A 1,090,344-nucleotide genomic window follows, 5' to 3' on the forward strand; every position below is an offset into this window, starting at 1 on the left:
GGATGGCAAGAAAGTACCACCTCACTCTTCCTCCTGCGCTGCTGCTGGTGGTGGCACTGACTTCTGAGCTGGATGTTCTACCAGTAACCACTAACCACGCCCCCTCTCATTCCCACCAATGCCCAGCTACTGATTCCCACGAATTCCCAGCTACACCCCTCTGATTCCCAGCCACTCCCCTTACAAGGCAGTGCTGCTCCCAGCAGGAGTAGAGAAGGAAGGGAGACAATAGCATAGGATGCCACCCTTCCTTCTGCACCAGTGCTGGGGGTGGCACTGCCTTTCCAGCTGCCCTACTGGAACACAGCACTACCACCAGCAGTGGCACAGACGGAAGGACAGCTGTGCTGCTCTTGGTGATAGTGCTGCCTCCTGAGCTGGGTGCCTGGCCAGTTGCACCCACTCCCTGACCACACCGTTTGGAAGACAGCCCCAGCACCAGCATCAGTGCAGAGGGAAGGAAGGCAATAGCACATCCTTCCGACCTTCCTTCTGTGCTCTTGCTAGTGGCGGCACTGACTTCTGAACGGAATGGCCTGCCAGCGGTCACTGCTCTGCTGCCCCCCACTTCCAAAACAGCGCCGCCACCAGCAGCAGTGCAGGAGAAAGAGGGGCAGTCCAAATCAGACCGTGCCACCCGTCCTTCTGGGCTGCTGCTGGCGGCAGCGCTGCCATTCGACCTGAGTGCCCAGACAGTGACCACTGCTCTCCAGCCACCCAGCTGGGAAGGCCATGAAAAATCATGGACATTTTCCAAGATTTCCAAGATCGGCCCGGAGGGAGATCTGAGGACCGAAGAAGAGGTCATGCCTGGGAAAGCCTGCACGGTGGTGAGCCCGCTCGCGACTGTCCTACTCCGGCCATGCCACCCCTTCCCGGGTTGGGACACCCAGTGGGAGAAAGGCTGCACTTGGAGATTCCACAATGACCCCGAGGTCCAACATGGCTTACCATTTCCCACAACTTCCTCCTTCTGGGTCTCTGCTGGCTGGAGTGGGTCAGGGCCTTGCCTCGGATGGAGCCAGGGGACCATGTCGCCCCTCTTCCTCCCCAATGGAGGTCACAGCTCAGATGGAGCCTCTGGAGGACGACATCACTCTTCTCTTCCTCCGCAATGGAGGTCACAGGATCAGATGGTGTGGAGGACCATGTCTCTCTTCTCTTCCTCCCCAATGGAGGTCACAGCTCAGATGGAGCCTCTGGAGGACGACATCACTCTTCTCTTCCTCCGCAATGGAGGTCACAGGATCAGATGGTGTGGAGGACCATGTCTCTCTTCTCTTTCTCCCCAATGGAGGTTACAGCTCAGATGGAGTCTCTGGAGGACCATGTCTCTCTTCTCTTCCTCCCCAATGGAGGTTACAGGTCAGATGGAGACTCTGGAGGACCATGTGTCTCTTCTCTTCCTCCCCAATGGAGGTTACAGGTCAGATGGAGACTCTGGAGGACCATGTATCTATTGTATTCTTCCACAATGGAAGTCACAGGATCAGATGGAGCCTCCGGACGTCCATGTCTCTCTTCTCTTCCTCCCCAATTGAGGTGACAGGTCAGATGAAGACTCTGAAGGACCATTTGTCTCTCCTCTGCCTCCTCAATGGAAGTCACAGGATCAGATGGAGCCTCCGGACGACCATGTCTCTCTCCTCTTCCTCCCCAATGGAGGTGACAGGATGGAGCCTCAGTGACTTCTGGGTTTTGTCAGAATCACTTTTCTATTGGGCCCCTTTTCTCTTTGGGGTTATCTCTGCTCTAGCAGCCCTTGCAGAGTCGGAAAATCTCCTCCCAGGTCAGCCGGTAGATGTCCTTGGCTGGGGTATGGACAGTCACAGCTTATCACCAAGTTCTCTAGTCTGGGGAGCTGTGCTGACTTCTAAAAGAAAGGAAGGAGGGGTTGGGGGGCTCCATTAGCATTGTACCATCAGCTCCCAATCACCCCGAGGTCAGCAGTCTTTCTCCTCGAGTCCCTCTTCTGAAGACACCATGCGGAAAGAACTAGAGCTAGATCCTCAGCTCTTTCGGCCCCCAAGGAGCCCTAGAGCAAAGGGACGTGGACAGGGCCTTCTTGGATCTTATTGGATTCTCAGATGAACCTACAAAGAGTTGCTGCAGCCATTGTTCTAGGTTTGCACCAAATGCTGGGGAACGTGGCCCAGTGAGATGGCTATGGAAAGGTGTCACTCGCTCTACTGATGCTCCCTCCTCTGCCACAAGCCTGGAAGGACTAGCAATTTGGGCATGTGATTGGATTCCTTTAACCGTTAGACTCTCATGCCCAAACACAGCCAGGGCCCTAACATGAAATTCCCTACCCCTTCCCCTGTCACTGAAGGAGAAAAGGCCTTGCATAACTCTCTTTCCCACTCCCCCTCTGAATGGAAAGTGAACCTGCCCCCTGCCACTGCTGACCGTGCTCACCTCCAAGATGCATTGGAGACCATCTCTGTCTGGGGACTTCCCCCCAGCAAGTTCCCCACCATGACATCCCTCTGGTCGGACAAAGGCCTTCTGCAGTGCCTGCAAAAAAGGAAGAGCCATAGATCACAACTGGGAAACTGGGGAAAACCTCCTCCTCCTCCCACTCCAGAGACTCCCGCTTGGCCATTCCGCATCCAGACTCTTACCTTCGAAACGCTGACCTCAAAATCAGCAATAGGGAAGGAGAAAACGCCAACGAGTTTCCAGCTCATGCTCAAGTACATCACTCCTAATTCTCTCAGTCCCCAACGAGAGACCTTGAGAAGGAGTCTTGCTGCTGGAGAGGTGGCCTCTGCATTGTGCCTCTGTCCTGACCCTGGCTTATATCAGGATCAGGAGGTGATGTCACCACCTCCACCTTCTATCCCCTTTGTGAGGTCTCCACCACACCAAACCTGCCTTATATGGCTGTGTTGTAACCCTGGACAGCCTCTGGGGAGGTTTGGGTAGGATTATCGTATCTGACTTTCAAAAAAGAGGCCACCTCGAAGAGGGAGTGTATCTATATCAGTATCTACCCACTCACGTTGGATTCATGTCCTTGATATACTACAACACAGTAACACAACATGACTTGATAGATACTGCTACAGATACTCTCCCTCTCAGGGATGGCCCCGTTTTTATATGGTGATCCTGTCAGTGGCTAGCCCTGCTCAAATGTAGCCTGACTTAAACCATTGCTTCTTGTAGAAAAGCACAGTCTCCTCCACCACCTCACTGAGCAATGGACCTACCCTGTCCTTGGTCTTCCTCCTTCTTTTCATCTTTTTATAAAAAGTCGTCTTGTTTTGCTTTAGGCCTGTAGCTAGTTTTAGCTCATTTTGTGCTGTTGCCTTTCTAATCTTGCCCCTGTATTGCAGTGTTGTTTGCCTATTTTCAGCCTTTTCATTTGTCCTAGTTTCTATTTTTTAGATGATTCCTTTTTTATTTGGAGATCATGCCAGCTGTCCTGGTTAAACCAAGGCGGTCTTTTGCCATAGTTTCTATCTTTCCCACACGGCGGGATAGCTTGCTTTTGGCCCTTCGTAATTTCCCTTTGAAAAACGGCTAACTCTCCTCTGCTGGTTTTTCCCCTGAGTTTTGCTTCCCATGGGACCTCACCTACCAGCTCTCTGAGTTTACCAAAATCTCCCTTCCTGAAATCTATTGTCTCTGTTTTGCTCTTTTCCCTTCTACCCTTCCTTAAAATTGTGAACTCTGTGATTTCATGATCACTTTTACCCAAGCTGCCTTCCTCTTTCAAATTCTCAATCAGTTCCTCCCTATTTGTTAAAATCAAATCTAGGACAGCTCCCCCTCCGCCCACTGCTAGATTTTTCAGCCTTCTGAAATAAAAAGTTGTCTCCAATGCAGTCCAAGAACTTATTGGACAGTCTCTGCCCCATTGTGTTAGTTGCCCAACATGTATCTGGATAGTTGAAGTTCCCCATCACCACCAAAGCCTGGGCCCTGGATAATTTTGTCAGTTCTTTTGAAAAAGCCTCATCCTCCTAGGTAGGTGGCCTGTAGGAGACTCCGAGCAGGACATCACCCTTGCTTATAACCCCTTTTAGCCTAACCCCAGACATTCTCAACACAGCAGGTTCTCATGTCCGTCTCCACCTCAGTCCAAGTGGGTACATGTTTAATATCTAATGGAACACCTCCTCCCTTTTTCCCCATCTATCCCTCCTGAGCAAGCTGTACCCCTCCATACCAAAATTCCAATCACGTGTATTATCCCCCCAAGTTTCTGTGATGCCAATGATCTCACAGTTATATTTATTTATTAGCACTTCGAGTTCTTCCTGCTTGTTACCCACACTTCTTGCGTTTGTGCATAGGCATCTAAGGCATTGATTTGATCTTGTCTCCCAGTGTTGCCCTGACCCCAGCCTTGGGCTGGAAGTAGCCCTGTTTTAAGCAATGTGCCCTGATTTGGTCCTCTCAGCAGTGCCTGGAAAAACCACCAAGATTACAGTGGCCTAGTCTTGCTTCCATCCACAGAACCAGGTCAACTGAACCTTGGATCAGGGCCCCCCGCTATTCTAAATTTGAACTTTGCATTAGAGAGTTTTATTGTTAAAAGTGTAGTTGCAATGAGTCAGCAACAGTATGAGGGCCTTAGTAAAGAACGTCCTGGAAGGTTTGTGCTTTAAAACAGGAATCACCTTGAGAAAGAGAGGTACACTCATCCCTCGCTATACGAGCACAATCGGTTCCAAAATTTCTGCTCGCAGGCGAAAACTCAAGAGAGCGACAGCTGCATGTCTGAGGGAATGGAGGGAGAAGGCTCCAGGCGCAGGGCTCTGGGTCTCCCTGCCCCTGGCCAGGGACTCTGCTCATAGAAGCGGGGGAAGTTCACTCATATAGTGAATAAAGGTAGGTAGGTATGTTCCCCTTTTTAGCAAGTACTCATTAGTAAAGTACTTTTGTTTAGTGAGGGATGAGTGTACTAATCAAAAACTGAGATCTTTGCAAGTGGCCATAGATACTGCAGAAACAGTCAGAGAGAAGGAGGCAATGAAGAAAGCAGATTTTGGTTATGAAAAAAGAACGTGCAGATCTTTGTTTAAAAGCAAAGGAAGAGAATGCTGAACTGGAGAGAGAAACTGCTAAAAACAGAGAATATGTTGACAGGAAAATTGTTAAAGCAATCAAATCACATACACCAGTCTCGAAGATCTTGATGCCGGCTTGCAGCAGAGGTGAAGTAGGCTGCTATTTTAAAAGTCTCTGGAGTACAGGTTGAACCTCTCTCATCCAGCTACTCTGAGACCTCATTGGTGCCAAATGAGGGAAATTGCCAGACTGCCGCCACGCGATATCGTCTGGACGGTGATGGTAAGATGAAACGAGGATAGGTGGTCGAATGGGTGCGTAGCTGATGAGGGGGGCCGAGGCCCTCCTGGGGTATCCCAAGGACCCGGTCAGACCCTGCTGCGACCCCACCGGCGGACAGTATGTGAGAGCTCCGCCCGGGGAGATGCACGTGACCCCGCCCAGATAGCATGCGGGGGGAAGGAGCTAGCGCAGATGGAGGGAGCGAGAGAAAGGAAAAATCCGGGACAAGAGAATGCTAGTGCAAACAAACTCGCTGTGTTTATTAAGTACAACTATCTATTAACGCTATCTATATTGTATTATGCTGTGCTATATTGAACTAGTCTCTAATCTATCATGCTGTCCCTTACTATACCCATAAATAAAAATATACATCGATTAAAGAGAGTGGGGAAATTAAATTAGGTGTTCAGATTCTCAAGCCACTGGACAAGTGGGTGGTACCACGTCCCGTCATCTTCAATTATTATATATAAACTCGGAAAACAATAAATAACTAATAAATAAAAGTTACGCGGGCAGGGGAGCTACTCCCTACCCGCGGAGGTAGCAAGCGAATTTGAACAAGAAGGTTAGGATGGGGTAATCAATAATCCTTATGCTACTTATTCATCTATATTTTAATTGTCCATACTACTTATTCATCTTAATACTATCAGTACCAATAATACTATTTAACGTTAATCTTTACATTTATATTACATAGGAAAACCTGGCCTGGGCCTTTAGGCCCGACCGATACAAAGTTAAATAAAAGATGACAAGTCCGGTAGTCTTTATTCAAAGTAGGTAGTCAAGTCCACTAGTCATTTTAAGGTAAGTTGCCTAATCCGGTGTTTGTTGTATTTAGGTGAAGTCAGTAACTAGTAATAAAGTAGTCAGTACTTGAAAGGTCAGTTACTATGGTGGGAGTGATATTACCACAGTTCATCCAGCGAGATGCCTAAACTTCCTTTGCTGCAGCTTAAGTCCATTGCCTCTTCTTCTCTCCTCAGAGGCCAAGAAGAACAAGTGTTCTCCCTCCTCCTTATGACGCCCTTTAAAATATCTGAAAACCACTATCATGTCCCCCCTCAATCTTCTTTTTTCCAAGCTAAACAAGCCCAGTTCTTTCAGCCTTTCTTCATAAGTCATGTTCTCCAGACCTTTTATCATTCTACTTGCTCTTCGCTGGACCTTCTCTAATTTCTCCACATCTTTCTTGAATTGGGGTGCCCTGAACTGGACACAATATTCCAGCTGAGGCCTAACCAGCGCAGAGTAGAGAGGTAGAATGATTTCTCGTGTCTTGTTCACAACACGCCTGCTAATGCATCCCAGAATCATGTTTGCTTTTTTTGCAACAGCATCACGCTGTTGACTCATATTTAACTTGTGATCTACTAAAACCCCTAGATCCCTTTCTTCTGTACTCCTTCCTAGACAGTCTTTTCCCATTCTGTATGTGTGAAACAGATTATTCCTTCCTCAGTGCAGCACCTTACATTTATCTTTATTAAACTTCATCCTGTTTACTTCAGACCATTTCTCCAATTTATCTAGATCATTCTGAATTATGACCCTATCCTCCAAGGTAGTTGCAACCCCTCCCAGCTTGGTAGCATCTGCAAACTTAATAAGCGTACTTTCTATGCCAATATCCAAATCATTAATGAAGATATTGAACAGAACTGGTCCCAAAACAGACCCCTGCAGAACCCCACTTGTTATGCTTTTTCAGCAGGATTGAGCACCGTTAACAACTACTCTCTGGGTACAATTAGCCAGCCAGTTATGCACCCACCTTATTGCAGCCCCATTTAAGTTGGACTTGCCTAGTTTCTCGATAAGGATATTATGCGAGACCGTATCAAATGCTTTACTAAAGTCTCGCTATACCACATACACTGCTTCTCCCTTATCTACGAGTCTCGTTATCGTGTCAAAAAAAGCTATCAGGTTGGTTTGACATGATTTGTTTTTTACGAAACCATGCTGGCTGTTCCCTATCACTTTACTACCTTCCAAGTGCTTGCAGATGACTTCCTTAACTACCTGCTCCACTACCTTTCCTGGCACACAAGTTAAGCTGACTGGCCTGTAATTTCCTGGGTTGTTCTTATTCCCCTTTTTGTAGATGGGCACTATATTTGCCCTCTTCCAGTCTTCTGGAATCTCTCCTGTCTCCCATGACTTTCCAAAAATGAGAGCTAACGGCTCAGCTACCTCTTCTATCAGCTCCTTGAGGATTCTAGGATGCATTTCATCCGGCCCTGCTGACTTGCAGATATCTAATTTTTCCAAATGGTTTTTAAGTTGTTCTTTTTTTATTTCAAAAACTAGCTCTACCCCTTTTCCACCAGCATTCGCTATGTCAGGCATTCCTTCAGACTTCTCTGTGAAGACCGAAACAAAGAAGTCATTAAGCATCTCTGCCATTTCTAAGTTCCCCGTTCCTGTTTCTCCCTCCTCACTGAGCAATGGCCCTACCCTGTCCTTGGTCTTCCTCTTGTTTCTAATATATTTGTAAAAGGCCTTCTTCTTACCCTTTATGCCTGTAGCTAGTTGGAGCTCATTTTGTGCCTTAGCCTTTCTAATTTTACTCCTGCATTCCTGTGTTATTTGCCTGTGATCATTCTTTGTAATTTGTCCCAGTTTCCATTTTTTATAGGATTCCTTTTTTAGTTTGAGATCATGCAGGATCTCCTTGTTAAGCCAAGGGGGTCTTTGCCCATATTTACTATCTTTCCTACATAGGAGAATAGCTTGGTTTTGGGCCATTAATAATGTCTCTTTGAAAAACTGCCAACTCTCCTCAGTTGTTTTTCCCCTCAGTTTTTCCTCCCATGGGATCTTACCTACCAGCTCTCTGAGTTTACCAAAATCTGCCTTCCTGAAATCCATCATCTCTATTTTGCTATTTTCCCTCCTACTAGTCCTTAGAATTGTGAATTCTATGATTTCATGACCACTTTCACCCAAGCAGCCTCCCACATTCAAATTCTCGACCAAGTCCTCCTTATTTGTTAAAATCAAATCCAGAACAGTTTCTCCCCTGGTGGCTTTTTCAACTTTTTGGAATAAAAAATTGTCTCCAATGCAGTCTAAGAACTTATTGGATAGTCTGTGCCCCGCTGTATTAGTGTCCCAGCATATATCTGGATAGTTAAAGTCCCCCATCACCACCAAATCCTGGGCTCTGGATGATTTTGTTAGTTGTTTGAAAAAAGCATCATCCACCTCTTCCACCTGGTTAGGTGGCCTGTAGTAGACTCCTAACAGGACATCACCCTCATTTTTTACCCCTCTTATACTAACCCACAGACTCTCAACACGTCCATCTCCTATGTCCATCTCCACCTCAGTCCAAGTGTGCACATTTTTTATATATAAGGCAACACGTCCCCACTTTTTTCCCTCTCTGGCTTTCCTAACCAGGCTGTAGCCTTCAATACCAACATTCCAATCGTGTGTATTATCCCACCAAGTTTCTGGGATGCCAATGATATCATAGATGTATTTATTTGTTAGCACTTCCAGTTCTTCCTGCTTATTACCCATCCTTCTTGCATTGGTATACAGGCATCTTAGATATTGATTTGAACTTTCCCCCCAGTTTTTTCCTGGCCCTCTTTTTACTCTGACATTGTTGCCCATGCTCCCTCCTACTTCCGACCCATCTCCCAGGTTTCCATGTTCTCCACTTACCTGCGCGCTTTGCTCCCCTGTCCCCGGCAATCCTAGTTTAAAGCCATCCTCACCAGGTTAGCAAGTCTGTTTCTAAATACGGTCTTTCCCCTCCTCGAAAGGTGAACGCCATCTCTGCCTAGCAGTCCTTCCTGAAATAGCATCCCGTGGTCAAAGAAACTGAAGCCTTCCTGGCGACACCATCCACGCAGCCAGGCATTCACCTCTAGGATGCACATGTCTCTGCCTGGGCCCCATCCGCAACAGGAAGGATTGAAGAGAATACCACCTGCGCCCCAAACCCCTTCACCCGTGCCCCCAGAGCCCTGTAGTCACTCTTGACCTGCTCAGCATTACACCTCACGGTATCATTAGTGCCCACATGGATGAGAAGCATGGGATAGTAGTCTGAGGGCCGGACAATCCTCGACAATGCCCCTCTAACATCTCGGATACGGGCCCCAGGCAGGCAGCAGACCTCCCGAGCCGAAATGTCAGGGCGACAGATGGGTGCCTCCGTCCCCCTCAAAAGAGAGTCTCCGACCACCACTACTCTGCCTTTCCTTCTTGCAGCGGTGGCAGGAGACTTCTCAGCCTCGGGGGTACGAGGCTTCTCCTCTTCTGTACTGGGCGACTCATCTGCTGTAGCAAGTACAGCATAACGGTTTTCCAGTACCACAGCGGGAGGGTTCTGTGCAGGGGTGAAACACTGTCTGCTGCCAGAAGTAACCAGCTGCTAGTGCACACCCTGGTCTACCTCTTTCTCCACCAGCGGTTTATCAGCCTTCCTGTACACTGGGACAGTCACCTCAGCAGACTCCAGATGAATACTATCTAGGAACTGCTCATGGATTCGGATACTCCTCAACATGGACACCTCCTCCTGTAACTCTCCCACCTGCTGCCTGAGAGATTCCACCAGCAGGCACCTATCGCACTGAACGGTCCCCCCAGCCTGGATATCTGGAACTGGAACTTGCAAGGCACAGTCCTTGCAAGGCCACACCAGGGTCTGGGTAGAGGCATCCATGGTCAGGCAGGCTGTCTGGCTACAGGCACAGGTGGAAGAGACAGCAGTAGTGGTGGCACAGGTGTTGCGGGTCTTACTGACCATCGTAGGCCTCCCTTCTGCCAAACTCCCTCTGTCAAACTCCCTCTTCAACTCCTCTGTCAGCAGCTCCCTGTCAGCTACACTCCCTGGTCGCTCCTGCCTCTGGCTTTTAAGCCTGCTGGCCTCTCTCAGGCCCTCCCCCTATAAGTCACACAGGGGAAGGCTGATCAAGGAAGCAAAAGGTCCGGCAGGCAGGAATGAGACCTTTCTTCTTGCCGTCAGGCACTGGAGAGTCCAGATCCCTGACTGATCAAGGAAGCAAAAGGTCCGGCAGGCAGTGCCAGCTGAGAGAGGCGAGCAGGCTCCAGAGGCAGGAGCGACCAGGGAGAGTAGCGCACAGGGAGCTGCTGACAGGGGAGTTTAAGAGGGAGGAGAGCAAGTGAGCCCGCCGCTGAAGAAGCTGCCAGGTGAGAGTGCTGATCTCTGGGTGAGTGAGCGTGTGCTTGAACTGCTGGCAATTGAACTGCCATTTTGATTCCAGGTAGAGGCGGAGGGAGTTTCAGTTTCAGCTGGGGCTGCCTGCCTGACCTTCTGCATGTCTGTGAAATGCACTGGTTATTTCAAAATTTGCTGAGAGAACAGGCATGCTGCTTCAGAAGGAGTAAGGGATGCTTCAAAATAGCACATTAATTCAAAATCAGATACACAGCATGAATCGCGTCACTTCCTTCAAGTCTGGGGTGCCATGTACACATAGCTTTGGAAAAATTCCCTGTCAGGGTTTAAGTAGTGGAATAAATTGCCTGGGGTGGTTGTAGAATCTTCATCATTGGAGCTATTTAAGAACTGGTTGGATAAACATCTAACAGGAATGATCGATATGGGGCTTGGTCCTGCAGTGAGGGCAGGAGACAGGATCTGATGACCTGCTGAGGTCCCTTCCAGTTCTAGTATTGTATGATTTCATGAATGTGGCAGATGCTTAGGGATCCTTCATGGACTGTGGGGGAGCATAGCCCATTTACCCTGGCAGAGAATTTTGCCCTGTATATAATAAGAAATGGAGATATGCCTCTCATAGAACTGGAAGGGACCTCAGGAGGTCATCAAGTCCAGTCACCTGCCCTCTTGGCAGGACCAAGCACCATCCCTGACAGGTTTATTTTTAATCTATTTGTCCCACATCTCTAAATGGCCTCCTCAAAAACTGAGCTCACAAGCCTGGGTTTAGCAGGCCGGTGCTCACACCACTGACATATCTAAGTTGCTCCTCGGGGCTAGTCTGTGGTTGGCAAGTATGGGCTGACCAAGGCTGTTGTTAGCATTCAGGGAACAGGACTATCTCCCCAGCTTACCAAGGGCTAGGGCTGGAGTGCCCTCCGCTTTCACTGCATGGTTCTGGGTAAGTCATGAAGCCAGCAGAGGCCCTGAGGTCAGCCTGGGTCAGCCCTGAAAACACCCATGAATTTCATAATAGAGGCTGGCAAAGGGGCCGTTTCTCTGCGGCGGGAAGGGAGAACTCAGCTGAGCCTGGAGGGAGGCCCGAGGGAAGGGGCCCAGGAACGAAGGCAGTCAGGCTGCCTTTTGATGAAGAGCAGCAGCAGGGCCCTGCTCTAAGTTAGACAGGGCCCAGTTCCTGACAAATGTCAGCCATCCGGGCCTTCCAAGGCTAAGTATCCTTGAGGAGCCATTGTAGTGAATTAATGGACTATGTATTGTCTAGCACGTGAGGGGGGACAACACACATGACTGTAGGATGTGCCAACAAACCAGTTCTAGCTTTGACCTAGCCAGCTCAGGTCCCACCACTAGCGAGGTCAGGACAGCACAGGCCAGTGCAGAGATGAGCTGCCAAAAATAGGCCTGATCCCTGGGAGCATGGTTGGGTACTTGGGCAGCCGGCCCCTGCGGCCAAGGCTTCACTGCTCTCGGTGCCCAAACTGCCTGGACGAAAGCTAGCTTGGCATGGTTACACTTCTGCAGTCACAGCCCCAAGGGCAGCTGTCGCCAGACAGAACCCCCCCTTTTGCTCTACTCCATCTTGCCTTCCCTAGGTGCTTCAGAGCACGAAAGGGTTAAAAGGAATAGCCCAGCCCTGGAATGCCCGGGAGCGAGCGCAGATGGGCTTCTCTTAGCCACGGTCTTTGAAGCTCCGGAGCAAAGCTAAGAACAATGGGCTCATTAACAGCTGGGCCTCGGACTGCCTTTGGCTAATTACCATCAATTGATTCGCCCACAGGGTCCCAGACAGGAGGAAAAATCTCCAGCCCATTAAGACACAAATGCCCTCACTTGTCTACCTCATAGGTGTGAACTGCACCCTTGAACTGCCTGTGAGAACCAGCGTCAGACAGTTTAATTCAATTAAACCAAGGAAGAAGCCTACGTGACCCAATGGGTAGAAAAGAGGGGTCCGGCAGACCCCCTACTTGAGCTCCAATCATCTTTCCTGCCGGACAGGAGGGTGGGGTTTCCCCAGGTCCCCGGGGACGCCCGACTCCTGGAGAAAAAGGGACAAAGGACTTCTTCCCGAGGGATTGAGAGGAAAACTGGCCAAGCCATGTTGGTAACGCAGGGGTGAGGATAAGACCTGCTAGGTATTTTACTTTTTATTTCTTTTGCGCACATTTAACAAGTATAGAGCTATGAATTAGAGTGTATGCTAGCTATTTGTAATCCAAGGAGAAACCTTATAACAATTGGAACCACAAGAGCTGAACTCGTTAGGTAAACAAATAAAGCAACAATGTAACAGTAAGAACTTAACTTCTTAGGTAAATAAACAAAGGAATTGATTAAGGGGTAACCTGACTCCTCCTGTTCCTGTGCAAACTGAACACAAAACAAAGAACCCAGCGGCTTTTCAGCGGCTCTCAGCCTGGTCGCTAGTGAGCTCTGCCCTGGCAGTTGAAATCTCATATTAATACAAGGGCATAGTGGCATCTCACCTGACCATCGGCGAACAGCAGCACAGATGGAGCCATAGGGGGAGAGCCCCTTCCTATAGCTGTTGCTTACAGAGCAGGGTCTTCTCCTTAGGGTCAGTTCAGGGCAGGGTGTGACACCCCAATGCCTGAGCTTTCATCTGTCTACTCTAAACCACGCCTCTTGTTAGACACTCTGCTCAGAAAACACTCGACCCTGCGTGTGAAAGACCCGCCAGCAGGGGATAGAGCACCATGCAGCATGCGAGTGGGTTGCTGTTAGAGATGGTAAACTCCGGCCTTGTCAGGAGGGAAACAGCAAAGGTGACAAATGGTCACCTGAAGAAAAGCTCCACGCCCCGGTCTGGATCATTCCAGGTTGAAGCATCCTCCATCCTGCCGTCAAAAGATTGGAAATTGTCAACGCTCCCCACAAAAGCAGCCTTTCCTTGTGCCTCCCGGAGGCCTTTCCCCCAGGGAAATGTGCATGTTCAGGCAGCATGCCAGTGGCCTGTAGGCAAGTGCTTCTTCATTGCTGTGCCTCATTTTGCCCACCTGTACAATGGGGCTGCTGCTGCTGCCCCAGGCAGGGACCGTGACCTCTCTCCTCCATGCTACAGCAGCAGGGAAGTGGCTGTCCAGCACACGCTGTGCTGACGTGGTGGTGGGAGGGCACAATGCAGTGGGTACAGCATCTAACTTTGAAGTCAAATCTGCTGGCCCAGTGGCCAGGAGCACTGAAGGTTAAAAACAGGGCCAGGGCCGCTGATGCTGAAATCCGCCATCCAGGGAGGGGAAGAGGAGCGAGACAGAGGCTGTGTCACGTGGATGGACTGAAGACTTGAAAAGACCAAGAGGACCTCCTCCTCCTCCCCCTACCTACCCCTCCTCCTCCCCCAGCTTTCTCACCAGAACCCGAGTGCGGCCTGCCAGCCCCTTAGTCCATGATGCTGGATTGAAAAGGAACAGGAAATACAATGAAGGGAAGAACTCCCCTTGGTGGCTGTTCCAGGGCCAGACAATTCCCATGGAGACGACCACCCAGTGCAGACCACGAGCGGAAAAAAAGGTCCCTGAGACTCTCTGAGAAGGGTCCGACCAAATACACAGCTGTGTAGAATGGTACCGGGCTGTGAAACCTGCCCTGCGCTATGAAATCGGATCTCCCCGGGCGGCAGGGAATCTGCTCCTCTGGCCGGGCCGGGGAGGGACAGGAGTTGTCTTTCCCCAGCACAGCCACTCTTGGAGGGGAGATCAGAGCCACCCTGAGAGGCAGTGCAGAAACAAGGGGGGAACCGACTCTACCTCCAGCCACACCAAGTCACTGTGGGCTATGTGGCAAGATGGGAGGGGGACCTGGCTCCGAAGGGGCAGGGCCAAGAGGGGAAGGGGCAGGGCCAGGGCAGGCAGCTCTCGGTGCCATCCAGATTCTGGCACTGGGCTCCCCCCCACCAACCCTTACAGCTGTGGGCAGCTGAAGCAGCGCTGCTGTGGCACTTCAAAGGAGCCCGGAGGCCGTTGCCCCTCAAACTCCTCATCCATAGGCCTGTCGAGCCCTACCCTGAGGGCAGCACAGCAGTGAAAGTGGCATTCTGGGGACCCCTCCCCACAACAACTTTGCAAACAATGTCCCCCTGCCCCCAACCCCTGCACAATCCCAGGTTAGGTCAGGGCCTGCAGGGTGAGCACTTGCTAAAATCTCACAAGTAAATGTTTAAAGGCGTGAAATTGACCGATTTGTACAACCTTGGGCTGTGGCACTGCCCAGAACACAGGTGAATTTGGTAGGGCCCTATCTGTCCCCGGGTCAGTGGGTGTTGTGGGAAATGGTCTGCCAGAAACTTTTGGCCATGTTGGACTTCAGGGTCATTGGGGAGCCCCCCAAGTGCAGCCTGTCTCCAACTAGGGCTTGCACCCCAAAAGGGGGTCACAAGATGAGCGTGGGGGGGTTGTGAGTAGGATCACCAGCCATCCGGGTTTTCCCAAATAAAACCTCCTCCTTGGTCCTCAAATCTTCCTCTGGGCAGATTTTGGAAACATTAAAAACTGGCTGTGACATTTCCTGGCCTTCCCAGCTGGGTGGCTGGAGAGCAGTGACCGCTGCCTGGGCAGACAGTTCAGATGGCAGCACCCCTACCAGCAGCAGCACAGCAGGGAGGGTGGCATGGGACGGTATTCTCACCCTTCCATCTGCACTGCTGCTGGTCGTGGCTCTGCCTTTGGAACTGGGTAGCAGTAAAGCAGTGGCTGCTGGCAGGACACCCAGCTCAGAAGTCAGTGCCACCAAAAGCCACAGCACAGAAGGAAGCCTGGAACGATATGGCTTCGCTTCCCTGCCTTCTGCACTGCTGCTGGGGTTCCTTCTGAGTCACAGAGACGTGGCGTGGTATGCTAATACTGCTTCCCTCTGCACCACCACTGGTGCTGTCCCTGACTTCTCAGCTGGGTGTCCTGCTGTGATGTTATGAACAGGTGACCTGCGAATGCAATAAGCTCCATCTCAGACATGCTTCCACACAGGGAGGAACAATGCAATTCCTTCCACACGGGCAAGAGTATAAAAAGGACGCCGAGGTTCCTCCAGCTTTGTCCTCAATCCAGCTCATCAGTTCAGGACCATCTCTGCGCCAGTGCTGCAAGTGACTCTTAAGGAATTCTTTTCGGCTTCTGACATGATAATTGCAAAGTAAACAAAAATAAATCATTCTCCTGATTATGTTCAATAAATGTTGAATGTCTCAAATGTCTAAAAAGCCCAAAATGCACAACTCCTATCTAAAGAGCAAATCATATGTGATCTTTAAAGGTTGGATGGCTCCCCCTACTGTCCTCCGGAGAGAAAGAAGGTTCAGCAGTGAAAATCAAGATGAGAGTGGGACAAACACACATGGAAAGTGAGGAAATGGAAAATATAAAAAGTTGGTGACTGTCCTGCAGTAAAGACGTGTCGCATTACAAATCACTGTGTGCGTGCTGTTCTTCAAATAGGGGTTATAAAAGGTATGATTTGATTTTATGTATTAATGACTGTCTCATACTCACATGCATTGTGGCTATTGAATTATTGTGTTACTTACCAAAAAGAACACACTCCAAAAGAAAACAATACTTTCGAATCTAAAAATCCAGATATTTCTTAAAAATAGGAAAAAAGAATAAGTTGAAACTAAAACTGTGAAAGCAATCAAATTACACACACCAATTGCCTAGTTCTTGGTGCAGGCTTGCAACAAAGTTGGAATAGATTCATCATCATCATCGTCGTCTTGATCAACAGCAAATATGCGTTCAGCGCCTGTTGGTGTGCAATGCCTCCCTCGCTATTTCCTTCCACCTTTCCCTGTCCAGTGCAGAGTGGCTGAGTTTCTCTAGACTAGCTCCACACCAATCTTCTATATCGTCAGGCCATGACAAACTAGAATCCTCTACCAGGCAGTGGACATACTCTCATGTACACACAAAACTGACAAATGGAGAAACCCTGCATTAGGAATTCATGGATGTTGATATCTGCCCACAGAGCTGTGCAAACTACAGTCACACACTCTGCTGCCAGTGAGACGCAATCTTCAAAGTGACACTGATCTGGTCAGCAAATGTCACTTGTAAATATAGACAATTATTACAATCAGTTGTGAGATGCACTGACCATGAGGAACATGTGAGGTAACTACACGGCATGCTGCTCTAGTGTAAGATGTTGGCATTCACCATTTTTTCTGCATGGGGATAAAAAGTTTGATCATTTCTGGAAAAACACAATACCCACCATTGGAAAACCAACAGAATCTCTTCCCTACATTGTTGTTTGGTAACCTGGACTTGTCAGTAACACTCAGACTCCATGAAGGACCAGGGTCGCCATGGCAATGGGCCTTGCCACGCCCCCTCCCCACTCCAGCACTGACTTCAGAGGAGGGGAGCTGGCAGCCAGGACTCCTGGAGTTCTTCCCCTGGCTGTGGGCTCGTGGGGGGGGTGGGGCGGAGCAGGACTCCTGGGTTCTCCCCCGGCAGTGGGGTCTAAAGGCTAAAGGTGACACATCTGGGGGACAGGACATCTGGGTTCTCCCTCTGGCTGGGGGCTACAGGGGTTAGAGGTGGGGCATCTGCAGGGGACTCCTGGGTTCTCCTGCAGGCTCTGTGCTGTAGAGGGGAGAGGTGGGGCATCGGGAGGCCAGGATTCTTGGGTTCTCCCCTGTCTGTGGGGCCACTGGATCAAAGTGCAACATCTGGGGCCTGGACTCCCGGAGTCTCCCCTTGGCTGTGGCTGCCATCCGTGCTAAAAGATGGGCCTTCTGTGGGGCAGCACTCCTGGGATGTCCCTCTGGCTGTGGGGACTAGTGGTTGAAGGTGGAACATCTGGGGCCCAGGACTCTTGGGTTTTCCCACTGGCTGTGAGGTCTGCAGGTTAAAAGTGGCATATCTAGGGGGCAAGGACTCCTGCTTTCTATCTCTGGCTGTGGGGATTAGGGCTGAGAGGTGGGGCAGCTGGGGGCCAGGACTCTCTCCCCATGACTGTAGGGTGAGCCTAGGTTTAGGTGGGGCATCTGGAGGCCAGGACTCATGCATACTCCCCATGGCTGTAGGCACCATTGATCGGAGATGCAGAATCTGGAAGCCAGGACTCCTGGGTTTTTCCTCCTGGCTTTGGAGTCTAGAGGTTAGGGGTGGGATATCTGGGGGCAAGCACTCCTGGGTTCTCTCTCTGGCTGTGGGATAAAGGGGTTACTCAAGGGGCACCTGGAGGCAAGGGACTTGTGATTCCCTCGGGCTGTGGCGTGGAGTGGTTGCTGCTGTGGCATCTGGGGGCCAGGAGTTACAACAGACTAGTCTTTCCCAGGTGTTTGGCTGGTGGCTTTTTGCAAAAATCCTCTGGTCTGCCTGAGCCCATGTTTGGGGTGGGGAATCAGTTTTTAATTGAATAAAAATTGCGGAGACCTTGGGTAGGGAAGATTACCTTCCACTGTCTCAAGCTGAAAAAAAAGACCCAAATTTATCCTTGAGACTCTGAAAGCAAAGACCCAAAAACAGACCCACAATGAATGAGTTGGTTAATTCTCTTTAATGTTGGACAGGCGCACAATGCACCTGAGGGCTCTTGGACATGACCTCCTCTTCGGTCCTCTAAGGCTCCATCCATCCACGTCAGCCCTGACAATCCAGCCACCCCCTGTGGAAGTTGTGGGAAATAGACGCCGATCGCCTGTAGCCATGTTGGAACTCGGGGTCGTAGAGGAATCCCCAAGTACAGCAGTTCTCACACTGGGGGTCCCACCCCAGAGGGGAGTGGCAAGACCAGAGCAGGAGGGTCGCTCGCAGGGTCGCCATCCGTGTGGGTTTCCCTAGACATGACCTCTTCCCTAGTCCTCCCATCTCTGTCCAGGTGGACTTTGGAAATCTGAAAATGTGCATGGTTTCTCCTGGCCTTCCCAGCTGGGTGGCTGGAGGGGCAGCTGCTCTCACCCGCCCAGCCGAGAAAGCAGTGCCACGGCCAGCAGCAGTGCAGAAGGAAGGATGGCAAGAAAGTACCGCCTCACTCTTCCTCCTGCGCTGCTGCTGGTGGTGGCACTGACTTCTGAGCTGGATGTTCTACCAGTAACCACTAACCACGCCCCCTCTCATTCCCACCAATGCCCAGCTACTGATTCCCACGAATTCCCAGCTACACCCCTCTGATTCCCAGCCACTCCCCTTACAAGGCAGTGCTGCTCCCAGCAGGAGTAGAGAAGGAAGGGAGACAATAGCATAGGATGCCACCCTTCCTTCTGCACCAGTGCTGGGGGTGGCACTGCCTTTCCAGCTGCCCTACTGGAACACAGCACTACCACCAGCAGTGGCACAGACGGAAGGACAGCTGTGCTGCTCTTGGTGATAGTGCTGCCTCCTGAGCTGGGTGCCTGGCCAGTTGCACCCACTCCCTGACCACCCCGTTTGGAAGACAGCCCCAGCACCAGCATCAGTGCAGAGGGAAGGAAGGCAATAGCACATCCTTCCGACCTTCCTTCTGTGCTCTTGCTAGTGGCGGCACTGACTTCTGAACGGAATGGCCTGCCAGCGGTCACTGCTCTGCTGCCCCCCACTTCCAAAACAGCGCCGCCACCAGCAGCAGTGCAGGAGAAAGAGGGGCAGTCCAAATCGGACCGTGCCACCCGTCCTTCTGGGCTGCTGCTGGCGGCAGCGCTGCCATTCGACCTGAGTGCCCAGACAGTGACCACTGCTCTCCAGCCACCCAGCTGGGAAGGCCATGAAAAATCATGGACATTTTCCAAGATTTCCAAGATCGGCCCGGAGGGAGATCTGAGGACCGAAGAAGAGGTCATGCCTGGGAAAGCCTGCACGGTGGTGAGCCCGCTCGCGACTGTCCTACTCCGGCCATGCCACCCCTTCCCGGGTTGGGACACCCAGTGGGAGAAAGGCTGCACTTGGAGATTCCACAATGACCCCGAGGTCCAACATGGCTTACCATTTCCCACAACTTCCTCCTTGTGGGTCTCTGCTGGCTGGATTGGGTCAGGGCCTTGCCTCGGATGGAGCCAGGGGACCATGTCGCCCCTCTTCCTCCCCAATGGAGGTCACAGCTCAGATGGAGCCTCTGGAGGACGACATCACTCTTCTCTTCCTCCGCAATGGAGGTCACAGGATCAGATGGTGTGGAGGACCATGTCTCTCTTCTCTTCCTCCCCAATGGAGGTTACAGGTCAGATGGAGACTCTGGAGGACCATGTGTCTCTTCTCTTCCTCCCCAATGGAGGTTACAGGTCAGATGGAGACTCTGGAGGACCATGTATCTATTGTATTCTTCCACAATGGAAGTCACAGGATCAGATGGAGCCTCCGGACGACCATGTCTCTCTTCTCTTCCTCCCCAATGGAGGTGACAGGTCAGATGAAGACTCTGAAGGACCATTTGTCTCTCCTCTGCCTCCCCAATGGAAGTCACAGGATCAGATGGAGCCTCCGGACGACCATGTCTCTCTCCTCTTCCTCCCCAATGGAGGTGACAGGATGGAGCCTCAGCGACTTCTGGGTTTTGTCAGAATCACTTTTCTATTGGGCCCCTTTTCTCTTTGGGGTTATCTCTGGTCTAGCAGCCCTTGCAGAGTCGGAAAATCTCCTCCCAGGTCAGCCGGTAGATGTCCTTGGCTGGGGTATGGACAGTCACAGCTTATCACCAAGTTCTCTAGTCTGGGGAGCTGTGCTGACTTCTAAAAGAAAGGAAGGAGGGGTTGGGGGGCTCCATTAGCATTGTACCATCAGCTCCCAATCACCCCGAGGTCAGCAGTCTTTCTCCTCGAGTCCCTCTTCTGAAGACACCATGCGGAAAGAACTAGAGCTAGATCCTCAGCTCTTTCGGCCCCCAAGGAGCCCTAGAGTAAAGGGACGTGGACAGGGCCTTCTTGGATCTTATTGGATTGTCAGATGAACCTACAAAGCGTTGTTGTAGCCATTGTTCTAGGTTTGCACCAAATGCTGGGGAACGTGGCCCAGTGAGATGGCTATGGAAAGGTGTCACTCGCTCTACTGATGCTCCCTCCTCTGCCACAAGCCTGGAAGGACTAGCAATTTGGGCATGTGATTGGATTCCTTTAACCGTTAGACTCTCATGCCCAAACACAGCCAGGGCCCTAACATGAAATTCCCAACCCCTTCCCCTTTCACTGAAGGAGAAAAGGCCTTGCATAACTCTCTTTCCCACTCCCCCTCTGTATGGAAAGTGAACCTGCCCCCTGCCACTGCTGACCGTGCTCACCTCCAAGATGCATTGGAGACCATCTCTGTCTGGGGACTTCCCCCCAGCAAGTTCCCCACCATGACATCCCTCTGGTCAGACAAAGGCCTTCTGCAGTGCCTGCAAAAAAGGAAGAGCCATAGATCATAACTGGGAAACTGGGGAAAACCTCCTCCTCCTCCCACTCCAGAGACTCCCGCTTGGCCATTCCGCATCCAGACTCTTACCTTCGAAACGCTGACCTCAAAATCAGCAATAGGGAAGGAGAAAACGCCAACGAGTTTCCAGCTCATGCTCAAGTACATCACTCCTAATTCTCTCAGTCCCCAACGAGAGACCTTGAGAAGGAGTCTTGCTGCTGGAGAGGTGGCCTCTGCATTGTGCCTCTGTCCTGACCCTGGCTTATATCAGGATCAGGAGGTGATGTCACCACCTCCACCTTCTATCCCCTTTGTGAGGTCTCCACCACACCAAACCTGCCTTATATGGCTGTGTTGTAACCCTGGACAGCCTCTGGGGAGGTTTGGGTAGGATTATCGTATCTGACTTTCAAAAAAGAGGCCACCTCGAAGAGGGAGTGTATCTATATCAGTATCTACCCACTCACGTTGGATTCATGTCCTTGTTATACTACAACACAGTAACACAACATGACTTGATAGATACTGCTACAGATACTCTCCCTCTCAGGGATGGCCCCGTTTTTATATGGTGATCCTGTCAGTGGCTAGCCCTGCTCAAATGTGGCCTGACTTAAACCATTGGTTCTTGTAGAAAAGCACAGTCTCCTCCACCACCTCACTGAGCAATGGACCTATCCTGTCCTTGGTCTTCCTCCTTCTTTTCATGTTTTTATAAAAAGTCGTCTTGTTTTGCTTTAGGCCTGTAGCTAGTTTTAGCTCATTTTGTGCTGTTGCCTTTCTAATCTTGCCCCTGTATTGCAGTGTTGTTTGCCTATTTTCAGCCTTTTCATTTGTCCTAGTTTCTATTTTTTAGATGATTCCTTTTTTATTTGGAGATCATGCCAGCTGTCCTGGTTAAACCAAGGCGGTCTTTTGCCATAGTTTCTATCTTTCCCACGCAGCGGGATAGCTTGCTTTTGGCCCTTCGTAATTTCCCTTTGAAAAACGGCTAACTCTCCTCTGCTGGTTTTTCCCCTGAGTTTTGCTTCCCATGGGACCTCACCTACCAGCTCTCTGAGTTTACCAAAATCTCCCTTCCTGAAATCTATTCTCTCTGTTTTGCTCTTTTCCCTTCTACCCTTCCTTAAAATTGTGAACTCTGTGATTTCATGATCACTTTTACCCAAGCTGCCTTCCTCTTTCAAATTCTCAATCAGTTCCTCCCTATTTGTTAAAATCAAATCTAGGACAGCTCCCCCCCCGCCCACTGCTAGATTTTTCAGCCTTCTGAAATAAAAAGTTGTCTCCAATGCAGTCCAAGAACTTATTGGACAGTCTCTGCCCCATTGTGTCAGTTGCCCAACATGTATCTGGATAGTTGAAGTTCCCCATCACCACCAAAGCCTGGGCCCTGGATAATTTTGTCAGTTCTTTTGAAAAAGCCTCATCCTCCTAGGTAGGTGGCCTGTAGGAGACTCCGAGCAGGACATCACCCTTGCTTATAACCCCTTTTAGCCTAACCCCAGACATTCTCAACACAGCAGGTTCTCATGTCCGTCTCAACCTCAGTCCAAGTGGGTACATGTTTAATATCTAATGGAACACCTCCTCCCTTTTTCCCCATCTATCCTTCCTGAGCAAGCTGTACCCCTCCATACCAAAATTCCAATCACGTGTATTATCCCCCCAAGTTTCTGTGATGCCAATGATCTCACAGTTATATTTATTTATTAGCACTTCGAGTTCTTCCTGCTTGTTACCCACACTTCTTGCGTTTGTGCATAGGCATCTAAGGCATTGATTTGATCTTGTCTCCCAGTGTTGCCCTGACCCCAGCCTTGGGCTGGAAGTAGCCCTGTTTTAAGCAATGTGCCCTGATTTGGTCCTCTCAGCAGTGCCTGGAAAAACCACCAAGATTACAGTGGCCTAGTCTTGCTTCCATCCACAGAACCAGGTCAACTGAACCTTGGATCAGGGCCCCCCGCTATTCTAAATTTGAACTTTGCATTAGAGAGTTTTATTGTTAAAAGTGTAGTTGCAATGAGTCAGCAACAGTATGAGGGCCTTAGTAAAGAACGTCCTGGAAGGTTTGTGCTTTAAAACAGGAATCACCTTGAGAAAGAGAGGTACACTCATCCCTCGCTATACGAGCACAATCGGTTCCAAAATTTCTGCTCGCAGGCGAAAACTCAAGAGAGCGACAGCTGCATGTCTGAGGGAATGGAGGGAGAAGGCTCCAGGCGCAGGGCTCTGGGTCTCCCTGCCCCTGGCCAGGGACTCTGCTCATAGAAGCGGGGGAAGTTCACTCATATAGTGAATAAAGGTAGGTAGGTATGTTCCCCTTTTTAGCAAGTACTCATTAGTAAAGTACTTTTGTTTAGTGAGGGATGAGTGTACTAATCAAAAACTGAGATCTTTGCAAGTGGCCATAGATACTGCAGAAACAGTCAGAGAGAAGGAGGCAATGAAGAAAGCAGATTTTGGTTATGAAAAAAGAACGTGCAGATCTTTGTTTAAAAGCAAAGGAAGAGAATGCTGAACTGGAGAGAGAAACTGCTAAAAACAGAGAATATGTTGACAGGAAAATTGTTAAAGCAATCAAATCACATACACCAGTCTCGAAGATCTTGATGCCGGCTTGCAGCAGAGGTGAAGTAGGCTGCTATTTTAAAAGTCTCTGGAGTGCAGGTTGAACCTCTCTCATCCAGCTACTCTGAGACCTCATTGGTGCCAAATGAGGGAAATTGCCAGACTGCCGCCACGCGATATCGTCTGGACGGTGATGGTAAGATGAAACGAGGATAGGTGGTCGAATGGGTGCGTAGCTGATGAGGGGGGCCGAGGCCCTCCTGGGGTATCCCAAGGACCCGGTCAGACCCTGCTGCGACCCCACCGGCGGACAGTATGTGAGAGCTCCGCCCGGGGAGATGCACGTGATCCCGCCCAGATAGCACGCGGGGGGAAGGAGCTAGCGGAGATGGAGGGAGTGAGAGAAAGGAAAAATCCGGGACAAGAGAATGCTAGTGCAAACAAACTCGCTGTGTTTATTAAGTACAACTATCTATTAACGCTATCTATATTGTATTATGCTGTGCTATATTGAACTAGTCTCTAATCTATCATGCTGTCCCTTACTATACCCATAAATAAAAATATACATCGATTAAAGAGAGTGGGGAAATTAAATTAGGTGTTCAGATTCTCAAGCCACTGGACAAGTGGGTGGTACCACGTCCCGTCATCTTCAATTATTATATATAAACTCGGAAAACAATAAATAACTAATAAATAAAAGTTACGCGGGCAGGGGAGCTACTCCCTACCCGCGGAGGTAGCAAGCGAATTTGAACAAGAAGGTTAGGATGGGGTAATCAATAATCCTTATGCTATTTATTCATCTATATTTTAATTGTCCATACTACTTATTCATCTTAATACTATCAGTACCAATAATACTATTTAACGTTAATCTTTACATTTATATTACATAGGAAAACCTGGCCTGGGCCTTTAGGCCCGACCGATACAAAGTTAAATAAAAGATGACAAGTCCGGTAGTCTTTATTCAAAGTAGGTAGTCAAGTCCACTAGTCATTTTAAGGTAAGTTGTCTAATCCGGTGTTTGTTGTATTTAGGTGAAGTCAGTAACTAGTAATAAAGTAGTCAGTACTTGAAAGGTCAGTTACTATGGTGGGAGTGATATTACCACAGTTCATCCAGCGAGATGCCTAAACTTCCTTTGCTGCAGCTTAAGTCCATTGCCTCTTCTTCTCTCCTCAGAGGCCAAAAAGAACAAGTTTTCTCCCTCCTCCTTATGACGCCCTTTAAAATATCTGAAAACCACTATCATGTCCCCCCTCAATCTTCTTTTTTCCAAGCTAAGCAAGCCCAGTTCTTTCAGCCTTTCTTCATAAGTCATGTTCTCCAGACCTTTTATCATTCTAGTTGCTCTTCGCTGGACCTTCTCTAATTTCTCCACATCTTTCTTGAATTGGGGTGCCCTGAACTGGACACAATATTCCAGCTGAGGCCTAACCAGCGCAGAGTAGAGAGGTAGAATGATTTCTCGTGTCTTGTTCACAACACGCCTGCTAATGCATCCCAGAATCATGTTTGCTTTTTTTGCAACAGCATCACACTGTTGACTCATATTTAACTTGTGATCTACTAAAACCCCTAGATCCCTTTCTTCTGTACTCCTTCCTAGACAGTCTTTTCCCATTCTGTATGTGTGAAACAGATTATTCCTTCCTCAGTGCAGCACCTTACATTTATCTTTATTAAACTTCATCCTGTTTACTTCAGACCATTTCTCCAATTTATCTAGATCATTCTGAATTATGACCCTATCCTCCAAGGTAGTTGCAACCCCTCCCAGCTTGGTATCATCTGCAAACTTAATAAGCGTACTTTCTATGCCAATATCCAAATCATTAATGAAGATATTGAACAGAACGGATCCCAAAACAGACCCCTGCAGAACCCCACTTGTTATGCTTTTTCAGCAGGATTGAGCACCGTTAACAACTACTCTCTGGGTACAATTAGCCAGCCAGTTCTGCACCCACCTTATTGCAGCCCCATTTAAGTTGGACTTGCCTAGTTTGTCGATAAGGATATTATGCGAGACCGTATCAAATGCTTCACTAAAGTCTCGCTATACCACATCCACTCCTTCTCCCTTATCTACGAGTCTCGTTATCGTGTCAAAAAAAGCTATCAGGTTGGTTTGACACGATTTGTTTTTTACGAAACCATGCTGGCTGTTCCCTATCACTTTACTACCTTCCAAGTGCTTGCAGATGACTTCCTTAACTACCTGCTCCACTACCTTTCCTGGCACAGAAGTTAAGCTGACTGGCCTGTAATTTCCTGGGTTGTTCTTATTCCCCTTTTTGTAGATGGGCACTATATTTGCCCTCTTCCAGTCTTCTGGAATCTCTCCTGTCTCCCATGACTTTCCAAAAATGAGAGCTAACGGCTCAGCTACCTCTTCTATCAGCTCCTTGAGGATTCTAGGATGCATTTCATCCGGCCCTGGTGACTTGCAGAAATCTAATTTTTCCAAATGGTTTTTAAGTTGTTCTTTTTTTATTTCAAAAACTAGCTCTACCCCTTTTCCACCAGCATTCGCTATGTCAGGCATTCCTTCAGACTTCTCTGTGAAGACCGAAACAAAGAAGTCATTAAGCATCTCTGCCATTTCTAAGTTCCCCGTTCCTGTTTCTCCCTCCTCACTGAGCAATGGCCCTACCCTGTCCTTGGTCTTCCTCTTGTTTCTAATATATTTGTAAAAGGCCTTCTTCTTACCCTTTATGCCTGTAGCTAGTTGGAGCTCATTTTGTGCCTTAGCCTTTCTAATTTTACTCCTGCATTCCTGTGTTATTTGCCTGTGATCATTCTTTGGAATTTGTCCCAGTTTCCATTTTTTATAGGATTCCTTTTTTAGTTTGAGATCATGCAGGATCTCCTTGTTAAGCCAAGGGGGTCTTTGCCCATATTTACTATCTTTCCTACATAGGAGAATAGCTTGTTTTTGGGCCCTTAATAATGTCTCTTTGAAAAACTGACAACTCTCCTCAGTTGTTTTTCCCCTCAGTTTTTCCTCCCATGGGATCTTACCTACCAGCTCTCTGAGTTTACCAAAATCTGCCTTCCTGAAATCCATCATCTCTATTTTGCTATTTTCCCTCCTACCAGTCCTTAGAATTGTGAATTCTATGATTTCATGACCACTTTCACCCAAGCAGCCTCCCACCCTCAAATTCTCGACCAAGTCCTCCTTATTTGTTAAAATCAAATCCAGAACAGTTTCTCCCCTGGTGGCTTTTTCAACTTTTTGGAATAAAAAATTGTCTCCAATGCAGTCTAAGAACTTATTGGATAGTCTGTGCCCCGCTGTATTAGTGTCCCAGCATATATCTGGATAGTTAAAGTCCCCCATCACCACCAAATCCTGGGCTCTGGATGATTTTGTTAGTTGTTTGAAAAAAGCATCATCCACCTCTTCCACCTGGTTAGGTGGCCTGTAGTAGACTCCTAACAAGACATCACCCTCATTTTTTACCCCTCTTAAACTAACCCACAGACTCTCAACACGTCCATCTCCTATGTCCATCTCCACCTCAGTCCAAGTGTGCACATTTTTTATATATAAGGCAACACGTCCCCCCTTTTTTCCCTCTCTGGCTTTCCTAACCAGGCTGCAGCCTTCAATACCAACATTCCAATCGTGTGTATTATCCCACCAAGTTTCTGGGATGCCAATGATATCATAGATGTATTTATTTATTAGCACTTCCAGTTCTTCCTGCTTATTACCCATCCTTCTTGCATTGGTATACAGGCATCTTAGATATTGATTTGAACTTTCCCCCCAGTTTTTTCCTGGCCCTCTTTTTACTCTGACATTGTTGCCCATGCTCCCTCCTACTTCCGACCCATCTCCCAGGTTTCCATGTTCTCCACTTACCTGCGCGCTTTGCTCCCCTGTCCCCGGCAATCCTAGTTTAAAGCCATCCTCACCAGGTTAGCAAGTCTGTTTCTAAATACGGTCTTTCCCCTCCTCGAAAGGTGAACGCCATCTCTGCCTAGCAGTCCTTCCTGAAATAGCATCCCGTGGTCAAAGAAACTGAAGCCTTCCTGGCGACACCATCCACGCAGCCAGGCATTCCCCTCTAGGATGCACCTGTCTCTGCCTGGGCCCCATCCGCAACAGGAAGGATTGAAGAGAATACCACCTGCGCCCCAAACCCCTTCACCCGTGCCCCCAGAGCCCTGTAGTCACTCTTGACCCGCTCAGCATTACACCTCACGGTATCATTAGTGCCCACATGGATGAGAAGCATGGGATAGTAGTCTGAGGGCCGGACAATCCTCGACAATGCCCCTCTAACATCTCGGATACGGGCCCCAGGCAGGCAGCAGACCTCCCGAGCCGAAATGTCAGGGCGACAGATGGGTGCCTCCGTCCCCCTCAAAAGAGAGTCTCCGACCACCACTACTCTGCCTTTCCTTCTTGCAGCGGTGGCAGGAGACTTCTCAGCCTCGGGGGTACGAGGCTTCTCCTCTTCTGTACTGGGCGACTCATCTGCTGTAGCAAGTACAGCATAACAGTTTTCCAGTACCACAGCGGGAGGGTTCTGTGCAGGGGTGAAACACTGTCTGCTGCCAGAAGTAACCAGCTGCCAGTGCCCACCCTGGTCTACCTCTTTCTCCACCAGCGGTTTATCAGCCTTCCTGTGCACTGGGACAGTCACCTCAGCAGACTCCAGATGAATACTATCTAGGAACTGCTCATGGATTCGGATACTCCTCAACATGGACACCTCCTCCTGTAACTCTCCCACCTGCTGCCTGAGAGATTCCACCAGCAGGCACCTATCGCACTGAACGGTCCCCCCAGCCTGGATATCTGGAACTGGAACTTGCAAGGCACAGTCCTTGCAAGGCCACACCAGGGTCTGGGTAGAGGCATCCATGGTCAGGCAGTCTGTCTGGCTACAGGCACAGGTGGAAGAGACAGCAGTAGTGGTGGCACAGGTGTTGCGGGTCTTCCTGACCATCGTAGGCCTCCTTTCTGCCAAACTCCCTCTGTCAAACTCCCTCTTCAACTCCTCTGTCAGCAGCTCCCTGTCAGCTACACTCCCTGGTCGCTCCTGCCTCTGGCTTTTAAGCCTGCTGCCCTCTCTCAGGCCCTCCCCCTATAAGTCACACAGGGGAAGGCTGATCAACGAAGCAAAAGGTCAGGCAGGCAGGAAGGAGACCTTTCTTCTTGCCGTCAGGCACTGGAGAGTCCGGATCCCTGACTGATCAAGGAAGCAAAAGGTCCGGCAGGCAGTGCCAGCTGAGAGAGGCGAGCAGGCTCCAGAGGCAGGAGCGACCAGGGAGAGTAGCGCACAGGGAGCTGCTGACAGGGGAGTTTAAGAGGGAGGAGAGCAAGTGAGCCCGCCGCTGAAGAAGCTGCCAGGTGAGAGTGCTGATCTCTGGGTGAGTGAGCGTGTGCTTGAACTGCTGGCAATTGAACTGCCATTTTGATTCCAGGTAGAGGCGGAGGGAGTTTCAGTTTCAGCTGGGGCTGCCTGCCTGACCTTCTGCATGTCTGTGAAATGCACTGGTTATTTCAAAATTTGCTGAGAGAACAGGCATGCTGCTTCAGAAGGAGTAAGGGATGCTTCAAAATAGCACATTAATTCAAAATCAGATACACAGCATGAATCGCGTCACTTCCTTCAAGTTTGGGGTGCCATGTACACATAGCTTTGGAAAAATTCCCTGTCAGGGTTTAAGTAGTGGAATAAATTGCCTGGGGTGGTTGTAGAATCTTCATCATTGGAGCTATTTAAGAACTGGTTGGATAAACATCTAACAGGAATGATCGATATGGGGCTTGGTCCTGCAGTGAGGGCAGGAGACAGGATCTGATGACCTGCTGAGGTCCCTTCCAGTTCTAGTATTGTATGATTTCATGAATGTGGCAGATGCTTAGGGATCCTTCATGGACTGTGGGGGAGCATAGCCCATTTACCCTGGCAGAGAATTTTGCCCTGTATATAATAAGAAATGGAGATATGCCTCTCATAGAACTGGAAGGGACCTCAGGAGGTCATCAAGTCCAGTCACCTGCCCTCTTGGCAGGACCAAGCACCATCCCTGACAGGTTTATTTTTAATCTATTTGTCCCACATCTCTAAATGGCCTCCTCAAAAACTGAGCTCACAAGCCTGGGTTTAGCAGGCCGGTGCTCACACCACTGACATATCTAAGTTGCTCCTCGGGGCTAGTCTGTGGTTGGCAAGTATGGGCTGACCAAGGCTGTTGTTAGCATTCAGGGAACAGGACTATCTCCCCAGCTTACCAAGGGCTAGGGCTGGAGTGCCCTCCGCTTTCACTGCATGGTTCTGGGTAAGTCATGAAGCCAGCAGAGGCCCTGAGGTCAGCCTGGGTCAGCCCTGAAACCACCCATGAATTTCATAACAGAGGCTGGCAAAGGGGCCGTTTCTCTGCGGCGGGAAGGGAGAACTCAGCTGAGCCTGGAGGGAGGCCCGAGGGAAGGGGCCCAGGAACGAAGGCAGTCAGGCTGCCTTTTGATGAAGAGCAGCAGCAGGGCCCTGCTCTAAGTTAGACAGGGCCCAGTTCCTGACAAATGTCAGCCATCCGGGCCTTCCAAGGCTAAGTATCCTTGAGGAGCCATTGTAGTGAATTAATGGACTATGTATTGTCTAGCACGTGAGGGGGGACAACACACATGACTGTAGGATGTGCCAACAAACCAGTTCTAGCTTTGACCTAGCCAGCTCAGGTCCCACCACTAGCGAGGTCAGGACAGCACAGGCCAGTGCACAGATGAGCTGCCAAAAATAGGCCTGATCCCTGGGAGCATGGTTGGGTACTTGGGCAGCCGGCCCCTGCGGCCAAGGCTTCACTGCTCTCGGTGCCCAAACTGCCTGGACGAAAGCTAGCTTGGCATGGTTACACTTCTGCAGTCACAGCCCCAAGGGCAGCTGTCGCCAGACAGAACCCCCCCTTTTGCTCTACTCCATCTTGCCTTCCCTAGGTGCTTCAGAGCACGAAAGGGTTAAAAGGAATAGCCCAGCCCTGGAATGCCCGGGAGCGAGCGCAGATGGGCTTCTCTTAGCCACGGTCTTTGAAGCTCCAGAGCAAAGCTAAGAACAATGGGCTCATTAACAGCTGGGCCTCGGACTGCCTTTGGCTAATTACCATCAGTTGATTCGCCCACAGGGTCCCAGACAGGAGGAAAAATCTCCAGCCCATTAAGACACAAATGCCCTCACTTGTCTACCTCATAGGTGTGAACTACACCCTTGAACTGCCTGTGAGAACCAGCGTCAGACAGTTTAATTCAATTAAACCAAGGAAGAAGCCTACGTGACCAAATGGGTAGAAAAGAGGGGTCCGGCAGACCCCCTACTTGAGCTCCAATCATCTTTCCTGCCGGACAGGAGGGTGGGGTTTCCCCAGGTCCCCGGGGACGCCCGACTCCTGGAGAAAAAGGGACAAAGGACTTCTTCCCGAGGGATTGAGAGGAAAACTGGCCAAGCCATGTTGGTAACGCAGGGGTGAGGATAAGACCTGCTAGGTATTTTACTTTTTATTTCTTTTGCGCACATTTCACAAGTATAGAGCTATGAATTAGAGTGTATGCTAGCTATTTGTAATCCAAGGAGAAACCTTATAACAATTGGAACCACAAGAGCTTAACTCGTTAGGTAAACAAGTAAAGCAACAATGTAACAGTAAGAACTTAACTTCTTAGGTAAATAAACAAAGGAATTGATTAAGGGGTAACCTGACTCCTCCTGTTCCTGTGCAAACTGAACACAAAACAAAGAACCCAGCGGCTTTTCAGCGGCTCTCAGCCTGGTCGCTAGTGAGCTCTGCCCTGGCAGTTGAAATATCATATTAATACAAGGGCATAGTGGCATCTCACCTGACCATCGGCGAACAGCAGCACAGATGGAGCCATAGGGGGAGAGCCCCTTCCTATAGCTGTTGCTTACAGAGCAGGGTCTTCTCCTTAGGGTCAGTTCAGGGCAGGGTGTGACACCCCAATGCCTGAGCTTTCATCTGTCTACTCTAAACCACGCCTCTTGTTAGACACTCTGCTCAGAAAACACTCCACCCTGCGTGTGAAAGACCCGCCAGCAGGGGATAGAGCACCATGCAGCATGCGAGTGGGTTGCTGTTAGAGATGGTAAACTCCGGCCTTGTCAGGAGGGAAACAGCAAAGGTGACAAATGGTCACCTGAAGAAAAGCTCCACGCCCCGGTCTGGATCATTCCAGGTTGAAGCATCCTCCATCCTGCCGTCAAAAGATTGGAAATTGTCAACGCTCCCCACAAAAGCAGCCTTTCCTTGTGCCTCCCGGAGGCCTTTCCCCCAGGGAAATGTGCATGTTCAGGCAGCATGCCAGTGGCCTGTAGGCAAGTGCTTCTTCATTGCTGTGCCTCATTTTGCCCACCTGTACAATGGGGCTGCTGCTGCTGCCCCAGGCAGGGACCGTGACCTCTCTCCTCCATGCTACAGCAGCAGGGAAGTGGCTGTCCAGCACACGCTGTGCTGACGTGGTGGTGGGAGGGCACAATGCAGTGGGTACAGCATCTAACTTTGAAGTCAAATCTGCTGGCCCAGTGGCCAGGAGCACTGAAGGTTAAAAACAGGGCCAGGGCCGCTGATGCTGAAATCCGCCATCCAGGGAGGGGAAGAGGAGCGAGACAGAGGCTGTGTCACGTGGATGGACTGAAGACTTGAAAAGACCAAGAGGACCTCCTCCTCCTCCCCCTACCTACCCCTCCTCCTCCCCCACCTTTCTCACCAGAACCCGAGTGCGGCCTGCCAGCCCCTTAGTCCATGATGCTGGATTGAAAAGGAACAGGAAATACAATGAAGTGAAGAACTCCCCTTGGTGGCTGTTCCAGGGCCAGACAATTCCCATGGAGACGACCACCCAGTGCAGACCACGAGCTGAAAAAAAGGTCCCTGAGACTCTCTGAGAAGGGTCCGACCAAATTCACAGCTGTGTAAAATGGTACCGGGCTGTGAAACCTGCCCTGCGCTATGAAATCGGATCTCCCCGTGCGGCAGGGAATCTGCTCCTCTGGCCGGGCCGGGGAGGGACAGGAGTTGTCTTTCCCCAGCACAGCCACTCTTGGAGGGGAGATCAGAGCCACCCTGAGAGGCAGTGCAGAAACAAGGGGGGAACCTACTCTAGCTCCAGCCACACCAAGTCACTGTGGGCTATGTGGCAAGATGGGAGGGGGACCTGGCTCCTAAGGGGCAGGGCCAAGAGGGGAAGGGGCAGGGCCAGGGCAGGCAGCTCTCGGTGCCATCCAGATTCTGGCACTGGGCTCCCCCCCACCAACCCTTACAGCTGTGGGCAGCTGAAGCAGCGCTGCTGTGGCATTTCAAAGGAGCCCGGAGGCCGTTGCCCCTCAAACTCCTCATCCATAGGCCTGTCGAGCCCTACCCTGAGGGCAGCACAGCAGTGAAAGTGGCATTCTGGGGACCTCTCCCCACAACAACTTTGCAAACAATGTCCCCCTGCCCCCAACCCCTGCACAATCCCAGGTTAGGTCAGGGCCTGCAGGGTGAGCACTTGCTAAAATCTCACAAGTAAATGTTTAAAGGTGTGAAATTGACCGATTTGTACAACCTTGGGCTGTGGCACTGCCCAGAACACAGGTGAATTTGGTAGGGCCCTATCTGTCCCCGGGTCAGTGGGTGTTGTAGGAAATGGTCTGCCAGAAACTTTTGGCCATGTTGGACTTCAGGGTCATTGGGGAGCCCCCCAAGTGCAGCCTGTCTCCAACTAGGGCTTGCACCCCAAAAGGAGGTCACAAGATGAGCGTGGGGGGGTTGTGAGTTGGATCACCAGCCATCCGGGTTTTCCCAAATAAAACCTCCTCCTTGGTCCTCAAATCTTCCTCTGGGCAGATTTAGGAAACATTAAAAACTGGCTGTGACATTTCCTGGCCTTCCGAGCTGGGTGGCTGGAGAGCAGTGACTGCTGCCTGGGCAGACAGTTCAGATGGCAGCACCCCTACCAGCAGCAGCACAGCAGGGAGGGTGGCATGGGACGGTATTCTCACCCTTCCATCTGCACTGCTGCTGGTCGTGGCTCTGCCTTTGGAACTGGGTAGCAGTAAAGCAGTGGCTGCTGGCAGCACACCCAGCTCAGAAGTCAGTGCCACCAAAAGCCACAGCACAGAAGGAAGCCTGGAACGATATGGCTTCGCTTCCCTGCCTTCTGCACTGCTGCTGGGGTTCCTTCTGAGTCACAGAGACGTGGCGTGGTATGCTAATACTGCTTCCCTCTGCACAAACACTGGTGCTGTCCCTGACTTCTCAGCTGGGTGTCCTGCTGTGATGTTATGAACAGGTGACCTGCGAATGCAATAAGCTCCATCTCAGACATGCTTCCACACAGGGAGGAACAATGCAATTCCTTCCACACGGGCAAGAGTATAAAAAGGACGCCGAGGTTCCTCCAGCTTTGTCTTCAATCCAGCTCATCAGTTCAGGACCATCTCTGCTCCAGTGCTGCAAGTGACTCTTAAGGAATTCTTTTTGGCTTCTGACATGATAATTGCAAAGTAAACAAAAATAAATCATTCTCCTGATCATGTTCAATAAATGTTGAATGTCTCAAATGTCTAAAAAGTCCAAAATGCACAACTCCTATCTAAAGAGCAAATCATATGTGATCTTTAAAGGTTGGATGGCTCCCCCTACTGTCCTCCGGAGAGAAAGAAGGTTCAGCAGTGAAAATCAAGATGAGAGTGGGACAAACACACATGGAAAGTGAGGAAATTGAAAATATAAAAAGTTGGTGACTGTCCTGCAGTAAAGACGTGTCGCATTACAAATCACTGTGTGCGCGCTGTTCTTCAAATAGGGGTTATAAAAAGTATGATTTGATTTTATGTATTAATGACTGTCTCATACTCACATGCATTGTGGCTATTGAATTATTGTGTTACTTACCAAAAAGAACACACTCCAAAAGAAAACAATTCTTTCGAATCTAAAAATCCAGATATTTCTTAAAAATAGGAAAAAAGAATAAGTTGAAACTAAAACTGTGAAAGCAATCAAATTACACACACCAATTGCCTAGTTCTTGGTGCAGGCTTGCAACAAAGTTGGAATAGATTCATCATCATCATCGTCGTCTTGATCAACAGCAAATATGCGTTCAGCGCCTGTTGGTGTGCAATGCCTCCCTCGCTATTTCCTTCCACCTTTCCCTGTCCAGTGCAGAGTGGCTGAGTTTCTCTAGACTAGCTCCACACCAATCTTCTATATCGTCAGGCCATGACAAACTAGAATCCTCTACCAGGCAGTGGACATACTCTCATGTACACACAAAACTGACAAATGGAGAAACCCTGCATTAGGAATTCATGGATGTTGATATCTGCCCACAGAGCTGTGCAAACTACAGTCACACACTCTGCTGCCAGTGAGACGCAATCTTCAAAGTGACACTGATCTGGTCAGCAAATGTCACTTGTAAATATAGACAATTATTACAATCAGTTGTGAGATGCACTGACCATGAGGAACATGTGAGGTAACTACACGGCATGCTGCTCTAGTGTAAGATGTTGGCATTCACCATTTTTTCTGCATGGGGATAAAAAGTTTGATCATTTCTGGAAAAACACAACACCCACCATTGGAAAACCAACAGAATCTCTTCCCTACATTGTTGTTTGGTAACCTGGACTTGTCAGTAACACTCAGACTCCATGAAGGACCAGGGTCGCCATGGCAATGGGCCTTGCCACACCCCCTCCCCACTCCAGCACTGACTTCAGAGGAGGGGAGCTGGCAGCCAGGACTCCTGGAGTTCTTCCCCTGGCTGTGGGCTCGTGGGGGGGTGGGGCGGAGCAGGACTCCTGGGTTCTCCCCCGGCAGTGGGGTCTAAAGGCTTAAAGGTGACACATTTGGGGGACAGGACATCTGGGTTCTCCCTCTGGCTGGGGGCTACAGGGGTTAGAGGTGGGGCATATGCAGGGGACTCCTGGGTTCTCCTGCAGGCTCTGTGCTGTAGAGGGGAGAGGTGGGGCATCGGGAGGCCAGGATTCTTGGGTTCTCCCCTGTCTGTGGGGCCACTGGATCAAAGTGCAACATCTGGGGGCCTGGACTCCCGGAGTCTCCCCTTGGCTGTGGCTGCCATCCGTGCTAAAAGATGGGCCTTCTGTGGGGCAGCACTCCTGGGATGTCCCTCTGGCTGTGGGGACTAGTGGTTGAAGGTGGAACATCTGGGGCCCAGGACTCCTGGGTTTTCCCACTGGCTGTGAGGTCTGCAGGTTAAAATTCGCATATCTAGGGGGCAAGGACTCCTGCTTTCTATCTCTGGCTGTGGGGATTAGGGCTGAGAGGTGGGGCAGCTGGGGGCCAGGACTCTCTCCCCATGACTGTAGGGTGGGCCTAGGTTTAGGTGGAGCATCTGGAGGCCAGGACTCATGCATACTCCCCATGGCTGTAGGCACCATTGATCGGAGATGCAGAATCTGGAAGCCAGGACTCCTGGGTTCTTCCTCCTGGCTTTCGAGTCTAGAGGTTAGGGGTGGGATATCTGGGGGCAAGCACTCCTGGGTTCTCTCTCTGGCTGTGGGATAAAGGGGTTACTCAAGGGGCACCTGGAGGCAAGGGACTTGTGATTCCCTCGGGCTGTGGCGTGGAGTGGTTGCTGCTGTGGCATCTGGGGGCCAGGAGTTACAACAGACTAGTCTTTCCCAGGTGTTTGGCTGGTGGCTTTTTGCAAAAATCCTCTGGTCTGCATGAGCCCATGTTTGGGGTGGGGAATCAGTTTTTAATTGAATAAAAATTGCGGAGACCTTGGGTAGGTAAGATTACCTTCCACTGTCTCAAGCTGAAAAAAAAGACCCAAATTTATCCTTGAGACTCAGAAAGCAAAGACCCAAAAACAGACCCACAACGAATGAGTTGGTTAATTCTCTTTAATGTTGGACAGGCGCACAATGCACCTGAGGGCTCTTGGACATGACCTCCTCTTCGGTCCTCTAAGGCTCCATCCATCCACGTCAGCCCTGACAATCCAGCCACCCCCTGTGGAAGTTGTGGGAAATAGACGCCGATCGCCTGTAGCCATGTTGGAACTCGGGGTCGTAGAGGAATCCCCAAGTACAGCAGTTCTCACACTGGGGGTCCCACCCCAGAGGGGAGTGGCAAGACCAGAGCAGGAGGGTCGCTCGCAGGGTCGCCATCCGTGTGGGTTTCCCTAGACATGACCTCTTCCCTAGTCCTCTCATCTCTGTCCAGGTGGACTTTGGAAATCTGAAAATGTGCATGATTTCTCCTGGCCTTCCCAGCTGGGTGGCTGGAGGGGCAGCTGCTCTCACCTGCCCAGCCGAGAAAGCAGTGCCACGGCCAGCAGCAGTGCAGAAGGAAGGATGGCAAGAAAGTACCTCCTCACTCTTCCTCCTGCGCTGCTGCTGGTGGTGGCACTGACTTCTGAGCTGGATGTTCTACCAGTAACCACTAACCACGGCCCCTCTCATTCCCACCAATGCCCAGCTACTGATTCCCACGAATTCCCAGCTACACCCCTCTGATTCCCAGCCACTCCCCTTACAAGGCAGTGCTGCTCCCAGCAGGAGTAGAGAAGGAAGGGAGACAATAGCATAGGATGCCACCCTTCCTTCTGCACCAGTGCTGGGGGTGGCACTGCCTTTCCAGCTGCCCTACTGGAACACAGCACTACCACCAGCAGTGGCACAGACGGAAGGACAGCTGTGCTGCTCTTGGTGATAGTGCTGCCTCCTGAGCTGGGTGCCTGGCCAGTTGCACCCACTCCCTGACCACACCGTTTGGAAGACAGCCCCAGCACCAGCATCAGTGCAGAGGGAAGGAAGGCAATAGCACATCCTTCCAACCTTCCTTCTGTGCTCTTGCTAGTGGCGGCACTGACTCCTGAACGGAATGGCCTGCCAGCGGTCACTGCTCTGCTGCCCCCCACTTCCAAAACAGCGCCGCCACCAGCAGCAGTGCAGGAGAAAGAGGGGCAGTCCAAATCAGACCGTGCCGCCCGTCCTTCTGGGCTGCTGCTGGCGGCAGCGCTGCCATTCGACCTGAGTGCCCAGACAGTGACCACTGCTCTCCAGCCACCCAGCTGGGAAGGCCATGAAAAATCATGGACATTTTCCAAGATTTCCAAGATCGGCCCGGAGGGAGATCTGAGGACCGAAGAAGAGGTCATGCCTGGGAAAGCCTGCACGGTGGTGAGCCCGCTCGCGACTGTCCTACTCCGGCCATGCCACCCCTTCCCGGGTTGGGACACCCAGTGGGAGAAAGGCTGCACTTGGAGATTCCACAATGACCCCGAGGTCCAACATGGCTTACCATTTCCCACAACTTCCTCCTTCTGGGTCTCTGCTGGCTGGATTGGGTCAGGGCCTTGCCTCGGATGGAGCCAGGGGACCATGTCGCCCCTCTTCCTCCCATTGGAGGTCACAGCTCAGATGGAGCCTCTGGAGGACGACATCACTCTTCTCTTCCTCCGCAATGGAGGTCACAGGATCAGATGGAGTCTCTGGAGGACCATGTCTCTCTTCTCTTCCTCCCCAATGGAGGTTACAGCTCAGATGGAGTCTCTGGAGGACCATGTCTCTCTTCTCTTCCTCCCCAATGGAGGTTACAGGTCAGATGGAGACTCTGGAAGACCATGTGTCTCTTCTCTTCCTCTCCAATGGAGGTTACAGGTCAGATGGAGACTCTGGAGGACCATGTATCTATTGTATTCTTCCACAATGGAAGTCACAGGATCAGATGGAGCCTCCGGACGACCATGTCTCTCTTCTCTTCCTCCCCAATGGAGGTGACAGGTCAGATGAAGACTCTGAAGGACCATTTGTCTCTCCTCTGCCTCCCCAATGGAAGTCACAGGATCAGATGGAGCCTCCGGACGACCATGTCTCTCTCCTCTTCCTCCCCAATGGAGGTGACAGGATGGAGCCTCAGGGACTTCTGGGTTTTGTCAGAATCACTTTTCTATTGGGCCCCTTTTCTCTTTGGGGTTATCTCTGCTCTAGCAGCCCTTGCAGAGTCGGAAAATCTCCTCCCAGGTCAGCCGGTAGATGTCCTTGGCTGGGGTATGGACAGTCACAGCTTATCACCAAGTTCTCTAGTCTGGGGAGCTGTGCTGACTTCTAAAAGAAAGGAAGGAGGGGTTGGGGGGCTCCATTAGCATTGTACCATCAGCTCCCAATCACCCCGAGGTCAGCAGTCTTTCTCCTCGAGTCCCTCTTCTGAAGACACCATGAGGAAAGAACTAGAGCTAGATCCTCAGCTCTTTCGGCCCCCAAGGAGCCCTAGAGCAAAGGGACGTGGACAGGGCCTTCTTGGATCTTATTGGATTGTCAGATGAACCTACAAAGAGTTGCTGCAGCCATTGTTCTAGGTTTGCACCAAATGCTGGGGAACGTGGCCCAGTGAGATGGCTATGGAAAGGTGTCACTCGCTCTACTGATGCTCCCTCCTCTGCCACAAGCCTGGAAGGACTAGCAATTTGGGCATGTGATTGGATTCCTTTAACCGTTAGACTCTCATGCCCAAACACAGCCAGGGCCCTAACATGAAATTCCCAACCCCTTCCCCTGTCACTGAAGGAGAAAAGGCCTTGCATAACTCTCTTTCCCACTCCCCCTCTGAATGGAAAGTGAACCTGCCCCCTGCCACTGCTGACCGTGCTCACCTCCAAGATGAATTGGAGACCATCTCTGTCTGGGGTCTTCCCCCCAGCAAGTTCCCCACCATGACATCCCTCTGGTCAGACAAAGGCCTTCTGCAGTGCCTGCAAAAAAGGAAGAGCCATAGATCACAACTGGGAAACTGGGGAAAACCTCCTCCTCCTCCCACTCCAGAGACTCCCGCTTGGCCATTCCGCATCCAGACTCTTACCTTCGAAACGCTGACCTCAAAATCAGCAATAGGGAAGGAGAAAACGCCAACGAGTTTCCAGCTCATGCTCAAGTACATCACTCCTAATTCTCTCAGTCCCCAACGAGAGACCTTGAGAAGGAGTCTTGCTGCTGGAGAGGTGGCCTCTGCATTGTGCCTCTGTCCTGACCCTGGCTTATATCAGGATCAGGAGGTGATGTCACCACCTCCACCTTCTATCCCCTTTGTGAGGTCTCCACCACACCAAACCTGCCTTATATGGCTGTGTTGTAACCCTGGACAGCCTCTGGGGAATGTTTGGGTAGGATTATCGTATCTGACTTTCAAAAAAGAGGCCACCTCGAAGAGGGAGTGTATCTATATCAGTATCTACCCACTCACGTTGGATTCATGTCCTTGATATACTACAACACAGTAACACAACATGACTTGATAGATACTGCTACAGATACTCTCCCTCTCAGGGATGGCCCCGTTTTTATATGGTGATCCTGTCAGTGGCTAGCCCTGCTCAAATGTAGCCTGACTTAAACCATTGGTCCTTGTAGAAAAGCACAGTCTCCTCCACCACCTCACTGAGCAATGGACCTACCCTGTCCTTGGTCTTCCTCCTTCTTTTCATGTTTTTATAAAAAGTCTTCTTGTTTTGCTTTAGGCCTGTAGCTAGTTTTAGCTCATTTTGTGCTGTTGCCTTTCTAATCTTGCCCCTGTATTGCAGTGTTGTTTGCCTATTTTCAGCCTTTTCATTTGTCCTAGTTTCTATTTTTTAGATGATTCCTTTTTTATTTGGAGATCATGCCAGCTGTCCTGGTTAAACCAAGGCGGTCTTTTGCCATAGTTTCTATCTTTCCCACACAGCGGGATAGCTTGCTTTTGGCCCTTCGTAATTTCCCTTTGAAAAACGGCTAACTCTCCTCTGCTGGTTTTTCCCCTGAGTTTTGCTTCCCATGGGACCTCACCTACCAGCTCTCTGAGTTTACCAAAATCTCCCTTCCTGAAATCTATTGTCTCTGTTTTGCTCTTTTCCCTTCTACCCTTCCTTAAAATTGTGAACTCTGTGATTTCATGATCACTTTTACCCAAGCTGCCTTCCTCTTTCAAATTCTCAATCAGTTCCTCCCTATTTGTTAAAATCAAATCTAGGACAGCTCCCCCCCCACCCACTGCTAGATTTTTCAGCCTTCTGAAATAAAAAGTTGTCTCCAATGCAGTCCAAGAACTTATTGGACAGTCTCTGCCCCATTGTGTCAGTTGCCCAACATGTATCTGGATAGTTGAAGTTCCCCATCACCACCAAAGCCTGGGCCCTGGATAATTTTGTCAGTTCTTTTGAAAAAGCCTCATCCTCCGAGGTAGGTGGCCTGTAGGAGACTCCGAGCAGGACATCACCCTTGCTTATAACCCCTTTTAGCCTAACCCCAGACATTCTCAACACAGCAGGTTCTCATGTCCGTCTCCACCTCAGTCCAAGTGGGTACATTTTTAATATCTAATGGAACACCTCCTCCCTTTTTCCCCGTCTATCCTTCCTGAGCAAGCTGTACCCCTCCATACCAAAATTCCAATCACGTGTATTATCCCCCCAAGTTTCTGTGATGCCAATGATCTCACAGTTATATTTATTTATTAGCACTTCGAGTTCTTCCTGCTTGTTACCCACACTTCTTGCGTTTGTGCATAGGCATCTAAGACATTGATTTGATCTTGTCTCCCAGTGTTGCCCTGACCCCAGCCTTGGGCTGGAAGTAGCCCTGTTTTAAGCAATGTGCCCTGATTTGGTCCTCTCAGCAGTGCCTGGAAAAACCACCAAGATTACAGTGGCCTAGTCTTGCTTCCATCCACAGAACCAGGTCAACTGAACCTTGGATCAGGGCCCCCCGCTATTCTAAATTTGAACTTTGCATTAGAGTGTTTTATTGTTAAAAGTGTAGTTGCAATGAGTCAGCAACAGTATGAGGGCCTTAGTAAAGAACGTCCTGGAAGGTTTGTGCTTTAAAACAGGAATCACCTTGAGAAAGAGAGGTACACTCATCCCTCGCTATACGAGCACAATCGGTTCCAAAATTTCTGCTGGCAGGCGAAAACTCAAGAGAGCGACAGCTGCATGTCTGAGGGAATGGAGGGAGAAGGCTCCAGCCGCAGGGCTCTGGGTCTCCCTGCCCCTGGCCAGGGACTCTGCTCATAGAAGCGGGGGAAGTTCACTCATATAGTGAATAAAGGTAGGTAGGTATGTTCCCCTTTTTAGCAAGTACTCATTAGTAAAGTACTTTTGTTTAGTGAGGGATGAGTGTACTAATCAAAAACTGAGATCTTTGCAAGTGGCCATAGATACTGCAGAAACAGTCAGAGAGAAGGAGGCAATGAAGAAAGCAGATTTTGGTTATGAAAAAAGAACGTGCAGATCTTTGTTTAAAAGCAAAGGAAGAGAATGCTGAACTGGAGAGAGAAACTGCTAAAAACAGAGAATATGTTGACAGGAAAATTGTTAAAGCAATCAAATCACATACACCAGTCTCGAAGATCTTGATGCCGGCTTGCAGCAGAGGTGAAGTAGGCTGCTATTTTAAAAGTCTCTGGAGTGCAGGTTGAACCTCTCTCATCCAGCTACTCTGAGACCTCATTGGTGCCAAATGAGGGAAATTGCCAGACTGCCACCACGCGATATCGTCTGGACGGTGATGGTAAGATGAAACGAGGATAGGTGGTCGAATGGGTGCGTAGCTGATGAGGGGGGCCGAGGCCCTCCTGGGGTATCCCAAGGACCCGGTCAGACCCTGCTGCGACCCCACCGGCGGACAGTATGTGAGAGCTCCGCCCGGGGAGATGCACGTGATCCCGCCCAGATAGCACGCGGGGGGAAGGAGCTAGCGGAGATGGAGGGAGTGAGAGAAAGGAAAAATCCGGGACAAGAGAATGCTAGTGCAAACAAACTCGCTGTGTTTATTAAGTACAACTATCTATTAACGCTATCTATATTGTATTATGCTGTGCTATATTGAACTAGTCTCTAATCTATCATGCTGTCCCTTACTATACCCATAAATAAAAATATACATCGATTAAAGAGAGTGGGGAAATTAAATTAGGTGTTCAGATTCTCAAGCCACTGGACAAGTGGGTGGTACCACGTCCCGTCATCTTCAATTATTATATATAAACTCGGAAAACAATAAATAACTAATAAATAAAAGTTACGCGGGCAGGGGAGCTACTCCCTACCCGCGGAGGTAGCAAGCGAATTTGAACAAGAAGGTTAGGATGGGGTAATCAATAATCCTTATGCTATTTATTCATCTATATTTTAATTGTCCATACTACTTATTCATCTTAATACTATCAGTACCAATAATACTATTTAACGTTAATCTTTACATTTATATTACATAGGAAAACCTGGCCTGGGCCTTTAGGCCCGACCGATACAAAGTTAAATAAAAGATGACAAGTCCGGTAGTCTTTATTCAAAGTAGGTAGTCAAGTCCACTAGTCATTTTAAGGTAAGTTGTCTAATCCGGTGTTTGTTGTATTTAGGTGAAGTCAGTAACTAGTAATAAAGTAGTCAGTACTTGAAAGGTCAGTTACTATGGTGGGAGTGATATTACCACAGTTCATCCAGCGAGATGCCTAAACTTCCTTTGCTGCAGCTTAAGTCCATTGCCTCTTCTTCTCTCCTCAGAGGCCAAAAAGAACAAGTTTTCTCCCTCCTCCTTATGACGCCCTTTAAAATATCTGAAAACCACTATCATGTCCCCCCTCAATCTTCTTTTTTCCAAGCTAAGCAAGCCCAGTTCTTTCAGCCTTTCTTCATAAGTCATGTTCTCCAGACCTTTTATCATTCTAGTTGCTCTTCGCTGGACCTTCTCTAATTTCTCCACATCTTTCTTGAATTGGGGTGCCCTGAACTGGACACAATATTCCAGCTGAGGCCTAACCAGCGCAGAGTAGAGAGGTAGAATGATTTCTCGTGTCTTGTTCACAACACGCCTGCTAATGCATCCCAGAATCATGTTTGCTTTTTTTGCAACAGCATCACACTGTTGACTCATATTTAACTTGTGATCTACTAAAACCCCTAGATCCCTTTCTTCTGTACTCCTTCCTAGACAGTCTTTTCCCATTCTGTATGTGTGAAACAGATTATTCCTTCCTCAGTGCAGCACCTTCCATTTATCTTTATTAAACTTCATCCTGTTTACTTCAGACCATTTCTCCAATTTATCTAGATCATTCTGAATTATGACCCTATCCTCCAAGGTAGTTGCAACCCCTCCCAGCTTGGTATCATCTGCAAACTTAATAAGCGTACTTTCTATGCCAATATCCAAATCATTAATGAAGATATTGAACAGAACGGATCCCAAAACAGACCCCTGCAGAACCCCACTTGTTATGCTTTTTCAGCAGGATTGAGCACCGTTAACAACTACTCTCTGGGTACAATTAGCCAGCCAGTTCTGCACCCACCTTATTGCAGCCCCATTTAAGTTGGACTTGCCTAGTTTGTCGATAAGGATATTATGCGAGACCGTATCAAATGCTTCACTAAAGTCTCGCTATACCACATCCACTCCTTCTCCCTTATCTACGAGTCTCGTTATCGTGTCAAAAAAAGCTATCAGGTTGGTTTGACACGATTTGTTTTTTACGAAACCATGCTGGCTGTTCCCTATCACTTTACTACCTTCCAAGTGCTTGCAGATGACTTCCTTAACTACCTGCTCCACTACCTTTCCTGGCACAGAAGTTAAGCTGACTGGCCTGTAATTTCCTGGGTTGTTCTTATTCCCCTTTTTGTAGATGGGCACTATATTTGCCCTCTTCCAGTCTTCTGGAATCTCTCCTGTCTCCCATGACTTTCCAAAAATGAGAGCTAACGGCTCAGCTACCTCTTCTATCAGCTCCTTGAGGATTCTAGGATGCATTTCATCCGGCCCTGGTGACTTGCAGAAATCTAATTTTTCCAAATGGTTTTTAAGTTGTTCTTTTTTTATTTCAAAAACTAGCTCTACCCCTTTTCCACCAGCATTCGCTATGTCAGGCATTCCTTCAGACTTCTCTGTGAAGACCGAAACAAAGAAGTCATTAAGCATCTCTGCCATTTCTAAGTTCCCCGTTCCTGTTTCTCCCTCCTCACTGAGCAATGGCCCTACCCTGTCCTTGGTCTTCCTCTTGTTTCTAATATATTTGTAAAAGGCCTTCTTCTTACCCTTTATGCCTGTAGCTAGTTGGAGCTCATTTTGTGCCTTAGCCTTTCTAATTTTACTCCTGCATTCCTGTGTTATTTGCCTGTGATCATTCTTTGGAATTTGTCCCAGTTTCCATTTTTTATAGGATTCCTTTTTTAGTTTGAGATCATGCAGGATCTCCTTGTTAAGCCAAGGGGGTCTTTGCCCATATTTACTATCTTTCCTACATAGGAGAATAGCTTGTTTTTGGGCCCTTAATAATGTCTCTTTGAAAAACTGACAACTCTCCTCAGTTGTTTTTCCCCTCAGTTTTTCCTCCCATGGGATCTTACCTACCAGCTCTCTGAGTTTACCAAAATCTGCCTTCCTGAAATCCATCATCTCTATTTTGCTATTTTCCCTCCTACCAGTCCTTAGAATTGTGAATTCTATGATTTCATGACCACTTTCACCCAAGCAGCCTCCCACCCTCAAATTCTCGACCAAGTCCTCCTTATTTGTTAAAATCAAATCCAGAACAGTTTCTCCCCTGGTGGCTTTTTCAACTTTTTGGAATAAAAAATTGTCTCCAATGCAGTCTAAGAACTTATTGGATAGTCTGTGCCCCGCTGTATTAGTGTCCCAGCATATATCTGGATAGTTAAAGTCCCCCATCACCACCAAATCCTGGGCTCTGGATGATTTTGTTAGTTGTTTGAAAAAAGCATCATCCACCTCTTCCACCTGGTTAGGTGGCCTGTAGTAGACTCCTAACAAGACATCACCCTCATTTTTTACCCCTCTTAAACTAACCCACAGACTCTCAACACGTCCATCTCCTATGTCCATCTCCACCTCAGTCCAAGTGTGCACATTTTTTATATATAAGGCAACACGTCCCCCCTTTTTTCCCTCTCTGGCTTTCCTAACCAGGCTGCAGCCTTCAATACCAACATTCCAATCGTGTGTATTATCCCACCAAGTTTCTGGGATGCCAATGATATCATAGATGTATTTATTTATTAGCACTTCCAGTTCTTCCTGCTTATTACCCATCCTTCTTGCATTGGTATACAGGCATCTTAGATATTGATTTGAACTTTCCCCCCAGTTTTTTCCTGGCCCTCTTTTTACTCTGACATTGTTGCCCATGCTCCCTCCTACTTCCGACCCATCTCCCAGGTTTCCATGTTCTCCACTTACCTGCGCGCTTTGCTCCCCTGTCCCCGGCAATCCTAGTTTAAAGCCATCCTCACCAGGTTAGCAAGTCTGTTTCTAAATACGGTCTTTCCCCTCCTCGAAAGGTGAACGCCATCTCTGCCTAGCAGTCCTTCCTGAAATAGCATCCCGTGGTCAAAGAAACTGAAGCCTTCCTGGCGACACCATCCACGCAGCCAGGCATTCCCCTCTAGGATGCACCTGTCTCTGCCTGGGCCCCATCCGCAACAGGAAGGATTGAAGAGAATACCACCTGCGCCCCAAACCCCTTCACCCGTGCCCCCAGAGCCCTGTAGTTACTCTTGACCTGCTCAGCATTACACCTCACGGTATCATTAGTGCCCACATGGATGAGAAGCATGGGATAGTAGTCTGAGGGCCGGACAATCCTCGACAATGCCCCTGTAACATCTCGGATACAGGCCCCAGGCAGGCAGCAGACCTCCCGAGACGAAATGTCAGGGCGACAGATGGGTGCCTCCGTCCCCCTCAAAAGAGAGTCTCCGACCACCACTACTCTGCCTTTCCTTCTTGCAGCGGTGGCAGGAGACTTCTCAGCCTCGGGGGTACGAGGCTTCTCCTCTTCTGTACTGGGCGACTCATCTGCTGTAGCAAGTACAGCATAACGGTTTTCCAGTACCACAGCGGGAGGGTTCTGTGCGGGGTTCTGTGCAGCTGCCAGTGCCCACCCTGGTCTACCTCTTTCTCCACCAGTGGTTTATCAGCCTTCCTGTACACTGGGACAGTCACCTCAGCAGACTCCAGATGAATACTATCTAGGAACTGCTCATGGATTCGGATACCCCTCAACATGGACACCTCCTCCCGTAACTCTCCCACCTGCTGCCTGAGAGATTCCACCAGCAGGCACCTATCACACTGAACGGTTCCCCCAGCCTGGATATCTGGAACTGGAACTTGCAAGGCACAGTCCTTGCAAGGCCACACCAGGGTCTGGGTAGAGGCATCCATGGTCAGGCAGTCTGTCTGGCTACAGGCACAGGTGGAAGAGACAGCAGTAGTGGTGGCACAGGTGTTGCGGGTCTTCCTGACCATCGTAGGCCTCCTTTCTGCCAAACTCCCTCTGTCAAACTCCCTCTTCAACTCCTCTGTCAGCAGCTCCCTGTCAGCTACACTCCCTGGTCGCTCCTGCCTCTGGCTTTTAAGCCTGCTGCCCTCTCTCAGGCCCTCCCCCTATAAGTCACACAGGGGAAGGCTGATCAACGAAGCAAAAGGTCAGGCAGGCAGGAAGGAGACCTTTCTTCTTGCCGTCAGGCACTGGAGAGTCCGGATCCCTGACTGATCAAGGAAGCAAAAGGTCCGGCAGGCAGTGCCAGCTGAGAGAGGCGAGCAGGCTCCAGAGGCAGGAGCGACCAGGGAGAGTAGCGCACAGGGAGCTGCTGACAGGGGAGTTTAAGAGGGAGGAGAGCAAGTGAGCCCGCCGCTGAAGAAGCTGCCAGGTGAGAGTGCTGATCTCTGGGTGAGTGAGCGTGTGCTTGAACTGCTGGCAATTGAACTGCCATTTTGATTCCAGGTAGAGGCGGAGGGAGTTTCAGTTTCAGCTGGGGCTGCCTGCCTGACCTTCTGCATGTCTGTGAAATGCACTGGTTATTTCAAAATTTGCTGAGAGAACAGGCATGCTGCTTCAGAAGGAGTAAGGGATGCTTCAAAATAGCACATTAATTCAAAATCAGATACACAGCATGAATCGCGTCACTTCCTTCAAGTTTGGGGTGCCATGTACACATAGCTTTGGAAAAATTCCCTGTCAGGGTTTAAGTAGTGGAATAAATTGCCTGGGGTGGTTGTAGAATCTTCATCATTGGAGCTATTTAAGAACTGGTTGGATAAACATCTAACAGGAATGATCGATATGGGGCTTGGTCCTGCAGTGAGGGCAGGAGACAGGATCTGATGACCTGCTGAGGTCCCTTCCAGTTCTAGTATTGTATGATTTCATGAATGTGGCAGATGCTTAGGGATCCTTCATGGACTGTGGGGGAGCATAGCCCATTTACCCTGGCAGAGAATTTTGCCCTGTATATAATAAGAAATGGAGATATGCCTCTCATAGAACTGGAAGGGACCTCAGGAGGTCATCAAGTCCAGTCACCTGCCCTCTTGGCAGGACCAAGCACCATCCCTGACAGGTTTATTTTTAATCTATTTGTCCCACATCTCTAAATGGCCTCCTCAAAAACTGAGCTCACAAGCCTGGGTTTAGCAGGCCGGTGCTCACACCACTGACATATCTAAGTTGCTCCTCGGGGCTAGTCTGTGGTTGGCAAGTATGGGCTGACCAAGGCTGTTGTTAGCATTCAGGGAACAGGACTATCTCCCCAGCTTACCAAGGGCTAGGGCTGGAGTGCCCTCCGCTTTCACTGCATGGTTCTGGGTAAGTCATGAAGCCAGCAGAGGCCCTGAGGTCAGCCTGGGTCAGCCCTGAAACCACCCATGAATTTCATAACAGAGGCTGGCAAAGGGGCCGTTTCTCTGCGGCGGGAAGGGAGAACTCAGCTGAGCCTGGAGGGAGGCCCGAGGGAAGGGGCCCAGGAACGAAGGCAGTCAGGCTGCCTTTTGATGAAGAGCAGCAGCAGGGCCCTGCTCTAAGTTAGACAGGGCCCAGTTCCTGACAAATGTCAGCCATCCGGGCCTTCCAAGGCTAAGTATCCTTGAGGAGCCATTGTAGTGAATTAATGGACTATGTATTGTCTAGCACGTGAGGGGGGACAACACACATGACTGTAGGATGTGCCAACAAACCAGTTCTAGCTTTGACCTAGCCAGCTCAGGTCCCACCACTAGCGAGGTCAGGACAGCACAGGCCAGTGCACAGATGAGCTGCCAAAAATAGGCCTGATCCCTGGGAGCATGGTTGGGTACTTGGGCAGCCGGCCCCTGCGGCCAAGGCTTCACTGCTCTCGGTGCCCAAACTGCCTGGACGAAAGCTAGCTTGGCATGGTTACACTTCTGCAGTCACAGCCCCAAGGGCAGCTGTCGCCAGACAGAACCCCCCCTTTTGCTCTACTCCATCTTGCCTTCCCTAGGTGCTTCAGAGCACGAAAGGGTTAAAAGGAATAGCCCAGCCCTGGAATGCCCGGGAGCGAGCGCAGATGGGCTTCTCTTAGCCACGGTCCGGAGCAAAGCTAAGAACAATGGGCTCATTAACAGCTGGGCCTCGGACTGCCTTTGGCTAATTACCATCAGTTGATTCGCCCACAGGGTCCCAGACAGGAGGAAAAATCTCCAGCCCATTAAGACACAAATGCCCTCACTTGTCTACCTCATAGGTGTGAACTACACCCTTGAACTGCCTGTGAGAACCAGCGTCAGACAGTTTAATTCAATTAAACCAAGGAAGAAGCCTACGTGACCCAATGGGTAGAAAAGAGGGGTCCGGCAGACCCCCGACTTGAGCTCCAATCATCTTTCCTGCCGGACAGGAGGGTGGGGTTTCCCCAGGTCCCCGGGGACGCCCGACTCCTGGAGAAAAAGGCACAAAGGACTTCTTCCCGAGGGATTGAGAGGAAAACTGGCCAAGCCATGTTGGTAACGCAGGGGTGAGGATAAGACCTGCTAGGTATTTTACTTTTTATTTCTTTTGCGCACATTTAACAAGTATAGAGCTATGAATTAGAGTGTATGCTAGCTATTTGTAATCCAAGGAGAAACCTTATAACAATTGGAACCACAAGAGCTGAACTCGTTAGGTAAACAAATAAAGCAACAATGTAACAGTAAGAACTTAACTTCTTAGGTAAATAAACAAAGGAATTGATTAAGGGGTAACCTGACTCCTCCTGTTCCTGTGCAAACTGAACACAAAACAAAGAACCCAGCGGCTTTTCAGCGGCTCTCAGCCTGGTCGCTAGTGAGCTCTGCCCTGGCAGTTGAAATATCATATTAATACAAGGGCATAGTGGCATCTCACCTGACCATCGGCGAACAGCAGCACAGATGGAGCCATAGGGGGAGAGCCCCTTCCTATAGCTGTTGCTTACAGAGCAGGGTCTTCTCCTTAGGGTCAGTTCAGGGCAGGGTGTGACACCCCAATGCCTGAGCTTTCATCTGTCTACTCTAAACCACGCCTCTTGTTAGACACTCTGCTCAGAAAACACTCCACCCTGCGTGTGAAAGACCCGCCAGCAGGGGATAGAGCACCATGCAGCATGCGAGTGGGTTGCTGTTAGAGATGGTAAACTCCGGCCTTGTCAGGAGGGAAACAGCAAAGGTGACAAATGGTCACCTGAAGAAAAGCTCCACGCCCCGGTCTGGATCATTCCAGGTTGAAGCATCCTCCATCCTGCCGTCAAAAGATTGGAAATTGTCAACGCTCCCCACAAAAGCAGCCTTTCCTTGTGCCTCCCGGAGGCCTTTCCCCCAGGGAAATGTGCATGTTCAGGCAGCATGCCAGTGGCCTGTAGGCAAGTGCTTCTTCATTGCTGTGCCTCATTTTGCCCACCTGTACAATGGGGCTGCTGCTGCTGCCCCAGGCAGGGACCGTGACCTCTCTCCTCCATGCTACAGCAGCAGGGAAGTGGCTGTCCAGCACACGCTGTGCTGACGTGGTGGTGGGAGGGCACAATGCAGTGGGTACAGCATCTAACTTTGAAGTCAAATCTGCTGGCCCAGTGGCCAGGAGCACTGAAGGTTAAAAACAGGGCCAGGGCCGCTGATGCTGAAATCCGCCATCCAGGGAGGGGAAGAGGAGCGAGACAGAGGCTGTGTCACGTGGATGGACTGAAGACTTGAAAAGACCAAGAGGACCTCCTCCTCCTCCCCCTACCTACCCCTCCTCCTCCCCCACCTTTCTCACCAGAACCCGAGTGCGGCCTGCCAGCCCCTTAGTCCATGATGCTGGATTGAAAAGGAACAGGAAATACAATGAAGTGAAGAACTCCCCTTGGTGGCTGTTCCAGGGCCAGACAATTCCCATGGAGACGACCACCCAGTGCAGACCACGAGCGGAAAAAAAGGTCCCTGAGACTCTCTGAGAAGGGTCCGACCAAATTCACAGCTGTGTAAAATGGTACCGGGCTGTGAAACCTGCCCTGCGCTATGAAATCGGATCTCCCCGTGCGGCAGGGAATCTGCTCCTCTGGCCGGGCCGGGGAGGGACAGGAGTTGTCTTTCCCCAGCACAGCCACTCTTGGAGGGGAGATCAGAGCCACCCTGAGAGGCAGTGCAGAAACAAGGGGGGAACCTACTCTAGCTCCAGCCACACCAAGTCACTGTGGGCTATGTGGCAAGATGGGAGGGGGACCTGGCTCCTAAGGGGCAGGGCCAAGAGGGGAAGGGGCAGGGCCAAGAGGGGAAGGGGCAGGGCCAGGGCAGGCAGCTCTCGGTGCCATCCAGATTCTGGCACTGGGCTCCCCCCCACCAACCCTTACAGCTGTGGGCAGCTGAAGCAGCGCTGCTGTGGCATTTCAAAGGAGCCCGGAGGCCGTTGCCCCTCAAACTCCTCATCCATAGGCCTGTCGAGCCCTACCCTGAGGGCAGCACAGCAGTGAAAGTGGCATTCTGGGGACCTCTCCCCACAACAACTTTGCAAACAATGTCCCCCTGCCCCCAACCCCTGCACAATCCCAGGTTAGGTCAGGGCCTGCAGGGTGAGCACTTGCTAAAATCTCACAAGTAAATGTTTAAAGGCGTGAAATTGACCTATTTGTACAACCTTGGGCTGTGGCACTGCCCAGAACACAGGTGAATTTGGTAGGGCCCTATCTGTCCCCGGGTCAGTGGGTGTTGTAGGAAATGGTCTGCCAGAAACTTTTGGCCATGTTGGACTTCAGGGTCATTGGGGAGCCCCCCAAGTGCAGCCTGTCTCCAACTAGGGCTTGCACCCCAAAAGGGGGTCACAAGATGAGCATGGGGGGGTTGTGAGTAGGATCACCAGCCATCCGGGTTTTCCCAAATAAAACCTCCTCCTTGGTCCTCAAATCTTCCTCTGGGCAGATTTTGGAAACATTAAAAACTGGCTGTGACATTTCCTGGCCTTCCGAGCTGGGTGGCTGGAGAGCAGTGACCGCTGCCTGGGCAGACAGTTCAGATGGCAGCACCCCTACCAGCAGCAGCACAGCAGGGAGGGTGGCATGGGACGGTATTCTCACCCTTCCATCTGCACTGCTGCTGGTCGAGGCTCTGCCTTTGGAACTGGGTAGCAGTAAAGCAGTGGCTGCTGGCAGGACACCCAGCTCAGAAGTCAGTGCCACCAAAAGCCACAGCACAGAAGGAAGCCTGGAACGATATGGCTTCGCTTCCCTGCCTTCTGCACTGCTGCTGGGGTTCCTTCTGAGTCACAGAGACGTGGCATGGTATGCTAATACTGCTTCCCTCTGCACCACCACTGGTGCTGTCCCTGACTTCTCAGCTGGGTGTCCTGCTGTGATGTTATGAACAGGTGACCTGCGAATGCAATAAGCTCCATCTCAGACATGCTTCCACACAGGGAGGAACAATGCAATTCCTTCCACACGGGCAAGAGTATAAAAAGGACGCCGAGGTTCCTCCAGCTTTGTCTTCAATCCAGCTCATCAGTTCAGGACCATCTCTGCTCCAGTGCTGCAAGTGACTCTTAAGGAATTCTTTTTGGCTTCTGACATGATAATTGCAAAGTAAACAAAAATAAATCATTCTCCTGATCATGTTCAATAAATGTTGAATGTCTCAAATGTCTAAAAAGTCCAAAATGCACAACTCCTATCTAAAGAGCAAATCATATGTGATCTTTAAAGGTTGGATGGCTCCCCCTACTGTCCTCCGGAGAGAAAGAAGGTTCAGCAGTGAAAATCAAGATGAGAGTGGGACAAACACACATGGAAAGTGAGGAAATGGAAAATATAAAAAGTTGGTGACTGTCCTGCAGTAAAGACGTGTCGCATTACAAATCACTGTGTGCGTGCTGTTCTTCAAATAGGGGTTATAAAAAGTATGATTTGATTTTATGTATTAATGACTGTCTCATACTCACATGCATTGTGGCTATTGAATTATTGTGTTACTTACCAAAAAGAACACACTCCAAAAGAAAACAATTCTTTCGAATCTAAAAATCCAGATATTTCTTAAAAATAGGAAAAAAGAATAAGTTGAAACTAAAACTGTGAAAGCAATCAAATTACACACACCAATTGCCTAGTTCTTGGTGCAGGCTTGCAACAAAGTTGGAATAGATTCATCATCATCATCGTCGTCTTGATCAACAGCAAATATGCGTTCAGCGCCTGTTGGTGTGCAATGCCTCCCTCGCTATTTCCTTCCACCTTTCCCTGTCCAGTGCAGAGTGGCTGAGTTTCTCTAGACTAGCTCCACACCAATCTTCTATATCGTCAGGCCATGACAAACTAGAATCCTCTACCAGGCAGTGGACATACTCTCATGTACACACAAAACTGACAAATGGAGAAACCCTGCATTAGGAATTCATGGATGTTGATATCTGCCCACAGAGCTGTGCAAACTACAGTCACACACTCTGCTGCCAGTGAGACGCAATCTTCAAAGTGACACTGATCTGGTCAGCAAATGTCACTTGTAAATATAGACAATTATTACAATCAGTTGTGAGATGCACTGACCATGAGGAACATGTGAGGTAACTACACGGCATGCTGCTCTAGTGTAAGATGTTGGCATTCACCATTTTTTCTGCATGGGGATAAAAAGTTTGATCATTTCTGGAAAAACACAATACCCACCATTGGAAAACCAACAGAATCTCTTCCCTACATTGTTGTTTGGTAACCTGGACTTGTCAGTAACACTCAGACTCCATGAAGGACCAGGGTCGCCATGGCAATGGGCCTTGCCACGCCCCCTCCCCACTCCAGCACTGACTTCAGAGGAGGGGAGCTGGCAGCCAGGACTCCTGGAGTTCTTCCCCTGGCTGTGGGCTCGTGGGGGGGGTGGGGCGGAGCAGGACTCCTGGGTTCTCCCCCGGCAGTGGGGTCTAAAGGCTAAAGGTGACACATCTGGGGGACAGGACATCTGGGTTCTCCCTCTGGCTGGGGGCTACAGGGGTTAGAGGTGGGGCATCTGCAGGGGACTCCTGGGTTCTCCTGCAGGCTCTGTGCTGTAGAGGGGAGAGGTGGGGCATCGGGAGGCCAGGATTCTTGGGTTCTCCCCTGTCTGTGGGGCCACTGGATCAAAGTGCAACATCTGGGGCCTGGACTCCCGGAGTCTCCCCTTGGCTGTGGCTGCCATCCGTGCTAAAAGATGGGCCTTCTGTGGGGCAGCACTCCTGGGATGTCCCTCTGGCTGTGGGGACTAGTGGTTGAAGGTGGAACATCTGGGGCCCAGGACTCTTGGGTTTTCCCACTGGCTGTGAGGTCTGCAGGTTAAAAGTGGCATATCTAGGGGGCAAGGACTCCTGCTTTCTATCTCTGGCTGTGGGGATTAGGGCTGAGAGGTGGGGCAGCTGGGGGCCAGGACTCTCTCCCCATGACTGTAGGGTGAGCCTAGGTTTAGGTGGGGCATCTGGAGGCCAGGACTCATGCATACTCCCCATGGCTGTAGGCACCATTGATCGGAGATGCAGAATCTGGAAGCCAGGACTCCTGGGTTTTTCCTCCTGGCTTTGGAGTCTAGAGGTTAGGGGTGGGATATCTGGGGGCAAGCACTCCTGGGTTCTCTCTCTGGCTGTGGGATAAAGGGGTTACTCAAGGGGCACCTGGAGGCAAGGGACTTGTGATTCCCTCGGGCTGTGGCGTGGAGTGGTTGCTGCTGTGGCATCTGGGGGCCAGGAGTTACAACAGACTAGTCTTTCCCAGGTGTTTGGCTGGTGGCTTTTTGCAAAAATCCTCTGGTCTGCCTGAGCCCATGTTTGGGGTGGGGAATCAGTTTTTAATTGAATAAAAATTGCGGAGACCTTGGGTAGGGAAGATTACCTTCCACTGTCTCAAGCTGAAAAAAAAGACCCAAATTTATCCTTGAGACTCTGAAAGCAAAGACCCAAAAACAGACCCACAACGAATGAGTTGGTTAATTCTCTTTAATGTTGGACAGGCGCACAATGCACCTGAGGGCTCTTGGACATGACCTCCTCTTCGGTCCTCTAAGGCTCCATCCATCCACGTCAGCCCTGACAATCCAGCCACCCCCTGTGGAAGTTGTGGGAAATAGACGCCGATCGCCTGTAGCCATGTTGGAACTCGGGGTCGTAGAGGAATCCCCAAGTACAGCAGTTCTCACACTGGGGGTCCCACCCCAGAGGGGAGTGGCAAGACCAGAGCAGGAGGGTCGCTCGCAGGGTCGCCATCCGTGTGGGTTTCCCTAGACATGACCTCTTCCCTAGTCCTCCCATCTCTGTCCAGGTGGACTTTGGAAATCTGAAAATGTGCATGGTTTCTCCTGGCCTTCCCAGCTGGGTGGCTGGAGGGGCAGCTGCTCTCACCCGCCCAGCCGAGAAAGCAGTGCCACGGCCAGCAGCAGTGCAGAAGGAAGGATGGCAAGAAAGTACCGCCTCACTCTTCCTCCTGCGCTGCTGCTGGTGGTGGCACTGACTTCTGAGCTGGATGTTCTACCAGTAACCACTAACCACGCCCCCTCTCATTCCCACCAATGCCCAGCTACTGATTCCCACGAATTCCCAGCTACACCCCTCTGATTCCCAGCCACTCCCCTTACAAGGCAGTGCTGCTCCCAGCAGGAGTAGAGAAGGAAGGGAGACAATAGCATAGGATGCCACCCTTCCTTCTGCACCAGTGCTGGGGGTGGCACTGCCTTTCCAGCTGCCCTACTGGAACACAGCACTACCACCAGCAGTGGCACAGACGGAAGGACAGCTGTGCTGCTCTTGGTGATAGTGCTGCCTCCTGAGCTGGGTGCCTGGCCAGTTGCACCCACTCCCTGACCACCCCGTTTGGAAGACAGCCCCAGCACCAGCATCAGTGCAGAGGGAAGGAAGGCAATAGCACATCCTTCCGACCTTCCTTCTGTGCTCTTGCTAGTGGCGGCACTGACTTCTGAACGGAATGGCCTGCCAGCGGTCACTGCTCTGCTGCCCCCCACTTCCAAAACAGCGCCGCCACCAGCAGCAGTGCAGGAGAAAGAGGGGCAGTCCAAATCGGACCGTGCCACCCGTCCTTCTGGGCTGCTGCTGGCGGCAGCGCTGCCATTCGACCTGAGTGCCCAGACAGTGACCACTGCTCTCCAGCCACCCAGTTGAGAAGGCCATGAAAAATCATGGACATTTTCCAAGATTTCCAAGATCGGCCCGGAGGGAGATCTGAGGACCGAAGAAGAGGTCATGCCTGGGAAAGCCTGCACGGTGGTGAGCCCGCTCGCGACTGTCCTACTCCGGCCATGCCACCCCTTCCCGGGTTGGGACACCCAGTGGGAGAAAGGCTGCACTTGGAGATTCCACAATGACCCCGAGGTCCAACATGGCTTACCATTTCCCACAACTTCCTCCTTCTGGGTCTCTGCTGGCTGGATTGGGTCAGGGCCTTGCCTCGGATGGAGCCAGGGGACCATGTCGCCCCTCTTCCTCCCCAATGGAGGTCACAGCTCAGATGGAGCCTCTGGAGGACGACATCACTCTTCTCTTCCTCCGCAATGGAGGTCACAGGATCAGATGGTGTGGAGGACCATGTCTCTCTTCTCTTCCTCCCCAATGGAGGTTACAGGTCAGATGGAGTCTCTGGAGGACCATGTCTCTCTTCTCTTCCTCCCCAATGGAGGTTACAGGTCAGATGGAGACTCTGGAGGACCATGTATCTATTGTATTCTTCCACAATGGAAGTCACAGGATCAGATGGAGCCTCCGGACGACCATGTCTCTCTTCTCTTCCTCCCCAATGGAGGTGACAGGTCAGATGAAGACTCTGAAGGACAATTTGTCTCTCCTCTGCCTCCCCAATGGAAGTCACAAGATCAGATGGAGCCTCCGGACGACCATGTCTCTCTCCTCTTCCTCCCCAATGGAGGTGACAGGATGGAGCCTCAGGGACTTCTGGGTTTTGTCAGAATCACTTTTCTATTGGGCCCCTTTTCTCTTTGGGGTTATCTCTGCTCTAGCAGCCCTTGCAGAGTCGGAAAATCTCCTCCCAGGTCAGCCGGTAGATGTCCTTGGCTGGGGTATGGACAGTCACAGCTTATCACCAAGTTCTCTAGTCTGGGGAGCTGTGCTGACTTCTAAAAGAAAGGAAGGAGGGGTTGGGGGGCTCCATTAGCATTGTACCATCAGCTCCCAATCACCCCGAGGTCAGCAGTCCTTCTCCTCGAGTCCCTCTTCTGAAGACACCATGCGGAAAGAACTAGAGCTAGATCCTCAGCTCTTTCGGCCCCCAAGGAGCCCTAGAGCAAAGGGACGTGGACAGGGCCTTCTTGGATCTTATTGGATTGTTAGATGAACCTACAAAGAGTTGTTGCAGCCATTGTTCTAGGTTTGCACCAAATGCTGGGGAACGTGGCCCAGTGAGATGGCTATGGAAAGGTGTCACTCGCTCTACTGATGCTCCCTCCTCTGCCACAAGCCTGGAAGGACTAGCAATTTGGGCATGTGATTGGATTCCTTTAACCGTTAGACTCTCATGCCCAAACACAGCCAGGGCCCTAACATGAAATTCCCAACCCCTTCCCCTGTCACTGAAGGAGAAAAGGCCTTGCATAACTCTCTTTCCCACTTCCCCTCTGAATGGAAAGTGAACCTGCCCCCTGCCACTGCTGACCGTGCTCACCTCCAAGATGCATTGGAGACCATCTCTGTCTGGGGACTTCCCCCCAGCAAGTTCCCCACCATGACATCCCTCTGGTCAGACAAAGGCCTTCTGCAGTGCCTGCAAAAAAGGAAGAGCCATAGATCACAACTGGGAAACTGGGGAAAACCTCCTCCTCCTCCCACTCCAGAGACTCCCGCTTGGCCATTCCGCATCCAGACTCTTACCTTCGAAACGCTGACCTCAAAATCAGCAATACGGAAGGAGAAAACGCCAATGAGTTTCCAGCTCACGCTCAAGTACATCACTCCTAATTCTCTCAGTCCCCAACGAGAGACCTTGAGAAGGAGTCTTGCTGCTGGAGAGGTGGCCTCTGCATTGTGCCTCTGTCCTGACCCTGGCTTATATCAGGATCAGGAGGTGATGTCACCACCTCCACCTTCTATCCCCTTTGTGAGGTCTCCACCACACCAAACCTGCCTTATATGGCTGTGTTGTAACCCTGGACAGCCTCTGGGGAGGTTTGGGTAGGATTATCGTATCTGACTTTCAAAAAAGAGGCCACCTCGAAGAGGGAGTGTATCTATATCAGTATCTACCCACTCACGTTGGATTCATGTCCTTGATATACTACAACACAGTAACACAACATGACTTGATAGATACTGCTACAGATACTCTCCCTCTCAGGGATGGCCCCGTTTTTATATGGTGATCCTGTCAGTGGCTAGCCCTGCTCAAATGTAGCCTGACTTAAACCATTGGTCCTTGTAGAAAAGCACAGTCTCCTCCACCACCTCACTGAGCAATGGACCTACCCTGTCCTTGGTCTTCCTCCTTCTTTTCATGTTTTTATAAAAAGTCGTCTTGTTTTGCTTTAGGCCTGTACCTAGTTTTAGCTCATTTTGTGCTGTTGCCTTTCTAATCTTGCCCCTGTATTGCAGTGTTGTTTGCCTATTTTCAACCTTTTCATTTGTCCTAGTTTCTATTTTTTAGATGATTCCTTTTTTATTTGGAGATCATGCCAGCTGTCCTGGTTAAACCAAGGCGGTCTTTTGCCATAGTTTCTATCTTTCCCACACAGCGGGATAGCTTGCTTTTGGCCCTTCGTAATTTCCCTTTGAAAAACGGCTAACTCTCCTCTGCTGGTTTTTCCCCTGAGTTTTGCTTCCCATGGGACCTCACCTACCAGCTCTCTGAGTTTACCAAAATCTCCCTTCCTGAAATCTATTGTCTCTGTTTTGCTCTTTTCCCTTCTACCCTTCCTTAAAATTGTGAACTCTGTGATTTCATGATCACTTTTACCCAAGCTGCCTTCCTCTTTCAAATTCTCAATCAGTTCCTCCCTATTTGTTAAAATCAAATCTAGGACAGCTCCCCCCCGGCCCACTGCTAGATTTTTCAGCCTTCTGAAATAAAAAGTTGTCTCCAATGCAGTCCAAGAACTTATTGGACAGTCTCTGCCCCATTGTGTTAGTTGCCCAACATGTATCTGGATAGTTGAAGTTCCCCATCACCACCAAAGCCTGGGCCCTGGATAATTTTGTCAGTTCTTTTGAAAAAGCCTCATCCTCCTAGGTAGGTGGCCTGTAGGAGACTCCGAGCAGGGCATCACCCTTGCTTATAACCCCTTTTAGCCTAACCCCAGACATTCTCAACACAGCAGGTTCTCATGTCCGTCTCCACCTCAGTCCAAGTGGGTACATGTTTAATATCTAATGGAACACCTCCTCCCTTTTTCCCCATCTATCCTTCCTGAGCAAGCTGTACCCCTCCATACCAAAATTCCAATCACGTGTATTATCCCCCCAAGTTTCTGTGATGCCAATGATCTCACAGTTATATTTATTTATTAGCACTTCGAGTTCTTCCTGCTTGTTACCCACACTTCTTGCGTTTGTGCATAGGCATCTAAGACATTGATTTGATCTTGTCTCCCAGTGTTGCCCTGACCCCAGCCTTGGGCTGGAAGTAGCCCTGTTTTAAGCAATGTGCCCTGATTTGGTCCTCTCAGCAGTGCCTGGAAAAACCACCAAGATTACAGTGGCCTAGTCTTGCTTCCATCCACAGAACCAGGTCAACTGAACCTTGGATCAGGGCCCCCCGCTATTCTAAATTTGAACTTTGCATTAGAGTGTTTTATTGTTAAAAGTGTAGTTGCAATGAGTCAGCAACAGTATGAGGGCCTTAGTAAAGGACGTCCTGGAAGGTTTGTGCTTTAAAACAGGAATCACCTTGAGAAAGAGAGGTACACTCATCCCTCGCTATACGAGCACAATCGGTTCCAAAATTTCTGCTCGCAGGCGAAAACTCAAGAGAGCGACAGCTGCATGTCTGAGGGAATGGAGGGAGAAGGCTCCAGCCGCAGGGCTCTGGGTCTCCCTGCCCCTGGCCAGGGACTCTGCTCATAGAAGCGAGGGAAGTTCACTCATATAGTGAATAAAGGTAGGTAGGTATGTTCCCCTTTTTAGCAAGTACTCATTAGTAAAGTACTTTTGTTTAGTGAGGGATGAGTGTACTAATCAAAAACTGAGATCTTTGCAAGTGGCCATAGATACTGCAGAAACAGTCAGAGAGAAGGAGGCAATGAAGAAAGCAGATTTTGGTTATGAAAAAAGAACGTGCAGATCTTTGTTTAAAAGCAAAGGAAGAGAATGCTGAACTGGAGAGAGAAACTGCTAAAAACAGAGAATATGTTGACAGGAAAATTGTTAAAGCAATCAAATCACATACACCAGTCTCGAAGATCTTGATGCCGGCTTGCAGCAGAGGTGAAGTAGGCTGCTATTTTAAAAGTCTCTGGAGTACAGGTTGAACCTCTCTCATCCAGCTACTCTGAGACCTCATTGGTGCCAAATGAGGGAAATTGCCAGACTGCCGCCACACGATATCGTCTGGACGGTGATGGTAAGCTGAAACGAGGATAGGTGGTCGAATGGGTGCGTAGCTGATGAGGGGGGCCGAGGCCCTCCTGGGGTATCCCAAGGACCCGGTCAGACCCTGCTGCGACCCCACCGGCGGACAGTATGTGAGAGCTCCGCCCGGGGAGATGCACGTGACCCCGCCCAGATAGCACGCGGGGGGAAGGAGCTAGCGGAGATGGAGGGAGCGAGAGAAAGGAAAAATCCGGGACAAGAGAATGCTAGTGCAAACAAACTCGCTGTGTTTATTAAGTACAACTATCTATTAACGCTATCTATATTGTATTATGCTGTGCTATATTGAACTAGTCTCTAATCTATCATGCTGTCCCTTACTATACCCATAAATAAAAATATACATCGATTAAAGAGAGTGGGGAAATTAAATTAGGTGTTCAGATTCTCAAGCCACTGGACAAGTGGGTGGTACCACGTCCCGTCATCTTCAATTATTATATATAAACTCGGAAAACAATAAATAACTAATAAATAAAAGTTACGCGGGCAGGGGAGCTACTCCCTACCCGTGGAGGTAGCAAGCGAATTTGAACAAGAAGGTTAGGATGGGGTAATCAATAATCCTTATGCTACTTATTCATCTATATTTTAATTGTCCATACTACTTATTCATCTTAATACTATCAGTACCAATAATACTATTTAACGTTAATCTTTACATTTATATTCCATAGGAAAACCTGGCCTGGGCCTTTAGGCCCGACCGATACAAAGTTAAATAAAAGATGACAAGTCCGGTAGTCTTTATTCAAAGTAGGTAGTCAAGTCCAGTAGTCATTTTAAGGTAAGTTGTCTAATCCGGTGTTTGTTGTATTTAGGTGAAGTCAGTAACTAGTAATAAAGTAGTCAGTACTTGAAAGGTCAGTTACTATGGTGGGAGTGATATTACCACAGTTCATCCAGCGAGATGCCTAAACTTCCTTTGCTGCAGCTTAAGTCCATTGCCTCTTCTTCTCTCCTCAGAGGCCAAGAAGAACAAGTGTTCTCCCTCCTCCTTATGACGCCCTTTAAAATATCTGAAAACCACTATCATGTCCCCCCTCAATCTTCTTTTTTCCAAGCTAAACAAGCCCAGTTCTTTCAGCCTTTCTTCATAAGTCATGTTCTCCAGACCTTTTATCATTCTAGTTGCTCTTCGCTGGACCTTCTCTAATTTCTCCACATCTTTCTTGAATTGGGGTGCCCTGAACTGGACACAATATTCCAGCTGAGGCCTAACCAGCGCAGAGTAGAGAGGTAGAATGATTTCTCGTGTCTTGTTCACAACACGCCTGCTAATGCATCCCAGAATCATGTTTGCTTTTTTTGCAACAGCATCACGCTGTTGACTCATATTTAACTTGTGATCTACTAAAACCCCTAGATCCCTTTCTTTGTACTCCTTCCTAGACAGTCTTTTCCCATTCTGTATGTGTGAAACAGATTATTCCTTCCTCAGTGCAGCACCTTACATTTATCTTTATTAAACTTCATCCTGTTTACTTCAGACCATTTCTCCAATTTATCTAGATCATTCTGAATTATGACCCTATCCTCCAAGGTAGTTGCAACCCCTCCCAGCTTGGTAGCATCTGCAAACTTAATAAGCGTACTTTCTATGCCAATATCCAAATCATTAATGAAGATATTGAACAGAACTGGTCCCAAAACAGACCCCTGCAGAACCCCACTTGTTATGCTTTTTCAGCAGGATTGAGCACCGTTAACAACTACTCTCTGGGTACAATTAGCCAGCCAGTTCTGCACCCACCTTATTGCAGCCCCATTTAAGTTGGACTTGCCTAGTTTGTCGATAAGGATATTATGCGAGACCGTATCAAATGCTTTACTAAAGTCTCGCTATACCACATCCACTGCTTCTCCCTTATCTACGAGTCTCGTTATCGTGTCAAAAAAAGCTATCAGGTTGGTTTGACATGATTTGCTTTTTACGAAACCATGCTGGCTGTTCCCTATCACTTTACTACCTTCCAAGTTATTATTTACCTTTTCCCATAATACAAGAACTAGGGGACACCAAATGAAATTGATGGGTAGTGGGTTCAAAACTAATAAAAGGAAATTTTTCTTCACACAGCGCACAGTCAACCTGTGGAACTCCTTGCCCGAGGCGGCTGTGAAGGCCAGGACTCTATTAGGGTTTAAAAAAGAGCTTGATAAATTTTTGCAGGTCAGGTCCATAAATGGCTATTAGCCAGGGATAAAGTATGGTGCCCTAGCCTTCATAACAAGGGCAGGAGATGGATGGCAGGAGATAAATCACTTGTCTTCTGTTCTCCTTCTCTGGGGCGCCTGGCATTGGCCACCGTCGGCAGATGGGATGCTGGGCTTGATGGACCTTTGGTCTGACCCAGTATGGCCATTCTTATGTTCTTATGTTCTAAGTGCTTGCAGATGACTTCCTTAACTACCTGCTCCACTACCTTTCCTGGCACAGAAGTTAAGCTGACTGGCCTGTAATTTCCTGGGTTGTTCTTATTCCCCTTTTTGTAGATGGGCACTATATTTGCCCTCTTCCAGTCTTCTGGAATCTCTCCTGTCTCCCATGACTTTCCAAAAATGAGAGCTAACGGCTCAGCTACCTCTTCTATCAGCTCCTTGAGGATTCTAGGATGCATTTCATCCGGCCCTGCTGACTTGCAGACATCTAATTTTTCCAAATGGTTTTTAAGTTGTTCTTTTTTTATTTCAAAAACTAGCTCTACCCCTTTTCCACCAGCATTCGCTATGTCAGGCATTCCTTCAGACTTCTCTGTGAAGACCGAAACAAAGAAGTCATTAAGCATCTCTGCCATTTCTAAGTTCCCCGTTCCTGTTTCTCCCTCCTCACTGAGCAATGGCCCTACCCTGTCCTTGGTCTTCCTCTTGTTTCTAATATATTTGTAAAAGGCCTTCTTCTTACTCTTTATGCCTGTAGCTAGTTGGAGCTCATTTTGTGCCTTAGCCTTTCTAATTTTACTCCTGCATTCCTGTGTTATTTGCCTGTGTTCATTCTTTGTAATTTGTCCCAGTTTCCATTTTTTATAGGATTCCTTTTTTAGTTTGAGATCATGCAGGATCTCCTTGTTAAGCCAAGGGGGTCTTTGCCCATATTTACTATCTTTCCTACATAGGGAAATAGCTTGTTTTTGGGCCCTTAATAATGTCTCTTTGAAAAACTGCCAACTCTCCTCAGTTGTTTTTCCCCTCAGTTTTTCCTCCCATGGGATCTTACCTACCAGCTCTCTGAGTTTACCAAAATCTGCCTTCCTGAAATCCATCATCTCTATTTTGCTATTTTCCCTCCTACCAGTCCTTAGAATTGTGAATTCTATGATTTCATGACCACTTTCACCCAAGCAGCCTCCCACATTCAAATTCTCGACCAAGTCCTCCTTATTTGTCAAAATCAAATCCAGAACAGTTTCTCCCCTGGTGGCTTTTTCAACTTTTTGGAATAAAAAATTGTCTCCAATGCAGTCTAAGAACTTATTGGATAGTCTGTGCCCCGCTGTATTAGTGTCCCAGCATATATCTGGATAGTTAAAGTCCCCCATCACCACCAAATCCTGGGCTCTGGATGATTTTGTTAGTTGTTTGAAAAAAGCATCATCCACCTCTTCCACCTGGTTAGGTGGCCTGTAGTAGACTCCTAACAGGACATCACCCTCATTTTTTACCCCTCTTAAACTAACCCACAGACTCTCAACACGTCCATCTCCTATGTCCATCTCCACCTCAGTCCAAGTGTGCACATTTTTTATATATAAGGCAACACGTCCCCCCTTTTTTCCCTCTCTGGCTTTCCTAACCAGGCTGTAGCCTTCAATACCAACATTCCAATCATGTGTATTATCCCACCAAGTTTCTGGGATGCCAATGACATCATAGATGTATTTATTTATTAACACTTCCAGTTCTTCCTGCTTATTACCCATACTTCTTGCATTGGTATACAGGCATCTTAGATATTGATTTGAACTTTCCCCCCAGTTTTTTCCTGGCCCTCTTTTTACTCTGACATTGTTGCCCATGCTCCCTCCTACTTCCGACCCATCTCCCAGGTTTCCATGTTCTCCACTTACCTGCGCGCTTTGCTCCCCTGTCCCCGGCAATCCTAGTTTAAAGCCATCCTCACCAGGTTAGCAAGTCTGTTTCTAAATACGGTCTTTCCCCTCCTCGAAAGGTGAACGCCATCTCTGCCTAGCAGTCCTTCCTGAAATAGCATCCCGTGGTCAAAGAAACTGAAGCCTTCCTGGCGACACCATCCACGCAGCCAGGCATTCACCTCTAGGATGCACCTGTCTCTGCCTGGGCCCCATCCGCAACAGGAAGGATTGAAGAGAATACCACCTGCGCCCCAAACCCCTTCACCCGTGCCCCCAGAGCCCTGTAGTCACTCTTGACCTGCTCAGCATTACACCTCACGGTATCATTAGTGCCCACATGGATGAGAAGCATGGGATAGTAGTCTGAGGGCCGGACAATCCTCGACAATGCCCCTGTAACATCTCGGATACGGGCCCCAGGCAGGCAGCAGACCTCCCGAGACGAAATGTCAGGGCGACAGATGGGTGCCTCCGTCCCCCTCAAAAGAGAGTCTCCGACCACCACTACTCTGCCTTTCCTTCTTGCAGCGGTGGCAGGAGACTTCTCAGCCTCGGGGGTACGAGGCTTCTCCTCTTCTGTACTGGGTGACTCATCTGCTGTAGCAAGTACAGCATAAGGGTTTTCCAGTACCACAGCGGGAGGGTTCTGTGCAGGGGTGGAACACTGTCTGCTGCCAGAAGTAACCAGCTGCCAGTGCCCACCCTGGTCTACCTCTTTCTCCACCAGCGGTTTATCAGCCTTCCTGTACACTGGGACAGTCACCTCAGCAGACTCCAGATGAATACTATCTAGGAACTGCTCATGGATTCGGATACTCCTCAACATGGACACCTCCTCCTGTAACTCTCCCACCTGCTGCCTGAGAGATTCCACCAGCAGGCACCTATCGCACTGAACGGTCCCCCCAGCCTGGATATCTGGAACTGGAACTTGCAAGGCACAGTCCTTGCAAGGCCACACCAGGGTCTGGGTAGAGGCATCCATGGTCAGGCAGGCTGTCTGGCTACAGGCACAGGTGGAAGAGACAGCAGTAGTGGTGGCACAGGTGTTGCGGGTCTTACTGACCATCGTAGGCCTCCCTTCTGCCAAACTCCCTCTGTCAAACTCCCTCTTCAACTCCTCTGTCAGCAGCTCCCTGTCAGCTACACTCCCTGGTCGCTCCTGCCTCTGGCTTTTAAGCCTGCTGGCCTCTCTCAGGCCCTCCCCCTATAAGTCACACAGGGGAAGGCTGATCAAGGAAGCAAAAGGTCCGGCAGGCAGGAAGGAGACCTTTCTTCTTGCCGTCAGGCACTGGAGAGTCCAGATCCCTGACTGATCAAGGAAGCAAAAGGTCCGGCAGGCAGTGCCAGCTGAGAGAGGCGAGCAGGCTCCAGAGGCAGGAGCGACCAGGGAGAGTAGCGCACAGGGAGCTGCTGACAGGGGAGTTTAAGAGGGAGGAGAGCAAGTGAGCCCGCCGCTGAAGAAGCTGCCAGGTGAGAGTGCTGATCTCTGGGTGAGTGAGCGTGTGCTTGAACTGCTGGCAATTGAACTGCCATTTTGATTCCAGGTAGAGGCGGAGGGAGTTTCAGTTTCAGCTGGGGCTGCCTGCCTGACCTTCTGCATGTCTGTGAAATGCACTGGTTATTTCAAAATTTGCTGAGAGAACAGGCATGCTGCTTCAGAAGGAGTAAGGGATGCTTCAAAATAGCACATTAATTCAAAATCAGATACACAGCATGAATCGCGTAACTTACTTCAAGTTTGGGGTGCCATGTACACATAGCTTTGGAAAAATTCCCTGTCAGGGTTTAAGTACTGGAATAAATTGCCTGGGGTGGTTGTAGAATCTTCATCATTGGAGCTATTTAAGAACTGGTTGGATAAACATCTAACAGGAATGATCGATATGGGGCTTGGTCCTGCAGTGAGGGCAGGAGACAGGATCTGATGACCTGCTGAGGTCCCTTCCAGTTTAGTATTGTATGATTTCATGAATGTGGCAGATGCTTAGGGATCCTTCATGGACTGTGGGGGAGCATAGCCCATTTACCCTGGCAGAGAATTTTGCCCTGTATATAATAAGAAATGGAGATATGACTCTCATAGAACTGGAAGGGACCTCAGGAGGTCATCAAGTCCAGTCACCTGCCCTCTTGGCAGGACCAAGCACCATCCCTGACAGGTTTATTTTTAATCTATTTGTCCCACATCTCTAAATGGCCTCCTCAAAAACTGAGCTCACAAGCCTGGGTTTAGCAGGCCGGTGCTCACACCACTGACATATCTAAGTTGCTCCTCGGGGCTAGTCTGTGGTTGGCAAGTATGGGCTGACCAAGGCTGTTGTTAGCATTCAGGGAACAGGACTATCTCCCCAGCTTACCAAGGGCTAGGGCTGGAGTGCCCTCCGCTTTCACTGCATGGTTCTGGGTAAGTCATGAAGCCAGCAGAGGCCCTGAGGTCAGCCTGGGTCAGCCCTGAAACCACCCATGAATTTCATAAGAGAGGCTGGCAAAGGGGCCGTTTCTCTGCGGCGGGAAGGGAGAACTCAGCTGAGCCTGGAGGGAGGCCCGAGGGAAGGGGCCCAGGAACGAAGGCAGTCAGGCTGCCTTTTGATGAAGAGCAGCAGCAGGGCCCTGCTCTAAGTTAGACAGGGCCCAGTTCCTGACAAATGTCAGCCATCCGGGCCTTCCAAGGCTAAGTATCCTTGAGGAGCCATTGTAGTGAATTAATGGACTATGTATTGTCTAGCACGTGAGGGGGGACAACACACATGACTGTAGGATGTGCCAACAAACCAGTTCTAGCTTTGACCTAGCCAGCTCAGGTCCCACCACTAGCGAGGTCAGGACAGCACAGGCCAGTGCACAGATGAGCTGCCAAAAATAGGCCTGATCCCTGGGAGCATGGTTGGGTACTTGGGGAGCCGGCCCCTGCGGCCAAGGCTTCACTGCTCTCGGTGCCCAAACTGCCTGGACGAAAGATAGCTTGGCACGGTTACACTTCTGCAGTCACAGCCCCAAGGGCAGCTGTCGCCAGACAGAACCCCGCCTTTTGCTCTACTCCATCTTGCCTTCCCTAGGTGCTTCAGAGCACGAAAGGGTTAAAAGGAATAGCCCAGCCCTGGAATGCCCGGGAGCGAGCGCAGATGGGCTTCTCTTAGCCACGGTCTTTGAAGCTCCGGAGCAAAGCTAAGAACAATGGGCTCATTAACAGCTGGGCCTCGGACTGCCTTTGGCTAATTACCATCAGTTGATTCGCCCACAGGGTCCCAGACAGGAGGAAAAATCTCCAGCCCATTAAGACACAAATGCCCTCACTTGTCTACCTCATAGGTGTGAACTACACCCTTGAACTGCCTGTGAGAACCAGCGTCAGACAGTTTAATTCAATTAAACCAAGGAAGAAGCCTACGTGACCCAATGGGTAGAAAAGAGGGGTCCGGCAGACCCCCTACTTGAGCTCCAATCATCTTTCCTGCCGGACAGGAGGGTGGGGTTTCCCCAGGTCCCCGGGGACGCCCGACTCCTGGAGAAAAAGGGACAAAGGACTTCTTCCCGAGGGATTGAGAGGAAAACTGGCCAAGCCATGTTGGTAACGCAGGGGTGAGGATAAGACCTGCTAGGTATTTTACTTTTTATTTCTTTTGCGCACATTTCACAAGTATAGAGCTATGAATTAGAGTGTATGCTAGCTATTTGTAATCCAAGGAGAAACCTTATAACAATTGGAACCACAAGAGCTTAACTCGTTAGGTAAACAAATAAAGCAACAATGTAACAGTAAGAACTTAACTTCTTAGGTAAATAAACAAAGGAATTGATTAAGGGGTAACCTGACTCCTCCTGTTCCTGTGCAAACTGAACACAAAACAAAGAACCCAGCGGCTTTTCAGCGGCTCTCAGCCTGGTCGCTAGTGAGCTCTGCCCTGGCAGTTGAAATCTCATATTAATACAAGGGCATAGTGGCATCTCACCTGACCATCGGCGAACAGCAGCACAGATGGAGCCATAGGGGGAGAGCCCCTTCCTATAGCTGTTGCTTACAGAGCAGGGTCTTCTCCTTAGGGTCAGTTCAGGGCAGGGTGTGACACCCCAATGCCTGAGCTTTCATCTGTCTACTCTAAACCACGCCTGTCGTTAGACACTCTGCTCAGAAAACACTCGACCCTGCGTGTGAAAGACCCGCCAGGAGGGGATAGAGCACCATGCAGCATGCGAGTGGGTTGCTGTTAGAGATGGTAAACTCCGGCCTTGTCAGGAGGGAAACAGCAAAGGTGACAAATGGTAACCTGAAGAAAAGCTCCACGCCCCGGTCTGGATCATTCCAGGTTGAAGCATCCTCCATCCTGCCGTCAAAAGATTGGAAATTGTCAACGCTCCCCACAAAAGCAGCCTTTCCTTGTGCCTCCCAGAGCCCTTTCCCCCAGGGAAATGTGCATGTTCAGGCAGCATGCCAGTGGCCTGTAGGCAAGTGCTTCTTCATTGCTGTGCCTCATTTTGCCCACCTGTACAATGGGGCTGCTGCTGCTGCCCCAGGCAGGGACCGTGACCTCTCTCCTCCATGCTACAGCAGCAGGGAAGTGGCTGTCCAGCACACGCTGTGCTGACGTGGTGGTGGGAGGGCACAATGCAGTGGGTACAGCATCTAACTTTGAAGTCAAATCTGCTGGCCCAGTGGCCAGGAGCACTGAAGGTTAAAAACAGGGCCAGGGCCGCTGATGCTGAAATCCGCCATCCAGGGAGGGGAAGAGGAGCGAGACAGAGGCTGTGTCACGTGGATGGACTGAAGACTTGAAAAGACCAAGAGGACCTCCTCCTCCTCCCCCTACCTACCCCTCCTCCTCCCCCACCTTTCTCACCAGAACCCGAGTGCGGCCTGCCAGCCCCTTAGTCCATGATGCTGGATTGAAAAGGAACAGGAAATACAATGAAGTGAAGAACGCCCCTTGGTGGCTGTTCCAGGGCCAGACAATTCCCATGGAGACGACCACCCAGTGCAGACCACGAGCGGAAAAAAAGGTCCCTGAGACTCTCTGAGAAGGGTCCGACCAAATTCACAGCTGTGTAAAATGGTACCGGGCTGTGAAACCTGCCCTGCGCTATGAAATCGGATCTCCCCGTGCGGCAGGGAATCTGCTCCTCTGGCCGGGCCGGGGAGGGACAGGAGTTGTCTTTCCCCAGCACAGCCACTCTTGGAGGGGAGATCAGAGCCACCCTGAGAGGCAGTGCAGAAACAAGGGGGGCACCGACTCTACCTCCAGCCACACCAAGTCACTGTGGGCTATGTGGCAAGATGGGAGGGGGACCTGGCTCCTAAGGGGCAGGGCCAAGAGGGGAAGGGGCAGGGCCAGGGCAGGCAGCTCTCGGTGCCATCCAGATTCTGGCACTGGGCTCCCCCCCACCAACCCTTACAGCTGTGGGCAGCTGAAGCAGCGCTGCTGTGGCATTTCAAAGGAGCCCGGAGGCCGTTGCCCCTCAAACTCCTCATCCATAGGCCTGTCGAGCCCTACCCTGAGGGCAGCACAGCAGTGAAAGTGGCATTCTGGGGGCCCCTCCCCACAACAACTTTGCAAACAATGTCCCCCTGCCCCCAACCCCTGCACAATCCCAGGTTAGGTCAGGGCCTGCAGGGTGAGCACTTGCTAAAATCTCACAAGTAAATGTTTAAAGGCGTGAAATTGACCGATTTGTACAACCTTGGGCTGTGGCACTGCCCAGAACACAGGTGAATTTGGTAGGGCCCTATCTGTCCCCGGGTCAGTGGGTGTTGTAGGAAATGGTCTGCCAGAAACTTTTGGCCATGTTGGACTTCAGGATCATTGGGGAGCCCCCCAAGTGCAGCCTGTCTCCAACTAGGGCTTGCACCCCAAAAGGAAGTCACAAGATGAGCGTGGGGGCGTTGTGAGTAGGATCACCAGCCATCCGGGTTTTCCCAAATAAAACCTCCTCCTTGGTCCTCAAATCTTCCTCTGGGCAGATTTTGGAAACATTAAAAACTGGCTGTGACATTTCCTGGCCTTCCGAGCTGGGTGGCTGGAGAGCAGTGACCGCTGCCTGGGCAGACAGTTCAGATGGCAGCACCCCTACCAGCAGCAGCACAGCAGGGAGGGTGGCATGGGACGGTATTCTCACCCTTCCATCTGCACTGCTGCTGGTCGTGCCTCTGCCTTTGGAACTGGGTAGCAGTAAAGCAGTGGCTGCTGGCAGGACACCCAGCTCAGAAGTCAGTGCCACCAAAAGCCACAGCACAGAAGGAAGCCTGGAACAATATGGCTTCGCTTCCCTGCCTTCTGCACTGCTGCTGGGGTTCCTTCTGAGTCACAGAGACGTGGCGTGGTATGCTAATACTGCTTCCCTCTGCACCACCACTGGTGCTGTCCCTGACTTCTCAGCTGGGTGTCCTGCTGTGATGTTATGAACAGGTGACCTGCGAATGCAATAAGCTCCATCTCAGACATGCTTCCACACAGGGAGGAACAATGCAATTCCTTCCACACGGGCAAGAGTATAAAAAGGACGCCGAGGTTCCTCCAGCTTTGTCCTCAATCCAGCTCATCAGTTCAGGACCATCTCTGCTCCAGTGCTGCAAGTGACTCTTAAGGAATTCTTTTTGGCTTCTGACATGATAATTGCAAAGTAAACAAAAATAAATCATTCTCCTGATTATGTTCAATAAATGTTGAATGTCTCAAATGTCTAAAAAGCCCAAAATGCACAACTCCTATCTAAAGAGCAAATGATATGTGATCTTTAAAGGTTGGATGGCTCCCCCTACTGTCCTCCGGAGAGAAAGAAGGTTCAGCAGTGAAAATCAAGATGAGAGTGGGACAAACACACATGGAAAGTGAGGAAATGGAAAATATAAAAAGTTGGTGACTGTCCTGCAGTAAAGACGTGTCGCATTACAAATCACTGTGTGCGTGCTGTTCTTCAAATAGGGGTTATAAAAGGTATGATTTGATTTTATGTATTAATGACTGTCTCATACTCACATGCATTGTGGCTATTGAATTATTGTGTTACTTACCAAAAAGAACACACTCCAAAAGAAAACAATTCTTTCGAATCTAAAAATCCAGATATTTCTTAAAAATAGGAAAAAAGAATAAGTTGAAACTAAAACTGTGAAAGCAATCAAATTACACACACCAATTGCCTAGTTCTTGGTGCAGGCTTGCAACAAAGTTGGAATAGATTCATCATCATCATCATCGTCGTCTTGATCAACAGCAAATATGCGTTCAGCGCCTGTTGGTGTGCAATGCCTCCCTCGCTATTTCCTTCCACCTTTCCCTGTCCAGTGCAGAGTGGCTGAGTTTCTCTAGACTAGCTCCACACCAATCTTCTATATCATCAGGCCATGACAAACTAGAATCCTCTACCAGGCAGTGGAGATACTCTCATGTACACACAAAACTGACAAATGGAGAAACCCTGCATTAGGAATTCATGGATGTTGATATCTGCCCACAGAGCTGTGCAAACTACAGTCACACACTCTGCTGCCAGTGAGACGCAATCTTCAAAGTGACACTGATCTGGTCAGCAAATGTCACTTGTAAATATAGACAATTATTACAATCAGTTGTGAGATGCACTGACCATGAGGAACGTGTGAGGTAACTACACGGCATGCTGCTCTAGTCTAAGATGTTGGCATTCACCATTTTTTCTGCATGGGGATAAAAAGTTTGATCATTTCTGGAAAAACACAATACCCACCATTGGAAAACCAACAGAATCTCTTCCCTACATTGTTGTTTGGTAACCTGGACTTGTCAGTAACACTCAGACTCCATGAAGGACCAGGGTCGCCATGGCAATGGGCCTTGCCACGCCCCCTCCCCACTCCAGCACTGACTTCAGAGGAGGGGAGCTGGCAGCCAGGACTCCTGGAGTTCTTCCCCTGGCTGTGGGCTCGTGGGGGGGGTGGGGCGGAGCAGGACTCCTGGGTTCTCCCCCGGCAGTGGGGTCTAAAGGCTAAAGGTGACACATCTGGGGGACAGGACATCTGGGTTCTCCCTCTGGCTGGGGGCTACAGGGGTTAGAGGTGGGGCATCTGCAGGGGACTCCTGGGTTCTCCTGCAGGCTCTGTGCTGTAGAGGGGAGAGGTGGGGCATCGGGAGGCCAGGATTCTTGGGTTCTCCCCTGTCTGTGGGGCCACTGGATCAAAGTGCAACATCTGGGGGCCTGGACTCCCGGAGTCTCCCCTTGGCTGTGGCTGCCATCCGTGCTAAAAGATGGGCCTTCTGTGGGGCAGCACTCCTGGGATGTCCCTCTGGCTGTGGGGACTAGTGGTTGAAGGTGGAACATCTGGGGCCCAGGACTCTTGGGTTTTCCCACTGGCTGTGAGGTCTGCAGGTTAAAAGTGGCATATCTAGGGGGCAAGGACTCCTGCTTTCTATCTCTGGCTGTGGGGATTAGGGCTGAGAGGTGGGGCAGCTGGGGGCCAGGACTCTCTCCCCATGACTGTAGGGTGGGCCTAGGTTTAGGTGGGGCATCTGGAGGCCAGGACTCATGCATACTCCCCATGGCTGTAGGCACCATTGATCAGAGATGCAGAATCTGGAAGCCAGGACTCCTGGGTTCTTCCTCCTGGCTTTGGAGTCTAGAGGTTAGGGGTGGGATATCTGGGGGCAAGCACTCCTGGGTTCTCTCTCTGGCTGTGGGATAAAGGGGTTACTCAAGGGGCACCTGGAGGCAAGGGACTTGTGATTCCCTCGGGCTGTGGCGTGGAGTGGTTGCTGCTGTGGCATCTGGGGGCCAGGAGTTACAACAGACTAGTCTTTCCCAGGTGTTTGGCTGGTGGCTTTTTGCAAAAATCCTCTGGTCTGCATGAGCCCATGTTTGGGGTGGGGAATCAGTTTTTAATTGAATAAAAATTGCGGAGACCTTGGGTAGGGAAGATTACCTTCCACTGTCTCAAGCTGAAAAAAAAGACCCAAATTTATCCTTGAGACTCTGAAAGCAAAGACCCAAAAACAGACCCACAATGAATGAGTTGGTTAATTCTCTTTAATGTTGGACAGGCGCACAATGCACCTGAGGGCTCTTGGACATGACCTCCTCTTCGGTCCTCTAAGGCTCCATCCATCCACGTCAGCCCTGACAATCCAGCCACCCCCTGTGGAAGTTGTGGGAAATAGACGCCGATCGCCTGTAGCCATGTTGGAACTCGGGGTCGTAGAGGAATCCCCAAGTACAGCAGTTCTCACACTGGGGGTCCCACCCCAGAGGGGAGTGGCAAGACCAGAGCAGGAGGGTCGCTCGCAGGGTCGCCATCCGTGTGGGTTTCCCTAGACATGACCTCTTCCCTAGTCCTCCCGTCTCTGTCCAGGTGGACTTTGGAAATCTGAAAATGTGCATGATTTCTCCTGGCCTTCCCAGCTGGGTGGCTGGAGGGGCAGCTGCTCTCACCTGCCCAGCCGAGAAAGCAGTGCCACGGCCAGCAGCAGTGCAGAAGGAAGGATGGCAAGAAAGTACCACCTCACTCTTCCTCCTGCGCTGCTGCTGGTGGTGGCACTGACTTCTGAGCTGGATGTTCTACCAGTAACCACTAACCACGCCCCCTCTCATTCCCACCAATGCCCAGCTACTGATTCCCACGAATTCCCAGCTACACCCCTCTGATTCCCAGCCACTCCCCTTACAAGGCAGTGCTGCTCCCAGCAGGAGTAGAGAAGGAAGGGAGACAATAGCATAGGATGCCACCCTTCCTTCTGCACCAGTGCTGGGGGTGGCACTGCCTTTCCAGCTGCCCTACTGGAACACAGCACTACCACCAGCAGTGGCACAGACGGAAGGACAGCTGTGCTGCTCTTGGTGATAGTGCTGCCTCCTGAGCTGGGTGCCTGGCCAGTTGCACCCACTCCCTGACCACCCCGTTTGGAAGACAGCCCCAGCACCAGCATCAGTGCAGAGGGAAGGAAGGCAATAGCACATCCTTCCGACCTTCCTTCTGTGCTCTTGCTAGTGGCGGCACTGACTTCTGAACGGAATGGCCTGCCAGCGGTCACTGCTCTGCTGCCCCCCACTTCCAAAACAGCGCCGCCACCAGCAGCAGTGCAGGAGAAAGAGTGGCAGTCCAAATCAGACCGTGCCGCCCGTCCTTCTGTGCTGCTGCTGGAGGCAGCGCTGCCATTCGACCTGAGTGCCCAGACAGTGACCACTGCTCTCCAGCCACCCAGCTGGGAAGGCCATGAAAAATCATGGACATTTTCCAAGATTTCCAAGATCGGCCCGGAGGGAGATCTGAGGACCGAAGAAGAGGTCATGCCTGGGAAAGCCTGCACGGTGGTGAGCCCGCTCGCGACTGTCCTACTCCGGCCATGCCACCCCTTCCCGGGTTGGGACACCCAGTGGGAGAAAGGCTGCACTTGGAGATTCCACAATGACCCCGAGGTCCAACATGGCTTACCATTTCCCACAACTTCCTCCTTGTGGGTCTCTGCTGGCTGGATTGGGTCAGGGCCTTGCCTCGGATGGAGCCAGGGGACCATGTCGCCCCTCTTCCTCCCCAATGGAGGTCACAGCTCAGATGGAGCCTCTGGAGGACGACATCACTCTTCTCTTCCTCCGCAATGGAGGTCACAGGATCAGATGGTGTGGAGGACCATGTCTCTCTTCTCTTCCTCCCCAATGGAGGTTACAGGTCAGATGGAGTCTCTGGAGGACCATGTCTCTCTTCTCTTCCTCCCCAATGGAGGTTACAGGTCAGATGGAGACTCTGGAGGACCATGTATCTATTGTATTCTTCCACAATGGAAGTCACAGGATCAGATGGAGCCTCCGGACGACCATGTCTCTCTTCTCTTCCTCCCCAATGGAGGTGACAGGTCAGATGAAGACTCTGAAGGACAATTTGTCTCTCCTCTGCCTCCCCAATGGAAGTCACAGGATCAGATGGAGCCTCCGGACGACCATGTCTCTCTCCTCTTCCTCCCCAATGGAGGTGACAGGATGGAGCCTCAGTGACTTCTGGGTTTTGTCAGAATCACTTTTCTATTGGGCCCCTTTTCTCTTTGGGGTTATCTCTGCTCTAGCAGCCCTTGCAGAGTCGGAAAATCTCCTCCCAGGTCAGCCGGTAGATGTCCTTGGCTGGGGTATGGACAGTCACAGCTTATCACCAAGTTCTCTAGTCTGGGGAGCTGTGCTGACTTCTAAAAGAAAGGAAGGAGGGGTTGGGGGGCTCCATTAGCATTGTACCATCAGCATCCAATCACCCCGAGGTCAGCAGTCTTTCTCCTCGAGTCCCTCTTCTGAAGACACCATGCGGAAAGAACTAGAGCTAGATCCTCAGCTCTTTCGGCCCCCAAGGAGCCCTAGAGCAAAGGGACGTGGACAGGGCCTTCTTGGATCTTATTGGATTGTCAGATGAACCTACAAAGAGTTGTTGCAGCCATTGTTCTAGGTTTGCACCAAATGCTGGGGAACGTGGCCCAGTGAGATGGCTATGGAAAGGTGTCACTCGCTCTACTGATGCTCCCTCCTCTGCCACAAGCCTGGAAGGACTAGCAATTTGGGCATGTGATTGGATTCCTTTAACCGTTAGACTCTCATGCCCAAACACAGCCAGGGCCCTAACATGAAATTCCCAACCCCTTCCCCTGTCACTGAAGGAGAAAAGGCCTTGCATAACTCTCTTTCCCACTTCCCCTCTGAATGGAAAGTGAACCTGCCCCCTGCCACTGCTGACCGTGCTCACCTCCAAGATGCATTGGAGACCATCTCTGTCTGGGGACTTCCCCCCAGCAAGTTCCCCACCATGACATCCCTCTGGTCAGACAAAGGCCTTCTGCAGTGCCTGCAAAAAAGGAAGAGCCATAGATCACAACTGGGAAACTGGGGAAAACCTCCTCCTCCTCCCACTCCAGAGACTCCCGCTTGGCCATTCCGCATCCAGACTCTTACCTTCGAAACGCTGACCTCAAAATCAGCAATAGGGAAGGAGAAAACGCCAACGAGTTTCCAGCTCATGCTCAAGTACATCACTCCTAATTCTCTCAGTCCCCAACGAGAGACCTTGAGAAGGAGTCTTGCTGCTGGAGAGGTGGCCTCTGCATTGTGCCTCTGTCCTGACCCTGGCTTATATCAGGATCAGGAGGTGATGTCACCACCTCCACCTTCTATCCCCTTTGTGAGGTCTCCACCACACCAAACCTGCCTTATATGGCTGTGTTGTAACCCTGGACAGCCTCTGGGGAGGTTTGGGTAGGATTATCGTATCTGACTTTCAAAAAAGAGGCCACCTCGAAGAGGGAGTGTATCTATATCAGTATCTACCCACTCACGTTGGATTCATGTCCTTGATATACTACAACACAGTAACACAACATGACTTGATAGATACTGCTACAGATACTCTCCCTCTCAGGGATGGCCCCGTTTTTATATGGTGATCCTGTCAGTGGCTAGCCCTGCTCAAATGTAGCCTGACTTAAACCATCGGTTCTTGTAGAAAAGCACAGTCTCCTCCACCACCTCACTGAGCAATGGACCTACCCTGTCCTTGGTCTTCCTCCTTCTTTTCATGTTTTTATAAAAAGTCGTCTTGTTTTGCTTTAGGCCTGTAGCTAGTTTTAGCTCATTTTGTGCTGTTGCCTTTCTAATCTTGCCCCTGTATTGCAGTGTTGTTTGCCTATTTTCAGCCTTTTCATTTGTCCTAGTTTCTATTTTTTAGATGATTCCTTTTTTATTTGGAGATCATGCCAGCTGTCCTGGTTAAACCAAGGCGGTCTTTTGCCATAGTTGCTATCTTTCCCACACAGCGGGATAGCTTGCTTTTGGCCCTTCGTAATTTCCCTTTGAAAAACTGCTAACTCTCCTCTGCTGGTTTTTCCCCTGAGTTTTGCTTCCCATGGGACCTCACCTACCAGCTCTCTGAGTTTACCAAAATCTCCCTTCCTGAAATCTATTGTCTCTGTTTTGCTCTTTTCCCTTCTACCCTTCCTTAAAATTGTGAACTCTGTGATTTCATGATCACTTTTACCCAAGCTGCCTTCCTCTTTCAAATTCTCAATCAGTTCCTCCCTATTTGTTAAAATCAAATCTAGGACAGCTCCCCCCCCGCCCACTGCTAGATTTTTCAGCCTTCTGAAATAAAAAGTTGTCTCCAATGCAGTCCAAGAACTTATTGGACAGTCTCTGCCCCATTGTGTTAGTTGCCCAACATGTATCTGGATAGTTGAAGTTCCCCATCACCACCAAAGCCTGGGCCCTGGATAATTTTGTCAGTTCTTTTGAAAAAGCCTCATCCTCCTAGGTAGGTGGCCTGTAGGAGACTCCGAGCAGCACATCACCCTTGCTTATAACCCCTTTTAGCCTAACCCCAGACATTCTCAACACAGCAGGTTCTCATGTCCGTCTCCACCTCAGTCCAAGTGGGTACATGTTTAATATCTAATGGAACACCTCCTCCCTTTTTCCCCATCTATCCTTCCTGAGCAAGCTGTACCCCTCCATACCAAAATTCCAATCACGTGTATTATCCCCCCAAGTTTCTGTGATGCCAATGATCTCACAGTTATATTTATTTATTAGCACTTCGAGTTCTTCCTGCTTGTTACCCACACTTCTTGCGTTTGTGCATAGGCATCTAAGACATTGATTTGACCTTGTCTCCCAGTGTTGCCCTGACCCCAGCCTTGGGCTGGAAGTAGCCCTGTTTTAAGCAATGTGCCCTGATTTGGTCCTCTCAGCAGTGCCTGGAAAAACCACCAAGATTACAGTGGCCTAGTCTTGCTTCCATCCACAGAACCAGGTCAACTGAACCTTGGATCAGGGCCCCCCGCTATTCTAAATTTGAACTTTGCATTAGAGTGTTTTATTGTTAAAAGTGTAGTTGCAATGAGTCAGCAACAGTATGAGGGCCTTAGTAAAGAACGTCCTGGAAGGTTTGGGCTTTAAAACAGGAATCACCTTGAGAAAGAGAGGTACACTCATCCCTCGCTATACGAGCACAATCGGTTCCAAAATTTCTGCTCGCAGGCGAAAACTCAAGAGAGCGACAGCTGCATGTCTGAGGGAATGGAGGGAGAAGGCTCCAGCCGCAGGGCTCTGGGTCTCCCTGCCCCTGGCCAGGGACTCTGCTCATAGAAGCGGGGGAAGTTCACTCATATAGTGAATAAAGGTAGGTAGGTATGTTCCCCTTTTTAGCAAGTACTCATTAGTAAAGTACTTTTGTTTAGTGAGGGATGAGTGTACTAATCAAAAACTGAGATCTTTGCAAGTGGCCATAGATACTGCAGAAACAGTCAGAGAGAAGGAGGCAATGAAGAAAGCAGATTTTGGTCATGAAAAAAGAACGTGCAGATCTTTGTTTAAAAGCAAAGGAAGAGAATGCTGAACTGGAGAGAGAAACTGCTAAAAACAAAGAATATGTTGACAGGAAAATTGTTAAAGCAATCAAATCACATACACCAGTCTCGAAGATCTTGATGCCGGCTTGCAGCAGAGGTGAAGTAGGCTGCTATTTTAAAAGTCTCTGGAGTACAGGTGGAACCTCTCTCATCCAGCTACTCTGAGACCTCATTGGTGCCAAATGAGGGAAATTGCCAGACTGCCGCCACACGATATCGTCTGGACGGTGATGGTAAGATGAAACAAGGATAGGTGGTCGAATGGGTGCGTAGCTGATGAGGGGGGCCGAGGCCCTCCTGGGGTATCCCAAGGACCCGGTCAGACCCTGCTGCGACCCCACCGGCGGACAGTATGTGAGAGCTCCGCCCGGGGAGATGCACGTGACCCCGCCCAGATAGCACGCGGGGGGAAGGAGCTAGCGGAGATGGAGGGAGCGAGAGAAAGGAAAAATCCGGGACACGAGAATGCTAGTGCAAACAAACTCGCAGTGTTTATTAAGTACAACTATCTATTAACGCTATCTATATTGTATTATGCTGTGCTATATTGAACTAGTCTCTAATCTATCATGCTGTCCCTTACTATACCCATAAATAAAAATATACATCGATTAAAGAGAGTGGGGAAATTAAATTAGGTGTTCAGATTCTCAAGCCACTGGACAAGTGGGTGGTACCACGTCCCGTCATCTTCAATTATTATATATAAACTCGGAAAACAATAAATAACTAATAAATGAAAGTTACGCGGGCAGGGGAGCTACTCCCTACCCGCGGAGGTAGCAAGCGAATTTGAACAAGAAGGTTAGGATGGGGTAATCAATAATCCTTATGCTACTTATTCATCTATATTTTAATTGTCCATACTACTTATTCATCTTAATACTATCAGTACCAATAATACTATTTAACGTTAATCTTTACATTTATATTACACAGGAAAACCTGGCCTGGGCCTTTAGGCCCGACCGATACAAAGTTAAATAAAAGATGACAAGTCCGGTAGTCTTTATTCAAAGTAGGTAGTCAAGTCCAGTAGTCATTTTAAGGTAAGTTGTCTAATCCGGTGTTTGTTGTATTTAGGTGAAGTCAGTAACTAGTAATAAAGTAGTCAGTACTTGAAAGGTCAGTTACTATGGTGGGAGTGATATTACCACAGTTCATCCAGCGAGATGCCTAAACTTCCTTTGTTGCAGCTTAAGTCCATTGCCTCTTCTTCTCTCCTCAGAGGCCAAGAAGAACAAGTGTTCTCCCTCCTCCTTATGACGCCCTTTAAAATATCTGAAAACCACTATCATGTCCCCCTCAATCTTCTTTTTTCCAAGCTAAACAAGCCCAGTTCTTTCAGCCTTTCTTCATAAGTCATGTTCTCCAGACCTTTTATCATTCTAGTTGCTCTTCGCTGGACCTTCTCTAATTTCTCCACATCTTTCTTGAATTGGGGTGCCCTGAACTGGACACAATATTCCAGCTGAGGCCTAACCAGCGCAGAGTAGAGAGGTAGAATGATTTCTCGTGTCTTGTTCACAACACGCCTGCTAATGCATCCCAGAATCATGTTTGCTTTTTTTGCAACAGCATCACACTGTTGACTCATATTTAACTTGTGATCTACTAAAACCCTTAGATCCCTTTCTTCTGTACTCCTTCCTAGAGAGTCTTTTTTCATTCTGTATGTGTGAAACAGATTATTCCTTCCTCAGTGCAGCACCTTACATTTATCTTTGTTAAACTTCATCCTGTTACTTCAGACCATTTCTCCAATTTATCTAGATCATTCTGAATTATGACCCTATCCTCCAAGGTAGTTGCAACCCCTCCCAGCTTGGTAGCATCTGCAAACTTAATAAGCGTACTTTCTATGCCAATATCCAAATCATTAATGAAGATATTGAACAGAACTGGTCCGAAAACGGACCCCTGCGGAACCCCACTTGTTATGCTTTTCCAGCAGGATTGAGCACCGTTAACAACTACTCTCTGGGTACAATTAGCCAGCCAGTTATGCACCCACCTTATTGCAGCCTTATTTAAGTTGGACTTGCCTAGTTTGTCGATAAGAATATTATGCGAGACCGTATCAAATGCTTTACTAAAGTCTCGCTATACCACATCCACTGCTTCTCCCTTATCTACGAGTCTCGTTATCGTGTCAAAAAAAGCTATCAGGTTGGTTTGACATGATTTGTTTTTTACGAAACCATGCTGGCTGTTCCCTATCACTTTACTACCTTCCAAGTGCTTGCAGATGACTTCCTTAACTACCTGCTCCACTACCTTTCCTGGCACAGAAGTTAAGCTGACTGGCCTGTAATTTCCTGGGTTGTTCTTATTCCCCTTTTTGTAGATGGGCACTATATTTGCCCTCTTCCAGTCTTCTGGAATCTCTCCTGTCTCCCATGACTTTCCAAAAATGAGGGCTCAGCTACCTCTTCTATCAGCTCCTTGAGGATTCTAGGATGCATTTCATCCGGCCCTGGTGACTTGCAGACATCTAATTTTTCCAAATGGTTTTTAAGTTGTTCTTTTTTTATTTCAAAAACTAACTCTACCCCTTTTCCACCAGCATTCGCTATGTCAGGCATTCCTTCAGACTTCTCTGTGAAGACCGAAACAAAGTCATTAAGCATCTCTGCCATTTCTAAGTTCCCCGTTCCTGTTTCTCCCTCCTCACTGAGCAATGGCCCTACCCTGTCCTTGGTCTTCCTCTTGTTTCTAATATATTTGTAAAAGGCCTTCTTCTTACCCTTTATGCCTGTAGCTAGTTGGAGCTCATTTTGTGCCTTAGCCTTTCTAATTATACTCCTGCATTCCTGTGTTATTTGCCTGTGTTCATTCTTTGTAATTTGTCCCAGTTTCCATTTTTTATAGGATTCCTTTTTTAGTTTGAGATCATGCAGGATCTCCTTGTTAAGCCAAGGCGGTCTTTGCCCATATTTACTATCTTTCCTACATAGGGGAATAGCTTGTTTTTGGGCCCTTAATAATGTCTCTTTGAAAAACTGCCAACTCTCCTCAGTTGTTTTTCCCCTCAGTTTTTCCTCCCATGGGATCTTACCTACCAGCTCTCTGAGTTTACCAAAATCTGCCTTCCTGAAATCCATCATCTCTATTTTGCTATTTTCCCTCCTACCACTCCTTAGAATTGTGAATTCTATGATTTCATGACCACTTTCACCCAAGCAGCCTCCCACCCTCAAATTCTCGACCAAGTCCTCCTTATTTGTTAAAATCAAATCCAGAACAGTTTCTCCCATGGTGGCTTTTTCAACTTTTTGGAATAAAAAATTGTCTCCAATGCAGTCTAAGAACTTATTGGATAGTCTGTGCCCCGCTGTATTAGTGTCCCAGCATATATCTGGATAGTTAAAGTCCCCCATCACCACCAAATCCTGGGCTCTGGATGATTTTGTTAGTTGTTTGAAAAAAGCATCATCCACCTCTTCCACCTGGTTAGGTGGCCTGTAGTAGACTCCTAACAGCTCATCACCCTCATTTTTTACCCCTCTTAAACTAACCCACAGACTCTCAACACGTCCATCTCCTATGTCCATCTCCACCTCAGTCCAAGTGGGCACATTTTTTATATATAAGGCAACACCTCCCCCCTTTTTTCCCTCTCTGGCTTTCCTAACCAGGCTGTAGCCTTCAATACCAACATTCCAATCACGTGTATTATCCCCCCAAGTTTCTGTGATGCCAATGATCTCACAGTTATATTTATTTATTAGCACTTCGAGTTCTTCCTGCTTGTTACCCACACTTCTTGCGTTTGTGCATAGGCATCTAAGACATTGATTTGATCTTGTCTCCCAGTGTTGCCCTGACCCCAGCCTTGGGCTGGAAGTAGCCCTGTTTTAAGCAATGTGCCCTGATTTGGTCCTCTCAGCAGTGCCTGGAAAAACCACCAAGATTACAGTGGCCTAGTCTTGCTTCCATCCACAGAACCAGGTCAACTGAACCTTGGATCAGGGCCCCCCGCTATTCTAAATTTGAACTTTGCATTAGAGTGTTTTATTGTTAAAAGTGTAGTTGCAATGAGTCAGCAACAGTATGAGGGCCTTAGTAAAGAACGTCCTGGAAGGTTTGTGCTTTAAAACAGGAATCACCTTGAGAAAGAGAGGTACACTCGTCCCTCGCTATACGAGCACAATCGGTTCCAAAATTTCTGCTCGCAGGCGAAAACTCAAGGGAGCGACAGCTGCATGTCTGAGGGAATGGAGGGAGAAGGCTCCAGCCGCAGGGCTCTGGGTCTCCCTGCCCCTGGCCAGGGACTCTGCTCATATAAGCGGGGGAAGTTCACTCATATAAGCTGCGTCTACACGTGCACGCTACTTCGAAGTAGCGGCAGTAACTTCGAAATAGCGCCCGTCACGTCTACACGTGTTGGGCTCTATTTCGAAGTTGAAATCGACGTTAGGCGGCGAGACGTCGAAGTCGCTAACCCTATGAGGGGATGGGAATATTGCCCTACTTCGACGTTCAACATCGAAGTAGGGACGTGTAGACGATCCGCGTCCCGCAACATCGAAATAGCGGGGTCCTCCATGGCGGCCATCAGCTGGGGGGTTGAGAGATACTCTCTCTCCAGCCCTTGCGGGGCTCTGTGGTCACCGTGGGCAGCAGCCCTTAGCCCAGGGCTTCTGGCTGCTGCTGCTGCAGCTGGGGGTCCGTGCTGCATATACAGGGTCTGCAACTAGTTGTTGGCTCTGTGTATCTTGCACTGTTTAATGAAAGTGTGTCTGGGAGGGGCCCTTTAAGGGAGCGACTTGCTGTTGAGTCCGCCCCGTGACCCTGTCTGCAGCTGTGCCTGGCTCCCTTATTTCGATGTGTGCTACTTTGGCGTGTAGACGTTCCCTCGCTGTGCCTATTTCGATGTTGGGCTGAGCAACGTCGAAGTTGAACATCGACGTTGCCAGCCCTGGAGGACGTGTAGACGTTATTCATCGAAATAGCCTATTTCGATGTCGCAACATCGAAATAAGCTATTTCGAAGATGGGTGCACGTGTAGACGTAGCCATAGTGAATAAAGGTAGGTAGGTATGTTCCCCTTTCTAGCAAGTACTTATTACTAAAGTACTTTTGTTTAGTGAGGGATGAGTGTACTAATCAAAAACTGAGATCTTTGCAAGTGGCCATAGATACTGCAGAAACAGTCAGAGAGAAGGAGGCAATGAAGAAAGCAGATTTTGGTCATGAAAAAAGAACGTGCAGATCTTTGTGTAAAAGCAAAGGAAGAGAATGCTGAACTGGAGAGAGAAACTGCTAAAAACAGAGAATATGTTGACAGGAAAATTGTTAAAGCAATCAAATCACATACACCAGTCTCGAAGATCTTGATGCCGGCTTGCAGCAGAGGTGAAGTAGGCTGCTATTTTAAAAGTCTCTGGAGTACAGGTTGAACCTCCCTTATCCAGCACCTCTGGGAACTCATTGGCGCCAAACAAGGGAAATTGCCAGACAATGGGAGGTCAATATTTTCTAGCACATTACCAACACTTCCGCTGCTTACTGGGCTCTTGAAAACATTTAGGAGTAAATTACAACTAAATAACAGCACAGAACACTGAGAGCCAGGACTGGTGGCTGTAAACTAACTTCATGGAACCACGGGTGACTTGGCCACACATGATAAGTGGTCGTCCGGCTAACGAAAATCTTGCTGGATCACAGATGATGGCAGATCAGAGTGCGCTGGATTAGAGAGGTTTAACCAGCACATCCTTTGTTAGGATGGATCAGCAATCGTTTCAGGCCTGAAGACAAAGATGGAGGAACTCTCAGGGTCCTCTTACATTCTTGCCCATGTGGAGGGAATTCCATTCTTCTTCCCTGTGTGGAAGCAAGTCTGAGATGGAGTCCATCATATGAGCAGATCACCTGTCTATGTCCCTTTTAGGTAACCTGCCACTGCCTCTGTTGGGTTACACCTTATAACCACTTTCCTGAGATGTTGATTGGAATCTGATTAGGCCCTTTCTCCATCAAGTATTGTTTCACTTGATTAGGAACCCTTTCACAATTATAGAATCCATTAGATGGGGAGGGATAGCTCAGTGGTTTGAGCAGGGGCCTGCTTAACACAGGGTTATGAGTTCAGTCTCTGTCCAGGCTAGGATGACCTTCCCCACATGGGCTCCCCAGGTGGGTGGAGAGGGTGGACTCATGCTAACCAGTACAGGCCTTATTTCCAGACTCAGATTTAGAGCAGTGGTCCTTAGCAGGTGTCTCCTACCTCAGAAGATAACATCAGCAGCAGGGCCAAAGGAAGGTTGGTATTGCCCCTACTTTCTGTGCTGCTGACCCTTTCCCACCACTTCCACAGAAATTGCTGTTGATCCTCTGGGAAGCTTTCTGTATGTGTGTTGGTGGCATATAAGCTACATAGAAATGCTGGCAGAGCTCTGTCAGTATAAGCTCAGGAATGTAGATGCCCCTTCAGATTCATGAAAAATGTGTTTCAGATCCTCAGGTTTTCAGAGAAAAAGCTTGAAAACCTGACCCAGGTGTGTCCTCATGGCTTGGCAAGCAAAGGCATATAAGCAAACTCTAAATTAATTACTTGTTCATTTATTGATTTCTCTTTAATCTTATTATTTTAAATCAGTTTTGGGATTTTTTTTATTTGACTCCTCCTGGATTGGCCAGATACTTCTTTGTATTTACTTGTGTATAAAGAAACCTGTAACTGGGCACCAAAAACACTCTGTCTACCTGCCACTTTTATAAGCCAAAATTTATACAACCAGCTTTCAATACCAAGTAGCCATTACACAGCAGGATTCAGAACCATGAGTCAGAGCTGGGGTCAGGTGTCCATGAGGCAGGTCTCACAGACTCAGACTTCAAGTGTGAAGGGACCGTCATGATCACCTTGTCTGACCTGTGTGTTGCAGGCTACATGACCTTGTCCACTCACCCCTGTCATAGACCCACCATCACTGGCTGGTTACTGAAGTCCCCAAATCTTGACTCAAAGATGTGAAGTGATGGTGAACCTGCCACTTTCACCAGTGGCACCCAGCCAGCAACCCAGGCCCCACACTGCAGAGGAAGGAACCTGCCCCTTTCCCCAGGGCTCTACAAATCTGACTCATGGGAAAATTCCTTCCCACCCCCTAACATGGGCTGATGAGTATTTCGGCGAGACCCACCAGCCAAATACCTGCTAAAAATGCTCTGTAGTAACTTCAGGCCCACTGACAAGGGCAGCGGGGAAAGAGGGCACTTGCCCTGAGGCCTGGCAATTCAACAGGGTTATGGTGAAACGGGTGAATGGGGCACACTGCTCTTAGGGGGGCCCTAGGATCTGGGAATTCTGTGCGTAGCAAGTGTCAGGGGCTGGATATCACAGGGGATCAATTCAAAGGGAGTGGGAGTGAGGGCAGAGGGAGGTATCTGCTGTTAAGGTCCATGGCAAAGGTAGGACTGGCCTAGCACAGCACAGAGTGACTGAGGAGCTGAAAGGCAGTTTGTGCGGACACCCAGCTAAACTCCCTCCTGACGAGGCACACAAAGAGCCCTGAGACAGACAAGCACTGGTGCTGGGGACAGTGGGGGACACAGCCAGGGATACTAGCCACATAGGGAACTGAGACCCACCTTGTTGTCGCAGCAGCAGATCCTTCACTCCTCGTGGCCTGAGGAGGCTGCCCCATGAGACAGGGCTCCAGGAGTGAGGCACAGACCAGATGTGCTGGGAGGACCACTGTCAGACATACAAGGCACAGTGAAACCCAACTGGTGACTTGCCAGCTGGGGTCTCATGAGTTACCCAAAGACACCTCCACTGCATGCTGAGATGGCAGCAGCATGTGACTGTGACGTGTCAGTTCCAGTGAGACAGGGAGGGCCAGACAGAGATCCTGCACCCACACTTCCACTGTGAGCAAATATCAGATGACTAGCAATGTTAGTCTGTATCCTGAAAATTCAACAAGAAGTCCTGCTGCGCCTTATGAACTAACAGATACATTGGAGCATGAACTTTAGTGGGCAAAGACCCGCTTTGTCAGATGTGGGTCTATTCCCACAAAAGCTTACGCTCCATCATATGTTAGCCTATAAGATGCCACTGAGAGCAAAGAGGTTTAAGGGCCTGACAGGACCTTTATCCTCCCGGTTCCATACACAAGGCCGCTCAGGGAGAAGGGACATCTGAGCCTTGCTGTGTAGATAACAAGATGGTACACAAGGGAGGGGGTTTTACTGATTAAAAACTGGGGCCACCTGAGGGCAGGGGGAGCCTATGCAGAAGGGAACCAGGCCCCGGCACAGAATGCTAACATGGTTTGCAGGCTGACAAGGGCGGGTTACTTAAATGAGCAACTGGGGGAGCAGCCCTTGGCCAGGCAGGAATGTGGCAAGTGCCAGGAGGGTGGGCAGGAGAATGGTCCCGGCTGGCCGGGAAGAGACAGGCTGGGCTCGCAGAGGTGGATCCCCAACGGGGGAGTCGGCGTCGCCCTGGGGAGCGGAGTAAGCGACGGGCTGCAGCCGCGAGGGGCGACACCAGTCTGTGCCCCACGGTGAGAGCTGCGTGGCTGTGTCCAGCACGGGAAAGGCCCGACGCAACCTGCAGTGGGGGGGCGGTGGACTGTAACCCACGGGCATAGGGTGAGCTCGTCTAACCACTGCACCGCACTGCCCCTAGAGCAGAGAACCCAGCAGTCCTGGCTCCACCCCCGCCCTAAGCACTGGCCCACACGGCGCCGTCAGCAGGGTCTGGAACCAGGAGTCCCGCGGCCTGGTGTTCCCGCCCGCTCGCCCGCCCTCACCACCAGGCCCTGAGCCCTCCCCCTGTGGACAATAGTGTCAGGTCCCCCCGCCGCCAGGCCCATCTCGTGTTCACCCGCCTTTGGGTGTCAATAAAGTTATTGAAATTGAAAAAAAAAAAGGTGGGGGGTGGAAGTGGGGAGGGAGGCCGCCCCTCGCGTCGCTCTCTCTCGCGAGAACTGACCCACCCTCCGCAACGGAAGCTCTCGCGAAAGTACGAGGACTCAATGGAAGTCTCGAGGGATTTGGTCCTGCACGCGAGAAGCGGAGGGAAATCCCGGCCTCAGCAGCATGGGCAGCGGTGGGTTCGAGGCAGTTGTTTCCCCGCCTTTGAGGTGCACAGCGGCAGCTTCCTGAGTGGCTCCCGCCTCGCGTGCGTTCATGGGCAGATTCGTCTCTCCCGGGGATGGAGGCGAATCTGCCGAAGCGGAAAGAAACGCGGAAGTCCCTGAGGATCAAAGTCATCTCCATGGGCAACGCCGAGGTGGGCAAGGTGAGGCTGGAGCCGAGGTAACAACACGGGGAGGGGATTGGCTCTTATGGGAGTGACTGACAAGCGGACTGTTCAATGGGAGTCCGTCTTCCAATTGTAATCCTCCTAAATTCCTCATAGGCGTGGGGAGGCGAGACTTGACCATCGTTTAACCAATCAGAAGGCAACAGTGTCAAAAAACAGGTAGTAGCGGTGGGCGGAGCCTCTGAGTGACGGTTACTGGGTTCAGAGGGAGGGCTACTGCCTCTGCACTTTCATTGGCCCAGAAAACCTGGCGCTGCTCCTTTTTTGTCCCTCTCCTTTGTGGGCGGGGCGTCCAGATGCCCCTCCTCTTGCCTGTAGGTTTCTGCCTACCTGGGCTGCTTCCTGAGCTGCCCCCGCCACCTCTCTGCACTCCCACGGGAGACTCTCCCTTGGCTAAGAGCAGTATAGGGCCTGTGACCTGCAGTCTAGTGACCCCAATGCATGGGTGTCCTGCGTGCCGTGTCGCCTGTGCCCAGAAGGCTGCGATTACGAGTGGAGGGAGACCCCCCCCCGAAATCCCGCGGGTGGCCCCATATCACTGGATTTTATATATTAAAAAAAAAAAAAAAAGACCCCATTGTTTGCCTTAGGCTGGTCTCTTTATGTTTGACCTCCCCATTCCCGCTCTCCCACCTGTGCTGGCTGAGGGGATTCTGGCCCTGCTGCAGGAGCTCTCACCTCCCACATCTGCTCGTCAATTAATTGCTCAGCAATTAATCCTGTTCTCCAGTTCTTCCTCAGTTCTGTCTCCAGCCCCCTCATCAGTTCAGCCTCCCCCAACCCCTATCCTTGACACCCGCCACCCTCTGTCAGTCCTTCCAGCACTCAGCTCATCTGTTCAGAACCTACTGTCGTACACATCCATCCTCCTCATTTCCACCCCAGGCTATAATTCTGCCCCCCCCCATCCCCTCAGAGACTCACTTCTGCTCCTCTTAGGGGTCTTCACTCTCCTCAGGCCTGGGGGGCTTCAGTAGGGTCCCCTCTCTTACTTAACAGGCTGATAGCAGGAACACCAGCTGCCCAGGGCTGGCAGTGGCTGCCATGTGTGGCAATAGCTCTCACTGTCAGCTCCAGGGTGGACTGACAACAAGAGCTCTGTCATAGTGGGAATGGCTGACTGTGGAATCTGTGGCTGCCACAGTGCTTTCTAAGTAAACTTAATCCTAACCTGTCATCTGGGACTTAGGTTCTGGAGTGGGGGATGTCGAAGGGTAGGGGGCCGTGGTCCTCCCACTTTTGAAAGTGGACATGTTTGGCCTTTCCACTTTTCTTCCAGATCTGACCCCCTGCCCCTTCTCTTCCCATGAAGTGCCAGCCAGTCAGAAGCTGCAGCCCAGCAAGGAATCTAAGCAGCTGTGGGGAGCATGGACCGTCCACCTGCATGATTTGGGGGACCCAAGAGCAGCTCATTTCTCTGCTCCCAGGCCCTCTGCCCTAGGCAGGTGGAGGTTCTGTGGCTCCTCGCTGCTGCCTGGGCTGCTCTTACGATGACCTGGCTGCAGCGGAGCCAGGCTGGGGGACAGCCACACAGGCAGCTGTGGGAAGCTGAGGATCCTCCACTTCCTATCTTGGCAGATGGCTCCAGGGTGAGGACATGGGCTGGGGATTCCTCTCCCCCCAAGCAGGTGGAGGGGCCTGGACTGCCCCGCTCTGGGTTCTGGCTTGGCTGTGGGTGTGGCCTTGGGGGGGTGGGGGAAAATTAGGGGCAGGGGCGAGATCATGGAGAAGCAGAGACTAGTGCCCACCGACTTTTAGGAAGAATCTGTCACCCCTGATCTGAGAGTAGAACTCTCAAATGTCAGAATTTCTCTTTTCCAGACATGTTTGGGTCTACTTCATCCAACCTATAGTAGGCCCCAAAGAGCACAATTTGCCGTATCAATTTGCATTTCTGATGTTTCAGGCCCTCAGGATGCAGCATAAGAAGCAGAGCAAATAGAGTTCTCTGGGAATCTTTTTGATCTGTGAGTTGGATTCAGGGCCTCTGTGGGTATGGGGCAGGCATCTTGGTCACCTACTAGGTATACCAAATGACCTGCATGCCTCATCATATGCAAGCCTGTGTATTTAATTCAGTACTTAGAATCATAGAATCCTAGGGCTGAAAGGGAGGCTAGGAGGTCAACTAGTCAAGCCCCCTGCCTGAAGCAGGATCAACCTTAACTAAATCACCCCAGCCAGGACTTTGTCAAGCCAGGACCTTAAAACCTCTAGGGACAGAGATACCACCACCTCTCTAGGTAACACATTCCAAAGCTGTACCACTCTCCTGGTGAAATAGTTTCTCCTAATATCCAACCTACACATCATCTTCTTTAACTTCAGACCATTGCTTGTTGTTCTGCCATCTGTCACTACCGAGAACAGCCTCCACCTATCCTCTTTAGAGCCCCCTTTCAGGAAGTCGAAGGCTGGTATAAAATCACCTCTCACTCTTCTCTTCTGCAAACTAAGTCCAAGTCCCTCAGCCTCTCCTCAAAGGTCATGTGCTCGAGCCCTTAATCATTTTCATTGCCCTTCACTGGACCCGCTCCAGTGTAACCTCATCCTTTCTATATACTGGGTGTCAGGGATTTTTCCATCTATCCCTTGGGCATCATCGCCCCTGTGGGTCAGGGGAGGCAAGCCTTTGGCCATTAAACATCAATGCAGGCACATGAAAAATCTAAAGTCTCATAGGCTGCCATTTAGCAGCCCCTGCAACGGTCACTCTGAGTCAGTTGGTCTCCCCGGTAACCTGAACTCATGAATAATTCATGAAGCCAGGTTTGAAATGGAGTCCTCCAATTGGCCGAGGGTGAAGAGTTTCCAGAACCTTCGGCAGAAAGGAGGACCTGTTTGAAAACCTTGGTGTAGAATCATGAATATTATAATGAGCTAATGAATAACCATGAGAACTCTGTAAATTCTGAGCTGTCAGCTCAGTCCCTGGCCCTTGGGTGCTGGGACAAGGACTCCACAGACCCTATAGAGGAGAGCGTTGGCCGCCAGGCATCCGCTGATCCTGAGGCTAGCTCAATAGAGCAAAGAGCTGAATTCACTGCGGCGCCTGCCCTTTGGGTGGCGCCGCTCCTGAGCTGAAACACCGCAGCTGCAGCTCCCCTCAGAGGAGGAGCCTGTCAGCTGTGAAGCGGTGCCGTCGCCCAAGCGCCTCTCCGCACCCGAGCACCGCGTTTGCTTCTAGGAGCGGCAAGTGGGCTTCTTGGCGTACTCACTGGGTGGCAAACTGGCCCATGGCTTTGGCCACAGGTACTGCGTACCCAGTGAGGAAACCGGAAGCCCACCAACGCCATCTTGCTGCCGCCGCTCCTCCAGCCATTCCACCGCCTGCACGCCGCCCCCATAGTGAGACATGACAACCTTACCTAAAGTGGACATCTCGCCGAACGAGCTGTGGTAATATCACTCCCACCACAGTAACTGACCTTTCAAGTACTGACTACTTTATTACTAGTTACTGACTTCACCTAAATACGACAAACACCGGATTAGACAACTTACCTTAAAATGACTACTGGACTTGACTACCTACTATGAATAAAGACTGCCGGACTTGTCATCTTTTATTTAACTTTGTATAGGCCGGGCCTAAAGGCCCAGGCCAGGTTTTCCTATGTAATATAAATGTAAAGATTAACGTTAAATAGTATTATTGGTACTGATAGTATTAAGATGAATAAGTAGTATAGACAATTAAAATATAGATAAATAAGTAGCATAAGGATAACTGATTACCCCATCCTAACCTTATTGTTCAAATTCACTTGCGACCTATGCAGGTAGGGAGTAGGTAGCTCCCCTGCCCGCGTAACTTTTATTTATTAGTTATTTATTGTTTTCCGAGTTTATATATAATAATTGAAGATGATGGGATGTGGTACCACCCGCTCGTCCAGTGGCTTGAGAATCTGAACACCTAATTTAATTTCCCCACTCTCTTTAATCGATGTATATTTGTATTTATGGGTATAGTATGGTATAACATGATAGATAGAGACTAGTTCAATATAGCACAGCATAACACAATATAGATAGCATTAATAGGTAGTTGTACTTAATAAACACAGCGAGTTTGTTTGCACTAGCATTCTCTTGTCCCGGATTTTTCCTTTCTTTCGCTCTCTCCATCTCCGCTAGCTCCTTCCCCCCGGGTGCTATCTGAGCGGAGTCACGTGCATCTTCCCGGGTGGAGCTCTCGCCTACCGTCCTCTGGTGGGGTCACAGCAGGGTCTGACCGGGTCCTTGGGATACCCCAGGAGGGCCCCGGCCCCCCTCATCAGCGACGCGCCCATTCGACCACCTATCCTCGTTTAATCCTACCATCACCGTCCAGACGATATTGCGTTGCGGCACTGGGGAGCCCAGAAATGGACGCAATACTCCAGATGTGGCTTCACCAGTGCCAAATAGAGAGGAACAACAACTTCTCCAGATCTGCTGGAAATGCTTCTCCGAATACACCCCAGTATTCCATTAGCCTTCTTGGCTACAAGGGCACACTGTTAACTCACATGCAGCCTCTCATCCACTGTAATCCCCAGGTCCTCTTCTAATGCGCTGCTACTTAGTCAGTCGGCACCCAGCCTGTAACAATGCTTGGGATTCTTCTGTCCCAATTGCAGGACTATGCACTTGTCCTTGTTGAACCTCATCAGATTTCTTTTGGCCCATTCCTCCAATTTATCTAGGTCCCTTTGGACCCTATCCCTGCCCTCCAGCATATCTACATGTCCCCCTATCTTAGTGTCATCTGCAGATTTACTGAGGGTGCAATCCATCCCCTCATTCAGGTCACTAATAAAGATTTGAACAATACCAGCTGTAGAACTGATCCTTGGAACGCCACACTTGAAACTGACCACCAACCAGACAGTGAGCCCTTGATCACTACCTCTTGGGTCTGACCATCTAGCCAGCTTTCTAGCCATCTTACAGTCTATGTATTCAATCCATACTTCCTCAACTTATGAGCAAGAATGGTGTGCGAGACCTGTCTCAAAAGCTTTGCTAAAGTCAGGGTATATCACATCCATTGACTTCTCCATGTCGCCAGAACCATTGTAGAAGCTAATCAGATTGGTCAAGTGTGACTTGCTGTTGGTGAATCCATGTTGACAACTCTTGACTACTTTTCCCTCTTCCAAGTGCTTCAGAATGGATTCCTCGAGGATCCCATCCATGATTTTTCCGGGGATTGAGGTAAGGCTATCCTGTCTATAGTCCTCTGGATTGTCCTCCTTTCCTTTTTAAAAAACGGGTACTACATTTGCCTTTTTCCAGTCACCTGGGACTTCTCTTGATCTCCACAAGTTTTCAAAGATAATAGCCAAAGGCCCTGTAATGACCTCTGCCAATTCTCTCCGTGCCCTTGGATGCATTAAATCCAGGTGGAGGGATTTGTGTGCGTCCAGCTCTTTTAAATAGCTCTCAACCTGTTCGTTCCTCACCAAAGGCTGCCCACCTCTGTCCCATACTGCATTGCCTAGTGTCATAGTCTGGTGCTGACCTTGTCCGTGAAGACTGAAGCAAAAAAAGCATTGAGTACTTCAGCCTTTACCGCATCATCTGTCACCAGGTTACCTCCCCTATCCAGTGCAGTAATGGTCCTGCACCCTCCCTCACAACCCTCTTATTGTTAACATGCCTGTAGGAACCCTTCTTGTTGCCCATGATATTTCTTGCTAGCTGCAGTTCCAATTGGGCTTTTGCTTTCCTGATTACCCCCAGCATTCTCCAGCCATATGTTCCACTTCTTATACACATCCTTTTTGAGTTTAAGCTCACCAAGGATTTCCCTTGTAAGCCAAGCTGTTTGCCTACCATATTTGCTTTTCTTACTGTGCATTGGGATGGTTTGTTCCTGTGCCTTCAATAAGACTTCTTTAAAATACTGCCAGTTCTTCTGAACTCCTTTCCCCTTCATATTAATTTCCCAGGGGATCCTGCTGATTAGTTCTCTCAGCGGGTCAAAGGCTGCACTTCTGAAATCAAGGGTCTGTACTTTACTGCTCACCTTTCTTACTTTTGTCAGAATCCTGAAATCTACCATCTAATGATCGCTGCAGCCCAGGTTGCCACCCACTTCTATTTCTCCTACTATTTCTTCCCTGTTCGCGAGCAGCAGATCAGTCCTTCTTCCATGTCCCTTACGTGTGGTATCCCCCAATGCCCCATCTTGTCATAATCAAGTCAGGTACATTGTCAGCTCTTCCTGTCTCAGGGTTTTGCTGCCCATCACTATAGCATCTGAGCACCTTCCATGCAAAATGGATTGGCAATAACAGCACCACTAATGGACTCTTAAGTAGAAAAATTGGTCACAATCAGGTGATTTGTTTTGGATGGTTCTTTCGTTCTGGGTCTCCCCTCACTCTTCCCAGGATTGTGCCAATGTCTTCATTTGTGCAAAATGCTACAGATGCCTATGGTGCTGTATATAAATAATATGACTAATAATAATAATGTGAAACAGCCTTCTCTGTGATATGGTGCAGACATGTTCAAATGGGCGTCTTATTTTTTTTTAGAGCTGTATCATAAAGCGGTACTGTGAAAAGAGGTTTGTTCCCAAGTACCTGGCGACAATAGGAATCGACTATGGCGTCACCAAGTAAGTACCCTTTTCTAGTTACTTTTACGGGTAACAACAATTCCAAAGTGAAAAACCATGTCCCACGCTGTGCTTACCTGCATACCTCCAGCTTCCATCCAGGGCACACCACACGATCCATTGCCTACAGCCAAGGACAAAGGTACAATCACATTTGCTCCAATCCTTCAGACAGAGACAAACACCTACAAGGCCTTTACCAGGCATTCTTAAAACTGCAATACCCACCCGAGGAAAGAGATTAACAAAGCCGAACGTATACCCAGAAGCCACCTGCTACATGACAGGCCCAACAAGGAAAGTAACAGAACACCACTGACCATCACCTACAGCCCCCAGCTAAAACCTCTCTAGCAATCAGCAATGATCTACAACCCATCCTGGACAATGAGCCCTCACTCTCTCAGTCCTTGGGAGGCAGGCCTGTCCTCACCTACAAACAGCCTGCCAACCTGAACCAAATTCTCCCCAGCAACTATACACCACACCACAGTAACTCCAGCTCAGGAGCCAGTCCCTGCAACTGGTTTAGACTTGCCCAATTCACTTGGTTCCTCAGTTCTTGGTGTGGGGTTAGTGGTTTAGTCTGTTTGTGCTGGGGCATATTTCCCTATAACAATTTAAAAGGGTCTCTGGACCCTGCCTCCAACCCACGTGCCTCACTGCATTGGTCAAGTGCCCATGCAATTCACCCTAACGTGCCCAAGCGTGGCCGTTCCCTTAAGGGTCACCAGGTAATTTTGCACAAGTCCGTACCGCCGCCCTTCTTCGTTTAACACATGCACCGTTTTCACGAACTTCTCCTCATCTTCTTCAATGATAACTATATCATCCGCGAACCTCAAGTTGTTAATTCTTTTCCTGTGCACAGCTGTCCCTTCTACCTCTTCCTTGATCTTGTCCATCGCTCTCTCCAGAGGTGCGATGAAGATACTTGGCAATATTGGATCTCCTTGTCTCGTACCTCTACTTGTTTTAAACCAACTTCCCAACTCCCCGCATGTTCTCACCGCTGCCTCCGCATTGTCATTCATATGCTTCAAGAACCATATGAGCCTGCTATCCACTCCGTATGACTCTAGCACGGCCCAAGTCACTTTCTGATCCATACTGTCAAATGCCTTTTGAAAATCGACAAAGCAAGCATATACGTTCTTGTTCTTTCATCTAGCTTTTTCCGCTATCAGTCTTAGTGCCAATATCTGCTGTATGGTACTTCTATCTTTTCTGAACCCTGTTTACTCATCTGCTACGTGCTGTTCTATCTGTGTTCTTAGTCTCTCAGTCAGTATCATCAGCACCTTACCTAGATGACCTGTTAGGGCAATCATTCTGTAGTTCTTGCATTCCAATGTACTTCCTTTCTTGGGTCTTGTCACTAGCACAGATCTTGTCCATTCCTTAGGTGCCTTCCCTTCTTTTCATGCTGTATTACATAGTCGGTGTATTTCCTGAATCATGCTTTCTCCACCGTATTTGATCCCTCACATGATCTCATCATTTCTAGGGCTCTCGTTGTGCTTTAGTTGTTTCACTGCTTTTTGTACTTTCTCCTTCAAAATATCAGTCTCAGTCTCCATGCTCGGTGGAGATATCTCTTTCAGTTCTTCAGTCATGGTAACATCCCAAAACCTGTAGGAGAACACATCAATCTCCCTGCACACTCAGTAACAGATTTAAACGTAGCCATCCTGCAACAAAAAAAACTTCAAAAACAGACTCCAAAGAGAAACTGCAGAGCTACAATTCATTAGCAAATTGGACACCATCAATTTAGGATTGAACAAGGACAGGAATGGCTGGCCAATTACAAAAGCAGTTTGCTCCTCTTTTGGTGTTCACACCTCCTCGTCAGCTGCTGGAAGTAGGCCACATCCTTCCTGACTAAATTGACCTCATCAACTCTGGCCTTCCTCCTGATTGGTACTCCCTTCTTTACTTGTGCCTGTCTATTAATACCTGCCTCTAGAATTTCCATTCCATACATCTGACAAAGTGGTCTTTGCCTGTGAAAGCCTATGCTCCGGTCTGTTTGTCTTTAAGGTACCACAGGACTTCTTGTTGTTTTTGCCTGCCCCATGCTGACTGTGTATATGTGTCAGTGCTGCATTTGACACTAACTGAAAAGATCGAGATGAGTAAATGTAATATGAACTTCAGCACTGAAGGGAAAGAAGTCACGGCAAAATGAGGCAATCTCTAAACACTGTGATATGTGTCTTAATGTTGCTATCTGTTTTATGATACCTTTAATATGTATCAAAACATACTGTGTGTTCAATGTGGTCATTGTTGACTGGGTGGTTTTTAGATTGTAATGTCGCTGGTGTTTGGAGGCTTGAATTATATTACCGATTGTGTACGAACAGTTTAAGACTGAGTGGTCATTTCTTATCAGCTCTTTGCTCCTTTTCTGGTCTGTACAAAAAATCAAGTTGATAGAGTTTCCTGTACAACTAAAGAGAGCTAGAGATCTGGTTGGCTTTATCCCCCTTGATAGCCTGGCTGCCATGCTTAACAGTTATTTACTTTCACAAGATCCCCTCTTGTATTTTTATCACGTGAAACTAGACCAGAAAAAAAATAATCTTGCTAATTTGGTAACATTACATATCTTTCTTTCTGAAAAATGGGCACATTGAAATGAGAACTCAGGGAATCTTGTTGGGAGGGAACTCACTTTCACTGGGTCATGCTGTGTGAGCTTCATACCCCTTCTGAATATTTCTCCTCTGCCATTTCAGAGTCCAAATCAGAGATCGAGAAATTAAAGTGAACATTTTTGACATGGCTGGGCACCCCTTCTTCTATGAGGTAAGGGAGAACCAATTTCTTCTGTGCTGTGAGGTTTGGATTAACTTCGGTCATTTACATAAGTAGATCAGCAGGGCTGTGAGCAATAGGTAAGTGATGGTAAGAGGCAGGTAACAGAAGAGATCTGTAGGGAGCATAAATTGGCATAATTGCAGGAATTCTTATCCTGACAGAGAGCGGTTGCTTCAGGAGTTAAAATTTTATTTCCCATATCCCAGGTTAAAATACTGTGCTGCACAAGCGACATACTATGAATGAGCTTCTATGGGTCAGAGCGATAAATATTTCTGCTTAAGCACATTGGCTGTAGAATGAAGGTGGATAATACTGACAAATCTGTAACACTGCCCTCCATCACCAACCCAGCACTTGCCAATCTGTAAAGGTGTAATTGAGACATCAGGATGCAATGGACAGAGCATGACACTGTGACCCAGGAACGCCTGTATTTTAGCTGTGGCAGGGTCCCTGACTCATTGTATTCTTGGGCAAATTTAGTTAGGCCCTCATTTTCAGAGAAATCAGGCACCTGTATCATACCTGAGACTGTGGGTGCTCAGTAAAGTACTTCTCAAGGTGAGGTTCTAAGCCAGTTGGGCCTGGGAACCCAAAATAAGTGGTCTCCACCGTTTCTTGTAAGCTGAGCACTTGGACAGTCACCCAGAAGAGAGTCACATGCCTCCCAGCTGATTAGCAGATTCTGCACATGGATGCAAAAAAATACAGGGAGCACCAGTGGACTCCCAAAAGCGCTAACTTAAGTGACTTGCCTGAGGTCACAAAAGGGAGTCAGTGTTCAGGTTGACTACAATACTGAAATCTGTAGTGGCTCCTGTACTATCCTCATTGAGCAGGCCTTGTTTTTTCACTGCCCCAAATAACATTACTGATATTATTTCTTACTTACACAGACCCTAAGGCACTGTATGTGCACATTTAAGGCTCCAGATTCCCTGCCCTGAGGCGCTTACAGTCTAGGATAGTTTAATATGTTTAGCCCACTGGCCAAAGTGTGTTACACATCCTCCCTCTGTGCCTGATTCATAGAGGATGCGAGTCATACAGAGGTTGGTTCTCTTGGTCTTGTCACTAGGATCAGCCAAGGTGGCGTTCATCACACTGTCCTCGCTCTTTCTGTCCTGGGTAGGTGCGCAATGAGTTTTACAAGGACACTCAGGGTGTTGTTCTAGTGTACGATGTTGGACAGAAGGAGTCATTTGATGCACTGGAGGCCTGGCTGGCTGAGATGAAGCAGGAGCTTGGACCGCATGGAAACATGGAAAACATTGTCTTTGTCGTCTGTGCCAACAAGGTAAGCCATGTGAAGCGAGAAGATAAGAGTCAGGAATTCCTGGCTGAAACATGTTGTTGTGCAGCAGCTAGGAATGAGTTTAGTGTGCGGTGAATTGGAACTTGCTAAGACTCTAACTTCTGAACAAGACACTAGTAGCTGTGACGTTTGCCAAGTTTGCTGTGTTGCCCTGTACTCTGGTCTTGGGTCTTGCGTGCAGATTCTCTTCATGATTTCAGAATCCTCTATTTAGGTTCCCTTTCCAAAAAATGTAGGCTTCTTCACGAGGCTGTCCTGGGAAGTCCATCGCTGATGCTACAGTGAGATGGTAAAACGGGTTTCAGTGCAAAACTAAAAAAGCAGTCCTGTAGCACTTTAAAGACTAACAATTTAATTTATTAGGCAATGCACTTTTGTGGGAAAGTGTGTGAGATCCAGGCAATCACAGCCCTCTAGGTAGCCCTGTTGTGACAGCTGTTCATGGATTGTGGTACACAAGTCTGTTTCTCTACTTTGTTTGGCTCAGATTGACTGCCCCAAGCACCGCTGCGTGGATGAAAGTGAAGGGCGACTGTGGGCAGAAAGTCGGGGGTTTCTTTACTTTGAGACATCGGCACAGACAGGAGAAGGAATCAATGAGATGTTCCAGGTAACTTGAAACTACAATGAAAAGGATGTGGCCCCCATGTGTAACCTTCTTTTGTCAATAGAATGTTTGTTAAGTACTTTGAGCTATAGAATCTATTGACTGTTGATAATAAAGGCTGCATCATGGTAAAATTCCAGCTTTCTGCTCTGAGCCCAGCATCCTGAAAACTCCTGTCTGGTAACATCTGTATTCAGAGTGAGAGATCGATCTGACTGTACATCAGGGACTCCAGGCACATGGCTCCATAGTTGATAGACAAGACAAGATGTAGCATACCATGGGTCAGTTACTATAGGTAGGGGTGTCTTTTCTGTTCTGGGAGGCAACAGAGCAGTTCTGGTAGTGTTGCTTGTGGAGGAACTATTGATAGGTCATGTTCTGCAGCTCACGTCAGTGCTCGTAGAGCTTTGAGTGGATGAGCCAAGAACCGGCAAGCCCTTGTCACAGCCAGTGTTGCAATATACTCAGGATGGTCTTATTGCTCAGCTTCGTAAATGGGTTCTGCTGGCTTCTTCCAGAAAAGGGGGAAGCTGTCAGCTAACTCCTCTTTGCATTTTCAGGCCTTCTATTCCGCAATTGTTGATCTGTGTGACAATGGTGGGAAACGCCCCACTTCGAGCATGAGCGTGGGGTTCACCAAAGAGCAGGCAGACACCATTCGGAGGATTCGCAGCAGCAAAGACAGCTGGGACATGTTGGGAGTCAAACCTGGAGCCACGAGGTAAAGGCCACTTCAAGATTTCCTGGTTGTCTTTGACTTATTGCAACTTGAGTCACAGATTTTGTTTTAAGGCCAGAACGGGACTGTTACCATCATCTAGTCTGACCTCCTTCAGAACACAGACCAAAACACCTCATCCACTAATTTCTGCATCAAGCTCATAACTTCTGTTTGAGCTGGAGCAGATCTTTAGGAAGACATTCAGCCTTCATTTAAAGGCTTCAGGTGATGGAGAGTCCACCACAGCCCGAGAGAATTTATTTAGTTTGAATTCCCAAACATTGGATCCAACACCTAATCTTTTTTCTGCTAAAAAGTCATCTACTATCAGAAGTTTCTTCCCCGTGTAGGTAGGTACTTATAGACAGCCGTCATCAGCTAGTCTTAACTTTTTCTTGGATAAATTCAAGAGGTTGATTTCAGAAGTCTTCCACTACAAGACAGGTTTTCCAGACATAATAGCATTCTTGTAGCTCTCTTCTGAACCCCTTTCAGTTTTTCATCATTCTCTTCTGCTGTGTGGACACCAGAACTCGACACAGTATTCCAGCATTGGTCTTGCTAATGATATGGTCAGAGGTAATACCATCTCCTTTTCTTGCACGTCGTCGATTAAAATACTGAATTGTTTGGGCCAAGAACAGATGCCATGCAAAGCACCTCCATAAAATGACAATTCTCCATTTACGTTACCAGCTAGGATTTAATATGACCTTACTTAATACGAGTCCCCCTTGATTTGGAGAAGTGGGGTTTGTTTAAATCACAATGTTATGTGGGACTAGACCAAATTCCTTACAGAATCTAAGCGTGTCAAGTCAACAGTTACCTGGTCAACCAAACATGTCATTGAATCAAAAATAACTAGTTTACATGACAAGACCCATTTTCCATAGAAGCATTTGGACTTGAAATTAATGATGCTTCTGTCCTTTAATTAACAAGGAAGCCAATGTGAGTTTCCAGCTAGAGAGAGAAAGTCGTTTGGTCTGGGAACAGAACCTACTTGAACACCTCGTCAGTGATTCTTATTTCTTCTGTGGCCTTGGACAAACTGCTTAATTCCTTTCTGCCTCCCATTTTTATGTCTATAAAATAGAGATTTAAATACTTGCGTCACTAACGTTTGTATGTCACTTCAAGAGCCTCATGTGAAGTACACCTTGTTAGGCAGCGCGTGGAAGCATTGTCATACATTCCTCTGGGAGGTTGTAGCGCTGGTCGTCTAGATTGTGGATTTCCTGTGCAAAGCCCAACAGTTGCAGCTCGTGCTGAGTAATACAGTTGTGAGACACAGTGAACAAAAGATGAAGCTTCACTTGACTTGCCACATGTCAGATCAGAGTGAAGTAACCAGAAGACGCTGTGGTCCAGTGGGCAGCAGACTGGACTCAGACGCCAGGCTCTGTGACCTCGGGCAAGTCACTTCACTTCTCCGTACCTGGGTTTTCCCATGTGCCAAAATGGGGATAATTATATTTGCTGCCACTGTCAAGTTGTTTGGCTCTGTGGGTGAGAAGAGGACTGCAACAGATAAAATCTTTTTAACTCTGTTCAGCTGGCAAGTGTATATAGTCTTTTGCCCTTTCTTGCTGCTGCTTTGTCCTGTCCTGAAATGAACCCTTATGATCTTTCCAGGAGAGAGGTGTTGAGATTTGTACATGTGAAGCAGTATCTTTCCCTTGCTCCCTAGCTGTAGGGAAGTTTTTGTGCTGCCCTAAAGCTGCTGTTTTTTCTGCACACCTTGGCTGCATCTACACTAGCCCCGCCCCTCCCCCCTTTCGGAAGGGGCATGATAATGAGCGAGTTGGGAAGATGCTAATGAGGCGGTCCCGTGAATATGAACCACCTCATTAGCATAATGATGGCTGCATGCGATTCGAAAGCACCATTTTTGAATCATGCACTGCCCATGTAGATGGGGGTGTTTCAGAAGGACCCCTGGACTTCAAAAGCCCCTTCTTTCTAAAACTAAATAGAAAGAAGGGTCTTTCAAAGTCTGGTGGGTCCTTCTGAAAGGCCCCTATCTACATGCGAATCACGGGCAGCCACCATTATGTTAATGAGGTGTTGCATATTCATAGAAGCACCTCATTAGCATCTTCCTAACTCATTCATTGTCATGCCCCTTCCAAAAGCAAGGGTCTAGTGTAGACAGAGCCCTTGAGGCTAGGAATTGGTGCATGTTTGGGGTTTTTCCTCCAAAAAAGACTTCCCTGTTTTCTAAAGATGGCAGACTGCTGGGTGGAAGTGGTCATTCATACCCATCCTACAGAGTGTTGCGAGTGATTGGAGCAGGGAATTGAAAATTTGGGTTCCTGGCTCTGCTGAAGGACAGGAACAAGTCAACTTCACCTCTGTGCTCAGTGCCCTACCTGAAATTCCCAGACTGTCTATCTCAGAAGGGCGCAAGGAGGCGCCACAAATGTTTGTAAAGCTTTCTGAAATCCTCAGCAGGAAGGTGCTTATCAAAATGCAAAGGGGGTTATTTAATGTGCCCGAGAAGAGAACATTAGGGCTGCACTGCCGTGCCTTAAGCTTCAAATGTTCCCTGCAAGTTCTGCCCTGGCAGAAGTTCAGGACTTGCCACTGACCAGGAGCCATACCCTCCTGCAGAGCTCAGTAGCTCTCCAGCTGAAGAAGCATGCTAAGGGAATTGGTGACTTCACTTGCTCCACAGGAGCTCCTCCCTCAGCCCTCTTTTCTCCTCGTCAGGAGCAGAGATCTAGCTCAGTGGTTAGAGCATTGGCCTTGTTAACCCAGGATTGCAAGTTCAGTCTTTGAAGGGGCCTTTCCAGGGTTGAGGCAGGTTAGATTTTAAAAAAAAAAAGTCAGGGATGGTGGTAGATCCTGCTGAGTACAAGGGACTGGACTTGATGACCTCTTGAGGTCTCTTCCAGCTCTATGAGATGTGTATATCTCCATGTTTCTTTTCAGCACGCAAATAGGGTACAGCCCAAGGCCTGACCATCACTTCATTTCTGCAGCCTGTGCAGTCCTCCAACCCACAGTGAACAGAGCTGGCACGAAAACTCCTGCATGTGCGCTGTATGTAATCTGAAACAGTCATAACTCTTAGCTTAAACCCAAGTTCGTTCTGAAAAAGAGCCACATGCTACTCTTCCAGAAGGGTCGCTTCCTTGCGGAACTCCAGCTGGGCTGGCTGTAGACCTCTTCACAAACCATTGGGGAGAATATATTTGCACTGGGGAAGGTGAGTATTTTTTTCTTTCCACTTGCCTTGTACTGAGAAGTTCATCCTGTGCCTTCCCAATAGCTTCCTGTCATATTTACATTGAGGCACAGTCCAAGCCTGGAGAATATCAGCCTTCAGGGGAAGGGTTTGGAAGTTTATAAGCAACTGCAAAGAGCCAGGAGTTGGGAAGGTTGGAAGGGGCAGAGCTCTGTACTTTCTCTTCTGCCCCCGCTCACCATCGTAGGGCTGACGGCGCATCCTAACATGGAGCGGTACATAAAGGGCGGATTCTGGACATCACCCTCTTGCTGATGATTGTCTCATCTCTCCTAGGGACGAGGTGAACAAAGCCTATCGGAAGCTGGCAGTGCTGCTCCATCCGGACAAGTGCGTGGCCCCCGGCAGTGAGGACGCCTTCAAGGCTGTTGTGAATGCGCGAACGGCACTTCTCAAAAACATCAAATAGGGGACAGAGCCGGAAGGCCCACCCTGGCGGACACCACACCCACCGTTCCTGGAGAGCCAGTTGACCAGGGCAACCCTCTCCTCCCCAGCACTCATTCCATCTTAGTAAAGGGGGCGAGGAGCCTCCCCCTACTTCCACCAACTGATGTAGGAGCAGGAGTTGGCCCTCAGTAGCTGCATGTCACCGCTGCACCGGTTTCTATGTTGAGAGCTGAGCAGGGATGTGATGCTCAGTGCACGCAACCTGGTGAGGGCTCCTGACCGAGTCTGAGACCCACATCCATGGTTGGCTAAGCAGGTGCTGCACCCCTGAAACAGGGGTGTTGCTCCAGTTTTCACCAAGAGTGGATTTGGACCCCAGTCTTGTTTTGCATGAGCTCTTGAATGAGGCCTCCCCTGCTAGGCATTGTTGGCCCTTGAGGCTTCTCCTCAGATGGGTGGCAAGGGGCTGGTTTCTAATGCATCGTTGTGGTTGGTGATCCCATCTGCACGCTGGCCTAACCCAGCCCAAACAAGTCGCATGTGCTGAATGCTCGTCTTATAGCATTGGCTTTGTGCATGCTCTAAATGCAGAGGCAGGGATGCCAGCAGAGGCAGCCGCCTTGTACCTGGCTTAGCTGTCTATGCGGCAAATACCTCTTAGGTTCAGGAAAGCTCAGCATATAGTACCCGAGTCCTTGGAACTAGCAGAGAATGTCAGTGGCCTCTGTGTTTGACATATGGAATGAGGCGCTGACTTCTTGGCCACAGCAGGGTGATCTTTGGCCTGTCCACTTCCTAGGCTCTTACGTTAGGACCCAATACGGAACTTGGATGGGCGGGGGTAGGAGGAAAACCATCTCGGGTCAGACAGGGAAGCGCTGTCACTAGGGTAGAGACAGCAGAGGAATGCAGCTTCTTGAATGTGGCTTGAGTGCAGGAGGCCTTTGCTTTCTGGGCCCTGCAGCCAGCCCAGCGTATTCACAAACAAGCACAGAGTGGGGATGAAAGGAGGGTCGTGAGTGTTTATAACTGAATGCCAGGTCCCTGCGGGCAATGGTCTGTGTGGAGGGCCTGGCCTGCGCACCATACGCCAGGGAATCCTAGGCCCTAAGATTTGACTTAAGGAAACATGCACACCAGGCGTAGCCAGACTCCTGTTTCAGCAGGGAGGGCCTGTACTGGGCACCCTGAGTCCCAGTTGATGTCACAGATGACAGTGTGCTCAGCTCCTCTCAGGCTCAGGCTCTCTTGGGCTCTGTCAGGAAATGGCACCTGGAGGTTATTTCGTATGGACAAGCCAGTGTTGTGTTTCTTCATGTGCTAAGCAGAAGCAGCTGTCCTGAGCCTTTCCCGGGAAGGCTTAGTTCTTTCTCTGCCCCTGAACCAGGCTGCATTAGCCGCACTCCTGGCAATACTAAGCCCAGCAAGATGGGAGTGCCCAAGGAGAAACTGAGGATTAGATGGTACCTAAACCTGCATGTGGGTGAAAGGGGCATCCTTGTTAATCCCTCTGCTCCTGCTTGGCTGCTCAAGCACCAAGAGCAGTCTGTTCTCCTCCCCTCTCAGGGTGGGAGTTGCTGGGGGGCACTGACACGGACTCTGCATGGATAGGGCAGCAGGTCTTGCGTTGGCTACAGACAGGCTGCTTTACTGGACAGGACATGCTCCACCCTTACAGGGTGTTGTTGCTACTGCCCGCATACAGTCGCTCACACCTCTCCCCAAGTGCAGGCTCAAACCACCAGCCAGCCCAGAAGAAGCCCTGCAGGACTAAGGCCTGTAAACCTTCCAGCTCAGTGACAACAGAGCTTCCCCGCATGCTCTTTCCGTTGTTACACCTGACTAATAATGATAGCATGAACGTCCCTCTGAATATGCCAGCACCCCTGCCATATCTTCCCAGCCATAGACTGGAATCGCCTTTCACCCTCCCCATGGGCCTCTTTGCCTCACTGAAATAACCTCAACGGGAAGGGGTGCACAAGCTCTGCAGCTGCTTAACCCTCTCATGTGTGTCTCTGGTCCTCCACAGGCTGCTGGCATGGTACCAATGAGGCATGAGAGGTGCAGACTGTCTTGATGGACGTGTTTGAGTGAACAGCATGCCCCCAGCCCTCGCACACAGGATGAGGAAACTGACACAGTGAGGAATTTATTCAGGAAAATAGGGACCCAGGCTTTGCTGTGCACCTCTGAAAACCAAGTGCCATTTTGGCTCTCAGGTGGTGCACACTTTGTTAATTTCTTTTACAATCCCTTCACTGCAAATCTGCATGTCAGTAATGCAGCTTCTTAGGGGTCCTGCAGCAAAGGGGGTTAGGATGTTTCTGAGCCTGGAGGCGCATGCTTGTGTCTGAGACAGTGCTGGAAATTACAATCAGCTCTGTCCAGCTTCTTCTAGGGGAGCGAAACCATTGCAGTCATGTTATGATAGAATGAAGGGAAGGCTTTAGCTCTTACAGTGGTCCAGGGTGAGCCTTCCAGGCCAAAAATAAGAATATCCCCCACCCCCTGACTGTGTTTGGATTGACCTGTGCACTTTAAGCTTTGACCCCATATCCTATTTTATGTGGAGAGTCAGCTTTGCTTATGGGTGTATTTTCTCTGACTTCAGGTAAGTCTCTCGCTCTGCTTAACCTGTTGGATTGGAAGAGTGGTCTTCTGACCATTGCCCATGTTGTGCAAGATAGAATTGCCGTAAGCTCATGTGCCACTGTTTGCATTTTCATATGCTGCTTTGTCTTGCACATTGTGTTGCATTCTAGGCATCTCATTTAGTCAGTGTTTGCCTGATGTCGTGACCTAGTTCTTGCAAGGCCGCTGTCAGCAATTTAGGCTGGAATTTGGCCATTGCACTCTTTCTGGGAAATGAGAGCCTGATTTTTGCTGGAACCATACAGGAACAAAGCTGCAAGCTCCCCCTGCAGGTCTGCAGCTTTCTCCCTTGCATTTCCTTGTGCGCCAGATAGAAAAGGACAATCAGTAGAGGACAAAGGGTTGAAGCAATGCAAAAACTAAATAGTGGGAAATAAAAAGAAAATTAAAGACAAATTGCAACCACCAACAGCATTCCTGTTCTTAAAAGCCATTATTTCATGCAGTTGATTCAAGACATCCTGTTCCTCTCACTTTCAAGGCAACTTTTCTGTCTCTCCTCCCAGCCCTGTCCAAACAGTTTAATAGTTGACTTTTTGTTTGTTTGGCAGCGAATTTCAGGAATTTCATAGGACTAAATTATTTTGTTCTGCACCAAGTTTCGAATCCCAGGTTGCAGGAGGATGGAAGGGAGGAGCAGGGAGGGCATGCGGGGCTGGGGGAGATCTGCTGAAAATTAACGATTTTAAAGCTGACAGATACATAATTATTTAAGTCATTACTCCGTAAGGTTAACTTTAAGTTAGCAACATTTCTTCTCTCCCAATGCAAATTTAAATGTGCTCGTCTTAAATCAGCATTGGAGTTTTTGGAGCTGTGTCAGTTTACACTACCAGACGATCTGGCCCTACAAGTCTTTATAGTACTTGTAAACGCTTTGGGGGCCTCCTCATCTCCCGTGCTAAGGAAACCACTGGGTTTGGGCTTCCAACCTAGTTCTCTGTGTATTTTCCAGCAAGGAAGAATAAATGTCTGCTGCTGGATGGTGCAATTCGAAGCCATAAAGGCCAGCTTCTAGGAAGAGTCTTGTTAATGGCTGATTAGTGTTCTGAACTACTTCCTATGTTTATTAATATTCAGGGATGCACTTACCCCTTCTTATGTATTTGTCCATATGAACACTGAATGCACTGTATTTTATGCTTACAAAAATGCCCTTTGTTTTTTGGTTGGATTTATGGCTGCTTTTTTTTTTGTTGAGACAAACTTACTGGAAATACTGAAATGACTCTACACATGCATGTCTTGTCTAGGGTCTGGATGTAGTTTTAAGTGGTGTATTTTTATATAGTAAAAGCAGAGTTTAAAACAACAGCAGCATTGTGTATTTTTCTGACCCACTGTAACTTGTACTAGTAGAAGATCTTTACTGTCTGATTGCAGTTTGAATCACTTAGAACACACTGTTTTTCTGCTCCGCTGCTGAGCTGGATCTGGTTGATGGAGATAAATGTTTGCTAGGTCTAGAATGAACTTGGCTTTGTGGGCGCCAGAGGGCTCTGAATACAGTCTCTACACTATGGAGAGGCTCATTTAATAATCCCCTGTACCTAACAGTCAATGGCCTGAGCCTCCTTATATAAAGCAATAGGAATAATGTGTGTCTGAACATTTGCCTGTCTTACACTGCTGCCTATCACTGTAGGTCTGAGCTCCTTCTCCATAAAATCTGGAGTGAAACCCTGAGTGGACTTTGTGGAGTGCCTGCACATCTCCTTTTTAGACATCAGGATTCTGGTTGGAGTAGGTTTTGGGGGCGTATATAAGGGGTGTTTGATTTAAGACCATTACAGAAAGGAGTTCTTCAAAGAGGAAGCTTTGCAATATAGGTCAGTTAGTCTGAATTTGCTTGCTCTCCTCTGGTAGGTTGTTCCTCATTGGGATCCACTTGCTAGCGAAAGCTATGTCCTGGGCTGTGGGAGCTGCATTGTCCCACAGGAACATAGCTTCCATGGTGGTTCAGAGACGGAAATTCAGTCTCTGATTGTAGCTGGAGCTAGTTCGATTAGTTGGCTTCAAAATGAGAATTTGGACCTTAAGATGGCTTCCAGAAGCTGACAGGGAGCGGCTGGAGGAACTTGAGTACGTACCTGGTGAGCTTGCAGTGGCCTAAGTCATGGAGAGGCAGCATCTTCATATTCAGCTTTGGAAGCGAAGAATTACCATAATCCATCCCGGAGCTGCAAATGGCTGGATTCCTGGGGCCAGGTCCTCAGCATCAGCGTTTCCTGTGAGCTGTTTCACTTGTGTGGCTACTCAGGAGAGATTCAGTTGCCCTCAACCAGCTTAGCAGAGTGCCCACCCATTAGCAGGTAGGTTTTTGTTTCTACTGGTACTGCATATTTACATATGTGAGGGCTTTAAGCCTGGGGGTAGGAGGGTGGGTGGTTTGGGGCCATAGGGGGGCTCGTCAGACTTGAGAGCTGGCACTTTTTTTCCCCTAGAAAAAAAGCACTGACAAGCTATGGACTGAAACCTCTAAGGTGCAAAGCTACAGGGGGGGTCTTCTTGCCATCACTACTCTGCAGGAGTTGGTCTTGGCTGGCTGGAGAAGCAGGAGGAGGCCTTGGGCCTGGGCCTCTCCCCCTCACCAGGATGGATGGTACTGACTGTCCTGAATACTACACTGACAAGGGAGTCGTAGCACAGTTTGCCACCCCAGACTCATGACTGCAGCCAGACACACTGGGCCCCCTACGCCTTGGTTTCCTCTGCTGTCCCCATGCAATTCGTCACCTGCATGAGTTCGCCTGTGTAAGCAGGTGAGTGCAGGAGGGTATGAGGGTGTGTGCTTGAAAGCTAGACCCCCTTTTTCCTTTAATCCAAGAGTGGCATTTAATAAAATACATGAGCGTAACCCTGGGATGGTCTTTAGTGGGAAATGTGGTAACACGTGCTACCTGGTGGTCCAAGCTTAGCCAGAAGGAAAATAAGAACCTGAGGCATCTGTCACTTTGCCTAATGAAGGCTGTGAGTCTTCAGTAGGAGGTGAGAACCCTTTGTAATGCCTGCATGAATTAAGACTGAGATACCTATCTGAGTGTGGGTGTCAGTTTGCTGTTGGCAGTGAAATCCATAGCTTGCTCTGAAGAGTCATTCTGTGTAATAGCTGCCAGGTTTTTCCATCCAAGAATGACCCTGCACTCCAGTCTCATTTTAATTTTAGATTATTTTTATTCTTTGTGTTTCTTTTAAAAAGTCCCATTGACATGGGGTTTGCTGGTCCTCTTTGTGGCATAAATTCCGCCTCTACATTTCTGGAGCTTGGCAGGTATAAGGTCAAAGGCAACGTGACAAACAAATAGCTACATCTGCCACATTCACTTCCCATTACTGCAGCCTGGTTGAGAACAGGCAGATTTATGGATCTGATGCCTCAGGCCCATTAGTGTGAAACCAATTACAGTGTTTTGCTGAAAACCACAATAGTGTTATGCAGATGAAAGTTGCATCAGGGCCCGCCTTTTAGCAGGAGTTATTCCCCTTTCTCTGTAACACACTCGGGACTTTTTCTAAGAAACTAAACCCAGAATATCTCCAACCCATTGTCACCAAGAGAGCCTTAAGATGTAACATACTGAATAACGATTGCTCAGAAATCATTTTCAGGCCAGTGACTGTGATCAGACCCTTTCTGCGAAGATAATACTCAAGCTCAAAACCAAGTGGCATGGGCCTGTCAATTCCTATTGAAGACGGTGGTAAAATTCTCCTTTTCTTTATTGAGAGAAGAGGAACTTCAGAAAATCCTGGCTAGGGACATGGTATGTCTCTGTCAGGCTGCTTTTTATTGCAGGACTTAGAAGTTATGACTACGCTAGCCCCCTGCTTTGAAAAGGGAGATGCTAATGAGACACTTCAGGAATATGCTAATGAGGTGCTTCAATGACTATGCAGCATGTCATTAGCATAGCCCGACATGTCTCATTAGGATCCCTCTTTCAAAAGGATGGGGCTAGTGTAGCCATAGCCAGAGATGTATTTCGTTCCCCCAAAACGGAATATTGTCACTGGTAATTAACAGGTAGAAATGTCTTCTCTGCCCCTATGCAGCTGTGAGCACCAAATCTGGAGAATCCAGCATGTTTCTGACCCATGTCTGTACTGTTACTTTACCATTGCGCCACATGTAAAGGCCATGGAAGGGGACTTGCTTGTTCTGGAGCAGTTCGCCATGAAGAGTCATGTGAAGAGACTAAGTTGCTGCAGTGGATTCTGGCAAGCCTTGGGAGATCATGTTTAAAGCTAACAGTAAAACAGGGATGGGCAAGAAATGGTCCACAAGCCTTATAATTTGGCCTGCCCACCACTAGGGCTTCAAAGCAGGGAAAGTATTGGAGGGGTAGCCGTGTTAGTCTGGATCTGTAACAGCAACGAAGGGTCCTGTGGCACATTATAGACTAACGGAAAAGTTTTGAACATGAGCTTTCCTGAGCACAGACTCATTTCATCAGATGCTGGGCATGGAAATCTGCAGGGCCAGGTATAAATAAGCCAGAGCAAGGGTGGGGATAACAAGGTTAGCTCAGTCAGCGAGGATGAGGCTTACTACCAGCAGTTGATCTGGAGGTGTGAACACCAAGGGAGGGGAAGCTGCTTTTGTATTTAGCCAGCCATTCGCAGTCTTTGTTTAAGCCTGAGATGAGGGCCTTGAATTTGCAGATGAATTGTAGCTCAGAAATTTCTCTTTGGAGTCTGGTCCTGAAATTTCTTTGCTGTAGGATAGCTACTTTTAAGTCTGCTACTTTGTGGCCTGGGAGATTGAAGTGCTCTCCGAAGGGTTTTTGTATATTGCCATTTCTGATATCTGATTTGTGCGCGTTTATTCTTTTACGTAGAGACTGTCCTCTGTGCCTGGAATAACAGCCTGTAAACATGCGAAGCAGGGTTTATTTGGGACCAGGGTAACAGGAAGAGCTGTGGGTCAGGACTGTGGAGCATCGACCGAACTGTGCTGGATAACCAGAAGTGCAGAAGCTGGGGAGGGCTGTAGATCAGGACTGAGGTTGGTTAGCCAAAGTGCATAGAAAAGCAAGGTGCTGTTAGCAGGCTCCCAGGTGCTTAGGGCTTCAGTGGATAGAAAATTTGCACACAGTCCTCCCTTTTCCTTCCTGCCACACGACCTAGTTTTCTAAAGGAGATCAGGCCTAAAGGTATGTCTAAACTTACCAGAAGATTGATCCAGTCAGGGCTGATTTTTGAGGGTTCAATTTAGCAGACCTAATGGGGGATGTGCTAAATTGAACCATCAGGGCTAGACAGTAATTCTCGTGAGGAGTAAGGGAGGTCAACAGGAGAGTTTCTCCCATCAACCTCCCTCTGTGTGGACAGCCTGGTAGGTGGATCTTAGATTCATCAGTTCCAGCTACGCAATTCAAATGGCCAGGAAGCAGTGTGGTAATGCTAAAGGGACAAACTTCCATGAAACTTCCCAGGTGTGTTCTAGGTGGCAAAGAGAGACATCAGCCTCCTAAGAATGAGAAAGTGGTAAAGAAAATATGCTCATGCTCTATGGGCACAGGGCTGGGAAACTTGCAAGAATGTGGTATGGTGCCACGGCATGGCAAGGTGGGCTATCATGGATGCTGCAGTAAGTCAGACTTCCCCAAAAATGTGTGAAACATAAGCATACCTGGCTGAGACTTTAATGGAGCTCTCCAAAGTGGATAAGCACTCCATCCCCAGAAATATTAACCAGCTGTTCTACCACCTCACCCCACCTGCAGCCTGCTTGTAACAGTTTAAAAAAATATGCCCAACAGAAGTAAACCTCTGCCCTAACCCAGCCGCGATCCGCTTGAAGCAGTTTAAAAAAACATACACAGCAGAAGAGCCCTCTCCAGCATTGCTGGACTCCAGAGCAGTCAGTGTTGATGTGTGGACTGGCTCCAGGGTGAGACAGACAGAGCTCCTGGCTGGCAAGATCAGCTTCCTCAGCCAGCTGATGAATTGCTTCACTGGTGTCTTCCTCTTTATCGGCCTCCATCTCCTCACCCTTGCTGCTCTCACCAGAGAGCTGGGCGGTGTCTCCTGAGGAGTCCATGGTTGGTTCCTTCCCAAGAATCCCATGGAACTGCTTGTAGAAGTGGCATGTTTTGGGAGATGGCCCAGATCGTCCATTGGCTTCTTTCACCTTCTGATAATTCTGCATGAGGTCCTTGATTTTGACCCAGCATTGCTGAGCGTCCCTGGTGTATCCTTTCTCTACCATGTCCTGGGAAATCTTCCCATAAACGTCCATCTTTCTTTTGCTGGTTCACAGTTTGCTCAACACAGATTTCATCACCCCACGCAGAAATGGGATCCCTCATCTCCATGCTGGGGCTCTTTTGTGACTCTTAGACCTCTGATCAGAACTAGAACCCTGAGAACTCATGATGACCAGATGTGATCATTCCTGAGGTGTGATGCTAATGTGTGCTCTCCATGCTGGCCAGGAAGAAAATGAATCAAATTCCCGTGCTTCCTGTTACCTATTTCCTGTGCACCAGGAGACCAGCGGAAGTGAAAGCGGCCAGAATGGGGCATTGTGGGATACCTCTGGAGGCCAATAAAATTGAATTAAAGGAAGGCTATTTCCACACAAACATTAATTAGACCTTTTAAATTTGAACTTGGTGTTACACCGGTTGGGAGGAGTCAGGCAAGAAAGTCAACCTAATGGTATTTGCAGTGAAAGTCACATTGTAAAATCGAGCTAAGTGCCTTAAAATTGACTATATGCTCTAGAAGTCCTGTGGCACCTTATAGACTACCAGATATTTTGGAGCATAAGCTTTTGTGGGCAAAGACAAAATATGTTAGTCTTTAAGCTGCCACAGGACTTCCTGTTGTGTTTGAAGATACAGACTAACACGGCTACCTCTCTGCTATATGCTCCAGTGTAGACAAAGCCTAAGAGATGTAAACTGTCCCAGATGAAGAACAATGCTAAAAGTCCCCAACGGCAGAACAGGCGGAGGATGGCGAGGGTAATGCTACAGCAGCTGTGAAGGTGGATGAAGGCTGCAGTGGACAGGAGACTCCCCACTGTCGTGGATCCCGTGCCATTAAACCTGAGCTTTCTATCCATCACGGATTGTGTGGTGGCTGCAGTGCAACAGTCCCCCCATGTTAAAAGAAGTCACACACACAGGCAGCTTCCTCTGCGCACTACTCTCAAACTTAAGCCTTATGGCAACCGGAGCAGGATTGTGAAATCAGGAAGGTTTGTCATGAACTAGCACGTAGGTGGTGGACGTACGTACCATCCATTCCGTTTTGAGGACCGAGGTGGTAGAACGGTCCAGCTGCTGCACCCACAATTGAGCAGCCCTGTTTAGGATCCGCTGTGCTCTCCCCATGTGGGGTGGGGGCTAGGAGAAAAGAGTAGCAAAAACTACCCCGCGTTGCTCCAACAGCTACCAACACCTGCCCCTTCTGTGATAAGACCTGCTGCTCCAGAATTGGGCTGACCAACCACCAACGGACTCACAAATAGGGAGTGAGATGAAGACGTCCTACTCATTATTGAGTGACTGCCTGCCTGCAGGTTCTGGGGACTCATCCCTCTGCAGAGGGTCACTCAGGTGGAGGGTGAACTCCAGCCCCTCTGATCCTGGGCCCTTTTGTTTGGCTACACATCAGGCTCCTTCATGCTTCGTCTATGCCCTGGAGGGGGCAGGCATGTAAGTGCACATCACTTGCCTGTAGGCAGAGGACAGCTCTCCTCTTACTGATCCATTGGAAGCAGGAAAAGATGATGGCTTTCTAGGACGACTGTTTCTCCCCACTTCCAACCAGCACCAATGCTTGCAAGGTCCTGGGAGACGAACTCTTTAGGGCAGCGAGGGGCAACCTCAGCTAGTGAGTGGGCTGCATGAGTGGCCCTCCTTCATCTCAGTACAGTGATGGTTGTGGATGGGGACAGTTAGGGTATTGTGATGATAAATACACTGAAGGCTCTGTGCTGCTCAGATGGGGCTGTGTACGCACCTGGCGGGTTTGGTGTTGTGGTTGGAAAAAAACCTATGAGGACGAAAACCAGCAGAATCTGGCAATGTGGCACGTGGGCAAAGGTAAATGCAGTGTCTCATGGGCCATGCATGGAACCCATTGCCTGTGGCTGCTCGGGGCTGCGTCCACACCTGGCGGGTTTGGTGTTCTGGTTGGAAAAAAAACCTATGAGGACGAAAACCAGCAGAATCTGGCAACGTGGCATGTGGGCAAAGGTAAATGCAGTGTCTCATGGGCCATGCATGGAACCCCTTGCCAGTGGCTGCTCAGTGCTGCGGAGTGAGGCTGGAGGGTCTTTCCTCTCTGGCAGAGTTCTCGAAAGCCTGTTGCTTGATGCCCACCAATTTATCTTTGGGCATTGACAGGCTGACCATGGCGTTTTACTGCACGTTCTTGGACATCCTCAGCCTGGACTTTACCATCATTTGATCTCAGAGTAGGAGCTCCCCTTGTCAGGTAGGTGGGCCCTGCTTGCTGTGCTGCTGAAGACAGGGAAGTGATGTGACTGCAGAACTGATGTTCGGTATCTCTATTCAGCATAGACCACAGGATCGCAGCTAAAGCTATCCTATTACAGCTCTAATCTGTGCTGGCAGACACAAACCATCCATACGCTGTCCTAGGCCAGACCATTTTTGATAATATCCACAGTAGTTCCATAAGGTTGATTCATGGTATTGACAGTACTGCTGAGCCATGGCACCCTGCAGCCCCCAGACACCCCCCCAAACTCAGCTTCTTTCCCAAGTCACCCACACACCCTGCACCCCTGACACTCCCAAACCCTGCTTTTCCCCCAAGCCACTCAGGCACCATGCAGCCCCAACACCCCCCAAACCCAGCTTCTCCTCTAAGCCACCTGATGTGCTCTGCAGCCCCCACCCACGCCTCCAAGCCCACCTTCTCCCCCAAGCCACCCCCAAACCCTGCAGCCCCCCACACAACCCCAAGCCCAGCTTCTCCCCCAGGTCACTCCATTACTTCAAGCCCCACTCACCTACTGCCCCCCAGCCACTAAGCGCCTTCCATCTCCTCTCCCCCACCCCAGACATCACCATGCATTCAGCCTCGGCCCGCAACCGGGGCAAACCCCGCTCAGCCGCCCTCTTCCACCCGGGCAGCCCCGAGCTCCCGCCCGCCACCGCTCGGCGGCCAGGCGCGTTGCTGCGGGGGCCGCTGCCCGCACGCAGCGGGGGATTCCCGGGTGCCGCAGCAGCCTCCCCGGGAGTGGCGCGCGCAGGCCCTGCCGCTCCACCCGCCCCGGGGCCGCCGAGCCCCGCCCCGCCCCGCCGGCGGGGGCTGCAGAGCGGGCTCCGCTCCGCCTCCCCCTGAGCCGGACCCGCAGCCGCCTCTGTCCCCGCAGCAGCCGGTCCCTCGCCCGCTTCCGCGCTGCCGGCAGCCTCCCGCTCCCCGCCTGCACGGCGCAGTTGGCTCCAGCCCAGCAGCCGGCTGCAGCGCCGCCCCGCGCGGGGGTTTGCCGGGCTGAGCGCCGAGCCGAGCCGAGCCCAGCCCCGGCGGGCGGGCGGGCTGCCCACGTGCGCCGCCGGCCGCGCACTTGGGTGATTTTCTTCTCCCTTCAATAACTGCAAGCGACGCCCCTCCCCCCGTCATTTCTTCGCCGGGTGTCTGTGCCCCGCAGATCCCACCCGCCCCCCTCTGCGCACCGGCTCCTGCAAGAGCCCCACTTGGGCGGCCGGGGGGAGAAGGGAATTGTCCCCAGAACAACCCCCTGCCACCGCCCCAGCCCAGCCCAGCCCGGGGAAGGGAGAGGCGGAAAACGCACAGGCGCTGCAGTTGCTTCCCCAGACACCAGCTGTTGGGCGTGGAGGAGGATGCAGAGCGGGGAAGCCTGAAGATGGATGAGGCGAGAACCCGGAGGCAGAGGGGCCGCCCTGAGCGAGGCTTCCTGCTGAGAGGGGCGCTCAGCTCCTGAAGAGACGCCGCTCTGCTTGGGACTCCGCCACCGAGACGTTCTTCTCCTCCGGGCTGGACGTGGGCTCGGCCGAGAGCGAGCCGAAGCCAGAGCAGCCTGGAATCTAGGAATGTCCTGGGCGTGCCAGCAGCTCCCCACGCCTGCACTCTCCCGGGGAAGGAGGCGACCATTTCCCAGAGCCCAGCTGTAATTTCAGCACCCAAGGAGCACCCCCTGCTGTCAGGGCTGATGGTGAGCTGGGCTTCTCCCCAGCACAGGCCGGGCGAAGGACTGCCTGGATTGAGGAGGGGGCTGAAAGCAACAGTTTGGAGCATGCAGGGTTGACAGATCATTGCCTCCCCGGCTGACCTCCTGTGCCCCCTGCGCTTGCTTTGTTTTTTTGTTAGAGGCATCTGGATACTAACCCACCTTCCTCCATTCCTGCTCTCAGCTGGATGAGACTCAGAAACCCACAAAGTGCATGGCATGGCCAGGCAGCGCTATTCCTCTCTTTGCCCCCCTGCGGAGGGGGGAGCAGGTGTGATTTGGGGACTTGAGACCCCGCTGCTTTGAGGAACATCTTCCTGGGTTCAGATTGCAAACGGTTGCTGGAGACGGACAGTTAAAGGGGGAATAAATTGGGAAGGGAGGAGAGACGCCTCAGATTCTCGGCTTCTCCGCTAAGGCGGCCGTGAGATGTTTCTGTCCTTGGTAGGCTAGAAGCTGTTTGGATTAGTACTGGAGGGTGGCTGGAGGGAGCTTGAAGTTGCTGGTTGCAGCTCGTGATTCTCTTTGTTGGCGCCTCACCAGGTTTTTTTAATGTAATTTCATTTTGGTGACATTGGAAGGGGGTGTGAGTGGGAAGGGAGGGGGTGTTGCAGAACAGCCAGCTGACGGCTGCAGCGCTGGGGGAGGCAGTGGAGTCATTCCTCCCCCACCCCCCGTTGGCACGTTCCCCCATTGGCTGGGCCGGGGTTTCTGATCAGAAGGTCGGGGTGAGGGAGGATGTGGGCTTGAGGGGGAGATGCCATCGCTGTTGCCTCCTTATGCTCGCATCCCGGTTACCCTGAGGTAAATGGGAGCCTGAGCTCCTTGGCGTAACCGTGGGCCGTAGACGGTGCCTGTTTTCCAAGGGTCGGCTGGGAAAAGTAGGCAGGCAGAATGCAGGGGAACAGGGGCTTCACCGAGCCGGAGTACTCGGCAGAGTACTCTGCCGACTACTCGGTCAGCCTGCCCTCGGACCCCGAACGTGGGGTGGGCCGGACCCATGAGGTGACCGTCAGGAACTCGGGCTCGTGCCTCTGCCTGCCACGCTTCATGCGGCTCACTTTTGCACCTGAGTCCCTGGAGAACCTCTACCAGACTTACTTCCGCCGGCAGCGCCACGAGACCCTCTTGGTGCTGGTGGTCTTTGCAGCCCTCTTTGACTGCTACGTTGTCGTCATGTGCGCTGTGGTCTACACCGCGGACAAGCTGGCCACCATCGTGGTGGCCTCCGTCGGCCTGGCTGCCCAGATCTTGCTCTTCATCCTGTGCAAGTACGGGCTCCTGCCAGACCGCATCTCCCGCAAGTTCATGCCCTACATCCTCTGGATTCTCATCACCGCCCAGGTATTCTGCTACCTGGGCCTCAACTTCGCCCACTTCCATGAGGCCAGTGACACCGTGGGCTGGCAGGCCTTCTTCATCTTCTCCTTCTTCATCACTCTGCCCCTGCGCCTCACGCCCATCGTGCTCATCTCAGCCACCTCCTGCGGCATCCACACCCTGGTGCTGGGGGTCACCATCGCCCAGCAGCAGCAAGACTCGATCGATGGCATGACTTTGCTTCGGCAGGTGAGGCGAACTGGGGTCTTGAGGTGGAGGTAGGCCGGTGGGAAGGGGCCTGGGATGGACAGGAGGTTGGTAGACCTGTGATGTCAGGGGGCAGTGGGGCTGGGGTGATGTTTCATACATTGCTGACCTTCAGGGATGGGGAAAAAGGAGTAAAGGCTCCTGTCACCCATTTCGCAGGCTCCCCAGGTGAGGTAGTGAGGCAGCCTGTGCTTACGTTCAGTTGAGCCATGACTGGCAGCTTGGTCCCAAAGAGTGCATGTCAATGGCCTTGCCAGCAATCCCAGGTCAGGCTTGGGTCTCTTCCCTTTCCTAGGGACATTTAAACACCATGGTCTTTACCTATATGTACCCCCAGCCCCGTGCATCTGAGTTTGGGATAAGGGGACAGCATTTCTGTCCATGGGGCTGCTAGTTGCCCCAAGAGCGTGGTTCTTGAGCCGTGGGAGGTCAACTCTCGAGAGGGGCTTCCCAGCAGCTATTCAGAGGATCAGAAATCTCCTCATGTTCCCCAGCTCCTGCTGAAGCAAAAATAGGCACTGGCAACAGTAGCCAGGGCCATTTTATGCTATGCAGCATCATGCAATTCCCCCAGCACCTCCTGGTTGCTCATTGTGCTCTGTGCATTACACTCCAAGCACCTAACCATTGTGGTGATGGGCATTTTAGCAGTGCCGTCAGGTACAGAGGGAAAGAGTCTGAGATGCCAATCTCCATTTGTGTATCTGGATAGCGCTGATCATCCAGAGACCTCCAACCATATCCCAATCTCCCCATTCTGCATCTGGGGAAACAGAGGCACAGGGCAAGGAAGCAACTTGCCCAAGGTCACCGCGTTTGTCGGTGGCCCTCAACAGCATGAGTCAGTGGCCCTCACTCCCCATGTGGTGCCTTCTTTGCACGTTTACTTTTTCTTGGGGTGTTACGGTGGCAATCTGGCCTGCCATCTCTCTCTCTCTTGACCTCCTAAACGTCTGCTAGGGGTATTAAACCAGCTGAGAGAAAATATAAGCAGAGATGCCCTAGGACCATTGTTCAAAAGCGGATGGAGTTTGCACAGTTGGGTGGGGGCAGCAGCTGTGTCAGACCTGCTGTGATGGCTGGGACTTGCCCATCTTCTAATCCATCACAAGGGTGATGCTCTCACGAGGAAAGTGGGCTGCCAGTATTCCAGTGGCCAGACACTGGTACCACTAGGTGCTGTGCTGTTTGAGATCAGCGGGAACAGGCTGTGGCTCCAGCTTGTTTCTGTAAAGGTGAGACACACGGAAGCAATCTTCTCAAGTGCATCCACCATCTGAAAGTCAGGCTCCTTTTCAGGGGTTTCAGGTTGGGCCTCTGGAAACTGGCGCCCCCAAATTCACTAGACATTGAGCCAAAGACAGTGTGAAAAGAGGGCCCAACTTCCGTGTACAGGTAGTTGTAAGGTAAGGTGCCAGGAAATGGTACTCAGAAACACAGAATATAACTCTGGGTTTCCCAGACCTAGTGAAACTTGCTGTTACTGTAATGGCTTCCCTTTTGTAGTGCTTTGCACGGCTCTTAGCAGACAGTGAGCTTTTAGCCCCTGCTGTAAGAGCAGAGATTGCTGTGGTCTGGATCCTGCTTTCACTGGCTTCTGCAGGATCAGGCTTCCAGAGCAAAAGTATGAATCAGGATTGGCTGGTGTGGGAATCAAGGGTGATATTTTGCCTTTCAGTAATGTCTTTCTCATGTGGTGCTCCTAATGATACGTAAGTATCATTGTGCCTGCTTTCTGGGTGGAAAATCAGCAGCTGCATGACTTGCCCAAGAGTAGGCAGCAAATCAGTGGTGGAGAAAGGACTAGGACCCTCCCACGGCTCGCCCACATTTCCTAACTCTGTGAGCTAGAACAGCTTTGCCTTAGCACCGGTATACAAGTCAAAGCACAGTAATGGCTTGTGATCTCACTCCAGGCACAGCCACTGGCCCATGACCTTTGTATTGGAAAGAATTCTGCCCAGTACTTTTGCAGGCAATCCGCATCTCTGTTGTTTCTGTAGTCACCGCCGAGTCAAATGTCCGTGACACTTCCTTCATGAGCCCACGGTCCTTTCCTGGAGGACTTTTACCTGTGCTTGAAAGGCCTCAGCTGTTTGCAAGGGGGCATTTGGTTGTGAGTTGCACCTGATGGGTTCTCTCCTCTTGTTGCAGGTTTTCAGCAGATGTTTTAACACAGCTGTTCTCTGGTTGTCCAAGAGGGTGACCGGGCCCTGGTGTGTGAGTGTGAGAGGGACCAAGGGGCGGGAGTGATGTTTTGGCAGCAGAGCAGAGGCTGGGTGCAAAAGAATGTGCTTATGGCTGAGGGCGTTGCCACCTTTTAAAAAACTTGTAGTACGAGACTGTTCCATGTTCGACCGTTCAACTCAGCAGGTTCTTTATTGGCCTGACAAACTAGTCCAGCACTGCCGAGTGGTAGATGTTATACAGTATGTCAAACAACTGCCTTGGGAACACTTGCACAGAGGTGGTGTAAAGATGTCTGTTAACCTCAGGGTCTAAGTTCATCCCTGCTGGAACCTCTGGGAAGTTGATGGGGTTTTTACATGCGAAAGTGAATTTGATCCAAGATTTTTTTAGACACCATGCCAGGCCACTGGAGCAATAGCATTCATGATTCTCTTACTGCCTTGGACCTATAGCTCAGTGGTCTGAGCATTAGCCTGCTAAACCCAGGGTTGCGAGTTTAATCCTTGAGGAGGCCATTTAGGGATTGGGGCAAATAGATGTCAGGGATAGTGCTTGGTCCTGCCAAGAGGGCAGGGGACTGGACAAGATGACCTCCTGTGGTCCCTTCCAGTTCTAGGAGATGTGTATTTGTGTGTACTAATTGGGACCTCCTTTATAATAAATCCTCAATATCCCTCTCACTAAATCCCCATCCCATTAACAGAAATCAGCAGTGGGCATCTCGGAAGCTACCAATGCACTCGATGGAAGGGCACTTTCCTGCCTCGGTGTCGGTAACTTTATTGGCATGACGTTAAATGATGCATCATGTGTCTGGGCTTGCCTTTCGCAATAGAAACGAGGAGGCCTGGACTTTGGGAACTTGCCGAGCCAAGCAGCTCAGTAATTTGTATGGAATGCCATTTGTGCAGCCAAAATAATAAGTTGGGCCTTGTAGTGGGGGTGTGCTTCAGGAGGCCAGACCGTGTTGGTTAAAAACCCAACACTGTCTCCTTCAGGCAATTAAAACAAATTAAAATCTATATACTCATTATTAGACTGTAGAGACTCTGGCTGAGATCCAGGGTCTATCACTTCAAGCCCTTGATAGAAGCAGGGATTGTCCCTTACTTTACTATAGCCTACAATCGTAACGGACAAAATAGGTTATTATTCCTGTTTTACAACTACAGAATTGAGCATCTGTGAGATTAAATTACTTGCCCAGGGCACACAGGATTCTGTGGCAGAGCTGGGGACCCAGCTCTCAGGAACCTCAGTCCATAGTCCTCATCACAAGACTTTCTCCCCACAACTACACTATGAATCCTAGAACCTTCCCACACTTCAAAGGTGTCCTTTTTATATTTCTGGCCATTTCAGATAAGGTACTGGCTGTCATGTATCATGAATACATTTTGCTGTACCTTTCTTTCTTCCTAAGTCGCACACCGATTCCCTTCCTTGCCTCTTAGCAGAAACCATCTGCTTGTTCTCAAGAGCTATTTTGTGAAGCAGAACGTCTCTCTCAGAGTCGGATTCTCTCTCTCACGCCAGCTACTAACTCTTTTGTCCTCCTCAGCTTTCCTGAGGGCCCTCTGTTGCCTGGCTTTTATTTCCAGTTTGACTCTGAAGGGGAAGAATCTGACAGTATTTTAGACATTCTGCATAAGTAAGGTATCTGTGCACTGGATTTTTGAAGGGTTCTTAAGCTTGGTGGGAAGATTTTCCCTCTGTGTTGTCCGGTAGGCAGTATGTTATCTTGTTTGAGGTTAGTGGAGTCTCAAGCACCACTTATCTCTGGGGAGGGTTGTTTACATCATAGCTGTGGGGGCGCTGGTTATGTTGAGCTCTGCGTGTGTCTTTAGTGTGGCTGCATCTCGTGTTCCACAGGGCTATGATGGATGAAATGCTCCACCTCTTTCTGTTTCTGTCTTTTGCCCACGTGTCCGTGCAAATAGAGAGAGTTGGAGCATTCCATCCATGGTACAGATCTGTGTTTTACACAACCAGATATAAGTACAATATTTTTGTATTCCAGTTCATTTATTTTATAACTTTATGGTACACTTGAGAAGGTAAAGCAATTTCTCAGTAATAGTGTGTTGCAACACTTTTCTATTTTATGGTCTGATTTTGGAAGCAAGTAGTTTTTAGAAGTGAGGTGAAACTTTGCTCTGGCGTGTCCCATCAGACTCTTGAAAGATTACCCTTACCTGGAAAGAGTGAGAAGCACCGCTCTGCAATATTCAGGCAAGTCTTCAAAAAGCGTTTTCAGAAGTTTAAAAAAAAAAAAAAAGAAATAGTTACAGTGGTAGAAAAAAAATTAAGTGTCTGAAAATTGTAGGTACTGGGGGTACTTATATGTATATATATATATATTTAAAAGCGGTGTATTTAATTAAAAAATACAAAAAAGGTTGAGAAACACTGTCTGAACCACTTCTGGAGTCTGGAGACTGATGCTGCATGCTCTTCAGTCGGTCTGAACAGATGTCATTGTATGAGATTTGTACCGACTTCCGTAATGCCTTTTATGTAGCCTGCTGTAAAACTGGGCAAATAGCTAGATCAGTTGTTGTACCCTCTGGAAGATGTCTAAGTACCCCATTGGATACAGTCACCCCTACTTGAGAACCACGGTGTTAGGGCATCCCAGCGGTCACCAGCCTCGTGATGCGGTGACCTGAAGAGATTTCAGGACAGTAATTACCAAATGAGCACGATTCTCCTGTCAAAAATGGCTGGTCCAACAGAGCTACCTTAACCAAATAGCTTCTGTTGGTTAAAAGTATGTGTGTGTAAGTAAGGACAGTATACACAGGTTTGGCCACTTCTTCAAGAGGCTGAAAACATATGGGCCTAAGGCTTGGTTGTTCCCTGGAGATTACCAGTACTGTGTGAGCTGTTGTGGAGAGAAAACTGATCTAGCTCATCGCTGGGTGAAAGCGCCAATGAAGACCTTGGCTAACATGCCCAGCTCTGCCTGTGCTAAGGGTTCAGTGGTTTTGGGGAGTGGAAATGGAGAAAGTCCCCAGGATAAGATCAGGCCTGAAAGTTCACAATGGGACTCCCTGGCTAAAGCGTTTCTGTGAATCCCTGGCAAAGGGATGATCTGCTCCGTGGCATCCGCTGAAACCCAGCCCTCCACCTCAGCACCAGCCTTTCAGTGCTCTGTGTTAATTGTTTGTGTGGTACAGAGTGTACAGGGCCAGAAAAACCTTGGCAACCTGGTGTGCCTGAGTCTCTGCACTCTGGAAAAGAGGGACATTGTGTCCAGAAATAAACACACTCTTTATTATTACAGACATTTATATGGTTCCTGGAGGGTGTTTCTATTAATAGAGTGACACTGGAGCAGTGCTAATCCGGGCTGGAAAGAGCAAAGCCAAGAAGTGCTGCTCCTGATCAAGCTGAAAAAGAGGCTGTTGAACGATGAACATAAGCAGGGGATCAGAGTTTGGGTTCCAATAAGAAAACTGTAAGGACAGATGGTCCAGTGGTTAGCGCACTAAGTGGAGACCTGATTTCAGCTTTCTGCTCTGCTACAGACTCCCTGGGTGATTTGGGGCAAACCACTCTGTAGTTTCTGTGCCTCAGTTTCCCAGCTGTACTGCAGGGATAGTAGCTCCGACTTACCTCGCAGGGGTGTTGCAAGGACATACAGATGCTGCCATTGTGAGAATCGGGTAGGTCCGTGGGTAGGAGAACATCAAAGGCTCTCCAGCTCTCTTGGCTTTGAATTGTCCTGGGATGAAGTCACTGGGAGGCTGGGCTGTTGTGTGACCAAGAGTGGCCTGGAGGTGTTGGGACAGCCTGGGGAGTGAAAAAGAATGGGGGAGAAAAAAGAGAATATGAGTCAAACCTCACAAAATCTTGAGCTCACGGAGACTATTGGATGAGGCAGTTTTCCCAGATGGGGTGGGTGGGAGAAGATCTTTCATCATAAAAACACCTTGAACCCTCTTTGGGGGGAGGTTCCTGGGATATACATAGGGACCCACAGAGTTCTCCTTTGTGCCTTCATCCACGCCACATTACAGGCACGGAACTGTCTGCCTCCTCTGAGTGTGTTTGTGTGTGTGGTAATTCTTTAGGGGCAGGCCCAGAGACTAGTCCATGGATGAAGGGTAGGTCTTCTAAACTGTGTTTCCTGTTGGTCAGATTGAAAGGAGGGGGCAAAAGGGAAAGTACATGAATCACACTCCTTTCACAGTCCTAGAACAGCTGGATGCTTCTGCTGAAATAATCCACTGCCACATAACTAACCTTGCTGACTTTGGGACAAGTGCCATTAAGCTTCAGAGTCAACATCAAAATTGAGCTAAATGGAGGGAGATCACCCTTCTCAGGCACATGGTCGTGGACTCAGGAGGTCTGCACTGCCTGGGTCATGCTTGATGAGCCTCCACAGTTCCCAGGCCTCTTCATTAGTTGGCTAAATATAGACCTTTAGATGCCTGGCTGTACGCAACTAAGAGAGCAAATCTTGGCCTTCTTTTTTTTTTTTTCTTCCTTCCTGCTGTCAAAATGTATTAAGTCTTGCCAGCAGCTGCATGTCCGCTCTTTGGGCAGAACCGGCCTGCATGTTATATCTCCGTGCAGTGCCGGACGCAGTGGGATGCCTGTCCTTTGAGTGCTGTGCTGATAGAAATAATAAATACCACCCTGGCACCCCCAAATTTTATGACCTCATTCTTTCCAGTCAGTCCAAATGCCACTTCTAAGATCATCCCCCCGCCACCTTCATTCTCTCTACAGCGTTCCCAGTTTCTTCTACAGTCAGAGGTGTCTCCTAAATTGCAACGCTTTTCATAAATCTATCTCTGCCTCCATATCTACCCCCTCTGTGCTGCTCCCAATCTCCTCTCCTGGCCATGTCTCTTGATGAATCCCATGTGAAGCTGTGTACTTACCTCTCATACTAGGGATAGCTTCTCAGGTGGAGCTCAGGATCCTCCCAACTGCTGGGCCCAGAGAGATGATGTTGGCTTTATCTGTTGCTTCTGTGGTGCTAGGAGACGGTGATTATAAAGCAGTTCAGGGAGCAGTGTAGTGATGGGATGGTAACTCTCTCTCAAGTCTGATGACAGCCTTGGGATGGCTCAGATGCCGTGGTTAGCATAAAATGTGTGGAGCACAGGGCTGTAACAAACCAAGTCTGGAGGACTGCTCCTCATACGTTGTAAACCAGCCCTTCTGTGGCCACATTGTACCAGCTGAGGTCAATTTACACCCTCTGAGGATCAGGCCTTTGTACCCTTTGGCCCCTGGAGGCAGCAATCACCTGGGAGGCGGATCGCTATGATTATGGCTGATGCCATGTGTCTTTAGTGCAGCCTGCTCCGTTCTCACAGCGCAGTGGTGACAATCAAACCTGGGAGGCTATTAACCCTGTCTCTGTTTCTCCGCCTGCACCGTCTCTCAGCTTGGGGATTGTTTGTGTTTTAGTCTCTCTCTTTAGAGCCGGCGCTAGCTAATTGTGTGCATTTAGCGATAAGTAAGTGAAGCCCAGGGCAGCGCCTGCAGGGAATTTCCTGCCTCCCAAGCCACAGGCAGTGCGGCAAGGTGGCTGGGACTGAATTAAAGGTGTTAGCAAGGATTCAGCGAATGGTGTCCTAAAACCCTTCCACTGGGGGTAGGCCTGGAGCATAACCTTCTTTCTCCAGGTCAGTGGCTCCCAACCCTTTCACTAGAGCGGGCTCACCAGATGGACCCCCATCAAAGACAATTCTATCCCCTGTGTATACTTCATTCAATAAAAAAGGAAACCCCAATAGCAGATTTTTGGACAGCAATTAATAACATTATTGGAAGATAATTTAATTTAAAAATAATAATGGATTGTAACTTTGCAATTTATTTAAAACTTATTTTCCAGATCATTTTAATTTATTTTTCCCCCATAGACCCCCTGTAATACACCCTTATGGGCCCCCAGGGGTCCATGGACCCCTGGCTGGGAACCACTGCCCTGGTGGCTTCTGTCTCTAGCACTAGGGCTACTTCTGCTTCCCCCCTCAGTGTAGTGCTTCTCCCTGCTTTCCGCCAGGAGCTCCTTGGCAGAAGGTCATTGTCTTTGGTCCCAAGTTTAAATCCAGCCCGAGTCAGCAGCGAGCAACAGGAACGACTCTTTGGTGGTCTGAGTCTGGAGTCTAGTGCAGAGTAAGCAGATTTGAAGTCCATCAGAAGGACGGCCACTCGCTTTAAGGTCTATTCTCACGTTCCTCTTTGGTGTGATCAAGAGGTGGGTTAGAAATGCTGCTCTCCTCTGGGACGCTTGGTATAGAGCAGCCCCCTTCAAACACAACCCTGAGGCTCAAATTATGAGATTTTCCGTGTGTTAAAAATAAGTGGGGGTTGATTTATTTTGTTCTAACCTTGCTCCAGGGTAGCAAAAGTTCTGTGCTTTGGCTCAGCTTATTTCTGTAAACGGGAAAGGGGAAAACGTGGTTCCACCCTGGTCCCTGGGTATGTCAGGCAGTACCTGTGGTGGGAAAGGCCGTCTCAAGTGCTAGGTTTGCAATGGACATTTTGCATGCATGATTGGAGAGGAGTCAACACAGAGGAGGCTAAACCTCAGGTCCTCGGCTGAGGCAAGTCGTAGTTCCATAGTGGTGAGCCAAAGCACAGAAACCCAAGAGCAGAGGCGAAGTTGGCAGGTGGAAATGAGCCTCGGGGACCGGAGAGGGGTGAGTTCCATCTTGCTAAGATGGCCTGAAAAGATTTCCACCAGCCAAGCCCATCCTAGGCCTCTCTCTGCAGCCACTCATGACTAGGCTGGGTTCAGCTGTTAGACGCCCCCTTGGAGAGGTGGATTTTGCTCAGCCCTGGTGCTTGCAAAACACCACAGGGCCTTCGGAGCAGACAGAACAATTTGTTGTCATGACAATGGGCGGGGGTTTAAAATAGCAAGTGGCTGGTGCTTGGAAAGTCCTGCCCCTTCCCCCGAACTTTCTCTCACTGCCTCTGAAGAGTTCCTGCTGAGGGAGGTGCCTGTTCACTGGGAGTCCCCCATCTTCTCCTGTCAGCGTGACTGTACTGTGCAGCCATTCCTGGGCATTATGGGTGGAGAAGCTGACTCTGTGTACCTGTTCAGGTGAGCTGCTGCTCCTGTGGGGTCTTGCTGGCTTTAGAGCAGATTGGCTCCCTCTGGGAGGAAAAGAGGGAGTTCTGCTCCTTGCTGGCTGCCAGCTGCCCTTCAGCACAGCTCCGGGAGTTGGCCCAGACATCTGCCCTTTGCCTTGATTGCAGCACAAGGCCCCAGTCCTGACTAGGGCGACTGAGAGGCATCGAAACAGCATCGTAAACCCAGGCCTGTGGGCCACCAACTTGTTTCCACTTGAGTGGTTTCCCAGCCTGCACTTGAGCATCCACACAGCGTGGCACAGCCTGGACCCAGGTCTCACAGCCATGCTGGGGCATCCATATTGTGCTACACAGACAGTAAAACAACAGGGTTTGGACCGGAGTCACAGCGGGAGTTGGACTCAGCCCCACAGGGACCTGGGTCCTGACTCCTTCCCTGAATCAGACTGCTTTGTGTTGGGTCAGCAGAGGGGTTTGGGCTCAAACCTGAGTCGGACCGAGGGTTTACAAGGCAATGTGGACCAGTGGTTCCCAGCCTCTTTAGTAACAGGGCACACCAACTTGCTCAGGACAGGAAGCAGCATTTCAGCTGTCCCCCAGCACGAATGGGCTTCTGTGGGGTTTGGCATTTCCCCTCATGGTAGCTCTGCAAAGCCCAGGTGGAGAGGGTGGCAGTTGGCGAACCTGGCACCAGCTGCGACTCAGGCAGTGAAGAGCCACAGTGGAGGAGAATCGATGACATTTCCTGGCACACTTGGACAGTTCTCACGGCACACCAGTGTGCTGTGGCACACAGGTTGTGGACCTCTGGTGTAGATGCACCCAGAGTGCTGTCAGGGTGATAGTATGTGGACCAGACCTTGGGAATGCCAACAAGTGCAGAGGGGGGTTGGCACAGCCCAAGAGAGCTGGTTTGGGACTGACGCGATATCTATGGCAGAAAGGATGGTCTGGTGGACAGCACCCAGCTGAGGTTACTCTGTCCCTCGTGCGAGAGCTGTGATCTGAAAGGCTGTGCATTAGCCACCACTGAGCCAGGAGGAAAGGGTCTTTGCCTCTGTCTTGGTGAGTGGTGCCTACAATAAGAAATTGGGGATACACATCTCCTAGAGCTGGCAGGGACCTTGGGAGGTCATCTAGTCCAGTCCCCTGCCTGCTTGGCAGGACCAAGAACCATCCCTGACATCTGTTTGCCCCAGTCCCTAAATGGCCTCCTCGAGGATGAAGCTCACAAACCCCGGGTTTATTAGGCCAATGCTCAAACCATTGAGCTATCCCTTCCCTGTGTCTAGGGCATGGGTGTACAACCTTTTGGCTTGCCAGGGTTGCACTGAGTGAAGAGGAATTGTCTTGGGCCGCGTATAAAATATATAATATAGTTAATGTATATAAATCATGTAATAATGTTAAAAGTTTACGATCTTGTGGGGTCGCATTACTAGCTGTCCAGGGCTGCATGCGGCGCGTGGGCCGCAGGTTGGACACACCTGGTCTAGGGGTTTCTAACGCTGTGCTTTCCTCTCCTGCCCAGGGAAGATCCGGGAGCAGTTGCCAGAGCCATGGGGGTGGACCCTCTAGATTTGTCCAGGATCATCCATTTTCCTTTCTCCCTGGTGGAAGGGCAGGAAAAGAATTAGACCTTGGGCCCCCCTGCCAAGGGTGGAATTGACCTGCTTGTCCTGAGTGTGTGTGGGAGGGGGGCTAAGTCCCTGGTCCCAGGCTGGGAGGAGAAGGGAAGCCACCGTCTTTAAGCACCCTGTTTGCCCCACCCAGACTTCTATTTCAAATCCCAGCGGTCCCTTCTAGCCTGGGTAGCCATGAGCATTTGGGTTTTGTGACCTGCTCCTTTCCCCTCCCGGCTGGAGGGGGATGCCAGGTGTTTCCCTTTCCAGAAGGGAGAGAGACCAGCCATTGCAGGGCGGGGTGGAGAGAGACAGCCAGTGTTGCAAGTCTGCTGCCCTTCTGAGAGAAGGCGGGAAGGGAGCATGTGTCAAATCTGCTGTCTTGATTAATTGGCCACTTGTGCTTTAATCTCTGGGGCTGCCTTGTAAAGCTAAAGACATCTAATAATACTCAACATTTCTATGGGGCTTGACAAACACCAGCTCTTTAATCCTCACAGAGCCCCTGGAAAGGAAACAGGTGGCTTATGGGTGGGAAGACTGAGGCATGGAGTGATCAAGTGGGATGTGGTGGGGTGAGGACTTGGGTGCTCATAGCCCTGTGCTCCAACCACCACCAGCCTGACTGTACAACTCCCTGTACTGACTGGCTGCATTCATTAACTGTATGCCAGCACCTAGAGCTAAGACCTGATCACCACCACAGACATGATATCCCTGTGCCCAAGGGACCACAGCACACAAATATCCCTACGCCCCAGGGACAGGGTAATGGACAAAGATTAGGGCAGGCTGCCAAGTGAAAGGTGCAGGGCTCAGCTTTTGTGGGGGAGCTGAAGGAGAGGATAACTTTTAAATGTCTCCTTCCTCTTAGTGGGCTGGACTGCCTAGTGAGCAGACGTCTGTGGCTCTGTGCAACACTTTTGACTCTATGTTAGATCAGGAGCTGCTCACTAGTCCCAGGTTAACTTTTATAATCGAACACAAGCGGCTGTTGGCCCATAAGCGGCTGTTAAAAGGGCAGCTGGGCTCATCGAATGGGGTGTGTAAAGCAATGTTTAAAAATGAGTAAGAGCCTAACATAAGAACAGCCAGACTAGGTCAGCTCCATAGTCATTCCAGCCCTGTGTCCTGTCTTCTGACAGCAGCCAGGGCCAGATGCTTCCATGGGAACGAACAAGGGTAATTACTGAGTGATCCATCCACTACTGTGCACTCCTGGTTTCTGGCAGCTAGAGGCATAGGGTCCCATCCACAGGATGAAGTAGGGTGGCTGCCCCAAGCCCCACATTTCTGGAGGCTCTGTGGCATCTGTCCCTACTGTGCCGTGGTGATGGGGTTTTCCCAGACCTGAGACGTGGGGGAGGGTTGCCGTGAGCTCCTTCCTCTCTCCCCCACCCCCCAACAGCTCCACTCATCTTGGCTATAAATCATCAACATCCCCTGCCAATGAGTTCCACAGGTTGTGCATTGTGTAAAGAACTACAGATTGAACCTTTCTAATCTGGCCCTCTCTTGCCCAGCACTGTCCATAATCTGGCATGATTGTAGGTAGCCAAATGATCTCTCATCATGGGTGTGACCAAATTTCCGGTGGTCCCGTAAAGTTGTTTACAGCCCCCAGTCCTGGCTGTCTGTGTTCTGTGCTCTTACTTGCTGTAATTTACCCCTACATGTTTTCTAAGGGCCCAGTAAGCAGTGGGAGTGTTGGTAATGTGCTGGACAATATTGACCTCCTGTGGTCTGGCGAATTTTCTTTGTCAGGACTGACTGGTGCTGAGGATGCCGGATTACAGAACTTCAACCTGTACTTCCTTTTGTTTATGTCAAACCTGCTGCCTGTAAATTTCCCTGGATGAACCAAAGCTTGTTTGTTATGTGAAGTGGTAAATCACACTTCCTTGTTCACTTTCTCCACGCCAATCATGATGTTCTAGATTTCTGTCATACCCCCTGCCTTAGTTATCTCTTTTCCAAAGCAAATAGTCCCGTCTTTTTTTTAACCTCTCTTTATAACGAAGTGGCTCCACCCCCCTAATCATTTTCCTGCTTCTCTCTGGATTTTCTCCACTTTTTTTTTTTTTGAGGTTGGGCACCAGAACTGCATGCAGTATTCAAGGTGTGGGTGTACTGTGTATTCATATAGTGACATTATGATATTGTCTGTTTTATTATCTTTCTGTACCTTATTATTATCTTTCTTAAAGGTTCCTAACAACGTTAGCTTTTTTCTTTTTTTTTCCTTTTTTTATTTTTGACTGCAGCTGCACACTGAGCAGATGTTTTCTAAGCACTATCCACAATGACTCAAAGGTCTCTTTCTTGGAGTGGTGACAGCTAATTTAGAGCCCATCATTTTGTATGTCTCTTTGGGATTATGACTTCCAATGTGAATAAGTTCAAAGCTTCAGAGATGAAACCTTTCTAGCCTTCTCCCTGCTACCGAAAACTCTTTCCTGTCTAGCATTCTATTATCCAGAACTCTCAAATACCCAGCATTTTGACCATACGTACATTTTAGTTATCTTGTCCATAAGTGCAGTGTAGTGAAAGTAAATACAAATAAATATAACAAATACAGTCGAAGTTTACAGTGTACAATGCGACTGTTGTTGGGAAATAAAGTACTCTGCGTACATGTTTGTTTTTTAATATCTAATCTTGTTTTTCTCTAGTGTTATGCATTGCTAGGTATCATCATCATCAGTTAGGGGCTCAGAGCCCGCTGATATCTGATTCCTCCTTCACCTGATTTCCTTCCTTCTTTCCTGTCCAGTGCAGAGTGGCTTAGTTTCTATAGACTAGCTCCGCACCAATCTACTGTATCATCCACCCATTCTCTGTGGGGTCTGCCTCTCCTATTCGAACCATCCATTATGCCGAATACCAGGGTCTGGACATTTCGCTCGTCGTTCATTCTGCAGATCTGCCTGAAGAGCTGTAACTTCCCTTGTACCTCTCCATTATCCAGATGATTTGAATATCCAGCAACCTCCCAGCCCTCGGGCTGCCAGATATGAAAGAGTTTATTGTATTTCACTTATCCCTTCAGTAGGAGCTGTTTGCCGGACTGGAAAGATACATTGCCTTTTCCCACCATAGGAGTTTTGTTTTTGTGGTGGGATTTTATTACTGAAGTGCAGCTCTGCTCTGAAAAGTGACTCTGCAGAGATGCTGCTAGGGCACCCAGAGGACTGGGTGTTCCAGTATTATTTGAACCATTCTGATGTTAGGGGCTTTCTCTTGCATCGGCAACTGTGTCCTTTCCCCTGCAGCAAAAAAGCAGTCTCAATTTTTCCCACGTACCATCGGATCACCTGTATGGTATTCACTGTTTATTTTGTGTCAGTGACTCTAGATAAAATGAGCTCCCTTAAAAGTAAGGCAGTGTTATTCCCAAACAACAAGTTCTTCCCATTCCCCCTGGGATCTGAGAGCCGAGCTGGGTGTTTTTTTCACTTCTCCTGCGTCATCACCTACCATAAAGGCTCTGCTGGTTAAATTATGCCCTCAAGCTTTTCCTAGGCTTGGATAAAAAGTGTTGTGTTAGGTCACGTGAGCAGCTACGTTTTCAGAGTCCCACCATGGAGCTGTGACTTAGCATCTTGTCTGTGCCAGGCATGTGCCAGTTAGATGTGTTAAAGAAAAGCACCCTGGGTCTAGACAAAACCACAGTCGCTCTCTGGTGATAAAGCCCTTGCTGACGGCTGTGTCGTCCGTGTGTTTGAAGGGGTGTAACTGATCCAAACAAAATAAGCAATTCTGTCGCTGTGTCTGAAGGAGCAGGCACCAGGTCACTCTCTGTGCAGCGGTAAGGGGGAGGAGAAAGCAGTAAAGACTTACCGTGGTCACCCAAGACTGCTGGAGGCACATGGGAAAGAGGATCTGGGGAGTGAACCGGGGGCTACTTTTACGTACTCTGTGGAGCAGAACCACACTTCCGAGTTAATGATCTCTGCTCTGAAAGCTGAGGTTTGCCAGAGTGTGTGTTAATAGGCTGTTGGCCTTTGGCCTCTGAGCTGGTTACAGCCCTGAGGTCTACAGCAATAAATAACAGAGGTAGCGGGAGAAGGTAGAGGTAGCGGGAGAAGGTAGATGTTCCGAAATTTGTTCGAAGCCTCTCTGCTGGGGAGGGAGGCGGCTGCACTGCGAGGCAGGTGCTGCTCAGGAGACGGTTCCTGCTCTAGTGACGGTGTTGCTGTGGAGGGACGCAGAGGAGGTTGGTGCTGAATGAATGGATGGGGTGTCCATTGTGGAGGCTGCGTTCTGTGCGGCATCTCTCAGGAAGCACAGCATTAGAGGGGCAGCCTGAGGGGCCGGGGGCAGAGGTGGCCTCGTGTCCTACAGATTCTGGGCACCGTGGAGGCAGGGAGGGTGACATCAGAGCATCTCTCGGCCGACGCTGGCGTGTTGTTCAGCTCAGGGTAGTTGGTCTGGAACACTGCCTCTTCCACCTCCTGTTCCAGTATTCCCTGGCTGTGAGGGGAGGCAGCATGGGACCCAGCACATCAGTCTCCGCCCGGGGGGAATCTCATTGCTCAGCCCCCATCTCTGGCTCCCATGTGCTGCTGGAGTGCCATAAGGGGTCAGTATCTGGATCCAAAGAAAGTCCAGGGAGGTTGAGATGAGCTCTGGCTCCTGACACAAATAGGGACCCACTGGAACTTTTGGAGGGCGGGAGAGGGAATCTGCAAGGCTGCGCTCTAGAAGGTGCTGGAGGGAATTTGCTGGGACTCCCCCTCCCCTGTGACCTGCTGTGAGAGCTGCATGTTGCAAGTGTGGGTGGATTTCTCTTTGGAGCAGCAAAGAGCCTGGGGGCTTCCCTTCTTCCCCAGGGTCCCAGCAGCTGGAGAGGGCTGGGCTCTCACAATGCTGTTTTTCCAGGCAGAGGCAAAGCTCAGAGCATTGCAGAAGAGGGCCAGGCACATCCCCGAATAATGCTGGAAGGTGCAGCGACGCTAGCAAAGACGAGTGAGGTGGATAATTGCCGGCCCCTGGCTCAAGCAGGAATTCTCCTGTGTCCCTCTGGGACAGTGTTGCACTACGGGGCTGACATTAGTGGCTGATGGGGGCAGGCGACTGGCCTAGGGCTGTTTAAGTCACTGTGCTAATTCCATTGGCTTGACAGTCATTGCTCAGAATTTGTGAGACAGCCGTGGGAGTTCCAGTGAGGGGGATGATGCGTGAGGGGTGGGCCGGCGGCGTGAGAGAGCAGCTTGGTTTCCTGAGAATCCTGGCTGCCCTGCACTGAGCGTTTGCTTTCGTGCTGTGGTGAAGAGAAGGCCAGGGGCAGGTACCATCACTTCAACATGAACATCCCCATTGCTGGTCCTTGACAGGACTCATCCTCCTTGTCTGTGTCCTAGCTCTGGAGGGATAGGGGATGCAGTGGTGATAAACAGATGCAACCGTTCCTCTCTGCGGGAGTAGGGGTGGGTGGTGATGGTATTTGTGTCATTAAGATGTGCTGAAGCACTGCAGTAGTGAAGATATGGTTGAGATACGCATCTCCTAGAGCTGGAAGAGGCCTTGGGAGGTCACCTAGTCCAGTCCCCTGCCTTCTTGGCAGGGCTAAGCACCCTCCCTGATGTCTATTTGCCCCAATCCCTAAATGGCCTCCTCAGGGATTGAGCTCTCAACCCTGGCTTTAGCAGGCCAATGCTCAAACCGCCGAGCCATCCCTCCCTCCGCCAACTCTGGCGGTGGCCTTCAGTCCTGACCTGCAGCCCCTGCTAATCCAGCCCCAGGCTCCCTGCACACTGCTCTGCCAGTGCCTCCACCATTCCAGTCCTGTGCTGGTCACTCCTAGCTTTGCCTATGCCCCTCCCTCCTAACCTGCGGCCCCGCGGTTAGTCCATTCGTGGGTCTCTCCTGAGCAGATGTGCCGACGGTCAGGAGCCAAGCGTTGTTTTAACGTGGCGATGTGTCCGCTCGGGACGTGTGGTTCATGTTGACGTGCCGGTGTTTGTGGCTCTCCACCTCTTCCGCAAAGTGAAGATTCCTGCGACCCGCTGGAGATGACTCCCCATTGCTCTAGATCAGGTTCGTCAACCAAAATAGCAAGAAGACCCATTTTTTAAAATTCAGTACAAAACTCAGTAATTCAAGAGCCACGGTGCACGTGGATACGAGATGGCCCTTAATAGATAACCCCAAACCGTACTTTTTCTAACCCCTATTTTAAGAACGGCGCACACGCAGTGGTTTGTAATGCGACACGTGCTTACTGCAGGATGTTCACAAACTTTCTACGTATTCATATTCAGAAGGGTGAGATGAGGATCAAACAGCTAGCAGAGGAGAAGTGAGCCCACAGAAAGCACAGCAAGGACCTGCCAGACACCCACTACACATGCAACAGATGCAGCAAGGACTGTCACTCTCGTGTGGGCCTCCACAGTCACAGCCGACGCTGCAAATGAGGATCCCAAATGGAACTACGAAGGGCGCGATCCATAGTCTACGTAGACTGAAGGATGCTACTATGTGTGTGTCTGTACCACTCTCTTCCGACTTTAACTGCCAAACCTTCTCTCTGTCTCGCTGGAGGATGCTAGAGGTCATCTGCTTCCGCCTGTCATTTTAATTACGCCAATTTTACTTCATGGTTAATTTCAGTTTTCTTACTGAAAATGCAGGTTGCCCTTCCCAGCAGGAATGCTGTAAGCTTCCTTTTCCATTTCAAATTCAAGGTTTTATGTGTAACAGGATCAAAACACAGCTATACTATCGTATCCCATAATGCACTGCGCATATTAAAGGGGGAGTTAGCCGGTATTTGGAGGTCAGATATGATGTGCTATTTAGATGTGAGTTATTCAGTGTTGGGCTTTTAGATGTTCACCGTTTATCGAGAATAATCAAGGTTTGTTTGTTTGTTTGGTTGGTTTTACTTTGCAGTTAGAGCATCGAGAGCCATAAAGAAGTCCCTAAAGAGCTGCATGTGGCTCCAGAACTGCAGGTTGCAGACCCGTGGACTAGGGTTAATGCTATGTTCAAAAAGCTGTGCTTATCTTTCCCTACCATGCAGCTGCTGTGGGCATGTCTGTCGTCCAGACTGCTCAATCAAGGATCCCCTTGGAGTCAAAGCCCGAGGCTGGGACTTGGGAGATCTAAGCTTAAATCCCATTTGTGCACGTCATTTCCTTTCTCAGCGTGTGTCTCCCCATCTGTAGCACCAGAGTGGTTCCACTCCCCACCTTACAGATTATTGCCTTAGTGTTTGGATGGGGCTGTGAGATCTCTGAGAGAAGGAGCTTGAAAAGTTGACAGGATTATTATTAATCACTGGGATTGAGGAAAGCTGGTCAACTGTGAGCTTGCAAGACTGTTTTTAGTGGTTTTGGCTTTTTGAGAACTGAAGAGTGTGAAATAAACTGGAAACAAGTACAAATCAATTGTATGTTCTCTGTTGGCTTGACCAGGTCTGTAGAAGTATGTTCTGAATTGGTGCCTGGAGTTGCTTGTATCTGGACGTAGCATAAATGGGTACAGCACCTTTCAACAATGTTGTATCTGTGCAAACCCGTCCTTCCCCCCACCAGCCTCCATGTTCGGCATAGCCTGGGGCAGAACTCCCGAAGAAGTTCCTTTCCCCTGAGGCCTTCCCGGGAGATTGTAGACATGACGATTTTTTCCAAAACAGCCCAGCAACTTTTAATGAAGAGACGTTAGAACGGGTCTCCCCACGGGCAACCGAAAGGGCTGTACAGCCAGTAGAGAACACACCGCAGCAGCTTGGCCTGTGCTATGGAAGTGGCTTTCTCACATCTGCGCTCATTAGTGGCCTGCTGTCTGGGCACAAGTGATGGCCAAGGTGACCAGTAGTGAAGACACTGTATCGTAGCGGTATGTTTTTTTTCTGAAAATCCGGCCCCTCCGCAACTCCCCATTTAAGAGGGAGGCTGATGTGTCAATGGTAACTCGGCTCCCTGGCTGGGCAAATAGCCACATCCTGGCCCAAACGCAGTGAGGCTGAAGGCTCTTACAGGAAAGCGGAAGGCAGGAGCGTATGTGTGCATGAGGGGTGCCCTGCTCTGAAGGACCGGCTACAAAGACATCTTTAGTGGAGTGTTTTGAATGTGCTGGAAGAAAGGGGCAGTGTTGGGGCTGAGGAGGCCAGAAAGGCAGGGCTGGTCTTTGATGGTGGAGAAGGAACAGCAAGGTTTGTCCTTGAGGTGAGGGGCCATGTGTGAGGGGCGGATGGGGGGAGAAGCAGAAGATTGGCAGATGTTAAGGCCCGAAGGGAGCAGCGTGGTCTCCTTTGTCTGTCAGTCCAGCAGGCTGAGACCTGGCACAGCAAAGAAGAGTAATTGGAAGGGGGACCAGAGCAAACCTGCATTTGTACAGCACCTTGCACAATGGGGTCCTATTTCGTGGCTGGAGCTCTCAGGCACTAAGGAAATACAAATAATAGAACAGTGGTTCCCAACCTTTTCTCTTTTCTTTTCTTTTGTTTTCTCTCCCCCCAATCATCCCCAAAGCATTCACGGACCCCCAGTGCCCCCTCAAAGTGTTTGCGGACCACCATCAAAGCCAATTCTAGCTGCTATGTACCCTTCATTAAATGGAAAAGGAAACTGCACCATAGATTTTGGGACAGTGACTAATAACGTTAGTGGAAGATATTAATTTAAAAATAATGATTGTAACTTTGCAATTTATTTAAAACTTATTTTCTAGGTTCATTTTTATTTTTTATTTTTTTCATGGGCCCTCTGAAATACCGTCGTGAAACCTCAGGGGTCTGCAGCCCCCAGGATGGGAACCACTGTAATAAAACGTACAGGAAGCAAGAACATACGAACGGCCGTATTGGGTCAGACCAAAAATCCATCTAGCCCAGCGTCCTGTCTTCTGACAGTGGCCAGTGCCAGAGTCCCAGGGGGAATGAACAGAACAGGGCAGTTATCTAGAGACACATCCCATCCCAGCTTCTGGCAGTCAGATGTTTAGGGACACCCAGAGGGGTTGTGTCCCTGCCCTTCTTGGCTAAAAGCCATTGCTGGACCTGTCCTCCATGAAGTACCATGTCTGCCCAGAACAAAAGCTTTGCCAATTTGCTTTCAGTGGTCTTCAGTTCATCACTCTGCTTGTCTACCTTGAGCAGGTACAGCTGCACTGCTAGGATTTGAACCTGGGGTTCCCAGGAACCTAGGAATTTCAAATCGGATGCTCAGGCTGGTCAGCCATCCCCTTAGCTCAGGGCTTCCTTGGGTTACTCATAAATCAATATCACCATCTCAGGTTTTGTTTATACAGTGCTGTGAATGAGTGTGACCCTTTAGAGAAGGAACAGACATCATCCCTTCCTGAGTGAAGGCAGATAATCCAAACAAGAGCATGATGTGATGAGGGGAGGGCCAGGGTGAAATAATGAAATGATCGCGTCACTGCTGCTAGTGTTATTGGTCGTTTATTTAACATCTATATATAGCAGCACAGCTGGGCATGGCCAGACTGTCAAATTGAAACCCCAATAAAGAAGTTACCATGCTTTCAGATTGACAGTGCAGTGTGCCTGTCCTACAGGCTGTTCAGATATGAAGTCACACCAGAACCTTGCTTAGCAAAGAGGGGAACTCACAGCTGGTGCTGGAGGGTAGGATGGGTGTGCTTCCTTGCTCTTGCCAGAGGTTTAACACTACCACTATGGAATGCTGAATTTCTCTACATGGTAAAGGATCCTAACAAATTGCGTAGTATATGCTTGGTCCTTGGTCCTGTCAAGAGGGCAGAGGACTGGACTCAATGACCTCCTGAGATCCCTTCCAGTTCAATGAGATGTGTGTATGTGTATGTGTGCATTACTCCCCTCTACCAGATGGAATCAGAGCTGTTCAACTGTGTGTCATAGGCCTTCTACTGTTAGTAGTTACAAGAGTATTCTCCCTTAATTCACGGTATAGGGCAGGAGGAGCTGAGATCTTGTTGCACTGTCACCATGAAGTTCTGAGCGACCATGCTGTATGGCAGAGTGACAACAAATCTCCTGGGAAGTCCTGGGAAATTCTGGATTTGACCCATGAAATGTTCAATGATGTTGAAAGGTGGCAAATTCAAAACCAATAAACAAATACACGCTGAACCTCTCTAATCCAGCACTCTCGGGACCTGACTGGTGCCGAACAAGAGAATTTGCCAGACCACAAGAGGTCATGTTTTCTAGCACATTGTCAACACTTCCTTTGCTGACCCGGCTCTTGGAATACATTTAGGGGTAAGTTACAGCTAAATAACAGCACAGAACGCTGAGAGCCAGGACTGGGGGCTGTAAACAACCTTTATGGGATCACAGGAAACATGATAAGTGGTCGTCCAGCCAGCTAAAATCATGCTGGGCTATGGCTGTTGCTGGACCTGAGAGTTCCAGATTAGAGAGGGTTCAACCTGTACTTTCCCACCCAATCTGGATTTAGGCTGTGGAACTCCCGGTCACCTGAAGTTGTTGACGCTGTGAACAAAGTGCAAGGAAGACAACAAGAATATCCAGAGTTCTAACGATAAATGCCAAGGAATAAGAATGGTGGGAGGCTGTAAAGCCTCATGTATCAGGACGACTGTGGGTTAGGATGAGACATTATGAGGGGGCCAAACTGTCCTCCATTGGCCGCTTGTGGGTTTCTTACACCTTACTCTGGAGCAGCTGGTGCTGGCCAGTGTAAGAGACAGGACAATGGACTAGACTGACCTAGGGTCTGATCCAGTCTGGCGAATCCTGTGTTCCTGCAGGTGGCTGTTGAGGCTAATTCAGGGACGGAGTTGGCTGTTTCTTTTTCTGAAACATATTTGCAGCAGCCCACTGTGGGAGAGGTGATTGTGGACAAACGGAGCGTGGTGCAGTCCCGGTGGGGGCAGTTCTGGGGGTGGTGACTATGGACAGCAATGTCCTTGTCTCCCCCCAACCCCATGCCACCTCAAACTCCCTCTTGTCTTTCCCTTCCATACTGATGACATCCCCCCTTCTCTCTCTCACTCTTTCTCTGAAGATCCTGTCCAATGTTGCCATCTACCTGTGCACCATCACAGTGGGCATCATGTCCTACTACATGGCAGATCGTAAACACCGCAAGGCCTTCCTGGAAGCACGGCAATCTCTGGAGGTCAAGCTCAACCTGGAGGAGCAAAGCCAGCAGCAGGTAAGAACTCATCTGCCGTTACAGCCAGATGCTTGTGGTTTCCTGCCAGAGGGCTTGTAGCTGGCCTGGCATCTCGCGCGGTGGGGAACTTGCTGAAGATGGAGGAAAGCTATTCTGCTCTGGGGTTGGCTCCATCACGCTCCCCACAACCCTGGTACCCATGGAAAGGGTTCGCAAAGAGACCTTTGTACTAAATGATGAATCCTGACACCAGCCAAGGGCTGTGCTTTCAGCAAGGTGATCTGCTGCTTTCAGCACCAGGGTGTACCAGCCCAGTTGTGTGGGGGGAGCCTTGGACTGAGAGGACCAGCTTTTAGGGGAAGGGACTGTCCTCGTGTTCTGTCTGTAGACCATCTGCAAACAGGCCAGGGTGCGTGACTCCGGCTTCGTGGTGCTACTGTGATAAATAGGAAGTAAGGAGAGAGGGGCTGAGGGACATTGGCAAAGCAGGATTGGGGAGGGCCAGGACTGGATTATGGTATGTGTAAGGAAGAGTGTCAGATCCTGCGCTGGTGCTGAAAGATGAGGACGTTGACCTAAAGAATGGCTGTCTTGGGCAGAGGAAGTCAGTTCTTCTGCCCATCCCTGAGCTAATGTGGCTGTTTTGTAGGGGTGACTAATGGAGCTGAGATCTGGGTCACTGTCTTGGCTTTGGGCTCTATCTTCCAGTTCCTGCCGCAGTGCCCCTGACTTTAAAGAGGTTGCATAACCTCTGGCTGTGTGCGACTGTGACCTGAGTTCCTGCGCTGTGAGGTCCCTGCAGGTTCTTACGCTACCTTCTTCTTGAAAGGGCAGCACCTCCGCGGCTTGCATTGTAGTCCAAGGTCTGAATTCGTGCAGCCGGAGCAGAGGACAGGGAGCCAGGCGAACTTGGAGATAGTGTTGCCTAGTGGTTAGTATGTGGCACTGCGACTCGGAGGCCTGGGTTCTATTTCTAGTTTTGCCACTGACCCGTTTGGTGTCCTTGAGCAAATCACCCTGTGGCTCTGGGCCTCGATTTCCCCAGCTTCAAAAAGCAGGTGATGTTCTTTGTAAAGTACTTCGAGATCCACTCATGAAAAGCACCGCTGAAGAGCTAGGTCAGGGGAGACCAACCAGTTAGGGACTAAGAGCCACAGATAGCTTGGAAAGAGCCACGTATTATGTTATATATTTATTTGTATCTATCTATCTGTCTATGTAGATATAATAAATATTTAGACAGATACAAATAAATATATAATATGTGGCTCAATGCCCACCCCCTCCCCCAGAGCCAGGCACCCCCAGCCCCCTGCTATAACCCAATCCACCCCCAGCCCACCTCACCCACTTTAACCCAATGCCCTCCCCCTCCCCCTCCCCCAGAACCAGCCCCCGCCCCCACCCCCCTGAGCCTCCCTTACTTTAACTCAACGCTGGCATCTCACTGGAGCTGCCACCACTGCCGTTACGCACTTCTCCGGCCAAGCGCTGGGGCCCGTGTGCAGAGCGACAGATGGCACACCCAGAACACGGCTCCCAGCAGGAGCCGCACTTCATTGCTCAAAGAGCTGCATGCGGCTTACGAGCCGTGGGTTCGCTCCCCCTGAGTTAGATGGTGGCATTGTTGTTTGTTTATCGGTGGCTATTTTTAGGCTGTTGGTCTATTGAGATTTGAGCCACTCCGTCGCAGTAACTGCAGCAGCACACAGCACCAGGGTAGACATGATTTGCACCTGAGCGAATCAGGTCTGCTCCAGGGGTTTGTGCCAGTAGCTAGAATCTGAGCATAGCCATAGCCTGACTTTGGCAGGGCTGATCGTTCCCTTCTGCGTGACGTCTGATGAGTCACTGGGCCCCCTTCTGCCTCTTCTCCATCCAGCTGGAATATTGGATAGAAACCGAGAGCAGGAAATCTCATCTCCCTGAGAACCAGATGCTGCGATAAGTGGGCTCCGCTTTCCTGGGTAATTATTAATCATACCCATGAGCCATGTGATACAAACCACATGGGTCTGATGTTGCAGAGGGGACTCGGAACAGCTCTGGGAAGACACAGCTGCCGGCTTGTTCCTTCACATTGCAAAACCTGTAGCCACGCAGACAGCAAATGTCAGGTGGGAAAGTTTCCCAGGCCCTACGCTGAAAGATTGCACTGTCCTGTTCCCGTTTCAAAGGCTCCAGCTTTCTCTTCCCAGAGGCAACAGTGGTCTGGGGAATGGAATTCAGGATGCAGCAGGATCTCCACACTGGGGTTATAGAGGCTTTAGATTTCCCCCCGAGGCCAGCATTTAGACCAAGCATGCCAAACGTGCCGCCCGGTTGCATTTTTTTGTGGCCCACAACTACATATACCCACTCCAGCAGCAAGTAGGGGTCCCTGCAGCAGGGAGCTGGCTGGTGTGCAGAGTTATGTATCATATAAAAATAATTAAAAAGTACCTTAAATTTATATTTAAATTAAAAATTACTATGTATGAGCAAATAACAATTTTACACATCAAATTATATGAACTATTAATAAAATTCTAAAGCAATACAATTCATACTAAGTATTAAATTCTCAATTAAAACTACTGTGTAATATTCAAACAAGACCTGAAAAAATATTACGCCTAAAACATAGCGTATAATAATAAATGTGACTCTCTGATAGAAATACATTTTCTTTGGTGGCCCGGAAGGTGATCAGTTTTCATTTGTGTGGCCCTCCGTAGGCTTCAAGTTTAACATGCCTGATAGACCGAGAGCTGACCTCTAACTATTGGGGTTAGGAAGAAATTTTACGTGGGGGCATGTTTGGCCCCATCTGCTGGTTACAGAGATTCTTGTCTCCTCCCCTGAGCAGCTCTTGCTGGCTTTATAGCGACAGGACATGGAGTAGACAAGGTTTAAAGAGAGGAGGGTTGTGAGGGGTGACAGATTCAGGAGAAAATGCAATTAAATATGGAGCTGGATTGCAGAGGGGATCACTGCAAACACAGCTCTCAGGTTGTGATGGACCTCGCCCCGCTCACACCCTTTGCGCAGACCACTTTAAGCACCAATGAGGTGGATCCTGGATCGGATCCAGTCTAGTCACCCCTGGGCTCACATGGTGATGCTCTTTCACTTGGAACTGAGCTTGGTGGGTCCTTTCTAAGTCTGTAGTGTTTGTAACCTTCTACGTCACAGAGTGGTTGGCCAACCTAGCGCAGGTCACCCTTGTCCAACATCGCACATCTCAGGGCCTTACCAACTAAATCAAACCCTGGAGCCCCCTGCGGGGGACGTGCTGCTATTTCTATTGTATAGACCAGGAAACTGAGGCACAGAACAGGCAAGTGGCTCGCCCAAGTTCACCCTGCAAGTCACCCTGGCAGATCTGAGACAGGGTGTACGGGCCTGATCCTTTTTTCACTCTCATTTGGGACGAGCTCCCTAGATGGCCATGGAGTGACTCTAACAAACAGGTATGAAAGGAGACTCCGGGCTTGTCTCAGGGGGCTCCCAGCCCTGTGCGTGAATCCGCTCCCGTGTCCATTCACAAAAGAGCTGGCAGCGGAGAGTTGGCATCTCGCTGACAGGAACCTGGTTAAAAGCCTCTTGCCTGTGTCCTGTTACAAGCTGGGCTAATTTTAGTACCTGATCTAGACGCTCTCTCTCCACTCTCTTAGCCTCCCCTTACGCATCCAGTGCCCTGCCAGCAGTCTGCTCCCAAGAGCGACAGAGGCACGCACCTCTCCAGATCGCTGACTGGGTGACCGTTCCCTGCCAGGCATTTCCTGTTGGACCAAGGACTCTGATCAAAGCCCTCACATCTGCACTGGTCCCCCAGGGGGAGGGGAGGGCGGCGGGGCAGGAAGCAGTTCCCTGGCTGGATGGTTGTGGCTTCTTTCCAAGGGGAATCTTTGGGATTATCACGAGGGAAGCATTTTCTGGCCGTGCAGCCAGTGGGGTATTTTGTTAGTGCCCTAAGCAGCTCTGCACCCTCTGCCATCAGGGTGAAGGGGCAGAGGCTACGCAAGAAGGGCTCCCCGGTTATCATAGTGGCCCTTGCGGCCATGATCAACCAGGGCTAGGTTTGAGGCATGACAGATGCAAGGCCTGCTGATGACTGTTGTGTCTGTGCATATGAGGCCAGAGAGTCTCTGAGGTCTGTTGGCCCAAACCAGCCTTCGTGGCTTCTGCATCACAAAAGACAGCGAAAATAGGCTCAATCAATCTGCAGGAGCTGGTTTATGCCTTACTTCTTCCCTCTCCCTGCTCGCCCACCTGCTGCTTTTTTTGCCACTGGATTCTCTCTCTCCCTATCTCTGCGTCTTTTCTTCTGAGTGGAAAGTGACATGAACCCGATAATCCTGGAGTTTGAATTGAACTTTGGAACCCGAGATATCTGAGCTGCAAATTAGGTTGCGTGTATCAAACTGCCTCTATCATCAACATAGCTTGTGTTTGCAGAGGTCTTTTTGTTGTCATGAGTCTATCCTTGCAGGCTTCTCTCAGTTCAGTTGTCCTCTTCCTTCCTTCCTTCCTTCCTTCCTTGTTTGGTTCCCATCTGCTCTGCTTTCCCTCTCCACCTGTATTTCTCTTTTCATTGTCCCTCTACCTTGAATGGTTCTTCACCAATTGCCTATCAGGAGGACATCACTTGTTCCCTAGAAGCAGCTCCCTCTGATATTAGGAAAGACCACAACTAAAGCTGGACAGCCCACATACAAATACTGGAACCAGCACATGCCTTGGTCCTTGAGCCGTTCTGCCCTGGGACAGGTATTTTATTCAAGTGAGCGACTTGAGGTTCCGACCCAACACCATAAACTATAGTGATCGATAAATATAGATTTAGGTACAGGTTGAATCTCCCTAGTTCAGCACCCTCAGGACCTGTCCGCTGCCAAACAAGAATTTGCCGGACCATGGGAGGTCAATATTGTCTAGCACATTACCAACACTTCCACTGGTTACTGGGCCCTTAGAAGACATTTAAGTGTAGGTCATCCGTCGTGTCCGACACAATGACGTCTTGAGCTTGCACAGTCACATCAGTTGTGGACTCGCATGTGGGTTAGGAGTCCGAGCTTTGAACAGCATGAGCATTCACAGTGGGGGCAAGGGAATTGTCCTTGCTCTGTTGGTGCGGTTCCTGTTGTTGCTTTCTTCCTCTCATGAACATCAATGAGGCGTACGTGTCGCTGCTCTTCAAAGTTGTCATACGCATGTCATATGAGTGCACACCAGCCTGTTCCGTCTTTTGCATGCTGCTCTAGCTGATCTGGTTTTAAACCAGCATGAGCAATGCTGGCCTTCATGCAGTCTTTATACCTCCTGCGAGGCCTGCCTTGATTCCTTTTGCCGTGGGAGAGTTCACCGTAGAGGAGTTGCTTAGGGATTCTTGACTCCTCCATTTGTATGACGTGCCCTGTCCGGTGAAGGTGGGCTTTCAGAATCATGGCTTCAATGCTTGTGGTTCCTGCTCTGTCGAGGACTTCCAAGTTTGTAACTCACCTGCCATCGAATGTGCAGTATTGACCTCAGGCTCCGTGTGCTCCAGCCGTTTTATATGTTTTCATTTAGGGGTAGATTACAGCTAATAACAGCACGGAATGCTGAGAGCCAGACAAATCTCTGATAAGTGTCTTCTGTGATAGACTAAGCATGATGCAAAAGGCAAGTCATTACTGGAAGCAGCTCTGCCGTTGCTCTTGGTAATGTATAGCTGTTTCATGGCTGGTTTTGAAAGCATTTTGCAAAAATACTTGCAAGCTTCCCCTGCCTGCAACAATAACAGAGCATCCAGGGTGGGAGTTCAAATGCACGGACGTGAGGGAGAACTGGAGAGGGAAAGTTCCCACAGCAACATGCATTCGGCCATGCTGCACATCTGTGACCGGATAAACAGTAGCAGGGAATAGACTAAAGCAAATGTCAATTCAGCTTCAGTATCAGGGAAAGTGTGGAAATGTAGCCCTTTAAAGACTAACAAAATGATTTATTACGTGATGAGCTTTCGTGGGACAGACCCACTTCATGTGTCAATAGGAACTACAAGGAGTGGCCTGTCCCCAGAGCAGAAGAGAAAAGACCCAGGACTTGAGACATTTTAAATCTGCATGGGACAAAACACTGGCAAATAGTCTGTAACAAACAACCTTGCATTAACTTGGACGGTTTAAATCAGTGGTTCTCAACCAGAGCACACATACGAGCAGAGTTCGCAGAGGTCTTCCAGGAGGTACATCAGTTCATCTAGATATGTGCCTAGTTTTACAAGAATCCACAGTGAACTCTTTCATATTCGGCAGCTCTGGGACTGGGAGGGTACTGGATATTCAAATATTCTGAGTAATAGACGGGTACACCTAGCAATGCATAACACTAAAGGAAAAAAAAGACTAGATTTTAAGAAACAAACAAAAATGTATGCAGAGTACTTTACTTACCAGCAACAGTCGTATTGTACCTGGTAAACTTAGACTGCATTTGCTATATTTATTTGTGTTTACTTTCACTATGCTCATGGAAAATTAAATTGAAATTTACTTATGGTTAAAATGCCGGTTATTTGAGAGTTCTGGGTGATAGAATGCTGGCTCTGAAAGAGTTACTGTACATGAAAGGCTCTATTGAGATTAGTTCAAACTAAAACTTCATGCAATGACTTGTTTGTGCAGCTCTATAGGCTAAAATGTAAGTACAATATTTCTATTCCAGCTGATTTATTTTATAATTGTATGATAAAAATGAGAAAACAAGCAATATTTCAGTTAGTGCGCTGTGTCACTTTGTGTTTTCACGTCTGGTTTTGTAAGCAAGTAGTTGTTCCTGAGGTGAAATTTGGAGTTATGCAAGACAAATCAGACTCCTAAAAGTGGTCTAGTAGTCTGAAAAGATGGAGAGCTGTTGGGCTAAATAAGCTACAAGGCTTCTTTAATTTCAAACAGGATAAATTCTGCTCTGACTTAAACACGTATAAAGCTGAGGACGAAGTCGCAGATTTCAGTGCCAGTACCCAATTAACTGACTTTAAACCTTGATCCTGCACCATTAAAGTTAATGGGAACTCTCCCACCGACTTCAGTTCACATAAGACCCGTGCCACGTTGTCATTCTTAAAATGCACACAGGGGGCCCGATGCTTGTCAGTTGCACAGGGACCATTTCATCTACTTCCAGTGTAACTTAGGGCCTGAGCAAATCTTTGAAAATGAATTTGAGTCCTTCTGTTGATTTCAGTGGGTTTTTAAGCAGACCATGGTGCCCGGTGGGACCCAGTGTAAGTGGCAGGGCAGAGTTAATGCCGGGGAACTTGCATTGCAAATGTCCTGTTTTTAAGTCGAATGCTGCAGGGTGTCTCTGTGACTATTCAGTATGGACAGTAAAATTGATCTTGCCTTTACTTGTGTAGTTAGCTGTGCCATGGACAGGAGCAGAGCTTCTGTTTCACCTCAGAGTTGGCTGCATTTCAGTGCTGTGGAGGAAGCGATCTCTATGAACAGCTTGTCTGATTTGGAGTGGCGCTGGCATCATCAGGCTGAAAGGCGAGATGCACATTATTATTGCACTGCTGCAGGTTCTGAGGTGAACCTAAAGTAGAGATCTTGGGGTGTGTCATCTGAATGAATCCGTTCAGAGGCAGCTGGAGGGGACGATCAGATTAATAGATGTTTAGACCAGAAGGCGCCTTTAAGGTCATCTAATCTGACTGCCTCTCCTGGACGCTATAACCCTGTGATTCCTGGCCTATGCCCGTAATTTCTGGTTGAACTGGTGCTTTCCAGTGCTGAAGGATCCACCAGAACAGGGGTCCGTTGGTGGGGATTCCCTAACGTTTGAAAAGTTTGCCATTTCCAGAGGTAGCACACAAGCTCAGTGCTGTCATTGAAAGCAGCCCCAAACCCACAATGGTTCCTCAGGCACCAGCTAGCCCCACTATGCTTTACAGGGAAAAGACATTCCAAACCAGAGAGGTTTTGCTCAGTTGCTAGTGGGCTGGTGGGCTGTTGTTCCAGCTTGTCCTCTCCCCAAAAACCATTCTTTCAGTGGGCGCCCTGTCTCATTGCATTCATTGTCTTCTGACAGAGTCCTTCCAGTTGATTCATTTGCATTGCATCTGTCATTGAATTTCATGTTGGGAACTCTTCTGACCGTACTGTGCAGTAGACAGTTGAATAGGCTCCCAAGAGCATGCTAGGAACGTCTATTCCCTGGCATTTAAAACGTGGCTGGGAAAAAACACCAGAAAACAGAGAGTGGAGAAGAATCCTTCCTGAGGCCCCAGAGCACGGATGGACAGACAAGCAGATAGACTTTCCATCTCTCAGTTTCAAGGAGGGTCCGTATTTCTGAGTGAGTCCTGACGTGCTAACAGTGTACTCTGGGCTGTCCAGGATGCAAAGACAAGCCCAAGAGAGCCCAAATTACTCAGTTGTGAGCCAGGCCTTCAAAATCAAGACACTTGTCATAAAACTGATTTGTTGTTTTATTGTTTTTAATGATGCATTTTGGATCTCTTTTTGCCTTTTGATGTTGGAGCCTTTAGGGTTTTGCTTTTTCAAGCTTTTCTCTGCAACCACAAGGGCTAGAACAATTCTTTTCTTGTTAAAAACGCAAGCATGAAATAACGTGACTCCAGGGGCTGTGACTTTAAGAAAACAAAAGCCACTGCATGTCATAAGCCTGGTGATACAACCATAAGAGTTGGTGACACAGGAAAGTATAATTCTGCGCAGGGGGCCTGCACTGAACCTACCCAAACATACTCTCTCAACCTCACAGTGTTTATTTTAAACAGCATTTGTTAGCTTGTGAATTTCTTATAGTGTTTGTTCCAAGAGCCAGATTAGACCCTTAATGATGATTAATCATTTTTTATTATGTTATGTCTAATGACCAATAATGATCTGGGCTCCATTATTCCTGGTGCTGTACAGACACAATAGTAGATGGTCCTTTTTGGACCTGCAGAGCTTCCTGCGGGGGAGGAAGACAACAGACCACCTGGCTTCTCCCACTTGAGGATGAACCACCTCCTGGATGGAACAAGTGGTGGAGGGCAAGCTAGTGGCCTTTTGGGATGCTGGTTTGGGCTTGGGGGCAGCTGTACATAGCAATCTATTCACCTTTCCTGTGAGAGACGGCAGCTTTTGACCCTGCAGGTGGATGGTAGAACCTCACCTCTGCTAAACTTTTCCGGTGCAAAATGTCTGGAAAACCCCTTGGGTGGGGTGAGTCACTGAATGTTCTTGTAGGTAGCCTCCACGGGTCTCTTCCCTGAGACCTTCCTGAAACTGAAACTTCCTGGGTGTCGGTCGGAGCCTTGTGGGAAAGTCCAGTGGAATGCAGTAGGGCTGTACAGAACCCTACGCCTATAGATGAGGGATGAGGATTGCTATACTGAATGGCTGTCACCATTAGGACTTCCAGAGCTGAGATATAGTCCAAAATATCTGTTAGTCTATAAGGTGCCACAAGACTTCTTGTTGTTGTTGAACCTACAGACTAACACGGCTACCGCTCTGATACAGATTTGAGATAGTTCCCCTCCTCCTGTGGCAGGGTCATGTTGTAAAGGAAATACACCTTCCTTATACTTCCATTATGGATGTATTGAGAAGGAAGGGAGCATAGCCCTGACACCCTTGTGTAGTCACTGTATCCAGTTCACATTTGCCGCTTGTGTTGACAGGTCTGTCCATTTGACCAACACCAGCACTAGCAGCATCACTGAGATACTTGATGTGAAAGCAACTCCATTGACAGTTACACTGGCAAATCATTTTAGCAGGGTCTGCCTAGGGTGCAGAGCTGTTTTCTGTGCTGTGGTGCAGCTGAGGCTGTGGGTGTGTGTTTGTGCAGGAGGCGTACAGTGCGGCAGCATTCACAGTGTAGCGTAAATGACGCTCTACATCCTCCACTCCATGGTCCTTTATTTCTGCTGTAACTCATTTTTCACAAAAAGAGTGGTGAGGCACCAAATTCACATGGATAACTTTGGGCCAAAATGAATGATGTCCTGCAAAGGGAAGATAGTCGAGAGGTCTGGCTCTTTATATCTGGACAGTTCTGTGGCTCCTTTACCATCGTGTATGAATACCTCACCCTCTGTAGGAAACTTACCCTTGCAGTACTCCCAAGAGGTTGAGCAATGCTATTATTCCCATAGTACAGGTGGGAAAACTGAGGCACAGAGTGATTTGAAGTAGCGGAGGGGTAGCCATGTTAGTCTGGATCTGTAACAGCAACGAAGGGTCCTGTGGCACCTTATAGACTAACAGAAAAGTTTTGAGCATGAGCTTTCGTGAGCACAGACTCACTTCATCAGATGCTGGTCTTGGGAATCTGGCCCTGGCCAGATATATACCTGTACCTGATATATACCTGGCCCTGCAAATTTCCAAGACCAGCATCTGATGAAGTGAGTCTGTGCTCACGAAAGCTCATGCTCAAAACTTTTCTGTTAGTCTACAGAGTGATTTGAGGCACTTGCTCCTACTAGCTCAGGGACTTGAGCCCAGCTCTTCCAGGGACCTGTGTCTTTTTTTATTTTTTTATTGTCCTGTGTCTGTTAAAAGCCTGTAGGGGCTGAGCAAGACTTTCCTTCCAGTTGTGAGGTGCTACAGGCTACTCCAGCTCTGGGCATCTGAACTAAGAGTAAGGAAAGTCTCCCCTGTGCTTTCAGTGGTCTGCGTGTTCTCTCTCTCTCTCACACACACACACACACTCTCTCTCTCTCTCACATGGGACTGTGGAAACGCCTTTGATCTCCACGCCCAGACTTGCTCAGTTCTGGACAAACGCAGAGCAAGAAGACAGCCCTTGTCCAGAGGTGCTGACAGGCTTTTTTGGTATATGGACATTTGATATTTTGATGATTGGATATGATGCAGGCCTGACTGCACCATAGCCGGAAAGGAAGTGGATATGTACTCTTTGCATTACCGCTCAAATGCACCCACCTATGGAATGGCAGAGAGCAGTACCCACCACCCAGCACAACAGCGGAGAAGGGGAACAGGCTGAGAACGCCAGGGCAACCCCCGGGTCTTACAAGAAATGCCTTGGACCATTTAATGTGCCTGCAGAGTAGCTAGACCTCAGTTTTCTCAACTCGCCCCCTGCTAGTTTTGCGCCCATTGAGCTCCGTGTATCAGTGCTATAAAGGCTCTGGAGGCCTGAGGCAGCCCTGCCAGGATTTGGAGCTGTGGCTTCTGCATTGAGCTGCCTCCTGCAGTAATAGGAACTGCTGGCTCTCAGTGGTTGCAGCAGCTCTGGGTCAGAGGGCCTTGTGCACATGTATCCAGCTCCTCAGTGGTTTTTGCTGTGTACGAGATGCTCCCCGTTACAGCTCTACCTTCTCTGGGGTTCCCTACTGCACAGACGGCGGCCTGGCCCTGGCCTGCTTCAGAGCTTCAAAGCCCAGAGACAGGCCCAGCGGGGGCCTCTGCTTGAAGCTGACACATTTGCACTTAATTACAAACCTGTCAGGGTGGGAAGCAGAATTGCCCCACACGTCCTCCTCCATGAGGAGCCGTATAATTGGAATTTCAGATGGAAATAGCTGAAATCGTGACGTGGACTGTTTTTTAAATTCGACCATGAAACAGATCAAAATGGACTGCGAATTGGGCAGAGCTGTAACTAGCGCCAGGAGCAGCAGAAGCTTCTTACAAGCAGGACAATCACAGGTGTGGGAACCAGGTTCCCTCCTCCGAGGCTCTGCCCTCACACTCTCCCTTCTCCCCAAGTCCCTGCCCCACGCCACCTTTTCCTCCTCTCGATGAATGCTTGTCAGCCATCCATCATCGTGGTCAGTGGACCATCCTTTCATGAAGGAACTGAGCATACCCCTGAGATTCGGCTGGCATTGCCTGTCACTGGCATGAAGAATGGGGAGGAGAGGTTTCTGGTTTGCCCAAGTTGTGACCTCCTGAGATTTGCTGGGTGAAAGGCTGGATTTACTCCCCAGCATGTTAGCCACTTAGCAATGGCAAATGACTTCCAGCTAGAAGGTCATCTGGTACCCGCTGATTGCTGGAGAAGGGGTAGCTTAAGAGACTGCAAGCAAACACTCGGTGAACCACTAGAAAGAAACAAGTATCAGCGGGGTAGTCGTGTTAGTCTGTAGCTGCGAAAACAACGAGAAGTCCTGTGGCACCTTATAGACTAACAGATTTATTGGAGCATAAGCTTTTGTGGACCGAGACCCGCTTCGTCCAATGCATCCGGTGCAGCAGTTCTTTGCCCAGGAAAGCTTATGCTCCAAAATATCTGTTAGTCTATACAGTGCCACAGGGCTTCTCGTTGTATTTACAAGGAGGAGACAAACAGAAGGAGGATGTAGGACTGAGGACCAGATTGATGGCCCACAATTCCCGATGTCTGGTCTCCAACAGTAAGATATGTGTGACAAAGCTGTAACCTTCACCAGGCAGGAGTAATAGGAAATTCCTTCCTGACCCCGCTGGGTGGCCAGCGTCTCCCTGGAGCTTGTGGCCCATTGTTCTGCGGGGAGGGCAGATCTCCATGTCGGAAGGTTTCCGCCGCCTTTATATTTTATTGCCAGCAGTTCCCAGGGAAATCAAGAACTTGGAAATGGGGATCCAAATGGCAAAGCGCGGTTCCCATAGCAACGCACTTCCTGCATCTGCAGCTGGAGCAGAGTAACCCCTGTAGGCTCCGAGTGAAAACCCACTTAATTAACCACGTTATTTATGGTCAGTGCAAATCCCCAAATTAAAATTGGAAAGATTGGTGGGTTTTTTTTGAACGTTCCAGTGCTGCTGTGTGCTGCCAGGAATGTCACCCAGGTGGCGTAACAGAGACCTGGAACCTCGGCCCAGCCCGATACAGCCCAGCCCATGGCTGCAGTTGATATCACTTGCCCGGTTGCGCTCCCTTGGGACCCATAACTGTTTTTTCTTGGCCAGCCCATGATACCATCTTCCCTTCTGCTCTGCCTTCTGTCTGGGGTGGGGGAGTCATGGCAATGGTTGGTGCTTGTCAGGCCACGTTCTCAAAGGCTCACCACCCACTGCGTTATCAGCAGCACCAATCATCGTCAACATCTGACTGCAGCCAGACTTCCAGAGGCTCCTGGGTCAGGTGCCTGCGTGGGAGCGGAATTCCTCTGAAAATCTCTCTTACAAAGCTGCTGTCCAGAGGCCCCAGAGTGCAGTCCAAAGCATTGTTATCCTTGTTCTTCAGATGGGGAAACTGAGGTAGAGAGAGATTCAGGTCGTGCAGAAAATCAACAAGAGAGCTAGCAATAGATGCTGGGAGTCCTGACTCCCTCTCTCTTGCCCTCAGTTGCTAAGATTGGGTGTAATATTAACAATAAATTTTCCTCAAAATGCTTTATAAATGTTGTATAGCAATTCCTTATTCACCAGTGAAATGCAGCCACCTCTGTGTCGAAACACAGTAGCCATTTAACTCTTCACAGCCACATACTTCCAAGTGGGTCTGTCCCACGAAAGCTCACCTAATAAACTATTTTGCTAGTCTTTAAAGTGCTACTTGGCTGCTTTTTGTTTTCATAGTGTATAGACTAGCACAGCTCCCTCTCTGTTACTATTTATACTTCCAAGTAGTGTGGGACCAGCAGTGAAGAAGAATGCTGTATCCCATTGCAACTGCAAAGGGATTTGGAGTAGGAGGTATTTTCTTCTCCAAGCTGGACTTCTGCCAGTATACCAGGAGTTTAATTCTCTTCTGCAAGTGTAAAGTGCCATGGGTTGCCTAAACGTCACCTCTTGGCTTCACATGGCCCACCACACCTTTGAGAAATATTAGCTCGCTACTGAGTCAGCCATTCTGTTTCCTGCAGCCCTGTATGGCTTGTCTTCATCCGTCTAGTGACCTGCTTTCTGGCCCACTGGGAAGTCTGTCCTTACAGCCTCTTTAAGCTGAAGCAGTGGGCGCTGGTGGCCAGCTGCAGGGAGAGAGTTTCTCCCCTGCATCTGCTTAGATTCAGCGCTTAAAATCATGTTGCCCAACCGGATGCCGTAGTTTGTGTTGGTCTCATGTTTCTTCCAGCATTGACTTTTTCTTACAAGCATTGCTCTGGCCTAGTCAGCAGCAACCCAATTACCCGAGCCACAGCAGTTTCCATTAAGCCAGCAATCTTCATCTTTCAACTTCATAATAGGGCACCAGGAGAGCTGAGTGTGGGAGAGGGAGGGATTTGGTCTCTTCTGCCTTAGCAGAGCTCTACCTGTGTCATCAGGAGCTTTCTTCAGGGTTGCTGTGTCCTGAGTTCTTTGCAAGAGGGCGCCGAGGGAAGGTGGAATTCTCAGCAGGACAGGGCGTCCTCCTGCTCTGCCTTTATTTCAGTATTCGGGGGCAGAGCTGATAAAGGCAAGGGAGTGGGAGCTGCTGCTGCTGCTGCAATGTGTCATAGAAGGAGCAGAGGTGCAGGAGAGGCCTGAGCATGGGACAGGTGTCCATGAACTCCTAGGTGCTATTCATGGTTCTGCCACCGACTCACTTTGTGGCCTTGGCCACATCCCTTCCTCACTCTGTGCCTGCATTGCCCCATCTGTGGAAGGGGGACAATGACACTTACCTGCCTCATACAGAGGGTTGATTAATAACAGTCAAATTGTGGCTGGCCTGAGTACTCTGGTGGTGGACAGAGTCTCTGTTCCTATATTTTCCTGATGGCAGGGACAGCACCCTGGCACAAGTGGGAGGAGGATCCTTGATCCAGTTCTTCCCATTGCTCAGTGACTGGCAGACCATTCAGAGGGGTGCACAGGGAACTCCCTGGGGCGGGGGGCAGTAGGGGTGGTAGCAGCAGGCATGCACCTCTTGTCTGTGTATGCTGAAAGATCCCTGTGGGACAGGTTAGCTCCCCACCTGCTGGTGCTCAGACCTGAGGCTAAATAGCAAATAGAGCCCTTAATATTTGCTCAAGGTGTCAAAGGTGTATTTTCTTAGATTGCAAGCTTGTTGGGACAGGAATTGTCCCTTTGCTCCATGTTTGTACAGCACCAAGCACAGTGGGGAACTGATCCCTGGCTAGGTGTTACTGCAATATGAATGAGGCTTCTGATTTTAGGTTCTGAGAACACTGATAAATCACTCCCAATTTTTAAAAAACATGGGTGTTTCACTGAAGAGCATTGGGAAAATACCATAGAGGATTACTTCATTTGTGTTGGCTTCACATTTCCTTCCCAGTGCAGTTTGTTTATCTGGGCAGTTGCCTTGCTCTTTGGCTCAGATGTAAAGACTTGTCTGTGCAGAGCAGTAATGCCAGCCACAGAGGTAAGATTTCTAAAGTCCATTGATGTGTTGTGTTTAGTTGGTCCACCTAGATCCTGTTGGTGTGAATGAAAGGCTCATTAGTGTGCTTTAAGCTGGTGTTTTTCACCTTTTTTTTATAAAGTACCCCTTTAAAAAAATTAACTAAAAAAAAAAACCCAGTAACTACAATTTCAGACAAGTTTTTTTTCTACCATTGCAACACATTTGTTTAAGCAACTTAATCATAACTGTTTTGTTGGAAGAAACCTAGAGGCCATTAACTTGCCATCGTACTTACAATGATTGTGCAAAAGGATAAATAAAAAAATTAGATCAACATAAAGACTGAGTTACTGTACCCTCTTAAAGAGCTCTGGGTATGCCTAGGGATACACATACCTTGGAATGAGAACCACTGCTTTAAGCTAGAGCTGTTTGAAACAGCATTATGTGTACATAAAAGGAGAAAGGCCTGAAAACCCCAGATTTTTAAACATCTGCATAAAAAAAAATTAGAAACCCCTCAAAATGAAATGAATAATGTTCCCCTGCCACCCCCCCAAAAAAAGCCCTAAATATATGCAATACAGTTAAAACAAAAAAGCAGTCCATTAGCACTTTAAGGACTAACAAAATAATTTATTAGGTGATGAGCTTTCTTGGGGCAGACCCACTTTTTCAGATCATAGTAATACATTTGATCATTGTAATACAGTTATTGCATCTGCTGTAAAATCATGTAATCGTGTAATTATAGAGCCTGTAGTGATGTCTCAGAGGCATGTGGCAGAGAACACTCCCATGAGAACTTTAGCTCTGTGTTCCTAATAAGTGAACCCTAAAAGATGTGCATGAGGGGGGGAAATGGCCCCTCTTCACTCCACAGCTCTCTTTCCTGTGTGTCTTTGAGACAGGTCCTCTGATGTGATTCCTCCTACCCCCGCAGAACCAAGCCACGTAGGTTCTTTTCTGCCTTCCACATCAGCAGCAACGCTGATAGCCAAGTTCCAGCCGCAGAACCCTTTTGCCCAGCGCAGAGGCAGAGAGATCCCAGGCAGAAAGTGATTTTTGGAAGTGTGCAAGTTTAGTTTGCAAGTCACTGAGGGAGAATAAAGCCCTGATCCTGCTCCCATTGGGGTCAGCACCACAAGTCCCTTTTTGCATATGGGGCGCAGGAACTGGTGCTGAATATGGATATCTGTAGCAGCCCTGATTGAAAGTCCTTTGCAGCCAGTTGGGACCCTCTCCACAGGCTCTAGTGGGCTCGGGTATGACATATAGTATATTCCCTGAAGGCATGTGTGGTTGGGATCTTGGGTTCTACTTCCTGCTCAGCCGTGGGCCTGCTTGGTAGACCTTGGGCAAGTTGTTTCACCTTCCCCTGCCTCACTTTACCCACCTGTAAAATGGGGGTAACAGTGCTTATTTCTTTTGTAAATCACTTTGAGCCCCACTGATGAAAAGCACTAGATAGCAGGAGGTATCATTATTACTGTCAAGACCCAGGGGACACCCAGCACGAAGCTTTAGTTGTGTAAGTGTCGCAGTGCTCACTGTGCAGTTGCTGCATGAATTAGCATACATTCCCGAATCTGTCTTGTCCATCAGCGAGTGCGTAGGTATGCTGCTCATGCAGTGCAGAGAGAGATTTTCCAAGCTGCCATCACTTGGAAGCCATAACTTGTTTAGTAAAATCCTGCCCCAGGTTCTGCCAGTATAATTAACTCTCAAGGGTATAATCAAATCTCTGGGGGGGTGGGAGGGGAAGAAATCTCTCTGTTGTCAGAGGACTGGGCGAGATGCTGCAAGAATCTCAAGTTCTCTTCTGCTCCCACCTCACCAAAACAACCCAACCACCATTGTACCAGTAACCTAAGGAGGGAACTGGAAGAGGCAGTGTGGTACCAGATGCTGAGGTTTGCTAAGCTATACAATGGAGCCAAGGTCACTGGGCCAGGCCTTGGGCTTGGCAAAGTTTGCTGTTCCAAAAAGTATTTGTACTGGTCTGCTAACCCCACAGACGTATTGTGATAATGAGCCGTGGAGACACGTCTACACGTGCCCCAGACTTCGAAATGGCCATGCAAATGGCCATTTCGAAGTTTACTAATGAAGCGCGGAAATGCGTATTCAGCGCTTCATTGGCACGCGGGCGGCAGCGGCGCTTTGAAATTGACGCACCTCCTTTTCGAAAGGACGCCGCCTACTTCAAATTCCCGTTATTCCCATGAGCTCATGGGAATAAGGGGACTTCAAAGTAGGTGGCGTCCTTTCGAAAAGGAACCCCGTCTGGATGAGCCACGCGGCGGCAAGCCGCGTCAATTTCGAAGCGCTGCTGCCGCCCGCATGCTAATGAAGCGCTGAATATGCATTTCAGCGCTTCATTAGTAAACTTCGAAATGGCCATTTGCATGGCCATTTCGAAGTTTGGGGCACGTGTAGACATGGCCAAGGTTTTCAAAAGCAAGTGCCCAAAGTTAGGTTTCTAAATCCATACTGTGTCTCTTGATTGTAAGTTGATCTATTCAGGAGCTGGGGCAGAGACTGTCTCTGTTCTGGGTTTGTACAGCACCTGGCACAGTGGGTCCTGGACCATGGCTGGCACTTGTGAGTGCTACTGCAGTACAGATAGTTAATATTAATAGAAGCCTAAATCAGAATTTTGAAGCCTACCTTTAAGTTCCTATTTTTGACAGTACTGGCTTTCTCCCCTGATTTATGAAAACGAAATGTTAAATAGAACTGTCAAAAGATCAAACATCTTAATTGCGATTAAGTGCATGATTAAAAATCATGCTCTTAAACAATAAGGGTATGGCTACACTACAGTTGCTTTTTCAGGATATAAATGTATCCCCAAATAGCAACACTGTGGCTAAATACCATGCTTGAAATAGCGTGCTTATTTTGACCACAGTATTCCATTTCTGCTACCCCTTTTTATAAGAGAGGCTGTCCCACGAAAACTCACCTAATAAATTATTTTGTTAGTCTTTAAAGTGCTACTTTACTGCTTTTTTGTTTTGATAGTATATAGACCAGCACAGCTTCCTCTCTGTTACTTTGTAGTAATGATTAGGTGTGAGTTCATATGTGGTTAATCAACAGGTCTAATTTAAAATAATCATCTTGTATTTTATTACATTTCTAAAATCTCTCTGCAGCTCCCCAGAAGGTACTAACCATCTTCTGGGGGGGGCATGTTTCAGCTCCTTTAGCAACCTGTGCTGAGCCCTAAGTGACACTGACCTCTGTGCTGGGAAAGTGCTTGGAAATGCCAAGGAGCACTGTACACCAAGCCAAGGGTGAGGTAGTGCCATGGCTCATTCACTACAGCCCTTGACCCTCAGAAAATCCAAGTGGCTGTTGGCTTGTGTGTGCTTCAGTGGTTCAGCTAAAGGTCTGACTTTAAACCTGTTCAGTTAAACAGGTGCCAATCCCTGAGGGCTCCTCTGTGCCTGGAATTATTCAGGAATAGCTGTTCTGGGATAAATCTTTAGTCATGTGCCACTGTGCATGGCTCAGGCTTTGGAGGAACCAGCTGGGCCAAGTGGAAGGAATATTAGATTTAAGGGCAAAATATAAAGACCGGTATCTTCTCTGTTTAACTTCTCTGGAGCTAGGTGGCTCCTCTGAAACAGGAACTGCTTATAGCTCCTCAGAGCAGGGGTTATTTCTGACTTTGTATGTGGATTGAGAGGGACCCTGATCTCAGCCTGCTACTGGAGTACAAAAGCTGTCAGCATCCCCATGGGCCTCGGGCGAGTCCCCAGTGCAGGAGGATTCAGGTTGTAGTGTGGATGGGAGAGGGTAAGGCAAAGCCCTGGTGCAGGGAGTGGGACTAGGTAAGGTTGTGTGGCAGCCTTCTGGTAAGGCCTCTTGGAGGATGAAGTTTCTGGGCAGGGTGACTGTTCCGGGGTAGGGGAAGGGATGGAGCCAAGCTTGTTGGCATGTGACTGTGTCATGAGTACGACAGTTTTAGCTGCTCCTTGGGCCAGGGGTGTTACCTAATTAGATCCCATGGCTGTCTGCTGACTGCATTACAATCGCCTGCTTGTGAGGCCCAGGGACAACTATTTAAAGCTTCCACTGTTTTTAAAGACCATAGACAGGGACAAGCCTGGTCCCGTGCTCGCATTCATGTGGAGCCCGGGGTAGAGCGGGTGAGTCCGTTCCCGGGGAGCCAGGGTGGGGGAGCCCTACTTGCTTCCAGCACTCTGGAAGTAGGTACACGCGAGGGGCTCCTCGAAGGGCCTGACTTTGATTGCACGCCTGCCTGCCTGGATCAGGAGTAACTCCTCTGAGGGCAGTGATGGCGTGAGCAGGAGGAGAATCAGGCCTGCTTTCTCCCACCGAATGTCATGTAATCCCAGTGCTCCACATTCCCTTTATCCAAGCGATCTAGTCATCCCAATCCAGTGTCCCCCTTCCCCCACAGTTAGAGTTCGGCACCTGTGAACAACTTCTCATTAGCCTTTTAGTGCAGCTTGACAGAGCACTTCCGGCCGGGTCTCCAAAGGCCTGATGAGAGGAATGCTTCACATGTCAGCCAGCCATTCAGGTCAACAAGAGCGTATTGTGTCTGGGTCACTTCCAAGGTTCCAGGCGTGAGGCAAGCGCTAGTAGTTGCTACCATCCCATCTTCTGATGGCCGGGTGTGGCTTTGTGGTGTGTTACATTGTGAGAAGGGGCAGATTAGCACCCCTGTTCCATGCCCCAGGTGCCACTTGGGTGATGCAAAGATAACAGTCGTGGGAGGAAGGGATGGGACAGGGCAGCGTAGAACTGACTTGTACATCCCCTTCCTGCAGCCTCCTGACCCAGGACATGAAGGGCCTGGGAAGAACTGGCCACGATGTGATGCACCCCCAGCCGATAGATGGTTCATAGGATCAGGACAGCTTGACCCAGGGCTGGGCAGAGAAGCAAGGGGCCAAAGCTAGCTACCTGCTAGCCCCCTTGTTCTGCTGCTCCTAACTTGGAGAACTGATGGAACGTGGATGAGGTCCCAAAGGGCTGGAGAAGGGCAAATCTAGCGTGTGTCTTTAAAAAGGAGAACAAAGAGGCCTCATGGAAGGGGAATTATAGACCTAACTTCAGTAACAAATTATTAAACTCTCAGTCTAGACAAACCATCGACAGGTTGAATCTCTCTAGCCTGGCGCCCTCGGGACCTGATGAGTACCGAACAAGAGAATTTGCTGGACAACAGGAGGTCGATATGGTCTAGCAGCATTACCAACACTCCACTGCTTACTGGGCTCTTAGAAGACATTTAGGGGTGAATTACAGCTAAATTACACAGAACACTCAGAGCCAGGACTGGGGGCTGTAAACAAATTTTCTGGACCATGGGAAACTTGGCCACACGCATGGTAAGTGGACATTCAGCTAATTAAAATCATCCTGGAGTGCAGAAGTTGCCAGACCAGAGAATGCCGGACTAGAGAGGTTCAACCTGTAGAAGTCAGTTGAGTTATAAGCATTATGGATTTGCCACGAACAAGTCATGCCAGGCCATGGGAATGTCCTTCTTTGACAGGGTTAGTAGCCTCTTGGCTGGGGGATGAGAAAGCTGTAGACCTGATAGACCTTGATTTTTGTCCCACATGATATTCTCATAGGCCAATTAGGGAAATGGTGATCTAGAAGGAATTAATGTAAGGTGGGTGCAAAAAAGTGTCAGTGGTTTGCTTTCAGACTAGTAGGATGTTTGAAGTTGGCTGCACAGGGTCAGCCCTGGTCTGGTGCTATTCTGTATTTTGATTGGTGACTTGGATAACTGGGGGAGACCAAGTTTAAAAAAATTTTGGATGACAGTAAGCTGGGAAGGCACAAGGACTTTGGAGGACAGGTTTTGAATTAAAAATTACCTTGAGAAATTGGAGAAGTGTTCTGAAATCCAGAATATGAAAGTCAATAAGACATGCAAAGTACTGAATTAGGAAGGAAATATCAAATGCACAGATGTGAACTAGGGAGTAAGTGGTTGATGGGTCATGCCACTTTAAAGGATCTGGGGGTCATAGTGGATCAAAATTGGAATGCAGATCCAGAATGTGATGCTGATGCAAAAAAAGTTTTATTCTTACACAGCAGTGTCATGTAAGACATGGGAAATAATTGTCCCAGTTAGCTTGGCACTGGTGAGGCTCGTGTCTTGTGGTACGGCATCTTGTTCTGCGTGCCACACTTTAGGAGAATGTGGACAAAGTGGAGACAGTCAGATAAAGCAATTAAAGTACCTGAAAGGGGAGGAGAAGGGGAAAATTGTTCTTCTTAACCTCTGGAGATAGGACAAGAAGCAATGGCCTGATATTGCAGCTAGGGAGGTTTAGGTTGGACATTAGGAAAACTTCCTAACTGTCAGGGTGATTAAACACTGGAATAAATTGCCAAGGGTGGTTGTAGAATCTCCATCATTGGAAATTTTTAAGAAGAGGTTAAACAGACACTTGTCAGAGATGGTCTAGAGCAGCGTTTCTTAAACTATGTTCTGCAGAACACTGGTGTCCCATCAACAACTGAGAGATGGGCTCTGAGCGCTGGATACTTTTTTGTTATCGTACATGGATGGTCCATATTTTCTGTTTTTAAAACTGGATACATTTGTTCTTCATTGCTCTGCTACCTGGTTAAATCACTTCGTTTTGTTTTTGCTGTATGCGTTGCTGGTTTTGTTTGTTTTGGTCTGACCATTTTTTTAAAGAAAATGTTCCTAGGCGTTCCACATTAAACATATGATTGTTTGGTGTTCCGTGGTCTCAAAAAGTTTAAGAAACACCGATCTGGATAGTACTTAGTCCTGCCTCGGTACAGGAAACTGGATGAAATGACCTCGTGAGGTCCCTTCCAGTCTTGTGATTCTGTGAAAAATGACCAAGGTTTAGAAATCTTGAGCCATGAGGAAAGGTTAAAAAAACTGGCCCTGTTTAGTTGTGCCAAAAGAACCCTGGAGGGAGGGCTGATAACGATTTTCAACTATGTTAAGTTTTGTTATAAAGAGGGTGGGATAAATCGATCACGTGTGCACTTCAGGTAAGATCAAGTTGGACAACCACCTGTCAGAGAAGGTCTAGGTTTACTTGGTCCTGCCACAGCACAGGGGCCAGGACAAGATGACCTCTCGAAGTCCCTTCCAGACCCACATTTCTAGGAGTCTGTGCCTCTGTCACTAGGTGCAGCAGGGAAGCTGGCCTAATCTTTTGCATGTCCTTAGCTCCTTTCATTAGAATGATCCATTTGTATTGCATTTGCCCTCTTGCCTGCAGAGTACCTCCTGCCTGCCCCTTCGGCAGAGAGGAGTAGCAGGAGAGTTCAGCTCACAGTGCAGCTGGCCGAGTGGTGACCATGCCTGAGCCAAGAGGCCATCTAGCTCTGTGGCTGCTGCTCCCAGTCCTTTCGCAAGTGCTGAATCCATCTCTTGGGGAATATGTGTGGTAACAGTTCTCTGAATGGGTGAAGGAAGCTGGAAAGCAGCAGCTCCAAGAGGAAGGAGCACTCAGGGGTAATGACCGACTGCCCCAGAATAAGAGCGTCCCCAATGCCCTCTCCCTTGTTGGTGCCTTGCTGCATAGAATCATAGAATCATAGAACAATAGAGCTGGAAGAGACCTAAAAAAGCCATCAAGTCCAGCTCCTTGCCCTAGGCAGGACCAAACCCATCAGATCAGCCCAGCCAGGGCTTTGTCAAGGCGAGACTTAAACACCTCCAGGGATGGAGACTCCACTACTTCCCTGGGTAGACCATACCAATGCTTCACCACCCTCCTAGTGAAAAAGTTTTTCCTAACGTTCAACGTGGACCTTCCCAACTGCACCTTGAGACCATTGTTCTGTGTTCTGCCATCCGTGACCACTGTGAACAGCCTCTCTCCAGCCTTTTTGCAACCTCCCTTCAGTAAGTTGAAGGCTGTTATCAAGTCCCCCCTCAGTCTTCTCTTCTGCAGACTAAACAGTCCCAATTCCCTCAACCTTTCTTCATAGGTCATATGCTCCAGCCCCTGAATTATTTTGGTCGCCATCTGCTGGACCTTCTCCAGTGTGTCCACATCCTTCCTATTACTGGAGGCCCAGAACTGGACACAATACTCCAGATGCGGCCTCACCAAAGCTGAATAAAGAGGATTAATCACTTCTCTGGATCTACTGGCAACGCTCCTCTTGATGCAACCTAATATGCCATTAGCCTTCTTGGCTGCAATGGCACACTGACGACTCATGTCCAGCTTCTCATCCACTACAACTCTCAGGTTCTTTTCTGCAGAACTACGTCCAAGCCAGTCGGACCCCAGCCTGTAACAATGCTTGGGATTCTTCCAGCCCAAGTGCAGGACTCTGCACTTGTCCTTATTGAACCTCATCATATTTCTTGCAGCCCAGTCTTTCAGTTTGTCTACGTCACTCTGGACCTTATCCCTGCCCTCCAGCATATCTACCTCTCCCCCTAACTTAGTGTCATCCGCAAACTTGCTGATGGTGCAATCCAACCCCTCATCCAGGTCATTGATAAATGTGTTGAACAGAACAGGACCCAGAACCAAACCTTGGGGCACTCCACTAGAAACCTACCGCCATCCCGACATCGAGCCATTGATCACTACCTGCTGGGCCTGACCTTCTAGCCTGCTGTCTATCCATCTTACTGTCCATTTATCCAATCCACATTCCTTTAACTTGCTGACAAGAATGTTGTGAGAGACTGTATCAAAAGCTTTGCTAAAATAAAGATAAATCACATCCATTGATTTTCCCCTATCCACAGAGCCAGTTATCTCATCGTAGAAGCTAATCAGCTTGGTCAGGCATGACTTGCCCTTCGTGAGTCCATGCTGACTATTCCTGATCACTTTCCCCTCCTCCAAGTGCCTCAAAATGACTTCCTTGAGGAGCCCCTCCATGATTTTTCCAGGGACTGATGTAAGACTGACCGGCCTATAGTTTCCTGGATCATCCTTCTTCCCTTTTTTAAAGATGGGCACTACATTTGCCTTTTTCCAATCATCCGGGATCTCTCCTGGTCGTCACGTCTTTTCAAAGATAACGGCCAAGGGCTCGTCAACAACATACGCCAACTCCCTCAGAACCCTCAGATGAATTAGGTCCGGGCCCACGGATTTATGTATGTTTAGCTTTTTTAGATAGCTCCTAACCTGTTCTTTCCCCACCAAAGGCTGTCCACCTTCATCCCACAATGCATCACTTATCGCATTAGTCTGGGAGCTGTCTTTGTCCGGGAAGACAGAGGCAAAGAAAGCATTAAGTACTTCAGCTTTCCCTACATCATCTGTCACTGGGTTACCTCCCTCATCCAGTAGGGGCCCCACGCCCTCTCTGATCACCTTCTTCTTGCTAACATGCCTGTAGAAACTTTTCTTATTATCCTTAACATTCCTCGCGAGTCACAATTCCAGTTGCACTTTTGCCTTCCTGATAACTGCCCTACATTCTCAAGCTGTACATTTATATCCCTCCCTAGACATCTGTCCAAGTTTCCACTTTTTGTAAGCTCCCTTTTTGTGCCTAAGTTTTCCAAGGATTTCCCCAGTAAGCCAGTCTGGTCTCCTACCATATTTACTTCTCTTGGTGTGCATTGGGGTGGTTTCTTTCTGCGCCTTCAATAGGGCTTCCTTAAAATATTGCCAGTTTTCCTGGACTCCTTTTCCCTTCGTGGTAGCATTCCAGGGGATTCTGCCCATCAGGTTCTTGAAGGAGTCAAAGTCTGCTTTTCCGAAGTCCAAGGTGTGTAATTTATGGCTCTCTTTCCTGCCTTTGGTCAGGATCGTGAAGTCTACCATCTCATGATCACTGCTTCCCAGGTTGTCACCCACCTTTACCTTCCAAAACAAAAAGCAGTCAAGTAGCACTTTAAAGACTAGCAAAATAGTTCATTAGATGAGCTTTCATGGGACAGACCCACTTCTTCAGACCATAGCCAGACCAGAACAGACTCAATATTTAAGGCACAGAGAACCAAAAACAGTAAGCAAGGAGGACAAATCAGAAAAAGATAATCAAGGTGAGCAAATCAGAGAGTGGAGGGGTGGGGGGGAAGGTCAAGAATTAGATTGAGCCAAGTATGCAGACAAGCCCCTATAGTGACTCAGAAAGTTTCTGATTTGTCCTCCTTGCTTACTGTTTTTGGTTCTCTGTGTCTTAAATATTGAGTCTGTTCTGGTCTGGCTATGGTCTGAAGAAGTGGGTCTGTCCCACGAAAGCTCACCTAATAAACTATTTTGCTAGTCTTTAAAGTGCTACTTGACTGCTTTTTGTTTTGATAGTGTATAGACTAGCACGGCTTCCTCTCTGTTACCTTTACCTTCCGTATTAGTTCCTACCTGTTTGTAAGCAGAAGGTTGAGCTGCGCACAACTTCTGGTCAGGTCCTTCAGCACTTGTACCAAGAAGTGATCCTCAACGTTCTCCAGAAACTCCCTACGCTGCTTGTGTACCGCCGTATTGGTCTGCCAACAGACATGACACACCACCACTGTGAACTGCCTGGAACTGCCAGACCCTAAACCTTTGCCTGCAGGAATTTCACAGGTGATATTTTAACCTCTGAGCATCCTGGTTCTGTTGTCGGTGCCTCACAGCCTCTGCCCTGCCAGCTGCTACCTGATCCCCACTTTCTGACTCTGAGAGGAACTCCAAGCTCGCTGCTGCTCATGGGAACAGAGTCAACATGTTATTCTAACCTCTTCTGTCAGGGTAGGAAAGGGCACTTCATCAGCGCTTCCGGTTGCCTTGGCAACGGCCTGCTGTGGTGAGCATCCTCTCTGCTGTGAAAGCCTCTGCTGTGAGCTGTGTGTTTGCCTGACATCAACCAATGGGCTGTCAAAGAGACAGCGCAGAAAGCTGAGTTAAAGAGAGGCCAGATTGAGGGGAGGGGTTGTATTCTTAGAGGAGGCCGAGATCTTGTGTTGCTTCACCTGCTATTGTTGGAAGATGCTAATGTGGTCGTGATCCAGCTAGTGTTTATATGCTACCTCCGCTGGAGAGAATCAGAACTGCCTGGCTGTGTGTCATAGGTAGTATACTGCTGCAGCTAGTGGGGATTCTCTGTTTACTCAGCTGGTAAGGTCCCATGCGCTTGGAGCAGGTGGCTGTGAATGCCACCCTTCCTGTTGCAAGGGTGTATGGCACAGCAGCAGCTAGGAAGTCCTAGGGAGTGATTTGCACCATTATTGTTCAAGTGCTGGCAGCACACTCAGCTCACTACAGATCGGAGCTGTGGCCCCAATCCTGGGAGCACACAGTCTCTGACCAGTGTGGGTGCACCCGGCCCAGCGATGTGAGCTCCTCGAACAGGCATGAGGGAAGGAGCAGGGCCTTAAGGGAGGAAAGGACTTGGAGCACAAGTAGAAGACGTGTCCGAGCACTGGCACGGTGCTCCAATAAACTGGGGGATAAGGACTTAAGGAGATCAGGACGATTCTCACGTGCTCTGTCCCTTGGTCCACATTCTGCATTGCTACCATTGGAAACCCAGTGTAAGCCCAGTGACTCCGTCTGTCCCTCCAGCTGTGCTCCTGAGTGACGCTGGAGCATCTGTGGTGGTAAAACTCCCCATGAAAGCTCTGTCAGATTGTTCTAGGGCTAATGGGTCATCGGCTGAGGGCATATGGTGCCAGCCATGCTGTCAGCCTCAGAGGCCTTTGATCTGGACCATCCATCCCAGCCCCATGGCAGAGCAGTGAAGTGGGTGTGTTTATTTGGCCGTCACTCCCCTTTCTGCAGTCCCACCTCGAATCACCAATGGGACTGCTTGGCCAAGAGCGGCGGCCGTTTTAAGAGCGGCAGGTTTTGGAGTCAGGCGTCCCCTTGCTGACAGTTGGGCACTGAGCCAGGAGAGGGGGGAGACACCTCTGTTCGCCCACGCCAAAGGAGGGGCCCATAGCATCAGCCTTTGGCACCAGGCCAGTACCATCAACCCTGCCACTAAGTGGAACTTTTTCCTCTCCCCAGTGCAAGGTCCATTCTTTGCTGCTCCACAGTGAATTCAGTTCCAGAGCAGGGCCAAGAGGATCCTGCCTGTCCCCAGACAGGCCTCAGCCTGCCAGCCAGTGCAATGGGCAGGACTAGATCCTGGCTAGGCCCCACTGGGTGGCTCTCTGCCTCTGGCTGCACTAAGGCCGCCCCTCCACCCCCAGGAGATGGCTCTCGGGGGCACGGCCAGGGCCACTAGCAGGGACGTCTCTAATTTATGCCCACGTGCAGGATGGCTTTCGCTCTGTGCACCAGTACGGAGCTGATGGACCCCCACGTCGCAGAAGCCAGTCCGCTCCCGGCCAGCCTGTGACGGGGGTGGGGCCAAGGGGGTGAGGTGAGGGCTGTAAGTTGGGGGTTCTGGGTGTGGGAGGGGCTCTTGGGTGGGGCAGGTTGGGAGTCTGGGCTCTGCAGTGGGCTGGGGTGGAGGGGTTTGGGGTGCAGGAGGTGGCTCCAGGTTGGGGGCTGAGGCTCGGGCTTACCGGGGTGGCTCCTGATCAGCGGCTGGAAGGCGGGTTGCCTGGTACCTGCCTGTCCTGGGGCACCACACTGTGGCCTGGAAGCAGCCGGCAGATGCGGCTCTGGGAGGATGGGGGCGTGAGATGCCACAACGCACTGTGTGCAGCTCTCACTCGCCTACAGGCAACGCTCCCATTGGCCAGTTCCCAACCCCCCCCAATGCGTGGGGCTGAATAGCCAAGGCGTGGGGCTTACTAGAAATCTGTACCGCCGAGCATCTGAGAGGGAAATTAGATCGTCAGCGGTGGTGGGCTCAGCCAGCACTGCCCAGGCATCCCTGTAAGGTTCACTCTGCTGGAGGGAGAGGCTTAGAAAAGGATGCACGCCCCGACCCACCAAGGGGTAGTGACTGCCAGGAATGTTGCTAGCAACAGGGACAGGTCAGCGAAGATGAAGCCACTTGCAAATACAGTTGCCCTGACACTACATGGGCCAGGTTTTAAGTGGGGGTTACCCAAAGGAGGGACAGGAGGCACACCCCAGTCAAGTCCAGATCAGGCAGAGCCCCCAGGGGTGGGCAAAAGACTTGGCCATCTTTGTCTTTTTCTTTTATGTGATTTCCCCCTTTCCCTGGGGATGGGAAGGCGAAGACCCCCTTGCACCTGAGTGGTGGATTCCCTTTGTGCCACAGGCAGGAGGAGGACTCTGTAAACTACCTATATCAAGAGTGGCGGACGTGTCTGCCCCCCACAGATGCCTGAACTGTGACCTTGCCCTGTGCCACCCCCTGGGTCTCCACCCTCACATGACACCTTCACCCTGAGCTTCTGTCTTGCACTGTCCTTCCCCTAAGATCCCCACCCCCACCATGCTTCTTCCCCCAAAGACCTACTCCCTTCTCACTCCTCTCTGTCCCATCCCTCCGTTACTAGTGTGGGTGGTGAAATGTGGAGGGGAGGGCCAGGCTCCCCCATTCTGGCTCAAATTGTGATCTAGTGGGGACTCCAGGGCATCTCCACCCACCACACCACAATCAGAGCTGATGGCACGACCCTGCATGAGGCGAGGGTCATGTTGAGGCAGCCCATGAGACTGGGATGCTTTTGAACCCCAACCTAGGCCTGATTCAGCCTCATAACCCCAAGGCTGGCCTTATTCTGTCTCACTCAGAGGCCCCAAACCCTCTGTTCACTGCCCATGGTGTTTGTTACTGCTTTGCAACACCTTCAGCAAAGCAAACAAAAAAACCCCCACACCATGGTGTTTTCCTAGATTTCACCCACAGCCTAAGCCCTGGCTGCTCCTGACCCCAAGATGAGATGCTACTCCAGCAGTAAGCGCTGGTCTTGCAGTGTTGCCATTCAACTGGCTTCAGAGTCCACGCGCATTTGAAACGGCAGGGGGCAGCTCCCACCTCTGGTTCCAGCTGTCTGCAGACTCAGGCAGACATGGGTCTAGTGGGTCACATTTTGAAGGTTTGGTGGTTGCCAAACCAGAAAAGGAGAAGAAAGGACTCTCTCGCTGCTCACCATCCAGCAACTGCAGCTCACTGTCCTTTAGTCACAGAATCATTGGGTTGGAAGAGACCTCGGGAAGTCACCAAGTCCAACCCCTTGCTCCAAGCAGGACCAACCCCAACTAAATCATCCCAGCCGGGACTTTGTCAAGCCAGGACTTAAAAACCGCCAGGGATGGAGATTTCACCACCTCTCTAGGCAACGCATTCCAGTGCATCACCACCCTCCTGCTGAAGTAGTTCTGTAACTTCAGACTATTGCTCCTTGTTCTGCCATCTGTTACTGCTGAGAACAGGGTCTCCTCATCCTCTCAGTGTTCGGGATTCTGACGTCCTAAATGCAGCAGTTTGCACTTCTCCTCGTTAAACCTCATCAGATTTCTCTTGGCCCTATCCTCCAATTTGTCTAGGTCACTCTGGACCCTGTCCCCACCCTCTAGTGTATCTGCCTCTCCCCGTAGTTTACTGAACCCTGCTATGTCGTCCAGGACAACGGGGACTCAGGTCGCAAAGGAGTGCAAGGGGAATTCTGGACGGTGCCTGTCCCCGGGAAGTCACGTGTGTTCCTCTCCAGGCACCTGAGAGGGATGGAGCTGTTCCCACCAGCCATAGCAAGCCCTCTCCCTCCCCCACACCAGTGTGTGTGCAGAGCTGCCCCTTGTACCTGTGAAACTGCCCAGCCCCGGAAGGGGAAAACAGTTTGTTCCTGCTGCGATTTCTCCATTCTGACTCATTAGATTCTTCCCCCAACCCCCTCGTGTTTTACCACCAGGCAGAGGCACAAGTGCCGCCCCACCGCGGAGGAACGGTACAGACTGTTCAGCTCTGCGGCCCGCCTGGGGAAAGGGCGGTGCCTGCCTCACGCAGCACTTTAAAGCTCGTTGCAAAGGAGGAGCCTGATCCTAGAAGCTTCCTTATGGCCTCTCTGGGCCTGATCTCGATGCCCAGACTTGGTCTGCCTTCTGCCTTGAGGCCAGCGAAGTCCGTGGGAGCAGGGCCTGTTAGATGTGGCCTGCTGAAGTTGAGGGAACTCTGCAGGAAGATGAGTTCTGCCTGCGACATCCAATATGCCCAGCGATGGTTTTACTTAACATGGGAGTGTCATGGGGGGGTGCTCAGGTGGCAGCAGAATGGTCACAGCTCAGGTAGCTTTCCTGCCCTTGTGGTGGGACACCCTCTCCCTGCCTCCCCACACAGGGCGGGGGAATTCAGTCTTCAGGGCTTCCCTGCTGTGTCCACCTCAAGGGAGCCCAGTGTAGCATGAGTGAGTGGACACCTGCCCTTGAGAAACTGATCTAAACTGTTTACATAAGGGCCACTACAGAGCCAACAGAGCTGTGGGGGAGGCAGAGGTCTTCTGGGAGATACATCAACTCGTCTAGGTACGGGCCCACTTCTACAACAGGCTGCATGAAAACCCCTAGCCAAGGCAGTGCAAACTAAAATGCAACAGTGACTTGTTTACATTGCTCTGAATGCCTTACACTCAAATGTGAGTACAATATTTATCATCCAATTGATTTAGTTTATAATTCTGTGGTGAAAATGAGAACAGATTTGATGTCAGATTTTTTAAGCGAGGTGAACCGTGCGGTACCAAGTCAGACTCCTGAAAGAGGCATGTGAGCCTGGAAAGATTGAGAGACACCAATTCAGAGGAGGCTGGAGTCTTAGCTGCTAGACAGAGCTGAAGAGAGACCCAAAGGATCCTGTCACAGCCCCAAAGCCTCAGTCCTGAGGCTGGGTACACATAAGCTTAAATATATGGAGATACACATCTCATAGAGCTGGAAGGGATCTTGAGAGGTCATCCAGTCCAGTCCCTTGCCCTCTTGGCAGGACCAAGCACCTTCACTTCCTTTTTTTTAAATCTATTTGCCCCAGCTCACACCCCTGGGTTTAGCCAGCCCATGCTCAAACTACTGAGCTATGGGCCCTGGCATACAGTAGAACAGCCTCAGGTTTGCTCTAGGTTGCACCAGCTGCTAAGGCACTTAGGAGCTGTTCTGGCAGCTGAGAGCTGCTATTCCCACACAGGACAGGGAATTCCTCTAGCTGCTTGAGGACAGCTTTGCATTAGGAGCCTGGCACAAAGCTGCCGTAGCATATCACAGTCACAGTCGTTCAGGGACTGTTGATTTGACTTGGCTTTGAACAAGTGTCTTGTGGTTGAAAGTCCTGGAAGCCCATTGTCAGAGCCAGGTGGATGCCCCACCTACTTTGATTCCGCTTTCATCATGAAGCAGGGCCAGAGGGACAATCTGTGGCCCAGCCTGCTGGAGACAGTCAACCTAAGAGACGCAATTCCAGCGAGAGAATAGCGCGGCTGGAGTTGACGTACCTGAGATCAAATTTCCTTAGATCAAATTTCTGCAGCATCACCACTGCAGGAGGTCGCGGGAGAGACTCTTCAGCTGAGTTCCCTTACTCCTCACGACCTAGTGGGTTACCGGGGTTGAGGAAGGCACCAGTAACGGTCGATTTAGTGAGTCCTTATTAGACCAGTTAAATCAAACCCCAGGCGACTGATTGACGAGAAGCCCAGTATCTTATCCAGAGCTCAAAGCACCGGCAGACAGCACATTACAAGTGAGTCATAGATGTCTTCTTCCCAGAGGCCACTGCTCAAAGCCTGCATCCCAGCTCTGTTAGTCTAGCTAGCCAGGTGTGATGGAGCCAAGGAGAGAGAGACTGCTGAATAGGAGAAGGAAGGACGATTCCCCTGTATTCTGGGAAGTGGAGGGATCTTTGTTCCCCCTGTCTCGGTGTTTGTTGTTGCACCACTGAGGCAGCCAAGGTGGGGGTCACCTAGCAGTGGAAAAGTTTGTCACTTGGTGCCATGGAAACAGATTGCCACAGTGACTCAATTTGACATACAAGGCAAATTACAGGAAGCCAAAGGAAATGAACGGGGCAGGAGGAGGGGGAGTAGGTGAAATGCACTCGGCTCTGCCCTTATGCGCACAGAGAAAAAAAAACCTATCTGTCCCTGCTCCACTGCACCCCCTTGCCTCTAGCCCTGCCCCGGCGAGGGAGCGTGCCCACAAATTACAGATTGCCATGAGCGGCTTGATAGCTCCGGTGCCGTTCTGAGGATGTTGTGGCTCTCTTAGAAAGCTGGTGATAATCCACGAGACGGATTAAAAAACAAAACAAAACTAAAAAAAACCCTCTGATTTTCTTCTTTTGTCTGGACCGCTGATAAAAAATATTAAGTAGCCCTAGGGCCAAGACCTGTAGGGCCTCTCGAGAACCTGCTTGATGACTCTCCATGTGCAACAAGTCCTGTGGCACCTTACAGACTAACAGATATTTTGGAGCATAAGCTTTTGTGGGCAACGACCTGCTGTTGCATCTGACGAAACGTGTCTTTGCCCGTGAAAGCTTATGCTCCAAAATATCTGTTTGTCTATAAGGTGCCACAGGACTTCCTGTTCTTTCTGAAGATACAGACTAACGTGTCTAAGACACATTAGACTAACGTGGCTGCCTCCCTGATACTTGACTCCATGGGCAATTACACTTTGGGGAAGTGGCAGGGGCATAGCCAATGGAGCTGCAACTGTGAATAAAGTCCCTGGGGCAGGGGGATTTGCAGAAGCCGCCTGTGCTCCTGCAACCAACAGGATTGTGCCCGTGGTCCCTGTAAGATGTGCACTTGAGCGGCCCTCCCAGGAGGGATTGAAATGCCGCCCAGCTGATTTGCAGAGCACCCACAGCCAGCGTCTTTTTTTTCCAGTGGTGGTGTGCATCCGCGCATACCTCGGTGCACATAAAATTTATTCTGCGTGTGAATGGAAAAATCTAGAGAAAACAATGATTGTGTCTCCCTGCCTCCCCCCATCCGTGTCATCCAGCATGAAGATCCTCTCTTTGGGCACTGGGGAGAGGCAGCTTCGCGCCAGATCTCAGGAGAGAGTGCAAGTCTTGGAGAGAAAACACAGGGTGCAGAAGGCTTTGCTTGGAAAGGCGTGGAAATGGGGTTGTGAGCTGGGCTCTCTGCTTGTGAGAGCCTGTGTTTAGGGGCAGCTCAGGCTGGCTGGATCTGCTGGGAGCCTGGTGTGACCCCTGAGGTCATAACCGCTGCTAATTTCAGGCTGTGGAGTTGTGCCTTTCTCTGTAGTGGGAGAAAGTCTTGAGTTCAATCCGCGCTGGTGATGAGATGAACCTGGGAAGATGTGCCTCTGCTTGCTTGTCTCAGTGCATAGTTGTATGGCTGCAGCTTCCTCAGCCTTCCATGCGGTGAAGTTTAGGTGCCCAAGAGTGACTTGTTTCAGGCCATGGTCGTCTGGCACGAATGAGTATTCTGAGCAAATTCCTAGCCGTATGCAAAGGGCAGGAACCTTCTCTCCCACGTGGGTGTAAGTGCCGAGTCAGCACAGGGCACTGCACCTCCCTCACAACGCTGTGGCCGTGATGAGCATCAGGCTCTGCAGCAGGCCCACAGAGCCGTCACAGTCCAAGCGGCTAAGAGTTGCAAACCTGGCAGCCTGTGGACCCTGGGGGAGGTCGCTCTTGGGCTGTGTGACGCTTGGCAGGGCTCACTGGGAGCAAGTAGCCAAGGATGCAGTGGGGTTAATTTGATCCTTCTCTGCCAGTGTGTTAATGAGGATGATTTTCACTTGGTTCAACAATGCAGATGCAGTTTGGAAATAACAGTGTGGTGCTAAGCTGGGCAGGACTCCTGCATGTGGGTGTTCATCCTAGGACCCAGGTTTGAGTCCAGCTCAAGGTAGCAGTGATCCAAATACCTTATGCTCACATAAAAACAATGAGAAGTCCTGTGGCACCCTATAGTCTAACAGATTTATTGGACCATAAGCTTTGGTGGTCAGAGACCCACTTTGTCAGATGCCTCTTTGCCCACGAGAGCTTATGCTCCAATAAATCTGTTAGTCTACAAGGTGCCACAGGACTTCTTGCTGTTTTTGCAGCTACAGACGAACACGGCTGCCCCATCTGATACTTATCCTCAGGTGGTTGTGGAACAAGCTGGATGTCCTTTATCTAGTTTCTATTGGCCGAGGGTGTATAACACACAGACCCCATCACAGCTGGCTCCCTTGTGAGCTAAATGGAGAAGCTATAGATGGAATGAATCTGGAGCGTTAGCTCCCAATCCATCCTAGAGGGGGACGCTCCAAGCCACGGCAGAGGGAGGTTTGTCTGTGTCTGTTTGATTTGCACCGTGCCCGTCTCACTAGCATGCGGGCACCCCTCCTGCTGTTTAACCAGCTGCCGCCGCGGAGCTGCAAGAATTGCCCAGAGCCGCGTTATCCAATACGCTCTCCATTCGCCATGTGTGGTGAACAGGGCTGCGGATTGTGGCAAGCGTGGGGCGCCTCTCTGGCCGCTCCACGCACGCGCCCCACCACGGGCCAGCAGAAGTGGAGGCTCTCCTGTGGTCCTGGCGGGCTCCGGCCCTGGGGTGGCTGGCGTGCGTACTGAGGGGGGGGGTGTTGCATGGGTCAGGGGGCATCTGGGTGGGGGGCCTGTGGCAATCCATAACATCTGTTTTAGACACCACCGGCTCAGAGTACGTGGGTCGCTGAGCTGAATGCAGCACCTCACACAACAGAATGTCCACTGGATTTGAAACTAGACTCGCTAATTCCGGCTCAAATTAGCTCCTTGTGGCAAAAAGCAAAACCCAACTTCCCCCCGGGGAAGGCTTTCAGAGCTAGCTGCGGGGAGCTGCTTTCCTGCAGCGTCCCGCCTGGTCCTCCATGTCTCCCTGATGGGAATCTGCTAATGCAGTCACTTGGCATGAGGGTGATTTACAACGTCCGAAGAGAAGGGCTTACAGTCTGATTTCACAGAGGGCTTGATCAGAGAGGCTGTTTGGTGTAGTGGCTCGGCCGCTGGCCTAGGAACCAGGGTAGGTGGGTGGCATTCCTGGCTCAGCCACCGGCGTGGGGTGTCGGGCAAGTCACTTCTCTTTCCACCGTTTGTCTCTTGGGAGCTGGCAATGTCTCTCTCCTAGTGCTTGTACAGCACCTACTGGAATAGAGCCCCCATCCTGGGGATTCTGGAGTGCCAATAACAACGCTAGGGACAGAGGAATACAGAGGAGAGCAGTAGAAATCCCATTACTGGAGACGTTTAAAACTGGACTCAACAAAGGCCCACAGGGAAGGGCTGTGCCATTGCCCCAGACAGATGGTCTACTCTGGGAGAGACCAAATAGTGGGACATCCCTGGTTCCAAGAGTCTGACAGAAGCGGATCTGTCCGATCTGGGTGCATTGTCCGTGCTCAGCTGTCTGTGCGTGTAGGTGAAAGTTTTAACCTCCGCAGGCACCACAAAGCATACAATGCCTGCAGAGATTGCCTGGGCCACTCATCAGAGTCAGGGCCTTGGCAGCAGCCTCCATAGTCGAATACGTGCGCCGTCCTGTGTGCTGGCTGTTTGGTCCCGGGTAGCGGGTGAGCGGAAGAGGCTCTGATGCCTTGTGTGTTTTGGTCATGCTCCTGTGAGCTATTTCTGCATTGGCTGTGGTTGGTTCTGAGCCGTTCTCTGGATGTCCAGTGTGTTGCTTCCAGTGCGGGAGAAAGGGAGCAGCTGCTTTCTTTGGTGAAGCTGTGTAGCTGCTCTCCCCTGCTTTCCATGCGGGTGCAGTTGCCCCCTGCCCATCCCTGCACCAGCCGGACTCCAGAACTCCCTGCTGGGTCGCACTGCTGCTGGGATGCCCCTTTGACTGGAGTGTAGGCTGAGCTGCCAGGCGCTGCAGGCTCCCCATTAGTGAGCCTGGGAGAAATGCGGTATTATCTTCTCCACTTACGGGTGAATAATTCCTGCTACAGCTACACTAGGCAAAGTGAGTTGACCACAGATATGCAATTCTAACTGTGGCAATTGCAAAGCTAGAATCGACGTGTCTGCACTCGGCTAACTGACAGTCCATGCTGGGGAAATCTCTCGTCTTGTGAGGAGTACGGGTGTCGACTGCGACCCCTGAGAGGTCGATTTCACACATCCAAACTAGATGCACAAAATCGAACCCCGGAAGTTCGATCCTGCACAGGTCGATCATCTAGGGTAGTGTAGCCGTAGCCTTAGGCAGGGAGAGACAACGTCTACACTGCAAAAGAAGCCCAAGTTCTGAATCAGGTTTGAACCCAACCCTCCCCTGCCGTCCACACACAAATCAGTCTGCTTTGGGTCAGCAAGCACCCAGGTCCTAGTCTCCAGTTGAGGGGTGAGTCAGAGCCCAAGCACTGCTCTGACTCAGGTCCAAGCCCTCTGCTGCCATGTGGATACAGCTCAATCCATAGACCCGAGTCTGAAGCTCAGGGCGGTGCAGCCTGGACATATTAGTAAGGCGGTGAGGCCCAGGCCAAACAGCTGTAAACCCAAAAGTGTGGATGCTCAAACCCAGAAAGACCAAGTCCGCAATCCTGAGTTCTGCAGACCTGGTAGAGACACACCCTCAGTGACTTGACCAAGGTCACCCAGTGAATCTGTGTCAGAGTTGAGTCTAGTGCCTTTGCCACGAAACAACCCTTCCTAATTGTAAGGCTTTAAATTAGACTGCAAGCTTTTGGGGCAAGGACTGTCTTTCTATTCTCTGCATGCACAGTGCCTAGCACATTGGGGCCTTGGTCCCTGGCAGCTGCCTTTAGACGCCCCTGTAACATGGCATCAGCAAAATCAGTGACGGCATTGCTGATGAGCCACCCATCACGCACAAATCGCAGAGCAAGGGATCCTTTGTCACCAGACGACAGCTCCTCCCTCCCACCAGAGCACCTGATCTCTGCATCTTCTGCCAGTCTGTGGCTTCCACCACGGTCCGATGAGGGAAGTTGCTGTGTTGCAGGTTTTAGGTTACCTGGAAAGCTGAGACTGACCATGGTCTGTCCCACATCCTCCCTCTTGTCTGCCAGAGCTTGCTCCCTTAGAGCAGTGGATGGGCCCCTGGGCAATGTGGGGGGAGGATAGAATGGGCGGGGCCAAGGGCAGCCGGCCTCCTTTCCTGCCTGGATTAGAGCGTGCCCGCTCCTAGCCCTTAGCGCTGCTCGGAGGGCACAGCCCGGTGCGCCGGGTGCTATTTAAAGGGCCTGGGGTCCCGGCTGCCACTGCTGCTAGTGCAGCCAGCGCTCTGGGCCACTTTGCATTGCCAGGCCCCAGAGCAATTGCCTCCTTCGCCCTGTCCCCCGTCGAAGGTCCTTCCTTAGTGGCTGAAATACAAACCTGCCCGAACGTCTGGCGCTCGTGGCAGTTCCGACCCCGGGGGCTGAGCATGAGAGTCATTCTGGCTTTGAAGCTGCATTGGGAACCCCTGGCCGGGAGATTGCTCTCGAGGCTGTTTGTGCTCAGATTAGCAAGAGGCAGCATCACAAGCCCCGCACCTGCGTGACTGGGGAGATAACACACCGCCCCTTTGTCCAGCCTGGCCATGAGCCTGAGCGAAAGAGCTTGTGCCTCAATTCCCTTCCCCTTGTCTGCTGGAGTATGTTGCAGAACGAGCCCCCTGAGCCAGGCAGGAGGGGGTTCCCTGCAGCTCCTCATAATGTGGTACAGGCAGATGAGATCTCTGGGACAAGGACCTCGGGCCAGATCCTAGCTCCTGGTGCGTTGCATGTATGGGCGGGACACAAAACCAACTGGAAATCTGGCTCAGCCTGAGGCTTTTGAACAGTAGAGTTGGGGGGGATCTCCAGGTGGCCGAGGCCCAGGAGTGGCCTGAATCTGGGTGGCTTGCACTAAAACCACAAAGCACCAGGGCCTGAGCTAAAGGACAGAGCTTGCTGGGCTGGAGGCGGTTGTGGACACATGCGTGAACCCACCGCTGGAGGGGGAGAGAGCACCACCCTGTGCTCATGTGAGCTCCCCTAGCCAGCAGCCTGGCTGGAGTGTCAATGAGTGAGCGGGCAGTGGTGGTCGAACATGACGTTTCCTGCAGGAGAGCCAGAGCAAAGGCCCCCTGTTGACATAAATTCCCTCTGGAGTCAGTGGTCCTGATCTCACCCCCCTTGTGCTCAAGGGGCGAGTGTTGCCGTTTGTGTCAATGGGAGCAAGTGGCAGGGGTCTCACCAGCCTCGCTGCTGAATCAGGACTCCGGCGAAGGTGCAGGTGGGGGACGTGTACAATGCTGAGGCCACAGGCGGGGGCTGGGCAGTGCGCGTGGGACAGAAATGGTGCCTGGGGAGTGGGGAGTTGATGGACAGCGCGTCGAAGCCGGGTTGTATCAGGTTCCCCCAAACACGCGCTCGTCCTGCTGTGCTGCTCCTGTTCCCTGCGCGAGTGGGGGCTGGTGGGCAGAGCAGTGTACCAGGACTCAGGAGGCCTCACCTCTATTCCTGACTCTGCCGCTGGTCAGTCGTCTCTCCGGGGGCAAGTCATTTCTCTGTTCTGGGCCTCGGTGTCCCCGGGTGTAAAATGGACATCCAGATGCTGACCTCTTTTGGGAAGCACCTGGACAGCTGCTGCCGAGAAGTGCTCCAAAGTGCATCATTCTGGTGGGTATTTATCACAGCCGCAGACTGGCACATTTGACCCTTGTCACAAGCCACACGTCCCATCCCAGAGGTGCAGCTGGTCACAGCTGCTTGGGCAGGCGTGGCCCATGGGACTGACTGGGTGGTGCAGGCCAGCTGGGTAAATGGGCCCTTTTCCTTGGGGTTTCTGATATCACCACAAGTCTGAGTCGACCTACTGTGCTGGCAGCCCTGCTCAAGACAGTAGGATTTTACCTTGGACTGCCCTGAGCTCTGGTTTAACCTCTCCCCTCCATCCCAGGAGCGGCTGATGCTCTCCATCCTGCCCAAGCACGTGGCAGATGAGATGCTGAAGGACATGAAGAAGGACGCAAGCCAGAAGGAGATGCAGCAGTTCAACACCATGTACATGTACCGCCACGAGAACGTCAGGTAAAGGACACGCCTCGCTCCAGGGGTGGGGAGTTGAGCTCCAAGTGACACGTGACGTTTATGGCCGTCGCTTTGGCTGCATTCAGTTCACTGATGAAAAATGCAGATTGGAAGGCATAATGTGTATGATCTACGTGCATTTCCGGTGTGTGTGTCAGGGGGAGGGATAAATCAATTATAAGCAAGCAGAAAAACACTTGGGCTCCATCAAGTCCAGTTCTCCACGTCACAAGGCGCACAGGGCATTAGGCTGCACGGAGAGAGGGATGAACCATAAGAGCAAGGCCGTTCTGTGTGTGTAGGGGGTGCTTTTGTGCTGCGCTGCATCCGGTCACTCTGTCTGCCAACAGACAAAGGAGAAAGGTGGGGAGCAAGGCTAGTCAGGGGCCTGAGTGGACGTCTCTATGCAGTGTGGGGGGGAGCTGAGAGACTGGAGGTATGGAAGGCTGCCGTACGGGGAGAGATTAACAAGACTAGTATCGAGAGGTAGCCGTGTTAGTCTGTAGCGTTGAGAACAACAAGGAGTCCTGTGGCACCTCATAGACTAACCGATCGTTTGGAGCGTAAGCTTTCGTGGGCAAAGACGGGTCTCTGCGCACGAAAGCTTACGCTCCAAACGATCGGTTAGTCTATAAGGTGCCACAGGACTTCTTGTGGTTGGTTAAGAAGACTGGGACTTTTCAGCTTCGAAGAGACGAAGGAGGGGGATGTTATAGAGATCTGTAAAATCATGGGTGGTGCGGAAAAAATGAATAAAGAAGAGTTATTTTCTCCCTCCCGTAACACAAAACTAGGGGGGTCACCAAATGAAGTCACCAGGAAGCAGGTTTAAAACCAAGGGAATATTTCTTCATGCAGCGCACAGTCAACCTGGGGAACTCTTTGCCAGAGGATGATGTGAAGTCTGAGACTGTCAGAGGGTTCAAAAAAGAGCCAGGTAAATTCAGCTTTATAGGACTCAGGTGTTCAGGCAATCACTTAGACTCTGTCTGAGAACAGGGATGGCTGGATTCATGCCCCCTGGCCCACCCTGTTCCACACGTGAAATAGTAGATGGGGTAGAGCAGGTATACGGGGCAGTCAGTCATAATGCAAGACCAAAGGGGCGTTCATAGAACTTGGAAGGCAGCCAGTTCAATGCTGATGAAAGGAGCTGGCTGTCCTGACTCCTAAGCAGCAGGTAATTAACCAGTGAAACTTGCTGCTGCAAGGTATCACTGAGAACGCAAGATTGGAAGGGTTCGCACAAAGGACAGACAGTTGAGGATCTAAGAAAGTTCTCATTTGAAAGGATAAAAAGAAATTACGAGCAGGTGTATAAACCTCCATGCTTCAGGGCACAAACCAATGGCCCAGTGACAGGGTCAGGAAGAAACCTGCCCCCAGAAGAAGTAATTCCATTGTCACCCCCTATGGGGTTTCTTGTGCCTTCCTCTGAAGCTGCAGGGCAGTGTCAGAGGGAGGATAATGGACTGGATGGACCTGGTCTGCTTCAGCAGGGCAGTTTTTAGGTTCCTGGGAAAGCCCCAGGATTCCTCGGCATGAAGGGAACAGTGCGGGATAGTTCACCGAAGAATGCCCTGCGGAGCGAACTGCAGGGAACAATCCTTCCCTGGACTGCCTCAGAGCTACTAGTTCTTGAGCATCGCTGTTCCCTCTGGTTCTGGCTTTCTCTGCATTCCTCTGCATGGCCACTGTAGCCTGGCCGTCTGCAAGGCGCTGTTCCGGATCCCGGTACGCTAGGCTGGCAAGCCTCCCTGTGGCTAGCTGGATGGCTGGGGCAGGAGTAGGGCTCTCGCCGTTGTTCCCGATTGGACTCCAGCTCTGGATAATTGGCCCGTTGACACCACTGGGGCAGTTTACCAGCGGTCATGGCAGGTTCTCCATCACTGTGGATCACGACTGATGTTTTTCTACCCGATCTGCTCTAGGACTTGTCTGGGGACAGGTCTCTGGCCTGTGCCGTACAGGAGCTCTCATTGGATGATCCCTTCTGGCCTTGAGATGTGCGAAACCAGCTCATGTTTTCTGGCTTGTGTTCTCCTCTTTTCCCAGCATCCTCTTTGCTGACATAGTTGGCTTCACCCAGCTGTCGTCCTCCTGCAGCGCCCAGGAGCTGGTGAAGCTGCTGAACGAGCTCTTTGCCCGCTTTGACAAGCTGGCAGCGGTACGTACGCCCCCGCAGCACCGGTCGGGCTGGACGTGCTCTTTTACAGCAGGCCCTGGAGAGCCCACAGGCTCAGCACACCACAGCTAGCGCAAGCCTGATGAGGGGGTCAGCACTTTTCCACCCACCTCCGAGTCTCCCCTGGGCTTGGTGGGGGTAGGGACACCACGGTGGCAGAGCCTTGCTCCTTGCCCACAGTTGGAGCTCCCTGGAGAGCTCCAGAGGGGGTCTGGTCTGCCCATTCCCCTGCAGCGTGGGACTCACCAAGATGTGAGGCCTTGGCCTTTTACCTCCCGGTTCTCTCAGAGTCAACCTGGCCATGAGTGACCCTTGCCACCATGCAATGGCTTTTAGCTGACTTACATGTACTGAGTTGGGTGGGTCTCAGCCTAGTACCCTGTGCTCAGGAGTTCTCAGAGCAAAAGCTGCCACCTCTCTGGAATCCAATGCCCACCTGTCGGTGGCCTCAGTTTAAAGGCCAAAAGAGCTGAACTCTGCTCTGACTCCTCCAGGGCAAGCGGGTTAGACACTGCGGCTGCCTGTGCTTTGTCAGGGTGAATAAGGGGCCCCCGAGCTGTCACTGCTGCCCTGAGACCACAGAAAGGTTCAGCCTGTGTGGGGGCTGCCCCCCAACGGGAGTGGAAGGAGCAGCTCTGCTGTGCCTGCCCAGAGGAGCAGGTCCGGAGACGCACAAGCCTTACCCGCAGTCAGGCCCCGCAGACTGCAGAAAGGGTCCCAAAGGGGGTGCAAAAGGCAGCCCCGCCAGTGCAGAACTGGCATCGGGGATCTTCCCCAGCCCTGCTCTCAGCACATCAGAGCGGTGTGCCCCATCTGTTCTCTCTTCCCGAGAGGCCAGGGAAACTGACTGCCAGCCCAGAGGCTGCTCTAAGTTACACTGGGCACTGGGCAGGGTGCTTCAGGATAAAGGGAGAACAGAGGCAGCTGAAAGCTCTCTTAGCTCTTCCACCTGTCCCCTTCCTCTCCCCGCCCACTCCCCTGGTGTTTAACTGAGAGTCTAGTCCCAAGAATCTGGTCCTGATTGGGATGTTTTCCCAGCTGCACCGAGCTGTGCCCTGCTGCCAGCACCGCTGCCTCCTGCCCTCGTCCTTCGGGGAGGGAGTGGGATGGACGATAAGTTTATTTCTGCGTGGCCTGGGGATGTGAGTCCTTAGACACAGGTCAAGTCCTGCCCCTGCTTCTGCCTGGGAAAGTGCTGTGAGTATGCAGCATATCAGGCAATGAGTGGGAAGGGGTAAGGGGAGACTTTACGTTACCCATAAAGGCCAAGACGGTTTCGTAATCTGACAGACTACTAAATGCGGGGTCTGTCACAGGAAGTGAGGCCTCCATTGCAGAAAGGACGTAGATGCGCTGGGGAGAGTCCAGCGGAGGGCGACAAAATTGATTCCGGGGCTGGAGCACGTGACTTATGAGGAGAGGCTGAGGGATTCAGGCTTGTTTAGGCTACAGAAGAGTGAGAGCAGATTTAAGAGCAGCCTTCTACTAGCTGGAGGGGGATTACAAAGAGGATGGGAAGAGGCTGTTCTCAGTGGTGACGGGTGGCAGAACAAGGAGCAACGGTCTCAAGTTACGGAGGCAGAGGTGTAGGTTGGGTATTAGGGAAAATGATGTCACCAGGAGAGTGGTGAAGTCTGTCTCCCAACTGTTACCAAGTGTCGGTCACGTGCTTTCCCCTCCTGTCAGAAATACCACCAGCTGCGCATCAAGATCCTTGGAGACTGCTATTACTGTATCTGCGGGCTGCCCGACTACCGCGAGGACCATGCCGTCTGCTCCATCCTGATGGGACTGGCCATGGTGGAAGCCATATCGTAAGCATCTCTCCCTTCATCCCTTCCTCTTCCTTCTCCCCACACCTTCCCGGCCCCGTCGCTTTTCTGCAGATGAACAACACTCACGTGGCTCCTTTAGTCTGCTCTGTATCATGGCTTTGGGTCCACCGCTTCCCTCCCCAGACCCAACGCTGTGTGTTTTTGTTGCTGTGGAGACGGCAGCTTGGTCCCGGCATGACTTCGGAAGTGCACGTCTGTGGGTTCGGACGTGCCGCCTTCATTTTGCGCCGGCGGAGTTGGCTGCATGTGATTTCCCTGATTTGTTTTTTAAAGGGTTGGAGGAGGGGAAGGAGAGGAACAAGCCTGAATTTGAAAAAAAAAATCCCCTTGCTTGGGGTTTGAGTCTGAGCATTCGTGTCCACACAAAACCCAGCTGTAGCGTACACAGGAGTGTTGTGAGGTGGGAGTTGCAGGGAAAGAGATGGGCTTTTCAGAGACACCTAGAAGAGGTAGGTCGGCCAAGCCTTTAAAAATCCTAGCTGAGGCACTTCAGCACACCTGATTAGCACTCCCCTGGGATTTGGAAGACCTGAGTCCATCCTGTGCTCTGACACAGCTGCCCTGTGTGGCTTTGGGTCAGTCACTTAGCTTCTCCACGTCCGAATTTCCCACCGGTACAGTCTGGCCTTCCCTCACAAAGGTAGTTGAAGGATAGATACACTGAAAATTGCCAAGTGCCCTGACAAAATGGTGACGGGGCCCGATATACCCCGGTCTAGCTGGGCTGGGCAGCCTCCCCAGTGCCTTCCCCCACCCTCGGCCACCACAGAGGGAGGCTGCTCTGGCTGTGCTGGAGTAACTCCCCACCTGTGACAGCCCCACAGGGCTGGAGCAACCCCCTGTCTGTGCAGGGCCAAGGACTGCTGCCGTCCTCCCATTCAACTGGAACCAGGAAGGCTCATCTGTTTAACCATGAACCTTCCTGAAGTTTACCTGCGGAGACATGGATCCAGTGAGTGCTGTGTGTGACCCCTGTTCTCCCTCTCCCAAAGCTACGTGCGAGAGAAGACCAAGACGGACGTGGACATGCGTGTGGGGGTCCACAGCGGCACGGTGCTGGGCGGGGTGCTGGGCCAGAAGCGTTGGCAGTATGACGTGTGGTCCACAGACGTCACGGTGGCTAACAAAATGGAGGCCGGTGGCATCCCAGGGTGAGTGTCTCTTGGGGGGGGGGCGGGGAAGACTACAGAGGCTAGACCGGCGATGGGCAACCTGGGCTAGCGAGTGGGCCACACGAGTGGCCCTCTTTCCCCTCCGTGGGCTGCAAGACTGTCATAACCAAGACAGTCTGCCGGGATGTACCTGGAGCGGGCAGGGCGTGCTGAAGGAGCCATAGCAGCACTGTGATTGGCTGTGGAGGGAGTGCCTGGCTCTCTCAGCCAACGGTGTGCGCAACCAGCGCATGCCGCGCTTCACACGCCCTGGCTTCGCGTGTGTGCCACGTTAGTGAGACCGGTCGGAAAAACCTGTGTGGACAGAAGCCAGGGGAATCCGGCAGCCCGGCGCGTGGGCCGCACGCAGAACCTCGATGGGCAGCCTATGGCCCGTGGGCTGCAAGTTGCCCTCCGCGGGGCCAGGCGGCATCCGAACCGGAAGGGCGTTGGTCCGTCGCTGTCCACCGGCCCTGACGTTCCTCTTACATGTGGCCTATGTGTCCACGGCTTCAGCTGGCGACGTGGCTTGTTCTGGGGCCCCTCTTGCTAACCTCGCTGTGTGCAGCACCGTGTGTCCCCTTCGGCTCCTGCCGAGGTGCCGGCGCTTACCCAGTGCTTTGCTGGGTGGCGGCAAGAGCATGAGGGCCCAGGAGGGCCCCGTCCAGCTCAGCCTCGCTGCGCTCCCCTCCTCCTGGTCTTAGTTCGCAACCGCGCATAACGCAGTGCTGAGCGCTGTCCCCATTCAACTCCCAGGCAAGAAGCCCGCCGGCCACCAATAGCAGCATCCTGAGCCCCTCTCTGCCCTCCGAGCAGGAGCTGGGCCAGTACTTGCCCCTTTCGGTCCCACTCAGGGTAGGATTGGTCCCCAGGGCATCTCAGCAAGGTTTTGTGTGCTCAGATTCTCCATGCCTCAGGTGGTGTTGTCACTGCTTCTTAGCCTGGCCGGCTGGTGGGGTCTGAAGGAGGGGCCAGGAGCTGGCAGAGACAGAAAGGTGATGCCCATCAAGGGAGCAGGCCAGGGCTGGGGGGAAGAAGGACACCTTCCAGAAATCCCAGCCTGCCTGGCCCCCAGGAACCTGTCCAGGCTGCTATGCGGCAAACGTCCCCGGGCCACATTTGGAGCCAGCTGGAGTCACTGAGGATTTCCCAGAGCCCTTCCCCCCACCTCCCCCTTTCCCCCCCGCCAGGTATGCTATAAAAACTCCAGGGGGGTTGAATGTATTTCCGCTCCCAACAGCTCTGCCTGAACTGGAGTCCTGGGAGTTGCACTCGGAGATTGTTCCAGGCGCAGTCCTGAGGAGAATGGCTGGGCGGGGGCGGGGGGCCCATGGTCACCGGCAGGGCCTGTGGGGCAGGGAGGCGGCAGAAGGACGGGGACCCTGTTCTGGGAGCGTTTCCTCCGTGGCCAGGAGCCCTGCGGGCCCAGCGGGGTACAAACACAGCACAGTACACCTGGTCTTGTTCCTGCTCAGAAAGCACAGCCCTGGGGCGAGGAGCAGCCACGCGCAGCCAGCTGGAAAGCCAGGATGGTAACAGATCCGCTTTCTCTGGCTGGGGTCAGCCTCAGGGCCCTGGGCCTGCCTGGACAGAGCTGCCAGGCCTGGTTATTCATAACGGGCGCGGCCATTTAGGAGCAGCAGCCACACTGAGGTGCAGGGAAACAGCTGGAGACAGGCAGACGCCTCGGAGGGTCCTCGGAGCAAAACCTCAGCGTGAAACGCTCTCCCATGTGGGCTCTGCATTTGGATTGCCTGCCTGGCAGCTGGAGCCAAAGGGAGCCTCATTGCTCATAACGGAGGAGGGTCCCGTAGAAGGAGGGATGTCGGCCACAGGGAGGGCTGGGCTGGTGCCCTGCAGGGGTGGTGTGCCAATGCCTGGTTCGTGTTGACTGGCTGTGGACTCCAGCTTGTCCGCCGGCAGAGCGCCGTCTCCTTAGCAGGCGAGGTGGCTGGAAGCACACCAGCCCCATGCTCCAGCCCCTCTGCTGCTGCCCCGGCTGCATCTGCCGCTGTATTTCCATCCGCCACCTGCCCAGACGTGGGCCTTTGCTTTGCTCAGTCGGTCCCATCTCCCCCACAAACACAGCACTGCTGGGACCCAGGCTTCCCTCTGAGAACTCGGCCCTGCCTCCTTCCCCAGTGGGGGGAGGCGAAAGGGTCTTAGTGGAGGTAACCCACTAAGCTCTGGGTGCTTCACAAGACTTCCTCCCTGAAACCTGCTGAGCTCCACCTGGGGCTGGCTCGAAGGGAGCCATGCTGTTGCCTTTCCCCCGGCCCGCAGGCGCGTGCACATCTCCCAGAGCACCATGGACTGCTTGAAAGGGGAGTTTGAGGTGGAGCCCGGAGAGGGGGGGACGAGGTGCGAGTACCTGAAGGAGAAGGGGATTGTCACCTACCTCATCCTGGTGCCCAAGCCACCCGTCAAGAACGGCATCAATGGAGTGGTGAGTTGTCTTCCCCCGTCTCCAGCCTCTTTCCTCCTCCCCCCGCTCTGTGGCCTGCCTGGGGCTCCCTTCACCAGCTTGTGAAGGCCTTTCTCACCCACGTAAAGAGGTCTGAACTCTTGGCCCGCGCCTCGGCTCTCCTGGCTCCCCATTCCTTGGAGCCTCCGGCTCAAAATCCTGTGGTGGACCTTGAGAAGCACGTGCGCCCCAAATGCCGGAGCTCATGCCCTTTTCCTAAAGAGACTCAATCTGTCTCCTTCCTCCATAGCTTCTAGCACTCCCCGATAACCAGCCTACGCCTTCCTCTGCCCCGTTCGCTCTCTTCCTCCCATGCCTCCATTCGTCTTTCCCATATGGGTGGCCTCAGGGTGAATTTCAATCCATGCCTTTGTAACCGCCCAGAGGCCGACTTGAACCTGGGACCTCTGTGCAGGTGCCGCTACAGTCTGAGCTAAAAAGCCTGCTCCCTCTCAGCTGGGGCTGTAGAGGATGCTGAGTCTTCTCTGTGAAGCACTTTAGGGGCCACTACAGGGGACAGCGACCCACACATAGGTGTGTGGGTTACACACAGGGCAGCTGCATGTCCCATTTTGGCCAGGTTGGTCCCTTTTTAAAGCCCTGTCTGGGCCGTCCCGACTTTTTGGGGAAAAACAGGGTCTTTTCCCCACTTGCTTGTGCCAACTGATCATCAGCAGACAAAAGCAAATGGGACAAACACACAGTTGTGCCAGAAAAGTGGGGGGTAACCCCCAGCAGGGTACAGAGAAGCATGGGGTGGGAGGTATGGAGGGAGGTGGCAAGGCCAGTCCTGGGTGCATGGGAGGGCTCAGGAGAGCGGCTCAGGCCAGGCCGGCCCATGCGGGTGGGTGACAGAGGGCTCACTGCAGCCCCAGGCATAGTCCAGAGAAGAGCAACAAACATTGTTGAAGGTCTAGAAAACAGAGCCTCTGAGGGACGACTGACAGGCCTGGGTTTGTTTAGGGTTAACAGAGAAGGCTGAAAGGGGCCATAAGAGCTTTAAACACCTAAAAGGGTGTTACAAGGAGGAGGGAGGAAAGTTATTCTCCTTGGCCTCTGAGGGTAGGACATGGAGCATGAGGGGTTAAACTGCAGCAAGGGAGGGTTAGGTAGCACATGAGGTCAAACACCCAAGCTGTCAGGGTGGTCAAACAGTGGAATAAATTGCCCCGGGAGGTTGTGGAATCTCCATCGCTGGAGATATTTAACAACAGGTTAGACACACACCTGCCGGGAATGGTCTGAATGGTCCTGCCATGAGTTCAGGGAACTGCACTCAAGGACCTTTCAAGGTCCCTTCCAGTTCTGGTGTTATGTGTCTATGACCTCGGGCTGGGCCTGTGGGGTGTCCCGTTTTCCCTCGGAGAAAATACGAGAACCCTGCCCCCCAGCCCTTGCAGAGGGACCAGCACGCGGCCTGGGCTGCGGGCCAGGGAATAGAACACCGGCTCCCAGCCTGAGGTCCCGCTGGCTGAATTCCCACCCACCCCTGCTGTTCTAGAAGCTGTCCCTGACGTCCTCCCATGGGGACTCCCCGCTGCTGATCAACACCAAGGAGTGTAACGGCAGCATCAACACCACCTGCACCACGCCCGACGAGGCCGAGGAGCTGGACACCCGGGTGAGAGCCGCCCGGGGCAGGCCAGGCAGGGGAGGGGTATCGGAGCCCAGCAGCAGGCTGGAGGGTGACCATGGGCGAGGGTATTGTTACCCCTCGGGTTGGAGCACCCCGGGGAATTCTGTCCCGGCCGCCGAAGGCTGTTCCGGGACCAAAGGAGAAGGGGGACACGCTCTGGGGCTTTGTGCGTCTCTGCCAGGGTCTGAACGGAGCTGGCCACGGGGATCCTCGCCCCATGCATATGGAGCGGGGTGTGACTGGAAGTGGGGGGGCCAGGCCTGTAGCTGGTGAGCTGGTCAGGGCCCTTTTTCACACCCCTTCTCCCTGGGAATCTGGCCCCAGCTGCCAAGCTGCTCTCGGGAGGAGACGGTCAGCCAGTACGCCCAGGCTTTGCCTTGGCCTGACTCTCGCCCCTCCCCAGGTGGTGAACCCCTCCTTTCCCAACCCCCGGCGGCGCCTGCGCCTGCGCGACCTGGCCGAGAGAGTGGTCGACGCCTCGCAGAACGAGCAGGAGCTCAACAACCTGCTCAACGAAGCCCTGCTGGAGAGGGAGTCCGTACAGGCGTGAGTGGCCCCGGGCTCCCGGGTCACGGCGAGCTCCCCTGCTCTGCCTGCTGTAGGGCCTCAGTCGCCAGGTCCCAGGGAGCTCCCCCCTGCAGCCCGGCTGTCGGGACCCACCCAGCCTCCCCCTGTCATGCAGTGCTCCCCCGTGCAGCCTGCTGTGGGGCCCCGGCCCCCCCTTCTCACGGGGAACGCCCCAGTGCATCCAGGCAGAGTCGCCCTGCCCCCTGCCCCCCTCCCACCGCCTCCGTGGGGCTCACCCAGGACACCGCCCAGCCGCCTGCACCCTGCCACCATGGCCTCCCTCGCCCAGAGAGTAACTGAGCTGCGGCTGGCCTGTCTCACTGCGCTGCTGAGGGGCGTCACCCACGCGGCGTCCGCCGGCCCAGCAGTGCCGTAGGAGCAGCGCGTGGTCGTACCCTCGGTGTGCCCCTCGCAGCACCAGGCGTGGGGGCAGGAGCTGTTCCTCCATCTCCCGCCGTGGGGCCTGTCCCCTCCCAAGTTCCTCTCCCTCCCGCCGTGGGGCCTGTCCCCTCCCACGGACCCTCTGCCTCCCGCCGTGGGGCCTGTCCCCTCCCACGGACCCTCTGCCTCCCACCGTGGGGCCTGTCCCCTCCCACAGACACTCTCTCTCCCTCCTGCCATGGGGCCTGTCCCCTCCCACGGACCCTCTGCCTCCCGCCGTGGGGCCTGTCCCGGCGACGGCAGCGCCTGCCTCTCCCTTTGCCCCTTGTGCCCAGCCTGTGGCACCTCACTGGGGTTGGTGGTGTCTCGGGCAGGCTGAAGGGGAAGTCCACGTACCGCCTCTCCATGCGCTTCGTCACCCCTGAGATGGAGGCGCGCTACTCTGTGGAGAAGGAGAAGCAGAGCGGGGCCGCCTTCAGCTGCTCCTGTGCGGTGCTGGTCTTCACCGCCCTGGCGGAGGTCTCGCTCGACCCCTGGTGAGTGGCTGGCGTTGGGCGTGCAGCGGGGATGGTCTGTGCCGCCCCCAGCACCGTGGGGCTCTGTGCCGGGCTGGGGGCCTGCGGGGCTGAGCGGGAATCCCCTCCTCCTCCCTCTGGGCCAGGCACACCGCTCCCAGCGCTCCCATCCCCAGAGGTGCCCCAGGGAGGCCGGGGTGCGCAGGCGTGGCTCCCGGACGGTGTGCCTGGTGGGGAGCTAGAGCACAGGCAGCAGCTGCTGTAGCTTCCCCAGCCCTGGCCCAGAAGGACCAGCTCGAGGCCCAGCTTTCCCCCCGTGGCCCTGCCGATCTTTGCCAGCTGTGCTCGCTGGGCCACATGTTGCGAACTCCGCAGGCTGGGCTGAGACCTCCCCAAACTCATTGCACGTGGGCCATTCCGCTGCCATCAAAGGGCATCCGCCTGGAACGGGCCCAGCCTGGCTGCAGCAGGGGTTGTGCAGGGGGGGAAGTTCCTTCCTCCCTCAAACCGGCACCACCCCTCCCGCCCCACCAGCCGTGTTTTCTGCTTTTTCTCTCCGGCTGCTCTTGGGCTTCATCCTATTGACGGCCCCCTCTGCCCACAACCCTGGGGAAGGGCAATGGAACAGTGAATCGACCGGACCGAGTCACCGTGCAGGGCCAGCCGCCCTCTCTCTGAGTGTGGGCAGGTTGCCATGGGGATGCCTCGTGAGAACACGCGTTTGCTGTGCCGAGCCGGGGCTGGTCCCCTGCCTCAAGCCTAGCGGGAAGGTGACTTTGTGGCCTAATGCTTAAACGATTAGCACCCAAGGCAGGCCTCGGTCTCCCTAGCTGTGAGTGAATCCCTGGCTGTGCGCTTGACCAGGGCTACGAGACTGTTGTACCCGGCCAGTGTAAAAGGGGAAAGGCAGAGGGGAATTGAACACAGCCTAGAAATCTGCCGCTGTGCAGAGCCTCCAGCTCTTCCAGCTTGGCTAGACCCCGAGGGCTTTGGTTTTGTGTCTGTTTTGCACAGAACCACACCCACGGTGGCTGCTTTGCAAATGCTCCTTCTCATCCATGATGCTGCAAAAGCCACCTGGTGTTCACAGCTGCTGAAAAGATTTTTATGAAACTGAGTTAAAAAGTGTGTGAAAAGATCATTTCCCCTTCTCCAGCAGCAGCAGCGGGGGCCCTCTTCCTGTAGTATCCAAGGACTTCACAATCCGGCATGTAGCCATTTTTGCAGCAGCCCTATTATCCCCATTGTATAGATGGGGAAACTGAGGCACAGAAGGGCTTCTGACATGTCCAAGATTGCTCTGTGTCTGTGACTGAGCCAGGAATTGAACCTATTTCCACAGTAGCACTTTGTTACGCTCTTGTTCTCACCTTTATCCTGCCTGCCAGGAGTTGTCCACAGCCCAGGCCTCTTCCACCTCAGCTGGAGGAGGAGCCAGTTGAGTTACCGGCTGCAGGCAGCACGTGTTGGCTTCATGTCTGTTTTGCCCTGTTGAGCACGTGAGGTTGGGACGTGCCCGGCAGCTTTCTCAGCCCCGTGCCAGCTGTTTTCCATGCTCTGCTTGTGCTGCCCGCACTTCCCAGCCCAGATGCAGTCTGCTCTGAGTAAGCACACGCCGGTATCTGATGCTGTGGTGGAAAGCCCGTGGGGGTAGCAAGGGAATCCTGTGGGAACCCCCCCAGCTGCCCGGCTAGCGCCGTCACTAGACACGCACACACACAAACACGCACGCAGCACTGATTTTGGATTCTCTCTCTGCAGGCTGGTGGCCAATTATGTGACGTTTGTTATCGGAGAGATCCTCCTGCTCATCCTGACGCTCTGCTCTCTGGCCGCCATTTTCCCCAGGGTAAGAGAGCAGACGATTTGCTCCTGAGAGGGGCTGAGCACCCACAGCTCCTCAGCAGTCAGTGGAGGCGGATGGAATCAGCCCTGCTCCACTGTGTGCCATAGACCCCATATTGCTAATAGCGAATGGAGAGTCCCCTGTAAGATGTGATCAGAGAGCGGGGAACTTCTGAAGTAGGAGGGGCTAAGCTGTAGGTCCCCATGAGAATGTAAGAACGGCCACACTGGTTCGGACCAAAGGTCCATCCAGCCCAGCGTCCTGGCTTGTGACAGACGCCAGTGCCTAATGTCCCAGAGAGAATGAGCAGAAGGTGATCCACCCAGTCCCAGTTTCTGGCAAACAGAGGCTAGAGACACTATTCCTGCCCACCCTGGCTAATAGCCATTCCTGCGCCCAGCCTTCAGTCCTTCATGTGCTTTGAAATCATGGTTGAGGTGTGAGCAGAGGTGAAGTGAAATGCTTGGATGTTACTCACTCCTCCCCCTTGATCAGCGGTTTCTCTTTGGCCCAGCGTCCATCACCACAGCGAGAAGCAACAGCAGGCAGGTACCTTGGCTGGATGTTGGTGCTAAAGCATTCAGCGCTGGAACAGCAAACTGTGTTTCCATTGTAGTGCTCCTAAGTCAGCTGTGCAGTGAACACCACGCCCCCAGCCCCAGAAGTGAATGGGGTTGTTCTCGCCTGTGTGGAAGCTGTTGTATTAGCCTGGCTGTAGCTCCAGGAAGGCAAGGCTGCCCTGTGTTTGGCAGGGTTCCTTCCCGGGGGTAAGGGCTAGAGAGTAGGTTTTGATATGAATTGAAAGCTGAGATTATGGGGGATCCAACCCCTTCAGCCAGAGACATGCAGAAAGCCTGGGGTTCAGCCACTAAGTGCCCCCATGTGGAGTGCTCTCCCCAAGCTGCGATGGGGGGGTTAACAGTTGGGCCACAGCCTCACAGGGATTTAGGTCTCGAACTCCCACTGAACTGAGCGTTGGCACAGCACTTTGGGATTCTGGGTGCTGGGTACTTACCAGGCTCCTGTCACTGTAGCCCCTGGGCCGCAGGACTGAGAGTCACAGAGTGAAAAGCCTCTTCTCTTTGTAGGTGTTCCCCAAAAAGCTCGTAGCCTTTTCCACTTGGATCGACAGGACCCGCTGGGCTCGGAACACCTGGGCCATGTCGGCCATCTTTATCCTCACGCTGGCCGACGTCGTGGATATGGTGAGAACCCTTTCCCTTGCTGCTGTTTTTCCTGCCACCTCACAGCAGAATGAGGTCACTTCAGTGGGCACCTCAGAAGAGGAACCTGGCGACAGCCGGAATCAAGAGGCTGCAGAATGGGGAATAGCTGCCAGAGGGTCGCAGGGCGGGAGAGGGGCCGGGGTTGTCCTGGGCCACAAACTGAATGAGTTGGCAACGTGAGGCCGTTGTGGAAAAGCCTAATGTCACTTAGCAGGAGCATTGTACGTACCTGGGAAGTTGTCCCACTGTATTCAGCAGTGATGAGGCCTCAGCTGGAGCGCTCTGTCCAGACCCGAGTGCCTCAGTTTAACAAAGACGTGGATCTGGTGAGGCCACATCTGGAATATTGCGTCCAGTTTTGGGCCCCCCAGTATAAAAAGGATGTGGATTTGCTGGAGCAGGTTCAGCAGAGGGCGACAAAAATGATTAAGGGACTGGAGAATAGGATCTATGGGGATAGGCTGAGGGGTTTGGGCTTGTTTAGTTTACAGAAGAGACTTAGGGGTGATTTAATAGCAGCCTTCAACTTACTGAAGGGGGCCTCTAAAGAGGAGGGTGAGAAACTGTTCTCAGTGGTGTCAGATGGCAGAACAAGGAGCAATGGTCTGAAGTTGACGAGGGAGAGGACTAGGTGGGATATTAGGAAAAACTACTTCCCCAGGAGGCTGGTGAAGCACTGGAATGTGTTGCCTAGAGAGGTGGTGGATTCTCCATCCCTCGAGGTTTTTAAGTACCGGCTGGACAAGGTCCTGACTGGGATGACTTGGTTGTGGTAGATCCTGTTTTGGGCAGGGAGCTGGACTAGACGACCTCCTGGGGTCCCTTCCCGCCCTTGGAGTCTGTGATTCTAATCGACTGGAGAAAATCCAGAGGAGAGCAAGAAAGCTGGGAGAAGCTAAGAACAACAGCTCCCAGCCAGGGGTCCGCGTCAGTGCTCCCTCGGCTCTTTTATGTCCATGTGCAGAATGAATTTTTTTCTGTGCACCAATATGGCAGTGACGTGCCACCCGTCACCTCCGTATCGGGGCACAGGACAAACCTCATTCTGCACGCAGAGATCAGTGATGGGCTTGGGCTGAGGAGTTCTGAATATGAGAGGGGACTCATGGCTTTGGAGGGATGAGGGCTGTAGCTGGGGATGAGGCTTTTGGGGTACTAAAGGAGGCTCCAGGCCAGGGCCAAGGGGTTTAATGTGTGGGAGAGGGCTCAGGGCAAGAGGCTGGGGTAGGGTGCTGGGTCAGGGTGGGAGTTACAGGGCAGGAGGGGGGATTTGGGAGGGAATTAAGGACTTGAGGTGTGGGTGGGCCTCAGGGCTGTGGTGTGGGGTGTGGAGGGGGCTCAGGACTGGGGTGCGGGGGGTGGGAGGGGGTGGGTGCAGGGGGCTCAGGGCTGGGGTGAGGGAGGGGGTTAGGGGAAGCTCAGGGCTGTGGTGTGGGTGTGGAGGGGGTGGGTGCAGGGGGCTCAGGGCTGGGGTGAGGGAGGGGGTTAGGGGAAGCTCGGCTGCGGTGTGGGGGTGGGTGCAGGGGGCTCAGGGCTGGGGTGAGGGAGGGGGTGAGGGGAAGCTCAGGGCTGCAGTGTGGGGGTGTGGAGGGGGTGGGTGCAGGGGGCTCAGGGCTGGGGTGAGGGAGGGGGTTAGGGGAAGCTCAGGGCTGCGGTGTGGGGTGTGGAGGGGGTGGGTGCAGGGGGCTCAGGGCTGGGGTGAGGGAGGGGGTTAGGGGAAGCTCAGGGCTGCGGTGTGGGGTGTGGAGGGGGTGGGTGCAGGGGGCTCAGGGCTGGGGTGAGGGAGGGGGTGAGGAGAAGCTCAGGGCTGCGGTGTGGGGGTGGGTGCAGGGGGCTCAGGGCTGGTGTGAGGGAGGGGGTGAGGGGAAGCTCAGGGCTGCGGTGTGGGGGTGGGTGCAGGGGGCTCAGGGCTGGTGTGAGGGAGGGGGTGAGGGGAAGCTCAGGGCTGCGGTGTGGGGGTGTGGAGGGGGTGGGTGCAGGGGGCTCAGGGCTGCGGTGTGCGGTTGGGTGCAGGGGGCTTAGGGCTGGGGTGAGGGAGGGGGTGAGGGGAAGCTCAGGGCTGCAGTGTGGGGGTGGGTGCAGGGGGCTCAGGGCTGGGGTGAGGGAGGGGGTGAGGGGAAGCTCAGGGCTGCGGTGTGGGGGTGTGGAGGGGTGGGTGCAGGGGGCTCAGGGCTGCGGTGTGGGGGTGGGTGCAGGTGGCTCAGGGCTGGGGTGAGGGAGGGGGTGAGGGGAAGCTCAGGGCTGCGGTTTGGGGGTGGGTGCAGGGGGCTCAGGGCTGGGGTGAGGGAGGGGGATTAGGGGAAGCTCAGGGCTGTGGTGTGGGGGTGGGTGCAGGTGGCTCAGGGCTGGGGTGAGGGAGGGGGTGAAGGGAAGCTCAGGGCTGCGGGTTTGGGGGTGGGTGCAGGGGGCTCAGGGCTGGGGTGAGGGAGGGGGGTTAGGGGAAGCTCAGGGCTGTGGTGTGGGGGTGGGTGCAGGTGGCTCAGGGCTGGGGTGAGGGAGTTGGGGTTAGGGGAAGCTCAGGGCTGCGGTGTGGGGGTGGGTGCAGGTGGCTCAGGGCTGGGGTGAGGGAGGGGGTGAGGGGAAGCTCAGGGCTGCGGTTTGGGGGTGGGTGCAGGGGGCTCAGGGCTGGGGTGAGGAAGGGGGATTAGGGGAAGCTCAGGGCTGTGGTGTGGGGGTGGGTGCAGGTGGCTCAGGGCTGGGGTGAGGGAGGGGGGTTAGGGGAAGCTCAGGGCTGCGGTGTGGGGGTGGGTGCAGGTGGCTCAGGGCTGGGGTGAGGGAGGGGGTGAGGGGAAGTTCAGGGCTGCGGTGTGGGGGTGGGTGCAGGGGGCTCAGGGCTGGGGTGAGGGAGGGGGGTTAGGGGAAGCTCAGGGCTGTGGTGTGGGGGTGGGTGCAGGTGGCTCAGGGCTGGGGTGAGGGGAAGCTCAGGGCTGCGGTGTGGGGGTGGGTGCAGGGGGCTCAGGGCTGGGGTGAGGGGAAGCTCAGGGCTGGGGCCGGCAGTCGCGGTACCGGGCAGTCCCCTGGGGCAGCTCTCATTTGGTGGTGGGATACAGAACCGGTGGCTCCGTGCTACCTGCGCTGCCCCCTGCTCACCTGCAGCTGCCATTGGCCACGATCCCCAGCCAGTGGGAGCTGTGGGGATGGCGTCTCGCGGCGAGAGCGGCACAAGAGCAGCACGCGGGGACAGCTGCAGCCGCGGGGAGGAATGGCAGCGTGCAGAGCCTTCTTTGCCGCCCACCACCCCTTGGCCAGGTAGGGCTGGCCCTGAACGCAGGGGTCTTAGTGGCTGCAGCCCAGGGTCTTGAGCTAAAGGGGCCCCAGACTGCAGCTCCTAAAGCCCCTTTCTGAATCCAGCCCAGCCGCAGGGAGCTGCCGCAGCTGGGGAAAGGTGGCAGACGTAGCCTGGTGCACGGCAGCTCTGAACTCCTGCTCGGGGCTTATTAGGCAGTTGAGCGGCCACATGGCTACGCAGCTTAGAGGGAACCTGGTTCGCTTACCTGGGGGCATACAGACGTCTTCCAAGGGGCACGTCACTCATCTAGGTATTTACCTCGTTTTACAACAGGCTACACAGAAAGCCCTCGTAAAGTCAGTGCAAACCGAAATGTCCTGCCATCGGTGACTTGTTTAGACTGCTCTGTACACGCTGCACTAAGCTGCTCGTTCAGTATTTCTATTGCAATCGAATTCTTTGACGTTTTTATGGTATACGGAGGCGGGCAGCCGCTTTTCAGTCCAGCGGGCTGGGCCCCTTCTGTATTTGTAGGTCTCACTTTGTAAGCAAGTCCTTTTGGCATGAGGCGAAACTGGACAGTTCAAACTCCGGAAGGCAGTAGGGAAGTTTGGACAGGTGGAGACCACTGGGTTAAAAGACCAGCTCGACGAAGGAAAAAAAACTGGCCCTGTTCTCTGCAAAAATCCTGAGGGGGACCTGGGAACAGTCTTCAACCCTATTAAGAACTGTTACAGAGGACTGTGTCCATTGTCCCCACGCCTGCTGGAGGAAGAACAAGAGATAATGGGGTAATTTGCAGCAAGGGAGATTTAAGTGAGCTATTAGGGGAAATCTTTCTAAGGCTGGCAAAGCTCTGGAATAGGCTTCCAAGGGACGCGTGGTCTCCCTGTCACTGCAAGTGTTTGACCCTCTTGGACAAACACCTGTCAGGGATGGTCTAGGTTTCCTTGTTCCTGCCTCAGTGCAGAGGGCTGGTCTCAGAGCCTGGCTGAGCTGCCTTTCCGCCCTGCATTGCTAGGAAGGCGATGAGTGTCGCAGGAGAAGGTGCCCTGAAAGGCCTGTTAACTGTGCTGGGGCCTGCGCAGGGGGCATTTCCATGGATCGGTGTGGCCGGATGCCAGGGCTGTGTTTGGCTAAACCACAGTAGTTATTGAAAACCTCTCGGTGGGGGGCTGAGCCGTCCCCCTGTGCTGCGGCTGTGCATATGCCTTGCAGGCGGTGACCTCGAAATGCCGTCTCGGTTCGTCCGTCCATTCTGACCTTCCCGTTTTGGGGGCGCCGATAATTGTTCAGACCGCGCTGCCCTCGGGGGCATTGATCGGAAGCAGCAAAGATTGACGGCAGCCGGATATTTTCAGCCCCGTTATTAATGGGCTAAATCCCTGGGGGGCCTGATGCCAACAGCCCTTCCGCTGCAGTGTCACTCCGCTGGGTGTGACAGAGAGGCCCCGTTTTACACAGCCGTGAGGACAGCCAGCCCCTGTGTTTGCATTTACACCCGCTGAAGTGATCTGAAAGGGCAGCGGGCATCAGTGCTTGATTGCAAGGGGACAGCCCCGGCGTGCTCTGCCTTGGTCCTCATGAGAGGCTGTCTCTGCAGCTGCACATGAGAGGGCAGGGCAGCTCAGACACCTCCACGGAAAGACCCGGTGCAGTCCCAGGCGCCTGACAGGTTGCCAAGGGGGCAGAGCGTGGATACGTCTAGCACAGCCGCATCCAGCTCAGCTGTTTTAATGGGAGGAGGTCGGACTTTCCAAGGGCTAATGATACAGATACAGTCTCCAGTACCGCCTGCCTCACCCCTTCCCAGTGCCTTGCAGCTGCTGGTCGGCTTATGCCCTGACGCATGAGCGTTGCCCTCCTCCGACCAGGGCCTTCTCTTGCCAACTCCATGGTGGTAACAGTACTCAGCTGTGTGCAGGGGTGGTGGCGAGTGGGTCTCCGGGGAAGGGTCTGTAGTGGTTGGCTGGGTTTCCGACAGCACCTGCCCATCTCTGTGGCCCAGACAGTCCCTATCTCGTCTGGGCACATGTCCTGCATTAAACAGACTAACTAGCAAGGGAGCTTCTCACCCAGAGTCGCTGGTTCAAAGTGAACCTGGGTCAGAGGAAACCACCGGCCGTTCCCCTGGAGAGCTGCACGAAGCCTGCGGCGCTGGGAATCCTGCCACGCTGCGAGGAAAGCCGCCTCCTGGGGAACTAACTGGCTGCTACGCTGACAGGGCCAGCCTGGCGTTCCTCAGCCAGGGCCCGAGGCAAGGTGGCTCTTCGTTTCCTGGGCAGGCCAGGCACAGGCTCGGTAGCCTCAGGGCACTGACTTTGCAGAGGGTGGGGCCTTCAGGATCGGGCCCCCCGAAAAACCGAGCGATGGCAGAAGGCGAAAGAAGGCCTGTCCTTGTTGCACCCACCCAGCCAGGCCATTGCCTCCATAGCAAAGCACGAGTCCAGAGGGGCCCTCCGCTGCCGGCCCTCACCCATCTCTCTGCCGCCCCACAGCTCAGCTGCCTCCAGTACTACAGCAGCGCCAGCAACAGCACCGCAGTGACCCTGCCGGCGGGGGGCTGCGTGGAGAACCCCAAGTATTACAGCTATATCGCCGTGCTGGCCCTCATTGCCACCATCATGCTGGTGCAGGTCAGCCACATGGTGAAGCTCACCCTGATGATCATGATCACCTGGGCCATGGGAGTGGTCAACATCTTCTCCTGGCAGCAGATCTTCGACGAGTACGATCAGAGACGCTTCAAGGAGAACGCGTAAGGGCACCGGGCGCCTCGAGGAGGGGAGGGTGCCGGGAGCCACGTGGGACCGTTCCCTGTGATGGTCCCTCATTGATCCAGTTCCAGGCCTTTCCCTGGGCCCCTTCCCTCCCACCCACCGCACACTGATCCATCCCCTGTCTGCCAGGTACTCTGCTCATGTTGCACCCAAAAGAGTCTGCTCTGCTGCAGGCGGACGCCTGGTCGTGTCTGCTCTGGTGCCTTTGGGGCGGGGGGAGGCTGTAACACATGGGTGCTCCCTGATGGTCCAAAGGCAGCTGGTCTCAGCTGATAGGCTCGGCATGGGGGAAAGCCCCTCGAGGGTCATCAAAGCCCTCACGCGGGTGCTGGGTGCCTGGGTTTGGCGTGGTGAAGCTCTGGGTGCCATGGAATGGACGGCAAGACGGCCAGGGTGGGACAAGCGTGGCTCACTCTTCTCTCTCCCTCAGGTCTGCCCTCGTCCCCTCCAAGTACTCCATGACGGTGATGATTTTCATCATGATGCTCAGCTTCTACTACTTCTCTCGCCATGTGAGTGGTTCCTCCCCCTCCTGTCCTCAGCCGTCTGGGGTCCCTGGCATTCTGCCAGCACAGGGCACTGGGGCACAGGGCCCCTTCACGCTGCACTGCCCTAGTGCAGGGTGGTTTCACTCTGTCCAGGCAGAGCCCCTTCTCTCTCTCAGCTCTGAGCTCTCTGGTGCTCAGACGTCCCCTCCCAAGTGACGGGTGTCTCTGCCTCTTCCTTGTCCATCTCTGCCCTCCCTTCTCATTGGAGGTTCCTCTTCTTGCTTGTTCCTTCACTAGCTCCCTGCAGCCCAGCGCTGAACTGGAAGGGCTGGGGTAGGTTTCCCTCCCCAGACCTCATTCCCCCCGGTACTTGCACGTCCCTCTCCCCACGCCACCTGTTCTCCCTTTCTCTCTCCCTGGCCCTCCTCCCCTGGTCTTCACTGACTGCACTTGCACTCCCAGTGCTCTGGCTTCTTGACGGGGCCTTGCGAGGTCTAGCGATCCCTCTTGCATGGGACTCTGGCGTGGCCCAGAGATCCAGGAAGAGCTGCGTCCATCTGTTCTGTACCAAGCTGCCCTGCATGGCTCTGGGGTGGCCCAGGATTCTCTGAAACAGCCGCCCTTTGCGCAAACCCATAACCCACTGCCCTGGAGAGCTCCCACTGGTGGGTGTTGCAGTGACTGCATCATGGCAGCCGAAACCTCCATGCAGGGGAGCTAGCATGGCACAGCGAGGGGCAGTGGTGTTGAGTGGTTAGAGCAGAGACCTGGCTGGTGGGACTCTCATATTCCAGTTCTGACTCTGCCACAGAAACGCCCACGGTGCTGTAAGCTAACCCTGCCCCAGCCCTGTGCCTCCGTGAGCCCATGGGCGAGGTTGCTGTGCTTGAAGCTTTGGGAGGCCCAGCCTGACACAGGGGCACATTCCCCTCCTGCAGGTGGAGAAGTTGGCCCGGACGTTGTTCCTGTGGAAGATCGACGTCCATGACCAGAAGGAGCGGGTGTACGAGATGAGGCGCTGGAACGAGGCCCTGGTCACCAATATGTTGCCAGAGCACGTGGCCCGGCATTTCCTGGGCTCCAAGAAACGGGATGAGGTGAGAACAGGAGAGCCAGACACCATGACTTGGGGAGAGCTGAAGCTTCCAGTCTACTCCTGCTGACTTCCCAGCTCAAGACAGAGCAACCAGCAGTGGAAGGCACCCTCCCTACGTCCCACACTCAGAGCCAGTGCTAGGTCGTTCCCTGCACATATGCCTCTGCAGCTGGGCCCGGCAGCACTAGGACCTTGCTAACGAGGGAGTGGAAAGTCTGGTCCATCTTTCCGCTGAGTGGAGATCAGGGTGGACAGGCTGGCAAGCAACGAGTTCATCCATGTGCGGAATAAAATGTGTGCACACCGAGGCATGTGCCATCAGTAGAAACACGCTGCTGGCTGTCGGCGGCTGGGCATGCTCTGCCAATCAGCTGGGTGGCACCTGACTCTCTCCGACACAGCTACCCAAGCGCTCAGCTTACAGGAAACAGGGCTTGCAACCCCTCACCGCTTGGTGTAATCCACAAACTTTACGTGCACATTCCTTCTGAGTTAATCTAAATTGTTGATAAAGATGTCGAATAGAACCAGCCCCAGAACTGGTCCCTGAGAAACCCCACTCATTATACCCTTCCAACGTGACGGTGGACCATTGATAACTACACTCTGGGCAAGGTTATCCAGCCAGTCACATACCCACGTAGGAGCAGTTCAACCTAGGCTGTATTTCCCTTTTCTGTTAATGAGAAGGTGGTGCAAGATTGTATGAAAAGCCTCACTGCAATCTAGGCGTACCACATCTACTGCTTCCCCCCATCCACGAGGCTTGTTACCCTGTCCAAGTGCAGATATACCCTTTAACGGCCTAGAGGCACAGAAGCTGCAGGTTGAATTAAGACAAAGGGTAGCAGAAGCACTTGCATTGTCCAGACATTGTCCATCGTCTATTAGCAGGAGGCTTGGGCTGCCCTGGTGCAATAAGTGGGTTGGTTACGTGGCCCGCTGGGTGCCTTCCTGTGGCTGGATAGAGCTGCTATAGTGCACTACGCCACAGGACACTGCGGTCCCCCATGCCAGCCAGGTTTCTGGTCCCACAGGAGCTGTACAGCCAGTCGTATGACGAAATCGGGGTCATGTTTGCCTCCCTCCCCAACTTCGCTGACTTCTACACGGAGGAGAGTATCAACAACGGTGGGATCGAATGCCTGCGCTTCCTCAACGAGATCATCTCGGACTTCGACGCGGTGAGTCCAGGCCCAGGGCCGCAGGAAGTGTTCAGCCAGGGCCCTGTGAGCAGAAACGAGCCTGGCATAGAAAGTACTCTTATTAAGTTTGCAGATGATACCAAGCTGGGAGGGGTTGCAGCTGCTTTGGAGGATAGGGTCATAATTCAAAATGATCTGAGTAAATTGGAGAAATGGTCTGAGGTAAACAGGATGAAGTTTAATAAGGACAAATACAAAGTGCTCCACTTGGGAAGGAACAATCGGTTTCACACATACAGAATGGGGGCAATAGTAACAGAGAGGAGGCCGTGCTAGTCTATACACTATCAAAACAAAAAGCAGTCAAGTAGCACTTTAAAGACTAGCAAAATAGTTTATTAGGTGAGCTTTCGTGGGACAGACCCACTTCTTCAGACCACAGCCAGACCAGAACAGACTCAATATTTAAGGCACAGAGAACCAAAAACAGTAAGCAAGGAGGACAAATCAGAAAAAGATAATCAAGGTGAGCAAATCAGAGAGTGGAGGGGTGGGGGGGAAGATCAAGAATTAGATTGAGTCAAGTGTGCAGACAAGCCCCTATAGTGACTCAGAAAGTTCCCATCACAATTTAAACCATGTGTTAATGTTCCAAATTTGAATATAAATGTCAGTTCGTCCACTTCTCTTTCTAAAACGGAGCGATAATTTCTCTTCAGTAACACACATACCTTGAGGTCATTGACAGAATGGCCCATTCCATTAAAATGTTGACTAACTGGTTTGTGGATCTGGAGTGTTTTGAGGTCTGTTTTGTGCCCGTTGACCCTTTGTCTAAGGGAGTTAGAAGTCTGTCCAATATACAAAGCATCTGGGCATTGTTGGCACATGATGGCATTTATGATGTTAGTAGAGAAGCATGAGAAAGTGTCCGTGATTCTGTGAGTAACCTGGTTAGGTCCAGTGATGGTATTTCCTGAGAAGATATGTGGACAAAGCTGGCAGTGGGCTTTGTTGCAGGGAAAGGTTCCAGGACTGGTGTTCCTGGGGTATAGACTGTGGCTGTTAGTAAGGATCCTCGTGAGGTTGGGAGGTTGTCTGTAGGAGAGAACAGGCATGTCACCCAGGGCCTTCTGGAGTGTAGCATCCTGATTAAGAATAGGTTGTAGGTCTTTAATAATTTGTTGCAGTGGTCTGAGCTGGGGGCTGTAGGTGATGACCAGTGGTGTTCTGTTCTTGGCTTTTTTGGGCTGATCTTGGAGTATCTGGTTTCTGGGTATTCGTCTGGCCCTGTCGATTTGTTTTTTTACTTCTCCTGGTGGGTAATTCAGGTTTATGAATATTTGGTAAAGTTCTTGTAGTTTTTGGTCTCTGTCAGTTGGATCAGAGCAAATGCGATTGTACCTAAGAGCTTGACTGTAAACAATGGATCTAGTCACGTGTGCAGGATGGAAACTAGAAGGATGTAGATAAGTATAGCGATCAGTAGGTTTTCGGTACAGTGTAGTACTGATCAGGCTATCCTTGATTAGTACTGTAGCATCCAGGAAATGTATCTCTTGCATGTTGTAATCGAGGCATAAGTTGATGGTGGGGTGTAGACTGTTAAAGTCTCTGTGGAATTCTTCTAGAGCCTCTGTACCATGGGTCCAAATCATAAAGATGTCATCAATGTATCTTAAGTAGAGGAGTGGTAATAGGGGACAAGAGCTGAGGAATCATTGTTCCAGGTCAGCCATAAATATATTAGCATATTGTGGGGCCATGTGGGTGCCCATAGCAGTTCCACTAATCTGGAGGTATAAATTGTCCCCAAAACGGAAATGATTGTGTGTGAGAACAAAGTTACAGAGGTCAGACACCAGATTGGCTGTGGTGCATCAGGGATGGTATTTCTGATTGCTTGTAATCCATCTCTATGTGGAATATTAGTGTACAGAGCCTCTACATCCATGGTGGCAAGGATGGTGTTATCAGGAACTTTTCCGATGTTTTGTAATTTCCTCAGGAAGTCGGTGGTATCTCGGATATAGCTGGGAGCGTTGGTGGCATAGGGTTTGAGGAGGGAGTCCACGTAACTGGATAGTCCGGTGGTAAGGGTGCCAATACCTGAAATGATAGGGAGTCCAGGGTTTCCAGGTTTGTGGATTTTGGGAAGCAAATAGAATAATCCAGGCTGCGGCTCAGATGGTGTGTCTGAGTTAATGAGGTCCTGAGTAGCAGCAGGGAGTTCCTTCAGTAGTTGTTGTAATTTCCTTTGGAATTCCAAAGTGGGATCAGCAGAGAGAGGTCTGTAAAATGTGGTGTTGGAGAGTTGTCTGGCTGCCTCCTGTTCATAGTCTGACTTATTCCACAGTCTATACCCCAGGAACACCAGTCCTGGAACCTTTCCCTGCAACAAAGCCCACTGCCAGCTTTGTCCACATATCTTCTCTGGAAATACCATCACTGGACCTAACCAGGTTACTCACAGAATCATGGGCACTTTCTCATGCTCCTCTACTAACATCATAAATGCCATCATGTGCCAACAATGCCCAGATGCTTTGTATATTGGACAGACTTCTAACTCCCTTAGACAAAGGGTCAACGGGCACAAAACAGACCTCAAAACACTCCAGATCCACAAACCAGTTAGTCAACATTTTAATGGAATGGGCCATTCTGTCAATGACCTCAAGGTATGTGTGTTACTGAAGAGAAATTATCGCTCCATTTTAGAAAGAGAAGTGGACGAACTGACATTTATATTCAAATTCGGCACATTAACACATGGTTTAAATTGTGATGGGAACTTTCTGAGTCACTATAGGGGCTTGTCTGCGTACTTGACTCAGTCTAATTCTTGATCTTCCCCCCCACCCCTCCACTCTCTGATTTGCTCACCTTGATTATCTTTTTCTGATTTGTCCTCCTTGCTTACTGTTTTTGGTTCTCTGTGCCTTAAATATTGAGTCTGTTCTGGTCTGGCTATGGTCTGAAGAAGTGGGTCTATCCCACGAAAGCTCACCTAATAAACTATTTTGCTAGTCTTTAAAGTGCTACTTGACTGCTTTTTGTTTTGAGAATGGGGGGAGACTGTCTAGGAATGACTACATCAGAAAGGGATCTAGGGGTCATAGCAGACCACAAGCTAAATATGAGTCAACAGTGTGATGCTGTTGCAAAAAAAGTAAGCACGATTCTGGGATGCATTAACTGGTGTGTTGTAAACAAGACACAAGAAGTCATTCTTCTGCTCTACTCTGCGCTGGTTAGGCCTCAGCTGGAGTATTTTGTCCAGTTCTGGAAACCACAGTTCAAGAAAGATGTGGAAAAATTAGAGAAGGTCCAGAAAAGAGCGACAAGAATGATTAAAGGTCGAGAGAATGTGACCTATGAAGAAAGGCTGAAAGAATTGGGCTTGTTTAGTTTGGAAAAGAGAAGATTGAGGGGGGACATGATTGTGGTTTTCAGGTATCTAAAAGGGTGTCATAAGGAGGAGGGAGAAAACTTGTTCTTTTTGGCCTCTGAGGATAGAACAAGAGGCAATGGACTTAAACTGCAGCAAGGGAGGTTTAGGTTGGACATTAGGAAAAAATTCCTAACTGTCAGGGTGGTCAAACAGTGGAATAAATTGCCAAGGGAGGTTGTGGAATCTCCATCTCTGGAGATATTTAAGAACAGGTTAGATAGATGTCTATCAGGGATGGTTTAAATAGTTATTGGTCCTGCCATTGGGGCAGGGGGCTGGACTCAATGGTCTCTCGAGTTCCCTTCCAGTCCTAGTGTTCTATGATTCTATGATTCTGCAGAGCAGCCATAGGGCGTCGCTGGTGTTGTAAGTACTGTACAGTAGGACTTCAGAGGGGGACACCTCGGGGAGGCAGGTAGTTTGTAACTCTGACCGCCCCGAGCAGGCGGCTCTGAATTAACCCAGCTTTCTAACCTCACCCTGTGGCCTCAGACTGCTGGTTTTAATCATCGGCATGTAAAGGAAGCAAGCAAAGAAACCATTTCCTGACCGCGTCAGATCTTTCCCGCCCGTAGCCAATGCTTAACGCGGGACAATGTGGTTGCTTGCTTTCGGTTTGCAGGGCTCTGCTGATGCCTGGCTGTACCCTCCCGTTTCCAGCGGGGACGTGTCACCGTGGGGTCCGTCCCTCTGAGATCTGCTGTACCTGCAGCTAGTACTGGTCTGACAGCCAGTCCTGTAGCCTAGGGGTGGGGAACCAGTTTTGGGTCAGGGGGCACACGTGAGAAGCCCCTGCCCCAAAAAATAACCCCCCAAGCCCTTCACTGATGTGGTTGCCAACTGAAAACAAACAAAGCTGAGGCTTCCCTCATTCCCCTCACACACCATCCCCAGGGCCTGGCGGGGTGGAGGGGGGCTAAGTACATTTTATGGCTCCTCTAGGCTCTGGAAGGGGGCCAAAAATGAGGGGTCATTGTGGGAGTGACTAAATGGGCTTGGGGTGTGGGGGGGTCTAGGTGAGAGGGGGTGCAGGAGCAAGCTGGGGGTGGCGCTGAGCAGAAGGTACAGGAGGGGGTGGCAGTGTAGGGGGTGCAGGAGTGGGCTGGGGTGGCTCTGAGCAGGAGGCGGTGGCAGCGTGGGGGGGGTGCAGGAGTGGGCTGGGGGTGGCTCTGAGCAGGAGGTGCAGGAGGGAGTGGCAGTGGGGGGGGTGCAGGAATGGGCTGGGGGTAGCTCGGTGCAGGAGGGAGTGGCAGTGGGGGGGTGCAGGAGTGAGCTGGGGGTGGCTGTGAGCAGGAGGTGCAAGAGGGAGTGGCAGTGGGGGGGGTGCAGGAATGGGCTGGGGGTGGCTCTGAGGAGGAGGTGCAGGAGGGGGTGGCAGTGGGGGTGCAGGAGTGGGCTTGGGGGGTGGCTTGGTGCAAGAGGGAGTGGCAGTGGGGGGGTGCAGGAGTGGGCTGGGGGTGGCTCTGAGCAGGAGGTGCAGGAGGGGGTGGTAGTGGGGGGGTGCAGGAGTGGGCTGGGGTGGCTCGGTGCAGGGGGTGCAGGAGTGGGCTGGGGGGTGGCTCGGTGCAGGAGGTGCAGGAGGGAGTGGCAATGGGGGGGGTGCAGGAGTGTGCGGGGGGGGTGGCTCGGTGCAGGAGGGAGTGGCAGTGGGTGGGGTGCAGGAGTGGGCTGGGGGGTGGCTCAGTGCAGGAGGTGCAGGAGGGGGTGGCAATGGGGGGGGTGCAGGAGTGGGCTGGGGGGGGTGGCTCGGTGCAGGAGGTGCAGGAGGGGGTGGCAGTGGGTGGGGTGCAGGAGTGGGCTGGGGGGGTGGCTCGGTGCAGGAGGGAGTGGCAGTGGGGGGGTGCAGGAGTGGGCTGGGGGGGTGGCTCGGTGCAGGAGGGAGTGGCAGTGGGTGGGGTGCAGGAGTGGGCTGGGGGGTGGCTAGGTGCAGGAGGGGGTGGCAATGGGGGGGGTGCAGGAGTGGGCTGGGGGGGGTGGCTCGGTGCAGGAGGTGCAGGAGGGGGTGGCAGTGGGTGGGGTGCAGGAGTGGGCTGGGGGGGTGGCTCGGTGCAGGAGGGAGTGGCAGTGGATGGGGTGCAGGAGTGGGCTGGGGGGGGTGGCTCGGTGCAGGAGGTGCAGGAGGGGGTGGCAGTGGGTGGGGTGCAGGAGTGGGCTGGGGGGGTGGCTCGGTGCAGGAGGGAGTGGCAGTGGGTGGGGTGCAGGAGTGGGCTGGGGGGTGGCTCGGTGCAGGAGGGAGTGGCAGTGGGTGGGGTGCAGGAGTGGGCTGGGGGGTGGCTCGATGCAGGAGGGGGTGGCAATGGGGGGGGTGCAGGAGTGGGCTGGGGGGGTGGCTCGGTGCAGGAGGTGCAGGAGGGGGTGGCAGTGGGTGGGGTGCAGGAGTGGGCTGGGGGGGTGGCTCGGTGCAGGAGGGAGTGGCAGTGGATGGGGTGCAGGAGTGGGCTGGGGGGGGTGGCTCGGTGCAGGAGGTGCAGGAGGGGGTGGCAGTGGGTGGGGTGCAGGAGTGGGCTGCGGGGGTGGCTCGGTGCAGGAGGTGCAGGAGGGGGTGGCAGTGGGTGGGGTGCAGGAGTGGGCTGGGGGGGTGGCTCGGTGCAGGAGGTGCAGGAGGGGGTGGCAGTGGGTGGGGTGCAGGAGTGGGCTGGGGGGGTGGCTCGGTGCAGGAGGGAGTGGCAGTGGGGGGGTGCAGGAGTGGGCTGGGGGGTGGCTCGGTGCAGGAGGGAGTGGCAGTGGGTGGGGTGCAGGAGTGGGCTGGGGGGTGGCTCGATGCAGGAGGTGCAGGAGGGGGTGGCAATGGGGGGGGGTGCAGGAGTGGGCTGGGGGGGGTGGCTCGGTGCAGGAGGGAGTGGCAGTGGGTGGGGTGCAGGAGTGGGCTGGGGGGGTGGCTCGGTGCAGGGGGGGGTGGCAGTGGGGGGGGGTGCAGGGTCTGGGCGGGAGGATTTTGAGTGTGGGATCTGAAGGGAGGGGTTAGGGTGAGGGATCTGGGAAGGAGGGACAGGAGCATGGTGGGGGTGGGGGTCTGGGCAGGAGGGAGGGTGCAGGGCGGTCTAGGGGTACAGGATCCAGCTGGCGGGGTGCAGCTGAGCTGTGGCACACCCCAGTGTGCACATGGCTTTGGGTACCCCCACCCGCTGCTAGACACGTCCCTCTGATGCACTGATTGGCCAGAATTTTGACCAATCAGAGCGGGAGGATAAAGCCTCCCGGAAGCACTGCTCCTTCCCCCGCCCCCTCCCTCCGTCCCCAGCTGGGGGAATGAAAGTGAGTAGCAGTGGCACTGGGCCGAGCCCATGGGCTGGATCTGGCCCAGCTTGCCTGGCTCCGGCCTGCAAGGCTTGGGGTGTGTTCCCTCTCCCGCAGTGGGTCAGATATGGGGGACAGGGGCCCCGAGCCTCAGGAGCTGGATCCAGGCAAGCCGCAGGCTGGGTCAGGAGGGTTCCCCACCCCTGCTATCGCCTCACTACTTCTCTGCCTTGGAGGCGCTTTTCAGCCACTCTGCATCAGAGTGGCTCTGTCCTTGCAGGGTTGGCGGCAGCTGCCCTGGCCCCTGTGCTTTGGGGAGGGGGCAGAAGGGCCCAGGACAACTTGCGGGGCTCCAGCAGCAAGGACCAAGCCCACCTCCACACTCACCAGCGGCAGCAGGAGCTCTGGGTGGGGAGCCACCGAGCCTGGCCTGCTATGCTCTGCCCTTCCCCAGCCAGGTCGCTCGGCCTCGCTGCAGCTGGGGGTGGGAGCAAGGCGCTGGGGCTGAGCTGGGCTTGGGGAACGTGGTGGGTTGGAGCCAGGGTACTCCACTTGCCCGTGCCTCGGTGAGTGCACTCCCCTGCGGGCAGGGCAGAATAGGCAGGAAAAGAGGCAGAGGGGAGCAGGGACCGGGTTTGGGGAAGGGAGTGGGGTGAGGGTGGGGGCGGAGGGGGTTGTCCCAGGCCCCGTGCTCCCCGCCACCCCGGCACAGCCCTGCCTTGTGTCCACGGGTTTCTCTCCTGTGTCTTTCAGCTCCTGGACGAGCCGCAGTTCCGGTGCATCACCAAGATTAAAACCATCGGCAGCACCTACATGGCTGCTTCTGGCGTAACCCCTGACGTCAACACCAATGGCTACACCACCACCACCGTCAAGGTACGGGGCCAGCAGCGGGAGGGAGGCGCGCGGCAGTCACGCTGGGCGGGGGGGGGCTGTACAGGCAGGCCTGGTGGAGCCAGGAGACGGGGCAGGCTGGGCGCTGCCTGCCCCCCTCAGGCGCTGCGCTCTGCCCTGCCCTTGCAGAAGGAGGAGCTCTCGGAGAAGGAGCGCTGGCAGCACCTGGCTGACCTGGCCGACTTCGCCTTAGCCATGAAAGTGACGCTGATGAACATTAACTACCAGTCCTTCAACAACTTCATGCTCCGAATAGGCAAGTGCTGCTCTGCGGGTGGGACTGGAGTCTGCTACCGGGGGGCAGGGGGTGTCCAATTGCTCAGCACCCCCTCCCCCCCCCCGTTCCCCACCTGCCCGGTGCCTGTCACCTGCCTGTGGCCCTGCTGACCACCCCCGCCCCCCCCGGCACCTTCTGCCCATGGAGAAACAGTGCTTCACAGCATTTGGGACCTTGCAGGAGGGAGTGGGAGGGGCAGGGACCCGGCACACTTGGAGGGGTGGGAGGGGGCAGGGTGGGGGCTGAACAGGGCTGGGAGGTGGAGCAGGGGCTGGGGAAGGGGTGGGAGGGGGCAGGGCTTGGGGAAGTGGGCGGGTGTTGAGTATCTCCCAGCTGGCGGAGAAGTCAGCCCGTGTCTGTATATACCCACTCTGAGACCCCCCCAGCCAGGGAGCCACATAGGCGCCAACCCGGCCCTGCCATGCAGCGCACAGGGCTGTCCCTAAAACCCAGCACTCGCTTTCTCGCCTACATTATGTTTCTTTAGGGCAGGGCTCAGTTATTGTCGACGTACATGTTCTCCATGCTCAAGTCCTGGCCTGGCCTGCGCAGCCGCAGGTCAGCTGGCTGAGCACTCTGCTGTCATGGCAGCTGTACTGTCCCGTGGTTAGAGCTGGGCTGAGCCCCAGCGACACTCCAGCTCTAATCCTGGCCCTGAGCATGACTTGCTGAGACTGGACAAGTTGCTTTCCCCCTTCGGGACCTTCTGTTTCCCCGTATGGCGCTGCTGCTAGTACTTAGCTGGGGCGTAGGAGTGACTTTGTCTGCCCAGAGCTCTGCAGTGCTGAGTGGTTGCGTTCATAGCACTAGGAAATGGCACAGCCCGGGTAACAAGCCCAGCCCCCTGTGGGGGCAGGGGGCAGGCCCCACCAGAGCATGACGGCACAAGCAAACGGATACAAACCCCTCCTGGCCGCAAGAGAAGCCGGCCTGCTGGACTCCAGCGTGCCACAGCTCAGCAAGCAGCTGGAGCGCAGCATAGGACATGACCTCTGAACGCCTACTGGCCACAGAAGCAATGGCGGAGCTGAGCCCAGCCCCACCGAACCTGTGCCATCAGAGACGTAGTTATCAGTCTTTTGAAGAAACTACTCAGCTAGAAGGGGAAAGCCGGGCCGAACGACGGCCAGACACCTCCCCGTTAGCCTGGCAGGAGACTGGGCGAGCTGCTAGCACCAGGGCAGGTAGCGAGTGCCTGATGGGTAGGGAGCCAGCAGCATGGAGACAGGGAGCCGATATGGGCTGGGGAAAGGCCCATCGCCACATGCCTCCGGCTGGAATGCTGCTGCTAAGACACATGACCGTAAAGCACATGCTGGCACCCTGGGGGCGGGGGGGTGTACTGTGCCCCTGGGCACGCCAGGAACATGCCGTGGGTGCTGGGCGCCTGCCGTGTGTATTGCGGCTGTGCCTATGACATGCGGTGCGGTAGGGGTGGTGGGCTCTGCGTATTTGTGCACTCAGGACCCGGTCGTAAAGCCAAGCTCTCCTTGTGCCCGCTGTGTAGGCATGAATAAAGGGGCAGTGCTGGCAGGCGTGATCGGCGCCCGCAAGCCGCACTACGACATCTGGGGGAACACAGTGAACGTGGCCAGCAGGATGGAGTCAACCGGTGTCATGGGGAACATCCAGGTGGGTGAGCACACCCCCATCAAATGCCAGCTGGGGACTCATAAAAAGAGGAGGTTAGAGTGGAAACTCTTAGGTAACCTTAACCCTAGGAAGAGACCAGCGCCAGGAGACAGCACGTGCACTTGGACAGGCAAGGTGGTATGAAGTATGGCAGCAAGAGAGCCTGCTTGTAGCACTGGAGAGGGGAGCTAACTGCTAGAGCCAGGTTTGGAGCATGAGGTCTTGTGATTGGTGGGGGGCTGCTCAAGGCAATGGGGTGGGTGCAGAAAGGAGAAGGGCAGCTGGGCATAAGGGAGAAGATGGGGCAGAGAGGGAGACACAAAAGCAAGTGTAGTGGTTGGCAGCTGGGGAGTGAGGGGGAAGAGCCCTGTGTTCTAGGGCTGCTGCATTGGTCCCTGAAACCTCCCAGGTGACTTTCTGCAGCAACACAGCAGCTGGCCCTTGAAGGAACGGGGCTGTATAAATGCTTCATGCCCCGAGATGGAGCCTACAAGCCGCGGGCGAGGTGTTTGAAGGGGTGTGACAGCCATTTGCAACAGCACTGCCCAGTATGCACAGCCACGTGCGTCACGACTGCTCCTCTGCGCAGGTGGTGGAGGAGACGCATCTCGTCCTGAAGGAGTACGGCTTCCGCTTTGTGCGCCGGGGGGCCATCTACGTCAAAGGCAAAGGGGAGCTGCTGACCTTCTTCCTGAAGGGCCGGGAGAAGCAGGGCTCTTTCATCAATGGCTCCTCAGTGACTCTACCCCACCAGGTGGTGGACAGCTCATGATGGAGCCGGGCTCCATGCTCCCCCTAGCGAAAGAGCTCCAGCATCTCCCATTGGCGAGAGGCCAGCAGCTTTGAGTGCCCAGCGCTCTAGAACCGAGACTATAGTAACACCTCTCATACCAGTGTCTAGATTTAAGAGAAACCAACCCCTGGCCTGATCCTTTTTCCCTGGAGGTTTATCTTAGAGGAGTCTGCCTGACTCCAGCACCACACCTACAGGTTAGCAGATGGGGGAGGGACTGAGCCACATCTACAGCTCAGCGTGCTGCCTTGTGCTGACGTGGGGCCACATGGTGGGAAGGTGGAAGCCCTCACACAGCATTTCAGGAGTTCTCACCCTTCCAGCGAGCCCCTGTACACCCTGTGAGTGTAATGGAGAGAGAGATGGCAGGGATTTAATTTAGGGCCACCGATCCAACCTCCACCTTCAGGCATGTTGCCAAGAGGTTAAAAACTCAGGGTGGGCAGCGAGAGGAAAAATCTCTGGTGTGCACCAGAATTAACCCAGGAGCACTTGGGTTTTCCGATGCTCGTCCTAAGCCACCGTTGCTAGGAGCTCAGAGAGTGCAATATATTTCCTGTTGACGCGGAGGTGAAGAAATAAAAACCAATGTTGTGTATTTCAAATATATAAATATATATATATAAAAAGATACAGATTGACATTTATATTTTTAATTGTCTCTTAGACTTTATGGGCGGATTTCTCTTTCCGCTACTGCCTTGCACTCTGCTCTCTGCTGTTGTCACCTTTGCTGTTGCTTTAAGGAAGAGAGGGACAGGTATTGGCAAAGAACAAGACTGTTTTATTAAAGCCTTCATCTAATAGTTTGTTTGGAAACAAAAGCCGTGTAATTATTTCTCTAGTTTCCTGAATAGAACAAGCTGAGTTTAAAAGACAGCAATTTCATGTCTAGTCTATGCTCTGTCCTAGGCTCGGGGTTGTTCAAGCAACTCAGTCTCACCCCCCTGGAAGGGCGCCACTCAGGCACACCCGGGGTGGCACAAACCCTCACATGAATTTTCACTCCTGTAAATAGCTTCTCTGAACAGTGAAGCTACTGAGGACAAGTACTACAGGTACTTTGTAGGCACATCTCCTGGAGAAGCAGCAGTGAAGTCAAGGGGTACCCAGGACTTAGTTCACCTTTACTACCCTGCACCCAGAGGTGGCTTTTTTCACGTGCATGCCCAGCGTGATTAAACAGACCTAGATTTCTAGCGTATGCCTGGCATAAGCAACGTGCTTCAAGCTTACTCAAACAACGAGAAGTCCTGTGGCTCCTCCCAGACTAACAGATCTTTTGGCGCATAAGCTTTCGTGGGCAAAGACCTGCTTTGTCGTCGGCAGCCGACACTGCCTTTACTCCCATTGGGCATGCCGCCCTATTCCAAGTGGGGGGGTAGCTTTGCTGAGCTCAGAGCAACCATTTATGGCAGGGCAGAGTCTGAGCCCAAGAATCTCAAGGTCAGTACAGCCATCACTAAAGAGTGAGCTTCATGAACCACTGCCTTGTAGCATCACTCGTAGCTGTGCAAAGTGGGTGGCTACACTCCCTGTCCACAGGAGCACGGTCTGCTTGTTAGAGCACCTGCTTAGGCCTTGGAAAAACTGGCTTTGAGGCCCTGTTTTGTGAGCCTGTCTTGGGGACGCTGCAAGTCACTTCAGAGGCATTTGGGCCCCTATTTCCCCTGCACATCTATGATCTGGACTGGAGTCTCATGGGCTCCTCCTCACCCAGCTTCAAATAAGGATAACGTGCCAGTCTTAAAGAGGGATTGTGATGAACAGAGTATGGGGAGCACAGGTAATGGGAGCCTAAACAGGACCTGAAAGGAAAGGTTTCTGCTGAGACTCAGCTTCAAACCCCACCACGACCAGGCTCACAAGGGGTGGGAAGAACTGCTCAGAAACACTTGCACCTCCCAGAATTCGCAAGTGGCAGGCAGCCCGGGCCTTGGTCACACTGTCCTAGTCCCACTGCCATGGTGGTCCCAGCAGCTTCCACGGCTGTCTCCATTGATGGGGACCTGTGAAAGCAGCTGGGAACAGAGGGACTAGGGCTGTTCCCTCTCACACGGGGCTACTGCAGAGAAGGAACAGGAGTCAGGCACCACCACGGGAAGGGCTTCTCAACCATTTTCTCTCTCAGCCCCACCCCAATCTGCTAGACACCTCCACAGCCCACCTGTGCCACAACTTGTTTTCTGCATATAAAAGCTGGGGGATAGGAAGCAGGGCAACTGCTTGGCACAGGCCTCTGCACAGGGGGTGGGGGCACAGCCCCCAGCTTTCTTTTCTTCCCCCACCCCACCAAGTGCCCCATTCCCACAGCAGATGGGGCCAAAGCTCCCCCAGCTGGGCATGTGACTTTCACCCTGACTGGGGTCCTGGGCCCTCACAGCCACAGCCAGGCCATAGTACAAACCAGGCCAGAGCCATGAACCCTCCATCTGCCCTGAGCAAGGGGCCTTCTGGGCAGCGGCATGGGCAGGGAATTTCCTTTTTCACCACCACCACCCCAGTGGTGGGTTCACAGCATGCCCCCCTCCCCCCCAGCTGCCGGGGCTCCCAGCCAGGCTCCAGCTGCCAGCAGGAAGGGGCCCCTTATTCAGGAAGAGACCCTGACCCTCCACACCACAAAACTCTGTCCTCACTCCACTACCTTCCAGCTCCTGCCCTGAACCCCAACAACAGACCCCTACTTCAACGGCTGCACCCCCACCCAGGGCCCTGACCCTCCCACCAACACTGAATCCTGTCCTCACCACGCCAACCCCATACCTCAACACTCTGAGCCCCCATGCAGTCCACCAGCCTCTGACCTCACTCTACCACACTCCACCCCACCTTAAGCCAGCGCCACACCAAAACCCTGTTGAGACATCTGCCGCCTACCCGGACCCAGACCACCCCACTACAAACACTGTGCTGAAAGCACCACACTGCCATTGTAACTGCCCTCAGCCAGGCTCAAACCTAGGACCTCTGAAGCTTAGTGCAGGTGCCTCTACAGCTTGAGCTAAAGGGCAGCTGGCTCTCAGTTTAGGCTCTAGAGAACACTTATTTCTTCTCTGTGAACTGGTCTAGGTACCACTACATAGGGTAGTTAACCACACCTAGGTGTGGGGGTTACACAGTCACTCCAGTACCCCCAACTCCCTGTCCTGAGTGCACCCCCGCCACAAAAACCCCTGCCCTCACTTCACCCCACCCCTACCCTCAGCACCACTACTCAAGCCCTCTGTCCCTACCCTCACCGCAACACCCTCTGCCCCATTCTCACACACAAACACCACAGCCCATCCACACGCAAACACTTGCCTACCTTTCTATTTTAGCAAAGCAGAGAAGACTGCAAATATCTGCCAACAAGCACTATGTAATCACTGAATCACTCTCAGGACTTCTATCATATGAACTTTTTCTTCTTCATTTTCCAAAAATACAATCATTTGTAAAAACCATATACATTTTCCTTTTATTTTCCAAATTGAGAGGAAAAAAACCCCAAACCTTACTTCACTTAAATACCTGAGCAATGCCGGGGTCAATTTCATTGTAATAAAATCTTGGCCAATATGCCATAGAACTTCAGGTTGCAATTTAAAGGGAAAAGCAGGTTAAATTTTGTGTCCTAAACTATTTAGTTAATATCATAGACTCTAATATTTTAAGAGTTCCTCTGGAACAAAACAAAACAAATCACATATTTCCCTGCAACATCTGCAACTTAAACCCTGCAGTGCTACTGGTGGAAAAAACACTGCCGCGCCAAATATCGCTCCTCAGGCTTCAGAGAAATAAGAACACACTCCCACAGAGAAAGATAAATCAGATTTTTAAGATTATTGCTGCTGTAATCATGGGACATTTTAGTAACAAGTTAAAAATGGGAAAGTGCCTTAATAATGAATTTAAAAAGAGGGCAAAGTCTCATCTAAACCAAGATGCAGAAAGCAGCTGAATGCAGGGCAGAGTCAGGCTTCCACAACTGCTGAAAATTTTAACCATTTTCCTGAAGGGTTGTTCGGAATGCATTGGTGATTCAGCTAGCGCTATATTAACTGCGGAGTGTATGTGCTTGATTTAAATGTAGCTGATGTTGGAAGTATTACCAGAGGGCGTTCTGTGCCCTCCATGGAGGATCATGGTTTAGTCCACAGAAAGGTGTGATACTCAAGTATGTGCAGTATGGTGTGTACCAATGCACAGTAGTCCTTAGTCCATCTCACAGAGGGTAAGTGCTCGTCACAAAACCCACTACCACAGCTGGTAACAGCTGCTAACATAAGCCCAACCCATGCAGCAGGACCACTGCAAAGGTCCTGGAGGGTGTCCTGCATGAATCCGGTTGCAGAACTGGAGACTTTGTTTCCAATGACAGCATGAAGCCTAGAACTAAACCTGCCATTTGCAAGGCAACCTAGAGGAAGCTTACTTTTACTCTATACCATTTGGGACCTGCTGGGTGGATACAGGAGAGATTGCAGGCCCTGGGGCCACTTCCCTACCAGCCTTCACTAGGGCTGTTTTGTTATGCATTGGTAACATTTACCTGACAATGCTGAAAGTCTCTGGTTTCCCATTCCAATGGGAAGGGAGATTTCCTATGTCCATTTCCTGTCCAGTCTGACAAAGCACTATGGAGGCACAGTGGCAACTGTCTTGTTAGTCTGCCAGCAATCCTTCAGCAATACGTGAGAGGAGAGGCGCCTTAAAATATGCAGAGGTTCCAGAAAGGTATGTGGAGAATAAGCACCTAATGGCCAGTCAAGGAGCCAGCGTTCTCAGTACTGTGACCTGATTTAGTTGTTTCTCATGCATTTCCCTGCAACTCTGCTGCAGTCCAGTTTGCAAAGCGTTTACACAGCTGCTGCCTCTCAGGGAGCTTTCCATTGATCAGAAGGCACAGTCAGTACATTTGATCTGGGGACAGGCACTGTCTGCTTATGTGGTTTGAGCCAGATTTCCTGCTGCTCTTCTGAAGGAATCAAAGGCTTTGTGCAGAGCTGTGTGGCAGAACAAGTTTGAATGGGCTGCGGTCTTCTCCATAAGAGATGCAGAAACATCCTCTGCTCGAAAAAGAAACCAGCAAATCAGTGTCGCTGAAAGGAACTCAGCAGTACCCCCAACTAAGCTCCTTGCATCTGATTTCTCATCTCCGTCTCCCCCATCCCTGGAAGGGCTGGAGTCCTCTCTGATTTCATCTGTCATCTATCTAGCTTTCCGACACCAGCACCCAGAAGTGTAGGGTCTGGACTGGCTAAGCAAAGACCACTATTTAGCCTGCAGAGGCCTAGATGAAAAAAAGAAAATGTCAGGGGTATCAGACTCCTGCTTCCCCTCTACCACCTACAGCACCCCTGGGAGTCTCCAGGTGGCATTCAGCCTACAGAGCTGGGCCTCAGTTCCACCCTGGCTCTACTGTTTAACCAACCAGCAACTGGCTACTATTAAGCCTGAGTTGCTCCCTTTCCCAGAGGTCCAAGCAAGCCCCTCATTGGAGCACGTGCAGAGCCAAAGGGCCACCCCCACCCACCCCAGTGCAGACAAAAACAAGCCAAAGTTCTGTGGTACGTGATAGACCAGGTGTCTGCAACTGAAATCGCGAGAACCATCTTTTTTTCATATAAAGTTACAAAAATCAATCCTTCAAGAGCTGCAATGCACGTGAATATGAGACAGTCCTTAATAAGTAATGGCAAACTGTGCTTTTTATCACCCCATTTTAAGAACAGCATGCACACAATGATTTGTACCAGTTAGAAAGGTAAGTTATCCTCATCTCCAGGCATTATCTACGTAAGCCCCCAAATCCACCCCCCAGTCCCTAGGCTTTACCCCTCATCCCACAAACCCCACCACCCCCAGGCTTAGCCTCTCTGAGCACCAACCCCAAGATTAACTAACCTCAGTGCATAGCTCTGCTGCGGCCTCTCCCCCACCGCTCCCCACCACGGCCACCTCCTCCCTAGCATGGGTCCACAGAGGCAGGCTTGGCCACCCCTCCCCTAGCTCTCCAGCTAGACTTCGGCCCACATGGGGCGGCTCCTTGTCCTGCAGCTTCTGATTGCTCTGCAGCTGCTGCTGCTGCTTAAACAGAATTTATTTTTAAATAAATAAATTCCATTTAAGCAGCAGCTGCTTCTAGAGAAGTCAGCAGCGGCAGGTCTCAGCGCCTCAGGTTGCTGACCCCTGTAATAGACTAAGATTTTTTTGGAGCATAAGAGCCACTTCGTCAAATGCATGCATTCTTATGCTCCAAAAAAAATCTTTTTGCGACCGGGTGCTGGCAAACAGGGTGCGTGCTAACAGGAGGGAGTTTGGAGAGGCTCTCCTGGAGGAGGAGAAGGAAGGAGCAAACTAAAGCACCTTGGGGTAAGTGGCTGCTTATATTTGGAGGTTTTGGGCTTGTGTGTTTGTTTGGAGTTTGGAGTTTGTTTGTTTGGAGTGCTGAGCTGAGTGTTTGTTTGTTTGAAAGGCCGTGTGCTCAGGCAGGCAGGCAGGCAGTTGGAAGCTGATTAGGTTTGAATTGAAACACCGTGTGCTGATTGGCTGAGCTGTAGGCAGAGGGAGGAGCTATCAGGGAGGCCGAGCACTTAAACCCTGCTAGTAAGCGACCAGGGAGCTTTGCGACCGGGTGCTGGCAAACAGGGTGCGTGCTAACAGGAGGGAGTTTGGAGAGGGAGCTTGGAGGGAGCCAGTGACTTCTGTTGCCCTTAAACTAAATCCTTTATAACAACCTCTATCTGAAACATTTAATTAACCCTCATATATAACTAGAGTAGGAAATGGAGGCAGAAGCCCAGCAGCAGAGTGGGGGCTATCCTGTTTATTGTGTCGAGTGCAGTATGTATGACTACCTACCCTGTGGGCGGGTGGCGTATGTGTGCGCTCGATGCAAGGAGCTCCTGGCCCTCAGAGACCGAGTGCGTGCTTTGGAGGCCAGGGTGGCTGAACTGGAGGAGCTAAGGAAGGCAGAGGTGTTTGTGGATGAGACTTTCCGGGACATAGTAGGGCTGTCCCACCTCCAATCTGACAGTCCTGAGGCTGTTACGGAGGATGAAAGGCTCAGGGAAGGAGAGCAGTCAAGGGGAGCAGAGGGAAACCATCCCATAGTTGGGACCCTCCTTCCAGAGGGTGATGTTGTATCCTCTCGTGCCGAGGATACTTCTCCGGGGGAGGGAGCGCCAGCTGTTAGGAAGAAGCAGGTTTTAGTAGTGGGGGATTCGATCATTAGAAATATAGATAGTTGGGTTTGTGATGACCGGGAGAACCGTATGGTGACTTGCCTGCCTGGTGCGAAGGTTGCGGATCTCTCGAGGCATCTAGACAGACTTATGGGCAGTGCTGGGGAGGAGCCGGTCGTCGTGGTACATGTTGGTACCAATGACATAGGGAAGGGTAGAAGAGATGTTCTGGAGGCCAAATTTAGGTTACTAGGAAAGAGACTGAAATCCAGAACATCTTTGGTGGCATTCTCTGAAATGCTTCCAGTTCCACGCGCAGGGCCAGATAGACAGGCAGAACTTCAGAGTCTCAATGCGTGGATGAGACGATGGTGTAGGGAAGAGGGGTTTAGATTTATTAGGAACTGGGGACACTTTTGGGGTAGGGGGAGCCTATACAGGAAGGATGGGCTCCACCTAAATCAAGGTGGATCCAGACTGCTGGCATTAAACATTAAAAAGGACATAGAGCAGTTTTTAAACTAAGAGGTGGGGGAAAGCCGATTGGTGCGGGGGAGCACCTGGATCGGACGGAGACTTCTCTTACACGAGGCTCCATAGACAGGGATTCCCTAGAAGTTAGTCAGATAGGGAACGTGGGAAATAATATATGGGCAAGATCAGATGTGAAACAATCGTACATAAAAAAATCCACCACATCTGTGAAAGGCGGACATATAAATAGTGGTAGTTTTCTAACATGCTTTTACACTAATGCTAGGAGTCTGTCTAATAAGATGGGTGAACTGGAGTACCTCATATCAAAGGAGGAAGTTGACATAATAGGCATCTCAGAAACATGGTGGAATGAGGACAATCAGTGGGACACTATCATACCGGGATATAAATTATATCGGAAAGACAGAACAGGTCGTGCGGGTGGCGGAGTGGTACTATATGTGAAGGATAATATAGAATCAAATGAAGTAAAAATCCTAAAGGAATCAAAATGTTCCATAGAATCATTATGGATAACAATTCATTCCTCTAATATGAATATGGCATTAGGAATATATTACCGACCACCTAACCAGGACAGTGATAGTGATGCTGAAATGTTAAGGGAGATTAGAGAGGCTATCAAAATAAAAAACACAGTAATAATAGGAGATTTCAATTATCCCCATATTGATTGGGTGCATGTCACCTCAGGACGGGATTCAGAGATTAAATTTCTTGATGCCTTAAATGACTGCTTCTTGGAGCAGCTAGTACAGGAACCCACAAGGGGAGAGTCGATTCTCGATCTAGTCTTGACTGGAACGCAGGATCTGGTCCAAGAGGTAACTGTTACTGGACCGCTTGGAAATAGTGACCACAATATAATAACTTTTAATATTCCTGTGTTGGGAAGAACACCGCAGCGGTCAAACACTCTGGCATTTAATTTCAAAAAGGGGAATTACACTAAAATGAGGAAGCTAGTTAAACAGAAACTAAAAGGTAGAGTAATTAAACTAAAATCCCTGGAAGCTGCATGGAAACTGTTTAAAGACACCATACTAGAGGCCCAACTTAAATGTATACCCCAAATAAAAAAACACAGTAAGAGACCTAACAAAGAACCACCATGGCTAAACAGCCATGTTAAAAAGGCAGTGAGAGAGAAAAGGGCAGCTTTTAAAAAGTGGAAGTCAAATCCTAGTGAGGAAAATAGAAAGGAACATAAACACTCCCAAATTAACTGTCATAATGTAGTAAGAAAAGCCAAAAAAGAGTTTGAGGAACAGCTAGCCAAAAATTCAAAAAACAATAGTAAAATGTTTTTTAAATACATTAGAAGCAGGAAGCCTGCTAAAAAAGCAGTGGGGCCCTTGGATGATAAAGATATAGAAGGAGCGATCAAGGAAGACAGTGCCATTGCGGAGCGATTAAATGATTTCTTTGCTTCAGTCTTCACGGCTGAAGATGTTACAGAGGTTCCTAAATCTGAGCCAGCCTTCTTAGGCGACAAATCTGAGGAACTCACTCAGATTGAAGTGACATTAGAGGAGGTTTTGGAATTAATTGATAAGCTGAATAGTAACAAGTCTCCAGGACCAGATGGCATTCACCCAAGGGTTCTGAAAGAACTCAAATGTGAAATTGCGGAGTTATTAACAGTGGTTTGTAACCTATCCTTTAAATCCACTTTGGTACCAAATGACTGGAAGACGGCCAATATAACACCAATATTTAAAAAAGGCTCTAGAGGAGATCCTGGCAATTATAGACCAATAAGTTTAACATCAGTACCAGGTAAATTAGTAGAAACACTAGTAAAGAGTAAAATTGCAAGGCACATAGAAGAGCACGAATTGTTGGGCAAAAGTCAGCATGGTTTCTGCAGAGGGAAGTCGTGTCTGTCTAATCTATTAGAATTCTTTGAAGGGGTTAATAAACATGCGGACAAGGGGCACCCAGTGGACATAATATACCTAGATTTCCAGAAAGCCTTTGACACGGTCCCACACCAAAGGCTTTTATGTAAATTAGGTGGTCATGGGATAGGAGGAAAGGTCCTTTCATGGATCGGGAATTGGTTAAAAGACAGAAAACAAAGGGTTGGAATAAATGGTAAATTTTCACAATGGAGGCGGGTAACTAGTGGTGTTCCCCAGGGCTCAGTCCTGGGACCGATCCTGTTCAACTTGTTCATCAATGATCTAGAAAATGAGGTAAGCAGTGAGGTGGCAAAGTTTGCAGACGACACCAAGTTGTTCAGGACAGTCAAAAGCAAAAGGGATTGTGAAGAACTACAAAAAGATCTCAGCAAACTGAGTGATTGGGCAGCAAAATGGCAAATGAAATTTAATGTGGGTAAGTGTAAGGTAATGCATGTTGGAAAAAATAACCCAAATTACACGTACTACATGATGGGGTCAAATTTAGCTATGACAGATCAGGAAAGGGATCTTGGAGTTATAGTGGATAGTTCTCTGAAGACATCCACGCAGTGTGCAGCGGCAGTTAGTAAGGCAAATAGGATGTTAGGAATTATTAAAAAAGGGATCGATAATAAGACAAAAGATATCATACTTCCCCTATATAAAACTATGGTACGCCCACATCTCGAATACTGCGTGCAGATGTGGTCTCCTCACCTCAAAAAAGATATATTGGCATTAGAAAAGGTTCAGAAAAGGGCGACTAAGATGATTAGGGGCTTGGAAAGGGTCCCATATGGGGAGAGGCTAGAGAGACTGGGACTTTTCAGTTTGGAAAAGAGGCGATTGAGGGGCGATATGATAGAGGTATATAAAATCATGAATGGTGTGGAGAAAGTGAATATAGAAAAATTATTTACCTTTTCCCATAATACAAGAACTAGGGGACACCAAATGAAATTGATGGGTAGTAGGTTCAAAACTAATAAAAGGAAATTTTTCTTCACACAGCGCACAGTCAACCTGTGGAACTCCTTGCCCGAGGAGGCTGTGAAGGCCAGGACTCTATTAGGGTTTAAAAAAGAGCTTGATAAATTTTTGCAGGTCAGGTCCATAAATGGCTATTAGCCAGGGATAAAGTATGGTGCCCTAGCCTTCATAACAAGGGCAAGAGATGGATGGCAGGAGATAAATCACTTGTCTTCTGTTCTCCTTCTCTGGGGCACCTGGCATTGGCCACCGTCGGCAGATGGGATGCTGGGCTTGATGGACCTTTGGTCTGACCCAGTATGGCCATTCTTATGTTCTTCTTATGTTCTTATGCTGATCTATAAAGGTGCCATCGGTCTTGGCATTGTTTTTGCTAACTGAGTTTCTTCAAGGTAACAAATTAATATGCATCTTTTTGAGATTACTTGTGCACTCCCACACACACACACTCTCTCTCTCTCTTCCCCACCCCCACCAGCCCTGGTACCGCAGATCCCCCTCGCACCCAGCCATGTCTAAGGAGCCAGATGCATCTTACAGCCCTGCTAAGATGGGAGTCATAGGAAGGCTACAGAGGTTTGTAGCACAAGGCCACAACTTTTTCAGAACAAAGTCCCAGATCCTCAAGAACTGTGTGACCTGCTTTGCCACAGAGCTCAAGAAATAAGACAAGCTGCTCATTTCTTTTCCTGAAGTTCAAATAGTGAATAATAATAATGACAACCACAAACAGGCTATGAAAGCCTTAATTCAGATTGTTTTGCTCCAATATAAATATTCTGTGAATAGGCAGATGTCCTTTTACCTTTACATGTAATAACAGCCTCTGTTGGAAGGCTGCAGGTGATGTCTCCATAAACCAGCTTCGCTCTGAATGGAAAGGTCTTGCTTTTTGTTTCCACATCATAATTAAAGAGCAGGACATTATGCAAGGAGTTTCTCTGCAAGGTTCCTTCAAGGAAGGCTGAAAAATGTTTCTAAAGGGATGAAGACAAACATAAGCAATAAGCTATGAAAGGGACTTAGAGCAAGGATGGGATATCTCCCAAGAATATACTATTTTATTAACTCTTCAAAACGAGGTCTAAAACTTGATTGATTTGAGATTGGAACCATACTGTACATACATCAAACAATAACCTCACAGTAAAACATCAGAGCTGGCACATTTTTGTTTTGAGTCAGAAAACCTAAAGTTCAGGCTGCCCCAAATCTCTCAACTCTATCCCATGCCATATCCTCAGACATGAATGGTCATCCCTGTAACACATGAGGATTCTGACATTTGTACTCGGCAGAGAGAATGAACATGACAGACTAGGCTTTTGAGGATAACAACTGAATGGTTATTAGCAGAGGGCACTTGTTAAGATAGGAAGATGCTGCAGAAGTGAGCATAAAGGGCAGGTGCAAGGAGGAGGAGAACATGTCTGTTCTGCATACAGAAGATAAAAGAATCAGGGCATTTTAGAGAAAAGACTATGGAGAGATTAGCACACTATATAATGGACAAGTGCTTAGCAGGCAGAGCACAAGACCATACAAGGCTCATGCTGGAAATCTGGAAGAGGTACAAGTTTGAGTCTCAGCTATATAAATGGGCTGTATTGAATAGGGGGTGGAACAGCATTAAAGTTGTTCGTGGGAATCTTAATTCCAAGTTTCCTGACTTGCATTTTTTTCTCTTCAAGTCCTATTCCAGAGAGTTGGTTTTTAGGTGTGTATTTCCAAACTGAATTCTATGTTTGGAAGTTTTGTGCTTTTGGAGTTTCCTTACTCTAAAAATAAAATGTATATGTTTTAATGCAGCATGATAACACATGTAAGATATTCCAGCCATCAAGTGAGTTCATACTTCATGCTAGAACTGACAATGAAACACTTGGAATTGGAACCTTGAATGTAGGATAGACTGCTTAGCAACTCCTTGGGCAGATTCTGACACAACAGTTATCTGCACAGTTTTCATTACATAACAATACTATGCAGGCTCCGATGCCTAGACACTTTAATGAACTTTACAGCCCGACACATATAAAGAATTAAACAAAAGACAGAATTGCATGCGTATTTTTCTCTTTCCCCACAGTGCACATATCTGGAATGTAATATTTGCTTCACATAAGTTTACAAAGAGCTTATATGTTATGTTACCTTATTAATCCCCTTAATGCCCTGTATCTCTCCACATTTGACAGATGTGGAAACCAAGGTAGAACAATTAGACAGCCTACTTGATGGCATATTTCTGTCACAAATGGAATTAAAACTCAGATTCCTGATTCTCACGCCAAACAAACTTGTATCCTTCCTACCCCATATTTACTGTGACTTTACCCACCTCTATTCCAGGGAGCAGGTGGAAAACAATCCCATACCATTTCACTCCCTGTTGATACATATAAAGGTAAAGAATAGCTTAAGGTGGCTATCTGGGCCATCAGTACCTGTAACTGATCTGCCTGGTATTTCCTTCCAGCATAAGCATTCATGTGATCAGACAACACAGTCAGGAAGCGTTTGATGTTGGTCTGTAAGTACTTCTTAGCTATTTGCTCCAAGGGGATGAAAACGGGGATGGAGTGGCGACGAATTTGGACGGGTTGCTGTATGAGGAGGTCCAGGTAGTAGGAATCCAGGTAGGTGCCTTCATAAGCAGTGCTGATGCAGAAACAGACTCCGTGTTTGGTCAATTTCCCACTAATCCCTTGGATACAAAAAGGGGACTTTATTCAGCACCATTCTAGAACATTATTGTGAGGAAGCTTTGCTAAGGGGAACAATTTTCTAAATTTGTGCTTCTGCTACATATGGAATACATGACATATATATAGTCCATAGACAGGGTTCCTAAAAGGATTAAAGGGTTGGAAGAACTAAGAAGCATGAACCCTCGATTTATTTATTATAAGCCTCCCCTCAGCCTTCTAGTGGGTTCAGGATTTTGTGCCCAGTACTCTGGGTTCCCAGCTTCTCACACTGAGCTTCAGTGCTGGGTTCTGGTAGATTTCTGCTCAACTTCCTCACAGCTCCATACACTCTAGCCTGCTGTGGAGGTTGGGCTACTCCAAATCAGTCTTATAATCAGGAGTAGCCTGAGTTCAATGTTGACACAATTGACTGGAGAAAGGCAGCATGCTCTGGCTGCCATAACCAAGGTCTAAGACTCAGTGAACTGATATATACCCATCTGAACAGGTTGGGAACTGCTCCTCTAATCAGATTATCTGCATTGTGGAAAGTCTGGGTTAGTTATATTTCAGTTAGAAAAGGAAAACTGTGGTGAAAAGTCACCCACATTTCATAAGGCTCAGATAGTTAGAAACATTATCTTGCCCTTAAGGGAGGCTCAGCCAGTAAGTTTTCTCTGAGGACAGAGGGTGTTAACGCAGTACGTTGGACAGCTCTTGTGCTCCATGGAGAATCCATAAAGACAAACAGGAACCCAGATTAATTAATATCTTTTAAGTGCAGTTATTCTTCCAGCACCTCCAGACTCCTAATGACTGTTACTTAAAAAGACAATGAAAGTACTATTAATAGCAACAAATCAGCTAGAGATCAAGTTTGCCCATCAAAAACAAGAAACTTACAAAAAAGCAGTGGCTGGGCCCAAGGATACTGACCAGCCTATGTACGAGGGATTGACTAAGGATTGCAGGGCACTAGCCAAAGCTTTACCTGTCAGATGAAAGGCTTGCAGCATGGCCTTTACATTTTCTACTTCCCATGTTAGAAGAGCTTGCTGCCCGGCGGCCACTGCTTGAATGGGCTCCACATTACTGCTGGTGGCCCCTTCCTGCCTGATGAGCTGCAGAAGACAAGCCAAGAAAGAAAAGCAGGTCAGAAATCACAGAAACAGTAAGTATTCACTGTATAAAGGATGGCCAGGCTGCTGCTGAGGACTTGCTCTGCTCAGAGCAGGAGAAGGCAAACTGTTTGGAATACTGTTATGACAGGAAAAGAAAACAGGAGGAGTTCTATGACAGAGGCATTACCGTTTCATTGTAAGAAACTGTACTTCCTCTGTGAGCAGAGGGTTTCCACATGCCAGCACCAAGAAGATATTTTAAATAAGAGAGTGAAGGGTAAAAAAAAAAAAAAAAAAAATCGCTTCAGGTTTTATTACAAAAATCATTTAAATATGTCAAATACAGTCTGGAAGGACAGAAGTGATCAGGGACTTTCTGCCACTTGTATGTGACAAGCACCTCACTCTTACCCCAACTTGCTGCAGATTCACTTTGTTCCTGAGTTCATCTCTTTGAAGTCTCAGCTCCTGGACTCTTGCTCTGAGCTTGGCCAAGTTCTCCTGCTGTCGCTGAGTCTCTTCTTGCTTCAGCGCTAGTTTCCGTGCATGAGCTTCCAGGTTTTCCAGATGGGACAGGACACCTCCAGGAAAGGAAGAGTTAAAGACAGTCTGCAATTATTTATATTTACCTTGGGCAGGATTTAAAATCTATAGATGTCAGTTATTTATGCTGATACATTGAAAGCAACAAAAAAAATTAGTAACTGCACAGGGAGCTCTATGTGGAGCTGTCATCACACGCCCATTCCTTCATCCTTGGGACAGCAGGGCTGCAGAGAGCACTCAGCGTGGCCTTAGGGCTAGTCACACTCAATCCTGGCAAGCTCAAAAGTGCAGGAAAGACTGTTTTCCAGGCCTAGAGACCCTGACTAGGACTGCAGTGATAAGACCACCCTGCTGCTGAATGGTTCCAACCCCAAGCAGGAGCCATTCAGCAGCAGGCTAGGCTCACACACAGCCTTGGTCATGGGTCTCTGCTCTGCCTTCCCAGGATCAGTCTACCTTGCACCCCGATGTCCTGGGCCATCTGGGCAGCCTCCCTTGTAAGTGCTGTCCTAACTCCACTCCACCTCGCTTACTTTCCAGCGAATGTTTTAAAACAAACAAACAAACAAACAAAGTGATACTAGCCACTGAGAAAAATCTTAATCTACAGTCAAAATTGGAAAAAAAATGATTGCATTTCGCTAAGCCTATTTATATTACCCCAGCACAGACCAAAATGGGCACAGGACAGATACATGGAGAGACCCGAATCACTATATATTTCTAAGGAGTAGTGGAAAGAGAAACAACCTACAGTTAAGGATTTTATTTCTCTTATTACACACAAAACTGGATCCTAAATGCCCCTTGATGTAGCCATTGCTAGCTGGCTAATTTTTGAGGTGCTGTAGGTCAGTGGATAGCACACTGAACTGGACCCCAGGAAATGTAGGTTTCCAGACCTGCTGGATAACTGGGCAAGTCACTTCTCACCTCTGCCTGAGTTCTCCTATCTGCAAAATAGGAATAATGATCTTTAACTCCCTTGCAAAGTACTTGGAGAGCTGCAGATGGAAGATGCTACACAAGAGCTTGATATTAATATCATGAAAGAAATGGATCCTGATTTCAAATGGGAATATCACTTTCACCAAGCTGGAAAGCACTTTACAGTAGACCCCCAACTTATGTGGAGGTTGCATTCTTGGCAACCTCTGCTTAAGCTGAATTTTTGCATAATTCGAAAGCAGCGCTGGTCAGCCTCCTGGGAGCAGCAGAGAGCTACCACTTAGGCTCCAGCTCCGCAGTTCACAGGAGACAGGGAACTGACCAACACTCGTCAGTTTCCTGGCTCCCACAGTGAGTGGGGGAGCCATGTGCAGCTTCTCCATGACTTCCCCCAGCTGAGGGAACAGGGGAGAAGCTGCACCACTGCAGCTGCCCACCCAGGGGAGCCGGGCAGGCAGAGAGGCACAGAGTGGCTTCAAGTTGCACTTAACTTGTGTTAACACAAATTAAGCCCAACTCGAAATCACACATTTTGGGAGTTTTCTGCACACTTAATATCCACAGCTTCTGCAGACTATTGCTCCATAGTTTCCTTGCAACTTACCATCTCTCAGGTAAGCTGTTGCTTCTTCCATTGTGAGGTCTAGTTTTTACACAATGCCAACAGTGCGTGATGTGAAATGTGTGATCTGCGTGGCAGGTACTTTCCCTATGGAATTACACTGCAAAGACACTAGGGATCAGGCTTATTTGTTCTGTAAACAAAAGATCATTCTTCTCCACTTTAGGGTTATCAACTGAAAGAATTAGATAGTACAATGTTTCCAGCCCATGAAAATCCCTGCTCTTCCTCAAACAGGGAAGTGAGGAACAGGAAAAGAAAAGCCACTTTCACAAATACCGGTTGCATGAAAATGGTTTGGAGCAGCCCTCACCCCCAATGACCTTGTTGAAGCAAGTGCTCACTGGACCCTGGGAGGGGTCGTGGTGTTTGGAAGGAGAGAGGGACTGGGGGCCAGAAGCCTGTTTGGGGAGAGGTTCTGGTAGGATTAGGAGCAGGAACAAGTACACCTCCTCCCCGACTGAGGGGCGGGGGCGGGGCAGGACTCCCGGGTTCCGCTCCCGGGCCGGGGCGGGCGGGGGGGGGGGGGCAGGACTCCCGGGTTCCGCTCCCGGGCCGGGGCGGGCGGGCAGGACTCCCGGGTTCCGCTCCCGGGCCGGGCCGGGCGGGGGGGGGGCAGGACTCCCGGGTTCCGCTCCCGGGCCGGGGCGGGCGGGCAGGACTCCCGGGTTCCGCTCCCGGGCCGGGGCGGGCGGGCGGGCAGGACTCCCGGGTTCCGCTCCCGGGCCGGGGCGGGCGGGGGGAGAGGGGGGGCAGGACTCCCGGGTTCCGGTCCCGGGCCGGGGCGGGCGGGGGGGGCAGGACTCCCGGGTTCCGCTCCCGGGCCGGGGCGGGGGGGGCGGGCAGGACTCCTGTTGGGAGACTGAGGACGGACCCGCGGGAGGGAGAGGTGCCACGAGCCGAGATTCCCGGCGCGAGGCGCTCAGCCGTACCCAGGGCCCCGCCCGGCACTCTGGGAACGGACAGCAGCTCAGAACTCACCGCAGGCCCCACAGAGACCAGCTCTAGATCCCGCGTTCAAACCTCCCGCCCCGGAAATACATCACGAGGGCTTCTCTTTCCCAGCATACACCGCGGGGAGGGCAGCGCCGCGCTCAGGGTTTATTTCCGGTATGCCACAGCCGTCTCGTTTCCGGTCACCGTACCGCAAGATGGCAGCGCCTATTTTGCTTTTCCCTGCCTGCTGAGGCTGATTCCGTACACTAAGATGGCGGAGCCAGACTCATTTTCCCAGCGTGCCATGCGTGGAGACCCGTTCTGCCGCTTAGCCGGGACTGTGCCCCTTTCCCGGCATGCTTCGCGCCTCCCTCTCCCTGAACCGGTGTCCGTACGCTAAGATGGCGGCGCCCGGTCGTGGCTCCGCGGGACGGTTGGTGCAGTACGTGGTGCTGAGGGGGGACTTGCAGCGCGAGCCGCTCTCGTGGCCGTTGGGCGCCTTGGTGGCTCAGGCCTGCCACGCGGCCTTGGCGGTGGTGCATGCGCACTGCGGGCACGCGGACACCGGCGCTTACCTGGCGGAGGGGGACTGCATGAGGACTGTGGTGCTGGAGGTGAGCGGGGCATGGGGCAGTGTATGGCCCGTGGGCGGGGTGCTGGTCCGCGGGGAGGGCAGGGGTTGGCATGGGGCAGCGGCTCCCCCCCAGTCTACAGGAGTGGTGGAGCCTCATGAGGTGGCTGGGGTTGTGTGTGGCCTACACGGAGGGAGTCTGGGTGGGAGCGGCATCCTGCCCTGGAGAAGGGGCTGGTTGGGGCCCATGAGGGGTGGGGCATCGTATGGCCCTGGGGTAAGGTATGAGGCGGGGAGCGGGTCTGGGTGGGAGAAGAGCTGCACCCAGCCAAAGGGAGTGACTGTAGCCGGTGGGGGAGTGGGGCTTGGGCAGTGTAAGGCTGAGGTGGAGTGGGGAGCTGTGGAGAGGTTGGGAAGAGGGCTGAAGCCTTTGGAGCACAGGGTGCCAATAGCACCCTAAGGGGAGGAGGAAACAGAGAAGCCCAGGAGAAGAGGGTGGCAGCTGGCAGTGGGGTGTCACAAGGACCAAGGGGTGGGAGGCTCAGGTCTATGAGGGGAGAGGCTCATGAGGCACCTGCTGAGGATCGAGTAGCTTGAGGACTATGTGTAGGAGACACAGGAGGGCAGGGTGCTCTGTGCAAAATGCCCACATAAGGCGCAGCTCCTTGGTTGCCTGGCTTCACCTAGTGCTAAGGAATGTGTCAGTACTGCATTTCCCTGTAAACATCTTCATTCCTAAATGTAAAGGTAAAGCCTGCTAGGGATGTGGCTAGCGCTGTGCTCCTTATGCATGTGTTTCAAACACTAAAGAGACATCCTGTCAAAAGGAAGAGCTACGAAGCACTCTGCATCTGGTGATGTGAACCAGGAAAATGTCTCACAGAGCATTGTGACACGGATGCAGGCGCCTGCACAGGTTTGTGGCTCTGCAAAGCAGCAAGCTTATTTTCTGTGCTGTCAAAAAGCAGGATATTTGTTAGCCTCTGCTTTAGAGAAGGCAAAAAGCAAGTAAGACTGCAGAAAAGAGGATCAAGGAAAGCAAAACCAGAGGATCTGGTCACCCTGTAGGTTACCTCTCAGTCCCAATACTCCGTTGCTGGCAGATTCTAGCACATGAAACCCTGGAATTCAAACTACACTCATCCTTTGTTAAATGAGTACTTTATTTATGAGTACTTCCTTCAATGATGTCAAGTGTCAGAGGGGTAGCCATGTTAGTCTGGATCTGTAACAGCAACAAAGGGTCCTGTGGCACCTTATAGACGAACAGAAAAGTTTTGAGCATGAGCTTTCGTGAGCACAGACTCACTTTGTCAGATGCTGGTCTTGGAAATCTTCAGTGAGGGACACACACACCTACTCTAGTTCACTCAACAAGTGAACTCCTCCCTGCTAATACGAGCCTAACCCCCCATAGTCTGACCCCTGCCAGACTCACAGCCTCAACCTGCTGCAGGCTGCCCACCTGCCAGCCCCACGGCCCTAAACCGTGGCTGCCTGATCTCTCTCCCCTGCCCCCCCACCCACCGACTCTGCAGCCCCAAACCGCAGAAGCCTGAACCCCCCGTCGACCCAGCAGCCTGACCCCCTCTGCCGGCCCTGTGACCCCAAACCGTGGCAACCTGAACACCCACCACCCCGGCCCCAAACCACAGCAGCCTTAACCCTCCCGCTGGCCTCACATACCTAAAGCGCCGTGGCTGTAACCCCCCTGCCATCCTTGCAGACCTAAAGCACTGCAGCCTTAACTCCACCCCCCGGCCCTGCACACCTAAACCGCTGCAGCCTTAACCCCCTCCAACCGTCTGCCCATCCTCCACCCCCACAGCCCCTACCTGCTACCAGATTTTAATCCTCTCTCCCACTCATGGCCCCAAACTGCCCCAGTCTTTAACCCTCCCTAACCCAAGGTTCACTTACCTTTCAAAAGCAGCACCACATGCTGCCACTCCTTCCTCAAGTTAGGAGCACTAGGAAGCAAGCAGAGACTTTTACATGTATTTTGATGATAATTTAGTGTCCCCCTTATGAGTTTTCGCCTATGAGCAGAAAGTTGGGAATCCGTTGTGCTCGTATAGTGAGGGATGAGTGTACTTGTGGGGTCTACAAGTCCCACCCATTAATTGTATTAGAGAAATGCCATTGGCACAAAGAGAGAAGCATTTGTCAGGACAGCTACATTTGGTACAGTCAAGTGCCTGGTAGAACACTGCAGTACCAGAATTCCTAGACCATCTGTCAGTAGGGTGTTATTGTTTATTTCTATCCTGGGAGAGGAGAGTGTGGAGGATCACAACACAACCCTTTTATATTCAAATTCGGCACATTAATACATGGTTTAAGTCGTGATGGGAACTTTCTGAGTCACTATAGGGGCTCGTCTGCATACTTGGCTCAGTCTAATTCTTGACCTTCCCCCCCCACCCCTCCACTCTCTGATTTGCTCACCTTGATTATCTTTTTCTGATTTGTCCTCCTTGCTTACTGTTTTTGGTTCTCTGTGCCTTAAATATTGAGTCTGGTCTGGTCTGGCTGTGGTCTGAAGAAGTGGGTCTGTCCCACGAAAGCTCACCTAATAAACTATTTTGCTAGTCGTTAAAGTGCTACTTGACTGCTTTTTGTTTTGATAGTGTATAGACTAGCACGGCCTCCTCTCTGTTACTATTCAACACATTAGAAAGTTGTGTTTGTCAGAAACTTCTGCCTACGATGCCTTCCCTTGGTCTGAATAGCCAGAATAAAAATAACAGCAGGCATAACAATCCCTATCCCAAATCATTAGCTAATGAAGTATTTTTGTTGCTTGACAGTAGTAGAAAGTCATTGTTTATGTAGACTAAATGAGAAGGACACTACATGCACTTCTCAAATACCTTGCACATCAACGGCTCAAAGCATAGATGGGATATAAGTTCCATAATGACATGTTCTATCTCAAATGCAGGAGGTCTTACTGAATGCTGCTTTCCCTGTGCATCTCTATGAGCACAATGTGAGTACAGTTGTTAGAAAAAAATTATCCAGTTTTTAGCCATCTTTGCCTCTACAAAGGCATTGTATTCAGTGGCTGTCACCTGGGACTGAGAGTCAGGAAATCTGGGATCTGTTAGCGACTTCCTGTGTGACCTCTCTCTAGTTCATTTCCTCACCTGTATAATTGGGGATAATGACATGCTGTAAGGTGACAAGGTTTTCTTGTTTATCTAGCTGCAGTCGGATTACCTGTCTAAGCTATTTTTGGCATTAGTTGACGCTATCAGTCCCTCATTCCATATAAACTGGTCTCATTCAGAAGAAAAATATAGTTGTTCAGTTGAACCACAAATATTAAAAGGTATCCTTCCCTGTTGTTCCTTCACTTGTTTGTGGTAAGTCATCATCTCTTCCCCTAACCTATCTATTTCAGCAAGTACGTTTGCTGCTGGAACCATGGGTTTGTTTGCCTATAGACAGTGGAAGACCAGTAGGTGGCAATAGTTCTTTTCATAAATAGCTTTTGGGGCTTTGAGATGTGTATTTGGTAGTTTTCTGCATGTGAAATCTGTTTTGTTCCACAGTTGTTTGTATTCTGGTATAGCCGGACTGTAGCAATGCATGGAACAAGTTCACTGTACAATCTGCAGAGGGGGGTAGGGGGTGGGTGCGTGCGTGCGTGCGTGCACGTGCCATCTCTGTGAAATTGTAGCTGTTGGTACCTATCTGGCTTCAAGTCTTTGTATGTGCATCCACCTCAGAAAGGTCACATTAATATTTTGTTAGCATTGAGTTACAAGATGGTCTGATGTCACAATGAGACTTTTTCATTGTTCTAGCAAAAATGCCAGATGAGCCCACTGCAGCCTGCTTAGAATGACAAACGAGCCCTTAAGCACTGTCCTGCGATGACAGACTTATTATATGGTACCATCTACTGCAGGGATACTCACAGTTATGTGACTTGGGAGCCACATTTGCAAACACCATTAACCAAAAGAGCCCCAGGGCTATTTTATGCCTGGTGCACTACCCCCTCCCCCCACAATGTTATTATTTATATAACTATAAGTATAACCAAATACTCTAAAAAAATTTAATACAACAAAAACTAAGTTTACCTTAAACATTGGTTGGGTGAGCACACCATGCTGTTAAGTTTGTTGCTTTCACCGACACTTTTACCAGTCCATGCAGCAATGCTATTTACAACATTCCTTATATCCTCAGCCCTTGTGCCAGGGCCAACAAGAAGAGCTGTCCTTCCCAGAGCTTGTTCTGTCTCTGGGCAAAACTAGCTCTGTTCCTACACGCTCCTGGGGGTTGGCGGGGGGGGGCTCCCTTCTTCTAGGAGCACCACGAATCCACAGTGCTCCTGGAGGGAGCCTGGAAAGCTACACCTGAAAGAACCACATGAGACTTGCAAGCATTTAGGAAATTGAAACCTAACCCTAAAGAGCTTCCACTCTAAACTGGATGAATAATGGAAGGAAAAGGCTGCAAATGAGAGAGAGGGCAGGGAGGGAAAGCTGGAGATACACTGTAAAGAAAGCAGCAGCAGGGCTTGGCAAGAGCTTGGATGGATGAAGAGAGGTGTTGAGGATGCAAATCTGGATGCTGAAGGATAGATTATGTACTCAGTGGTGTGAGAGTGAGATGGGAGAAAGAACTGAGAGGGTGGGGTGGCAGCTCAGGTTTGATAGAACATGGACATCTGTGGGGAAGGGAGGGTGATGTTGTGGAAGCAACGAGGGTTCAGGGATAAGGGAGGAATTTCCTGCAAAGCAGATTTGTATTCAGCATTCAAAGGGTTAACACACATGGGTGGAAGTGATTAAACTGGTCCCTTGCAGTGTTGTCACTGGTAACACTGGACTTCATGGCCATATGTTCTTTTCGTAGAAAGGCTAATGGAGATAGACATCTCATAGAGTTGGAAGGGACCCCGAGAGGTCATCGAGTCTGGTCCCTGCTCTCTTGGCAGGACCAAGCGCCACCCCTGACAGACTTTTTTTTTTTTTTTTTTTTAAATCTATTTGCCCCAGATCCTTAAATGGCCTCCTCAAGGATGGAGCTCACAACACTTGGTTTACAAGGCCAATGCTCAAACCACTGAGCTATCCCTCCTCCTTTTAAGAGATCTGTACCACACCCCAGAGCTGGAAGGGACCTTGGGAGGTCACTGAGTCCAGTCCCCTGCCCTCTTGGCAGGACCAAGCACCAATCCTTTTTTAATTTACTTGCCCCAGATCCCTAAATGGCCCCCTCAAGGGCTGAGCTCACAACCCTGGGTTTAACAGGCCAATGCTGAAACTACTGAGCTTATCCCTTCCTTACAACCTTGAAAATTCCAGAGGCCATCTAGAGAGAAGAAATTTGAAGGGTTCTGTGTGCTGTCTGTTGGGTTGACATGTCACTTCATTGAAAAAAGTAGACATGGGTAGAGCTGTGCGTGGTTGCAACCCCCTGCACTATCCATTCGATGTGTGGGGAGAGCACCTGGAAAGGAAGCTGCTTACCTGCCTGTCATGTGCAGGAGCCGAACAGCCTTCTGTATGGACAGGATGTAGCTGGTGTTTGCTTCAGTTTCAGCAGGCTGAAGAAGGTGGTGGGGCTCAGGTGTGGGAAAGAAACATGGCAACCTTTATCTAGCCTTGAGCAGTGTGGTGGCTGAAACACCTGAAATGTTTAGTGAGGAGCTATGCAAGGCCCATGGGATGTAGAGCTTGTATATGCTGGGTGCCCATTTTAGTTCATTGTTCCCCATTTCTGAATACGTTGGGCACTTGAATAATCATCATGGCTGAAGTTTTTAATAAAAATCACAGACAGGTCACGGGCAACAAAAAATTCATGGAGGTCCATGACTAACTAAAAATATTCATGACAAAATGGGGTCCCTGCGTTGCTTGCAGTGGCTGGACACCTGTGAGGACCCACTTGGAGCTCCAGGGGCCACCAACCAGGCATGTGTTGGAAGATCCAGGTTCTCCTGCCAACTGTGGCAGCTTGGAGCGCCTGGGGGCCCTGCTGCTCCTGCTTGCCAGGAACTCTGGAATACCCCTGCTGGCTGCAACAGATCAGAGCTGCAGGGTCCTTCTGTTCCTTGCAGTGGCTTGGAGCTTCTGGGGGCCTGTGGCAACCGAGAGCTGTGGTGTAAGCCTGCACCTACCGTGGTTGGAGCTCCGAGCAGCCAGGGGCTGCAGCGTCCCCCTGCTGTCCACGATGGCTCAGAGTTCCTTGAAGCCTGTTGCATGGTCGTGGCTGGGAGCTGCAAGGTATCCCAGCTGCTCAATGAAGTCACAGAAATCTCTGGAAGCCACATAGTTGGTGACCTCCATGATAAAATCATAGTCTTAATAATCATCTCTGTTTATAATGTGCTAATAGTGTGGCATCTGGGTGCCAGTCCAATATGGGTTGATTGGATTGTCTAATAAATTCTCCTTCAGAGTCCTTTTCTGCTGGTTCCAGGGAGAGAGTGCCTTTCTCACACTAGCTGTCCAGGCACCTCCCCCTCATGTAGATGCAGTTTAAGCTGACAAGAAGAAGTTTTCCTGCTGTCTAAGTAAATCACTACCCCAAACAGTGCTATGTCATAAGATGCACTCTTCTTTTGGCTCAGTTGCATGTACATCAGGGGATTTGCTAGCATAGCTGTGCTTTTGTAGCGTAGATTAAAGTTTAGACTCTGAGCTTGTCAGGACACAGAGGCTACGTCTACACGTGCACGCTACATCGAAATAGCTAATTTCGAAGTAGCGACATCGAAATAGTCTATTTCGATGAATAACGTCTACACGTCCTCCAGGGCTGGCAACGTCGATGTTCAACTTCGACGTTGCTCAGCCCAACATCGAAATAGGCGCCGCGAGGGAACGTCTACACGCCAAAGTAGCACACATCGAAATAAGGGAGCCAGGCACAGCTGCAGACAGGGTCACGGGGCGGACTCAACAGCAAGTCGCTCCCTTAAAGGGCCCCTCCCAGACACACTTTCATTAAACAGTGCAAGATACACAGAGCCAACAACTAGTTGCAGACCCTGTATATGCAGCACGGACCCCCCAGCTGCAGCAGCAGCAGCCAGAAGCCCTGGGCTAAGGGCTGCTGCCCACGGTGACCACAGAGCCCCGCAAGGGCTGGAGAGAGAGTATCTCTGAACCCCCCAGCTGATGGCCGCCATGGAGGACCCTGCTATTTCGATGTTGCGGGACGCGGATCGTCTACACGTCCCTACTTCGACGTTGAACGTCGAAGTAGGGCGCTATTCCCATCCCCTCATGGGGTTAGCGACTTCGACGTCTCGCCGCCTAACGTCGATTTCAACTTCGAAATAGCGCCCGACGCGTGTAGCCGCGACGGGCGCTATTTCGAAGTTACTGCCGCTACTTCGAAGCAGCGTGCACGTGTAGACGCAGCTAGACTGTGACATCTAAAGTGTTAGGCACTCCTCAGCATGGTGTATTACTAATCATGTGTGCCCTGTTGTGACACTTTCCCCAGTAATAGTCCTTAGCAGTCCTTTGAATCACAGGAAAGTGAAGTCTCCCCATCACTCCTGGTGAATTACAGACTTGAGTTACCTTCCAGAATTGGACTTATTTTGGACAATAAATAAAATGGAGGCTTTGCCTCAGTTCAAGATTTCTGTGTGCCTTTGGAAGGGTTAATTTCTAGACACCTTTGGAAGAGTTACCACGATACTGGGGATTAACTTTGTGTGGGTCCCTGTGATGTTTCAGCGGCATAGTTATTCTTGTTCTATTCCTAGAAAGCTGTGAAGTATTCTGCACCAGCAATGGTTGCTGTATTCCATCAGAACTGGCTGCATTTCAGTAACACATGCATGATCCTTCTCTCTATGTTTTGCATATATCGTCAAACTGCTTTGAAATCCTTTTGATAGGGTGTAACTAGAAAGTGGTGTTAGAATATCTGTGTCTGTGGGGAGGAGCAGTGTGGATGTCTGATCAGTCACCACAAGAGTTGCCTTTACTGCTATATTCCCATCAGAATCTCACTTTGAGCTCACAGTGAATTTTTCACTCCCCTTTTCTCTAGGCGCTGGATGAAGGTGCCTTGACGATGTTAGCTGAGACTCTCAAGGAACACAACGTCGATCATAAAGTTTGGATAGAACAGCCAGAGAACATAGCTACTTGCATTGCGCTTAGACCCTATCCCAAGGAGGAAGTGCACCAACATCTGAAGAAGTTCAAATTGCTCAAATGACCTTCACAGTGGCTTCCCATTGCAGAGCCTCACCTTCATCACCTCGTACAGATTGAACCAGAACATGTAGCTTTCCTGGTTGCAAAACTTGGAGACAATAAAGCTGCATGTGTCCTAAGAGCATCATTTTAAGATGCATCTGTTGAAAAACGCATACCTCTTTTACTGCATGTTGCTGGCAATTTTAAATGGTTAAAGCCAATACTTTTCTATGGAGATGATGAAACACTCATGCCTTTTGCTTCTGTGGAATGTATTAATGTCACTTATTCCAGAATAAATATTCACTTCTCAGCCTTTAGCCATCAAAATTGCATGGAGCAAAGATGGAAAAGATTAAATGGAACATTTTGTGTCTGTCCCAGGCAAAGTGGGGCTTTTCCCTACAATAGACTGACCAGATAGTTGCACTTATTTTTAGATCATTCCAGGAAAGGAGCTTCTGCAGCTTGGGGGAAAATATTCTTTAGATCAGCAGGTCCTGGAACAGAAATTTTCTCATCCATTCAGCTTCTCTCTGATGCTGAATTCGCCTGCCATGGCCTGCAGAGAGTAGGTAACAGTGAGATCCCACATAGTCTGTCCTGCTGTAGCTGTTTTAGTTCTGTATGAAGATCAGAACCATCAAATAACTGCCCTGTGTGGTACTGCCAGCTCTGCTGCTGCTCAGCCGTGGTAGGTTTCCTTCGCCTGGTTCCACGTACAACTGGCAATATTGCCTTGTCTCTCTCTGATTCACCTCCATGCTGCTTCTCTGCTTGGGAGTTAAATCCCAGTTCTTTTGCACCCAACAGCCTCATGATCACTCACATTCCTCCCTCAAATTCCCTCTTTTTACCTTCATTTGAACTGCAGCAGCTCTGCATCCAGCACAAGTCCTGATGCTGTTTTTCCCCCCAGCAAAAGACAAGGGAAAGCTTAAAAATTTGTTCTTCACATAAGGAATGAGTGAGAGTAAATACAATTCATAGCTGGAGGCAAGAAGAGCTGTTACTGAAGACACAGCTTTAACCTGTGGGCCAACTGTTCAATGCTCCCACTGTTAAATACAAATGCCTTTTGCCTGAGGCCTCATTTGTTGGCGTTTTGTGATGCCACATTGCTGCAGGGTCTAACTGTGAGTTTTAAAAAAAGCTGTGTCTTGACTAAAGCCAAGCATTCAGCTTGCATCCCCTCAAGGGGTTAATGCAATATGTACAGCAAGGGTTAACGATGCCCTTTGTAGAAAGGGTTAGCATAGCTGTTTCTTGGATAGAATTTAGAAAGTCCCACAATTAGGTACAAAGTCAGCCTAGCTCTGGGCCATTAGCTTGCTGTTGAAGGGAAGCCGATCAAAGAGCCCTGTCAAAGCTAAAGGAAATGCAAAAAGCAGGCTGCTGGTGAGAGAGCTCCACTTCAGCAAGCCCTCCCCCCCCCCGAGGTATGGCTCCATGCAGCTGTAGCTGGCCATGGAAAAGGCTTGACTGTTTCATAAACCACATTAGTTCATTGTGCAGGTAAGTCTCATTTGCTCACGTGGGGCTGTGAAGTGCCAGTTCTTATTTCAGTTGTTCTGGGTTGAAAATAAATAATTCTTTACCAGTCTCATGTTTGCTCTGGCTTCAGCTTACTGGGCTTGCAGACTGAGCGCTATTAAGAGGCCCCTTTGATACGATTTGAGGGGTTATAGACCCTAGCCATCCAAGTACAGTTGCTCCTGCGTCCATCCTTGAAGGTCTGAGCAGATGTGCTCAGACAGAGAGGCTTTGCTCTAGGAGTGACAGGTGTGTGCATTTGCCTTTCCACTGGAAGGCGGTATATTCCATATAATTATTAGCCTGTCTCAAGAGGCTTGCAGCCAAATGTGCTTACTTATGTAATGGTCTTGAGTCCTGTCCTGGGGGAATGGAGGATGGCAGGAAACGCATCACCACCTGCAGTCTACTTCAGGCTTTAACACTGACAAAATTCCTGCTATCACTGATGACAGGTGAATTGAATAGATCAACCATAGGCCACTGAGGCTTGTGAGTGGTCTGCACGGACGACCCTCCTTCCGCTCAATGGGCTCCAAGATTGTCGTAACAAGACGGTCTCGGGATAGGGTAGTTTTGTTAACTGCGATTGTGCGCCTAGAATTGGTGGGGTGTTTCTGAACTATAGCAATGCTTTGATTGGCTGCAAAGGGAGCAGTGGCTCTCACAGTCCATGTTGTGCACAGTCAGCCCACATCACACTTCATGTGCCCTTGTGTTACGTGTTCACTTTTATAGGAATAAACTATGTAGATGGAAACCAGCAGAATCTGGCTACCCTGTCCTTGGGCAACAGTAAACAAAATATCTCATGGGTTACACATAGAACCCCCCCAATGGGCTGCAGGTTGGCCATGCTGGAAATAGATGTTTGGAGGTGAGGCCTTGGATTTTTCAAATACCCCTCAAGAAAGCATGGCTGTAGTGAACCATCTTAAATTCACATGCACCTGTGACCTGCTCATGGGTGATCCTGCACTTTACTGCAGCTGCATATCTCCTGTGATAAAGAAAATGTGGTTGGCTGCCAGGAGGGCACCAGCTTTAAAACCTCTACTGATGTGTTACTCTACATAATTATTTTGTATGATGGCTGTTTCCATATAAGGTTAAACAAGAGAAGGGAAAACTACTGGCTAAATGGGCCAAATCCTGCAATACCACCAGTAGCATAAATTGTGCAGTAAGCTACTCATGTCAGGACAGCGTTGGACATTTTCATAAATATACTGCCTCCTTTTTGATGAACAGCAACTAAATAATTTCTCTTTAAATCAGCTCACCAGTAACTTCAATGGGGAAGCTTCCCTGAAAAGGATCACCTGGGTCTAAACATTATTAATTCTTGAATGACTTTTAGCCAAATGCCTCTAAGCAGTAGGCAGACACTAAAGGATTGCACCCCATGCTCTTGTGAGGTAATATTTCCTTGGGGTGGGAGGGCAGCAGGGGAGATTTGGAGTCAGTCATCCAGCGAGACAGTGGAGCAGGTGAGAGCAAAAGATAAGCGTCCTGAGCCTCATCCTCCTGCAGTATCTCTCTTAATATCTAGAGAGAGTCAGTTGCTATTCCCATTGACTAGCGATACAGGGGCAAGGCTACATGTCGATCTGGGGTTGGCGCACAATTGTCCTTCCCCTACAAGCTAATGGGGAGCCTCATGAGAGGAGCATTTGGCTGAGTTCTCCCAACTGGAGGCAGATGGTATTTTCATTCCAGTTTGCCTGTATAGTCTATTGAAACTTTCCCTTTGGGCTTCCAGTTTAATTCAGTGCAGTGCTAAAGCTGGTTGCTCTTGTCAGGGATAGAATAAGCAGACTGCAACCAGAAAGCCAATTTTTAAATGACTTTATTTACAATAAACAATATAATTAAACATTGAATAAAGCTGATACTGTAACAGCAGAAAGCAAGAGTTAATCAAGCAGCTGAAGAAATATGCGTCATTTTAAATACAGGAAAAAGATTCAAAAGAGTCACTGTTAAAAATAGCATTTATGTTAAGACAAAAGTGCTCTCTAAATGCCTCTTTGCAAATCAGAGTTGTTAAATGCAAGATTGATCAATTTTTCCATCTTTCGGTGCAGTCTCTCCATTTTCCCTAACCAGGGAAACCTAATGATGAGATTTTTCAGAATATGAATTCATCTTTAAGTAGGATCAGTTGAAATAAAATGGTATTTGGCGAAACCAAAATACAAGTTCATGCCGGAGGAAGTTTGGGTCATTTTTTAAAATTACAAAATTGCTTTCCTCTATGGGAATTTTCTTGGAAAAAAGGAACATATGAAGCACTTTTTGAAAAGGAAATACTTAAGATCTGTGGTGACTGATTCTCTTCTCATTACCATCAATCAGGAGTAACTTTGTTGGCATGGCCAGCACTAACCTAAAATGGGAGGGAAGTCAGGATTTATGTTCTCTGATTCATTTTCATGTTCTCCCCTCTCTGTTTTAATAGGGAGTTAATAATGGCTTCTCTAGAGTTCCTTGTAACCAGGCAGCAGAGGCTGTGATAGGGAGGTACTGAAAACACCACTGAATATGGTTTTTCCCTAGCTGGCAATCTGACAGTGATGTACCCTAATGTTTCAGGGCCTGAGTTACAGGCCATAGAAGCCCTCAGTGTTACTACTGAAACCATTTCATAGCCAGTGCCTTGCTTTCATCCATGCCTTTATAAAACAGCATTGTTTCATGGGAGAACAATGCACATTAGAGCTTCTGAGGTGTTCTAGGATGGCTCAGAACAGTCTGGGCCATCAGCTCATCTTATGCCAGAGCAGCTGGGGGACAGGGTGGAGATCAGCATTCCAGTAGCAGCAGGCAGCATAAAGTCCTTGCTGTTCTTGTGCCTTGAGTCAATATTGAACCCCAAGCATTGGACTAAAGGCGCCATTGTTCAGGCAAGATGTACAACCACCATCCTAACCACTTAGATCTTTTCATGCAGTGACATGATTGATGAAGATAGCTCCTGAGCTCCACAACCCAACTAGACACTTAATGTTGTCCAGCCCTAAAACAGGGCCAGCAACAACTTCATTTAAAAACTTTGTAATTTCTTCTCAATGCCCAATGGAGACTATGCTTTTAGCGCTTGAGTCACGGTTTTATTCTGTTAAAGCTAGAACAACAAGAAGTCCTGTGGCACCTTGTGGACTAAGATTTTGGGGCACAAGCTTGTGTGGGCAAAGACCCACTTCACTACATTGCATCCGATGAAGCAGGTCTGCCCACGAAAGCTTATGCTCTGAAGTGTGTTAGTCTATAGGGTGCACCAGGATACAAACCACCACCACTACCCCTCTGCTACTTTTAAATGTTAACAACATGACCAGAGACACACAAACAGGATGACAGACTCTCCCTTCAGACTGGTGTAAATCCAGCAGCACTTTACTTCAGTGGTGTTACTCCAGGTTTACATACCGACCCAGAGCAGTGTCCATCACTGGGCCTATGATGCTACAGAATACCCGAAGCCCGAGCGTCTTCAGGCAAACTCTGCAAGTCAACCCTGGTGCAGCTCCATCCCTAACAGCAATGGTGGAATTTTCATTGTAGCCAGGATTCTGGTGTGATTACACTTGTCACACACTATCTATATTATGATTTTTCCTGCAGGAGTTGCACAAGGGATGAACAATAGTTATGGACAAGGCCTCAGATTTCAATATCAAGCAGCTGGTTCTCCCTAAGATTGCACACAGGTTTATCTATATTTTTCCTTGATTAAGAGGAGGTGATGAGTCAGCTGAGTTTATCAGTATTACACTGCACTTTTGGGAGACTTGCTGAAGCTTTAAAGTACTGTACTAACATTAATTACAAGGATAAAGCTGTGACTTAGTTCCTACCTGGGTTGGTGGCAAGTCTAGGAATATTTGGATTTATACATTTGTTCACTTGCAGGCAGCCCCATCTACTTTTGAAGGTGACTTGGGGAAAAATAGGTTTGAACATTTCTTTCCATGAAAAATGTTTTGTTGGGGGCAGGAGTTTTTTTTTTTTTTTTAAACCGTTATTTGCCCATTTGCTTTTTACTTGAAATACTGGGCATGTTAAACCTACTTTCACCCTTGGAGGATTCAGCTCTGTGGACGCTGAGGCCTTAATGAAAACAGAAATAGAAGAATGTGTGTGAAATGAATTTTAAGAGAAGAGATTTTTCTGTCCATTATGAGTTAAACAGTCTCATTAGAAATAGTTTTCCCTCTTAATCAAGTTACATGTGCAGAGTTTCTTACATAATCTATAAAATCTCCATTCCTTGAAGACGTGCTCAGGAGAAACGGGTGAGCCAAGACCTGAATTTGTAATGTAAACAATCAGCAGCCAAATAAATGTGAAAGGAATCCAAGCCAGCATGCTTTCAGGCACTCCGTACATCATAAAGAAGCAAGAAGAGGTGAAAAAAACCAGTTTTCTATCCTTTTTCAGCATCTCCTTTAAAAATCACAGTGGAACCCCAGGGCATAGGAAAACGTTATAGTCAACTAAAAAATTCCACAGCATTTTCTAGTAATGCTCGAAACCACTACACCTCTGCCCACGCTTCGTACCGTGTCAGGAACCATGCTAGTAGGGTATGATGGTACTTTTTATTTAATAAGACTAGAGGTGAAACCAGCAAAGAGGGTAGGCTTATAAATGACCAGAATACAAGTTTGTTTATTTATTCCACTGTGTTTTCTCACTTAGATCACTTGCAAACAATTTTTCTAAAAAAAAAATCCACCTACTGAAAACTAATCCCTGAATGAGGAACGCATGCAAGCAGCAAGGAGGTAAATTATGCCTCTTGGGGGAAAAAACAGCCAGCATGCACTGGGGCTCTGCTGCAAAATAGCTGCCACTTTCTTGTCCTAGGATCTGGATTTCTATCTTTAAATGTTCAGAACTGTGGCAAAGAACGATATGGATGTGTGAGAGTGTTTCCTGGATTAAAAAAAATGTGCAAAGATAAACTACTTGCATATAATTATTGATTGGGGTAACATGGACAACATTAGCTAAGCAACCCCACTGAAAACACCCCCAGTCACTTATGTGACTAATTTGAGGCTTTGGATGTTCAGTTCTTCATGTCTTTGCCAGCCCTGATAAACTCCCCTTGCTTTATATACATATATATATATATAGAGAGAGAGAGAGAGAGAGGAAAAAAAAACCCTCTCAGAACTGGAGGGGACTTTGTCTAGTCCAGTCTCCTGCCCTCACAGCAGGGCCTCTCACCCTCCCTGGCAGATTTTTTTTTGGTTAATCTATTTGTGCCTCAGATCCCTAACTGGCCCCTTGAAGTGCTGAGCTCCCACCCCTGGGTTTAGCAGGCCCATGCTCAAACCACTGAGCTATCCCTCCCCTGATGAAGCCAGGCCACTCTTCTGGCAGCTTCACTAATGAAAACTGGGCTTTCTCGGGATCATATGTTGTTATCAGGCACCTCCATTGAAACAAAAAGACTCCCTGGGAAAGGGTCATGGCATAATTTCATTGGCCCCTTATGGCAAACAATCATTAAGGCCTCCAATCCCACAGCTCCATTTGCCTGGGAGTAGGGGCCTGCCTGTCACCTGCTCACAGAGCTCAAGCTGTTGCTGTGCTGAGACAGGGGGAGATGCTGCACTGGCTGTTTTAGATAGGGGGTTGTTCCTTGGTGTTACTACTGGAGCTGTTGGTGGGAATTCAATACCAGGGCAGAAGCCTGTTTGCAATCATTTGAATGGTTCCTACTTAGCTGGAATCAAAGTGTGTTCTTTGGGTCTCTGAATCCCAGAGCTTATCCAGACGGTCTCTGGGATCTATCCCAAGGCTCTGTTGGCCTTTTGCATTTATACACTTCCTCTGCGCAGCAGTTTCCAGACTCCTGTCTCATGAGTTAGTGACCCTGAGATGCATTTCTAAATGCCTCCTCTGGCTGGGGATGTTTTGGTGTCAATGCAACATGACACCACACGTGCGCGATCCTGTTCTGAAATGCCAAACAAAACAAACTAGGTTTTCAGGACGGCTGATTGGGCAGGAAATATGACGGCTTTGAATTGGGTAGACTGCCACATAGAGAGTGTGTTGGCTGGGGGGGCACTGTTGGCACTAATTTCTGGTTGACTGCCACCTGTCTCCTGCTTTGGTCAGTAACAGCTGGGGCTGGAATGCACAAGCGCTGCCTCTCCTTCCCAAACACACACGAACCCCTAGAGTCCACTGCTTTCTGGGGCAGGCATCCAACAGGGGCTGGGAAGCGGCCTGCAAGGAACTGCACCGTGCGTGCACATCGCAACGGGAGTGCTATTCCACAGACGAGTTCAAGGCCCAGCCCGTTACTGCTGCGCCTCAAATCCTTAGGCTACGTCTTGCCAAGTGATGGCTGCTCCCAGTGCTCATGGAAACAAAAAACAACCACCCTGTAGCAGTTTAAAGACAAACAAAATAATTTATTAGGCGACGAGCTTTTGTGGGACAGACCCACCTCTTACTTTGTTAAGTGCTACAGGGCTGCTTTTTTGTTTTGATAGGATCCAGGCTAACACGGAGACCTCTCTGTCACAGCTCTCATGGGTGTTTTGCACATGGGACACTGAACTCAGTGAGCAATCAGGTGCCCTACAGGAACTGTTCATGCCTGAGTAGGTCAAGACAGAACTAGAAAAGGAAATGAGCTGAATGGCCTTTTACATCTCGCCCCCACCCTCCTGTGACCACAACAGAACACACTCCCACACCGCAGCATAGAAAATTAGGCAGCATTTGGAAGTTCCCCTGGTGGCTAGGTTTTGGCCATGCCAGAGGAAAAGGGGGACGGGGGAAAGTATGCATTGACATCACTCACGCAGTTACCAGACACAGCCCCTTCCACAGGGCAGCAGCAACTGACCACAGCATCTAAAAAGCAAAAGTAGTGTTTTACCTAGAGATCAACTGGGAAGCCCCTAATCCAGCCACCATATCAGCTCCTGTGTGACACCTGTTACTTAGGCAGAGCCACCAACAGTCACAGGATTTAGGTACCCACTCATCTACGTTCATCCCCTTCCTTCTCCAGTTCATTTGCCCCTTAGCTTTACGAAGCAGAAGGAGAAAGGGAAAACTCCACATCTACCCTCTCTGACTTAATGACTGCTAAACCTAAGGCCAGGGTTCTGAACTGGAACTCCACATTCCAGAAACACTGGGATTTTACCAGGCAACAGATTCGTGGTGGGATCTGGGTTGCTGTTGGTTAAGACAGATGGGTTCTAAGGCACACCAGCAGCAAGGTATACCAACAGTAGAATTATATCAATGGCCATAGCAGGCTCATGATCATCTTTCTTCTATAGCACTCCCCATCCAAGGGCTGCAAATCCACAGACTGACAAGCGTTGCTGAAGCAGACAGCACACCAACATTCCTGTAGATTTGTCAAGACCCATTTTTGCTATATTGCCTGCAAGTCAGCCAGCTGAGGTACACCATTGGGATTGACAGCATTCTGGTTGTGTGTTTCTACCCATCTCCTCCTCCCTTAGGGATGTTGCGTGGCTTTTTATAGTGTGAGTTTATAGGAGCAGGGAGCTGTGTGTCGACAGCCCTGCAGGATGGGTAGTACTGCAATGCAGGGAATGGGGAAACTGAGGCAGGGTGCTTGAGGTCCATGTTTTCAAAAGGCTGCCTCTAATTTTGGATATGCCCATTTTTAGGTGCCTCTTAAACAGCAGGTGGTGGGGTTCTGAGGTGCTCAGCTCTGCAGGTACTCATCCCCACTGAAATCTGAAACTAGGAGCCCCACAATCCAGGCCCCCACCACTAGAGGCCGCTTCTGACAATTTGGTCCTGAGTGATTTCAAATTCAGGGATTCTAAGGCCAGAAGGGGTGACTGGATCATCCAGTCTGAGCTCCTGGGTCGCACAGGCCATTAGATTTCATCCAGTTACCCTGCGTTGAGCTTTAGAACATCTGCTGGGGTAAAGCCAATCTTCTGGACAGGCAGCCAGTCTTGATTTGAAAAGACCACAGTAGTTTGTTCCAATGCCTAATCCCCTTCACGACTACAAATCTGTGCCTTATTTTGAACGTGAATTCATCTGGTGTCAGTGTCCAGTCATTAGTCTTTGTTTTGCCTCTCTGGGATAGCTTGAAAAGACCTTTAGTCCCTGCTGTTGTCCCCTGGGAAGGCAGACAGCCACCGTAATCCACCAAGGCTACATAGAAACCTACAGCAGAGCCTGGAAGCGAGGTCCGGGCCTTGAATGGCAGGGCCAACCTTCCACACATGGGAACATAAGAACATAAGAACATAAGAACATAAGAATGGCCATACTGGGTCAGACCAAAGGTCCATCAAGCCCAGCATCCCATCTGCCGACGGTGGCCAATGCCAGGCGCCCCAGAGAAGGAGAACAGAAGACAAGTGATTTATCTCCTGCCATCCATCTCCTGCCCTTGTTATGAAGGCTAGGGCACCATACTTTATCCCTGGCTAATAGCCATTTATGGACCTGACCTGCAAAAATTTATCAAGCTCTTTTTTAAACCCTAATAGAGTCCTGGCCTTCACAGCCGCCTCGGGCAAGGAGTTCCACAGGTTGACTGTGCGCTGTGTGAAGAAAAATTTCCTTTTATTAGTTTTGAACCCACTACCCATCAATTTCATTTGGTGTCCCCTAGTTCTTGTATTATGGGAAAAGGTAAATAATTTTTCTATATTCACTTTCTCCACTTCTATATTTTTCTATATTCACTTTCTATATTCACTTTCTCCAAACCGTCATTTGTTTTGGGCATGCCTATTTGGGCTGTGTAACTTCAGTTCAAACTAAAGTCCATTCATCTCCAATTGCACATGGAAATTGTGTGGACTCCTTCAGTTCTTCATGCTGCAAACTTGGCAAGGAGGTTTCTTGTGCTAGATGAAGCCTGGAGGAAAAAGACCTTTGGAAAACTAAAAATGCTAGACCTTTGTTTTCCTCACAGAGGCTGTGAAATGGTTTGGTGGCTGGACAAGGAAAGGCTAGAGATGGCAGGGATTCCATATGCAGCAGGAACACAGCTAGTCTCTCTCTAATACCAAGTTTAGGCTCCACAGGGGAGTTCAGAAATTGACCGTTGGTCTAATGTTGTGGGTTGGGTTAATAAAGAACTCTACACCAGGCTTGTAGCTGGGATTCCTTGGTCCTCACACAGGACACAATATGAACTTCACCATGAGCTTTTCACAGGACTGAGATACGTGGCTTTTTTTGACTTGCCTGTACACCTTCTGCTGTCCTAGGTTGGGCAGACTCAGAAAGGACAGGTGAGTGTTCTGTACTGACAGCCTTGGAGTAGACAAACCATGCTTGTCTTGCAACTGTGCCTGTTTGGATCTCCTCTACAACTAGGAGCAGTACAGGAAGTGGAAGCTAGGGCAGAAATAAGGAGGGCTGGGAAGTCCTTGATTTAAGGACCTAACAAGGAAGCAGTCCTGGATGTACTGAGAAAAGGGTCCCTATCTAAGCGCTTCTTGGCTCCGCAACTGAGAGAACCAGGCATCTGAATGACACTGGCTTTGTACTGGACTCTCTCTCTTAGGTTCCCCACATTCTAAATCTTGTCCAGATGATCGAATGAAAGAGAACAGCTCCAAAGGGAATTCACTTCTGTGAGCTCTTTCCCCTGCCCAGTCCGAGGCTCATACTTATTTTAGCAGGTTGCCTCAGTCTTGTCATGTACCAGGTACTGCCATGGCACGAACACATACGCTGTTGTCCATGGTAGGGGAGTGCGCTAGTATCCCCGTAAGGCTCACAACTGGACACACAGCATACTTTGAGTGCTGGAGCAGAACGCTCCTCAGAATCCTGGTCGTAATACGTCTCTCCTTGCACAAAGCAAGTCCTGCTACAGGAGTGTGGCATCGTATCCAGCTGAGTCCAGATGGCCAAAGCCCTTGTATAGTCTTGGAGGTTTCTAGACTCCTGGACGGAGCTGCCGTTTCTGCTCCAAATTTCAGCCCCCGTCCCACGTAGGATCCCTTCTTGTCTGAGGGTGCCCTTGTTCATCACACTCAGCTTGGTGGAGCTGTAGGGTGCTGATGTTAGGATGAACCCAGGTGCCTTGGACCCAGCATGACATTCACTATCATGGTTAGTAAAAATCCTGCATGCAGTGAGAATGTGGAGGTTTGAGTCTCACATCAAATATGGCGAAGAAATCTCCTTAGACAGCTATTATGAGCACTTGGCTGATTTCAGAGTCATCACCTGAGGTAGATGTAAGAGGAATGTTCTGATCATGCAGTCGTGTAAAAGATCATCACATGGAACTTTTGGTAGAATGTTAACCCTGGAGTTTGGGCCAAATTCACACTTGGATAATTACTTTTTCCTGCAATCTAGCCCCTCCCCCAGCTATTTCCATGTTCACCCTATCCCCACCACTCTTGTACAGTGTTACTGTGCAGGGTACTACACAGCTGTTATGTTACACCCCATAGACAGTTTCACTTCAGTAGGTGAGATGTACCTTGTGCACTGGGATTCAAAATACTGTGCCGGACATCTTTTGTAGTGTTTTAAAGATGTACTTCTTTCCACTTGCCCAGTATCGTCTAAGAAACTTGACACAAGTGAAACCTTAAATTGTGACAGCTCCTTTTGGGGGAAAAAGTTAAATGGAGCAAAGAGCCTGCACTCTGTGGGACTGTCACAGGCTCTGCGACACAAGGAGACAAAGTTACATGTCAGCACGCTGCTCTTCTGGCAGACAGCAAGTAGCAAGTATCTGTCCTGCTGCCTCTGGGGCTTTGCTCTTCATCCAGTTCAGAGTGTTGGGGTTTGGTGGGGCTGGTTCCAGCCCACCTATGGGTCTAGATCTGTTTCCCTCTGCACTTAGAGAGGGAGCTTGGGAAGCTTCTGAAAGCCTTTTTTCTGCAGTGTAGGCCTGAAGGACACAACAGCAGAGAGCTGCAGAACTCCCTGACACATTCTGCACCCATCCCTCCTGCCAGGCCTGTATCTAGCAGCCAGGCTTTCCTTAGCCCCTTTCTGAGGTGGCTCTGCACCAGCTGAATGTGGCTGGCAGTGATGGAGCAAATACTATAGACAAGAGGGGAGCAGTCAGTGCTAAATATTGCTTTGTGACTGGTGGTGGCTTGCCAGAGTGTCAGGGCAGGAAGCTTTCCTCTCTCCAGTGGTGGCAACGACAACCAACGGTGAGCTTTTGGAAGTGCGAAACATCCCACTGTTCCACGGTACAGGCCGAACTAGCCCTTCAAAGCATAAGGGGCCAACTGCATAAGTGCTGAGCACTCCTGCAGTTCTTACTGAGCAGTGAGAATGAGGAACGTTCAGCACCTCTGAAACGTAGGCCTCCCGCAGCCACCCGTTTGCTCCAACCCTGGGAGAGAGAGGGGGAGTCCGCACATGGCACAGCACACTCATCAGAAAGCAACGCAACGTTATCTGTCAACTTGGTTTGTTTTTGACTCTTACAACATCAGCCAATAAAGCTACACTTGTTCCACATGCCGGCACAATTTTAGAAAGAGGGAAAAATCATAAATCCAATAAGATGTGCTATTGAGAGCGTTCGCAACTAAAAGAGAAACCACATTTATACAAGAGATCAGAGCTATGTACAGTGACAGGTTTGAGGGGAAAAATAAGCTACCTCCCATCAGAGTTGAATTTTTATTATTTTTATTATTATTTTAAATAGTTTACGCTACCTCAGCTGTTAAGCACAATCAAAGCAGAAAAAAACAACTGCTTAATTTTATTTAATATTTAATCAGAAAATTTTTATCTACAGTAATTGACAGAGCCCTCCCCCTCCTCCCCCCTAAAAATTATTGCAGCTTTTTCCCCCCAAACTGTTCTTTTTTTGTTGTTTTATCATCCCCCCACCCCCCGATTTCATATACACATCGTGGCCTCTCTCAAGAGGAGTCTTTAAACACCAGCAAAAAACATGGAAAAAATGGTGGGTCAAAATACTCTGTTTTTCTTTAAAACTGACAAACTCACGATTGCTAGAAAAAGCTGATTGTACGCACAAGTGGACTGGGGCAGAGGGGAAAGAAGGTGTTTGGGATTTTTAAGCATGAATAAAAACAGCCTTTTGGATAGAAGTTCGCCGTCAATTTCCCACCTTCCCACTAGGCTGAGACACGAATCAGTGACAGATCCAGCTGAAACTGAGATTATCTTCCTCCTTCCGAAGCAGTCTCTGTCAGCTCGCTTCTTCCTCATCCCCTCCCCCACCTCCCCGAGAAATCTTCATCTGGAGTAAGATGCCAGCAACTGATTACAAAAATAAGAATCATTTGTAATTTTGGCTCAAGAAACCGACTGTCCTGCCTTGTCGCTTTGCCAACATCCAACGCCTTTTACCAAAAAAAAAAAAAAAAAAAAAAAAAGCAACCCCCCCAAACAAACAAACAAAAAAAAACCTTTTTGCTCCAAACACTACGAGCTGAAGAATGGCTGCAGTTTGAGATATCAAAAATCTCAGAAAAATATATAATATATATATATATATTTATATATCTCTGTATGTCTTATTATTTAAATTTCACATTCCTTTAAAAGCAGTTATTCAGTCAGTAGCTGCTGAAGGAGGCTCTTCTGCTGGGCCTGAGGGGTCTGAGGACCTGTTGCACTTTTCTGCGAACCCATTGGACCAGGCTGGTTCAGGTAAGGGTCTCCGCCTACCAGATTCACTGTACACTGCACGTCAGCAAACACCTGAACCTGTTGTACCTGCTGGGACACAAAAAACAAGAGAGATTTTTAGAGGGAAAAAGGGAACAGGCCCCTTGGCTTATGGACTGGGTACTACGTGAAGTGGAAACTCACTAGAGAATTCCTCTAGTCTGTAGTCACCACAGAGAAGAACTCTTCTGTCTTCTTGTCCTATAAAAAGAAAACTACTGCACTCATTTGGATCAGAGCTCTGAAAGGTTCACATGTTTTTCATTAAAAAAAAAAAAAGAAAGAAAAAAAGAGAAAAAGAAAAAAATGGCTTTCCCATGTCTCCAGCTGCCGGCCAGCCGCCACTGTGCTGAGAGCCACCTTGTCCGTGACACCTGCTCTGAGGGGAGCACAGTATCAAAGGCTGGAAACCAATCTCCATCCTGTTTTAATGCTGCTCAAACCCCTTTGATTGCAGCCACATAGACCAGATACACAAGGTAGAATGCTTATTCAATGCTGCTGAATAGGGTACATCATGGCTTCCTACTCGCTACAAGGGGCTATCGAAGGGACCATACCAAGATAGAGTCAGGTCCAAAATGAAGTTTCATAGACACAGAAAGCAGGACACATTTTTCTTCTCTAGTCCAATAAAAATAGGATTTGTTTTGTTTGGGTATTAATATTTTCCTACAGTCTGCAAACCAAATACTGCTGCAGCCAGCTAATGCATAAAAGCCACAAAGTGAAACTGACCAGGAAATTAATTGGTTGAGTTGCATTGACCAAACTTAGCAAGATGAAAAAATAAAAACCAAACAGCATCAGCAGTGATAAGTACAATTGATTTGTAACCCTTATGGGTTTCTAACAAAACACAAGTAGGAACATACATAGTATTTAAAACAAATTAAAAGTTATTACCAGTTTTGAAAATGGTAACCAGCACGGGGCAAAAATCTACTCACCCATTCTCTTTAAAGGTAATGCACTGAAATATACTATGTGGTGCTATTTATAAGCCCATCAAAAGCCCAAAATTCCTTGCTGTGGGCAAGCAGAATTTTGCAAGACTGACTGAACACAACAGCAGAACAGGAGGTGTGGTTAAGTCACTAGCAAATGGGGGAACAAAGTCTTTCACATTGAAGCAGAGCATATCACCTCTACACAAACTGGTAAAATGCTGGTTCGTTCCAGACTGCTGGCCGTACACATGCTTTGGGCGAAAACTGACAGCACTGCAAAGCAGAATGACAATACTTGGTGCAAAATACTCAAAAGTGGCTTGTGGTTTTGGATATCCAGCGTGAGATCCTTTAAAAGGGCCTGTTTTGCAGAAAGTGCTAAGCCCCTTTCTCTGACAAGAACAAATGGTTCAGTTGTAATTGAGCTCAGTGGACTCCCAGTGTGGCACTAAACAGATTCTGACATATTACAAAGGGACTTGTGATCAACATATGTCGCAGAGACAAAGATTCGGACCGGGAACGTTCCTATTGCCATGGTTGTACCAGTAAATCTTACCCTTAAAAGGCACAAACGTCTCGTTTGTCATTGTATCTGGGGCCAGCCTAAGAGACACCAAGCATTTTAGTGATGTCTGTCTCTCCAATGTCCAGTTACTTTTCCAGCTCAACTTACTGTGCTGATGTGCGCCTCACGCTGCTGGGGTTGATTACCCTTCTTGTCAAAGTAATGAGCTTTGATCCATGCAGGCTTAAATCAGAGCAGGAGAATAAAGCAAGATTTCTAAGACAGGTCATTGTCATCAAGTGCAGAATCTAGTTCTACACTGCACAGAAAACAGAAGGGCCTAATGGCCTGAGCCCTGCAGTTTTTTCTCTGCTGCTACAGAAACTTTCCCTGATGCCAAATCCTCTGATAAAACAGGTGCAATAAAGTTTAGTTACTGAGGTGACCAACACAGACATGCCAACTGTCTCCTCTCTGTACCTCAGATGGGTCTGTGCTTAGGAGTTTCTTACTGACCTGCGCCCCATCAGCTTCTGTTTTCAAAAGGTCAGTGGAGGAAAGCTGGTTGCAGTAAAGGCCAGAGGGTCTCAGCGCCGGGTCATTTACCTGTCAAAGCAAGGTCAAGACTCAGTAATGGTTCACATGCTTTCAGAGGAGGATTCTCGATCCTCTCCCTAGTCTGCATCACCTCTGCAGGAAGCGAGGGATCCCAGGAGAGCTCTCGCACTGGGTTGTGGATATGCTGGCATGGTCTGCGAGACAGGCAGAAATGGCCTCGGGGAAGTTTCTGAGTGGGACGCTGTTGGACTCAGCCTGTTTATTTCAGTGCTCCCTTGCTTTGCCTCACAACACAATGCCTGAGCTTCGCAGAGAATCAAAACTGTCGGGCTTGTTTTACTGTCGCTACTTCCCCGATGCTTCACCACTGCCTCCCCCACAAGGTACAGCCTCTGCTGCTTGAATCTTCTAAGGATGCAGGGATGTTCGCCCCCTCACAGCTTTAAACAGGATTGTAGAGCTGGGGAGACCGGACAGCGTGAGTAGCACTCCTGCCTGCTGTTACCCTTGGGAGCAGCTCACTCCCTGCTGCAAAGGTGCCAGTGAATGTTTAACCAAAGCAATATAACCAGCAGATGGCTGGGGACCCAGCATTCCTTCCATCAAACCCAGGCTTCCAGCGCTCCTGCTGCAAGGAATGGCTCACTCCATGAAACCCTCCACTTCTTCTCTGACTGCACCCTGGACTGATTACCCAAGTGAATTCCTTCAGAGGAGAGCTCTCTCCTGCCCACCACTTGGGCTGCTGGTAGGTTCCCTACAGCATCTTATCTCCTGGGAGTGTGAAACTCCAGTAAATTGACAGGAGGGGCAGAACAAATGGCCCAGCCTTCACTTCGCTTCCACGCTGATGGCGTCAGATGACACCAGGGACTAATCCTGTGCTAGCCAGGACATGATGACCTAAATGTAGCCTGTGAAGCAGGGCTGAGCCATTGTGTCTTCAAAACCAGGCTCCCTTGGTTCCCAGCTCACTCTACAACAAAGGCGCAATTAGGTCTGGTTTCCAACTGTTTATCAGAGCTATAAAGAGCAGGTCAGAGCCCCCCACCCACGTGACTCAGTCCCTTCAGAACAGGCTGGGAGGGAGGGGTCAACTGTCAGAAGCAAGGCTCAGAGGAGCTTTAAGTGCAGGCAGACAAAGCCTCGCACATGAAACTAATTAAAAAGGGATGCTGCCAAGAGCAACACAGTACAGCTCCCTCTCATCACGCAACAGATCCCCAAGGTGCTCTATCACATTCTTGAGTCACAAACCCAAACAGCTAGAGCCCCCTCTGGGCTTGAGAGAGCTCATGTCTGGCCTTGGAAACAGGGAGAGAAGCTCTCCCAGACTGAGCGGCTATTAAAGGGACCAACCACTTGACACAAAGAAACACTGGACAAGATGCACGTAGCCCTTGTGCAGGCACGAGGGCACGTGCAAGCAGCTGCCCTTGCCACTTGCATGCCCCATCGCAACAGCAGTCACTGTCCTTACTCCTTGGTCTTTCCAAGCTACTGGAAAGCCATGGGGAGGGCATGGAGCCACTGCTCTGCACAGGTGAGGTCTCCTCTAGAGTACAGTGTCCATTTCTGGACACCACTCTTCAAGAGAGATGTGGACAAAGTGGAGAGAATCCAGGAGAGCAACTAACTATCAGGTAATGGTCTTCAAATGAATGAACTACTGTTATAAAGAGCACAGGAATCAACTGTTCTTCAAGGCCACTGAAGGTAAACCAAGTAGTAATGGGTTTAATCTGCAGTAAGGGAGATTGGGTTTGATAGTAGGAAAAACGGGATAACTCTACCAGGAAATAACCTCTCGAATACAGTTCCAAGGGAGGTTGTGGAACTCCCATCATGGGATGCTTTCAAGAACAAGTATGACGAACACGTGTCAGGGATGGTCTCGATTACTTGGTCCTGCTACAGCTCTGGGAGTGGACTAGATTCTCGAGGTGCCTTTCAACCCTATGGTTCTACGTCGCCTCCCACCACTAGACGAAGCAGTCTGCACTAGCCTACATGGTGATGCAGCATGAGCAGCTACGTACACCAGACCCCTGGGAGAGACACTCTCTGGAGGCAGAATGTCTGCCATGCTTCCCTCAAGGCTGGTGCAGCTCCCCAGTGCCACCTCACAGGATTCTGGGCAAACTCCACCACCTCGCCCTCTGTGCACTGAATCAGCTTATCATCTGATTCTTACTTCTCTGTACAGACACTGAAGCAAAGGTCTCCTGAAATGAGCTCCTCAGGGCGCGAGTCCTGTAGCAAACTGCAGCCAGGAAACCTCTCTGGCCATTTTGGAGAGCACTAACTGGAGATCCGTATCTGCCTGGCTTCAAGGGGGTGCATGCACACACACATTTGTATGTGTTGACATCTGTACCATTATGCTCCAAAATATATCTGTTAGTCTGTAAGATGCCACAGGACTTCTTGTTGTTCTCGAAGATACAGACTAACACGGCTCCCCCTCTGATACTTTACAAGGATTTGGTGACTCTAGAAGACAAGATCCAAAGTCAGCCCCCTGGCCTGAGACCTTATCCAAGCAGCCATACTAGACCAGGAGCCGCCACATTTTGGCTGGGAATTTTGAAAGCATTCAGCCCTGCTTGCCCTGACGTCATGGGAGTTTTACCAATCAGACCCACCACCAACTTCAGGGTCTTCCTGCTGTGTCTAAGTATGAACCAACCTGCCTCATCTTCCCATGAAAGGTCAAATTCTCTTTAATTAGCAGTCAGGAGTCCTCAGCACACACCTGAGGGTTACAGGCTGAGGAAGCAGTGGGGACTCTGCATGCAGCTACCGTGATCTTTGACGGGTTGAATGCACGCCTCTTAATTTTCATTGTGATCTGTTGTAATGATCTCACAATTCGACTAAACCGGTGCCTGTTGCACCAGGCTTCAAAACACAGCTAAGCTTACAACTGTTGGTGCCAATTCAGGAAGACCAACGGAAGGTCCTGTGGCACCTTATAGACTAACAGAAAAGTTTTGAGCATGAGCTTTCATGAGCACAGACTTTCACTTCATTTCAGTGACTCTGTGCTCACGAAAGCTCATGCTCAAAACTTTTCTGTTAGCCTATAAGGTGCCACAGGACCTTTCGTTGCTGTTACAGATCCAGCCCAACACGGCTACCCCTCTGATACTTGACACAATGCAGGAAGAGAGACCGCTCTGCCTGTTTCCTTCCAGCCCTTTGCTGCAGTGTCACATGCGTAAGTGTACTTGTGGAAGTAGGTTCCTGCCTCTCAGGCACAGGAAGACGATAACCTAAAAGTAAGTATCCCTGAGAAAATGGAGATCCCAAAGCTGAGTCTATAAAACACCAAATGACTCCAGAGCCAGGATTTCTGGTCACCCAGCAGGCTGGACAATAGACAGCTAAGGTAGGGGTATGCATGACGCAGAGAGCAGGGGAGATGTGATGTGTTCCAAGTTATAGCAGCAAGCATCTGGTAGGCAAAAACCCCAGCACACCAAAAATAAACACATTAAATTCATTAGCTCTTTGGCTCAGGAATTCAGGCAGCTCCCTGGGAGAGCACCACAACGTTAGTGTGGGACACATGCTCCTCACCCATGGAGAAAGCTACAGAAACAAATTCACCTAATACAGTTAGAGACCTGTTAAGAGACACCTTCCCCCTACCCCCCGCCCCAGTGGAACAGGCTGGTGGTCAGCGGGGTGGCGGTACCACTGCTCAGGCTCTTGGAGTGCCCAGTGTTCGGCTGATAGGGAATGAGAACGCTGCTGCACTGACCTGCTCAGAGCACATGGAGTTCATCCCGGGCATTTGCAGTGAGCTCATCTGCATTTGGCCAGTCATGGGGTTCATGTTCTGGACGTTCGTGTTTCCTCCGGCCATGGATACGGTGATGCTCATGTTGTTGTACATTCCCTGCTGTGCAGGTGTGGGCTGGTTCTGCCCAGCTTGGCTGAATACACTGTTGATCCAGACAAAAAAAGGAAGAGGGATTACACAGTCAGGAGCTCAGTAAGACTAACATGGAGAGCAAAGTCTGGAGCCAGGGAGTGTCTCCAAAGGAATTGGACTAACAGCCCCATCTCTACGTAAGTGTCAGATGCTAGGAGAGTTGCTACTTGCTAGACGCTCACAAAGGCAATGAGCCAGACCTCCAGCAACAGACATCCTTGCAGAAATGGAACCAGAGAGATGTCTGTAATAGAGAGGGAAGGGGGAAGGTGGTCGTGGGAGGCGGATAACGGCTCTGGAGTGAGAAAGCCTGTTTTTAAAATAGTTGATACAATATTTACAGCAGCCATATCTCTGTGGTTTATCCTCCCCTGGGAAGTAAATTTCATGACTTCCTGCTTCTATCCACTGAAGAAAACAACACCCTTCCAGAAATGGCTTACAGAATTTATCATGGAAAGGCCCTTTCCACAGGAATGTTCAAACTAACCTAACTCCATCAGTGGCTTTACAAGTTCTCTAGAAAGGATCATGTTCTTTTCAGAGCGGTGTCGATGAAAATCTTATTTAGTTTCTAAAGAACCTGATTAATTTCTTCCCTTTAAATCCCACAAGTATAAGGGCCAAATTTCGCCTTCAAAGACGCCTGATGAAATCACTGGGAGTACAAAATACTTTCCTGCAAACAGAACCCTAGAAAATACAGCTGCATGTTACAAAAGGCCAAATGGAACATCTCAGGGTATGATGAGCTGAAGGCTCTGACCGTGTGATTTATGAATTCTGGTTGATGTGGATGCAGTTAGCACAAATTGTTGCATCAAGGAAAGCCTAGGTCTGTGGGTCCACCCTCAGTAGCTTACAAGGCTAGATGCATGTCTCTGCCAGGACAGAGACGCTAGGGAATAGGGTAAAGACTATCAGCACCTGAATAGGTCTTACCCGGGGAGGGGGGAAAAAAAAAAGTAACTGCTTCCTAGAGGAAAGCAGTTCTCTCCACTTTGCCTCTGCTGGGGCTGGCATGTAGAACAGCAGAAAATCCTCAAATGCTACACAAAGAATTCACAGACACTGGGTGGACCAGGGGAAGACCCACAGAGGGATGTTTGGGAAGCAGATGGACAGCCATGGTCAGAGAAGACTCCACGTTTCAGTCCATACACCATGCACTGAACCAGAAGGATGGTAGGTGGCCCCTGGCCCCAACCCAAGGAATGCACTGGAGTGGAGAGGAAACAGAGGCTGGAAAATACACTAGGATACACTATTTGTCACAGAACTGTGTATTTCTTGGGTTATTGAGTACAGAGGAACAGCGCTGTAAAACTCTGGGCATGGCGCCTCTGTGTTCTATGCTCCACATACCACGTGACCTCTTGAAGAGTGAACCAGAAGGCTCACACCTTCCATGAGATTCTGGGATAGTACTTAAGCTACTGAGATGTCTTGGGGGTCAGTGCTGGATCTGTGGGCTGGGCGTGGACTCCCTTTCCATGGAGGATAACAGAGCTAATGCCCAGGAAATGTGCCAGAAAAGCCCAGGAAAGAAACAGGGCTGCAGCCTGCCGAAACCCAGGGAAGCTTAACGCAGGTGAGGGAGTCCGTATCTGGACCTTCTCACAACACTCTGGTGGGCCACCAGCAAGGGGAGCCTGACCAGACCTGTGTCTGGTAATCCATGGACTTAAGCCACCTCTGTAAGTACCTCCTAGAATACAAGACTAAGACAGCCGCCAGTCCCCAGCCAGAAAAATGTAACATCCTCCTTTCTTCCACAATGGTGACACAGGTCACCCCTCACCCCCAACCGGCCTGACTCACGGCCTGGCTGCCTGCGCTGCAGCCCAACAAGGCCTGATTCCCAACTCTGGGAACTGCAGCGGGGCCAGACTTCCTACTTCCATGTGCCGCCGAAAACGCCACCCTGCACACAGCCAGGCCTGACTGGCACTGCAAGCCCATGCACCAGCATGCAACGACGCTCACCTGACTTGGTCCCAGAGGAGCCAGGCCAACCTATATGGCACTGCAAGGCTACAAGACACTCTGTCATGCCCAGAGTGTGAAGCAAGGCCCAACCCCACAGCAAGAGGGTGTTGCTGAGGGGGGGATGTGGGGTAGGCTCAGGACTCCAGCTCCACCCAGGGGGCCTCTCCTCCACACCAGTGTGGGAGAAGTCTGTCTTTGCAGAGGGCCCTGCAACCCACTGGTGGGTTGGGACCGACTGCTGGAGAAACACTCCAGTGTTCACACAGACAGCTCCTGGAACAATCAGGCAGCTATGACCCCCCAAAGAAAGGGAGAAAGGAAACAGCCCTCTGCTGCAGTGCACTTCACCCCGAGCATGACGGACCTGAGCCGAGGCCCAGCCATGGCAGCAGGAGGCTTTCCACTGACTTCCACTGCTGTTAGATCAGGCTGCCTCTCTCTGCATGGCCCCAGACACCTCCATTCAGCTGCAGGGTGTGTGTGGAAAATCCAGGAGGAAGCCCAGGACTTGTGAGAACTAATACAATACTACAGTGCCTGGCTCTGGTGGTCTGTCTAGCAGCCATCATCTGTATTGTTTTGCAGTGCCACAACAAACAGCCTCTGAGACTTACTAAATGGCCAAGTGCAGCCAAGCACCTTGATCAGTCCAGGCAGCCAGTTACTACTTCTCACGTAACAGAGAGTGAAATGATCCTCCAAAGCCATGTCTACACGTGCATGCGACTTCGAAGTAGTGGCACTAATTTCGAAATAGCGCCCGTCACGGCTACACGTGTCGGGCGCTATTTCGATGTTAACATCGACATTAGGCAGCGAGACGTCGAAGCCGCTAACCCCATGAGGGGATGGGAATAGCGCCCTACTTCGAAGTTGAACGTCGAAGTAGGGCACGTGTAGACGATCCGCGTCCCACAACATCGAAATAGCAGGGTCCGCCATGGTGGCCATCAGCTGAGGGGTTGAGAGACGCTCTCTCTCCAGCCCCTGCAGGGCTCTATGGTCACCGTGTGCAGCAGCCCTTAGCCCAGGGCTTCTGGCTGCTGCTGCGGCAGCTGGGGATCCATGCTGCAGGCACAGGGTCTGCAACCAGTTGTCGGCTCTGTGGATCTTGTGTTGTTTAGTGCAACTGTGTCTGGGAGGGGCCCTTTAAGGGAGCGACTTGCTGTTGAGTCCGCCCTGTGACCCTGTCTGCAGCTGTGCCTGGCACCCTTATTTCGATGTGTGCTACTGTGGTGTGTAGACGTTCCCTCGCAGCGCCTATTTCGATGTGGTGCTGCGCAACATCGATGTTGAACGTCGACGTTGCCAGCCCTGGAGGACGTGTAGATGTTATTCATCAAAATAGCCTATTTCGATGTCGCTACATTGAAATAAGCTACTTCGATGTAGGCTTCACGTGTAGACATAGCTCAAGTGTCCTGGAGCCGCACTGCACGGCATCAACTTGGAACCAAGTCAGTGAAGTGATTCCTCTGCCTTGGCTGTCACTGGGCACACGACATGAGCAGGCAGCTTGTTTGGGACGCGTGGTGGAGAAGGCAAACGCCATCTGGCAGCTTCTGGGTCCACGGACTCCCAGGGGCGGCTGTTTTCCGCTGCCAAGCTGCGCACCAAAACACACTGCTCACACCCCCGAAAATGAGTCACAAGTAGAGCTGGTCAGCCACGGGCCTGCCAAACACTTTTCTGACGGACTGAAGAACCCTTTTGTGCAACACAGATTGGGATTAAGCTGCCTCTTCAACCAGTCCAGCTCACTGAACTCCTTTGGTCTCTCGCTGCCAGGCACGTTCTGCAGCGCTCACACTGGCGTGGGCACACCAGAACTGGACTTAGTTCTCTATTTGGGATCTCTCCAGTTGTACCCGGGGTAACGTCCCCTCCCTAGTCTGGCTCCGCATCCCTGTGACCTATTGTACATCTGGGTCCCACTTCCTCGCTCCTGCTTGTCTTTTTGCATCATGCCTGAGATTTAGATGTTGCTCTATGGGGCAGGGACTAGATCGTCTAGCGTCTTGCGCTGCTGTGGAATAGCAAACAGCAGCAATATTAACAGTGTGTTTCTAACAGGGTACTGGGCCTTGAGACGCACACACCATCCCCGTATGGCCCTCGGAGGGTGGGCAGGTGTTCTGGGAAATGCAGTCCTGCAGGACAGACTGAGAACCCCGAGGGCCAGGGAATGAGACTTTTGGAACACGTAAGGGACAGCCTGAGTGCCAAAGAAGGGAGATACAGCCTCAAGTTGCTGAGGCATTTTGAGTTGCCTGCTCTGCTTTGCCATGAAGGGAGCCTGCAAAGAATATGAAGTGATTTGCTGGAGTTTATGCATTCCCAGGGACACACAAACAGGGGACTCTCAAGGAGGGAAAAGGTTATCTCCCTCTGTGTTCAGCACTGGTGCAGCCATTGCAGGAATACCGTGTCCCACTCTGGGGCCCGCAACTCAAGAGGGAAGTTGACGAACAGGAGAAGGCTCATTGAAGAGCCACGAGAGTGATGGAGGGCTTAGAAAAGATGCCTTATAGCAAGGGCAGGCAGAATGCAGCCCACCAAAGCTTTGGATCCAGCCTGCCATGATCCCCTCCCACTGTCCAAACCCCCTGCCCCTGCCCAAACCCCCTCCCAGACTCCATACCCCCCCAACCCCAATCCGCCCCCCAAGCTCCCTTCTGCACCCACACCCCGTCCATTGAAAAGTGCGGCCCTTGACCACTTACAATTTTGGAGCAGCCCCCATCAAAAATTCTTGCCCCCCCTTGCCTCAGAGACTGACCAAAGGAGCTCAATCTGCTTTGCTTAATCTGCAAAGTTAGGACTGACTTGATTCTAAATAGCTACATGGAGGAGCAAGTATTTAATAATGGCTTTCCAATATAGCAGAGGAACATGCATCCTGATCTCAGTTCCCTCTAAGCTGCATGGCAGTGTGGCCACACAGCAACCTACCAAGGGCTGCAATGGAGAGAGATACTTCCCCACCCCTCAGTCCAGGTGCAGCTGTAGGGAGAGAATCCCTGGGAGAGTGTTCTCTCCCTGCTGAAGCCTTGGGACAACGTACACCCCTCAGCCCTACCTCAAACCCTGCACCCCCCAGCTGGAGCTTTGACCTCCCTGCACCCCAACCATCTGCCCCAGCTTCAGCCCTCTCCGGCAAGCTTGAACCCTTCATCCCAAGGCCTACTGCAGAGCCCACACCCCAACCCTCTGCCCCAGCTTCAGCACCTTCCTACACTGTAAACTCCTCAGCCCCACCCCCGACACACATCACCTCCACATGGGTGCACATGAAATTCACTCCGCACGTGGACGGGAAAAATCAGAGGGCACATTGAACGTGATCCAGCGGCTAGAAGTTGAAGCTAAACAAATTCAGACTGCAAACAAGAGTCAGAATGGGAGGGATTAACCACTGCCTCAATTCACCAAGGGCTGCGGGGACAATTTTTGAATGGGCTCTTCTAAAAGCTCTGTTGTAGAAATTACTGGCCAGCTGTGATCACAATGGTCCCTTTTAGCTTTGGAATCAATGCATTTATTTTTAGCTTCACCCTTCAGTTTACAGCACTGTAACCCACAAAAGCTAGCATGAGCGCCATGGCCGAGCCGAACCACAGCCCTGTAACCACCGCTCCCCCCACCCCCCAAGGATGGTTTGTTCTGATGCTGGAGTCTACCTGCTGGAGGATCCTGCTCGCAAGCAGTAAATCCCAGTTCAGCAGCTCTGAGTGGAGTGACGTGCCCAATGTGTAGGATGTGCTGTCACTATGGAAGTCTTTGGTGGGAGAGGCAAGGCTGATGGGCGCCTGAGGCATTGTGTGTGACCTGAAGGCAACAGAGGGAGACTGACCACACCTCCCTCCCCCATCACAAGTACTTACCTCGTATTATAACACGCAGCACCACTGCGCTACAGTTCAGGCCTTAGCTGACCCTACTCTCTGTAAGTCAGACCCTACAGGATAGATTTCCTGTTTCCTTCCCAGTCAGAATGTGCGTCATTCTAGAAGCAGAATCATGACAAGCCAAACCCAAGACAGAACATTCTTTTGGTTACAGGCACTTCTAGGGGGCTGCAATAGCCGGGGTGCAAGAGGGAAACAGGACAGAGAAGGGAAAACCCCACATTTAAACCCTGTAGTGAAATATGGTCTTGTTCCCCATGTGGTTTATTTATAGCACAACCTCCTCTTGCTGGTGTGATCTGAGAAAAACTTGTTAGAACCATCTTTTCACCTAATTATGCTCGTAATTATCTCAGACAGGACAATTAACATCCCCCCTGCCACTCCCTTCCTCCTATCCTATTAGGTTTGACAGTTTTTATTGCAATTTTTTTCTTTCTGGTCCTCTGTACTTGTATAAGTCAGTCTATATTGGCAGTGAAACTGATCTGAAGAAGTGGGTCTGTCCCACGAAAGCTCATCACCAAATCAATCGTTGTGTTCGTCTTTAAAGCGCTACATTTCTGCTGGTTTGTTTTGTTGGAGTACAGACTAATACAGCTACCTCTCTGTTACTATCTTTTCACCTAGTCATCCACCAGGTTTAACCCCTGGCTCGTGCAGGAGCTTCTGTCCATATGGGCAACACCACAGTGCAGATTTGCCACAATCATGCTCCCAAACTGTGTTTAGAAATAATTATTTTTGTAGCATAAATGGGGGCGAGAGGCTGTTAAGAAACTTGCTCCACAGGGCACAAAAACACAGACGCACAGACTGTGTCTACCTAGGGACCTGCACAGTACAGCAACTGGGGCCCAGCAGCCAGTACAAATGTAAGTGCAGGTGAGCAAGCAAAGCCTGGATTGTTCCGAGTTGGGGGAAGGAGAACTGGTGTGAATCCAGGCATTCCCTATCTACGCTTGGGGTTTGCCCTGGCACAGCTCCGTCAGCTGCTCCCACCACTGGCAGAAGGGTCAGCAGAGACAGAGGCACAGAAAGGAAAAGTCTTGTTCAAACACGTGATGCTGTTACCCAGTGACTGGCCTCCTAGTTAGTCTGGTTGCATAAAGTGCCCGAGCCTTGTTAGCTGAGCACCACTGGTGCATAATGGATTTAAAAATGCCCAGCTCCAAACAAGGACAAGAGATTATAAAACCCCATGAATGTAAAAAGCCATTCGGTGAGGTGCGGACCTGACTCTCTCCCTCAGAACTCCTAGGAATTCTAAAATACCATTAATAAGCAGGGGGGACTCCAGAAATTAGAAACACGGCTGACAACAATGGCACTGCACAGAAACCTAGTGGGCCAAAGCTCACACGGCACCTCATGCCAGAATGACACATACGGAAACACAGGCAAACGCTTTGCAGATTAGAGCTCCCTTCCGCAGCATGAACAGTACTGTGAGTCTTGGAAATATTCACCCCAGTTTATATGGAGCATTTATCCAGTCTGGTAATTCTGGCTACAGCATGAAAAACAATGGTGACGAGAAAGGCCATTGGTACAGGAGTTCTAGCTAAACTACAGTTCTGCTCAGAAACAAAGCGTAGGCCTGGTCTGTACAGTATATGAGAGAGTGCAGTAATTGTGCTTAGTATCAGACAGGTAGCCGTGTTAGTCTGTATCTTTGAGAACAACAAGAAGTCCTGCGGCACCTTATAGACTAACAGATACTGTGGAGCATCAGCTTTCGTGGGCAAAGACCCACTTTGTTAGATGTCTAGTTCCCCTCCTGCCAGTCTGGTCCTTTTGTCTTCCTGATCTAGAGACTGACACAGCCGTCTATTACAGGGCAAGTCAGAAGCATACTGCATTGAACAAAGACACTGTTTTCTGGGCTCCCTTGCAGCAGAGTTAGCACAAGCACTTTATGCTGGAGCTGTTAATCCAATGAAAGGACAGCCCATTCCAAACGGATACAGCCAGACTGCAAAGTCAATTCATACATTAGGAGCTTTCGAGCTCTTGAGATCTGACATCAAAGCCTTGCTAAGCCAATGGGAACCAGAGTGAGAGATTTCTCACACTAGTCAACTTTCGGCACAGATTGGCAGACCTCTGCTCAGAGGTAGCCAGCGCCTAAGTAGCAGGACAGGACTGAGGTGTGCTGGCAGAATGAATGCTTGCACAAGTCCCTCGCTTTCACACAGACCTACACAATGGTTTCAATTAAAGCAAATGAACTGCTCTGTGGGCTATTGGATGTACGTGCTCATTTAGAAAACCAGTTCGGTGTGGGCTTCTGAAAGCTGAGAATCTGACGGCAAAATAGAACACGCCAGAGCGTAAGGAGATGCTCCTGGTGTGTCAGTACTGAAACTGGAACAGAGGCTGGTCTTCACCTACTCAGGCAGGGGCTTGAGCTGCGGGAGGGTGACCTGTGTGGCTATCACCATGGTATCCTGATGGTATCTCCCCCACCTGTATCTGAGCACTCCCAAACTCCCATGGATTAGTCCCTGCAGGAACTGGAGAGAGCTCACTGCTTTTGTGCCAGGTAATTACGCAGTTAAAGTCCATTGCTGGCCGGGTGTTCTACAAGAAACCCAGCGCCCTAAGCAGCAGGGTGAATGGCTTGGGGACAAGCTGGGATACCACACTGGCTTCGGGCTTGTGAGATCTTGTGTCTCTCTAGTGTCTGGGCCCAGTGACCACCACAACCTCCAGCGAACTCATAGCACCAGGAGCAATGCTGGGGCAGAAGCCTTTTGTTTACACTGAAGGTGCCAAGTTCCACTCCCTTGATGACTAATGTTAATAGTCTTATAGCCGTGTTTTATTACCCTCGGCCCTTGCTTCCAGACCAGTTGGAGGCAAAAGCACAGACCTCAGCAGTTACTGGGAGGACATTATCCTACGATCTGTGTGTATGTTACTCCGACCTTAGGTTAGACTTACTTATTATTCCCCATTGTTCCTTGCTGCCAAGTCTTCATGTCCGGGGACTGGTACCCGGGGGTGGGCGGTGCTGGCTGGAGCATGGGGCTCTGCGAAGGAGGAATCTGCGGTGACATCAGAGGGCTGCCGGGGCTGAGGGATGGAGCGAATGCAGGCTCACTTTGCTGACCCATGCCTGGGAAGAAGAGACAGAGAGCTTCATGCCATTGTGCAGAGGACCACGCTGCTAATTAACAAGCTGCTTCTTAATCCCTTGGGACCCCATTCTGTCACTTTTGCTCATGCAGAGTATTTCCTAACTCCTCCAGCAGGGTCTTGTGGGGGTTTCCCTTCTCATGCAGGTGTTAAAGCTCAAGCATCAGCCTGGAGTTTTGACCCTGTGTCTTCCCCACCCCCTTTTTTGTTGCTTTTGTGTTACCCAAGTACTGCATTTGGCAGCCAAATGGGGATGGGAGAGACCCAGAGGTTGTGTGCCAACAAGAAAGGATTATTATTCCAGTGTGTAAGTGCCCAGAGAAAGAATGAAACAACTGTACTGGGGAACAAGCCACTGCCACTATTTACTTTGCAGGACTGTTTCAGTTGATTTCCAAAACCACACTTGCTGTGGGGGAATTGCCCCTATGGACTCACTGTCGACACCAGATATACCTTGCCAGATTCAGACTGGATTCTTTTTAAATGATGGAAAAGGGCTGTTTAACTATAAAACGTGTGGAGCAGGTGCAGTAAGAAGAGGTCCATCTGCAGCCAATTGTGGACAAACTCACTGATTTAATCTGAGCCACCCACATAATCTGTACACAGGAAATAACCTCCATCTGCAGTTGATTTCAGACACCTCCTCAGCACATGCACAGGGGTTGGTCTTTTACAGACATTTAGCTTCCGCATGGACATTTAAAGTAGTTTAATTAAAAATACAAAGGCAGCACGGGCTACTGGACACAGGAGCTGGACTGGCAGTCAGAACTGGGCTGCAAGCCTTGGGCAAGCCTTGTACTCTCTGAGCTTCAGCTTCCCCATGTATAAAATGGAGATGCTGATTTCTAACCACCTTTGCAAAGCTTCGGATCAATGAGTGAAAAGTGCCACGTAATTATGACCTGGATTTCCTCCACTTGGAGCTAAGGGTACATGGGGAAGTCATTACGTCAGCTGTGCAGTATCTCTGTTTACTTGCATCACCTGCTGCCCTCACTCGCACCTCCACACACCTATAACACTGCCCGAGGAACCAGATGCTGAAGGCGAACTCCAGACGTACCTGACCCAGAGTACTGGAAGATGTTCTGCTGCATCGGAGGGGTCATCCCGGCACCAAACTGCCCTCCGACGTTCCCCATCATCCCTCTGTTCACCATGCTGTTGCGACTGGCTAGCGCTGCCTCAGGGTTGGAGGCCAGTTGCGAAAAGGGGCTGGTGGAGGTGGGAGGGTTTCCTGGATTCGTACCGTAGTTGGAGGGATAGGGGAACTGCTGGGGGGGCGCCTGGGTGAGGCGAGCGGCCCCCATCTGCACGGGGAGTCCAGCCGAGGCAGGAAGGTTGTTTCCGAAGCTCTGCTGTCTCATTAATATGGCTCGCTGCTGCATGAGCTGCCTCTGCCGATGCTGCTGGCTGTACAGCTCCCGCTGGCGCTGGGCCAGCATCTGTGCGTTCAGAGGTGGCTGCAGAGGAGGAGGTAGATGTTAAAAGTTACGATAACTCTGCCTCCTGTCAGAGTAACTGTACTATACGGGGGATGGACAAGTGACCCTTCCTGGTGCCTGTGGTGTCAATCATCGTTTTGCAAAGAAAGCTAAAAACCCTAAAGAGCAATTGGGGAAGCTCTGTAAATCCGCCAGTTTGTGCAGTTCAAAGGCAGAGCAGATTGGAAATAAAGAGCTGCCCCTGTGCTGCTAGTTCCTGTAAGTGAATGGAAAATCTCTCAGGCTCAGCCCATAAGTGCTTGAAAGACTCCAGAGAGCTGGGATTCGGAACACATGTTCTCAGCCTGGCTCTGAACAGACGACCTTTGCAAGGGGCTCCCCATCTGCAGGGGCAGCTACTGGCAAAAATTTCAGCTTTGTCATTTTGTGCAGCTGCTAACGTCTGTCCAAAAGAGACCATTTGTTGCAGCTCCAGATCCTGCCTTGCTACCACAACCTTGCCTCTAGAACAGCTGTTGCTGGACCCTCTCAGCACGATCGCTCCCTTCATACCGGGCAAGCTCTCTCCTCCAGCCTGCTGATCTCCTCTCCAGATTTCCTCTGTCCCTGCTCCCTCCCGCCACACCTGTCCCTGCTCTTAGTTGGCATCATAATCCTTCTGCCCTGCTCCTAGCATCACACAGTTGTTGCAAATGACATTTTATAAACCACTGGCACTCAGGGTGAAATTGAGGAGGAAGAAAGATGGTGGCTTTCTTCCAAACTTTGCCCACAAGTCACCGGACTGAGCACCCCTCACGGCGTAAACATCTGCAAGACCAAAACATGGGACCATTGAGGTTCTGGGACCATAAAGCTTCATCACCACCCAGACCTCAGGTCAGATGTCTGCTGGGGTACCCTGTGAAGCCTGCGGGAACGACCACCCACAAGAGCCCGAGGGGCAGCCTCACAGTCCACTGATTGGCCTATAAGCCAGTGGGGTTGGGCACTGTCTGAGCAAGGACTCAGACCACCTACCTGCTTCTGGTCCAGACCTAAAGTGACCAGATGCCCCATTTTTAAAGGAACAGTTCTGTATTGAAGCTTTTCTGCAGCTGTCCCTCCTTTTTTTTTTTTTTTTTTAAATGGACCAATTGGTCCGTATTTCTGTCTCCTCTCCCATCTGTCCCATCTGTCCTCCTTTTCCAGCTGCCAGCTGCCACCCACCGACGATGACTGGGAGGGCCAGTGGCTGATGGTGGGGATGACAGTGCAAGGCTGGTGGCCTCAAAGATGCAGCACTGGGTACCAGGACAGGTAGGTCCTTCCCGGGGACCCAACTAGGCATGTAGGATGGAGAGCAGGGGGCAGGGAGAGATAGATCAGGCTGGTCCCATGTGAAAGACGTACAGGAGTGTGTGTGTCACCGCTCTCCACGTAAAGCTTAGAGATAAGATGGTAAATAATAAGACTCCAGCTACACAGGAGTACAGGGGTACAGTTAACTAGGTATGAACTGGAATGTTTGGACGGCATAATTCTGATCGACTGCCATTGAACTGACCTGAATATGTGTAACTTTACCAGGTGTCCTTTATTCAGGTCACCCTATCCAGACCTCGCCTTCTGGTGAACCTTAGGCTTGGGGTTCTGTCCCCGATTCCTTCCCCGCTCCACTACTTAGCTCTTTTCTGAAACCAGGTGCCTGACTTCCTCGTGTCCTGTCCCAGCTCAGCCCTGACTCTAATCCATAGCTCCTGATCACAACTCAGTAACTGACCTGCGCTCACTGGCAGCCAATAGCCTGCAGCCGTTCAGCATGATCGCATGGGCTCCGTGGGCTATAGCAGCTTTAAGTGCTCAGTCACTTGGGTTTTAATGTCAAACCTTATCCCCAACCTCTCTCTTTGTCTGAGCTCTGTCTGTTCAGCTCCTCTGGGCAGGAACCTGTCTTCCTGCCAGCCTCTGTAGCACCATACACACTCATTACATCGATGTGCTGTATGAGAGCTGCAGTCACCCAAGCAACTGTTGCCATGGACTCTGCCTACCACGTGCACCCTTAGCGAGCCAGGCAGTGTTGCCTAGTGGAGACGGCAGTGGAAACCAGGAGGCTTGGGCTTTATTCCCAGCTCTGGCACTGACCTGCTCTGGGACCTTGGGCAAGTTACCTCACCTTTCTGTGTCTCCGATTCCTACCCCCTTTGCCAGTCTTGTCTATTTACACTGTAAGCTCTCAGGAGCAGGGCCTCTGTCTTTCTCTGTATACATACAGCTCCCGGCTTGACAGGGTCTCTTGTCACCACTATAATAATGATAGTAGTGAGAAATGTGGCAACTCCATTGCACCCGCAGAACACGCTATTTTCAAACATTCATAACTTGTTCAAATCACACCCGGTTTTCGCAGAGACACTTAAAGACACCTCTTGTTTGTGAGGGCAAGCTCAGCACCCAGGGCGCGTCTTGCCAGCCCCAAGCCATTACTGATTCCAGTGTCTCGAACAAGACTCCAAACTGTTTTGATGATTTTTTTTGGACATCCCTGTTATTCTCTCAGGCACCACAGCTCCAGAGAAAACAACGGGGACAGTTTCCCTTGTAACCCTTTGTTTTCAGCTGCTGCTCACTTTCATATTTCACCACTGGGCTAAAATTTTTTCCACCCTGGTATTTTATTAACTTGGAATAAATCTGATTCAGCCCTTTGGGAAACAAGCCCGTCATTTATAGACAATTCTGGCAAGAGATGGTTTCAAACAGCCCTACAGTCAAAATAACTGGGTTAGAGACGTGAACTTTGGCATGGAACAAAGTTACCAGATTACGGCTACACCTTTCACTGTCTTTGCCCATTATACAGAGCAGAATCTGCTCCCACTTAACGAACCTGGGCTAGAGCTCCCGGACCTGGGGCTTTGCGAGTTCATTACAAAAGCTTCACTAGAGGTTCAGCTATAAGAGAATGTCCTACGTTACAAAGAGACCCTGCTCAGTGAAGGCCAGGCCAGCACCACTCATCTCCAGGAGTAACAGAGAATTTCCAGCTGGAAATGCTATATGGAAGCTGGAGAGATTATCTACAGGCAGCACCACAGAAAACTCATTTGGTGCTGTATTCTGCTCTTCTTACTCATGTGGAGTAGTACTTCACTCTGCATCATTCTCAGTGGAATAGACAGAGCCTACCGCTGCTTCTGAATCAATGCTTCGGCCCTTAGAGGATTAGTTTCTGCTGGACTGATAAAGGTGCAAACATGTGGCTTCCTTCTGTTACCTGCGGTGTAATCTGTGGCTGCATGCCTGCACGCATGTTGATGCCAACCGGAGAATTTGCTGCAAACTGGTTCAGGATCGCCTGCCGATTCTGGTGCATCAGCTGTAGAGGAGGGAATCAGACAGAGCTTACAGCTTTGCACCGGAATAACACACCTACAGCCCCTCTCCCCAGGACAACTGGCTTCCAACAGCATTTCTCCTATCTGAGAAGCAGGTAGTTCATTTAACGGGACCCCTAATAGTTTCCCCACAATCTCTTCTAACTGCACAATGGGCAACACAGAAATGTCCATTTAGCTGGGTTCCTTGACGTTATCCTGGCTTACGTCTAGCTACCACAATGGCGCACCTTAATGATAGCACTTGTAGGTCGGCTGGCTCCATGGAAGAGGAGCGCACACAGCAGAACCCACGGGGTGGCAGTTTACAGACTTCTGTAACTTGCACAGCATGGCTGGAGGAAGAGGATGACAGCTGGGCAGCTCCAGCTGAGGGATTTGGACTCCCCAGAAAACCAAAGGGAAGAGTTACCTGCTGCTGCCCTTGTAGCCGCTGCTGCAGCTGAAGTCTCAGTTGGTTGGGAGCGGTCGGTGGCCTGTTTAGCGTCTGCCGTGGCTGCATTCCCATGTTGGTGGGGAAAGCCCCTCGGGGTGGTGGTACCTGGACTGGCATAGGCCCAAAAGAAGATTTTTGCCTGACCATGCCTGGGAAAGAGCCGGGGAGAGTTGCAGCAGGAGAAGCAGAAGAATAAGGCTGGGAGTACAGGCCAGGCTTCTGATCCATTAGAAGAGATGGTGTCCCTTGCTGGGTTTGGAATCTGTCAGTCAGCACTTCCAGGCCACCGCCCTGTTTAAAAAGGAGGATGGCAGTGAAACGATGATTCAGGTGACAAAAATCTCAGCAGAGTTTCTAAAACCCAAAGCAACTGCTCCGTGTTCCACTTCTCACAGAAGGCAGCAAACCTCAACTCAAAGGGCCCAGCTCCACTTCTCAGGCTCCACGAGCACAGGCCAGACTCAACCGCTCCTAGGATTAACCCCACTGCTGGAGCGGGGCCTGGCATTCACCAGTCACACTCTCCATGCTTTGCAGTAGGAACTGAGCTGTCTGAAAAAACTAGCCATTTATTTAGGCACCTACTTGGAAGCTTCCATCTCTGGGGCACAGTGACAAGGGCAGGGGAACAGCATGGTTTCTCCTACACTACCTCCTATTGCAGTTTGCACAGGGGAGAGGGCTGGAGGAAACCAGTTGCTACTGGGGGTTCCCTGTGCCATAGCAATCCCCAGGTACCAGGACAGTCCTAGAAGTCTTTCACAACTGGAGTCATAGCCTTTGAGCTGCTTCCACTTGCACAGGGTGAGCAGAGCAGTGCTTGACCAGCTCTAGATGACAGGTGCACACCTTCCTGAGCTGTGCTGGGAGTGCCTCAGCTACAGTCTGGGACCAGGAGCCGTATATGTAAGTAAACCAAACCTGTCACTCCGAGGAAGCTCACACAGGGAAATTGGAGACAAACTCTTCCGCTTTAGCTTTAGTCCAGATAAAGCAAAAGATCGGTGACCCAGCAGAGAGTAAACTGCTAGGCTGACGGCATGGCTTCCGCCAGTTACCCATAACCATGGGCAGTTTCAAACAGCACCTTGCGCTCCATGGTGGAGGTAACTTCCATGGCAGAGAACCCTTCACTGAAAATACCCCGATTTCAGCTCTCCCCGTTAAGCTGGGAGGTGGGTTAATTCAAGCGCTTCACCTGAGCACAAATCATTGTCTGATGCTGCAGCAGAGGGTGGGGGGGTCTTAAGACATGACTGGTTACCAGATCAGGAGTCCTAGCCCATCTGGTGTTTGAAACCAATCAGCAACCCTCAGCATCAGGGCTGAGTCAGGGAAGCTAACCCAGAGGTTTTGCTACTCTAAAGGTATGTCTTCAATGCAGTTCTCCCAGGGGACCAGAGCTCATGCAAGCAGCCGCTCTGCATGCAATACCAGGCTCAAATTACTGCCACATTACTGTTGCAGCATGTGCCCACGTGTGTCACGACGACAGCTGGCAGCGATCCCACGGCGCTCTGCACTGCAGTGGGCCGAGCCGCTCTGTGATTCTTCCCTAGTGCGACGGGGGAGAGAGAATGGGAAGGTGCAGTGGGACCGTGTCCTCACTGCAAAGCAGGTAGGTGACTAGCCCGAGAGAAAGCAGCCCTGAGGATCAGCTGCTAAGGTAACTCTTTTTAGTAGTATAGTAGTAGGCATCCTTCAGTCTGCATAGACTATGGATTGCGCCCTTTATGGTGAAGAAATATCCTAAGGCTGGAGTACACCGAGGTGATTCCAGGTGGGTCTGGAGCACTTGGGCCTGATTCAAAAGAACTCGAAAGTAAGAGGAAGAGTAGGTCTGACCAACGTACCCAAGGAGATACACGCCGGTTTAGAGGGATGGGATACGTTTCAGTTAGGTATCTGAAAGGAAAACCATCAACACAAATTTCTTCCCAAAGGTGACTGCATTCTGAACGTTGCTCCCATAAATATTTATGTCCAGTACGTATTTTATGGCATTACATAAGCTATTACCAAGAGTCATCTGGAGCCATGGAAAAAGCCCAAGATTAATATTGAAGAAATGATACTTGGAAGGGAGCAAAGCTGGATTTCAATTCCAAACATGAGACGAGGCTCTGAGCCACAGACTGTTAGACAGGGAATTTGCTGGCTCAGGAGGCAAGATTCTTGGCATTCTCACAGAACTCTGGGCCCCAGCCTCTCTCTTCCAAGGCCTCTTACTTCAGTCCTTTAGAGATGAAGTTGAATGCCTAGTACCCCCCCAGCGTTAGCTGGCACAGTTCTGGCTGGTAGGCAGCCTGTATGAAATGAGTTCAGGAGATTGTAATCCAGGTCTTGGCAGATAGGGGACAACAAAAACCACCATACCACATCTGGCATCTTTACTGGCAGCCTCAGTGATTGGACGTGCCAGAGAGACTGAACTCCCAGTCTCACACCTACCTTATAAAAGTGGCTAGTGATTGCGGGGTGGGGGGCCCAAGCTGAGATGCCTTACTGAGAGGGCAGATGCTCAGCAGTTTCTGAAAGCCAAATCCCCTTGAGGTGTCTCAAGCTGTTCACCCCAACTCAGGCACCATTTACAAAAGCCGAGGCTTGTCTCTCAAACATGCCTGAGGCATAGGGATGAGGTGATATAAAGAAGTTGCACTGCTACTGTGAGTGCTCCTGGGGAGGGAGGAAGGCTCAACCATGCACCCATCAATGGCAGAAGTCCCCTGGAGTTGCATAACAAAGGAGCAGGCCTTGGAAAAGGAGAGGAATTCGCTCCCCAGGGCTCCCTTTCTGGGGCTCATCCAAGAGCACTAAACTTAATTACAGATGTGGGTTCTAATAATTTTTACGGAAACAAAACACTCGTGTGTCAATATTGTCCCAATTGGAAAAGTAAATGATAAAAACAGTCACAAACTATTTCCTTAGTTTTACGTCTCTGTTCTCTGTATCTCTCCTATGATCAGAATATCTCCAGAGTCCTCTTCTTCATTATTAATGAAAACCCGGCCTGTTCCTAGAGACCCATTGTATCTGTGTGCACCATGGCCGAACCCTGCCTGGGTTTATGAATTAGGATCTTTTTGTGCTACTCTTAGGCAGGATTGGGGCCACTGCCTGCACTGCACTGCACATGGCAATATTTTAGGGGGAGGGGGAAAATCAACCCATCAGCCTGTGGTTAAATTGGAGACAGAGGCTGCTGCTACAAAAGCCAGGCCTGGTGGCAAAGGCTGTACATTTTCATACCAGCAAGGCCATTAGGCATATGCTATGCACTGTAATTAAGGCTCAGAAATCTGCACCATAACCCTGAAGTATGATGGGGAGGCAGGAAAGCCTGCCAGCTCTTCCCACCTCCCACGGCAGGAGCCATTAAAGGTTAAACATGTTGCACCATCTCTGAGAGCCTGGCGTCTCCCACAAGGGATCACACTGAGAAACAAGGGCACACTATCATATTACATCAGGAAATTTGCCAATCTTTTGATAGAGCACACTGGAAAATGCCATGGTATTAAGTATCCTCTTTGAACCTAATGTGGTCTTTTGTTCCCGTCCACATCTGGCAAGCCCCAGATTTTGGAAGCCCTCCTTTGCACCCATTATCAGGCCTCAGCATCAGGCCACGTAAATCAACCTCTGTCAGTCCCAGCCTTCCCAAAGTACATCGCTTGCTACCTGGACCAGTTTGTCAATCCCAAGAGCCCGGTCTAATTCCGCCAGCTCCGTTTCATCTTTGCCACTCAGGAAGGACACAAGCTGCTCAAGCAGGGCTTTCTCGTCATTCCGGCCCTCCGGCGTGGTGGGAGGGCACAGGAGCTCATCCAGCTGGGATGTGATGCACTGGCTGTATGAATGATAAGGCAAAAAGACATGGTAAGTGCCAAAGACAACTCTGCAGATCAGCAGTGAGGACCCACAAATGGGAGAACTGCCTCGGCGGGGTTTGCTCATTGGCCTAACTGGTTCTGAGTCCATGCAACGACTTGCTCTGTGATCTAGCAAGCAAACCCAAGTGGCGTTTGTAATGCACCAGGGTGAACTTCATCCCTGCACCAGGTTTTGGCACCACATCAGACTACAGGCTGAACCTCTCTAATCCTGAAATCTCGTCCAGCAACAGCCATAATCCAGCATGATTTTAGTTAGCTGGATCATGGGTGTGGCCATATTTCCCATGGTCCCATAAAGTTTGTTTCCAGCCATCAGTCCAGGCTCTCAGTGTTCTGTGCTGTTATTTAGCTCTGATTTACCCCTAAATGTCTTCTAAGGGCCCAGTAAGCAGTGGAAGCACTGGTAATGCTGCTAGACAATACTGACCTCCCATAGTCTGGCAAATCCAGAACAGCTGACACCGAAGCGCCTGAAGGCAAAGGGAACTGTTTAGGCCCAAAAATAAAAAGCCAGAGGAACAGTATCTCACTATGCTTGGGGATAAGGTTAATACGTAATGAGAGCCGTTCAGATGATGTGACTAATTGGTGGCAATGGGATTTGCTGGGCTTGACGCAATGAAAGGAGCCGGGGCACATGGTGCTTCTAGAAGAGCACAAAGAGAAGTGAAACATGCCAGCGATTCTCAAGGAGCAGACATGTTTATCCTTTTAGCTCCAGATGAAGACCAGATGTACAGTAAGTAACCGAAACCAATCTGGTCATGAACACTGCAGCCAATACGTATAGCTTAATTCAGGGAAAGAAATAGAAGGCACTGGAATTTCTTAGGACTACAGTAGAGGAGCAGAGGAAGATGGGGAAGGACAGGGGGAAAAAGGGTCTTGCTTCAGTCTGTAAAAGATTCCTGCTCCCTATCAAACCATCTTTCTAAGTGTTAATGCCGCAGCTACACAAGTAGCTGTACTGGCTGCTGTATACACACATGCCATCGGTCCACAGGAGAAGCATCAAATTCAGAGGAGAAGGCTGATTGCAGATAAAACCATGGGCTGGAGTTGGCAAAGTGCCTTTTACTGGAGATGCCAATGACCTCAGCGGAAGGTTCGCTCAGAGATCCACCAAACAATGTGGCCATTACCGGCCACTCAACTGTGATTTAGTCCTGTATGTCCTTCTCTGCAGCAGCTCTCCCCCAGCACCTGTTGAGGGCACCATTCCCATCTCGACCCAGTACTGCACACTACAACGGCCAGTGAATTCTGGTACTGCAGTGACTTCATTGGACTCAGGGCTGATGCTCCAATCGGATTAGCATGGGCAGGGAGATCACCCCTAGGCCTCACTGGGGCAGGCTCCATGCAGACATCATGATGTCACTTACATTTGGTTCCCATTTGGAAGGGTCTCTCTCCACCTGGGAGGCCTAGATTTTTTTTTTCTTTTATTAAAGTGGAAGCTTAGATTCCGCACCACTGGATTGTGCCATGTAGGTCACACAGAGAATCACGTGGGCCCGAGTCACCCGGCAAGTGGTACGTTTGACACCACAGTGCAATACGGTAGTGATCCGAGGCCCATACAAACGCAGAGGGAGGCGGCCCCTGCCCTGAAGACCTTACAGCCTCCAGAGACAAAGAAAGGGAACAGCAGTATCCCCAGGTCAGCAGGAGAGACACAGACAGAGATACACGTCACCCAAGGAGCCTGGGAACTGAACCTGGAATTCCAAACTCCCAGCTGGCACCTTGATTACAGCACGAGTGTTCTTTATACAGCCAGCTCACTGTGCCTCTGGATTGATGTGCTGCTTTACTTCCTGCAGGTCAATTCAAAGTTATTCCTTTGTGTGGCAACACAAATGAAACTACTGTTCCTCAAAAAAAAAAAAATCACAGGTCCCAGACCCATTTCTAAGGGTCTGCTGAGATGTTCCAGCAAAATGGTTTGTAGGTAACCAGCCAGACAGGAAGAGAAACCCTTCAGCCTCCCCACGGCTTCCTCGTGTGTACCAAAGAGCACAGAAAGAAACGCCAAGTCTTCCAAAGACGTGCAGCTCAGAGTGACCGCAAACTGCTCTCATTCCTAACCTGAAGACAGCAGCTCTATTGCACTCCAGTTAACAAATACCCTGAAGCAGAGCAATGCTCACCTGCCTCCAGGGAAAGCTCTGTTAATAACAAACATAACCGTATAAGCTTTACATATGAAGTTCAATTTGAGCTTTAATGGGGCCTGTCAAATTGAAAACTGGAGCATGTGGCCAGTAACCTGTAATCAGATTCTGTCACACACACAGCTCCAGCAGTTTAAGAGCCTCTAGACAGACATTTTATTTTATTTAAAGCTGCACTGAGGACTGGAGAGAGACCTTTGGGGTGGGGGGTGCGGGGCGTTTGCTCCAGGAAAGCCCTCTGGACTATGTGAAAGTTTGGCTCTAGTGGCTCTTGTTTATGGTTATTGAGGTCTTCTGCCCATTCAAGGTCAGGAATCTTTTTAGCAATAGCAAAAACCTCCCCCTTGTCACCTAACTGCAAGGCAGAGGATTGCTTACTCCCCATGATTCCTGGAGGTGCTGCTTTCACATGCAAGGAGGCAGCACCATTAAAACTCCTACCACTGCTGGAAGTCATTTCACCCTCTCCAAAGCACCCATCCCTTTGGTATGTGAGCATTCAATGCAGCATGAGTGACAGGCAGGCGCTCTCTCATCCCCTGGTCACTCCTGGGACTTCACAAGTGATGGCATTTTTAATAAATACTTTTAATTTATTTATGTCCATTGCTTCCAGGGAAACTAATTTTTTTCTGCCCTAATTATATTCCAATAGTTCCACCTTGGTGCTTAATGTTCTGTTCTCATTCAGGAGCACAGCTGGTCATTTAGCAGACAGTCTATCTCCCCATCACAAGCTTGATGTATTCATCGCTGACAAAGCCCAACTGCAGCTATGTTAATAGCTACATGGAAAACCCCATTGAGAGGTTTTGCTCAAGCAGAACTATACCTCCCTTCTGCTTCAATTCAGGTCAAAGAAAAGTTTCTGCAGTTTTCACAAACTTATAACAATACCACTAGGTGGCAGTGGTTTAAATTAATGGACTCTGTGAGCTATCCCTGCATGTTTGGAAAAATATCGGATGCACTGGTTTAATAACGATTTCCGTGTAACTGATCTGTGAGGCACCCTTCATAGCTGACAATGCACGAATGCTATTTGTACTGGCACAGGTGAAATTCATCTAATCCAGCAGGTGCAAAAGACCAGCACAAAGTCTGTGCACCAGTGAACATTTTCATCCTTGTACTACTGCATCTCCAGAACATTTCTTTCTCCCTCTATTTTCAGCAGGCTAGAGAATACGAGCTTCTATTGAAACGCCTACGCAGCCAGTGGAACCGAGCCTCAGAGCCCAGTTCGAGAGAACCACACTGGTGCAATGGCATTAAAATTAGCTGCTGCCTGAGGAGGTGGGTAGGATGGCTTCAGAGCCCAAAGCTCTACACTGCTATTTTTAGCTACAGTGTGAATCTCTGATGGTCTATCTGGGCTTTGACACTCAATGCCGTGGGTTGACGCTTGCCGTGTGGATGCACCTATAGTGATCTTTACCCAAGGGTTGGCACAGCAATCTTCATCCACAGGACTACAGCAAACCATGAATCTATTAAAAATATATCGTAGGAGACGAGATGGGAGTAGGGTGGCAGGAAGGCAGATTACCCAAACCTGCAGTACTTACTCATCCGGTTTATTCAGAGATACGCGATTCATGTCTGCCCATGGAATCTGGTCGCCCATTCCAGGCTGTCCAAGCTGTTGGTCTGAGACTCCCAGCTCCAGTTCAGACACTCCTGATAGGTAAAGTGACAGCGGGAGAGAGTAAGTGTTACAGAGCAAAAGAGGTGTCATAAACCACCATACAAGGGCATTACAGGTCTCTCCCTGTTCATCCTCCTATTTGCTTATGTGCCAAATACCTTCAGTGTTTTGGTGAAGGCGGAGTGGGGAAAACGCAAAGGAAGCTAACTGTTCAGACACATGCTAATGCCTGCTTAGGCCTGAGATCCTTTCAGAGCCAGCTGAGATAATTCCTTGTTCACAAAGATCCATTAGCAGTACCCAGCCCCAGAACCTATGTGACATATAAGTATGAGCTGATGATGTAGAGAAGTACCACCACTAATAAAAGTATAAGAAATGTGACTGCTTAGCTCTTACATACATGATGGTCAGATATGATGATGATGACAGAGAATACATGCCAAAAACAGTGATTAAACAAAAACATGAAACCTCTCATCAGGCCCCTTTTACCACCATCTCAAATCAGGAGTCCAGCAGGGCAACTAACTGAAGCAGGGTCAAGGACTTGCTTCACACTGGTTCTAACGCTTTGCAAGAGCAGGATAAGGAAAGGGGCTGGGTGCATTAAGATTTCAAAATAAATGACATGAGTTTTCAGAAAACAAACATTCCAGCTCAGAGAGTTTGTGATTTATACAATAAGACCCAGGGAGCTTTGCTCCTAATGGCAGGACTATTATGTGTCTGTTTTTTCCAGCCCCTAGGCATACATTAGTGATCGTCCCTCATACCAACAGACACTGGCTTCTGGGTACATTTATGTAGGAAGAGGTGGTCGGCCTCAAAGGCTGAACATGGTGGCTTTTTGTAAGCGCCTCTTCTGCGGAGGTCTACGAATGTTTTACAAATACAGCCTGTGAGAGAATCCTTTACTGAAAGTTGTGTTACCACTGGGGAGTTTGCCTGAAAAAAACCCATCCCAAATAAAGCACACACATATTCATGCCTTTTGACTTTCCATTCTGAAGAAACTCATTCTACCGGGGAAGAAGCCAATTCAGCCCATTCAAATTCAGGAGTTTGAGCCTCACCCCGAATAGAGCAATTTATGAGGTCTGGAGATGTTACACCATCAACTTATTTGAAACGCAAATTGATATTTATAACTAATAACATCCTGGTTAAACTAACCATGGGGCATCAATATGAACAGAGAACTGCAAGGGATAAGAAAATCTGACCGTGGTGACATCACTTCTAGACATGCGCCCCATGTGCATTTATAGTCCTATTATTGCTAGGGTTTCGAGTACTTACAATGAAAAGTCTTTATTTTTGGTGTTTTTATGACACTCAGCCATGCTAAATTCTTTCATCAAAAATAGGTAACACATTAGTGATTCCAGAGGGACAGAGTCCTCAAAGGACAGGATCTAAGCATACCGTATACTGGCAGAGTTTGCCTTTTTGTCCTTCTCTAGCAGCTGGATCATGCTTCTGCTGCTGCTTCAAACTTCATGGCCCTAGTCCCTTAGCTCAAGGTCCCAGCTACCATTCCCACTGATGCCCTCAATCAGGTGCATAGTTACAAAGTGGTCACTACTCACAGATGACCCTACTGCTGTTGCAGGTAGTCACCAGCTTTTTGCAAAGCTAGTCCTGGGAGCTGAGAAATCTGCCTGGGTCTAGCTGCCATGGTTTTGCTGATCAGCTAAGCTGATCATAGCTATGCATCAGCAAGTAAAGTCAACTTGCAAGTGTTCATTTATTTCATGAAATTACTCTACAGCAAGTCAACATTCTTAAGGTTGCTTGGCAACAGAAGAATAAAAGAAATTCTAGCAGCAGCAGCGTCAGCTCCAGCTGGGCACGAATGCTCTATGCTCTAATTCAATTTCCTTATCAGCTTCTTTGACATGTTTTCATATATTTGCTCATGTCTTCTCCAAACAACCGTTCAGCTGTTGTCCACGTGAACCAACCGGCAAGATGAAACGAGTCAGAAATCAAGCTACAGGCAACTTCCTTCCTTCTTCAGATAAACCACTTCCCAATCCAGATATTCTTTTGGTACTGAGTTAACTTGTCTCAAGCCAGTCTTATAAATGCAACTAAATAAGCCCTTTAGCTGCAGGCCGCTGTGGGCAGAACCACAGGAAGTCAGTACTCATGACCACAAGAGCTGGAACAAGGCACAATATGGAAAACCAGTGTGCAACTGCCTCACACAGGTCTACCACTGCCTTTCAGTCATGGCCTTCCTACTACTGCTGTCCTTGGCATGATAGAGCTTTGGCCTCACTGTCTTCTGAGAATGACAAACTGCCCAGCTCATGTCATTTGTGGGCCAAAGCAAGTCCTCAACGTGTCTCTCCAGTCTTGGAAAGCTCCACAAAACCAATCCCTGTATTTCATATAAGATCTGTGATCTCCTGCCCCTACTGACTTCAGAAGAAAAGGACACTCAGTACTTCATAGGAAGTACACAGCTTCTCACAGGGTTTAGCTCACAGAGTTCTGCATTACAGCCTCCAAAGTCTTTAAGTTTTCTGCCTAAGAGATGGAAAGCAAAGAGTAGGATTATATGGTCAACTTTTATCTTGGCAAAGGGTTAGCTGCAGGGAGTTTTAGTGTTCTGTACCAAGTCCCAAGTTGTTGAATATAGTTATTAGTGATCAGGAAAAGGGATAAGTAGCGAGGCAGCAAAATTGGCAGATGACTCAAAGTTATTTACATTAGTCAAGCCCAGACAGACATGTGAAGAACTTCAAGGAGACCTAACCAAGCTAAGTGAATGGGCGTCACGACACCAAATGTCATTCACCATTGATACATGAAGAGTAATGCACCCGAAAGGCAAAATTTAAAACGGGTGCAATCTATGTTAACTGTCAGCCCAAGAAAAGAACATGGGCATTACTGTAGACAGATCAATAAAAATCTCTGCTCAGTGTACAGCTGCAGTCAACAATGCCAACAAGAAGTTAAAAATATGAGGAGGGAGATGCAGAATAATGGAAGTATAATTCCTTTAAATAAATCAATGATGCAGCCTCATTTGCACACTGCACACATTGCTGGTCACCTCATCTCCAAAAGAACTGGAGGAGATTCAGGGAAGGCAACAAGTATAACCAAGGCCTTGAAAACCTCTTCCATATAGACAGACTGAAAAGATTAATAATCTGGAGAAGGGGGATGAGGAGCATTTGTTCTACCAGTCTCCTACAATGAGAACAAGGAGACATGCAATAATGTTAGGGTGGTAAATTCAAAAGGCAATAAAAGGAAATACTTTATTCACGCAACATGTAATTAAAAGGTAGAACTTACTGCCAATAGAAGTCACTGAAACCAAGAATTTAACAAGAATAAATAGGACTGGACAGTTATATCCAGGTCAAGAATATTCTGAGTTATCACAATTAAGGACAAAAACAATCTTGGAAGGAATAGTAGTAAACCATGTGCTTCAGGGGTCATGCTGGTGTCTAACTGGCAGATATCAGGAAGAGACCTATGTAGTTCTCTATGGGTTCTGAGCCATGTTGAAGACAACTCAATGGACCTTGGGTCTGATCCAATCTGACACTTCCTATGGTCATGTGTTTTCATTCCATTGGAAGGTGGGTGGTCCTGGGTCTGTGACTTCCTGTGATGTATTCCCTGCTGTGGAGTTGCCATTACAGCACTTCTTTTCCTTCACTAAGGATGAAACACATGGGTCTCTTCTGAAACCATCTTTAATATCATGCCACATTGATAGGAAAATGTGGCAACTGAGTAGCAATACCCTCCCTTCCTGGAGATGCCTGTAGCACAGTCTGGAGAGAAGGAATACCATGGTCTCCACTATTGTGCCAAAAGTACCATCAGGTGCCCAGCACACCAATTTTAATGCACTGCCTGAGCTGGGATCCTTACTCCTGAAGCTTTTTATACACCTTTCTATGAGCATCAGGGGATAGCGCAACCAAAGCCATTTTCAGCCATGAAATGCCAGCCTGCTCATTAATGTTGCCACTCAAAAGCAGCTTATTCTTCCCAAATTTTACAGAAAGCTATTTAGACCAACTTCCAGGGGAATATGGCCTTTGCACCAAACTCTACATAGCTTTACCTGGAGCTGGCAATTTAGTCTGACTAGATCCGTCTAGAAACAGGCACAGGAAAGCAAGGTCTGGTTGTTTCTTTTTTTTTTTTCCCCAATAATGCAGAAGTTTAAAAAAAAATACCCAGATTGTTTCAGACATTTACACTGAGGTGGGTTAACCGGGTTACCGTTCTGAGACACCATTGCAGGATTCCCCACCAGGTAAGCGGGATAAAGGAAAGGGGCTGGCACAGTATTGTCTGCCCTTTTCCAGGTACTGCAGTGAAGGTGGCAGCAACTTCAGTCTGGTTTTTCGGCACCAACATACATTGTAGTTGTGTTGGTCCCATGATGTTAGAGAGACAAGGGTGGCTGATCAACTTCTGTTGTTGAGAGACAAGCTTCCAAGCCTACACAGAGCTGAAGAAGATCTGTGTAAGTGTAACCCACACCCCTAGGTGTGGGTCACTGTCCCATGCAGTGACACCTAGACCACTTCACAAAGAATGAGTCTCCTCTACAGCCTAAGCTGACAGCCAGCTGGCTTTTAGCTCAGACTGTAGCAGCTCCTGCACTCAGCTCGCTCCAGAGCTCCCAAGTTCCAATGCCTGTGGGCAGCTACATAAAGCTTTAAAGCTTGACTCTCTCACCAATAAAAGATACTACCTCACCCACCTCGTCCTTGAAAACCAACATTAAATCACATTTTCTGTCCTTCTTGCTTGGAGAAAGCGAGGTGGGATTACTTCGCCCAACCCAGTCTGCATGGTACCACTGTCAGAACTGGTTTTCAAACCACAGGTCTGACCTTACCTCCCCTTTCCTAGAGTGAAATTCAGACACAAGGCCCATGTCCCATGTAAACCTTCTGAGCTGCACAGGGTAAATTTCATTTCTCTCAGTGCCCTTTGTGCTACATTTTTATATTGGTAGATCCCCCAGAAATTGCAGGCATAACCTAGTAGGGAGAGAAGGCCCAGGTCAATGGATCCCTGCAGGAGCACGTACCTGTATCGGGCTGGAAGGGGTTTGGTCCAGTTACTGTCCCCCTGCCCTGCTCTGACGGTAACCCGGAATGCGGACTGCTGCCATTCGTTGCAGGAAAATAAGCTGGCCTGAGCTGAACTGGCTCCACGGGGTCGCAGAACTCAAATGGGGACCGGCCAGCCTGCATGGCCTGCCCGCTGTTAATAGCTAGAGATTCATTAAATAATAAATAAGCATAATTCAGACAGCTTCCGAGGGCTCATTACAACATTACCAGTGCTTGACAAATTTTTCCTTCTAGCCAACAGCACTGAATTCAGTGACTCAGGAGGGCAAGAGGTTGCATTGGAGTGGGATTGGCCTATTCATGGCACCTGAGACTAGGGACCGACAGATGTGATGTCATCACCAAGAGGCCACCCCAGGGAATGCGTGCAAGCAAGGACATGCCACTGATCACAAGGGCCACTGATCAGCACTGGACAGCAAGGTGGTGTTGATTTAGTATTTCACCAGAAGGCAGGCAACCCGTGATACTCCACGTGGGTGCTGTAGGGAAAGGGACCGATGCCCTGATAATTGAATTGGGCAAGTGGAGAGATACCCAGGGTAGCTGCAACTAAAAGCCAGAGGGTCTGCAGGAGGCAGCTAGGTTTGACAGCATTTTCGTGCCTATGTATTGTCTGAAATAGGCAAGTCTTGAACCCCATTGCAAGACACAAACCTCGCTCTCCCTTCAGGTCATCATGTCGTAATTCACAGCTGCCCACTCACTTCAGTCAGAATGTCATGCAAGTACACAAGGCAGGACCTCACTTATCCTCACCAGGTGAGAGTCAATCCTGCTCAATGGGCCAGCGCTCAGGCTGAAGCAGGATTTAAGCCATGCCCATACTACAGAGGGCTGAATTTCAGCTGCCATTCACCAGTGGTCTCTATTCAGCTGTGACTTAATGGAAGAAGCCTGTAGTGGGGTCCCTTCACTATTCACCCTCTAGGTTCATCTACATAAATTTAGGTCAAGACTTAGGCTTGGTTTCACCCCTGCCCACAGGCCTTGCACAGGCTCAGTGTCAGTGCAATGACTCACTGCAAAGAAGAAGTGTGTTCTTCACAGCTCACCATTGTAACGCATGCATCTGTTTAACCCAACAGCACTATCTTCAAGGAAACTGGTTTCCTTGGGGCGTCTGGGCTCGGGTTACCCAGTCTTGCTGGGAAATATTACTGCACATTCCGGATTACAGGGGAAGTAGGTGTTGGAGTTTGAAAGACAGAGCTGGACACATCTCACCATGCACTCCTCCTCTTTGCCAATCTCCATTTCAGGCCTTTCTCCCAAAGACAATAAAACGCCCCCTTATCATACTCGTGTGACTACATTATAAATGCCCTAGTAGTCAGCTCCCTGAAGATGCTGTCCATTTGAGTCTTTAGAGTGGGAGTGCCTGGCATGCAAATAATAGGCTTGACTGATAAGTGGCTGTCTGATCTTGAGTTATTAATTCAGTGGAAAGGTGATGGGACAAATTGGTCAATGGCTGTGATTAGAGCTGACAGCTCCTTTTCAAACTGCCAGACATTCCCCCTAGTGTGGAAAGGCTCAGCATGGCTCTCTGATACATTTTGTCTCAGTGCAGCTATCACCTGGCCCAGTGCAGGATCTCCTGTGCAACTTGAGCTTCCACACAGCCGATACCCTGATCTGAGAGTCACAGGGTGGGCTCCTGAGTCAGATAATCTACGCTGCCTAAGGCGCATGTAACGCACCACCAAGTCCCCCTCTAGCGGCTGGTCCCGCTGACTACAACAACCTCGTCGGTTTATTTTGGTGCTGGAGGTCTCTTGTCCAAGGTGACAGACAACTGACTGGTGGGTGTGTAGAGTTCAGGCCTCCAGAGCAGAATTTTGCTCCAGCTTACAACACTGCTCTTCTTCCTCATACAATGGGATTTTTTACCCTTTTAAGGATGCCAAACCTACATAAGACTGACCATAGTGGGGTCCAGCTCACCCAGTGTCCTGTATCAATGCCGTGTGCTTCAGAAGGAATGAACAAAACAGGGCAGTTATCTAGCAATCCATCCCTTGTCGTCTAGTCCTGGCCTCTGACAGTCAGAGATTTTGGAACACCCGGAGCACAGGGTTATCTCACTGTCCATTTTGGCTAATAGCCTCATGGAGGATAGGCCCACGAATGGTTCTCTAATGCTTTTCCAAGCCCAGTTACACTTTTGGTCTTCACAACTGTCCCAGCCAACAGGTCCTACAGATACATTGTGTGTGGCAGGAAGAATTCCTTCCTTCCGTTTGTTGGCAACTTGCTGCCTGTTACTTTTGTTGATGACCCCTAGTTCTCGTGTTACGTGAGAGGTAAATAACACATTTACTTTCTCCACCTCCCTACATGATTTTACCAATCTTTTAGCATATACGCCATTAAGCCACCTCTTTTCTAAACTGAATAGTCCCAGTCTTTTTAATATCCCTTCGTGGGGAACCTGTTCCATATCCGTAATCATTTCTGTTACTCTTTCTTGTACTTTTTCCAATTCTAATAGATTTTTTTGCCAGGGAGTGACCAAAACCACATAGACTGTTCAATGTGGGTGTATAATGGATTTAGGTAGTGGCATTATAGTATTTTCTGTACTATTATCTATCTTTTTACTCACGTTGCTAACACTCTTACCTTTGTTGATTACCACCTCACATCAAGCCCATGTTTTCCAGAAACCTATCCACAATGACTCCAAGATCTCATTCTTGAGTAGCAACAACTAACTGATACTCCATCATTTTGTAGGTATAGTTGGGATTATGTCTTCCAGTGTTCACCACTATTCATTTATCAGCACCAGATTTAATCTCCCATTTTGTTACTCAATCATCCAACTTTGTGAGCTCTGTTTGTTACTCTTTGCAGTCTGTTTCGGACACAACTGTCTTAAGTAATTTTGCATTGTCTGTCAACTTTGCCATCTCATTCTTCACCCCATTTTCCAGATCATTTACGAGTATGTTGAACACCACTGGTCCCCTACAGATTCATGGGGGAACCTTGCTTTTTTACTTATTTCCACTGTGAAAACTGACTATTCCTACCCTGTGTTCCCTATTTTTTAGCCAATTACTGATCTTTGCTTAAGGGCCTTTGGTGAAAGACCCTGCCAAAGGCATTCTGAAAGTCCAAGTACACAAATAAGAATGTGGGGTCAGATTTTCAAGTGCTCAGAACTCACTACAGCACTACGGGCAGATTTTGAGAGCTCAGGATGTTTCGTCCATATTGGGAGCTGAAATCTTTAGAAAACCCGGCCATTTGTTTTGGGCACTGAGCTCTTCTGATGATTTAGCACCAGCCATGGATGACAAGCACTTTTGAAAATCTGGCTTTTGTGCTCAGTAGGTACTATTGTGCTATACATGTAATTGTGTAGAGTTCTGTTAGCATTGTTAAGCCATCTTCTCACTTGGGCTGTCAGTAGTTCATTTTCTCACTTAAGGTAAGCTTGGCATAACTGATTATAGCACTTTAATAGTGCTGAGAAGAACTTGTCAAATTGGTGTTCCCTCCTTCACTGCAGCTACCGCTACTCTGGCTCTTTAGCCTGAGATCACCCTTGCACATGTTCGATGATGCCTTCAAAAACTGTAATAGATTGAGGAGGCATGATTTACCTTTACAACACTGTATCATGTTCATGTGTGTCTCTGATAACTCTGCTCTGTACCATTGTTTCAACCAATTTGTATGATACTGAAGTCAGACTTGCAGGCTGTCTGAAATCGCCAAGATCACCTCTAGACCCTTTTTCGAAAAATGGGTGTTACATTAGCTATCTTCTAGTTATCTAGTACAGAGACTGATTTAAGCAACAGGTTACATACCACAATTAGTAGTTTGGTAATGTCATATGCGAGTTCCTTCAGAACTCCTGGATGAATACCATCTGGCCCTGCTAACTTATTACATTTAGTTTATCAATTTGCTCCAAAACTTCCTCCATGGACACCCAAAACTAGAGTCCTATGAAAACAACCCAGGCTGTTCATTTATCCACTTCCTGACAAACCTACTTTGTGGGCTTTGTCCTGATTTCTGCAAGAGACAGCAGAGCCAGCCAACAGCTTCCTTATCTCTATTTGCTGAATAAGTGATGTGTGGATTATCCATCCCAGGGCAGAATGTTAAATAGCAGCTAATTGGTTTATGCGTGGGATTATTCTGCCCACCATTAGTTTTCTTTTCAGAATTCCCCTCCCACGCCCTCTCCTGCTCCCTCTTTCAGACAGTCCTGTAGATTAGCAAAAATCTGCACCTCCATTTTAAAGACTCAATGGAATTCTGAGTGACAAGATAAATGTATTCATCTCACTTGTGGCGAATTGGTGGATGCAACACGCACAACTCGGTTTCAGCCAAACCTCAGCATGAAAACCCAGTATAGGTAAGCCCCCATGAAGCTGGAATCTGCTTACATGCTATACACTGGGACTGCAAAGGGGAGTATTTCACAGAACTGAAGCTAATAGGGGAGGTCAGCCTCAGTTCAATGAAATCTATGAGAAGGAATACAAACAGTGTTCCCGGGGAAAGGGAGGCCATGAGTCCTAAGTAAAAGCACCGGTTTATTGTACTTTCACTGCAAAGAGCTGGAAATTGGGGCTTTACTAAAGTTGTTTAGTGCTGCCTCACCTCTGAAAATCAGGCCATTTATTCAGGTATCTAAAAAAGAACGTGGGTGATCAAATTCTGGGCACCCAAATTGATAGTGATGCTTCAAAACCACATGCAGAAACCAACTCCTTATTGAGCTTGGACTCCCCAACTCCTAATTTTTGAAGGAATGTGTCTCTGTCCTCTTATTCACACCTGTCATGGCTGTTTGAAATCCAAACACAGATCAGCCAGGGAACAAAGCTTTAAGGTACAAAACACACAAAACTAACACCTTGTCCCTCACAGTCCACTGCAATGACAAGAGATTGAACCTTCCCCTGAAATATTGGCAACAGTCTTGTGGCTTAGCAAGAGGGAGAAGAGTTATTAGCACTGACACTTACTATTAAGTGCCATTGGCGTTCTTGCTGCAGCGCTGGGCTGGAGAGGGGCTGTCAGAATCTCAGGTTTGACCGCAACGCCAACCATGCTGCTTTCAGTTCGCTCTGTCCCACACAAGCCCTGTAACTGGGCTGCTTTCTCCAGTGGCGGCAGCAGCTGGTCCAGCTGGTCGAGGTCAGCAACAATCTAACACCAGAAACAAGAGCACAGAACAGTCATCAAGCTTCTTTGGGCAGCACAATCTCTTTATGCACAGGATAAAAATTCAGAAACTGATGTGAAGGCCTCTGTTGGAAGTATTTCTGTGTACCCTTGGTCACAGGAAAGCAGCAGCACAGAAACTAGGCCTGATTCACCAGCATGTTACCTCCTGGCTTTTGACTGCCGATTGCCACTGATTTCAGCAGATTTTCCCCTGTGAAGCTGGGACATGGGACAATCAGGCCCCTAGCTTCTAGAATGAGCCTAGAGCATTACACAGAAGGTGCAGAATCAACATCTTGAGTATGAGATGCCACCATTTCATGTCCATTAGGTAGCCAGAGCCACCCAGAAAGGGGCAGCACACTCTGCCAACACATGCAGAGACAGATGGTCTTGTGGTTACAGCACTGACTAGGACTCAGGAAAGCTGGGTTCAATGCTTGACTGCCACCAGCTTCCTGTGCGACCTTGTGTAAGCCTCCCATGTGCCTCGACTCCCTGCCTGTAAAATGGGGAAGATGCTTCCTTTCCCCACCCTGTGTCAGTCTTGTCTATTTAGACTGCAAACTGTTCAGGGCAGCAGCAACACTCTCTCACTACATCTGTACAATATGGAACACAATGAAGACCTGATCTCAGTGGAGGCTTCTAGGCACCACAATACGACAAATTATTAATGGGTTGCACAGGCATTGGCTCAAATGGCCTCTGGATAACTACGGCCATTTAGCAGGAAATAATTTGCTCTGTTAATATGCATACATTTACACAGACTTAAAAAAATGGCCTATCCTGAAAAACGCAAGATACTCTGCAGAACAGCCCTCCAAACCTCTACGTATACATTTGCCCAGGGCAAGTAATTATTCTTGACAGACTAGTAATATATCATTTAGCTTTTCTAATCTTCATCATGGCAAAGAACAGGAGAGTAGATGTTTGGCCTGGGGACCCGACTCAATGGGGGAAGTCACCAAGGAAGCAAGTTGCACCGGGGATAGCCTGGAGATCTTGGTAAGCAATAGCTTGGGATTAAAAGGACAAAGCAAAATTAGATTTGGGTTTTAAAAAAAATTATCCCAAGTGAAGTCAAGTTTTTGAAAATCTCAATCCAAGAACACATTTAAACATGCTCCCACAAAAGCCAGAAAAGAGCATGTGTGTTGAGTGACATACGCATTTACAGGCAATTCCCTTCCAGATGATTAGCCTGAAATACCTTTGCATTTGACTGACAGCTGCAGAGAATTAAGTGTAAGTCACAGTGAGGGTTAGCATACAGTTGGCTGATTAGCTGGGACACAAGGTTGGAGCTGACAGGCCCTATGCCTATGATAAATAGAACCAGATTTACCAATGGCCTGGGGTATATAAACATCTGTGCATTTCACAAAGGAGTCAATATGTCAACAATGCTATGGAGAAATCAGCTGAGAGCTGTAACTGCAGCTCCAACCAGGGAAAGGTTCCTTTGCCTGGAGGGCTGCTCACTTTGGGGCAGCTCAGGCCTGGCCTCATTCTTGTGCTGCTCTGCAAAATGGACATGAGCTTCTTAAAAGACCTGCCTTCTTGAGTAGCCTGGCCCTAGCAACAGTGAACCTTGGCAAGTGTCTACAGTGTGTTGATACAGGTTACACCTCCTGGATCCAGCACCTTTGGCACCTCAGAGGTCCCAAATGAGGGATTTTGCCAGACCAGCAAAGGTTAATGCCCCACAGTCCTTGGCTGATCCTCACTGGCCCTTGGCCCCAGCCCCAGCGCTTCAGCTCCTTGGGGCTGTTGGGGAATGCCATCACTCCAGCCCCAGTCCCCCTGTGGGGCTGCCAGGGACACTGCCTCTGGCCCCAGCCTCTCTGCCTCCTTCCCCCACAAGCTGACTGCTGCTTGCCCTCCTACCCTGGCTCTCTGGTCTAGGAACATCCCTGGCGATAAGTCTAACATCAGTACCAGGCAAATTAGTAGAAACAATAGTAAAGAATAAAATTGCAAGGCACGTAGAAGAGCACAAATTGTTGGGCAAAAGTCAGCATGGTTTCTGCAGAGGGAAGTCGTGTCTAACTAATCTATTAGAATTCTTTGAAGGGGTTAATAAACATGCGAACAAGGGGCACCCAGTGGACATAATATACCTAGATTTCCAGAAAGCCTTTGACATGGTCCCACACCAAAGGCTTTTATGTAAATTAGGCGGTCATGGGATAAGAGGAAAGATCCTTTCATGGATCGGGAATTGGTTAAAAGGCAGAAAACAAAGGGTTGGAATAAATGGTAAATTTTCACAATGGAGGGGGGTGGTGTTCCCCAGGGGTCAGTCCTAGGACTGATCCTGTTCAACTTGTTCATCAATGATCTAGAAAATGAGGTAAGCAGTGAGGTGGCAAAGTTTGCAGATGACACCAAGTTGTTCAGGACAGTCAAAACCAGAAGGGATTTTGAAGAACTACAAAAAGATCTCAGCAAACTGAGTGACTGGGCAGCAAAATGGCAAATGAAATTTAATGTGGGTAAGTGTAAGGTAATGCACATTGGAAAAAATAACCCAAATTACACGTACAACATGATGGGGTCAAATTTAGCTACAACAGATCAGGAAAGGGATCTTGGAGTTATAGTGGATAGCTCTCTGAAGACATCCACGCAGTGTGCAGCGGCAGTTAGTAAAGCAGATAGGATGTTAGGAATTATTAAAAAAGGTATAGATAATAAGAGAAAAGATATCATACTTCCCCTATATAAAACTATGGTACGCCCACATCTTGAGTACTGCGTGCAGATGTGGTCTCCTCACCTCAAAAAAGATATATTGGCATTAGAAAAGGTTCAGAAAAGGGAGACTAAGATGATTAGGGGTTTGGAATGGGTCCCATATGGGGAGAGGCTAGAGAGACTGGGACTTTTCAGTCTGGAAAAGAGGCGATTGAGGGGCGATATGATAGAGGTATATAAAATCATGAATGGTGTGGAGAAAGTGAATATAGAAAAATTATTTACCTCTTCCCATAATACAAGAACTAGGGGACACCAAATGAAATTGATGGGTAGTAGGTTCAAAACTAATAAAAGGAAATTTTTCTTCACACAGCACACAGTCAACCTGTGGAACTCCTTGCCGGAGGAGGCTGTGAAGGCCAGGACTCTATTAGGGTTTAAAAAAGAGCTTGATAAATTTTTGCAGGTTAGGTCCATAAATGGCTATTAGCCAGGGGTAAAGTATGGTGCCCTAGCCTTCAGTACAAGGGCAGGAGATGGATGGCAGGAGATAAATCACTTGATCATTGTCTTCTGTTCTCCTTCTCTGGGGCACCTGGCACTGGCCACTGTCGGCAGACGGGATACTGGGCTGGATGGACCTTTGGTCTGACCCAGTATGGCCGTTCTTATGTTCTTACCAGAGGGTGCTGGTTTTAGGAGGTGCAACCTGAAGAGTGTTCGAAGGAAACAGCCTTTCTGGGTATGTTTACGCTGTAAGAAGACACCTTCAGCTGTCCCAATGGACTCTGGCTCATGGGGCTCAGTCTAAGAAGCTGTTTAAACATGGTGCAGACATTTGGGCCTGGGCTCCAGCACCATGTAAGGTGGGAAGGTCTCATGACTCAGTCTCCAGCCTGAATGTCTGCAGTGTAGTTAAAGAGTCCCTTAGCTCAAGCCCCAGGAGCACGTCAGGTGGCATGGGCCAGCCAGGGGTGTGTCTCTGCAGTATAGGAACTAATGCCAGGGAAGCCCTCCCGCAAGCTGCAGGGATGGCAGGACATGGTTTCCTAGTCAGAATAACATTCAGATCCCTCTTGCAAACAAGGGTCAGGTAGTTCCTTCTCTCTTTTTATGGACACATAGAAGTTACAAACACTTAGTCTTCCTCCTCCCTGGTGATGAAACCACCTACAAGCTCTCATATGAGCGCTTAGAGCCCATAAGACACTGGGAAGACTGGGCAGCCTTTCCTAGTAACCGCTAAACTTTCTCCCATTCAGATGCAGAAAGGCCCAGGCCAGACAGCAAGTGGCGCAAAAGACCTCAGCTGTCGCCGTCAAGTGAGCAGCCCGAGACCACTGAATAAGTTTAGAAACACTGCAACTGTAAGAGGAAATCAGACTCATGGCACATCTAGTCCAGCATCCTGTCTCCATGAGTGACCACCAGCAGCCGCTTAAGAGGAAGGTTGATGCTTTGCTTCCTGCGACAGGAATTTATGCGAAAGTGCCTCCTGCATCCCCATTTGGTTAAAACAATATTAATCCAGGACCCGAAGGAGGATGCGTGGGCCCTCCCTAGGAGGTGCACACCTTGGTGCCATGCGAGAACAGAACATTGGTGTTTCATACCACCAATCCCTCATGAAATGGCAGGCTTGTCTCCTGCAGCTAGGCCCTTTGTAAGGAGGAAACAGCCTTGATGAAGTGCTGCTGCTTCTCCTCAGCATGAGCACAAGATTATCGTTCTCCACGGAACCAACTTAAAAACTTATTTCCATATTTATTCAAGTACTGCAAGAAGACAGCACCGCTCTGCTTAGATTATGTCTCTCTCATCACTGACACGATTTCATTCATTTATCTCAACCCGCAACAATGGGATAAGAGAAGAAATGTACTCTGAGTATCAGGGGGTAGCCATGTTAGTTTGCATCTGCAAAAATAACGAGAAATCCTGTGGCATCTTATGGACAAAGAGATTTTTTGGAGCATAAACTTTCATTGCACATCATGATGCATCTGAAGAAGTGGGACTTCGCCCATGAAAGCTTAAGCTCCGACAGATCTGTTAGTCTGTAAGGTGCCACAGGATTTCTTGTTGTTTTTACTCGAAGATGGGAAAGCACTGAAAAACACAAATCACATCAGGGCTGTACCATAAGAAAAGGAGACACTACTGGACCACGGAAAGCAGAAGACGGTGGTTGTGTTCTTATAACCAACCGTTCAACTGTTAGTAGTCTTTACCACAATATTCACAAGTAATGCTGTACTATATACACTGGTGAGACACTGAGCATTCTGTGCTGCATGACAGAGAAAGAGTTCTCTTCACAGATGTTCAACGGAGGCTCACATTTGAACCTTACTCTAGGGTCACTTAAGCATCTAGACAGTTAGGGATTTTATTATAATGTTTCTGTGATAGAATGAGTACTTACTCTGCCCACAGTATTGTGAAGACTAAAGAATGTTTATGAAACACTTTAAGGACAATAAATATGATGATTTACAATGGCCTGTCCACCCATTAACTTCAGGCTGTGTATGTTATCCATCACGCTTTAAGCCCAGAGTCCTTAGGAAAGGAACATCTTTATCAACATCATCTCTCCCACTAACTGAGACAATAAAATTCAGGAAATGGAGCCTCAGCAGTGCCTCTGCAAGAGGAATATAATTCTCATTCCTCACAGAAATATTCCTTCCTGAAACAACAGATTTTCTTGAATGATTTATTGGGGTTTGGTCCTGCTCTGAGGAGGAAGTTGGATTAAATGATCTCCTGAGGGGTCTTCCAACCCTAATCTTCTATGATTCTTTAGCACACAAGATTGCTAGAAGTCTTGCAACACAAGAAATAAATGTAGCCAGCTGTTTAGTACCACACACATGTATGGGACGCTTGCAAACTGTAGCGCAGGGAGACTTTTTAACAGGACAGACATAAGCTCTTTTCCGTGTTCTACCTTTTGTTTTGTGTGTGTGTGTATAAACTTTACAGTGAACATGTAAGACCTGTGGCACGGAGAAAAGAAAAGGAAAGCTATGAGACCGGTTACACTGCCCAGGCAGCATGGAAAGAGATGGCAATTGAAGCAGGGAGAGAGGGGTGTGAAGGGGTAGTAAACCCAGCGTGCACATTTTACTTTAGGAACTTAACAACTTGGGCCATATCGGGTACAGCAGACCCTCACCTCACGTGGAGTTCGTGTTCTTGTGCAACCCCACATAAGTCAAATTTTGCATAACTCGTGGGAGCCAGGAAATTGACCAGCACAGCAGCACTCATCAGTTTCCTGTCTCCTGTGAGTGTCCAGCAGCTGAGAGCCTGGCTCTGGGTTGCCAGCTGCTCACTGGAAAGGGGAAACTGACTAGCCCTGCTGCACTGGTCAGTTCCCCACTCCTGTCAGCAGTGGCAGCCTGACTCTCCCCCGCCTCAGAGGAGCGGTTTCCCCATTTCTGTCAGTGTCAGCAGCCACTCCTGTCAGTGGCGGCAGCTGAGAGTCAGTGTAGTAGCGCTGGTCAGTTTCTCCACCACTTATTTAGAGTGGTGGGGAGGTGGTGGCTGGCTCCTGGCTGCCTGCCATGCACAGGAGCCAGGAAACTGACCAGCGCTGCTGTGCTGGTCATTTTCCCAGCTCCCCTAAGTGGCAGACAGCCCGAGCCAGGCACCAGCTCCCCACCACCCTGAGTCATATTAACCCGAGATACACACAACTTGGGTGTGCGTATCTCAGGGTTCTACTGTATTCAGATAGGCCCCTGCAGTTCCCATCAACTTCAATCAGAGCATCTGGTCTCCACCTGAAAGATAATCTGTGATCTGAAAAACACATCAGACAATGATAGACTGAAAAAGCTCAGTGTTTACTGAAAAGAAGGGTAAGTGATGACTTGATCTGAGTCTATAAAGTATCTATGCAAGAAGACACCTAATTCTACAGGCCATTTAATCTAACAGAATAAGAGGCAATGGCTGGAAGTAGAATTCAAAAACGTTCGCCTGGAAATGCTAAGCAATTTTTTAACAGTGAGGATAATTAACTACTGGAACAGACAATCAAGGGAGGTACTAATTTAAAAGATTAACTGATGGAGAATTTAAGGCGGAATGTCCATCTAAAAGGCATGCCCCTGCTCAACCACAAACTGTTGGGTTAGAAACAGGAATCAATGGGCCTGCAGGAGACTGGACTAGATTAGGGTGCGTAAAGTGGGGAGTGTATGAAATTCTGTAAAGGAGGGGTGCAACACAGTCGGCTGCTGGGTCTCAGGCTCATCCATCTCATTAAAAATGTCGAAATATGTTACTGTTTTTATATTTGGTGCATTCACATTTATCTACTGATTAATAAATGCTACATACTTATTTTCTTACACATGCCAAAAAGGTCTTTTTTCCATATGAACATAATCGAAACTTCCATCGGCTTGGATTACATTAGACACACTTGGGGAGGGCGGGGTGGGTGGGCGGACAGGTGGAGAGGTGTTGAAAATTGGAGCCCAAGGAAAAATGTTTGCTCACCCCAGGACTAGATGACCATAAGAGTTCTTTCTGGCCTGAAAATCTGTGCTGTCGGTGTAACTTATCTTGCTTAGAGGGGTATTTTTTCACACCTTTGAACAACATATATTACACTGATAGAAATGCTAGTGTAGACATAGCCTAAATGCATTCGGCCAAGTCTTTCTACAGTCACACACGCAGCGTTCATGCTAACTCCGGAGGACGTGGTATCCCCGGATGGAATCTGGGCCTTTGACACCAGCATCTTTTCCCCTTAGAAACTTAAACTTGCTTAAATCAGTCTTCTAGTGTTGACGTATACAGTGTTGTTGGCAGAAGCTCTGTGTCTTCTTGGAGGTGCTTTAATTATGTTGACAAGAGAGCTCTCTCACTGACAAAGCTTTGCCTCTCCAAGCTCACTAGTGTAGGCATGGCTTTAGTTCACAGCATCTAACTTTACCTTCAGTCTAAGCAGTATTCTGGATCGGTAACTTATTTAGAAGCAGTGCAGACTGAATCAGTACCTGGAGGAGGTGTACCTTGAAGTTGCAACAAGAAGCCTTCATGCATCAGGGTCAACATAATGAGGTAAAGCCCTTTTTAAAATAGCTAATATAATTATCTCGTTAATAACAGTTTGTTTCCAGCCACCAGTCCTGGCTCTCAGTGTTCTGTGCTGTGATTTAGCTGTAATTTACCCCTAAATGTCTTCTAGAAGCCTTGTCAGCATTGGAAGTGTTGGTAATGCTGCCAGACAATATTGACATCCTGTGGTACAGCAAATTCTGTTGTTCAGCTCCAGTCAAATCCCCAGGGTGCCAGACCAGAGAGGTTCAACCCGTATTTTGAAAATTCAGTTCATCCATTGGCTGTGGACAGACTTCAGAATCTTGGCATTTATAATGAAGTCTCCCAGCCCTTCTGATTCCAAGACAGGTTTGGTGCATAAACTAAACTGCTTCTCAGGGTACTGCCTCTGCACCCAAGTGGAGTGAACAGTAGCACTGGGAAGTGGTTATCCCCCTGTACTCCTGCTCTTGTCCCCTCAAGTCTCTTAATGCTGAGGTTTAATTATGGTCCCCTAAATGACATCAATGAGTTTGTTATGCAACATATTGCCAGTATGGAAAGGGACATTATAGGGGATAGATGGCAAGGCTGGTATCTTAGGCTTCGCCAATGTTACCTAACTTACAAATTAATCAGCTGAAGAGACGCAGTGAAAGACTGGGGGGCGGGATAGCTCAGTGGATAGAGCACTGGCCTGGTAAACCCAGAGCTCAAGCCTGGAGGGGCCTTTCAAGGTTCTCGGGCAGGTTAGGTTTAAAAAGAAAGAAGTTGGTCTGGGGTGGTGATAGGTCCTGCTGGGAGGGCAGAGGACTGGACTTGATGACCTCTCAAGGTCTCTTCCAGTTCTATGAGCTGTGTATCTCTCCATGTTTAACAAATTCTGCCATACCAATAGGTCTTACCAATAAATCAAAGAGGGTAGTTATGAAAGTGAACTTACCAATGAAAAAATCTATTTGGAAGGTGAAGCCTTGGAAAACATTAATCTTCCATGGGTAGTATCAGTTGCAAATCTGGTCACTGCATGTTTGAGGTAAAATCCAGAATAGGAAAAATAAGGGCTGTACTTCAATAATGCCATATACTATGGAAGTCCAAATTAATTAGCAACAACATTAAGCTAAAAATTGTAAGCAGGAACGTCCCACGGATCCTCCTACATTGAGCAGGGTCCTAAACGCTCCAGTGCAAAACTAAGTAACCGTCAACGTAGGTGTCTGCACAGAATATTCAAAGTAAACAGAATTAAGCAACTAAGTGGCCCTAGAGAGGGCAAAGCTACCTACAGTGATACAAGCAGAATGGAAGAAAAGATGGATGTACTTGGGATATCTACTAAGCTCACCCAATAAGAAACAACCCAAAGACGCATTTCTCCGGCAACCCCAGACAAAAGATAGAGAGGCCATCCGATAGAGGCCCCCAGCAGCAAAGTAATGAATGGACCGGCATTACTATATCTGAACATGAAAGACTTGAACAAATGAGCCCAGGACAAGAATGACAGGAGCCATTTGACTTCTGCTGTATGCAGCGGAGGGTGCAGTAAGATGATGAAATGCCAATACACAATCATTTCTGTAGAGATCAATGTACTAAACATTCAGCTAAGGCACTTGTCCACAGACTGAATGCATCACATATATCCTGCTAAAGAGAAAGGTTCAGCCCTTTGCACAAAGAGAAGGGTCCGCAAGCAGGTGATAAATATCTTTAAAACAAATACAAAGTGAAAAGGGCGGAACGGCACTCCCTGGTTATTTTTGTTGTCTATCCCCCAATTGCACTGCGAGCAACTCCCAGTCTCTGTTTAATCCTTGGTTAATGGAGTCAAGTTTGCAAATGAATTGCAGCTCAGAGATTTCTCTCTCCATTTGATTTTTGAAATTTCTTTGTTTCAGACCTGTCACCCTTAAATCTGCCCCTGAGATTCCAGGGAGACTGAGTGTTCACCCACCGGTTTCTGTACATTACCATTCCTGATGTCTGATTTATGTCCATTTATCCTTTTATGGAGGACTGTCCAGTCTGGCCAATGTAAACTACACTGGGGCATTGCTGGCACATGATGGCATATATTATATTAGTAAATGTGCAGAAGCCAGTGGGTGAACACTTCAATCTCCCTGGACACTCAGGGGCAGATTTAAGGGTGACAGGTCTGAAACAAAGAAATTTCAAAAATCAAATGGAGAGAGAAATCTCTGAGCTGCAATTCATTTGCAAATTTGACTCCATTAACCAAGGATTAAACAGAGACTGGGAGTGGCTCGCAGCTTACAAAACCGGCTTCTCTGCCCTGGGCGTTAATATCTCCCCATTATACTCTGACAAAGGCTCACATCCCCGTCTGATCTAACTTGTTTTCTCCTCTTTTGATAAGTACTACTGATACTGGGCCATTTCCACCTTGCTGAATAGACCTTGTCAGCTCTGACCCTCCCTTTCACCGGGACCCCACTCTTTAAATACCCTCTGAAACCACCCCCCGCCTCCACTCATGCATCTGATGAAGCGGGTCTTTGCCCACAGAAGCTTATGCTCCAAAATATCTGTTCGTCTATAAGGTGCTACAAGACTTCTTGTGGTTCACAATATGAATGTTAATGTTCATAAGAGAATGATCATCATCCCCACTAGGACTCAGTGAGCATTGAAACAGATTGAACCTTTTACGGGTACTAAAGAGCTGCACATTCTACTGCATATTCATTCACTCATTCACATTTGCTATAATGAAATGGTTGTGTTTTAAAGGGGGTGCTGGCCGAAAAGCCTGTTACTGTGAGTTCATGCAGGATTTTGCTGGGTTTCAGGAGAACCTGGCCAAGCAGCAGCAAATTCACGAAGTGAAGTTAAATACTTCCAGAGCGTTAGCTCAGTTGAACAAGTTAATGCTTCCTGAATGATGATTTTGTTTTAAATGATATCATGTAATAAAGAGTAAGCACATCAGAAAATATAAAATAAATTCAACAAAATTTATTTTTCCCCCTTTCTGAGGATAATCTGTCTTCCTGACTTCAGTGTAATTCCCTGACAGAACCTTTAGTACAAAGAGAGGAAAGCACTACTATAAATCCACTTCCAAGGACATGAAATAATGACGACATATCATTTGATTTCTTTACACAGTTAATAAGCTGCTGAAGTTTCCCTGACCATTTTTTCAGAATTGGGGTCCCTCATTCCCAGCCAAATTCCATGCTAGATCACTACATTCTGCCCACCCAAAATTACCACTGGAGACACCCACACTTCCTGACCTAAGCTGTTGGGTATTGTAATTGTACACTCGTCAGCAGCTGGTGGTGACTTCTTCCCATTAGACATGTTTTCTAGGTAGTTTATATGCCAGTGAGGAAAGTGCTTCATGGTGCTAAACGGAAAAAAGATGAATGTAGGTAAAAGATCACAAATGTTTGTGCCCAGGAACAGAAGTTTGTATCCTTTCCTTTGCCAAGTCTAACGTGGTTTCCTCCTGCAGAGCCAGGACTCAAACTTAGAATTCTTGAGTTGTAGGGCCTTAACTATATTTCACTGCTTCCTTAGGGCACCAGTGGGAGGGACAGCTCTGTGATGGCATGGGATAGAATGAGTCGTCTTCGAAAAAAAACAAAAAACAAAAACACACACCCTTGGATTCCACCAAAAACATCAAACTCTGCTCAAAGACCCTAGACTGACAAGATACAGGATTTCTTCTAGCCCTGCTTCTGCACAATGGGTAGCCCGAAGTGCAGAAGCAATTACTTTACTTACAGCTGATGAGATTAATTTAATTTATAGAAGCCTGTGGTGGCATTTAAATGATATACCCCCAGCTCCTCCTGAACTCCAAGAAGTTGCTACCTCTTTGGCACAATAGGCACTGTCGAGCCTGCAGGCCCTTCGCCGCATAAGATGTACAAAAAGAAGCTGTGAGTGCACTTTTAAGTCAGGACGAGTTGCCTCTCAGTTGCAAATACAAAAACTAATGTGCTGCAGATTTCCCAGCAGGCTGGAAAGTGCTGAAGTATAGTGCTCTCCTAATGCTTCCCTTGATAGCGCAACTCTGCAGAGCCAAATTACATCCCATTCATGTTGCTACCGTTAAGCTTACAAGAGGATTTTCATTATAAACCCAACTTTCTGGCGTTTGCAGCTTAACCCTACAAGCTCCCTCCGGCCTGAAATGGAAGTAGATGAGGGTCTGAGGTTGGGAGCAAGGCCTTTTCCTTATTAAAGCAGACTCCGGCTCAGACGCCGACGAAAGAAAGTGGGCTGTTTATTAAGTGAGTGGTTTCCGTGTGCTTTTTAGCTGTCCAAACACTCCATACCAACTAGAAAGGCTCATTGTCATTTTAGCTGGAGCCCGAATAGTCCCTTCTATTTCCCAGCAGCACCTTCCATGCCAACCACCATCCTCAGTCAGGCAGCACTCAGTAGGACTTGGGCTGCGTGGGTTAAATCCTGCCCCACTGCAGCCAGCTGGGAGTGTTACCATTGATTTCAGTGAGTGCCGCAGCAGACCCCACGTGACGTTCACTACTGCACGAGTCCCTCCCTCTTGCTCAGTGCAACGGCACTACTGGAGTGCCGTATCTCTTTTAATCCCTTCTTTGCCTTTAAAGATCGTGGGCTAATCGATTTGGAACACTGGCCCTTCTTGACAGCAGAACCGCAAATGGAAAAAGAATGAAGTCAGCCAGCACCGTCATCTGAGACGTGTGATATAAAGCGATGGGGGCAGCCTCGTGCCAAAGAGATGGCAGAACCCTCTGCTACTGACAGCATGTAATACAGAAAGGCATAGGCTGGAGCAAGACAGATTTTCAAAGCAAAAACAGATCTCTTCAGAGAAGTGACTACAGATGACAACTGTCAAGGTAAGAAAATAAATTGCCCTAGAGCCGTGGTCCCTGATTTTATTTGGCCACAGAACCCTTTTAAACATGAAAGAATTTTATGGAACCCCATTCCCAGGCTCTACCACCGCCCCAGCCCCCACCTCCAGGCTTTACCTGCCTCAGCACCTCAGCCCCCAAATCCACCCCCATCCCCAAGCTTTATCCTGCATTCCACAAATCTGCCCCCAAATCGCCAGGCTTAACCTCTCTCAACCCCAAATGCATCCCCCTATGCCCAGGCTTAGCCCCTCTCAGCCCCAAACCCATCCCCCTATCCCCAGGCTTAGTCCCTCTCAGCCCCAAACCAATTCCCCTATCCCCAGGCTTAACCCCCTCTCAGCCCCAAACCCATTCCCTTATCCCCAGGCTTAACCCCCTCTCAGCCCCAAACCCATTCCCTTATCCCCAGGCTTAACCCCCTCTCAGCCCCAAACCCACCCCCTTATCCCCAGGCTTAACCCCCTCTCAGCCCCAAACCCACTCCCTTATCCCCAGGCTTAACCCCCTCTCAGCCCCAAACCCACCCCCTTATCCCCAGGCTTAGCCCCTCTCAGCCCCAAACCCATCTCCCTATCCCCAGATTTAACCCCTCTCAGCCCCAAACCTGTCCCCCTATCCCCAGATTTAACCCCTCTCAGCCTCAAACCCGTCTCCCTATCCCCAGGCTTAACCCTTCTCAGCCCCAAACCCGTCCCCCTATCTCCAAGCTTAGCCCCTCTCAGCCCCAAACCCATCTCCCTATCCCCAGGCTTAGCCCCTTTCAGCCCCAAACCTGTCCCCCATCCCCAGATTTAACCCCTCTCAACCCCAAACCTGTCCCCCTATCCCCAGATTTAACCCTCCTCAGCCCCAAACCCGTCCCCCTATCCCCAGATTTAACCCTCTTCAGCCCCAAACCCGTCCCTCTATCCCCAGGCTTATCCCCTCTCAGCCCCAAACCCGTCCCCCTATCCCCAGATTTAACACCTCTCAGCCCCAAACCCGTCCCCCTATCCCCAGATTTAACCCCTCTCAACCCCAAACCCGTCCCTCTATCCCCAGATTTAACCCTCCTCAGCCCCAAACCTATCCCCCTATCCCCAGATTTAACCCTCTTCAGCCCCAAACCCGTCCCTCTATCCCCAGGCTTATCCCCTCTCAGCCCCAAATCCGTCCCTCTATCCCCAGGCTTATCCCCTCTCAGCCCCAAATCCATCCCCCCATCCCAGGCTTAACCCCTCTCAGCCCCAAACCCCTTCCCCTATCCCCAGGCTTAACCCCCTCTCAGCCTCAAACCCACCCCCTATCTCCAGGCTTAGCCCCTCTCACCCCAAACCCATCTTCCTATCCCCAGATTTAACCCCTCTCAGCCCCAAACCCCTTCCCCTATCCCCAGGCTTAATCCTCTCTCAGCCTCAAACCCATCCCCCTATCTCCAGGTTCAGCCCCTCTCAGCCCCAAACCCATCCCCCTATCCCTGGGTTTAACACTCTCAGCTTCAAACCCGTCCCCCCACCCTCACGCTTAACTCCTGTCAGCCCCAAACCTGCCCCGGGACTAACCCATTTGTGGTGCTGGCTGGGGAGCCTATGCCACGCGACCACTTGCCCCCAGTGGAAGGAAGGCTGGAGTGGAGGTGTTCCGCTGGTGGGAATGAGCTGAGCCATGTCCACCAGAGGGGTGTGGCCACTCGTAGGGGGGTGAGCGAGGGGCTCTCTGCGGCTCCCTGCCCTGCTGCTGCTGGAATAACGGAACTAAAGTCAGTTGGTTTAATGTCCGGACCCCTCCTGCCTCCCTGCCAGCTGCTAAAGCTACTACCTTTACTTCTGGTGTTTCAGCTGTGGCAGGGCATGAAGCCACAGAGGATTTTCTTGTGGAACCCTTATTTTCACTTTGTGAAACCCTGGGGTTCCACTGAACACCATTTGGGAAACACTCCCCAGCAGGCCCGGAGCCTTTGTTCTAGTTCCGGACCCCACTCCCCGCTCCTGCACTTTTACCAGGAGTCTCACAATACTTAGAATCTTTCACAAAGCCTCAGCTCCTGAAGAGCAGTTGATTCCATCAGCCTCTCAGCTTTCTTCCTCTGAAATAAGATTCTAGCCCTTCAGGCTGCAAGAAAAGCCAGGAAATAGGATCAGAGGGTAATTTAAAGGCTCAGAAACCAGAAGGGAAATAAAAAGATAACATTTATTGTTTTAAAAGTTCATAATTTTAAGCTGTGTAGTGTAGACAAGGCCTATGAACAACCGTGGTAGCTAACAGTGTTATCGCATCAGCTGACTAGTCTGGCACACAGTTCTCTTCTTGTAACCAGGTTGCTGCAACCTGGACTCTATGCTTTTATTTTCCCAGATATTAGCACAGTTGAACAGTGCAACAGGGCTGATAAGCAAACTTTGCTGGGCAGTGAGGAAGCTTGACATTGTAACACAGTCAAAGGCGCATGAGGCTGTACATGAAACATAGCAGGGCCAGAATGACAGAAAAATTAGTAATGCATTGCTGTGTGTTTTGGTTGCTCTTGTCTCTGTATGTAGGCTGTACCTCTTCCATGACCAAAGCATGATATTTCCCACCTGCAGGCATCACAACATAGGTGCTAAACAAAACCCTGCGGCAGGTCAGACAGCGCCCTGCAACTCTCTAAAGTTCCTGGACAAAGCAGGTAGTTGCAAAAAGCTCTACCATGTTTAGTCACCATCTAAAAGAGCTAATGCTCTTTCCAAAACAGATACATCTTAATCGGTGTCTTCCCTAGTCTAGAGGCAATTTATGTTAATCTTGCGGGCTGAGTCTGAATAGAAGAGAAACATCTAAGGTATCAAAGGAGCAAGCAATACCAGTCGGAATATTTTATAATAAGGTAGAAAGAGTTAGATTCCCTCTTGATGATGGGATAACTGACTGAGGCTCCCAAGTGAATGGAGCCCTTAACCTTATTAAGAGGCTTACTGTGTATTTGAGGCTTTCAGAGCCTTCTGTGTTATTCATGCAAACTCAGCAGCCCTGTGTGACACAGTCAGCAAGTAGGCTACCAGGCTTGCTCCTAACGTCGCACTCTCTATACTCTTTGCATAGAAAGGATTAAGCAGCCTTATCCATGTTACCATCTCCCCTGGCTTTCAAAAATAAGAAATCTCTTCTATTCATAGCCACCTGTAATGAATATTTGTACTCTCAAATCTCTGTCACTGGGATCTGTGACTGGATTATTCAATGTAATAATACTTTTAGGATAAGTAAAAGACCCTTATAATTGCTAAGCCCAGCCAACAAGTAGGCAGCAGATTGAAAATTTCCCAGTACATGAGCCCTGAATAGGCCTACCGGTGCTGGATATAAAGGGTTTTTTCACTCAGCAAAGGAGGAATGGCCTCTAAATGGCTTCTCTCCCCTCAGCCTCACCATCAGCATTTGAAGAATGTTCCATCACACTGTGATAAACCTCCTTTAAGCTTTCTTTCCTCTCCCATCATTGCTGCTTCTCAGCATGTCCATGTGCAAAAAGAAATTTTGAACTGTCTCCCGGAGGTAATTACGATACTGAGGCACCTAACTGTTTACATCAGGGTCAGCAACCTCTGTCACTTTTCGAGGCGGAGTGCCGAAATGTGACCTTTTGACTTCTATGTAAGGGCCGAGTGCAAGTGATACTTTTTAAAGTCACTAATAGTCCTACTGACGACAGCTTCATTCACAAATAAATGAAGAGGCAGAGCTTTGCCGTTCAGTGGTGGTTGGTAGCATTAGCTGGTCTTTTGTTAATGCACAGGTGGCCTGGCTGTGAGCAAGCTCGTGGCTGCATGGAGGAGGAGGAGGGGCAGGGCTGAGCTCCTGCCTCGTGTGCCGATGAAAATCAGCTCAGGCACCACTCTTGGCACCCGTGCTGGGGGCTGCTGACCCCAGCTTACATGGTCAGAAGTCTCAATACATTTAGGGGTCATACAGGTATCTACTTTTAACCCTCGAACAGCCAGTTGGCCTTGGAACAAGTCACACCACTAACAGTGTTTGTGTGGAAGCAAAACCGGAGACCACACTCCGGGTTCTAGTGCCATGAACTGAAAAAGAACCGCTAAGTTCTGTGTGTCACAGGCCTCATGCCACCACCCACTAAAAGAGATTCTCCTTTAACATAACTATGCCTTTGGAGCAAGAGCAACTGAATCCCAACCATCCTATTGCTACGAGAGTTGAGGAACCAAAATGTGCAGCACTCCTGATGGCTGAGAGGTTCAAAGCAGCCATATTTATTACAACCCGGATCTCTCTCATAGCTAGAAGAGGACTTACCAGGTGTCTCCCGCTTTGCCAGGTAACAGCCTACTGTAGCTCTGCTGGGCGAGCAAGCCAGGAGGCGAGTGGGGATTGGCTAGAAAGCATTACCAGGCAAGAGTACAGCCAATGTGGATGAAGGTGGGGTTACATGTTGAGACGAGGTAAACAGCATGGATTCTAAAGGGCACACCCACCTGGTCCTGTGACTCTAGCTTCACTTCCTCTGCAGCAGAAGGCTTGGTCAGTGGGGCTGGAGTTGTATTGCACGGGTCCATTTGCTCTGTCTTCTCTACTTTCACCTTCACGTCGTCCAGACTCAGAGCCGGGACCACAGCAAGGTCCTTCTCGTCCTTGTCTAGCAGGTAGCGCAGGAGCTGATGGTCCTTGGACTCCTTTTTCTTCAAGGCTTCTGGCTCCAGTTTGATGTCTGGAGTCCCCGGGATCTGACTCTGAGCAGTAGGGGCGGCAGCAGCATTCGGCACGGTATCCTTCTTGTCTTGCTCCATGGACAAGGTGGTGATGTCAGAGGGGCTGCCCTCCTGCAAGAGCCGGTGCAAGATCTTGTGCCGCTCTGTGAGGGAGCTATGGGAAGAGGGACACGTATTGCCTGGAGGGTTCCCTGAGGCACCCGTGCAGGACAAGGGATCTTTGCAGCTTGGGTCGGCGTCAGCGTGCCGCAGCTGCTGCTCTGCCGTTGTGGCCAGGAGCTGAACCAGCTTGTGGCTGGTGGCTTGGGAGCACTTGGCGTCTCCCTCCGAGAGGCGGTCACTGGCATGCAGCAGGCCCGAGTCCAGGGGCTTGCCGTCGCTCGGGCCGCCCTCAGACTGAATCATCTCGCTCAGGATGGAGGCGATCTCCTTGCTGTCCTTCGGCTCCGCTTTCACAGGCTGCATGCTGAGCCGGCTGGGCGAGTTCTGGGTGCTCGACTGCCTCATTATGGGGGGTGGTGTGGAGTAGCCCATGGGGGTACTGGGGCCTTCAGTAAGCCCCTGCATAGAGTTTATTGGGGCACTGGGGAAAGGCCTGTTGCCGCTGCCGCCACTGCTGCAGCCACCACTCACCATGCCCACAGGGGAGTGCGTGGCAGGCGAGAATGGACTGCTTGGCACTCTGGCTCTCGGTACCAATCCTGAGCTAACCCGTTGCCTAGGAGACATGAACTGGGCTGGGGCAATCCCTGGACTATTCATGGGGGAGTTGCTGAGGTTTAAAAGGTGGTTATTGTTCTGGGGACTGGCTTGTCCCTGGCTTAAGGCAACACTGGCTCCCATCTGATTCCCAGGTGAACATCCAAAGCTCGCCTGGCTGGCGCTGGAATTGCTGCTGTGGAGGCCAGAGCCTGGCTGCTGGTTTACACTGGTCACCAACATGCCGCTGTTGGATGGAGGGAGGGTGGGTGTGAGAGGCATGCCTTGCCCTGGGGACATGCTGGGATTCAGCGCAGGGCTGACACGGGGAAGGGGCATTCCCGAGTTAGTGTTCTCTTGAGGCGAGAGCATGTGGTGATCCCTAGTAGAAACAAAAGACACACAGACACAGGAGATGACTCAAATAAACCCTTTGTACAGCTCAATTAACCCCTTCCAGCCTCTTTGGGGCTAAGCTATACCCTGGACACAGCAGGGCAGCTGCAGCTTGTAAGAGAAGGTGTTTTCATCTTCCCCAGCCCAGCGCTGCACTATGCTCCCAGGAGGAAACAGAGTGTATTAAGCAGCATCTGGGGGTGGAACAGCTACGCTGATCTGTGCAGAGACTCAATGCTTGGAGCAGCAGTTTTGCAACTGACAGGCTATATATACACCTTAGAAGGGAAGGTCTACTTTGGGCTGTGCACTCTTGCATTGTCAGGAAGAGGAGAGCTAAGAGAATAGAATTCTTCCCCTCTTCCATCCGCTTACATTTCTCTAACCCACTGCAAGCTCCCCCACCCTTCCTGTTCCTTTTCAACCTCTTCCTCCTACGCAAGTTTGAGTGCAAATCCTCTGGGGCAGAGCGTGAGTTCTAGCCGGGCTGGTAAACCGCACTGTGAATTCGCAGAGCTGCACAAGCATCTGATGCAATTGCAAAGTCACAGTAATAGTCCAAGAGTGACTGAACTCATGCCGCTGTCTTTCAACCACAAGGGCTAAGAGCTCCCAGAACAGCGCCTTGTCGTGGTACTGCAGCCCCAACACCAGCACAAGAGGACCACCCCAGTTGCCTTTGCACAGAACCAGCGCTGACACGCCTAGGCTGCCACCCTTCCTACAGCTGACGCTGTCCCCTGACTGCACTTACAGGCTCCTAGGCACCAGTGGCAGCTGATTTAGCTGACAGCGGCCACCAGACAGACCCTCCCTCCTGAGCTGTGCTTACACTCCTCAGCCACAGCTGAGGGCCCGAGGCAAGTCCCAAGCTCTGGCAGTTAGCCGTGATTTCCCCCCAAGTTCTTGGGACTCACCTGTCGATGATATGGATGCCCATGATGAAAGGCTGCACTTCTGGGCTTTGTGGATAGCAGAGCTTACACTTGGTGTGGGCGCTAAGCACAGTCCCATCACTCAGCGTGAATCGATACGAGGGGCTGAAGGCCGTGCCACGCGTCATCACTGGGGGAAAACAAACCAGACATGATCCAGCCATCTGCTTAGCAACTCAGACCGGGCAAAGGAACCCTTCCAGACAGGGCTGGGGGTGGTGCCGGCAGGTGGGGAAGGTAGTAGGGACAGGGTATAATGGGGGCTCCACCATCCACTTGTGTGCACGCTGGGCCAGTAATGCACAGAGCTTGGAGCCATGCACCTTCCAACCTTCATCCCTCCCCCTGCCCATTTGAACCTGTACATTTTGGCCAGTCCCCAATGATCCTGCCATTAGTGTGCCAATGAGGCAAGTTGATCACAAACCTCCAGCGAGGTTCTGGCAATCCAGACAGTGTCTTTGCACCATCCTTCTCTGCCTTATCACATTCACATCACCCTTTGGAGCTGCACTAACCCAGTTTGTTCCACTGAGGGTTTCCAGAGAGCAAGTGTGAAAAACCAGCATGGGGCAGGGGGCTACAGGGGTCTGTATAAGATAAAGCCCTAAATATTGGAACTGTCCCTGTACATTTGGGATATCTGGTCACCCCAGTTTCCGTGGGTGTTTCAGGAAGAGCAGCGTGATGCGAGTTATCTTCTCAATGCTATCTGCTGTGTGCAGGGACATGCGGCCCATGAATGTCAGCGCTGTAAATGACTGCCTTATCAATGCACTCCTGTTTAAATCCATTGAGCACCATCCTTGAGTGTACAGAGCTAAAGCAGCAAAGAATGCAATTATTCAAACCCCAGGGTATAGTACATACACGGTATATTCTGATGAAACCAAGCCAGGTACTGAGAGCTGCAACAGGATACTAACCACTGCAGCCCTGGCAGAACTAAAGCCCTCCTGATGCTCAGCCAAGCTCCCAGTGTGACATTTTGTTTTCCTGCCTTCCTCACCAGCAGTGCATCAAGCTTGTGTTGCAGACCCCAAGAGGGGACAGTGTCATAAAACCCCATCATGATTAGAGGAAAGCCCTGCTAGAAAATAACTACCCAAAAGAAAGAGCACCTGAAAACCAGGCATGAGACTGACACTGGGTGTGGTGTGTACATGGAGCATGAGAGGGAAGAAGCCTCTTGTTTCAATGCAATGGCCACAGTCGGTCTTTGGAAGGTTCTCTCATTTCTTTGTTTGCTGAATGACACACACGAGTTGTGGACAAATTATATCCCCTAGGCAAGTTACTGCGGCAGGGCTAAAAGGTGGATGGCAGCTTGTTGAATGCTGTGGGAAACACAGGCAGCCTCTGCACCAGTAGGAGCCACTTCTGTGTTACAGAGCTCTTTTTGTTGCTACTTTGGCACTGTATTATTATTGAGTATTCATTCTTTAGCAGAAAGCACTTCTCCAGCAACAAGAGTGACACATCTGCCTCTGCTTGAAGCCACCCAAGCTCAATATCCAAGGCAAGGCGAAGCAGAGAGAGATGCCAGTTACCTTCTTGAAATAGTTGTTTGGCGTAAGAGGGCTCTCTGCCCTGAGGCTGGAAGAAAGCATAGATGCACTTCCGCACTAAATCCTCCCAGCCAGTCCTGCCTGCGGCTCTTAGGGAACTGGTGTCGATGGAGATAATTTTACCTGGGTTGGAAAGAAAATTCAGATCATTCAGATAGAGAGATAGTGCAAAGGAAGTCACTTTTGTGGCTCTCATGGCATGGCAAGTGTTTCTATGTACACACACACTTTAATCTGAAGTAGGCTTTCACAACTGAAGTTAGAAGCTGTACTCAAAGCAGGTAGGTTGAGTTGAGCCACAGATGCCTTGCTGATGTTATACTGCCATTAAACTGGAGTAACAGAGAAGGGAGGCCACAAAAATCAAGCAACAGCTGTATGTTACTCTCATCAGCAAGACTTCCATCTAGCTGATGTTCATCATCAAAAAATCCAGATGTATCCAACTTGACATGAACTAGGGGTGTCCTTACACAGGCAGAAAAATGAAATATAAGCCCAAAGATTTACTTGCCTACAGAGGATACTGAAATCCAGGCACCACTGGCTGACTGAGGACATGAAGAGAGCCATAACAGAGGAACATGCACATTCTGCAACCTGTCTCATTCATGAATACCCGGGGGAACCATCAGAGACCAAGCTTTTCTCATATGGTCACCAATTTAGTGTCAAAACTTGACTACTCCCTTCAAAACTGCGTAATATAAACTACAAGGAAGGGGGAACGGTGGCTGCCAGCCATCCTTATCGTCTGTTTTAGTTTAGTACCCTGCAGCACTATTTTATTGCCGGATGAAAAGTTGGGACCGTGCTACATCTGCAAGAGCTCCCACATCAAGCAGCTCTAGCGGAACAAAGATGCTGTTAGCCTGGAAGCTTTTTGATTGCAAAGATGGTTCCTTATTCAGAGCAACATTTAGCATCCCCCAGCACAAGAGTCCCCAAGCTCACTGAAAACAGTACCTGTAGTATCTTGCTTGGTCATGAAAGATTCTGAACTGGTGACAGCTGCAGGTCGAGGCAATCTCCGTGCAATGCATATCAGACAAGACTGGAAATCTGCCGTAACAGAAGAGGGAGGGGAGAATAGGAACGTGTAAGTCTAGTATTAAAGACATCAGTTGCAATTCAACATTTTAATTGAAATAGTGCTGTTGTACTTGTCAGCCACATCCTGCTGGGGATGCGTTTATCCAACCTGTCACCTGGGTCCTCAAAGCAACAGCACTCTCTAGAACATCTCGATGATGTTTGCTGGAGAGGAAAAAATTCCGTTATTGGGGGAACTAAGGGTAAGGCCTTTCAGATCTGACAGTACTGCACAATGAAAGCACTGAAAGCCACCAAGCGTTGGCTCCAGGGAAAGTATCTGGTCATAAAGTAATGTAATTTATTCCTTCCAATAACGAAGGACAAGGAGCAATGAGCTTAAACTGCAGCAAGGGAGGTTTAGGCTGGACATTAGGAAAAGCTTCCTAACTGTCAGGGTGGTCAAACACTGGAATAAATTCCTAGGGAGGTTGTGGAACCTCCATCACTGGAGATATTTAAGAGCAGGTTAGATGGACATCTATCAGGGATGGTCTAAACAGGGCTTGGTCCTGCCATGAGGGCAGGGGACTGGACTCTATGACCTCTCGAGGTCCCTTCCAGTTCTAGGGTTCTCTGATCCACTGCATAAGCCAGTTCATGAATTGGAAAACAATGGCTGATACACAGAAATGAGGGTTAAGCTTGTTTTGAAAGAAGGCCTCTTTGCTCTACCATCTGGAAATCAATGGTGGACATGCACTCCGGCCCTGCACACGGTGAATCTTATGCTCAACAGGAGCCTGAGCAGAGGGACACCCATGCCAATCTGTCCAGGGCTTCAAACGTTAGCAGTGCAGTGCTATAGCAATCATCAAAGACTCCCAGCACTACTAGGGACGCTGGACAAAAGTTACAAAAATGATAGCTAGAGCAGTCCTGTCATGACAGGGGTCATCACCAGGAGATAATAATACAAAAATAAATCACAACAGAGAAGATGACAATAGCAAGTAAACAAAGAAAAAGATTTTGTGATCCATTCAAAAGCATCTGGTGGTCTGAATTTGACCTATGAGCCACTACTGACTACTCCTGTATTAAGGCATCGAGTCCATCTGCTGGGGCTCTGGGCAGAGGACTGTTCTGTGCAGTCAGTCCCAAGAAGTGGGGCTGTCATTATTATTCTGTAGCAACAGAGCTCACTATTAAGGAGTTTTGAATACTAATCAACTTGCACTTCCCTTTCCTTAATTTCTACCTATACTTCTCCATTGTGATTTTATTTGATGCACAGAAGGGCAGGCTGTCCCCACTCAGGCTTATGGAGGGAGGGTAAAGGCCTGCTCATGGGACAGAGTCAATTCAGACTGCAGGAAACGGGTACTGTAAGCTAACTAGAGACTGTGCTCTCTCTGTTGGTGCCATTTGCCTCAGGCAAAGGGCCCGTGGAAGCTCTGTGCTCCCCCCTTCCCTCCCTTTCCCCCTGGTGCCCAAGACTCATGCAGGCTCCCTGCATGGGGGAGGAGAAGGATGTCATCGTGCGACAGCATAAAACAGCCGGGCAAAATGTTGGCTGTGCTGACTGTTGGGAAGGTGAGTTAAATGTCCCTGGCACTTTCCATTTCCCTTCCAGGAGGGGAAGTAGATTTTGTGCCAGTGACACCTCTGTCACACTGACACAGGCTCAGGGCCTCATTTCACCCCCAGGAGTGAACAACACAGCCCTGCAGGCCCCTGGGGCTCGGCACAGTGCTCAGAACGGACCTCCTCCAGAGCCAGCTGCCCTGCAAGCCCTGCCTCATGTGCAAGAGCAAACATGTCAGGCTGAAAGCAAACTCTCAAAGGCTTCTCTTGGCAAGCACTACAACCTCCTATAAAGAAGCCCTGTGTAAGGACAGCAGAGGGCAGGTCCTCCTCTCTTCCGACCCCGGCCTCCCAAGAGGCAGCACAAAACAATCAGGCAGACTTTCAAACGACCGATCCTCTGCCCTACCTTCTCCTTCCTCTTTGATCGACTTGGGCTGGGACACGGTGAAGCACTGCATCACCTCATAGCGCTGGCGTGCCTCCTGGTTCTCCGCACCTGGCTCATCAGGGGGGCGGATCAGCATCCGGCAGCTGAAGGTATGGCTGCTGCGCCTGTTTGCTTCCTGAGGCCAGGGAACTCCATTAACTGGGGAAAGGAGGGGGAGGAAAGCGTCACAGATTGTGATCACAAGTAACACTTCAAACAGGGGGTGCTAAGGATCTCTGCCTGAGCCTCTCCATGATTTTCGGTGTGCCTTAGCTAGACACAGAGTCCAAGTGCCTCCAAGAGCCTACAGCTGAAACAGACAAAGGGGGCAGAGGGAGCAGAGTCAAAGAGCAGTGAAATGACTTACCTGGGGTCACCCAGCGGCTGGATGGCTGCAAGCTGGGTCTTCTGGCTTCCAGTGCAGCCCCTTGCCTGCTGGACCACACTACCTTTTGACAATGGTGTGGTAGCACTGTGCCCTTCTACAGCGTAACAAATCCAAGGAATTCCAGGGTTGACGAATTACACCCCACAGCACCATTGTGCAACACAGACCATTATTCCAGTGTGACAGAGGGGGAAACTGAGGCACAGAGAGGTGCTCCAACGTGGCCGTCACACAGTAAGTTGGTGGTACAGCAGGAATATAACCCAGTTCCCTTGAGTCCACATCCAGAGCATCAGTCAAATAAACCTTCTTCCTCTCCCCCCACAGCAGCTTATATGCGACTCATGGGTCAGCATGACCCAGGACATTCCACCCTCCAGGCCAGTCTCTAGACCACAGCCCCACTGCACCCACACCCTTCGCTGCCATGCAGAGGCTACCCGTGGCCACTATTTCCTCTCTTTCAGAAAGAATCTCAAGGCAAAGTGCTGTGGTTCCCTGCAGAGCAGCTGCTGGCTGAAGACAACTGCTGGTGTTGAACCAGGCCTGCCACTTGCATGAGGCTCTTTGGGCTCTATGAAATCAGAGTAAGCTGTGCTGCAAGGGCAGGATAAAGCCTCTTCACAGCCCTGCCATCCCTCTACCAGCAGAGCATGCATCCAGTCTTAAAGTGATGCTACCGTGTAGGTGGTGAGCACACAAAATACAGAGTCACATTAGGACCATATCAAGGTCTGCTGCTCCATAAATGCACAGGGAGGGGACATGCAAGGAGCAACAGGGGATTACACAGAAATACTGGACACACTGATGGGATTTTGCATCAAATCCCCACCCCCAAACCTGATCCAGCATGAAATTGCCTTCTTCAAAGATCAAGGACAGTAGCTCAGCTAAACCATTAGATTGCAAGGCAAAGGGAAACCCCTTTCCTCAGGCTAAGAAGCCAGAGTAGTTGAAGTGAAAGTCAAGCCCTTCTCCGCACAACATGCTGCAGTCAGTTTTGCCAAGCTTACATGAAGTGAGAAAGTGAACTACTGACAGCCCAAGTAAGAAGATGGCTTAACAATGCTAACAGGACTCTACACCATTACCTATAGCACAGAACAAAAGCCAGAGTTTCAAAACCACTTGTCATCCTCAACAAGCACCAGATCATCAGAAGAGCTCAGTGCCCAAAACAAATAGACAGGTTTTCCAAGAGCTCTCAAACATGCACTTGATATCCTGATTTCTCAAGAGCTGCCCATAAGTATGGTAACACATCCTGAGCTCTTAACAACCTGACTCTATGTATCTATTCAGAACACCTTTGGCAAGGTCCTTCCCCAAAACTCTTAAGCAAAATAGGCAAAAACGGGTAAACAGCGAAGTGGCAAAGCTGACAGATGATACAAAATTATTTGAGAGAACTCAGTCTAAAGCAGACTGCAAAAGAGTTAGTTACAAAAGGATCTCACAAAATTGGACGACTGGGCAAGAAAATGGAAGATGAAATACACTGTTGACAAATGCAAAGTTATGCACATTGGAAAACAAGCTCATCTCTACATACAAAATGACAGTGTCTAAATTACCTGTCACCACACAAGAGAGAGATCTTGGAGTCATTATGGATAGAATTCTGAAAACTTCTGCTCATTTAGCAGTGGCTAAGAAAAAGTGAAGCAACTGTTTGGAACCATTAGGAAAGGAATAGATAACAAGATAGAAAATACCATAATACCACTACATAAATAATAAAGTAGATAATAAGATAGAAAATATAATAATCCCTGTATGTGAATCCATGATTCATCCACACCTTGAATACTTTATATAGCTGTTTTCCATCTCAAAGTAGTATTAGAATTGGAAAAAGTACAGAAAAGAGCAACAAAAATGATCACAGGTCTGAAACAGCTTCCATATGAAGAGAGATTAAAAACTAGAACTGTTCACTTTGGAAAAGATGACGACTGAGTGGTGGGTGGTAGGACAGAGGTCTGGGAAGAAAGTGAATAAGGAAGTGGTATTTATCCCTTCATATAACACAAAAAACAGGGGTCACCCAATGAAATTAACAGGCATCAGGTTTGAAACAAACAAAAGGAAGTACACTTCCGCAAGCAATGCAGAGTCAGCCTACGGAACCCACTGCCAGGGAATGTGATGGAGGCCAAAACTATAGCTGGATTAAAAAAAAAGATTTAAATGTGTTCACAGAGGACAGGTCCATTGATGACCTATTAGTGACGATGGTCACAGATGCAACCCCAAACCTCTGACTGCCTGGATCACTAGATAACTGTTCTGTTCACTGCCTCAGAACCATCTGGCACTGGTTACTATCAGAAGACAAGATACAGGGTTGGATGGACCATTTGTCTGACACAGCATGGCCACTTTTATTCCAGAACCACGACTGGTAAGTAGTGGATCCAATGGAATTAAGACTTGTCCCAGCTGGACAAAGCCCTGGCTGGGATGATTTAGTTGGGGCTGGTCCTGCTTTCAAGCATGGGGTTGGACTCAATGACTTCTTGACATCTCTTCCAAACCGATGATTCTAAAGGAGTCCTCTATGTTATTTGTTATGATTCCCTTTTAGATAAGACTCTGGACCAGGCGCTGCAAGCTCTGACAGCAATTGCTAACCACAAAAGAATGGGAAACTCACCAAACACACCAGCACATCAAAGCAATATGATGAGTGAAATCTTGTTCTTGGTATTTATTATTTGTATTTAATATCACCTTGAATCAATCAACTGAGATGAACTCACCACTTTGCGAGTAGCTATGAGAATGCTACTGATTTACTCCTCAATACTCATGGGGGTAGGTATCATTACATCCCCTTTTACAAACAGGGAAACTAACACAAAGTAGTGCGGTGACTTTGCTCCAAGGTCAAATAGTGAATCAGTGGCAGAGCTGAGACGATTTCCTGACTCCGAGCCTTGTGCTTTTACTATCTTTAAATGGTGTTCTGTTGACCTACGCAGTGCGTAGGCCTGGAGCTGACCCTCTGCCAAGGGGCACCTCACCCTGACTTCTTTCCAAAACAAGCATGTGACCAATGGGAAGGCAAGTCGTTCTTATTTCTTACATGGAACACTGAGGCCTCCCTCTGAAATCAGTCACAAAGTAACTGCTGACTGTGCTGTTAACAGTTTAGTACAGCGCCTGAAAAATGTGAATGAAACCAAGCCTTACACGTGAGTTTCACCAACCTGACCAAAGCATTTGACTCCGTCAATTGTAGTGCCCTGTGGATCATCCCCTCAGAGACCAGGTGTCCCCATGAATTCATTTGTATCTTGAGGCTGCTTCATGACAATATGACTGCCACAGTATTGAGCGACAATGAATCCCAAACTGATCCCTTTGAGGTCAAGGGGAGGGGGTCAAACAAGTCTGTGTCATTGCCCCATCACTGTTGTGCATCTGCATCACCATGAGCCTTCACCTCTTTGATGGCAAGTTTCCAGATGGTACGAAGATTGAAAAACTTCCAGTTCATTCCATAGACAGACAATCTCAAGAGACTCAAGACCTCGATCATGGAGCTCCAGTACACAGATGACAACAGGGTTGTTGCTCTTTCTCTCACAGCCCTTCAGACCATCTCAAGTGCCTTTGCTGAAGCATATGAGAATCTCAGCCTCACACTGAACATCTAAAAGACCAAGGTGGTCCACCGACCCTCGCTGATGGGACAATCTCAGGTATCTTCTATTGAAGTCAATGGAGAACTGCTGGAAAATATGGACAGGTTCCCATATCTTGGAAGTCATCTTTCTGATAAAGTCAACATTGTTGCAGAAATCCAGCATTGTCTGAGCCATGCAAGCTCTGCTTCCATTCGCCTGAGACAAAGGGTCTTTGAAAACCAGGACAACAATCCCAAGACAAAGCCCCCTGTACACTGTGCAGTGGTTGCTCCAACGCTACTGTAGGCATATGAAACCTGGACAACATATAATTGTCATTTGAAGGCACTTTGAAAAAAATCATCAACACTTCCACGGGAGAATCTAAATATCTCTTGGGAGGATAGGCACATGAACACTAGTGTGCCAGTCATGTTCGACATTATCATTCAATCAACAACTTCGTTGGACTGGTCACCTGGTTTGGATGTCTGAGCAGCACCTCCCAAAACGGATTGTTTTCCGAGTTGGAGAAAAGACAGAGGAGCGCTGGCGGCCAGTGCAAGCGATCTAAGGACATGCTGAAGGCACACATGAAAAAGTGCAGCCTCGGCATTGACACTGGGGAGAACTTTGCCAAAGAGAGTCCCCAGTGGAGAACGGTAACCCGTGAGGGGGTGGCAAAATTTGAGAGGTCCTGCTGCAGTACAGATAAGGAGACGTGAAGAGAAGAGCATCAAAAACTGCCCTGTGCTCCTCCAACAGCTACCAACACCTGCCTCTTCTCCGATCAAATCTGTGGCTACAGAATTGGTCTTATCAGCTATCAACAGACGCAAAAATATAAGGTTGACATGGAGATGTCCCACTTCTTATCAAGTGACCGCCAAGATAGCACCTGCTGCAGAGCGGATGGCGGTCTGATTGCAGTCTACCACATAGCAAGCAAAAACCTTCCAATTTTTCCCCCCGCCGGGAAGTGCTTTAATCATAGAGACAGTCTGGACTTCCATAGTGGCAGCCATGTCAACAGTTCTGTTATCAGCCATTATTTTAGATGGGTTATAATTCAGCTGTAAAAATCCACTGTAGTCTAAGACCTGGCAATTGAACTAATTCAGGTGCAACCAGAAAAAACAAAACAAAACAAAAATCACACACAAGCAAAATCCGTCTAGCAGTTTTGGCACATAGGTGACAGCTTAAATTAATTCCTTATCAAATTAAGCTAAATCAATATAAGGCAAATTTAAACCGATTTAAGGGCATTCACACACTTCCCCGTGCCCATAACTTGAGTCAGCTGCTCTTGGGTGAAGCTCCCTCCAGTTTGACACACTACCCCCAGGACGTGACAGGCAACTCTCCTTATTACCACTACTGTGCATGAGGGATAGGTTTATGCGTATGGATGGGGGTCACGTTAACAGGAACAGTGGAGCTATTTCTCCTGTTTACTCGTTTGTGAAGACAAGCCCTTGTGAACTGTAGCAAATCTCCTCTGGCAGAAGCCTGGGGAGGTAGTAAGAGGCTACATACAATTCCCCTGGGCCTTAGGGAAAATACCAATGAGTGGGAGAAAAAAAATGGGAAAGACGCATCTGAGGCCCAACCAAACCTTTCAAACTCACCCTTTGCTTTGAATACATTCTTGGCACATGGAGAATTTTTGCTACAGAACAAGAATTTCACACTGTTTCACTTGGAGACAACCATGTGGACCTGAAAGACAATAGTGCTCCAACAGTTGTTCAGGCCAGTGGCCTGTGACCTTATATGGGTTCATCGACTAGGTTCTAACTCTGGTATCATTATATTATCAAACCAGTAGAACGTGGGCAAGGTGGATAGACTCACAGAGTTGACCCACCTTGAACAAGGCATTGATCTAAGGGCTGCAACAATTCATCTGACTAAAACCAACTTTACACTGACCCTACAACAACAAACCAAAACAGCTCATTCTTTGTGTGCCTTGCCCTGGCCCCAAAACTTGCCAAAAACACCCCAGAATTCAAGTGTCAGGTCACGTTTTTGGCATATCAGCTTTAACAATGTCCCTTTAAAGTCAAAGCTTTTTCAGCTGCGTGTTTAATAAAGTTAGTTGAGGTTCTGGCTGAGTAGCCAACAGGGGTTCTTACTGGGAGTTACATGATGGCACATAGAGTAAGCATATTATTTTTAAAATGAGCTTAAATGCAGATTAAGCGACAGGCATTTTGGCAAGTGAGCAGGCAGTCGATAGGATTAAGCATGAGTCTTTATACTAGCTCTCTAAACCCAACAGTCCTCCAGTTATTCACTCTCCAGATGACCTTCTCAAACTTCCCCCTAGTGTCTTCAAGTGTGTACTGCATGCACTCAATGCCTGCCTGACAACTTACGTTTGTTAATACATAAAGCCCCAGAAAGATTTTTGGTCTGTGACACGTGCCCACGCACCCCCCCCGAACTCTTCTGATCTCTGCAGAAATTGCATCAGTAGCAGAATGCAAAGAGAAAAGGCTCCAGCAGCCAAAAGGAAGCACATTACTTACAGAGCATTAATATTAGTTTTCTGTTGTAGGAGGGAGATTGTCAGTGTGTGACAGTTGATCGATTAGACCCTGAGACGCAAATATATACCTGCATTATTCCTTTATGTAGTTAACTGGGTTGTATGGCTCTCCAAATTCCAGCAGGAAGTTAGGTATAACTAAATCATCACAGAATTAACTTCACTGCAAGAACAGCAGCACCTTCTACAGTGTTCTTCAAATGCCAAAAAATATATATATTGTCAACATCTGATTTGATTACAGCACTTTGCAACTCTATCATGGCTTGCATCTGAACATCTCAGAGCACTATATACGTACGTATGAACACATCTGGCCATACAACAACCATGTGAGACAGGCAAGTAAGCTCCAAAGCACACAGAGGTTACACTTCTTCTCTTTAGGTAACACAGTGACAACTTGGTTATAAACCCATGGATAGGCCATTAACAATCTGAAACCAGCCGTTCAGATGCTGCATCAGGAAAATGTGGCATAAATCCCATTTTTTTTTAATTAAAGAAGGGAAAACACATCTGCTCCTTACCTAGAGACTTTGGCAGCAAATTTTTGACGAACTCTGCGTGATCCCCTACATGCAGGATGCTGTAGACGCTGGTATTCATGAGCTCCTCCTGGTTATAACCCAGGTAGCTGGTCACATTTTCGGACACAAACACAATCCTTCCCTCACGATTCACAACGAAGAAGAAGCCATCCAATGCCTGAAAAGTCCAGAAAAAATGAAAACGCAGTCAGCGCAAGAGCAGCATGTTCCCGAAGATAAAGCTTTGGCTCAGGAGTCAGGACACTTGGGTTCTATTCCACCGACCTGTTCTGTGAGCTGGGGCTGGGCACTTTCCCCTCCTACACTTGTCTATTTAGAGCATACACTCTTCAAAGCAGGGACATGCTCTCACTCTGAGTGCAGCACCTAAAAATGGGACTCACTACCATAATGCACACAATAGATCATTTCAAGTGGCCTGGCATACTTAACATTCTTCTCTGCTTGCACTGTCCTTTCATTTTTGCTTTTTCTGTTCACCCCAACCTCCCATCCCTGTAATGGATTTCCCCCCTCCTCCTTTAGGTGTATGGAAGGCTCCATGTTGTCTACGAGCAGTGTCTGGTGAGATGATCCAAGAATACAGATTATCTAAAGCACAACCAGCTGTGTCTACTTGACAGTAAGAAAGAATTAACCACAAAGACGACCTGTGCTAGGATTAGCCAAAGAACTCTAATGGAAAGGAAATATTTGACAGACTCTGTGGCTCCTTTGCGAAGGATCAAATATCCATACATTTGTTTAAGCATGTATTACAGCCTTGCAAGCTACAGTAAAGATCTCTGCTACTAGCAATTACGCCCCAATGTAAATAATTGTCTTTTGAAGAGTCAGTGGGTTAATGAGGCCCCGATTCAGTAAAGCGCACAGGTCAAGTACATGCTTGCTTTTCTGGATCAGGGCCTGAGAACTAGAAGACTCAGCATCTTGCAGACTCACCACAAACAAATGGCAAATCCAGGCAAAGCTCTGCAACTACAGTGAACTAGAATTTCTGCAAACAGGGTCCAAACTGGCATTACCAAAACCACCGGGAGCTTTGACATGGTGTTTAATGGCATCAGGGTTAAGACCTTATTTACCCCTTTGGTACTATTCATGAGGGGGAAACTTTTTTTTACCAGCATGGAAAAGCCAAATGTTCCTGAAACAACCCCTGGGACAGGCCAACTGATAATTTACCGGACTCTCCTTGGGTGCTTCATGTTGCCAGGATCTGACTTTTACCTACCTGAAGCCTAATTTAATTCCATTTTTAGTAATTAAGAGCAATACCAAAACACAGGGCCTGATCCTGCAACTTAATCCACGGTGGATGTAACTCCCCACAGGCTGACTCAAACCTGAGACCTCTAGAGCTTTGTGCAGGTGCCTCTGTAGTTTGAGCTAAAACCCAGCTAATGCTCAGCTTACTCTGCAAAGGACACTTATTGTATCTTGGTGCCACTACATGGGACACTGAGCCACCCCTAGGTGTGTGGGTTACCTGGGCAGATCCCCAGTGCTGGTATGGAGCCCCAAGGACTTCAGTGGCATTACACAGGGCACAAGACTGCAGGTATCAGACTGCAAAATCAGGGAGTTGTATTATATGGATGAAACCAGGATTTTATATTTTACTTGCCTCTCTCGCCACCCCACTACATACAACAACATTCTAGGTCCCTTTTCTCCACCAAATGCACATGGTACAATCTGATTGTTTTGTGAAGTCTGAAGCGAGTTACTTTGTTACAGAATCTCTAATTTTTATTTAATCTGTTTTCTGGAAAACAGGTTTGCTGCAGAGCAACAGTTAAAGCTAGGAACAGGAAGCAATTTTTTTTTAAAGAAACTGTCAAAATTGCTCTGGCAGATCAACCACAATTTTCCTTTTTCACAGCTGTTGCCGGTTGCCAAGCAACCAGCTTTTGCACTTCATGCTTCCACAGGAGAGACAGACTCCTATAGAAGAGTCAAACGAGTTTGTTCGAAAGCCCTGTATTAAACTTTACACTCTAACTTCCCTCCTTTTCAAGTGCATCTTGATATTTCCTCCATCACCTCCCTCCGCACCTCTGTCGCACACCCAGTAACAAAGCTGATCCGGTTATTTTCAAGTATTTAGTAAAGGGGGAACAGCACGAATAAAAGACAGGAAATAAGAGAGGCTAAAGAAACGGAATGAATCAGCATCTAACAAACGGTTTGAGCTTGGGTGTAAATCAATCACAGCTCCATTAACACAGTCAGACTGATGTCTAACCAGCATGTTACTGGTGCTGAATAATCCATTTCCAGAAATTAGGAGAGGACCTCATGACTCTCTTGTGAGCAGCCTAATCAGAGGCCAATAAAACACTAATTTTTTGAGGGAAACTAAGAAAGCAGGGGGGCCTGGCATATAAGGGCTGCAGGAGAGCACAAGGCACGGCTTCGAACTAGAGCACTCTGCATGCAGTACCCCAGGGTGCTTTGCAGAAGGAAGAAGCTACCACACTAAAACTCACGGAGGGTAAGAGACCTACTCCTAACTTAGCAACATGAAGCAAATGCCACTCTGGGGTTTACAAATACTTACAATATCAGCACTGCTGGCTGTGAAGTTTGTGAACCATAATCCAGGATGGATCTGGTCCCAAAGAGCAGAAAACTTAAATAATTTGTCTTTCTTCAGCTCCTTCTATTTGACACTGTTAAAGGACTTCAATAAACATTAATGAGCTGATTGTTTATGAGGCAGGGAAACTGCATTATCCCTCATAAGAAAGCAGAATTACGGAGATTTGCCTATAGGGGCACAGGAAGGCCATTTGCAGCAAAGTGGGAAATTAGAGCCCTGATCTAATGACTCCTAATACTTGTGCTTTAGCCCCAAGACAATCCAAGAACACAAGGACTACCCATGAAGATGGCACTAATTAAAAAGATTAGGAATAGAAACATTTAAATCCTACATTTGTGCTGTCTTCTCATCAACACTTTGCACAGCAGCAAGTTAGCTCCCTAATGGAAGACATCTAGGTAAGTGGAAAATGATCTGCCCCTATGCTCAGGTGGTCTAGGAATGCAGCAACAGGTTTCTGAGATGACAGAAAGGGAGTGTGACCATTAATATGGCATTCCAAATCAAAAGACAGAATGCAGATGGCCCCTTGGTTACAAATCCTATGCAGGTACAGGCTGAACCTCTCTCGTCCAGCAGTATTTGGGACCTGAATGAGAGAATTTGCCAAACCACAGGAGGTCAATTTTGCCTAGCAGCATTACCTATATTTCCCTGCTCACTGGGCTCTAGAAGACAATTGGGGTAAATTAGAGCTAAGTAATGGCATGGACCCCTGAGAGCCAGGACTGGTGGCTGTAAACAAACTTTATGGAACCACAGAAAACTTGGCCATGCCCAGGGTAAACGGACATCTGGGTAACTAAAATTATGGTGGACCAGAGACTGCCAAGTCTAGAGAGGTTCAGCCTGTACTTCCATGTTCCCCATCATTATGGTAGCTGAGTGCCAGCATCTCTTAATGACTTTAACAGGCACTTAGGTCCTTCTGAGCAGCAAGCTCTGTTATCCCAAGAGTTAAAGGAAACAACAAGGGACAAGCAGGCAGGAGTGGGAGTCACCTCCAGAGCACTGCCAGTCAGCTGAATCTGAACTTTGTTTAAAACCTACTGAAACCAAAACCTGCCTCTCATAGCCAGCTGTGACAGAAAAAGAAACTCTTCAGAGTTGCCCTAACATAAACAGGATCTGACTCCATTCCTCTTAGGAACACCAGGACAGGCACCACAATAATACTAAGAACTTCCAGAACTTCACAAAACTCAACCAATGAGTTCTCACAAGGCCCCTGCCTCAGTTTCCCCATATGTATGACAGGGAGGGTTACACTCAGCTACCTCACAGGGTGGGCCATTAGTTTATGTTTGTAATGTGAATTGGCTGGCTAGAGTCAATGGAAATTACCAAATTAATGGGGTTAGGAGGCCTGAGGTAAGGAGGTGGATTTGTACTCCACAGAGGTTTACCCATCCATTAGCACGTTTTGTGTGGAGGTTGTAAGGGATCTCAAGTTACAAAATTATCCTTCTGTCTGCATAACTGCTAGACATTTTTAGCTCACTGTGTAGCAACAACACACCTTTGTTTTAATACCCTGGTGAAATGATTTATTAATGCTACACTCTGAGCATGGAACTGTATTCTCCATCTTAGACAAGGTGATCTAGTTAATGCCCCATGCCATAGAAGCACCCATTTTTTCAATCCTACAGAGAGCCACTGGCTAGGCCTCCCAACTTTGGAGTAAGTTTTCTTAAACTGTACTAATGTCTTCATCAAACTGACCCTCGGTGTCCAGAACAGAAGCACTAAAACCAGAAGTGACTTTCCAGGGGCTGCTTTGTAAAATGTTGGGTCTCCTGCAGGTTCATTGATACCTCTTAGGTCATTTTAAGTGCCAACAAAGAGGCTGCCCAGACGTTAGTCTGGAAAGACACTTCCTCTGGCTTCTTCCAGTTCCAGAGTTCAATCCGCCACTTCTCTAAGAGAATGCACGACTCTCTTATTGTAGCCCAAGCTCCATATCGCTCTTGGGGAACTGCCACTTCTCTCAGGACAATCTCATCCCTCTTCATTTTTAAACCTCTTCTCACTCACTGTTTCCTTTGCCCAATGCTGCTTTCCCACCACTGATGCTTCTCTTTTTTGCTTCCTTTAGACATAACACTTCTTCTGCAGAGCAGTCAACGCCTACTTCCTTCTGGCCACATGGTTTAGGCAGATGGCTTCCATTCTCTTCACAAATCAGGTCCTTCTCTACAGTTCAAATACATTCTCACCTAGTGTGATAGGACAGGGTTTCTGAGCACAGCTAGAGAAATCAGTCCAGGGTACCTTTGCTTAAAATCCAGGCCACTTACAGCCCCAGGCTGGGATTTCCTTCTTAGTAAGGCAAATCCAGCCAGCCACAACAACATATCTGCCAGCCCTACTGGCCAGCCAGAAGCCACACAAGCAAACCCACAGATTTCTTAGCTGCTCTACCAGGCCAGACCAACAACCCCCAACTTCAGGTGAGAGGCTCTTAAGCCTGTTTCACCCAGCACTGTACAGATTCTTCCAGACCCCACACGGCCCGGCCCCAGACCCTGGTCAACGCATACTTCGATCGTACCCAAAACAACATGCTCACCAATTCTTTAGATCCAATATCTAAAGATTTATTAACACAAAAGAAATAACAGGGTTAGACAGAAAAATTGTTAAAGCAACACTTTACATGCATCAGTCATAACTACTGATGCAGGCCAGCCATGTTATTTGCTGATTCTTGAGAGTCTGTGGAAGTTCATTTCAGGCTATATAGATTCAGTCATTGGAGCATTGTAGATCCAGCCCACTGGGGTCCACATGCTGAGACACGGACCCCTAAGACCACAAAACAAAAGATCCAAGATGGACACTGCCAAGTCGACATCATTCCTCTGAGGGATGGGCCCCTAGTCCAGACAGGCTTAACTCATGAGGACCGAAGAACAAAGAAAGTACCTGCCAGGGCCCATCTTTTAGTTCTTCCTATGCAGAGGGAAAATTCCATTCTTCTGCTATAGGTCTTGGCCCACCACCTGACCCGGTGGGTCACTGTGCTGAGTTTCCATTCATTGCAGTCCCAGAAGGAAAACCTCACCATCACAAAATGGGTGTAAGCCATCTGGGTCTATTGTCCTGGCTGGGGTGGAGCACCACCTCTCATTGTGAACCTCTGCACTGAAACATTTCTAATACAGCTGCAGAGCTAAAATCTATAACTTTACATACAAACAGGACACAGATATACAAGCAGTGTACACAGATTCAGAGCATCATTATCTTTCCTTAGACACCTCGCAAGGCCCCACCCCCCCGCACAATATTTGGGGCCAGTAACCTCAATGGGCAATAAAATGGCTTCCAGATCCAATATAAAAATCCAGACACATGACACCTAGGCATTAATTGTGTCCGTAGTGAACCCTGTAACTTCGTTTACCATGAAAGTGATCCTATCGTCCCAGAGTCTCCTGCTGGTCAGCAGACATGGGCAATCATGACTTAGCACTGTCAACACTTTACAACGTCCAACAGGTCTTTTCATCAATCAGTAAAAACATATAATCCACTTGGGCAATTGCAACTATGTCAGGCCAATAAAAGAGCTTTCTGTTTGTCCCATACACCATCACACTTCACTTGTGCCATAAGACACAGACTTAGTGAGCACAGCCCTCACCTTCCTCTGGAATATGGGGCACAGGTCAGTTGCTAGTATCACTCATGTATCTCACTTACTTCCCTGTCACTGAGAGATCTTGAGCAATGGTGCCATTGGTCACAGAGCTTAAGGCCAGAAAGGACCACCAGACCAGCCAGCCAGTGGTTGTTAACATATTTTGTCTGCAGATCCCTAAACACTTTCAAATGGCTGTACAGACCCCCTGGGAAATAGTGGCACACACATTGAGAACCACTGATCTAGGCCAGAGGTTCTCAAACGCCACTGCACCAGGACTCACACCTGATAACAAAAATTGCTACATGACCCCAGGAAGGAAGGGACTGAAGCCTGAGTCCTCCTGATTCACATCATCCCAGCTGAGGAGGGCCAAAGGCCAAGGCTCACAGCCCCAGGCAGGGAAGGAGGTTAAAGCCAAAGCCCAAGGTTTTCAGCCCCATCAGGTGGTCTCCCTCAGGCTTCAGCCTAAAGTTTAGACTCCTGAAGGCTATAACACTTGGGTCTAATTCTGTTTTTAGGGCTAGGTGCAGAGGCAGCAGGATGGAGTTTACTGGCAAGTGATATTCAGGAGGTCAGACTAAATGAGCTGATGCCTCCCGCCCTCAAAATGTGACTATTTAGTGCTGATGGACTTGGATAACCCACTCCAGCTTGCTGGTTTGCACTCAGCATTCAGTCTTCCAGGATTTAACTCTGGTTTTCTCATGCCTTACTTGGGAAGGAGACATTGACTAGCTCACATGTAAAGGCCATGGTGCCGCCTGAAAGGGCTAGCAAGTCTTCAGCACAGTCCACTTTCCCAAGAGTCTACCTAGAGAGAGACTTAGGTCGCTGTGATTGAAAGTTAAGTTTTCCCCTGAAGCTGACTGCTTTCAAATTGCTCAGTTGAATGACGGCTCCTTTAGTCATACCATGTTCCCCCACAAAGCCACTCCAGCTAAGCAGCAAGACTGACATCACTACACAGAGGTGGAGAAAGTGGAGGCATGGCACCTTTATACCAGTATTAAGACATTGCTCACTGTGGCTCTGATTCATACTAGGCACTTAAATTGCTTTAATTTCAGTGGGATTTAATCGTGCACTTGAACGTATTGCCAAATAGGGCTAGGATTCCCCTGTGTAAGGGATTGGCTGAACTAAGGGACTAACGCAGGTCACCCATTGCTTCAGCAAGGTATAATCTTGCCTTGCAACAACCTGACTGAGGCTGTGTTTCCCTATTCTTCTGTATTTTATTGTCTGGGTCCAGCATTCATTAGAACAGCCTCAGATTTGAAATACAAAAAGACTGGTGGGGTTATTCATTGCACCAGACCACCTACTTCCAGGAGAAGAGGTCCCAGCGATTCCTTTTCGATCACGCCTTGGCTGCTGGATGAAATGTCTGACTTCTGGACGTCGTCGTCAGCTGTTTTCTCTGCGGGAAGGGAAAGGAGATGTTTTAGTTAAAAAGAACTGTCTTCTTACCAGTGATAAGCCAATGGTTAGCAACAAAACACTGACTACACTTCCAGATAGCCAATGTCACAGTGAAGCAACACACCGAAAGCATGGAAGTGACATCTGGATCTGCTGAGTCCCCTCTCACAGTCTGGAAGGGGAAGCAATGTGTGAAAAGAAAACACCATATTCCATCCTAGTAAAATGTCTGCATGAGCTAGATCCCAGTCCCTGCTTCCGTGGGTTCAGAGGAAATCGAGGAACCACGCACATATTTTAAAGAGGAAGACCGAAAACCATCAAAGCTTTGAAAAAAAGGACTAGTCAGCTCAGCCTTAACACTTGTTAAAACATTTGAGTGAAAAATTGACCTGTAAGATCTGACAATATCTTAACGAGCAACGGGCAGCAGGAGATCACAAAGAATAGATTGTGCCGGAAATAACCAGATCGCCTGGTTTGACACAAGCGGCACAGGTTCTGCAGACGAAGATGTAGCTCTGATGTATAGGTGGCCTGATCTGCAGAAGTGCTGAGCATCTGCAGCTGAGTTAAATGGGAGCTGCAGGGACCCAGCACCTCTAGAAATCAGGCTGCTAGGTTTTAATGAAGTTTTCAACAGCCCTGCATGAGAGAGAGAGACAAGCCTGAGCTCCGTGTGTGTTTTATTTTGAGTATTAAGGCTCAATTAAAAGCCAGGGTGGCAGCCTTCATTATTCATCTAGCTTCCAATCATCAGCGATGAAACTTACTCCAAAGAGTTTGTCTGTATCACACAATGAGAGGTGCTGGTGGGGAATGTGACAAGGCAAATGACTGCAATAAATCAGCCACAAAGGTGAGATTGTTTCAGGTTTATCTGGTTACTTTTCCTTGGAGCTGTCTTCACTGCCCCTTCACGATAGAACTCCAACGGCCGAGTCAGGAGTTGACTGGCCTTGGGGAAGAAGTGAGTTTTGAGGAGGACTTGAGAGAGGGTAGTGTGGAGACAGAACAGGAGGAGGATCATTTTGTGGTGAAGGCCACTGGACTAGAACTCACAAACCCTTGGTTCAACTCTTGGCACTGCCACTTGATGATAACAGAAACTCTCTACTTCACAGGCAAGTTGTGAGGATCAATGCCATGGGTGAAGTGCTCAGATGCTACAGTAACAGGGCTATATACAGTTTCACTCCTTAGTCAGGGAAGAACTGTTCCAGGCACAGGGAATGATCATGAGAGGCAACTAGGAAGATTGCTCGTCACGTTGCTTGAGTACAAGAAAGAAGACAACAGAGACGTAGGTGGGAACTAGACTGGGCAGGGCTTTGAAGAGAGCACAGGAAGCTCTCATGTAAGGCAGAGGACCAGAGGAAACCAGGGAAGGAACAAATAAAGGAATCAGAAATGGTAAGATTCCAAGTTGGAAAGAAATCAGGCACCTGATCTACAGACCTGATCGTGAAAGGGATGAAAGCCTCCAGAAGAGGACTAGGTGTCAAAGGGTATTCAGAGAAGAAGAAGTGCCTCAAAATAGGGAAATGGAGAGTAGATGTTAGTCATACATTTCCAACATTTCCAAATGATTAGGGGGCTGGAGCACATGACCTATGAGGAGAGTCTGAGAGAGCTGGGCGTATTTAGTTTGCAGAAGAGAAGAGTGAGGGGAGATTTGATAGCAGCCTTCAACTTCCTGAAGGGGGGAGCTCTAAAAAGGATGGAGAGAGGCTGTTCTCAGTGGTGATGGATGGCAGAACAAGGAGCAACGGTCTCAAGTTATAGTGGAGGAGGTGTAGGTTGGATATTAGGAAAAACTATTTCAGTAGGAGATGGGTGAAGCACTGGAATGTGTAACCTAGAGAGGTGGTGGAATCTCCATCCCTAGAGGTTTTAAGTCCCAGCTAGAGTGATTTAGTTGAGGTTGATCCTGCTTTAGGCAGGGGGCCTGTACTCAGTGACCTCTGGGGTCCCTTTCAGCCCTAGGATTCTATGAACAGCCAGGATCAGTTCTTGGACTCATTTGCTAGGGACTGAGAATTTTGGGACACTTATCAGAAACATTCAAGAATAGACCAGCTGAAAGACACAAAGTTTAAGACAGAGAATGTCCCTGGGTATGGGTCTAAACAGATGGCCTACAAAGTCTTTCCCCAGTCCACCATCTATAACCTGCATAAGAAGTGGCAAGAGACCTCCACTGAACAGACATCTCATACTTCACAATCCCAGTTCACTCAGCATGCAGTTTAGGGTGGATTACTTTTTGGTGCAACACAAACAAGACAGGGACACTGGTGTTACCGAACAAATAATGCCCAGATGGGACAAGTGTACTTTAGTTACCTATTGTATTACTTTGTTCTTCTGGTGTTATTTAGCTAACGTAACAAAGGACATTTTAGACTAAACTATAGGGGCCCGGACTGTCTTTGCTCTTGTAGCTTTTTCTGATGGAAGTCAGAGAATTCAGATAGCTGCGTGTGCATCAAGATCATTAGGGCTGGTTTCTGTTCATCAGTGATGGGCAGCCTTGGCTAGTAAGTCAACCACATGCAGGGCCCTCCATCTCAGTGGGCTGCAAGACTGTCATAACCAAAATGGTCTCCTGGACAAGGTAGTTTTGCTAACTGCACTTGTGCACCTAGAATTAGCAGGATGTGCCAACTGAACCATAGCAGCACTTTGACTGGCTCCAGAGGGAGCTCCTGGCTCTCACAGTCAGCATAGCCTGCAATCAGCACACACCTCACTTCTTGCGCCCTGGCTTCGTGTGTGTCACTTTAGTAACGCAAGTAGGAAAAAAAAAACTCCCTGGACAGAAACCGATGGACTTTGGCAATCCTGCACGTTGCAAAGTGACTTGTGAGCCGCAGATAGAACCCGAATGGGCCGCAGGTTGCCCATCAGGGCTGTACATCTTTGCAGCTGGCACTAGGGATTCTGGGATTCATTGGGAACCTCAGAGCATCGCCTGCTGTCTTGTCAATGGAAAGAATAAAGGATAGTTTTGAAAGCATAAAACAAGGGGGAAAGGTGCAAATCGACAGCAGCATGAGAAACGACATACAGACTAGGAGACTTGGAACACCAGGGGACAAAAATTTGGAAGGACAAATTGCAGCTGCACATACCCCTCCCCCGCTTCACCGGCACAATTTACTGTCGCTCATTGTAATTTATGAATAGTTACTAAGCAAAGAAACTCATTGTGGCTCTCAGAAAATGACTCTTAACCACCGCATCTCTTTCGCGTCACACTCCCTGCCTTTGTGACTCGTCTCTCAAACTTGCACCATTTACAATATTCTCCTGGTGATGGAGCCACACACACTGCCTGATAGCTGAGAATGAAGCTGTGTTCTTTCTGTATCTCCACCAGCTGTCAGTGGGGATAAAGATCCTGGGATCAGGATTCAGCAGGCAATTTGGTGCATGATGTGCAAAGCACAAGAGGATTCAGCCTGCCTCTGTGCAGTTCTGCTGGCTCTGCAGTGCAGGGAGGAGTAAAAATACTTGGTTTTGCCAGGCAGTTAAGCAGACATAGCTCAGAAAAAGCTTAGGGCCCGAACCCATACAGGTCTGACAGCGGAAGGAACAGGATCTGCCCCTGTGGGACGAGACAGGCATAGCATTTTTCTATAACTTCTTTTTCAAAGCAAAACTCTCCAGACTAACTCCACTGTGCTCACTCCACTGACAGGGAAACATGATTATCCTGCAGAACCAAGACAGCTGCATCCTCAGCAACTGCTTGATCCTGCAAACCTTCCGTGTACACATCTCCCAGTGACTGCAGTGGGAGTCCTGAACACAGCCATCTTGCTGGCTCAAAACTGAAGTTCTGAAACAGGCTGTGAAAGCATTGCTGATGGAGGGAGAGTCACAGACAACAGACACAGAAGAATGGACCTTTGGTTAGGAACTTGGCTTGGGAACTTGGGAGATCTGGGTTAATAACTGGCTCTGACACACACTCCTTGTGAGGAGATCAATCTACACAAAGTTAAGATGCTTATCTGCTATTGTAGCCAGACCCATGAAAGTACCGGTACAGAGAAGAACATAAGAACAGCCGCTTTGGCTCAGACCATCGATCCAGCTAGCCCAGTAACCTGTCTTCACACAGCAGCTAGTGCCAGATGCTTTTGAGGGAATGAACAGAACAAGGCAATTTATCAAGTGAGCCACCATCATCCAGTCCCAGCTTCTAGCTGGAACAGATGGCTGGATAGAAGAAACCAATTTGCCCCACCCAATCCATCTCTAGAAGCCAATCCATCACTTCCTTACAGCAAGTTATCTAGAGCTTCGGCCCACCTCTTTTAAAATTCCCAAACTACGGGACTTCCACCACTTAGGGGACTATGCCATAGTCTAAACTCTTCACTGAGCAACACTAACATTCTCACCATACAGATGCTGCAGCCTGCTATGCACTCTGCTATGACATTCACCTCCATGCCACTCTGGCACTCGACTCCATGTCTCATCTGTAAGTAAAAGCTAAACTGTATTCACAGTTTTTCAGAGAAGTGTCTTAAATTGACCCAAGAAGTCCTGTGGTACCTTATAGACTAACAGATATTTTGCAGCATAAGCTTTCGTGGGCAAAGACCCGCTTCAGCAGATGCAACTGATGAATTGACCTGACATTTACCACAAGCATCAGATGAATACTATGTATGATTCCTGTGCGCTTTGATCGAATGATGGAAAGAGCAAGTTGAAACCACATTGCAGAAACTTACAAATGTGTCCTTTCACATAAATGTATTCCCCATACAAGAATTAGGGGTCATCAAATGGAAAAAAATGGGTAGCAGGTTTAAAACTAACAAAAGGAAGTTTTTTTTCTTCAAGCGGCACATGGTCGGCCTGTGGAACTTCTTGCCAGAGGCGGTGGTGAGGACCAGGACTTTAACAGGGTTCAAAAAAGAGCTAGTTAAATTCATGGAGGTTAGGTCCATCAATGGCTATTAGCCAGGATAGGTAGGAATGGTGTCCCTAGCCTCTGTTCGCCAGAGGCTGGAAATAGCTGTCAGGAGAGGAATCGCTTGATTACCACCTGTTCTGTTCACTCCCTCTGGGGCATCTGGCATTGGCCAGGGTTGGAAGACAAGCTATTGGGCTGGATGGACCTTTGGTCTGATTTAGTATGGCCGTTCATATCCCTATCATTATAGGATTTTCATAGGATCCTCTAAGTAAACATTTTCTGCTTAGTTCTCTTACCTCAAACCTCAACTGTACTGCAATTTTTGTAGGTGGAAGAGACATGGAATTGCCATCTGCCCAATGCTGATTCACAATCAATGGCATACTAGGACACTCAGCATATTCCAGAGAACAGAGCACTGGACTGGAAATAAAGAAGCCTGAATTCTCCTCCTAGTTCTATCATTGACCTGTCAGATAATCTCCATGCCTCAGCTGCCCCTCCCACCCTTTGTCTTATATTTCAGTTGTAGTTTATCTACATGTGTTTTAACATGGTTTGTACAGCACCTGGCACCATGAGCATCAGATCTTGGCTGGCGCTTTTATGTGCCACTTGAATGCAAATAAAATATTAAGAATAAAAATGTAAGCTAAGTGACGAGCCATGACTGATTTCTATCTATACTTCCAAACAACGGCAGCAACCTCTCAGATGCAGCTACGTGATGCGGGTGACTGATATACAGCAGCTCAGTGTAATATCACTGTGGATGACCCAGTAAAAAAAAACAAAAAAACAAAAAACCCTCAGATCACCTTCTCCTGACAGCCTGAGAATCACAGATCCCCTTCCAGAAACAAAGCCCTCGCTAAGCACAGAACATGTGGAAGGAAGAAATCAGGCCCAGCCTCTTAAATAACTGCCTTGAGTTTCAGGACAACATGGCAGGAGAAAACGCTGATTTCAGAACACTCCCTAGGACCCGGTTGTCAGAAAACACCATTGTACTGGCATATGCCTGCTTTGCATTCTGCCACGCTACGCTGTACGCCTACAATGAAGGATCCCACCTAAATGCCTCATTCTTCAAGTCCCTCCTCCTCAGCATAGCACCCCGGCGGTCTTGATCCCCCATATCAGTAGAAGTAGGGCTAATATATTTGCACAGAACCCCCCCCAAAGGATAACTTTTTGCTTTCTTGGTCCATCAGCACCTTGGCAGCATGTGCCTCGACTCTTACATACTCTGTACAGCAACGTGCACAATGACAGTGCATCACAAACATCCACTCACTCATCCACTTGGACACCCAGACAAGTGCCTGCACGCTGCTGGTGCGCCTACATTCAAATAAACCACCTGCCGCCAACCTGGGCAGCTGACTCAGGCTTGGGCTGCAGGCCTGTAAAATTGCAGGGTGGGCACTCAGGTTCAAGCTGAAGACCAAGCTCTGAGACCATCATCTAGCCCAGGCTCCAGCCTGAGACATGAGTGTCTACGCTCCAATTGGGCAGCCCTGAGGCATGAGCCTGCTGATGTGGCCTAGCCTCAGGGGTTTCACTGCAGCACGGACACACTATTTTGTGCACATGGGTACAATTTCGTCGCAGCTCGGCTACCTTTGAAAACAGTGGTTGTGCCTCGGTGTGGGAATGTACAAGTCCTTCATTTCTATGATCCTATGTATGGAAGCCAGCCTTAGGGTAAGTGCCATCTTAATGCTTTTGTGACGTCACCACCGGAAGCCAGAAATACCTTCTATTTGAGGAGGAACCTGGTGTTCCAGACCTTGTCGATGGCCTTGTGTTTATGGTGTGGGATCGCAATCCAGAAGACCTGTACAATGAATGTTCCTGGCTCTGCCACAGACTCCCTTTGTGGCCTTGGGCAAGTCACTTCATCTTTCTGGGTCCCAGATTCTCATGTGTAAAATGCAGATGATCAAAACATCCTTCTCCCACCCTTTGTTCACTTCCTTGTCCCTATAGACAGTAAACTCTCTGGAGCACTGACCTCACTAAGTCTATGTCTAGCACCTAGCACAATCAAGCTCCAGTCTCATGTTAATGTCTTGAGGAGTTATTGCAATACCAGTAATGTTTAAAACCCCTCCATCGCACCTGCTGACTGAAGATCTTAAGGCATTTTACATGAACTGCTGAATTTAGCATGGAAAGAAACACAGGGGTTGGAGTGCATCATCATTTCCATTTTACAGCTGGGGAAACTGAGGCACGAAGGGAGAAGGGGCCTGCCCAAGGTCTCTCAGGCAGCCTGTGGCAGAGCCAGAAGCACTCTATACAGCACAGCGCAAGAGATGTTCTCTCCACTCCTAACTAATTCATATACTTTGGGGTAATGTGCTGGCTTTCAGATCTAATCCCTTAACTGGGTTGTAGAATCCTCCCCCTTCAGCAAAGTAGTTTCAGATACTGGTTTCCAGCCTATTATTCCAAAGGATTAGCTGACAGAACGAGACACCAGGGCCATCTCAAGTGCGTGCAAGCTTTTTCCTTCCCTCGTTTGGAGTCATCCAGAATTCTTGGGCGTCTCAGCTAAAGTAGAAGTATCAGTTCAAGCACCTGTTCACCTTTTCCAAGATGGCATATGCAGAATTCTTCCAGGAGAAGTGTCAGAGCATCCCAACTAAGCACTTAAATTAATGGTCTTAAATGCAAAATTGCATTAAATGCAGCTCTTTAGCTCTTCATCTTGAGAAGCCCTACCTCAGAGATATGAAAGGAACACATTCCAACAACCCACTGTTTTTCATCTTAACGCACTAGTCACATTCCCCTCTTCTGGTAGCACTACACTAACATTGCTGACAATCTAAGCATAAAGAAGGAGATGAGATGAGACAGATACAGACACACACTGGGGACACAAGAAAACTATGAGACAATATTGGTCAAGATAAGCAGCAGCAGCAGTCACAGCACATTAATAATGATAAGCAATTTAGGGTTCAGTTCACCAGTAATTTTATAGATTCCAAGACATCTTAAGCCCCCTCTACACTACAAAGATCAGCCACATCAAAGGACTTGGTTACAACACAACTGTCCTGCAACACGGACAAAACCCAGTTCTCTCTTGCAGCATAAACAGGGCTGAACTATTTTAATTGGGTTCTGCAAATTGCGCCTTGACTTCCTGCAGTCCAGAGGCACCCCCTAAGTCCCACTGACGTCTACGGGAGCTGCAGGTGCTCAGTACTCTTTGAAAAATGAAACAGGTCAGTGGTTTTTGACCATGTCAAGAGAATCATTTTGTAACCAGATCCCCCACCACAGCTGATTCGCTATTGCAGAGAGGACCGCAGATGTATTTGCAGAAACCCCAATGCCTGGGAATTTCACAGCGTAAGAGACATTGCTTTGGAGGCAAGCCTTGCTTTTCTTGGGCTTTATGCACCTTGGCTTTGGTACGGAGAAAATGTGATGACCATACAGGGAGCTTTACAGCTTCTTCTAGCTATTTCCTGGAGTGGCACTGGACTCCACAGCCTCCTGGTCTGCCTCTGAGCAGAGTACCTAGGACAGGGGTGGCCAACCCACGGCTCTCAAGCTGCATGCAGCTCCTGCCCAGAGCCACTCACCCAGACTGCTCACCGTTGGTCTGTGAACAAGCCCCAGCACCTGGAGGGAGACACACATGGCTGCATCAGCAGCAGCGAGTCCCAGGCACTGCTTTAGAGCAGTGGGGGGGAGGGGGCGCCTGGCTGGCTTGGGCTGGGGGGAAGATTGGGTTAGAGCAGGGGAGCTGGGATTGCCTGGCTCTGTGGGACGGGATAGCATTGAGCCATGTATTAAATATTTATCTATCGATAGTTATACAGATAGATACAAATGAATATGTAATATGTGGCTCTCTGCACTCTATCCACAGTTATTTGGGCTCTTAGTCTCTACCTGATAGGCCAGCCCTGGGCTAGTATTACCAGAGGGGAGGGGAGGAAAGATCAGGGTCAGAAAAGGAAATTCAACAGGGAAACGTCGGTGTCCAGAGTGAATGAGGTCAGGCTCCTCGGAGGGACGGAAGCTAACCCTGAAATGGGCCAGGCACCGCGAGAGGGAACGTATGTTTGGATGCCGCAACGCACATGAGGCCGGGCAGGAGATAAGCACAGGTGCTCAAGGAAGAGACAGCACAGCAAGTCAGTGGGAACAGATTTTCCACAGCGGACGGGGAACTTTTGCACATTCACCAGAACAGGGCACCCAGCAGCCGTCAGTGCTCCCAGCCAGGTTGTCTTCATCTTACATCCCGTCCCCACTGAGGCTCTGTCCTTCCTACACTGTGTTTGATGCAGTGGACTAGGGGCACAGTGTCATCTCCAGCATTCAGCAGTGGAAAGGGAGCAGGAGCCTACAGGAGTAAAAAATAAACATTCCTGGCTAGGCGCCGTTATTCGACAGCTGACAACGGGATGGCAATCTGCTGAAGCAGCACGGTGCAGGAGAATGGGGTGGGGGACTGAGCAAGCCACAAACTAGGGTAGTATCTGGTACACAGGAGGGGCAGCAGTCTGAACATGCTGGCATTTCCCACCGGATTTTAAGCAAGGTAAGTGCTTCAGTCCCCCTTTCACTATGAGGTTTCCTGTTCTTACACCATAATCTCTTTATTCTGTAGCTCTTCTCTGTTAACCAGCATTGACTACATGAGTTGAGATCAGTGAGCCTGTGATTTAACTGAACAGTAGTTTTTGATGGTCTAATAGAGAAGCACAAGGCCTTTAGAAATAGGGCCGGGGGAAGACCACAGCATTTTCCTCTGTCTGTGGCCTTAGTTCAGCTACCCATTGCGGTCACAGTTTGAGGAACTGGATTAGACCCTCTGCATAGAGATGTTTGCCTCAAAACACCTTACACATACAAAAATAAACAAAGGAAGTGAGTTCACTTGTCTGTTGCATCGACAGAAGCCTGCTTCCTTCCAGGCCGACATGCCAGTGGATAGGGCTGAGATTATGTACTTGTCTGATTTCCAGCATGATCATCCTGATCCGTATCAGTCAATCTTGTGATTCCCCCTCCCTGCGTACGATTAACAACAGGGCGAAGCTGGCCTAGGAGAGAGGGCCTAACAAGCTAGCAAACGGGAGTCTGAAGGAGGGAGACGTAATATAATCGCTATGACTAGGAAAGGCCACATCACCAGTGCCAACACTGCTTCTGTCTCCTTCACTTGCACCGAGATTCACACAAAGACCTTGTCCTGGATGCCTCTCTGTAGATCCTGGTGTGGATCTGCAGACTGTGCCCTGCATTTCCACTCTCAAAGCCAGGCCTGGGGGACTGTCCAGTTTGAAAGGTGTTGCCTGGTAGAATCTCTCAGAAATCAGGTGGGAGAGCTGCAAGAAGAGGTGGCTAGACTGAGGAGCATCCGTGCCCCTGAGGAATGCCTTGGCCGTCTTCATATGGAGACGGCCAAGGCTGAAGAAACTATCCAGCCATCGGAGCTGCTGTCACACAACCAGGGGAGAAGATGACAGCACTCTCTACGCTTAGCAGTGTCCATTACTAGGAAGTTGGGGTTGTGGGGGTGCATCAACAAATGTTCATTGCCCTGGGATGGGATAAAGTCCGTCTCTCATTCCTATGGGCTGTAGGAAGGGCAGAACCAGGGGTATGCCAAACCGTTTTAGCCGTAGTGACAACTGTTTTGATTATGAGCAGAGCTACCCTGGTGAGGCCTGCAGAGGACAAAATGTCCATGACAGGGTCCATTTCATCCCAGACCTGTTCCGTTTGCACCCCCAAGCTTTGGGCCACTCTCCTAAGGAGCTGTTGAAAAGCCCTGCCATCCTCCAACACAGGTGAGGCCGATGAACCCGCCACCGCCTCATCCAGGGAGGAAGAAGACGACAGCCCTTATGCCTCCATTTGGAGAGGAAGAGCGGTAGTGAACTGCTCAGGCATTTGGCCCTCCACAGAAATTATGGGCAAACCGGGGTGCACCGTAGGCAGTGCTGGCATAGGCACCGGCTGGCCAGAAAGCCCCACAACAGGTGGCACAAACGGCACCATTACCACTCCCTGCACTTGAATCGGTGCCAGCGCCTGGACTGGTGCCTGCTCCATTGGCATCGGAGGTACAATTATGGATGCCGCCGGTACCGAAGGGGTCCAGTTCCGCTGCAACGGTGCCAACAATGGTGCTGAGGTCGATGCCGACAGGGTAGACCCAAGGTGGCTCCACGATGACTGCCGCTTCCTGTCTCTGTTCTGGTTGTGAGGCACCCAGTGACGCCGACGGTGCCAAGCGTGGGATCGGCAGGACCCCAGCACCACTAAAGGCACTCCAATGGCCTGGACTTACACCTTGTGAAATACCCACGGGGTCCAGAAGGGCCACTGTTGAGTCGTCTCCGAGGCTGTTGGCCAACCCATATCGTCCGAGCGATGACTACGGTGCCTGTGACGGCTATGGTGAGACCTTCTCGGGTTCCCACTCCGTCCGGAGCTCAGTAGAAGGAGTCCGACTCCAATTCAGAGGCAGATGACCACGGCGGGGCCACTGGAGTTGGCTCTGATGTGCACACTGAGAGCGATGCCAAAGCATAGGACACCTGAAACTGGCCCACTGTCTGCTGTGTCAGCACCAGAGCGCTCGGCACTGGATACGGTGTCGGTGATGGCACTGATGTGAGCACAGGGGTTGGTGCCAGTGTCACGTCCATGAGCCCCGATCACTCCATTTCAGTGCTACGGCGCCTGTCCTCCTTAGATGGAGGAGGGCCCAGCACCATCGTCTGAAGAAGTCCTTGTGCCACTTGAAACGTCTCCAGCATTGAGGGCAAGTGCAACGCCTGTGGACTCCCACTCCGCATTGGCATCAATGTACACACCTCCTGCCATTTGACAGTGTGCGCCGGAGCCTTGGACTTGAGGCCGACCCACTTTGACTTCAGCAAGTGATGCCTCTCATGCCTCTGACTCTTCTTCGGCACCAGAGATTGACTCCTACGGCGCTGGGAAGGCGACGGTGCCTGCACCTGCTCCTGGTGCCGAGAGTCCTCGGGCAGCAACATGGTCGACGGCGCTGGTGCATTTTGAACCGAGGAGGCTCCACTCTCTGCTCCTGCTGGAGACCCTTGAGGCTTAAGAGCCACCTCCATTAAGAGGACTTTAAGGCATTGGGCCCTATCTTTCAAAGTTCTGGGCTTAAATGCCTTACAAATTGAACAGTGATCATGTAAGTGTCCTTCCCCCAAGCAACTCAAACAGGCTGAATGGGGGTCACGTTTGGGCATACATTTGTTGCATTTTGAACAAGTCCTAAAGCCCAGGGAGCCAGGCATTCCCCAGCACCAAGGCACCGAGGGGGACAAAAAGCCCTGCCTCGGCTTTTAGTTAAAGCACTAAGATTAACTATCAAATCCTAAAACTATTTACACTTCTTCATGAACTATTTACACTACAATAGACGACTAGCTTATGATTTGAACAGAGGAAGCAAGAGCTCCAACAACCGGCAGCACAGTGAGAAGGAACTGAGCGGGCGGGTGGGGAGGGGTGCTGGGCGGTGCGTACGTAGGTTGCTGTATCGGCACCACTCCAGGGGGCACCGCACCAACCCTATGGCTACTGGCTAGGGCAAAAAGCTTCCGGCGACTAGGTGTGTGCTAGCGCACACCCAATTTGGAATGGACATGAGCAGTCACTCGAAGAACTGACTAGAATCTTGTCTTTGCCTAAGAGGATTACATTTTTTTCACTCCACATGAAGAGTTTTGCACAGGGAGCCACATGTACAGAAAAATTCAAGCTCCTTAAAATTGAAAAGGGAAATGTTTCTATGAAAATAGAAATCTGCATAGCAGATATTGCTGGAGATTCTCATGGGAGCATCATCACAGGTCTGCACAAGGGCCAAGTAAGGGTAGTCAGCCAACAACAAACACTGTGGGAGACCAGAAGCATGCTCAGCAGTCAGCAGGGGATGTATTACCACTGCAAGGGCAGCACAAGTTAACCAAGAACAGGCATCTAAAAGAGCCTACCTTAGGATAAGGTTTTACTATTGCTTTAGATGTAAATTACAGCTGAATTATGCAAGGCAAGATATCAGATTCTGAACAGTCTCTTGAAAATGACTTTTACTTCTTTGCAATGACCAAGATATTGCAAACTTTGCAAACATTTTCAGCTTTGTATGGAGGGGGAAAAAGTCAATTTATTCATATTCTCTCTCCCTTCTCTTTATCTCTATCAAAGTAATGCCCAGAATCCAACCGTGCTCTGAGTTACACAAACAGAGTTAGGAAGAGCAATTATGCATCTGGGTTCAAGGAGAGCTGAGAAGCAATGACGTTTGAGAAGGAAAATGGCAGAATACAAGGAAAAGATAGTTAATTCATAGTGAAGGAAGACTGACATGATCATGTAACTCCCTCCAGAGGAACTCAATGGCCTGGGAGCCAATGCAGAGCAAGCAGTTGTTGGGCACGGCTAGGTCTGATGTTGCAGTGGGAATTATCAGGCAATCGTGGTGCAGAACCTGTACAAGTAGTCAGCAAGCAAGCTGATGCCTGAGAGGCTTGAAAGGGGTGACCTAAGTGACCAAGATGTGGACGAACCATGGTCCAACCCTCAGCTTAGTGTAATTCCCAGACTTTCTGAGAGTGCAACCCAGTCCCTCATCCAGGTCATTAATAAAAATGTTGGACAACACCGGCCCCAGCACCGAGCTTTGGAGCTCTCCGTGTGAAACCAACCACCATCCAGAAACTGAGCCACTGACCACTACCCATTAGGCTTGACCATCAAGCCAGTTTTCTATCCATCTTACAATCCATGTATCCAACCCACATTTATGGGCAAGAATGTTGGGGGAGACTGTATCAAAAGTTTGCAACTAATCTCATTTGTTTACCAGTGGCTGAAAATTGACAAATGTTTGGGTTTTAGTTTTTCATTGAAAATGCTCAAACCTTTCAGCAAAAATGCAGATCTCTTTGCAACGTTTTATGGGGACCAAAAAAACCAAACAATCTTGATTAGCACTAGGTGATGGTACTCCCTGTCCCACACGGGGTCTGCAAGGGTAAAATACAGTAAGGACTGTGAGGCACCCCAACGCTGCAGCAATGGGGGGGGTCACGTAAGAAATATGTATAACAGAGATGGTGGGACTGGAAGACTCAGAAAGACAAGGTGGTGAGATCAGAGTGAAGTGGTGGCTGGAGAGAACACATGGCCATGAGCCATAATCCTTTCCTGAGTTCCCTGGGAAGAGAGGTACAGCCTTTTGTGGTGTCTATGTAGAACTGTCTGGCACAATACAGCTCTTAGACGATATTTCTACTTTTGAAGCAATTGCGACGGTGACAAAATATACATCTGCAATTTCCCTAATGCAGAGCTTTGATTTTTAGTTAATTAAAATCAGATGTAATAGACTCTGGTGCGCCCATCGATCAAAAGCTTGACAGAAAGCCATGCCATTAATTAGTACCCAACATGGAATTCATTAATCCAGTAAATCCAATAAGAAAGAACAACCAGCATAAAAATAAGCCAGTGGAGAGACGGTTTTCTGTGTGCACCAACAAGTGCAGGGCTCATAAAATGATTTAAATGGCAGCAAGATGAAAAAAGGACAACTGCAAGCAGGTGTGGGGGAGCAGCTTGTTAATATAAAAGGAAGTGTGACAAATTGTCTCACAGGGGCCCCAATGTGCTGATCAAACTGCTGAGCCTGCCTAACTGCCCTCTAGGATTCACCACCACCACTGGCTAGAAGGTCTGGTCCCTCACCTTACAAGGCACAGAGCTGGGGTTACTGCCCCTCAGCAGCACCCCACAGATACTGATACAGCTGAGCTCTAGGGCCCTGACAGCATCCAGTAATACAATTGTCAAAAGTGACCAACACCCCAGAGGAATCCACCTTACTCTGCATAAAAATGTACAAACAGAAAGCTCAAAAAGATGTTTGCCTCCTTTATCAGGGAAAGAGATATGCACAGAGGTGGCTCCCCCTGCCCCACACCCCAGGTAACAATTATTTACATTGGGCTTGGTAATAAATAATTTTTATTAAGAACAAAAAGTAGGATTTAAGTGATTACACAGGAAAACAGATCAAAGTAAGTTAAGCCAAAATAAACAAAACATGCGCATTACACCTAGGACACTAAGAGAAACTGTTACAAAACATATTCTCACCCTAGTTCGTATCTCAGATGGCTTTCACTAGAAATGCTAGATGAATAAGGTTTACACTTCGTATTTCTCATTTCACACACAAATAACATATACACATTCAGAAGACTGTAGCTTTTAAAATGGTATGTCACACACTGCATTTTGCCTAAAGCGTCTTCGAGTTATGCATATTCATAAGCTAATTTTCATAAAGCATGAGGGGCTCTGTGACAGGCCACTTGAGACTGTAAATGCTACATGAACACATAAAGGGAAGGTCGGGGTGGGATGTTTTATCTCTGTCTTTCAGCTGCCGTCCAGCCTCCCAGAAGGGAACATCCACAGAAGAGAGATTCCAGGAGCTTCTCTGAGTGACCCAGAGGAGGTAGAAGTAAGAGAAGGAGCCCCTGTCCAGAACATGGCACTGGCTGCCCAGGCAGTAAAAGAGCTGGGCCTGCAGCCGCACTTCTCAATTGTCATTCTTCATTCCCCTCCCAAAAACTTAAGTGGCAGAATTATTCTTCTCCTCATTCACTGCCACCTCCTAGGGATGGGAGGAGCCAGAGTAGTGCAGTGTGTGACGGTAGTAGGAGTGTGACTAGCATCAGGTGAATGGAGATGGCAGAGGGTCTTTTCCAAAATCTGGGTGTTGGGGCAAGGAGTATGGTGTGGAGTCCCACTTTAAGACCTGGACTCAGGAAGCCATTTGGGGGTGTGGGTGGGGCCTCAGGCTTGGGGCGGGGGTTGAGTTGCAGGAGTGTGATGGCCACCACATTCATTTTGTAATAGGCCACAAGTGTGACTGCCACAACTACAGAGGCATCTCTCTACTGAGCATCACAGGCAAAGCATTTGCCCGTGTCATATGGAGATGGTGTCGCATATCACCTCCAGACGGATGCACATAAATTTCATTCTGCTCAATGGTGGGAAAAATTAGAGGGAACATTGGTCAGGACCCCAAAGTGACTTAGACTTCCTAGGGCCCAAGCCCCACCGCCTGGAGCTGAATCTGAAGTCCAAAGGCTTCAGCGCTGGGCTGTAGGGGCTCAGGATAAAGGCCTCCTCCTAGGACATAAGCCCAGGGCTTCAGCTTTGGCCCCCTCTGCCCAGGGAAGCAGGGCTGAGGCAGGCTTTAGCTCTGGTCCCACGCTTCTGGGATCACAGTAATTTTTGTTGACAGAAGGGGGTCGCTGTGCAACAAATTTTGAGAGCCCCTGTTCTAGTACATCAAGTTCTTTATGTTAATTACCTACATACCCATACATAGCTCCCTTCCGTCACCCTGTAAGGCGGCCAGAAAATGAAACTATCTGTACTGCTCTCTTCACTGTGGTTGGAATTTCAATTAGCAGGAATTCCAGCCAATAACCTTTAGTGAAGAGCAAGGACACCAAGGAAGCCTTGGAGATTCAGATGCCTCCGGAGGGCCTTTTCCAGTGACCTTCCTTTTTGCTTAACTAGGTAACCTTCTGTTTATCTAACCCACATTTTTCACATCCTGATTACAGGACCCCCTCCCAACTCTCAAAGTCAAACAAGAGACTCCCATTGACTTCAACTGGTTGCTGGGAACAAAGGAGAAGGAAGAATTAGACTGTCTCTCCTGTCTGCTGAGCACATCTGCACAGATCACAGAACTTTCAGGTTCAGTATGACTGACACTCTGGTTAGACTAGCCGGGGAGGTGGTACATCAGGACCGAGATGCACTGGTAGAACTGCTTGTGCCAAGCAGCACCTGCCTGAAACCACAGCACTCAGGTACTCCTGTGACAGGGTATTAGAACAGGCACCAGCACCACTCATGGGCCTTCGTGAGTAACAGATTACCAGGAAATATTACAGGGAAGTAAACAACTCCGGGGTTGAGAATTTTTTGGTCTGTTGCTCCTGGAGTCAAGTAGCAATTTGATCTATGAAATGAAACCATGCGTGGAAAACTCACTACACCATGAGGCATAGAAGTTGGAAATACCAATGCAAGGAACACAAGGCGAGATCCTCTGCTGCTGTAAATCAACACAGCTACGCTTACAACAATGGAGCTAAGCTGACTTTTCACCATCTAAGGATGCAGCCCTCCTTTTCCAAGCCTTTCAACATTGCAGATCAACAGTTTGCTGTATGGCCAATGTAAACCACTCACAAATCATGAGTGTCCCTCTCCCCCAAACACACACTCCCGCCAAAATATGACTGGCTTCAATATCAAGAAATTTAAAAATTAGTGCATTTGGGCACATTATATATACCCTCTGGTTTTTAAGCCATTAGAGCCGCGTCTACACGTGCCGGCTACTTCGAAGTAGCCACGCCAACTTCGAAATAGCGCCCGCCATGTCTACACCTGGCGAGCGCTATTTCGAAATTGAAATCGACATAAGGCGGCGAGACGTCAAAGTCGCTATCCTCATGAGGAGATGGGAATAGCGCCCTACTTCAACGTTCAACGTCGAAGTAGGGCACGTGTAGCTGATCCGCATCCCGCAACATCGAAATAGCGGGGTCCGCCTTGCGGCCATCAGCTGAGGGGTTGAGAGACGCTCTCTCCAGCCCCTGCGGGGCTCTATGGTCACCGTGGGCAGCAGCCCTTAGCCCAGGGCTTCTGGCTGCTGCTGCTGCAGCTGGGGATCCATGCTGCAAGCACAGGGTCTGCAACCAGTTGTCGCCTCTGTGTATCTTGTGCTGTTTAGCACAAGTGTGTCTGGGAGGGGCCCTTTAAGGGGCAGCTTGCTGTTGAGTCCACCCTGTGACCCTGTCTGCAGCTGTTCCTGGCACCCTTATTTCGATGTGGGCCGCTTTGGTGTGTAGACGCTCCCCTGCAGCGCCTACTTCGATGTAGTGCTGCCCAACGTCGATGCTGAACGTCGACGGCACCAGCCCTGGAGGACGTGTAGACGTTATTCATCGAAATAGCTTATTTCGATGTAGCATTCACGTGTAGACGTAGCTTAGAGGTCACATTTCTCCAGGCTTTCTGCACACCCTTTATTTTAAATGAAGTCTGTGACTCTGATGTCATAACATGATTCCAGCCACTGGAGTTTTCAGAAAACGCCCATGTATCAGGCTTGGGAACACTGAGTTACTTTCACTTCTAACTTTCTACCTCTGTTAGGTGAAAACTGGTAGTAGGCATCCTTCAGTCTGCATAGACTATGGATCGCGCCCTTTTTAGTTTCAATTGAGGACTTCATTTACAGCGTCTACTGTGACTATGAAGACCCACACGAGAGAGACAGTCCTTGCTGCATCTCTTGCAGATGTGGTGGGTGTCTAGCAAGTCCTTAGTGTGCTTTCTGTGCGCTCGCTTCTCCTCTGCTAGCTGTCTGATCCTCATCTCGCCCTTCTGAAGGCCCTTGTGTAACCCCGGCCTCCATCTGCTGCGGTCATCTGCTAGTTCTTCCCAGTTGTCCAGCTCGATGTCTACCTCTCTGAGGTTTCTCTTGCAGACATCTTTGTAGTGCAACTGGGGGTGTCCGGGAGGTCTTTTGCCAGAGGCTAGCTCACCATATAGGATGTCTTTTGGAATCCTTCCATCATTCATCCTGTGGACGTGGCCAAGCCAGCGGAGTCGATGCTGCCTGAGGAGGGTGTGCATGGTTGGGATTCCAGCTTGCTCAAGGACAGCCGTGTTGGTCACTCTGTCCTTCCATGATATTCCAAGGGTGCGCCTGAGGCAGCACAAGTGGAAGACATTCAGCCTCTTTTCCTGGCGGGCATACAGGGTCCAAGTCTCGCTGCCATAAAGGAGGGTGCCGAGGATGCAGGCTCTGTAGACTTGCATTTTGGTGTGAGTGTACAGCTTGTTGTTATTCCACATTCTCTTGCTGAGTCTGGACAGAGTTGTGGCCGCTTTTCTGATCCTCCTATTTAGCTCAGTGTCCAATGACAGGGTGTCAGTGGTGGTGGACCCCAGGTAAACGAACTCATGGATGACCTCTAACGTATAGTTGTCAATGCTGATTGATGGGGATTCAGCAACATCCTGACCGAGTACGTTTGTCTTCTTTAGGCTGATGGTAAGCCCAAAGTCCTTGCACGCTTTGGAGAACTGATCCAGCAGTTTTTGAAGCTGGTCTTCTGTGAGAGACACTACAGCACCATCATCTGCGAACAGCATGTCTCTGATGAGGACTTCCCGCACCTTAGACTTAGCTTTCAGCCTTGCAAGGTTAAACAGTTTCCCATCAGATCTTGTGCGCAAAAAGATGCCCTCTGTTGAAGATCCAAAGGCATGCTTCAGGAGGAGTGCGAAGAAGATCCCAAACAATGTCGGAGCAAGCACGCATCCTTGTTTGACTCCGCTCCTGATTCTGAAAGCATCCGATAATGCACTGTCATATTGGATGGTTCCTCTCATGTCTTCGTGGAATGACTGGATCATCTTGAGTAACCGTGGAGGACAACCTATCTTGTGGAGCAGTTTGAACAGTCCATCCCTGCTGACCAAGTCGAAGGCCTCGGTCAGGTCGATGCAGGCTATGAAGAGTGGCTTCCTCTGCTCCCTGCACTTCTCCTGCAGCTGCCTTAGAGAGAAGACCATGTCAACGGTAGACCTCTCTGCGCGGAATCTGCACTGCGATTCAGGGTACACCCTCTCAGCAATCTTCTGGAGTCTGCCAAGGATGAAGCGAGTGAACAGTTTACCAGTGACGCTTAGGAGGGAGATTCCATGGTAGTTGTTGCAGTCGCTTCTGTCTCCTTTGTTCTTATACGTTACAATGTGAGCATCGTGCATATCCTGTGGAACCTCACCCTCTTTCCAGCACAGGCACAGTTGTTCATGTAGGGGTTCCAGGAGTGTGTCCGTGGCACACTTGATTACCTCTGGTGGCATACCATCCTCGCCAGGGGCCTTTCCTGCTGCAATGCTGTCGATAGCTCTCTTCAGTTCATCCACAGTTGGTTCTTGATCCAGTTCATCCATTACTGGTAGGAGCTCGACGACATCGAGGGCTGCATCAACCACAACATTCTCGTGTGAGTACAGCTCGGAGTAGTGCTCAACCCAGCGCTCCATCTGTTTGGCTTTGTCAGCGATGACTTCACCAGATTTGGATTTCAGAGGTGCAATCTTTTTCTGGGTGGGTCCTAATGCCTTCTTCATACCCTTGTACATTCCTCTGAGATTACCAAAGTCAGCACAGGTCTGGATGCTGCTGCATAGGTGGAGCCAGTGGTTGCTGGCACAGCGCCTGGCTGTTTGCTGTACTGTTCTTCTGGCTGCTCTAAGTGCTTGCTGGGAACTCTGGCTCAGTGTGCATTTGTACTCCTGCAGTGCAGCGCACTTCTTTTCAATGACTGGAATCATCTCATCGGAGTTAGCTTCGAACCAGTCGTTCGTGTTTCTAGCTCTTCTTCCAAACACCGACAAGGCCGTGTTGTAAACTGTATCCCTCAGATGTTGCCATTTGGATGTCACATCCGCACCCCCAGGGCCGCTGCGCAGATTTTCCTGGAGGGTCTCTCTGAACTTTTCAGCTTTCTCCAAGTTTGCCGTATTTCTGGTGTCAATTTGGGGCCTTCCAGCAGGTTTAGAGCGGTACAGCTTCTTGGGTCTCAGCCTGAGCTTGGAGCAAACTAGCGAGTGATCTGTATCACAGTCAGCACTATGATAGCTGCGTGTCAGAAGGACGTTTTTGAGGTTATTATGCCTAGTGATGACCATGTGTAGTTGATGCCAGTGCTTCGAGCGTGGGTGTCTCCACTACACTCTGTGCTGTGGCTTCGTTTGGAAGAATGTGTTTGTGATGCACAGATTGTGGTACGTGCACAGTTCAAGGAGACGCTGTCCATTGTCATTCATTTTTCCCACACTGAAGTGTCCTAAGCACGAAGGCCATGAGGCCCAATCAGCTCCAACTCTTGCATTGAAGTCACCCAAGATGTACAGTCGTTCACGAGCAGGTGTCTGCGCTACAGCAGCGCTAAGCATGTCATACAACTTGTCTTTTACTTCTGGTGTGGCATACAGGGTTGGAGCATAAGCACTGATCAGGTGGACGGAACCAGCGCAAGTTTGAAGTGTGATCCGAAGAAGTCTTTCTGATCCGCCCATGACTAATTCCACCATTTGTAGAAGGGTGTTTCTGAGAGCAAAGCCAACACCATGCTCTCTGGTTTCTTCTTGGGCGAGGTGAAAACTGGGTGGGGGGGCATACTGGGCTTAGGGGCAGGGCTCAACTTAGCCTGACTTAGCTCCCCTCTTTGGGCATGGGAAATGGGTGACAAAGGATCAAGTGACTAAGATCAGGTGTGCTGAGAAAACAAGAGCAGCTAGTAGGTCAGAGGGAGGCCATGCAAACTAGAGAAGACTCTGGGGACAGCAGACCTTGGTTAGTTAGTGCTCTACCAAGAGCAGGAGGAGATGAGAGCCTAGGAAGAAGCCAGGACAATTTGGATTATATGAAGTAGATGGCTCAGTTGTTTAGGGTTCCCCAAGGTCAGAAACCTTAGGAGTGGGCATAACATTCCCCTACACTGGTAACTGGAAACGGGACACAGCACCCCATGTTCTAGGGGGAAAGATGTTGACCACTCCAGAAGGGGCGCCTCAGTAAGGATCTTAATTGGTTCACACACTACAGAGGCAACTGCTCCTCACTGGACAGCCATGTCTGTCCAGCAGCTGCACTGAATGATCACCCTCATTTACAATGGGACAGCAACTTCTTTCCTTTGCAGTAATTCTCTTATCTATCTACCTGCCTTTGTATTCCCACTCCAGTTCATCTGACAAAGTGGGTTTTAACCATGAAAGCTTATGCCCTCATAAAACTGTTAGTCTCTAAGGTGCTCCAAGCCTATATGCGCTCTCTCTCTCTCTCTGTGTGCGTGTGCGTGCGCGTACGCGTACACGTACACGTACACATACACATATTCCCCTGCCAATGGACTGCCCCGCCTCTTCCCTGCCCTGGCCCCACCCAGACCCCTGGTACCCTTCCCCAGCCAGCTTGCCCTGGGACTTCCAGGGCAGGGGGTGGGCAGATAGTAGCAGTGGCAGACACAGGCAATCATCTCCCCACAGCCTCCTTCACCCTTCCCCTGCTGCACTTATCACAGGGTGCTTCGCTGTGTTCTCCGGCCCCACCGGGTGGCTGGAGACCTCCCAGCCACCAGTGGAGAAGCGAGGCTCACCAGGCTGCAGCTGAGCTCCACGTGGTGAGTGAACTGGGGAACGGGGAAAGGAGGCTGCAGGGAGGTGAACCCCTCCAGCTGCTACTGCAGTCTGACACCCATCTCCATCCCCATAATCCTTCCTGTCTCAGGCTGAGTGGGAGGGGATTCTTCAGGATGAGCTGGGGTGGGGTCTTTGGGCCAAGCAGGGCTTGGGGTAAGTGATTTTGGACTGAGCAGGGATGGGGTATTTGGGCTGAGAGGGGATGCTGGGGCTTTGCGAGGGGGGTTCAGTCTGAGTGGGGATGGAATGGGGGAGGTGTTCAGCCTGAGCAGGGAGGGGTCCTTGGGCAGGGAGGGATGGTGGGGCCTTGCAAGGGGAGGGGTTCAGTCTGAGTGGGGTAGGAGTAGGAGAATCCTTGGGCTGAGTGACGGGTGAGGTGTTTGGCCAGAGCAGGGGTAGGGGGGCTTACTACACTGCATGTAACTGACCCGTGAAACCAAAAAGCAGCAGAGAACAATTGGCATTGTAGACTTCCTCCTAACTAGGGGAGAGTTTTCTGTACTCCCACTGCCCCATTCAAGTCCCTCCCTGGTTATCACATGCAAGATTTACACAAACTGTGCGATGCTGTTTAACACGTCTGTGGGAAAAAGGATACAAAGAGGTGCATTCTCCTCCAGTCGGCTTCAGGCAGCCACGCGCCATGTTGTCCACTGCTTGCAAACAGGGCCTGTTCTTACAATCCCCTCAGTACCAAGCACAGTGCTTAAGATCCTAAGCAAGCCCCAGATGGCAATGGGATTACTCATGATAGCAAGCGCCACCCTCAGCGGGGTTCGCTTTCCTCACACTGAGGCTGCAGCTGGATACTGTCCGATTCCTGGGACTGCCCCTCAGGAAGGATGTGGATGAACTGGAGAGAATCCAGAGATGAGCAACAAAAATGATCAAATGTTTAGAAAATATGACCTGTTATGAGAAAGGCTAAAAACCCAGAAGTATTTAGTCATAGAAAAGATGACTGCAGGGGAGCCTGATTAATATCAAATATGTTAGGAGCTGTCACAAAGAGGGGAGTGATCAATGAAGGTAAGGCAAGTAGGAACAGGCTTACCCTGCAGCAACACAGATTTATGCTAGATATTAGGAAAAAAACTTTCCAACTAGAAGTATAGCTTGGCTCCAGAACAAGCTTTCAATGAAGCCTATTTCATTACTGTTTGTCCAACCAAATAAGGATAGTCACTCTTTCCTGCCTTAGGCTACCTCTACGCTAGACTAAGAAAGTCGACTACAGATATGCAGTTCTAGCTATGCCAATTGCATAATTAAAATTGATGGGTCTGTGCTTGGTTAACTTGGCTGTCTATACAGGGGAAGGTCGACGGGAGAGTTTCTCCTCTCAACCTCCCTTACTCCTCACCTCTTGTGAGGAGTACAGGGGTCAACTGCAGTCCCTGTGAGGTTGATTTCACTTGTCCATACCAGACGCACAAAACTGAACACCAGAAGATTGATCCCGAGTGAGTCAATCTTCCTGGGGAGTGTAAACATAGTCCTAGTGCAGAGGGGTGACTTGATGACCTCTTAAGGTCTCTTCCAGCTCTACTATGATTTTAGGAGTCCTACCAGTCACTCATCACTCTGCTGACCAACTGACAATACTCCCCTCATTTGTGGTTTGTACGGAGCACTTAAGATTGTCAGTGCAAGTCAAAAAACAACCAAAGTACAGAACCATGCCACTATCGGAAGATCTTCCTTTTTGTTTGTCTCCATCATTCTCTAGAGCACATACAAACATGAATACTGTATAGATGCCTTACTAAGTAAAAGGGCTGGTTGTAAGAACTGTAACAGGAAAAATTAAATTATTGAATGAATGCAAAATTAATGAGGGCTGAATGCTGACCTGATAATGGGAATAAAGAGATATGCCTCTTTCAGACCAACCACTATAAACGCATCCTACTATAGTGCTAGCAAAGGAACAACCCATTATTTTATCTTATTTTAAAATAATTATAAATTATTTAAAAAAAGTCACATGGCTAAATCCATACAAGTCAAGAAAAAATAACTTTGCGATTCCACACACAGTTTTAATTTGGATCTAAACAACATTCACTCTCCCCTTTGGCAAATGTGCTACATTATAATCTATGAATCTTTGGATTCATATCCTTTTCAAGAAAATGTATCAACATACAAACTTTTCCACAATTTTACACACATATGCAGCATTTTGAAGTTCTGTGAACCACCCTACACATGCCGAAAGAGTCCATGAAAGTTATTGGCATGAAAAGGCTATTTAAATTTGCCATTAGTTTCACTTAAAGTTGCGAACACAGTCTTTAAAATATTTCCCACATATAAACAGAACTAACAAAGTATATCTGCCCGAGTCTGGAGAAAGCATAAAACTATAGTTCTGGGAGAGGTGTGAACTGCCTTTCATTCGTTCCACTACATGGAACCAACCTTATGGATCCCAGTATCTACCCAACTCTATTTATTTCTTATGAACCTCATTCACTGCCATGAACTCAGTGGGAAGCAGAAACTTGTCAGCACACGGCTACAGAAGAGATCATCCACTCCTACCTTCTCCAGAAAGAACCTGTCTAGTATTGGACCAGACTGTGCCCAGATGCCTTGTGGACAAAGATGATGTGAAACATCGCACGCACGCACAGCTGGAACTCCCCAAGGCAACAGGGAGAAGTACGAGACTTTGGAACACAGTCTGCACACTGCATGGAGGGTAAACTTGCCTCCCTTCTGGAAGCCTGGCTTTATTCACAAGGCAAAGTCCAGCTTCAACCTTCTCCCCAGGTGTGGCTGTTCCTAGGATTCCTTACTGGGACTGCTCAACCCAGACGCTAGAGCCTTCCTCCCATCTCTAGAGAGTCAGGCTATGTCTATAGTACGAGATAATATCGATTTTAAGTCATTGAGCCTGATTTTTCCAAGTGCCTGTCTTCAGTTCAGTTTATGGAGCACTAAAATTGACATACCATCGATATCATAAAATCGTAGTAACCTGATGGGTGTAGCGTTCGGTTTGAATTTAAAATTCCGAATGAAGTGTAGTGAGGATACACCATGTCTTTAAATAGAATTCATTAGCCTCCAGACATGTCCCATATGTGCCCCACAATTCTCTGCTCTGGCCTCTTCCATCTCCAGTACTCTCAGGAGCGGAGGAATTAGGCAACAGGAAGACCGTTACAATTAGGCCACTGGAAGCCTGTAGCTGTAAGTAAGGAGAGGCTAAAAAAATCTTCTTCTTTGCTAGTAGTGCGGCTGTGGGATCTGTGGTTCTGCGTACACCCCATTAGCTGCCTTTTTTCTGCACTGCCTGGTGCCAGCTGCTGCCCCCACCCCATGTGGCATTTAGGGTGTGGGTGGTGTTTGTGCTTTTCTGATAGGACAAAAAACGTCTTTTCAGCAATTTACATGATATCCTTACACCTACATCCCCGCCCGTCCTTCCCCACAGAGGTGCCACACAGTCTGTAACTTTCCCGTGCCCAGCTGCATCACGTGGCTTGACCCCGAACCAATAAAAGGGTGTGCTGTGTGAGGTGCCAAGCTGCTTGCTTGCGGTAAGGGTCCTGTAGCCGGCTAGGGAAAGTCTCCCTGGTCAGTCACTATTTTTGGGCAACAGAAGAAAATACTTTGTTACGAGAGTGGCTGTCCTCTGAGAGAAAAAATTTTGAATGGGCTTTAGCCAAAGGCCAAGGGGCTGGCTGTAGCTGGGGGTCTTTTAGCTACCCAGGTGAAGTCGCCCTTGGTGGTCACAATTTTCAGGTGCTGGCAATAGTCTGGGGTCTTTTAGCCACCTCGAGCCATAACTGTTTCAGTGAAGGCAACGTAGTAGCTATACAATTACCACTGTCCTCGAAGTAAGGCCTGCAGCAAGGAATATTCTTTTTCTAAGGGTCTTCTTCAGCAGGTCCAAACCTGGCTGTACTCTGGAGTCTTTTAGCCACCCGGGGGAAGTATCTCTTGGCAGACATGATTTTCAGGAGTGGCTATATATAGGGTCTTTTAGCCACCCCGAGCCATAACTGTTTCAATGATTCATTGCAGTTTCAGTGTAGTACCCGTGCCTACTTAAACATATTTTTCTTCTGAGGGTCTTCTTTTCCAGAAGGTCTAAATCCAGATGCAGGTCCAAACCTAGATCCAAGCCTACGCACTCTGTTAATAGGGGCAGGTGGTGGGTCTCCCTCGGCAGTCATGATTTTCAGGGCCGGCTGTAGCCAGGGGTCATTTAGTCATCTTTTTCTTCTGAAGGCCTTCTTTGCCAGGAGGTCTATATCCAGATCCAAGCCTGCAAAGATCCAGTGCTTTTGCATCCTGCTTTCAAAGGCACGTCGGATGGGAAAAGTTTACTACCCCTCCCCTCAATTATAAAAAGTGTATGAATGTAAGCCAGACTGCCGTCTGCAAAAAGGGACGTTTGTGTAACGTGGCAGGGGAAAGAGAGGAATTAAATGTGGGACAATGACATCAGATACCCACATCTACCTGTGGGGCATTTTCTTCCCATGCTGCACCAGTGAAAACAGCCAGAATGCTACGGGGCTCAGGGACCTGTGGGATAGGTTCCCATAATACGCTGCTGTAGCACGTGATTTAAGTTACTTGCGTGTGACAGCAATAAGTCGATTTTATGGGAAGCATGTGGGACGGTGAGGGTGCTGAAAATCAAATTGATAAAACCCAGTGTTAAACGATTTTAATAAATTTGGTTTTAGCTCGTAGTGTAGATGCAGCCTCACTCTCCCCCCCCCACACCCCAGCATATGAGGGGGTAACTAGTCTCCTCTCGTAGGGAATCAGGAGAACTCATTTGGCACTTTCCCAACAAGATCAACACTAGCTAACAGGAGGGGGTTATTGCCAGTTGGTTACAGGAAGCCTTACACACTGAGCCTTCTGCATTTGAATCCATTGCTATTCCTCACTGGACAAAATCAACTCATTTTTAAAACCCAGTTACTGTACCTCCTCTGTTATTTCAAAAACTTGATACACTAAGAACTATTCCTTGTTCTCCAAAGAAGTGGTCCATGCAGAATAAATATGCTATTTACCATTTTAGTCTGGCAAGTGTAAACACAGTGCAGGCTATTAATCAAAGGAGCCATAAACCCAATCCTCAGGCCCAGCCATTCATTCCAATAAAGACTTCGTGATTACAAAGGTAGTTAGTATAATTAATGGGAAACTTGTCCTGTATTGAGGGAGGCTGCCTTCATACTTAGCAATGACTGAAATTATGACAAATACTTAAAATCTTTCAGTGTCCTGGGGCTAGCCAAACTTCAGGCCTCAGAGATCCACTAACTTGAAGGAAAAAAGACTAAGTGCCACAAAATGCAGCATGATGGCACTAGAGCTCAGAGGAAGAAGCCATCACCATGCTCAACAGCCTCTTAAAAAGCTCTTGCTGTGCACTGTCAAACAGCTACCATGCTCCACCCCAGGGGTAGCCACATTTCATTACCAAGTGAAGTGATTCTTATCTCACTCGATACTTAACTCATGGGGGTGTTTTGAGGATTAAGATTTGTTCAGCCAAAAGCCTCTAGTGAAAGTGCAAAAACAAACCCAAAAAACCAACAACAGGGATCACCCTCAGGTTACTAAATAAGCTGCATCTAGTATACATACATTTACTCCTAAGTACCTTATGGGCTCTCCCGTAAGTGTCCGTCACACACTTGATGCCCGAATACAGAAGGTCCACAGGCATCGTGCTACTGTTTGCAATGTCTAGCTTCAAACAAGGCTAAGACACCATGTGGTCCTTTCGCATGTCAGCCAACACCAGCGTGATGTCCCAATGAATGGAGCAATCAGCCGTACCACTCACCAAGTGGCCTGCTCTCCTTGCCTTCTGCTCTCCTCAGAGCCGGGGTTAAGTGTGTCAGAAACTACTTGCTATTTGTCTAATGATCATCTTCTCATGACTTCTAGGGACCTGGCCCAGAAGAGGTTCCCAGGATCTAGGCATGAACGAGGCTCTTTTGGAATCTCTCAGAAGTCACTACTTCAGACTGCTCAGCCTGGAACTGGAGAACTGATACCCAGCAGGCACTTAAACCCCAGCAAATGGATAAAAGGCAAAACTGCCTGGGGAACGGCACGGGGTTAGAGTGAACATGCTGCATCTCCTGTGCGCACATTGGTCCAGTAGTTTAAGGCCGAGAATCTCAAACTGGGGTCCGTGGAGCCCATGGCACTCCATGAACTCTGTGGGCCCAACTGAGAGACTCCTGCCCTCCCTCCATCTTCACACCAGGAAATTCAAAGCATGAAGGAGGCGCTGGGAGGGAAGAACAGGGACCTTAGTTCTGTGCCAGTCTTGAAAGCATCTAGCAACATTTCCGCAGCCCCTGGGGAGGCCAAAGAGGGGGGTCTTTGGGCATGGATTCTGCTGCTCCCAGTGGCAGGGAACTGTGGCCAATGGCAACTGTAGGGGCAGTGCCTGCAGGAGGGCTATTGCATGGAGACCTCCTGCCCCCTCTCCCCCCCCCCACACACAGAGGAGTTACTAACAGAGGGATGTGCCAGTCAGGAGCTGCCTGAGGCAAGTGCTGACCCCCTCCTGGCCCCCTCAAATCCCTCTGCCTGCCCAGAGCCTGCACCCAAACACCCTCTCACAGCCCCCGCCCCCATATCCCCTCCTGCACCCAAACTCTATCATCTCCTGCACCTCTGCCCCCTGCTCCTCTGGTGAAGGTGGAAAGATAGAGTGGGTGGGACCGGAGCATGGCCTTGGGAAGGGGGCAGGGCAAGGACTCACTGGGAGGGCTTAGGGGGTCCCGAAAAATTTCAAATCAAAATGGGGGTCCTGGGATTGCTGAAGTTAGAGAACCACGGCTCTAGGGCCCTGGTCATCCTTCAGCAGGACCAGGTGATGGAGAAAAAAGAATCTTGAGTGGGGATCCTGCTCCTCAGAAAAACAAAGGCCTGGACCAAAGTACAGGAAACACAGCCCAGCATGGCAGAGGCAAAGTAGTAAGAGATGGAATTCTCATTTCCATAGAGCTCTCCTGTGCACTGCACTCATGAGGCTGGATACATCTTACCCACCCGCAAGTACAGCAACTTCAGAGCCCCCGCCTACAGCTGCCTTTCATGCTGCACATAGTTTGAGAGAGGTAAGACACCCCTAAAATGTTGGTGTCCTCAGGCACATGACTATTTTACCTAAATGGAAATTCAGCCCTTTGCACATCCATGTTAGGATCCCACATTACAGTTTTTGGGTAGTGAGTCGTTGTGGTGTAACCTGGTCTACTTCAGGGAGTGGCTGTCCCTGCCCACACGAGCCTCACATCTGATTGGCTCCAGCGAGTGCTACCTGATATGGACCCTCTGCTCAGAATAATGTTGGCATTCACTCAATGGATCTGGAGGATGAATGCCAAGTGCCTCATTTAGGGAAGAAGTCTGAAACGATCCCAGCTTCCCAAGCATAAACCAGACCTCAGAGGGACATGCCATATCAAAACACAGAATGTAATAATGCTGAACAGCACCGTGTACAAGACAACTTGTCTAACACCTCACCAGTTACAAGACCATACTCAGGGACACCGCAGAGACCTCTCTAGCACAAAGCACTGTGATTACTCAGGAGGAAAAAATCTTCCTCCACTCAGATGGTCCACACCGAACTCAAAGTGTGGCATTCATTATGTGACAACCTGTAGCACAGGCTTTAACCACGTGGAACGCCATCTCTCCATTATGTTCAACTGAGCTTCAGTATAGTCAGTTTCTTATTTGTCACCGCAGCTTGTGTCCCAACAGAAGACTCATCATCTGGAGAAAAGGACACAGCTGACCACCTCCTATTAGCAAAAGCCAGTCATGACATAGTGATAGAGTGTGGAGATTTCAATGGCCTCATAACTGGATCCCATTGAACTCATTATGAAACTGTACTAGGTTGGTTCACACTCCTCCAATGACGGCATCGCTCACTGTTTGACTATGTGTGTTGCTGAGGGCTTGCCTGTTATGAGCTCTGCCATGGGTACCTTAACAACCACCACTGGACATGCCTTTCAAACAAAGGACGTAATGTGAAGGACATGGAGCACATCCCCATCAGAAATCACTCTGCAGTGAAATCTCCCAGATATTTGGCAGTGACAAAGCAACAGCAGACTCAGGCCATAGATTAGTTGTGTCTCAGCTCTCAGTGAATTCTCTGAAACCTTGCAAAGCAGACATCCACCCACAGTCCAAGGTCCAGCATAATCCAAGGATCCAGTTGAAGCTGCAAAATACACACTGGCCATCAAAGAGCACGTATATAATCATGATAGCTTCTGAGATATGATCACCTGGCATAGTATACATAACGCTGAAGTACATGTTATTGCTGGAACAACTGACATCAGACAGGCACGCAGGAAACTGTGGCTTTTCAAAGAGGCCTTTGATGTATTAGTGAAAAAGGAAGAAACAAGCAAGCAGGGAAATGCCCAAGAACGTAAATAGCTATAAGACATTTAACAGTTCACCTTGAAGTGTGACTGAGATCTCCATCAACTCCTTGTCTGACAAAGCAAAGAACAAGCAAAAGCACAACACTCATCTGCCCTACAAGGCCATCATGAGCCTTGCTGGCAGCCATAAAACAGACAAAGCCAGATGGCTCCCCCTCCTCATCAATGGACAAGGTCCTGCACAGACTGAAAACATATCATGAGAGTGCTGGAACCACATATCTGCTTATGACAGCCCAGAACTATGTGACCGATCAAGCCACATGGCTGTATGCTCGTAGACAAAACACAGATCCTCTGTCCCCTCCAAGGAAGTACGAAAGGCCTCCCAAAAGTTATGGAATGCACGTGCTGTAGGACCTAATGGTATTGCCCCTGACTCGGAACCAGTGAGCACTGGGCAGCATCAACTGTCCTTAAAAGTATGGGCATATGGAAAAGTACCAACAGAAAGGAAAGACGGCATGACAGTGTCACTGTACAAAAGGCAAAGGATCTTGCATCAAGTGTTTCAACTGCAGAACAATCTCACTATCATCAGTTTCTGGAAAGGTCTTTTCATTAGTTTTCTGCTTGGTAAGATGCAGTGACTTGTTACCTGACATCATTGTCCACAGCAACCAGGTTTCACTGTTGGGCAGCTTACTCAGGATGCTGTCTTTGCCTTTGTGCTTCTGGATGAACTGCATCAAACACTCAACCACTCATGTCACATGGCATCTTTTGAAATCCATGTGGCTTTTGATTTCAGTCAACAGGTCAGCATTTTGGCTTTCATTGAATGGAGGTGGCGTTGCAGATGTTCTGCTAAATGTACTAAGCAATCTTCATACAGATACCAGTTTGAGCGTGAGCACTGGTTCATGGGTTTTGCCTCATTCCTCCACAACTGCAGAGGTGCATTCTCATGTCACCGCAAGTCTCTTAGGGTACTGACTGAATATTATGACTTACTCTCCAGAAACTAGAATGAAGGTTGATCCAGAAGTGTTCACCGATGACAACACTTCCTGCACGATGGGACTGAACACGTGATTGTGGAGAAAACAGAATTTCAACCATGCCCTACAAGGTGCTTCCTGCACTATGGGGTTGAACAACTCATGTCAAAAGACCGAGGTCCAGATAATCAGAACTGGGCTTCCAAAACTCCTTGTACAGTTGGCGTCCAGTACCATGGAGAGCACTGACATGTTCACCTACCAAGGCTGCAAGCAGAATACAAAGGTGTAAGTCGGATATTAGGAAAAACTTCTTCACCAGGAGGGTGGTGAAGCACTGGAATGCGTTGCCTAGAGAGGTGGCGGATTCTCCATCCCTAGACGTTTTGAAGTCCCAGCTTGACAAGGTCCTGGCTGGGATGACTTAGTTGGGGTTAATCCTGCTTGAAGCAGGGAGCTGGACTAAATGACCTCCTGAGGTCCCTTCCAGCCCTATGATTTTACGATCACAAATTTCAGTGACTAGGTCTCCCTCCCTCCTGCATGCCATTCATGTCTCTTAAACGCATCTTTGGGGTCAGACAGAATTCAGTATCTATTAAACTCCCTGTATTGCTATATGGGTCAGATATCTGAACCCTCTCACAAGCAGATCTGGAGCAGCTAGAGGCATTTCACATTGCCTGAGTGTTAAGTAGTTTGACTTTGTGCAAAATGCTATTCTCACAGATATCAGTGACTTCTCCAAATGCTTATTATGTTCAAAAGTGGCACTGCATGCTCTATATGACCATGTTGCCAAGATGGACAAACCCAACCCATATCCCCATGCTCTTATCCATCAACACACACAGGTGTGCATGCCCAGAACCTCTCAGGTGCTGCCTCCAGGGCCACCCCAGAGACCTACGGATTCTTTGGACTGAACCGGTCCTGGGAACTTTACTACATAAAACCCAGTGTGACACCATCAGCCACTGTCACTCTGGCTGGCACAAGGGTCCTTCATAAGCTCTGCGTTTGATGATGATTTACAATTAGATTCTAAGGGACTTATTAGCCCTTAATGATAATACAAAATGTTTAATGCTTTACAATGTGATGACCAAGTGTTCAGTTGAAGTTATAAAATAAAGGCCACATTCAGGGAAGTTTGTGTGATTATCAGTACCCTCCGCTCCCCCTCATTCTATATTTAAACCGTCAACTAGATTAAAATCATCAGTGCAGGAATAAGAATTTTATTGACATGCTTCATAGGTGGTATAGCTCTATAAAATAAACACATACAGAGTACACTGCTGGGTATTACTGCACAGGCAGAAATTTTTATAGCACTGACCTCAGGGAGTTTGTATCTGAAATCAATCCCTGATATAAAAGAGATTCCAGAGGCTAGTAAGAGAAATTTTACAAATGTCTGTGCAGAGTGAGGGCAAAGAGTCACCCCATTTACTACTTAACACTCAAACGGAGGGGAAGAGAAGGGGAGTGTGTCAAATATCCAGAATTCCTTCACAGGAACATTCTAAATGGGACTTGTGGTAGAACACGTGGGGATTAGTTACTCCCAACAATACACAGGTACCCATCCTGAAAACACCACAGGCCTGGTTCTCTGCTGACTTGTACAATCACTTGTGCCAGGGCCAAGTGAGTGCAAAATGGGTGAAAATACTACCAGGTGAGAAAGAGGCATTCTCCTTGACTTCACAATGGTCTACATGGCCTATGCAACGTCCATAGCAATGGAAAATTGGTCCCAGAGGAACTTGACTCATGTGTTTCAGGACTGGGCCTAATAAGCACATCATGCTGTTTCAAATTAGTTCTCTCCTATAAAGCAAAATAAAAAAACAGAGATGATTCTGCCCCCTCTTTCAGTTGTTAGTGTCAGAGCAGTCACTTACTGCTCCTCTGGTTTACCAAGGTTGGGCCACCCTTTCCTATCATTTCACTCATCCACCTGGAAAATAAGAGGAATTCACCAAGATTAAGAGAACAAGGCAGAGTGAATGGATCCTTTGCTGGAAAAGTCATTTTGATCCACAAAATTTCTGCATTTGAAAATTCTCAGGTGTCTGCAAATTTTCAGCCTGACTGTGAACTAAAAACCCAGCCCTACATAGCTTGGATGGTGCCTGAAGCCAGATCATAGCACTTTACAGATCTAGTCATAGTTCAGACCCCTGATGGATGAGGATATTTTCAAAGGCAGAACTGGGAACTGGTTGCCAGGTTCCCATTGGATGACCTTCACCAACTGACTATCAATGGGAGGTGAATGTCTACATTGCTGTCCATTGAGCCACTGAAATCTCTTCATATCTCAATGGGCAAAATATTTATATATCACATCACAGTCTGTGGTAACGCCTCTCTCCTTTCTGCCCACATTTGTTTCACCCACCTGCTAAGTCTTGATTTTAACCCATACTGTAAACTTCATCGACTACACATGTGTACCACATCTAACACAATGGGCTTCTGTGCCCTGACTGTGGCCTCTAGGTATGACCATAACACAAATAAAAAAATAATGGTCTTAACAGCTAAAAAGGTTTATTTTAATGTTTTTTTAAAATGGTCCAAAATGAAAGTAACTTGATATTTTTTAAAAAATTACTTGTAAACAATGGCTAATGATTTTGGACAACATGATAAACTTAATTTTATTATGTAAGGCAGCCTAGTAACATCCATAATGAACAGTCTCAAGAGACAAGTACATTGTCCAGTTACAAAACCCACTTTATACAAAATAAAGTATCCCAACTATGCAGATTATTAAAACAGGAATAATGGTTAAAATCAAGCTTATTTTTCGCCTTGTGCCCCATTTGCTTACTGACTGCAGTTCATTCAGATTAGACTAACAACATCAACTAGCCAATTCGATCTTCTGATCCTCCTGCACTAGCACAGGGATGCAATGTTTCATTCATCCAGCCCAACCCGCATCCCCAGGTTCTCCCTGCAAACTCCTACTGATTTCAACATCCAAGGATGCTCAGCAATGCAGACATGTTGCAGGCTCAGGCTTCTGTTCTGTTTCACATTGTATCCCAGAGCCTGCTAATTGCCTTTCACAGCACATATGCATAGATCCCAATTTTGATCCGCCCTTCAGCCCATGCTAATCATAAGTAACACCAACAAAATCAATGCATTTAAAGTGGAGAGATCAGAATCAGATCACACAGTGCTACACTGAAGAGACTGCAATCTAATTTGAGATGTGACAACCTTTAATGCAATTTTAATTAATTAATTTTAAATCCTTTAATTAAAAACCTTTTAAAAAAGCTTGAAATTACTTTATTTCCAGAAGCCATTTCCACTTGCCTTGCTTTTCATACAACATTCTGTTGGACTTGTTTTAACCAAACCTGAATCTTAGACTTAAACTATTGTTATTGGTTTATACGAAAGCAGTACTTCACAGCCTCCTCTGGGACCAATGCCTTTCTGGGCTTGGCACCATACACACTTACTGAGAAGCTAGTCCCCATGCCAACAAGCTTACAACATAAGAGAATCACTCTGAAGTGGCCACTTCCCTACAGCTTTAACACCACAAGTCACACTAAAACCTGCTAGAACTAGGACTAATACAAGGTTCTGCAAATGACTGAGGCCTGGTCTACACAAGGGCAGAAAGTTGATCCCAGATACATCAATTCTAGCTACGCTAACGGCGTAGCTAGAATTGCGTATCAAGATTGACTTCCTTCTCCTGTGTAGATTGGGGCTCTTTGGGCTCACACCAATATCCTTTACTCCACATGATAGCGTGGAGAATCAGGGTTGATAGCCAAGCCTGAGGAAATCGATTTTGCCACATCTTAACACACGTGGCAACATCGAACTCCGGAAGACCAACTGCGGTGTGGTTGATAGGCTGGTAAGCGTAGATTCACCCTCAGTAAAGGAATGTCACGCCTGTGCAGAGGGCCAGCATGAGGCACATCCAACAGTTAAATGCTACAGGCTATGCGCTGGTCCTCTGTGCAAGGAAGAGTGTCATCCTGGTCTAAATACAATCTCAAAGGCACCATTTCTAGAGTACTGTCATATATTGTAACTTAAAAATCATATAATATTAATGCCAAAGTCACAGCAAAACCAGCTTAGGGTACGAAGCCTGTGGTGTTTGGTATTGCTCAATGTACACAGATGAAGGGCAAGGACCTAAATAACTTCTTCAATTAATAATGTTTCTTTTAACTTTAAACAGCAGAATTAGCAGTTAGCAGACAGCTTTCAGTGCCCCACAAATCACTTTGCACAGAAAATGTGCATTTCAGCAAAGACAGGAAGTATAGGATTCTCTGGCTTTTAAGCTGCAGGAAACAGAGCTAATCAGGATAACCTCCATATATCACAGATCATCTAGCTCATATTTGGTCTCTTCTAAGGGTCTAATCCCGAGTGGTGTCCATTATCTAAAACTAGCAATAACTTCAACATAGCTTGTGGGTGGTCAGCCCTGCTCAGGTTCAGGCCCCAGTACAACATATGCAGAGATATGGGTTTCTTATGGAAAAATTACTTTTCTTGTAGTTTTGCTTCTTTGAAAATAACTAAAATCTCATAAGACTTTTCCCTCTTGGGTCTCTTGTGCTTCTAGTGAGACGCCAAGGGAATGGATATTGGTTAAATATTAAGAATTAACGTTTAACAACAATTTATAGCTTCTCTATTTTCTGAACATGGCTCTCCATAGTCAATGCATTGCTGTGGTACTTTATTTACTGCAAGACTATCATTGTGAAATCCAAAATCCCAAGAGCAGTTGCATTCCAGCAAAGAGATGCTCTAGGTATTTTGTTTACTTGGCTTATCAAACAAAACTCATCCAATTTGACTGGGATCATCATGGTTGACTAAAGCACGCAAATTCAAAGGCATGACAAGAAATTTGAGGTTATCAGTGCAGTCACCTGGATGGCAGGATTTAGATCCCTGAGTGAATAAGGTGTCTTTTACCACATTCAAGTTACAGTTTAATTTAAGGGGAATAAAAAATGGCTCATTCAGATTAGACTAACAACATCAACTAGCCAATTCGATCTTCTGCACAGAGATGACATAACCATGCTGAAGTATCTGCTGTAAGTCACTGATGAGAGACAGGATATTTGGGTTAGGTTGGTCGGGGGGTGTGATCCAGTCTGGGAACTCCCTGCATAAAGAAAGTCGAACCTCACTATGATCCAACTCCAAGTAACGCCCATTGAGACAAGAGATTTGCTTCTTAATAAGTGAGAAATTGGTTGTGCAGCTTTGACCTGCTGACCGTGAGGCACTTGAATTCAAAGGAGAACCAATTCACTGTACAGAAAAGTATTCAATTTCAGAAAAGCAAAACTGTACGGGATTGTGAATTCTACAGCAATTTTTTTCCCAAGTGAGGTGTACAGATTTTGGGCCACGATTTAAAGATCCTGGTGCAACAGGTCAATTGACAGCCTTGATCATCCCCTCCTGAAGTAAAATCAATGCTAGGGCTTGCTCCCAGATGCCTTTCCCTGATCTCAGGACCTCCCCCTTGCTGCTGTCACTCTACGGATCATTGAAAGAAGGGACATTCCTCAGAAGAAATAACATAGCCTACAACAGTGTTCCATGGAACACTGGTGTTCCACGCAATGTGAACAGCTGTCCCATGAAAAAATTTGATGTTAGTGATATTTTTCTCTCTAAAATATGAAATTATGTGTATATGTGCTTCTTCTACATATGGAAGTGAGGTGGCTATTGTGAGGTAAAGTGCTTGTATTTTTGGGCTTTGTGGTCAACTATTGGTTTTCTGGTATTCCAAGTTTCACGCGTGAGACTGTTTGACAAGTTCCTCATGGCTGCTGAGATTTGTGTACTTTGCAGATATTTTTATAAAATTATATGAAGTGAATCTGTCACTACAAGGAAAGGGTGAGACCATTTTTACTGCAATGAAGAAAATGGGATCTTTGTCAAGGAAAGTGGAATTCTTGACCTCATCCAGAGACGAGGATTTGTATTTAATTTTTTATTTTTATACTTAATTATAGGGTTGCTAACCATCTTCCTATCAGAAGGACATTAGTTGTTTATTCAGATGACATTCACATTTTTTTCTTAGTAACATAAAAGACATCTAAAAACAAACACTTGTTCAACTTCTGAGCATTACATTAGGCAATTTTTCAATATGAAACCCTCACACCCCTGACCAGCAAGTTTGTGTTCCGTCCACATATTCCAAGACCAAACGTGTTCTGTGGCTGAATTAGTTTGGGAAACACTGGCCTAAACTAGTCAGGACTAGTGGGGATAGTAACACAACATGTCTTCTCAACCCTACCATCCCTTCCCCACAGCCTTCCCATCTTCTTCATTCCCACAAATGGACCCTGAGCCTGCAGTGCCCCCTCTTCAGGGTATAAAAGGTGGGGGCAGAGCTATGAAAATAGAAGACAACCCTTCTGTTTTACAGAGGGGAGATCCAGGCTCCAAGAATCCCCTCTATGTGCTGGGTTAAGGGATCCTGGTGCGGGTAAGAAAGGCAGAGAGCCTTCAGAAGAGACTATAATTAAGACAGGGCAGGTGTTCCTCTGAAAAGAATAGATATCGCAAGAGATGAAGCACAAGGCAAAAGGGGAATTTAAAGGGACTGCTCACAAAGCTAAAGGCAACAATCATGGCAACAGGTACAGGCACCTACACAGGAATATTTAGAATAAGGTGCCACTTGCAGGGGAAGATATAGGCAGATAATCCTTCTGGAGGGATTCAGGAATTTTTAGATTATTGGGGAAGATTAATACTGGACAGAGGAGGGAGAGTAAATGAATGGCAATTCTAAGGGTTTTAAAGGACTGTTTTGCAGCTCGAACAGACTCACCCTTTAATAAGACAGTTAATGTAAAAAGGTGGCTACAAGTAGGATGCAATGACGAGATTGCTGCTGAGTGCATGGTCCAGATGCTAAACCTCCCAGGATCTTACAGTCACTTCCAAAGAAGAATACCACACCATTGGCAATTAATTGTTTAAAGGGCTGCAGAAGATGGCAGGTTACACACAGACTGAGGGGGGAAAGATATATCTGATAGCAGTTTCTTCCCTAGTCCTCCCTGCATAGGAAGTAAGAGACCCTGACAATTAATATCTACCGCTATTATTTATTTATACTGAAGTAAAACTTCAGAGGACCCAATCAAGGACCAGAGCCCCACCATTTCAGGTCTGTAAGCACAATAATGAAACGACAATTCCTGTCCCCAGACACTTACAATCCAAGTATGTGGTGGTAGGTTAGAGGCGAATACAACAATAACATAAACAACAACAATATAAATCAACAGATTTGATATTAATCTTTCAGTAAAATTGTGAAATATTAAGAAGAAACTAAGCAAGTATCAGGAGCATAATGAAACCATGAGCCTCTCAGACCTGAATTTTATAAAGATAAAAGCATGCTATAAAAATCTTCATCTTTTTGTGTATAATTACAAAATGACTGAATAAAAGAAATGCAGTGGATGAGAAATTTTTCTGTCTTCAATTCTTACTTGAAAAGATAATTTAGATCATTTTGAATATGAACGACATTATACAAACTGAAAAGTAGCTGACAGACCATAAAGGAAGGTAATTGACAAAAAGTAATGTAGCAAGTTGTGAGAAGTGATCATCATGTTTGAGTAGGAAGATACACAAACTAGCTACTGCAGCAGGTATATTAGGTGTGATCATCCTAGAGTGAGTGAGTTAGGGCAGAAACATCCCTCTCAGAAAATCCTATGGCACAAGGTAGCTGCTCATCACCCCTTAATCAGATGTCCCATAAAGAGAAAGCAAATGTTCAGAGCATAAGAAAGCAGAAATGGGTTTACACTGTAGCTGCGTCTACATGGTCCCTCCCTTTTGGAAGGGGCATGCAAACGCAACAGATCAAAAATGCAAATGAAGAGCAGATTTACAAATGTCATGCCTCATTTGCACACTCATTTGATTGCGTTTCCAGAAGTTATGTTTAAAGAACAAACAAACAAACAAAAAAAAGAGTCATGCAGACAGGGTTCCTTCAGGAAAAAACCCTCATTTTTGAAAGATCCCTTCCTCCTATTTTGTTTCAGGAAGAAGGGATCTTTCAAAAACAGGGGTTTTCTTCAAAGGAACCTGTCTACATGGCTGTTTTTTTTTCTAATACATCACTTTCAGAAATACGATGGCATGAGAGTATGCAAATGAGGCACAAGATTTGTAAATCTGCATTTTCGATCTGCTGTATTTGCATGCCCAGTCTGAAAGGGAGTGGCCATGTAGACGCAGCTTGTGTGTGTAAAAGAAAATGCAGTCTGAGTTACTGACATGAGATCGATCAGGCTGTGGAATACCCTCCCAAAAGCATGGACGAAAGGTCCCAGAGATGCATTGGACAACACCAATAACACACCACCTCATCTCTAGCTTTTATGATTCTATCAGACTAAATTAAAGCATTTTTAAATCTGGAATGTGGGAGAGACCAACTGAAATTAAGATGCTGGGAACGAAGTCCATATTTTCCAACAACAATAGGAACTTTCTGGTTCATTATTACTAACATTAGACACTGAACATTTATCCTGTTGTGTCACCTTTCACACAATCAGCATTTTGGTTGAGTGACACTGTCTTGAAAGTGCAGTTGCATTAGGCTGCCCTGGCAAAAATCTAACACCCCATTGAAGAGTAAAGATCACATGGCTTTATTCTTTAAGTCATTAGAGAGTGATATTTCTCTCTAACCATGCACACTACAGCCAGAGAGAAACAGGGATCCCAGGAAAGCACTGGGAACTTTCCTCCACAGCCACAGACTTGCTATCTTAGCCGGTGTTTTGCAGTCACTAATTACTCTGGATTCAAATTAATGCAGAATAATGACTATCCAAGTAGCAGCCAGTAGAATCTGTATTTCTGTGGACTTGTGTTTGTTGGGCATTTCCCCCCATTTGTTATTAACGGCTATAATAATGGTGTACTCTTACAGCAGGACATCACAAGACTCACTAAGGCTAAGTCTATGTGAGCTGTGATTGACTCCGAGTCGATCTTCCAGGGTTCAATTTTGCGCTTCTGGTAGGGACATGTGAAATCAACCTCTCAGGGGTCGCAGCCAAGCCCTGTACTCCTTGAAAGCAGCAAAGAATAACAGAGGTCAAGGGGAGAAACTCTCCTGTCAACCTCCTTCAGTAGGGATGGCCAAGTAAGCCAAGCGCCAATATGTCAATTCTAGCAACACACTTGCCACAGCTAGAATGCATACCTGCAGTTGAATTACTTTGCCTAGTGTAGACATAGCCTGAGTCAAAGACAAACATCAAAAACCTGAGAAAGCTGCCTCACTGACATGGAGTCTGCAACATCTGAAAGCAGCGATTGTGACAGAATAACAGGGGAAAGACCGTCTTGTGCTCAAAGCACCGGACTGAGTGCCTGGTTATCGGGGTTCAATACTTTGCTCAAACAGATTTAGTGAGTGAACTTGGGCAAATAAGGTGATACTTACCCTGATTTCATCAAGCTTGTGCTTTGTTACCAAACCTTAACGGTGCCCATAGCAATGCTCAGTAGAACAGCTTTCTGCATTCATGTGCTGATATAATTAATATAAAAAGCAAACACCAAAAGGCAAATACAGTAGGGAAAAATCATCCTCTGTGATGATTATAAGGGTTTGTAGGTCCTGTTCAAAAATTCAGTGCCATTTGATCTATGCCATTAAGATGCTGCACTTAAACTACTTACTACTTTTGAAAGAAATTTAACATCCTAACACTGGAGAGTATTTTGGGCAAAAGACTGGAGGACAGTCTTTAAAAGGGCAGAGTCAAGTAGGTTGGGGGGACGGGGGGCTTTCTGTTAGAATTTGATGAAGATGGGGCATGTATTTCTTTTGAGCATCTGTTGAAGATGGAAATGAAAGCCACACCGAATGCTGGAGTAGGTTATCTACATTGCTATAGGCAATGCAAGTATGTGCAAGTCTCTCCTGGAAATTCTTCTTTTCCTGCTTTTCAGGTTATGGATGTATAAGGTGTGTCCTGCCCCAACCTAACCATCACTAACCACAGGTTTTGTTTACTAATAACGTATTTATCCACAAAGGCTACTCACATCAGGTAAAGACTGAACAGAATGTGACCACAGCAGAGTGGCTACTGAGTGGCAACCATCATTTAGAAAGAAGCAGACAGAACCCCAGCCAATCTTCAGGCCCAGCACTAGGCTCCAGCATGCAGAATTACACATACAAAGAGTCTATATACTCACAGGTTCATTAGCCCTGGTATGAAATGAGTTTGGTGGGTCTCAGTCTGGCTCATACAGGACAAATGTCTACATTGCAAAAAGCTTCAAAAATAGCTACTAACTGGAAACCTTGTGGACAATATGTCAGCACAGTAATGGCCTAGTGTTCTAGTACAGCACCAAGAACCAACCCAGTTCCTCCACCAGCTGGCAATGTAAAATTGGACAGCCACTCAGTGCCTCAGTTTCCTTGCCTGTCAAGTGCATATAATATTCAGTACCAGTATTTTTGTGCTGTTTAGTTCAAGATCTTTAACACACACACACACACACACACACAAAACCATGCAAATGTTACCATCATTATTATTACAGTATGAATCAGGGAGACTGAATTCCTCAGTTGTCCCTGGACATGGACCCAGCAGCCCACAATGAAGATGCTTCAGCAAGGTAGCTTCTGAAAGCTCACACCACTATTGGCCTTGCTGAACCTGCTCCGTACAGTAGACACCTCCGCACCCGACTTACACGGGGGATTGCGTTCCTGCAACCCCCACATAAGTCAGATTTCCCATGCAACTTGGGGGAGCCAGGAACCTGACCCCAGCACCAGCCCTGGCCACTTTCTTGGCTCCAACAAGTGGGGGGGAGCAGGGGACTAGGCAGAAGCCTGGCTCCTGGCTCCCCTCCACTTGCAGAGCCACAAAACTGACTAGGGCAACGGCCCAGGTCAGTTTCTCTGCTCCCATCAGTGGGGGCAGCTGAGAGTCTGACTCTGGGCTGCTGTCACTGACAGAAGCCAGGAAACTAACTAGCACAGAGTCACGTTAATCCAAGATACACGCAACTCGAGTGCGTGTGTCTCAGGAGTGTACCACAGGTGGAAGCACTCAGTTCAGAGCTATCAATCTGCCACCTCTCACCAATGCTAGATTCACTCAAATTTTTTACTTGGTTAGAAGCCAACTATATACGTTAATGACCCCAAGAAACTCATTTATACTGTGGTAATGCCTAGAAAGACCAACAAAGAATCAGTGCCCCATTGGTCTAGAAGATGCTGCACACAGTGCCCCAAAGAGCTTCCCGTCTAAACATATGGATGCGACAGCAAATGAAAAAAAGCAGAGGGAAGATGCTGACAACACAATGACCATATCACAGTAATGAATATTTATAAGAGAAAATAATTCCTAATCCACTGCACTATTAAAACACCCACAAATCAGGTCAAGCTTTGTAGGCAGCATTGTAACAGAAATACTATTATTAAAGATCTGCAAACTGAACCTATCACTATCATATGCCACACAGGAGGGCAGGGGCGTCATTTTTATCTTCTCCCTTCTGCCAAGAGAATCCCTTTGTCTGCATGGACAGCCTGAGAGTTCATAGTTGCCTATGTAGTATTTCTAAGTGGTAGAGCACACGGTCACAATAACCATTAAATAAACTCCCTTATTTTGGTGACCATCACATAGACTGACAGGGGCTATTGGATGGTACCTAAATAATCAACACACTAAATATCCAGGACATGGAAACAGGAGGATGCAGCCACTGAACTAATGAACACAGAAGTAACAGTGGATCTAAATGCTGATCTCCACAGAGCACTCATGACGTACTGCAGCACAGCAGGTGCAGAAAAAAGCAAACAGCAAAAAGCAAATCTCTTTTTGCTGGAGATTTACTTGTAATGCGTGTTAGGATGGTTTTCAAGGACAATCCTCTGTGATGATTATAAGGGTTTGTAGGTCCTGTTCAAAAGTTCAGTGCCATTTGATCTATGCCATTAAAATGCTGCATTTAAACTACTTACTACTTTCGAAAGAAATTAAACATCCTAACACTGGGGAGTATTTTGGACAAAAGACTGGAGGACAGTCTTTAAAAGGGCAGAGTCAAGTAGGCTGGTAGGTCTAAAAGGAAGAAAAAAAACCCCACCCTATTTCTGACTATAAAACCATCAGCACCAGGGACTTTTTGACCCCCCTCTTTCCAGAGCTTTCCCTGTTTTGTTTTGTAATGCAAAGCTTAGGGTACAGCCACAATACCACAGAAGATTGACCTGCTCAGGCTTGATCTTCTGGGGTTTGATTTCACATGTGTGTGAAATGATGCTCTCAAGGATGGGTCAAAGTCAACTCCTGTACTCCTCTCGAGAGGCGAGGAGTAAGGAAGGTTGAAGGGAGAAAAGCTCCCATCAACCTTCTGCCATGTAGACAGACATACAAGTTGACAGCAGATAAATCGATTTTAGCCAGCAATTGGCTTAGCTAAAATTGCGCATAACTGGTTGACTTCTATGTCTATTGTAGACATAGCCTAAATGCCTTCACACAAGCAATTTATTAATTTAAAATTTGGGTGAGAAAAAATATCCTGCCTCAAACAAAGACATACATCACAGCAGAGTAGAAGTGCATCATGTCTCAAAGCGGTAAAAGCCAGTCTACTCTCTTTAGTTGGCTCGGGGATTATTTCACCTGGAACAACATGTTCAGTCCTAGGCACACCTCACTATCAGAAAGATATTGATAAATGGAGAGAAGTTCAGAAAAAGTGGCAAAATCATTGGGGTTGGATTTGTGAGGGAAAATTAAATAAGCTTAATGTGTATGTAGTACTGTGGGTAAGTGAGGATATAAAACAATCAGCAAAACATTTGAAGGCTGTAAATACCAAGGAGGCGGAAGACTCATTGATGGCAGGAGAAGAAAGAGTGCAAGGAATGGTGAAGGGGTTGAATTAAAAATGGGAAAAATCAGAGTAAATTGGGAGACACGTCCTGACTCCATTAGCCTGTGGAACAGTATCCCAAGGGTAACAATGGAGGCCCCACCAGTTGAGAATTAGTAGCATTCTGCAAATAGGACCTAGAAGCCTGACTGAAGGCCAAACACTACCTTTGTACTATGCCAATTATTGTACAAATCTCTTACAAAAAGATGCCCCGACCCCAAGATAGCGTACAGTCTAAGCAAGCAACTAAATACCACCACATGAATCTCTCTTGTCCGGCACTCTGTGGTATGGCAACATCTGAGATCCGGCATGACTTTAGTTAGCGGGTTTTCTGCTTATCAAGTTCCTGCATACCCCTCTTCCCTTGCAAAGTGCTGGGCCAGGGCCAGAAACAGAACCCCAGGGTTGGTGAACGGGACCCTGGGTGGCAGCAGACAGGCCAGTGGCCTCCATTTGGGGTGGACATTGGAGCCCCCAGGCCACGGTTAACCTGTGATCAAGCAAATTCTCTAGTTCAGCACTAGTCTGGTCCCCAGGGTGCCAGACTATAGAGGCTGAACCTGAATATAACTTTTTTTTATCATGTTGTGTGTTCAAAATACTGCATAGACATTAATCACTGAAGCACAGGACTGGAAGGGATGGCACAGGGTCATAAAGTCCAGTCTCCTGCACTCATGGACCAAGCACCATCTAGATTAGCGTTTCTTAAACTATGTTCTGTGGAACACAGGTGTTCCGAGAATAACTCACAAATGGGTGTCAAGTGTTTGACTCTTTTTTGATATCATACACTGATGGTCTATATTTTCTGTTATTAAAACCAGGTAACACTGTTACTTCTTCATTGCTACGATACCTGATTAAATTACTTCATTTTGGTTTTGCTGTGTATGTGGTTGTTTGGTGGGTTTTTGCTTGATTGGTTGGGTTTTTTTTTTGGTTTTTTTTTTGAGGGGGAGAAAATTTTCATAGGTGTTCCACATAAAAAATATACTATTGTGTGGTGTTCTGTGGCCTCAGAAAGTTTAAGAACTGTTGATGTAGATCATGGTTTCCCAAACTGGGGATGCGCCTCCCCCTGGAGGGGCATGAACAAATTCCAGGGGGAGAACAAGGTGACCCAGCTCCCCCGCAGTCACACCCCGCACCCCAGGAAACAGCTGGCCTTTGCTTACAGCTCTCGGCCCCCGCCATTTTACATGGACGACCCGGCACAGCTGCTATAAGAAGCAGGCAGCTGGCGAAGACCCACGTGGAGCGAGCTGCCTCCTACAAAGGTAAGTGAGTATGGGTGGAGGAGGAGGATGGGGTTAGATGGGGAGTGGGGAGTGCCTTGCTTTGGGGGAGGGGCTCCAGCGGGCAGCTTGTGGGGCTTGGGTAGCTAGCCCTGGCAATGCCGGGCTTGGGCCAGGAGGGTCAGGCGGCCAGCCTGTGGCTTGCAGAGCTCGGGCAGCTTGCTGGCTGGTGGGCACCTGGCCGGCTGGTGGGCACCTGGCCTTGGCAGCGCATGGCTCGGTTGGCTTAGGCAGGTGACTTGCATGGGCAGCTCTGGCAGCTGGCATGGGGCTCAGGCAGTTGGCCAGCTGGGGTTTTTCCAGGTACCTGCAAGGGGCCAAGAAAAATTATTTGTGCTCATTTTTAATTTTTAATAACATTTATATATCAAGTTTTTGTGTTTATTTTAAATTACAAATTGAATTCTTTTATTAAAGGGGGGTTTGGATGATGGTAAAGAAGATGGGGGTAAAGGTTTCTCAAAATCAAAAGTGGGGCAAGATGCCTAAAAGCTTGGGAACCACTGCTCTAGATCATCCCTTATAGTTATTCATCTACAAATTAGTAACAGAGAGGAAGCCGTGCTAGTCTATACGCTATCAAAACAAAAAGCAGTCAAGTAGCACTTTAAAGACTAGCAAAATAGTTTATTAGGTGAGCTTTCGTGGGACAGACCCACTTCTTCAGACCATACCCAGATCTACAAATTAGTTTGTCCTAATCCTCACAACACCAATCTGAGGTAGGTGGGTAAATATGTCAGCCATTTTTCCAATGAGGAAACTGGGGCATCTAAAGGTAAAGTGACTTGCCCAAGAACACAAAGTCAGTCAGCTGAAGAACTTGGACTAGAACTCAGCACTTCCTGATTCTCCACCCTGCGCTCATCCCTAAAGACCATGCTGTCTTTGCTGGCCTTTTTGAAGTAACACGGATAAATCACTACAAAATGTACAACTTCTACCATACAGCAAAGCATGGCCTTAATGTCATTAAGTCATCTCTTCTCCTCCAGGCTGATTTGCAAAATAAACACCGATTAAACAACAGAAGCAGGATCCTCTTGGATGTTCATCCTACCCGTCTAGGCCAGGTTTAAAGATCACTATCTCAAGTATTAACACCTTATCTATCAAGCTGACTTAAGGAGAAGTGGCTTCGATCTGTGTGATGGACCTTGACTGGGTTGTTCTACAATTGGTAAGTGCAGCAGTGATATCTTTCATGAGTCCATCACAATGGCTACGTCTACACTAGCCAAAAACTTCAAAATTGCCATGCAAATGGCCAGTTCGAAGTTTACTAATGAAGCACTGAAATACATATTCAGCGCCTTATTAGCATGCGGGCAGCCGCAGCACTTTGAAATTGACTCGGCTCACCGCCGTGCAACTTGCCCAGACGGGGCTCCTTTTCGAAAGGACCCCCGTCTGGATGAGCTGCGCGGTGGCGAGCCGCGTCAATTTCGAAGTGCCGCGGCCACCCACGTGCTAATGAGGTGCTGAATAGGTACTTCAGCGCTTCATTAGTAAACTTCGAAATGGCCATTTGCATGGCCATTTTGAAGTTTTCGGCTAGTGTAGACACGGCCAGTGACTTCTGGGAGCCTTCCCACAAAGCCCTAAGCAATGCAACTAGCATTCATCATATGGCTACAAATTCATCCAACTAAAATCTCCCCAAGACCAAATCTTAATACAAGTTTCCTAAATTCCAGGGGATGGAAGCTCCAGACTTCAGAATCAATCCCTGCTCTGCTGTGTCCATACGTGCCCACAACAGCAAGTCTATTAAAATATTATTTTCAACAAAGACACTTGGATTCAATTATTTTTTCCCTTTTGCTCCAATGCTATGTGCAACCCAAATGACGGCCGTGAGCTTTTGTTCTCGTCCCTGTTCAGAAGACTTTCCTCAAGTGCTACTGGAGGCCTGAGAAGCAGCATTCAGAACATTTCACAAACTCAAAATGTAAAAAATTTTGTGGGACAAAAGGGGTGCTGAAAAATTAACTTTCTGGGCCCTTCCTGGGCTGCATTTATTGCTGTCTTGGCAGATGAATTTCAGGTTGTTGCCACAGCCGCAAACTACTTGTTCTGCCAACTGTACATTACTAACATTGGAAAGTGTCCAAACCTAGGAATCTTTTCTAAAAGCATTTGCTTCATACTTTAAATAACAGCCGCCAGGCGTGCTGGGGGATGGGGAGGGGGGGGAGGGCTTAGCTAACGTATGTGATACATTTATGAGATTTCCTGCCTCTTTCTGCCTCCTCCACCATTTTGTGGGACAAAAAATAGTAAGATCCTGCAGAGAAAGAGAGAGAGACAAAGATGATTTTGGGGAGGAAGATCTGAGGAGATGTGATCTCTAAATCTTCAGGAGAGGCACTCTCTTAAAGGCTGACAGTGGGGAAAACTTTCACTAGCGAGTGAACACTTGGCAACAAGAGGCTGAATTGTAGATTGTTTCCATTCATTATGAGTTTACACCTGCTGGCTCCCATAACTTCATAATTTGCAGAGAACTCTGGTATGTGCTCTGCACTCTGTACAGGCTTGCACTCAGGAATTTTCTCACCAAATGTAAAGGGATTTTGCCCCCTACTTTTTAATTTAGAGTGCCTCTGCTGTTCTTATTGCAGGTTCACAGTAACAATTGATAGGAAAAGGAGAAATGTGCTCCCCACCAGGCAGATTATTTTAGTTTGCTTGGACTTTTTTTTTTTTAAATTAAAATTGCAACAATAAAAATGTATTATTGTTTATAACTTTCTCTGTTAGTGCTGTGCTGTTCACTAAAAATTCCAACTGCACCGAGAATTCTGCCATAGTCTGGTCATTGCTGGCACAAGGGTTAAATTCCACAAGTGGGCTTCCAAGGGTTATAAGGAAGAGGGCGAAAAATTGTTCTCCTGGCCTCTGAGGATAGGACAAGAAGCAATGGGCTTAAACTGCAGCAAGGGAGGTTTAGGCTGGACATTAGGAAAAACTTCCTGTCAGGGTGGTTAAACGCTGAAATAAATTGCATAGGGAGGCTGTGGAATCTCCATCACTGGAGATACTTAATCGCAGGTTAGACAGACAGCTACCAGGGATGATCTAGATCCTGATGATCTTGGTCCTGATCCTGATGATCTTGGTCCTGCTGGGAGGACAGGGGACTGGACTTTATGACCTCTTGAGGTCTGTTCCAGTTCTAGTGTTCTCCAATTCTATGATTCCTAACAGACAGGCAACAGGATGCTCAGATGATCTTTTAGGTGCATGTTTGTTGGTTTGTTTGTTTTTTTAAGTCTGGCTTGCTCATCTCGCCCACACACAATCCCTATACATACATACATACATACATACATATATAGAGAGAGATGTGTGTAACACAAGCCAGACTTGATATACCTACGTGTCCATCTGAACACCTGCATCTGGGATTTGGATTTGGAATTCTTGTGTTAATGAACACCTGTTGCAGTGCCTTAGGAGCAGCAGGACAGGAATAAAGAGCGCATAACAAACTAACACATTCTCTCTCTCTCACACACACGTGGGTGTTGTAAAACTAATTAATTCCTTATTGTCATCCCACTGCCAAGTGGGTACATGCCACTTGGGTGTCTGATACCACAAATATGCAGCTTTTCATTCAGGAGAGCGTGCACGCACACTCACTGAGCTGCACCATGCTTACAGACGTCTTAGACGTCATCTGTCCTACACATTAAGCTGCTGATGTGACTCATGAACCCCATGTAGGCCTTGCCCCATTTTGTTGTCAAATGCTCCAGTGTGTAATACAAGCATCAAGTCTCATTCCCATCTCTATCCCCACGGCGTTAACCATGTCCTGGCTGCTATTGCCTAGCTGGGGACCAAGGGCTGTACTTGTGAAAGCTGGGACTGCGCTTCTGAGTGCTGTCATGGGTCACACTAGATGTGCTCACAAGATGCACATGACCCTTTTCCTCAGGCAGATCTTTGGCTTTCCTTGCTCTAAACAGATCACCACCCAAGTCCTCTGGCTCTGCAGTAGATGGTTACAAAGCAAAACCAGAACCTAAGCAATCAGCTGACACTAACTGAGTCTTTGACTGGGGCTATATGAAAATAAAGCCAAGAGAAGATTTGACAGGAGGGAAGAAAACAAACAGCATGCATGTAACATTTAGTACAAATGCAATTATCGAAGAAACTTCTCTTGACAAGAGTGCAAATATACCAACATTTCAGCATCTCTCAATCACCTTCTCATCCTGAATGCCCCTGTAACGAAACACTAAGAAAATGAAGAGAGGAAATTTTATTTCTTCAGCCGTGTGGTGGAGTACCAAATAAGTTGGTAATACAGAGCAGAGCTCAAGGAACAATATTTTAAGTAGTGCTTGTCCTAGTTAATGTTCAGCCCTGCTGTGCAATGTCAAGAAAACTAATGAATATTGAAGTGCCATTAACTAAGAACCTCTTAAGTACTTACCCACTATGAAATTCTTTTCAGATTTCAGCCATGATGTAAATGAAATCTGAAAAGAATCTCCCTGTTTCTTCACAACGACCCTGCAGCTAAGTAACACACAAAACAGTTAAACAGAGATGTTTCACAACTGCCCCCTCCCCTGTTAACTCTAGGGAGTTAGTGGTCTGCATTTCCATTCCTAAAATAATAGTGAGGTGGATCCATGCCAATCACTCCAGCACATATAGCCTAAAATGATGTATTGGCTGAAGCACCAAATAGGACTGAAGTTAGTGCTCACGCATACGTAAGCCAAACATGGTGGTTATGAAATCTTTAACATCTGTTAGAAGGCAACATAATTCATTTCTGAAAACATCCAGCTTTAGCACTGGCAAAAGGAATTGGCTCAAGCACAGGCAAGCCTATCTTACAAATGGGTACAGGGGCATCACAAGGATGATGTGATGGCTACCCTAATAGGGTGCCTCCAGGGATAAATCCATGAGCTAGTAGTGAATGAGCACAGCTGTGGACTATATCTGCTGCAGACTGAGGCAGAAGGACACCATTCTCACTTGTAGGTTCTATATGCAGCACCTATGCCTGGTTTCCTAAACCCTCTGGATTTACATGGAAATCTGCACAGCTCCTAAAGAATACATCCGTGTCTTTCATCTGAGGATCCTAAAGAGCATTTAAAAAATAAACTTGGCCTCACAAAGGTGAAGGACAGAAGAATTACTTCTGTAAAGAAAAATGGCTTCAAATGAAGGGGCGGTGGATCTTTCTCAGCCAGAAACGATAGTTCTCTTCATTTTGTTTATCGTGCTCAGACGCATCAGTAATGGATGGATTGGTAATGCTTAGATTCATTTTGCAGATGGGAAACCCTGTAAGATGAAGTTAAAATACGGAAAAGCGGGGCAGAAAACCGAGATCTCCCGACTCCCAGTCCTATGCTGTAACAAGTAAATCACTGTCCCATAGCCCAGAAACCCTTGGGATGCTAAGCAAAAATTTCATTTATTGGCAAACTGACCTAGAAACACCCCCTTTTTTCTTTAAAGCCTATCTCAGGTGGAAAGCTTGGGGAAAGCATTTTCTTCAGAGAAGCATTATGAATGTCTCTTTCCTCTTTTGAAACAACTAGGGAAACTAACACAAAGTTGGTCTATAAAGACGGTACTGTGTCTCCTTGCTTCAAGTTACATAGGAAAGTTGCCTGATCTAGCAACACAAGCACAAGACTGGGAGCTGGGAAAATATTTCTAAAATCTAAAACCAGCTCCAAAAGCCAGACCCTCAGCCTCTCACCCTATCTGGGGCGTTTACTGAATATGTACCTACCTCACAGTGACATCAGAGAGTCATTAGCTAACATGCCTAATTCTGTAAACTTCACAGTCCTGTTCAAATTAATGGGAATACTCCTAAGAGGAAGGAGGACTCTTAAGACCTGAAACTGAACTCAGTGCTGGTAAAGCACTTCCAGGATAAAGCAGATAACTTCTCAGCACTAGAGTGTGCAGATGTATAGTGCTTACTGGCTCACTCTGGAAATGAAGACATCATCACAAACAGAATATTATGACTTCAAGTAATACTCCTCAAGACCAAATTATTCCTTCTTTCAGGGAAATGACTTACAAGTGGGAGAAGAAAAACTATATGGAAGAGCATTGCCTCTCGTTTCATGGTTATTTTTTGCAACTTAATCGATGCAGCAGAGGCAACCAGAGAATGGCCTGCTGATCAGGCTCACCACCCCAGAAATCAAGGCTTACCTTGTTCCAATCTTTTCATCTGCTGGATCTGGTCAACCGTCTTCTTTAGAATCTTGCATTTGTCTGGTTTGACACTGAGGGTGTCTATGTCCCCAATGTTTGCTGACAGCAGCTCTGCCAGCTCCTCTAAGTACTTGTGCTCCTGCTCCCGGCGTCGCTTTTCATTGCTGTGACAAAACAAATCTCCAGGTTAATAGTTTGCCCACTGCTTCCCGCAAACAGGTACATGTGTATCTAACAGGCATGCGGAAACTTTTCTGCTTAGCAGCAGGACTAAGCAGAAATCTTAATGTCTACAAAATGCAGGATGATTTGGTTCAGGGCCCTTGTTTATTATTATGCAGAATGAGCCACAGAATGAAAGCCCAGGAAGGCATGTACACTGCAGACACAGGTCAAACATTCCTAGAAGGAGACAGTTTGTTAAAAGCCAATGTTGAGGACTTTGCTTATTTCAAAAAGTTATAAACCTGCACAGAACAGCTTGCCTTGCCAAAGCCAGTATTCAAGCTGGTGCAAAACCGCCCTAATTTCACACACAAAGACTCAATAAAGTCTACTGAAGTCAACTAAAAATAAAATTTGAATCACCAGTGGCGGGACTGAGGTGCAAAGCAGTATGGCTATTGGTCTCATGCCAAAAAAATGCTAACAGCAGCTCTGTTCCTTGTGGTCAGAGCCAACGGAGAGGGACAAACACTTGTCCATGAACTCTCTTCCTATTGCAAAATTCGGAGGTGTGGACAAACTGCAAACAGCTGAGCTGTAACTTGGCTCTCCTAAGAGTCACTCTGGAGACATTTCTGTGCCAAAGACCCCATGAGCAGGAAAAGAGTGTAATTAACCGCTCTGTGACACAACCACCCCCGATCACTACCTCTCTACTGGATGGAATCAGAACAAATCAAACACACACCATAGGCCTTATACTACTAACAGGTAATGGGAGATTCTCTTATAGAGACGAAGTAGTAAAAATGTACACGCACACATTATTGGCTAAATAACATTTCTTATAAAAATAGTCAAATCACCTTCCTTGAAATCTTCAGAAGGACACAGAATAATAAATGATTTCAGAAAATACTGTCTAAAAATGATAAATAGTCTAAGAGGAGTAGCCATGTTAGTCTGTAGCATCCCAAAAACTAGGCAGCCCTGTAGCACGTTAAAGACTAACAAACATATTAGGTTATGAGCTTTCTTTGATTAAACCCACTTCTTCAGATGAGTGCAGTAGACACTGAGAATTCAGGGCCCCTTTTTCCCCTTCATCCTTCACCCCCCACACCGAAACACACCCCGGCTACGTAAACCCTGAATGCTAAATGTCTACTCCAATCACCTGAAGTGGGTCTTACCCATAAAAGCTCATGATCTAACAAATTTGTTAGTCTTTCAGTCGTAAAGGACTGCTAGCTATAGGTCTAAAAATGGATTATTCTCAGTCATTAACAAGCTGATGTGACATGAATGGGCTAGGTCACAAGCAAGCCACAATTTTGACACTTTTGAGCTAAAACAAACAATTCCCACATTTAAAAAAATGCTACAAGGTACAGTTATTGGACGGAACAACAGGGAAAATTCAGCCTGCAGAGTGAAAATTCTCTGAGCACCTGGTTGAGTGCCATTCAGCCGTCACAGGAGGTTGTGCAGAGGAACAAGAGAAAATCTGCAAAAAGTGGTCAGATTCATCTTCTGTATGTGGTTGTCCCTCTGTTAGAAGTGGACACACACAATGTTTCTGACCACTATGTCTATAGGTACTTTCATCCCACAATATCCAGCCATCTACACGAGTGGTTCCCAACCCTTCAGTAACATGGCACACTTCAATGAGACAAGCAATTCCATGAGACACCCACTTTTCACTTGCAGGGGTGATGGGGGGAGGTGGCATGAGCATTTAAACTGGGTCCCAGCTCCAACAAGCTCTTGCCCGTCCTGCCCCCTTGCCACAGCAGAATGAAAAGGGGGGATGGCTTCCCAGCAGCCCATTCAGGGCATAAAGCAGCATTTCAGCTGCATCCCAGCGTGAACAGGCTCCTGTGGGGTCAGCATTTCCCCTCGTAGTGGCTCTGGAAAGGGAAAGCAGCACTGGGAGGGGAAATTGACAAATCTCATGCAAGTTGGAACTCTGGCAGCCTAACTGCTTGAGCCCCAGATAGCTCAGGGTCATCAATCCACATATACACCTTCCCACAGTGGCTCTGAAAAGAGCAATGGTGAGGGGAAACTGACAAAATTACCTAGCACACTTGAACAGTTCTCACAGCACACCAGTGTTTCAGCACACCAGCTGAGAACCACTGATCTACACACCCATCCCTCTATACACATAGGAAACTCTATTCACATGCTGCACAGATGTTCTGGGTTTCCAGATTTGTTCTTTTCCTCATTCAGGTCCAACATTACTAACAGCTGCTGCGAGCCCTGACAAGTGTGCACTCCCCTCTGTCCTCTTCTCTGTATCCTGGACTCCCTGTAAACAACCAAAAACAGTTGCACTCAATGCCTAGATGGACCATCATTCCCCTCACTCTCATGGAACTCTGGCTGCTCCCTGGTGCCTCCATCAGACTGAACTTCATCTTCCTATAACTTACTGTTCTCTCTCTTTCCCCGAACTGCTGCACATAGCTTTGAGAAGCCAGCAATGAAAGAAAGTTAACTTTGTGATCAGCTGTTAAAGCAGATCAGCAGCCAGGAAGATTCCCAGAAGAATCTGAAGGGTTTTTTTGAAAAAAAAAAAAAAAAAATCAACTACCCGCCAATGGGCATCTCCATAGTATGGAGAAAATGAATAAAACGTTTGGTCCGGCCACCACAAGCTTGTCAAAACTATATCACCATCATCAATAACCCTGGGCTCAAAGCCCGTTGGTGCCTGATGTCCTTCTCACTATTTCCTTCCATCTTTCCCTGTCCAGCGCAGAGTGGCTTAGTTGCTCCGCACCAATCTACTATATCATCTACCCGTTCTCTGTGGGGTCTGCCTCTCCTATTTGAAACATCCATTACGCTGAATACCAGGGTCTTGATTTTTTGTTCGTTGTTCGTTCTGCAAATATGCCCAAATAGCTGTAGCTTCCATTGTATAACCTTCTGCAGCAGGTTCTCTTTTGGCTGTATCTTTCTATATAATTCCTCACTGGCGACCTTCCACATCCATCCTATTCTCACTTTCTATAACACCTCCTTTCGAATGCCAATATTCTTCTTTTCGAATCTTTCGTTATCACCCATGTCTCAAATCTGTACATGCTGCTGAATATACACGTTTTCAAGACACTCAGCTTCATTCTTAAGCTAATTGCTTTGCTTTTCCAGATCTTATCCATTGCCTTCAAACTCGTTCTTGTTTCACTATTCTAGTCACTATTTCCTTCTTACAGTCTACATCATATGTTATGTTGCCCCTCAGATATGTGAACTTCTTTAGTTAAACTCTCTATTAAGTGACAAGTAACAGGTGACTACTAGGTCTTTTCAGGGAGACAGGTAGCACTGCTCAGTAACTTTTTACAGGATCACACACTGATTGGCTGCTGACTCTGAAGTGCATACATTCATTCTCCCACCCGGCAGCTGCTAATGAAATCACAGTAGCTGCACCATATTCAAGCAAACAGTTAAATGTTTCTATGAACACATGAGGGGCGAGCTTGATTTCCAGCTTCTGCAAAACTATTGGTCTGTCCAGGATATCATCTTGACCTCTTCTTGTAAGCGGCCTCAGTGAAAGCTGAAGTAACTTGTGCTGTAGGAAGTGACCCACTTAAATCAAGGGTAGGACTAACCTGTACCTAATTACATTAGCTCCAGGGATCCAATGCACTTGGCAGGGGCCCGGAGGTACGTGAAACAGAACAGCTATCTGAAAAGAGTGATCTCCCTTCCCCTGCTCTCACATGCATTTAAAAAGAGACGTTCTATTAACATACAGTAATCACTCAACAGAGCACACAGTAAAGAGTCCAATAATTTTTTTTTTGGTAAGTTACCAAAGAGAAATATATGAGGCAAAATGACAAAGGTCAGAAATTTCACAAGTTAAAAAGATAAAAGTTTGAATTAAAGGGAAAAAAGATGGAAGAAAGAAAGAAAAACCATAACACCAAAAATCTAAGAACAGCCATACTGGGTCAGACCAAGGGTCCATCTAGCCAAGGATCCCGTCTTCTTACAGTGGCCTATGCCATGTGCCCCAGATGCTAAATGGGAAATGAAATTTAATGTGGGTAAGTGTAAGGTAATGCACATTGGGAAAAATAACCCCAATTATACATACGATATGATGGGGGCAAATTTAGCTACAACAGATCAGGAAAGGGATTTTGGAATTATAGTGGATAGTTCTCTGAAAACATCCATGCAGTGTGCAGCGGCAGTCAGTAAAGCAAATAGGATGTTAGGAATAATTAAAAAAGGGATAGAAAATATGACAAAGAATATCTTACTTCCCCTTTATAAAACTATGGTACGCCCACATCTTGAGTACTGCGTGCAGATGTGGTCTCCTTACCTCAGAAAAGATATATTGGTGTTAGAAAAGGTTCAGAAAAGGGCAACTAAAACGATTAAAGGTTTGGAACGGGTCCCATATGAGAAGAGGCTAGAGAGACTGGGACTCTTCAGTCTAGAAAAGAGGAGACTGAGGGGCAATATGATAGAGGTATACAAAATCATGAATGGTGTGGAGAAAGTGAATACAGAAAAGTTATTTACTTGTTCCCATAATATAAGAACTAGAGGACACCAAATGAAATTAATGGGTAGCAGGTTCAAAACTAATAAAAAAGTTTTTCTTCACACAGCGCACAGTCAACCTGTGGAACTCCTTCCCAGAGGACGCTGTGAAGACCAGGACTCTAACAGAATTTAAAAAAGAGCTCGATAAATATTTGGAGGTTAGGTCCATAGGTGCCTATTAGCAAGTGGTAAGGTATGGTGACTAGCCTTTTTTCGAAGGCGGGAGATGGATGGCAGGAGACAAATCACTTGATCATTGTCTTCGGTTCACCTCCTCTGGCACACCTGTCATTGGCTACTGTCAGCAGACAGGATACTGGGCTAGATGGACCTTTGGTCTGACCCAGTCTGGCCGTGCTTATGTTCTAAATCTCTGTGTGCAAAAGTAACTAGAGGAAAATCTAGTGGATCACTAAGTCAGTCACAGAAATACCCCACATCCCACACTGAGCCATGCAGATGAATACTGAACAGAAATCAAGTTCATTGCAGTGAGGCATTTTGCAAAACATTCAGACTCACTCAGGTGGGTACTCTTTTGCTTACTAAAGGGCAGGTAAGCACTCAATAGAGTCGAATAGGTATTTCAGTTAAGGTCAAATTAATTTCCTCCCCTCTTTGCGAATCAAATAGGAAAAAGCAGAAAAGCTACATGTTGTGGGTGATCTCATTTGGTGAAGAAAACTTAATGCCACTGTTGCTGTGGCAACTTTCAAGTTGTGGGAGGGAGAACAGACCAATTTTCTCTACATAAAAGCATCAGGAGAATATTATAGCAGTGGGCTGTTCTTTGTGACTCTGGAGCATCATCACAGTAACTGTTAAACGAGGCAGGCTTTTTATACAGGAATTCTGAAATTCAAGTAGCTCTGTAGCATGCTATTCTCCAGCCTTTGAACAAGACGCAGAGCAGGAAGTTGTCTCTGCCAGTCACCAATGGAAGTTAAAACATCTCATTAGCACTTTCTGAAGAGAGTAGGATATAACACCGGGGCACTGGCCAACATTCCCTCTCCTGGTGAAACACATTCCAGAGTCAATCCGTGAGCAAGCTCCGAGTAGCTGCCATGTTTGCCAACAGGTATCCCACTTTGCACTTCGCAAAGTGCTTCTAGATACCTTATGTGGGGAAGGGGGGTGTCTACTTAAATCACACAAAAATCACACAATTTTTGTGGGTTGGCCACAGCACAAATAGCAAATTTGGCAGATGTGTGACACATCCATGACATTTCCTAGTTATACCATGACCAGCCCATGAAAAATGTGATTTCTCCACAGCACTTCTCAAACTAGGGGCCCAGATCCTTAAGGGGGATTGATTGCACGATGCCTCTTGGGGCCCAGAGTACTGGGAAAATGAATATAACTGTCTGCACTCCTGAGTCAGCCACCCATCATTATCTGAAGCTGGAAGACGGCAGCTGCTGGCTCCATGACCAGATCTCAAGGCAGCACAGACCTAACGGTGCCCATATCATGTCACCGTTATTTCTCTGCAGCTGTTGGCCATGGTACTGCCTTCAGTCCTGGGTGTCCAGGCAGCAGACGCTGCTCTCTATTCTGCTTTCAGAGCTGGGCCGATGGAGCATAAAGTTTTGAAAGCAACACTGCTGCTGGCAACTGCAGAGACATAAGGGAACCATAGTATTGCCACCCTCAGGCCAGCTGATAGTGGGGCAGGCAAAGGGTGCAGTTGCCCCAGGGTCCCAGAGCTTCAGGAGGCTCTGACGGAACGTGGAGGGGGGAGGACAGAGATGACTGCCTTAAGCCACGCCCCTTCTGCCTTTGGCCCCACCCCTTCTGAGGTAGGGAGCCAGGCCCTCCCCTACCACATTGGCCACAGGCTTGAGGTGCCTGTTGATCTCCATTGACCACTCTTATTTTTGTGCTGCAGACGCACTGCCTTCAGAGCTGGCTGCCCAGGCACCAGTCACTGCACTCTGCTCTACTGTCAGAGCTGAGCAGCTAGAAACCATATTTCACAGGTGAAGCCATATTTTACAGTCCCCTAGTCAATTTTCATAGCCACATATTTGGTAAACCCCCTATTTACGTGTGAAAGGAGATGTACAATCCATCCTTCTGCCCTGGCCTGCTTGTACTTGGAATAGTCCCAGGGATTTTCTGAGGGAGTGATTATTACAAGAGTGGAGAATAAGCTAGTTAGAAAAGAAAATGCATGGCCGGTTCAGGGGCTTTACTACTGGGCTGTGAGCCAGGTTTCCTAACAAAGAAAGGGGTTATAATAAATATAGGAAACAGAACCATGCACATTCTTGTTTATTTAGGCAATGCAGCCTTCAAAAATTGGCTTACGGGCCTTCTTTCCTCCACAGACACTAGACATGAACTGTACTTGAGGGACAAAGGGTATTCATTTCTAAGGACATGATCTGGCTCCATTGAAACCCCACAATTAATTGGATTGGGCTTTAAAGCACTCTCCATGCATTAGGCAGGCCTAGTAGAAGTGGAGGATTTCTGATTCAAAGACCTGCTATCCAACACAAGGTTGGAATGTCTCACTCCAACGGAAGTCCTGTGGGACCATACAGACTAACCTCTTTATTGGAGCATAAGCTTTTGTGGGCAAAGACCCACTTCATCAGGTGCATCAGATGCCCACAAAAGCTTATGCACCAATAAATGTGTTAGTCTATACGGTTCCACAGGACTTCCCACTGTTTTTGCAAATACAGACTAACACGGCTACCCCGTTGATACTTGTCGCGCCAATGGCAAACATCAGACAGTACTACAGAAGTCTTTGTTAGGGATGGAAAGAAGAGCTGCCAGAAAAGTGTTTCTTTTAAAATTACTGCAGTTTACACCAACTGTGGTGTTTGATTTTTTTAACTTGATAGCATAGCTAGGCTATGAACTCAAGTCAACACTGTAATTAGGTATTGTTGGAAGGCCTGAAAATTCCACAGATGATTCACTGCTAAGAGGAGGGGGGAGATGATCACTAAAAAGGTGAGTAGGAGATCACTGATGTTAACAAATAGAATCATCCTAAGCCTTTTTATTAGATTATTAACCTACTGCCACCTTTATATTTACAGTCTAGAAATGGTCACAACTTCAGTCAAGCATAAAATGTCTAAACATGCGCACCACTGACCAAAAGCACACACTAGTCATTGTCACCGCACACACACTGTGTGAAGATGAGCAAAACAACTTCATGGGTATCAGTGGTACACACTTACCAGTGGCACTAGAAATATAAAATGCCGTGCGTACGTTCCTAACATTCCAACCGAAAAACGAAACAGATCTGGCAGATTCACATCAAGGGTCACGCGGCATGGCCATCATTTTAGCTGCGATGCTCACAATACACTAATCATGACGAAATAAATGTAGGATTTGCATGCCCCTAAGCCAAATGCCAACATCATGGAAAAAACTACCGGAAAGACTACATACAAAGAGTAGATTTCCAGAGCAAGCTGAATTATGAGGGCTGTTTGGACAATCACACGGAAAAGGCTATAGTTTAGACTAAGTTGTCTCCCAAACATACCATGGTGTAAAACAGGGGTGGCCAACCAGTTGGAGACAAAGAGGCAAAAGAGCGGTGGAGAGAGCGCAAAGAGCCACATATAATATATTTATATTTCTATCTGTAGACATATAAAATAAACATAGGTTATATATAGCTATACAAAAATAAATATATAATGCATAGCTCAATGCCCTTCCCATCCCTCCAGAGCCAGACTCCCTCATTCCCCGGCTCCAAATAAATGCCGGCAACTCACCGGAGCTGCCGCTGCCACCACGTGCTTCTCCCACCAAAGCAGTGGGGCACATGCCTACAGCAGGTGCAGCACTCCTGGTGCGTGGCTCTGACAAGCCACATTTGAAGGCTCAAATAGCTGCATGAGGCTTGAGAGCTGTGGGTTGCCCACCCCAGTGTAAAAGAATCTCATCCCCAAGGTCTCTGGAACCTGATAAGAAGATGCATTGCTTGGGCATCCTGTGAGGCATATGCCTTGGCCTGACCTGAAGGATTCACACCCGCCTTTAACATTCTCAAGTAATGGAGTTATCCCAGACCGACAAGAAAGCCCTCTCAAGATCTCCCCATGCCACCAGCGCTCTCAATTTATAAATCAATAAATTAACTTGGATAAATGAGCCCGTATCATCAGTTGCTACCAAAAAGCAAGGAGAGCAGATGGGAAGTTATATTTCCATCATGTTCCCTCTTCCACCACAGCCACTGAGAAAAGCAGAGCTGAGTTCTGGTGGGAAGTGTGAACATTTCTGAGTAGATGAAACCTGCTCCATCTGCTCAAGCAGCCGGGAGAGAACGATGCAGTTAGAATGACAAAGTAACCACGTGGGAGAAATGGATTTGGAACAGAGCACATACCTCTGGGCCAGCGTATCACATGGTGACCCTTTCCTCTTCCGGGAATCAGGGTTAGCAGGGTCTGTTGAACTATCCCCAAGGCCACTCATGTTGACCTACTTTGCACCTGTACATGAAAGAGAAACAGAAATCAAGAAGCTGACCGAGGGAGCAGCTTACAACCAGGTAACAAAGGATTCACATGCAGGAATGCCAAAAAGCAGGAATCCAGCCAGTGACCTCTGAATAGGAAACTAGTCCAGCAGCCAAATACTCTGACTGTTTAACAGCTTCTCCCTCATCTCCCAGCAGAACACATTACTGTCTTCAGCTTCAGTCTTGTCCCACCAACTTGTAAAGAAAGATTCTATAGAAAGCAGCACAAGTGGAGAAAACAGACCACATTACCCTCAAACAGATCACATTACCACCCCTCACACGAGCCCTCACCCTCTCTTCTCTTCTACACAATATGGGCTGAGCTCCCCGAGTTTTCCCTGCCCCCATAACTTTTACATCTGGTTCTTGTATCACTTCCAATGCTCCTTCTCTGGTTTCCCCCTGTACTCCCAAACAACAAGGGTCAGAACAGCAGGCGCTACTCCAGATATGATCCTCACAGGGCACTGCATGCAGGCAGTATCATCTGTCTTGTTCATAGGAGAGTACTCTATAAACAGGGGAGAACTATTTCTGTTTTCACAGTGTGACATTGTTCGGTGATTTTCAGTTCATCCTTCAGCTCCCTCTGGTTTCTCTGATTCACTGGTTTCTATATAGCTGCCCCACCACCTCACACTTGCATTTGTGCTATCTACTCTCTCTCTCTCGGCATGTAGAATCGCAGAATACCAGGACTGGAAGGGACCTTGAGAGGCCATCGAGTCCAGCCTCCTGCCCCTAACTTCACGTTAATTGGAACAACTCATCTTGTTGGCAGTAACACCCCCACCACCCAATTCTTCTCTTCTCCCTTTGCAATTGGACTTTTGTGTTTGGTACCTCTCCTGTGTTGCATCAGTCTTCATCTAAGACCTTCCACTAGTGCAGAGGTTTCCAGCCTGTAGCTGGTACACCACTAGGTGACAGGATGCATGGCAGGTGGCTATCCTCATTTCCGGCGCCATTAAAAGAAGCTTTGTTAAAACATCACTGCATATGAATGCAATTGCTACATATCCTGCAGCAATGTGATGGGATTGTCCATGGAAGGAGGTGAGCTCCATGCGAGAGGATACAGAGACAGCATGTGTACTTTATGCACTTGCTGTATTAAGATGTGGTCTGACATGGGAAAGAACATGCAAATCCTGGCTCAGCAGCTCTCATAAGACTACTAAGCAGTGAGAGTCACAATACTGTAATATCACATTTGCTCCCACTCCCCAATTAGAAGCTTTTACCTACAGTCTTATTATTTGGAACAAAGAAGTGATAAGTGTCCAAATATACCGTCAAGAATGTCCAAAACTGATTGTGATATTCATACCTGGCACTTTCTCCATGTAACATCGGCTGCATTTTATTTTTAATATTATCTATAATACCAAAGCCCTTGGCACACCAATCACAGACTAGAATCCCACTATATTACACGCTGTACAGACAGAAAAAGAGTTTACAATTTAAGACGACAGGAAGAATCAACAGATGGGTACAGCCAGATCAGGGAATACAAGGCATCAACGAGGCAGCATGGTACACAGTGGTCTCTGCACAATGCAACTGTTGTCAAGTTTTTCATAGCCACCAGAGCAAAGGAGACACTTTTCATGGAAGGATCTGAAGGACAAAAAAGCAGCTTTACAGAGGTTCACAGTAAGCTCCTCCTAAGTGTGAGGGAGAGAGGCAGCTAGTGTGGGGATTCTAGGGGCTGCACAGGCCAAGGGCCCCTTCCGCACCCTCTCCCTGCCCCTGCACTGCCCAGGCCCCGCCCTCTCCCACCCCTGCTCCATGCTCCACCCTTTCCCCATCCCTGTTCTGCCCCCACCCGCCTCTTCCTGCAGAAGCACGGTGCCACTTCTGGTGGGTGCAGGGACAGTCCTGTTCCTCCCCTCCCCAGAGCAGCATGGCCTAGGAGTACCATTTTTGGATGGTGCCACTGCAGGGGAGAGGCAGGACGTGATGGGACAGGACTGCTCCCGTACTCATCGGAAGCAGCACAGCTGTCACAATTGACGCAGTGGGGTACATGTGACTCCTTGTGCGACCCCCCGCCATGTGTCCCCGATGATGATGGGTAGCACAGGAATAAAACATGATGCTGCTTGTTTAAAAATCTGACAAGCGGGCAAGGGATGCCGCCGGCAAGGGCTGATCAGAGGTGTGGACTGCAGTCTCACCTCTGAGTCAGAGATGATAGGTTGTGCAGTGCCTTGGAGGCAGCTTATATTTGATACAATGATGGGGGAGAGGGATGGAAAAAAGGGGGTAAAGTGGTTAAAGTGATGGATTAGGATGGGGGTGGGGAACCTTTTTTGGGTCAGGGCCACACAAGTGACAGGCAATCTCCCCCCCCAAAATAGCCCCCAACTGAGATAGGCCCCAACCCCAACTGTCACTCCCCTGTGCTCCAGCCCCACAGTGGAGGGCAGGGGGAAGCAGGGAGGACCAAGCTTCAGGGCTTCCCACAGGCCAGATTAGGTCTTTTGGGGTCCTGGAGTTAGTCGATTTTGTGAGCCCCCCCCCCGGCTCTGGGTGAGGCCAAAAAAGAGGGGTTCAGTGTGCAAGAGGGGGCTGCCAGGGAGTGGGATAGGGATGGGTATGAGAATAGCAGCCTGGGTGGGAGGCAGGGTGCTGGAGAGAGCTGGGAGTGTAGGTCTGGCTGGAGGGAGGGTGCAGGAGTGAGCTGGGGGTGGGGTGTCTGGCCAGGTAGGAGGGTGCAGGGGAGGGTTGAGAGTGGGGGTCTGGAGGGCAGGAAAAGTGCAGCAGTGGGCTGGGGTGGGGTGTCTGGCCAATGGGGAGAGTGTGGAGGAGCAGGGTGAGGGTAGGGTGTCTGACCGGGGGAGCACACTGGGAGGTGGGAGAGCTGGGCAGCGGGGGAGTGTGAAGAAGCAGACTGGAACTGAGGAACGCTGATAGTTTCTCAAAGAAATATTAAAGGCGCAACAGCAAAACTACTGATGTGGGGTACAAAGGATAGGAAGAAAGTAAGTGGCTAAAGGGCACTGGTTGCTTGAAAATCAAAAAGGAATCTTACAAAAAGTGAAAAGCTGGGCAAATGGCAAAGGAGGAATGTGACAGAGGGACACAAGCTGATATGGATAAAAGCAGAAAAGATAAGGTACAAATGAGTATATCGAGGAAGGAGTGTAAAAGACAAAATGGGTTGTTTAAATACAGTAAGAGCAAGAGAAAGAAATATAGGTCCTCTACCTAGCACAGAAGGAGAGGTAATATCTGATACATTAAGAAGGCTGAGGTGCTTTAATGTTTATTTCCCCTATATTAACTAAAAAGCTGACTTCTGACCAGGTACTTTAAACACAATTCATATTAACATTGGGGAAGGGAACACAGAACACAATAGAAAAAACAGGTTCAACAATATTTAGCTAAATTACATGTATTCAGGTCATCAGAGCCTGATCAAAATCATCTTAAGGTGCTTAAGAAATTAGATGAAGCAATTTCTGAATGGTTTGCAATTATCTTTGAGAGCTCCAGGAGGATCGAGGAGGTCCCAAAGGACAGGAAGAGAGTAAACCAAGCATCTATCTTTAAAAACAAGAAAAAAGAGGACCTGGGAAGCTACAAAACAGTCAACATAACCCTCTACCTGAAAAGAGACCACAACCAATAATGGTATAATCTGTTTGCAAGTACTTGGAGATACCTAGGGAGCTAGTCAGAGTAGTTATCATTGGGTCCCTGTCACCCTGGGAGAATGTATCTAGTGGGGTCCCACAGGCGTCTGTTCTGAGTCCAGTACTATTCAATATTTTCCTTTAGGATGTGGATAACTGGAATAGAAAGCTAAAATTTACGGATGATACCAAGCTGGAAGCGACTGCCAGAACTTTGAAGCAATGGTTTAAAATTCAAAACAACATTGACAAATAGGAGAATTTTTCTGAAATCAATCAGATGAAATTAAATAAAGCCAAGTGACAAATATTATGCTGGGAGGGTGGAGAGAAACCTCACGCACAACTACAAAATGGGAAACAACTGGCTAGACAGTAGTACTGCTGGTAACAATTGGGGTATACAGCGGATCACAAATTAAATATGAGTCAACAATGTGATGCAGTGTTATTGTAGCTGTGCTGCTCCCAGGATATTAGAGACACAATACGATGCAGTCAAGAAAAGCATAACATATTATCATCATGGGGTGTATTAATGAGAGTTACAGAAGACACAGGGGGTGACTTTCCTGATCTACTTGGAATTGGTGAGTCCTCAGCTGTAGATCAGTTGCATCAGCTGGAGACACACCAGGGGTTTAAGCAAAAATTATCAAAGGTTTAGAAAATCTATGAAGAAGGTTTTAAGAAAGCGGCATGTTCAGTCTTGAGAAAAGAAGACTGGAGTGTGAGGGGAAACCTGGTAACAGTCCTCCAATATGTTAAAAGATGTTATAAAGAGGACAGGGACCAGTTATTCTGCATGTCTATGAAAGGTAGGACAAGAAGTAACGGTCTCAGTTTGCAGCAAGGGAGATTTAGGTTAGATATTAGGAAGAGATTTCTGACTATAAGGCTAGTTAACTGCTGGAATGGCCTTCCAAGGGAGGGTACAGAATCCCCATCACTAGAGGTTTCTAAGAACAGGTTAGGTAAACACCTAACAGTGATGGTCTAGATTTAAATGGCCTTGCTTCAGTGAGGGGTGGGGAGGGATGTAGACTAAATGACCTTACGGGTGGAAGAGTCCTCAAACACTTCTATGGCTTTGTGACACACATACTCAGTTTTGTAAGTCTTGGCAAACTGATCAGAAATTGTCAAAGTGACAGACCTTCCAAGAACTCAATCTTGACTCTCACCAGCTTCATAAAGTTGGGCTTGAAGGATATTTTCAAAAGCACTCAGCACTGGCATAGCACTGTGCTCTTACCTTACATCTTTAAAGGCATTTTGTGCACCCACCTTCAAATCTTGTGCTATGTGCTGGTGAAGAGAGAGAAAGCACATTTCTCTGTTTCCTCTCCAGCAGATGGATGGTCCCTTAGAAGGCAATGACCTGCTACTGTTAATGGAGATTCTCCTGTAGCTCTTGTAGTAGAGATGTGTGCAGCATCCCTGGTGCTAAAGATCCTGGATTCAAACCTATCTAATGGTCCATAGTGCTTGCTATTTATTGGTTAAAACATCTATACTGAAGTAAAAACAACATGGAGTCCTGTGGCACCTTAAAGATTAAAGCTGCGGCTACATGACCTGCCCCTTTTGGAGGGAGCATGTAAATGCAAATGAGGTATTAATTTGCATATCACGTACCTAATTTGCATAATGGCAGCCACTCACTGTTCCAGAAGTTCTGTTTTCCCGGGGGCAGGGGGGAGAGACAGCTGTGTAGACGGGGTTCCTTTGAAAACAAACCCTGTTTTCAAAAGATCCCTTCTTATTTTGTTTCAGAAAGAAGGAAACTTTCGAAAACGAGGTTTGTTTTTGAAGGAATCCTGTCTACATGGCTGGTTTTTTCCACGAAAACAGCATTTCTGGAACAGCGAGTTGTTGCCATTATGCAAATAAGGCACACTATATGGAAACTGGTGCCTCATTTGCATTTTTGATCAGCCACATTTGCATGCCTCTTCCGAAAGGGAGGAGCTGTGTAGACACAACCTAACAGATTTATTTGAACGTAAGCTTTCGTGGGTACAAACCTAGTTCATGATGGAGCATCTGATGAAGTGGGTTTTACCCATGAGAGCTTATACCCAAATAAATCTGTCAGTCTTTAAGGTGCTATTACACTCCTTGCTGCTTTTGCAGATACAGACTAACATGGCTGCTAGAGACCTCTACTGAAGTAAATGATACATCTGTATTTAAATAGCACTACCATTAGAAAACAATCTTTACACAGCATGCTGTCATTTTTGCTAATGTTTGCGCCACTATTACCAAGATGAAAGCTGCTCCTAAAATCTTTTCAGCAATATTAGCATAGCCAATCAATAATTGTTCCTTTGTGCCAGACAAAATGAAAAGCAGAGCCAGTTGTCCTAATTTATGTGAAACAAGAATAATCAACAGCAGAGAAACTCTGGTCAGAAACCAAGAAGCTAGCTGATGACCGCAGATCTAATTTTATTCCTTTGATTTGTTAAGTTTGAAAGCAATGCCAAAGCACATGTAATCAAAATTAAAAAGAACTCTTTAAACATCAAGGACTGGAAAACAAACTACCGTACCATCTGCTCCAATTATAGGGGCGGGGTTTTTTAAGATATATATTTGTTGTTCAATATTTTTAAATATTTCCTTTACAAAATAGATGCACTAAGCAGGGTCTTTTCAACCTCCCTTTATCTAATTTAACGTTTGTTTATACAGCTTCCATTTCCAGAAAATTCACATCAAGAAACGCGACACCAAAGTTAAGTAAAAAGCTTAGCACACAAAGCCAGGAAACAGTTCTGACTACTCCTTGTTACTCCTACAGGCCTCGATTCTGCAGTTACTCAAATGACTCTGTGTTTTGCACAGAATGCAATCTCATCCCTCCAACTGGAGCCCTGCGTTACAGGATTGTGACCTTGGCAATATCTTCTTTATGCCCAACCAGGCTGAATTAAAGACAGAATTGCAGCCTTAGCTGAAATCCTTGGCTTGAGTTAAACCCTTGATGTAATACATTCGTTGTTTCTTTCTATTACAAATTCAGTTTATTTTGCAGCAACCCTTGCCAAGGCTGACAGGCCAAAAATTAACTTAGCCTAAAAATAACCCCAATGGTTTGGTTTGAAAATGTTTTGACCCTGACAGCTCAGAACAAGGCCTGTAACAATCAGCATGCCAAATACGCCATAGAATGATCCACCATTGCAGAAACTGCGTTTGTCTGAGATGCTAACAAGTCTTGAGTTGTCTGGCTCTGCTCTGTGATCAAAGTATTGAAATACACAAGAAACCTGATTTCTGTAAAATGACAATATTCTGTCTGCTCACAACAGCAACCAGAAGTAGATAAAGGCCAGGGTGATGAAAGTAAAAACAAGCTAATTATTCACATTTCTTTTTTAAAAAGCCCTAACACAAATTTTCTCTGGTGCAAACCTGCCTTGCAAAGCAATCAGGCTCTTTTGCCATCACTACGGTTAACCACTAAAGCTATAATGGCAGGCTCGGCAAAACGTCGTCGTCTTTTCAGCTGCTTGTTTTATTTACCCACTACAGTTGCTTTGCAGCGGTCGTCAGCCACTGCGTGAACACACATTAAGTACTACATCAAGACACGGTGTGTTTGCTTGCCCTCTTCCTTCAACCCCCACTCTCTCAACACATTAATGGGAAAATCCTTAATGAAAACTTCATTTTGCCAAGAAATGGCATGTCTGTAGCAGTATCAGTTCTGAGACAGAGCTACTTTTTGCCTTTGTAATATTAAGCAAAGACCAGTTCTCGGTATAACTGCACTCCACTCAGAAATTCAGCTTCATGCATGGTGGGCCCTGGAAGTCAGCAGTTAGTGAGCAGAAGTTGATATTGCTTCATGGGAGCCCCAATTTACACTTACTAGGTTTGAAATTAAATTAAACTCATCTGATACAAATGGCATCTCTCCTTGTTTTCAGTAGCTTGCCTACAGCAGTTGCTTGTCACCAACGGCTAATCTAAACTACAAACAAAACCTGAGGTTTAGGACCATGAACATTTATGAACATATTAGGAACATTCTGAAGGTAGACGGTCCAGGCCCACTCTCCCATCCCCAATTACTTAGTATATACTTGTAGTTTAATCACTCCAACGAGTCCCTGATCAGGCTACATTGTGCCAGAAACTACACGTACATACGTACACATGCACACACATGTATGCAGAACAAGAGTTTTTCTTCCAAAGAGTTTGTGTTCTAAAGAGAAGTAAAGACAAAGGGAAAGGAAGGAAGGAAACAGAGGTGCAAGGTGCTGAAGCAACATGACCAAGGTCACACAGCAAGCAGAGGCCGAGCTGGGAACCGGCCCCACGTCTTCTGACTTCCAGTCTAGGGCTCTTTCTACTACAGCAGTGTTTCTCAGTGACTGGTGTATGGACTGGCACCAGTCCTGGAGGTCTCCCTAACAGTTTAGGAAGGCTACAAGCAAGTCCCTGGTACCAAAACATTGAGAACACGGTCTCTCGGTCACACATCACACTAATCCTTCCCCACACCCATGGGAACTCATTCTTCAAATCATGTGTAAGCCAGTGAATGTGTTAAAATTTTTAAAAGGCCCTGTCAGACTGGGATACAAAGGCTCAAGCTTAGTTTTACACTTGCACAGAGCTGATGAGAAACCCTCAATCCATCGATGGCATTGTGATAATTCTGTAATTTCTCATGTGCACATTTTACCATATTGTGACCAAAATGTAATAAATACTTTAAAAAGTAATTACAGTAGCTGTTGCATTTTTACCCACAAGTCTCAAAAAGCTTCATAAAGACATCACTATCCACAAATGGGGAGACTGAGGCACCATGCATCAAAGTGACATGCTCAAGATTCTACAGTGAATTTGTGGAAAAGCCAGGCACAGGATACGGGTGTCCCCAAGCCTGTCTCTTTATATTTCTGATATTGCAATTTTCCTGGTAGGGGGTAGTTGTACTCTCAAGCAGGGATATATATTCAATGCATACCACATTTTAATGACTCAGAGACAGAAACAATTAGTAAGCTGCTTTTAAAAAAATGTTGGATGTTAAAAAGTCCCTTACAATGCAGTTATTTATTATCATTAAAATATAACCCATCTGTGCACATGCAGAGCAGACAACCTCAATTAGAGATAATTAAGAGCACACTTAGGATGCCACAAGGACACATCTATATTGTCCCACTCCTAAGTACATCATTAGTTGCTAATCTAAGTACTCAGGTCTTAATGAGCATTTTTGATTGTTACGTTGTTTTTTGTTTTGTATTTTTAACTTCCGCAGGCTACTAAATGAAGACTGAAGTGCTACACTGATATGCCAGAGGTGACAGGCAAATCACTAAGCAAGCTACTTCCCTAAGGCAGGAAGGGCACACTATTCATTTTAATAAATTTCTTTTGCTGGGCTTACATAAAACATAGAACTTACGCTCCAGGATAAACACCCATAAATTCAGCCACCAAAGAAAACAAATGTCATATTGTTGAGTGCAATGGGTCTTGAGGGAATCAGTGCACCCATATACCACTGGTTCAGCAAATGGCTAGCAGAGACTTCTGGTTTCATGCTAAGTCCTCTTTTATTGATACCTCATTGCTGGTTTCACTGTCTTGTTCACCTGATGCAGCCTAACATCTAGATTATGGAATGTCAGATGCTGTCTCTGGCTGACTATTAGGAGGATGTGAACAAATGGAACCTTTGGCTCTGGTACATTGTAGTGTCCCTAGAAAGAACAATTTGAATGAGAAAGATCTGAGGGTTTCAGCAGCAGAATCATCTCTGAGTGCCGAGCAGAAAAACAGCAGCAAAAGAATGAAGCTAGAATTCTCTAAGAATCATAGCTCTTTTTATTCTGGAAGTATTAAAGTGCATTGCACCTCTACCAGCACAAAGCTTACACAGGTAGTCCTCAGACTTACGGCACAATTGGTTCCTGAAAATTTTGTCGCAGGTCAAACTTGGTCAAGGTGAAGACTTCCTGTACTGAAAAGCCAGGAACGTGCACAGGCCAATGTTGCATGGACTTCTTGAGAAGATGGGTAGAGGAGAGACTAACTGCAAAGCCGTATGTGTCTGCTTTCAAAGGGCCAGACTGCATTATTCCTACCGATTTCTTCCTAATGTCACCCTGTCTCTGCACTACCCAGGATCTTCTGCTCAATGCTCTGCCATGATGCCAAATCAACTTCTCTTCAGTAAAATCATTACTTCCTTAATAGAATTACTGGAGTACCTGGTGCACCCCACTGGGATCAGGCTCCCACTGTGTCAAGTGCTGTATATACATATAGAAACAAACCTTGCCCCAAAGACCTTACAATCTAAATAAAGAAACTGGACAAGGCAAGTCTCACCATAAATTACAGACATGGAACTGAGGAACAGAGATCATGAAGGGTCCAAATCTTCTGTGGATTTAGTATGCTTTGGATTGGACATCATTTGACTTGACCGAGGCCATAAAATGGAGTCTGCAGCAAAGCCAGCAAGCAACTTAGTCCAGATCTCCCAGGTTAAAGAACTTTGCCTTGAAGAGCAGTAGACTGGTTTGGTGGTTATCAAAGACCGACCACCAAACCTTCATCGAAGAGTCAACGTTGAGCAGCAAAACTAGAGATAACAAGACCTGCACTTTCCTGAACCTGGCCATTCATCTGAGACTCATATGCCTCATCAGTTTTGTCCACTTAAGGCCAGACCTGAAAACACCATTAGGCAAAGCACTTCCTACTCTCAGAAGCCCATCGGATTTCAGCAGACTACATGCCACAGCAAGAACTAATGCTCACAGGCAACTGTTTGCAAGACAGACTAAAGTACACAAATTAAATCAAGTGCCTCACCACCCAACACAGCAGAAAAACAAATGTCACTGCAACTGGCTTAAGCCTAAGCCTCATACCCTTCAAAGCAAAGTGCCAGTCTATAGTAAGAGAGTTAGCTTTTATTTTCTACTGTGTAGGCAGACTAATTCAGAAATCTGATAATTACTACAGGATCTCTCCAGGTGGCAGGCTAATAAACCCTGCCAGTGCAGAGATGAAAAGGAGGGAATGTTCACAGTTTTGATTAATGCCATGATCAAAAATGCTACCAATAAGAAAGCCATTAACATTATAAAAGGGGCAAATTCTGACAGCTAAAACAACTTGAAAGAAAAATGGTACCTTTCCTTTGCCTCACTTGTGCTCAGGTAGCACTGGGAGGCCTCAGCCGAGACCACAGTCTCACTGCACTCAAATGCATACTAATGTGTGTAAGAGACAGATTCTGAGTCACTGATCTTCCAATCTAAGGTTAAAAAAGGTTGGGGGACAGCATGTACAATCCCCCTTTTACAGAATGGAACTGAGACAGAGACAGACTAAATGACTTGCCCACGGTCACACAGTCTGTGGGAAGGCTGGGAAACAGACCCTGCTCTCCTGAGTCTTAGGCCAGAGTCTTAACCCCTCCATACTGAATCCTTTTGTCTCATCATGATCCCTGCCACTGCACAATAAGGACTTGCCAGACACCCACTACGTCTACAAGAGATGCAGCAAGGACGGGCACTCTCGTGTGGGTCTTCATAGTCACAATAGACGCTGAAAAGGAAGTCCTCAATTGAAACTCTAAAGGGCGCGATCCATAGTCTATGCAGACTGAAGGATGCCTACTACTACTACTACTACTACTGCCCCTTAAACTACACAGTGTCCAAACAATCAGGGTTTAGACTGCAGAGCGCTCTACAAGGGGATACTTATAACTTTAGCAGTTTTAAAGGCATATAGGAAGGGAACACAGCAGCCTGTGGCACTTATTTTAGTGAACCACGTTCTGGTATTGGACCAGCCTGCAGGCTTTATCTTTTTTGTAATGCAGGAATGTAAAGTCTTCTCTTTCTCTGAAAGGTGGATATGTATACTGTCAGAAGGAGAGCCAGAAATACTGTAAGCCTAGCCACACTCAGGAGAATGCTTTGGTGGAAGGTTTTGTTTTGTTGCTACTAATAAAGGCAAACTTGTATAGGTTATATATCTAGCCCACATCCTATATAAATGCAATGCTGGGAGAACCAAAGAAAGCATTAACAAGGAAAAAGGGTTCTAACATGGAACAAAAGCAAACCCAACCACCATCTGGCACACCGGCTCAACACACAAAAGGGAATAAGGTCATGTTGGCGCTACACACCAATTTATATAATTATGTTGATCAGGAGTATGAAAAATCCACTGTCCTGAACAACGTAGTTATAGCAGCCTTTCCCCTAATGTAGACAATACTATGTTGGCAGAAGGGCTTCTTCCACCAACACAGCTAATCCCTCTCACAGGACAGTTATTAAGCTAACGCAGGAGCTCTCTCCTGTCAGCTTAGAGCAAGTATGACATTGCTGCACTCTGTAGTCCTGCCCTAGCTATCAGTTAGCACACACTATGGAGGTAATAGTAACAAAGAGGAAGCCGTGCTAGTCTATACACTATCAAAACAAAAAGCAGTCAAGTAGCACTTTAAAGACTACCAAAATAGTTTATTAGGTGAGCTTTCGTGGGACAGACCCACTTCTTCAGACCATAGCCAGACCAGAAAAAGACTCAATATTTAAGGCACAGAGAACCAAAAACAGTAAGCAAGGAGGACAAATCAGAAAAAGATAATCAAGGTGAGCAAATCAGAGAGTGGAGGGGTCGGGGGGAAGGTCAAGAATTAGATTGAGCCGAGTATGCAGATGAGCCCCTATGGTGACTCAGAAAGTTCCCATCACGATTTAAACCATGTGTTAATGTGCCGAATTTGAATATAAAAGCCAGCTCAGATGCTTCTGTTTCCAAAACAGTGGGATAATTCCTTTTCGGCACATTAACACATGGTTTAAATCGTGATGGGAACTTTCTGAGTCACTATAGGGGCTTGTCTGCATACTTGGCTCAATTTAATTCTTGACCTTCCCCCCCAGTTCTCTGTGCCTTAAATATTGAGTCTGTTCTGGTCTGGCTATGGTCTGAAGAGTGGGTCTGTCCCACGAAAGCTCACCTAATAAACCATTTTGCTAGTCTTCAAAGTCCTACTTGACTGCTTTTTGTTTTGACTATGGAGGGACAAGAGGAAAAGCCAAAAAAGAAGAGAAGGTCCAACAAATGGGCTCAGATGGGACAGCTGAAGAGCAGACTTCAGTGAGTTCCAGGAGTGAGATCTGCAGCTGAAAACCCACTCTAGGTTGCAGCATGACGGGAGGCTTAAATGACTAATATTTACAAAGCACTTTGAATCCTCTTAAGGAAGGCACTAAATAAGTGCAAAGTATTGTTATTAGCAAACAAGCTGTGCTTCATGACTGTGTGTTTACAGTGCTGAAATTAAAGATTATACTGGATAAAGTTCTCTAATGTGTTGTGTAGATGCTCAGCTAGTGATGAACACCTTAGAAATGTCTAATACCACCACCATGTGTCAGGTAGTGAGTCATTCTCAGGCAGTTGCAGTCTCTGGCTCTGTATGGGACAGCTCAAGGCTTATGCTACAGGTAAAACTGTTGCGATATGGCTCCGATGTGTGTTTCTATTCTTCATGCCCACTGTCCACTGACCCCGTGCAGAGGCAAAGGAGCTACAAGGTGCCGTTTCCAAGAGCTTTCACTCCTCTTCAAGGACTGACTCATACCAAACAAAAACTGCAGGTGTTACGACATCCCATATCCATTAGGATAGAATATCTCAGGCTTGGTAATACAAAGAACTTTGCTCGCTCACAAGGCCACAGCATTCTCTGTTGGGAACAAAAGATTGTTACTCAGACTTCAGCCTGCTATCTAAATACCCATTTTGACTAGATAGTCAGGACTGAACCTGGGACCTACAGCACTAAAAGCATGAGACCATCATGTGGACTAAAAGAACAACTTCTTCAGCTTGTAGAAGCAGTTACCTCATACCCTTTATACACCAGCCACAAAGGGGGATCTGTGTACACTAGCAGCATAACACATACATATTAATGTTTAACAGCTAAATCAAATTCATTCTACCTCATAAGATTCAGTTGTATTTGTGGTTCCACACTTTAAAAGTTGCATATCGTCGGCAATACTGAGAGCTCCACTGACCCCTGAATTCAGTCTTCTGACCATTTAAAGTCATCTTTTGCCAACAGGTGACATCTGCTTTGGAAGGGCAACATAGAGGCTGCATCTAGATTCAGTCCAGCTGCTGGAAGCATGATGCAAATGAGGGTTCACAAAACTGCAAATGAATGCTCATTTGCATATTCACAGCAGAAAACAAGCAGTGTAGACGTGGTTCTGCGGGCAAACCCCCCCCGTCACTAGCCCTTTATCCCTGATTTTCCTGTATCCTTAGGGTGACCGTATCTCACTGTCCCAAATACAGGACAGGGAGATATGGGGGGGCAGCTCCCCTTGGCTTCACCAAGCCCCGGGGAGCTGACGCTCTGCCCCTCAGACCCAGGAAAGCGGTGGCCATGGGCACTCCCACCCCCACACCCCGCTCCTCAGGGCCTAAATACAAGATTATTTGTCCCCTTTAAAAAATAAGTTGGGATGCCTTTTTGGCATCCCAAATATGGGACTGTCTTGCCCAACATGGGACAGTTGGTCACCCTATGTATTCCTTACCTGCTCCAGTCCCCATAAGTGCAGTAGCTGAAACATGCTGGAATAAGGGCTACAAACGTTAACTCTTGCCACTAAAACAAATTGCCACCTTTGGGAAACAATGAACTGAGCCATGAGAGGAACTCCCCATTAAAATCCATAAGGCAATTACATTATTCTTTTCTTCCCCTAAAACTCACCTCTGAGATACCTACAAAAACATTCAACAATGGCAGGGCAACCGAAAAAAAGCAGTCAAGTAGCACTTTAAAGACTAGCAAAATGGTTTATTAGGTGAGCTTTCGTGGGACAGACCCACTTCTTCAGACCATAGCCAGACCAGAACAGACTCAATATTTAAGGCACAGAGAACCAAAAACAGTAAGCAAGGAGGACAAATCAGAAAAATCTAATCAAGGTGAGCAAATCAGAGAGTGGAGGGGTGGAGGGGAAGGTCAAGAATTAGATTGAGCCGAGTATGCAGACAAGCCCCTATAGTGACTCAGAAAGTTCCCATCACAATTTAAACCATGTGTTAATGTGCTGAATTTGAATATAAAAGCCAGCTCGTCTGTTTTTCTTTCCAAAACGGTGCGATAATTCCTTTTCAGTAACACACATACCTTTAGGTCATTGACAGAATGCCCCATTCCATTAAGATGTTGACTAACTGGTTTGTGGATCTGGAGTGTTTTGATGTCTGTTTTGTGCCCGTTGACCCTTTGTCCAATATACAAAGCATCAAAACACTCCAGATCCACAAACCAGTTAGTCAACATTTTAATGGAATGGGGCATTCTGGCAATGACCTAAAGTTATGTGTGTTACTAAAAAGTAATCATCACACCGTTTTGGAAAAAGAAACAGCCGAGCTGGCTTTTATATTCAAATTTGGCACATTAACACATGGTTTAAGTCGTGATGGGAACTTTGAGTCACTATAGGGGCTTGTCTGCATACTCGGCTCAATCTAATTCTTGACCTTCCCCCACCACCCCTCCACTCTCTGATTTGCTCACCTTGATTATCTTTTTCTGATTTGTCCTCCTTGCTTACTGTTTTTGGTTCTCTGTGCCTTAAATATTGAGTCTGTTCTGGTCTGGCTATGGTCTGAAGAAGTGGGTCTGTCCCACGAAAGCTCACCTAATAAACCATTTTGCTAGTCTTTAAAGTGCTACTTGACTGCTTTTTGTTTTGATAGTGTATAGACTAGCACAGCTTCCTCTTTGTTACCAGGGCAACCGAAGAGTATAATAAAGAGCTGTCACAACTCATCTTAAATCATCTTGTCATTACCTAGTGCTCACCCAGTCTGACTGTTTTATCCACCTGTGGCTTCCTATAGCTGGGGATGGAAGGGTTAGATTTTCATTGTGAAGGGTCAGCGAAGATCAATTTTGCCACAAACAAACCAATGAAAAACTATTTCCATGAATAACAAATTTACAGACAGGCAAAGTCGGAAAAATGTTGCAAGCAAATTTATTAGTTTGATGTAAGGCTATTTACTTCATACATTTTGACACACAATGCTAATAATTTGTGTTTAAGAGTTATAATGCTTTAACTTTTGAATCTCATCATCTCATAATTACCTGCCCCTCCATAATGCCCAACAACTATGATAATTTAAATAAACAAAACCAAAAATACTTACATATCAGTATTATCTGTCAAAAAAAAAATCAAGTTCTGCCAAGCCTACTTTTATTATACTTAGATGGCAAACTCAATGGGACAGGGACTGGCATTCTGTCACGAGTGCACCATATTCAGCCCAATGAGGCTCTGATCCCAACTGAAACTTCCAGGCGCTACCCTAATAGAAATGACTCTTAGAAATGGTTGTGTTACAAACCACCTTGTAGAGCAAGACACTACTACAAGAGGTGCAGCGATGGGCAGCTGAAACCAAGGAGCAGCTAATTCTTGAGGAAATTTGATACGGACAAACACAAAAGTCCTCTACTTAGGAAGAAACAATCCATTACACACATACAAAATGGTAAATGACCGTCTAGGAAGAAGTATTGTGGAAAAGGATCATGGTGGACCACAAGCTAAGTATGAGCTAACAGTGTAAGACTGTTGCCGAACAAAAGCAAACAAACATTCTAGAATACGTTAACAAGAGCATTGTAACCAAGACACGAGGCCCGATTAGGCCTCAACTGGAGTACCGTGTCCAGTTCTGGGCATCACGTTTCAGGAAAGTTGTGGACAAACTGGAGAAGGTTCAGAGATTAGAGATATAGAAACGATGAAAGATACAGAAAACATGACCTATGAGGAAGACAAAGAACTGGATCTGTTTAGTCTGGAAAAGAGAAGACAGAGCCAATTAGACACACACCTGTCAGTGATGGTCTAGATAGGGGTGAACAATAATTTTTGTCACAGGGACCCTCCACAAATTTTGAAAGGAATCAGGGCCTGAACCCTTCTGATTAGTGAAATTACTCACTATCTGCTGCAGGGGCAGGTAACATACGGCTCATGGGTTAGATCCCACCCACAGGTGCATCTGGCCTACACACTATTTATATCCCACGGCTCAGGTGGTGGTGGGGGCTAGGAGCCACAGGCTTTTTAAATAGCAGCTGGAACCATAGATGATGTTCACGCAGCACGGTAGTGGTGGGGGGCTGGGAGCCACGAGCACAGACCTCTAAGTTGTTATTGCAGCCTGTTCCTCCTCTCCCCCATCACTACCGCGCCACCTGGCAAATGCCTGGGGTTCCTGTGGCTATTTAAAAAGTCCCAACTCCCAGCCCACCCCTGCACTCTCCCAGCAGTGGAATATAAATAGTATGCAGGCCACATGCAACCCGTGGGGCCAGATTTTGGTGTTAGTCAGGCTGCATTTGGCTGTGGGGGGTATTTTGCCCACCCTGGCCTAGGGTGCTAGGTCCTGTCGTAAGTGCAGGGAACTGGACTTGATGATGTCTAGATGTTCCTTCCAATTCTGTGATACCTCAGGATGGTAAACTGCTACAATAGCTGCAGCAAGGAATTGCAAAAGCAAGTCTATAAACAACACAAAGGAAATTCCCACGAACGATTAGCACAACACCAGGAACAGAGCAGTCTGGCAGAAAGCATGGCCATAATGGCATATCCAGGGAAATGATTCTCTTCCAACACCTGCTAGGAGTTTTGTCCTTAACTTTCCATCACTCGTCTTTTAAAACAGCACATTAACTAAATAAGTTAATGGTTGTAAATTAGATTGGGTGTACTTGGTGCTTTGAAAATGGGAGAGGCTTTAATCAGACTTCCCCTAGATATTTACCACTTACAACCCTAAAGGAAAGCTAGTTTAAAATGGAAACAAACTTCTCCATCTACCTGCCCTCGACTAATAAAATATTTATGAAGATCCAAAACAGGCTCTGCTCACCCCAAGTTCCCTACCACCACCATCACAGCCTCCAATAATTAAACAAAAAACAAACACCTTAGCTACAGAAAAGCCTTCAAAAGGAGCAATCTTCCACCTGATCTCTCCATACTAATTTCTGGAACACTGCCATGCTCCTGATTAATTATCATCAACATGACATGTCAACTCAAGTGCTTCCTGCTAAAAACACCCTGTCTTACAGTCTTCTCTATCCTTTCCCCAGAAGGTGACTACTCAGAAGATAATGCCCTTCTCTGACTCAAAGGATCAGAAGTGATCACAGCTCTAAGTGATGACATTAATGTATGTGCCTTGTTAAAAGCAAAAATGACAAACAAAATACTGTCACTTGAACTGATAGTGAAATGAAATGTTTCCAACAGCAATTTCAATTTCAGCATAAACAAGCACGATACCACCGACTTCCTCAGGAAACTACAATTCATTGGTGAGTTTCCTGAAAACACCATCCTGGCCACCATGGATGTAGAGGCCCTACATCAATATCCAACATGAAGATGGATTTCAAGCTGTTAAGAACATTATCCCTGATGAGACCGAGGCCAAATGGTGGCAGAGCTTTGTGACTTTGTCCTCACCCACAACTATTACAGGATTTGAGGACAATTTATACCTTCAAATCAGTGGCACTGCTATGGGCACCCACATGGCCCCACAGTATGCCAACATTTTTATGGCTGACCTGGAACAACGCTTCCTCAGTTCTCATCCCCTAGCGTCCCTCCTTTACCTGCACTACACTGACATCATCATCATTTAGACCCATGGGAAGGAGGCTCTTGAAGTGTTTCACCGTGATTATAACACTTTCTACCCCACCATCAACCTTTGTCCACACAAGAGATCCACTTCCTGGACACTACTGTGCAGATAAGCGATGGTGACATAAATACCACCCTATACCGAAACCCCCCAGACTGCTATGCTTATCTACACACCTTTAGGTTCTATCCAGGGCACACTACACAATCCATTGTATGCAAGCAGGCACTAAGGTACAACCGTATTTACTCCATTCCGTCAGACAGAGACAAACATCTACAAGACCTTTAAAAAACTTTCCTCAAACTACAATACCCACCTAAGGAAGTGAAGAAACAGATTGACAGAACCAGAAGGGTATCCAGAAGTGACCTGCTCCAAGACAGGCCTCGCAAGGAAAACAAGAGAACACTGCTGGCCATCACATACAGCCCCCAGCAACGCATCATCAGTGATCTGCAACTCATCCTGGACAATGATCCTTCACTCTCACAGACCTTGGGAGGCAGGCCTGTCCTCGCCTACAGACAGCCTGCCAACCTTAAACAAACCCTCACCAGCAACTATAGATCACAACACAGTGACTCTAAACCTGGAACCAGCCCCTGCAACAAACCTTGCTGCCAACTCTGCTCACATATCTACACTAGCTACATCATCACAGGACCTAACATTAGCCATACCATCAAGGGCTCCTTTACTTGCACATCTATTAATACAATATATGCCATCATGTGCCAGCAACATCCCACTGCAATTTACGTCAGCCAAACTGGACAGTCTCTACATAAAAGAATAAATGCACATAAATCAGACGTCAGAAATGGTAATATACAAAAATCTGTAGGAGAACACTTCAATTTCCCTGGACACTCAGTAACAGATTTAAAAGAAGCAGTCCTACAACAAAAACATTTTAAAAATAAAATGGAGAGAGAAATCTCTGAGCTGCAATTTGTTTGCAAATTTGACTCCATCAGCCAAGAATTAAACAGAGGCTGGGAGTGGCTGGCCCCTTACAAAAGCAGTTTCTCTGCTCTGGATGTTCACACCTCCACATTAGAATCTGACAATGGGCCACATGCCCCCTGACTGATCTGACTTGCTTTTTCCTCTCTTGATGTATACTACTGATAATGAGCCATTTCCACCCTGACTGAATAGACCTTGTCAGTTCTGGCCCTACCTTTTACTGGGACCCCCCTCTTTAAACACTCCTCTGAACCTCCCCACACCCCAACTCATGCATCTGATGAAGTGGGTCTCTACCCATGAAAGCTCATGCTCCCAAATATCTGTTAGTCTATGAGGTGCCACAGGACTTCTTGTTCTTGAAGATACAGACTAACACAGCTACCTCTCTGATACCTGTCCACATATGTTCGCTTTACACAGTATTTCACTTCACGTGTAACTTGCCTTTCATTCGCTATTACCATTGCTGATTTCCCAGGATGCGTCTTTCAGATGTGATCCAGCAAGTCCTTGCCCAGCCCCTCCTGAACAGCAATACCAGTCATCTCCCATTAATTTCACTGGGAACTGAGGCCATTGCACTCCTTGTAACATCAACACCCAGTGTCCTCTTCGGACATTATCTATCATGAAGTCCAACATGAGAATTTGCTTAACGTTGCCATGTTCTGGTTTGATAGCGTCTACTATACAATGATGGGAGCTTCACCTTTGCAATCTCTTGTGGCTCTAAAAGAAGGAGGGCTTGCTACAACTCCCACTGACTGACTGAAATCTAAGACTAAGCATCCATACTGACAATCAACTAAGGGCTGGTATGGGACTGATGGCCCAATTGTCCCGGGCAATTGCTAGTTCTAGTCAAAGGTACTGTTTGCACGTGGTCTTGATGTTCTCAACAGAACTGAAAAATACATCGCAAGTGTGATGGATGAACCTCAAATGCTGCAAATCCTTCTTCTTTTGAATAATTTCCCATGTCAACGGTTTCAATTCTGCCTCATTTTGAAATGCATGGAAGAGAAGACAAGCTTTACATATGCACTGAAGGTCTTAAGATTTGAGCTACTGACGACTTGGAGCCATGGCATGGCGGGTGTGTGTGTGTGTGTGTGGGGAGGGGTGGGGGTGGGGGTGAGAGAGATGAGAAGACCCAATTACAGTGCGGAGAAGCCCCTCCCAGAGTATCCTGCTAGCTCGTCCAACTCTGTTATAACAGCAGGACTCTGGTTCAAACATAAGGTGATCTCAGCTTAGCCACCAAACCATAGAAAGAGAGGCAATCTTTTCTTGTGTTACTTATTAGTGAAATGGTCATAGTGCCTAGCACAGCACTAATCATGGACCAGACCATGTTGTGTAGATTTCTATGTTCCTGCAATTAAAAGCAGGTTCATATTCATTTCAGCATAGAAGCACCTGGAATACAACACTGTGGAAGAGACTTCAGTTAAAAAGTTAGTGCCTAGACACTAGACAAAAGAATGAACCCTGAAATTATTTTTAATTTAGAACTATATGGGCTATAATATTAAATTAGACAGGTTATTTTACTACCGCCATCTGCGTATCTAAATTAATATGCCATATGAAAGGAGGTCAAGGCAGTTGTGAATTCTCCATATACCTAAGGGCTGGAGGACACTGTTCAAGGCACTTCACGCTATTTTAAATATCTTCTTCTAGTATTAAAAGCCCTTTATTTTGTTTTACTCATTCAGAAACTATTAGAAATTCAAATTTGCTTCTTATACCAGCTGTTTTCCCTAAACATGCCAACTGGTTTATTATTATAGGTTTGCTCACGAATGCCAGTACAGATTTTTTTTAACATATATAAAAATAGAAAACAGGCATTAAAACATTTGTTTGTTGCTAACAGATATATGTAGAGGGTGATAGGGAAAGGAAAGGAAAGAATAAAAATGCTCAAGACTGAATATGAACTTCCAACCTGGATGCTGTCTGGGTTCCAGTAAGCACTAAAACTGCTTTGAGTGTGCACCTGTGTTCCTTTTCTGCTTGTTTTGTTTCCCAATTTGTGCCCCACAGCTGACAATGGAAGTCTAGCTCAGCAGCCACAATAGGAAGAGGCACCCGTTCATCCAAAAATGTCTCCTGCATCTGATGAAGCGGGTCTTTGCCCTCAAAAGCTTATGCTCCAAAATATCTTTTTGCCTAAAAGGTGCCACAGGACTTTTTGTTGTTCTCAAAAGATACAAACTAACACTGCTACCTCTCTGATACAAAAATGTTGTGGAAGTTTTTACTATTTACAGCAACACCAACCTGCCCCCAACTGAGATCTGAATACCGTTGTGTCAGGTGCTGTACGAACACAAAGGAAAAGCAGTCACTGCCCCCAAAGAGTTTGCATGACAGATAAGATACGCAGACAAAAGGGGAAAAAGGAAAACAAAGGGGTGCGGTGGTTCTTGTTTAAAGTCCTGTAGCAGATTGATTGCAGAGCCAGAAACAGAATATAGTTGTCCCAAGTTCTATTCCAACACCATATCTACTATATTGTGCTGTCACGCCCACAAACACCGCCCATTCATTCTGACTCCCCTGCGTGGGAGAGAAAAGGCACTTCAGAGTCTATACCATATTGGGCATTATAGTAAAGTAACAGTGAAACATGTTACACCTGGGGCCACAGACTGACTGACGGTATGTCTACACAGCTCCAAACACAATGAGACCCTATCCCTATCTGAGCTTTCTAGATTCTCTTGCAATGCAACCAGTGAATGCTTGACCACGTCCTCCTCTGCTGCTGGCTCAAGACTACACGTTTCAAAACGTTAACGCTTCCATAGTAGTGACTGAATTTTTAAACTTACCCTTTACAGTTAATTTTGCCACATCATCCCTGTTCTTTCTGACCACAGATCAGCGCTTCCCTGTGCCAGATTCTGTATACACAGAGGCTGCATCCACACAGCCCCCTTCCTTCTGGAAGGAGCATGGTAATGAGCAAAGAGGAATATTCAAATGAGGTGCAGATTTAAATATCTCATGCCTCATTTGCATCTGAAATATTTGAGGAACTAGGGGGCTTCTGGAAGTGGGGGGTTCCTTTCAGAAGGGCCCCATCTACAAGGCTCTGTAGCTTCTGGAAGCAGAATCTCCGAGGACTATGCAAATGAGGCACGAGATATTTAAATCTGTGCCTCATTTGAATATTCTCCTTTGCTCATTACCATGCCCCTTCCAGAAGGAAGGGGGCTGTGTACATGTGGCCAGAGTGAGGGACAGGTTATGTTCCTAAGGCCTTTTAGTTTAAACAGACAGGAGAGGCATGATTAGGCCCCCATGTTAAAGACGGAGAATAGAGGCTCAAAGAAATAAAATGACTTGCTCAAAGGCACACAAGAGGTCTGCGAGAGCTGGAATTTGCACCCTGATCTTCTGAGTCCTACTCTGGTGCCTTAACTGCGAGACCATCTGTCCTCAAAGTTGTCAAAGTGTTACACCAGCCGGATGCTGGCCCCATGGACAGAGACGTATTTTACCCAAGATAAACTTGGTACAGTTGGTCTGATGCTTGAATTTCACTGTCCAAGCTGGTGACAGCACTGTTCAGAAACAAACCCACAAAAAACTTCAGAGCACAAACAAATACCAGCGTAGGAACAGCTGACTGCTAAGTGCTATTTTGAATCCCATAAAGTTCCAACATGGTGATTTGTTTTATCAAATCACAGACAGATTCCTTAATCTGCACAATATTTTTGGTAGTGGGGTGGTTTTGTTTTTGTTTTTGGTAACTGCATTGGCAACACCTGGAAGCTGATTTCTGAGGGAAAAACAGAAACTTGGATTTTTACAGTGCCTCCTTCTGATTACAATAGCTCCTTCTGGCCTTCATCTGAGCCAATTGCCTTTCATCCAAAAGAAACAGACTATGTGGTGCTTCATAAGGCTATCTTGTTTGTAAACATCCATTCTCTTTGAGCAGCCCTAAGGTTTTTAAGACAGGCTGCGTCATTTGCATTTAAAAGCATTTGAAAGCAGCAAGGCTGGTAGCAGGTTAGAAAAGTGGTTATACCTTCCAGCAACTGAACAGCAGGGAAGAGCCCCTTTGAAAAGGCGAGACCACGTTCAGTTTACACAATTTTAATAATCTGTCAATCCACTAATTTTTAGCTCCTCTAAACAGCCCTTTTAACATCCGCAAGCAATGGCAAGTATGTTCTTGTGTACCACAAAATGACCAAGTTCTTGAATCGAAGCTTACACAGTGCCTAAGCCTTGCCTGTCCCTCTGCACAGGGGCGATTTCCCTCACAGACTTCAATGATACTTTAGCTTTTTCTGTTTATTTGGGATCCTGTCCTGCTGATTTTAACAGGAGTCCAATTCAGTCCACAACAGTTCAATATTTGGTTAATGGATATGAGGGACACATCTCACCACCGCATGCACACCTAGGATAGGGCAGATGCATCAGACCACGAACAGCTGCATTACCCATCACCACGATGGGCATACATTCAGCAGCAAGTACAGGCCGCAGTCCTGCACACACGCCTGCAAGTAAGCTTTTGAATTCACTGAGACAGTTGCTCCTTTTGTTTGTTTGTTTTTTTAAGGATCAGAACTATGTGGTATACTGTAGGTTCCCCACGCAAAAATATGCAGAAGCAGGCTTCAACTGGAGTTTTAGATGTTTGGAATACACCTGCAGGTCCCCAAAATGTTGATCAGAGAAATGGACCCTAGCCAAATGGATTATGAACCTCTTATTTGCATTAAAGCAGCTACTACAGGCCCCCAATTAGAGATCAAGGCTCCACTGTGCACATATCGTACACATATAAGAAAGATAGCTGCTGCTACAACCAGCAGCTTACCATGCACACAAGTTTGGGTGGTATCTGTCTTAGCTATAACAAAAGTCAGTGAAGAGTTTAGAATTTAAACACTCCCAATATTCCACAGTGTTCAAGACCTGGGATTTTGGTTTGAATCTACAAGTTGAGCTGATTTAAGGAGACAGAATGATCCAGTGGTTGGGGTACTGAACTCAAGAGATCCATGTCCTAAGTTCCATCTCCACCACTGACCTGTTGTGTGACCCTCTGTTTCCCTTCCCACCCTCTGTCTGTTTAGACCAGGCTTGTCAAACTCAAAGCTTACCGAGGGCCGCAAAAATGAAAACTGATGACTTTCAGGGCCGCCACAGAAAATGTTCTTCCATCAGAGAGTCGCAGTTATTTATTACTGTACACTGTGTTTTACACATAATATTTTTCAGTTCTTGTTTGACTGTAACACAATTTTAATTGACAATTTAACACTAAATATGAATTGTACTGTTTTATAATTTTAATAATAGTTCATAAAAGTTGATGTGTAAAATTGTTATTTGCTCATATACAGTAATAAGGTACTCTGTGCCCTGGCTGGCTCCCAGCCCCAGGGCTGTCAGGGCTCCTCTGGCCCCAGCCGAGTCCCCGGGGCTGGAGCTGCTGGTGGGACTCTCTGCCCTGACCAGCTCCCAGGCCTGGGGCTGCCAAGGTTCCCCGGGCCCAGCCAGGTCCCGGGGGCTGGAGCTGCTGGCAGGGCTCCATGTCCCCACTGGCTCCCAGTCCTGGAGCCGCAAAAAGAAAACAATGGGGCCACATGTTTAACATGCTTGGTTTAGACTATAAACCTCATGGTACAAGGCCAGTTTCTTACGACATTTATGTAATATCTAAGTCTAGTGTTTCTCAGACTGTAGGTTGGGACCCAAACTGGGTTTCAGTGTGGCTCAGGTTACATGCCCTGAACTTAGAGCTCCAGCCCTTGGGCTTCAGCTTTGCCCTCCCCATTCCAGGGTGGCAAGGCTTGGGCAGGCTCAGACTCCTGTCCCTGTTCCTGGGATCATGTAATAATTTTTTTTGTCAAAGGGAGTTGCAGTAAAATGAAAACAAAAAAGCAGTCAAGTAGCACTTTAAAGACTAACAAAGTAATTTGTTAGGTGAGCTTTCATGGGACAGACCCACTTCTTCAGAAGTTTGAGAACTTCTGGTCTAATCCAAAGAGGCACTGATCTCTGCTTGGGCACTGAATTTGAACTAAGGAGAGAATATTAACTATCTTGGATGAGATACAAAGAGAGAGAAAGAGAGAGAGAGAGAAGGAACATTCACTACTGATGAAGCTCTTGTTGCTTGTGTCTAAAATACAACAGTATGATCCAGCAATGTTCACAGTGGAGATAAAATACAAAGTTCAGCTGCAAGATCCACAACCTTTCCTCCCTGTAGCAGCTGAGACAAGGATTCATTTATATAACTTTTACAAAGGATAACAACATGAATTCTCTTGCAGTTACAGAACATTACACACTTAGTTTAGTATTACATTTGTAAATTACATGCCATAATTGCATAATTTTCTCTATGGGGAGAATAAAATATGTAGGCTGGATGCACACATTCACTGGTGCTCATGTATCAGAAATTAAATTATGATGGAAGTGAATGAGAAAGTTACTGCCACGTAAGTGGCATATCTTAGGGTATGTTTAACACAGCAACTAGACAACTGAAGCTAGTCTCTGCCAGCCCAGAGACTCTTGCTGATGCGAGGATGGCTGCAGAGCAGCTTCACTGATGTGTAGCCTTCCACGCTCAGGAAGTCTACCAGGCTGGAGTCTGGTTTCTAGGACCCTCTCACCTTGCAGAGTTCCAGAATGAAGATTCTAGCCTGAACCCAGGAGTCTACATGGCAATGAAACAGGCCTGCAGCCTGAGCCTCACAGGCCTGAATCGGCCAGCATGGGCCAGCTGTGGGTTTATCTCCGCTGTGCAGATGTATTCTTAAAGAATATTAAATGGGGTAGCCAGAGATGGTCAGTTTGGCTTAGCTGCAAGGCTGAAAATTCCCTGCCCCCAAAGCAAGCGCCAGTGGCTGGAATGGCAATGGAAAGAAAGAGACTCAGCAAGCAGCAGGGGAGTTAAATTCAGGAGTCTGCAGAATGGCAAAGCTGGCTACTGCAGCATTAGTTTAAACCCAGTTGTTATCCTTGCAAGCTTCCAACAGCACCCACTTGGCAATCCCAGCAAAGAAAAATACGAAGCCAATAGCCGTACAAAGGAACACATGCGTTGAATGACACCAGGACTATTCCCTATTAAATGATTAGCGACAACCCGAGACTATTTTGCTATCCTGTAAGTCAAGGCTATGAAAAGGAAAACCCCTTGCAAGATGTAATCTAAGTATGGGGTGTGTCCATATTATAACAGTTCACTGTTACATACTACATCAGCTACGAAAGTATCCTAGGAGTTTTAAAACACCACTCTCCAAGGCATCCTTCAGTCTGCGTAGACTATGGATCGCACCCTTCGTAACTCCATTTAAGATTGTCATTTGCAGCGTTGACTGTGACTGTGGAGGCCCACACGAGAGAGTCACAGTCCTTGCTACATCTGCTGCATATGTAGTGGGTGTCTGGCAGGCCCTTGCTGTCCTTTCTATGGGCTCGCTTCTCCTCTGCCAGCTGTCTGATCTTCATCTCACCCTTCTGAAGGCCGTTGTGTAGTTCCTGCTTCCAGCTGCTATGGTCGTCTGCCAGCTCTTCCCAACTATCTGGGTCGACGTCACCTCCTTGAGGTCCCTCTTACAGATGTCTTTGTAGCGCAGTTGGGGGCGTCCAGATGGTCTTTTGCCAGAGGCTAGCTCACCATACAGGATGTCTTTTGGGATCCTTCCATCATTCATCCTGTGAATGTGGCCAAGCCAGCCGAGCTGCTGCTGCCTGAGGAGGATATGTATGGTTGGAATTCCAGCTTGCTTAAGTACAGCACTGTTGGGCACTCTGTCCTTCCACCATATCACAAGAACGTGCCTGAGGCAGCGCAAGTGGAAGACATTCAGCCCTGTTTCCTGGCAGGTGTACAAGGTCCAAGACTCGCTGCCATAGAGGAGGGTGCTGAGGATGCAGGGTCTGTAGACTTGCATTTTGGTGTGAGTGTACAGCTTGTTGTTGTTCCACACTTGCTAAGTCTGAACAGAGTTGTGGCTGCTTTTCCAATCCTTCTGTTTAGCTCAGACTCCAGCAACAGGGTGTCAGTGATGGTGCACCCGAGGTAAGTAAACTCGTGGATGACCTCTAGCATGTAATTGTCAATGCTGATTGATGGAGGTTCAGCCATGTCCTGACCAAGAACATTTGTCTTCTCCAGGCTGATGGTAAGCCCGAAGTCCATGCATGCTTTGAAGAACTGATCCAGCAGTTTTTGAAGCTGGCCTTCTGTGTGTGTCACTACAGCAGCATCGTCTGCAAACAGCATGTCTCTAAATGAGCACTTCCCGCACCTTACACTTAGCCTTCAGCCTTGCAACATTAAACAGCTTCCTGTCAGATCTTGTGTGCAAAAAGATGCCTTCTGTTGAGGATCTAAAGGCATGCTCCAGGAGGAGTGCGAAGAAGATCCCGAACAATGTTGGAGCAAGGATGCATCCTTGTTTGATGACACTCCTAATGCTGAAGGCATCCGACGATGTGCCATTATATTGGATGGTTTTTCTTGTGTCTTCATGGAAAGACTGGATCATCTTGAGTAGCAGTGGTGGACAGCCTATCTTGTGGAGCAATTTAAACAGTCCATCCCTACTAACCAAGTAGAAAGCCTTGGTCAAGTCGATGAAGGAGGCATGGAGTGGCTTCCTCTGCTCCCCGCATTTCTCCTGCAGCTGCCTCAGGGAGAAGATCATGTCAATGGTAGATCTCTCAGTGCAGAATCCACACTGGGATTCAGGATACACCCTCTCAGTGAGCTTCTGGAGTCTGCTGAGGATGACACGAGCGAACAATTTACCAGTGATACTTAGGAGGGAGATTCCACGGTAATTGTTGCAGTCACTTCTGTCTCCTTTGTTCTTATACAAGGTTACTATATTGGCATCCCGCATATCCTGTGGAACCTCACCCTCTCTCCAGCACAGGCACAGCAGCATGTCCAAGGCACACTTGATTACCTCTGGTGGTATACCATCCTGGTCTGGGGCCTTTCCTACTGCAGTGCCGCCAATAGCTTTCTTCAGTTCCACCACAGTTGGTTCCTGGTCCAGCTCATCCATGACTGACTGGAGCTCGACGGCGTTGAGGGCTGCATCAACCACAGTGTTCTCGCATGAGTACAGCTCGGAGTAGTGCTCGACCCATCGCTCCATCTCTTTGGCTTTGTCAGTGATGACTTCATCAGATTTGGATTTCAGAGGTGCCGTCTTGTTCTGGATGGGTCCCATTGCCTTCTTTATGCCCTCGTACATTCCCCTGAGATTACCAGAGTCAGCACAGGTCTGGATACTGCTGCATAGCTTAAGCCAGTAGTTGTTGGCACAGCGCCTGGCTGTCTGCTGTACTATTTTTCTGGATACTCTGAGTGCTTGCTGGGTACTCTGACTCGGTGAGCGTTTATACTCCAGAAGTGCAATGCGCTTCTTTTTGATGACTGAAATCATCTCACTGGAGTTAGCTTCGAACCAGTCGTTTGTGTTTCCAGCTCTTCTTCCAAACACTGACAAGGCCGTATTGTAGATTGTGTCCTTCAGATGCTGCCATCTGGATGTCGCATCAGCATCCCCAGGGCTGCTGCGCAGATTCTCCTCAGAGTTCTGAGTTTGCCATCTTTCTGGCATCAATGCGGGGCCTCCCAGTTGGTTTAGAATGATGCAGCTTCTTGGGTCTCAGCTTGAGCTTGGAGCAGACTAGCGAATGATCTGTATCTGTAACAAATAAGGAGCGCGCGCGCACACACACACACACACACACGTTCCAACAACTGGATAACAACAAATAAAACCAACCTGCTGTGCAAAGGTACAGCAAGGCAACAAGCCCGAAACTACCCTGTTTGGGAGCTTCTGCTGAGCTCAGACTGTGTGATGATATATCAGAAGCTGGAAATTAGGAAAGGTGTTGGGAAACTGGTCCATTGATCAGAGCCCTAATAGTAGGTTCTGAAATGCAAACCGTAGCAGAAGAAAGAAATCAGTAAATATGAGATACGGACTAATACTCCTGGGGGAATTCTGTGCCACTGTACGTGTGCAGAATTCAAGTCTTCTGCAGATATTTTTTTTCTCTGCAGAAAGCAGATTATGCTGGAGTGGCACTACAGTTACACCTATCACCCTCCAGGGGCTGCTGTGTCACCAGAAGAGATGGCAGCCAGCTCAGAGGAAAAGCAGCCAGAGGCAGATAGGGAAGGGGCAGTGACTGCCTTCCTCACAGTGTCCTGCTTGTAGGGCTGGGTGGGAAGACAGAGGATGTGAAGGAAGGAAGACATAGGAGGGCACACAGGGCTGATGGGGGTAGGGGGAATCTCACAGACTGATGTTCAGAAGCGCTAGTGGGATGACAGACTGCAGCCAGATGCTGTATGGGAGTGGGGGTGCAGGGACACATGGGGATGGTAACAGATGTGTCTGACTGAATGGGAGAGGCCAGGAGTCAGCCAGGGTCTACACAGGGGAGTCTTCCCAATACCCTGCCAATCCTCTTGTCTCCCCTACCCACTCTTAAAAAATCCTGTTCCATACTTCTGCCACCCACAACCAACAACATTCTAACCAACAACCTTGGTTCACTCCCAGGGTCCTTCTCAGCAATTACTGCCTCTCCCACAGCTCCTCCAAGCTTTTCCATTAGTTCTGGAGGGGAAGACCATATTTGGACACAGACTGGCTAACCTAGTGAGGAGGGCTTTAAACTAGATTCAACGGGGACAGGGGAACAAAGCCCACAGGTAAGTGGAGAAGACGGAAACCTGGGAGATAGGTCAGAAATGGGAGGGAGCATGGGCAATAATGTCAGAGTAAGAAGAGGGTCAGGGCAAAACAGGGAGGCAAGATCAAATCAATATCTTAGATGCCAATATACAAATACAAGAAGTATATGTAATGAGCAGGAAGAACAGGAAGTGTTAATAAATAAATGCAACTATGACATCATAGGCATCACAGAAACCTGATGACATAATACACATGATTGGTATGTTGGTATTGAAGGGTACAGCCTGTGTAGGAAGAATGGACAGAGAAGAAAGTGGGGGGTGTTGCCTTATATATTAAAAACATACACACATGGAATGAGGTGGAGATGGACGTAGGAGATGGACGTGTTGAGACTCTCTGGGTTAGACTAAGAGGGGTAAAAAAAACAAGGGTGATGTCCCGCTAGGGATCTACTACAGGCCGCCTACCCAGGTGGAAGAGGTGGATGAGGCTTTTTTTTTTTTAAACTACCACCAAAGTCAAGCAGGGCCCAGGATTTGGTGCTGATGGGGAACTTCAACTATCCAGATATATGTGGGGAAACTAATACAGCAGGGCACAGACTATCCAGTAAGTTCTTGGATTGCATTGGAGACAATTTTTTATTCCAAAATGTTGAAAAAGCTACCAGGGAGAAGCTGTCCTAGATTTGATTTTAACAAATAGGGAGGAATTGGTAGAGAATTTGAAAGTGGAAGGCAACTTGGGTGAAAGTGATGATGAAATCAGAGTTCACAATTCTAAGAAAGGGTAGAAGGGAAAACAGCAAAATAGAGATAATGGATTTCAGGAGGACAGATTTTGATAAACTCAGAGAGCTGGTAGGTAAGGTCCCATGGGAAGCAAAACTGAGGGGAAAAAACAGCTGAAGGAGAGTTGGCAGTTTGTCAAAAGGACATTATTAAGGGCTCAAAAGCAAGCTATCCCGCTGCGTAGGAAAGATAGAAAATATGGCAAAAGACCACCCTGGCTTAACCAGGAGATCTTGCATGATCTCAAAATAAAAAAGGAATCATATAAAAAATGGAAACTAGGACAAATTACAAAGGATGAATATAGGCAAACAACACACGAATGCAGGAGAAAGATTAGAAAGGCTAAGGCACAAAATGAGCTCAAACTAACTACAGACATAAAGGGAAACAAGAAGGGTTTTTATAAATATATTAGAAACAAGAGGAAGACCAGGGACAGGGTAGGGCCATTGCTCAGTGAGGAGGGAGAAACAGGAACAGGAAACTTGGAAATGGCAGAGATGCTTAATGACTTCTTTGTTTCAGTCTTCACTGAAGTCTGATGAAGGAATGCCCAACATAGTGAATGTTAGTGGGAAAGGGGTAGGGTTAGAAGTTGAAATAAAAAAAGAACAAGTTAAAAATCACTTGGGAAAATTAGATGTCTGCAAGTCACCAGGGCCGGATGAAATGCATCCTAGAATACTCAAGGAGCTGATGGAGGAGGTATCTGAGCCTTCAGATATCATCTCTGGAAAATCATGGGAGACAGGAGAGATTCCAGAAGACTGGAAAAGGGCAAATATAGTGCCCATCTATAAAAAGGGGAATAAGAATAACTCAAGAAACTACAGGCCAGTCAACTTAACTTCTGTGCCAGGAAAGAATAGAGCAGGTAACTAAAGAAATCATCTGCAAGCACTTGGAACGTGGTAAGGGCATAGGGAACTGCCAGCATGGATATGTAAAAAACAAATCATGTCAAACCAATCTGATAGCTTTCTTTGACAGAATAATGAGGCTTGTGCATAGGGGAGAAGCAGTAGATGTGGTATACCTAGACTTAAGTAAAGCATTTGATACGGTCTTGCATGATATTCTAATAAAAAAACTAGGCAAATACAATTTAGATGAGGCTACTATAAGGTGGGTGCATAACTGGCTGGATAACCATACTCAGGGAATAGTTCTTCATGGTTCTCAATCCTGCTGGAAAATATAACAAGTGGGATTCCGCAGGGGTCTGTTTTAGGACCAGTTCTGTTCAATCTCTTCATCAATGATTTAGATATTGGCATAAAAAGTATGCTTATTATGTTTGCAGATGATATCAAGCTGGGAAGGGTTGCAACTGCTTTGGAGGATAGGGTCATAATTCAAAATGATCTGAATAAATTGGAGAAATGGTCTGAGGTAAACAGGATGAAGTTTAATAAGGACAAATGCAAAGTGCTCCATTTGGGAAGGATCAATCAGTTTCATACATACAGAACGGGGAGAGACTGTCTAGGAATGACTACAGCAGAAAGGGATCTAGGGGTTATAGTGGACCACAAGCTAAATATGAGTCAACAGTGTGATGCTGTTGTAAAAAAAGCAAACATGATTCTGGGATGCATTAACAGGTGTGTTGTGAACAAGACACGAGAAGTCATTCTTCCGCTCTACTCTGCACTTGTTAGGCCTCAGCTGGAGTATTGCATCCAGTTCTGGGCACTGCAGATCAAGAAAGATGTGGAGAAATTAGAGAGGGTCCAGAAAAGAGTGACAAGAATGATTAAAGGTCTAGAGAATGTGACCTATGAAGAAAGGTTGAAAAAACTGGGCTTGTTTAGTGTGGAAAAAAGAGAAGATTGAGGGGGGACATGATAACGGTTTTCAGGTATCTAAAAGGGTGTCATAAAGAGGAGGGAGAAAACTTGTTCTTTTTGGCCTCTGAGGATAGACCAAGAGGCAATGGACAAACTGCAGCAAGGGAGGGTTAGGTTGGACATTAGGAAAAAGTTCCTAACTGTCAGGGTGGTCAAACAGTGGAATAAATTGCCAAGGGACGTTGTGGAATCTCCATCACTGGAGATATTTAAGAACAGGTTAGATAGATGTCTATCAGGGACGGTTTAGACAGTGCTTGGTCCTGCCATTAGGGCAGGGGGCTGGACTTGATGGCCCCTCAAGGTCCCTTCAAGTCCTAGTGTTCCAGGACTCTATGATTCTGAGGAGTGTGGAAAATACATTTCTGTATTGTAGTGAAAATGAATTACTCAGAGTTCTGTATTACTGTGTTTAGAACCGAACCTCAGAGGTCAACCAGGAGAGATTCAGTGGCTACCCAGCTGAGTAGCAGAGTGTCCACAGTGCTCATAACTGGCAGCATAGGTTTCTACTGGTGGAAAAAATTCATGGGAACACTGACCCAACTCCTCAGCGTACAGTGTGGTTTAGAATTCGTTACAGAAGTGTTACATTCCCTCAGGCTCTGTTTTCACTGCAAAAGAGTATTTTCAATGCAGGGTTTAAAAAAACCCAACATGTTACTTACACCTCTGTAAAATTCTAGTGGAAACAAGGTACTGCCGTAAAACAGAGGTAATTAACTCTTACACAAATATAAAATGGGGATAACTGGACTGCTAGCAGCACGGCTGAGAAGTAATCCACCACAACTCGCAGATCCAAACTCAGTAAGAATCAGCAATGGGACAATGCTGCAAAAAAAGCAAATTGAATTGTAGATAGCAATGAGAGAGGCATAGCATGCAAGTCATGGGAAATGACAGTATCACTCTACTCAGTGTGGCATAGGCCTTTGCTGGAATAATGCATCCCGTTTTGGTCACCAACGTATAGAAAGCCTGGGGACAAACTAAAAAAGCTCCAGAGATAAACAACAAAGAAGATCCAAGCTCACTTGAGCAAAGGCTGAAGGAACTGGGTATGTTTAGTTCGGAAAAGAAATTAAGGGGGAACATGACAGGTTTCTTCAAATACTTGAAAGTCTGCTCGAGAAAGGATGGAGAAAAGCTCTTCTCTCATGCCACAGAGGGCAGGACAGAAGGCAATGGGTTCCAACTCCAGCATAGCAGGTTCAGTTAAAACTAGAAAAAACAGTTCTAGCTGTAAGAACAGTGAGCCAACGGGAACAGATGTCTGGGGAGGTTGGGGAAGCTCCTTCACTGGTGGTTTTCAAAAGGAGACTGGAGAGCCAGCGGCCTGGGATATCCTGAATCTTGGCTTGGGGTCAAACTAGATGCCCCTGGTGCCCCCGTTCCTGCCTTATGATTCTATGGGAAGGAATATAGCATGGATATCACTTAGCTGCCTCACAGTAAAAACTGTAGATGCCTCGTCTCCACTAGGATCTCTCAGGCTGTGTCTACACTTGACGGTAGTTCGATACTGCTACAATCAATCTGGTGAAGACATGTTAAAAGAATGGGAGAACACTCTCTCATTGACTTGTGTACCCCACCTTCCTGAGAAGCACAATGGTAGTCAAGAGGAGATGCTCTCCTGTCAACACAGCACAGTGTAGCTCTTGCAGTGAGTGGTTCTAAAAACACTGACTTCAGTTACGTGACTCACATAACTGAAGTTGCATAAGTTAGATCAATTTATTGTGGGAGTATAGCCCAGCCATCAGTGAGACAGCTAATAAGCATTAGTTATTCTGCATAGTAACACACAGATAGCTGTGTCAGTCTATATTCTATCAAAACAAAAAGGCAGTCCAGTAGCACTTTAACAAAATAATTTATGAAGTGATGAGCTTTCATGGGATAGACCCACTTCCTCAGACCACAGCCGTACCAGAACAGACTCAATATTTAAGGCACAGAGAACCAAAAATTGTTATCAAGGTGGAAATCAGAAAAAGTGTAATCAAGGTGGACAAATCGGAAGAGCAGAGGGGCAGTAAGGGTGGGGGGGAGTCAAGAGTCAGATAAAGCAAAGTATGTAAAAGAGTCCTTATAACAGGCCAGGTAAGTGCCCACCCGGTTCAAAGCATGTGTTAATGTGTCTAATTTGAATATAAGAGAGTGTTCCACACTTTCTCTCTGAAGGTGATTGTTAAAGTTCCTTTTCATTAAAACACAGACTTTCAGGTCATTAACAGAATTGCCCACTCCATTAAAGCACTGGCTGACAGGCTTGTGAATTTAGAGTTTTCTGATGTCTGTTTTGTGTCCATTTATTCTTTGTCAAAGTGTTTTTACCGTTTGCCCTAGGTACACAGTATGTGGGAACCGTTGGCACATGATGGCATATATGATGTTAGTTGAGGAACATGAGAATGTGCCCATGATTTTGCGAGTAACCTGGTTAGGTCCAGTGATGGTATCTCCAGAACAGATATGCGGACAAAGCTGGCAACAGGGCTTGTTGTAAGGAAAAGTTCCAGGATTGGTATTACTGCGGTATAGCCTGCAGTAACCCACACACATTTGGGGGTGCACGAAAGGAGAGAAAGCCTCCTTTGAAAATGTCACCCTAAAACTTTAGCGTTGAATTGTGCCTCATCCATCTTGGAGTAGAGTTGCTGCAGGCTCCCAGTTATCAGCTATTTGCCTCCTAGAAGAGCTTACACTGAATTACGGTGTAAAACAGCAAAATATAAAACCTCAGATACAGATGGCACAATCCTCTGCCTCAGTATGGTTCTTTTGTGCCATTCTGTTGCCATAAAGGAGCATAAAGCTGCCTAAGCAGCCAAGAGAATATTTCCCTTGGGTAGGGAGCTCCTGAATGGCACTGGGCTGGTCATCCCCCTCTGGAAAACCATGCACTAGAAGCATGTTGGGTATGTAACCAGAACATCACTGTTTCTCCAATAACTTTGAGGTGTGGGAAGGGCCTCATAGAGATGTTGGTGGTTAGGCCCTACTTACTGAAACCGCAAAGTGCTGCTCCACTTTAGCACAAAACGGAACCAGGTCCAGTAAAGTCAAGTCACTTCTACTCCATCTTCTCTAGCCCTGCGCTGAGCAGAGCTGCTCAGTTATGCCCACTGACTTGAGTCAGTGTTCTTCATAATTATTCAGATCCAGCTTTATATAACTGAAGACATGAGCATTTGCAAAATAGATTCAGGACTAGGATCCTGGAACACCAACAAGTCTTGATGTACTTTTTTGTATGACAACAAAAGAAACAGAGTTTACATCTTACAATTCATCATTCTACCCATTTCAAGTTTAAAAGCCCTAGAATCTTGACGAGGAATCCACATGGACAGTAGTCACCATTAACAAGTCAGTATTTCCCACAGCAGTACTTGAGATTCCTCCATTATCCCTCCTGTACAAAGAGTAGGAGGTAACCATGGTGACTGTGGGCAAACAGTCACTTTTTCCATGGGGACTATGCCATATATTTCATGTTACAGAATTGAGAAGTATTTATTGAAGTCTACATGAAATTTCAGTGACTGACTGCTGCAGATTTTCCTTTCCTCTCTGAAAACGTGGGACTAGCCTTCTGCTTCTCCACAGCTGTTAACAGTAGCATGACCTATCGACGCATCAGAAGTTACATGTCAACTCTGTAAAGAAAACGAGCAGGTGTACAGGAACAATGTAAACACAAAGCTCTTAGCTACTTAGATTACTGGGACAGAAGGAGAAAAATTCCACCCAAGAGAAGCAGCAGCTGCAGCTGACACCTACTGCTCATCCATAGGCAAGACTGTACTCTAGAGCACAGAAGGGCTGGCGTCTTCTGTGTGCTCATATCAGTAACTGATTCTCATTTACATGCATAACATGGCCCAAGATGAAAAAGTTTCCTAAGATGGTGGCATCGTACATTGGATACTGTTTCAGCAAACGCTTTACAGATCAGCCATTAACTGGATTTGATTTTTTTAAACCCAGTATTAGACACACAGCGAACTCCATGGGAACCTGAAAGGTCGGAAACTATTTCAAAGGCCGGCTGAAATCTGACCCAGCCATCTAGCTCCATTTCTTGGAGACCTCTCTCAAGACCACTTCTCCTTGCTCATCAAGCACTGCTCTCTTATCTGTCCAGTTTTACTACAACTGATAGGAGAGCCTTCTCCACTGCATCTTCCTTTCAGCACATCTTCTGTGTCTCTGTGACTTTTCAACCCTCCAGCTTTTCTTCCTCATCACTGTCTCTTAATTTCTGTCTCCCTTTACAACTGCATCTGATCTTGTAGAACATCTCTTGATACAGTTGTGTGATGGAAAATAAGTTGCATCCACAGCAATATCACTCCTCTTCTAAATGTGACCACTGCAGATGTTTTTAGAGCTATCTCCATAGCACAGCATTCCACAAATTAATTGACTTCAATGCAAAAGTTCATCTCCTTTCTCTTTTTATTCAGCCATTCTTTATTCACAGACTGAAATCCCAAAACTTGAGATTTAACATGTTGCTGGTTTCTTCTGGATATGTTTGCTTTATGGAAGGACACTCTCTATATTTTTAAAATGAATTAATTGTTTTTCTAGTTTAAGCATTCTCATCCCAGAGTATTACAACCAAGTTTTAGAAGTATCTTTTTCCTTCCAAATGATCCTACCGATCCTAGTGGTGGTAGCCATGGATATGTTTCTTTATGAGTATCACAGGGATTTGAACTTCCATTCACCAGTATTTTATGACACAACATTCAACTACCCATGACCAAAGCAAACAGCTTATCAAATCAACTGAGTTCTTCATTTTCATAATTGATGCCCTCCCCTCATTCAACTAAATATATTGTGGATCAAGGTAAGTGCTGTACCGCAGCTTCTTACATCAAGAGGGGGCAGGCACTGGGAAGTCAGAATTAAGAGAATATATCTGAGTGGTTTTTACTTTCTTCCAGCAAATGGAGCTTTTTAATTTTTAAAAGGTCTTGCAATGAGATACTTAAAAGAAATTTCTGCTAGAAAAATAAAAACACTATTACCCTCTTCGAAATAAAGGAAAAGCACATGAAACAGTGCAAGTCAATGCATATCAATTCCTAGAAAATATTATTGTTCCTTATAAATACCTACAACAGACAGATTTCTTGCCTATTATCAGAGTCTGAGTGATGCTTTAAAGAACAAGATGCAAAATCACCATTTAATTTTCATACATTTTAAAGCCATAAAGGACCATTATGATCATCTAATCTGACCTCATGCGTAACATAGACCAGAGAATCTCACTCAATGATTCCTGCTCAGAGCCAATAACTTCTGGCTGAGCTAGAACAGGTCTTACAGAAAAAAACTCCAATCCTGATTTAAAGCCTATGCCTATTTCTGGGAGTGATAATTAAGAGGTTATTCCTGGCTAAAGGACAATATCAACATTGAGGGGAGCCTTATGCAATTTTATTTTCTGAAATATAGTCAATAGAATCTAGTCTCAGGGGGGTAAATACGTTAGTCTGTAGCTTCACAAATAACTGGTTTATTAGGTCATGAGTTTTTGTGGGCAAGACCCACTTCTTTGGGTGATCAATAGCACCTAGCTATTAAAGGGAAGAGAAATGCTTTTTCACTTGGCTCTGATCCTATTAGACAGGTTTGAGCCTTCATAGTCTTTAATATATGCACCTCAAGGCAACCAGTGATGCAGTTTTTTTAACAAAACAAAAAAAAATAAGTCATTTATCATGGCACACTTCTACATCAGTAGGAACCCTGCTCCCTTTCTCGCATTAAATTCACACTGTTGAAGGAGATCTTTGCTCTTGTTTTTATGTGCTTAAGAGTTATATTCCTCCAGCTGCTCAGACTGGCTCTTTCCCCGTGAAGTGAAACAAGCTTGCAGATCATAAACAAAGTCATGACACATAACCAAGCACAGAATTGTGGGGGGCGTGGTTAGAGTGTCAACGGGATTTCAGCTCAGCCCAGTCTTATTAAGTATCAGTGAGCTACTGAAATTTGCACAGGATACTAAATTTGTAAGAGATGCGCCCATTGATGGGGACAGAAACTTATTACAGAATGACCTAGAGAGCGAGGGAGGAAGTGAGGCAGGAAATAAATTGAGACAGCTTCGATAAATTCTAACCAATATCCATGAGAGGAAAATACTCTAAAACACAAGGAGAGATACTCTTTCTGCAGTACTGTGTAAAAAAATCAAAACAAAACAAAAAACAAAAACCACACACTCCCCAAACAAATAGTAGTAATAAGGGTATGTAGAGAGCAATATCACCGAAGCCTTATGTTATTATTACCTTAAGATAATGCGCTGCAAAAAATGAAAAAAAAAATCAGATGTACATCCCACAAACTAACGTAATTTTGGGTTGCATGTACGGAGGCATCATATTATGGAGAATGAAGGTGACAGTTCTGTACATCATCGATGTCCAAATTGCAGAAAAATATTTACAAATGGAGGCGGTTCAGGGAAGAGCAACATTAATGGCTAATGGGCAAGAGAGATTTATAAGAAAGACATTTAAAGAACAAAGTTGCATTGCATTGAGTTTAGCCAAATGACAGTGACAAGGGGAAGTAAGGCAGCATTCCATAATCATCCAAGACTTTGAAGGGTACAAACACTATGCATGACACAGATTAATACCTCATTCCACAAGTACTCCTCCACTCACCTCAATGGGCCTTCGTGTGGAATAAATGTTTTACATCAAATTGAGTTGGGTGGTAGAATCTGGACATAGGAAAAGAGAGGGCCCTACAGTGGGAATTCATGTGGGACTACAGCTTGAATCAGTTTAAGATGAAAATCTTACTTTGGGAACAGTGAGGAAGAAGATCAGGCAACAAATTTATTTCTAATTTTTATGAAAGGCTCTACACAGACTTTTTTTCCCCAGAAAGCAATCACCTTGACCTTGTTATAAACAATATTTATATGATGGTAGCGCCCAGAGTCTCCTGTGTTCTGACCTGAAGTCTAGGACTGGAAGACATGAACAATGGGTTTTGCTATTGGACTGAGAATTAAACTTTATACTACAGAGGAAGCTGAGTGGTACAGCTTGGCTATGACTGTAACTATTTTTCCTACTATATTTTAAGCTGCATTATGATGTAAAGTTATTGGGATCAAAACAATGCAAAGAACTCAGATCCCATTATTTTAAAACTGATTTGCATCTATGATCAACCGTCCTTCAAGCATACTGACAGCTTGGGTGGGTGAAGAGGAGAATTATCTGTACAATACGCTACCTTTTCAGCAGAGCCTCCTTAAGATGCTTTGGTTAATCACCATGCCTGAGCAACTCTCAGAAAAGGAAAGAGAAGTTACTCACTTGTGCAGTAACGATGGTTCTTCAAGATGTGTCCCCGTGGGTGCTCCACAGTAGGTGTCAGGCTTGCCCCGGCACCGCAGATTGGAAAATTTCCAGCAGTCTCTGTCGGGTCGCGCATACGCCAATGCACGCCGGTCCTTCGCATGCTTTCGGTCATGTGCGCAATCCGGTCCCCACCAGTTCCTTGAACAACCACCCCGGATGCTCCTGAAAAACACCAAACGGAGCTTCGAAGTGGGGAGGAACGGGTGAGTAGTGGAGCACCCACAGGGACACATCTTGAAGAACCATCATTACTACACAAGTGAGTAACTTCTCTTTCTTCTTCAAGTGGTCCCCGTGGGTGCTCCACAGTAGGTGACTACCCAGCAGTGACCCCAAATAAGGAGGTGGGTACCCGATTTATGTGCAGCTTGCCCTTGAAAGGACTGCTGTCGATAGGCGTGTATCCTCATCGAACACCCAGTGCATGGCATAATGCTTGGCGAAGGTGTCGTAAGATGACCAAGTCGCCGCTCTGCAGATGTCTTTTAACGTGATTCCTTTGAAGAAGGCCGTTGATGCCGCCATCGCTCTGGTGGAGTGAGCCCTGGGCGGAACTAGCAGAGGGGTCTTACGGAGCTCATAACACAGTCTTATGCAGGATACGATGTGATTTGAAATTCTTTGTGAGGATAGGCCTTCCCCTTTTGACCTGGGAGCAAGAGACACCAGGAGTCTGGCCGTTTTCCGGAAGGGCTTAGTTCTGTCTATGTAAAAGGCCAACACCCTCCTCACATCTAGTAGGTGCAGCTGCGCCTCCTTGCTGGAGTTGTGAGGCTTAGGATAAAACGAGGGTAATACAATTGGTTCGTTAATGTGGAACTCTGAGGAAAGCTTTGGAACGAAGGCTGGGTGTAATCGTAATATCACCACTTCCTTTGAGAATACTCTGCAGGGCGGTGTTGCCATTATTCCTGCAAGTTCGCTCACCCTGCGGGCTGACGTAATCGCGAGAAGGAAGGTTGTTTTCTTGGTAAGTAACCGGAGGGGTACCGTGGCCAATGGTTCAAAGGGTGGTCCCGACAGCGTGTGGAGGACCAAGTCCAAACTCCATGACGGTGATAGCGGTTTCCGAGGGGGGTACAGGTTTGCCAGCCCCTTTAGGAACCGTGTGACAATAGGATGGGCGAATATGGTTGGCCCTTCCTCTTTGTGTTGAAATGCTGATATAGCCGTGAGATGAACCTTTAGTGAGGATAGGGAAAGTCCGTCTTGTTTTAGCTCCAGCAGGTCTTCTAGAATTACAGTTGTAGGGACGTCCAGAAGAGCTAACTGCTTGGAAGAGCACCAGGAGATAAATCGTTTCTACTTCTGAGCATAAGTCCTTCTGGTGGAAGTCCTTCGACTGCACTCCAAGACTTGTTTTACTCCCTCTGAACATGTGCTCTCTAAGGCGCTGAGCCATGGATTAGCCACACCTGTAGGCGGAGTCCTTGAGGATGTGGGTGCACTATGGACCCCTGAGCCTGCGTGAGAAGGTCCGGCACTACCGGTAGGGGGAGTGGCGGGCGGCATGACATGTGCAGAAGCAGAGGAAACCATTACTGTCGGTCCCAGGTTGGGACTATAAGTATTAGGCGTGCTCTCTCCCTTCTGGCTTTCTCTAGAACCTTGTGGATGAGTGTTGTGGGAGGGAACGCATAGAGTAGAGGGCCCTTCCAGGGAACCATGAAGGCGTCCCCCAAGGATCCCTGTCCTATGCCTGCTCTGGAGCAGTACTGAGGGCATTTCTTGTTGTTGTGAGTGGCAAACAAATCAATTTGGGGAAACCCCCATTTGTGAAATACTTGTCGGAGCAGATCAGGACGGATCTGCCACTCCTGCGTGAGTGCAAAGCCTCTGCTTAGTTGGTCTGCCTTCACGTTGTGCACACCGGGTAAGTATGAGGCTTTTAGTGTTATATTGTTGACAATGCACCAGTTCCACAACCGGACTGCCTCCACGCATAGCGCACAGGATCTGGCCCCTCCTTGTCGATTGATATAAAACATTGTGGAGGTGTTGTTGGTATTGATCCCGACTACTTTGCCATGCAGGTATTTTCGAAACCGTCTGCACACATTGAACACTGCTCTGAGTTCTAGTATGTTTATGTGCAATGTCTTTTCCGCGGGGGACCATAGCCCCTGAGTTACTTTGTTGCCGATGTGCGCTTCCCATCCTATGTGGGATGCGTCTGTTGTAAGAAAAATCACAGTTTGTGGTTGGTGGAAGGGCACCCCCACTAGTAAGTTTTTGGGATCTGCCCACCATGCCAGCGATCTTCGCACCTCCATTGTGGGCGATACTGCCCTGTGGATGGTATGGACTATTGGTCTGTAAACGCTTGCCAACCAATGCTCCAGGCTTCGCATATGTAGCCTGGCATTTTGTACCACAAACACGGTGGTCGCCATGTGTCCCAACAGTTGTAGACATGTTAGGATTGGCACTGTGGGGCTGTACGTCATTACTTGTACCAGGGATTTGATGGTGCGGAAACAGGCATTGGGCAGGTATACTCTTGATGTAATAAGAGTCTATGCATGCCCCTATGAACTCTATATTTTGCGTGGGCTCGGTCTTTGATTTCGAGAGGTTGATAACTAGGCCGAACGAGGCGAATGTGTTTGTAGTGATGTGTATCATGCGTAGGACCTCTGCCTTTGAGACCCCTTTCAGTAGGCAGTCGTCCAGGTACAGAAAAATGAACACACCCTGCCTGTGTAGGTAAGCCGATACTACCACCAGCGTTTTGGTAAAAACTCTGGGTGCCAAAGAGAGACAGAACGGAAGAACTCTGTATTGAAAATGCTCCCTGCCTACTTTGAAGCGGAGAAAACGTCTGTGTGCCAGGTGGATTGTTATATGAAAGTACGCATCCTGTAAGTCGAGGGCTGCAAACCAGTCTCCACCGTCCAGTGCCGTGATTATGGAGGCAATTGTAGTCATCCTGAAACACTGTCTGCGCAAATGTCGGTTGAGGGCCCGTAAGTCCAGGATTGACCTCCAGCCTCCTGTCTTCTTCTCTGTTAGGAAGTATCGTGAGTAGAAACCTTTCCCTTGGAAATGTTCTGGTACTCTCTCCACTGCCCTTATAAACATGAGATGGTCTACCTCCTGTTTTAACCTTGTCTCGTGAGAGGAGTCGTTGAGGAAGGACTGGGTGGGAGGTTTCGGTGGCGGTAGTGATTGGAAGGAGATCGTGTATCCCGTGGCTATAATTTCCAGTACGCATTTGTCTGTCATGATGTTTTGCCATTGAGAATAGAACGGTTTGAGCCGATGGTGGAACATGTGCTGCGATTGGCATTGAGAGATGGTCTTGATATTGCAGTCCTTGACATACCCGTCAAACTTGCTGTCTCAGGGCTTTCCCCGAGGGTGCGCGATCCTGCTGGTGATGTCGTCTGGGGGCCCTATACTGTTGCTGCTGTTGGTGGTCCCCTTGGTCATAGCCCCGTTGATATTGTGAACGCTGTGGTTGATAAGCGTAGCGCCTTTGTTGGGGGGTAAAACTTCTTCCTCCTGTACGGGGGAGTATATATGCCCAGGGTCCTAAGTGTGGCTCTTGAGTCCTTGCTGGAGTGTAGGACCAAGTTGGTTGAATCTGCGAATAACTTTTGTTTATCAAATGGAAGATCTACAATTTTTGTTTGCAGATCTCTGGGAATACCAGACATCTGGAGCCACGATTCCCTATGCATTACCACTGCTGTGGCTGTGGAGCGTGCTGCTGTGTCCGCCACATCCAGGGCAATCTGAACTCCTGTTCGTGAGGCCGCATAGCCCTCCTGGACGATCGCCTTCAGCACCAGTTTCTTGTCCTCTGGAAGGAAATCCATGAGGGAGGTAAGTCTGGAGTAATTGTTGAAGTTGTGGTTTGACAGGTGTGCCGCATAGTTTGCCATTCTCGGTAATAAGGTAGAGGAGGATTAGACCTTCCTACCGAACAGGTCTAATTTCCTCGCATCTTTATCTGACCCTCCTGATTTATACTGGGGTGTCTTGGATCTATGCTGCGATGATTTGACCACCAAGGAATTTGGTTGGGGGTGGCTAAACAGGAATTCCATGCCCTTGGCTGGAACAAAGTATTTCTTATCCGCCCTCTTATTTGTAGGTAGGATGGAGGCTGGAGTCTGCCATATGTTGGTGGCTGATTCCATAATCGCTTCATCTAGTGCGATGGCGATCTTGGATGAAGCCGGGGGTCTCAAATTTTTCAGGCGCTTATGATGTTTCTCCTGCACGTCTGCTATTTGAATGTCCTGTGTGTGTGCTACCCTCTTGAACAGCTCTTGGAATTGCTTCAGGTCATCCGGTGGGGAGATATCCCCAGGGACGGCCACCTCATCTGGGGAGGACGAAAAGGTGTCGCTATGATATACCTCCTCTAATTCCTCTGGTTCCTGAGTTTGTTCATATGCTTGCTCTTTTAAGGGTTCTGAAGGAAGGTCCAGGGACTCTTGACCAATTTCCGCCTGGGAATGCTGTGTTCTTCTCACAGAGTGAGACTGTATGAAGTGTTGGCGAGGTGTGGGTGGGGAATCTACCCCTGGATCTGGACCCCCTATGCCGGTGTTCAGTATGGTAAGGACAGCCATGACAACAGGGGCAAGGGCCCGGTGATGGAGATCTGGACCACAATCGGAACGTGTACATATGGTGCCTAGAAGAGCATGACCTCTGTGATGATGTTGACAATGGCGGAGATGTTCTGTGATAGTATTCATAGGGATCCATACTGGAGATTGGTGAAGGTTGCCTAAGTCAGGGGGATGGTGGTTGAAGAAACGGGGATGGGGGTCTGAAACACGCTGTTGGAGTTGCTGCCCGGTGTGCTGTGTCTATCTTGGGGGTGGGGGAGCTAGGCAATAACGGCAATGCGATGACATCCGGAGATGGGCTACGGTGCCGGGTTTTGGCTTTTGCTTTGCTCCGTCCCTGAGGAGCAGGTGCCGCCCCCTCCAGTGCCAGGGACCTTGGCACCATTGTCGGTGCTGTGCCCAGTGCTGCTATGCATGGTGCTGCCCGGGTAGCTTCCTCCAGCACCGTTGGGTCCCATGCCGGGTACCCTTGCTCCAGTGCCGTCGGTGCCGCACGGCTCGGTGCCGTGGGAGTCGGTGTTGCCGATTCCAGCGCCTGCGGAGCCCTCAGTGCCGACTGCTTAAAGGTAGGAGGCCCCTGCACAGCTATGTGCGCCGCAGTCTTCCCGCTATGAGCAGCCAGCGGGTCAGGGCCCTGTGTTCCACTCGTCCTGCTCGCGGATGTTACCGGCAAGGATCGAGCTGGGGAGAACTTCTTTTTCTTTTGCACAGAGGAAGTTAGGGAAGCCGCCTTCCTTTTGTGCGACCCTGAGGGTCCCTCTTTATGGGGCTTCTCCGATGGTTCAGGTTGGAGGGCCTTATCAAATAAAATCATCTTCAGCCTCATTTCCCTGTCCTTTCTGGCTCTAGCTGTAAGCTTAGAGCAGTGAGGACACTTCTGTGGAATGTGGGCCGAGGCAACGAATGCACTTGCTATGCCCATCTGAGGTAGGCATGACCTCGCGGCATGACTCACATTTCTTAAACCCCAGTGAAGACATCTCTGCCCAGGCATTTAAGTCTTTGAATGTTAATAGGGCACTTAGCAGCTAATCAATTCTGGAACAGATAACGTTCACGGCCTTTAGGATAGCGGACCGCCTAAGGTGGCCACCTCTGTCCTCTCTTCTCCCCCTTTTCTTCTTCTCTCTCTCTTTTTTTTTTTTTTTAACTATATATGCATCTAACACGGAACAGCTTCAACAGTGTTAAACTATCAACTAATAACTATTAGCAGTAATAAACTGTTTTATCTGTCTCAGGCGTTGGAGCCGGAGCAGATTCTGTCCGCAGCCATTGGCGGTTGAGAAGGAATTGGCGGGGACCGGATCGTGCACGTGACCAAAAGCACGCGAAGGACCAGCGTGCATCGGCACATGCGCGACCCGACGGAGACTGCTGGAAATTTTCCGATCTGCGGCGCTGGGGCGACCCCGACACCTACTGTAGAGCACCCACGGGGACCACTCGAAGACAAACTCTTAGCTCTTGCTTACTGCAATTATTCAGAATTAATTTGTATTATTTTAAAAGTGAGTGGAGAGACAGGAAAGGATCTACACAGTGGTGACAAATGATTCTTTAGAAACGTAAGAGCTGATTTGATTTATTAATCATTAACCTTTGTATTTATTATCTGTATTGGAGCAGTGCCAAGAGGCTCCAGCCAAGATGGAAGTCTCGCTGTGTTAGGTGCTGCTCAAACACACAGGAAGAGCAGCCCCGGTCACAGCAGTTAACAGAGTAAACAGACAATGACTGCAAACTGAAACAGCCATGCAGCAGGTAAAACTGTACTGACAGCTCTTGCCTCCCAAACCAGGGCCTTACCCAGATTTAGAAGTTAAAATTTATGGTACTGTGACAGGACGGACTAGGCTGGAGATCTTTTGGTTCAGCCATACCCTGTCCCAGAAAAAGGGCAGTAGGAAGGTTCTCCAAGCAGATTAGAGTGGCTGTAGGGAAGCAGCCAATCAGGTGGCCAGGAAGGCTGTATAAAAGGAGCTGCAGATGAGAGCACCAGTTACTTACTGTATGGTGTTCAAGGACTGAAAATTGGGTGGCTGGCCGGAGGAGTAGCAATGCCACACACAGCTCAGCGTGGAATGCTCACAGCAAACGAGACAGAGCCCTGACAAAAGAGCAAAGACGGCACAGGGCTGCATGACAGTGACCCAGGGAATTAGAGCAGCAGTGGAATGGACACAGAGACAGCTGCTATCTACAGAGTCCCTGGGCTGGGCCCTGAGCAGAGAGTGGGACTGGGTTCCCCCCACCTCAACCCTCATTACCCACTGGGAGAAGTGATCTGGATCTTTAGGCATCTCAGAGATGGGGGAATTGGACTATAGTGAGCAGCCAAAGGGCAGAAACCAGAAGGAACCTGAGAGGGTGAAAACATTGCCTCTAGGAAGGAAGGTACCTCTTTTCTCCAGAATGGGAACAGAGATGTTGCAGAGAGCACTGAGAGAGGCCCTATTGGACTCTGTATAAATGGTGACTTGGCTAGACTAAGACCTCCAGCTGAGTCACCAAAGAGCCGCCATAAGCAGAAAAAGAGTGCAGGTGCACACACGTTGGGCTGGGGGGTGCTCATGGGGGGGCAAGTGTCATGATGATACAGGTCCATAATCTAACCAGTTTACAGTGATCGATCTTCTGGGCATCCTTATCAGAAAGAGTGGAATATAAAAGTCCATTCCTCCTCTTCTCCCACTGCCACTAAAGCTACTACACAGTCAGGCTAGAAAGGGGGTTATAACAACTGCCTGCTATGGGACTTGGTAAAGGTGGTTCATTTGGAGGCTGGGTTTTGGGTTTTTGCCATCAGAAGGACTGAGCCTTAAACAGGTTAGAGGCAATGAGCCAATTTCTGAAAGGCCTTCAGCCATCCTGACATCATTGCCTGATGATAATGACACAGTGATACACTGACTAGCAGAGGAAGCAGACAAAGGGGACACTTCACACAATACACAGATGTATCCCAGACACCTTCCCAGCCAGTGTTCTGAGTGTGTGACAGGTCAGCGGCATTAACCGTGTGAAGTGATGACTTGCCAAAGGGGATGCAGAGGAGGAACAGAGAGGAAAATCCCAGTGCATATAGAAGGAGGAAAGAAGAAGTTACAGGCTTAGACAGCTCCATCTTCTGAGCAGTAGCAGCAGGTATTATGGACCCTGGACTGTTAGGGAGGGTTGCCACCATCTCCAGTGACAGGTGTCACATCAGTGCTAAGATGAACCACAGTCTGTAATGATGCTTAACTACTTCTTTGCCTAGTACTGCAATCTATTGCACCGTTCCTCCCTGCGGAGTTAATTTTAGAGCTGGATCTCCTTGACCTCGGCTGTTGCTTTTAGGACCATCATACAGACCAAGAAAAGAGCAACATTGAACAAAAAATGGAAACACATCAAGTTGTTTACCATCATTTACTTCTACTGGTGCCTAAATCTTTACCAAGCACCTGCCAGAACAGAAAGATTCCTGACCTAAGGAGCTGATAAGCTGAAGTAGACAGGATATAACAAATGGGTAACAAGGCAGTAGGAAAGAGGTGGGGGGCTAACTTCAATAAAACTATGCGATAGTTCAACAAGGGCTAATTTCTGGCATATGGTACAAAGGGGTGCTTTTATACCTCTCATGACTGGACGGACACCTTAGCTGGTGAGTTTTTTTTTTGTCAGCAATCACAGCAGAAGTGGGTAGTAAGGAGGAGGCTGAATGTGGTGAAAGATGGGAACTGGCAGATTAGGGTGTTCCACAGCCTGCAGGGAAGGAAACACAAAGACAGCGGAGGGAAAAGCAAACAGCCTGTGGGCAGAGCGGACAAGGGGCTAACTCAAAAGTCTGAACACCATTATGAAAGCAAATAAATATTGCACGTGCCTTTTAGCAAACCAAATTGTCCTCTTCACACGACTTCCTTAAATTAATCACATTACTATTTGCATTATTGCAGCACTTGCAAGGCCCATTGTGCTAGATGCTGTACATACACATAGGAAGAGAATCCTGTGCTGTTTCCACTTTCCATGCAACATCTAATTATTTACTGTATGGATTTAACAATGGTAGCTGCAGGATACCAAAGGTAGCTGAAACCACATAACTTTGTACCTGCACGTTCTCCAGAATTCTCTATGACCTTTGACTATTAATTTTTAAAAGTAGTTCAAGTGTTTTATGCAGAAACAGGAAATTCATATTAAACTACTTTCCTCACTTTAATATCTGTGTTAGTCTGATACACAGGTTCCAGAGGACAGCATAGATAAAATCACCACAGGGATGGATCACAGAGGTATCTGACAACTACCTGCATAACTCTGCAGCCTAAGGCAATGCGTGTCAAAAGGAGTTACTGTACATCTCACTGATAACATTTGAAAAGAAGAAATTTTGTATCTGGAAACAGTGCCTCTCAAGTCTAAAGCTGGAACTTACCCCCAGTGCAGAACGCAGAACTGTGCTCCTAGTGAAAGGCACCTAGAGGGAGAGAAGGAACTGCAAGCACACATTCATTTCAACCTGCACGAGTTATTTTTCTTAAACAGTGGGGTTTTTTTTTAACCTTTTTTCCATTTGTGGACCCCTAAAATGACAAATAGAGATGCAGACCCCTTTGGAAATATTGGATAATTTACAGATCCCCGGGGGTCCATGGACAACAGGTTAAAAGCACTGCTCTAAACAGTTCATCAGCAGAATAGGCAAATATTCAACATCTATTCTGAATAACAGACTGCTCAGAATGTGAGGTTGGAAAGCTGGCTATTAGCTCACTGCTTACTTCAATAGCCAAGTGTAGGAATGGGCAAGATAGAGGGTGTGCCATTAGGACTTCTAAAATACCATCTTTTGTATGCCGTTAACTCTTCTAGCAGGAGCAAGGGGCTGTCACATATTCTACATTGCCAGGACACATTAACAAAAAATTGGCAGAAGCCAAAGCCAAAATAAACTTTGCAGAAAATACTCAGCTTAATAGCAGGACAGAAGAAGGATGTCAAATGAATCCAGAATACTGCAACTGCATCCAAAGCCCCGAATTGCAAATATTTTACTTTCATGGTTGAGACTCCACATTTAATTAAAAGCAGTTTTGATAACGAAGGTTTCTGACCAATCCCCTCACTCACAGCCCAGCTGGCTACATAGATCTTCATTTTCCCAAAGATACTGAGAGGGAGGAATGAGTCTGTACTTTTTAGCTGCCCTGAGGGCTGCAGTGCTTGAGTTGTCTGAGGAAAAAGACCAGGTGGAATTCAGTGACGCCAAGTGCTATGCTCTAACTAGCCCCAGGGCCACAGAGGAGTGCTTAGGGAGGAAGACTGAAGCTTGTAAACAGAAACGGATCATCGCAGGGGATGGGAAATGACATTTATTTTTTGATTTGCATAGTGCATGCATCATGACACTCCAGACATGCACAAGGAAGGTTGTGACAAGTATCACACTTACCAGACTCTGAAGTTACCATGTTCGGCAAATTTAATTTCAACATTTTCCCCTGACTTGTAAGGGAAATATGTTCCAAACAACTGTTAGCAGAAGCAAAGTACATGAGGGCTTTTTAGCATTGCGTCCCCAGGAGTATGATGCTGGAGAAGTTAACCTTGTGGAGAAGGTAGAAAGGAGCAAATATAATTGCATCATCCCATGCCTTTTGAACAACCTTTGGATGCTGATGTTTTTGCCAGGAAGAATAATGAAAGTCAAACTAATTAAGCACCGAACATGCCCACAGTATGGAATGTGAATATCTCAGAAGCCTGACAAGTTGGTAGGAAGCACTCAGCTCAGAGCTTAGGTGTCACGCTGTCATTTTGAGAACAATCTTGATGGTGCAAAAAACTGGTAACTTCTTTAAAGCAGATTTGTGCATCATTATAAAGTTGGCATTGTGAAAGGAATCAATCTGAGGCCATTTCGAAGGGGAATGTAGCTTGTAAACCTGCCAGTTGCTGTAATTAACAAACATACAATGAAGTTAAAGCTGGTCTTACCCTCTTACTTTCAGGCAAGTCAGTGGGTGCAAAGGTCAGCAGGGATTTTGCCTAAAGTTTGTACTAGCAAGTATCGTAAGTAACCCAGCACCCACAGGAGAAATGGGCATAATTTAATTATACATTTCTGATAACCGACCCTCCCAGGATGAAGTCTACCTATCTGAAGCAAAAGATCTCCTTTTCAAGGGCAAGGAAGATGTCTTGTTAGAGATCATGTTTCTTGTCTATTGCTTTACTCCTGCAGGAATTCTGCACCACTGCCTGCACACACAATTCATGTCCCCTGTGAATTCCCTTTTTCTCCCCCTCTCTTCCAGGAAGGGACAACAATTACAGCTTTTACCCACCAAGCACCGATGTAGCACTGGGAGGGCACATGGCTCAGAGACAGCAGCTGAGTCTGAGAGGGTTGTGGCTGCCTCTCTCACAGGGCAAGCCAGGCGAGGAGACATGGTGGGGATGGAGAGAGCAGGTGACATAAGACTGCTGGAGGGTCACAGACTGGGGATCAGAAGTGATGAGTGAGGGACAGCCTCGGCACAAGAGCTAGCAGGTTAACAGCACTGAAGAAGTCACTGTATGGAAATGAGAACAACAAGAAGTCTTGTGGCACCTTATAGATTAATGGATATTTTGGAGCATAAGCGGGCAAAGACCCACTTCATCAGATGCATCTGATGAAGTTGGTCTTTGCCCATGAAAGCTTATGCTCCCAAATATCCGTTAGCCTATAAGGTGCCACAAGACTTCTTGTTGTTCTCGAAGCTACAGACTAACACAGCTACCTCACTGATACTTGTATGGAAATGGGGATGCAGGGCCACAGGGGACGATGGATGGTCACAGGGATACAGAGGCAGACAGGCCTGTCTTAAAGGGAGAGGCTAGCCTCCCTGCCCACAAAACAAAACAAAACAGAGCCCTGTTTCATACATCACCCACCAACACTCCTCCAGGTTCACTCCCAGGCTCCTTTTCAGAAATTCCCTTCCCTTTCCCTCAGCTACTCCTTACTCCCCAAAGCCTAGAAAGAAACACATTTCTTTAAAAAAAAAATCTTGGCTCTTTCTTATTTGTATTGTGAGACATATTTACTGAGAGACATTTTGACATAAATTACCAAAATTATTGAAAGTGGCATGATTATTTTTTTTTGATGAAATATGGAGAGTTTTGAAATATTGTACATGGAAGTTGTAAGGGCTTTTTGCACAAAATTCCCCCAAGAGTAACTTTTTGTATTCATCAGAGAGAAGACCTTTTATGAATTCGCTCTGAAGTCCAACGGCAAACTAAAACAGCCCAAGAATGGAGCCATAGCATTCTGCTGGCTACCACAGTGCTGCCGAGGAAGTATGGATTTTTCACATGACTAATCCAAATGAAGGAATACTTTCTAAGAAAAATTGGCGGCCATTTCATAGCCATGTCCCACTATGGGTTTTACACCAACAGTTCCCATACCCACATAGTGGGTGACAACATAGCGTCTTTCTCATCATCAGCCATGTAGATGTCACAAACTGGGGTAAAAGCAGCACTACAAATCGCTCCCTGTCACTTTAGTACCTGCTGCTCCATACTGGAGTATGAAGTGTCTCTACTTCCTTGAGACAAGCTGGTGCCAAGACAGATGTCCCCTAGAAGCTCATAGGCTCAGCCAATTCTAGAACATCCTAATGGACCCTACTAAAGAGCCAAGATACCATGGAGCTAGGGAACCATCGCACTAACATACTACCCACTGTAACTGATACAAGGCACAGACTCATCCACTCTCCACTACTGTCTTCATGAATCATGATAGTGAAGGCATCTTAAGTGGTGACTGTGAAAGATGCCCAATGACTAGGACACTTGTATTCCACAACTGTACAAGAGGACAAGTAAAATCTCATCCATGGAAACGACTAAATCAGTGTTTCTCAGCCAGGGGATCAAAACCCCTTAAGGGCTGCAGGCTGAAGCTGGGGAGCGGGGTGTGTCGCAAGCAGAGCTGGAATTAGGGGTGGGAAACAGGACAACTGTCTGGGGCTCCACACCACAGGGAGCTCCCAAAGCTATTTCACTGACCCCACAAGCTTATGGGGGGGACAGATTTTTTGCTAATGGGAAGGGACAAGGGTTGTTTTAGTTCAAAAGGGTCACACCAGCACAAAGAGGATGAGAAACGCTGCACTAAATCACACCCAGCAGGACTGCCAACTTACTGGCTTACAAATAATGCCTCCCCCCAATTGCATATGCCAGCCCATTCCAATCAGAGCAGTTATCTGCCTTTTTCATGGACAGGATCACTTAAGTCTGACATGACTTCTCCAGCTCTCAGGAACAGGTGATCACTAGGGATGTTAAATAGTTAACCGGCCCTCGACGGTAAACTCTGGCAGTGGCCAGCTGCACTGGGCTGGTGAAACCCTAGCTCTGGAGGGACCAGAGAGCCAGGAAGCAGCCCCCAGTCACTACACATAATCCTGGATTGTGCTAATCCTGACTGGTAGAAAGCTCACCAAAAATGCTACACCCTTCTGCAGTATGGGTGATAGACAGCATCTCTCCTTTGATCAAACATAACTTGCCAATCAACATCCAGTGCCAATGCCTCAGAGCTCTCCAGGTCAGGTTTTAGACAAGGAACTGTCAGACATGACACAGGCTGCATCAGCAGACGTATTAGATTAACAGTTCCACTGTTATACAATTACCTGGTGAACAGCCCTTTTCATGCCAATAGAGGTTTGTCTACATAACAAATTTGTGCACAATAAACCACGAGTGTGATTCTACAGCATACCAGCCTGCATGTGCTAACTCGAGGTGAGCAAACTTTTTATGTCAGGCCGCACTTTTCATCTCTGCAATTAACAGGGCCCCCAACCCTGTAATGTAATCCAAACTGAAAGAAATTTTGGTTTATGTTCTATCAAAAAACACTTTTAGCATTTGCAAGAAAATAAGTCTGTAGAAAGTAAAAACTTTATGAATCGATATACAAATGTGACCACACAGACATAAAAACAGTCACATATTTCAACATTCATAATGAGATGGATGAGCCTGAGACCCAGCACCCAATTGTGCTGCGCCCCCTGCCTCCCTGCACGCACTTTGTGCTCCCTGGGGCTAACTCACCATGTGGACCCTGCTACTAAGGACTAAAAAGGTCCACAGTTCACACCAACACTGCCATTTAAGAGTGTGTGGTAGCAGAGTCCACACTGCAAATTAGCGTGCAGCCATCTAGCGCATACACCTTGGCATGCCACGCACTAGCTCACTGCGGAGTCAAGATCTTGAATTCTCAGCACCATTTCACATTACTCACTCTGAGACACTTGCCTGTGGCAAAGCACATGGAGCTGACTCCCATCCTTCCTTGAAGACTGAGTGCACAGGGTTGCCACGGGAAGCTGCCTGTTGGACCTGAGAGTACTCCCATATGGGGCTTGTAGCTGCAATGGTGACGATGAACCTTGGCATATATAAGTACTGAAGGGGAAAGTGAGGAGGCTGTGCAGGTAAAAAAAAACACACGAATAGACAAGAGACTGGACTGGGATTGAAATGGCTGGCTCAAGTCCCAGCTTTGCACTGCTGCCTTTGTGACACTGGTCAAGTCACAGTATGTCCATGTCTCAATTGGCCACCTGTAAAATGCAGACAATGCTTCCTTTTCTCACCTCCATCTTGTCTATATAGAGAGAAGCTTTTTATGGCAAGGACTGGCTCCCAGGCTTGGCTGGAGACTCTCGGCACCCCATAACACAAACAGTGGTAACAGGATGCTGCAGTGCAACATCACATATTGAACACCTGATTATCCTTGTGAGTTTGGTGATTGTCCTCCTGCCAGCAAAGAAAATAATGGCTCACAAGGGGTTCCTGGATCGTTTACCGTCTCTACCAAACAATATGCAAACATATTCAAGTGCACAAGTACTTCTGCAAACATGCTCCAGCATTTGCAACAATTATTTGTGCTGTTTCCATAGTCTTTGAATACACAATTCTGTCAAGGTGAAGCTATAAATGCTCCTGTACATTCCTACTAGAATAAACAGGTTGCATGTACTTTCAATTACACCCATACACAGACAGACCTTTCTGTAACGGTGTGCAAGACATACTGTACTGTTCGGCCCTGTGCTACTGCCTAACCCTCCTCCCACCACAGCATCAGCAAACAATAAGATGTAGATCCATTGTATTTGCTACAATCTCAAATCTGCCTCCAGGGACCATAGGAACTCCTGGAGTCCTGAATCAGAAAATGGTTTCAAGTACATGCCTAAGACAAGTCAACATTCTGAACCTGTTTACACTGTAATCTAAATGAATTTACATTACAGGAAGACTTCCTTCAAATTGTGCAATAGTTTGTTATAGAGAACCCAAAAACACATACTTTTGAAATCATTAACTTCATCTGTTGCCTTAAATTATTTCACCAATGATTAACAAACGTTAAGCAATCAGCTATTTCTTCTTTAAGCAAGGAGCTCTCTCTCTCTCCCTCTCTCTCTTTAAACTAACGTCCTTACTTCTGTGAGGTGCTGCGTGGATCCTTGCCAGATCTAGCCAGTTTAAACATTTACTCATTGATTTTCAAGGTCACTGCTGAAATATGTAATTTTCTCCTTTAGTATGTTATTCCAAAAATGCAGAGCATGATTAAATACTATGGGGTGGACAAGTTAATACAAACAGTACCAAAAAAAGTTCAATCAAAAGTACCTTAGCTCAAATGTTTGTGATAAAAGGACTCTTCGTCAGAAAATTTAAGTATAATTATCTGGCTATCATCTTTTGTTTGCACTGTTACATAAACACTGACATAAGTGACACTAAAAGCTTCTCTGCCTTGTACAGAATCCCCTCTGATATCCTAGCAAAATGTAGTTTGCCTGGTAACAGATGAGATCTTCAGTGAAGGATATCAGCTCTTAAAACTGGAGGGGGTGGGGAGCAGGGGGTAGAAATTCTTAAGGTTTGGGAAGCAGATTTGTTACCAGCTCACAGTAATTTTAAATTTGAAAGCTTAAAGAAATCATACAGCTCTCCTTACCTGAGAGATTTCCAGCTAGACAAGTCTGTTTTCAGGCTGAGCAGTAACCAGATGACTAACATGCTGTTGTGCAGCTCTCTCTCCTGCTCTCTCTCTTCCTCTGTTCCATGTGCTCCTGATGTTTGCAATACATTCAGCGTGTATACTCTCCAGCACATGCTGCTGCCATGACAGGCAAAGGATTCTGAGCCAGCTCTCCCACTTGATTCCCACACCAGCTGACTGATAATTAAACTAAACACATACTGCCAGAGCTATTCGAACACAGCGACTCTTCTGGGATCACTAGTGCCACCTGACAGACTCTGCCAAACACACACAGTGGCAGGACAGATTCAGAACATCGCTTAAGTCAGGTTTGCAATTTGATTACATTCAAAGAATCAAGTGAGCCATAAATGCTCTAAGATACACTTGACTTTCATTAAATAAATAAATAAAGAGTGCACACGCTAAAAAGCCTCTCTCAAAGCGGCCAAAGCAACCCATTACCATCTCTATAATGCCCAGAATCCCAACTGGTAAACAGCTTTCTGTCTAGCTAAATCCATATATGGGCCCTCCCATGTGCCAAAAACACTTACCTTGATACAAAAGAATTACCCCCATTTTACAGATGGAGAAAGTGAGGCAAAGAGAAAAAGTGATTTGCCCAGGATCACATAGGAAGCCCAAGGTCTCCTGAATCCTCATTTCATACAACAGGCATTATGTAAAGGCCATATGAGCGATCTCTCCCAGACATCCTGAGCATTAAAAAAAAAAAAATAGTGTTTTCTTTAATTTAAAAATAACCTGATTTTTATGTAATTTTTTAGGGAAGGGACTTATTAAACTTATATTTGAACTTATACTGACCTTATAATAAGTTATAAGAAAAGAAGTTCTGATCCATATTTTAATGACCAAAGTATCATCTAGATCCCAATTAGGGATCTGGACATCTACATAACGATAGTCCCTGCCCAAACAGCTTATATGCATCCTGGAAAATGAGCTCAGTGCAAATGTTGGTGTTCAGAGAACAGAAAGATTGGGGCAGATAAAGAAACTGGTAGCCTTTCAGTCAGTTCAACACAGTTTTCTCAACCATTTACCATTGTGGGCCAAGTTTATGAAGGCCTTATACTCCACTCAACAGATTTTCTCGGTTTATCTGTCTGTGTAGCATGGTGACTTTTAAATGCCAAAACTGATCACTCCAGAATTTCAGAGAATAGTCTAGGCATCCATGGGCAGAACCCTTTTGATTTTAAGGAAAATCACAAAGCCCAAAAAAGGGAGAACAAGAGAGACAGGATGTCTCTGACTGCTCTTCAATGAGGTCACCAGCAGCTTTGCAACTGTCCACAGGTCAAACAAATGTTTGATGAGCCCCATGCATACATTCCATCATAACAGTACACTATCAGCTCTGTCCACCTGCGCAGCAGAATTTAATATGCTGGCACCAAGATGTGTTGTATACTACTGAGTTAGGTCTTTGCATGGAAGCTGACGTTGACAGAAATACAGAAGAGTCTACACTTAAATTTCCTCCCATTGCTTATGTCAGCTATTACTGGCTTTTAGTAGCCATCCCTCAAGGCTCCACGCTGACAGTACAATAAAGACTTTGCTCCTGGTTTCAGTGAGTATGTCCTCACCAGGAACAAAGTGTAGACACACACAAGCAGCATGATTAACACAGTGGCTGTATGCCAGCTTAAGCTGGGTTGACTTAATTTTGGAGTGTAGCCATGGCCCTAGACGGATTTACCTTCCAGACAAAAATAATATTAATGGTTGAGACATTAGAATGGGTGCACAAAGCCACTGCTGGGAGAAGGGAATCATATGGGGAGGAAGGGGAAATGAGAGACACGCAAAACCCCTGGCAGGGGGAAACTGGGTATGCTGGTATGGGATGAGGAGGAATGCAGAGCCTGGGGAACAGTGGTACACATGGAGTCCCTACCTGGAGGAGGGCAGGGAATGCCAGAAAGATCTGGAAATAGGAGGGACAAACAAGACCCCCAGTGGTGGAAGTAACTAGGGAATCTGGGGCTGAGGCGGGGGCACAGTCACTGGTAAGGGAGAAATGGCACAGATGGCAGAACAGGGAATAGCGGTTAGCACAGGGAAGAGAATGGGAGAGTCTGGTAAGGTAGCCAAGTAGAACACGAGGCACACAAAATCCTGGCTGGGGGACATTGTCACGGACACCTGCAGCTCTCCCAAAGGGGATGGAAGGGTGACATGCAAAGTATTGTGGCAGGGCAAATGGAGAGATGACAGTCTCTGGTGCTGATAATATGCTTGGCTTAGCTACAAAGAGTGGGATGACCAGCCACCCGCATAGCTGTCACCATAACAATGACAAAATACCCCTCTAAAGCAGCTATGGCCAACCCAGACTAGCGAGCGGGCCACATGAACGGCCCTCCATCTCGTTGGGCTGCACGACTGTTGTAACCGAGACTGTCTCCTGGCATAGGATAGTTCCATTCACTGTGCTTGCATACAGAGAATATGTGCAGTGCGCTGACTGAACAGCAGCAACGCTCTGAGTGGATGCAGAGGGAGCACTTTGGCTCTCAGTCAATGTTGTGTGCAATCCGCATGCCCTTCACTTCCTGTGTCCTTGCTTTGTGTGCGTGTCACTTTAGTAATACTGGTAGGAAGTGTGTGTGTGTGTGTGTGCGCGCGCACGTGCACGTGCGCATGAGAGAGAGAGAGAGTGTGTGTGAGACACACACACAGAAGCCAGTGGAATCTGGCAAACCTGCCTGTGTCCAAAGGTAAACAAAAGGTCCCATGGATCACACGTGGGATGCATGCAGCCCACGGGCCACAGGTTGCCCACCACTTGCCCACTAAGTGATAAGAGTCTGCTATGTAACTGACGTACTCTTCGTTCAGGTGGCAGGTATCTCAGCGTGCTAGGTTCAAACTCTGCTAGTGACCCATAGTGTGGAGAATACAGGTGTCATATCATTACAGTGGGGACCATGACACATGGACTGTACGGGTCCTGTGGTTATTTTCGTAGACTCACAGGGTTGGACGCGACACCTTGGGAGGTCACACCAAAGCCAGTCTCTTGCATTGACTAGTGTACATAAAACTGAATAGAAATATCTTAGAGGCCAGGCTATACAAAGGTTGCAGGTACATGGCGTCCTTGATACACATCAGGGCTAGGGACCAAAAAGTTGCAAGGTAAAGCAAAACAATGTATAATGAGGAATTTTTCCCATAAGAAATTAAGATGGTGGGAAGGGTCAAACACATTTGTTGATAGGTTGCACAACTTGAAAATATTTTTAAACATCTTTTCAAACTTTTTTTTTTTTTACTGAGCTATCCAATGAGGTCAAGAACACCAGCAGTTGAATGTTATATCCTGCTGTCCAAAGGCGCTCTTGACATGCAGTCAGCAAAATGTCAATGTGTTGCAGTTGGCCCCAACTGGTCAGGCAGCCCCACGGCAGCTGACTCTGGATGTGTAAACAGCCCCAAAGTAGCCAGCCCCAGCCAGTCAGATTTCTAAACTATTTAATGACACAAGTGCAAAGAATGTGTATATTGTGTTCTTCAAAGTTTCAATGGTGTTAAGCATGAAACAACGTATATGAGAGCAACATATATGGAGGACCCCCTGTATTATCAAGATGTCTGTATTTCAGTTTACTGAATGCATAGAAAATTAAATATCTAGCTAAGCTTTTACCATAAGCATTGCCAAAAGAGGGACTCTCCCCGTTGTCTCTTTTGTTCAATGCTGGAAGACAAAAAGACTCATTTTCATACTCTCTCCCAAAAGCCAAAAGATGAACTGTTTTCCCAGTGAGTCAGACAACGCAGCTTCAGGGAAAAAAGAGCAGAAGGAATGAGAAGTAGAGGCAAGGAAGAAAGGGAGGTTTTTAATCGGATGTGAAATGAGCGTATCAGCTGGGTGGCAAGATACAGAATGGCTGTCCCAGACAGTAGGATCTGCAGAGAAGAAATCTCTTGCACCATTTGTGGTTTCATTGCACAGAAGAAAACAGAAGCAGCTAGTGCTATATTGCAAGGTGGTGGTGGCTGGGGGGGAATGGGAGGGCAGGGAAGAGAGGTGGTATAGAAGCAGTTGAAGCAAGTCAATGGAGAGAGATTAAAATCCTCCTAATCATTTAAGTTGATCCTATCATAAACTGTGTCTTAAGGGGTGATTTTAAAGGAATGTGAAGGAACACATTCCTTTTTTTACTCATATGAGAGGGCAAGCAACATTGTTCTCCACATGGTGGGGTCTGCAGACCTTGGATTTGGAGTTGCAATAGCCAAGTGGAAAGGAGTGAAAAACAGATGAGGATTTTAGCAGAAGTGGAGTTCAGAAAGTGATATTCCTTGATAACATCATGGGGGGTGAAGAAAGGTGGTTTAGAAGACCCAGGTGACCCAAGAAAGAGGCTACCACAGACAAATGCAGGTTCACCACTTCAATCCCCACATGGACAACTGAAGCTCCAGTTTGAAATCTTCAGAAAATGGTTTTCTTCAGGAAAAAAAGGGCAGGTAGAGAAATTTCAGTTTTCTGTTCTCTGTAGGTCTTGGAACCTTCTTTTACTTATGTATAATTTGTATGTTGTGTTTCAAAACTGCATCCTTGTGCCTACACAAGTTGACAAGTGCATAATACTTGGAAAAAGTAGAAATTGGAAAAAGTAGAAATATGATACATTTGGGTAGCATGCCAACATATTCCATCCCTTCAGCAGTTTAATTTTTTTTCCATAATGTGGGCAGAAAACATGCTTTTTTCGCAATGAATTTGATTATAGCTGGAATGACGGATGAATGATTAGTACATCTTTGTCATGGCAGCATCTGCCTCTTTAGCAATTGAGCATTTCACTGGAGTAGGATTGTTAATCTGGGTTTAACAACCACATTTCAAGTCGGGTAGAATGTACACTGACTAACCAACGTTCCCCTACAATTTCAACCGAAGAATTTGATTTTTAACTTCCACTCATAACACTCCTGCAAAAAGGGGGGAATTTGTCTTTGTTCTACACCAGAGATTGTTGTATTTCATTGGTGAGCAAGAGATTCCCGGACAGTCTGCCAATAGTTTGTACAAGGGTCTGAGACACTTCAGTATCATTTGGAGGTCCTGGAGGAGGAGAGAGTTCATGCAACTCCTAAAGAGGAATGATACCCCAGCAGAAATGGGTCAGAGAAAGTTAAATGAAGCCAAGTATCTGGACTAGTAAAGAAGCCACAGAAGTGTTGTAAGCAGCTCCATTTTCACTTTTTGTTTCATATGCTATGCTATACTATAACTAATTATCAGGACTACAAATACCCAGGTAGTAGAGGGGAGTGATTTCCCATCTGTTGCATTTGCCCTCCCCAACACTCACCTGCTACTAATTCATCACCCAGACTACTGATAAAATGTTAAAGGAGGGAGGTAGACCACCAGTCACCTAGAATACAGCCTCCAGTTTAAAACTGCCCATGAATGTGTTGCAGGCACCAGCCACCCTCATTTAAAGTCATCATGCAGTTCTCTTACACTATGGGTTATCTGCCTAGCTGTACTAACTTTTAAAATGAGCTGCAAAGCTCTGATGGAAACTGAGGTCTTTTCAACACTGGGAAAAAATTCACTTAAGTATAATACAATACATTATATCATTACACCAGTCTGAACATCAAGTACATCTCTATGGCAGCGACACAATTACTACAGCTCTCTGCTATCTTGTTGTGTTATATCAGTACAAATGTTCTAATGCAGAAAGGTCCTGAGAACTGGCCTATACTAGGGACAATATGATTAAGTTGCTTAGGGGTCTGAAAAATCTACACCACTGAAAAAAGTAGTTATACTGACCTAACCCCACGTGTAGATGGCACTAGATTGGTGGGAGAGCTTCTCCTATCCACACAGTTATAGTCTCTCAAGCCACGTCAATACTAGACATGTAAGTCAACTGCAGATAGGCCGACTGTAGTTCCACAACAGGTGTAGCTAAAATCATGTATGTGTACTTGGCTAACTTGTCTGTCTTAACAGGGGAAGGTTGACAGGAGAGTTTCTCCCTTCGACCCTCCTTATTCCTCTCCTCTTGCGAGGAGCACAGGGGTTGACATTGACTGCTGAGAGCTTGATTTCACACGTGCATGGAATCAAACCCCAGAAGACCGACCCTGTGTGGTTCAATCTTGCACAGTAGCGTAGATTAAGCCTCACAGAGATGGATTAACCACACCAACAGGAAAGCGCACTCCGATCAGAGCACCTTCATTAAGGCACTAGAGTGGCACAACTACACAGATGTAGCGTTGTAAGCATAAACCTGCCTTTAGTTGGGGATGGGAGCTGCTGCGTAGGCTCTTGAACACGTTCAGCATACAAAGTACTTCAACCACTCTAACAGATTCTTCCCTCTTGATGTGTCTCACTCAAAACTCACTGGTGTTACCCCATTTGCTGACAGTGCCTCAGTGACATAACCCCCCAAACAATCCATGAGATTTTCATCATAATTCCATTGTTTGAGGAGATGGGGGTCTATGAACCCGAGAATACACAGAAGGTGCCAGAAAAGGAAAACAGGAACATTAGAAACATTAGTTCAAGCTTGATGTTCTTTTGAATGTTTTCACTTTCTGGTTAGCAAAGGGAGTCAGCACAGAGACTGAGGTTTGTATCAGTCTCCATTTGCATTTGCTGTTCCCCTTTGCGAAAGGGAAGATTTCTTTGCTGCCCTGAATAAATCAGAGCTCTGATCTGACATATTATTTTCACTGAGGTAGCAACTAGAGATCCTGGTCAGGCATTGGGGCTCTACTGTGCTAGGCAACGTACAAGCATAATGAAAAATGGACTGCCCCAAAGATCTTACCATTTAAATTGACAACAAGGAATAGCACAGATGGACACAACAAACAGATGAGGGAGCACATGCTAACAGCAAGGTGGTCATGGTTAGCATAAGTATCAGCCACAGCTCACCAGCTGTCTGGCCATTATTAACCGTTTTGCAGGCATCATGACAAAATGTCGGTTTTCATGAAAATGGGCAAACCCAACATTGAAGACACATTTGAAGGCCTGATCCCGTGCTGCTGTGAGGAATGGCATACAAAACAGCGGTAAAACAATACCAAGTCAGAACTCTCCATTCACAGCGGTGGCTGTGTTTTACAGTAATTTCTCAGTGAACATAAAAAAGGAAATAAATGGTTCATACAGGGAAGAGGAACTTGTTTTAAGAGTCTTTCCAGAGTAATAATCTGCCTGTTTTTTTTGAAACAGGTGAGAACATTTGAAATAACAGACTTAACCAGTGGTGGGCAATCTGTTCAGTTTTCTATGCGTGTCCTCAAGACATTTTGTTTACAATTACCCACCCACAGGCTTGCCAGATTCCACTAGTTTCCATCTGCATAGTTTGTTTTTCCGATTAGTATTATTAAAGTAACATGCATATAAAGTGAGGGCACATCAAGTGAGTGAGATGTGCGCTGACTGCATGCAACATTGACAGAGAGCTGTGACCTCCCACTGCATCCAATCAAAGCGCTCCTATGGTTCAGTTGGCACACCCCACAAATTCAAGGTATACCAGCACAGTTAGCAAAACTACCCTATTCTGGGAGGCTCTCTTCTTTATGACAACCTAACACCCCACTAAGATGAAAGAGGGCCACTCATGCAGCCCACTTGCTAGCCTATGCTCCCTATCACCAGACTTGACAGTGTCTCTTTAACGGCTGATGATTAAAAGAATCTTCAAAGATGCATATGCTCTCTTCTAAGGAGGATAAGCAAGGGTTTTCTCACCCAAGGCACTGAAAACCTTCCAATGAGCAGCTGGCAGAATATGAAAAGCCTGTTCAGAAAAAAGAGTTCAAACCTTCATGATAAAAGGAGGCAGTTCTTGAGATTCAGAATTATGTGATTGAAGACCTAACACCACCCAACGTCGTCAGTAGGCAATTGTTTGTACCTTTTTACTTCTCATTCTGCTTTCTTAGATAAAGGATGGGGGATGAAATATAACCTTCAAAGAAACGCTTTATAAGTATTATACAGATTGTGACCTATTGTGCAACAAACTTGATCCTATGGAACACAACATCTGAATTTCTGGGAATAAGAGACTGACAAAGTTCTCACAGATGTTGGGACCCAACCTATGATTCCAAGAGACACCATCATGTATTTCATCAGAATTATTCACTGAGACCAATGGGTGGTTTCACATTCCCATTTTTAGCTTCTCCCTACCTTAGCACTGATCAGCTCAGTTATCAAATTACAAATATTTATTTACTTTGCCCACCATGGAAATTTACTCTCAAACACATGGAAAAGCACCTATATGCCCAGTAAGCAACCAACCCATGATTCTGGGTGGATCTGGACACTTCAGGTAAGTGGTCCTGTGCTGCCTCCTTGTATGTGTGCACACAGCTACAAAGAGAAATCCATTAATTTCTCAACTGCCTGGCACACTCTCTTTGACAAATAAGATACTGCAGTGCCAGAAGCAGGTAGATGACACAAGCAGAAGTCTGGGAGTGATGTTATTTTGTGGGCATGGAAGGAATTATTTAACGAGGAAGCTGGAGCCAAGTATGTAATACGAAAGGCACAACACTGGTGTTAAAGTGGGGGGAAAAGGACCACATTCTTTAGAGTGTGGCTTCTAGTGCTGCTGTCCACACCAGGGAGCAGGACCAGAAAGGAGTCTGACATCAGACTTTATTAACAAAAAAAAAAAAAAAAAAAAAAAAAAAGAAAACTATCTTTGGGAAAATTTTCAAGACAGTTTTGTATCTCTGGGTAAAAAAAGGAACATGTCCCAAACATAAACAGTATTACAGAGATGCAAGGCCTGTAGAATGAAACAATCTGAAAAATGTTGCTCAGAAGGCAGTGACTTGGAACATAGTGATGTGGATATGACTGAACAACCTGGATCAACTGGTTTTGGGAGTAAGGGAACTTCCACATTTGGCATGTACTTCAAAGCACCCACGGCTACACCGCCTTTCAGCACTTCGAAGTCAGCAGCTTCGAAGTTCCCGTAGCGGCTATTACACTAATGAGGTGCTGCATATACCTCGCAGCACCTCATTAGCTTCCTCCGACCTACCTGCTTAGCATGCCCTCTTCAAAGAAAGGGGGTAATGTAGACACACCCAGTGTGCGTTTTGTGTAGATTACTTATGAATATCAAAATACGAGTGTTCAAATTATAACTGGTATGACCGCTGTGGAAGTATTCATCAATTACATTTTTACTCTTCCTACTGAACTTCTGAAATAATTTCGCATTGCTCAGTATAATCAACAATCCCAGATGAAGATTTCCTGTTTAAATATAGGTTAATTAGTCATTTATAAGCTTTAAGATTTTAAAAAAGTTTGATCTTTGTGGTGTGCTGCTATAGATGACTGTTCAGACAGATTTTGATACTCATGTATTAGTTATTTTACCCATATGACTGGGTTTAGAAGAAATTCTATCATTTAAATAATAGTACAAACAGCTGCCATTTTCATTTACCACCTAATTATTTTAAAGCTGCTCACAGAGAAATAATCAGTGGCAGTGACTTAAAAAAAAACAAACCCTACATATAAGAGGCAATGAACATCCCATCATCTGTAATGTGAGAAACTTCAGAGTAATTTTTGGAACCACTACCTCTAATGCTGAAACTAAACACACACCTCCCTCTACTCCCTACCACAAAGTATTCATCCTCCAGGAAAACCACAGGTGAGTTCATTATCAGGACCAGCAAATTCCAGCAAGATTCCACTGATGAAAAGATTGCTGTGTTCATTTATGCAATGAATTTTCTGTTGTATCTTTTTCAGAACAAATTTTTCATTGACATGGTTCAATCATTAACACCAGTGAGAGAGAGATAGCTGTGTTTATTTGTATTCTATCAAAACAAAACAGCAGCCATGTAGCACTTCAAACACTTAACAAAATAATTCATTAGGTGACAAGCTTTCATGGGACAGACCCACTTCTTCAGATCATACCAGAACAGGCTCAATATATAAAGCACAGAGGTCAAAAAATTGTTATCAAGGGTGACAAATCAGAAAAATTGTCATCAAGGTCGGCAAATCAGAAGTTTGCCAACCTTGATAACAATTTTTGCGATCTGTCAGCCTTGATAACAATTTTTGCACCTCTGTGATTTATATATTGAGCCTGTTCTGGTATGGCTATGATCTGAAGCAGTGGGTCTGTCCCATGAAAGCTCATCACCTAATGAGTTATTTTGTTAGTCTTTAAAGTGCTACCTGACTGCTTTTTTATCTTCATTAAAACCAGGTTACTGTCTCCACTCAGCAGAGTAGAGAGCACTGGAAATTGTTGGTTACAGTGTATGAAAATGATGGGAAATTTGTTACTCCAAGTCTTGACTGGTGCAGAACTGTACATAGTGATCCCGTAACATTTCCCATGTGACAAAAGATGATGGGGTTGGTCTATCTTACACAAGCAAATGATACACAAGGCCATGCTGTTACAGAGGAATACTTAGAAGCATCAAGAACACCATACCAACTGAACAAAAAGTTAACTTTAAAAGTTAAAGTTAGCTTTGTCACAGACAATTCTGCAAATGAAGCAAAGATAAAAAAAATTTAGAAGAATATGATGAAGGAAACCTAAAACTTACAATGTATGAATGCAGGGCTCATTTGACGCTCACTTTACTGAAAACGTTAAGTACAGAAGAACCTCAGAGTTCTGAGCATCGAGGCTGGGGAGGAAAGTTGTTCGTAACTCTGAACAAAATGTTATGGTTGTTCTTTCAAACATTTGCAAGCAAAAACAGACTTAATATATCTTTTAAACTTTACTATGCAAAAGAAAAATGCTGTTTTAAACTATTAATTACAATGAAACACATAGAATCTGTTTCATCTTGTCCTTTTTTTAGTAGTTCCTTTTTTATTTCACTACTTTACAGGAAACTTCTTCCGTGGTTGTTTCATTTAAACTAGGGTAGTTTAAAACAGCATTTTTCTTCTGCATAGTAAAGTTTAAAAGATGTATTATGTCTATGTTCACTTGTAAACGTTTGAAAGAACGGCCATAACATTTTTAAAGATCTAAAAACATGCCTATTAACATGATAGTATATTGTGCTTTTTTTTTTTTCAAACTATTTAGATAACAGTTATTATTCATTGTTGGGCTTTTAGACATTCACTGTTTATCACAAATAAGGATTTTTTATTTTTTTTTCACTTTACAATTATAGTGCCAGGAGCCACAAAGGGCCTTTCAAGGTTCAGAGGCAGGAACTTTTCAATGTTCGTGTCAGGTGCACTTGAGACAAGAGCCACTATAGCTCAGTGGTTCCTGTGGTGGGCTATTAACCCTAAGTTTGTCAGCTCAATCCTTGAGGAGGCCTTTCAACAATACAAGGCAAATGGCCATTCTGAAGTTTACTAATGAAGCGCTGAAATACATATTCAGCGCCTCATTTGAATGGCGGAAGCTGCAGCACTTCGAAATTGACGCAGCTCGTCCAGACGGGGCTCCTTTTCGAAAGGACCCCAGCAACTTCGAAATCCCCTTATTTCTGTCTCCTAGGGTTGCTGGGGTCCTTTCGAAAAGGAGCCCCGTGTGGACGAGCTGCGTCCATTTGGAAATGCCGCAGCTGCCGGCAGTCTAATGAGGCTCTGAATATGTATTTCAGCGCTTCATTAGTAAACTTCAAAATGGCCATTTGCATGGCCATTTCGAAGTTTTGGGCTAGTGTAGACATAGCCACAGTCCCTTTTTGGCCAGCAGTTCAGAGGTAGCCTTCTCACCTGCCACGTGGGAGACCTGCCTTCGATTCCAGGCTAATACAGCTCATGTTTTGTTTTTGTTTTTTTTTGCAGGGGTAAGAGGGATAGCTCAGTGATTACAGCATTGGCCAGGAGTCAACAACCTGTGGCTCCAGAGCCACACGTGGCTCTTTGAGGAGTCACCTGTGGCTCCGAGTGCTGCCACTGCTGACTCCTCTTGCGGCTCCAGAGGCTGCCACTGCTTAAACAAAAAACTAAATTCAGTTGCCCACCATTAGACCAAGTGAATTTAGGTTGTTTCAGCGATGACAGTCCCTGGAGCCACTCAGCAGTCAGATGTGGCAAGGATCCCAAAACGGAAAGCCAGTAGGGCAGTGAGCTGCCCCATGTGGAAGCCAGTCTTAGCCAGCAGGAGAGCTGGGAGGAGGGGAGGCCAAGCCTGCCCCTGCCAGAGCCATGCAACCATAACGAGAAGGCAGCAAGTGGCAGCAGGGCGGCCACGGAAGAGCTGCACGCGCTGAAGCGAGTTAATCCTGGGGATGGGTGGCAGTGGGGGATGGGGCTCAGAGGGGTTAATCCTAGGGGTATGGAGGGGGAAGCCTGGGGATAGGGGACAGATCTGAGGGCTGAGACATGTAAAGCCTGGAGATGGGAGTAACAACTTTCTAACTCATACAAATCATTGCGTGTGCGCTGTTCTTAAAATAGGGGTGACAAAAAGTACAGTTTGATGTTATTTAAGGACTGTCTCCTATTCATGTGCATTGTGGCACTTGAAGAATTGATTTTTGTAACAGAAATTGAAAAAATGACTCTTCTCGCTATTTCGGTTGCAGACTCCTGGCATTGGGCTTGTAAACCAAGGGCCGTGCGTTCAATCCTTGAGAGGGACTTCCAAGGCTCTGGGGCAGGTTAAATTTAAACAAAAAAAATTGTCAGGGATGGTGACAGATCCTGCTGTGAGATTGCAGGGGACTGGACTTGATCTCTTGAGGTCCCTTCCAGCTCTCCGAGATTTGTATATCTCCATGTTTCAGAGAAGTCCCTACAGAGCCATATGTGGTTCCGGAGCTGCTGGCGGTTACAGACCCCTGATCTAGATGGAGCTTCAATAAGACAGTGCATAAGCGATTGAACAACTGTGAATCACGGATATCTACTCTCTGGGAACAATTAACCTTGGAGGGCATATCAAGTGGGGTCCCACAGGGATCAATCAGTTCTGGGTCTGGTTCCATTCAGTGTCTTCATCAGTGATTTAGATAACGTCACAGTGAATGCACTCAGTTTGCAGACTGATAGTAAACTGGGAGGGGTTGCAAGTGCTCTGCAGAACAGGATTAAAATTCAAAATAGCCTGGACAAACTGAAAAATGGGCTGAAATAAAAAAAAGATGAAATTCAATAAGGGAAAAATGCAAAGTACTCCACTGAGGAAGGAATAGTCAGTTCCACACATGCAAAATGGGAAACCACGGACAAGAACAAAAGGTTATAGTGGATCACAAAGTAAATGAGAGTAAACAGTGTAACACTGTTGTAAACAGAGTGAATATCATTCAAGGATGTATTAGCAGAACTGCTGTAAACAAGACACAAAAAGTAATTTTTCTGCTCTACTTTGAGCTGATTAGGCCTCAACGGGGATAACGTGGCTGGTTCTGACTGCCACATTTCAGGAAAAATGTGGACAAATTGGAGACAGTACAGAGAAAATTATTAAAGGTCTAGAAAACAAGACCTATGAGGGAAGATCAGGAAAAAAGAAAAAACCCGAGTTTGTCTTCTCTTCCCCAGACTAAAGGAGCATGATAATCTTTTAGGGACTTGAAAACTGTTACAACGAAGGAGAAAAACTGTTCTCTTTGACCTTCGCGGATAGGATAAGGAGCTCCTGAACAAAAGCAGTGGGCTTAATCTGCACCAAGGGAGGTTTAGGTTGGACATTAAGAAAAACTTCTGTCAGGGTGGTTAAGCACTAGAATAAATTGCCTAGGGAGGTTGTGGAATCTCTCTCTTTGTAAATTTTTAAGAGTAGGTTAGACAACAGTCTCCCTGGGATGGTCTAGATAATACTTATACCTGCCATGAGTTCAGGGAACTAGACTAGAAGACTTCAAGGTCCCTTCCAGTCCTATGATTCTATCAACAAAGAACTATGTAGCTGAAATTGCAAAATACTTTCACAACAACCAGTTTACTTCAGCTTCACTGAGGAGAACAGGAAGATTCAAATTCTACCCTCAAGATGTGAATGGAATTCAGTGGCTGACTGTTTTGAGCTATTTATTATGAACTGGTCTATTCTGGCAACAATTTGTGAAAAGCATTGGACTAAAGAGAAACACGGAAGATATGCTGAATACACTGAAACTGATTTCCATAGCCTTGGACAAACTGAAGAAAGTTTGTTTTTGCACTGCTGATGCTGTTGAAATTTGGAAAGAAGCAAATTGTTTCACTTTGTCTCAAGTTCAACTGCTGGCAGTGAAGAAGCTTGTGGCTCAAGCACTTATTCCACTTCAGTTTCTCATCAACGTTTCAACTCAAAGTATCACAGTAGATTCCTAGCTGCTGAAGAAGTGCCATGACATGGGTATCTAATCATTGCCCATCAATCATACCAGCCATAATAAAATTACAGGGCTTGGGCGGGGGGGGGGGGGGGAGAGGGTGGAACCCCTTCAAGCAGTACATGTTTGCTGCTGAAATTTTAAAGAAAGTCACATCACTGAACTGGCAGAAGAGACCAACTGAGCACCTGAACCCAGAGTTGGTTGAAGTGCTAAACCAGCTTTTGACAGCAGCAGCCTATTATGTAGGCACAGAAAAAAATATTTTCTTCACATGGACTAATTCAGTCAGGCTGGGTCTACACTTTACCCCACTTCGAAGGGGGCATGTTAATCAGGGCGATGGGAGATTTCTAATGAAGTGCTGCAGTGAATATGCAGCACTTCATTAGCTAATACTCTCCCGCAGCAACTTCAAAGCATCAAACTTTGAACTGCTGGCATGCATATTCACCGCAGCACTTCATTACTAATCTCCCACTGCCCTGATTAATATGCCCCCTTCGAAGCTGGGGGCAAGTGCAGACAAGCCCTCAAAGTTGAGAAACTGACTGGGAGATGAAAAAGCAGGAAATTTTGTCCCTCTCTTCAAGTCTACAAAGAATGAAGAAGGGAGGGGATAAAATCTGTTAGCTGTAAAAGTCTGAGGGGGTAGGGATAGCTCAGTGGTTTGAGCATTGGCCTGCTAAACCCAGGGTTGTAAGCTCAGTCCTGGAGGGGACAATTTAGGCATCTGGGGCAAATACATTATTTGAAAAAAAAAAAAAAAATTATGCTTGGTCCTGCCAAGAAGGCAGGAGATTGGACTCAATGACCTCTCAAGGTCCCTTCCAGGTCTACAAGATGTGTATCTCCATGTATTTAAAACCGATGGAGGAGAGACTTTCATTTTCAAGAGACCTATGCAAAAAAGGAACATATGATCCAGTCACTTGCACCACACATATCTGAAAATTCTCCCAGGCTGACCTGAAATCAGTTTAATTGATTGTCTACAGTTAATCCCTCTGTTTAATGTCATTTATTTGTAAATGTGAAACATATTTTCAGTACAATAAGTTTATGTATCTAAAACATTTCACATCATTTCAATATACATTTTATATGCTGTTTTGTATGTTTACTTAAATTCCAGTTACCATACTACTACCACCTGACACAAACCACGAGTTCATTACTTAAAAGCAATAGATCATTCACCATCTTCTAACTTTCTAAAAATGTACAATAAAACTGAAAACATTAAGCTGTATATTTGCTTACATAAACATATACAGTTATACTGTACCTTTCTACGAAGCAAAAAGATGTATCAAACCCAATCTAAAGGCTCTGTTTAGTTGCAAATGAACATGTTTTAATAGCTATAGCGACCATTTTTAAAGAAAATAACTGGAAGTACAAATGGAAAAGTTGATTTGAATTGATTATTTATATGCAGGTTTTCCACTCCTGATTTAAATCATTATTTCATTAAATCTATCTACCCTGTTGCTGTGTCAACCCACAGGTCTATTGGCCCAGTCTCAAGAATTCTGATCACTCCATTGTGACTTGCAATTTAACTATGAAAACTGCATGCAGCTTTCCATTTTCAGTATTCTCATCAGAAATATATCCTCCCTTCAGTATTACATCCACTCCTAGCAGGAAACGGGATTTAATGTTAGTCAGAGTAGAAAGCATATGTGGTTCTATTGCATCACTCACCTCTTTCAGAGATAATTACTCTAACATGCCAGCCTCCTTAATTGTTTAAAACTCTGTTTAAAACTCTGTTTAAAACTCACTAATTATTCATAGCAACTAATGATCCACCAAGAGGCATATTTTTCCTTTTGTGCTTTGCTGGCCTCTGTAAATTTTGAAAGTGTCCCAGTCTATCACAGCCAGCCTGCAGATTGACAGGCGCTTCTTTGCTGTGACAGCAGTATCTGGTTAGCCTACCTACAGGTGACCATGGACTACAACTGGAAAATTACCACAACAGACTATAATCAACATAGCATAAGCATACAAGCCATAGCACATTGTAGAGGTGATGGACAGTGACTTTAAACTTACACAATTGCGCCAAAATCCTTCGACAGTTTCTCTTTCAAATAACACTAACAGCAACCATAGAAAGAACATAATGTAAGAATGGCCACATTGGATCAGACCAGTGATCCATCCAGCCCAGTCCTGTCTTTCATTAGTGGCTAGGCAAGATGCCTTAGAAGGAACGACAGAGCAGGACAATAATCAAGGGATCCATCCTCTGTCATCCAGTCTGAGCTTCTGGTGGTCAGAGATTTAGGTTCTGGTGGTCAGAGCAAGTAGTTAAATCATTCAGTCATGATCTCTGTCATCTCTCTCCCACTGCCTCCTGCCCCTCCATCAGCACTATTATTAAGCCTTCCTACTTCTCCACGTAGGAGCTAATGACACAGCAAAGAACAACTTTGAGCAGATCACTGTGGATTATGTAACTCTGGGAAGGAAGACAAAGGAATATGAAGCGCAAAGGGTGTTCTCATCAATCCTCCCTGTTGAAGGAAGGAGTCCAGGGAGGACTAGCCAAATTGTGGAAGTAAATGCGTGGTTGTGCAGGTGATGTCAGAGAGAGGGATTTGGTTTTTTCAATCCTGGGATTCTGTGTCAGGGACAAGGATTGTTAGGAAGAGATGGGATCCACCTAAAGAAGAGAGGAAAGAGCATGTTTGTGGGCAGGTTTGCAAACCTAGTGAGGAGGACTTTAAACCAGGTTCATCAGGGATGGTGACACAAGCCCTGAGATAAGTGGGGAACGAGGTGAACGTGCACCACAACTGGTCCTGGTTCGCAAGGAGAAAGTAGGCCAATCAGCTAACTATCTAAGGTGTTTGTACACATATGTAAGAAGCCTGGGAAACAAACAGGAAGAATTAGAGGCCCTGGCACAGTCAAAGAAGTATGAGGCAATTGGAGTAATAGAGACTTGGTGGGATGACTCGCATAACTGGAGCGCAGTCACGGAAGGGTATAAACTGTTTAGGAAGGACAAGGAGGAGCGAAAAGGAGGAGGAGTTGTGATGTACGTGAGAGAGTGGTATGATTGCTCAGAGCTCCAGTATATGGAGGAAGAAAAGCCAGTTGAGTGTCTTTGGGTTTAAGCTTAGAGGTGATGTTCTGGCTGATGTCTGCTATAGGCCACCAGATGAGGTAGATGAGGTACACAAGGATTTCTTCAGACAACTAAGAGAAGCTTCCAGATCACAGACCCTGGTTCTCATGGGAGACTAATCACACAGACATTTGTTGGGAGATGGAATACAGCAGCACACAGAAAAACCAGGAAGTTTTTGGAGAACGGTTGGGATTACTTCCAGGTACAAGTGCTGAAGGAACCGACCAGGGGCTGTGCACAGCTTGACCTGCTGCTCACAAACAGGGAGGAACTAGTGGGTGAAACAGAAGTGGGTGGCCATCTGGGCTGCAGCGATCATGAGATGGTAGGTTTCAGAATTCTCACAAAAGGAAAAAAGAGTGAGCAGGAATATAGAGACCCTTGATTTCAGAAGAGTAGACTCTGACTCCCTGAGAGAACTGATGGGTAGGATCCCCTGGGAAGCTAATATGAAGGGGAAAGGAGCTCAGAAGAACTGGCATATTTTAAAGAAGTCTTATCAAAGGCATAGTCTATGCAGACTGAAGGATGCCTACTACTACTGCTAGGAACAAAACAGCCTGCTGTGCAGTGAGAAAAGCAAATATGGTAAGCAACCAGCTTGGTTTAACAGGAACATCCCTAGTGAGCTTAAACTCTAAAGGGACGTATATAAAAAGTGGAAACTTGGACAGATGACTAACGAGGAGTATAAATATATGGCTGGAGAATGCCGGCGAGTAATCAGAAAAGCAAAAAGCGCAATTGGAACTGCAGCTGGCAAGGAAGGTGAAGGGCAACAAGAAAGGATTCTACAGACATATTAACAATAAGAGGGTTATTAAGGAGGATATGGGGTCGTTACTGGATGAGGGAGGTAACCTTGTGACAGATGATATGGGAAAGGCTGAAGTACTCAATGCTTTTTCTGCCGCAGTTTTCATGGACGAGGTCAGCTCCCTGACTCTGGCATTAGGAAATGCAGTATAGGAAGGAGGTAGGAAGCCCTTGGTGGGTAAAGAAGAGGTTAGAAGCTATCTTGAAAAGCTAGATGCACACAAATCAAGGGGTATGGATTTAATGCATCCAAGGGTACTCAGGGAATTGGCAGATGTCATTGTAGGGCTTTTGGCTATTATCTTTGAAAACTCATGGAGACAGAGAGGTCCTGGATGATTGGAAAAAGGCAAATGTTGTGCCTGTCTTTTAAAAAAGGCAAGAAAGCCAATCCAGGGAACTATAGACTGGTCAGCCTTACCGCAAGTCCTGAGAAAAATCATGGAGGGGATCCTCAAGGAATTCATTTTGAAGCACTTGGAAGAGGGGAAAGTCATGCCTGACCAATCTGATTAGCTTCTATGATGAGGTAACTGGCTCTGTGGACATGGAGAAGTCAATCGATGTGGTATACCTTGACTTCAGCAAAACTTTTGATACAGTCTCCCACAATATTCTTGCCAACAAGTTACGGAAGCATTTCCAGAAGATCTAGAGAAGTTATTATTCCCCTCTACTCAGCACTGGTGAGGCCACATCTGGAGTACTTTGTCCAGTTCTGCCCCCCTCCACCCCAGTACAGAAAGGATGTGGATGTACTGGAGTGGAGGGCAAAAAAATGATTAGACTGGAGCACATGACCTACAAAGAAGGGGTTGAGGGATCTGGGGTTATTTAGTTTGCAGAAGAGAAGAGTGGGGGGAGATTTGATAGCAGCCTTCAACTTCCTGAAGGGGGGGGCGGGTCTAAAGAGGATGGAGAGAGGCTGTTCTCAGCAGTGAAGGATAGCAGAACAAGAAGCAATGGTCTCAAGTCACAGAAGGAGAGGTGTAGGTTGGATATTAGGAAAAACTATTTCACCAGAAGGGTGGTGAAGCACTGGAATGCTTTACTTACAGAGGTGGTGGAATCTCCATCCTTAGAGGTTTTTAAGTCCTGCCTTGACAAGTCCTGCTTGGGATGAGTTAGGGTTGATCCTGCTTTACACAGGGGGCTGGACTAGACGACCTCCTGAGGTTCCTTCCAGCGATAGGATTCTATGAGATATTTAGGATTCTCCTGAGGCAACGTTGATGATATTGGTGAAGTGCCGTCAAATGACACTTGTATATTGTCCGGGTTTCACATGCATACAGTAATGTTGGAACAATTACTGTACAATATAGAAGGAGCTTTGTCTTAGGATAGAAGTCCTGGTTCTCGATGACCCTTTGTCTCAGGTGGGTGAAAGCAGAGCTTGCACAGCTCAGACAATGCTGGATTTCCAAGTCAACATCAACTTTAGCAAAGAAATGATTTCCAAGGTACAGGAAATGCTCCATATTTTCTAGCATTTTTCTGTTAACCAGTGAAAGGATAGCACTGAGCTGAATGGGCAGGGACATTTCAGGGCCATCTGAAGATGGGGCAGATGCACTTGAGTTAACAAGAGTGGTTAAAGATCAGTCAAGACAAACAGAGAGGTTCCTCAAAAATTCCACACACCCCCAAAAATATTCCTTTTCCACTCTTCTCCCACCTATACTCAACAACTCTCCAGGTTCATTTCCAGGCTTCTCCCCTCTCTCTCATCTCTGTTACCCATGACTCCTCCAAGCCTTTGCACTGCTTCTGAGGGGTGTAATTTAAATGATTTACTTGAATTTCTACATTACTGTGCCTTGTAAGGAATCTACTTATCAGAAAAATATTTCCTGAACCTCTTTTTGTTGTTGTTGTTTATGTACTGTTACAGACATACTTACTGACAGGTACTTTGAAATAAATTACCAAATAAACTGGCATGATTATGTTTTGTTATTTTAACAAATAAAATTCGCAGAGTTTTAGAATACTGCATACAGAATATTTTTAGCAGAATTCCTCCAGAATTAATAAACTTGCAACACATCTTTAACTAAGAACTGCAGTTAATTTGATACAGAACCCCCAGTGGCTCTTGTAAAGGAAAAACGAAGTTTGTTGATGAAATTGAAAGTCAGGCTACGCAAAAGAGGTTCTTCTGTCAGATGCTGTGTGTTGTAAACTCTGCATGATGCAACCATGATTTTCAGCAGTAAGAGAAAAGCAGCATCAATAAATGTATGAATAAACAAAATCTAAAAAAAACCACACCCAGATCTCTACCCAGCAAATCCTCAAAACGCCCATTCCAAAAGTACACACCAGCTCCTCATTAATTTTCAGCAGCGATCAGAGGACTGACACAAAAGCTTGAATTTTGCAACTCAGTAAGTGAAGAATAAATAGAAAGAGGTGATGACATCATAAAACATGGTTGTCTTATTTTAACAACTGCAGGTTAGTTGGCTGATCATGACAAGACGGGGAAGTCTGTTCAAAAGGACAAACTAAAGAGACTGACCAGAAGTCTGCTGCTTAAAAGTGCTGGTTTCCCAGTACAGTAGACCTCCAATTTATGCAGCGGTCGCATTCTTGTGCAACCCCGCATGAGTCAAATTCCTTGTTACTGGAGGGAGCCAAGAAACTGACTAGTGCAGCAGCGCTGGTAATCTTCCTGTGGACCGTGAGCGGTGGGCAGCGGAGAGCCTCTCCACTGCCTGCCACTCACAGGAGTGGCACTGGTCAGTTTCCCTGCTCCTGTGAGCAGCAGGGAGCTGTAGCCTGGTTCCAGGCTGCCAGCTGCTCACAGGAGACAGGAAACTGACCAGCATTGCAGCGCTGGTCAGTTTCCCCACTCTCCTGAGTGATGTGCAGCCCGGAGCCAGGCACCAGCTCCCCACCACTCTGAGTCACATTAAACAGAGATTTGCACAACCTGAGTGCGCATATCTCAGAGTTCTTCCATACAGGAGGAACTTGATTTACTCACTGCAGAACAAACTTTGGCCAGCCCTCCCCTGAATCCATGAAGCAGGGGAACAACATGAGGAGCATCATTGTTATTCTCTTCAGTACAATAACTCAGTCATTTACTGAGTTGAGGGTCCCATTGTGCTACACACTGTACATACACATAGAGAAACCTTATCCTTAAGAGCTTACAAATCTAAATAGGAAGCATGGGACAGAGGCATTGAGAGGAAAAGTGACACAACCAGGGTCACAAAGAAGGTCATTGGAAGAACTGAAAATAGAATCTGAGTCCCGAATCTCATTTAGTGCCCTTTCCATTAAACTACGCTGGTCTCCTTTGTCAAGGGAGCCATCATTGGCTATCACACTGCCAAGGTGTTTGAACTCCTCTACTGTTTTTTACTTTGTTCCTTCAGTAAAGATTGAAGCGGGCAGAGCAGCAGATCCTGGAGCAGGCTGAAACAGTATCTTGGTCTTTGCTAGGCTGATGGTCAAACCAAAGAGGCGAGCGGCATCAGCAAACGTGTTGACGATGAACTGGAGATCACATTCCTTGTGTGCCATAAGTGCGCAATTGTCAGCAAAAAGGGCTTCCAGGATGAGCATCTCAAGCGTCTTGGTTTTCCCATTCAAGCGACGAAGGTCGAAAAGTGACCCATCAAGTCTGTATTTTACGTAGACTCCATCGCCCAGGTCCCTAACTGCATGGCTGAGGATGCACGTGAAAAAGAGGTTGAACACCACTGGGGCCAGCACGCACCCTTGCTTCACACCACTGGATCTCTCAAATGAATCTGAGGACTCACCATTTGAAAGAAAAAAGCCAGTCATGTCACCATGGAACTGGCATATGAGGTTAACGAATCTTCTCGGGCAGCCAAGTTTTGACAGGATAATCCACAGGGCTTCTCTGTTGACCGTGTCAAACGCCTTGGTCAGGTCTATAAGGACAGCATACAGATCCAAGTTCTGCTCTACGCACTTTTCCTGGACCTGACTAACAGCAAAGATCACGCCAATGGTGCTGTGGCCTGGGCGAAAGCCACACTGTGCCTCTGGTAGGTTCTCCTCTGAGATGCTGATGATCAAATAGTTGAGGATGACTAGAGCCAAGATCTTCCCCGCAGTACAGGGAAGGGAGATGCCTTGTAATTTCCAGTCAGCTTTGTTGCCCTTGTTCTTGAAGAGCGAGATGACTGTGGCATCCTTAAAGTCTTTGTCCTTAAAGGCATGTCTTCTTTTTCCCAGATGCTGATCAAGATGTTGTGAAAGGCTTCAAGTGACACTGGCCCTGCCGCTTTGAAAATTTCAGCAGGGATACTGTCCATCCCAGGGGCTTTGCCAGAGGTGGTCTGGCTGATTGCCTTTTTGACCTCATCCATTGTAGGTGGCAGGTCAAGACTGGCTATTGTGGGTTTCTGAGGGATCTGGTCTAGGGCCACAGGGTCGACAATGGAGGGTCTATTGAGAAGGTTGCTGAAGTGCTCTCTCCACCTATTGTTGATGCTGTTCTTCTCCTTCAGAAGGGTCATGCCATCTGCAGACAGGAAAGGTGTATTACTTGGCTTTGAAGGCCAGTATATAGCCTTGATAGCACTGAAGAACATCTTGGAGTTCTTGGTGTCAGTGTAGCATTCGACTTCACGAGCTTTACTCTCCCACCACTCAGCTTGCATTTTGCGAAGTGCCGTTTGCGCCTCGCTCTCAAGGTGTTCAAGTACCTTACCAGTGTGACAGCCAATGATGGCTCCCTTGACAAAGAAATCAATGCCAGAATCTGCCAGGCCAGGCGGGCACTAGGATGTCTGAGAGTGCAAGTGTTGAATCAGCACAATATCCAACAGTCCACTAAACTGAAAGTGTACAAGGCTGTAGTCTGACCAGTCTCCTGTATGGCTGTGAAACCTGGACCTTGTACAGAAAACATATAAACTGCTGGAGCGCTTCAACACACACAGCCTGAAGTCAATACTGCACATTCAATGGCAGGACAGAGTTACAAACCAGGAAGTCCTGGACAAAGCAGGAACCACGAGCATTGAAGCCATGATTCTGAAAGCCCAGCTTCACTGGACAGGGCACATCATATGAATGGAGGAGTCAAGAATCCCTAAGCAACTTCTCTACGGTGAACTCTCCCAGGGCAAAAGGAATCAAGGTAGGCCTTGCAAGAGGTGTAAAGACTGCGTGGAGGCCAGCATTGCTCATGCTGGTTTAAAACCAGATCAGCTAGAGCAGCATGTAAAAGACCAAACAGGCTGGTGTACACTCGTACGACACGCATATGACAACTTTGAAGAGCAGCGATGCCTATGCCTCACTGATGCTCGTGAGAGGAAGAAAGCAACAGCAGAAGCCACACCAACAGAGCTAGGACAATTCCCTTGCCCCCACTGTGAATGTTCGTGCTGTTCAAAGCTCGGACTCCTCAGCCACGTGCAAGTCCACAACCGATGAGCCTGTGCAAGCTCAAGACATCATCCTCGGATGTGATGGACTACCTATGACACTGGTCTCCCAAATATCACACAGCTTGCGTCCCACAGAAGCGAAAGGTCAAAGTACTGTTTTTGTGCTAAGGAACACACTAGATCTGCTCCATAACAGAACTGGAGGAGAGGTGGGATTATTGGTCCAAACTCTTCCAGTACCAATCTACAGGACATATTGCCTGCAGAGCTATACTCCTGCTGTAAACTGAAAAGTTCAAAAGATGTCCAATGTCTCCCTAAGGTACTGTGGATCAGCAGCATTGCCCACAATGCAAGGCCCAAGTAGCTCCAGAAAGCCTTATATGGGGGATAACAGGGCCTATGCATTAAAGTCAGAGGGATAGCTCAGTGATTTGAGCAGTGGCCTTGTAAATCCAAAGTTGAGAGCTCAATCCTTGAGTGGGGCATGTAGGGGTCTGGGGCAAATCAATTTAAAGAAATCTGTCAGGGATGGTGTTTGGCCCTGCCAAAAGGGCAGGGGACTGGATGCAATGACCTCTTGAGGTCCGTCCCTTCCAGCTCTATCAGGTATGTATACCTAATAAGCACATCCACCTGAACAGAGGTGACTGCACTTCAGAACGTACCTCTGGATAGTTGTAGCCACCTTAGTCAAGAAGCAAGAAGAGACTTCTGCTTTGAGGCAGACCAGTGATATTCTATTGCGCTGTTAAGGTCCCTCCCTAGTCTGGTTTTGCTCTTACCCATTTCGCCGCAGCCCTTCCTTTCCCATTTTGAACAATAAGATGTCACTTTCACCTCTGCTCTGTGTAAGTCTAGAATTATATTATTATTCTCAATAATACTTATAACGCTTTGCACTTCCTAGGATCTTCCCACACAAAGCAGTTAGAAGTAGCATGCTATACACAGCACCCCACTCCATAGCGAAGTATCAGTATCTCACTCCCCTTATTATTTTAATTTTAATGCCTCAGAAGAGGTTTCATAACAGAAATAATTATAAACCAGTGATGCAAATATCCTGCCTCCCATGGACTGAGGGGACCTAAGGGTTCAATTATATGACAAGAGAAAACAATCAAGAGATACCCTGTATCCAGTCTCGCTTTTTACAGCATGCTGCCTTTGTCATTCTTACCTAATCATAATGGCTTAGGTAACCACTCTTAATTGTAAGGCAGATGTGACTGGGGCACGTGTGCGTGAAATGTGTCTCATGTCAGCACCTCTGACAGCCTGCTGAGCAGACTGGTTAACGTTTCCTTATTGTTCTGCTAGTATCAATACCACTAAGGGACCAAATGTAGTCCCAAGTCTAGTCCCAAACTCAAAGCAGGATCAGGCCCATTAAAATCACTAAAAAGATTCACTGAATTTCAGATTATATTCTAAAGGACTTTTTAAAATTCAAACATTTCCAGAGGTTTTGTTTATTTTGGAAAATTAACATGACAATTTGGAAAAGATGGTCTTGTGATTAAGGGCTGGGACTGTGGGATCACGGTTTTCCTCCTGACTCAGCCATGGACTGCCTATGTGGCTTCCTCTCCCCCAAGGGAGAGAAGAATTATTCATCTATGTTCATATAGTACTTCGAGATCCTTCACTGGAAGTGTTTATAATAAAAGACCACATTCTTTCTAGCATTCTGAGTCTACACTGTCACATCAGAAGTAACGGTAGCCACACCATTAACACATTAAGGAGATACGTTAACCTATACCAGATACAGTTAAACCCAGACTGCCACTATTTTGCATGCAGGGATTGGACATAAGCAGCCTGCCTTATTCCCCCTGCATGTCTCACACAAGGACAGATAATGCCACTCCCCCATGCTTGGTCAATTTCAGAGTATACTCCCTCAAAGTGTGTGTGGGGGTGCACTGCCCCAAAAGGAGCAGAGAGCGGGTGAGGGCAAGTTCCCTTCCCAACAAAAGCCAGTGTACAAAGTACCCTGTTCTAGCTCAGTGTATCAATTATTTTAAAGGGCAGACGTGGGCCAATGTTCTTCTTACACTGCCATCACCAGCATTCAAACCAAAGTTATACAATACTGGCAATTATCGGAGGAGTAGTCGTGTTAGTCTGGATCTGTAACAGCAACGAAGGGTCCTGTGGCACCTTATAGACTAACAGAAAAGTTTTGAGGAGCATCTGATGAAGTGAGTCTGTGCTCACGAAAGCTCATGCTCAATACTGGCAATGGAGTTTTACAAAATAGTTGCATTAGAGAGGAGTGCACACTTAGCCTGCAGAACAAGACAAGCAGACACATGTGTAAAAGTGCAACTTACAAGCAAGTCAAACTCTTAGCCCTTAGGGGTCAGAAAAGAATTTAGTTAAATATGGTCTCTCTCTCTCTCTCACACACACACACACACACACAGAATTGAACTTTGCACACCAAAAGAGCTTGTACATGTTTTATTTTAGAACAATTATTTTTAAAGTTGAACAAGCCTAACGTAGTTTGGATCGCTTAGAATTTGAGTTTTTAAAAGCGAAATTTAATACTCAGCTCTTAAAACTCAAGTAGGTGAAAGGAAGATCATGCCTGCCTGTCAAACCTAGTTGAAAATCTGGTAACATATATCAAACTGCACCATAATAAAACACTGAAATCGGTCAACCATTGGAGATAACTATCTTTTACAACTAGAGTAATATACATTTCCTTTTGGCATGAACATCAGTAACCTGAGATCAAATCCTGCTAGTTTTAATCAAGCACACTCTCTTAGTAAAATCAATGAGCAGTCAGTTTTCTCAGCCCAGAATGGCAAGTATAATTTGGACATCATTAATAGGAATAGCAGCAGTGCTTTTCGTATAGTATACAACTAGGCTGTGGAATTCATTGCTACAGAGTATACCACTGATGTAAAAAAATCACCAAAATTCACAGTAAGATTGGACTCCTCACCTCTGGACCACGCCATTCTCTCCACCACCCAGCATGGAGCCCAGCACCCCCCAGTCCCACACCATGCAAGTACCCCCAGGCCAGCAAGGGCCCCAGACCAGCCCGCATCCCTGATGGAAGCCCATTGCTTCTTGTCCTAGCTCAAGAGGTTAAGGAGAACAATTACTCTCTTCCCCTTGTAACAACCTTTAATGTATGTGAAATAAGTTATGTCCCCTCTCAGTCTTTTCTTTTTCAGACTAAAGAAACCCAGTTCTTTCAATATTCTCTCCTAGGTCACAGTTTCTACACCATTAATCATTTTTGTTGCTCTTCTCTGGACTTTCTCCAATTTCTCCATATCTTTCTTGAAACGTGAGGCTCAGAACCGACATAGTACTCCAGTTGAGGCCTAATTAGAGCAGAGTACAGTGGAATAATTACTTGTGTCTTGCTTACAACACTCCTATTAATGCAACCTAGAAAAATGGTTTTTTTTTTGGTTTTTTTTTTTTTTTTTTTTTTTAAAACACAATTGTTTTGCACTGTGGACTCATTTAGCTTGTGGTCCACTTTGACCACTAGTTTCCTTTCTACAGTACTCCTTCAACAGTCCCTTCCCATTTTGTGTGTGTGTCATGGATTGTATCTTCCTAAGTGAGGTACTTTGCATTTGTCCTTATCAAATTTCAACCTCTTTGCAACTCTGATCTTTTCTCCAGTTTGTTCACTCCATTTTGAATTAAAACCCTATCCTCCTAACTCCTCCAGTTTGATATCATCCACAAATTTTACAGCCATACTTTCTATGCCATTATCTAAACTGTTGAAGAAGATACTGAACAGAACCTATCCCAAAACTGATCCCTGAAGAATTTGGAATGAGTGGGCTCTGTCTGATCCTTTTAGATCTACCACTGTGAATTCACTTCCTTCCCTCTCCTGGGAAGGAAAGTCTTAATTTTTCTTTGTTACAGAGTGAATTCTGCACCCACTGATGTGGACAGCAAAGCTCCTACCAATATCAACTGTGTGGCCTCAGGCCCCATAATGTCCTTCCCCCAAAGTCGTGTATCATGGTGCGAACTAGTAACTATGTCTCCCTGTGGCACATGTCAGCTCTGAGCACACTGTTTCTGCGGGGTCTTCCAAGCACAAGGAACCAGATAAAGGACACCCTGTGTTACAGATAGTACTACTACTACTGCGCTCTCAGTGAGCACAATCTACTGTGCGGATACAGCTTAAAAGTGAACACAAAACTGCACGGGCTTAAAATTCAGGAGATGTAAAACAAAAGCCACCAAGCTTTTACAGATCAGCAGCAAAAAATTCCTGCTACTTCATTTTACAGACCAACAAAACTGTTTTCTACATTTAAAAACTCCCCTGCAACATCTGCAACCCAAAGCATTATGACAGGGTACAATAAAGAAACTGACCAGAAACAAAGCTGAAACTGACTGGTCAGTTACCCTGGTCCAAATCAAGCCTAGTGCAAAATACAAAACTTCTTTAAGGGTGAAGTGTAATTCAGCATGTTTAAGTTGCTTCATCATTACACAGAAAGGGTATATACTCACACTGATATAACTTAAAATACTTGTATGTACATGTATGTAAAGCTTTACCTGTTAAAAGCCATCACCCTTTAAATACAAACAAAAAGCATTCCCCATAGTCTTTCAAATCTTCTCAGCTCTCTCCCATGGGATCACATTGCTGTTGAGTAAGAGTTGTGGGAGGTGGGATCTTTTCCTTCCAAATTCCCCCCGTCCCCCAGTGACCTAGTAGTGCAAGATACACTATAGAGACTAAACGTCTGTGCACACAATATTCAAAAACAGGCATTCATGTTAATTTTACCCAACAAAATCAGGGAAAACAGTGCATGTACTTTGATGTAAAGCATGTTTAGTTCACGCCTCATAATATCCTCTGCTGATTACCCAAGTCTGTAAACCACCCGAGACATCAGACATCTCTGCAGATTGACTCATATTCTAGCTTTCTTGCTGGGAGGTGGGATGGACAGACACCCACATGTAACTAGTTAAAGGATATTTTCCTGCTGTTGGAGGTGGAGACAGAATAAATTGACTTCTAGCATATAATTACTATGCTCTTAGATCTGTGTGTCAGCTGTCATGATAGTAGGGTTGATAGATGCCTCTAGCCTATATTTACAGAGGTCCAGAGGACACGCACTAGTTTGGCAGATGGGCAGGTTAGGTAAGGAACTCAAGAGACACAGAAGAGCACACTGAAACCAATTCTTAGCTGACTATAACACTAGCTCACTATTTTAAGGCAGAGAAAACACTGCCTTCTATATATGCATTCTTTGGTGCTGTGTGGAGAAAGGTCTGGGGGCTACTGCACAATACAAGAAGTCAGGACATCAGGGTGAACATGACCACAACAGTGATTTTCTGCACAGCCTCAAAAATTTTCTCCTGTCATCATACGCTGCAGGGGAGTGGATGGTGTCTGCACAAGCATCGGACCTCTGCGTGGATGGCTACCTCCACTGCATGCACTGGGATCCATAAGGTTTGAGAGTGAAACCAAAGCCTATTCTAGAGTAGCAATGGTGGAAAACTCCACCCACTGAACGATTTTCAGGAAAGAGGAAGCCAAGTTACTCTCCCCATGCGAGATTTACTCAGTGTACGCGTCACATGCTGCTTGCTGACTGCCAGCCCTGAAAATTTTTCCTGCTTGTGCAGCATCATAAACAGCCCTGACACAAGAGATAGGTAAGTTGACACCAAAACACATGCTTCAAACTAAAACTACCCATTAACTAGGGCTGTCAACAGGCAGGGCAGACTTAACAAGCTAAAAAAAATTAACACGTGAATTGCAGGAATGTTGATTGACAGCCCTACTTTAAAGTGAGCCCACTGGCAGGGCTCCGTGCCCCAGACAGCTCCCAGCCCAGGGTTCCCTCAGGCTCAGCCGGGTTCCTGACCCTGGAGCTTGCAGCAGGGCAAAGTCAGGCAAAGAAAGGTTACTCACCGTAGTAACGGTGGTTCTTCGAGATGTGTCCCCGTGGGTGCTCCACATTAGGTGTCGGGCTCGCCCGGCGCCGCAGATAGGATCTTCCAAGCAGTTTCTGCCGGACCGCGCATGCGCCGGTGCGCGCCGCTCCCCCGCGCGCTCCCGGCCATGTGCGTGATCCGGTCCCCGCCAGTTCCTTGACCAACCGCCTCGGATGCTCCTGCAAAACACTAAACAGAGATCCGGAGCGGGGAGGATGGGCGGGTAGTGGAGCACCCACGGGGACACATCTCGAAGAACCACCGTTACTACGGTGAGTAACCTTTCTTTCTTCTTCGAGTGTCCCCGTGGGTGCTCCACATTAGGTGACTACCCAGCAGTAACCCAAGATAGGAGGTGGGTAATCGGATTATGTGCAGCTTGTCCCCGAGAGGACCGCTGCCGAGAGACGGGTATCCTCTTGGAATACCGTGTGAAGGGCGTAATGTTTGGCGAAGGTGTCACAGGATGACCAGGTCGCCACTCTGCAAATGTCTTTTAGCGCAACGCCCTTGAAAAAAAGGCTGTTGATGCTGCCACCGCCCTAGTGGAATGAGCCCTGGGCATGGCCAGTAAAGGAGTCTTTTTGAGTTTGTAGCACATTTTTATGCAAGATACGATGTGCTTAGAGATTCTCTGCGAAGAGAGACATTCTCCTTTTGATTTGGGATCGATAGAGACTAGGAGCCTATTGGTTCTCCGGAAGGACTTGGTCCTGTCCATATAGAAAGCTAGCGCCTCCTCACGTCCAGGAGGTGTAGGCGCGCCTCCTTGTTAGAGTTATGAGGCTTTGGATAAACAAGGGTAAACAATAGGTTCGTTAGTATGAAACTCAGAAAGAAACTTTAGGAACAAGGGCTGGATGCAGCCGTATGGTTACCGCCTCCTTGGAAAAACAGCGCAGGGTGGCGTTGCCATAACTGCCTCAAGCTCGCTCACCTTGCGAGCTGACGTGATTGCGAGAAGAAAGGTCGTCTTCATCATAAGGAGGCGGAGGGAAACCGTGGCCAAAGGCTCGAACGGTGGTCCCCTTTTCGCATTAAGCACCAGGTCCAAGTTCCACGGAGGTGGAAGCGGTTTCTGAGGGGGGTATAGGCTTACCAGCCCTTTGAAGAACCTGGTAACCATGGGATGGGCGAACACCGTGTGCCCTTCCTCTTCGTGTCTGAACGCCAAAATGGCGGCCAGGTGGACCTGAAACGAGGATAGCGAGAGTCCTCCTCTCTTGAGGTCCAGTAAATACTCTAATATCACAGCCATAGGCACCGAAAGGGTTCTAGCTGTTTGGTAGAACACCATGCCGTAAAGCGAGTCCATTTCTGCTTGTAGGTCTTCCTGGTGGAAGTCCTCCTGCTACTTTCTAGGACTTGCTGCACTTCCTCCGTACATGTGCTCTCTAGGGAGCTGAGCCATGGATTAACCACGTTTGTAGTCGCAGGCCTTGGGGGTGCGGATGCACTATGGACCCCTGGGCTTGCGTGAGCAGATCCAGCGCCACCGGAGGGGACATCGGTGGCCGGTCCGACATGCGCAGGAGTAGGGGGAACCATTGCTGTCGATCCCACGTTGGGACTATCGGGATCATTCAGGTTCCTTCCCTCCTGGCTTTCTGCAACACTTTGTGGATGAGCACTGTGGGAGGGAAAGCGTAAAGCAGGGGGCCCCTCCATGAGATCGCGAAGGCGTCCCTCAGGGACCCCCATCCCAGTCCTGCCCTGGAGCAGAATCGTGGGCACTTCTTGTTGTGCTGAGTAGCAAACAGATCTATCTGGGGAAAACCCCATGCGTGGAAAAATCGGTTGCAGCAGATCGGGACGGATCTGCCACTCGTGCGTGAGTGCGAAACGCCTGCTCAGCTGGTCTGCCTTCACATTGCGAGCGCCTGGTAAGTACGAGGCTTTCAAGGTTATATTGTTGGCGATGCAGCAGTTCCACAACCGGACTGCTTCTACACATAAGGCACGGGACCGAGCTCCTCCTTGCCGATTTATATAAAACATGGTGGAGGTATCGTCTGTACTGATCCCGACTACCTTGCCTTTCATTTGGTCTCGAAAGTGTCTGCAGGCGTTGAACACTGCTCTGAGCTCCAGTATATTTGTGTGCAGTGACTGCTCCATGGAGGACCACAGCCCTTGCGTCACCTCTTCGCCCATGTGTGCTCCCCACCCTATGAGGGAGGCATCTGTAGTAAGAAAAACCAATACGTGTGGTTGGTGGAAGGGTACCCTTGTTAGCAGGTTCCCGGGGTTTACCCACCATTGCAGGGATTTGCGCACCTCTGTTGTGGGCGACGCCATCCTGTGAACAGTGTGTGCTGCCGGTTTGTATACGCTCGCCAGCCAATGCTGCATGCTGCGCATGTGTAACCTGGCGTTCTGTTCTATGAAACGTCGCTGCTGCCATGTGGCCCAGCGGCTGTAAGCACGTCAGAACCGGCACCATAGGGCTGAAGGTGAAGCTTTGCGCGAGGGAGCCGATGGCCCGAAAGCGAGTCTCTGGTAGATACGCCCTCGCTGTAATAGAATTTATGCGTGCCCCTACAAACTCTATGTCCTGTGTGGGGTCTATCTTTGATTTTGTCAGATTGATAAGCAGGCCGAGCGAAGAGAACGTGCCTGCTGTGACACATATTATGCGTAGTACCTCCTCCTTCGAGGCCCCTTTGAGTAGGCAGTCATCCAGATACTGGAATATAAATACCCCCTGTCTGTGCAGGTAGGCTGACACCACTGCCAAGGTCTTGGTGAAGACTCTGGGGGCTGAGGAGAGCCCAAACGGTAGGACCTTGTAAGTCGAGGGCTGCGAACCAATCTCCATCGTCTAGTGCCGTAAGGATGGAGGCGTTTGTGATCATCCGAAAGCGTTGCTTGCGCAGGTACCGGTGAGGCCTCGAAAATCTAAGATGGACCTCCCCGTGAGGAAGTACCTCGAGTAGAACCCTCTCCCTTGCAGTTGCTCCGGCACTCTTTCCACTGCCCCTACAAGCATGAGATGGTCTACCTCCTGCTTGAGCCTCGCTACATGGGAGGCCTCCTGGAGGTGGGGCCCCGGGTGGAGGTCATGGCGGTGGGAGCAACTGGGAGGGGATGGCGTACCCCGTGGCTATGATCTCCAGCACCCATTTGTCTGTGGTGATCCTTTGCCACTGGTTATAAAATGGTCGGATGATGGCCTTGAGCACTGGTTTCGTGCCCTCTGGAAGCGACTCCATGAGGGAGGTTAACCTAATGTGGTTGTCGAAATTATGGTTCGCTAGATGCGCTGCGTAATTTGCCATTGGCAACAGTAGCGTGGAGGAGGAGTAGACCTTTCTGTCCAACAGCTCTAGCTTTTTGGCATGTTTGTCTGTTCCCCCACGTTGCGACGACTCCACCACCAAAGAATTTGGTTGTGGGTGGCTGAACAGGAACTCCATGCCCTTCGTCGGCACGAAGTATTTATTTATTTTTTTTTTTTTTCGCTCTCTTGTGGACAGGCGGAATAGTCGCAGGAGTCTGCATATCATAGTGGCAGACTCCAAGATTGCGTCATCAGCGGTATTGCTATTTTGGAGGAGGCCGGAGGTCTCAGATTTTTGAGGAGCTTATGGTGTTGCTCTTGCACCTTTGCTGTCTGGATGCCTTGCGTGAAGGCCACCCTCGTAAAACAGCTCTTGGAACTGTTTGAGATCGTCCGGAGGATGGACGTCCCCCGAGGCCGTAGCCTCATCCGGGGAGGAGAGCAAGGAACCGCTGGGGTACGTCTCCCTGGACCCTTCCGGTTCCTGCTGATGATGGTACACCCTCTCACTAGAGGTTTGCAAGGAAAAATCTCGGGGTTCCATAACCAGTCCCCCCTGAGATGCTTAAGTCTCTGTCCCCGGTCGCAATTGCCCTCGGGGGTACGAGATCGTTTGTAGGGATTTTTCCCTAGTAGATTGCCGATGGTGTCTATGCCCTGCGTGGTCCCAGCCAGGGTGAGGCTGGTTGCAGAAATGGAGAAGGGGGCTCCGGGTAGGCTGGGGGGGGACCCCTGCCTTCTAGTTGGAGTCTGCAACATAGCGGAGGGCTGTGAGAAAGCAACTCCACAGCCCTGCGTGGAGAGGGGCTGCAATGCCTCCTCTTGTGTGCAGTCTTCCCCCTCCCTTGAGGAGGTAACTCCGCCCCTGACATACAGGGGATCCTGGCCCCGTCCGCACCGAGCTCGGCACACTCGAAGGTGGTGCCGCACGTGCGGTGTCCTTCGGTGCCGGCAGGCTGCGTGCCTGCGCGCTCTGCACCGCCGGTTTTCCGGGGGTCGGTGGTACCGGCGCTTGTTTAGCCGCCGCCCTGCCTGTGGTGCGGGGCGGCTGGCTGATTATCGGAGGCTGAGCCGCTTGCACGTGGCTCTCCGTGCCGCCGCCGATCAGCTGTTGCTGTGGCTGGGGGCTGCTCGCTCCTCCCGTCCCGCTCGCTGTTGCTGCCGGCAGGGATCGGGCTGGGGGGCATACAGGGGATTCCGGCGTCCGCACCGAGCTCGGCACGCTCAAGGGCGGTGCCGCACGTGCGGTGTCCTCCAGTGCCGGCAGGCTGCATGCCTGCGCACTCTGCACCGCCGGTTCCCCGGGGCTCGGTGCCGCTGCCCGCGGTGCCACCGGTACCGGCGCTTGTTTAGCCGCCGCCCTGCCTGCGGTGCGGGGCGGCTGGCTGATTATCGGAGACTGAGCCGCTTCCACGTGGCTCTCCGTGCCGCCGCCGATCAGCTGTTGCTGCGGCTGGGGGCTGCCCGCTCCTCCCGTCCCGCTCACTGTTGCTGCTGGCAGGGATCGGGCTGGGGAGCATACAGGGGATTCCGGCCCCGTCCGCACCGAGCTCGGCACGCTCGAGGGCGGTGCCGCATGTGCGGTGTCCTCCGGTGCCAGCAGGCTGCGTGCCTGCGCGCTCTGCACCGCCGGTTCCCCAGGGGTCGGTGCCGCTGCCTGCGGTGCCGCCGGTACCGGCGCTTGTTTAGCCGCCGCCCTGCCTGCGGTGCGGGGTGGCTGGCTGAGTATCGGAGGCTGAGCCGTTTCCACGTGGCTCTCCGTGCCGCCGCCGATCAGCTGTTGCTGCGGCTGGGGGCTGCTTGCTCCTCCCGTCCCGCTCGCTGTTGCTGCCGGCAGGGATCGGGCTGGAGATACTTTCCTCCGTTTCTGCGCTGATGGAGTGAGGGAGGCAGCTTTCCTTTTAAGGGCCCCAGAGGGTCCCTCCTGCTGCGGCCGCTCCGGCACTTCTGGCTGGAGGGCCTTATCAAGAAGCAGCATTTTTATCCTCATCTCCCTGTCCCTCTGGTTGTTAATTTAGCGCAGAACGCGCATTTCTGTGCCCCATGGGACTCCCCCAGGCACCTTATGCATAGACTGTGCCCATCGGACACTGGCATCGCCTCTCGGCAGGACTCACGTTTTTTTTTTTTTTTTTTTTTAAAGCCTGAAGAGGACATTGTTGGTGAGTCTTTGAGTTTTTAAGTGGGTACTTAGCACCTTCTTTGTGCCGTTTTCCCCATCCGATGGCCTGCCTTAGCAGGAGGGCTGATGGCCCCAGCTCCTGGCCTCCGGCGCTTGTTACTGGGACTGGCTGAGCTGTCCCGCTCGTAGCTTGTTCATTGTTGGTTTTTTTTGTTTTTTTTTTACAAAATAACAACCAGCTAACTCGTAGTAGCCTAAGTGCCTGAAAAAAACTTTTAAGAAAAACAGATAAAGTCGTTGAATACGCTACTTGGCCTTAGCCTAGTTGGATTCCGTCTGCAGCCGACGGCGGTTAAGAGGAACTGGCGGGGACCGGATCGCGCACATGGCCGGGAGCGCGCGGGGGAGCGGCGCGCACCGGCGCATGCGCGGTCCGGCAGAAACTGCTTGGAAGATCCGATCTGCGGCGCCGGGCGAGCCCGACACCTAATGTGGAGCACCCACGGGGACACTCGAAGAAGAAAGTTTATTAAAAAGGTTGGTGGTGGCCACTATATTGGCACTGAATAACTACAAAACATTGCCTGCAGTCACCCTCTACTTTATGTACAGTGAGAACTAAATTAAAAGACCATAGACTCTCATTTTATTACTGGATACCTTACATAGTTCCCCATTTCACATCAGGTACTTTGCAGTATATATTGTCTTACTATTTTCCTAGCCCTAACAGCCTGAGGTTGGATCTGTGTATGTGAGCTCCTGACCCACTGTGGAACCCCACGAGAGACGCTGTGGGCTGCCTAGACAGATTGGACTGAAGAGCTGAGACCTAATATTTATTGCAATATCTTGTGTGAGGATGACAAACAATACGGAGGGATAGAAAAAGCAATATGATTCACCAGTCAGTTTAGCACACTTGTGCTGCTTGATTGCCTAATTTTAATTATAAAATAAATTACAACCTAACTTCTTGAGGGCCTGTAGGGATATGAATGAGTGCAAAGGCTTCGCAGACTGGAATAGTTGAGAGGGTGGTTCCATGTGTAGGAGGAAATGTGAAAAAAAAGACATACTTGTGGGGAAGTGGACAAATAAAGGGCAGGAGGGGAGTGGCTCATGGCAAGCAGCATGGGTGCAAGAGAAGGACAGAGGCAACGAGAAGCAGCCAGGGTGCAGTGATACACCTGCAAGAAAAAACAAGTAATTTAATATTGAAGAGATGAAGATAATTTCTAGAGAACTCCAATAAGAAGCAATTTATATTCCTCCAGCTTGGTAAGAGTTCGAGTAAACATACTTGTGTGTGTTTGCTTCCCTTCAAAGATTATGTAAGTTTATAGACATGTAAAATACAGCTTTTGGACACTCTCCAAGTTACTATAACGTCCTCTGGAATCATCACGTCAGGGCTCCGGTATCTTTGAGACCGAGTGTAAGAACCATTAACACCTTCTGCTTCATTAAATCCCAACTTACTGGCTGGTCATCAAATTTGCTACAGCCACATCAGTGACTCCAGAAGCCACTGCTCCATGGTAGCATTTTTATTGCAAAAGTTACAAAACCTGATAGTTTTGCAATTATGAGGTGCACACTTAAGATTGAAGCATGGAAGCCAAAAAGATTGTGTAGCCATTGACAGCGCTTCCATTTACCTTTTAACATGAGATTTTATTTCTTTGGCTGGCGAATATATCTATGCCCATTTTAATATCTGATTGACAGCCGTCCAATGCTGCCAAAAAGTTGACATTCTGCAACATGCCACATTTAGGTTCTAAAAACACATAGGTGACAAACTGACTGGGATCTGAAAGATTTGTTTTGACCTGCCAGTAGGCCAGGTGGTTACATGGTCTGGTCCTGTCTCTTTCCCTGTCACTGAAAGGAACATTTTATGAGGCAGTTCCCCACATCTTTTGGCAGTGGAGGAGAGGAGAACTTTTGCAACAACCAATCTAAGAATAATGGAAAGACTGAGCCAGTCACCCTGAGCCAGAACAAGAAGAAAGCAGAAATGGGTTTTGCTTCCCAAGATTCAATTCCCTTCCTGTTCTCAGAGGATATGTCACATTCCCTTTGAGGTCAAAGGATTCTCATCCCAAGACACAGAAAGGCGGGTGGGAAGTCTAGAAGAACTCTCACAACTCTGTGCAGTTCTGAAAGCTCTCCAGAATGAGGAAGTTGTCAGAATTGCAAACATTTTAAAACATCAACTCAAGCTTTCCAGAAAAAACAGTGTATAGTAAAAATCAAACCGTTCCACATGGCTGCAGTACAAATAGGATGGAAACGGCCAAGGCAGAAAGCATTTTTCAAGGACACCCCTAACATTACACACTGTGGAGTTAGGAGGGAGACTATTTGCTGCATACTGTTTATAGCATTCTATGCACAATATTGTTACCAAACTCTTCATTACCCATCAACTTACCCTCCCCCAACCCCCTTGAAAGCACGCGCACACACCCCAACACACACAAAACTGGTTGATTATTTCATTAAACACAGGCTCGAGGACCTATAGAAACTAAAACTGTTTGAACAAATGCATCATTTAGTTTACATTTTGTTAAGCAACATTTTCTTTAATAAAAAGGCAACCCTGCGAGGTGTCTCATGTACCATTGAAATTCACAGCAGAAAGCCCATTCTACTGCAAGACTATTTTCAGCAGCACTCAGTAATTATTAAATTGTTACTTACTTTGTGCCAAAACTATGTGCTGAACAGCTGGCTTTCGCCAAGCTTTGATTAAATGTAGTTATGTGTCCTTACATAATAACTTCAGGATTCCTGCACAGGCAAGGCATATAATCAATTATATTTCTGTTCAGAACATCCTGAAACATTAAAAGTTTGTGTTCTAATTAAACAGTTTATTCATGCAAAAACTAAAAACTTATAATGGATAATTATGTAACAAATTGCACCCTTTACTCTATAATCAATATCCCTAAATGCTGGATAACTAATGATCATATGACATGACAGGGTAAATATCTAGTATCCTATCAACCAGTAAGGGATTTAAAAATAAACAAGTTACTTTAAAATTTTTAAAAAACCTTTCAATTGTCAGAACCAGTGATAATATTCTGAGGCTCTCCTGTCCCTCATCACTTATTGGTGGGATTCATCTTGTAATCATAAAAATATTCCTGGGAGCGGCACATGTTTTTACAGCTCAGGTTAAAAGCTTTCAATGTTAAAAGGCAATGTTCCTCGGCACTAACTCCAAAGACAGAACAACAAGCAGCAGCTGAGATGTACAGTCCAAAAGGTGCAAAACAGGAAAGGCCACTAAAAATTTCAACTATGTGGAGCTCTCCTCCAAAAATGGCTTTTACCTCTTTTAGTTGAGTACAGGTTGCAGACCTAGTATAAAAGGATCTGCAGACCACAGAAAAGACAGATGGAGATGGAAAGATGCTGCACTCCCATCAATTAAAATCTTCATAAGAATCAAGCACTCATCTCCAAACCAGTGGTGCACTGGTCTAAGCAGCTTGTTGTTACTGAGAATCAAGTGTAAACAGGACTTCAATATTTAAGAATAAACATGACTTGCAAACAAGTGGATGTTTAGAATGTTGCCCTTGCATTCTCTGCGGAAGAAGGAATGGAGCTGGGCCATGCTATTCTTGGCAGTTCCTGCAGTTTAATCCCGGGGTTTAACTGGAAAGTAGAGGGTATTGTAGAAAGGGAACTCAAATCCTTTATCTCAAAGCTACGGATGATAGCAATGTTGGGCTGGAAGGGACCTTGAGATACCATCTAACCCTGCCCCTCACACTGAGGCAGGAGAACATACAGCACGTTAAAACATGACGACCACTGGGTTTTTCTGCAATCAGCAGGCTCATTTTCAGAACAAATGCAAATGACCTGGTCACTGAACACAATATTTTGCCAACAGTGACCACTGAGCCAGGACAGGAAAAGGCTGCTAATTAGCATGAGGACAGAGGCAACCGAAAGCACAGCACACAGAGTTCTTTTACGTGTCCCACTGCCATTTTCACTTTTCATATGAAAGTGAAATCTACAGAAATGACACGTAGAAATTGAACCTCTCTAGTAAAGCACCTTCAGGACCTGACAGAGCCAAAACAAGAGAATTTGCCAAACCATAGGAAGTCAGTATTGTCTAGCAGCATTATCTACACTTCCCACTGCTTACTGGGCTCTTCAAAGGCATTTAGAAGTAAATTAGAGCTAGACAAAAGCACAGAACATGGAGAGCTGGGACTGGTGGCTGCGAACAAACTTCACCGTACCATGGGAAGCTTACCCGAATGTCCACTTATGATGGGTTTGGCTAAGCAAAATCATGCTGAACCACAGATGTTGCCAGACCAGAGTGCCAGATTAGAGAGGTTCAACCTGTACCAACTTGTAATGTTGTTTCTTGATTTGCTGCAGCAACCCAAGGGAACAGGACATGCATATTTCTAATGGATAGTCTAATGGATAGTCTAATCAACATTGCTTGCTGGGACCTTTCTTCCTACTTTCTGGGACTCCAACAGAAGCCAAAGAAGGAGGCTTGCTGGGACTCCAGCAACTGATCCTTTGTTTGAAAGATGAGGGCAGGTATTCTTTCTTCTCCTATACCGTTATGTTTTAATCCTTCTCTGTGTATATTTATGAATGGCCAGTAAAGTGGGTATTTGGAGAAATACAAGGTTACTTTATGGTGCATTCACAGCATATGCCTGTACATGATAAAGATTACTTTTGTCTTGAGTTCCTCTCACCTTTTGCCACATTTGCATGAAATCAAAGATACAAGAAGGATCAGAATGTAATTTTAATTTTGCTAATTTTAAACAGGAACCGTTTGTATCAGATTTCAGGCTACATAGTCTAATCTGTACAGGTGACCCATTATTCTCAGATTCCACTGGGGCCTCCATCACATTAGCAAGATTTCCATTCCCCTCTTACTCACCTACATTTTTATGGCTTCTATTTTTAAGTTTCTCCCTGCCTCCCCCAGTATTGTGTCACTGTTTCTTCTATTTCCACACTGTCAACACGTGTTTTCCTCAGCCTATGCTCTGAACTGCATCTGCAAGTTTTGTTTGTTTAAATGCATTTCCTTTATTTTACTTTTGATTTTATATTTGCTCTCCTTGCTACTTGCCTTTTCCACTGTGACTTCTGTTACCAGTGTTTAAAGCTTTTTGATATTAAATTCTTGTGTTTTGGGGGGAGTGAAAGAAGCCTAGCTTCCTATTATGGTCTGTCTTGCTTTGATTTAATCTAATCTCATAAATTTAACATTCTGCCCAAAGCAAGTATTGCTACTTTTTTAAAAAAAAGAACCTCTCACAATCTGCAGTCTTGACCATGTCTTTTCTTTCTTTGTTTATGCACCTAATCTTCTCTCCTCTTGTCTAGGAGTATTTGTGTGGCTGCATGCTCCTTCCTTGAATCTAATTAAACAGAAAGACACTGTTTGCTTCCTAGCCAAGTGTTGTAAGAATTACACCATCTGATCTCGGGAGGGTTTCACTAGATCAAATCCCCTCTGATTAATTTAACCCAAGCATGGTGTAACAGCCATACCGAAGCTATTTACTTAAACAGGAAAAATTATTAAAAACTAAAGAAAACTCTGGGGAGGAGGATGAGGAAATCACATTGTGTCTGTGTTGATCACACCAGTCCATAAGCATAGAGGTGAACATAAGCATAAAGTAGGGGTGAACATCTTTAGTCTTTTTACACAGAAAATTTTCTTTCAGTGACTTCACTAGATGTTTTGGACTACTAAATGGATGCTGTCAGATCAATTTAGGCTTAACTATTCAGTTTCATTAAAAACAATATTTTATATTGTCATTAAGAAAATTATCCCTTTCTTTATTTTAATGAATATAGTTTATTTAAATAAATACAAACATTCCCTTGAACTTTTTTCCAATCCAAACATTATAGCTTTGTACTATTTGCATGAAAGCTAGAAAGTGAAACTAACTAGCCCATATTCAGTGTTCATGCTGAGTGAGACAGGCAAAATGTAATATCCGCACAGGTACTGCAAAAAGTGAACTTGCTTGTGAGGGTGGAATTTAATTCTGTTTCAATATGTTAATTTATCATTACGAGACAAGACATTTAAAACAGTCAAAATAACGAGCTTTAGAATTCATATTTGAAAAGAGGGATGAAATTATTGTGCATGAAGTTGCTCAATTGATGTGTAGAAATATTTAAGTTTACTACAATGGATGTGTTTAACAAAAGGATACAACAGACAACCTGATCAACTCTTCCTTCGCTAGTAAGAAGCGAGCAATTCTGTAGCACCTTAAAGACTAACAATTTTATTGATTAGGTAATGAGCTTCTGTGGGTAAGGATGAAGTGAATCTTACCCACGAAAGCTCATTACCTAATCAATAAAATTGCTAGTCTTTAAGGTGATACAGGACTGCCTTTTTTTTTTGTGAAACTACAAACTAACACAGCTACTCCTCTGAGACTATTCTTTAGTGAGAGAGTTTTAGAGTCAGTGGTTTCATAGAGTACTTCTTCAAAAATGAAAGAGGAGGCATGACTTCAAATTCTGGTTAGATTACAAAAGGAAGTGAACAGCATGGTCTTCCTTCTCCCTAGAAGGAGCCTGTCCATGTTACAAACAAACCACAACAGAAACAAGCAGCCTCTATCCAGGAGACTCTGCGTGTCAAGACACAGGTGTGCTGGCAAAGTAGGGAATCTTCTCTAAAGCAGGCCATGCCATGTCCTAGTTCCAGGGTCAGCACCCCCCAGCATGAGTGACAAGGGTGGCACACGAGCTGATTTTCATCAGCGTACGAGTCAGGAGCTCAGCTCCACCCTTCCTCCCACATGCAGCTGGGAACCTGCTCAAAGCAATGGTGCATGGGGATTAGCAAAAGACCAGTTAATGCTACCAACCCTCAAACATGGTGAAGCTCTGCATCTTAATTTATTTATTAATGAAGCTGTTATAAGTAGGACTATAGTGACTTTAAAAAGTATCACCAGCACTCGGCTCTTACATAGAGGTCAAAAGGTCAAATTTCAGCACTCTCCTTGGAAAGGTGGCTGATCCCTGTTAATGTTATTAGTTCAGGACTTCCATACTCATCTATTTATTTTACAAACATTTTTAAAAAATAAATATGGAGGTTTTCAATGCTGCCAGAGTATCGACATTTTTACCAGGGGCTGTACATAGTTTGGCACCCTTCTATAGACTTAATGGGAAACCAAAGAGATTTTAAGAATCAATATTTAAAACAATGCTTTTGGTAGAATCACATCTACCAAAGTATTTAAAATACATTTCAGAGATTATTAAATATTTTATTTCTGTGTGAACAAGACAACTTCACATGTCCACTGGTGACCAACTAATTTGGTAATTAGAGATGCTGGATGCTCCACATTAATTTAAAAATTTCTTTCAAAGACAAACAAGGCATTAATATATGGTCTGATTAAGGTATTTATTCTTTACTAAATTTAAAATAAAGTACCCTATGATAAAACTCTAAAAATACACATACTGCTCTATCCATAACCTCTGACCTTCCCCCATATCAACTGGTTTGAAGTAACAGTCTAAACCACTTATAGAGACAGTCTGATATAATAATTCACTCGAGGCAGTTATTTATTAACTTGTTACATAATATTTAGGATGCATTAGTAGGACCTATGTTTAAAAATTAGATGCTAGCTCTCAGGGAATGCTCCTAAACCAATGCTGATCCGAGTTTTCAGCATTGGAAAATTACTCAGTTCCTATTCACCATGGCTATTCAGGTCTGAGGTATTCACACCTGAACTCTTTCCAAGAGAAATAAGTAGGGGTGCAGTCTTTTTACAAGCTCTCCTATTCAACACAGAATTCAGGGTGTGATTAGCTAACATTTTAATGATGTCTAAGTAAAGAGCAATTAAACACTTTCAAAAAAACTACAACCCCTACCTGGTAAAAGGTCATGTCAAAATATTTAAAATGGGAAGACGGGACTTTGACAAACACCAAAATACATATTTGCCTATTGTTGTTTTCTGTACCATTTCAATCAATTTACTGGCTGGTTAGATAACATTTCATTCTTAATCACAGCTGAAAAGAGGGCAAAATACCTAATCTCTCTCTCCTCCCAATCCAAGCACCTGGACCACACTATCAGTACTGTTAAAGCAAAAGAAATCTGCAAGTATAATCACACAGTGGGATTATTAATGTGACAGCACTAATAAATACACCCTAGAGCATCTGCTGATCTAATAATTGGCACTAGAAAATAATGCATGCTTATCTACTTGTCTATTAACATTCACTAAACACTGTTAAACCACTGAACTGTGCCAGGCAAAGGAGGAGGTGAGAGAAAAGCAAGGGAAAGAGTGCTGCAGTTGCAGATTTATCCAGTTTAATCTCTATTTTTAGTATTTGTAAAGTATCTGTCATCATGTACCATTCTCTAACCACCTACACTTGATAATTCAAACATTACCGGATGCCCTCATTAAGTCCTCCTCTCTGTGTCTGTGTCTATACTAAAGAGTTTTGTCAACACAAGGGGCCTTTTGGCATCATAATTCAGGGAGTGTCTACACACACAAAGCATTCTGTCGACAGTCTCAACAGAACTCTGTCTCGACAGTGTTATCCCTCAAAAATTTGACGAAAAACGCTTCTGTCAACAGAGTTCTCTCAACAGAAGAGCAGTGTAGACACTTGTCAAAAGAGATGGCTTCTGGTTCACCAGGCAGCCCTGTTGGCAGAGCTTCTGGTCAGTGGTTCTGTCGACAGAGGGCAGGGTAGTCTGGCTGCTCTCTGTCGACAGAGTACATTGCTGTGTCGATCTGTTTTTGTGTGTATATGCACTCTGTACACAGAGTTTCTGTCAACACAATGTTTCTGGCATAGAAGTAGACCAAACATGGAATCCGGCTGTTTAACAAGCCAGCGTTACCGCCTCTGGTTCATCATCAACCACCACCGCGGGCTCAGAGCCCGTTGGTGTCTGATGCCTCTCTCACGATTTCCTTCCATCTCTCCCTGTCCAATGCGGAGTGGCTTAGTTTCTGTACACTAGCCCTGCACCAAACTACCATATCTTCTACCCATGCTTTGTGGGGTCTGACTCTCCTATTCGAACCGTCCATTATGCCAAATACCTGAGTCTTGATTTTTCACTTGTCATTCGTTCTGCAGACATACCCAAATAGCTGTAACTTCCATTGTACAACCTTCTGCATACCCTCTCTCAGCTGTCTTCCCACATAATTCCTCCTTGGCAACCTTCTGCATCCATCCTATTCTCAGGATCCTTCTGTAACAACTCCTCTCAAACACTAATAGTCTTCTCTTCAAATCTTTCATCATCACCCATGTATCACATGCATACAACATGCTGCTGAATACAGACATTTTCAAGATGCTCAACTTCACTCTTAAGTTAATCACTTTGGTTTTCCAGATCTTATCCACCACCTTCAAACTTGCTCTTGCTTTTGCTATTGTAGTAGCTATTTCCTTCTTACAGTCCAGACCAGTGGTTCTTAACCTGGGGCAATGCCCTTTCTGGGGGTGCGAAACATGCCAGATTTTTTTAGAAGGTAAATCATCAAAAACACAAATGAAGCACAGGCCCGTAAATACAACTACTTTGTGTCATCAAACCTATGTATGAATTCTGTTTGCCGCTGTTAGCGTGTCGGTTACAGGTTACTTCCACAGCAAAACTCCACAACATCTCTGGGTAATACTTACATATTTTTTTATGCCTACTGTACCATAATATGGGGTGAGTAATAACATAAGACTATTTTTAATTTGCATTTAAAAGTGCATAGGCTGCCTCATCTCCATTTTTATAAGGATCACAGAGGTAGCCATGTTAGTCTATCTTCGAGAACAATAAAAAGTCACACCTTATAGACTAACACATTTTGGAGCATAAGCTTTTGTGGGCAAACCCCGCTTCATCAGATGCACAAATGGGGGAGGGGGTTCAAAGGAGTATTATAATAATAGTATAATACTCCTCTGAACCCAACTGCATTCATGCATCTGATGAAGCAGGTCTTTGACCATAAAAGCTTATGCTCCAAAATATCTGTTAGTTTATAAGATGCAACATGACTACTACTTGTTCTCATTTTTGATAAGCAGTGCAAGAACATGTTTTGAGAACAAAAGGGGTGCAAGCTGCTGTGAACATTAAGAACTACTGGTCTAGATCATATGTCATGTTGCTCCCCAAATACATGAACTTCTCTACGTTCTCTAGTTCAATCCCGTCCACGCTGATCTCCCTTCTTATTGCCACATCTCCAAATACAATTGTTGTTGTTTTATCTATGTTCAAAATCAGCCCATACTGCTCCCCTTCCTTGTTTAGCACCTGCACTCTTCTCGATAGCTTCTCTTCATCATCCTCAATTATAACAATATCATTCGCGAACTTCAAGCTGTTCTCATCCTGTGCACCGATATCCCTTCTATCTCTTCTTTGATCTTGTACATCACTCTCTCTAGGTGCGTGATGAAGCTACTCAGCCATATTGGATTTCCTTATCTCCTACCTAATGGGGAGATATTAACAACCAGGAGAAAGAAGCTGCTTTTGTAAGAGGCCAGCCACTCCCAGCCTGTGTTCAATCCTTAGTTGACGGAGTCAAATCGTTCTAAACTAACCAACCAACTCTAAGCATGTTCTCAGTGCTGCCTCCACATTGTCGCTGATATCCTTCAACAACCATATCAGTCTGCTATCCACTTCGTACAACTCCAACACCACCCAAGTCTCCAATGCATCACCAGTGATTTGCAACCCATTCTGGACAATGATCCTTCACTCTCACAAACCTTGGGGGGCAGGCCTGTCCTCGCCTACAGACAGCCTGCCAAACAAATTCTCACCAGCAACTATAAATCACAACATAGTAACTCTAAACTTGGAACCAATCCCTGCAACAAACCTCACTGCCAACTCTGCTCACATATCTACACCAGTGATATCATCACAGGACCTGACATCAACCATACCATCAGGGGCTCCTTTACCTGCACATCTACTAGTATAATATACGCCATCGTATGCCAGCAATGCCCCACTGCAATTTACGTTGGCCAAACTTGACAGTTTATAAGTAAAAGAATAAATGGACATAAATCAGACATCAGGAACAGTGATGTACAGAAACCTGTGGGAGAGCACTTCAATGTCCATGGACACTCGGTAACAGATTTAAAAGTAGCAGTCCTAAAACAAAGAAATTTCAAAAATCAAATAGAGAGAGAAATCTCTGAGCTGCAATTTATTTGCAAATTTGACTCCATCAACCAAGGATTAAACAGCGACTGCAAGCGGCTGGCCCCTTACAAAAGCAGCTTCTCTGCCCTGGCTGTTGATATCTCCCAATTAGACTCTGACAATGGGCCACATCCCCCCTATCTGATCTGACTAGTTTCTTCCTCTTTTGACACATACTACTGAAAATCGGCCATTTCCACCTTGCTGAATAGACCTTGTCATCTCTGGCCCTCCATTTTACTGGGACCCCACTCTTTAAATACCCCTCTGAAACCACCACCCCCACTCATGCATCTGATGAAGAGGGTCTTTGCCCACGAAAGCTTATGCTCCAAAATATCTGTTAGTCTATAAGCTGCCACAGGACTTCTTGTTGAACATTGAGAACAGTCTCTCTCCGTCCACTATAGAGCCCCCTTTCAGAAAGTTGAAGGCTGCTATCAAGTCACCCCTCAGTCTTCTCTGCTGCAAACTAAAAAAGTCCAAATCAGATTTCAGTCTCTCAGTCAGTATCATCATCAGTACCTTGCCTAGATGGCTCATTAGGGCAATTATTCTGTAGCTGTTGCACTCCAGCACGCTTCCTTTCTTGTGTATTGTCACTAGTATGAATCTTGTCCACACCTTATGGGCCTTTCCTTCTTTTCATGCTATATTACAGAGTTAATGCATTTCCTGAATGATAATTTCTCCACCATATTTGATCATCTCTCACATGATCTTATTTCCTGGGCTCTTGTTCTTCAGTCGTTTCAATGCTCTACTTCCTCCTTCGAAATATTGGTCTTGCTCTTGATGCTCAGGGGAGATAGCTCTTTTAGTTCTTCAGTGCTCTCTCCGAGCCACTCGGGTCCAGCTGTGCTTTGTACAGATCAGTGGAATATCTAGTCCATCACTGCACAACCTTCTTCTTGTTCATGAGCACCTAGTCATTCTCGCCTTTGATTGCCATCTGCTTCAGCTGCCACCTCCTATTAATATTCCTAATTATTTTATACATCTTCCTGGTCTTACACTCGCCATAATACCTCTCAAAATCTTCACACTGTTTCTCTAACTATTTCACCTTATCCATTCTAGCTGCTTTCCTTATCTCGTTGCATTTCACTCTATATTGTTGTTTTGTCCTCTCAGAAACTTCCCTTCTGATCTTCAACACTCTTCTCTTGGATCAACTTCAGTGTCTCCTGCGTAATCCATTTGTTATCAATCTTCTCTTCTTCTGGATCCATCTGCTCCATTGCCTCAACTATTGCCATGGCTATCCCTTGAACTCTCTTATCTAAGCCTCTCTCTATGCCCGCATTCCCAATCCTCTCTTTGAGCACTGCTCTGTACACATTCCCTACTTCTTCCTCGCCTACTCTCATTACATCTTTTCTTTTCTTAAACTGTGTCTTATACTTTCTCTTAAGTTTCCTCTTGATGTGCATAATCACAAGACTGTGGTCTGAGTCCATATCCGCTCCTTGGAATGTTCACCACTGTTGTACTGATGTTACCCATCTTCTCCTTATCAGTATCATGTTCTTGGACTGCCTCTCATTCAATCGCCATGTCAACTTCCTATAGTCCTTTCTCTGGAATCTCACGTTGTAGATCACCATCTTGTGCTCTGTAGCAAAATCCAGTAATTTCTCGCCTTGTTCACTTATTTTTCCATATCCAAACCTTCTCATGACTCTCTCCCAACCTTTGTTATCTGTTCTGACCTTCACGTTCCAATCTCCTCCTATGATCAGTGCATCTCTCTTCAGTATCTCCTCCAGTGTCTTTGTCAAGTCTTTGTAGAATAGGTCAATCTCTTCCTCCATACTGGCTGATGTGGGTGAGTACGCCTGAACACATATACCTAAACAACCGAGATGTTGAACTGTTTCACTTTGAATCTTGCTATCTTCACTCTCGCACACACCAGTTTGTATCCTCACAATGCTCTTCTAGCTCTTCTGCTAAGAAGGAGTCTGACCCCTGCCTCTTGCTTCATTTCATCCCTGGTTGGAGGTGGGTTTATTTTGTTGTGGACAGAGCTGTCTCCTGGCAACAAGCAGCAGCCACACAGCACATGTTACAAGAGTGCCAGATGCAGTAGCAGAGCTGCACCATTGTAAGGTGGGCAGTGTAGACACAGCCTTTGTGTAGCTTTAATTGTATGGTATGAAAATGAAAATAATACCTTCTTAAACTCTGCAAATTCCCATCTCTCAACCATCCAGCCAAAATAGCTTTTTGTTTCACAATGCACACAGCTTTCTCTAGCTGCAAACACATTGGTCTGGATAATGCTCACAATAAGGAGACTCTTTGGGTATTGACAGACAGAACTATCAAACTTTTTTTTTTTAAATCTCCAGTTCTCTCAAGACTTTGATTTGGTATTTGGGTTTTTAAACACGGGTCCTGGCATCCTTAGATGATTGTTGTTTGTGAAACCTGGAAGCAACTGACATGTACTAAAGGGATTCTTTCCAGGCATTTTCAGGTTCAGTAACTGTTTGTGAAACTGACAATTCTTGAAGAGATGGGTCAATTGGCTCAGATTCTGGAAGAAATAGGATGAGGAATGGGGGGGGAAAAAAGCCAAATAGAAGTCCTAAACATTCAGATCATAGTGGTCCTAATTGTAGTTATTCAGGGGAAAAAGGGAAAAGGGAAGGAGAGAATATACTTTTTAAATATAATCATTACAGAAGGGCATTCCCATTTAATTCTTTGAAATTTTAACAGAGACAAGTTTTCAGGCTTCTTTTTAAATCCACAGAATATCAAGTTCTCATCTAAGATACCGTTATTGTATTTTAAAATCGCACCTATGCCCTCCATTTGTGCTAGACACCATACTCACACAGAGAAGCCCTTCAAAGAAGAGTTTATCTAAATAGACAAGACAGACAAAAGATGAGACAGGAAACAAACGTGGAGGGAAATTAAGGACTCATCTGCATGGCAATGCAACACACTTCAGAAATTTGCGATTTATCAATAACTCTAATGTGTTGCACTCTAATTGCCCCATGCAGACCCTGCAGGACCACTCTAAAAGGTATCCAAGTTTCACAGTCCAATTCAAAAGTCTTGCTCACACAGAGACATCCTTTAAACTGTGAGTGGCCCCAGCGAAATTAACAGGTCCCACCAAGCAGTATGGTGCTACATAACATGTTTAGGATGGTGAAATTAGGCCTTTAATGCTTTCATAATTATTTAGTGGCTTTTCATTGTCAACGGGCCCTAATAAGAGAGTTCAAGAGAGGGGGGACAGATTCTGAAGCAGACTTTACACACTCAACACTGAGCAGAGAATTGTGAAATCATACCACAAGTTATCAGTTCCTTAAAGTATATTAAATGCATTAGACATTGTAGGAACTTCCTATGCCTTACACAACACCAATAGGAAGACACGTGCTATCCAAAAATCAAATCCAGCAAAACACATTAGAGCAGACACAAGAACAAGCTGGATTTCACTAAAACAGTCCTTCAGTAAAACATGTTCTTAGTATTTGTTCCATTGTCGATAAGAGGGAAAACAAGCTCCACAAACAGATGGCCAGACATGAGCTACCCACTTCATTTAGTCAATAGATCATAGAAGGATATGTCTTTGCTCTAATAAATGATTGAGATGGGTTTATTGTTTAGGGGTCATGACAGCGATTCATATAGCCTTTCCTTTCTAGGTCACTGGCGTAACAAGGCCCAGAGCTGTAGTTATTAAAAGCGTACCATTGCAATGCCTTCAATAAGTATAAACCGGCTATTTAAAAATTTGGGTTGAAAATTACAAGGCCTTTAGCTATCAGAGGAGTGAGCTTCTGGTAAAGCTTTGACATATGAATAATGGAAGCAAACAACCTCACCAGTTTTAAGATGGATCATAACATATTTATGAAGTCAATATTATGATGGGTTGCTTGTGACAGTAGGAAACAGGACTCAAGAACTCAGGATGTCCTTTCCAGCCCTATGCTCCTAAATGAATTGCTCATCTCAGTCCTTCTGCTAGGGGGAGAAGGAACCTGCCTCACAGAAGCACAGGTCCTTCCAGAGAGGGCACAGTTTCCATGTATACTCCTACACAACATTACATCACTTCTTCCTCACTCTCCTAGCTGTATATGTGCAACAGCAAAGCTCAATACTCCCTCATACCAGCTTTCACAGCAAAGAGCTCCTTGCTCACTGTTTCAAAGTTTGTGCAGAGAAAAAGGTGGGAATCACCAGGTTTCCCCTCATGAGGGATTATGAGTAGGTGATACTTGGGCACCCTGGTTTACAAGGATTGATGAAATTCCTTCCTCCCCAGATTTCCTAGAAGTCCAGGGGGCTGTGGTAATGGTGAACATAGGCTGAAAGTGAAACACAATGAGGAACACTGGGAATGTGGGTATGGACAGTGATTGTTACTGGTAGGTACCAGAGAGGTAGCCACGTTAGTCTGTAGCTTCGAGAACAAGAAATCTTGTGGTACCTTATAGGCTAAGATATTTTAGAGCATAAGTTTTCGTGGGCAAAGACACACTTCATCAGATACATGAGTGGGGGGGCGTGGTTTCAGAGGGGTATTTAAAGAGTGGGGTCCCAGTAACCCTGTTACTGGTAAGCTACCTCACTCCCTCCTCTCAGTCACACTGGGAGACAGCAGTTAATTTAGAACGGACAATAGCCTGTTCTCCATCTGTCTGTGGCCTTCAGAGCTGTCAGTCTGGCACAATTCCTCAGCCCTACATTCACTCTAAGAACCAGCTCTTTAGAAATCCTGATTATTATTGCAAGGCCAAGTCCTCTGCAATGGAACAGTACCACTTTCACTGCTGTGAATGGACTATCAAAACACTTTTATTAGGCTGAATTAGGAATGAACTCAAAGGAGCTGCGTATTGCTTATCACCCGCCCGTGACATCTCTCTTCATTTTTAGTTGCATTGTCATTATTTATATTACCCTCATGCCTAGGAGGCCTATTCATGGTATTCTCAAGTTCGTATTAAAAAAAAGCATTATTTGGCTTTGCCTCCCAAGTTCTTTTTCTTCTAACCCAAGCTATTCATGAGATAATGCTCCAATCACACATAACACGACATCTAGGCCATGTCTACACTTAGAGAAATCTTCGAAATAGCCACGCTAATGGCCATTCCGAAGAATACTAATGAGGCGCTGAAATGCATATTCAGCACCTCATTAGCATGCCACCGGCCACGGCACTTCAAAATTGCCACTTTTTGCTCCCACGCAGCTCGTCCAGACTGGGGTCCTCTTTGAAAGGACCCCGCCAACTTCTAAATCCCCTTATTCCTCTCATCAGGTAGGAATAAGGGGATTTTGAAGTTCCTGGGGTCCTTTTGAAAAGGACTCCCGTCTGGAAGAGCCATGTGGAAGTGAAAAGCGGCACTTTTGAAGTGCTGTGGCCAGCGGCATGCTAATAAGGCACTGAATATGCATTTTAGTGCCTCATTAGTATTCTCTGAAATGGCCATTAGCATGGCTATTTTGAAGATTTCTCTAAGTATAAACATAGCCTTTATGAAAAGTCTGGCAAGGGCAGCCCACACAAAGAGTCCTGATTTCCTCGTCCCTGCACACTGTCTGAACATCTGAGCTCAGCTGCAGCACTTACACTAGCAAGCCCCAGGTCTGTGTGTCAACTGCTTGGAGGTGAAAGAAGAGGATTTTTATAAACACTCTGCATTGATCTAGTTCTGCTCCCCCTGAAGCCAATGGAAGTTTTACTATAAAATTTAATGGGAACAGAGTTAGTTCAGGGCTCAGCATCGCTGAGCATTTCACGCACTTCTCAGTGGAGATAGTTCACATCAGCAAACTCACAGTGAGTAATCCAGGTACAAATACACATTACGAAAAAAATCTGCTGTCTTCAAAATTGAGCCTGTTTTAAAAATATCATATCAGGAACTTCTGCAAGTGGAAAATGTGAAGCACTTGCCTCAGAAACCTGTGAATTCTGAGTGGGATAAATAAGTAGGTCAAGCTGACTTGCAAAAATTTGCAAATCTCCTTCTGCACCCATAAGGAAACCTCTTCAGAGAATACAAAGTCTCGTTTGACCAAAGAGTTTGTACTGACAAGGATTTAGCAGCACTTTAGGAGGCAAACTGTTGCACAAAAAGTGAAGTTGCAGTATGCAAGGTATTCTGGGCTGAATGATTCCAGTAAGCAGGCTGGGGGAGGTGGTCCAGAGTTTCAGGGCAGAAATAATTTTATAATGTTTTCCTTCACTAACCTTCCCCCATCTAACAATGAATTTCCACTTGTGTTCTGTGTGCTGGTGACAATATCCCAAAGTGCATTATTCTGAGACACCTCCAACACCATGGGCATTTCCCACGTCATATTATAAGATATTGTCAGGGACCCAGAAATTAGCAAGAGGATTTCACCAGGTGCAAGCTTGGGCTCAGAAGGAATAATTTTCAGAAGCTCAGCTGAGGTTTGTTTCTCTATTGAATGTTATGCCCCCTCCCTCTGCACAAAAGCCAAGTTAGTGAAGGTTTCTGCATAGAAGACTGGGCCTCCCTTAATTTTAATTTATGCCTGGCTGCTCCTCCTTGAGACTGAGAAACAGGAAATCCACTAGCAGATCAGGCTTAGGCCATAAAACCAGAAGCCAAAACAATACGAAGTGACACATTTCAAGCTCCCTTTAACTATTAGCAATTTGTAGTCCACATTCTTCTTGGAAGACTGAAAATAGACAGCCTACTGCATTTTCTGAAAGGCTGGACTCCACGCAAGTAAAACAAGTCAACTAGCCAGAAAGCCTTACTATACCAGACAGATCCTTTGGATTTTTTTATGATGGGGGGTGGATTCTTGGTTTCTGCAAAAGAAAGAAGTGTCCTGGCTAATATGTAACGTAATAAATCATTCTATCGGCTGTTTCTGCTGAGAATCTAAAAGATGATGAAAATGATCAAAAAGATCAGTTGTCACATGCAGATAGGTCCTGTTATTCCTATAAAGGATGATCCCAAACGTCAGTTTAACAACATGACATTTTGGACATTTTATAGTACTGGCCATCTGACCTTCTCAAAGTATGCTGAATTTCACAACATCCCTCTGTTGTAGGTGTTACAGATGGATGAATTATATAGAGAGACGTACTTTTATTTTTTTGCTATGGAAAAAAGTTCTAACTCCCTCAATTTTCAGAAATTTTCTGACTACCATTTTGTGCTTTAAAAGTGAAGGATGTTCAGTTGGTTAAGAGCAGGTGCTGTTTTTCACTCAAATGGCTCTTTGCAGGAAGAGTCTGGTTCAAAAGTGGCCAAAAAAACAATTCCACAGTGGGAGCCAAAACGATGTACCTGTCTATTTGTTAAGAGTATAGAGCAGCTGAAAATTATTAGAGACACTCAGGTTTGTTTTTTTTTTTCTTTTTTGTCTAGGAAAGACATTATTTAACCAGAGAACTTCCAAGTAGATCAGTTCCTGGGAAGACTCTTCCTCCAAGATTTTTAGAATGAAAACTTTCAAATTTAGTACGTTGGAGACCTGACTAATTACAGTGGAGAAGTTGTTGTTTGGGAGACATCTCATCTCTTGATTCCTAGAGAGAATAAATCTTTCACCTTTTTTTTTTCCCCTCAGCAGATTAATTTTTCCACACAGAAGACAGCAGACAAGGAGGAGGAAGAGGTTCTGCCTTTCCTTTCCTTAGATCCTGAGTTAATGAAACGCAGCACTGAGTGGGGTTGAGAGCATTACAGATTGTACCTCCCAAAACCAGGATTCTTTAATCCAGCAAGACCCTGGATGTTACTGGACTAAAAAGCCCCAGAATGGAAGGCTATTAGGCTGAGGACTGGTGTCGGGGATCCTTGCCAGGTAGGAGCCCAGCAAGGCAGGAATGGCAACTCTGTGCAGGGAAGCCCAGCAGGGCTTATGTCTCCAGGCCTGGGGCTGCATAGGCAGCGCAGGAAGGGCTGAAGCCAGTGCCCCCATCGCTAGGGTCAGGGCCACATCTGGCCACAGCAGGAGCCAGTGCTCCCTGGGCTGGGTCCGAGTCTTGCAGCCCAGCTGCAGGCAGAGCTGGGGCAAAAACTGGCCCTGGCTGAAGTCGCCATTGCCAGCGCCACGACAAGCAGCAGCTGGAGCCGGTGACCCTAGGGCCAGAGCAGGGAATAGCAGTTGTTGGAGCCAGAGCCGGGGCTGCATTTGGAGGCTATGTGGGGCCAGCAGCGTGGGCTGCATCCTAAGTCATGGCCGTAATCTAGAGCCTGGGGCAAGGAGGGGGTCACAGGGACTAGAGATGAAGGGGCTGGAGGCATTGGGGCCAGCCGTGAAGAAGCAGGGCCAGCAGCAGGATGGAGTGGCAAAATGGGAGGCCAGAGAAAGGGGATCTCCCTTCATCAGTACAGACTAAACAGCCTCTCTCACCTAAAAGAGTTCCCTTCAAAGAAAGTCTGCTTTCTTCTAATGATCCATTTGAAGGAAACAGGTCCTCCTCCCTGTCTCCCTCCCCCAACACACACACAAAAATCCCCAGTGTTTATCTGGGAGTATACGAGGCTACACTGATATCATCTGAAGGACGGATTAGTGGCATTGGAGAAAAATCAAACCTTCATGGTTTCAAAATGCCTACCTATTGGGTGCTAGAATATCTAACTATGAGAAACGAGATGAGAATACGAGATACGAATAAGAATGGATCTTGGCAGGCAGGAAGTGCTACCCAAGTGTAATATGAACTATAGTCTGTTACCATAGACAAGTGTAATTATTATTAATCAACAGAAATGCTGGCGCTGAAGCAATGGAGTAACACCAGATCGCTGCTGTCAGTGGCAATATGGACAACTGGACAGGGCACTAGAAAAAGGGTTCAGGAGAATTTCGTTCTATTCCCAGGTCCACATTATGGAGTGACTCATGTGTGATACCCAACTTGTGGCCCCTGGCATCTGGTTTTCAGAGATGCCAAGTACAATGATTCCAAATTACTTCAGTGGAAACTGAAGTTGCTTAGCCCCTCTGCAAAGCAAAACTGAAGTATCTCAACTAGGCACCTAAATATTGTGGCCACTCTTGAGTATTGTGTCATTGTGTGTGTGCCTTACTGCCCTACCTCACAGCTGGAAACAATGGCTCTTACCCCCACTTTAAAAAGCACTTTCAGCTCCACAAGTGACAAATGAAAAGTCTTGTATTCATTGTTTATACACAGGTTTGTCACTATTTATAATACTTAAATGTGTTACATGGTTGTCTTGGAACATATGCAATGCAGAACAGAACATTAGATCATCACATGCAAACTTGCAGGACGTGATCAGCTTCATTTTTGTCAGATTTCCATTCCTAACATTCCTAGAATAATTACTAGCTAAGAGGTAGTGTGTGTAAAGATATGCTGAACAAGCCAAGTTTCACTTTACACAATGCAACTTCCGTTTCAAACTCTAGTTAGAGATGATAGCACAAGGGCATCCCAGAAATGAGAGTCAAAGCTTTCAAATTACTTCCTAATAAAGATACCGCCTCAGATACGCACTCTGCAAAAGAGATTACTCGGTATTACATTCATTTTAGCTTTCAAAGCCTATCCAAGCCTATTAAGTTACTTAATAAAACACTTTCATTCAGATATGGGGAACGTTTTCCAAGACTACATGAAAATACACAGTAAGTAGCCTGGCACTGCCCTAAGGAACACAATGAAATGCTTTATTGCTTTGAGCCTGGTTTCCACTTCAAGCGGAAAGAAGAAACTGACCCAAGTCATAGACACATCCAAATTCATGCCAAGCTAGTTTTTCCATTTAATTTAATGACACTACTGTGATTCTAAATATAACTCACATTACAGGAGAGCAATCTTAAAGAGACACAACTTGAAATTCAGTCAACATTTTAAAACAATTAAGTTTAAATGGGTTTCAGATGTTCCACCTCCCCAGAGTCCCCACTGCCAGTATTTGTGACTATACAATGTTTGCCTTTAGTTTCCAACATGGTTTTATCCCTTCTTTGTTGCGTGAAAAATTCATACTAACACTGGAAAATTATTAACAAACTTAATGACATTAATTACTACTTTGTGCAGTCATCAATGCCCGGGACTGGACTGGATAACCACTTGCAGTCCCTTCCAGTCCTATTATTCTGTGAAACAACCATACAGAGGAAAACAGTGAAATCATGCGTAGACCAGAATTTTTAAAGGTATTCAGGAATCTAAAGGGCTTCTCTTCAAGTAAGGAGGCAGCGAGAGTGAACGCACCGCAAAACACTGGAGCTAGTGATTTAATTAGCAGAATGATTCATCTCAGAGGGGTAGCAGGATGGCTACCCATGTAGGGGTAGCTGATGACATTTTATCTGAAGAGGTGAGTCTTACCCATCAAAGATGATGGCCTAATAAATTAGTCTTTAATATGCTACAGGACTGCTTGTTAATTTGATTAGATTAGCTATCAATAAGCTCTTTTAACTTCGGTCACTTCTGGATTGCCAGCTGGAGATTTAGCAGTACTCAAGCTTCGGCCCATCTCCAGATAGGCCAGTTGATTTGGGTTTAAGGCACCACTTTATTTGAGCTAGAAATTGGGGGACAGGGAGTGTCAGGTTAGAGGCAAAACTCACGTCACAGTGCACGCTAACAATACAGTGATGATGAGCTCAAAGATGTACATAGGTGCCCAGTGACATTTTCAAAAGCACCTAACTCCCATTAATTTCAGTGGCACCTAGGCACTGTTGAAAAGTCTATTAGGTGCTTATCTGGATCCTTTATGTACCTAACCACCATTAGAAATATGGACTAAAGTGCTACCAAACACACAATATGAACTGGAAATAACTAGAGAATGGTATTTTCCTCTACTCACTGGTAGTTAGCAATTTTAGGGGCTGTCTGTACCAGTGAACAGTACAAAGTCTTCAGATAAACATTTTTAAAATTTCTCTTTAGCTTTTACCATACCTGCAAATAGACAAGGCCAGATCTCCAGCTGACAGCCTGGACAGCATTAGAAACTGCCCTACTATATGCAGCTGAACTCTCCAAAATTCATAGTAAAATTAGGGTGTTCAACCCAATTCTTAAACTTCTCCAGATACGACTGAAGCTGCTTATGATACTCGCTTCTTGTTACATGACCAATCTTGGTAACCTGTAATTTTAAAGAAAGCAGTCCTGTAGCACCATACAGACTAACAATATTATAGGACGGCTTTCTTTGTTTTGTGAAGATACAGACTAACATAGCTACCTCTCCGTCAATATAATCTTAAAGGTTAATTAAAGAACACGCTGAGGCTGAAGCAAAGCGAACAAGTCATGTAAATGAATTACATGAATACAACCTTCCCATTTTGCCACTGCATTATTTTCTAAGTGATCTACTCTAAGTGGACACTGTAAGACTCAAATATACTGATGTAAGTGGTTTAGGGCAAGTCACCCAAACATTTTTTACTTCCTCATCTGGAAACTTACCAACCTTATGGAGTGATGGTGATGATGAGAGTCAATGTATGAAAAGGACTTTGAAGATGTAGAGTACTAGGTATTATAAGCGATTACGTAGGTTAACCATATCCCTTTAAACTCTGGCCAAAAGAACAAAGGGGAAAGGGCTAAGTTATACAAACAATTAGTTTGCAGCAAGCTCAGGTGTGACTCTACCCCTTCCTAGCCTGCCACAGGCTAAGTGTCTGTGAGGATCCTGCTGACCTGCATTAACAGTTCATTAAATGCACTTTGATCTAGCCCCATTTCAGTCTCCTCAGCAGAGTAATGGACTGAATAGAGTCAGAGTGGAAAGCTGTTCTGCAAGGCCACCCAAAAATTCTGTACAGCAATACCTTGATTTTTGAGGAGGTTGCATCCTGGGCAACCTCCGTGTAAACTGAATTTTGCGTAAAATTGGGAAAGGGGGGCGGGTCTGAGGAGATCCCCGAAGTTTCCTTGGCTGGGGGAGCAGGCAGCTGGGGGAAGTGGGGTGGGGGGCAGCTGGGTGGCACACAGCTGCTTGCGCCACGATTTCTCTCAGCTGGGAGAAACAGCGCCACAAGCAGCTCTGTGCCTGCCGGGTTCTCCCGGCTGTGGGAACCAGGAGCTGTGGGTCGATTCGCATGTCACTTGTGTTAATGTGAGTTAAGTGCAAATCAAAATCACGCTTCTCGAGGGTTTACTCACTGCATTGTGAGAAAAGCCAAAGAACAGATTTAGGAAGGGACTGGATAGAGCCACTACATGGCTGGGATGGTATCAGCACCTCTCTGCAGATGCTATCTTGTTCTCCAGGTTTATGGGGGAGAGGGTTATCTATTTATTTAATTGTGTTTTTAAAGTGCTTTTATCTATTACAGTTCTGAAGAAAATCTAACTGTGAATACAGTGTAACAGTCAATGAGCAATATTCATCCAAATATGCAGAGCCTGGAAAAATACCTCTGAGAAATCACAAACGCCCCATCCATCTCAGAAAGGCGTTAATTACCGTGAGTGGGCACGTGAATTAAGTGTCCGTTTTGCCAACGTTCTCCTTCTTCAAAGGATAAAAGATCCACATTCTACTGCTAGTAGTGTTCTTCAGGTCATTCAAACAGGTATAGTTTAAAAGTGTATCACTTACCTAATTTTTCCCCAAAATTCTATCCCCAGATTTAATACAAATACATAAAAAGCTATACATCCTGTACACGTTACTCTAGCCATAAAACAGTTGCCAATAAAAAACATGTAGTCTTGATATTTTTTTTTCCCCCATCATTCCCAATTCATCCAATGCAGAGTATTTTCAGCCAGAGATGCCTTCCAAGCACTGCGGCTGAAGGGCTTTTAAAGAAGAAGGACCCCCTACAATGAAAAACAAGTTTAAGACAACTGGGCTCTCATATAGCCCAACTTCCGCCCCTCCCAATGCTAAGCATTTCTAAATATTTTTTTTAAAAAACCACACCACTATCAGTGAATCACCCACTAAGGCCTGAAATAATAAAACATTTTGGGGCACTGGAGACCCACTTCGAGCATTATATCAAACTTATTATTTTGGTTCTACAGCAGAAGATTGAGCTGCCTCCACAGTAAATATTTCTATGCTTCCTTTAAGGTTTCTCCTTCAGACAGACTGCAGAGAGCTCATGAACTGTGATTGGAGTTCTGCAACAAAGGTCCCTGCAATACAAGGTTTGGACACTTACAGCCGAGGAGAATCCAGGGGGAAAAACGACAAAGAAATAAAATGATCCATTCCCAGTTACAATAAGATACAGGTTCATTTTATGTTGTCTTTCCTACTTGTTATCCCAGAGTTAAACAGCAGCAGCAGCAGCACAAAAGAGAAGAAAATATAACATTCAGGCAGGGAGGAAGATTCGATGGAAAAGATCCTGTGCCAAAAGAGACATACCAGCATCTTGTGCAGTTATTTATACCTGGCAAAACAGGTGCAAAAAGCTACCAAGTTAGAATGACAGACTCTTACACCTCCTTTACCCAGGGTGCTCACTATACCCTCATATCGGCTACTGCCAGGTTTGTATAACAGAAGAATTTTAACTAGACAGCTATCAGTTTCTTCTCTCTGCTATTTCCTAATCACAAGCTTGTGACCTCAAAGAGACACTTAACCCTTTCCCCACTGTCTGCTTCTTTTCCCATTTGCAAAATAGTGCTAGGCCTCAGTAAAATAAACACCGATGTAAAGAGCATGACACAAAATGCTGCAAGGAGAGAATCAGGATTTCTCTGCTGATTCCACTCCACTCTCCAAACATACCTGCACAGAAAAAGGGGTGAAAAATAGCCGAGCTCCATGGCACTACCCTCCTTGGGTTAATGGATCTGTCTGCCTTGGAGGAAAGGAATGGGAACGGTGCTTCAAATTATGCCCACCCTCCCTTGCAGACACTTAAGGAAATCGCTGCAAGAAATATTGCAGCACAACTATACACAACCTAAATACAATGGGATATATTAGGAAAGTGGCTACACTGGTAAAGGGTTGCATCTTCCTGTGTGGAGAGGTGCACTCCAGTACCATTGTCATAATAGGCACCAACTTAAGAACCTAGATGGGAGACAAGTATGAGCTATAATAAAAGAGAAGGAGGAAGAGGACAAGGTGAGCTCAATCCCTCATGAAAAAGTTGGGAAGTTAAACTAATTGAAGTATGAATTCCTTTGAGAACCTGGGATGGAAAGATGAAAGGTCCTTTCATGGATCGGAAATTGGTTAAAAGACAGAAAACAAAGGGTTGGAATAAATGGTAAATTTTCACAATGGAGGGGGGTAACTAGTGGTGTTCCCCAGGGCTCAGTCCTGGGACCGATCCTGTTCAACTTGTTCATCAATGATCTAGAAAATGAGGTAAGCAGTGAGGTGGCAAAGTTTGCAGATGACACCAAGTTGTTCAGGACAGTCAAAAGCAAAAGGGATTGTGAAGAACTACAAGGAGATCTCAACAAACTGAGTGATTGGGCAGCAAAATGGCAAATGAAATTTAATGTGGGTAAGTGTAAGGTAATGCATGTTGGAAAAAATAACCCAAATTACACGTACTACATGATGGGGTCAAATTTAGCTACGACAGATCAGGAAAGGGATCTTGGAGTTATAGTGGATAGTTCTCTGAAGACATCCACGCAGTGTGCAGCGGCAGTTAGTAAGGCAAATAGGATGTTAGGAATTATTAAAAAAGGGATCGATAATAAGACAAAAGATATCATACTTCCCCTATATAAAACTATGGTACGCCCACATCTCGAGTACTGCGTGCAGATGTGGTCTCCTCACCTCAAAAAAGATATATTGGCATTAGAAAAGGTTCAGAAAAGGGCGACTAAGATGATTAGGGGCTTGGAAAGGGTCCCATATGGGGAGAGGCTAGAGAGACTGGGACTTTTCAGTTTGGAAAAGAGGCGATTGAGGGGCGATATGATAGAGGTATATAAAATCATGAATGGTGTGGAGAAAGTGAATATAGAAAAATTATTTACCTTTTCCCATAATACAAGAACTAGGGGACACCAAATGAAATTGATGGGTAGTAGGTTCAAAACTAATAAAAGGAAATTTTTCTTCACACAGCGCACAGTCAACCTGTGGAACTCCTTGCCCGAGGAGGCTGTGAAGGCCAGGACTCTATTAGGGTTTAAAAAAGAGCTTGATAAATTTTTGCAGGTCAGGTCCATAAATGGCTATTAGCCAGGGATAAAGTATGGTGCCCTAGCCTTCATAACAAGGGCAGGAGATGGATGGCAGGAGATAAATCACTTGTCTTCTGTTCTCCTTCTCTGGGGCACCTGGCATTGGCCACCGTCGGCAGATGGGATGCTGGGCTTGATGGACCTTTGGTCTGACCCAGTATGGCCATTCTTATGTTCTTATGTTCTTATGTTACAGAAATAAGTCTAAGGTGGTGTTATGAAATCGTAGACATCAATAGCCCAAGAGAGCAGAGATTATCTATTCTGTTTAACTGGAGCACACAAGGCACACGTCACTGTCAAATGTTTACTACTTTAGCTTCAGTTAGTTCAATCCAATAAAATGTGTAACAGTCTGACGGCAGATACTATGTAGAGGGCACTCCCTAAGAAAGGATGAATTTTACTCTGGTGTGGGGAGCCAATGCTTATCTACCACTTAAACCTACACGGGGCAAAGTGTTGCCTAAACTTTGCTCTATGCTCTACACAGGAGTGAACTATACCCTAACAGAGTCCCAATCAATAATCGAACAAGTGGTTTGAGCACTGGAGTTATTTACTTTATGCATGGCACATGGTGTTGGCAATAGATGGGTAAGTACTGAACTGAGTGATTTTTTAATCTCTTAGTTACTTTACTCATCTGCAAATGCTCTTATCTTTAGTTATGTTTGGAGGTTTCTATGTTCTTCACATTTAATAAGCACAATGATTTCCCAAGCCACAGGTCAGGTCATTCAGAAATTATTACTCTGCCCAGCTCTTTCAAAAAACAGGGTTATTGCAATTATTATAATCTAGCTCAATGCCCAACCACATTCCAAAAACAGGGTTACTACATGCTAACACTCAACAGTGGTGAAATAGATTATTTATATGATCATTAATACCAGCAGGGTGATAGGAGCCTAGGACTTAACTGCATGTGTCTTTGTGAAATGGCAGGTCAAGAGCAGCTAATCACAATGAACTGTTTTCTCATACCATTTCATATAGAAGCAACAGTATGCAATGAAGTAGGCAACAGTACACACCTAGAAAATTACATGAAAGGAAAACCTAAGAGTAACTTCAAAGAGCATGCAGGCGCACACACACACACACACACACTCTGTATGGAGACAATCACACCAACTGTTGGTTCCAATGGTTGACAGCACAAGATATTTCTAGTCTGTAATAATGCGCTACTTTTATCAGTGAGTGCAGTTAAGCACTGGAACTACTTCCCAAAAGATTCTCCGAATTTAAGGCCAGAAAGAAGGAACCATTACATTATGTTGTCTGACCGCCTGTGTGTCACAGGCCATTACATTTCACTCAGTTACCTCTCTACTGTGTCCAACAACTTGCATTTCACTAAGCAGTTCTTCCAGAAAGGAAGACAGCACTACAAAAGCATTACCAAAAGGCATTTTCTCTAGCCCACCAATTACTGTTGTGTCTTTTTCCTTTGAAATTTTTAACTTCCTTTTTAATATATGGACACTGGAAGGGTATGCAATATTCCTGTTTCAGTTTCAGCAATGCCATACACAGACATAAAATCATCTCCCCACTACTCCTTAATCCTCTACTGAATATATATCCAAGCATCCATTATCACTTCGTGCTACAGCAGTACCCTAACAGTGGTTCCCAACTTTTACAGTAACAGCACACTTCAGTGAGACAATTCCATGGCACACCCACTTTTTTTTTTCAGCTGAATCAACTGCTCATAAACATTGCTCCTCCCCACCAGCCTGTTAGAGCTGGGGCATGGCATTTAAACCACATACGAGCTCCAACCAGCTCCTCCCCTCCTTCTCACCCACCTTACCACAACAAGAGCAGGCTCCCTTGCAAGCTTGAGCCCCAGCTGGTGAAGGGTCTTCAAAGAGCCGCAGCAAGGGGAAACCGATGAAATTTCCAAGCACACTTGGACAGTTTTCACAGCACACCAGTTAAAAATCACTCCTCTAGGAGCTAATGTGTATCTGCTTGTCCACTATGATGCAAGAAATCTTTCCAGAATGGCTGCTTTCTAGGATACAGACCATGGCACCGTAATTATGGCCTGCAGTCCTAATTCCTACACATACACCTTTTTGCATTTTGACTGCACTAAAAGCACTTTGTTTGAATGGGCCAAAGTTACCAAACCATTTGGATCTGTCTGACTGTCTTGTCATCACCATTTGCCACTCTCTCTCTCTCTCTCTCCTGCAAAAAAATATTTTTTTTAATCGAAAGTGAGAAATGCCACAGCTCAAACCAAAAAAGTTAGAGACCTGATGACAACATTCTCTGGCCCATGTTATGGCGGAGATCAGAGTAATCACCACGATGGTCCCTTCCGGCCTTAAAAATCTATGACTATCAGTTACTATGGCTTCATTAATAGAGTGGCACTAACAGAATGTAGTTCTTGGAGGTGGGGGGTAAACAGAGAAACTTCTTGCCCCATCCATGCCATAGCCCTATGTGAGAGACACACTTGGGCAATGGATATGTCTTATCCCTCTCTAGTTGCTGTTCTTAATAAATGAAAACCTCTTAATGCCAAAAGCTAAACACAGTTATTCTTTCAGCCCCTGTGAGAGAGGTCTCCGAGCAGCAGTTCTGAAGGTCAAGAGTTCAAATACCTCTGAAGACTAACCCAAGGACCTGCTTCCTATGCACACAAAACTGTAACCAAAAACAGCTTCTGGAGTCTATTCATTCTCTCCCATCTTCTGGCAATAAGAGGCAAGGGACACTCAGAGCAAAAGGTTGCATCCCTGACCATCTTAGCCAGTCAATGGACTTATCGTTCATTAACTTATCTAATGTTTTTGAACCCTGTGATAGTTTTGCCCTTCATAACAACCCATGCCAATGAGTTCCACAGTTTGCGTACGTGTTGTATAAAGGACTTCCTCCTTTAGTTTTAAACCTGCTGCCTATTAATTTCACTGGGTGACCCCTCTACCATGTGATTCTTGTGTTATGTGAAGGCATAAATAACTGAAATTTTAAGGTCACGCCAAACTGAATTATCTGGACTGGTGGCTACTGATTTTTAAAGGAATGGTCAATATAAAACAAAACAAGAAACAAAAAAAAATAGCTTAGAGAACTGCAGATGAGCTGGTACAGTAAAAGAATAACACAAAGATTCACATATTCTATGTTGCTGTGATTGAGTAGGTCTCAGGATATTAGAGAGACAGAGTGAATGCAGTAAACAACCTGTTCCACTTTCTTTTTAGCTTGTGACACAGTGCATTTCCCACACCTGAAGAGCTGCTGTGTGTAAGTTCAAAACCCTGTCTCTCTCACCTACAGAAACTGGTCCAATAAGAGATATTACCTCACCCACCTTGCCTTTCAAAAAAAAAAAAAAGAATTTTGGCAATACTCTGGTGCTTTATTCCAGGCTTTAATTGAATGAATGCCTATGGATAAACAAGTACAATAAACCTCAGAAGCAAACAAGACCGAATAGCTTGGGTACCATAAAGAGGAGAATGGTTGAAGTGCATTTCGACTTGTGCTGCTTTTGCATCAGCATAGCACCTCTCGGTTTACTAGCTTTCGTCCTGACTTACATCTAAGAACATGAAAGGAGATTCAGGGCACCAGATGTCCTTCTCGCTCTCTCTCACTCTCCCTCTCTCTCTTTTTCCCCCCCCACCCCCCAAAACGAAGTACAGACACATGTTCTCTGTTTGTGGCTCCCAGATGAAGCAGCAGTTAGGTTCTGTTAAACTTCCTAAGATGTAACTTGAACTGATAGGCAGTTTTAGATTCTCTCATGGGAACATAAGCCTGCCTTTCCAAACAGGAAGATGTGAGGATTTAGAATGGTCCCTAAAGAGCCTAAATGATGTAAGGGTCGCAGGAGCAGCTAACTTTGCAGCAGCTTAGCCGAGACCATGAAGAAAAGAACTGGAGCCTAGGTGGTATTAAGCAACATCACAGAGCAGGGAATATTGACATCCTGGAACAGAATTTGGGCACTGCTGCCCATCCGAGGATATTGTTCTGCCTTCCAGGGTTATTTTATCTGGAAGGTTTAGACTTCTTCTGAAATTTCCAAAAAGAACTAAAATTGGCTACCACTGAGGAACATGCAGTGAAACGGTACGATCATTTTATGATGTAATAAAGAAAGAGGTCTTTGTAGTAGGAGTTAATTTGATTGAACTAGACTGCAGTCCACTTACATGCCTGTTAAGCACAATATTTTATTGTGCTACGTAAGGGTTGCTCATGTGCAATGATGGCAGTGATTCATGAATTTTTCCTTTTTATGTGCTTTTCTGACTCAAAATATTTTAATTTTCCTTCAGCTACTGTCAACAGCAGTATATGTATATCCCGTTATGTATATCCCACTAACAGTGGTTTCTCCCTCACATATATTCAGATATTTACACAGAGCTCATCAAAGGGTCTGAGCAACCAGTACATATATGGCATCAGTGCATTGGGATTTTGCTTTTCTTTTTAGTGACCAGTCTCTAGACAACAATATGCAGATTCTACTCATTTAAATTCCCAATTTGATACTTCTGGGAAATTAATATTTAATGCTGGGAGATTTTATCTTGACATTTGTTACATTTCTGAATAGCTTTTTCTTTCATAAAACATTTTACCCTGTTTTAATTATTTTGTCATTGTTGCTCTTGCAGCTTTGAAATGATATTTCTTGAACTGCTCATATAAACTTCTACCGCATCACTGCACAATCTTTGGGCATCTGAAGAAGTGAGTTAACTCACGAAAGCTCATGCTCTAAACTTTTCTGTTAGTCTATAAGGTGCCACAGGACCCTTCGTTGCTGCACAATCTTTGTGGCTCCTTTAATCTCAAAAAAATCTCGAAATAAAACATGCAACTTTATTTATTTTCCTTCTCCAGAGCTGTCACTGTTACAGAGATAAGAGGTTTTAAAGTCTCATTTCTAAGAGATTCCTGCCACTTTCAGAATTTTTTTCAGACATCTACAGAAATGATTTTCCCTTCACGTATTATATTCAGTGCTGTATGGAAATTGCTCTTGAGTGCATAAATCCATGGCTTTACCCGTAATGTTAAAAGATCCATCATCCATCTGATATGCTGTTACTTTGTTATTAAAATTTACTCATTAGTCTACTTTTCCCTCTTTGGCAGTGGGGGGGGAGGAAGCTATTCCATTTCCCCACTGATAAATTCAGTCTCTCATTTTTCTAAGAGAACACACGTTTCTCCCTGGTGACATTCTGATATGAATTATAGCAAGCAAGAGGGGCAATTTTCCTTTGATTCTGAATTTCATTTTCAACTTCTCAAAATATATTTTAACATACATTTGCATATTACACATCTGCAGCCATGGTTTGTGATGGTGCTGTTATAAAAGAGTATGCCTTTCATTCTCTAAAGGAACCCTAACATAACAAGTTAAAGGGGGGGACAAAAAACCCAACCACATGGAAGCTAAAGCTTTCATTAACCTCACAAGAATTCTTTGAAATCTGCAAGGAGAATCTAAAAAAGTTTTTTTTTTTTTTTTTAAATAAAAGGAGTCTGAAGTGAAGTAAACCCCCAGAGTGTACACGAGGGAAATATAGAAACGAAGTACAGGTAGTTGATGATTAATTAAAAACACCCTAATTTTAAAAAATAAATAGCAGGAGTTCATTTTAAACCAACCACAGTAAGGTCTCAACATTCCTAAATCTAAGGTTCGTGAATTCCAGTATTCGTGAGCGGCCGCTTCCCCGGGGCAGAGAACACTGGCAGCCACAGCTTCCCAGTGCTCCAGGGTAGAGAGGACCATTGGCTGGTGCTTCCCAGGGCTCTAGGAGGCTGCCACTTCCCCAGGGCCCCAAGCAGGGAGCGCCGGCAGCCAAAGCTTTGCCCAGGTCTCTGGGCAGGAACCCCAACACTTCCCACAGGGCCCCGGACAGAAGCCCCAGCAGCCATGGCTTCCCTGGGGGCTCTGAGCCCCCATATTAGCGAAATTCAACATTCACAAGGACTCTCAACACAGAACCCTCACGAATGTTGAGACCCTACTGTACCTATAAAGAGATGAGTCTGCTAACTTACAGATTCAGCCGCCATCATGTTGCTGCCAGTAACTGCGGCTGACATTCTCCTCTACGCAGAGAGCCAAACAAATTCTTATGTGCCACTTCATAGTCCATTTCAATGGGGCAGTAAGTGGTGGACAGGCCTTGGCCTTGCTCTGGTCCCACATGGGAAGAATTTCACCCAGAAAAAGCACTGATCCCAGTGAGTAGTATGCTGTGCCACATTACGTGTACAGTAATTCTATACCTTGAGACACTAGCACATCAACCAACCCTTCAAACAAGACAAGAAGTGCTGCAAGTCCAAGAGAAATTTCTGGCTTGAAGGTTTTTCTTGGAAGCAATAATATAGGTAGGCCTGGTAGCTTTACGAAGCCCCCTCCTACTGAACAGAGGTCTACTGGAAGGAACACTAATTAAAGAAAAGAAACTTTGAAGATCTCCATTCCAAGCCATTAGGTGCTCCACACCCCTTTCAGTTGGGCAAAATTCCAAAACTAAATATAAAGAGAAGAATATTACTTACCTGTAATTCTTGGAAAGTAGAAGATATTAAACACAACCCATTAGTTTGGGATTCTTAAATCAATAACCCTAACTGACAGGAGGGCCACAGAATTACAGGAATCTCAATTGCAATGGCGTCAAAACAGCCAGCAAATGCTTTAACTGACTGTCATTTTTCCAACTCCACAGAGGACAGTAACCCACATTAATCACCAGCTCCAGAGGAAAGGTGTTTGGGGTAATAGGTTTATTACAATTTGTACTGCACCTTCAGAAAACAAAAACTTCAGCTCGGTAAGGCTCATCTCCAAAAGCCAATAGATTCATGCTTTGAAGACAAAAAGCCACGAGCACGTCTCTAAAAACCATTCACAAAAACCTCACACAAGACTGTGAAGGAAAAAATAATTGTGTTTCAAAATACCCTTATTCCTATGAGTGTGAAACTTCCCATACTTATTCTCAACCCAGAGAAGAACATCTTTTTGAAAGTGTGTGGAAAATCCCTCTAGTTGTTTGAGAGTTACTGGAAAGTGAATAAAACCATTATTTTAGCAATAAGACTTTTTTGCTCACTAATAACTGAAAACCAGATAAAAAAACCACCACTAAATTGAAGAAGTACTACTTCCTGAGGAGCCAACATTTTGTTACATGTACCCTCCTGCTAAAACTTCAAAATTGGAAAGTTACGAGTAACAGAAAAACACTTCTGAAAGTGCTCATTTGTCAACAGCTTATTTTCAGAATGGGGTAGTAGGGACTTCACCTCTAATGGGCCCAATATTTGTTGCTGGAGATGCAATTTTCCACTGGTGAATTTAAGTGTCTCAGTACTGGGAAGAGGAGAGATTTTACAACTAATTAAAATTTCAAGGACTGAAACTCATTCCATCCTTGAAATTGACTAACTTTAGTTGTAAAATTCATTCAGTCCTTGAAGCTGGCCAATGTTCACAGTTTGGGGGCATTTTCATTTTTTGTGTCCTCTGAAAATCATGAGTTTACACAAGGTCCAATTTATGAAACTTACTTTAGAGGGTGAAATGGCTACATAGTGCAAGTCTGACACTATGGATTTGGAACTTACATTAAGGAGCTATGGGAACGTCCAAGAGTTCTAGATAGGATAATATCAGCACACTTACAGAATTTCACATCTGAAAGTTCCCCTTTGAAACAGACTCTTCAGGAAAGTTGATGGAGACCCCGACTTTGTACAATCAAAACCAGCATTTTGCCAACCAAGCTAAGATACTACAGGTTGAACCTCCTGGGTCCGGCACTCTCAGCACCTGACCAATCCTGAACAAGTGAGTTTTCCAGACCAGGGGAGTTCACCGCTGGTACCATGTGCCACTTGTCTGGATGGGCTGCCAGTCGCCAGACCCACTGGTGCCACCCCAGCAAGGTTCCTGGTCATAACAGTTGCCAGCATTGGTGCCACTTCCTCGGCAGGGCCACCGGCCTCACTACTGCTGGCCGTGCAGGGCCCACCACCTCTATTGGTCAGGATGGGCTGCCTGCCACCAGCCCCCAGGCACCATCCTGACAAGGCTCCTGGTTGCAGCAGCCCCACTGCCACCACCTCAGCCAGTCTCCTGGTGCTGGCCCTCCTGTCATCGGACTCCCAGCCACTGAGGATCTCTGGTCTGGCAACATGCATTATCTTGCCACACCAGAGTTTATGAGTTTAGAGAGGTTCAACATGTAGTTTTTTATGGGAGCAACCACCATGCCAAGTTTCACCATTCAAATTGGTTTTGGTTTGTTTTTGGTTTTCTGAAGTACAACCCTCTTCCATAAATGTTAGATTTTTTAAAGGTATATTTATTTAAAGAGGAAAATTACTTCCCTCCTCCACTTCCCACACTGACTCCATTAATTTAAAATATGGATTAAAGGGATTTTAGTCAAACTTTCCAAATTAATTCATCTAAATATGGGGGGGAACTGCCCCAAAGATGAGCAATTTGGAAAGTCAGGAATAACAGAACATTCTACAAGTAATGGATGCAGTTGTACAAGATGAAATACAGAAGCTGCAACCAGCACCATTGCTGCAGTAACAGGAAAAATGGAACATAATGTATTTTAGAAGCCTATCAATAATGGTAAGACACCAAATTAATTCCTACAACATACTATTGCTATATTATTAATGTGAAAGCTAGAGCTGTACAAATGTGGATGGAAGCAATAGAGAAAAGAAGGAAATAAGTACCAATTTATATCCTAATAATGTCTGCAGGAAGAGCCTTTATAGCAAATACCGCATTATGTAAAGTGTATTGAACCATTAAGTCCACAAAAAATATGGATTGATTATTTAAGTGTATGATTTTCAGTTGTATGATACACCCTCTTTGTTAGCCCAGGAAGTAGGAACTCTGAGGACAACAGAATATCCAGCAGACCAAGAAACCACTAAAATTTCTAGGATAATTTATGTTCCTGCTGGATGCTCATTATGATTTTTCGGAAACCAATGTACACAATATTCAGCCTGTGTATTCCATACAGCCAGTTCTACACAAACAGAAAAGGTCTAAGAAAATTGTGAATTAAATATCCCCAAACTCAGCCACTCTCTCTCAGCCTCAGGGGAGTGAGTAATGTTTTTTATTACATGCCCCAACAACAGATTAACACAAGTAATTTTGGGTCTGGGCAAATATTTGAAAACAGAAAGTTAAACTGGTTATGTAAAAGGCAATAAAAAGGTTTTATAAGTAAATTAAGAGCAACAAAGACAGGAGGAAGCCTGTGCCCCTTACTTTAGTGATGCTTCTGACAGTCCCACAGCAGGGAGACCAGGTGAGTGAGGTAATAACTTCTACTGTATCAACTTCTGTTGGTGAGACAGGTTTTCAAGCTTGAAAGAGCTCTTCAAATACGGAAAACATACTCAATGTCTTTGATAAATCTGAAGTGGAAAAGACTGTTTATCTAAATACTTAAACACTGGTTTCAAGGGACTTTCCGTGGTGAAGTGACCTCGTTAACACCTCTCCGGTCACATAAGGGAAAGGAAAAAATTGGGGTGGGGGGGCGGTAGATGTGAGTTATAGATTGCTGTAAGAAGCCATCCATCTAGAATCTGTATTCAGTGCATTATTTTTAGTTTCTAGTAAAGTCATGCATTTAATGCCCAGACTTGTCTTTTAAGGGCATTACACATATTTTCCTTTGAAGATGAGGAGTGAGAGCTCAGCTAGACAGCAATTGCTTTATGACAAGTGTTCACCCACAAGAGCTATGGTGGTCTTGTCTTTTATCATTTTTCTGTAAAAGTGCATTTAAGAGGCAGTGATTACCTCATTTCATCTACTTAGCTGTCAAGAGAGCTTAGTGAACTGGTCATGCATATCATATGTTGTGACAGGCACGTACAGGACACATAGATCTTGAAAGGTTGGTGGTGGGGAGTGTTGATCACTGTAGCACCGAAGACATGGCTACAGGTTTGGCAGCAGGGTCGGGTGCTGGTTTGAGTTGGTGTATCCTGGTCTCTGCTTGCTTCTGATAAGATTGTGGGGCTTGCTTAAAGGCTAGAAGGGTGGGTTCAGGAAAAGTTTCTTTCAGGATATGGCTCCTGCCAAGTATGGATTGTAATCTGAGCTCTCCGGCCCATAGGATGAATTGGGATGGCTGCCCCAGGCCCTGCACTTTTGGGGTCTCCATGGCAGCCACCCGAACTATCCTGTGGACAGGAGGAACTAGGGAGGGAGCACGGAGCCTGGTGGGGGGCAAAAGCCGGGGCTGCCCTCCCCCCCTCCCACTCACTAGGTAGGCAGCGGTAGCCAGAGGACCTGACAGCCTCCTCCTCTGCTCCACTATTTCCCACTGCCCTCTCCCGGCCTTCCGAACTCTGATTTTCTGCAGTGGCAGGGAGCAGAGCGCTCTTGCCCCAGGGTGCTCTGCTTCCCATCACCATGGAGAAGTGGAGCACAATAGGCTGGGAAGGTGTCGTGGAACGGAGAAGTCTCCTGGGCCCTCCAGGTCCCAGCATGTTGGACAGTGACCCTTGCTGCTGCCCCACCAGACCCCTGTAACCCAGGCAGCATGGTTCACGGTAAGGGAAAAGAGGATGGAGTGGGGACAGAGCAGGGAACAGGCCTGCAGCAGTGCGTTTACTTCCCCCAAGCATGAGGCCTAGGGCAGGTAGAGTGCCCCAGCTCCCACAACTTCCTCGAGTTGGCCCCACTGTAATTGTTTGATGAAGCCCCCTATACATTCCATGGATAGCAGAATGGCTCCCCAATATGCCAATCCCGTCTCTTCGCTAGATACTAAAACTTACGGACTGAATTGGAACACTGGATGCTTCTCACAACCACCGACAGCCCGTTTCACTTTCCCTCACCTTAGAACCTCTCCGGTCCAGAGGTGGCTTCCCCTTTAATAGTCCCTTGAAATACGTGTCTACTTATGCTAAGCAATCTGTTCCACACTGTATTTAGCTGTGACACTCTGGATACGTCTACGCGGCAAGGGCTGGAGTACATCAAATTATGAATATTAGCACGGTGTAGTTGCACTAAAATCCTAATATCTTTCTAGGGTATTAATAGGAGCCTCATACTGAACTTTTCGACTTTGCTCGGCACTGGTGAATGCTCAGCAGGAATACAGAATCCAGAACAACTGGTCTGGCTATGGTCTGAAGACGTGGGCCTGTCCCACGAAAGCTCACCTAATAAACTACTTTGCTAGTCTTTAAAGTGCTACTTGACTGCTTTTTGTTTTGATAGTATATAGACTAGCACGGCTTCCTCTCTGTTACTTCCCAAGAAGCAGTGACACATCCCCATCATTCCTAGGTGGAAGAATGGCCACAAGAAATTTGGAGTGCAGGAGGAGATGCAGAGATGGGGAATGGCCAGGGGACTTGGGGTTCTGGATCCGGGGCGGTCAACTCAGGCAGCTCACACCAAGCGGGGACTTTGGTGTCCTAGGCAGTGCCTATCGATAGAGGTAGTGCAGAGAGCTACCAGTCACACCTCCACCCATGCAGAGGCTACCTCTTGCAGGGAGCTGCCCAAGGTGAGCACCTCCCTGAGTCTGGAATGCCAAGCCCGCTCTTGCACCCCCAACCCCCTATCCCGAATTCTCTCCCACACAAACTCCATCTCAAAGCACTCCCCTCCTTCAGCATCCCAACCCTCAGCTCAGCACCCCATCTCACACCCAGACCCACTCCCTCTTAGCTAATCGTGCGTTTTCACTTACCAGCCTCCCCATTCTCCCAACATGCCAGATAAAAAGAAGCTTTTACTGTATAAGGGAAGCTAAGCTCTGGAACAGGCTTCCAAGGGAGGTAGTGGAATCCCCATGACTGGAGGCTTTTCAGAACAGACTGAACATACACCTGTTATGGATGGCGTTCTTCTTACTGGGGGGCTGGACTTGACATCTCTAGATCCTTTCTAGGGCTACCTTTCTGTGATTCTATACTGACACTGGCTACGTCTACACGAGCCCCAAACTTCGAAATGGCCACACAAATGGCCATTTCAAAGTTTACTAATGAAGCTGAAATGCATATTCAGCACTTCATTAGCATACGGGCGGCCGCGGCACTTCGAAATTGACGCGCCTCTCTGCTGAGTGTCTCGTCCCGACAGGGCTCCTTTTCAAAAGGACCCCGCCTACTTCAAAGTCCCCTTATTTGGGAATAAGGGGGACTTATTTGGGAATAAGGGGGACTTATTTGGGAATAAGGGGGACGTTGAAGTAGGCGGGGTCCTTTCGAAAAAGAGCCCCGTCGGGACAAGACGCGCGGCGGTGAGGCGCGTCAATTTCGAAGTGCTGCGGCTGCCCGCATGCTAATGAAGCACTGAATATGCATTTCAGTGCTTCATTAGTAAGCTTCAAAATGGCTATTTGAGTGGCCATTTCGAAGTTTGGGGCTCGTGTAGACACGGCCACTGTGAGCAGGGAACAGAGGCAGCTAACAGGGAGTTTGCCTGGGAAAGCAGCATCCAAGAGGAGCTCCGGGGAGTGTGGCTTTTGGGGGGCTGCTTTGTGAGCTGATGGGTTGAATAACTGTCTGTGTGTCTGAGCATTTGTTTTGCAGAGGGGCAGTTTGATGTTTGCAAGGTGTGGACTGGGAGTGCTTTATTTCAGGTGGGCCTGCAAGGGTTGATTAGATTGGAGGCAAGACTCTAAACCGGGCCTAGCCAGCCAGCAGCCTTACAAGAAGGCAGCCACAGCCAACACTGTGAGCAGTGAACAGAGAGTTTGCCTGGCAGCTCACTCTGCGGTGAGCCCCATACCAGTTGTCCCTTTCTTATAGGTTGTTTCTCTTGTGCCCTTCAAGGCAGCACTAGAAACATCTAGGGGAACTCTCTGAAGAAAGGGGAAAAATGTATGGTGACGTGTCTAATGAGAAGTCTGATGATGTGACCTGCAAGGCATGGGCTATGTGTGACTTACTCCTGGACAAGAGACAGGATTTTGTATGTCCCAACTGCAAGCTGGTTGCCATTTTAGAAGAGAAGGTTAGAGGACTTGAGGCACAAATACCAACCCTCAGGTCCATCAGAGAGGGTGAAGACTTTCTGGACAGAAGGCACCACTTAGTACTGCAGGAACAGCAGGCTGTTCAAAACAGGGCAGAAAACTGGAAGCATGTTACCTCTAGGAGAAGAAAACCAATTCAGGTCTCTCCAGTTCCACTGGAGTTAGGCAACCGTTTTCAGCCTCTCTGCACTGGTGATACGGAGGAGCTAGCTGGAACGGATACCTCACAGGGAATGGATCAGAAGACGACCCCATGGATTGCAAGGCATGGGATGTACAGCCCTAGGGATTGGAGTTCTACGACCACCACCCCTGAAAGACGACGACGGGTGGTGGTGGTCGGGGACTCCATCCTAAGAGGAAGAGAGTCATCCATCTGCTGTCCAGAACTAGAATCCCGGAACGTTTGCTGCTTGCCAGGAGCTAGAATCTAGGATGTTACAGAGTCTCTTCCAAAAATCATGAAACCTGTAGACTATTAGCCCTTCCTACTTCTCCATGTAGGAACTAATGAGGGAGCCAAGAGCGACCTTGATGAGATCACTGTGGATTACGTGACACTAACAAGAAAGATCATGGAATATGGAGCACAAATGGTCCATCCTCTCTGAGGAAGGTAAGGGTCCGGGAAGGGATCATTGAATTGCCAAGGTAAATGCACGGTTGCATAGGTGGTGTCACAGAGAGGATTTGGTTTCTTTGACCATGGGATTCTGATTCATGAGCAAGGATTGCTTGGAAAAGATCGGATCCACCTAACAAAGAGAGGAAAGAGCATTTTGTGGGCAGGCTTGCAAATCAAGTGAGGAGGGCTTTAAACTAGGCTCACCAGGGGACGGTGACACAAGCCCTGAGTTAAGTGGAGAAGGAGTAGGGAACAACAAAGTAGGATTCCTAGGTGAACAGGAGAAAGCAGGCCAATCTGCCACTTCTCCAAGATGCTTAGACACAAATGCAAAAAGCCTGGAAAACAAACAGGAAGTATTAGAGGCTCTGGCACAGTTAAAGCAGCATGACATGGTTGGAATAACAGAAACTTGATGGGATGATTTGCATAATTGGAGCACAGTAACAGAAGGGTATAAACTGTTTAGGAAGGACAGGCAGGGGAGAAAAGGAGGAGGAGTTGCGCTCTACATGAGGGAGCCGTATAATTGCTCAGAGCTCCAGTATAAGGAGGGAGAAAATCCAGTTGAGTGTCTTTGGGTTTAAGCTCAGAGGTGGAAACAACAGAGGTGATGTTCTGGCTGATGTCTGCTATAGGCCACCAGATTAGGTACATGAGGTACACAAGGATTTCTTCAGACAACTAAGAGAAGCTTCCAGATCACAGGCCCTGGTTCTCATGGGAGACTTCAATCATCAAGACATTTGTTAGGAGACCAGTACATCAGCACACAGACAATCCAGAAAGTTTTTGGAGAATGTTAAGGATAACTTCTTGGTACAAGCGCATATGGAACTGACCAGGGGCTGTACACAACTTGACTTGCTGGTCACAAACAGGGAAGAACTAGTGGGAGAAGCAGAAGTGGGTGGCAGTCTGGGCTGCAGCAACCATGAGATGGTAGATTTCAGGATCCTGATAAAAGGAAGAAAGATGAGCACTAAAATACAGACCCTTGATTTCAAAAGAGCAGACTTCAACTTCCTGAGAAAATGGGTGGGCAGGATCCCTTGGGAAATAAAGATGAAGGTGAAGGTGAAGAGAGTTCAAGAGAACAGGCAGTATTTTAAAGACGTCTTACTGAAGGCACAGGAACAAATCATCCCGCTTCATAGCAAGAAACGCAGTTACGGCAGGCAACCAGCTTGACTTAGCAGGGAAATTCTTGGTCATCTTAAACTGAGGATGTATACAAGAAATGGAAACAAAGACAATTGACTAAGGAGGAGTATAAACATATGGCTGGAGAATCATCACCACCAATAACTGTGGGCTCAGTGTCCATTGTTGTCTGATGCCTCTCACTATTTCTTTCCATCTTTCCCTGTCCAGCGCGGAGTGGCTTATTTCCTGTAGACTATCTATCCATTCTTTGTGGGATCTGCCTCTCCTATTTGAACCGTCCATTATGCTGAATACCATGGTCTTGATTTTTCATTCGTCGTTCATTCTGCAAATATGCCCAAATAGTTGCAATTTATAACCTTCAGCAGCAGGTTCTCTTTCGGCTGTATCTTTCTATATAATTCCTCATTGGTGACCTTCTGCATCTATCCTATTCTCAGAATCTTTCTATAACAACGCCTTTTGAACAGCAATATTCATCTCTTCGAATCTTTCGTTATCATGCATGTCTCACATCCGCACAACATACTGCTGAATGCACGTTTTCAAGACACTCAGCTTCGTTCTTAAGCTAATTGCTTTGCTTCTCCAGATCTTATCCATCGCTTTCAACCTCATTCTTGCTTTCACTATTCTAGTCGCTATTTCCTTCTTACGCTCTAGATCATACATTATGTTGCTTCTCTACATTTTCTAGCTCAATACCATCGACGCTGATCTTTCTTCCTATTTCCTTATCTCCAAATACCATTGTTTTTGTTTTATCGATGCTCATAATCAGACCGTACTGCTTCCCTGCTTCGTTCTTCGTCCCTTCGGATAGAGAATGCCAGGGAGCAATCAGGAAAGTGAAAGCACAATTGGAACTGCAGCTGACAAGGGATGTCAAGAGTAACAAGAAGGGTTTCTACAGGCATGTTAACACTAAGAGGGTTATCAGCGAAGGTGTGCGACCATTACTGTATGAGAGAGGTAACCTAGTGATGGATGATGTAAGAAAAGCTGAAGTATTCAATACTTTTTTTGCCTCAGTCTTCACAGAAAAGGATAGCTCCCACAATACGGTGCTAGACAATCAAGTATGAGAAGGTGGTGGGCAGCTGTTGATACGGAAAGTATGAGTTAGGAGCTACTTAGAAAAATTAGATGTACACAAATCCATAGGTCTGGATTTAATGCACCCCAGGGTACTGAGGGAATTGGCAGATGTCATTGCTGAGCCTTTGGCCATTATCTTTGAAGACTCTTGGAGATCAGGAGAGATCCCAGATGATTGGAAAAAGGCAAATGTTGTGCCCATCTTTATAAAAGGAAAGGACAATCCAGGGAATTATAATCAGGTCAGCCTTACCTCAGTCCTCAAGGAATCCATTTTGGAGCACCTGGAAGAGGGGAAGTGATCAAGAGTCAACATGGATTCACCAAGGGCAAGTTGTGCCTGACCAATGTGATTAGCTTCTATGATGAGGTAAAAGGCTCTGTGGACATGGGGAAGTCAGTGGACGTAACACACTTCGACTTCAGCAAACGTTCTGATGCAGTCTCCCACAACATTCTTGCCTATAAGTTAAGGAAATATGGATTGGACACATGGACTATAAGATAGGTAGAAAACTGGATTGACGGTTGGGCCCAACATGTAGCGCTCAGTGGCTCAATATCTGGATGGCAGTCAGTTTCAAGTGGAGTGCCCCAAGGTTTGGTTCTAGGGCTGGTGTTGTTTAACATCTTTATTAATGATCTGGATCAGGGTCTGGATTGCACCCTCAGCAAGTTTGCAGATGACATGAAACTAGGAGGACTGGTAGAGACAGGATCCAGAGTGACCTGGATAAACTGGAGGATTGGGCCAAAAGAAATCTAATGAGGTTCAACAAGGAGAAGCGTAGAGTCCTGCATTTGGGATGGCAGAATCCCAAGGCTGTGGACTGACTGGCTAAGCAGTAGTACAGCAGAAAAGGACCTAGGGGTTATGGTGGATGAAAGGCTAGATATGACTAAACAGCATGCCCTTGTAGCCAAGAAGGCTAATGGCATACTGGGGTGCATTAGGAGGAGCATTGTGAGCAGATCTAGAGAAGTTATTGTTCCTCTCTATTCAGCACTGGTGAGGCCACATCTGGAATATTGCATCCAGTTTTGTCCCCTCCCCCTCAGTATAGAAAGGATGTGGATGTGCTGGAGCAGGTCAGCAGAGGGCAACAAAAACGATTAAGCGGCTGGAGCACATGAGGAGAGGCTGAGATATTTGGGTTTATTTAGTCTGTAGTAGAGAAAACTGAGGGGTGATTTTAATAGCAGCCTTCAACTTCCTGAAGGGGAGCTCTAAAGAGCATGGAGAGAAACTGTTTTCGCAAAATGAGGAGCAATGGTCTGAAGTTACAGAGAGAGAGGAGTGGGTTGGATATCAGAAAAACCTACTTCACCAGGAGGGTGATGAAGCACTGGAATGTGTTGTCTAGAGAGGTGGTGGAATCTCCATCTCTAGAAATTTTTAAGTCCTGGTTTGACAAAGTCCTGGCTGGGATGACTTAGTTGGGGTTGATGCTGCTTGAAGCACAGCGCTGGACTTGATGACCTCCTGCAGTCCCTTCCAGCCCTAGGATTCTATGGTTCTATGACTTATATGCTACCAATGAGCTCTGTTTTCTGAAACACATGAAGAGACTTGCAGTTTTGCCATCTTTTGGAAGTTGTTAGTTACAGATACCAAAAGTAGCATTTTGAAGGAGAGCTTTGTTTTATTAGCTCCACATACACCAGCCAATAGGCTACATCTTAAAATTCTGGACAAATTTTGTAAACTTTAGTGCCTAAATTTAAGAAATCAAACCCTCATGGGAGACATCTGTAAAGCGGTTTGATTTTCTTTGCTGTTGAACACTAACAGAAGCTGCGGGTGTTCAACAGCCTTCTATGACCGAAAGCACTTTCACAGAAAGTGCCCAATTTCCCCCCCTTGAAAATTTTGGCCCTTAAGGCTAAATCTAAATTTAAGAAAAAGAACAAAACCCACAAAGTGTAACTAAAGGTAGCTACTTAAAATGAAAGGCTCTCTCCCAGATCTCCCGTTCCCCAAGGCTGGAAAATTCTGCTAACGTTTGTTTGCTCTAATCACATATCTGAAGTCCCATGTGTTGTTTCTCCACCCACTCTGAAGCTTTTTAGTCTTTAATGTGATCTAATATAAGTTGATTTCCATGACTTTAATATGAACATGAAAAAGAGTTGATCTTTTCAATCCTAACCAAATTTTTCTCCTTGATTCTGTAGCAGCCTATAGCTCAACAAAGATCAAAGTGTCTTTATCTAGTTAACACTTGAACACTTCGAATAATGTTGCCTTAACAACCTCTCTTGGCAAGATACTCCCATCTAATTCCAATTAATCTTACTGTTAAAAAAATCATATTAAGGAAGGGTTTCTATCAGCTGACAAAAAATGGCCTTGTCTTTTCAAACCAGCTGAGAACTGAGTATTATTTGTTTCAGTAAATGGATGACCAGAATTAAGAATTTCAAGATAGAATGGACTTCATATTTACATCTCCAAAATGTTTTGACACTCTTTTTCAGAGAAGTTTTTACCAGAAAACACAGTGTTATCTGAAGTATCTTTTGCTAATAAGTGCAAGGAAACTAGAGTTCTTTCCCTTAGCATCAAGGCTACAAGAATCTTACACACAAGAAGCTGTAATTTCGTTTTTTTGTTTTTCTTTTTTGAAAAAAAAAAACTGAAGAGGTTCAAACTTTTCCAAAGCTCTCCTCTGGTAAAAGATGCCGAGTTTCATTTCCACCTAAATTAAGGACTGAAATGGAAATTAAGAATTATGTTGGACAAATTCTTTTTAGAAGTCACCACATCTGAAGAATTCAACAAACAAGATGGGCTTCTCTAAGCAAGTCAGAGGCTGCATCTATACTACAATATAAAATCAGTTTTAAGTCAGTTAGCTCGATTTTTCAAAGTGCCTCTCATAAGAACATAAGAACATAAGAATGGCCATACTGGGTCAGACCAAAGGTCCATCAAGCCCAGCATCCCATCTGCCGACGGTGGCCAATGCCAGGTGCCCCAGAGAAGGAGAACAGAAGACAAGTGATTTATCTCCTGCCATCCATCTCCTGCCCTTGTTATGAAGGCTAGGGCACCATACTTTATCCCTGGCTAATAGCCATTTATGGACCTGACCTGCAAAAATTTATCAAGCTCTTTTTTAAACCCTAATAGAGTCCTGGCCTTCACAGCCTCCTCGGGCAAGGAGTTCCACAGGTTGACTGTGCGCTGTGTGAAGAAAAATTTCCTTTTATTAGTTTTGAACCTACTACCCATCAATTTCATTTGGTGTCCCCTAGTTCTTGTATTATGGGAAAAGGTAAATAAATTCCACTGTAAATTCCATTAGCTCAATTTATGGACCACTGAAATCGACATACTATCAAAATCCTAAAATCTAAGTAACCTGGTGGGTACAGCATTCAGTTCTAATTTAAAATTCCGAATGCAGGGTAGTGAGGATGTGCCACAGCTTTAAATCAAATTCAGTAACCTCCACAGATGTCCGTATGTGCCCCACAATGCACCACAGTTCTCAAGCGTGCAGGACTTAGGCAACAGGAAGATTCTTACACTTTGGCACCTGCAAGCCTGTCGCTACAGGGTCATGAGAGGCTGAAATTTTTCTTTTCCTTTGGTAGTAGCACAGCTATGGGGTTTGTGCTTCTGTGTATACCCCTGCTAGCGGCTTTATTTTTCCCACGCTGTCTGAAGCCAGCCGCTGGCCCCCCATGCCATGTGTCAGCTAGGCTGGGGGGTGGGGGTCATGCTTGTCTGGTACTATGAGAAACTTGTTTTCAGCTATTTACATATTGTTCTGACCCCCACAGCCCCTCCCTTCCCTCCTCCCCAGAGGCACCACACAGTGTGGAACATTCCCACGCCCAGCCTCATCATGTGGCTTTACCCTGAACCAATGAAAGGATGTGTGGCACAAGGTGCCAGGCAGCTTATGCACGGTGAGGGTCATGATTTTTGGGGATGGCTGTAGCCGGGGGTCTTTTAGCCACCTGGGGGAACGCTTCCCTCTACGGTCACAATTTTCGGGGCCGGCTGTGGCCAGGGGTCTTTTAGCCACCCCAAGCCATACATGTGTCAATGAGGGCAATATATTGGCTATACAATTACCACAGTTGTTGAAGTAAGGCTTACACTGGAGAATATTCTTGTCCTTAGGGTCTTCTCTCCCAGGTCCAAACCTGGCTGTAGTCTGGGGCCTTTTAACGTGATGAACCATTTGAGTTTCAGTATAGCAACCATGTCTACTTAAGCATACTTAACATGGCAGGGGAAAGAGAGGAATGAAATGTGGGAAGATATTATATACCCTAATCTACTCGTAGGGCCAGAATGCAATGGGGCTCAGGAAACTGTGGGATAGGTTCCCACAATTCACTGCTGCAGCACTCAATTCAACCTACTTGTGTGTGGCAGCAGTAAGTACATTTTGTGGGGAACATGAAGATGCTCAAAATCAAATGGATAAAACCCAGGATTAAGAAAGCAATTTTAATAAAATCGATTTTATCTTGTAGTGTAGATGCAGCCAGAGTGAAACTAATCCATATGCTGAGGCTAATACAGTGCACACACACATCAGTTCAGTCATCTTTGGAGGTCTTTGCAATAGCACAAGAGCCTTTTGCTGACCCTTTGCACAGGAGAAAATTTCATCTGAAAGAGGAAGAGTAAGAAGCAGCAAACCAACTTGAGCTGACACTCAAGAACACCATCAATTTGTGTAAGTGATATTATCATAGAATCAAAGAATTATAGGGCTGGAAGAGACTGAGGTCATCAAGTCCAGCCCCCTGCCTAAAGCAGAATCAACCCCAACTAAATCATCCCAGCCCATGACTATGTCAAGCTGGGACTTAAAAACTTCCACGGGACTTTAAAAACCCTCTCAGTAATGCATTCCAGTGCTTCACGACCCTTCTGGTGAAAAAGTTGTTCCTAATACCCACCCTACACCTCTGCCTCTGTAACTTCAGACCATTGCTCCTTGTTCTGCCATCTGTCACCACTGAGAACAGTCTCTCTCCATCCTCTTTAGAGCCCCCTTTCAGGAAGCTGAAGGCTGACATCAAATCACCCTGCTCTCTTCTCTTCTGCAAACTAAATAAGCCCAAATCTCTCAGCCTCGTCTCATAGCTCACGTGCTCCAGACTTTACTCATTTTCACTGCCTTCTGTTGAACCTGCTCCAATGCATCCACATCCTTTCTATATGGGGCGGGGTGGGGGCAGAACTGGATGCAATACTCCAGATGTGGCCTGACCAGTGCCAAGTAGAGGGGAATAATAATTTCTCTAGATCTGCTGGAAATGCTTCTCCTATTGTATCCAATATGCCATTAGCCTTATTAGCTACAAGCGCACACTGTTCACTCATATCCAGCCCTTATTATCAACTCATATCATCAAGCGTACAATTTCTTTCTATTAATAATGCAACTTTGAGCGTAAATCATAAATAATTTCTGATGAATTTCTGTAACAGGAACATGAAGAGGAGACATGTATTTCAGTTTGATTCATGCAGAAGAATTCAAGCCTGACTCTCCAACTATGATATAAACACATGTATAATTCAGAACTGAAAAAACACAAAAACTTAATTTCTAATTACTCTTTTTCAAAACCAGATTGCTTTAAATGAACCGATATTAGATAACCCTATCCTTTGGGGCAAATTCCAAAAAGAAGCCATCTAACCAGGGCCAATAAAATAAGAGCCTTCCGAAGCCAACGTGCATACGTCACAGCTACTTTTTTTCCCCCAAAAAATGACTTCTCTTCCAAAAGAATATTTACAAAAGATCTTTTGATATTAGGTTGACCACCTATTTTACTGCATTATTTATACAACAGTTTTACCTGAAATGCAGACTTGTCAGATACTGCTCACTCCTATGCTCTCTTAAAAAAAAAAAAAGCAGCATTCATCTTCAACAAGAACTGGGAGTCTACACAACCATACTGTACAGTACAACCTCAAATACAATGAACTTTGGCTACAAAAGCAACTAACAGCACAATGTTACTTTTATCAATCAATTTCAAGATGTGAAGTTGCAATCATTTCTCCCACACAAGAACTCTGCTAGCATGATCCATGCCTTCCTTGCTGAGATGATATTGCTGAAATGCCCATTTTATATGACACTGCATCTCAAGTCAGCTGGAAAACTGGAACTAGGAAAGAATGTGGCAACTCACTTATGAAATGGAGTTTCTCACTCTGACCAGGTGACTGCAATGCCCTTGGATTTGTACTGTTTCCTTAACTTCTGAGTGAAGTTTAGGGTTTGACATATTATGTTCTCAACGGCTCTGAACAGATTTATTGGTGAGCACATCTCTCCCTGTGTGTTGTGGCTACAGATGTCATCAGTGGAGGCATTCAGAGCCCCTCTTGGTCTAACAGAAACAGAGATGGGGCTAGGTACTCTTTGTGACGGGACTTTGATCCCAAATAGCACCAAGTTTGTTGATCTTCTGGGCACCCTGCAAAGGCCAGATTTTCCCAAGCTTCAAGAGAGGAACAGTGAGCTGATGGCTTTGATCTGTGCACTGAGAACTGAGTATTCATAACCGAAGGGGGGTTGGATTTTCTTCCTGATTTTGGTAGGGCTGCTGCATATATTTTTAGGTCAGATGACTAAGTTTTAAATATACAACACAGGCTCAGTGCCCTCAATAGTCACTTTTTGTTATGTATAAATCTCAACTGTTAAGGCTATTAACAGAACATTTTTGTTTAACATGATCATATTTTTGCTTGTTTACTTCCAAACAGGTTTATCTTTTAAGAAAAATTAAAAATAGAAGCATAGAAGGAGTTTATTTATTGATCTGTAGAACCCTGGCTCCAGATTGACAAGAGATCGCTCCAGAAAATAAGCACCGTGATAGAACAGTGAAGTGAAAACAATGTGCAGAGCTGTGAGGTATCAGTAATATTCCATACAAAGTGCTCGTCACCAAATTCAGAGACATTTTTTAATTGAAAACAACAAGTATCCATAGAAATGTCTTTGAACTTAGTGACTAATCAGAAAGCCACAACTCTTCTTTGCAAATGGAGCCTGAAGTCTGGCAATCAAAGTGAAATAATGATTAATAGTTTTCTTTTGATTCACTCATTTTACTATTAAAACTCTCAAAGAGCCTAACAATGGCAGCTAGATAATATTTTCTTCAGTTTGCAACTAGAGTAGTGTTTCCCAATTTTATCTGGCCACAGAACCTTTTTAAATCCATTCCCAAGCTCTACCTCCTGAGCCCCTAAACCCACCCCTCCATCTGCAGGCTTTACCCACCTCAGCCACCAAATCTGTTTCCCTAATCCCAAGCTTTAGCCCCCATCCCACAAACGTGCCCCCCACCCCCAGGCTTATCCCCTCTCAGCTTCAAACCTGCTCCCCTCAATCCCTAGGCTTACCCCTCTCAGCCCCAAACTTCCAACCCCTCCGAGGCTTATCCACCCCAGCCCCAAATCAGCTGGGACTAACCCATGCATGGCATTGGCTGGGGAACCTATGCCAGGTGGCCTTGTGCACCCAGCGAAAGGAAGGCTGGCATGGAGGTGTTCTGTTGCCAGCTGTTAAACCAATTACATTAAGTTCTGCTGTTTCAGCAGCAAAGCAGGGAGCCACAGGAATCAGCTATTGTAATGGAATTTTCTCCCAGAACCCTTGTTTTCACTTCCCACAACCGCGGGGTTCTGCAGAACACCTTTTGGGAAACACTGAACTAAAGAAACCAAACCACTGAGAGGTCAAATAAGCAGGGGACTGAACTCCAAGACAAAGGTCCCTTTCAGTCCTATGTTCCTGTGGATTACCCAAAGCCATGCAGCAAATCTGTGGCAGAGTCAAGAACAGTACATGGTAAGCCTCAGACACTTAGCCATCTAGTAATCCACAGTCACCCTGATGGTAACCCCATCAGCCTAAGAAGGAGACCAATAATGACGTAATACTTTTGAGCAGCGTTATCTGGCTTGTTCTTCTTTCATTTTCAACATTTGTGATGGTCTAGATTAGGGGGTCAGAAACCTCTCCAAGGCAGAGTGCCAAAATTTGACCTTTTGTCTTCTATGTATGATCCGAGTGCTGGTGATGTTTTTTAAAGGCACAAATGGTCTTAGTGACTATTAGTTATTCAATAAAGTAAGAAGCAGAGCTTTACTGTTTTAATCTTCAAATCTCCATCTGGCTGGCTTTTGTAAATAGCTAAAAATGCCCAAGATCTTAACACAGATTGAACCTCTTTTATCCCAGACTTTCTGGTCTGGCAGTATCTGTGGTCCAGCAGGACCACAGAGATTGCTGAACCAAGGAGCTCCAGCCACAGAGCTTGCTAGGGGCTGGGGCTCCGCCAGTTTGTCAGGCAGTTGCATTGGCTGAGTGGAGCCACCAGTAGCCCTTGGCAGGGAGCCTGGTGGCCCAGGTGGGGAGCTGCCAGTGCCCCGAGCAGGGAACCCCCGTGGCCAGGGTGCAGAGCTGCTGCCACCCCAGCAGGAAGCCAACGCCGGGCCCAGGCAAGGAGCTCTGGGCTGACAGCCCCCCACCAGCCCAGGGCACAACACCCCAGGTGGACAGCTGGAAAGTGGCTCACATACCAAGCACGGCATGCGTTCTGGGAAATGCCAACCCCTGCTTAGACTCTTTGAAAGCTCACATAGATCTCTCTGCTCTGGTTACATGTAGTTCACTTTTTGAGGTTTTTTCCTCAACCTAGCAAAGAGAACTGAACACCGGTCTGCACTGCCAGTCTAGCAAGATGGTGGTGGAAGTAAGACACAGGCTGGTACAAGGAGGTCATGTCCCTGCTGCCTTCCCCGCAGTTCTCGGTTGGGAAAAGGGGATAACCAGAGTCAAGGATCATATCAAAGCCCTGGGCACAGAGCAAGCTCATTCCAGCACCCAGCTGGGGTCACTTAGCCCCCAGGAGGGAAAGCAGCAGGGTTACTTCTGCTTCCCACAGAGCGACCTTTAACTCCAGGTGGCAGCACCACAGGCCAGCCTACCTGCACATTCCCCTTCCATTCCTGACCCGAGGTCCACAGGGCTTTCCCAGTGCCCACAGCATGCTGGGGAGCAGTGAGCATGCATCAAGCAGGCACTGATTGCTGCTGCCCCATGGGCCAGGAGTCACTCACACACCAGGAGTGGGAAGAGTACAGTGCCTGTACTCTGCCTTGGGGAGGCTCCATATAGGGCTCCTTGCTACAGCAGCGGCCACTGCAACGTGACTACTCACAAGAGGCCCACGCTCTTGGTGCAGTCAGACTGCATAAAGGCTCCCAGGGGAGGGGGAACTGGGGGCACAGAACCCAGCCAGGGCTGAGGGAGCCCCATAGCAGGGAGCCAACAGGGCAGGAAGACTCGCCAGCAGCCCTGCAGCTGCAGGGACTCCAGCTGGGGTAGCCCTGAAGCCCCATGGTGGGACCTGGGGCTGAGCTTCCACCATGTGCAGCGGGAAAGAGGCTCACATGCCATGATTGGCATGCATGTCAGGGGTTGGCGAGCCCTGGCCTAGATGATGGAAAGAACATCTCTGCATACTAAACTCTCCAAAATTGATAAGTGTGCATATGTTCTATCTAAAGCAACCATGTCAAACACGCATGTGGCCTGATCAATTTTTTTTGTGGTCCACAGCTCCAGCTCTGGGGACCCCACCAGGGCATGGAGCCCCATCAGAGGATCCAAACCCAGACAGGGTGGGGGAACCCTGGCAGCTCCGGGGCTGAAAGCTGGCCAGGGTGTGGAGCAAATAACTATTTTATATATAAGCAACTAATTTTACACATCAAATTTTATGAACTATTAATAAAATTATAAAAATTAAATTCATGTTAAACAAATTCTCAATTAAAATTACTGTATTATATTCAAACGAGACCTGCAAAAATATTATAAAATCTACCTAAAATGCAACCTATAATAATAAATAATCACAACCTTCTAATTGACGTACATTTTCTCTGGTGGCCCTGAAAGCTAAGCGTTTTCATTTGTGTGGCCCTTAATAGGCTTTTAGTTTGGCACGCCTGTTTTAAAGAAATGCTAGTGCTAAGTTAGAAGTGAGACCAATGAAATTAAGGCAGCCAAAGGCCTCAAAACAGGAGTGTTCAAGAAGTTGCCAGAGTTCAAACAAACAGAGGTACTAATGGCAGGAAGCAAGATGCTAATGGAAAAACAAAACTCTAATAAAATCTGGGTGAAAGGACACATGCCACAAGACTGGAAAGGTGGTATCACTGGGATGCTGCCAAAAGGGGTGCTTTTACTCTGTACACAGACTGGAAGGGTACTGCACTGCTATCAATCATGGGTAAAGTATTAGCTCCCATTATGCTGAACAGAATGAAGACAACAGTGGGTGAAATATTACAAGAGGAAAAAGCTGGGTCCCATCAAGGTCGATCATTTTGTAAACAGATGACTCCTACACTCTTTGACAGCATAAAAAAGGCTACTGGCTGGCATCAAACCCTCTTTATCAATTTTAAAGGACGTACTTGACAAGTTCACAGAGGAACTCGTGAAATATTGCTAGAAGCGATGGGATACTTGACAAAGAAGGTAAGTGATATGGATCCACAGCACCCAGCACCAGGAATAGCCCTGGCCTGGCTCTGAGTTCCACCAAAACTCACTGCCTGCCAGTGCTCCCTGCCCCCTGCATCCCCTGGCCTCCCTGCCACCCCATACACTCTCCCTGTGCATCCCTTGGCCCCACTTGCCACCCACAGGGATGAACATGACAGCAGTTGCAGGGAGCGAGTGGCAAGAAGTCAGGGGCCCCCAGGGATTTTAAAATGCCTACAATGGCAGCAGGGCCCGGAGACCTCAGCCCCCAACCTCCAAGCCACCTCCAGAGGGGTGGTGCCCTCAGGTAATTGTGGCATCCACACCCCTTTCCCTCACACTCCCTTGTGCACCCAGTCCTTCCAGAGCCTGCACTTCTCTCCCCCACTTCCCACCCCCCAGACTCCTTGCCCCCCTTCAGCTCGCAAATGACCTCCCAGCACCTGCACCCAAGCCCACCCAGAGCCCCACCTCTCACACCTCCTGCACCCCAAACTCCCTCCCAGAGGTATGGGCTTGCACCCTCTCCTGCCCCCCAATCCCTGCTCCAGCCCAGAGCCTGCATCCAGCACCCAAACTCCCTTTCAGAGTCTTAGGCAGGCAGGCTGCAGGGTCGGGGGAGGGAGAGTGGTAAAGGGTGTTGTGGATTCTGGGCACTACCAAAATTTCTGGAAACCTGCCCTCTCTGATACCAGGCAAACAGATCTGTATAATAAAGGTGTTTTGGAAGCAGATGTGTAGCAAGATCAGCTACAGGGCTGGATGAATAGTTCAGTATTGTGACTAGACTTAGATGGAGTAATGAAAATCAATAAAAGGTATCATGGACAGCACAGTATGGGTTTGTGGAGATGAGTTATACGACCCTAGCTTTGCAGAAAACATTGCTTTACTAGGTGTGACGTAGGAGAGAATGATTGCTCTTGCATCAGCGGTAGAAAAAGCAACACCAAAAATTGGATTGAAAAATCCATGCAGAGAAAAGCAAGATTATGAAGTAACAAAATTGGCTAACAGATGCAAAGGCGTACATGCCGGGAAAAGAAAATCAAACTGTTAGATTTCTGCAGTCTGGAGATTGTGATGAAAATACTTACATGAGATAAGGAAAAATGAACACAAGTTTTGGACGGATGAACAACATTTGATCAAACCAAGGTCTCAGCACCAAACAAAAGGTCTGATTATAACATCTGATTGTACTGAGTACACCAGAGTACAGTGCACAGACTAGGTTGAAGACAGCAGCTAACAAAGAGAGACTGGAAGTTCCCTGACCGAGGAAGTTACTATACATCTCACGGAAAGACAAAACAAAGAGAGTAAGGAAGATGACACAGCAGGTTATATTATTAGAAATAGCCAAAAAAAAAAAAAAAAAAAAGGCCAGGCAGTTGGAATACACATGTAGAAGACAGGAGAAGAGCTAAGCAAGCTTCCATTGATATTAGGTAGGGGGAAAAAGGATGTAGGCCTTAGAAATGGCAGATGACTGTGGAAAAAGATTTCAGAAGATGCTGACATTGCAAGAGAAGAAGTCCTAAAATCGCCAAACCACTAACCAACGGAGGAACCAGACCACTTAATGCATCAACAACACAGGAGGAACTAAAATCTAAATGTAGGGTGAGGGTGTTTATAGCTGCTGGTATTTTCACCACTATGCTCATTTACGCGTCCCGTAGCTCCTACTTTATTAGAGCAATTTTTCTTCAAATTAAAATATAGCTGGTTGCCATCAAGCTACAGAAATGTCTGTCATTACCTGTATCAGCTAGTAAGGGTTACAAGGATACTGACTGCACTGTTCTTCCCCTAGAAACTATATTTAATCCCTGATGTTAAACACACACGCCTGAGACCTAGGAAATACACTGTAGACTTCAGCCTTCAATGTTAACTACTAAAGCCACCATATCCATCTTGAGAATGTAGCCTGTGCACTTCACTCTGCAAGGGCAGCAACTAGCTATTAAAGCACACCAAGCCAACAGGGACTAGTTTTCCAATATTTTTTGCTTTATGAGCTTTTAAAACAGATATTTTAACTGCCAATTTACTACAGACTAGCTGCAAGTCTGGTACATGGAAAGCAAAGCCTTCAGATGAAGAGGAGGGAGAATGCTTTGACCAGTTCCACTGATTGATTCCACATCTAGAGATGCCCCAGTAAAAGGCATCTCTGACAATTTTACACAATTATTTACCTGAGGTGGAGAAAGAACAAGAGGGGAAAAAAAACTGAAAACTTACCTCTACCTTTCCAGAGGTGGAAGATGTCTCATGGAGGAAAAATAGACTCTTCAGCAAATTAAACAGTAAAGCAAAACAATTCTAGAACTTCAGCAAACACAAGTATTGATCGTCCATAGGCAGTCTTCAGATAAACTCTCCCTGAAGGGGACCGGCATCAATGGTTGAATTCTGGCAACAAAAAGAGCAAACATAAGAATGGCCATACGGGGTCAGACCAAAGGTCCATCTAGCCCAGTATCCTGTCTGCCGACAGTAGCCAATGCCTGGTGCCCCAGAGGAGGTGAACCGAAGACAATGATCAAGCAATTTGTCTCCTGCCGTCCATCTCCTGCCTTTGACAAAAGGCTAGGCACTGTACCTTACCCCTTGCTAATAGCCATCTATGGACCTAACCTCCAAATATTTATCAAGCTCTTTTTTAAATTCTGTTAGAGTCCTGGCCTTCACAGAGTCTTCTGGTAAGGAGTTCCTCAGGTTGACTGTGCACTGTGTGAAGAAAAACTTTCGTTTATTAGTTTTGAACCTGCTACCCATTAATTTCATTTGGTGTCCTCTAGCTCTTATATTATGGGAACAAGTACTTTTCAATATTCACTTTCTCCACACCATTCATGATTTTATATACCTCTATCATATCGTCCCTCAGTCTCCTCTTTTCTAGACTGAAAAGTCCCAGTCTCTCTCGCCTCTCCTCATATGGGACCCGTTCCAAACCCTTAATCATTTTAGTTGCCCTTTTCTGAACCTTTTCTAACACCAATATATCTTTTCTGAGGTGAGGAGACCACATCTGCACGCAGTACTCAAGATGTGGGCGTACCATAGTTTTATATAGGGGAAGTAAGATATTCTTTGTCTTATTTTCTATCCCTTTTTTAATTATTCCTAACATCCTATTTGCCTTACTGACTGCCACTGCACACTGCATGGATGTTTTCAGAGAACTATCCACTATAATTCCAAGATCCCTTTCCAGATCTGTTGTAGCTAAATTTGCCCCCATCATATTATATGTATAATTAGGGTTATTTTTCCCAATGTGCATTACCTTACTCTTACCCACATTAAATTTCATTTGCATTTTGCTGCCCAATCACTCAGTTTGCTGAGATCTTTTTGAAGTTCTTCACAGTCTGCTTTGGTTTTGACTATCTTGAACAGTTTGGTGTCATCTGCAAATTTTGCCACCTCACTGCTTACCCCTTTCTCGAGATCATTGACGAATAAGTTGAACAAGATTGGTCCCAGGACTGACCCTTGGGGAACGCCACTAGTTACCCGCTTCCATTGTGAAAATTTACCATTTATTCCTACCTTTGTTTCCTGTCTTTTAACCAGTTCCCAATCCATGAAAGGATCTTTCCTGCTATCCCATGACCACCCAATTTACATAAGAGCCTTTGGTGAGGGACCGTGTCAAAGGCTTTCTGGAAATCTAAGTATACTATGTCTACTGGATCCCCCGTCCGCATGCTTGTTAACCCCTTCAAAGAACTCTAATAGATTAGTAAGACACGACTTCCCTTTCCAGAAACCATGCTGACTTTTGCTCAACAAATCATGTTCCTCTACGTGTCTGACAATTTTATTCTTTACTATCGTTTCTACTAATTTGCCCGGTACTGACGTTAGACTTACCAGTCTATAATTGCTAGGGTCTCCTTTACAGCCCTTTTTAAATATTGGTGTTATACTGGCTGTCTTCCAATCACTGGGTACCGAAGCTGATTTAAAGGATAGGTTACAAACCACTGTTAATATTTCCGCAATTTCACATTTGAGTTCTTCCAGAACCCTTGGGTGAATACCATCCAGTCCCGGAGACTTGTGACTGTTTAGCCTAGCAATTAGTTCCAAAACCTCCACTACTGATACTTCAATCTGGGACAGTTCCTCAGATTTGTCAGCCATAAAGGACGGCTCAAATTTGGGAATCTCTCTAACATCCTCAGCCGTGAAGACTGAAGCAAAGAAATCATTTAGTTTTTCCACAATGGCATTATCTTCCTTGATTGTTCCTGTTATGTCTCTATCGTCCAGGGGCCCCACTGCTTTTTTAGCAGGCTTCCTGCTTCTAATGTACTTAAACATTTTATTATTGTTTTTTGAATTTATGGCTAACTGTTCCTCAAAATCTTTTTTGGCTTTTCTTATAACATTTTTACATTTAATTTGGCAGTGTTTATGTTCCTTTCTATTTTGATCACTAGGATTTGACTTCCACTTTTTACAAACAGACATTTTGGTTACTTCCAATAAGGCAACTGACACAGGATTCAACTCTTAGCATCATACATGAAAAAAAAAGTTAATTTCAATAATTAATTTGTGGCAATTTGATAATAAAAGCATATTGGTCTTATTAACGCTACATATAACAAGGCAGTTTGTTCTTTGGTTGAATAACAAAAACATTGAATAAGGTAGCAGTTTTTACTGAAAATGAACATTTGAAGACCTATTCCTTGACAACTCCATGCTAAAGAATGGAAGTTTTACAGTCCAGGAAGAAACATCAGGTATGGTGTCACCAACAGATAAGCTCATCTGCCTGCCTGCCTTTTTTCTCTTATACTACTCCTAACAAAGAATGGCACAGGAAAAAGCAGCACAGAGACAGAAACAGACTGATCCCAATGTGCCATAGTCAGACATAATCCACAAAGATACAAGCAAGTAAAAAAATATTTAACATATTGATGTTCATCAGCACTAGACTGCTGTTAACCAGGCCTCAAATCATTCATTATGGGTGAAACCCCAGACACTGCAGGATCACCATCTGAGCGCTGCTGCGCAGGGCATGGGGATGGGTTGTTATTTGCTTCTGTCATAGCTCAGCAAGGAGCACCAATGGCTAGAGAACAAACCCACAACTCATGAAACCTGAGTTTAAGTCCCCTGCTCCTGTGCAGGCTTCATTTAGCATCTCTTGATTCTGTACACACCAGGCAAAGTAAGTTGACTGCAGATACGCAATGCTAGCTATGGCAACTGTGTATCTAGTATCAACCTATCTGCACTCAGGTTACTTGGCCGTCCCTATTGGACAAGGTCAACAGTAGAGTTTCTTTTGCTGACCTCCCTTGCTCCAAGACGTAAGGGGAGTACAGGGGTCAACCATGGACCCTGAGCAGTCTATTTCATGCGTCCCTACTAGATGCAGAAAATCAAACCCTGGAAGATTGACCCTGAGCAGATTGATCTTCTGGGCTAGTGTACACGTAGCCCATGTCTCAGTCCCCTATTTGTAAAATGGAAATAAACGGTTCTTCCATATTTCATCGGCATGAAGAGAGTAAACACATTAAAAATGGCAAAGGGCTCACAATACAGTAAATAAGGCCCCATAAGGACCTGAGAGACTGTAAATTACTATCTCTCTGTAACAAGAGGAAACCAGGAAGCTGTTGTGGCTCTCTAAAGACAATTCCTTCCTTTAGCTGCCCCTGAGGGTAGAACAACAGTGCAACATTCCCTTTCTAGGGGCAATGTACAGTGCCACTACAAGGCCTTGATCTTTAACTAGAGTTACCAAGCAGCTACTGTAATAGCAATAAAACATTCAAATCAGGACTATGGAGAGTCCTCCTTACTCCATCTGACTAGAATCAGAATATGGAACCCACCAGTAACAGGCGCACTATGTATGGTTATATATACACTGGAAAGATATCTGATGGTGGTACTTTTCAATTTTGCAGACAAAAGCAAAACAAGATCCAAGGGTTGGGAATTGAAGTTAAGCAAATAAACTTGACAGGAGTGAAGATAATTAAGCCCGGACCAGCGTAGGAAGGAAGGAGGTAGAAATCCAGCATCGTCTGAGCTGTGCAAACTCTACTTTTGCCTGTCTGAGATAAAGGGTCTTTGAAAATCAGGACATCATTGCCGGGAAAAAACTCCTTGTATATCACACAGCAGTTGTTCCAATGCTACTGTATGCATGTGAAACCTGGACAACATACAAGTGTCATTTGAAGGCACTTGAACATCATCATCAGCGCTTCCTCAGGAGAATCCTAAACATCTCTTGAGAAGATAAGCACACAAATGCTAGTATCATGGAAGAGTTGAACATGACCAGCATTAAGCCATTATCATTCATCAGCAACTCTGTCGCACAGGTCATGGGGTTCGGATGTCTGACCAGCGCCTCCCAAAACAGAATCTGTTTTCCAAATTGGAGGAAGGACAGAGGAATGCTGGGGGTCAGAGGGGGCAAAATAGGGACTTGCTGAAGGCACGCATGAAAAAGAGCAGCATCAGTGTCAACACTTGGGAGACCCTTGCCCCAGACCAATCGCTGTGGAAAGCGGTAGTCTGTGAGGTGGCGGCACAATTTGAGAAGTCCTGCCACTTTAGAAAAGTAGAGGAGGAGAAGAGCATCAAAAATGACCCCAGGTCCATCAAACAGCTATTAATACCAGCCCCTTCTGTGATAAGACCTGCAGCTCCTAAATCGGGCTGATCAGCACTCAACGGACTCACAAATAGGAGGGTAACATTAAGATGTCCTACTCTTTATCAAGTGACTGCCAAGAGAAGCCCAGATATCATTATCCATACTGACAACACCTTGGATACAACCCCCCCACCCCAATTTATATCCTCTTCCCACCCTATAACTCTCACTAGTAATTTCTAGTCTGACTCAGAGCTTTCTCCATCGTCAGTCTGATCTTTATGTTAGATTCAGACAGATCATCATAAGCAACTCAGTGCTCTGAGTTAGATCACCATCTAACAAAAGCAGCTTCTCCCTGCCACTGGGCATGAGCTGAGCAGTATTGAATGATTCAGCTAAGAAATATCATGGACCAACCAGACTCTAATACACAAGATTGGACTGATATAATCATTGATTTAAAATCATAATTCAAATCAGTAAGCAAGAAATCTTGATTTAAAAAAACATTGATTTTAATCTCACTTTGCATTTACTTTTTATTTTCATATAGAAAGGCTAAGTCTCATTGATTGGTAACCATTAAAGCACATTGATTTGCAACGTAATACAGCCTTTAAATTAAATTAGGTACTTTTTGGCAAAACAAAAGGATACACAATACCTATACACATTTAACTAGTGATATAGTTTAACATTCATTTACTTATATTCTTTGATGTTTTATATATATGAGTAGAAAATGATCCATTTATTCTTATTAATTTTTTACTTGTGATTTCTCTCACATTGCATATGGATGAAATTAAGTTAAATTAAAAATTCACAAGAACAGCCTCTACATATTATTTAATAAATAAAACCATTTTAAATGTACTGGATACCTAACAAAAGAGTACATCTATCTTGCAGTTTAGAAAAACTGGGTTTTTGTTTTTAAAACAAAAGCAATGTTATTTGCAGTTACTGAAATGAACGGCTTGTTTCTGCTCACCACGACCTTCAAGATTTTAGAACTAACAGAGCATCTCTCTCACCTGTTTTATTCTGAGACTGAACAATCAAGATAAACTTTCCTGCGTTTTCATCTCACCAGTTTCTCAACTTTGAACGAACTAATCATTGAAGTAAAATAGCTCACTGCACTGAAACGAAAGAAGTATTTTCTTTGTCCCCACAGAAGAAGCTAATGCTGCCAAAAGCTGGCTTAGTACTTTAACAAATTCTGGGTCCAGGTGCTTAGCAAGTGGTTTCTTTAAAACTTTGGCACCAAACATGGACTGGCTGGCTTTATTTTATTTAAATGACTTTACAGATTATAATACATTTAGCCTGTAATATAGGTTGCCATAATTTAAAAAATGCTTTTTAAGGAAGATGCATTTAATTTAAACAAATTTACTTTTTTTTTTAAAATTGTCTATTTTTATCCACCCTGATATTTGGTGGCAACAACCCACCAAGGGACCAAGAAGCAATCAACTCACACATCATTATGACCACACATCAATTACTGCAATCAGAATAACAACTCCCAAATGGCATCCTGCCTGCACGCCATTTACACTGTGTGATTAGCATAATATGAAAAGAAACTAGAGCACTGAAATCTAGATAACAAATATTTAAACAAAATTTTTCACTATATAAAAAATACACTAAGGACAAACAAGTGGCTAAAATCTTATCTGCAGAAGCTGCCTCAAAAAGCTATTTTGGTTAATGAAACCCAACCAGATGTATCCCGCAAAAGAATCCATTACTGCTTTACACCATCCACTAGATATCTGATAGTTTCTTGAGACACATAGTGTAACTGTGTATTCCATATTCTTTATGGAACTATGCTTATGAATATGCATAACTGGGAACAAGTATCAGAGAGGTAGCTGTATTAGTCTGTAGCTTCGAGAACAACAAGAAGTCTTGTGGCACCTTATAGACTAAATACAGACCAAAATATCTTAGTCTATAAGGTGCCACAAGACTTCTTGTTGTTCTCATAACTGGGGAATACTTTACGCACTATATTTTATGTAAGGTATTATTTGAGAAGTTATAATTTGATGAGTATGCATATTCTATTTGTATGCATTGTGACAGAGTCAGGCTGGAAGGCTAAAGGAGAGTAGTGGAAAGGAAGTATATTAGCCCCAGATTAAATAGATCCCTATTCCCAGGATGAACTAACAGAGGCTACTCTAGAACTACCAGGAACTTGCCAGAATCAAGTAGCACAAATAAGCTAATTAAAGCAGCTGGAGCCAATTAGGAGGCAGAAGAAAGGGAGTCAGGCTAATCAGACCACCTGAGCCAATTAAGAACCTGTCGAGACTGGTTAAAAAGGGGCTCCTCTTCTATTGGTTCAGTGCACACACAAGGAGTGGAGTAGAGAAACTGCTTTGGGAGACGCAAGTGCCAGAAAAAAGAACCTGTGGGTAAGGAAGGTGCTGGGGAGAGCCATGAGGAAGTGGCCCAGGGAATGGTGGCTGTTACTGGAGACACTTGCAGACAGCTGCTATCGAATGGTCCCTGGTCTGGAGCCCAGAGAAGAGGATGGGCCTGGGTTCCACCCCCCACCCTCTCCTCATTGCAGGCTGAACCTCTAGTTCAGCACCATCCATAATCTGGCATGATTTTAATTAGCCAGCTGGCCAATCATTAGGGTAGATACACAGGCTCAGTGACATTTCAGCCCCTCTCAAGCAACAGTCTCAAGGGGATCTGTGACCAAACCCATCACAGAGAGAGCCAATCATCATATACACACTCAGTACCTGGACATTCCCCAAATTAGAGCCTTCTACATATCAGGAAGTCCTGGACAAAGCAAATGAAACAGAAGCCTCCACACCTTTGCCCTTCGTGGCTGGGGAAAGCATCAGAAAGAACCTGACAGATTGTCGATGCCTTGTTCAATGAGGGACCTCTCCTTCCCATCTTACAGCCAGACCAATCTTGAAGCATTTGTTTCTACAGAACAAAACCACCACCCACCCACAGTCAAATCTTATTCTTGAGCAATCTGAGAAGTTAACAAACAGCTGTCCCAGAGCATGTCCGTCTATAGCCAATAACCTACATCAAGATCTTCTGTCCCATTCTCTCCACCAGCTCCTTCCTGAACTTCATCAACATCCTAGTCTTTTCTGTGAAATCCTGCAACAAACTGATTCCAAAATAATTAAAAGTTCACCTCATCTTTCAAGTCTCTTGCTCAACAGCTCTTCTCCTCGCGAACAGAGCAACTATTTACCATAAAGGTGAAGCTCACAGGTGTTTTCTTGGCAGATGAGTTGTGGAATTCACTCCCAGACAACTAAGATTAACGAACAGCCTCACAAATTTTCACATCCAAACACAAACACCACTTTAACTTGTTGATGTATAGTACTTTGCAAAAGATTTTTATGCTTCAAATGGTGATCACAGGCCATGGTATAAGACTAACCATAGTGAATATCCTTTCATCCTGGCGATGGCATATGTGCCATATTACTTTCACTACCCAGGACAAGATCCACCAGCTCAAGCCTGCTTTTGAGTGGCACGTGGCAGGAGCTCAGCCCCACTCCATCTCCCCCATTCAGCCGGGGAGCAGAGAGGGATGGGCACATGCTGCCTGTCGAAGAGAGAGGCAAAGCGCCTGCACTGCCACCCTGACTTCTGCTCCCTCCACATGCAGCAGTGCAGGTGAGTCAGGGTGGAGGGAGTTCTGTGGGGCGCAGAGGAAGGGTGCGACTGTGGGTCTGTTGAGATGGGGAGATTCTGTAGGGTTGCTGTGGGATGCCCTGGCAAGCTCCAGCTCCCTGTCCCACCACAGCTGCTGGCTGGCAGGGGCTTCTTGCCCAAACTGCCCCTGGCTGCGGGGGGGGGGGAGGGGAGTTGTCTTTTCCCAGCTGGCTGGTTCAGGCTTGATGCCCCAAGGCCAGCTGCCTATAGCTGCTGGCTACCCATGGGGCTCCCTGCCCCAGCCTCTCCCAGCTACCAGTTGCAGGGACATCCACAGGGCATCCCCCCAGGCCCAGCTAAGGTCCCTGGGGCTGCCAAGCTATGGGCAGGGCTTCATGACTATCAGATCCCTGATGCAGGGCTGCCTCAGTCAGCTCCCCGCTGCAGGGCTGCCCCAGCCCTGGTCTCCAGGACTACCAGCAGGCCCCCTTCCTTGGTGCTATGGGGCTCTCCAGACCCAGCTGGGGTCCCTGTGGCTTCAGGACTGCTGGAAGGGCTCTGTGCCTCAGTTGGGCTCCCTGCTGGACTTCCACTGGGGGGGGGGCCTCCTGACTGCGGCTGGGATCCCCCCTTCATGGGACTCCCCACCCCCAGGCGGGCTCCTGGCAGTGGGGCTCTCTGACCTCACTCCCTGCCCAGGGGCTCCCCAGAATGGGCTGCCAGTAGGGCTCCACTGAGCCCTGCACAGCTGGAGCTCTCTGGTCCAGCAACTTCCTTTGTCCTGACAGACGACAGATATTGCTGGACGAGAGAGTGTTCCACCTTGTACTTTAATAATGGACACTTCCCTACTGTTTGCCGACTCAGTCCAGTCTGCAAACAGTAAGAAAGTAAGAGAGGGGTTGGGGGGCTGGCCCAAGAGGGATCCTAGCAGGGGCTGGCCCAGCAACTGCACCTGGGTTCTGGGCCTGCTCCCCCAGAGTCTGAGGGGCAAGTGTATTTTGTATCTGCCTCCCCCTCCTTGCGCAGACAGGTGGGTGGGTCTCTGGTGTCTGCATCTCCTCCTGCACCCTGGCACAAACATGGAGGGTCAGGGATGTCTTGTGTCCCTCCCTTCCCCCACGGACAGATGGGGAGCAACTGTGCGGGGGCGGGGAGGGAGGGCTGGGGCATGTTACCTTCCTCTGATGGTTGAGGGATGTTGCTGCACCAGAGATTCTGGGATAAGAGAGGTTCAACCTGTATTAAAATCCTGGACGTTTTTAGATATTCAAAAATCCCAGCCAGATGGAGATTTAAGGACAAGAAATGTAAAACTCTGCATCTTTATTAATGAAGCTGTTATATTCAACTTCAAAGGACATGTTAGACTACGACTATTAGTTACTTTTAAAAGTATCCCTGGCACTCAGACCATACATAGAAGTCAAAAGGTCACATGTCAGCACTCCGCCTGGGAAAGGTTGCTGACCTCTGGTCTAAAGCATCATAATTTTTTCAGCCACCAAGTCTCTCAAAATTTATACCCATTTAAAACTGGGTATTTCAACACCCAGTTGAACTGGGTATATATTCAACACCCAAATTCCAATACATAATAAACCATACATTGGTCAAACCTCACTTGGCAGAAGCACGGACACTGGCCAGAGGAGTTTGCTCTCCACTCGATGAACTAGTATCAGAATTCCAATGAGAAAGCGAGCATCAAAAATGGAACCTCTGCTAAGAGTCAGATCAGCCACAAAATCATCTGTTCCTCAAGCCAGTCAAACCTATGAAGTTTCTTGTAATCATGTATAAGTTGAACCTCTCTAGTCCAGCAACATGGTCTGTCAGGAAAAAGTGTGTTGCTGGACCAGAGAGCCCCAGCAGCTGAGAAGCCAGAATCACAGGGGCCGGAGCCAGGAAGTGTTTGGCCAGGATGGAGTCAAGCCGGCAGCTGGGAAACTGACCAGGGTCAGTAGCAGAGCCGGCACTCAGAGTAGCCATGTGACTGCTTCTACTATACAAATTATAAGGTGGTTTAGACTGGGGTTCTGAAGCTTTGTACAGTGCAGAGCACAATTTAGGCTATATCCACACTAGTACTTTTGTTGGTATGACATATGTCTTTCAGGGGTGTGAAAAACACCACCACAATCCCTCTGGGCAACACAGGTTACAGCAGCAGATGTACCAGTGTGGGCAGCACTATGTCAGCAGGAGATGCTTTCTGACCAATATATCTACCACCACGAGTTAGAAGTGGTTTAATTATGTCAACAGAGGAGCTCTCTCCTGTCAGTACAGAGATGTTAGGCAAGCAATCTTACAGTGGTATGGCCACATTAGTAAAGCTGTGCCACTGTAAGCTCACTAGTGCAGACATAGTCTTAGTGAACTGATGATAGATGAGAGGGAAAGTGGTTAACATCAATGGTCATGCATCATCTCCCGTTTGCAAGGGCATAACACCTCTGATTACAGCAGCAGTCACATTTGTGGGTAAAACAATATTAGGAAAGCATTTCATATAGTCCATATAAGTCCATATAGCTCTATTGCCACCCAGAAACTGGTGAACCAGCACCATATAACCAGTCAGACATCTGGAGATCACCAGTCGGACAACCATGGGTTCAGACAATGGGCAACAGTGCCATTTCAGCAAATACTACTCTCTCCTTACCCAGGCAAGCTGATTACCTTTAAGTCCAAATACATTTTTCAACGTGTCTATAGCTTTTGTTGTTCTAAAGCAGACTGTTTTTACTGTAGTGCCTTGATCATAATGAAAGGCAACTCATAAGTAGTTTTTTATACACCAATGTGACACTAAGTAAGTCTTCTGTTAGGGTATAAAGATGCTTGGAGGACAAATGGTAGAATGAAGTGTCTAGAGAATATGAATATATCCACCTCACAATATTTTTCCTCCATCAGAAAGATTTTCAATGTTTGTCACTATGAAAGAGTAAGTACTTAAAGATTTTTCATGCAAGAAACCTGGCCTTTCTGTAAAGCCTGCATTAGTGTGAGATCCTTCGTTCTTCAACTGTTACCGTCATAATCACGTATTCAGTATTTCACATTCAATTCTTGTCAGTGAATTGTCTGAAGTGGTTTGCTTATGAGTGCCGGGGTTCACTTTTATCCTTTCTTTCTGACAGCTAATGAAGCTCTCTTGAGAACAACAAACATTCAACACAAGATGAAGATTGTTTTTTAAGTAACCCATACCTGATGGTTATGCTTCCCACAAAGTGGTATGGTAAAGGCAGACTGGAGGTAAAGTCTTTTGGAACATATCCTTTGAAGTTGAACTCTTCTAACTAAATATTCTTTACATTATCTTATAAAACAGGCTCATCTAGGTATTATTCTTACTGATTATAGCAATATTAAGACATCTTGTAATCCATCTAAAATGTATTCAAATATATTAGGGTGCCAGTCATTCCATTGTGTCTATTCGTCTTTCCATTACATATCCCCATTTTAAGGTTATATAAGTCACGTGTAAAAATTCTCTGCAAGGCTAAAACTTGGCACAATACTTTAGCCCAAGGGCAACTGTTAGTAAATATTTAAAGTAATATCCATTCACTAATTTACCACCCAGACAGACAAAACATCTATTGTTTTTAACTCGAACCAGATTTCAATGAGAACTTTCTTTCATCTATATTGTAGTTATCTTTCTCCATTTACATTTTCCAAGTCACGTGTTTCCTACAGATTTTTCACCAATGGGTTTAAAGGGCACAGTCTATCTGCACTTAAAGTTCTCACAACAGACCATGATGCAACAGGCTTACAGCACCTTTGAAGCAGTTATGGTCTAGCATAGTTATGGTCTAATTTTAAATAACTCCCTTACTACATTTCATTTAGTCCAGTGAATAAAATGAATTTTGAAGTTATGTACATCCCCAGTGCTATATATATGCAGTAGCCAATTTGGACAATGCCAACAATGATTAATTACTTCAGCTACTACAATTGAAAAGTTTCCAACTACAACATTTACAATCATAATAATATAGGTCTAATATAAAAGCAAGGAATTAAAAAAAAAATAAAAATCTGCCTCAGTACTTCAGGCTTTAATTTTATTTGCCATGTTAGCTTTGACTTCGGACATGGGTGACCGACTACTTTGTGTCTGATTGTTCAGTTAGGATTTTCAGCCAAATCTGTGAGTTTCCTATCTTTATCATCAACCTTTGCTGACCTGTTTCAGAATAATAAGCAATTCTTTCTACGTAAGTTGCATTAAAATACAAAGATTTCAAAAGTGATTTACAGGCACTGTTAAGTTTCATGAAATTGTCATTTGGGGAAACATCACCCCATTTTACAGATGTGAAAATAAGAAAGGGAAGGGGACCTCTGCAAAGTCACAGTAAAAAGGAAGGGCTGGGGTGCAGTCCCTTTTTAGGTACACTAGTATCACACTGACTTCAGGAGATTTACCCCAGATTTAAAGCAGTGAGAGATGAGAAACAGGCTCTAGATTTCTCAATATATAGGCCTGCCCTTCAGTCATAAGGCCTTCCCTTCCTTTCACCCACACCTAACCTCCCTAAAATTATTTTTTGAAAGATATGGGTAGTAAAATAAGATATTGCTACATGGATTCTCTGTTTGGTATCCAGGGGGCAGGTACCAATTACAAATAAAATGACACCTTCTGTAAGCTTTTAGGGGGAAGCAAGGACAGATAAAGAAAGTGTAATTGGCTGGAATGATAACTAGTGAGTGACCCAAGGCCCCTCCTTTCCTGCACTTCCATAAGCAGAGACCACTGGTTTTCCAACTGAGATGCAAGACATTAATTTCAGGCATATACCTTGCACCTCCTCCAAGGCTATGGGACGAGTTGAGAACTTGTATTTCTCAGGGATATTTCTCCTACCAAACTCTGGATAGGAACATTCAGGCAGCACTATCTGTACACTACTGTTTCTGATATTCAGTTCTCGAGCATGGTTTGAATTTAATCCATTAATACCAAAAATGAAGGAGGGAATTCTGCAAGAAGAAACAGATGTGTTTGTCAATGAAACTGGGAACTTATATCTTTGTCCAGACCTACCTTTTCAGATGTCACCGCTCCATTCATACACAAAATTATAAAATAATCCAATTGCAGAGAGAGGAGACATTCTGGCAAGAAGGTCAAATTAGTCTGCCAATTAACACCTCCAAATTAAAGGTTTAATTGTCCCCAACTCACTGTATTTTAAGAGATTGCAGAATATTGCAACTAAGGATTGAAAAACAGAGAAATCAAATGAGTGAGTTATGTGAGAATCTTTCTTTTGAGCTGACAGAAGACAAACATTTTTCTGTACTTTTTCTGGAGATTTTGCTTACCCTAATGGAAATTAACATGATTCTCACTTTCCCGTTTTTACTTTATTGTGCCAGAAAACCAGAAACTTTGGGGTTTGTGTTTGTTTGTTTTTAATTCCTCGATTCAAGTAACAAACTTCTAGGTTAACAAGAGGCAATACTGCCTTTAAAGAAACTGGAATCTGTGGTAACTAACAGAGATTATACTCTGCAGAAAATGTAGACAATTCCTGCCCCAAATTGCTTATAATCTATGATTTAGCCAACACCCACATGAATAATGACAAACAGAAGAGAACACAGTAGTCATTAGTGACTGCCAGTATAACCAATGTCAGGCATGTATTTAAAAAAAAAATCACCTCAGCCTAACAAGGCATCTGAAGATACATGGCTATGAAATTTTCCTAGGACATGGTATCTTTTATGACTGAGTTTAGCCAGCCTTTGCATTTCCATGAAGCTGTAAGTTAGTCTTAGAATTCCATCTCAACTGGGCCACTCCCACTAAATGCAGAAACTAACAAATTTATCTACAAAACTCCTACAGACCACCTAGGATACCAGAAGCAAAATATATACATACTTATTTTTTGGGGGTCGAGGTCATCCCCAAACCATTCATACTGCCATAATGTCAACGGAAGTAGGGTTGTGGAACTGACACTCAGGATTTAGTACGGTGTATGTATCTATACCAATAAATGAAGCACCCAGGATTTTTCCACTTTGTTTGACCACCATATTCATCTCTGCAGTGTGGGGGGCCGGGTACAAATCTGGCAATCCAGTCAATAGAAAGGGAGAGCTCAGAGTATTGGAATTAGGATTTCTTTAAGAAGGGATGAAAATTAAAAAGGTATTTTTCTTAAATCCACAGGGATGAAAGGCCTCTGGAGATAAGAAAGGGACTTTTTTTCAGAGGTGCGAAGACATAGAGGGATAGGCTGGTTGTGGAATTAAGTTCTGTCTTGTCTATTAGTCTCTGCAGCTGCCTGGGAAGCATTTAGTTCTAGCACTTCAATGGCCATCTGAGGACAACCAAAAGACTGACTCAGCAGTGCCACTTGCAGTAACCGTCAGTCTTTCACCCCACTGGGAGATAAAACAAGAGAACAAGGAGAGCTAAGACTGTTGAGGAAATTGTATCCAGCTATGCGTATTGTACAGCACAAAGATGAGGGATCAATGGAGAATACAAGTTATGTATTATATATTAAGATGAAATGGACAAGACTGCCTGGCTCAAAGCTAGATTTCAGTGTCTTCAACCAAGGCTAACAGCTGATTGCTGGTCCAAACCACGGTGCTGGTCACCTAGACTATAAAATTTGGAATGAGATCAGAAGCTGGTGGAGCTCAGATTGTTCCTTGTCGTGGACAGGCCATTCTGTACTCTTACCTCCTCACAGGGCAATGGACCTGTTCTGAGCCCTGTCATGCAGGATAATGGAACAAACTGGAAGGCCCTTCAGTGGGCAAGATTTGTCAGCAATGCACAGGTCTGGTTTTGCCACATATGCAGTGATTACACTTAAAGTTTAAGTGCCCAAAAACGGGGAGTCATAGAATCATAGAACACTAGGACTGGAAGGGACCTCGAGAGGCCATCAACTCCAGCCCCCTGCCCCAATGGCAGGACCAAGTACTGTCTAAACCATACCTGATAGACATCTATCTAACCTGCTCTTAAATATCTCCAGCGATGGAGATTCCACAACTTCCCTTGGCAATTTATTCCACTGTTTGACCACCCTGACAGTTAGGAACTTTTTCCTAATGTCCAACCTAAACCTCCCTTGCTGACGTTTAAGCCCGTTGCCTCTTGTTCTATCCTCAGAGGCCAAGAAAAACAAGTTCTCTCCTTCCTCCTTATAACTCCCTTTTAGATACCTGAAAACCCCTATCACGTCTCCCCTCAATCTTCTCATTTCCAAACTAAACAAGCCCAATTCTTTCAACCTTTTTTCATAGCTCGCATTCTCTAGACCTTTAATCATTCTTGTCACTCTTTTCTGGACCCTCTCTAGTTTCTCCATCTTTTTTGAACTGCGGTGCCCAGAACTGGACACAATACTCCAGCTGAGGCCTAACCAGCGCAGAGTAAAGCGGAAGAATGACTTCTCGTGTCTTGTTCACAACACACCTGTTAATGCATCCCAGAATCATGTTTACTTTTTTTGCAACAGCATCACACTGTTGACTCATATTTAGCTTGTGGTCCACTATAATCCCTAGATCCCTTTCTGCTGTAGTTGTTCCTAGACAGTCTCTCCCCATTCTCTGTGTGAAACTGATTGTAACTTCCCAAATGGAGCACTTTGCACTTGTCCTTATTAAACTTCATCCTGTTTACCTCAGACGATTTCTCCAATTTATCCAGATCATTTTGAAATATGACCCTATCCTCCAAAGCAGTTGCAACACCTCCCAACTTGGTATCATCTCCAAACTTAATCACAGAATCACAGGGCTGGAAGGGACCTCAGGAGGTCATCTAGTCCAGCCCCCTGCTTCAAGCAGGATCAACCCCTACTAAGTCATCCCAGCCAGGACCTTGTCCAGCCGGGACTTAAAAACCTCAAGGGATGGAGAATCCACCACCTCTCTAGGCAACGCATTCCAATGCTTCACCACCCACCTGGTGAAGAAGTTTTTCCTAATATCTAACCTACACCTCTCCCTCTTCAACTTCTGACCATTACTCCTTGTTCTGTCACCTGACACCACTGAGAACAGTTTCTCACCCTCCTCTTTAGAGCTCCCCTTCAGGAAGTTGAAGGCTGCTATTAAATCACCTCTAAGTCTTCTCTTCTGTAAACTAAACAAGCCCAAATCCCTCAGCCTATCCTCATAGGTCTTGTGCTCCACACCCTTAATCATTTTTGTTGCCCTTCACTGAACCTGCTCTAGCAAATCCACATCCTTTTTATACTGGGGGGGCCCCCAAAACTGGACACAATATTCCAGATGTGGCCTCAGCAGTGCCGAATAAAGAGAAATAACTACTTCTCTACTTGCTCGAAATGCTCCTCCTAATGCACCCCAGTATGCCGTTAGCTTTCTTGGCTACAAGGGCGCACTGTTTACTCATATCCAGCCTTTCATCCACCATAAACCCTAGGTCCCTTTCCATCATACTGCTGCTGAGCCAGTCGGTACCCAGCCTGTAACAATGTTTGGGATTCTTCAGCCCCAGGTGCAGGACTCTACACTTCTCCTTATTGAACCGCATCAGATTTCTTTTGGCCCAGTCCTCCAATTTATCCAGGTCCCTCTGGATTCTCTCTCTACCCTCCAACATATCCACTTCTCCCCCTAGTTTTGTGTCATCCACAAACTTCCTGAGGGTGCAACCCAGTCCCTCATCCAGGTCATTAATAAAGATGTTGAATAATACCGGCCCCACAACTGAGCCTTAAGGCACTCCACTTGAAATAGACCGCCATCCAGATATTGAGCCATTGACCACTACCCGTTGGGCTCGACCACCAAGCCAGCTTTCTATCCATCTTACAGTCCAACGATCCAATCCATATTTCCTTAACTTATGGACAAGGTTCAGCAACAACCTCTACCAATTCCCTCAGTACCCTGGGGTGCATTAAATCCAGACCCATGGACTTGAGCACATCTAGTTTTTCTAGATAGCTCAGAACTTGTTCCTTCCGCACAGATGGCTGCCCTCCACCTTCTCATACTGCATCATCTAGGACCGTCATGGGGAAGTTGACTTTGTCCGTGAAGACTGAGGCAAAAAAAAAACCAAACCATTGAGTACTTCAGCTTTTCCTGCATCATCTGTCACTAGGTTACCTCCCTCATCCAGTAATGGCCTCACACCTTCTCTGATAACCTGTTTATTGTTCACATGCCTGTAGAAACCCTTCTTGTTACTCTTCACATCCCTTGCCAGCTGCAGTTCCAATTGTGCTTTCGTTTTCCTGATTACTGCCCGGCATTTTCCAGCCGTATGTTTATACTCCTCCTTCGTCAACTGTCCTCGTTTCCATTTCTTGTATGCATCCTTTTTGAATCTATGCTGACTAAGGATTTCCCTGTTAAGGCAAGCTGGTTGCCTACCATGTTTGCATTTCTTACTATGCAGCGGGATTGTTTGTTCCTGTGCCTTCAGTAAGACTTCTTTAAAATACTTCCAGTTCTCTTCAACTCTTTTCCCAAGGGATCCTGCTCATCCGGTCTCTTAGGGAGTAAAAGTCTGCTCTTCTGAAATGAAGGGTCTGTATGTTACTGCTCACCCTTCTTCCTTTCGTCCGGATCCTGAAAACTACGATCTCATGGCCGCTGCAGCCCAGGTTCCCTCCCACTTCTATTTCTTCTACTAGCTCTTCCCTGTTTGTGAGCAACAGGTCAAGTTGCGCACGGCCCCTGGTCGGTTCCTTCAGCACTTGTACCAAGAAGTTATCCCAAATAGTCTCCAAAAACTTCCTGGATTTTCTGTGTGCTGATGTATTGGTCTCCCAACAAACGTCCGGATGATTAAATTAATAAGCATATTTTCTATGCCAATATCTAAATCATTGATGAAGACATTGAACAGAACTGGTCCTAACACAGACCCCTTCGGAACCCCACTTGTTATACTTTTCCAGCAGGATTGAGAACCATTAAGAACTAGTCTCTGGGTATGGTTATCCAACCAGTTATGCACCCACCTTACTGTAGCCTCATCTAAATTGTATTTGCCTAGTTTTTTTTATAAGAATATCATGTGAGCCCGTAACAAATGCTTTACTAAGGTCTAGGTATACCACATCTACCACTTCTCCCCTATCCATAAGGCTCATTATCCTATCAAAGCAAGCTATCAGATTAGTTTGACAAGATTTATTCTTTACAAACCCATGCTGTCTATTTCCTATTACCTTACCACCTTCCAAGTGCTTGCAGATGATTTCTTTAATTACCTGCTCCATTATCTTTCCTGGCAGTGAAGTTAAGCTGACTGGCCTGTAGTTTCCTGGGTTATTCTTATCCCCCTTTTTATAGATGGGCACTATATTTGCCCTTTTCCAGTCTTCTGGAATCTCTCCTGTCTCCCATGATTTTCCAAAGATGATAGAGGAGGTATCTGAGCCTGTATCTATCAGCTCCTTGAGTATTCTAGGGTGCATTTCATCAGGCCCTGGTGTCTTGCAGACATCTAATTTTCCCAAGTGATTTTTAACTTGTTCTTTTTTTATTTCAACTTCTAACCCTACCCCTTTCCCACTAGCATTCACTATGTTGGCCATTCCTTCATCAGACTTCTCAGTGAAGACCGAAACAAAGAAGTCATTGAGCATCTCTGCCATTTCCAAGTTCCCTGTTCCTGTTCCTCCGTCCTCACTGAGCAATGGTCCTACCCTGTCCCTGGTCTTCCTCTTGTTTCCAATATATTTATAAAAAGCCGTCTTGTTTCCCTTTATGCCTGTAGCTAGTTTGAGCTCATTTTGTGCCTTTCTAATCTTTCTCCTGCATTCTTGTGTTGTTTGCCTATATTAATCCTTTGTAATTTTTCCTTGTTTCCATTTTTATACAATTCCTTTTTTATTTTGAGATCATGCAAGACCTCCTGGTTAAGCCAAGGCGGTCTTTTTCCATATTTTCTGTCTTTCCTACACAGTGGGATAGCTTGCCTTTGGGCCCTGATTAATGTCCCTTTGAAAAACTGCCAACTCTCCTCAGTTGTTTCTCCCTTCAGTCTTGCTTCCCGGGGACCTTACCTACCAGCTCTCTGAGTTTATCAAAATCTGTCCTCCTGAAATCCATTATCTCTATTTTGCTGTTTTCCCTTCTACCCTTTCTTAGAATTGTGAACTCTGATTTCATCATCACTTTCACCCAAGCTGCCTTCCACTTCAAATTCTCAATCAGTTCCTCCCTATTGGTTAAAATCAAATCTAAAACAGCTTCCCCCCAGTAACTTTTTTAACCTTTTGGAATAAAAAATTGTCTCCAATACAATCCAAGAACTTACTGGATAGTCTGTGCCCCGCTGTATTAGTTTCCCAACATATATCTGGATAGTTGAAGTTTCCCATCACCACCAAATCCGAGGCCCTGCTTGACTTTGTTAGTTGTTTAAAAAAAGCCTCATCCACCTCTTCCACCTGGGTAGGCAGCCTGTAGTAGACACCTAGCAGGACATCACCCTTGTTTTTTACCCCTCTTAGTCTAACCCAGAGACTCTCAACACGTCCATCTCCACCTCAGTCCAAGTGTGTACGTTTTTAATATATAAGGCAACACCTCCCCCCTTTCTTCCCTGTCCATCCTTCCTAAGCAGGCTCTACCCTTCAATACCAACATTCCAATCATGTGTATTATCCCACCAAGTTTCTGTGATGCCAACAATGTCATAGTTATATTTATTTATTAGCATGGGAGTCATGGGTTAAATTTCATCCCTTTACATAATTTAAAAGGTCAAACATTTTTTACAGAATGGCCTGCAAAACTGATAATGAATCCTATTTGACTTACATGTAACACAAGTTCATATGCAACAAACCAAGAAAGGGGTATTAAATATATTTGACCCTTCCTTCATTTTAATAATAAAACAGAATATTAACAGAATTTGTAAGTGCTAATTGGTGCTGTACAAGCCAGTGACAGCTGAGAAAAAACAAAAAGAACCAAGGGTGAAATGTGGGCAAAATATATATCAATCTGCAAACTAGTGCCTCTGCTAAATGCTAATTATAGATATTCTAAGGGGGAGGGCTTTTTTTTTTTTTTTTTTTTTAAAGAATTACTGCTTTTAAACTGAAGACATGGAAGACTGTGAATGGTTTTTATCAATTGTCAATTCTTCCATGTGGTGAAAAGGCGGCACGCATCTGAAAGTGGAACTTGTGACATTTGAAAGTTCCACATGAAAAAAAAAATTAGCCTGTACTCAGGTCAAACAAACTGTTCTGTACTTGAATATTTCAGACATAAGAAATGAGAAAAAACTGAGGTGAAAACACCATTAACTATAAACATACTTAGACTTATAAGATCATTACCTGTTTTAATGTGTTTAAAAGCAACATTTTCCAAGCAATATGATACTGTATCTACTTCACAAAAGAATTTTGGTGTGGTCAAGTTAAGAGGGACAAGGCACCTTTTCCATCCCTATTTTATTGTTCTGTTTGGTATTACTGAAGATCCTAAAAAAAGAGGGCAGTATGATCAGACTGTACTTATGGTGAATTTCATCCCTTCGCAATGGTCCAGCAAGACCTGTGCGCTGCTTAACTAGGACTTAAGTGATACTTAAGTAACTAACAAAACAAAAAGCAGTCAAGTAGCACTTTAAAGACTAGCAAAATAGTTTATTAGGTGAGCTTTCATGGGACAGACCCACTTCTTCAGACCATAGCCAGACCAGAACAGACTCAATATTTAAGACACGGAGAACAAAAAACAGTAAGCAAGGAGGACAAATCAGAAAAAGATAATCAAGGTGAGCAAATCAGAGAGTGGAGGGGTCGGGGGGAAGGTCAAGAATTAGACTGAGCCAAGTATGCAGACGAGCCCCTACAGTGACTCAGAAAGTTCCCATCACAATTTAAACCATGTGTTAATGTGCCGAATTTGAATATAAAAGCCAGCTCAGCTGCTTCTCTTTCCAGAACGGTGCAATAATTCTTCTTCAGTAACACACATACCTTGAGGTCATTGACAGAATGGCCCATTCCATTAAAATGTTGACTAACTGGTTTGTGGATCCGGAGTGTTTTGAGGTCTGTTTTGTGCCCGTTGACCTTTTGTCTAAGGGAGTTAGAAGTCTGTCCAATATACAAAGCATCTGGGCATTGTTGGCACATGATGGCATTTATGATGTTAGTAGAGGAGCATGAGAAAGTGCCCATGATTCTGTGAGTAACCTGGTTAGGTCCAGTGATGGTATTTCCAGAGAAGATATGTGGACAAAGCTGGCAGCGGGCTTTGTTGCAGGTTTTCGGTACAGTGTGGTACTGATCAGGCCTTTTTAGTACTGTAGCGTCCAGGAAATGTATCTCTTGCATATTGTAATTGAGGCATAAGTTGATGGTGGGGTGTAGATTGTTAAAGTCTCTGTGGAATTCTTCTAGAGCCTCTGTACCATGGGTCCAAATCATAAAGATGTCATCAATGTATCTTAAGTAGAGGAGTGGTAATAGGGGACAAGAGCTGAGGAATCGTTGTTCCAGGTCAGCCATAAATATATTAACATATTGTGGGGCCATGCGGGTGCCCATAGCAGTTCCACTAATCTGGAGGTATAAATTGTGACTAAGTGATTAAATTTACCCTTGATAAGAATCTGAACTGTATTTTGTATTGCAAAAACATGGACAAGTACTTGTGATTATTCTCTTCTCTCCACTCCTAAGATTTGATATTTTACGACATAATCTTAACAGCCTGAAACAGATGTTACTGTCTTTTTTTCTGCCAAAGTCCTTAATTTTTGATGGAACAAAGTACATTTTAACAGATTATAATAAAACTAAAGCATTCACTAGATGATAATTTGTTACTACTCTGAGGTGTACTTGAACCTGATGGTGGTGATTTTACTTGATGTTAACTGAGGGCTGACATTTCATAAAGAGGCAATGATATCTGAAACACAAACTCAATATTCTTCATAGTTTTGAAGGCCATAAAAACATGAAGTCATTTGAGGTCAAGCAAGTAAAAGGATCTTATTCCTTTCAGTAGGACCAGGACTTTAACCAACAACTTTTTTTTTTTAAACTGGAGTCTGGATCTGCCCACTGGCAGAAAAAGACACAAGGGTAAAATCTGTAGAACAGCCTCCAGAGTGCCTCCATAGATGGAATGGGAGAAGGGGAAGTACAACCAAAAATGGAGTGAATGTTCCTTTTTGCTTAAGGTTGACAACTCTAGTAAATTCTTGCTTCCATAGATACCTAAGGCACATCCTTTGATATTTAGTATTTGCAAGGAAGACATTCAAATTGTGGCAGTGGCCCTTTAACAAAAATTGAAAAGAGGTAATTCTTCCCCTTACAATTATTTTGACCCTAAAGCATTTACAGGACATTAATAAGGTATGGGAAAATTAACACAGTGGCTATAAATACACACCAGTTGTATTTTTTTCATATTCTGTAGACAACTAAAGCAGCTTAATACTAAGCAAAAAATTATATAACTCCCAACGATGCTTCAGCACCATGTTACTACTGAAGGGTATGCCCATATCCTTACGCACACCTGGATGAGAAGTAATTACAACATAAGGTTCATGGCTGTCCATCCTGGTTAATACCACTGACAGATGTATCCTCCATGAATTTATCTGATTTTTTTTACCCTATGTGTTCAGCCTTCCCAATATCCCCTGCCAATGATTTCCACAAATAGACTCTGCATTGTGTGAAGTATTTCCTTTTAAACCAGCCTGTTAAATTCATGTGGTGACTCTCTGTTCTTGTGTTATATGATTTGGTAAATAACCATTCTTTACACACTTTCCACAAAGCAGCCCAGAATCTACAGATTATCACATCCTTACCTCTTCAACTGTCTTTCTAAATCTCTCTTCATATGGGAGCTGTGCTCTGCCACTAATCATTCTGTTGCCCTTCTCTGTACTTTTTTCCTATTTTAATATACCAATTTGAGATGAGGCAACTGGAACAGTATGCAATATTCAAGGTGGAGAAGTACCATGGATTTAATACTTCGTCGTATTATCTTTTCCTTTCCTAATGCTTCCTAATATTGTTAGTTTTTTCTGTTTTCGACTGCTGCTGCACATTGAGCAGATGTTCTCAGATAAATATCCACAACGAATCAAAGATCTCTTTCTTGAGTGACAGCTAAATTTAGACCCATCATTTTATCTGCAGAGTTGGAATTACATTTTCCAATGTACATTGCATTGCATTTATCAACACAGAATTTCATCTGCCATTTTCATGCCCATTCACCCAATTTTGTGAAATCTGTAACTCTTCACAGCTTTCAGCATAAATATCCAAAGTAATATTGTACTGTCTGAAAACTTTGCCTCTTCACTGTTTATCCCTTTTTCCAGATAATTTCTGAACAGGTTGAACCACACAGGTCTCTAGACAGATCCTGGGTAAACTGCTATTTAATTTCTCCATTCTGAAAGCTGACCAGGTATTCCCACTTGTTTCTTGTCTTTTAAAGCAATTACTGACTCATAGGAGGACTTTGCTCTTTTCCCAGGACTGCCTATTTTGCTTAAGAACCTTTGGCACAGAGCCTCATTAAAGCTTTCTGAAAGTCCAAGTACACTCTATCCACTGGATCATCCTTGTTTTATATGTTTGTTGACCCACTCACAGATTTCTAATAGATAGTGGAGAAAAAATTCCACCAATAACTGGATGTAGAAAGCAACCTCCACTGGGAGGCCAAAGGTTGAATCTAATTTAGTGTTTTAATGAAAATCTGGTTACAACCACAGCTGTAGAGTCAATACTCTGGTTCCATATTTTCTCCAGATGTCTCTCTCCCAGAACTTAAACTACTACAGACCAACAAACCCTTTAAGTTTATGCTTTTTCCACTGACAAGGCTACGGGCCAGACATAACCGTCTGAAGCGTGTGAAGTAACACCACCAGATGATATGGCCTATAGTTTCCACCTTTTAGCCCACAGCAATTTGAATATTTCCTAGCTCTCTGAAGTTCCTTAAATTAATTTTAAGCAGCTGCATTCAGAATTAAAATTAGATAGCAATTATATCAAACCTCAAGTTATGAAACAAGTTATCTAAACTGGTATTGGGACTTGACGCCTCTTTCAAAGTGTGTCCTCACTACTTTACTGATATAGGTTTTTTCTTTTACAGTTTGTGTTCTCAACTCTGATGTGTTACCATTTCACAACAACTGGGATAGCAGTTGTCTCCCTTCTTTTCCCAGGATCTAATAATTCCAGTGAATTTGTCAATTTCTCAGCCAGCATCTGCCTGAAATAGGTGACAAAAAAAAAAAAACAGCTGTCACATGCCCAATTAGGGATGGTGCAGAGATCTGCAATTAAGGCTCATCCTCCATGGGGTGCACCCCACCTGCCCCCAGGAATGTAATTCTTTGGACTAGAACCTCCTCCTGCTGTCCCTTTTACCGGTATGCAGAACAATCTTGTATGGTTCACAGTCTTAGAATCATAGACCACTGTAACTGGAAGGGATCTCGAGAGGTCATCGAGTTCTATCCGCTGCCATCACAGCAGGACCAAGCACCATCTAAGACCATCCCTGATAGATATGTATTTAACCTGCTCTTAAATATCTCCAGTGATGGAGATTCCACAACCTCCCCAGGCAATTTTTATTCCTGTCTAACCACCCCGACAGGAAGTTTTTCCTAATGTACATCTTAAACCTCCCTTTCTGCAATTTAAGCCCATACGTTCTTGTCTTATCCTCAGCCTCTCAGCTTGTACCCCAAGCCTCAACTCACCCCAAGCATTTATAACAATGTTAAATACAAAAAGTGTTTCAATTTATTAGCAGGGCTGGTACACAAAGAGATTGACTATAAGTTCTTAGACAGCACTGGAGACAATTTTTTATTCCAAAAGTTGAAAAAGCCACCAGGGGAGAAACTGTTCTGGATTTGATTTTGACAAATAAGGAGGACTTGGTCGAGAATTTGAATGTGGGAGGCTGCTTGGCTGAAAGTGATCATGAAATCATAGAATTCACAATTCTAAGGACTGGTAGGAGAGAAAATAGCAAAATAGAGATGATGGATTTCAGGAAGGCAGATTTTGGTAAACTCAGAGAGCTGGTAGGTAAGATCCCATGGGAGGAAAAACTGAGGGGAAAAACAACTGAGGAGAGTTGGCACTTTTTCAAAGAGACATTATTAAGGGCCCAAAAACAAGCTATCCCCCTATGTAGGAAAGATAGTAAATATGGGCAAAGACCGCCTTGGCTTAACAAGGAGATCCTGCATGATCTCAAACTACAAAAGGAATCCTATAAAAAATGGAAACTGGGACAAATTACAAAGAATGAACACAGGCAAATAACACAGGAATGCAGGAGTAAAATTAGAAGGGCTAAGGCACAAAATGAGCTCCAACTAGCTACAGGCATAAAGGGTAACAAGAAGGCCTTTTACAAATATATTAGAAACAAGAGGAAGACCAAGGACAGGGTAGGGCCATTGCTCAGTGAGGAGGGATAAACAGTAATGGGGAACTTGGAAATGGCAGAGATGCTTAATGACTTTGTTTCGGTCTTCACAGAGAAGTCTGAAGGAATGCCTGACAGAGAATGCTGGTGGAAAAGGGGTAAAGTTAGTTTTTGAAATAAAAAAAGAACAAGTTAAAAACCATTTGGAAAAATTAGATGTCTGCAAGTCACCAGGGCCGGATGAAATGCATCCTAGAATCCTCAAGGAGCTGATAGAAGAGGTAGCTGAGCCGTTAGCTCTCATTTTTGGAAAGTCATGGGAGACAGGAGAGATTCCAGAAGACTGGAAGAGGGCAAATATAGTGCCCATCTACAAAAAGGGGAATAAGAACAACCCAGGAAATTACAGGCCAGTCAGCTTAACTTCTGTGCCAGGAAAGGTAGTGAAGCAGGTAGTTATGGAAGTCATCTGCAAGCACTTGGAAGGTAGTAAAGTGATAGGGAACAGCCAGCATGGTTTCGTAAAAAACAAATCATGTCAAACCAACCTGATAGCTTTTTTTGACATGATAACGAGACTCGTAGATAAGGGAGAAGCAGCGGATGTGGTATACCTAGACTTTAGTAAAGCATTTGATATGGTCTCGCATAATATTCTTATCGACAAACTAGGCAAGTCCAACTTAAATCGCGCTGCAATAAGTTGGGTGCATAACTGGCTGGCTAATCGCACCCAGAGAGTAGTTGTTAATGGTGCTCAATCCAGCTGGAAAAGCATAACAAGTGGGGTTCCGCAGGGGTCTGTTTTGGGACCAGTTCTGTTCAATATCTTCATTAATGATTTGGATATTGGCATAGAAAGTACGCTTATTAAGTTTGCAGATGATACCAAGCTGGGAGGGGTTGCAACTACCTTGGAGGATAGGGTCATAATTCAGAATTATCTAGATAAATTAGAGAAATGGTCTGAAGTAAAACAGGATGAAGTTTAATAAAGATAAATGTAAGGTGCTGCACTGAGGAAGGAATAATCTGTTTCACACATACAGAATGGGAAAAGACTGTCTAGGAAGGAGTACAGCAGAAAGGGACCTAGGGGTTCTAGTAGATCACAAGTTAAATATGAGTCCACAGTGTGATGCTGTTGCAAAAAAAGCAAACATGATTCTGGGATCCATTAGCAGGTGTGTTGTGAACAAGACACGAGAAATCATTCTACCGCTCTACTCTGCGCTGGTTAGACCTCAGCTGGAATATTGTGTCCAGTTCTGGGTACCCCAATTCAAGAAAGATGTGGAGAAATTAGAGAAGGTCCAGAGAAGAGCAACTAGAATGACAAAAGGTCTGGAGAACATGACTTATGAAGAAAGGCTGAAAGAATTGGGCTTGTTTAGCTTGGAAAAAAGAAGATTGAGGGGGGACATGATAGCGGTTTTCAGATATCTTAAAGGGTGTCATAAGGAGGAGGGAGAAAACTTGTTCTTCTTGGCCTCTGAGGAGAGAACAAGAGGCAATGGACTTAAGCTGCAGCAAGGGAAGTTTAGGTTGGACATTAGGAAAAAGTTCCTAACTGTCAGGGTGGTCAAGTACTGAAATAAGTTGCCAAGGGAGGTTGTGGAATCTCCCTCGCTGGAGATATTTAAGAACAGATTAGATAGATGTCTATCAGGGATGGCGTAGGTAGTGGTCGGTCCTGCCGTTGGGGCAGGGGACTGGACTCGATGGCCTCTCGAGGCCCCTTCCAGTCCTAGCGTTCTATGATTCCATGACTATGTGAAAGAGGTCACCAGTAAAAAAAAAAAACGTTTGAGAAGCACAGTTTTATAGCATAAGGGAGTAGTTCCTGCACTTACAGGGAAGACAGGAAATGCAATCTATTTATCTAAGAGTTTTACACCACCACCCACCACTGCAGTGTCTGATGTTCTCCAACATGAAATCAATAGCAAAGTCCTTCCAGAACTTCCAGAGCCATAGCACCTGGCCCTTGCTGGGACAGTCTTTCAAGACTTCCCCAACATTTCCATTAGATAAGAGGATTAGACACTTTCCCTTGTGACAAGCAAGTTAATTCCTGTGATACGCCAATAACGAAGGAGTGCTAACTCCTAGTTTTGCACTCTATACTAGATCATGAATTTGTAACCCACTATTAGCAACATGAATGTAAAGTCTGCCAAAGGCCATGCTGTTCCAGGCCCGATGAACACAAACATATATGCACTTCGTTCATTATTAATTAAAAAAAAAAAACAAAACAAAAAAAAACAGAAACCATTGTCGTCAGACTTGACTAAAGTCTCGTCTCTCAAACAGATTTTCCATACGAAAGAAGATTGAAATGTCTAACTTCAGGGTTTTTTTTTAAATTATGAGAAGATATTTCTGATCAGAACTTGTAGGCAAACTAACATTTTATTCTTGAAAATGGACTATGAGAACAGTTTTTGCTCAAACTCAGATGATTACCACTGAACTGAGACTGCATACAAAATTTCAAAATAGAAGAAATTAATTTTCATAGATTACAGCCAGGAGAACTATTATGATCTAGTCTGACCTCCTGCATAATACAGTCCATCAAACATCACTCAAATTCCTACATCATGGCCATAATTTCCATTGGAGCTATAGCTGTAAGGGGGAAAAAATAAAGTCTAGAAGTAGAAATTCAAACAAAAAAGCAGTCACGGAGCTCTTTAAAGACTAACAAAATAATTTATTACGTGATGAGTTTTTATGGAGCAGACCTGATCTAAACAACTGGGTCTGTCCCATGAAAGCCGATCACCCAATAAATTTTGTTAGTCTTTAAAATGGTACATGACTGCTTTTTTTTGTTTTCACTACAAACATTGAAATAGAAAAACTGTAAAATCCAGATTATGTATAATTATATAAATTTTGAGTACAGGGACTCTGAAGTAGTACGGGTGAGTCGAATTGCCCGCAGCTACACACATGCTGGTACTTTAAAGTTTGATGCTTCAAAGTTGCTGTGGTGGAGAATTAGCCTAATGATGTGCTGCATATTCACCACAGCACTTCATTAGTAATGTCCTGTCACCCTGATTAACATGCCCCTCTTCAAAGTTGGGGGCAAGCGTAGCCAAGCCCACACCTTATCTTAGATGCCTATATACAAATGCAAGAAGCATGGGTAGTAAGCAGGAAGAACTGGAAGTGCTAATAAATAAATATAACTATGACATCATTGGCATCACAGAAACTTGGTGGGATAATACACGATTGGAATGTTGGTGTGGAAGGGTACAGGTTGCTCAGGAAGGACAGACAGGGGCAAATGGGAGGAGACGTTCCCTTATATATTAAAAATGTACACTCTTGGACTGAGGTGGAGATGGACGTAGGAGATGCACATGTTGAGAGTCTCTGGGTTAGACTAAGAGGGGTAAAAAACAAGGGTGATGTCCTGCTAGGTGTCTACTACAGGCTGCCTACCCAGGTGGAAGAGGTGGATGAGGCTTTTTTTAAACAACTAACAAAGTCAAGCAGGGCCTCGGATTTGGTGGTGATGGGAAACTTCAACTATCCAGATATATGTTGGGAAACTAATACAGCGGGACACAGACTATCCAGTAAGTTCTTGGATTGTATTGGAGACAATTTTTTATTCCAAAAGGTTAAAAAAGTTACTGGGGGGAAGCTGTTTTAGATTTGATTTTAACAAATAGGGAGGAACTGATTGAGAATTTGAAGTGGAAGGCAGCTTGGGTGAAAATGAGGATGAAATCAGAGTTCACAATTCTAAGAAAGGGTAGAAGGGAAAACAGCAAAATAGAGACAGTGAATTTCAGGAACGCAGGAGTGCTGGTAGGTAAGGTCCCCGGGAAGCAAGTCTGAAGGGAAAAACAACTGAGGAGAGATGGCAGTTTTTCAAAGGGACATTACTAAGGGCCCAAAAGCAAGCTACCCCGCTGCATAGGAAAGATAGAAAATATGGCAAAAGACCATCTTGACTTAACCAGGAGATCCTGAATGACCTCAAAATAAAACAAGAATCAAATAAAAATGAAAACTAGGACAAATTACAAAGAATGAATATAGGCAAACGCCACAGGAATGCAGGGGCAAGATTAGAAAGGCAAAGGCACAAAATGAGCTCAAGCTAGCTACAGGCCTAAAGGGAAACAAGAAGACTTTTTTATAAATACATTGGAAGGAAGAGGAAGACCAAGGACAGGGTGGGCCCATCAGTCAGTAAGGAGAAACAGTAATGGGAAACTTGGAAATGGCAGAGATACTTAATGACTTCTTTGCTTCAGTCTTCACTGAGAAGTCTGAAGAAGGAATGCCCGACATAGTGAATGCTAGTGGGAAAGGGTAGTTTAGAAGAGAAAATAAAAAAAGAACAAGTTAAAAATCACTTAGAAAAGTTAGATGTCTGCAAGTCACCAGGGCCTGATGAAAGGCATCCTAGAATATTCAAGGAGCGGACAGAGGAGGTATCTGAGCCTTTAGCTATTATCTTTGGAAAATCATGGGAGACGGGAGAGATTCCAGAAGACTGGAAAAAGGCAAATATCGTGCCCATCTATAAAAAGGGGAATAAGAACAACGCAGGAAACTACAGACCAGACAGTTTAGCTTCTGTGCTTGGTAAGATAATGGAGCAAGTAATTAAGGAAATCATCTACAAACACTTGGAAGGTGGTAAAGTGACAGGGAACAGCCAGCATAGATTTGTAAAGAACAAACCACATCAAACCAATCCGATAGTTTCTTTGATAGGATAACAAGCCTTGTGGATAAGGTATACCTAGACTTTAGTAAGGCATTTGATACAGTCTTGCATGATATTCTTATCAATAAACTAGGCAAGTATAACTTAGATGGGGCTACTATAAGGTGGGTGCAAAACTGGCTGGATAACTGTACTCAGAGAATAGTAACAGAGAGAAAGCTGTGTTAGTCTATATACTATGAAGACAAAAAAAAAGTCAAATAGCACTTTAAAGACTAACAAAATAATTTATTACGTGATGAGCTTTTGTGGGACAGTCCCACTTCTTCAGATCATAGCCATACCAGAACAGACTCAATATTTTAGGCACAGAGAACGAAAAATAGTAATCAAGATTGACAAATCAGAAAAATTATCAAGGTGAGCAAATTAGAGAGTAGAGGGGCAGAAGGGCAAGGAGGGGGTCAAGAATTAGATTATGAAAAGTAAGCAAAAGAGCCCCTATAATGACGCAGAAAATTAACATCCCAGTTTCAAGCCACATGTTAATGTGTCGAATTTGAATATAAAAGAGTTCAGCAGCCTCTCTTTCAAGACTGTTGTGAAAATTCCTCTTCAATAAGACACAAACTTGTAAGTAATTAACAGAATGGCCCACTCCATTAAAATGCTGGCTGACAGGTTTGTGGATCAGGGGTGTTTTTATATCTGTTTTGTGTCCATTAACTCTTTGTCTAAGAGAGTTTGAAGTCTGGACAGACATAAAAACACTCCTGATCCACAAACCTGTCAGACAGCATTTTAACAGAGTGAAAAAGTTCCTAACTGCCAGGGTGGTCAAACACTGGAATAAATTGCCCAGGGAGGTTGTGGAATCTCCGTCTCTGGAGATATTTAAGAACAGGTTAGATAAATGTCTATCAGGGATGGTCTAGACAGTACTTGGTCCTGCGATGAAGGCAGGGGGCTGGATCTGATGACCTCTCAAGGTCCCTTCCAGTCCTAGCATTCTATGATTCTATACCCATCCACCCACACCCATTCTTGAGGGAGGCTGTTGACTACTAATCACAATGGAAAGTGGCACCCAGCCACAGCTGATCAGTAGCACTGCCAAATAGCAAGAAGTCCTGAAGAAGTAGGGCTTTACCCATGAAAGCTTATGCTCCAAAATATCTGTTAGTCTATAAGGTGCCACAGGACTTCTTGCTGTTTTTGAAGATACAGACTAACTTGGCTACACCTCTGATATTTACTGCCAAAGAGCTGATCAAAGGCCTAGGGAGAGGACAGAGAGCAAGGCAAAGAGCAGGGGGCTTTGGAGAGGCAAAGTCACAGGGGGAGAGGGAAGGGTGGGGCCTTGGGCTGGAGCATCTTTGAGGGGAAAGAAAAATTCAGCACCTATTGTATCTGATGAGGCTACCCTTAGGCCCTGCCAAGCAGCAGCATACTTCTTAACATCAGCAGGGGAAAACAGAATGAAGCATTTTAAATTAACATTATTTAAGAGAAGGCCAATAACCAATTACAAGAGATTCAAGTTGAGTGGGTTCCCTTCCTTCGAATGGAGATTTTTAAAGTGTGTCATTTTGCACACTGCACCTGCAGACAGCATACAAGTAAAATCAAGTCAGGTACAACAGTCACCAGGTTTTGCCATAACGTAAGAAGGAAGGGCTCTAGATGAAATTCAATTTGCTAAGTCATTTCACTGTTTAAATATCTGGACTGAGGGCCTCCGTCTTGTTTTCCAAGGACCAGACAGGCCAAATGTAAGAGGTTTTCTGAAAGAAAGGCCCCTCACAAGATAGTACTTAGACGTCACTTGAAGTTATTGACAGCACTTTACACATTTTTCTAATTAATCCCCTGAATACTGAAGCAAAGGAGCCCAGTGCAAGGCCTCTGCTCCTCATACCCTTCCCAGTCCTGCCTCTTCCTTGCCCATGCCTCACCCTTTCACTGACCACCCTCCCGCTCCACTCCACCCCCACTTGCCTCTTCCCACAGAAGTGCCACTCTACTTCTGGTGGTGCATGGGAAGTTCCCTCCTCCCCTGGAGCAGCAGGGTCAGAGTAGAGCAAGCTAGGAAGCTTACACTGCTCTTGAGCCATGCTGCTGTGGGGAAGAGGCAGTACTGCCCCCATACTCATCAGAAATCTCCTGGCAAGGACAATGAATGTGTGGAGGCCCAATGCTGGGGGATGCATGTAGCCCCCTGTTCATTCCCCACAGGTTGCCTATGTGCTGGAGAGAAGTAGCTGAGTAAATAATGGGGCAGGGTATGGTCTAGTGGACAGAGCAGTGGACTGGACTCAGGACACTTGGCTTCTATTCCTGACTACCACTGGCCTGCAGGGTAACTGGGGGCAAGTCACTTTTCACCCCGTGCCTCAGTTTCTCCATCTGAAACACAGATATACTGACCTCCTTTGCAAGCCACTCAAAATTTACTGATGAAAAAAAACTATTAAATAGCAAGTTCTTTCCTACACTTAACAGTAGATCAGTATTAAGACACTAAATTATGGGAGTCACTATGTTCCAGATGCTTGCTATTGGTTCTGCAGCCACCGTATGCATCCCTCACCCACAATCATCTGACAATAACCTCAAATCAGCAGCTTAATAGCATGGACTTCTAGTCACATTCCAAAATGCAAACAAACAGAAATAAAGGCATCTGTATGCAATTTAAGCAACAAGCCTCATTTATCAGCAGCTAAAGCTACTGGATCCTATCACATACTGAAATCAGAGGTGTTGGGTCTAAAACACTCACAGTCTGAATGGCCAGCACCAATGTTTTGCAACATGCTAGTAAGACTACTGCACACTGGACACCAGTCTGACGGTTAATAAAAGATTTTAAATACCACTTCCATGGGAACCTCCATACAAGTATTGTGGGTCAGACAGGATGGGACAGAGGATCAAATTTTCCAATCCCGAAGTATTTCAGAGCATAAGCTACAAAGCAATTCTGATCAGCCATCTGCCTCTCAGGACCTTTATTAGTGTTTATATTTTTCTGCAGTTCACCAGTTGCAGTACAAAGAGCTTATTTAATTAGAAGATACTGCAATGCACCTTTGAGATGCCAAATTAATCTTGCAATGCATCTGACTCTTCAAATTTGTGAATTAAAGCCTCCAAGAAGGGCAACCATCTATCATCACGCAGACTTACAAGCTGTTGGATTAAACAGATCTCTAAAGAGTCAGACCAAAAACCAGAGGCCCTCTATGCACTGGGATAGCCCTACTAGACATGCAAAGGAGTTTAAACATGGCTATAGCTAACAAGTATCTAGCCTGAATCAAACAGTTTTTTTAAATGAAATGATCATTAACTTCCATAGTTATCCAGTCATCAGCTGATGATAGTGCCAACAGGGCTCTCATGTGAGAGGGTGGTTTGATGATATGGACCCCATCCTCTGGAAACTGGCCAAAGCATCCAGATCATTTCCCCAAAGCCGAGCAACTACAAGAAGGTAAGTACTTTCATATATTAGCAAACCTGGAAGAGATTTCAGCCTATTAACAAGAGATAAAGTGTTCTGTACCCCATTCTTCTCCTACTGGACCATGAATAGTAGACCATAATAGATTCATCCACAGTGTATCACATGGATCACTGAATTGGATCAGCTATTTTAGTTCTCCAGTGCCTGAAAGTCATGAACTATATAAAAGGGGAATGACTTCTGTTCTTGCCTTTGAAAGTTCAAGCCTGGGACAAAAAATAATTGGTTTCAACTCAAATCGTCCTACTGATACACATTAGTAGGAAAAAGAGATCTTCCAGAGGAACTAGAGATTTTAGCAGGCAGTTATTCAATTTAAAGGGAACCATCTTCCACAAAATGTCAGAGAACAGAAGCAAATTTTAAAACCAAGATTGTTTTTACATGCCCAAATTAAAGAGAAAGTAATTTCTCTACTTTAGGACAGTTTCTAAAAAGGAAATGGTTTTAAAAAATGAACAGTATTGTAACCAGAAATAAGGAAACATATGAAACATATTCACGGAATCATGGTTGTACTCAAAATGTGCAAGGCACTACAGGGAACAGAAGTGAATGTGAAGTAAGTGCCAAAAAGGAAAATATCATGCTTTGGGGTTGCTGTGGGGTGTGCCACGGCTGGAAAGGGGGAGAAGGGAGTATTTGAAACAGTGATCATTTAAAAAAAACCCTACAATCAGAAGAGTAAGCAGCAATGGACTCTAAAAATAACATTCAGATAAACAAAAGAGGTCAACAAAATATTCAAACAGTATCTGAGTATTTACAAGTGGTTTTACAATTACTTGAAAATCTCCCAAAACATTTCATATACAAACTAGACTAGGACTGGCAGTGGTCCACAAGGTGCCCAAAAGGTCCCACCTCGTAAATATGGGAGCAGCAACAGGTGCCAGATGATAACTTTGACAATTTGTCTCCCGTGTAGCCTTTTACTTGGCCCCTTCATTTTGCTATGAAGTTCTGTTACTCTCACTGATTTGTAAAGCAACCTACTCATTATCTGTACAGTCCTACGTTTGGAGGAGGGACACAGTTGTTAAACATTTCCATGGTTAAAATGAAACTGTTATAATGTGTTTAGCTGCTGAAAACACAATTAGGAGGAAACAATGGACATGTTTTGTCTCAGAGAGGAGCCATGTTAGTCCATATCTTCACAAAACACAAAAGGCGGTCCTGTAGCATCTTAAAGACTAACAATATTATTTGTTAGGTGAAAAACTTTCATGGGATAAACCCACTTCTTCAGTTTTCCATCAAGTTCCAGCAAATTAGATCCCCAGATTTTGAAGGCAGAAGTGAACACCTTTCATCACAGTTATCTCTCCTTGGCGTACAAGTAGCAGCTTGCGCCAACTAGCTTGCATTTGTTTTAGAGAACGAATGAACTAACACACTGTAGGATTGCTATGACTGTTTACATTTCTGGAGCTGTGTCTGAAGAACTTATCGGCTTTTGAACACTCCCTTCAGAAGGAACTGTTTAGCACATAAAACTGTGGAGGCTTTTCAAGGCTGAGGATTTTTTTCTTTTAAACACCATGAATATTTGTTATATACTTATACCACAAAGAACTTATTTGCACCTAAATTTCAAGCCATCTTTAGGCAAATTAAATCAATGCATATAATGTACATCAATGATTGAAAACTGTCTTGCAAAATGACAGCAAGTTCCCTGCTGTGACAACAAAGCTTCTGCAACTATAAGCCAGCATATTCACCCACAAAGATATCTATATGCATGCCCAAGAATGAGCAAAACATCAAGACCCCACAAAAATATTGGTTTCCCATAACCTAAATTTACTTCTCTCAGTGAGAGGTGCTAACACAACCAGCAAATTACAGCAAGTATAAAGAAACATCAACAAAAAAAACAAGCCTCTAAAAAAGTTGCATTTTCTCTTTTACCCGGACTCACTTCTTCCATTTACTTTTCATCTATTCTGTCTGATCCTCTCTGAAGAAAAAATAATTCTTGCAGCCTGCTGCTGTGAACTACTTCGACAACTCATACTCATCCCTATGTAGTTCCACAACCATTTTTCAAGATAGATTTAGAACAGGGAAATACATTATACACACTGGTATAATTTGCCTAAAAATGGTTTGAAATTTCAGGGCAAATATATGGCTGTACCACAAAGAAGTTTGAAAATATTCATGGTCATAGAATCCTAGGGCTGAAAGGAACCTGAGGAGACTGAGTCCAGCCCCTACCCAAAGCAGGATCAACCCTCATTAAATATCCCAGCCAGAACTTTGTTAAGCCAGGACTTAAAAACCTCTAGGGATGGAGATTCCACTACCTCTCAAGGTAACGCATTCATTCCAGTGCATCACCACCTTCCGGATGAATAGATTTTCCTAATATCCAACCTACACCTCCTGGTGTTTGGAAGAAAAATTCTCCAGCCTTGAAACATGCTAAACAGGTGTTTACAACAGAAATGCAAAGTACTGATTCTGTCATTTCTCATCAGAAGACCCCCTCAAAGTACTTACACATCAAGTCCAACAGAACTGCAAGCATAACACTACCCATTTTTACAGGCCCAGTGGAATAAAGTGCCTTGCCTAACATTACAAAATGAGTCAGGGATAGACCCCAGTAGCCCTGATTTCCAATCTCATTTTTTACCCACTTAACACTCCCTTATTAATAAAGTTTTACTTTTCAGCACTTGGCAGACAGAAGACTAAGAAGGGTACAGCAGGGAGAGGTACAAGTAAGCAGAGGAGCAGTGACTGGCAGAAACTGCCTTTAAAACATCTTTAAGAGAATACTACTTGAATGCTGTGAAACTGATCAATATGCACAAATTTGATTTCTAATACTATGAAGGGCTTTTCTTCTCATCTGTTTGTTGGTGGAAAATAAAACTGACTAGAAGGGAAAATGGTGAAATGGGTGCATGCAAAATCTCTCTCGTGCACAAAAGTAAACTAACAAACAAAAAATGTATTTATTCATTAGCATCCTGCAATCCAAGTCACTGCAATTCTCGTCAAGATATTTCTTTGAAAAACTGACTCACTGGTTGATGATGGTAGGAGCCTATTTGACAGGAGGGCTCTCAGGGTATTCTGGACTAATAGTAAGCTTTTTGTGTGTGCCTCCAGCATGAGGGACTCTTTTTGTCAGCTCCCTAACACCCTCAGGTCACAAGCTACTTATTCACTGTCCTCTGTACTATGTCAGGTCTTACTTTGCTTTCCAGGTTAACAATAGGTACATACCACTCTGTGTGTCCCTTTTAAGTGTTTCCCTGTGATCTATCCAGCATCAAGTCTGCTATTTCAAAAAGAACAGTATATATATCAGCTTGTAACAATCAGCATCAGCTTGTAACAACCAGCACTACTCAGATATCCTTATTTTCATGATAACTTTAAATTTATTGTCAAAGACTAGAGATTCGAGAGACAGCATGGATATTGGAATCAAACAGGCTACATATGAAATAAAATCATAATATGCTTTCTAGAAACTAAACTTAACTACCAGCTTATTTCATGCCTGAAATGTATCATATCTAAAGTTCTTTTCAGTGTTTTCAGCCAAGGTTAATGAAGATCTCATTTTCATTAATGGAAATATACTGTTTACTTCTGAGAAGCTGAATAAGAAGGTATCTTCTAGATATACCCCCCCCAAAGTTCATTGCCTTTGCTTCGAGTCAGGATAACGATCCATGGCTTGTTTGCTTGTGTGGATTGCTTTCCTGTTGACCTCACATCTCTTTAAGATGTGACTTCTTATGGAAATGTCCATCCTCTTTGCCTAATTAAGCATGCATAATGCATAATTTACATCCTGACAGATGAGCATTCCTTACCACCTCTGTGACACCCTTGTCGGTGTCAGTTCAATACAGACTAAAAACATGTTTTCAGTATATACACACATACATACACACAACTGCTTACTTAGTATCGCTAGACACTTCACAATTATATTAATATCAATAAGACTAGCTTTCATTTGAGATTCCTGTGGCGCCTTGGCTTTAAGAGATTCTTGGGTCACATGTGCCAGAAATACATTTGGGTCACCATGTGGATATATTTCTTTTAGTATCCAATTCCACCACCATATTCCACAAGTAGTACCACTGAAATGAACAGGGCTGTTCATGAAGTATGGTGGGTTTCGATGCTAACAATGGGGGAAAAAAATCTATTCCTACATATAAAAGCTACATCCCATGCATTGTACAGCTTCAACATTCAGTTGTTTCACTGTATCATATTTTTTCTGATTTTTTTGGTATGGCCCTTTCTAGATTAAGTTTTTTATTTTTAAACTATGACTGTCTTGTGTACTGATGGAGGAAGTGGGAAAAGCATTTGAGGTTTAATTGTTGTGCCAGTATTCTTTTGACATGCATTAGCTTTATAGTACTCTTAATCTAATAAAAAGTTTATTAAAAAACACAAAAAAACATATGTTTTATGGTATTCCTGAATGGAGAAATCTGGACTTTTTACATGATACTTTTCGGATTAGAGCTCTACAACCACAGAAATGTTTTTATTTAACATTCAATCTTCTACAGCAGAATGTAATTAATATTTTATGTTTTTCAGCTCATACATTCTGAACATTTAAATTACTCTAGACTCCTAAATTTGTATGTCCAAAACAAGGAATCAATATACTTCTTTCCTAACTTCTTACAACAAAAAGGGAGAGATGAAAATACATTTAATTGATTAAGTGGTAATAAGTATAATGAAATCACAATCCCACATCATCAGTAATTCATAAGGTTTTTTCAAAGAGTTATCTCCCTAAAAGGGTGCAAAACCTGCATAATAGCAGGACTGCTTAATTGAGATGCAGACATGCAGGTAATATGCACTGTAAAATTGAAAAGGTAAAGCAACAGATAACGTAATGGGAACTGAATATTAGAGGTTATTCATGACACCTGCTTTAGGTTAAATCTATGTATTAATCATACACACAAGATATACTCCATGGTCAATTACTTACAGCCAGACAAGAGAAATTTTTTCAAGTCTCTCTGGTATATTACAACCCAGCTGAGACCAAGATTTTTGCAACTTGAGGCCCAATCCTGCAGACCCCACTTTTTCAAAACCCTCAAGAATGTCAGTGAATAAGGCGGGAAAGACTAGACTTCTGTTTATAAAAAGCTTTCCCTAAAAATTCTCCCCAACCTGCAAGTGTTAGAATCTCTATCACCACTCAAAGATCTCTTCTGTCCAGTCTCTCATCACCTCCCCACCCCTCGCCCATGCATCTAATGAAGCGGGTCTTTGTCCACGAAAGCTTATGCTCCAAAGTATCTTTTAGCCTATAAGGTGCCACAGGACTTCTTGTTCTCGAAGATACAGACTAACATGGCTACCTCTCTAATACTAGTAATCAATATATGGTAAACTTAACCTTTCTGATGAGAAGCACTGGAGATGGCCTGCAGTTCCTAATTCATGACTATTTCAGTGTGACCCAATCCTCTCCTCCTCAAATCACTTGTCTGTGGTGTCCCATGAGCCACAAGCTACCCACCACCTCTTCAGACATACCAACTAATTAATCACTAAGAAATACAAGATACATATTTTTACACGAAGTTTAATGTAAGGAAAGTCATGCATGTAACAAGGTGAATGCTAGTTAACCCTTCAAATCACACTGCTTTAAGTTGTTCACCAATAAGTTGTTTGTTGTTATTAAAATCGTAAAACCTGCAAAGCAGGTCCCTTGCCTTCATGCCTGTATGTCAAATTTAGCACATTTGCCGCAACAAGCAAACAACATCCTCTTGGTCTTTTATTACCAATGCTGACTGTCCTGTACAATGGAATAGCAATTCCCTCTAGACAACTGAGACCAATGCCTAGATTTTCACATGGCAGTATACTAACCCATCAGGAGGCTCTTCTGCTCTCTCAGCAGTGATGCAGTCAAGAGCTTTACTCCCGTGGGTGAAGCCTAAAAAAATATTCCTCTTGCCTCAGAGCAGCAGAGCCTAATGCTATCACCTAGTGGTTAATCATTGCCCTGGGAGCATTCCATTACTAGTGCTGTACTTAGTGGTAAAAGGCTAAAGTCTCTGCAACCACGATATGATGTGGGTCAGAGTCCTCAAACAAAATGCATAAGGGAGCAAACCTTCCAAAGTGAAGCACTCAGGCATAAGTCTACTAAAGCTAAAAGCCACATGTGGCTCATTTTTGTTTTTTTTATAAACAATCCCTTCATCGTCTCCATGATATTACCACACAGAATATTCTGGCTCCCAAATGTATGATAGGAACCGCAGACTGCACACTTTTTTTTTCTTCTTTTTTAAAGTCAGGCTTTCATTGGATTGACAGGAGCCGCTTTGGTCTACTGAGATAATCTGCTGCTGCAGTGCATGTATAGTAGCATATCCTTTCTCATCCATGTCAGAAGGATTTATCTGGTTAGTGTCCATTAATGCTAATGGGAACAAAATCTCTCATGCAACAATAAAAAAACAAATTACTATGCTCAAAAATGCTTAAGCAGGTTCCACCAGCATACAAAGAAAACAAATTTAGAGCATAACTTTGCTCTACATTTTTTTTTAAGAGTAGAATGTTTGTCATCTCACAACTACTCCTTGTCAAATTTGCTCAGACTCCCAAGTTAAAAATATATATAGTTTTTCTGTTTGAGTTGTAAACTCACATGTGATCTAAAAGTCAACATGGCTTGTGCAATGCTATCACTAATGAAGACTGCAATTAGAACATTCCTTCCTCTGTTTTTACTTAAAGTAACTCCTAATATTGTTTTTGGTTTTCTGGTTCTGCAATGTTTTTAGGGTTTGTATCATTATTAAACAACACGGAAATATTTTTGCCCAGAGACTTCATACACTAACAAATAGTGCGAGTACACACTTTAAAAGACACCCAACACAGCCACAAACCACTTGGAAAGTAATGCAGTTCTACAGGTAAAGCAAGTCAACCACACTTTCAAAAACAAGTTGCACACAAGACAATGGTTGTTAAACAACACAATAATGCCTAGCACAGTAAACTATTACATTATGCCAGTAAATGTTCTTAAACTCAATAGCATCCGATAAAATGAATTGGTTCTCCTTGCTATAAATGCCAGGATCTGAAGCACTTGCCCACTGGCATTCTAATTGAGTCAGCAACTGCAAATTTTAATTTCTTAGTATCAAGCTCTGCAGCTAGACTTGATTTTATTTCCCATTATCTCCAGCAATAAATTATTTTTACACAAGCATTGCCTCTGCACAATTACTCACACTGAGGAAAAACGTTAGGAACAGTTGAAAAATAGCTTTTTGGAAAAGTTAGCAATCATATTTGAAAGTTGTCATCATACAAATTAGGCTACAAAGAACTACTACTATCAGCAAGCAGACATAGGCAACATTGCTATGAGAGTTTTAAAGCCAATATTATCAAAGCAATAACTTTCTAATACAGGTTGAACCTCTCTGATCCTTGGGATATGACCAGTGATGAATGAGAGAATCTGCCGGACTACAGGAGGTCAATATTGTCTAACACCTTATCAACACTTCCAGTGCTTACTGGACTCTTGGGAGATATTTAGGGGTAAATTACAGCTATATAAAAGCACAGAACACAGAAACAGGACTGGTGGCTGTAAACAAACTTTCTGGGACTGTGGGAAACTTGGCCATATCAAAAAGTAGCTGTGCAGCTAACTAAAATAATGCTGGATTACGGATGTTGCTGGACGAGAGTGTTCTGGATTAGAGAGGTTCAACCTGTATCTCCCCTGCCTTGTAGAATTTGATTAAAAAATTACAGCATAACTGTAGCTCTGACAAGGATATACAGGAAAGTCTTGGATTTAGTTTGTTTCCCCTCTTCATAGCTTCCTGATTCCCCATTAGTGCCTCTCAAAACAAACCACCACACCAGACAAATTGAGAAAGCAAATGCTTACAGTCACAGCATACCGCAACATCCAATGACCTCTTTTGGCAAATGGCATATGGGCATACAACAATGTTAAAGATAGACCTTGATAATATTCTATTATTTCTGTAAGCCAGACCATATAAAATCTTATCAAAAGTGTTAAAAAGAAAATCCATGTGAAATTTCCAAATTCTTAGATCCATTTTACAGACTGTCACCTGCAAATTACATATACATTAAAGTAATTTGATGTAACTATCTCACATGACCAATTTTAAGTTTGTAAAGTAATCCAATACGACACTCAGAATAAGCCATGTAGTCAATGAGGATACCACACCACTCTAAGTCATTTCACCCTTGTCAAGGTTTTTACCCCCAACACACTGAAAGAATAAGCTACTTTATGTATTTAACATGGTACCAAACTAGAGTGCTCTGATCACTGAGCACACAATCCTTTATCCAAAGGCTTATAGCACCTAACAGATTAAATTACATTTCATATTCCTTCCCTGCCTCCATTCTGCAGCTCTTGCATAAAAATATTTAAATCCTATTTGTCTACACAACACAGAAAACCAGCTTAGTAAGCACCTTAATGTGTTTACAAAAGTACATGTTACCGCTTATATACTACATAAGCTAAACCCTACTGAGATCTATTTCAGAACAGACATTTCCCTAGTGAATCACCATGTCAAAGACAACTACATACTATAAATCTACAATGCAAATACTATTAAAAATTAACAGTGTATGCCAAATAACTATTGCCTGTTTAACATGAAGAAAATTTGAACAAATCACAAAAAGTACTGTCTACTTTACTACTAGCATGTAAAACCCTTGGAAGAGAAGAGTGCACAACTTAATACAGCACTTTCATTGTCATTGGAAGCTTGAATCTCACAGAATGGAATAGCAAAATAAGACACCCAAGGTACAAAACAAATCAGACAAAAGCAGAGAAAGTCAACCTACTAGTGCAAGGGTCCAAACTTTAATGTTAAGGAATTGCCACCCTTTCTTGCAGTACCAGCTGAAAAATAATAATAATAATAATAATAATTGGAGATACACATCTCCTAGAACTGGAAAAGACCTTGAGAGGTCATCTAGTCCAGTCCCCTACCCTCTTGACAAGACCAAGCACCATCCCTGACATCTATTTGCCCCAATCTCTAAATGGCCTCCACAATGATTGAACTCTCAACCCCAGGTTTAGCAGGCCAATGCACAAACCACTGAGCTATCCCACCCCCTACTAAAATAAATGAACAACTGAAAGAGCAGAATTCAAATTTTGACGAACTTTGGCTAAATTTAACCCCATAGTTTTGGTTACTACTCATCTATGTTAGCAGTAGATGTTAAGACAGTGCTTTATCATTTGTTTTGAGATTTTTTGTGTGTACACATCAGGGACTGGAAAAAGTCAGGCTTCAGAACAGCCTATTTATCCAGGGCTTTTAAATTTTGACCATCATCTCCTAATTTAAACATTGAGCCAGCCAGCCAGCCAGAACAAAAATACAACTTTACCTCCTCTTACAGGTCTTCATCTGGTCAGATACTCCCATTGTCTGGGTCCAACAACCCCAGTAACCCACTGGTTGAACCCTGATCTCCAATCACTACCGCATCCCCAACAGATTAATGCCAGACACTTCCTCCCTTAACTCCAATGTTCACAGCCCTTTGCTGGGAAAACGAGGCAGCGTCGTTCATTCCCTCCCCCTCTGATGGCATGATGTGAGATTGAGATTAGGCAGATGGGAGGCTACATTGTGCACCCAGGAAAATATGCTCACAGCATCACCTCACCCTACTTTCCTCTGCTTGTTCCATCCACTTGCTGAGTTGTTACAACCCTGGGAGCGTAAGCTCTCTTGAGTGCAGACTCTCTCTATGGTATAATTGCACAGCTCTGGTCCCAACTGGGACCTCTATGCACCAATATAAAAATAATGTTGTTCTCTTCCTGGGTCAGACCGCCAGTCCATCCCAAAAGAGGGAGTAGCAGTAAGCCCCAGATAAGTAGTTTGCGACAGGGTGGTCTGCAGGTTGTTATCTCCTACCTGCCACCTACAAGTATTTTAAAAGGGAAGGAGACAGATCCTCATCACCTCATCAAGCACTCTAGATGATTAGGGGACATCAGGAGCAGCTCCCCTCCCCCTGACAAACTCCTCTGTAGTGTTCAAAAGAGCTGTGCACAGAGCCCTGTTTGGGCTGGTTTACTACACGATCTAGGGTAACAAACACCTCTCAGCAGACCCAATTCTTAACAGCAGCGGAATTGCACTGGGACAGGGCAAAGGCAGCCATCACAGCATCAGTCATACTTTGTGGTTCAAAGGCTGGTAATCATAAAGGATAACTTTTTAAAAAATGAAAGCTAAGATGATCTTTGGCCAGGAAAGATTCCTGTTTACCTCATGCAAATAGGTTTGTTCAGGCCCAGGATCTCTCATCTTAAAAGAACAATGGATATCACAAACATATTAGCCTGAGAAACAGCTGCTATTTAAGCAGATTCAGTTGCCTGGAAATGGCTGAAAGGGTCATTTCCCAACCATTATAACTCATTCAGGGGTCTTGTAAATAGTCAGTCTGCACTCAAGCTTATTTGGGCAGCCATTTTAGTCTCTAAAAACAACAACCAGCCTTGTGGCACCATAGAGATGAATAAATTTATTTGGTCATGAGCTTTTGTGGTTAAAACGCACTTCATGAGATGATCGGAGCGGATTTTCTTTTTATTACATAATTAAATATTAAATACTTATTGACAGGTAACTTCTTTTGTATTTTGTGGCTACATATACCTTGGATTCTGTAATTTCTATTCCAACTCATTTGATGAGGTGGATTTTACCCACAATAGCTTATGAACTAATAAATGTGTTAGTCTCTAGGATGCCACAGAACTGCTTGTTTTTTTCCCAAGCTCATCTGTAAGCCATTAGAATGGTTTCACAGGTTAAGATATTGAGAAGCTTGTAAAGATACAAATGCTCTTGTCCCCACAAACAGATAAACTCCAGTACAATAGCCTATCAAGAGAAGAGGCCTGATTCTACCATGAAATTAGTGAATTCCCAATTCATCTGACGTTTTACTATCAAGTGTACTCACTACAGTAAACTCTTTCATATCCAGCATTCTATTCTCCAGAACTCTCAAATAACTGGCATTTTAACCATAAGTAAATTTTAGTTACATTTTCAATAAGTACAGTGTAGTGAAAGTAAATACTAATAAATATAGCAAATACAGTCTAAATTTATTTACCAATATTAGTATTGTACACTGTGAAGTACTCTGCGTACATTTTAGTTTATTTCTTAATATCTCACCTAGTTTCTCTTTAGTGTTATGCATTGCTAGGTGTACCTCTCTACTATCCAGAATATTTGAATATCTGGCAACCTCCCAGCTGCCAAATATGAAAGAGTTGTACAATCTCAGGCATTCTAATACATGAGTGTGACCTTACTTATGAGCCAAGAAGACTTTAAGTATTGTAATCTGCAAGAAATGTCTATATTGTTCAGAGAGCAGACAAAAGGATGGTGATGTTTGACAATTACTCTCCAGTCTATCCTTGACTGCAGGAGGCAGGGATGCTGTCAATTCCCTGCACCCAACCAATCCCACACGAAAAATCAAGAACAAAGCCTTCAGTATACCCTTAGCCCTTAAAATGGCATCTGTACAACTCCATGGGTTTGCTTCAGCCCTAAGGCTGAACTAGTTCTTGCAAGCTTCACACCACCAAGACAGAGAGTTTATGGGAGCTCATTTACTTGGACTTCAAAATCTCCACCCCACTAGCTGTGCTGCTCATTTGACCTTACCCAATCTCCTTAGTATGCAAAACTTTGGCACTTTGCACAGAAGATTGCCTTCGTCCCTAGATAAGCAGGCCTGTTGGTGGAGTCACTTCCCAAAATCTTTAAGAGGAGATCATGTCAAGAAGGAGACTGTCAACCACCACCAGGAGCTATATATGGCCTTTACTGATCTGATGAAAGGCTCCAACTATCAAGCCTGAGACTCTGGGGAAAATTATGTCAAAGTTTGGCTGCCCAATTAAATTTATCACCACTGCAAGATTCTTCCACAACCAGTTGACTGCCTCTATCCTGTAGAGTGGCTTTGCCTCTGAGTTGTGTGTCATCCAAACATTAATCCATAACTATCCACCATGGGGCACTGGCATCTAATATCAGACTGACAGCAACGTCTTCAACCTTTCTAGTCACCATGCCAAAACTAAAGTATTAACAACAACAACAACAACTGAACTCCAGTACACAAGGGACCGTGCTACCATTGCTCATTCAAAAGGTGCCCCTTCTGTGAAGCTTACGAAAGCCTAGGCTGATCTCTGAACACTAGTAGACCAAAATTTATCCACCAGCCAGTCCGGTCAATCATCAGCCCCAGCAAGGAAGAAGAACTGGAATATGTAGAATATATTGTCTGTCTTGGCAGCTATTCCTCACAGAGGGCAGACAGGGATGTTGAGATTCAACACAGTTGGGCTAGGCCAGCCTTGGCTTCAGCAGACTTTCGACAAACAGACATCAGAATACACACTAGCACCAGCACTTTCTTTGGAAGATCCTTAGCAAAAAGTGAGAGGATTGTTGCACCAATGTAAGTGTCCTCACAGAGGCCAACAACTTCAGTGCTGAGGTCCATAATTGCTAGCATCAGCAAAGGTGGAGCAAGCAGTGCATGTGCATATGCCCGATGTACACTTACCAAAACAACTCCTGTATGGCTACCTTACCATAGAAGAAAGAAAACAGGGAGGCCAAAAGAAACGCTTTCAAGACACCCTCAAGATAAACATCAAGAGATGTGGTGTTGGCACCACAAACTAGGAGATCACAGCCCAGGACAGGGATAACTAGCAAAGGAAACTGCCACTTTTGAGGAAAACCGCTTTCCCTGGTTGAAGAAATATGCAAGAAAAGAAAGGCAAGACCACTGACATGCAGCAAATGTGGTCCAACCGTGTCTTCCAATGCCACCTGCAACGTCTGCCAACAAGCCTGTGGCCCAAGGACCAACTCCTCAGTCACCTAAGGAATCATGAAAAATAAAACTTGTGAAAGAGATCATCCTCAACCTCAAGAGATCAGCAATAATGAGAAGATTATTTTCCGGTGGACCTGCCCTTTACAGCTACCTTGGGTAGTCTTCTATTCACACAGTTTCTACTTTTGCCCTCTTGTTTTAGATCTAGAGGTCATCTCAGGAAATTTGTTTTTGCATCCTTCTTCAGGGTACATCCCAATGTTTTAAAAGCCTCCAATGTGCTTACTTAATGTCTTCTCTGGTATCAGTGGGAGCAGCTGCAAGTGTTAAAGTAAAAGCTGCATTATTATTCAATTCATGTCCCTTGCTATCTATCCCTCATTTTTCTGAAACTTAACTTTAGGGCTCAAATTTTCCAAAATTGGTCTTAACTATCATCCTTACTCATTTATTTTTTCCGGCCCTAATTCTTCAGTATCTTTTCTGTAATACATGGCCCAAAAATCATCTCCCCCAAGTCTTTACATGTGGTCAATGATGTGTTCTAACCCGTATGCTGGTTAGTCACCCCAGTACACTCTGCTTTTTTACTTTGATTTAAGAAGGCTATCTTAATTTCCTTACACTATCAGCTCCAGACCCTCTTCCTGATCAGCATTCTGTAATTTGTGCCCTTTTAAAACCCAGATTCCTATTTGCCAGTGTTCAGTTCTAGACAAATTTCTTCACTTAATTCTACAGTAAGTTGCAGAAGCCATCCTCTTAATTCATGTCTGTTTCCTCTAGATGTCTTTTGGACACAATATCATAATCGGGTTATTATTGTATTATAATTAAATTAGTTGGCCCACCTGCAGATTTATAAACCTGGCTATATAAATACATTAATTACATAGCTAATCTTGAAAGTCACTGATACAGTTTGAATGCGATTAGGGTCACGTTAACATTTCTTGGGGCATTTCTCTTGCCACCTCCCTCCTACAAAATTGGTACCCATTTATTGCTAACTTTGACCTTAATCTCCTGGGCTTTTTTAAATACAAATGTGTCTCTCATTGATAGAGCTGGTTAAGACACTAATGTCCTAAATATCTAAAGCCTTCTAGAAGATTAAGTCAATTATTTCTACTCTCTCTGCTCTTATTATTTCCTCAGTCTTTCTAACCACTTTTTATCTTCATTTCTGTCCCTAATTAGTGATCTGGGTGAAACATATTTCATTTGATAAAATAACTTATTTACTTTTAGTAACCACTCTTTTACAAACGTTGTGCTCAACTGAATAATTTCTAAACAAATGGTTTTAATTTTTAAAAAAGCGGGGAGGGAATTGAGAGAAGAATGTGGTGACTTCAAATCTAGCCCTCTCCTCCATCAAAGAAATAGTCTATCAGAACTCCTTATTCAATTATTGGGAGCAGGAAGGCTATTCAAACCTCTCCAGCAGTTTTAGGTTGGGGGAAGGTGTTTTGTATTTGTAATGCACAATGCTGAAGTGTGGCTTCCTGTCTCCTTCAACCACAGGAAAGTTGAGTACAGGCAAAAGCAATTCAAGTCTTCCCACACAACTCTTAAATTATTTAATCACTGACATGGTGTCTATCAATGTGGTTATATGGTCCTCATCGCACAATCATTAATGCAGTTCTCACAACACTGCTGTGATGTATGGAAGCACTATGCTCATTTTTCAGATGGAGAATTGAGGCTCAGGACAGTGAGCATGGCCAGAGTCAGACAGAATGAGCGTGGCTCTGCCAGGAGATGTTCCTACATCCCACTCTGTGTGCACTATCCATGACACCACCCTTCCTAACTCTCAAGACAATAAAGGAGCTCAGGCTCTCCGGATCATTCAGGCTTTGGTCTGTTTACAGAAACTGCCAAGCAAGCTACCAAATGGAGTGGAGGTCTTTTTACTTTTGCACATTGGTTTTCTCAAATACTCAACATCATAAGCACACTTTTTGGCCTTCAAGAGAGTCTACCTTGATCACTTTTTGCGTAGGAGTGTCAGATTAGGGACGGGAAGGAAAAACTAGTAAGTAAAGTTTCCAGTAAGTTAAAAATTTCTATGACATTAATCTTGCTCCCATTACTAGCCTCCTACTCACTATGTTTCAGAATTCTGGCAGACTACTACTATTCCGGTCCATCTAATCACCTCTTTACACAACATTCTATAGGCAAGTGGCTGCTGAACATGCTTTTTTTCCATTAGCTTAATGTAATACAATGTCTTCAGTTTGTTTTAAGTTAGTTTCCCCTTTTAACTATAGACAGGAATAAGAAATATAACACAGGAGATTGGTTATACAAAATTAACTTTCTACCTTCTTTCTCTTTTGGCTACACAGCATGGATACAGATGAGATTTTATTCCCAGAAAGAATGAATTTCTCAACCCTGGAGTTGGAGACAACTCGTAAGCTAAGAAGTTCTTTTCATCTGTGTGGGACAGTTAAACAGAACCAGTGTCTCAGTGTTTTTTTGTTATTGTTGTTTATTTAGCTGGTTTTTTTGCACTGCCAGTTTCCCTTTCACATGGGCACTCTTAAATTTTGTGTTTGGCCTATGCTGCTGTGTTTCATAACAACCAACAAATGCACAATGTGACACCCACTTTTGAGCATGGCCACCTGTATAATTCTGTAAAGATTTAAAGGCAACACTTCAAAATAAATTGGCATGCTTTACTGAGATTCTGCAAGAAATATCTAGTAGCTAAGAACTGAAGTTGTTAAATATTCTCCTTATATTTTGTATGTATTTACTCTTAGGCTACGTGCATTAGCAGTAGATGTTAAACCTTTCTGAATCTTCTCCATTGTATTTGTCTCCAAAATTATTCACTTCAATTCTTTGCATTTTCTACAATACAATTAAATGGTAAAGTCATCAATTTTAAAACGCTGAATCCCAAGTCATTAACAACATTTGTTTGCCTTAAAATGTTAAAGCCAATCTGTGGTGAGTAGGAATACAATAATTCACAGTGCAAAGACAGTTCATGCCATAATAAATTCCCTCCTTTAAGTGCCAAACCTTCTAAATTTTAAATTTATCCACGACAAGATGAACTGTCACCTCCCTCCTAACCACAAATGGGCTCTCATCCCCATCTTGAAGTTTCCACTGGCTTTTTGATTATTTCCAAGTCCAGGATACAACTATGTTTCTATAGTTGATATCCACCAGGGAACTTCCCTCAACTACTTCGCTATCTTTGGCTATTACTTATATTCCCCAAACTTGGCACACTGATCTGGCAACATTCCTGGTCCAGCAAGGCCAGGGATGCTCCTGGACCAAAGAGCCTGGACAGGAGTGTAAGCCACAGCTGGTGGACAGCCAGGGCTGGGGGTCACAGGGCGCCAGTGTCCTTTGGCAGCCCCACACAGTGCCGCACAGGGCAGACCAGGAATGCTCCTTGACCAAAGAGCCTGGGCAGGAGTGTAAGAGAGCCAGTGGGCAGCCAGGGATGGGGGTTATAGGGGAGCAAGTATCCTTTGGCAGCCCCACACAGAGAAGCCCAGGGCCAGGGCTGGGTCACCCGTGGAAGTGCAGGCCGGAGCAGAGACCTGACTGCTGCCCATTCAGCAGCTGGGCAAGCATCTCAGTGAGGGAGGAGTGACAGGCAGGGTGTTTAGTGGCCCATGCAGGGGATCTCCCATGTTCCATCAAATTCCCTTGTTCGGGACAGGTCAGGTCCCAACAATGCCATACCAACAAGGTGCCATCTGTACTATATTTCTGTTCTATTTTTCAGTTCTGCCCAATGAGCTACAAATTCCTCACATCCGCCACCTCTGCCAGCTAGAATAAATTCTGTGGCAGACCTTCAGCTGGTATAAGCTGTCACAACTCCACTAGATTAAGTGGAGCTATAATAGCTTTTCATCTATCTTAAACCTAATATCTTCATGTAAGATTCAAGCAAAGACTGTTGATATTCCCATTTCCTCCAAAATGTGGCCATGATAAGACTTCCTCACTCTGTCCAACCCAAGCAACTTCTAGTTTACTTATTTACTCATATAGGCTTACCAGCTCTGAAGTACTTCCTCCTGTTCTTCCTCAGACTGACAACAATGAAGGAAGCTCTTACAGTGAAAGAATATAGCAGTGATCTTATTTTGGTTTGCTGAAGATTTTGGAGTCTAATCTGCTTTCATGGTGAACACAGTTCCTGACAGGTATATATTAAACAAACAAAACGGTTTTCTACAGCTGTTGCTTTCACATTTGTTTTTCCTTCTTCAAATTTTCTTTTTTGATCTTTTTCCAAATAATTTTCGTAATCCCATTACAGCTACAATTACCACTTCATATCATCATGCCAACTTGCTGGATGCAATCTAGATAGCGTCACAGCAGGAAGCCATGCTAATACCTCAGAAGACCAGCAATTCAGAAAGCACTCTTACTATTAATAAAGCTCCAGCCTCTGACTTCAAAGGGCTTTCAAAAGAAACAGAAAGGTTTTTATCTTCCTCTACGATATTCCACACAGCCTTCTTGGAGTTTCCAAACGTTGGTTGTTTTTTTGCACAATTTCATCAGCAATTTATTAAAATCACCACTGGCAACACCCACTATAACACATACTTTTGGTGACATAACAGAACATACAGACTCCTGGCTGACATCACTGCTGCAGTGATGTTCACATCTCTAGTTATGTCAGAATTATTATGAAATAAAAACAATGTTTCAAGAGTTGCATGCTTTTCAGCATAACTCTTTATTCCACAAGATGTTCCTTGGTTTAATAGACTTTTTTTTTTTTTTTTTTTTTTTTTTTTAAAAAAAAGCAAGATTTTTTTTGCATCAACTTTATTTGAAAGACTGAAATACTAGGTTTAAATAAGACCCTATTAACAAACAATCAAAGGTTACATTAAAGCACAAGCCAACAGGAAAAGTTAATCTTTTTCTGATTTGTCCTCCTCGCTTACTGTTTTTGGTTCTCTGTGCCTTAAATATTGAGTCTGTTCTGGTCTGAAGAAGTGGGTCTGTCCCATGAAAGCTCACCTAATAAACTATTTTGCTAGTCTTTAAAGTGCTACTTGACTGCTTTTTGTTTTGATAGGAAAAGTTAAGGTTCTCTTCAGCTGGTCTACCCTATACAGTTAAGTAGATATAAAGTATCTCACATCAACCTTACCATATCAGTGTCTATATTATAGTCTCCCTCTGCCCATGTAAGTGCCCTCCTGTATCAATATAATTCCACCTCCATGAGAGGCATAAGGCTTTTCTAGGTGCATTAACTACACCATATTTGTGTATACACTGCATTCCTTACATAAGCTGTTGACAGTCTTGTCAATTTCATGGCAGGAGCTTTGAAAGCGGGCAGATCACAGACACTTACCAGCCTCTCCCAGGAGCTGCCCCTCCTTCCACACTCTCCTGAAGAGCTGGTTGGCTGGAGCCAGTAAGCAGCTCAGGCAGCTGTACGCTGCTCCCAGCTTGGGTGAGACACCTAGACACCCATCACTCCCACCCAGGGGTGGGCAGCCTTGTCAATCTACTGGACCATAAAATCAACAAGGTGCCCATCTCCCAACAGGGCTCAAGGAGGCACTGAGAAACCCTAGGCAGCTTTCACACTGCTCCCGGGGGAACAAGGAGGCACAGAGAAGCCCTGAAAGGCTTCCCCCACCCCACCCCGCTGGCTTGTGGCAGAGAACAGGGGACACACCTGCCAGGCATCTGGGCTCTCAGCCCCTCACACTGCCTTTCTTAGGTCAGGCAGCACTCCAGGTGAGGATGAACATCACAGATCCAAGGACAGCGGTGCAGCATGCACCACCACAGTAATTACTGCAGTGTCTGTAAGGCAACCTAATATAGATTGACTTGTGTCTCTAGTATAAGCATACCCCTAGAATTATTAAAGCACACTGTGCAGGAACATCATTTACCAGCCATAGCAGTAAAAAAATCATGTGAATAATGGTTATTGCTATTAGAACATTAACTTATGAATTCTCTGCTTTTTTAATTTAAGCTTGTGTAAAGCTGACAGACCTGGGTCATCAGCTGGTAGGACTGAACCTGGGACCTTAGGACCTAAATCCAAGAGCTTCTACCAAATGAGCTAAAAGCCAACTGACTATCAGCTGAGGCTCTAAGGCAGACTTCACTCACCCTTTTTCAATGGTCTCAGGACCTCTAGGTTCTACATGCATCCCTATCACCCAATTAATGGAATTTTGCATATTTAGCATCCATGTTCTATAAAAGGAGAAGATTGTTTAGGTACAGGATCCCAGAAACATTGCTGGAAGTGACCTCAAGAAATCATCTAGCCCATCCCCTTGCAATGAGGCAGCACTAATTAAGTCTAGACCTTCCCTGACCAGTGTTTGTCTGATCTAACCTTACCTCAAAACTTCTCAAGACAGATTTCACAATCTTTCTTAGAAGCCCTGTTTCAGTATTAAACCACCTTTTCAGTTTGAAAGATTTTCCTAATATCTAATCTACACCTGCCCTGCAGCAGAGTAAGGCCCAGTACCTGTCCTAATTTCAGGGAACATGAAGACAGTGGATTACCATCTCCGTTGTCATAGCCATGAAGATTATTAGCAGTCCCCTCAATCTTCCTTTCCCAAAATTATCCATGCACAACATTTTTAACCTTTACTGACAGGTCAGGTTTTCTAAACCTCTGATCATTTTTGTTATTCTCCTCTGGACTCTCCAATCTGTCCATACCTTTCTCACAGTCTGGCACTGAGAACTGGACAAAGTATACATGCTGAGGCCTCACTGGTGCCAAATAAAGAGGGATAAACACCTTCCAGTTCTTACATATGGCACCTGTTATTACACTCTAGAATATTATTAGCCTTCTTTATAACTGCATTACAGTTTGAGATTCACTGCATCCCCCAACTCCTTTAAACAGTACGACTAGCTAACCAGTTATTGCCCATTTTGTGGTTGTGCATTTGATTTTCCCTTCCTCCTTAGTAGAAGCATCCTTCAGTCTATGTAGACTGTGGATCGTGCCCTTCGTAGTTCCATTTGGCATTCTCATTTGCAGCATCAGCTGTGACTGTGAAGACCCACACGAGAGTGACAGTCCTTGCTGCATCTCTTGCATACGTAATGGGGGTCTGGCAGGTCCTTGCTGTGCTTTCTGTGGGCTCGCTTCTCCTTTGCTAGCTGTCTGATCCTCAACTCACCCTTCTGAAGTCCCTTGTATAGTTCCTGCCTCCATCTGCTGCGATCGTCTGCCAGCTCCTCCCAGCTGTCTGGCTTCATGTCTACTTCCCTGAGGTCTCTCTTGCAAACATCTTTGTAGCGCAGCTGGGGGCGTCCGGGAGGTCTTTTGCCAGAGGCTAGCTCACCATACAAGATGTCTTTTGGGATCCTTCCATCATTCATCCTGTGGACGTGCCCAAGCCAGCGGAGCCGCCGTTGCCTGAGGAGGGTGTGCATAGTTGGGATTCCAGCTTGCTCAAGGACAGTAGTGTTGGATACTCTGTCCTTCCACGATATTCCAAGGATGCGCCTGAGGCGGCGCAAGTGGAAGACGTTCAGCCTCTTTTCCTGGCGGGCGTACAGGGTCCAAGTCTCGCTGCCGTAAAGGAGGGGGCTGAGGTTGCAGGCTCTGTAGACTTGCATTTTGGTGTGAGTGTACAGCTTGTTATTCCACACTCTCTCGCTGAGTATGGACAGAGTTGTGGCCGCTTTAATGATCCTCCTATTTAGCTCAGTCTCCAAAGACAGGGTGTCAGTGATGGTGGACCCGAGGTAAACGAACTCGTGGACGACCTCTAACGTACAGTTGTCAACGCTGATTGATGGAGAAAGAAAGGTTACTCACCGTAGTAACGGTGGTTCTTCGAGATGTGTCCCCGTGGGTGCTCCACAATAGGTGTCGGGCTCGCCCGGCGCCGCAGATCGGATCTTCCAAGCAGTTTCTGCCGGACTGCGCATGCGCCGGTGCGCACCGCTCCCTTGTGCGCTCCTGGCCACGTGCATGATCCGGTCCCCGCCAGTTCCTTGACCAACCGCCTCGGATGCTCCTGCAAAACACTAAACAGGGATCCGAAGCGGGGAGGATGGGCGGGTAGTGGAGCACCCACGGGGACACATCTCGAAGAACCACCATTACTACGGTGAGTAACCTCTCTTTCTTCTTCGAGTGTCCCCGTGGGTGCTCCACAATAGGTGACTACCCAGCAGTAACCCAAGATAGGAGGTGGGTAATCGGATTATGTGCAGCTTGTCCCCGAGAGGACCGCTGTCGAGAGACGGGTATCCTCTTGGAATACCCTGTGAAGGGCGTAATGTTTGGCGAAGGTGTCATAGGATGACCAGGTCGCCGCTCTGCAAATGTCTTTTAGCGCAATGCCCTTGAAAAAGGCTGTTGATGCCGCCACCGCCCTAATGGAATGAGCCCTGGGAGTGGCCAGCAAAGGAGTCTTTTTGAGTTCGTAGCATATTTTTATGCAGGATACAATGTGCTTTGAGATTCTCTGTGAAGAGAGACCTTCTCCTTTCGATTTGGGAGCGAGAGAGACTAGGAGTCTATCCGTTTTCCGGAAGGACTTGGTCCTGTCTATATAGAAGGCTAGCGCCCTCCTCACGTCCAGGAGGTGTAGGCGCGCCTCTTTGTTAGAGTTATGAGGCTTTGGATAAAACGAGGGTAAAACAATAGGTTCGTTAATGTGAAACTCAGAAGAAACTTTGGGAACAAAGGCTGGATGCAGCCGTACGGTTACCGCCTCCTTGGAAAAAACAGTGCAGGGTGGCGTTGCCATAACTGCCGCAAGCTTGCTCACCCTGCGAGCTGATGTGATTGCGAGAAGAAAGGTCGTCTTTATCGTAAGGAGGCGGAGGGGAACCGTGGCCAAAGGCTCGAACGGTGGTCCCGTTAGCACATTAAGCACCAGGTCCAAGTTCCACGAAGGTGGAAGCGGTTTCCGAGGGGGGTATAGGTTTACCAACCCTTTGAGGAACCTGGTAACCATGGGATGGGCGAACACCGTGTGCCCTTCCTCCTCGTGTCTGAACGCCGAAATGGTGGCAAGGTGGACCTTTAACGAGGATAGTGAGAGTCCTCCTCTCTTGAGGTCCAGTAGGTAGTCTAATATCACAGGTATAGGCACCGAAAGGGGGGCTAGCCATTTGGTAGAACACCATGCCGTGAAGCGAGTCCATTTCTGCTTGTAGGTCTTCCTAGTGGAAGTCCTCCTGCTACTTTCTAGGACTTGCTGCACTTCCTCCGTACATCTGCTCTCTAGGGAGCTGAGCCATGGATTAACCACGCTTGTAGTCGCAGGCCTTGGGGGTGCGGACGCACTATGGACCTCTGGGCTTGCGTGAGCAGATCCGGCACCACCGGAAGGGGCATCGGTGGACGGTCCAACATGCGCAGGAGTAGGGGGAACCATTGCTGTCGATCCCACGTTGGGACTATCAGGATCATTCGGGCTCCTTCCCTCCTGGCTTTCTGCAAGACTTTGTGGATCAGCACTGTGGGAGGAAAAGCGTAAAGCAGGGGGCCCCTCCACGAGATCGCGAACGTGTCCCCCAGGGACCCCCATCCCAGTCCTGCCCTGGAGCAGAATCGTGGGCACTTCTTGTTGTGTTGAGTGGCAAACAGGTCTATCTGGGGAAAACCCCATGCGTGGAAAATCAGTCGTAGCAGATCTGGACGGATCTGCCACTCGTGCGTGAGCGCAAAACGCCTGCTCAGCTGGTCTGCCTTCACATTGTGAGCGCCTGGTAAGTACGAGGCTTTCAAGATTATATTGTTGGCGATGCACCAGTTCCATAACCGGACTGCTTCTGCACATAAGGCACGGGACCGAGCTCCTCCTTGCCGATTTATATAAAACATGGTGGAGGTATTGTCTGTACTGATCCCGACGACTTTGCCTTGTATATGGTCTCGAAAGTGTCTGCAGCCGTTGAACACTGCTCTGAGCTCCAGTATATTTATGTGCAGTGACTGCTCAATGGAGGACCCCAGCCCTTGAGTCACCTCTTCACCCATGTGTGCTCCCCACCCTATGAGGGAGGCATCTGTAGTAAGAAAAAACGATATTTGTGGTTGGTGGAAGGGTACCCCTGTTAGCAAGTTCTTGGGGTTTACCCACCATTGCAGGGATTTGCGCACCTCTGCTGTGGGCGACACCACCCTGTGAACGGTGTGTGCTGCCGGTTTGTATACGCTCGCCAGCCAGTGCTGCATGCTGCGCATGTGTAACCTGGCATTCTGTACTACGAACGTCGCCGCTGCCATGTGGCCCAGCAGCTGTAAGCACGTCAGGACCAGCACCGTAGGGCTGAAGGTGATGACCTGCACGAGGGAGCCGATGGCCCGAAAGCGAGTCTCTGGTAGATACACTCTCGCTGTAATAGAATTTATGCGTGCCCCTATGAATTCTATGTCCTGTGTGGGGTCTATCTTTGATTTTGCCAGATTGATAACCAGGCCGAGCGAAGAGAATGTGCCTGCTGTGACGCGTATCATGCGTAGTACCTCCTCCTTCGAGGCCCCTTTGAGTAGGCAGTCGTCCAGATACGGGAATATAAATACCCCGTCTGTGCAGGTAGGCTGACACCACTGCCAAGGTCTTGGTGAAGACTCTGGGGGCCAAGGAGAGGCCAAATGGTAGGACCTTGTATTGAAAATGTTCTTTGCCTACCATGAACCGGAGGAATTGCCGGTGAGCCGGATGGATAGTTATGTGAAAATACGCGTCTTGTAAATCGAGTGCCGCGAACCAATCTCCATCGTCCAGTGCCGTAAGGATGGAGGCGATTGTGATCATCCGAAAGCGTTGCTTGCGCAGGTACCGGTTGAGGCCTCGAAGATCTAAGATGGGCCTCCAGCCTCCTGTCTTTTTCTCTGTGAGGAAGTACCTCGAGTAGAACCCTTTTCCTTGCAGTTGCTCCGGCACTCTTTCCACTGCCCCTATGAGCATGAGATGGTCTACCTCCTGCTTCAGCCTCGCTATGTGGGAGGCCTCCTGGAGGTGGGGCCTGGGTGGAGGTCGTGGCGGTGGGAGCGACTGGAAGGGGATGGCGTACCCTGTGGCTATGATTTCCAGCACCCATTTGTCTGTGGTGATCCTTTGCCACTGGTCGTAGAATGGTCGGAGGCGATGGTGGAATAGCCGCTTCGGATGACCTTGTGCGATGGTAGTGATGGCGCAGCCCTGGATCTGTGTGTCAAACTTGTGGCCTTTGGCCCTGCCCCAAGGACGCACGGCTCTGTTCGGAACGTCGCCTGGGAGTTCTGTACTGCTGGTGCTGTTGATGTCGCCCTTGCTCGTAACCCCTGTGGTACTGGGAACGCTGTTGCTGGTACTGGTACCGTCTTTGTTGAGGGTAGTACTTTTTCTTTCTGTATGGAGGGGTGTAAATCCCCAGGGTCCTAAGTGTGGCTCTTGAATCTTTACTGGAATGAAGGACCGAGTCAGTTGATTCAGCAAACAGCTTCTGGGAGTCGAAGGGAAGATCAACTATCTTTGCCTGCAGATCCCTCGGTATACCCGAAGTCTGGAGCCAGGACTCCCTTCGCATCACCACTGCCGTAGCTGTGGAGCGTGCTGCTGTGTCCGCAACATCCAGGGCGATCTGAACTCCCGTCCTCGAGGCCGCGTAGCCTCCTTGCACGATGGCCTTGAGCACCGGTTTCTGGTCCTCTGGAAGCGAGTCCATGAGGGAGGTTAACCTAGTGTAGTTGTCGAAATTATGGTTCACTAAATGCGCTGCGTAATTTGCCATTCGCAACAGTAGAGTGGAGGAGGAGTAGACCTTTCTGCCGAACAGCTCTAGCTTCTTGGCATCTTTGTCTGTTCCCCCTGTCTTGAATTAAGATGTCTTTGATCTTTGTCGTGACAACTGCACCACCAAGGAATTTGGTTGTGGGTGGCTGAACAGGAACTCCATGCCCTTCACCGGCACGAAGTATTTCTTATCCGCTCTCTTGTGGACAGGAGGAATAATCGCAGGGGTCTGCCATATCATAGTGGCAGACTCCAAGATTGCTTCATCAAGCGGTATTGCTATTTTGGAGGAGGCCAGAGGTCTCAGATTTTTGAGGAGCTTATGGTGTTTCTCTTGCACCTCTGCTGTCTGGATGCCCTGCATGAAGGCCACCCTCTTAAACAGCTCTTGAAACTGTTTGAGATCGTCCGGAGGATGGACGTCCCCCGGGGCCGTAGCCTTGTCCGGGAAGGAGAGCGAGGAACCACTAGGGTACGCCTCTCTGGACCCTTCCGGTTCCTGTTAGCGATGGTACATCCTCTCGCTGGAAGCTTGCAAGGGAAAATCTTGGGGTTCCATAACCAGTTCCCCCTGAGATACTTGAGTCTCTGTCCCCATTCGCGATTGCCCTTGGGGATACGGGACTGTCTGTGGGGATCTTTCCCTGGTAGATTGCCGGTGGTGTCTATGCCCCGCGTGATAGGGGCGACCATGGCAGCATGGGCACTGTTCTTGGGAAGGTGGCCTAGACCAGTCCCTTGGTGCATACCCTCTATGTCTGGGGGAGCAAGATCGTTGAGAGATCTGGGACTCTGGAGAGAGCGATTTGTGATAGTATTCCAGCGGCTCAAACCCCAGGAAGGGTGAAGGTGGTCCCAGCCAGGGCGAGGCTGGTTGTAAAAATGGAGACGGGGGCTCCGGGTAGGCTAGGGGGGACCCCTGCCTTCTGGTTGGAGTCTGCAGCATAAGCGGAGGGCTGAGAGAGAGCAACTCTGCAGCCCTGTCTGGAGAGGGGCTGCGGTGCCTTGTTTTGTGTGCAGCCTTCCCCCTCCCTTGAGGAGGTAGCTCCGCCCCCTGACGTGTAGGGGATCTCGGCCCCGTCCGCGCCGTGCTCGGCACGCTCATGGGCGGTGCCGCACGGGCGGTGTCCTCCGGTGCCTGCAGGCTGCGTGCCTGCGCGCTCTGCACCGCAGGTTCCCCGGGGGTCGGTGCCGCTGCTTGCGGTGCCGCCGGTACCGGCGCTTGTTTAGCCGCCGCCCTGCCTGCGGTGCGGGGCGGCTGTTTGATTATCGGAGGCTGAGCCGCCTCCACATGACTCTCCGTGCTGCTGCCGATCAGCTGTTGCTGCGGCTGGGGGCTGTGCGCTCCTCCCATCCCGCTCGCTGTTGCTGCCGGCAGGGATTGGGCTGGGGAGGCTTTCCTCCATTTTTGCGCTGATGGGGTGAGGGAGGCGGCTTTCCTTTTATGGGCCCCGGAGGGTCCCCCCTGCTGAGGCCGCTCCGGCACGTCTGGCTGGAGGGCCTTGTCGAAGAGCAGCATTTTAAGCCGCATCTCCCTGTCCTTCCTTGCTCTGGCTGTTAATTTTGCACAGAAGGAGCATTTCTGCGTGACATGGGACTCCCCCAGGCAACTTATGCAGAGACTGTGCCCATCAGACGCTGGCATTGCCTCTCGGCAGGACTCACATTTCTTGAATCCTGAGGAGGACATTGTTGGTGAGTCTTTCAGTTGTTAATGGGTACTTAGCACCTTCTCTGTGCTGTTTTTCCCCCTCTCCAATAGCCTGCCGCGGCAGGAGGGCTAATGGCCCTAGGCTCCTGGCCTCCGGTGCTCCGCTTGATACTAGGACTAGACTGAATGCCGTCCCACTTTTTTTTTTTTTTTTTTTTTTGAAAATAACAACAACTGGTTAACTCAACAGTAGCCTAAGAACTTGAAAACTTTAAAGAAAAAACAGTTAAAACCATTGAATACGCTAACTTGGCCATAGCCTAGTCGGATTCCGTCTGCAGCTGACAGCAGTTAAGAGGAACTGGCGGGGACCGGATCGCGCACGTGGCCAGGAGCGTGCAAGGGAGCGGCACGCACTGGCGCATGCGCGGTCCGGCAGAAACTGCTTGGAAGATCCGATCTGCGGCACCAGGCGAGCCCGACACCTATTGTGGAGCACCCACGGGGACACTCAAAGAAGAAACAGCAATGTCCTGAGCAAGTACATTTGTCTTCTTTAGGCTGATGGAGAGCCCAAAGTCCTTGCGTGCTTTGGAGAACCGATCCAGCAGCTTCTGAAGCTGGTCTGTGTGTGACACAACAGCAGCGTCATCTGCGAACAGCATATCTCTCATGAGGACTTCCTGCACCTTAGATTTAGCTTTCAGCCTTGCAAGATTAAACAGTTTCCCGTCAGATCTTGCGTGCAAAAAGATGCCCTCTGTTGAAGATCCAAAGGCGTGTTTAAGGAGGAGTGCGAAGAAGATCCCGAACAGTGACGGAGCAAGGACACATCCTTGTTTGACGCCGCTCCTGATGCTGAAAGCATCCAATAACGTGCCATTGTATTGGACGGTTCCTCTCATGTCTTCGTGGAAAGACTGGATCATCTTGAGTAACTGTGGCGGACATCCTATCTTGTGGAGCAGTCTGAACAGTCCACCCCTGCTGACCAAGTCGAAGGCCTTGGTTAGGTCGATGAAGGCAATATAGAGTGGCTTTCATTTGGTGACCCTTAGTTCTTGTTAGGAGTTCTTTACTTTCTCCAAGCCAGTCATAATTTTACAGACCTCAATCATATTCCCCACCACCACCTTAGTTGTCTCTTTTCCAAAATGAGACAGCACCATCTTATTATCTCACCTTATACGGTTGCTGATGCAAACCCCTAATTATTTTTCTTGCCCTTTTTTGAACCTTTTCCAATTCCAATGTATCTTTGTGAGACGGGCAACCACATGTGCATGCAGTATTCAAGATGGGGGCCTGCATACAGGATTTATATAGAAGCAACATATTTACTGTCTTATTCTGTGTCCCTTTCATAATGATTTCCAACATTGCATTTGCCTTTTTTTTTTTTTTTGACTCCCACTTCACCTTAATGACTCCACAAAGTCTTGTGTGGTAACAGCTAATTTAGTCCCCAAGATTTGACATGTGTAGTTGGGATGATGTGTTATTTTGCATTTGTTAACATTACATTTCATCTGCCATTTTGTTGCCCAGTAACAGAGTTTTGAGAGATCCTGGTTACTATTATGCCTGGCAACATTTTTCTTGTTTACCTGGCTGGTTATTGTATTCTCTGTCAATGACACAATTATGTAATGGTTACGGTGCTGATTTGATAAGTCAAAGAGATCTGCCCCATTACATGCCTGACTAGAGGGAGTGATTCTGATATCCTCATTTTAGATGCTTCCTTTCCAACACAAGTTTCTAGCTGTGAGAGTTTTCCTAGGGAAACACAATATACAATGTAAGATTGTTTAAATAAAAACAGTTTCATTCACTTCAATGTTGAGTAGCTCACTGCCTTCTCTTTACCTTCTTTTCCATTCTCAGCAGACTGGTAGTCTCCCTCACTTGTCCTTTCTCCGTTTTCGCGCTCTCCTTTTCCCCTGCACCCCTCCGCCCACCCCTTTTTTTCTCTCCTCATTCCCTGACTGTCCTTTCTTTTCAGAGGGAAAAAAAAAAGGAAAACAGTATGTATAGAATAAAGGAGAGTCCAGTTCTGCCTAGAATCTCTCCAAACCCCACCCTGCCTTGCAGCAGGCTTTCTACAGTTTCTCTTTAGACCCAACTCCTTGCCTCTGCCACAATGACTTCTAGATGCCCCTTAAATAAGGGTTTTTCAAAAGATAGGTGCTTTGTTCACACAGTACCTGCACAGTGGAGCCTAACAAATTCTTAAGTGTTGTATACTGATGTATGCAGCAAGCCTGAATAGCCAAAGTGGCAACAGTCACAGAATAAATTAGAATTGACATTAAAAATACTTGCGTAATTACTGACTCAGCGTGGTAATTATTCTAATTTAACAAGGAAAATTGTTGGTTCAGCAATTTGCACAGAGTGTACAAGGTGTTAACTGAACCATTTATTTAACACCTAACAATTCCAAGTTATTTTCTTTAAAAAAGTGGAAGGCACAGAAGGGCGGGGGGGAGTCCATAGAATCTGCATGTTTCCAAGTAATCAGGTTTTAAATTTGGCTGAGGTCCTGTGTGTAGACATGCTCAATCTCTTGAAATTATGTTTAATTTTGAAGAGTTAATAGAGCACAGAACACCAAATACCTTTTCAAACTGGAGAGAACAAACTGCAAACAATATTATCTATGAGCCAAGGGTATTCATTTAGCAGATTTCTGCTAAAACAGACAGAGATGTCCAAACTGGTTTAGCAAAGCACTCAAGAACGGCTGGATCATATTACACAGGGCTTTTTATACTTACATGTTATAAAGATTAGAATTTAACCTTAACATAGAACTGCTTAAAGTGACAGCCAGTCTTTTAAAGGTAAACCACTTGACCTCTTGAAAAAATTCCCTGAATAGTTTCCTTTGTTTGCAAAAGTTTCCAAACTGACTAGTTGCAGCATATTGCACACCTGTGCCAGGGATCTGTGTTCAAGACCAGAACTCCAGTTCTGTGCTGGCCTAGTAAGAGAGGGGTGAGCGACATGCCAGGTCTAAAATAAAATTCAAACTGTGATGTTTTCCCACCAGCTTGTGACACTCGTCTAGCGTGGGCACAGCAAATTCATTTGATTTGCGCCCACACTGCAGCAGTTTGCTTCCACCCCACGGTCAAGTGTCAAGTGCTTGTGAATCTGTGTAAACTTCCGTTCCTAACAAGGTCTGTAGCCATATATGCTGGGAAAATATGAACAGATAACGCACGTGCCTGTCTATGCAGGGAAATCTTCCCCACAATATTCCAACTGGTTTTAAACCCATTCACCTAAACCTGCAATGTCCAATAAGCACCCTGTTCACTACATGTGGGGTACCAGGCACTGGGGTGTGGTGAAACGTGGTGTACCTCTCCGCCTGCTCCACGCACATGCCCCACCATTTGTTGGGACCCAAGTGTGGTGGCAGTAGAGGAAGCAGCCCCTGCAGCAGTTTCCCTGACACTGCTCCTTCTGCCCCAGTGCAGCCACGCTGGTCCTGTGGCTCCTGCTCAGAGCCCCGCAGCTCCTTCAGCACTGGAGTGGCTCCTGCTGCCCCAGCCGGGAGCCATGCAGCTTTTGCTGTCCCGGCACACCACAGCTCTTGTGGCCCTGGCTCCCGTGAGTCACCACAGTATACAGTTAGAGCAGGGGAAGGGTGGGTTGGGGGTGCCTATCTCTGGGAGAGGGGTGTGACAAATACGCAAGGATTATAACCACAAGTGCGGCGATCCCTGAATTATTATTGGACTCCACTGAGCTCAAGAGAGAGTTTGCTGGAGCCATAATGTAATATTTTTACCATGCAAGTTGCAAAACTAGTTTGAGGTGGTTTATTATTTATTATTCATTTAAAATTGTACACGCTGCCTGAATTATCATCTACACTACAGCACCAGCCAGTTACATCTGTTTAGCTGAATTGATATTAAAACCAGGTAGATGCAGTTTGTTCATTAATTATACACATATGCACACACACAGTTAAAGTTTTGCTGCAATAGCTTATTTCTGGGAAAGCAAATTTGTTGGTACAATAAACCCTTGATTTAATAAGCCCCAATATAGCAGACTTTGGAAATAACAGATGCTGTCTGCCAGGCCCCCCAGATAAATGCCTGAGACTCAGAGCTGCCGCTGGGGCTGGAAGAGCTGCTGGAATGGCTGGGGCTGCCAGGGCTGGAGAGTACTCTGCAGTGGCTGGGGCCAATGGAGCAGACAAGCCCGGGGGGTGGGCTGCGGCAGGGTGCAAGAGCTCTCCTTCCCTAGCTCCATGTGTGTGGAGCACTTCGGTGCCTGGCTGCTGCTGCTGCCTGCAATAGCACGTGGTTGGGGGCGGCCATGCTCTGCCTTCGCATGGGCGGCTGGGGGATGGGGGCGGGGGCGCTTGGAGGATCTGCAGCACTGAGAGCTGCAGCAGGTGGAAGAAGCCAGGCCAGCATTCAGCTCCTCTCCTGCTAATTGGGAGAGAGGGAGATGGAGGTGTGAGGAGAAGAATAGGGCATGAGGGGGAAGAGAACAGGGGCAGAGGACAGGAGTGAGTGATGGGCTGAGAAGGTTAGTGCATCATCTTACAGTATAACCATTCAGATATAAACAGACTCAACATTAACGGACACCCCTTCCCCCATATTAGTCCGTTAAATTAAGTGTTTACTGTATACGTAACAGCCGCATTGGGAGCACTTTCCTGTTAACGCTAGTACAGTGATACTGAAAAGCACTCCTAATGTAAACCTGTCCTTTGGTTGAGCTGCTGATCAACAACAGGTGCCATACGATTGTTTTTCTGACCCACTGGCTGTCTCACAAGATACCACAGGGGTTCTGTGACTTCACCCCTCTCAAACATCCTAATGACCTCATAATTTGGATGATGAGACCACAGTTTCTCTAACATGCTGATTATAAAGTAGAAACAGAGCTCCTCTTATCAGTCCTTCCTGATGCTCAGTGTGTCATCTGAGGCTACAGTTAGCTAGCTGAAGACAACCAAGAAAGAGATTCATATGCATAAGCAGGGTACATGAATCTGATATTCATGGGGTGGGAGGCAGACAACCAAGAGAACTCACAGAAAGCATATTGCCCATCCAGACTGAAAGAAAGCACTTGCTGCTTGTTACTGGCTTCAGTCTGGGGGTCATGTCAGAGCGTTGGCCATATATTCATCATCAAGATTAGCAGTTCACCTGTCACGCACTCTGCATGGAGCTAGGACTTAGGATCACTTAAGGCAGGTCTATACTAGAAGTGCTAGATCAGAACAAGTCCCCAAATGCAGCTATGCTGTTGTACCATGCCCACTGAAGACATTCTATGCTGATGGGTCATTCCTCCCACTAAAACAGCATGAATGTGGACAGCATTTAGGTTGCTATAACTTGGGTTGCACCGGACTTAGACCATTTCTAGATCATTCTGAATTTTAATCCTATCCTCCAAAGCACTGGATACACCTCCCAGTTTAGTATCATCCACAAACTTTGTAAAAGCACACACTATGCCACTATCTAAATTAAATAGATACATCCCCAGACTGTAGTAAGCACTAGTTTCCAGTTATTGTTTACTTAAGACCAGCCATCTAAGTCCTTTATACAGATCCATATTTATTAGTTTTCAGACAAAACTTAAGAGCTGCTTTAAATGTGTGCTACCTTAACACAGGAGGGATCTTTTCCTCAACAGGATGCAGTATCACTATAGTTTCAAGCAGCCAATGAACACAAGCCAAATTCTGCCAATGTTTTTTTGTGAGGTGTCCCCTCAGTCATTCCCCCTTTTTCTAGCAAAGCCTACATTTGTTGACCATCAGAACATGCTGTAAAGCTAAGGCATTTCTTCAGGATTTTGGTCAATGGGAGTTTGAGAATTACGAAGTGATCTGATACAAGAGACTATTTTGTTGATAATAATGTTATTTCCTCCCTTAGGCTGGATGAGAAGATCAAGTTGTTGTAATCTTTAGATTGGTATATGCTTTCAGAGATCCACGGTAGGTGGCTTTACATACAACTAGAAGAAAAAACACAATGAAAAGCATTATTTCAGAGCATTTTAGATTCTCTTGCTGTGCTTTTACAGTGAACTGTACTACTTCTGCTACCCAAGATGGTATAACAGGGCATTTGTATTACTTACAAAACCAATTCGCTATAAAAATACTGTAGGTAACTATAGCCACAACATCCTACGCTTTACCACAATGCAGGTAATTAATTTCCTTTTTAAAAAGCACAACTCATTCAAACACCCTGTCTTTCCTCAAGGTACAATAAGCAAATTAAAAGCTGATCTTTTAACGCTCTATTACAGAACCAGATTTCTGACAACCTGATAAAGCTCCCTTACCTTGGCAACACAAGGTGTAAAATTCTCACATTGATTATACAGAACAAGCCACGTGCAACCATGACTCAGCAACCACAGCAACTGAGACTCTAGTTCAAGGCTCCTCACACCCATAGCAATACCTCTTATGGACTTTGGCTGCAGAGGTCCATTCAGTCTTTCATCTGACATTTTTTTCTCTGGAAAGCTCAATCACAGCAATAAATGAATAAATCTTTGAAATACTAGTTATCCTTAATGATTTTTTCCCCCAAATAATTTTAAAAGTTCACAAAAGACTGTGCTGGAATATACATACATGTGGTAATTATGAAAATGAGAAGTCCAGTGCATTCCTTGCAATTTGAGAAGGTGACCAACTCTATCAGGTTGTAAAATGGGCATTCCATCCAGAAAGTCCCCCACATTTTTATTAGTTTTCTCTTGCTTTAATCTACAAATCAGCTACTTCCCTTTTTAATCAACACTCAGGCTGCAAGTGGCAGTGCAGACAGTTTGTCTTGAATAAAAAATCTGCACAAGAGGCTCTGTCCCAAATAAAGATCAGATTAAAGGCAAAAAATGTACCATATATATGCATGAAAATGACATTACAATTAAAATTTTAACTGTACACATCCCCGATCGTTCACATTTATGGTTCCAGCACCAGGTGGCTGCTGGAAATAGGGAGTAGGCAGGTGTTTGTACTGTTTCTCCAAATTTGGGACAATTGTGATGTTATTCAGTACTTTGGTGCCATGTGCCCCACTCACCATTCTGTCCAAATGAACTAAGCCAGGCAAGGTAGGGCATGAAGCACCAAGAGGCAGAACACAGCAAAGAGAAATGATTATCTCAGTGCCAGGAAAGGCTGAACTCTCAGGTGTACCAGTATGACCCACCACTTGGCAGCAGGACAAAGCAGTCTCCAAACTCATGTCAGGGGTTCCTGCTCTGGCAAGTGCTTCCCTAAAAATGGAGTGTTATTTTCTCAATTTGAGATCAGATACAGCAAAACATCACAGTTGTTTACTTTATATAAAATAAACTGCTTTGCATTATACCATCCATGAACATCCAGTAAATTTACAGCCGTAATTATAATTAACCAATACTAAGCAGATACTAATAATTCATTAATAGCTTGTTTTGTTTACTGGAGGAGTTAAATATTGCTAAAATGCCTGAAAAAGTCAGCCCCTTCTAGTATGTGTCAAAGGCAGGTACAACCTACCCAGGGTATGATCGTCATAAGTAACTGATAAATGAAGTCCTGCGTTTTTCTGAGTACCCTAACTGTACTACTACAGATGCTTTTAAAGACATTTATTTCAATACTTCCAGGGGACTTTATGAAGGTCAAAACCATAACTGCGATCAAAAAAAAAATTAAAGAACTAAATTAGTTCCTGAAAGACGGGTCCATCCATGGCTAAGAGCCAAGATAGTCAGTGATGCAACCCTGTTCTTCAGGTGCCTTCCAGAAGCTGGTACTGGATGAAAGGGGATGGATCATTAGACAGATTCTCTGTACTGTCTGTTCCTATATCCCACTGATGGAAGATGAAATACTAGGCTAAATAGACCAACTCTGACTTAGTATGACCATTCTTATGTAACCATACACCAATAATTTATATATTTGACATATTTTCTCACACACACACACACACACACACACACACCCCCACCAGGCTGTGTCTACTCTAGTTCCCAACTTCGAAGGGAGCATGATAAGTGGGGCGTTGGGAGATTATTAATGAAGTACTGTGGTACATATGCAGCACTTCATTAAGCTAATTCTCCCCCGCATCAACTTCCAAGTGCTGGCTTGTGTGCAGCCGCAGCTCACCCACAGGTACTTCGAACTGCCCTGAGGAGTAAAGGAATTTCGAAGTAGCCCAGGCACTTTGAAGTACCGGCGGGTGAGCTGCAGCTACAGGCAAGCCAGCACTTAGTTACCACAGGGGAGAATTAGCTTAATGAAGTGCTGCATATGCACCACTTCATTAATAATCTCCCGACACCCTACTTACCATGCTCCCATCGAAGTTGGGAGCTAGTATAGACATGCCCTCCCCCCAATATATGTAACTGATACATTTACGAAGCTGTATTACACGTATTACAACCTATTCAGACAGTAAATAAAGTTTTCAACTTCTAAGAGAAATACACAGAAAAAAAAAAACATTTTATTCTCATTACATAGCTCTTATGACACAAGATACGGCACCTTAAGCTCCTAGTTATATCTACAATTGCCTTATTATAGTACGAAATCCAATAAGGTTAGTTTCTCCAGCCCTACAGCCTCAAGAACAATGCTTAAGCTCAGCTACAAGCGGAAGGACAAGTTCTGCTGCCATCTGAACAATTTGATTATAAAGGAAAAAGTACTGAAAGCTTTGAGTAAACTTCATTAAACTACTGTTCTCCGATTAACAAACAACTATCCCATGAGCCCTCATTCTTAAAAAACAGCAGATTACATCACAAAAAATATATCACTTTGGTCTTTGTTTATCATACCTCCACAATTGTGTTACCTATTTCTGTGAGCAAGGGAAATTACAATTGCAACCTAACTATATATAAAACAAACCAGCAGTCATGCAGCACTTTAAAGACTAACAAAATAATTTATTAGGTGATGAGCTTTCATGGGACAGACCCATTTCCTCAGGTCTGCCCCATGAAAAGCTCATCACCTAATAAATTATTTTGTTAGTCTTTAAAGTGCTACATGACTGCTGGTTTGTTTTATCAGAACACAGACTAACATGGCTACCTCTTTGTTACTAACCGTATATAATCAACTATACATAAGGGGTAATGCAATCAGATAAGCTGACAAGCTTCAAAAGCAAAATAGAAACAGGTTTCATAAATAGTTTGAATATTGGCAAGCCCATTGATAAGCGTTTGGGCCGCTGGTGCATAATGTTCACTCGGTTCCCCATTTCACTTTGTTTACACAGACATTTTTGTGGGGCTTTTTGAACTCAAGGCCTCCCTCTCCTCCACTACCATCAGCTCTGAGCATTCAGAACAAGGCTTGTGCCAACCAGCATTTTCAGATACAACCTTATGATGCTATGGCTCTGAGGCTCATGAGCTGCAATGGGTATTTCTAAGCCATTCTATGTTTGCCCACCATGAATCTGAGACAAGTGGATCTCCTCTTGAATGAATTACTAAGCTAATCAGAAGTTCCCATTAAGAATGAACTTCATTTTTACAGAATACCATCCATACCGGCACTAAACCTACCATTCTATTTTAATTCATCTAAGTCAGTAAAGTGACATTAGCATACCTGTGGCTTGATTTTTAAAGATGCTGAGTACCTGCAATAGCTTATTGACTTCAGTGGCCAACATGCTGAACAGCCCCATCAGAGTCAGGTCAGCAGTTAGTTTCCTCAGCTTTCCTCTCATCTCCCCATGAACCCACAATAAAAAGAGAAATAAGTTTTTTGTTTTGTTTCATTTGTATAACATGTTGCTGCTCAGCCATACAAAAAAAAAAAGAAAAATAGAATTATCCTGGATAGTGACTGTTACGAGTTCATGGAGCAGATGTAAAATATTCATTTTAATTAGAAAACAGTGTAGCATTCTGCTGATTAAGTATCTCTGGGATTGTTTCTTTTTCTTCTTTCTGAACAAAAAGAGGGAAGACCACCACAGAGAAGCAAAAAGATTTTGCTAGCTCTACCATGAATTGCTACGGTGACTGGCTCCAAGTATACAATTGTGGGCTGGAAGTTCAAACTTCAGTAGTATCAAGTAAGCACGGTCCTGTGGTTAACATACAGGACTAAGTCAGCAGATCTAGATTCTATTTCTAGCTGTCACAGATGTGCTATGTAACTTTGAGCCAGCCACTTAATTTGTGTGCCACTGCAGCTCATGCATTGGGCGGGGGGGACATTGTACAGCTTTGAGTTCAGCTCCCTGGATGAAATTAAAAGGTAACATTAAAAGAGATGTGAAGAGCATAAAATTTAATAGTAGTGCTTATTTTTAAACAGTCATTTGCCAGATATTTTACTGAAAGGAGAGCGATGTCAGCATTCCTGAGTACAAGTGTGACACTAACAGAACCAGGATTTCCTGAAAAATTACCAAATCCATTGATCCTCTTCCAGATCCCCACACTCCTGGGTGAAACTCATGATTCTGTAGCAATAATTACAAGAAAAAAACAGGGAAATGAACTAAACTAGAAAAACTATGACATAAATGAACAAAAATAATTTCAGTAGAAATTAAAAAAATCAATTTTAGAACTTCACTATTCGAAATATGGAGATAACAATCACCACTCAGAATAAGGACAGCTAAGAAAGTACTCCCAAACCAAATTCTCATTTTTCAAAGACATGTACATTAAGAGAGCAAAAGGTACAGAGATCCACTAAGTTACTTCTGGAACTACATCACTGAATACAAAGTTCTGGATTTAGTAAAAAGTATTATACCTTACTGGACTTTGTCTACACTGGAAAAATTAGGACTCTGAAGTCATCATCCATACCACTGTATTGGTGCCACCAACAGTGATGCCTATAGTCTAGTCAAAAATCATGCATTCTTCACATTCATCCCTAAAACTGGTCTGGAATCTGTCTACACATCAGCCTATGCTATGCTTCCACCGCTATCACAAGCCAAGAGAGTCACATGTCCCACCATGCCTAGTATAGATGCAGCTTTGAATTTTTTCCAAAAATTTTAAAAAGTATACTAGACCCAGTTCTACAATGTTTTTTCGTGGGTAGTATTTCTTACACACGCAGCACCACTGATTGCAGTTGTCCAATCACTGCTCAGAATAAATAAAGGCTACAAAAATTAGACCCAGGAAAATTCAAATTATCTAAGTTCAGAAACAACAAATATAGTATTAATCAGTTTTTGTCATCATCAGATCAATGGACTACCATTAGTATTAATCAGTCCTTAGGCTAAGCCGATAGTTTACATATCCAAAAATATGAAGTATATTTGCTAATGCCAGAACAGAAATGTGCTTTAATCAGATGTTAAACTCAGTTTATAGATGCCAAGGGTCATTTCAGATGGATTTTTCATGCCATCAGGGCTTTGGCTTTTCATTACTGTATATGCAATTTTATCTTTTCCATTTATGTTTTCATATTTTAGAATAGTTCTAGCCACTCATGTCGAGTGGTCATCCATATTACCTCACTCTTAATTGAATTTGATTTACTGAACATCAAACTCAGCAGGACTACAGCAACGTGGCTTATCTGGGCAAGAAGCCATCAGCATTCAGGAAGCCTCAACTAATACAGAGTACTGCAACACGTTTCCTCAGCAACACAAGCTATGCAAGCACATCACACCTCTTCTTTCCTTTCCTTTCCTCTCTACGCTGTTTCCCAGGAAATAGCAAATGAAGTTCAAGGTCGTGGTCATTATCATCAAGAAGCTCAATGCCTGGGCCCAGGATATTTAAAAATTCGTTATTGTAGTACAATGGCACTTTCTGCTAAAAGCGAAGTTCATCACATAACAGTTCTCTCACAGATCAGTCAGAGAAACTGGAATCAACTACCATGGGAACCCGGCACCACCACAAACCTCACCACCAGCATTCCCTGTAAAATGAGTGCTTGAGTGGCCACCCTGCAGAGATTCAGGTGCCACTCAGCAGATTAGCAGAGCACCCACAGCCACAACATGTTTCTTTTGATGGTGCACACAGGCATGCGCATAACAAAATTTATTCTACCTATGAGTGGAAAAAATAATGGAACACTGCTCACCACCTTCCAATCCCATGTGTAGAGCACATTTTTTACTTTACCTAATTCAGAATGGAGTCCACAGCCTTTCAAGTGGTAGCAAGCAACTTGTCTTAAAACAGCGCTCTTTCAAAAACTGACCAAGAAAACGCAGACATTTTTTTTCCTTCTGGAATGCAGATGATTCAGTCTTCCCCATTTCTTCAGAACAAAAGAGTAAGACTATCTAAATATTGTACAATGATAATGAAAGAAAATATGGTAAGTAAAACAAAACTTTATTCATACTTTATCACTCAACAAGCCTTGTGGATGGGGGGAAGCAGTATATGTGGTGTACCAAGAGTCTAGTAAGACTTTTGATTCAATTTCGCATGACCTTCTCATTAACAAACTAGGGAAATACAACCTAAATGAAGCTACTATAAAATGGGCGCATAAATGGTTGGAAAACTGCTCTCAGAGAGTATAGGTTGAGCTTCTCTAATCCAGAACACTTTCATCAGACAACATCCACAATCCAGAATGATTTTAGTTAGCTAGATGATCTCTTATCATGGATGTGGCCAACTTTCTCACAGTCCTATGAAATTTAACTACAGCCACCAGTCTCGGATCTCCGTGTCTGGTGCTGTTATTTAGCTGTAATTTAGACCTAAATATCTTTTAAGAGCCCAGTAAGCAGTGGAAGTGTTGATAATGCTGCTAGACATGCTGCAGTCCAGCAAATCTTCTCTCTGGACCTGACTGGTGCTGGATGAATGCTGGATTAGAGAGGTTCAACCTGTACTTATCAACAGTTCACAGTCATACTGGAAACGCATAACAAGTGGAGTTCTGCAAGGATCAGCTCTGCTTCTGTTCAATATCTTTACCCATTTCAGGTGTAGTTAACAGATCATGGGAGACGTCTCATTCATGTTTCTGGCCTCCAAAGAAAAGGTGATCGTGATTACACACACAGTTACATGCTGCTATCTTTTATGAGGGCTAAAAGTTCAATTAAAGTTAATTTGGCTAGGAATGGATTTAAGAGACCAAAATAGGAAACTCCTAAGCAAAATAAGAATGCCCAAAACAGGAGATAACTTCTCCATGAAGCCGCTAGTGGTTCCATGCCAGTCCCAAGCCTGGATAAAGGAGGAGGATTTGTCAGATGAATGACGATATGGTGACTATGAAAACAACAATACAAATGAAATCTGATGTCAGTACAACTAAATGATAAAAGATGCTGGCTCTGATGTTGCACAGATAAAAAAGGTTCACAACACCAAACCAAGCAATTTGGGTTGGGTTGATAAATTGACTACCGAAAGAAAATTACAATTTACACATATGCTATCAACTGGAACATGGCACATCCGAACACTGTGGGCAACTGGCAAATTAGAGCTGCTTCAGAAGAAGATGGAGTGATACCCATGTGATATACTTAGACTGACAGAGATGTGCTGGACACTATCGGGAGAGATGCACAGTTGCAAAGTCATTTGATTTGGGAACGAAACAAAGCATAAGGCAGGAGTCGGATTTCTTCTTAGCAAAAGAGCTAGAGGAGCATTGTTAGGATACAAACTGGTAAGTGCAAGAGTGATGATAGCAAGATTTGAAGAAAAACCATTTAACATCTCAGTCATTCAGATGTATGCACCCATGTCAGACAGTATGGAGGCAGAGACTGTGTTATGCTATAAAGACTTGACAAAGACACTGGAGAAGATACTGAAGAGAGATATGTTGATCATCGGAGGAGATTGGAATGCAAAGGATGGAACTGATAACGAAGGTTGGGAGAGAGTGATGAGAAAGTTTGGATAGGGAGAAAAACGAATTAGGTGAGAAACTACTAGAGTTTGCTGCGGAGCACGAGATGGTGATCTGCAACATGACATTCCAGCAAAAGGACAGTGGGAAGTGGACACGGCAATCAAATTACTGGAAGTCCAAGAACATGATACATATGATTTTTATAAGAAGATAGGTAACATCAGTACAGCAATGCTGAATTCGAACAGTCAAATGATCGCAAACATCAAGATAAAACTCAAGAGAAAGCATAAGACAGTGTAAGAAAAGAAGAGACATGGAAAGGCTAAGCAGGGAAGAAATACGGAATGTGTACAGAGCAGCGCTCAAAGAGAATATTAGGACTGCAGCCACAGAGAAAGACCTAGATAAGAGAGTTAGTTGAAGGGATAGCCACTCTGATAGAACAGGCAATTGAGAAGACTGTTCTGGAAGAAGAGAACGTCAATAAGAAGTTGGTTACATAGGAGATGCTGACGTTGGTCCAAGAGAAGAGAACGAAGATCAGAAGGGATGTTTCAGAGAGGGTGAAACAGCAATATAGGGTAAAATGCAATGAGGTAAGGAAAGAGGCCAGTAAGAATAAGGTAAAATGGTTAGATAAGCAGTGTGAAGATACAATGAGGTATTACGTACAAGACCATTAGGAATATTAATAGGAAGTGGCACCCGAAGCAAATGGAGATCAAAGATGAGAATGAAAGAGGTGCTCATGAACAAGAAGACGACTGTGCAGCGATGGACTAGGTATTGCACCGATCTGTACAAAGCACAGTTGGACCTTAGTGTCTCAGAGAGACTGACTGAAGAACTGAAAGAGATATGTCCACTGAGCACTGAGAATGAGATGGATATTTCGAAGGAGGAAGTAGTAAGAGCAGTGAAATGACTGAAGAACAACAAGAGCCCTGGAAATTATGAGATCATGGGAGGGATGATTAAATATGGCAGAGAAAGTATGATTCAGGAAATACACCGACTTTTTAATATACCATGGAAAGAAGGGAAGGCACCTAAGGAATGGACAAGATCCACGCTAGTGACAATACACAAGAAAGAAAGAGCACTGGAGTGCAACAGCTAAAGAATGATTGCCCTAATGAGTCATCTAGGCAAGGTGCTGATGATGATACTGACAGAGAGACTAAAAAGAATAAATATATTAGAACTGGAAGGGACCTTCAGAGGTCATCGAGTCCAGTATCCTGCCCTCTCAGCATGGCCTATCACCATTTCTGACATAATTTATTTATTTGCTGCAAACCCCTAAATGGCCTCCTCAAGGACAGAGCTCACAACCCTGGATTTAGCAGGCCAATAGTCAAACCACTGAGCTATCCCCTCCCTGAGTGGATGAGCAAGAGGGGTTCAGGAAAGATAGAATTACCATACAGCAAATATTGGCACTAACATTGATAGCAGAGAAAGCCTGACAAAAGAACTAGAACATATACACTTGCTTCATTGATTTTCAGAAGGCATTTAACAGTATAGCTCAGAAAGTAACTTGGGCAGTATTGGAGTTGTACAGAGTGGATAGACTGATATGGATGTTGAAGGATAGCAGTAATGTGGAGGCAGCAGTGAGAACGTGAGGAGACTTGGGAAGTTGGTTTAGAACGAGTACAGGTAGGAGACAAGGAGATCCAATGTCACCGAGTATCTTCATCACACACCTAGAGAGAGTGATGGACAAGATCAAGGAAGAGGTAGAAGGAATATCTGTGCACAGGATAAGAATTAACAACTTGAGGTTCACAGACAAAGTTATCATTGAGGAAGAGGAGGAGAAGCTAGCAAAAATGGTGCAGGTGCTAAACGAGGAAGGGAAAGGTACAAACTGATTATGAATATTGATAAAACAAAAACAATGGTATTTGGAGATAAGGAAATCAGAAGGAAGGTCAGTGCAGATGCGATTGAACTAGAGAACACATAGAAGTTCACATATCTGTGGAGCAACAACATATGATCTAGCCTTTAAGAAGGAAATAGCAACTAGAATAGTGAAAGCAAGAGCGAGTTTGAAGGCAATGGATAAGACCTGGAAAAGCAAAGCGATTAGCTTAGGAATGAAACTGAGTGTCTCAAACGTGTATTCAGCAGCAATGTTGCACGGATATGAGACATGGGTGATAAAAGATTTGAAGAGAAGAATATCGGCATTTGAGAGGTGTTGTTATAGAAAGATCCTGAGAACAGGATGGATGCATGTCACCAAGGAGGAATTATATAAGAAGATACAGACAAAAGAGAACCTCCTGCAGAAGGTTATACAACGGAAATTACAGCCATTGAGGCATATTTGCCGAATGAACAACAAATGAAAAATCAAGACCCTGGTATTCGGCATAACAGATGTTTTGAATAGGAGAGGCAGACCCCACAGAGAATGGATAGATGATATAGTAGATTGGTGAGGAGCTACTCTACAGAAACTTTGCCACTCCGTACTGGACAGGGAAAGATAGAAGGAAGTAGCGAGAGGGGCATCAGACACCAACGAATGCTGAGTCCACAGTTGTTGTTGATGATGAAACAGAAGATAGAAATTTGTACTGGTTTAATTGAACTATATGTACACAGGGACTTAAGGTTGTCTACACTTGAAAAATCTATCAACACAGCTATTCCAGAATGCTTATTCTGGACTCAACTGGCATTTTTCCAGTTTAGCTTATTCCATTTTAGAAACGGAATGAAACAAAAAAGAACAAAACAGCATTATGCTGGAATAAGAGTCTTTATGCAGGGCTTTATTCCAAAATAACTATTTCAATATATTTCCAAGTATGGACAAGTCTTTTCTCTTGTTCATCTTATTTGAAATACACCTAATTAAGTGCATATTAATTGCTTCCATTCCAACATCTTCCCCTATACCTTTTCTCTCCTAAAGTTTAATTTTTTAGTCAAAAGTTTCTGAAGCATAGCAGCTAGCCTTGGGCAAGTTTGGGAAAATCTGAGGAAATCACTAAGTTTAATTTTAAAACACGAGGGAGGGTAGCGGAAACAAAACATGAACATTTGCCCTTTTTAAAATGTGACTTTCCACAGAAATAACACAATGTTGAATCTATTAGAATGAAATTACCTCCTCCTCATCCTCAAAATGTTTACAAAACAATAAGTTCAGGAAAAATGTGGTTGCAAGATGACTATATCTTCACAAGTAGAAAATCTATACAGTTGTACACAATTAGTATCACTGGCAAGACTAGCTTAAATGTAGAATGGTTTGGCTCAGTAACAGAGCCAAAGGAGAGAAAACTGAAGTTCAGTGATTGAGTTCAGGGATCTCTAGGGTCACATTTTAAAAGCCCTATATACGGATCTAAAAGAGCCTTCCAAACCTTCTGTAAGTGAGGACTAAGTGCCATTTGTATAAAAAATTCTTATCTCAGTTGCAAAAGCCTATAACATAGGGGAAAGTAACAGTGCTCCCAGTATTTAGGCTGTTTAGCACTTTCTAGTTGTCATAGTGCTTGCCTGCCCTGTAAGTGCCCCTGCTGAGCTAGTGACACCTCTTCCACCACTGCCAGTCAGTTTCCCTTCTATGAGGGCCCTTTAAGAACTCCACACATCTGTTTTGACTGTAAGACAAATCCCCCAGCTGGAGTTCTATTTTACTGAAATCAAAATATACTTGAAACAATTTGAGGCTTATGGTTCTCAATACAGGCCTCTTTTGGCTGCAGTCTCCCTACTTGGGTTCAAAAGAATGCATGGTTCTCCTCCTTGGGCCCTGTGATCCCTGGGAGCTCCTCCCTGTGTCTGAAACCCTCATGGCCTTTCGGTAAGCCTAGGTGCTTGCTACCCAATTAACTGTCTAGATAAATTCTTCAAATTAACTCATCAAATGTAGCCCATGTCCAGCAACCTCATAACACAATTCTTTCAGGGTTTTGTTGAAGAGTTCTAATATTTTGGATGCTTTTCAGAGTGCATGTAATGGAATGTATTTGTCTCTTCATAAAGACTTAGGATAATCAGTTATTTAGAGTGTACAATGAAGTGAGCATAGCAACCACCATGTTGGCTCAGACCAAAGCTCCATATACTCCAGTGTCCTGTCTTCCAACACTTGCCAGTGCCAGATGCCCGAGAGGGAATTAACAGAACAGGTAATCAAGTGATACATCCATCCCCTGTCACTCAATCCCAGCAACACGACAGTGAAAAAAATTTTAGAAGTGAAACAATCTGAAAAATAAGGTTCTTAGCTATGCTGAAAAAATTAATCCTTTGCAAATTTTGGCTTTGATACCCCAAGAGCCTCAGTCTCAAATGCTACAGTTGCAAGAGCCACAGAAGAGACAATGAGGCAGCCAATTCCATACTCAGTGCTGCATTTGGATGGTAGATAGTAAATTGGGCAAGGGAACATGCACTGAATGATGAGGTTGAGAAACATCACTGCCTTTCTCCCTGCACACCATCCACCCTGTGCAGTCAGTATATAAAAAAGACAATATGTCCATATAAATAAAAACTATCAGTGAATACGCACAGAGGGAAAAAGTGGGGTGGTATGGACAATTCCAGCATCCCTTCAGTCCTTCACTTTAAAAGATTACTTATATTGTAACTCTTTTTCTGAATGAGTATGTAAATGTCTTGCACACTTTGGCATGAATCTACATGACTTAATTGGGTCAGGCCTCACGTTGGGATGTTAAGTTAACTGGTTCTGATCAACAAGTAGGTGCTAGAGCAATCCCCAGCCTGGTGCAAGCAGAGGCTTGCTCCAGCCCCGTGTGGCCACTGCAGAAGGGGAATAGTCAAGTGTGGCAGGAGCAGCCCCATGTCTGTGGTGGCCCAGAGTGAGGGGGGAGCCGGGGAGGCTGAAGCAGGTCCCCTGCTGCAGGCAGAGGCTGCTCTGGAGTGCTACAGCTTGTGGTACGCCAGGAACTGGAGCTGCTCCAGGATGGATGAAGCATCCCAGTCCATGGCAGTGCCCCAGCCCTTTAATGGGTTAACTGGTTAAACAGTAGGTTTAATCAGTTAACCAGGATTTTACACCCTAGCTGTAGGTGGCTGTGTGTTGTAGCAGACATCACCAGACAGACAAATACACCAATAGTTAGGGTTCCCAGACAGCGGGTTGGGACCACTCAGACGGTTATTACATGGGGATTGCAAGCTGTCAGTCTCCACCCCAACCCTGCACTGCCTCCAGCAGTTTTAGTAGTGTTATATATCAAAAAAAATAGTTTTAATTTTCAAGGTGCAGGGGAATTGCACTCAGAGGCTTGCTGTGTGCACTGCAATAGGCCAACTAATTACGATCACTGTTCTAGCTGACAGTAACAGTGAGAAATGTGTGAGCAGATGTAGCAGTTTATTTTATACATGTAAACTCTTTCGATATTGATGACATATCCAACTGCATCTTACTATGGATCTATATTAAATATTTACTCAGATGAAATATTTAGTACTGACAAACATTTTATCTCTAACAAAATGGTCTCTTTCAGAGTTTGAAAGCAAGCGGATTGTTTCGAATTTTGATCAAAATCTGATTTTAATCAGCGTGAAGGAAACCTTGACTTAAGTCATCAATTTTAATCTCGTTTTGCATTTGCAATTTTGTTATTTTCCTAAAGAAAAGTTTATTCTTGTTGGATGGTCGACGGACGTAAAATCCCATTTAATTAGTTAACAAGTCAAGTGTCATTTTTACCCAATTAATAAGATGGGGGTGTGCCCCAGGGAGGGCCATTTTGGAATGCCTCCACCCGCAGCACTCTTGGGCCCACTGTGGACGAGAGGTGCTCCAGCTACGCTGGAGGGCCCCCTCCCCACAGTGGGCTCCATGGGTCTGGAACAGCCTCCTACCTGGGGTAAGGGAAGCTGCTCAGCCCCTACTGGTTAACTGTTAACATCCCTGGGATGGTCATTAAAAATGTTGATGTGCAACTAAATATACTCTGTACTCCCAATGTTGTACCCTTCTGCTAACCAGGAAAATATGCTTTATCTATAAATGTCTGTTTAAGGCATTATCGTAAACTTTCATATCCAGCAGCCCTGGGACCAGGAGGTTGTGAGATCTTCAAATATTCTGGATAATGGAGAGGTATAATTAGCACTACAGAACACTAAAGCAAACCAGGATTAGATATTAAGAAAAACAAAAATGTATGCAGAGCACTTGATTTACCAACAGTGGCACTGTACACTGTAAACATACTGTATTGATATTTACTTTTATTATAGTGTACTTATGGAAAACGTGGTTAAAATTCTGGTTATTTGAGAGTTCCAGATGACAGAATGCCCAATATGAAAGAGGTTACTGTACATAGCTTACCATTTGCTTATTCAGCTTCTTACATGTATTGTTTTTATTGTGTTAGAAAAGGGTGAGTGACATTTATTAAGAATTAAATACAGAATTAAATGTTTAATTCATGAGTTCAGTCAAGCTGCATTTGGTCTGCAAGACGCTGATCATGATCAAGCTTCTAGTAAACAAGAAACTGGTCCATACAAAGTTCTTACACAAAAACATTCATAAATTTAAATGTAACTATTTTCACTATATGGAACAAGTAAAGGCTCAAAGTTAAATCACAATTGTATTCAGATACATCTGCAGAAAAGAAATATTGCACAATATTGACACTTTTCCATTTTCTCTGATGCCCCATGTTTTATCCCCGGATTTTAAACTCTCAGAAGAGGGACAGTCACTATACAAATGCAGAACAATCACAATTAAATTGTTAAATACGTAGGTTAACTCATGACTTAAGCCCAAGATGCCTTCTCAAGTCTATATTAGTCATAATGGATGCTTTGCTCAGGAAGACCAAACAATTTAAAATGAAACATTGAGCTAGCAAAATCTGACATGTAGACTAGCCTCTGATCTCTCATGACCATTCGCTTTCTATTCAGAATTTCAGTGCCAGAATATATAGTACACTGACTAGTCAAAGGCTGCTGCAAAGGCTTTGAAATGTGGGTAAGGAGGCCTATTCCTGCATGTCTGCTCTTGGAAATAGACAGGGGTGTTTTGCTAGAAGGATTACTCTTCAGAAAAATGCATCAGTTCCATGCACTAGAGAAAACAATCCATTTTATCTTTGCAAAAATCTGCTGACTACTATCTCACTGCTAAGTGCGGACAGCATGTAGTACCTCAAGAGCATCACCACAGCACAAAAAAAACTTATTCATTCTTTTCCTCTTACTGGAGAGCTACATAGTTTTAAACAGCATTATTAATGCTTATCATTTATCTTTACCCCTCAACATTCATGTGAAGTATTTGTTACCACCACTTCAGATACGGGGAAAAAGACAGACAAGCAACTTGCCTAAAGGAGCCAATATCCAAGCCAGAATCATGTCACATCTCTTTTCTTGAAATTGAAAGTGTTCACTAAAATATGAGGCCTCCTCCTGTTCCATCTTAATAACCAGTGCTGTAATAACCCTTTTGTTGTTTCAAACTATACATTCCGGAATTACCTCAAGAATTGAATTCTGAGCCTTTAAAAATCAGATCTGAGAGATTTGCCTCCCCTGAGAAACAATATCCTTGTCTTGCATAGCACTTCTCATCCACTGATCTCAAAGCAGCAAGGAATGAACTATTTCTTTGGAGGTTTCATGTGCATGTGTGACGAGAGGCCACATCACCAGAGGAGAGCTCGTTTTCTTTATATTCTTATGAAATTCCCTTTAAAGTGCCTTTAAAAGAAATGGCAGGTTTCTTCTGCATAGCACAGAAGTTCAGGAACTGAAGCACATAAAGAACTCATGACATGTTCACACAGCTTAACAGAGAAGGGCTATAGCTAATATCTCCAGCGAGACGTGGCTTAGGTTCATGCCCTTAAACACTATAGTAGGATTGGAGATGGCACTAGAATGACCTAATGTGGCTTCAATATTAAAGAGGAGCCACTTCTCAGAAGTTAATGTCTCTTCAGAGAGAAGTGAAAGATAACCCGCATTTGGCACTTACCATTAAAACTATTGAAAAGGAAGAGCAAAAGGCTCAAAACATGAACTCTGCCAATGAAAGGTTACAGCTACCAGCATTTATACTCTGTAATCAAGTACAGTAAACCCTTATATACCATGCAGTTATACAGTGCATTTTTGACATAATATTTTCCCTCAGTGATCTATTAGTATGTTGCGTGCCCTATTTTTATACAGCGTGCTTTGCTCCTAGCAGAGGTGGAAGCGTGGCCAGGCAGTTCTGTACGCAGAGTCCATCCACAGACAGAACTCATGGAAGGACAAAGACAGCACTTGGAGCCATGTAGCTGCACCTCCACCAGAACAGCAGACAGGGGAGCCACCAGAAGTGCGTGTACTACAGATCCAACACCCCAAACCCTCTCCCTGGCCCCACCACCATACCGTGAGCCTGCCCCCACACTCCCAATATATACAACTTTGTCATGCCAGGAACAGAACTATTTTCCACATTTATTCTTTAGTTCATATAATGCATTATGGTACATGTGCTTTTCTAGAAATGTAACTATGTAAGGGTTTACTGTGTAGCCTAACCTGTTTAGCAAGCATTGCAGTGTCTTCATCCAAGTAAATCAAGTGCTTCTATTTCATTCCCCTCCAGCATGCTGATCTTCTTACATAAAGACAACCACTTCTATGTGACTGCTGAGTTGAAGATACAACTTCGCCCTCTCTGGACACACAACAATCTCTACCACCTTATGAAGAGAGGGCAAGTGAAGGTTACTGGCCCATTTTCATCCAGCATGGCTTATTTAGAAGGAGCTTGAAGTCTAAGAAGTGTGTGAGATGGCCCATGGTGTTCCCTTCTGGCTTACAGTGAATCTTCAGATTTTTTGCATATCATGAGACAAAGATGCGATTATGGTGCTTATTTTGTTTGCTATTGTATGTTAAAGAGATTGCTTTTGTTTCCTGTTTTGCTTTTCAGGTTTACATACTTTTTTTAATTATGGTCCTCCCTATTTTAATGCCTGCTCAATACCTTCCACTGAAGGAAAAACACAATGGCCTCTTACATGCTTAGCATTGCAGTGAGAAACTAACTTCCTCTGACCCACATCAGAACAATCCTTAAACCTACTCCCTATTCATTTGCACAGAATTCCAGTTAGCTATTTCTTCATTTCTAGGGAGAGAAGTACTACTCCCTTCTTTAGGGATCCTTGTAAGTACTGGAATATGTTTCACTAACTCTGTCTTGAAGGCTGGATTCTAAATGGTCACATATCACTAGCAAGTTCTTTTGGAAAATCCAGGACCTCTCTCAAAAACCGCCACAAAGAACGTCCACACACAAAATGTACTCTTTGGACCTGAAATTGAAAGAACGCGTCTCTTCTTCAGGAAGCCACCTTCTGCTCCTGGATCACACAGAGCACCTCCTTTTGAAAGCTCCTTTCAAAAAAAAGCGTGGGTAGACGTTCTGCGGGCCCTTTTTTCGAAAGAGGAGTCCCCGTTGCTCCTCATTTTTTTGATCCCTGGCTCATTGTTTCAAAAAAGATGGGGCTGTGTGGATGCTCTTTATTGATGGTTGATTTTTCAATCTGCCTTTTTTGGGCGTGGACACGCTCTTTCAAGAGATGTTTTTTTTCAGAAGAGATCTTCCAGAAGAACTTTCAAAATATCGCTTTCGTGCATACATAGACAATGTGAATTAAGTTCAGTTTAAATCAAAGCACATATCTCTAAACTACTGCACTGGCAGGAACTCAATTGTTCACAATGGCACCAAGCTGAAACAGGTTTTGGGGGGTGGGGGGGAGGAAAGAACTCCCTTAACCTTGTGGTTCCCATTACAAATCACTCATCAGGATGCAAAAATAGGCATTTATCGCTATACTCAAGGACACACAAAGTGGCAGTTCAAGTTGTGTTTGTTTTCCATTCCTGGCATTTTTGAAGACTTAGCCAAAGGACTCTCTTACTAAACACATCAAGCTTCTAGTGCTATAATTACAGTAAACATGCGCCATACATGACTCATTGTACACCAACTGCTCAAGAATTAAGTGCAACTATACAAGTGATTAGAGTGCAGGACCAAGGCCTGCTCTAGACGAGAAACTAGAGATGTGGAAAAGGTCCTGTCCTATGTGATATACAATAAATCCTCAAATTTTACAGACCCTGATTTAGCAGACTTCTGGAACAACAGACCTACACCAGCACCCCTATTGTTCCTGAATCCCGCTTAATCACGGCCCGTAAAATCCTTAAGCCAGCCACCCACCCTCCACCTCCCAAAAAAAAGGAAGGGTCTTACTGGGTCCACTGCAGATAAAAACTCCACGGCAGCCTGAACCATTGCTGGAGCTGCCACATGCTCCTCCCACCAGGGGTGCGGTGTATCGGTGGGCAGACAGCACTCACATACATGTCCCATCCCTGATGGAAGGAACACATGGCAACTCTAGCAGGAGCTCTTTCAGCCATGCAGCAGTGTGGGTAGGTGGGCAGTAAACCCTCTATTTAACAGACTTACAGCTGTAATGAACACCCCTCCCCCCATTAGTTTGATCAGCCTGAGCCCTATGGTAAGCCAAGCTAGGGCAAAAAGGAGAATTTGTTCATTGGCCTAACTCCCACCTATCATAGAGATGGATTATCAACATCAAAAGCTCTTCTGACAATGTAGCAAAAGTCTATACTATGCCAGTACAATTGCAAGACCATCACTCTGCTACTGTAGCATAGCCATATCTGCTCCAGAAGACCAAATCTAGAAAAATTCCAGCATGATATTTAGAGTATTCCCCTGCTTAAACTGCTAAAGGGACATAGGTGCAGCGCTTCAGCTGCACCGATACAGACTGCCAGTACAGAAACTTCCTCTGGCAACAGGAGAGGTTCTCTCATTGGTATAGGTAATCCACACATTCACAGAAGGATGCCCAGTGCTGTTTACACTGAAGGTTAAATCAGCATAGCTACGTCTCTCAGGATGAGGTTTTGGAACACTTCTGAGAGACAGAGCTATGCCAATGCATGTTTCCAACATGGACCGCCCCTGCAAGAGTCTACATGCATCTGTGAAATGGGCATTCTTACCTACCTCTCTCAGATGTGGTAAGGTTGAGGTTTATTATATTAATATTTAGTACAGCACTTTGAGATCCTTGGATAGAGACACACATTTCAAAAGATGCAAGTTTAACTACAAACCTCTACTTGTTGCATGGCAGAAAGGGGTGACTCTAGAGGGAGTGTCCTTACAGAAGATCACAACTGATGCTTTCAGCAGATTTTTGGTAGATTTAGTAATACACTATTCCTAGCCAGCCTGACAGACTAAAGGAAGAAAATATTTCCTGCTTAGCAAAATTCTGTCAATTTTTCATGCATTTTAAAAGCTATGCATAATGAAATCTACATGTGATGTAACTATCCGTTAGATTATTTATTTAAATATTTTGATTTGCTTCTTTTTAAATTTACCAAATGCATGTAGAAAGGCCAAATGACAATATACACAGGCCTGTCAGAACTGTATTTTACTTTTATAACCTTACTGGATAATATCAAGTTTAAGTATTTTTTCATTCATTGATTTAAGTTTTCATGGATGCAAGAAATTACAATAATTTGACTCCAGCATTACAAAACACATGGAACTCTACTCTCTTTGATTTTCCCCCTTCACCTATCTGTTAATTTTGATCATTGATTAAAAAAAAAAAAACACAACAACCTAATCCTTCCAAACCTAAGCATATAGGTCTGTGCCAGTATCAGGAATATAAATCCACCTTTGAAAGTATTTGAACAATTAAACATGCTTTTAAAATTGATTTTAAGATAAGGCCTCACGAAAAGAATTGATAAACAATGCAACATCACACAGGAGGAATACCCAGCATCTCTGCAGCGGCATGTTCTACAGCAATAACAATGATTTTCAAGTCAGAGTCCTCCCACATGGCTAGAGTGCTCTGCACATTTGTGTGTTATGTATAAAATCAATTTAGAAATCACTGAGAAGTACAGTTGGTCTGCAGAATGAGGGTGATCAGGTGCCAGTCATAAATCCATAAGCACTACTGTTACAGATGAGTTAATTGCCAATGATGAAGGGTTCCTTCTAGATCTAACTCTCTTGAGGTACACTGGCAAATTCATGAGTTACACCAACCTAATAAATCAACCTCTATGATCACAAGGCTTCTAGTCACATACTGAACACTTGAGAATATTTTAGTCTGTCAAGTGCCTCTTCTCCTTTGGCAGAAAACCCTGGTACGTGGGCAAGCAGCTCAACTTCTGCACCAAAGTCCCTCATTTGAAAAATGGGAGTGCTACTTCCTTATTCACAAGGGTATTACAAACAAAAAACTATATTCAAAGAGTATTATCTAGGTTGCAACATTAACCACACAAAACATACAACATGCCCGATTCAGTTGTCTGTGCAACCTGAATCCGGCCCTACTGTTACCAAACTTGTACACTGAATGCAGCAGGGGTCCCATGGGAAAAGTGATGTCATTAAGGACAACCGATATTTGCATAAGTCTGGCACTTCCTAACTTTTCAGTGTTTAAGTTTGCAACCTAAATAATCACCTCCTCATATAGCTTCTTCCAGGGGTTGGGAAAAGAAAAGGGAGGTGGGTTGGTACAGCAAAGCAAGGCCTTACACTAAACACGATAGCATTTCTCTGTTTGTATTACACTGATAAAATGGTATTCCCATGAAGGAATATAACTGTGTCCCTGTTAGCTGGGTGTCTTCAATTGGGGGGAAGGGAGGGGAAAATTGCTAGTTGAGTTAAAATCCTGATGCTGATGGGCAGTTTGTAGTAGTCACATGACTCAGCATATCAAGATAAACCATGGCCTCCTCCAAAACAGGGTGAGATACTAAGAGGCAAACCCTATGATTGACAACTTATCTCATGTAAAAACGATGAACTGGCTTGACTTCACTAGAATTTCAACACACCCCTTTTTACTAACGAAGGCAAGCACTGAGGGGGATTGTACAGCTTTCACTATACTGGTATATTACATACACAAACTGTTATTGCTTTAGATAAGTCCTGACAGAGTGACTTAACATTTCACAAAAAGAAAAAGCACCTTTCCACCCTGATAGGCTTTCCCCTGGTGCAAACAATGGAGGCATTAAAGCTTCTCTTTAGAATCATGGAGAAATATTAGGTAACCTAAATATAGGATAGTTACCAGATCTCCTTTTAATACAAAAGACAGTTACAGACTAAGGTAAAGAAATTGATCAAGCATTACAATAGAGGTTGAACATCTCTAATCCAGCATCCTCAGGACCTGAGCAGTGCTGGATGGGAGAATTTACCAGACTACCGGAGGCCAGTGTAGTTTAGCAGCATTACCAACACTTCCACTGCTTACTTGGCTTTTAGAAGACATTTAGGCCTAATTTACGGCAAAGTAACAGCATAGAACAGAGAGCCAGGACTGGCGGCCGGAAACACACTTTATGAGACTGCAGAAACTCAGCCACATTCATGATAAGTAGCTGTCCGGCTAACAAAAATCATGCTGGATTATGGATGTTTCCAGACAAGAGTGTTCTGGATTAGACAGGTTCAACCTGCACCTGTTACCAACATGGATACAGATCCGAGATGCCTATGAAGTAAAGACAGCAGAGCCAAGCCCGCCTTCCATAATCACAAAGCCAACAGGACTCAGAATCAAGACTACTCAAGTGAGTAACAAAAGCAGAATTTGGTCCAGATTTCCCTGCATGTCAGAATACGTTCTTTAGATGTACTGCACTTTGGCTTGTTTATTCGTTTTTAAATACTTTAATCTTAAATGCAATGAAGGAATTTAAATCATCTTCTGCAAAAGACTAAAAATGCAAGATAGGTGGTGTTACTTTTTCTGATCTGGGCCTCCGAGTTCCACATTCTCCACGTGATAGGTCCAGATCTACCAGTCGGTCATGGGAAGGGTCTAGGTTGGTCACACCCATCACCCCACCTTTCAGGGTATAACTTTTCCTGGGCAAAAGGAAGCACTGTGAAATGAGAGATCCAGACAGCAGCAGAGGGAGTAGCCAGAGTCAGCGAGTGGACAATCAACAGTCCACCCACCCTGTGTGTCCCGGAAGCACTCCTGTACCCCATCATACACGCTCTCCCTTCCTCCAGAGCAGCTGATTCAGACAACAGCAGTTGTACCATCACAGAGGAAGTGCCTCTGTGGCACAAGCAAGACACAGAGAGGTTGCTGACTGCCCTCCCTCTAGCTCCAGCCACTTCCTCTGTGCTGCTGCTATCACCATCACCATCCAGATACTACTCTCTCATCCTCTGGGCAGCTAACAGTGGCATAGGCACTAGAGCCAGGTAGCATCAAAAGCACAGAGGAAGCAGCTGTCACCAGCTAGCCAACAATCAGCTAACTGACAGCAATCACAGCCCAGCCACAGGGTTGCCAATTTTAGTTGAACGTTTTCCTGGAGGTTGCATCACATGACAATCTTTAACAAAAGATTAGTCTTTTATTCTAGGAAACTCCATGACAATCCAGGAGGGTTGGCAACCCTCCTCAGCCATGGAGAGAGAGAAACCAGCTGGAGATGCAAGATGGAGCAGGGCAACTGAGAAAGAGAGAAGAGATAAATGTGGTCCCAAAACAAAATGCAGTTAGTGAGGTGCCTTTATCCGAGGTTTTGGAAGCACTAAAGTGATTTGACTTTTCAACTTCACTATTTTGAAAAGTGAAATTAGACTGCTCAGTTTTACTTTCTATGTACAGTTCCCCATGTATTACAGTACTACACAGTTGTGTTTTTATTTCCAACACTGCAAAAGAACAAAAACTAACACCAAATACTGCTTTCAGTGACATTTTTAGAGTCACGAAAACATTTTTATTCATATGAGGTTTTGCAAAGGACTGCAACCATTATAACCTTAACACAAGCCTGTAAACGCGAGGTGCCTAGAGTTAAGGACTAAAAGTGTTCTTGTCTTCAGAGAGACCGTGCACCCACAGCTCCCACTGAATTCACTAGATGGTCAACACTTCTGAAAGCCAGGCCAGCTAGTATTGAACTATGGATCTGATATGTAACTTTAGAACAAAACTTTTTGGGTGCCTAAAGTTTTGAAAGAAATCAAAAAAGAGAGGACCTTTTTTTCTTATAAATTATATAGCATAAATATAACAGAATGTAGTCTAAGGACTACGCAGCATTTGCAGACCAGCAAAAATACTGAGGCTATTCTGAAATGCAGGCTGTTCATGCTCTTAGGCTACACAAAACCCCATAAAAGCAAAGAGAACTAATTCATTTTATTCCTGTTAAAAATGAGTTAATAAGACAAAAGTCTGAGGCCTGCAAAGACCAGTTTTACTGTGACCAAAAAAAAACAAAGTATTTTCCTCTGGCCCACCACGAACCCTCTGGCCAAGGACCAGAGGAAAGTCCCACTGCACATCAGAGCATTCAGCTAGTCTGCCTGCCCGCCTACCTGCCTGCCATTGGCCAGTTGATACTCCCAGAAGCAGCTGTCTGCCACCAGCAAGCATGTCCCTGCATGCTCCTTGGGATAGAAAGGCAGGTCTCCACATGCTCCTTCCTTCCCCCCAGCCCAACACAATCCTCACAGCTCCCACTGGCTGGAAACTGGCCAATGAGAACTGCATGGGCAGTGTTTGCAAGCAGGGGAATCACACAGAGACTTGCTAACCTTACCCCAAAGAGGTGCACAGAGCAGCAGTGGGCAGCTTTGAGAGGCATGGGCCTTGGGGCCACCATGGCATGCAGGGAGCCTGATGGCCTGGAGCCAACTACAGTGAACACCTCCCAGGCAGGGCTAGAACCTGCACCTCACACCCGCTTCCACAACCCAACTCTTCCCAGACCCTGCACTGTCTCATACATCCCAGTCTGCTGACTGGAATTCCCTCCTGCATCTGCACTCCAGAACAGACCCCCTCGCACTTCCATCCAAACTCCCTTATAGAACTTGAACTCAGCCCCATACCCCTGACCCAGGTCAGAACCTCTCCCTGCACCAAAACCCTCTCCAAGACCCTACAGCACACCTCCTGTACCCAAATCCCCTGCCCAGTGCTACCTCCTGCAGACAAAGGCCAGCCCATACTCCACACCAGTACTGTTCATATAATAGAAAAGTGCAGCCTGGGACACCTTACCAAAATTCTGAGTGTCCCTCCCCATGAAAAAAGTTATTGCCCACTCATGTAATAGGTGTATTTTTTTCCAGCAGCGGCTCACATTTGTTCTATATAACAATATTCTTAACATGTCATTTGGAGACATGTAAAACATCCCTTCACGTGTGAAATCCATGCCAAGAAATTCTAAATAACGCAGTACAGAATCAGGCATTGCATTTTTAAACACACAGTTGGACTTGACGCAAAGCTGTTCAGTAAACTGAGATGAGCCTACTGCAAAAGCTCAGATTTTATACTCAATATTCTACAAAAAGTGTTCTACAATTAAACTTATACTTACATACACAAGCAAGAATGCTGTATGATCTACGAGGTATAAATGGTTTCAAAGTGACCAGCTGTCATTCCTTGAACCTTAACACAACGTCCTTTGTCATTAAACAGTCTTTGTGTTTGCTTTTCACCTCTGAGTCAACTGTGTCACAAGTGAAAATCAGGTTAGAGCATTCATTTAAAGCACACTAGTGGATATTGGCCCACACCATAAATAACCTCCCAAAGCCATTTGATTAGGAGTCCCTCTACTCAGGGAGGGGTCACTGCTGAAACAGAAGTCAGTATTGATATGCAGTGGTAGATGAGGGGAGAAGATGCCGTCCTAGAATACCATGGGTCAGAATTAAGAAACTCACATGAGAAGAAATTAAATTGGGACACTCAAGCCTGCATCAGGTTCACCTCTTGGTAATGTTAACTTCTTAGCTTTCATTAACATTAAATCCACCCACAATTTTTACAATCTGATTTGAGATATAAACTGGTTGGAAATGACAAATCAGAAGAGGTTGACACTTTTTTCTATTTCCATCAAAACCACTACTTTCAAGTCTCTTCAAGCCCTAGGAGTCTATGATTCTAAGTATTTAACTCAACTTGAAATGTGTTCTGTTAAAAGTTGTATGAAAAGTCTACCCTGAGCAATTGATCTTCTGCAGTAATGTAGATGTAGCCTAAGTCTCTTAACACATCATCATTTTCAGTTCACAGAGCTCCAAGGCAGAGTACCCTGAATCCCAATCCAACACATGACCAAAAAGAAACAGCTTGGGAAAGCAGTCAAGTAGCACTTTAAAGACTAGCAAAATAGTTTATTAGGTGAGCTTTCGTGGGATATGAAAGCTCACCTAATAAACTATTTTGCTAGTCTTTAAAGTGCTACTTGACTGCTTTTTGTTTTGATAGTCCATAGACTAGCACAGCTTCCTCTCTGTTACTATAGCTTGGGAAAATGTTCCTTATTCAAGACATCACAAACACACAAAACACATGCAAGGCTGATTTCTTCCCTTCTTTCCGCCCAAATCAGCTAATTGGATTTTTAAACATATTATAAAAAAACTGAAAAAGGTGATCAAGTTTAAGAGATCTTGTTCTTCGTTAAGCAGCCTGTCTTATAGATATATTTCAAGACACTTAGATATCAGAGACCAAAACTAACAAATTTTGCTGTGTCTTCAAAGAGACGAGGGGCGGGGGAGAAAATCGAACTCCGGAGGCTCAATCACTGGACGTTGAATGCCAGGTAAATAGCAACGTATACTGAGGGTAGAAGCCACCCCAGTTTCATTTTAGAAGTTATCTTACTTTAATCATAGGCAACACCCATATTTTGCAATTCAGAATCATACAAATTTACTTTCCAGGAGAGTTCAAGAGACACTGCACATTTGTACAATCATTGAATTACACACACAAACTTGTACAGGTTTAGTTAGACCAAGGCAAAGCCCTGTGTGGACAACACATTAATTAAAAACCGGCTGTCAGTTCAGCTTGCTCCTATTAGTTTATAGGGGCAAACGAAACCAATAAGCAAATCTGAACTGATTTTAAAGGTGTTCACACACCAAGAAGTATTGTCTTAACTAAATCTGTTTTTTAATCATGTTTTTACTTAAACTGACATATTTTGTGTTCAGGGCAGTCCACAGAGTCCTGGAAACACATTAAAGCCAGTCTACACAGAATGAAAGCCTGTTTAACAAGGGGTATTGTGTTATACTGATGCAACTTGGCCTGGCACTACTCTCATCTCTGCTTAATAACAGAGTTTAAACAGACACAAAGTTTCAAGCAAAGCTGCACCATTTTAATATTACTCCTTACGCCAGACCTTAAGTATTAATTATTGTTATCTACAACTGCCCTGTTTGATCTAGTTTTTAAATAAACCAATACAATTTTTGTTTGAATTTGTCCTTTGTAACATGGCAGGGGTGGCTATAAGACTTAGTGGGCTCTGGGCAGGCTTGATTTAACATTTACTCCCTGTTCCTCTTTTAAAAACAAGATTTCAATCTAACTTTAAACACTACTCTTTATTCCTTCCCTTTGTAAAGGCAATTAATATCACTGCTGCAAAGAGTGAGGAACCAAGCAAAAAATAGCTTGCTTATTCTTTAAAAAAAAATCAATTAATGCTCTTCAACTGGCAAATTACTTACATAAGAGAGAAGATATTTTAGTAGCAATACTCACACCTTAACTTTTAACAATCCTCCTACGATTCATGCAAATTTACACTCTTGAATTAGTAGCCAACAAGGTGGTGATCTCCAACAGATCTGCTCATTATCAAAATGTTTATATAGTTAAGGATATCTAATGATCCTAAAGGTTTCAAGCATTTATAGATATACGGCATAAAAAGAATGTTATGAGACTGAAGTCTCGGCAATGTGCACATATATTTCTAAATCAAGACATTAGAATATAAACTGATAGAATTACTAAACCAATAATTCTACAATGGAAGTTGCATGACTAATTACACGAATTAGTCATACATTTGTGAATATTTCTCTTACAGCGTTCACAGTAGAGGGCAAGTTATAGGGAAAAACCACCACACTAACCCCATAACTAAATCAAACTGAAAATGACTGAGAAATAAATGTCTTAATTATTAGTATTCTAACCACACTTGATTTTTTGTGAAGCGCACTTGTTTTGAAAGCAAGGATTATGCTGCTGCTATGTTGTTTAGCAGCATATTTCTAGACAATAAATACTTAACTTGAGCAAACCAGTCAAGATCGTATCATTTCAATCATGGCCACAGGCTCTTAAGACAGGTATAATATTGCTGAGGTTACTACTGTAGTAACAGAGAGGAAGCCGTGCTAGTCTATACACTGTCAAAACAAAAAGCAGTCAAGTAGCACTTTAAAGACTAGCAAAATAGTTTATTTGGTGAGCTTTCGTGGGACAGACCCACTTCTGTAGTTTATCATCAATAGGTGGTTCAGTTAGTTTTGAAAGGGACAACTTGAACTCCGATCATTTCAAAAACTCAGTTAAACGTAGTTTCAGATAGTTCCTGAGACCTTCTCTGAAATTTCTGAATTTACAAATCGCCTTTTCCTATTTTTTTCCTCTATTGCTTTACAAGAGGCTAAAACTGGAGAAACTGTGCATACAGTTGCTGTTGCTACTATATAAACAGCTGTCAGAGGCACAAAGTAACAACATGTATACCCTCCCATAAGATTGTGACAAGTGAAAAATATACTACAGTCCCTGGATTGGAACAGGAAAAGAAAAAATGGGGATTTTACTTTTAGTTTAAATCCACTAACACACTTATCAGCTGTATTTGTCAGGTATACCAATTTAGAGATTTACATTTCCCACAACCCCATATAAGCTAGGTTGTGTTTGTAAGTGTAAAACTATCAACATAAGGACTGCAAGATCTTAAGACCAGTATTTTAAGGACAGTGCACACTAAAACAACCTACATTACAAATTTTCAGCTCTATAATGCTCCTTGCTGTGTTCCCCTTTTTGGTTATGCCATCATCTTGGCCTGTACAGTTAACATCCACTGTGTATGTTGGTAAACTTTTATATACCAACTCTCTAGCGCTTTAGGTCCCAGCACCCAGTACCCCATCCCAGCCCACACACATATTATAGTAAAATGCAGCGCAATAATTAAAATGTCAAACATACAACATCATCATAACGGCAATCCAACTCTCAGCTACTGAAAGGTCAACATGCACCTAAGAAACCAGGGATTTTCGTGTGTCTAGCAGCCTACACTGGAAGAAAATTGCCTCTCAGTCACTGCTTCTATATAACTAAATGTCATTCTACTAGCTACACAACCCCCTTACCTCCAACTGGAACTCCTGGGTTGACACTTACACAGTATCTGCTCATAGTCCAGGTTTCTAGGACAGAAACTGACAAAATTTAGGGCAACTCAGCTGCTGACAGGTAAAAAAGCAAGGGCTTCAAAATCAGTCTCCACACACACTCGAGAACAGCAGTAAGCACCATGCACATCTTTTACTCAGACTGTTGGCTGCTTTTTCCAAACAAAATGCATAATGACTGAGCCATCTTTTCAGCTCCAATTACACTAAAAGCTACTTGATACCACATTACCATCTTGATTTCCTCTAACCAAGAAACTACAGGTATTATTTGTTTTTCCTCTTAGAAATTTAACATGTAAACCAAAATTTAACGTGCACAACCGAACGCAATAGTGCTGGTGCAATAACGCAACTGATTAGAAGATGCAAACAAAGAGCTGTCATTTAAAAGGCAACCGAATGAAGCGTCTTCCCCTCCCCCAGCCCACTGTCCCTGCAACAGAGGCTTCAGCAGCTCCCTGTTGCTGCGTGACCACCACAACCCCCCCATTTGCGCGCAGCTACACCCCACTGACAACCCCCATTCCCTCCCCTTCAGCCATGTTTACAGAACCATGACAAAGTCATTCCCTACAGCTCCCGTTCCTCCCTCGCAGGGACGCCAGGAGGGGAAAACGCGGCTCCCTTTACTTTTCCAATCAACTTTGGAAAAAATCTCCACACGCAAAATATTCCAGAAGGGACGGGCCTGGATTGGATCGGGGGAGGAGATCACCCCTCCTTCCCCCCCTCCACCCCCCAACTGCTGCTGTACAGGAGCCCAAAAGGGGCTGCACCCCCCCATCCAGCCCCCCATCTCCAAAGCAGGAACAGACCTTCCTTCCAGGCTCTCTGCCCAGCCAGCCCCTCCAAGACACGCGGGGCGGCGCACGCTGCACCCCGGAAAGCCGCCCGCAAGGCCGGCAGACCCCCCCACCCCCCACCCCGCAGAGGAGACTCAGTTCCTGGCCAGAGTCCAGCTGAGCAACTTCAAAATACCGCCCAGCCCCCTCCCCACTCTGCCCCCAGGACCGCGCGAGTGGCCCCGATTGCGGGCGCTGCCTCGGCCCTGGGAGCAGCCCCCCCGTCCTCCCCGCACTCCCGAAGGGGAGGGGGCCCGAGCCCCAGCACAGCTTCAGCCCAGCTTGGGGGGAAGGGAGAACACCCCCACCCCGCTCCCCGGGCTCCATAAAGACCAGGGTGCCCGTGCCCTAGATACGGCCCCCCGCTCCGCCGGGGGAGGGGATCAGACGCTGCCCCCCCCCCACGACGCTTCTTCAGTTCGAGCCGAGCCGAGCCCGGGGCCCCAGCCCCTCCCCCGCGCAGGACCCCCCCGCCCAGCTCCGCCGGCCGCAATGGGGCCCCGCTGCCGCCGCCGCCCCCCTGTGCCCGGCCCCCTGACAGCTGCAGTCCGGCCGGGCTCCGCTCACCTGCCGCCACCGCCGCCTGGTGACAGCCGCCGCCTCCGGCCTGCCCTCGGCGGAGCTAGCGAGGGGCGACAGCGACTCCCCCGGCACACGGAGGGGGGCGGCCCCGAGGGGCTCCCGCCGCTGGTGCTGCTGGGGCCCCGGCTCCCGCTGTGGGGCTCCTGGGCGCCCGGGGCCCCCTGCTCCGGCTGCTCTGCTTGGCTGCGGGGCCCGGGCTCCGTCTCTCTCCCTCCCTCCCGGCGGGACGGGGCGGGGCCGAGCGGGGGGCGGTGTCGCCGCCGCGGCCGAGCGCGGATCCCTCCCCCTCAGCCGCTCTCGGCGCGGGCGGCTGCCGCCATCTTTCTGCCCGTCCCACCCGCGGCCTGGCCCCGGCCGCTGCCCTCCCCCCCCCCGCCCCCGTGGGGTCCTCCAGCCTCCAGGGCGGCGCCACCGCCCCTCGGGGCCGGGAGTGAGCCCGCCGCCATCTTGGTAAAGGGGCCCATGGAAGGGGGGTGGGCACAGCCCTGCCCCCACTGCCAGCACGAGGCTGCCCTCAGCTCAAGCCTCCGCTCCCGCCACGCGCCCTGCAGGGCCTGGGGGTTGCTTCCCACCACCCCTTTCCCCCCTTCCAACCAGCCCTGGCTGAGGGGCCCCATCCCCTGTTGGAGACCCTGGGTCACCCCCGCCACCCCACGCAGTGCCCACGTTCCCCATGCAGGCCGGGGCTTCCCAAGGCCCGTCGCCCACCCTCTCCCGCCGCTTCGTGGTGAGCGGCCTTCCAGGGTCATCCCAGCAGCACTGGGAAGTCGCGGTCACGCCATGCGGGAGTACATCCAAGCGGGGTCACCGTCTGCCGTCTCCCCACGGTTCCTGAAGCCAAGCCCCCAAGCCAGTGGCAGAGCAGGGCTAAGTCAGGCCTGCCCTTCCTAACCCCCTGCTCTGTAGCCCCAGGGCAAGGGGGTCTCCACACATGCCCCCCCCCCATGCGATGACTCTGTAGCCCCCATTGCCCAAGAAAATGCAGCCAATGGATCTGCAGGGGTGTTACCTTCAGGCAATGACAATGCATAGAGCCACCTGTAGCCACCTGCAACCCCCCGCCCCCAAGCATTCATCTAGGGGCTCGCTGCAGGGATGTGCTGCCTACTTCCAGGAGTGGTACACAGCCAGAGAACCTGCCTTAGGCCCACTGTGCTGTCAACCAGGACACAGAGCTGCCCAAGGTAAGCACTGCCTGGTCAGATGCAATGCCCTGACCCCCTCACATACCCCAGTCCAGAGTACCCTCCCTAGCCAGGACACAGCTGCCCAGCCAAAGACCACAGCCTGACCCCCTCCAATGCTCCAGCTCTGAGTCCTGTCCCAGAGCCCAACTCCCTGCTCCAGTTTTAAGTTCCCTCCCAGAGCTACACTCCCCATTGTATCCTAACTCAGTTCAGACCCCTTTCCCACACAAAACACTTGTCAGTTCAGAGTCAGTTACAGCTACAGTTCAGAGACCACACCTCTTCTAACACCCCAATCAGGGCTAGAGTACCCATAGGAAAAAATTAGTGGGAGCCCAGGTTGCCTCCCTCTGCCTCATCCCCTTGCACCTCTTGTATACTGGCAGCCCTGTGCTTACCCACTCCTCACCCCTCCTCCCAGCAGTATGGAGCCCTGCAAACAGCTGATTTACATCATTCAGTCTCCAGGAGGGAGAGGGAGAAATCAGGATGAGGCATGCTCATGGGAGAAGGCAGGGAAGGAGTGAGGGTGGACGGGGGGATTGAGTACCTCCTGGCAAACTTAGAAGTCAGTGGCTATTCCTCAGAGCATGGCTACTGCAACCACAGACAGAACCCCATCTCCATCCCCTTAGCAGGGTGAAAGTTATACTGGATCACTCACACACAACCCACCTATCACATCCTCCAGTCTGAGGCCCTTGGACCTCCTGAGTTTAGCACCATAGGCTGCCCTGCACCCTTTTCCTGCAAGACAGACAGTTTGCTTCTCCTGGCTCCCCCCATAGCAACAGATCCACTCCTGGCATTTAATTAGACAGATAATAGTAAGCTACTCTAACAGAACAAATGCTGCCACTTCCCAGCCACATAAGATTCCAATTTCATCCATCACCTGCAGATCTCCCTAAATTGCTGCACCACTCCTGAGTCAAAGACCCTCTAATCTCCCTATTTTTCAGCCAGTTACAATAGTGTTGATCATTGAGGCTTATCAAATCTAGTCTGGATATTTTGTGTTGATATTAATCACCTAACTTCCATTTCCAAGTAGCTTCCCCCAATAGGTATGAAGGGAGTTTAAATGCCATGTTTGGTTTTAGAGAGACAAGGTGGGAAAGTGAGATCTGAGGAAGTGGGTCTGGCCCATGAAAGCTCATCACCTAATAAATGATTACAGAAAAACAGTCAAGTAGCACTTTAAAGACTAACAAAATAATTTATTAGGATATGAGCTTTTATGGGACAGACCCACTTCTTCAGATCATAGCCATACCAGAACAGACTCAATATTTGAGGCACAGAGAACTAAAAACAGTATTCAGGGTTGACAGATCACAAAAATATTATCAAGGTGAGCAAATCAGAGTAGAAGGGCAGAAGGTGGGGTGGGGAGTCAAGAATTAGATTAAGCCAACTATGCAAAAGAGCCCCTATAATGATCTAAAAAATTCCCATCCCCATTCAAGCCATGTGTTAATGTGTTGAATTTGAATATAAAAGAGTTCAGCAGCCTCTCTTTCCAATCTGTTGTGAAAATTCCTCTTCACTAAGTTGCAAGCCTTCAGGTCATTAACAGAATGGCCCACTCCATGATTGTTAGCCTTTAAAGTGCTACATGACTGCTGGTTTGTATGATTAGAATACAGACTAACATGGCAACCTCTCTGTTGCTATTCAATGCAGGGGAAGGTAATACTTTTTATTGGTTCAACTTCTGTTGGTAAGGAAGACATGCTTTCCAGGCTTCAGGCCTGAGAAATTAATTGGAAAGTTTCACAGCTAAATACAATACAGAACAGATAATTTAGCATAATTAGCACATATTGTACAGTACCATAGAAAGGGAAGTGGCCTGTTAACTCCCCTGTAGTTATAGGAAAAGAGTGGTATTGCCAGTGTTCTCCAACAGAGAGCAGTTCCTCCCACCAATAAGCATGGTGTGAGATATGACTGTTTTTTCAGTTAGAGTGGTCCCATTCACTCCACCATATGCACTGTGACCTACTTGAAGCTATTCCACTGCCTCTTGCTATTACTTCAGCAATACATTGGACAGCAGCAACTGCTCCATCTGCAGCAATTGGTCATTTTGTCACATTTTCTCTCACCTTGTTGTGTTATTCATATGGTCTGTGGAAGCGTGAGGTTGTGCAACACCCAACACGTCAAGAAAAATAACACAACAGGTTGAATACCTAAAATAAGACAATTCTTCAGGTAGCTCGTTACTCCTTAAGGCTTTTTATTCCTCTAAGCATTTAGCAGGCAGTAGTTGTAACAACAAATCAGCCTTCACAAGCCAAAAAAAAAAATCAAAACCAAGAAAACCACTATCTAAACTATCACCTCAACCCTACAGTAAGTTAATATAGATTCCCTCTCACAGCTTTGCTGGTTCTTAAGCAGCTAGCTATCTTTATGGTGTTTCCTGACATCCAGCTGAGGAAACTGATTAGCCTGCATTCTATATCCCTGCCTCATTATCTTCCCTAAGCACCTGTTTTTGGGGACAGGTGCCCTGAGTTAGAATTAACTCTGTTTTCCTGGTAGAGGGAGCCTTTTCTCTATCATAGGCATTTTTGTTATTATAATACAAAACAAATTTTTTTTACTGCAAGTGCATTTATAATACTGTACAATATGTTCCTTCTGAACAAGTCTTTGGAGGATATTTCTGACGATCATCCCATTTCTCTTCTTCATAGCTCAGGGCTTAAAAATTAATAGAAGAAACCCATATTGAGCCATATAGTGTTCAGTTCTTTGCTGCTCTTTGCCTGCATCACTTCCTACTAGGCATTTTATTTCCATCCTTAGCTCAGGGCCAACAGCCCCAAGCTCTTCTTCACCAAATCTACATGTGAGTTCAGCTTGCCACAAACACCAATTACATGCAAGGAGCCTATGGTCAAGGAGAAGTGTCCCCATTTCCTTCTCTGCTCCTAACCAGGGAACAATGCATTAAAACCTTGTAACTCCTTTTATATAAGCCTTCTGACCTCTGATTGGCTGTTGTCTGCCCTTCTAGCCCTTGGCGAACAATGTCTCTTTGGCTTCCAAGATGGCTGCCCTAGTGAGGCCTTTCTAGGTATACCTGAAAGAGCCATCTCTGCTGCTGTTTTCCTTCCACCACCTTTGTTCCTGGGGTAGAGTATAGCTCAGCAGCAGTGGGCTAAGAACTGGCACACCTCATCATAGAGGGAAATGCTGAAACTCCACAGCTCTAGTAGAAGGATGGAGTTTTTATATTAGTATGGTCTCCTTGATTTATATGGAAAAGTCTAAGGGAAAGGATGCTTAAGTTGTCCATGAGACGTATAAAGATATTTTTTATTAATCTGCTAGTTAATTTTAAATGGCATGAAGGTGTACACTATGTCATTTAAAACACAGCAGTGCTAGGCTGTGCTGATGTGAATGAATGAGACAAAAGAACATAAGAATGGCCATACTGGGTCAGACCAAAGGTCCATCGAGCCCAGCATCCCATCTGCCGACGGTGGCCAATGCCAGGTGCCCCAGAGAAGGAGAACAGAAGACAATGATCAAGTGATTTATCTCCTGCCATCCATCTCCTGCCCTTGTTATGAAGGCTAGGGCACCATACTTTATCCCTGGCTAATAGCCATTTATGGACCTAACCTGCAAAAATTTATCAAGCTCTTTTTTAAACCCTAATAGAGTGAAAAAATAAGTGAGTGAGATTTAAATATGTCATTGAAATATACATAGTAAAATAAATCCATTAGAAGAAAGCAGTACTTTCAAAAATGCCTAAAAGTTCATCCAACATAAATGATACTTGTCTTCTTTTACCTATAGGGAAAGAAAGGTAGAGTGGTTAAGTAATTTACCCATGGCTACTGGGAAGGTTGGGGTGGAATCGCCACATCAAACAGAATCCAGTTTGAGTTCCCAGTTTCTTGCTCCAACCCTTGCATAATTCTGCCTCACTTTAGCCCATTGTTTCATTTATCTTCTTGGGGTGAAGAGGCCATTTTCAGCCTTAATTTGGATAAGTGAAATAGGGATTTGTTAGTCAATATTTTACCCTTTGAAAGATAATAGCCCTGGTGTAAGTGAGCTTTAATTTGGTTGACAATAGCATTTCACCCAGATAATGCAAGGGTGAATCTGCCTTCTTGGCACTACCTAGGTTCTAAGAAGGAGCTGGATTCTGCAAAGTGCTGTGTATCTCTTGAGAGATACTGACTTCACTCTAAGGATTGGGACCTAAATGTTTGTTGGTTTGTAAAAAAAAAACAAAAAAACAAACTTTATAAATACCCATAAACTTTGTCTGAAGTTGGGTTCATTTATAACTTGGCATCCTGCTTTTAGCTATGTTCTCACCTTTTACTTTCATGTATGAATAGTGTAGCTAGCTTTTGAGTCCCAAAAAGATAAGTTTGGTTTCTGATTTAGCAAAGGATGCACTTTACACAATTTGGAGGCTTACAGAAAAATGCTTTTAGAGCATTGATTTAACATCTTTTATATACACTTTATTTTTACAATTTTGTGACTATACTTCATCCAAGATTACATTAATTCCATTAAGGTTTATTAGTTGTTTTACACTCAGACATCTACTTATCCTGTGATAATTCATGCGAGCAGTTGGCAGTGATAAAGATTTTTAGGACTTGCAGGGCTTACAGGAAAGTAGCTATCTACATTTAAATAAATCCTTTACTAAGATGGTGTTACAGTGTTCATAAAACTGTGTCTGCATTCTGGCTCTCAGGAGAGATTGAGTCATCAAGCACAGCGCCCTCTTGTGCTTTATACTAAAATGGAAGCATTTGCTCTGTGGAAGTCTTAATGAAAAGCAGCGCATAAGCAAGTTACGTAACCTAATCATAATCCAGGATCAGCAGGGTAACAATATTTAAAGGTAGAGTGTCCCTTTTCTGTGACCTACTTTATAGTAAACGCAAGGGCAAAAAGTGCATGATTAGTAATTCTGCTCTATCTTTCACAGTGGAGTTATTCTGTGCAGTTTTAACAGCCCTTACGTGCATTTTTTCTGCTTTCAAAACAGGCTACTTGTACAAAACAGATACTTAAGCTTCCTACGTGACTTTTTATGGTATCAAATCCAGCTCAGCACAGAGCAACCTCTAGCAGCAGCAACAGCCTCAAGAAAGCAAAGTATAAACGAAAAGAAAAAGACTTAATATCCTACAGGAAAATTTGACATACTGTAAATTGGGTTTCACAGGCTGCCCAGTGTCTGTGGCTATGTTACAACATACTTTCAAAGCCATACTTAACCACACAAATAGTTTTTATCACTTTGTTGGACCTCACACAACAACAGTGTGTGCTTTCCACATTCTGCTGTTATATTTGTATTTAACTTAATAAGAAATTCATTAAAATGTATTGAATTAAATTAAGAGGCCAACTTTCCACAACAATTTTTTTCCTCCATCAGGATAGAGCAATTTGAACACCAGATTCAATACTCATAATGTTGATTCAGATCTCACCCTTTAATATGACAACAGAATGGATCAAAAGAGGGAGGTATATGAGTATAGAGTATCTCATAAATTATTTTTTCTATTTTCTTTGACTAAAAGTATCGGGCTTTAGGCCAAGATTTAACAACACAGGAAACCTCACTTCTGTCCTGTTCCCCTTCTAAAGACACCCCCCAAAGCTCTGTTAATTGAGTTATTTCTGTGGAGGATTAACAATGTGTATATAATCTCAGAGGGTTAGCCATGTTAATTTGTAGCCTCACCAATAACAAGCAGTCCTGTAGCACCTTAAATACTAACAAAATTATTAGGTCATGAGCTTTCATGGGCCAACATGTATATAATTATACATTTAACATTAATAATGATTAATTTTGCTCTTATTAACATTTGGCCTTAGTATCACAGAGGAGGATGATATTGTACAGAGTAACTAATGATTTAGCCTCTACTACAAAGTTATAATATTGGAGCAAATATTGTGAAAACCACCAGCCCAGACCCTGCAATTATAACCGCGCTGTCAGACCTTTACGCCTACATCAGCATGAATTGCAGTATTTACTATTGTGAGTAGCCCAGGTCTTGCATAACATATCACCAAATATAAGTACTTACTACCATGAGGAAGGAAGTGTATTTGCAAAGAACTCTTAGAAATAAAAAAATGATAGTTAATTCTGGATGGTTTTTAAAATTTCTTTTGAAACAGAGACTGCCAGGCAATTTAGGCTCAACATTTAATTTTCTTTTTAGATGTTTGGAAAACCTGATATTTACAGAAATGTTTCATAACAAAAAGTAAATAGAAAAAAATTGATTAAAATAGCTGTGTTTGTTGGAATTCTAAATCTTTCCCTGCTGGGTTTTCAACCAAAATATGAATATCTAAGAAACATTCGAGAACCAGCTAAAAACTGTTACAATGAAAAGTTAAGACACATGGAAAGAAACTAATGAAGAGTCTATGTTTAAACTGAGGCAAGACCAAATAATTTTTAAATGTTGTTTTGTTTTCAGCAATTCATGTATTAATCACAGAGATAAGGAATAAGTTTTGAACAATGTTTTTAAAACCTGACAGTATTCCTTTAAATGGAATTGTTCAATCAGAAGGCAGGGGGGAAGAGATGGTTTAAGAACTAGGAATATGTTATATCTCCTTTCACCTCTAGATAACGGTCTCAAATCCAGGTACCACTAGGAGCTGTTAGATAATCACAGCTACACCAAATCAAATTATAGATCTAAAAGATCCAGTATTCAGTCTTTCCAAGTGGACAATATCTGATATTCTGGAGGAAAGTGAAATTTCCATCCATAATGCACCCAATAGCATAATGCTGGGTATGGAGATCATCTATCTTTTTGTGGTGGCTAATGCGAAAAGAGTTAATTGTTAGTCTGTTACTGAAAGAGGAACTACCATCACAGCTGGCGTAATTTGCCCTTTTTGGAAATCTGAGTTATCTTCCAACCCAGGGGTTCTCAACCTTTTTTTTTCTGATGCCCCCCAAAATACCATAAAAACTCCATGGCCCACCCAGGCTGTGGCAATACTGGTTTCCTGCATATAAAAGCCAAGAACAACATTAGGAGATAGCAAGCAGGGGCGTCTGCAAAGCTGCATTGCTCAAGCTTTGGCTTCAATCCTGGGTAGCAGGGCTCAAGGCCTAGGTTTACGACCCATGCACTGGGGCTTTGGTTTTATGCCCTGGGTGCCAGTGAGTCTTATGCTGGCCCTACTAGGTGGCAGCCCTGTAACATTCTTGCAGCCCATCCCTTCTCCTGCCCTGGGAGCCCTGGACCCCTGGTTGAGAAGCACTACTCTAACCCACAGAGATGATCCCTTCTGAAAAGGATTAGAAGCTACTTATTTACATGCATTTACTGAGTGACTTGCTGTTCTTCTTTATTCATTCATTCTCTGAAATACTTTCCTCACCTGCATTTGAAGGGAGATCTGCTTCATCTAAATTTGAAAAGGACAATGGCCTAGTTCTAATGAAGTATGTGAGCAATTCCATTAAGAACACAGGAACTTCTGTACTGGTTCAGACTTGCAGATCCACCTAAATCAATATTCTGTCTCTGACAATGGTCAGCCCCAGGTGCTTGGTGAGTATAACCTCACAGAAGGCTAATTTTCCTTCACCCTTCCCATGAAGGTCTCATGAGAATGGGAGAAGGAAGAGAGCTCCAAATGGGCACTGCAATGAAAGGGAGAGAGACCCAAAGCATGCAGAAATGAAGATGTGAGATGACCTCATGGAGGAGAGAGACTGGGACAAAGGGGAAAAGGAGAGAGAAAGCAAGCAAGTCAGTAGAAAAAAGGAGTAGAGCAGACTGGTGGTGCGGGCCAAGGAGCTGCGAGGTCACTTCCTGGCTCTATCAGAAAATCCCTGTGTGATGTTGGGCAAATAATTGAGTCTATCTGTGCTTCAGTTCACCACCAGTGTGGGGATATTAGCATTGCCCTGGATATTTGGAAGATTGTGCAGACTTGAAAGGAGGTAAAAGAAGGGAAATACAGGGGTTATGACTACACTGCAGTGATCTATAGACAGACGTTATTGATGGAAGAAACAAAACAAAACTTTGTTGACAGATCGCAGCCACACACGAAAGTGGATTGCTCTGTCAACAGAGACTGGCCAGACTGTCCGGCCTCTCTCTTGACAGAATGGCCAACTGGAAGCAGAGCAGACAGGGCTGCTGGGTGACCTGGAAGCCCTGTCTGTTTACTGAGAGCCCCCCAAAGCATCTACACAGCTTTTTTGTCGACAGATTCAAGAAATCTAGAAAGCATTCTGCCTCATGGGGAGAGGAAGAAGGCTGTCGACAAAAGTGCCAAGTTCTGTGGACAGTAGGTGGACAGAACACATTTTTAGCGTGGATGCTCCATGAGTTTTGTTGACAAAACCAGTGTCTTGTCAGCAAACTCTCCATTGTAGACATAGCTCAGAAGTAAAAATTAAACAGGGAACAGAAAGGAAAAGCAGAATAGAAATGCATCTTCATGAAACCGCTTTAAAGGTAAAAGATGTAAAAAACATAAGAGGGTGAAAACCCACTTTCTGTATTTTAGTTCAGACAGTGGAAAAGGCAGGTTTAAAAAAAGTCATGGAAAAGTGGAGGATAGGAAAATAAAAAGGAAAACTTAACTGGAATCATTGATGTTTATTTTTAAGAAACATTTTCTTCCTCAAACTTTTTGAATGTATGATTTATTGTGGGTTTGGCTGTATCTGTGATAACAAATTAAGTTACATTCCCAACTTTGGACAGGTAGGAGCTAAGGCCCCTCTAGTCTGTGAATGTTGTAGATCACCCTCTTTTTGTTTCTGAAAAGCTGGCAGACATAGGGGTGTGATCCAGTGCTGGAGGAGCTTGCACTGTGTATACTAATGTGATACGTATACCAGGGATGGCAGTTGAAGTCTAGAGCAGTTATTTTTTCAGGGTTTATTGCTTATGGAAGAACTAGAGAAGGTGACATAAGAAAAAATGTAAGCAGGGCACCCATACTGGTACAAGATTGCCTTGTATGACAATGCCCCTAGATTCTACAGTGAAGGAATTAAACTGAAGCTACGAAATCAGCAAATGAAATAAAAGGTAAATTACCATGACCAAGGTCCAGACCTTGAATTCTGTATCAGTCAACAGGTGTCACTATCTGATGCCTGCTGGTCCTTGAGAAATGTATTGGTGGCCTCCATGCACATCACAAAACACCATCTCAGCTGGTAGGATTAGATTAGTCTGAAACCAAAATGAACTCTCCCCAAGGGGCTCTGTCAAACTCATGATTCATTTTGGTGAGTTTCACAGGCATACGATTTTAAAAATCGTAAAGCTCATGAATGTGCCTATTTAAATCTGAAATTTCACAGTGTTGTAGTTACAGGAGTCCTGACCCCAAGAGCAGTTGTGGATGGGTTGCAAGGTTATTGCGGAGGAGGTTGCAGTCCTGCTACCCTTATTTCTGTGCTACTGGTGGTGAGCACACTACCTTTGAATCTGGCCAGTTGGAGAGTAGCATCTGATGCGTGGGAGCTAAGCTCTAAAGGCAGAGCCACTGCCAGCAACAGCCACAGTGCTTTGGTATTGCCAACCTGACTTCTGCACTGTTGCTTGCTGTGCTGAGCTCACAGCTAGCAACCGCCACTCTCCAACTGTCCGGCCCTGAATGATGCAGTGCAAAAGCTAGGGTGGCATGGTATAATTTCACCACCCTTATTTTTGTGTTGCGTCTGTTGGGGCACTGCCTTCACAGTTGGGTGTCTGGCCAACAGCTGCTGCTCTCCAGTCACCCATCTCTGAAGGAAGTGCTGAAGGGTAACAATATTGCAACCCCCCCATAAAATAGCCTTATGACCTGTATGCAGCTCCCTTTTGGCTCAGAAACCCCAATATGTGAAAGGGTGGTCTCCTCCATGGTGTCTAGATAGGGTAAAAGTATACAAAAGACCAAATTTCGTGGAGGGGGGAGCAGATTAGATTTCGTGGTGCATGATGCACTTGTCATAACCATGAATGTTGGCTACCAAGACATCATTCCTACAGGTGGAAGGAACAGTGGCACGGCAGTGCAGAGAAACTTGCACTGCTATGTATTAAAGGAGGGCATCAATCTCCAGGTCTGCCAATCAAACCTAGTTCAACAAAATTACATTTTGCCAAAATGAGAAAACATAGACAGTACAACTCTGGCTAGCCAAAATGTTTTGTGGTCATCAGAATCATCCAGGTATAAATGCATCATCAAATGATTGGAGAATTCTGGGGTAAAGGATTCATGTTGTGAGGGACAAAATCTTCATTAGGATTAGCGGGAATTGCAATTGTAAACCATACAGGGTTTTTCTGGACATACATGCATAGTTTAATTCTCCTTCCAATTGTGGCAGTTATTTAAAGTGCTCATTCATATGTATTGTTATAATTATATAGTAATTTAGAGTAGAGGTTTTTTCCCAGGGGCTGGGGGGTTTCTCTGAGGTTCTCAGGGGAAGCACTAGATAGAAAATGGTGTATAAGGAGAAAAATTGTGGCGGGTGGGGGTCTGCCCATGTACTATCAGATTACAGTGCATGTTCTCCAGAGAGAGGAATGTCTTGTGCTGTAAGCATGAAGCCTGATTCCAGGAGATGTGGTTCTGGACCAGGGGTGGCCAACCTTTTTTCATCGGGGGCCCCATGGCAATTTTTTACATGTTCCAGGGGCCGAATACAAAATCTCCCCAAATCTACCCCCTACCTCCAGGCTTGACCCCTCTCAGCCCCAGGCTTAACCCCTCTCAACTGCAAACCCACCCCCCTCATTCCTACTCCTAACCCCTCTCAGCCCCAAACCCAGGATTAACATACCTCAGACAACGAGTTCTGCGAGCTGCCACTGCTCCCCCCGCTGCTTCTTTGTGTCGGCCAACACCTCCTCCTCAGCACGGCTCTCCACCAGCTCTCCTACTCCTTTCCCCTACCTGCAGCCTGGGCAGCTCCCTGCCCTTTCTTGCTGAAATATTGGAACTGAATTTATTGGGTTTAACAGCCAGATCCCTCCTGCCGCCCTGCCGTCCATTAAACCCATTAAATTTAGTTCCATTATTTCAGCACAGTAAGGCAGGAAGATGTAGGAGAAGTCAGTGACAGCAGCATCTGGAGCCGCAAATGTCTCCTTAAGGAACGACATGTGGCTCTGGAGCTGCAGGTTGCCAGTCCCATGCCCCACACTCACTTTGCCTGCTTGGATAAAATGGTGCAACTGCGGGCTTCGCAGGCCGGATGAAAAGGCTTTGCAGGCTGGACTCTGGCCCAAGGCCACATTTTGGCCACCTGTGCTCTAGACCTACCTCTGCTAAAGATTTAATGAAAGTCTGAAAAATTCACTTAACTTGCATGTGAGAGGAAGATTGCATTAAGATGCATAATGCCAGCGAGGTTAATTACGTCGCTGTAGTCGATGTACCTAATCTGAGCATCTGCACCATTGCAAATGTTGGCGGTCGATGGGAGCAAACGCTCACATGGACTTCCCTTACTCCTTGCAAGGAGCAGGCATATCTGCGCCGATGGGGGCGCCCTGCGAGTTTGATTTAGCGCATGCCTACCAGATGGGCAAAATCAAACACTGGAAGATGGACTGCAACAGCATCTGTCTTCCCCATAGTGAAGACATGCCCTCAGTATGTTTAAAAAAAAAAGATAATAAAGTTTATCTGTGAAAGGGATATTCTGAAGCTATGTTAACATTTGCACCATGCTTTGAGATCTTCACAGGTGCTATAGAAATGCCAGGTATTTCTAAGAAATGTAGCAGCTTTCCAAGGGCACTTGCTAACAGGTGTATTTGTGCTACAGCTGGAATCTCTTGCTTCTCTTATCCTGCTCACATTTTTTTTAAACTCAATCTCCCTGCCTATGCCCTTGGAGACACATTTTTGGACTCGGTCCAAAGACTTGATCTCCTATATCACAGAAAAGACACTGTGACAGCCAGGCAAGTCCATGTACACTGTATGTATGATATGTGAATCTAACATTTTATATCTGAGGAAAAACATATTTCTTCTTGTTCAGGTACTTGCTGGGCTTCTCCATTTGTAAGGTTGGCCTCCCCAGGGAAGCTCTGATCTCCTCTCAGAAAAGCCCAACCAAATCCATGGACAATGAAAAATATTATTTTCTTGCTCGTTTAGTAATTTTCACGTAGGATTCAGCAAAGGCAGAACCATCTGTTGTGTATGTAATACCCAATAATAGACGGTTTTCAATTTGCTGCATTCCAAGTGGAAGCAAGCCAGTGAGAAAAAGAATGATCCCAGCTCCTCTCTTTCAGAATATGCTTCCAAAAGTATTAATTTTCTGACACCCTCTTGAGACAACATTTCCAAAAAGAGAGGTCACTCATGAAAGAAACAGTGAAGCTGGAGATTAAGAAACAATTTTCCTTATTTTAATGATGTCATACTTCGTTATTTTTATTACGAATTTATAAAACACTACTGAGGTATCAAGTTGCACAGCATTTCACAGAATGGGTAAGATAACACAACAGACAAACTAAGGTCCTGATCCTGTCACAAGTCAATGGCACTTTTGCCACAGATTTTACACTGAGCAGGTTCAAGCCATAATTCAAAGAGGATAAAAATATTAGGCGTAAGACACAGATGAGTCAGCAGGTCATGCATGAGAAAGCGTGGAAATCTTGTTGGTGAGAAGCTCAGATTAGGAAAGCAGGTGTTTTTTTCTGATAAGCCTGTGTTCACACCAGGCTTTTTTCATGCTCAGTTACAGTTCATTTAGAATCCAGCAATGTGTACAAGTAGTTCAAAATATTTCTTTCAACGTGCATAACTGTGCATATGTCAATAAAAATTTCACGTGCATTAGGCTGCTCGTTCACCCGACTTGGTTAGTTTCTACCGATGTTCCTGAAATCTTCCATATTTTAAGCTAAATAATGTTAACTCATCTGCAAAAGTAATTCCCACTGAAGTTAATAGGAATTTTCAGTCTGTGCACTGAATTATAAGCAGGAATCTTTGTTTGTTTTCTTCAGACCCTAGCTCTGATAGTTACTTGTCACAGCCGGGGAATGCAGTGTTGTTGCTGCATTCCACTGCAATGTTTCTGATACATTGCCCGCCTGCACCCCGCCAGCCCAAGAACTGATGTCTAAGGTTTAATGCTATCAATCTCAGACTTCATGGGGCTCAACACATTGATTGTCTTGGACATTCTTCCACATTTCCCCACATTTATCTCTGAGTGTAGCTTTAGGAGCTTTTGTCTCCTGCTGTAAAAAGTTGCTTGCCTTTGAAAAATCCTTCACTTGAAAAACCTATTCTAAATGCTTAGACCCTCCCAGCCCTAGGACACTTCTGATTGATTAGAACTTGGAAGTTATCCAAGACATCACTTTGAGTGAAATTAAAAATACCATCTTGTCCATGGGTCTGGGAACACTTAAGCACCTGAAGGGCAGGCACTTCAACTAGAGAAAGTACTTTCAATAACATAGCACCTCTTGTATTTTGGAGATGGGCTTGAATTACAATCCTGTATCCCAACACCGCTGCATTTTGCAGAAGCATAGATTTGGATGTAAGTTCTGTTGGCCAGTTTATCTTTGTGAAATGAGGCCACATTCAGACCTGATCATCCCAGTGTTTTGGGACAGTTCAGAACCAGCCCCAAACTCTGCAAATTGGCCTCTTTTTTTCTTTAACTCTTTGTCTGCTATGGCTGCCTTCCTCATTCTATTTGATGCACAGAGTAGCACAAGGGAAGACAAGGTTAATTTAGCTTCAACTAGCTTGGCCTGAAGGAGTCTTCTTTGCAGTTAACCTAGCAGGTTGGCTGTGGCTGTCAATGGACTGCAAGTCCTCAGCTTGCATCACAGCTGTATTAATTAATTAATTGAAGTGGTACTTGACTGCTTTTTGTTTTGATAGCTGTATTAATGTGCAGGATGTGTTCATATACACACTTAAAAGGGTATTAATCAGAAGCTTTCACCGATGGGTCACGTCTGCGTTTTCGTCTAGACTAGCTGACAAACACAAGAACATTCACTCATAGAATCCACAAATATTTCTTCTAGTACTGAGCCACTCACCCCCAACCTTATGGAAGGGCACTTCCAGCACTGGCTTACACTATAGCAGCTTGCACTTCTACAGCATCTTTCGGTTTGGGAGCCCAGCAGGTTTAACAAACTGAACACATCTTTTCAATCCTCATGCAGTTTAGATAGTATCCACACTTTACATATGGGTAAGCTGAGACACATCAGACCTTCAATTAGCTATCTAAAGTCATATGCTAGTGGGCCAGGTTAACTAGGGGGACTTAGGTTCCTAACCATTCCTAGAGTCACCTAAGTCCAGCAGCCAGTATTTGTTGCATTCACAAAGCCCATGCTCAGTTACCACCTAACTCTATTGTGCCTAAATATTCTACATTCATAAGTTTCTGTTGCTGGATGCACACACGGCCACCTCAGTCCTACCACCAGCAAGCACCTCAGTGCCCAGCTTGCATCTATGCCTCAACTAGATTCACAGAGTAGTGTGTCTTCTAGCTATCTCACCCACAATTCCCAGTCTTGTAGACATGCTAAGAAGCAATCTTAGAGCATGTCTATCATATGGGTCCTCCCACAAATAGCCCAAGGAGGTACCCCTTTTACTCAGTACCCGAGTGATTAAAGGACGCACCTGAGATGTTGGTGATGGGGATTCAAACCCATTCTGCCTGGTGTGGGGCAGAGACTTGAACCCAGGTCTTCTAGGTACCAGGTACATGCTCTAAGTATTCTATTTCTTCTCTGGTTTTTTAGGGGGAAAATATATTATAAGGCTCATCTTATAGTGATGATAATACTCTTTCCATTCCACTAGCACCTCTGAAGGATGTTATACGGAAGCTATTAAAGTAAGACATTTTATAGTCAGCATCTCCAGATAGCTTACGTCCAAGAGTTTTAAAAGAACTGTCTGAGGACCTTGCTGGACCATTAATGCTGTTTTGCAGTACTTCTTGGTGCACTAGGGAAGTTCCAGAAGACCAGAAGAAAGCTAAGGTTGTGTCAGTTTTTGAAAAAGATGAATCGGATGAGCAGGGTAATTATAAACCTGTCAGCCATACACTTGTCCTGGACAAGGTAATGGAGTTGCTGATATGACACTTAATTAATGAAGAACTAAAGGAAGGTAACGTCATTAATGCAAATTAATATGGATGATGGAATACAAATCCTGTCAGACTCACCTGTTTTTATGAGATGACAAGTTCAGTTGCTAAAGGTAATATTGTTGATACAATAGACTTCTGTAAGACATTTAACTTGCTACTGCACAACATTGTGATTAAAAAGCTAGAGTGATACAAAGTTAAAATGATATTTGTTAAATGGCTTACAAACTGGCTAACTGAAAGGTCTCAAAATATAACTGTAAATGGGGAATTCTCATCAAGCAGGTCTGTTTCCGGTGAGGGATTTGTTCTTTGCCCTTTGCTATTTAATATTACAGTAAACACTTTCAGATCTGACATTCTATTATCCGGAACTATCAAACACCTGACATTTTAACCATAAGTACATTTTAGTTGCATTTGCCGTAAGTACAGTATAGTGAAAGTAAATACAAAAAAATACAGCAAATACAGTTTACAGTATACAGTACTGCTGTTGTTGGTAAATAAAGCACTCTGCGTACATTTTTGTTCGTTTCTTAATATCTAATCTTGTTTTTCTTTAGTGTTATGCATTACTAGGTATAACTCTCTGTTATCAGGAATATTTGAATATCTGAACTTCTCAGCCCTGGAGCTGCCAGATATAAAAGAGTTTACTGGAAGAAACCTGGAAGAAAACATAAAATGATCACTGATAAAACTTGCAGATTTCACAAATTGGGGAAATAGTAAATAATGAGGAGGACAGTTCATTGAATCAGAGTAATCTGGAATACTTGGTGTACTGGGTGCAAGCAAACAGTAAGGCTGTGTCTACCCAAGTGAAATGTTTTGGAAAAGCCAGGGCTCTTTTGAAAGATCCTGCAGTGTCTGCACACAAAATGCGTAAATTGAAAGAATATGGAATTTCTTTCAGAGGCACTCTTCTGCTCCTGGATCAGAAAGAGCACCTATTTTCAAAAGAATTTTTTTGAAAAAGAGCATGTGTACATGTTCTGAGGGCCCTTCTTTTGAAAGAGGAGTCCTCCATGGCCCTGGCCAGCTGAAGCACAGATACACCCTTTTCAGCCCTAGCAAAGCTCTATGCTCCCTTCATCTGGGGAGTCCCACAGACCTTGTGGCAGCAAGCTGAGAACGTGGAGGCAGCCCCACAAGGAGATGACCCTCCAGCACCACACCCTCACGGCCACCTCCTGCAGCACTGATTCACAATATATTGGAGGGCAAGCCGCCTCATAACCCCCGGGGCTCCCTATGGAGCCAGCAGAGGGGTCCCAGGAGCCCATCCTGCCCTCAAAGTGGACCAAGCCAGAGCTGCAGAACTTGCTGGGCCCCTGGCATGAGGAGTACATCCTCTGCATCACCACCGGCAAGAAGTGCAGTGCCCCCATGTATGGCTGGTTGGCCACCAGCCTCACCACCCGAGGCCAACCTGCCCGGCCCTTGGAGCAAGTGTGCTCCAAGGTTAAAAAACTGTGCCAGGGCTATGTCCGGGCCAGGGACACCACCAGACACCTGCCCCTTCTATAGGGAGCTCCACAGCCTCCTCAGGGGCAAGGACAGCTCCCCACCCCATGCCATCTTCGACACAGTAGCCGAGGTGCCCCGTCCCACAGAGCGGGGCCAGACCATGGAGCCAGAGTCCGAGGCCCCGCCTGAGCATGACTCCATGGACAGGACCCTTGTGATCGCAGTTCTCTCGGGCTTGTCCAGCTGTTCCACCTCCAGCGGAGTGTCCCCGAACATCTTTGAGGGATCCTCCAGTAAGTGCCTGGCATGTCACACACCTCGGGGCATTGGGAGGTGGAGCACCTGCCTCTGCCACTGCCCAAGATGTGCCAGCCATAGGGGTGACTGCCTGACCCCAAATGCCCCACTGAGGAGTGTGCCCCTGGCATGCAGGCATACCCAGGGGCGACACTCAGCACCCAACTCTGCAGACAGTGCTGTGGGCCACACATATGGGGGGGCAGGCTGTGCCCAGCTCACCTGTCACAAATGCAGGGACCCTTGTGTGCCCAGACCCACCCACCATACCCGCTAGCCCTTTCCCTCGGGGTGGCACAACAGTTAGCCCCATCCCCAAGGCATCGTGGAGTCCATGCGTGACAGGGCCCACCCACACATGCCACTGCTTCTGGGATATCCTTGGCCCAGGGGTGGGGGCTGTTGCCACCGGGGGGGTGTGGTGGGAGGCAGGGCACTCAGGGCTAGGCTGCACGACTGATGTGCCATCTCGCTCTCTCCCCTTCCATCCTTACAGCTGCACTGTCAAAGGGCCAGGTGAGCCCCATCCAGTTCCTGGAGCCAGGGAGCCCACCAGCAACAGCAGAAAGGGACAGATCACCCCCACCACCAGAGCCTGGGTAGCTGCATGGCTGGCAAGCACATCGCCGCAGGTGGGACAACAAGGCTGCTGCCTACATTTCCACCCTCTGATGCCAAAGCAAACTGTTGGCAGAGGGACTGGCACTGGACTGAGCTGACCTGGCCTGGTGTCGGGAGGTGTGGGCCAAAGTGATGGTCACCCTACAGACCATTTGCAGGGTCCTCGCCAACCAGCTAGCCCTGCCTCCCATCCACCTGCCACCTCCCCCAGCTTCCCCACTCACCCTCACTGCCATGCTCCTGCCTGAACTCCCCCCACCAAATTACAGGGCCTTGCTGACTGGCTCCTGGCCAGGGTGGGTCCTGCTGTGGTAGCTCTCCCACTTCCTACTTCCCCCTGCTCCCCCCACCGAGCCTCAGCCTGCTGCACCCTACCTCATAATCACTGCCCGGGCCGGGCCCAGATGGGGACCCTGCACCTAGGGCAGGAGGGGCTCCGGTGGCCACTGTGGGTCACGGCCCCCCCACCTCTCTGGAGGAGTAAGGCCTCCCACTCCATCTTAGGTCCCCCTTCAAATTCTGGTGCCCCCACCCCCATTCCAGGGCCCCCCCACCACAATATATATAGGTCCCCCATATATAGTTGAGATTATTTTTCTGGTTGAAAAAGTTTGAGTTGGTTTGAATACATAGTTTATTGTTTTAACACCCCCATATTCCTCCTTATTGGAGGGAACAGGGTGAGGGGTGGATGGGCAAGAGGGGTCATGGGGGGACTGGGTGGGGCTGTGGGCCAGAGGAGCCTGCATCGGATGCCTGAGGGTGAGTCACTGAGGCTCGCAGGTGAAAGCCTCCTGGCAGGCTTCGCAGATCCAGAGCCCGTCAAGATGGGCCTAACAGTCAGGGGACAAGGTGGTCTGCTTGGAACCAGAGCCAACCTTGGCTGTCCACCCTGCAAGGAAGGTCTCCACCTTGTCATCAAGGTTGTGGAGGGCACAGCATGCCCCCACAACCTGAGGGACATTGGCCAAACTGGACAGTCTCTATGTAAAAGAATAAATGGAGATAAATCAGAGATCAGGAATGATAATATACAAAAACCTATAGGAGAACACTTCAATCTCCCTGGACGCTCAGTAACAGATTTAAAAGTAGCAGTCATATAACAACAAACAAACTGTAAAAATAAACTCCAAAGAGAAACTTCAGAGCTGCAATTCAACCTCCCCTGGGCAGAGGGTTGCAGGAGCTGGGGGGGCTGATGGGAGAAGAATGCAGGAGCAGAGTGAGAGCTCTGGGTGACTGAGGGGTGCCCACTCCTTCACACACACACACACACACTCAGACCGCACACCTGTTCTCCAACAACCCACTCCTGCACACGGAACCCAGAACTCCCCATTTTTAGTCCCACTCCAGGCCCCTCAGAAGAGCTAATCTGGCCTGATGGGAAGCCCTGAACCTCAGTCCTCCCTTCTCCACCTCCCTGCCGATGGGAGGGGAGTGATACGAGGGGAGTGAGGTGTCTCAGTCAGCTGCCACATCAGTAAGGGTTTTGTGGTTTTTTCTTAGCTTCTCACTTTTATGTGGCCCCCACTTGATTTTTCTGTTGATCTGGAGCCCTTGACCTAAAAAAGGCTTCCCACCCCACCTTAAAGCAACAACCTCACTCTGAGGAGCTCAACCGAGGTCATGAAAGAGTAAACACCATAGTTTGGAACATCACAGAAGTCTTGTAACGGTTCTTCCCCACAATCATCACCTTATTCTTGGATAGGAAATATAAAGAAGAGGCAGGTGTCTGTTTGCTTTTCACACTTTGCCCAAATATACTCATCATTTGGCATTCAGGCACCAATCCTGAGAGAATAAACAAGTAGATCTGACAGTCTGTCATGTGCCTACCACTACAGTGGCTCAGTGAAGATGAAATTAAATTTCCAAGAGTCTCAGTTATCATAATGTGATATTATCAATCAGTCAGATCTGTTTCACTCTGGATTGCTTGTGAACTAGCTCCCAGCACCTGGGTTTCAATTCTTACCTCTGCATGGGGAGGGCCAGGGAACATTTAAAGCTCATTTGCACTGACGTGTCCAAATATCTTGATGACAATTCTCTGAATGCTACATTTTTTAAAACATGTAAAATAACAAATTCTGTCTTTGGTCTTGTTACATTTTGTATGCAACAAGCCACCAGTAGAGAGTCCAATCTGGGGCCCAACCTGGCTGCCACTGAAGGCAGGGTGAGTTTTGGCATTGACCTCAGTGAGGGCAGGATGGGGGCTTTTGAAAATATCCCTCCTTGATGCTGTTCTGCATGTGGCCAAGTCTACACAGTGGCAAGCAAAGCAATAAATAACCCTGTTATTTCTTTATTCAAGGTCTGCCTTTCATTTCATGGCAAAAGAGCAATGCTCCTTCTCTATATCAGATATTTACTGGGATAGAGTAATAAAAAGAACACATAGCTCTCATTTAATTTTCATCATTTGATCTCAGGGTACTTTACAAAAGAAGTCAGCATTATCATCCCTGTTTCACAGATGGGGAAACAGACAGAGAAAAAAAGCATTGGTCAGGCAATTTTCTTTCCTATGTGGGCTTTTGATTTCAGTAAATTGCAAATGCACTATCTGGCCAAGGGGTGTATGGGGTGTACAGGGAGGGGTAGTACCTCTGTTGGAGGGACTTGTTGTACCCCTTCGGGGGTAGTCCGTCCACTTTTGTCCCCGCCTGTCACTCAGCTCTCACTTGTGGCTCCAAGTAGCTGCAGCATGCACAGCGGCCACACCCCGGGCAATGGCTTTGACAGGCTGGCCGAACCAGGTGAGTGTAACCGATGGGGCTCAAACCCTCGGTGAATTTTCTGATGTGCCTACCCAGCATGTGAAGTCAGTTCCGGCAGACTGGGCGGAAGAGATCATTTAGATCCAATGGCCAAGAGGGCAGTTCTGCGACGCTTTGTGGAAAGTGAAGGGCTTTACAAGGCACGGAAGACGTCAAGGCCATCCACTGCAACCAAAGAAGTTACCAGTCGTGACGATTCTACGTACCACTGGTGCCTGGCTTCCAAGGTCGAGAGAGTGGGATTGCTCCTGTGCAATGGCTCTACCACTTAAAAAGCTTTCACGCACAGGTCCTGTGGAAATCATCATATCATCACATCACCCAAGTCCTGCGGCGATGGGGAGGGGTGAAGCAACAGGTGGAGGTTACCACTGGGAGTCGTAGTCCCAATCCTGCACGTAGGCTGCCTGTGGACACGTGGTCGTCCAGCTCTGTACCTGGGGCAGTAGAGTTGCCCGGCAGCATCCCAGGCGTCTGAGCAGTCTTCTTTAGGACAGCACTGCTCACCCTAGTAAGGGAGGGGCCTAGAAAAGGTGGCCTATAAATTGCCTGCCCTACAACAATAACTGGCCAGCAAGCCGCAGCTGGCAGTTCAACCCTACTTGCAGTCGAAACCAAAAGAAAAATTTGAGAAAACTTACCATTGGTGTATGGAATGTTCATACTCTCATGGATCAAGAAGCTGTTGCAAGACCTGAGAGAAGGACAGCTCTCATTGCTCGTGAACTAGCCTGCTATATCATCGATAGAGCAGCATTAAGTGAAACAAGATTGGCTGGGGAAGGTTTCTTGAGTGAACCAGGAAGTGGTTATACCTTCTTCTGGAAGGGTAAAACTGAGACAGGATAGAATACATGGAGTCGGTCTGGCAATAAAAACCTCACTGATGCGTCAACTCCCAGACCTTCCAGTGGGTATCAGTGAAGGATTGCTGAAACTACGCTTCCCACTAAACGCCAAACGTCATGCCACTATCATCAGTGCATATGCACCCACTCTAACATGCCCTGACAACTCAAAGGAACAATTCTATGAAGATCTTGACAGACTGATCAAGGCCACACCTGCAACAGACAAACTACTCCTACTTGGAGATTTCAATGCCCGAGTCGGGGCTGACAATGAGAACTGGAAAGGAGTAGCTGGGCCACATGATGTAGGCAAAATGAACAACAGTGGACTATTCCTTTTGAGCCTTTGTTCTGAAAACGACCTGACTATTACCAACACTCTGTTCCGACAAGCGGATAAATACAGAGTGACGTGGATGCACCCTAGGTCTAAACAGTGGCATCTGATAGATTACGCCATTGTCAGAAGGCAAGACATCCGAGACGTACTGATCACCAGAGTAATGCGAGGCGCAGAGTGCTGGACAGATCACAGATTAGTCAGGATGTCTCTTCAACTCTACATCGCTCCCTCTCGGCACAAAAGCCTTAAGCATGTGCGACCTGCTTTTAACGTAGCCAAACTGAAGGATGCCCAATGTTTAAACAATTTTCAGAAGAGTCTCGATGACAAATTAACATCCCATGGTCAACTGATCGGTACTGTAACTGAAAAGTGGGATCAGTTCAAGCAGATAGTGACTGACACAGCAATAACATCGCTTGGACCAAAGAAAAGAATACATCAGGATTGGTTCGATGAGAACCAAGAAGAGATATGTTCAGCACTGGAAGTAAAGAGAAAAGCCTTTATTGAATGGCAGAATGACCCCTCCTCAGCCTCCAAACAGGACCATTTCAAGCACCTTCAGAGCAAAACACAGAAAGACCTCCGTCAGATACGAGACAGCTGGTGGGAGAGCAAAGCCAAAGAAATTGAGCACTATGCTGAGACCCACAATTCAAAGATGTTCTTTAGTGCTACTAAGACTGTCTATGGACCTTCTAAACCAAGGACTACCCCATTGCTCTCATCAGACAACACAATGCTGGTCAAAGACAAAGAGGGCATCAACGAAAGGCGGCGAGAACACTTTAGCAACCTCCTTAACAGACCGTCGACCGTGAATAACAATGTCCTCAATGAAATTCCACAACAACCCGTCCTGACAGATCTTGACTTTCCGCCCACTATAGGTGAGATTAAGAAAGCTGTTAGCTAGATGAGTTCAGGAAAAGCTCCTGGAAAAGATGGGATACCAGCGGAGGTATATGAAGCGGCAAGTCCAGCAGCACTAGCAGCGTTCCATAACGTGATCATCAGCATCTGGGAGGATGAAAACATACCACAGGACCTCCGCGATGCTATTATTGTCTCCCTTTTTAAGAATAAAGGCAGCAAAGCACAATGTGGAAACTACAGAGGCATATCCCTCCTCTCCGTTGGAGGGAAGATCATCGCCTGCATCATCTTGAACCGCCTAATAGCCAGTATTTTTGAGGCAAATTTACCTGAAAGTCAATGCAGTTTTCGACCTCGCCGGAGCACAGCCGATACGATGTTTGCTGTCAGACAAATACAAGAAAAGTGCATTGAACAGAACATGCACCTGTATGCCGTCTTCATAGATCTGACAACGGCGTTTGATACCGTCAACAGGGAAGCCCTTTGGACCATTCTAATACGACTTGGCTGCCCAAGAAAATTTGTCCAGCTTATACGCCTTTTCCATGACGACATGACAGGCGAAGTACTATCTGATGGAGTCACATCAGCCCCCTTCAACATCACCAACAGCGTGAAACAAGGATGTGTTCTCGCTCCTGTCTTACTTAACCTGTTCTTTGCATACGTCCTTAACCATGCAATGAAAGATCTGGAACGAGGTATATACTTGAAATACCGGCATGATGGTTCACTTTTTGATCTCCGCTGCCTGAACGCAAAGACTAAGACAGTGCAGAAGCTCCTTTCTGAGGCACTCTTTGCTGACGACTGTGCCCTTATGGCTCACACTGAAAATGATCTTCAGCACATTGTCAACAAGTTTGCTGAGGCCTCGCAACTTTTCGGACTATCTGTCAGCCTCGGAAAGACAAAAGTTCTCCATCAACCTGCACCTGGATCAAATGCTCCTGTCCCAAGTATCTCCATTGACAGCACTCGGCTTAAAGTAGTGGAGAACTTTAAATACCTGGGTAGTGTCGTATCCAGTGATGGATCACTGGATAATGAGATCAACGCGCGAATATCCAAAGCGAGCCAGGCACTTGACTGTCTGTGTGTCAAAGTCCTAAACCACCATAACATCCGGATGTCAATTGTGTACAGAGCTGTTGTTCTCTCATCTCTTTTGTAGGGGTGCAAAACATGGACACTATATAGGCGTCACATCAAGCAGCTCGAAGCATTCCACATGTGCTGCCTCTGTAACATCATGAAGATCCGCTGGCAAGACAAAGTGCCCAATCTTGAGGTCCTCGAGAGAGCCCAGATGACAAGCATCGAAATGATGATTATGAAGTCACAACTACGTTGGACCAGTCATGTCAGCGGCATGGATGCCAACAGAATCCCTTGCCAGCTTCTGTATGGTGAACTCTCCCAGGGCATCCGCCATATAGGTCATCCACAGAAATGCTACAAGGATACCATCAAAGCCAATCTGCAGTACAGCAGTATCAAACCTAGGGACCTTGAGGAAGCTGCCAGTGACAGAACACAGTGGCGTGCAACAGTCAGAAATACCTGCATTGCCTTTGAGGAAGACTGCTGCCGGCATCTACAAGAGGCACGCGAACGACGTCACAGAGCATCAGCAATGCACAACCCACAGATTGCAAACTTCCCATGCACCATCTGTGACAAAATGTGCACCTCTAGAATTGGCTTGTACAGTCATCAGAGGGCACACCATAGACCAATAACAGATGATCTGCACAGATTTGTCATCATCGGATCGATAGACTACCATTATCTGGCCAAAGAATCTGGAACTTAGATTTGATCTATTGTAGCTCTGTGGTTTCCTGAGTGATGGTCATCCCAGTCCGTGAGAAAAGAGTGGGAGGGAAGAGACTGCATGGGCTTGATCCTCTGAGTTTCTGGGCAACTCAGTCTCCACTATGCGCAGGAGGGTTGCACCTGTTTAATATAGCTTATGAGGTTTATAGTCTCTGAGCTTCCACCTTGGCTGCTCTTGTTTTGCTGTTGTTGACTGCTGCTTTTCTGTCCCTTCATTCCTTCACTTTTCTCAGAGTTTCTGCTGTGATCCATTCTTTGTGATGCCTTGTCCTCTTTCCCAGTGTTTTATTTCAGGTTTCTTTCCAAGCTGATTTCATGTGTTCCCAAAGTTGTTCCACAGTAGCATCTTTTGGGATGAGGTTTGCCAGAAGTGCTTATCGGTTGGACAGTTCCACTTGGAAACTGGCTCTTGTGTCTAAATCCTTCAGCTGTTCCATGTTGAATCTCAGTCCCAGCTTGGTCAATTTTGTGGCGTACCTCTTGAGTTTGAACTTGAGTTTTAGTGTGTCCAAACAGTGCTCTGAACCTACATCTGCTCCTCTTCTAGCGCAGACATCCTGCGTCACTCTTCTAAAAGAACTGCTGACACAGATGTGATCAATCTGGTTTTCTGACTCGTGGTTCAGTGAAACCCACTTGTGTCCTTTTGTGTGGAAAAACACTACCACCTACCACTAATCTGTTGAAGGAACAAAAGTCACTGAAGTGCTCTCCATTTTCCTTCATGTTGGAAGACGGCAGACATCATGGAGACGGTCTGCTGAGATTGGAGGACAACAACTCAGGTACTCCTGGAGCCAGCTTGAAGTTTTCTCCCAAGACAGAGTGAAGTGGAAGAGATTTGTAGATGACCTGTGCTCCACATGGAGTATAAGGGTTAAGTAGCAGTAAGTAGTATAAGGTTTATATGACTGTGGATGTTGAAAGATTATAGAATCATAAAAATGTTAGGCTGGAAGGGACTGTGAGAGATCATCTAGTTTCACTCCCTGCGCTGAGGCAGCACCAAGTAAACCTAGACCACTCTGATAGTCCAACTTCTTCTTAAAAACCTCCAATAATAGGGATTCCTCCCTTGGAAGCTAGTTATATTGCTTAACTGCCCTTATAGGCAGAATGATTTTTCTCATATCTGTTCTAAATCTCCCTTGCAGCAAATTAAGCCAATGACTTCTTGTACTACCTTTAGTGGTCATGGAGAGCAATAGATTCCCCATCCTATTAGTGACAGCCTTTAACGTATTTGAAGACTGTGATCAGGTCCCCGCTCAGGCTTCCTTTCTGAAGACTCAACATGCCCATTTTTTAATCTTTCATCATAAATTAGATTTTCTGAACCTTTTATAATTTTATTGCCCTTCTCTGGGCTCTCTGGGTTGACCACATCTTTCATGAAGTGTGGTACCCAGAACTACTGAGTCCTCGCAAATGTTGAGTAGAGTCTAACAGTGACCTCCTGTGCCTTACATATGACACTTGTGTTAATATACACCCAAATGACATGGCTTGACAAATGATTTCGATCGCCGGAATGATTTAGTTGGGGTTGGTCCTATTTTCAACAGGGGCTTGGACTAGATGGACTTCTGAGGGCTCTTCCAATTCTAATCTTCTATGAGTCTGTGACATTTTCATAACCACATAACATTTTTGACTCTTTTTCATGTTGTACTCTTGTAGAACCCCTGATCTTTTTCAGTGGTATGACCATTTAGTCAATTATTACCCATTTTGTAGTTGTCAAAACAAAAATGCAGTAAAGTAGCACTTTAAAGACTAACAAAATAATTTATTAGGTGAGCTTTCGTGGGACAGACCCACTTCTTCAGACCATAGCCATACCAGAACAGACTCAATATTTAAGGCACAAGGAAACAAAAATAGTAATCAAGGTTGACAAATCAGAAAAAAAATGATCAAGGTGAGCAAATCAGAGAGTAGATAGGCGGCGGGGGGAGTCAAAAATTAAATTAAGCCAAGTATGCATACGAGCCCCTACAATGACCCAGAAAATTCTCATCCCAGTTCAAACCATGTGTTAATGTGTCGAATTTGAATATAAAAGCGAGTTCAGCAGCCTCTCTTTCCAAAGTAGTGTGAAAATTCCTCTTCAGTAACGTGCAAACACAGACATAAAAAGACTCCTGATCCACAAACTGGTCAGCCGACATTTTAATGGAGTGGGCCGTTCTGTTAATGCCTTAAGAGTTTGCTTGTTACTGAAGAGGATTTTTTCATACTACTTGGGAAAGAGAAGCTGTGTGTACACGTGCACGCTACTTCGAAGTAGCGGCACTAACTTCGACGTTAGGCGGCGAGACGTCAAAGTCGCTAACCCCATGAGGAGATAGGAATAGCGCCCTACTTCGACGTTCAACGTCGAAGTAGGGACAGTGTAGACGATCCGCGTCCCGCAACGTCGAAATTGCCGGGTCCTCCATGGCGGCCATCAGCTGGGGGGTTGAGAGACGCTCTCTCCAGCCCCTCAGCTCACTGGTGGCCGCGTGGAGCGGCCCCTTAAAGGTCCCCTCCCCCGCCCTGACTCTGCAGGAAGCTGAGGCAACGTGCAGCCTGCACACGCGGCGAGCCTGCACAGCCATCAGCCACCCACCCAGCAGCGATGGCTAGCCAGGAGCCGCCCCAGCGCCTCCAGGGCCCCCCCCCAAGGGGAGCCAGGGCAGCCAGTCTGGAAAGCGGCAGCGGGGCCCCTCCTGGACGGAGGCCGAGCTGCGGGACCTGCTGGGGCTCTGGAGCGAGGAGGAGGTGCTCCAGGTAATGGGGAGCAAGAGGCGGAACGCGGATGCATTCACTCGGCTGGCCGATGGCCTGGCTGCCCGGGGTCACCCTGCCCGCACTCCTGATCATGTGAGGAGTAAGGTCAAGGAGCTGCGGCAGGGTTACGCCCGGGCCCGGGATGCGGCCAGCCGATCTGGGGCCGCCCCCATCACTTGCCCCTTTTACAGGGAGCTCAGGGACATCTTGGGCTCCCGGCACACCTCCTCCCCTCCGGCCACCCTTGACACCTCGGCTGACGAGGCCCAGCAGGCCCTGCAGCCGGAGTCCGCCCCGGAGGCAAGCCCCGCACCCCGGGGGCCCCCCCCGGAGGCCATCCCCGGGACATCGTGGCAGGAGGAGGAGGGGGGGCGGGGCTGCTCCTCCGCAGAATCCAGCCTGCAGATCCTCCTCCTGCCATCCCGGAGCAGCAGCAGGGCCTCCGACCCCCGGGGATCTCCGGACCGTGGGAGCGGACCCACAGGTAGGTACCCCTCTCTGGTGGACACCCCGGGGCTGGAGGGGCGGGGGTAACAGAGATGTGTCCAGGGCCCCCCACACGCTCACATGGCCATGGCCCCAAGGACGCCAGGGCCATGGCCCTCACAGCACTGCAGCCATCAGCCCCTGCCCCCCCCCCCCAACCCTGCATGACAGTGCCATGCCCCATCCCCGGGCCAGGGGGGAGCGGAACCTCAAGGGGCCCCTGGGCAGAGGGGGTGGGACACCCCGCAGCAGCAGCAGCATGTGATGGAGTTGGGGGAGTGCCAAAGGGAGACTCAGGCTACATATGAGCCACAAGAGCCGAAGAGCTCCCAGGGCCAAAGGAGGATCCTGGCGCTACAGCTGGCAGGTGACACCTCTGCCCTGAACAAACAGGAGGGAGGAGCCGAGCTGGCTTGGAATTGGGGGGCGAGGGCAGGGGCCACAGGTAGAGGCTAGGGGAAGGGAGAGCTGGTACGCAGCCGGCCAGAGGAGGGGGAAAGCTGCATCCCAGAGGGGCCCCCCTTGGGGTCTTCTCCCCACGACGGGTTGGAAGGACTGTCTCTTCCGACAGCTGGTGCTGTCACTCCTGCCAGAAACTGGCCATCTGTGGGCTAAGAAAGCTCTCCTGCTCTCAGACCCTGCGGGGTGAAGTGAGAGTCGCTCCCACCAGGGGATGGGGTACAGGGCAGGGGGACCCCTGAACCCCATCCATCACAGCAGCATCTGACGGGGACGGGGAACCTGCAGCACAAGGCGGGGGGGACAGAGGCCACGGCTCGGGGCCCACACTAACGCCTGTCTCCATTCTTCTTTCCCCCCTCCTCTCCTGTGTCCTGCACCTGCACCATCCGAAGGACCGGAAGAGAGCGCCGTCGAGGCCTCAGTTGTCCCGGAGAGCCCTCCGGGACCATCGCTCCAGGGCAGCCCCTCGGCCGAGGAACGACCGGCCCCGCGGAGGGCTAGACGGCGGACCCCGTGCCTACTACCGGCGACGGCGACGGACCCCCAGCTGCTGGCCATCCTCCGCCGGCAGCTGGAGGTCTTGGAGCAGCACCTCCAGCTGCAGGAGCGGGCGCTGGCCTGGCGCCAGGAGGCATGGGAGGCCTATATGCAGACATTTAACCGGCTTGTCGACTACCTGGCCCCCCATGCCGCGCTGGCCGAGCCATCGCCCGCCCTGCCCGCTCCTGCAGCCCCACCACCAGCTGCTCCGGCTGTCGCCGGGCCGTCCGCCGTCGCCCCACCACCCACCCGCAAGGGCCAGAGCGCCGAGGGACCCCTGGAGCCATCTGAGACTCGCCGGCACCGATACCTTCCGGTCCAGCCCACTCCCACCCAGCCGCGGACCAGACTGCAGGCACGGCAGGGCTCCCGGCCGGGCACGCCCAGTGCTGGGCTATAGGGGCAAGGGGCCCGGGACGTGGCCCCCCCCTTGTTGTATATAGTTGGACTCTTTTGTTTTGGTGCCCCCATTTGCCCCATCCCCCCCATGTAAATAGTTCTCCCCGTTCTCCTCCCTGGCTTCCTTTTTTGATGGCACACAGTTGTTTGCTTTGTTGTATTGTTTTATTTGTGCACATATTGCTTTTGTGGAACGTTTGTCCCTACTTTTTGGTTTGTGTTTGACATATATTTATTGACCCAAAAAAAAAAAAGTTTCTGAAAGACAAAAAAAAAGTTTACGTTCAGCCACAAGTTCGTGCTGTCATTTGTCCAGGACAAGTGGGCGGGGGGGGCGGTGGGGTGCTCCATGGTGTGGGCGTTGGGGCAGGAGTGTGGAGGAGGAAGGGGCGGGCAGTAGGGGGCCTGGGCAGAGTTCACCCCGCGGCCTGTTGGTGGAAGTGGGCCCGCAGGGCCTCCCGGACCCGGGTCCACTCGGGGTCCACCTGCCGACTGGGGGCAGCAGGTGGCTGCACGTGTGCCCTGCCGGCCTCCGCGGCCCAGCCCTGCAGAAAGGTCTCCCCCTTGTTCTCCACAAGGTTGTGCAGGGCGCAGGAGGCACCCACAATCTGGGGGATGTTGTTGGGGCCCGCATCCAGGCGGGTCAGGAGACATCGCCAGCGTCCCTTGAGGCGGCCAAATGAGCACTCCACCACCTGGCGCGCACGGTTCAGGCGCTCGTTGAAGCGCTCCTGGCTAGCGGAGAGATGGCCCGTGTAGGGGTGCATGAGCCACGGCCAGAGGGGGTAGGCCGCATCTGCGATGACGCAGAAGGGCATGGTGGTGTCCCCCAGAGGGATCTCCCGCTGGGGGATGTAGGTCCCTGCCTCCAGCCGACGGCACAGGCCCGAGTTCCGAAAAACCCGGGCGTCGTGGGTGCTGCCAGGCCAGCCCACGTAAATGTCCTGGAAACGTCCCCAGCTGTCCACCAAGGCCTGCAGGATGACAGAATGGTAGCCCTTCCGATTGAGGTATCGTCCTCCAGTGTGCTGCGGGGCGCGGATGGGGATGTGAGTCCCATCCAGAGCCCCCAAGCAGTTGGGGAAGCCCAGGGTGGCAAAGGCGGCGACAGTGGCATGTGGGTCCCCCAGCCTCACGAGCCTGTGCAGGAGCATGGCGTTGATGGCACGCACGACCTGCAGAGAAAGCACATGGGACAGCCCCAATGAGGGGTGAGCAGGGTGTGCGTGGCCCTGCCCTGCCCTGGCCCCCCTGCCCTGCCCTGCCCTGGCCCCCCTGCCCTGCCCTGGCCTCCCCCTGTGGGTTCTCTTACCTCCATGAAGACAGCCCCGACGGTGTCCTTTCCGACACCAAACTGCTGCCCCACGGATCGGTAGCTGTCCGGAGTGGCCAGCTTCCAGACAGCGATGCCGACCCGTTTCTTCACAGGGAGAGCACGCTTCATGGGAGTGTCCCGGTGCCTGAGTGCGGGGGTGAGCCACTGGCACAGCTCCAGGAATGTCTTCCGGGTCATCCTGAAGTTCCTGAGCCAGTGGTCGTCGTCCCACTCCCCAAGCACCAGCCGCTCCCACCAGTCGGTGCTGGTGGGGTAGCTCCACAGCCGCCGGCGTGTGAGGCGGGGGGTGGAGCGGGGTGCTACAGGGGTAGGGGTTGAGCCCTGCTGCCCTGGGGTCATCTCCTCCCCTGGGGCAAGGAGGTACTCAGCTGCCTCCCACATGGCATGGGCCAGGGCAAGCCCTGCTCCTGCCGGGAGGGCTGGGTGGACCTCTAGCTGCTGCTGCTGCTGCTGCTGCTGGGGGTCCATGACTGCGGCGCCCGGGGTCTGTGTGCCTATGGCTCCTCAGACCGCGTGCTGTGCAGGCTGAGTGTATGTGGGAGGGGCCCTTTAAGGGAGTGGCTAGCTGTTGCCCCGGAAGCGCTAGTCCACCCGTTGACCCTGTCTGCAACTGTGCCTGGCATCCCTATTTCGATGTGTGCTACTTTGACGTGTAGACGTTCCCTCGCTGCGCCTATTTCGACGTTGGGCTGAGCAACGTCGAAGTTGAACATCGACGTTGCCGGCCCTGGAGGACGTGTAGACGTTATTCATCGAAATAGCCTATTTCGATGTAGGCTTCACGTGTAGACGTAGCCAGAGGCTGCTAAACTCTCTTTTATATTCAAATTTGACACATTAACGTGGTTTGAACTGGGATGCAAATTTTCTGAGTCATTTTAGGGGCTCTTTTGCAAACTTGGCTTAATCTAATTCTTGACTCCCCTGCCCTGCCCCTCTGCTCTCTGATTTGCTCACCTTGATAATATTTTTCTGATTTGTCAACCTTGATTACTATTTTTGTTTCTCTGTGCCTTAAATATTGAGTCTGTTCTGGTATGGCTAAGGTCTGAAGAAGTGGGCCTGTCCCATGAAAGCTCACCTACTAAATTATTTTGTTAGTCTTTAAAGTGCTACTTTACTGCTTTTTTGTTTTAATAGTATATAGACTAGCACGGCCTCCTCTCTGTTACTAAATTTGTAGTTGTGTTTTTGTTATTTGCTTCTTACATGTAGTACTTTGAATTTGGCTTTAGTGAATTTCCTCTTACTGGTTTCAGACTAATTCTCTAATTTGTCCAGGTCATTTTGAACTCTAATCCTGCCCCCCAAACTTCTAGCAACCTTCTCAGGTTGATGTTGGCTGCGTATTTTATATGCACACACTCCACTCCATTGTCTAAGTCATTAATAATATTGACAAGTTCCAGACTCAGAAATGACCACTGAAGAACCTTGCTAGATACACAATATCCATTTCACAGCAAACTCTTGGGCTACGGCCTTTCAACCAGTTGTGCACCCGTTATATATTCACTTCATCTAAACAACATTTCCCTAGTTTGCTTATGGGACTTTCGCCTGGAACTTTGTCATAAGCCTTACTAAAATCAAGGTGTCTGACTTCAACAGCTTCCCCTCCACCCATTAGGTCAGAACCCTGTCAAAGAATGAAATTAGGTTTGTCTGGCACAATCCATGCTGGTTATTACTTACAGTCTAATTACTCTCAGGGTATTTCCAAAGTACTTGATCCAGAATTCAGTTCACTATCTTTCTAGGTATTGAAGTCAGTTCCTCAGGTCCTCTTTGTTCATTTTTGTAAAGACAGGTAGCGTCTGCTCTTCTCCAGTCCTCTGGGACTCACCCATCCTTTGTGAATTCTCAGAGATAATTGCTAACAGTTTCAAGTTTGCCTCAGATAGTTTCTTATGTCCCTGTCATGCATTTCAACAGGCCCTGCCAACTTGAATAGGCGTAAGTTACCTAAATATTCTTTAACTGTTTTTTCCCCCATATTTTGTCTTGAGTTCCTTCTGGCTTGTTTATATTTGTCATGTTAAGTATCTGCTCACAATTTACCTCTCCAGTGAAGGCTGAAGCAAAATAGGCATTGAACTCCTCAACCTTTTTGAAGTTGCTAGCTCTGCTCCTCTGCTAAGTAGAGGGCCAATGCCAGGGTTTGGTAACTTTCAGCATGCAGCCCATTAGGATAATCAACTGGTGGGCTGCAAAACATTTTGTTTATATTGACATGCCCTTCCCACCCACCGCAGCTCTCGGTGCCTTCAGCTTAACATTCCCAACCAATGGGAGCTGTGCAAAGTCAAGTAGGTCCCTATGCCCCTTGCTAGATGTAACCCACGGTGTGTTTCAGCCTTTTTGGTTTTGTGTCTATATGCTTAGGCAATTCTTTTGTATTTCTCCTTAGAAATGTGTCCATGTTTCCACTTTTTATAGGATTCCATTTTCAACATGGTACAAAAAATAAATACTCATAACTGAAGGAGTTAGGCTAGGGGGCTATGGATTTGTTACAGCACAAATATGTTTGCCTAAGGTGAGATCCCTGCAGTTTTGATGAGCTAATGTCAATATCTGGCTTGTTCAGAGAAGGCCCCAGTCTGGATCCAACAGCTTGTCTCTATTCCAGTTTACATATTTTCTCAGTGGGAGACTGATGGGGGGATATGCATTATTCAGTCTCTTGGTCTGTGGGCAGTACCATCTGTGCTTTTCACTCCATATGCTGTTCCAAAGAGCAAACAGTCCTGCTGCCCCATTTGGGGATCAACAAGCATTTAAGACCCTGTAAAAATAATCAAAAGCAATATGCCTGTAAGCTGCAACCACAGCTGGATGTTCATCAGAACTGTGTGCGTTAGGATGCTGGGTATTGAAGTTTCCTGTATGGGTACTCTCACATCACTTTCAACTTGCCTTACATGAGTGCAACTTGTGCCTGTGGCATTACAATTTTATTTACAGGTTTTATATCATTCATATGCAACTTTTAATAGTTTTGTTTAATTATTTATATGAATATATTCTATTTTTGGGTGCCAAGTTTGAGCTGCTGTAAAGTTCCTAATGTTCATGCTGAGGAAAATACAAGCACCCTCTCTCTGAAATGTCTTAATTTGGGGATCCAAAAATGGAAGCATCCAAGCTCACTTTGGAAAATTGCGACCATTACCTATATCTACACATTGAAAGGGACGACTCAGATTCATTCACCTCTCTCTCTCTCTCTCTCTCTCTCTCTCTTTCCCCTGCTCCCCCTCTATATATATGAACTAGAAACATATGTAATCAGAAATACTTTCCAAAATGTCCAAAGGAAAAATGCAATAATTGAACGTTCTCTGGCAGCATAAAGCAATTAGTAAAAACAGTTCTATTAAATAAATGCTTAGGGAAACAATCCATGGAAATGTGATAAAAATTCACATACAAAAAAAAATCAATGATCCATTAAAGAGGTTGTCAACACAAGAACTATTAGATGTAAATCATTATTACTGCTGTATGTTCTAGTAGGATGTTGGGTACATACAGTTCCCACTAAGTCCTTTGGAGAGGAGAGAAGAAATCTAAATTTTCTTACCAGAAAAGGTAGAGAAATCAAATTATTGTACTTGTGACAATGAGGAAAATAGTCCTGTAAGGCACAGATCACTTTGCTTGTGATCCAGCAAAGTGATGAAGCAAGTTAGGGACTATTCACAGGGCCAGTTTAGGGACAAATGACCCAGGTGACCCCATGGGGGATGTCAGGTGGGGGGACTTCGGGCTTGTAGTGCTGTTTGTGTTAGCCACAGAAGGGCAAAAAGAATGGTTGAAATCAAATGTTTCTGGTGTTCCATATGTAGATTCATTTTTCTCTAATCTCCTTCTGGACCTTTGTAGAATTTCATGGTACCTTCTATACTTTCTGAGAACTATATTTCCTGGAAGCAGTTTGGATGTTGTCAGCCATGCCCTTGCAGGCCCTAGCCAGACCCGCCCCCCCCAGCATTACTCCATGCCCCCCCGAAGGCAGGCATGCCCCACAAATTGAAGACCACTGGTCTAGGGCTCTGCTTAAAAGTTAGGCATGTACTTGAAAGCTATGCTGGAGCAAGGCCCAAGTTCTCAGCAACAGGCAAGAGCAAGCCTTTTAAACACAAAAGAGGATTCCCTGAAACACAGAAAGGTAGACCCCAATCCTCAGCTGCTGCATATCAGTGTCACTCCCTTGATGTCCGTGTAGAGTTGACACTGCCTTGTCCCGACTAAGGATCTGGCCCATAACAAAATATGCAACTGACACACTCAGTCTTCTAGGACAATTCATGTATTTTTGAAGAAATACAGTTACAGTGATGATACAGAGAGAATAACAGTGATCCAAAAATTAGACAAATGCCCACTGGGGTCATACAACACCTCTAGGGCACAACTTGGTATATATAAGGTTTGTAAGATACACTAATGTTATACATTGCTTAAAGGTGTGTATAGGAAAATGGTTTGTGCCTTTTCTTTAATTCATAATATATGAAGGAAGTTTTTAAGTATTATTATTCAACTTGTTTTACACGTTAGCAAATCAGAGGTTGTCTACTCTGCTTTTCTTGCTCGACAGAAGGACTTATGAGAATGATTATATCATATAGATGTAAGTGACAGAAAGTTGAGTGGGGAAGTGACTCTTATTCAAAGTGCATAAAACTTAGCTTTATTTTGTTTTTGAAAACAATTCAATCTCCTGGTAAGCAGTTGAGAAGAAAGATTTTTTTAAAGATATTTTGTTAAAGACTGAACATCTCGAATTACATGGCTCAGTCCTACAGGAAGATATCCCATACAAGATCATGTGCCGTGTTTTTGTGGTTTTGAAGTTAAAAACAAATAACCTCCCAGACCTTTTATATGTCACAATTAAGCCTAAAAGGGCACATCCCCCCCTTTTGTTTTCCTTGCATTTCACCTTTGATAATGACAGCGATTCTTCACAATTAGACAGGATCTCTTTCAAGGGAGATGCTCAGAATCAGCTGACGAAGCGGGTCTTTGCCTACAAAAGCTTATGCTCCAAAATATCTCCTAGGGTGCGTCTACACTACAGCTCTGTTTCGAAAGAACGTCTTTCGAAAGAGAACATCGAAAGACAGACTTTTGAAAGGGAGTGTCCACACAGTAGTAGTAGTAGTAGTAGCATCCTTCAGTCTACATAGACTATGGATCGCGCCCTTCGTAGTTCCATTTGGGATCATCATTTGCAGCGTCAACTGTCCTGTGTTGGTTCAACGCTGTTAAGCGATGCTGGAGTACCTCGCCAGGCGCGAGCCTGGGCAATTTTTTGGGACCCTGCGCTGCCCAGATGCCAGTGTTCCCCTCTCGGCTTTACTCATATAGTCCAAAGGAGAGGATAACCTCTATGTCTGGTACCAGCTCAGCTGCAGGAGTTGCTGGGTCAATGCCAGAAGCTGGCACAGAACCACCTTAGGACTCCCCTCCAGATATTCTGTCAGGGCTTACTCCCTTAGCCTTGCTCCTTCCCAAATAACCCACAAGGCAGTGGGGCATGGAGCGTCCACACAGACCAGCGGGAACCGAAGGTTCGATCGGTTCTTTTAAAAGGCCCATGGCGCACTTTTTAAAGAGAGCATCAACACACCCTGGGGCGCTCTTTCGAAAGAACGGGGGCAGGAAGCACCACAGGCAGGGTCACATGGCGGGCGAGGCCTCTCAGGGCCACCGCCCACCATCTTTTTAAAGGGCCCCCCCCACATGCCTCAGTCTGCACACACTGAGGGGCAGCAACTTGTCCCCAGGCACGTCGGGAGAGAGAGAGCAGAGGAGGCATCCCAGGCTCCAATGGACCCCAAGCAGCATCCCCCCTCCATCACAGCCATGGCCAGTGCACTGGCCGCGGTCCTGGACGCTGTGCTTCAGCAGTTCCAGGTGGCCACACCAATAGCCATCCTCCTGGAGGCCAACCTCAGGGTGCAACATCCCCAGTAAGCCCCCCGGGTCATCTGCCGCCTGTGGAGCTTCCCAACAAGCAGCAACTGGTGGGACCAGCTGGTGCTGGAGGACTGGAACGACAACTAGTGGCTACAGAACTTCAGAATGACCAAGGGAACATTCCTGAAGCTGTGCCACTGGCTCGCCCTAGCCCTCCAGCACTGGGACACCTTCCTGAGGCCAGCGCTCTCCCTGCAGAAGAGGGCAGCCATCGCCCTGTGGAAGCTGGCCACCCCAGACAGTTACTGATCTGTTGGCCACCAGTTTGGAGTGGGCAAGGCCTCTGTTGGGGCTGTCCTCATCGAGGTAGGCTGTGCCCAGCTCACACCTAGACTGCATGCAGGGATGGGGGCACCCTGTCAAGGGGCACCATCGGGAAATGGAGGGGGCAGCCCCTGCTAGGGACGGGTGGGGATGGGGACGGGGGGCTCACCAGGGACAGGGCCAGGGATGAGGACGGGTGGGCACACCGGGGATGGGTGGGGACAGGTACAGGGATGGGCAGGCAAGCTGCACCCCACCCCATTCTCACAAGCATACTCCCTACGCCCTGCAGGTCATCCAGGCCATCAACATGTTGCTCCTGAGGCAGCTTGTCCACGTCGACCTGGACGTCACCATCCAGGGCTTTGAGGAGCTGGACTTCCCAAACTGCTTCAGGGCCCTGGAAAGCACCCACATCACCAGCCAGGCCCCAGAGCACAGCTGTGGGGCCTATGTGAATCTCAAGGGTTACCACTCGGTGGTCCTGCAGGTGCTTGTTGATGCCAATGGGCAGTTCCAGGACATCTGCGTGGGCTGGTCTGGCCATGCCAATGATGTGAGGGTCTTCCGGAACTCAGAGCTGGGAAGTCGCATGGCTGAGGGGACCGTCATCCCCCAGTGGGAGCTCCTCATCAGGGACACTATGATGCCACCCTGCATCACGGTGGACGCAGCCTACCCCCTGCAGGCCTGGCTGATGCAGCCATACACCAGGCACACCCAGCCAAGCCAGGGCCTTTTTAATGAGTGGCTGAACCAGGCCTGGAACACGGTGGAGTGGGTGTTTGGCTGCCTCAAGGGGTGTTTTAGATGCCTGCACACCAGGCTGGACGTGGGCTTCCCCAACGTCCCAGTGGTGGTTGGGACCTGCTGCACCCTGCATAACCTGGTGGAGGCCAAACACGAGCCCTACATGTAGGGGTGGGCTGCCAAGGCGGAACATGGGTATGAACATCCCCCCGCTGCCCCATGCTGCCAGGCCCAGCAGGATGGGCTCCAGGTATGGGAGGCCCTGTGACCCCCGCCCCCATCCTGCACACACACACCCCCACCTGCACCCTGCACACACAGGGTAAGGCACAACAATAAACTATTTACTAGGTAAGAAACCCATGCCCCTCCATTTTTGGGGAACTATATACATGTGGTGGGAGGGCAACCGAGGGGCCAGGGAGAACTATACACAGGCAGGAGGAGGGAGGGTGAATGGGGGACCAGGGGGAACTATATGCAGACAGGAGGGGGGAGGATGAATGGGGGTGCCAGAGGGAACTATATACAGGTGGGAGGGGGGAGTGTGACCGGGGGGCTGGGAGAACCCTGTCGAGGGGTGTAGTGGACCAAGGTGGGCACCCTGGAGGCCCCGAGGGGTCAGGTTCGGGATGGGGGCGGGTCTTATCCCTCGACAGGGCTTGACGGCTGGGTTCCCCCGTCCTGTGCCTGCCCCTTCCTCCCAATGTCCGGGGGCCCCGCCAGGGCCAGGCTGGGGCTGGCAGCATGGGGAGGTAGGGACACGGCTCAGGTGCGGTCCCCACAACTGCGCTGGGCTCAGCACACAGTGTCGGGGGCGTGGGGCGCGGCCTCCACCTGGCCTGCCCTGACCAGGAGCATGTGGGCCAGGCACATGAGGCTGGCTGCGGGGAGGTGGGGTGGGAGCAGAGCCTCGAGGTCAGGCTGCTCAGGGGGTGCCCTGGTGCAGGGGGTGAGGGGGATGGGGAATTGGGCCGGGGGGAAACCACAGTGGGGAGGGGAGGGGACATGCAGGTGACAGGGGCACGGGGGACGGTGGCGGGGGCTGGGTGCAGGAGTGATCCACAATGGGGCAGCAGCTGGGACCAGGTGGCGAACCATGGCCTGGGTAAGGGAGTCCAGACTGGCTGCCACCTGGTCCCATGCCTGCCGCTCCATGGTGAGCCACTCCCGCACCACACCCTCTGTGAGTTGTGTCCCCTGTCTCCTCCTCCCCGGCCTGGTGGCGCCAGCAGAGGGACCGGCAGCAGCCCCGCATTATCCCCATTCAGGGCCTGGGCTGCTCTCCCTCACCCTCAGTGGTTGGGCTCCCTGGGCCCTTTGTGGGGCTGGTCCGGCTGCCAGCTGCTGGAGCTGTGGAGACATAAGGGGAGAGGAAAAGGCCATTAGTCCCAGTGAGGGACCCCTTGTCCTCCCCACCCCATCCCAGAGGCTTTGCAGGGACCACATGTGGGGTTCCCCATCTGGGTTGTGGGAGCAGCTGCCTTCCTCCACCTCCCTCAGTCCCTCCACGGCCTGATGGCCCATGGTGCCGTCCAGGCCACATGGTGCCAGGTGCCACATGTCAGCCCTGTGAGGCTGGGGCAGCGGGGCCAACTGGCCTGCCTGTGTCCTGGGGCTGATGGCTTTGTGGGTGGGCTGCAGCTGCCCTGGGTGGGACTGTGTGCCCCCCCCCAGCACTGCGGCCACCAGTGTGCACAGCACATACCTGTGGGTCCCTCCAGGAACTTGGGCAAGGCACGGTTGGAGGGGGCCAGGCTGGATGGGACTTCGATGACGAGGGCCCCCTCGCTGGAGCCCTCGTCATTGCTGCTGTCCGGGATCCTGCACAGGCGCCTGCGGGTGGCCAGTGGTCACGGGTGGTCCTCCCCCTGGGTCTCTGGCTCCGTCTTCGTCAGGGGGTCCACTGTGTCCAGCAGCACGGCCAGGGGTCCCGCCTCCTGGGGCCCAAGGAGGCAGTCCAGTTGTTTAAAATAGCGGCAGCTGTTGGGCGCTGCCCCTGACCACCTGGCCGTGTTGTGGGCCCAGTAGTAGCCCTGCTGGAGTTCCTTAGCTTTGGACCTCACCTGGTCCAGGGTCTGGGTGGGGTGACCCCGGATGGTGAGGCCCTTAGCGAGGTGGTCAAATGCCACTGTGTTCCTGCACTGGACCCTTGTCTGGTACAGGACCTCCTCATCTGCCCAGAGGGTGAGGAGGTCCTGCAGCTCAGCATCAGTCTAGGAGGGGGCCCAGCGCTTGGGGGGCTAGCTCCTTTCTTGGGAGGGCTCCCCGGTTTCCTTGGGTGGCCCCTGGGGTGGGCGGGGGTTGGGGCGCTGGCTATGGTGCCGGGGAGGGCGACAGGCGGGTTGGAGAGTCGCCCTTGATGGCTGGCTGGGCAGCAGCGTGGGCTCCCTGCTGCCTGCACGCTCTCAACTTCCTCCCTGGGGGTTTCTGGGAGCCTGTGTCCTTAAACACGGCCAGATGCCAGAGGCATAGAGTTCTGCTTGTGCTGCGAGCAGCGCCGCCGCCTGCCAGCTGATCACAGCCATGGAGGGCTCTCTCTTCCGAAAGAGCCGGCCATGGAGTGTCTACACTTGCTCTCTTTCAAAATATTCTTTCGAAGGAGGGCGCTCTTACCATCCTGGGAACGGAGGACCGACTTCAAAAGAACAGGGGAGTTCTTTCGAATTGAATTTCGAATGAGCGCCGTGCGAGTGTAGATGCTCCGTGGGTTCTTTCGAAAGAATTCAGTCTTCCAATCTGGATTTCGAATGTACCTGCTGGTGTAGAGGCACCCTTAGTCTATAAGGTGCCACTGGACTTCTTGTTGTTTTAGATCAGCTTTGTAGCAGTTCATCAATGACATTCTTATGCAGGTAAGTATGTTTAAAACCCTGGGCTGCATCCTACTCTTAGTCGCAAACATTCTTTAATATTGTAGGGAGGCTGTTTCTCCAAGGGGGAAGCTGGACTGTCCAAATCAAGAGTCTTTGATAAATGGCTGAGTAGCACAGTGGGGAGGTTACTGCCTATCTGTACTTGCCTGTCCACAACTCGTGCAGAGGCTGGCATTCGTATAAATTAACTAATACCTGCTTCAACATAATACCACATATGAACATTTGGCTGCTAGAGGGGAAAGGAAGCCCAGTGATTAGGACTGCAGCCTGTGACATAGGGTGCAAGTTTAATTCCCAGCTCTTCCACTGATCTGTGAGATCTTGGTCATGTTACTTACCCTCTGTGTCATTGTTCCCAGTCTGTAAAAGGGGAATAAGAGCATTGCCCCAGCTTGCAGAAGTGTTGTAAAGATAAATACTTAAATATCACGAAGCAAGCACATACTGCAGTAACAGGGACATATGAATAACACGGGGAAAGAGTAATGTAACATGAATTTTTGAGGTACCTGCCTCTGCATAATTTAGATTAAAACTCATTTTCCATTCTGAACGTCTCTTAAAATGCAATTTTGGCTCCTTGCCAAAGGAGTTTGTTGGTTTTGTTATTTTTAACCAAGACACTAGTACATTGGTCAAACTGTTTTTGAAAGATGCTAAAATAAAAGAAAGGGATTATCAGAGTTACAAAGTTCTCCTAAATCTGATACTATACTCAAATCTTAGCCAAAAAGCTACTGGTCTTGTTTTTGAGGCTTTTCTTTTTCCTCCCCTCTGTTTTTTCAAACCAGTTGAGAGTCCCCCAGGGAAGAGTGCATCACTCCTGGAGATACTGCTTCATGCATTGATCTGGTATTGCAGTATCTCCAGGAGCAGTGCACTCTCCCCTCAGGGCCTCTCAACTGGTTTTTAAAAACAGGGAAGAAAAAATAAAAGCCTCAAAAGCAAGAGAAGCAGCTTTTTGGCTCAGATTGAGTGTCGTCCCAAATCTGAGTTAGAAAATGGGAAGTAGACAAATTAAGTGTACTTTCTTATATCCATTCAAGAATTACAGCACAAGATCAAATTTCTCAGCTTCACAGGACATTTTTAAAAGTCCTTAAGGCTTTAAATAGGAACATCAGAAAGGCACACCTGTGTTAGTGGGCTGAAAAATAAGGTAACAAATAATGGCTGGAGACATAAGGTTTAATGATAAATTTGTAAGGCCCAAATTTCCACTTGTGGCTACTGGCTTGGAATAACTCGATTTTGGGGGACATCACCCTCAACCAGCACCCTTTTTCATACATGCTGAGCACATACTTCTGTGTTTGACAATAAGAAGGTGCTACATATCTCAAACTGGATACCTTAAGTCAAAGTTTCTGAAAACTTTGGCCTGAGTCTTGAATTCTATTCTTTGCAAATATGAATGTTAAAGGATAAACAAAATGGCACGGTGGGGAAAACCTCTCTGCAAGTTTCTTGGCAAGGAACTTCCTCCAGAATCAACTTGGGGGTTGGGTTTGCCTTCTATGGAGCAAGTTCCTTGTATGGCCCACAAACTACATGGATCCCTGCAATTGATGTAGAATTTGGGGCATCTCTGGAAAATTAAATTCACCCCTGCAGAGGCCTTGGAATTTTTTGCTGGCCCTGGATCCATAGCAGTTGGCTTGGGGTACTGCAGCAGTGCAACTCCTGTCCATGGCAATTCCTGGCACACTCATAAAGGGAATTCCCCACCAGGGACTGTTGGCCACAGAGAGGTAGTAAACTCTAAGCCTGTATCTTTTTTACTGCAATCTGGTAATCCCTGTGTCCATCTGTGAACAAAGACTCTAGCCTGCAGTGATCTCTCACACACAGGGATTGTGACAAACTGCAGCTTTTGTTGCAACCAAAGTATGTGCTTCACAAATTCCCAATTAGACAGAATAGCCTAAAGAAGGGTTTCTTTCCACATTCTTCGTTGACTCCACATGCTATTAGTTATACAAGCATCAGTACAGTACCAAACTGCTTTACACAGAAAAACAATGCATTCCTGGTGGTCACTGGATAATGAGCAGGACATCGTCATGTCACCCTCCTATTGTGAGTCCATTGATGGTTGATCAGCCCAATTCTAGAATCACAGATCTTCTCACAGAAGGGGCAGGTGTTAGTAGCTGTTGAAGGGGCGCGAGGCAGTTTTTGATGCTCTTTTCTTCTTCTCCACCTCTCATCTGCAGTTCGATGGGACATCTCAAATTGCACAACCCCCCTCATGGATTACTTTTGTCCACTGGGAACAGTCTTGGGCAAGATTCTGCCAAGTGTTGACACCGATGCTGCACTTTTTCATGAGTGCCTTCAGCATGTCCTTAGATCACTTCAGCTGGCCCCCAACACTCCCTCTCTCCTTCCTCCTATTTGGAAAATAGAATCCATTTTGGGAGGTACTAATCAGACATCCAAACCACATGACCAGTCCAAAGAAGTTGTTGATGAATGATAATGGCTTCAATGTTGGTCATGTTTGACTCTTCCAGGATGCTAGTGTTCACGTGCCTGTCCTCCCAAAAGATATTGAAGATTCTCCTGAGGCAGCATTGATGATATTGTTCAGTTGCCTTCAAAGGACGCTTGTATGTTGTCCAGGTTTCACATACATACAGTAGCATTGGAACAACCCCTGCACGGTATACAAGGAACTTTGTCTTGGGATAGGTATCCCAGTTCTCAAAGACCCTTTGTCTCACATAGGCAAGAGCAGAGCTTGCACAGCTCAAACGATGCTGGATTTCCTCATCAACGTTGATTTTAGTGGAAAGATGACTTCCAAGGTATGAGAAGTGCTCCACATTTTCCAGCATTTCTCTACTGACTTCAATCAAAAGTGCATGGGATTGTCCCATCAGTGAAGGTTGATGAAGCACCTTGGTCTTTTTGATGTTCAGTGTGAGACTGAAATTCTTGCGTGCTTCAGTGAAGGCACTTAAGATGGCCTGAAGGGCTGTGGGAGAAAGAGCAACATCCATATTGTCATCTGCATACTGGAGCTCCATGATCAAGATTGTGGAGGTCTTGCTTTTAGCCTTCAGTCTCCTTAGATTGAAAAGCTTCCCATTCATTCTACAATCTTCACACCATCTGGAAACTTGCCATCAATGAGGTGAAGGGTCATGGCAATGAAGATGTAGAACAGTGATGGGGCAACGACACAGCCTTGCTTGACGCCCGTTTTGACCTCAGAGGGGTCGCTTTGGGATCCATTGTTGCCCGATACTGTTACAATTATGTTGCTGTGAAGCAGCCTTAAAATGCTAATGAATTTTTTGAGGCAGCCAATCATTTAGAGGATAGTTCACAGGGCGCTATGTTTGACTGAGTCAAATGCTTTGGTCAGGTCAATGAAACTCATACGTAATGCTTGACTTTGTTCACAACATATTTCTTGCAGTTGCCAGGCAGCGACGATCATGGCCGCTGTTCCTTGGAATGGTCAGAAGCCACACTGGGATTCTGGGAGAATTTCTTCTGAGAGTGGCAGGAGTCAGTTTGCGAGGATTTGACCTATGATTTTTTCCCTGCTGTTGCCAGGAGGGCATTGCCGCAATAGTATCCACAGTCTGACTTGTCTCCCTTTTGAAAACACTGATGATCAGTGTCTCTCTGAAATCTTGTCGCATCTGATCCCTATCCCAGATCTTGAGAATCAGGTGGAGCTGTTTGTGGAGCTCTGGCCCACCTTCTTTGAAGTCTTCGGTGGGGATTCCATCTCGTCTGGTTGCCTTGTTGCACTTCATTGCTTTGATTGAAGCTTGGCCCTCTCTCAGGATAGGAAGTGTTGCAAGATTGTCTCTAGGTGGTTGCTGAGGGATTTGGTTGAGGGATTCTAGGACCATGGTGGAGGGGCAGTTCAAGAGTTCATTATAATGCTCTCTCCAGCGAGAAGCGATGGCTTCAATGTCTTTCAAGAGCTGGGTACCATCCTTTGATCTCAGGGGATTGATTCCATGGTTTCTCAGTCCATAAACAGCTTTGGTAGCATTGAAGAAATCTCTTGTATCATAGATGGCTGTGAGATGCTATGGTTCTTGCACCTTCTCAGTCCACCACTGGCTTTTCAGAGTCCTTGTTTTACATTGCACTTCTGCCTTGGCCTTGGCATGGACTTCTCTCTTCGTTGTGCAATTGATGTCACTTTGCCAGGCCCTAAAGGCTTTTCTTTTTGCCTCAGTCAAGCCCGTAATTTCCACATCATTCTCATCAAACCAGTCCTGATGCTTCCTTAGCCAATGGTTTCTTTGCTAGCTCCAATGATGGCATTTTTCAGATGACACCAGTATTCTTCCACATCTTCAGTATATTGTCAGCAGCTCCTTTGGAGTGCTGTCTTGAAGTCACTTCATCTGATGGGCTCCTTCAATTCTTGTACATTGATCTTTCATCGGATCTCTTTCTTCTGACTTCTCCATTTGGTGACAATCCTAATTGCCATTGTGGATCAAATAAGGCAGTGATCAGTCCAGCAGTCATCAGCACTAGTCATTGCATGTATGAGAAGGACATGACACCGATCCTGAGCACAGAATCATGGAATCACAGAATACTAGGACTGGAAGGGACCTTGAGAGGTGATCGAGTCCAGCCCCCTGCGCTCATGGCAGGACCAAGTACTGTGTAGACCATCCCTGATAGACATCTATCTAGCCTGTTCTTAAATATCTCCAGTGATGGAGATTCCACAACCTCCCTTGACAATTTCTTCCCGCGTTTGACCACCCTGACAGTTAGGAAATTTTTCCTAATCTGAAACCTAAACCTCCTTTGCTGAAGTTTAAGCCCTTTGCTTCTTGTTCTATCCTCAGAGGCAAGAACAAGTTTTCTCCCTCCTTATGACACCATTTTAAATACCTGAAAACCGCTATCATGTACCCCCTCAATCTTCTTTTTTCCAAACTAAAGAAGCCCAGTTCTTTCATCCTTTCTTCATGGGTCATGTTCTCTAGACCTTTGATCATTCTTGTTTCTCTTTTCTGGACCCTTTCCAATTTCACTACACCTTTCAGCCATACTCCTTCCTAGACAGTCGCTTCCCATTCTGTATGGCTGGGTCTACACAAGCCTCTTCCTTTCGAAAGGGGCATGTTAATGAGCAGGTTCGAAAGATACTAATGAGGCACTGCAATGAATACGCAGCACCTCATTAGCATAATGGCAGCTGCAGCGATTCAAAAGTGCGGCTTTTTGAATCATGCGCTGCCTGTGGAGATGGGACCTTCCGAAAGGATCCCCCACCGTTTTTGAAAGCCCTTCTTCCTATCTGGTGCGCTTTCAAATCACTGCGGCCACCGTTATGCTAATGAAGCATTGCAGCACCTCATTAGCATCTTTCGAACCCGCTCATTAACATGCCCCTTTTGAAAGGAAGGGCTCGTGTAGACACAGGGTATGTGTGAAACTGATTGCTCCTTCCAAAGTGGAGCACTTTGCATTTGTCTTTATTAAACTTCATCCTGTTTACCTCAGACCATTTCTCTAATTTGTCCAAATCATTTTGAATTTTGACCCTATCCTCCAAAGCAGTTGCAACCCCTCCCAGCTTGGTATCATCTGCAAACTTAATAAGTGTTCTTTCTATGCCAATATCTAAATCATTGATGAAGATATTGAACAGAACCGGTACCAAAACAGACCCCTGCGGAACCCCACTTGTTATAGCTTTCCATCAGGATTGAGAATCATTAATAACTACTCTCTGAGTACAGTTATCCAGCCAGTTCTGCATCCACCTTAGAGTAGCCTCATCTAAGTTGTATTTGCCTAGTTTATTGATAAGAATATCATGCGAGACCATATCAAATGCCTTAATAAAATCTAAGCATACCGCATCCACCATTTCTCCCTTATCCACAAGGCTCGTTATCCTATCAAAGAAAGCTATTGGATTGGTTTAACATGATTTGTTCTTTCTATGCTGGCTGTTCTCTATCACCTGACCACCTTCCAAGTGTTTGCAGATAATTTCCTTAATTACTTGTTCCATTATCTTTCCTGGCACAGAAGTTAAACTGTCTGGTCTGTAGTTTCCTTCATTGTTCTTATTCCCCCTTTTATAGATGGGCACTATATTTGCCTTTTTCCAGTCTTCTGGAATATCTCTTGTATCCCCTCAGATACCTCCTCTATCAGCTCCTTGAGTATTCTAGAATGTATTTCATCAGGCCTTGGTGACTTGCAAACATCTAACTTTTCTAAGTGATTTTAACTTGTTCTTTTTTATTTTATCTTCTAACCCTACCCCTTTCCCACTAGCATTCACTATATTAGGCATTCCTTCTTCAGACTTCTCGGTGAAGACCGAAACAAAGAAGTCATTAAGCATTTCTGCCATTTCCAAGTTTCCTGTTACTGTTTCTCTCTTCTCACTGAGCAATAGGCCTACCCTGTCCTTGATCTTCCTCTTGCTTCTTGTTTGCCCTTATGCCTGTAGCTAGTTTGAGCTCATTTTGTGCCTCTGCTCTTTCTAATCTTGACCCTGCATTCCTGTGTTGTTGTTTGCCTATGTTCATCCTTTGTAATTTGTCCTAGTTTCCATTTTTTTATATGATTCTTGTTTTATTTTGAGATCATGCAAGATGTCCTGGTTAAGCCAGACGGTCTTTTACCGTATTTTCTATCTTTCCTATGCAGCAGTATAGCTTGCTTTGGGCCTTTAATAATGTCCCTTTGAAAAATCACCAACTCTCCTCAGTTGTTTGTCCGATCAGTCTTGCTTCCCACAGGACCTTACCTAACAGCTCTCTGAGTTTACCAAAATCCTCCTTATTGAAATCCATTGTCTCTATTTTGCTGTTCTCCCTTCTAACCTTCCTTTGAATTGTGAACTCTGTGACTTCATGATCACTTTCACCCAAGCTGCCTTCCACTTTCAAATTCTCAATCAGTTCCTATTTGTTAAAATCAAATCTAGAACAGCTTCCCCCCGGTAGATTTTTCAACCTTCTGAAATAAAAAGTTGTCTCCAATGCAGTCCAAGAACTTATTAGATAGTCTGTGCCCCACTGTGTTAGTTTCCCAACATATATCTGGATAGTTGAAGTTCCCCATCACCACTAAATCCTGGGCCTGGAATGATTTTGTTAGTTGTTTAAAAAAAGCTTCATCTACCTCTTGGCAGCTGGGTAGGTGGCCTGTAGTAGACTCCTAGGCTGCGTCTACACGTGCACGCTACTTCGAAGTAGCGGCACCAACTTCGACGTTAGGCGGCGAGACATCGAAGTCGCTAACCTCATGAGGAGATAGGAATAGCGCCCTACTTCGACGTTCAACGTCGAAGTAGGGACCGTGTAGACGATCCGCGTCCTGCAACGTCGAAATTGCCGGGTCCTCCATGGCGGCCATCAGCTGGGGGGTTGAGAGATGCTCTCTCTCCAGCCCCTGCGGGGCTCTATGGTCACCGTGGGCAGCAGCCCTTAGCCCAGGGCTTCTGGCTGCTTCTGCGGCAGCTGGGGATCTATGCTGCAGGCACAGGGTCTGCAACCAGTTGTCAGCTCTGTGTATCTTGTGTTGTTTAGTGCAACTGTGTCTGGGAGGGGCCCTTTAAGGGAGCGGCTTGCTGTTGAGTCCGCCCTGTGACCCTGTCTGCAGCTGTGCCTGGCATCCCTATTTCGATGTGTGCTACTTTGACGTGTAGACGTTCCCTCGCTGCACCTATTTCGATGTTGGGCTGAGCAACGTCGAAGTTGAACATCGACGTTGCCGGCCCTGGAGGATGTGTAGACGTTATTCATCGAAATAGACTATTTTGATGTCGCAACATCGAAATAAGCTATTTCGATGTTGGCTGCACGTGTAGACGTAGCCCTAGTAGGATATCACCCTTGTTTTTTACCCCTTTTAGCCTAACAGAGACTCTCAACACATCCGTTTCCTATGGCCATCTCCACCTCAGTCCAAGTGTGTACATTTTTAGTATATAAAGCAACACCTCCTCCATTTTTCTCCTGTCTGTCCTTCCTGAGCAAGCTATACCCTTCCATACCAATATTCCAATCGTGTGTTATCCCACCAAGTTTCTGTGATGCCAACAATGTCATAGTTATATTTATTTATTAGCCCTTCCAGTTCTTCCTGCTTATTACCCATACTTCTTGCATTTGTATATGGACATCCAGGAAATTGATTTGATCTTGTCTCCCAGTTTTGCCCTGACCCTCCTTTTATTCTGCCATTATAGCCTGTGCTTCCTCCCATTTCCAACCCATCTACCAGGTCTCCTTTTTTTGGTGTGGAGTACATTCAGGACTGTCCTTACGCATGCACAAAATATGCAGCTGCTTAGGGTACCCAGAAATTTGCGGTACCACTAGGTCCAGCCATCCGCATCTTCCTCCTTTGTTCTGTGGCTTTGCTTCCTCTGGAGAGGATCTACTTTACTTAAAATGAAAAATCCTTCGAGTTATTAGCAGAGCATTAAACCTGTGAAAGAGCCATTCAGGTAGTAATGAAGCCATTTAGCAGGCATATGCCAACCCCAGGTAAATATTTTGTCAGTTTCTGAATTTACTGGCCCGTGAAAGTTCATCACCCAATAAATGATTTTGTTTTGCTAAGATACAGACTAACATGGCTACCTCTCTGTTCCTGAATTTACTGTGTTAGTCTATAGGACTTTAGTTTTAAATTTTCTTTAAAATATTTAATTAGTTTGTTGCTGAACATTATAAAATCAAACACATGCACACACACATCAGCTGCCATTAGGTTTAGGGACACCAGTTTAATAGCACTGCATAGGGCCCCACAAATTCTAAGGACAGTTTTGAATATAGTCCTGTTTAGACTCTTCTCAGCATCTGGCTTCTGCAGTATAACTCAGGGCAAGTCAGGTTCATATCCTATGGCCTTAACAATTCACAGTAGGAAATAAAAGCAACACTAGATTTTGTGTAAACATAAAAAGACCACTACAGTCAAATTCTCTCTCTACGTGAGGACAGCATGAGTCAGCCATGGTTGTGTTGTTGCTCAGCAGGGAAACAAAGTACTAAAAACTCATAGTCGATGAGAAGCCAGAATGATTAAACTCACATTGATAATTATTTGATAGTCTCTTTGTGGTTAAAAATATTCTGTTGCAGACAAACCATTTTATCAAGTTGGTCAAGCAATCTGAGTGGGAAAAAAAGGAAGTAATATATTCCACCCCAGGGTGAGCAAACTTTTTACATTGGTTCCCACTTTTTGTCCCTGCATTTAGCAGGGCCCCCCAAACTCTCTAAACTGAGGGAAGTCTTGGTTATGTTCATATGGAAAAAAAAAAACCTTTTCAGCATGTGTAAGGAAATAAATCTATAGAATATCAAAACTTTATTAATCAGTATACAAGTATGAACACATAGATAACAACAGTAATATAGTTCAACATGGCTGTGTCTACACGTGCCCCAAACTTCGAAATGGCCATGCAAATGGCCATTTCGAAGTTTACTAATAAAGCGCTGAAATGCATATTCAGCGCTTCATTAGCATGCGGGCGGCAGCCGCGCTTCGAAATTGACACTCCTTGCCGCCGCACGGCGCGTCCAGACGGGACTCCTTTTCGAAAGGATGCTGCCTACTTCGAAGTCCCCTTATTCCCATGAGCTCATGGGAATAAGGGGACTTCGAAGTAGGCGGGGTCCTTTCGAAAAGGAGTCCCGTCTGGACGCGCCGCGCGGCGGCAAGGAGCGTCAATTTCAAAGCGCGGCTGCCGCCCGCATGCTAATGAAGCGCTGAATATGCATTTCAGCGCTTCATTAGTAAACTTCGAAATGGCTATTTGCATGGCCATTTCGAAGTTTGGGGCACGTGTAGACACAGCCCATCTTTCATAAGGTGGATGAGTCTTACACCAAGCAAACAATTGTGCTGCACCCCCCTTACCATATCATGCCCCCCTGAGGAGGTCTGCCCCCCACTGCCCCTTTGCGCACCCCTGTTCTACCCAATATTTGCCTTAGTAGACAAGTCATTTCAGGTGAAATGCACCTGTGTGGGACATCTGATACCTGTCAGCAGATGCCTGCAGCTAACAAAGGGAGAATAATCACCACCTACAGTTCCCAGAAAAAATAGCAGGGTGTGGGGTCATATTGATTAGCACTGTGGACAAAAAAGCAATAGGTGCAATTTCTGTGGTGCAGTAGTTATTATTCTTTGATTAACTGCCCATCATTTACAGCAGTTTTCAATACAAAATTTAATAGCACAGTGAGAAATGTCGGGGCCGTGTAAGATGAATTTAGTCCCAAATTAAACCACACCAGGGACACTGTTCTGATTGCATTTCTCATTTTTATGGTTAATTCTAAAACCATCTAATTTCAAATGTTTCTGAAGTAGCTGCAGCAACCCAGTCTGCTGCCCTGAAGTGCCATAGGCAGCAGCAGCCTGGCCACAGAATGTCAGTTGAGTTTGTCGTGGAATATATGTGCACCAGGCAAGACCACAGCTGGGCTTAATCCTGTCAGCGTGGATGGGATAGGATCCAATTATCTTTGATGCATGTGTAACCCCATAGACACTGAGACCACTAACAAGGGAGAGTGAAGCCTGTGCTCTACAGGCCTTGCTGAGAAGCATCTGGCTTTTAGCTCATGGGGTAGAGCATATGGCTTTAGTCCCTAAGGTTGCAGGTTCATTTCCTCCTGCTGTCAACCTGGATCTGTTGGTCTTACACCTGGCTTCTCTTCCCCTACCCTTTTATTTCACACTGACTGGTTATTTCAGTATCTGCATTGTGGCATGATGCATACCAACAATCAACCTCATTACCTGCCTACTAGTACTGCTTCACCACCATTCATAGTCAAGGGAGTGAAGTTACCCAGCTAATACCAGCATAGTCACTGCTAAGCCACCATGTGGCATCCCTGACCAGCTGTAAGATGTCGCAGTCCCTCTCAGGAAGAGGAGATGGATTTTAGAGTGCTATTTGGGATGGTCTGTAGGGCAGTGAAGAGACGCCTGCAGTACCCAAGGATGGAATTGTCGAAATCACAGACTATGAAACACTGGGGAAAGTGTGTGTTTTTAGTTGTCTTAAACAGAGAATCAGCCTCATCTGATCAACTAGCTCACTGCCCCTCAAATGTGCTATGCAACCTTATCTTGGGACTCAGCTGTCCAGTCAAAATCTAGGATTCTTGACTTTTTTCAGAGACCCAAAAAATGAGACTTAGTTTCCTGTTGGGACCTAAAATAGCAGAATCACCTGCATCCTTTACAAGAGGAAGTCCCAGTCTAGGTCTTCTCCCATCTCTGATTTCTGTGATTATAATTGAGAAAGGATTTAGTCATCTGCTATTACCTCTAATCTGGGAGATCTAAAAGCAATGTGGAAAGCTGACTTAATGAGGGCATTTGCCCAGTTTCTGCTCTACAGACCTTTGAATGGAGGAAAACCAGGAGCACAGGAAAATGAGCAAGCCACAGCACCAACTGGTTTGAAAGAGAGGTGAGATTTGCCTTCCACTGGCCTGATCTAAATAAAACCAAGTCTGGAGAATAAATGGAGAATCTGGTGCTGATTATTAGAATCTGTACTCAGTATCTTTAAATAGAGTCTGCCCTTTTTTTGCTGGAACATATATTTTAAAACCTTAGCAGAAAATGTGGTTTTTAATAAAGAAAAGTAAGTGTCTCCAGACAACGCTATTCATAGTTAGGGGTTGTGCCTAGAGTGCTTTACTCACCAGAACCTCGTCCCTGGAGAATAAGGAGACATTTGGCCTAGACATTTTCCTATGCATTCACCTTGGAATATCACTGAATCCTTCTATCTGTGATATCTTAATTCCTCAGCAGATTACAGACATCCCCAACCTGGCTTTGCCCTCCCACAGACACCCAGTTCCCCCTTAACAACTGCCTGCCTCATTCTGTTTGTCCCCATGATGCATCAGTGGGAGAGATTTGCAGGAAAGGAAGAAGCACCTGCAACCAGCTGTCAGACAATGTCTGAGTCCAAGTCAGAGTCCAAGGAAGATACTGAGATACAGAGTCTATTAAAAGCTAGCCACAAAGACAGGAGGAGACATGTAATTAGGGTGAAGTATCCTTGCTTGATAGCCAAAAAATGCTCAGACCTTTCATCAGCTTTTCTAGCCAAGATTTGGACTCAGGACTTGTGACCATCTTGTCAATGGCCAGAATTTTCAAAAGAGTTCTGCCCCCAATAGGCTGACTTGTGGAACTTTTGGGTAGTTTTAATACGGCTGACCTCAGTTTTCTGAGTTCTTCTGAAAATACAGCCACTTATTTTGTTGCCTACATTGGACTTAGCTCTTTTGATAATCTGGCATAATGGTGGGTACTGTGAGTCTGTGACAACAGGATGTACCAGGCATTCACTGCCCTCTGCTGGACACCCTGCTGCCTTCGTGCATACTGACTTAAGAAGTGAAAGGCAGAGAGTTTGGACTTCCAGGAGTTGCCTAAAAAGGCCTCCCAGGCTCAGCTCCTGCTGGAACCAGTGAGATGTGGTCCTCCTATGGCTAGAAGGGCTGGGAGTAGGCAGAAGCCAATCAGGGCTAAACAGACCAAATTAAAAAGGGCTGGCTGCTTCTAACAAAGATGAGTTCTGGGTGAATCTAGGGGAGAAGAGGAAGGATTCTTCTGCCTTAATCCAAGAATCAGGTCGGGACGTAATGCTGATTACACTTTTGTTTGGAACAGTCACTGGGCAAAGTCCTCTTCCTGAGTTTCCCACCTCGCAGTGTAAACTCTAGTGAACGAATATCCCTTTAACACACCTCTCCTTTTTCCCTCCACTGCATTCCATCCACAATTGGCTGCCCTTAGTCAGCAAAGACTGAGAGGTCAGTGTTGTGTTCACATGACCTCACCTTCCATGTATCTCCTGCTGCTTTCACCATCCCTGCAACTGTCTCATTGCTGTCACTGCCTACTGCCTCTGCTGCTATTGTCTTGCCAGTGCTCAGCTCTGCTGCTGGTTGCTGCTCACTGCCACTTCCTCTGATGTCATGTTCCGAGGTTCCATCACTTACCTGAGCGCTAAGTGATTTCAAGGGCCACCAAGAAAGTTGTTGCTGCTGCACCCTCTGAGTTGTCTCTCATTGCACGCTGTCCCTGCACCAAATCTAAACTTAGCCCTTAGCCCTGCTGCTCCGCAGTGCTTTCAGCTCTAACAATCACTGAACAGAAACAGAGATTCTCAGCTGTGTCCAGTTAGCTTTATCTGTGAACACCAGAGAGGAGAAAATCAGACAGTATCCAGGACCCCTTGAGAAGAGTCCATGTCATCAGGAAGGAACACCTGTCCTGATGCCCTCTGACTTCCACTGGGATCTGGCATCTCTATTCGCTGGTTAACAGGGGAGTTTCAAGTTAGGAAGACCTCATCAGCCAGGAAAGGACCTGGTAATGCCAAATGAGATTTTGCTGGTGCATGGGGTGAAAGCAACTTACATTTCTTACAGGTACTATCCTGTTGCAAACTGTGTACCTGCCATCTCTTTAAATAGCTCCCTGCTGTTTTTTTCTGCAGCTCAGCCAGCTCTTGCCATAACTGTGCACTGGGGCGCTCCCCCTTACTTTCACTTTGGTGGTGCATGAGTGAGTTGAGTTTTTGGTTATTATCTAGGAGTGTTTTTTTTTTTACTCCAAGTCTTGGAGGAGGTTTAGTGGCATGTTTAATCTTTATGGTTGCAAATACACCACATCAGATTTTGGCTTTCTAAGAGAGTGTTTATTTTGTGTATTTTCCTGAGTTTGGAGAGTGGAAATCAAGTAGTTATGTGCATTTTCATTTATGATCTGATTTTGGATCGGTTTCACATGCTTTTGCTCAATGTGGCTGTGCTTGGACTACAAACACTGGTTGGAGGGAGTTGTTTATTATGTATTTCAATTTACATCAAAGGACCCAGCCACCATGCTGGCATTTTTACAAAATTAAAAAAAAAAAAAAAAAAAGGCATGGAAGCATTCTTCTCGATCTTAGGCTTTAGATAGGCTTGTTCTTATAAAAGCTAAATTTGGGCCCAAATTTGCCTGACAATGTCCATTAAATGGCATAAAAATGTCACTTCAAAGGGAAAGAAAGGGAGCTTTTGTGTATGAACCGCAGGGCTGGGAGTCAGAGGATACAGGTTCTATTCTAGAGCTGTTTCTAGGAGCAGGCGAGCAGAACAGTTGCCCTTGGCAACAACTTGCAGGGGGCACTGGACCACCATGCTGCCCATTGGGCTTTTTTTTTTCCTCTTGGCTCAGTGGCTTAAGAGGTCCTTGACCAACATCAAAGCTGCTTTCCTCCCTGGCTCCGAAATGGCAAGAGCTGCTCCTGATCTTTTCCCTGACCTGCTGCAGACATGCTCTGTGATCTTTGGCAAATTGCTGCACCTCCAGGCCTCAGTTGTCTCCAGCTTTATAAATGGTGGAATAATCCTACCCATTTCTCAGGGCTGTTGGGTGATTTAATTCTCTAGTAGCCCCTTTCCTGCAATTGGGTCACATTGACCTCAGTGGAACTCTGCCTGCAATGTCAGATTCCAGGATGGGGGCCAATACTTGTAAATCTTTTCAGGATCTTGGCTAGAATGGGCTAAGTGCACAGGAGACAGTTCCGCAATCTAATGTGGTCATTTTACAACAGGTTCTAGACTGTATCCAGAACAAAGCATCTTACTAAAGAAAATTCTTGGTCAGGTACCTAGGGGGGTACAAGAATTACAAAAAATACCTCTGACAAATAGGGAGGAACTTCTCCTCTTCCTTGGATATGCAGCCACATAACACATCTGGAAATATTTCTTCTCCCCCTCCACTGTTCAGCTGGAAGAGGAATTCAGCAAATGGGTAACAGACACACTTTGGAGAAGGAAACAATTCACTCTAAGCCCTTGGAGCTTAGTGAATTTCGCTGTTCTGTTGTTGGCCAGCGACCTGTGAGTGTGATCATTTTGTGCAAAAATCTGATGCCTTTGTTCCACCTTCTCAAGGCTGATACAAAGCAGGAATTACAGAACTGCGAAGAGAAACAAGTACATTGTTTTGTGGCCAGTGCACAAGAAGAGCCATCGAAAGGACAGGATTCTTATTCCTTGTCACGCTGCAGGCTTGCTATGTGCCATTCAGTGAGTCACATATGTGTTCTGAAACTCAGTTTCTCTCTCCACAAGAGTTTACCCACATCACAGGGGTGTTGTGAGGGTTGAGTCATGAATCGAAAAAGACTGTGACCCCTTTGAGTTGACAATGACATAGACATCGGTGTCTCTAACATTATATAAAAAAACCCCAGCAACCAGCACAGGTAATGGGCAGCACTAAACATACGCAGTGAAATTGCCACTGGCTTCATTGAGGCTGTGATTTCACTCATTACTATAGCAAGCTTCCCAACAGATGGTGCTGCTGCGGCAGAACCGTGTTGCGTGAACCCAATATGCCAATCAGCCAAACAAAAAGAGGGGAGCAGGTAGGAGAGGACTGAGGTTCGCCTTTGACTTTTGGGAAAATGTCTGCATTAAGTGGTATAATAAGTCTGTTAGGCCTTGAAAGATTTGCGGGTTACCTTTGGGAAAAAATGTTGAGAAAGAGTTTGAAGTGCCACAAGACAGATGACAAAATGTGGCCCTCTGTTCTTATTTAACATACATATTGTTGTGGTGCTTAGAGACCTTACCCTGCCATTGTGCTAGGTACAGTACAAACTATAGCAAATAACAGTCCCTGTCCCAGAGATATTATAGTCTAAAAATCCTTAGAGTTTAATGACTACGTTCTCAGATGGTGCAAACTGATAGTTCTGCAAACGTCAGTGCCTCAGTGTTAACATCTGAAGAAGTTCCGGCTTTAGAGATCCTCCAGGAGCCCATGTGCTCCCTTATACGATAGCGGATAATAATTTCCAGTGCTGCAGAGATTTCTGGGTGCAATCTTGTACCCTGTGTTATAGTAGGAGATTAGATTAGATGACTAGACATAATTGTCCCTTCTGGCCTTAAAACTTACAAATATACAGCTGTTGCTGTAGCTGTCCAAAAGAAGGGTCAGTGCTGCTGAAAGACCAGAGAAGCTGAAATGTGATATTAAGATACAGATGAAAAAAGCTGAGTTTAATAAGTATTGAAATTCTGAAAAGATTTCCAGGTTTTAAAATGTTAATAAATAGCAGCAACAACAATTCTTGGCATTCATGAAAAAATCTTTCAATAGAAGGACTAAAAGAAAAAAAAAGAAAAACTTCCACAAAGTAAGTTTTTGTGGTTATGGGATGATTTATTTCTAACTTACTCCCACTGAGAAACCAACAGATTTCTGTGTTGTAACATCCGTTGGTGGGAATAATTCTACGTGGGGTAGATGAGGGTCTCTCTCTAATTTCTTCCTTCCAGGAGTGCTTGTGGTGTCAGATAAAGGAGGTGTTCTTTGGTGAGCTGTAGAATGTCCCCATTGTAGTATGGAATTTACACTGTGCTGAGAACACTAATTTCAGCAGTTTAGATCCAGCTCACAGCCCACATCCATAAATCCTGTCTCCTAGCATTGCACCTGGCTTTGGGGCTCCATGCAGGCAAAGAGGGCCATTCTAGCTAATCAGCTAGTGGGATTGTAGCTGAAAACGTAAGACATCGTATCTACTGGAGGGAGACGTAGAGATCTCTGAAATGAGGGTGTAGGTTAGTGCCCATGGCAGAGAAGCAGGCTCTGCAGTTACAGAGTATTGAGATGGGCTGAGTGTCTACCAGTTCAGGGCGGATTTTCAAAAGAGCCCAGCAAGCTGGGAGTTGAGCTATCTTCAAAATCTGGCCCTAGGAGTTGCATCAGTTGTTGCAAAAAGTTAAATGCTGCTTTTGAGCAACACGTAGCAAACTCCCTTTCTAGCCAAATGTGACAGTGGTTCAGTCCCCTCATTGCCAGGACTTTCACAACAGAGGCTTCCGCTGCCTCTCCCAGGAGATTATTCCACACCAGATAAATCTTTGTGAATTTATATAAATGTCAGCTGCCCGAGAACAAACTCCGAGCACAGGCAAGGAAAGCCCCAGTGTGCTCTGGTGAATTAATCCAGCTTCCACTGATGCAAATCCCAGCCAGCCTTGGGTACCTTTGTGATTTGCGCAGGGGCAGTCCCATTGGTGCAAATTCCCAATGGAAACCAGACTTAATTATACTCTCTTCCTCCCAGTTATGCCCCCTTCTAACACACTATATAATTCCTCTCCCTGCCTGTTAGCCGATGGCCAAGGATGTTTGGTGAGGTGCCAGCTATGCCCGTTTTATACCATCCGTGACTTTAACCGCTAGGACGCACTGTCCCTTTGCGGCGGGCAGCCCGGGCTAGGCTGACGGATGCCCCAAGGTCCTAAACACCCGTGACTTTAACTGCTAGAGCTCAGAGCCCCTTCGCAGTGGGCAGTCAACACTGACTGACAGGTGCCCCAATGGCAGCACTAAGAGCCTTTCCACACCCGTGACTTTAACTGCTAGAGCTCAGAGCCCCTTCGCAGTGGGCAGTCAGGATTGACTGACAGGCGCCCCAAGAGTATGCCCCGTGGAGGCGGCACAACTCAACGCTAGGCTCTTAGTACTCTCACCTAATGGCCAGGCTTTATAGCCAAAACGGCTGAGGTTCTTTAATTGTGTTGGCTGCTTTACAGTAAACCAGAGAAACAAGTCAGGCTTATGCACAAACGGTTACCAAAATTTATTAAACTAGATTCTAATCATGTGGTTACAAAATTGCTAGTGCCTACTTATTTAAATGTATAGATGTTACACACACAAACAAGTTACAAAACTGAAGCCACGATCCCAAAGAAAGAAAACAAAGTATAGAGCTCTATTTCAAAATATGTGTACACTAAAGATAGGAGATCAGGTGCGGGTGCTTCTTACCCTCCTTGCATCTCTCTATTCCAGCGGTGCCAAGCCAGGATCGGTCACTCAATTCCGCGGAAAGACGAATAAGGGACAAGGCTTAGGGACCCTTTTAGCTGCAGAAGCCTTGGGAGGCTGTCACTTATCTGACCAGCAGATAGATAGTGAAAAGCACTCAAAAATCATGGTGCTGTAGGTCCCATACTTATACCTCTGTACTCCTTTATTCTCTTTCTCCTTTCTTATGCCAAATTGGGGCTGGTCTGTTTGGGTGACGCCAGCTCTCGCAAGAGTAGTTTACACTTGCAAGGGAGAGAAACAATAAGTTTCGACTACTGGACATTCCTTTTATTAGGGTAAATATTTTCCCACCTAGGATGTTGGTGTGTGTGCATCACATTATTTAGTAGGGGCTAAGAGCCATGTCTGTCACAGCTTCTCTGTCTGCTGTGAGCCTAATCATTGTATATGTTCCCAGAGGCACGTTGTAGCAGCACACCTGTGCTTCTCACAGCTTCAAAGGCTGTGCTAGAATTTATGTTAAGTGCCCTGTTGTTTTGGCTCCCTTGTGTTCCCAGCAATGCTGGTCTGAGAGGGGGCTGGCTGTCTGGCTACACTGCCACCCTGTGAATATTTGTCGATGGTTCTTTTGTCCTGCCCTCTGTTAGCTAACCAATGTTTACTTGATTTGATATTTATGATACTGCAGACATAGAGCACATAACTAAATGTCTATGTATTCCGGGGTTGCATTTCCTTGTTTTTAGGTAATTAGTCAAAGAACCTGTGTGGGAGAATGTTTAAAGTGGAAAAGCCATTGCACAGGGGCAGTTCCACTCTCTCAACCTCAAAAGCCTGGTTCCAGTGGTACGAAAAGTCGTCGTGGCTGGGACTTCCTAGGCTGCAGTGGATGGCCATGCTGTCTTTGGTGCCTTGTCGTGCCCTTCGTTCTCCAGAGAGCGTTGCAGAACTGCATTCCTGGTCATTGGATCTTGCTGTTGATCTCATCCGTCCAATCCGCTGGGGCTGACTTTGCATGCTGGGATAGGCAATTCCCTATCTCACCACAGGTTTCAGACCTGCTGGCTACCCTCACCTGGTTTAGCCTGCCTGTCGGAGCAGTTTATCAGGGTGTGGCCCCTGCATGCTACAGCTTCTTGGAGCCACAGGTGAGAGCTGGGTGCCAGGTGAGGACCAAAGGTGCATGAACTGCCCCCAAAGAGACACGACAAGTTCCCACGAGCCTGGACACAGGAACCACGAGCATTGAAGCCATGGTTCTGAAAGCCCAGCTTCACTGGACAGGGCACATCATACAAATGGAGGAGTCAAGAATCCCTAAGCAACTCCTCTACGGTGAACTCTCCCAGGGCAAAAGGAATCGAGGCAGGCCTCGCAAGAGATATAAAGAAAGCATGAAGGCCAGCATTGCTCATGCTGGTTTAAAACCAGATCAGCTAGAGCAGCATGCAAAAGACTGAACAGGCTGGCGTGCTCTCATATGACACACGTATGACAACTTCGAAGAGCAGCGATGCGTACACCTCACTGATGCTCACGAGAGGAAGAAAGCAACAGCAGCAGCCTCACCAACAGAGCCAGGACAATTCCCTTGCCCCCACTGTGAACACCCATGCCGTTCACAGCTTGGACTCCTCAGCCACATGCGAGTCCACAACCGATGTGCCTGTGCAAGCTCAAGACGTCATCCTTGGACACGACAGACGACCTACGAGGTAATTAGTCATAGTCAGAATACAACAATCTTAATTCTTGGGTAACCATGATTTTACAGTATGACTGTAGATAGATTTTTGTCTTTCCACTTCCACCACTCCATATAGTCCCTACCAGCTTTTTGCTGCTCTTTTCTGAATGTCTTCCCTCTAAAGCAGACTAAAAATGCAAGGCATGATTCACCATAGCCTTTGCACCCAATGGGCACATTCCATAGTGCAGTGCATGTAGAATGCTACCAGCATGACTTAGTAAAGTTTTTCACTAACTTTGCACTGCTGCAAATAGTGATGCCCAAAGTGCAAAGCAATGGTGAATCAGGCTGAATGCTGCTTGAAATGAAGGGTATGATAGAAAAAGTCTAGAACAGAACAGAGAGGAGATGTGAGGGGACAGGATGGGTGTTTAAATATTTCATATTCAAAACAAAGATCAGCAATGTCATCCCTTTGTCTAATATCTTCCTAAATGACTCCATTCCGCCCCCCGCTTCTCACCATCTCTTTTTCTAAGCAAATTGTTCTGGATACTTTCTTGCTCTTAAAGGAGTATTTCAAATTGCATTCTTCTCAGCTGTGCTCCCCTCCCCTTTTGGAAACCCTGAATGGCTGCCTTCACTCAGATTTCTCTGACAGATTGAAGTGTTGCTGTAAGTAGAAGGCTTTCAGAGCTCACATGGAAAATCTTCCATTTTTCAAACATTTTTTCCAAGTTCAAACAAATGAGTCCAATTTAAAAAATGGAACTAAAGCACCTTTTGCTTGGAATTGCTGAAACAAACTCAACAGAGAGAGAGGGAGTTGTTTTATGGGAGAGTGGTTAAGTAGAACAGGGAGGGTTCAAAGGTTCTGTGTTGCTTTTTAATTAAATGACACAGTAAATTTACTGCCTGAAACAACCAGTTTAAATTATTGAGCTTCATTTTTTTTCTTTCCTACGTGGCTTTTAACATTTTTATTACTTTTTATGCATTTCAGTATTTGAATTCTAATGAAGTGACGGTAAAGTGATTATCTCATTTCAGTAAAACTTGCCGTCATCATTGAATAGCGCAATAAATGGACATTGCCACAGCTCAGCGAACTGAAGAGGAACTAGTTTTACTCAGAGTCAAAACAGTACAAATTATGGCCCCAATTCAGCAAATTCTGAGCTTAAATGTAAGCACAGGGGTAGCTCCTCTGACTGTCATGGGACTTCTCATGTTCTTGAAGTTAAGCATAAGCTGTAATTCTTTGCTGAGTTACGTCCTGGTTTATTTAGTTAAATATGGAACCCTCAGGGAGAATAAAAGATTACTAGTTAATTATATTATTATTTCATTATTTGTATTGCATTAGTGGCTAGGAGACCAAATCATGGACTAGGACTTCATTGTCTAGGTGCTGTACAGACACAACAAAAGAATGGCCCCAGCCCCAAAGAGCTGAGGCTATGTTTAGACTGCAAGCTTCTGTCGACAAAATTTCGGTCTACCTAAGTTTAGTCGACAGAGCCCACATCCAGACTGCAGCTCTGTCAGCAGAGATCTGCCGGTTGGGAGCATTTTGTCACCATCCTGGTACACCTCGTTCCACATTGTGCAATTTGCATACCTTTTGCTGATAGTGCTCGGCAATCTAGACATAGGCAAAGTAAAAAACTAAGAGAGAACGGATGGATATGTGTCAACCAACAAGGGTCCACAAAGGAAGAATGAGACAATATTAGTCCACCTGACAGCCAGGTCCTGCATATGGAAAGGGAGCAACTGCCCCCGGGCCTGGCAATACAAAAGGGCCTGGAGTGCCCAGCTACTGCTACTGCAGCTGAGTGGCAGCTGGTGCCCAAGGTCCGTTCAATAGTTGTTAGGACACTATGCAGCATGCTCAAGGCAGCACTGAGGGCTACTGAGCCCCAGCTCCACCCCTTCAACCCAAGGCCCCACCCTTCTGGAGCCAAGGAACAGGGTCCCAGCCCCACCACCACACGTAGGGGCCCTGGGAGGTTGTTGGCCTTGCTGGTCACAGCACATCAGCTATCCAAATACTGTTTAAAAGAGGAGTTCGTCTGCCGCCCAGTATACGAAAACACTTCAGAACCTTCATTTTGTCCTCCTCAGCAGCTGCTGTTTTCTCCATCCTCTTTCCATTCAAAGGCTCCATCTAAAGTACGGCTTCCTTGGCTTGACGCCCCCTAAATTAACGAGAAGCTTAATTCAGTGCTCCTGTTTAACGCTTCTCATAATACAGGACTCTATAACCAAGGAAAAGACATCACGTCTAAAAATGGGCATGGAGTAGTGTTTTATCCCATGGAGCTCACGGCTACTGAATAATTAAAACTGAAACGAACATAATAAGATGCCCAAAACCATAAAATATGTTTAGAGGGTTGAAAATAACATGCAGCTATGCTGGCTGGGATAAACATTATCGGTGCTTTTTTTGTGCTGGTATGCGGCGACACCTTGGCAGCCCCAGATCTCTCCCTCCAGGGGGCGTGGAACCCCGCTGGCAGCCCCAGCTGTGGGAACCCCGGCGGGGGGTGGTAGTTCCTGGTAGTCCCATGGTGGGGAGCCAGCCGAGTACCGGCTCCTCTTTTTTGACAAAACCGCCCCCAAAACTTAATATTATAACAGCTACCTGTGCCCGTGTCCCAGGGTATCAATTTGATTCGTAGGTAGGTTCAGAATAAGTATCTCCCTAACCACAACCTGTGTGATGAGTAGTGGTAGTTCTGGTGTAGTTAAAGTTGAGAGTCACTTACTTTGCAAAAGACAACTGCTCTACATGCTCTAAAATTGAAATGTTTATTGAATTTTCTTAAAACTTGATGTGCCCCCTAGGGCTGTACGGTAAGGTTAGCTGTCCAAATTTGGGATCATTTGAGCAAGAAGTTCCAGAGCTACAGCTCCCTGCCTAAATATCATTTATTTACAAAATCACCTGTTGATTGAAATTTGCTGACTTGTTGTAGCCATGTTGGTCTCAGGATATTAGAGAGACGAGGTGGGCGAGGTAGTATTTTTATTGAACCAACTGCTGTCAGAGAAAGAGACAATCTTTCAAGCTGCACAATGCTCTTTTGCATCTCAAACCCTTGTCTCGTTCTCCAACAAAAGCTGGTCCAGTATTACCGCACCCTTCTTGTCTCTGTGGTTTTTTTGAATGTGTGCACATCTGGAGAGTAAACTGTGGAATTATAGAAATATGGGGTTGGAAGGGACCGTGAGACATCATCAAATCCAGGCCCCCCTCCGCCCAGCCCTGCCCATGCTTTGGCAGGACCAAGTAACTCTAGACTATGCATGAAAGGTATTTGTCTTGCCTATTCTTTAAACTTTCAGTGACAGGCATTCCACAGTCTAACTTGGAAGCCCATTGCAATGCCTAATCACCCTTCAAGTTTGAAAGTTTTTCTTAATATCTAGCTTAACTCTCCCTTGCTACAGATTAAGTCTATTCCTTCTCGTCCCACCTTTAGTGGGTAGGGAGAACACTTGCTTACTGTCTTCTTCACAATAGTCCTTAAGGGGGACCAGTGAAGGGGTGTGTGGCGAGGGGGCAGGGGGGCTAGCAGTCATCTGACCTGGCTGGGGCCACCTCCCTCTGCCTTCTCCCTGCCCCTTCTTCACTCTCTCCCCTCTCCTTCCCCACCCTTGCTCTTCTCCTGTGCCTCCTCTTCCTCTGCCCCTAAGCGATGCAGCCCAGGGGACTAGCAGGGCTGGGTTCTAGCAGCAGTAGCAAAGGTCTGCCCCTGCCCCCATGCACCCCTCCATCAAGAGGCTCTATTTTTCAACGCTAAGACTACCAAGCCAGTCAGTCCCCATTTTCAGCTGTGCATTTGATTTTTCTATTTTAATTTAAGTCCTTTGGAACTGTCTTTATTTAATTTCTTCTTGTTCAATTCAGACAAATTCTCTCATTTGGCTAGGTCTTTCTGAATTCTAGTTAAGTCCTCTGAAGTGCTTGCAGCCATTCCCGTTGAGGCCATCTGCAAATCTTATAAGCATTCTCTCCACTCCAGCACCTGAGTCATTAAAGAAACCAGACCCAGGATTGATACCCTGTGGAATTCTACCAGATACATCTTCTCACTCTCACAGTGAATCATTGATAACTACAGGTTGACCCTCTCTAGGCCATCACTCTCTGGTCTGGCAACATCCATCATCCAGCATGATTTTACTTAGCCAGATGTCCACTTATCATGGGTGTAGCCAAGTTTCCCGTGGTCCCACAATGTTTGTTTACATCGTCCAGTCCTGGCTCACAGTATTCTGTGCTGTTATTTAGCTGTAATTTACCTCAAGTGTCTTCTAAGAGCCCAGGAAGCAGTGGAAGTGTTGGCAACGCTGCTCGACAATATTGACCTCCTGTGGTTCAGCAAATTCTCTAGTTCAGCATCAGTCAGGTCCTAAGAGTGCTGAACTAGAGAAGTTCAACCAGCACTGTGTGAGTACAGTCTGTAGCTCTGATTCTCTCCTACCTGCTCTCAGCTGCTTGGTATTTATCTCAACTAGTGCACAGCGTCCATTCCATCTTTGGGAAGCAATATAAATTGAGAAGTATGAAACAACGGGCTGGCATGGTCTAAACCAGTGCTATGGAAAGATTTTGAGGGATTTGACCCTGCTTTGAGCAGCATGTTGGACTAGAAGGCCTCCTGAGGTCTTTTCCAACCCTGGCCTTCTATGAGTCTATCAAATATGCCAAGGGGGCTAGATTGTGGCCTGGTCTACATTAGAAATGTAAGTCAGATTACCTACCTTGCTCAGGGGAGTAAACAATCCACAGCCCAAAGTGGCACTGTTAAGCTGACCTAGCCCCCAGTGTAAACAGCACTGATGGAAGAATTTTTCCATTCGCCTCGCTGCTCTCTTTTGAGGAGGTGAAGTAGCTACTCCAGTGGGAGACCCCATCCATCCCAATCGAGGTAAGTAGTGTCGGCACCGAAGTGCCACAGCAGTGCAGCTGCTCTGCTGAAACATTGCAAGTGTAGACCATCTCTCAGATGCTGTTGATACTACAATATTTAGAGGCAGGGTCATCCTATCCATCAGACGGTCTGGACCCCATGCTCTGAGGGGGTCCTGCGGCAGCCATCTCAGCCATCCCATGGATGGAGCCCAGGGCAGCAGCAAGGGTTGCTCCCTCCACTCACTGCAGCGATGGGAGCCAGAGGAACCCAGTAACCTGCTGTGCTCTGCTCTACTGCCCTCTGCCCGCACACTGTAGTTGACTTCATCACAGTGGCAGGGCAGGCCTTGGAGGAAGGGGTGGAATCCCAGGTGCGGGGGGTAGATTACGTCAGACCAACCTGATGTCTTCCTTGGAAAAGATAACCGATTTCCTAAACAAGTAAAATACAATAGAGCTAATTTACTGGGATTTCAGGAAAGCATGAAGTTCCACATGGGAAATTTCTAGTTAAACTGGAAAAGATTGGGATTAATATAAAAATCAAAAGGTGGATAAGGAACTGGTGAAAGGGGAAATAACAGTGGAGCATGCTGAAAGATAAACTGCCAGGCTGTCAGGCAGGAGCTGATACAGGACTTGAGTAATAAAGAATTTATATGTAATTAATACATCTCAACATGGGTTTATGAAAAATAGATCTTGTCAAACAAACTTAATTTTTTTATTAGAATACAAATTTGGTAGATAAAGATAACAGCACTGATGCACTATGCTGACATTTCCGCAAGGTATAATCTATGTAGTACTCAACATTTTGTTTGAAAACTAGAACAATATAATATGAATAGGGTACACATAAAATAAATTAAAACTGGCTAAATGGTAGGTCTCAAAATGTAATTGTAAACAGGGAATTGTCATCCAGTAAGTATACTTCCTGTGCAGTACACAGGGATTGGTTCCTGGCTGTTTAACATCTTTGTCAATGTCCTGAAAGAAAACATAAAATCATTGCAGAGTCCTAAATTTAGGATGAAGGAATTTGAAGTACTGCTGCTGGCTAGGAACAGACTGGCTAAGCAACAGTTCAGCAGAAAGGGACCTGGGGATTACAGTGGATGAGAAGCTACATAAATATCAATAGTAACAGAGAGGAAGCCATGCTAGTCTATACACTATCAAAACAAAAAGCAGTCAAGTAGCACTTTAAAGACTAGCAAAATAGTTTATTAGGTGAGCTTTCGTGGGACAGACCCACTTCTTCAGACCATAGCCAGACCAGAACAGACTCAATATTTAAGGCACAGAGAGTCTGTTCTGGTCTGGCTATGGTCTGAAGAAGTGGGTCTGTCCCACGAAAGCTCACCTAATAAACTATTTTGCTAGTCTTTAATGTGTCAATAGTGTGGACTTGTTGGATTTGAGACAACAGTGTGCCCTTGTAGCCAAGAAGGCTAATGGCATACTGAGGTGTATCAGTGGGAGCATTGACAACAGATCTAGGGAAGTGCATATTCCTCTTTATTCAGCAGTGGTGCGGCCTTATCTGGAGTATTGCATCTAATTCTGGGGCCCTCATTACAGAAAGGATGTGGATGCATTGGAGCAGGTTCAGCGGCGGGCAACAAAAAAGTTTTGGGGGCTAGAACACATGACTTATGAGGGGAGGCTGGGGGATTTGGCCTTATTTAGTCTACAGAAGAGAAGAGTGAGGGGAGATTTGATAGCAGCCTTCAACTACCTGAAGGGAGGTTACAAAGAGCATGGGGAGGGGCTTTTCTCAGTGTTGACAGATGACAGCACAAGGAGCAATTGTCTTGAGTTGTGGTGGGAGATGATATTAAGATAAACTATTTCACTGGGCAAGTGGTGAAGCTCTGGAATGGGTACCTAGGGAGGTGGTAGAATCTCCATCCCTATAGATCTCTGGCCCTGCAGATTTCCATGACCAGTATCTGATGAAGTGAGTCTTTGCTCACAAAAGCTCATGCTCAAAACTTTTCTGTTAGTCTATAAGGTGACACAGGACCTTTTGTTGCTGAGTCTTACAAAGCTCTGGATGGGATGATTTAGTTGAGATTGGTCCTTCTTTCAGCAAGGGGTCAGACTCGATGACCTCCTGAGGTCTCTTCCAACCCTATGATTCACCGATGAAATTAGCAATGAGAGTTTGGGAAATGGTGAATAATGATGAGGGCAGATCACTGATTCGTTGTGGTCTGCATTGCCTGTTAATCTAGGCACAAGTGATCAAATAATATGCATTTTAATATGGCAACATGGAATGTGTTATCTGTCAACAAAGCATGCCAGCCATATTTAGAGGGTGGGGGACGCTATCCTGGGAAACTGTGACTCTGTCAAAGACTTGGGGCTTTTGATGGATATTGAGGTGAACACAAAACTGAAGTGTGACTCTGTGGACTAAAGCTAATGTGAACCTGGGATATATGTGCAGAGGAGTCTCAAAGAGGAATAGAGAAGTTACTTTACATTGTATTTGGCACTGGTGCTACCACTGCTGGAGTAGCGTACAGTTCTGAGGCCTATAATTTAAGAAGTGTTGATAAATTGGGGTGGAGCCACAAGAATGATTAATGGATTAGAAAACATGACTCGTAGTAATGGACTCCAGGAGCTCAATCTATTTATCTTGACCTAAAGGAGATTAAGTGGTTACTTGATTACAGGTGTCGACATGGGGAAGAGATGAAAGCAGGATCTGAATGAACGAATTTCCCTGACAGCTAGCGAGGAGAGCGAGAGGCTTTAATAACAAATTGTATTTACATAAACACACCAACTCTGCCTTGATATCTAGCACGTAGGGCGGTGCTGCTCAAAGTGAATAAACTTTGGCTAGTGTTGGGTCACAGGTCACTTTAGGATTGAATGCAGGGGCAGAGACATGCTGTGCCAGTGTTATTTTCATTATTGTATAAATACAGGTTATGCTTAACCTGTCCCAAATGAGGAGGTTACCTAAAAGGATCTCATTAATCCAGGGTCTGTGAGCCCTGTCCAAGTAAGAAGGGTGAGGAACAGGTGTCCCAGAAAAAAGGCACATGTACCTGTAACCACTGCCAGACAGAACCAAATCTGGGACCTCTGGAGCTTAATGCAGGAGCCTCTACGGTTTGAGCTAACAGCCAGCTGGCACTCGGCTAAGGTTGTAGAGGAAACTCATTCTTTCTCTCTGTCCTTGGTCTTGGTGCCACTACATGGAACATTGAACTGCACCCAGTAGGTGTAAGGGTTACACATCCTCTCCCTGGTGGTTCCCAGACTGGTTTAACCTGTTCCTCGCCACTCTTCAAAGAAAGCACTAAATGCGCTTCATTAGGCGCCTCTTTGTTATTTAACTGCTTAGAGCTGAAATACATTGTGCTGAGGCTGTGTTTCTGCCCACCCTGCAAGAAGCTCAAAATATGAGCCAAGGTCACAGCAGAAAGGCAGGTAGCAGCAGACGGCTGGTGAGATGGCAAGCAGCAGCAGCTGATGGGACAGCTAGAGCTGAGCAGGAGCTGGTGGGGTGGCCAGCCAAAGCAAGTGCTCAGATGGTGGCACAATGTGCTTTCTTCCCTGGGTGGAAGATGATCTCATACAGATGTGCCTCTGAACCCTGGGTCCTCTCTAGCCAAAGTCAACCACTGTGAGTGGGGGATGGTGAGGGAGCAGGGAAGGACACCGAAAAGGAAATTTTGGTTGTAGACCTCAAGAACATGAGGCAGAAGACTCTGTCCCATGCACTCTGGGGTGTGTTATTTTCTCAGGTCACTGACAAAGGAAAGGAAGTGAAAGGATTTCAAGGAGTACATGGCAGAAAATAAATGACTAAAAATCAGGAGATAAGCACTGGAACATTAACACATGGTTTAAATCGTGATGTGAACTTTCTGAGTCACTATAGGGGCTCGTCTGCACACTTGACTCAATCTAATTCTTGATCTTCCCCCCCACCCCTCCACTCTCTGATTTGCTCACCTTGATTATCTTTTTCTGATTTGTCCTCCTTGCTTACTGTTTTTGGTTCTCTGTGCCTTAAATATTGAGTCTGTTCTGGTCTGGCTATGGTCTGAAGAAGTGGGTCTGTCCCACGAAAGCTCACCTAATAAACTATTTTGCTAGTCTTTAAAGTGCTACTTGACTGCTTTTTGTTTTGCGAGAGGGGTACACTGATAAGGCCAAGGTCCTGAAAAAGGTATGCAAATGTGTTAAGTTTGGGAAACACTCCCCTAGGTACTAAAATGGCCATGGTTGCTGCCAGCTCCGTCTGGCAGAAGGGTGACACAAATATTTGATACTGGGACTTCCATCAAGTGGAGAAAGGTATCACACAAGCTGGAAGTTGTGGTTAATCAAATTGAGACTGGAAATGAGGTGTGTTTTGTAAGGATGAGAGTGAATAAATTTTGAAACCTTTTCGCAAGGGCAGTTATGGATTCTCCCTCCCTGACACTTACATTAAGCTGGGATGTTTGTCTCAGAGATCTGCCTTAGGAATTGTTCAGGGGAAGTTCTCTATCCTGTTTTATACAAGAAGCCAGGGAAGAGGCTCCCTAAATTTCCCTCGGCCTTGGAATGGATGACTTTCCCAGGCTGCCTGGTATCTTTTTCGTGTGCACAAGCTGCAATGATTAACTGAGTGAGGCAGGCAATGAGGTCAGGCTGTTTCCTGGTACTATAAAACAGGGCTCTGTCTCAGTTGCCTTGTGTAATCACATACACCTATGAACAGTGAGAGTCCAATGCGAGTGCCCTGATTGGACGCCTTTTAACTCTTACTTTGGACAGGTGTCAACGGCAGGACAAGTGACATGGGAACATGAGGCCTAATAACTATTCTTTGCCCAAAAGCACGAGGAGGCCCCGGGGGGAGCCCTTCTTCCTATACTGGCACTTCAGGTCCCTTTGAAGGAAGTCTGCTGATTCCCTACAGACGTGTGCCCGGAAGGTCACCGTCAGGACAGGTGCTAGGCCAGCCCACTCACACTCTCTTTCTCCCAGTGAAGGTTTGTGGCTGGGATGCTTTCTTGAGTCCCCAGCTGCCGGAGCAGCCCTGAAGCTTCTCCATGTGGTACTGGTGGATTGAAGCGGCATGGGTAAGGGTGGTTTGGGTTTTTTTGGGTTTTTTTTTGTGCAGAGGAGGCTTATCGTGATTCAGTTGTAATGAAAAAGGTGCTGGGGCCCACCAAGCACAGAGGTGCCGGGGCTAGGAACTGCCAGGCCGAGAGGTGGCGGGACTCAGCCCTGGCACCAGTTAAGCAGTGGTACCTTGTGGTCACAAACCTCATTCCCCTGCAGAGCTATGAAGACTCAGATCTGAAGCTGGGCATGTGGGATCCCAACCAATGAGTCAGCCCACAGCAAAGATTGGAGCAGAACCGAGACCCTCTGGCATGGCTGTCCTGTCTGGAGGATGGTTCAGGACAGTCCTCCATGCTGAGGTGAGCCCGTGGGGTCCAGAGCAACCTGGGAGATCACCTGAGGGCCCTGGTGTGGTTGGCAGCAGGGGTCGGCCCACCCTCATTCTCTGCAGCAGCAGGAAGGGGGCAAGCCACATGGGGGTGCAGAGTGGAGCAGGCTGGGGCTGAGGCACTCCACTTCCCATGGCCAAAGGGAGGCCTAGCAAGGACAAGGCAGGAGAGCAGAGCAGGCTGCTGGCTCAGTACGCTTCCTGCCGTGGTGAATTCGAGAGGGCCCGATCCCTGCTGCTGGCCCATGCCAGGCCCCTATAATCGCCTGGCTTGTGTTGCTCAGAAAAGGGGTGCAATGGGGCTGAGAGAGGCAGAGCAGAGGCAGGAAGAGGTGGGGCAGGATGGAGCAGGGTCAGGAGTTGAGAGAAAGGGGGCAGTGAGACAAGGCAGGAGCAGAGCAGGAGCATTAATAGGTGGGGTGGGGCCTGGGGTTGCCCAGGGCTCTGTGACCCCCTCCTCCAGGACAGCCCTGCCCTCTCAGTTTGAATTCCAGGCACCACCAAAGTTTTGGGGTGTTCAGATGTGGGGGCTTGCTTGGGCCTCTCTTGATAAAGAAGGGGGCTTGCTGGGTGAATGTCATTTTAAAGGTTTGGTTCTTTAAAATGGGCACTCTGTCCATCCCTAGTTTCCCTTGTGTCCCCTCCGGGGGTCATGGCTGCTGCCCATGCTGGGTGGACTCCTCTGGGCCCCTTTCACCTGCAGAGCCACCGGTGGATCTATTGGTTTTGGCAGAAGTCTTTGATCTGTGCCCTGGGCTGTCTCTGTACAACCAGGAAGTTCCTGAACCGGCAGCTACCCACCCACCCACAGGCTCTGTTCAAAGTTTAGAGCAGTCTGGGGAAGGCAGCGCCCAGCTGGAAGAAGGCTTCTCTGCAGGGAAGGGAGCCCCCCTCCTGCTTCCAGGAGACGGAGCAGCTTGGGTGCTGTGGGAAACTGACCCAGGGACTTGCTTCTCCTTGTGGTGAGTGGCTAGTCTGTGCTTGCAGAAAGGTTTTTGTGCTGGGAGAAGCGAATGGAATGAGGGTGAAGACAGCAGCTATGTGCTCTTCCCTAGGGCTTCCCTCTGTACTCCCCTGGGGAAAACCAGCATGAGGACACCCCGCTTTCCCTGCTGGAGTGTAGGGATGACTTCTGCCCCCTCCTCTTCCTGAGGGCTCCTCTGCTGTCCCTGAGGTAGAGGGGGCAATCTGCTCCCTACCAAGGGGAGACCCTTTGCTTCCCTAAGGGGCCTGCCCCATATTCTCTAGTGATCCCCTGTGCTGTCCTGCAGGAGCCCTGCCGTAGTAAGGTTCCCCTCCCATCTCCCTTCATCTGTGGCACAGTTCCCTCCTCCTGAAACTAAACCTGCCGCTTGGCACTGCTCAGGCTCGGGAGAGTGGGCGGTAAGGCGTGGCTTCCCCTGGGGGATTAAAGTGAAGAGGGGTAGGGGCCAGGGGTACATGAGTGGCAGGAAGAGTGTGATGTCTCCAGACTTGATGTAGGGGGTCTCAGAGGTGCCTGCAAAGGACCAAAGGGGGCTTGGCTTTGAAAGTGGGGAGCTCATGGAGTTGCCGGGATTGGTTGAAGGACAGTGGCTAAGAAGTGCTGTGGGAGGCAGCAGGGTGGGTGAGTAAAAGTAGCATAGGGGAAGACTACGGGAGAGGCCTGAGGGGCGGTTTCACCATGGTTATATGGAGGGGTGTGTTGTGGGGATTGTGGGAGTTTCAGGGGGTCGGTTATAGGATGAGGTTGAGGTGGGGAAAGAGCACCGCTTTAGAGGGGTGGCTATAGAATAACATGCGGGGGAGAATGTGAGGGGCTCAGACAGGTGTTTAGGGAGCAGTGAAGAAGGGCTGGGGGTCATCATGCAAAAGGGTGATAGCATCCCTGGCTTGCACTGTGGGAGCAGATAGGAGTTATAAGCAAGGCGTGGGGTGGGGGAGCCTGGAAGCCCAGCTGAGGAAGAGAGGTGGGTGGTTTCTACTACCAGGCTGTTTTTGCATCCCTGCGTGGGACTAACACAAAGGGGGAATACGTGGCACTTGGTATTTCCAGCCAGGGCCCTCTCTGACTTTAGGGATTGGGGAAGCAGCTAGCGAGAGCCCATCTCCACCCATAAGGGCTTGCTTTCTAAACACACGACCGCCGGTGCGGGAGGGAGGGCAGGCAGGCAGGCAAGTTATTTAGGCAAGATCCCCCAGCCAGGTGGTCATCAGGCTCACAACACAGGTCTTCTGACTGTCAGCTCAGTGTCCTAACCATTGATCACGCTGGAAACCTGTTTCTGGCTAACACCTCTAAACATGTTTTTTGTTACAAAATGGGTTTTCTTTGTGCCTTTTTTTCCTCTTAAGAAATCTCACTGAGAACTCCTGCCCTTCTCCCCACCACACAGGCTCCCCTCCCCCCAGGTGTTCAAGATTTCCTTGGGAGCTTTCTCATCCCTTCACTGAAGAAGTTCTGGAGGGGGTGGGAGACTGAGACTTTAACAGAGATATTTCTCCCAAGTGTTTGTCATGTATTTGAGGTAAATAGGTACATGGGATGGAGGCAAAACACTGAGTCATAAGCAGCCTGAACAAAAATCACCTTCTGCCTGGCGAATTAGGTTTTACTTGGACGCTGCATAGCCCAGACAAATGGGTTGTATTTGAAAACATGGCAGCTAGTAGTTTTTAAACCAGAACTTGGTACATAGCTCTGACGCTGCTTTAATGGGCCTTTACACCTGGCTTGGCAAGCTCCCAGGAGAGCCTTTAAAAATATACTAGTTTGCCACGAGACTAAGATGGGCCATGACCAGCTAATCTGTTTCTACGCGAGGTGCAGAAAGCTCTCTGACCAGCTTTTCTTGATTTAGCGCCAACCATGTCACGTCAATTACACTCACGTATGCTCCCTGATCACAGGTGAAAAGGAGCCTACTTCTCCTGATGCAGATCAGTGTTCCTCTGCCTCCACTGTTGTTACATACCTACTCACCTGCTGGTATTGCTTATCTACTGTGCTGTTCACTTCCTTGTTGGGTCTCGTTCCCCTGCTTTTCCACTCTGAGGACATGTCATTTGATATGAGTAAATAGATTGTGAGAGATGTACCTTGCAGGTCCAGATTTTTTTACTAGGAGTGCCTGGGGATTTTGGGTGCTCCAATTAGGATATCTGAGTTTCACCTGCCCTCTGTAAGGCCCCTTGTTTTGATTGTCACCCAGACCCACAAGTTATTCCTGGGAAGTTTGGTCCATATTTTTCCACATTCCTCCCCAGCTAGCCCAGGCCTGTAGTTAGCCTTCACCTTCCTGGCTGTGTCACCCCCCTTATGGACCCGGGTCTTTTGAGCTTGGTTCTCATTCACCAGGCAGAAGCTCCTGCTGCTTCTCCTGTGAGCTGCCTTGGATCACTGATAACTGCTCTGTATTCTGGGTTTGTCTTTTGCCTTTGCATATTCCTCTCTTGTTAGAGGGGGCCTGAAATGCAGGAAGTCCTGAGCTGTGTCTACACGTGCACGCGACTTCGAAGTAGCGGCACTAACATCAAAATAGCGCCCGTCGTGGCTACACGCGTCGGGCGCTATTTCGAAGTTACCTTCGACGTTAGGCGGCGAGACGTCGAAGTCGCTAACCTCATGAGGGGATCGGAATAGCGCCCTACTTCGACGTTCAACGTCGAAGTAGGGACCGTGTAGACGATCCGCGTCCCGCAACGTCGAAATTGTGGGGTCCTCCATGGCAGCCATCAGCTGGGGGGTTGAGAGACGCTGTCTCTCCAGCCCGTGCGGGGCTCTATGGTCACCGTGTGCAGCAGCCCTTAGCCCAGGGCTTCTGGCTGCTGCTGCTGCAGCGGGGGATTCATGCTGCATGCACAGGGTCTGCAACTCGTTGTCAGCTCTGTGTATCTTGTGCTGTTTAGTGCAAGTGTGTCTGGGAGGGGCCCTTTAAGGGAGCGGCTGGCTGTTGAGTCCGCCCTGTGACCCTGTCTGCAGCTGTGCCTGGCACCCTTATTTCGATGTGTGCTACTGTGGCGTGTAGACGTTCCCTCGCTGCGCCTATTTCGATGTGGTGCTGCGCAACGTCGATGTTGAACATCGACGTTGCCAGCCCTGGAGGACGTGTAGACGTTATTCATCGAAATAGCCTATTTCGATGTTGCCACATCGAAATAGGCTACTTCGAAGTAGGCTTCACGTGTAGACGTAGCCCTGGTGTGTTCTCAGGCAGCAAACCTTTCCTAATACTCTCTGCCTGGTCTTTGCAAGGAGACCAGCCTCCTGCGTCTCTCACACCTCTGATCCCTCTGGCTCCTTAATGATAAGGATGAGCTCATTGAGTAGTGTGGAACAGATTTTATTCTGAATGTGCAGTTAAATCTGTAATCTAACTTAGTGTGATTAAAAGCCCTCTCAAGTGAGGGGTTTGCAACTCATTTGCAGTTTAGTGCCAAAAGCACCTGAGTTATTCTGCAAGCACTTTATCCATCTAAGTGGTTTGTAGGATGAGCATTCTAAATGGTCCTTGGGCAGAGAGAGAGTGTAAAAGCAGTAACTAGACTAGTCTTGACTGGCTCAATTACAGTGTAAATAAAAATACCTAGCTGTTTTGTAGTGCCCGTCATCCTGAGATCACAAAGCATCTTATGGGGAAACTGAGGCACTGTGAGGTTAACATGATTTGCCCCGTCCAATGCTTTATCCACTAGGTCAGAGTCTCCCAAACTTTAAATAGTTGGGGCCTGGTTTTTATCAGTTCCTCTTTTTGTGGGCCAAAAATATAAACAGATATAAAAATGAAAAAGTTTTCATTGCTTATTATTTATTCACAATAATAATAATAGTACATAGCAATAATTTGTATACAGTAAACCCACATTTTACATGGGTTCATGTTGCATGAAATTCGCATTAATGTGAGTTTAGCACAATGTGAAGCGGCTGGGCTGTCAGCCTTCCTAGCGTTCTGCAGCTGCAGGCAGCCAGGCAGGCTAACAACCCCTTCCCCCTGCCTTCCCAGAGCAGCGCTAGGCACCACTCTGGGAAGGTAGGGGGGGAAGGCTTTTAGCTCACCTAGCTGCCTGCTGTTGCAGGCAGCCAGATAAGCTAAAACCCCCTTCTCAGAGTGGTGTGGCCAAACCCCCCACCCACTAAACTCCCACAACTCCTCTGCCCCCACGTGTCCGAGCTCACCTCCCTCAGTGGGGGACTCCAGCTGTACGACTGGGCCTCCCCTCCAACCCCCATGCCCCAACCCCTGCACCCGGCCCCAGCTCACCCCCCGTGTACCCCAGTTCAACCCCTCCGCCACCCAGCTCAGCCCCCTCCCGCCCCAGTGGCCCCAACTCACCTCCCCATGTGCGGGGCTTCGGCTCCCTGCCGTGGATACTCTGGGCCCAGAGCTCCTCGGAAGCAGCTGCTGCGAGTGCTCCCTGCTGCAAACCCTAGGGAAGCAGCCGTTGAGGTGCTCTGGGCCCAAAGCCCCGGGGAAGCGGCTCCTGTGGGCGCTTACCCCGCCCCCCCAGAGTCCCAGGGAAGCAGCAGCTGTGGGCACCGCTTGCCCCCCTCTCAGGGCTGCAACCCACCCCCCACAAGCCCTCCCCGACTTAGTGAAATACAGGGTACGTGAGGGTTGTGTGGAACTCAATCCTCACGTACCTCAATGTATTACTGTATTTTCTATGGGCCGGTATTTTTTTTCCCAAGGGACAGTACTGAGCCGGGGACCACACTTTGGGAAACGCTGCCCTAGGCCATGCTGCCTCCCCACCACGAAGAAGCGAAATAGGAATTTGAGGTAACGTGTAGTATTGCCCAGCTTCTAAACCCTTTTACAAACATCAATGAAACCATTCTCAGTTCACTAGAACTCAGAAATGCGTAGATGTCTGCTTCCTATCCGCAGGCCGTGTCTGAGAATGAGCTGCAGAAACAAATGTTATATCCGTTCAGGGTTCTACAGATCACCTTGGAATAGCTCATAATTACTATTCCAATTTTCTCACAGGGAAACTGAGTCTCAGAGAAATGAGGCTTTTCTATGATCACATCGTGCCTCAGGGTTAGGGTTAGAAGCCAGGAGGTCTTGCCCCCCCCCCCCCGCCTTTCTTCAGACCACACCATATTTCTGACCATATAAGTATACTCCAACTTACGTTATTATAATTTGATTACATTCCAAACAGATATGATGGATAAAAGCTGAGAGAAAAGGAGTCATATTTCCTTTAATGATGAAGAACTAAACTATAGACTGGCTCTGATATCTGTAGGTGGTTAGGTTCCTAACATCCATTGAAATCATTGGGTGTTAGAAGCACAAGTGACTTCACCAGGGTGACACAGAAAGTCTGTGGCAGAGCCATGAAATGAACCCTGATTTCCTGAGTCCTGCCTTAAGAACCAGGCCATCCTCCTTCAGCTGAAACTGGGGTCTAGTCCTGAAATGTGCCCGTGGAAACTTCTAGCGTTGAGAACACTGAGCACTTTGCTGTAGCAAGCAATCAGCCAGAATGACTGAAGGTGGATTAATGATCTCTTTCACTTGCGTGAGGTCCTTTGTAGCTGCTGAGATTTCCTAGTGGCTAAATTTAGATGATGTTTCCCCATGGTGTGTTGTTTAAAGTCAAGAAGCTTAGCCCCAGCTTGAGCATCCCAAGGACAAGTAATTGGGAAGAAAAATGAGCTGATGTTTTCCCCCAGCAATCTTACTCATAACGGCACAGAGAGGAAATTCTGTGCAGCCCTAGGGAATTGGAGAGCCCTATGGTTTCTAAGTGCATTCCTTGGTGGAGAAAGGTGCCAGACTGAAAACCCAGGAGAGTTAAACCTCTGAAGTACTCAGAGTCGGTATCACAAGAATGAAGGATAAAAGTCATAGCCCCAGAGCACCCACGGAGTTGGAGGGAAAATTTTTGTGGGTGCTCAGCAATCACCAGCCACCTGTGAGGCAGCTGCTTGGTGGGCAGCAGGCAGGAGAAGCTTGGAGAAGAGAGTGGAGCAGAGGAAGAGGTGTGGTGAGCCCTCAGGGGAAGGAATGGGCAGCTGGGGGCAGTGCCTTGAGGTGCAGCAAGGCCAGGGTGAGGCAGAGTGAGGGTGAGGCCTTGGGGTAGGGTGGGGGGATGAAACACCAACCCAGAAAGAAGAGTCAGCTCCTGTGATACAAATCCTCCCTTCTGATCTGTCTAGGTTCTTACAGCCTGTTTGTTGCTTGCTGCTATAGCATCTGAGCACCTCTCAGTTAGAGCATGTTACCAATGTGCCTACACAACCATCACCCACTGTACCTTCTCTCATCTGCTCCCTCAGGGAAGAAGGACGTATGGTAGAGAGTCTTGTTTTGATGGGGCTTTTGATTTTCTGAAATGTTGTTGTTGTTGTTTTAAATATATTTGCTGCTTTATATTTGTTAGTGTCAAGGCTGTTCCCCAGCCTGGCACTCCAGGTGCAGAATGCGGGGGCCTGCAAGGGATCTTAAAAATACATTTGCCTCTATAGTCTTCTGCATAAAGGCTTCCAAGGTCACAGATTCCCTAACTCTGGGAGGTAGTTATCACCACCCAAGACAGAAAACTCCTCTTTAAAATCCAGGAAGACACATTTGGGATGTCTCCCTCTGGGATAACCCCAAGTTCTGAATCCCCCCTTAGAAGAGAGCTTGAAAACAAAGAGGAAAAAATTAAGCTGCAATCTGATAGCTGACCTTTCAGTCTTAGGCACACGTATACACAAATTACTTGGGACACAGGAATCAAATCATTGCCTTTAAAAAAGATGATTTTCTAACAAAACAAAAGATATACATGATAAAGCATACTTGGCTGCTAGGTGTTATAGAACAACCAAAAAAAAATGTAGACTAAAGCATAGAGAATTACTTTCCTGGGATTCAGTTTAAAAGGTACAGTGTGCAGGGGGATACATCAGCCAACCTGAGAAGTAATGCACCAAACACAAAATAAAAAAATAACCTGATCAAGTCTGACTAAACATTTCCTTTCTACTTACATATTTGTATGCCAAAATTTCCTTGAGGCTTGGATATTTATTGAATTCCCCAACTTGCTCAGGCTTAAATTATTTCTGTCCTTCTCCTCCAGCCACACAGAAGAAAAATCTCCTCAGCAGGTACCTGCTTCAGTTCAAAAATCCCCTCTGTCTTCCCATTGATTCACCTGACTGCTTGCCACCAGAGAGCCCACTCTCTCTGGGTTTAACTCTTTCTACACATTCGTTCATGACATGTAGAGAAGGTAAGGTCCAGAAAAGCACCTTGCACTTGGAGTGCAAAATGGTGAGGTGTCTGGTCATCTGTAATTCCTAGGGGACTTCATGTGTCAATCTCAGACAAGTTTGACCCATAATATAGTGCAAAGCAGAACCAACCCCAACTAAATCATGCCAGCCAGGGCTTTGTCAAGGCTGGCTTTAAAAACTCTAGGGATGGAGATTCCACCACCTCTTAGGCAACCAAGTCCAGTGCTTCACCACCCTCCTAAATGAAACATTTTTCCCTAATAGTCAACCTAGACCCTCCCCTCTGCAATGTGAGATCATCGCTCCTTGTTCTGTCATCTGTCACCTCTGAGAACAGCCTCTCTCCACAGCCTCTCTGTGGAACCCTCCTTCAGGTAGTTGAAGGCTGCTATTAGATATCAAATCCTTACTGCCCCACTTCTTCTCTTCTGAAGACTAAATAAGCCCATTTCCCTCAATCTCTCCTCCGAACTTATGTGTTCCAGCCCCCAAACCATTTTCATTGACCTTGTCTAACTCTCATCAACTTGTCCACAGCCTTTCTATAGTGAGGAGCCCAAAACTCACCACAACCCTCCAGATGTGACCTCACCAGTGCCAAATAGAGGGGAATTATCACTTCCCTTGATCTCATGGTAATGTTTTTCCTAATTATCCCAACATGCCATTAGACTTATTGGCAACAAGTCTACACCGTTGACACACATCTGGCTTCTCATCTACTGTAATCCCCAGGTTCTTGTCTACAGAACTACTGTTTAGCAGTGCATTTGTCCTTGTTGAACCTCATCAGATTCTTTTAACTCAATCCTCCAATTATCTAGGTCACTCTGGAGCCTATCCTTGCCCTCCAGTGTATGTACATGTCCCCTCATCTTAGTGTCATCTGTGAACCTGCTGAGGGTGCAATCCATCCCATCATCCAGATCACGAATGAAGATATTGAACAAAACCGACCCCAGGAGAGCCTTCTACAGAAGTCCACTTGATACCAGTTGCCAAATGGGCATTGAGTCTTTGATTACTACCTGCCGAGTCTAGTCTAGTCAGCTTTCTGCCTATCTTATAGTCCATTCATCCAATCCATATTTCTTTAACTTGCTAGCAAGAATACTCTGGGAGACCTTATCAAAAGCTTTGCTAAAGTCAAGGTATATCACATTCACCACTTTCCCCATAGCCACAGACCCACTTCTCATCACAGAAGGCAATTAGGTTGGTCAGGCATGACTTGCCCTTGGTGAATCCATGTTGACTGTTCCTGATCATTTGCCTCTCCTACAAGTCTTACAAAATGGATTATTTGAGGACCTACTTCATGATTTTTCCAGGGACTGAAGTAAGGCCCTAGTTCCCTGGATCCTCTTTCTTCCCCTTTTTTAAAGATGGGCACTATATTTTCCCTTTTCCAATTGTTGGGGATCTCCCCCAATCATGAGTTTTCAAAGATAATGTTCAATGGCTCTGCATTCACTTCAGTGAACTCTCTTAGCTGTCTGGCGCATTGCATCCAGACCCATGGACTTGTGCATGTCCAACTTTTCTGAACAGTCCTTAGCCTGGGTATTGCTGGTGCTTCAGTACATGTCATCTGTCTAGTGCACCTAGTGGTTACACGAAGCTGTTGAAAATGACTAGAGAGAGAACCGACCCTTGCGGGACTCCACAAAGGAGAAGTTTTGCAGTGAAGGTCATGTTTTCCATTACTACTCTTTTAATGTGCCCCTCCAGGAAGAACCCACATTCCACGTTCCCCTGTTCTCCAGCCACCTCCCTCGGGTGAGGGGCACCACCTTGCTTCTTGCATGTTGCTCCAAAAAGCCCCTCTCTTGCAATCGAAGGACATTGGTTTCTGTGGTGAATTCAGTCCATCCTGGCTCAGATTGCCAACAAGCACGGTGCTGTTTGGGTTATTACATATGTGTGTTCTGGAATCTTGCTGAATATGGTGTTCAACTAGTCATAGAATTGGTCCTTGAAGTCCAAAGGTGAGGAGAGTGTTGGGGTGCACACACTCACAATATTAACTGGGCCCTCAGGTGTGAACAAGCCTAGAGCACAAATTCTCTCTGATCCATTTGAAGTTGGCTCAGTCATCCCTAGAACTGAGTTTTTGATGGCAAATCCCACCCCATTCACGTTCGTTTCTGCTGCACTTTTTTTTTCCCCTTTCAGAATAATACGTTGTCTTTTTCTCTGAGAGATTTTCTTGATGCTAGCCGTGTTTCTTGGTGGGATGCGATATTCGTATTGGATCATTTCAGTTTGTCCTTCATCTTGGAAGTTTTATGTGCATTGTTGATTTTTAGAAGGTCCTCCAGTAACCCAGCTGTCATGGTGCAAATGCTCCAGCATTCTGTCTTTAAGGGTGTTTTCTTTCTCTCACATCATGTGCCTGGTTCACTTGGGCTACGTCTACACTAGCCCAAAACTTCGAAATGGCCATGCAAATGGCCATTTCAAAGTTTACTAATGAAGGGCTGAAATACATATTCAGCACCTCATTAGACTGCTGGCAGCCGTGGCACTTTGAAATTGATGCAGCTCACTGCCGCGCGGCTCATCCAGATGAGGCTTCTTTTTGAAAGGACCCCGGCAACTTCAAAATCCCCTTATTCCTATCTGCTGTTAGGAATAAGGGGATTTCGAAGTTGCCGGGGTCCTTTCAAAAAGGACCCCATCTGGACGAGCCGCGTAGCTGCAAGCCGCATCGATTTTGAAGTGCTGCGGCTGCTGGCATTCTAATGAGGCGCTGAATATGTATTTCAACGCTTCACTAGTCAACTTGGGCTAGTGTAGACATGGCCTTGGAGAGTTGAAAAACTCTGCTCCAAGCATCCGAAGAAGGCAGACGCTGATGGGCCAGCACCCTTCTGTCTGGGGACTGCCGGTTTTATGGTGAGTAGTGCTTGTCTGCTGAGATACAGTGATCTCTCCCACTGTTGGAGACAGTCTCTGGAACTCAGCTGAACTGGTAACAGCTGCCTCCCATGTTCTGTCAATGCCCAAGTAGAATCTGGATTTCCTCTCCATGTGCAAGCTTGGGCAGATGGTATGGAGGCCCTGAGTTGTTCAGGCATCAGGAACCCCACTCAGCATCCCTGGTAAAATCCAGAGCACAGGAGGATCCGATACATCTGGTACGCGATCTGCTGCAGGAATGGCTGGAGAGATACGAAGATGTTAGTACCTAGAGCTTTTGGGGCTCCACTCCAAATTTTCAGTCTCAGTGTACTTGTCATAGCCTTGCATTCTCGCAAGTTAATCCACAGGGCAGCGGGATTTTTCTATCAGGGGTTGTCTCCATAGCCTTGCACCCTCCCAGGCTATCCACAAGGCAGTGGGTCTGATGAACCACAGGCATTGTTATCTAATCTCAGTACAGTAGTGGGCATGGCCTGACCTGATGTGCTGGGGGTATCCTGCTGTAACAAATATAAATGCTGCAGGTAAGTGTGTGTGTGTAAACTCCATAAGCTCCACCCCAGGGAGCTGCGCTTTGAGGCTTTGCCCTTTGGCACTACAGGCCTCGACCAGTGGAAGTAAAGGAGAATTCCACAAAGAGTGGTTCTATCCTGCAGTCAGCAATGAGAGTGTAACCCAGGTCAGGGCTGGAATAAGTCTTTTGGGGGCCCAATAATACTAGATTTGTGGGGCCTCCTAGGCTCTGGGGCAGTGCCGAAAAAGGGAGGGGGCTGCAGCGTGGGTGCGGGAGGGGATGAGGGCTTCAGTGGGGCTGTGAGCTCTGGGGAGGAGCTGGGGATGAGGTGTTTGGGGTGCAAGAGGGGGATCAAGTGGGGCCAAAGAGTTTGGTGTGCAGGAGCAGGCTCAGGGTAGGAAGCTGGGGTCGGGGGTGGGGTCTGGATGGGAGTTATGGGGCAGGAGGGGGCTTGAGGGTGGGGGGTGGAATCGCAGAGGGAGCTGGGGGTGGAAGCGTCACAGAGTCTGAGAGGGAGTTGGGGTGCCGGAGGGGGCTCAGGAGATTGGGGTGTGAGGCACTTACCTGGGGCAGCTCCCATGTGGGGATGGAGCCTTGAGGGAAGGGCAGTGCACAAGCATAGACCTTCCTGGCCCGCACAGCAACGCAGCTCTAGCAGGGCAGGGAAGGAGCAGCAGCCTGCCAAGCAGCCTCCCTTCCACCAAAAAGTGCTGGCTGCAGCCCCTAAAGCCCTGTTAATCTAGCCCTGGTGGAGTTAGGCGCACCTACCCCACCCTAGCTCGAATCTAACTCGCACAGGTCACAATAGCACTGCAGATATGGGGGCTTCAGTACAGGCTAGCAACAAGTATAGGTCCTTGGCAGGCTTGTATTTGGGCAGCTAGTCACTTCCTCTGTTCCGAGGGTAACACGAGCACAGGGGTGCCAACCCACACTGCAGGAACACCTACTGCCCTGTGGACACAATAATGAGAGCAGTGGCGGTCCTGCTAGGTCATTTCACAGGTGCCAGGCTGGAGAATGTTTAAGAAGTTGGCCCGGTTATTATCCTGGCTTTGTTTCTATGGCACTGTGAATGCACATGGTAATAGCATGGTACAAACATAGGTGGGCAGAGTGATACCTGGAGTCCCTGCTGGTAAAAACCTCCAGGGAGCATGACTGCAGCAGAGAGAAGACATCTCTGTTGCCAGTAAATTGCCTTTGCCAAATGTCAAGAGTCCAAGGCCAAGCTGGTGAAGGATCAGCTGAAACAGAGCATAGTTGGTGTGTGTCTTAGATTCTTTCCTCAAGCATATCAATCAGAGGCCGATTAAAACCAAGAGGAACTAAAATAAATCACGCTGGCGTGGCCGAAAACAATGCAAGCCTCTCCGGTGAGTCAGGCTTGGCAAAACTGGATCATCCTGTTTGTTGTTTCCAGAAATCACATGGATCTTATGACTTCTCCATAGGTCTCATCCTTGTCACCTCTCCTCAGGGGTTATTTGAAAAGTAACAGATTTCTCTTCTACGTTTTACTATTCCCCTGGGGCTAGTTACGTTAATATAGTCGATCTGTTTCTCCACCCAAGGAACAAGGGTCTCTGCTACTCTTCCCATGCAGATTGAGACCCAATTTTCTTAGTCTGTCATCTTGAAAAGCGAACTTTAATATCTTTCTGGGGGAGCGAAAGCTGCCTGGTTTTAGTTAAGCTTCTTCAGCTCATTGTGAGAAAGAGCAGTGTGGTTCAAGAGGTGGAGGGCTCCATTTTGGGGGGCAGGGCAGAAGCAACTGTTCTTTTGGCAAATAGGGAGGAAAAAGATGACAAACTAACTTTGGAAATGAGGAGAGGAATGTCAGATCCTTAACTGGGAAAACCAACAGGGCTCCATCCACTGAGGATCTAGCTCTGAATGTTCTTTCCCCCCACCTATCCTTGCCCTGTTTGTTTCCAGGTGGCAAGGATAGGTGGGGGGAAAGGCTGGGTAGGCAGGGCAAGGCTGGATTGTAGTGAGGATCTATGGAGATGTAAGGGGCCCATCCACTGTGAACGTTAGAGGGACAGGCAGGCTGAGGGCGTGTTGGATCTCTCCTGAGAACAGAGAGCATGAAGCAGTGCCGAAGAAGAGACAGGAGCACTGTGATTTGTTGAGTCTGTTGGGCCAAGCCCCGTTTCGGCTCAATCCATCATCATCTAAGCACATTCCATTCAGTTAACGCTGCTAGAAAGGACATGCAGCTCCTGCTTCTATTGCGTTAGTAGCTTACATAGTGCTGCACAGGAGAAGCTTGCAGGTGAGCAGGTGAGACGGCCTTGCTCAGAAAAGGCTGGCTCTACGTGAAAGCAAACTGTACAAGACAGATTGTACACACATCAACAGGGTGGGGCCAGGGCAGCTTGACTGCTTCATGCCATAGGTATGCTCTTAAAGCCTCTTTCCATGGCATAGGTATGCTCTTAAAGCTTCTGTGGAATGGACGAGTCTGCCAGGCTCATGGGGTGGCATGGGGGTCAGAGACCCAAGCACTGAACACTCAAAATACAATAGTAACAGAGAGGAAGCCGTGATAGTCTATATACTATCAAAACAAAAAAGCAGTAAAGTAGCACTTTAAAGACGAACAAAATAATTTATTAGGTGATGAGCTTTCATGAGACAGACCCACTTCTTCAGACCATAGCTATACCAGAACAGACTCAATGTTTAAGGCACAGAGAACCAAAAATAGTAAGCAAGGTTGACTCTGATAAAAAATGATCAAGGTGAGCAAATCAGGGAGTAGAAGGGCAGGAGGGGAGGAGTCCAGAATTAGATTAAACCAAGTATGCAAAAGAGCCCCTATAAAGACCCAGAAAATTCGCATCACAGTTCAAACCACACGTTAATGTGTCGAATTTGAATATAAAAGAAAGTTCAGCAGCCTCTCTTTCCAAAGTAGTGTGAAAATTACTGAAGAGAGGGCCCTGTCCTGGCCCTCTCCTGGTGGAGTGGGAAGGAATCATGTGGGAAGTGGGTGGTTATGTGGTGGGTGCCCTCCCTCCATAGCCTTCCTGACCAGTGGTCCCTGATTTGGAGGTTGGGGAGCAGAATTCTTTGGGAGGCAGGGGACAGGCAGATGTGGGAATTCTTGCGGCAAAAGAAGTGCCTCAATGATAATGATCAAAGGTCTAGAGAACATGACCTATGAAGAAAGGCTGAAAGAATTGGGCTTGTTTAGTTTGGAAAACAGAAGAATGAGGTGGGACCTGATAGCGGTTTTCAGGTATCTGAAAGGGTGTCATAAGGAAGAGGGAGAAAACTTATGCTTCTTGGACTCTTAGGATAGAACAAGAAGCAATGGGCTTAAACTGCAGCAAGGAAGTTTTAGGATGGACATTAGGAAAAAGTTCCTAACTGTCAGGGTGGTCAAACACTGGAATAAATTGCCTAGGAAGGTTGTGGAATCTCCATCTTTGGAGATATTTAAGAACAGGTTAGATAGATGTCTCTCAGGGATGGTCTAGACAGTACTTGGTCCTGCCATGAGAGCAGGGGGCTGGACTCGATGACCTCTCACAGTCCCTTCCAGTCCTAGCATTCTATGATAAACGTAAGAACATAAGGTAAAAGGTAATATCATAATGTGTTGATCATTGGAGGAGATTGGAACGTGAAGGTTGGAACAGGTAACGAATGTTGGGAAGATTTGGGTACAGAGAAAAAACCAAATGAGGTGAGACACTACTAGAGTTTGCTATTCTAGTAGCTATTTCCTTCGTACAGTCTAGATGATATGTTCTGTTGCTCCCCAGATATGTGAACCTCTCTACGTTCTCTAGTTCAATCCCATCTACACTGATCTTCCCTCCAATTTCCTTATTTCCAAATACCATTGTTTTTGTTTTATGAGCTTCATAATCAGTCTGTACTGCTTCCCTTCCTTGTTTAACACGTGCACTGTTTTCGCTAGCTTCTCCTCATCTTCCTCGATGATAACTATATCATCTGCAAACTTCAAGTTGTTAGTTCTTTTCCCATGCACAGATATCCCTTCTAATGTGTGATGAAGATACTCAGCATTATAGAATCTCCTTGTCTCATACCTCTACTCATTCTAAACCAACTTCCCAACTCCCTGCATGTTCCCACCACTGCCATTGTCAATGATATCCTTCAACAACCGTAAGGTTGCTACCCACTCCGTATGACTCCAACACTGTTCAAGTCACTTTCTGATCGATACTGTCGAATGCCTTCAGAAAGTTGACAAAGCAAGTGTAGATGTTCTTGTTCTTACATTGAGCTTTCTCCGCTAGCAATCTTAGTGCCAATATCTGCTGTATGGTACTTCTATCTTTCCTGAACCCTGCTTGCTCATCCACTAGACATTCTTCTATCTGTGATCTTAGTCTCTCTATCAGTATCATCATCTGCACCTTGCCTAGATAACTCATTAGGACAATCATTCTGTAGTTCTTGCACTCCAATGTACTTCCTTTCTCATGTCTTGTCACTAGCAAGGATCTTGTCCATTCTTTAAGTTCCTTCCCTTCTTTCCATGATATATTACATAGTCGGTGTATTTCCTGAATCATATTTTCTCCGCCATATTTGATCATCTCTCCCATGATCTCATCATTTCCAAAGCTCTTGTTGTTCTTAAGTCATTTCACTGCTCTTTCTGCTTCCTCCTTCAACATATCGGTCTCCATACTCAGTGGAGATATCTCTTTTAGTTATTCGCTCAGTGTCTCTGAGACACTCGGGTCCAACTGTGCTTTGTACAAATCAGTACCTAGGTGCTACACTCGTGCATCGACCTCCTTTGCTCCACACAACAGCATGGAGTACTGGCATCAACTGCCAACCCCAGAGAGATCAATTTTGCACATCTGTACCCAGATATGTAATATCAAATGCAGATCAAGCCATGGATGTCTTTACGTCCACTTCCTTTGGTGCTTTATTCCTTTCCTTGTCTTGTCCCACTTGGAAAGATTTTCCACTGCTCCTGTGGATTTCACAGGGGACCCCTAGAGAGAGAATAAGGCCAGGTCTACACTAGACCTTAAAGTCGATCATAGACATGCAATTCCAGGTACAGCAATTGTGTAGCTAGAATCCACTTATCTACAATTGATTCACCTAGCTCTCCGCACGAGATTGAGGAATGCAGTAATGTTGACCCCTGATAGTTTGATTTCACGCATCACCACTAGGTACGTGAAATTGGACCCCGGAAGATCAGCCCTGACCAGGCCAATCTACTGAGTAGCGTAGATATCCCCAAGATAGTCTCACATCATAGTTCTGTTCACTCCCACTCTGCATTCCAGACTTCAACTCCTTGAAGTGGCCCTGGGAGTATTCTGGTGATACTGGGAATCAGCGCTGAAGCTGTGAAGACAGAGAGCCTCTAAAAGGACATATGGTTGGCTGTCTGCCCTGTGCAGTTCTAGGAGCCCTGTTTCCAAGTGGTGGGAAACAGGAAGTGATCCTTAATAAAGCTCTTCTCCTTCCCCACTAACTGAAGCTGCGAGACGGCGTACACAGCAAATGCAAGTCAATTTTTTATTTTTTTTTTTACAATGCAAATATTTGTAGGGAAAAATATACGAAGTGAGCACTGTGCACATTGTATTCTGTGGTGAACATAAGAACATAAGAACATAAGAATGGCCATACTGGGTCAGACCAAAGGTCCATCAAGCCCAGCATCCCATCTGCCGACGGTGGCCAATGCCAGGTGTCCCAGAGAAGGAGAACAGAAGACAAGTGATTTATCTCCTGCCATCCATCTCCTGCCCTTGTTATGAAGGCTAGGGCACCATACTTTATCCCTGGCTAATAGCCATTTATGGACCTGACCTGCAAAAAGTTATCAAGCTCTTTTTTAAACCCTAATAGAGTCCTGGCCTTCACAGCCTCCTCGGGCAAGGAGTTCCACAGGTTGACTGTGCGCTGTGTGAAGAAAAATTTCCTTTTATTAGTTTTGAACCTACTACCCATCAATTTCATTTGGTGTCCCCTAGTTCTTGTATTATGGGAAAAGGTAAATAATTTTTCTATATTCACTTTCTCCACACCATTCATGATTTTATATACCTCTATCATATCGCCCCTCAATCGCCTCTTTTCCAAACTGAAAAGTCCCAGTCTCTCTAGCCTCTCCCCATATGGGACCCTTTCCAAGCCCCTAATCATCTTAGTCGCCCTTTTCTGAACCTTTTCTAATGCCAATATATCTTTTTTGAGGTGAGGAGACCACATCTGCACGCAGTACTCGAGATGTGGGCGTACCATAGTTTTATATAGGGGAAGTATGATATCTTTTGTCTTATTATCGATCCCTTTTTTAATAATTCCTAACATCCTATTTGCCTTACTAACTGCCGCTGCACACTGCGTGGATGTCTTCAGAGAACTATCCACTATAACTCCAAGATCCCTTTCCTGATCTGTCGTAGCTAAATTTGACCCCATCATGTAGTACGTGTAATTTGGGTTATTTTTTCCAACATGCATTACCTTACACTTACCCACATTAAATTTCATTTGCCATTTTGCTGCCCAATCACTCAGTTTGCTGAGATCTTTTTGTAGTTCTTCACAATCCCTTTTGCTTTTGACTGTCCTGAACAACTTGGTGTCATCTGCAAACTTTGCCACCTCACTGCTTACCTCATTTTCTAGATCATTGATGAACAAGTTGAACAGGATCGGTCCCAGGACTGACCCCTGGGGAACACCACTAGTTACCCCCCTCCATTGTGAAAATTTACCATTTATTCCAACCCTTTGTTTTCTGTCTTTTAACCAATTCCCAATCCATGAAAGGACCTTTCCTCCTATCCCATGACCACCTGATTTACATAAAAGCCTTTGGTGTGGGACCGTGTCAAAGGCTTTCTGGAAATCTAGGTATATTATGTCCACTGGGTGCCCCTTGTCCGCATGTTTATTAACCCCTTCAAAGAATTCTAATAGATTAGACAGACACGACTTCCCTCTGCAGAAACCATGCTGACTTTTGCCCAACAATTCGTGCTCTTCTATGTGCCTTGCAATTTTACTCTTTACTAGTGTTTCTACTAATTTACCTGGTACTGATGTTAAACTTATCGGTCTATAATTGCCAGGATCTCCTCTAGAGCCTTTTTTAAATATTGGTGTTATATTGGCCGTCTTCCAGTCATTTGGTACCAAAGTGGATTTAAAGGATAGGTTACAAACCACTGTTAATAACTCCGCAATTTCACATTTGAGTTCTTTCAGAACCCTTGGGTGAATGCCATCTGGTCCTGGAGACTTGTTACTATTCAGCTTATCAATTAATTCCAAAACCTCCTCTAATGTCACTTCAATCTGAGTGAGTTCCTCAGATTTGTCGCCTAAAAAGGCTGGCTCAGATTTAGGAACCTCTGTAACATCTTCAGCCGTGAAGACTGAAGCAAAGAAATCATTTAATCGCTCCGCAATGGCACTGTCTTCCTTGATCGCTCCTTTTATATCTTTATCATCCAAGGGCCCCACTGCTTTTTTAGCAGGCTTCCTGCTTCTAATGTATTTAAAAAACATTTTACTATTGTTTTTTGAATTTTTGGCTAGCTGTTCCTCAAACTCTTTTTTGGCTTTTCTTACTACATTATGACAGTTAATTTGGGAGTGTTTATGTTCCTTTCTATTTTCCTCACTAGGATTTGACTTCCACTTTTTAAAAGCTGCCCTTTTCTCTCTCACTGCCTTTTTAACATGGCTGTTTAGCCATGGTGGTTCTTTGTTAGGTCTCTTACTGTGTTTTTTTATTTGGGGTATACATTTAAGTTGGGCCTCTAGTATGGTGTCTTTAAACAGTTTCCATGCAGCTTCCAGGGATTTTAGTTTAATTACTCTACCTTTTAGTTTCTGTTTAACTAGCTTCCTCATTTTAGTGTAATTCCCCTTTTTGAAATTAAATGCCAGAGTGTTTGACCGCTGCGGTGTTCTTCCCAACACAGGAATATTAAAAGTTATTATATTGTGGTCACTATTTCCAAGCGGTCCAGTAACAGTTACCTCTTGGACCAGATCCTGCGTTCCAGTCAAGACTAGATCGAGAATCGACTCTCCCCTTGTGGGTTCCTGTACTAGCTGCTCCAAGAAGCAGTCATTTAAGGCATCAAGAAATTTAATCTCTGAATCCCGTCCTGAGGTGACATGCACCCAATCAATATGGGGATAACTGAAATCTCCTATTATTACTGTGTTTTTTTATTTTGATAGCCTCTCTAATCTCCCTTAACATTTCAGCATCACTATCACTGTCCTGGTTAGGTGGTCGGTAATATATTCCTAATGCCATATTCATATTAGAGGAGTGAATTGTTATCCATAATGATTCTATGGAACATTTTGATTCCTTTAGGATTTTTACTTCATTTGATTCTATATTATCAGAGGTGTAACTGAGATCAATATATTTGAAAATGTAGAAATGCCTCTAAAATATTTGTAAGGAGCAGAGGTACCCGGCATTGCTTGGCTCTTTAACTGAAGTAATTTTTTGAAAAAATAAATTAAAACTGTACGTGCTTTTTTCAATGGTGGTATTTTTCAAAAGTGAAGATGAATGAAGGCTGGAGTGAAGGTTTGGGGGAGGGAGGGGTAGGGAGTGGGTGGTTTAGGGTGGAGTGCTGGTAGGAACTCAAGGCAGGGGGTGGGGGTGCAGAAGTCGAGACAGGTGGGAGGTGTGGAAGACAAGGCTGGGGTCTCAGGACTGGGATGTGTGTGTGGGAGGGCTACCAGGGTCATCTGTGGTGGTGGTGAAGGAGATACTGCTACGTTAGCAGCTCCGCCCAGGGGGCCAGGGCTGTGCTCCCTGTCCAGCAACTCATCCTGGGAGAGAGGGATTCGAGGCTGCTTGCTCATTGGGTGGGGGCTGGGGCTTTGCTGGGTGGCCCTGGCCTCCAGCTGCCCCCCTGGCCTGCTGCCTATGGGAGAGCTATACTCGTGGGGACAGCCCCGGTCTGCTGCTGTCCCCCAGACCTGCAGCTTTTCTGGGGGTGGTCTTTGCTTGGGGCAGTGGCTGCCATGTCCTGAAGACTACTGGGGACAGGGCAGGGAGGGCTCTGTGGGCTGACCTGGGTCTCCAGCTGCCCATCCATAGGATGAGGTGGAGCGGCTGATCCAGCCCCCATGCTTTCGGGGGCTCTCGGTGGCCACCCGACCTCACCCTATGAACAGGAGGGGCAGGATTACCTGGTGCAGGCCGTGGTGCAAAAACTGTAATAGATCGCCTCCTCCTTGGCTTCCCTCTCCCTTCCCCTCCACACGTCGTTCACCATGTGATGCTCAGCCACGGCCTCCCAGCCCACCGAGTGGGATTTCAGTCACAGCCCATTTTCCAGGCACAACCAAACCTTTATTTGGTTTAAATTAGAGTAAGAGAAGTTGCATACCAAATGTTGTAGTCATAACTCTTACCGTTTGAGAAGAGTTCATGAACATAGCACTGGCAGACAGACAGACAGACTCTAAAATTTAGTTCTGGAATGTAGAAACAATTCCAAAAATATTTATAATACATTTCAGTTGGTATTCTGTAATTGTTTAACAGTGTGATTAAAATTGCAATTGAGATTATTTTTAATCATTTGACGGTCCTGTTTTTTTGTTATTCTTATGATAAGACTTTGAACAGAAAAGTCTTTTTCAAAAGGAAAGTTGAAATGTTTTGTGATGAAAATGTCAAAACAGCACATTTTGATGGTGTCAGGACTTTCTTTCCCCTTTTTACTCTGAAACAAAATTTCATCAAAACCGTGTCAATTTCATGCAGTGCTTTGATTTTGACAGAACTGCCTTTCCTGGCTTGTTCAATCTTTTTCTAAGGAGCTCTAGCTGAAAGACATCCATGGTGACAGAAGTGAAGCTTTAGGCTACATATGGCCTTGAGTTTGAAGGCCCACGGATCATTTTCAGTCTCTGGTTCCAATATTCTAGCTCCGTGGTGTCTAACGCACTAGCCACATGTAGCTATTTGGTAGGTTGAGTGCGGCTCCTTGATTTGTAACAATTTTTGAGATTTTACTGTTCATTTTCAGAATAATGTGGCTAGTTCGCTACACTGGTTGGAGCAGGGATCTAGCTCTTTGAGCTGTTCATTTGGCATTCCTCCCTTGCAGTGTTAGATGCTTAATAACCCCTGGCAGCATTTCTCTGGTTTTATAGGAGAGTTTGTGAAAGCTTTGTAGGTTTCATAAACTCTGCTGCTGGGCTTGGGGTGTGTTCCAAGTTTCTTTCAGCTGACAACACTGCAGAATGAAGCTTTATTCTCGGGAAAAAACTGAATCTTACCTACTTCAGAAATCCAATCCCCATCTTAAACCACCTCCCTAAACTTGGCACGCACACATAGCACATCATACCTCTATACAAACCTTTAGCTATAAGTTTGCCTTTGTGCAAATAACATATGCTGCCCTCTTCTGATGCAAATTGCTCTGTGAATAATACAAATGCTGGTACTCTTGTGATTTTTATTTGCTATGCGTGTGTTTCTTTTTTCAGTGATTTTATCTTTCCGCCATCCCTTTCACCTGGGCACATGGCTTCCTCTTCGGCAGAGAGACCAGGTTATTCAACAGCAGTGACTTTCAGCTCTAGCCTGCTGCAGTGGAGTTTAGCATCCATTGTCCCTGGCCTGCTCATGGTTCTCCTGCTCCTTCTCTGCATCCCTTTTAAACGGTAGGTACTCTCCCTGCTAAATCTCCTACTCTTATTATTCCCCATGAGTGTTGATGGTAGAAGGTGAGGGCTGGGCTGTCAACCCTGGGACAAAGGACCAGATTCAGAGTTCAGTCTCAGGGCTTGTCAAGACTGCTCCCTACTTTGGCACTTTGAGTGTGTGGAGGCAGGTGGGGAGCACAACAGACTTTAAAGTTCCTTGCCACCAAAGTCTTGTGTTAAAAACTCCCCAAGGTCACAGATTCCCTGGCCTTGGAATGATATCACTGCCACTACCCAAGTGCAAAAACCCCTCTGAAAACTCAGAAAGGCGCACTTGGGAGTTCCTTCCTGTGAGGTAACCTCAATTTCTTTTAACCCTCCCTCTGGAGAGGGCCCGAAAGTTGTAATTTCTCTTAGGCTCCATCTACACCATGAGATGAATCTGGATTTATTAAAATCAGTTTTGTAACACTGGCTTCTATAAATTTGAAGCTGCGTATCCTCACCTCCCCACAAATTCCCTACAGAGTCAACTTCATATATTCATCGTGGCTATGTCATAGAAAAAGGGAAAATACATAAATAATAATAAAATAAAAACACTACTTGCATTATAGTTAATTATTTTATTATTATTGTTGATCTGAGCTGTGGTGGGGAAAAGACCCTCGCCCCCAAATCACTCCCCCTCAACTTCCCCAGCTTAAACCCCACACTCAGATGCTGGAGGGGCTGCGGGGAGTCACACTCTGGGGTTGAGGGGTCACACTCAAGGGCTAGAAGGGTTGGGGGTTGGGGGGCCCCACTCAGGGGCTGGGAGGAGTCACATGCAAGGTCTGGGAGGAGTCACACTCACACTGGGGAAGCTGGGAGGGTCACACTCAGAGGCTGGAGGGGCTGGGGGGTTCACATTCAGGGGCTGGTGGAGTTGAGGGACTGTGGGTGTCACACATTCGGGGCAGGGGGCTGGGTGTCATACTCAGGCTGGGGTCACACTCAGAGCCAGGGGAATCACACTTGGGTTGTGGGAGTAGGGGGCTCACACTCAGGGACTAGGGAGTTGGGGGACTGTGGGGGTCACACTTGGGGCAGGGGGTTGGGGGTCACACTCAGGGCCTGGGGGAATCACACTTGGGTTGAAAGGGTAGGGGGCTCTCACTCAGGGGTTGGGGAGTTGGAGGGCTGGGATATTCACATTTAGGCTGGGGAGTCAGACTCAAGGGCTTTGGGGTCACACTTGGGCTGGGGGAGTCACACTCAGGTTGGGGGCTGGGAAGGTGACACAGGCTGGGGGTCACACTCGGGTTGTGGGGAGTCACACTTGGTCTGGGCACATCATACCTGGGGCTGGGAGGTCACTTGGGCTGGAGGGCTGGGGGTTTCACACTCAGGGGCTGGGGGACCAGGGTCACACTCAGAGACTGGGGGGTCTGACTGAGTCACACTCAGGGGCTGGGGGAGATACAAGAAAAAAAATACAAACTGATGAATCAGCTACACAGAACAGAAGGGGGGCAAAAGGTGGGAAGGGAGCGCGGCAAAAATTACTGCAGGGGTTTATTAAGTTATTTGCCTGGGATAGCTACAAATATCAAAGGTCTTTGTAATGCATAACTGCTTCTCTATTGATAGAGAAAGCTGCTGGATGTGGCAGCATTAAGGAGCTGCAAATGGCTTCTTTCAGAGCCACATGCAGCTCCGAGCTGCTGGTGACCCTTAACAAATCTAATGGCGACCCAGGTTTAGGTCCCGACCCATAGCTGCTGGATGTGGCAGCATTAAGGAGCTGCAAATGGCTTCTTTCAGAGCCACATGCAGCTCCGAGCTGCTGGTGACCCTTAACAAATCTAATGGCGACCCAGGTTTAGGTCCCGACCCAATCCCTGGATTAGAGGATACCAACTTTTCCTTATCTATGAATATGTGAAAATGTGATTTGCATCAATGTCTGGCCTATATGAAAACCTGTGCCCGTTTTCATTAAAGGTAATTTCACTAAAGGTGTGTTTTGAAATAGGTGTAGTTTCAGGGGTGCGAACTCTTAAATCAGTTTAAACTTGATGCACAGCTTAATTTGGTTCCTGTTTTTAAAATACAGCCATTTAAGTGTCTGTAATAGCTCTAGCCTATTCAGTTAAAGCAGTGCCCTGCGTTAGAGAGACAAGACATCCCTGACACTTTGGTGAGGATCTAAGTAGAGCAGGGGACATTTGCTTGTAAAGGAGCCTGATTCCCCCTCAGCCCCAAACCTGAGCCATAGCAATGGATAAACCAAAGAGTTTACCTAGCCCAAAGAGTTTACCTAACCCTAATATACCTAGATTTCCAGAAAGCCTTTGACACGGTCCCAGACCAAAGGCTTTTATGTAAATCAGGTGGTCATGGGATAGGAGGAAAGATCCTTTCATGGATCAGGAATTGGTTAAAAGACAGAAAACAAAGGGTGGGAATAAATGGTAAATTTTCACAATGGAGGAGGGTAACTAGTGGTGTTCCCCAGGGGTCAGTCCTGGGACCGATCCTGTTCAACTTGTTCATCAATGATCTAGAAAATGAGGTAAGCAGTGAGGTGGCAAAGTTTGCAGATGACACCAAGTTGTTCAGGACAGTCAAAAGCAAAAGGGATTGTGAAGAACTACAAAAAGATCTCAGCAAACTGAATGATTGGGCAGCAAAATGGCAAATGAAATTTAATGTGGGTAAGTGTAAGGTAATGCATGTTGGAAAAAATAACCCAAATTACACGTACTACATGATGGGGTCAAATTTAACTACGACAGATCAGGAAAGGGATCTTGGAGTTATAGTGGATAGTTCTCTGAAGACATCCACGCAGTGTGCAGCGGCAGTTAGTAAGGCAAATAGGATGTTAGGAATTATTAAAAAAGGGATCGATAATAAGACAAAAGATATCATACTTCCCCTATATAAAACTATGGTACGCCCACATCTTGAGTACTGCGTGCAGATGTGGTCTCCTCACCTCAGAAAAGATATATTGGCATTAGAAAAGGTTCAGAAAAGGGCGACTAAGATGATTAGGGGCTTGGAACGGGTCCCATATGGGGAGAGCCTAGAGAGACTGGGACTTTTCAGTTTGGAAAAGAGGTGATTGAGGGGCGATATGATAGAGGTATATAAAATCATGAATGGTGTGGAGAAAGTAAATATAGAAAAATTATTTACCTTTTCCCATAATACAAGAACTAGGGGACACCAAATGAAATTGATGGGTAGTAGGTTCAAAACAGCGCACAGTCGACCTGTGGAACTCCTTGCCCGAGGAGGCTGTGAAGGCCAGGACTCTATTAGGGTTTAAAAAAGAGCTTGATAAATTTTTGCAGGTTAGGTCCATAAATGGCTATTAGCCAGGGATAAAGTATGGTGCCCCAGCCTTCAGAACAAGGGCAGGAGATGGATGGCAGGAGATAAATCACTTGATCATTGTCTTCTGTTCTCCTCTGGGGCACCTGGCATTGGCCACCGTCGGCAGATGGGATGCTGGGCTGGATGGACCTTTGGTCTGACCCAGTATGGCCATTCTTATGTTCTTATGTTCTTATGAGTTAATTTTCCAGCTAGCACAAGTAACACTTAAGCATGGTTAGCTGGATATTTCTGATGGATATTCAGGTATCTGCATGCTAGGCTGCTCATGGCCTGTCTGGTGACACAGAGCCTCGGTGGGAAGGGGGTTAAGAGAGAACACGTGTATGCAGTGACGCCCGTCTTCTTGGCTGATGGAGAATAATACAGATCAGAACAAAAAGCAGTCAAGTAGCACTTTAAAGACTAACAAAATAGTTTATTAGGTGAGCTTTTGTGGGACAGACCCACTTCTTCAGACCATAGCCAGACCAGAACAGACTCAGCTGTGAGATTTCTCCCTGGAGGAGCACTTTTACATGGTTGCTCACACCCAAGTTAGCGAAAGAGCATTTATGTGGAAATCTACCTCTAGCCATTGAATTGCACCAGGCGGAAGGGGAATTGGGCTCCCCAGGTCTCCTGTAGTCTAGAATGGCTCTTGCTGCTTCTAGCGTGCTAGTATGAACGTTCACAGGAAGACTCATCAGATGTGGATTGGCACCTCCCTAGACTGATTATCCATCAAATACTTCTATTCAACTTGAACTATCCCTTCAGTGTTGCCACTCCGAATCAAACATGTTGTACAACTTCATACCAAAGCTCATAGTCTCAAATACAAAAACGATACAGACATACACATAGTATAATCCTAACCAGCAGATTGTAAGCTCTTCATAAGATACCTCACATGGTGTAAGATTTGTTGCACATAGGTAACAGTGTTTGCAACAGTGATCTATATGGTCATACATCAATCAGGTAACGTCGCAGGGCTCTGCAAGGGAGAAGGGGGGACTGAGGGGTAGTGCACCATCTTTCAGGTGCCACAAAACCGTGTGGGCCTTGTCTGCACGGCAAGTCACTGCATGGCAAGCCAAGAGGTGAATCTACAGCACACCACCTGGCTGTGCAGCTGCACCCCCACATGGGCACTGCTACGGCCCAGTGAAAGTGCAGCTTGGCGTATTTCTCCTTGGAAACTTTACTGTGCAGCAAGCTGGGATGTGGAGAGTCCCACCTTGGCTGGCCAGGCAGGAGCAGCTCAGCGCTTATGCATGTGCCTGAACCTATGTGTGTGACTATCCCCATTGCCATGTGCTTTGCTGGATCCAGATCCCATGGGGAGCAAGTTGAAATCGGAGGAAATAGTCCGAGGGTAGGTCCATGCTGCACTAACAGATCCGTGGCACAGCCATAGCTGCAGGCCCACTGACAGCAGGAAGGATGGGGGCAGTGGCACTGGAGCTCAGAGATTCAAAGACGGGTGGAGCTCCCGACTACAAATACTACTGGAGCCCCAGGCCCTTTTGAATTGCCACCAAAGCACTGGAGTACCACTCTGCATGGCTCTGAGTGCTGGAGGGGGTGCTGACAGCCTGAGGCCCTGCCCCTTCCAGGGGTGGAGCCAGTCTGCCCCGCACACACACACCTTGCTCCAGCGCTCGTGATGGCTGTCGTCCCTGCTGCCTGGCTGTGACAGGTCAGCTGACTTGCGCTCACAGAACTGTAAAATTGCAGTGGAGACATTCCATCTCTAGGCTCTGAGACTCAGCCTGCGGCCCCGGCACTCACTACAATGTCTCCCTCTGCCAATCATGATCTAATGTGCCCGTCAGCGCACAGGTCACTGCACGTAGTCTGTGAAATAAGGAGAAAAGGGCATGAAAGTGAGGACAAACAGAAAGACATTTTAGAAATTACTGATGGGGAGAGGGGTCCATCTTAGCCCATCTTCCAGCCAGTGCTGGGCCATTCCTGCACTCTCCCCTCCAGTCCAGTCTGCCTTTAAATGTCTCAAGTGACTAGATTTCCATCCTTTATCTGGGAAGAGGTGGCAGTCATCATTTTGCCATTAGGAATGGCCCTTTAGTGGAGTTTGATCCTGATATTCCAAAGTTACCTACCTAAATCAGTCCTTTACCCATTCCTTCTGGGGGGCAGGAAATACCCCCCTCTCCCTTCTGATCTGTCCAGCTATTGGCTTGTAGGCACAGAAAGGTGCTGAACATCACAGAAACGTCCAACATGCCTTCCAGGTGAGCACCAGGCATCTTTTGGGTCTCCTTTGTCTTTCCAGGAAGAATCGGTGTTTTTCCACCAACTCCATCAAGAGAGAAACTGACGCCTCCAGGCTCATGAGGGTGGTAAGTTCCACAGACCTCTGCAAAAGGTGCTTCTCCTGAGCACAGCTGTAGCAGAGGGGATCCTGTAGCAGTGTTGATAGGGTGCATTCCTGACAGCTTTGCATTTGCTTTCCTCTTTGTCTAGTTCAGGGATTCCTGACCCATGGGTCGCACTTAGATTTGATAAGGATTGCTGGCTGGGCGGCTCCAAGAAGCATGTGGCTCTTAAAGGAGCCATTTGCGGCTCCTTAGCTGCCGCCTGTCTCCTCCTCAGCTCTCAGTCCCTGCCCTGCGGTGCTGAAATGGAACTCAGTTTAACTGGTTTAACAGTCAGCAGTAGGGAACCTGCCCTGAAACCAATTAAATTAAGTCCCATTTCAGTGCAGCAGGGCCAGGAACTGCCTGCGCTACAGCTGGGGAAGGGAGCAGGAGGGCTGGGGGAAGCCAGGCAGAAAAGGAGGCAGCCCAGAAAAGGAGCAGTGGGCATGAGTAGCAGCAGCACGGCATTTTGCTGCGCGGTAGGTGGGGGAGCAGTGGGGACTGAGAGCTGGTCAGGGCTCTGTGTCCCAGTCAGCTCCCAGATGTGGGGCTGTGGGGGTTCTCCCTGCACCCCTGGCCAGGGATCCTGCAGCTAGTGCTGCCAACCAGGTCTCTGTGCCCCAGTCAGCTCCCAGCTGCAGACTTGCTGGGGTTTCCCCCCCATCCCTGGGGAGGGAACCTGCAGCTGGCGCTGCCAGCCCGGGCTCCCCACACCCCAGCCAACTCTCAGCTGTGAGGCTATGGGGGGTTTCCCTCTGCACTCCTGGCCAGGGAGCCCGTGGCTGGAGCTGCTGGCCAGGGATCCATGCCCCAGCCAGCTCCCAGCCATGGGGCTGCCAGGGTACTCCCTTAGGATACATATTAATTACTTTATTTACTTTCAACTATATAAATTTTACATGTATGTTGCAAGGGCGGATCCAGGTGAACTTTTCATGGGGTGTTTAAAAATGTTCAAGGGGGTAAAATAGAATCAAGATTTATAATTTTTTTCTCCCAAGGGAGAACCTCCCCCTACCCCTTTTGAATTCCCTTGGTCACAAAGTCTCACTGAATTGTCAGAATGGGTCCACCTCTTCAAAAGGTTGAGAACTGCTGATCTAGTTGTACCACGGGCTGGCTGTCTTGCCCTTGGGCTCCACTCCTGCTTGGAGAGGGAAGGGGCAGCCCAAGTGTGGATTGTGCCAAGAGCAGCTTGTGTGAACGCGCTGGAAACAGGCACTCTGAGGGCAGGGCCTTGGAGGAGAGAGAAAGTGGCTAGAGAGAGTGAGGAATGTGTTCCAAGCGTTCAGACCAGGAGTGGAAATTAGGAACACCCAGCTCCTCCGATATTGGACAAAGCCTTTACGTTGCCTCAGTTTCCCAGTTCAGGAGTGTCAGTTACAGGGCTAATTGTACCACTGTCCCCTTTGGTCTCTGAATACATCCCCCAGTGTCAGACCTCATGCCCTTACTTACCTGCAGTGCAGTTTTGGACTTAGACCAGAGTACAACCCCTCCCCCATCCCTGTACCATGACTTATGCCAACTAATTATGACGGTGCAAGTCCTCCTGGATGCCTGCATTTCTTCCTTCAGGATTGTGATCAGGGGCCTAGCCTACCTCTGACACCTTCACAAGAGTCACCTGGGAGCAGTTAGTCAGGGAAAAAAGCAAGCAGTCCTATAGCACCTTGACGACTAACAATTTTATTACCTAATAAATACAATTGGTAGTCTTCAAGGTGCTACAGGACTGCTTGGGGGTTATGATGTGAAGTTACAGATTAGCATGGCTACCTCTCTGAGACTACTTACCGTTATTCAGGGAATTCATCTGTCAGGCAAGGAAGTATATGGACGTGCTAACAGGTTAAGGAACTCAGTTAGACAGATATCAGAGGGGTAGCTGAGTTAGTCTTTGTATCTTCAACAACAAGAAGTCCTGTGGTACCTTGTAGACTAACAGATATTTTGGAGCATAAGCTTTTGTGGGCAGAGACCCATGTCGTCATGCATCTGATGAAGTGGGTCTTTGCCCACAAAAGTTTATGCTTCAAATATCTTAGTCTATAAGGTACCACAGGACTTCTTGACAGTTAGACAGAGAACTTCAGCGCAGAAAGACAGCTGTCAGAGAGACACTGGGACTGCAAGGAGAGGTTCCTTCTGGCAGAGTGATGGGAAGCTGCCTGACAAAACCACCCCTCCAAAGAGGGAGAAACAGGACAGGCAACTAGGGAAGGCTACCTAGATGGGAAGGAGCTTTGGGAACAAGGGACTAAGACACATTGGGTCTGGCTGTTGCATCCCTGCCCCAACCCAACCAGGGACTTTTAGAAAAGAAGCTCCTAGGAGTGAGCCCTAGAGCTGATTTGCCCCTATTGGAGCCCTACTCTGTTCCCAAGGGTCTTTGACAGGGATGTGACCAGTGATGCCCCATACCCAATGTCCTTTTAAAACGAGTTTGCTTTTTAGCAAGCAGAACAAAGCATTGGAGAAAATGATTTCAAAATATCAAGTAACCTGTGTGCATGCCCAGGTTGAGCCGTGCTTCCCCTTGGTTACAAGCTAAGTTACAACAGGCTTTCCTCTGGAGTTACAGGAAAAGATCAGGCCCAATTTACATTCATCTAGGAAGGCAAGGGGCTCTTGGGACTTACCTTCATCTGCGTTTGCCTTCAAGACAGCATATGCCCCAGACTGCTCCCCCTTCTTAGGTGCAATTGTCTTTTTCCCCCTAAAACCCCATCCAATCTGTGAATGCCTGACCACGTTGCTCAAAGGCATTTGTTACAAGGTCATGGTGTGAGGTCGTCTCTTTGCCAGTGGCTGGTGTTTCCCGGTCAGCCAGGCCATAAGAGTTTCCCTATGATTGTAGCTACCGTGTTTGGTAGTTAGACGAATTCCGCCTTCACAATTCGCAGCCCCAAGCCCCATGACTGTGGGTGAGAATAACGAACCTGTCTGCTCCTTCCAACATACCAGCTCCCTACTCCAGGGATCCTAAACACACGCTACTTTGGAGGATGCAAATCCAGCTGCACCCCAGAGCAACCCCATGATCACAGCAAGTCAGATGAGCAGAACTCCTCTTAATTACCAGCCGGGCAGAGCCTTTTCTGGAGTAATTATTGACTACTTCTGGGCAAGCGCTTTCTTCCTTTTTGTCTCTTCTGTGGAGCTGAGCACAGGAGTGTATAATTAAGGACTAGACCGTCTTAAAACATGACCATTATTTTCAAACTTGGGCAGCTAGTGTTAGGCACCAAAGCCCATATTTAGTCACCTAAATAAATGTCCTGACTGTTCAGAGTCACCAAACACACTCATTTCCCATTGACTCCAGTTGCTCCACACTGTATGAAACCGGGCCCGGCACTCTGAAATGTTACACTGTGCCACTGCCAGGGTTGTTCTTAGGTTGCCTCTTCCTCTGTGTACTTGGAAAGGCTGGTAGAATCTCCCAGGGAGCAGCGGAGTTACCCACGCGCTGCCTTTCAGGTCTCCAGGGAGAGGTGCTGCGGGAGGAAGACAGATCTCTGAACTAACAGAAGAATATTTGTTGGTAACTGTCATTGGTTCCTCTCCTATACCCCTTGTGGCTGACCAGCCCTGAGTTTTGAAGGGACTGAAAATGGAGAGGCGGCCCTTTGGCTTCAGTTCAGCATCTCGTAACCAAACATGACACATCTGGAACAACTGGAAGTTGTTACTCTCTCTAAGCTCTTTTGCAGTCTAAACATAGCATGTCTCAGTGCGCTTTCGAGGGGGACATGTATCCTTCATGCTCTCCACACTGTGGATATGTATGGTATATCCCTGCTACCCCCACCCCCTGATATTGGATGTCTCAGCCCAGAGATGAAGGACTGAGAGGATCTTTGATTCCAGACCTCCTGGTCCCATTGGCTCAGGTTATGGGAGGCCGGTGGTTCTTTGGTGCATGTGGAGGTTTCATAGGAAACTGTCCATCCATGCCTTTCACTAACACAACGTTCAAACAGAATTGCCCTCGTCTATTCTAAAAGGGAAACGCCGTTGGGCCCCTCCCTGACGAGAGAGAGAAGGCCAGGGTCACACTGAGTGACTACAGACGGCTTCCCTTCCGGAGAAAGGGGAGAACAAGTGGTAACTTACAGTGTGGGCAGCCTGGTTCAGCACAACCTTTGCTGCAGCTGCTGGCCCTAACAGGCTGGCTGTGGATAGAGAAGAAACAGGAGAGTGGGGGATTGGAGAAAGGGAATTATACTAATTAATATCAACAGGGGATCTTGGAGCCTTTACAAGGATTAATTAGCCCTCACTGCGCCCAGGGTGAGACAGAGAAGTTGTGCTATCGTCGTGGTAATCTCCATTTGTAAAACAAGACACAGAGATTACGTCACCCAGGAGTTGTGTGGCTGAGCTGAGAACAAAATCCTCCTCCTCCTCCTAATTCCCTGTCCGCTGCCTCTGGGAGCTGCAGGCGCTTAGCACCTCTGCAAATCAGGTCACTTTTACTTAGGGGCAACTGTGGAGCTTGAGGAGCCCAATTTTAAGCAGTGAGTTAGAACACATCAGCCTGTTTTACATCTTCAGAGTGCCGTACAAGCACTGTATAAGTGCCCCGAGAATGACTAACAAGGCATCACTTAGGGCACGTCTATACTATGTGGAAGATGGACCCTGTTAGGGTTGATCTTCTGGGGTCTGATGTTGCATGACTGGTAGAGATACATGAAATCAAATTATATGGGGTTGGCAGTCGACCCCGTTCTCCTCAGTATCACAAGGACTAAGGCAGGTTAACTGGAGAGTTTCTCCCATTGACCTTCCTCTGTGAGCACCGCCAGGTAAGTTGATTGCATATAAGTCAATTCCAGCTACACAACTGCCATAGCTAGACTTGACTATCTACAATTGTCTTACCTGCCTAAGGCGCATAAAAAGCCCCTTCTAAACACTGATTTGAGATTACTGCCCAAGTCAACACCCTAGAGGCCGAATCTATCATAGAATCATAGAAGAGTAGGACTGGAAGGGACCTCGAGAGGCCATCGAGTCCAGCCCCCTGCCCTCATGGCAGGACCAAGCACTTTCTAGACCATCCCTGAAAGCCATCTATCTAACCTCTTCTTAAATATCTCCAGTGATGGAGATTCTAGCACCTCCCTTGGCAATTTGTTCCAGTGTTTGATCACCCTGACAGTTAGGAACTTTTTCCTAATGTCCAACCTGAACCTCCCCTGCTGCAATTTCAGTCCATTGCCTCTTGTTCTATCCTCAGAGGCAAGGAAGAACAAGTTCCTTCCCTCTGCCTTATGACACCCTTTTAGATACCTGAAAACCGCTATCATGTCCCCCCTCAATCTTCTCTTTTCCAAACTAAACAAGCCCAATTCTTTCAGCCTTTCTTCATAGGTCATGTTCTCTAGACCTTTGATCATTCTCGTTGTTCTCCTCTGGACCCTCTCCAATTTCTCCACATCCTTCCTGAACTGCAGTGCCCAGAACTGGACACAATACTCCAGCTGAGGCCTAACCAGCGCAGAGTAGAGCGGGAGAATGACTTCTCGTGTCTTGTTCACAGCACACCTGTTAATGCATCCTAGAATCATGTTTGCCTTTTTCGCAACAGCATCACACTGTTGACTCATATTTAGCTTGTGGTCCACTATAACCCCTAGATCCCTTTCTGCCGTACTCATTCCTAGGCAGTCCTTTCCCATTCTGTATGTGTGACACTGATTGTTCCTTCCTAAGTGGAGCACTTTGCATTTGTCCTTATCATTTTCCCACAAGCTGTACCTTTCTGCCTATCCTCTGGTGGGGAACTGATTAGTGATGCAAATGATCACCTCGTGATAGTGGGTGGAATGCATAAGTCTGTGTGGCAGGAATCTGGAATGCCACTTCTTTACTAGTTGCTCTGTGTATGAAACATCAGACTTGGTGTCTCGTGCTATGACAGCCCTCTAGTGTCAGAAAATGGAAGATTCTCTGCTTTTTACAGTAGAGCATCAGAGTTACAAACACCAGCATTACAAACCGACGAGTCAACCACAGCCATCATTTGGAATTGTCAGTATACACTGAGGCAGCAGAGACCAACAATAAACAAACAAACATACTACTAAAATATTATATAATAATAATATAAACTTCTAAAAGAAAAGGGAAAACAGCATTTTTCTTCTGCACAGAAAATGTTTCAAAGCTGCATTACGTCAATGGTCATTTGCAAACTTTTGAAACAATAACTAGAATGTGTGGTTCAGAGTTACAAACATTTCTGAGTTACGGACTATCTCCATTCCAGAAGCATTCAGAATTCTGAGGTTCTTCTGCCTAAAAAGGGTATTTGTGGTAACCAATACATTTGTCTGTAGCAGTCTGAAACATCGAGTGTTACTGAACTGCTAAAGACGATTAATTTAAATAGATGGTGGAGGGAGCAGAGGCAAGATAAATAATCAAAGTCATGGCCAATTCTGGCATCCTGCAGACAGAGATGTATTTTTTTACCTTGGAAAAACCATGCACATATTCCCACAAGTGTGGCAGCAAAGATTGGCGAAAGCGTTGAAGTTTCTATTATGTGCAAGTCCAAGTTCTAGAGTGAATCTCTAAGCAGGAGCTGCTGGGTACAGTGTTACTATTTGGAGAGACAGACATTGGCCACTGGTTTTGTAACCTCTGAATTTTCTGGGGTCAAGTCCAGGACAGGAGGGCAGACTAGAAAGGGCTTGGTTTGTTTCTCAATGGTCTCTTTTTTCAGGCTAATTAAACCTTGTTATGTTGGTTCCTCTAGTATTACCAAGTGGGTAAGAACATGCCTGCAATTCCTGTTCTGGTGGAAGAGGATGCAGGGACCTAGGTGCAGGTCCCTGTGAAGTCATTGGTTGGTTGGTCTGCTGTGCTCATTGGCACATACTGTCTGAACAAGACCACCCTGCAGCTATTCCTCATGCTAAGAATTCCCTGAGGAGGAGAGGAAAATCTCCCATTATGGCACCTTTTCTGAGGCCTGAACCAAAGTTACTGAAGTCAAAGCAAGTCTTTTAGGCCAGCTCTGGTCAGGCCATCCTGCTGCTGGCTGTGTCGTTCTCTTGGAAGCAGGCGGGCAGCTCCCACCACCGATTTGGTCAGCTTCATGTATCCTTGCTACACACACGACCCTCCTGCATCATTTGAGAGTTTAGTATTTCTACTTTTAAGCTGAGGTTTGATGCAGAGTTGGGGGTGTTGCTGTTACCTTAGAAACCAGGGTAGACAATGATCTTATCGGACATGTTAAAATGACCGCTTTGAAATATTTGCGTTTAGTTTAGTGTCATGTTATTTCAAGACATAGGATTTCTTTCTGACCTCAAAGCATCACCACAACCATCTACAAATCTAATCAATACAGGTATTACTGAAAAGTCCTAGTGCTGGTGCAATTTCTGGTCAACATTATCCTCCCGCCTGGATCATCTTGATGATCATGGATGTGAGGGCATGGGTAACAGCAGTCCTTGTGGCTTGGCATGTAAACAGGAAAGATTATTCTGACTACAGGCTCAATTGATTGTGCAGCAACGTCTCTTGGTACAGACCCAAATAAGATTTTATAGAAGCTTAGATGTCAGTGGGTCCTGGAAAAATACCGGAAGTAGTTCCTCATTTGAATTTTTCCATCCATGTTGCCATGGTAATGCAATATCAGGCTTTATCTATGTGAGAAGACATCAAAATCTTTGTTTGCTGAGAAGTTCATTTGATATGCTCCTCAAAATTGTCCTCACGTGGTAGCAGTTTGGCCAATATCCTCCTTTGATCATTCGATTGAGGTACAAGCAATTCAAGTCTCTGTGAGTCCACTTTTCTTTTTTGCTTCATCGTACAGCCCTGCTACCAACTTCATGCCTAAAATACTAGGACTGGGAGGGACCTTGAGAGGTCATCAAGCCCAGTCCCCTGCCTTCACAGCAGGCTCAAGTACCACCTTTATCATTCCTGACAGATGTTTATCTAACCTGTTCTTATGTATCTCCAGTGACTGAGATGCTACAGCCTCCCGAGGCAATTTTTTCCAGTGTTTAACCACCTTGAAGATTAGGAAGCTTTCCTTGTTTCCAATCTAAATCTCCCTTACTGCAATTTAAGCCCTTTGCTTCTTGTCCTATCATCAGTGGTTGAAGAGAATAATTTAATTCTGGCAAGTCAGCCAAAGTTTTGCTGCCAGATTCCTTGACTGAGCTGAAGAAGTTTCATGTTCCATCAGATTGAAATACACTTCTCACAAATCTTTCCACTTGTTCTTCACCACCATCTGCTGTTTTCAGTACTGGCTTCTGTACATCCGTCATAACATGCAGTCCAGCAGATATGCTGATAAGCACATCTGGGTGTGATTAAGGGTCAGATGGGTTTGTCGTGTGGTTGATGACATGCTTAGTAAGAGCTGTAACGTGCTTCCTCCCTGTTCAGGGCAGAGGAAATGACTTGTTTGTGGAATTTGTCTTCACTACTTGTTAGGCCTCTTCTTCCTCTTGTAGTTTTTGCATATTCATAACACAAACCTGTGTATTGTTATTTCCAACACTAATACTGACCTGGGCATCAGGGTCATTGAATTAAAAAGTTAGTTTTCAGATTATTTCAAAGGCTAGTACTACATGCACAGGCAACTGAAAAATATAAATCTGCCAAGCAGGTTAGGTGCTACGTTGTGTGTGTGTAGAAATGGTTCTACATGGAAAACTATTGTGTTAGAAATTTGCATACATTTCTAGCTACCTATCCTACCATACAAATTACGGCCATGCAATCCATTGCTACTCAGGGTGAAACTGATCTGATGAGCAAATTTCATTGGCAAATTATAAAAGATTATTATAACGTTTTGTGAAATATTTTGACAATTGAGAGCATGTGCTGTGAGCACATTTTATGTTAATATATGGCAAAATGTCGAAGTTGGCTACTTTTCCTGTATGATTAAATACCATCTTCAGCTGTTGAAGTTAACTTAAAACAATGAAAGCTATAGTTAGGGGCCTCTTGCAGTGTTTCTGGAGCTGGGAACAAAACTTTCTCACTGTAGGTACCATTGTTTCACTTCATGTACTGCACCATTTGACAGCTCAGTGCCACACCCAGGGCCTCTGACAGGGTGGGGAAAGGGGGCAGCTTTCCAGAGGCCTGGCAATGTAAAAGGAGCCCAGGCTCCCGGCTGTCCCCATCCCAACCCCCATTATCACGGCAGCAGCAGGGGCCGGAGCCCTGGGCCTTTTAAATGATCTCCAAAGATGAATGTGATGCACTGAGAGCTGGGGGCGGGGGCGTTAGCCCCCAGCGGTGCCCAAATTGCTGACGCCCCACTGAGGCCCCCCCATACACACACACCTGCCCAGAGTCTGGTGATGTCTGTTGTCAGCACTGGCCACACTTCATCTAACCTACATAAAATAAGCTTACAAATGATAGGTGTTGAGGTGGGGGAAATGTAAGGAAAGTCCATTGAAGTCCAAAGATATTATGTCCTTTTTTTTGAGAATTGCTGCATGTCATCCCCAAATGGCCAGGGGTGGCCTGGGAGGGGACAGGGCTGGGGGGAGAAGGGCTTTAGGAAACAAGCTGGAGAGCCATCTCTGACTAGACATGCCTTGCTGGGGCGACAACCCCAACACTGCCCCTCCTGTGCACATTCTGGAGCAACCTGGGTCAGCAGAAGTAAAGATTAAGGAAGCCCCGTGTAACTACCCAGCGTGGGATCGGACCAGCACGCAGCCTGTTCACCGTGATGTGAGAGCTGTGATAACTATAAATGGTCAGGACTCAGGTTTCACAAATCATTGGAGAGACGTGCTAATATCTCCTGCAGACAGGTTGCAGCAGGCACCTACACATTTTCGCCCTCGCTTTGCTGAGCTGCAGGTGGTTGGGTTAGGATCCCCACCCTGAGAAGCTACTGGCTTTGTGATCGCTACAGCCACAGGTGGCCAAGCAGGCACATCTGAGCATAACTGCTGGAGACCTGGGGTGGGAGCCTCCAGTGAATCCAGGAATGCTTCAGGACCAATTCTAGCAAAGCCTGGAGCTCTCATTGCTCTGCTGGGGAGAAGGACGTGGCTGGCCCCTGCTCTGTTCATCTGACCACCTCCCCTTGAGCCCGTGAGAACAACACAGCCTTCCTATGTGAAAGTGGGTCTGCAAAGCAGACCGCAGCGCTTGCTCCGGTTTCCGGGTGGCCTCATAGCTTGTCTCTGCTTGTCTTGTACAGCTGGAGTGTCACCTCCACATTCCTCTCTCAGTGCTGCAAGGTCGCAGCAAGATCTCCGGGGGAACTGGCTCGGGAGGTCCCATGTGGCTGCTGTGGTCTGAGCTGCTGCCCTGCCAGCTCCCAACAAAGAGGGATGGGGAGGTGGGTTCTTAGACAAGCCCCAGCATTGGTTTCTCTCCAGCTGGGAGCCACATGTCAGCTTAGGGGGCTTTAAATTCCAAGGGAGCTCTGGGGACAGCAGTAGACTGCACTCACCTACTTGCTACACTGAGGGCCTTCTGCCTTGAGGCCAGGTACAGACGAGCCTCACTCAGTTTCCAGGAAGCTCCTGTGGCTAGGTCTGTTCTTACCACCATATGCGAAGGGCCCACCAGCACCAACCCAGGTTCCACTGTTGTGGCGGAAAGCTCTGTCTCCCTGCAGTGCAGACACCACCTCAGTGTTTGTAACAAGGGTCCAGAACAAAAGCCACTGCCCTCCTGTGTGTCCCCCTTGGCAAATCACATCCCCTTCCTGTGTCTCTCCCTCCTTTCCCAGCCTATGTCCGTTAGGTATTGTCCCTCTGGGTGTCCCTCTTCTCTGAGGCTCTGACCAGGACGATTTTTCAAATGACAGGCAATGTCCAGGATTTTTGCAGAGCAGGCATTGGTCCGCTTCCCAGTTGGTCCCTCCCCTGGATCAGCAGCTGATCAGTCTATTCCCCTGCAGCCACCATCGTGGGATCTCATCTACGCAGGCCCCAGCTCCCTGCCCTGGGGAGGTGCTGACTGATGACTGGTGGTGGGTCCCAGGCTTGTGCCAGCTGACCTGCCACTGTAACAGAGACAAACATTGCCTTCATCCCCTATGAGTGCCCCCCTCTTCCCTGCCCTTGGCAGCATCATCTTTCAGGGGGCTGAAATATGGAACCTCTGCAACATGGTTTCCCAAACTGGGGGACATGAAGAAATTCCAAGGGGTGTGTGAGGCGACCCAGCCCCCCCCCCATCATTCCCCCCCACCTGAAGAAAGATCTGGCCTTTGCTTCCGGCTCTCAGCTCCTGCCATTTCATGTGAGTGACCTGGCGCAGCCGCTATAAAACCCGGCAGACAGTGAAGACCCACATGGAGCTAGCTGCCTCCTGCAAAGATGCCCATAATACAAGAACTAGAGAGCACCAAATGAAATTAATGGGTAGCAGGTTTAAAACTAATAAAAGAAACTTCTTCTTCACTCAGCGCATAGTTAGCCTGTGGAACTCCTTGCCAGAGGAGACTGTGAAGGCGAGGACTATAACAGAATTTAAGAAAGAGCTAGATAAATTCATGGAGGTTAGGTCCATAGAACGCTTTTAGCCAAGGGTAGGAATGGTGTCCCTGCCCTCTGATTGTCAGAAGTTGGAGGTGGATGGCAGGAGACAAATCACTTGATCATTGTCTTCAGTTCACCCCCTTTGGGGCACCTGGCACTGGCCACTGTCAGCAGACAGGCTAGTGGGTTGGATGGACCTTTGGTCTGACCCAGTATGTCTGTTCTTGTGTTCTTATGAATGAGTGTGTGTTGTGGGGGGGAGGAGAAAGGGGTTAGATGTGGGGGCTGGGGGTGCCTGGTTCGGGTGAGGGGGATGGGGTTAGATGGGGGGCTGGTGGTGCCTGGCTTTGTGGGATGAGAGGGGATTGGGCAAGCAGCTTGTGGGGCTCAGGCGGCCAACCGGCTTGTTGGACTTGTAGTGCTTGGACAGCTGGCCCCGGCATCACAGGTTTCAGGTGGCTCGGGCTGGTGGCTGGCCCCAGCAGCGTGGGGCTTGGGCAGCTCAGGCTGGTGGGTAGGCAGCTGGCCCCAGCAACATGGGGCTTGGGCGGCTCAGGATGGCAGGTGGGCGGCTGGCCCTGGCAGCATGGGGCTTGGGTGGGTGGCTCGGGCAGCTGGCCCATGGCTGGGGCGGGCAGCTGGTAGGTGGGCAGCTGGTCACAGAATCACAGAATCATAACATTTTATACCAAGTTTCTGTGTTTATTTTAAATTACGAATTGAATATTTTGCTAAAAGCGGAGTTGAGTGGTGGTGAAGATGAGGCTGGGGAGTGGAGCGTGAGGTTTTCTCAAAAATCAAAAGGGTGGTGTGATGCAGAAAAGTTTGGGAACCACTGCTATGCAGAGAAACACAAGTGAGGTGGCGGGGAACAGGGCCCATTGTGTTCAAGAGTGGGGACTCAGCTCTGTTGTGGGAGGCTCTAGAAAGGATCTAATCTCTGTGTTTACACTGGGCCCATCACCAGGGGATGCTGGAACCCACTCAGGTTTTCACACTGACTCTGTGAACCCAGCCATGCTTACCCGTGGAAGAAAAAGAAAGGGCAGGCAACTCCAGCATAACGCAGCCAGTCCCATGTGCCTGCTTGCTTTGCTGAACCAGGCCCTGGGAGAGGCGGAGCCAGAGCCTACCCCATTAGGGCTGCTGTCAAACTCCTGTTTCTCTCTGCAGACCCAACTTGAAGACCAGTCTGCCAGCAGTTCTGAAGGGGAGCATCCAAGTGCTGGAAGAACTGTGCAGGAAGGTAAGACAGTGAGAAGGGTTGTGTTGTAGCGTTGCCCTGCTAAACCCAGTTCAGTCATTTAAGGGTCTGGGGCAAATAGATTTAAAAGGAAAAAAATTGTCAGGGATGGTGTTTGGTCCTGTTGTGAGGGCAGGAAACTGGACTTGATGGCCTCTCGAGGTCCCTTCCAGCTCTATGAGATACGTATATGTATGTTCTGCCAACCCCAGATATTAACAAATCACAGTACCTGCTTTCCTTTTGCTGCGTGATTTGAGTCCAGCTCCAGCTCCTCCTGGATCCCGCTTGGGACTTCTCAGTCGCTATGGATAAGTAACACACCCACATCACGGCAGGCGGGGGTGTCAGTGGGCAGGGGCGGCTGGTGGATCAGATCAGTTCCACAGTGGGAGCGTGTGGGGTGTCTGCTTAGATTATTTGGATGCTGTTAGTCCCTTGCTTTTGGGTGCCTGATAGGATTAGCAAACCCTACTTATTCTTGGACAGGGTTAGTGTAGCTGTGAGCTGCTGTCGTCCCACAGCTGGTTAGGCGGGGGAGAGGGGGGTGCTAAGAAGGGGCATGCAGCTCAGCTGGTGGCTGGATGGGAAGGTGTGCAGAGCAACAGACCTGTCCCCTAGGGAGAGCAGCTGGGCAGGGGTCCAGAGCTGATCTAGGTCTGCTGCCAGATCCAGCCTCCCTAGAGGGGCTGTAGACCCTGAGAAGGGCCATTTTTGGCTGTACTTGGGACTTGCTGGTGTTTTTATACTGAGCCATGGCAGAGGAAACAGGAGGCGGAGGAGATGTCACCAGCTAAACCTAGAGGCAGCTGGATGAATCGCCCCAGGGGAGCTGAGACATAGGCCCAGACAACTTCAGGGCACAGACTACTTTGTTTAGTGACTTTGGTTCTCTGCGACTCTGGAAGGGAATGGAACGTGTGTAGTGAGCTCCTTACAGGACAGGGCCCAGGGCAATGGGGCCCTGATCTAGGCCCAGCTGTAATAATCAGGGAAATTGTGGCAGATTACCGGTGGCATTTGGAATAAGGCCCCCTATAGGGAAACAACTCTGACGCGCTTGTGTAAGCGGGTCCCACCAGAAGCTACTCTTTTAAATACCACATGAGAGCAGGGTGAGCCACCGGAGCGGGCTGGAATCACGGTTGGGGAAACTGAGGCAGGGAGCCCATGGCACCTTGTCTCACCTGTAGGAGGCATGAACCCAGTCACAGGGAGTCCTCAAATTAAAAAATAAAAAAGCGCCCATCAGGTCTCTAGTGCACTGTGGTGTCTCGCTACCTGCGTGTGGTGGGCAGGCAAGTTCTGTAGCCATCACTGCTTAACACAGACCCGGTGTTTGGGCCTACGCCGGCCAGCTGCATGGGGAGGATCCCCTCGGCAACGGAGTTCATTTTCTTTTATTTCCATTTCTTTGCTGCTTGCAGCAGTTCCACCTGGCTGGGTTGGATGAAGGCGAAAGCTTTCACTAGCGTCTCCCAAGCTAAGCCGACCTGTGGCTGGACAGTACTTAGAAAAGAAGCTTTTCTTTCCGAGCAGACACAATGTGAAATTGCCTAATTTCTCCTGAGTGCTAGCCAGGAGGTGGGGCTGTGTGGGCGGGGAGTCGTTTGAATCTCTTTTTTCTCTGCTGACATGAAAGCCAGATGGCATCGCTAATGGGTCCTGTGAGCACGCCCTTTATCCAAGTGCTGCCTGGGTATCTACTCTGACTGAGCTGGCAGCAAAGCGGCATTTGTAATGTGTGTGTGAGAGAGACTTGGCAGGCTTGTGTCCCCTAGCATGGCTAATCTCTTATTATCCCTTTATAAAGGAACTATAAACATTTGGCTTCCTCGGGGGTTTTGTTTGCATTGCAGCGTAATTAGGATTTCCTCCAAAGGGTCAAAGGGGAGGGGAGGTGAAGAGGCTCTCTTGATGGCAGCTATCCTTTGGCCTTTGAAGATGCTGCCTGGACCCTGCGTGAGCGCTGCCTGGTTCTCCTGGAGCGGCGGGACGTTCCTCTGAGGGAAGGAGCAGCAGCCGAAGCGAGAGCCCTGGGTGTTCCTCTCTCGTATGGCCTTGCACCGCAGGCCATGGCTTTGAAGTGGGTTTGTTCCTGGTGAAAAGTGCCCAGCTCGTCTAGCAGCTCTGAAATCCGGAGCCTTCTCAATCCACCTGACACGGGCCGTGCCAGGGCCACCTGCCTCCGCTCCAGCAGGACCGCCTATGCCGATAAACAGGACGTTGGTCTCCTGGGCCTGCCCCCTTCAGCTCCAGCAAAGGCAGCCTGGATGCCCATTGTGACGGCAGCTGTAGGGTTTGCGACACGTGTCGGCTCAGAATTGGCCTGAGGGCCGAGGACTCCTGTCCTCACTGTCACTGAAGAGCCCGCTGGTGGAGAGGACTTAATGCCTGTTCACCCGAGCTGGGTCACAGAGGTGACCGGGGTGGATGGGGACATGTATGTGCCCCACTAAGTCAGCACGTCCTGCCCCCTGCATGGGGTGTCTGTGGCTGAGGGAGAGGCTGTTCAGGCTAACCAGAGCACAGGCTGAGGAAAGGGCCTGTCGGTGGCACTTGATCCTCCACACACACTGAGTCCCAGGGGTTGGGCCCTCAGACGGGGGTGGGGAATACGGGGAATACCTCACCTCCGGCGAGCGGCATGAGACTGGAGCGCGTCACCCTGTGCTGGGGCAGGAGGTGGAGTTTCACTGCCCCTGGGCGGTCCTGAATCAGACCTTCCTGAAACGGCCCTGGGGTGATATTCCAACACGAGACCCCTCAAAGTGTCCCAGTGCACTGCTGGGGCTGAGGTGAGCCCCACGGACCCGCCCCGGCAGTGGGTCAGAGGAGCTGTGACACCAGGCCTAGGGTAGAGCTCAGGAGAGGGGAAGGGAGGCAGGACAGGGTGGGTGGAAGAGAAGGAAAACCCCAGGGCTCTTACTGCTCAGGCTACTTACGCCCCAGGAGCTCCCTCTCTCCCCAGTTTTGGGCCCTCTGTATTTCCTGGCCTCAGGGCCTCCGTCTCTTCCTGCCCCACCCTAAAGCTCCAAGTTCCATTGCATGGGGACCAGGCATCCTGCAGCCCCTCCATACGCCCTGATCTGAGAGCTGCTTTCTTGCCCTGCTCCCCCCGCCCCAGGGCTGCTGCCCCCACCCCCCAGTACTTCCAGCTGCAGGTACCCAAAACCCAGCTGGTGTCTAGTGGCAGTAAGAGGGGCACCCCAAGGGGGCACAAAAGCAGCCCATGACTCATCCTGGCCCTGGCGGGCTCTGGATGAACCACCAGCATTTTCATTCGACTTGGGCTTGTTGTGAGAGCTTGGGGACTGTTGAATCTAGCGCCCATCGCTGCAGTCTGTCGGCGCTCCGAGCAGAGACACCCCCACCCTTCTCAGTCTGGTCCATCTCCACTGCTGATCCTCCCTGGCAGGGCTGCGTGTTTAAGGCTCTGGCTAGGTGGGAAGCCAAGGGGAACCGGGAAAGATGCCAGGCCTCCAGGTATTCTTCTTTAGTGAGGAAGGGCTTGGCAAATATGTGCACCTTCAACCACCTGCATCCTGCTGCTGGCAGGCTGCTTTCGGGGAGGAGCAGGCTGGTGCTGGCTTAGTGAGCGGGAGAGGCCAGGCCTGTGAGGTTGGAGCCAGCACAGAGGTGACTTTAAAAACAAGCCCACTGAACAGGGTTCCCTGTAAGCTGAGCGCTGGGGCAGCCATGCAGGAGAGATTCCGGTGCTGCCCAGCTGAAGAGCAGAGCGCCCGCAGCCAGCAGCCTGTGTTTGTATTGTTGGTGCACATTCCTACGTGCCTTGGTGCGCATAGCAAAATTGATTCCACTCCTGGATGGGAAGAATAAGAGGGAAACCTGCTGCTGAGTATCCCTTCAGAACAGAGTCTCCAGGCCAGTGGCCACGGTGCACAAACATGCCTGGTACAAGCCAGGAGCATCTTTGTGCTCCCTGGCAGGCAGGCCCTTGAACCCTGGTCCTGAAGCACCAGAGCAAAACCGTAGGAAAGCCCAGGAGAGGGGACTAGTGGCTACCTGTAGGTCACAGTCAGTTGCCCAAACATTCGAATGAGTCTTGCTTCTAAGTTCTAAATCAATTTCAGCTGAATGAGTCGTCCCCTCCCCCCGAGCCTGAGAGAGGGGCTCCCTTCGCCCAATCTCCGACAATGTGCATGGCTGCAGCCAGGGGAAACACTCTCTCCTGGTGCTGAAATAATTGCTTCCTGCCAGCAAAGAGCTGTGTATCTAATCCGAGCGCTCTGGGTGTCTGCTCAGTGTCTCCTTTTCAACGGGGCACTGTAGGTACCAGCGATGGAGCAAATCCTGTTGCGTCACCCAGTCCTTCAGCCGAGGGCCAGCAGAGCTCTCTTCTCGCCAGTGTAATAACACGTATCAGCGGTCCGGTCTTGACACCCTATCCCTGGGGATCCCACCAGTTCCCGTAGCCTGATACAGATCACCCACGGGATGTGCTCCCAATAGCCGACCCCTTGCTCTCCGTTTGTGATCCTCTGTGCCTTTCTTCCTCGCCTCCCTGGGTGGTTGCGGCTGTGAGAGGTTGGTTTATAGTGTAGCCTTTGCGCTTTACTCAGCCAAGCTACAGATGTACAATGCTGTCACTCGTGTGGCATAAGTGAGGAGCAAAGTTCTGCCTAATCTTTTCCATCCATGTGCAGATTTTTTTCCATACGTGTATGGAATAACTTTTATGTGCACTAAGGCACATGCACCACCAGTAGAAATTACCTAGTGCTAGGTGCTCTGCTAATCAGCTGGACAGCATATGAATCTCTCCTGAGTGTCTGCCCAGGTGCCCAGCTTACAGGGAATGATGGTGGAGAGTTAGGGAGAGAGCCCCTTAAAAGGAGCCAGGAGATGGTTTTCTGATTTCTATTACAGTAGACCTCTGAGTGACACGAGGGTTGTGTTCCTGGGCAACCTTGCAAAACTCAAGCAAGTCGGGAGGAACTGGGAACCAGGCAGCAGCTCCCCTGGGCTTGCAGGAGCTGGGAAACTGACCAGTGCTGGTCAGCTTCCTGGCTCCCACAGTGGCGGGAAGCTAGGGAGAAGCTGCTGCAGTGCGACTGTCTGCCCACTTGGCTTCCTCCAGCTGGGAGCCGGGGGCTGGCGCGGGGAGTTGGAGGAGGAGCTGTGCTCCCACCAGCTCCTGGGAACCCCAGTATTTCGACTTGTGTTAACGCAAGTTAAGCGCAAGTTGAAATTGGATATATTGGGGATTTACTATGTAGCAGCATGTAGAGGCCGCCAGGTGAGATCAGACGCCATTACTCCAGGTGCTGTATCATGAGAAGCAGTCCCTTCCCCAAAGAGCTGTCTAGACAGGACAGGCAATGGGCTGGGGTAAAGCTCTCTTCCAGCCCTATGGCAGCCACACTGTGTAACCTAGGACAAGTTACTGACTATCTCCATGCGCCGGTTTCCCAGCCTGCAGCTATCCTCTGCCACCGGAGTTGCGGAGTTATGTGCTGAACTTCCCTTCCTGGAAAATGCTGGAGAAGTTGAAAGCATGGGCTCTGCCGCTGGTGCCATACGCCTTCCATGGCTTGTGGCCATTCATGGCTCCAGAGGCCTCGGTTTGCAGTGACTCTGGTTTGAGTTCTGTCCCTGCACTAGCCGTGAAGTTCCAGGAGACTTCTGTGTGCAGCTTGATAACAGCTGAGAAGCACCTCATAGCAGTGGATTGTTACAGTCTGATCTATCCGTCCAGCCCCTCTCTGTCATTGGTGCTCAACTCCTCCCATTTGTTTCTAGCCCTCTGGTAATGCAATGCCCAGAACTCCTTGCAGCAGACTTAATGTCGCTTACCTGGAAACGTGATTGGTACGGTGCTCTCTTTGTAAGGGCCAGTCTGGCGCAACCTGCCGGCTTGTCCGGGGAGAGCTGACAGGCCACCACTGCTGTAGAACCTGCATAAAGAGACTGGGTTTTATTTAACATGGATTATGCTGCGGAGTAATAGCCAGATGGAGGCTGTGGTTTAACACAACATCTGTGGAGTTTAAGCTGCATGGATCTCATGTCTGAGGCTATGGGATGGGGAGAGGCATTTCTGTTAGCAAAGGAGGATTCCCTGCCCTGTGTTCTTCCTCCCCAGCTGGTTTTCCGGGACTGGCTGGTCTTTACTCTCCCTTTTGGAGCAACAAGGACTAAATCTCTGATTAACCCTGGTTGACTCCAGGTGGCTCAGGTCTTAAAGCAGGGAAAGGATCCGTCTAAGCAGCAGTGCTCCCCAGATAGGCGTGCAGAAAGCCCTGCTTCTGTTCAAGCAGACAGTGAGACTCTTCTGCTGATTTCCCTCTGAACAGACGGGGTGAGGGCATGTTGACTAGAACCACGAGTGACTTCATTTACTTACAGAATAGCTACATCAGCCCCTCAGGTCTCCTGCTCAGGAGGAGGTCATAACCTCATAACAATTGTGCCCCTGCTGCCAGCAGACCCTGGTAAGGAAACTTCTCAGAGGTGAAACCAGATGGTCATGGCTCCAGCTCTGGCTGAAATCCAGTCATGACCCTGCTGCCATTGGGCACCTGGCCCTGAGCGAATCCCAGTTTAGGGAGGTACAGTCTGTAGCTTTTCGGGGGCGGGGGGGGTATTCCTTTACACTGCAGAGACACTCTGTGCAGATATCTGATCCTGGGTCTGTTTCAGCACTTGCTATCAAGTCTGAACAAGGGACCAGGGTTATGTCCACGCTCACACTTGATCGACAGAATGAAAGCTCAGGGCTAGCTGGCAATGGAAAGCAGGCTCCATGCTGGCGGGCTGCTTGCTTGTTTTGAACCATTTCTTGTTTTTCTCCAAGAGCTGTCCTATCTCGGGCCATGATCTTGCAAACTACGCAGAAACAAATCTCTTGGTATTTGGATGGGAGTCATCCAAAGAAAGCCCCCAGTGCTGTAGGAAGTGGCGTGGGTGGTTCTGTGGGAGTCTGTTTCCCTTGTGAGTTGGCAATGAGCCCAGGAGTGGCATTTTAGCAGAATGTTGGACTGGAGTTACTGTCATTCCACTGTGACTGACGACTGACACCCTGGCCGCTCGTGGCCGTTACCGACCCCCTGGGGCTTTTCACAAGTGCAGGAATATGACTCTGTGCCAGCTTCCAACTCCAGCAGTTCCATTCTGCTGGTCTAAACTTCTTCTGTGGGCTTTGGCTGGGGAGGTCGCTCACCTGCCCTAACTGTAACAGCAAAAATGTAGCACTTTAACTTCCAACACAATGATTGATTCAGTGATGAGCTTTCGTGGGACAGACCCACTTCTTCAGAAGCTCATCACCGAATCAATCATTTTGTAGTCCTTAAAGTGGTACATTTCTGCTGCTTTGTTTTGTTGGCGTACAGACTAACACAGCTACCTCCGTTACTGCCCTAACTGGGTGGTTTATTGCTCTCGGCCTTTTTTCTTCCTCGCCCTGTCATCCCTCTGGTGGTTTTGATTTTCCAAAAGCTGTAAGAATGCCCCAGTAAATTCACAAAATCTCCTCAATTGAGTTGGAGCATGGCCTGACCTGGCAGTGCAGAGAAAGGAGCTGCCAATCTTTTCTTCTGGGGTGATCACGCTACTCTGTCATACGTAAAGGAATCTCTGTTGCTTTAGGTTTTTAACCTTCCTCTCACCACTTCCTGCCTGCATGGTAATGCTGTGTTGTCGTAACTTGTGGCTGTGTGAGTCCTAGGATATTAGATTAGGTGAGTGAGGTCTTATCTTTCTATCAGACCAATTTCTGGTTGTCACACCTTTTGTCTCAGGCCTGAAAAAGAGCTCCGTGTAGCCCAAGAGTTGTCTATTACCGACAGAAATTGGTCGGCTTTATCTGTTATGTTTACTTGCAGCATAGCAGCATTTCCCAGAGTGTGGTCTCCGGCCCAGTGCCAGTCCTTGGGAAAAAAATACTGCTCCTTAGAAAATACAGTAATCTCTCAAGGTACGTGAGGGTTGGCGTTTCACACAACCCTCGTGCACCCTGAATTCCGTGTGAGTCGGGGACGGTTTGGGGGTGGGTTGTGGCCCTGGATGGGGGGCAAGGGGCACCCACAGCCGCCGCTTCCCTGGGACCCGGGGTCGGGGGACACCTGTGGCAGCTGCTTCCCTGGGACTCTGGGACCAGGAGTGCCTGTGGCTGCTTCTTCCCCAGGGCTCTGGGTGGGGAGTGCCTGCAGCACCCACTTCCCTGGGGCTCCAGGCCAGGAGCACCTGCGGCAGGGAGCCAGAGCCCTGTGTGCAGTGGGATGAGCTGGGACCCCGGGCTGGGGAGGGGGCTGAGCTGGGTAGGGGAGGGCTTGAACTGGCACACACAGGGGGGCTGAGTGTGGGGGGTTGGGGCCCAGGCATTTGAGGGGTTGGGGCATGGGGATTGGAGGGGAGCCCCAGTCATGTGGCTGGAGCCCCCCTCTGCGGTAGGTGAGCTGGGCCCACGGGGACAGAGGAGTTGGGGGGTGTTGAGTGGGCAGGGGGTTTAGCCACATCACTCTGGGAAAGGGGTTTTAGCCTACCTGGCTGCCTGCAGTGGCAGGCAGCTAGGTGAGCTAAAAACCTTTCCCCTACCTTCCCAGACTGGTGCTTAGCGCTGCTCTGGGAAGGCAGGGGGAAGGGGCTCTTAGGTTTATTGTATACAAATTATCACTATGTACTATTGTTATTGTGAATAAATAATAAACAGTGAAAATTTATTCATTTTTCTTTTTTTTATATATGTTTATATTTTTGGACCGCAAAAAGAGGTACTGAAAAAAAAACCCCTGGGTCCCAACTATAGTTTGGGAAACCCTGCAGTATAGTATTCAGCCACTAGATGGCTCTGTGTGCTTTATAGAACAGGGTGGATCACTGGTAAATAGGGGCGAAGCTACAACTCAAGCTGTGTGGAAGCCTGTCTGTGCCTATAGCTATGAGCTGTTTTTTCTAATAAACGCCTCCGGTTTAAAGAGGACCGTGGTTCCAGCTATCTCAACACCATCGGGGCACTGACTTGGATTTCAGCAGAATCTGGTTTTTAGCGTCGTTTTTTTCTTTGTTTCAAGGTAGAGGTCCTTCACTCCCCTTTCAGGAACACAGAGAAGCTCTCTTTCTCCCTTAACGCATCCCAAACTGCAGCTACTGCCCTTCTGCCCAAAGGCGACTGGGTGAGGCTCCATTTGGAGAATACTCATTGTGCTGTTTTGCAAAGAGCTGAGTGCTGTGAGAAGCTCACATTTCCCGTGGAGAGTGCTCAGACGCTTTGGAGCAAGAAGCTGGAGCAGGGAGCCAAATCGGGCTCTTCCTCCTGGCAGTGCAGATCTTGTCACCAGACAGTCTGGCCAGTCCCAGACTCAAGCTGGAGAGTGTTCAAAGAAGAACCGGGAGCATGATTAGAGGACTGGAAAACAGGCCATACGTATAATGAGAGGCTGTAAACACTCAATCCATTGACAAAAACAGAAGACAAAGAACCAAGGAGTCCTGTAACACCATAAAGACTAATTTATTAGGTAATGCACTTCCATGGGTAAGACCCACTTGCCTGAAGGAGGGCAACAAAACTGATTAAAGGGCAGGAGCACATGACCTATGAGAGGCTGAAGGGTTTGGGCTTGTTTAGTCCACAGAAGAGAAGACTGAGGGGTGATTTAATAGCAGCCTTCAACTTCCTGAAGGGGAACTCTAAAGAGGGTGGAGAGAGGCTGTTCTCAGTGGCGACAGGTGGCAGAACAAGGACCAATGGTCTGAAGTTACTGAGGGAGAGGTGTAGGTTGGATATTAGGAAAAACTACTTCACCAGGAGGGTGGTGAAGCAGTGGATTGTGTTGCCTAGAGAGGTGGTGGATTCTCCATCCGTAGAGGTTTTTAAGTCCTGGCTTGACAGGGTCTGGTTGGGATGATTTAGTTGGAGCTGGTCCTGTTTCGAGCAGGGGGCTGGACTCAATGACCTCCTGAGGTCCCTTCCAGCCCTATGATTCTATGACTCTATGACTAAGTGCCCTCAGGGTCTGTCTGATGGCACCCTGTTGGGACAAGCTCCAGCTCCTTGGAGCGATAATTTTCTTCCAGATGGGCAATAAGCTGGACTTTGGTGGATTTGCCATTGGGCCGTCCTCTCCTTTGCGCAGTTCTACTGCGTCCTTTTTAAGGAGATAGTTATAGACCATCTCCCCACAGTTCCAAGGTGTTGCAAACTCACAGGCTAATGCTCAGAGCTCCTTACGATTGCTGGACAAAGTTCACACCCATTCCTGGGGGTTAGGCTGTGGTGAGTCTTGCCCAGAAGAGCTCACTACCTAATAAATATCAGAGAAGTAGCCAAGTTAGTCTGTAACTTCAAAAACAACAACAATTCCAGCGGCACCTTATAGACTAACAGATATTTTGGAGCATAAGCTTTTTTGGGCAAAGATCAGATGAACTGGGTCTTTGCCCACGCAAGCTTATGCTCCAAAAATATGTTAGTCTATAAGGTGCCACAGGACTTCTTGTTGTTTTTGTACCTAATAAATACAATTGTTAGTCTTTAAGGTGTTACAGGACTGTTGGTTTTGTTTTGGTTTTTTGCAAAGCTACAGACTAACCTGGCTACTCTTCTGAGTCAATCTATTTTGTTTATGAAAGAGAAAGTTAAGGGATGATTTCATCACAGTCTATAAGTACCCATTTCGGGCAACAGAAATCGGGTAATAGAGGGCTCTTCTGTTGAGCAGAAAAGGGTCTCACATGGTCCAAGAGCTGGAAGTTGAAGCTAAACACATGAAGGCTGGAAATAAGATGTACAACATTGACCGTGAAGGCAATTAACCTTTGGAACAATTAGCAAGGGTGAGGGCAGATGCTCTATCACTGGACATTTTAAAATTAAGATGGGATGTTTTTCTCAACGTTCTGCCCTAATTCCAGTAGGAATCAATTCAGAGGAGTTCTAGGTCTTGTGTTTTGCAGGAAGTCCAATGATCAGAATGGTCCTTTCTGACTTTATAACCCGTGCTACCCTGCCACTTCTTCTCAGAATTTTCTGGATCAGTTGCATGGTATTTTCCAGCTAATATTTATACTTTCATCCCGGTCTTGGGAGCTTGGCCCTGAAAGCTCTTACGAAATGGACCTTTTCCTCCCAGTGAACAGGCAGGCAGTTGGATAGCTTCCAGTTTGTTATTGCAGAGCTAGTCTACATGTCCTTTATTATTGTAGAGTTACTTGAGAGCACACAGCCGAATGCACCGTTTGCTATTGTACACTCACTTGAGAGTTGTTGGCACAGATTACTCCAGACAGCAATTGCATTCAGGGCTGGTTTTTATTCTCCATCTCCCTTAATGGTATACTAATGACTTTGCTCTCTGTATGGCTCCCAGTTGCTGGTGCTTCTAGGAACAGAAAGAGCACAGCGTAGCCTAGAACTGATATCTTGGTGATATCTGACAAATCCTGAAAGGTTGCAGCTGCCACTGGCTGTGGGGCGAACATGACATGCTATTTACACTTCTGGCTGGAGCTCTCCTCCACAGCTGACCAATAAGGATGAAGGAAGACATATCTGAGAGCAAGGAAATAAAAGGGGAGTTTGTTAACCCCAGCAGCAGCAGTTCCTGCGTTCCCGACCCTAGGAACAGGACTGCGGAATGAAGCGCCCTGGGCAGGGGTTAAGATTTCGGGCAAGATGATTTTGGAGAATTAAATCTGCAACCAAAGAGAGAAGTAAAATCAACCTGTGGTGGCAGAGGCTGGGGAATCCCAGCAGACACCAAACCAAATCAACCTCCAGGCTTTCTGAAAAGGAACGCTGTGAACAAGCAGTAGCCAATGGGGCTTTAGGGGTGTCTGATCGAGAAACGAATAGATTCCTCGAATGCAAATGGGAGAGGCAAGCAAAGCAGATCTTAGTGCCAGTAACAAGGTACAGGGGAAAGACAAGGGCAGGAAAAAGGAGAGAGGCTCTAGCAGGTGTGTTAGAGGAGGGAAATACTCAGTGGAAATCAGGCCAGTGAATGAAATGAGGATGAGAATTTGATGATGACTCTAAAATGACTGAGTGATTGACTCACTTTTGTTACCTATCTCATAGAGCTGGAAGGGTCATCAAGTCCAGTCCCCTGCCCTTACAGCCCCCCTCAAGGATTGAGCTACAACCCTGAGTTTAGCAGGCCAGGGCTCAAACCACTGAGCTATCCCTCTCCCACCAAAGTTAAAAATACCTGGTGCACCATGACTAGAAAAAAGCAGTTGAGAAACGTAGGAGGAAAGGCAGAGCTCGTAACAGTCACTGTTGATTTGGAGCCAGGGTCTGATTGCATGGAACAAATCTTTTAGCCACTTGGGAACATTAGCCTTGTCACGAGAGCTATGTCCCCCCTGCACTCTCAGCCTCATGGGTCAGCGCCTGAGCTAGTCTAGCCTGGGTGCGAGCATCCCACCTGCACATTCACTGGTTCTGTACACACCTGGCTGTGGAGGGGGCCATAGCTCCTGCATCTTTGCTCTGAGACGCTTTTGGATCCTTTCCCAGGCGGTGACGCCGGTTGCAGGAGAGCTTGCCGGTCGCTTAAGAGACATGTCAGAGTGCCCTGGAGGACTGTCAGCAGTTGAGAGACCCATATCCAGGCCAAAGGTTTTTTCTGTGTCGACAGTAGAGGGGTTAAGACTAAAACTGTACAGAGCAGAGATACACCATGCTGCACTCCATGCTATGCTTCAGAGCAGAGCCGGAGCTTGGTTTCTCCTGCTCCCAAAGCACAGATCCCCACCGTTAGAGGGAGGAGATTCTCCACTGACAGCTGAGAGGGGACGTGGTCGCAGCTTTCAAGTACCTAAAAGGTGTTACAAGAAGGAAAGAGAAAAATTATTCTCCTGGGCCTCTGATGATAGGTAGAGAAGCAATGGGCTGAAATTGCAACCAGGGAGGTTTAGGCTGGACATCAGGACAAACTTCCTGTCAGGCTGGTTAAGCACTGGAATAAGTTGCTGAGGGTGGTTGTGGAATCTCCATCACTGGAGGTGTTTAAGAACAGGTTGGATAAATATCTAACAAGGAAGATCCAGAGGGTGCTTGGTCCTGCCGTGAGGGCGGAGACTGGATTTGATGACTTCTCGAGGTCCCTTCCAGTTGTATGATTCCATGATTAGTCCAGGAACTTTGACACACAATAAAACAGTTCAGCTTATGGCCTCTAAAGGACCCTGGTAGACTACGAAGTTCTTTTCACCAGAGGAGGGGCCAAGAGGGCAGCTGCCCCTGGGACTGAGTGATGTAAAATGCTACCTCAGCAGCATCGGGAGCCCCAGGCCCTTTAAATCACTGCCCGAGCCCCAGCAGCACTGAAGGGCTAGCTGGGAGAGGCCCTGCCCCTTCTGGGTGGCCCAGATGTGGCCTCTGTCAGGACCTGGCAAAGGCTTTCATCAGCCCTGCACTAGAGCGACTCATTGTTGGTTCAGGAGAGACGTGAGTCTGGTCAGGAACAGTTGTGGTTCATCTAGCAGTCCCCAGTCAATTGTGGTTTTGCAATGCCCCCTCTGCTGAGCTCTGTACTGGCCAAAAGCCAGTCAATGGGGGAAAGCATTTTTAACAAAATCTCCTATGTATTTGAGAGCATTTGTTTATGAGTCTGTCTGGGCCTCTGTCTGTTTGTTCAAGAACTTCTGGACGGTCAGAGCTAGGACCACTAAACTGAATATGCAGTTTCCTCTTCCCCTAACTTAAAGTAAACTAGAGGTCTGGTTTTGCAGGGAGGGGGGATGAAGCTCTCCCACCCCCCAATGCATTGTTTGCTGTTCCTATTCCTCACTGTCAGGGAGTGCAGGAAAAGTGCCCAGTTTGCTTCATTTTTCCCTCTGATTGAGGAGGGCAAGGGGCAGGTGAGCTGTGCACTTTGCTCTCACTCCCTCACTCCTAGCTGCAGACTTAAAAATTCAAAATCCACCTGCATGTGCAATGGAAAGCAGAGTAGCTGAATGCACCTTTCTTCTCTATGTACCTGTCAGCAACAATACGCTGTTCCGTGTTGTTCACGTGATGGGCTGCATCGGGTAGCAAAGTGACCAGAGGTTGCAGCTGCCCCATTTGAGACACCTCAGGCTGATTTTCAGAGAGTGAGGGCTCCGCACGTTCTGAAAATCAGGCCTGTTTGTAAGGTGCCTCCAGCTGGGCCCTGGAATCATTAGTCGCTCTTGAAAAGGCCAAATTCTCCGTTGAGCAAAACACACGAAAATCTTACAGCTGCATTAAAGGGTCTCAGACTTCGTGGTGGGACAGACGTACTAGAGATTGCCGGCCTGACCCATCCGCAACCAGCTACTCCCTTTTCATTCACAATCTCAGAACGTGCCTGTGGCAACTGCAGCGGCTGCTCACGTGGGAGAGTGATATTAGGACACTTGTGTGTTTTGTGTTATTAATTCAATTTTGCTGCTGGAAATGAGGAGGAGCCGGCATCGGGTAACAGGCTGGTTCTCTGCAGGGCACGCCGCAGACCTCAGCAGGGGGACCGCAAATTTAACTAATAATAAATTACAAAGGGGTGCCTTCATTTCTCTGCTTGTTGGGTGGTAACGCCCTTGCCCAGGAAAGGGGCTCTAGAGGCAGGCGAGAGGAAGCTAAACTCCAGGGTGGTGGGGAGGGTGCCTGTATGATGCTAGAAGCAGATTTCAGAACAGGCCTGGTTAGGTAGGGGCTCTGAGGGGACTTACTCTAGCCCCTCTGTGTACCGCGCTGTGCTGAGACGCTCTCGGTGTGTTCCAGGTGGGCACCCCGTCCCCAGCTCCCTGCTTGGCAAAGCTCAGAGCGTGAGTCCTGAGGGAAGACAGAGGGGAGGAACCTTGTGACTCTTTGGCCTCTGGTTACTGGGTTTCTTCCAGGGTATGTAGACGTGATGGGTGAGGAATAGGCATCTGACATGCAGGGCACAGAACAGTGGCTTCTGCTGTTCCTGATGAATCATTGTGGTTTCTCTGTGAGACGCCTCGCTGCGAAGACGATAGGTTGGTTGGAAGCTAATTAGCATGGAGCCTGGCTAAACTCCCCCTGCCTGGGGCTGGTGGGGAGGGCTGTGCTGTGGGGATTTGCCCACAGCCTGCAAAACAGGAATATAAACCTCAAACAGGAGTTAAAATTTAGGAGGGAACAAAAAGCCCAAGTGTAGCTTTAGCTGCTGAGTGAACACTTGTGTTGTATGCTGGGCTTTTCGCAATCTCCCTCTACCTGCTGCCTTGCTTGCGCAGTGTTGTGGGGAAAGGGTCTCGAGGCTTCAGGCATCACTTAACTCCCTGCCACTATTTCAGGACATGCCTCAGGCTGCCCCACAGGGTTGCCATGAGTGCAGATCAGCAGAGGGTGGAGGAAGGATGGTCAATAAGATGAAGCAATGTAACCACAGGATCAAAGCTGTAACGCCAGCCTCGCCGATTTCCATTTTGAGTTTGGGGGTGTGCTGTTTCACTGCCCTGTGCCTCAGCTTCCCCATAGGAAAAAGGCCGGCGACACCTCTCTGCCCTCACAAAGTTTAACCCATAAATATGTGAGCTCAGTGAAGAGTTTTGAGCCTCTGAGAAAGTTTGCTACAAGTGTCCAGCAGCAGCACCCCTCTCTTCCCAGGACTGCAGGAGTCAGGTCCGGGGGCTGGACCATCCACTTCCCAGTCAGAAGATCAGACCTCACGGAGGTGAGATCAGTAACCCTTGGCCGGCTCACATGAAATGAGATACGCACACCTCACAGAGCAGAGAGGGACCTTAGAAGGTCATGTCCCATCCCCTGCTCTCTTAGCAGGATCAAGCACTATCTCTCATGGACTTTTTGGTTAATTCATTTGCCCCAGACCCCTAAATGGCCTCCTCAAGGATTGAACCCACAACCCCAGGTCTAGCAGACTAGCACTCAAACCAAATGAGTCAGTGGGTCTGTCTAGTGCAGGGGTCAGTAACCTTTCCCAGGTGGAGTGTCCTTCTGACCTCTATGTACTGACTGAAAGTCAGTGATTACTTTTTAAAGTCACTGATAGTCCGACTGACAACAGATTCATGAATAAATACATGAAGAGGCAGCGCTTTACCATTTTGATGGGGGTTGGTGGCATTAGCTGGTATTTTGTTAATCCACAGGCAACATGGCTTTGAGCCAGCTCCCAGCTGCGTGGGAAAGGAAGGGTGGGACTGAGCTCCCGCCTCGCGTGCTGATCAAAATCAGCTCACGTGCCACTCTGGGCACCTGTGCCAGGGGTTGCTGACCCCGAGCTAATTCCTCTCAGACGGGCTTCTCCTCACCTCTGTGTGCTTCTCCTTCTCCTCACAGGCACCGCATTGGTGTTCTTGGAGGAGGCGGAAAGGACTGAACAGGCCGTGGGGTGGAAAACTGGGTGACCCTCTTGCCCCTGGAGGGCTCTCTGTGTGTGAGGGGAAGATGCTGCTGGGTGAGTGGGAAGCTAAGGTTGGCCCTGCCCAGCTCTGTGATGTGCTGGTTCTGTGGCAGAGACATTCAAGCCCCTGGGCTTGCATTTGGGAACCTCACAACTGATTTTGGATGAATCATGTGACCCGTGTCCCGTATGGAGTAAGAGGCCAGTAATGTGGCGCTAAGGCAGCATGTGGTGTGAGCCGTCCAGGGACAGCTTGGGGCAGGGCACCAGGCACAGGAGAGAACGTAGAGCGTGCTGGCTCTGCCACCCAGGTGTGCCTGGAGCAATGACATGGCTCACTCAGCTTCTTTCCACAGCCTGGTGCTCTTTGGCTTCTTGCAAATCTTCTTCCCAGAGTGGATGAGCAGCCAGCAGGCAGAGGGGTGGAACTGTAATGCCAACAAACCCCAGGTATCTTCCGGCAGAATCAAACCTGGGATCTGTAGCACTTAAGTACATGATATTCTGGATTCTGTTCCTGACTCCTCCGTTGGCCTTTGGGCAAGTGTCTGGGGTGGGGGAGCCCTCTGTGTGCCTCAGTTTCCCACCTATAAAATGGAGATAATACTAGTTACCTCAGACCTGCCCCAGGATCATAAAAGCCCTGCTGGCCTTAGGGACCAGTGATTGTACAGCTGATAGCCCAGGGCTAGAAGTGAACATTTTATATTACTGGAAATCTGCCATTCTTGGCCTTCCCACGGTGCCGATTGTTGATTGTTAGCCCTGTGGCTAGTAGAGCCTATCAGTCCCTAATACCAGGTCACCCTGATTAACCCTACTCCCCACTTCCATTTAGTAGCCACTTCGTGCCTGCCAACGAGCTGAGGAGGACAAGAGGCACAGGAGGAAGGAGAGACTGGCTTTCAGTCAGGCTCAACGGCCTCCTGCCGTACCTGGAAACACCTGTCCTTTCTGTAACAGAATTTGTGGTTCACAGACAGGCCTCATCAGCCACCTGAGGGCCCACAACTCCCATGGAAGATGCACATGCTCAGCAACAAGGATTGCCAGCAGCAGCAGCAGCAGCTGCTTGAACGACAAGGGCACTTGCTTTAGTCAGATCTCCCCTCCTGGAGGGGGTCGGGAGCGCACATCCAGGATTCAGAGCTGGCCCACGCTCCGTGCTGCTCCTGATATGCCCCTGTGCGTTTGGCCATGCTGAGGGGTTACGGTAGGGGCTTTATCCTCATTGCTGCCGGCTTTTTGTTGTTGTTGGTCTGGAGAGGAGAACAGTTCACAGGCCCCCTGCTCTCCCCTCCATCTCAGCAGCCCCCCCAGGTGACCAAAGAGATTTTTATAGGCAAAGAAAACTTTCCAGGGTGGGGCTGCTCTGGGTGGTGGAACTGTTGTTCCCTGACAGTGGAGCTACTTGGCGCCTCTCTTGTAGCGCCAGGGTGGGGGGAAAGGGGGCTGGAGACAGCGAGCTGCTGGCAGAATTCATGTATGCCATCACCTGCCCAGTCAGTGACCACCGAAAACAGCCCAGGGAGGGGACAGCTCTCCCATCAGCCGCGCGACAGCCAGCTCTGCAATGCAGTGACCGAACAGGTCTCTGAGGTGGAGAGAGAGCTGCAATGGCCAGATGTCCAGCGAGAGGCCGAATAACCCTCTGCTCTGCCCACAGGATCCAGGTCCCCGGCCCTGACATTGCAGGCTAGCGTCTGTATGCATAGGCATGCGTACTGCTGCCTGGGTGAGGCAAGGGGTGGTTATTTTTAGTTGCACTATATTTGCCTTGAATTGGAGCCAGCGGAGCCTGCCCTCTGCCATGTGACGGGGATGTTAATCTTTAGTAGCCTTGCCTCATGCTGGGGAGTAGAGATCCCACTCCTGTCAGCACGGCTGCGTGCCCTGCGCTGCTTCCACTGTCTGTGACTGGCCCCTGGGCACGATGCAGCCGGTCGGGCAGGGACCGCTTACTACAAAGGCTGAGTATCAGAGGGGTAGCCGTGTTACTGAAGAAGTGAGTTAACTCACGAAAGCTCATGCTCTAAACTTTTCTGTTAGTCTATAAGGTGCCACAGGACCCTTCGTTGCTCTACAAAGGCTGAGTAAATGTGGCTGGGCCTGGCAGAACTGTAGCACTGTCTCAACCACACGGAGTTCATTGTGCTGGAAGACGTGTTTCAGCAGGCCCCCCAAGGCGGGGAGGAGGGGAGAACAAGGGGGGCAGAAGCTCCGGGGCCTGGCAGCTGCAGTGGCTGGAGCTACAGGGCCCTTTGAATTGCTGCCAGTGTGCCAATCTGAGTGCTTGGGGAGGGGTAGGGGGGTGCCACAGCCTGGGCGGTGCTGAGCACTGACTGCCCTTGGCCCCTCCCCGTGCACCCGAGGCCCTGCCCTTCCTAGTGGCAAATAGCTAGGCCTCCCCCCAGGCCTTGCCCCGGGGCCTGCAGTGGCCATCAGCCCTGTTGCCTTTCGGCGTCTGTGGGTGGGGAAGGGAGCAGGGGATGGTTGCTCATCAGGTCGTGTCCAGTAGAACAGGGCATGGGTGCAATTTTGGAGACACGCAGAGCGTTGGCTGTGAAAACTAAGCTCCGCAGGCTCCTGCTTGCGCCCGCTCTCTAATCTCAGAGCTTCCAAAGGCTGTGGCTGCTGGCACTGCTCACGCTCTGATACGATGATGAGGGCTGCTCCAGGGAAGAGCCGGCAGCGGGACCCAGGCCAGGCAATGGTAAGGTGGATTGACACAAGGATGATGATGGTGTGTTTGTCTGTTATATTCCAACACTCAGTTTTGTGCCCCCGTAATCTGGGCCAGATTACCAGGCTGTAATACGCAACAGGCAATTATATCCTATTAACCTGCGAGGGATTAGTTTATAAATAGACCTGCGCCTGCTCTCCTTTGAATTCAAGTTCCCTATTACATAACTGCATGTCAGTTGCAAAGACACACTGCAAATGTTTGGAGCGTAAGCTTTCATGGGCAAAGACCAGCTTACCCCCCGCCCCCACACTCATGCCTCTGACGAAGCGGGTCTTTGCCCACGAAGGCTTATGCTCCATAATATCTGTTAGTCTATAAGGTGCCACAGGACTTCTTGTTGTTCTCAAAGACACAGACTAACACGGCTCCCTCTCTGATACTTGCAAATGTTTGATGAGTTACTGAAATGTTCCTCAGCATCTCTCCAACTAAACCAAGGCTCCCGACATTGACATGACTCGACCTGTGCCTCCGATAGGCACATGCCCTGCCTGCTCACAAGGGTGGGAAGGTGACATTATTGTGCACCAAAGGGCTTAAAGTGAGGTTGGGATTTCTGGGGCTGTCCTAAGGATTTACGGTGCCCTACGCAGTACTACTAAACGGGTGCCCCCGTGCCTGATGGCAGCTGGGGTCAGGTGGGTGATGATTTTTCAGAAATGTGATTTTGTAACCTTCAGCAACACACTAATGAACTATTTTTAAAACAACTTTTAATCTAAGGTCCTGTCTACTACTAATACAGTAAGGTCGGAAACTGACAGTATATACCTGTGGTTGGCAAATGCCTGTTAAACGGCTCCATTGCCACTTGAAAAACAACAAGAAGTCCTGTGGCACCTTACAGACTAACAGATATTTTGAAGCATGAGGTTTCCAGGGCAAAGACCCACTTCATCAGATGCATCTGACACAGCAGGTCTTTGCCCAGGAAAGCTTATGCTCCAAGATACCGGTGAGTCTATAAGGTGCCACAGGACTTCTTGTTGTTTTGAAGATACAGACTAACTCGTCTGCCTCTCTGATAATTGCCACTTGAATGGTGCTGTCACAGGTTCAGTGCTCTGCTAATAGCACTGGCGGCTTTGTCACTTTTGAGTTAACTCACTCCTTTCTGGAGCAAGCAGAGCCACAGACCGGGGTAGAAAGAAGCAGGTGGATGGACGTGAAGGCCCAGTGGTGCCCAAATTTTCAGGTGCCCTAGGCAGCTGTGTATTCTGCATAGGGGTCAGGGTGGCTCTGGGAAGTTCAGCTCCACCTCTTCTGCTAAAAGAGGTAGGAGTCTTTTCCCCTCACTTATAGGTGTGGATGAGTTCCCCCTCCTCTGCAGTAGCAGGTGTGGCAAGAGTTCCCCCCACCTATTTCAATCTCCGTTTGCCCCCCTCTGCAAGCACTGGTGGAGGTCGGAGCCTTTCAGCTTCCATTTTTGCTGGAAAGGAATCCAGCACATGGGATCTGGGTGTGTTGTTAATGGAACTGGTTGTTCACTCACATACACCAGTCCTGGAACAGAGGTGGCCACAACAGCATGCAGAGAAACCCCTCCATCAGGCCTCTCAGCCCAAAAGGAGCAGCTCTGGTTACACTCTGGTTAGAATACAGCCTGGAGGAGACTCCCTTGCTGTTTGCCCCTACATAATATGTCACAGAACAAAGGACAATGCACCATCTCTTCAAAGACTGAACATTGCTTTATGCAAAGAAAACGAGCTTGTGGGACTGTGTGATGCACTGCCATCCAGTGAGTCCTGCTCTTACGCTACTTTTAACCAGAGCTTTTATGTCTGGCGTCAGCTTTCCGGGAGCATGATTTGCTGGGTCACCGACTGAGGCACTACACTTTTAGCTGCCCTACATCAGATGAGTAAGTAGTGTGGCAGGGCCAGGGCGGAGGGCTCCCTGGGAAGGAGCCCAGGCAAGCAGAAGGGCCTGCAGAGCACCAGCACAGCAATCACAGGCAGTGGGGCAGGAGATGGCTCAGCCTACTTGGAGCCAGCAGACTCCGTGACTGGGCTAATAAGAGGCCTTTAAAAGCCCTTCAGCATGGGAAGGGTGGGGAGAGAGCATGTGAGAGGGGAGCAGAGCGATGCAAGGTGACCAGAGTAGTAGGAGAGAGGATCAGGAACACCAGAAACCAATGTGGGAGAGTGAGGAGCTTCAGCAGGTCAAGAGGGGGGGACTTGTGATTGCTGCAGCCTGGAGAAGGTACTGGGGGAATTGTCTGGGGAAGTGGCCCGGGGAGACAAGCTGCTGTGCCAAGGGCTAAAGGAGTCAGCTCTTCCCAGTAGCAGCTGCACAGGGTCCCTCGGCTGGAACCCAGCATGAGTGGGTGGGGGGCTGGGTTCCCCCCCACAGACCACCCCTCATCCCAGCAAGGGCAACTGTGCCCTTTAGGGAGGCCAGAGACCCAGGAATAAGATTGACTTTGTTGCACTTGATTCCATTTTTCTGCAACCAGGGGGCACTTTGGTAAACCTGTGAGGACTTTGAGGGTACATTGAACACTGGGTCTGTGACTCAGATAGTTGTGGTTTAAAACAGGGCCATAACCACCCATTGCCTCAGAATTCAATGCAGGCTGTTTCGTCTTTAGGTGAACAAACCTGCTTGGCCTCTAGCTTTGCCAGGCACCCATGTTGACAAACCCTGCACGGGGAGTAGAGCCCCTTCTTAAACAAATATTTGACTAAAGGAATAAACTGGCTACAAGACTCAGGGCTGCAGCCTGTGGACTTGAATGCTGTGGCCCTGGTTGGCTAGGAAGACTAGACCTGCTAAGCAAATGTCAGGACCTGCCTGGTCCTGATCCTTGTCTGCGCTCCATGGCATGTGTAGTGTTCCATGCTGGAGACCTGCCTGCCAGGGAAAGAAATGGGTCCCAGAAATAGACTTGCTGCACCAAGCCTTGTTGAGGCAGGGAGAAGGGTTTGCACACAGCCTGTCTGCTTTGCAGAGAGCCTTCATTTCAATAATGGGAGCGAGGGATGTTTGCTCACTGCCTTTTATTGCTGCAGGAGATGCAAGCCAGGCTTCCCCTGCGTCTCTGCTGCAGCCAGGGCAGAACCAGCAGTGACACTTCGGGACTGCAGGGGGCTCCAGGAAGCCAGTGTTGCTGGTGCATGGCGGGGGGAACAGGCAAACTCTTTGCATCTCCTCCCCTGTCTGCCAGTGCCCCGGCTGACCAGAGGGATCTGGTGAGGCCTGTCAAGCAAGAGAGTGTTCACATCTGGATCCCTTTCAGTGTCAGCTGCAATGAGTGCGGCACAGAGCAGCAATGGATGGGCTTTGGCTGGTTAGGACTGTCCTTGCCCGGCGTGGTGCTAACATCACAGACTATTAACACTGGATGACTGGGTGCAGTTTTTGGCTGTGTGTTGCCTTTCCTGTCCTGTTAACTGTTGGCAACAAAAATCAGACTTGCCAGATGAGCTCAGACCACTCCTCCGTGTGTCCCAGTCCTGCCTCTGACAGCGACTTCAGAGACGGATACAAGATGCCTCAGCAGAGGCAGCGATAACATGGCCTGTTCCCAGGGAAGAGCCTGTGCCCTGAAGCAGGAGAGTTTAGACCCCTTCCCCAACTCAAGGGTGACATTTGGGGTAGGGGGGCAGCCATGCATACTGGTTGGCTGCTAACTCTTCTTCCCATTCCTCTGACCCTCAGGGAGTGAGGGGAAAGTACCCAGCTTACAGGCATGTCTCACTCCTGGCTGGTGAAGGGAGGGGCAGAGGAGTAATTCACACAATCTGGGTACTTTCCTCCCACTCCCTGACAGTCAGGGGAATGGGAAGAAGAGCAAGTAATGTCCCAGCATGCATGGCTGCTCCCTCCTGAAATGACTTCCTTGTGATAACTGTGGAGATTATTCATGGCTTCCAAGGCCAGCAGAGATGCTTAGGGTCAGCTTTGACCCCACTTCACCTCCAGCATTTAGAATAGTAGAACACTAGACACACACACACACTTCATAGAGCTGGAAGGGACCTGGGGAATTCTTCAAGTTCAGTCTCCTGCCTTCTTTTCCCCGCCCCCGTTTGCCCCACAATCCTAAATGGCCCACTCAGGGTTGAGCTCACAACCCTGGGCTTAGCAGGGCAATGTCCAAACCACTGAGCTCTTCTTCCCCCCACCCCCCCGACAAAAACAAACCAACAAACAAAAGTTAAACTAGTTCAAAAGGTATTATCTTGAGGGAGTTCTATGACCTTTGCTGTAAAGCAGGTCAGATTAAATGTTCAGAAAGGTTCCTTTGGGCCTTGGAATCTCTCGGAGTCAGAAAGGAGATTGATTATGAGGGCTGGAACAAAAACCTTAACCTGTCACCTACACTAAGTTCCTAAATGCTATTAAAAATACAACCCAAATAAATATAGTAAAACCTCTGTTATCCAAAAACTTGGGGTAATGGAAGGCATAAGTTAATAGAATATTCTGGGTAACTGATAGTTACACTTTACCAATGAGTTACTAATTTTCAAAGAATTAGAATAGAGGAGACAGTTAGGGACCGTGAAGGTGCAAAGTAAAGGAAAACGACATATCAAGAGAATTCTGCCGCATAAGAATACTCGTAAACAGGGGGGATAGGGACCTCACGTGCAGTAATGGTGCCCAGATGACTTACAAAGGGGAATTTTCTACAGTAAGAATACATGTAAATACATTGGGATAGGGACTGAGTCCTTTCAGTTGTTTTCTTGTTTCAATGTCTGTTAGCAATGAACCACATACTAGAACTGGATTGAACTTTGAGAGGTCATTGAGCCCAGTCCTCTCTTCTCACAGCAGGACCAAACACCACCTAGGCCATCCCTGGCAGATGTTTCTCTAACTTGGTCTTAAATATCTCCAGAGATGGAGATTCTACAACCTCCCCAGGCAATTTATTCCAGTGCTTCACCACCCTGACAGGAAGGTTTTCCTTATGTCCAGCCTAAACTTCCCTTGCTGCAATTCAAGATCATTGCTTCTTGTCCTATCAGAGGCTAAGGAGAATCATTTTTCTCCCTCCTTCTTGTGACAGACTTTTAAGTACTTGAACGCTGTTATCACATCCTTCATTTGGCTTCTCTTTTCCAAGCTAAACAAACCTAATTCTTTCCATTGTTTCTCATTGGTCACGTTTTCTAGACCTTTACTCATTCTTGTTGCTCTTCTCTGGACCTTCTCCAATTTCTCCACATCTCTTGAAAGGTGGTGCCCAGAACTGGAACCAATTAAGACCTAATCAGCATCGAGTGGAAGAATTACGTTTTGTCTTGCTTTTGGCGTTCCTGTTAATGCATCCCAGAATGTTTGCCTTTTTTACAACAGTGTTACACTGACTCATATTTGGCTTGTGGTCCACCCTGACCCCTAGATCCCTTTCTGCAGTACTCCTTCCTAGACAGTCCCTTCCCATTTTGTGTGAATCTGATTAGCCTTTCCTTAGTGGAGTACTTTGCATTAGTCATTATTGAACTTCATCCTTTTTACCTCAGACCATTTCTCCAGTTTCTCCAGATCATTTTGAATTATAATCTGGTTCCTCAAAGCACTTGCAACACCTCCCAGCTTGGTATCATTTGCAAACTTTATAAGCATACTCTTTGGCCATGTCTACACTAACCCAAAACTTTGAAATGGTCATGCATTCCTGCCAGCATTCCTATCTGCTCTTAGGAATAAGGGGATTTCGAAGGTGCTGGGGTCCTTTTGAAAAGGAGTCCCATCTGGATGAGCTGCACGGCGGTGAGCCGCGTCAATTTCGAGGTGCCGCGGCTGCTGGCATTCTAATGAGGCGCTGAATATGTATTTCAGTGCTTCATTAGTAAACTTTGAAATGGCCATTTCGAAGTGTTGGGCTACTGTAGACGTAGCCTTTATGTATGGCCATTACCTGACTATGTCCTCCACTGTCTTTCCTGGAATAGAAGTTGAGTTGACTGGGCTGTAGTTTCCTGGGTTATTTCCCTTTTTATAGGTGGGCACTGTATTTGCTGGAATCTCTCCTGATGTCCAGGACTTTTCAAAGATGAGAGCTAATGGCTCAGCTACCTCCTCTATCAGCTCCTTGAGTATTCTAGGATGCATTTCATCAGGCCCTGGTGACTGGAAGGTCTCTAACTTTCCCAAGTGATTATTAGTGTGTTCTTTTCTTATTTTAGCTTCTGAAACTACCTCCTTTTCTCCAGCATTCACTATTGGCATCCAATCACCTCCAACCTTCTTGCTGAAAACTGAAACAAAAGTCACTAAGTGCTTCTACCATTTCCACATTTTCTGTTACTGTGCTTCCCTCTTCATTGAGCAACGGACCCACCGTGTCCTTGGTCCGCCTCTTGTTTCTAATGTATTTGTAGCATGTTTTCCAACTGAGAATAGTGTTAAATGTAAAAAAAGTGCTTTCCACTCATAAGGGAGGGTTTGCACTCTCAGGCTTGCTGTGTGAAAGGGGTCGTCCAGGCCTGCTGATGGAGGGAGGTGTAAAGCAGGCACTTGCCCTGGGGCTGGCCATTCGAAGGGGCTCTTGGCCACTGCTGCCCTGAACCCTTTAAATCACCCAAAGAGCGCCACGTGTCACGCTTCATGCTGCTTTGAGGGCTGGCAGGTGTGTGCACAACATGCTCCAGGCGGCACTCAGGGCTGGCTGCCTGCAGACCCCACTTCCACCCGAGGCCCCACCCCTTCAGGAAGTACAGAGCTATCCCCCTCCCCTACCTTGCCCGGGGGCCGGCACAAGCTGTCAGCTGGTAGGGGTCACCAGTGCAAAGATTTTGAGAACCACTAGATTAGGGAGACAGAAACCAATTCTGGTGGGTCCTGCGAGTAAGGTACCTAGCTCAGCAACATGCTGCAAGGCACTGTCTACTACCCAGCAAAGTTTGCTCCTCCAGCTCATTGTCTGCTTGTGGCGGTTGCCTCGTTTGTCCTACTTGCATGTAATTAAGATGAGGAGCGTGCAGTTGGCTCAGTCTTCCGTTCTGCTTTTCTTTCTGCAGGTGGCTCTTTGCAGACAAACGGCTTCACTGGAAACTCACATCCTCAGCCAGGAGGCTCTAGCCTCCCAAAGGATTTGGGCTCCTCACCACCCAACCACCGCTAGAATAGAGAATCCAGAGCGCCAGGCCTAGGTAGCTTGGGCACCAGTTTGCCGGCAGCTTCTCGCCAAAACCCAACCGCCCCAGAGTCTGTGCAGTTCTGGGAGCTCCCAGAGGCCCCAGGGGATACGCAAGTAACGACCACAGAGCAGCTTGGCTCCCGTCAGGGTGCAGATGGTCCAGTCTATGAAAGCATCCGGGATAGAGGAATCACTGGCTCCCAGGGGCATTTGTCTGAACTAAGTGTTGGTGCGGGAGCATGCTCGAATGTGCAGGCGGGCTGTGCTGCTGCCAGGGGTGAGGTGCGTGAACCCGGGGAAACATGGCTGCCATACAATAGCAAACCAGAGCAGCGTGTGGCTGACCCTTCTAGTGGGGACCCCTGGGAGTCACCTCAGGGGTGGCAGGAGATTGCTCTTGAGGAGGATGTGGTGAACGAGTCGCTGTCTGAAAGGGAGAAGCAGCTAAGGGCAATGTACGCGCGAGTGTGTAAGAAATCCAGGCCCTCCGGACAGTCAAAACCCGCAAGCCTGGGTGCTTCCCAAGAGCCAGAAGAGGAGGAGCCCCCGCCCCTACCAGAGAAGCACATTGATGTGATCTATGAAAGCCTGTGCCTGGGGTCTGAGACACAGCAGGTAAAGTGGGGTGCCCTGTGCCTGGCTGGGTCGTAACAGTGGGCCCTGAGCTCCCCAACCATCTGCAGCTCTCTTGCTGGCAAGATTCTGTTTGATCTAGGCTGGGACTTCTCCCGGTTCCCCCTTTCCAAGGGGAGACCTGTGGCTGCCTCATTCTTATCAGCCAGGAGCCTCCAGAGAAATATTTGTGCTTCTTCTCTGCTGTGTTCTTGGGTCTCCTACACACACCCCCCCGGGCTGGGCCGGGACAGTACTGGGGTGGAGAACCCTGCCAGCTGCTGAAGGGAGTGGTGTTTGGCACTCAGTACATACAACTTCTCCCTGAGTCCATGCTAACGGGATGCCTCTCTGTGGGGCTGGGGCATGGTATGGCTGAGGTGCTGGCTGATGACTGAGACGTGAGAGCAATCCTGGATGGTGTGCCGTTAAAGATCCCATGGCGTACTAGTTTCAGCAAGGATGGAGCATTAACTACGCTCCCCTGGCTCGTGTTCCTGCTAATTTTTCTTGTGTGGAATAAATTTTGTTGTGCGTCCGGGCATGTCTGGGTGTGCACCACCAACAGAAACACAAGCTGACACCTGTGGGTGCTCTGCTAATTAGCTGGGAAGCAGCTGAATCTCTTCTGAGCCCAAGTGCCGAGTTTCCAGGGAACACTGCTCCCAGATACATTGTGTCTTGGGGAATTGTATCCTGACCTGCTAATTTGCATTGGAGTCTCCCCTCACCTCCAGTCCCACACTTCTTCCCCTCTTGGGGCTGGATCCACGCTCAGGAAAGTTAATGCAAAAATCCCCATTCGTCCCTACAGCCATTAGGTCGGGCCCTTGCCCCACTGAACTTAAATAGTCGCTGGGGATGGAACTTTAAAGCTGCCTTTCTTTCCAAGTAGGCACCACTAATGTCCAGGCCCCAGGTGGGGCTTAGTTTTCTTGTGGCCATGTAGCCCAGCCTGTATCGCTCCCCTCTCCCTCGGGGAGGCATGTTCCTTATGGTGGGGCCAATCTCAGCCCACGCAGGCTCAGGGTTATCTCACTGCTGCCCCGTACGTTCCTGGCACCAGAAACACTGCTTAGGGAAAGTGGCCAAGAGGAAACAGGCTGCCGGAGGAGTGATGCCCGTGTGATTTAGGGCCTGTCTGTAAATTCCACAGCACAGCGGAAGGGGCTTTTTCAAGATCCACCACTCCCCTCAGGCCACAGAAACAAGCATGTGTGCAAAACCTTAAGGGCCCCCTACCTCTGGGTGGGTGACGAAATGTAGGATGCTTCCCTGTGCTTCTGGGTCGCGTGTCCCCCTTTCTGCAGCTTGAGCCCATCTTGTGGGGAGTTTGAGAGCTCATGGGGGCAGGGGAGGAGATCCCAGGATGGGAGGAGGTGGGGAGGGGGTAAGATGTGGAGGGGGTGGGGCAGGCTGAACAGTTTCGGAGCGGGGCAGTGGCATACTGAGAAGGGCAGGAGGAAGGGAGCATTAACTTGCTGGCACCTGTTGGGGCCAAGGTCAGGACGTCTCTGATAGAATCCTGCCCCTCAGCCCAGCTCTGAAGCTGGGAAATGACACGTGGCAGGAGACCAGGGAAATCCAGCAACTCCTCTTAAAATTAAACATGGCAGGAACCTGAAGTGGCCAGGGCAGAGCGGGTGCTGGCGTGAGCAGATGAGGCTCCATGGACATCAGCTCTGAACCTCTGCTCAGAAATCCCCTTGGGGGTTCACATCTTTGCCATGATGTGACAGAGAAAAAATTGGGTTCTTTTTTCTGTTTACTGAGCCGAGACTGGCCTGTGCCAGACCAGCAGCTCTGAGTGGCACGCAGGGTAGGAATTGCATTCACAAAAGCTCAACCACAAGATGCGGGACTCTCCAGCGTGTGCTGTGCAGGGGACTAGGTCATCACGATTGTCTCTCCTGGCTTTAAAACCTACAACTCTATCCCCCAAAGCTTTGGTGTGGCCTGAGCAGGTGGCGCCCTTCGCTGTCCCCATCCCCTTCGACAGATGGAGAACTAGAGGGAAAGAGGAGCTACAGGAACAAGCGGTCTACAAAGCCATCCTTCATGGTCAAGCTTAGAGCTTCTGCCAAAAGAAGGGAAAAGAAACAAAGCAAACCCTTCTCTTGCCACGTGGCAGATGAGCTGGGTTTACTGGGGACCGTCCAGGGAAGCAAACCATTAACAGGAGTAGTATTGTCCTAAACTAGCCAAAGTACCCGCTGTAGCTCTGGTCTTTACCTGCATTTGCTCCAGGGGGTCTTTGCTTGGGGTAGAGGCCACCCCATCCTGCAACCTGTTGGTAGGCAGCATTATGCAGGCAGACCCTGGCCTCCAGCTGTCCCCCTGCACTGGGCTGGGGGGCAGTGCATTGGGGGCTATCCCCAGTGGCCTCCTGCAGCCTGTTTGGGGCTGTTTGGAGGAGCTGGAGGTTTGGGGCCGTCTCTCCTCTCCAGCAGCTTCCCTGCAGCCTGCGGGCTATCTATGGGGGCAGGGTTCTGGAGGCTGCCCCTGGCCTCCAGCACCCCCTCCCATTGCCTACCAGCTGCCTGGAGGCTTCTCCCCCAGCGGCTCCCTTTGCAGCCTGCAGGCTCTCCATGGTGAGGGCAGACTCTGGATTTGGGGCAGGGGAGCTATTTACCCGGTCTTTGTGACCGGCAAGATGGTGGAGCCCCAGCCCTGCTGGCCTCTCTCGGTGCTGCAGCTGACCCCCAGTCGCCACTGTCATTATCATGTCCCTTCTCTCTGTGCCCCTCCCGCTCCGTGTTCTGGAAAACAGCCCCTTCCCAGCTCTTCCCATTTCCCAGGCATAGCCAACCCCTGCCCTTGGTTTAAGTTAGGGTAAGAGGAAGCTGCTTGTAGCTCTTATGGTTTAGGAGGAGTTCTTGAACAACGGGAGCCCAGACAGACAGGCTCATCCACACACTCTGACATGTACGTAAGGATAAGCCTGGACCGGACTCCCAGGTCTGGCCCAGTTCTGGAGCAGTTTGGACTTGGAGCACCTTAGGATCCCGCTCTAATTATTGCTCATGGTAACAAGCATCTGTTTTCCTCTGTCATCCCGTAGGATGGTGAGGTGCTGACTGTCAAAGCTCAGCCAGAAGACTGCGGGACCTCAACTTAAGGAGCAGGATACGTTGAGTACAAGAGAATGCCAAGCTTGACTGGCCTGCCTGGGAGAGGCCGGCACTTTCTGACTTTTGATGGAGGGTAGCCATGAAGCAACATCTGCCACTAAAACATCCCCAGCTCCTGCCCCTTCCCCATTGGCCGCATCACTCGGATACACTGAGAACTTCCTTCACGATCGCAGGGAGGAACCTTTCACTGCTGCTGATAGCTCAGTGTTGGTAGCTCCATCAAAGGTGCTGGAACAGCTTGTCTTACCCACAGCAGCTGTTGAAAAAACTGATACTGAGCATGTTGGAGTGTAGAGTGCAACATGACACGCTCGGAGAGCTACAGGGAGGCTCAGGGAGTGATAGATTTCCACCAGCATCCTCCTGAGCCTGGGACCGGATGTCTCTTCTTTTGGAGTCTGTGGTCACAACTGCCAGAACCCTCCCTCACTCCCGGCTGCTACTACAGCATGGTCTGTTAGCTGTGCAGTCAGCTGGGCCGATGTCCTGGCTATTAACTGTGTGCCTTGGAGATGCATTCCCTGCCTGGCTGCTGCAAGGTTCCTGTGTCTTAGAAGTCCTGTGGGGAAAGCAGATTGAGCAGGATGATTTCTGCGCATTATGCAGGTGGAAGCAAATCCATCTGTATCACCACATCCCACAGGGCTGCTAAGAAGCGGCTTTTGGAAACTTGTGTCTAATTCTGTAGGAGCCCAGATATGTATCAGGCCAAATAGTAACTTACCAGATTTCTTTTTCTCCTGTACTAAGTCTGGGAATTAATAGCCTGGCAGTGATTTGAACTTTAGGGGCAGCTGATAGTAATTTGTAGCCTGATTTCAGTTTCACCCTGAATCTGCTCTCTGATGCTGGTATAAACCCACTGACTTCAGTACTGTTACTGCTGACTTACACTAGTGTAACTGCCCATAGGCAGACTTGAACTGGGGACCTCTGAAGCTCAGTGCAGGAGCCTCTACAGACGTGCTGTCCAAAAGAAATGGAATGGATTACCACCACCCCCCAGCCAGCCACTGCCTCCACCAGTGATGGCTCTCTGCAGCTGCCATCATGCAGGCACCAAGGAGCTGGAGCTGCACTAGGCAAGCCACACCACCCTGCGGGGGGAGGGGAGGGGGGGGGGGTCACTGCCACATGGGGCCACAGGAGTCCCTGGCTTGGAGTATCTCTCACTGCTGCCCCCATGTGCTTATCCCACCAAGTGATGGGTTGTGTGTGCGGAGTGGCGGGTGGGTGCCACACATGTCCGGCTCTCCTGAGCTGCATCCACCACATCCCGCCATCCATTTGCTGTATGTGTATTGGACACACAACTCTACAGCCTGAGCTAAAGGGTGGCTGGCTCTCAGCTTAGGCTGTAGAGGACACTCATTCTTTCTCTGTGAAGTGGTCTAGGTGCTACTACGTGGGACAGTGACCCACACCTAGGTGTGTGGGTTACACTAGCATAAGTGAGGGGGGAATTGGACCCAGTAGTCTACATGGGCTAAAATCTACTTTCACCATGTTCCAGCCTGGCTTACCCGTTGCACTCAGGGAGTCCAGGGTATGTCCTGACTGCAGAAGTCGCTGCATTGTGACTGTTCGTATGATCACAGTACCTTTGTCTGACTAGCAAGGGGACATTGTTCAGCACCAAATCTGTGTTTGGTGCATGAGGAAGGGTCATCCCTTCTCCCTTGTCAGCCTGGTTCTTCCAAGTTCAGGTAAACAAAAAGTTGAGCCAGCCAAGCCTCCGGAAAACCATTCAGCGGGAAACAGCTGGGGGCTGTGCCAGGGAATTTCCACACCCTCATTAACTGTCCTGAAAATAAACTCAAAAGAGGTGAGTGTGTCCATACCGTAAGGAGGATTCAGGATCAAACGGAGCTCTCTGACCTTTGTCTCCTGCTCACAAGAGCCAGCAAATAACATTGTAAAGGGAATCTTAGAGCCTGACTCCTCATCAAAGAGCTCACTCAACCAGGTCTTAAACAAAAACTTCTGCCATTCGGCTCTGCCTGGGGCTATGAAACTCCTAGGGTCAGAATCAGATTGCCCTGTAAAATGTAACAAGAAATCCTGTGGCACCTTATAGACTGACAGATACTTTGGAGCATAAGCTATCATGGGGAAAGACCCGTTTCGTCAGAGGCATGAGCAAGGGGCTTTCAGAGGAGCATTTAAAGAGAAAGTCTCAGTCAAGGGGAGGGCCAGAGTTGACAAGGTCTGTTAGTCATAGAGGATATGGCCCATTATCAGCAGCTAATGTGGAGTTGTGAACATCAAGAGGGGAGAAATCAAGTCAGTTCAGTCGAGGGATGTGGTCATTGTCAGTAGCTAATGTGGAGGTGTGAACATCCAGGGCGAAGAAACTGCTTTTGTAATTGGCCAGCCATTCTCAGCCTCTGTTCAGTCCTTGGCTGATGGTGTCAAATTTGCAAATGAACTGCAGTCTGAAGTTTCTCTTTGGAGTTTATTTTTACAGGTTTTTTTTGTTTTCCGACTGCTACCTTTAAACCTGATGCTCAGTGTCCAGGGAGACTGAAGTGTAAACAATTACAAAAGCAGTTTCTCCCCTCTTGATGTTCACAGCTCCACATTAACTGCTGATAATGAGCCACATCCTCTGTGACTGAACAGACCTTGTCAACTCTGGCCCTCCCCTTGACTGAGACTCCATCTTTAAACCCTTCTCTGAACAACCTCCCCCACTCATGCATCTGATGAAGTGGGTCTTTGCCCACAAAAGCTGCTGCTCCAGAATATCTGTTAGTCTATAAGGTGCCACAGGCCTTCTTGTTGTTTTTGAAGATACAGACTAACACGGCTACCCCTCTGATACCTGTGAAATATGTGTGTAGTTTGCGCTTGGTCTGGAAGCTCTGTCTGTGAGTAGCTTTTAAATGGTTAATCCGTGATGAATACCCAGTTCCTAGATTGTAATTCTTTTGCATTCTCACTGTGCCTGTAGTATATCGGCGCACGGGACCTAATCTGAACAGTGGGCACCTGGAAAGCAATAGGGATGAATGTTGTTATTCACTGTTTGCGGGGCAGTCTTGTGCTCCGGCCCTGTGGTGCCAGATGGTGCCTGCAGGGTTTGGCCGGAGTTTTGTTGATCTAGTAAAGACACAGTAGTAGGCATCCTTCAGTCTGCATAGACTATGGATCGCGCCTTTTATAGTTTCAATTGAGGACTTCATTTACAGCGTCTACTGTGACTATGAAGGCCCACACGAGAGTGACAGTCCTTGCTGCATCTCTTGCAGATGTGGTGGGTGTCTGGCAAGTCCTTAGTGTGCTTGCTGTGCGCTCGCTTCTCCTCTGCTAGCTGTCTGATCCTCATCTCGCCCTTCTGAAGGCCCTTGTGTAACCCCTGCCTCCATCTGCCGCAGTCGTCTGCTAGTTCTTCCCAGTTGTCCAGCTCGATGTCTACCTCTCTGAGGTCTCTCTTGCAGACATCTTTGTAGTGCAACGGGGGGCGTCCGGGAGGTCTTTTGCCAGAGGCTAGCTTAAAGCCCCAAACTGGGATTTAAATGCCAAAGAGGGGGATCTAAGTACCTAAGTACCCTGGTGAGCAGGTAGGCACTAGCTGAAGGTGCAGAAGAGTCTTAGCGCCCTTTGTATTTAGCTCTGCGCCTGGCTGAATTTGTCCCACACTGTGGTTCAACCGCCTCCTGTGGCGATTATTTCCACAGGCTTTGCATGAATTTTTTCTGCCTCCAGGAGCTGTAACTAGATTGTAAGACCTTCGGTGCTGAGCCAAAGCTCTCCCGATGTTTGTGCAGCTGCATTTACAGGGCAAACGCTCTATAGGCGCCTTTGTTGGTGCCTCTGAGCAAGCCCATGGCTGCCTCGTTCTTGGGGTCCTGAGACCTGCCTCCTACTCCCACCCCAGAGTGCTCTGTGATCCAGCCCCCGGAGGGCAGATGGGGCTTGGCCACAGCATGGGCAGATCCAGTCTCCGGTAGCTGTGCTCAGACGTGGCCTGTGGGAGCAGCTCCCTTTTGCCATTGGGGGAGAGGAGGAAGAGGTGGGGCCTTATCCCCGCGTTAGAGCAGAGCTCTCAGATTCCAAGCCTGGGCATCCTCCCTGGCTGAGTGATTGCACAAGCTGGCCCGGCCCTCCTGATGGCCCTCCCACCCTCTCCCGCCATCTCCCCCCTTGGCCCCTGGCCCCTGATGACACTGCTCTGGGGATCACCGGGGCGGGGGGGGGGAGCTGGCACAGTGCCATGGCCACAGCCAGCCCTCCCCCCCCCACAGCGCAGTGAGTGCAGTCACCAAGTGTGTGCACCACATCCCCGTGGCTGCGGGATGTGCAGGGGGCGATCTGCCATTGTGTGACGCCAGGTCCCCTGGGCAATCCCTGAAGCTGTGTCCTTGGGCGATGGGAGCTCCACGGTGGGGTGGGGGGGGGCACGCAGGGCCGTGGTGGGAAGGGACAGGGGTTGAGAGCCGGTAACGAACAGCCCCTCTTCTCTCCCACCCCCTGGCCTGCCAGGAGTCCTGAGCCCGATTGCACAGTTGCTTCAGCCAGGGCTGGTTGGCAGACCAGGTGTCTGAGGGCCCTGGGTTCCAGCCCCCATCTCAGACAAGGTGGAGAAAGGTGGGAGACCCCTGTCCAAAGCCTCCTAGCTGGGGCGCTCCAAGCACTGAGCCATTGCTGGCCTGGCCTGTCTGAGGGCTCCTTCAGGCTCTCCTGCTGACACAGTTCCTCTGTGCACATTGAGTCGGGGAGGCAGTAGGCCAGAGGGAGTGAGAAGGTCTCTATAATCCACTGGTGGAAGCATCTAGTTGTGTGGGAGGAGACGGGGGTCCCACCAGCTTTGGAGCGGGCCCCGCCTGTGTTACCGCCTCCTTGTTCCCTGCACAGCTGTGTCACGATTCTGCATATATTGCGCCTTGGGGACTGGCCTGCTCAGGGGACACAGAGCCTTCCCTGCGTCGGTGATGCAAACCCAGCCAGCGTGGGAGGGGTCGGACCGCTTGGCTGATGCTCGCTGGCCTGTTTTGCGGCAGACGGGCCTGGCTGTTGTACCACCGCTTGGTCACGTTGGCTCACCCCCGGGCACGTTGAGAGCACGTGCTCCAGCCGCGGGGCAGGATTTGCGAGGGTGCGGAACGTGAGCCCGGGTGGGGGTGGGAGGACAAGGCGAGCCCAGCTGGGCACAACGGCAGCAGAGTGTTCAGCTTCACTTCCCGATGCTGAACCTGTGCCCTGGGACAGGAGAGGAAGGTGAGAGCTCTCTTGTCATCTCCCTGCCCTTCTTGCACACTAATGCCACCGACCCACTGTCCAAACCTCCTGCTTTTAGCATCCTTTCGCACTCATGCTGCAGTTGCTGCTGCTCTGTGCATTTAGCTGCCTTTGTCTCTAGAGGGCCCTGCAGCAGGTTCTCTGGCCCTTGGGAAGCTAGTCTGGGAACTCGTGGTGGGGAGGGATTGTCTTTTGCCATCTGGATTTGTGAGGCAGCTGGCCGGCTCCGAGGGGTTATGCAGTAAAAACATTTATCAAGAGCAGGTTTCCCTGTAAGCTGAGCACTTGGGCAGCCGGCAGAAGAGATTCAGGTGCCACTTGCCAGGCTAGCAGAGCTCGCACGGCCAGCAGCGTCTCTCTGTTGGCGGTGCACATCCACACATGCCTCAAGGCACATAATAAAATTTATTCTGCCCACGGATGGAAAAAAGTTAGCGGGGACATGGGTCAGGAGAGAGAACTGCTAGAGGTAAGTCCACTCTGCGAGCCCCTCACCGACTCCCCAGGCGGTCAGGCTCAGGAACAGGATCTGCCATGACCTTGTGCTCCAAGGAGCTGTGATCCTCAGGCTGGGGGCCAATAACAAGTCGGGGGCAGTGGGGGCTTTGTGCTTCCCTAATGCAGCAGGAAACACAGGTACAGAGAGCCTCACACTCAGCCATGAGTGGAGATGGGGGCAGAGACGTCTGGGGCGTTTGTAAAAGGTCCCCCTAGATCTGCAGGGCGTGAGATGGTGGCTGCTGGTGAGTTTTCACTAGCTCATGTCCCTCTGCCCCAGCCCTTCTCCCACAATGACCATCAATGAAAACATTGTGTGTGACCTAATTTTTCCCCCTTGCTGAACTCTGCCTGCTATCTCTGTAGCACGTTAACAAAGAGGGGCTATGTTATCGCAGGGAGGGTGCTGCCTGAACTAGAAACAAAGCTGGGGCTTTCAGAGAGAAGGGCCCTCCCAGCCGAAATATCACAACCCTTGCTGGCTACGCTGCTGCTGTCTGGCCTGACAGAACACCCGTGTGACAGGCAGGGCAGTGCCCCAGCGGGGCAGAGAGTGAGAGACCGGGAGAAGAGTTCTTAGCTTGGTGGGTTTTATCTCTGTGTTTCAGTATGATCACGGGGGTTATTTTCCTCTTGTGGGCGTCTACATTTCACTGTAATCTCATCTCTAGTCCTACTGACTGGCTTTTCAGTAGCATTTAGAGGCTCCAACCAAGATCGGGGCTCCACTGTGCTAAGCTCTGTACAAATGCAGAGTGAGGGACTGTGCTAACCCAAACCATTACAATCGAAGTCAACAGGACGAAGGCAGCATTATGTCCATTTTACAGACTGGAAACAGGCACCCAGAGATGAAATGATTTGCCGAAGGGCATGCAGTGAGTTTGTGGCAGAACTCCTGGGTCTCCGGTCAGTGCATTACTGATACAAGAACCTTTTCTTCGCCCCACCTGCCAAGCTCACACCATCTACGCTACAAGTCTGCCCTGTTCCTGAGGGAGCCCACGCCAGTTTGGAATGGTCCCGGGTTCATGGGGCGACCATCTGTGATGTCACGCCATTGCTGCACAAAGTGAAGTGAGACAACCTGCTGGTCTGAATCCCCCTTTAAGCTCTGGGGTCACTGGTGGCGGGGAGGAGTAGTGGCTGGAATCTCCTTTTTGTGTCCCGCCCCTCCCAAGACGAGAGCTCCATGCTCCCTTGCATTGTGTCTGCTACAGGCTGAGCCTCTCTAGTCCCACGCCCTCATGACCGGACCGGTGCTGAACTGGAGAATTTGCTGGACCAAGGGAGGTCAATATTTTCTAGCACATTACCAACACTTCCACTGCCCCCTGGGCTCTTAGAAAACACAGCAGCACAGAACACTGAGAGCCAGGACTGCGGCCTGTAAACCAACTTTCGGGGGCCGTGGGAAACTTGGCCACGCCCATGGTAAGTGGCCATCCGGCTAACTGACATCATGCCAGCCCATGGATGTTGCCGTACCAGAGTAGAGAGGTTCAATCTGTACTTCCATTGTACGCCCTGGTAAAGCGGAACTGTGCTCAGAGCAGGATGGGGGTTGGCCCCGCAGCGGCTGACGGGGCTGTGAAGTTCCAAGGTGGATGTGGCTGTCCCCAGGATTGAGCGGCTCTCAGAGACGGAGCTTTGTTTAGTTCAGGGCCATTATTACTGAGCTGCAGCCAAGGCAGGCAGGCCTGGAAGCCTCCTGCCCAGGCCCTGCCCACTGTCCAGGCCCCTCATTTCCAGGTCCTTGCAGCATCTGGGGAAGGAGGGCTACATGCGTCTGACACTGCCAGGATCCATGAGAGAACAGCTGAGAAGCCCCCGCCCACACATCACTCATTTCAGGCACTCCTCAGGCAGGTTTTTTGAGGGGAGGGAGGGAGGGGGCAGGTGCTATTGAGGCAGTTCAGGCCAGGTTGGAAGCGATAGGAGAGAAACATTGGAGTCTTTTGGGCCATGGTTTGGGGGGGGTTGGGGGGTGCAGAAAGGCTGGTGGAGCAACAGGATCAGACCTAATTGTGGGCAAGTCACAAGTGGCTCCCCCTGCTCCTAAAGCACCAGCGCTGGTCAGCTGAGTGGAAGAAGAATCCCTACTAGCAGGAAGCAGTATAGGGCTTATGACACACAGGGGCTGTTCCGATTCCACCCAAGAGGGGGCAGTGATGGCTATAAATTAATACTATGCAAGCTGGAGTTACCCCACAGCCTCATGTGCTGCAGCCACGGGTGTTGTCTTCAAAGGAGGAGGGTTTGAGTCAGAGTGAGGTTCAGCAAAGACCTCCAGCTTGGAGCCACTCGACAAGGTGTGTGGCAATGGCGGGGGGAGGTGTTGCTTTTCGCCTTTGCTCTTGTGGCTGCTGCTGTGCTAACAAACCTATTGGGCCCGGCTGATCCGCTGCCAGTTTGGAGCTGCAGCGGTGGCGCCCATTGTGTGAGCCACAGACTGGAATCCACTTGTGAGCCTGGTGGGGGGATAGATAGAGGTGTAAGGGGCAAGCGAAGTCTATATCGGTAACCAGACAAAGTCAGGTCTGGGTTAGTCCCAGTACAGCCGGCCTGAAGCAGAGAGGGAGAAATCCACCAGGGCTCCCAGCAAGGTGTGGGGGCCGTGGAGGGCAGACCTGAAGGATCCCTGGGGTCAAGGTGCTGTCTGGCTGATGCCTTTGGGAAGGGGGAGGCAGCTGGAAGCTGCACCATTAGGAAGGGACGAGACGCTGTGGGGAACAGGGTAGGAGCACACCGGCCTCTGCTCGTGGGGCGAGAAGGACTCTGCGGTGCTAGGGCAGCAGATCAGAGGAAGGGAGGTTAGAGCTCGGTGGCATGGAGGCCAGGCTGGGGAAGGGAGAGGCTCAGGAGGGGTGGGAGGGCAGCACTCAGGGGTTAGCAGCTCAGCTATTCTGGGCCTCACTGCTGTCACATGGACATTCCCGGTAACAAGCCGGAGCCCTTCCTGGTCCTAGAGGATGCGTTTGCCAGCAGGCCTGGGTGGGCCCTGTTTACACTGCAGTGCGGAGAAGGTGCCCGCTGGCAGTCCAGCGAGACGTTGGTGTCACTAGCCGGGCTCACGAGCAGGGCAGAGAGGGCATGTCCCCACTGCTTGGTGTGGGGCAGGGCCAGTTCCCTCCTATTCTTTCATTCATGGGTGGAATAAGTTTGGTCACACGCACTGAGGTATACACAGATGTGCACCACCATAGGAGCACAAGCCGCTGGTCTGAGAGAACTGTGGGGGGCTCTGCAAATAACCTGGGTGGCTGCCCAAGCGCTCAGCTTACCGGGAACTCTGGTCAGGGTTAGCAGGTGTTTTGGCATAAAACTGACCCAGTGCTGCTCCTGCCAGGGTGGGGCCAGTCTCTGGCTCCATGAAGGGAAGGCAGGGACAGCTTCCCGGGCGTATATTAAACTATGCCTCAGAATCTCTGGGTGACCTCGGGCAAGTCACTGCCTTACTCCTTGCCTCAGTTTACCCATCTGTAAAAGAGAGATTCAACCCAAGGACCTACCTCCTTGGGAGGTGGTGGGACTTAATACACAGATGGCATCTGCAGCTCCAGTCCAGCTGCAGTGAGCCCAGCCAGAACAAAAGCTGTGTCAGGCACTCAAGATTTAGCCTTTTGGTAACAAGGTCATGCCACTGTTGCCCTTTGTTATGCGCCAAGGTTGCAGCATGCTAGGTGCTGTACAAACACATAGTAGGTGTCCCTGAAAAACTTACAATTTCATCAGCCAGGGTAGTAAAGAGAATGGTTATCTCTGCTTTACAGCTGGACACCCAAGCCTGGATTCGCAAAGATATGGAGGCACCTAATCCCACTGACTTCAAATGACTTGCCCAAGGTCCCATAGGGCAGCGGTGGCAGAACTGGGGCTTGAACTCTGAGTTCCAGGGTCTCTCTTAAGTGCAGTTGTGCCCTAGGGAGGCAGCTCACTAATTGTGGCTTGTGGGGGGTGTATCCCAGTGTGCGGGTTGTATCCGGAGTGGTAGGATATGGATAAATAAACAAACTCCCTCGGTCGGAGAGAGGGACTCCAGGGGCTTGGGAAGGGGAACGAGGTTGGAGTAACAGTGGGCCAAGACTTGCTGATATAAAGCCTGTGGCAGCGTTGCAGAGGAGAATGCTCTCCGCTCATGCAGCAGAGAGGAGGGCATGGGACTGAGGGGAGCGGAAGGCAGCCGGCCAGGCTAACTAGGGAGGGTGGAGGCAGGAGGGTGGAATGGAGAGAAGGCTGCAGCCCATCTGGCCAGCAGGAACAAATCCCCAGAGTGGGTTTGAGAGCCCAGGAGGGCAGATTGGAGCTGGGTCCTGCCAAGCAGGGCAGGGCTGGTGGGTGGAGCCAGGGGGCTCTGCTCCACACTGCATGAGGAGAACACAGGTGACACCGCAGCCAAGCAAGCTGAGACAGGGTGCTGGGTGGCCAGGAGGAGGGACACTGCATGGTGATGATTGATAAATGGGGCTTGGTCAGAGGGGTCCACTTCAGTCCGGTTTGGGTGCTGTGAAAGGCTGAACAACCTCCACCTCTCAACCATAAAGTAGCTGCAACAACTGGTGTGTGTCTAGCATTTCCTTTAAGCACGTGCTAGAGAAAGCTTTAGAACCGCCTCAGTGCCCCCAGCAGCTCTAGTTTTAAATGTAACTGTCTTGCCGGGGCTGGTATATTTGGACTGTAATAAATCACAAGCTTTATTTTCCTCCCCGGCCTTGGCGTCTTCTGTAGTATCTTTAGCTGCTGTCATCTGGGGTGATTATTTATGCTGCTTCCCAGGGCTGCAAATTGGTCCTAGCTACACCAATTGCCAGTGGTGCACACAGCCAAGCAGGGAGCTGGGCTGTAAGTGGACTGCAAACGTTCTCTTTTTTCTGCACAATAATCTTTAAAGGTTTTAAGAACCTGGGACTTTTTTTTAGTGACTTGGCCTTCCAGGGGTTTGGCCATTTCATGAGGAAACACTGGCTGTTTGCTTTGCAGGTTCTCCATAGCAAAACCAAAATTCACTGTTTCTTTATATAGCAGGCCCCCGCCTTATGCGGAGGTTGTGTTCTTGCGCAACACCACTTACGTCAAAATTCATGCAACTGGGGGGAGCCATGAAACTGACCAGTGCAGCATTTTCCTGTCTCCTGTGAGTGGTGGCCAGCGGAGAGCCTGGCTTTAGCACTGGTCAGTTTCCCTGCTCCTCCCAGGGACAGCAGCCTGATTCTTGGCTCTGCCGCCCAGCTCCTGTTAGCTGACAGTTAGGCTGCCGCCCCTGACAAAAGCAGGTTCCCCACTCCTGTCAAGGGTGGCAGCTGCTTCTGTCAGTGGCGGCAGCCTAGAGTCAGGCTTTCAGCTGTCACCGCTGACATGAGTGGGAAACTGACCAGGGCAGCAGTGCTGGTCAGTTTCCTGGCTCCAGTGAGTGGAGGGGAGCTGGGAACTAGGCAAGCCTGGTCAGTTTCTCCACTCCTGACAGGAGCTGGGAAGCTGACCAGTGCAGCACTCAGCTATGTACACTGAGAGAGTGTTATGTGCACTCAGAGTCGCACTAACCCAAAATACACACAACTCGAGTGTGCGTATCTTGGGGGTCTGCTGTAATGTAGGCTAGAGAGAAGGCCTGAAAGTTTTTCCCCCTCTTCTCCTGGAAAACAGATGTCAGCTTTGGGCGGAGTGAGATGGGTGGTTATTTTCATATTAAACTACCTGTTTTCTCTCTCTGTCTTTGCCAGAGGGCTCTGCCGAAGCCCAGAGAACTTGTAGGTTCAGGGTCAATGTTCCAGAGTTCGATTTCACATGCTCGGTGTGGACACAAGAAATCAAACTATCAGGGCTCCACAGTCAACCCCTGTACTCCATTACTGCAAGGAGAAAGGGAGGTCCATAGGGGGAGCTTCTCCCGTTGACCTGCCTGAGTGAGAACAGACAGGTAAGTCGATGCTAGGTATGTCGATTCCAGCTATGCAATTGCCGCAGCTGCAATTGTGGATCTAGGATTGACTCTGAGCTCTAGTGTAGACCTGCCCGAAGACAACAAAGAGAGAAGCAACTCAAAGCTGAGTTCTTGGGAAGAGAGATTGAAATCAGACTAGTTAAAATTCTTCGTCCACTCAAACATGGAGCTCAATGGCTCTTTTCCAGAAAGCCTGAGAGGGGACACACAGATAAAGGGTAAGGAAAATTGCCATCCACTTTTCTGTTCTGCCAAGGAGGCCTTGCAGCAAAAGCAGGGTGTTAGCCAAGGGGAAAACTTGTCTTCTCTTTGCAGGTCACCCTGAATGTTCTCTGGCCAGCTGGACAGCAACAATGCTTTTCATGTCTCCAGCACCTTCATCCACGTGTTTTTACTGCAAATGTCAGTGGATGACCACTCACAGAACCTGCGTGAAGTAGCAACCCTCACAGTCCCACCGGTAGGGAAACTGAGGCACAGAGACATGACAAGACTTGCCCGAAGCCATGACATGATCTGTGGTGGACCAGGAACCATAAAAGGGCCTGGCATTTTCACCCATCTCTAGACCTCCCTGTTACACTCGCAGTAACACTCAATGATGTGCTACTTGGAAAGATGGGTGGTTAAAGATTGGAATAAATTTCCTAGGGAGGTTTTGGAATATCCATCACTGGAGATATTTAAGAGCAAGTTAGATAGACATCTATCTGGGATGGGCTAGCTGGTGCTTCATTCTGCCATGAGGGCAGGGAACTGGACTTGATGACCTCTCGAGGTCCCTTCCAGTTCTCATGTTCTATGAGTCTATAGTCCAATGGCTAAGACATTGGCCTGGAACTCAAGAGAGCTGAGCTCAGTTCCCAGCTCTGCTGTACATTTTCAGTTTAACCATGGGAAAATCATTCCATTTCCGTGAGCCTCCGTTTCCCATCAGTAAAATGGGAACAATCAGCTTTTCCTTTTCTACTCTTGTCTAGTCAGCGAGTGCAAATTCTGTGAGGCGGGTGCAGCTTCTGTATGTTCACAGTGCCTAGCATACCGGAGTCCTGCTCTTTCAGCATGTCAGGCAGGGAGCCATAGGAATGAGTGGCAGCAGGAGCTGCAAATGGCTCCTTAAAGAGCCACATGCAGCTCGAAGCTGACCAGCCAGCTTCAAAAACGGCAGCACTGGGAAAAAAGGTGCCAGAACTCTGTTCCGGTTCATTCCACCAGAAAAAAAAATCCCTGCTTGTGGGCACGGACATGCTGTCTAGCAAAGTGTTTTTGTGCAATCCTTTGTGTTGTCAGGTAGGTCCCAAACTTGTCAGACCTGTTTTGTTGCCAGTCTGGCTGCTCACATCTTCCCCTCCCTCCCCTCCTCTCTGTCTCCCCACCCTGCTTTTATTGGTACCAGGTGAGAATCCCACGCCCGAGAGAGAGAAGGGAACCCTGAAGGGGAGGGAGGGTGCCCATGGGCTCATTACCATAGGGTCGGGACAGGCAGGGAGGAAGGGTTGTAATTTAGAGCCAAGAGGGCCCCATACCCAAAGGACAAACCTGCCAGACCAGTGTTGAGGGAGGGTGAAAAACAGCAGCTTTGATAACTCTCTAGGCTGGGTTAGGTGCAAGTCCCAGCAGTGTTAGCAGCAGGCTGCTGTGCAGAGATGAACGTCCCGTCGAAGGTGGGTATCGCAGAATGCTTAATGAACAGTGCATGGTGAGGCACACAGCTCATCTAATAGCAGCCATGCTTTGAGGCACAGGATACAGCTGATTGCCTCAGCATCCCAAGGGCACAATCATTCCAGGAGACCCACCACTTCCTAAACTGTCCTTCCGTTCTACGCCTGGAGGCTTTGGAGGTTAGTGCATTGGAGACACAGCAAGAGAGGCTGTGCTAAGGGCTGCAGCATCTAATGCCAAGCACTATGGTAGGCAAAACTACAGGGAAACTGGCTGGAAGGAGCTGAGAGAGAGGCAGAGCCAGGCCTCTGCTTTTCAGAGCTAATCCAAAACCTCATTGGCTCCTTGTGTAAAACCATCTAAATTCTGGTGCTTCCGCCACATGTAGCTGGTAGCTTCTTCCAGGTGTTCATGACCCTCAGCTCCCTCCCAATGGGCCCTCCAACTTTTTCCACCCCAAGCCGAATGAATTTTGTGATTCGCACCCAGGCCTGTGGGGATGCGCACCCCCAATAGGAACACAGGCTGCCAGCTGTGGGAGCTCTGCTAATCAGCTGGGTGGCACCTGACTCTCCCTGGGTGGGCACCCACATGCTCCGCTTACAGGCAGCCCTGCGCTGTGTTAAACTCCACTGTGTTCAGTTTAGGCCTCCTGCTACCTTGCAAAGCAGAAGAAGGAAAATTGCTCCCCACTCCAGTCTTGGGGTGGTTTGTGAGCTGTTGCAGGGGAGCTGCTCATTGCGGTGAGTGACCCAGAATAGGGTCTGACTGGATGACTTGAAACTCCTCAAGCGGTAGCTGAAGGCTAGCACCTTCTGAGGGAATTCTGCGTTAAAATCCCTGCACACGTGGGATTTGGGGAGCATTTTCCTCTGACTCCGAAGGGTTGTCCAAGTGTCTGTGAAAGGGGAATAATAAGCCCCCACTGGCAGCTGGGGCTCGCTGGCTCATGAACAGATCCGCCTGCCCCCACCTCTGTCCTGGATGTGTTTTCCCCATTGACTGCCAGCATGATCCTGTCCCAACATGTGGCCGTTCAGGCAACGTGCGTGCAGAGAAGGCCTGCTGCAAGCCATGAAAAGCCTGTCCAGGCTACCCAACAACGCACCATCGGACTGAGCGAGTGTTGCCCATACGCCTCGTTCAGCGTCAGGCCTCTAACCAGGGTCACTCCAGAGCTGCTACAGCAATGCCAAGTGTCTTCAGTAGCATAGGTGTGGGAAGTAGGGGTGCAGCAGCACCCCCAGGTTTGCTCCTGGTTTCTCCACACTCCTGCCTCCACCAGTTCTGGGTCCCAGCCTCCGGGCAGCCCCCCGAGCTCCACTGGTCCTTGGGGTACCACCACCCCCTGACCCCCCCAACACAACTGGCCCAGAGCTCTGCAGCTGTCCCCAGGTGTAGCCCCAGCCTGGGCAGTGAGGGTTGCCCACTCTCCCAGCCTGCATAGACAGGAGGCCATTTGTAGCAATTGAGTCTGGTTTGTCCAGTCCAGGTGAGTTGTCAACCTGATCTCAACAGGTCTCGCCGTGCCTTAAGGCCAGGCCTGCCCACTGGAAAGAGGCCTACAGACTCTCTGAGGCTGGGTTTTCTGTTGTCTCCCTCCCCCCACATTCTGGACCAGCACTGGCTCCGAAGGCATATGGCTTGGGGTTCCGAAACCCAGTCTTAGCTCAGCTCCAGCTGGCAATAAGCAGTTTCTCCTCCCCTTCCAGAGCTGACACCCGCCAGGCAGCCAAGAACTTGGCATCCGTAAGGTGTGGGCTCCCTTAGCACAGCTTGAGTGAGGACAGCTGTAAGCACCTGTGAGCAACAGAATTTGCATCTGTCAACGGCATGTGTGGACAAAGCCTCCGTAAGCTGTAACAGCCGAAGTCTCACTCGGGCTAAAGTCCTGCTCCACATACAGGCCAAAGGCGCGGTCAGGGAGCCAGAGCCTGTGTAAGGTGTGCTAATTACAACCCTTGTGACCACTTCATAGCAATCAGACAACAAGCTTGTGCCCTTCTGCAACTTCTTTCTCCTGAAAGCCTCATGGCACTTAATTCCATTAATAAATGAGTCCTTGCAAGGCCCAGTGAAGTTGGTAAGAGAAGGGTAGTGTGTATGTGCATCACTGCCCTCCACTGAATGGAATCAGCACTGGTCAAAGGTGTGTCATATGCCCTATACTGACAACTGCTAATGGAGATTCTCCATCAGCTCAAGCGGCTGAGGCTTGTGGTCCTAGAGCAGAAGGATCTGGGTGCAATCCTGGTCACTATTGTGAAGCTCTTTGGAATGCCCAGGATGTAGTCCTAGATGAATTAGCCCCATGTTGACGGCTGTGAGAACTGGAGGTGCAGACAAGCTAAGGGCTCTGGCCAAGGTTTCACAGAGGGTCGCTGATGGGACTGTGAGGAGATGCTCTACGTCTTTTCAGAATTCTGCCTGCCAACTTGCACCTACTGGCCAGCTCCTTTGGAAGCAGCAGTCCCTGGGTGTGCTGTAGCTTGCGAGGGGCGTGGGGCTGCAGCGTGGACCTTCCTGGCTTATCTCCCCACAGCCAGGCTTCTAAAAGTCACGTGGTGACTTTGATGCCAGAGTATAATTAGAAGCAACAGTTATTTGCAGCAACCAAGATAACTTTGCTGCGAATGTTCCTGGGGTGCGCGCGCGCGTGTGTGTGTGTGAGAGAGAGAGAGAGAGAGCCAGGCGCAGTAATCAGCAAAGCCTGTGGTAGCAGATCCCTGGGTTAATGATTCCCAGAGGGCAAAAGACCTGAGCTGTTTGGGCGCGCTCTAAACAGCCCAGCTGCTTTGAGGGTTATCTCCCAGCTGCCCTGAGGTGCATGTTCAAGGTGGCAGTGCAGCCACCCTGTGCCCGCCCTAGTCTCCGCATTAGCTGGGCATTTTGCCCAGCATGTGGTGAGTAACACACAAGCATGCAGAGAGGCCAAGCTCCCCTCTCAGGGCCCTACAGGAAGGCTGGCAGCGTGAGGTACCACCCATGCTGAAACTGCCCTGTACAGAGACATTCTAGCTGTACTTATACAGCCCCCATTACCACACTACCCAAGCACCTCACAACCTCTACTGTAACAAGAAGTCCTGTGACGCCTTATAGCCTATCAGATATTTTGGAGCATAAGCTTTTGTGGGCAAAGACCCGCTTTGTCGGATGCCGCATGCATCTGATGAAGTGGGTCTTTGCCCACGCAAGCTTATGCTCCAAAATATCTAAGCTATAAGGTGCCACAGGACTTCTTGTTGTTTTAATCTGAGAGACTTGGGCAAGTGTGGGATCAAGACAAGAATTTCCAACTAATGTTCAGTAGCGACGTGTCACATGGGCTGGTTCTTTCAGAGGACTCAGCTGTGGAACACTGAATAGCGTTGCCATTTACATCACCATCAGTAGGTTTCAGAGTTAACAGCACATAGAAATGGATGAGGCAATTTGCACTTTTCTCAGGACGTATTGGCTGGATCTTGTCTCCCTGCAGACTCAGAGCAGCACTTTGCTTCATATTCAGCCATTTTAATTGCAGCCAGAAGGCTGGGAATTTAGTTCTTTAAGTTGACAGAAATCATGGGGTGATGAAATCTTGGGGTGGGATTAAGCATCCTATAGACCCTGAGCAGCCCCCCACCCCTTTCATCTGTTGGGCCTCGTTTGGAATTGAGCCCAACATCTGTTTGGCGCCCTGTATGAAATGAGTTGGGGAGGTCTCAGAAAGCGCACCGTCATTGCTAGCACTGGACGAAGAACTGAGAGCACACGGTGGTTAAGGTCTCCTCTGCTCCTCAGCAGTTCTCTTGAGTGCTCAAAGTTCAGCAGAAGCATTCAGGACAATCAGCCGTACCTGTCCAGGGACAGCTACAGGACTCCATGTCCTGGCATGGTCTGGCGTCTTTCAGCGAGAGTGAAATCAAAGGGAAAACATGAAAGACAAGTTATACAGTGAGAACTACCAAGAAGCAGGGGCCTTCCCTCAGGGGTGTTACTCTACATGAAGTGAGTTACTAGTTCATTTTCTTTCAGTCGCCTTTTAGGGTTGTGCTTGTTATTTTTACAGGTGGGGAGGGGAGAGCGTCTTTGGGATCCATCTTATTTCCTTCCTGGCTTTGACAGCCCAGTGGTCAGCAGGGCTCCCTGTCATTTTTTTTTCCATCCCTGGGTGGAATGAATTTTGTTCTGTGCACCAAAGGATGTGTGCTTGTGCATTGCCACAAGAAACACATGCTGCTGGCTATGGGCACTCTGTTAATCAGCTGGGCGGCACCTGAGTCCATCCTGGGAGGCTGCCCAAGGGCTCGGCTCACAGTGGTTGGACTGACTGGACTTTCGGGCTGAGGAAAGTTGGTAGCCACCCTCCCTATGCAGCTCTCAGAGCAGCGGGGCTGCGGCACTTCAAAGCAGCCTAGAGCTCCGGCTGCTGCTGCTGCTGTCAAAGGAGCAGCAGTGATGGCTGGAACCCTGGGCCCCTTTGAAATGCTGGGCCCTGGGGCAACCGCCTCCTTGGCTCCCCCGCCCCATTGGCAGGCCTGTGCCCCATGCGGGACATTTGCCGACAATGAGGGGACGCTTTTGACCCGAGAAGCAGGAAAGCTGGAGGGCAGTGGTTTTGCTGCTGGAGGCTCAGTCGGGAGTGCTGGCCACAGCTCAAGCGCTATGCTTTGTTCTCTGGCTTTATCACACGTGCTGTATTCATTTACACCTGAACAAACAAAGCTTGGAATTTAGACCCACTTGGATTTTCCATTGCCAGCGAGCCTGGCACATTCCTGGCAGAGATCGAGGGCAGAGCAGCATGAAAGATCAGACGGAAGAACTCTGCAGAAAACAAACCCCCGAGGGTCTAGTGACCTGGAACGCTCTGCAATGCCTCGGCCAGTGCTGAGTCCGGCGTGCTTTCCTGGCTCATCCGGCACAGGCCCATGTCGCTCGATCTCTGGTGGCAAACGGCGGAAGGAAGTGCCCACTGATACAGCGCAAGAGTGGCCTGCAGTAAAGGGCTGACACGCAGCGGTGCTGGTAACAGCTGGGGGCTCCATTGGCTGGACCCCGTTCCCTGACGTGGGTCAAGCCTAGAAAAGGTTAATAGCCCCTGTAGTGTGAAAAGGGTTTGCCGGGGCAGAAAGCCCAGTCTTGGAGGCCAGGGGTCTGCCCCTGTGGGTCCCTGGGGCCCAGCACTGACAGGTCACTCCCAGAAGACTGGCTAGTGCAGCCTAGATCTCCTCAGAGGCTCCCACTTGACCGCCTGGTCATGTTATGTTCCCAAATAAGTTTCTTCCACAGTGGCCTGCTGGGAGGCTAAGTGGCTGCACTGCCCAAGCCCTCCAGGGGTGGGAGGGGAGTGGGGGGGAAGGAGGCAGTTGCCCCCAGGGCCTGCCATTTCAAAGGGCCCTGGAACTCTGGGTCCTTTCGAAGTGTCGTGGCAGCAGAGAGAGGTGGGATCAGCTCTGAGGGCTGAATGCCCTAAGGCCCTACCCCGACTCTTCCGGGGTGCAGAGCTGGGCTCCCCTCCCACATCACCCGTTGGCCCGTGGCGGCTGTTGGCCCCACTGGCACAACCTCCAGTGTCTGCCTGTTGCCCTGGCATGTTTCATGATCAGTTACTGCCTGGGCTTGTGTTATCTCAGCTGCCTGGGAGTCCGGCCAGGGCCAGCAGCAGGCTAGGCGAGCTCCAGCAGCAATTTGCACGCCAGTTAGGGGTGCCTGGGCTTAGCTCCACTCACATGCGCATGATGCTGTAAAGCTTCCTCGCTCACAGGCTTTCTATTTGCACTCTTGCCTCCAACGTGCTTGAGTGCAGCCCAGCACCTGTGTCACTAACCGCCCGGGGTAGCTAAACTCATTTCGCCCACCCTGGCACTGAGCCCTGTGCTCCTCAAGGGTCTTTCTTTCCACACAAGGAAACCAGGAAACCATCAGGAATGAAACCTACCCTAAGTCCTCAAAGCTCTGGGCCAGGAGGGTTTGGCACCCCTGGGGGGCCACAGCAATCCCAAAGGGAAGTTGTTCAAACAGATGGCTGCCAAGGAGAAGCTGAGGAGGGAAAGTTCTGCCCTTCCTGTATCAAGTCACACCTGCCAAAATCCCTGGCTGGCATCCAAACCTGAAAATAGCCCTGCACTTTGAAATGAAGGCAATGCCATCCCCGCTGCTCTGAGGCGTAAAGGCCTGCGGTCGATGCCCTTCGGCCCACGGCTGGATCTGTACAAGTCCCCAACTCGTTTGCTTTTATGAAGCTGTGAACCCCCCTCAGCTGTGCCTGCGTTCTTGGGGGGAACATCTCATTTACCATGCACCAGTTCAGCCCTCATAGGATGCTGCGCGGCGCATGTAGCTGGGGTGTAAGCCGCCCACCTAGAGGTGTGGGGCACTCAGATCACTCACAGAGAGATAGACGGGATGGCAGCTCCTCTGCAGCCTGAGAGCCTGCTGGCTTTCAGCGCAAACGGAGGCTCCTGCACGCAGCGCCCGGGGTGGGTTCTGTCCGTTGGCCTTACAGCGCCGCCATTGCGCTAGGATTTGCTTCTGGGTGGTGCGCCCCACCCAGCTGCCCCCCTCACCAAATTCTTCGGCAGCCTGTTCAGTGGACACGTTAGGTACCCAGGGATCGTCCACACATGCGGTTGCTCTTCAGCCCAATCACAAACAGACCTTCCCATTCCACTCTGCTGGTCACGCGCAGCTCCACGTGCCTTGGTGTGCGCTTCCAAACTCCACTGTACAGTCTCTGCCTTCCAGGGCCTGGTCTCCCGAACTGAGGGGGGTGCCCCCCGGGAAGGCATGAAGAAATTCCAAGGGGCTGGGAGGTGACCCAGCGCCCCCTCATCATTCTCCCCACCTGAAGCCTTTGCTTCCGGCTCTCAGCCCCTGCCATTTTATTTGGGCAACTCAGCGCAGCCGCTATAAAAAGCCGGCAGCCAGGGAAGATCCCCATGGAGCTAGCTGCCTCCTGCAAAGATGAATGAGTGTGGGTGGTGTGGGGGGTGGGGAGGAGAATGGGGTTGCATGGGGGGGGCTGGGGGTGCCTGGCTCGGGGGAGGGGGATGGGGTTAGATGTGGGTGATGGTGGTGCCTGGCTTTGTGGGATTAGAGGGGCTCGGGCGGGCAGGTTGTAGGGCTTGTGGGGCTCAGGCGACCAACCGGCTTGTGGGACTTGCGCTGCTTGGGCAGCTGGCCCCAGCATCATAGGGTTCAGGCATCTCAGGCTGGTGGCTGGCCCCGGCAGTGCAGGACTCGGGCACCTCAGGCTGGCAAGCAGGCAGCTGGCCCCAGCAGCGTGGGGCTTGGGGGGCTCAGAATGGCAGGCAGGCGGCTGGCCCCGGCAGCGTGGGGCTTGGGGGGCTCAGAATGGCAGGCAGGCGGCTGGCCCTGGCAGCATGGGGCTTGGGTGGGCGACTCAGGCAGCAGGCCTGTAGCTAGGGTGAATGGCTGGTAGGCAGGCAGCTGGTCCCAGCAGCGTGGGGCTCAGGCCGCTGGCCCGGGTGGCTGGTGGGCAGGTGGGTGGCTGGCCCCGGCAGCACAGGGCTCGGGTGGGCAGCTCTGGCAGCACAAGTCTCAGGCAGGCAGGTGGCTGTTGTGGTCAGTTCTGGTGGCTGGCATGGGGCTCAGGTAGCTGGCCAGCTGGGGATGCAACAGGAACCTTCAAGGGGCCCAGAAAACTATTTGTGCTAATTTTTAATTTTAAATAACATTTTATAGCAAGTTTTCGTGTTTGCTTTAAATTACAAATTGAATTTTTTGTTAAAGTGGGGGTTGGATGATGGTAAAGAAGTGGCAGGAGCATCAGGGTTTCTCGAAAATCAAAAGGGGGGCGTGATGGTGAAAATTTGGGAATCACCAGTCCAGTGGGATTCCCCTTTGGGAGTGACAGTGTTGCCTGTAAGCTGGGCGTTTGTGCAGTCACTCAGGGGAGATCCCAAGGCCACCCTGCTGATTAGCAGAGCAGGCTCAGCTGAAGTTTGTATTTCCATTGGTGGTGCACATTCACACATGGCTCGGGGCATGTAAAATTTATTCTGCACATGGATTGAAAAAATTATAGAGTCATAGGGTTGGAAGCAACCTCAAGAGGTCACTGAGTCCAACCGCTGCTAAAATACACACGGGGATGGAAAAGGTTAGAGGGACCACTTGGGAGTGAGTTCGTTTTTACGGCTGCCTCCCCAAGCAAGCTCCATTTTCAGGTGTCAGAGAGGTAGCCCAGTTAGTCTGTATCTTCAAGAACAACAAGAAGTCTTGTGGCACCTCATAGACTAACAGATATTTCGGCGCGTAAGCGTTCGTGGCCTTGAAGTGGGTCTTTGCCCACAAAAGCTCTGCTCCAAAATAGCTGTTAGTCTATAAAGTGCCGCAGGACTTGTTGCTGTTAATTTTCAGGGTTACCGTTCTGTGGTGTGATTACACGGCATTCCCTCCAGTTTCAGCTTCTGTTTCCAGGGTTACAAGCCAAGCTGGTCCCATGCTAACCTCCTAGCGGGCTCATAAACGGGAGGAGGTTCACTGTGTCGATGTCAACGCTGGGACTGCATCATCCCCTGCACCAGAGCTGGGTCCTGCTGCTGCTGGGCCACGAATGGCTTTTGTTTTAGTACCGCTTTGCTTTAGTAACGCTGCACCCCTGCAAACTGGAGAAATGGATACTAAAGGGAGCTTACTTGTTCAGTCTGCAGTGCTGGGCTGGCTCATTGGCAGTGGGTGGGTGTGTTCCTGAGTCGGGGGGTGGAGCTAAGCAAGGGAACTACAGTGTCCTGCCCCCACCTCACTGCCTGGTCAGATCCCTGCAGGCCACCCACAGAGGCTAAGGGAGGCTGGGGGCATGCCAGGGAAGGAGACCTGCCCTCCCAACACCCAGGTGCAGCAGAAGGAAGCCTGGGGGGTCTGCCAGTCAAATTCTGCTCTCAACGGCACCTCTCCACGGAGCCAGCGGGACACACAGCTCCAAGATAGAACCGGCCTTGCTGACAATTCTCGCGCTTACGGGAGCAGCGAGGGGTCTCCTGTCGCTCTTGTGCGGCGGCCACAGCTCAGCCAGTGCAGTAGGAACTGGGACTTCAGGAAGAAACGGTTCACAGTTGAATCATTCCAGTTTCAGTTTGTCAGCCTTCCGCATCATTCGCTGGCCCCTGGGGGGGATGTGCACCCTGCTGCAACCATACAGCAGATGGCCAGGCCTCCGCAGAGGCCTGCGAAAGCAGCCACAGGCCATCGGAGACAGGAGCACAGAGCAACCGTAGAGCGTTCCTGTTTGTAATGAGCTCGCTGGCTTGCATTCGACTGTTACGCTGCGTTTAATTCTGGGGAAGATGCTTCCCCTCCGGGGCTGAGCTCGGCTGCATGGCTGCCACTGGGTTTTAAATGGCATAAAGGGGTGGCACACAGGTATGGTGAACCCACATGATGTAAATGTCTCCCTTTGCCATTGGACAGGCAGGGAGTTGTTAGACAGGCTTGGGCCCAGCTAACGGGCAGGCAGTGACTGGGCAAGCCTCCCTCACAGCTCTGCCAGCCCATCCCACACTGCCATTCTGGTCCTGGTCTTCCCTCTCCCCATGCGCACACAGCTCTGCCAATGCACCGCAGTATGTGCAAAGAGTGACCCCCAATTTGTACAGCGCCTGGCGCGATGAGGCCTCAGCCAGAAGGCTTGTCCACTCTTGAAAGGCTACTGCAGCTCCTTTGCTGTAGCACTTCTGTATAGATGGGACCTGCACAGCTGCAAACATGTGGCTCCGTGGCTAATCTGCATCCACCAGGCTCACCTCCTCACCTGTAATCCGCGATCCAGATTTACTTCCACCCACACAACCCATCTGGAGGGGAGGGAGGGAGCACAGACCAGCGAGGAGGGGGCAGGATCCTGCGAGAGAGGCAGGCAGCAGGCAAGCAAGGGCTGGTCGGGGCAAGGCACAGCAGGGACCCTGGGCTGGGGCTCTGCTGGTGAATGCTCACCAGGTGCAGGAGTGGTGGGCTACTCTACCGGACGAAACGTGTATCCTTTCCTGGCCAGCTGTGCAGGGGGGAGGGGGAGCAAGCTCTGCATGGGAATCCACTCCACTAGCCATTGATGTCTACGCTGGAAGAAGCAGATATCTGCAGGGTTGGGGGGGGTCCATTGGTGGCTGTTCCTAATCCATCTCCCGGCGAGGCAGGAGCTAGGCTGGCAGAAGACGCCTGCTGTTGATCTAGTGCTGGCTGCGCCGGGGGTTGTGGCAGGTGCCCTCTAATTTTTTCCATCCATGAGCAGAATAAATTTTATTGTGTGCACGGAAGCATGTGTGGATGTGCACCACCCATCGTGCCTGGAGGGGGTGTGTGTGTGTGTGTGTCTGTGGGTGCGCTGCTAATCAGCTGGATGACACTTGACTCTGTCCCAGTTGGCTGGCCAAGCGCTCAGCAAATGCTGGTGTAAGTGCATTGCTCCAGGATGTGGATCTTTCCAGGATGGATCTAATTTCTGAGGGGCGCCCAGCTGCCCGCAGCCTCCTCTAGCCGCCACCAGCACAGAAATGTCCACTAGGAACAGTGGATCCAACTGATCCCGAGGGCGCAGGCCCTTTAGCGGGCAGAGGCTATTTCACAGAGCTGTCAAGCACATGGCATCGCCACTGGGTGTGACAGAACTAGGAGCTGAGCAAACAGGGGTGTGAGGAGCCCTCAGCTCTCCTGGTGAAAAGTGGCAGCATTTCCTAGCTCGGGCTACAAGCCTGCCTTTTCCTGCCTTGCTGCAATCACAGCCTCCAGGCATGTCTTCCTCTTAGTCACAGGGCACGACGCCTGAGCCCCTTAGTCAGCAGAACGTAGTGACTGGTGGATTAGCTGACCACACTCGGGGCTGGCTTACGTGTGGCTGTACACGGGAACTTACGTGTGTCTGTGCACGGGACTCCAGCCAGCAGTGTAGAACGGTGCGGGGGGTGTCCCCAGGAGGGGTTGGCTTTTCTTACGCACAGGCGCCCTGGCTGTTTTCATTGCAACGTGTAGCTACAGCTGTGCTAGCGCCTGGAGACCGGCACGCAAGGAGCCCTGAGAGCTCTGTTATGTTTTGCTGGTACATTCCCTAGCACAGTGGTTCCCAGCCTTTTCATGGGTGTGGCCCCCCCAGTCACCACCCAGACCATTTGTGGACCCCCAATCTCCTCTCCCAAACCATCCAGCGACCCCCATCAAAGCCCATTCTATCTCCTATGATCATTTTTATGTAGCTTTTATTTTTTTCATGGACCCCCATCCAATATGTTTGTGGACCCGCCGGGGGTCCACAGACCCCACGCTGGGAGTCACTGCCCTAGCACAACCTGGGGATAACCTTTGGCTGCTGCCTCAGTATAAATGTGTAATGACATGAGCTTTTAATCAGGATGGGAAAGCAAGTGAGGAAATCAGACACCTTTGCCCATCTGTAATTCTTTCCGTCAAAAAGGCACATTTCTGTATGCCCAGTCATTAACCCTGTTGAAGTAGATAAGGGTGATCAAGCCCTCTGCCCAGGTAGGGAGTTATTATGCCCATTTTACAGGTGGTGCCACTGAGGGCTTGTCTTTATTTACAGCTGAATTAGTGCTGCTGTGGTCGAGGCAGTGGTGTCAATTTAGCGCGTCTGGGGAAGACAAGCTAAGTCAATGGCAGAAAGCACTCCAATCAGCTTCTGTACTCCAGATCTGCAACAGTGTAAGTTCAGTCGGCAGGAGCGTGTCTTCCATTGAAACAGCATGGTGTAGACTTAAGTAGCGTAATTTAGGTTGACTTACATCTTTAATGTAGATGAGTCTTGTCTTCCCCACAAAAGCTCATCACCCAACAAATTATTTTGTTAGTCTTTAAAGTGCTACATGACTGCTTTTTTTTTGTTTTGTTAAGATACAGACTAACACGGCTACCTCTCTGTCACTATTCAGAAAGTCAGGTGACTTGACCAAGGATATATAAAATATCAGTAGCAGAGCTTGGGCCTAAGCATCTTGGTCTTATTCTTATCTCATGGTGGCTTTACACTCATGTAGCGCTGTGGATTTAACTCGCACTTTATTCATGATGACCTCATGTAAGTGAATGGCGAATGAGGCCTTGTCTATCAGTCCTGAGATAGCCCTATCTGATAACTTCTAGCACAAAGCCTGATTTTTCAGCGCTGGGTTCTAACTCCTAGATAACATTCTTCCTCACAGGTTTGTTCCCATTGTCTGTCTGCCTTGCTACATGACTGCTGGTAATGGAATGTGCTGCTTTCCCTTGCACTGAACGCTGCATTACCCACCCGCCACATAATGCTGTACTCTATGTCAAGGTCTCTGAGCAGTCCCTTATGGGATCTCCCTGTGAGAGTGACCATGTGCCGCTTGATGCCATGATAAGATTGCAGAGCTGGAAAAGGAAAATATTCTAATGCCCTCCCTGCAAGGCCAGATCTGATGTTTGCACTGACCCGTGGTGTCTTGGCGTGTGACAAACAGGAAAGGGTTAATTAGCGCTCAGCAAGCTCCTACTGTAGAAATGGAGTCCAGCGAGCTGAGCTGAGGAAACAAATAAGAACTTGTTTGCTTTTCCAGCTCATGTAGCTGAATGTGTCTCCACAAAAGCATTGTCAGCTTCCCAGCTCACCTCCAGAGTCTAGTACATAAGAACTTAGGCACGGCCACACTCTGTCAGACCACTGATCCATCTAGCCCAGTGTCCTGTCTTCTGATAGTGGCCAATGCCTGGTGCCCCAGAGAGAGCGAACAGAACAGGTAATCATCAAGTGAGCCATACTCCGTTGCTGATTCCCAGCTTCTGATAAGCAGAGGCTTGGGTCACTGTGTCTGCTGCCCTGGCTACCAGCCATGGATGGACCTAACCTCCATGAATGTAACTAACCCTGGTGAAGTCCTGGCCTTCACAAGATCCTCCGGCAAGGAGTTCCACAGGTTGGCTGTGTGTAATCACATTCAGCTCTGATTCCCTACACTGGGGTGGCCAACCTGCAGCTCTTGATCCACCTGCAGCTCTTTGATCAAGGAAATGTGGCTCCTGTTCAGAGCCACACGCCTGGGCTACTCACAGCCGCTCTACGTATGAGCCCCAGTGCCTGGAGGGAGAAGCACATGGCAGTGGCATCTCTGGTGAATCCCAGAACTGGGTTAGAGTAGGGGGGCTGGGGGAGGGGGCTGGATCTGGGGGAGGAGCATTGAGCCACGTATTATACATTTATTTATGTATTACACCTCTATATCAGTTTGGAGTTCGACCCCGCGATACGCGCACTCAGATTGTGTGTATCTCGACTTAATGTAACTCAGTGTGGTGGGGAGCTGGCGCCTGGCTCTGGGCTGCAGGGCACCCAGGGGAGCCGGGAAACCGACCAGCGCTGCTGTGCTGGTCAGTTTCCTGGCTCCCCTGAGTAATGCGAAATTTGACTTATGCGGGGTTGCACAGGAACGCAAGCGCTGCTTGAGTGGAGGTTCTACTGTATATAGATAGATGCTGTATAGAGATACAGATAGATACAAATAAATATCTAATACGTGGCTCTTTGCACTCTATCCACAGCTATTTTAGCCCTTCGGCTCTCTCTGGTTGGCCTCCCTTGCCCTACGCACTCAGAGCAACAGACAGGACTGAGTCTCACTTGTGGCCCTGATAGCCGCAATGGCTGACGCACCCCGGATGTTACAGTGAGATTTCACCCCACTCAGGTGTTCAAGTCACACCGTTCCTGCATTAACCAGGCCCAGCAGCACTCCCAGCCTCTGGAGAGGGAGGGGAACCTCACAGCCCTCATTTGAGCAACATCAGCCAATGTCCCTCCTTGGCCGACTGCCCCTTTCTAGTGAGACCTGTGCAAACACCCTTCTGGGCCGGAAGAGATGTGGGGCCTTCACATGGTGCATAATAAAGAGACAGACGCCCGTCGAAATAACACTTAGATACAGGGAGAGCCAAATGTTCCTACTTACCTTGCCAGTGGCAGCCAGACAGGGGCCACTTAATAACCCTCTCCAAGTCCTTCTGCCTCAGAGTGGGGAGTCCTTAGTGAAGGGACACATTTACCCCGTCAGAACCAGAGGAGTTAATGCACATGGGACAGTGACTGACTTAAAGGGGACCAGACAGTGGATTTTCCATGCATAAACAGGGCCAACCCTACAGACACACAAAGGACGCAACTGCCTTGGGCACCACGGAACTCGGGACACCCAATTGCCCCAGACTTTAGGGTGCCCCCATAGCCATGTGCTGCATGTCCGCTTCAGGGGCCAGTCCCATCCCCCAGCTGGCCCACGGACTCAGTGCCAGTTCCTGCCCAGTCCCAGCTGCCCCCTCCTGCTGGCTGTGCCCAGCTGCCACTCACCAGGCGGCAGTAAGTGGCATGATCCAGCAGACCAGCGGTCTCAGGAAGAGCAGCCGGTGGCTCTGCTGCTGGCTGGGGAGAAGCGGTGCTGTCCTTTTGCACAAAAAACAGCTGCGTCTCCTAAGTCCTCCGGCCCCACTTGTGCTCGCACGGCTCAGTGCCTGCTGCCCTGACGTACGGATGAGCCTCCCTCCCTGCAGGGCTCCTGTGTCCCACAGCTTCTGTCTCTGAAGTTGCCTTTCCCCAGATAGCAGCAGGGCAGGGCTCCCTGTAAACTGGGCGCTTGGGTGGCTGTTCAGCAGAGATGCCAATCCCGCCCAGCTGAGGAGCAGAGCGCCCACGGCCGGGTTTATGTTCCTACTGGTGGTGAACATCTGCACGTGCCTTGGTGAGCACAAAAAATTATTCCACAGCCGGGTGGAAAACATCTGCACGTGTATGGAAAAGATTAGTGAGAACTTTGAGCCCGTGTCCTCCAGCCTGTGCTCTCACCAGGCCACATCTCCAGCCTGTTGCCCTGCGGTGAGCCACCTTGCCCAACAGTGCTGCCGCACCCCACCGCTTCTGCCCCCGCAGTCGCCCCTCTGCGGGGAAGGGGTGCAGGTGCTGGGCTGCACAGGGCACCAACATTGGTAGGGATGAGCCAAAGGATTTTTTTTTTCCAGCATTTGAGGAGCCCCATTGAATAGCTCAGTGGTTTGCTCAACTCAGGGTTGTAAACTCAATCCTGGAGGTGGCTGTTTAGGCCTCAGGGATAGAGTTTAGCTCTGCTGAGAGTGTGGGGGACTGGGCTAGATAATCTCCTAAGGTCCCTGCCAGCTCTATGAGATGCATATCACTACGGGTGTAATAACAGGGTTTCTCTTCCTGCTTTTTGTTGGGGGATGGGAATTTTTCTCAGTCTTTAGTTGATGAGATGTGGCTGCTAAATTTCAGCTCTTTCCTCCCAGTCATTGACTTGTTCCCTGGCTTTCCTAAGTGCCTTGTTGGAGAACTACAATTGAGAAGAGCTGAGTTTTTAATGTTAAAAAAAATTCACCTTTTACCCCATACAAATTACAGCAGCAAACCTAAGGCACAGTTCCCCTGGGTTTCCTCCCTGTCAGCTGGCGTCACTTTCGCTTGTTCACCTTCCCCTCGCTTCACCGCTTGGGGTATCTGAGAAGAGGTGGAAAACGGGGCTGGAGGGGGCTTCAGCAGAGACAGCAGGGAAGACTCATTCCTGGGCTAGGAGACAGACAACAGAGATAGGAAGGAAATCAGGAACAGGGAAGGGAAGGGAGGTACTGGAAAGCAGATTGGGTTGGAAGTGCTGAGGGGGACAGATGTCTAGAAAACAAGTATGAAGGAAGCTATGGGGCAGAGGAAGGAATCCATGTCTGCTGTCTTGAAAGAGGAATAAATACGATAGATTGGTGTCCCAAGCTGGGAGTGGGGGGACGTGAAGAAATTCCAGGGGGGCACAAGGCAGCCCAGCCCCACCCCCAGTTATTCCCCCTCACTCGAAGAAAAAGCCAGTCTTTGCTTCCGGCTCTCGGCCCCTGACACTTCACGTGGGCAATTCGGCGCAGCTGCTAAAAGAAACAGGCAGCCGGTGAAGGCCCACATGGAGCTAGCTGCCTCCAGCAAAGGTGAGTTAGTGTGAGTTATGGGAGAGTAGGAAGATGGGGTTAGATGAGGGGCTGGCGGTGCTGGCTCTGGGGGAGAGGAGGGCTCACGCAGGCGGCTCTCTGGCAGCTGGGGTGGCTGGCCCACGGTGAAAAAGAAGTGAGGGGGGAGTGGGGGTTTTGCAAAAATCAATAGGGGGCAGTGATCCTGAAAAGTTTGGGAACCTCTGTGATAGAGACAGCAGAGAGGAGACGGAAAGGAGGCAGCAAGACTGGTTAAGTTACTACCCAAGAGACAAGCCCGACCTAGGGGCGGTCTACGCTAGACCTGAAAGTCGATCTTAGGTACACAATGCCGCTCTGACAATTGCATAGCTGGAATCAACGTATCAAAGATGGATTTATCAGGCTGTCTGCACAGAGGGATGTTGATGGGAGAGACTCTTCCATCAAACTCCCTTACTCCTTGCAAGAATGAGGAGCACCAGGGCTGGCTATAGAGCCCTGATGGTTCGATTTCGTGCATCCCCACTAGGTGCACTAAATCGAACCCTAGAAGATCAACCCTGACCAAGTCGGTCTTTTGGTAAGTATAGATGTGCCCAGAGGCAGTGTTTCTTAAACTGTGAGGCCACAGGACACCAAACAATCATATTTTTATGCAGAATACCTCTGAGAATTTTCTTCCAAAAAAGAAAATTGTTGTCAGGCAAAATAAATAAATAAATAAACCAGAAAAACAAAAACCAGCAACATATACTGCAAAAACAAAATGAAGTAATTGAATCAGGTACCCTAGCAATGAAGAAATAACATTGTATCTGGTTTTAATAACAGAAAATATATACACGCGCTGCACATTATTGCATGGTGCTGTGCCTCTGTGTTGTTGTTCATGTCATGCCTGCGAGCTGTGCATGGAACACCAGTGTTCTGCAGAACACAGTTCAAGAAAAAATACCTAGGGCAGAGGTTGGCAAAAAAAACCAGCAAGGAGAGCCATTTTTTTTTGAATTTGGTAAAAAAACTCAATCATTCAAGAGCTGCAGTGCATGTGGATACGAGATGGTCCTTAATGAATAACATCAAACTGTACTTTTTGTAACCCCTATTTTAAGGCCAGCGCCCACACAATGATTTGTAATGGGACACATGTTTACTGCAGGATGTTCCCAAACTTTTACATGTTCTATTTCCTCTTCCTCTGTTTCCACTTTTTGTGTTTTTATGCCACTGTTTTCCTAACTTTCACTCCTGAGCTCACTTTAATTGTCAACTTTACTTCATGTTTAATTTCTGTTTTTCTTCCTTAAAATCCGTGTTGCCCTTCCCAGCAGGAATGCTGCAAGCTTCCTTTTCCTTTTCAAAATCGAGACTTCAATAGCAACATGATTAAAACACAGATACAATATTATATCCCACAATGCACTGCACATACAAAAGGGGGAGTTTTCCAACATTTTGAGCTCCCATAGCATTTGCTATTTAGATATGACTTGTTCATTGTTGGGCTTTTAGCTATTCACTGTTTACCAAAAATAATCAGGAGGGTTTTTTTTGTTTTTTTGTTTTTTACTTTGCAATTATAGTGTCAGGAACCACACAGAAGTCATCGAAGAGAAGCATGCAGATCTGGAGCTGCAGGTTGCAGACCGCTGCCCTAAGGCATGTTCATCCGTACTGGTCACCTAACACAAGGGGGGTCCAGACTGGTGTTTGCTACGGAATAAAAATACATTATATTTTATTCTGTTCTGCCACAGTTCTCCTTTTCCTGGACTTCTAAAGTTGTGTGTGTGCACATGTGCATGTGTGTGTGTGTGCGTGTGAGTGTGTGTGTGTGTGTGTGCACGCCTCAGTGCACCAAAGTGAAAAAGTGGCTGCATGTTAATTTAGCCTCTAGAAAGGTGGTTAATTTAGCATATGACAAACAAATGTTCCTGAGCAGCAACCACAAGGGGAGCTGTAGGAACAAGGCAAGGGAACTTAGAAGGGGGTACCACAGAGCTGGAGCTGTCATCAATGGGGAGTTAAGATTCTCCTGAGGCAGAGCTGATGATATTGTTCAAGTGCCTTCAAATGATGCTTGTATGTTGTCCAGGTTTCACATGTATACAGTAGCATTGGAAAAACCACTGCTTGGTATACAAGGAGCTTTGGCTTGGGACAGATGTCCCAGTTCTCTAAGACCCTTTGTCTCAGAAGGCTGAAAGCAGAGCTTGCATGGCTCAGATGATGCTGGATTTCCTCATCAATGTCAACTTTAGCAGAAAGGTGACTTCCAAGATATGGAAACTGCTCCACATTTTCTGGTAGTTCTCCACTGACTTCAATAGAAGGTGAATGGAATATAATGGAGATACACATCTCCTAGAACTGGAAGGGACCTTGGGAGGTCATCTAGTCCAGTCCCCTGCCCTTTTGGCAGGACCAAGCACCATCCCTGACATCTATTTGCCCCAATCCCTAAATGGCCTCCTCAAGGATTAAGCTCACAACCCTGGGTTTACCAGGCTAATGCTCAAACCACTGAACTATCCCCCTGCTTTGAGATTCATTCAGGTGCATGAGATTCTCCCACCGGCGAGGGTTGACGGAGCACCTTGGTCTTTTTGATGTTCAGTGTGAGGCTGAGATTCTCCTGTGCTTCAGCGAAGGCACTTAAGATAGTCTGAAGAGCTGTGGGAGAAAGAGCAACAGCTCTATTGTCATCCACATACTCTTGCGCGGAGAGGTGCACGAACAATAGCGTCCTGGAAGAGTCGAACATGACCAGTGTTGAAGCCATATCATTCACCAGTGACTCTGCTGGACTGGTCACACGGTTCAGATGTCTGATCAGCGCCTCCCAAAACAGATTCTGTTTTCCGAATTAGAGGAAGGACAGAGGAGCGCTGGGGGCCAGCAGAAGTGATCTAAGGACATGCTGAAGGCACACACGAAAAAGTGCAGCATCGGTGTCAACACTTGGGAGAACCTTGCCCAAGACTGTCCCCGGGGTGAATGGCGATCCATGCGGGGGTGGCGCAATTTGAGAGGTCCTGCTGCACTGCAGACAAGCAGAGGAAGAGAAGAAGAATGTCAAAAATTGCCCCTTGACCTTCCAACAGCTACTAACACCCGCCTCTTCTGTGATAAGATCCACAGCTCCAGCATTGGGCTGATCAGCCGTCAACGGACTCACCAATAGGAGGCTGACGTGATGACGTCTTCCTTGTTATCGAGTGACCGCGAAGAAGGAGAGGTAGAGTGAAGGAGAAGATCTGCTAGGTAAATGGATCCACCTTGCACTGCCAGCCCTCCATCACTCCCATTGTGGAGCAACAAAGGTATCTTGCTATATGTGAGAAAAGCCAATAGACATGCAGGTCTAAATCACGGTGGCCAGCAGCATGTGCTGTACGCATGTCTTTTCAATGAGCAGTGCAGCTTTTCTGAGATGCACTTCAACAGACAACTCAGTTAATTGTGAGGAAAAAAATTGCTTTGGAGCCAGGTGAGTTGAACAAGGTCTGGTCATTGGGCAATGAGTCTGGGGTGGAGAAGTAGACAACATCTCAAATGGGGAACGCTGCAAGAGGGAGACAGGGACTGGCTGGGCAAGGAGTGTGGGACTGGGGTGAGAAGCATAAGACGTGGAGACTGGGAATGGGGAGAGAAGGAGGATGGGACAGGGACGAAGAGCCAAGAGTAGGGAAGAGACAGGATGGGGTCAAGCTTACTGAAAACATTCTCCCCTTCAAAACCAGAAATGGATCCCCGGATTCCTGAGTAACCCTCCTCTGCTGTTAGCAAATAGCTCTGAAATCCCCTGTGTAGCTCACGTTCCCCCTCACCAGTGCAGGTCTACCTACAGGATGACAACCTACCATTGTGATCAGTTATATCGTTAGCCTCAGAGACCGAGGTCTATGCAGGGGAACTGGAGGTTCCAATCCCACTGACAGTATGATACTGCACTGGGGAGTTTCCGGTTGCTTGTTTAATCTCGGAAATTACACACACACACAATGTTCAAAAAAAAAAATGGAAGTCTGCAAAGTCAAGTACCCTGAAGATAGTAAATGCCAGACTTGAGATTCCCTGTGCAACCTGAATTTGATCTACTTGTTTATATAACCGCTGTTACCAGAGTATCTGAGCACTGCCCAATCTTTAACATATTTGTCTTCCCAACACCCCGTGAGACAGCATAGTGCTATTATTCCCATTTTATAGATGGCAAACTGAGCCATAAGGAGATGAAGTGAGTTGCCCATGGTCCCACAGGAATTCTGTAGCAAAGCAGGGAAGAGACCCCAGGGGTCTAGCTGAGAAAGGCTCTTTGTCTCTGAGTTGCCTCAGAGCTGGGCTCCTTCTGCAGCCCTGCACCCAGGGCTGAGGAAGGGCTTCTTGTACATTTGACAAGCTCCATGTGAACTACGGAAAAGGCTGGGCTTGCCTGATCCCATAACAACCTTCATTATGCTTTTCACTAGGTAACATACATGCGTGGGAATTCCTTCCTTTGCTGGGCTCCCTTGGATGGAATCAGAACTGCTTACCTTTGCGCCTTGGAGCTGCAAAGTGAGACCTTTAATGTGGATAGTTCAGACATTTTCATATGCCTTTGATATTTGCAAGCCAATTTATCTGATTACAAACATGGCAAAGAGGCAAAGAAGTGCAAAAAAAAAAGTTTGTTGTGCTTCCCTCCTCCTCTCTTTTTCTGTTCTTTCTGTATAATGTGAACGGGAGCGGAGGTTACAGTTTAATCCTGCAACGGGAACTATATCTTTTGTGGTTTTTAGGCACTGTGTGGGCAGATTCCTTTGCAGGATCAGGGCATTGGGTTGTGTGAGCTGTTTAACATAGGGACCTGTCCTTCCTATACGCCCTTAAAGTGCTTTTGGATGCTGTATGTGTAGCCTACTCACCTGCTGGGTGTAGTTCACTGTCCCATGTAGAGGTACTTATACCACTTACAAAAGCAAGACTGAGTCTCTGCTACAGCCTTCACTGAGAACCAGCTGGCTTTTAGCTCAAGCTATAAAGACTCATGCTCCAAGCTCCAGCGATCTCAGGCTCAAGTCTGCCTGTTGGTGGTTACACACAGACACATTATTAAACAAATTAATTTAGTTTACGCTGGGTTCTTTGATTTTTGCTAGGGGAAATAGAATGAATGATTTGTTGGCTGGATGTGGCTCATGTGAGAACAAACTTGCAGATAACTTTAATAGTCTCAGGCTGTGTCTATACTACAAAAATAACTTTGAAGTTGCTTACTTTGAAATACAACTTCGCCATAACAGACTTCGCAGGTGAGTGTCTACACGCACCCTACTTCGAAGTTAAACTTCCATGTCGGGCACTACTCCATCCTGGGAATGGAGAGAGGACTTTGAAATTGGGCTCTCTTACTTCAAAGTGAACTTCGAAGTAAGGGAAAATGTGTGTAGACTAGACTCTCTGAAAGCTACTGCGAAGTATTGCCTAACTTCGAATTTAACTTCAAAGTTAGTTCCTAGTGTAGATGCATCCTCAGAGGGGTAGCTGTGCTTGTCTGTAGCGTCACAAAAAAACAGCTGTCCTGTAGCACCTTACAGGTCTGCTTGTTCTGTACGCAACATTAATGTTACCTGTTCTGTTCTTGTTGTTTAATCTCTTTTCATTTCACTCCCTTTCCTTTCCTGATTTGACACGGTATACATTGCAAATATCAAAAGCTCTATTAATATGCTAAATATCAATAATATCAATATATTAAAGCCCCTTCCTTTCCTCTACGCCTCTTTGTCTATCTTGTTGACTTACGGTGTAAGGGCCTACTATTATGTATATGTGCAGCACCTAGCGCAGTGAGTCACTGATCTTGGCTGTGGCCTTTAGGTATTACTGTAACACAAATACTAGCAACAAGAGTGGGGCACAAATCGTGCTGTTGATCGGAACAAAAAAGCTACCATAACAGGGCCAAAACATCTTGTCCCACACCCTTTTTCAGACAGTGGCCAGCACCACAGCTCTAGGGGCAGTGTACAGAACCGGGTAATCAGGAGCGATCAGCCAGCCTACCAATTCGAGGGGCGGGGGGAACAGCCCAGGGGCCTGGTGTTTGAAAAGGACCTGACGCTCCTGGCAGTGGCTGGAGCCTTGGGCCCCTTTCAAACATTGTGGAAGCCACACTGTGCTACTCCACGTGCCTGTGAGGGGGACCCACTGCTGCGTCCCAGGTGGCGCTAAGGCCTGAATGCCCTCAGCCCCTCCCCTTCTGCCAGAGGCTCCGCCCCCAGCCCCACCACCACTTCCCCCAGGCCTGTGTTGGCTCCCAGCCCCATTGCCTGTCAGTCAGAGGTGTAGGGTCTCCCTGAGCGTGGGGGTGTGTCCCAGAGTGTCTTGGCTAAATAGCCTCTGAGGGACCCTTCCTGCACGAGCGTATCGCCTTCCTTTTTGAACCCTGTTCCACTCTTGGCCTGCACAACGTCCATGGCAATAAACCCCTGGGATAAAGACGCCATCGACTCTGTGGCGCTGTTCTTTGCAGATTATAACCGCCGCCAGGTTCTCGAGCCTGAATCCAGGCCAACTTTCGCTGCTGAAAGCAGAGCTGGGAGGCGTAGGGGGTGATTACTGCTTAAAAAAGCGAATCCTTCCACCTAAATATGGCTCAGCCACTTACATCATCCTGAAGTCAGTTATGTGTACATATCCGTTTCCATCCACGCTTCCCTCCTGGGCTGTCGGGTACTGTCCCTTTAAGGCAAGAAAGATTGTTGCTTCCATGTGGGTGTGCAGCTGGGAGCCAAGCCAAGCCAAGCCAGATCCCTTCCCCCTCTCACGTTTGTATTTCCAGCCTGCTCAGACTAGATTTCTCTGGCTCGGACAGATTGGGCTGCACCAGCCAGGGAGCAGAAAGCTAAAATGCTTGGGTTGCAGCTGAGAGGCGCCCTGCAGACTAGTGGCTGTTGCAATTAATGTCGGCCTGCAGCCTGCAAATACATACACCAAGGGGCAGCTTCTGGGGAGGGAGTCTAAAGCAGCGGGGCAAGCAGAGGATTGCAGGAGTTAAAGCTGCCACAGGGCATTAGGACAGCAGGAGGGTTAGGACTCAGGGCCTCCTGCTCTAGGATAGGCCTATAACCAGAGCTGGCTCAGCCCGAAGAAAAGCAGGGTGGCTGCCCAAGGCCCTGTGGTGTTGGGGGCTCTGCAGCACCCACCCCAACTGCCCTATGGCTGGGAGGGACCGGGGGATTGTGGGGCAGCAGCAGGGGTTGTCGTCCCCACGGTCACCCTGCAGTAGCAGCCTCTGCCTAATTGCCCTCCTGGCCTGCTGTGCCCAGCGTTTCCATGGCAATAGGAAGTACAGAACCTGGGTGCCAGGGTGCACCGCTTCTCACTGCCACAGAGATGCTAGGGGCAAGGGGCAGCCTGTAATCTCCATGGCAGTGTTGCTCGGGGGCTGGGGCAGATGGGAAGGGGGCAGGGGCAGGGCTTGGGGGGCAGTGAGGGTATTGCCTTGGGTCCTATTATTATTATTATTGTACTTATTATTAATTGGCGGGATGGGCACATGTGGAGGGCCCGGTCCCACTGATCTAGCTGTGGTGGGCGCACACAATGAAAAGACAATTCCTGTCCCAAAACGCTTGCACTCTAGGTCGAATTGGAGGCAGACACAACAGTGTCATCCCTGGGGTGGAGCAGGATCTAGGCTGACAGGGCTGGGGTGGAGCAGGGCTCGGGGCAATGCCCTGTCAGCCTTGATCCTGCTCCACCACCACTCCACCCCTTCCGCCATGTCCATCTTTGCTGCATCCCCGCCCCTCCCTACCCCATCGCACCCCTCCCCTGAGCAAGGGATTACTAGAGGGCCTAGCACAGAGGAGCAGCGGGGGTCGCTCCCCCACCTGTCCCACTCAATCTGGTGATAGGATCCCTAGAACTTGGAGCAACTCAGCAGCTTGCTCCTCCCCACTGCCATAGAATCATAGAATCCGAGGGCTAGAAGGGACCCCAGGAGGTCATCTAGTCCAGCCCCCTGCCCAAAGCAGGATCAACCCCAAATAAATCATCACAGCCAGGACTTTGTTAAGATGGGATTTAAAAGCCTCGAGAGATGGAGAATCCACCACCTCTCTAGGCAACGCATTCCAGTGCTTCACCAGCCTCCTGGTGAAGTAGTTTTTCCCAATACCCAAACTACACCTCTCCCTCTGTATCTTTAGACCATTGCTCCTTGTTCTGCCATCTGTCACTACTGAGAACAGTCTGTCCCCATCCTCTTTAGAGCCCGCCTTCAGGTAGTTGAAGGCTGCTATCAAATCCCCCCTCACTTTTCTCTTCTGCAAACTAAACAAGCCCAAATCTCACAGCCTCTCCTTGTAGGTCATATGCTCCAGCCCCCAAATCTCTTTTGTTGCCCTCCGCTGGACCTGCTCCAATGCATCCACATCCTTTCTCTACTGGGGGGCCCAGAACTGGACACAGTACTCCACATGTGGCCTGACCAGTGCCAAATAGAGGGGAATAATAACTTACCTGAATCTGCTGGAAACACTCCTACTACTGCACCGAATATGCCTTTAGCTTTCTTGGCTACAAGGGCACACTATTGTCTGATGTCCAGCCTCTCATCCACTGTAATCTCCAGGTCCTTTTCTGCTGTATTACTGCTTAACCAGTCAGTCCCCAGCCTGTAACAGTGCTTGGGATTTTTCTGTCCTAAGTGCAGGACTCTGTAGTTGTCCTTGTTGAACCACATCAGATTTCTTTTGGCCCAGTCCTCCAATTTATCCAGGTCACTCTGGATCCTATCTCTACCCTCCAACGTATCTACCTCTCCCTCTAGCTTTGTGTCATCTGCAAACTTGCTGAGGGTGCGATCCAGTCCCTCGTCCAGGTCATTAAGAAAGATGTTGAACAACACCAGCCCCAGAACTGAGCCTTGTGGCGCTCCGCTTGAAGCTGACTGCCATCCAGATACTGAGCCACTGACCACTACCCAGTGAGCCCTACCGTCAAGCCAGCTTTCTATCCATCTTACAGTCCATGGATTCAATCTATACTTCCTTAACTTATGGGCAAGAATGGCGCAGGAGACTGTATCAAAAGCTTTGCTCAAGTCAAAGTATGTCACATCCACTGACTTCTCCATGTTCACAGAGCCTGTTACCTCATCATAGAAGCTAATTAGATCGGTCAGGCAGGACTTGCCCTTGGTGAATCCAGGTTAGCACTTTTGATCACCTTCCCCTCTTCCAAGTGCTCCAAAATGGATTCCTTGAGGATCCCCTCCATTATTTTCCCAGGGATTGAGGTGAGGCTGACTGGTCTATAGTTCCCTGGATCGGCTTTCTTTACTTTTTTAAAGATGGACACAACATTTACCTTTTTCCAGTCATACACGACCTCTCCCAATCTCCATGAGTTTTCAAAGATAATGGCCAAAGGTTCTGCAATGACATTTGCCAATTCCCTCCGTACCCTTGGATGCAATATATCTGGACCCATGGATTTGTGTACATCTAGCTTTTCTAAATAGCTCTTAACCTGTTCTTTCCCCACAGAGGGCTGCCAGCTCCTTCCATACTGCATTGCCTAATGCCGTAGTTGGGGTGCTGAGGTTGTCCGTGAAGAGACTGAGGCAAAAAAAGCATAAAGTACTTCAGCCTTTCCCACATGATCTGTCATCAGCTTACCCCCCTCATCCGGTAACAGTCCTGCACCCTCCCTGATAACCCTCTTACTGTTAACATGTCTGTAAAAACCCTTTTTGCTACCCTTCACATCCCTTGGTAGGTGCACTTCCAACTGTGCTTTCGCCTTCCTGGTTACTCCCTGACATTCTCTGGCTATATATTTATACTCCCCTTTAGTCATCTGTCCAAGTTTCCACTTCTTAGATACATTCCTTTTTGAGTTTAAGCTCACCAACGATTTCCCTTGTAAGCCAAGCTGGTTGCCTACCATATTTGCTTTTCTTACTGCTCATCAGGATGGTTTATTTCTGTGCCTTCAATAAGACTTTAAAATACTGCCAGTTTTTCTGAACTCCTTTTCCCTTCATATTAGCTTCCCTGGGGATCCTGCCCATCAGTTCTCTCAGGGAGTCGAAATCTGCTCTTCTGAAATCAAGGGTCTGTATATTACTGCTCACCTTTTTTCCTTTTCTCAGAATACTGAAATCTACCATCACATGATCACTGCAGCCCGGGTTGACACCCACTTCTGTTTCTCCTACTAGTTCCTCACTATCTGTGAGCAGCAGATCAAGCTGTGCGCAGCCCCTGAATGGTTCCTTCAGCGCTTGTACCAAGAAGGTATCCCCAACATTCTTCAAAAACTTTCTGGATTGTCTGTGTGCTGCTGTATTGGTCCCCCAACAAATGTCTGGGTGGTTAAAGTCTCCCATGAGAACCAGTGCCTATGATTTGGAAGTTTCTCTTAGTTGTCTGAAGAAATGCTTGTCTATCTCATCTGGTGTTCTACAGCAGACACCAACCACAGCATCACCTCTGTTGCTTCCACCTCTAAGCTTAAACCTAAGATATTTTTAAAAGCAATTTGGAGATACACCTCTCCTAGAACTGGAAGGAACCTCAGGAGGTCATGTAGTCTAGTTCCCTGTCCTCTCAGCAGGACCAAGCACCATCCCTGATCTTTATTTGCCTCAAACTGAACTCACAACCTGGGGTTTAAGCAGGCTAATGCTCAAACCACTGAGCTCTCCCTCCCCCAGTGGATGGGAGAGTTCTGGACACAACAGACAGTGGGGGAATCAGATGGTAACTGGCTTTTCTCCCTCCATATACTGGAGCCTTGAGCAACCATGCTGCTCTCTCACATACATCACAACTCCTCCTCCTTTATGTCCCTGCCTGTGCTTCCTGAACAGTTTATACCTTTTCCATGACAATGTGCCATTCATGTGAGTCATCCCACGAAGTTTCCATTATTCCAATTGCCTCATACTTCTTTGACTGTGCCAGGGCTTCTAATTCTTGTTTGTTTCCCAGGCTTCTTGCATTTGTGTACCGATGCCTTAGGTAAGTAGTTGATGGGTCTACTTTCTCCTTTTGAATCATGGGTCCTCCTTTGTTGTACCCTCCTCCTTCCCCACTTACCTCAGGGCTTGTGTCACCATCCCCCACCACATGATCTGAGCCCCTCTCCCAGGCCCCTGTGGTTGGTCACAGCCCTATCCTCCTCCTGCTTGGAGGACTCCCCACTACATGATCTGAGCACCAAAGCCGTCCCATCTAAAGGAAAGATCAGGGCAGCCACTGTGGGCCCTGTGCTTTGGGGACTCCCTGCAGCAGTTGCCCCAACCATCTGGTAGATGCGGCAGTCCCCCATATTGAAGTTACCCATGGGAAACAGGGAGGCCTGGAGGATTACCGGGAGGCCTGACACAGAGTGGCAGCAGGGCTTGAGTCCCTGAGTAACCCCCAGGTCGCATTGCTCAAGGGAGGGGGCTTCAGGGAAGGGGTACAATGGGGATGGGAGAGGGAAGAGCAAGGGCAGGAAGAGGCAGGGTGGGGATGGAGTGGGGCAGGGCTTGGGGGAAAGGGGTAGAGTGGGAGGGGGCTGCCCTGGGCCCGCAGCCCCTAGGGAGGACCCTGGGACCAGCCGCAACCCCATCGTCCACCTGCCCAGAGGAACCTTGGGCCAGCTTCAGCCGTTCCTCCCTGCCCTTCCCCAGATCCAACCCAGCCGTATTTGCTACTCAGCCGCCCCATAACCGGCATCGGGCGTATGGAAAGTGTCCGGGAGAAGGTGTGTTTCTGCAGAGTGCCTTGGGTCTGGGGAAGGGCAGGGAGGCACAGCTATCGCTGCCCCAGGGCTCCTCTGGTGGGCAAGGTGCTAGGGGCTTCTGCAGGTGGGGGGCTGGAGGGTACCTGGGACTCCTCTGGTCAGGATGGGAACTCAGGGTTTCTTTGGTGGTGCATGGGGATGGGGGGCGGGGGACGTGCTTGTGGCTGTGACCAACTGACAGCCTTGTAGCTGGCGGACAGAGGCCTCTTCCCTGGCTGCAGCAGCCCCATACGCGACAGCCCTGCACCCCTGCACAGAGCTTATCAAGCAGCTGTATGGCCGTGCAGCTGTGCGGCTTAGAAGGAAGTCTGCACTCTAGGTCCACTCTTTCTTCTCTAAGTCAGGGGTGAGCAACCTTTTTATGTCATGCCCCTTTTTTTGTCCCTGCAATTAGCAGCACCCTCCAACCTGTCTCATGTAGCTCAAATCGATGGAAATTTCAGTTATGTTCCTATGCGGGAAAAAAGAAACAAAAGCTTTCGGCACGTGTAAGAAAATAAGTCAGTAGAATGTAAAAACTTTATTAATCGGCACATAAATGTGAATACACCTACAGAAAAACAGTGACCAGTTTCAACATTTGTAATGAGCTGGATGACATAAAGCCTTTCCTGGCCATCAACACGGGGTCTGATCATCTTGCACCCTGGTTATGGCAATGTCTTTTTCATAGAATCATAGAATGCTAGGACTGGAAGGGACCTTGAGAGGACATCGAATCCAGCCCCCTGCCTCTAGACCATCTCTGATGGACATTTTTCTAACCTGTTCTTAAATATCTCCAGAGACAGAGATTCCACAACCTCCCTAGGCAATTTATTCCACTGTTTGACCACCCTGACAGTTAGGAACTTTTTCCTAATATCCAACCTAAACCTCTCTTGCTGCAGTCTAAGCCCATTGCTTCTTGTTCCGTCCTCAGAGGCCAAAAAGAACAAATTTTCTCCCTCCTCCTCATGACACCCTGTTAGATACCTGAAAACCACTATCATGTCCCCCCGTCAGTCTTCTCTTTTCCAAACTAATCAAGCCCAACTCTTTCAGCTTTCCTTCACAGGTCATGTTTTCTAGGCCTTTGATCATTCTTGTTCTTTTCTGGACCCTCTCCAATTTCTCCACATCTTTCTTGAAATGCGGTGCCCAGAACTGGACACAATACTCCAACTGAGGCTTAACCAGCGCAGAGTAGAGTGGAAGAATGACTTCTCGTGTCGTGCTCACAACACACCTATTAATACATCCCAGAATCACATTTGCTTTTATTACAACAGCTTCACACTGTTGACTCATATTTAACCTGTGGTCCACTATAACCCCTAATCCCTTTCTGCCATACTCCTTCCTAGGCAGTTGCTTCCCATTCTGTATGTGTGAAACTGATTGTTCCTTCCAAGTGGAGCACTTTGCATTTGTCTTCATTAAACTTTATCCTGTTTACTTCAGAACATTTCTCCAATTTGACCCCATCATTTTGAATTTTGACCCTATCCTCCAAAGCAGTTGCAACCCCTCCCAGCTTGGCATCATCTGCAAACTTAATGTGTACTTTCTACGCCAATATCTAAATCATTGGTGAAGATATTGAACAGAACTGGTCCCAATACAGACCCCTGCAAAACCCCACTTGTTATACCTTTCCAGCAGGATTGAGAACCAATAATAACTACTCTCTGAGTACAGTTATCCAGCAAGTTTTCTGTGGCTCTGACAAATAAAATCTTGCCCCACTGAGATGTATTTGGAATGGTGCTGCCAAGATCAACAAGATGTCCTGTGGCACCTTATAGACTAACAGATATTTTGGAGCATAAGCTTTCGTGGGCAGAGACCCCCTTCATCAGAGGACTGAGTTGGGGGGTGGGGTTCAGAGGAGGATTTAATGAGTGGGGTCTCAGTAAAAGGGATTGCCAGACCTGACAAGGTGTATTCAGTCAGAGTGGAAATGTCCCATTATCGGTAGTATACATCAAGAGAGGAGAAAATGAGTCAGATCAGTCAGGGAAAATGTGGCCCATTGCCAGATTGTAACAGGAGGTGTGAACATTAAGAGCAGAGAAACTGCTTTTTTAAGGGGCCAGCCACTCCCAGTCTCTCTTTAATCCTTGGTTGATGGAGTCAAATTTGCAAATAAATTGCAGCTCAGAGATTTCTCTCTCAGTTTGATTTTTGGATTTTTTTTTCCTGTTGGACTGCTACTTTTAAATCTGTTACTGAGTGTCCAGGGAGATTGAAGTGTTCTCCTACAGGTTTTTGTATGTTATGGCACCTTATAGACTAACAGATATTTTGGAGCATAAGCTCTCGTGGGCCTCAGGACTTCTTGTTGTTTTTGAAGATACAGACTAACACGGCTACCCCTCTGATACATGCTGCCAAGATCGTTTTCCTAGAATCCCGACTGCAGCTCCCACACCTCTACCCGAGCAAACACAAGCTAATCTTCTTCAGGGCCCTCGTGACCTATCCCAGGCACCAGCTCCCTTCTTTACCTTGGGGTGCTCAAGGCCCAAGGCCTCACCCAGCCCTGCCTCTTCCTGCCCAGTTCCACTCCCTCCCTGAGACCACAGCACCCCAGCCCTGCTCCTCTCACTCTACGCCTCTAGCAGGGATGCGCTAAATCCAACGTTGAGGACGCTCCTCTTGACTCTGGTACTGGAGTAAGGAAAATCAATAGGAGAGGATCATCCATTGACCTTCTGCAGTGGGGCTGCCCCAGAAATTTGACTTAAGGCCCATCGACTTAGGGATGCTCGAACAATTTTTAGAGTGGGGGTGCCAAGAGCTTTCAAACCTAATTTGAAAACCTGTATACAGTAAACGCTTTGATATCCAGCATCCACTGGACCAGGAGGTTGCCAGATATTCAAGTATTATGGATAATAGAGAGGTATACCGAGCAATGCACAACACTAAAGGAGCACAAGATTAGATACTAAGAAACAAACAACCATGTATGCAGAATATTGTTCCCAGTCTTTTTCCACAAGTATCCACATACATTAGAAGACTGTTACGCCCTGCCAGCAGGACACGGCCTCAGCTGAGTATCTCTGGTCAACGTGCGTAGCTCACACTGGTGGTTGAGCAGAGGAGCCTGCCAGCTGCACTCAGACAATATCTGTGTCCCAAAAGGGGGAGATTGGATAGTTTAGAAGAGTGTTAATAGCGGTCATTAAAAGTAACTGCCACTGCTACTTGGCAGATCCTCTGTCTAGATCTTTTTGCATTGCATCTGATGAAGCGGGTCTTGGCCCACGAAAGCTTATGCTCCAAAATATCTATTAGTCTATAAGGTATCACAGGACTTCTTGTTGTTTTGGTAGATCTTTTTGAAGAAACATCTACATTGTAATTGTCATTAATTATCTCTTAATGGGTAGTCTCCTTTGAACATGAGGTCTGTGTCCTTTGATGCTGCATCTGAGTGCAGCCTGCAGGCTACTCTGCTCTCTCCATACTCCTCTTTGGTGTCCACTGACCAGAGCTGCTTGGCTGTAAGTTATGCTGGTTATTGAAATGTGCTGGTTGATCAAATAGGGGTTAAACAAGAATTTACTGTACAGCAGACCCCCAAGATACATGCTCTCGAATTGTGTGTATCTCGGTTTAATGCGACTTTGTGTGGTGGAGAAACTGATCAGCTGCTGCACTGGTCAGTTTCTCAGATCCTGTCAGCGGTGGCAGCCTAAAATCAGGCAGCAGAGGAGAGCCTGGAATCAGGCTGCTGCCTGGGTCACAGCTCAGGGCCACTCTGGGAGCCAGGAAACTGACCAGCGTACCAGTGCTGGTCAGTTTCCCAGCTCCTGCAATCCCAGGGGAGCCGGGAGCCAAGTTCCCAGCTCCTCCTGACTTGTGCAAAATTTGAGTTACTAGAATGCCCAGGAACGCAATCTACACGTAACTCGGTTGTCTACTGTATAATGGAAATCACCACAAGACAGGCGCCACCTGTACTCTTAGTTTCAGCACCTATGTGTTGACTCCAGATACAGAATTCTTGTGGTGGGAGTTGTGTATCGTAAGTTGAATTTCTTTATTAGCATAGACCTGGCCTTGATCTTGCTGATTTCTTGTGCTGTCCCACTGGTCTGTTGGCTCTTGTCTTATACCTAGATTTTGAGCTCTTTGGGACTGGGACTGTCTCTTTGTCCTGTTTGTACAGCACCTAGCACAGGACAGCCTGGTCCATCATAAATGTTCCTAGGTATTACAATAATACAAATAACAACAATAATAATGAATAACAAGTAACTTGCAGAAGCTTCCAAAGGAGCAGTAATAAGGGAAATTTTCGGAAATGCCCTCAGTCTTTTGGGCCATCCAGGTGGATGAAGTAATATCTTTTATTGGACCTACTTCTGTTGATGAGAGACGCTTTTGAGCTCACAGTCTGACTGACAAAGCTCCCTAGGAGCAAGCTCAGGTTATAAAACACCTAGCAGTGGCACATTCCATAGAAGGAGGATCAGACGCAACGCATGGGGAGTACGTGGGGAGGTCACACGTACCACTCACATCGCTCCCGCACTCACCAACAATGCTACCATGCTGCTTCCACTGTGTGCTGTGGTGGTCTTGCTTGTCCCCTGGAACCATGCAGCCTGAAAGCCACTCCAGGGATTAGGAAGGGACTATCCCTGCACCCACTGGCAGTAGTGTAGGGCTTCTACAGGAGAAGGTGGGTGGGGGCAGAGCAGGGGGAGGGGTGGAGCCGGGACGGGGAGAGGGTGAGGCATACGCGGAGCAGGGATGGGTATGGGTGAGGCAAGGATAGAGAGGGGGTGGGGCAGGGGCAGGGGCAGGGGGCCTGGAGGCTCCATACTAGTCACCTTTGAGGGGGATATCAAAATCTATACCTTTAGCCAAAAATATCCAACTTTTGCTGTTTGCCTGTATATTATGTACTTGTGGTGGCTTGCTGCCCTTCACCAGAGGTTGTTGCATGTCTACAATGGTGAAAAACTTTGTGGTTGTTTGCATGAAATACAATATACAAACGTGGGGAGTGGTTTGATGTCAGTAGCCAGTTTTGCTGCCTGTGTTGTTTAGATGTGTATCTGCCTTTCGTTTGAGGGGTGTAATCACTTTTTTAGGTCTAATTTTTTTTTAAGTAAGTATCTGGCTTGAGAATGGAGGTGCTGAGAGATCATGATTTCAAATTTCTGACTGACATCAGTAAGCGTAGCAGGTGCTTAAACACTTCTGAAAAACCAGACAGATTGAGCACCTAAAAGTACAAGAATTAGTAGGTATCCAGAATTAGTGGGCATGCTAAATTGGACACCACAGAGTTCAGATTCTAGTTCTGCAAATCCCGTGTGTTAAACTATCATGAGTCAAGTTCTCCTGACATGTGAGCTAGGCTTAAAAATGATGAGATTTTTTAAAGTAAGCTTTTCTTGTTTTTTTTTTATTTGCCTTCTGTTTTTTGAGCCTTTAGGTCTCACCCAATTGACACTTTTCAAGCTTTTCTCTACAACGAGGAGGGCTAGAAATTTCCTTTGAAAAACCAATGAAAGTTAAGCTTCTCCCCAAATCACGTGCCTTCAGGAGCTAAAGCTGCAAGAAAACATCAATACCACAAGACTGGTGATAAGAAAGCACAAGAATTGATTCAAATCCGAACCTTCCCAGTCTTGTGGTGTTCAGATCTGGGTTTGGTTTGACCCATTACAGCGGTCTGGACCAGCAGCAAAATCTGCATGCAAATAACTCTGTATTAAGAGGGTGTTTGGGTCTGGTGGATTTGCTCAGATTCACCTCTGCGACAGTTTCAATAATTTATATTAATGGATTCAGAATGCTAGCTAAGCAGTTTGTTGTGTGCTAGTATGTCTAGAAACAAAGCACCCTTTGAAGATGATGGGTAGATGCCAAAGTGAAATGCCATGCAGAACACCCGGCAGATAGTGGCAAACCACCTGTTTTCAAGCAGAAAACATTATTAAGTGACAAGTATCAGAGACAAAGAGACAGCTGTGTTAGTCTGTATTTTATCAAAACAAAACAGCCGTCATGTAGCACTTTAAAGACTAACAGAATAATTTATCAGGTGATGAGCTTTTGTGGGATAGACCCACTTCTTCAGATGACGCGGGTCTTTGCCCACAAAAGCTTATGCTCCAAAATTTGTTAGTCTATGAGGTGCCACAGGACTTCTTGTCATTATTATGTGCACACTAATTGAAGTCAGTGTAAGCTGTGATTAAATACCATTCTGTTGATGTGTGTTTTATTGTGTGTGTGGCATTTCTCTCTCCATTGCTTTTTGGTCTCTATTTCTTTTAAAGTGTTGCAAAATTAATAAAGGATGGGGTTAAGTTCCTTGCCTTGCATATACATCACCACTTGGAAAAGCCATAATGAGGAAGAATTCAGGAGGCAAAAATAGAGATGCCTCTGTATTCCTTTGGAATAGTGTGCAATAAGTTAAAGCTACTACATCAGTGTTAGAAGTTATTACCACACAGCAGCTTTCTAGCCTACTAAATGGATTGATTCACAGTTCAAGTTATAGCAGATTGCTGTCCAAGCAGTAAAAATAGATCATATTTTGCACTGTCACCTTTGCTGTCAATCTTAGAAGAATAAACTCCCATCTGATAGTAGCCTTCTAGTTTATGCTTTGGTTGCATTGGCAGAATGATGAGAATGAGAAAATTTCACTGCCTCTGTCATATCTGATCTCTGGACAGAAGAATTCAGATTGTCAAGGCAGGAGCTTTCTTTAGCACTTGAGTTGCACATCCTCCAATTGCTTTCACTATATTCATAATCATAAATGCTGTACATATTTTAACCAGGCTTGAGTCCTTGGATCTGTGCTTTATATGAATGCCATGAATATTATTTGTGTGTGCACTCTGATTCAGCAGTTATTCAGTTTGTTCTGTGTGCAATTTAACTTCAGCTGAAAAATCAGTCAGAGAACAAAGCAAGCATGAATCCAACCAGAAGAAGCAATGCTTTTGCAGTTTGGTGTCTAATAAGCCTAGGACTTTTGGAAGGGAGAGAATGGAGAAATACAGAAATCTGTTGAAAGAGGTTTCTGCCCCAAGTGACCCACTTCACTGTGGTCTTTGCCCACGAAACTTATTTGCTCACCCTGATATTTTTTTTTCTGATTTGTCCACCTTGATTACTGATTTTGGTTCTCTGTGCCTTAAATATTGAGTCTGTACTGGTATGGCTATGGTCTGAAGAAGTGGGTCTGTCCCACGAAAGCTCATCCAATACATTATTTTGTTAGTCTTTAAAGTGCTACTTGACTGCTTTTTTGTTTCCAAAATATCTGTTAGTCTATAAGGTGCCACGTGTTGCTTTTGAAGATACAGACTAACTCTGCTACCCCTCTGATACTCACCCCCAGAGAGGCATTTTGGTGGATTAGGGTGTATATTTGATCAGCAGGGTTCTTATCCTGAGCTGAGGGTGTTCATTACCAGGTTGTAGCCTTGTTTAAAGGCTAAGCAAAGAAGTAAAAGTCCTTGTAAATAGGCAATGTTGGCACATGTTCTGCTATGGCAAGCCCTTTGGGTGCATGTGGTCTTGAGATGCCTTGAGTTAACTGAGTGCTAATTAGTAACAGAGAGGAAGCCGTGCTACTCTATACACTATCAAAACAAAAAGCAGTCAAGTAGCACTTTAAAGACTAGCAAAATAGTTTATTAGGTGAGCTTTCGTGGGACAGACCCACTTCTTCAGACCATAGCCGGACCAGAACAGACTCAATATTTAAGGCACAGAGAACCAAAAACAGTAAGCAAGGAGGACAAATCAGAAAAAGATAATCAAGGTGAGCAAATCAGAGAGTGGAGGGGTAGAGGGGAAGGTCAAGAATTAGACTGAGCCAAGTGTGCAGACGAGCCCCTATAGTGACTCAGAAAGTTTCCATCACGATTTAAACCATGTGTTAATGTGCCAAATTTGAATATAAAAGCCAGCTCGGCCGTTTCCCTTTCCAGAACGGTGCGATAATTCTTTTTCAGTAACACACATACCTTTAGGTCATTGAGAGAATGCCCCATTCCATTAAAATGTTGACTAACTAGTTTGTGGATCCGGAGTGTTTTGATGTCTGTTTTGTGCCCATTGACCCTTTGTCTAAGGGAGTTAGAAGTCTGTCCAATATACAAAGCATCTGGGCATTGTTGGCACGTGATGGCATATATGATGTTAGTAGAGGAGCATGAGAAAGTGCCCGTGATTCTGTGAGTAACCTGGTTAGGTCCAGTGATGGTATTTCCAGAGAAGATATGTGGACAAAGCTGGCAGCGGGCTTTGTTGCAGGGAAAGGTTCCAGGACTGGTATTCCTGGGGTATAGACTGAGGCTGTTAGTGAGGATCCTCGTGAGGTTGGGAGGTTGTCTGTAGGAGAGAACAGGCATGTCACCCAGGGCCTTCTGGAGTGTGGCATCCTGATTAAGGATAGGTTGTAGGTCTTTAATAATTCGTTGCAGTGGTCTGAGCTGGGGGCTGTAGGTGATGACCAGTGGTGTTCTGTTCTTGGCTTTTTTGGGCCGATCTTGGAGTAGCTGGTCTCTGGGTATTCGTCTGGCCCTGTCGATTTGTTTTTTTACTTCTCCTGGTGGAAGTAAATTCAGGTTTGTGAATATTTGGTAAAGTTCTTGTAGTTTTGGTCTCTGTCAGTTGGATCAGAGCAAATGCAATTGTACCTAAGAGCTTGACCATAAACAATGGATCTAGTCACGTGTGCAGGATGGAAACTAGAAGGGTGTAGATAAGTATAGCGATCAGTAGGTTTTCGGTACAGTGTGGTACTGATCAGGCCATCCTTGATTAGTACTGTAGCATCCAGGAAATGTATCTCTTGCATGTTGTAATCGAGGCATAAGTTGATGGTGGGGTGTAGATTGTTAATGTCTCTGTGGAATTCTTCTAGAGCCTCTGTACCATGGGTCCAAATCATAAAGATGTCATCAATGTATCTGAAGTAGAGGAGTGGTAATAGGGGACTATTACCTTGTTCATTGGGGTGGAGGGGGCTATTGAGGGGTGGAGAGCACAACAGTCCCCTATTACCACTCCTCTACTTCAGATACACTGATGACATCTTTATGATTTGGACCCATGGTACAGAGGCTCTAGAAGAATTCCACAGAGACATTAACAATCTACACCCCACCATCAACTTATGCCTCGATTACAACATGCAAGAGATACATTTCCTGGATGCTACAGTACTAATCAAGCATGGCCTGATCAGTACCACACTGTACCGAAAACCTACTGATCGCTATACTTATCTACACCCTTCTAGTTTCCATCCTGCACACGTGACTAGATCCATTGTTTATGGTCAAGCTCTTAGGTACAATCGCATTTGCTCTGATCCAACTGACAGAGACCAAAAACTACAAGAACTTTACCAAATATTCACAAACCTGAATTTACTTCCACCAGGAGAAGTAAAAAAACAAATCGACAGGGCCAGACGAATACCCAGAGACCAGCTACTCCAAGATCGGCCCAAAAAAGCCAAGAACAGAACACCACTGGTCATCACCTACAGCCCCCAGCTCAGACCACTGCAACGAATTATTAAAGACCTACAACCTATCCTTAATCAGGATGCCACACTCCAGAAGGCCCTGGGTGACATGCCTGCTCTCTCCTACAGACAACCTCCCAAACTCACGAGGATCCTCACTAACAGCCTCAGTCTATACCCCAGGAATACCAGTCCTGGAACCTTTCCCTGCAACAAAGCCCGCTGCCAGCTTTGTCCACATATCTTCTCTGGAAATACCATCACTGGACCTAACCAGGTTACTCACAGAATCACGGGCACTTTCTCATGCTCCTCTACTAACATCATATATGCCATCATGTGCCAACAATGCCCAGATGCTTTGTATATTGGACAGACTTCTAACTCCCTTAGACAAAGGGTCAATGGGCACAAAACAGACATCAAAACACTCCGGATCCACAAACCAGTTAGTCAACATTTTAATGGAATGGGGCATTCTCTCAATGACCTAAAGGTATGTGTGTTACTGAAAAAGAATTATCGCACTGTTCTGGAAAGGGAAACGGCCGAGCTGGCTTTTATATTCAAATTTGGCACATTAACACATGGTTTAAATCGTGATGGAAACTTTCTGAGTCACTATAGGGGCTCGTCTGCACACTTGGCTCAGTCTAATTCTTGACCTTCCCCTCTACCCCTCCACTCTCTGATTTGCTCACCTTGATTATCTTTTTCTGATTTGTCCTCCTTGCTTACTGTTTTTGGTTCTCTGTGCCTTAAATATTGAGTCTGTTCTGGTCCGGCTATGGTCTGAAGAAGTGGGTTTGTCCCACGAAAGCTCACCTAATAAACTATTTTGCTAGTCTTTAAAATGCTACTTGACTGCTTTTTGTTTTGAGCGCTAATTGTTTGCAACTACATGTTCCTTTCTTTAAAGAGGAAAAAAAAACAACAAAAAAACCCTCAATATTCCTACAACTTCACTGAACTTTTCCCCTTTTAATAGAATAAAAACAAAGTGTCCCCCAGGGCTAGTTTGAGGCCAGATTATAAGGTTGCTGCCCTTCCTGAATTCTGCTGGAATGTCCAGATTTCAAGAGTGGCCACACATTGTGCCAGCATTTTTCAGGTTTTCAAGCATGCTGCAAGCCCATACCCTGCAGTGTCCTTCCAGAGTTCATGCCCCTGAAGAGCGTTGAGGAAGGGATGTTTCACCCTGCAGTGCGACTTAGAGAGGAGGGTTGTCATGAGAGGAAGTAGGGGGCTTGTGGTAGTAGTCATGTCCTTCATGGTGGAAGAGCTATGCAGAGGGCTGGCCCCTGTAATGTCACTGGGGAGGGGCACAGTATGTGGGAGGGAGGGGGCCTCTGCACCCCAGGAAGCCTGTGCTATGGAGTGGGGGAGGGGAGGGACTAAGTGCTACAGTGGTGAGCTTTCCGTGCTCCTTGGAAGGTGATGTGGGGTGAGGGCTCTTCAATGTCAAAGGATCCTTGCTCATTGGGGTGGGGGGGCTGTTGAGGAGGGGAGAGCACAAGCCCTGCAGTGCTGGGGAGGTCCATGACCATTGGGGGCGCTGTGGGGGGAGGGGCCCAGACCTTGCGGTGCTGGGGAGGTCCATGGCCATTGGGGGCGCTGTGGGGGGAAGGGCCCAGACCTTGCAGTGCTGGGGAGGTCCGTGGCCATTGGGGGCGCTGTGGGGGGAGGGGCCCAGACCTTGCAGTGCTGGGGAGGTCCGTGGCCATTGGGGGTGCTGTGGGGGAGGGGCCCAGACCTTGCAGTGCTGGGGAGGTCCGTGGCCATTGGGGGCGCTGTGGGGGGAAGGGCCCAGACCTTGCAGTGCTGGGGAGGTCCGTGGCCACTGGGGGCGCTGTGGAGGGAGGGGCCCAGACCTTGCAGTGCTGGGGAGGTCCGTGGCCCTCTAATGCTGCTGCTGTAGGGGACGGGGCTCAAGCCCTGCCCTGCCCTGCCCTGCAAGGGGGGAATCTCCACGGGGGGCTCTAGGAGGAGGGGCCCACACCCTGCAGTGGGCAGATAAACCCCGCTGGGGGTGTAAGCCCCAGGCTTGCTACGGGGGCGGGGCTATGTGCCGGCGGGCCAATCAGTGGCCGCAGGGCGCGCAGACCGGCACCGTTTTGGACGCCCCGCCCCTGGGGTGGAGCCAGATGCAGGCTGCGCGAGCCGTGCGGGAGAGGCACCGCTCATCTCCCTCCCGCCCCCAGCGCTTCAGAGGCCGGCCGCAGCAGCAAAACGAGGGCGCTGGGCGGGGCCTCATCGCTTCGGGCTGTGATTGGCCATTTCCTCCTCTTCCCCGGACTCCGATTGGTTGCTTCCGCTCCCTTTTGTCCCGCTCTCCGCTTCTGGCCCTGATTGGCCCTCCGCTCGCTTGTGCCCGCCCTTCCCCGCGCCGGCGCGAACGTGTAGCAGGCCTGTTCTCTGGCCCGGGGGGGGAGGGGTGGTGGTGAGTGGCTTCCGCGTGGGGATTTGCACGTAGTCAGCTCTGTAGGGGGAGGGGCTCTTCGGGGAGCAGCCCCAGCGGGCGGGCGGGGGGCGGGTATGGGAGCGCTTTTCCTCGAGGGCCTGGGGAGGGGAGAGGGAGAGTTGCCTTTCCCATGGGGGAGGGGAGCTGGAACCACCTTCCTCATGGGGACTGAGGGGGTGGGGGGAACTGCCTTCCTCATGGGGACTTTGGGGGGAGAGCTGCCTTCCCCATAGGGAGTGGGGAAGGAGCCTGGAGAAGCCTTCCCTATAGGCATTGGGGAAGGGGGAGCTGGGCTTTTCTCCAAGGAATTGGTGTGGGGGAACTCGCGCTACCTTCCCCATAGGAGTTAGGGGCGCGGGAGGGCTGGAGCCACCTTCCTTTTAGTTCCCCCAGCCCAGTTCCCAGAGCTGACTTTCCCATAGGACCGAGGAGTGGGGATTGGAGTTGCCCTCCACGTAGGGACTGGAGCAGGAAGGGACTGGGGCTTCCTTATGTATGGGAATTGGGCTGTATGGAAGCTGCAGATGCCGCCAAATTGCCCTGCAGTCCACAGCAGAGATGCTGAACTGTCCTGGAGGAAGCTAGAGTAACCCTAATTCATATGCACACACTGGTTAGAAACCCCTTCCGTGTTGGAGGGAGAGATGTTAGGCAGAATTGTTCTGGTGCCTTTCCTTGCTTGTCCTGTATACTATTAAGGTCTCATAGTTTCCGCCAGCAATGCCCCTCTGCTATATACATCAGACAAACTGGACAGTCTCTACGTAAAAGAATAAACGCACACAAATCAGATATCAGAAATGGCAATATACAAAAACCCGTAGGAGAGCACTTCAATCTCCCAGGCCACACAGTAGCAGATTTAAAGTAGCTATCCTACAGCAAAGAAATTTCAGGACCAGACTCCAAAGAGAAATTTCTGAGCTACAATTCATCTGCAAATTCAACCTCCTCAGCTCAGGCTTAAACAAAGACTGCGAATGGCTGGCTAAATACAAAAGCAGCTTCCCCTTGGTGTTCACACCTCCAGATCAACTGCTGGTAGTAAGCCTCACCCTTGCTGACTGAGCTAACCTTGTTATCCCCACCCTAGCTCTGTGTTATTTATACCTGGTCCTGCAGATTTCGAAGACCAGCCTCTGATGAAGTGAGTCTGTGCTCACGAAAGCTCATGCTCAAAACTTTTCTGTTAGTCTATAAGGTGCCACAGGACCCTTCGTTGCTGGTACAGATCCAGACTAACACGGCTACCCCTCCGATATTAGACGTGACTTAGATGCCTAAGAGCCTGTTTCACTGAAAACCTATGGGACTTTGGCTCTTAAGAACCTGTTGCTTTTGAAAAGGGAACCTGTGTGCCTCAGTCACTTAAGAAGATACAGCTTCCTCTGAGGACAAGTTAATTTAAAAATGTTTTAATTTAAAAAGGCCTGGAATGTTCCCTGACTGCAGTGGGACTACTTATGGTATGAGGTACTATTAATTGTGAATGAAGTTATCACATTGATCCCTATTTATACATTTTTAGGCCAGGGGGATTGTTTTCATTATGTGTTTGCCTAGTGTCCAGCATGATAGGGACCCGATCCTAACTTGGGCCTCTAAAGGGCTATTGTAATAAAAATAATTGTGAAGAAAATGTACCCAAATGAGAAGTTCCTCCCTTTATATATGAAGTATAGTAACCTGGTGTTAAGATATCATTAGATGTAACACCACAGTAATAAAAAGTCTTGGATTAGGAACTGGGCATGTGTGACCTGCCCTTGTTCAAACAACACATGCATATATATCAAACCCACCTTCTTTTTCCTGCTTCCAGACATTTTGGTTTGGAATAATTTCATACACAGACTGGGGCAATTTAATCCCAGAGTACATGTTGTTATTTACTATTTTTTACTTCAGCAGTATCTTGGGGCCCCAGCTAAGAGTAGCCGTTCATGGTTCTAGATGCTGTACATCGTGAAACACAGCCTCTGTCATGAAGAGTTTAAAATATAAATAGATCAGACCAGTGATGGGCAGCCTGGGCTAGTGACAAACTTCAAAGGGTTTGAGAGTTTATCAACTATTTGTTCCACATGTGGATACTTACAAGCTGTGATTAAATCTGAGTTTAATCTCTGTTAAACTAAATAGATTGAGCTTCTTTAGTCTATTACTGTAAGGTTTGTTTTCTAATCCTCTGAATATTAGAATCATGGAATCATAGAAGAGTAGGACTGGAAGGGACCTCGAGAGGCCATCGAGTCCAGCCCCCTGCCCTCATGGCAGGACCAAGCATTTTCTAGACCATCCCTGAAAGCCATCTATCTAACCTCTTCTTAAATAGCTCCAGTGATGGAGATTCTACCACCTCCCTTGGCAGTTCGTTCCAGTGTTTGATCACCCTGACAGTTAGGAACTTTTTCCTAATGTCCAACCTGAACCTCCCCTGCTGCAATTTCAGTCCATTGCCTCTTGTTCTATCCTCAGGCTGTCCTCATATTCTTATTATTCTTCTCTGAACCCACTCCGTTTTTTTAACATCTTGGAACTGTGACATCAGAACTGGACACAATAGTTCAGTAATGGAATCCCAGGATCGTATGATCCCTTTTGGTCATTGCATTGCCCTGGGAGTCTGTGTTCAGTTCATTATCTACCACAAATCTTTTTCAAAGTCACTGTTTTCCAGGATAGGGTCCTCCATTGTGTAAGTATGTCAGATATTCTTTCTTCCTAGATGTCTTCATTTATATTTAACCATATTCAAACATACTGATTGCCTGCACCCAGCTTACCAGTTGACCCAGATCCCATTGTATCGGTGACTTGTCCTCTCACTATTTACTACTGCCCCAAATTTTTGTGTTGGGTGCAAACTTTATCACTGATGATTTTATGTTTTCTTTCATTGATAAAACTGTTAACTAGCATAAGGCCAAGAACTGATCCCTCTAGAAACACTCCTGCTCAATGATGATTCTCTATTTCCAGTTATACTTTGAGACCTACCAGTTAGCCAGTTTTTAATCCATTGAATGTGCACCATTTTAATTGTACATATTTCATTTTTAAAATCAAAATGTTTTACAATACCAAGTCAAATGCCTTATAGAAGTTTGAACATATGTCTAAGCAGTCTAAATTCAACCCTTGCTTAATTCAAACAAAACAAGCTAAATTGGCTTAGTGAGACCAATACAACTTTTTCTGACATAGACAAAATGTACACAATTTACAAAAGGTGACATTGTGATTCTGGCAGTTAAACTAGCTCTTCTGAGCCCCAGTCTAGGGCCTTAGCTTCAAAGTTCTCTTTGCTCTCTGATTGTAATTAAGGGAGTTATGTAATTGGATGGGTTTGTCCACTAAATTCAAATTGCCTCAAAGACATGACAAAAAAAAATCTCTAGCTTCCCATATCCTGTGGCAGGCTATGCTGTCAAATTACAAATGGAAACCCTTCTCAATGGAAACAAAAATGCAGTCATGTAGCACTTTAGAGACTAAGAAAATAATTGATTAGGTGAGCTTTCCTGGGACAGACCCACTTCTTCAGACCAGCCAGACCTTCTCAATGGATTTGAGAAAGGACAGAAAAAGTTCTATAACAGAAGGTAGTTAAATTAGAGAGGAGCCACAGAGATCTGAAATGCATTTCATGTATCCTGTTAATGCTGCAGGATAACCTGTGGCAGACTGCAGCCCCGAGCATATCCCTTTGTATTGGAATAAAATAGGGCCAAGTGGGTGTCGGTTTCAGCATGCCAAACCCTATCCTGATCCAAGTGGTGTGGAAGCTGTGACTCCTAGCAGATACGTGTGTGTTTTATTTTGGTTCAGGACAGAGCATGGTGGGCCGGGATCTGTGAGATTTGTCGTTAAACCGCCCCAGTATGAAATACGAGCATTGCTGCAACACATACTTTCATTTTATGTTAAGTGGTGTCGTCATCATCTAGGAGGCTGCCAACCTGTCCCCCTTGGTTAAGCAAAAAATCTGGACCCTTGGGAAAAAAAAAAAAGACATTCCGGCCAGTGCAGCTTCAGGAAGCAACAAAAATATCCAGCGTGTTGCCAAACGCCACGCCTTCCCTGTCTCCCTCCCTGGGAGCCATTGGGTAGACGGTGGTGGTTCCTGCACGTTTTAGAGCCGCATGGTGCTGTGCAGCATGGCCGAGCCATGTGTGTGCGAGAGGGCCAGAGGACAGGGCTTTTGGGAAGCTAACAAGGCTGGCAACAGAGCGGCGGGACTGCAAACTCGCCGCGCCCCGGGGGTGAAAAGTGTTCAGCTCCCCGGGGAGGGTGTGGAGCAATGCAGCCGAGATGTTCCTCCCCCCCGTAGTCTAGTCTATTGCCGAATTCCTGGGGGAAGAGCTTGGAGGTTGAGCGTTCCCCCGCTTCCTGCCAAATCCCACTGTCCTAGCAGGGGAAAACCACGAAACGGGGGGCGCCCACCCCCCACCCGGCTTCAGTCTCCCGGCTGGGAGAAGAGTGGGTGGAGTACATCGGGCGCAGCGCGGCGTGCCCCTCCCCTCCAGTGTGAACAGGAGAAGCGGAGCGGCTGCAGGATTGGAGGCTGACACTGGGTCGGGCAGGGATCACCCCACTCTGCCGCGGGCGGCCAAAGCAGAGGCCGGCACGGTGCAGGACTAGCATGGGCACAGGGAAGCCACGACCGCCCCGCCCCGCCCCGCCCCGCGCTGTTTATTTTCTCCTGGCTTCGGTGGGGGGCGTGTATTTAAAGCGAGCCGGGCAGCCAATGCGCGGGAAGGGGCTGAGCATGTGGGCAGCTTGTTTACACCACACTTTCCCGAGGAGCTTTAACCCGGCCGGCGGCTGGCGAGAGGCAAATCACGGTGCTAGGAGCACGTGTGCGGCACGGGGGTGGCTCCTGGACGCGCCACCCCAGGGATGAGCGAAAACGCGGGGGCCGGTTCCTAGAGCGCGCAGAGCAAGGTAAAGAGGTGGGAGGCAGCGCTTCCCCCTTGTGCCCCAAGGGGGGGAATTAAGGTGCCCCCATATCCCCGTTGGGCATGGCCCAAACTTTCAGGGGTGTGAACCCTGCAGCTGCGTCCACCCTAATGGAAGAGAACGAGTTGCCACACCCTCCTCTTCAGGACGGGTGGCCGATCAGGGAGATGAGAGGCCTCGGTATCTATGCAGCCCTCGGTGATCCCAGCTATCTGGATGTCAGTGGGCAGCTTCTCCCTGGCAAAACAGAAGGCCCTGGGTATAACTCCCTATCTGCAGACTGCATTTTGGGGGGAGGCCGAAAGCTCTGTCTGGGGTCAGAGAAGAGACATCTTGGAAGGGAGGAGGGCTGTCCCTAGTAAGGTTGTTGCCCAGTGTCTCCCCCCACATCCTTGTGTGGAATAAATTATGTGCACCAAGGCATGTGGGGATGTGCACCACCAATAGAAACGTGCTGCTGGCTGTGGGCTCTTTGCTATTCAGCTGTGTGGTTCCTTACTCTCTCCTGGATGGCTGTCCAAGTGCTCATCTTACAGGGAATGCTGCTGGTGCCCTGGGCAGACCAGCATCTACACTGTCACAAACTTGCAGAGGGGCAGCCCCTCTGTGATTGGATGGGGCAGAGGCTGTGGGGTGCAGGGGCAGAAGATTTGAAGGGTTGTCTCCTCTGTAGCTCAGAGGACTCAGGAGGAGGAGTGGGCTGCTGGATGTGGGATGGGGTTGGCCACCTGAGCTGACATACAGTATGTGTTTTCTAGGCCATCACCAAATTTGGGGTAGTTTGGTGCCCCACATTTTGTGGTACTCTCCACATCTCTGTAGTTTATAGGTCCATGGAGGACAGCCCTTGAAGGGGAGTAGTAGGATGAATTTTCTTGGACTCTCACTTCTGGGCTATGTCTACACTAGCCAAAAACTTCGAAATGGCCATGCAAATGGCCATTTCGAAGTTTACTAATGAAGCGCTGAAATACATATTCAGCGCCTGATTAGCATGCGGGCAGCCACGGTGCTTGGAAATTGATGTGGCTCACCCCGACGGGGCTCCTTTTCGAAAGGACCCCCACCTACTTCGAAGTCCCCTTATTCCCATCTGCTCATAGGAATAAGGGGACTTCGAAGTAGGTGAGGTCCTTTCGAAAAGGAGCCCCGTCAGGGTGAGCCACGTCAATTTCGAAGCACGGTGGCTGCCCGTATGCTAATGAGGCGCTGAATATGTATTTCAGCGCTTCATTAATAAACTTCGAAATGGCCATGCAAATGGCCATTTCGAAGTTTGGGGCTAGTGTAGACACGGCCATGTAGAGATAAGGGACCGGTGGAGTGGTTTGTTTGGTGTCCAGGGTATTTGAGAGTAACTTTTCTGGGGAGTGCACAGGGGTACTGGAACAGTGTTTGTGGTGGAGGTACTGAGAACCATTGCACTCAGCTGGAAACCTTGTGTATGATGGAAGACACCTGGGGGTGGGACAACAACATATCCAGCACCTGTGGGAGTCAGGATGCAACATCACCTTAAAGCCTTTGAGCTCTGCCTGCTTCTGCCTGCAAGTGACACTGCTTGTCAGTTGTGCACCCAGGTCCCTCTTTCTCTGCACACTGTGGCTACCTAAGGACTATCTATATTCCTGTAGCTTGTCACTCCAATAAAAGATTAAGAGATTGGATTGCATTGGGCAGCTACCCATGTGGTAGCTCAGACATGACAGTTGCATGCAGGTGGGTGGCATACAGCCATGTAGATGCACTCTGTATGCATGCAGGCCATACAGGGCCAGGTGTGCCATCCACGTGTACGTGTGTGCACCCTGATCTGGAGGTTCAGAGGTGTTGAGCGTCTATACTTCCAAACGACTCAGCTGCAAACTAAAGGTACTCGGTGCCTGTGAAGATCCGCCTGGGTGCCTCAACTTTAGCTGTAAGACTCCGTTTGCACCACCAAGGCTGTGTCTGCCTGTGTGTGCATGTTTGCAGCTGAGCTGTCCTTGTTGAGCCGTGTGTGGGGAGAAGGGAGTTTTAGCTATTGGTGGCTACGCTGGGTCTGTGTGTGGTGCGTTTGTGGGCCTGTTCCTGTACTCGCGCCCCCGGTGCGTTTGGCTTTTGCTGCCGATGTGGGGTGTTGCAAGCGGAGTCCCGCCCAGTCCCTTCCCAGCCGGTGCTCCAGGCCGGGGGCTGCAGGCAGCCGCGTACGTGAGGCCGCCTGTGCCGGGGACAGGGGAGGGGAGGGGAGGGGAAGGGGAAGGTTAATTTCAAAACAAGCTGAGCTCGCGAGGGAGGGAGCGAGCGGCCGGCGGAGCGGGAGGTAAGCGCCGCGCTGCCTGGCCGGGCGCATCGGGGCGCTGCGCGCCGGGCACCCCCTGCAAGCGCCAGTGGGGAGAAGGGAGTGAGGTGGGAAGCGGAGCAAGGCGCGGGCTGCTGGGCTCAGACCGGGGCGGCCGGAGGGGTGTGTGCGCGCCCGTTGGGGTTCCTCCATGCGGGCGCGCCCGGTTCCTCCCTATACGCCGCCCCCACGCAGGCACCCCCTTTCCTCCTCCACCCCGCCCCCAGCTCCGTGCGGTCGTACTTGCAGCTCGCCCCCCCCGCTCTATGCGGGCGCCCCCTTTCTTCCCCGCGGCCCCCCGCACCCCCCTTTCTTCTTCGCCCCCTGCACCCTCCCGCTCTGTGCAGCCGACCCCTTTTCCCCTGCCGTGGGCGGCTGCTCCGTGCCCTCCGCTCTTCCCCTCCCCTCCCGTTCCGTGCAGCCGCTCTGTTGTTCCTCTCCGCAGGGCGCAGCGTTCATCCCCTGCGTCCCCCGCTGTCCTCCCCCCACGTGCCATGCACCCCTCGTCCGGCACGCCGCGTGCAACAGCCCCGTACACCCCCTATCCTCCGCCCCGCCCATTGGCCGCGCCCTCCAGCCCGATCCGCTGCGGCCCCCGCGACCCCGTTCAGTCCTATTCCCCACAGTCCCCCGACGTGCATCTCGCCTCCCCTCCACCTACCCCGTTCCTTGCTGCGCGCAACTCTCCCTCTTAGTCCATATCCCCTCGCTGCGTGCCCGCCGAGCACCCCCGGTTGTCTCTTGCCAGCCTCCCCCTGCACCTTCTGCTCCCCTCTGCCTGCAGCTCCTGGCCCTACACCCTCTGTTCCCTCTGCCGGGAGCTGGCCCCTTTGTCACCATTCCCTTGGGCACCCCCTTTCCTCAGTGAGTAACACCCATATATTTCTTTTCCGACTTGCATTTAGCTCCCCTAGTGCCGTCCGGGGCACCCCTAGGGATCCCTCTGAGTCCCCCGTCCTCCTGCAGGTCACACTGGCTAGGAATCTCTCCCGCAGGGTCAATCCCAGGAACCTCGCCTGCTCTTCTTGAGCATCCTGTCTCGAGCTAACGCTCATGCTTCCCTAGTCCCAGGCCTGCTGCTTGTTAATTCCTCAGGCAGTTGGCTGGGTCCCCATTCCCTCCTTGCCTCCTCTTCCACCTTTCTCCTGACCGTACACACTTGACTCAGGTACTTCATGCTGCCTCCTATTGCAGGGGTGCTTACCCCCCCCCCCCCGCGCTCTTGCTACATGCCCCCCCCTTTGTGTTCTGCCCCAATGGTGCCACGCCCCCTCCTGGCTGTGCTCTTGTATGCCACGCCCCCCGTTTGTTTCTGCCCCCATGCATGCCAACTCCCCCCTCCATTCTATGCTCTTGCCCTGCTAGGTGTGTGCCACAGCCCCCATATGTTCTGCTGCACCCCTGGCCTGGTGCATGCATATCATGTGCTCTTCTTTCTGCTATGCTCCTGGCCCTGTGCATGCATGCATGCATGCCATGCCCCACTCCCGGCCTGGTGCACACATGCCACGCCTCCCTCCACACACACCCCCCCCGCTGTGCACTCCCAGCATGGTGCACACATGCCACGCCCCCCTCACCCCCCCCCTTCACTCTTGGCCTGGTGCACATATGCCACACCCCCCTCTTCTCCCACACTCCTGGGCTATCTACATATGCCCCTCCCTCCTCCTGTTCTGTACTCATGCCCTTGTGCAAACATGCCGCCGCCACCCCCCCCCCCCCCCCCCCCCCCCCCCGCAGTGCTTCTGTTTCTGGTGATTTAGAATACACACCACACCCTTGTCTCTACCCTTTGCATGTATTTTGCACTTCCATCCTTTACATACCTTCCCATTGGAGCTCCCATGCTTGCAAGTCCAAGCCTTGTTGTACCGCACATTGCACTTTTTTTTGCAAAAACTTCAGCGCCTTTCCCTGCGCTGCCGCAGTTCCCTGGCATGCAGGACACGCCTTCTCAGACTTGTCTGTTTGTATGCATGGCACCCCCTCTTCTGGCATGCCACATTCCTTCTGCTGCTGTCCTCTCGTGAGAGCATGCCATGCTCTTGCACTGCCCTATTGTGAACAGCCAGAAATCCACCCTCTAGCGCCCCCCCCCGTGCCGTTTTGTCTGCCCCTGGCGTTCCTCTCCTTGCCCTTTTCAAAGTTTGCCACAGCCCCGACGTACTCATCCCTGCTCCTTTGCAGCCATGTGCTGAAGGCAGCTGAACAGAGTTTGCCAGCCCTAGGCTTGGTTTTGAGAAATTAGCAAACCTCCGCCTTTTCCTTCCCAGGCTCCCTCACCTTAACCCCTTAGCGTTGTCTCCCTTTCTCTAATGCTAGGTGGTGGCTGATGGTGGTAGTTGTGGGGTGAGGAAGCTTTCTTTGGGTGGTGAGGCTGCTGCTGTTTTGAGTACAGCCCCGGTGTATTTGTAGCTGTACGTGTGTTTGTAGAATACAGTAAGGTCTCAGAGGGCGCAACCCCGCTCTTACGTGTCTGACCCTGACCCCACCCCTTGGCATGGTTTAAACCACCTGCAAGCGGATCTGGTTCAACCCGCACCTGCTGCCCCACACAGCTCCGGCGCAACCCACCTGCTGGCTCGCAAGCTGCCTGCCTGCGCAGCTCTGGTGCGACCACCCTGCCAGCTCCCAAGCTAGCTGCCTGCCTGCCTGCCCGCCCGCGCTGCTTGGCTCTGGCACAACCCCCTTGCTGGCTCACAAGACATCACCACCCCCTCTGGCGCATGGCTCCGGTGCAACCCCCCTCTCCCCGCCTGCCCTCCACAGCTCCGGTGCAAGCCCCCTGCTGGCTCACCACCCAGGCATGGCTCAGGTTCTGGCTCAACTCCCCACCCTCACTGCTGCAGCCCAGCTCACCACCTGCACTCAACTCCACCCCTAGCCCACCCCCTCCCGCCCGCCCGCCTCCCACAGCCCCAACCCACCACTGGGCTTAACCCTCCCGAACTGCCCCCCCCACCCCAGGACTTACCTTTCTGCTGCTTCCCCGGCTGCAAAACGTGTGTTCTGCAGGGGGAAAAAGCCAGACCTCAACTTGTGCGAAATCCAGGTTTACACAGGGGTGCGTGGAAAGGAACCCTCACGTACTCTGAGACCTTACTGTATATGCTTACTGCCCAATTAAAAATTCTCTCTAAAATTCCTGTCTCCTCCTTGAACTCAGCCCGCAACATGGACAAGCACCTGGAGATGAAATATGCAAGATGGCCCTCTTCCCCCATACACTCAAGCCCAGGGCCAGAGACCCCTGCCTACCCTGAATGAAGTCTGTCATAAAAATGCAGTGGCGTATGAAATCACAAGTCTGAAGTTTTCTGTAACTTAAGTGCATGGGTGACAACTTGTCCTAATTGTCATCAGATTAGCTCCAGTTGTAGCAGGATTGGCTAGCATCTTCCAAACTGGGACGGTGTGTAGTGTTTTTAATCAGAAGGATCCCAAATGCGTTGCAATGACCATGAATGAATAATACAGGCTGCGTGGCTAAAATGCAGCCAGCTCTGGGGTGGAGCCCAGCAAGCAACATGGCAGAGTGAAGGGGAAATTTTGCTCAAGAGAGATGGCGCAAAGTGCTGTTTCTTTAATAAAACACCATCTGGTCTTTAGTGGTCATAAAGAGCAGGTGTGATTCAGTGAGTGTCTGGAAGTTCCTTGGTCGGTAAAGTTGGAGGGAATTTAATTTTTCTAATTTGGAAGGTTGAAGGGATGAATTGATTCAGCTGGGATTTGAATATCTGAGCCCAGAGCCCAAATCTGCCCCACTGGCATTTGGTAACACTTGATTTTTAAGGATGGGAACATTGAAGCCCAGATAGAAGTAACTCTTCAAGGTTACCCAGCAAATGAGGCACTGGCAGGAGTTAAACCTAGTCAGCTGCACTATCTACTAGGCTACACCACCTCCCATATTTATAGAGAGGTCTGCTCTTATTCTCACTTATATTTAATATACATAAATAGAAGCCATATTTGTGATGTGAAATTGAGTCTTCCCCATGTGTAATTAGGGAGCTCATTGGTGTTTGCCACAGGAGTGCAGTCCTGGCCAAATTCCTATTCACCTCTACAGTTTTCTTAAACTTTCTCCATGGAGTTTCAAAAGCTGATACAATTTTCACTTCCTGTCTTAATTCATGTTGTGTGAGGCTGCTGCATAGGGGCCATGTTCCAGCCCAGAGTTGGTTGCCCCTGAGTATTGGCTGAAGAGGTTTTGAATCTAGGTCTCAAATCTGACAGCTGGCTCGGGGTGGACATGCGCGACACAGGCAATAGTTTGGGGACCCTGATCCTGCCATCCGTAAAGTGCTACCTGACTCTTCTGGAGGACAGGCACTATATGAAAGTGGGTTAGTGGTGCTGAGGAGATAGGAGTTATATGTATGTTTCAGTCAATCGTGCTACCATTTCGATTTGGACACCCTTATTCATGTGGAGTAACGTGACGCCATGACTAGTTCCATTGACTTTGGGGAGTAAAATGCTCGGTCATGTGCACTACTTGATATTTCCAAGATGATGAAACCTATAAACTACTGTTTCTAAGTAATTAGGCAATCATCAAGATTGTAAGCTCTGCAGGGCAGAGATCACGGGCTCCGTCGTGAGCCTGTAGCACGCCTCACTCAGTACAAGTGGGGCTTCTTGTTACTTCTGCAATACAAAAACTAACAGCAAAATGACCTTTGTTGTACGTTTGGGTGGTCTAATGGGGAGATAGACTAGCTAGTGAGTCTCATGAGTGTCCTTTCATCTCGGTGGGCTGGAACGTTGTCATAACCAAAGCAACCCGTCAGGTCGCGGTAGTTTTGCTAACGGCACTTGGGTACCTAGAATTGGCGGGGTGTACTGACTGAACTGTAGCATTGCTTTGATTGGCTGCAGAGGGAGCACACGGCTCTCGCACAGTCCATGGCGTGTACAGTCACTTCAGGTGGCCTTTTTTTTGTGCGTGTCGCTTTTGTAACCCTGATAGGGGGGAAAAAAAGATGCGAATGGGAACCTGCAGAATCCAGCAGCCTGGTGCATGGGCAACGGTAAACATCATGGGCCACAGGTTACCCACCACTGAGCTAGCATTTAGAATGTGAAATTGTGAGACTAATCCCAGCTCTGCTGTGAATTTGGGCAAGCTAGTGCACCTCCCTGCCTCAGTTTCCCCGTTTGTAAAATGGAATGAGTGACACCCAAAAGCTGTTGTTTTGTTAATATATGACTCCAGTGTGCAAAGAGTGAGGACGGCTATCTTCCCCACTTTAAAGCTGAATGTTGACGATTGCCTCCAAAGTGTGTGCTCGAGGTACAGGAAATCGGTCTGACTCTATGGTGGTTCTCGCCTGTGTGAAGTGTGACTGTCAGCAGTGGACAGGCACCGTGTGCATTAGAAGGCAGAGTTCCTGCTGGCGAGAACATAGTGGTGGGTGTCCAAGCAGAAGACTGTGCATTTGTAGTTCTGCCATTAGCTAGCTTTGTAATTGTGGGCAGGTGGTAGAGAAATGGCACGCCTCTTTCTTCATCTGGAATACAGGCATAGATACGGTAAACTGCAGGTGCAGTGGGTAAGAGGAAGGGTCTTTCCGATACTGTTGCCGTAGGTTGTTGAGAGCCTCACTTTTTCTGAGCCGTATTCGTGACTCTCCTGCACAAATCTGAAACTTTCCGCTCTCGGAAGGGGTCTTGTTTCCTAACATTTCGTCTGAGCTGCCATCTGAAGTTTTTCCGTGTTTTCTCCCTTGTTCTGACAAGCAGGGTGTGGCTTTCAGCTGACTTTATGGAAGGGATGGGCAGAATCAGACCTAGGGGCCAGATCTGGCCAGCCAAGTGTTTGTCTCCGGACCGCCTACCTGACGAGCAGAGCGTGCATACTTACAGCCAGCTGCATGTGTTCAGCTGTCCCTCCCGGCACCTTGTTCCATCTGCAGCTGAGCTGCTCCTCGGATTCTTCTGCTAGCTGTACAGAGGGGGTGGTGGTGGTGCTGAAGTCAGGGGATTCCCTTGCACCCCATCTCTGCAGAGCAGGGAATGGGGAGAGGGAGGCACACAGCGGAGCAGCTCCAGTCTGAAACATGGATAGGAAGTGACAGAGCAGGGGCCTGAGGAGACGACAGAGCAGGACAGATTTCCTTAGGGAGACACAGGATAGCTTCTCTCAGAAACTTACCCAGCAGCAGCCAGCACACACACTCTGGGTGCGTCTACACTTGCACTCCTCTTTCGAAAGAGGTATACAAATGAGCTAAATTGAAAATGCAAATGAGGTATAAATTTGCATATTTGGCACCTGACTTGCATATTCTAATTTCGAAAGAGCTTCTAATTTCAAAAGAAGAAAGCCAGTGTAGATGCTCTTTCGAAAGTAAACCCCATCTTCAAAAGAATCCTTCTTCCCTTTATTTAATGGGTTTCGAAGATGAGTTTACTTTCGAAAGAGCAGCATCTACCCTGGCTTTCTTCTTTTGAAATTAGAATATGCAAATGAGGTGTCAATATGCAGTTTACCTCATTTGCATTTTCCTTTTACCTCATTTGCATACCTCTTTCGAAAGAGGAATGAAAGTGTAGACGCACCCTCTGTGTCACTCTCACACACACCCAGTCTCTGCCGCACACACACTGTCACACGTACACTGCAACACACATTCAAGCTGGGTCACAAAGTCTGTCACACACACAGTGTTTCTTTTTTCACACTTTTAAAATCTTTCTCTCTCTCCATAGCCCCCAGCCCCACCCCTTCTGGACAGCCCAGAGCTGGCCCATGACCAGTACCAAAATTACAAGGGTCATAATACCTTCTCCGCTCGCCCTGTGAGATTCTGGCAAAGACTCTGTTTCTTTTGGTGGTGCACATCCGCACATGCCTCCGTGCACATAACAAAAATTATTCTGCACACAGATGCAAAAATGTAAAGGGAACATTGCCCAGCTGTCATCTGTTCAGCTGAGTTGCTGGGTTTAGCGTGCAAGCTTCAGAATCACTGGCCAGGCAGCAAGGGGCACAGTATCGAAACGAGATCCCTGATTCAACGGACAGGATCGAGCAGAAGCAGGTATGGTGCTGGTGTTCGGGACCACCTGATGTATAAAAACCCTTTTTGAAAGTCAAATACACTCCAAGCCTGGGTCACTGCCAGGTGCTGCATGGACAGGTTAGTGTAAGTTAAGGAAGCTGTGCAGCCCTGTTGGCTTCAGTAGTTGATCGGAACCACATGTGGTTTTAAAGTGGCCGAGGACTGGGCTTGACCGGCTGTAAAACCTTCAGGGAGGGATAGAATTTACAAGGCATCTGGAAAAAGGTAAATTTTCTGGGGAGATACTGAAGTGGGCATTGTAATCCCCAGTTGCTTTGTTGGGAGAAGCGGGGACGGGCTCGTGCAGGGGAAAGCCTAACACTCAAGCCGCTTTAAACAGTATGGAATAAAATGCCCCTTAAAAGCGAGACTCCAGTGCTGGAACACAGCGCTTGGCACGGGCAGGGTTGGAGCGCGTGCTTCTGAAAGGAGGAGGCGTGGTCTGACATGTGGTCTAGTGGTAAACATGGGGATCAGGATAAACGGCCCTTCCATGCGCCGGATGTATGAGCCACTGGAAGTTTCTTTCCCTCGGTCCACTCTGCTGCCTTGTCTGCAGCGTGGGGAACAGTGACCCACCCCTATTGTACAGTGATGGTGGCAGGGGTTAGAGCTGGGAACAGAAGGGGATGGATAGATGGAGATAGATGAATACACACTGGGGTGTACGTAGCTTCCCTTGGTCTCAGGGAATGATCATTTGTACCGTGCAAAAGTCCCATGGTGCCCTGTTCAGCCAAGCACTTAGTGGTACTTAAAACATGTCGCTTTAATACTTCGGTGCAGATACTACCTTGTGCCCGCAGGAGGGTTTCTCCCATCAGTGTAGGTAATCCCCCTCCCTGCGGCCTGGTTAGGCTGATCGAAGCATTCTTCTGTGGATCTAGCGCTAGCTGCACAGGCACTTGTGTCAATGTAACGATGTCATGTGGGTGTGGCTTTGTCTAATTGTCAGGTGAGGTACCCCAGCTGTATGTCTTCTATTGAATCTGGACCTTAATTTTTAAAGTTAAATAGCATGTCTCTTAGAAGTGGGGTATTAGCTCCAGAGCCCTGCTAATTCTCCCGGGAAGTCCTGATGCAATTTCAAGTGTGTACAATATTCTGCTTCACTGTGTCTTTGTTGGGAACATTTTTGAAGTATTACTCTGGCTGTTAACTAGCTATTATATGGCGGTGGATGGATTTTCAGTGGTGGTTAAAGGGATCTGTATATGGAGCTTATAAAAGACCTGTAAATCACCTGGGGTCGGGGGGAACCTTTGGAGGTGAGAGATTATTTGGGATCAGGATCAGTTTGAAATTATCATCTCTGTGGCTAAGAAGGTTCAGACAAAAGACCAGCTCCTTTTTCTGAGATTCCTTGCGACTGAAATGGTATGTAGGATACAGGAGTGCTGTGTAAACTACATATATCTGTCACTGAATTGCGACTGTCTCTGTGGGAGAGCTCCACAGCTGTTTAACAGCGCACAGAAACGCTTTGTAGAATAATTCAAGCCTGGAAATGAAAAGTAAAGCTAACGTCAGATGGCACCACCTGGGGAATTTCAGTGACGGGAGGCAAGATATAGTTGCTGGAGGTTGTATGTAGCCAGGGCACTGGGGTTTCATGCCCAAACTTTTTGGAAAAGCACCCATGGCCTTAAAACAAAACAAACAATAAACCTCCAAAAAACAAAAGCTGCTAGGGCCTTAGTGTTGTTTCGAATCAAAAGCTGCCAACTCCAATGCCACAGCAGCCCCTAGAGGCACCCAGGTGCATTGCTTCAGTGCAAAGTTGCATGGAAAAGCCCAGCTACTAATACTTTTTCTTGGAGGACCTTGGGAGGCGGTGGCTGCTTTCCCCTTTAGTTTCTTACTGGCCATGTCTACACTAGCCCAAAACTTGGAAATGGCCACCTGCACGGCCATTTCACAGTTTTGGGCTCGTGTAGACGTAGTTACTGTAATGTAATTGGTTTGCTTAGGGCTCGTCTTCAGGTACAGCACTCCCACTGTAATGCTTTAATGAAGATGCTTCGGAGCTGACAGGAGAGTTTCTCCCATCAGCGTAATTAATCTGCTTCTTGGGAGGGGGCAGCTCTGTCCACAGGACAAGCTCTCCCACTGGCCTGGTGCTGTGTGCACACGGGTTAGTGGGTGTAACTCCAGGGGGTGTGGATCTATCACACCTCTAAGCAGGGTGGTTGTACCAGGGCAGGTCTGTGGTATAGATCTGATCTTACTGAGGCACGCGAAACACAAGCTCTCCTGTGGCACCTTTAAAGACTACCAGTTTTGTTTGTTAGGTAATGAGCTTTCATGGGTCCCGGGTTCTTGGATTTGCTGCTTTGCACAGGCTGCAGAGAGGCATGAGAAAGCAGCTGGTGGAGATTTCTCTCTGTGCAAGGGAACTCCCTCCTTACGGAGGCAGCCCTGCGGCCTCTCCTTGATACAGGGAGGGGAAGGTGTAGGGCAGGGGTCAGCAACCTTTCTGAGGCGGGGTGCTGAAATTTGACCTTTTGGCCTCTGTGTACCTTCTGAGGTGGTGGTGATACTTTATAAAGTCACCAATAGTCCTACTTAACAACAGCTTCATTCATAAAGAAATCAAGAGGCAGAGCTTTACCTTTTTGGTGGTGGTTGGTAGCATTAGCTGGTCTCTTGTTAATCCATAGGTAGCCTGGCTTTGAGCAAGCTCCCAGCTGCATGGGGAAGGAGGGACAGGGCTGAGCTCCTACCTCGTGTGCAGATAAAAATTGTCACACGTGTGGCTCTTGCCACCTGTGCCGGGGTTGCTGACCCCTGGTCTAGGGCATACATAGGAAAGAGTGTAGTAAGTGGAGAAGACCTACTGCCTGTCCTCCACTGGCATGAGGTAGGGCTGATTCTGTATGCTGTTTGCTCCATCTTTTCTGTGCCATCTAAACACTGAGTCGTCTGTATAGAGCACTGAAAAAGGGGTGTACAGGGGATTGGTGTCAGGATTGCTGTGAGCTAAATCCAGCAGTGACACTCATTCACTGCGTGTCCTTGGTCTCATCACTTTGCTGTTTCACACCTCAGTTTTCCCATCTGTTAAATTGGGTGCCATAACTTGGTAATGTGTGGTGAAGTTGAATTACGGTAACGTACTCGTGAGCAGTGCATTTTGTTATAGTCCTTGCTCTGTTTTGTGCTTTATGCATAAATGTGAAAAGTCTGTCTTCTTTTTGCATGAATTCTCTTTGCTCTCAGGAAACTCCGTATTTTTACGGAAGAAAAACTTGCAAATCTAAAGGACCAGGAAGAGCCAGATGGTGAAGTTCTCTCTATGTGCTTGCTAGAGCAGTGGCAGTGAAAAGGGAAAACCTGTCACTTCAAGGGAAGGGGGAAATAATTTTGGAAAAAGAAAAAGTGTAAGAAAAATTACTCCAGACACATCGATATTACCAAGTGAGACAGGGTTCAGGATAAATGCTTCTAGTGGTACTTTAACCAAATGAAGTGGAGTGGTAAGACTGCATTAATAACCTAACATTGTTGTGTTTTACCACTGTCCTGAAGGGACTCTTGTGGAATGGGCAAGGCTGATGGGGGGAGGGAACACAGAGAAGCTAAGCGAGAGGAGAAAAGCTGAGCGACGCACACAAGGTTATACAGCAAGCCAGTGTCAGAGCTGGAATTTAGATTCGGGATCTCTGTTCTGTGCTTGGACAACTAGAGCATGCTTCAGTCTCTTCCTTCATCTCAGGCTACATTTACACGGCACTCTGCCCAGCGCCTGCCGGCAGAGGTATGCAAAATGAACTTCTCAGGATTGCAAATGGCTGTCCATTTGCATATTCCCAAAACTCATTACCATAGTTCGGCGTCGGTAGAAGAGGGTGCCGGCCCTGTAGAGGCCATGTGGAGGCCTCTGCTGGCTAAACCCCACTGTTGCCAGTCAAACGCTTGAGGCCTAAAGGGCTGGCAACAGAGAGGGGTTCAACCGGCAGAAGCACAGCCGTGTGGCACCCCCTTCTGCTGACGCCGAACTCTCGCGGGGCTATGGTAATGAGCGTTGGGACCCAGCCTGAAAGCCTTTTGCAACTTTCCTCCTCTTCTCTGAAGCAGAACCCTCATAACCCTCTGAGGTATGTTTTTAATTGAACTTTTTTTTTTTCTTGATTTTTCTATTTTTTATGCTTGTTAAAAATGTTTAAATTGTTGAGACACCACTGCCTCCCAGGGAGGAGGCAGTCAGGCCACAGGTTAGATTCAGTTAAGCTCTTTGAGGCCTTCTGCCTCTCCATGTATGTGCCCCACCATGTGGTGGGATAAGCATAGTGGTGGCAGCGGAGACGGTTCCTCGTGTGTCTCGGGCAGCGGGACGGCTTGGGGTTGGGCGGTGTGACGCAGCTGTCTGAGCTGCACAGGGCATGGCTTGAAGCAGGGCTGGCGGCATGGCTAGCACCAAGTGGCGCGGGGCTCGTGTAGCTCTGGGCTGAGTGGCTCTGGCAGCGGTTCCGGTGAGTCACCGGGGTGGGGGAGTGCACCTGACTGGGCGGGGGCAGGGGGATGCCGCGATCAGTTCCATTGGTTTTGGGCACCACTGCTTTGAGGGTTTGCTCCCGTTCCCACTGAAGGCTGTGGCTAAAATTTCTGTTGACTCCCCGGGGAAGTGTGTGGAATATTTGGCTGTGGATTTCAAACTGCAGTTGGCTTAAAATCCTGATTGTCTGTGTGCTAAGGTGAATTCATCTCTTTTGGGGGTATAGGACAGTGTTTCTGAACCTTTTTTAGTAAAGCACCCCTTTTAAAAATAAAAACAAGAAGCAGTGATAGTGTATAGACTAGCATGGCTTACTCTCTGTTACTTTTAAAAATAAGTACCCCCAGTACCTACATATTTCAGACACAATTTTTTTCCTACCATTGCAACACATTTGTATAAACAACTTCATTGTAACGGGTTGGTTGGAAGAAATTGCCTAGGGGCAATTAACTTGCCGTCATACTTATGACTGTGCAAAAAGATAGATAAAAAAAATTTGATGAACATAAAATCAGTCCAGTTTTTTTATTCATAAAAATGTTGAGACACTTGGAGTTAATGTGCCATCTGGGAGAGCTCTGCATTCCCCCAAGGGTGTGCGTATCCCAGGTTGAGAGCCACTGGTATAGGAGGGTAATCTGAAATCTCTCTTAGTCTGGTAAGAGTCTTGGCAAGAGTGTCCAATTCACTGGGACTTGAGGGCCAGGTTGGTGCGATGTGGCGAACAATGTAAAATATGTGTCTGTCACAATGCAGAAGGAATGTTCTTTGTCCTGTAATACACAGGAGCTCAGGTTAGATCGGGGTCAGCAACCCCCGCATGATGGCCAAGTGGGGCATGCAAGTTGATTTTCATTGGCACCTGAGATGGGAGCTTAGCCCTGCCCCTCCCCCCCATGCAGCTGGGAGCTGGCTCAAAGCCATGTTGCGTGTGGATTAACGAAAGACCAGCTAATGCTACCAACCACCACCGAAACGGTAAAGGTCTGCATCTGAGTTTCTTTTATGAAGCAAGCTGTTGTAAGTAGAACTATTAGTGACTTCAAAAAGTATCACCAGCACTCGGCCTGTACGCAGCTGTCAAAAGGTCACATTTCAGCACTCCGCCTTGGAAAGGTTGCTGACCCCTGGGTTAGGTGATCACAACGGTCCCTTCTGGCCTTGGAACCGCGGAAGCTGTGCACGCCCACTGGTGTTAGTGGTTGGGTTTGTAGAGAGATCGCAAGAAGAATACGGCCTTTGTTTGGGAACAGAACATTTAGTTGTTTATTATGGCTCAGTGCCGAATGCTGCATTCATCATTAGAGAATCTGCTAGATGTGCAACCACCCAAGGAGTGTGTGTGTGTGAGGGGAATCCCACCCTGGAACGCACACCTGGCTGAAAGGCCTCTTCCTCCCAGGCAGGGAAGAGAGAGGAAGGTAGATTCTGAAGTTTTTCAGAAGCGCCAGCCCTCTCGTGATGTTTCTGGAGGTGTGGTGTCCTGGAGTGTGACGTCACAGTGATGGGTCTGGTGGCTGCTCACCTGTCTGCAGATCTGGGCATCCTGATACCAGAGTCATGTTGTCAAAGGATGGGAATTCAGGGTAGAGCAGCAGAAGTGGTCCCTGGGCAGGAAAGGCTGGAAGGGTCATGAATTAGTCATCTGGCAGGACAGCCTTATGAAACTGCAACCCCCAGGTATTTCTTGAGGGTGGACCAAGGCGTTACATGTAGGAGTGGGCTGCAAATTAGGAGGTGAAAATTGAGTCCGACTATTGTAAAACTTCTCATGGAATTCATAAATTCAAGGGACCCTTGTGATCTGATCTGACCTCCATAATGCAGGTCTGCACCGCAGTACTTTATAGGTCCTTGGAATAGTCACTGTAAGGAAGGTGGGAGGTGGAAAAGGACCATTGCTGGAGTAATTTAAAACTGGACTGGACGAGGCGCTGGAGGGGACAGCCCTGCTTTGGCAGGCAGCATGCAGTAGGTGAACTATGCTGTCGCTCACTCTCAGGTATCTCTTGCCACAGCCTCCAAACACTGCGTCGTGTGTATTCTGGCTGATCTGGTGGCCACCTTAACTATGTGTGTTAAGAAAGGCTAAAAATAACAAGTGTATCCTGGGGAGGAGGATCCCCAGGTCAGGAAGACTCGTGTTGACCTTCCTGGGCTGGCAGCTGCCCAAAGAGATTGACATACAATGTGGCCAAAGTCTTGCCTCCTGCTTTAACCAGATACATTGGTGCTGGCAGGCCGCTGCACAGTGCCACGCCCACTCACGTTTGCTCAGCCCTTGTGCGTGTCCCAGTGATAATACAGTTGAGTGTGCTGCTGCCGTGCACTGATGATAATATTTATAGTGCTTTTCATCAGTAGGTCTCCAGGAACTTCACAGCCTTTATTGTGTGGACCCTCACAACATGTCTGTGGAGCTGGGAAGCTTTAGACCCCCAGTTTATGGTTGGGAAAACTGAGGCACAGAAGCTTGTTGACTTACTCCTGGTCACATTGGAAGTCTGTGGTGGAGCAGAGAATAGCACCCAGGGTAATTCAAGTCCTTGGCTAGCACTCTAACAGGGTGGATTGTTTTAAATCACTGCTGCAAAAATCATGTAAATCAGGAAACGGGGAAAAACCTTGACAAAAATCAAGATTTTTAATCTTGTGTATTTTTGCTTTCGAGTTAATTTCCCAAAGAGAAGTTTAAAGAAAAAAAGGGATTTGGTTTGCAATTGTCTCTTGCTTTCACACTAAATTTGGGGTGCTTTTTGCTGACCTGTGTGTATCTATACCCCTGAGGCTAACTGGTTAGATAATTTATGTTTATTCATACTTAATTTTTACATAATTATGTTAGTAAATGGGGGATGATGCATTATTTCTGATTTTATTTGGCTCTATTTGGATGGGAATTAAAATTGAATTAACTGCACAGAAACATTTTTAAAAGTATTTAGTAGTTTTAAATACAACTACCTGTGATATGCTGATAGGACAAAAAGTTGATTAAAACATGTTTTGAATATAAACTAAACTCTTTATTTATAAAAGAGGTATTTTCTGTAGTTAGTGAATTTCACTGATTCTAGGTCACAAAATCCTTAGGAATTTTAGAACTGGGAGGTCTCATCTCCTGACACCTCACCCTTTGTTCATAGATTGGAAGGGGAAAACAAGCTTTTCAGTTCCCAAGGGGTTTCTTGCCTTTGAAGGAGCTAGTTGAATAAACTGAAATAAAAACATTCTCTCCTGGCACCTGCAGAAGAGTCTACTGCTGTCAAAAACCGGTTTGAAACAATGGTTCCAAGTGCTTAGTCAGTGGTTTCTGTCAGTTCGGTGGTTTCCTGTTCTTTAAAACTTTGGCAGCAAGTGTACAGCTCTGTGTTAATTACATAATTTACTTTAAGTAGATTCTTGGTAAGTTTAGGCCTTAATATAGGTTGTCGCAATTTCAAACTAAGGTTTTACAAATAAACCTGTATCTGATTTAAATATCCCAATTTTTTTTTTTTAAAAATGCATCATTTTTATTCACTCTGTCCTAACGACCCAACCTCCTTCCACGATGTATGGGGGTGGGCAGGAAGCAAAGTCCAGGTCCAGTGAAGAAATGATGAGAGATCATCATTGAGAAATGATGGCACAGGAGGGAGGTGGCTTTGACAAGGTGGTGGAAAACAGTGAGTTGAGGCGCAGTTTGTGGGTAGCGGCGTTCCTTCCAGTCAAACAACTGAAAGCACTTTTTGGCAGCTAGTAAGCAGTGTAATCCCCATTTTACAGATGGGAAGACTGAGGCACAGAGCAATAGTGACTTGGCTGGGGGGCACCTCAGTGATTGTCCCATTTAGAGCCAGATGTGGAAATCTGGCCTCTTGACTTCCCTGTTGCGACCACTACACAGAGGAGCCCAGAGGCAGCGCGGTGGGTGTTTTGCACTGGCAGTAATAGGACCTGTCTGTTTGTCCTTTACAGAGTGTCGAGATGGCGAGCGTGCTGTCCAGGCGCCTGGGGAAGCGTTCCCTGCTGGGTGCCCGCGTCTCCACACCCAGCTCCTTGGCAGACAGGATGCTGGGGATGGCTCAAATCCCCACCTTGCAGGTGGAGCTCAGCAGAGCGTCTTCCCACCTGGCTTCGTATGAGGGTGATCGGTGCAAGGAGCAGGCCAAGGAGAACAGCACGGTGCCCAGCTTCCCAGACCTGCCCCGCTTACAGCTCCAGCCGGGACAAAGAGTACGTAAAGAGGCTGTTTGTACAGTTGTGACCCGCAGCGTTAAGCCCTGGAACTGGGGTGCAACCCAGCGCTAGCCTGGGCTGTAGCCCACGTCACCCTCCCCCTTGCATCCACACAGAAGAACCTCTAGCTCGAGTGGGGAACCCTCGGCCTGTGCTCCGGATCTGGACTGTAGCTTGTCTGGATCCAGCCCCCGAGCCTCGGGGCTCCCCTCCGTGGCATCTGGCCCACAGCAGGGTTGGGGTGCAGAGCCCCAAGCCTTGTGGGCTGGATCAGGCGAGCCGGGACTGGATCCAGACAGCGGGCGCTGCTGGGGGCGGAGGGACCAGATCGCTGTTCCCCCAAGAAGGGGAGGGGGAGCAGCAGGGGCCTTGGTGGTGCTGCTGGGAGGCTTCACACCGCTGCTGTGGTTGGTCAGAATTCCAGCCAATCAGAGCAGCAGAGGGCGGTGCCTGGGAGCAGAGGGCAGAGGTGCAGAGCCATGTGCGTCCAGGGGTAAGCAGATGAGCTACGCCCCCATCACCCAAACCCTATGCTCTTCAACTGCGCCTGCACCCCTCTCCCACCCCAACTCCCCACCCCACTTCCCTTGGTGGAAAGAGAAAAAGTTTTTGAATATTTCCTGTACTTTCCGTGAGCGAAAGCTCTTCCCTGCTGGACTCTACCTGTCGTGCAAAGGAGGGTGCATATTGGTTTTGTCCACTTGTGTAAAGGAAGAAAAATCTCTGCTTTGGGTGTTCTTTTCTGTCTTTCTTTAGATGGTCATTTGGTCCCATTCTTCTGAGATTTGGTGCTTTTAATCAAGGACACCCCTTTTCTCCTGCCTCTTTCTTTTGTTTCATCTGCCAGCTACATCTTGCCAAGCTTTTTCGGGGAGGGACTGTCTTGGTGCCTCACAACTCTGCAGTGTCTAGGACAAGGGATCTTGATCACTACAGTAATGTTAATAAGGGGAAACCCAGGTGTGGGACACGGGGAGGGGCTGGTTCCTGGACCTTTTGGGGGGGTAGGGTTTTACGGCCCCTGTTAGGGGTCGGAGCAGGGTTATTTTTGCACGCAGTAGTTGATGGAGGGGTGGGGATGGTGCTGCTAGAACATGCTTTCTTTCCTCTGCTTTTGTTCCCTCCAAATTGCAGAGGCAGGATAATGTATCTGCTGTGGAGGGCATTATAGGAAAAGTTGTCTGCCCATGGAAATTAGGCTTGGAGGATCAAATATACAGCTGGCCTGGCAAAACTCCATTGACTTCTGTGCAGTTGTGCCCACGTACGCCTGTCATTTAATTTAGCTCCGGGGTTGTGTCTTGGGGCTCTGGATGAACATGACCCTGTAAATGGGGTGGGGATCCTTGCATTCCAGCTGTCCTGCTCTGACCGTTTAAAGAGGCAGTTAGTTGCCAGTATTCCTGCAAAGGAGTCTCTTCAAGCATTGTACCATATGCTTTATCTTCCGTGTTTCTGCACTGGAGGCACCATAAGAACATAGGAATGGCCATGACTGGGTCAGACCAAAGGTCAATCTAGTCCAGCATCCTGTCTGCTGACAGTGGCTGATGTCAGGTGTCCCGGAGGGGGTGGACCAAAGACAATGATCGTACAATTTGTCTCCTGCCATCCATCTCCAGCCTCTGACAAACAGAGGCTGGGGACACCATTCCTACCCGCTGGGTAATAGCCTTTTATGGACTTAACCGCCATGAATTTAGCTAGCTCTTCTTTGAACTCTCTTACCGTCCTAACCTTCACAGCCTCCTCTGGCAAGGAGCTGTTTATGCTGCATTACGACAAATCCCTGCCTGTTCAGGACAGCGTGGTTGGCAATGAAGCGCGGAATAAAATGGCCAGTTGGCATGTGTTGGTAGTAAGGGGATTGGGCACCTCAAAGGCACAGGCTCCTCCTGGTACGTGACCTAATGGAGAATCTCTCTTTAGTGATATACGTACAGCCTGACACACAGCTGAGAAGTTCTGAGTGCAGCCAGTAAGGGGTGGGTGGATGTGTGTGTGTGTGTTTTTGCTATCGCATGTCTAGGCATGTCAAACTTGAAGCCTGCTGAGGGCCATACAAACAAAACCTGGTAGCTTTCAGGGACACCGGAGAAAATGTACCTCTATCAGAAAGTTGTAATTATTTATTATATAAACATTTTTTCAGTTCTTGTTTGCATATAATACAATAGTTTTAATTGAGACTTTAATTTATTGTTTTATAATTTCATTATTTTGTAAAATTTGATGTGTAAAAATTATTTGCTCATATATAATAATTTTTAATTTACATGTAAATTTAAGGTACTCTACACCCTGGACAGCTCCCAGCTGTAGGGTTGCCAAGGTTCCCCCGGCTCCAGCCTGGAGCGGCCTGACCATCTCCCAGCCCCGGGGCCACCAAAAAATTTGATGGGGCCACATGTTTGACATGCTTGACATACACCTACATGTTTGATCCTTACAGTACTTCTGTGCTTGAAACGGCGGCATTCTGCCAGTTTCTTAATAGCTCCCCATTGTCTCTTGGAGGTTATGTCTTACCCTGTATTCTGCAGCCCTTTGTCCTACTGAGTTTTAAAGGGACCTTGTTCAAGGTGAAAGTCCTTTTTAATTAAGTCCTTGCCTGTGTTTCTGTTAACATCTGTGAATGCCAAAGTAGAGGAATCTGACTTAGGTTCACCCTCTCTCCTGGTCTGGCATTAGACACTTCACTCAGTCTAGCAGCTGAAAACAGGCATCCCAGTTTCCTGCTTGTTTTTAATCTGTTTTCTTTTCAGGGGTTCATGCTCCTGCCCGGTGCTGCAGGGTTGCTGTTCTTTAATCTCATGGAAATATTGCTAATATGCTTTGTAAAATATTGTTGTGGCTAAAATGTAAATTTGGCTTAAATCTGGCCTAGGGGGGCCCCTTTTGGGTTCCCATGGCAATGAACAAAACTTCCCTTGGGGTCTGCAGGAGAATTCCAGTTCTCCCTTATTCCACTGGGGCTTTGAGAAATGCTGCCACTTTTGTATTTACCCCCTTTGGGGAGTTGTGGTGTTACGCTGCTGGTCGCATGGACCGTACCATGTTGCAGTGTTGTAGTATCGGCCAGGACGATGGGTGCGTCTAGACGACGTGGAAGATCAACCTGGTCAGAGTGAATCTTCTGGGGTTCGATCTTACGTGCCTATTAGGGATGTGCCAAATCGAACTGACTGGGGTCGGCAGTCGATCGCTGTACTCTTGAGTATTGCGAGGAGTAAGGGAGGTTGAGGAGAGAGTTTCTCCCATCACCCTCCCTCCGTGAAGACGGCCTGGTAAGTCGATTCTAGCTATGCAGTTGCCGTAGCTAGAATTGCTTGTCGACAGTCAGCTTGCCTGCCTGGTGAAGACCTGCCCGATGTATGGGGAGGGGGCAAAGAGGGGGAACTCTCAAGTCCAAGTGACCAAGTAAAGAAAAGCGGAGATGGGTGACGATTGCTAATACCAGTGTTTCCTGTAAGCTGAGTGCTTGGCCAGCCACCCAGGAGAGAGTCAGCTGCTGGCCAGCTGATTATCAGAGCACCCACAGCCTGCAGTGTATCTTTCTATTGGTGGTGCACCATCTGCATGGGTCTTGGTGCACAGAAGAAAATTTATTCTGCCCGTGGATGGAAAAAAATGAGCGCGAACCCTGGCTAGTACCAGTGGTGTAGGACAGGTGCTGAACTGAGGGATAGGAAAACCCCGTCTTTCTGCCATGCCCAGCCATGGACTCTTTCCCGTCGGGGCTTTGTAAGAGGGGTGCCTGGAGACAAGCAGTGAGCTGCGAGCTGGATTGTGTTCAAGGATGGACAGTGACACTGACCAGCTGTGACCTGTTGTCCCCGTAGGTTTACGTCACCTATAATGGGCAGGAGTGCGCCGGCCTGGTGGAGCAGCACAATCGCCCCAACGACGAGGTGAAGGTGTTGCTCTTGGAGCAGGGGCTGCGTGCCTGCTGGAAGGCAGAGGATGTGAGGCTGGCTGAAACCCAGAGATCACCTCCCCCGAGCCTTCCGATGGACCATAGCCCTGCTGCTGCGATGGACCATAGCCCTGTTGCTGCCACAGGTTCGGTTCAGAGATCTGTTTCCAGGAATATTGATGTACCGAAAAGGTATGTGTCCTCCACTCAACAAGTGTCCTGCACTTGGGATGGAAGAATCCCAAGCATTGTTATAGGCTCAGGACCGGCTGGCTCAGCAGCAGTGCAGCAGAAAGAGACCTAGGGGTTGTGGTGGATGAATGGCTGGATAGCAGTAAACAGTGTGCCCTTGTAGCCAAGAAAGCTAACAGTATATTAGGGTGCACTAAGGCCGTGTCTACACTAGCGCCAAACTTCGAAATGGCCATGCAAATGGCCATTTTGAAGTTACTAATGAAGCGCTCATGGGAATAAGGGGACTTCGAAGTAGGCGAGGTCCTTTCGAAAAGGAGCCCCATCGGGACGAGCCGCACGGCGGCAAGGCGCGTCAATTTCGAAGTGCCGCGGCCGCCCGCATGCTAATGAAGCGCTAAATATGCATTTGAGCGCTTCATTAGTAAACTTCGAAATGGCCATTTGCATGGCCATTTCGAAGTTTGGGGCTAGTGTAGATATAGCCTAAGAGGAGCGTTGCAAGCAGATCAAGAGAAGTAGTTGTTCCCCCTCTATTAGGCACTGGTGAGGCCACGTCTGGGATACTGTGGCCAGTTTTGGGCCCCCCCAGTATAAAAAGGATGTGGATTTGCTGGAGCAGGTTCAGTGAAGGGCAACAAAGTGATTAAGGGACCGGAGCACATGACCTATGAGAAAAGGCTGAGGGATTTGGGCTTGTTTAGTTTACAGAAGAGAAGACTGAGGGGTGATTTAATAACAGCCTTCAACTACCTGAAGGAGAGCTCTAAAGAGGAGGGTAAGAAACTGTTCTCAGAGGTGTTAGGTACCAGAACAAGGAGCAATGGTCTGAAGTTGAAGAGGGAGAGGTGTAGGTTGGATATTAGGAAGAACTACTTCACCAGGCAGGTGGTGGAGCACTGGAATGTGTTGCCTAGAGAGGTGGTGGATTCTCCATCCTATGAGGTTTTTAAGTCGTGGCTTGACAAGGTCCTGGCTGGGATGACTTAGTGTGGGTTGATCCTGCTTGAAGCAGGGGACTGGACTAGATGACCTCCTGAGGTCCCTTCCAACCCTATGATTCACATTTTGGTGTGGAGCCTGATTCTGTTTCATCTTGCCCTGCTCAATGGCCATGTGCTCTGCTTGCTTACAGAATCCCTCTTTCTGTGCTAAGCTACTGTGTTGTGTTGCAGAGGTGTTAAACGGCAGTTGGCTTCTCCTTCAGAGGTGGCTGCATTTCCAGGCAGGGGGAAGTTTATAACATCCCCTGGAATCCTATAGCATGAAGCATTTTTTTTATGGAAGCACTTGCGCATCACTCCATAAGATGTGAGATGCTGCACTCTGGCTCTTTATGCTGTCATGGTGGCTAAAATAAAACCAGAGACAATGGGGTGGGAGAACCCACAGGTATCGTAAAAATCTACCACTAGTCTACTGGGGAGTTGTAAGATTGCCTTAAGGGCTCTAAAAAAAGCCCAGGTGCTAACTCTGGAGTGGTCCATAGGGTGGATTTTATCTAGGGCGGTGAAGGGCTGGTTGCTTCCAGGTGTGATGAGAAATGAACTATCTCCCACCTCTGCCTTGTGTGCACATGGGAAGAGCCCAGGTGTGCGGTGTTGGCCTGTGCAAAGGAGGGGTTATCCAGCATGCTGTTGAATTTAGGATTAGGAGAATTCTCTTCTGGTGTCTTAGGAGGGAAGAAAAAGTTCTCAGCTAAAGCAGACCCCTTTGTGATGAGTTACAAATGGCTTCGGTTCTGTTTGACCTGGGACAGCAGAATGGGGAGAGGTCACAGGAGAAGCTGTGCAGGGAGCCTTGCAGCCTTTGTTTGAATGCCTTAGCGTGGGGAAGCTGAAGAGGTGTAGGTCTGGTCAGAGCTTGGATGGGTGCCTTCTGGGGGAATGACTTGCAAGCAGAGGAAGTGACATAGATGTTCCTGTAGGAGGCTGGAACCCTTTCTGTGTGGTGATAGGGGTAGCACATCACTACGGTGGCTGCCTAAATGCAGGAGAACCTAAACCAAGGCCCCACCGGGAGCCATTGTTCACATGTGTCTGCAATAACCCTCTGTTTTCATGACTTCCACTGCTGAATATAGAAGTCTCTGGATCCCTGGTCCCCAGGCTCTGCTACCTGGTCTGAGGCAGGGATTGGGGAGGCTGCATTGATCCCTTCCTAAGCATGAGCCTTGGAGCAGCTGCTTAACTCCTGCTGTGCACAGGAAATGTGCCCTTCCAGGTGCTCTCTCTGCAGGGGCTTTGGGGGAAGGAGAGACCTCTAAGACTCTGGGCTGGATTTGAAGAGACCCTCCAGAGACAATGCGTAAAGATGCAGCAGGAGGCACCTCTGAAAATCGCACTGGATGCCTCTCTGCATCTTTAGGCCTCTCAAAATCTGGGCCCCGGGACTCGGTCTTGCTGCTGCAGGAGTGTCCGGGAATGAGTGCAGGCAGAGACTGGAGAGCTCTGGGCCAGGCTGCTGAGAAGCTGCAGCAGCTGTGAAAGAGCAGCGCCAAGGAAAGGTCTTCGCTGGAGGGTTTCCTGTCTCATTGCTAGATGCTGCCTTCCTGGCATGGGCAGCTGCAGTAGGTAACAGTTCCGTCTGCAGCTGTCCACGTAAGGGGCTATCGCAAGGGTGATGTGCTTTTTCAGTGCAGGAAGGCACATTGGGATCCCAGGGGAAGGATGGAAGGGAAAAGAGTTGATCAATTATGAAAACATTGTGGGCATGTCTACATTACAGAGTCGTTCCGAAAGTTTATTCCAGAGTTATTGTTCCAGAATAACACGTCCACACAACAGGGAAGTCCCAAAATAAGCAACATTTATTCCAAAATAGTGTGCGCACACAAGAGGGCCTATTTTGTAAAAGAGCCCTGGGAAGCACATAAAAGATAATCTCTCGCATCCAGGGTTCTGTGTCTGCACAGCAGCCTCTCTTCCTTCTAGAAGGAGGTTTACAGAATTTGAAATAAGTCGCCTGCTCTTTCAAAATCATTTGGAAATAGCGGTTTTGCTGTATAGATGCTCACAGAGTTATTTGGGAATAGCAGCCATTATTCTGAAATAACTTTGCTGTGTAGACACACCTTGTGGGCCTTGTCATCTCCAGTATTTGCACCAGTGATTTTTTTCATTGTGTGGGGTCTTTGAAATCACACCCTCTCCTGGACTCTTGCCTTCCCCTCGCTCACTGAAGTCTTTAACACTCCTCTGTCTCCTGGAACAGGAAGGCCGACGCTGCTGTGGAAATGGATGAGATGATGGCCGCCATGGTGCTGACAACCTTGTCCTGCAGCCCTGTGGTGCAGAGCCCGCCCAGCCAAGAGAGCAGCATGCCGGGTGAGTCTGATGGTGCAGCTGGTTGCTGGGCTCCCAGATCTGCCTTCCCCTCTCCCTTTCTCTCTCTGCAGTTGGAGGCTGAATTGAGTTGCAGTTGTGCCACCCATGAATTCTACTCACCTCGACCAATCACTTTTCCCAAGCAAACCAGAGACCCACAGATAGCTGTGCAACTGCCCCTTCCCTCACGGTTGTACGCCCCTGTGTCCCTGCATGCTCTCTGCTGGTGATGTCAGCCTGCCCATCAAACTCTGCTGCAGATGGAGCAAGCTTCTGGGAGCAGGTATATAGAGAGGCCCCCCTACTGCAGCAGATAAGCTGTTGGTCTGGAAGTCCGTAGTCTGATCCATTCTGACGTGTCTCTGGATTGAGAATGTGGCTGGGGATGTTCTCTGCCTAGGGCAGCCTGGACTAGTGAGCGGGCTGCATGCGTGACCCTCCTTCTCATTGGGCTGCAAGATTGTCATGACCCACATGGTCTCCCGGGATAGGGCAGTTTTGCTAATGGCACTTGAGTACCTGGAACTTGCAGCGTGTGCTGGTTGAACCGTAGCAGCGTTTGATTGGGCGCAGAGGGAGTGCACAGCTTTGACAGTCAATGGTGTACGCAATGAGCGAGGGATGTTAATGGTTAACTCGTAGGGGCTGGAGCAGCTTCCCCCCGCCACCCACCTCTCCGGCCCCACAACCACGGCCAAGGAGTTGCACCAGCCCTACAGGGCTGCTGCAGGCAGGGGCACTCCAGCCCAGCTGGAGCAGCCCCGCCTTAATTGGTTAACCAGTTAAACAGGCTTTTACATCCCTGCCATCAGCATGGACCTCACTTCATGTGCTCTTGCTTTACATGCATGTCACTTTAGTAACACCAGTAGGAAAAAACCTACATGTCAAAACCAGCGGAATCTGGTAACCCTGTGTATGGGCTGTGTCAATAGTGTGTCTCGTGGGCCATACGTAGAGCCCTGATAGGCCACAGGTTGCCCATCTGGTCTGTGCTGGTGAAGGAGTTACTGGTTAGGTGTGGAAGGCTGCATGTAGGCCTGGCTCTGTTGGCAGGGGTTTGACGAGGTGGGAGCTCTGACCCATGTAGCTGTGCCAGCAGAAGTCCCTTGGGCAGAGGCAGCTGTCCTAGCACACCAGCGCATGTCCCGATTGGGGCAGCTGGAATAAACCAGGCTGGTAAAAGTGCTGCTTGGCTGGGAGAAGATGTGTCCATGTGGGGCATGAGGTGTCAGCGGGGTAACGTAAGCTTCCATGGAGCCAAACCCTTCCCTGTCCCTGCCCTCTCTTGTGCTGGGGGACAAGGAGGAGATTCTACTAAGGTAGAGGTTTGGGTAACAGAGCACAGATTTCCAGGCCAGGTGCTCAGAGGATGGAGAGCAGGAGCGGATCCCACCCATGGGGGAGGCTCCTCTGATAGCATGGGGAGCTCTCTGCCGCCCCAGGAGTGAGAGAGCCAGGCTGTGAAGTGGGCCACCCAGGCTAGGGAATGGGCTGTTGCAGAGGGCCCCCTGCCTTGCGGAAGGGCTAGTGATGCCCGATCCCTGCACCCACCAGGTGCAGAGACGCCTGCAGTCTTGGCAGGGCAGAGGAGAGACTTCTTGCTGGGCCTGTGAAGAGGAGGGGGAGCCCTGTGCCATGCGGGAGGCCAGTCTGCGGATGATTGGCTTCTGCTGTCTTGATTATCTGGCTAGCCAGACAGCAGGAGGAGCTGGATTTGAACTGGGAGTAGGTGTGCCTCTCTGTTGTGACTGTGCTCCCAGTGTAGACATAGCATAAGTCAGTAGCCACATTACTCCAGTGGCATGTAGCTGTCCGGGAACAATGGACCTGCAGAGGGCAGGCTGTCTCGTGGGGGAGAGGACCAGCCTGGGGGCCATTGCGGGGAGGTTGGAATATCAGGACAGGGACCGCAAGCTGAGTGGCAGCGTTGTGGGGAGTCCGTGCTCAGAACATGGCACCAGGTTCTCCATGACACCCTATGTTGCTGAGCACTGGGGTGGGGTAGCTGGAGCTCTGTCACCCCTACACCTAGGTCAGGGGTTCCCAAACTTCTTCTGGTCGTGGAATACTTGGAGGTCATGGTGCTATCTGTGGGACACTTCTGTCTTCCTTACATCCTCATACTAACCATGAGGAGTGTTACTTACGGAAAATATTTCATGACAGTATTAATTAATTACTGTCTGGTAAATGCAACTCAGCAAATAATTGTGAAACCAGACATTAACAAAACACATGTAACATTGATCCCTGTGGAGTCATTTCAAGAAAACTGTAAAATGGAGAAAATTTTATTTATTTATTTTTTTCTCCCAGAGAATTTGGAAGTGATGTCTGTTACTCAATTTCAGTGGCGGATCACAGCGCCGTAGCTGGTGGAACACAGTTTGGGAGCCACTGACCTAGGGAATAGCAGTGCTGGAGCCCGAAGGGCCCGCGTGATGGGTGAGCCTGGGCACTGCAATAGGGTGGGATCTTCAGCCCATCAGAGATAAGAACATTAAGAACAGCAGCCACACTGGGTCAGACCATGGGGCCATCAAGCCCAGTATCCTGTCTTCCAACAGTGGCCAATGCCAGGTGCCCCAGAGGGAATGAACAGAGCAGGTGATCATCAAGTGATCAGTTCCCTGCTAACCATTTCCAGCTTCTTGCAAACAGGCTGGGGACACCTTCCATGCCCATCCTGGCTAATAGCCATTGACGGACCTTTCCCCCATGAATTTATCTAGTTCTTTTTACTATAGTCTTGGCCTTCACAACATCCTCCGGCAAGGAGTTCCACAGGTTAACTGTGCGTTGTGTGAAAAAATATTTCCTATTATTTGTTTTAAACCTGCTGCCTATTAATTTCATTTGGTGTCCCCCTAGTTCTTGTGTTGTGAGAAGGAGCAAATAACAATTCCTTATCTATTTTCTCCACATCCGTCATGATTTTACAGACCTCTATCGTATCTATCTATCCTTAATTGTCTTTTTTCCGAACTAAAAAGCCTCAGTCTTATTCATCTCTCCTCATGAAGAGATGGACCCGAGTAGTGTTTGCTGCTGTGGCTGTTTTGGGTCGCAGCTGGGCTGAAGCCTTGAAAGGCCCCCTAGGCTCTGGACAGCCTGAGCAGTCCGAGAGCCTGTGCCAATAAAGTAATGCAAACATGTTCTTTAAAGTGCTTCCCTCTTCCTTTTGGCATGACCTGACTCTTGCGAGCCTGCTGCTTTCCATCCAGCTCTGATTGTAGTGAAGCACTGGGCCTTGGTGCCAATCGCACTGGCTGTAGAGCTGGGTGGGGTATATAGATCTGGAGTAAAATGGGGGAGAAGTTTGAGACCTGGGGAAGGATGTCTGGAGAGGGTCTGTGATGACCCTGTGGGCTCCGTCTGAGAGGAAGGACTCGAGCAATGTTCCTGCTAATTTTTTGCATCCATGGGCAGAATAAATTTTGTTATGCACTGAGGCATGCGTAAATGCGCACCACTGATAAACACATCTGCATGTCTCCTGGGCGGTAACCCAAGCACTCAGCTGCCGGGGCCTTGGGCCATTTCCAAGTATGCCCTTGTACCTTTGCAACTTCTTAGCGGTTGGAGAATTGTCTTTGGTGACGAACAGCAGGTCAGCCAAATGCTACAGAGCGGTGCAGTGGAATTCCCGTCAGTGAGCCAGAGGAGGCCATCTACCAGGTGCTCTGACTAACTGTGCCCTGGCCCATCCTGACTTGAGAGGAATTGAGCTGACAACAGTTACCTTCTTGCTGAGAGTTGGGTCCAATTCCCAGCTCCTTAGACAAGTCGTATGAATCTCTGTGCCTCCATTTCCGGGTTTATGAAATGAGGCCTGTGGCTGAATGGCATTTTACTGTACAAGCTCCGGTGTTTACTTTACGTTTCCCGCGCGGGTTAGTCAATTTTGTTTTCACGTCCAAAAGTTTGTAAAGGAACAATTTTTAAACCCTTCCCCACTAGGGAGAGAAGCGCAGACTCTTGCCTGACCTCTCTGGTGCCAGTCCAGAGAATGCCAGGTCCGGATCCTGTTCATAATCTTACAAAGGGGGAAAACACGAGGAACATGGACATGGGTGCAAAAGTGTTTGATGGACTCTAAGATGAGAGATCCAAATGCTGCCCAGCTGATTATCCCAGTGCCCACAGCCAGCAGTGTATGTTTCTATGGGTGGTGCACATTTGCTTATGCCTCAGCGCACATAACAAAACTTATTCCAAACAGGATGAAAAAACTTAGAGGGCACCCTGCCCATGGCATGTATGGGGCACCAGCAGGGCAGGTAGTGGGTAACTCTGCTACAGGGACTTTTTCAGGGCTTTGGATACAAATCCCTATGTAAGTGGGTCTGGATGTCACGGACAGCCCTTGAGCAAGGAGGATAGCTTAGCTTAATGGCTGGAATTCCCCCAGGAAATCTTGAGTTAGAAGTGCAGGGAATGAGCGCTCTTTTAATTAGGCCGGAGAGCTCCAGGCTGACCTATTGTTTCTAGTGAGTGATCAGGCCTAATTGATTGGGATGATCCAACCTGGGGGGAGGGGAAATGGCTTTCCGAAATGGGCTCGCTGGCTCTCCAGAGGCCGTGGGGCGCAGGGAACTGCATGCTTCGGGACAGCCGCTTTAACGCGGCTCTTTCTGAACAGTTGGTCGAGCTGGGAGGCCATGTGCATTCCTTGAGAGCGCAGGGCGGGTAACTCTGCCCTTGCTGCCATGGCCGGTGGGCCAGCTCCATTGCTGAGGAGTCAGGGGGATCTGGGTGGCTAAAAATAGGTGCCTGCAGCTGTGAGAATTGGCAGGTCCTGCCGCTGGCTCACTGCACACGGGCGCAGGGGGGACTAGCCCCAGGCGAGGCTTGTGGGTCCCTGCCCAGAATAAGAAACAGAAACCAGGTTAAAGCGGAATAAACGCACTTGTGTTCCAGCCCTTGGTCACTAGACTCACAGCGACGACACCCTTCCATGGAGAGGGGACGTGCAGGGCAGGTTGGCCGGGGACGTGCATGACAAGGGGCGTCGGGTGGACGAAATGGTGGATGGTTCCCCTCAGGGAGGGCGGAGAGGCAGGATGAAATTTCATAAGGTGGGTGCAGCACAATTGTCTGCTGAGTCTCAGGCTCATCCATCTCATTACGAGCGTTGCAATCTGTTACTGTTTTCTGGAGGTGCATTCACATTTATACACGATTTAACAAAGTTTTACATTCTACAGACTTACTTTCTGACACGTGCCAAAGGGACTTTGTTTTTCCTACGACCATACCTGAAATTTCCGTCGGTTTGCATTATATTAGACAGGTTGTGGGGGAGGTCTGCTAATCGCAGGGACCAAAGGTGGGGGCCTGACGTCAAAAGTTTGCTCGGTCCTGCTTTACAGAGCAGCTGTGTATCCCAGACGCAGCCCAGCTGCTTCTGTGCCCAGCAACGGAACAGACGCGGCAAGAATTCTTGTAATCAGACTTCTGTGCCCTAGAGGGGGAAGGTTTCTTCGGCACTGGTGAGGCCACATCTGGAATATTGTCCAGGTTTGGGGCCCCCCCAGTATAAAAAGGATGTGGATTTGCTGGAGCAGGTTCAGCGAAGGGCAACAAAAATGATTAAGGGTCTGGAGCACAAGACCTATGAGGATAGGCTGAAGGATTTGGGCTTGTTTAGTTTACAGAAGAGAAGACTTAGAGATGATTTAACAGCAGCCTTCAACTTCCTGAAGGGGAGCTCTAAAAAGGAGGGTGAGAAACTGTTCTCAGTGGTGTCAGATGGCAGAACAAGGAGTAATGGTCTGAAGTTGAAGAGGGAAAGGTGTAGGTTAGATATTAGGAAAAACTACTTCACCAGGCGGGTGGTGAAGCACTGGAATGTGTTGCCTAGAGAGATGGTGGATTCTCCATCCCCTTGAGGTTTTTAAGTCCCGGCTGGACAAGGTCCTGGCTGGGATGACTTAGTAGGGGTTGATCCTGCTTGAAGCAGGGGGCTGGACTAGACGACCTCCTGAGGTCCCTTCCAGCCCTGCGATTCTGTTTCTCTCCAAAAGGATGTAAAGTAACCCCCCGCATCCCCCCCCTTTTTTTTTTTTAAATGTTGATTTGAGCCTTTTGGCTCATGGAGAGTAAATCTCCAGCTAGAGCTGTTTCCGGTTCTGGCTGGGCGAGTGACAATGTGGTATTTCTGCCCTGCCGTGACCACCCTGGTTAGAACCTGGAGCTGTTGGAGGAGGAAGATTCTCTGCTCTGACATCTTTCATCCACGGCTTTCCAAGTGCCTGGCCGTGAGGATTAAGTGAATCCTGCGAGATAAGCAGCAATAGCAGCATTTTCTGGCAGCAGAGGCGAAGGCAGAGAGAGAGGCAAGGGGCCGCAGAGCGAGTCATTGCTGGAGCTGTGTATAGATTATCCAGGGCTCTCGGCTCTACATCCTGGCAAGTGGGAAGGTCAGTGGGACACATGTTCTTTTGATCCTGTGGCCGCTGGCTTGTGCTTTGGGCCAAAGGTCGCTGTTGTGATCACAGCCACGCCACCTTTAATGGAGATGTGACCTGTGGAAAGGGCATTGTTGCCCCACCATGCCCGATCCCGGAGGAGGTGGGTGTTATGTGGCCTGGCACTTGATGGAGTTACGGTGACAGATGTAGGTAGCTCTAGGGGTCCGTGATTCAGTCCTGGGTGTTGGTCAGGATTGAAGCAATCGAATAGGTTACAGAAGCTGGGAGCAGAGCGACAGCATCCCGCAGAGAGGAGCTGTTCTTGTGCCTAGTGGTTTTAAAGTCTGTTCCCTTCTCTTTCCCCTGGCTCAGCATCGCAGGCAGCCTGTGACTCATGGAGGGAGAGTGGTGATGTGTCAGACAGTGGCAGCAGCACCACCAGCGGGCACTGGAGCGGCGGCAGTGACATCTCCACCCCGTCGCCCCCACACCCTGAAGCCAGCCCCAAGTACTCCAGCGAGGCCTTGAGTTCCCCTCAGCCCGATGACGGCTTCGAGACCGACTCGGATCCCTTCCTCCTCGATGAGCCAGCCCCGAGAAAGAGAAAGGTACTAGGGGCAGGTGGAAATTCACTGTGAATGCTAAGTCTAAGGAGCTGCGTGGTTGAGTGAAACTGACAAGGCAGTTGTCAGTTTCACCTGTCCGGGAAGCAAGGTGCCTCTTGCTAACCCATGGCAAGCTTCAGCTAGAGATCCCAGAGGAGAAAGGGGACATCGTCAAAGGGGCCGGGGAGAAAGTAAGTGATGGGCAAGGAGCCGCTTTGATATCAACTTTAGAGCAAGAGAAAGAGGAGTGTGGAGGGAGAGACAGGCCTGGGTGGCCGTGAGGAAGTTACAGGCCTGAGGCAATAGGAGTCGTCTTTGTGGTGGCTTGAAAGGGGCCAGCCCATGGAGGTGCCAACTTGACAGGGCAAAGGAGGCCCAGGCCTGTGTGTGGGGCAGGGGGGATGAAATGGCAGCCTCTGGTGTCTGCATACGTGAGCCTTCATGTTCCAGGGCAGTTTCTATCCCTGCTGAGCTGGGCCTGGGGATAAACCTTCGTGTGACGCGGACCTGTCTTTCTCTTAGAACTCGGTGAAGGTAATGTACAAGTGCCTGTGGCCAAACTGTGGGAAAGTCCTGCGGTCCATCGTTGGCATCAAGCGTCACGTCAAGACCCAGCACCTTGGGTAAGGCCGCGAATGGTGATTCACCCACAGGACCTGGGATGGTGGGGGAAGGCGTTTCACAGGCTCACAGAAAGAGTTGGGAGGAGCGGGAAGCTTTGGCAGAGCGTTGAGGGGCAGGGAAGGCAGGATGTGGCCTCCCAGAGGAGTCTGCCTTGGGTGTCAAACTGGCCCTGCTCTGGCCTGCGTGAAACGAGTTTGGAAGGTCCCAGTGCAGTGCCCACCAGTTATCCATGTCCCCAGAGCCTCTCACTGTTGTCCCTGCGTCTCGGCAGTCTTCTGCAGTGAGGCCAAGGATTGAGGGGCCCGCAGAGAACGAACTCCCCTCTCTTCCTCGAAGAGGAATCCTTCTGGGGCAGAACTAATGTGCTGGGCCAGCCTGGAAGGTAAAGCACGTCCCATCACCAGAGCGGTCAGCGCAGGGCGGTCCCCAGAAAGGTTTGGTGCTGCACTCGCTGTCCCCATAAGCTGCTGTGTGGGACTAGCAGGGAAGGCAGGAAATGCTCCTGGCTAGAGAATTTTCTTGCCCAGAGGGCTGGTGGCTTCTGTAACCTGCCTTAGAGCCCTCCCCACCCAGACACCAGCGGGCAGGGCAAGTATTAACACCTGGCTACAATCACACAGCTCAGGTCCTGTCCCACCACCCTGCCGTCTGTGCCCTTCTCCATCTCTCCAGCCTTTTCTCCCTCCCTCAGCTCTCTGTGTCCCTCTTCTTCTGGTATTCTGCTCCCTTAACTCCTCTCCTGCTGCCTTCCTCCCATGCCCGAGAATACACTGGGACGGTCATGTTGCCAGCCAGCTCTCAGCTCACCTATTGCTTCCCTTTTTGCCAGTCTGCATCTTCTCCCCTTCAAAGCGTGAGTGTTGCAGCGGGGGGGGAGAGAGAGAGAGAGATGGCCACTGCCCTGGCAAACACCAGGGAGCAAAGCAAGCTGCAGTCAGGAGCTGCTCCCTGGGGAGACTCAGGTGCTGATTAGCAGACTGCCCACAGCTGGCGGCATGTGTATTGGTGGTGCACATCCACACATGCACCCATGCACATAACAAAATTTATTCTGCCCCAGATGATGATAAACTGGAACGACAAGGTGCCCTGGCAGCCCGAATGAAGAGCTGGGTTGTCAGTGAGGTTGTATCATGCTCATATGGAGGAGACTAGATGACCGATGCTGACCAGCGGGATACATATGTACGGCCCCTGGCCCGAGGGAGGCCTTTGTTCTGTGTAGGGCCTTTGGCCGCAGCTGAAATGCAGATAAATGGCAGTGGTGGAGGGGGCAGGAGGTCATGAAGGGTAACTGGGATGTGTTTTTAAGGCCTCCCTCCCACTGCACCAGGTCGCAGGGACTGAGGCCAGTCTACACTAGACCTTAAAGTCAATCATGGATACACATTTCCAGCTGCAACACTTGCATTGCTGGAATCGACTTGCCTATGGTCAACTTACCTGGCTGTCTGCACAGAGAGAGGGGGAGAAACTCCTCAGGAGACTGAGGCATAAGGGGTGGACTGTCAAGCCCCTATGGTTTGATTTTTCCACATCCCCACTAGGCGTGTGAATTCGCACCCTGGAAGATCGACCCGGTCGGTGTCAATCACTTGGGTAGCATAGATGTCCCCGGAGACTAAAATTAGCGTGTCTTGGAAAGGAAGAAGCCCTTTGCTTTATGCTGCCCTTAGAGCTGCTAATCAACTAGCTAGAACTCAGGATGTGACTACTGTTCCTGTACTCAAACAAAACAAAGCAGCAGAGATGTAACACTTTAAAGACTAACAAAACGATTGAGTCGGTGATGAGCTTTCGTGGGACAGACCCACTTCTTCAGATCAATTTCATTTCCAATGCAGACTGATATTTTATAAGTACAGAGGACCCAAAAGAAAAAAAATTGCAATAAAAACAGACAAATGAAATAGGAGAGAAGGATGGTGAAGAAGAAGATGGAAAGAAGGGGGTGAGAGATGGGAGGATGTTAATTGTCCTGTCTGAGATAATTACGAGTGTCAAAGGAAGGGAAGCAGTCCTTGTAATGTGTGAGGTAGTTGATGTCTGTGTTCATACCACGTGTTAATATGTCAAATTTGAATATGTACTCTAACTCAGAAATCTCATGCTCTAATCTGTTGGCCAGTCTGTATTGGAAATTACATTGATCTGAAGAAGTGGGTCTGTCCCACCAAAGCTCATCACTGAATAAATCATTTTGTTAGTTTTTAAAGTGCTGCATTTCTGCTGCTTTATTTTGTCGGAGTTCAGACTAACAGGGGTACCTCTCTGTTCCTGTTCCTGTAGTCCGTTCAGCTGAGGTCCGTTTTTAGTGTGGTAAGGTCCCCTAGCGGGGATTCAGCGGAGGCTCTCCCAGGCATGTCACAGGCCCTATAGCAGTGCCCTGGAACCACTTTTTTTTTTTTTTTTTTTTTTTTTTTTGGCTGGGGCTGCTGATCCAAACGAAAATCATTTGGGGATCATGCCCCAAACCCCCAAAACCAAACCAAATAACAAACCTCCCTGACCTGGCCCCTGAGAATCAGGACACAAACCAGACATGCTTGGAGCACTGGGGTCCTTCACAGTCCAACCCCACAGGGCCAGATCTGGCTGACGGCTTCCCTCGATCTGACCTGCGGTGAGCCTCAGGGCTTCCCTGCTCCCTGTGGTGGGGCAGGCCGGCACTAACACTCCAGCATGGCAGAAGACTGCTGAGATAGGGTGACGTGCAGTGGGGCTTGGAGCACTCACCTTGCTGCAGGGGAGAGGGGAAGCCCTGAGCTTCACTGCAGGCTGAATTGAGGGAGCTGGGGCCTGGATCCAGCCCATAGGCCATCACTCGCTCCTTCCCTAAAGGAGTGTAAAGGTGAGACGTGAGTGAGCTGTGAGAGCCTCTCTGTCCATCAAGGGCCCAAAGTAAAGAATAAGTGGCGGCCCCTCCAGCCAGGGGATCCCCTGTGGCCTCATCTGACTGAATCTGGTACAGGCTGCAAAGTGTGATGCTTCTGAATTTGCACAGCAGCTTTGGTACAGTGGGGAAGGAGGTTTCTCCTCTCACACCAGAGCAGTGTCTAGTGTCCCAACCCAAGCGGTTTTGCTCTAATCCTTCCAAGAAGAATCAAGCTGCCAGTGGAAGTTGGGTTTGGTTGCATTGTTGTGTTCCTAGTCTCCCTGGACAAGTTGTCACAGAAGAGGGAGCTGGTCTAAGCATGAGGCTGGCAGCCAGGAACTCCTGGGTTCCAACCCTGGCTTTGCCACTAATTCTCTGCATGGTCATGGGCAAGATACACTCTGTGCTCTCCCTGTGCCGCAGTTACCCCGTGTGCAAAAATGGGGATCAGCAGTGTGCCCTTGTAGCCAAGAAGGCTAACAGCATATTGGGTTGCATTAGAAGAAGCATTTCCAGCAGATCTAGAGGAGTTATTTTCCTCTGCTTGGCACTGGTGACGCCACATCTGGAGTATTGCATCCAGTTCTGCCCTGCCCCACGGTATAGAAGGGAGGTGGAAACATTGGAGCGGGTCCAGCAGAGGGCAACAGAAACTATTAAGGGGCTGGAGCACTGGACCTGTGAGGAGAGGCTGAGGGATTTGGGCTGATTTAGTTCTCAGAAGAGAAGAGTGAGGGGTGATTTGAGAGCAGCCTTCAACTTCCTGAGAGGGGGCTCTAAAGAGGATGGAGAGAGGCTGTTCTCAGTAGTGACAGGTGGCAGAACAAGGAGCAGTGCCCTTAAAGTTGCAGAGGTGTAGGGTGGATATTAGGAACTACTTTTCCACCGGGAGGGTGGTGAAGCACTGGAATGTGTTACTGTGAGAGGTGGTGGAATCTCCATCCCTAGAGGTTTTTAAGTCCCAGCTTGACAAAGTCCTGCCTGGGATGATTTAGTTGGGGTTGGTCCTGCTTTAGGCAGGGGACTGGACTCGATGACCTCCTGAGGTCCCTTCCAGCCCTACAATTCTGTGAGCATGCTGGCACCTGACATAGATCTGATTGACGAAGGGCAGGTTCTTTACAACGATTGACTCATTTTCCCCCTTTACGCCACCACAGAGACAGCGCAGACTCAGACCAGCGGAAGCGGGAGGAAGATTTCTACTACACCGAAGTGCAGGTGAAAGAAGAAGCTGTTCCAGAATCTGCCACCAGCCCCTCCTTTGGGTCCTCGCCCATCGTCATCCAGCAGGCCCTCGGCAAGCCAGAGGCTTTGGCTTTGGATCAGGTGTCCGGGGAGTCTCACCTGCCCAACAGTGCCCTGAGTCAATCTGCCCCCAGTTCCTTCTGGCACATCCAGGCAGACCATGCCTACCAGGTGGGTTGGCCACCTACAGAATGATAATGATGGAGTGACACCTGGCAGCCTTGTTCTTAGGATGCCAGCTATACATACCAAATGATGGGGACTGATTTAGCTGCAAGCATGCAAAAGAGAGATCTTGGGAGTCATCGTGGATAGTTCTTTGCAGCAGCAGTCAAAAAAAGCAAACCATGTTAGGAATCATTGAAAAAGGGACAGAGAATAAGACAGAGGGGCTACGTCTGCACTAGCTCACTGCGTCGACGTAGCCTATTTCAAAGTAAGAACATCAAAATAGGCTACTTCGGCGCGTATCATCTACACGTCCTCCAGGGCTGGTGCCATCGACGTTCAGTGTCGAAATAGCAACGGGGAATGTCGAAAGGAGCTGCCCTGGAAGGAAATGCGAAGCGTCCACACACACAGGTGCTCCCCATCGAAATAAGGGGCCAGCAAAGCCTGCGGAGGGGGTCACAGGCTGGACTAGCCCTTCTGGGGCAACAGTAAGCTGCTCCCTTAAAGGGCCCCTCCCAGACACACTTGGCCTGCTCTGTATGTGGTCTGCAGAGCTGACAACCGTTTGCAGACCCTGTGCACACAGCGTGGACCCCTAGCTGCTGCTGCAGCAGCCAGAAGCCATGGGGTAAGGGTTGCTGCATGCAGCGACCATAGAACCCCGTAAGGGTTGGCCAGAGCTCTTCTCAACCCCTCAGCTGATGGCCGCCATGGAGGACCTCGCTATTTCGATGTAGTGGGATGTGGATCGTCTACACATGCCCTGCTTCGACATTGAACGTCTAATTAGGGCACTGTTCCCATCTTTGGAGAGAAATAGCGATTTCGACGTCTCGCTACGTAACGTCAGTTTCAACGTCGAAATAGTGCACAGCACGTGTAAACGCGAGGCGTGCTGTTTCGACATCGTGTCACTACTTTGTAGTAGCTGGCTAGTGTAGATGCACCCAGAATATCTTCTTGTCTCTGTATAAATCCACTGGACACCTACATCTTGAACACTTCTTACGCATGTGGTCATCTCATCTCAAAATAGATGATGTACATCGCCTCATCTCAAAAGCCTCCGCTCCAGCAGTTGTAATGCCCTCACCCTGTAATGCTGCAACATCCTGGACTGTGAGGCCTGGGCTACACAGCTTTCCACTACTATAACTAGGTTGAGTAGGGGTGTGAGATTTCTTTTTTTTTTTTTAATTATAATGCCAGCAAAGTTACAAAACTACAAGCCCCACCATGCACACAGACATAAAAAGCTCCTTAGACCAGTGGAGCTTATTTCCCAACTCATGCAGTAAATAAACTACACTCAGCCCTCATTAAACAAGAACTTTACTTACAAGTACTCGCTAAAACGCGGGACACACACACACATATCTACCTTTTTTTGTTCAGTGAATTCCCCCTGCTGATACGAGCCTTACCGCCTCCCCGCAGACCCGACCTGCTGCAGCCTGACCCCCTCCCTCCCGCCAGCTCCATGGCCCCAACTCCCCCCCTCAGCCCACACCCCCAGCTTTCCCTGCAGACCCAACCTGCAGCAGTATGAAACCCGCCCCCCCCCCCCCCCCCCCGGTGCTTGCCACGGCTCCAGCTGGCGTCAGCCTTAACCCCTCTGCTACCCGCCCCATGGATCCACCCCACTGCCAGGTTTTATCCCTCCCTCCCACTCATGGCCCCGAACTGCCCCCGCCAAGCCCAAGGTTCACTTCCTGTTCAGCAGCAGCACCTGCTGCTACTCTCCAGGGTTATGGGCACTTGTGAAAGTCTGATTCATTCCGTGCATTTTAATGGGAATTTAGTGCCCCTCTTGTGAGTTTTCACCTACGAGCAGAAATTTGGGAGCCAGTTGTTTTTCTATAGTGAGGGATGAGTGGACACTCACCTAGACACGCCTATATAGGTATAACAGCATCTCCAATAGGAGAGCTGTCTCTCCTTATCTAACCTGGCATAGTCAGACACGCAACATGTGTGCAGAGAAGGCCTAATGGTTTTAGCAGCAAGCGATGCAGTCACACCAGATCCTCAGGCTCCCCGTACATTCAAAGGCATTTGAACTCATGACTCCTAATACCTAATTGTGCAAGGATCTGGTACAGTTACATTCCTGGCTGTGTTTTATTTGCATACATGGGGAAGTGCTGCATACCACCAGGCTGGCTAATCGCAGGGTGACCAATAACTATGGTACACCCACATCTGGAGTGCTGCCTGCAGATGTGGTCTCCTCACCTGAAAAAAGATATATTGGCGTTAGAAAAGGGCAACTAAAATGATTAAGGGTTTGGAACGGGTCCCATATGAGGAGAGGCTAGAGAGACTGGGACTTTTCAGTCTAGAAAAGAGGAGACTGAGGGGCGATATGATAGCGGTATATAAAATCATGAATGGTGTGGAGAAAGTGAATACAGAAAAGTTATTGACTTGTTCCCATAATATAAGAACTAGAGGACACCAAATGAAATTAATGGGTAGCAGGTTCAAAACTAATAAAAGAAAGTTTTTCTTCACACAGTGCACAGTCAACCTGTGGAACTCCTTGCCAGAGGACGCTGTGAAGACCAGGACTCTAACAGAGTTTAAAAAAGAGCTTGATAAATATTTGGAGGTTAGGTCCATAGATGGCTATTAGCAAGGGGTAAGGTATAGTGCTTAGCCTTTTGTCAAAGGTGGGAGATGGATGGCAGGAGACAAATTGCTTGATCATTGTCTTCGGTTCACCTCCTCTGGGGCACCTGGCATTGGCTACTTTTGGCAGACAGGATACTGGGCTAGATGGACCTTTGGTCTGACCCAGTATGGCTGTTCTTATGTAGAGAGTTTTCAGAGCAAGAGGACGACAGCACTACACAGACTAGCAGAAGAAATCCACTGTAACAGAGTTACAGATCTACAGCTCCATGATTAGGAGAACTAGCCAGCAGGCAGGCTGGACAACAGGCACACATGCGTTCCTCCTATATGGCGCCTTTTAGTATGAAAACCAAGGAAAATTTATTGAGCAAAACTACAAGACAGTACATGTGAAACCAGCAAATCCAAGCTCTTTATGGCACTCATAGCGATCCTGTGGAACTCAGCGTGGCAGGAGGTATGATCAGACTTTGGGGCTGGATTTGAAAACAGAGGACTGGATCATTTCAGGATTGCTAACTTTTGTAGCTGTCCAAGCCAAAACAGTAAGGAGCACCAGAGTATTAGCTGATTAATTGCTAGGAATGGGAAGGAGATTGTCTCCTTCCTGCCATGCCCAAACACATAAGAATTTGCTAAGTGCATCATTTAATCTGAAGCATTAGGCATTGGCCGCTGCCAGAGACAGGACACCGAACTTGATAGACCAAAGGTCTGATGGGGTAAGGAAGACTCCTGAAAGATAAAAGAATGACCATAGTGGGTCTGACCAATAGTCCATCTTGTCTTCCTGTCTTCTGACAGTGGCCAATGCCAGATGCCCTGTAAGAAGGAATGAACAGAACAGGAGGTCATGAAGTGATCCCTTCTTTGTCACCTGTTCTCAGCTTCTGACAAACAAAGGCTAGGGACACCATTCCTACCCATCCTGGCTAATAGCCTTTGATGGATCTATTCACCAGGAATTTATCTTGTGGTTTTTTCCCCTTTTTTTTTTTTTTTTAAACCCCATTAAAGTTTTGGGCTTCACAACCTCCTCTGGCGAGGAGTTCCCCAGGTCTGCCATGCCCTGTGTGAAGAAAAACTTCCATTTGTTAGTTTTAAACCATTAATTTCATTTGGTGATCCCTAGTTCTTATGTTATGGGAACAAGTAAATAACTTTACCTGACTCACTTTTTCCACACCTGTTGTGATTTTTATAGCCCTCTGTCCTGTCCCCCTCTTAGTCTCCTGTTTTCTAAGACTGAGAGTCCAAATCTTTTTAATCTGTCTTCATATGACACCTGTTGCAAACCCCTAATAATTTTTGTTGCCCTTTTCTGAACCTTTTCCAATGCCAATACACTTTTTTTTGGGATGAGGTGACCACATCTGTACACAGAATTTGAGGTGTGGTGTACCATGGATTTCTATAGAGGCAACTAGATAGTCTCTGCCCCTTTTTAATGATGCCTAATGTTTGTTTGTTTGCTTTTTTGACTGCTGCTGAACATTGAGTGGATATTTTCAGAGAACTATCCATAGTGACTCCAAGATCTCTCTCGAGTGCTTATAGCTAAATTAGTAGCCCCCATCATTTTGTATGTATAGTTGGGATTCCTTTTTCCAATGTCCATTACTTTACTTTATATTTATCAACACTAAATTTCATTTGTCACTTTGTTGTCCAATCACTTGTTTAGTGAGATCTTTTTGAAGCTCTTCAGTCTTCTTTGTTCTCAACTATCTTGAGCAGTTTAGTATCATCAGAAAATTTTGCCACCTCCACTGTTTACCCCTTTCTCCAGACCATTTATAAATAGGTTGAATAGGATGGTCCCAGTACGGACTCTTGGGAGACACTAATAATTACCCCTCTCCCTTCTGAAAATTTACCATTCATTCCTACCCTTCGTTTCCTGTCTTTTAACCAGTTATCAGCCCATGAGATGACCTTCCGTATTATCTCATGACAACTTACTTTACTTAAGAGCCTTTGGTGAGGGACCTTGTCAAACACTTTCTGGAATTCTTAAGTACACGGTCTCCCCTGCATCCCCCTTATCTACGTGCACACTGAGCCCCTCAAAAACCTCTAGTAGATTAGTAAGGTATGATTTCCCTTTAAAGAAACTATGTTGGTTCCCCCCCACCACCAACAGATTATGTTGTTTTATGTGTCTGGCAATTTTATTCTTTACTATAGTTTCAACGAATTTGCCCAGTACTGGCATTAGACTTACCAGACTGTAATTGTCAGGATTACTTCTAGAGCCCTTTTTAAGTATTGGCATCACATTAGCTACTTACAGAATCTATCTTAGGTATAGAAAGGGAGTGGCTAACATGGGAGAGGACGTGATGCCCTGTAGTGAAGGCACTAGACTGGTAATTGGGAGATCAAGTTTCATTCGGTTCTGGGCTCTGCCACCAAATCCATGTGAGCTTGGGCAAGTCACTTAGAGATAAAATTTTCAGAAGTGCCTAATGATTTGGGAGTGTAAATTCAACTGGCTTTCAGAGCCAAAGTCTGGTGTTAAAAAAAAAAAAAAAAAAAAAAAAATCACTTTTGGAAATTTTACATTCAAATCTTGTGCCTTAGCTCTTCGTCTGCACAGAGAGGATCACATTTCTTCTCCTCCCATCTTATTTCGTTTCTCTGGTGCCTGTCTTGCGGGCTGGGGCTGTTTCTTGCTGTAGAGATATGTATCTGCACCTACCCCAATGCAGCCCTGAGCTTGTCTGTAGGTGCTGCCATAGTACACATGGGTAATCCTAAGGAAGGCTGCTGAAAAGTGAACTGAAGAGTACGCCCTGCAAAGGGTGAGAGCCCAGCAGACCAGCAGCTGTGTCAGGCATCTGCCTAGTGGAGCACAGCGTCTCTGCTGGGAGTGGGGGCCCTGAAGGTTACCACCCTACAGAAGAAGGTGCCTTCTTTTGCAGACCCTGTAACGGACCTGGAGAAGGGTGTTCAGGTGGGACCTGCACATAGTCCAGGTTAAGGAGCTTACCTAAGAAACATCTTTGTAAAATCCCCTTTTCAGATAACCATGCAGCCTGTCTGTTACGTGCCCAAAAGGCAATGAGAAGAGTATGGAGTCTACGGGGCTCAGCTGTTTGGCTAGTTCACCCAGTGAGTCAGTGACAGGCAGATGGCTGCAGGCATCCTGGATTCCATATCCTTGCCATTACCAGCGCTGTCTCTGAAGGGCTGGCTTCGAGCCGTTCATCTTTGCTCTCCTTTCCTTCCACAGGCTTTGCCCTCCATTCAGATTCCAGTGTCACCGCACATATTCACCAGCATCAGCTGGGCTGCGGCCACCTCCACCCTCCCGTCTCTCTCCCCGGTGAGTCGTGCTTGCTGGGCTCTTGGAAAGGTGGTGGGGTGGGAGGCATCTTTCAGAGACCCTGGTTTAGTCTTTGTCGCTCCCTGCAGGTTGTGTGCTTCCCCGCAGTTAAATCAGTGCATTGCCACCAACTTGGAGGGCAGCCGGGAGGAGTTCTGTTTGCGAGAACTTGCCTGTTCTCTGTCCTGTGTTCTGCACCCAGTAAAACCAGTCTCCATGGACTGTTGGGTGCAAGGCTGGACTAGAACCATTTTGAGTGGACAGACCCCAGCAGCAGAGAGCAACTGCCACCTAGTGTGCATGGTTACTGACTGAGCTGGGCTTGATTCTCCTCTGCAGGTTCGAAGCAGATCCCTCAGCTTCAGCGAACACCAGCAGCCAGCGCCAATGCTGAAGTCCCACCTGATTGTCGCGTCGCCTCCCAGGGCTCCCAGTGGCACCAGGTGAGAGCCTGTAGGGAAGGGTGGCAGGGTGGGGACCATCCTGCCCTGCTACTGCCTAGCAAGGAGTACTGCAGAAAGGGATCTAGCGAATCATAGTGGACCACAAGCGAAACATGAGTCAACAGTGTGGTGCTGTTGTTAAAAAAAAAAAAAAAAAAAAAGAAAAAAAAAAAATCAAACGTGATTCTGGGACGTATTAACAGGAGTGTTGTGAGCAAGACACAAGAAGTCATTCTTGTGCTCTACTCAGCACTGATTAGGCCTCAGTTGAAGTATTGTCTCCACTTTTGGGCACCACAGTTCAAGAAAGAGGTGGAGAAGCTGGAGAAGGTCCAGAGGAGAGCAACAAAAATGATTAAAGGTCTAGAGAACATGAGCTAAGAGGGAAGACTGAAAGAACTGGGCTTGTTTAGTTTAGGAAAGAGAAGACTGAGAGGGGACGTGATGGCTGATTACAGGTACCTAAAGAGTGTTAACAAGGAGGAGGGAGAAAAATTGTTCTCCATGGCCTCTGAGGATAGGACAAGAAACAATGCGAACTGCGGCAATGGAGGTTGAGGTTGGATATTAAGAAAAGCTCCCTAACTGTCAGGGTGGTTAGACGTTGGAATACATTGCTGAGGGAGGTTGTAGCATCTCTATCACTGGAGATATTTAAGAGCAGGTTAGACAGAAATCTATCATGGATGGCCTAAACGGTGTTTGGTCCTGCTGGTGAGGGCTGGGGACTGGACTCAATGACCTTTTGAGGTCTCCTCCAGATCTAGTGTTCTCTGATTCTAGGATTCTGTGAAGGGAGTGTTGAGTCCAGGAAGTGATGAGCAGGGACCATATCCTGTGCAACGTCAGCTGGGTGTGGTTACACCATTGCACATGGGACGGAGAGAGGACAGAGGCTGTTGGGGGAGTGTTTCATTTCTTTAGATGGACTTTATGGGTCCAAAGAGTCCAAGGTGACCCTGTCCCACATCAAACGGTGTTAAAAGGAGGTCTGGGATTTGTTAGAGAGACTTCTTACCACGCAGACTAAGTCAGCATCGAGCTTCCATTTATTAAAGGTACGGGAAAAGAAGGCAAAATGGCGAAAGCCTTTGGCATGTAAATGTATTAAGTGAGGCTTTCGTTTTCGGCACATCGCTTGTTCCCTTTAGGTGAAGAGAGGCTTTGGATGGACAGACGTCTTCTTGGCAGTCTTAGGTGGTATGAAAGTGGCTGTAACGGTTCTCTTTTGGGGAAACATGGGACCAAAGACTTGGCTTCTCTTCCCAACCGTGCAACTGACTCTTTCCAATGCCGGACAAACTACTTAACCATCCCATGCCTCAGTTTCCCCATCTCCAGAACGAAGAGGATACTGTTTTCCCAGGAACATAGTGTGGCTAAGCTCCTTGGAGCAACACCCATCCCTTGGTTCTGTGTTTGTACAGCACAGGACCTAGCACAGTGGGTTCCTGTATCCTGAATAGCAGATAGTGTCCTCAGAGGTCTTTGATACCCTCAGATAACATGTTGCTGTTCAGGGGTGGATTGTCATTGGCTCATAGAATCCTAGGGCTGGAAGAGACCCCAGGAGGTCATCTAGTTCAACCTCCTGCTCAAACCAGGACCATCCCCAGCCAGAGCTTTGTCAAGCTGGGACTTTAAAACCTTGAATGACGAAGATTCCACCACCTCTCTTTCCAGTGCTTCATCACCCTCCTAGTGACACAGTTTTTCCTAATATCCAATCCGAACTTTCCCTACTGCAACTTGAGACCATTGCTCCTGGTTCTGTCATCAGCCACCACTGATTCCATCCTATTTTGGAGTCCCCCTTCAGGTAGTTGAAGGCTGCTATCTAATTCCCCTTACCCCTCCCTGACATTCCACTTTTCTGCAGACTAAATAAGCCCCGTTCCCTCAGTCTGTCCTCATAAGTCAGACTCAGTTCTGTCCTAGCCCAGATCTCTTTAAGTTTCCTTCTATCTCCACATTGCAGAGGGCAGGTACTAAGTCCCTTCCGTGCAAACCATGTGCAGAATGCCCGTCCAGTCCCTGTTAGCTAAGCCACCACTCCTGGCTCCGGAGCCTCCCTTTGAATTCCCTTGACCACCTGGCTTACAAGAAGGGTGAATTAAAATAAGAAGAATGAAATGCAGGTGCCCACACGGAGTCACCCTGGCTATGTCCACATAGTGATTTGTTGGCGAAATAATTTATGCCATTTGCTCTGAATTATTTTGAAATGCCTTGCTCCAAGCTTGGTGCCCTGCAAATGGCACCAAATTTCGGAAGAAGGCGCTATTCTGAGCATAGGGCGAGGGGAACCAGCCGCAGAATAGCACGCCCAAACCAGCATCTCTGTTACAGGCGCTGTGAAAAACTGCAGCAGTGCTATTTCCGGATACCTGCGTATCCTGAAAGCGTACCTGCCCTGTAGCCAGAGCCCCTGCGACCTCGTTATCGGCCTTTCCTGTCTGTGTGTTCTGCCCTGGGCTAGTTTGGGAACTGGCACTGCTGCCTTGTCTTTCGATATGTGCCTCTGAGCTGCCCACACGCTTTTGGGTGCTGTAGGAACAGTCGATGCTCTGGGTCTGTGTGAACAAGGATGGGGATGTCTTTGAGGCTTGTTAATCTTGTCCTGTGGCACTTTTGCCTTGGTTCCAGCATCCACCTGCATCACCTCCTTGCTGGGACCTTCTGCCTAATCTAGGCTCTCCAACCCAAACTTTTTAGCCTCACGTGAGACATTAGTAGACTACACCAGATGTGTCTAGTGTGCATCCAGGCGATGGGCCTGGTGCTGTCACACCTGGAGGTCTGAACATGTGGTCCCCTGAGTAGGTTAGCATCCTGCGGGAGAAGCGCCCGGTGTTCCTGCAAAAGACCCACAACCCTGAGTAGTTGTCGTGAATTCAGGAGATCAGAGGCGTTCCTTCCTAGTTCAGGGTTACCCTGGGGGGCCTTCCTGAACAAAGTCCGCAGCTGGCCCTTTGGCATTTCAAAACTGGTCTGAGAATCTCCTGCAGTGGTGTCAGTAGCTGCCATTCCCATGCCAGAAGGCTCAGATTGGTCTGGTCTGTGGTCCCAAACCTCAAAGGTCAATTGCTGTCCCCTGCCTCCTTCCATCTTGTTCTGCTTTTTAAAAAAAAAAAAAAAAAAAGAAACTATGTACTTGTTGCCAGCCCAGCTAGGTCATGGACCCATCTGTATCAGCTGGACTTCTGCTATCTTGTACGCTGGTTCTGGGATTTCTGGAGACCAGCGGTTGGGGAAAGCCAGCAGAACTTTCCACCGTTCTCATTGATGTCTGGTCCATGTGTGTTCCAGGATGTCCCTTCAGTCTAGCAACCTGTTGTACACTTGGCACTCTGCATGTAATAGCTTTGCCTAAATACTCCATAACTGGGGAAACTGTTCCTCATTTCTGCACCTGTAAACTGTTCTCTTTTCTCCCCCTGAGTTCCAGTGTGCTTTAATAACCGTATCACCCTCTTGGGGCTTTTGTTCCTCTTCAGGAAAGTCCGCGGCGAAGCCAAGAAATGCCGTAAAGTATATGGAATTGAGCACCGAGACCAGTGGTGCACGGCCTGCCGGTGGAAAAAGGCCTGCCAGCGATTCCTGGACTGAGCACATGAACGTTTCAGGAGTATTGAATCGCTCTCTCTGGCTCGCAGCCAAGAGCACCCAAAGTTGGCCATTGCTGCAACCAGGGCACAGCAGACTTGAAGTTATCTCTTTTGGCGTCAGCAGAGATCTCACAAGCTGCATGTAAATTCCAAGTTCTCTATCTTGTATGTCTGCCAGATTTATTAATTTTTTTTTACACTTCTGTGGGTTTTTTACGTGTTTTGTTTTGTTTTCATTGTTTTAAAAAAAAAAACAAAAAAAAAAAACACCCTCCCATTTTATAGCAAAAACGGGGAGGGAAAGAAAGCAAGCTGGTTGTGTGGTATTTACAAGAGATTTGTTATTTGGTGGTCCAGGGACCAAAGAACATTTTACACTGATCTTCCAACTCAGTGGTAAAGTCTACTGAAGTTTCAGTTCAGTAGCTGGAACAAGGAGGTGAGGGTCAGCTCTCTGTGTTACTTGACTGTTGAGAAAGTTCAAAGTCTGGTGGTATTTAAAGGCACTGTTAGAATCACAATCATAGTTTAAAAAAGGAAAATGATGATCAGATGTTATAGTAACACCTTAAATGATTGGAATGGGAGAAATTTAAACTTCTTTCTTTTTACTTTTTACCAGTGATGCTGCGTTTTTGATTTCAAACCTCTTAGCTCTGACGGGAAAGCAGGGTTTCTCTCTTTTGTAAGCTTTGCTTCCTGGTTCTCATGTGTTCTGATGCAACTGCATCGGCTGTGTTGAGCTCTTAAAATATTCTATATCTACATATACATTTTTGTCTTTTAATTGAAAAAGTTATCATTTAAAAACAAAACTTATTTCTTTCCTTAGACTTGTAAAAACAATTTATTTCTTAAATGTTGGGCCTAACAGTGTCTTTTTAAACTAGAGGGAATGGGCTTTTTTTTCATTTTGAAACCTGATGTAGCTTCTTGCAAAGTTGGCAGGATCAGTATTGTTAACCCAGGAGGACAAGGAAGGATGGAAACACAAAAATTTAGGACCCAATTCAGCAAAGTACTTAAGTACATGCTTACATTATGTTGAAATCAGTGGGACTAAAGTACCTGCTGAATGAGTTTGTTTTACTGGCGTGTTTATAGATAACCAGGTGCTTATGTCATTTGCTGAATTAGGCTGTGTCTACACTGCCCCAGAAGATGAACCTGCTCAGGGTTCATCTTCTGGGGATTGATTTCGCACGCATGGTAGGGAGGCGTGAAATCGGCCTATTGCGTTGGCCATGGACCCCTATGCTCTTCCCGTATCATGAGGAGTAAGGGAGGTCGGCTGGAGAAAGTCAACATTCTTCAATGAGGGCGACCAGATAAGTTGATTGTAGATAAGTCGATACTAGCGATGCAATTGCTGTAGCTAGAACGGTGTGTCTGCAATTGATTTACTTTCCCTTGTGTAGGCATAGCCTCAGTGTCATAGATAGGCATGTTAAGAAATCCCGAATTGTGAAAGATATCTGAACCCAGCTTTCTGGCTTTCATTTTTTTTTTTAATTCGTTTGCTCTTTACATGATTCAGATGTTTCTGATTTGATGATCTGTCATTGTGTACAGTTTATTTTCCTCTGGCGGTAAAATTTGTCCCATTTTGCCAGATTCTCACCTCCAGCAGTGTAACTTCAGTGGAGTTACCCCTGACTTGCACAGGCTTAAATAAGAGAAGAATCAGGTCTTAGGAATCTTTCTGAGGGAAAGATCAAAGGTTCCAGAAGTGCACCATTTAATCCACAACTAGCAGTCAGGTCCAGTTTTTAGTATTCCTGTCTTTGCTCTCGTGACTATTAGCCACATGTAGGAAGTGTCAAGTCTACTGGCTGAGCTGCGAAAAGCCAGTTGGCAGCCAGCGCAGTCCAGTCACCTTACCAGCACACACAGCGTAGCCGCTGTGAGGAGCCACCCCATGGCGCAACGAACTGTCATGTCCTGCGGACGCTTGGCCTTGCCCAGACAGGACCCTAGCGACCCAAGGGCTAATGGCGCCGTCTCCGTCCACCTCGCTGTGGGCTTTGCTGCACAAAGGCCGAGAGCTTTGTTTTTACACCTCCCCGTTTTTGTCTCTTGTGGAGGCCGTGTTGTTTCTATCATTGAACCTGGCGCTGCATGTGATGGTAGCAGCAAGAGTCGACTGGGACGCCCTCCGCGGAGGGTGCCATTTTGTTCCGGTTGAGCTTCAGTTGTCGCAGAGCTGTGTCTTCTCTTAACGGGGCAAGGAATGGCCCAGCCACTAAAGCCATTCGAGCGCATACCTGTTGTGCAGAGTATGCTGGTGCTGTGAAGTCTGGTTTTGTTTGTACACACACAATGGCAGCTGCGCACGCGCCTTGGGGCCCGTGTTTGCTTAACTCGGTTGCAGACGGAGGTGGAGGTGGGGTGGGGTTTGCAGCCCTGGGGACAGGAAAAAGGGGGACGTTGGGCTCTTTGCTGCATTTTTGATCCTCTCAGGCCATAAACCGCAGACCTCCACCCCAGGGCGAGCTGGGTGGCTATGGCAGAAACAAACCTGATGTGTTTTTTAAGGACCATGTGACTGACGATGCTTTCTTTGTATTTAAAAAAAAAAAAAAAAAAAAATCACGTGACCAGGGGGGTGCTGTTTCTTCCTGGATCAACGTGCGCCCGGTTGTTAAAGGGGCGGGTGGTGCAGTCACAGGGGGTTATCGATCTGTGTGCTTGTTGGCATTTGTTTGTAATTTTGTACATATCTGCAGTATGTTGTTTTAGAACCCAGTCTTCTGCTCAGTGCGTCACTGGTGAGGGCCATGTTGGCCTGTGGGAAGCAGGAACAAAGTGACTGTGTCTCCCTCCTTTCTTTAGTTTCCACCTAGTCTGCTGGCTCGCCAGGGGAGTCTGAGCCAATGAAATCAGCTGAGCCTGATTCAATTCACTTGGGATCCTTTCCTGTGTGAAGGAGGGAGTTCACCAGAGGCCCTCTCGAATGCTTCATTCCCTGGACTCTGCTGAGTACCAGAAGCAGCCAGCCGCTTGCGATTCACTGGGCTAGTCTTATGTGAGAAAGTAGGGATTATGAGAGCAGACAGGTTGCTGAACTGTTCTGTGTTAGGGAACTTTTAAAGGAAGACTGCGGTGATTTGTGACAGCAGGTGTTCTGTCTGTGTGGGGTTTCATGTGTTATTGCATACAGGCTAGGAATGACGTTTCAAAAGAGATTTCAGATATAGTGGTTTCTCTGCCTCAGAAGTACCATTCAGAGAAAGGGATTGATGGGAGTTTGTCAGGGCTGCCTTTTTCATGCAGAAGCGTTGTGCTTCCCAACAGACAACTTAAACCCTGACAGAAAATAATTGAAAATCCGGCCATTCTAACTACATTCTATTTACTTTTAAATGTCTCAGTTGATTTAATGACTAGTTGAACCAACTGTTGTATGAATCAAAAACAATTGTAAAACTCCCCAAATAATTTCAAAACGATCTAATTTCCAGGTGTCTTTATTTGACTTGAATATGCTGAGTCCTAGCCTGCTGATGGCCCTTTCTCTTCATTCATAAATTGGTCTTTATTGTATTTCAGGCCTGGGGGTGGCTACTCTCGTATGAGCGCTCCTCACAGACCTCAGCATTGCAGTAGGACGACTCATGTGAGAAACACATTGGTTAAGCTGTCAGGATGCACTGCAGTCTCTCTTTAAGGCTGCTACCTGAATCCTTTGCACTCTGTTGATTAAAATTATGAAGAGAACCCTCGTGTCTCCCCGTCCGAGCTCTTGCAAGTGCTACTGTGTTTTCTGCACTTGAGTTATGGACGTATAAAGTCAGACTGACTAGAATCATTGCCTGGAATTCAAAGTGAGATCTTTTATAAGGCTGGGAACATGAAGGTTCTGATTTTTATTAGCTGCTTTTTGCTCCCCGTTCTGGAAGAAGAGAAATGCCTCATCTCTGATCCCTGGCTTTGGTGTTTAAGGTATTCATCCCTCTCTACTCTAGTGTCTGAGCACCTCATAACTGCTAATACATTTTTACTCACAACTAGGGATGCAAAATCCTGTTTAAATAACCAGTTAAATTGTAAGTTTAACTAGTTAACTGATTAAACGGGAAGGTGGCCGAGGGTGGGAGGGCTGCTTCAGCCGAGCTGGAGTCCCCTTCTCTTCACCCCCAGTGCTCCTCCCTGTCCTGCAGTGAGCCCATAGGTCTAAAGCAGCCCCTTGGTGGCCTGGTCCAGCCCCTACTGGTTAACCATTAACACCCCTATTCACAACACTCCAGGAGGTAAGGTAGCTCTAGTATTCCCATTTTACACGTGAGAAATTGAGGCACAAAGCTAGCCAGGATTTTGATCCTGTTCGGTACCCGTTATGGGACTCACCATCCCAGAACGCTGCCTTGCGGCATTGTCAGCTCTCTCAGTCCCGGCGTGCCGTCTTGGCATGGTGTCATCTCTCATGTCATGGGGCATGTGGCTCTCTGGTGACCTTCTTCTAGAGTCCCATCCCTTGTGGGGTATCGGTGTCCTTAAAGGCCTTCCTCACTTGTGAAACAAGCCATCTAACCTCTCCCCTCCCCAAGGAGTCCTCAGCTCCGCTCTCTTCACCAAGTGACAGGAAGCAAAACGAGTAACAGCAACTCGTTTCCTGCCTCATGGATTTGAGACTTCAACCTCTCTTCCAGTCCCCTGTCAGCCTTCGGCCTGTTGTCAGGGCACTAACCTGTAGACAGTTTTCCTAGGGGCCCACAGCTACAGTTTATTGTGGCTTTGGCTGCTTATTCTGTTTTTTTAACTTGTCGCACATCCGGCCACCACCTCAGATGCTATGAGGGGGAAATTGAAACTTCCTGATCCTTAGGTGTGTTTTGAAGCCCCCGACTCTGAACAGAGCCCAGGCACTGTTCCAGTGTTGAGATCCCCACACGTGCTCTGGGAGTGCCGAGCCTCCGTCAGACCCTCCCTTCTGGAGATCTGTGATCTCACCTTCCCCTACCCAGCACCTGGGACCAGTTGTGAGACATCACTGATTTTCCCCCCCTGTATCTTCTCTCACAGACCCACCAAACATGTGAGCGTACTGGGGCTGACCCTACCGCGGGGTCACGAGATACATAGTGGTGGTGACCTATAATAGATGCTTTGCCCAGAGTTCTCGAATGCTGGATAGTACAACAAATACACAGATCTCTACAAAAATAATAAAACCTATGCTCCGTTTCCTGCCTCCGTTTCCTCATGAGGGCATGCTTTGGCCTGGGGTCAGGGCCTCTGTAAGCAACCTGGTCTTTCTGCCGTGGAGCCATGAGTTCTGAAGTGCCGAGTCTGCACCTCAGCTCAACTATTCGTACTTTCTTCTTGGCTGATCCGTGTCTTTCCTTCTCACTTCCCAAGCTTCCTGTATCTATTGCTGTCTTCTGCTGATCCCTCCAACCTCTGGTGTGGTGTTTGTTTTTTCTGTTTGTTTGTTTGTTTTTCTTGCAAAGTCTAGCATCAATACACGGGACTTTAACAGTGTTGGAAAAAGAGCTAGATAAACCCATGGAGGATGTGTCCGTCCGTGGCTATGAGCCAGGGTGGGTAGGAATGGTGTCCCTAGCCTGTTTGTCGGAGGCTGGAAACGGATGACAGGAGAGGGATCTCTTGATTATCCGTTCTGTTCACTCCCTTTGGGGCATCTGGTGTTGGCCGCTGTCAGAAGACAGGACAGTAGGATTAGATGGACCTTTGGTCTGACCCACTGTGTCCGTTGTTATGTTCTTATGTGTCTGTGTTCTGCCTTTCACTTTCCACTTCCCCTCCCTGCCTAAGCTCACCTACTCTTCCCAGGTGGTCTCACTGAATAGAGTCCTATGCAGTTCTAAAGACCTTCTGCTGTATCTAGTCTGAGGATGTGAAACTGCTCTGTTAGTCCATAAAGTGTACACATAGCTGGAGGAGCATTGGTGATTAACCACTCATAATCCCTTTGTATCAACCAGACAGAAGTCATAAGTTGCACAAGTAAGTGGTGTGGCAACTTGGGGATGCTATGTCGCGATCCCTCTTCAAACTCTCCACCCAGGAGAGGACTTCATCCCTATGTTTCGTCTCTTAAGTTCCTCTCCTCCCTACCTGACCACATCCCCTTGAGGTATAACCAGTAGGGTCACTCAACCTCTCCAACTGTTGATTAAAACCTTCTTTGCTAAACTTCTCAGATCAGTCCCAGCCCATTGAAGTTACCCCAGGCACAGTTCACTTCCCCCTTCATGTTCCAGTCACTCCTTGACTCCATCTTAAATCTCATTGGTTTCACGGGAAGTTAGGCATCTATATACATCTGATTCGGACAGACTAACGGCTTGGCCCTGCTGTGAGTGTAGGGGACTGGACTTGCTCTCTTGTAGACCCTTCCAGTGCTATGATCCTATGAAGGGCCAGATTTTCTAAAGATCCAGACAGACACCTATTGGATTTTCAAAAACACCTAATTCATTTGGGGCGTAGGGGTGGAGCAAGGAGTTGAAGCCCAAACTTTTGAGTTACAGCACCATAATGGCTGGACCAACATGTCTCTCTGCAAGTAGGGAGGCTCAGAAATCTTACCTGGAGAGCCTGTTTTTTGACATATCTAGCACAAACTTGCAGGCTACGAATTAAGCCAGTTCAGCAGCTTACTGTGACAGTCTCTCTCTCTCTCTCTCCAGCCCTGTGACTGGAGGAACAGGAGACTTGACCACCCCTCTCTTGCTTCATGTGGGACTGTTGGGGCGGTCTCTTGTTTAGGACCCCGTAATTCAGAAATCAGACCAATCCTATGGGCTTTTTTAAGGTTCATCCTTCAGTAAGTGGTATTGTAGCGCTGAATCACCCATCCTCCTCATCCCAAACATTTGTCTGCTTTAAATAAATAAAAGTCTATTTCAGCCCTGTTTTTTTGGCTGACAGAAGACTGGGTTTTGGAGGAAAAAAAATTGCTTTTATTAAACCTGATGTTGTTTTTTTTTTGTTTTTTTTGTTTTTTTTAAAGTGCAAATGACTTTTGGAATAGAGTCACCTATAGAAAAAGCATGTGGGATACAGTATTCCCTCACTAAGCTGCAAAGAGCCAGAGACAAGTGCAGAATTTGTCCGCTGTTGCCAAGGTGTCGGAGGTGCGTGCGGGATGGAAGGCAGGCAGAAAAGAAGAATTACACCACTAACACACTAAATACTGTCCAACAGCTTCTCCCTTGTTTTGCAGCACCTGTGTTTGTACACAACCCTTTTGCAAGGCCTGATTCCAACATGAAGAGCACTTACAAAATCGTCCTATGTCAGGTTTTATTATATCAGTGCTTTTAAAGCATTTGGAAGGGGATGGGGATTTTTTTTACTCTTTATTTTGAGGGCTTTTGTGGTACAGAGTGAACTGGATAAGAGTCCTGAACCATATGGGGCTTGTTTCTTAACGTGGGTAGGTTTTTATTTTTTGTTGATGTTGGAATAGCTGGTGCAGGGTTTTTTTATTTACTCTTTTATTAGTTGGCAGAAATGACAGCAAGGTTTTTATTTTTGTCTCCACTTTTCTGACCTATTTGTTCCAGTTGTAGATTCTGCTTATCCTCCTGTTCCTCTTGCTCAGATTCCATACTTTAAAACCTTTCTAATCTTAGAGCCGATCTCAACGAGGCAGAGAAGTCGATTGTAGATAAGCTATTCTAGCTATGGCAATTGTGTAGCTGTAATCAACTTATCTGCAATCAACTTATCTGACCTTCTGCACAAGGAGAGGTGGATGGGAGAAACTCTTCCATTGACCCTCCTTACTCCTCGCAAGATTGAGGAGTACCGGCGTTGACTGCTAACCCCAGATAGTTTGATTTCCAGGTGCATGTAATAGAACCCTGGAAGATTGACCCTGGCCAGGTTGATCTTCCATGTAGCATAGACATACCTTCTAAGCAAGTCCTTCTCAACCTCTGAGCATTAGGTAGTCCTGACCCATGAATTCACCCAAGGAACATCTCCAATATTCACCAGTTGATCTGTGTTTTTTCTATGTGTACAGACGTAGGAACCTTTCTGCTAGGCATTAACTGGAGTGTGTTCTCAACCTACACACTGTGACCCTCTCATTGGTGGGAGACTGGACCCCTAAAAAAGTAATTCTGTTATGTGAAGTTCAGCACCGGCTGACATCCCCCACCCATCACTTTACACCTCATTGGATTAAAATAATTGAAAGTCTTCAGGTAGAGTACGCAGAGCTAGGGGAGGGTGTAACGTGGTGCTCTGTGGAGTTGTGGATGTGAGAGAGCCTAGGAAGGACGGGGCATTTTTCTTTTCCAATAGCTGCACTTTGGCATGCTATTCAGCTTACCAGGGATATGCTGTATCAGTGAATTTCTCTCTTGTTGGAGCTTTTTTTCAGCTGTCTTCCAAGTATTATTTTTATTGTAATAAAAATAAAAATGTGAAATGTAATTTTTACAGCAGCAATATAAAATATATTTTATAAGAAATAAAATGAAAAGTTGCCTGATACTAAACTGTCATTTTTTTTTTTCTTCCCTCTGTAACTATAAGGACTGGTAAAGATGGAGAACGCTGTGTATTGTCCTTATTACGTGTTTCGTCATTTGGCCTCATGCTGATGTCCCAAAGCACTGATGGGAATGTTTTTTATTTTTTTCTTTCTAGCATGGTGTACTGTGGTGTGACACCCCTTTTTGCTCGGCTGAAAAGTCTGTTTCTTATAATTACATTAACCTTGTTTTCAAGGCAGGCAAGAGACGAGAATGACAGCTGCATTGTGTCCATTACATACAGATTCAAAGCATCTTTGGAAAAAATTAGATCAGCTGAACTCTGTTATAAACAAACCCTGTACGCCACCCTCCAGTGTCAGCCTCTGCTTGGTAGCTGGGTTTGCCACCTGCTGGAAATGGAGTCATAACAGAAGGTCAGCCAGCTTTTCTCAAAATCCTCCATTGAATGAGGAGCTCAGCCAGGACTGGGGGAGGCAGTCTTGCGAATTCCCCACTTTTATTTCTAACCCTTGCTGCCTTTCAAGAGAAGCTGCTCTATATGGGGTGTGCGCCGAGGTGGACAGACTTGAATGGCAGGGAGCCATCTTTATGATGCGTCAGGGTTGGGGAACCCCCAGCCCAGCTCCAGACTGCGGCTTGTCTGGATCTGGATCCCAAGGCTTGGAGCTCCCCTCCGTATGATGTGGCCTATGGCAGGGTGAAGGGTGCAGAGCTCTGAGCCTCGCAGACTGGGGCCAGGAGTCAGGAAGTGGTTCCAGGCTCCGTTGCTGGTAGCTGCCGTTCTCCAGACGAGGAGCAGCAGCAGCCTGCCTCGAGGCTTCTTACCGGTGCTCTGATTGGCTGGAATTCTGGCCTATCGGAGCAGAGGAGGGCAGTGCCTGGAAGCAGGATGGAGGGGGCACAGAGCCATGTTCATCTGGGGGTGTTGCAAAGGTAAGCACACCCCTGTTGCCCAGACCCTGCACCCCTAGACAGCCCCGGGGGTGGTGGGGAGAGGGATCCTATTTTCTCCTCAGCATGTGAATGGGGGTGATAGATTCATTGGGCCTAGGGGACATGAAACCCATTGGGGATTAGTGTGTCTGTAGCATGTGCTTCCCACCCCACTTTCATAAAAGTCCTCTGTGAAGTCCATCACCTGTAGTGTACCCATAAATCTGAGTGCAGGGGGTATGCAAGAGGCCTTTAAACTAGACATGGACAACTTGAAGGTCAGAGAGCAGTCCACAAAGTCCACTAAAACCTCCTAATTGGCCATACTCTTTTTTTCCTTTTGAGAGTCTACGTATTGCTGAGTACAAACACGTACTACAATACAGCATATTAACATACCATCAACTCGGTTAACGTGTAAAACTGTGTTCTTTAAACTGTGCATAGCACAACGTTTAAATTAAACGAGTGTGACGGAGTCAGACCAAAGGGCTACAGGAGAGTCGTGGAAGGGAAATACATTACTCCCAGATTAAATAGGTCCCTGTTTCCAGGGTAAAGTAGTAGGAACTACTCTGGAACTAGCAGGAACTTGCCAGGATCAATTGTGGCAAACAAGCCAATTAAAGCACCTGGAGCCAATTAGGAGATTTCTAGAGGTGTGAGTCAGGCTAATCAGAACATTTAGAGCCAATTAAGAAGGAGTTGAGACTGGTTATAAAAGGCTCCTCTTCTGTTGGCTCAGTGCGTGCAAGGAGCTGAGCTGAGAAGGTGCTGTGGAGGATCTGGGAGAAGCAAGTGCCAGTAGCTGCCAGAGAGGAGAACCTGTGGGTAAGGAAGGTGCTGGGGAGGGTCATGGGGAAGTGGCCAAGGAAATTGTGGCTGTTACTGGATGTGTTTGCAGGTGGCTGATTTCATAGGGTCCCTGGGTTGCAGCCCACCCAGGCTCCACACACCACCCGTTACAGCACAGGAAGAGGACTGGTTTTGGTAAAGGGGTTTGTCCTGCCCTCAACCACTTGGAGGGGCCACAGAACCTTTGGAATTTGGTTTCCCCACTTTTCCCAGGCCTGGCCAATGATGAGAGTAGCTCAACTAAGAGCAGCTGGTGCCCTGGAGAAGGTGCCTAAACTGACGGCTGCTGTGAGCTGAGGCAAGCTCTGATCCAACTGACAGAGACCAAAAACTACAAGAACTTTACCAAATATTCATAAACCTGAATTTACTTCCACCAGGAGAAGTAAAAAAACAAATCGACAGGGCCAGACGCACACCCAGAAACCAGCTACTCCAAGATCGGCCCAAAAAAGCCAAGAACAGAACACCACTGGTCATCACCTACAGCCCCCAGCTCAGACTACTGCAACGAATTATTAAAGATCTACAACCTATTCTTAATCGGGATGCTACACTCCAGAAGGCCCTGGGTGACATGCCTGTTCTCTCCTACAGACAACCTCCCAACCTCATGAGGATCCTCACTAACAGCCACAGCCTATACCCCAGCAATACCAGTCCTGGAACCTTTCCCTGCAACAAAGCCCGCTGCCAGCTTTGTCCACATACCTTCTCTGGAAATACCATCACTGGACCTAACCAGGTTACCCACAGAATCACGGGCACTTTCTCATGCTCCCCTACTAACATCATATATGCCATCGTGTGTCAACAATGCCCAGATGCTTTGTATATTGCACAGACTTCTAACTCCCTTAGACAAAGGGTCAACGGGCACAAAACCGACATTAAAACACTCCAGATCCACAAACCAGTTAGTCAACATTTTAATGGAATGGGGCATTCTCTCAATGACCTAAAGGTATGTGTGTTACTGAAAAGAAATTATCGCTCCTTTGTAGAAAGGGAAACGGATGAATTGACATATTCAAATTCAGAACATTAACACATGGTTTAAATCGGGATGTGAACTTTCTGAGTGACTATAGGGGCTCGTCTGCATACTTAACTCAATCTAATTCTTTATCTTCCCCCCCCCCCACCCCTCCACTCTCTGATTTGCTCACCTTGATTATCTTTTTCTGATTTGTCCTCCTTGCTTACAGTTTTTGGTTCTCTGTGTCTTAAATATTGAGTCTGTTCTGGTCTGGCTATGGTCTGAAGAAGTGTGTCTGTCCCATGAAAGCTCACCTAATAAACCATTTTGCTAGTCTTTAAAGTGCTACTTGACTGCTTTTTGTTATGATAGTGTATAGATGAGCATGGCTTACTCTCTGTTACCAATCCGCTGGAAGTGTGGGCTCTACCGGGGTGAAGAACAGCTTTGTCACCCAACAACCGGTTTAAACAAGACTTTCATGTGCCCTTTTCTCAGTGTGCAGAAGCACAGGGGTTAAAAAATGAAAATAATAGAACATTTTCCTCTGTTATCCGTCATCGTTACAGTATTTCTGGTCAGTCAGCAAGACGGCAGAGTTCACCTGGCAGTGGTCAAAGACGCATCGTTAGTTCATCCCACCTGCCTGGGAGGGAAGAGTGTTTCATCTGGCTGCTTTTCCTTTGGCTTCAAATGATTCAGGGTAGAGAAGTAACAGAGAGGTAGCCATGTTAGTCTGTACTCCAACAAAACAAAGCAGCAGAAATGTAGCACTTTAAAGACTAACCAAATGATTTATTGGGTGATGAACTTTCGTGGGAGAGACTCACGTCTTCAGATCAAATTGATCTTACTTAGTTGTCTCCACAGAGGGAGGTCAATGGGAGAAATTGATCTGAAGAAGTGGGTCTGTCCCATGAAAACTCGTCACCCAGTACATCATTTTGTTAGTCTTTGAAGTGCTACGTTTCTGCTGCTTTGTTTTGCCAGGGTAGGGAAATTGCTTTCACAAATAGCAGAGGGGTAGCCTTGTTAGTCTGGATCTGCAAAAGCAACGAGGGGTCCTGTGGCACCCTATAGACTAACAGAAATGTCTGAGCATAAGCTTTTGTGGGCAAAGACCCACTTTGTCAGATACAGGTAGTGGAAATTTGCAGAGGCAGGTATAAATAGGCAGGCCAGAGCAAGGCTGGAGATAACGAGGTTAACTCAGTCAGGGAGGGTGAGGCCTACCAGCAGCAGTTGATGTGGAGGTGTGAACACCAAGAAAGGAGAAACTGCTTTTGTATTTAGCCAGCCATTCACAGTCTTTGTTTAATCCTGAGCTGAGGGTCTTTGCTTTCACAAATGTAAGTGCAAGTTTGACGTCTGGGAGCAATGGAGAAAGGACCAGCCTGCAGGTGGCACAGGTTGTGTGGTTGGGTAGGCGGCTCATTGACAACAGCTGCAAGTGGATCGTTACAAGGGATCAGGTGAGCTTGAAATCTTTCAAAACCCTTAAAATAGTTATTTGACGTTAAGGGTACGTATAGACTATGCAGGAGATCGACCTGGTCAGGGTCAATCTTCCGGAGTTCGATTTCACACACTTCGTAGAGCTGCAGGAAATCAAACTACCTGTGGTTGGCAGTCAACCCCTGTATCCTCGATATTGCGGGGAGCAAGCAGGAGTTTCTCCCATTGACCTCCGGGGGGGGGGGGGAAGATGGTCCAGCTCCCCCGCATCATTCCCCCCACCCCAAGAAAAAGCTGGTCCTCACTTCCAGCTCTCAGCCCCTGCCATTTCACATGGGCAACCCAGCACAGCCCCTGTAAAAAGCAGGCAGCCGGTGAAGGCCCATGTGGAGCTAGCTGCCTCCTGCAAAGGTGAGTAAGTGTGGGCTGGCAGGGGGAAGAAGAGGAGGATGGGGTTAGATGGGGGGCTAGGGGTGCCTGACTCAGGGGAGGGGAGGGGAGGGGCTCGGGTAGGTGGCTCATGGGTGTTTGGGCCGGCTGACAGCACGGGGACTCAGGCAGCTTGGGCCAGCTGGCCCCCCAGCAACACAGTGCAGGGCTTGGGTGGTGGCTCGGGCAGGCGGGTTGGTGCCTGGCCCCATCAGCATGGGGCTCGGGTGGGTGACTCAGGCAGCTGGCCCACAGCTTGGGCAGGCGTCTGGCAGACGGGCGGCTGGCCCTGGCAGTGCGGAGCTTGGTCAGCTCGAGCAGGCAGCTCTGGAAGCGCAGGGCTCGGGCGGGCAGGCGGCTGGTACAGACCCCTGGTGGCTGGCCCGGGGCTGTACCAGGCACCCGCAAGGGGCCAAGAAAAACTATTTGTGCTCATTTTTAATTTTAAATAACACTTTATATCAAGTTTTTGTGTTTGTTTTAAGTTACAAACTGAAGTTTTTGTTTAAAAGGGGAGTTGGACGATGGTAAAGAAGAGAAGGGGGCGTGAGGGTTTCTCAAAAATCAAAAGGGGGGAGGGGCGTGATGCCAAAAAGTTTGTGGACCACTGGTTTAGATGAATCCCAGACCAATATCATTCAGACAGAAGGTGTGAACTCCCCCCACCATCAGTCAGCATAACAAAGGATGAGCCAACCACCACCCTGTGAGACAAAAGGAGCTCGGGGCTAGGTGCCGGTAAGGTGCTGCAGATTGAGGGAGATGGGAGGCCATTTGATTTTGACGAAATTGTAATCGGTCTCTGGGGGACGGAAATCGGGCATGTGAATGCTTCCAGGAGAGGCGCCGGTATTAGGGGGAGTTGGAGGAGTTAATAGGAGAGTGGTAAGGGGCAAGGGGGCTGGGGGGAGAGGGGTGCGTGGGGAGGGGGGAAAGATTGGGGGTTCAGGCAAGGAAGCCGCAGTAGCAGGCGGTGTACCCCCAGCCCGCCGTGCCCCCTCATGCCTGCTCTCTGCTGCTACTCCAGCCTTTGGTGTTCCCCTGCCCTGTGCTACAAACACACCTCCAGCCTCAGCTGGCACACAGTGGCTTGCAGGCACAGAGACAAATACGTGAAATTCGCATATCTCATTAGATTACTGTAAGTCGGGGGGCTTGGGCGGTGGGTTGGGCATGGGGGGGGCAGGGGTGTTAAGCCTGAGGTGGGCTAGGGCTGCAGGAGGGGAGGGGGCGTGGGGTTGAAGCTGAGGTGTGGGGGTTTGGGTGGGGTGTTGAGCCGGCTGGGGGGTTGGAGCCAGGTCCAGGGGCATGGGGGCTGGCTGGAGCTGGAACCCCCAGCACGGCGGTGGGGGTGAGCTGGGGCGGCAGGGGGCTGAGCCTGGTGGGGAGGGAGGAATGGGGTTTTGGAGGCTTAAACTCTTCTCCCTATGTTCTCGGAGCGGTGCAGCTGTCAGCATGACAGCAGTGCCGCTCTGGGCAGGGGGTTGTAGCGTGCCTGGCTGCCGGCAGCTAGGTGAGATAAAAGCCTTCCCCCTACCATCCCAGAGTGGAACCTAAACCCGCTCTGGGAAAGCAGGAGAAGGGGCTCTTAGCCTGTCTTGCTGCCTGCAGCTGCAAGAAACTAGGCAGGCTGACAGCCTAGCAGCTTCGCCTTGTGTGAAACTTGATTTAAAGCGGATTTCATGCACCGTGAAGACACATTAAATGGGGGTTTACTGTAGAGAAAATATATCTCAGGTGCAGAAAACAGACAGAAAAGAAAAGAAGGGAGACAGACAGAGAAGGCACTGAAAGGTTCACTGGAAAAGTTTATTGTTTCTAAAAGAGTTTTTTTAGCTACTAAAGAAAATGCTGAATTAACGGAGTCCTGCATTTGTACCCAGGCTGAGGAAGGTGCACAAGCTGTGGAGATAGAAGATGATATTTTTGCTGAAGAAGATGTGTATGTGAAGTATGATCCAGCAAATTGGTCAGATTTACTCTGTAACAAGACCACAGATGTATTAATGGAGAGAGGGCCTGTGAAAATTATTGGTAATGACTGTGGTTTTCCAAAAAAATGACGACAGTCGACACTTTCCAGAAGTCTTTTTCGCATGGAGTGTGCCGAATGGAGGAAGGGTTGAAAGAAATTGGCTGGTGCACTCCAAGAAAGTTGATGCAGCGTTTTGCCTTTGGTGCAAATGGTACAGCTCAAAAATGGCAAGCCAACGATTGCAATGATTGGAAACATGTCAACGATAAATTGCAACCCCACAAATTTATCCAGTGCGCATATTGTAAACTCAAGAAAGTGGATGAAATGCAAAGAAGATTGTCCGCAATGAAAACCATAGATGAGTATGCATTGCTTGAAAACAAGACGACGACGACAACATACTGGCAATCAGCATTGACGCGTGTTCTAACAGTTGTGCAATATCTAGCAGAGTGTAACAGCAGTTTGTGGAACAAATGCAAGGCTCTGTGAACATCATAATGGCAACTTGCTGGGATTAAGTGAACGGCTAGCTAAATCGGATCCTACAGGGCAAGAACATCAGCCATACGCGTTCAGAAATGAAGGGATCCGGGACCACTCTCTTGGGCTTCATATTCCAAATGAGCTAATCTCACTGAGGGCTTTGCAGGTGAAGAAGAAATTTCTTGAAAGAGTGAAAACTTCCAAATACTTTGCAGTGATTCTTGACTGTACCCCTGACCTGAGTAATCGAGAGCAGACGCCCCTTGTGCTATGTTACATAGGCATGACTTTTGTAAAAGTTAAAGTGAGGGTTGTTAACTTTCTTCCAGTTCAAGACAAAAGTGGATGAGGACAGTCAGATTATCTCATAGCTGCACTGGACAGACTTGGCTTCCAAATTAGTGATTGTAGAGGTCAGAGGTACAACAATGGGGCAAATATGAAGGGCCAGAAACAAGGGGTAGAGGTGTGCATCCTTCAATTCAACCACCAAGCCCTTTTTGCTCCATGTAACTGCCACAACTTAAATGCAGGCCAAGAACTTTCTAGATAGTCTGTGCCTCGCTGGCTTACTTTCCCAACATATGTCTGGATAGTTGAAGTCCCCCATTACCACCAAGTCCTGAGCTTTGGATGATTTTGTTAGTTGCTTGTCAGGGCAACAGCTGGGTGCCTCCGACCACCACTAACCTACGTTTCTTCCTCGTAATGGTGGCACCAGACCTCCCTGCCTTGGGGGTAACAAGGCTTCTCTGCTTCTGCTGTAAGGGGTGATTCCTTATGTCCTGTATCTCCCATATCCAGAGCGGCACAATGGTTTCCCAGTACCATGGTGAGAGGGTTCAGAGCAGAAGTGACCAGCTGCCAGTGTCCCCCCGAGCCATCTCCTCCTCCACCGATGGTGTGTCAGTACTCTTTAGTGGTGGGACAGCTATCTTAACCTTAGCTGTCTCCACATGAATACTGCCCAGGAATTGCTCATGGATATGGATACTCCTTAGTTTAGCCACCTCCTCCTGTAGTTCTCCCACCTGCTTCCTGAGAGATTCCACCAGAAGACACCTTCCACAAGGGATAGTCCCCCCAGCCTGGACTTCAGTAAGTGGGAATTGCAATTCACAGTCCCTACAAAACCACACCAGGGTTTGGGTGGAGGCATCCCTGGTCAGGGGGTCTATCTGATTGCAGGCACAGGTGGAGGAGACAGGAGCAGTGCTGGCACCGGTGTTGCGGGTCTTCCTACCCATAGTAGATCCCCTTCTGTCACACTGCCTCTATCAAACTCCTTCTTAAAATGCACCTGTCTGCAGCCCCCTGTCTTCTTCACACTCCCAGTTGCTCTGCCTCTTTTTTTTTTTTAAAGCCTGCAAACCTAGGTCAGGCCTCCCCCTCGTTAGACACACAGGGGAAAGCTGATGCTGAGGATGATCAAGGGAACAAATTATCCCTCCCGGATACACAATCCCAACTGCCACAGTAACTGAAACTGAAATCACCGGCAATCAGAATTCAAAATTTAAACAGTCAAGCAAACGCTCTCACCAAACACTAGTGAGCTCACTGGAGACAGTCTCTTCAATGGTGGAATCTCTTTCTCTCCCTCTTAAAACTCCCCTGTCTGCAGCCCCCTGTCCACTTCATGGATTTCAGAAAGTAAACAGGATGACACTGACCATGACCAGTGAGTGATGTTGTGTTTTTTGTTTTTTTTTTTTTTAACTATAAATGTTTCATTCTAACTATAAAAAGAACTTCAATATAACAACATTGTGATTATACAGCTGGGCATTACAGTAGTAATATTTAACCTGTAACCAGGGAGTAGGGAGGAAGATAAGTGTAGATGGGATCGAACTAGAGCACGTAGAGAAGTTCACGTATCTGGGGAGCAACATGATGTATGAGCTAGCCTGTAAGAAGGAAACAGTGACTAGAATAGCAAAAGCAAGAGCGAGTTTGAAAGCAATGGATAAGATCTGGAAAAGCAAAGCGATTAGCTTTGGACCGAAGCTGTGTGTCTTCAAAATGTGTGTATTCGGCAGCATGTTGTACGGAAGTGAGACCTGGGTGATAACAAAAGATTCAAAGAGAAGGCTATTGGAATTCAATAGGAGTTGTTTATAGAAAGGTCCTGAGAATAGGATGGATGCAGAAAGCCACCAACAAGGAATTACAGGGGAAGATACAGCCAAAAGAGAACCTACTGCAGCAAGTTGTAAGACGGAAGTTACAGCTATTCAGGCATATTTGCAGAATGAAAGATGAACGAAAAGTCAAGACCCTGGTATTCGGCATAATGGACGGTTCGAATAGGAGAGGCAGACCCCACAGAGAATGGGTGGATGATACAGTAGATTGGTGTGGAGCTAGTCTATAGAAACTAAGCGACTCCACACTGGACAGGGAAAGATGGAAGGAAATAGTGAGGGCGGCATCAGATACCAACAGGTGCTGAGCCCGTGGTAGTGGATAATGATGATGATGATGACATAACCAGCAGCTGCCCTTGAAGATTCACCTGTATAACAATGTTAAGGGGGGGGCACACACCCTGCACCCCTCCTAGTGACGGCCTGTTCAGGTGAATAGGATCATATACAGAGGCTGTTTGTACCTCTCAGAGGTATCATTTTTAGCTAGCAGCCTGGCCAGTTAGTTAGATGTGAGTGCCTTGGTTTGCGCTGGGTTCATGTTGAAAGATTTTCCTTCACATTCAGAAAGAGGAGAAACATAACTCTGCAAGGGACGTCATAAACTCGACACAAACTGGTGGGGCCTCCAGAGGGGTGTGAGAACTACATTTCCGCCCGGTCCTGCTCATGCTGGCTACATCTACACGTGCACCCAACTTCGAAATAGCTTATTTCGATGTTGCGACATCGAAATAGGCTATTTCGATGAATAACGTCTACACGTCCTCCAGGGCTGGCAACGTCGATGTTCAACTTCGACGTTGCTCAGCCCAACATCGAAATAGGCACAGCGAGGGAACGTCTACACGGCAAAGTAGCACACATCGAAATAAGGGAGCCAGGCACAGCTGCAGACAGGGTCACGGGGCGGACTCAACAGCAAGTCGCTCCCTTAAAGGGCCCCTCCCAGACACACTTTCATTAAACAGTGCAAGATACACAGAGCCAACAACTAGTTGCAGACCCTGTATATGCAGCACGGACCCCCAGCTGCAGCAGCAGCAGCCAGAAGCCCTGGGCTAAGGGCTGCTGCCCACGGTGACCACAGAGCCCCGCAAGGGCTGGAGAGAGAGTATCTCTCAACCCCCCAGCTGATGCCGCCATGGAGGACCCCGCTATTTCGATGTTGCGGGACGCGGATCGTCTACACGTCCCTACTTCGATGTTGAACGTCGAAGTAGGGCGCTATTCCCATCCCCTCATGGGGTTAGCGACTTCGACGTCTCGCCGCCTAACGTCGATTTCAACTTCGAAATAGCGCCCAACACGTGTAGACGTGACGGGCGCTATTTCGAAGTTACTGCCGCTACTTCGAAGTAGCGTGCACGTGTAGACGCAGCCGCTGTGTCCAGGTTTTCTGAGAGGTGGAGGAGAAGGGCGAAGGGCACCAGTCAAGCAAGCGAAGAAGCTGAGTAATTTCCCTCAGGAGGCCATGAGATTGAAACAAAAGGGTGCCCCTAAAAGCTGGTCAGCACAAGCCAGACTGGGCACAGAGGCAGCAGGGTTGTACAATTTTTGATGGTGCCCAGAGCAGGTCCAAGTCCTGTCTACCCCGATACCTGCCATGTCCTGAGGCAGAGGCTTTGGCTCTGGACATGAGGCCTTGGGGGGGGTGGGAGGAGCTCTGGGATGGGATATAGAGTTGGGGTGCAGGCTCTGGGGTGCTGATGAGTGGTCAGGGGTATGGGAGGGATTGGGGCTAGGCCCCCATCCCCCTGCTCCTCTCCCAGCACCACCACACACCTCCACGCCCCAGCAGGAAGGACTCCGCTCAGGGTTGCCTGGGGCAGGGCGGGGTACCATATGCCTCCTCCCATGCAGATAGATGCAGCAGCAGTGGCCCACAAAGAAGGGCATTCAGGACAGAGCTGCCTGCTGCAGGGAGAGGAGGGCACAGGTCAGGTCTGAGGTGAGGTGCAAGGGCGCTGGCAGGTTGGACTGAGAGAGGGACCCAGCCCGACGTTGCTAGAGCTGGACTCCCAGGACCCTGCCGTTGGTGAAGCCCAGGCGTTTTCAATCGCAGTAACCCAGCCGGCAAAGGTGATTGCTGGCCACAGCCTGAACTGCCCAGCAACTCTAAAAATTAACTCGGAAAGCAATAAGAGCCCCATGAAACTCCAGCCATCCCTTCCCGACACTGCACTGAACAGGAGCTATCACAAGCTTACTGCGGCTACAGCCTGACTCCAGCCCACTGGGATAGAAACCTCGCCTTGTGTGTACAGTTATCATGCTCTCTTTGGATGAATGAGCCAGACTATGCTAAGCACTGATGGTGACTTGTGCACTTTAATTTTCAACCAGCACCGACCTCATGTGAGCCTCGAAATATTTTTACGCTGAAGACTTTTGCCTCAGTGCCACCAGATAGCACTATCTACCAAGTTTTTCCTCTCTACTACGTATTTATCCTGCCCCTTCAAGCCACCAGATGTCAGTACAGTTCTGGATTAGAGGTGTAGGTGACTCAAACACAAAAATAGTGGTCAAGTTTTGTTCAACTCCTTGTATCACGCTGACTGCAAAAAGTGTCGGTGAACTAACTTGAAGGTTTTCAAATGACATGTCCATGACCTGTAACTTGCAATGGATGCTTACAGTCAATACACCTTCCTCTGCTCCTTGGTGGGCGTAGTAACAGAGGCAGCTGCGTTAGTCTGAACTCCAACAAAGCCCGTGTATTGTGCCTTTCCATCAACTACTCCCACCAACAAAACAAAGCAGCGGAAATGTAGCACTTTAAAGACTAACACAATGATTTATTCAGTGATGAGCTTTTGTGGGGCAGACCCACTTCCTCAGATCAATTTCATTTCCAATACAGACTGACATCTATAAGCAGAGAGGATCAAAAAGAAAAAAAAATTGCAATAAAAAGAGACAGGAAGTCCTGTGACACCTTAAAGACTAACAGATATTTTGGAGCATAAGCTTTCATGGGCAAAGGCCCACTTCATCAGACGCATGAGTTCAGAGGAGAATTTAAAGAGGGGGGTCCCAGTAGAAGGGAGGGTCAGAGCTGATAAGATCTATTCAGTCAGGGTGGAAATGGCCCATTATCAGTAGTATACTTCAAGAGATGAGAAAAAAAACAAGTCAGATCAGTCAGGGGGGATGTGGCCCATTGTCAGATTCTAATGTGGAGGTGTGAACTTCCAGAGCAGAGAAACTGCTTTTGTAAGGGGCCAGCCACTCCCAGTCTCTCTTTAATCCTTGGTTGATGGAGTCAAATTTGCAAATGAATTGCAGCTCAGAGATTTCTCTCTCCGTTTTATTTTTTAATTTTTTTTGCTGTAGGACTGCTTCTTTTAAATCTGTTACTGAGTGTCCAGGGAGATTGAAGTGCTCTACTACAGGTTTATGTATGTTACCATTCCTGATGTCTGATTTGTGTCCATTTGTTCTTGTATGTAGAGCCTGTCCAGTTTGGCCAATGTAAATTACAGTGGGGCATTGCTGGCACATGATGGAATATTGTAGCTGTGCAGGTAAAGGAGCCCCTTATGGTATGTATCAGAGACGTAAGCATGTTAGTCTGTATCTTCGAGGACAACAAAAAGTCCTGTAGTAATGTATAGACTGACAGATATTTGGAGCATAAGCTTTCGTGGGCAAAGACCCACTTCGTCAGATGTATGAGACTCATACATCTGATGAAGTGGGTCTTTGCCCACGAAAGCTTATGCTTCAAAAAAATCTGTTAGTCTATAAGGTGCCACAGGACTTCTTGTTGTTCCTGATGGTGTGGTTGATGTTAGGTCCTGTGATGATGTAGCTAGTGTAGATATGTGAGCAGAGTTGTCAGCGAGGCTTGTTGCAGGGATTGGTTCCAGGTTTAGAGTCACTGTGTTGTGATCTATAGTTGCTGGTGAGGATTTGTTTAAGGTTGGCAGGCTGTCTGTAGGCGAGGACAGACCTGCCTCCCAAGGTCTGTGAGAGTGAAGGGTCATTATCCAGGATGAGTTGCAGATCACTGATGATGTGTTGGAGAGGTGTTAGCTGGGGACTGTATGTGATGGCCAGTGGTGTTCTAGGATAGAAGAAAGGGGGTGAGAGGTGGGGGGGTGTTAAAATTGTCCAGTCTGAGATAACGATGAGCATATTAACATCCCGCACCTTGCACCCCCTTCCTTCTATCCTGTTTGATTTGTCTGTTTTTATTGCAGTTTTTTTTCCTCTTTGGTCCTCTATCCTTGTAGATGTCAATCTGTATTGGAAACGACATTGATCTGAAGAAGTGGGTCTGTCCCAGGAAAGCTCATCACCGAATCAATCATTTTGTTGGTCTTTAAAGTGCTACATTTCCGCTGCTTTGTTTTCTTGGTGGGAGTAGTTGATGGAAAGGCACAATACATGGGCTAGGTCTTCAGGGACGCGGAGGTATCTGAATGGGGGAGTGCTGGCAGGAGTCTGGAACTGCCGGGTGAGGTTTGTGCTGGGATGTCAGGTGCTGCCTCAGGGCATCCAGAGGTGTCTGGGTGTGTGCTGTCAGGGTGGAGGGGTGCGGGATGTCTGGATGAGGTGAGGCTGGTAGCGAGGGTGTCTCTGGAAGGGAGGTTGACAGGTTGGAGCAGGGGCTTCTCTGGGTGTCTGGAGCGCTCCTGTGTGGTGAGAGTGTTCTCAGGAGCCGGGTGTTGGTCTGACCGGAAGCACAGCTGGCATGTGGTGAAGGGCGGGGGGGGGGCCTCCCCCCGCACAAGTTGACACCTGAGATCTGCTCACAGCCTAGCCCCAGGTGACACTCTTAACTGGAACACAGCTGCTGAGTGGGATGCGTAAGGCTGTGATCATGGCATGGAGGTCATGGAATGTGTGGCTTCCAGAGAAGCCTGTGATGGTTTCTGTCCCGGCGCTGGAGCTGTCAGCAGGCTGCCCCGCAGGTCTCAGCCACCACTGGGGGCCACCGGCAGTAGGAGGATCCTGGAGTTCTCAACTCCTAGGTGTGGTGGGTGTCTGCTGGAGCTCCCACTAGCCACAGGCAGTAGGGTTCCCTGCAGGTACCCACCACAGCCAGCCGTGGGAGCTCCTGCCACAGCCCAGGCACTGCAGGCAGGGAGAGGACCCCCCAGCTGCACTGCTGTGGCAGGCAGGAGGAGCCCACCCACTGGGCCCCAGTCACACTGGGCACTGAGAATCCCGCAGCATTAACCCAGCTGCAGAGAGCGGCAAGGGGACCCCAGAGCCCCCCAGCTGGTGTAGCTGCTGCACCTTCCTCTCCTCCCATTTTGTCAGGGACACTTTCAGTAGGGCTGTCAAGCAACGAAAAAAATAATCAGAATTAATCATGGGACGGCCAGGGTTCCCCCAGCTCCAGCTGGTGTCCTATGGCTGTGGGATCCCAGCCTGGAGCAACCCCACAGCTGGGAGCCAGCTGAGGTGTGGAGCCCTGCCAGCAGCCCCCCAGATGTGGGACCCAGCTGGGGGAATCCTGGCAGCCCTGGGGCAGGGAGCCCCCACCCCCAGCAGCTCCAGCCCTGGGGACCCAGCCTGGGACTAGGAACCGGCCAGGCACGGAGCCCCACTGGCAGCTCTGCAGCTGCAGGGACCTGGCAGGGGCTGTGGCTGGGTGCACGCTTTAAAGCAGGACTGTCAATTAACGCTCATTAAGGCCTGCAATTAATACACATTAATGGTTTTAATGCATTTAAGATTGCCTTGCATTAATTCCAGGTGTTAACGCACGCTAATTGACAGCCCAGATTTTTTTAGCAAAATTTATGGAGAGGTCCCAGGCAAAACAAAAGAAAACCAAAAAAAATTCACAGACACCTGTGACCTGTTCATAATTTTTACCGAAAATATCTGTGTTACAGTCTGAGCCTCAGTAATGAGTTCTGTGCCGCTCCCAACTCTATCTTTGAGGCAGGGAGTTTGTCTATAAACAGAAGCAGGTTGATTATGATGCTAAAAGGCTTGTCTTTGGCGAGCAGCAAAGAGTTGTTTTATCTGAAACCCACAATAGCCTCAGGGGGATGAGCCATGTTTATTTGTAGCTACACAAACTACTATGACTAATGATAATTGATAATTAATAGTTAATTCATAATCACCCAAGCTGTCCTGTAGCACCTTGAAGACTAAACATTGTATTTATTAGGTAATCGGCTTTCTCAGGTAAGACCCCCTTCAGCAGCTTCTGGAGCAAAAATAAGCAGACGGTAAATACAGAGCAGTGGGGGAAAAGGAGGAAAGCAGGATGGGGTGTCCCCTATCCTTGGGTGATCACCTGTATCCTTGGGTGACCCCCTTGGGCGACAGCCCTGTATTTTGGGTGCCAGAAAGGTGTCCCGACTTATTTCACCAAAGGAGCTAATTGCCCTGTATTTGGCCCCCTGCTGGGGCACAGGGGCAGCTGCTGGCCAGAGAGCACGTACAGTACTCGTGTGCTCTCCAGCCACGCTAGAGGGAACCGGCCGGGATCCCTGCCCTGGCCTGGCTGGGGCTGCCTCCAGCCAGCCGCCCCACCTCGTGCTGTGGACCTGCCCTGCCAGCCCAGTGCACTAGTTTAAGAAGCAGGTCCTGGAGGAAAGGGGCTGCAGGGCTGAGTCCACCCCCACTCCCCATGGGGGTCTGGCCCAGCTCCCCTCAGGCCCAGGGCTGTCTTGGGCTGCTTGGAGTGCAGGGCTCCCGGCCAGCCAGAGGGGTGGGGGGGTCACTGCCAAGTCCCGGGTGGCATTCCCACTCCTCCCCCACCCCTGGCAGCCCACCGCCCCGGAGGCAGGACGCAGCCATGGTGGACTGGGGCCAAGTTGAGTGTGGCTGGGCTTCACGCTGCCTGCTCCCCGGCCCTCTGGGGCCTGGGCTGAGGGAGCAGCGGGGCCTGGCTGGACTGGGATTCTCCTGGTCTGGGGTGGGTTTGGTGTAGGGGAACTGGCAGCGAGCTGGAGGGCAGGGAGGCTGAAGTTGGGGGGCAGGGCTGGCAGTGATGAGGGGAGCAGGGAGGCTGTGGTTGGGGGACTGGCAGTGAGCTGGGGCAGGGAGGCTGCAGTTGGGGGGGGGCAGGCAGTGAGCTAGGGATGGGGAGGCTGCGGTTGGTGGGCGTTGGTAGTGAGTGGGACCACTCACCTGGCTGGGGGTCCCTTGACTTATCTCAGCCCCCAGGGAGAAGTTGCTTGCAGCCCCCTCCCCGCTCCACTCTGGTCACCCTGCACAGCAGCCCCCTGCCGCCCCCATTATCCGCAGCTCAGGCTGGTCGGCCAGCTGCTCCCCCCCCCCCGCCCCATATCTCCTTGTCCCATATTTGGGACAGGGAGATATGGCCACCCTACCTATCGGTAAATGGACCCCTAGAAAGAGTAAATCACCTTAGGTGGGATGGGTGCCATTCCTGAGAATATCAAAGGTGAGGAGATTGTCCTTGTAATGCATAAGATAATCAAGATCCCCCTTAAGTTTTTATGAAACTCACAAGTGAGCATCACTGCCAGGTACTTACTCTCTCTTCCCCTCTCTCTCTCTGACTATTCAGCCAGCTGCCCATTATTCAGACCTGTTATAAGGTGGAAAGGAAAAGAGGGAGATTGGAGGAACATGACGGCGTTCTTCATTTTTGACCATTTGTCCACAGAGTCCTCTAGAATCGTCGGGCATTAAATTACTAAGGTGAAAGCAGCCAGAAATTCAAAAAATGCCTTTCAAGCCATCTTTACACCCCCAAAGAGAAGGAAAAAGGGTCAATGGCCTATTATTTTGATGGACTGTGGATCACCTTTAAAACATGGTAGGTTGTGATCCTCCTGAGCAGAGCCCTGGCCGGCAGTCAAATGGGAGTCAGTACACCCTTCTCAAAGAACACTTCACATTGCAATGCTGTTAGTGCCTGTAGGAAGTGACTGACAGCGTGGCATAAAATGAACACCCCTGGATTCAGTCCATGCCTATGGCAGATTGTGTGTGGGAATAAACAGCAGGTCCCTGAGCCTCACTGGCCAGAGCCCATCTTGGCACTCTGGGGATTCAATGACTCAGACCAGGGCTGTGTAGACGGCTACTTGGTGTCAATGTTTTAGAGGAAAAGGATGTAAAATGTGCTTGATGGTAGCTTATATATATTGCTTCTGCCCCTTGCTGCCCATCTCGGCCTGGAATTTTTTAAGTCCAGGGCTCACGTATATAGCCAAAACAGAACACAACCTTCTAAAATGTTCTAGGATTTGCTAGCTCTGCTCATTTCCTGCTTTATCTTTTCCCACCTGCTCCTCACAAGATGTTTTACCAGTGATTTCTGCAGGTGCTGCTCTGTTTGTAAAGGACAGGGCAGCCAATCGTTGCTCCATGATGGTGTCCTTGGATGCCAATGGCCCTGCTGCAAACGGAATCCAGGCAACTGAATTACCGCTTCTCGGCACTGTTTACAAACCCCTGGGACTTCCAAAATGTGCACAGCTGATGTTTGCACTGTTACGAATGGCTGATTCGGGGAAAATCCTCACTGACATGCAGACAGGTCATGAATGGAAGAGTGAGGCTCAATTCTGCTGAATGCATTGTATATAATGAATAAGCAATGACTCATCCATCTCTGCTTTCTGCAGGGTTCTTACGGCCGTGCGTAACACAGACAATAGTTTAGGGAAAGGAAATAAAGAGGATTCTTATTTGAAGTGACACTGCACAGGGAATTGCATTTGGGTTGAGGAACACTGGCAGTTAGTAGAGTTAATCAGGGTTCTTTATTTGTCAAATGCACAAACCTATAATCAGCCTCTGTGGTAGGAGGAGTCTGGACTCATCCTGGCTGTTAAGTGTCCTCCTGTGTGTATTGAATCTAGGCACTTCTGCATTTGCTACCCCTGGCACTCAGAGAAGCAGAATGTAATTACCCTTAATTGATAGTTCTCTTCCAGGCGAGGCTTGATTGACTGCAATTAATAGGTTTTACAACTCCCATGTATGACAGTCACGCCACCCCTCATCACCATGGCGGGGCATCGGTCCTCTGAGTCAGCACTGAACCAATGTCACCAGAATAGTGCCAGGGTGGAACTGAGAGTTTGAAAAAAGTTCCAAATCAGAGACCCTAAAAACACTGACATCGTTTCACAGGGACAGAAGGGAGGACGATGCCAAGTTGGCAGAGCAGAAGTGGCACGTTTTGGCTTGCCGGCTGGGGGTTGGTCAGGTTTCCAGGCTCCGTAGCAGCCCACTTGGTGGGTGGGTGGGCAGTCAGGCTCCTTGGCTGGCTAGCATCCTGGCTGCCTCCGTGTTCACGTTGGCCAGCTGAGTAGTGACGAAGGGGATGGCTGCACCAGCAGATGTATGGCACTGGCAGGTCACAGGGCCGCAGGCAGGGCCATCCCGAGGGGGCAACGGGGTTCAGGGCAAGCCCTACCCTGTGGCCCCGGTGCAGGGCTCTGGGCAACGCTCCCCATGCTACAGTCCCCACCTCCTTTCCTGTCCCCTTAGCCCCTCCCTGACCAGCCTGGCCAGGGATTACTTGGGGCAGGGTGTGGTGGCAGCGGTTGCTGCCCCCCAGCACTCACCTTACGGTGTGAGCAGCCCCCTGCTGCACTCCCCTGCACCGTCCCAGCCCGCTGAGCCCAGCCTCTCTGCGGGAGTGGAGGCTCACCAGCCAAGGAGGGCGTGGCAGAGTGGAGCAGGCTGCCACTCACGCTGCCGGCGGGGTGGGGGCGGGGCAAGGGGAGGCAGCCGCATGCCCCTGCTGCCCAGACCCTGCCCCAGATAATCCTCCCCTCACCCCAGGCCATGGGATGGCTGGGGAGGCTGCCCCAGGGCCCCCAAAAGTACAGGGTCCTGGGGCAGCCGCTCCACCTCGTCCTGTGGAGGGGACGGCTCTGGCTGCACGGAAAGTGCTGTTGTGTTCCTTGACAACTACAAGAAGTCTTGTGGCACCTTATAGACTAACAGATGTTTTGGAGCATCAGCTTCCATGGGCATAAGACCCGCTTCATCAAATACATGAGTTGGGGGGGCGGTTTCAGAGGGGTATTTAAAGAGTGGGGTCCCAGTAAGAGGGAGGGCCAGAGCTGACAAGGTCTACTCAGCAAGGTGGAAATGGCCCATTATCAGTAGTAGGTCTCAAAAGAGGAAAAAAACAAGTCAGATCAGACAGGGGGACGTGGGCCTTTGTCAGTCTAATGGGGAGATATTAACGCCCAGGGCAGAGAAGCCGGTTTTGTAAGCTGCGAACCATTCCCAGTCTCTGTTTAATCCTTGGTTGATGGAGTCAAATTTGCAAATGAATTGCAGCTCAGAGATTTCTCTCTCCATTTGATTTTTGAAATGTCTTTGTTTCAGACCTGTCACCCTTAAATCTGCCCCTGAGTGTCCAGGGAGACTGTCGTGTTCCTTGTGACGGTGGAGCACATCCATGTCCACAGCTCGAGAGAGGCCCCAGAGAGCAGCGCATTGTGGTAGCTGGCCCCCTGTGCAACTGGCTGCAAGGTGCTCCAGGGCAGGTTTGCAATGCCTCATGGGGGCAGGCTCAGCATCATGTGATGCAGGTTCCCCAGTCCCATTACTTCATCGGTACCCTACTACATTGCCAGGTGGTTTTCAGCGGTGCGTGGGGCTAGCATAACAGGGGGAGGGAGCATCTAAGTGGGTAGCGCATTGGCCTTGTAACCCCAAGGCTGAGCGCTCAATCCTTGAAGGACCCAAACACCTGCCAAGGATGGGGAAAAATCCTGCTATGAGGACAGGGGACTGGACTCGATGGCCTCTTGAGGTCCCTTCCAGTTCTGTGAGATAGAGAGTGTGTTTTGTGGGGACCTCGGGATGGTGTCTTGTGAATTCAGACAGCAGCAGGAAACAACTTGTCCTGAGGCAGCAAGAGGGGAAACCTCACAATCGGCCTGCTCCACCCTGGCTCTCTGCACTGCAACCTCAGTGCACAGGGCCGCTGGGCCTTTTCAATAGCTGCTGGCAGCGCTGAGGGCTGGCGGGCTGATGTGGTCCAGGAAGCAATCAGGGCTGCCTACCTTGCCCCATTTAACATACCAAAACAGATACTTAGTTCATAACAAAGCCCTTTGTTTTAGAAAACAGGAACACTAATTTATTTTGTGTGATCCTCATAACAATAGACGTGTTTACGAAATTTCGGCGTATGTTTCTATTAAAAATGTGTTTCCAAGATGTGAGGCATAACAAAGGATTCTGTATCTTACCAAGGTGCTGATTTTGGTGCAGGATTCTCTTAAAAGTAGTTTGTCAAATAATGAAAAGTAAAGAAAGGGAAATCGGTTTGCCCCCTAGCTGGAAGAAACGGAATGTTATCCCTTTAAAGGCTCTCTTCCGCAGGGTGGGTGAAAGGAGCGCTGGGGTGGAAAGATAGGACAGGAAGACTTTGGAAGCAAGTTTTGTACTAAAGTAATGAAAATTAACACGAGTAACTTAGATAAGAATGGTCTGTTGAAGAAATTATTTAAACCTGCATATCTGAAGGTCCGAGCATTTAAGGTTAAAGCTGAATATGCAGATTGTGCATCTGCAAAGGATTTTTTAGCAATGAGGTTTTATAATCTTCAGCAACAAACGACTAAAATATTTAAAGCAATTTTTAAATTGAGGTCCTGTGGACATAGGAATGCACAGCTGTTTTTGCCAGTACATACAGAAAGTGACAGTCTGTACCTCTGGGTTGGCACATGCCTCTTAAATGGCTTCACTATCACTCAATGGCTCTTTCACAGGTTCACTATTAGTTAAGAAGTGTGGCAAGCTGGAAGGCTTGTTCTTAAATCCATTTCTGGGGAAGACTCACTATGCTGCACCAGCTTGCGGTGGGAGGCTGCAGGAACCTCAGAATAGGGGGAGAAAGAGGGGCAAGGTTGAGTGCTCAGACCCAGGGAAGGTATTGCCTCTCCTTGCCTCTTACATCTACTGCCCATGCTTTATGTGAAAAGCATCACAACTGCAGAGTTAGCGCACAGTGTGTGCCTTGCCAGTGAGGACACCTCAGGAGAGAAGTGCTGGGAGCTGATTTGCAGTGCTGTGACTTGCCAGTGTGGACAGGGCCTTGAGCCTGTGAACCCCGACAGCCTCCCAGGCGGGCCGCTGGGGAACTGGGTGGGCCACGTGCCTGTCTGGTTTCCATCGCATGCTTTGACAGAGTCAGCATATTCCTGTGGGGTGTTTCAGTTTTGCTGAATTACCGTTTTCCGGTGGACAAACCCCATTCCATCATAAAAGCTTTCACCTACTTTGAATGCCACTGACTGAATCATCATCCTCATCCACGCCGCTTCCTAGGGTGTGTGTGTTTGCCTTCTAAATAGCAACTCAGGAGCCTCTATAATTCCTGAGACCAGATAAGGTGCCTGCCCAAGGTGCTGTAAAAGATCCACTGCTCTTTTCTGATATGTCACAGCCAGTTACATAAATAAAACTAACAAGCTTTTAGAAAGTGAATCACTTCAAAGGTGGCGACTGCAGGCATCTCTCCCCTTCAGTCTGTAAAACACAAATTACGACAAACTGCATCAGAGCCACTTAATTTTCTCATCTCTCTCTCTCTTGCGCTGGCTTTATGACCGTCACTTCAGCTCCCCAGTGGGACCAGGAATTGCAGTTTGGAACATCACTCCAAATGAGCTGCTTCCGGGATTTGTTTTATGAATGCCGATGATAAGAGTCGCTGGGAGTTATGCAAAATAAACTCGTTCTGAATCAGCGAGCTCTTCTCGTGACGTGTTCGGCTGATGTCGCCAACCTGCTTTCTGGCTGTTTTAGTGTCATTCTCGTTTAAACAATGGGAAACAATTCTGAAGAGCTGTGGATTGATTTCAACTTCAGAATGACAAAGATGCTGCAGCGGTAGCGGGAGCATCTGCCTAATGGTGCAGGCAGCGGCTGTGAAATTTTGTGCACAAATTTGCCAATGCGCTGGAGTCTTCGTTGGAAACACTCCTTCCATTCCAGTACTGGGTACCACCGAACATCTCTGTCACCACATCTTAGTCCTGACCTGCAGCAGCCCCCTGTTATTTCAGCCCTGCTCTCCAAGGGTATTACTCTGCATTGTATCTCAGGCTTCAGCCGCAGAATCTCTAGTAGGAGTCCAAAAAGGATTAGACGTGTCTAGGTCTGATGAGAACCTCCACAATAATATTTAGATAGAGCATTTGTATCTATGTACAGGCTGAGCCTCCCTAGTCTGATAACCTCAGGACCTGAACCTGCTGCATGAACGAATTTGCCAGATCACGGGAGGTCAGTATTGTCTAGCACATTACCAACACTTCCACTGCTTACTGGACTCTTAGAAGACATTTAGGGGTAAATTACAGCTAAATAAGAGAACAGAATATCAAGAGCCAGGACCGGTGGCTGTAAATAAACTTTATGGGACCACGGGAAACTTGATCACGCCCATGATAAGGATTAGAGTCTTGTTCTAGCCCCAGGGCTAAGTCACTGCAACCTGGAAGATGATGGACTGTTGGAACCTGGGTAGAGCAGTCATAAATCAATGGGGAAACCAAACCTGATTGGTTGTTATGCTGCACAGTGCTGGAAAGGGGCACTTGGAAAGGATGGGAATAAATGGTACATTTTCAGAATGGAGAGAGGTAACTAGTGGTGTTCCCCAAGGGTCAGTCCTAGGACCAATCCTATTCAACTTATTCATAAATGATCTGGAGAGAGGGGTGAACTGGGAGGTGGCAAAGTTAGCAGATGGCACTAAACTGCTCAAGATAGTCAAGACCAAAGCAGACTGTGAAGAACTTCAAAAAGATCTCACGAAACTAAGTGCTCGGGCAACAAAATGGCTAATGAAATTTAATGTGGATAAATGTAAAGTAATGCACACAAAAATAACACCAACTATACACACAATATGATGGGAGCTAATTTAGGTACAATTCATCAGGAAAGAGATCTTGGAATCATCGTGGATAGTTCTCTGAGAACATCGAAGCAGCGTGCAGCGGCACTCAAAAAAAGCAAACACGATGTTTGGAATCATTAAAGCAAGATAGAGAACATCTTATTGCCCTTATATAAAACCCTGGTAGGCCCACATGTTGAACACTGTGTACAGATGTGGTCTCCTCATCTCAAAAAGGATATAGTGGCATTGGAAAAGGTTCAGAAAAGGCCAACTAAAATGATGAGGGGTTTGGAATAGTTCCCATATGAAGAGAGATTGAAGAGACGAGGCCTCTTCAGCTTAGAAAAGAGGAGACTAAGGCAGGGGTTAGTGACAAAGGTGTATAAGAACATAAGAACATAAGAATGGCCATACTGGGTCAGACCAAAGGTCCATCCAGCCCAGCATCCCATCTGCCGACGGTGGCCAATGCCAGGTGCCCCAGAGAAGGAGAACAGAAGACAATGATCAAGTGATTTATCTCCTGCCATCCATCTCCTGCCCTTGTTATGAAGGCTGGGGCACCATACTTTATCCCTGGCTAATAGCCATTTATGGACCTAACCTGCAAAAATTTATCAAGCTCTTTTTTAAACCCTAATAGAGTCCTGGCCTTCACAGCCTCCTCGGGCAAGGAGTTCCACAGGTTGACTGTGCGCTGTGTGAAGAAAAATTTCCTTTTATTAGTTTTGAACCTACTACCCATCAATTTCATTTGGTGTCCCCTAGTTCTTGTATTATGGGAAAAGGTAAATAATTTTTCTATATTCACTTTCTCCACACCATTCATGATTTTATATACCTCTATCATATCGCCCCTCAATCGCCTTTTTTCCAAACTGAAAAGTCCCAGTCTCTCTAGCTAGTCTAGTCTCTCTAGTATACAATGGAGTGGTGTGGAGAAAGTGAACAAGGAAAAATTATTTACTTGTTCCAATAGTACAAGAACTAGGGGGCACAAAATGAAATTAATGGGCAGCAGGTTTAAAACAAATAAAAAGAAGTTCTTCACCCAGTGCACAGTTAACCTGTGGAACTCCTTGCCAGAGGAGGCTGTGAAGGCTAGGGCTATAACAGAGTTTAAAAATGACCTAGGTAAATTCATGGAGGTTAGCTCCATTAATGGCTAAAAGCTAACATGGGTAAGGAATGGATGGCAGGAGAGAGATCGCTCGATCCATACACGTTCGGTTCACTCCCTCTGGGGCTCCTGATATTGGCCACTGTCAGCAGAGAGGATACTGAGCTGGATGGACCTTTGGTCTGACCCAGTATGGCCGTTCTTATTTTCTTATATGCTGTATTATGTCTCTCCATCCCAAAAGAGAAGGTGTGTTATAGAGCGAACCGTGTAATGTGTCTGGCAATAAGAACGATGCTCCCTGCCAATCCGGTGATGCTGCAGTTGGGAGCCGTCATGGTGCCATAGGGCGATCACTGATGCTGAATGGGTAGAAATATGAATTGGAGGAATTTCCTTCTGAACAAATGAATGGCGCTGATGCCAGTCTTGCTACTGAAACATAATTATATCCATTGAGGGTTTCTTCACATCTTTGTGCTCAATGCACTAGAAAATTTAAATAGTGATTTGTTTCTCTAGCATTAAACTGCGATTCTCTTATTGAACTGACTTTGTCATCACTGAGCCTGTACTAGACACAACTCTTAGCAGAGAGGTGAAACCTGTGCTAATCTGTGTTTAATGGGCATTGGAAATGAGATTGGAGGAGGAAAATGGGTTTAGCGGGTCGTGTAAAGAGCAGAGCGGAGAAAAAAGCAGGCGTTTGGGTTCTGTGGGGTTCAGGATGCAGGTGTATGCGCCTGGCTTTTGTTCGGGACCATATTTAAAGTGTTACGGGAACTTTGTGTAGCTAGAAAATTGATTCCTATTTGAACCCCTTTCGCCCAACCCATGCTGCTCGTGTGCATTTTGGGTCTCTTTGAACTGTAGACACAAGATGCAGTGGTTTCTGTGGAAATGATAAAATAGCTCTGAAGTTCTCAGCAGCCATTCATTTGTCTCCCCTAATCCTGACGTAACCCTCTCCTCAGCTTCCCCCCAGCCCAGATGCCTGCTGAAGTCAAGGAGGCTCAAACCTGGGATCTCAGGACCATTGTGCAGGTACCACTGCAGTGTGAGCTAAAACCCAGCTGCCTCTCAGATAAGGCTGTAGAGTAGATTTGTTCTTTCCCTCTGTAAGTGGTCTAGGTGCCACCATATGGGCCAGTGAACCATCTAGGTGTGTGGGTTACACATGCTCCTGGGATGAGCTAAATGGAAAGAAAAGGGAAGGAGACAGGGCAGGCAAGAAAAGGAGACAGGAGGGACAAAACTGAGGTGAAGAGACTGTGGGTGGGAGGTGGAGGGTTGGAGCAAACAGGTCAGAGAGTAAGTCAGAGAACACCAGACAGTTCTGACTGTAACATCCAGGCCAGATCAGTGAGGTCCCTGCTTTGGGTGCTGCTACCAGCTGGAGGTTGGCTGGTTGGCTGCTCTCTGCAGGATTCCCCCAAGGTCACATGGTGGGGCCGGGAAGCGAAAGCACCGCCTAGGTTCCCCTTCCACAAGAGGAGAGAATGTGTGTGTGTGCCTGAGTCCAGGGAGGTGCTTGTGGGGAGGGCATTGCTAGTTGGCTGCCATTTCACCTCCTCTTCCCAGTGGATCAACCCCTGCTTACCTGTGGCTTCTCTTATGGGCTGGGGACTCTATCTAGAAGCTTTCTGCAGCTTTTCTCTGTAAGACCAAACATTCCTCTGACAGCTCTGCCAATGCAGCCAAGCTCAGCTTTGGCTCATTCACCAAACCCTTATCCTCTCATTCAAATCCCCCATAAAAAGTCCCTCCCACCTTTGACAGAGTGCTTTCCCTTTAAGAGCAGAGGTAGATGGGACCCTTCCCTGGGCTATACAACAAGAGTTACCAGAGAGGAGTCGTTCTGGGACAGGATACAGTCAAGGAAAGACCAGCAGCCTGTCTTGCAGTAACAAAGAACTCCACTTTCCAGGTATGGGCCACAGTTGTTTCTTTCTCTTCTGACTGGTAAACTGGGATTCAGTCTTTTATCTGAGTGCTGTGAAAGTGTTAAGCTGTTGGCTCCAGAAGGTTATGTTTAAAATAAGTAAATCCTTCTGGTAGCCTTAGGCAGGTGAATGTGTTAATTTGCTCATCATGGACCCTTCTGACCCTAATCAAGGAATCTGTATGCATTGAGCAAACATGGATATTACTGGTTTTCCCTCCTTACTCTTTGTCGCTTTACTCATAGTGTTGTATTGAATGTTTGATTGTAAGTTCTGTGGATCGGGGCCTCTTTTTCTTTATTTGTAAGGTGGTAAAAACAACTTACTATTTCCCTTCTGGGCCTCACACAGCTCTGCCAATGCATCAGTCCAGACCTGAAACAGCCCCTTCTATTCCAGGCGCAGACCTGTCCTGAGCAGAGACTACACTGTGTCACGAAAGCACTAGCAGAAGAGCAGATGAGTTCTTACAGATAACTGGCTCTGCCTGCTTGCCTGCAGATACAATTGATTCTTGGATTGAACCAGAACTCCTTATTTGTTCCCTGCTATGACTAGCTTGCTGAGAGCTGACCATCCAGAGCATTTCAAACCGTAGGAAAACGTGAGAGGTAATGCAACAAAAGCTTAGAGAGCAGCTAGAATACTTAAACTTTCTCTCTTCTGACCCTTTTGCTGATGGCTGGAAATGTCTTGTCACTGGTCCAGCGCCATCCTCCCTCCAGGTTGCACATGGGCTTTTCTCTCATGGTGTTGCTGGCTGGTGCTGAGGAGACTGGTTTAATTTTAAAGGGTTAATAGGCCCTGGAAGGAGAGAGTTGGAAGAAATGACTAAAGAATTCTCCTTCTCTGTCCATTTCTCCTCTGTTTCTTTCCCCTCCTCCTCGAAGGGAAACAGTCTTTCATGATCCCAGCCGGGCACTGCCTTTGTTTCCCTGCAAACAAACCAGAAGAGAAAGAGGCTCAGAAAGTGTTTCCGGAAAACTAATCTTCCATGAGGCCATGTCGAGATAGAAATAACTTAAGATTCTTACAGGGATTGAACTATTGCAACCCCTGTCACTGCTGTATTAATGGAAGAGCCTGACAACCAGGCTTGGTGTAAGGCAGGGATCTCCAACCTATGGGTCGGGACGCAAACATAGGTCACGATTAAATTTGTTAAGGGTCGCCAGCAGCTCAGAGCTGTGTGTGGCTCTGAAAGAAGCCATTTGCAGCTCCTTAATGCTGCCACACCCAGCAGCTGTCTGTATGAGTAGAGAGACAATTACGCATGACAGACAATTTCTCCACCACCTTTTTGATTATTCACAACCATCCTAGACAAACCACTTAAACTCTTGCAGGAAGTAACTTTCACCCCTGCTCTACCCTTGCCCCCCTTCTGTTCTATGTAGCTGACTTGTCTGTTTTCAGATGGTTTCTTTTGTTTTCTTCTGCCAGCCACTGAGTGTGGGGTCAAAGCTGGGGGGAGTGGTTTGGGGATGAGGGTTTTTCCCCCACTACAACTTAGATCAACTATAAGAATAAAATGACACTGTTTGTTATAGTTTTATTGTATTTTCCCTTTCCTATGAAATAACTTAGTATATAAACATGAGGGGCCCCCAATTTTATGTTCCTGCCCCAGGCACAAAATTAGCTAGTTACAGGCCCCTCCCTACACCAGTTTTTGAATTGCTTTGGGTCACCTGAATTGTCAAAATGGGTCGACATCTGGAAAATCCTGTTGTAGGACTAAGGCCTGTTGCTGAAACAATGGTCAATGCCTAGCTAAAGCACCTCCAGCTTGAACAACAGAGGGTTAACTAGGCAAACAAAGTTGAACTGTGAGCAAAAACCCAAGTCTTGCTCATAAGAACTTGAGCAGAACATTACCAGGCACTCAGTGATCTACAAACACATTCCAGCAAGGTAGGACGTGTTGTTGTATGGTACCAGGACCCTCCCCATAGATAACAGCTTATCCCCAGGTACGTTCGGGCCCAGGTTCAGTACAGGGTCATTAGGACAACATGATGGATAGTATTGTTTGGATGGTACCATCTACAAGAAAATGGGTAAGATCTGATTACATCAAGGGGTGTCAATATATTACAATTAAGGGTGGTGCCTGGTACACACAATGTACATCTATGTTGTTTGTACCTGGGTATGAAGTGCATGGTACTAGAACCTCTTTGGATGACCTGGGGAACAGATCGGGGCGTTCCTGGCCCCTGGAAGCATGTCAAGTCCATTGTCAAGGCACACGCATATACTAGTGTAAAACTGCTGGCATCCAAAGGGGGATACCCAGGGTGCTAGAGCCCATGTGTCCGTGACAATAAACCTGATTCCAGTTCCTTTGTACCTCACTTGATTTGTGGGTTTTGGGAGCTCCTAGCCATTTGTTGCATTGGCTAACTGCAGAAGCCGATGCAGCAGGCTGGAGGGAGCATGCGCATAGCCAAAGGTTAGCAGCACCGCCTGGAGCAGAACAGATGTCCAGACCCCAAACCGGTCATGGCAGCTTGCTGCACCTGCTCCCTGCTGACTTACAGTGCAGCTCAGCCGGGTCTTACCAGAGCCGCGCGTGGGGATACACTCACTCACTTTCACCTCTGGGCCCTGTCCAGTGTCGGGCACTTGTGGGAAGAACCGTGCTCGGTCTGACAGGCAGAGATGGGGAAAGGGGCGGGGGGAGTGTACCAATTGCTCGACAGAGGGAGAAGTCTTGATGGGACTTGCGTTTGAGAACACATGGCAGGAAATGAGAAGGTGGCTTATGAGAGGAGACTTTAATCCAGGAGCTGGGATTACGCCAGGTCTGGCAAAAGCTGATTAGTCCATGCCAATGTTCCCGCTAATCTTTTCCATCCATGTGTGGGATAAATTTTACGCATGTGTGCAGAGGTGCACCACCACTAGAGACATGCTGCTGGGTGTAGAAGGCTGTGCGTTCTGCTGATCGTCCGAGTGGTGCTGACTCTTTCCTGGGTGGACGTCCAAGAGAACACTGATCATGGGCTTCTGGAATTTTTATTTATTGCACGTGACCTTGTCCACGACTCTTAGTAAAAAGAACTGACAAAATCTCAACCTTAATCATAATGGTCCCTTCTGACCTCCAAGTCTAGGAGTCTACAGACACTGCCCGGGACTCATGCTGGGCAGAGTTACAAATGAATTTGTTTTGGTTTTATGGCTTTACCCTTAAACTATAAGCAAGATAACCTGGCTGGGCTTCAATGCACAACCCGGAACCTCTTCCCTGACCTTTCTGTGGGATTGTGAACTTACTGGAACATAAGAAACTTGGAGGTGCAAGACCCAGAGAGGAACAGAAGTGGGCACGATCCCTGGGCTCAGACTGGAGGGCCACAGCTCCTGTGAGGCTGTTTATAGCTTTCACGTAAGACGAGGGGAATTGAATCTCCTTATTCAGGGCTCAAGAACCTGATGGGGTGAGGAAGGGATTTTGCACTTCCTCAAATGGATCAGTGGAGGCTTTTGCCTTTCTCTCACTAAGGTATTGGCCACGGTTCCTAGGAGAGACTAGCTAAGATAAACTCGTATGTCGTGCTTTTCAGAAGGCTGGGAGCCAGGCCTGCTGAGAGGAGTGGAGCACAGGAGGACAACTGCCCCAGGAGCCAGTGACTCAGGGGTTCTGAGGTTCCTGGCACTGATAGTAGTAGCAGTTGAAGCCCCTGAGCCCTTTAAATCACCGCTGTATTCCCACATGGTGTGCCCCAGAGCCCTGGGTGGGGTGCTTTGGAGCGTGCTGCAGGCTGGCTGTCCCCAGCCATGCCCCTTCTGCCTGAGGCCCTTCTGGAAACACAGAGTCTCTCCCCTCCCCCTCCCAAACTTGATAAGGGGTCTGCTGGCTCCCCAGCTGGGAGCCATGCTCTGTGCTTTGACCGTGGTGGTTGGAATGGAGACCCTGAAAGTCTGGCTGGGAAACGGGGAAGACTGTTGGAAATGCTCCATTTCTAGTGGCAAGGAATGGCTTTGGCAGAAGCCATCCCTTGTAAGGTACCTTCTCCCAGACCGAGGGTCTCGCTTCTTTCTCTGTGCTACTCGGTCTTAATCTCGCCGTCATCCATGGTCTGCTTCAGTCTTCTTTTCCCCACTCACCTGCCTTTGAAGTATTTGGGAGATGGTACTGAAGTGGGTCACAATCTTAAGGTGGCTGCGTCTCCCCTTCGCTGCAAGCAGACAAAGAGGGTGATGGCAGTGGGGCCAACTCTAGCCAACTTTAGCCCGAGTCTTGGGATGTTTGAGGCATTTCCCCCAGCTCCTGGAGGCGTGTGAGGTGAGAGCTCTGGCTTTTGTTAAAATAAATTGCTCAGTTGCATAGAAAAGCTTGAAAATATGACCCCCCCCCCCCAAAAAAAAAAGCTCAAACAAGAAGGTAAATGCAGGGTGAGGGGATGACCTTTTAAAAGGCCAATGACTTATTTTGGGCCTGACTCACGAATTCTAAATGCTGGGGCTCGGCAGTACCATGACAGGGAAAAGGACAAGAGAGAAACCCCTTGGCAAAGGACACCAGGCACATGGATGCAGGAGCTTCAGACCCTCCATGGGAGGGAACATCACTGACCCCACCACATTCAGGACCTCACAGAGGGACAGACTGTCTCAAAGTTGGGCTATTTGAGAAGGGGGAGCCTGGACAGACAGAGACGAAATCAGTTCCTGCCAGCAGGCTAGAAGCAGGGAGGCCCAGAAGAGTATTGCAGTGGGGTGAAGGAGGAAGCTGGTTGGTTTTGAAAAGAACCTGAAAGTTGATGGTTGAGCCCTGTCTAGTCTGGCTCCAGCCATGGAGTCTCTCGCCAGACGTCTGAGCATGGTGAGCCAGCACGGAGTGGGAGGAGGGAGACGGACAGGCTGCCTTGATCGGCAGCCAGAGTCGCTCCTGGTACGACACACAGCCTGGCCGCTAGCCTGGTCTGTCCCGTCCGAGCCATGTCTAGTGTGTTTCAGTGAAGCCAGCCCTGTGATGCAGCGAAGAGCAAGTGCCCTTGTTCGAATAGGCGCATCTGAGGCTTATTAGAGAGACCTGGGAGAGCTCTAGCGACACGTGAGGGGCCACATGTTCCCCCAAATGCTTCAGGTGGGAGGGACAAGAAGCCAGAGGCTCTGGGGACTGTAGGGAGGGGGCTGGTGCCTACAGCATGGCTTGGGCTGGGGGCTAACTTCACTGCTGGTGAGAGCAGGGGAAAGCAGAACAATACAGCTGCACACCCTGGCTGTGGGCGCATCCCTCGGGGAGGGGGAGGGACTTCCCACTTACAAGTGGCCGGGGGGGAGTGATGCAGCTGGGGGAGTAAAATGACATTGTTCTGGTTTCCCGCCATCCCCCACTGATAAGTGCCGGAGGGCTGGACTCCTGCTAGGGGAGACAGACACCCTCCCTCCCTCCCTACTCCCCAAACCCCCCCAGGCCAACTCACTGAGGGAGGGCGCTTGGGGATGCGGGCAAAGCAAGGTGGGGCGTTGTGGAAGGCAGAAGAGTCATGTGGGGGTGGCAGTCACGCAGCCAATGGCTGCTTCCCACCCCCGCCCCGTGTCCTCCTTTCCCGTTTGGCCCTGATGGTGGGTGAGGTAATATCTCATTTTGAACCAACTTCCGTTGCCTCTTTTGAGTGACACGGTCCTCAGGTCTGGAACAGTACTCGGCAGCTGCGGCTGCACTGGGATTACAGACCCCTGGGGCCCTTAGCAGGGACACGGGCTCCGTCTGTGAGGCTCCAAATTGCACTGTAGGCACTCAGGCTGGAGGCCAGGCTCCTGTGATTTGTATAGCCCCCTTGCCTGAGGGCCCACCCAAGCCTGGGCCCCAATCAGCTGTGGATGTACCCAGTGTAGTACCCAAAGGTACTGAGACCTCATCTGGGGTGAGTGAAGTCTCTGCTCTACAGCCTTGGCTGAGCGCCAGCTGGCCTTTAGCTCAGCTGGTAGAGCGCAGGGCTTTAGAGCCTCTGCTCAGAGGTTCTATCCCAGGGGCCAGCAACCTGGGTCTGTCAGTGTCACACCAGCATGTCACAGGGCAGAACAGCTTGGTTAGCATAAGTAGTTAGCAGCTATCAGGAGGAGCAGCGAGCGGCTGTGCCATTGACCAGAGAGATGGGTGGAAGGGGAAAGCCTCTCTTCTTGGCGGCCAAGGGCGTGTCCTCCAGCTGCTTCTCTACCCTGCAGGCTCATGCTGCTCACCACCCCCTGCGTCTCCCATCTGCTCTCCTGATGCCCGGCAGGGCTCCTGCACCTTGTAACTTCTGCCCTTGCAGCCCTTCCCATGGGGAGTGTGAAGGTGCTGGACTGCACAGGGCACCAGCACTGCTAGAGACAGGCCTGGTGGCAGGGAATGGGGTAGGGTGTTAATTATAGGAGCGTAGCTTCTTCACCTTGAACTTTTCTAGCAGGAGGTGCTGCAGTGGAGTGGAGGGTGGACAGGGACAGTTGCATGAGCAGTAGTTGAAGGGGATGAATATGCAACATGATCTGGTTTTGTACCTGAAGCCTGTGAGGTTGCGCTTGTATCCACAGTGTATCCGTCAGACACTCTTGTATTTTGCCTGGAAGCAAAGAGCCCAGATTAACGGACGACTCCATCAGAAATACTTAGCACAGGCTCTGTACTATTGCACTCACCTGGCCAGCTTGTGGCAGATGTGACTAGCAGCAGCAGGATATCTGTCCAGTGCTCCCTCTGTTTTCCATCTATGGGTTGAATAAATTTTGTGATGTGCGTCAAGGTATGTGTGGATGTGCACCAGCAATAGAAATACCTGCTGACTGCAGTGATGTTCTGCCAATCAGCTGGGCAGCAGCTGAAGCTCTCCTAGGAGCTGCCCATGTGCTCATCTTCGAGGGAACACTGTAGGCATCCCCTCATGATGCCATAAACTCATATCAGAATGACAGCCCACATTTTGGAAGGTCAGTCCTAGGTCTACTTGGGAGTGGCAGAGTTGTAAGTGAGGTTCGGTATTGTCGGGTGCCTGATAAATATAGTTAAATAGTCCACATTCATTTCATGATCTGCACCATCAGTCCCAGGGCTGTGGGGGGTGGGGGAGAAGAAATGGGTGCACGAAGGGTGTGAATACACCATCCCCATGTCCAATTTCTTTCCCTTCCTCCCTGCTGTGTTGTGCTGGGGAAGCCTGCAGGGCATGATGAAAGAACTCAAGGCACCTTGGGAGCTGTAGTTTCTTGGTCAGCTCCCTGCCTAGATAGTTGGCCCTGGAGAAAGGAGGGACTAAATTTCTCAGCATGCTCTTGGCTGTTAGCAAGCAGAAAGAGGGGGATGAGAGAGTACTGTTTTTCATTACAATATCACAAGATCCCAGAAGGTAACATCTATAAAACACTTTACTGTATAAATTTTAGTTGGTTAAATAAAATCATTTTACCTATCACCATTTCCATTAACCTCTTTTATGCACACTGATTGCATGACTGTTTTGAACTTCTTTATGTTTAAAAACTTGCTGTCACATTTACCAAAAAAGTACACCCGCTACTGGTGAAATTTTTTCATACGGGCCCAAGTCCAGACTCGGGAGCAAGGCAACAGTAGCTGGAAACTCCCCCAGTAGCAGAGGCTGCTGCAGAGCAAAGGTGCCGTAAGCATCCATCCATTGAGATGGCTCAGGTTAACCCAGAGAGGGGTGTGGGTAGCTGTTCAAATTCCCTGGGGCATTCCTGTCACAGGGCTACAACCAAGTCAAAGAATCAGGGGCAAAAAAAAGCATATTTTAAACAATGGAAGTTTAAATCCTATTGAGAAAATAGAAGGGAACATAAAACTCTGGCATGTGAAGTGTAAAAATATAACTAGGTAGGCCAAAAGAACTTGAAGAACAGCTACCAAAAGACTCAAAAAGCAACAGCAACTTTTAAGAGTACATCAGAAGGCGGAACAAAGCCTACTAAACAACCAGTGGGCTACCAGACAATCTACTAAAATTCTTTTGTGGACAAGGAGGATTCAGCAGGTATGATGTACTTGGATTTTTCAGAAAGCGTTCAACAAAGTCTATTGCCAAAGTAGCCGCCTCCCCCTGCACTGCATCCCACCACTGCAAGTTAGATATACCTCTGGATAAGCACTCTTAATGGTGCAAGAGACAGCCAGTTGTGGCACAAAGATGAAACTAGCTCTAGTTGTGTGGGCTGGCCAGGATTCCACATTTGCTTTGACCAATGGGCACACCAGCTACATTCAGGGCTTCAGCTGGGTTCCTCAGGAGCCTGCATGCAGCAAACAGCTGCGATGAAAGGAGGTGGCCTGTAGCAACTCAGATCTTCAGCACAGTTAGGGCCTGGGGAGACTACAGATCCCTGTGTGCACTGCTTTGCATTGATCTGAGCAAGCCGTCTGCAATGCTACATAATCTCCCAGGTGTGCTGGAACCATTTGTGTACTGGGGGTGCTGAGAACTATTGAACTAAACAGAAAGGGACATGGGGTTGTAGTGGATGAAAGGCTGGATATGAGTAAACAGTGTGCCCTTGTAGCCAAGAAGGCTAACGGCATACCGGCATGCGTGAGGAGGAGCATTTTGAGCAGATCTAGAAAACTAGTTATTCCTCTCTATTTGGCACTGGTGAGGCCACATCTGGGATACTATGTCCAGTTTTGGGCCCCCCAGTATAAAAAGGATGTGGATTTGCTGGAGCAGGTTCAGCGAAGGGCAACAAAAATGATTAAGGGTCTGGAGCACAAGACCTATGAGGATAGGCTGAGGGATTTGGGCTAGAAGAGAAGACTTAGAGGTGATTTAATAGCAGCCTTTAACTTCCTGAAGGGGAGCTCTAAAAAGGAGGGTGAGAAACTGTTCTCAGTGGTGTCAGATGGCAGAACAAGGAGTGATGGTCAGAAGTTGAAGAGGGAGAGGTGTAGGTTAGATATTAGGAAAAACTACTTCACCAGGTGGGTGGTGAAGCACTGGAATGTGTTGCCTAGAGAGGTGGTGGATTCTCCATCCCTTGAGGTTTTTAAGTCCTGACTGGACAAGGTCCTGGCTGGGATGACTTAGCTGGGGTTGATCCTGCTTGAAGCAGGGGGCTGGACTAGATGACCACCTGAGGTCCCTTCCAGCCCTGTGATTCTGTAAATATTTGTGTATGATGGAAAGCACTTCAAGCTGGGGTTCCAGCCCCCCATGAAATCTCCTATAGGCTATGCATGGGGGTGCACAGGGGATCACATGCACTCCTGGCATCCCTCACCCCCACTCACCATCAGGGCTGTGCTGCTTCCGATGAGGGTGGGGGACAATTCCTCGTCCCCCTGCCTGGAGTGGTGCAAGCTTCCTAGCTGGTGCCATTGGGTGTGGCATGGGCAGAGCAAGGGTGGGAAAGGGACACGGCAGGGGCATGTGGCTATCCCCTCCCCCTCACTTTGTCCCTCCCCAGAATCACTGCACCTCTGCTCTACACTCTTCCCGGTCTGACCGTCATGTCTATTTCTTTGTAAGCTTGACCGTCTCCCACTCTCACTAGGCATTCTCCATCTTTCAGATCCTTCCGTTAAAACCTCCTCTTCCCTCCTTCCTGTGCCTCTCCCTTGTCCCATTTCTTTTCTTTGCTGGCTTAAGTTGGAAGCTCTTGGGGGGCGAGGACTGTGTCTCGTTCTGTGCCTCTAAGTTCACATCCCTGGGAGCGGTTCTTAGTAGTAATGCCACGTGCCTATCCGTTCTGAGCTAAGCACCCCCTTGCATCCCAGGTCTGTGTAGTAGGCCCCTGAGTCAGAACCATTCCACCCCTTTGCCACTTACCTACCTGGCAGGGTCTAATGCTGCTGTGCTGGGGGGCAGTGAGCTGCCGTTGGCCCTTTGCCCTAGATCTCTGTCATTCCTCCCCACATCTGACTGCGTGAGGCTCTCCTGCTCTTTGGGTTCTGAGTTCAGCTCCTGCTTGGGCTCTGTGCCTGGCCCTTTGGCAATGCTGGCTCGGCTGTGGTGCTCACCAAGCAGTCTTTCAGGATTGCCCTCCTGCTCCTTTCCCTGTTTGTCTTGATCTATGGCCTGCTGAGCCTGGTTCCAGCTTCCTGGCTTGAGGGATTGAAGCACAGCACAACTCAGAAGGCAACCATACAGCAGGACAGATACTGGAGTTTACGGTGTGATGGTCGGGGAGGAGAAAACTGCAGTAATGCAGCTCGTGGTGGGCCACAGACCGCCAGCATCATCGATCACAGAGGTAAAATGCGGTGGCGGAGAGACAGCGGAGAAGCCTTATGGAGGGATTTTTCTAAAATCTAAGTCTTTCCATGTGCAGAATAAATCTTATGTGCGCCAAGGCATGTGTGGATGTGCACCACCAGTAGTAAGAAATGCGTCTGGCTGTGGGCTCTCTGCTAATCAGCTTGGCAGCATTTGCATCTCTCCTGCGTGGCTACCCAAGTGTGCCGGGAGCGCCGGGGATGCTCGTGGGAGATGTCCCCGGGGGAGGTGGGATGGCTGTGGCAGGGATTTGAGCTTATCTCACTTGCATATGCTGAATAAGGCTTGTGCCTGCTGTGGACTCACCGTCATCTCTTTCTCCTCCTCGCTCTCTAGGATTTGCACGCTGAGGTTGTCTCTGGGCACGTGGGAATCAGGGTGCAGGTAGGAGCTGGGGGGATGATGCAGCAGGTAGATGAGTGATAGCCAGCGATCAAAGAGCGGCTCCTGCTCCTCTGGGGAGGCGTAAAGCTGCAGATAGTAGGAGCGTCCATTGATCAGCTTGAGCTTGATAAGCTGCCTGTCAGGATCGTGAACAGAGATGCGCACGAACTTCAAGGGCAGGAGCCTGTGAGGAAAGCCCAGCATGAGCCCAGGGGGTGCCTCTTTGCTGCACCTCGGCTCCCCTCACTCTGTGGAGGGCTCAGGCTGCAGAAGGAAGAGCCTGAGCAGAAATGCATGAGGAGGATTCAGGTGCCATGCTGGTCTCTTAAGAAGAGACGCCAGGAGCCGGCCTTCTGCCCTTCATTTTGGGAACAAGCCGTTGCCAGAGCTTTAAACAGCAGCAGTTCCAAGCACCCAGTGACTGCTTAGGGTGGGGGTTGCATCATCTTCTCAGGTGTTTCCCAGCTACTCCTCACAGAAGAGGGGAATCCCACAGCTCTGTGCCTAGGGAGAGGATCCGGGCTCAGATGGGCAGTCTGGCCCTGGGAGACCCTAGAAAAGAAGCTTAGATAACTCTCAGCAATCAATCCTGCAGCGTTTTAGAGATTAACCAAATGATTTATTAGCTGCTGAGCTTTTGTCGGACAGACCCACTTCAGCTCTGGAAATTCTGAATTACAAGCTGCCTGTGAGCTGCTGCTGGAGGTAGGACTTCCCAGTCGGGTAGACAGACATATGCCGGCTTTGATCAAGGTGGCACACTGGAAATAATGTTAAAGACCTGAGAATTTGTGTCTTAGAACAAAGAGACTTCAAAAATATATTACACAGAGAAATTTGTGAATTGGAGTTGATATTCAAATTCGACACTAACACTTGGTAGGAACAGAGGCAACAATTACCGCGTACATTACCAGGACTGTTTTCCCTTCCTTTGATGCTTGTATTGATCACATGCAAGACACTTAACATCTCCCCACTCCTCAGCCCCCTGCTTCAGGCCTATGTACTTGATTTGTCAGTTTTTATTGCAATTTTTTTGGACCTCTGTACTTATAAATGTCTGTACTGGAAATGTGATTGATCTGATGAAGTGGGTCTGTCCCATGGAAGCTCATCACCTAAAATAATTGTTGGTCTTTAAAGTTCTACATTACTGATCTTTTTTTTACACTGGAAATAAATGTAGCTGTGGTGGCACAGGCTAGGTACTGAAGGTTTTCAGAGTGGGGCTGACAGCCACCACTGGTCCCAGGCAAAGTGGGGCCAGGGCCCAGCTGTGCACCCCCTGGAAAGGGCAGAGACAAGGGCATAAGAGGCATAGCCTGGAGCAGTGAGCCCTAAGCGCCACTTATCATAGAATGCTAGGACTGGAAGGGACCTCGAGAGGCCATCGAGTCCAGCCCCCTGCCCTAATGGCAGAACCAAGTACTGTCTAAACCATCCCTGATAGACATCTGTCTAACCTGTTCTTTAAGTATCTCCAGCGATGGAGATTCCACAACCTCCCTAGGCAATTTATTCCACTGTTTGACCACCCTGACAGTTAGGAACTTTTTCCTAATGTCCAACCTAAACCTCTCTTACCACAGTTCAAGTCCATTGCCTCTTGTTCTATCCTCAGAGGCCAAGAAGAAAAAGTTTTCTCCCTCCTCCTTATGACACCCTTTTAGATACCTGAAAACCTTGATCACATTGCCCCTCAATCTTCTCTTTTCCAAACTAAACAAAAACCAGATGGGACTTCAGGAAGTCATCGAGTCCAGTCTCCTGCCCTCTTGACAGGACCAAGCACCAGCCCTGACAGACTTTTTTTCTTTTTAAACCACCCCCCCCGCCCCCAAAAAGAAAAACAAAAACCTGGTTTGCCTCTGATCCCTAAATGGCCCATTCAGGGATTGAATTTACAACACTGGGTTTAGTAGGCCAATGCTCAAACCACTGAGCTATTCCTCAGTCCTGCTCCCACCATTTCTGCCACACAGGCTACGTCTACACGTGCACGCTACATCAAAATAGCTTATTTCGATGAATAGCGTCTGCACGTCCTCCAGGGCTGGCAACGTCGACGTTGGGCAGCACCACATCGAAATAGGTGCTGCGAGGGAACGCCTACATGCCAAAGTAGCACACATCGAAATAAGGGTGCCAGGAACAGCTGCAGACAGGGTCACAGGGCGGACTCAACAGCAAGCCGGTCCCTTAAAGGGCCCCTCCCAGACACACTTGCACTAAACAGCACAAGATCCACAGAGCCGACAACTAGTTGCAGACCCTGTGCATGCAGCATGGATCCCCAGCTGCAGCAGCAGCAGCCAGAAGCCCTGGGCTAAGGGCTGCTGCACACGGTGACCATAGAGCCCCGCAGGGGCTGGAGAGAGAGCGTCTCTCAACCCCTCAGCTGGTGGCCACCATGGAGGACCCCGCTATTTCGATGTTGCAGGACACGGATCGTCTACACGTTCCCTACTTCGACGTTGAACGTCGAAGTAGGGCGCTATTCCCATCCCCTCATGGGGTTAGCGACTTCGACGTCTCGCCACCTAACGTCGAAGTTAACTTCGAAATAGCGCCCAACACGTGTAGCTGTGACAGGCGCTATTTCGAAGTTGGCGCCGCTACTTCGAAGTAGCGTGCACGTGTAGACGTGGCTACACACACCTCAGAGGCACAGTATTTCAAAGGGGTCAAGAGCTCTAGCTGCTCCCACCGTAGCAGCAGTGTCTGCTGGAATTCCAGACCCCTTTGAAACACGGGGCCCTGGAGTAACCGCCCCTTTGACCTTCCATCAGTGGGCCTGGTTTCGGGCTGGGTTATACGTGGGCGGCCAGCTCACGCCATTACCGATGCCTGTGCTTCTGTTTGTGGTGTGGTAGCTCAATCAAAGGTCACACTGCGTAACAAGCTTGGATGGATGCTTCTCTAGCTGTTGCGTAGCTCTGTTCAGCTGGGTGAAAGCCTGACAGTGGTACAGACCTGAACCCGTGGTATAGCCGTGTTCTCTCTGGTTGCTTTATGGGTGTGTTCATGCCCCAGCTGGGAGGTAGGATGCCCAGTGCAGGTGGACAAAACTGAGCCAGCTCAGCCTGAGTCAGCACGCTAGCCAAAGCTGGGTGGATATTTTTTTTTTCCTTGCCAGGGGAGCTCAGACCCAGGCTGGCTCGAGCACCTGGCTCTGGCTGCGGACTGTATTTTTAGGGCTTCAGTTTGTGCTGAGCTAGGGCGACTAGCTGCCGGGTGGACATACCCCTGGGGGTTCCATGACAGGCTGTGGAAATGGCCACCTTCCCCACAAGCCAGCCTGCCTAAGGGCAGGACCTTTGCCAACTCACCTGGTGAGCACCAGCTGCTCGGCACGGCCCACTGAGGAGACCCGGCCCTTCCCCACGGATGCCGGGCGAGCCATGAGCATCATGTTGGGCAGTGGCAGTTTATTGTCGGTGGAGACGATGCCGAGGGTGGCCTCGGTGGGATGATGGTGGATATCCATGTTCTTGCCCCTCCTGGTGACCTGTGCAGAAAGGCAGAGGTGTCGTGGCACTAGTTACATTGCAATACAGTGGGAGGGGATAGTGTATGCTAAATGGCACCCTTCGCGGCTACTTCCCCCTGCAAACCGCCATCTGACTTGTTTGCGTCATCCGCCTGCCGCTGCTTCTCCTCAGAACCTGGTTGTGACAGGAACTGCCCCTCCCTGGCTTGGCTGTACCAAGCCTGGCAGGGCGGGGTCCTGGCTGGTGCTGCAGTTGATGGCCAGTCGGGATCTCTTTCCCCTTTGGGGTGGAGGTAGTAGTTAAACTCTTCAGTGCTCATGTTGCCATCTAGGGCGCAGGCCCCTGAGCTGGGGCCCGTGCTCACCTAAGGAGGCACAGAGGAATATTGGGAGGGGGGGTGCTCACAGGCCCAAGACAGCCCCACAGGGGATAGGAGGGAAATGCAAGCCAGTGCTGATGTGCTGCTGCTCTGCTTTGGCAGGCAGGGGTGATGGGGTTGCTGGCCCCCTGTGCAAAGTTTTGGAAGAGGCAGTTGCTCTGCAATCCCAGAATGGGCAGGCAGAAGGAGGGAGCCTGCGCCATCCCTGCCCCCTACATCCTCTGTCCCCCCGCCGCCCCAGAGAGCACTGTGCATGGCTTCGGAGCACACAGCATGGCATTCTGACTGATTTAAAGGGCCCCAGGCTCCAGCTGCTGCAGTAGCAGCTGGGAGCACTTGGTCCTTTAAAATCTTGGGGGTCCAGAGCAATTGGCCCCTTTGTGCCTCCTCATTAGTGGGCTGGGCTCTGGTCACACCCCCAGCTGCAGCTGCACAATCAGCCCCAGCCCTAGCCCTGGCTCTCCTGACTCTCGTGGGGAGTGCAGACAGGGCATGGGGAGGTGGCCCCTGAAAAGTTTGGGGGCTGCTGCTTTAGGGTATCTTCCCTTCCTGCCCACAGGAGCCTCTTCTGGGAGGCGACATATTCTACTTTAGCTGGAGACCACTAAACCCTGTGAGCTTCTAGTATGATACAGGAGAGGCGCATGGAGCCTGGAAGTTCATTCCGGTGTCACCGACATTCCTGCTGGCCACCGACTCCCTTCCTAATGCTGGCTGCCTGGGCGGGTCATCTGCTGCCAGGGTCAAACCCGGGCACTTAAGGTCTTGACATAGCAGATCTCTTGCCTGAGCTAGGAGATCTAGTTAGCTGTTAATACTGTAGCCGGCTCATTGACGCCCATGTGTGGTCCGACCCCCCACCGCTAGAGAGGGACAGTGCCACGCGAAGTGGGTTACATTGAAGGACCAGGGAGATGCTCCTGCCGAATTCTGGGTCAAAGAGCTGTTGAGCAGGTGTGTTGTTCATACCTCTTCCTCCCCTGTCCCCATTCTGCAGCTGGGAGAAAGTGAGCTGTAGATTGATGTCAGTGATAAAGCCAGGGGTGGGACCCAAGTACTTAGGGCCCCCAGGTGATAGGTCTGTGCTCCCACCCTCCCATATCCCTGTCCAGTCCCCACTTACCTGGATGAAGTTGCTCTCAAACATTGCCACGGACCGAAAGGGAGGGTATTCCCCTTCACCCAGGTAGCGTTGAAGGTCTTCTCTGTGAGGGATCCAGGCAGTGGATGAGACCTTGCTTTCTGATTGGCTGACCGCAGAGTACATCCCCCCTGTAATGTCTGCAAACAAAACCCTGCTGGTTCAAGACTGGCACCAGAAACCCACGGCTCATGATGGTGGAATGAACCAACAGCAGGAGGCACAGGGGCATTTCTAGCTCACCTTGCGGTAGGCTCGGTCTCCAGCTACGGATGTGTGTGCCCACATGAACACATGCGTGGGTGTTTGCACACACAGAATCCATCCCTTTCTTACTGCCATATGAAACTCTCTCCAGGGTCTCTGCCCGTCATTGGAAGGCTACATGTTACACTTACTGGGAACTCATGTAAATGCCTGAAAGTGCAAAGCAGTGGAACATCAGGGCCATGGTCCTGCGAGTAAAGGGAAGAAATCAGTCATCAGCTTGCTAACTAGCAAAGGCCCTGAGCCTAGATGCAGCCATCTCCAGAGTTCTGGTCAGGTGTCTTAGCTCTAGACTAATAACTAAGGCCCTGTGTAAATCATGAAGATGCTCCAATGCCATAATCTTCAGTATTCTCAAGGGTATAACAAAATATTTATATATATATATATATATATATATATATATATATATATATATATATATTAAAAAATCCACTTAGCAAACTGCCCAGCCCAGCTGTTACACACCTGTGTGTGCTGCTCTTCTGTTTGGACGGCAGAAAGTGAGGCCTATGTAAGGGACCTGAACTCAGTATTTCATTTTCTTTTTCATATAATTTATTTCACCAGGAGAATGGCGCAGCGCTGGAGTGCGTTGCCTAGAGAGGTGATGGAATCTCCATCCCTAGAGGTTTCTAAGTCCTGGCCTGACAAAGTCCTGGCTGGGATGATTTAGTTGGAGTTAATCCTGCTTTGGGTAGGGGGCTGGACTCTGACCTCCTGACGTCCCTTCCAGCCCTAGAATTCTATCATTCAGTATAAGTGGGGATTACTGAAACAGGAAATTGAATGGCTTTTAAAGCTGAAACAGTTTCTGCCACAGATCTTGTAACGCACCATCCACCGAGATCCACAAAGTGTTTTACTCAGTGATGAAGGCACACTCCTCTGTACCTCCTGCATTGCTACTGCAGATCACTGCACCCCTGGGACCTGATTGGCTCCCAACAAGGGAGTTTGCCAGACAAGGGGAAGTCAGTTCCATGCCCTCTGACAGACTGCAGGCTCTCCTGGGGTTCATCAGGAGACCTAGCTGGTCTTTGTTCCTGCCCACTGGGCTCTCAGGGATCTCTAGCCCAGGGTCTCTTTGGACCCATGACGTCTGTGGTCCTGTTTCAACCACAGATGTTGCCAGACCAGAGAGGTTCAACCTGTACCAAAAAGGGTCTGTGGGCTGGCAGCTGGATTCAGGTAATCACCAAAAGAAATACGGAAATTCAAATTATGGCGACTTCTGCACTTGTGAAGAAACAAAAAAAAAAATCCTTGTTTCAAAAATCCAGGGGAACCTGTAAAGTACATAACTCCCTACATTTCAGCCTTACACAGGGGCTGGTTTGCAACATGTCGCTCCTGGAAAAACTGAAAGCTATGGGAATTCTTCAGACAAAATATAGCAAACGGTGGCTGGATTCTTTCATCAGCCGCACTAAGCCACAAGCACATGCCCAAGGTTGCGAAGCGTAGCAAGCGTGGGGTACGGCATTGGTAAAGCAGTCTGGTTTCTCGTCCACAATCCCTGTCCAACCGACTGAGCCTCACAATTCACTTCTTGTGTTGCAAGGCCCAAACAACGGAGACTCCTCTGATTCAGCACTGGAAGTTGTCCTCCCTGATGATTTACTGACAGACTTTTAATTACTACATCGCTGAAGAAATGCTACAGTGCCACTGGGAGGTAGATTTTGAGGATAATGCTGCATTTATTTCTGACAATACATCCTACGCGTGAAAATGTTACAATTCAATCCCTCAGGGAACACCGCTTAACTCAAATACACCAACACTTACAGTGGCATGTAGAGTACAGACACAGAGTGCCCAGCTAGCATGCTCATAAATAGCAGTGTAAGGGGTGGCTTGAGTAAAAGGCGTGCCCTGGGGTATGTACCCAACATACGCTCTCTTCATGCCCAAGGAGCATCGCCAGTGTCTCTATATTACTATTTTTAGCAGGGTCTTAGTGATTTCCCCTTGGCCAGAGCCTTTCACTGCCATGTGCAGTTAGACCTAAGCAGGTGCTAGTCATTGCTAGTGGTGTTTAGGGGATCGTATACGGGCTGTGGCCATTGCCAATGTTGTAAAATTGCTTATGCCGATGCTGTGATGCTTGATACTTTGGCCACTGCATTGCTGTTCTATACACATTTGTGATTTGCACAGAGCCCTGCTAGTAACAAAGGGGGTTAGGTACTGGGGGGAAGGTGTCTAGGGACAGGAGAAGAGATCTGAGCCCGGGTCCTCCTGTCTGGCTGAGCAGAAGATAACACAACCTGCTGGGAACAGGGGTGAGGGAGGAGGTGGAAAGGGGCCTTTCAGCCATATTTTTTGACCCCTGGTCATCTTGCTGCCCTGGTCCCAAGGAGCTGCTCTTGTTGCTGAGGGCTGTGGCTAGAAATGCCCCTGTTTCTTCAGCCCTGCCACCAGTTCGGTGGGTCGGGAGAAGAGAGGTATTGGAGTAAGTCCTGGCTCGTACCCTCCCTCTCTGCCAAGAGTTTTGGGACACAGAAGGAAAAACTGCACAAGCCGTGAATGGCCCCAAAGGCTCCCGCTGCCCTCCGGTGACCCGTTCTGATGGCTGGATGTTCCAGCTCAAAGGCAGCTCTGCCATAATCATGAGCAGGAGACGCTGGCTGGAGGCTGGAAGATAACCTGGGAATGTGCGGGCTGGGGGAGAAGTACAGGTGAGCTCTCCTGAATGGCAGCAGCTTTATAGGAGAGTGCGGAGCAATGGGACTGGATTGGCAGAGGTCTGGCTCCACAGCTTGAACAGCTGTGCTGGGACGGAGTGTGCAGGTCACAGGTTGCACCCCAAGGGACTGCAGGCTGCACATGTGGCCCACTGAGACAGAGGCCATTTGTGTGGCCCCCTCGCTACTCTGGGTTGCCCATCGCTGCTTTGGCAGCATCTCTACGCTACTCCCAGGTTAGGAGGCAGGTCTGAGCTCAAACCTCCCTTCTGTCCACGTGCAGATCAGCCTGACTCGGGCCAGCAAGCACTCAGCACCCAGATGCTAGGACCCCATGAGATGGGTGGGAGAGACCCTGAAGCCTGCTCTGACTTGGATTCACGGCCTCTCATTGCGCAATGCAGCCACAGCTCAAGCCAGAGGCCTGAGTCAGGCCTGCGCAGTGTAGTACGGCTGGGAGGCCCCGGTCCAGCAGATGGAAATGCAGGTTTACAAGGCGGTGTGGACACTCAAGCATGGGCTAAGGCACAATGAGGCCACCAGCTTGAGTTCTGCAGACCCAGGTTTGCAATGCAGTATGTCTGTACCTTGACAGGCAGGAGAGGCTACCCAGAGAATTCAGCCCTCTGTGGATCTAGCAGAGTGAGGGAGAACTGGGATGCCTCAGTTGCTGCAGGCAAGAGCACCCTGTTACAATGAACACGGGATGGTGTGTAGCCATGCTATAGGACAGTGTGGAGTCTTATGGGTGTGTCACCTACCTGGCAGCTACAGGTACACCCGGATTCTACAAAGATCCTCTTGGAAATGCCTTTATGATTTCCTCCCTGTTGGCAAGGCAGTTACCGCACTCTTTTTTAAGCAACAGCACCCTGCCCTACACTCGGGAGGGGACCGAGGTCTGGGTGGGATCCTCAGAAACGCATCCTGAGGCAGCTGGGAAACAGGCATGCTGCCCGCACCCGTAACCATGGACACGATGCATACATTATGATGTCATCTGGGCTATCTGGGTTCACCCAGTGGCTGAGTGAAGCCTTTCCAGAGCATCTGCCTTGTCTTGTGCCCCCTTCCCGCCCTCTTCTGTGGGCTCGGACCCCTTCAAGAAGAGTAGTGAATGGAAGCACACTGAAGGCAATGGGATTTTGTTAGCATCTTATGTGCGTAGAATGGCAAAGAAAGAAACAAAGCTACCCAGCCGCTGTATGATTGAAAATAGTCTCAGAGGGTGAGCTGCATTAGTCTGGAGCATCACAAAAATGAGCAGTCCTGTAGCACCTTAAAGGCTAACACATTTATTTACTAGGTAAATTTGTTAGTCTAATAAATAAACCTGTTACAGGGCTGCTTATTTTTTTTGGTGAAAACAAACAGATTATAGACTTTTGGAGGAAAGTAGGTTTCATTTACTGCTTTCATTTCTTTTAAGCTATTGGTTTAGGAAGATTTTTAAAATCCTTGCTATGCAAATACAAGGAACAAAACCATCTATTGCAAGCGTTCTCCTTGGTTGGAAGAGAGAACATACAAGAATATAAGCACTGGATCTCTGTTTAATAGGGCGCTCACATATTATAATGCCTGTTTCTTGTGATTTTTATTACGTTTAACAGATCACTTATGTCGGTCAAATGTTAATATTAATTGGACTGGTGTGCTGCCTTTCTGCAGGCAAAGGTACTTTTGAATATCGAATAAAAGAGAACCAGCTATCAGTATCTCTGTCCTCCCACCTGTTTTTCTGAGTTAATATTCAGTGTATGAATTCTTCCATAACCACAACCTCCAATATGTAATTTCTTTTTTTTTAAGCCCAACCATGGAAGAATGGTTATTTTTTTCTGTTTCCGGTGAGAGGCTGTCAATAGCTGAGGACATATTAATTCTTCATTTGCTTTCGTGTGACCCTTCCTGCTAGGAAGTCCCAAGAGGATTAGCAAAGGATCGCCAGAGTCATCTACATTGTCTTGATACACACCAAAGCACACATCTTATTAGAGACTTTCCAATACTAAGCAACAGATTGTCTATCAGCCATCTATAGTTACAGCAGCCCCCTCCCCTATTATTTAATTACAGTCTAAACTTGCTATTTATTTTAACCTGTCATTAACTTCTTGGCATCGGGGGAATAATTCCTGGTGAAGGAAGTGTCTCAGGAGGACAGAAAGAGAGGAAAACTCAAGGAGGAATGGGGATGTATTTGTTATCCTCTTTGTCCTTCTTGACTATCCCATCAGACTAGGGTTACCACATCTCTATCACAGCATCTAAATGATTTCAGTATTTCTAATGCATTGTTTACTATTACTTCTAACCCTTTTGTTCTGAATTGGTCTTATCTAGGTGGGAGGGATAGAGTGTTGACCTTGTATATGCAGGGTTATGAGCTCAATCCTTGAGGGGGCCCTTTAAGGACCTGGGACAAAGAGATTTAAAAAAAAAAAAACCTGCCAGGAGTAGAAATAGGTCTTGCTCTGAGTGTGGGGGACTGGGACTAGACTCAATGACCTCTGAAGGGCCCTTCCAGCTCTATGAGATTTGTGTCTGTTTTGGTTTCACTATTCTCACACTTGTCAGGCCTGCCATTGTAAGTAGGGCCCTACCCATTTCACGACTGTGGAAAAAGGTGTTATGGATCCTTCTCTGTGCTAGGAACACTGAGACACGAGATTTCAATGCTCCATTGACGGGGGGGCGCTTTCAACCTTTGAATGGACAGGGGAAAGAGAGGGCCTGTCTTGCCCCTGCAAACTGCTCTGGTGGTGGGAGGGGTCAGGGCCCAGGCCCGCTCCAGCTCTTCCTCTTAGAAACTCTGTAGTCACTGCCCTCTGAGTCCAGCTCTGAAGGTCACACAGAAGTGAGGGTGGCAATCTCATAACCCCCCTACAGCAGGTTTGTGACCCTCCCTCTACTTTTGGGTTGGGACCCACTGTTACACCACCACGAAACTTCAGCTGAAAACATGAAATTTTACCACTTCTCAAATCCGAGGGCTGTGAATTTGGCCCTAACTGTAAGAGATGCTGTTAATGACATGGATGGCCATGGAACAATAGCCGGCCCTTGTTTTACGTAAGGGCAGCATTAAGGTGAGTTGGGTCGTTTATCTGTACATTGCCTGGGTGTCTAACACTCGAGTGATAAGCAGCGGTAAGCGCCTGCAGCCTGACCTTCAGTTTAACAGTTTGTGTACCGCAGTGGTTCTCAGACTGTAGGTTGGAACCCTGCAGTGGGTCATCACCCTCTTTTAATGGGGAGACCAGGGCTGGATTCGTCTGCCTGAAATCTAAACCCTATCACCCAGGGCCAAAGTCTGAGCATTTCCAACTTGGGCAGTGTGGCTCTGGGTTTGGCTTCTCATCCAGGATGGAGTGGCTCGGGAAGACTCAGGTTTCATTCTGCTCCCCCACTTCCTGGAGTCATGCAGTTATTTTTCTTGTTGGAAGGGGGTTGTAATGCAATTAAGTTTGAGAACCCCTGGTGCAGAGCTCTCTGTAGTTTCTATTACAGGCATAACTTGGTACAGGTTAAACCCCTCTAATCCGGAACTCTCTCCTCCAGCAACATCTGTAATCTGGCATGATTTTAATTAGCCAGATGATCACTTATAGGTGTGGCCATGTTTCCTGTGGTCCCATAAAGTTTTTTTCCAGCCCTCAGTCCTGGCTCTGTGTTCTGTGCTGTTATTTAGCTGTAATTTACCACCAAATGCCTTCTAAGAGTCCACAGAGCAGTGGAAGTGTTGGTAATGCTGCTAGACAATATTGACCTCCTGTGGTCTGGCAAATTCTCTCGTCCAGGCTCCAGTCAGGTTTGGAGTTCTGAGGGGTTCTGGATGAGAGAGATTCAACCTCTACTGGTGAATGATGGAAGTTTGGGCTTAGGGACTTCCCCTCTCTTCCTTGTGGCTTACTGTGTTTGGAAGGGTGGGAACCCCACTAGTGAATATTTCCTACATTCATTAGGAGGGGAGCCCATCTTCTGCTGGCCACAGGGCCTCCAACTGGAATAGGGCTGTACTCGGACAATTACATCATCCTCTTGGCAAAGTTAATGAGGTTTGCCAGGGTCCCACAATCCCTGTGGGCTTTAGGAGGATGTGGGTCCCTTCAAAATCCCATCCCATTGTATGTCTATAGACCCATCTTAGATCTGCCCTAAGGCCTTGGGTGAAGAGGCTTTTGTTGGGATTGCAGCAAGGGTTAAGGCTAGGTAAGGAAGCAGAGAAGAAGCTCAGTGCAGAAGAAGGGGATGGGAACCCCACTGTTTCCCTGGCTTTCACAGCTGATGGGCCTCTTGGCTTGTGGCAGATTGAAGCAGGAAGATGTGATCAGTGTTTTACAGACGGGGCTGCTAAGCTGACAAAATGGTGATTGACTTTCCCAAAGTTGATTAGGAAATTCTTGGCAGTAGATCTGGGATATGACTCCTTAATCACATGACCAGCCTTCCTTCTTCACAAAAAAATAGGCAAGTATGTGGCATTTCCAGAGAGACAAGTCTCACGCCAAGACAGCTGATTGCTCTGGGCCACTAAATTACAAGGAAGCCTGTAAGTCAAAGCCATTCTTACTGTTCTGCTAGAATATGGGTTTTATTACCTATTGCCTTTCATACTTTAGGCACTTAACAAAGCAATGAGGTAGACACTTGCTGTGCCATGACTGTTGGAGGAAAATGCATCAGACTTCCTGCGCTCCTCAGTAGCTCAGGTGTGGCTCTGGGTGTTGGCTGCTGTTTTGCTGAGAGTATAGATTAGCTGGGACAAGGTCTTTTCCTACTGTTTCCAAACAGGGCCAAGGCATCTGTAACTTCCTCTAGCACACATATCAGAGATGGGTCCTGCTTTGACGTCTCAGTTTCCTCGCACATGACTGTAAAAATGGCTGATGTTCGTTACTCTGACTACTGTACTCAGTATAAACCCAATGACCCAGGCAGGGAAATGACTGTTCATGTGTTCTTGTGGATCTCTGGGAGGTAGGGTTTAAGTTCCCAGTGTGAACTTTCTCAATCTCACACGGTCATCTATAGACCATAATTTTCACTTTTTAAAAAAATCCCACATGGGACTGGGGGGACGGTGTGGGTGTCTGGGCTACGTGGGATACCCTGCAACTGGGATCTGGGGGAAGAGGGCTATGGATGCTGGCGTCTGGGCTATCTAGGGAGGGAGGTGTGGGTCTTTGGGCTGGGGGGATGCCCACAGCTGGGTTGTGGTGGGAGGGTAGTGTAGGTATGTGGGCTCTGGTGGCCCAATGCAGCCTCCTCCAGTACCTCTAACTGGAAATTGGTTGTCACCAGTGTTTCTTGAACTCCCTACCCTTGCAGGGAATATTTTCTGTTGTTGTATGTATTGTTGATGCACTTGCTGACTGTTATCTTAAACTTAGTTTCAGATGGATAATTTAATTCATCATGAGTGTTTTTTTTTCTTGTATTTAAAATTTCAGTAACAAATCTTCTGCCCTGCTTAAACTGTTTCTCTGTAACTTGTGAGAAGTATCCCTGGCTCAGCCCGTCTGCCATGTTCCACCCAAAGGTGGCTGCATTTCACTGCTATGGGCTTCAGACAACATTGTGTCTCTTCTCTCCAAATGAGACACAGGCGTTCAAGTTAAAGCTAAGATAATCATGCAGGGACTCTTAGCCACACCAAACTCCTTTCTGCTCACCCCATCACTTGCCCCCTCACTCAGTCCTGGGTGTCCGCCTGCTTTGGGCACGAGTCCCAGTTCATCATCATAGTGCCTTTTCTTTGAGAAGGATGCACCCGCTTGTGATATTCCCAATGACCCAGCTGGTGAAATTCATGAGAAACCTGTGTATATACTCCAAGGTTTCCATTCAAACAGGAGTGCCCCTCATGATGGGGGCAGAGTGCATATCGGTATCCTTGAGTAGATTAAAAATTTCCAGTATCTAATGAAACAAATTACCATGAGATGAGGGAAAGCTCCAAGGCAGGATGGAGTCAGAGGCACAATTGGGTCTGCTGCTTATTGTTATCTCAGAGCTCAGCCTGGAGGAGGCAATTTCTAATAAATGCTGGAGATGAGTCTTGGTGGCGCAAACTAGTTTTGTTTTTTTTAATCCATTAATTTTGTTTTGCGCTGCCTATCTTTTGTAGCAGAGAGATTTCTCAGGAGCCAAGTGTGTATCCTCCCTGGGCCCAAAAGAATAAAGAAGGGAAATTTGTGTGGGGGAGAGAGAACAGGCAGCCGAGTGTGAGTGGAGATACATCTGTCGAAGTATATTCAGTAAAAGCCATGTTATCCGGCACTCAGATAACTGGCACATGCTGTTAACCATCATGCTCAGTGTGGACTACCAGCTGTGTGGCTGGTTGCCCAGCCTGGCCAGGGCCAGCAGAGATGGGCTAGCAGCCCATGCTTGAATATCTGGCACCTTTTATTGTTGGGCAACCCTGGTTACCTGAGGATGCTGGAGAATAAAGCCTGTACTATATTTCTAGTGCTATATTGCTGTCTCTGTGACATTGCGAGCAGCCATGGCCTACAGCGCAGATACTACTGTGAAGTCCTAGCTGGCTGTGGATTAGATGTACTATGGCCTCATTGTATGTAGTCACAGGTCTGGGGCACAAATGATTTGTTGGCATTGCACAGTTCTGGAAAGACTTGGCCTTGTCTCTCCTTGTGAGACCAGCAAGCGGTGATGCTCCTTGTGTTACGATCCTCTGCCCCTCCTCCAGAGGCGGGACCAGAGTGGGGTCCAGAAAGAGTTTTCCTCAATCTCTAGACCCCTGCAAAACTGTGGATATCTGTTTTATAGCTGCATTGGTGGCCGCAGCTATCTGCAGCTTATTTTTGCAGATACGGACGTGCATACAAACTTTGTGTGTAGAATCTCGCCAAGTTGCAGATATCCATGGCTCATTTTTGCAGATACAAATTTTGTATCCACACAGGTCTGTACCTGTTCCCTCCCCAGAAGCCAGACCAGAGTTGGATGGAACTGACCCCTGCTCCTGATCTCGGCATCCTGCAGATATGGAAGGCAGAAAGCTTAGCAGGCTAACAAACATCTCTCACAAGTTTGTGAGTCTAGCAATAAGTTTCACATCGTCCCCGATCCTGCAGTCCAGTGGTGATGTGAGTCTTCATTTTAAAAAAGTAAACTTCTACCCTTGTGTCTGTAGAGAAAAGCTTCGAATCCCAACCCCAAGTGCACTTTAAAAGCACTGAGGCACATCCTCCCAATGTCTTATTTTGTTTAAAAAACAATCGATTTTAAAATCAGTCTCAGAATTTTGCTGAGGTCTGACGGGTGGTTTTTTTTTTATTTTATTTTTTAATTTTTTTTTTATCTGTTTGGGGTTGGCCATCCTGTCCATCTGGGGCTTTTACAGCGGAGGAGGTATTTTGTGGAGGTTTGTGGTCGGAAAGCCGACCCAGTGATTGTGCGGATCACAATGATACAGTAGAAATAGTAAACTAATTTATTGATCATTTTTGCTATGTACAAGTTTAATGGAGAAATAGTTGTATGAAACAATTAAAAAGAACTGGCTCTTTTTACAAACAGTAACGGCAGTGATGCAGGTAAGCCCCAGGCTCGCTGTTTTATTGGTCATGCTTTCGTCTGCGAGTTAGGCAGGTAGGGCGGCGCGGCAGGCGCGGCTCTGGTTGTCATCCTGGGAGTTACAAAAATACACCCTCTTATGTGACGGCACTGAGACAGTAGCTAAGACGAGATACATGCCATGGGAAAGAGAGAATGGAAACACAGACACCAGCTGTATCACTGAGCAAAGAAGTCAACCCCAGCGTGATTATAAAACCTCACAGAATGCTCACCAGAAAACTTTGTTCTCATGCTGCTTCCTGTACCAGCCGTTAAAAGGCTGGTGCAGACTCTGAGAACCTTTGTCTACCTTACTGGCATTGAACTATAAATGGTTCTCTGTGTTCATGGCAGCTAACAGTTCAACTCTCAACCAGGATGGAAGGAGAAGTACCTGGCAACTTATGAAGGGGAGTAGGAGTTGGCACATCTGGGTTCTGGTCCCAGCATTCTTCTGGGCTTCCTGAAGCAGCTTGCTAAAGTCATGTGACCACTCTGTACCTCAGTTTTCCTGTCTGTAAAATGGGACTGATGAACCCAAGAGTGAGCTTAATTCAATCAAAATATAAGTATTTTGTGGCCCCACCCAGTGGAAGACGCTGGGGAAGTGCATGGCCTTAAAGTTGTTATAGCACAACCAAATTCTGATGCTACTTTGTATGACTAAGGGCAATGTACTCTATATGTGGGCCCACTAATACAGTAAGGCATTATTTAACATCTGCAAAGGAAGCTGAATGCAGCCCTTAGGTTTCGCTTTATGCTCTTATCTCTTCATAGTTTCTAATAGCAATATTGTTCCCCTAGCTAGGCATTTCCTGGCAATTCATGGCTGGTTGAGTAAATGACTCCAGTTGGGGGGAGGGGGGAAGGAGCCCATAGATCCCTTTGCACACCCCATCAGTACCCAGCTCATGCCAGGGAAGCCAATAGTCCAATCTGCAGACCGAATTTGGTGGTGAATCCTGGTCATGTGCCCCTAAGGCATGTTGTGCACAGGCTAAGGACTCATGACCCCACCCATCTGTACTCTGATAGGGAGGTGACAGGACTTTGCGTTGTAATGACCCCTTTTCTCTGAGGAACTCAGTGCCCTCACCAGAGTAGGCAGGGGGCAAGTATTCTCATTACCCCATTATACAGATGGGGAAACTGAGGCACAAAGAGGGGAGGTGATTGCCTATGGTATTGTACTGAGTCAGTAGTGGAGCTGGGAACAGGACAGCATGTTTTAGCCAAAGTCTATATTGCAGTGGAAGATTGACCCACTTAGGGTCAATCTTCTGGGGTTTTGTTTCATGCATGTGTGAAATGGCACATTCCAGGGTCAAAGTCTGGAACTCCTTGCGAGTGGCAAGAATTGAGGAAGGTCAATGGGAGAAACACTCCCATGGGCCTTCTTCTGTGTAGACAGCCATAGTGATGGACTGCTAAGCTGATTTTTAGCGATGCAATTGGCATAGCTAAAATTGCATATCAGTGGTCGACTGCTATGCCTAGTGTAGACATGTACTTAGAGACACAGAGGCCATACAACAGGAGTAATCTTTTAAACATCCTTAGGCTATGTCTACATGGGTTGATCTTCCATGGCAGTATAGACGTAAATTTACCTAGTATTACCACTTGGAGGCCTATTGCTATTATAACATAGTTCGTGTTATTTTTTTCATTGGAGTGAGAAAATTTCCAAGTGAAATTTCAGACCCACTCAGATCTCATTTGGGCTTTTCAGTGACCAATCAGATGTAAAATCTGTTCTCCCCAAGTTGTACTATCCATAGTCCTTTGCTCCAGTAACTACGCAATCCAAATGCACATGGATGTATTCTTCTTTACACTCTGGCTATGTCTATACTAGAAGCATCTGTCTATAGAAGTTACTGTCAGAAGAGATGTTCTGACAAAACTTCTGGTGACAGATCATGTCTACACCTAAAAGCAGAGCGATGGTTTTTGTTTGATCTGCTCTGTAGACAAAAGGGCCCTCCAGAGCATCTACACAGCGTTTTTTGTCGACAGTCTCTGTCGACAAAACACGTTTTGTGTGTAGCTGCTCCAAGTTTTATTGACAAAAGCCGCTAGTGTAGACATAGCCTCTGTGTTTAACCACTTCTACCAGTGAAACCGTAATGTTAAACAGCCACCGTGTCCCACAGCAGAGGTGGCTGCACTGCAGTAGTAGGCAAAGGGAGTCCTGAATGGTTAGGAGTCTGAAGTGCTTTGGGATCCACCACGATGAGTTGGAGGCTTTATTGGTGCACATGAGATATTTTTGCCAAAGGACTTTTCTAAGGACAAACTGAAGCAATGGTCCCACAAATGAGTCTGTGTCTAAACATGGTGAAGGGAACACTCCAGTTTCTTTGTTCGCTGCCCTTTTAATAATGAAGGTCATGCTGGATCCTCAGTCCTGGAGGCTGTAGTCCCCTTTAACCTGAGCTGGTACAGTACTGAAATAGCCATGTCCGCCCTTTGTGCACACATCTTACCCATTCCCAAATTGCCCCGATCTTGTCCCAGAGGGACACTTCTGGTGGTAGAGCTTATTTGCCATTGGCCAATCAGCCCTTGGTCTCAGCCAAGGCTGCCAGCTATTGGTGCTTCTGTTCCTGGTAAATATATGAGCTCTCCTCTGTTTCGTGACAGTGTAGTATTCTGGAGGCTCTAAAGTGAACTGTTCCCTCCCTCTGTCCTACCATGGCTCTTCCTCTGCCAGCAAGGAGAAGACCCCCTTTTTGCTCTGAAACCCTGTGCAGCTTCACAGTGACTATTTCTCCTGAAAGTGGTACAGGTACATCATCAAACCTCTGACCCCAGAGTAATCCTCCTAGCTCACAGAACCGGAGTTCTTTTTCTTCTCCAGCTGGGAGCATGGAAGTACAGCTGCTAAGTGATGCTGCAGCTTCTAGCTAAACCCAAAGACTTAGGGCGGGTCTATGCTTATGGCAAGATCCATACTGTGGAAATCGATTTCCCCAGGGTCGATTTAGTGATCTAGTAAAGACCCACTAAATCGACTGCTGATTGCTCTCTCATGTACGCCATCAGAACAAGAAGCATAAGGACAGTCGACGGGAGACTTTCTCCCATCAACCCCTCCCCTGCCTGCAGCAGAGACTTTGCAACAACTTGACTTAAAGTATGTTGATGCCAGCGATGAAATTAATGTAGCTGGAGTCGTGTGCCTTAGGTTGACGTTGCTGCCTAGTGTAGACCTGCGCAACGGGTGGTGGCCAGCTGGATTGAGGCAGGAGGGTAGTGAGCCAAGTGAACTCATGCAGAGAGGAAAGGAGCGCTCTGGCTCCCTGACGGAGCAGAAGGGTCTAAATTACAGCTACAACCCAGCTGGGGGACTGTGGTTACAACGCAGATGACAGCTGTAGTCACCATCTCCCTGTCACTGGACTAAACCCTTGACCAGTCCAGGGTGTTAACCTGATTTGGGGACGCAAGGAGGTCCCAGCTACATTACGCTTTATTCATGCTGAACCTGGCCCAGCGGGGTGAGCATGTCCTCACGGGGTCCTCTGCCAAGGTTATAGCTGAAATGCACCTGGAGACTCCTGGGGTGGGCTCAGTCTCAGAAGAGAGTTCAAGGAATTGAATGGGCATCGGGAAGAGACTCCCTTCTCCGCCCCCAGCACACGGCTCACACATCCTGGTGGGGCAGCGTGTCGGTGAGGCATCTGTAACCACTGCGAATGTACGGCACAGGTCCCTCTCCGTGCTGCAGGCAATGAGTCTACTACAGCTGGAGCTACAGACTCTGGTTCAAACAGGTAGCTGTCAAGGTCAGGAGGTCCCTGATTCAATGTAAGGTGTGGTGCCATCACACTTGCACTCTTGCTGGCCCGTGGTGTGCTTGGTTTGCAGATAATTATCTCCAGCAGTGTTAATCCAGCGCCTTTAACCTGAAGAAAATGCATTTAAGATAAACCAAGTTCCCCCTTTGGAGCTGGAAGAGCAGCCTGGGTGGTAAGTGGGGAAGGACCACACTTTAAAAGCTGAAGTTGAAGAAGCAGAGATCCATATGGCTGGTCTATCCACTGACTGTCTTCTCCGGCTGGAAATTGTACCCTCTGGGGCAGGCTGGTTCCAGGTAGTGAGGGATGGGCCCTTGGCTGCTATGGAGCAGGACTGCCTAGGTGGGAGATGGGTGTCGGTCACCTGCCCTGTGGCCTCGTCCATGAATTCTCTGGTGTGTGGAGCTTTGAGTTGCCCATGAAGCCCTGTGACTTAGAGTAAGTCTAGGCTGCAATTAAATACCTGCCATGGGCCTGTGCCAGCTGGCTCAGGCTTGCAGAGCTCCAGCTAATTAGTTGTTTAATTGCAGCAAGGTAATCCAAGCTCAGGCCTTCAGACCTTGTGAGGTGGGACGGTCTCAGAACTCAAGCTGCAATTAAATAATTAAGCAGCAGTTCAACAGCTCCTTAGGTAGTCTCCAGGAGCCCAGAGTAAGCTGGCATGGGCTAACTGCGGACATCTCCCCAAGCAGAAGCGACCAAAATATTTGGAAAGCTTTTTGGGATGTGAAAAAAGAAAACTGACTGATTCTCTCGTCTCTCAAAAGTGAGTTCCCGTTCTAGTCAGCCCAGACCATAAGCTCAAGGCAGGGACAGTTGGCTTGTGTTTGTCTTCAAAAGTGCCATGCAAAAGGAATTCATAAACGTGTTGGATGGTTGCGAAAAGCCACAGGGAGGTAATTTCTCCCTTGACTCTGAGCAGCAATGAATCCAGTGGTGTCTGGTGAGCCGTTCCTAGCATAGGCTCTTTGGGATCAGGGAAGGGGTTGACTTCTTTGGCCATCGCAGACCTAAACCGATTCGCTACATGTCAATGAATGGAAACAGTTTCCGGTTAGATCTCGTTCTGTTCATTCAGGTCGTTGGTTAAGCCGTCGTATTCACTGGAGCGCGGTGACATGCCCAAGTACTGCTTTAGGAACTCGCTAAACCTCTTCTGGTTGTTCCACTTCCGGGCTGACTTCCTGACCCCGATGAAGCCCCCATACCGCTTCTGCACCCCCTGCACAGTGGGCTCCAGCACCTGCCTGTAACTGTACTTGGCTTTGAGGAAGCCTCCAAGCCGCTTGGAAATATCCTTGGGCTGCTCTTGGAAGTCACCTAGAGGTGTCTTGCTCCCTTGGCTGACACCCTCTTCCACCTCCTGCTGGCGGATCAGGCTGCTCACCTTGGAAACTCTCTTCTCAGCTTCCACTTTGCTAAGATCCATCAATTTGGTGAGGTCATTGAGGTGTCTCCGGCTGCTTCGGAACAAGCCACCATCTTCCATTTCCAAGGGCTGGTAGGAATCTTCTTCCAGGCTGTCCGCACTCACCTGTACGGACGACTTCCCAGCCACTTTGGTGCAGCGCTCCCAGGTGGCACTGGAAAAGGCCTTCCCTTCACATTCCATGATGCAGACCTGCAGTGAGGCATAAAGATCAGGGGGCTTTCAGTCAGTCATTCAGCCATTTCTCCAATGAGTGGAAGCAACCCACAGAACACCAGTACAAGGCCTGTGCTCTCTTTCAAGCCCCACATAAGCCCTCAGGGACCAGTCCATCACATGAACAATTGCTTACCAACATGGGTTTCCCAACCCAGCAGTTTGCTACTTGACAATTTAATAGCTGTAGACCATTCTACGGAGCCAGCAAAGACCGTGCCCATGTCAGTCTTGCTAGGACTCTGCTCAGCAGCCAGGTAACCAAGAATCCCGAGATGTTGGAAAACAGCCACATAGATGAGGGACTAATTAAAGCAAGTAATTATGCTGACTTTTTGTCCTGCAGGCAGAGCTGTCTTTTTGGTACATGGGCAGCTCTGCACACTGGATGCCAATAGCATGGCTTCACCCTTCTAGCTGGGGAGGTGTTGCTTTTCTGACCTGAGCAGCTAGTTACCTTTGGGGGTCATAGTAGGGTGACCAGATGTCCTGATTTTATCGGGAGAGTCCTAGTTTTCAGAGCTTTGCCCTTAGATGGGGATCTGTTTACCCCCGCAGCCCCTATCCTGATTCACACTTGTGCCCTTTATTCACCAGAGGCCAAGGCATTGTTCTAAGCTGAAGCAGAAGTTGATGGAGTCTGGTATATAGCTTTGATGCAATCTCTCTTGTTTATTTACAAGGAATGCACAAAGTCTTGCTTCCCAAAATGCAGGAGGAACCAAGAACAAAAAGCTTACCATCCCCAGGCTTTCTGGACAAGAGAGCCACAGGTGCACCCTCAGAGTTTTTCCAGGGTCACATTGTGCTTATAAACTACTGCTGGGCTTTCTTGCTTTTTATTTCTCTGCCTTTCTTTCTTTGGTCTGTCTGTTCTCAGTATCGGTGTGTTCTGTCTAAACACACCAGCCTACAACTAATACTCAGCAAAACCCTTCTGCCTACTCAGGCCAAGATGTCTTGGGTGAGTTCTCTTAGGCTATGGTTATACGAGTGAGTTTTTCCAACAAAACCCCAGTTTTGTCAACAAAATGCGTGGAGCATGCACACACAAAATGGGTTTTGTCGACAAAATGCAACACTTTTGCCAGCAGTATTCTGCCTCTCAGCCATGAGGCATAACGCCGCTGTCAACAGATTATGTCGACAAAATAAGCTGTGTGGACACTCTGGGGGGGTTTTCTCTCGACAGACAGGCATCTAGAACAATGGGCAGCCCTGTCTGCTGTGCTTCCAGGTGCCTGGTTTGTTGTGAGAGCAGCTGGGCAGTTTGGTGTCTCTGACGACAGAGCAGAGCGCTGTTTCGATCTGCTTTGAGTGTGTGCCCGCACTCTGTCAACAGAAGCCTTGTTGGGAAACGTCTTCCGACAGTGACTTCTGTTGACAGAGCACTGTAGCGTAACCATAGCCTTAGGGTATGTCTACAAAGCAAAGCTTTTCCAGAGTAGCTTATTCTGGAGTTATTATTCCAAAATGAGATATTCTAGAATAATGTGTCTACACTACAGGGAAGCCCTGGAATAAACAAACCTTATTCTGAAATAGTGTCTACACGCAATAGAGCCTATTTTGAAATAGAGCGATTGGCCACACTATGGCTTATTTCAAAATGGCTCTATTTCCTGTCTACACAGCCCATTTTTGAAATAGGCACTATTCCTTGTACAATGAAGTTTACCTGTTTGGAAACAAGGCATCTGCTATTTTGAAAATATTTCGAAATAGCAGGGGCACTGTGTAAATGCCAGCAAAGTTATTTTGAAATGACTCTTTTGTGTAGCCATAACTTAGGCTTTAGTTAAGGGGCCACACCAAAATCTTCCACGCTTCTCTTAAGTGAAGGGTGTATTTGCACATCAACTTAAATGAGGTTTTCATTTCACCCATCGCAAGGATTAATCCCGCTTCTAACAGCAGCATTTAAAACACAGAGTGTGTGTGTTAAAGGCCTTCTTCCACTGAAGGACACTTTAAAATGAATCTTTTGTTTCAGCATCCTGGCAAAACACATTTCCCATCAACTACACTGGCAATAGGTTGTGCAGAACCCCCTGCCAAGGGGACGAGATCCCATTCATTCTCATCTCAATTGTCACCTTACGGCAGCCTGCAAAACGCCCGGGAATGTGTAACACTGAATCTCTAATACTGCACAACAGCCTCTCTCAGCTACAGAATGGCAGATAATTAGCTGTGTAACTGGCTAAAAGGTCTTACGAGGGTGGGGCATAGGAGGGACAGAAGAGCAGTTGTGCTCACAATGGGCTACCAAGCTCCTCACCCCCACCCCAGCCCCAGATCCTGCCACTGAAGCATGCTTGGAAATGGTATAGTTAACACCTTTCAGACTTTCCTTTCCTTACTCTGCTTCGACCACTTGTCTGAGCAGGAGATACCAAGGCCACGTTTGAACGTGCTGTGGGAATTATCACAGCACATAGAGTATGGGGGCACCTATTATAGCCCCAAAGACATCCTGCAGACCCACAGCTAGATTTCTCTTCTTGGCTGTGCTGGTATAAAGCCAGAGTAACTCCACTGACTTGTATGGATGAGCTAGTCCACTCAGAATCAGAACTAACCCAAACCTGAATGGATCCTTTTCTGAGCTCTGAAACTCTTAGCTTTCATTTGTTTAAAATACTGCTGGTCTCAGGTTCTAGCATTCCTGCTAGGAAAGATGCTGAAATACACCACGGGAATGTTCTCCTCATATGTCTGACCTAACATGATTGGGTACCTCTTCAGATCTGGCCCTGAGAAGCTTCCAGCCCAACTTTAACAGACTGAGAGATTCCAATGAGTCAAAACAAGCATCTGCATTAATGGGTTCTCAGACATTGTCTTACTATATGATCTTGGGCACGTCACCTAACCATGTCCCAGTTTGCTGAGCTATCAGTTTGGAATGAACAATATTTGTCTATCCAGGGGCAGCTAATTCTTGTAAAGCACTATGAATTTCCCTTGAGTCACAGAAATGCAGCACCTTCTAGAAGTGCACAACGCACAGTATTAATGATCCGAACTGATCCTCAAGAGATTCACTTCACCCCCTTTGCAAGGATTGGGCTGTGTCTCCTCGGCATTATTATAAGGAAAGCCAACAGCAACTGCTTAAAAAAACAATATCCACTCCTTGGTTAAAATGATTCATGCTTCCCTTTGAAGTTCGTGCTCCTGTTCTGCTCTCCGTCTGCTTGTTACTGCTCTGTCCTTAATGCAAGCATCCTCCTCCTCTTTCCTCCTTTTATCAGGCCCAGTTTCCCCAGGCTAGGATGCTGATCAAACATCTGGTTACTCATGGTTAGCAAGCCTCGTGCTGCTGACTAAAACCAGCCAATGGGGACAAGTATCAGAGAGGTCACCGTGTTAGTCTGTAGCTTTGAGAACAAGAAGTCTTATAAGGTGCCACAAGACTTCTTGTTCAGCCAATGGGGAAAACTTGTCTAGGGGAAAATAGTGTGGGTTGTTTTTTCCCCCCCCCAGAGGAAACCAATTTGGTTCTCACCACGTTGTTTGCATGATAAACCAGTTGTAGCAAAGAAACGGTGCAGCCTAAACAAAGTATGTAGAACCTGCCAGCTTGAGGGCTCCACAGATGTAGCTTGCCCAGGGAGTGGAGCTGCACAGAGGCCATTTCCCTGGCCTGGAGTGACTTGGGAGCATGATTGGCAACCCATGCGGGAGGCTCCATCCATGGGGATGCATGACTGAAGTAAGAGACCCAGAGGAGAAGGTGGAGCAATTTGTTAACTTCCACCACTGCATGGAGAGGGAGCCATTTTCTGACTGTCCCAGTCAGAGAACCTGAGGCTGCCTCCAAGCCCCAGTCTCCGCACCAGAGAGCCTGCTTTGGAAGCCAGGAGTCAGCCAGAGCTTGATTTAGACTGGGACATCAACCAATTGCATGTGGAAAGTTCCTGCAGCTCTGTGTTACCTAGGTACTCCTTAAATAACGTTCTTGATCAGGCCAGAGGTGGCTTTGGGGATGGGTGGGGATTCTCAGCTAACAGAATCATAGAATCCTGGGCTAGGAAGAGGGCTGGTCATCGAGTCCAGCCCAAGCAGGACCAACCCCAACTAAGGCATCCCAGCCAGGGGTTTGTCAAGCCGGAACTTAAAAGCCTCTAGGGATGGAGATTCCATCACATCTCTAGGTAACACATTCCAGTGCTACACCTCCCTCCCAGTGAAATAATACTAGCATCATGTTGGGTTTTCACTTGGTGTCTGTAAGGGCAAAGGAAGGAATCTTATAATACCCAAGAGGGGAAGAATCAGGGACTCTGCCACCTTTACAGATTGGGACACCCTAGTAGGGGACTACCCTGAGATGCCAGAGGTGTAGTTTGACTTCTATATTTAGTGGGGCAACTGCAGTCAGGTCAGTGGGGCTGTGTGTGGGGAGCAATGGGAGCAAATTCTTTGTTTGCTGGCATATCAGAAACCTGGAGGTTTATTGAACTAGCACACTTATTGGGCATTGCTTGGGTCCTTAAGTCAATTTTTTTTAATAAAAGAAAAATGTACATGCTACCAAAAAAAAACCACACTCCCAGTTTTGGTGGATCACCTTGGTTCAGTCTCTTTTCAACATTTGCTCAGTTACATCAGTTTTGAGGCCTGTACTTGACTGGGTGATTCTGTCTCTGTTCTATTTGTTTTCTGAGTGGGAAAAAAAAATCCCATTCCAGGCACATCCCTTTTTCCTGGCACAACCAAACACTTATGTTGCTTGAAGTTGTAAGAGGACACTGTATGCGAAATTTGTTGGTCCTAGTTCTTACTGTTTAGGAGCAGTTCTTGATCAAACAGTCAAGCAGACAGACTCTCTAAAATATGAAGTAGATAAAGTGGAGAAACCTTACATTAAAAGACAAGGCTGTGGGAGGGAGGAAGGCTGTTTTTAGTGCTTCTGGTAAGATCTATCCTAGAGTTACACTAAATTGTGAATAATCTCTTCAGAAGTAAGATCTGTTGGTGAACTGCATGCCATTGAGGAAGGTCTTTTATTGTGACTCTTATGTGGTTGACGCTAAGCTGGGGGAGAGGTAGATAGGGTCCGGAGTGACCTAGACAAATTGGAGGATTGTGCCAAAGGAAATCTGGTGAGGTTCAACAAGGACAAGTTCAGAGTCCTGCATGTGGGAGACAAGAATCCCAAGTATTGTTAAAAGCTGGGGATCAACTGGCTAAGTAGCAGTGCAGCAGAAAAGGACCTGGGAATTACAATGGGTCAGAGGCTGGATATGGGTCAACAGTGTGCCCTTGTAGCCAAGAAGACTAATGGCATATTGGGGTGCATTAGGAGGACCATTTCCAGCAGATCTAGAAAAGCCGTTATTCCCCTTTATTCAGCACTGGTGGGGCCACATCTGGAATAGTGCATCCAGTCTTGGGCTCCTCCCAGTATAGAAAGGATGTGGATGCACTGGAGGGGGTCCAGTGGAGGGCAACCAGAATGATTAAGAGGCTGGAGCACATGACCTAAGAGGAGAGGCTGAGGGATCTGGGCTTATTTAGTTTGCAGAAGAGAAGAGTAAGGGCTGATCTGATAGCAGACTTCAACTTCCTGAAGGGAGATTCTGAAGTGGGTGGAGTAGTGACAGATGACAGAACAAGGAGCAGTGGTCTGAAGTTACAGAGGGGGAGGTGTAGGTTGGATATTAGGAATAAACTATTTCACTAGGAGAGCGGTGAAGCACTGGAATAGGTTACCTCAAGAGATGATGGAATCTCCATCCCTAAAGGTTTTTAAGTCCCAGCTTGACAAAGTCCTGCCCGGGATGATTTAGTTGGGGTTGGTCCTGCTTCAGGCAGGGGTCTGGACTCTAAGACCTCCTGAGGTTTCTTCCAGTCCTAGGATATTATGACTCTATAGCTGCGTCTACACGTGCACGCTACTTCGAAGTAGCGGCACCAACTTTGAAATAGCGCCCGTCGCGTCTACACGCGTCAGGCGCTATTTCGAAGTTAACTTCGACGTTAGGCGGTGAGACGTCGAAGTCGCTAACGTCATGAGGAGATAGGAATAGCGCCCTACTTCGACGTTCAATGTCGAAGTAGGGACAGTGTAGACGATCCGCGTCCCGCAACGTCGACATTGCTGGGTCCTCCATGGCGGCCATCAGCTGGGGGGTTGAGAGATGCTCTCTCTCCAGCCCCTGCGGGGCTCTATGGTCACCGTGGGCAGCAGCCCTTAGCCCAGGGCTTCTGGCTGCTTCTGCGGCAGCTGGGGATCTATGCTGCAGGCACAGGGTCTGCAAACAGTTGTCAGCTCTGTGTATCTTGTGTTGTTTAGTGCAACTGTGTCTGGGAGGGGCCCTTTAAGGGAGCGGCTGGCTGTTGAGTCCGCCCTGTGACCCTGTCTGCAGCTGTGCCTGGCATCCCTATTTCGATGTGTGCTACTTTGACGTGTAGACGTTCCCTCGCTGCGCCTATTTCGATGTTGGGCTGAGCAACGTCGAAGTTGAACATCGACGTTGCTGGCCCTGGAGGACGTGTAGACGTTATTCATCGAAATAGACTATTTCGATGTCGCAACATCGAAATAAGCTGTTTCGATGTTGGCTGCACGTGTAGACGTAGCCTATGTGATGGTGTAGTTTTACTTTGGTTAGTTTAGCATTTCTATAATGTCTTGTTCTGAGGAACTTAAAGTGCTTTACAAACACTTTAAGGGAGCACCTTTGTTATATGGGTATTATGTAAAGGGGACCGCCTGTCCGAACAGTTGTGAGCAGCAGCCAACTTTTGTCATAAAATCCAATTTTTAACACCATGCAGCTTTGCTGTGGAAAATTCCTTTACACTGAAAAGTGCCACATTTAGTCTGAAAACCACGAAGGATGACTACTGTAAAGTTTGAAGAATATCACACAGACGGGTCCATAAGCTTCTAGATTTGAAGAAAATTGTCTGACAGTTGTCTCCCTCTTGAGCAGACTAGTTAAGACATTTGAAGGGATAGTGTAGTTGTATAGTCCCTGCTCCTTGCAAGGCCGTACACTAGCTGGGTTTGAAGAAAACAGATCCTCAGTAAATTCGCTGGCTTACAGTGGCTTTGTCAAGGATCGTTTGGGGCTCAGGCCTCTGGCAAAAGGTTCCTTTGACATGAATGCCAACTGCCTTTGGTGGTGGTAGGATTTTGGACTTGGGCCTAGATCTCTGAATGCCTGAGCTCCAATTGCGATGCTCGTGGTCAGACTTCCAGAGGAGTGCAACACCTGATGTGCTTGTCTCTTCAGTATTTTGGTCCAGGCCCGGCCATGCAGGACCCAAGGCAGCATGCTGGGGCAGTGCCCAGCCGTTGGGTGAACTGCATCCTCTTTAGGCCTTCACAGCTGTGTAGGGCACCAGTCGTACTCCAAATTGAGTAGCATCCTGTGCTGCATATGCCTGAGGCCACCATGGGCGGCACCAGTTCTGGCAGCCCCGGCCCCTAGCCCTGCTCTACCTCCCAGCCCCATTGGACTCCATCCCCTACTTCCTGCCCTTCTGTTGTGCTTCCCAGCCTCTTCAAATCCAAACCCTCAGTCCTCCCCTTCCCCCTGCTCCACTTCCCAGCCTCACTGGACCCAATCCCCACAGACTCTGGTCTTTCTGCCCCATTTCTTCCCTCCTACTCATCAGCCTGCAGCTCTAGTCAGCTGGTGCTCCTCAGTGTGTCTTCTCTCCCCATAGCATCCTGCCCTACTCCTGCCTACACAGCCCTGCTCCAAAGAGTGGCCTTCCCCCCACCCTTCCCAGGCTGGAGAATGCAGGTGTTTGGCTGTGTAGGGCACCAGAAACCTTAAGGACCACCTGTGTGGTGAGTGCTATAATCCATCACAGTGTGAGGCCTGCAGGCATCCACCTTGCCCTGAGGCTGGGGTTGTTTCTGGGCCATTGTTTTGATGACTGACAGGAGCCGAGTTATCTGGCAAATCAGGCTTCAGTTGCAGATGCTGAGTTCTTCTGAACATCTACAAGTGTGTTGTGCTGTCTATTGGCTAGCTGCAGCTCAGGAGGGATATAAGGGTGTAAGGAATGTGCCAGCAGGAACTCAATGCTGCTGAAGGCTGGGAGGAACGTATCTCCCAGAGATAATTTGCACGAGAATGCAAAGGTGTGCATATGTGATACCTTGCAAACAAAGCCTGATGAGTAACAAGGAAGCAATGAGGTTTTGTCTATTGTAAACACATTGTTGTAAAATCACAATTTATGTGAACACTCATAAGAATTGTGAAATCTCACCAATGCTCCAAGTCGTTGGGGGGGAGGGGACAGGAAAAGTCATCATAACTGCATAAGACATGGATTACACAGGGCTCCCCTGGTTTAAAGCATTGTAAGATACAAGGGGAAGGTTATGGGTTGAACTAGCTAGCTGAGTGCCTTGGCTCTGCAGTTATAATCCTGGTTTGACTAGTCTTCCCCATCTGTTAAAAAATAGAGCTGGATACTAGCGTTTGTATTTTGTATGAGACTCTACTTTGGTAGATGCTGTGAACTGAAATCACAGGGTTTTGCTTCAGGCCAAACCCACAGCAGATGTACAGATAGCCGGCCGGCTGGTGGGAGGAGTAGTAGCAAATGAACAGCGTGACTGGTGGATGGGCAGTAGGAGCAAGCAGAATGCTGGACCAGCACAGAGGTGCATTGTCTCGGGTCCATGAGGGAATGCATCAGCGTGAGGTATCAGTGCCCGCACGGAGTGGACCGAATTGTAAGTGGGGCATTTGAACTGGGAGTGCGGAGAAAGTTGGGTGTGTGGTTTGGCTGGTTACAGTATTGGACTGGAGAGCCTGAGAGGCCAAGGACATTGCTCAATGCATATGAGCTGGGACATTTACTTGAAGATTGGTTATGAACTCTGGGTGTGGTATTTTCCCAAGCTTATGCTAATTGACCTTTCTGTCTCTTTTATTTAAAAGTTCTTTTCGACACTCACACTCTCTGTGTGCGAGTGGGGAAGCATTGCCCCTCTGAGGCGCCCAGGGGCGTGTGAATTTCCCAGGCTACTGGGGGGAGGCTTGAGCCAGTTCCGTGTGAGATGGATGAAAAGGAACGCCAAGGTGTTGAACCCGGCTCTGGTTGCTGCCAACTCCTTCCAGCAGAAGGGTTACAAGGCGTTTCTCAAGCAAATGGATACGTTTATTTAGGTCCTGTAGTGGAGAGCTTGTCTTGTGAAAGGGGGGGTTCAGGGTACTCTTCCCTCTCCTGTGAGGTGTGGTTTTAAAAAAGGTGGGTTTCTTAATAGTAAAGGCAGCAGAACAACAAGGAGTCCTGTGGCACCTTATGGACTAACAGATATTTTGGAGCATAAGCTTTCGTGGACAAGGATGGGTCTTTGCCCACGAAAGCTTATGCTCCAAAATATCTTAGTCCATAAGGTGCCACAGGACTCCTTGTCGTTCTGCTGCCTTTACTATTAAGAAAGGTGGCTGACTGCAGGGTGGGGTAAGCTTGCCTTTCACTTCCTGTCTGTCAAATGCTTTGAGATCCTTTAGCACAGAAGTATCAACTCAGTGCAGAGGGAGCCCATGGTGCTAAACTAACCTAGCCAGGATAGGACTAGGTGGGTCTTTGCCCACGAAAGCTTATGCTCCAAAGTATCTGTTAGTCCACAAGGTGCCACAGGACTTCTTGCCATTTGTGAAGATACAGACTAACTCAGCTACCTCTCTGGCAGCAGAAAACTGAGCTTGGGTTCTTGTAATTACAGAAAAAGGAGATTGTCTTGTGCTCATGAACAATCCTCCGTGGCCTCACTGTTTCAGTTGGAGTAAATATGATTGGCTATTGTCTCCCTTTTTAAAAAAATTTTGGGAGGGATTAACATCTGTACCCTCTCTCTGCTCCCTGAAATCACACTGTACAGCAGTAGACTGACACACTGGCTCAATTTAGAGCCATTTGTCCAGGGTGCAGATAGTATAGCTGTTATTCAAAGGCCACACCTGATTTGCCCTCAAAGAAGCAACTGCAGAAAATATGGCGAGGGGAGAATAGTGTTGTCGGTCTCTGAACCACACCAGGATACATCTCACAAGCCAAAGGAAACTCACCAAGATGTGGTAAAATGCAGCCTCTTGCATTTTCCACTGAAAATCCTTCTGGACCCACACTTCCTGTTTCCTATCCCATACAACTATTACTTTGTTTCTTCATCTGCTCGCAGTCAGGGCTGCTTTATACTGCCACTTAAATCAATCAAACATACCCTGCATAGGGCTGTTAAAAGCCCTCCCCAGACCAACGCAAGTTTTGCACTGGGGGCTGGATCTAGTCCTATCCTGGCTAGGTTAGTTTAGCACCATGGGCTCCCTCTGCACTGAGGTGACACTTCTGTGCTAAAGGATCTCAAAGCATTTGACAGACAGGAGGTGAAAGGCAAGGTTACCCCTCCCTGCAGTCAGCCACCTTGAGGGTGGGGGGAAGTTCTGCAGCATTTTGTAACAGCACACATACCAGGTTAGAAACGGAGTACCTTATCCATGTAGCGCTACTGGGGAATCTTAAGTAGGCAGAATGTAATTGCACAATACTAGATTATAGCGCTAAGGGGAAGGGTTTTAATGACCACAGGTGGCCTGCACCTTTTTTCTGTAGCTTCACAAAGAACAAGCAGTCCCATGGCACCTTAGGATATGCCTCCAGGCAGGAGGCTGGACTAGATGACCTCCTGAGGTCCCTTCCAGCCCTAGAATTCTATGACTCATGCCTTGTGTCTACACAGCAGCCTTATTCCGAAATAAGCTATTTCAAAATAACACTGCTACATGCAAAAATGTATTTTGAAATCGCACTTAACTATTCTGAAATACATTGTCTACACACAGGGGCCGTGTCTACACGAGCCCAAATCTTCGAAACAGCCATGCAAACGGCCATTTCGAAGATTACTAACATGGCGCTAAAAATGCATATTTCAGTGCCTCATTAGCCTGCCGCTGGATGTGGCTCTTTGAAATTGCCGCTTTTCACTCCCACGCAGCTCATCCAGACAGGGGCCCTTTTCAAAAAGACCCCAGGAACTTCGAAATCCCTGTAAGGGAGTGAAAAGCAGCAATTTCAAAGTGCCGTGGCTGGCAGCAGGCTAATGGGGTGCTGAATATGCATTTCAGTGCCTTTATTAGTAATCTTTGAAATGGCCGTTTGCATGGCCATTTCGAAGATTTGGGCTAGTGTGGATGTAGCCAGGGAGTGTATTTAAAACTGAGCCATTGGACGCACTGTGGCTTATTTCAAAATAGGCTCTATTCCTCGTGGAATGAGGTTTGCCAGTTTTGAGAAATCAACCGCTACTTCGAACCTATTTCAAAATAGCAGTTGTGTTATATAGGCTATGCCTACCCTAGCCCCCACCTTTCAAAAGCGGGATGCTAATGAGCCACTTTGGCAGATGCTAATGAGGCGCTGCCATAAATATGCAGCGCCTCACTAGTGTAATGACGGCTACGGCGATTTGCATGTGCCACTTTCGAATTGTGTGCCGCCTGTGTAGATGGGGGGCCTTTCAAAAGGACCCCTAGTCTTCAAAAGCCCCTTATTCCAATTTGGTTTTAGGAATAAGGGGCTTTTGAATACCGGGGGGGTCCTTTTGAAAGGCCCCCATCTACGTGGGAAGCGCGGGATTGAAAAGTGGCACTTTCAAATTGCCGTAGCCAGCATTAAGCTAATGGGGGCTGCATATTCATGGCACTGTCTCATTAGCATCCCCCTTATGAAAGGTGGGGGCTAGTGCAGAGATAGCCATAGACGCTAGGATAGTTATTTTGAAGGAACGGCTGATATTTCAAAATGCCTATGCTTGTGTAGACATACCCTTAGTCTATGCCTACACTAACATTCCTCTTTTGAAAGATGCATGCAAATGAGGGAAAATGGAAAATGCAAATAAGACACATATTTACATATCTGGCCCCTCATTTGCATATTCTTTCGAAAGAGCTTCTTTCAAAAGAAGAAACGCCATGTAGGCGTGGCTCTTTGGAAAGTAAACCCCATCTTTGAAAGAATCTTTCCTTCAAAAAAAAAATAGGAAGAAGGGTTTTTGTTTTTTTTTTTGAAGATGGGGATTACTTCTAAAAGAGCTGTGTCTACACTGCTTTTCTTCTTTCAAAAAATGTGCAAATGAGGTGCCAGATATCTAAATATGTGCCTCATTTGCATTTTTATTTCCCTCATTTGCATGCCTCTTTCAAAAGAGGAATGCTCGTGTAGACATAGCCTGACAGATTTATTAGGTCATGAGCTCTCATGGGAAAAACTCCCATCTTCAGACGAAAATGGAGTGGGGGAAAAAATGGAGTCCAGGGTTTTACATAAAAGGGAGCTGGGAGGGGGAAGGAAATTACTTTTCATTAGTAGGCCCAGTTAATGAGACAAATTAAGTTGAATGTGTCTCAGGGGGTAGGGAAATTGCTCTTAGAATTGTCCTTGTGCTGGAGCTCATCCATCAACCAGCACTGCTAGTTACTTAGTGCCCCTTAACATCACACATTAACGTAACACCCTTCATAAGAAAGCAAAAGGGTATTTTCACTTCTACAGCAGTGAGATTTCCCTCTTAGCCTGTACTGTTTGGCCAGCTCCCAGCCCCAGATGTTATGGCCACTTAAAGTTGTCCTGCTGCAGCCCGTCTCGGTCTTCTGCTGGCAGATTTGCTTTCAACCGGACCGTGCAGCCCACGTGGAGGACAGCAAGCTGAGCATCACTTCCCCACAGAGCGCGTACGACCGGTCGGTTTAGCAAATCAGCTCAAAGGTACTATCAACAGTGTCCCCTCCCCCCGTCCTGCACTGCTGTTTCCCTTCCAAGCCAATGAGCAGGAATACAGGCCCTGAATGCTATTGATTGAGCTGATGGGTGCAAGGATGCGGGAGGACATCTGTCTCCTTCCCCCCGCCCTGCTGCCCCTTGACTCGCCTCTGTCAGAATGGGAGCAGGTGCAATCTTCAATGCTTCATTTCCAATAAAAGATAATGAAACACCTTTGTTGCTGCTCAAGCGTGCTTGCAAATGGCTTTCCACTAGGCAATTAGGCACTGATCGGTGTCTGCCTTAGGAACATTACATGCTACACGTGGCTTCCTCAGGAGCTAAAGGCCCCCTGACTCATGGTTTTCTTCTCTCTGTCTCTCTCTTTTAAGCTGTGCTTGGTGCTGCTTTTCAGTGCGCTCTGGCACCTCCGGATTAATGCTGACACAGTGACACTACCAGGGATTGGGAGATAAGACTTGGGGTTATTCCAGCAAATGTTACATGCCAGGTCCTTTTCTCCATGCACACATCCCCCCGCAACCCCACTTCAAACGCTCCTGTGTTAATTTGCCAGAACCATAATAGTGGGTCCTTAGCTGTAACTGGCAACCCACTGAGTCACACCAGCTGTGGATCTGGCTTAGAGTGAGTTGGACTGAACAGCAACTCTGCTTGCCACATAGACCTGCTCCACAGACTATCTCTTCCCTGGTCCTTTCCACCTCACCCCAAATTCCTGCTCCACACTGAAAGAAGGTTAATTTGATGATGAAGTACATGAGGTCATGCCCGTAGCTTTCGGAATCTGAAGCTGGCTGTGACATCATTAAGAAGTCTTAAGTAGCCAGCCAATGGGGTCACCACATCAAAAAACTACTCTTAGTTTTCAACTTGTTGTGTGGGTCTTCACCTGCTCATGAGACAATGAAAATTACTAGACAGTGTGGGGGACACATATCAGGTCCAGTATAAATACTCACTGATAAAGCCAACTCTTTCTAAGCCTACTTTTCCTGTCAATGTGGTATGTGAGCCTCGGTGATTCAAGTCACCCACTGCTTTACGATATAATGTCGTCTCCGTGTCATATGCTGGTTCACTGCCAGCCTGTCATCTTCCCTCATGAGTCAGAGCTATCGTTCACCTGTGCCTCCCCGATCACTGTTACCAGTGGCTGCACACCAGCTACCATTCATCTCCCTCCTGCCGCCCACTCAAGTGAAACAAGAAACTTGTCTCCTTGCAGGGCAAATCAAGTGTGTCGTAATGTGAAAATGCCAGGAGATTCTACCCTGGGTCCCAGAGTCACGAGCCAGAAGGAAATCTGTACATTGGCCTAAGTCTTGTGTTCTTTTCTCTTGCCCAGAGAGACTCCCAACACAAACAGCTATCAATATTCAGAGGGCATAAGTGCGAACTACTGTCCTTCTTACTGTTAAACTGGCTTTTTAGGGCAACCACATATTACTAGAGTATGTCCTCATTACCCGGAAGATGCAGCCCGGTCTGGATCGCTCTGCCGGGGTTTGATTTCGTGCACCTAGTGGGGATGCGTGAAATGGAAGGATCAGGGTCGCAGTTGACCCTTGTATTCCTCATTCTTGGGTGGCATAAGGGAGGTCGATGGGAGAGTTTCTCCCATCGACCTCCCTCGCTGAGGTTGGCCAGATAAGCTGATTGTAGATAAGTTGATTCCAGCTATGCAATTGCCATAGCTGGAATTGCAGCTGTGCAATCGACTTTAAGGTCTAGTGTAGACTAGGGAGATAAGTCTTCATTTCTACTGTACCACCAAACGTTGGAGCTGAGAGACTGGACAGAACCAGATCCTCTCCGAAACAGAGCTTGTCTGTATGCCTAAGAGAAGAGCCTGAGCTTGTTCACACCAGATGATTGCTTTGACTTCAGTAGCTATTGACTGAGATCTGAGTCTGATCTAGTCACTCTACAGAACAGGTAGCCTGGATTAGTTTCCCCAATTCCTAAACAAGGGATCTCCAGTTATGTTGCTGGTGCTGCACATGAACTAAGAGGCACTGCCATGATGATCTTATGGAGAAGCTGCTTACAGATACAGATGATCTGATCCGCTGGGGGGAAAGGAATACTTGAGCACACTTCAAGCTTCAGCCCTCTGAGATAGTTTTGTGGATAAAATAGGGGCTGGAACTGAGGGGGCGAGAACCAGCTGCGTGTGTGGCCTTGGGGGGTGAGGGGAGGGGGACTGGTTGGACATTGCTCTAACTTTTAAAAGAAAAAAAAAAGTCACCTGTGAGCAGAGCCTTGACTCTTAGCCTGAGCTGGGAACTTGTTAGACAGTTGAGCAAGTGCAAAAGGTGGGTTATAGTAGCTGATCTGCAAATTATTTCACCGAACACAGAACAGGAGAGCCACCTCCTGGGCAGACTGGGGTCCTGATCCTGTTCCCATTCCCACTGAAGTCCCTCGCCCTACAGGAGTGCCATAGTAAGTGAACTACAGTCTCCTTTATCAGCTACTCTTTCTTATTCACTTCCCGATTCATTTCTGTCCCTTTGCCACCCTCCCTCCTGCTCCAAACACCCGTGAGTGTAGCTGCCTGCCGGGGGCTACCGTGAGACCAGCTGCTTACGCGGATTCTTCCTCTGCATGCGTTGGTTCGTCACCCTTACTAGTGATTGCCTGGCTTACTGAGCCAGAACGTGGCCATCTGCCTGGTCCCTGGCGGCGAGGCCACCACACCGCTCCTCCCAAGCACAGCGGCCACAAGGCGCTCACAGAAGCACAGAGGATACGGGAGAGAGCGCAGCACGAGCCAGATAGTGATGGGGGTTCAGCCCTCACTGCCACGGTACATCAGCTGTGTTAAGTGCCCGGAGAGGGGGATTGGGAGTGGGGAGTCGAGGGCGGTCGAGCAGCTGCCTGCTTTTCATCCTTCTCTGTCATAAATCACCTAAGGGCTTTGAGGGAGGCGTTGAGCTGCGCAGTGTCACGCTCAGCCGTGGGCTAAACTAGGGAACATTCCCACACCCCTGTGCCTCGTAGTGATACTGCCCAACCCCCTCTTTTGGACAGTGCTATGTCGGTGGGAGAGCTTCTCCTCTGGGCATAGCGCCCCCCTCTCGGGGAGGGGAGGGCTCTCTCCTGTCAGCTAGAAAGTGTCTCCATTAAAGCGAAAACAACCAGGAGCCCTGTGGCACCCTAAAGAGTCACAGAATTAATTGGGTGTAAGCTTTGGTGGGTAAACCTGCCCAGCTACAGCAGTGCTGCTCTGTCCGTGCTGCGGCCTTGAAGTGGCATTTTAAGCGTCGAGTTGCCCTCAGGTTGACTCAAGGGCTTGGCGTAGAATAGAAACCCGTATGTTCCTGGCATGGAGTCCTTTCCCCTGCGCCTCTGTGCATGGTTACAGCGGTAAAGCGTTCAGGAGGCAGTAACGGTAACGGGGATGGTTGCATTCTGGGCTCTCAACAAGGCAGCGTCCTACTCTCTAGACCAGGGGTCAGTCAGCAACCTTTCCTTTTGACCTCTGTGGACAGCCCACGTGCCGGTGATATTTTTCAAAGTCACCGATAGTCCTGCTGACAACAGCTTAGTTCCTACATAAATTAAGAGGCGGTGCTTTACCGTTTTAGTGGGGGTTGGTAACGTTAGCTGGTCTTTTGTTAATCCACAGGCAGCCTGGCTTTGAGCAAGCTCCCAGCTGCGTGAGGGAGGCCGGGGAGGGCTTTGCTCCCACCTCGTGTGCCAAAGAAAATCAGCTTGTGTGCCCCTCCTGGCATCCGTGCCGGGAGCTGCTGACCCCTGGTGCCGGTGTGGTGAGCTACGCCAAATCTGAGTTAGTGGCTGAGACCTGGCACAGAAGGCAGGTTGCATTTGTCACACTAGACGCTGTAATTCTTCAGGCTCTAATCCTGCTGCTGTGCCTTGAGTGAAAGGATCTCAGTCACCTGATCCACCCTCCCCCAGAGGTGAGTGGTGTGGGGATTCTCGTGGGTGCACCAGCCAAGAGCCCCTGCCCCACCCACTCCCTAGCCGGCTCCGCCCATGTCCCAGGGAAGCACCATTTCTGGTGCGTGCAGGGGCGGTCCCCCCTGGAGCAGCGCTTGGAGGCTGCACTGCTGTGGGGGACGGAGAGGGTGGGGGCAGGACTGCCCTGGTACTCATCAGAGCCAGCTCAGGGCTCACTGAGAGTGTGTGGGGGAGCTGTGGGGGGCGGTGCGTGTGCACCCCTACGCATCAGCTCTGCATTCCCCCAAAAGAGTTTAATTTATCAACAGAAAAAAACCCTATAATGCTTCAGTCCTAGTCATCTATCAGCTGAGTGGCTTCACTGACTTCTTCACAGTACATGCCAAAGCATCTTGCAAATTCTCAAGTAGACGTAGAAGGCAGGCTGCCTTGAAGGATCAGATATGTCATTTCCCGCATCTTAACAGCCAGGTCCTTCAAAGTCATGAGGCTACTGAGTAGAAATACATTAGAAGAAAGAGGAAGACCAAGGACCGGGCAGGGTCATAACTCAATGTGGAGTAGGGAATAAAACAAGAATAGAAAATTATGGAAATGGCAGAGGTTCTAAACAACTCATTTCAATTTTCACTGACAAGGTTGGTGATAATTGGACATCTAACATAGTGAATGCCTGTGAAAATGAAATAGGATTAAAGGCTAAAATAGGAAAAGAACAAGTTAAAATTATTCAGACGGGTTAGATGTCTCCAGAGCTAGTGTACTCAAGGGGCTGACTCAAGACTGAGCTATCAATGATTATCTTAAGTTATGGAAAGCTAGAGAGATTCCAGAGAACTGGAAAAGGGTAGATATAGATCCACTCTATATAAAGGGGAATAAATACAACCTTGGGAATTATAGACCAGTGAGCCTAACTTCAGTACCTGGCAACATAATGGAGCAAATAATTAAACAATCAGTTTGCATATACCTAGAAGATAATAAGAAACAGTCAGAATGGATTTGTCAAGAACAAAGTGTGTCTAACCAACCTGATAGCTTTCTTTGATAGGATAATACCTCGTGTGTATGGGGGACAGTGGTAGATGTGGTATATCTTGATTTTGATAAGGTTTTTGATACTGTCTTGCATGACCAACTCCTAAACGAACTAAAGAAATACAGGCTAGATAGAGCTACTATAAAGTGAGTGCATAACTGGTTACAAAACCATTCCCAGAAAGTAGCTGTCAGTGGCTCACAGTCAGGCTACAAAGATGTATCAAGTGGGGTCCCACAGGGATCAGTTCTGGGTCTGGTTCTTGTCAATAGCTTCATCGATGATTTAGATGATGACAGAGAGAATATGCTGATAAAGTTTGTGGACAACACCTAACTGGGAGTATTGCAAGCAGCGTTCCCTCTAATTTTTTCTTTTCATGGGCAGAATAAGTTTTGTTGTTGGCACCCACGCATGTGTGATGTGCACTAGCAATAGAAACACATGCTGTGGACACTCTGCTAATCAGCTGGTGGCACCTGAATCTCTCCTGGGTGGCTGCCCAAGCACTCAGCTTATAGGGAACCCTGGTTGCAAGTGCTTTGGAAGTCAGGATAAAAATTCAAAATGGTCTGGATAAACTGGAGAAATGGTCTGAAAGAAACAGAATGGCTGTGTCTGGACTTGCATTCCTCTTTCGAAAGAGGCATGCAAATGAGGAAAATCAAAAATGCAAAGGAGGTGCAGATTTACATATCTGGTGCCTCATTTGCATATTCTTTAGAGAAGAAGAAATGCAGTAAAGCCGTGGCTTTTTTGAAAGTAAACCCCATCTGCGAAAGAACCCTTCTTCCTATAAAAAATGAGACATCAGGAATCTCAGTACACATAAGCTGGTCAGTGAACACTTCAATGGAGTGGGCCATTCTGTTAAAGCCCTGAGAATTTGTGTCCTAGAGCATAAAGAGTTTAAAAACAGATTACAGTGAGAAATCTGTGAATTGGAATTCATATTCAAATTTGACACAATACGTGGTATGAACAGAGACACCAATTACCTTGTGCATTACAAGGACTGCTTCCCTTCCTTTGATGCTCATAATTATATCACCAGGACACTTAACAACCCCGCTCTTACCCCCCGCCCCCGCCTTCAGCCCTATGTACTTCATTTGTCAGTTTTTATTGCAAATTTTTTCGGTCATCTGCACTTATAAATGTCAGTCTGTATTTGAAATGACATTGATGTGAGGAAGTGGGTCTGTCGCAAGAAAGCTCATCACCAATAAATCATTTTATTAGTCTTTAAAGTGCTACATTTGTGCTATTTTGTTTTGATGATTCCCTGTTCTGTTCATTCCTTCTGCAGCATGTGGCATTTGCCACTGTCGGAAGATAGGATATATATGAATCTGTGGTTGGACTATGGGTCTTATTCTTCTGATCTACTTCATGCTGAGTAGGCCTCAGCTGGGAGTATTGTATCCAGCATCCTGTCTTCCAACAGGGGCCAGTTCCAGATGCCCCAAAGGAAATGAATAGAACGGGTAATCAGCAAGTTGCCCATTGCAGCTCTGACAAACAAGGGCTAGGGACACCATTCCTACCCATCTTGGCTAATAGCCATAGATGGACCTAACCTCCATGAATTTATCTAGTACTTTTTTGAACCCTGTTATAATCCTGGTCTTCACAGCTGCCTCTGGCAAGGAGCTCCACAGGCCTACTGTGTGCTATGATGAAAACATTCCTTTTGTTAGTTTTAAACTTGCTACCTATTAACTTCCTTTGGTGACCCCTAGTTCTTATGTTATGGAAAAATAAATAATTTTCCTTATTCACTTGTTTCTTACCTGTCATGATTTTACAGACCTCTATCATATCCCCTCTTAGTCTACTTTTTACTATGCTAAAAAGTCCCAGTTTTTTAAATCTTTCTTCATGCAGCACCCTTTCCGAGCCTCTAATCATTTTGTTGCCCTTTTCTGAACCTTTTCGAATGTCAATATATCTTTTTTGAGATGAGGTAACCACATCTGCACACAATATTCAAAGTGTGGGCGTACCGTGAATTTTTATAGAGGCAATAAGATATTCATTGTCTCATTCTCTATCCCTTTTTTACTGCTTTCTAGTATTCTGTTTGCTTTCATGACAAACTGGAGTAACTCCATTGACAGCAGTGGCTTATTAGGATTTATGCTATGGGTATGCCTATACTTACTGGGGGGTTGGCATGCCAAGAATGAACTTCTGGAGATTGATTTTGTGTTGCGTGTGTGAAGCTGCAGCAAAATCGATCTCTCTGGGCTCAGCCATTGACCCTGGTACTCCAGGCTGAAGCATAGAGTAAGGGACGTTGTCACGAGCCCGAAGATCCCAGATCTACATAAGGGAAGAAAGTTGATCCTGACATGTTGATTCTAGCTATGCAAATGGTGTGGCTAGCATTGTGTATCTAGGATCAACTTTGAGCCCTAGTGTAGACCAAGCCTATGTGACTGAAGAGGGGGATCCGTTACCAGTTTGGGACTGAGTATCTCTGAGAATGCCCTGTGTGAACTTGACATCTCCAGCTGCCTGAGCAAACTGAGACTGAACTCTGCGCTCCTCTGGTTGAGCCAAGCCCTGTTCTTGACTCCCGCATACTACGTCTCACTCTACCGCAGATTACCCTGTTCTGTCTTTAGGTTCCTTTCGCAAACTCATCCCTGGAATATCTGAGCCTCTTCCAGTGGTAGCACTCTTTCTATGGGATGGTAAATTATGTGCCTGTGCTGCTGCTCTGACTGAGACCTGTTAAGCTGCAGGAGGTATTAAACACCCTCTTGCTGCTCTCCAGGACTAAGAGAGACCAGGCTGAAAGATTTGCCTGTCATTGTGTGGTTTCCTAAGCAGGCGACGAGGGAGGAAGACTGGTTTTGCACTGAAGGCCCAGGGAGATGGGAGTGGAGTTGGATGTTCTGCCACAGAATCTTTGTGGCTTTGGGCAAGTGAGTTACTTCATCTTGGGTCCTCACCTGTACAAGGGGGAGGCAGCTGCTTCCGGGCCCACCCTGGAAGGACGGGTGGGGGGCAAAGGGAGCAATTGCCATAGGGCCTGGCAATACTTAAGGGCCGGAAGTGCCTGGCCACTGCTGCCACTAATGCCCCTTCAAGTAGCTGCTGGAGTGCCACATGGCACGCTACAGGCAACACCACGAGCTGGGGGGGGCGGGAAGTGGCATGCCACAGTCTGGGCAGTGCTGAGGGCTGCCTCTCCCAGCCCCGTCCCTTTTGTCCAAGGCCTCGCCCCTTCCAGGGGCATGGCACAAGGTCCAGCCCCCCTGCCCAGCTTTGCCCAGGTTTCCAATGAAGCTGTCAGCCCCTCTGTATGCTTCCTTTGTTTGCATTTGTTCAGTCTTTAAACTCTATCGGTTATTGCCTACCCTGAAGTCCTCACAATCTAAATCAATAGGCACTGCACAGAGGGCCTGAGGTTGGTTGAGACTTCCTGGGTTTATTGCCTCTCACAATAAGTCTTTCATTGAGAGAACTATAAAATCCACATGTTAAAAGACCGTCCCTTAACAGTTGCTGGGGAGTCTCTTCCTGGCAAACGGAGCCAGCCAGCTCAGAGGGTTTATTTACCCTGGGAAACAAACAGGAGGAATTAGAGGCCCTGGCACGGTCAATGAAGTACGAGGTGATTGGAATAACAGAGACTTGGTGGGATGACTCACGTAACTGGAGCATTGTACTGAAAGGGTATAAACTGTTCAGGAAGGACAGGCAGGGGAGAAAAGGAGGAGGAATTGCAATTTATGTGAGAGAGTAGCAGGTTTGCTGAGAGCTCTAGTATATGGAGGGAGAAAAGACAGTTGTGTGTCTTTGAGTTAAGTTTAGAAGCGGAAGCAACAGAGGCAAAGTTGTGTTTGGTGTCTGCTGTAGACCACCGGATGAGGTAGATGAGGTACACGAGGATTTCATCAGACATCTAAGAGAAGCTTCCAAATCACAGGCCTGGATTCTCATGGGAGATTTTATCCACCCAGACATTTGTTGGGAGACCAATACAGCAGCACACAGACAATCCAGGTAGTTTTTCGGGAATGTTGGGGAAAACTTCCTGGTACAAGTGCTGAAGGAACCAACCAGGACCCGTGTGCAGCTTGACCTGCTGTTCACAGGTAGGGAAGAACTAGGAGGAGAAATAGAAGTGGGTGGCAACCTGGGCTGCAGTGACCATCGGATGGTAGATTTCAGGATTCTGACAAAAGGAAGAAAGGTGAGCAGTCAAATACAGACCATTGATTTCAGAAGAGCAGACTTTGACTCCTTGAGAGAACTGATGGGCAAGATCCCCTGGGAAGCTAATATGGAGGGGAAAGGAGTTCAGGAGAACTGGCAGTATTTTAAAGTCTTATTGAAGGCACAGAAATAAACCATCCTGATGTGCAGTAAGAAAAGCAAATATGGTAGGCAACCAGCTTGGCTTACAAGGGAAATCATTGGCAACCTTAAACTCAGAAAGGATGCATGTAAGATGTGGAAACTTGGACAGATGTTTGAGGAGGAGGAGTATAAACAAGTACTTGGAGGTGCACATCTCCTAGAACTGGAAGGGACCTCTGGAGGTCATCTAATCCAGTCCCCTGAAGCACCATCCCTGGCATCTATTTGCCCCAGTCCCTAAATGGCCTCCCCAAGGATTGAGCTCACGAGCCTGAGTTTAGCAGGCCAATGCTCAAACCACTGAGCTATCCCTCCCCCTGGAGACTGCTGGGGTAATCAGGAAAATGAAAGCACAATTGGAACTGCAGCTAGCCAGGAATGTGAAGGGCAACAAGAAGGGCTCCTGCAGGCATGATAACAATAAGAGGGTTATCAGGAAGGGTGTGTGGCGGTTACCGGATGAGGGAGGTAACCTGGTGACAGATGATGTGGGAAAGGCTGAAGTATTCAACGCTTTTTTTGCCTCAGTCTTCACGGGCAAGGTCAGCTCCCTGACTACTGCATTAGGGAGTGCAGTGTGGGAAAGTGGTAGGCAGCCCTCAGCGGGGAAAGAACAGGTTAAGAGCTATTGAGAAAAGGAAGACGCACACAAATCCTTGGGTCCAGATTTAATGCATCCAATGTGCCCTTGTAGCCAAGGCTAATGGCATGTTGGGCTGCATTAGGAGAAGCATTTCCAGCAGATCTAGAGAAGTTATTATTACCCTCTACTTGGCACTGGTGAGGCCACTTCTGGAGTATTAAGTCCACTTCTGGGCGCCTCAGTATAGAAAGGATGTGGACACATTGGAGCGGGTTCAGTGGAGGGCAGCGAAAACAATTAAGGGGCTGGAGCACATGACCTGTGAGGAGAAGCTGAGGGATTTAGTTTACAGAAGAGAAGACTGAGGGGTGATCTAGTAGCAGTGTTCAACTTCCTGAAGGGGAGCTCTAAAGAGGATGGAGAGAAACTGTTCTCAATGGTGACAGACGACAGAACAAGGAGCAGTGGTCTGAAGTTACAGAGGGGGAGCTGTAGGTTGGATATTAGGAAAAACTACTTCACCAGGTGGGTGATGAAGCACTGGGATGTGTTACCAAGAGAGGTGGTGCACTCTCCATCTCTAGTAACAGAGAGGAAGCCGTGCTAGTCTATACACTATCAAAACAAAAAGCAGTCAAGTGGCACTTTAAAGACTAGCAAAATAGTTTATTAGGTGAGCTTTCGTGGGACAGACCCACTTCTTCAGACCACAGCCAGACCAGAACAGACTCAATATTTAAGGCACAGAGAACCGAAAACAGTAAGCAAGGAGGACAAATCAGAAAAAGATAATCAAGGTGAGCAAATCAGAGAGTGGAGGTGTTGGGGGGAAGGTAAAGAATTAGATTGAGCCAAGTATGGTTGACGCTGTCCTGGCTGGGATGATTTAGTTGGGGCTGGTCCTGTTTTGAGCAGGGGGCTGGACTCAATGACCTCCTGAGATCCCTTGCAGCCCTAAGATTCTATGATACTATGATAAGAGCAGACCCCACAAATCTTGTTGAGCAGACCAAATGAGTGGTGCTTGTGGAGCTCACCTTGTGGGGCTGGGAATAGCAGTGTAGCTGCTCCCACTGGGGCTGGAGCACAGACTTTGAATCCCTCTTCCCCTGGGTGGACTTTAGAGTCTGTTCCTGCCAAAGCAGGAACATCTGAGGCAGGAGGAGGAAACCCCTGGCCCATGGTCTGGAGCCAGCCAGTAGCTTGCCTGGATCCAGCCCCTGAGACTTGTTGCTCCCCTCCCAAGTAGCTGACCCGTGGTGGTTGTGGAGCCTAAGCTTCATGGGCCAGAGTCAGGCAAGCTGGGGCGGGATGCAGGTGGGGGTGGGGGCAGGAAGTGGCGTTTCTGCTGCCACCACTCCTTTTCCCGGCTCCGCCTCCCCTGGCTGGGGGGACAGCATCACAGTGCTGCCAGGAGAGGCTTCCTCTGTCATTCTGATTGGCTGGAATTCCAGCCAATCAGATCAGTGGAGGGGGGCAGCTGTGGGAGAAAAGCCTCTTCAGGGAGTGTTTCTCCATGCTGCTGTTCCCCCAGTTGGCAGTAGGGCTGGCAGGGGCGGCATGCGGTGGTAAATGGCCCCCCACTGCCCAGACCCGCCCACCCTGCTCCTGCACCTTCCCTCCATCCAGACACCACAGCTGCTCCCCAGCAACCTCATCCCACACTCTGAGCCCCAGACTCCCACTTTTGGTCCCATCTGGGCCCTCAGAAGAATTAATCTGGCTTGGGGGAAGCCCTGATCTCAGTCCCTCCTTCTTCACCTCCTGCCCTGGTGCTGGAGTGTGAGGGGAATGAGGTGTCTCAGTCAGTGGCTTCATCAAAGAGGGTCTTGTGGATTTTTTTTTGCTTCTCCCTGATGTGACCCCCCCCACCAGCGCCAGTCTAAGATGTCATTTTTAGCTCTGAAACTTGAGTCTGAGTCAGTGGACCTGGGCTCCGGGGCTCAGCACTGGGTTTTCCTTTGCAGTGTAAACGTACCCAGAGAAGTGCTGTGCATTCCTCACCACTCCCATCGTCTCTTCCCGCTGCATTTCCAGGTCTGCACTGGCCAGGATTGCACTTGCTAAGCATAACCCCAATACAGAGCTGTGAAAGGTTTGGAAGATCCAGGTGTGGTTCCAAAAATCATTGGGCTGGGTGAGGTGAGGGCACCATGATCGGCTGATGGCCTGGTTGACTGTCACTAGGCAATTACACTGTGCTCACCACCCCAGCTTCTGGTAATCCTCATCTAAGCATTATTATCCCCTTTCTACAACTGGGGAAACATGAGTGATTCTCCAAGCTGGCTTGGCAAGTTAATGGCAGAGCGAGGACAGGAGAGCAAGACTCTCGAATCCTAGATTAGTGCCTAACCACTGGGACATGCTCCTTCCCACTCCTGCAGCTAATGGGTGCCTGAGGGTCCCTAGAAGGACCCACCCTGGGAATGAACTTCTCCAGAATATTTATAGGAAGTCTGCCGATGCAGAAGGTGGTGGCTGCAGGCCAAATCTGGCACTTCTGCTGTAGGGTAATGGATCCTGCCAGGCTGTCGGGCAGGAGATGTATCCTGTGACGTGTACCCAAGACTTGTCTCCAAGACAAACACAAGTAAAGCACTGCAGTGATGTATTAGCTTGGGCTTGTTAAGAAATAGAAAGGGGAGGGAGAAATCAATACGTATCAAGTAGAAAAGAACAATAGGGAAAGAAACATGCCAACCAAGGCTGCCCCAGAGATCAATAGAAAGGGAAAAACACATTATGAACCTTGAAAAAGTACTGGTCAGAGTCTTTAATGGCTGTCATGCCTTATCTGGAGGATGGAGAATCTGTGCTCTTTAATCAAGTGCTGATGGCAAGTCTCATTTTGCTGCACAGCAGACTAGAACGATCAGAGCAGTGATAACGAGGAATGCGACACTGCTGATCTATATGCGTACGCTCCCTTTGGGAAGCCAGGCCCTGGACCAGAGAGGGGTCAGCAAACACAGCTCCACTGACTTCCATGGGAGATACAGCTACCCATCACCTCTCAGGATTAGGTCCTTCATTTCCAGCATAGGATAGGGAGGGCAGAGCTGTCCTCTTTCCAATCCTCCCAGCCTTGCTTTGTCCCTCTCCCCATGTGTGATATGCATCAGGAGATGCTCAGAACCAAATAATGCTCATTAATCCGTTTGCATATCCAATCTGATCAGAATGTCACTTTGCAGAGGCACAGTGATCCTCCTGGGTCTTGACAAAGGCGGTTTTCATTTGGACGTGTAAAGCTGAGTCCCGAGGGGTAAACAGCTGGCAACAGGGATGAGAAGTTGAGACACATCAGATTGGGGGTGACTCAGGAGACCAGCAAAGCTTAGCATTGTTTCTGAAAATGTGTCTAAAGACTAGATTATAAAGTTACGCGCCAGCTCCCAAGTCTCCTGTCTGTTGGGGTTGGGGAGGCGGGTCTGACATGCTGATTCATTCCTTTCCAATTAAAATTTTCCATTCAGAATGCACTTAGTGTTAGCTTGACAGCCCTGGAGTCTGAAGTCTTCTAGCTATTGGCAGAATATTTATGGAGGAGACATAGTCATGCCATTTTTTTTCCATCACTACGCCTGAACCATGCCCAGCAGAGGCCAGTGTCAGGACTCAGATGGCCATACACCTTCCATGGACCATGCAATGTTGGTCTCTGCAATAAGAATGTGCAGAAAGGGAGCCAGCTGTTGTCCATTACATTGGGGATATCTGGGGGCTGAGAATGGGGTAAAGAGACCAAGAATATTTCAGACAGGCCAGCAGACAGGCAGTAGCTGCTTTTAATCATTGCCAACACAGGCTGAATTCCAGCCAAAGTCTGGGCCGGGTGTTGGGAGGGATATCATCAATGCACCGTTTTACAAGTAAAAGAGGACGCAATACTTCAGAATATCGCATACTTCATGAATTAAACTGTAATGCGGTTATAGCAGGGTCTACCGCTTGCAAGAGCTCCTCTGTGGCAAATGGGTACCGCCTAAGGTCGTTGCCTGGTTGTCTGGCAGGTGCTGGAGCTAGGATCTAACTAGCCCTGCCCACGGTGCTGGCGGTTCTTTGTTTTTGGCTTGTGGTCAGTCTTCCGCCACTGCACCTGGGCCTTACCCAGGGCTGAGTTCAGCTCACACTCAAACCAGTCTGTGGTGCTGCTGCTCTCCCAGTCAGTAGAGACCTGCCTGGATTGGACTCCTGTAAGGAACTGCCAAGACCTATCCTGTCAGCTTCTTTTATACCAGCTTGCTGGGCCCTGACTGGCTGCCGCAGAGACAGACACTCTGTCCTGCCTGGAGAACCTCTTTTCTGCTCCTCTCACTGGGATGGGGTGTGGCAAAGCCTCTGGCCTCCTGTACGGGGACATCGGGGCTTAGTCCACCCCATCACCGTGGCCAATGCCTTTATTCTAAGCTGTGCATTGCAATAGCAGTAGTTGAGCTTCCAAGAGGGGTCAGAGTAATGTCTGTTTGGTTTACGCTACTGAGACTGTCAGCTCTATGGGGCGGCAGCTGTCTTTTAATACTGGCTTTGTACAGCACCTCTCCAAGGTTAATGACCCGGGCTTCTATGTGTCTCAGTAATATAAATAATGAAGAATTATCTGGCTGGTTTGACCCAGCTAAACCTGGAAATGATGCAAGAACAGCTCCTCTGTGAGTATTTAGCACTCCGGGACTTCTCACGGTCGTATATAGGGTTGTACGAAAGAAACAGAGTATGGATGGGAAAGCTCTCCCAAACCCAAGTGGAATGGAGGGGGACCTGTGGAGGCGTTCTGCTCCTTTGTGTTGGGTACAGAAGGGAAGTTTCTCCCTCTGCTTTTTGCGGTGCACTCCCCCACACCTCCCTAGTCGTAACCCGAGTCCATGCCTTGCTTGGCGTGAGAAGGCAGAGAGGACATTACATGCTAAAATCAATACCAATGATTGGCTCTTCAGAGTCCAGCCCACCTGACGGGTCTCGGTTGAGGGATGGGATTTGCTGAACAGGCCTCCTGAGAAGTCTGTTAGGCAGGGAGCTGGGGATTGGATGGAGTGGGAGCACTTGTACGGATAAGAACAGTCGCTACGAGGGCATTGGACAGCCACTCTGCAGTCAGCCATAGATTCATTCATGCTGCCTAAGCTGTTGTCATCATGTGGCCAGGTGAGCGTGACCAGCTTTGTAAATCCCTTTCTAACATGGCAATCAGTTAACTCCAAGAAGCATCTGAAACCAGCCCTGCATGTGAGTGCTAGTGGATCAGGACTCCCAGGGCAGCAGGTATCCTAGCCGACTGTGTTGGTCTGAAGTTGGAGACACAGAAAAGCTAGTGCATTAGATTCCCCTGGCCTGCTTCCTATACCCTAGCATCGTGTGGGGGTATACCTCCTCCAGGCATGCCCTTTTGCTCTTCCTCTTTTCCCTTCCTTCTTCTGGGGAGGCAGAAGGAACCAACAGTGGCTGGATCATAGCTTTTGTATTGGGGCTATCTGCACCCTTTACCTCACCTTCTGTCCCGTGGCTCACCCCCTGCCTCCTATCAGCTCACCCCTTGTCCCCCAGGTCGCCCCCTGCCTCCTGTCACTTCACCCACTGCCCAGGACACCAACCGTTTGAAGCTACTGTGACCCATAAAAGTGGGCTTTAAATCAGCCTATTCCCACTGATTATTAATGTGTGCCAAAAAGGAATCAAATCCTGCCACGTTACGCTCCTTGAATCCAGCTGGAGCCCTTGACCGCAGGAGCCCTTCTCCTGGGTGCAGTTACTGAGACTTGTTTTTTATGAGCTGGGCTTTTCCGCCCCTGGGCTTGGTTCATTCTGTGGTGCCACTTCTGAGTCATAAACTTCAGCCGAAATTTATAGAGTGAGACGAGGTCTTTCAAACTCTGGGTCGTCCATAAAACCTGTCAGGACTCACTGCCTAATGAACACTGGTCCAGAGAGAGAGAAGAAGGTGTGAAGAGGAAAAGCAAGAACATGCTCTCCCCTGTGGCCCAAATCAGCAGCGGGCAGGCAGATGTTTGGTTCAACCCAGCTGTGATTCAGCGGCTGTAATTGCGGGTCTCTATTGCGCCCAACAAAAGTCTTGTCTCTTTCTGGGCTGTCTTGAGGGTTGGGCCATCATGCAGAGGGATAGCTCAGTGGTTTGAGCATTAGCATGTGATGCCTGGGCCTGTGAGCTCAGCCCTTGAGGGGACTATTTAGGGATGGGGAGTGGGAAGGGATGGTGCTTGACCCTTGCAGGAGACTGGACTTGATGACCCTCCTGATGTCTATTCCAGTTTTATAGGTGTGTGTATCTCCATATTAATTTCTTTCTTGTCCTCAGGACAAAGGAACATCTGGTGACATCAGGATTGTGTAGTACCCAGAGGCACTGAGACTTCATCTGGGGTGAGTGAAGTCTCTGCTCTACAGCCACAGCTGAGAGCCAGCTGGCCTTTAGCTCATGTGGTAGAGTGCAGGGCTTTAGCCCCTGTGCTCGCAGGTTCTGTCCCTGATGCTGGCAACCCAGGTCTGTCAGTGTCACAGTTGGATCTGGGAATTGCTTGAGCCTAGAGTTTGTACTGCATGAGGAAGTGGATGGCACCAAGCTTGTGGCTTTCTGATTATCATGAGAGCCCTCAACATGCCCACCTGAAACAGTCTCCTCTTGTGCACCCACTGCCTCCCACAAGCCTGTCTTTGTGTGTTGTTTGTAAGGGCATCCATTGCCAGAGTGTGGGAAGTCCAGAAAGCATGTGTGCTAGTGTAATCCATCTTGGAAATTCTAGGATTGTGGCTGGAAATAAGACCCCTCAGAGTCCAAGTCACCTGCACACAGGTGAGAATTTGTGACCTGTGGCTCCTAAGACAAAGGCCATAGCTGCATACCTGTTGCTGTGTCATCAGTACGTTGTGCCAAACTGATGGGTCCCACAGAGGTCACTCCACAAGGTACCTTTCTGGGCCCTTTACAGATTCAGAGACGAGGAGGGTGGACCTGATTCACCACTGTGCTACGTTTGTTTCACACAACCGTAACTCCATTAACTTCAATTGGATTACTCCTGATTTATGCCAGGGCAAGCGAGCTCAGATAAGGCCCCTTATGTCTGTGCTCTGTGTTTACTTGACTGTCCCTCTAGTAATTAAGCCTCTTAATCTAAAGCAGGTGTGTCCAACCTGCAGCCCGCGGGCCGCATGCAGCCCTGGACAGCTAGTAATGTGGCCCCACAAGATCGTAAACTTTTAACATTATTATGTGATTTATATACATTAACGATATTATATATTTTGTACGCGGCCCAAGACTATCTTCACTCAGTGTGGCCCAGGCAAGCCAAAAGGTTGGACACCCATGATCTAAAGCCTTAAAAATGAAGATGCGTGTCTGACATAGTCCTGGATAGTAGCGCTCTGCTGAAAAGAAGCCCCCAGGTCTGCTCCTCGAAGCCCTACGTGATAGAAGGATCTGATCTGTCCCCTTGCCTCTCTAACCGCCCCTGAGTATTCTTCGCACCAGGCTGCCCCAGCCGCTAATGCAAAGGTATAAAGGACTCTGGCACAGATGGGTGCAGATGAGGATCTCATTGTGGCGTAGGGCTTTTTTATCGCAGGGCAGCACTTTACCAGCTCTACTGCCCCCATGTTCATCTCGGTGACTGCCTGGGTAATCTGTTCCTAACACCAGCAACCCCAGGACAGGGCAGCATTACTGATGCACCTGGCACATCCGCATACCAGTCACTGGCACGTGAGTAAGGCTCTGGCTCGGACAGACTTACAAGAACGTTGAAGTTGTCCTGTTGGTCGTACATGTGTCTGTTGCAGCTCAGGCAGTCCCTCTGGCAGTCACCCAGCACGTGGGCGAACAAGCACAGCAGCAAGAGATCCCAGAGCAGCGCCCCCATGGTGGCAGTGGCAAGACCTATGGAACAGAGAAAGAAAGACTAGGAGCTCAGCAAAGAGGTCACTCCCTGTCCCTAGAATGAGAACTGCTTCCATTGTTGGGTCACAACAGCTACTGCACCTCTTAAGCAATCTAGTTATTTTCCCAGTCCGCTAACAATGTGCATATAGTGTGACTAGTCAGGCTCATGCTTTGATTTTTAGAAATAGAAACTCCATTTGCATTTGCCCCCATGTTTCCCCAGCCCATCCACAACAGTATCACAAAAGCTAATGGTCAGGACTGCACTAGTCTATTACGAACTCTGCCACTGCTTCCTTGTGTGGCTTTGGGTGACTCATTTAATTTCCCCATAGCAATTTCCCATCATTAAATTCAAGATTCTGTCTCTCCACCGGGGCATTGGAAGACTCAGTTATTTGTAAGCCACTTTAAGACCCTGGAACAAAAGGTGCGAATAATCAAAGTAAACCATTGATGAAGAACCTGTGGTCTGACAATGTATCTGTCAAAACTGTTCAACAATTGTGAGTAATGAATACACTCATAGGCAATCCAATTTGGCTTCCAAACAATTTGCTAATTGAAAGAGCAGCTAAATCCATAACAAACAGTATTACTCATAATACTCCATCAGCTCTTACTGACACACGTCAGGGAAGTATTGTCAAACATATAGGACCAAATGCTGCTGTCAGACACATTCATCTAATTCACATTGTCTTTAGTGATAGCTGTGCTTGTTCGGTACATTAATTTTGTACTTGAAATAGTGCTGAAAGAAGACTCTGCATTAGTGGGCTATAAAGGGCCAAGTTATACCATCAGTCCTAGAGCGCAGTGTTTCTCAACCTTTTTTTTTCTAAATTCCCTCTTTTAAAAAAAATTAATACCCCCAGTATCTACCATTGTCAGACACACCATTTTTTCTACCATTACAACACATTTGTTTAAACAATTGTATGTATGATTGTGCAAAAAAGAGAAGTGAAAAATTAGATGAACATAAAAGAAGGCCAGTTTTTTTCAATTCATAAAAGGGGTTGAGAAACTCTGAGTTAAATGTACCCTCTGGAAGAGCTCTGCATATCCCCTGGGGTACATGTGCCCCTTGTTGAGAATCACTGGTACTGCAGTATCCTCAGAGGTGAAAGTAAGGCAGCATCCCCCCCGCTCCCTGCTCCATACAGAGCCAGCTGGGACACTCTGCTGTAGGCACGGGTGGTGCGGCTTGCGATGTGCTCTCCCAGCCAGGCTGCTGATGCATCTGCGCCCATCCTGTACCACTCTCAATGGACACTGGGCAGCACACATATGATCCCTGGTGTGCTCTTCTGCTGGCGATGGCTGCAAAGAAGCCCAGGGAAGGGAGAGGCAAGCCGGGGGGGTCTCTCACACTGGAGTTGGTTTCCCCCACACATCCGACCCACAGCTCCCTTCTGCTAATGCAGCGAACAGGAGCATCAAGGCAGGGATCCATGCACCCGCCAAGTAAGGGTAACCTAGCAGCAACCAGGGCTGCCTCAGCTCCCCTTCCCCCTCACGTCTCACCCACACTCACAGCCCACCTCCCTGGCCTGAGCTTGCCCTCACACTCCCAGCCCCTTGCCTAGATTCCTGCACCACCCCCCCGATCCCCACCTCCCCACCCTGTGCACACCTCCCCTTAAATTCTCTTACAGGTACTGTAGTACTGTACTTAACTGTGTATTGATGAATGCGTGTCTGCCAGGGACTGAATATGCCCAGATAACAGACGTATCCTGAAGCAAAGCTTACATCAGACCTCGGATGTACCACAAACGGGGTGTGAGGGATGTCCCTTTTTGTGAGCCATTTTAGTTTCTGAGCCGAGCCTGCCCCCAAGGCTTTTGATGTAAAGCCAGTTAGGAAGCTGGTTGGTGAGATGTGCCTCCTGTCTGCCAGGAGCTGAGCAGAGCCCACCTCCCATTTGTATGATCTAGAGGTAAAGGTGTTTGCATCTCATTCCCAGGCCTGGGAGCCCTCCATGGCCCCAGCTGCAACTAGTTTGTATTTGCTTTAATTCTCTCTGCCTCACAAGTTTCTATCTCCAGCAAAGCTACTATTCTATCTAACTGCTTCCATAGCCCTTGTCGTTGGCCATATGAATCCCAACCCAAGCCTTCTGCCCACCTTTGACTGGATTTAGGGCTACCCCCAGAGGACCTCTGTACTCCAGATCCTAGTTTCTTATCTCACGTCTTCCTCTACAAGTGCCAAAACCAGTTATTAGAGTCAGTCAGCAGCTGCTGAGGACGTGACCATGAGAACAGCCATACAGAGCCAAGCCAATGTTCCATCTAGCCCAGTATCCTGACTTCTGACAATGGTCAAAGCCAGGAGTTTCCGAAGGAATGAACAAAACAGGCAGCCACCAAGTGATCCATCCCCTATTGCCCATTCCCACCTGCGGCAAACAAGACTAAGCATGCTTGGGAGCCTGGTTTTGCATCCCTGCTGATCCTAATTAATAGCCGTTGATGGACGTACAGATATTTTGGAGCATAAGCTTTCGTGGGCAAAGACCCGCTTCATCAGATGCATCTGATGAAGCGGGTCTTTGCCCACGAAAGCTTATGCTCCAAAATATCTGTTAGTCTATAAGGTGCCACAAGACTTTTTGTTGTTCTCGAAGCTACAGACCAACACCGCTACCTCTCTGATGATTGATGGACCTATCCTTCTTGAATGCATCTAGTTCTTTTTTGAACCCTGATATAGTCTTGTGCCTTCTCAACATCTTCTGGCAAAGAGTTCCACAGGTTCACTGTGCATTGTGTGAAGAAATATTTCCTTTTGTTGGTTTTAAACTGGCTGCCTATTAATGTCATTGGGTGACCCCTAGTTCTTGTGTTATGAGAAGGAGCAAATAACATGTCCTTGTTTACTTTCACCATGTTAGTTTCGATTTTATAGACCAGTGGTCCATAAGGAAGACACCCAATTGCCACATGCCTCTGCCCCCAGCCAGGTGCCGCCCCCCTAGCCAGACACCCTACCCTCTCTCCCCACAGCCAAGCATCCTAACCTTCTGCTCCAGTGACTCACCGGAGCTGCTGCCGAAGCCATCCAGCCCCAAGCTGCACAGCCCCGAGAGCCAGTGTGGTGGCTTGGGTGGTGTCGCGAGGGCTCCGGCGGCTCACGCACAGCTCCGTGGGTGACATGAGGTGGCAGCCGCAGCTTGGGAACTCGAGCGTTATGTGGCTGACTTGGGGGCCACGCAGAGGGGTGGCTCCTCGGGTGCTGTGCCATGGGCCTATCAGGGCTGTGCGGCTTGGGGCTGGGCAGCTCTGGCAGCACGGTGTCTGAGGAGCCACCGTGGGGCCCCTGAACCACACGGCACCCAGGCCACCCTCACTGTGCTGCCACATAAGCCCACCAACCCACATTCTCCACAATATGCTTCCCTGTTCACCACATGCGGCAAACAGGGAACGTATTGGACACGGCGCGTATTGGATACAGACCTCTGTCGTGTCATCCCTTCGTCATCTCTTTTCCAAGTTGAAAAGTCCATTTCTTATTAATCCCTTCTCAAAAGGAAGCTGTTCCAAATGTCTGACATTTTTTGTTGCCCTTTTCCGAACCTTTTCCAATTCCAGTGTATCTTTTTTGAGAGGGAGCGATCGCATCCGCACACAGTGCTCAAGAAGTGGACATACATGGATTTATGTAAAGGCCATATAATATTTTCTTTCTTATTGTTTGCCCCTTTTAAATGATTCCAGATATTCTTTCTGGAGTGGGAACAGCTAATTTAGACCCCTTCATTTTATATGGATAGTTGGGATTATATTTTCCAACGTGTTACTTTGCATTTATCATCACTGGATTTCATCCAGGATTTTGTTCCCCAGTCACCTAGTTTTTGTGAGATCCCATTGTAATTCTTCACAGTCTGCCTGGGACTTACCTATCTCGATTAGTTTTCTATCATTTGCAAATTTTCCAATTCACTGTTTACCCCGTTTTCCAGATCATTTATGACCAATGTGAAAAGTACTGGTCCCAGTACAGTTCCCAGTACAAAGGCCCAGAGGACATCACTATTTACCTCTCTCCATTATGAAAACTGACCATTTGTTCCTACCCTTTGCTTCCTATCTTTTAACCAATTCCCAGTCCATGAGAGGACCTTCCCTCTTAACCCAGGATAGCTTAATTTGCTTATTTTGTCAACAGTTTTTTGAAAATCTCAGTACATTATATCCATGAGATTCCCGTTGTCTATATGCTTGTTGAACCCCTTAAAGAATTCCAGTAGATTGATGAGGCACGAATTCCTTTTACACAAACTGTGTTACCTCTTCCCCAACAAATAGTATTCATCAGTTTTTTACTATATTTCAGCCAATTTGTTTGGTACTGAAGTTGTACTTAACTGTTCTGTAATGGCCAGGATTGCATCTGGAACCATTTTAAGAAATAAGCATCACATCAGCTATCCTGCCATAATTGGGTACAGAAGGTGATTTAAATGTTAGTTTACATATCATAGTTAGTAGTTCTGCAATTTCACATTTCAGTTCCTTCAGAACTCAAGTGAATACCACCTGGCCCTGCTGACTCATTGCTGTTTAATTTCTCAGTTTGTTCCAAAACTGCCTTTAAAGACATCTCAATCTGGGACAGTTCCTCAGACTTGTCAGCTATGAAGGATGGCTCAAGTTTATGAATCTCCCTCAGATTCTCAGTCGGGAAGAAATTCATTTTGTTTGTCTGCAATGGGCCTTGTCCTTGATTGCTCCTTTAGCATCTCAGTTATCCAGTGGCCCCATTGGTTGTTTAGCAGTCTTCCTGATTCTGATGGACTTATATTTTATTTTATTGCTGTTACTTTTTGAATCTTTGACTGGCTGTTCTTCAAACTCTTTTTGGCCTCCATAATTATGTTTTTCTACCTCACTTGCTAGAGTCGAGACTCCTTTCTATTCTCCTCAAGAGGATTTAACATCCACATTTTAAGAGGCTACTTTTTGCTGCTGTGTCTAGTTTGTTGTTTGGCTATGGTGGCTCTTTTTGGTCTCTTATAGTGGCCTTTCTTTTTTTAAATTGGTGTATACAATTAAACTGAGCACCTGTTACGGTGTTTTCGAAAAGTTTCCATGCAGCTTTCAGGGACTTCACTTTTGGCAGTGTTCCTTTTAATTTCTGTTTAACTGACTTCCACATTTCTGTGTTGTTTCTCTTTCTGAACTTAAATATTACTGGGGAAGGTTGCGTTGGTGTCCCCCTCTCACCCCCCACATGGGAATGTTAAATTTTATGATGTTATGGTCACCATTACCAAGTGGTTCAACTATATTCATTTCTTGGACCATATTCCACTTGGGACTACATCCAGAATTGTCTCTCCTCTTGTGAGTTCCAGGACTACCTGCTCCAAGAAGCAATCACTGAAAGTGTCAAAAAAGCTTTATCTCTGCATTCCAGCCTGAGATGACACATACCTCGCCAATATGGGGATAGTTGGAATAGGCCACTAGCAACCAGGCTGCCTTGTTCTGAGCACCTTTCACCTGAAGAGCTGGAAACACTTTATAGCCATGAATGGAGACTCATGCTTCCGTGAGACTGGGGTTGCTTCTTGCCATGTTATAGATGGGGAAACTGAGGCACATAGCAGGGAAGTGATTCAGTCAAGGCGCAGCAGGGAACCAGAGCCGTAGAAGTGGTACCCAAGACTACTGCCAGTGGCTTGCTCTTTTAATCACCCTTCCTCCCCTTGTTAAGGAGACAGAAATTCCAGCACTGGGTATATTGTTTTATATTATTTGCATGATAATAACGCTTAGGTGCCCTGGTCACAGATCTGATGGACAATGTGCTAGGGGCTGTACAAGTACACACAGGCTGGGAACTATCTAAAAATTTCCCTTTTGGCACTGTTGTGTTTCATCCAGGGGGCTGGAAGACATGGAACAAGGCCTTGGGTGCTGGCCTGCAGAAAAAGCAGGTTTTCTCACTCGCTTGGCAGCGAGGGAGGAGACGTGACAGGCAGTTCCTCATGAAGGGTGTCCAGGAGCAGCACTGCACTGCAGGCAGGGTGCCTGTCGCCACGGTGATTTATGCTGAACACAGTCGGGGATGCCAGTCTTTCTGCTGTCTGTGAAATGCCTGATCTGCATGTCCCGCGGTGTGGGGCAATGACTCCCACCACGCGCAGCAGAGTGACAAATGTTTTGCATTATGTCTCCTGCCTAGCGGGACGGTGTGTTCTGTGAGTCGCACGCCTGTCCTCGGCGTCAGGCAATCATTGTGCGCGTGGCATGAAGCTGCCAGGCTTCAGAAGGCCCTTTCCCTGTAGTGCGAATGCTGCCTAGAGGTGACAATCCATGAATGGGGGTCTGCCCTCTGAAGTGCCCCAGAGCTGGGCCAGCGTGGAGCTTGCCTTTTGCTGGCACTGTTCTCTCTGTGAGATAGACTGAGGACAAGGAACTCCTGCTGATCAGAAACCAAGGACTGGATCCAGAAGTCATCCGTGGAGGACCGTAATTCCTCCTCATTCACGCATCACTGAATGTGGGTGAACAGAAGAACAGCAGGACCCAGTCCTGAGCCCAGCGCTGCTTCTGGTGGGCACTGGTCCTACTGCAAAGAAGTTAGAGAGCAACAAAATCTCCCTGCCCCTGGAGGACTTCTCCTCAGGCACAGTTGGGTTCACTGACTTCTATGCCACCTTCTGCAGCCCATAGCGTAGGACAGGGCTGAGCAAACTTTTTACATGGGGGGGGGGCTCACTTTTCATCCCTGCAATTAGTTGCCCACCCCTCCCCCCCACTTCCTGTCTAATGTAATCTAAACCAGTGGAAATTTCAGTGATGTTGAGATGGGGGGAAAAAAAACAAAACAACCCACCTCTTTTGGCAGGTGTAGGAAAATTAGTCTGTAGAATGTAAAAACTTTACTCATGTGAGCACACCTACAGAAAAACAGGAACCGATTTCAGTGTTTGTTATGAGATGGATGAGCCAGAGACCCAGCAGCCAGTCATGCTAGGCCTCCTTATGGAATTTCACCCCCCCGCAAGGGGGCCTGTCCCCCCCCTTTGCAGATCTCTGATGTAGGGGGCCAGTCAGGTCATTCTGGGGGGCAGAGGGGAAGGCGACATAGCCAGAACATACTGTGCTCTGGCAAGAAGAAGGCAGCTGGTACCTTAGGAGAGCACTTAGCTGGGCGTAGTTTAGTCTAGCCAGGGCTTCCCTGATCTGGCCCCAGCCCGCTGAAGGATTGGGCAGCCATAGATACCAGAACAGGTCTGAGATGTGCCTGTAGCATTTAAAGAAGCTGCTTGACTCATTTCTCACTTTCGTAATGTGTGTCCAAGGCCTGAGCGGTCCTGGCCGTAGCCATCCCTAACCCCAGGCCCCGGGCTTTTGAGGACCCCGCGGCAGCCATCCCAATCAGTCTATGGACGGGATTACTGGGGGTAAGACACGGTGGTGGGGGCAGGAAGCAGCAGCAGGGGTCTCCTCCCCTTGCCCCACCCCTCACATGCTCACCACACAGCGTGAGTATCAACCTGCTCTGCTGGACCGTGGCCTCCCGGCCCGCTGAGACCTGCTTCTGTGTGGCAGCAGGAACCGGCCTCCACTCCCAGCCGCCTATGGAGAAGCAGGGCCCAGCCAGCCCGGAGGGCGCAGTGCAGCAGAGCAGGCTGCCACGTGTGCTACAAGGGGAACATCTGGGGCAACAGGAGAGCCAAGGGGAGGCAACCCTCTGGCAGCTGCCATCCACGCCCTGCCCAGGTAATCACTGGCCAGGTGGGACGGGGAGGGGGTGGAGCAGGGAAGGGATGGGGCCTGCAGCATGGGGAGGGGGGTTGCCCAACATCCTGCACCTGGGGAGGCGGGGGCTGCCCCAGGCCCTGCCCCCTTCAGGATGGCCATGCTTAAGACTATCATCTTTTTAACCCCTGTGAATAGACTTAGCTTAGAAAAGGCAGATGTGACTCTTATTCCAGGGACTCATTTGCCAGTCTTACTCTGTGAGGTGAATAGCTCCAGCCAGGCCTCTATCTTCAGCCATTTAAAAACAAAAAAAAAAGAATTATTTTACCTCAGAAAAGGCCATTCGCTCCACACCAGTCTCAGTTATCATTGTGTCATTCCGCACAATGGGGACAAACAGCGTTTATCTGAATGATTAGCAGCTCAGAGCTGAAATTCCCATTCGCCGGTAAAATCAAAAATATTGTTTGGGTTTTTTTAGGGTTTGCTGATGACAATAGGGAGGGATGAACACATTGCAAGAGGAAACATGCGGTCTAATTGGGATGATTTGGCAGGCTACAAGGTTAATTAAGCACTTGGGTATGCCTTTTACTGATTCCCTGTTGGAAGAAGCAATCAGGTATAATGTGTGTGATTGCAGCATTTATTGTCTGCTATTCAGCTTGCAATTGCCTTTGAACAAACACAAAACTGAGCTGTTTGTTACAGACCTAATAAAAGGGTCAAATCCTGATGCAGTTGAAGTCGGTGGCACAATGCCAGTTGGACCTGATTCTGACCTTGCTCATGCCAGTGTGAATGGGGAGTAACCTGGTCAAAGTCAGTGGACTTCAGCTGGTGTCAAACGGGTCTGAGTGCGGAACTGGGCCTGCTGACTTCAGGAAGACCAGGATTCAGACCACAGAGTTTCTTTTTGCTTCTGCTGGTGGTGGCAGGGTTGAGCTGCGGGTGAAACAGGAACTAGGGGAACCCCTAAAAGTTTTTAGGGGGAAAGACAGAGGAAGGGAATGGGGAACCAGAGAAGGCTGGAGGACAAGCTATGCTGAGGCCTAGGGGTGTGGTTACGCAGCGGAAGCTTGTCTCCTCAAGAGCCTTGCCTGAGGAGCACCTGGCTGGTTTAGCTCAAACTGCAGCAGCTCCTGCCCCAGAGGTCGCAGGTTTGAGCCCACCTGTGGGCAGTTACACCAGCTGTCTCCTTCCAGGTCCCTTGCTCGCGCCAAGAGGACAACCAGTGCTCCCTCGTGCATAGTGTTTTCCGGAAGTCAAGAGAGCTCAGCATGCAAAGGCTAAACAGGTCTGGGCCCAGGGCAGGGACTTTGCTTCGGGAGATGCACGCCAGCCAATGCGGGGGAGAGGAAGGGAGGCAACTGCGTGGGGCCTCTCTGAAAGGCTGTGGGAGTGTTGCTCGATGCAGGGCTGGGGGAGATGCCGAGCGCTGTGCCTGGGAGGCGCTGACTGCCCTTGGCCCTGCCTCTTTTCCCTCAGGCTCTGCCTCTCCTGCCGATGTGGACTTGGCACCCTGCACCTTGTCCTGGGCCCATGGTGGCTGTCGGCCCCCGGGGGAGATGTCGACCTTCGGCACTGAAGGGCTGCTTGTGAGCCCTCTCGAAGACATTCCTCTTGGTACCACCAACCGCAGTGATGCTGTCAGCGGGGTGGAGTGCGGTCACAGGCAAACATGACCTAACCACCTGCTGCCGTAGCATCAATATATCGATGCTGTGGCAGCCGGCCAGCGAGCCGATCCCTGTCAGAGCTGCCACACGTAGCACAGATGTGAGGTTGGGCTGATGGCCCACACGTGGTGCTCGCCCAGTCACCTGACCTGGCACTGTGACAGCGGGTAGTTAATCCAGGGACAGGTGCGTATAGACTGTGGCAGAGTCGCCCAAGGGGAAACCTCAACAGGACAACGCACCGGAGAATACATCATAAGAAATCCCCTTGTATTGGCCTCTAGGATATAGGGAGCTCTTCCATGGGGTACACCAACTCCTCTAGATATTTGCCTAGTTTTTACAATCTGCTGCACAAAAAGCACCCAGTGCGAAGGAAAAGTTAATGCAGCTGGTGCTCTGTTTGTCAGAAACTGGCAATGGGTGACGGGGGGGATCACTGGATGATTTCCTGTTCTGGTAATTTCTCTGCTACACCTGGCATTGGCTGCATCAGGATACAGGGCTACATGGACCTTTGGGTGGACCCATTATGGCTGCTGTTCTTATGACTTATTCATAGTGGTCTATGAACTGTATGTTGAAGTGTAAGTACAATAATTATATTCCAGTTGAAAGTAAGTTTATTTTTATAATATTTTTTATTTTATAATGCTATGATAAGCACGAGAAAGTCAGCATGTTTTCGGTAATAGTGTGGTGTGATGCTTGTGTTTTTATGTCTGATTTTGTAAACAAGTAGGTTTTACGTGAGGTGAAACTGGGAGTCCACAAGCCAGATCAGATGGCTGAAGGGGTTAAAAACCGAAGCCTGGAAAAGCTGCAGGCCAGGGGACTGGACTAACTGCCTAAAAGGGAGAAACAGACCATTGCCTCGTGGTGAAAGTAAAAGACCTGGGATCATTTCCTAGCTCTGCCACTGTGTGGTCCTGGGCATGTCACTTCACCTTGCTATGGCTGGTTTACCCCATCTCCAAAATGGGGCCCGTCTCAGAGGGATGCCAGGATACTGAATCCATTAGGGTCCAAACGTTCCTGATACGTGCTGCTCTGCGAGGGGCCTTTGCGGGTACCCCGGAGGAAGCTGGGGAAGGGATTATTCCCTGGCTGGCCCTGGTGTCCCCAGCCAGTGCTGTTGGCTGGTGTGGGACCAGGACATGTTTTCCCTGTGATTCTAGGAGGAAACAGGCACAGTACCTGCATAGAACTTGAATGTGCCGTCGTACTCATAGGACCAGGCAAAGCAGCCAGAGCAGTTCTGAGACTTGGGGTAACATGTATGTCACTGCAGAATGTGGTCCAAAAATGTCTACGGATGCTGTACCGCCTTGTTCCATGCTGCCCTGTTGAAGGTGGGCTTATCCCCACGGCCGGGATCTGGACTGCAGCCTGGTGGGATCTGGATGCCAAGGCTCGGGGCTCTGCTCCATGGCATCTGGCCTGCAGCGGGGTGGAGGATGTGGCACCCCAAGCCTGCATCAGGCAAGCCCAGACCGTGGCTCTGCTGGGGGAAGGGAGATGGGGGAGAGCAAAGGCAGCAGCTCTAGGCTCTGCTGCCCCTTGTTGATCTTCTCTCAGCTGGGCAGCCTGTCTGGAGGCTTCCTACCCCTGCTCTGATTGGCCAAACTTCCAGCCAATCAGGGCAGCGGAGGGTACAGCCTGGGAGCAGGGGAGATAAGGCACAAAGCCATGTGTATCGGGGTGCTGCAAAGGTAAGTGCACCCCTGTCGCCCAGACCCCGCACCCCCAGACAGATCCTGCACCCCCTTCCATCCAGACCCCCCACTCTCACCCACTTCCTGCACTCTCCCTCCCAAACCCTGCACCCTCCCACCCAGAACCCACAGCCTGCTCTTGCACCCCTCTCTGATGCAGACTGCCCACCTGCACCCTGTTTCTGCCCCCTCCCTCCCAGATCCCAGACCCTCCTACACCCTTCCTCTCACCTAGACCCCCACCCCCAGCCTGATCCTGCACCCCCTCCCACCCAGATCTCCCACCCCCAGCCTGCTCCTGCACCCCACTCCAACCCAAACTGGCTAATTCCCTGCCAGCTCCTGCACCCTCTCTCCCGCCCAGACCCCACAGCCCTGGCCCTCATACAGTTGGGGACCACATCAGTGAGGTGTTTTGTTTTCGCTTCTCATGTCTGTGGCCCCCAACTGATTTGTCTACAGCAGGAGTCAGCAACCTTTAAGGCCGAAATTTGATCTTTTGACCTCTATGTATGGTCTGAGTGCTGGTGATACTTTTTAAAGTCTCTAGTAGTCCTACTTACAACAGTTTCACTCATAAATAAATGAAGATGCAGAGCTTTACCATTTAGGTGGTGGTTGGTAGCATTAGCTGGTCTTTTATTAATCCATAGGCAATGGCTTTGAGCCAGCTCCCAGCTGCGTGGGGGAGGAGGGGTGGGTCTGAGCTCCCACCTTGCACGTGGATGAAAATCGGCTCCCAGCCAGGGGTTGGTGACCCCGGGTCTACAGGCTAATGGCCGCCAACCTGCAAAAGGTCCCCACCTCCTGCTGTAGTCCTATTGGAAGTGCTCATTTCATTGCTTGGTCAGAGGCCAGAGAGTGAGCAAAGGGGACTTGGAACGCAAGCTGCATATAAACAGGCTGAAGGTGGGGGACTGGGTAGGTGGAGGAACCTCTATTTGTGAAGAATCAAGATTGTAGTGCCAGAAAAAACCTCCTTTGTCCAAAACTCTGACTCCTTGGAAAAAAGGCTCCATTAGAGACAGGGTCAGCTCTAAATTGGATGCAAATGCTTGGAGCTGGTTCCCGTGTGAACTGGTCTGACCTAGGTAACTCCTCTGGGGCTTGTGATAGAGCCAAATGTAGTGGAGAAGATTGCTCATGAGATCCTCAAGCCATGAATTTCTTTCCAGACCATGCAGAGAGAACATAAAAGGCAGTAAAAAAAATTCAAATTGAGCTGCTTCTTTCTGTTTGGAAGTGATGCTAGACAAGGATGGTTCATCCAAAGTTGCCTTAATTCATTGTTACCAGCAGTGTCAGGGTGTTACCCAGCTTCCTATAAAAAGTCTGTCGTATCTGATGCCTAGTACTTTGGCGCCATGGTCACATAGCTTCTCTCTGGCTGCCGAAGGCATGGAAGGGTTAACTATGGAACAGCTTGTTTGTTTGCTGACTGCACAAGGGAGAGAGCTGATAAGATTTGGAATTACCTTAATCTTTCTTATTAAAGCTGGGTGGAAGAACAAGTCAGAGGACTGGCAAAAGCTTCCACAGGAAGGTCTGGGAATGGCAGTCACCCCTGTCAATTTACCCCTAAAAGTTATGCAGTCTAATCTTGCTGCTCCTTGTGCACGCTGGCAGGGCAACCTAAAGGGCTGGGCATGGCTTAGTGGGCCAAGCAGTGTTGTGTTCTAACCCAGGGTTGCCTCTCATTCCCCTGAGTCCCTAGGGCAAGTCGTGTCACTGCTTTGTGCCTCAGTTCCCCATCTGTAAATGGGAGGGTGTGGTGATTCTATCTGAAGCGTCTCGCTCCGTGTTAGGAGGGTTAATTACTAAAGTGCGCAGCACATCTTAGAGTGGGGAGAAACTCTGCAGAAGAGCTCTCGCTATCCCCGGTGCTTTCTGGCTGCAGCATCTCCAGGCGCCTCTTTACATGGTCACTCCACGGCTCTGAGTTTAAAGCCTATTCTGATGGTTCGCTTCAGACATTCAGGCAACCCCCAGGATTCCTGAATGAAAAGCGCTGCAGCAGATGCTGTTATGCTGACCTGGACAGCCAGGGTAGATGACCTCAATGGCTTCTTCTGACCTTGAAATCTATTCATCATTCTACAAAGCACAGTGATGATCTTAGAATGAAGAGGAGGATAAAGGAACAGCATCCCACCCACATGCCTTTGTTTAGGGCCCTTTTATTAAATTCTGCTTGTTAAGGCCTCTTCTCTCCCTTAAGTTTATTATTATTTCAGCCCAAAACAGCGGCACTTTCCTCTCTGACATCAGTCCTGCTCCCTTGCAAGCCAGCAGCTCCTGGCTTCCCCTGGTAGGGGAAACGTACAAGCAGGCTGTAATTAATAGAAAGGGGATTCTTTTGCGCAGACAAGACCCAGGAGTTCTCTTTACTTCCCAGGCTCACTAAAGCCTGTGCTGTCCCCAAGTCCCGGCCAGGCGCTGCGAGGAGATGAGAAACGCCGATGGACCTGATTCTGACCTCGCTCACATAACGTGATCCATGCCAGCACTGGCTCCTGATTCCTACCAAAGTAGCTGGGATTAGAATCAGGCCTTCCAGGCACCAGCCTATGGCATTCCCTTTGTCCCCGAAGGCAAATTCAAGTTCACTGTGCCCTCGAAAGGCAGATTGCCACTGGCTGTCACAAAGTAGCTGGGGGAGGTGCGCAGATTACCATCAAGTCTGTTCCTTCCCGCTAATTGAAAGATCTTATCAGCCAGGTCTCTCCAGGCACCAGCAATCATCGTCTGGTGAATAAAACACACCACGGAGAATTGGCTGGGACAGACATGTTCTGGCTAGAGAGATAAGCAAAGCAGCTGATTGGTACTGCGGTTCAGTGTGAAATTCTGGCTTACGGCACAACTGCTTGTGGAGCTCAAGGGATCAGCAGTGAAGTATGGTCAGAGCTGCAGCGCTGAACCTTCCTGCCAGGGGAAACCTCCCCAGATCATCCCAAGCAGAAAGTGAGAGGGGTCCCAGGGATGGAGAGCAGAGATCTGAGCAAGGAGGACACAGAAGGCTAAGATATAGTCAAGATGTAGCCCCCACTTCCCAACTAGTAGGTGTAGTGTAACTGGCAGTGTAAGCAGTTTCTACTCTGCCCTCCCCTCCTCACCCACAGGCACTGGTGTAGGGGGCATGGCCAGAGAACTATGGCAGACCTTGGCCTTTGAACTTCAGAGCCAGCCAGGATAGTTTGGAGTGGCCCCTAGGTTGACTTAAGTTTCACGAAGGCTAGAGGGACATGGCACCAGCCCAAGGCTGGGAGGGAAGCTGCCCCATCCATAGCCTTCTGCTGGCCATAGATGAGGCTCTTCCGCAGACTTGTAACAAAATTCAGATTCCCAATTTGGCGCTGTTACATGTAGTCAAAAATGTGCCGGTCTAAATCTAGCAGTGAGCAAAGGAGAATTTCTCTCCAGATCTCCCTCTCTAGGCATCAGCTTGGTGGCTACCCTCTCCAACAGGAATAGCATTGAGGGTACCAAGGAACAAAGAAGGATTGGACCTGATCTTCTGAATATTCAGTGATGCATCCCCCTCTTTTCATTAAAATCAACAGAATGGCAGTGTCAGAATCAGGGTTCCCTCTATTTTTTTCCATCCAGGGCAGAATAAATTTTGTTATGTGCACCAAGGAATATGGGGATGTGCACCACCCATAGAGACACATGCTGTCGACTGTGGGTGCTCTGCTAATCAGCTGAGCTGCACCTGAATCTCTCCTGAGCAGCCACCCAAGCACTCAGCTTACAGGGAACACTGGCCATAACTGTGAGGCTTTATAAACTGCAGGGAGTCTGGGAGGGAGAATGAAATGGAATGTATGAAGGCCAGGAATCCAAAGAGATGGTGACAGAGTCTGTGAGAGGCACCCGATCCTGGTGATGTAAGACACTCATGATGACTATGACTAGTTTGTTTCTCTCCCCATGCAGGATCAATGTATGCTCTTTCATGAAACTAGTAAGAGTAGCGATGAAGCTGTAAAGATTTCCTTGTTTTTTATGTGTAAAGATTTCAGGATCTCTGGATGGAATGTGGTAGGGAAGCACAAAATATTGTTAATGATGATCAATCAGGGCAGCTTAATAGTGCTCAATTTCTACTGTGGAATAGCCAAGCTGTAAAACACTATGGAAATCTAGCCTGCCAGTTTAGATAGTAGGAATCTGGCTAGTGGAAGGATATTGGTAGTTCCAGACATGTTGGAAGTACATACAACAATGAATAATACAGCGACCACTTGTACTGAGCACAGCTCACTAGATCCGTCAGGCACGTACATTAATAGCCTTCTCCCATACGATATGAGTGGAAAGGGAGCCATAAGGGAATATGCTGATTTTTAAAAGCAGCGTGTGATTCACCTGTGGAATTTGCCGCTGGAGGACATGATTGAGGTGAGTACGTTTGGGCATTCAGATTACCGAGAATACTACTTGCCATTTAGAATAAACAACTACCAGGCCCACCTGTCCTCATGCCTCAAAGCGCAAACTAATCAGTACTGGGATTCCAGGAAAAAAATCCACCGTCCCTCCCCCAACCATGGGACACCACTGCAGAAATCACCTGGTGTTGGTCAAAACCTGCTGCTGTTTGATCATACCACTGGGAAACAACCAACCACGTCAAGACCAAACCTGTTCCAATGACTAACTGCGTCTAAGTCAGCTGGGAACTCTTCAGCTTGGAACTCGTGCTCCTTCACACTGCAGATAAGGCTAATGCTGGAGCCCAGCAGGACTAAAGACCGAATAATTCCCCTCATAGACATTTAAGAGTGCACTAAAGCAGTTCATCCAGGCAGACAACCAATGGCAGGATCTCTGCCGTCTTGTTGTGTCTTAGGGAAAATGAATTTAAAGGCACTGCCGCTTCTAACCCGAGTGTCTGAGAGAGCAGGCTCAGAATTCCCACCCTCCACCAGCTGACTGTGCAGCAGTTTCTTAAGGGACATGGCAGAAGCCCCATTGCTTGACACAGGAACCATCCTGCCTGGGAGAGGGGATGGACTGGATGGTCTAGTGCAAGGGTCAGCAACCACTCCAAGGCTGAGTGCCAAAATTTGATCTTTTCACCTCTATGTATGGTCCAAGCGCTGGTGATACTTTTTAAAGTCACTAATAGTCCTATTAAGATGCAGAAATTTACCATTTAGGTGGTAGGTGGTAGTATTCGCTGGTCTTTTGTTAACCCATAGGCAACATGGCTTTGAGCAAGCTGCTGGTTGCATGGGGGAGGAGGAATGGGTCTGAGCTCCTGCCTCGCATGCTGATGAACATCAACTTTCATGCCGCTCTTGGCACTTGTAGTGGGCATTGCTGACCCCTGGTCTGGTGTTCCTTTTATAGAGTCATAAAAATTATGCTCAGAGACAATATTATCACAGAATCATAGAACAATAGAGCTGGAAAGGGCCTCAAGAGGTCATCAAGTCCAGTCCCCTGCCCCATGGCAGGACAAAGCACCATCTAGGTCATCCCTTTTATTTATCTAATCTGCTCTTAAATATCTCCAATGATGGGAGCTTCTACAGTCACCCAGGCAATTTATTCCAGTAATTAACCACCCTGACAGGAAATTTTTCCTGATGTCCAATCTAAACTACCCTTCCTGCAATTTGAACCCATTGCTTCTTGTCCTATTCAGAGGAAAATAATTTTTCTCCCTCCTCCTTGTAACATCTTTTAGGTACTCAAAGCAGTTTTCTATGCCTTCGCTGTTGCATCCAGGGCTGTAGCTCTGTGGGTGAAGTTACCAAGCTAGCAGACAAGGTGATTCCCATACTGGGGAGTGACAAAAGAATTATCCCCTGCATGCTCTAAAGTTTCCATTTATAAACTTGCTCCAGCCATAACAGTCTTTCACTGAAATATCAAGGAGGTAGCTGTGCTAGTCTGTGTCTGTTGACCCTTGCATGGAATGCATCTGACGAAAAGGGTCTTTGCCCATGAAAGCTTATGCTCCAATATATCTGTTATTCTATAAGGTGCCACAGGATTTCTCATAGTCTTTCATTCATTCATGCACACCAAAGTGGGGCCGGAGCAAAAGCCCAGTTGGAAAGCATCCCATTTTCTTCAATGAGTTTTTGGATCAGGCCCTTGGTCTGAACACTCTGCAGCTAGCAGATGGCAGCTCTTGTTAGTCACAGTGACTGTGTCCAGCTGATTTTAGCACATAGCCACCACATTATCCAACAGTGTCCCCCACTGGCAACAGCTAAGGCACTGGCAGTTGCGCTCTCAATCTCTTCTAATGCCAGCTATAAAGTTATGACGACTCTGCCTACAAGCAAGGAAAAAGTCTGATCCCCAAAACAGAAAATCCTGTTTTAAAAGATCGTGTGTGTGTGTTACACACACACACACAATAAGAATATTTAACATTTCTAAAGTGTCTGAAAACAGCTCACAAACATTACTAAATCACACTTCTTTGCAAGAATGGATGGATAAGAAGAAAATTGTATTTCTGTCTTATGGGAGATTTCAGCAAAGGCTTTTATTGGCCATAGATTCTTCTGGTTTAGTTGATGCTTGGAGAAAAGCAAGCGCATCCTTTTGTTAATTCATGAAATTGCGTGATTGGTCATAACTGGACAAATTATAAGTTGCAGTGAAAGTGTAAACACAGATGTGAAATCTTGAGATTCAGACATGCAAAACAGAAGCAAAGCATTGTTGGGAAAAAGGTTTCCTTGCCTTTCTGCTTCCAGTATAACCCAGTTGTATCTCAGTCACACCTGTCCCTCTTTGTCCTGCATGGGTGACCATGAGAATATTTTGTTTACCTTTTTGTGGGTTTTCAAAAAGGGTTTTCCAGCTCCAAGTCTAATTCAGATGTCTTTTGAGAACACCCTCCAGTCAAGTTCTAGAGTTAGTAATCTCTTTTGTTCTTGCTTTAAATAAGACGAAGTAGAAATACTGAATGGGGAAAATAATGGTTCCATGACTGAGGGAATGCTAAACCTGGGGCAAAGGAATTCTCCTGCGAATAACGGCTCAAATCCCAAAGCAATCTTTTTTTCGCCCCTAAAGATAGCAAACAAACATACAAAAAATCCCTTATTTTGTTCAAGTGAGGATAAGGCACCTCAACAATAATTACGTCTAGAATGAGCAGACCTGGTAAACGATTTCTTTCTCATGAATATCAGTAGAAATAAGAGGGGGGCACATAGATCAATAGACACATTACTAAGGAGATTATGTGGATTTTTTCCCACAGGGTTAATAGATTTTGATACACTGAGCAATCGTCTCCAGTTGCATTTGATCTTTCACATAAATAGAGTCCAAGAAAGATTTTCTAGAGAATCAGATTGAAATAAAGTCCAAGGAAGATTTTTCTAGGGACCCAGATTGCAAAGGCAAAACTTTTTTTTTTTTTCCAAACCACTCACCCAAACTAGCATCTGAGGCAGGGTCTGATTCTTTCAGTCCCTTTCAGTCAGAGAAACTCCGTAAAGAGAACATATCTCCAGCAGCCCTTTTACCAGAGGGAAAAATCTCAATCAAAAACCCCAAACCTCCCTCATTGTCTTTGTACAAACAGGCTCTGAAGCAGCACCTGCATGCAGAGAGACAGCCCTTGTGGTCCAGCCGGGTGTGTTCCCCAGCACCGACACAAAGAGAAGCAGTGCTGGTATTAGAAAGCAATTGCCTACCTGAGGGTGTGTAGTCGGGAGCAAGGCTTCTGCTGATATGTGACTCTTCCACAGTGTCTCTGTCACAGTAGTGTGATTGTGTGTATATATATATGTACAGTACACACACATCCACACATCTCCCGCCCCAGCCTACCACCACGTGCATCTATGAGCCCACCCCCCAGGATGCTGGCTGGCTGACACATTAACAGCTGGGGAGCAGCACTGTGCCATCAGCATCTCCCCCCACCCCCGCCTCCCACTGAAACCTTTCCAGAAACAGTGTCACTTTGTGATCTCTTTACCGTACATGCCATGACACCAGCTTGCTGTGGGCAAGCAGTGCCACATTGTTTTGCTCACTCTTTGGAGGTGCAATAGTGACGAAGGCTCAGACCCCCCGAGCCAGCTAATTGCTGCACAGAATCCCAAAACAGCTCCGTCAGAGCCATGGCATCCAGGACAAGAGCCAAGGGAATCCCCGTCAGGAAGGGAATCAGCTTCCCAGTTCCTTTGGCCTACACCTCACTCCCCAAAGACTTCAGTTGAGTCCAGAAGGATGGGGTGGGAACTTTTAGCACCTCTTGTCCCCCTCCTAGTGCTTATAGCATTGTATATGGAAAACCCTGAGGAACCTGTGTGGTGCTGTGGACTGAGCCTTGGACTAAAAGCTGGGGGCAGAGCCGTTCTTGTCTCTGCCACTGGTCTGTTGAGTGACCTTGGTCAAGTCACTTTACTGCTCCATGCTGCCCCTTTCCTTTCTGTAAAAAAGGCTTACGGCAAACACCTTGAGATGGAAGGATAAGCAGTGTTAGATAAAAGCTTTGTGATATTTTTGGTGTGCTCTGGGGAGTCTGAGAGTATTCTCTGAATAATTCTTTGCTTTTATGTAAAGTTACTAGCAGCTTTCATGCAAAAAGCTGAACGCGCTTTAGAAATATATTAAACTATGAAAGACCCTAGTGAGGTAGGGAGATCTAGAGGGGATCCCAGCCCCTACCGGGCAAAAGCAGGCTGTTCTGGAATAGAATTCAGCAGCTGTTTAGAAACATTGTATGAATTTACCCAACAGTATCTGCCAGAGTCCTGCGGAGAATTCTGCCTCCCATCGAAACGTCAAAGGGTGATTTGAGGAAGATAACAGCCAGCATTTGCCCAGGACAGCAGGATTAAGTAACTTTTTAATGAGAAGAGTACCAGGAGAGCAAAGATACCAAATGACAGGCCCTGGGTTTTCCATCTCTTCGAAAGAACAGTGCCTCCCACAGCACAGAAACTGGTGCCACCGCCTTTCCCTCCCCAGCACCATAACGGGGCATTGGCTGGACACTAACTCAGGAAGGAGTGCCAGCTACAGAATTGCCACCACTACCTCCTGCATGTCCTCAGTGCTGTCTGAAGAGCTACCACCCCACCACTGCTGTACGCCCCACACTCCACCTTGAATATAGCCCACTATGGCTATGGAATACAATATCTAGGACAGGCCGGCCATGAAAATTCCTTGCAATATAGAGCAGTTACAGCAGACGACACCCTATGCTCAGGGTTGGGGCAGGAGGGTGAATGTCCAGGAGGTGTCAGGCAAAGAGATGGTAATGGTGCTGTGCAGGGGTCTGGACAACAGCACACTTAACTGCAGAGAGTGGAGAAGCATTGCGGATCAGGGCTGTGTTGTACAGGGGCTGGGACCAACATTCCCTCAAATACAGGAAGAAGTCCTATGGCACCTTACAGACTAACAGATATTTTGGAGCATCAGCTGTCATGGGCAAAGACCCGCTTCGTCAGATGAAGCAGCTCTTTGCCCACAAAAGTTTATGCTCCAAAATATCCGTTAGTCTACAAGGTGCCACAGGACTTCTTGCTGCTCTTGATGATACAGGCTAACACGGCTCCCTCTCGGATACTTGTTCCCTCAAATATCTTCCATCCATGTGCAGGATGAATTTTGTTATGTGCACCACCAGCAGAAACACACGCGGCCGGCTGCGGGTGCTCAGCTAATCAGCTGAGATGCACCTGAATCTCTCCTGGGTGGCTGCCCAAGCACTCAGTTTACAGGGAACACTGACTGGGAGTCCAGTTCTCCATTTCATTCTTCTGCAGCGGCAGCCGTCTAAGGATCAGTCTTTGCTAGTGGGGATGAGGAAGGAATGGGACCGTGTAGATGGGGCAGCCGCCGCATGTAGAAACACAGCAGGAGGGCAGAGCGCTAGAGACGCTCTGGAGATCTCCAAGGTGAGATGTGGTTGTGTCAGGTATCGACCTCCTGGAGAGTGAGTGAAGGGGCCCTGCCACCTGGATGAAGGAGAGTGCTCAACACAAGCTGACCTTACACCTGCAGGGCATCAAGTGACCGTGAGACCCCGCTTCTGATTTGCACTATAGGAAACGTGGCCATCGCTTGCCTCTCCCTTGGTGGTGAGCTGCTAGAGAAGTTACCCAGTTGTCTTTTTTTCTGGCTGACCTTGACTACAGCCTACAGCATCCGGCAGAAAATCCCTGTGCTGGATTATTTAATCAGACATGATCACTCGCGATCGTAAACAGCCAACCAGTCGGTCTGGTGCAAAAGCAGCAAATGGAGCTGAGCCTCAATAGTTAGACCCAGAGGTTGCATTTTGACCCCCCAATGTTGGGGGTATTCAGATCTGGGAGTCTGGTGTGAGCACCAGCTCTGAAGAAGAGCTGACTCTACACAACTTGCTGTTTCAGAGACACAAGGTAACTCAAATCCTTCTCTCTCCTAAGAAACTACAACGGCAGCTGGCCACCAACAGAGCATCCTCCAGCAAACCTGCTCCCTGGACAAGGCCTTTAGAACGTATGTCATCCGGCCTTGTGAATCGGTGTATGCTAAACAAGTCAGAGAGCTAAGGGAGCTGGGTGAGTCACTGACCGCTCAAGCTGAAACACTCAGAGTGATGGTGCTGGAAACAAAACCCATCGAGCAGTGAGAGCTAGACAGGGAAAGACAACCTGATGTGTCAGATGAGACAAGATCCTAGCAAGATCCTGCATGCCACGCTCCTATAGATGTGATCCCAGAGCAGGGGAGATAAGTCCCATTTCCCTGCTGAATTCCAACTCCAGCAATTATATTCTGCTTTCTCCAACCCCCACGCTGCAGTCTCAGTTGGAAATAAGATTTTCTTCCTCTGGCTCCTGCATTGAATGGTGTTGCTGTTTGCTGTGAAACAGCTGCCACATTCCACCACCCTACGACTGTATCAGAGGCAGATGAAGTCATCTACAAATTGTTTGTGGGAAGTTTGGAAAGCACTTTGAGATCCCTTAGGATGAAAGATGCTGTAAATAAGAGCTGGTTTATGCTTTAAATAGGTACTTACTGTTGTCAAATCCTCCCCTCAACCCAGCACAATGCAGTTAAAGAAGTGGGTCTTCCCCACGAAAGCTCATAAATAAATTTGCTAGTCTTTAAGGTGCTTCAGAACTGCTTGTTTTTAATGCAGATGCAAGTTCTGTAGATTTCAGTCCTCACTGGTTTTAAGTCTTGTAACTTTCTGTGAGCTGTGTTACAGTCATTGTCTGTATATCCTCTGAGCTATGTAACATCTCATCATGATAAGGAATGTGAATTTCTGCAAGAACTAATGTAGCCAAGACGTAGGTAGTAGTTTAGCATTTGTGTAAGAATATAAGTATGTTGGTAATAAATCTTATAGCTTTGTTTTATAGATTCAGCTTTGTTCTAGATGGTTATATTTTATTTGATAAGCTTTGTTTTGTAGCAGCTGCTAGGTCTATATTAAACAATTTCTTAACAACTTATAATACTTATCAATACTATAAGTCTGTAAGAAATCGTGGCTCTTCCTTCTGTAAAAGAAATCGCTTTCTCTGAAATGAGCTTTCCTTTGTGTGAGTGAGGAAAGTGTGAAGGTGGATGTGGGATGGAATCAGTCCCTGAAGCCAACCTGTGTGGCCGACCAGGTGCCAGCAGCACCTTGAGGGCCAGAGAATAACAGGAGCTGAGCCCTGCAAAAGAATCCAAACATGTCAGAGAAAGAGGTCCCCGCAAGAGATGAACAAAGTCCCGTCCGCTGTTAGCTGATGACTCATGGTCATACGGAGTCCTGGAACAGTGGTGATGACTCATGGTCACACAGAATCCTGGGGCAGCGGGACAGGACAAAAGCTATGGACTGAAACCTATAAAAAGATGGGTGCAGAGCTATAGGGGGCATTCCTCTTGCCACCACCACTCTGCAGGAGTTAATCTTGGCTGGCTGGGGAGGTAGGAGGAGGCCCACAACCCCAGCCCTAGGCCCCTCCCCATCTCCACAGGATGGATCTGACTGCTCCTGAGTACTATGCTGACAAGGGAGCAAGCTGACAAGGGGGATCTGTGATCACCTCACCGCCCCGGATTCATGACTTCAGGCAGACACGCCAGACCCTCTCTGCCTTGGCTTCCTCCACTGTCTCTATGCAATTCTTCACCTGCGTGAGTTCACTTGTGTAAGTGTGTGAGTGCAGAGGGGATGTGCTTGGAAGCTCGGCCCCCCTTGTTCCTTTAATCCAACAGTTCCACTTAATAAAATGTATCTGAGCATAACCCTGATGTGGTCTTTAGTGGAAATAAGGTAACACTGAAACTCAACGCAGAGCAGGTGCACACACTGTCTGGGTAGAGAGTCGCTATCAGGTAGCTTCATCCCCAACTTTGACCTTCTTAAAATAGTTCATAATCCTATGGGGAAAGATCACCTAGGTTCTCAATGTATTTATTTTGGGCCCAGACTGGAGGCTTCGGCTGTAGCTTCTTACACACAAAGAGCTCAATTGCTGTTATTCTCAGATACTCATCTAGCCTTAGTTACTTAGTATCTGAGCCTCTCTCATTCTTTAATGGGTGTAGCCTCGCTGCACCCTGGCACGGCAGGGCGGTGCTATTATCCCCAGGCTACAGATGGGAAACGGCTGCAGAGAGAGACTAAGTGACTTGCCCAAGGTTACACAGGGAGTTTGTGGCAAAGTGCTGAACTGGGCCTGAGTTCGAGGTGAGTTCCCTCACCATTCTTCCACCCTTATCCTCTGTTACCACACTAAATCTCATAGGCACACTCCAGCTCCCCCAAGACTCTATCATCCTGAAGTGCCTGGCTTCTGGTCTGCTGGGCACTGACGGTATTCACAGATTTGCTGCGTCCGGATAAACAGTGCACCGCTCCTTCCCCATTCCACCTCAGACCACCGCTCCGCTTAACGTGTGGCACTGGGGCACAACAAGCAAAGACTTACTTACCAGAACCTGAAGATTCAGTAGCATGTAGATAAGTATTACTCAGCCCAAATCTTTGCAGAGCTCTACACCCAGGCTGGCTTTGACCCTCCTTTGAAGAAGCAGGACAAGCTCTGCTGTTTGTTCCTTCCTGTAGATCGCCTCCGTGCAGCTTTCAGAGCCTCGCATTTCTCCTGTGGGAAAGGAACGTCTGCAGGGGCTGTCACCTCCAGGTCACCTGTCTGAATTCCAAGACCATAATTGTCATTACAGATACACAGCTCCTGAAATATTATCTGTACCTACATTTTGCAATGCCTGACAAGCAGTGGGGTATTGCCCGGTACTAGAGCCCTCACATGCCACCTGGACTGGATTAAGAAAGGGATTTTAGGGGCTGCAGCCCAGGATGCCAAGGTATGTGGGGGTGTGAGGTGGGGTCTTTGTCCTGGGGCCCTGGGCTGCAGCCACTAAAGCCTTTGTGTTCTGGGCCAGCCCCTTGTGGTGGGGGCGGGGAGGTGGTTCTGTGCATTGCTGTTCCTCCCTGAACTTCAGATGCATTGCCATGAGTGCCAGGAAGCTCTGTCCCCCGCAGTGTCCTCTCCAGGAAGCTCCACCCCTGCAGCTCCCATTGGCTGGGAACCGTGGAAAATGGGAGGTGCCGGGGGCAGGGCCGCAGGGAACCACCTGTTTCCCTGCTGAGAAAAGAGGAGCTGCCCCAGGTAAGCGCCCAGCATCCCAATCCCTTGCCCCAGCCCTGAGCCCCAGCCCCCACCCTAAGTCCTTAACTCCCTCCAGACCACACACCTCACTCCAAACCTGCTCCAGGTCCCTAACACTCACCCAGATCCCGAGCCTGAACCTGCTCCTGCACCCCAAGCCCCTTGGCCCCAGCCAGGAGCCATCCTTCATCCCAAATCCTGCGTCCTCAGCCCCAACCTAGAGCCCACATCCCCAGTTCAAGCCCTCACCCGTCCCATATCCACCTTGTGCCTCAACCCACAGACCTCTTCAACACTCGAAGTCCTACATTTTTGGCCCCACCAAATCTAATAGCCCCGGGCTCTCAGAAAAGCTATCTGGCCCTGCCTGCCAGCCATTGGTGAATGAATATGCAGTGATCCAGCCCAGCAGATTCCTGTACAATTATATGCATATGCCCCCATGCCCTCTGCCAGCTGGTACCAACCTGGGTCACATACCCACTGCGAGGTAGGTCAGTGCCTCCAGTTTACAGATGGGGTGCTAAGGCAGAGAGATTTATGGTGACTCAGTGGCGCAGCCAGGATTCGGAGACAGGAGCACCTGGCTGAGAGGTGGGATGCTGAGGATGGTTCATCCCTCTGATGGCCATCCTTTGCTTCTCAGGGGATAGGATCAGCTTCAGCTCTGGCGCAGCTTATCAGTGCCTGAGAGAGGAGGATCTGCCTTCTAAAGACAGGGAGGGTTGTTGGTACTGAGGGAAGGAGGTGACTGCTGGGACATGGCAAACAGAGGAAACCTGAGGAGCTCTGGCAGAGCTGCGTGTCTGCAGGAGCTGTGCAATGGAGGGCTAGGCTGGGGTTTCTGCAAGAACAGCTTGGACGCAGATTGGGCTGGAGTAACAGGCTGAATCCTGAGATGAGGGAAAGCAGAGTGACTCTCACCACTAAGCAAATGCTGCACAGCTCTGTGGCCTCTGAAAGGTACACACTGGGTGTAGCCTTTGCTAGCGGAAGTATGTGGCCCCTTACATACAACAATGGCACTTGTATAACACTAGTACCAGCCTAGCCTTCACAGCACTCCTGTCAGGAAGGGAAGCATTAGTCCCATCGTGCGGCGTAGCCCATAGAGCCTGATCTTGGGACAGGTACTCGAGAAGCCTCAAAGCGATAAGCAGTCAAGAGACTCAATGCACAAGCCACAGCTCAAACAACAGGCAGGGAAACTGAGGCACGGTGACCTGGACACTGTCCCTCCTCCAGCCAGGCAGAGAACCCAGACGTAGCGATGCTCAACTCCCTGAGACAGCCATTGGCACATCGGCATCCTGTTCAGATGTTCTGAGAGCTCTGTGGAGCTTGGTGGGGGAGAAGGGCAGATGCTCCTGAATTAATCTTGTCACACTACTCAATGCCAGTGAAGGATTATCCTGAAGGCCAAGTAGACTGCTCTGGGAACGTGCCTCAGTTTCTCTGCCTCTCTCTGTGTTACGGCTTGTGCCCCGAGTCCATTGTACCCTTGTCCCTGGTGAAATCAATGGCAAAACTGCAGGTAACGCAAATGGAACCAGGATCTGGCCCAGCCGGAGTAGCAGCGAGATAAGAACAGGCTTCCTCGACTCTGTGTTTTAAACTAGACAACCCAAGCGTTGGCGGTAGTAAGATTTTATCTGTGTAATTTCTTGTAACAAGGCCCTAGCAAGGTCTGAACAGCAATCAGAGGGAAGTACTTGTATTTGTGTATCAAAAAGCTTTTTTGTCTCCACATTGGTTTTGGCTGTTACGTGACTGGATTTTTATGGCTTATCTCCTGCAAATAGAGCTTTCTTTAAAGACGTAAAAAAACAAACCTGCAGCACGTGCATTTGCAGAGCGCTGAGGATGGGGTGCCCACGGCTGGAATAGCGGTGGAGGGGGGATGAGGGTGTGACACTGACAGAGATGGGGGGGGTCAGGGCTGGAATTGTTGGGGTGGGGGGGATGAGTTAGGCTGGAGGACGCTGGCAGAATCTGTGCCTCGACTGGCTTTCTGCTGCAGGGCTGCTGGGCTCCACTGGCTCTGGCTAGGGTTCCTCTGTCTGCAGGGCTGCTGGCAGGGCTCCGTTTCCTAGTTGGGCTCCCCACCGTGGGGCTCCTGGCAGGGCTCTCTGACCCGGGCTGGGCTCCCCACAGTGGGGATCCTCAATCCCAGCCAGGCTCCCCATAGTAGGGTCTTCCCAACCAGGCTCCCTGAACAAGCTCCCCAGAGTGGGTTGCCAACAGGGCTCCCTGCCGCCAGCTGGAGCGCTCTTGTCCAGGTGCTCTCTGCTCCAGCCACATCTGTGGTTCTGCTGGACGAGGGCTGTTACAAGATGAGAGAGTGACGGATGAGAGAGTTTCAACCTATAACGTATGACGGTGGGCCCAGAGGCTTCAGCACAGTGTGGGGCCCCACTCTGCAAGGCGCTGTACGCACTCTTAACAAGAAGGGGGCTGGACTCAATGACCTCCAAGGTCTCTTCCAGCCCTAGGATTCTCTGATTCTCTGAAACAGTCCATGCCCACAAGAGCCGACTCTCAAAATAAACAAGTCAACAAAGACAACAAGAGGTCCTATGGCACCTTATAGACCAACAGATATTTTGGAGCATAAGTTTTCGTGGGCAAAGGCCCGCTTCGGGTCTTTGCCCACGAAAGCTTATGCTCCAAAATATATCTGTTGGTCTATAAGGTGCCACAAGACTTCTTGTTGTTTTTGAAGACGTGAGTAACTCGGCTACCTCTCTGATACAAGCCAACAAAGGTGGACTCACCATTTCTTGAGCCTTCATTTGAACGCAAATTGAAGAACACCAGGTGTGCTTGTTTCGTTGAGCCACTTACCAGGTTTCCTGGGTTTCTCGTTAGGATCAGATTCTGCCACTCTTGGCCTATGTCTACACTAGAAAATGAGGCAGAAGTGCCAGGTAGCACCTCAGAGTGGACATTTGCTGCAGCCCTGGAAGGGATTCTTCCTCCACTGTTGCAAAACCACCTTCCCAAGAAGCAGTAGCTGGGTCAATGGAAGAAACCGTTTGTTAACCTAGCAATGTGTATGCTGCAGCACGGGATGATTTAATGACCTCTGCCAGCAGTCACTGAATCGCCCTACCATCCTCCTGGAGACCAGCCCTTGGTCTTCCTAAGTAGCGTGTTACCCCGTGAATGGGCCCACTGAAATATTTGTAGGGGGTTCTGTATTATGACACCGAGGTATAGCCCAGAATTCGAAGCCCCACAGGAAGGGGAGGGCCAAGGTAGTTTTAAGCCACCTTTGCCCCCTGCTAAACATGGACTGCTCCATGCCCCACTTCCCCCAGCACAAAGGAAGCCTTTTGGGCCTGTCTAAAGGTATGTCTATGCTTACACAAAGATTGACCCAGCCAGGGTTGATCTTCCACGGTTTGATTTAGCATGCCTAATGGAGATGAGCTAAATTGAACCATCAGGGCTCAACAATCAACCCTCGTACTCCTCATTCTCGCGAGAAGTAAGGGAGGTTGACAGGAGACCTCCCTCTATGTGGACAACTTGATAAATCGATCCTAGATAACATCGATTCCACCTATGCAATTGTTGTAGCTGGAAATGCGTATCTAAGATTGACTTTCAGACCTAGTGCAGACCTGCCCAAAGTTATGGAAACCTTTGCAACTGCCTATTGGCTGCAGCTCTTGACCTCATTCCCAATTGCCTTCCTTAGCACGGGCTCACCAAGGCAGGAGGTTAAGAGGGGGCAACTGCATAGAGGCCCAGTGTTTCAAAGGGGCTGTAGTAGGCATCCTTCAGTCTGCACAGACTATGGATCGCACCCTTTAAAGTTTCAATTTAAGACTTCATTTGCAGCGTTTACTGTGACTATAAAGACCCACACGAGAGTGACAGTCCTTGCTGCATCTCTTGCAGATGTGGTGGGTGTCTGGCAAGTCCTTATTGTGCTTTCTGTGCGCTCGTTTCTCCTCTGCTAGCTGTCTGATCTTCAACTCGCCCTTCTGAAGGCCCTTGTGTAACCCCTGCCTCCATCTGCCGCGGTCATCTGCTAGTTCTTCCCAGTTGTCCAGCTCAATGTCTACCTCTCTGAGGTCTCTCTTGCAGACATCTTTGTAGCCCAACTGGGGGCGTCTGGGAGGTCTTTTGCCAGAGGCTAGCTCACCATACAGGATGTCTTTTGGAATCCTTCCATCGTTCATCCTGTGGACGTGGCCAAGCCAGCGGAGTCGACACTGCCTGAGGAGGGTGTGCATGGTTGGGATTCCAGCTTGCTCGAGGACGGCGGTGTTGCTCACTCTGTCCTTCCGTGATATTCCAAGGATGCGCCTGAGGCAGCGCAAGTGGAAGATGTTCAGCCTCTTTTCCTGGCGGGCATACAGGGTCCAAGTCTCGCTGCCATAAAGGAGGGTGCTGAGGATGCAGGCTCTGTAGACTTGCATTTTGGTGTGAGTGTACAGCTTGTTGTTATTCCACACTCTCTTGCTGAGTCTGGACAGAGTTGTGGCCACTTTTCTGATCCTCCTATTTAGCTCAGTGTCCAACGACAGGGTGTCAGTGATGGTGGACCCGAGGTAAATGTACTTGTGGACGACCTCTAACGTATAGTTGTCAATGCTGATTGATGGGGATTCAGCAACATCCTGACCGAATGCGTTTGTCTTCTTTAGGCTGATGGTAAACCCAAAGTCCTTGCATGCTTTGGAGAACCGATCCAGCAGTTTTTGAAGCTGGTCTTCTGTGTGGGACACGACAGCAGCATCGTCTGCGAACAGCATGTCTGTGATGAGGACTTCCCACACCTTAGTCTTAGCTCTCAGCCTTGCAAGGTTAAACAGTTTCCCATCAGATCTTGTGTGCAGCAAGATGCCCTCTGTTGGAGATCCAAAGGCATGCTTCAGGAGGGGCTGAGAGCCTTTGAAACACCATGGGAGTGTCACTCCACTGCTCTGTGCAGCTTGGAGGGTGGGGAGCCAGCACCACACTCTGGGTATTGCTAAGGGCTGGCGGCTTTTGGCCCTGCTTCTTCTGCTTCAGGCTCCACCCCTTCCTGGGGCGTGGAGCCACCCCCTGCCTCATCTTGCCCCCAGGACCAAGGTGGCTGTTGGCATGGCTGCCTGAGCCTGCCACTTGTACCTTACACATGGACTTACCTGGAGGTCATTGGCCATCTCCCTCAGTCTCTGCAAGCCAGGGTTTGCTTTAGCTGTGAAAAGAGTAATTGCTTACCCCTGTTTTTTTGAAATGTGAATTTTTTTTGACCTTCTGCTGTTAATTTATTAAAGCAAGGCTATCTGAGGGGGAGCTTCTTAAAGACCATGATTATCATGACCATCCAAATGTTCAACATGCGAACATCATAGAATCATAGGGCTGGAAGGGACCTCAGGAGGTCATCTAGGTCAGCCCCCTGCTTTCAAGCAGGATCAACCCCAACTAAATCATCCCAGCCAGGACCTTGTCAAGCCTAATCATCTCATTAAGACTAGCTGGTAGGGCTCTCCAAGATTGTATTGTAATAGTAGAACTACGATAGGTCTGGAAGCTTTGCACTAATGTGCATCTTTCAGCACAAGAAGACGGCTGCGGGGTTCAAACAGGTGGTGCAAGTGGTCGAGTGCCAAGTTATTTCATCCCCAAAATTACTCAACTGTATCATTGAAAAGAAACAACATGTGGGAGGACAAACCTCAGGAACTGTCTCTCAGAGCCAGTTCAGGCATGCCCATACATGGGAATTCTTGTGGGAGAGGGTTGTGTACTTTTTCTTGTAAATGTGGATGGCAATTTTTTTAAATATAAACAGGCGCAAAATAGTCGTGCAATGAGTGTACATAAGAAAAATGAATGACAAATCTGAGTGGAAACAGTGACTGGTAAAATGGTTTTGTAACAACATACTAAAAATGTATAGAGTAATACAATTTTTATAGAAATTACCTTCTGGGATCTTGCTGTGATATGGTAGGTGAAAAACAATACTCCCTCCAATTCCCCTCCCTTTCTTGTTGCTAGTGGCCAAGGGCATGCTGGGAGATATAGTCCCTTCCCTGTTCCAGGGCTAGCTCTCTACGCAGGGAGCTAGCCAGGGAACTACAGCTCCCAGGATGCCTTGGATTTCCTCAACATGCCCTGCAGGATCCCCCTGCACAGCACAGCAGGGAGGGAGAGAAACTGGACATGGGATGAAGTGCAGGCGTATCCTTTGCATTCCCTTTGTGTATGGACCTGACAGGGATGTGGCTCCAGCTGTCTGCTCACATGAAAACAGGCCACGAACAAGCAAAATAATCCCAGTGATTAACTGTGACACAAAGAGAAAAAGAACTCATGCAATGGCTATTTCAATATAATCTCTTCTTTATTCACCTCTCTCTTACTGGAGAGTCTATTCTGATGAGGGGTTTCTTCTCAAAATAACTTTGGACCAAAATTGCAAATGAATCCCGTCTCAGTGTGTCATAAATAATTAAAACAAGACAAGGGGATTTCATTTCTGAGGTCTTGTTTGGTTTTTCTTGAATAAACTTAAACAGTTTATAAGCGGACAAAGGTAGGTGGACTTAATTTGTCCTGTGAAACCAAAAAAAGTACTTAAATTCAGTTACTTAAAAGAAGCCATTCTAGGAGTGGTCTTGAGATAAACAGTGAATGACTATTAAGACTCTTAAACTGAAATTAAATCTGCTACTTTTTGCTTTTCAGGTCTGCAGGAATACATAGTCTAATAATCTGATATTTACCAGAGGAAGCTGCTAGCAATTTAAATTACAAGATCATTTCAATAGCCCATTAAACATCATTCCAAGAAAAAAAAATCTAATCTCTTGGCAGTATTTTTGCAAACTCCATCTCACTTTTGCATGTTGGACGTCGTAGTGATGTCATTGCAAAAAATAGTGCTGAACTGGAAAGTGAACGCTTCTTTATTCCTGCTGTCTTTTTTACTGCGGTTGCTGCTTGTTAGCTGTTAGTGAAGGTTTGAGATGAGACAAGCTTGTTACAGCTGAGAGAGGAGCAGATTGCATTGGCTGTTTGGTTTCCTCAATTCAGAGAATCATAGAATACTAGACCTGGAAGGGATCCCAAGAGGTGGTCAAGTTCAGTTCCCCTGCCCTCCCAGCAGGTCCAAATACAATCTAGGTCATCCCTGTCAGGTATTTATCTAAACTGTTCTTAAATGTCTCCAGTGATGGAGATACTACAACCTGCCTAGGCAATTTATTCCAGTGTTTAACCACCCTGGCAGTTAGGAAATTTTTCCTAATGTCCAGTCTAAACCTTCCTTGTTGCAATTTAAGCCCATTGCTTCTTATCCTATTTTCAAAGGCTAAGGAGACCCTCATCCCTGTTACGCCTTGTTAGGTACTTGAGTGCGGTTATCATGTCCCTTCTCAGACTTCTCTTTTCCAAACTAAACAACCCAGTTCTTTTAATCTTCTCTCTTAGGTCATATTTTCTAGACCTTTAATCATTTTAGTTGCTCCTCTCTGGACCCCTTCCAATTTCTCTACATCTTTCCTAAAAAGTGGCCACAGACCTGGACACTTAGCATATCTGCAAAGAAGTTCCTTACAAACAGGGCTGCCCCAGCAATCTTGCTCCTTCTACAGTTTCACTGGATGAGGCAAGAACACTTCCTTCAGCTGTTGACCAGATTTGGAGATCAGTTGCTCTCCTTTCATTAGCTCAATACCTCCTTGGGCTGATTTTAGAAGCATCTTCACTTCATGAACATGCAATCTGTTAATGTATATTCAGCAGAGTTCTGATATACTTTACTCTTGTGGTGGGAACTTGTAGACCACCTTTAGAGTTCAAACTCTCTTTCATTTCTATCTATTTCTGAGGTTAGCCTTTAGTTCTATCATGGTTTAATATAAGCTGAAATTCTGTTTTGGGCAACTCCCGTCATAATTAAGGTCTTTCAGCTCTGACATTTTTTTTTAATTCCATACATCTTAAAGAAAATATTTAATGTAAATAGTAATTGGATAATTTATTATTGCTCCTTCTTAATGACCTTGGAAAATGTGGTCCTTATCTTACGTCAGAAGTTGCCAGATAACTAATTCCCTACATATAAAATATTCCATACTCAAGTGGCTTCTTCTTTAGCAACTAGTTCTGGCATCAGATAGCCTTGCTCTAATGACACCTAAAATATTTTGTTATTTATAAATCAATGGTGCCATAAAGTTATTGTAAGTTTTGCGTTTAAATAAAAAACACTTGCAAATGTACATCTCACAAGCAGCTCGTACTATCTCTAGCTGTGTAGGCACAACCAAAGTTTGAGCCTTTACATGGAATGATGGGTTAAATGTAAAACAAAAACAAAACAAAAACTTCAGTAAAACATTATTCCAATCTTCATATTCTGAAAATGTTAAAGAGAGAACATCATGCAGTGCTTATAAAAGAAATAATCTTTAAGAAGGAAATCTCCAGCACCTTTTGCAAATGGGACGTGGGGACGGGGTGCAAGAAAAATCTGCTTTTATGACACAGTTTGTGGCTCTTGCTAACATATTGCAAAACATTATTTCTGTTTGATTCTGAACAAGGCTTCCTTACACTCTTTTGAAGTCAGGAGTCTTCCTAAAGCATAGTATCAGAGAGTTAGCCGAGTTAGTCTGTATCTTCAAAAACAACAAGAAGTCTTATAGTCTAACAGATATTTTGGAGCATAAGCTTTCATGGGCAAAGACCCGTTTCATCAGATGCATCAAGGTCGGATATACTAAAGGTGCTCCAGAGGAGCAGAGCATAAGAGGATTCTCTCTGTGCTTGCTACGCAGTTCGTCCCCTACACCACACTTAGGAATAGTTGGGATGAAAAATAGTCAATAGTGAAGAAATGCAGCCTGTTACAATGGGTTACGGCTGTTACCTGAGTAATCTGGAATTTTCATAAAGGTTGTTTTCATCATTTATCACGTTCTGCTGGAAAGTTTATTAATATAGAGAGCCCTTTCTGCCTCAGTCAGTGGTGAAAGAAACTCGGCATGAACTGAGAGAGGACATGAAGGAACGTCCACAGCAGCCAACTGAAATCACAAGCTGCTCTTCCTTTTCATGAAGAGTCTGTCTTCACTACCCGGAAGATCGACCCTGACTGGGTCAATCTGCTGGGGCCTGATTTCGCACACCTAGTGGGGACGTGCAAAATCAAACTATCAGTGGTCAATTGTCAATGCCGGTACTCCTCAATCTCACAAGGAATAATGGAGGTCAACGGGAGAGTTTCTCCTGTCGGCTTCGCTCAGTGAGGACAGGTAGGTAAGTCACTTGTAGGTGAGTTGATTCCAGCTACGCGATTGCCATAGCTGGAATTGCATCTCTACAGTCAACTTTAAGGTCTAGAGTAGACCTGTCCTTGGAACGTGGTGGGTTTAATGGTAGGCAGCACTGAAGGCTCTGAGAGATGGATCATTGTAGAAGTAGAAAATTCTTGATCCTATAAATTCTTGAAGCTGGACATTGGAACAACTTAGGGCCGTGCTTTGTCCAGAGTTGTCTTAAGAGTACAGTAAGCCCTTGAAATGCACGACTTCAAGTTGCGCCTAACTTGCATCAACACGAGTTAAGCGCAACTCAAAATCCTGCTCCCCGCCACCCCGCCTCGGCCATGGCTCAACCTCCCCAGCCCTGCGCAGCCCCGGCTCAGCCCCTCTCAGCCCCACTCACCAACCATGCATGGCTCCAGCTCAGCCTCCCCACCGGGGTGGGGAAGCTCCTCCCGGCTGCACCAAGCTCCTGGGAAGCAGGTGCGCCCCACCCGGAGCCCTAGGGAAGCAGCAGCTGTGGACACGCCTGACCCCGACCCCCTGGGAAGCAGCAGCCATGGGCACTCCAGGCCCCGGCTCAAACCCCCTGCACGTGGCTCCAGTTCAAACCTCCTGCCTGCAGCCCTAACCGCCCCCAGGCTTAACCCCCCCGATCCCTCTCTCACCGCCCCAACCCACCGCCAAGATTAACCCTCCTCATCTGTCCCCCGTCCCAACCCCAGGATTTACCATTCAAAAAGGTGGTGAACAGCGAGGTGTCGAAGCTTGCAGCTGATACGAATTACTCAAGAGACTCAAGCCCAAAGTACACTACGAAGAGTTAAAGAGCTCTCACTAAACTGACTGGGCAAGAGACCGGCAGATGAAATTCAATAAGCGTAAAGTAATGCACATTGGAAAACATAATCCCAACTCTCCATATAAAATGATGGGATTTAAATTAGCTGTCACCACTCAGGAAAGAGAGCTTGGAGTCATTATGGATAGGTCGCTGAAAACATCTGCTCAATATGCAGCACGAAATCAAACAACTAACAGAGTGCCAGGAAAAAGATAGATAAAAGGACAAAAATATCATAATGCCACTACGGTATCTAAATCCATGGTATACCCCCACTTTGAATAATGCTTGCAGTTCTGGTCACCCCATCTCTGAAAAGAACTGGAAAAACTACAGCAAACAGCAACAAAAATTACTAGGGAATGGAACCACTTCCATTGAAGGAGAGATTAAACAAACTGACACTATTCATCTTAGAAAAACTAAGTGGAGATATGATAGTGGTCTATAAGATGGAGCCTGGTGTGGAGAAAGTGAATAGAAAAGCATTATTTACCCCTTTTGTGAAACACAAAAACTAGGGGGACACCTGGTGAAATGAATAGGGGGTATTGTTTAAAACAAACACACACACACTCACACACACAACACAGTCAGTCTGTGGAGTGCGTTGCCACAAGACTTTGGGAAGGCCAAAAGCTTAACCATGTTCAAAAATGGATAAATTCAGAGGATAGGTCCTTGAATAGCTCTTAGCCAAGATGTTGAGAGACACAACCCCGTGCTCAGGATGAGGGGTGACGTGTGGGATGGGATGCCCATGGGGTCACATATACCACCCAGCGCGCACGCGCACACACACACACACACACACCCTTGCACTCACCATCAGTGCGTTTGTCAGGAGGCTTGTGCTGCTCTTGGGCCACGCTGCTCTGGGGGAGAGGCAGGACTGCTCCTGCACTCACCAGAAGCCATGAAGTGCTTCCACAGAAAGAGGTGGCCGGGGCATGGCAGAGGCACATGGCCGGTGCCCTCACGGGAATCTCCACATGTGTTGCCACTGCTCTGGCTGTCCCTCAACCTGTAACTGCCAGAAGCTTGAACTGGACATCAGGGGATAGATCACTTGAAATTACCCTGTTCCGTTTGTTCCTTCTGAAACCTCCAGTACTGCCCACTGCTGGAAGACAGGACCCTGGGATATTACTATTATTTGTCTGTCAGAGAACTACCAGCTCATCTTGTCTCACTTCCTTGTGCCTTGTCTATGTGGAACCCCTCACAAACTGAGCCATTTAAATTAGACCCATGCCCTACAGCCCTGGCATGGCTTAGCTATTATACATAACAAGCAGAGGACAGGAACAGAGAGGTAGCCGTGTTAGCCTGTACTCCAACAAAACAAAACAGCAGAACTGTAGCACTTTAAAGATGGAGAAAATGATTTATCCGGTGACGAGCTTTTGTGGCACAGACCCACTTCTGCAGCTCAATTTCTGTGTTGGAAATGAAACTGAGCTGAAGCAGTGGGTCTGTCCCACGAAAGCTCATCACAAATAAATCATTTTGTTAGTCTTCAAAGTGCTGCAGTTCTGCTGCTTAAGCAGAGGACAGGAGAGACGAAATTGTGCTAGTGCCTGAGACCCCGGCGATGGAAGGGAGTTGATTAAGTGAGGCACAAGCAGTTGTTCCTTTCTTAGCAACCCAGCTGGGCTGCTGTGGCCCTTATGGGTGTATCAACCAGAGGAATTTAAAATAAGCACAAGACCAGCTGCTTTCCAAGAAAAGATACCTCCAGCTGGAAGATGAGTTGATTTATGAACTCTGTCTGCCACTCTTTGATACTCAGCTTACCAGGCAGTGGTCCCTGAAGCTATTTGCTCCTCTCAGTTCCATCCAGAATGATTTTCCCCTGTGAAAGTTGTCTGTGTAAATCCCACCCCCAGACTCTCATGGGATCAGCATAGCCTGTTAAAATCCAGCAGTTCCTATTAGAGATGGGGGATTCTATATTAACATCTCAAGAGCTGATTAGCTGGGGAGAGGGAGGGAGCTAATTCTCCTCAGGTCACTAGTGTTAAGTGTGCCAGGCTGAGCTGGCCCATTAGAGATTTGTGAGCTGCTGCAGCTATACCTTGTTATCCAGGCCCAGGTGCTGGGTTTGGTGAGTGTGTATCATGCTGGGACAGGCTGGGGGAAGGTGAAGGGCAGAGTGGGGGCCTGAGTCCCAGACCTTTCCACACCCCAAACAACTCGTTTGCTCCCTAGAACTTGCACCTCAACTCTCTGCTCCAGTCTGGAGCTCCCCCACTCATCTGTAACCTAGTGTCTCCACCGCAATGCTCTGCCCCAGCCCTGAACCCCTCTCACACCCCAAAGGCCTAATCTGCACCCTTGAGCTTGCATCCCTGCACCCCAGCCATCTGCACCAGCCCGGAGACCCTTCCAAGCCCCTCATCTGCACCTTAGCATCTGCAACCCAGCCTGACGCAGCCCTGGGACCCTCACACACCCCAGATGCCTCATCTGCACCCTAAAGCCTGCACCCCAGTCCTGAGCCCCCGCCCCAGACCTCACACCCGCCCCCACAACCAGAGTCCTCACCCCGACCTTGCAAGACAGGTATGGAGGGAAGGATGGAACTTGGACCACCAAAAATTATACAAACCTGCCCCCTCTGGCTGCCGTAAAGAGGACCCCAAAGGCTACCACTCTTGAGGTTCACAACATTCACTGAACTCTCAGAAACAATGCCAGCTGCTTTACTTCCCTGTCTCTTTGCATTGCTCTGTGATCACACAGCTGGCCAAAGGGTAGCATGAGTCTGTTGCGTGGGTTTGTGACGCTGTCTCACGGCTCCACCACTGGCCCAACTCAGATGGTAGAAACAGGATTTTCTCAAGCCGACATTGCTAGGGAAGGGAGTTATTGCAAGTGACGACATTTAGGAGCCACATTAGTATTGTGAAACACTGGCCAGGCCTTCCAAGGGATGTTCACTGTTTCCAGGAACATGCAGGGCATTTACAATGCAGTCTGGAACTGCTACACGTTACTCCTTGACTGGGGGACTCCAAGTCTGAGTCCCTCGCCCTGTGTGACTCACTCTGAGGACTTGGAAACGCTGCAGAAGTGACGCGAGGATCTGGCTCGGGGCTTTGCCTTTGCCATGGTGTCCTTTTGATCAGGGAAAGGGAAGATGCTTTGGAGTGATAGAATAAACCTCCCGGCCAAGGGGATCTGTAACCGTCTGGTCGATTTCCTGATTTCTCTTCCCTGAGCTGTAAGATTTCTGCAGGCCTCAGATAATACTTTGCCATTCTGTGGGTCTGTCTACCCTGCCACCTCAAGTGTGATGGCTGAGTGCCTTGGCTCGCCCACGCCAGCCTTAATCTTGCTAGCAAGGCGAAAAGCAGGGGGGTGAAGCCCAGGCCAAACCCACCCCCAGGGCTCCCTAGGAGCAGGGGTCTGGGGCAACCCCCTGCTCCACCCCCACCCTTCTTGGGATCATCTGGGACATGATGCGCCCTGTGCCCTCACTCTCCGTGGCCCCCTTCACTCACTGCGCAGCGCGAGCTGCAGCCTGATCCACTCCGCCATCACCTTCTGAACCGCCCTGCTCCATGTGGGGAGTGCGGAAGAGGGCCGGGGGCCAACCCACCACTGCTGCTGCTCCTCCCTGTTCCAGGTAATCCTCCTCATCCCATCCATAGGACAGCTGGGACAGCCGCTGCAGGGCCCTCAAAAGCCCAGGGCCTGGGGGCAGCCTCCCCACCTCATCCTATGGACAGGGCGGCTCTGGCTAAAAGTAACTGTGAAGACATGAGGGCACAGGCTGAAGTTCAGGCTTTACCAGGATACAGAAGACCCTGCTTAGGTCCTTTTTTAGTTAGTCCACACCCATGCCCATGCCACCCCACTTCACTGCTACTTGCAGCCAGGCTAGCAAGCTTAAAGGTAGCCTGGCCATGCCAGCCGAAGCTGCAATAACACTTCCTCTATAGCAGCTTTTGCTTGGTGCTGCTCCGAAGCATGCGGTACGCACCATCCGGGTTCCCTGTAACCGGAGCACTTGGTTGGCTGCCCGGGCGAGATTCAGGTGCCACCCCCAGCTGCTTAGCAGAGGACCCAGCGCCGGCAGTGTGTGGTCCTACTGGTGGTGCACAACCACACATGCCATGGTGCACAGAACAAAATTTATTCTGCTCATGGATGAGAAAAATTGAGGGGAACCCTGATCACTAGTGAACTAACCCTCAACAGTCCTGGGAGGTGGGGCAGCCATGTCACCTCCCCTGCTTACAGAAAGCAACGTGCAATATCTCACTCGTGTGTGCGTCTCTGGCTGGTCACTTGGAAGGCAATGTTTGGCTTTGGTTTTCTCTGGGCCTGCACTGCTGAAGTCAATGGACGTTTTGCCATTTGCCGCAAAGGCACAGAAGGGGAAATAACAGATTGCAGCGACCGAAAGCTAAATCACACATCTTGTGTCTGCTTTGCACCATGGGGATCACTCACCCATGTGTCCTCACCATGGCCCAGCCTCTGTATGTGTGTGCGTAGGCATGCGACACTAGCACCCACGTATGGGGACCTGCAGGGCGTGTGACTGTGCCAACAGTTGCACCCAGTATGGACCATGACTGTTGCACCTCCAGGCATGCGTTTGCTGGAGCACGACTATTTTGCAAACCCTGCTGAGCGACCTGCAAGGACTTGCCGGAGCAGAGCTGTAGCATATTGGGTTTTGTTTGTTACCTTCCCCATTCCTGATATCGATGAGCCTTAACTCCGATGTATGGCTCAAGTCCATGAGGTAACCAGAGTCTGGCTGCCCCTCCATTTGTCCTAGGAGATTAGCTGGACTTATTCAAAACAAATTATCAGAGTCCTGCTGAGCATGCTTTGGGTTGCTTGGAAACCGACCTGCTTTGGAGGAGAGAGAAGCAGATGCTCTGAGAGGTGGTGGCGAAAAGCAATTAAAACACAAGCACTCCCAGTCAGATAGCTATAGATTCCTTTAAAAAAAGAGAAAAGGCAGGCAAGAGACGGCCTGATTCTCAGCAAAACATAAGCTGGATGATGATCACACCCTGGAAAGAGAGGGCAGTGGAAGGCTCACAAGAGAGCCAAGGAGGCCTGGCTGTGTTGGAGGACACATTGAAATGGAGAGCGTGTCCCTTCTGCATGGAACAGCTCGCAGAGAGCAAAGCAGATGCTGAGCTCTGAGCTGTGGGAGAGAACTGTAATGACAGGGGCCCACAGCATGGAGCTGCCTGAAACAGGCCTGGAAATGAGCAGTGAGCCAGAAAGAGACTCACAGGGCCAGTTTCAAGCCCATACGCCACGAGCGGAGCCTGGTGCTAGGACTAGCGGTGCTGGTAGCCTGCAGAGCTGCAAACCAGTTCCAGTCTCCATGGCCACAGAGCAGGGCAGCCAGAAAGCAGGGTGCTGGCTGGAAAAAGGCATTGCTGCAGAAGCCAAGGATGAAACTCTGCTTCAGCTTCTATCACCAACACACCTGTGGGCCTCGTGGGGTAAATCACTCGGAACAGGAGTGGCAGCTACCAGTTCTGTGGGCTATCATGATGGCTCCGGGAATGATGGGAGGTTCAGCATTGGATTGGCTGTGGGGGAAGGGGCTATAGCAAGAGTCAGCAACCTTTTCAAGGCAGAGCGCTGAAATTTGACCTTTTGAGGTCAATGTACGGTCCGAGTGCTGGTGACACTTTTTAAACTCACTAATAGTCCAGCTTACAACAGCTCCATTCATAAATAAATGAAGAGGCAGAGCTTTGCCGTTTCAGGGGTGGTTGGTAGCACTAGCTGGCCTATCGTTAAGCCACAGGTAGCCTGGCTTTGAGCAAGCTCCCGGCTGCATGGGGGCAGAGGGGCAGGGCTGAGCTTCCACCTCATCTACAGATGAAAATCCGCTCGCTTACCGCTCTTGGCACACATGCCAGGAGTTGCTGACCCCTGGGTTACACCAAGTGGAAGAGAATGAGCAGAAGATGTAAAACTGGCTCTGAAAAGTCTTATGCCTAAGGCAGGCCGTAGCCAGCGCGGTGACAATGTCTGCAGAAGGGAAGGCACATCGCTGGGGGTCTTCTCTTTTCCCTAGACAATCCACCATTTAGACTGAAGCAGGATGAAGAATCTCTGTGGTGATGTAAAAGCAACGCATGCACTGGAGAAGCTAGAGCACTTGGAAAATGCTCAATGTCGTCCCAAACCCGTTCTCCTGTGTTTTAGAAAATAGCAGTGGGGATTTTCGTTCACAGAATCTTTATGTCCTATTGAAAAGATCAACAACTTGTGTACCAAACCCTCTAGGTGCCACCCTACGTACCCAGGGCCTGTTATCACTTCTACCTGGGCTCTTCTGTGTATCTCCAGCTCAAGCGCAAGTCTTCCAGCCCCACGTGTCTCCCACGCCTGGGCTGTAACATCTCGGGAACAGAGGTTGTCTTTGCTACTTACTTCTACAGGTTGAACCTCTCTATTAAGAACATAAAAACAGCTGTACTGGGTCAGACCACAGGTCCATCTAGCCCAGTATCCTGTCTTCCAACAGTGGCCAATGCCAGGTGCCCCAGAGGGAATGAACTGAACAGGTAATGATTAAGTGATCAGTTCCCTGTTGCCCATTTCCAGCATCTGGCAAACAGAAGGTAGGGACACTCTCCATGCCCATCCTAGCTAATAGTCACTGAGGGACCTATTCCCCCATGAATTTAGCTGTAGTAAGCACAGGCCCAGTATGAGGCCTTAGGCCTGAACTAAAGTAATGGTCAAGACTTTGCTAACAGAAAGCAAAGTGCAGCTGTGAGCTAAGGGAATGCATTGCTCACAGAAGCTGGCAAGAAGAGGGTTGATGTTGCATAAACATATCTACCTAGCATATTGAAGTATGAACACGGTACCAGAACACCCGACCCTGGAACATTCCACAGATAAGAAAGAACAGGCCGACCCATCCCAATGACAGGGTCAAAAGGGTAATATGATGGATAGAGTTGTTTTGTTCGAACCAACATGTACAAGGTGAGAGGCGGCACCTGACTACGTAGAAGGGGTGTTCCTCAATACGTCAGGAGTGATGTGTAAATTGTTTGTACACGTGTATAAGAATGTACTCCTGGGATGTGGTCTGGGTCCGGCCGAGGGGGCAGTGGAAAGTCCTGCCACTGACTGAGCCGAGTCCATTGATCGTGGGTGCATATTTGTAGTATGCCCTGACTTAGACTAAGAAGTCTACAGGGAACTACTATTGTGTCCAATATGGCAATAAACCTGGCCGACGTGCTTTCGCACCTTACTAGACTCTGTGGTCATTGGGGGTTTTCTTTGGGTCTGCTGTGTTGGCTATCTGCAGAGCTAGGGCAGCACACAGAGGGAACACACGCACGCAGCTGAGTGATACCAACATTGGAGAGAGCAGAGCACCACGCTGGTAGCATCTGACAACACTAGCTAGTTCTTTTTTAAACTCTACTATAGTCTTGGCCTTCACAACATCCTTTGGCAAGGAGTTCCACAGGTTAATGGTGCGTTCTGTGAAAAAATATTTCCTATTGTTCATTTTAAACCTGCTGCCTATTAATTTCATTTGGTGACTCCCCTAGTTCTTGTGTTGCGAGAAGGAGCAAATAACAATTCCTTAGTTTTTTCTCCACACCCGTCATGATTGTATATACCTCTATCATATCCACCCTTAATCGTCTTTTTTTCCAAGTTAAAATGTCCCAGTATTATTATTCTGGCACTCTCTTGTCTGGCAGCATCCGTAATCCAGCATGATTTTAGTTAGCTGGACAACCACTTACCATGGGTGTGGCCAAGTTTCCTGTGGCCCTATAAAGTTTGTTTACAGCCACCAGTCCTGGCTCTCAGTGTTCTGTGCTGTTATTTGGCCCTCTTGATGGTCACTCAATAATGAGTAGAACATCGCACGTCACCCTCTATTTGTGAGTCCGTTGGTGGTTGATCAGCCCGATTCTGGAGCCGCAGAACTTATCACAGAAGGGGCAGGTGTTCGTAGCGGTCGGAGGGGTGCCGGGCAGTTTTTGTCGCTCTTTTCTTCTTTTCTGGCTCTCCTTGTCTGCACTGCAGCAGGACCTCTCAAATTGCGCCACCCGCTCCCGGATTACTGCTCTCCACTGGGAATGGTTTTGGGCAATGTTCTCCCAGGTGTTGACACTGATGCTGCACTTTCTCATGTGCACGTTCAGCATGTCGTTAGATCGCTTCCGCTGCCCCCCAAAGCTCCTCTGTCCTTCCTCCGATTCAGAAAACAGAGTCTGTTTCGGGAGGCGCTGATCAGACACCCGAACCACGTGACCAGTCCCACGAAGTTGTTGATGAATGATAATGGCTTCAATGCTGGTCATGTCTGACTCTTCCAGGACACTAGTGTTCATACGCCTATCCTCCCAAGAGACAGTTAGGATTCTCCTGAGGCAGTGTTGATGATATTGTTCAAGTGCCTTCAAATGATGTTTGTATGTTGTCCAGGTTTCACGTGCGTACAGTAGCCTTGGAGCAACCACTGCACAATATATAAGGAGCTTTGTCTTGTAATAGATGTCCTGGTTTTCAAAGACCCTTTGTTTTAGATGGGCGAAAGCCGAGCTTGCACGGTTCAGACAATGCTGGACTTTTGCATCAATGCTGCCTTTAGAGCTTCTAAAAGCCCAGTGAGCAGTGGAAGTGTTGGTAGTGCTGCTAGACAATTTTGACCTCCTGTAGTCCGGCAAATTCTCTTGTTTGGCACCAGTCAGGATCCAGGGTTCCAGACTAGAGAGATTCAACCTGTAGTAGAGCCTAACAGAGTCGCTGACACTTCACTGGGTTTCCCGGGTGCTATGATGGTATACATGATAGTAAAATGATCCTTTTAGCCCAAGAGGACAGCAATATTCAGGACTTTACAGGGCAGTTTCCATTCGATTGGGATATTGGCAACACGAGTCAGGTGTGCTCCTGGTGCGATCATGTACACTTATGAATACCAAGTCCTGTTTCGCTGAACGTAGTAGATGCAAACAGCAGGCAGATTCCTTGCGCAGGAACCCCCAACCCCACCATTCCTGTGAATTCTGTGCCCAAGGAGCTTCCATTCAGGGTCACATTTGCTACTCCTCCTGCTTGCTTTCCTGCTTCCGACCTGCAACCAACTCCTTAGCTCCTATGTTTGTAACAAGGGAGAACTCTGTTAGTCTATCAGAGTTCGTGCTGCCCCAGCATGCAGCCTCTTGCTGTGGGTGGGCACCTCTATTGCCTACAGCTACCTCTACTACATGATTGCAACTTCTGTTGAAACTGAGTGTGCTTTCGCTTCTGTTGTATCTGACCATTAGCTTTTGCATGGTCTGTGATTTTCTTTGGCTCCCAGCAGATCCTCTGATGGCAATCTTCAGCATAGCTGTGATACACAGGCATCTCTCCTGACACCTGTACCAGACCTGGAGGTGTACTTGATTGCAGTGTGAGCGCTTAGTCTGTTCCAGAGGGACTAAAATCCATGTGAGATGACAACACGAAGACCATGAGAGGAGAGGAGATGCTTGTTTGCAGCAACACCTTGTAAGAGGAACTGCCACTTTCAGGTGACATTTCCCCGGGAGCACTTTCTCTTCTGTGAATTGTTGATGTGCTCCATGACAACAATAGCCGCTTAGGAACAACACAGCAAAATACGTTGCTGCTAATGAGTGTCTACTGTACTGCTGTCCATCAGGCGTTGGCGTTCTTGGCACATATGATACAGCATGTCCTATAGCAACTGCTAGAGTTAGGGCTGCAGAACAGTTTCAGATCTAACCCCCTTTGTCTTCAGGAGCTTGTAACTTCGAGTCATTAAATTTCCCATGTTTAGTCTCTGTCGTTGAAATGTGCAATGGTGAAAAAGAAGCACCTCTCTATGGTGTAGCTCTGGTAGGCAAGGACTGAGCATACTTACTAGAACAGGCCCCAAGAACGCCTCTCTTTCCCCAGTCAGTGCTTTGCTCTGGGGCTGAGACATGTGGGTACGGGGTATGTGGCTGCAGGGCGCACGGGCACAGATAGCTACATAGGCACCGAGGGACCTTTCCCAGAAAAACTTCAGGTTTTGAGTGAGTGTAGGTGCATTGGGTGGCAGCTAAGCAGGGCTCTGTTAATCCCTGATTTAGACACTTAGGCACCAGAAGGGGAAATTAGGCACTTAACTCTTTCCGTCAATCTAGCCCAGAGTGTTTTAGAAACATGGACTGACCAAGCCTGAAATTTGTTCGCCTTTAAGGTTATTACTTAAGAAATAAATGTGTTAGTCTTCATGGTGCTACAGGACTGCTTGTTTTTTGTGAAGCACAGACTAACAGAGCTACCTCCCTGGGAGCATTCTTGAGACGTATTGTCTCCTTGATACAGAGGGGGAAACCAAGTGGGCCTGGGGTTTCTTCCCAGTCAGACAGCAAGTCACTGTCAGAGAAAACTAGACAGCCCTGTGCACTGTCACTTAGATTGGTGTAAATCAGGAAGCCCTCCACAGACGTCAGGTATACGTGGTATCAGCACTAACCTTCTGAAAAGTCTACTTGAAGTTCCTTGCTCTAACCATTTGACACACTTCCTTGAAGTTCTGTGGTTCACGTCTGTTCCATTTGCAAATTTCTTGTACAAACTACTTTGAAACACCTATGGTGTTTCCTCACCAAATGGTGAGTTTATGAACGGATGTGAAAGAAGAATGTAAAGGAACAAGGAGACCAATGAGGGACTGCACCAAAACCAACAGGTGGTGGTGGTCTTCTCTGTCCCTCAAGGGCACTTGTCTCCCAGTCCCTCATCATCTAGCGCCTAGTCACAAGAATCAGAGAGTGACAGCAAAAGCCACTTAGCACGCTTCATCAAAGCAGGAAAAGGAGGCTATTAAACTCCCCCACCAACCGCTGTGAGACGGAGGATAAAATCCCCCCTGGCAGGGAGACTTCCACCGAGTGACACTTTCCATAAAACTCTATCAGGCACCACAACAATTACTTGGGGTGTCTGTGATGGGGTTCAGGGGTCCCCCTGCACTGCACCCCGTCCGCTGGCAGGAGTGACTCTCACTCAGCAGGTACAACAGGAGGTTTATTAGGCAACAGATGCCCAGTTTCTCACAGAAGCGTCAGTACAGCAGTCAGAGACAGTCCTTCCAACCTGTCCTGGGGAGAAGACCCCGAGGGGTGCCCCTCTGGGGTGTAGCTTTCCCCCTCCTCAGGCTGGCTGCCTTCTAGCTCTCCCTTCCCCTAGCCTCTAACTGCCGCCCCCGATTCAAACCCAGCTCGGCTCCTCCCTCCTCTTTGTTCAGGGCAGAGGTGTTACCTGCCAGTTGTAGCCCCAGGGTCATCCTTAGCCACTGGGATCTGCTCTGCTTGCCTCTCACATCCAGCCTGACTCACACATGCACTCCCCCCACTCCATCACAATGTCACCTATGTGACAAGAGATCCTAGATGAAATTTGTCAGATAATAATCACATATGCTACGTCTACACGTGCCCCAAACTTCGAAATGGCCATGCAAATGGCCATTTTGAAGTTTACTAATGAAGCGCTGAAATGCATATTCAGCGCTTCATTAGCATGCGGGCGGCAGCGGCGCTTCGAAATTGACGCGCCTTGCCGCCGCGCGTCGCGTCCAGATGGGGCTCCTTTTCGAAAGGGCCCCGCCTACTTCGAAGTCCCCTTATTCCCATGAGCTCATGGGAATAAGGGGACTTCGAAGAAGGTGGCGTCCTTTCGAAAAGGAGCCCCGTCTGGACGCGACGCGCGGCGGCAAGGCGCGTCAATTTCGAAGCGCCGCTGCCGCCCGCATGCTAATGAAGCGCTGAATATGCATTTCAGCGCTTCATTAGTAAACTTCGAAATGGCCATTTGCATGGCCATTTTGAAGTTTGGGGCACGTGTAGACACGGCCATAGTCTCACTCTTCTCATTCCATTGAACAAAAGCAGCTCTTTCAAGGGGGGGCATTTATATGAGCCCTGCAAAAGCGCCAGCTAATTCCCGATTCCCACCCTTTTGGTCTTCTGACCACGGTCATTAAGGTGCAGTAGACTAGCCTGTGGGCCCAAGTCCAGACCCAGCATAAAGATGTACAGCTGCCCTGAAATCAATTGGTGCTGCAGCGGATTTGAATTTACTTCCTACATCAGCATCACTAGCAACACAACTGACACGAGGCTTGATTCATGATGGAGTCATGTGCACCGGTACGGGATGACTGGGGAAGGCGACTGTGTCAGAAGGGGAGCGTGTGATACTCTTTGCACTGGTGTAAGTGATTGCCCAAGGAGCAGGGTGGTGGCGATGTGGCCCAGAGTCCCTGAGCGATGGCATCCATGCCTACATTACCGGAAACAAGCCGCAGCAGGAGATACTGATGGAACTCACTAAGCCACGAACCCAGCTGTCATAGGCACAGCATTCTGTGGGGCCTTTTAATGCAAAGACACTGGACTTTGGTTTTACATAAGAACATAGGAATGGCTATGACTGGGTCAGACCAAAGGTCCATTTAGCCCAGCATCCCGTCTGCCAACAGTGGCCAGTGCCAAGGTGCCCTGGAGGGGATGGACCAAAGACAGCGATCAAGTGACTTGTCTCCTGCCATCCATCTCTAGCCTCTGACAAACAGAGGCCAGGGACACCATTCCTACCCCCTGGCTAATAGCCTTTTATGGACTTAACTGCCGTGAACTTATCTAGGTCTTCTTTTAACTCTTTTACAGTCCTAACCTTCATGGCCTCCTCTGGCAAGGAGTTCCACAGGTTGACTGTGCGCTCTGTGAAGAAGAACTTCCTTTTATTAGTTTTAAACCTGCTGCCCATTCATTTAATTTGGTGTCCTCCAGTTCTTGTATTATGGGAACATCTCAGCTGAGTGCTCGCTTTGCAGGTTCAAACAGCCTGTTGACGTCAGGATCATCGTTCTTGGTGAGCTACGGTCTTAGGTGGCCACCCAAGAAAGATTCAGGTGCTGCCCTGCTCATTAGCACCTACAGCTGGCAGCGTGTGTTTCAGTTGGTGGGGCACATCCTCACATGTGTTGATGCACAGAACAAAATGTATTCCACACATGCATGGGAAAACTTTGAGGGAACACGAGCCAAGACTTTGGGGTAAAAGCGCCTGCTACTCAGGGTGCATCTAGACAACTGGTCAGGGTTGATTTTCCAGAGTTCGATTTCGTGCACCCAGTAGAGATGCACAAAATCGAACTATCTGGGGTTGGCAGTCCAGCTCTGTGCTCCTCGATATCGCGAGGAGTAAGAGAGGTTGATAGGAGACTTTCTGCTGTCGGCCTCCGTCTGTCAGGACGGCCAGGTAAGTCAATTGCAGATAAGTTGATTCAAGCTACCCAATTGCCATAGCTAGAATTGTGTATCTGCAGTCGACATACCTGTCTTGTGGAGACCAAGCCCCATTTGTCAGCTTTACCTCCTGCAGCATCTGGATTTTCCCCCCTTGAAGGACTTCCCTGCCTAGGGGATGGAACAGATAGCCAGGGCCTGGGTGTTTGCCTACAGTATGGTTTCCCAGACTGCAGGGCGTGCTGGGGGGTCGTGAAGAAATTCCAGGAGGGACACAAGGTGACCCAACCCCCCCCATCACTCCCTCTAGCCAAAGAAAGATCTGGCCTTTGCTTCCAGCTCTCAGCTCCTGCCATTTTACGTGGGTGACGCGGCACAGCCGCTATAAAAAGCCGGCAGCCGGCAGAGACCCAAATGGAGCTAGCTGCCTCCTGCAAAGAGCAGTGAGTGTGGGTTGGGAGGGGAGGAGGAGAAGGATGGGGTTAGATGGGGGCTGGGGGTGCCTGGCTTGTGGGAAGGGAGAGGAGGGGCTTGAGTGGGGGCTTGTGTGGCTCAGGCCGCCGGCTTGCTGGGCTCATGGGTTTGGGGGGTTGCCCCAGCATTGCAGGGCTTTGGGAGCTCGGGCTGGCGAGTGGGCCGGGGCTTGGTCAGCTTAAATGTGTGGCTCTGGCAGCACAAAGCTCAGGTGGGCAGGCAGCTGGTGCGGGCAGCTCTGGCAGCTGGCATGGGGCTCAGGCAGCTGGGGCTGCACCAGGCACCGGCAAGGGGCCAAGAAAAACTATTTGTGCTTATTTTTAATTTCAAATAACATTTTTATATCAAGTGTTTGTGCTTATTTTAAATTACGAATTGAATTTTTTGTTAAGGGGGGGCTGGATGATGGTAACGAAGGGGCGGGGGGGGGTGAGGGTTTCTCAGAAATCAAAGTGGGGGGGGCACGATGCCAAAAAGTGGCCGACAGGAACCAATAGGTGATTGTTTACCGCTGGAGCCACACCCACTTTACACCCCTGCATGGTCTCATTCAAATCAGTTCTAAGACACCTTCTGCCACCTCCGTCCTCAGACTCACTGCGCACTTGGCTCCAGCCACGGACTCCTAAGGCGGGTCGAGCTGGACGCTACCAGAGGGAGACTTTGGCCATGGACACAGGCTGCAAGAGCGCTACAAACGTCATTGCTACCCAGCTCTGCATAGCGCTTTCGTGGTTTGCAGAGGGCACCGTGAATTTGCCCTCCTGTACAGATTTCCTTCTCCCTGCTTTCAGAGTCACATCCAGCCCTTTAAATGGCCTGGAGACTCAATATGCAGCCCTGGTCCCTGTGCCCTCATCACTTGAAAAAGACTCATAATCATATGCCTGAGCTTGTCATCTGCAATCGCCTCCGTCTAAATGGGGATTTTAATAACAGGGTCCGGGCTGCGGCTGGCTGCCGCTCCTTTCTGCGCGGGTTGGGGCCGCAGCTGCCTCTTCACCTCGCCTTGACGAATGCACTTAACTAGCCACGGCAAGCTGCAAAATCCTGCAGCGGGGCTCTGACGGGGACTGGAAATGGATTCAGAGCAGCCGGGAGCGTGCGTTTCCTGACTCACTCAGGGCTGGCAGGCAGGGGCACAGGCAGAAAGTGCACCACCTCTGAGTTCCAGTAATAGCAGCAGCTGTCCATGTACAGGCAGCACCATGCCCATCAGCTAGCACAGACCTAGGACCTCCGCCACCAGCTTCTACAGCCCTTCGAGCTCCGGGGAGCACACTGATAGCGCTGCAGAGGCTGGCCCTAGTGAGAGACAGGGTCACATCTGATAAGCCAGTGTTTTGGATCGGGCCTTTGTACAGCGCTTGGCACGAGGGGGGTCCTGATCCACGTCGGGGCATCTAGGTACCACAATCACACAGATAATAATCAGAATAGTTCCCATTATTAAAGGGTCTTTCAGCACAAAGGAGCCTAAAAGCCCTTTGAAGAACCAAGTGACATTTACACCTCTGCGGAGAGTCGGCACAAGGGCTATTAAATACCCCAGTGCCAAACTGGGACTTCAGGGGACTTTCAGCCTTGTGCCAGCCATCTGCACAGGGTGAATTTCACCCATTCTCCATGGCAAGGTCACTCACCTGCCAAGGAACTGCAGCCATAGCTGGGGTGGAACGCAGTAACTGCTTACCATCACGTGGTGCCACATAACACCTGTAGAGCAGTGAATCCCGAACTTTTCAGCATCACGCCCCCCCTTTTGATTTTAGAGAAACCCTCCCACCCCCTCCCATGTCTTCGTTACCATCATCCAACCAACCTTTAACAAAAAATTCAATTCGTAATTTAAAATAAGCACAAACACTTGATATAAAAATGTTATTTGAAATTAAAAATAAGCACAAATAGTTTTTCTTGGCCCCTTGCAGGTGCCTGGTGCAGTCCCAGCTGCCTGAGCCCCATGCCAGCTGCCAGAGCTGCCCGCACCAGCTGCCTGCCCACCTGAGCCCTGTGCTGCCAGAGCCACATTTTTCAAACTGACTGAGCCCCACGCTGCTGGGACCAGCCACCTGCCTGCCAGCCTGAGCCGCCCAAGCCCTGCAATACTGGGGCCAGCTGCCCAAGCCCCACGAACCCCACAAGCCACCACCTGAGCCCCCTACCCAAGCCCCTCCCCTCCCCCAAAGCCAGGCACCCCCAGTCCCTCACTCACTCTAGCCCCTCTCCCGCAAGCCAGACACACACCCCCAGCCCCCATCTAACCCCATCCTTCTCCTCCTCCCCTCCCCAACCCACACTCACTCCTCTCTGCAGAAGCCAGCCAGCTCCATGTGGGTCTTCGCTGGCTGCCTGCTTTTTACAGAGGCTGCGCTGGGTCACCCACGTAAAATGTCAGGGGCTGAGAGCCGGAAGCAAAGGGTGGCTCTTTCTTTGGCTGGGGAGGGGGGGTGATGAGGGGGATGGGTTGCCTCATGCCCCCCCCCCCCCGAATTTCTTCACACCTCCCTCCAGGGGTGGCACCCCCCTCCCCACAGTCTGGGAAACCCTGCTATGGAGGTAGCTGTGTTAGTCTGTATCTTCAAGAACAGCAGGAGGTCCTGGGGCACCTTATAGACTAACAGCTATTTTGGAGCATAGGCTTTCATGGGCAAAGACCCACTTCATCAGATGCATGAGGGTGTGGGGGGGTGGGGTGAGGGAGCAGAGAAAAGCATTTCTGCCTGATCCTGACTAACAGCAAAATGGAATCTTTTACTGTTGACGAGACATTGTACGTTTTCATTTCTATATACCTCCCTAGGATTTAATGTCCCCAGGGGCAAAAGGGGCACTTGTCCCAGACCCCCAGGCACGAGGGGCCCCGAGGCTCCATAACTCCATTTTGTTTAAAGATTTCACTTTAAGGGAACAAAAGAAATGCGCCCTCCCATTCTTCTTTTAAAAAGAATTGACCTGTAATTCCAGTGTGCAGTACGGGTAATAATAAGAATGAATCGATTTTAAAGCATAACTAATGATGTCACATCAATATTTTAGTCTATTGGGGTGAGGGGGCGTGTGACTGTGTTGTCCCAGGGCCACACCTGGTCTTAACACACACACACACACACACACACCCGGGTCTGGGCGATTTAAAAAGGCCTGGGAGCCCCTACTCACCGCCGCTGGCACTGCAGCACAGCTCAGACAGACACTCTGCCTTTTCTCTGTGCCACTCCTGGAAGCATCTGGCATGTCCTAGTGTCCCCCTGCCCTGCCCCCAACCTGAGCACCAATGCCGCAGTTCCCATTGGCTCGGATCTGCAGCCAGTGGGAGCTGAGGGGGCAGTGCCCGCTGGGAGCAGTACATGGAGACCACCTTGGTCCCCCCCCCACCTAGAAGCTACTGCCCGAGGAACATGTCAATCGTTTATGGGAGCTGCCTCAGGTAAGTGCCATGCCCTGACCGTTCCTCACCTGCCTCTTCAGCCTGGAGCCTGCACCCGGCACTCAAACTCCCTCCCAGAGCCTGCATCTCCTTCTGCATCCCAGGCCCCTGCCCCAGCCTGGTGAAAGAGAGTGAGGATGTGGGGGGGAAAATGAGTGACAAAGGGAGACGGGGATGGAGTGGGCAGGGCTGGGGCTTCAGAGTAAGGGCAGGATGGGGCGGGACCTTGGGAAAGGGCAGGGCAAGGGCCGCTGAGTTTGCGCATTTAGACAGCTGGGCGTGTGGAAGCCCTGGCCATGCCAGAAGCATATGACATGAGGCACTGTCCCATGGCTTGCGGGGCAGGTGTCTCCTCCCCACAAATGTTAGGCCGAGTGCATCTGCATGGGAACCGCTTGTGTAGGCAGGGTCCACAATTCGGCGTCCGGGATTGCAGTGGGCAGACCTGACTCCAGTTTTTAAAGGATGCCTGGTTGCTTCTAACAGCTTTGTTTACTTTGTTGTTTAGCCAGGGTGGCACTTTTGGGGGGCCTCTTACTAGGTTGTTGAACTTGGGGTCTCCAGGTGAACCTCAGAGTTACGAACACTTCAAGAATGGAGCTCATTTGCAACACTGAGCAAAATGTTACGGCTGTTCTCTCAAAACTTTATGACAATGCAACGTTGAAACTTACTGAGCAGAGGAAATATGTTGCTTTCCTTTTTTTAAGACGGGGGGGGGGGGGGGGGCTCAGCTCTGTGCCCTGAAGGGGCAGGGCCAATGGGCAAAAGGGGCAGGACTAGAGGGCAGAAGGGGTGGAGCCAATGGGCAAAAGGGGCAAGACTAGAAGGCAGAAGGGGTGGGGCCAATGGGCAAAAGGGGCAGGACTAGAGGGCAGAAGGGGTTGAGTGAATGGGCAAAGGACCGGGGCCAAAGGCCAGACAGGACAGGGCCAAGGACAGTTGCCCTTAGTGCAACTGGTACCACGGCGTTGGGCCCTCACATCTACACAGCACAATGCTACCAGCACTTCAAAGGGGAGCAAAGCTCTTGGCCACCTTGAAAGGCCAGGCTTCAGGGCAACTGCCCCTTTTGCCCCAGCCTGTTGGCAGGCCTAGGGGTGGCTAAGTGCCGTGGAAAATGCTGGGTCAGCATCACGTTACAAGGGTGGCCACGCTCCTCCGTGGAAGGCTGCTATTCAACGTTTCCCTTTCCGACCCCAGTCTCTTCTCCTAGCTGAATCACGAGGCACATGAGTCCACGTATTAATGCTATAACTCCCCACTGGGCTGCTTGGCGTTGCTCTCCTGGAATTGCTCTGTTACCCTTTGGGGAGTCAGTGGCCTTCGCATTGTGCGTGCAATCATCACACAGCATCTCCAGCCATCCCTGTTCTCCCTTCCTGCTGGAAAGGTATAACAAGTGGGGTTCTGCAGGGGTCTGTATAGGGACCGGTTCTGTTCAATATCTTCATCAATGATTTAGATATTGGCATAGCCAGTACGCTTATTAAGTTTGCAGATGATACCAAGCTGGGAGGGGTTGCAACTGCTTTGGAGGATAGGGTCAAAATTCAAAATGATCTAGACAAATTGGAGAAATGGTCTGAGGTAAACAGGATGAAGTTTAATAAAGACAAATGCAAAGTGCTCCACTTAGGAAGGAGCAATCAGTTTCACACATACAGAATGGGAAGTGACTGCCTAGGAAGGAGTATGGCAGAAAGGGATTAAGGGTTATAGTGGACCACAAGTTAAATATGAGTCAACAGTGTGACGCTGTTGTAAAAAAAGCAAACGTGATTTTGAGATGCATTAACAGGTGTGTTGTGAACAAAACACGAGAAGTCATTCTCCCGCTCTACTCTGCACTGGTTAGGCCTCAGCTGGAGTATTGTGTCCAGTTCTGGGCGCCACAGTTCAAGAAAGATGTGGAGAAATTGGACAAGGTCCAGAAAAGAGCAACGAGAATGATCAAAGATCTAGAGAACATGACATGAAGAAAGGCTGAAAGAATTGGGCTTGTTCAGGTTGGAAAAAAGAAGATTAAGGGGGGGGGACATTATTGCAGTTTTCAAGTATCTAAAAGGGTGTCATGAGGAGGGAGAAAACATGTTCTTCTTGGCCTCTGAGGATAGAACAAGAGGCAATGGGCTTAAACTGCAGGAAGGGAGGTTTAGGTTGGACATTAGGAAAAAATTCCTAACTGTCAGGATGGTCAAACACTGGAATAAATTGCCAAGGGAGGTTGTGGAATCTCCATCTCTGGAAATATTTAAGAACAGGTTAGATGTCTATCACCAGTACTTGGTGCTGCCATGAGGGCAGGGGACTGGACTCGATGATCTCTCAAGGTCCCTTCCAGTCCTAGCATTCTATGATTCCCTGAATGCAGAGCTAGTGAAGGGAGCTGGGCTGCCAGCCAGGGGACTACAATCCTGTATCCAGCTGCAGACGTGGTGCAGCACAGCCAGAAGGATGGTCGGCTGGTCAGAGCAGCTGGTTTAAGGTGCTCTGCTGCCCAGTGGAACAGTCAGGCCCACGTACGCTGAAGCATAGGGAGAATTAGGCACTGAAGAACGAGTCACAGAGTGTGCTTTTGCCCTTGGCAGAGTGACCTATTAGCTGAGCGCTTGGGCAGCTGCCCAGGAGAGATTCATGCATGTTGATTGGTGGTGCACATCGGCACGTACATCAGCGCATATAACAAAATTTATTCCACACATGGATGGAAAATTTTTCAGGGTGCATTGATCCTAAGCTGTACCCGTCAAGGGAGTTAGCTGCCAACAGCCCAGGCAAAGGGTGGTGGCACCTGTCTTCACATGTGTTTTCCAGCCACAGATCCCCTCGTGGAAGCAGGCACCTCAGACATGTTCGCCTTTTCTCAAGAAAAGAAGAGGTAGTGGTGCCCTTACAGGGGGGGTGTGTCTTTTCTGGGGCTCTATGGGAAAGCCCCACCTACTGAGCCAGCTGCTTCGTGCTACGTGTGAGCGGGAGGGCGGTTGTGATACGGATGCTTGCTGGTTCATGTGGGGAGGGCTTTCCGACACTGTCAGGTGGCTGCAGGTGGCCTGTGGGCATGGGTTGAGGTGGTCAGTGTTGGGGCCAGAGTCAAGGAGCTGTCTGGGGTCAATCCAGGTCACACCACAGAGTCAGAGCTTATGATGCTGAAAGCATGGGGTGAGGCTCAGGATCAAGGTCATGGTCAGGGCAAGCCAGGGCCTTGCATCAGGGTCTGCAGTGGTCTTATGGCAAAGACAGTAAACCAAGGTCAAAGTCAAGGTCAAGAATATGGAATCCAGGCAAGTCAGACTGGGCCAAGGTTAAGGATCTGGGCAAGGTAGGGGACTAGGACAAAAGCACACTGAAGAGCTGCGCTGCTCAGACAGCTGCCAGCCCTGGCTCCTTGGCTTATATGGATAGTGACAGCCAATCAGGGAATTATAGAGTGCTGTCATTCAGGCCATGTAGGGTGGGACTTCCTGCAGGGTTTAGCCTCACTTGACTTCTTGGTGACTGCACTATCCAGGTCCCAGGTGGGGAAAGGAAGCAGCGTTGACTGCAGAGTCCCTGGTTGTAACTCTCCACAGCAGCCTGTGAACTACAGGACTGCCAGCCCAGAGCTGTGCAACAGGTATCCCACTGGGGTGCTACCATGCAGCCCTGACACTTTGTTCACCGTTACTGTGATGGGCTTCAAGGGTCCCTAAGCACTGCACCCTGTCCACAGGCAGGAGTGACTCTTACTCAGCAGGTAGAATGGGAGGTTTATTAGTTGACAGAGGCACAGGTCAGTACAGAGGTATCAGTGCAGCAGGCGGAGACAGTCATTCCAACCCACCCTGGGGAGAGGAGCCCGAGGGGTGCCCCATCTGGGGTCTAGCTTCCCCTCAGCCAGGCTGGCTGCCTTCCTCTCTCTCCAGCTTCCAACTGCCGCCTCCAATTCAAACCCCAGCTGGGCTACTCCCTGCTCTTTGTTCAGGTCAGAGGTGTTACCTGCCGGCTTAGGTTACAGCCCTGGGGGTCATCCTTAGCCGCTGTGAGCTGCTCTGCCTCTCTCACCACCACCCTCTCAACTCCACCACAGTTACCCACACACAGAGTTGCCAGATTCTGCTGGTTTCCAACCCGATATTCTTTTTCCTACTGGAATTACTAAAGTGACACACACGTGAAGCAAGGGGCGGGCTGATTGCACACAACCTTGACTGACAGAGCCACGCGCTCCCTCTGTGGCCAATCAAAGCGCTGCCGCCGTTCAGTCGGCACCAGTGATCCCTGAACGCTGAGCCCTTGGGCACCCCCCCACCCCCCGCCAGGATCAGTTCTGGTGCTGCCCAGCTGATTAGCACAGTGCCCACAGCCGGCAGTGTGTGTTTCTATTGGTGGTGCACATTGCACATGCCTGGGTGCACATCACAAAATTCATTCTGCCTGTGAATGCAAAAAATTAGAGGGAACACGGAGCAAATTCAAGGTACAAAACTGCCCTATCTTGGGAGACCAGCTTGGTTGCAACACTTGTTTAGCCCACTGAGATGAAGGAGGGCCACTCATGCAGCCTGCTCGTTAGCCTCGGTTGCCCATTGCTGTGCAAGCCTGTTTCTAACATCCTCTGGGCCTCATTGACCCACAGCAATGGTGCTCATGTGCATTGGAATTCTCTCTGGCTCTTACACAGATACACATACACTTCTCTTCCCCAGCTCTATGGGCAGGGGCCCACTAAGTCCTGAGCTTCTCTAACTCTCGGTGAAGCCATTGAAATTTGAAGTGTGGCTCCAGGCTCCCAGGAAGGGCTCGGCCCTCCTGTTGGATTGTTGTCCTCCTCTGCTGTGCAAAATGGGCTGTGATTGACCAGTGCTCTCAGGCGTTGCAGGGGAGAAAGGTAATTATCAATCAGCTTGCCTTGGTTACTGCATCGAGACACTGCCATTAGGTGGAATGCGCCACCCGATCGATACTAATCAGACTCTCCATGAAGGCTCTGGAATGAAGTTCTCCTGCCAGAGCCTATCCACACAGACACAGGGAAGAACCACACCGGCTGGGGAGGTGGACAGCACCAGTATGTATTAGAGGTCAGTCTATGCTACAGTTAAAACCTAGGGCCGGGCTGGGCTAAGTAGCTGTTTAAGGGTTTGGGCTGGGGTCTGGGTTCCAGGACCCTGTGAGGCGGGATGGTCCTAGAGTTCAGGTTACAGCCTGAGGCAGGACTTCTACACCACAATCAACCACTCCTGTGACCCTGAGTCCCCTGTCATGGGTGGCCAACTGCAGTATAGACAGGCCCTCAGAAGGCCCACACATGCGAATGGGATATCAAGGACCCCTGCTAAAGCCAGCCAGCCCTTCCTTCTGGTTTTAAAACACCCCTCCGCCGAGCTCTAGGAATTTCCACAAGGTGTTAAAGCCCCTGGCCCATTTCCCTACCTTCGGAACACAACAAAGCATAACTCAGCTCCCAGGCCTGCTCAACCAATCTGCCCCAGAGTGTCTCCCCAGGCCGGCCCCTGGGAAGGTGGGCTAACTCCATCAGGCTCTGGCCCCTGAGCACTACGGGAGAAAATGGTTTCCTGGTAAGCGGGTTCCCCCTGCCAACACGCAAAGATCAGACGAGCCCAAGAGCAGGGCTTCTCCCATCCCCCAGCATAAGGGACAGGTGGGGAGTGGGGCAGGGAGGAAGAAGGTCAGGGCAAGACAGGAGTGAGATGTTGAGTACCCTGGAGAGCAGAGCAGCCCTGATTTATATGGGAGCAGGACAGGCCCCCTAATATGGGGAGGCAATGAAGTAATACTTTCCCGCTCTGCTCCCACACTGAGCACCCGGACAGAGCACCTGGAAACATGTCTTGAAGGTTGTCAACGCCTGGCCATGTTGGACAGGAGCAGGGCGTGCGCTGAATTGGCCACAGCACGCTCAGCTGTCGGCCCACTCTCCTATTAAAGCCAGAAGTTGGTAAGTTTAAATGCCTCTGCTGATCAGAGCTGGAGAGGTAATACGCTGGAAGGGAGACAGTTTCTGGGGCAGGCTGATCTGGGCTGGTTTCGTATTTATGGGTCAAAGCCAACACAACACAGGGGCCAGTGCAGAGCTCAGACGATGCTCAAACTACATAGCTCCTGCTAACAAGCAGGCAGCTGCATCCACTACTGATGTCTTTCTGAAGTGCTCACATAACAGGCTGGGGGCCGACAGGCTTAGCAGTAGCTCTGCAGACAAGGACCTGGGCGTTACACTGGATGAGAACCTGGACATGAGTCAAGAGTGTGCCCTTATTGCCAAACAGGCTAACGGCAGATTGGGCTGCATTAGTAGGAGCATTACCAGCAGATCTAGGGAAGTGATCTTTCCCCTTTATTTGGCATTGGTGAGGCCACATCTGATGTTGTGTCCAAGTCTGGGGCCCCGTTACAGAAAGGATGTGGGCGCACAGGGGAAAGTCCAGCAGAGGGCAACAAAAATGATTCAGGGGCTGGAGCACATGACACATGACTAATGAGGGGAGGCTGAGGGATTTGGGCTTGTTTAGTCTACAGAAGAGGGATTTGATAGCAGCCTTCAGCTACTTGAACGGGGGTTCCAAAGAGGATGGGGAGAGACTGTTCTCAGTGGTGACAGATGACAGACCGAGGCACAATGGTTTCAAGTTGCAGTGGGAGAGGTCTAGGTTGGGTATTAGGAGAAACTATTTCACTGGTAGGGTGGTGAAGCACTGGACTGCGTTACCTAGAGAGGTGGTGGAATCTCTAGCCCTAGAGATTTTTAAGTCTCAGCTTGACACAGCCGTGGCAGGGATGATTTAGTTTGACCTGGTCCTGCTTTGAGCATGGAGTTGAACTTCATGAGCTCCTGAGATCTCCTCCAGCTCTAGGAGTCTATGAACAGCCACATGCGGCCTGTGTCGTAACATCTCCAGGTGCCAAAGGCCAGGAAAGCTATTGGGACGTGTCCAAATAAAACTGTTGCACTACCCTCGTGAAATGCCAATGAGGAAAAGCAGCCTTACCCTTACCCTCACCTGAGCCTGAGCATCTCAGGCGGGTGGGGGCCCTGTGTGTGTGCGTGTTAATAATTGTTGTTCCTGCCACATTGTTACAGTTCTTGGAATTCTGAGGTCAGCTGCACTAGCAGACAGGGCAACCTGTTCATTGAGCAAATCTCAATGGTCCTCAGCAGGAAAGACCACAGGAACAATTCAGTAGTGAAGGCCATTGGACAGGTTTATTGTCAATGAAACTCAGTATTAATATAACCCACTGGCCTATTGGGTGTGGGTGTGGCATTTAGATTAGGGCAGTAAAATTACACTTGAATTTGTGGTGTAGTTGTAATTCAAAAACACCCTGAGGCAGGAAGCATCCTTTTATTTGAGTTTGTACAGCACCTAGCATAATGGGTCTTGTTCCAGGATTAGCACTCCCAGGTGCTACAATAAGAAAAATACAGGTTGGTCCAGTCTGGCACTCTTTAGTCTGGCACTCTCTGGCCCAGCAACATCCGTGATCCAGCCTGATTTTAGTTAGCTGGATGTCTACTTATCGTGAGTGGAGTCAGTTTCCTGCACCACATTTTATGTCTGTCTGTGCCCCTCACTTCCCCAGGCTGGGACCACATCTGGGTGCAGCTGTGGAACACCAGGTTGGAGCCAGGAGTGAAGCCCCAGGCTCTGCAGGAACCTGAGCAAAGGGCTGGCAGCTGGGGGCTTGGGACCAGAATTGGTGTCCAGAATTGGTGTCTTCTGGGGTCTGGCAGATTCTTTAGTTTGGCACTGGTCAGTCCAGAGGGTGCGGGACTGGAGAGGTTCAACCTGCAATAAATGTCATCACACCATGATGCAGGTGCACGATAAAGAGCCATGCTGATTCAGTAGCATTTCATACCCACTTTGCTTTGGTGTCAATGATTCTGTAAGTAAGATACGCAGCAATGATAAATGGAGCCCAGAAATCAGCATGATACAGCATTGCTAGGGGTTGAAGTTTTTGTTTAACAGAAACGTCTGTTAATTTCGAGTCCACTTCAATCCAGGAGAAATCGTTTCAGGTTCTCAAAATGGGTTCTAAAACCAATCTGCAGAAAAATAAGAATGATAAAACATGAGGGATCTCTTTATTCAGCCTTTATTTACCACCCCCAAAATAAAATCCTTCTCCCTCTTTGATGTTTGCTCCCATTCAGTTCCCCAATCCAGGCAATGTGAGATCACACACAACTCTGCTGCAGTTATTATTGCTCTTGGCTCCGCTTCAAAGCCCACACAATTGAGTGACTGCCTGCGGTTTTACAGGGAACAATTCTCAACGTGCTGACAGTGATCAGCCTGATTCTGATCTCATCTGCCTTGATTTCTGATGGGCCAGAATACCCAAAGACAACGTGTTATGGTCCTTTGGAAATGAAAAATGCTGTACTGTGGTCTCCTGTACAGCTAAAATAACTCCAGGTCACCATGTGAGGGCTTTTTAATTGCTTCCAAAAAGGTCTGAATGGGCCCGAGTTTAAAATTCTGTATGCAAGCCCTTGATTTCTTTGCCTGTATCTAGTCTTTTCCATTAAACACTCACAGGAAAACTCACCTAGTGGGGGCTGTAGGTGCATCACCATCCATTGAGTATGCAAATGCTACCAGCAGATGCCTCAAAACTAACAGGAAGTTTTCCTTCACACACCACGTAGCAGGCCTGTGGAACTCCTTGCCAGATGAAATGGGTCTTTGCCCACGAAAGCTCATGCTCGTATATTTCTATTAGTCTATAAGGTGCCACAGGACCCCTTGTTGCTTTTGCTGATCCAGACTAACACAGCTACCCCTCTGATACTTGCCAGAGTGAAGCCCAAGACTTCAAGAGGGTTCAGAAAAGAACTAGATGCAGCAAACCCTCGATTTAATGGACTAATGGGGGAAGGGGTGTCCGTTAATGTTGAAAGTCTGTTATATCCAAACGGTTACACTGTATGACGATGCACCGACCATCCCAGCCCATCACTCACTACTGCCCTCTGCCCCTCCTCTTCCCTTTCCCAGTCCTGCCCCATCCTTCCCCTCACACCTCCCTCTCCCTCTCCCAATCACCAGGACAGGATCCGCATGCCGGCCTGGCTACTTCCACCTCCCGCGGCTCGCAGCATGCTCAGCTGCAGATCCTCTGGCCCCGGTGGCTCCAGGGGTGGTCTGGCAGCTCCGACTCTGGTGAGTCACCGGCATTTGTTTGGGGGGCTGGCAGACTATGTCCATTATATCCAAAGTCCGTTAAATCGGGGTCCATTAAATTGAGGGCTTACTGTACGTTCATGGAGGTTAGGTCCATCACTGGCTAATAGCCAGGATAGGTAGGAATGCTGTCTCCAGCCTCTGTCAGAGGTTGGATATAGATGTCAGGAGAGGGATCGCTTTGGTGATTACCTCTTCTGTTTGATCCCTCTGGGGCATCAGGCATTGGCCACTATCAGAAGACAGGACACTGGGCTAGATGGACATTTGGTCTGACCCAGTGTGGCCATCCTTATGTTCTTAACTAGGAAGACAGCAGAAACCATCTCAACCTTCAGAATCACAGAATCACAGGACTGGTAGGGCCCTCAGGAGGTTATCTAGTCCAGCCCCCTGCTTCAAGCAGGATCAACCCCTACTAAGTCATCCCAGCCAGGACCTTGTCAAGCCAGGACTTAGAAACTTTGAGGGATGGAAAATCCACCACCTCTCTAGGCAACGCATTCCAATGCTTCACCACCCTCCTGCTGAAGTAGTTTTTCCTAATATCTAACCTACACCTCTCCCTCAGTAACTTCAGACCATTGCTCGTTGTACTGCCATGTGACACCACTGAGGATAGTTTCTCACCCTTCTCTTTAGAGCTCCCGTGTAGGAAGTTGAAGGCTGCCATTAAATCACCCCTCAGTCTTCTCTTCTGTAAACTAAACAAGCCCAAATCCCTCAGCTTATCCTCATAGGTCTTGTGCTCCAGACCCTTAATCATTTTTGTTGCCCTCTGCTGAACCTGCTGCAGCAAATCCACATCCTTTTTATACTGGGGGGCCCAAAACTGGACACAATATTCCAGATGTGGCCTCACCAGTGCTGAATAGAGGGGAATAACCACTTCTCTAGATCTGCTCGAAATGCCCCTCCTAATACACCCTAGTATGCCATTAGCCTTCTTGGCTACAAGGGCACACTGTTTACTCATATCCAGCCTTTCATCCACCATAAACCCTAGGTCCCTTTCCGTCGTACTACTGCTGAGCCAATTGGTCCCCAGCCTATAACAATGCTTGGGATTCTTCTGCCCCAGGTGCAGGACAGATACCACAGACTTTAGATACCACCTCACAGACTCCATGCTTCACTGTGTAGCTTGTCAGGTAGTAACAGCAGTAGCTACAAAACAAAACAGCACAGGCCTTCCATCCAGACATCTGGGAAAACTACTGAAGGTAATTCTAATGGGCAAAACTTCCCCACTCACTGGTGCTGAGTCTGTTCATAACAAAAAGAAATCTTTTTACAGGTTGGACTTCTCTAATCCGGCACCCTTGGGACCTGACTGGTGCCAGACGAGAATTTCCTGGACCATAGGAGGTCAGTATCGTCTAACAGCATTATCAACACTTCCACTGCTTACTGGGCATTTGGGGTAAATTACATCTTAAATCACAGCACAGAACACTGAGAGACAGGACTGGTGGCTGTAAAAAAACTTTATGAGACTGTGGGAAAGGGGCTGTCTGGCTAACTAGAATCACACCAGACCGTGGATGTTACTGGATGAGACAGTGTCTGGTTAGAGAGGCTCAACCTGTATTAAGAGCCTAGGGATTCATTTGGGAAAACATAGGAAGAGCAGCTCAGAAGTATGCAAAGAATAAGTGAAACACCAACCTTGCGCTATCTTGGGCTTTATGGTGTGAAAGGCCAGCAGAAAATGGCAATTTAATACACCATTCCTCCTTTCCCTCCACTGCACTCTGTGTACAGGTCCTTGTCTGAGGTCACTAGTTCAGTTCCTCAAGAAATCCCTCAATCCAGAGGTGCATTCAGGAGGATTCATCTCCAGTGCCCGCAGCTGTAAGTCATAGGATCACAGGGCTGGAAGGGACCCCAAGAGGTCATCTAGTCCAGCCCCCTGCTTCAAGCAAGATCAACTCCAACGAAGTCATCCCAGCCAGGACCTTGTCAAGCAGGGACTTAAAAACCTCTAGGGATGGAGAATCCACCACCTCTCTAGGCAACACTTTCCAGTGCTTCACCATCCTCCTGGTGAAGTAGTTTTTCCTAATATCCAACCTACAACTCTCCTTCTGTAACTTTAGACCATCGCTCCTTGTTCTGCCATCTGTCACCACTGAGAACAATTTTTCTCCATCCTCTTTAGACCACCTCTTCAGGAAGTTGAAGGCTGCTATTAAATCACCCTAACCGATGCTGTTGCCTCTGCTGGTGTTTTTCAGCCTCCCACTCCCCCCGTGCCACCCTGGCTGCTGCCAACTGCTGATGCTCTGTTTGCATCTTGGGTCTGGTCCAACCCCAATTAGCTCACCCCAAAATTCACAGCCCTAGGTCTGCTGGGTAAAGGACCTCTTTGGCGTTAGGACTTCTTCTGGGACATCTTATGCCATATTTTCTTTAGCTGCAATGCTGTGTTCTGAGATTCTGCCACCTGGCTCAGTTCTTAGTGATTTCAGCTCAAGCAATTTCGCTAGAGAGTTGAGAACATCTGTCAGGGTCTCCTCCCACACGTCAAGTGCAGAAGACTCGCAGAGACTTAAAAACACCTTGCCTATATACAGGCTTTACTTTAAAACTTCTCCAGGGTCACATATCCCATGGACTCTGGAAGATAGCTGCCACCATCCCAGTCCTTGAAGACCCCTTTAACCCATGCAGACACACTGGGGGATGCCCCCTGTGGGGGGGATCTCCAACCCTGTTCTCTCCTCCACAGGAGGCTTGAAAACTGCAAGCTGTAACTTGATAGCTATGTGGCCAAAAGGCACATACACCGACCCTTCTCAGGCACAGGTAACAGATTGTTTGTTTTAAAGAGGTGATTTGTTCACAAAACAAGAGAAAGTAAATCATGGCTTGCATGCAGAGAAAAATATTTCCCTGGGATTTAGCTTAAAAGTTACAAGGGAAAAACATCAAGTCAAACAACAACACAGAAGAACAGAGCAGCCAGTCCAACCAAATTCAAAATAAGCACAACCTGATCGCGTCTAACTGTACATTTCCCTTCTACTTACGCCTCTCTGGCTGATTTTGTAATTGTCCGTATATCTCTAAATGCCTGGCAGATATCTCCCATGGTCTTCCTCTCTCTGGTCACCAGAGACAAGAGTGCCCAAAGCTGCAATTGTTATCAGTTTAAACCAAGCTACTTCACTCCCGTTGTCTCACCTGGGATTCAGGTTACCTCAGGAAGATTAACACCTTCCCTGCACTCATTCATGACACGCCCCCCACAAATTACAGCAGTGGGGTGACATCCACGCTGGATGTAATTTCCTACAGGAGGCCTAAGAAAGGAAAAATTAATAAGATACATGCCCACTTAGACCTTAATATGAATTACATGAAGAACCAACAACATACATTTACATCTGTGTAGTACAATGTCTGGTATACAGGAAGACTCCTAAGTAACTGAATCTGGAAACCCCTCACAAGAGAATGTGCCAACCACATTGTCAGGAGCTCCTGAAATGTGTTCTGTGCCAAAGTTGGTGCCTTGGAGAGCCAAACTCCATTGAAGGAGCTTTTTGTTAGACTCCTTGGCTGTGTGAAACCGCTTTAGTGCAGAATGGTGAGTCTGTAGATGGAAGTGTCATCCCACACAACCTGTGCTTGCTTCTACCCCAATAAGGGGTCTAATACCCAGGTCTATGAATAATTTCAGCTTTAAAGGCTTGAAATACTTGACTTAAACCCTTGTACTCTGAGTGGAGCATAGGTCATCTACAAGTCTCCTCTACTTCACCCTGTCTAGGAACTAAACTTCTAGCTGTCTCCAGGAGTATCCCAGTTGTTGTCCTTCAATCTCAGTAGATCTCCACATTGTCCAAGGTCTTCCTCTTTTGCGTGTTCCTTGCAGGTTTCATTTGAGAGTTTGCCGGACTATGCTGGAGGATGGTTTCTGACAGTGTGGCTTAGTCGTCCCCACTTTCTTCTCTTGATTTGAACATCAAATGGTTCTTGTTCTGCTCTGTTCCAAGCTCCTCATTTGTGACAAAGTCTTGTCATTTGATGTGAAGGATGAACCTCAGGCATCTGTTTCTGAATGTCTGTAGCTTCTGATTAGAAGACTTTTTAGTACACCAGGTCTCACATCAGTCCAAGAGCACACTCTTTATATTTGTGTTGAAGATCTGCAGTTTTGTTTTCACAGATGTTATTTTTGAGCTCCGCATGAAACTAAGAGTCTTGCATGCTTCAGTTGCTTTCCCTATCCTGGCATTGATGTCCTTGTCTATTCCTCCATCTCTGCCCATAATACTTCCCAAGTAGGTGAACTGCTCTTTATCTTCCAGGTCATCCCCTGCCAGTGTGATGGTGTTGTCATTGGACTGGTTGATCCTCAATGTCATAGTCTTCCCCTTGTTAATGCTCAGTCCAGCCACTGAGGCAGTTTTGTCTAGTGTTGCGATGGAGAAAAATAAGATAATAGGTCAGCTAGTTCTAATCACTAGGGAAGAAGACCAGATAGGATGTAGACTCCTTAAACCAGACACATTAAACCCAAAGCCTAATGAGGGCCACACAAACAAAAACTGATAGCTTTCAGGTCCACCAAAGAAAATGTACCTCTATCAGAAAGTAGTAATTATTTATTATAATAGATTACGTTTTAGGTATATTTTATAATATTTTTCAGGTCTTGTTTGAATATAATACAATAATTTAAATTGAGAATTTAATACTTAATATGAATGTTATTGTTTTATCATTTTATTAATAATTTATAAAATTTGAGAAGCACCACACCTAGCAGTGAGGGAAGAAAGAGACAGAAAACTCTGATGATAAAAGCGGACCAGGGAGAAAAGCCAAATTGGAAAAGCCAAACCATCTCACAAAAAGAAGGGGGCAGGTGGTTTTGCAGTGAACATGCAAAGCCAGGTGCCAGGTCACCTGTGTTCCACGGCTAGCGCTGCATTTTCTGTGCGGTCAGTTTCGACATCTCTAAAAATGGGGATAACCTACCACACAGGAAGGTCATGAATTACCAACATGAAGGAATGAATGGGCTTTGAGATTTGCTGCTGGAAGGAACAACAGCAAGAGTTAATTTAAAGGAGCACTATCTGTAGGGAATGGAGCTGTACAGATTCAATGAATGAAGATTAACTAGGGCTGAGAGAACTGATCAGCACCATCTCACTGGTGGAACACCCCTGATGTTATGTCACTGTGGGTGTATCTAAGCTGGAACATTTCCATTGTACAAGGTTTGCTTTGTCAATCATCGCGACCAGGTTTGAATTTGGCTGGTTTTATGTATTTCCCTCTCACCTTTGTACAGGGTGGGTATGACACAGTGAAACCCTTCCCCTGCCCCAAGTGCAGCCTTTCTTCTCCCTATGGAGGTTAGAGATTCCCCTTTCCCCCACCCCCCTTTCAATGGGCCATAGAAGACATCACAATCCAACAATTTTTCCTGCATTGAGGAAGCAGGGAGAGAGGAAAGGGAAGCTGGGTGGCACTGGGTGGGCCCCAGTTGGGGAAGGTTGATGGGGAGAGAGCCCAGGTCAGGATCTCGCAGCTCCTGGGGCTGCTGTCTAAAGTCCAGAAAAGAGCCTTCCTTTCAGTTCCAACAAAGGAGAAACACTCCACTCTGGTTTGAGCATTGGCCTGCTAACCCCAGGGCTGTGAGTTCAGCCCCTGAGCAGGACCATTTAGGGATCTGGGGCAAATAGAGGGAAAAAAAAAAAGGATGGTGCTTGGTCCTGGAAGAGGGCAGGAGAGTGGACTCCTGAGGTCCCTTCCAGCTCTATGAGATGGATATCTCTATTTGCCTCAAGTGGGCTCCTCAAGGACTGAGCTCACAACCCTGGGTTTAGCAGGCCAATGCTCAAATCACTGAGCTATCCCTCCAAAAAAAAAAAAATTGGAGAAACACATCTCCTAGCACTGGAAGGGCCCTTGGAGGATCATCTAGTCCTGTCCTTTGCCCTCTTGGCAGGACCAAGCACCATCCCTGACACCATCTCCCTATACACACACACACACTCTCTCCTCCCATTTACACTGCACTTCCCCCTCCCCTGAACATTTCTCTGCACGTCCTTCTCAGGCATTCCAGGGGTCACACGACAATCCCCCATTGCACTGTGTTCTCCCCTGCTCCCTTTCAGACTCTGGGCCTTGCTTTGCAGCCTCCATGGCACCACCCCCTGCTCCCTTGAGGCCTGCACTGCTCCCCATTGCACTGCACCCCCCCCCCATATAACTCTTCCTTGGGATCCTCTGTTCCTTCCTCCACCCCCACCTCATGGCTTCCAACCTGCAGCTGCCCCAGGCAGGCACCCCTCTCCAGCTTGGCCAGCATGGGTTTGACCCTCTCTCTCTCCTTAAAGCAGCCACACACCCTTCTCTGGCACACACGAGCAGCAGGGGCTGGGACAAACACCAAGCCTGGCTCCTTGGGCTGTCTGTGTCCAGCACACGTGTGCTTAAACCCGCTTGGATCCCTGGGGTTTTACTATGCATGCACCAGACATAGACAGTCCAAGGAGCCAGGTTTGGTGCTGTCCTGTCCCCTGCTGCTTGTGTGTGCCTGAGAAGGGTGTGTGACTGGGCAGTCTGCACTTAGATTTTTTTTTTAAAACAACAAGAAGGCCTGTGGTATCTTGTAGACTAACAGATATTTTGGTGCATAAACTTTTGTGGGCAAAGACCCGCTTCATCAGATTCATGAGTGGCGGTGGGGTTTCGGAGGAGGATTTAAAGAGGGAGGGAGTCTCAGTAAAGGGGAGGACCAGAGCTGACAAGGTCTATTCAGTCAGGGTGAAAATGGCCCACTATGGGCAGTTAATGTGGAGTTGTGAACATCAAGAGAGGAGGAAACAAGTTAGTTCAGTCGGGGGATGTGGCCCATTGTCAGGTGCTAATGTGGAGGTGTGAGCATCAAGAGTGGAGAAACTGCTTTTGTAACGGGCCAACCACTCCCAGTCTCTGTTCAGTCCTTGGTTGAGGGAGTCAAATTTGCAAATGAATTGCAGCGCTGCAGTTTCTCTTTCCATGTTATTTTTGAAATTTTTTTTGTGTTGCAGGACTGAACAGAGACTGGGTGTGGCTGGGCTGTTACAGAAGCAGCTTTTCAGCTCTTAATGTTCACAGCTCCTCGTTAACTGCTGATAATGGGCCACATCCCCCCCCCATGAACTGACTTCACTCACCCTAGTGTAATGCTGACAGACCTGGCCTTGCCTGCCCCAGGGATGGAACCTAGGAACACAGGGTCTAAAGCCCTGCACTCTACCATGTGAGCTAATGGCCAACCAACTTTCAGGTGAGGCTGTACAGCAGACACTTCACTCACCCCAGATGAGGTCTCAGTGTCTCTGGGTACTACACTAGTGTGAGAGCTCAGTGACTCTGCGTATTACATGCTTCCCTGGGCTGAGGAAGCACATCCTGAGCTTCTGAGATCTTCCTGGATGAGCCCTCAATTGTAACAACAACAGACATGGGTTACCAGCACCAGGGATTGAACCTATGATCATTGGGGCTAAAGCCCTGTGCTCTACTGCATGAACTAAAAGTCAGCGGGCTGTCAAGGAGAGACTTCATTCACCCTAGTATGAGCTCTCAGTGCCCCTAGCTACTACAAACAGAATGGCTCACTCCATTGAAGTGTTCACTGACCAGCTTATGTGTATTGAGTTTCTTGATGTCTGCTCTGTGTCCATTTATTCTTTGGCAAAGGTTTTGCCCAGTCTGTCCAACGTACATAGTGGCAGGGCATTGTTGGCACTTAGTGGCATGTATATAGCTGCTGGAAGTGCACAAGAATGTGCCTTTGATCTTGTAACTAACACAGTTAGGTCCCGTGAGGAAAGAAGTTATCAAGGGCTCATTAAAAGGTGAAATCACAGGATGATTTTTCCATCTGCACCCAAACAGCAAGTGATCGACTCAGTTTTATATATCTAGTTGTAGCATGAGGACAGAGCCAGCGTCGCCACACGAGATCAGAGGTCAGGCAAGGATTCATCAAGACATGCTGAGACCAACCAGAATGTGTCAGCCGTGTAATCAAAAGGAACAGGTCATTACAGAACCTAGCATCATATCTCAATCAGGAAGCTTGTTTATTTCATTCTGGGGTTTTCATTTCTTCCCCAAAGTTTGTGTGTTACTTTGCCAGCCCTGTGGCACATTGGAGCTAGTGATTCATCCCTTCTCAGAAGAAACTAATGTTGTAATAACTGGGCCTACAAACTTACCCTCTGTATGAACTCAGCTGTCAAAACTGAGAGCAACTTCATAAAATGTCACAATAACCTACACCAACAAATGCTGATGAGAAAAGTTGCACACGGGAGAAAAATGTAATTAATCCAAATAAAAGGCTTTATGATACTAAGTCAGGGACTGTGATATGATCACGTTTAGTAATGAAGGGAAGTGCTAGTTGGGAAATTTGTCAACCAAAATTGGTGTGTAAGAACTTTGGCCTAGTTAGTGGACAAAGCACTGCAGAAATGTTCCACCTGTTCCACCTAGCAGTCCCTTTTGGGATCCGTACAAAAATAAACTTGGAGGGGAAATAAATCTTCAAATCAGAAGCCACAGACAGTCATAAACAGATGCCCGAGATACATCCTTTGCACCAAATGGCAAAACTTTGCCACAAATGAGGAGCTTTGGAACAGAGCAGGACAAGAACCACCTGACGTGCAAATCACTAGATGGAAGTAGGGATGGGTAGGCTACACTCTCAGAAAACCATCACCCAGCACAGTCTGTCAAGTTCTGAAATGCAACCCACAAGGAAAATGCAAAAGAGGAAGATCTTGGACAGTGTAGAGATCTATTGAGATTGAAAGACAACAACTGGGGCATTCCTGGAGTCAGCTAGAAGTTTTGTCCTGAAAAGGAGTGGAGGAGACTTGTAGTTGACCTATGCTTCACTCGGGGTACACGGGTTCAAGTCAAGTTAAAAGGCCAAGACTAGCTGATGGAAAGATGAAATAAGGAAGAGGAGCAGACTTCACCTTCATGGATGCAACCTTCTACCTATGTACTGGAACCCTAGCCCTTCATCATCCTGAGTCTGAGAGATGCCCTGACCAGACCAGGATAGGAGAGAGGGACCCAGAAATCATTGCCACCTCCCCGGGCTGGGCTAAATCCCATAATACCACCTGGGATGTGAGACTTTGTCACACACTCCCTCTTCAACCTGTGTATACTTTTGCTTCCGCATCTTATTTCTTCTCTATCCTATCCCCTTCCTTTGTCTTTCTGTCCAACTGGAGACTAGATTAGCCAACCAAGACAGTATATTTTACAGTAGTATTGTAAGCCTGAGACCAGCCAGGCAACGAACAGCAATGGCCTAAACAGCACAAAGCTACCATATCAGAGAGCAACAGAGTAAACCTCATGCCCTAGCTGTGTTCTTCCAACAGTGAGACTGCAACTGCAATAATCAGCACCAGAAATATTCAGACAGGGATGGCAACGTTGCCTTCTTCATGGCAATGGAGAACTTTTAAGTACTTTCCAAAATGGATAAGCATTACCAAGGACAGCTGGGGAACCAGGCACGCTGCGGGTAAATGTTACCTGCCCAGAGTCAGAGATACAGCCAGGATTACAAACCAGTATTCCTGTGAGTCATCATTTAACCTCCCAAGCTTGATTTGCATTCGTCCAGTTTTACCCTGGTGCAACCCAATGAGGTGAACACAGTGGTCAACCCTGTCACACATTTGTGAAGTAGTACAGGGGATACAGCTGGCATGAAGGACTCTGTGCAGAGTAAAGCACCATTGTATTGCGCAGATTCCTCGGCTGTTTCTCACCAGGGCTTTGGTGCTATAGTTTCAGTCCCATGCAGTGGAGAGTATGAAGTTGCTCATCAACACCAAACTGCCTGCTGTGTGCTCGGGAATTTGCTTGACTCCGTGCCTGTTCACAGAGAGGTTTGCTAATGAAGTGACAAAATGGATTATGTCTGTATCTGGCCTGGCGCCCACTTTTTGCTTGTGATCTCTGCACAGAAAGCTGGCAACGTTTGGGCAACTTGCTAAGGGACTCGCCCACCCAGTGCAGAGCCAGACCACAGTCCTCCAAATGCTACAGACGGAGTTTATCTCCCCTTACATCTTTCAGACATGAAAGAGGGACTGTCCTCCCCCTAAATCATGCCTCTTCAGACACACCTGCAAAATTGAGCTTCACCTTCCCCTGGATGGCCTCCCTTAGGTGAAATGTCGCTCTTTATTTTGTCTGATTTGTGCATGGTTTGATTTGAGACATCAAGGCAATGCACTTGTATGTGAATTGCAAAGAAAGGTAACCCACCACCCATTCATTTGTAGTGACAGAAATCAAGGGTAGCTGCTAAGTGTATTTGTCTGCATTTACCACCCCCCTTACAAGTTTAACAATGTAACCAAATTATCTTGTAGATGTTAACTCCCTTTCATGTCTTAATTGCCTTATATTACATATGAGATGGTAGTCAGTTAGCCATAAGATCAAATATGTGAGACACTGCGGGAAACTAATAATATTATCTATGTTGTCCTCAATTTAACTATCTCTTATATGACCAGCTGTTGTCTCATGGGAAATAGAAAATTAACTTCAAAGCTAATGTCCACAAACTATCAGAACAGCTTATTCTTTCTCCAAGGGGAGTCCTGCTGTCACCATGCCTCTGAGGAGCCTTGTCAACCATCTGAAGAGGTATAAGAGAGAAACCTCAGGCCTGATCCTTTCATCTCTAGTGTGCTGAAGTTTGAAGAGGGAATGTGTAAGCTGTAGGAATACGATCTTCCAAATAGAAACAGAGAGAAGCCGTGCTAGTCTATACACTATCAAAACAAAAAGCAGTCAAGTAGCACTTTAAAGACTAGCAAAATAATTTATTAGGTGAGCTTTCGTGGGACAGACCCACGTCTGCATAGTTGGTTTAATCTAATTCTTGACCTTCCTCCCCCACCGCTCTACTCTCTGATTTGCTCACCTTGTTTTTTTTCTGATTTGCTTACTTTTTCTCCTTGCTTACTGTTTTTGGTTCTCTGTGCCTTAAATATTGAGTCTGTTCTTGTCCGGCTATGGTCTGAAGAAGTGGGTCTGTCCCACGAAAGCTCACCTAATAAATTATTTTGCTAGTCTTTAAAGTGCTACTTGACTGCTTTTTGTTTTGATCTTCCAAGTAGTTACTTGGGGTATGCTGGAATATGCAAGGAAAGTCTCTGTCTTACTTTACATCTAAACTGCATTTGGATTCAAATGTTTTGGGATGATTCCAGCCTCTCTCACTATTTCCTTCCATCTTTCCCTGTCCAGTGTGGAGTGGCTTAGCTTCTGTAGACTAACTCCTCACCAATCTACTATATCATCTACCCATTCTCTGTGGGGTCTGCCTCTCCTATTCAAACTGTCCATTATGCCGAATACCAGGGTCTTGATTTTTCGTTCATCGTGCAAATATGCCTGAATAGTTGTAGCTTCTGTTTTATAACCTTCTGCAGCAGGTCCTCAGTTATAACATCACTTCTGTGTTCCTAGTCTATGAAAGTCACTTGTGTATATATGATTCCTTAGCCATTAATAACTCTCTTCTTTTATTAATAGCTATTTAGTTAATTTACTAAGGACTGGCTAAGAATGTGATATTTGGGTAAGAGCTGAGAGTAATCTGACCTGAAGGTAAGTGTCTGATCCTTTGGGATTGGCAGAACTGGGTTTTAGGTAAACTCTCAACATATTAGACTTGGTTGTCTACTTGGGAACCAGGGGTTGGCATGTCTAAAAGGGATTTTGTTTGGCTTCTTGTTAATCAGTGTGATACCAGCTAAATCCCAAGCCCCCCACCCCATGCAGGGGGCCTGTAACCTGAGGCCCACTACCCAGGATTGAACACCCCAGAACGCAGCTGTGGCCCTAGCAAGTCTAAGGCAGCCCAGGCAACCCCATTAAAAAGGGGTCATGACCCATTTTGGGGTCCTAACCCACAGTTTGAGAACCACTGTAGTAGGCAGGCCTAATGGTCCCCATGGAAACACTTCACCTCTTGGCCCCTATAGAAAAGGCTTTCCCCAGACATGGTAGAGATTCCGCTCCTTTTAGACTACCTCCTGTCCTTGAAGGCAACAGGTCTCATGCTCAACTCTCTCAAGGTGCCCCAAGTGGCAATTAGCACAGTCCAAAAGCATTCTATCATTACACACCCACTGAGGGGTGTGTTTTGCAAAGGCCTCATCAGAACACGTACAATCCATCACTCCCTGGAGAAATCCAGCCTGTTTCTCTTGGCACTAATGAAACCTCCATTCAAACTGCCGGCTTTGTGCTTCGTCTCTCCTTTGGGAAAAGATGACTTCCTTGTGGCTAGCTTTTTGGTGAGAAGGGCAGGTGAGCTGGAGGCCATGATGATGGATCCTCCTATCATCATTGTCCACAAAGTATCTCTGCACCTATAGCCCAAGTTTCTGCCACAAGTTGCATCCCAAGTTCATCTCAATCCGAATCCTCCTGCCTTGGAAGAAGAATGACAATATCACTCTCTTGATGCCTGTCAGACCTTTGCCTTCTACCTACAGAGAACAAGATCAATGCACAAATCCCCTCTAATACCCCTCTGAAACCACCCCCCCCCCATGCATCTGATGAAGCGGGTCTTTGCCCATGAAAGCTTATGCTCCAAAATATCTGTTCGTCTATAAGGTGCCACAAGACTTCTTGTTGTGCTCGAAGCTACAGACTAACACGGCTACTTCTCTGATAATAACGGAAAGAGTTAAACATTATTCAATTGTCACTCAGAGAACCTCCAAGTGGCTTTCAGGCTGCATTATATTTTGCTATCAGTCATTGTGATTGCCTCTGCTCTCTTGGGTATGTGGAGCAGCCTTGTGGAGGTCAATGCGTGCCTTTGCTATGCACTGTGCTTTGGTGCAGGAGTCAGCAGTGGATGCCTCCTTCAGCACAGCTGTCCTTTGCTTAACCAGTCCCCCTGGTCTTCACCATCTCCTCTGATTTATGTTCTGCTCGTTACTCACCCCCAGCGCACTACAAGGGGGAAAATTACTCAAGGAAGAGAGAGGGTTTATGACCTGTAGCTGTAGGTTCTTTGAGATGTGTGGTCCTTATCTATATTTCACTTCCTGTCCGCCTTCCCCTCTGTTGTGGATCCATTGGATTTGGGACGGAGCAGGAACCAGACAGGTGATTGCTTCACCCCACCCTTTATCACCTCCAGTGAAGATGTGAGATGAGCCCAAGACCCATGCATAGGCAACAGACAACTCCTTTCAAAATCTCCGGCTCCAGCTGCATTTCCCAACTGTCAAGGTGGTTAAACGTTGGAATAAATTGCCTGGGAAGGTTGTGGAATCTCAATCTTCCATCAATGGAACTATTTAAGAGGTGGTTAGATAAGCACCCATCAGGGATGACCTAAATGGTGCCCTGAGGGCAGGGGACTGGACATGATGACTTTTCAAGGTCCCTTCTAGTTCTAGCATTCTATGATTCGATGTTCACTAAACACCGAATTTTTGTTTCGGTTTGTGAAGATACGGACTAACCCGGCTACCTCTCTGTAACTATGATTCTGTATGTAAACCCTCTGTGGAATACCAATAGGGACTACACATCCCACAGAACCTCCAGCTACATGTAACTTCCTCTCCCTCAGCCTCTGTGGACCCCAGGATGGAGTAGTCTTAGTTGCTCTGGGGCAATAGCACAGAACATAGTCTGGTTGATGGGGGCGGGAATTCAGCAGGCTCTGTGCAGATGGAATCTTTAGAGAACTGTAAATTCCAACAATGCTAGAATAAAATATGCATATGCTCAATAGAGCCGTTTTCACATGTGCAGAACAGATTTTTCAGATGTTTGGCCATAGCTGGGCTAAATTTCACAAAGCTAGCAAACGACACATGCCTGAGATCATGGTGAGCCCTCAGCTGACGGTCAAGCCCCTGCTCCAAAGCATGCGGCGCAAGAGCATCTCGCTGAAACAAATGTACGGATTTTTTTAACGAGATCAAAACAGCTTATTTGCCCTTAACACTGTTCTGAGAAATAGTGGAACCGTTTGAGCTGACACTGCCTGAGAAAATTCAGACTGAGACGAACACCCACAGGAGAAAATTTCAACCCTGAAAATGGGGATTGATAATGGAAAACATCAGGCACCTTAGCTCTAGGTATCACTCCCTGAACCATCTGTAATCTTACGGCAACTGCTAGGAATGCATCTACACTGTGCACTTCATAGGGGGTGAGCAGCCTCCACAGACCGCAGTCCGGCCCCGCACCTCCTGCTGCATGACTATGAACAACAGTGAAGCGCTGCTTAAGCAAGTAGGGTAAGAACAGGCCTGACCTCTCCCCACACGTAAGCAGTACCGCTCCTGTCTATGCTGTTGTTTTTAGCAGTGTACGACCATGCCCTCCACGCCCTCCTTTCACTGACACACAGCTACACATGCAGTGTGACTGCAGCTTGCTTTTCATGGTGGCCTGTAGCTACAGATTCACTATGTGCTACTGTGAGCGGGGACATCACCTAGGGGGCCCAATGCAGAGCAGGTTCCCATTTTGCAAGGGTTCATACACACACCAGACAGTCCTTGTCAATGTTCCCTCTAGTCATTTCCATCCATGGCAGCTTTTTTGCTATCCATGTGTGGAGTCATTTTTATGTGCACCGAGGCAAACATGAATGTGCACCACCAGGAGTAATGTAAAATGTGGACCCTCTGCTAATCAGCCGGGCAGCAATGGAACGCCTCCTGTGTGGCTGCACAAGCACATGGCTGACAGGGAACCTGGCCCTTGCCCCGTATGCAGGGATTAACCAGACAAGACAAACAAAGGAATTGTTGCTATGCTGCTTGTGCTGCACATTATGTGACTTGCCCAAGGTCACACAGGGAGTTTATGACACTACTGGAAACTTGAACAATGGTCACTGGAGTCCCAATCCCGGGTAAAGCCATTGAGGCAGGAACTCGGCTTTGTTTTCTGCTGTACAGTGCTTTGTCTGAAGGAGCCCTTACCAGATGCTACCATAATACAAACGCTAACATTAGTAACCACTTGCTCACCTGCTCTCCGTGTTTGTGCAGCTACGGTTACTGACAAATGTGGGGTCCTGCGCCCAGCACCCGGGGCAGGCTGTTACAGATAGGTACAGTCAGCAGCCTTATGCAGCTGCATTCTCCTGCACCGATGCTGCTCTGTTCTAGTTGGGCTCTTTCCGGTCGGTGCCTCATTACGGGGGCGTCTCAGACGGGAAAGGGCCGGTTTGCGGAGGTTTGTAAATTAAGTCAATCCATTTGCATAAAGAGAGGTTCAAAAGCAATTAGCGCCGCCGCCTGCCACCATCAAATGCACTGTGCTCATTGCCTAAAAGGGTTTGTTCACGCCATCGTGCCCTGCATTGCGTGTGCCTGTGTGGGGAGGGGCGGGGAAGGGGGATACAGCGAGATGCAAATGAGGCTCTTCCATCATGAGCGCTGGTAATAGCCCCCTATCACATCCCCGGTGTCTCACTCATCTGGCACGCCTCAGGGAAGGCTGGGATGAGCAGCACAGTTGCAAGCGCTCTCAGCCATTAACTTCTGAATCTGTGTGGGCTAGGAATTAAAACCCGTGCTGGCATCCGAGTTTGGAACGGGGCAGGAGTGATTTCCGTTTGACGTGGCTCCTCAGCATCCTGGGGCTCTGGCTCCTTCATTGTGCGTGTGCGGGATTCTCATTCGGTCCTTCAGCGATATGGCTATTGCACATTGCAACCCAGGCACGGACCATGATCTCGCTGTGCCTGGTGCTGTGTGAACATAGGCTGAAAAAGACCACGGGCTGCCCGTTCAGGGAGGCTAGCTCAGGCCTCTCTTCTTCTGCCTGAAACCCTGCCCCTTCCACCTCCCTCTCCAACCTTAAACCTCCCTCTGCAGCCACTGGCCCCACAGTCCGTGACTGTCTGAGCATCTCCAGCCCCAGCCCCTTCCTAGCTATGGAGCACCAGGCAGGTGGCAGGTCCCAGTGCCCCCATCCCCAGAGCACCTGGGGAACGGCCATTGTGAGGAGGGTGCAGGGCCCTGGACAAACCCCACCCCCAGCGCCAGGGCCTGCCTCTGGTCCCGTCCTCCCCTTCCCCACTCTATCCCTTCCTCCAAGGCCATTCCCTGAGCAATGCAGTCCAGGGACTTAGCGGGGGGCCTGGCACTGGTAGCCTGAGTGAGGCCGGCCCCTTTGCCCACCAACGGTGGCGGAAAGTGGAGCAACCCAGCCCCAGATTGCTTCGCTCCGCTAGCTCTCTGCTACATTGCTTGAGGGAGGGGACTTGGGGGAAGGGAGGGGACTCCCCCCCAGCATTCACTAGTGGTAGGAAGCAGTGAGTGGGGCAACACACCCCCTCTGCCTTCCCACCCCTTCCACTCTCCAACACCCAGTGACCAGGCAAACAAGCTGGTTAGCCCCAGCCGCAGACCGACAGCAGAAGATCTGAAAAGAGCCACCTCCCCTGCTAGCAGCCCCTAGAGACCAGTGGGCTGGGCTGCCATTGCCTTAGTGCTTCTGCTAAGCCAAGCAGGGTCAGGACAAGTCAGTGTTCGGACGAGAGACCTCGGAGCTGAGGGAGTAAGTGGAGGCTTTGCTCAGGCCTCCTTGCTCGCCTGATGCGCCCCAGCTGACAGGTCCCATTTCAACAGGAGGTAATTGCCACATTTTAAATGTCATCCTTCCCCCAGGGCTGCTTTTGGCTGTCCGTGAGACTTAACCTGTTTCTAAAGCACTCGCCCCTGGCTGCTGAATAGCTAAAGTAGCTGTCCCCAACCTTCAGCAGTGTTCCCCTTACTCCTGTTCCTGCCTCCCCCACTGTGGCGCAGGGGTCAGGAGAGGGGCTGGGTCTCCTGGGAGAGGGTGAGGAGGGACTTGCAGTGGTAAGGGGGCTGAGGCTGGGGCCAGGTGCAGAGCTACATTTGGGGATCGAAGCCAGGGGCAAGCCAGGAGCTGGGGCTGACACATGGCCACAGCAGAGCGGGGTTGGGTGCAGCTCTCTTCCCACTTCCTGACACTCTCCTCAGAACAGTCCCCCATAGCCCTCTAAGTGGGTGCGCCCCACCGTTTGTGGACTGTGACCTACGGCCCCCCTCCCACGCTAGAAGAGGATCCCATGGCAGACAGAACGGCCATAGGAGCATGCGAGGGCTCCAGCATCAGTTATGGAGCAGCAGACACTGCTGAGAAAATAACAGCTCTAACGTATATTAGAAAACAAACCTGCAGGGCCGTGTTAATACATGACAATGCGAGGTGCTCCAAGGGTGCTATGGGCTTGAGCTTGGTGCAGCTGCATTACTCTCAAGGGGCAAAGCTAAGAGCAAGTGAGGCAGGTCATTTTTGTGCCATCCTATCTTCTGCACTTCCATGGGAGGAGATACAGAGGATTTCAGCTGGCAAGGCTGTGAGTCAGACATCTTCACCAGCCCAGTCACATCAGAACAAAACTCCTGGCAGGAATTATGGAGATGCTGAACCTCTGTATCCTGCTGTTGCAGAGCAGAGGTCATTGTTCCCCTCTGGGGGCTGGTCATAGAGGAGGCTGATGACTCAGTCTACTGTACGCAGTAGACTTAGGGCTTATCTGCACTACCGGGGAAGATCGACCCACTTTGGGTCGATCTTCTGGGGTTCAATTTTGTGTATCTAGTTTGGACGTGCAAAATTGAGCTTTCAGGGGTCACAGTCGATCCCTGTATGCCTCGTGAGATCTGAGGAGGAAGGGAGGTCAAAGGGAGAAACTCTCCCGCCAACCCTCCCCTGTAAAGGCAGCCGAGCACAGATACATCGATTTTAGCTACACAATTGGCAGAGCTCGACTTGTGGATCTGTGGTCGACTTTCTACGCCTAGTATAGACATTGTCTTAGTCCTTCAGCTCTAGCGGTGCTCATGCTTTCAGCACAAGGCACCCTGTGTTCCAACCTTCACATCAGCCCAGGCAGCTTGGGTTACAGCAGCTTAGGTTGTCTCAAAGCGTAAGCTGAATTGCCGGAAGATTCTTGCCTGGCCAACAACTCCCAGCTCATCCTCTCCACAGCTCATTGCTTTTCAACATCCTCAAACGCAGGCCATCAATGAGTTGCTGTTCAGCTAATCAGTAAACCCGCTTCTTCCATGTCAAAAGCTTATCCCTCTAGTGTCATCCCTCTGGCCCCCCCCATGCCACGCATGAGCCAATCCCCTTCATTTGGCAGCCCATTTACTGACGTGGCAATTAGTTTATGGCCAGGATTTATCATTAGGGTTGAAAAGGAAAAAAGTTGGCAGGGTAAAAAGATTCTGTGGCTTATCCAGCGGCTGGTGAAATGTGGATGCAGCAAAGCAACTGCCGTGAGAATGTGACTCTTGTGTATCACACACTTATTACAGCGACCAGTTTGGGTGTGTAATGCCAATAGGTGGAACTGAACCTGGGACCTCTAGAGCTTAGCACAGGAACCTCCAGCCAGCAGGCTCTCAGTTAAGCCTGTTGCAGAGACTTATTCTCTTTGTAAGTGATCTAAGTGCCACTAAGCAGGACAGTGCACCACACCAGTAGGTGTTTGGGTTACACGTGCCTGTGCGGCAGAGAGGCAGGCAGGCAACGACAAAGAACAAAAAAGGGACATTATGTTAATACCTCTTCTTTTGACATTATGGTTTTGTTTGATCCTCCGTTGCTGGGCAACCAAAGCCAGCAAGTGGGGACTTTCTGTGGGAGAAGATTCAGAGCTGCTAAACGAGTGGAAAAGCAAGTCAGAGTAGGCAACCAGGTCCAGGGCCTTGTCCCAGTCCGGAGAAGGAAAAAATCCAACTTGATTCTCTAGTTTTAATATTTGGTCATCTGACAACTAGATAATCCAGCTCCACACCTGCCATTGTTCTTGCCAGCATATTTACTTGTGTTTCCTTGTGATTGAACTTACATTGCATTGTAAGTGTTACTCAAGTTTGAAAGTCACTACTGTGGGCATTACAAGGTGGAAGGATCATCCTGTGATTAAGGCAATGGCTTTGCACTTGGCAAACATGGGGTCAAATGCACAAGTAACCTTAATTCTGGTGTCTCTTAATATGTCAGTGCTTGAATTGCAACCTTTAGTGTTTCTAATAGAGTTTTTTTGTAGTAACAAAGAGGTAGCCCTGTTAGTCTGTACTCCAGCAAAACAAAGCAACAGATGAAGTGGGTCTGTCGCACGAAAGCTCATCACCACGTAAATCATTTTGTTAGTCTTTGAAGTGCTGCATTTCTGCAGCATAATTTTTAATGTGTATTTCCCTTGGTTTTTGAAAATGGAAACCGAAAAAAAACAAAACAAAAAACCTCCTAATTCCACAAAACAAATGTGTCATCATGTTGACACCCAACTGGTTGACCAGCAGAAAAAGGATATGAGAATCTCAGCCTCACGCTGAACGTCAAAAAGATCAAGGTCCTCCACCAACCCTCGCTGATGGGACAATTTCATGTACCTTCTGTTGAAGTCAATGGAGAACTGCTGGAAAACATGGAACATTTCCCGTACCTTGGAAATCACCTTTCTGCTGAAGTCAACATTGATGCAGCAATCCAGCATCGCCTGAGCCTGCAATGTCCAATACACTGTCCCCTCGCCACATGTGGCGAACTGGGCAACGCAATGGGGTGAAGCAGCTCATTAGAGATGCACACGTGGAGTGTTCTCCATCGCCCCACGCACATGCCCTGTGACTTGATGGGATAAGCATGGCGGCAGTAGCAGAAGCAGCTCCTCCTGCAGCTCGCTCGGGCCATGGGCCAGCTCACACAGAGCAGCTCAGGCAGCGTGGCTTGGGTGGCGGGGCTTGGGGCTCGCATGGCACCAGCAAGTCACCAGCAGTTTGTGGGGGGGAGGAGTAAGGTGCCTGGCTATGGGGGACAGCACCTGGTTTGGGGGGACAGCACTTGGCTTGGGGGAGTGGCAGTGCTTTGGCCGGGGGGCGGGGGCGGCACGTGGGTCTGAGCTGTGCAAGCTCTACTTCTACCAGCCAGTTTTCGAAAACTGGGACATCTGTGCCAAGACAAAGCTCCTTGGTTACCGTGCAGTGGTTGTTCCAATGCTACTGAATGCATAGGGAACCTGGACAACACACAGCCATCATTCGAACAATATCATCAATGCTGCCTCAGGAGCATCCTAAATATCTCTTGGGACAGAAGGCTGCAACCTGCAGCTCCAGAGCCACATGAGGCTCTTTAATGGCTTCTTTGTGGCACCCAAGGCAATGCTTGCAAAGTAAAAAAAAAAAAAAAAAAAAAAAAAAGGCCACCCTGATTCTTTTTGGTAAATGAACATCTAAAAGCCCAACAATAAACAACTCACATTTAAACAGCAAATGATATGGGAGGTTAGCTCAGTGGTTTGAGCATTGGCCTGTTAAACCCAGGCTTGTGAGCTCAGCCCTTGTGGGGGCCATTTAGGAATCTGGGGCGAAATAGGAAAGGTGGGGAAAAAAAGAGGTAGGACGGTGCCTGGTCCTGCCAAGAGGGCAGGGGACTGGGATCCATGACTTCCCAAGGTCCCTTCCAGCTCTTTGTGATGTGTGTCTCTCAAAACATTAAACCGTCCCTTAAATATGTGCAGTGCATTGTGGGATGCAATACTGTACCTCTGTTTTGCTCGTGTTGCTAATAAAGTCTCTATTTTGAAAAAGAAGAGGAACCTTGAGGCATTCCTGCTGTGAAAGGCAATATGCATTTTCATAAAGAAAACTGAAATTAAATATGAAGCAAAATTGGCTTAATTAAAATAGGTTCAGGTGTGAGGAAGAGTGGTACAAGCACAAGCTTGTAAAATGTGAGGAAATTGAGGATGAGAAAAATTGTGAATTTTTGTGAATTGCAAATGTCTAAATGTGTATTACATTGCTAATCATTATTCTTAAAATAGAGGTTACAAAAAGTATAGTTTGACTTTTTTTTACTTATGGACCATCTCATATTCACATGCATTGCGGCTCTTGAATTATGGAGTTTTTCTACTGAATTCAAAAAATTCAGTAAAAGCTGGCATCCTGGAAGAGTTGAACATGAGCAGCATTGAAGCCATTATCATTCATCAACTGGTCACATGGTTCAGATGTCTGATCAGATTCTGTTTTACTGAGCTGGAGGCCAGAGGCAGCACTATACAAACATGCTGAGGGCGCACATGAAAAAGTGCTGCATCCGTGTCAACACTTGGGAGAACCTTGCACTGGACCGTCCGCAGGGGAGAATGGTAATCTGTGAGCAGGTGGTGCAATTTGAGAGGTCCCACTGCAGTGTAGATGAGGAGAGGCGGAAAAGAAGAAAAAAAAGCATCAAAAGCTGCCCCGCACCCCTCTAACAGCTACTAACACCTGCCCCTTCTGTGACAAGATCTGCAGCTCCAGAATTGGGCTGAGCAGCCGCCAACAGACTCACAAATAGGAGGGTGACAGGCAGATGCTCTACTCATTATTGAGTGACTGCCAAGAAGGGGGGAAGTTGACAAGCAGCATTAAAACCTTTTGATCCCTCTGACAGACTCTTGTCACTCACACAAACTGTAACTGGTAGCACTGGTGGACTGTCATCCTCTGTGCTAGCGATGAGATGTCCGCTGTGCCTGTGGGTCTCACTTATACTTTAGGACATCAGAGAAATTAGGAGATTCAGGAATCTTGGGTTCCATCCCAGGCTCCCGATGGGCGTGTGCTCTAGGAGACAGACTTTTCTGCTGATTTCCCTGCAGATGTGACACCTTCTGCATCACTCATTCCAACCTGTCCCCTCTCTCTCCCACCACTCACTGCTTACCCAAGTCTCATTCTCCTGGCCAATCCCGTCCCCATCTGCACTCCCTGTTCCCCCTCTTAGCTTCTCTTCAAGTCTCTCTTTCCCTCCCTTGCAACTCTGACTCCCAGCCCCAGTTTCCTTCTCTGGACTATTCATCCATTCTCACTTTCCTCCCTTCCTGGCTCCTTGTCCCAGTCTTTTTGTCCAGCCAGTCCCCAGTGAGGCCTGACAAGGAGCCAAGGTGTTGGGGCATATCTCCCTCCCCACCATCCCTCTCCAGTGTTTTTTACTCCCAGTCTTCTTGTGCAACCATTCCCCATTTCCTGCCTCCTCCAGCTTCCCAGCTGATCTCAGCGGCTTTCAGTCTCCCAAACCCCTTCGTTGTCTGTCTCCTTGTCCCCAGCCCTCCCCGCCCCCAACTCTCAGTCCCCTGTGAGGGATGAAGGGTTTCATACCTAAAAGCCTGGGTCTTTTGACCATGTCCAGCTGCTCACTAAACCAAGGGAAAGGAGGCTAACTGCTCTAGTTCACATGGGGAGCCAACCACAAGGTTCCTGATTGGAGGAGACATCCAGCCACACTGATTGGCTAGTGCACACTACTTAAACCAGATGAAACACAGGAAGTTGAGAGCACAATTAGGTCAATCACTGGCTATGTTTGGAGCTTGTCTACTTTCCTGTCTCTCAGCCTGTTTCTGATTTCTGTCCTCCTTATCCCCTGAATGTTCTCAGTTTCTGCTTTCCTGTCTGTTCCCGGTCCACTCTCCTATGCCTCATGCCACCCCTTCCTCAGCCTCTTCCTGATCCCAGTCTTCTGCCCCATCACCCCTTTCAGACTTCTGAACACCTGAGTGCATCAGGTGGGTGGTCCTGGGAAAAGTGCTTGATCCATGGGATCGAAGCATCCCCTATGTGTTTCTGTGGGTGCTCCAGCCCCTGAGCACCCAGAGAATCCGCAAACATGCTCTCAGTTCCCAATTTCTATTTCCTAGGCCAGCCAGTCCCAGCCTTCCTTCTCCTAGTTCCCAGTTGCCTTCTTATATTAATTTTGATGGAATCAAGGGGTCAATGGTATTTACACTGTTCACTGGTGAATTGCCACCAAATTAAATAAGGTCTAAGCAGAGACCTCACCCTGTATGTTTACCATGGAAAACAAGTCATTAAACATCCTTTTATAAAAGAAAAGGAGAAACAGTTAAAATGTTTGAAATGTAAAGTATTAAATATCAGCTGGAGAGAGTTTTAGGTGGGAAATCCCTTGGGGCTTGACAGTCTCTTCCAAAGTCTCAGAGATAGTAATACCTGCCCTTTGTGGGGAAAGAAGTTAGTGCAGATGGGCTAAAGTGATGTTTCCCAAAGTTTGGTCCACGGCCCTTGGAAGAAAAATACTGCTCCTTAGAAAAATTATTGCTATGTTCTATTATAATTGTAAACAAACAGTCTTGATTTATTCATTTTTCATTCTTTTTTTATATGCTTTTATATTTTGGGCTGCAAAAAAGTGTTCTGAAAAAAAAACTGGTTCCCAACTATATAAAGTTTGGGAAACCCTGGGCTAAATTATTTGTCCCATTTCATCTCAAGTGAAGAGTTAGCTGGCGTCAGTAGAGGTAGCTATGTTATCTGCGCCCCTATCTGCTCTGGAGCAGGTTCTCCCTCAGGATGATAGCAAAGTCCCAGTGATCCAGATGTTGGGAGTGGCAGCCATGATGGTGAAACATCCTTCCATAGCCTCTGACTGTTCTTTTTTCCCCCTACGCTAAGTCTCTTTCTTTAAGGACCCCAAAAGGGAGTGATGGGTGGACTAGCTCATCCCCTCAGAATTTTGTCTGCCAGTCAGGCCTCATATCTAAACCACAAGTGTAACCCTTCCACCAGAAGGAGTCAGCAGCAACCAGGGCTGGGTTCAACATCGAGGCGTTCCTTTTCATCCATCTCACATAGAACCAGCTTGAGTCCCCACCCGGTAGCCTGGGAAATTCACACACTCCGGGCGCCTCGGAGAGGCAATGCTTCCCCACTTGCAAGCTCAGAGTCTGAATGTAGAAAAGAAACTTTTAAAGAAAGAGGCAGAAAAGTCATATGCATAAGCTTGGGAAAATCCCACACCTAGAGTCCATAACCAACCCACAATTAACTGTCCTAGCTCAAATGGATTGAGCAGTGTCCTTTGCCTCTCAGGCTCACCAGTCCAATACTGTAACCAGCCAATCCACACACCCAAACTTTCTCCATACCCCCCACTTTCAAATGGGCCACTTACAACTCTGTCCAATCCATGCAAGCCCTGACATCACCCTGATGCATTCCCTCATTGAGGCTGAGGCAATGCCACCTTTGGACTGGTCCAGCATTCTACTTGCCCCCTGCCAGCTGCCTCTCCTACCAGCCATCCACCAGTTTCCTACTGCTGTGGTTCCAGTACTCCATAATTCCAGCTACCAGTGATTTCAACTCCCAGAGGCCTTCAATCTCAGTATCCACCAAAGCAAAGCAAAGTCTCATAAAAAGATACAAACACTAATATCCAGCTCTACCTTTGAACAGTGCAGAGAAAGACTAACCAAGCCCGGTTTATAACTATATGATCTTAGGTTTACTACCGAGGAACTCAGCCACCTTTTTCAATCAACAACCCTTCTTCTCTCACAATGCTTTGACAGAGGGAGCCCTCTGCAATCCATATCTTACGCAGTAATGACGACGGCTGTGTACCCCCACAAAACCTCAAGCATTGGAGAGGCTCCACAATTCTTACACGGGATGATAGCATAAACTGTGACTTTACAACAACATGTTGTTTACAATAGACAAACCTCATAGCTTAGCCTGCTGCCATCAGGCTTTGTTTACAAACTATTACATATGCACACCTTTGCATTTTCATGAAAATGATCTCTGAAGGACACATTTCCCAACTCCTTCAGCAGTATTGCGCTCCTGCTGGCACATTCCTTGCACAAGTTTTGGTTCATTAATTTCAAGACCTTCATTTTCTTGATTACAAGGCAGGATTCTAGTATATTCCTTGACTTATACAAGGAGCTGTTTTTGCTTGGACTAAGTCAATCCATCTCCTTTTCACGCTTTTATCCAGCAATGCTTGTTAGGACTGGGTTTGCGATATCCCATGTATTTTACAGCAGAGCTCGTACCTGGGTACATTTGTAAACCCAATGAGCATAACATTGCCCTATGAGGCCAAGTCTTCCTCCCCCTCACTCCCCATCCCACGTTATACTTTTTCCCCCCCTCCAGTCCAACTCTCACCAGATTTCTATCTTCACCCCAGCCTGGAGCAGCTGGGAATAGCCATACCAGGGAAAATCTGACTTCAACACTGCAGCTCTGGCCTGCATGTACCATACTGAATTCTGGAATATACACAGGAGCTGTGAGGGAATGGCAGATATTTAGTCAGTATGCAATGGCACTTGTGCTACCTCCTCACTATTAGGAGCTATGAGAGGCTGGAGCAAGGTTGTTGAAGACAATCTCCGGAAAATTTTGCTTGCAAAATCCAAGAAGTCTCCACTGAGCACATGTGACCAGGGATTGTCCAAAAGCTTATGCGTTAAATATGTTTTGTCAGATTTTCACAGGGAACAGCAAAAGGCACATCCCCACCCAGAAAACACAGCCCTAGTCACTCACCACACTGGCACCACCTACTGGGTGCGTTTCAGGAATTAGCACCATCCCAGCAGGTGTCTTCAGGTGGCGATAGTAGCTCTCTGGTCCACTGCCACCTGCAGAGTCCTTATGGCTTCTCTCTTCCAGGACCTGCTCCATGGCACCATCCCCAAGAATCCAGCCACTCTTGCAATGGATTGGCAATCCACAGCCAGCTTGCTCCTTCAGCAGCTGTGGGGATGCCCAGACCAACCCACTCCTCAGATCCCAGCCCAGGGACCCTGCAGACCCTTCCTGCTAGTTCACTAGCTCTGTTCCCTTGGCCACTTCCCCTTAGTCCCAGGTCCTTCTGCTCCTGCCTCTGGCTTCATCTTCATTGACCTTTTCCCAGGGCCTCAAGTTTATAAGTCGTAACAGTCTATCATGAGCTTCGCACACGCACCCCACCCCCCGCATTCATCCCTGTTAGCATCTGCCCTTCCCTAAAGGCTGATCTCTCAGTAACGCTTCAAAGAGACATTCTTCTCCCTAGAGCTCACTGCATCAAACTCCCCCATGCTCCTATGCAGCTTCCCTTTATATGAGCCACTTAGGCCTTGATTGGCTGGTTCTGCTGCTGCCCCAACTGTCTGCTACCAACCCTGATTGGCTGTTTCCCCTGCAGCCACTCCTTTGGTTTCGTGCCAAACAGCCTCCTTAACTCTTAACTCTTCCAGGGCCAGTGCAGGGCAGGCATCCTGGCACAACATGCTACAATGTTGTCAGAATTTTTTTTTTTAATATTCCAAAACTCCGCATTTTCCCCTAGACTCATGGTCAGAATTGGCCGAATTGTTTGGGTTGAAACATTCCAGATATTTTAGAGTAAGGCAGACACCTGGCATGAGGAAATTTCACTCTAAGTGGTTAAAATGTGGGAAGGTTATAAACCACTGAGAAAAAGGATCTTAGAATGGGAATTGTCAGGTGACCTTAAGGACAGCTGGTGTAAGCATCTTGTTATACACTGACAATTAATACTAAATAAAACTCAGTTTGTGGATTTGTGTAGATTTTACATCAGTTCTTACTGGTGATTTTCTCCCTGCCTTGTTTTAAATGACGTTTCTTTCATCTGTGATAGATTTTCTCCACTTGTCTCACCACTCTGTTGTTTTGTTTTTCTTTGCCTTTAGCCTAAAGCCAGCATCCAAAAGGGCAATGTTTGCTCCTTTTATAAAGCAAACAGCTGGCTTCATTATGGAATGATGTCTTCATATTTACCTTACAGGCGCATCAGGTCGTGAGTGCTGGAATGATGTTTGAGCAGTACCAGAAAGAAAACAGTTTTCTTGATGGAAGGTCAGGCTTCATGAAAGTAGACAATTGCAATGCTGGAGTGAGTGCTAGACAACAGGGGACTCGGTTCAAAGTTAAATATAATCAGCAGTTATTAGACAAATGCAGAAGGAAAACAGCCCAGAATGTTGGAACTAGAAGCCAGTGACCTTGATGTGCTCGGTGGGGTTCCTTGAACTGAGTGAACTGGCTTTTGTGTAAGTAATGTTGTCCTTTAGTCGGTGGAACAGAGACACATTAAAGGATTTACAACAACTACCTACAGCAAAGGAAATTCTCCTTCAGCACCTGTGACCTAGAGAACTGTAGCACTGAGCACCTCCTGTTGAAGCTGTTCTGCTGTGTACAGAATACCTGAATAGCCTCTGGAGTAGGAACTGGAAGCCACGTGTACTAGCCTGAGACTATAGAGACATTTTCATTCTCTCTTTAGCCCAATGGGCATTTATTTTACACAGAATGGAATAGCTGTGTAACGTCAACAGACCCAGGTCACCAGCACCAGTGACTGAACCTGCACTCATAGGGGCTAAAGCCCTGTGCTCTACCACGTGAGCTAACGGGCAGCTGGCTCTCAAGCTAAGGCTGTAGAGCAAAGGCTTCACTCACCCTAGTATGTGGTCTCAGTACCTTTGGGTACTACATGTAACACTGACAGACCTGGGTTGCCAGCCCCAAGGCTACAACCTGCCAGCATAGAGTCGAAAGCCCTGCACTCTACCACATGAGCTAAAGGCCAGCTAGGTCTCAGCTGAGGCTGTAGAGCAGAGACTTCACTCACCCCAGATGAGGTCTCAGTGCCTCTGGGTACTACACACACATTTTAAGATGGCCTGTGAGAATGGCTACCAAATCAGGCCTTGCCAGTGAAATAGGCACATAAACGCCTAACTTCAGGATCCTGCTGGGGCTTAGGTATCAGCTGGCCACCAAAGAGCTTAATGGCTTTGTACACATGGACTGGCAGAAATTTAATGCCTACAGGATTACACAGCAGCAGAGCCGAGGTTTTGACATTCTAAGTTTTGGATTCAGATACTTAAAGAAGCAGTGAGACACTTATATCCCTTTAGGGATTTAGTTGGAAATGCTTTATGGATAGGAAATAACACATAGGTCTCGTAATGGAAGTCACTAGATGGCATTATTAGAGATACTTTTATTTAAATTAATGTGTAGACAGGAAGATCTTGGAGAAATGTTAACTAAGGATGGGCAATGATTTTTGATGGGAGGCCACCCTAAGATTTTGGTAAGTGGACCAGGGCCACACTTTTCTATAGAGGGGGTGCATGGTCTGGGACAGCAATATGGGGTGCAGAAGGGAACTCGGGGTAGAGTGCTGGGATGCAGGAGAGAGTTGGTGGGGGAGCAGTCTGAGAAGGAGTTTAGGTGAAGGAGACAGCTGTGCCCTGGAGCAGGATCTTGTGAGCTGGGTCTGGGATGGGTGCAGGAGAGGATTTTGGCCTGGTGCGGGGGCGATAGGAAGTGGTGCAGGGTCTGGGAGGGAGTTGTACCTATGGGAGAGGAGTGCAGAGGGTTTGGGGGTGACCAAGGCAGGGAGTTGGGGACAGGGAGGAGCTGGACTGCCAGAGGCAGCTCTGTCTGGGAGGCACTTACCTAGGTGACTCCCAGCCAGCAGTTCTCTGAAGCAGGCTTCCCTGCTTGCTGCAGCTTCAAATTGGTCAGGCCTTCTCTATGTGGCTCTCTGCTCCAGATCCTGAGGGGAGGGCTTCCTGCTGTGTGCCTGAGGGTCCCAGTAAGGGGGTCTGCTGGCCAGAAATGGTGTCTTGGTGAGCCAAATGCAGCCTATGCAAAGTATTTTGCCCATCCCTGTGCTAGCTGTTAGTTGCAATACTGTATAGTTCTTTTTAGAAGCTCTCAATATCACTAGTAAAATTGTTCTCTCTAGACAGAAAAAATTTTTGGTTGCTGGCTACAGAGACTACCCTCAGGCAAATTAAAGCACTATGATCCCTTTACATGAAAAATCTTACAATCTAGCCAGACAACACAGGCATGTAGGGAAGAGGGTTATGAAAGTAACATGAACAAGCAGCCGGTTATGACGCAGTCCTTGCAAAAGTCATGCTTTTTGCCATTATGAGATATAGGAATGCTGGCTGATGGGAGGGTGGGGCTGTGTGAGATTGTCAGGGCAGGAGCCATGTAAGAAGGAAGTTGAAGGAGTAACTTGTGGGGGCATGAAGAAAGCAGGAGGAGGAGAACACAAAGGGGTTGGATGCACTGGGCAGAACACAGCTACTGAAGATGGGGAGCAGAGGGCGAGCTGGAGCTGAGCTGTTGAGTGCAAACACTCTGAAGCAGGGGAGGAAGAAAGCAATTAGGGTAGGGCAGCAGAACTTTGAAGGCAGGAAGAGGATGAGATGTGGGGTTTCACAGCCACAGGAGCCGAGGTGGTGTGAGGGTTCCAAGGTGGCCTGAAGCATGTGTGTGGGGTTTTGCAAAAGCAACGAGAAGTCCTGTGGCTCTTTATAAATGCATCTGACGAAGCAGGTCTTGCCCACGAAAGTTTATACTCCAGTAAACCTGCTAGTCTGTAAGGTGCCACAGGACTTTGTGTTGTGTTTGCAGACACAGACTAAGATGGCTCCCCTGCGGATGTTTGGTTTTGGGAGGCAAGGGAAGAGGACTGGCTGGCAGCTCCTGCCTCATGAGGTGAACCCCAAGAAGGGGATTTGGGACCTATTTCATGCAATGGTTTGGGGAAGAGGGAGCTCCCAATGTGACGGGTGCCCTGGGATACAGTCAGTAGCAGGGAGATGGTGGGGGAGGGTTTGGGCAGCTTCCACCCTTCCATTGCGCCATCTGCAACGAGAAAATGGGTTGTGGTCTATAGAGACTACAAGCCCCATCATGCTATGCGTTGCCTTGACCCTAACAGGCCCCCGTCCTCTGTGTGAGCTGTCAGGGCTGATTGTTGCGCAAGGCATTCTGGGCGTTGAAGTCTCCTTGCTATTCGCTCTTCGCGCATGCGTGGAGGCGGGGTTCTGCCTGTGGGAGAGTACGCCGGACCGAAGTGTTCGCCGGTTGGAGGGCGAGAGGCCGCGGCTCCGCCCCTTCCTCGCTGGTTGGCTGCCGCTGGCCAATAGGCTGCGTCGCGCGGCCGTGGCGGGAAGTACGGCGGGGAGAGGCTGGGTAAGTCAGCGCGAGCTAGTAACTGTGGGGTAGCGCAGAGATTTTTTCAGGGTCGGGCCGGGCCGGTAGTGGGTGCGGTGGGGGCTGGGCCGCGAGTTGGGGCTGGGAGGGTCTGTTGCTGGCCAGGCCCTGAGGCAGGGAGGCGTGGGTGGGGGTCGGGGTCGGGGTCGGGGACGGGAACGGGTGTGGGGCGGTCTGGGCCTCGGGGAGTGTCTAGATCAGGGGTGGTGGGGGCAGGGGACAGAGGGTGTAGTGGTGGTGGGGGCGGCAGGAGCGGAGGTTGCAGGAGGGAGGGGGTGGTGGTCGCTGGCCGGGGCAGTGTAGTGGGGTGGGGTGGGGAACAGAGGCTGCAGGAGGGAGGCTGTGGTGGTGGTGGTGGTGGCTGGCTGGCTGGCTGGCTGGGGGGGAGAGGAACAATGGTTTTGTGGTGGGGGGGTGTGCTGACAGAAGGGGGAGGGAGGGATGGGTGACCTCAGGGGTTGGGGGTTAGGACAGTTCCTGTCGATTTATCGCCTTTGGAAGGGCCACAGTTGGCAAATTGGCTTGTTCTAGAACTATGGCATCCCTCCAGTTCTGAAGCAGTATCCACTATAGCCAGGCTATTTTGACAATATATTTATTGTTCAAGCCAACTAGCCACACTCACCTGGCCAAGTAGCCATATGTGGCTTGTGACTAGCATGTTGGACATCACGGTTTTAGAAACTGCTGCTCATATGGTGGTTTCTTCCTTTCCTCCCTTGTGTGGGGGATGCACTCTGCACAGGAAGTCTACATTTCTCTTTATGAAGCATTGGTCATGGTGTCCACTGATGCAGCAGTTTCTTTCTGTACAATGCCTTTTTGCAGTGTGATTGTAGCAAACTGCAGCACGATTATGGTGAACAGTGATTCTTAAATCAAGCATGGACAGTTTTTATTTTTTATAATCCCAGTGTTGCTACCAATCCCTATGCAGCAGGTTTCTATGTTGCAAGCAATACATAAGCTAAAGACCACTATAATAAAAATAAGGATCACTCAGAAGCCCATGACGCATTGGAGGTGAGTTGTCAGATTTTTAACCAGTTTTCCTTGTCTTCCTCTTTCAGGATTTTGCTGCAGATGAAAGTCTGAGAAGTGTTATGACTTCAAAAATCTTTTTTGGCTGTTGTCCATTGAGCCACAAAAAGACATGGCTACAGAAGCTAAATACAGCATTGTACGGGAGGTGGGCCGAGGTAGCTATGGGGTAGTTTATGAGGCAGTTGTCAGTCAAACCAGAAACAAAGTGGCAGTGAAAAGGATGCACTGTAACGTACCTGAAAATGTGGAACTGGCTTTGCAAGAGTTCTGGGCCCTTCAAAGTGTCCAGAGCCAGCATGAGAATGTGATCCAGTTAGAAGAGTGTATCTTGCAGAGTGGCCAAGTCTTTCAGACAATCAACTGCCAGTGCAGGAAATCAGACAATCATCTGCTGCTGATTGAGACCTGTCTGAAAGGGAGAAGATGCATGGACCCGAAGTCTGCCTGTTTTCTGTGGTTTGTGATGGAGTTCTGTGATGGTGGAAACATGAATGATTTTTTGCTGTCTCGCACTCCAGATTGTCGGCTGAATAATAGCTTCATGCAACAGCTGAGCAGTGCTGTTGCTTTCTTGCACAGAAATCAGATTGTGCACAGAGATCTGAAGTCAGACAACATTCTCATTTCCCATAGTCCTGGAGGTCCTGTAGTAAAGGTAAGTGGGTAATCCTTGCTACCACTCACTCTGTGGGTGAGTTGTTACACCAGTTGTATCACTTGCATGGAATTGGTCGATTGGGTAATGTAATATTCAACAAAACAAAGCAGCAGAAATGTAGCACTTTAAAGACTAACAAAACAATTTATTCAGTGATGAGCATGGGTAGCAGGTTCAAAACTAATAAAAGAAAGCTTTTCTTCACACAGCGCACAGTCAACCTGTGGAACTCCTTACTAGAGGACGCTGTGAAGGCCAGGACTGTAAGAGTTTAAAAAAGGGCTCGATAAATATTTGGAGGTTAGGTCCATAGATGGCTGTTAGCAAGGGGTAAGATATGGTGCCTAGCCTTTTGTCAAAGGCGGGAGATGGATGGTAGGAGACAAGTCGCTTGATCATTGTCTTCGGTTCACCACCTCTGGGGCACCAGGCATTGGCCACTGTCAGCAGACAGGATACTGGGCTAGATGGACCTTTGGTCTGACCCAGTATGGCCGTTCTTATGAGCTTCTGATGAAATGGGTCTATCCCATGAAAGCTCATCACTGAATAAATCGTTTTGTTAGTCTTTAAAGTGCTACATTTCTGCTGCTTTGTTTTGTTGGAGTACAGACTAACACGGCTACTACCTCTGTTACTATTGTACTATTCAGTGACCGAGACCTAGCTGTGTTAGTCTGTATTCTATCAAAACAAAACAACAGTCATGTAGCACTTTAAAGACGAACAAATAATTAGGTGATGAGCTTTTTGTGGGACAGACCCACTTCTTCGGATCATAGCCTTACCATAACAGACTCAATGTATAAAGCGCAGACATCCAAAAATTATCAAGACTGGCAAATCAGAAGAGCAGAGGGACCCGGGGTGGGGTGGGGGCAGGGGAGTAGAGTTAAATAAAACATAAGCATGTAAAAGAGTCCATATAATGGGTCAGATAATTGCTGTCCTGGTTCAAACCATGTTAACGTGTCGAATTTGAATATGAATGTTAGTTCTCAGCATTCCCTCTGTAGGCGGTTGTTAAAGTCCCTTTTTAGTAGAACACAAACAGTAAAATGGCCCACTCCATTACAGTGCTGGCTGAAATGTTTATTTGGAGATTTTTGCTGTCTGTTCTATGTCCGTTCATTCTTTGTCGAAGTGTGTTTGCAGTCTGCCCTATACGCGTGGTGTGTGGGCACTGCTGGCACATGATGGTATATATCACGTTAGTTGAGGAACAGGAGAATGTGCCCGTGATTCTGTAGTTAATGTGGTTGGGTCCAGTGATGATATGTCCACAATAGATACGTGGACAAAGCTGGCAACAGGCCTTGTTGCAAGGAAAAGCTCCAGGATTAGTAGTATTGTGGTATAGCCTGTGGTTGCTAGTGAGAACCTCCCAACCTTATGAGGATTATCTATAGGAAAGAACAGGCCTGTCAAACAGGGGCTCCTGGAGTGTGACATCATGATTTAGTATAGGTTGTAGGTCTTTAATTATGCGCTGCAGTGGTTTGAGTTGGGAGCTGTAGGTAATAAGTGGGGTTCTGTTGTTGGCTTTTTTGGGCCTATCTTGGAGTAGTTGGTTTCTAGGTATTTGGCCCTCTCGATTTGTGGTGTGGCGCTTTTTTTTTTTTTCGTCTCCTGGTGGGTAATTCTGGTTATGAATGTTTGGTAGAGATCTCTGACAGAGACTGAAAACTACAAGATCCCCCTTTGAATGTTACAGATGGTGATGGTGATCTACTTTCTTCCCTCCTTGTCTGTAGGTAGCAGACTTTGGCCTGAGTAAGATATGCCAGGGGAAAGTGAATGTTAACCAGCACTGCTTCTCCTCAGCCTGCGGGTCAAATTTCTACATGGCACCGGAAGTGTGGGAAGGTCGCTATACTGCCAAAGCTGATATCTTTGCCCTCGGGATCATTTTCTGGGCTATGGTAGAGAGGATTACCTTCAGGGATGGAGACTCTGAGAAGGAATTGCTTGGTGAGACTAACAAACTCTAATTTATAAATCATTCTCTTGCCCTATACCAGCAATCCTAGAAGTCCGGAGGATTCTTCTCTCAGGCATAGTCACATCACCACCCATTCTTCTAGCATAGTATTGCTGATAATTCCAGAGGAAGCCACAGCCATGTCTCTGTTAGAAACGTCGCCAGAAATCTGTAAAGATGTTTTTCCCTTTTCTCTCTACTCCTTTCCTAATGTTGAGTCTGTTTCCTTCGTAGGACTCCCCAGGGCCACAAGGCAGAGACATCTAAGAAAATAGATTGTAAAGCTGGAAGGAATGTTTAGATCATCCTTGGTGCCATGTCTGGCTGAACAAGGGTCTATGGGAATAGAATATAGATTGTTTTGAAAACATAAAGCAGCCACACAACACACACAGCCCCTCTGAAAGCCTTTGTGACTTGAAATTATTTTAACATATTTTCAAAAAGAATATGTACACTGGTATTTTGGGCTTCCTTGAGTACGAGTTGATCTGATACCACCATTGTAGAGGTATAAGAGCCTGGGAGCAGAAAATGATACTAGAACACATTGTGGCTTTTATATAAGTGATTCCAGGAATGTCTATTGTAACATAAAAATCTCTCTTGAAAGAATAGAATGTCAATACTTGATACTAATTTAAAGCATCCCATCTCTTACTCAAGGAAGCTCAAGATGCAAGTGTTGTACATGGTTTTTTTCTTTTTTGTTTTTTTATATATAATGTTATGATGACTATTTCAAATGACAAAAGCATTCAGAGAGGCTTCTTTTCAGTTGCTGCTTTAAGTTTTCAAAACTTCATGAGGAAGTAAGAACTGAGTTCCTTTTCAAAATATCAAACAAGGAAAAAATGCTTTAGTTCTTGGTTAGAATATAAGAATGGCCATTACTGGGTCAGACCAAAGGTCTGCTAGCCCAGCCTCCTGTCTGCTGACAGTGGCTAGTGTCAGATGCCTCAGAGGGGGTGGACTGAAGACCAATGATCAAGTGACTTGTCTCCAGCCTCTGAGAAACAGAGGCCAGGGACACCATTCCTACCCCCTGGCTAATAGCCTTTGTGGACTTACCCTCTATGAATTTATCTAGCGCTTCTTTGAACTCTTAGTCTGTGTCTGCACTAGCCCAAATCTTCAAAATGGTCATGCAGATGGCCATTTTGAAGATTACTAATGAGGTGCTGAAATGCATATTCAGTGCCTCATTTGCATGCTGTCGGCCACAGCTCTTCAAAATTGCCGCTTTTTGCTGCCTCGTGGCTCGGCCAGACAGGGGTCCTTTTCGAAAGGACCTCAAGAACTTCCAAATCCCCTTATTCCTAAGTTCCCAGGATCCTTTCGAAAAGGACTTCTGTCTGGATGAGCAGCAGCACAATGTGGAGTATTATTTCCAATTCTGGGCACCGCATTTCAAGAAAGATGTGGAGAAGTTGGAAAGGGTCCAGAAAAGAGCAACAAGAATGATCAAAGGTCTAGAGAACATGACCTATGAAGAAAGGCTGAAAGAAGTGGGTTTGTTTAGTTAGGAAGAAAGAAGTTTTAAGGGGGGGGACATGATAGCGGTTTTCAGGTATCTAAAAGGGTGTCATAAGGAGAAGGGAGAGAACTTGCGCTTCTTGGCCTCTGAAGATAGATAGAACAAGAAGCAATGGGCTTAAACTGCAGCAAGGGAGGTTTAGGTTGGGCATCAGGAAAAATGCCTAACTGTCAGGGTGGTCAAACACTGGAATAAATTGCCTAGAGAGGTTGTGAAATCTCCATCTCTGGAGATATTTAAGAACAGGTTAGATAAATGTCTATCGGGGGTGGTCTAGAAAGTACTTGGTCCTGCCATGAAGGCAGGGGGCTGGATTTGATGACTTCTCAAGCTCCCTTCCAGTCCTAGCATTCTATGGTTCAGCGCCTCATTTGTAATCTTCAAAATGGCCATTAGCATGGCCATTTCGAAGATATGGGCTAGTGTAGATGTAGCCTTATAGTTCTGGCCTTCACAGCATCCTCTGGCAAGGAGTTCCACAGGCTGACTGTGTGCTGTGTGAAAAAATGTTCTTTTTATTAGATTTAAACCTGCTAACCATTAATTTCATTTGGTGTCCTCTAGTTCTTATATTATGGGAACAAGTAAATAACTTTTTCTTTATTCACCCTCTCCACACCACTCATGATTTTATATACCTCTATCATATCCCCCCTCTGTCTCTTTTCCAAACTGAAAAGTCAGTCTATCTAACTTCCCCTCATATGGGACCTGTTCCAAACCCCTAATCACTTTTAGTTGCCCTCTTCTGAACCTAAAACAGTTCAGCAGCCCCCATAGCCAGGGAGCTCCCTCCCCCTGCAGAGCAGCCACCAGGGAAACTCCGTGGGAGTTCTAAACAGTAGTCTAGGTCTGAGACCAACTCATGAACAGACTTCATTACAGTTTATTCAATAGCCATCCATCAACAGAGATACCACACTTGCCTGGTGAACTTCAGCATGTAGAGTCACTTATTTCATGCTTGCTGTAAGAGCAGAGCTTTCTTTGCTATTTTTGGAATCTAGCTATCCCATTTTGACCAGTGAGCTTATTTAGATTTCCGTTCCTTAATTTTGCTGTGGAGAAGCCATAAACAGCTGGAAAATAAACAATAATGACCTTGTGTTGTGACTTCAGTAACTGAATCACTGTTTGCTCAGTTAACTTATTTGTAAGTCATCTGAACCAAACACAACCTGTATTTTCGCCTAGCGTGTCCAGTTTTAGGGTAAAATTAATTGAAAGAGTGGACTGGGGAAGACTGTTTCCTGGGCATGTGAGCCATATAACCACTCATCAGTGTCCTGTGCAGGCCAAATTAAAAAGTGAATTTGTTTCCCTCTACTTGATGCACACTTTACAGAAATGGGGATGTGACAAACTCATCAGCTGTAGGGAGGTGGTCTGGCTGCACGGGTTGGCTTTCCAGGTGCGGGGGCTTCTGCAATGGCTACCCCTGCAGAGGGGAGTTCCCTGGTGGCTGCCCTGCAGGGGGATGGAGTTCCCTGGCTATGGGGGTTGCTGAACTTATTCTTGTGTGGATTCTCCTTTTCCCCAGTCTGACTTCTCCCTCTTTCCAAACTATGCCCAGGAACTTACGTTTGTCAAGGCAAGGAGCTGATACCTGTTGGGGAGGCACTGCTGGAAAATCCCAGCATGGAACTGCAAATTCCTCTGAAGAACAAGAAGTCCATTCCAGATGATCTCTGCAGACTCTTGCATGACATGTTGACTTTTAACCCAAAGGAAAGACTGGATGCCTTTCAACTAGAAATTCGAATCAGGAGAATCTCTTATGGCAAAAAGCGCCAACGCTCATAGCAGCAAGTGGTGATCAGTTCGCTGTTTGTACTTGACTAGTCTCATTTCAAATGTTCAGTCCTAAATTTTGATATTACCACATTAGCCTACATTCTTTAATTTCCAGAGGTTCATTGTTTTGTTTTGTTTTGTTTTTTTTTATTTCACCCTTCACTGTCAAGGTAGCTGCTCAATAAGACGAATGTTTTGGGCTCAGTATATTGTATGCTGAGCAGATACCAGATGCAGCCACATTCTTGTGTAGGTAATAGAACTGGAGATAAAAACTGTCAAATTCACCTGTTTCTCTTTAATAAGCACCTGAATGTGTGGAAAAAACCCATTACACTCCTGTGTTACTACATATTTTCCCTGACATGGATAAACCTTAAAAGGTAATGTCTGGCATTCTTGTATGTTAGACACGTGAGCTAGGTTATGTAATAAGTTGTGTTAGTACCAAGAGCCCTATCAGGTCACACGTGTTGCACAGAGCTTTGCCTAGCACACAGATAGGCCGTGTCTACACTAGCCCCAAACTTCGAAATGGCCGTGTAAATGGCCATTTCGAAGTTTACTAATGAAGCACTGAAATACATATTCAGCGCCTCATTAGCACGTGAGCGGCCGCAGCACTTCAAAATTGATGCGGCTCGCCCCAATGGGGCTCCTTTTCGAAAGGACCCCACCTACTTTGCAGTCCCCTTATTCCCATCTGCTCACAGGAATAAGGGGACTTCGAAGTAGGTGGGGTCCTTTCGAAAAGGAGCCCCGTCGGGATGAGCCGCGTCAATTTTGAAGTGCCGTGGCCACCCGCATGCTAATGAGGCGCTGAATATGTATTTCAGCGCTTCATTAGTAAACTTCGAAATGGCCATTTCGAAGTTTGGGGCTAGTGTAGACACAGCCATAGAGGTGGGATTCCTGCCTAAAAATGCTTTTAGGAACAGGCCTCGATCCTCAAACAGAATCTGCCACAACAGGTCCCTGTGCCATTCCTGAGCCCTTGTGAAAATTATGCTGCTTTTTAGATCTGACTGTGTTCCCACTTAGAAATGTTGACTCTAGTCATTGCATAGCATTCTGTGACTCCTCCTTTAGTTAAATTTTGAGAATTGCCGGTAGCAAGCTTTTGTTAAACGCTCAAGTGTGCACAGCGCAGATCTCAGGAATTCTGTCAAATATTTTGTACCTTTGCGAAGAAGCAGAGAATTAATAGGTTGATGGCCAAAACACTTAGTTCTATAGCAAATTAGGCTAATTCACTGTAATTTTTCTAATTGCTACCTCTCTTTTTGTCAGTTACAAGATCTTCTATGGTGTACTGCAAAAACATTAGTTGAAATGAGCTACAATACAGGCTGATACCAAGCTTTAAGACTATCACCTTTCTCTTGTAGCAAAGGGGTCCCTTGTATCCTTTCCTCAGCAATGAAAACCACCTTTCTTGTTTGAAGAATACTGGATGCAGCACTGTTGTGCGTAAGGTTGGTAATAAGGTTTGTTTTAACCTCCTAGAGCTGGGTATGTCATCTTGCCCACCTCTGACTCATACCAGCCTGAGAAGCAAGTTACTCCAGACCTGAAAGTTGTGATCTGAGGCACAGTTGTGCCCAGCAGTACCAGAGCTATCAGATCAGTGTTAGATTGTTTACTATCATTTGAACTGGATTCTTAAGCTAATGGAGTTATGTTGGGGCTAAGACCCCTATCAGGCTGGGACTCTGTTGAGCTAGTACTATACAGAAAGAGGTGGAATTCCTGCCCAAAGGATGTTGTAGAAGACCTTGCCGTGTTTAACGGTAAATCTGGAGACTGAAGTCCTCTCTCTGAATTGCTGGTACAGTGCAAATTCCCTCACAAAGCCCAATATAACTGTCTCAGTCCCCTACTTCAGGAAACAGGGTACCTAAAACTGATACTTGCTCCTTTTTTTTTTTTTAAAAACCCTCTATCCTTGTGCAGGGGTGGCTTAGCTGCGTTGAAAGTTGTATCCTAGGAATTAAATCACTAGTGGGCTGGTCATCAGCTAAGAGCCCTCAGTTGCTGCCAGTCTAGGCTGGAACTGAAACTGAATCTCCCTGCTAAAATCTCATCTGAAATGAGAGTCCTTGTCCCTCAGAATGCTAGTCCTAATTTATAAGCTTAATGAAATGTGTGGTGGTGACTGGCTTCTTCTTCCATGGGTCTTGCATTCCACTGTACCATCACACAGGAATTCTGACTAATGCTTCTGAATTCTCTTTTGATGACTGTTTTGATCCTGACAGAGACTGGTCAGAATAAATCTTATCTGCTTCCCATTTGCCTCAATGCTTATGTGTAAAGGAATAATAATTTGTACAGTAATTTTAATAGGCAAGTCCTGTATAGATTGCAGACTGACCTTTTACTTGCATAATAGCAAGGAAGGATGTTGGTGACTGGGCCTGTCAGCTTTATCAATTTAGTAGCCATGCTCAGAAGTGTCAATTCCAGTATAACCTATTCTTGGTATATAGCAGATGGTGATTGCCTTGTGCAGTGTTTTTTTTTTTTTTTTTTTTTTTAGAGCTTTTCATGTAATTCCTTTATTCCATGATACTTCACCATGTAACTTAATGGTGACTGTTTCTGTTAAAATTGGCATAGTGGAATCTGTGTATCCAAAAACATTCTAGCAGAAAGTTTTTCATAGTAGTTTGAATATTCTTGCTTAGGTTAACAGAAATGCACTCCTAAGCACAGGCTCTGTAAGACGCCCAGTGGATAAAATACAGGCATCCTCACTTTCAGTAGTTCTAGAGACCGGAGTTTCCTGCTGTGTTAGTAGTTTTGAGCCAGTCATTCTGATAAAGAAATGGAAGACTGAACTGAAACACTGGCAAATAATTAGGAACACTAATTTTCAACTTGTCTGAAAATGGTTAATGCCTCTGTGTGAAGGGGGATTGATATTTTTACGTCTCCTAAAAGCCCTTGGGTCCAGGGAGGTAGATAACTAGCCTGGTTTTCCCTGCTCCTTTTTTCTTTCCCTAAGCTCTAACTTGTGATTTGTAGACGGATTACAGTATCTTTGACCACAACTGATTTTTATGAGATAGGAATGGATCTTCAGAGGAAGATGGAATAGAGGTCCTCTATTTGTCTGGGTGTAAGCCTATGCCATACAGGAGACCTTGCTTACACACACAAGTGCTGGGAGGGAGATACCAAACTGGAGGAGTGTTGTTTTTGTGGTGAGGAAGCAGGTAATGGATGTGAAGACTTCACAATAACACTGTTTATGGAGTGAGACCAGTGCCTGGAAATAATAGCAAAAATTGCTTGAAATGGGTTACATTTTTAAAAAACTGAGATCTCTGGGCCTTGTCCTGCTGCATTAGCTACAGTTTGCAAATCAGTCTCCATTCTCTATCCCTTCCCTTTTTTAACAGAGCTCTGACTGCACTAGGAAAGCCTCTGCATTCCTTCTTAACTTAGTTTCTATACTAGAACTTTCCATAGACTATAATCCATACTACTTGTTTGTTCTGGAAGCCCTAGGGGGCTGCAGTGGAGAATTCCCCCTATGGTTTGGTGATGCCTACCTCTGCAACCTGCTGTACTTCATAGATGCCTGCAGACATAAGCCACCTGAGCTTTAGCTGTAACCATCAGATAACATGACTATCCTGTATTAACTACTAATCGGAGCTGCCACAGGAACATACTCACCCAAAAACTCTCCTTTATGAAACATTTTTTGGGGGAAAAACCTCAGTCTTTTAACAGACTTTGGGGTAGTTGAAGTTGCTGGCCTGGCAGTTGGTGGTAGCAGTGCAAACATTTGCTCTACATGTGCTGCTGGGGACATTAGTTATAGTACCACAGCTGGTTAATCCCAGATAATTCAGTATTGCTCTGAGGGATAAGGTTGGACAGGTGCCTGAGAATGAGTCAAACTCACTTGTCATCTGGAAACTTTAGATGTGTGGAGAAGAGTCTCTTCTCCAAGTGACGAGACATTAACTATGCTTTGGCTGCTCTTCTGCCAGTAAAACGTTGCCCAACTTTATCTCTTGCTGGTGTTGCTGTGACTTTGTTTCTCAAATTAGGTGGCTCACCTCATGATTTTTCATAGACGCTAAAGCACCGGTTCAGTTCTGTTTTCTGTTAATCCCCTTTAGGCTGTAGAACTGCTTTACTGGAGAAACTATTCTTTTAAAATATATTTCTTTTTCTCTCTTGACTCCTGCTGCTATTGAATGGCCGTGGCTCCCTATGGACATATGGTCTCAGTACAGCCAAAGTCTGCCAGTCTTGGGGAACACTTATAACTGAGGAACAATCTAACTTTGCAATGCAGAACACACTTACTTTTACATCATGTAATAGAGGCACTTTAAATGTCTGGGGCACACGGTTGGCTATTCACTAACTCTTGCTTGTTTTGTTCTACTTTGTTCATGTTCTCCACAGCCTGTTACAAATATTTCTGTGTGGGCTTTTGTTACCTCAGACTCTCTATTTTTAATTTTAATAAAAGGTTTTTATATAGTCATCTTGTATCCCTTCTCTGGTCACGAAACATTAAATTATGATACCACCTACATGGAAGCAATGGTGGAAGGCCCTGATGAAAGTTAAGTATCAGAGGGGTAGCTGTGTTAGTTTGGATCTGCAAAAGCAAGGAGGGGTCCTGTGGCACTTTACAGACTAAGAAATGTACGAGCATAAGCTTTCATGGGCAAAGACCCACTTTGTCAGATGCAGACCTGCATCTGACAAAGTGGGTCTTTGCCCACGAAAGCTTATTCTCGCAGATTTCTGTTAGGCTATAAGGTGCCCCAGGACCCCTCATTGCTTTTGCTGATGAAAGTTGTTGGCTAGCTCAAAATTCCTTCTCAGCACAAAACTTATCCTCTACTTACGTTTGTACTATCCTGGCATAACATGGTAGGTAATCTTGCACAATCCCAAGAACATGTGGTTTCAGAACCTTCTGTTTAGGCTAGTGACAGAGAGGTAGTGGTGTTAGTCTGCATTCTATCAAAACAAAACAGCAGTCACATAGCACTTTAAAGACTAACAATAATTTATTAGGGGATGAGCTTTCGTGGGACAGACCTACTTCTTCATGAATGCTCACCACCTAATACATTATTTTGTTAGTCTTTAAAGTGCTACATGACTGCTTTTTTGTTACGCTTAGACTATTCAATATGAAAGTTTAGGGACTAAAGGCAACATTAGGGCTATGGTACACGAATATGATTGTGCAGTTCCTCACTCTTAGACACGGTCTAGCGTTAGAATAGCCTATTGCAAAATATCCAAGCTAACATGCATTTCCTGGAAAAGATTAAAATGCTGGGATTGAATAACAGCCAAGACAAGTGCAGATCAGATGCTTTCAAACATATTGGTTTTCGAAGTGGGACTAGGAAAGCATAAGGAAGAGAGGTAAGATCATGTGAAAACAGAAGTGTTGACTAGCTCTTCTGCCTCACAGGAAACGTTAGTTGGTGACCTCCATATTTTTGTGTGTGTGTGTGGTGTGTGTATTTTTAAATCATGCTTATTAAAAAGAGGATAAATTTCATCCGGAAGGCAAAAATGAGCTGAGGGAAGACAAAGGGACTGTTTCTAATTCCTTCAGATACCCTATAGCACCTGTGAGACCTACAACTGCCATGAAAGAGTTGTAAAACTTGAAGGGGCAGCTTATGATAGAATGGAAGCTTTTTGGATGCCCCTTTCCAAGGTGTTATATGCATTTTCAGCAAATATGCTAATAAATGGGAGCTTTGAAATATGTCAGCTAGGAGCTGGGGGAAGGAATTGTCTCATCTCTGGCTATGTCTACAGTTGCATTCCTCTTTTGAGAGAGGTATGCATATGAGGGAAATGCAAATGAGGTACATATTTGCATACCTGGCACCTCATTTGCGTATTTTGAAATAGCTTCTTTCGAAAGAAGAAAACCAGTGTAGACGCTGCTCTTTTGAAAGTAAACCCCATCTTCGAAAGAATCATTCCCATAAAAAAGGGAAGATTATTTCAAAGATGGGATTTACTTTAGAAAGAGCAGTGTCTACCCTGGTTTTCTTCTTTTGAAATAACATGCAAATGAGGTGCAAGATATGCAAATCTGTGCCTCATTTGCATACCTCTTTCTAAAGAGGAATGTGAGTGTAGACACAGCCTCTGTGGGAGTCACAAGGTTGAACTAATGGGAGCAGAGCTACCTGAGCTGTAGCCAGAGTTTTGGAATAGGTGAGATGAGAAGTTTTGGCAACTTACCTCATGGCTCCAGCCTGTGGCTTTCAAATCCTTGGGAAGCTACCGCTAGAATTTGTCATAAAGAGCATTAGCACCAGTCCAACTCTGGTCACTCGCTGAAGAACTTTTCTTCAAGAGCTAAGAAAAGCTCTTGACGTTCTTCAGGCTATAGAACTGAGAGGGGCAAAAGGGTCTGTGAGATAAGATGAGATTTAAGGCATTTAATTTCCTTTCCTTGATGTGTGTGATTTGTGGACTGTCACTATCAAGCAGCAGACTCTCTCCTTTTTTAAAAAAAAAACAAAAAAAACAAAAAAACAACTTGCTCTGGATTGCAGCCAGAATAGCTTAGTTGTAATCTCTTCCCATCTATTTGTAAAGTACAGCTGTGCTAGAGGAAAATTCAGTAGATGGAGCTTTTTCTCCCTGGAAGCAGTGCAGGAAACAATGCTCTATAGCAGCCTGTAACTGAAAATAAATGTAAAATAGACTGTTACCTTGGGTGGTGTTTAAAAACATAGGTCCAGTGTTCATTCAATCTCCCTCATCGGTCACAGCAGTTTAAACTGGCTATATTGTTCTTTCTGTGATACCCTAAACTTCTGCAGTATTGTTGTTTTTATCCTGAAGCTACTGAATTCCACTCTACAGGCTGCTGGACTTCCATGGTGGGTGAGAGGCCATCAATGTTAAGCCAGTTGGCAAAGCCCAGTGCAGACATGTCTGTGACCGGGCTGCTCAGAAACATATGAATTCTGCAGCATTGTAGTGATGAATGGGTTGGAACTTTAAAATAACAAGCTTGTACCCTTCCCCTGTCTGTCAATCCCCCTTACGCTTGCAAGAGCTTTCCTGCAGTTAACAGATGTCTCTAAGGCTTTTTCAAGTTGAATGTTGGAACTGCCTCTCCTAAGCAGTCACTTCCCCTTCCTTTCTGAAAGAGCTGGAGGAGTAGAGAAATTAAATGGAATATTCTTTGTTTAAAAAACGGTTAATCTGCAGCCAGTCTCCTTACAGCAGGGCCTATGTGCCAGCATACAGGCCTCTGTATTTGTGCCAAAGTCCAATACTCATCTGCATGACAGCTGCAGACTCCATTGGATGATGGGTGTGAGAGAGAATGGTAAAAGTGCTTCCATAGAATCATGCACAGATTTTTAGAGCAAGAGTAGATACAATTTTAAAAACAGATTTGGGTTTTCAGTAAATGAGAAGTCAAACTAATTTCCCAAGACTTAGCAATAGTAGGACAAACTTTTACTAGGGCTACAGGCTTTGGTAAGAGCTTTTCAAAGGTCAGGTCACTTGCATGAGTGCAAAGGTCTGCTTTAAGAGAAAAAGCACATTGAAAAAAAAAACAATTAGTTTAATTGCTGCAAGCTCCTCTTTGGATACTCTCATTTCAAACTAAAACCATCTTACTGCAGGTTAGTATCAGTTCATTAGAATTTGCGGTAAGCTACCCAGAAATAAGGCAAATTAAGGTAAACCAGTGCCAGTTTTCAGTTGTAGCAGCTTTAAGTGAATCTAACCCTCAGATTTCAAGAGAAGAAAGAAAAACACAAGCATAGTGTAGATGTCTCTGAGCTGGGGATGAGATAATTGGGAGTTAATCATCTTGCTGAGGAGAGATTATGCAGTTAAATTTGTGGCTGGTTAGTCACAGAATCACAGGGCTGGAAGGGACCTCAGGAGGTCATCCAGTCCAGCCCCCTGCTTCAAGCAGGATCAACCCCAGCTAAGTCATCCCAGTCAGGACCTTGTCGAGCCCGGACTTAAAAACCTCAAGGGATGGAGAATCTGCCACCTCGCTAGGCAACGCATTCCAATGCTTCACCACCTGCCTGGTGAAGTAGTTTTTCCTAATATCCAACCTACACCTCTCCCTCTTCAACTTCTGACCATTATTCCTTGTTCTGCCATCTGACACCACTGAGAACAGTTTCTCACCCTCCTTTTTAGAGCTCCCCTTCAGGAAGTTGAAGGCTGCTATTAAATCACCTCTAAGTCTCCTCTTCTGTAAACTAAACAAGCCCAAACCCCTCAGCCTATCCTCATAGGTCTTGTGCTCCACACCCTTAATCATTTTTGTTGCCCTTTGCTGAACCTGCTCCAGCAAATCCACATCATTTTTATACTTGGGTGGGGGGGCCCAAAACTGGACCCAATATTCCAGATGTGGCCTCACCACTGCCGAATAAGGAGGAATAACTACTTCTCTAGATCTGCTCGAAATGCTCCTCCTAATGCACCCCAGTATGCCGTTAGCTTTCTTGGCTACAAGGGCACACTGTTTACTCATATCCAGCCTTTCATCCACCATAACCCCTAAGTCCCTTTCCATCGTACTGCTGCTGAGCCAGTTGGTCCCCAGCCTGTAACAATGCTTGGGATTCTTCCGCCCCAGGTGCAGGACTCTACACTTCTCCTTATTGAACCGCATCAGATTTCTTTTGGCCCAGTCCTCCAATTTATGCAGGTCCCTCTGGATTCTCTCTCTACCCTCCAACGTATCTACCTCTCCCCCTAGTTTTGCACCCTGGGCCCAGTGATAAGTCTTGCACCATTGCCTTACCTTTTACAGGAGAAACATGGATGGGAAGGGGAGGTTTGCAGAATGGCAAAATGACAAACACGCAATGTAAACCATTTTCACCCATTACAAGACAGGCTTATACAAAATGAGGTGAAAAGGCCTCTCTCGCTGGTTAGTTAAAGGCTGGCTCTGTTGGTATCATTTCACTTTCCCCTTTTTGTAATAAAGTGATAATGGGTGCAGGCCAATCAAGGTTGTATTGTTAAAATTTGGTTCCTTTCTGGTTCACATTTGTGTAGTTTTAATATTCTGTTTCTTACTGAGTCTCAGGCACTACCCTGGAGCTTTTGTGATGGCTGTGTATTACACTGCTAGCAGGAGGCAGTCCCAGCTGCTGTGGAAAGGAGGAACAGCTTAAGAAAATGTGAATTTGTAATCAGGATGGGTCATTTGAGAGGAGGCCTCACTCATAATAACAGATTCCAAACTGCTTGCAGGTGTGAACTACTCAGCAATTTAAATGTCTTGAGATACTAGGCTTTCACATCTGCATAAAGGTTTCCACGGACAACATGCATGTCTGAAAGCATATAAGCACCTTTTTCCTTCTTTCTTCTGGTTCTGTTATTGTAGTGAACGGTAGCCCTAGACATGGACCAGGACTCAACTGTGGTCAGGGCTGATCTCCAGTTGGATTCTGGAATGATTACGGCAGCCAATAGCTCAAGAAGCACAGAAGCGAGCAATGACTTTGAATATATGCTGGTCTTCTATAGAATCTGGGTTTATTAGCTCCGGCAGTAGGTGCAGATGTTCCAGGTTAATCCTTGGCTTGTCAGACTCTTGCAGGGGTTGAAACATGGAGGGTTAGTCCTGCATTTGGCAGCCTGTCATGCCTGATTGCATCTCCTTTTAGAATCTCACAGATGTGGCAGGGCTGTGGGCAAAAGCTCCCCAAGCCACAAACTGCTGCTCTTGCATAAAGAGACTCAGCCTCCAAACAGAGGTAGGAATCAACTAAAACTGCAAGCAAGGTCAGAAAAGGTACAGAAAAGACAATAGGGACTGAAACAGGCTAAGAAAGGCTGTCCAATACTCAGTGCCACGGTGGTTGCTGCTACCCTGATTAAAGTTAAATCTCATCCTACCCTGCTGGCCATGGCCACATAAGGATGCTGCTGGGGAGCACCTGTGTTAGCTTGCTCTTCATGTACCCTGCACAATAATGGATGGCTTCATTCAAAAGAGCTGTCAAGTAACCAAACCTGCTTCATGGGCACTAAATCCACTCAGTAGCTTTAAAGGTGACAGTAATATCCTTAAATAATTTGTATATAGTAAAATTAGCTGATTACAGGATTTGCACAAAATGTTACATGGGGCTGGACATGCTGCTTGACAGTGAGACATTTACTCCTACCCTGCAAAAGCACCTGTGGGCTCAACCACAGCCAAGGACACCCCCATCCTCTCCACTGGTGCACATGCCATAGATTATCTCCGGACTTCAGTCACCCTGGCAGCTCCCAAGAGGGCTGTGTTTTACAAGGAAGAGACAGGATTGAACTAGACCCACATTTCTACAAGAGAAAAGTGAGCAGACCTAGAGCTGGAACTATAGTTTGGAAGAGGAAAACCTATCAACCCTTTCAACCTCCTTTTCATATTAGAACACCGCAACGAAGGGCACAACTGTATTTCTTCTGCCCTGTGCACATCATTCCTTCTACCCCTCCTGGGTGCGTTTCTCTTTTGGCTGACGCTAGGAAGTGGGGCATTGTCCTTCCTATCCCAGCTAGTACAAGGGAAAAGACTTAAGGGGCTAAAATTAATACAGCAGATGTGTAGGGCTGGCTACCACTTTCCTTATAAAAATAAAGCAGCAACGTGAGTTGACGCCAGTTGTCCCTTAGGAAAAAGCAGCAGATTCTATGTTTCTTCCATAAAAAGAGTTCATGACAACCACTTAGCTTTGTGAGTGCTAGAGCAGGGGCTGTGGCACAGGAAATTAGCAATAATGTGCGCATCTTTCTTCACTGAACTCCTCCAAGTCAGCCATGGGCTGGGGACTACCACATCCCTTCTCCAAACCAGCCGTCTCAGGTCAGCTGGTTAAGAAGTGAGTCTGCCCAGTGAAAGTTCATCGCCTAATAAATTATTTTGCTCATCTTTAGAGTGCTACAACTGCTTTTTGTTACATGAGCTATGGGCTGTAATACAGTGAGTCTCACTCACTCTTTGGTTTTCATGAAGAGGGGCTGGTCTGTGCTGGTTTAAGCAACTAGCTCCAGGAGCAGAACCTTCCCTGTGACTCCTGAGCAGAGATAAGCATCAGTGTTTAGCCCATAGTTCCGGACATGGTGACAAATGCCACGTAAAAACCTGAACAGAAGAGAGAGTGGCAGACTGGACACAGAACTTGTGCTTTCTGCATATAGCTGCAGTGCTGGCTCTGACTGGTACTTGAGGAACAGGGAGTGGCAGGCTGGCCAATATTTCTCCTGAGGGGATTATAACTAAGTGCTTAGACATATGATTTCCAGGAATTTAAGCAGTTAAGTGATGACATTTAAACTTATGCTAAAATAATGCCCATGAAACCACACATAGTTGAGGGTTGTGGGGGGAGGGAGACCCAGAAGGTCTTGGAGCATTACTGGAAAAAAAATTCATACCCACCTGAAAGACATTTTCAGCCTGGAGAAAGTCTTCCCATCAGAGTACCAAAGTAGGAAACTGATCTGGGGACAAGGCTAAAAAACACTGGCCAACCTAAAGCACTGCTGAAAACACCTTCTTGTGATGGAGTGTTTGTACCCTGAATAATTTCCCTGCCAAGGTTTCTTTTCCTCTTAAGAAAAAGACAGCAAACTGAAAACAACGCTGAAGCCAAGAAATCCTGTAGTTGTGTGGCCTTGAATTTTTCCACAGGTTAAAATCTATCAAGGAAGAGGAGGTGCAAAGTGAAAAGAGAGTCACCTTTGCCCTTACAAAAATGAGACCTCATGCTCCAGTGCCTCAAACTGAACAGCAGCCTTGACGTTTGGTGGAGCACGAAGTGCTTTCCCCCCAGGCCCGTGACTTGTTGATGGGAGAAAGCACTATTTATTTGCACTCCACAATATAAGCCTCTCTTTAGCAAAAGGTGGAGACAAAAGCGTGGGATATTATACAAGAGAGAAATGGGCTAAGAAGTTGTCCTGAGCAATTTAGTAACGGAGAAGACAGAAAAGGGCAAATCTTAAGAGACTAGCCAGCAAAGGGGATCCTGCACAGTCACTAAAAAGATTCTTGTAATAACCATTGAGGAAGGTAGCCCCCAGTGCTATGTAATATAACATAGCAACGTCCCACTAAACAACTTAGCACTCCTTGGCACAGAAAAATTATTTATAGTCCCTCTAGAATGGCTGCCAGTTACAGGTATGGGCCATAAGGATCATGGTTGGAGGTCTTGGGTGAGGCAAGATGCTGGATTCAGATGCCGACAGGGCAGAGAATGGAAGTGAAAGTTTAAGAGGTGGCTGCATGTAAGCTTTGGAACAGAGCAGGACAAGAACTGCCTGACGTTCAAAGAGAAGAAAGTGGGGATGGCCAGGCCACACTCTCAGAAAACCATCATCCAGCATGGTCTGTCCAGCTCTCAAATGGAACCCACAAGGAAAACGCAAAAGAGGAAGATGATGGACAATGTGGAGAAGGTCTACTGAGGTTGAAGGACAACAACTGGGGTACTCCTGGAGTCAGCTAGAAGTTTTGCCCTGAGACAGAGTGAAGTGGAGGATGCGTGTAGATGACCTGTGCTCCACCCAGAGTACAAGGGTTTAGGTCAAGCACCTTATCTGCTAGGACATTGCTAATAAAAATGTGAGGTCCCACCTAACATGCTGGCTTTAGGTGTGGGCCTCTCTGTGGGTAACAAGACTATCCAGCGTTGGAACCATCACATACATACTACTTGTAAACCAGAGTTTTGGAAGGGACAGAAATCCCTCTATTGGGGCAGAAGCAATGGCTACTTTCCTTTGAAGAAGGCTCTGGAATTGTGCTGCAGAACAAGTTTGCAGTATCAGCAACACGTTACCCAGACTGCACTCTTCCCACGCTTCAGCGGCAGCAGTGGGGTCCAGCCCCAGCTCAAACAGCAGAGGCTAGACTTGCCCACTTGCCACTCTCACAAAAATGAAAACCTGGCCCCACCTCTTCCTGGAGGCCCTGCCCTTGTTCACAATAGTCCTTGGCTTGCCCCAGCTTCACTAGGCTGGGACAAGTGTTTGGGGTGCAGGATGGGGTGGGGGCTCTGACTGGAGATGTGGGCTCTGGGGTGTGGCCAGAAATGAGGGGCTCAGGCTGCAGAAGGGGGCTCCAAGCTGGGTTTGGGATTGAGGGATTTGGAGTGCAGGAAGGGGCTGTGAGTTGAGACGGGATATGGACTCTGGGCAGGAAGTACAAGCTGGTGACAAAGGGCTTGAGGTGCAGAAGGGGGTGGCTCAAGGCTGGGTAGTGGATTGGGGCTTACTACCTTGGAGTGGCAGGACCAGGAAGCTCTATGCACTACCTTCCCCACAGGCACCACCCCAAAGCTGCCATTGGCTGCGGTTCCCAGCAGTGTCTCCTAAGAGCCCTCAGCCCAGCACACAGCCAGCCCCAGTGCCAACAGCAGGGGCCCTGTGGCTACTTTTTACTTTGCGGAAAATTTCTTTCAGTTTCCAGAGGTGAAAGTGATGCTGTGGTCCCTCTCCCAGCCCCACCCTTAGCTGAGGAATCACCCCTGGGAAGAAGCCCCCGCCCTGCTCCTTCAGACTCACGTACCTCCTTCCCTCCAAGACTAAAAGGGAAGTGCTCTTTCTCCTCTCCACCTGCTGCCCAAAGGAGGTCAGAGCATCAAAGGGTGTCATTACAACGCAGACAGTGTAAGCCATGGAAACGGATGGCTCATGCCACAAAAGGTCCTCTGGCTGGGTCAGCCCTAATATTATGGTCATTTATTACTCTTTCCAGGATTGTTATGCCACCATGTTTGCTGCACATGCACCACTGTTCCAGGAACGCACTGCTCCAGATACCCGAGAGACCCGACTTTCCCAGGGCATCTGGCAAAGCAAGTAACTGTTCCTCCCCTTGAAACATCACATGTAGCATTTATTTCTTCTCTGGTCACAGTTCAAAGTGGGGGGAACTGTCCAAGATAAAACAGAAAATCAGGGAAAGGAAACCAGGTTCAAGACATCGCACATCTATACACGGACACATTCACTACCCACATATGCGCCAGAAACAAACTGCACGAAGCACCATGAACTAAAGTTGCGGCTGATCAACATTGGGTCTGCCACTAATAGTCACCGGACAATACATGGCTTCATCAGTGATGAAGTACCCAGTGTAGCTTACATCACCAAGACCTAGTTGGATGACTCTGGAAACTCTTGTGCTGGCTCAGGCGTATGCAACCTGTGGCTCTGCAGCCATTTGCAGCTCTTTAAGGATTTCGTTGTGGCTTCCAACACTGTAATTGCAAAATAAAAACAACAAAAAAACCCTCCTCCTGATTATTTTCGATAAATGGTGAAGTCTAAAAGCCCAACAATGAATAACACCCATCTAAATAGCAAATGATATGTGATCTCAAAGCATT

The 1,090,344-nt window shown here is 47.8% G+C and overlaps 8 protein-coding genes across 24 annotated transcripts; 5 read left to right on the forward strand and 3 right to left on the reverse strand.

Annotated features, from left to right (window-relative positions):
• The first annotated feature begins 87,668 nt into the window (after positions 1-87,668).
• DNAJC27 (DnaJ heat shock protein family (Hsp40) member C27) lies at positions 87,669-107,645 on the forward strand. Of its 3 annotated transcripts, XR_012645154.1 has the most exons (8): positions 87,669-87,912; positions 94,467-94,549; positions 97,294-97,363; positions 98,511-98,675; positions 99,181-99,303; positions 99,864-100,024; positions 102,962-103,238; positions 103,554-103,677. XR_012645154.1 is itself a non-coding variant. In XM_074991435.1 (7 exons), the coding sequence occupies exons 1-7, from the start codon at positions 87,826-87,828 to the stop codon at positions 103,684-103,686; spliced, it is 822 nt and encodes a 273-aa protein (XP_074847536.1). In that variant the 5' UTR covers positions 87,669-87,825; the 3' UTR covers positions 103,687-107,645. The 3 variants fall into 3 exon arrangements, 2 of the variants coding, with proteins under 2 accessions (XP_074847536.1, XP_074847537.1); XM_074991435.1 differs by lacking the exon at positions 102,962-103,238 and having other exon boundaries at positions 103,554-107,645; XM_074991436.1 differs by lacking the exon at positions 102,962-103,238 and having other exon boundaries at positions 87,669-87,903; positions 103,554-107,645.
• An 8,000-nt stretch (positions 107,646-115,645) lies between these two features.
• ADCY3 (adenylate cyclase 3) lies at positions 115,646-214,051 on the forward strand. Of its 5 annotated transcripts, none has more exons than XM_074991438.1 (20): positions 115,646-118,065; positions 139,952-140,101; positions 178,994-179,124; positions 181,180-181,291; positions 182,996-183,123; positions 184,137-184,295; positions 186,579-186,741; positions 188,264-188,380; positions 188,799-188,941; positions 189,718-189,879; positions 191,620-191,707; positions 192,793-192,909; positions 198,658-198,917; positions 199,370-199,451; positions 200,366-200,524; positions 201,561-201,707; positions 209,113-209,235; positions 209,383-209,509; positions 211,038-211,162; positions 211,752-214,051. In XM_074991438.1, the coding sequence occupies exons 1-20, from the start codon at positions 117,391-117,393 to the stop codon at positions 211,932-211,934; spliced, it is 3,351 nt and encodes a 1,116-aa protein (XP_074847539.1). In that variant the 5' UTR covers positions 115,646-117,390; the 3' UTR covers positions 211,935-214,051. The 5 variants fall into 5 exon arrangements, with proteins under 5 accessions (XP_074847539.1, XP_074847541.1, XP_074847538.1 ...); XM_074991437.1 differs by having other exon boundaries at positions 115,647-118,065; positions 188,261-188,380; positions 211,752-214,050; XM_074991441.1 differs by having other exon boundaries at positions 115,650-116,481; positions 188,261-188,380; positions 211,752-214,049.
• Positions 214,052-215,455: 1,404 nt separating this feature from the next.
• Positions 215,456-229,482, reverse strand: CENPO (centromere protein O). Its single transcript, XM_074989032.1, has 7 exons — positions 229,431-229,482; positions 228,432-228,549; positions 226,745-226,914; positions 226,204-226,333; positions 224,970-225,229; positions 223,328-223,499; positions 215,456-217,009 (listed from the first exon to the last, which is right to left on the reverse strand). Exons 2-7 carry the CDS (start codon positions 228,460-228,462, stop codon positions 216,885-216,887), a joined length of 888 nt encoding a protein of 295 aa, XP_074845133.1. The 5' UTR covers positions 228,463-228,549; positions 229,431-229,482; the 3' UTR covers positions 215,456-216,884.
• Positions 229,483-229,647: 165 nt separating this feature from the next.
• On the forward strand, positions 229,648-239,745 carry PTRHD1 (peptidyl-tRNA hydrolase domain containing 1). Its single transcript, XM_074989033.1, has 2 exons — positions 229,648-229,999; positions 237,994-239,745. Exons 1-2 carry the CDS (start codon positions 229,742-229,744, stop codon positions 238,162-238,164), a joined length of 429 nt encoding a protein of 142 aa, XP_074845134.1. The 5' UTR covers positions 229,648-229,741; the 3' UTR covers positions 238,165-239,745.
• Positions 239,746-251,564: 11,819 nt separating this feature from the next.
• NCOA1 (nuclear receptor coactivator 1) lies at positions 251,565-633,533 on the reverse strand. Of its 9 annotated transcripts, none has more exons than XM_074991444.1 (23): positions 633,237-633,533; positions 537,341-537,511; positions 447,487-447,648; positions 390,895-391,000; positions 381,750-381,916; positions 329,392-329,486; positions 321,786-321,963; positions 314,655-314,834; positions 312,593-312,688; positions 311,609-311,749; positions 310,041-310,188; positions 307,795-309,109; positions 290,474-290,657; positions 285,428-285,613; positions 280,262-280,373; positions 276,302-276,470; positions 272,594-272,908; positions 272,061-272,162; positions 268,420-268,819; positions 267,153-267,327; positions 258,136-258,319; positions 254,328-254,417; positions 251,565-252,404 (listed from the first exon to the last, which is right to left on the reverse strand). In XM_074991444.1, the coding sequence occupies exons 4-23, from the start codon at positions 390,981-390,983 to the stop codon at positions 252,234-252,236; spliced, it is 4,497 nt and encodes a 1,498-aa protein (XP_074847545.1). In that variant the 5' UTR covers positions 390,984-391,000; positions 447,487-447,648; positions 537,341-537,511; positions 633,237-633,533; the 3' UTR covers positions 251,565-252,233. The 9 variants fall into 9 exon arrangements, with proteins under 9 accessions (XP_074847545.1, XP_074847547.1, XP_074847544.1 ...); XM_074991448.1 differs by lacking the exon at positions 447,487-447,648 and adding an exon at positions 252,498-252,554 and having other exon boundaries at positions 252,262-252,401; XM_074991447.1 differs by lacking the exon at positions 447,487-447,648 and adding an exon at positions 252,498-252,554 and having other exon boundaries at positions 252,265-252,404.
• Positions 633,534-833,222: 199,689 nt separating this feature from the next.
• ZNF395 (zinc finger protein 395) lies at positions 833,223-889,405 on the forward strand. 3 transcript variants are annotated; one of them, XM_074991452.1, is made up of 10 exons: positions 833,223-833,339; positions 851,206-851,463; positions 855,309-855,574; positions 858,788-858,900; positions 865,689-865,924; positions 866,444-866,544; positions 870,581-870,839; positions 876,712-876,804; positions 877,144-877,247; positions 880,745-889,405. In XM_074991452.1, exons 2-10 carry the CDS (start codon positions 851,215-851,217, stop codon positions 880,854-880,856), a joined length of 1,533 nt encoding a protein of 510 aa, XP_074847553.1. In that variant the 5' UTR covers positions 833,223-833,339; positions 851,206-851,214; the 3' UTR covers positions 880,857-889,405. The 3 variants fall into 3 exon arrangements, with proteins under 3 accessions (XP_074847553.1, XP_074847556.1, XP_074847554.1); XM_074991453.1 differs by lacking the exon at positions 833,223-833,339 and adding an exon at positions 835,632-835,656; XM_074991455.1 differs by lacking the exon at positions 880,745-889,405 and having other exon boundaries at positions 877,144-879,313.
• A 57,114-nt stretch (positions 889,406-946,519) lies between these two features.
• PNOC (prepronociceptin) lies at positions 946,520-977,690 on the reverse strand. The gene is made up of 2 exons (XM_074989035.1): positions 977,565-977,690; positions 946,520-947,086 (listed from the first exon to the last, which is right to left on the reverse strand). Exons 1-2 carry the CDS (start codon positions 977,688-977,690, stop codon positions 946,520-946,522), a joined length of 693 nt encoding a protein of 230 aa, XP_074845136.1.
• A 92,388-nt stretch (positions 977,691-1,070,078) lies between these two features.
• LOC142010641 (serine/threonine-protein kinase PDIK1L-like) lies at positions 1,070,079-1,075,948 on the forward strand. The gene is made up of 3 exons (XM_074989036.1): positions 1,070,079-1,070,624; positions 1,072,382-1,072,598; positions 1,075,719-1,075,948. The coding sequence occupies exons 1-3, from the start codon at positions 1,070,079-1,070,081 to the stop codon at positions 1,075,946-1,075,948; spliced, it is 993 nt and encodes a 330-aa protein (XP_074845137.1).
• The last annotated feature ends 14,396 nt before the right edge of the window (positions 1,075,949-1,090,344 follow it).

Source organism: Carettochelys insculpta, chromosome 3 (genome assembly GCF_033958435.1).
Source record: "Carettochelys insculpta isolate YL-2023 chromosome 3, ASM3395843v1, whole genome shotgun sequence".
Taxonomy (NCBI): Eukaryota; Metazoa; Chordata; order Testudines; family Carettochelyidae; genus Carettochelys; species Carettochelys insculpta.

What these genes read in the sequence shown, in the direction of transcription:
- PTRHD1 (XM_074989033.1), top strand. Translation starts at nt 229,742, where the DNA reads ATGCTTCGCGCCTCCCTCTCCCTGAACCGGTGTCCGTACGCTAAGATG. An exon ending in TGAGGACTGTGGTGCTGGAG is followed by an intron (nt 230,000 to 237,993) that starts GTGAGCGGGGCA and finishes CCTTTTCTCTAG; the next exon opens with GCGCTGGATGAAGGTGCCTT.
- NCOA1 (XM_074991443.1), bottom strand. Translation starts at nt 390,983, where the DNA reads ATGAGTGGCCTTGGGGATAGTTCAACAGACCCTGCTAACCCTGATTCC. An exon ending in TGTGATACGCTGGCCCAGAG is followed by an intron (nt 381,917 to 390,894) that starts GTATGTGCTCTG and finishes GTTTTGTCACAG; the next exon opens with CAATGAAAAGCGACGCCGGG. An exon ending in GACCAAGCAAGATACTACAG is followed by an intron (nt 311,750 to 312,592) that starts GTACTGTTTTCA and finishes TTTCCAACCCAG; the next exon opens with GTAAAATTATCTCCATCGAC.
- LOC142010641 (XM_074989036.1), top strand. Translation starts at nt 1,070,079, where the DNA reads ATGGCTACAGAAGCTAAATACAGCATTGTACGGGAGGTGGGCCGAGGT. An exon ending in CTGGAGGTCCTGTAGTAAAG is followed by an intron (nt 1,070,625 to 1,072,381) that starts GTAAGTGGGTAA and finishes CCTTGTCTGTAG; the next exon opens with GTAGCAGACTTTGGCCTGAG. An exon ending in CTCTGAGAAGGAATTGCTTG is followed by an intron (nt 1,072,599 to 1,075,718) that starts GTGAGACTAACA and finishes AACTATGCCCAG; the next exon opens with GAACTTACGTTTGTCAAGGC.
- PNOC (XM_074989035.1), bottom strand. Translation starts at nt 977,690, where the DNA reads ATGGGGGCGCTGCTCTGGGATCTCTTGCTGCTGTGCTTGTTCGCCCAC. An exon ending in AGGACAACTTCAACGTTCTT is followed by an intron (nt 947,087 to 977,564) that starts GTAAGTCTGTCC and finishes GCCTCACTGCAG; the next exon opens with GTCTGCATCATGGAATGTGA.
- ZNF395 (XM_074991452.1), top strand. Translation starts at nt 851,215, where the DNA reads ATGGCGAGCGTGCTGTCCAGGCGCCTGGGGAAGCGTTCCCTGCTGGGT. An exon ending in CAGCCCCGAGAAAGAGAAAG is followed by an intron (nt 865,925 to 866,443) that starts GTACTAGGGGCA and finishes TCTTTCTCTTAG; the next exon opens with AACTCGGTGAAGGTAATGTA. An exon ending in AGGGCTCCCAGTGGCACCAG is followed by an intron (nt 877,248 to 880,744) that starts GTGAGAGCCTGT and finishes GTTCCTCTTCAG; the next exon opens with GAAAGTCCGCGGCGAAGCCA.
- ADCY3 (XM_074991437.1), top strand. Translation starts at nt 117,391, where the DNA reads ATGCAGGGGAACAGGGGCTTCACCGAGCCGGAGTACTCGGCAGAGTAC. An exon ending in GCTTTGACAAGCTGGCAGCG is followed by an intron (nt 181,292 to 182,995) that starts GTACGTACGCCC and finishes CCCTCCTGTCAG; the next exon opens with AAATACCACCAGCTGCGCAT. An exon ending in GAGAGGGAGTCCGTACAGGC is followed by an intron (nt 188,942 to 189,717) that starts GTGAGTGGCCCC and finishes TGTCTCGGGCAG; the next exon opens with GCTGAAGGGGAAGTCCACGT.
- DNAJC27 (XM_074991435.1), top strand. Translation starts at nt 87,826, where the DNA reads ATGGAGGCGAATCTGCCGAAGCGGAAAGAAACGCGGAAGTCCCTGAGG. An exon ending in GCAACGCCGAGGTGGGCAAG is followed by an intron (nt 87,913 to 94,466) that starts GTGAGGCTGGAG and finishes ATTTTTTTTTAG; the next exon opens with AGCTGTATCATAAAGCGGTA. An exon ending in TTGTCGTCTGTGCCAACAAG is followed by an intron (nt 98,676 to 99,180) that starts GTAAGCCATGTG and finishes TGTTTGGCTCAG; the next exon opens with ATTGACTGCCCCAAGCACCG.
- CENPO (XM_074989032.1), bottom strand. Translation starts at nt 228,462, where the DNA reads ATGGAAGAAGCAACAGCTTACCTGAGAGATG. An exon ending in TGAATCTGCAGCAAGTTGGG is followed by an intron (nt 226,334 to 226,744) that starts GTAAGAGTGAGG and finishes TGTCTTCTGCAG; the next exon opens with CTCATCAGGCAGGAAGGGGC. An exon ending in GCAAGCCTTTCATCTGACAG is followed by an intron (nt 225,230 to 226,203) that starts GTAAAGCTTTGG and finishes TTTGTATCCAAG; the next exon opens with GGATTAGTGGGAAATTGACC.